An 887,748-nucleotide genomic window follows, 5' to 3' on the forward strand; every position below is an offset into this window, starting at 1 on the left:
TTCTCTCTCATGCAGACATTACTAATCAGTGGTGATAGATCAATCTTTAAATAAGATTTATAGAAATAAACACATTCTAAATTGTTCATGAAATAGTAAAAATTCATTGTCAATGATCTCATAACTTAAAATTCAGCCAACTTCAGAAACAAGTGAATTGAAATACCCTTAGGCTAAAGTGGAATAGTCTGTTCCATTTAATCAACTAGGTGGAAATACTTATAAATTTAATTCCTTTAAATTCATACAGTGAATCAACCATGTGCAAAGTTCTGAAGGTTTTTATTTTTTATTGATCATTGAGTTTCTTGAATGGCAGATAGTTTGATTAGTGACACTGTGAAACTAAGAAGTATTTGAATTAAGAAATATTGAAACCCATGAGAAGTAAATGTGAAGATGCACAAAATTCAAGACAATTGGCTTGTGAAAGACAAGTATGGTGCACTGATTACAGAAAGGAAGACAAGTCTTACAATGAACTTTTATTTGCAGCAAGTTTCTGAAGGCTTCCTCATTCAGCATTTCTTATTCAAAGAGTACACCCAGAAAGTTCTGTCTTCAGCTGGTAGGAAGAGGCTTGGAAGTTCCCAAAGACCAGCTCTAAGCCACCTCTACCACCCCTGCTTCTTGAATGCCTCATTCTGATTCTCCTTGAAGATGCCAGGCTGCCAAGGGGATCATGTGATATGGGCTAGGGATTGAACTGACCGTGGCTGGACAACACAGAACCCCTTTGTTGCTCACTAAAACAAATTCCAAATTCCACTCTTATGGCACATCACACCAGGATCATATATAATCCTAAAGAATCTTTATTTGTTCTATAATTTAATAGTATACCTATAAAATAATTACATTATACTTATAGCTTTTCTTCATTTATAAACAAAACAAAACAGAAACAATTAAATACAATTTGAGCCAGCATAAGGTAAACTTTATACATACAATAACCCCTCGAAGGAGCTTCACACTGCAGCATATCATATTGCTTTCATTGCTACACCCACAACTGGGTTCAAAAAGAGTGCTCAGGTTATTATTCTATGAGTTCTTAGCTTAATCTTCCCCCCTTTCTGTGGGGGCTCTGCATTAATAAAACGATAGGGGTTGACTTGGCAGTTGTATTGGAGACTCTCCTCCACTCTCCTTCCACTCCACTCCATCAGCCTCCATTAGGATCATGTGGGCTTCCTTTCTTCACAGTTTTTCTGCTGCATATTCTACACTGGGTCTGACTTGAGGTTTTCCGCTAAATGAAAATAATCAATTCTGACAGTGGATACCTTTTTTACTTTTCATCGCCATCCCTGGGTTCCAGCCCTCAATGATTTCTTTTTATTTCTGCTTCCTGATTTTGGGCTACCCACTTCTGAAGCCAAAACCCCATTCATAATAGCACAGTCTGTGCTCAGGTTTTGTGGTGTTACGGAAGTGACAGAAATATACAACTTGCAGTGCAGCAGCAGGAAACAGATTCACCAACATGCTACGCCCCACCCCAACCCTTGTTCTCCAGGTGACAAACTCTAGATCCACTGTTACTGCCTAGTGTCAGTTTCAGTCTCCAGAGCAATTTGCAGAGGGTCTCACACATATACTAGGAAACTGACCCTTTGGCTGGAACACTCGCTTAGAAATTATCAGAGAAAGGCTTTTAGAGTACGCTCATTCCCACCAATGGCATCTCATTCACATTTGTCAGATTCCATAAACATCACTCACAGGGAAGCCTTCCTGGGGAAATTTAGCAAAGAGATTCAAACTGAGTATAGTTTTGTGAGAGCATAAATTATGTCAATTTCCTCATATCAAGAGACCACAACATGGAAACTTTGACAATTCATTAGAAAAAATGAAAGGTGACCTAATGTTTGCTCATACTTTTAAAGTCTATTCTTTGGAAGGGATACTAGTTATTTTCCGTAGGACAGTTCAACTATATTACTATTCTTTATATGTTAATCCTTTACTTCCTCCTGCACCACAAAGTGACCCAGTTCCTTATATTCTTAAATACATCTTTAAACAGGAAACAATTTTGCTTAATGTTATGGCAGTGAAAATAGCATCCTGTGTCACCCCACATATGCATAAGGGATTTTGAGTTAATAACTTCCCAATGAATTCCCCTCCCCACACCCATCCACCCCAACCTAATTTCTATATTGTGCTGCAATGCTTTAGTACCTTCAGTGACATAATATTCAAAGTAAAAGCATGATTCTGCCCATTTCCCTGCCCAATCTAAAAGAGGTGCACGACAGTGAATTGCTGACCAGGCATTATGTCTGAGTAAAAAATACCTTTTTGGCAGATCATCACCTGCTGTCCTCCCTACTCAGAATGGTGCTGCAAGGCCAGAGTCAAAACATGTGAAACAATACATGATAGGTCTATAATACTTTTTAACAGCTCTTTACAATATAGGTCAATTATAAAACCAGCGTTAATATAGAGACCTTGTGTGTGATAATATTCTAATTGCAGCGATAATAGCATGCACACTAGAGTTCATCTCAAGTCCACTGATGGAGGCTGGGGAGTAAGGAAGAAAAGGTGGTGATGTCTCCTGGAAGGGTGTGGCCTGCTGAAAGCAAGGTCCCCAGGAAAGCCCACTTGATCCAAGTGGCTCAGTGGTTTTCTTGGTTTCGGGTTTGTTTGGAGCCCCTCTGGCCCTGGACATCTCCTTTAAGGACATTGTCCAAATCAGTATCACAGCAGCAGCAAAACCACAAGAATGAATTCTCACCACCCCCAGAGGTCCAGGAAAACAGCAGGAGAAGTTTGAGGGGCTGCTCAGACGAGTGATGCACCCTTTACAAGGAAAGGGGGCAAGCTGGAGTGTAGGATGAGGCCTGGGAAATACTCGCTTCCACATGGTGGAAACATCCATGCTGGATTTACAATGCATCAACTAAAGTCCTCTCTGACTGCTGGGGCTAGCGGAGAGGTTTCCAGCATCTTTCCATCGGGGCCTGATCCACAAGCTAGTTCTGGAGCTCCAGGCAGGGCTCCGAGTCAGTCAGAAATACATCAGCAAAGCTCCACTTGCGTTCCACGTTTGTGACACGGACACCGTCAGCCCCAAAAGACGTGCTTGCTGCTGAGGGGAGAACACTAGACAGCGTGTGAGTGAGCTCAGAGGACGGGGACCGAGGCAGCGGCGGCGACACGACCCAGCGACCAGGGCGCGCAGCGCAGTGCTGAGCTGCGTCCAGCGCCAGGCGTTCACTGCTTGTCAGAGTCGCTCAGGTTCACGGACATGCATCGGCACTGCTTCACCTTCTGGATTTTTTTGAGTCGAAAGGGTGGATCCAGCCCGGGGCATTCGAGCTCCACCAGGACCGAGGTGACACGCTGGGGCTTGCAGAAGGCGCAGGACTGAAAGGACTCCTCCTCTTTCTTCACGTGCCGCGGGATGTAGAAGGAGTTGCACTGGCCATAGCAGAAGCGGTTGAGGATGGTGCGGCTGCGGCAGCCCTCCTCGCTCACCGTCTGCCGCAGTGGCTGGGTCTTGCACCAGTCACTCTTGAGGTACTTGCGCTCGGTGACCACCAGGGCCTCCTGGCTGGAGGCAAGCACTTCCTTGATCTGGTGATGCCATCTCTCTGAGTTGTTGCTGCTGCCGTCCTTATAAGGTGAGGGGATGGCACCCACAGGCCTGTTCTTCCGGGCTTCTGCCACCTTCACCAACACAGTCACCAGGAACAAGGACAGAGAAAGCTTCCAGAACATCCTGCAATGAGAAAAGAGTTAGAGAGGTTGGTTGAGAAGGGCGACAGAGTGCAGAATCCATGTTGTCCTTTTAATGCTTTATGGGTTTCTTAGGAAAGGTGACAGACTGCAGGATGACCAGGGATGGCTGAAAGTGAGGAGCATTAAACAGTCCACTTGAGGATAGCTATGACACTACCATAAATAGTGCCCCAAAGGAAGTAATGAATTTATAATGCAGTTAGAAAACATAAGTTGAACAATTACAGAAATAAAGCAAATGCTGCCAAGAGACACTCAAGCCAGTTCACAGAAGTACCAATAATGGTAAATACTCAAATGTTTATTGTGTTTTAGAATGGGCCAATATTGTTCGAAGGGGTTTACATGAACAGCTCATTTGGTCCTCAAAACAGCCTTAAAATGGAGGTGGTATTAGTGTTCCTACTTCATGCTAGTAATGCATTGAGGCCCACAGAGGTTCCATCATTTGTTCAAGGTTACATAACCAGTGAGCAATGGCACAGAATTTGGAGCCAGGTATCTATATCCAGAGCCATCAATATTAACCAACAGACATGGATATGATTAGAAAAATTAATAAGTAAAAAGTAAAAGGAAAGTTCACAAATTTCTTAAAAATAAGCATTAATGTTAGAAACACACATAGGCTAAAAACGAATAGTCACATATCTGTTCATTATTACATATAAGTAATAGATAAAATTTAGCATTTAACATCAGTACACAGAAGTTCAAATCAGTCAAATGAGTCATAAATTAGATTTGTATAGTGGAAATTCCTACTTGTGAATTAAGAAATTTCAAGTCTGCATTAAAATTATGCCAATGCAAAGTTACCTGAGTGAATGGATTGTTTTTTCCAGTTTGGGTATTAGGAGACTGTGACACAAAATCAACAGAAATGGGAATTAGAGAGAAATTATTTTTCCTCTATCTAAAATGTGCCTTGTAGGGAGAAAACTGAAGTTTGACTTAAGTGAAAGATGGGCTTCAAAGTTCAATTTACATTTTTAATTTTTATATTTTCATGAATAGTCTCAAAAACCCAGCAAAAGAGATGTCTCCCATCTCATTTTACAACTGTAACTCCTAACATAATCCTCTCAGTATCATTATTTTCATCTTTATTAATTTCTTCTCTTTTTTACCATTTGTAAAACTGATAAATTCCCATTCACTTAACGTGCACACTTTAACATAGACCCGTAAAAATAAAAAAGTATACATAAATGTTTATATATATGTGTATATATCTATACATGTATATTATATATATGTATCAGGCACAAGCATATAGAAATGGTTAAAAGTTAATATTAAGTATAAGAAATTCTTCAAATCACAAGCTAATATATTTACTAATATTAGAATAACTAATATTTTTTGGTTCTCAAAACACATCAGACATGTACACTCAGAAAAATGAGAAATTATATAAGATATATCAAAGTGTATAAATGCATTCTACTGTCATGTATAACTAAGTAAAACAAATTAAAAAACCACACATCACACACACATTTTATTTCTTGTGTTAATGCATTTAATCAAAAAAACACCATGAAATAGTTAGTATTGCTTTCCCTATATTATGAATGAGGAAATTGAACATTGAGAGGTTGTACAACTTGCCAAGAGCACATATCTTGGTGCCATTGTTACATGTCCAGTCTAAGCCACAATAAGCTTTGCACATCAACTACTTACGAAGTACTGATTCTGGAGTAAGCGCTGTGATTGGCTTTGTGAATTCCAGTATGTCTCTATTATAGTTTGGTCCTTAAGTGCCCCTCGAAGACCTATGCATTAAAGCCTTGATTCCCAGCTTAGCACTAGTGAAAATGATTAAAAACTTTAAGAGTTGGAACCTAGTGGGGGTGTGTCCTTGAAGGAGATTGTGGCACCCCAGTATCTTCCTCTCTTCCTCTTTGCATTATGATTGTCAGGAGGGGAGCAATTTTCTCTGCCACACACTGCTGCCATAAAGTACTGCCTCATCACAGGTGCAAAAGCAGTGCGTAGTTGCACTCATGGACTGAAACCTGCAAAACTGTGAACCAGAATAAACCTGTCCCCTTTTTAAGTTGGTTATCTCAACTGTTTTGTTCCAGTAAAGGAAAGCTAACTAACATAGGCATCAGTGGCCACCCAGGATATGAAGGTACAAGGAAAAACCACTGGTTTTAGTTAGAGAGGAAACAGGAAGAGCCTAGGAAACAACTAAAAGAGCCTTTTAAAATCTGAATAGGATTCCTCAACATGATGCTGCTGCTGAAAGCAACTGGAGTTAGGTAGTATGGATGAAAATGAGCAAAAGAAATACAAAATTTGGTGGGGAGGGGAAACACAGATAATATTCTATCTTTTCTCTCTCCTTCCTTCCTTCTTCAAAGATATTTTTCCAACACAATTATTGAAATTTTAAGGCCAAGTCTTTCAAGGGCTTTTCTCATGTCTCCTTAGTTCCACACATGAAGTGTCATATGAAAATAGCCACCCTTCCAGCAGACCCATGGCAAGCATTGAGTCTTGGACTCACTCAGCTTACACAGCTTATTATATTTGCAGAATGATTTGTGATCTCAATAGCCTCTTAAAAAGAAAGTATTTTGGTTCCATTTTAATAATTTCCGAAATTATTAACATTCTGAGTAAACACAACCAAAAGTTTGTGAGTCCCAGCCAGGAAAGATTTACAGAGTCGACCTGGTCCTTAACTCCTAGTTCCAATAACAGCCTCACATGCACCATTGATAGGCTCGAAAAGGCATGCTTTCATTCAACACCTTCTAATTCTTGTCGGGGAGAGCAGAGCTGAAACATGCTCAGATCAATCTGGGGCAAAAACTCTCCGTGTCAACAGTATTAGATGTGGTGATTAACAACACGCATTCTTTGAACACTTTAAAATGATTTCAAAACATCTGGCACACGTCCCTAGAAGTCATGTCTCACAGGAACCTAGGAAGGAAAGCAAACCTCCAGTTTTCAGGAAAGGAAAAGAGACAGATAAAATGTAGGTGTCTGGGGCCAAGTCAGTCTCTTCTCTCTTTCCTTTCTTATATCTCATTTCTGTTCTCCTTCACACATGGCCACAGTAAGCTCACCTCACCTCAGTGTCAGCTCACTGTCAGAACAGGTAAGTAGGAAAGAGGTGTTTGCCATGATGATTATTCAATTATATCCTCTTTCCTTCAGGGACACTGATGTAATTGAACCTGCTGTTGTTGGCCCTTGCTTGTGGAGAGTTCACCAAGGAGACAATGTACGTGCCATGCCTCTACCTTCAGTTTGCCAATCATCCTTCCAGTGGTCTGACCAGGACCTGAATTCGGCACTTCAATTGCTCTGTCCCGACACCCTTTGCTATTCAAAGAAATGGCTGGCATACAATTAAGCTCTCAGGAATGTTGCCACAACTGCCAGTAATGACAGCATGAGGATACTTCATTTTACTCTCACATCTTATGTTTGGCTTGTATGAGAAGAAACTCATAAATAAATCCTGTCGGCTTTATTAACCGTCCTTCTGGCTTGACAATGTTTTCAGTTTGCAAGGGGTGCCAGGACTATAAATGCTGATGGCCTAAGCAGACTGGGTTGGCCAAAGTTGATTGTGCAAAAAAGAGAGGTAGTAGAAGCATTTTTCTCTTAAGTGAACGCCCTTGGACCTGGCCTTTGTAAATATAAGAACAAGAACTGGCCAGGTCAAAGCAGCTGAGAAATCATAGTCCCCCTCTATGAGCCCTTCCTAGAAATGTGAAGACCTGAACAGGGTCTCTACAATAGGACCTGGAGCAAGAAAGCTGATTTCTAGGAAAGGATACAGCAGAGATGAATCATCTATCCCAACAGGTGTATGCAAGTGAGCAAAGGCCATTGGTGCAGTTAAGCCAATGAACTCACCGCCACAGTGAACTTGCTGCGTTTTAGAAGTCAGGCCAAGGCAGGACTGGACTGTGTAGAAGTGGTGAATGGCAGGGAGGGGATGAAATATTTTCTGTGACCTAAGAATTCTAGAGTATCCTTGGAAAATTAAAGGGAAGCACCCAGGTCTAAATATCCATAGGCACTCTGGGATAAACTTGCTCCTACCACCCAAGTGAAAACACATTAAAAAACAAACAAAAGATCCAAACCAAAACCCCCAACAATGTTAAAAATCCAAGTATATATTTTTTTGAATTTTCTACTGCCATCGCTTCAACAACCAAAGTACTTCTTCTGTGATTTTGATTCCTAGGCTGTAAGGGTACTGGTTTAGCTCCCTAATCAACTCTCTAGAGATAAATGTGAATGTTCCTTGGCCCCTGGATCATCCTTGTAGCCTAAGATTGCTTGTCTGCTGAAACCACTTACCTCCCTGGCAACTCTAAACTGAGGGAAATTATGGCCCACAGGCCAAACCCAACCTGAGGCCCTTTATTGTGAATAAAGTTGTATCAAAGCATGGCCATGCCCATTCATTTACATTTTGTCCACAGCTACTGTTGTGCTGTAAAGGCAGAAAGCATAATGCAGATAGTGACCATAATGCCCACAAAGTTAAAAACACTATCTGGTCTTTTACAGAAAAACTTGGCCATGTCCTGCTCCAGACTTTTTTCTATTCAATTCAGTTGTCATCTTCTCTTTACTTTCGTGTTCATTTGACAGAAAAAAAAAAGTAGCAAATTTCCTTGACTTTAGGGGATGTGGCTCAAGCGGTAACACGCTCGCCTGGCATGCGCGGGGAGCTGGGTTCGATACTCAGCACCACATACAAATAAAATAAAGATGTTGTGTCCACCAAAAACTAAAAAATAAATACTAAAAAAAACTCTCTCTCTTTAAAAAAAAATTTCCTTGACTTTAAAATTTTATAATTGTGAAACATTTCAAACATAAAGCGAGGCAGAAAATTTTTAAAAAAACTGTGCCGACCATCAGGATGAATACAATATTAAGATTTCCTATCTTTACAATCTCTTTCAATTTTGTAATATATATATGTAAATATAGTTTACATATATGTAAACTATATTTACATATATGTATAACTACATGTATATATAACTATATATATACAGAGAGATATTACTAATATAACTATATAGAGAGGTATTACTATATATATAAATATATATACACATATATACGTATGTGTATGTGTGTGTATATACATATATATGTGTGTGTATATACATATATATATATATATATAGAGAGAGAGAGAGAGACAGAGAAAGTTATAGTATGTTCCTCACATCTTTCTTCTACCCTCACTGAGCAGACCAGCATTCTGTATATCATTCCAGTTGTTGTGTTTACTAGTTACATTTTGTGTATTAGTGCATATCTGTGTATTAACAAATCTATCCCTAGTTTCATACTCTTCTTTTTTTGTTTCCCAGAATACATGTTTGAGATATTATGCATGTGGATGTTTGTAGAAGTCTTTCCATCTCCATTGCTGAATATTGAAGCATTTATTCACTATTCATTCATCTTACTGAGGAACAGTTGAGCTGCTTCAACTTTTCACTACTGTCAATGATGTTGTCCTGAGAAGTTTTGTATGTGCTTATTTAGGCCCATCTGCTAAAGTTTTTCTTTAGAGGAGACATGAAGTGGAAATTCTGGGTCAGAGAATATGTACAACTTGAGCTTGACTAAGTTTTGCCAAGTTGCTTTCCTAGTGTTTGCATCAATATTCCCTTCCCCTGGGTAAGATGTGAGTCCCTGATGCTTCACACAATTGCTAACACTTGGTGTTACCAGATTTATTACTTTTTGCCTATCTGAAAAACTTGAAATGGCATTTTATGATTACTGTAATTTGCATCTCTGGTTACAAACGGCTTGTACATCCAGTTCAAATGCAGTGGTCTTATGACTGAAAAGAAATACTTGTAACTTATTTGAAGCGAGAGAAATCAAAATATTGGGAGAGGACAAATCAGAAATTCTAATTATGTATCTTCTGAAAAGAAAATTTCTTCATGAAAAGAATAGGAAGTGGCTAGAAATTTTAAAGCAGAAATATTAGTGCATCCCACATGACTCAGAAGTTTGAAATCCAAGTGGATTCATTTACTTTTCCAAGTGGCACTGCCTGAGTGGAACATTGACCATTGTTGTGTTCCAAGAGAAATTTAATTTCATCTGGAAAAATTATATTATGTTTTTTTAAAAATATATTTTCAGCCAAAGAAGAAATGATACTATCATTACTTACTTTGACTTCCGGATAGCAAGAGTATCATTTGGAAATTTGTAATCAAAGTTCTTAATCTTTGAAGACATTGTTGGAATAAGTTCAGAAAAGGAAATGTTAACACTGAGGCAAGATGGCAGCAGAGAACTATATCAATAAGAAAACGAATGGAAAATGGATGGGAAAGCTGTTTGACAGCCTGTGTTTATACACATGCATTGCTTCTCTCTTGTCCACGTCCACTTGAAAATGGGAAGGGAATGTGGTTTCTAGGCCCTAAGCTGCCTATGCTGTGACCTATTCTGACTCACTCCCAGGTTTCTCTGGGTTTCCCAATGGCACTTGCCACCCCTTGCACCATGTTGCTGTTATAAGGAATATGGCACTGGAGTCAAGTACAAATCAAGAACTCTCTGAGCTTTATTTGAAAAGAAGAAAGAGATTATGAGTGATCCATTAAGCATTTTGTAGCCAGTGCTTTTGTTCTCTGCAGCCATTAGAAAGTTTTATTTATTTTTTTCCTTAATAAGGATTTTAGACCATAGCCTGAGAGATCAATCATGCTGCAATGATAACACATTCTGAAACCCCCTTCCTCCATCCATTGTGTGTTTCAGAAAAACTAAAATAGCAAATTTCACTTTGCTACAAGCAGAGTATAGATTTTCTGTTTGTGTATACACAAAAATTAGAAAATACTGTCTCAAATGCTTTGAGTAAAATCAAAAACATACTGCCCATATACTCATCAGCTTTTCTTGTTCACTTTCTGTTCAAGTTGCTTCATTTCACTTTTTGAATCCTAGTTAGTAGAAATGGTGACAGGGCACATGCAAAATTGTGTGTCCCCTGTTTACTTCCCTTGGTATTCAGAAGAACATATATATTTTTTTCTTTTTTTTCCCTTCAGTCCTTAAATTTCTTTTCTTGAGTTTTCTTTTTCTCTTTTCCTCTGGAAGGTGGGAGTTTCCTAAGTATTTTTCTACAATCCAGTCTTCATATTACTCACATTCCTAAGAATTTCATTCATGCCTATGACTTCAATCAACAGCTTTCTGCTTATGACTCTCAGACTCTATTCCCCAATTCCCTTTAGGCACCTCAAATTCTATATATTTCAAGCCTCATCATATTTTCCCATTCATCTACTTCTCCTCTGACATTGTTCCAGTGTCAAGCAACACTACAACATTTACCTTTAATGTAAATGAAAGCTGACAGCTAGGGGCATATCCTGTTAATTTACTACTAGAGAGTCAATGCCCCTATTTCTGCCTTGCGAACAGAACCACAATTTTGTTCAGGCATTGGATTCATAAATACCATGTACATACCATGGATGGATAACTGGTTGGCCCAAATCAGTTGGTTGTCCCACTCTCCTTGCAAGTGATTGATTTAGGCATGCATGATGATGCAAATGTGATGAATAAGATATAAGGTATAGCCTCCTGGGAAAGAATTTTATTCCCTGATGAAAAGAGACATGCCAGGAGAATACTAGATTTAGGTTGTTCTAGTTTTAGGTTGTAGTTACGCAAGGGTTTAATGACTAAGGCTGAGAAGATACAAGTATGTGATGAAAGTCAATATTTAAGTATAAAGCACAAAATGAAAGCAATTGCATTCTTTATTATGTCATTAAGCTATCGAATTTACCAGCCCCGGAACTGCTTACCTCTGAACTTCATGTTTGTGAATAAATTCTTCAATATGTAAGTCACTTTTGTTTACTGGAGATTGTCCTAGTTTATCTTTTCCCATATTAAGTCCATTGACAAGATCTCATTATCTTTTGTGACTCTTTCTAAATCCCACTGGTAATACTTCAGTTCAGGTCCTCATAATTCTTATAACAGCACTCTCACTTGGCTTCTGGGTCTCAGACTCACATAGTCTTAGATGTACCTTCTGGATTCCTATCAGAATGAATGTTGTAACACTCAGCTCTGTCAAGATTATTCCTTTAAATTAACCCTTTAAAGAGTTTCCGTCATTTATGAGTTCAAAGTCTTTAGGCAGGGTGTACAGGCTTTCTGTGATCTTTGTCCTCTCCTTGGTCTCGTCATATTAGTACCTTTTTACCTTATATCTCATGCTTGAAATACAAAACACTAAGTATTTTACCCCTTGGAAGAGTGTTTTCCAGCTCCAAACATTTGTGCATTTTCCTTTGCCTGATATGTTGTTTCTCTTACCACTGTTAGTCATTTGGGTTTCATTACAATATTATTTGCTTTGTGAAACTTTCCATGTTTCCTGTGCTCTTAATTTTTGCCATAGTTCTAACTGCCTTGGTACAGCCAATAGACACCCTGTAGCCATTGTCTGCACATTTTCTCCCTTATTTGAACATAAGTTATTGGAAGAAAAGGGTATTTAATCTTTGTTTCTATTGTGACTTATGGTGGATCTAGTGAATAACTTTTGAACGTTTATTAATGTATACACAAATGAAAGACTTGACAATTGAATGGATTTTATCTACACTAGTATAGGTTTCTTTTTTAAAAAAAATACCTTCATTCTATTTTATTTTTTTAATGTGGCACTGAGGATTGAACCCAGTGCCTCACATGTGCTAAGCAAGCACCCTACCATTGAGCCACAACTCTAGCCCTAGATGTGGTTTTTAACAATTATTTTTAAAATACTAAAACCCAGTTTGAGACTGGTTAACTTTCCAGTAGCAATGATAATCTTTACATAAACATTTAATTATAGTGATTTAATACATATCTAGCCATAAAAATCAGAAGTAAATGCAACTCCTAAAAGTGGGACTTTAAAAAAGTTTAATAAATATTAGTTGTCTGTGATTCAGTAGTAATTGTTTGTTCAGGTTCTTATTTTTCTTCTATTTTAAAGTGTTGTTCACTCTTCCTTATTCCTTGGACCACTGACCTGACAGTTTTTGTTATCTCTCAACTATCACAGCAACTCTTTTGGGCATAAATGATCTTCAATGGGCACATGTCTAGTCCTACGGGTTACATAAGGCTTTCCAAAGGCATGTGTTCAAGGGTAGTTTGAGGAATATTCAAATTCTCAACCTCCATCTGTTCCTGCTTGTGAAATTTCATATCATGGGACAAACATGTTCTCCTTCCTGCTTCATTAAGCATTCCCTTCTTCTACTTGACAACAGAAAAGGATAGCTCCCATCCCACCCACTCTTATCATGGTGTATTGTGGGTACTTATTCCTCTTTCTAGAAAAGGGCAGTATTCACTCATAAAAACATGCATAACCAAAAGTCTCCACACATGGGGCATCTCTTTAAAAGAGGTGAATTGTTGAAATTTACATTTCTTTGTTTAATAATTATTTACTAAATGTATAACATATTTTTGCTACTTTGAACAAATATTCATTCTAATGAATAATCAATCCACAGGGAAAAAAATCCAATCTTTCAAGCTTTATGGGTACAGGATGAAAATTAAAATTTATAAGCATACTATTGTCACAGAAACAATAACAGAATGAAAAATAAAAGACTCTCAAATATAAAACCTAGTAAGAAAACTAGAGTAAAACATGAATTTAAGGAGAAAAAGATGTAAAATTTTCCTTTAAAGGAGTATTTCTGCATGCATTTTTTAAAAGAATGTATAATCGTGGGCATAAAATAGTTATGGTATTCAGATCTCTCTAGAGACACTAAAAAGAGATTTTGTTTTGAAACATCCGTTTTGTGATATTCTTTAAATGATATCCACTGCAAATTTTAAACATCAATTAAAATTATGTGAGAGGTATACAACCTGTTACATACAGATTTAGAAATAAAACTGTCAGAGGGCAGCATATTAAAGTATATTATCATATTATTGCTTTTAAATATGGGAATTACACTAATGATGCTGGGCAAGAAGAATGAGTTATCCATGACTTCTTTGATACATAAAAATTTTATGTTCACATGTAAATGTTATGAGGAAAGACCTCAGGCTTCATTCTTCTCTGATTCACTCACTCATGTCTCTCAAATTCTGCAACTTCTATTTCCTGACAGTTTTTTAAAACACTCTGCTGGCTAATGGGTCCAGAGAGGACTGGAAAATCCCATATTAAGTAATTTAATTGAAACAAGAAGTCTGGTTTACTTGGTGTTAAGTCTTAGGCACCCTGCCCTTTTCAAGTTAGCTCCTATTGACAACCAATGCTGAATTCAGACAAATTAGAAGGCAAATTCAAGGCTCTCAACCAAAGAAAACAAACATAATCAGAGACAACCAGGAGACTTAAAACATGCCAATGGATATGGAGTTATGGAAAAAGTGAAGAAAAAAGTGTTGAAACGTATTAAAAATGAACACCAATACCCAAAGCTTTCCCTATTTATGATTCTATATTAGGCAGCACTTTTATTAAAGTTTCATGCATTAATTGATTCATTCATTCATTCTACATGTTCCATGCCCTTCCCTAGGGTTTGTGATACAAGAAGGAATAAAACACTGATTCATCCCAGGAATGAGATGAAAAAATAAGAAAAAGAAAATAGTGAGAAAATAATGACCCTGGAAAAAGGGGTCTAGGTATTTGACTCTTCGAGTAATCCACAAAAGACAGAATGTTGGCCTGAATTTGGGAATAACAGGGATGAAAAAGGAAGGAAATATTTTAGATAACTGGGCTTTAACTTCTTGGGGTGACTGAATGGACACAAGAATAAGGAAGTGGGGAAAATCTAAGTATTTGCATCAGCCAATTGGTTGATGGGTCTGGTATTGGTATTTATATTAGAAGATCAGAGAAAGACCTGGTTTGTGAGAACAGGGAGTCTTTATGGCACAAGGAAAGAAAGATGTCTGGCAGAAGATGGGCCTCAGCAAATGGACCTGAAGTACTAACCAGCTCAGTGAAGGTTATAAGTGCACCTGGGGATAGGAGAGAAGTGGTCTGACAATGGAGCTCTGGTGAACACTGTCTTTTCAATTTTGTGAGGAAAGGAAACCTACCAGAGTGGATAAAATAAGGAAGAGCAAAGGTTGTTAAAAATAAGGTGAGGGGGGCCAGGCATTGTGGTGCATACCTACAAACCCAGTAACGGGGGAGGCTAACACAGGGGATCACAATTTCAAGGCCAGCCTCAGCAACTTAGCAAGACAAGGTCTCAAAATAAAAAATAAAAAAGCCTAGGGATGTGGCTCAGTGGTTAAATGCTCCTGGATTTAATCCCTGGTGCCATACAGCCCCTAAAAAAAAAAAAAAAATCAGACAAAGGCAAAGTCTGACAAATCTTCACTGGATGGATAAGGATAATTAGAGATAAATGATAAAAGAGTTTTAGAGATGGCTGGTGGGAGTGGGAGCAGACTGTAGTGGGGAGGAAGTGAAGATAATGCATACTGAATCCTATTTATTACGTTTTACAAGGTTGCTGATAAGCCAAAATTCATTTGGCTTTCAAAAATTTGAGGGTTTACACCTCCTTCCTTCCTTCCTTCCTTCCTTCCTTCCTTCCTTCCTTCCTTCCTTCCTTCTTTCCTTCCTGTTTCTTTGATGCTAAGGATTGAACCCAGGGTTGTGTACATATTAAGCATATGCTGTACCTCTTAGCCACACCCCCAGCCCTCTTTTTTTTCAAACATCTTTATTGAGAGATAATGCACATGTCATACAATTCGTCTATTTACAGTGTATATTTCAGTGGTTCTTTGTAGCACACAAGATGCTCCAAAACCATTAGCAGTCATTTTCCATTTCTTTCCCCATCCCCTCCCACTTATTCTATATTACTCTGACCCTCAACCCCAGGCAATCACTTATTTGCTTTCAGTCTCTATGTATATGCCAATTCTGGTCATTCAAATTTTGTTCTTTTTGTATCTTCTGGAAACACAACATAAAAACCCAAGCTAAGTCATTCTGAAATATCAAACAGAATAGGGCAAGTCTTGAAGTTTCTTCTACTTGTTCTAAGATTTCCTTTGTTTCTCAAGTAATTAATCTTCCCCCAAAGTACCTAACTTACTAGTTCTCTGCAATAAAACTTCATAAACCAAGTCTGTTGTGATCATCACCATATACCTGGAATTCAGCACAAGTCCTGCTACATAAAAAATAACAAATAAATATTTATTGAATAAATGAATGAATACCTAATATTTCTGAGAAATTACAGATGCTGTTTTTGGTAGTATTCAAACAACCAGAATATTACTGCTATTTGAGAAGGGGAAAGCCTGGAAGATTAGAGGCATCATTCCTTTGCTTTTTATTTGGGGAAATAAAGCAACTTTAACTGTACCATTCATGCAGCAAATATTTACTGAATGCACATGTGCTCATGATGTTTGGTGTCCATTCTGCTTTTTATAACACTCTGTTTAGATCTTTCCTTGGATCAGCCCAATTATAAATAATGTAAATAAAAAAGGACTTCTTCTGAACTTTTGAAGTATTTGTAGAGAATGTTTCTTGTTAACATCAAACAGAATAAGTTATACCTTAAGCCAAGCTTATCAAATATTTTTAATATATTGTTTCTGAACACATGTATTGGTATATTTTTCCAAAGAGCCAGTTTCTATTCACAATATTTATTATTGGTATGCAATACAAATTCAACAAGGACTTCCTTTTTCTTTAATATGTGGTCCTCAGATTCCATTACGAACCTGACCCATTGGAGAACTTGTTAAAAATGTAGAAACCCAATGTACATACAAGGTGAAATTCTCATGCTCAAAATTTGAGCTGGAACCTAACAAATGACATTTTTAAATATGTACCTCATACTCTGAAAAACAGAGCCTAGGCCATTCATTTTAAATATAATTATCTGGGCTCTGGTCCACTGGCCAGGGCAAACTTCATTAATTATAGCCTCATTAATTCAGACCAAAGACTAAAACAGTAATACATAGCAATCAGTGTTGAAGTTAGTTGTAATTTAGATCTAATGTCTCTTCTTTCCTTGAGCAATTTCCCCATGTTTAGAGTAGAGGGCTTCTTTAATGATTTGTGACAGGAAGATGTGAGAGAGATGGTTTGTAAGTAATTGTGGTTGTGTGTTTCCATTTAGGATCTTTTTCTCGTCAAGCCTGTGTGCCAGGCTTCTGCAGCTCCTCGGAGGGCCATGTCAGGAGAGGTCCCTGCACAATACCCAGGGGACAGGGTGTGAACCAGGGACTTGGCTCGCTGCACCTCAGAGGTAATGAAGGTTGACATTCATGTACATGCAGAGGCCTGCCTGGAACCCGCTCATTTGATTTTGCTAACTTCCCTTCCTGTCCTTCCCTCCACTTTTCCATTATGCTCAGTCTTCTTTCATGTAACACATGTTGAGTTGAAGCTTAAGCTGAAAAGAATTCACATGCAGGTATTAATCATGGTCCAAGTGGCCATATAAGGAATTCTGAAGAATTAATCTGAAGAAAATCTTGTGTTTGGAAGTGGATGTAACAGGGGTGGTAGTGAAGGTGTCAAGAAACCATTATATTTTGGTTATGGGATTGAATCCAGACTCTCTGTTTCATGCATGCTAAGAAAAAGTCTACCACTGAGCTATAGCTCCAGCCCAGACAGAGATCATGATCTTTTGAATGGAGTCAAAGAGCTGTCATGTAGAAGTCACAATTAAGCCCTCCTGATCTCAGAGCAAAGTGAAGACCAATAAAAGAATAGGTCAGAGGGCATATTATGGTTTAGATATGAGGTATCCACTAAAAGCTTCTATTAATGCAGGAATATTCAGAGGTGAAATGATCAGGTTTTGAGAACTGTTACCAAATTGGTTTATCTTAGTTTGAATGGAATGACCAGGCGGTAACTCTTGGCAGGTGGAGGAGGAGGGCTGGAGGAGGTGGGTCACTGGGGGCATGTTCTGGAAGGATGCATCATCCTGTGACTCCTTCCAACCTCTCTTCCTCTCTGCTTCCTGACCCTGCCATGAGTGAGCAGCTTTTCTTTGCTGATTCCATTCCCCAGAATCTGCTGCCTCACCTTGGTCCCAGAACAATGAAGTCAGCCATCTATGGACTGAGACTCTGAAACCATGAGCCCCAAATAAACTTTTTCTCCACTAAGTTGTTCTAGTTACACAGTGACACAAAAGTTGATTAAAACAGGAAGTATTCTTACTCAGAACATACTTTAAAAAATATTTAGTATAGCATTTTAAAAAGAGAGTGATATCCAGAATAGGTAAGTTCATAGAAACAGATTGCAGATTGTTGGTTTCCAACTTTTGAAAGTAGAAGAAGAAACAAAGAACAACTCTTTGCTGGGCACAAGTTTCCTTTTCAGCAATAAAAACATTTTGGAGAGGCTGGACAGCAGCAGAGTGCTCACCTCGCGCATGCGAAGCACGGGTTCAATCCTCAGAACCACACAAAAATAAATAAATAAAATAAAGGTATTGTGTCCCACTACAACTAAAAAAGTTATTAAAAAGAACTTTTTGAAACTAGGTAGCATTGCAAAACATGGGAAATGTACTAAATGCCACTCAGTTGTGCACTTTAAAGGTTTAAATTAGAGAGAGAGAGAGAGAGAGAGAGAGAGAGAGAGAGAGAGAGAGAGAGATATGAAGGTCTCACTATGTTGCCTCCAACTCCTGGGCTCAAGTGATCCTCCTGCGTCAGCCTCCTGAGCAGTTAGAACTGCAGGCACATACCACCATGCCAGGCTAATATGGTTAATTTTATGTTGTGTGAATTTCATTTTAATCCAAAGAAAATAACTAGTAGGAAAATTAACTAAAATGGAAACTTCAAAAAATTTTATTTAACAATTATTTGATGAAAAAAATCTGTTCCTGGTTAGAATTTACATCAATAAAAATCAAAGTCTCATAAGTAAAAAAAGTTCTGTGATTTTTCTTCTTTTTTTATTGTTAAAATCTATCCTTTTGTTGTTGTTTTTAGATAGATATACATGACAGTAGGGTGTATTTTGATATGTTATACATACATGGAGTGCAACCCATTACCATTTTGATCCCATTCTTATGTCCAATTCATTTTACTGTCTTTCCTATTCCCACCCCCCATCCCTTCCCTTCATTCCCCTTTATCTAATCCAATGAATGTCAATATTTCCCTTCCATATCCTCCCTTATTATGGGTTAGCATTCATATATCAGAGAGAACATTTGGCCTTTGATTTTTGGGGACTGGCTTATTTCACTCAGCATGATATTGTCCAGTTCCATCCATTCATCAGCAAATGCTATAATTTCATTGTTCTCTATAGCTGAGTAATATCACATTACATATATATGCTACATTTTCTTAATTGTGATTATCATCTGTACTGGGTGGTACTATATATGATCCAAGTTCACTGCTTTTCTTTTTAAACATTAAATCATTTTACTTTTAAAATAATTACATTTTAGTTAAAAAAAATTGCTATTTGTAGAAACTTTGGAGAATTCAGAAAACTTTAAAGTGAAACAAATAATTTTTATTGATATATAATGTAACACATGTTCAAAGTACTTAATTGGTAAAACTTTAAAGTTTTATAGGCATTAGTCCCATAAACATTTTGTATGTTAATTTTGGATTATCACATTCTTAAATGTTTTACAAAGACTAATGTGGTAAAGGCTTGCTCCTTCCTCAATGTGGTGCTTTGGAAAAAGATAGAACCTTTGAGAGGTGGGGCATAGGTTTTAAATCACTGGAGGTGTGTCCTTGAAGAAGACTGTGGAACTCTGTTCTCTTCCTCTTTATCTTTGGTTGCCAGCTATGAGGTGAAAGGGCTTCCCCTGCCACATGCTCCCACAAGGTTGGATTGTGCCTCCATGATGTACTGGGATACCACATGTCCAAAGCCAATCAGTCATGAATGGAAATCTCCCAAACTGTGAGACCCCACCCCCCACACACACACAAATTGTTTTCTCTTTCTAAAATGACTTAATGTCAGGTATTTGTTACAATAATGGAAAGTTAATACATGTATTAAGATAAATATCTAGAAGTAGCATTGGTTTGTTATTAAAAACCTTGGACTTTAAGATTTGATGTGTTGCAGTATTAGTTTAGGAAATCAACTCTCTATAGTCCAGGGAGCAGTGGTCAAGGTAACTACTACCTCCACTGATGGAAATGAGCCTGGAAACTATACCTGGGAACTCCTGACCAGTCCAACCAGCCTGTACAGGAGTTGGGAGTTAAACAGAAGCAAAAGAAAAAAAAAACATCAAAACTTTGTCTTCTTAATATCACCTGTCAAACCATTTTAGTTTTAATTTTTGTTTTTAAACATAATAGATTTTTGTTGAAGACCCAGTTACTGTTTCTGTTCAGGAGAATAATGAGAGGTAAGGGAAAATGATTTGAGAGAGTTCTTCTCAAAATAAAGACAGAATAATTTTCTGATGAATAATAATCAACATATGTGAGGATTGAACCCAATGCCTCACATGTGCTAGGCAAGTGCTCTACCACTGAGCTACAACTCCAGCCCCTTAATTATTAATCTTAATCAAATTTTCTTAAAAGTGTGTTTTCCTGACTGGTAGTTAGGAATGCAAATTTTGCCCTCCAAGACCTACTAAATTAGAAATTCTGTGGAGGAACTGGTTGCTTTGGAGCCTAGTCATCTGTATTTTAACTAACTTCAAGTAATTCTGCAACTTTCTGTTACATAACTTAAAGGCAGAGGACTTTAATGATAATAATTTTAATAAATGAATGTGATTACTCTGATCCTTGATAATTGTAATTCATTTATAGGTCCCTGATACATTGATTTTTTTAAAAAGTAACAAATAACATAACATCTGACGTTGTACTTGTTTAGGCACCATACATAAGGCAACATCTTAAGAATAATTCCATATGTGGTTTTCATGTGAAATATTCAAGTTCACAGTTCAACTAACTGAAAGAATTTGTTATACATTTCTCTTAAGTTATTATATGAAAAGTTAAAGCCCTAGTATTAGTAGAAATATTCTCTAAAATCCAAATTATTATTCCTGAACTCGCCATTCAATTACTGAAGCATTTTCTCCTAGACATAAATTTATTCATTTGCAACAACTATTTCTTGTGAACCTACTGTCTGCCGAGTACTGTTGTGGGCACTAAAAATATAGCAAACATGACCCTGATTTTCCTAGAAGTTACATTCTAGTGAGGGTACACAGATAATAAATTAGTGAACCACATAAAGTAAGAGATGATATTTTTAGATAGTAGGAAGTAATATGAAGAACATAAAAGAAGAAAATGGGAGGAGAATCATTTGGGTTAGGATATTATTAGATAGAGTGGTAGTGAGCAGGGGAGTTCCCTTGGAAGGGAAATACATGAGACCTGAATAATGAGAAGGAATAGTGATACTCAGATTTCTGGAAAGAAGGAACAACATAAAGAATGAATCAGAATGAAGACAAACTTGTTAGACTCTTGGAAAAGAAAGGCCAGTGTAGCTAGATTTTAATAAGTGAAGAGTGTAGTATCGAGAAACAGGGATGATCCCAATTACTTGGGAAGCTGAGGCAGAAGGATCACAGGTTTGAGGCCAGGTGGAGCAAGTTAGCAAGACCCTATCTCAAAACAAAAATTAAAAAAAAAAAAAAAAGACTAGGATGAGATAGAAAGGAACCAGATTGTGTATGGCCTTACAGACTATGATAAAGTAGATAGCACCTGGACTTTATTATATATTTAGTCAGAAGCCAACACGTTTTAAAGTAGCAAACTAGCAAAATCTAATTTTATGTCTTGAAAACTCATGGAGGCCACAGTTAATTTTTGCATTTTAGTGGAGATATTCAAGAAAGAAGCTATCTTCAGTTAGTATGAGAGGAGAACATAGGAGCAGGAAACATAGGCAATATGTTTTGGAAATTTTGCCATCCAAAAGGAATGAGATGGTAGATGGGATGGTGAAGGGAAATATCATGAGGATAAGAAAGAGTTGTGGAGAATATCAGCACAAGCCCTGCACAGTTACGCCCTTGCTCTTCAATGACAACAACAAATGATTCTAAGAAATCCCATAAATGCTCATCGTGCTCTTAAAGTCTAATCACCAGAATAATAATTTCCTCTACTCATAGTTCTGATTGCTCATTAAATGCTTTTGGTTAAAGGGATTTTATTAGTCTAATTTCTTTTTGCCTCATTTTCCTTCTCCATAGTTTAAAATAGAAATCTCTGTTACTTAGCCCTCCCTTTTTCATGAAGCCAAATGCATTGGAGTTCAATAATATCTCAGAAGTGTTTCGAATCACTTGGAGGTACCTCTCTGAGTGAGGCTTTATTATTGTTCCTCATTTACTCATTTCCTTTCTCTCTCTGGGAGGGCACTTTTGAGATTACATGAGGTTGGGATTTATGCGTTAAACAACACAAATGCTTAGCACAAGTACTAGCACTTAAAGAAAAAGGGATTGGGGTCATTGCAAAATATTGTAAATTTTGGGACTAACAATTTGGTTTTGTGGGTTTTATTCCTGAGGCTGTGTTCCAGGGAGGGCAATAAAGGGTAAAACTCATTAGTGCATCATTATCTTTTGTCTGAAGGAAACAATGTGTGGTTTTTGGGCAGCCCACTTGGTGTTTGCATTGGTCCTGGAAATATTTCAAACCAACTATATTGTTTGAACAATTCTCCCTCTTGAACATGAAAAGAACCACTACTAAACCACAGCGTTGATGTTAAATTACTAGGTGATGGCTCCTCTGGCTCCTAAAGGTTTCTAGATCTCGGTCTCTGAAATCATGGATTTTTCTTCTAATGAGAAAGATCTAAGTCTTTTGGTAGACCTCCCATGCAGTTTACCCTTCCCATGTCCCCAGTGTGCTTCAAGGACTTCTGAGAAGTTTGGTTTAGAATCAAGGTCACCTAGTGTTCTTCAACCCTTATTCTTAATTTCAACTTTTCAGAAACTGCAAAATATTCCCAGGCCAATTCTGCAATTTCACTATTCTGAGCAACTGTGTAATCAATCAATAGATTTAATAATGAAAATCCAGTCTGTTTTCTCATTATCAAGGTGAAACATTACACGGATCTTGATGAGTTTGTTTATATTTTTACATTGTGTTGTTCTCTGAGCTACTTACCTTCCTGAGGATTTCATTATACTTTTTTTTAATGGTGTTATAAAAGGAGCATTTATAAGGAAATCTTAAAAACATATTTGGCATCATGTGAGAAAAAAACTCCTTTCATAGGGACTTTCAATAAATCTAATACCATATACTGTATCTCTCTAAAACAGTGTTATTTGATTTGCTGCTCCTCACATTGCAGTCTTTTTTCTCGATTTGAACAACAACAACAAAAAATGACCTATCTACTGGTTTTTATTATTCCCCAATTATGAAAAAGTTTCAGGGTTTCAATGTCAGAAACTCAGAACTGCCAAAAGAATCGTCATATATATTAGGTAAGCCTCAATTCTGAACCTGAATTGTGGGGCATTATTTTTGTTATTACTATTATCCAACCTATAGTGTGATCCAATGATGTAATGTATATTAGAAGATAACTGTGAAGCAGGGTGAATTGAGTCTGTCCCCTGGAGTTAGACTGCCTGAGCTCGAGTTCCATCTCTAACACTATTATTAGTGAAAATTTGCCAATTTTAAAAATCTCTTTGTGCCATAGTTTCCTCATTATAAATTGGAGAAAAAAATAATACCTGCTCATAATGTAGTGGGAAAGATTGAATATTTTTAAAAGATAGTTAATAATTTCATACATGTCAACTTTCCAAAATAAGTATTTTCTCAGTAAATAGTTGTCAAAAATGAATTCTTACATTCCAGATAAGAAAATTGAGCTTACTCCATTATTAAGAATCAGGAATCAAACTTATGTCTTTCTGACAAAAATCTTTTCTTTTTTAAAATACATCACAATGATTTCTCTTTAGCTTTTTTATAGCTTAACAATATTTCTTTCAATTATATCATTTTAAGTGTCTCAGGAAAACCATAAAATGGTATCTCAAAATCAAAACAAGTGGTCTGGCACTGTGGCACAGGCCTGTAATCCCAGCAACTCCGGAGACTGAGGCAGGAGGGTTGCAAGTTCAAAGCCAGCCTCAGCAACTTAGTAAGACCCTAAGCAACTTAGTAAGTCCCTGTCTCAAAAATTAAAAAAATAAAAAGAGTTGGGGATGCAGCTTAGTGTTTAAGTACCTCTGGGTTCATTCAATATCTGTTATTAAAAAAAAAAATCAAAACAAGCTCTTGTGCCCTTATGCCATTCTAAAATTTTAGTAAATTTTATATAAGAAGCTCTGCATTTTTTTTCCACTGGGGCTCACAAATTATGAAACTGGTCCTGTAATGTGATCTTATTTACTTAGAAATGTTACCTCATAAATACAAAAAGTTTCTCAGTCCTTCGTATAAGAATTATAGCAGTGATGCTGTATTAAAGTATGAATTCTTATTCCTTGTTGGACTTAAGAGACTACATATCATAATATTTTAAGAAAATAAACAGTAAAATTCTCTTAAATCCATTAATCGAGGCAAACTTAATTAAGAGTTTACAATGTGTTTCAACTAGTGGTTCCCCAATATTTTTTGTGTGTGTGCTGTGGCATGTATGTGCATACACACAGATCTAAACACACAAATGGTAAATATGTGTCTATTCACACATGGAGGCAAAGAATCTGGGGGCTTCACTGTGCTAGGGCTCTCCTGGACATCCTGAATTTCTGAAATTATTGGTTTGACACATGGAATTTTCGTGGAATTTAAGAGAAATTTTGACTTTTTAATAATTATGAAATTGTTGAGAAAAATAAAAATTCTAAAATGTGACAGGAACACACATAGAGCCCACAGAAAGTAGGAGTCCTACTATATAAACTTCATGACAGAACCCCTCAGCTTTTAAAAGCTCAGGTCCTACTTAACACCAATCAAAGGCATTTCACAGATACTGAGTTGGTAAAGGCAGGACCTCAAGAAAGAGCAATTTTATCATTCATGTTCTTCCTGTTTACTTTCACAGGAAGGGCAAAGTTTTGCAATTCCTCCAAACCGTGCCTGTTAGAGTCCTTTCACATACCTAAAGGTGCTAGTTTCTCCCAATTGATTCAGATCGTAATTGAGCTTCTTGTGTTCAGCAAAGGACTATAGATTCTTGGAAGGACAAAGGATTAGAGAATTGGTGGTGCTAAAGTGAAAACTGAAGTTTTAAAATGTTATCATCAATTAAATTTTACATGAGTTGGAGAGACAGGCTAATGCAGTCATTTGTAAGAGGTATCATCAATAACTTTTCTTGATAAATATACCAGGTTTTTTTCTTCAAAGGTTTTGCAAAAAAATTGAAAAGAAACTGTGTCCTCAGTTTATATTATGTAACTAGAAATGTGGGATATTTTTCCTTTTTTAGCTATAAACTCTTCCTAGGTCTGAAGATGACAGCTGATAATCATAGCCTAAGAATTTCTGGACTTGCTGTCTATGCGGATTCATAAGAGAAGGTAACTCTAATCAAAACTTGTACTTTGATCAAAGATGCTATCTCATTCGAAAACATCCACCTTATTAAAGGCAGGGGGACTACCTTTTATTTGATGACAAATTTCCTTTTGATCCTACCCCCAAATCTGTGCTTTTGGTCAAAAGAGTCTTTGGATGAAAATTGGTGTGCATGGTTTGAGACGACTAAACCTCACTAACTGAAACAAAAACTCTCAAAGCACAGACTGTCTAGTGACAGCTGTTTTAATTTCCTGATGAATTTATTTCTTGACAAAATGTCATTTAAGTCTTCCTTGTGGGTTTCCAAGGTGCATTAAACTTTTATTGTTGATGACGGTGTGCTGCTTTTCTGATTTTCTGAGTTTGAGAAAAGAACAAAGATGATTGTCAGTTTCAAGAGAAAATAGTCTCAGTGGAAGCCAAATTTTAGGAATTGATCAATTTTACATGTATTAAACTAAAAATTCAGAACTATATGAAATAATTTTATATGAATTCTTTTTAAAGGGAGACGTCTTAGGCTTTCTAAATCTATATCTCACATTTTATTTTAAGGGAAAATAAAGGTTAGTAATATGTATGAGGTTATTGATTTCTATAGTGTATGCTCATAAATTGGGAATATAATCATAATTGATATTTTTTTTCCTTCCTTACTCAAAATAATAGCTGTTTGCTAATGTTATTGTTTGGATTGATTCTGTTATCATAATTTTCTTCTAACTTCCTCATTTTCCTTTCCCTTTCTTTTCTTTGTAACTATCTTTATTTTTTTTTTCATGCTTCTTATTTTTCCTGGTAACAGAACTTAGCTTTCATAGCCACTTTTTTTCCCAAAAATAAAATCACTTCATTCTTATTGATAAATCAATAAATAAACTGTCTCGATATTTATTTTTTGGATGCTTGGTTAAGCTAAGCTAGATAATAGTATATATTGTACTCACTTAACATATTCTTTTAAAAATCTGAAGCCATATTTGGATTGATATAGATTAAATATTTTTTTCCTTCCTTCTTTTTTATTTCTTATAGTTTCTTGGAACTGATTCTTATTTTTTATTTAGTGTGTACTGGGAACAGACACAGTTCTTTTTCTTCATGTTATAATCAACTTATTTCCATTTTCCACAAAAAGAAAATCTAAAGCAAAAGTAAAAAGACTTTGCACTACGGTTGTGAAAGGTCATCAACTTGAAGTCACAAGTGCAATCCCATTTATAAAAGCCAGCTCAGACCCACTGACACTGAGAAATATGTTCTGTGTGCATGAGTATCCAAGTTCATGTTCATGGTTTCTCTGTCTCTCTCCTCCTCCTCTCTCTCTTTCTCTTTCTCTCCCCCTCCTTTCTTCTCTTTGCTTCCTCTTCCCTTCCTCTGGCAACTCTTTATCACTTTTGTATTTTCCTGAGGCTCAATTACCCTAATTTTCTCTTGAAGTCTTTAAGTGTAGGAGTCACGTCTTAAAGTTGGGATGGACCCCAGTGGTCATCTAGTGCATTCTTCCAACACAGGAACCCAAGCTGTAGAGTGCAGTGGGACAAATAATTACCTTGACCTTGACTCTTGGTTTTCACAGAGCAGTGATGACTGCTGAATGAGATGTTAGCACACTGTGGAGAAGACTCTGCTTACAGATAAGCTGCTCTGAGGAACATTTATAAGCAACAATGCTTATTGAGAGAATATTTTTCCTGTCCATGTTACATTTCATTAACTGCAGGAATTTTTTTTCATATATTTCTATTTTATTTTATTTATTTTGCAAAATTTAGCTTTGGCGCTTACACATGGGATATAGTTTTTTATGTGTGCCATGTGTTTTTAAAATAAACTTTTAAATCTCAAACAATAATTGAAATTTCAAAGAAAATCCTAAAATGAAGACGAAAAGATTGATGAGAAGTTCATACTAATTTAAGAATAAATCTAGAGCATAGACTCCTGAAATGCCTTTGCCAGGGCAAGCCATGAGTAATACTCCAGGTAATGCCCTATCTTGATCAAAACCAACTTGGTTTCTGGCACATCAAAGGCTCTGTTGAATGCTTTATCTCGGTAAAACAGTTTTGGCACCATGGCAATGAAAAGGGAGGGAAGAGATTGAAATTTTACTGATTACTATTGGTGATATGGAGCAGGAGCTGTTCATAATGATAATTTACAATAGATTTATGAACTGATTCTAGAGAAATCTTTAGAGGTCCTTAGAGAAAGTCACCATTGTCAAGAGTCAAAAGGCACCTCTACACTATCAGTTCTTTTTACACAGGAATGTTTGTCCTTACCCCTGAGAAAACATTGACTTACACATTTGTAACTACTAGTAATTTAGGTTACAATTTTCTCTGGTGTTTGCTAAGACCAAAGCCTATTTGATCAGATACAATACATTGCAACTTTATGCTCCTATTTTATTCTATCACTTGGAGAACCTTTCCAGGAAAAAACACATGTATGTTGAAACAATTGTAATATGTGTCCTTGAGCTTTTCAGAAGAACCTGGGGCCATAACAAGGAAACAAAATAAACAAGTAAAATCAAAGACTTCACTTACTAAAAGACTCTTTTTTTTTCCTTTTTAAAGTTGGTGCATTATAATCATATAATGGAATTTGTTGTTATATACTCGTACATGCACACAATATAATGATATAATTTGGCCAATAGACTCCACAATGACTTAAAGGAAAAGAAAAGGTGACAATGCTATTTATTCATTTATTTTTGTACCTGTGCATGGGTGTACAGGTACATAATTTCAACAATTACAAAATGGAATATGGTGAAAAGTGTCTGTCTAGCCCTGACTCTGTGCCCTCTGCTATCACAGCAGGCATGTGATAAAATCAATTTCTGATCATCCTCCTAGAGTTTGCATTTGATGACCTCAGCACTGTTGATATTCAGAGACTGGAAAAGCTGGGGGGGGGGGGCGTTGTCCTACGTATTATAGAATGTTTAGTAGCATCTTTGGCTTTTACTCACTATAGAACACCACAGCCCTTTCCTCTCCACATGTGACACCAAAAATATTTCTCAGTCATGCCCAAATGTCATCTGGGAAAATATTTGACAATATATCTAAAAGAAAATCCCTAACCATACCTGAAGATTATTCTCACTGTTTTGGGAGATCTGAGTAGTCATTCATTACATATAATGTGAGAATTTATTTAACTAGTAATCTATCAATTATCTTTCAGATTTCTTTTTTCTTATTTGCAGTCACATACAGGGTTGCAATGAAATATCTTACCCATAAGTCATTTCAATATATATAATTTCATCTTTAATATAAATTTCTAGAAGAAAAATGATTGGGTCATAAGCTGTGTATGTTTGTCATTTTGATAGGTATTTCCAAATAGCCCTCTTTAGAGACCATAGCAATTTATATCCTCATATTGTTGCCAAAGTAGTGTTACTAACATTTGGATCTTTGCCAGTCTCAGGTGAAAAATGGTGTTTCAGTGTTCTTTTAATTTTCAATCCCACATTAAGAAGGTAGATAACTGTTTCTTTAAGATCTATTTATGTATTTTTTAATGAAATGTATATTTATTTCCTGTATTCATTTTAACTGATTTTTAGAAGATTTTTACATGTTAAGCTCTTTTTCTATGACATGTGTTGCATTACTTTTTTCAACCCGATTAATTGTTTTTGGATTTGGTTTTGGGACAAAATAGATAGTTCAGAAGAAATATAGATACACATGGGAATTTAAGAAATAATTATGGTAACTTTTTTAATAAGTGAGATAATCATAGATAAACATAGATTTAATAATCATAGATCAGATAACAAATGGTGTTAGGGCAACTGAAAAGTCATTTATAAAATACAGAGTTGAATCAATGAGGTGTATTATACTAGTATAAATTCCCTATGGATCTAACATTTAACTAAAAAGGAAGCTTATCACAAGATGCCATAGAAGAAACATGAGTTTAATAATCCGGTTGTGGGAAGGCTTTCCCAAGTCTGATACAAAAGAAAAAAGTCACACTAAATTTAAATGTTTGTTCTCTGATGACCTTTCTTTTGCACCTTTTTTTTCCCTACTGAAATTTTCTGAACTAGTTCCAAGACAAAAATAGACACACAGCAGGGCCTCAGCTCTTCAGCACAAGCCCAAAGTGAACTCATGATAGTGCTGTTGAAGCAACAGGGTTTAAAAGCTAGACAAGGAAGAGCTCAGAGTTGTGAGAAGCCCATGGGCTTTGGGGTCAGGCCTGGTTCTCACCTCCTATCCCAGCTACCAAAGGACACTATGACTTTGTCCATTTCACACAGTCACCCTGAGTCTTTAGTTTTCTCCACTTTTGCTTAGGAACATCAGCTAAATTAGTTGTGATGGGACATGTGAAATACCTAGTAGGTGTAGGCTTTAAATGACCAGTACTGATTCTGCTCTTCTCCCTTTTCCCTTTAATATCAGATTTTGAATTTGGTCTATTCCCTAAGTACCTCTGGGAACGAAGTGTTGTCATGATTTCTTACCTCAAGATTGTTTAGCTGTACCTTGGTGCTGAGTCTCCCTTTAGGGGTGTGTTATGATTTGGATCTTAAATGTCCCCCAAAGGCCATGTGTTGAAGGCTTGTTCACCAGCCCATACACTACTGGAAGATAGTAGAACATTTAAGATCTGGGCCCCAGTGAGAGGAAGTTAGGTCACGGCAGGTACACCCTTGAGGGAGATATTGGGACCCATTTGCCCCTCCCCCCATCTCTCTCTTCACTTCCTGGCTGCACTTTTGCTCTACCACACACTCCCTGCCATGATGTGCTGCCTTGCCACTGCCCAAAGTAACTGGGCCAAGTGACCATGGATTGATACCTCTGAAACCAAGAATCAAAGCAAACATTTCTTCTTTTTAAGTTGTTTGTCTCAGACATTTGTTCAGGGATGGAAAGCTGTCTAACACAGGGCACAGGGTGTGTTGCACATAGTCTATGTTTAATTTCTTGTTTCTTCCTGAAGTCCTTCTTTTGGAAAGATGAGTAGCAGACCTCTTAAGGCTCTTCTGGCTCTCCGACTATGGCCATGAGGGAGTTTTCTAGAATGAAGGGATATGACAAGGGCACTGCCTCTGAAATCTGTAATCCTGCTGTATTCACTTCCTATTGGTGTCATGGCTGATAAACAAAAGTATGGTCACTCAAAACAGCACAGATTGATTATCTCATATTCTAGTGGGTTTAAAGTTGGATGTAGGTCTCACTGGGCTAAAATCAAGGTTTCAACCAGGCTGTGTCCTTTCTAGAGGATCTAGGAGAGAATTCATTTCCTTATCTTTTCCAGCTTCTATAGGGAATCCACATTCATTGTTTATGATTCTCTTTCTCTGCATTCATGAACATCTCTCTGGCCTTTTTTTAAAATTATTTTTTAAACTGGTACACAATGCCATTTGTTTATAGCAATATCTTCCTCTGATCATATTCAGGAAAGGTTGTCTTCCATTAAGGACACATGTGTTTATATTGGACCCACCTGGATTATCCAGGATAATCTCTCCATTGCAGAGTCTTTAATTTAGTCACAAAAGTCCCTTTTGCTATCTAAAGACAACATATTTACAGTTTTCAGAGATTAGGATATGGGCACATTTTGTCTTCCAAATCTCTCTAATGTGACTCTGGTACCCAAATGGTGAGCAATTCATCCTGACACAGGAGTCATGCTTTATAATCATGTCATGATATAAATACATTAGATTGGTGGGTTGGAGTGATTATCTTGTCACAATTATGGCCTTTATTATAAAGAGCATTGAAGTTTAACCTTGGTTTCTGTGGAAATCAAAGCAATTCAGTCTCTACTCCGTCTTTATCACTAATCCAGAAAACATTTAAAGTTGTGTTCTCCCTGGCTTGCTCAACCATCCAGTCAAGCAGTCCAACGGGCCTTTGGTGCAGCTGCTAGTTTCAGTGCCATGGCCTGGATCAGGTTACTCTTGCCTTCTTCTCTAACTTGGCTCCTTCCCAAGAAGAACTTTGATTTAAATATTCTATTACTGATATACCAGGCACTCTCTGACTCCTGTCTGTCTTTGAGACAATTCCAAATCTCTGTGCTTACGTGGATGTGCCTTCAAGAGCATCTAATAGTCAGATGCACATTGTTCTTTCAGTGTTCCAAAAAATTTTGTGTTCCAGTGAAAGTCTTTCAATATTTGCACACAGCAATAAAAGGGATAGAGATGTTGCTAGGATAAAAAATGCATTTCTAAACTACTTTTATGGTCATATGAAGAGATGGCCTAAGTGCCCTGGCTGGAAGGAAACTTGAGCCTTTAGGATGGGGTCAGCTATCTTGTTACCTTTTAACCCTATTAGCTGATGTTCCACTAGCTAAGCAATACTTACTAAACACAATCCTCAAAGCCCGGACTGTGAGATGGTTGAAAAGTAAAGGAAGAGAAGCAGAAAGAAAACTAATGAATAAGAAAGAGGAATTAAGTCCACTTGGGGGAGGGAGGATACATCCTTGATTTTATAATATGTTGGATGAATTCTGTTCTAAATCTGTTGGCATTTTGTCTAGCTATCTCAGTGGTTAAATGAAAAATGCCATTTTTTTTTTGTTAAGGAAAGGGAAATGTAATCTTGATAGGTTTAACAAGATGCACAGTTGTTTATCCTCATATATCACTCTCTATTTGTAACTTGAAACCATTTATTAGTTTCCCTGGGAGTCCTTAAAATAATGCTGCATAAAGATAATTAGGAGAACTTAATATCTTTAAGGTGAATTAGTACTGATTTTGGTGTCTTTGCTTTTGAATCAACTTCTTAGTGTGTACTTAGGATTTACAAAATACCTAGTTTAGGACAACCAGTAAGAACAAGGTAGAAAATAAAAATGTTTTATAATTTTGTTTCTCTGTTGGCAGCAGAAAATGTCTTGATTGTGTGTTTTGGTGTATTTCTAAGAGGTCTGTGAAAGAGGAGAGACAAAGGAGGCAGGTTTTGCAGAGGGGAAAGAGGAAGGAATCCAGCAGGAACAAATTGTCATTTATTCAATGTCCATTACACTGCTGGAATATAATGTTCAAGTTCTCTAATGTTTATCACAGTATATAAATGTGGTACTGCTACCTCTATTCATAGATAATAAGCACACTGCTTTTAATTCGTTGCTCAAGATCACATGGCCACAAGAATGTGGAGACAAAAGTCAAATCCCAAAGTGTCTGAATTCTAAGTCTTTTTTTCCTTTTTTTTTAATATTTATTTTTTAGTTGTAGTTGGACACAATACCTTTATTTGATTTTATGTGGTACTGAGGATCGAACCCAGGGCCTCACGCTTGCTAGACGAGTGCCCTACCACTGAGCCACAACACCAGCCCCTAAGTCTTTTTTTCTTATTCCATTATGCAGTATATAAAATTACAGAAATCACCATGGCCTCATTCTGGGTTCTTAGCACCATAGCAATATGGAATTGCAGGAAGGAAAAAATAAAGTGGAAAACCCTGAGAATAATTTTCAGAAAGATACAGAAAACTGAGGTAAATAAAATGTATTTATAATAGCTAATCCTCAATGGTAGGTTCAGCCACTGTGCTAACATCATAATACACATTATTTTATTTAACTTGTACTGGGAAGTATAGTAAGCTTTTTATTCCTTGCCATAGTGAGGAGATAGAGATGCATAGAAGTTTGAATTCTATTGAAACACTTTTTTGAACATCAAATTTTACTTATAGGAATACAGTTGCTTTTGAAATAAGGAGATTTTTTTTTCATGGGAATTTGAAATTTCTAGGGTTGGATTTCACTGTTTAAACATAGAAGTAGGTGCTCAAGGGAATTTCTAAATTAGTGCATTCTAAACACCAGATGACCATGATTCTAACCAGGTAGTCACTTTATTCACTTGTCTCCAATTCCTAATATTTTAGAAACATGGTTGGCCACAAGAAGAAAATTGAATCTGAATTGTAGTGGAAATAGTTTAGGAATGGGATATCCTGATTTGCCTGCGTAAACCTAAAAAGTCATACAAAAACTACATTAAATTAATTGAATAAGTGAAGTAATTGGTACTAAGCTCATTCTTGGTATGCTCAGTGAGTGACTGAGACAAATCCGTGCTTGAAAACATATCTCACTGGACCCCTTAGTGTATGGCCAAGTGTTCTTGCTTCTCAGTTCCAGCATTACCAAGGCCTTGCCAGGGAAATGATAAACAGCCTGCCTGCTGGGTTTTTATGACTTTCTAGCCTTAGAACAGCTCTTTCTATCCAAGTAGAACTTTGGATTTAGCATCAAACTTTGCCAAAGCCACATTAAGAAGAATCATTTAACCTGAATTATTTTCCATCTCTGTCTCCTACATCCCCATGAAAGGGCTCTTGGGGCTTTCTTGAAGGGAGCATTTGATGAATCTCTATGTTCAGCAGCCAAAGTTGCTCTCAGGTAAAATATGATCAAAACTGAATTTGCTTTATTATCTGACCATTTCTAATGATGACGTGAGAATTTAACCTTCCTTCAGTAGGTGTGTGTGAGTATTGGGTAGGAAATTCTCTGCAGGACTTTCTGGGGAAGCTGAGAAGACAAAGAGATGGTGGCTTAAAAAAGTGAGGACCCAGTGATATCATTGTAACCAATCTCCAGCCTCTTGTTGAACTCTTTTGAAACTCTGGATAGACTTTTCTTTTTTAAAACTGCTTACAATTATGTTGTTTTCTTATAAAGTTTGTTAAGCTGGTGATTGCACATTTGAATCAAAGCATTTAGGAAAAATGACAACAACAACAAAAAAAAAAGCATAGAAAGTTGGAACCAGAATGAACATAGAAAAGTAACAGTTCATTTAACAAAAGAGCAGAGCTGTTCCATTTTGCTGTTCTCATGGAACTGGCTAAAGAGATGTTTCATTGTGAAATGACTTCCCAGCAGAATAACTCATGAGGGTTTCTACCTTCTAGTAAGGTTGTATAAATATATATCTGACTATCCTATTATACAATATGCTAATCAAACGTCTCAAATGAATAAAAAACAAAGCTGTCTGCTCAAAACCCCTTTTGTTATGAAACCAAGATTACTAGAAAGTTCTACAACTATATCTTTAGAGATTTAGAAAAATGGTAGTAGAGTGAGTATGATTTCTATGAATTGCTTTATGGTCGCCTAGGCAATTCAATGCTTTGATCTTGTACTTCCCAAGTGATGTCAGTGTACCCTTAATCCCTCTTAAGTTTTTTTTTTTTCCTGGGTTTGTTTGCCCACACTGAAGGACACTGACACTATCATTGCTTCTTGGATAAGAACAAACACAGAGTCCCTAATTTTCACTACTTGAAGATTTTGAAAATGTACTTGCAGGGCACAGGTTATCGTTAAAGCTAGTTCATTTTTCAGTTCTAGGTATAGAATACAGAACTTGAAGTTGGAAGACCAAGCTTCTAATCTGAGATCCCCACTGACCATTTGACAATCTCATTGGGCCTCAAGTTTCTCAATAAAAGAGAGTAGTCCAAATTTCCTAAAACCATGAATCTCTTAATGCCAGTTTCATGGAGGAGTAAAGAGTTCTATGACCAAATAAATTAAGTCAACTAGGGTTAAACAGAGCTATAGAGGCTCCCTTTCTGGAAGACTTAAGTGTGTCTAATGTGATATGTGAGTCTCTAAAAGAGAGTTATAGTGTGCAGGATTTCCTGAATTTGCAGACAATGGAAAAGCCTAGTGCTAAATTCAGGGGACATACTTTGGGACTTGCCAGATAAATGATTCCTAAGACTACTTCCTGCTCTAAATTCTCTGATAATCTTTGATTCACACGAAAAACCAAGCTATTCTCCAGATATTTCCTATACACCTAGCTCTTAACATTCCTTTCTAAAATATATGGCTCTTTTTACTAGTGTAAGGATCAAAAGGATCACATGTGGCATCCATGAGAAGAAAGGTACCTTAAAATTGTAGCGCATAAAACACACAATTCAAGGGGAGCATTACACTCAGTTTTAAATAATAATAGTTTTCATCACTAATCACTCTGACAGAGGACAGTCACAAATGAAACCACTCTTTTAGGAAACAAAACAATCAGTGGTACATAAGGCAATGCAACGACAAACCCCCCAAAAGTCCAGAGATTCTTTCTACAGTTTCCATGAATAAAAAGACTTCAAGTCAAATGCTATTCTTTCTGGTGTATTTTTCCTTGAATATAAAGGACAAAAATAGGGCCTCATGCATTTAGAGAATCATTCCCTTTGGCAATCAAATGCTTATGAACAATAGTAAAAAGTGAATGAACTCAATGGAAAAACACCGTGCTAAGTTTAGCTATTTTAAAGAAATTTCAGAGCAAATATAGGCAAACATAAAAATTTTATTATTATAAAAAACATCTAGGACCCCATGCTATTAAGGGTTTATTTTATTCTGTCAATTCTGCAATTTAATTTGGTGACAAATAATTGCTACAGTCTTACCATGAAACTCAGAATATATACATATATATATATATATATATATATATATATATATATATATATATATATATATAAAACTGCCTTGACCAAGGAAGTTTCATCTAGAAACTCCTGTTTGGATTTCCATAAGAGGAAGAATGGCTTCAACAATAAAGCATTTTTTCCTCCTCTTTTTGGAACAAACTGATATTTTTATTTCACATCCTTTCAATTGTATCCATCTGTATTCATAGATTTTCTTTATTTTCTCTACCCACTGGAATACCTCAAATTGGTGATATAGTTAAAATAGTTAAAATTTTGATTTCCTGGAAGATCACTTAATAGGGGAAAGGCATCATAGTTAAAGCGAGACAGAAATGGTGAGATTAAACATGATCAGAACTATATGCCAGCCCTGGGAAATGTGTCAGCCTCTACTCAGGGTTTACAGTCACTGTGATTTTAATCAGATTTGTGTGTAATAGTATTTCATAACTTTCCACTGAGTTCTTTTTCCCTTCTTTGGAAAAGAAAAATATCACAAACAAAGGAAATTAAGAAACAGAATAGTGTAGTTGGTGAGGCTGAGTGGCAAGGCTACTACTTCTTTTTGTGGGGTGTCGGGTACCAAGGATTCAACTCAGGAGCACTCTCTGAGCCACATCCCCAGCCCTATTTTTTTTTTTTTGTATTTTATTTAGAGACAGGGTGTCACTGAGTTGCTTAGGGCCTCAATAAGTTGCTGAGGCTGGCTTTGAATTCACAATCCTCCTGCCTCAGCCTCCCAAGCTACTGGGATTACAGGCGTGTGTTACTGTGCCCAGCTAAGGGCTACTACTTCTTTACCCATCTGGCATCTGCCTACATCCTAACATAGATTCACAACTTCAAGTGCTCTAGTTTTTCTTACAATCTAATTCTCACATGGGTTTCTTCAATTTAAGCAACTAGAAATGACAGCCAGTGCTAGATATTTGGTCTAGACCTGGATCATTACCTGCTAACTCTAACAAGCTGTGTGATCTAGATCTAAACTCTTTAGACCACTGTTTCTCTATTTAAAAAGTGAGGGTTTGACTGTGGAAATCAGTATGGAGGTTCCTCAAAAAGACTAGAAATGGAACTACTGTATGATCCAGTTAATACCACTCATTGGTATTTATCCTAAAAAATTAAAGTCATCATACTATAATGATACATGCATACTCATGTTTATGGCAGCACAACACAAAGCCAAACTTTGGAACCATCCTAAGTATCCATCAATAGATGAATGGATAAAGAAAATGTGGTACATATGCACAATGGAGTTTTATTCAGCCATAAAGAAAACTGAAATGATGTCATTTGCAGAAAATGGGTAGAACTTGAGACCATTACGTTAAGTGAAATAAACCAAACTCAAAAGGTTAAGGGTTAAATATTTTCTCTCATGTGGAAGTGAGGAAAATGGAAAAGAAAGGTGTGTGTGTGTGGTGGGGGGTCTCATAAAAATCAAATGATTTCAGCACAAGAAAGCAACCAAACGGAGGGTTTGGAATCAAATGATCTTTTGTAAAATTTTTTTATCGATGCATTATAGTTATAGCTGTATATAATGGTGGGATTTGTTGTTACATATTTGTACAAGCATACAATCTAACAATATAATTTAGCCAATATAATTCCTCAGTATTTCCCTTTAGGATGAAATGCTCTTAATTGTCCCTTCCACCCATAAATCTATGAATCCGGAATTTAATTACAATTTTCCAAAGTTAACCTAAGTTATACAGTTAATTTTTATTTTACAATTATTTCTAACTAAAGAACTATTCAATTGAAAAGTATAATTAAAGCAAGAAGGCAGACCTGCAGAAGAAACAGTGTTGAGATTTACTGAAGGTCAATCTTATGTCAAGTATGTAATAACCACTTTATATAAGTGATCAATATTAATTGATCCTTGAAAGAATCACCTCCGATAATCATCACTACTATCATCACTTATTACAAATAAATAAGGAAAGCTTAGAGAAGTTCAGCACTTATCTAAATATATGGCTAATTAAATAGCCAAGGTGGAAGTCAAACCTGAGTTCTTTATTCTCCAAAGTCATACTCAGAATATGTGTAATTTATTGTCTATAGATTTTGCTTTGACATATACATTAGGTCCATTCAGGATCTAATACAACTAATGTGCAGAAAAGTTATTTAACTTTTTTGCACATTAGTTGTATTCATTCATTTATTCCATCAGTAGCAATTTTAAGCATTTAGGCACAGTTTTCTCCCCACCCCATCTCTCTTTCTTTCAGCCCCTTCCTTCCTTCCTTCCTTCCTTCCTTCCTTCCTTCCTTCCTTCCTTCCTTCCTTATAATTGCACCTAGTAGTTGGGTTGATTTTGACACAATCATACATGTATGGAATTTTATTTCAATTCCCATTCCCCCCACTCTCCTTTCTTCCCTTCTCCTATTCCCATTCATTTACTCTGCTGATCTTTCCCTTTTGCTCATTTTCAAAATTTATTTTTGATTGGTACTACACTTAACAGTGAAATTCCTTGTGGTACATTTTATATATGAACACAAAGTGATTTTATTGTTCATTCCATATTAATTCCTGTTTCCTTTACTTCTTTCTTCCCTCTAGATATCTTTCTTCTACTCTACTGATCTATATATTTATGATATTTATCAGGTCCCATCCCCCTACTTCTTTCCTTTATTTTGTTCTAGTTTCCATATATGAGAGAAAACATTTGACCCTTGATTTTCTGAGACTGGCTTATTTCACTTAGCATCATGTTCTCTGTTTCTATCCATTTATTGGCAAATGCCATCATTTCCTTCTTCTTTATGGCTGACTAAAAATTCACTATGTTTATATGCCACATTTTCTTGATCCATTCATCTATTGATGGATATCTGGGCTGATTCAATAATTTGTCTATTGTGAATTGTGCTGTTACAAACATTGAAATGGTTGTATCCCTATAGTATGTAGATTTTAGTTCTTTAGATAAAGACCAAAGAGGGGGAATAGCTGGATCATATGATAATACCATTCCTAAATTTTGGAGGAATCTCCATACTACTTTCCAGAGTGGTTGTACTAACCTGCAGTCCCATCATCAATTTATCAATGTACCGTCTTCCCCATATCCTCACCAGGATTTATTATTATTTGTGTTCTTGGCCATTGCCATTCTGGTTGGAGTGAGAAAAAAATCTTAATGTAGTTTTGATTCACATTTCCTGATTGTTAGAGATGTGAAACACTTTTTACATATATTTGTTTGTCATTTTTGCTTCTTATTTTGAGAAATGTCTCTTTAGTTCTTTTACCTATTTATTGATTTGGTTATTTTTTTTTTTTTTGGTATTAAGCTTCTGAGTTCTTTATACATTCTGGATATTAATCCCCTGTCAGAGGAGTAGTAGGCAAAGATTTTCTTCCATTTTGTAGGTTTTTTTCTTCATGTGCCTAATCATTTCCTTTGTTGTGCATAAGATATTTAATTTGAGGACATCCCACATATTGATTCTTGCTTTTGTTTCTTGAGCTTTAGGGGTCTTATTGAGGAAGTCAGTATTTATATAATGGAGTGTTGACTCTATGTTTTATTCTATCACTTGCAACATTTCTGGTCTAATTCTTAAGTCTTTTATCTACTTTGAGTTGACTTTTGTGGGGGGTGAGAGGGGTCAGGTTGCTATGTTGGTATTGTCTGAGCAATTTGATTTTCTTAGTCTGGTAGTGTGTGAGGTAATGTTTCATAGAATGAGGTATATGAGATTTTGAAAATGTTTGCTGGAGCCATAGACCTGGAAACCATCCATAGTCATGTGCATGAAGACAAATTCTCCCAGGCAGAAGGTAGGGTTGCAGAGGCAAACATTAATCCTTGGAGAAAACTGGTATTTGGAATGAGCACAGAAAAACAAATTTTCAAAGGAAAGGAAGTCTGGAAGGAGGAGCACCATAGAACCCACACAAAACAAGAATACCAAGGCACTGAGTGCCAATGGAAGTGAGAAGCCACAGAAAAGAGGATTAAATGACCTATCAACTTATAACAATTAGATTCCTTAGGTACAGCAGTTTTAGATATGCTGTGGGACAGAAAATAAACACAGATTTTTTTTTCCCTCTAGAAGCTAGAAAAGGTCTGAGAAATTACAGCCTTCCTCCTTCCCTTCTTTCTCTTCCTCCTTTTTTATGTTTTTAAAAATGTTTTAAAGAAAACTGTCTGAATATATTTAAACATTGAGAAAAGAGAAATAAAGACCATAAAACAGGGGGAACATGAAATAGAGGAAAGAAAAAAAAAGTTGTACAGCATTAGCTCTCCAGTCCTCTGAGACAGAAAGTAAGGAGAAAAATAGTTGCAGAGGAGAATAAGTTTTAAGAATGAGGGAACTCAGGCCTGTCTCCCCAGAAAATACAAAAATGATTCATCTCCACCTGGGAGGAAATGTTGAAAAGTATGGTGGCTCCACTTAGGAAACGGCACTGGTAGGAAAAGAGGCAAAGAGCTAATGTATAAAGTCACAACATAGGGGATTCAGTCACTCCATGTGCAAAGAGTGAAGACTCATCACTCTGATGAAAACAGAAAACTTAAGTAATATAAATCCTGCAAAACACCTGTGATTTCTTCAATGACTTTCATAATGTTCTATAAAACTTGGCTTCAGACTTTATAGTGGTCAACAGAGTTCCATCCCCATATAAAATGACTGGACTTTGCTTTATTAAAACTAAAGAAACTTTGAATATCAACACATTTCATATATTTGAAACATCAGAATTCAAAGCAAGGAAGGTCAAGCAAGAGAAGAATAAGTTGAAGTGAGGTTGACTGAAAAGTAAGATTTCTTTGCCATGGTGACCTTGAATTTACTTTTATTACCTATAATCTCAAAAGTTCAGGGGATTCAGGTTGGTTATATCCCTTAAATGCTATGGTCTGGTTCTGTTTTGACTCTCAGAATTTTTATCCTCTCTAGAATTCTTCTTTTTACCTCTTTCTTCATTGATTATTCCCCTACAACGCCAACCCCTTTAAGTAAAAGGAATGTCATGTATCTTCCTTGGCTTCTATAATATGACAGAGCATGGAATCATCCAGTGGTTTCCCCTGCCTTCCTTTGTATTAAAGATAGGTAAAGGCTTTTTACAACAGTATTTGGTAGCCTGTATGTACTCAACTAATATTATCCATTCACAAAATATTAAATTGCACAAAGTACTACATCTGTGTGTCTCTCCCAAAAAATGAACCCGAAACTGGGCATATGACTGAAAATACTTTGAAATGTCTTTCAAATGAACAATTTTAGGTATTGTATTTTAGAAATGAAATAACAGTATCTGATCATTGGCAGCCAGCTCGTTTTCCCAAGTACTAACGCTAAACACATGGCAGACGCCCATTATGGGTTGATGTGGATCACAAGGGGCAGAGACACCGTCTCATGATTATAGAATTTCAGAATCAGAGACACTCAAAAGGGGGAAAGTTAAACATCATCAAAATGGCGATATTACCAAAAGTTCTCTATAGGTTTAATGCAATGCCAATCAAAATCCCAACGGCATTTCTTGTAGAAATAGAGAAAGCAATCATGAAATTCATATGGAAAAACAAAAGACCCAGAATAGCAAAAACAATGCTAAGCAGGAAGTGTGAATCAGGCGGTATAGCGATACCAGACTTCAAACTATACTACAGAGCAATAGTAACAAAAACAGCATGGTACTGGTACCAAAACAGGCGTGTGGACCAATGGTACAGAATAGAGGACACAGAAACCAATCCACAAAACTACAACTACCTTATATTTGATAAAGGGGCTAAAAGCATGCAATGGAGGAAGGATAGCATCTTCAACAAATGGTGCTGGGAAAACTGGAAATCCATATGCAACAAAATGAAACTGAATCCCTTTCTCTCGCCATGCACAAAAGTGAATTCAAAATGGATCAAGGAGCTTGATATCAAGTCAGAGACACGCCGTCTGATAGAAGAAAAAGTTGGCTACGATCTGCATACTGTGGGGTCGGGCTCCAAATTCCTCAATAGGACACCCATAGCACAAAAGTTAATAACTAGAATCAACAAATGGGACTTACTCAAACTAAAAAGTTTTTTCTCAGCAAAAGATACAATAAGAGAGGTAAATAGAGAGCCTACATCCTGGGAACAAATCTTTACTCCTCACACTTCAGATAGAGCCCTAATATCCAGAGTATACAAAGAACTCAAAAAATTAGACAATAAGAGAACAAACAACCCAATCAACAAATGGGCCAAGGACCTGAACAGACACTTCTCAGAGGAGGACATACAATCAATCAACAAGTACATGAAAAAATGCTCACCATCTCTAGCAGTCAGAGAAATGCAAATCAAAACCACCCTAAGATACCATCTCACTCCAGTTAGATTGGCAGCCATTATGAAGTCAAACAACAGCAAGTGCTGGCGAGGATGTGGGGAAAAGGGTACACTTGTACATTGCTGGTGGGACTGCAAATTGGTGCAGCCAATTTGGAAAGCAGTATGGAGATTTCTTGGAAAGCTGGGAATGGAGCCACCATTTGACCCAGCTATTCCCCTTCTCGGTCTATTCCCTAAAGACCTAAAAAGAGCATGCTACAGGGACACTGCTACATCGATGTTCATAGCAGCACAATTCACAATAGCTAGACTGTGGAACCAACCTAGATGCCCTTCAATGGATGAATGGATAAAAAAAATGTGGCATTTATACACAATGGAGTATTACTCTGCATTAAAAAATGACAAAATCATAGAATTTACAGGGAAATGGATGGCATTAGAGCAGATTATGCTAAGTGAAGCTAGCCAATCCCTAAAAAACAAATGCCAAATGTCTTCTTTGATATAAGGAGAGTAACTAAGAACAGAGTAGGGCCGAAGAGCATGAGAAGAAGATTAACATTAAACAGGGATGAGAGGTGGGAGGGAAAGGGAGAGAGAAGGGAAAATGCATGGAAATGGAAGGAGACCCTCAGAGTTATACAAAAGTACATACAAGAGGAAGTGAGGGGAAGGGGAAAAATAATACAAGGGGGACAAACGAATGTCAGTAGAGGGAGCAGAGAGAGAAGAGGGGAGGGGAGGGGAGGGGAGGGGAGGGGGGATAGTAGAGGATAGGAAAGGCAGCAGAATACAACAGACACTAGTATGGCAATATGTAAATCAATGGATGTGTAACTGATGTGATTCTGCAATCTGTATATGGGGTAAAAATGGGAGCTCATAACCCACTTGAATCAAATTGTGAAATACGATATATCAAGAACTATGTAATGTTTTGAACAGCCAACAATAAAAAATTTAAAAAAAAAAGGGGGGGGAAAGTTAGCATCATTTGTCATGTTGAAGCCAAGCCATCTGCACTGAACTCCTTTTCCTCTCTAATCAGGCTCCATTCATTCCATCTTTATTTACCAGCCCCTCTGGATTCTTTATATCAGCTTGATGCATGTGGAGTTGGTCTAAACCGAAAGCCTTACTCCAGTTGTAGTGGCTAACTGAGGGTCTTTCTGTTGGTGATAGTTTTCTTTTCTCTGCACTTGACCACCTGAGATTTTGTTCCTGTTCTCCAGATCCATTCTCTGAGCTTATATTGAGTGAACCATCTAAAAATATTTATATCTACCTACTAACATACATAAGAATGTAGACATAATATCTCTATATCTATTTATATTTATCTCTATCTATCTATCTATCTATCTATAATATCTTCCTGGCCACCCCTCTAGAGGACCTGCTTTTTCTTCTATAAATTTTACTATGCCCTCTGATCATTCAGAACATCAGACTCCTTAACAAAAGGAAGGTATAAATTGATGCATAGTTTTAAAATATACATAAACACTTCCAAATCCTTGAAAGACTCTTCAAATAATGCATTCAGGCTCTGTGGATCACATAATCCATACACACACAGTGAAGAAATGACTTGGAGCTAATTTTAGGCTCTGGAAGGTGGAAAGAAGAAAAGGGAAATTGACTCCTCATGTTAAATTCTGTAACACAGATGAAGTGGAGATTTTCAACTGCAGTGTTATTGTAAATTTTCCAGTAAGCTAGATCTCTGAATTGCACATACTGGAAACCCCAGTCTGCCTTCCTGCTTCACACTGACAGTGACACTTTGCTTACCCACATCTGAGATCCTGTGGCTTTTGATTCATTCTGTTGTTGATGCCTTCTCTTTTGTTTTCTCAAAATGTAAATATTTGTTCTGTCTGCATTCTAATTGCCACTCTTGGTTTCTTATTGAGTATGAGGGCTGTGGTCCCTTGCTATGTACTGGGATTTCATGTCTTATGACATTAGCTTGGCATAGCTGACAGCCACCCTGCTTCTATGTCCCCAACTAAATTGTAGTTATGTCTCTAATTGAAACCCAGAATTATTTTATTTCTTTCTACAGAGAGGAAACCCAGAAGTATCATTCTGTACACACACCAAACCACAGGAGCCTGGGTGAGGGTCTGTAATGACAGGGCCTCCTACACAGCACATTTGCAAGCTTTCTACTAATTGCTTTAATTTTCTTTGTCTAGACTAACTTATTGCATTGAAGGGTTGCTTTTCTAGAAGGGGTGGGGGCAAAGGAGCATCGTTAGTCCTTCAAATCCTGCCAAATGAGGAGGGGTGAAAAACATGAATAGAACCCAGAAAACAAACAAAATTGAACCAGAGGGTTTAGTCCTTGAATGAGCTGTTTCCTAAAGCACACAATGAGTTCTAATTACCTGGTTGGGAAGTTGTGTTCTGGTAAGATTGGACTCACAACCATTAACAGCAAATGACACATTAAATAATATATAAGCAAAAAGAAGGCAGGTACTTCTTTAAAGAAGACAATTACTAAGGAGGAAAATGCCAGTTATCAGTCCACTGCCTCATAGTATTCTGGACAAGAGAAATTTAATATCACAGCTATAAGCCGTTTTGAAACTTTTCTTGCATAAAAAGGGTGGGATCAGCTTCAATAACAGCAGGTATGCATATTCTCCATTCTTAAAAGTCCGAGTTGAATATGAATGTTGGTGTTTCTGGATAGCATGGCTTTAGGACTACATAGAGGTAACTCAGAGGGGCCAGTGGGTTGACACAGTGGATTGAAAGATCATGAGGCAAGGTTGGCCCTTCCTTGGCTAGAACTGTGTGTTTGGTTCCATGTGTAAAAGCCTTGGGAACATTGGGACTGGCCGGAGACCTGGAAGTGCTTTTCTTGTGGGACAGTCTCTTCAGCCAAATTCTCCAGTCCCTGTTGGCTTGCTCACTTCCCACTCTTCTGTTTAGCACCTCCAGCCACATATACACACCTGCCATGCTGAAAGACTGATTGGCTTTCTAGACAATAATGATAGGTTTCATCTCATTGCTGTCTTTTATTTTAATTGTGTTTGCCTTGAAGAATCTGCTTTGCAGTTTGGTTGAACTAGTTTTCAGTGGACCAAAATTTCTGAGGTTTTTGTCTGGGAGTTTTGTTTTATTTGTTTATTTATTTATTGCCTCTTTATTAATTGTGCATGATAAGAATTTTTTTATTTTGAGTAAATATACTTACAAATTTTCAAACTGAAGAACAAATCAGTATTCTTTTGGCAGGAGGGGAATTTTACTATACAGCCCATTCTGACCTTGAACTCCTCGGCTCAAGTAATCTTCCTGTCTCAACCACCCTAGTATCTGGGGCTGCAGGTATAGACCACTAAACAGAATACTGATGCAGTGTACTTTTTCTAGCAGGACAGGGAGATGACTAGGGCTTCTCTTCTAAGTCTGAGGGAAATATCAGGGTATGTTTTGTGCTGCTGGCCCTAGGTTTGGTGCAGATAACCTGAACTGGGCAAGCGTGTAGTTGGCAGTGACCAGTGATGCCATAGTGTTTTTCATTCATTCTCCATATGTCTACTTTTTTTTTTTTTTTTGGCCCCTGGGAGAGACAATTACGTATTGATTAGCTCTTCGATTTTCAGTTAATCATAACTCCCTCCCCCCACCAGGGAATATCTACCAATATTTGGGAGCATTTTTGCTTGTTACTACTGGAAGGATTCCCACTGAAATCTAGAAGGTATGCCAAGGATGATGGGAAACAGGCTGCAATACACCATCTAATCCTCCATAACGAAAAACTGTCCTGTCCCTTGTTGATAACATTGAGAATGAAAAACCATGGATTAAACTCACTGATCTGCCAACCAGTCACCTCTCTCCAGACCGGTGGAATTCAGAGCTATCTCTACCACTCTAGAGAGTTTGATTTAGCATTTTAATTCTAAGGAGTTGATGCATTTTTCTTCTAGTTCTGGATAATTCTTGGGATTTTCTCAGTTCTGACAGAATAGAATCACCAGATGCTTTGGCATAAGATGATTATGAACAATTATGTCACAAAACTTAGGCTATACTTATGACTTGGGAAAAAGATGTTATAAGTTTTTGCACTTAGCAGGTTTTAAAATTTTAAAATTTTTATTTGTTTTTTCTTTGTTAGAATGACTGTAAATGACTGTAGAATCTATTTTGATATATTTATACAAACATGAAATATATCTCATTCAAATTAGGATCCCAGTCCTTTGGGTGTACACAATGTTGAGATTTCTTGTGGTGTATTCATATATGAACTTAGCAGATTTTTACATTTCAAGATATGTTTAAAGCATCTGAGTCAACTGAAGTTTCTTGCAGAATTATTCCTACTCCCTAAGAAAGAAAAAGCTCTTTCTACTCTTACAGATTCTACAAGGTCCCACCAAAAATGTGGGACCTTTTTTGTGAAGCTTTCTATTTTCCTTCCTACACATTGTCTAGGTACCACTAAAATGTCAGGTCCTCTCTGAACCTGCCCCAAATTCCATTGGCTTCTTTCCTTCTTGTTTTGAAAAGCACTTTCTAGATCACTCTATCACTATTTGAGTGTAAATTACCTAAGTTTGTGACAGGGTTGCTTTACCCTGGGATTCTGGTATAGCTGAGGAGAGCAAGCAGAGAAAGTACATTGGAAAATATGCTAGGGGGGCTACGGATGTGGCTCAAGCGGTAGCGCACTCGCCTGGTATGCGTGTGGCTGGGTTCGATCCTCAGCACCACATACAAACAAAGATGTTGTGTCCGCCGAAAACTAAAAAATAAATATTAAAAAAATTCTCTCTCTCTATCTTTCTCTCTCTCTTTTTCTCTTAAAAAAATGTGCTAGGTAGTAAGTCCAGCAATTTTCACAGAAAATTCACATTAGTTTAGGGATAAAGTACACCTTTCTTTAAAAAAAAGTGTGACATAAACACAAAATATATTATATAGCAAAAGTAGCTTGTCATAATATTAAACCTTCCTTGACATTGATCTTTCATAAGAAATACTTAATATTACATTTTAAAATGGATTGATGTGTAAGTTTTTTTCTTATTATTATATAGGCTATTATAATTTTTTAAGTATATTGTTTGTTTTCCTATGAAAGCAAGGATAGAACTAAAGGTGATTCAGATATTCAAATGCTCCAACTACAACTTAACAAATTTTACATCAGTCAGGGATATGTAGTTTCTATTATATGAAAAGTGATTCCATTCTTATACTTCAACTATTTTTAAAAATCATTCTTATTCTTTCACTTGATTTGTTTTGTGATCCTTGAAGCTTCAAAACATGTGTTTTTAGTATCCCAAATGCTATGACTCCATTCCTTCTTCCTACCTACACAATCAGTGCTGTCTTACATATGATTTACCTATGTGTTTAAAAGAGCTAAATTAGGCTGGGGATATAGCTCAGTTGGTAGAGTGATTGCCTCCCATACAAGGTTCTGAGTTCAATCCTCAGTACCACAAAAAAAAAAAAAAAAAAAGAAAAAGAAAAGAAAAAGAAAAAAGAAAGAGAGAAAGAAAGAAAGAAAGAGCTAAACTAGCAGAACTCTCTGGATTTTCCTTGAGCCTATAAGAAGTTACTCAATTCTCAAAGTTCACAATTTAATATTACCCACATAAATAATTTCATGAAAAGAAAATAAGATTGAAATTATTTATCTCTACAGTATATCATAGCATGACTGCTTTTTATAAAACAAAACAAAAACCAGAGTTGTTTCATTTACCAAGTAAAGCTTATTAAATTATTATTGTGAGCATCAACAAATAATGTTTAATACAGAACAAATCAATTAACTATTCATTTCCTCTGTAATCTCTTTTTTTAATTTTTTTTGAGAAAGAGAGAATTTTAATATTTTATTTTTTAGTTTTTCTGCAGACACAACATCTTTGTTTGTATGTGGTGCTGAGGATCGAACCCGGGCCACACGCATGCCAGGCAAGTACGCTACCGCTTGAGCCACCCCCCAGCCCTCTCTGCAATCTCAATGCCTCCAATATCTCTAAGCAGGATTGTTGCTTAATCATTTGCATTATCCATGCTGTTCATTCTTTCTATAGACTTTAAAAATATACTGCAATATACATAGACATTGTCTTTGGTAACTTCTGAGAATAGAAAGAAAATAAAATTTTCATTTGATTGAAAGAAAACGTTGTCAACACATGAGTATTAAACACCTGCCATATCTTCTTACTTCTCTAAGGTATCATCTTACATGCCAGTAATACAAAGAGGATATTTGTCTTTCATGGGCTTATAACATAGAAAGAGAGAATGTACCAAACATACAGTGACTTGGGATGTCATGTGGAAATTGCCAGAGATGTTTAATGATGCAGGAATTCAGGTAAGAGGGATGACACTGAAGACTGAGGGCACTGTAGACAGCCTAAGGAGGAAATATGGAACTGGTCTAGCCTTCACAGGAAGAGAGGGACTTACAGGGTGGCTCTTGGATCAGGGTATTTTGGGCAAGAAGTGTGCGAGAATGCTTTGTAAGCTGGAATGTGCAGAGCACAATTACAAAACTAGGAGTAGATTGGAGGAAAGTATTTTGAAGTGAAAAGTGAGAAAGGTATGTGCAAGAAATGAGTGGAGGAATAAATTGAGGGAATCTGACTTCTGATCAACTTTTAAAAATCTGACTCTTAATCTACTTTTCGTATTAAACACACACACACACATGAGGTCAGGAACCCATCATAGAATGTGGTGACCATTGGCTATTCAAATGAGTAGATGGGTGAGAAAAAAATTAAAGAGGTTATCTGCTAGGAGAAAAAAGAGAAAGTCAGGAATGCTAAATCATTGTAAGGAAAGATTAATCAGAATCTGATGACAAATACTATTTTTTAAAGGAAGAGAATACACACACACACATATAGTTTGTTTTTGTGTAAAAGGCATACCAATAGGACTTTGGCCCCTCAATCTTATAAAAAATATCCAAGATTTTCTTCTTAAACTCCCAAATCTTTCCCAATTCCTCAGATTTGATTTCTTAGTCAACTCTATTCCAAAGAATTTTGCATGGAGTTCTCTTAAATTTCTTATTGTACTCTGGTCTATATTATGATTTATGTCTTTAGTTTGACTAAGTAATTTACATGTTATCTTCATCTTGCTTCCATTCTTTATATTTGAATGTCTTTCTTTACTTACGAACAGTTGGATTTGGCTTTGATTGCCTCTTTGTTTCCTTGACTGGATCTACTTTTATACAGGCTTCAAAAACTTTAGGTTTGGATTGATGGGAAAATGATATTTCCAATAATATACATAAAAGTATTATCTAGTTTTGGCAAAAATATGTAAATCTAGTTTAAGATAATGACAAGTTGAAGTGATTTCAGAACTCCTGGAAGAGATATTTAATTGACAGGTAAAGAAGAAGATTGAGTTCATGACTGAAGATCTGTATAAGGTGTCTTTAAACCAGGAGGATGGATGAGATTTCCAAGAGAGAAATAAACAAGGAAGCAAACAAAAAAACTGTGAATAATGAATGCTCAGGTTTGAAAATGGAAAAAGTAAAAAGAACAATCTTTGTTTATATATATTATATATATGCATTATATACACACATACAGAATTTTTTTTTAAAGATGAGAAGTTGGAGCAGATTTACAAGGTTAAAAACCAGTATAAATCGGTAGTATAACTTAAGGTCTGGTATTGTGGATACCTCCTGCTTTACTTTTCTCACTAAAGATTGCTTTACCTATTCTAGGTCTCTTGTTTTTCCAAATCAATTTAATTACTGCTTTTTCTATTTCTATGAAGAAGTCATTGAAATTTTAATAGGAATTGCATTAAATCTGTATAGCACTTTTGGAAGTATGGCCATTTTGACAATATTAATTCTGCCTATCCAAGAACATGGGAGATGTTTCCATCTTCTAAGTTCTTCTTCAATTTCTTTCTTTAGTGTTTTGTAGTTTTCATTGTAGAGGTCTTTCACCTCTTTTGTTAGATTGATTCCCAAATATCTCATTTTTTTAGCCTATTGTGAATGGGATAGTTTTCCTAATTTCTCTTTCATCTGATTCATCATCGATGTATAAAAACATAATTTATTATAATAACAAAAATAGCATGGTATTGGCACAAAAATTACATAAAGACAAATGGAATAGAATAGAAGATGCATAAACACACCCACATAAATACAGTTATCTCATACTAGACAAAGGCACCATAAACATACATTAGTGAAAAGATAGCCTCTTCTACAAATGATTCTGGGAAAACTGGAAATCCATGTGGAGTTGAATGAAATTGAACTCCTATCTCTCACCCTGCACAAAACTCAACTCAGAGTAGATCAAGGGCCTAGGCATTAGACCACAGACCCTTCACCCAGGAGAAGAAAATATAGGCCTAACTCTCCATTATGTCGCCTAGGAACAGACTTCCTCACCAAGACTCCTAAAGAGCAAGAGGTAAAATCAAGAATCAATAAATGGGATGCCATCAACTCAAAAGCTTTTTCACAGCAAAGGAAACAATCAAGAATGTAAAGAGAAAGCCTACAGAATGGAAGAAAATATTTGCCACTTGCACCTCAGATGCAGCATTAATTGCCAGGATATACAAAGAACTCAAAAACTTAACACCAAAAAAGCAAGCAAGCAAGCAAGCAAACAAACAAACAAAACCCCAATCAATAAATGAACAAAGGAACTGAACAGGCACTTCACAGAAGAAGAAATACAAATGGTTAACAAATATATAAAAAAATGCTCAGGGTCTCTAGCAATTAGAGAAATGCATATTAAAACTACACTGAGATTCCATCTCATTACAATCAGAATGGCAATTATTAAGAATACAAGTAACAATAAATATTGGCAAGGCTGTGGGGAAAAAGGTTCACTCATAGGTTGCTGGTGGAACTGCAAATTGGTGTATACACTCTGGAAGGCAGTATGGAGATTCCTCAGAAAATTTGGAATGAAACCACCATTTGACCCAGTTATCCCACTCCTTGGTATATAACCAAAGGACTTAAAATCAGCATATTGTAGTGATGCAGCCACATTTACAGAAGCTCAATGCACAATAGCAAAGCTATGGAGCCAATCTAGGTGCCCTTCAACAGATGAGTGAATAAAGAAAAAAGAATATATACACAATGGGATATTAGTCAGCCTTAAAGAAGAATGAAATTATGGGATTTACCAGTAAATGGATGAAATAGGAGACTATCATGCTAAGTGAAATAAGCCAGTTCCAAAAACCAAAGACTAAATATTCTCTCTGATATGCAGATGGTAACACAAAATAAGTGGGTGGGAGGGAAGAACAGAAGTTCATTGAGTTAGACAAACGGGAATGAAGGGAGGGGAGGAGGGATGGGAATAAGAAAGACAACAAAATGAATCAGACATGACTTTCCTGTGTTCATATATGAATACACCACCAGTGAAACTCCACATTATGTACAATCATAAGAATGGGATCTTAAATAGAATAAGTTATGCTCCATGCATGTATAATATGTCAAAGTTCACTCTACTGTCATGTATACCTAAAAAGAACACTTTTTAAAAAAAACCCAGTATAGAGTCAAAAATTAAAAATACAAAAAAATAGTGTGCATCAAAAAATGTAGAATTCAAGAGAAGATGGGGACTTGTGGGATTTAAATGACTAGAAACAACTTGGCCTGGCAAAGAGAGGTGCATCTCCTTCCCAAAGAAAGAAGAGAGATCATGAAGCTATGGATTTTTGCATATAGACTGAAAGGAAGATGTGGTCTAGAGTCACACAGAGGTAGCAGGGTCCAGATTTCCACTTATGGAAAGCAGTGCAGCCATCAAAGGTCTGGAATCACATAGAACAGACTTTGTATGCAAGATAAGGATGATTTAGGGGCAAATCAAGCCATTAGGACAAGGTGAGTTTATAAATTAATAGTTTGCAAAGACACAATTGGTACAATTTCCTGTTTCTCCAGCAATACTCAAAAGACTGAAAGAATGTGGGTATTACTCAGGACTAACTGAAGGCCAAATAATGAGATTTGGTTGGGGTGGAAAGACTTGAGGAGTCATGGGGGAAATGGGATACGACAAAACTAGAAAGCTAGAAAGGATAGCTCTGGGTTAAAAATGAGAAGTGGAAACAGACTATTAAATATCTTCAATAGTTTATACTCTGGCTCTTTTGCTTTGTAATGGCATTTCCTTTTCCATATTTACATTTAAGACTGATCTTTTGGGTCAATATGAAAATATTTTAATGATATTTTTGTTTCAAGTTGACTGAAAATGGTTTTCATTGCATATGGCAATGCTGTAATTGATTCAGAGCAGATATTATGCTGACATGTACAATAAATGGACATTTTCAAATATCTCCAGTCTATATTATTTGAATTACATCCTTTATACTTTTATACATATTGCAATTACTATAGCAGAACCATGAAGATCAATTAGAATGGAAACTTGGAATTTAAAAGGAATAACAGTTCAGGAAAAAAAATTCTTCCATGGCTAAAAGAACCCTCTAAAAGTCTTCCATAATGGGCTAAGTATTTCTGGATGTTCTTTAATTTGATTTATTCTGTTGTATGCTGAAATTGGGATAGTTTCTTGTCTTCTCCCTGCTTTCTGTGAAGCCAATCCAAGCATGGAGTCTTCTTTAGCATTGGAAGAAACTACATTTGGACCTTCTCCATGAGGGTTCAAAGTGAGAGGAAACATTGGCTCTTGGGAATGAAATGACTGTATCTTATATCCCTGATATTTTGGGGGAAACAATCTGATTTTTGTTGAAAACTGTGTTTAGTTAAAAGTAAGTATTTTGAATATTGGGGTCTAGTTGTCATTAAGCTTTCTTTTAAAATATGAGAAACTGAATGAGATGTACTTAAAGTGTAAACACAAATAAGAATGGAAAAAGTCATAGGAATAAGATCTTCTGTGTCTTTTCTTTCTTTTTCTCTTCTTACATGCTAAGTCTGGTGTTGGGTGCGGACATTGAAGGCAAGTATTTGTTGAATTAATGGAGAAAGGAAGAAGAATATCTGAAAGACAGTTTCTTAGAACAATAAGGATTAGATTCTGCTACCCTCCTCAGAAATCCTATAGATCAGGGAAACTTTGACCTCATGTAAATAACAGGATGTGTTAGGATCACATACCTATTTGGTGAAAATCAGGACTGGAAATAAAGCACCCTGCATTGTATCATGGTTCCTCTCACAAATGTCTCCTAATCTTCATAATTCATTAACAGGATGACCTTCTGTGGAGAGCACATACTTTTCTTATAGTGATAACATTAGGATCCTAGGGTAAATGTGAAATTAAATCTAATTCATCCCTCTGCCTTTCAGCAAACACTTGAACTAAACATGCCCAACTTAAGGAGTTTCTTACTGTTATCTTTAAAAGTAATTCCAATTTTTAGAAACTTTCAGTTTTTAGAATCACATTTTCCTATTTAGAAAGGCACATTTTGTGCAGCATGAAGTGTCAGGAGACTTGGCTTTGTCCTAGACCTGCTGTCTAGAGGCTGTGTTATACGAGACCCAGCCTTTCTGGTCTCAGATTCTGGCTTATAATGTAGAATAATAATGTCTTAGCCTATTTTGATATGGGGATTTAACTTATGATATCCTGTATTTGAAAATTCCTGAGAAATGCAAATGTTAGGTGATAGAACATTAAAATATCCTTTTTCCATGATTATACTCTTGTGTGGTTTTCCATGGATATTAATAGTAGTTGGTGGCCACATTCTATATGTTTGAAGATTCTGGAGCTCATTTAAGCATTTTTTCCCTATCTTTTGTATTTCTTGACTTAAGTATCAGGAAAATTGCTTCTACAAAAAGAAGTTCAGTGGTGTTCCTGGAAGACACTTTTTATTGGAAATTGCATAAAGCAAAGCAAACTGACCTCAGAATGCTTTGATGCCAAAGAGCATCAGAAGTCTATCAGAAATCACAGAATTTCTGTGTCTATGTCCTGACATTATGCCAATGTGACCCTTGAATCACCAAGATGGGTTTGGCCAGGGCGTAATATAAGGAGAAGGAAACATACTTTCCAGCTTGACTCTTATGTTGACGGAAAGGGAAGCCAGCCTGATGTGGAAGGCTAAGCTATTCTTTAATTCTCTTGAATTTGGCATGGCTTTCAAGATCACAGGGCAAATAATATATGCAATCTTCACTGCCATTTTCCCAGTCCCCAGCAGTAGTTATATAAATTTATTTTGATATCTTCACCAGTGCCTCCACATACCAACCAACCTGTCAGATGCACCAAAATCTCCATTCATCATGAAATCTCGATGTTGACATGATCTGATTGTTTTTCACATTTAATTACGCAAGCTCACACAATGTAAACAGGTAACACATTAAATGTAGCGTGAGGTCTTGGGACTGGCACTGTTTATATCAGGAAAACTTTTGAGACCAATTGAAATACAGTGTAAGTGAAAAATTGTTAAAAAATTCTGTTCAAGAGTGTATATAATTCAGAGCAGAATTTATATTCCTTAGTAATTAATGTCTGAATTATTATTTTTTTATGGAGTTTGGTTTTCTTAATTCTCATTAAATTCCCTGGACAATATGCCACAGATTTAGAAAGGCAGGGAATCTGGCTTAGAATACAGTGACCAAGAAGAAAAAAAAATGAATATAAAAAGCAAATCCCATGCATATATGGTGAACCATTAGCCAAGAATGAGCAATCAGCCCTGACTGGTTGAAGGGCTTGCCTATGTTCCCTGAACCCAGCTTTTGTGAGTGACTAGATCATTGACTCCTGACTTGGATCCATTAGACACTTGCCTTCTTTGATTCTGGAAGGAAACAGTGACCTATGATCCATCACTTTATATCAGGTTGTTTGGACCAATCTCTGAAGTCAGCACTTCTTTCTCTAGTGCTACTTATGGTCCCAGAAGGAAGCAGATGTTCTTATGCAACTAGCTAGATGTAGCTTCCAGAGCAAAGGACTATTACTGCCTTATATAAATCAAGCTACTTTGGACTTCTTGCTACTCTGTACATATAAAATAAAATCAGACAATACAACAAATTGAAATTTTGAATTGAAAATCTTAAAATTCACTAACCCTGATTCAAATGAAAGAGAGAAAAGGGAAGGATTTTTATCTACATTTTGTAAATGAGGAAGGCAGAGAATTTTTTTTTTCTTTTTAAGATGTTTTCTAGATTGATTTTCAAAGGCACTCGAGTTAGGAATAAATTTTAAATACATAAGCAACCTAAAGTAAAATTATATATTATGAAATTTGTCTTTTAGACATTTTTGTCTTTTTTGTGTTTGAAGCCCCTATCCGAACTTCTTTTCAGAAAGCAGCACCTCACGGGCCACCCAGGGCTGCCCTCTGAAGTAATGCTTCTTGGAGCTTAAAAGTCTATATGTATGCATCCATACCATATATCTGTATATCTTATATATAGATAACTGTATATTTTTATATATGTATATATATTATAAATTCATAGAAATATGTGTATATGTATACCAACAACTGAATTCCTTCATCTTTCATTATCTTCCCTGTCCTTAACAAAATGAATGTTCCCAGGTCCCATTGAGTTTGCCTATTCTTCTCTGTTAAGAGTGCCCTCAGATAAAATACTTCAATTCCTGGTGACTCATTTTGATTTTTATAAATAGTATCTGAGACCCTAGAAGAAAAACAACACAAAAACTAATAAGAATTTATTGTCTGTGAAAGAGTAATGACAAAGACACAAAATATTGAATGGAGAATGAAAGAATAAATTAGTTGCTTAGTTTAAAGTATTTATCAGTCATCTTCTATGTGCAAAAATGGTGCAGAGACACTGGAAGTGAATAAAGAACAAAATACCTAAAATTCTTGGCTTCTTGGAACACATAGTCGATATATATGAGGACAAACAGTACCAGGAAAAGCAAACAATTTCTCTTCCCTGGTTCACCTGAAGGTATTGTAGGTGCTTATCTCCTCTCAGTCTCATAAGCAATTATCTTACAATGTACATCTCACACAAAGTTAATCATCTTCTGCCTTTTCTTATAACTATGGATCAATGTCCTTTAGCTTTTCTTCACTTGATTTTTTCTTCCACTTGATTTAAAATTTTTGATTGTTAGAGCCATAATTATGTATAATTTGTCTCTATCTTATATAACAATGGACGTAATAGAAGCATATATTTTTAAAATTTGAATGCACACATTTCTGGTAGAAAAGTGATAAAGCATAAGAAGTCAACTCATATAGAAAGTGAAATGGAAAAGGGTTTCTTTTTTTGAAGTTTTCATCAATTAAAATTAAAGTTCAGGTTTTAAAGACCCCTCGTTTATTTTTTAAAAGTAGGGTTGAAGTTGATTATTATAAAAAGGGAATGCTTTCATGTTTGACAATTTTCAGCTGATACACAATTCCTGAGTTCTACTTATTCAGTTCTCAGTGCCAAGTTCATATATCTGACTCCAGTCCAGGAACTGTAGAAACCTGAACAGGTGAATAGACAAATAATGGGTTAGTTCAGTGTTCTAAAATATATTCTAGAGTGACCTCTCCAGGGGACCTACATACAGTCATATATGTATAAAGTATGTGTGTGTGAATATAAGTATTGGAGCCTACATTATTTGATTAGTGTTAGCTCCCAAGTGCAGTTGAAATTGCCCAAGTAAGTAATGATTTTCATGAGAAGATGCTGACATGGACAAACACATTAGCATAGGTAAAGTAATGGCAATTATGAAATCATTACACAAAATTACATTTTTACTTTTCACAAAATAAACAGAACTAGCATTTAAATTTCACAACTTACACAATATTTTGCATGTATTATCAACAATTTTTATCTCATTCCAATAATTCAGTGTGTTTCCCTTCTCTGGGGATTTTGGTTGGCCTATTTTGTCACCCCCCCCCCCCATTTTTTTCCATTTCTCTCCATTAATTATGTGAGTGCTACAAACAGATTTTAATGTAAGAAATGTGATAACATTCCAGGTGTGCTGACACATGCCTTTCTGTAATCCCAGAAAATCAGGAGTATGAAAAAGGAGGACTGCAAGTTCATGGCCAGCCTCAGCAACCTAAGTTGAAGTTCAAAGCAACTTAGCAAGAATAAAAAAATACAGCAGGCTTCGGATGTTACTCAGTGGTAAAAGTATCTTTTGGGTTCAATTCCTAGTATCAAAAAAAAAAAAAAAAGAATTGTGACAATGTACTGGGCAGTATTTGGGGGCAGACTGATCTGAGTTCAAGTCATAGTTTTATTACTCACTAATTAAGTGATAATGAGCAGGTTATTTTGTCTCTTGTTGCCTTGATTTTCACATTTGTAATATTGGATTGTTATAGCAGTTGAGCACGGTTAATACACCTAAAGTACTTTGCACAGGGTCTAGTGCAATGTATGAGACCAAAAAGTATTAGCTATGATTATTGACAATGTGGGAACAAATAAGTAAAATTTATGAATTTTTAATTCAATTTATAATTAAAGTTATACTCTAAAATTAGTGTAAATAATGTAAACATTTGTAAAAAAATTAAAATTTTTAGGATCAAGTCAACTCAGAGCTGAATCTGAATGAAACTATAGAAGTGTTTGGTGCGCCTTCTTACTGTCTCTGAGGATAAAAATAAAAGCTGTACATCAACTAGAATTGAGTGTATATACCAGGGAATACTGGTGTCACCCATTTTGGGGATAGATGACATAGTTAGGAGAAATGTATCAGATCAAGAAAAATGTGTAAAATGGGCCTTTGGCGATTTGAGAGTTTTAAAACTTTGTACTGGAAAGATATTTAAAGTATGTTATCCATTAGCCACTCACTCCAGCTATCCTTGGAGAATAACATGATTAAAAACAGATGCAAAAACTGCAGTCAATTCATAATTCCCACAGAGTAGACAAATTTTAATTGCCAGGATATTTTAGTCACCTTTGATTTAATAGCCTTTTGCTCTTATTTTCCCTGTTGAATTGTTTTTCAAGATACAACAAAAATTAACTTATGACACATCCTTTCAGCTTAGAAGTTTCTAGTACAGCATAGCCTAATTTGTACTCAATAAATATTGAAAATGATTAAAGATTAACTTTAGCCATCATTTATTATCAAACTCCCTGTTTTTGTCTATCTTTTGATTCCAATACCTTCAACTAGTTTTGCATAATATATTCACTTAAGTAATGTTTGATGTTTAAAAACAAGATAAAATGACAGCCATAAATCAAATCATATTTTAACAAAAACTATTTAAATACTATTATTTTTTGCAAATTCTGGAATATGAAATATATGAAATCTCTGACAATTTCTGAAAAATTTGTCAAATAAATGAACAATAGAATCACATTAATTGAAGTATGTAAAAACTGCTGTTCATTAAAAAAAAGCACTTAAAGGCATTAAGAACAAAAAAGAAAATGAAAGAGAGAGAAAAACCTAAGTAGATAAATAGAAGAACAGATCATAACAACAGAATATTGGAGGCTGAGGATGACCACTAGTAATTCTTTAAAAAGCATAAAAAGAAATTTGGTACCTTGTGAAGAGATCAATTTGAGGCTACAAACTATGAACAAGGAAGTTGATTGAAGATCTGAGAGGAAAGGTACTATTCCACTCCAGGGGATGATATGTATCTCTTTGCTAAATACATACACATATATGCTTGTGTGTACATACATATACGTATGTGTATTCATTCTTTGGAGATGGTCAGTGCAGAATGTCTCTGGAACACAGGACACTAGGAAAAAGTGAGGCATGTACTAAAAAGATGGTGACTGAGTGATCTTCAGGCTCCTTCCCCAAGAGAGAGAGAAGAAGTAAATAGAGAAGTACATACCAAAAGAATCAGTTGCAAGAAGAATGTGAAAGTCAGCTGGGAACCCTGTAGACAGGCACATAATCCAAAGGCAGGAGAGTTTTCCTTAGGATATTGATTAGCATAATACGAGAATTCAAGGGCCTCATGATATTAACTTTGGAGCCTCCCTTAATGAAGACCCAAAGTAGACCACTTTGCAGTGCATTCTACAAGCAGCAAGGCTACTCATCAGAATTGTGCTTCAAATTAGGTTTCTAGGGCTCTTGTTTCAAATGTAAGCCACAAACTGCCAGGCATCAATGAGCAGACATCCAAGAAAATCCTCTAACATTAGAGACAAAGCCCCAAACAAGTCAACTAAAAGGCAAACAATTTCAAGCAAAGAGGGCAATATTCAGGGAGACGAAAAATTCAAAATTCCCAAATAAGAGAACTATTGAGCCTACAAGGAGGGGTGGGAAAGCTACCAAGAAAAGATTATTCAAAGAGTAAAAAAGAATTATCAGAAGTAAAATAAATAGAATGACAAAGAAATTTTTAAAAATCCACAAAAATTGGAAGATAGCATGGAATAGAAAAATGATGAGAAATAGAGATGATTAAAAAAATCAAAAAGGTCCAAGATACAACATCTGAATAAATGGAAAGAGAGACCTGAGAAAGCAACGAGGAGGAAAACATCCAAAAAATCAATAAAGAGAATGTTTAAGCACTGAAGAATCCACCCATATCTAGCATAGCAAATTAAAAATACATCGCTAAAGCACATTGTTACCAATTTTTGAAAGTGGGTTCAGGTAGAAGATTCCAGATTCTTCCAGGAAGGAAAAATAAGCAAAAAATTTTTAAGAATTAGTTTTCCTACAAGGAAACAAGAGAAAAAACAGTAGAGAATTCTGAACAGCTAAGCAGAAGACAGTATGTAGAGAAAGACTTCAAAATTTTGAAGCAAAAAGATTTCACAATGAAATTCTCTTTCAAATTACTAAATCTATTTATTGGTTTATTAATTTATAATTTGTCAATATTTTTAGACTGCTTACTCTAGGAAATTTAATTTTCCATGTTCCATCTCAGGGGAAGCTACCAGGGTTCTGTATCCAATAAAGGAGAACAAGAAAGATTCTTTTGGTATTTTTCTCTCTCTTTCTAGAGAGAATATAGATAGATAGATAGATAAGTAAATACCAAAAGAATCAGTTGCAATAAGAATATGAAAGTTAAGGAGTCAGCAGAGGGGCAATGTTGGTGGCAGCACTGGTGGAAGTCCTAATGAAGAGACTCCAAAATGACTTCCACATATCTGCGGCAAAGTAGTCATCCATGGGGCACATCAGAGAGCATCCAGAGACCTCCTTAGGAAGCTGAAAATGGGAGATCCGCCAATGAGACTGATAAACCAACAGGAGATCATGCAACTAATGGAAAGTTGGAGGCTGTAAAGTTACTAAAATAGAGAGAAAATGAAAAATGAGTAGAATTACTAATTCACGGAAAATCAAAAGTTGCTCAGGGAAAAAAACCTGAATAACTACATTACATAGGTTTCAGTATGAATTGTACATACACATTCATTATAACATAAAAAATAAAAACCCATGTAACCCAAAATTGTGGTATTAGGAAGACGGGTGCTGGGAGGAGTGTGTTTGGCTGGTGATAGTTCCTGGCTTAGGGAGTATGAGGGGAAAGAGCTCGATTCTTTTCTTGCATAGTGGGAAATCAGTAGATGATACCAACCCCTGAAAAATTAGGATGTTCTAATATAAATGTGTCATATAGAGAGATAGAAGTAAATAACAAAATAAATCAGTTGGAACATTTGAAGGTGAATTGGAAACTGAGGGAGATATGATTTCTTTATCATGTTTTATAGAAAAATTTGCCTTTAAATTACTCAAGAACCAATTTTCATGAAATTTTAAAAAAATCCTTGAAAAGAAAGAAAAGCTTGAACAACATATATGATATTCAAATTGCATAAATAGAATACCAACTACAGAAAAGCAATGTGACATTAAAAATGACAGAGGAAGCATAGCAAGTTCTGAATTATAATTGCACCTCTGATAATTAATGAACGACACTGATTTCTATTCATCAGAGAGTGTATTACCAGGAATCCAAGGTTCTCCTGATCAAGCTTGGGAGACAGGTTGGTGAATGAGAACAGGTTTAGTCAAATCCAGCCCTGAAGAAGATTTTTCTATCTCAAATCTTATCAGAGACACAGTTTTTATAAGAAAGAAGGTAAAGTGGGGCAAAAATGACTAAATACGCATGTGTAGCTTTAGCTAGGTTGTGCTAGTCAGAAATGCTACAATTTGGTCTGGGGTTGGGGCTCAGAGGTAGAGTGCTCACCTAGAATGCCTGAGGCACAGGGTTCAATCCTCAACACCACATAAAATAAAATAAAGATATTGTGTTCACCTATAACTAATTATATATATATAAAGAAATGCTACAAATTTTTCCTTGGCGACAACTAGGCCAGTGGGTAGCTTCTCGGTTTCCATCCTCAGCAGAAAGAAGCTCCGGATGCAGAAAAGCAGGAGATTGTTTTTAATTTTAAAAGGGCTCTGTTACACATAAGGAGAGTGACTGAAAAGTGGGAAAGCCTTCTTTGGACATACCAGAATTGGTTAGACCAGCAGTTCTCGAACTAATTACTTTCAGAAATCATTTTGCTCTAAAAAAAATTATTAAGGACCTCCAAAGAGTTTTTGTTTCTGTCAATCATATCTAATGTATTTATCATATTAGAAACTAAAACTAAGAAAATTTTTAAATGGTTACCCAAGAATCCATTTTAAAATAATAATAAACTCATGATATGTCTTATAAAAACTTTATTTTCTAAAACAAAAAATAATGAAAAGAAGGACATTCTTTTACATTTTGCAAGTATCTTTTAATATTTGGTTTAATAGAAAACAGCTGCCTGTCATAGCTGCTTCTGCATTCAGTCTGTTTTGCTGTTATTTTGGTTGAGGTATATGAAGAAAATCTGGCTTTATACGAATATGTGATTTTAAGCTTTTTCAATAATTACTCTGGATACTCTTTTGTAGTACATCAAACCTTGACATGAACTGGTTTGTTAAGTTTGTACTAAAATGTAGAACTTAAAACTTATCAGTGAACTTCTTGAATGCTGTTACATTAAGCCTATTGGTATAAAATCCTCTTTGAATGTTTTTTTTTTTTAATTCAAGAATGATTTTGTAACCTCAAACATCCATTGTCTTATTGAATTGTGCAGATAGATATTCAATATGGTGACACATTTACAATGTGGTATGCAAAAAAATTAGCCATTAATATCACCATCATTCTCATCAGAAGATTAAAGATATCAACATTTTTAACTAATAACAAGCTGTAAAATTACTGGTAGCTGAAACATTTTTTTTCAATGTTTTATTATTTTCTTGAAAGTTTGAAATTTTTATGCAGATATTGTCAGTTGCTTTCCTTGAAGTGACAAGCTCATTTTATTGAATTTTGAAAAGATTTCTCCTAAATAAATTGCATGTTGGACTAACAAGTCTTTTAATTAAAAAAATGTTCCATAGAATATGGTGTTTTGTTTTTTAAGAATAGTGTTACTTTATTTTTTAAATTGATTTTTAAAAAAATAAATGACAGCAGAATGCATTACAATTCTTATTACACTTACACAGCACAATCTTTTATATCTCTGATTGTATATAAAGTATGTTGACACCAATTCGTGTCTTCATACGTGTATTTTCGATGATGATGTCCATCACATTTCACTACCCTTGCTAATCTTCTACCCCCTCCCTTTCCCTCCCACCCCTCTTCCCTATCTACAATTCATCTATTCCTCCCATACTCCTCCTCCCCACCCTATGATGAATCAGCCTCCATATATCAGAGAAAACATTCTGCATTTGTTTTGGATTGGTTAACTTCACTTAGCATTATCTTCTCCAATGTCATTCATTTACCTGCAAATGCCATGATTTTAGTCTCTTTTATTGTTGAGTAACATTCCATTGTGTATATATGCCACATTTTTTAATCCATTCATCCACTGAAGGGCATCTAGGTTGGCTCCAGAGTTTAGCTATTGTGAATTGTGCTGCTATGAACACTGATGTGTCTGTGTCCCTGTAGTATTCTGTTTTTAAGTCCTTTGGATATAGTCTGAGGAAAGGGATAGCTGGGTCAAATGGTGGTTCCATTCCCAGATTTCCAAGAAAACTCCATACTGCTTTGCATATTGGCTGTACCACCAGCAATGTATGAGTGTACCTTTTCCCCGTATCCTCACCAACACTTATTATTGTTTGTCTTCCTAATAGCTGCCATTCTGACTGGAGTGAGATGATGTCTTAGAGTAGTTTTGATTTGTATTTCTCGAATTGCAAGAGATGATGAACATTTTTTCATTTATTTGTTGATTGATTGTATATCCTCTTCTGAGAAGTGTCTGTTCAGGTCCTTGGCACTTTTATTTATTGGGTTATTTGTTTTTTTGGCACTTAGCTTTTTTTTTTTTTTTTGTGCTTTATTTTACAACCATAAACATAATGAATCCATCATTTCAAGTTTTACTTTGACCTAGAAACCCCTGATGTGCTAAATTTGTTAAAATGCTTATTTCCAGGTTCCACTTCTGGAGTTTTGATTCAGTAGATCTGTGGTAAGGCTGAACGTGTGAATATTTTTAAAGATTTCCAATAAGTTTTCATGCTAGATATCTGCAGCCACACTTGGGAAACTAGACAGAAACTATCTTGAGTATTTACCATCCACAGCTTTAACAAACCATCCACATACAATCATCAACATTAGTGCTTTTTTTTTTTTAAATTTTTTATTGTTGGCTGTTCAAAACATTACATAGTTCTTGATATATCATATTTCACAATTTGATTCAAGTGGGTTATGAGCTTCCATTTTTACCCCGTATACAGATTGCAGAATCACATCAGTTACACATCCATTGATTTACATATTGCCATACTAGTGTCTGTTGTATTCTGCTGCCTTTCCTATCCTCTACTATCCCCCCTCCCCTCCCCTCCCCTCCCCTCCCCTCTTCTCTCTCTGCTCCCTCTACTGACATTCGTTTGTCCCCCTTATATTATTTTTCCCCTTCCCCTCACTTCCTCTTGTATGTACTTTTGTATAACTCTGAGGGTCTCCTTCCATTTCCATGCATTTTCCCTTCTCTCTCCCTTTCCCTCCCACCTCTCATCCCTGTTTAATGTTAATCTTCTTCTCATGCTCTTCGACCCTACTCTGTTCCTAGTTACTCTCCTTATATCAAAGAAGACATTTGGCATTTGTTTTTTAGGGATTGGCTAGCTTCACTTAGCATAATCTGCTCTAATGCCATCCATTTCCCTGTAAATTCTATGATTTTGTCATTTTTTAATGCAGAGTAATACTCCATTGTGTATAAATGCCACATTTTTTCTATCCATTCATCCATTGAAGGGCATCTAGGTTGGTTCCACAGTCTAGCTATTGTGAATTGTGCTGCTATGAACATCGATGTAGCAGTGTCCCTGTAGCATGCTCTTTTTAGGTCTTTAGGGAATAGACCGAGAAGGGGAATAGCTGGGTCAAATGGTGGCTCCATTCCCAGCTTTCCAAGAAATCTCCATACTGCTTTCCAAATTGGCTGCACCAATTTGCAGTCCCACCAGCAATGTACAAGTGTACCCTTTTCCCCACATCCTCGCCAGCACTTCTTGTTGTTTGACTTCATAATGGCTGCCAATCTAACTGGAGTGAGATGGTATCTTAGGGTGGTTTTGATTTGCATTTCTCTGACTGCTAGAGATGGTGAGCATTTTTTCATGTACTTGTTGATTGATTGTATGTCCTCCTCTGAGAAGTGTCTGTTCAGGTCCTTGGCCCATTTGTTGATTGGGTTGTTTGTTCTCTTATTGTCTAATTTTTTGAGTTCTTTGTATACTCTGGATATTAGGGTTCTATCTGAAGTGTGAGGAGTAAAGATTTGTTCCCAGGATGTAGGCTCTCTATTTACCTCTCTTATTGTATCTTTTGCTGAGAAAAAACTTTTTAGTTTGAGTAAGTCCCATTTGTTGATTCTAGTTATTAACTTTTGTGCTATGGGTGTCCTATTGAGGAATTTGGAGCCCGACCCCACCGACTGTAGATCGTAGCCAACTTTTTCTTCTATCAGACGGCGTGTCTCTGATTTGATATCAAGCTCCTTGATCCATTTTGAGTTCACTTTTGTGCATGGCGAGAGAAAGGGATTCAGTTTCATTTTGTTGCATATGGATTTCCAGTTTTCCCAGCACCATTTGTTGAAGATGCTATCCTTCCTCCATTGCATGCTTTTAGCCCCTTTATCAAATATAAGGTAGTTGTAGTTTTGTGGATTGGTTTCTGTGTCCTCTATTCTGTACCATTGGTCCACCCTCCTGTTTTGGTACCAGTACCATGCTGTTTTTGTTACTATTGCTCTGTAGTATAGTTTGAAGTCTGGTATCGCTATACCACCTGATTCACACTTCCTGCTTAGCATTGTTTTTGCTATTCTGGGTCTTTTGTTTTTCCATATGAATTTCATGATTGCTTTCTCTATTTCTACCAGAAATGCCGTTGGGATTTTGATTGGCATTGCATTAAACCTATAGAGAACTTTTGGTAATATCGCCATTTTGATGATGTTAGTTCTGCCTATCCATGAACAGGGTATATTTTTCCATCTTCTAAGATCTTCTTCTATTTCTCTCTTTAGGGTTCTGTAGTTTCCATTGTATAAGTCTTTCACCTCTTTGGTTAGGTTGATCCCCAAGTATTTTATTTTTTTTGAAGATATTGTGAATGGAGTGGTTGTCCTCATTTCCATTTCAGAGGATTTGTCGCTGATATACAGGAATGCCTTTGATTTATGCGTGTTGATTTTATATCCTGCCACTTTGCTGAATTCATTTATTAGCTCTAATAGTTTCTTTGTAGACCCTTTTGGGTCTGCTAGGTATAGACTCATGTCATCTGCAAATAGTGATAATTTAAGTTCTTCTTTTCCTATTTTGATGCCTTTACATCTGTCTAATTGCTCTGGCCAGTGTTTCGAGAACTATGTTGAACAGAAGTGGTGAGAGAGGGCATCCCTGTCTTGTTCCAGATTTTAGAGGGAATGCCTTCAATTTTTCTCCATTCAGAATGATGCTAGCCTGAGGCTTAGCATAGATTGCTTTTACAATATTGAGGTATGTTCCTGTTATCCCTAGTTTTTCTAGAGTTTTGAACATAAAGGGATGCTGTACTTTGTCGAATGCTTTTTCCGCATCTATCGAGATGATCATATGATTCTTATTTTTAAGTCTATTGATGCGGTGAATAACATTTATTGATTTCCGTATATTGAACCAGCCTTGCATCCCAGGGATGAATCCTACTTGATCATGGTGGCACTTAGCTTTTTGAGTTCTCTATATACTCTAGAGATTAGTGCTCTATCTGATGTGTGAGGGGTAAAAATTTGCTCCCAAGAGGTAGGCTGTCTGTTCACCTCACAGATTGTTTCTTTTGCTGATAAGAAACTTTTTAGTTTGAGTTCATCTCATTTATTGATTCTTAGTTTTAATTCTTGCACTATAGGAGTCTTATTAAGGATATTGGGGCCTAATCCCACATGATGAAGATTAGGGCCTACTTTTTCTTCTATTAGACGCAGAGTCTCTGGTTTAATTCCTAGGTCCTTCATCCACTTTGAGTTGAGTTTTGTGTATGGTGAGAGATAGGGGTTTAATTTCATTTCGTTGCATATGGATTTCTAGTTTTCTCAGCACCATTTGTTAAAGAGGCTATCTTTTCTCCAGTGCGTGTTTTTGACACCTTTGTCTAATATAAGATAATTGTAATTTTGTGGGTTAGTCTCTGTGTCCTCTATTCTGTACCATTGGTCTACCAGTCTGTTTTGGTGCCAATACTATGCTGTTTTGTTACTATTTTTCTGTAGTATAGTTTAAGGTCTAGTATAGTTATGCCACTTGCTTCACTCTTCCTGCTAAGGATTGCTTTCGCTATTCTGGGTCTCTTATTTTTCCAGATGAATTTCATGATTGCCTTTTCTATTTCTATGAGAAATGCCATTGGGATTTTGATCAGAATTGCATTAAATCTGTATAGTGCTTTTGATAGTATGGTCATTTTGATAATATTAATTCTGCCTATCCATGAGCAAGGTAGATCTTTCCATCTTCTAAGGTATTCTTTGATTTCTTTTTTTAGAGTTCTTTCTATAGTTTTCATTGTATTGATCTTTCACCTCTTTCATTAAGTTGATTCCCAAGTATTTTTTTTTTTGAGGTTATTGTAAATGGGGCAGTTTTCCTCATTTCCTTCTCAGATGATTTGTCACAAATATACAGAAATGCCTTTGATTTATGGGTGTTAAAATGAAATATGGTGTTTCATTGGAGCTCACTTTAATTGCACAAGTGCTTTTATCTCAAAATAGTCTTTGTCCAGCAGGAGTATTTTATGCATGTTTCTCAGTCACAGCAAAAATAGTAAAAAATGTCTACCTGAGTTAAGATTTAATAAAACTAAGATTTTTTACTGCTATGTAGAAAATGCCCCCCACCAATCTCTCTCTTTCTCTCTCAATGGGTCTTGCTATATTTCCCAGGCTGGTTTCAAACTCTGGGTTCAAGCAATCCTTCTCCCTTAGCCTACCAAGTAGATTGGATTACACGTGTACATCACTATGCCTGGCTAGAGTACATTCTTAAGTGAAACTGATAATTTCTTTTTCTGTGATTGCCTGGCAGAAAATTATGACAACAGCACATTTGGATAACCATGGTACCAGGGATGCACAGAGCCAGCAGTTTGACCCACCACTGCTTTTGTGTCATCGTGGTCAATAGCAGCATGGCAGAAAAGACATCTCAGTATCATTATGAGTAGAATGTGTATCCAGACTTCTTATGGACTAAATTGTAAGCTCCTCAATTCCAGCTCTTTGTTTCTCTAGGTCTGTGTTTGGTACACAATAAGTGGCCAAGAAATATAATGAATTGAACTAAAATGAATGAGGAAGATAACAAAATCCAACAATAGTTAATGTGGGAAAATAGTGTGTAAATTAATGAGGCCAAGGCAAGAGGGAGACTCTTGAAAAAAAATTGAAATTTCTATAAAGTATTACTGTGTGTGTACTGTTCTTCTTGAAACTCATTTCTCCCTTCAACCCCAATTCCCCCAGCTAGCACCATATTGGCTCACAGAATAAAATAACATAAAGCTAAGTCTTGCATTCATGCTCTAGCACCTAGCTAGAACCAAGATCTCTATCCAACATGTTCTTCTAAATTCATCATCTGGTCCTTTAAAATAAGTGTTAATCCCGTCCCCACCCCCAAGTACTATCTTTTCATTATTCATTAGCATATTTTTCACCTGCCTGTAATATTCAATTAAAATCCAACATTTTTATAACCTATCTCCTGGCAACCTGATCCCTTAATGATATACATCTCTGGCCAACTACTTATGAAAGTTTAGGTCATATGACTTAACTTTTTATAAGCAGATAAATCAGTTGTGTGATAATTGATTTCTGTGTGATAATCACATCTCCCTAGGTTTCAATTTCCTAGAGTATAGAAATTATCTCTTTCAAGATGAGTCTAAGAAGTATGGAAACAGGTTCTATGTGGAGATTGTGAACCAATAATCACTATATAATCTCATCGTTTATTTTTCTTACAAACTCCTTAGTGTTTAATAGGAAGCAGGCTCAATTCTGGTCTTCAATAAATTTTCAATAAATTTGTGGATTAGTTGAATGTAGAAAGCAAGGAGTGTCATTTGGGAGAATGATTACTTACAAGGTAGTTAAAAGACTTTGAAGGTATATGGCTGGTAAATTCAAAAACAGCAAAGCCAAGTAAAGTTTGCCACATTTCCAACTGATTTTCATTATCTTTTAATTTGCCTACCATAATAGGCCCAGGAGAATGGTGCAAACAGGGTATGCAGTTAAGAAGAACTTTTGGTCCCATAGACAAATCTACTTCCCATTTTGTAGCTTTTTTAATAACATAAAATCTAATTTTCTCAGAATCAATAATTTTAATGCCCTAAAAAGAGTGTTTTATGAAAAAATTCTTTGAGACACTTGCTGAAAACTGAGATTTTTTTTATACATCAGTTATACAAAATAATCCTGCACCTCAGGAAAAACAAACTTCCCCTAAGAACTTGAAATACAAATATTTATTACACACTTGTTATTTGTCAGACATGTTGATCATATCACTCATTTAATCCTTTCAAAAAATATTCAACATAGATATTAGTATCTCCATGTAAAGAAAAAGGAACTGATAATTTCAAAAAATAAAAAAAAAAACTTGTCCAAAATCATAAAGCTTCTGGGTTGTGGGTTCTGCAGTGGGAATTATTGTGGTTTGAATCCCAGAGCCACTTTCTTTTTTGCTTCCCTTTGTAAATCTTCTTCTTGATTTAATAAGATGTCAAATAAATAGCCTAATGAAAAATTGAATAATTAAATGTGTAATAAGTGAATATTAAATTCAATTGTAAGCTTCATGATAGTTCTGAGATTCTTTACACACAAAAAAAGAAATGGGATATTCTTTGGATGCAGTGTGTGTTCAGGGTGATGTGGTTACTTGGAAGATGGGTGATGCAATCACGGGCTTGTTGCTGACTCGGAAATGTCCAGCAATGGTAACTATAAACAGATGGTCCCAAAGCTCTATTCCTTTTGTGAACTGTATGACCTCAACTCAACCAATCTACTGTCAAGGCATTGGATGCCCTTTTACCTTGTCAGCCTAAATTTTGAAATGACTGAAATTTTAAAAATGTCAGGGTCACTTGTAAACTTTATAAGCAGTCCTGCCTCTGAGATACAGTCATTTTGTGCTCCCAGGGATTACGATTCCTACGCTAACAGGTGGTGTCAGAACTCAAAACCTGATCCTCCAGGGGCTGCCTGGTTTTCAGTTTCTCCTTTCACTGTAGGTGTAATCCACACCATTAGTTTAATATTTCTCTGTGGGAAAGATACCAAGAGACAGGATCCTGGATAATATCCTGGGATTTCCCAATATCTCTAGAAGAAATTATTTATATCTGACATAGGGCTTTCCTTTCAGGATTTACTCTATAGACATTTGGGAAATTATAGGGTTTAAGTATGCATATGTGTTTGCATGCACAGAAACATATTTGTTTTTTAATTTAATGTCTCTTTACACATTCACTGCAGGGTGCTTAAAAATAATGAAGCCTTGTGTGTTTGTGGAGAACACAATATTTCTCAGGCTACATTCAGGATGGATTGTCTTCTGTTACTGCATATTAAAGGGTACAAAGTAGGTTAGCAAAAATCATTGTATGGATACATTCTGTAACATAAAAGCATAACAAATTGATTCAGATAACAACAGAATAGCTGAGGATGGAAAACTTTTTTCTGTGCCCAGCTGTTAATCCAAGTATGGGATAGGGTTGCTTGCTACCTTTTGTCTGAGTTTCCCAGAATGTTAGTTGAGGGGACCCATGTGAACTTTAGGTGGTCTCCATAGCAACTGCTTAGATGCATGATGAGTGACCAACAGTGGATGAAGCTAGCATGCCCGGGTAGACCTGGGATCCTAGGTCATTTTGTAAATCTCTGTGTTTAGCAGAAACAAATATTCTCAACATTTTTTTAGCTCACTTTCCTACCCATTTCTGGTTGACTTGCTTGCTTTAACCTTCCTTCCTTTATATGTTCCTGGATAAATAGAACTTAAGGTCAGACATATACCCAACCATCATCCAATTTTCAGCATTTAGAGATATATTAAAGGCAAGATATCCATGAAAACCCAATGTTGAGGTTTTGGACAAAGGTGGAGATGTGAAAAATTTAATGTCAGCTTGTACTTCCACCATGTCCCTTCCCTTTCTTTCTTCAGAGATGGATTTGGGATAAAGCTGGTGAAGCTTAACTCAAGGCTCCCCAGGGGCCTAGAAATACATTCACATAATTGCATATTTTTCTAATACCTGTAAAGGTGAGGTATATTGATTGCAATTTATTAATTATGAATATCTCTCCATTCCCATTTGCCCTACTGCACATTTTGCCTTACTCGGGTAGTGCTTTATGGCCATGGGAATATTTTGTACTTTTCATCTCTAGGGGACTTGAGTAAAGGTATATTTGACTTGGGTTTAGTAGAGTGTATTTATGTGGTTCACAGTCAGTTCTGTCCATGGATAAGTTAGCCTTCCGACATTAGAAAGCTTTACAGGAATACTGTGTTGACTTCTTTTTTGCCAGAGTTATATACTTGTAATATTGGATTTTGTACCTTATAAAGAACCCCAAATTGCATAAGTTTTAGGCTCTACTAAACCTGAATCTGCCCCTGACTTTCTTTTATATGTTTCTTGGTATTTAGCTTGCTAATATTTTATTCTACATGGGTAGAGGATATCCTATTGTTAAAAGTATGATTGTGGGATTTGGAGATTAGCTGTATGCATGTTTTGTCACAATTACAATTATACTTTTTAGTTTTTTTTTTTTTTTTAGATTAAGACAAAGTTTTATTCAGGAGTTATGGATAGCCATTGCTGAGGCTGGCTTTGAACTCGTGATCCTCTGGTCTCAGACTTCTGAGCTGCTGGGATTACAGGCATGCTCCCACACATGGCTAAAATCATACTTTTTACCCAAGTATAGTTTATTGTGTTAATTATATGTCACTGAGTCTTCAGAAAATGCAACTGAAACTTTTTCAATTCTGTATTGGGATGTTTTTGCTTCCTGTTGATTTCCTGGCAAGTACACAGGTGTTTATTCCGCTGGGTTTTTACAGTCCAGTGGGAAATTTCTTGTATTTTGGGGGTGCTCTAAGAGGCAGATGTACAAATGGAGACACTTAGTTGATTTTCATGAGCATCAAAATGCTTCTACCAGAAACCTTGGTGTTGTTAGGTCCATGCTATTATTGTTGTTTTGGGGCAAGAGTAAAAGGAGTAGTATTTATTTAAGGGCAAAGAAAAGAGACAGAACTCTCAAAGGGCCAGAGGGGTTGTGGGTTGTGGTCTATTGTCTTTTTAAAATTAATTAATAAGGATGTGGGGATTTTGTGAACAAGTCTCAGAAAGTAAGGAAAAACTAGCAAAGAACAAACATGACTCCTTTTAATAAAAGATTCAAAACATTTTATTGTCCACATACCACAATTCTGGGTTGATAAAACTGTGTATCTATATAGTGGGTCCTTAAAGTGTCATTCTGGAGAAAAGGCCCCATTAGATACAGACGGTTCTGTTTTATAATTTCATTTCTTCATTTATTACCTCCATGCAGTCATTCCCCAAAATGATGATATTGGGTGAACATGATCTAAGTCACCAGGTATTTATAGGTCATATCACAAATCTTTTCTGAATGAGTACATTAATTAATTAATATGAACCTACATATAATCATCTGCATATGATACAATATTAAATTCCTTAAAGAAAGGTGGGGCAAGAGGATCTCATGAAAATCAAAAGAAGATCAGTAGAGAAAAAGGACCAAAGAGTTGGAGGAGGGAAGGAAAGGGGGAAGTGCTGGGAGGTGATATTGATCAGATTATATTGTTATATTGTGATCCCATCATTATGTACAACTATAATGCACAAATAAAAAATGTGAAAAAAGAAAAAAAAAAACCTTGTTTTCTTTTTATATGAAATCACTACACTGAGCTTAATAATCCATCCTCTATGGGCTATAATGAACAGAAGTTGACTGTGATTTAGGCAAGAAACAGTGCATATGTGAAAGAATTGGAATACCCAAGTTAAATATATATATATATATATATATATATATATATGTATATATATATATATATATATCTCACCAATTTCAATCATATAATATTTCAACACTTTTAATTTTTGGAATGATTTTCTTTGACAAACATGATTTTCAGTATGAATAAATGTGTTTATTAAAAAAATCCAAACTCTTTTCTCATCTAAAATTCATGTGAATATTTTTCTAATTTGTATAAAAAAAGTAAATTATATTCCATAATTTTCTACTACTAGTAGCATTCCCTATAAGCAGGCAGAATCAAGTAGTAGAAAGAACTTTGAAACAGGAAGTTCATAAATTTTGGTTTATACTAAATGGCTAGATGATCTTGAAATGTTTCATCCTCTGTAAAAAGAGAAATGTTTGAATTGGCTGATTTCTAAGACTCCCCCTAAAGCAAAAAATACCTGATTTGAACAAATCTATAGATAAAGGTTCAGGTTAATTTAACATTTGGCACATGTGATAATTCCTATCCTGTGATAAACGTTTTCGGGATCATAAATGAATCCTCAAATGGTACAACCACTCCCTTCCCAGGTTTCGAAAAGAGAAATTTGAAATTATTCATTTTATGGCAAGGAAGTATGGAAGCCAAATACTAGCACTTGGCAAGCCCTCATTTCTCTTATTGTGGAGACATTGTGACTGCCAGGACCAGCCACCTACATCAGCATGGCCACTTGAAATTGGCTGATTCCAGAGGGAGTCTGATTACATCCGCAAGGCCCCATGAGGATTTTGGCACCTTTCATTCCAAGATGTAATTGACGATGAACTAATGATAAATAAGCATCTTCTTCACTTTTTCTTGTCTTCTCTTGTTTTAATTACAGCTAGATTATTCCAATAAATGTGTCAGAACCAAAGGAAGTCCAGCATTCTTTTTTATATTTAAAAATATGTTTCTGTATTTAGACCATTCCTATGATTTGCAGAATCTTATGCAAACTATGTTGCACATAGTTTGTGGAAGAATTTCAAGTAGTAACTAACTAGAAAATCAAGTTTATCTCATTGATGTGCTTCCATCATTTTAACTGTCTCTAAGGATTCTGAATCTCTATTAGAATAGTTTTGAAAATCGTTGACATCACTTGAAAGAATGACTATTTATATCCTTATTTTTTTGTATTCTATTCAGTTAGACAAACCCCTGGTAATTCAAATTACCTTAAAAAGTAGAAAGTCTTCCCCATTTTCCGACAAATTATCTCCTATGTCAAAAGGGAGAAACATGCAAATATCTAGTCCATTTTGTCTCCTGCTGGACTTTAACTTTGAACTAATCATTATAAGGAGTAAAGACTAAATTATTTTCTTTCTGTTGTAATTATTATTGTAATAATTATTGTGCTTTGTGGATAATCTCTCATTTTTCTTAGTGAATTGGTTGAGGGGGAAACTTCCAGTTCAAAAAATATGATGGAATAGCTTAAATATTTCAGGCAAGTAGTTGACTGAAGTGACTGTCTGGAGTCATTGGATTAAACATTTGTTTTACCTTCTTGCACAAAGGTGTATGCAAGGAAATGCTCTGCAAAAAGATTATCAGTGTGACAGTGTAGTGTCAACTGGCTCTCAACTTGTCTTATAGGTCATATAAAATGATATTCCTCTTAACAGAATAATTGACTTTTGGGAAGGGGAGGGGGGATAGTAGGGGATAGGAAAGGTAGCAGAATACAACAGTCATTAATATGGTATTATGTAAAAATGTGGATGAGTAACCGATGTGATTCTGCAATTTGTATTTGGGGTAAAAAATGGGAGTTCATAACCCACTTGAATCAAATGTATGGAAGATGATATGTCATGAGCTTTGTAATGTTTTGAACAACCAATAAAAAAAATAAAAGAATAATTGACTTTTTAATATTATAGTCATTGGCCTTTGGAAGCAACACTATAAAGACAATGCTAAACCTCAGGTAAAGCCTTAATTTCCAGGATATATAAAGAACTCAAAAAACTTAACACCAAAAAACCCCCCAGATAACCCAATCAATAAATGAGCTATAACAAACTGAGCAGACACTTCACAGAAGAAAAAAAATACAAATGATCAATAAATATATGAAAAAATATTCAACATCTCTAGCAATAAGGGAAATGCAAATTAAAACTATACTGAGATTCCATCTCATTACAGTCAGAATGGCAATTATCAAGAATATAAGTAACAATAAATGTTGGTAAAGATATGGGGAAAAAGATACACTCATACATTGCTGGTGGGACTGCAAATTGGTACAACCAATCTGAAAAGCAGTATGGATTCCTCAGAAAACTTGGACTGGAACCACCATTTGACCCAGTTATTCCATTCCTAGTTTTATACTCAAGGGACTTAAAATCAGCATACTACAATGACACAGCCACATCAATGCTTACAGCAGTTCAATTCACAATAGGTAAGCTATGGCACCAACCTAGGTGCCCTTCAACAGATGAATGGATAAAGAAATTGTGATATATATTCCCAATTGAATATTACTCAGCCTTAAGGAAGAATGAAATTATGGCATTTGCTGGTAAATGGATGGAACTGGAAAATATCATGCTAAGCAAAATATGCCAATCCCAAAGAACTAAAGGCAGAACATTCCTTCTGATATGCAGATGCTAATTCACATCAAGTGGGGGTAGGGAAGAATAGAGGCACCTTGAATTAGACAGAGGGGAATGAAGGGAGGGGAGGGGTATGGGGGTAGGAATGATATTAGAATGAATTTGACATTATTACTCTATATACATATATGATTACATGACCTGCATAACTCTACATCATGTACAACCAGAAGAATGAGAAATCATACTTCATTTATGTATGATGTATCAAAATGCATTCTAGTGTCATGTATAACTAATGAGAGCAAATAAAAAATATATTATGTAATTAAAAAAGAAAACAAGACAGTGTTAAAAAGAGCTGGGACCAGGAAGATGCAAAGTGAGGCACTTGCCTCCAATTCAAAAGTTAGGTGGGGGCAAAAAGATACTCAGTAATTAAATAATAAATAAATATGAAAGGGAGAGTGATAGATAAAGAAAACACCAAATCAATGAAGAAAAAAATTATACAATGAGTAAAAGAGCAAAATTTTAAATAAATATACAATCAGTATTACCTACTGATTTTTCCTTTTTCTTCAGGAGATATTATATATATATATATATCCACACAGCATTATTTCTGACACTTTTGACATTTCATTTATCATGCATCTGTTGCATTAATTTTGATTTTAAAATATTTCCTTAAGCTTTTTGTTTTTTTGTTTTTACCTTGGTTACTAAGTTTTTGCACCCTCATAATCCTTGTTCTAGAGGTGTTCTGGTCTTTTACTTGTTCCCACCCTGACTTTTTATAATCTCAGTGCCTAAAGTGAGTATAAAAATTCCAAGGTCACACAGCCTGTGGGTAGTGTGGTTTGGGCTCAGCAAGGGGCCTCACTTTGCCTTCCTTTGAGAACACTTCTTATGGGGTCAAAGCGACTGTGGAATCTAACAGCTCTGGAGGAAGTTGTTTTGTTGCTTTCCAGTCTGGAACCTTCCATAGCCTAAGTTGTAGTGTTGGGGTGGTAACTCTGGGCTAGAGATTTCAGAATGGAAATTCAACTTTGACAGGTATTCAGGAATGAGTCAAAGGCTACAAATGAGAGACATGTTAAATTTTGTTGTTGTTGTTAGATAAGATTCAATCCTAAAGTGATAAGGAAAAAAAAAAAACTGATAGTGTAGAAACATACCATCTAAGTAGTAAATTCTGAGAAGAAACTACTCTTGCATAGCTCAACAATGCAAAAATAAGTTCTCTTACACGGTTTGAGTATTTTTCTTAGATTACCTCATCTATTCATTTAGGTGATATAATCAAGAATTGTCAGACACAAGTGTAGAGCTTGGAAGAGGAGCCCTGTTTTCTGTCTGAGCAGGACAGAAGGAAAAGGCAGTGGAGACTAGTAAGAAGAAAGGTTTACTTGCAGAAGAGAAGAGGGATACTGAAATCAAGTATTTGTAGGAAGGTCTAGATAAGTTAAAAGAGCTCATGTCAATGAACCCATTACTCAGGGAAGCAGGACCCTGGGACCAGTGGGGTGGATGGGGGAGGAAATGGCAAAGACCAGTGGATGATTTCGTAATTCTCTTTGTGCTATGCTTTGGATAAGTGTCCTCCAAAGGCCTATGTACTATGTAACCTTTAAGAGGTGAAGCCTTTTTGGAGGTCTTCTGGCCATATGCCCTCCTGGCCTCCCTTTTCTCCCTCTCTCTTTGCTTTCCTAGCATCCATAAGCTGAGCAATTTGCTCCCCACCATGATGTGCTGCCTCAGCACATCAACTAGGTCAACTGACCATGGGCTGAAACCTCCAAAACTGAGCCAAAATAAAGCTTTCCTTTCTTTAAGGTGATTGTTCTCAGGTTATATGTCACAGTAACGCAAAACTGACTAAGACAGTATGTTCTATAGTCAACAAGAAACAGACACAGGAGTTCTCTAAAATACTAGGTCTTGATAAGAAAGTCCAAAATTAAAGTAATATTTTGATCATTATGCTGTCATCTAACTCCTTGACCTGATTTCTGTCTTGTTTTATTTAATTGTAACAATATTCACTCCTCAGGCTCAAGATTGGTTCTATTCTCCACCTTTATCTTTTACAGGTAAATGTTAGCCACAAGTCTTGCACCTTCTGTTTCTAAAATGGAGGCTGCAAAGCCAAATTATTTGCAATAATCTGGTGGTTGCACTTAAATAGGATGGGGTTAATGTGTTAAAATGGAAATCTGGCCTAGTTAAAGCTGTCTGTCACCACTGACTTCCATAAAATGGGGGAAAGTGGACCTAATTTTGCCAGATCTGCTGCTGGGTGGGAAATCTTTCTATCTGCCAAAGTATAACATCTAGAAATTTCCATGTTTATTTCATTTTTTTTCCCACAAAAACTAAGTTGAAGAGAACATATTTCCAGTGGTAATAAATCTAAGATTACATAGTGGAAATGAATATGAATCTAAGATTTACTTCATACAATGTAGTTTTCCATAACACACTGGGAGTTTTCTAAAGGGCAACTATTTTTATATGTTGAATGAGTTGCTGCACTTATATTTTTAATATTTTGTTCATTCTGAATACCATCCTCTCAAGATTGTTAATTTAAAAACACAACAAAAAGCTTACATAGCAGGAGACTCAGGAGCCACATCAGAGCTTGGGTGCTACCTAGTATGCTGAAAAAAAGTGAAAAAGAAAAGAATATGACCATATCTGTAAAATCACAGAACACCTATCAATGGTAAACCCAAGGAAAAAAAGGATATTTACCCAAGATAAGATGAAAGATTAATCTAATTGCTATGAGAGTGGCGCTTTTTTTTTGACAGTGCTAGGTATTGAACCCAGATCCTTATGCATGTTACACAAGCACTCTACCAACTGAGCTATACCCCCAGCTCAAAAATAACTTTTAAAAACATTCTCTTCCAACTTCTGGTGGGAAACAGTCACACACCTCATAGGAAAGGAATTCTCTGGAGAACACAGGCAACAAAGAAAATCCATAAGCTCAGTGACGTATACCATCTAATTTATCAAGACAGCATAAAAGCCTAACTAAAAATTGCAATTCATAGGTAATTCAATTTGACTTACTAGGGCCAGAAACAGAAACGTCCGTTTTCTTTGCTCCTTCCTATATGGTTCTAACTTCTTCCTCCCAATGTAGCCTTTCACTAATCTTATAAGTGGATCTGTCTTTGCTTTCTTCACTGAGCATCCTGGTTTAACTAACTTGGGAAGAATAATGAGGCCTGTCTGACAACTGGTCACATTATTAGCATCAGCAGTCTATTTTCCTGTTCAGATTTCAGGCAAGCCACAAACCTTTGAGAATCATAGCTTTGGTTTGGTTTGGTGACAAAACATTGAAAAAAAATGCAACCTCACAATGAGTTCGTAGACCCAAAGGCTGCCAGCAACTCTGGTTGACCTAGTTAGTACTGTAGTGGAAAAAGAGGGAGGGGATACAATTGAAGAGCACAGTTCTAATTAAAGTATTTAGACGGTTAAAGTTTTTAAAATTCAACTCTTTGTTTGAAGTGAAAACAATATTTGGCCCAGACAGAAACCATATCAGAAATTAACCAATTTCTTTACATTTCAGAAACTCCAATTGCATTGAAATGAAACTCAATGGGTTTAAACTCTATGAGCAAAGGTTTATTAAGTTCTAACAGTTTCTTTTGCATTTAGTTTGCAGTATTTTGTTTTTAAAACAAACACTTGTCAGTATTGTAGAAAGAAGTAGATGATAAGAATTTACTTGGAAGGATTTTTGAATTGTTTCCTATGTGCATTTCTTAGTAAAGTACAACATGATGCTCCTTGTCCTTTTCTATTAGTTATTAAATAAGTAGATCAATGACATTCATATTTGAAACATGTACACGAATTTTCTAAATTATTCTTTGTCTCTATTTACAGGAGGTGCCAAAGTAAGTTTTTGGTTCAGAGTAGATCTAGGTATTTCCTTTTACAGGGTCCTGCAAAGCAAGGATCTTTTCTTTAACTGAGCTTAAAAAACATTCCTGGCAGTGTCAATATCAAAATAAATACAAGTTCCATTTCTGAAAACGAACATGGAATTGAGTTGACTATAAAAGTGATGTTGTTGCAACTCATTTCAACAAAGAAAAGTCCTAAAATTAAAAACATGTTTCTTCTGTCATGTGTCATACAAGAAAAAAAATGGAAAAAAGGAAATTTTAATGTGTTCCTAATTTAGATTCCTGTTTTACTATAAACATAACTTTCTCCAACAATGACACACACAAATATGTGGTGCCACTCTTGAGTACTGAAGATGTTTCTTTTTTTCAGTTTTGGTTCCCACCATTGGTGTATAAAAAGAGTTTACACATGCCTATATCTGAGCAATGATGGGAGATGGGTCTACTATTTACATGCGCGTTTCTTGAACACCAATTTAATCTTGAAAACAAAAGCATCATGAAAAGTACTTCTTGGAGGAATTAAAGTTTGGGATATTATTAGTCTTGGGGTCGTGTTTTGGTCAATTCACAAACCAGGGAATTGCCTAGTTCACAATGTTAGCAAATTTTAAAATCACAACTTATGGTTACTTAGATGTATATTCTGAAGGACATGGTAAATGACAACTCTCAGGAAGAAAAGGAGGACAATATGATCTGGGAAGGGAGAAGGGAAAGGCAAACAATGGGCCCTGGGCTCTGGGCTTTTATCCTTTCCCAGTAACAATGAGTTCTGGTGGGAGAAGACAAACACTGGGGTCTGGGCTCTGGACTTTCATCCCAATTTCAATGGGTTTCGAACTTCTACAGTTGTTTTCCCAATACAGGCTTTGAACCTGCACAACTAATGTCCTGACTGCCCAAGTATCTAATAATTAAGTCACACCAAACATTCTGCTATGATGAACTCTCATTAAAACCTACAAAAATCAGACCTCTCTTGTAACCAGTTGCCATTTTCTCCCCTGAAAATGTGCCATTCCACCACTGCTTAATAGGGACACCTTGCTTAGTATGCAGATTCCTTAAAAAACTTGGAACAGAACCTCCATTTGACCCAGTGATCCCACTCCTAGGTTTATCCTCAAAGGACTTAAAATCAGCATATTACAATGTTGCAGCCACATCAATGTTGATAGCAGCTCAATTCCCAATAGCTAAACTATGGGACCAACCTAGGTGCCCTTCAACAGATGAATGGATAAAGAGAATGTAGTCTGTGTACACAATGGAATATTACTTTGCCTTAAAGAAGAATGAAATTATGGCATTTTCAGGTAAATGGATGGAGTTGGAGAATATCATGTAAAGCAAAATAAGCCAATCCCAAAGAACTAAAGGCTAAATGTTTTCTCTGATATGTGGATGCTGATCCATATGGGGGGATGGCAAGAGAGGAATGGAGGAACTTTGGATGGGGCAGAGGGGAGTGAGGAGAGAGGAAGGGTGTGGGGATGGGAAGGATAGTGGAATGAGACGGACATTATCACCCTATGTATGATGGCACAAACGTGATTTGTGATTCTGCATTGTGTACAACCAGAGAAATGAGAAGTTGTGTTCCATTTGTGTACAATGAGTTAAAATGCATTCTGCTGTTATGTTTAACTAATTAGAAAAAATTTTTTAAAAACCCTCAATAAAAAAAAAAAGATAGCTTGCTGATCTGAGGTCTGCTCCCATTCTCAAGTTATTTTTGCTTACATGATCTGTATAAAATGTTTTGTAATTTTAGCCCATAAATTTATAGAAATTCACAATGAAAATGAACTGGGCACAGAATCTATGTGAGCATATCTACATTTTTAAAAATAATGGAGCTAAATTAATTGCTTACTTGATAAAGAAAAATATCCAAGAATTCAGTCATCATTTCTTGAGAGCAAGTCAGAAACCTCTGTGGACAAGTGGCACTGAATTCAGGGAGCAGGAAGCCTTGGGGTGAGGATTAAGGGGAGAAGGGATTAACTCTTTGTTATTCTCTGACCTGGCAGGGCCATTCTTTCTCTTAGTTAGTGCATCTTAAAAATGATCTTAAAAGCACTTTGCAATTCCACTGTTTAGCCTCACAGGGGCTTTCTGAAGAACATGGCTGATTAGTTTGTCATATTTCCCAGTCAATTATTTTGTTTTGTTTCCAATTTGTCTCCACCCAGGTTCTGAGACTTCAATTTCACTGCTGGTAAAATAAATGAAATCAGAATTATTAACAGACAATCATGTCCTAAATTCATATGGGCTCCAGCCAAAAGCATAGTGAAGGCCATTTAGGAGAGCTAATGAGATAATCATCAATAAAAAGCTTCTTGGGGGTAAACAGAGGGTTAAAATGATGATACAAATGGCCTACCTGCCCACTCAAAGAGGCACTGATGCTCATTATCTCTCAAACTGTGATCTTCTAATCACCTTTTTCAGAATTACTTGTGAGTTTACCTGCAAAGCAGATTTCAAGACTCTTCAGCAGAACCTAACTAATGAGAAGCACTAGGGCAGAGATGGGGTTCTGAGTTTTGAAATAAGCTGGGGGGATGGTGAATCTGATATAAGAATTTTATGTCAGATTTTCTCTATGTAGCTTGAGCCCGAGTCTCAGATCTGGAATAGGTAGCTGGTCTCATTTGCTGTTCCTTTCTTCCTGGGCTGTCTTCTTCTCCCAGTTGGACAGCTAGTTTACAGTTCTCAGTAGAGATACCGGATAACTATTATTTTTATGGGGTAGCAGACAATTGATTATTGGGGTGATGCTGTCCAGAATACAATAAATAACATGTGTTCCATCACACGAGAGGCATTGGATTGAAGGGAAAAATCTTTCACATTTCATTGGGCTCATCTGGTTTTTGACACTCTCCAGAAGATTCATTCTCTTTCTCTTTACTTGCTGTCAGGTCTCTATTCTTAAACCTTCAGGGGAGGGAGATGTTTCCCAGGCTGCATCTGTCAGATTCTACATGACAATAAGACTCCATTCCTATTCTCCCTCCTACCACCATCTAGCTTAGAGATTGATGGAGAATCTTAGCAGGTTGTGAAGAAGCCATAGAAGGTTGTACACTGACTTTGCAATAGGATCCTTGATTAACCATAAATAATTAATTCATTTTTAAACATGTCATATTGGTCAACAAAAATATGAGGAAATATATGCATTGGAAGAAGCAGGAGGACCCACCAGGACATTATGCAAAAACACTTTCTCGAATTCTTCATGTAAGGCAATGGTGTAATCTTTATAGAAACTTCACAGGGTAGATGTGAGGATAAAGCGAACTATATAGTGAAAGTATTCTGTAAACTGTACTGATCAAGCATTCTGATTTTCAGAAGCAAGATGTTGTGATAAAGGTTATGGGAATTCAGAGGTCTTTAAGACCCCTAGGAGCCTGCATAATAAGACCCATAAGATGCAGTCTCATTAGATTGTTGACTTCTACTTCACTATCACATAAATGTCATGAGTGCAAGTGTGTCTGAAGGATTTAGTCTGTTGTCACCACGAAAGATTCATGGCAGGGCATGATTGCATAGTATGGGGCTATGAAGTGTAGCTAGGATTTCAATTCACAGATGATGCTAGAACAAGAGGGCATTTCTAGAGAGAGAGAGAATGACATTAGGAGTGACATAAAGCTTAAAGGATAGAAGATGGCAAAAAATGGATAAGTCATCTACTCACCATTCCATCTCTACCTTTTGGCCACACACTTACATATGGAAGTGTGAAGGAATAAATATAAAAATAAAGTAGCTAAAAGTAGAGTAGATGTAAATTTAAAGTCAGAACACCTTTGGAAATCTAGTCTTTTCCAGGATGCTGGAATTGAAGCAACTTTATAAAATGTGCATGTTGGTGCTAAAATATTTCACAGTAATATGCACAAAAGGCTAAAAAATGAATAGGTAAGTTAGGATTTTGTTAAATTTCTATTCTTAGCTTGTTGAAAATAATAATGGTTTGGATTTCCACAAGATGTTTTTTCCTCTGCAATTATCAGATAACTTTTTCACCTGCTGACAGACCTCATCATAATAGAAGTTCTTATTTAAATAACTGGTGACTTGCTTTGGTTGAAAGTTTAAGGAGACATCTGTTTTAACTTGGGAGTTGCTATTGTAGACATCACTTACTGAGCAAAATTTAATTGTAATATATTCAACATATAGTCTGCCTTCTGTAAGCATTTGAATGCAAGAAATTGGAAAATTGGGGCTGAGGATATAGCTCAGTGGTAGAGCACTGGCCTAGCATATATATGAAGCCCTAGGTTTGATTCCAAGTACTGGAAAAAAAGGGGGGGTGGGGGTGGGGGTGGGAGAGGGAAATAATGGAGAGCATAGCTTCTTACTTCACAGCATAAACTCTGGACTCAGATAGCCTAAGTCTGTAACCCTGCTCTGTTGTTTGTGTGATCTTCAACTAGGTACTTAACCTCTCAGTGTCTCAATTACTATCTGAAAAATATAACTACTAGTGCCCATCTTATATGGTTGTTATAAAGGTTGGTAGGGCCTGATAAATGGTAAAATCTCAATAGATTATAGTTCTTCAGTCCAATAATTGTGAGTTGACACCTATCTAACAGTATAGTGTTTTATAGTTTTATAACAAAGTTATTAAAATCCTGCTTAAAATTAATAAGTAATAAAATTAATGAATTATTTTTATGTAAAAGAAATTACTTTTCTGAATGATATTTGCTTTAGAATACAACAAGAAATTTTTTTAGTACAAAATATTCTTTTAGCTAAGAATTGAAGTTTCTGTATACTTGGAATTAAGCAATTCTATGCCTGCTAATTTACAAATAATTATAAGTAGCTATTTTCTGACTATGAGTTCTAACATCAAATTTTGATACAGATGTTTCTACTCTTATATTTAAAGAGATGTCAATTACAGAATACATTAAATAGGAACAGAAAATTTGATTTTGATGGTTCTCCTCTTTATCTGTAGGGTCCACAACTGCATATCAACTACTATATCTCAAAAAAGCATTTAATTGCATCCGTATTCAGCATTTTTGGTCATCTTTCCCTAAACATTATGGTATAATAATGATTTACATACATTTATGTGATATTGGTATCATAACTAAAAATTATTTAAAGGACAGGGAGGGTGTGTGTATGTTATATACAAATAGTGTGCTATTTTTTATAAGGGACTTGAGTATCCATGGATTTTGCTATCTATAATGGTTCTTAGAGCCAATCCTCCATGGATACTGAGGGATGACTGAATTTTTATTAATAATTTAGAAAATTCATTAACAGATTTCTATTCAGAGCCTGCAAGGTGATTCTATAATATAGAGGTTCTCAAGCTTTGGAATGACCTGAAGATTCATTAAAGTCCCCACTGCTAGACCCCACCCTCAGAAGGTATAATTTAGGAAGTCTCTTCATATCAATGGTTGGCCTTCCTTCCTTCCTTTCTTCCTTCCTTCCTTCCTTCCTTCCTTCCTTCCTTCCTTCCTTCCTTCCTTCCTTCCTTCCTTCCTGCTATGCTGTCCAGGCTGACTTTGAAACCTTGAATTCCTGGGCTCAAGTGATCCTCCTGCCTCAGCCTCCTAAGTATTTGGGACTATAAGTGTGTACGACTGCACCCAGTTAGATTTGTCTCTCCAACCAGTGTTTAAGTGATGTTGGTCATAGAACAACATTTTGAGAACCACTGCTATCATTCATAATGAGAGGAAAATTATTTGATTCATATTTTCTTTTTTTACATATTTATTTTTATTGAGATAAATTCTTAATTTCTGAATTGAGTAAAATTTTTTAAATACGTCTGTCATATATTTTTATTCTCTTTGATCTAAGGGGGCAACTATTTTTTTGAATAACTATTTAGCTTTGGATTCCAAAAGTCAAATAAAATCTAGCAAAATCTACTTTTCAGGAAGCTATTTGTGGATTCCATTGACAATACACTTTTTTTCTTCTTCTTCTTCAATTTGCTGTATAAATACCTCTTGCATTTTATTTCTCTTTCTTACCACGCCTTATTTTGAAGGTGATGACAATCTCCTTTTATGGAATCTTGGAATTTCATTTTGTCTAACTGAAACCTAAAAACATCATTTCTTGTATCTACCTGCATATTGCCTTGTATAATTACATTGAATCATCATTTGAAAGTACAATTTGTGGAATCTGACACTCTGAAAATAATCCTTGATTGCAGAAAATGTTGCTCATCTGGCATCATATGCATTACTCTCATGGAGAAAAAGGTGAACCAAAAAATGAAAATATGTTCAACCCATGTACACATCAAAATTATACAATTACATAAAAATACAGCCATTATTTAGAAAAAAACTTAGAATGTGACAGACAACTAAAGATAAATTATCTATTGTCTTGTCTAATAAAGTCTTGCCACTAATTTCCCCTCATGATGGCACCAAATGTACCTAATACTGGTGCCTCAAACTTGATTATCTTCTATAATTTTATTCTGATAACCAATTATACTCTATCTCAATTCTAATTTCTTAGTTACCTTTTTCCATTCCCCTTCTCCTGCTTTCTCTTTTCATCTTGCTCATCTCCTTTTTCTTCTGAGTCATCTCTATTTTAGAAGCTGCCCCTCTGTCTCAATCCCTTAGAGTGATGCCTCTTCCCTTCCCCCCATAGAGGGCTGTGCCATGAATGAGGGATAATTGTGGAATTTGTTGTTACTGCCACCCTTTTTATTACAAATTCTTCTCTCTCTCTCTCACTCTCTCTCTCTCTCTCTCTGTGTGTGTGTGATTGTCCTTTCATTTGGGGTGGAGGGGGAGCATGATTTAATAGACAGAGGATGGTATTTAAATCAAGCTCTGTTGCTGGGGTGTAGTGTAGCTCAGTGGTAGAGTGCTTGCCAGCATGTGTGAGTTCCATCCCTAGCAATGCCTGTCATGGGGTGGGAGGGAAGAAAAAAGCAAAGCTCTGGTCACAGTTCATCTATTAGCTTCCAGATCTGTATTTGAAAATTCAGGTTCCTTGTCAATTTGGGGGAAGGCCATCATTGTTTTCTTCATTTCCTGAGTTTGTAGCGAGAACCAAACTAGACAATGTAGGTAAAAGTGCTTTATAAGCATAATCTAAATGCCAGGGCCAGAACTAGGGTGAAGCAAGGGAGGTACATACTGTGACAAGTTTAAGGAGGCAAATGCTCCCAGTGCGGGGCTGTGTGAGGGTTGCCTTTCATTTTTTGCCTGTGACTAATTGTCATTTGCTACTCAGCTGTGACCAATGGGTTAAAATCTTAGCATGAATGACTGCCATTAAATAGATGAAATACTCTTATTTCTCCCAGGGTAGATGTACTTAACAGATACCACAGTCTCAGGATTAAAGAAAGTTCTTAGCTAGTGGGGGACCCCCTCAAAAATTTGCAATGGATATATAGTAACCTACTCTACCCGTGAATAGCCCTTGATTTGAAGAACACTGAGTACGACGGAGAAAGAAGCTTGGAAAGAAGCTTGCACATTTAAAAAGAATTTGCATCTAATGAGCTCCTTCTTAGAACAGTTTTCCCACTAGGGCCCTCAAAATAAGTTTTAAAAAATTTTACTATATTTAATTCAGAACCCACATTAAAAAAATTAAAGCAAACAAAACACACACACAATTAAAGCAGAAAAGCCCTTTCAATGATTTACTCTAGAAACTGTTATGCTTCACAAGCAGATTTAAAGAAAAATTGTCTCTGCCTCAACATAACATGAAGACAAAGATTACTACATAGTGACAAAGCTAAATCATCTCCGGAGGATAGAGTTACTTGCTCACTAATGACTATCATCTGCCAAGAACTAGTATGCTATTAATACTTATAAAGCTGCCTGAACTAGAAATCCATTACTAGCAAAAGTACAAGTCCATTTTTATTCTAGGTAATTAATCTAATTTGACTTTCTCCTGGTTATTGCGACACAGAAATGGATGCTGATTCTCTTCTCTATGAAGGACAAATAGATCTTCAGAGAGACTTCTCAATGAGTGACCTTAAAGCCATAGTCCTCCTTATTTATGCCTTTCTGAGTTGAGTGAATTCTCCAAGTGCAGAAATGTGTCCAGACTAAGCATGCTAGCAGAGAAGTTACCTAGTGCTGGACACTGTTGTGTAAGGAAGGAAATGGACCTGGACAAAGAGCGAGGAAAGCTACATGAACCAGGCCCCCAACCCCAAAGAAGAAGGACAAATAACCACACCCAATTCTGTTCATGAGATCACAGAATTGGAATCAGTCAGATTTCACTCTTGTACCTCTGTTGCTTCCTTCAAAGAGCACTGAAAAGGCATTAATGCTGCTATACATGGCTCTTACAGAATAAAGTTTGAAAGTGTTGATTTCAGTTCTTTATTCAATCTCTACTTAAGATTCAATCTCTGGCAAAGAAACTGCATGGTTGAGGGTGTCTTTCCAGGGTTCTAGTCAGTATTCTTCTTCTACCAAAAGTGAGTTAAATGGGAAAAATGAGAGACTATAGCAAAAGAAAAAAAAACTTAATATTTATCCAGTGTCAGAGCAATCAGCAGAAGATTATTGAAACTGTATATATTGCACAGCTATTTCTGGATCAAAGTGACTTTATTCTCTAGTGGGATTATTTGAGTGACCCTCCTTTGGGGTCTGATTATTTTTTTCCTATTATGAAGTTAAGTCTTCTTTTATTCATCTAGGTCTATTAGTGGAAATTTAGAAAATACACATCAGCAGAAAATTAAAATTACGGGGGAACCTACTACCCAAAGACAAATCTTGCTAACAGTTACACTGTGTATATACATACACTTTGTGTACATACATACACTTTGTTCTAAAAATTTCATAACTTGTGTTTTCACTTTTATGATTTTTTTTCTATGTAAATAAGTTTTTCTTAGCTACATTATGTTCCATTGTAGAAGTGTAATTTATAGATTTATTAGATTGAGTTGAAATATATTGTTATGAATGCATCCTATCAATATAGATAGACTGGAAAATCCTTAATATTCTTTTTTTGTGGTGAAAGAAAAATAAAAAACACTTTGCCTTTACCTATGCTTCATTTTTAACTTACTCAGGTAGTAAAATCTTTAATCTTTGGCCTGACAGACACATCTGTTGGAGAGGAAATAATCAGCACTCCACCATGTTTCCTCCACCTCTTTACCATTTCTGGTAGTCTGTAGGGTCAGTACCTTCCTTGTTGACGGAAGACTGCTCTTAAACTCCCATCTGGAACCCACTGTGCCCTCATGCAAAGGGAACTAACTGAAAGGGCCTGAGAGTTCATGTCTTCCCCATGTTACTTATTTTTTTTTTTTGTAGTTGAAGATGGACAGAATGCCTTTTTTTTTATTCTTGTGGGTGCTAAGGATTGAATCCAGAGCCTCACACATGCTAGGCAAGTGCTCTGCCACTGTGCTACAGCCCCAGCCTCATGGGTTACTTTTTAACCAAGGACTGACAGGTGGTGGGGGAGCAATGTCTCAGCTGTTTCACCTATAGACAGGAATGAATTGTGAGGTATTTTGCACTATTTTTCAGTGTTATCCTACTGGATTAAAAGTCATATGCCTATTGTGAAGCAGGCTTTAAATGCACCATTTTACTGACTACTTTCCTTTCTGGTCATTTCTTCCTTTACCTACCGTTGTTTCTTGCACCTCCCACTGCATTGCTTGCATTTGAATTCTTGGCTCAGTGTCTGCTTCTGGGGATACCCAAAGCCTGGCAACTGTTATGGTCGCTTCAATAGTGAAGATTCTGAAGGTGTGACCTATGTGTGTTGTTGTAGAGATATTGTGGGAATTTATATAGTCACTGAAAGGAAATATAGTCATGAACCATAAAATAATGTTTGGTAAACAATGGACCACATATGCATTTGGTGGTGGTTCCATGAAGCTGAAAATTTCCTATTGCCTAATGATGATGTAGCTGTGGTACATATCACATTACTCATGTGCTTGTGGTGATGCTGGTGTAAGATATTTTACACATTGACAGGGAAGCAGAGAAGTTAAGGCCCTTTATTTTTCACATGAAAAAAAAAAATGTACACTTTTTGAGCTTGGACTTAAGATTTGTGTGTGTGTGTGTGTGTGTGTGTATGCAAAATCCGAAGCTAATTAGAAGTAGCCAATGTAAGAAGCTGCTTTCTGACTAGACAATTGTACTACAAAATGACACTAATGTGCCAAAAGCAAAGTTGATTGGGATGAATATATTAGCCTGATTTAATTTTAGAAGCCTGAACTTTAAATGTAGAGTAACAGTAGTGCCTCCTTATCTTCAGGGGATACATTCCCTGCCTAACATCAGATAGTATATGTATATGTATGTTTTTTTAAATACATACATTCCTTTAATAAAGGTTTAATTTATTATAAATTAGCCACAGAAAGAGAATGACAACAGTAACTAATGATAAGATGGAACAATTATAAAAAATATAGTGTAATAAAATTTATGTGAACGTAGTTTCTTTTCTTGAGTCAAACAAATACTAGTATTTTTGGACTGTGATTGTTTGTTTAATACCTGTGTTTCATTCCTGGTCCTACACTTCACCTTTCATCCTCTTCTTATCACTTTCCCAGAATCTCCTTCACTTTCTTTGGCCTGAAGGTGAACTGCTTCTACAAAGAATAACAGGAGGACAAACCTGCAATTGCCAACTATCTGAACTTTAGTCGTTGTACTCATGGGAGAGAGTGATAGGTATGGTATCAGGCAGAGTGTGGTAAGCATTCTAAGAGAGGTGCAAAGTCCTTTGGGAGGACAGAGGAAGGAAAGATAAATTCTGGCAGAGAGAGAAAGGAAGGCTTTCTGGAACAGGTGGCCTTAAGCTGGATCTGGAAGGATGGGTAGGATTTCAACAGGCGGATGTTGGGGTGGGGGAGGAGAAGAAAGGAGCCACATGAACAAGAAAAATGCAGTACATGCTCCAGTGGAGTGGGATGATTGGTTCACAGGTCACAGGGTGGGAGGTGGAAGAGATGTGCATAAAATTAGGTGGAGAAAGACTTTCCCCTCAATTGCCTGGGAGTTTTGGTTTTATTTGATGAACAGTATTCTGTGAGCAGGAGAGTGTCACAGTTTACATCTGCATTTTAGAGCATCATCTGAAGATACATTTCTTTTATTATTAGATACTCTGTGTTGTACTCGGTCATTTATTTAACAGAGAATAGCACTCACATAAAATAACATCAGAGCTCTTTATCATAGATATGGCTCTAATGGAATAGAGCATCTGGCCCTCTGGCCTGCTTTCCCACTTCAATTTGTTCCACTGCCATTTACACACTAAGTTCTGGACACACTTGTCTTCTAGAAGTTCCTAGAAAACACCTGGCCTTGGACTTTCCTGGCCCAGGGATTTGGTCCTAGTTCCTCCCTCAACCTTCATAACTTTTTCATTGGCTTCTTTATAACTGATATTTCCTCAAAGATTTCCCTGCCCACCCAATTCAAAGTAATACTCAAGCTACTTTCTACAGAGCGACTAACCAAATCATTGGAACCAAAAATGCCTTTAAATAAGGGGCAAAAAAAAAAAAAAATATATATATATATATATATATATATATATATATATAACATGCTTTTTATTTATTTATTATTTACATGCTTGATTTTTACTCTCTGCCACTGTAATTAGATCCATAGTTATTATCCTCCAGTGTATCCCCAGAGCTCTGCAGAAGGACCTATACACACATACAAGGGCCTCAATAAGCACTCGCTAAATGAAAGAAATGAATGGAGGGACTGAATTTGCTAGAGAACTGCAAAGATGTTACCCTGATTAGAGATACACCTAAATAAATTCAGCATCTGATGACAGAGGTTGAGATCAAGGACTCTGGAACTTACTGGTCCATGAAAGTAGAATATCTTACGTCTTTGGCACTCCTTTCCTAATCATGTTAGTTGACGCATTATTTTTAGGTGGAATTTCCTCTTGGTTCATTTGTTCTTTCTTCCTCACATCTCCCACCTCCAACATATTCTTGACATTATTTCAACTAGGTGCTAGGTTTGGTAATTTTCCTAATGATTTGGAAATGGATTGCTGTTTTGCAGATGGCTCTGAATTGGTTTGCCCAAGAACTGGTCATAAGCCATGATTTGCTGAAAAGTGATTTTTTTTTTTTTTTGAAGTGAAAGAAGACTTTGGATGTCATCCAGCAGCTTTTGAAACAACTCCAAGAGCCAAACTAGTAGGTCCAGCACCTTTCCTGGCAATCTGGTTTCCTGATTTACTGCAAGGTATGGCACTGTTTATGATGCTTTTGATAGAAAATAAATGACTCTTAATTCTGCCATAGGATGAAGTTCATATTTGAAATGTTTGAATAGGTTTTTCAGCCTGTGGTTCTACAATTGGCTATAAAATTTTACAGTCTTGTTCCAAGGATATAAAAGTCATTGATGGGAGCCACCACTCCAGGGAATGAAGGGAAGAATTCTAAAGGTTGAGGTTATAGATGAAAGGTACTCCTTCTTGACCTTGGAACCAAAAATGTCTTTTAAAAAGGGGCAAATATATAAAGTTAGGTAGATTTGATCAGAGGCAACTTTTGAAATTAATCTCACCTAGAAGATGAATGAAATATTACTAATGAACTCATCTCATGATTACTAGAGTGAAATGCAATTGGAACTGTGAGATACAGTTTATTTGTAAGTCCAGTTCACATTATAAGAGAGTGTCTCATTAATATTTTTATTGTGCTAGTGAGCACCATGAGATTCCATCATAACAGTGGCCTTTTGAATATTTGGGGGGAAAACATTACTTTTTGAAAGTGTTTGCATCAAAAATATCTAAACTTTAATAAATAGTCATTAAAATAATGTTTTTTGGTCATCTTCCAATTCACAAAGGTACAACTCCAATGTTTGATGTCTTCTGACAAATAGATTTGTTGACATCTTGTTTTTAATTAGTGCTTATTAATTATACAGCATAGTAGGTTTCTTTGTGGCATATTCATATATGCATTCACATAATTTAATCTATTTGATTTCACTCCCCACTCCCATTTTCTTCCCCTTCCCATCTCTTTCCATCCCCTTCTTCTACACTAATAGTCACCCTGCTACTTTTATGATGCCAATTTCTTTTTTGATGTTTTTCTTTATTGGATGCTTAACATGGAAAGTCTAAAACAATTCTGAAATATGATATGAAGTATTTCCTAGGAATAACACAACTCTGAATCTTATCATTTATTTATGTGCCTTAAAATGTTGGGCCCTCTCCCACTCACCACTGCAAAGACAAGCAATCTTCAACACACAGTTTCCATTGCTGCCTCTTATGTAATGGTGATGAGAAATTTGCATCCCTGGCCCATGCACCAAGCTGTGAGACCTGGTACTTTGCCTGTAATGTCTCCATTCCACTTCTCTGTTCTCTGATGAAATTCTGGGTACTCTTCAAAGGTCATATCAACTGTCACTCCTTCTTGTGCTCCTATGCATGCTTGAAAAGGGTAAGGGACTTACTTGTACGAGGTTCATTCCCATGACATACATCCTTGTGTCCTCTACAGGGAAGCAGTATAGCACGGTGCTAGGAGCTCAAACTTTGAAACCCCACATGCTGAGATTTGGGCCTCATCGCCACAGTTATATACTGTGATACCCTGGGACAAGTTTACCTTGCTGAGTCTCAATATTTTGACTTGAAAGCCTAGCATAATTATATTGCCTCATTTATGGGATTAGGTGAGGATTAAATGTGATAATGAACACAAATCAATTAGCAGAGTGGATGTCATGGAAAGTTCTCAGTGAATATTTGTTAGTACTGTTACTATTACTACGTACATCACCTACGTGTCTTTTTCCACTAGACAGCAGACCTTCCCAAGGGAATCTTTTTAACTGAGCTTAGCCTAGTCCCGGTACTCAGTGGTTTTAAATGAATACATGTGATTATTCTCAGTGTCTATTAAATGACATGTGATTTGACAAGGACTATATTGTGTGAAAGGACTGACACTACCTTAGAGACCAGACTTCACACTTTTTCTACGTCCTTACTTGCCCTGCAGTGGCCTAGCCTCTGTCTGCCATCCCAGTGTGATTATTATTAGCACCTTCTTTCAATCTCTGAAAAGCAGTCTAGTTTGGATGATAAATGTTACAGTCATCCTAGTTTTGAGAGGAGTATCATCAGCTTGATTCCCAGAAATCAAGCTCATTACTTAATATATTTAACCATATTTGGCAGACATTGTGGGGGGCAGTTGATCTGTTGCTGCATGGTACTGAAGTCCTTCATACAGAAGAAATGCTCTGTAACTATGGATGATAAAAGAATGAAAGGATGAAAATTGGGTCATTCTTTTTTCTTTCTTTTTCTAAAAAATAAAGTAGGGCTGATTATTGGATATCAGTCTTAGATGATAGGAAAATTGAACTGAGAAACTCTTCCTGCCACTTAGAATGAGTGGTGAGATAATCTTATGTGGATAGAATATTCAAGAGTTCAGTAATAAATCCAAATTTTTTTTAAAAAAAGAAAGTTTATATATGCTTTTTTGCATATAACTAATAATAATATTTTCTTAGAATATAATAAAATCATATATATATATTTATACACATACATAGATATATATTCTGAATAAAGTTTTTATATATACATGTTAATATGTATATGTGTATATAAATATATGACAGTTTAAAATACAACTGAGTTAGCCCTTAGCAAAGGTGAAGTCAATATTTTCTTCATCAATTCCCAGCTCCTTTCCTTAACTTCTGCTCTGCTCTCTTGGGGTTGTGGTTCTCTCCTCCCCATGCACCCTTTTACCCTGTGCCCACTTCTGACTGTGCAGACTCTGGCAACCCATGGCTCTTTGGATGAATGTTCATATATCCCAGTAATATTTTTCTTTTCACAGCATATTCTAAATTATGGAATAAAGATATTATTCCTTATTAAGGGAATTTCAGGCACTAGAAAAACCACTTGGAAGGCAATCTGGGAATGAGGATAATGTCTTAGAGTCGTGTGGAGGTAGTATATTGAGTGGATGGAAAGTATGGGCTTTGGAGTAAGACCAGGTTGGGTCTGAATTCTGGCTCCTCAATATTGGCAGTGTGGCTTTGGACTTTCATTTATATGAAGGGGATAGTAATAGTTGAATCTTATGGGCTTGCTTTCAGAACTAAATGAGATTGTGTTTATAGAGCACCCAATAATGTTCCCAGGTCATAGTGTAGCATGAAGGTTATGCATAAAAGCTGCGGAGGCAGGCAAAGGGCCTAACTTTTACTCAGGGGAAACAATTTGACACTCTGGCTTCTGAAGAACAGAGATAACAATGCTTTGCTTACAGGATTGCTGCTAAGGCTTTAAACACACTTAAAAGATTTACCTCAGTTCTTGGCATAATAAACACTAAATAAGCTGTGGCTCCTATGACAACAGTTATTGTTAGGTTATTCTACTCTTGTCTGGGCTTAATGAATGGTAGACATTATTTTTGTTGTCATTGTTACTATTGAATTAGTGGTATTCTTGAATTCATTTGGGAAATGAATCTCTTCTTTGTTTAAATATAAAGTAGAATCTTAAATCCAACCAATCAGTTCATATAATATTTGTTATGCAGGGAAAACTTAGCCAATGTTTGAGAGATCCTTTTTATTTTTCCAGGGGAAAGTTAAGGAAATGCAAAGCTATAGAGGGATTACTTAACCTTTTCCATTCCCACTGTTATTCACCAAAGGTCATCTGTGTGTGTACCTGCCCAATATAACAAGGTGACTGTTAATTCCATCTCAGGCTGCTGAGCACAGCTTAAAACATTCAGGTAAGCCCCTGTTATGAAATAGGATTTCAATTCAGTTGCCTCTAGTCACGTAGATGTACCCAAACTTGCATTTTTGATAGAAAAACAAACATTTGGTTATCTCTTTGTGCATGGGGTGTGGGTGCGGGGAGAGAAAAACAGCCCAAAGAAATGGATCTGACCTCTCAGTAGTCAATTTCTTCATCCTACATTCTGGCCAGTGCACAAGTAAATAAAAGCTGAAAACTACAAGCCTGCTTTGCTATCTTTTCTCATGAACTTATAATTCAGGCAACACTGATTTGAGGAAACCAGAAACAAAGACTACTACTACTTTACTGTGGTAATTCTCTTCCTTAGATTATATTTTCCCAAAGAACTACACCTGAATGTGACTTGTTTGAGTTCCAAGAATCTTTTTTTCTTTCTTTAATAAGCACGATTATGATCCTTCAGGGAAAAACCAGAAATGGGACCACTGTCTCTGGTGTGCAGCAAAACACGGAAGCCAAAGCTTGCAGAATGCAGAGCACCAGAGGTGACTCCTGAGCCACAGGCAGGCAAACCAGCATGATAATTTAGTTGCCTCCAACTGTATACATTTACTTATACTTCCAGGAATTTGGAAAGAACTGCACAGTGAAACTGAAAAAAAATGAAGCTACTGACAAGAGGACAGCTGTAAACTGTGGAGAATGAGCATACCATCCCTCACAATCCAAGCTAACCAATTGAGGGATTCAAAGTCCCATTTTCACCCCATTTCCACTTCACTTTGCTCAGAGGTTGCCCTCACTATTGAATGCTGTTGTTACTTGTTTCCATACTTGTTTCTCTTAGTGGACTGCAAGCTGCTGAAATACAGGAGTTAGGTCTTATTCTTTTCTGTATTCTCAGTGCCTGACACATTGTGGAAACTCAGTGAATGTTTGTTGAACATACACAAATCAGTTGTCTGACAAAATAGGACTCACATTCAGAACTGATGGTCAATGTGATGATATCATCTATGAATTTATTATATTTGAATAATTAGAGATTTTTGCTTTTAAATCTACATGCTCTCTGTTTTTCATCTTTTCATGTGCCCCAAAGCATTTTCTAGGCAATTACCCTGTGCCAGTTATTGAGGGAATTTCACAGATGGAAGGAATCTTTTCCCTGGCTTTAGTGAGATCACTAAGTCTATGTCATGAACCATATTCTATATATTCAGAAGCTACCCTAATCAATAGTTTGGGGTTTATTTGATAGTTCTGGCTGTCCATATTTGAAACAGAAAATCAGTTCAACAGCACTGTATCTAACATTGGACTAAACAACTCCAAGCCTCAGTTGGCCAATGTTTTAATCATATGGAGACAATCTGAACTAAACTTCCATCAAGAAACAACAGGAATATCTAATGCAAGAATTAGGAATGCATATCAATTTTCACAGTGCAATTTGGTAATAATGAAAGTACACTTTCTTGTTGTCATGAAAGGGACTGTGGTAGCCAAACTATTGTTCTGGTGTGTGGTGAGTGTAAAGACCCCAATGGCCTCTCTGCCTTTGATCTTTTGAAATTCTGAAGTTGTGGGATTTTGCATGCTACACTGATAATCTGGGAAAATGTACAATCACTATAAAAGGAAATTTTTCTGTTAGTCCAAGAAGAATCATTTGTAGCAAAACCACCTGACAGAAACATGTGGGTGCATATCACCCTTATGAAGACCAAAGATATTTTTACAACCCAAGGATTATTTTCTTCCCTTTGTACAAATCCATATGGTGCCTATTCAGACATCAGTCATCAGCAATGCTGTCTCATTCAACTCCAAGAATAGAGTTCAGAATTTTTGCTCTAAATTTGGATAAAAAGAACTCAGTATTGGGAGTTAGTTGTTTTATCTTCCACAGCCTAATTACTCAAAGTCAGCAGCATGTAAACTCAACTGGAGTAGAATAGCAAGCATAAATAAAGTAGTCATGGAGTATGGCTTTTCTGCCTTGGAAACACTGCTTGATCTATGCCCTGCTCCCTGCTGCTTTCTCTTCTGGAGTTAAATGCCTCCTTGTCTCTGCCAGGGATAAAACTTGCTTCACAGAGAACAGTCCATCTGTCTGCTGACTCTCATAGTCGTCTAGGGACACCATGGATGAAGACTGCTGTGCCCCATCCGTTCATCCATTTAGCCAGTCATTTACTTGTTCATCCAACAGACAGCAGTTGAAGATTCATCTACAATTTATTGGAGAGTCTGTCCCAGGTAAATATCTGGTTATATCCATGTATGGTTCTAAAAAATTAAAAGGAGGATGGGGGATACCAAGAGCACTAAAACAACATGGCCTAAGAAGACAAGAAGTTTCCCTCCAGGGAGTAACTTTCTTCTGACAAACAGAAGGTAAAGATTCTGGATAGATTCTGACACAGACATATTTCCATCCTGAATCCTATCCAAAGGTTGCATTTGCTGGTTACAGGAATTCTAAGCATGATCAAACAAACCAGTCCAAATGGGGCATTTGGTCTAGAGAAGACAGTTTTGGAACTGGGAAAAACCTGAGCACATGTATCATAGAGATGATCCATCCTAACTCCCATGATCCAAGTAGAAGGGAGGAAGATCCAAATAGAAAAAACAAAATGCACAACAGTACTTGGAAACCTGGGAAGAAGAGCCAAAGGCTACTTTACCCATCACATCAGCAAAAGGTATTACTGGGTTTCTAGAACTGACTGGTACTAGTTCAATTGATCTCAGCCTTGGAGTCCAAGATATGGGAGGATTTGGTATTGCAATGAGCAATAAGAAATTGATCCAAATTAAACAACAACAACTACAGCAGCAGCAAACTTTGCTACAATCATATGAAATCTTTCTGTTGCCCCCAAAGAAAAATGATTACTCCCCAAACTTGGCACATATCCTGTAAGTTGCACCTTGGACTTCTGTGAAATCTCTCTTGCAACACTTCCTTTGTGTACTGTTGATTTAGGCTCAGCCTAATGGTGGGTGCACATAGGGAAGGATGGTGTAGTAGAAAAAGGGACAGAAGGGGAATTAAAAAAAACTGATCTTCAGTCTTCAAACACATAACTTTTTGTGCATTCACTTTTCTATCTATAAAATGAGAAGACTAAATAAGTTCTAAAATTCTACAAGTTAGAAGACTTCTAACACATAATGTGTCATGGGGTGAAAAAGACAAAAAGGAAAATCATGGAAAGAGTTACACTGTAATTTGCCCAGGCCTTACGGGAACATTCCAGAATGTTCTTTCTTGGAAATAGCCTTTCAGTCCTCTGACATTCAGGGAATTTTATTTGTGCATGTCTTTACCAATGTTATCAGTCTTTACCATGTGTCCTTGTTGACATACGTGTCTTGCCTTACAAGTGGACTTCAAGTTCCTTGAAAACACAGTGTATCTTTTTATCTTTTGAACCATGTTTATCTCTTGTCTCCATAAATATTTATGGAATGGATTAATGGTTCTATGAAGAGTACTTGATTAGCTCTTCCTTCAAATGATTATCTTTGCATTTCAAAGAAAATTAGGACCTAAACACTCCAATTTACTTATCTTAATTTACACAATTGGATTTGAAGTCCTAATTCTAAACTATTCATAATAATGAACTGCTCTTTTAGCAAGCCTTCACATGTATTCATCCTGAAGACCTTTGCTTCTTAGTCCCAATTCACTAACATCAAAAGCCTGCAAAATAATAATGATAACAATAATAATGACAACAATCATAAGTATATTTTATGCTGAGATAAAAAACATTTTCTCATGTAATTCTAAAACAGCGTTGTATGGTTTAGATGAAATTATTGATACTAAGTAGTAATAATGCTAATAATGATGATAATACTGGAAACAAGTTTACCAGACTTCAAATCTGTGCTCCAAGCCAGCAGTGTACACCCACCTTGTGTTTGACTACACACCAATAAAACCTATCTGGGCTCTTATTTTCCTGGTTCTAGTATGAAAACTAAGTCAATATGAAGAGATAACCAAAGCTCCTAAGAGACAGTCCTTCAGAGTTTTGTGGTTTGGGAGTTTTTAAGCCCTCCCTTGGAATGCTTTCTTAGCTACTTAATTATTGTGTGACATTAGGAAAATTTACAGGACCTCAGTGATCCTCAGTTCTTTGTTGGTAAAATGTGGATAACAGAACTTACTTCAAGAAGATGTTATAAAAGCTTAAATTCTCCATTGCCCACCTCCCACTCTGCCTCCTAGCATAACCAATACCTTCCAAAACAAGTTCCATCACCATAAGAGAATAAAGAAGACCCTTGCAGGAACTCCTTGGCAACCACCAATAAAGAGAAGTTTACTCCTTCTTCACTTAAATCCCAAATAAAACACTTTGCCTCCCTAGAAATCTTTAGAGCCTGCCAAGGGTCCAGAAATGTTGAAAGCTATTTGCTGTCAATGCTCCCATTGAGCTGAACAGGAGAGGTTGTTTGTTTCATTTACATGATTATTTTCTGAGGTTTTTATTTGTGTTCTTGGTGGTCCAGAATTTAACATGAGGCCGTAAGATTAATGTTCTCCCTTACCCCATCCCATGATAATACTTAGACTGAGTAAAATCAGAAGCATTCTTTCTCATATTTTTCTTCCTCTTTTTTTTTTTTTTGTAAATGTGGTCATTGGTTATATAACAACAGTGACCTCTACAGGGACAGTTTATCTTCATTAATTCACTTGCCAAACATTAAGCATATTTATTCAGGTACCATGTAATATATCAGAGACAAAAAGATGAAGATAATAATACTCCTGTGAAGATCTGGCAAAACAGAGAGGGAGAAAAGAATATGAAAAGAGAATTCCAATGCAGCATGGAACCATGAATGGGAATCCCATACAGATGGGCTCCGACTCTTCAGGGCACCAGACAATACCTCATCAACGACTGTGGCCTAGCCTTCCAATTCTATTGTCCAACAAGAAATTCTTAATGTTTAAGACCAACCATTAAAACTTCAAAGATATATGGCATAATTTACATCTTCAGGAACTCTGCCCTCCTTACAAAAGTCATTTGACCCCCCCACCCCCCCAAAAAAAGAAATTCCAACAAACCAACAAAGGAAAGAGATATACTTCTCTTTGCCTTGCGCATAGACAGCCTCAGTGTTGGGAGGTACCATCAAGGCCAAACTCCATAAAAGATGCATGATTCCTCTCAAGTGGATCCCTGGATCCTATTTATCCTATACTCCAGCACAAATTTTATTGGTCCACATGGTGATCCATTGCATTCGGGGCAATTTCAGGTGTTGAAAAAGTTGCCATCTAATAAGACAAATTTATATTTTGTTTTCCATGAATCTCTTTTGGGTCTGATGAAGCCTAAGGACTCCTCAAAATGTTTCTAAATTCAGAAAGTATACAATATTGCAATGATATTATACATCCATAAACACACACACCACACACAAAACAAAGCATAATATAGAACTATATGGTCTTATTTACAATGCACTGCACTAAATAATAGATCTAGAAGCAAGTAAAATAACTATCATAATTTTCACGTAGTTCTAAGTATAAGTGATATTTTGAGACATCGGTATCAACTGCAAAGTGATATGAAAATAGTTTTGGTTTCTATTGGTGAGAAAAACCACAGTTCTGCTAATACTACTGGTTTGGTTTGGTTTTGCATATATAACTAGAGGGAATAAAACATTTCAGTTACAGGTTAGCAGAATCCAAGATGCATTTTTTTCCCCATCCAAGATCACAGATTTTCCTGATTCTCATAGACCAAAGGAAAGAACACTTATTAAAGAGATTTTTAAAAGCCTGCCTCTGAAAACCACACAGAGAAAATTAGTCCTGTTAAAACTTTTTGCTCCTCCTAAGTCTACCAACCCCCCAAATAACATTGTTTCCAGAATTTTCAATAATTTATGGGCAGGAATTTGTTAATTTGTACACCAAAGCCACAATCCCAGAAGGTTAGCATGCACTGCAGATTGCTCTGGCCAGCCCATATCGTCCCATGGGAATGAGGGATAAACTTGCAGGGATACCTGGGAATCTTCCAATAATGAAAGTTTTTCTTACTTGGAGAAAACCAAGTCAAAATGTTTAGTTTAATATTTTAAAGCCTAAGTGGTAAGATTTTTTAAGCAGTTAATTAATATTTTAAAAATTATTTTAATTGTTTATGGATCTTTATCTTTGCTAACAATTGAACCCACATATGTTAGGAAAGTGCTTTACCACTGAGCTACAATCCCAGCCCCAATGAGTTGATTTTTAATGGTACTTTAGCATTTGTACTGAAATGATCATTTCAAACTGCTAAGGAGGTGCAATACGAGAGACAGGTAAAACCAGGCCAAAAGGAAAAAAAAAATCCCAGGAGAAATTACTGAGTTTGTCATTTGTTTAGCTTCTAGTAGATGTGTGTGTGTTTCAAGTTTTTTGAAAATTGTCTTCTAGCAGATAAGCAGCAGTGTCCAACCCCAGCTCTCAATGAGGTGTAGCTGGATCTCAGTAGAGTTCCACCAGATTAAGTACTTTGTGCACTTTATCTGTGCCAGGAAACAAGAAGATGAACAAGACACAGCTTCTGTCCTGTCCAAGGACAAGCTTAAAATTTAGTGAAAGACATAAAGATATTACCAAAAATAATTACACAAGGAAGACAAAAACCATAATAACTGGAGGGAAAAATAATTAAAATGATGATGTAAAGAAAAGACTTTAGCTATTATTCTGTCTTATTTGACTTATATTTTCAAACAGCTTTGTTAGTACAGCAAAAATAATAAATTTTCAGAGTGTTCTGGATTATAACATCCATCAAATACCATTATAATTATTAGACAATTTTTGGTCTTTCCCACTAGTTCTAAGCTCTTTAAATGTTTCTACCTGTCCTTGTCAGTATGATGCCCTGTATCTTTGCATGGTGCTTTGTACATAGCATCTTCTCAATATGTCTTTATGAATAAATGAATAAAGGCAAAGCATACTATGGGAAGGGTGGAGGAGGTAGGTTTGAAATCTGATTCCTGATCTTGCTTGGCTGTGTGACTTTTTGAAAGCCCTAGGTCTTAGAACATTTCATTTATAAAACGGGGATGATAATAATGATATTAGTTAAGACTTTTGTAAAGGTTAGATGATACCTGTTAAATGTTTAGCAAATATTCATTCTTGAGTTAACTGTTTATAAGAAGGAAGAATGCAGAACCCATGTTTAGGGCTGGAATGAAACAGGAGGATCCGTTTCCACATTCTCTTTGTAAAGGGTGAACTCAGGAGAGATTGTAGGCTTTCCCCAAGTCTGTGAAAAAGGGAACAAGACCCCAAGTCTCCTGAGTTTTGTAGATTAAGAATTTTCCATAATAACCAGATAACTCTTTTCTAGGTCAAAAAAAAAGTCCTAATGCTGTTTGGCTGTGAAACAAAACGATGTTTCCAGTCTGCTTTCTCCAAAGTTTACATTATCTGAGTTTGTAGGTGCAAGATACTATAAGTGTATTTTCCATAGTATTTGTTGTGTTGAAGTCTTGAATATTTCACATTTCCTTACTGTTTAAAATTTTTCATAAGAAACAATGAGGGGTGGTCTCTTTGGGCAGAGAATGTGGCCCGAAACATCAAGCATGACTTTATCAGAGGGGTGAAAATTAACACAGATCTATTTTGCTTCCAAGTAGTAAGTTTGAGAGTGAGCATTTTTAAATGTGTTTTTAGTCTTTCAGCCAATCTCTCAATTAATAATGTCCAACCAATAGAACTGAAACCATATATACAATTTCAATCATTTTATAATGGTTTACTGCTATAGAAAGATGTTTGTTATTATTTTTGCATATGTGAATAACTGTTTTATATAGGAATTAAATGCAAAAATGTATGTGACCATATTAAGTAACAGACTAAGTTAGTAATAACCACATTTACTATAATTATTGTTATTATTATATAAAGAAAATGCCTAATAGATATCTTTGAATGCATGACTATGGTATTCAAAAGGTTATATTGTCATCTATCCAATAACCAATGCTATGGTTATAAGAAATTTTCCTAATAAAACTTGCAAGTTTGTAGTGAGGATTAATTAGAACATATGCATGGATGTATCTGTTATAATTTGGCACATGATACACATTGCACAAATGTTAGATGAATTTGACATTTTCAAATGATTAATGAGAAAAAATTAAAGATCACTTGAAATTTTAATGAAATTTAGATTCCTAGCAAAGGCAGCTTGTAGAGAAATCTTATTATAGAGCTCTTGGATTTTTACTAACTATAAGTACGATGTTACACATTTATCAACTTTCCTAAAACGTTGCTACTATAATTAGAAAATATAATACATTAACCAGTGTTCATGTTATAATTGCATAAAAACAGAGAGAGGCAGTTAGTTTTCCACGGATGATAAGATTAGCTTCCTCTCAGCCCTTGGAGTCACAGCTGTACAGCCAGGTTGAATAATATTTTTAATGCAGACAATGTTTGTATTAGACAAAGTCAACTTAGCATTTCACATGAGCGAGTCAAGTGCTCCCCTGCTCAGTGTGTTCTCTTTCTTCCCCTTCTTCCACTGTTTAAATAAATTATAGGAGAGGAGAATTTTAGCTTGGAACTGCTTCTAATCCATACCATGAAAGTCATGTCTGAGAATATTTGTGTGCTTGCCTTCATGTCCTCAAAAACTCCCCTTCAAAAGAACTTTTCCACAAGCTGTGTATTTCCTTTGTTTCTACTTCCCTCACAAGCATAATTCAGAAATGGCTTCTTAGTGAAACATGCCCTTGAGTGTGTCTTCTTATGAGGGTCATTGTATCTTCCACAATACTACGATCCAACTTAACCCTATTTTATTTCTTAATCAGTTACATGTCTATCAAGGGATTTTCCTTTCAATGGCAAGATTTTACCTTACTGAAAAGTAATTTTTTAAAAAGGAGATAGGACCCCAAATTTCTTTATCTTAAAAAAGTAGGAAAGTACTAGAATAAAGTGAAAAACAGCAGCAGAGACTTGGGGCCTTAGGCTTCAAGTGATAAATCTTGCAGTTTCCCCATAACCCTCAGTCTCTAGGACATATTTCTCCCTCTCTTATTTGCTAATAACTACTATTCCAGCATTGGTTGTAGTTGCATGGTGTACCTGGATGGATCTCTCACATTCACCCAAGCTTTCCCATGAAGGAATGCTGTGTAGTTCCAGATAGTAAATGGGATGCAGAGGTGGCTAATCTGGTTGAAAATGGGAGAGACACAGTGACCTACCTCCCTTTCCTCCCAGACACCAAGGAATCTTGGCTTTGTCCTTGAAAAAACTCTCTGCTTCAATTCAAGGGCACCATACCTCCCAGCAGAATAAAGTGTCACCAGAGAAGAGTAGAAATCAGAGCTTTCAAGGCCTCATTCATGCATACAGGCTGCTGATTTCTTGGTAAGGAAACTAAGCCTTCTGGAATCCACGACCCATAAACCTTGGAATCACTTTTGCCTGGTAAAAACACCCTGGCCTCTCTCTCTCCAGCGCATTCATTGCCAGCCCAATGCTTTCGCCTTCTCATCTCTCAGGAGTAGTAGCTTTCTTACCCAGAATGCTGTTGTTCTGGGCCTCTCACGCGCAGTTTCAAAAGCTCCTCTCTGAGCTTTCTTCGGAGGTCCTCACTTTCAATAGTGAATATGTGACAGCTGAACTAAAGACAGCAGAGTGACAAGGGTGCCCCTGGAGCTAACATCTCACTTAGCTAAATGACAAGGAACCTTTCAGAAGCCACCACTGCCAGTCCCAAGATGCCTGCTTTAAGAATAAATAATTCCCCCTACTTTGAAAACTTCTAGTTGGACTAGATTTAGGATGAACTATTTTTACACATTTCTTAGTTTCTAATAAGTAGATGCATTTTATTTTTTAGCACAAGTATTGTTTTTTGCTTTCCTTATTTTGCCAGACAGTACCAATTTTGGAAGTAAAACTAGAAACAACTCCCCTGGATGGTGTTATCCCTTATTAAGACTGTAGACTTGGCTCTCCAAAGGAAGGAGGGTATAGGAAGTTGGAGATACTTTAGCCATTTGGAGTCTCCTCATGGACCAGAGGAGGCATTATTATTTTAGAGTTTGCATACTGCCCCCTCCTGGTCTTATATACAGGAGTGTTACCGCATGTCAGATGTGCTTATTATGATCCCACACTTGGGTGTTAGGTGGCTGTGAACACAGAGGAGTTTGTTTCAAATATTCAGAACATCTCATCAATAATTTACACGTGAAGCTAATAGTGAGAAAATAAACTCCCTATTCCTTTGGCTCCTGGATTTATATTTAAGGATGCCCATCATTACATCTCACTTCAGATCCTTATTGATTCAACCCTCTTATTTCCCATCCTCTTAGCTCTCACATGCCTCTGGGACTCTACAAATCAGTTCTCTAACCAAGGGCTGCATCCTGTTGATGGTCAAAGACACCCTCCCTACTAAACTAAAGGTGGTGGTGATGGGAAACAGGCTGAAGTTGTAGGTCAGTTTTTACGTAAGTCTGAGGACTATATTTTAGCTTGACATGATCAAAATTAACCACACATTACTAAGTCAACATATCCAATTCACAGAGACAAAGAAACTAACTCACAGGAAGAGAAGCAGCTAATCAAACTAAAACAATAAAACAAACAACAAACAAAAACCAGCAGATGATACCATAGGTCTAATTTACAATTGCACATCTTTCCCTTTAAACAATTTGTCTCATATGTTTGCCCTTTGTGGGATGGGTACTAAGCCCTATATTGGGGACATTTTCCTTAGCTGCAATAATTCATTAGAATTCTTGTAACTACTTAAAGAATCTGATACTGAGGTCATACCTACAACCCAACAGAATTGCTTTCGTACACTGGAGTACAAATGTGGCTGGACTCATCTGTCCTGTGCCTGTCAGGCTTCTGCAGACTCCCAGTGTTTGTCCTTGACCCATCAGGCCAGGCTTCTCCCTTAAGAACTCAGGGCCCAGACTCAGGCTCTAAACCCATTCCTTTGCATTAGAAGAGGGTTAGGGAAGAGGTATTTACTTTAGAGAGATTTAAAACAACTACCTAGTTTAAACTTTACCAAACTTATGGGTATCTAAAACTCTGGCTGCCTATACTAAAATTTGTAGAGAATGAACATGAGATTACCTCTCTCAATGAAGAATGATAATATGAAATGATGAATAATCAAAGTGTTGTTTGTATTTATCTTTGAAAAGTCATCAGTGTTTACACAAAGTAATATATTTGGTTTTACATTCAGTCAGTCAATACTAACATGCCCAACATTGCTTTAGAGTTTGAATGATAAGAGAGAATTGGATTTTAACTTACTTTAGATATTACATTTATAGAAGATTGGCAAATTCTCATGATGCCAGTCTACTCTTGGGACTACAAATAGAATTTAGTTGGATCAATTGGTTGCTTTTATTTAAATAGGTAAGTACTTTTCAATTGGGAGTTTCCTTTGTGATGTAAAAGGAGTAAAATATTCACCTATAAAGTTAAAATGCCATCTCTTAAATATAATATTAACTTACCAAATATATTCTTTAACATGATTTCAAAAATAAGCTTTCATGACTACCTGGTATAGCCAAGCATGTATTTCCCTTAATGACAGAAGAACACATTCATCTGATAAAAAACAGATTATTAAATTCTGTGTTGTAACATGTAAAACAAATACAGTTCTTACGACTTCCTTATTGTCCTTGGTCAGGCACAACTTGGGATGATAATCATTCTGAAAATCAGGTACCACTGAATGGTGGGTTGATTATGAATTATCAATGAATGGCATGGATATGATGCACTAAGAACTCACTGAGAAGAGTACTATTTTGATGTACGATACCCTATTTGATTGCTCCTACACTTGCTACAGTGACATTCTCTTGTTGACTGGAATCCCAATCTGTGTATAGTCTCCAATGCAGAAAAAGCACTTTTTAATAGGGATTCTGACCAGTTCATTACCAGTACATGAACACTGCTCAGAGCAAGACCAGTTTTTTAACTGAGTCTTTATGCAGTTTCATCTGGCTTTTCTGGGGAAAGACTGAACTCATTAAGCAATGTTAATTTAATCACAAGTAATCAACAGGGGAAAAAAGTTGCATAACCATCTTTAAAATTCTGAATCAAGTGTGATGAAATTCCAGGAAAATAGATTATTATCATTTTATTTATTTATTTATTTTTACAAAACTTGCACTTCAAAAATAAAGGAAAGAAAGAAGCAGCCAGAAGCCTACCAGTGTGGGATTGAATAAGATCAAACAAACAAACAAACAAACAAACAAAAACCCTGACATTTCCTTACAAGTATCATATCTACTGCATGGTTCTCCAGTTCATAACTTTTTAACATAGTAATATATGAGAGCTTGGAACTCATCTTGTCTGGGGATGCAGAATATAAATGTATTGTTAACTCATAAGGTAAGAATAAAGCAAGTACCCAGGAAGAATTACTGGCCATTTAAATCTATGGATGTTCCTTCTTCCTTGTCTTCCTTTAATAGTAGCATAATGATATGGTGATATTTCATTCATGAGCCTAGTCCACCTTGGCCATATGCTTTAAAAATCAAAGTCGTGCCCAAGTCCACTGTGGTTCCTGCTCTTACAGGGAAAGTATTACCCTGATTCTAGGTGGGAAATGTTTAAAGACTGCTTTCTGACAATTAGGTGTTTGACTTGCCATAGGTCACCACTGTAATGGAGGTCCCCCCCAGAGATTCTTGTGGGTTGTGTGGCAACATGCAGGTATTGATGTTATTTAAAAGAAAGAGATCCCAGCCAAGTTTAAAGGTCCTTGATTTACACCTACACATAATTCAATAGATGAATAAACCTTGTGGTCCCCATAACACGCTGGCAGCTTTAATTATCTAGGGTGAATCAGAAGAGACAATCACTCAGGGCTGTCTATTTTGACCAGCCAAGGAACAACGTCAATCTATTACAAGTGCCTTGTAAAGGTAGAAATCAGAAACCGTGTGTAGATTAGTCGTGACAAGCTGCGTACCTGCAATGACGTGAAGGCAGCCTCCTCCTCGGGTCCCTTCTCTCTCTCTCCCTCTCCTTTCTCTGAGTTACAGTCCACAGAGGGGTTTAAGTTTGATCTCCCGCCGCCGCTTTCAGCTCTACCGCAGCCGGGCTCCAGCAGAAGCCCATAAGCAAAGCGCTGGCTGAGCGGAGGAGAGCGGGAGCCCGCGCCACTGCTCGGCTGCTGCGCCTGCAGATGCGACGGAGCCCGGAGACTGAGCTCTGACTGCTCTCTGCGCTGCGTGGGGATATTAGCACAGTCTGGGATTTCTATTGGCTCTGAACACCAAACAAATCACACCAGCCACCCCCCTCCCTTCTCTGTTTCACTCAGCGCTTGTTTCTCATCTAACCCACAAACATTGCAGCCACACACACTTCAGTTACTTGCAATGTTTCTCGTTTCCTCCCTCCAGTCTGTGGATTTACAACCTTGTGGTCAGCTCTAACATTTTTTTTAGCAGACTTCCAATCCAAACCTTCTTGTTTATGTAGAGAAATCCTCCATCCCCTGAACCCGCAGAAACCACTCATTCCCTTCAGATCTTCTTCCTCCTTTTGTAGATGGGTCTGCAATGTGAAGAATGTAGAATGCTTGTGTGTGTGACATGACCAACATTCATATGTCTCTCTCTCTCTCTCTCTCTCTCTCTCTCTCTCTCGATTCCTTTTTGTTTTGAATAACTGAGGTCAGTGAAATTAAAAGCAAGCTGAGCCTAATAACCCAAGTGAGAGTTTGACTAATAAAATCTTGAATGAATTAGGTGCAAAACATTCATTGCTTGAGTTTGTTTCCTGTTCCAAATAGCGCTTTGGTCATTATTATCCTTATTTTTGTTTATTGAATGCAGAGGTTTCTAATGCAAATCAGACTCTTGAACATCCAGAAAACATGGAACAATGAAGCCAGACCAATTCTTGTGTTCCATGGGTTTGGTGTATTATATCAGAATATGGTGATGCCTGCTTATTTCCTCTTACTATTTTTTTTGGTCCTCTCCACCGCATCTCAGGTCTGAGACTCTTGCTATGATTCAGTAGCCAAAGAATACTCTCCAGACTCTGCTGATAGAGGCTCCTGGATGAAAATTTGTCATCTGTATATGTCAGTAGAGATAAAACTCTTGGCTCCTCAGTGTGTAAGGGTCCAAGAAAAAGAGATCTTACATACTTGGCTGGGAAAATTCCAAATAAAGCTTCACTGTGTTTTAGAAAACAGACCTTTCCTTAGCTTTTCCCCCAAAATCAATTTCACTGGTGCTTATGGAAATTTTAATGACAGTTATTCTTGACAAGAAGCCATTGCTTCCGAAATCACTGGGCTCTGTTTTGATTTTTGACTTTAATTTTTTTCCAGCATTATTTCTTTTATATTCTATTTTTTATTTGATAATTTGGTTCCAGACAACTCATACCATATTTCCTTACAGAATCATGGGAACTAATAATTTGTTTTTGAAATTTATTATCACCAAATTACCTGCTTTCTTTTCTTACTTGGGTAGGTTCCAGGAATTCTGAAATGCAGTCTTATTTTCAGAGAGGCCAACCTGAAATCAGTTGAAATTCACAGAAGAAAAACAAACAAAACTATATTTGGCTATTGATTCCTGCTAACCACAGTTGAACATCACTTGGCTTATCCTTATTGCTTTACTAATGCCAGTCCATTCTACAGGTAGTCAGTTTTAAAATTAATAGTACCATTAAAAATCTTTGAATGTGTAGAGTGCACTTTTTCTAAAGAGTTGAAGAGTCCTAGAAAGAGAGATCCACAGGTAAGATTTTCTAGATGTTATAGGTAGATACACAAAATAAGAGAATAATAAAGCGACTTGCTGAATGTAGACAACAAATAAGCTGGGGGATTGGATGGCTGCCCTCCTTGTATTTTCAAGATTATTTGTTCATACAAACTATTCAAATCAAAGGAAAGTGAAGGGCTAATGCAGCAGATTCTGAGTCCTGCCTTTGCACAGAAGAGCTAACAATTCATGAAAGCATCTTCTAATCTGATAGTCATTTTTCACATTATCTCAGAACTGATATTTTCAGGTAAGTCATGATTTTTTCAGCTAAGTTACCAATAATTTGCCTTGTAACTTCTTTTCTAGGGGAAAAAAGACAGTGACTACTTTTTAAAAAATGAAGCAGAACATTATATTTTCTGCTGGTTATTTTCAGGGCTCATTATAGCTTTCCATATCACTGGAAAGACAGTGTAAAATCGTGAATAATGAAGTCACAGATAAATCTGTAACTTCATTTTAGGTAATAATTTAAGCTTTCTTTTCTCCAGTTAATGAAGAGCAAAACTGGATGATTTAAGGGTCACTTCTTATACCCAATCAGTTGTGTGGTTAGGGGAAAATAAATCATCAGTATAGATTCTTCTATATTCTTTCGATCATTTCCTACTTTAAAAGTTATTTCAAAGACATTTCTCAAATGTGATAGCTCCATAAGCTCATTGTTGATGACATAAACATTGATTATAACAAAAACTCTTACATTTCTGTACATATAATTGTGGACTGCCATGCAGATTCATGGCAAAAAACAATCCCATTTTATTTTCCATTCATTCAGCCACATCAATATCGCCTGGTTTACTCCCAAGTGGCACATTTTACAAGAGACATTCACAAGTTGGCATGTATACAGGATAGTTGACAAGAGAGTGAGTCTGGATACTATAATTGATAAGAGATGCTGGAGAGAACTGGGCAGCTTTTCTTGGAGAAAGTTCTCAGGGTGAAGATTTTGAAGTATTACATGTGGAAAAGAAAATTTTCAAGTATTACATGTGGAAAAGAAAATATGTTTACCATTCATTTAATGCTTCCAATGCATTGTCATCAATATTTCCATAGTTGAATCTTTAAATGACCACATGAGGACTATAGGATAACTATTATTAGGTTAATTTTATAGATAAATAATTTTTTTTTGGTGAGAAAGTCATCTGATTTAGTCATAATTATGGTGCCAAAGGATAGGAAGAACTTGAAATGTATTCTCAGCCTTGAGTTCTTCTAGAGAGAAAAAAGGGAGGTGGGTGAAATTCATGATAGGAAAGGAATTCTCATAATTCTCAGAATTCAACAACTAAGATTTCCTGGCACAATGATGATTTGGAGATTTTGATCTGAGTCCCTGAAGTGGTCAAGAAAAGGTCTCATAGTAATCTAAAGAGATTTTTATAGCATTATTACAAATGTTAGACTGAATGATCCACGATTCATTTTAATTTGAAAACATCTTTGATTTTACTATTGGCCTTTCGAATACTGTTGAAGAATTTATAATTTTATTGAATGATCCGTGGTATGTTAAATAAAAAAGGTCACAATTGTGATCTAAGTATAGTTATGGCCTATAGATGATTATAGGTGGCCTTTTGCCCTTCATTTGATATATCAGTAGTTCCATAGTTTGCAATAAAAAATCAAAAAGTAAGGTTATAGTTCTTTCTTTGCTATATGGAAATATGAGATTTCCACATGACTAGAATGTAAAAGACTGACATCACATTTCTAGTGTTTGAAGCTTCACATTCTTGATCTTGTCTATACCTACCCATTTATTTTATTTCCAATGTAGGTTGAATGACATCCTAATTCTACATTTCCCTCTGGTTATCTCTTTATTCATCTAAATAGCTTTCTTTTAACCTACCTACTTGTTGACATATCTATAAATGCTGATTTAGTCCTTTTACTACCTTCCTCAGATTATTTTAGCAGTTAAATTTAAAACTGTTAAAGTGATTTTGATATGTATAGTTTTGAATCCTTTGATTTATTGGCTATTAAATTTTATTAAAGATAAAAGTCTTTACATTGTAGAAAGCCAAATTCTTCTGTTGGCTAATGTTCTGTATTTACAAAAGAGTGTCCACATGAAATCTTTTTTACTATTCACTGATATATGTGAATCTGTATTCTTACCATCCATAAATTTTGATTGTTTGTTTGTATAAAACAGCATTTATCTCTCTTGGGTCACAAAATTCCTACCCAAAAAGTGTAAGAACGATTTATAAAAGTTTTATAGAAAAAAATATAGCCTTTACTGTGTTGCAAAAAGACCTTCTTGGCCAGAGAGTACCATCTGTCATGTTTGTGTTACCCCAGTGGAGCAGAGATCATAACCCACAGATGAGCTTGGGAAATTAATAGGAAAGGGGATGACCACATATTCATCTCAAGCCCCATCTTTTCCCTTAAGACCCAGGGAGCAGGTGGTCATGAGTGTTTTTCATTCATTAGCCAATGCTTATTAGATGTCAGTAAGGCCTCTGTACTGTACTCTTAGTTCCGAGTTGTGGTTGGGAAGAGGTGAAGACGGTGCGATAGGAGTAGAGGGAAGACACAGCCTCCTTTGACCTAAATGTGTTTATGACTTAGTGTAAGCACTGAATATATGAGATAGGTCAAATAAGATTTGGAATGACAAATGTGGCTGAAGGGATGGCCAGGATGGTCCCATTGCGGTGCTTGTCACCCCACAGTTCTTTCCCAGGCCTTACAGCTAAGGAAGCAGACCTACATAGTTGCATAGATGGGTGTAGATGTACTGTAGATGTATGGTATTCATCTGCCCCTATGGCTACAGACACCAGGCTAGGAGAGCACACAGGACTCAAAGACAGTCAATTTGCTCCCTGCAGAGATAACAGTCAGTTGACTATTGATCAGATTTCCTCTTTTGTAGATCTTAAACCAGTGTTTTTTCTCTCATTTGTTGTTTCTTTCATCTTTCTATTTACATATCTACTATCATTATCTACATCTATCTATCATAATCTATTATGTATCTTTGTATGTCTATCTATCTATCTATCTATCCATTCATCCATCTATCATCCTAATCTATCTATAGTTGGCAGTTGGTAGAAATATTTATGGTCCTGGTTGGAGTAGGCATCTATGAAGTTCTAATGTATAAAAGCAAGATAATGATAAAATCCATTTGTTTATTCTTTCTTAAATTCCATGCAATTTGCCTTTATTCTCTTTTTTTCTGTGTGTACTCACATACCAAATCTTCCAATGTTTGAGGTAAGTTGTTTGAATTTCTCCTCTTATAGGAGACAACATGAAGAAAAGATCCCAGCAGAATATTTTAGAAATACCTATAATACGGAAACTTATTAGGAAGAGGTTTAGATGATGACTGAGGTTCAAATGATGGGCATTATTGCACTTTAATCTGGTACATGTACTCTGATGTCAACACTAAATCGCTTGCTGTTTGGGTATCTTTGCTTTTCTTCTTGAGATATTTTATATATATACATATGTATGTGTATATATATATATATATATATATATATATATATATATACACACACAGAGACACACACACACACATATATATATATAAATTAAACATATCTTCAAAGTAGAGTTCTAGAAAGATTAAATTAAATTTTGCTTTAAAGAGATTACATAATGCCTCATCTGAAAGAAATACTTAATAAGATACAGGATCCAAGCTCAATAGAGCAGGCATTTCATATGCAGTAGGTCACAGAGGATGCTGAAATTCACTAATCAGTAGTTGAACGAGAAGGGGAACTTCTATGATGTTAAAGATTAGTTAAATATCTTAAATTATAAATTAATTTATAAAAATTAATGAATTATTAATTTATCAATGGAAATATGACTTCCTTTTGTGGATGGTAAGCTAACAACGAATATAATTCTAAAAAGGGGGTTTCAATTTTTTTTTCCAGTAGAAATATTGTTTGAATTTAGTGTTTAATAGTGGTTAATTATATTATTGTTCAAATTTTTCTTTTTCTTGTCCTTAGGACCCATCCCTCAGAGAGGATTATGCTGCATCCCTCTCTGTATCTCTGAAGGATTGGTTTCACAACCCCCTGTGGATACCAAAATCTACATATGTGTTCAAGTTTCTTTATATAAAATGGCATAGTATTTGCACATTATCTATGGCAAATCCTACCATATACTTGAAATTAACACTGGATTACTTTTAATACTGAATAAAAGATAAATGATATGTAAATAATTGTTATATTCTATTATTTAGAGAATTGTGACAAGAAAAATGTAGATATTCAGTACACATGCAATTTCAAAAAGTAATTTCAATCAGTGGTTGATTGACTCTGTAGGTGCAGAATTCACAGGTACAAAGGGATAACTGTATCTGCCTACTCCCCTGACTGAGGTTGACAATTTGTCTTACTCTAGCTATTAGAGTAAATCCAAAAGTTATATGTGTGCTTCCAAAACACAGCTTTAAGAGCCCTCTCGTGGTTGACCACATTCCCTCTTTTCTCTCCTCCAGGAGACTAGCATTGTCCTTGGGTCTCTGTATGAGAATGGCAAGAAACTGACCCACAGTCACCTGAGACAAACATGATGAGAGTGAGTGGTAAACCCTAGTTGTCATAGGCCACTGAGAGTTTTGTAATTTCTTGACTGCACTGCAACATTATCTAAACTGACCAGTAGGATACATTTCTGTGATCAGTTTTCAGAGACTAGAACTCATTTGTACAGATAAAATTCTGCATGTTTGTTAATAGAAAAATGATCTCTTGTTTTAATTACACTGGATACAATACTATTGTACATGCTGTGAATGAAATTCTCATTCAAAAACAAACAAACAGTCTCTTTTCATGTTAATTCCATTTTCTTTCTGGATATTATTATGCACCCAGGAATTACTTGGTGACTGTTGCTAAAGCTCATTTATCAAAAGCTGGTCTCAGAGGACACTGGGTTGATAAGGAAAGGTGTGGGGAGTGAAAGAAGCCCGTTGCAGACTGAATAAACCATCCTATGATCCCTCTTGGTATGTTCTGCTTCATTCCCTCATTTAGATAAATTCTTCAAATAGACATATGCCCCCCTAGGAAGTATAATAACAAAAGGAGGTATTGTAGTTCCTGGCCTCAGTGGCTTACCAACCTTCTTCCATAAGCCAATTTGCACACAAATATGAAATGTGTATCATCTGATTTTGTTTAATAATTAGCTGTAATATATAAGAAAAGTGTTGGGCAGTGGCACACACAGTGTGTTTATGCCTCCATGTTTTTCCACGTGTACTTCCTTCCTTCCTTATGATGTAGTATTTCTCCTTGAGAATTCATACAATTCCCTCTAGAGTTAGCTGAACACCACCTCTCCCTTCACCTCTCCATGTCTGGTCAGGCATTCCCTTCTTTCTTTAGTCCTCTCTAGAGAAAGCTTCTATTATTCTGTTATTCTTAGTGAACATCTTCTGTTTGCCTCCACTTGTTTGTCAGCTCCCTGGAAAACAAGATTGTTGTCACCATGGGAGACAGACTAGCTGTACAATTAAAACAGAGGATCCCAGGGTCACATAGCACAGGTTCAATTCCTAACTTCATTTTCCTCTGTTAGAAGGAAGGAAGGAAGGAAGGAAGGAAGGAGAAAAAAAAGGAAGGAGAAAAAAAAGGAAAAAGAAGAGACATCAACAAACCTTCTGACTGATGTTTGAACAGGCCTTTTTGAATGACACCACTATGCTATTTAGCATAAATTTGGTAGTAGATGTGAAAATAGTATTTGTTGAATGATTTAAAGGCTGGTGGTGGGGTTGTGTAAGAAACACTACTCTCCATCTTCTAACGTATTCTATACAATACATGTCATCTAACTGTCATGGAACATCCACTGATGCATCTCAAAGCGGTTTCTGGAGAAGCGAGGAGAATTTAAATGCTCTGGAGAGATAATATTCCACGTTTTTGCTTTAAAATAATATAAAGTACTAATTTTTAATTAATTTTTGTTAACAAGAGCAACACACATTATTTACCAAGTTAGCCAGGTCACCCATTTCTAGCTCAGAGCCAGAGTTCAAATAAAACAATCCTCACTGCAGCTTCTGGTCTCCCCCACACACATTCCTGCCGTCTGGAGGGACCCGAAGCAAACGTTCCTGATATATTTGGAAGGGAACAAAAGTTAGTACAGAACAGCATTTGACCTCTGTCTTGTATTAATGTGAATCTTAGGCTGCCCTGCACGAACTTCCGAAAGCGACATATCTCCCTGTGGGATCAGTGACAGGGGGACAGCTGGCCAGCCTCAGAGTGAGCGTGGCCCCATAAGGACTGCAAAGCTGTCCTATTAGAAAAGCAAGGGTAAGGGGCTCCACCCCAGCTGGTGCTTTTGTAGGTACTTTCTCATCAAGAGTTGTTACAAAGCCAGGGTCACAGAGTCACCGATCCATGGGGATTTGGTAACAATAAGACTATGTCCTGCTAGTCTCATGATTTCAAAAATTCATGAATATTAAAGAAATGCATGTGGCTCACTATAAAAAATATTGATTAAACTTCTTTACCCAAGTGTCAGCATATTAGGAGTTAATAAAGTGAATTAAATTGATAGGTAACATTGATCTATAACTCAGGCAGCAGATTGAGACCTTGGGCCAGTAAAGAAATCAAAAAAGGTAGAAGTACCCTGTACACTTGTGAATAGCTCTAAAGTTCAGAGTTTATTCTTTTCTTGATAAAATCAAGAAGGTTCTTTAATATTGAAAAATTCAATAATAAACTCAAGTTTATTTTCATTTATGTATATTTGCATGTCTGCATGGGCAATCATCCTTAGAGAGTACAAGATAAAGTCACGCTTAAAGTCCTGAAGTTTTCAATTAAATCATATAAACTTGAACACCTTGATCCCTGTATTCTGAATGGTTGCACCATTTTACATCTTTTTTGACCAGAAGAAAACATGCTAAATACTTTCCAAGCCCCAGCTCATTTCCATGCTACTTTCTTATATATTTCAGGCATTAATGGGTTTCCGCACTCTGAGCTTGTGGTTTATATGTATTCAGTTGGCACTTTGTTATGCTCTATCTTTGGCAATATTTCATTTAAAGATATTTGCTTTTGCATACACTGATGTTAATGTTCAACTCTCTCTGCCTTATTAATGCAGTATACCATGAGCTTCAGAAGGCCATGATTTCGTGTGCCAGGTAAAACCTCTAAGACACAAATTAATAAGTGTTCCCCAATTATTAAAATATACTTGCTATCCTGGCATGTTGAGTACCTTTGTAACAAAATACCACAAACTGGGGGGCTTAAAGCAACAAAATTTTATTTGTTCACAGTTTGGGAAGTCAGGAATCCAAAATCCATGTGTTGGCAAGGCCATTCTTCCTCTGAAATCTTAGGGGAATCATTCCTTGCCTCTTCCTGCCATCTTGTTGGGGCTGCCAATCCTTGGTATTCCCTGGGTGGCTGCTGTAGCACTTCAATCTCTGTCTCTTGTGGTCACATGACATTCTGCTCTCCGTGTGTTTCTGTCTTCTCTTTTTTTTTTAAGGTCACCAGACACATTAGATTAGAGTCCACTCTAATGACATCTTAACTTGTTTACATCTGCAAAAACTCTTTTTCCAAATAAGTTCACAGAAACCAGTTCATAGTAACCCTTAACATCCAGTAACTTCTGTTCTGTCACCATATCTTCCTAGCCCTTCCCAAGACCTTTTCCCATAAGCTTCCATAGCGCACTCTTATTGGATCCTCTACCTTCATCTTTGAGCTATGAAGAAACCCCAAATCTGTTAGAAACACCACATCCATTAGCTGTTTCTCTAATGTCTGGGAGACACGAAAAAAATTAGCATAAAAATGTTGACTCCATCAATAGAGCTATATATTTAGGCAGGAATGATGGAAAGCAGGTAATAGTGAAGAGCAAATTTCTGACTGACACTGGATGTCACAGTCTAAAGGCACAGTCCTAGTGATGATAATAAAGAGCCACTGACAATATGTTGTTTTTAGTGAGAAAGATTTTTCTTCTAAACCTGTAGTGATGTTGAGATTATTGCATTTTAAGGAAGTGTCAGAGATTTGCTATCTCTTGGTTTGTCAATTCTGTGTAGATGATAATATGTTTCCCTAATATCTTAGGAGTTTAGTTTAGTTTGTAGTATATATCTCCAGTTTCAGAAACATTCAAACAGACAGCTGGAGATGCTCCACCAGCACATTTGACTTTGAAATTCAGCAGGCGTCTTCATTGTCATAATTCTTAAGTCAAATGCCCAGCAGGGTGTTTTGTTAGCAAAATTCATTTTAAATCTTGAATTCATCAGTGGGAAAAACAGAATCAATTTTTAATTTTGTTCCCTGATAGTTACCTAGACTTGATGTCCAGTAAAACTTTATGCTTCTAGGAGAATTATTTCATAATAAATGCCTCACTGTATCTTCACCAGAATAGGGATAAATTAGGAGAATGATATATAACATCTTTTTAAGGATCTATTGAGCTCTCTGCTTTCAGTGGGTGAGCTCATTTAAACTTCTCAACACAGAAGCCTAGATATAATTTTTCTCTTTTTATAGACGAAACTGAGCCTTACCTAACCAATAAATTGAAGAACTGGAACATGAATTCAAAACTTCTATGCTTTAACATTACTTTTCTATTTTACAATACACACATTCCTAACAGAAAAAAAATAATGTGTTCTAATCCTAAAGCACTTCACAATATGGAAATATACAGTTAAAGCATATCAGTCATTTTCAAGAGAAAAACTTTAGACCAATTAAATTTAACAGAGTTTACTCCAGCAAAGAACTAATTTGGCAACAGGCAGAACCCGAAGAGATACAGAAAGTTCTGCTCTGATGTGTGGGCAGAACATGGAAGTATTTATAGATAGAACATGGAAGTCAAGTACAGAAATAGCTTAATTGGTTACAGTTAGGTGTTTACCTTATTTAGGCATGGTCTAATCAGTTGGCTACCTATCATTGGCTAAAGCTTGTCTACTTGTGATTGGCTGACACTCAGCTGTTTTTATACTCTTATGTTAGGTTTTCATTTTGTTTACTTACTTACTTAGATTATAGTCTTGGGTAAGATTCGACCTTAAGCCAAATTTAATTTAAAAGTCACAATCTCACCACTATTAACTTTTCTACCTGCTCATTTTTTGCTTAATTAAATTTAAAAGTAAAATTTCCATATTGATTTTTATTTCACAATGTATCTGAACATTCTAGTGATATTTAAATAAAATAATTTATTTTTATGGATTTTTTTCTATTTGTTGTTTTTAGATGAAATAATTTATAAACCAGTCAATGATTACATAACAGAATACATTTAACCAATCTCTCTTATTAGATATGTAATAGTTGTCAGAGATTTGCTATTATAAATAAATTTCTGAAAAATTTCATGATTTAACAGTGTCTGTATTCTCGGTGTTTTTAAAGATAAATTATGAGAGGTGACTGTAGTGTTTTGTAAATTTGTAACTTTTATTTAATATTAATTTCCTTATCTTTATATCCTTATTTACCTATTACAAGCTAAATTTGGGATTTAATACATCAACTAACAGATTTTTTCAAGCTTTTCAGTTTTCAGTAATATCTTCTTTACCATTTATTTAGTTGTTTGCTCATTTATTGGTGATCACCAACCCTCAGAATGGGCTCGTGGCAGAGCCAAGCACAGCGTGATACCCCAAGTTACTTATACAATTTATTGTACAGCTCAGAAACTTGTTCTTCTGCAATCCTGAATGATTTTACCATTCCTCATCTTCCTTGACCAGAAAAGAAATCTCAGCTATTTTCCAAACTTCAGCTCATTTCTGTGGGAAATTTTATTTGTCTCCATAACAGAAAGTTTCATAAGCAATATAAATATTTTATGACATTTATCTAATTAATCTATTAAAATGAAAAGAAAATAAAAATGAATACTGATGTGAGAGGTAGAAAAAAGGAAATTATTAGAGCCAAAGTAGCAAGTTTTTGCCCTCATTTGATTCTTACCAAACTTCAGTTACTTGTGTTCAATTATAAAAGCAAAAATGAAGACATGTATATGAAATGCTGGAAATGTATTATAAAGAGCTGATATCCAAAAATTGAAGTACAATTAGGCATATTATCATGATTTTGATTAGGTAATAAATATTTCCTCTTAGAACTATTTCTTAATATGTGGCCCGTGGGCTGGCTGTCTCAGAGTAACCCGGGATGTTTTTCAATAATGCAAATTCCTCTGCCTTGACCATGGATAAAGGTTGAAACCAGAAATGGCATTTAAAAAAATTACTCAGAAGAATCTCAGAAACTTTAAAATTTGATACCAACTGCCCTCGAAACTTATTTAACTACAGGTCAGCCTTCATGTGTTTGGCAATTGAGTGGATTTTTGGAAAACATGATTCCTTCTAGGAATATCTGTAGTACAAATACTGTTAAAGATTGTTAATATACATATCCAAAGTGCTTGAAAACATTTCTCCACATTGCATTCCATAGTACAAGAGATTGCCTGTATCTTTGTAAGTAGTGTTATTCATTGAATGACAGTTTCATTTGCCCAAGTTGAATTTGTTGTTTCCTATTATTTTTTCTGTTTTTAATGAGAATGACTTGAATATTCAGTGTGTGTGTGTGTGTGTGTGTGTGTGTGTGTGTATGTGTGTGTTTTAGAGAGAGAGAGAGAGAGAATTTTAATATTTATTTTTTAGTTTTCGGCGGACACAACATCTTTGTTTGTATGTGGTGCTGAGGATTGAACCCGGGCCGCACGCATGCCAGGCGAGAGCACTACTGCTTGAGCCACATCCCCAGCCCAATGTGTGTGTGTGTGTGTGTTTTTAAATTGATGTGTTCTAGCAATTGATTTGTTTATAGTTGTCTGTTGTCATCCACACTTGCCCTTTGGCCAGGAATGGAGTGTGGGGCATTGTACTTCAGATGCACATTCACACTTTTAAGGGCAGACCCTCTGAAATCCATATTTAGAGATGAAGTTGATTTTTGCTGTATTTTCTTCTATTTGCTATTTAAATTGTAAAGTTTAACAAATAATTTATTAACTAAAAGTAAATTTAAAATAATAGTAAATGTTGAATAAATTTAAGTTAGGCAAATATATTTTATTATATAGTATAAGGGTCCGTTTTTTACAGTGAATAATATTTTGCCCCTAATATATATATTTTTGCATGTTGGGTTATATATGATTTCATATACAGATCTCTATATATGCATAGAGATAGATAGCTAGAACGCTATATGTATGTATGCATACATATATATGTATATAATCATATCATATATATGATTTCCTGATTTAATCAACCCTTAACCAAAAAAATCCTGGTACAAATCCTCCTATTTTGGGAGCTTTTACTGTAACATTGACATTAATAAACAGCTTTGGTGGATTTCCTTCTGATTTTATGCAAAGGACTACTTCATCAAGCATTAAGCACTTTTCCCCCATTTATTCTGGAGTGTAGGAAACTTCCTCCATGTATAAGATAATATTTTGGACACTTAGTGTTTTCTCTTGTTGTACTCATTCCCTCTGTGCCACTCCTGCTTTAAGGTTGCAGCAACAATGAGGAGAGAAGGAATTTATTTAGTGCTCAATTTCTGAGTTTCAAAATAGACCTTTGTTTGCCTTCCACACCAGGACACTTTTGATTGTGAAAGGAAGCACCATTAATATTAGTGCAGGGATAACAAGTATAAACCTGGACTGTCCCTTGATACACTGGAGAGACTTATGGTGACCCTAGCCACAAAGAGTAAAATTGAAATAATGCATAAAAGTATCAGAGAAAGTGTTTCCTGCTGATTTAACAGAAACCATTTTCCAAGCTAGCAAGAGACAGGTGAGTCTGAGGGAAAGCAATGGAGTTAGGAATCATCCAATATCCTCAGAAAGGTCCTGGGGGTAGGCCTTCATTCCCTTCTACAGATAAAGAAAGTGATGTCCTAGAGTTAATCTTATACTCTAAGTGTGAAGCTGACATGACTGTAGGCACAGGAAGCTCCAGCAGGCTGACTAGGGCCATGTTCACCCCTGGATGACACTGGAATCAGGCAAAAGAGGGAGGACTGGGCATGGAGAGTAAATCCCTCTGTTGGAGACCTGGAAGATGGGGGAGCTGATGCTAATGCGAAAGGATACTCAGTGTGAGCAAGAATAACAAGTTGTAGGCAAGTACATCCAAGGGAGAATAACAGTGAGGACCATGGAACAAAGACAAGTGAGACAAAATCGCACTCTGTATTTGGAAGATAATTCTGACAAAGTTGTAGAGGATGTATTAGAGTTAACATAAATATGGCATTCCCAACTGCCCGCTTAGCTTAACTGGAAAATCTCAAGTCATCCTTGCCTTCTCCCTTTCCTCAGTTTAGCTTCAGATATAACTGATAACCAAATCCTATTGTGTTACTCTTGAGTCTTTCTTTCATCTCTATCCCCCAAACCATTGCTCTACCTCAGACTTTCTTTCTTTCATGTACTTTTAAAATGACTTTCTTTTAACCACTGCTCTCCCCGTTCAGGAGCTCTAAATCTTTTAGTAGACCATGAACTCTTTTGAGAATCTATTCAAGTGAACAGAACTGTGCTATCAAAAATTATAACCACTAGCCACCTCTGACTCTAGGGGTATTTGAATTATGGCTAGTTCAAATAGAGATGTGTTGTCAGTCTAAAATGCATACCTGATTTCAAAGGAAAAAAATGGATTGTCAAATAAATTATTATTAATTTTTAAATGATAATGATAATATTGAAGTGATAAGGTTTTGAATATATTGGGTTAAGTAAATTATTAATCATATATACAATTTAAGTTTCTATTTAATTGTTGGTGTCCATGACCCTGTTCAGGATTGGTGGAATCCAGGTAGAAACCTATAACTCTAGTCTGTTCAGCAGAAGGCTCTCTGACATATCTTCCAAAAAAACAAATAATAAAAATGTTATGGCTGTGGCTTAAAATATTGAATGAATATGGCATTGCCTACAGATGAGGTATAAGTTTCTGTAATATCATACTCAAAACTCTTCTCAATATGACCTAATTTACTTTTCCAGCCTGGTTTCCTGACACATCCTGACCGCACACATACATCTGTTCTCCAGCTCCTGCAAACAATTTGACCTCCTCTCAAACAGGCATGCCCAGGGCTTCTGACCTTTCCTTATCCTCTCTCTCAACCTAGGTATGGTCCCCTTTCAATTTTTCACCTGTCTAAATCCTCTTCATTCAACAAGCCCCCTTCAAATATCATTTACTCTGTTAATCCTTTTCTGTCATCAAAGATTGAGTTGGTTTCTCCTCTATAATGTGTCCCATTGGAGTTTGCGCACATCACTATTATGTCAGTTTGCTTCATATTGCAGCTATGCATGCGCTTACATGTGGGTATTTCACATTTCATCTGTCTTCCATACTGCAATATGAACTCTTTTAGTCGTTAACTATTATATTCCATTTTTACTTCTCCAGTGTTTACATATGGTGTGTATGCCATAAAAGTTTGTTCAGTGAATAAAAAGAGAAATCCCAGAATGGGAGCACATTGGATTTTTGGATAATAAATAAAGGTTGTGTGTTGATAGAAGAGTAGAAATGGAAAAGAGGAGAAATAAAGGACATCTGGATCATGACTTAGGCAGAGAAAATAAGAGAAACAGGAGGTCACAGAGCATTTTGAACGCACCTGATGGAAGTGAGTGGAGACACTGGAGATGGTAGGAAGTGGGGAAGAGCAGGATTGAGGAGAAAGTTAAAGGTGATCACGTGGTATGTAGGAGGAAGTTCCGGCAAATACAAAACGTTCGACTTTGGAGCTCGGGTGACATTTGAAAACTATCAGTGTAGGTAAAGCCAAGGAAGAAGATTGGATTGGAGATAAAAGAAAATCTTATTAGTTCACTTTTTGCTGCTATTTAAAATACCAGAGTTTGAGTACCTTACAAAGAAAAGAGGTTTATTTAGCTTATGGGTTTTTAAAGTGCAGTTTTAAATTAAAAAAAAAATTGGTACATTATAATTATACATAATAGTGGGATTCATTATGCCATAATCATATATGCACATAACTTAATTTGATATAACCTATTTCCCTGTATCTTCCCTTTCTTTCCATTCCTCCAGGCTGAAAGTCCAAGTAGCATGGTCCCGGCTCTAGCAAGGAATTTCAGGAAAAGAGATCACAGTGACAACAGCACATGTGGGAGACATCGCATGGTGAGATAGGGAGCCAGAGACTTAGGAGGGGACAGTCTTGCTCTTTTCCAGTAACATACTCTCAAGGGAACCAACTCAGAGTCTCATGAGGACTATCTTAATCTCTTATAAAGGTAGCACCTCCAGCAAAATCTAACCATGTCTTTCTAAGCTCCACTTTTTAAAGGTTCCCCATTACCTCTCAACATCACAACAATGAAGACTAAGTCTCTAATACATGAACCCTTAGGGGATAAAACCACAACCAAAGAAGAAGTGGACCCAGAAATAAAGGCAAAGAAATCATAAAGATAATTCCCTAAATTGCACCTACAACTCTAATTAAAATACATTTATAGAATTATGCTTTTTAATTCTTTTAACCCTTGTAATTCTGAAGGAGAAGAAATGGATGCTATGTGTCAATAGACCTTACCCATTGTTTGGGGATTTAGAGGTTACATTGGACTCCCAACTAATTTTAGTAAGGTGATAAGATCTAAAAGAAGAGTAAGAAATAGAAATAGAATGGCCTTTAAGAAGCCTGAATTTCTTTCTTGAAGAACCTGGAGAATCTCTTAATGATTAGGCACATAGCCTCTGGACTCCAACCCTGGCCCTACCACTTATTAGCCATGTGATTCTAAACAGTTGTGACAGTTCTTTGATACTGTTTTCTCATTTGTAAACTGAGGCTAATAATAGTATCTATAAGGTTTACTGCAAAGGTGAAAGAAGTTACTCTCTTCTGAGTGTTCAAAAGTGCTTGTCACATTTCAACATACAGGAAGTTACTATTCATAGCATTAATTAAGCTCCAAGTCTTCTTTTTTTTTCTTTTTTATTTATTGTTGTTACAAAAGAAAATGGAAATAAGCTAAATAACCATCGATAGGAAATTGTTCAATAAATTGCAGTATCCATTCAATGGTATACTATGCAGCTATGAAAAGAATGAGGGAGCTTTCTATATACTAAAAATGGAATGAGCTCCAACATATAATGTTAAGCAAAAATGCAATTTGCGTAAGACTGTACAGGAGAGTGTGGGTAGTGGTACATATCTGAAGTCCAAGCTACTTGGGTACTTAGGAGGCTGAAGCAGAAAGACTCCTTGAGTTCAGGAGTTCAAGGCCAGCCTGGACAACACAGCAAGACCCTGCATTAAATTTTTTTTTGTTTTTAATTTTTTATTGTGGGTTGTTCAAAACATTACAAATTTCTTGACATATCATATTCCACACTTTGATTCAAGTGGGTTATGAACTCCCACCTTCACCCCATACACAGATTGCAGAATCACATCAGTTACACATCCATTGATTTACATATTGCCATACTAGTGTCTGTTGTGCTCCGCTGCCTTTCCCATCCTCCACCCTCCCCCCTCCCCACCTCTCCCCTCCCCTCCCCTCCTCTCTCTCTACCCCCTCCACTGTATAACCCTGAGGGTCTCCTTCCATTACCATGCAATTTCCCTTCTCTCTCCCTTTCCCTCCCACCTCTCATCCCTGTTAAATCTTAATCTTCTTCTCCTGCTCTTCGTCCCTACTCTGATCTTAGTTACTCTCCTTATATCAAAGAATACATTTGGCATTTGTTTTTTAGGGATTGGCTAGCTTCACTTAGCATAATCTGCTCTAATGCCATCCATTTCCCTGTAAATTCTATGATTTTGTCATTTTTTACTGCAGAGTAATACTCCATTGTGTATAAATGCCACATTTTTTTTTATCCATTCGTCTATTGAAGGGCATCTAGGTTGGTTCCACAGTCTTGCTATTGTGAACTGTGCTGCTATGAACATTGATGTAGCAGTGTCCCTGTAGCATGCTCTTTTTAGGTCTTTAGGGAATAGACCAAGAAGGGGAATAGCTGGGTCAAATGGTGGCTCCATTCCCAGCTTTCCAAGAAATCTCCATACTGCTTTCCAAATTGGCTGCACCAATCTGCAGTCCCACCAGCAATGTACAAGTGTACCCTTTTCCCCACATCCTCGCCAGCACTTGTTGTTGTTTGACTTCATAATGGCTGCCAATCTTACTGGAGTGAGATGGTATCTTAGGGTGGTTTTGATTTGCATTTCTCTGACAGCTAGAGATGTTGAGCATTTTTTCATGTACTTGTTGATTGACTGTATGTCCTCCTCTGAGAAGTGTCTGTTCAGGTCCTTGGCCCATTTGTTGATTGGGTTGTTTGTTCTCTTATTGTCTAATTTTTTGAGTTCTTTGTATACTCTGGATACTAGGGCTCTATCTGAAGTGTGAGGAGTAAAGATTTGTTCCCAGGGTGTAGGCTCCCTATTTACCTCTCTTATTGTATCTTTTGCTGAGAAAAAACTTTTTAGTTTGAGTAAGTCCCATTTGTTGATTCTAGTTATTAACTTTTGTGCTATGGGTGTCCTATTGAGGAATTTGGAGCCCGACCCCACCGACTGTAGATCGTAGCCAACTTTTTCTTCTATCAGACGGTGTGTCTCTGATTTGATATCAAGCTCCTTGATCCATTTTGAATTCACTTTTGTGCATGGCGAGAGAAAGGGATTCAGTTTCATTTTGTTGCATATGGATTTCCAGTTTTCCCAGCACCATTTGTTGAAGATGCTATCCTTCCTCCATTGCATGCTTTTAGCCCCTTTATCAAATATAAGATAATTGTAGTTTTGTGGATTGGTTTCTGTGTCCTCTATTCTGTACCATTGGTCCACCCGCCTGTTTTGGTACCAGTACCATGCTGTTTTTGTTACTATTGCTCTGTAGTATAGTTTGAAGTCTGGTATCGCTATACCGCCTGATTCACACTTCCTGCTTAGCATTGTTTTTGCTATTCTGGGTCTTTTATTTTTCCATATGAATTTCATGATTGCTTTCTCTATTTCTACAAGAAATGCCGTTGGGATTTTGATTGGCATTGCATTAAACCTATAGAGAACTTTTGGTAATATCGCCATTTTGATGATGTTAGTTCTGCCTATCCATGAACAGGGTATATTTTTCCATCTTCTAAGATCTTCTTCTATTTCTCTCTTTAGGGTTCTGTAGTTTTCATTGTATAAGTCTTTCACCTCTTTTGTTAGGTTGATTCCCAAGTATTTTATTTTTTTTGAAGATATTTTGAATGGAGTGGTTGTCCTCACTTCCATTTCAGAGGATTTGTCGCTGATATACAGGAATGCCTTTGATTTATGCATGTTGATTTTATATCCTGCCACTTTGTTGAATTCATTTATTAGCTCTAATAGTTTCTTTGTAGAGCCTTTTGGGTCTGCTAGGTATAGAATCATATCATCTGCAAATAGTGATAATTTAAGTTGTTCTTTTCCTATTTTTATGCCTTTAATTTCTTTCGTCTGTCTAATTGCTCTGGCCAGTGTTTCGAGGACTATGTTGAAGAGAAGTGGAGAGAGAGGGCATCCCTGTCTTGTTCCAGATTTTAGAGGGAATGCCTTCAGTTTTTCTCCATTCAGAATGATGCTAGCCTGAGGCTTAGCATAGATTGCTTTTACAATATTGAGGTATGTTCCTGTTATCCCTAGTTTTTCTAGAGTTTTGAACATAAAGGGATGCTGTACTTTGTCGAATGCTTTTTCCGCATCTATCGAGATGATCATGTGGTTCTTATTTTTAAGTCTATTGATGTGGTGAATAACATTTATTGATTTCCGTATATTGAACCAGCCTTGCATCCCAGGGATGAATCCTACTTGATCATGGTGTACAATTTTTTTGATATGTTTTTGTATCCGATTCGCCAGAATTTTATTGAGGATTTTTGCATCTAGGTTCATTAGAGATATTGGTCTGTAGTTTTCTTTCTTTGAAGTGTCTTTGTCTGGTTTAGGTATCAGGGTGATGTTGGCCTCATAGAATGAATTTGGAAGTTCTCCCTCCTTTTCTATTTCCTGAAGTAGCTTGAAAAGTATTGGTATTAGTTCTTCTTTAAAGGTTTTGTAAAATTCTGCTGTATACCCATCCGGTCCTGGGCTTTTCTTAGTTGGTAGTCTTTTGATGGTTTCTTCTATTTCCTCAATTGATATTGGTCTGTTTAGGTTGTCTATATCCTCCTGACTCAATCTGGGCAGATCCTATGACTTAAGAAATTTATCTATGCCTTCACTATCTTCTAATTTATTGGAGTATAAGGATTCAAAATAGTTTTTGATTATCTTCTGTATTTCTGAAGTGTCTGTTGTGATATTGCCTTTTTCATCCCGTATGCTAGTAATTTGAGTTCTCTCTCTTCTTCTCTTCGCTAGCATCGCTAAGGGTCTGTCGATTTTGTTTATTTTTTCAAAGAACCAACTTTTAGTTTTGTCAATTTTTTCAATTGTTTCTTTTGTTTTGATTTCATTAATTTCAGCTCTGATTTTAATTATTTCTTGCCTTCTACTTCTTTTGCTGTTGTTTTGCTCTTCTTTTTCAAGGATTTTGAGATGAAGTATGAGATCATTTATTTGTTGGTTTTTTCTTTTTTTAAGGAATGAACTCCAAGCAATGAATTTTCCTCTTAGAACTGCTTTCAATGTGTCCCATAGATTCCGATATGTTGTGTCTGTGTTTTCATTTATCTCTAAGAATTTTTTAATTTCCTCCTTGATGTCTTCTATAACCCATTGATCATTCAGTAACCTATTGTTCATTCTCCAAGTGATGTATGCTTTTTCCTTCCTTCTTTTATCGTTGATTTTCAGTTTCATTCCATTATGATCAGATAAGATGCATGGTATTATCTCTACTCCTTTATATTGTCTAAGAGTTGCCCTGTGACATAATATATGATCTATTTTTGAGAAGGATCCATGTGCTGCTGAGAAAAAAGTGTAACTGCTTGATGTTGGGTGGTATACTCTATATATGTCAATTAGGTCTAGGTTATTAATAGTGTTATTGAGTTCTATAGTTTCCTTATTCAACTTTTGTTTGGAAGATCTGTCCAGTGGCGAGAGGGGTGTGTTGAAGTCTCCCATGATTATGGTATGGTGGTCTATTAGACTCTTGAACTTGAGAAGAGTTTGTTTGACGAACATAGCTGCACCATTGTTTGGGGCATAAATATTTATGATTGTTATGTCTTGTTGGTGTATGGTTCCCTTAAGCAGTATGTAGTGTCCCTCTTTATCCCTTTTGATTAACTTTGGCTTGAAATCTATTTTATTTGATATGAGTATGGACACTCCTGCTTGTTTCCGAAGTCCATATGAGTGATATGATTTTTCCCAACCTTTCACCTTCAGCCTATGTATGTCTTTTCCTATCAAATGCGTCTCCTGTAGGCAGCATATTGTTGGGTCTTGTTTTGTGATCCATTCTACTAGCCTGTGTCTCTTAATTGGTGAGTTTAAGCCATTAACATTTAGGGTTATTATTGAGATATGGGTTGTTCTTCCAGCCATATTTGTTTATTTCTGTTACTAAACATGGTTTGTTTTCCTCTTTGATTATTTCCCCCCCCCTTTACTGTCCTACCTCCCACTGTTGGTTTTCATTGTTATTTTCCATTTCCTCTTCCTGTAATGCTTTGGCGAGGATGTTTTGAAGAGATGGTTTTCTAGCTGCGAATTCTTTAAACTTTTGTTTATCGTGGAAGGTTTTAATTTCATCTTCCATCCTGAAGCTTAATTTCGCTGGATACACAATTCTTGGTTGGAACCCATTTTCTTTCAGTGTTTGAAATATGTTATTCCAGGATCTTCTAGCTTTCAGAGTCTGTGTTGAAAGATCACCTGTTATCCTGATTGGCTTACCCCTAAATGTAATCTGCTTCCTTTCTCTTGTAGCTTTTAAAATTCTCTCCTTATTCTGTATGTTGGGCATCTTCATTATAATGTGTCTAGGTGTGGATCTCTTATGATTTTGCACATTCGGCGTCCTGTAGGCTTCTAGGATTTGGGATTCTGTCTCATTCTTCAAGTCTGGGAATTTTTCTCGTATTATTTCATTGAATAGACTGCTCATTCCTTTGGTTTGGAGCTCTGTACCTTCCTGTATCCCAATGACTCTTAAGTTTGTTCTCTTAATGTTATCCCATATTTCTTGGATGTTCTGCTCATGGTTTCTTAACAGTCTTGCTGAGCTGTCTATGTTCTTTTCCAGTTGAAATACTTTGTCTTCATTGTCTGATGTTCTATCTACTAAGTGTTCTACTCTGCTGGTAGTATTCTCCATTGAGTTTTTAAGTTGGTTTATTGCTTCCTGCATTTCTAGGATTTCTGTTTGTTTGTTTTTTATAACCTCTATCTCCCTGTATAGTTGATCCTTTGCTTCCTGGATTTGTTTGTGTAATTCATTGTCGAGGTGATCTTTCATTGTCTGATTTTGCTGTTTAATGTCTTCCTTGATACTCCAGATCATCTGAAGCATGTATATCCTGAATTCTTTATCTGACATTCCATCTGCTGCAGCTGTTACCTCTTCTAAAGTTGCGTTGACCTGCATTGCTTGTGGTCCTTTCTTTCCTTGTCTTTTCATACTGCTTGAGTATCTTTCCTGCAGGTGCGGGCGGCGGCTCTGCTCTCTCCTTATTCCAATTGGGGTGTCGTGGCTACCACGCCGGCAGGTCACTGGGCCTGTTCTGGGCGCTGGCGGCGGCTCTGTTCTGCCACTACTCCAATTGGGGTGACAAGTGTACCACGCCGGCAGGCCACCGGGCCTGATCCGCCGGTCGGTTGCAGGTTTGCCTACCCTGCAGGCGCGGGCGGCGGCTCTACTCTGCCCCTACTCCAAATGGGGTGACGTGTCTGTCGTACCGGCAGGCCACTGGGCCTGTCCCGCTGGTCGGTCGCAGATCTGCCCACCTTTCAGGCACAGGTGGAGGCTGTGCTCTGCCCCTACTCCAATTGGGGTGTCGTGACTACCCCGCCTGCAGGACGCTGGGCCTGTTCCTGGCACGGGCGGCGACTCTGCTCTGCCCCTACTCCAATTAGGGTGGTGTGTGTACCACGCCGGCAGGCTCCTGGGCCTGATCCGCCGGTCTGTCGCAGGTCTGCCTACCTTGGAGGCGTGGGCGGCGGATCTGCCCTGCCCCTCCTACCACGCCTGCGGACCCCTGGGCCTGATCTGCAGGTTGGTCACAGGTCTGCTCACCCTGTGGGCACGGGTGGCGGTTCCGCTCCGCCCCCACTCCAATTGGGGTCACGTGACCACCACACCGGCAGGGCCTAATCCGGGCGTGGGAGAAGGATCTGCTCTGCCCCTACTCAAGTTGGGGTGACGTGTGTACCACACTGGCAGGCCACTGGGCCTGACCCGCCAGGCTGTCACAGGTCTGTTTACCTTGCAAGCGGGAAGGGCGGCTCTGCCCTTCCCCTCCTACCACGCCCATGTACCACTGGGTCGCGGGTCTTCCCACCTTGCAGGTGCGGGTGGCGGCTCCGCTCCGCCCCCTCTCCAATTGGGGTCACGCGGTCACCACGCTGGCGAGCTGCTGGGCCTGCTCCAGGCGCTGGCGGCGGCCCGTCTCCTCCCCTCTGGCTCGACGACAAATTGAGGAGACTCGGGTGTCTGTGCCTCACCCCCCTTACCAGGAGACCAACTGTTTATGTTGCCGCTGGCATTGATGAAGTTCTCTCCTCCGCCGCTTTCTGATGACATCAGATCTCTGCCATGTTGGTATCCTATGCGAATGGCAGCATTTCGTTCCCCTTGCCGGGCAACCAAAGCAACGGGTGAGTCCTGACCGGCCCTCCGCGGGCTCCTAGCCCCGGGCCAGGAAGTTCCGGGAGCCAGAACTCGGCCGCTCCGTGCTCGGTGTAAGCTCCTATAAGTGTAGGCTCCAAGAAGCAGTCCCCGCGGGCTCAGTTCCAGGAGCCGGAATTCGGCCGCTTAGTGCTTGGTGTATGCTCTGATAGGAGCAGGGTCCAAGAAGCAGCCTCTGCAGGCTCCGCAGCCCTGGGCCAGGGCGGTTCCGGGACGGTTCCGGGAGCCGGAACTCGGCCGCCCCGTGCTCGGTGTTCGCTCCGATAAGATCAGGTTCTAAGAAGCACCCAGGCACTGAACCCTAGCAATCTGTCTGCAAGCCGCAGGCGAATTGCAGCCTGAAATTACCTGTTCTATGGCTGAATGAGCTGCGGTCAGTCGAAAACAGGTATGGTGACGTCAGCTTTCCAACATGGTGGCTGCTGGCCTCCTCTGTGGTCTGACTGGTGTGGAGAACCGAGATGGACCGCTTCCTTCCCCCGTCTCGAACCCAGAATTCAGCCCTGAGTACGGTGCTTGCACGGCTGGCAGAGACTGCAGCGCTGTATCCCTGCGTGGCTATCTCCTCGTTTCCCAGCGCGCGCTGCAGACTCTAGCCGCGGGGCGATTTGCTGAATAAGCAGTGTTACCCTCCGTGCGACAAACCTCTCGCGTTTGAGTCCCCATAGCCGATCCTCGTGCGATGGAAATCCTTCCTCCAGGTTCCGGAGCACCCCACTATTGCTGGAAATTCCTAACAAGATATCCTTTAGCCGTCCTGACTTGTCATACTCCCACACAGTGAAGCAGCACACGGGGGCAATGCACTCCCCTCGCCGCCATCTTCCCCAAACCCCAACTCCAAGTCTTTTATTTAATTATTTGTTTGTTTGTTTGTTTGTTTTTTACATACATGACAATAGTGGAATGAATGCATTACACTCATTATTACCCATTTACAGCATTATTTTTCGTAACTCTGTATATAAAGTATGTTCACATCAAATTATGCCATTATACACATACTCTCTTTTTTGCATTATAATTCTTAATACACATATATAACACAATTTATCATATCTCTGTTTGTATATAAGGTATGTTGACACCAAATTCAAATTTTTATACATGTATTTTGTATAATGATGACCATCACCTTCCACCATCCTTGCTATTCCCCTTCCCCCTCCCTTTCCCTCCCACCCCTCTTCCCTATCTAGAAATAATCTTCCTCCCATACTCTCCCTCCCTACTCCACTTTGAGTCATCCCCCTTATATCAGAGAAAATATTCGGCATTTGTTTTTTGGGGATTGGCTAACTTCACTTAGCATAATCCTCTCTAACACCATCCATTTACCTGCAAACGCCATGATCTTGTTCTTTTTTTTTAGTGCTGAGTAATATTCCATTGTGTATAAATGCCATATTTTTTAATCCATTCATCCACTGGAGGAATCTAGGTTGGCTCCACAGTTTAGCTATTGTGAATTGTGCTGCTATAAACATTGATGTGGCTGTGTCCCTGTAGTATGCTGTTTTTAGGTCCTTTGGGTATAGTCCGAGAAGAGGAATAGCTGGGTCAAATGGTGGTTCCATTCCCAGATTTCCAAGGAATCTCCATACTGCTTTTCAAATTGGCTGCACTAATTTGCAGTTCCACTAGCAATGTATGAGTGTACCTTTTTCCCCACATCCTTACCAACACTTGTTGTTTGTCTTCATAATAGCTGCCATTCTGACTGGAGTGAGATGGTATCTTAGAGTAGTTTTGTTTTGCTTTCTCTGATTGCTAGAGATGATGAGCATTTTTTCATATATTTGTATATCCTCTTCTGAGAAATGTCTATTCAAGTCCTTGGCCCAAGCCTTTTTGAGTAGGACTCCTCTCTTTATTGATAACAACAGCTTCTTAGTATGACCTGGTGTTAGTTTGCCAAGGCTGCTATAACCAATAACCAGTGGATAAAACAACAGAAGCTTGTTTCCCACCAACTGGGTGTCTGAGGTCAAGGAATTAGCAAGGTGGGTTTCCTGGAGACCTCTCTCTTCAGCTTGCAAGTGGTGATCTTCCCTAACATTTTCGTGGGGTCTTGGCTATATGAGTGTCTGTGTCCTAATCTCCTCCCTCCCTCCCTCCCTCCCTCCCTCTCTTTCTTTCTTTCTCTCTTTCTTTCTTTCTTCTTTCATAACTGCACCAGTTATACTGGATTTTGATCCTTGTTACTTCATTGTAATTCAAATTGTCTGTTTAAACACCCAGTCCCCACATACAGTCACATTATGAGGTACTGCAGGTTAGGACTTCAACATATGAATTTTGGGGGAATACAATTCATGCCATAACAGGTGTTTTCAACAAAAAGACAGCTTATATTTTATTCTTTAGGAAGACAAATTTTGAAGCATGTTGAAGGACTAAGAAGAAAGTTCCCTTCAGAAGAGCTAAGAAACTCAGTTGTCAACTCTTTTGCTTAGGCTCATATAGATATTGTTCTTATTTATTTGACATCACCTCCACTCCTTAACAACTCTTTTTTTTATTTCATTCACAGCCTGAACATCTCTTCCTGTACCAAAATGAATCTTACAGACTAGTATTTAGATACTGGATGGAATAATGGAGTTATTTCACTGGGACTAAAAAGCAAAGAAGTAGATGGTTTTGCAACAGAGATTGAAAAATAAAGCAAAAACACTAAATGGTGGGGCTGTCACATGAGGACAACTTACTGTTGTATACTTGCATCAATTCTCCACCAACTCCTTGTAAAACCTGGGACTAGAATCCTGCAGACCAGGAACTATGGCTGCTGTTGCAGCAGCCTGTACCACACATGTGCCTGACACATGTGGTTGATTAGTAACGTCTGTCTGACTTGCTGATTGCCTAGAAGATGCCAAACCTCCCCACCTACTCTGTCTGCCTCATCAAGTCTCCAGGAGCTATAAGCACAGCCATCTCTGATTCTGAAGGTGGAATGTATTCATTCTCAACAGGTGATCTGTAACAACAAAAGGGTAGATTAAACAGTAAGTCACTTCTTTCACCATTATCTTCTGTGGGGCAGGAGACTTCCGAAGTTAAGCAAAGAGGCTTGAATTTGGCTGCAGGCTCTGCCTGTTCTTCCTGGGGTCTAACTTTGCATGAGTTCCCTGACCATCCAACGGTTATTTTTTTCCTCATCTGCAGAGTGGAAAGCAATAATAGCTCTACCCTGGAAGGTCGTTGTGAGAATTAAGTATGAAAATGCAGGCGCCGCTAGTTGTATGGTCCATGACTAAACAAATATCGTCTATTATCACTATCATACATCTTAGAGGAGGATGGGGTTGAATGTGGAAAAAATAGTTGAGAAATAAGGTTTTGCCTCGCATAAAGTAACTGGAGTTTGGGTCTTAAATTTTCAACTTGATATGCTGCATATAAAATTTAAAATTCTTATTCAGATGTCTCATTCTCCTTTCATAGCTCATCCTTAGTCTATAAATGTGTTTGATATTTCTTTCCCATTTTTTGCCATTTGTTTTCTATTATTATGGAACCATTCTGTCATATGAAAAGTATAAAGGATGATGAGCAAGGATGTACCCATAATACACAATTAAAGCCTAGCCAAAGTTTCTACACATAGTTCTCTAATATGAGTTTTACTTCCAGTCCTTCAGTCTAAAATCCTACAAACCTTTATTTCACCTTAAAATGAAAATTCTGGATGGAGCTTAGCATTTGGACAAAAGTTCCCCCAAACACTATTCCTATTTGATAGCTAGTAAACAGAGAAGGCAATGAATAAGGGAATTAAAAATTTATAGGTAGGCCTGAAACTAAAAACTAAAGTTTTCAAATGTAAACATTTTATACTTGTAGGTGATTATGTATTTATACATGTGGACGTTTTTGCTATGTTGAATTAGATTTTTCCCCAAGGATCCAGCTGAAGTAGAAGACTTGGTGATTTTCCTGAAGACTTGTGATATCCAGTCTTTAGCTTCTGGGGAAAAGGGAGTGATGAGGTGAGAAAACAACATCAAGGCAGCACTTCAAGACACAGTTCAGCCTGGAATCTAGAGGCATGAAACATACACCTTCAGGACTTCCATCTCCCTACCCAAACCATTCACTCCCTGGGCAGGGGTCCACCCTGAGTTTTAGCCATTCTTGTGTTCTTCTCCAGGCCTCCTCCTGCCCAATGACTTTCAAAGTAATATGCATAAAGTGTGCATTTCACTCAAGATTAGTGTTTTAAGGGTACCTGGGATTCTTTTTAATCAGATATAAGATATGCAGACATGGATATGCCTGTCATGATGGAAGAAGTTTTTCATACTTACAGGAACAGGATGAGGCATGCTTCCATGTAGAGCTACAGGGAAGCACTGGAGGCAGAGAGAGTGAGAGGAAGTCTTTATTGAAAATGGTTTTTAGTGTCCACAGAAAGGAACAAGCCAGGAGTGTATGCAGGCTAAGCAAGTATAGATCAACTGGTTTGAACAATTTCAATAGACTCTGGGCGGAGAGCTGTTCCTGTTGCCTGGTGCAGGTTCCTGGGGATGATGGGGGCAGATAGATTGTGGCTCAGAGGATGAGAGCTCCATAAAATGGTAGGGGTTTGGAGTTTGGATTGGTTGGTTTGTGTATGGAAAGTGTGCTCCAAGAAGAATTGAGAGCTATCTTGAGGAATTTGCTAGCCTTGAGAAGGCCAGACCCTACATGGTTAGCAACCCCCCAAGATGTTGAAGCATCCAAAATCCAGAAAAGAAAAAGACATGATTAATACAGTTTGTGAAATGGAGATGGAGGGTCTATTGATAATGTTAATCTTTGGCAGTTATGTTATAAAGCATAAAGTCAAGTCAATCTCTTATTTATATGCCTATTTTGATATTTGACATATAATAGTCACTCAAAAGAGTTTGATCTTCTTCCCTTTACAGCTAAATTTAATAATGATTTTGAATTCCTAGGCACAGAGTAGTTCCTGTGTGAAAGTATATTCATTATAATATAACTTTTCATCAAACCCCAAGCAGTAATATTATTAAATGAATGTCTCTGCACAGGTGGAAACTAGTTTTTTTGGCAGAGTAAGAAAAGGAATGTAGCAGTGGTTTATAGATTTGTCATGGTTGCCACACAAAATATAGAATGCCCAACTCAATTTCAATTTCAGATAAACAACAAAAAAATTAATGAAACTATATCTGAAACATTGCAGGAGACATGTTTAGACTTTGTTGTTTTCTTAAAATTCAAATATAACTGAGCATCTTATACTTTTAGTTGCTAAACCTGACACCTTCATGTGGTGGAAAGAATTCCAAAAATGACTCCCAAGATTTCACACCCTAATCTCCAGAATCTGTGTATGCAGTAGACTACCACTCCCATGGTCATGTTGTCATAGGCAGTTCTGCAGGGCATAGTTTACCTCAAGGTGGGTTTCTATTTTCTAGGGTGCCTAATTTGAGCAAATGAACCTTTGAAAGCAGAGAGCATTCTCTGGTTGGTAGAAAAGGACAGCCAAGAGAGAATAGAAGAGGAAATCAGATTTGGAATGTGAGAAGGACTCCATACTCTATGGCTGACTTTGAAGATGGAGAGAGCCACGTGGGAAGGAATGTAGGCCACTTGAAGGAACTTAGGACAGCTCTTACCCAACAGCTTGCAAGAAAACAAGGATCTCTGCATGAAGATTGCAAAGAATTGAATTCTACCCAAACCACATGACGTAGAAATGGATTCTTTCTCAGAGTCTCCAGATAAGAGCTGAGCCCACCAACACCCTGATTTCTGATTCTTGCACATAGTTCCCAGCTGAGACCTATAAAACTGTGAGATAATATGCATTTTTTTCAATTGCTGTGTTCATGATACTTTCTATTCAGCAAGGGAATATGAGTATTGCTATATACATGAAGTGAATATATATACACTCTATGTATAGTTTTTCTCTAAAACACTACATTTTTTTCAACTTGATTTTCAAAATCTAAGAGGTACAGGGTAGGTCTTATTGCAGGTCTTTGGATTATATTCATCTATATTTAGACAAATTAAATGACTTGACTGAGATCACCTAACTGTGGAACCACAAATAGAAACCAGGCTATGAGTATATTTTCTTAAATCAACAATGTTGAAATAAAAATACCTGGATGGAGCCATAGATATCTGTGAGAACACAGGATTTTTCTGCTCTTTTATTCTTTTCTCTTTTCCTTTACTTTCTGGATATGAAATCACCATTTTGGAGAGTGTTTCCCTTGCTTATACTCCAGAAGAGGTTTTAAAAGAAGGGATTCATAGGGAATTGAAAACTAAAGAGTCAGTTTGAAGGTCCAAAGTTGAAGAGATATATGGTATTAAAAGTCTGTGTAAAACATACCAGTATAATATTTCCAAAATTATTGTCACTTTGGATGCAGAGATAAAAACAAGGCTTTGTATGCACTCTATGAACTCTTATTTAAGTAAATTTCAAAAACACTTGCTCCAATTTTCAATCTATGCTATCATTTGGATCTTAAGTGTTTCCCAAATGTTGTGATAAAGGTTTGGTACCAAGTATGGCACTATTGGGAGATAATGGAACCGTTAAGAAGTGGGGCCTAATGGAGAGTGGTATTTAGGTAATTAAGGGCATATCCTCAAAGGAGATTAGAGGGGACCCCAACCCCTATCTCTTTCAATTTCAGATAAACAACAAAAAATTAATTTAACTATATCTGAAACATTGCAGGAGACATGTTTAGACTTCAAAAAAAGCTTTGTTGTTTTCTCCATGAGGTGAGGCATTTTTCTCTGTCATTCTCCTGCCGTGATGTGCTCCTTCACCAAAACTCCAAAAGCAACAGAGCCAACCTGTCATGGACTAGAAACTTCAAAACTATGAAACAAAAATAAACCTTTTGTCTTTTTATTATGAATTATCTCATGTATTTGTCACAGATATGGGAAGCTGATAACATAATATACATCTGTGCATTGCTGAGGAATAGGTTTGGAAGGAGGTGAGTTGCAACTAATATTATGGACTTTGATGCTTTGAGAATGTAAACCATGATTTCATGGAGAAAGCAGACAGTCTAGAGCCTGTGCTGGCCTAAGAAGGCAAACTGCTCAGACACAATGTAACCTGAGCCATACCAGGTGGCTGTCTGCAAGGGCTACCCCAAGTGTCTCCTTAGAAGGAGGTTCACACCATTTACCTCAAACCAGCTTCCTCTGATTCTATAAACTTTCTTTCATTTCCATGAACTAGTTCATGATCCAGAGGATCAATAGCCCCTTTATTTCTATGTATCCTTTGACCTTGGAGTTGAAAATCATAAGCTCTAGTGGCATCTAAAAGTTGGGTTCAAATCCTAGAAGTAATATTAAGTATGTCTGTGATTTTTAGCAAGTTCCTTAACTGCTTCAAGCCTCAATTTACACATTCAAAAAATTGGAGTAACAAACATATTTGTAGAGTGTTGAGTAAGAATTAAATAATGTATAAAGGAGGTAATCACCAGGCCTGGCAGTTTTGTATTTTTAATAATTGCTGGCCACTGCCTTTATTGATATTATTATTGCTTTTTGTATTGTTATTATCTGTTTATTGACAGGGTTTTTTCTTTCTTTTTTCTTCTATTAGGTTAGGAACAACTTTTGGAGAGCAAGGGCCATATCTCACTTCTATTCATTTCTGTATTTCTTGTGAAGTCTGACACATAAGCCCTCAATAATTGTTTGCTAAATGAATGGAATGATGAATCAGCAATTCTTTAAAGTGTTGAAAAATGTGTTGGATGCTTTTTTAAAAAAGAGAAAGTATGGAATGGGTTAGAGTTAAGGCCAAAAGTTTTTCTTACGCAGATCTGGGAAAATACATTGTCAGCATCCCATGAACTTGGATAAAAGGTGGCATACCTTTCATCACCTTAAGTGTCAGAAAACCAGTTACATTCTATTCTTACTGACCATGTGTGGCAACTGCCCTAACCAATGCCTTACCATCTCTCTGTCCAAAAATCTGTTTCCCTAATTTTATCTCCACCACCAAAGAAAGAAAATTGCTCCCAAATGCATGGCCTTGTGAACATGCCAACATGGTGTTAGTTCATATTTTGCCTGAGGTGTTAGAGCCATGTGGATACACTTGAGCAACAGAAAAGTCAAATGATTCTCAAAGGATTCCAGAAATTGCTTTTGGAAGCACATTTTTTTAAAATTTCCAAATGAATGTGCATAAGAAAAGCCTGCAAGCATGTATTCCCACCTTCAGAGTTAAATTCTCTTTATCTCAATTGCATGCTTGTGAGTTTATTGTTTCCCAATGGTTGGTAAGATGTCCTAAATTATATGTGTGCTATCATACATTTCTACATATTTAAGTGTAATTTTTAAATATTCTACATTTTTTTCCAGTGGAAATACTGCAATTTTCCTAAATCCAAATGTACTCTGTGTGTGTCCTGCATTTTTATCCTCAGAAAGGAAGTGTATTTGTGTGCATGCATACTTGCATGAGTGTGCACATTAATGTGCTTAAAGTCAGAAAATAGTGTTCACAGCGGATGTATCAAAATATTTCACAGTTTACTTTTGATTTCTACATGTAGGTCATATACTTTCTGATCTTCATGTTGGAAAGACTAAATTTATTCTTGAAAAACCAATCACTTACCTATAGGAGTATTTGTTTAACAAATATTTATTGAGCACTGCTGTGCACAGACTGTAGTAGGAATTTCAGAAAAAATGGCCGGGTGCAATGGTGCAGGCCTGTAATCCCAGAAAGCTTGGGAGGCTGAGGCAGGAGGATCCCGAGTCCAAAGCCAACCTCAGCAATGGGTGCTAAGCAACTCAGTGAGACCCTGTCTGTAAAATAAAATACAATAAGGCTGGGAATGTAGCTCAGTGGTGTCCCTGATTTCAATCCTGGTACACTCCTCAAAAATTTTTTTCAGAAAAATGCAAAGGTGTATGGATGACCATGAGTCCCATTTGTAAAATTATCCAAAATTCAAGGGAAGGCAGAAATCATGTGGCCTGGATAGTTTAACAGAAAGTGATTATTTCTGGCTGGAGGAAGCTGGAAAGTCTTCAGGAGGAAGTAAAATTTGAACTCAGTCTTGAAGTATGGGTAGGATGTTGACTGGTGGAATAGGAGAGATATGTTGAAAGAGCATTCCAAGAAAGTAGATCAAGGAAGAATAGAGGGACAAAGCTGGCAGGTCACAAGCATGGCTCAGGGATACTTGCAGACTTGTTGGTCCAGAGTATAGCATTTTTGTTAGTCAACAACAGGAGGAAAATTTGCATTGAATAAGGGTCACTAGGAAAGGACAGGAATGACCATTGTATTAATCAAATCTCATTAGTTTGTTAAGTAACTAAAAATAACAATTAAGGACTTAAGACTCTTCAGAGAAACAAAAAACAAAACAAAACAACTTAAAAGCAAAACCCTCAAGCTTCAGTAAAATAAAGTGGGGAGAGGGCTGCGGTTGTGGCTCAGAGGTAAAGTGCTCACCTAGCATGCATGAGGCACTAGGTTGGGTCCTCAGCACCACATAAAAATAAAATAAAGATATTGTGTCCACCTATAACTAAAAAAAAAAACCCTCAGAGGAGGGGGTTCATTCAGCTTGGAAACACCCTGAGGCAGTTAGGAGAATAAAGACAAGAACAGGATACCTAGAAGAAAGAGTATAACAGAGATTTAATATCTATAGGACTCCAAATCCCCTGTGGTTTCTTTTATTTTCTTTCTTTTGTTTAGTCTACTCCCTTTTAGTATGCAAGTCTTTGCAAATTAAAATTGGAAATAATAACCACAGATATTCCCAACCTCCTATTACTTTATTATCATGATGTCAGTAGCAAAGTTGCCCATCATTCAGCTCTAAGTCAAGAAATACAAGGACTGGGCTCTATTTTAATGGATTTTCAGTCATATGATCACCCTAGTCCAATCATATGCTAATAATAAAGGGACATTATCATTGGTCAGGACTGTTACCTGTCCCCTCTACTTCGTGAAAACTAAAAATTCTGTGTGACTCATAAATCAAAGGTATTTCTGTATATCAGTGACAAATCCTTTGAGATGGAAATGAGGAAAACTATCCCATTCACAATATCCTCAAAAAAAAAAAAGATACTTGGGAATCAACTTAATGAAAGAGATGAAAGATCTATACAATGAAAACTACAGAACTCAAAAGAGAGAAATGAAAGAAGACTTTAGAAGATGGAAAGATCTACCTTGCTCATGGATAGGCAGAATTAATATTATCAAAATGACCATACTACGGAAAGCACTATACAGATTTAATGCGATTATGATCAAAATCCCAATGGCATTCTTCATAGAAATAGAAAAAGCAATCATGAAATTTATCTGAAAAATAAGAGACACAGAATACCTAAAGCAATCCTTAGCAGGAAGAGTGAAGCAAGTGGCATCACTATACCAGGCCTTAAACTATACTACAGAACAATAGTAACAAAAACAGCATGGTACTGGCACCAAAACAGACTGGTAGACCAATGGTACAGAGTAGAGAACACAGAGACTAACCCACAAAATTACAATCATCTTATATTAGACAAAGGTGCCAAAAACATGCATTGGAGAAAAGATAGCCTTTTTAACCAATGGTGCTGGGAAAACTAGAAATCCATATGCAACAAAATGAAATTAAACCCCTATCTCTCACCATACACAAAACTCAACTCAAAGTGGATGAAGGACCTAGGTATTAAACCAGAGACTCTGCATTTAATAGAAAAAAAGTAGGCCCTAATCTTCATCATGTGGGATTAGGCCCCAATTTAAAACTAAGAATCAATAAATGGGAAAAACTCAAACTAAAAAGTTTCTTATCAGCAAAAGAAACAATCTATGAGGTCAATAGACAGCCTACCTCTTGGGAGCAAATTTTTACCCCTCACACATCAGATAGAGCACTAATCTCTAGTGTATATACAGAACTCAAAAGCTAAGCACCAAAAAAAGCAAATAACCCAATCAACAAAAGTGCCAAGGACCTGAACAGACACTTCTTAGAAGAGGATATACAATCAATCAACAAATAAATGAAAAAATGTTCATCATCTCTCTCAATTAGAGAAATGTAAATCAAAACTACTCTAAGACATCATCTCACTCCAGTCAGAATGGCAGCTATTAGGAAGACAAACAACAATAAGTGTTGGTGAGGATGAGGAAGAAAAGCTACACTCATACACTGCTGGTGGGACTGCCAATAGGTGCAGCCAAAATGGAAAGCAGTATGGAGATTCCTTGCAAATCTGGGAATGGAACCACCATTTGACTCAGCTATCCTTCTCCTTGGACTATACCCAAAGGACTTAAAGACAGCATACTACAGGGACACAGCCACATCAATATTTATAGCAGCACAATTCACAATAGCTAAACTGTGGAGCCAACTTAGATGCCCTTCAGTGGATGAATGGTAAAAAAAATGTGGCATATATACACAATGGAATGTTACTCAGCAATAAAAGAGAATAAAATCATGGCATTTGCAAGTAAATGGATGGCGTTGGAGAAGATAATGCTAAGTAAAGTTAGCCAATCCCCAAAAAACAAATGCCAAATGTTTTCTCTGATATAAGGAGGCTGATTCATAGTGGGGTAGGGAGGGGGAGCATAGGAGAAATAGATGAATTCTAGATAGGGAAGAGGGGTGGGAGGGAAAGGGAGGGAGCAGGGAATTAACAAGGATGGTGGAAGGTGATAGACATCATTTTCCAAAGTACATGTATGAAGACTTAAATTGGGTGTCAACATACTTTATATACAAACAGAGAAATGAAAAATTGTGGTATATATGTATAATAAGAATTGTAATGCAAAAAAGTACATGTATGAACAAAAAATAATAAATAAAATGGCAATCCGAATCATAAAAAAATTCTGTGTGAGCAAACTGCCATGATTTGTTACACAATGCTAAAAGTTTTATTCTTTCCTGAGTTAATTCACTCACATATCCATTTTTTGACTTTTATCTTCTAAACAGTAGAACATTAGAACAGTTTTCAATTAAGCAAAGCAGAGATTATAGTGATCTCCAGGACAGACTGGAAATAAAAGAGACAGCCAGGTGGCTAACAGGAAGATTGACAAAGTAAAACAGAATGATGGAAGAGAAAGAAAGCAACGAACTAGAGACTTAGGAGTTTCTACCTCATCAAAGAATAGATAAGACAGAGATTGAAATGAGGAACGGAGGAGTAAAAGATGACTGTGTTTAGCTAGGATGAGAGGTGTGTTAAGGCAATATTATTGAAATTTGGAAAATCAAAATGGAAAGCAGTATGGAGATTCCTTGCAAATCTGGGAATGCATCAGAAAATAACATTCCAGAAATAATGGGTTCGAAGTGATAATGAAACATTTAGCTTAGACCTCTTGTGGGCAGTTGAAGTTTGCTGCTCAGGAGGAAAGTGGAATTTTACTAAGATTATTTGAATGAAGATGCAGGCTGAAGATATGGGAGAAGCCTAAAATTCTATGAAAAAGAATATAGAAAGAGAGAAACAAAGAAAGAACATAGAACATGGGGCAGGAGGTTTTATTTTACAATGCTGGAAATGAAACCCAGAGTCTCACATATGCTAGTCAAGTGCTCTATCATGGACCTGTCCCGGAACCTAGAAATCTTTACCATTTATGATCCTTGTTATAGCTTGAATTTTAGTCCTTACAAATGTGTGTTTGTGTGTGGGTGTGTGTGCACATGTGTGTGTGTATGTGCCTGCACATGCATGTGCATTTTGCTGTGTTCTGCAGATTAGTCTCAAACTTTTGGACTCAAGGGATCCTCCTGCCTCAGCCTCTTATGCAGGGGAACTATAGGGGCATGCCATTGTGCCTAGCTAACAGAAGATATTTTGACATCCCAGACTCTAATGTCTGTAAATGTGAACTTTTTTTGTAAATAGGGCCTTTGCCAATGAAATCATGTTAAAGATAAGGTTCTTAGTGTGGACCTTTAATGCAATATGACTGGTTTATTTACAATAAGAGGGAAATCAGGATGCAGAAAGAAGTTAGCTGTGTAAATATGGAGGCAGACACTGGAGTCATGCTGTCACAAACCAAGCAACACCTGGGACCACTAAAATCTGGAAGCAAGAAGGAAGGCTCCTCCCCCAGAGTCTTCTGAGAGAGTGCTATCCTGCCCACACCTTTATTTCAAATTTCTGGCCTCCAGAACTGTGAGATGATAAATTTCTGCTGTTTTGAGCCACAGTTTATAATAATTGGCTATGGTAGCTCTAGCAAATGCATACAGTCCATCCATAGATTTTTACTCCCTTTAACTCCATCTTTAAAGTTTGCTATTCTTCAGAGAAATCGTTGGGGGTTGGGGGTGGCAATCTGTCTCTAGAGAGTGGATTCTGATCCTTAAGTCAACTTCTTGCCGGCACCCAGCTATCAGTTCTCAGTGCTGTGCATGTGACAGCCTAGATGTCCAGATCTCTCTCTCTCTCTCTCTCTCTCTCTCTCTCTCTCTCTCTCTCTCTCTCAATATTTCTATTTTCCTATACAAAAGTTCAAAGTAAATGAAGTCTTTCTGCTGTCCTTTTCTTTCTACACTCAAATAGAGATTCTGAAAATGATCTGTTTGTTCAAGAAATAGACTGTATGTGCACAATACCATAGACAACTTTTTTGCTAATGTGTAAAGTCCTCACAGTGTACAGACTTGAAGTTCCATTTACCTGAGGGATGTGGCCCCTAGCTCAGTTTCATCAAGTTCCCTTTCAATGAAAGTAAATTAGGGAATAATCTAGGTGCCTTCCCAGTTTCTCTATAGGTTCTGAAAAAGGGCAAAGGGATCCTACTGTTGAGAGGTTAAAAGTCTCCAAGTTTGAAAGAGAGTTTCCATATACATAAATATTTAAGAAAAGAGCCTGTGCTACAGACTCTTTCAGACTCATTCAGAACACTCCACCACCAAGCTACACCCCTTCCTAGCCCATATTTTTGTGAGAAGCCTGAACTAAGAAAATCTGCCAGTTGCATAATTAACCAGTCCTCTGACAGAAGCATCACATGTTTTCAGTAACTTTTGCATGTTCAGGGAATGATCTTATAATAGATTTTGGTCAATGAAGTTCAGATGTAATTGCTTGATATTACTGAGCCTCTCTGTGAATTCCAAAAATTGACCTCTGTGCTGTTGGTTTAGGGTCCAAAATAGTCCCAGCAAAGACTAGGGAGAGTTTTATACAAATTGTTTTTAAATGTCTATGAGCATCCAATATACTGATATGGATACATGCAACATCCAAAATTAATGAGGATTCTGAAGCTAGAACATCTACTTCCTAGGAACAGACATGGCCTTGCCTGGACTTTGCCTACTGTAAACATAAGCTGAAATTCACCACCTTCAAGATGACCACAGCCAAAAGTTCTGGGAATTACTTGAAATAAGGCCCATATGATGATCAAATAAGAATGTTTCCTCTCAGATATATGCATTTTCTTTATGTATGAAGTAATGCTTCTGCATTTCAAGCCTGTGAAAACTGAGTAATGTCCTTGAGGTATTTTCCTTCAGTTTTTTCTCAAGTCCTTGAAGAATTACAAGGTAGGGAGACTTTCTATTGGGTTTTCTGAAAAAAAAAAAAAAGGAAAAGTCTTGCTACCATTCGGAATGACTGAGCATTCTTCTCACTAAGGAAATTTCAGTTAAAGTCCCATTGAATATATTAGCTGTATGTCTTTTGGAAATTATTTCACTGCCACAGGCCACATAATCCTCTTATGTAAAATGATCATTTCTAAGCAGGTTGACTTTTCTGAACAGTTTACTTCTTAGAATGAAAGCCTTTGATAACTACACCAAGACAACAGGAGTCAACTAGGACTATACTGGGGAAATGGGGACAAGTGGTCATCTCCCTCTAAGGAGTTTTGAAACTTCATAAATGTATTGCTCTTAGGTTCACTCTCTGCACTCAAGTCTAGTCCTTGAGATGTTCTTTGTGTTATAAATTTTCCTCTGGGAAGAATATGCCTATTCTGATTTGGGGAATAGTTTAACTTAATGGAAGTGTTAATCTCTCTCTTAGGTGCTGCAGAAATAAATTCTAAGACTTGGTTGCTATTGGAGAATAGTGGGGTTTTTTTTGCTACATCTTATCTGAGCAATACCCAGTTTCAGATGTGTTCTTCTTCCTCAGGGGTTAATATTCAGGTTCTAAGAGGGAATGATTTTATTCCTAAAACCTGGGATCTGGCGATCATGAGCCCGTTCTAATTCTCCGCCATCCAGAGAATGTTATTCAAAATTATTGCATTGAAAACTGTGTGCATGTGCTACTGTCTCTCATTTATAGCAATGATAACCAGGGATCTTGCTATCAGTACACTTGTCATTGGAGGAATTACAGCAGTCTGAGAGCAACCTATCAGACTCTTGCTTATTGAGGGTAGGAGATATAATTTTCAACTTATAACTAACCGATTTCAACAACTTATTACTATATTCATTCATTTAACAACTTATTACATTATTCAACAACTTATTACTATGTTCACTCATTGATTATAAACTACACATCAAATATGATGTAGGATATTTAGTATGAACTAGGAAATAGATAAGTGAAATAAGAGATCAGTCATAATTGAAATAGAAATCTCAACAAAACAGTAAAAGAATACACGTTTTTGTGAGATAGTTCCGATTTTTGTCCTTAGTGCTCTTTTTCTGTTTACTTCACTTCAATGACCTCAGTTCATTAAAACCCAAGGATTTATTTAACCCTGTTGTCAACTAGTTTCACTATGTTTTATAACCCAGAGGAATATGATGAACTATTAATGAATTTTTTATTGGTGTCATTGGATTGACATGCAATGTAGTTACACTAAAGTGACATCATCTATACACAAATCCTTTCTATCCTCTCTTACTGAAAAGAATCCCAACCCCATCCCTATTTTTATCCCCTCTCATTTCTTTCATTTTTTTCCTTGTATCCTTTCACACATACGCTTAGTCCCACACGTGGTGCTGCTCTGTGTCACATATCCATCCAATTCACTCTTTCACACGCTCACTGTTGTGGGCATATTCACATCCCTATCACTCATTCTGCCGGAGTCTCTTGGATGCTGAGTTTCTCACCCTTAAATACACATGACCTCAAGTCTGTAATTTCCTACAGATGTGCTGTGTCCCTGGAGACACATTCTCCCTCCTTTGAGCACATAGCCTTTCTCCAACACAGTCTCACTCTCAAGCACACACCCACATCTGCAGGCACTCAGGCTTTTGTCGCGGCCCCTCCCACACCTCCGGTGTCTCACTGGTGATCAGAGTAGAGACAGGAGACAGGAAGGGCGGGGGAGATACCAGTAAGTCATCTGTCCTCCACCCACGTTTTCTTTTTAATTTGTTTTCTTGAATTTCTTTCTTCCTTTCTGGTGAGCAGAGAGAGAACTTGCTAAGTAGTGTGGTATGGCACTTTCTAAGTGTAGGTGTGGTGCAAAGGATGAATGAGGGGGAGATGGCATTCCAGGGACTCTTAACAGTGATGCCATTGGAGGGGAGAGAGAAACATTTCAGTGTTCTGAAAGAGAAGGACCTGTCTCTTTAAACAGATGCCTTTCTAAGAATTCTTAACACTAGGGATATTTTGTGGAGGTCAGGCATTGTATCTCTACAAAACAAATTGGATCTCTAGAAGAGATCATATAACATATTAAATTATAAATGATTACTGAGTATTCATCTACATTAGGGGTTGGCAAACTTTTTCTGGAAAGGGTCAGAGAGTAAGTATTTTAGACTCTGAAGACTCTGTGTTCTCCAATGCAATTACTTAAGTTGGCTATTATAGTGTAAAACAGCCACATACCATACATAGATTATTAGATGGGGCTGAAATCTCATGAAACTTTTTTTTTGAAAACAGGCAGTGGGCTGGATTTGGACCAGGGTCCGTAGTTTGCAGACTCTTGATCTATCTAAATAATATCATGTTTCCCTGTATTTTTTTTCTTTTGGCCACCATCTAACTTAAAAATGGATACATAAATATTTGTCATAATGGAAGAACATTCTGCTATCATTATAACTGATTAGAACAAATAAATAAAAAAATTAGTTTTTATGTTTTTGTCTGTGCACCAGCATAATTTCATCTGAGTGTCTAATATATACATATATTAGTTTTATATTAGTGGCCTTAGAGCCATGCTAAAGAGATGAGATCGTTTTCTAAAGAAGTGACTATCTCATATCACCGGAACAGATAAATAATATATTGAACTATGAGCCCCAATTAAATTTTGGTCAGAATCAGGGTTTTGCTTCTTAGGTGGGCAACTCTCTGCAAGATATTCCTGGTGCCATAGAGGACAACATACTACAGAGTTGAGCCCCAGGGCAGAGGAGTTGGTGTGTTGTGAGTGAGGACTTGCTAGTGTGCATGTCCAAAGAGGGGCATACACACAATGAGAATTGGGATTTAGGGATAATATAAGTGCACAGGGTATCGGGTGGGAGTAGAAAGATAGTATGCACCAAAGTTGCAGTTAAGGAACACTTAAGGGATTTGTTCTGACTCCAGCAATAGAGGTTTTATTTATTTTTTATTTTTATTTTTTTGTGCACCAGGATAATTTCATCTGAGTTTCTAGTTCTTGAGTCAACTAGTTAGAGGGTAGAGAGATGGACACTAGAAAACAAAAGTCATGGAGATATTCCATTTTGGTAGTTGCAGATCTTTAGGTTGTATTCTTTATTCAATTTTCTTTGCTCTTGAAATGCTATTAAATTTGGCAATGCTTTATGAATAATAGAATACAATGAGGGTGTTTTAAAAAAGATTTATGCTTAATGACATTTACACAGTATATTGTGAAAGGAAAGAGAAAAGCAGATTTGCAAAGATGCTTTTGAAGGAAAATCTTACAATTGTGTGTATGTGTGCATGTGCATGTGCATATGTGTTCTATGGATAGGACATATATTCACATTTGCCTAGAAAAAGTTTCTACAAATATGTATAAGTTTTAAACAGTGATCATCTCTGAGCTGCATGGGACTACCTAGTTACTCCTTTTCTTTCTCTTTTAAAATTTTCTTTAGTTGTAGTCAGACACAATATCTTTATTTTATTTTATTTATTTATTTTTATGTGGTGCCAAGGATCGAATGTGCTAGGCTAGTGCTCTACCACTAAGCCACAATCCCAGTCCAGTTACTCTATTTTCTCCCTAAGCATTTCTCTCTCTCTCTCTCTCTCTCTCTCTCTCTCTCTCTCTCTCTCTTCCCTCCCTCCCTCCCTCCCTCCCTCCCTTCCTTCCTCTCTCCCTCACTTTTTTTCTTTCTCTTCTGCAATGTGGGCAGGTATTAGACTTATAGTTCAAAAGGGCAATGAGGAGATTTCTGCTTAAAATGATTATTAAAAGTTTAATAGTCATGACCCTACCTCTTTTTTTTTTAGAGAGAGAGAGAGAGAGAATTTTCTTAATATTTATTTATTTATTTATTCTTTAGTTTTTGGTGGACACAACATCTTTGTTTGTATGTGGTGCTGAGGATGGAACCTGGGCTGCATGCATGCCAGGTGAGCGCTCTACCACTTGAGCCACATCCCCAGCCCATGACCCTACCTCTTAAAGGAGGAATCCAGATGTAGAGATTGGAGAAGAGAAACTTCTATTCTTTACCCTATCACATCCTCTTTACCCTTTTTCACATGGATTGTTCAGAAAACTGCTCATTTCCACTCCTGACACAAGACGAATATTTTTTTGTCAAGCAAAGGAATAACTTTGTCCACATGATAAACATGGCCTATGGGTGAACTGTCATATTATGGAGGAAAACATAAATATTGGAAGCAGTGTTCTACACAATTTTAGGCAAATTCCCTAAACTTTCTGAAAACTTGCCTCCTTTATTTCTGAAATAAAATTAATAATTCAAATTTTACAACTGTGTACAGATTAAATGTCAATTTACTGAAAATATCTAGCAGAGCCTAATGTATGGCAAGTGCTAAGAAAAAAAAAAGCGAACTTCCCTTTTTACTGTTTCATTTTCCTCTAGCCACAGCTTTCTTAACTGAGAATGAACTGGGTTATACTGTCATCTTCAATAAGTCCCACTGTATATTCTTCCTCAAATCCCAAGCCATTTACTTTCTCTCTTTTGCTCTAAGAAGGCAAATATCCAGATGTCAAGAATATACTGGAGTAGGAAACAGATGGTAATCCAGTCTGTGCTTTGAATGGCCAATATAATTTTATTTAAAAATGAAACTCTAAAAACAATTATTGAAATAATCCAATTACACTTGATAATATCATGTTTAAAAAGGAAATCCAATTCAGGCAGGTTTTATTTTAAACCAGAGGAGTTGGCTTACTGTGTGTAATGTCATTTCCCCTTATTCTCATTTCCCACTGAATTACCACCCTCTGGCCTTGCCTTCCTACACCCAAAATACTACCAACATTTACACAGGATTCAGTTTCTTCTCATGAATGGAAGAGTGCCATGGTAACATGTATATTCCTTGATTTTTAGTTCTTTACACATAACTGTGCATTGGCATGTTTTACCTCCTAACCAGGGGTATTGGGATTTGGGGATGGGGGATCCTGGGGATTGAACCCAAGGATGCTTAACCACTGAGCCACATCCTCAGCCCTTTCTTTATATTTTATTACAGACGGGGTCTCATTGAATTGCTAAGTGCCTGGCTAAGTTGCTGAGACTGGCTTTGAACTTGTGATCCTGCTGCCTCAGCCTCCTGAGCCTCTGGGAGTGCACCACTGCCTGGCTGGTATTGGGATTTTAATTGTAGACATAGGTATCGTTAGTCAGCTTTCTGTTGCCTTGACCAAATAAATACCTGAATAGAAGAACTTAAAGGAGGAAAATTTATTTGGGGCTTATGGTTTCAGAGGTTCGGTTCTTGGTCCGCCAACTTCATTTCTGTGGGTGTAAGATGAGGCCAACATCATGGCAGAAAGGCATGGCAGCCTATGGCAGACAGGAGAGAAAGACCAAGGAGCCAGAGGTAAAATGTAATCCCCAAGGGCACATCCCTGCCTAGAGTTATCACCCTGTAAATACATTCCAGTTATTAATCCATCAAATGGATTAATCCAATGAGGTAACAGCTCTTATAATCTAACCATTTCATCTCTAAACATTATTGAATTGGACATTTAAATGCATGAGCTTTTCAGGGATACTTCATATCCAAACCATAACAGTATTAACATTGATTGTATGATTTTTTTTTTTTTTCACATCTAGGGGAAGCAGTCTCAAACTCAACTCCAGGCTAGTTTATAAACTTTTCCTAGACTCTTCTCCATATATTTTCTCTTCTCGTAGTATCATATTCCATGCCATCACCCAGTTATGAAGCTGGGCATTGTTCTTTCTTCCTCCTTTGCTTTTCCCCGTCTCCAAATAATCATTGAGTCCTCTCATCCCTGTCACCAATGCCTAATTCAGGCCCTGGTAACTGCAAGATAAGGTTCCCAACTGTTATCTTTGCTTCTAGCCTTTTTTGACCCTTAATCTATTCTCCATCCATTCTGTTACCAAATGCAAATTTGATGCTGACGTTTATTTACAAAGACCTATAAGATAAATCTCAATTTTCCTAATGCTATATTCATGAACCTTTGTAGTCTTGGGTCTGGATACATCTCCTACCATTTTCTGCTTCCTACGTTCCATTCCAACGGCACTAAACTGATTCCAAATCTCTACATACAACATGGCTGTCTCACGAACTCAGCTTTTGGCTTATGCCTACTTCTTCAAAATGCATTTTTTTTCCTCCTAATTGTCTAACTTCTACTTGTTCTTTAAGATATAATTCAAGTATGACAATTCTGTGAAGTTTTTCCAAGCTCTCCCAAATAGATGAATTCCATCTTTTGGTCTGCTTTCTTACGTAACTTTTTCATTACACTCATCAAGTTGAATTATTTATGAATTTGTATTTTAAATGGCTCTATTAGCTCTTGGAGAGAAGCTACCTCATTTTATTGTGTCTCTGAAGTCTATGTCACAGAAACTGACAGACTATAGACAATAACAGATGTTTGATAAGTAAATTAATTAATAAATGAATTAATTCATGGACATGAGATTCATTATCTATTGCTTCATAACAATTATATCAAACTTAGAAGGATAACAAACATTTGGTACCTCACACAGTTTCTGAGAGAATTTTCAGAGCAGTTTAGGTGGGGGATGCTTCAAAGTCTCATTATAGCCAAGCTGTAACCTGGGGCTTCAGTCATCTAAATGAGGCTGGAGGCTTTAGTTCATTTCCAGAAGGGTACTCGTGAAAGGGCAGTTGGCTTTCCCCAGAGTGAGTGATCAGAGAGACCTGGAAAGTGGAATCAAGATGAAGTCACAGTGTTTGTTATGACTTAATTTCAAATGTGACATATAATCATGTCTGCTGGTGGGAAGTTGGCTACACAAGGGTGTGTATATCAGAAAGTGAGGATCTTTGGGGGTCATCTTGGAGGTTGGTTAGCACTGGAAGCAGGTATTCTTAATGTTCCTAAAGTAATGTCCTCTTTCACTTCTTTGTTTTCTTTTTTCTTTTTGGGGGGTAACTGGGACTGAACCTAGGGGTGCTTAACCACTGAGCTACACCCCTAGATTTTTTTTTCTTTTGAGACAGGGTTTTACTAAGTTTCTGAGGCTGGTTTTGAATTTGTAATCCTCCTGCCTCAGTCTCCTGAGCACCTGGGATTATAGGATTGTGCTCTATACTTGGCTCTTTCACCTATTTCAAAGGCCATTTCTAGACAAAATCTTCAAACAGGAAAAAAAAAAGTGACTCTTACATAGTCTTGGGAATGCCTCTGTAATTCCTGGAAACTGTCTATTTTGTAATTAATGAAAAAGAGAAAGAGAAGAGAGATATTTTTGTTGAGAGGAATTAGAAGAGAGTGAGACACATTTCTATTGACATTATTGATTCCACAGCACTGACCAAATTATATTATTTGCCCAATAATAAGAGGTGCATTATTACTGATTCTCATTTTTTGGGAGATACCAGGATTAATCCCAGGGAGGCTTAAATACTGAACCACATCCCTGATCCTTTTTGATTTAATTTTATTTATTTATTTTGAGACAGGGTCTTACTAAGTTGCTTAGGGCCTCACTAAATTGCTAAGGTTGGTCTTGAATTTATGCTCCTCTTGTCTCAGCTTCCCGGTTGATGGGATTACAGGTTTGTGCCAGCCAACACACTTGGCTTGCATTATTACTCATTCTAAAGACTCACACTCTTGATATTGATGCATTTTCCCCATTGGGTGGTCATCAGACTGATAGTCCAAGAATCCCTTGAAAGCAAGAACAGATAAATAATGGCGTACTTCGTGAAATTAGGTTGACTGCCATAGACAGGAGATTGGGCCAACAATGGACATATCAACACCAACAAAAATAGTTCAGTGGGTTTCTAAATAAATGGTGCTCAATTCAGGGCCAGAAAGGAATTTCATCAGGAGCAGCCAGTGGATACCACTTACAACATGCTTTATTGACAGCAGTTCTCCTAGCCAGGTTCCCTAGCTTTTATGCTTGCTTAAAATATGAATTTACCTCATTCAGATATATAACTATAAAGTAAAGAGTGGATATGTTTTCCTAAAGGAAGATGAAGATGCACCTACCCTTGGACAACTAGCCCTTCCCTCCCTTCACTTCCTTCCCTCCTTCCCTCCCTCCTTTCTTTCTTTTCTTCAATAGCATCTAACTGCAGTTTTACTGTATACAATAAGCCTTCTTTGTCCACTGGACTTTCCCTTTCCCTTTTAGACTTATCATTATCTCTCTAGCTCCTTCCTTCGTATCTCTTAATTTTATCACTCAACTAAATTTTCTTATACTAAGATAATACATGCCTTCAATTGCATATGGGTGAAAATTCCCATGTCTGAAGGTACGTATAAATGTCTCAAATTTATTTTCTTTTTCTGAACAATCCTCGATTGTTCAGATTCAATTTGTGTTGTCAGAAAGTTTTCCTCTGATCTCAAAAACCACCAGTCACTGGGAGAGTGAAATTGATCAAAATATGAACTTGATCAAAAGACATTTTTAAGAATATTTGACAATGGGTGATTCTTTTCAGTGGGTTTACATAGTTTCTTCACATGTGCTTTGTTCTCTTCCACCATAAGATTCATTTATGAACATTACAAAGGCACTAGGAAAACAAAGATGATAAAGTACAGTTTTTTTTCTAATTATGGAATATCTCTTTCCTTTTCTTTCTTCTCCCACAACTCTTTTAAATATGGTTTTTGCCATTTGCTTTCAAGACCCATCAGAAATAAATGTATCAGAACAAATATCATTTAAAAGTGTTAACTTTTAAAAATCTAACATGCTTTTGATGCCTAGAAAAGCCACAAGCCTCTCACTGACCCCTGAAATTAATCTTCTTTCATACCTTCCAAAGGTTACCTTATAGGTTCCTTTCTCCCTTGCTGGATACTTATTTCTCTTGCCTCACATTTCTAACAAGGGGTGGCAATCTCTCTTCCAGGAAAAAGGATATTTTTCCATTCAGTTGCTTTCTCCATTCCTCACTATCTTCTCTCCACAGGAGCAATAACTTTCCAGGTTGGGAAATTTGGTGAAAGGATGACAGTCTGGAGCCACTTAGGGTCTACAACAGTTCTTATCAATTTCTGCTCTCTTCAGGCAATGAGCCTAGCACAAGGAGCACCTCTTTTTAGACTGACTGGGTAGAAGATATGAACAGACATCTACTTTTAAAGTGGATTGCTTGTTTTCTTACTGTTGGGTTTTTAATGTTCTTTGAATATTTTGTATAAAAATCATTTATCAGATGTGTTTTCTGTAAATATTTTCTTTCAGTCTATTCCTTCTCTTTTTATACAATTAACAGAGTCTTTCATGGTGCAAAAGTTTTTAATTTTAATATAGTCCAACATATCAATTTTGTTTTTTATGGATGATGCTTTTAGTGTTGTATCTGAAAGCTCATTGATAAATCCAAGATCACCTCTATTTTCTCCTATGTTCTATAAGTTGTATAGTTTGCATTTTTATTTGGGTATAGTCCTTTCGATTTATTTTTTGTGAAAGGTGTAAGACTGTGTTTAGATTCTTTTAAACATATGGATGTTCAGTTGTTTCAGCATCATTTGTTGAGAAGACTAGTCTATCTCTTAGGATTGCCTTTGCTCCTTTGGGAGCGGTCACTTGAGTATAATTGGGTGGGTCTATTTATGGGCCCTCCATTCAGACACATGGATATATTTGTCTACTCTTTCAGCAATATCAATCACACTGTTTTGATTATTGTAAAGTCTTATGGTCAGGTAGTTTTAAGTCATCAACTTTGTTCTTCAATATTGAATTGCTATTTGGGGTGTTTTACATTTTCATATAAACTTAAGAATAAGTTTGTCAATCCTCACACAATAAGTTACTGTAATTTTGGTTGGAATTTCATTGAATCTACAGATAATAACTGGGAAGAACTGATGTTTTTGCAATAGAGTCTTTCCATCCATAAATACAGATTTATTTAGATTTTCTTTGATTTTTTCAGTAGATTTTTGTAGTTTTCCTCATATAAATACTTAACATTTTCTTAGATTGATATTGCATTTATTAATAATAATATAAATTTTGTGGTTTTTTACATTCCAAATTCCAACTGCTCATTTCCAGTATACAGGAAATAATTTACTTTTGTATATCAAGTCTGTATCCTGAAAATTTGCTGTAATTGCTTATTAGTTCCAGGGTTTGTTTGTTGTTTTGTTCAATTTTTTGAAATTTTCTACATATACAGGCATTTCAGCTTTGAGCAGGCAATTTTGTATTTGTTATCAATCTGTAAACTTTTTATTTCCATCTCAGCTTATTGGATTAACTCAGACTTCTAGCAAATGCTAAATAAAAGTGGTGAGAGGGATCATCCTTGTCAAGTTCCCATTCTTAGGAGAAGAGCATCCAATTATTCACCATTAAATATATTTCAAACCATAGGGTTTTTCCGCCCATAAATGTTTCCATCAAATTGAAGAGGTTGCCTTTATTTCTAGTTCTCTGGGAGCTTTAGGTTTTTGTTTTTGCAAATCATGACTGCATGTTGGATTTTGCCAAATGCTTTTTCTGCATCTGTTGATATGATCAGGTGAATTTCTTCTTTGGTCTACCAACGTGATGGATGTATTAATTATTTTTTGAAGGTTGAACCAGCCTATACGGGGGATAATTCTTATTCCATTGTAGTATATAACTCTTTTGTATTGCCAGAGTTAATGTTTTATTGAAGCTCCTGCATCTACTATGAGAGATATTGATCTCTAGTTTTCTTTCCTTATAATGTTTTAATCTGGTTTTGGTTATTTGGGTAATGCTGACCTCATAGAATGAGTTAGTAAGTATTCCCTCAGTATTTTTTTTTCTAAGTCAGATTGTAGCAAGTTGATATCATTTGTTTCTTGAATGGTTGGCAAAATAAACCAATGGAACCATCTGGGCTTGATGTTTTCTGGTTTGGAAGGCAATTGATTATTGATTCAATTTTGTAAAGACACAAACCTGTTGAAATTATATATTTTGTGGATAGTCTTTGAGTTATCATTTGGGGGCATATAGTCAGTCATAATATTCCTTTATTTTACTTTTAAAGTCCATGCACTAGCTAGTGATAGTACCTTTTTCATTTCCGACATTAGTAATATATGTCTTCTCTCTCTTCCACTCTCTCTATTTTTTGTTTTGTTTTTTGCTTTTATGAGCCTGGCAAAAAGCTTCACTTTTCAGAGAACGAGCGTTTGGTTTCCTTGATTGTTCTCTGTTATTTTCCTGTTTTTCAAAGTGGTTCATTTTTTTCTCGATTTTTGTTATTCCTTCTGTTTATTTTGTATTTAATTTGCTCACATTCTAGTTCCCCCATGTGAAAGTTTAGTTATTGATTTTTAACTTCCTTTCTTTCCTAATATATGAATTTAATTGTGTAAGTTTTCCTCTAAACACTGTTTTCACTGCATCCCACAAATTTTAATAGGTTGAATTTTAATTTTGCTACTTTGAAAATTTTTAAATAGTTTTCTTGAAGCTTATTCTTTTTTATTTAGAAGTGCATGGTTAATCTTAAATTTCCTTACTTATGTCTCTGATATTGATTTCTAGTTTAATTACGCTGAGGTTTGAGAGCATAATTTGCATGATGTCTACAATTTTAAATTTGTTAAATTTTGTTTTGTGGCCCAGAGTGTATCTATCATGGTGACAATTCCATGTGAACTTGAGAAGAATGTGTATTTTGCTGTTGTTGGTAGAGTATTCTACAAATGTCAATTAGACTGAATTAGTTGATGATGCTGTTCAGTTAAACTATGGCTTTATGAATTTTCTGCCTACTAAATGTCAGTTACCAATAGAAATCTACAATCATAATGGTGGTTTTATATATGTTTTTTTTTTTGCACTTCTATCAGTTTTTGCCTCCTGTATTTTCATGCTTTTTTTGGTGTCTACACACTAAGAATTGCTATATCTTCTTGGTACAGTAATCCTTTATCTTTATGTAATGCCCCTCTTTATTCCTGATACTTTTCCTTTCTGTGAAATTGGCTTTGTCAGAAATGAATGGGCCTAATCCAGTTGTCTTTGATTAGTGCTAACATTATTTATCTTTAATCAATCAATAACTTTATACTTTAGGTAGATTTCTTGTTGACAACATATAGTTGAGTCTTAATTTTTTAATTCATCCTGGCAATCTATGACTCATAATTGGTATATTATAACAATTGATAATTGGTATATATCCATTCATATTTAGTGATTGTCAATACAGTTGTATTATTACACCATATATGTAACCATATTCTATTCATTGCCTTTTGTCTTTGTCCCATCCTCTACCTTTTATCTTGTCTTCCACTCCTTTACTTACCAACTCTGTTTTTTTTTGTAATATTTATTTTTTAGTTGTAGTTGGACACAATACCTTTATTTTACTTATTTATTTTTATGTGGTGCTGAGGATTGAACCCAGGGTCTGGCACGTGCAAGGCGATCGCTGTACGGCTGAGCCACAACCCCAGCCCACGAACTCTGGTTTTAAGCGAGCATTTATGTGCTTTTATTTTCTTTCCTTTCCTAGGGTATTATATCTTTCCTTTCCTAGGGTGTTATATCTTTGTAAAAATTTTTGTGTGCAGTTGCATTAGAGTTCACAATATATATTTACATTTAACTCAAATGCATCTTCAGAAAATGCTATCCTGCTACATTCATTGTGCTAGTACCTAACAGTATTCTCATTTTTCCCTTCTGTTGTTTATAAAATTATTGTTATTCATTTCATTGGTCTATGTCCAATATCTATTAAATACATTTATATTTTGTGCATATTGTTATCTGTTAGATCAAATAAGAAGTTTTTAAATAAAATATTTTATTTTATGCAGGTGCTGTGATGCATGTTTGTAATTCTAGCAATTCAGGAAGCTGAGGCACGAGAATCATGAGTTTAAGTCCAGTCTCAGAAACTTAGTTAGTCTCTGTCTCAAAATAGAAATAAAAAATATTGGAGTGCAGTTCAATGGTAAAAGCATCCATGGATTTTATCCCCAGTGCTGCAAACAAAACAACAGGATTTTGTTTTATCTTCATTTGTTTCTTCTGTATTATTCTTTCTTTATTATATAGACCCATGTTTCAGAGCCATATCTTTTTTCTCACTGAATTTTTTTTAACATTTATTGCCATTTTTGTTTGAGAAATTCTTTAATTTGACTTCATTTTTGAAGGATAATTTCACTAGATACAGAATTCTGGATGATTTCCCCCCCACCCCCATCCCATGCTTTGTTTCACTTTATGCTCTTCTTGTTTGCATGTTTTCTAAAGAGACATTTAATGTGTTTCTTATACTTATTCCTCTGCAAGGTTTTACTTTTCCTCTGGCTTATTTCAAGATTTTATTTATTTATTTTTATTTTTTGCAGTTTGGATATGATATGCCTATAGGAATTTAAAGTACTTGATATCTTTACTAATTTTGTTAGTCTGTTACTGATTTTGGAAAACTCCCAAGCCATTATTACTTCAAATATTTCTTCTGTTATTTTTTTCTTTCTTCACCTATTGATATTCAATTATGAATATTTGCAGATTTTGTAATTTACTCAAAATTCTTGGGTATTCTGTTTCATCATTTCCATGATTTTTTGTCTTTGAGTTTTTTACATTTCCGTTTCAGCAGTACATATTGATGTGTTTTAAAGCTTACAGATTCTTTTCCTAGCTGGGTTCAGTCCACTGATAAGCACATAATGCATTCTTCATTTGTATTACAGTGTTTTAATTTATAGAACTTTTCTTTTGATTCTTTCTGTGAATTTCAGTCTTCCTATTTATGTTATACTTGCATGTGTACATTTTGTCTACAGTTTCTATTAAAGCCCTTAACTTATTATTTTAAACTCATGATCTGATGATTCAAAAATTTCAGTTGTATTTAATCTCATTTGTATTTTCATATTGTGGTTTTTTGCCATTAACATACCTTATATTTTTTGTTAAAAACTGTACATAATGTATGTAGTACAAGGAAGAGTAGTAACGTGAAATTTTGTTTTTCTTGTTAGGAAGTTATTCTGTGTGGGTTTTTTCTGTAGTCTAGTATCAGAGGCTCAAATATATAATGTCATTGTTTTTCTCTCCCGTGTTGACTTGTTTGTTCCTAGTGACTTTTAACATAGGGTTTAAGGCTTGTGATTCTCTGATATAATCCTTATTCTTATAGTGGTGGGGCATGGAAACTGGAAACCATTCTATAGCTCTCTGGTTAGGTCTCAATCTTTTAGTCAATCTTAACTGGCTATTTCTTCCCCCCATCGTGGAAGGCTAGAGGAAGCTGGGGTTGGACATTTTTCTTTTCTAAGTTATATACACACCTTGGTTAAAAAAAAATTAGTTATGCTCTAGTAAAATAGAGCTTTCACTGCCTAATGGTTTTCCCTTAAGGGAAGCCAGTTTTCAAGGAAATCTGAGGAATCTGGTCCTATTTCAAAACAGCTCCTTTTTCTTTTTGCCCTGCAAAAAGGAAAATAAAATTTTGCCTAGGTCTTCACTGTGGTAACATGGTAGAGCTCTTGGAGATAAAATTCATAAAAGTGTGCCCACACAAGACTGGGCCCCCCAGAGTTTCTAATGGTCATCCTATTCTACACTAAGCCTCCAGAAATTCATCAACTACAGTTTCAAGTGTTTCTATCACAATGGATCTTGCTGTGAGAACTTTGTTTCCAGGTTTCTACTCTATATACACTTAATCTACTTATCTGTCTCTTGCAGCTGTTACTGTCCTGATGGATCTAGGAAGAATTCTTAATTTTTCAGCTTGTTCGTATTTTTTTTTCTTGTGAAGAGGATGGGAATCGTTATGGTTTAGATATGGGGTGTACCCCAAAAGCTCAGGTTTGAGAAAATGCAAGAATGTTTAGGGGTGAAAGGATTAAGTTATGAGTGATGTAATCTAATAATTGTATTAATCCACTGATATGAGTTAAGGGGTGGTACCTACAGGCAGGTAGGGTCCTAGAGAAAATAGGTCAGTGGAGATGTGCCTTTGGGGTTTATATATTGTTCCTGGTACTTGGCACTGTCACTTCTCCCCTGCTTCCTGGTTGCCATGTCCTGAGCACTTTCCTCTGCTATGCCCTCTGCCTCACCTTGGGCCTAGAGCTATGTAGATGGCCAACCATGGACTGAACCTTGGAAAACATGAGCCAAAATTAGCTTTTCCTCTTCTAAGTTGCTTTTGTCAGGTATATTGGTCACAAAGATGCAAAGCTGACTTAAAAAGAAATGATGACTTCTGTTACAGTTTGTCTTAAATGTCCTCCAAAGGTCATGTGCTAAATGCTCTGTTGCTGGCCTGTGGCACTATTGGGAGGGTAGAACCTTTAGTGGGAGGAAGTTAGGTCACTGGGGGCAAACTATTGAAAGGAATATTGGAACCTTGATTTCTTCCTCTTTATTTCTTTGCTTTTTGGTCACCATGAGGTGAGCAGCAACGCCATTCACTTACCATAATGATATCTGCCTCACCACGGTCCCAGAAGCAATGGAGTCAACTGAATATAAACCAAAACCTCTGAAACCTTAAGCCAAAATAAATCTTTTCTATTTAAGTTGATTTTCTCAAGTGTTTGGACACAGCAACAGAAAAATGACTGACACACCTTCTAACATCCTTATGTTTTGGAATGGAAAGGGAACTTCAATTACTTAACATTTTTGTATTTCCTCATCTACAAAATGAGAATAATCATAATATCTACCTAATAGGCTGATGTAAGGTTTAAATAAGTGATATATAGTGATTGGAACAGAGCTTGGCATGTAGTAAATTCACAATATTATTATTATTAAGGGGAATGAAAGCAGGGGCCAGGTCTGTCTTATCCTTTGTTGCTTCCCAGATGTATAGCACTTAGTAGACCATAAGTGATTATTAACTAATAAATGATCTTGAAGTCAGACTAAAGCATTAGTAATCTCTACCTATCACAAGCAAGTGGGGGCGATATAATAAATATGGAGAGATGGCATAGCTTCTACATCCACTCATTAGGAATAAAAGACTGATAAGTGACTAAAGAGACATTATAATACCATTTTGCCATTTTATATTTTCATAAATTTAATAGAATATATAATAGAGGTGTGAATTGACTGTCAACCCTTTTCATAGGATAGTGACTTCCATTAATAGCACTGTCATAGGTTCCTGTGGGATCATTGGTTTGGTCTTTTTTGTGCATATATGTGATACTGGGGTTTGAACCCAAGGCCTCACATATGCTAGATAAGGATTCTGCCTCTGAGCTATAACTGCAGCTCTTTTTATTTTGAGACAGGTTCTCTCTAAGTTGTCCAGGTTAGCCTGGAACTTAATGATCTTCCCACCTCAACCTCCCAAGTATCTGGGATTACAGGTGTGGGCCACCACACCCAGCTATGGTTTACTCTACTTGTCTTGTTGAATACTTTGTATCAGTTCTAAAACAGAGACCATTACATCCTTACATGTATATTGTGTCAGTCTAGGAAATTATGAACATGACAGGGAAAACATCCAGGATTTCTTATCTGAATTTCACCATGTTAGAAGAACACTTTATTGTATTGAAAATGGTATCTCACCATTTCAATACCAATCATATATTTTTTGGCATTACTCCATCTAGTGGCTAAAATCAGAAGTAGTTAAATTCGGTTCTTTTCCTTTCTTGCCCCTCTAAACTTTTGTCTAAGTTTTTTTTTAAAACATGCATTTATGTCATACAGTCCTCTCCAGGGCTTCCACCTTTCATAAATGGAAAGAGTTGTCTAAAGTTGTAGATCTTTGATTTTACAATTTTTGACCTTTTTATGGCAGGCATAAATAAAATCTTTTTTTTTCTTTAAATAGTAGAATTTGTTTCTGTCAAATTTCCCTTAAAATTTCTATCCTTGATGGATATTGGAAAGATAAACTAGAAAAAAAAAGCATTAGCACTTATTCAGCATCTCATTCCATTCTCTTAATCATACTGTTTTATGTTCTAGAAAATATTTAGGGTAGTTTACAAAGTTTTGTAAGCTTCAGACAGATTTTAGGTAGTAAATAAAAGGAAAAGTAGAAAGAAAACTAAGGGTATAACACGGGGGTTAAGACACAAGGTAATTGATGAAGATGGATGCACTTGCTATAAAGGATACAAAATGAAGTATCCAGTAGGAACTCCTGAAAGGGAAGTAGTCATGAACTTCATAATTGTCTATTAGAATAAAACAAACCCAAATACTCTGAAGAAGCACAATCATTAAAAATGTTTATAAGAAGCTGAAGTGAAATGTCTGCCCAAGAAACACGAAGATCATCAAATGTGGTTTGGTGAATCACACCTCTATCAGCACTCAACATCAACACAGGCCATCGGTCTGTCTTTTATGACACCTCTCACCATCATCATTGGTATCACATGAAAATGAAATTCAGTTCATGTAGTTTGGTTGGAAGTCATAGTGATAAAACTCAGGATCATGTGTTCTGGCTGTTTTCCTACTTTATAGTAAGCAGAGAAATGATCCAGTCTATATTTTTAAGAGTATCTATCCTGAAAATTGCTTTTCTCTACAATTGCTCATTGATTACATGACAATGAGCTGAGATCAACAGCAGTGCCCAGTGCCCATGACGACCTAGGGTTCTTTGCATTCCCTGACTAATATGCATTTCCCTGTTTCACCCCAATTTAGACCCTAGTCTACTTCACCACTGTTGCATTAGCTTTCTCATATATATCTTCACTTCCAAACTGTTTCACATGTTCCCACTAATTAACCTTACACTGTTTCCCTGTATCATGTCACTGTTTATGATGCTTATGTGGTTTACCTATTGCTTGAATAAAAGAAATCATAGAAATCTCACCGTAGACTCGCCATTACAAACCTGTCACACGTCCTTGAACAAACATTTAAATCATCTCTGACTACATGCCATGTTGAATTTTTTTTTTTTTTAGTATCCCAATTTTATTTACCCCCTCTTACACCATTATGGTCTACAGAAAGCCTATCATGCCTCCTTGGTGTCTTCTGGATCTTGCTTCATCCATCCTCTACATTCTTGTGCAGTTTGTACCTCTCAAGTGTTTGCTATCATTCCAGGTTACCTTTCACCTCATGTCAAGTGGCCCTGCTCAAGCTCAGTATGTACCAGCCACTTCCCTTCAGCCCCCAGGAACACCATGCTCATTCTAGCTTTGGAACTTTGGGCACCCCTTTCCCATCAGCTGTAATGCTCAGACCTTGACTCCTTGAAGTAGGAGCTCTCTCAGTTCTCAAAATAAGCCTCAGAGAGGCCTCCCTTAACAAAGCTCATATATTCAAATATTCCTCTTCATTCTCTACTTATCCTTGATGACGTTTCCCCCAACATTTAATATGTATAAAGAAATGCCCTGTGTTTGCCTATATTGTCTGTTTTCCTCCTCTACATGGTGAATGTTCAAAAGGTAAGCTTGTGAAAAAGTTTTGTGCAGTGAATGACAACAGATAGCATGGATGCTATATATTGACTTTGCTTTTATTGAATATCACAACTCTTCTGTGCCTAGTGGCATATGACAAGTAGAAGATGATTGATAAAGATGATTATTGAATTCAGTTGAGTTTTGGCTTATTCCTCACGAAAGACTCTCTAGAGCTGCGAAAGTAGTATTACATGCCCTTCTATGTAACACTACTTTCACAAAATACTACACACTATAGTGATTATTATTTTTTATTGAATCAATGGATAGAGCACTGAATTATGTCAAATGCCTAACTTTTATTTATTCCAGAAAACTAGTACATTAAACACATATATTGAAATTATCATGTTTTAGGATAGATCCTCACAGTGAGTTGTGATACTACCTATGTAAAATTAAAGCAACAAATTATAATGGATGCATAAATAATAGTCATGCTTATAAAATATTGCACAGTTTTAGGCAATAACTTTATAATATTCTTAAACCAAACATTTTAATTTTTTTAAAAGAAATATGTTGTCATTTCTAGTTTCTCTGTTGTTATTCAATGAATATTATAATTATTGGATATGTACATTATACATGCAAAACTGTCCTCACCAACAAAACAAAACAAAGCAAAAAAAACATTATTTTGTTGATTTGATAATCACAATTCCAAATTTTAATGTCAGTACAGTTAATAGATTAGAAGGTTATTGTCTGGAGCAAATGACTGAAGTAGTTTTAGTTTGTGACTTTATGATAGACAAGTTTTGATCCACAAAAATAACTTGTCTCTTTTCAACCAATTTTCTTCTCCCTCACTCTTAAGTTTATAGAGAGGACTACATATTTGAGATGAACATTTATATTGCCTGACACACAGTAAGCCTTTAATAAGCATTATTTTTCTAATAAATTGTAAGAAAACTTAAAAATAGGAAAACAAATTGTAAGGGTAAAAGAAATTGAAGTTAAAGCGTAAAAGTTAAAGGGTAAAAGACCGGGTGTTATAAAGTTTCTAAGCTGCAAGGTCTGAGTTAAAATGTAAAGGATTAGGTATTGTTAGGTTTCTATGCTACCTGCAAAACCTGAAATTTCTGTAGCTGTTAAGACAATGCTTGGAACTGCCCAGTAAATATTTCCCCTGACTACTTGGTTGTTTAATACCTGAAGGGCTCTGTGTAACTGGTCACGTAGTCATTTAGGCCCTAAACCAATCAGTTTGAATGTGTACTCTCCTTAGGAATGACCTATCACTCCAGCATGACCTGTTCCCGCCAATGAATGAACTAATCATTTTTAGGAGTTGTTGTTCAATTTTCCCGCGCCTCATGATGATTTGTTCTGATGTATACAAAGCCCTCCACCCTCCCCAAAAAGTGTACTTAAGCAGTGCTCAGCCCCTGCTCAGGGCTCTGGGCTGCTTTCCCTTCTTGAGTGGGCACGGAGCCCCAGCATGCTGGTTCAATAAATCCCCTTCTGCCAATTGCATGAGTGGTCACTTGGTGGTCTCTTTCTCCGACGCTTCGCCAGACCCTTATAAAATTATTTCCTCAGAATTTTTCCAACAATCTGAAACTGGTGAACTTATGTGGCGCAAGAAGTAACTTGATACTATGTATGTTGATTTCATGTCTGAAGACATAGTAATTATTAAGTTGGATCTTTTTCCTCAAACCTTATCTCTTAGCTGTATTCTTTTATTGAAACAACTTCATTTAGAAACAAATACATGAAGAGCTATCAGCACCTCTGTTCTCAAGCGGAATGCTGGTGTGAGCCCATCCAATCCACATGGACCTATAATTTGATCTGCACACTGAAAACCCCATTTTTTTTCTTTAAAAATAGCTCTTCATGAAGCGATCAGTTATTCAAAATGGTCTGCAAATGTCAGATGTGTGGTCCAAACTCCAGTCAAATGAAGTGAATAATTTTTAGTCACTTGTCCAGCAGTTGAGCCAAGAAGATAGTAAATATTTATAGGCTTATCCCAGGGTGCTGGCTGCAGAGGGCCTGGACTGCCTCTTGGAGCAAATAAACAAGGATCTCCTGCAGTATTTAAACCTGCCCAGTCTTTCTCAGCCAGCTTCTCTCTTTCCTCTTCACTGTGATTATGCACCACTCATTTCCAGCCACATTTTGATTGTTCTGATGTTAAATTATAACAAGTATTTAAAAGTTGTTTCTCTTTCTTTCAACCACATGTTTAGATTATGCGAGAGCCATTGCCAGCTTTTGCTCCTTAGTTTGCTGATCCCATCTCAATAGGCCACCACAATGTTTGCTTTTGTTCATTAAGTATTTTGAATGTCATGCAAAGCATTGTGACAGAAAAGCATTTAAGCAGTAGAATGTATAAAGCAGTCAAGTAATTTCATCTGAAATCAAATGTCTAACTTTCAAGAGGCTTGATATTGAGAGCCAATGGATTCTGATTCCAAGAACCCACAAAGTTTGATTTCTTGTTTAAATACTTCATTGATTGTTAATAAAATCATATCAGCCGTAAGTGTTTTCTAACCAACTGTCTTGTTTGTTTATTTTATTATTTTAAAGTGTGTATGTAATTCTTCATGACTAGTTCTACAATTTTACAGCTGGGAGTGATCTTTGAATTCATCCCTCTAGTTCAAACTCCTCAAACTACAAATAAGGAAACCAAAGCTCTGGGAGGTTAGCAAGGGACGTACCCTGGGGCCCTGAGATTGTTAGTGATAACGTGGTATGTTTTTCCAAGATGAGATTCCTAAGCTTTCCTGATAACATTTAAATCTTTGTTTCATAAGCACTGGGTTCATCATTTCAAAACAGTAGGGAGTAAAGAGGAAACTCACTATCAAATAAGTTAGAAGGGTTTTTTTTTTTCTCCCCTTAAAACATCTAAAGAATAGTTTTAAATTTTTATTTTAAAAGCAATTTACTTTTTGTCTTTAATCTTTGTTTGGTCATAAATTTCTTTTGAGAAATTTGACTCTGGACCCTCTTGATAGAAAAACTCACAGACTCATTTCACAATTTCATAGAACCCCAAAACTCTTGAAACTTCTAGAGTTGTTTATGTGTTGATTCATAAATGTTTATTAGAACAGTGGTTGTCTAATCACATTTCTATATTTGAATAAATTTAGATACTTTCAGCCATTTGAAGTAATGTGATTCACTAAATGGCAGTTATCACTTCTAAGAAGATTATACAATTATTATGAAGTAAAATAACAGACTTAACATATGAGTAAAATGAGTGAGTGCCCCAAATTGTTTTGATTCCTATGATCACACTGTGAGAAACATTCCATTATTGCCTATCAATTTCAACCTACTCATTTAAATGTTTTGTTTGACGTGATGGGATGCTTTATAGATCACACAGAATAAACATTCTAGAGATTCCCTAACACAAGTCTAAAATATATTAGTAGCAAATGCTGTTGATCAACAAGTAGAAGCAGGACATCATAACAAATATGCGATATCTAATATTGAAAGGCTAAAATGAAATTGTTGCCAGATTGTGAGGAAACTTCTTTTGAGCTGGGAAACTGGCCTGAATCTTTCATAATGAGTGTGGTTTGGATTGAGCAAAGATTCATGCTTTAAGTCTCAGCTGTAGTATTGTCAGTGCAGCTGTGGGAAATCCATTCATACCTAAAGATATGAAGGGACTCTGATTAGCAACTTCTTATCCAATCTCTTCTAATACTTGTCCCACCAAGATATCAAAGACAGCAGGAAAACTAGCCTGAGCATACTCATGCATATACATGTGCATACATACATGCAGAATGGAATTTCTACTGCCTGAGAAGTCAATTAAATTAAATTTTAAAATATTTTATTTTAAAAATAATTCAGATGTCAGAGTGATTACACCAAAATATAGCAAGACTGCCTGAAATAATATAGGAAAACATTTCATCTCTTTTTAAAAGAATCATTTCAGTTCCTGTCTTCCTACATCCAAACAGAGAATAGCTCTGGGGAGAAGTTGGCAGGAATAGTAAGGCAGGGGAGGTGTCAGCTCATTGTTGCCTCAGGAGAGAAAAAGGTGGCTGAAGGAAAAGGCCAGAGACTTGTGGTTTTCAAATACTTGATCTACTCTCAAGTCACTGGCTGTGCAGCAGGAGATCCAGTGTCATGCCAGCTAATTGATGCTAAGTAAAAGGAACCCTTCCAGACTTTGGAACTGGTTGAGGGTTGTCATATCTACCCACCTTCTCTCAATAAATGGGAAGAGCTCATTCTACCAGAATCAACATGAGTAGAATGAGTCAAGAGTGATCCAGTCAGGCTGTTGAAATGAGAGGTCTTTTGCCATTCTAGCATGAAGGAGAAAAAGCAGTAATATGTAATAAAATATTACAAGAGCCAGAGAACAGGACTGTCAGTATCTTACAGAATCTGGATGAGAGCAGACCTCTGAACTGCCCCAGGTCCAGGAAAAGTTTTTGAACAATGGCTGAACAATATGGAAGAATGTAAGATCCAACCTGTCTGTATGTAAAAGAAGCAGAAAATGTAAGAACAGAGTGATTTGAAATAAACAGATGCAGGAGAAGACTAAAAAGAAGACTAGGTGAAAGAAGCAAGGAAGACCAGAGCCAAAAGATCCAATACTGGATTAATATATATAGTGCAGATAGAAACCTAGAAATGAGACTCTAGGAAATTCAATGATGTAGAGAAACACCTCTCCCTCTTTCAGGAGACAGAGAAAATGAAAATGATGTAAGAAAATATGGGGGGGAAGGCCGAGGATAGGGATATAATCTGGGTATTGAGCATCCTTGAGGAAAATGCCCCCCCCCCCAATTATAAACAGTACTCAAAGACACTTTCGAGGAAAACTTCGGTCCTGATTGATAACTCTGTAGGAGTAGGCTAAAATATATTTCTTGGAAAAAAAAAATAACACGTGAGAAGAGAAACACGCTAGACAAATTCAGGGAAATCATTTGAAAATAAGAGTAAAAAAAATTACACAAGCTCAGGAAGAGAGAATAAAATGTTTATTTTGACAAGTGTATCAATCAGAGGGAATTCAAACTTCTCCATGCAAAAGGGAAGTTAATTTTTTTTAATTTTAAAATGTAGTTTAGAATTTAATTTCAGAACAAATTGATTTATTTTTATTTTTATTTTTATTTTTTTAATTTTTTATTGTGGGTTGTTCAAAACATTACAAATTTCTTGACATATCATATTCCACACTTTGATTCAAGTGGGTTATGAACTCCCACCTTCACCCCATACACAGATTGCAGAATCACATCAGTTACACATCCATTGATTTACATATTGCCATACTAGTGTCTGTTGTGCTCCGCTGCCTTTCCCATCCTCCACCCTCCCCCCTCCCCACCTCTCCCCTCCCCTCCCCTCCTCTCTCTCTACCCCCTCCACTGTATAACCCTGAGGGTCTCCTTCCATTACCATGCAATTTCCCTTCTCTCTCCCTTTCCCTCCCACCTCTCATCCCTGTTAAATGTTAATCTTCTTCTCCTGCTCTTCGTCCCTACCCTGATCTTAGTTACTCTCCTTATATCAAAGAATACATTTGGCATTTGTTTTTTAGGGATTGGCTAGCTTCACTTAGCATAATCTGCTCTAATGCCATCCATTTCCCTGTAAATTCTATGATTTTGTCATTTTTTACTGCAGAGTAATACTCCATTGTGTATAAATGCCACATTTTTTTTATCCATTCGTCTATTGAAGGGCATCTAGGTTGGTTCCACAGTCTTGCTATTGTGAACTGTGCTGCTATGAACATCTATGTAGCAGTGTCCCTGTAGCATGCTCTTTTTAGGTCTTTAGGGAATAGACCAAGAAGGGGAATAGCTGGGTCAAATGGTGGCTCATGAGTGCACTAGAAATATATTCTCAGATATATAACTGGTATATTTGAAGAATTCCTGAAAAAGTTGAAGAAATCAGCCAGATGTACTAGCACCTACCTGTAATCCTGGTGGCTTGAGAGGCTGAGGCAGAAGGTTAATGAGCTTGAGGCCAGCCTCAGCAATGTAGTGAGGCCCTAAGAAACTTAGTGAGACCCTATCTTAAAACAAAAAATAAAAAAGACTGAGGATATGGCTCAGTGGTTGAGCACCTTTTGATACAGGAAAAAAAAAAAAAACAAGTTGAAGAAGTCAAAACAGAAATGTCATGAGTTAAAAGATTTTGAAATGAATATGGAAAATCATTAAGTCTAAATAATTATTTTATATTTAGTTGCAAAAATATCATACTTTTCAAAAATGCATATCAAAATTATATAAGTATATATATCAAAAGTATATATCATAAGTGTTTTTGTAAGATCAGCTGTTTCAATAATTTTTAAAAAGTCTGCTTGTAGTGTTCAAAATTATTATGAATAGAATATATGGACAAAACAAGTAGAACTATTCTTTGTCACAAAAGACCACAAAGGAAACAACAAGTAAACATGAAAACCAAGAAAAGTTCAATAACATATTACTGTGCTCGTGATATGATGTGAAAATCAGTGCAAAAATCTATTTGGTCTATGAACTCAATTAATTTTTAAAACAATTGTATATGCACATATATATAACCTAAATATATACATTAAATACTTACATAATAAAATTTTAGGTTTTCATTTCGTTATAGTTTTCTCTATATATTTTCAACATAAACATGTATTATTTTTATATGCAGAAAGCAGAAAAATGCCTTTAAGAAAACTGATAAAGAGGAATATTAAGGAATTGACTGAGATAAAAAAGAAACCTGATCTCAGCCAGGCACAGGTGTGATGGCATGCACCTGTAGCCCCAGTCCCTGGGAGGCTGACACAGGAGGATTGCCTGGATAACACAGTGAGACCTTACATAAGAAAGAAAAAGAAAGAGGGAAACTTGATCTCCAGCCCTGTTTCAGAGTCTTTTCAGAATTTTTAGACCAAAGATAAAATCTACAGGACTCTGTCTTATATTTAATATTTTACCTGTATTGTAATTTGTGTTGACCAGAAGGTAAGTATATTAGTAGTTTTTTTCTTCTGAGTTCTTCATAATAAATGGTCAAGATTCACTTTCAAAATGTCCTTTTTTATTTTACAATCAGAATTATTTTTAAAAAATTGATAATTTATTAAATGTGCTTAGTTTCCTCTCACAGACAAATATACCAAACCTATACAGGCCTGTTTCTTTTTGTTTGTTTTGTTTTGTTTTGTTTAAAGCCTTAGGATTCTTGTGGCCCTGTTTTGCATTTGAAATCCCATGCTTTGGCAAAAGCATTAGATTCCTTTGAGGAATATTGAGGCCTATTGTGAACAATAATCTTTCTCAGGGACTCTATGATCTGAGTATACTTAGCCTGCAAATGGAATATTGCTGTGGTATTTGTGGTGTCATTCAGTCTTTCCAATTCAAGGAAGCTACCAGGGTTAAAGTCAAGTAATAATGTGATCTTTTTTCCACATAAACATATCCATGCCAACAGTGTACAGTGGTTTCATTGGCTTTTAGGCAGTTTGCTATTTTCACTTACTAGAAACAATTGGATGTTTCATGATAAGTCAGGCAATTCTCAGACATGAGACAAACAGTGAGAATATGTCCGCATTTTTGGTTTGGATTTTTCTACACCCATGGGCTAAGGTTGGACTTATGTTAACATAACTAATCTATATGCATATGTTATAACAATGTTCATACTAATTTAGAACAATAACTTTTCTTCTGATTTAAAAGTTAGCAACACTAAAGACTGTCTTGCTCTTTTTGTCCAACTCATTTATTGTCTGATGGTTATTTAGAACTGACAAATCTTGTACATTGTGTCCCAATTCTTTCCATGTATTGAGAGAAAAATTGATTAAAAAAATTCCTGTTAATATTGGTGTCTAAAAATTCATGCTGCCTAAAAATAACCAATGCTTTCTAGCATTAAGTGAGAAAGAGGTGGGGAGTAGGGGTGGGGGGAGTAGGTGTGGAGCTATTAAACTCCCATGGAGCCATGGGAGTTTCTAAAATATGTTCTGGAAGCTAATTCTGCTGTAGGTGGGAGGGAGGACAGTTATAAACCCCTTCAGGTGCCTGTGTATCAGTATTTTTGTATTGTCAAAATAATGCTACATAATACCTTTCCCACCACTACCAAATCAATTTCTTAAAACCACAATAATTTATTCTCAAGGATATACCAGTAGACTAGGGTGGTTCTGCTCTTTGTGGCTGTGGTTATTATGAGTCTGTGGGGTGGCCTGGGTCTCTCGGTCTAGCTGAGGCACAGTTGAGCAGTACTGCTCTTAGCTGCATGTCTGTGGATTGGCACAGAAGCTGCCACACATGTTTCTCATCCTTCTTGGAGCAGCAGGCCAACTAGGCAAGTTCTTCCAATGCCATGGCAAAAGACTGAGAGGGTGTGCTGAGCCAAGGCAATGTATCTAAAGTCCCTGCTTGCGTCATGTCTGCTAATGTCCCCAAAGCCAATGAAAGTCACAAGACCAAATGGAAGGGAAACATCTTTCTTCCACAGTAGTTAGGAGAGGGATTGGAACTTTCTAAACAAGAAGCAAATCTATCATACTTTGGTAGGTTTTAACGTTTAAAGAGAAACTTCTGCCTGTTGCCACGATGGCAGTTTCTTTCAAACTAACTCTTGAGAAACTAATGTGACTCCATTTTTGAGAAACCATCCTCTACCTCAGAGCAAAGCCTGTCCTAAGGAAGGGGGCATGACCCTTGTCCTTGGAAAAACCCACAGAGCACTCCTAAGCACATACCCACCCTGCTGAGATGTTTGTAAATAATAAGAGAGGTCTGTGGCATTAGGTGTCCCTGACTCAGTCAGGCTAGGTGAGGACCCATAGCAACCCCCCTAGCAACTTCCAATCAGCATGAGACAGGGAAATACCTGGGATGCCAGATGATTCCCCCAGTAGTTTATGGTGGTTGATAATTTGTTGGGAAACCATGTAGTTCAGCACATACTCCCCTCGTGGCCTAAACCAATCAAAGGAATCCCCCTCTTGTACTAACCTATCACCCCTACCCAACTTGTTCCTACCAGTGAATGTGCTAATCAATGTTAAGAGTTGTTGTTTGATTTTCCCGCGGTATGGAATGATTTGCTGTGTGATGTTGTGACGCATAGAGTATCCCCCCAAAACCTATAAAATCTCACTGAACAAAGGACCGGGACTCACTCCCTGGGACCACTGTGTCAGGAACGGTTTTGAGTCCAGGCTCGAGCTTGCAATAAAGACTCTTGTGTGATTGCATCAGATTCGGCTCCTGGAGGTCTATTGGGGTCCCACAAATCTGGCATAACACTCTCACACTAGAACTCACTATAAAACCTGGATAAAATACAAAAACAGATGCTTAATGGCCTCAGAAAGCAATGAAGGTCACTAAGACTTAAGAGGTCAAAATCTCAGAGACAAGAGAAGCACATTGAGCTGAGTACCACATGTACCCTTATTTTTCCACACCTCTTTGCAGTCCCCCTAGGCTGGAAGTTAGCAATTCATACTTACTAATACCAAGTAAGTATACTTGCTATGAAGTCAGATCATGGAGAGAAGGAAATGAAACCTTCAGAACTTGATCCTGAAATCCCATTTACAAGTTTTTCCTCAAAGCTTTTGTTAATTTGTTATATGTATGTAGTTCGGGCAAGAGAGTCATGGGAGGCTAAAGAGCTGAGTGGAGATTGTGGGAGCCTTGTGGTGCTAGAAAGACAAAAGTAGGAGTTTAGAGTGTGCAAATCAGAGGGATTTTATAAATACCGAAGTCTTCAGTAGAATCTTCTGAGAAACAACAAGAAAATCCACAAATATTTAAAAATGATGCAATATATTTCTAAATTGCCCATGGGTTTAAGACAGCATCAAAATAAAAGACTATCAGTAAATAAGAAAACATTTTTTGAAATTAACGATAATAAAAAAGGTCTAAAACTTGTGAAATACAACTAAAAGCATATAGGGAAATACAAATGCATGTTATAACATAAGAAATGCTAAAAACCCTTAATCCATTATTCATTAAATAAGCTAGGATATGACAGCATTATTAAACCTAATGAAAAAAATAAGAAATGAAATAGTAAAGTTAACAGCAGATTTCAATGAAAGTCAATGTAATTTAGAGAAAATAAAGACAAAAGTTTGTTCTTTGAAAATCCTAATATAATCTACTAGGAAGATTGACAACATTAAAAAGACAAAAGTACCAATTGCTAGAATAATCACAGATCCGACAGTTACTAAAGAAGTAAAGGATATATGAACAACTTATAGCAAAATGTAACAAGTTATGGTTAAATGGACAAAATCCGTCCAATAAAAAAAGAAAATTTATTAAGATCAATATAAGAAGAAAAAGAAATTCTAAAAAATCTACTATCTATTAAAAATGCAAGTCTTTCCAATCTCCCTGCCCCCACCCCCAACTTGAGGCTCAGATTTCTAATCAAGTTTTCCAACATTTCAGGATAAAATAATGTCAATCTCTCAGAAAATGCACCAGAGAATAGAATATGTGGGAATACTTTTAAACTCATTTTTTGGAGACTGTCATCACCTAACTACTTAACCTGAAAGTTATTACAACAAAGGAAAGTGAAAGCTGTTTTATCCCCCAAACAGGGATGGAAATTCCCTCAACAAGCAGTGGGAAGGGGATCCAGCAGCAGAACAACAGGGTGTCAGAGGGTGATGGAGTTGGGTTGATTCCAGGAAAGCCAGTGTAAATACAGAATAATACAATTTTACTAATAGAATTAAGTGTGTGTGTGGCGGGGGGAGGCAGCTTTTTAATAGATTCAACAAAGCATTTGATACATTTAATATATCATAGCAAAGTAGGAAAAGAGTTGAAGATAAACAAATCAGGTAAGATTATAAGACATTAGTGAGAGAAATTTTACATGTAAAATTATCTATGTATGTAAGTTGATATTTTATGTATATATTTACTTATGGTATAACAAAACTATAATATAAATTATGCTATAATACATGTATTGCACGATCTATATAATACATGTAATATTACTAATCTTACTGAGACATATTTTAAATGACTGAAATAAATGGAAGGATAAATCATGTTCATATTCACGTAATCATGTTCATCTCTCACTTCAGTCAGAATGGCAATTATCAAGAATACAAGTAACAATAAATGTTGGAGAGGATGTGGGGACATTGTTGATGGGACTGCAAATTGGTACAACCACTCTGGAAAGTAGTATGAAGATTCCTCAAAAAACAAGGAATTGAACCACTGTAAGATCCAGCTATCCTACTCGTTGGTATATATCTAAAGACTTTTAAATCACTGTACTACAGTGACACAGCCACATCAATGTTATAGCAGCACAATTCATAAGAGCTAAGCTATGGAGCCTATCTAGGTGCCCTTCAACAGATATGTATATACACAATGGAGTATGTATTATTCAGCCATAAAGAACAATGACTTTATAACATATGCTGGTAAGTGGATGGATCTGGAGATTATTCTATTAAGTGAAATAGGCCAATCCCCAAAAGTCAAAAGTTGAATATTGGGGAGGACAAAAAAAAGAATAGAAGTTTTGTGGAGTAGACAAAGGGGAATGAAGGAAAGGAAGCAGGTGTGGGATAAGGAAAGACAGTGGAATGAATCTGACATAAATTGCCTATGTACACATATGAATACACCACCATGGGTCCCATCATTGTGCACATTCACAGACACTCATTAAAAAAATAACCATGGGTAATTGTCAAGAAAGCTCAGTAGAGTAGAGGTAAGGAAATAGGCAATGGGGGGAGAGGAGGGACTGAATTAGAATACGATATATTCCATGCCTTTATAATTATGTCAAAATGAATTCTACAGTAATGTATAAACAAAAAAAAGTTTATAAAGTATTACTGAGAGAAATTTTATATGTAAAATTATCAATGTACAGAACTTAATATTTTATTTATATATTTACATGGTATAACAAAACTATAATATAAATCATGCTGTATAACACATGTGCAGTATAAAACTATATAATACATGTAAAATTGTAAATCTTAATGAGACAAATTTTAAATGAGTGAAATAATGGAAGGGTAAATGATGTTCATATTTTGAAAATGTAAATTCTTCCCAAAGTGGTTTTTAGATTCAATATGATCTCTGCAAATTCCTGTATTTTCTTTGTCTATATGAAAAATAAAAAGCTGACTTTGAAATTCTTATTAAAATGAAAATATTAGGTAAGTCAGTTTTGAAAGAAAATAGAGTTAAAGGACTTGTAGCAATAGATATTAAAAATATTTCTTAGAAAAATTCTTATTTCTTATTGAAATTCATTTAGAAAAATAAGAGACCCAGGATAGCCAAAGCAATCCTTAGCAAGAAGAGTAAAACAGGAGGCATCACAATACCAGACCTTAAACTATATTACAGAGCTATAGTAACAAAAACAGCATGGTATTGGCACCAAAACAGACATGCAGGTCAATGGTATAGAATAGAAGACACAGCAACAAACTCATATAAATATAGTTATCTCATACTGGATAAAGGCACCAAAAACATGCACTGGAGAAAAGATAGCATCTTCAACAAATGGTGCTGGTGTATATGAAATCCATATACAGCTAAATGAAAATAAACCCACTATCTCTCACCATACACAAAGTTCAACTCAAAGTGGATCAAGGACCTAGGAATTAGACTAGAGACCCTGCACCTAATGGAAGAAAAAGTAGGCCCAAATCTTCATCATGTAGGATTAGATCCTGACTTCCTTAACCAGACTCCTCAAGCACAAGAAATAAAGTCAAAGATTAATAAATGAATGGATTAAAGCTAAAAAGCTTCTTCTCAGCAAAGGAAACAATCAATAACATAAAAGAGTGCCCACAGAGAGGGAGAACATCTTTACTATATGCACAGTAAAGATAGAGCACTAATCTCCAGGATATACAAAGAACTCCAAAAACTTATAACCAAAAAAATAAATAACCCAATCAATAAATGGGCTAAGGACCTGAACAGACACTTTTCAGAAGAAGATATACAATTGATCAACACATATGTGAAAAAATGTTCAACTTCTCTAGTAATTAGAGAAATGCAAATCAAAACCACTCTTAAAATTTCATCTCACTCCAGTCAGAATGGCAGCTATCAAGAATACAAGCAATCATAAGTGTTGATGAGGCACTGCAAATTGGTACAACAAATGTGGAAAGCAGTATGGAGATTTCTTAGAAAACTTGGAATGGAACCACCATTTGACCCAGCTATCCTACTCCTCGGTCTATACCCAAAGGACTTAAAGCCAGCATAGTATAGGGACGCAGCCACATCAATGTTCATAGCAGCTCAATTCATAGTAGTTAAACTGTGGAACCAATGTAGGTGCCCTTAAACAGATGTATGGATAAGTAAACTGTGGTATATATACATGATGGAATATTACTTAGAATTTAAAGAGAATAAAATTATGGCATTTGCAGGTAAATGGATGGAGTTGGAAAATATCATGCTAAGTGAAGTAAGCCAATCCAAAAAAACCAAAGGCTGAATGTTCTCTGTGATAAGTGGATGCTGATCCTATAATGGGGGGTTGGCATAGGGAGAATGGAGGAACTTTAATTGGGCAAAGGGGAGGGAGGGAAGAAGAGGGGGCATGGGGTAGGAAAGATGGTGGAATGGGATCAACATCTTTATCCTAGGTACAGGTATGACTGCAAATGTAGTGCAACTCTATATTGTGTAAAACCAGAGAAATGAAAATTTGTGCTCCATTTGTGTACAATGAATCAAAATGCATTCATTCTACTATCATTTATAACTAATTAGAACAAATAAAATATTTAAAAAAATTTCTAAGTGACAGTATTTAAAACAGTGTATTATAGCACACTATAAAAAAATCCAGGAACAGATCTGCTCACATATAATTATCTAATTTAAAATGAAGTACTATTGTAGCATAAGGGTAGGGAAAGAGAGTCCTTTTAAATACATCATGCTGAATAAATCAGATACCTAGTTGATCCTTATAGAATATAAAACAAATCTAGCTGACTCTTTTTGGGGGGCAGGGAGTACCGGGTACTGAACTCAGGGGTACTCAACCACTGAGCCACATCCCCAGCCCTATTTTGTGTTTTATTTAGAGACAGAGTCTCACTGAGTTGCTTAGCATCTCGCTTTTGATGAGGCTGGCTTTGAACTTGCAATCCTCCTGCCTCATCCTCCGGAGCCCCTGGGATTATAGGCATCTGCCACCATGTCCAGCGAGCTGACTGTCAAGTGTAAATGTCTTTATAACTTTGGTGATAGATGAAAATTTCTTGAATAACAATAAGGATAAACACTGAGAATCATTAAGACTGAAACTTCTGTTCACCAGTAGATATCATTGAGAGAGAGGTTAAAGGAAGCCATAGTGTGAGAGATGATATTTATGATACATGTAAAAGGAAGGACTCATGTGTAGGATATATGATAAAATTTACAAAGAAATGGGGAAAAGACAACCTGACAGAAAGCCAAGGAAAAGATTTAAAGGGCCACTACATGAAAGAGGATATTCACATGAATGATTGTGGAAAAGCCTTCTACATTATCTCTCATTGGGAAAGTCCGAATGCAATACTTGATGCAATTAATTCCACTGCACATCTACCACAGTGACTTAAAAAGAAAAAAGGCAAGAGCAAGTATTGGAAAAGTTATGGAGTCAGTGGAAGGTTCACACCTGTTGGAGGGAATGCATTTGGAGCATAAATGTTTTGAGTATTTCCTATAATTAGGATCTGAAACGCCCTCCAAAGCCCCCTGTATTAAGACTTGGTCCTCAGCATGTGGCATGACTAGGAGGTGATAGAACCTTTAAGTGGTGTGGTGAGGCCTAGTGAAAGGAAGTTTGGTCATTGGTGACATTGACTTCAAAGAGGATTTTGAGACCCTGGCAACCTTCTTCTTCTTCTTCTTCTTCTTCTTTTTTTTTTTTTGCTTCCCAGCTGCCATGAGATAAACAGGTCTCCTCCGATACGTGCTCTCACTGAATGTATTATACTACCACAGACCCAAAATAACAGGACCAAGGGACCACAGACTGGAAATCTCTGAAACTGTGAGCCAAAATAAACCTTTTCTCCTTTTAAGTTGGTTATCTCAGGCATGTTGTCAAAGTGACACAAAACTGAAAAACACAGTATCTACTACTATATATATATATATATATATATATATATATATAAAATGACCCAGTAATTCCAGTAACTCCATTGACAGATACAAAAATGTTTATTGTAGCTTTATTTTTAATTGTTCAAAACTAGAATATATATATATATATATATATATATATATATATATATATTCCAAAAAACCCAGTGAACAGATCAACTTTGTTATATTGACATAATGGAAGACATAATGAAATACCATATAGTAATGAAAAAGAACATATAACTTTCATGTACAACAAAATCAATACATTTACAGAGATAATGTTAAGGGAATGAATTATTTCATTGATGTAAGCTTTTAAGAGGCAAAACTATGAAGATAGAAGTAAAATAGGTGTTCTTTTTTCTCTAGGATGGTATTGGTGAAAAGACATGAGGTTCTAGGATATTATTAATGTTTTATGTCATGATCTTGTGGTGCTTCACAGCATATTTCTCTTAGTGTAAAATCACTAAGCTGCTCGCGTCATTTTTGATCTGTGCAATTTGAGTGGATTATATTGCAATGAAGATTTTACCAAAATATGAGTAATGTGATAAAAAAAAGTCATATAATTTTATGTGTATATTTAATATGTATACATATAATGTTGTTTAGTTAGGCTTTTCATTGCTGTGACCTAAATAACTGACAAGAACAACTTAACAGAGGAAATGTCTATTTGGGGCTTACAGGTCTTAACTCCATAGATGGCTGACTTCATTTCTCTGGGCCCAAGTTGAAGCAGCACATCACGGGGGAAGGACCCAGTGGAGGAAAGCTGCTCAGCTCATGGCTGGGTCAGGAAGCAGAGATGGGAGGAGCTGCCACAAAGAAGATGCATCCTTATAGGGCACAGCTCCAGGGGTCTCCATCCACACCCACCTGCCTACAGTTACCACCCAGTTAGTCCATTCAAAATAGGATGGACTGATCAGGTTTCAGCTCTCATAATACAATCATTTTACCTCTGAATATTTCTGCATTTACAGGGACTTTTCGGGGACATTTTATATTCAAACCATAACACAAATTATAGAACTTGTACTAACAAATATGACAAATTATTTTAGCCAGGAACAGTGGTACATGCCTGTAATCCCAGCTCCTCAGGAGGCTGAGGCAGGAGGATCCCAAGTTTGAGGCCAGCTGAAAAAAAAACCCATATCAAAATAAAAAATTAAGAGAGGCTGGGAATGTAGTTCAGTATAGAGTGACATTGGGTTCAATTCCTCATACCCCCAAATATATATGTATTTTAATAGATTCTATCTATTTATCTATCTTTCTGTCTGTCTTATAATGTTCTAATAAGGAGTTGCAAGGCAATTTTCTTTTTTATGCTAATTCAATTCTAAGGCTCTGATTTTTATTCCCAGAAATAATATCACTGCTAATTATGGTCCAGTGCCTTATTACTACTACTAATACTAATAATTATAGTGGTACAGATGGAATCTAGGGCCTCCCACATGCTATGTAATTGCTCTACCCCTGAGCTATATCCACAACCCATCAGGGCCTAAATTTAAAGATACGGTTCTTTAATTATTTCATTAATTCAGTTAATATCACACCTGTTTAATAAAAAAGTATTCTCTAGAAATATGTCTTGATTATAGCCTGAACATAAAAACTTGATCCTATATTATTGGACATAACTGATGAATATGAATGCTATTTGGCTTACTCAGGTAATCCCCATGTGCAGATCAAGTCAAGTGTTGGTAATGATTATTGTGTGGAAATGAGCTCCCAGCTACATGTCACCAACAATGAATATATGCAATCATACTCAGAACAAGTTGTTCATGCTCAAACATTTACTAGAATAATCTTTACTAGAATTAGAGGAATTGTCTTTTATCATCAAACATGTCACTCTCATTGCAAATAGGGCATCATTGATGGAGACTCCAATTGTTCACTCACCTTTAAGAAAAGCAGTTTCAATTTTCTTATAGTTTTGTGAAGCAACTAAAACTCCAGGTGCAGATCACTCCTGTTCTCTCTAAGAAAGGCAGGATCAATAAGGGCTCTCTTACACACAAAGGACATTCAGTGCCAAAGTGAAGATATTAGATATTAGAATGAAACAAAATGAGGTGGTATTTTGTTTCATTCTGAAGGTGTTATGCACACTTGAACTTCAAACTAGATGCCTTGGTCTTGGGTCATTTATGTCACTTGTTAAAGTTTTTTTTTTTTTTTTAACTTTTATTGGTTCTTTTTAGATATACATGATAGTACAGTGTGTTTTGACATATTATACATACATGGAATACAACTTATTCTAATGAGGATACCATTCTTGGGATTGTACATGATGTGGAGTTTTATGGGTCATGAATTCATATAGGAACATAAGAAAGTTATTCAATAGATTCATTCTACTGTCTTTTCTAATCCCATTGTGTAAGTGGTGGGAACTGGAGACTATCGTGCTAAGTGAAATAAGCCAGTCTCAAAAAACCAAAGGCCAAATGTTCTCTCTGATATGTGGATGCTAATACTTGTTTAAGTTTTCTTAACTTCAAACTTAATCCCTTCATTAGCTGCTACAAGGAGAAAAGATAAAAAAAAACACCTTAGTTGGCAATCAGAACTGACACCTGACTTAGCCATGCTTCCTTTAATTTCCAGCCAAATAAAAGGGTTGTAGTGTTGTTGCTGTTGAAGAACACATTAAATATCAGCTATCCTGATCTACCATGCTGACCTGTAATCAGCATTTGTCCTAAGTTTTAACTTCAGAGTGTCAAGGAACTAGACGTAACTCTTTTGTTCTCAGTCTTAACATGAAATCTATGTCTACAAAATGCCTTGTCACTTAAATATCTTCTATGTTAGCTCTTCTGAAATCTATGCACCCATTTATAAATGGTAAACACTCAGGACTAGTTTCTTTTTTCCTTCCTTCTTCTTTCTGTCAAGCAGACTCACGGAGGGAGAGGAAAGGGGAGGTTGGATTGTTCTGCAGTATTTCTATTTGACATTGTTATTTGGTCACTTAAGGTAAGGGAATGTGGGGGAATCTACCTGCTAATATTAAACTGAATCGGCAGATCATTTTACATCCTTTGTGATCTTCATTGAGGAGCCCAATATGTCAACATGAACTCTATTAATAAGAGAAAGAAGGGTTCACCTATTTTATATTTTCAAGACTTTGGTGGCTGATGCTGGCATAAGTATATTGATTCCCCGATGCTCTGATGTCAGGGCCCATTACTGTTTTGTTCTGAGGTTTTGATTAATCCTTAAGTCTGGCTTTTGGTAAGGGCATATCATAAAAGAAAACCTTTAAGCAGTTACAAACTAAATGTTTCTAGCAGACTATTGCTGCTTTGCCATGAAATTTGCATCTAGCAAAAACTGGATCTGTGCTCTAGGCACAGCATATGTTTTATATTTGCCAAATAAAGTTTTGGTACCTCTGCCTCTAGATCCCTGATTCCCCATCTGAGATGTGAATCTCTTCCTTTTATTCTGAATGGCAGTAGTAAGTCATTGCACTCTTCCTGTTCAGATTAACATCTTGAAACCCCTGGAACTCATTGGCTTTGAGAGCACTCTTATTTTTTTTTCTCTTGCCTGTAAATGTAACCATACAAGTAGACCCTTCCCACTGCAAAATATGATTGGGAAAATAATATTTTAGAGGCTGGGAGATAGTGTTCTGTGCTATGCCTGGTAACCATCTTAAGTAAAACCATAACAGTGACATGATAGTGTCATACTTTTCAAAGTTCTTAATGGTTTTTGAATGCTAGCAATAAAGATAGAAGAAAAATGTCCATGAGTTTAAGGGTAGGTTCACAACGAAGAACATTTAGTATTTACACTTCTTGGTATGTTATCATGTGTTTATTTTCTGGGATAAAGATCTATAGTTTTCTGATTCTCAAAGCAACCCCATGCTCCTAAAAGATTAAGAATCACTGCAATTGCAATTGCTTTTTCTTCAAACACATCCAGTCTCTATTTTTTATATAAAGTACTGAAATTTTAGGCCTCTGCTGCTTGCCTAAACTACCATCATTTCTTTTTAGTCTCTAACTTATTCAAAGTAAAGGGGTCATGTTGTTCCACATTTCATGTTTTTTATTTTGTTTCTGTCTATGTTTGGGTGACTTTCAGAAAAGCAGAAATCAGTGTCAGGCCTCTCATCTTACTCTTCTAAGTGCTGGCAGAACAGTGTCTGCCCACTCCAGTTGTTATAGGATTTTTCTTCTCTTTTCTTCTTCTTCCTTTTTTTTTTTTTTTGGTCTCAACTCTTATCTCTTCCTGGGAAGCTTTTAAAATATTCATTTTCCCCACTCTCTGTCAAGTATCCTCAACTTCCTTAGCTCAGAGGAATTCATAAAAATTATATGTTGTTTGGGAATTTTATGCTGTTAGATTCTGGAAAATCCTCTTCTTTTACCCTCCCATTTTCACATAAAATAAGAGTTTCAGGCTTATTTTAAAGGATATTTGTTCCCATACTTCAATTCAATTATAGAAGCAACATATCCTTTAGTATACAAAGCATTTTCTTGAAAGCTTCAGTGAGCTTTTTAGTTGGTAATTGGAGTTCCTATATTCCATTTACTAAACAAAGTTCTAGTCCCCTTAACTGATATCCAGTTTTGATCAAATCAATACCACAAAGCCAATCAGGCAGACTACAGCCTGACAATATTCATCAAATTTATAATTGGTTTAGCCAAAGGAACCAGCCGTGGGTCACTCATGGCTTTCCTACCAAGTTCTCCAGGGGAGATGATTTATCAACAGTTCAGCCAGAGGACAGTGGACTGGGATAAAATTCAAAGTTTAAAAGTTAAATTCTTCAAAATGTTTTAAAACATTTTGAGAGACTACTAGGGAACCTCTTGATGACTTGACATTTTTTGCTTTTTTGCTAATAGGTTCACATTTTTATTATTTCATAATCTGTGTAGAAGGTTAGAAGGAAATCAATCATTTAGCTAGAACATTCATTTTCCTAATCAGTTAATGTTCCTGCTGGGAAATCAGAGACTTAGCCAAATAGCTCATCTCACTAATGAGGCAAGGAGGGAAAGTTACTTTAAGAAAATGTTCTCACTCACTTCCAACTTTTGCTAAAATTTCAAGCAGTTGTGAACACCTTAACTTTTCTTTACTTGAAAATCTATTTGAAAGTGTTTTTACACGTACTTTGAAAGTGTATAGTGTTCTTTCTATGAACCCCAAATTTGGAAATCCATCAACTGAGTTCTTAGTAAGATGATTGCCCTGTTTCTGAGAAGAGAGAACCTAAGTTAGTTAAGGCCAATTTCATACAAAAACACAAACCTTCAAGTCAATGAATCAGCAAGGAACATGTAAAGGTTACAAATGCCATTCAGTAATGAATGAAGTTATTTTAAACCTTTTGAACTCAGGGAGTTAATATTAGGATTTATAATCCCAATTTCTTACAGGGTCAGTCTTGTAGAAAATTTACATTTAGATAACCTAGGTTTGTAATATCTGATTCAAATCGAATGATTGGCCTAAACACAATATGCTGGTTATAAAGAACAAGCTGGACTCTTAATTTGTTAAATTATGAAAAGCAGAAAATAAGAAATTTACCATCCAGATCTTAGTTCAAAGTAAAAGGAGACAAGTTATCTAACAACCCAAAAAGATAAGAGAAACTGTCTCATCTCGCACCCATTGTTCCTGTTGGTCACTTGAAATCCAAACCTACTCAAATCCCCAAATCCTAACATCATGGGCAGTGCTTATGGCTTACCAACTTCAACGAAGATAAATGGCCCCATTAATGTCAGGGCAGTTATGTTTGTCTGAAGAATATACGTCTGTATTTTAAATTGCATTATCCAGTTTATCCATAGGATAAGAGTTGTTTACCTTCACAAATTCCAGGCTTCTGAGCTGAACTAAACAGGGCAAGTTTAAGGCAGGAGCTCAGAGCAGCATGTAGCCTTTTTGACAGCTCTGATGTGGTTTGCCAAATCAAAATTAGTAACATCCAGGCTTATCTCTCAGCTTCTGGGCTGAGTACAGTCAGCCCCCAGGTCTTTTCTGCTACCTGCAGCCCCACATGAAGCCCTTGCAAAGTTGATAGTTACAAAGTGGATGAAATAATGCTGCAAAGTACTTGGGACTGGATTAGCATTCACAGATGTGGGTCCAAGAAATTGCTCAATAGCCCATGAAGGCCAAAGAAGATCAACCATGACATGGGTGCCTCGCCTCACTAGGTCACTTTAGGCTCAAGTCCAGTTCATTCTGTACAGCCAAGCCTAGGCTTTTCTTCCCTCCTCTTGTTTCCAGTTTACTGTGCTTCTGTGAAATGTGTTTCTTCAGCCCCAGGAAGGGCAGGAAGGTAGAGGTGGAGAATAAGAGTTGGAGAACACAGAACTCTAGCAAATCAACGACCATCTTTGACTTCATTCCTTCAGGCTTATGCTGGGTTGGAAAGGATTTGCTGACCAGAGTTTGGAAAGTGCAAAAGCTGCTTGCTGCCATCTGCTGTACTCCCTGTTGCTAGCAAGCATGGGACACCAGAGATGAAATGGGAAAGGAAGGAAGCAAGAGATTGGCAGCCTGCTCACCACCCAGGAAATCCCCCCAGTAATGAAGTAATGGATTTGTGTCAAAAAAGCAGCCACCTTTTCTATCATGATTGGATCACAGTGATTTTTTTCAGGACTTAGAATAACCATTCGAGTTGTGAAAATGAGGTTCAATAGAATCAAGGTATCTGCCCATTTGAAGTACTTCTAGATAAATGTTGAACAAAAATAGAGAGTAAAGACATACTGCTGAGTAAAGATGGTAGATATACATCTAAGGATGATTGCAATTTCCTGAAGAAGCCATCACAGCGTTCTTCCCTTCCAATAACCCAAACTCTATTTTCTTTCATTATCAGACTCCTTAAGAATCCCTATTTCCTTCTGGTAAACTAACTTCCAGATGCCCACTAAATCATGTCTTCCAGTACCAACTCTCAAAAGAAATAAAATGAAATCCATAAATTACGGACTTAGTTCCTGGTTTACAAGTTGTTCTCCTTGGCTTATTCCAAATGCAGTATCCAAAACACAGTCTGCTTTCATCTTTTCAAAACTCTGATCTCTCCCTTATTTCCTTTCACTTTTTTTTTACTCTAATCATTTTTGAAACTCAATGGGAAGACTCAACTTGATTTACTCTAGTTGTAGGTAATAGGAATGAATCTGAACTTAGGCATGAGTAAGGTTGACTTTCTATCGCCAAACTTATTTTTCCTCTTCCATTCATCTGTTGTCTTGATAATGATGACTTTTATAGAAAATTCTTCATTTTTGCCTTTCTGAGTGTTAGGTTCCTCACTTCCTAACTCTGTTTCATGAGATAAAGAGGTTTTATAAGCATTATGCTTATAACATAAACCATATAAATTCTATAACAGAGACTACACTGAGTTGAGGAGCAAACATGTAGTGCTAACATTTGGCCTTTGGGACATGATAATTTATTTAACTTTTATTGTTGGGTTAACATCCTCTGATCACATAACATATCCAAGACCTAGTAGTATGCTTTTTTAAAAAATCATATTTTCAGTTATTTCACTTACAGTGAGGAAGTTGTTCTCTTCATTCTAAGTTTGCCGAGAATGACATAAAATCACTCCTTCACTGGATGTTGCTAACAGATCTGTCCTCTAAATGTTTTTTGGTAGCTGGCCAATATCAGGAAAATGAAATATCAGAAACCAATAACTTAATGAGCAATTTGTTCTGTTGTGATGTGATCGACATTGTTATGAAGTGGAAATCAGAAAACGAATGCGATTGGCAGGCTCCTGGGATATGTGCATCTGCTAAAAAAGAAGGTTTGGGCATGTGCACTGAACTCATATTCAAATGCATTTAATAATGTACATCTTTAAAGATAATCTTTTGAAAATTTTATTGGCTATTTGCTTATTTTAAAAGTGCCAAATATTGTAAAAAGGACTGATGGGAATAGAATGATAAACAAAATCAAGATTATATTTACTTCCTTTGTGAAAATTTTACTTAGCCATGACATCTGATAATATAAACAGTTTCTCATTCTTTTGTGTTCTTATTGTATTCCATGTAGACTTTTTTGTAAATCCATAATATTTATTTGAGCTGTTTATTTATTCATATCCCTCACAATTAGAGTGTAATCTTATAAAAGAGAGAAAGACTTTGCTTTTATCACTATGAATTTCTAGGTCTTTTGGCTTTGTACGTGGCAAGATATTTAATAATGTTCATCAAGTAAATGAATTAACAGTTTCTGATCTGAAATTAGCTGGGCAGAAAAGACAAAAGCATCAATTGCAAGGCAGGATAGCCAAGAGTCACCCAAAACCTGGTGCTGACAGTATGTGTCAATATTGGAACCCCCAAACCATTTCTATTATATTTTCATCATTTGTCTTAGAGTCATTGAATCTTTCTAGAATAGTATGGTCTATGTCTTCATTTTGCAGAAAGGATAAGAAAGTCAAATGAATAGTTAATTCCCAAAGGCCAAATATTACTGCTGTATGCTCATTCTTTAAAATGTTTAAAAAACTATCCAAGATGAACAGAAGCTTCCTCTGTTTAAAATAAGCACCAAAGTTTCCTCATCCTTCAAAAAGTCCATGCACTCGTGGAATATTTTTAATGTTATATTTCTTATTGCTTTGCCTTCAGGCACTTTTGTGAAATATAAATTCATTTCATCCCTAATGAAAAACTGAAGTATTTACAGAATTAATTAAAAATAATACAATTTGTTACTATGCCATTCATTGTCATTTATGAAGTCATATAATAAGAATAATAGTAACTTACCTTTATTGAAGACTTTCATCTTACCATGTGCCAGACACTCCTCTAAGTTTTATATATATATATATATAAAACTCTTTTGACGACCACTCCAATATATAAAAATGAGGAAGCTGAAGCACAGGTGTCTGATATCACAGTATAGTGAAAGTCAGAGAAGGACTTGAATCCAAACAATATGGCTTTAGAATCTGAATAATTGATTCCTAGGATATTCTCTCCTTCAAGTCAGACATAGCCTTTACCATCAAAATGGAAAAGGTGGTATGAAAAAAGCAATATTTATTTGCTTACTCTTGTGCTTTTCTCTATCCGTCTCTGCATGGATCAGTGCCAGCAACAAGGTCAGAGGTAAAAGGATTAATCTTACAAAAGTTGTACTAAATGTATTCTAGATTAATGAACTAAACCAGGAATTAAAATTGACAGGAGAAATCAAGGCATCTCAGAAGACACAGTTTGCTGACTTTAGACTCAATGTGGCACTTAGTCAAACAATCAGATTAATTTAGTTTATACCTCTGATTTTGCATTTTATATTAAAATAGCATTATGATGCAATGGAAGAGCCAGGTAAGTCTTTCCCATATCTGCTAAGAGACTATATGGTTCTGAATCCATTACTTACCCCAATTGTATTTTATTTAAGGGCGTTTGTAGAAGATGATTTACTAGTTCTAAGATTCTGTATCAAATTATATGGAGAATTTAATAGTTTCATAGTAAAACAATTGGGAAATTATAAGTGTTTTGCTAAAGACAAATAAATCAATAAGATGAGTATTATGACTCATTTTCAATAATCCAACAAGTCATCAAAGTAAAGGAGTGACAATAGTACAACTTTGGATCAGACAAGGGTTGAAACCCAACTCTGCCACTGTCTGTGAAGTCGGACAACTTTCTTCAAATTCCTGAGCACAAAGTCCTCAACTATAAAACAGAGTGAGCCCTTTACCCAACATTACTGCAGTGTACATTAAATAAGTCAGTATACACTTAACCATTAACACAATTCCAAGTGTATGACTCTATTTCAACTTTACAAGCCATAAAGCAATTTATTCTTTAAATATCAGAAAATTATGGAAAGCCAATGTCATTAAATTTTATTTCCATTGGCTAGAAAATGTATTAAGAATTTTATCATTTATAATTTTTTGGTTGAATAATTCAATGCCATCTGAACAAAAGATAACCTGTACGGAACGGAAAACTGTTACATAAGGAATATTACATTGACTAGTTTGATTCTAATTTGATTGTGATGTTTTATTAGGAAAAAAATTAAAGAAAGAGATACTCTAATAGTTGGACCACAAATACTCAAGCACCCACCACCTCTACTCCACACTGACTATTTTAAGGTGTTTGCTTGATCACATTCCTATGTATCCACTATCTCTATTACCCTGACTGGTGTTTCTTGGTAAGTAGCCTTCATTAAAACCTTGAGAATAAAAATATGAATTAGAGGGTTGGGGTTGTGGCTCAGTGGTAGAATGCTTGCCTCACATGTATGAGGCACTGGGTTCTATCTTTGGCATCACATAAAAATAAATAAATAAAAGAAAGATTGTGTCCATCTACAACTAAAAATATTTTTTAAAAAATGAATTAGAAATACATCTCTTCTTAGAATCAGACCAAAAGAAATGACAAGTTTCCAAAACAATTTTTTAAGTGAGATGTTTGATGTTTTGTAAAATTGGTGAATTATTATTTTTTGCTTCTTTGACAGCTACAATTTTATTATATCTATCTTTAACAATGAAGAATGGTTATACTTGCAGAATTAAATAAGATTGTGAAATTAGAGGGTTTAGCTGTCACAGCAGAATGTACATATGTGCCCTATTTTTCTTACTTAGGAATAAAGCTAATTAATTACATATTTTTGTATTCTATAAAAATTGTCTCCAAAATGTATTTTTGTATGAGCTGAAAAATATCATATTCCAAATGACATATTTTGACACTTATGTAATTCAAATATGGGTAAAAAGACTTTTTCTGCCAACTTCAGTCCAAAGGGATCTTTTGGTTCAATCATCCTATTATAGCCATTTGAAATAAATACTGTTAATGAAAATTCCAATGGCCATTCTGTTGAAACATGTGATTGACTATGGTGCTTTCAGCTTTTCGGTTGATCGTATCAAAAACTCAGCTTTGCAGTACCCTATTACTTCCCTTAGGAGTCAAATATCCAATTTCATTTTAATTAAAACTATGTGCGCATACTTTTTCCATACAATATTTCTATGTAAGCTCTGTCCATCTGTAAGTAAAATATTCTGGGATCTGAGCTCTTTCCCCAGCTAATCTTATTTTCATGGACTCCATTCTTTTCTCTTTCATCACAATGCCATTAGAAACTGTGAGCCATTTTGCTAACTCACTCCCTCAGAAAGCTCTGTCATATAGCAAAAGGCAACCTCATTCAGCAACCCCCTACACCCTCCCCATTTAAGATCACCTCCAATGGGGAGTTAGTCTACTGTAGCAGAAAGAACACAGACTTTTGATCAGTTATACAAAAAATGTTCACTGTGCACTTGTAATGTGCCAGGTACTGCTCTAAGGACCTGGGGTCACAGCAAAATGAGATGCATCCTTTTCCCTTATGGAGCTTACTTTTATTCAAATGCAGAGAAAATAAGAGTGTAAACAATGGCTAAGATAATGCCAGATGCTGACATAAAATAAAGTATATAAAACAATATAATTGAGGGAGTTTTCAAAATAGCAGCAAATCTACATGCCTGAGTCGGTAGCATTTAAATTTTCAGTAGAATTATGAGAAAAATACAGTTTGTGGGAACATCTGTACTTATCAAGTAGTTGCAGAGGGTTGACTGTAGGCATATAGGTTTCAGAGAAGGGATGAGGGCTCCCTTGTTCACAGAAAGGAAAGGTTGGCCTTAAACAGGAAGAAGGATATTTATTCCACTGTAACAGGGGCAATGACAGGTGTGGATACTGTCTCTTTTTTTTTTAAGGATGGTATAGCAATAAAGAAGCTCTGGGTGAAGCATGCGATGCAGTCAACATCTGATGGTACAGAAGTCAAGGTATTGGAGATGTGAGAAGACAGGGAAAGAGAAGGAACTGGCCTGTGTGTAAGGATTGTATGACTTTGTTAAATGCCTATTTTCTAACTGTGGTTCTTAAGTTTGAGATGTAAACAGTTATCCTGGTTGTATAACTCTTATCAGACTATTTTTAGCTGCTCTTCTGAGAGAATGGAGTAAGTAAATGTTTGGGAATTCTAAGCAAGTGTGACCGTGGGAAGGAGGACCAACTGGAGCAAAGAGTGCTTGTGAAGAAGAGGTTGTTGTGCTGGGTCTCAGAAGCTAAGCTGGGTAAAGAGGGGAGGAAGAACATGTTCTGGATGATAGAAAGTAAAATTGTGTTAGAGAAAAATGGGCCAGAGGGCTCCATGTGGGTGGAGACTAGGTATGGGTTAAGAAGTAGAGTAAGTTACCTGAAATGAATGGAAAGTGATATTTAGATATGAGACATTTAGGATGGGGATTTTCAGGTAGTAACAATAATAATAATAACAATAATAGTAACTGTCACTGAGTACCCACCTGTAGGTCATCTACTAGGAGGGTTACACTCTGAACTCATCCAAACTATATGACAGCTCTCCAAGTTTGGAACCACAGACATGCCCATTTTACAGAATAATCCGAAGAATGAGGCATTACACAATTTGTTCAAGTCACCTAGAAAAAAAGGGGATGGACTATTTTATAAAATGATAAACAAATCTAGGATATGATAATGTGGGAGAAGGGCTAAGGTGGAGTGAAAGAAGAGATTATTGAGGTGAAGGAAGAAGACATGGACCAAAAAACCATATTGTAGAATAAATCAGCCAACAAGAATTAAGAGAAGAATGGTAGCAATAGAAAGAAAGACAACAAGGTTCTAATGTTCATCAAGACTGACAGCACTAATCAGGAGGTTGACACACATAGCACAAAGAATGAATGGTGACTTCTGATCACCTGAGTTTCAAGGGACTTAGGGTTTTGAAGGACAAAAGATAAGTGAACCAGGTGAAGTGGCACATGTCTATAGTGCCAGCTACTCAGCAGGCTAAGGCAGGAAGATCACAAATTTGAAGCCAGTCTTGACAATTGAGCAAGACCTTGTCAAATAAATAAATAAATAAATAAAACTGGGGGTGTAGTTCTGTGAGAGAGTTTTACCACAGAGTAAAACACTCTATCCTCAGTAACCCAGTCACATGCACAAAATGGGTGTGGCAATGAGAAGCAAGGGGCTCATCTCTTGCGGCTGAAGTATTTAAGGGTGTGGAAGCACAGACAACTATTCTTGGAAAATCCATGGAGGAGCCAGGAATCTCAGGGGCAATAAGTTTTTAGCTAGTGAAGGAAATAAAGGAAGGTTCAGAGAAGAGTTTAAGAATACTGGGGCATTCTACAGGGCACCAAGGAAAAATCAGGAGGATGGCTGATGGGGTCAGGTTGGAGAAAGTATAGTTGGGATGTCTATATACTGGTATATGACCTGAGGCTTGGACTTCTGGTGGGTTAGAGGAAAATGGAGGTGGGATGTGATGCTAACTGACTGGATAGAGACAAGGCGATGGGTCTTTTGCATGGCTTGCATCCTGAACATGAGTCTTAGTTCTACTCTACATCAAGTGGTTGACTTTGGGCAAGACATTTAAATTCACTTTTCTCATTTATGATACTTATATTTCACAAGTGTAATTAGGATAAGAGATGAGATACATATATCATCTCACATCTTTCATTATATATATATAAATAATGATATATATATATATATATATATATATATATATATATATATATATATATATATATCGATCAGTACAGGTTAGGTACATGCCATAGTTTGGATATTAGGTGTCCCCCAAATCTCCTGATAATTCAAGAATATTCAGAGGTAAAATGATTGAATTATAAGAGTTGTAACCTAAGCAGTCCATCCTAGTCTGAATGGACTGACTTGGTAGAACTGTAGGCAGGTGGGGCATGGCTGGAGGAGGTGGGTCACTGGGGGTGTGCCTTGGAAAGATGCACCTTCTCCGGGGCACCCCAAACCACCCTGCTTCTCTCTGCTTCCTGACCTGCCATGAGCTAAGCAGTTTTCCTCCTTGAGGCCCTTTCCCCATGATGTGCTACACTATCTTGGGCCCAGAACAATGGCATTGGCCATCTATGGATGAGACCTCTGAAACCATAAGCCCCAAATAAACTTTTCCTCCTCTAAGTTGTTCTTATTAGGTATTTTGGTCACAGTGACACAAAAACTGACCCAAACCATACACAAAAAGAATTAACCATGACTGAGGTGTTAAGGATAATGAGAACATATGACATAATACACTCAAAAATCTTCAATATCTCCTTATTTTCTCCCTTGAAAATTAAAAAAAAATGTTGTTATGTCCAACTTGTAAAATTACACTGAGAAATTGGAAGTGTAGCAGTCTTAGAATATATTTCAGGGAAAAGTGTAGATGAATTAAACACTAGAACAGGAAATACAAATAAAGTTTATCTGAAAAAAAAATGGTATAGCCATTCTGAGGGATAGGAAGCCAGAAGAAGAGAGGCAGGAAAGCATTTAGTCTGGAATCAGGTATTAAAAAGGTAGAATAATTGTGTTTGCATCAACATATGGTTTCTGACATATATGTCTGAATCCTTGAGTTACAGAGATGCTCAGGTCTGAAGAGCAACCAAAGGATGTGCAGCTTGTAAATGAGGGATGAGTTACCCTTCACTTTACCATAGTCTTGCTTCTTCATATTCTCCTGTAACAAGCATTGAGGAGATAGCCATGGGCTCTCTGGCAAGGTGGTCTTCAGCCTCCTTCACCCTTGTCCTCTGTGACACATGAATGTTTTGTGTTCATACCATTAAATACAAGACAAATAAGGAATAATTTATCCTTGAGGAGATTATTGATATTTTGGTAAAATTAATTTCAATTTTCACTTATATAAAGCTTTTTCTCATACTTTACCTGAAAGACTAGTAAGCATGGTACTGATAATAGTATAAGTAATAGAAACAGAGCTAGCAAGATACTTGGACTTAAACCAGACCATGGTTTGAATTCTGGTCTCACCATTTAGGGAGATTATCATTTTTTTTTTTAATTTTTATTTTTTAGTTGTAGTTGGACACTCTTTCTTTCTTTCTTTCTTTCTTTCTTTCTTTCTTTCTTTCTTTCTTTCTTTCATGAATGCTCTGTTTTTCCATGAATTTTCCCAGGATTCTATTTTCATCTTTAAGGCAGTTTATTATGTTAATAACAGTATTTTAAAAACTCCTTGTAACTCTAAATTTCTTTCTTTCTTTCTTTCTTTCTTTCTTTCTTTCTTTCTTTCTTTCTTTCTTTCTTTCTCTCTCTTTCTCTTTCTCTCTCTCTCTCTCTCTCTCTCTCTCTCTCTCTCTCTCTCTCTCTCTCTGGATCGAACCCAGGGCCTCGCATGTGCTAGGTGAGCACTCTACCACTGAGCCACAATCCCAGCCCCAGGGAGATTATTGTTCTGAGATAAGTTCTTTAGTCCTTCTGAGCTTCAAAACCTGTTGTGGTTATTAACAGAGATAATATATAAGACAATATCTATACATTTCCCAGCACAAATATTTGAAAATGTTTGTTATTTATACATATGTACGTGGGTGAGTAAATACAGTCTTCACTTGTTATCCCAATTATCAAGCTAAAATTTAAAAACTAATGGAATTTTTACCTTGAGAGAGTCCAATGTCAAATGGTGACAGTGTTTGTGGATGACAATACTAAGCCCAACTTCTCATCCTGATACATCGTCAGTGGGACTCTAGATAATTTCTTTAAAAATTTTTTTTTCAAAAGAATATTTGACTAAAATCTTTAATTTTCATCTTTAAGGCAGTTTATTATGTTAATAACAGTATTTTAAAAACTCCTTGTAACTAAATTTTTGATCTGAATGATTTTTACTGGTTTTCCTATTTTTATCCAATTATTCTGTTCCAATAGTTTTTCATTCATAAGTCCCATTTTTCCCTAGCTTTATTCCATTTCTCTTAGACTTGCTTTCTCTTCTCATTGTGCCAACCTGCTTTATGGTCTTGTCTTTTTGCAGTATGCATTTCTTTCCTTCTTTTCTTTTGCCATGAATGCTGTTTTTCCATGAATTTTCCCAGGATTCTATTTTTTCTCTATTTACTCCTCTCTTATTTTCTGGGTTATTTTATTATTATTTCTGTTTCTTTATAATAACTTATTTATTCTTCCTTTTTTGGCACATATAAGTATTTTCCTATTTTTTATGCCTGCCATATACATTATGGCATATATCAAATAAACTGTACCGCTGGAAGAAAATTCCAACTCTGTCGTCACTCCAGGCTGCATAGTAACCATTGAGTTTCAATGATCAGTGAATATTTGTCCATTTTGATATAATAATTTATGTTTGGAAATCATACATGCAGTCAATCATCCATATCTCTGGGTCCTTTATCCATGGATTCAATCAATAGCACTGTGAACGTATCTGAGGATTTAGTTTAGACTAGGATTGCATGTTTTTATGAAACCTTGCTGCCAGTGGTTTCAAAGTTCTTGACTGTCAGGAGGAGAGGCCAGCACATTTTCCTTGGCTTCACCTTGCCTGAGTTTATTCTTTCTCATAGACATAAATCTGGAAGGAATCAAGGATGTCAGATATTTGCATCCCTTTGCTTTCTCCCTGCAATATTAATTACTGGACTTAGTTCAATCACCCAATGAACTTACTGTGGCTGATTTGTGCCCCTGGGTGGCTGCTGCAAAGGCCAGTAAGTTGACACCATTTTTTACATGATGTCAGCAAGTATTATGACTAATGTAGATACTTAGAAAGACATTCACTTCAGACCCTTTGTAGCTTTTTTACCTAATGCTCACTCATCTTTCAATTCTAACACTTTACTTTTTACTTTTTTAAAATTAGTTGTATATGACAGTAGAATGCACTTTGATACATCATATATAATGGAGTATAATTTCTCTTTTTTCTGGTTATACATGATGTAGAATCCTGCTGGTCTTATAGTTATATATGTACATTGGGTAATAATGTCTGATTCATTCTACTGTCCTTTCTACCTCTATACCCCCTCTCCTTCCTTCATTCACCTCCTTCTAATCTAAAGTAACTCTATTCTTCCCTACCCCCCACCATCACCATTGTGAATTAGCATCCGAATATCAGAGAAAACATTCAGCCTTTGGTTTTGGGGGATTGGCTTATTTTACTCAGTGTATCTAGGAATTTTTTTCTGAACCTCTGAGACTAAATTAGGACTGCTGTTTTATACTTCTTCAACAACCTTTTTTCTTGTAATGCACCTCATTTTTAATTTTTGTACTGGGGATTGAACCCAGGGTTGATAACCTCTGAGCCACATCTCTAGCCCTTTTTATTTTTATTTAATATTTTAAATCTTGAGACAGGGTCTTGCTAAGTTGCTCAGGGCCTCTCTAAGTTGCTGAGGCTGGCTTTCCACTGGCTAGTACCTCATTCTTTAATTACTGCTCAGTGTGGAACTTCTCAGACCACTTATAAGCCCAATTACAATATGCATAGCAAATCCTGTGACTTATTCCAGTCTGAAACCTCACTTGCACCTAACATTTGCCTAGAAGATGATCAGTTCTTAATAATTTTTGTCTTAATATGTGAGTTAGTAAATGGATGGGTAAATATGTGAATAGAATACAAAGAAAGATTTGATAGTGGTACATACAGCTTTACGTATACAACTTTATAGTCATAATGTCTATATATGTATATGTATACATATACACTATTGTATGGATGTTATATATGTTTATTTATATAAAATACATACATATATATAATATGAATTATGTATATTTTAAATTGATGTCCAATCTCAAGAATATCTTATTTTAGTTCCTCATAATTGATTTCCTGCTTTCTAAGTTCAGTCTGACATCAGATCTGGTATGTTGCCTTCCAACCAGAACACTAAAGAGGAGAAGATGGAACACTAAAATTCCCTAAAATTCTGAGGATCTTTCAGGTTGGTACAGAGGATCAATTTACAAGAGACTTGGATAAAACCAGAGTTTATTTGATGAAGTTTCCTTGAACACAAGTGGGAAAAAATTGACAGGATTAACAAGAGCTATTATTACTATCCAAACTAGGTGATCAATTATATTGCCTATAATATAATTTTGGCAGAAGGCAGAATTTTCAGCCACAAAAATAAAGATCTGAATACCTTGTGAAAAGCATCAACTGGCTCCCTCCCTGCCTTGTGGGACAAAGTCCTTAACTCAGTATATAGAATCTTTGCTAGTATCCTTGGAACTTATCTCCCAGCTTTCATAATCAACCAATTCTGTCTGGACCACATTAGCACAACATGCACTTTTCCATTCCAGGGTCTTTGCCAGGACTTTTTGTTCCTTAGAGAGGAAGTTGTGCTTGATCAGTGAATGCTGTATGCACGTGTTGAAAATATCACACTGAACACCATTAATATGTTCAATTAATACATGTTAATCAAAAATAAATAAAAGGTAGAACACTTGTCTAGCATGTGTGAGACACTGGATTTGATTCTCAGCACTGCATATGAATAAATGAATAAAACAAATGTCCATCAACAATTTAAAAATATTTAAAAATAAAAAAAAATAATTTAAAAAATTGAAACGGGTCTTTCTTGCAATACCCTAATCTCCAGAGGAACTCATACTAATCTTTGAAACTCCACACTGAAGTAAGTATTAAGGAAATGACCATTCTAGAATTATTAGAAAGGGGTAGTTTTAAATTAGTTTAGAAAAGATGTGACACATTATCAGGACAAGGCACTTCAGATGAGTTATCAATAAAGCAAGAGTGAACAAGTTCTATGAAGAAAGAAAGGAAAGACTGTAATAGAAAGGATACAGTGAATGTTCAATTAAAAAGAATTCTAATTTAGTAACCCTGCTTCCTAACAAACATACAAACTGAAAATAAAACTAAAACTGCTGTGGCATGACAGACCTTAAAAATGAATCCTTCTTGGCACTCTGAACATTGGTTGGTAAAGTCTTGGGGAGCTCAGTGCTATAGCTGATGGACATGGGGTTTAACAAGAATTCATCCCTTGTTCCCTGGAAGATCATTGACAACTTTCCAGAATGAAAATAATTAATAGTAACAACAATGAATCAGAATGTACATACAAATTTCTGGATTTAAATTTAAACCTTCAAATCACCCGTTATAAACACATAGCAACAAGGATGTGATACCTACACACCCTACTTTTTCTCTCAGGACTATTGCACAAAAATCTGGTTTCATGTCCTTTGCAGATCCAGGAGCCTCATTCAAGGTCAGTGCCATGGAGTGAAAGTCTTTGATGAAAGTCTGAGAGAGGATGATATCCAACAGGGAGAACTGGTGTAAGTTGTCACATATATAGTAGCAAATTCAGGTCTTCTATCCAGGATCTTCTATCCAACAGCATATTTCCCATCTCCACGTCAAAAGTGAATTGTGTTCCCAGGATCAGAAAAATCCACTGAGTGAAAGCAATTAATTATATTTCAGGAGGAAGAATTTATCAGGAAGAAAAATCCTGCTTCTTTATTTTTTTTTCAAGTTTTTTTTTTTAAATATTTGAATAGACATACAAGAAAACCATCATGTGTCTTCATTTGTTAGAGTCCTGAATAAAGTCAACAAAAGGCAAAGAGGATTTTAAAAGGCAAAATCTCCATTCCATTCCTTCCCAGACAGGCTTTCTAAAAACATTGATCATGAAGGCACCAGCCTTAGTTTGCTGAACTTCAGGATTTAAAATAAACAACTATCAGTGTCCTCTCTGTCTCCCTTTTTGCCCTTCCTACTGAGGAAAGTTAAAGAGCACATTCTTTGCATTAAACCAGAAGCAACAGAACACAGAAATTCTACTCACAGTTTTAAAATAAATTACTGGCTACAAAACTAACAATAACAATGCCTTCTCTTAGCCAACCAATTAAATGTTTTGCATGATTAAAATGCAGGCATGGCCAAATCCCAGATTTAAAATAAATAATAGTTAGATGCTATTAGAATTCCCATTTCATGAAGTATATACAATATATGCACTGTTATCTTCAGCAACTGAAGCTTTTCTCAGCAGCCTTCTCTACATATCTGTGCAGGCAAGTTCTCATAATTTCAGTCCTCAAGTATTGCCTTCTCATTCCACTCTGGAGTCTTGTTTTCCACCTTTCTTTATTTGTATCTTTTTTTTTTCTTTTGTGTTTGGTATTGGGGATTGAGCCCAGGGGCACTTAAACACTGGGCCACATCCCTAACTCTTTGTATTTTATATTTTGAGACAGGGTCTTGCTAAGTTGCTCTGAGCCTCCCTAAGTTTGTGAGGCTGACTTTCAATTCTCCTGCCTGAGCCTCCTGAGCTCCTGGGATTAAAAGTGTGAGCGTCATTGCACTTGGCTTTTATTTGTATTCTTAATCTGATTCATCAGCACAATCTCCTAGGAAAAATTAGGTACACAATGGCTACCCCATTAGCTTGCATCCAGATGTCAAGATTCTTCATTTTCTATTTCCTATGACTCTGAACAGCTTTGCTTCTTCCCTCCAGAGCCCACACCTTCCTGTCCCCACACCTGTCCCTGTTCACATAGCCACGATATACCCACTTTTGCTCATTCCTCCCTGGGCTACCAATTAGATGTGGCTCTGTTGTGCTCTATCTTCACTCAGAAGCCTTCTCTAAGAAAGAGAGTGCTTCCAATTGCTTTTTTCTTACTTATCTTACAAATGCAATTCTATTTTTTTGGCAGTGCTAAGGATTGAACCCAGAACCATCCTAGTGCCTGCTAGGAAAGCATTATACCACTGAGCTGGATCCAGGTCCCTTGCAATTGTTAGTTATCCTCTTCTCTTATATTTTACTCATTATGAACACTTTTTTTCTCTTGCAGTTATTTTAATAATTAATGAAGAATTATTTTTTCCCCCAGTGCTAAGAATCAAACCCAGGGCCTCAAGCATGCTAGAAAAGTGTCCTACCTATGAACTATGTTCCCAGCCCCCTATTCTTACATGTTTGTCACCCTGATAAGATTTTAAGGATTTCAAAATGATTTTAAGATAGGGTTTTTTCCTAATTATATAACGTTCATTCTAAATATGTTGGTTGATTGATTCTGGTTCAGTGAACACCTATAAAACTTTTATATGCCATTATTGCTAAGCTTTACTGAACAACAACAGAGAACACTATAGACTGATTTTTCTTGTCTCCCTTTTTCTAACATTCACTAAATAAAGCTTCACTAATGCTGAGAGCCACAGCCGAGTCAGAATGGCCCCTGGCATTTTGCCAATAGTATTGGTTGACAGGCGAGGCATTACTATCCACCTTGGTCGCTACTTTGGAGTTCTCACACTACTTTGGAGTTCTCGTGGGGATTCCCGGGGATTCCTGGAGAGTTCCCATTGGTTGGGGAAGTGCAGGAGGAGGGATTTCCGGAGGAGATATTTCCGGTGGCTGGTTCCTGGAGGAGCCGCGTGGCATTTGGGAGAATTCCCAGGGAGTGTGTGTGAAGTGTTTTGGTGGAGTTCAAAAATAAAGTTTGTTCCTGCTTCAGTGGCTCATGGTTTGTGCCCAGCCAGACTGTGGCACACTAAGATAAATCAGGGGGGAAGGAAAGAATAGAAATTCAGTGGATTAGAAGGGAAGGAAGGGAAGGGAATAGGAAAGACAGTAGCATGAATCAGACAAAACTTTCCTGTGTTCATATATGAATATACAACCAGTATAACTCCACATCATGTTCAACCACAAGAATGGGTTCGAATTAGAATAAGTTATACTCCATATATGCATAATATGTCAAAATTATTATAGCCTACTGTCATATACATCTAAAAAGAGCAAATAATACAAAAAAGATAAATCAGTAGAAAAGAGATCACAACAATGCAAAATAGGAATACTGAAAAAAAGATGAACTCTCATATTTGATGTCCTAGGACAAATTAATTAATAACTCTTGAGAAATAAGAACAAATCTTAGTCACTGGGCCATCTCCCATGCTCTCATTCTCTGGAGTAGAGAGTCCCTCCTTCAATAGCTCTAAGGTGGTTTCTTACTCTCACTGCACTTCTTTCCACTGCTACGTTCCTCTCTTCTATGGCCTGACACATCATGGCCCCTTGATCTATAGATTTATGCTGTTCATGGTGCTCTTTGCTTCTTGTTCAGGGACTCTATATCCAACAGTCTCTGATTCCTCCCAAATGGCAGATACAGGGACCTTTGAAGGAATGTTTTCAATGTAGAAATGAAAGAAAATCAAGAATCGAGAAAATCAGTGAGTTAAACAGCCAGCTTTGCTAATTTTGATAAAGGAGAAACTACTGAATTTATATTTTTCAAGACATTTCTGGATAATTTAGATGATGTCAGATAATTGTGCCAACATCAACTTAACTTTAGCTAGGAGGTACAACATAATTTTGCAAACAGAAAGATCTTGTGTAAAAGCAAGTGTTACCACCTTTCTCCAAATCATACTAGTTTATCTAACCATTCAAAGTCTATACAAATTCATTCATGTGTCATATCATCTTGAAGTCTTCATGATTTTTCCACCCTTCCATTCATTTGTTGGTTATTCTGAAGAATTAAGGGAAGGTACAATATCTTCTCTAGAAAAATTCTCACTCACATTCTTTTTGTGGATCTCCAGAACCCATAATGGACCTCTGTATGAACTTCTGTTTAACCACATTTCTCCCCTTCTGGCTTGTTTCATTATATTTCTCCAGCTCCTAGTTTCTGAATCCAAGTCTTTCCAGGAAACTTTCAGGCCAAATAAAATGATTACTTACTTTTATACAATCTTGTCCTGTCTCAATAGGTGTTAGCTTTTCAGCTGTTTCTATTCTCTAAGATGTTCTTTTGCTTAGATATAATGTAACTGCAACACTTATTACTTTGGCTTAGTGTTCCATTCATGGGCTTTGCAGGGGGGGGGAGGGCGCTCATCTGTTTCAATGTCAGTTCCTTGTCTTAGGTTAGAAACAGCTCCATAGCAGGAAGGGATGCAGTAACAGATCTTGAGAAACCAAGTATTAGTGCCACACATTGTGCTAGCTGATTTTATATGCATTATTACCTTAGTTTCCATTGAACGAGACAAGGCTCATTTTTATTTACCTTGTACAGTGTTTAGAAATCACCCAGGACAGATGTAGTCTCAATTCTTCTTTTAGGTAGAATGAGGATGATATGGTCAGAATGATGATATACTTTATTAAAGTTTTGTTTTCATTAAAGTAAGACTACAAACAACAGTAACCAAAACAGCCATAGATCATGCCTCTCAGAATAAGGGAAGCATCTTTCCAGAGAGAGGAAAAAAAAAAAAAGAAAAATCCTTTTAAGGGTCTAGTGCTGTGTGTTCTCTGAGCACATTGTTTTCTTATGACACAAGCAAGCCTGACAGAGCCCTAAGCCTTCATATTGTTTTGTATGTCATTGTCTTAAGCAAAAGACTGAAGGGAAAATTAATAGAACAACAGGGGCCAGGTACTCTCAGAGTCCTCTGCTTTCTGGTTTCAAGGTTTACAGGGAAATAGCTTTCCCCAAATCCTTTGTAAACAAAGTTATTTACATCTTGTTCACCTTTCAACATGTAAACTTTCTTCCCAGTTTTTCTCTGCCTCCTCCCTGCTATCCTATTCACTTCTCTCTCTGAAGCTGGCTATAAAAAAAGATTTTGCATCTCATTTTTGGGCTGGAGTCACATCGATTCCAAGCACAGCAGGCAGGCTCCAACCCTGTCTATTTCCAAAGGGAGGCTGTCAGAAGCAAGGCTGTCTCTGAGTAGGAGACCAGTGCACAAGAGGAAACCACATATTTCAGACCCTGAGGGGGAAGAGTGTTGGCTCCACAGTGTCGGTGACAAGATTCCACAGCCTTCTAAACAACACCCAGCGGGAATCGGGTAGAGATTGCACCCTGCTGCTTGGAGATGGCACTTTACACATTCTGGCTGGACTTTGGTTCTCCTGTTCTGTAGACAGGGAAGCCAGTGATTAATGGTGGGACCCAGGGATTTGAAAGTTATGCAAGTGCTCTTTGGTCTCCAGGGATACTGGTGCCAATTCAATTAAATCCATCATGTGATATTGAGCCTCTATCAGACACTTGTAACTGAGCTCAGTATTTGGGAAAAGAAAGACACAAAAGAAGCAAATGACATCATCTGTCTTTCAGGGTTGCTGTACAGATTAGAGATGATACATTTAAATTCCATGATATGTAACATACACTTAGTAAAAGAAGTTGTAAGAATCTGAATGGAATATATGTCAATGAATGAATAAACTCCCTAGGTATAAATGAAAATAGCCTCACGTACCCTACAAAATATGTAGGCCAGAAAGGATTAAAAGGTAGAAAATAAATTTCTCTTCCAAAACACAGAGGGTTTTAGAGGTTTGTACCTTTAGAAAATCATTCCAGATAACCCAGTGGGCTGATAACAGGCAAGTAGAGAAGTAGACATGAAAGCATTATTTGTAGCCCACTGGAATAGCTGGGATCATAGACTTCAGAGTTAAGTAGAATTGGCTTTCAGATTATGTCCAAGGTACTTCACTTCCCTGGGGCTCGGTTTCTTTATCTGTGAAAGAAGAAATAGTATCCTAAAATGCTGTAGTAAGAATTAAATGAAATAAAGATTGCCACATTGCGATTATTCTGGCAGTAACACAGAGCAGGGGTGAGCCAGAGGGGAGAGGAGAAGGCCAGTTTAAGAAGCAGTAAATACAGAAATACAGGCTCATGTTCAAGAGCTCACCCTGTCACTTGTCCATTGAGTGATGTTTAGCAATTCATGTCACCTTTCTGGGAATCAATCTCCCCTTCTGCAAAATGCAGGATTAGATCACATGGTAGCCTCTTTTTCAGCTCCAAAATTCTTTGATTCTTTAAGTTGATGTCACCTTCCCTGGAATTTTCTCTTTTAGCTAGGTGAAGATGGACTTACTGGAAAAATCACTGTAAAGCTTCAGAAATTGCAGAACTCCATTCATTTCCTGAAAGTAGGGTTTATCTCTATTTTCCTGAGCAGAAAAGACTACAGCCTTTCCTAATCTTCTCACATTCTGCTGTGTGACAAGGCAAGTGTCTGCGTGGGCTCTTTCTCGTCCAGCGAGGAGGTCCACAGAACAGGATAGAGGAGACTGTGGCTGCGGAGTCGCTAATCAAGACCTCCAGAGACCAAGCAGGAAGCAGGACTAATTTCGCAGTTACCATGTGTATATACTCAAGGAGTAGCTGAGCAGATTATAAGCAGCCACCAATATAATTGCTGGCCAACTGTCCCTGCAGCACCAATGAAGGCATGGAGCAAGCACAGGGACTGCAACATGTGGCCTCACACCCAGGGCTGTGCCTACAGGTTTGCCACTCACACGCCTAGCACGGGGGAGTGGTTTGCCACTCAGACGCCCTTAATGTATGCCATGTATACAGTACTCCATGCACTTGTCCCCACAAGTGTCATTATTATTTTATTCTGCATGTTATTAAGTAGTTGCCAAATTCAACTTAACATTAAAAAAAAAGACAAAAGAGCTTCAGAAATGCAGACTGTTTGGGGATGTAAGATTTTCATGCAAACATAAAACATTAATACATTGAAAAACTTAAAAGACTTCCATTCCTGAGTGAAAAAAGAAGCTTATATTTAGATGCTCAATTCACTGTTTACTTAATAAGAATTTACTAGCTGTGAGATAGGTTCATTAATCTTTCCCTTTTTAAATAACAGTAGGAAGGTAGGTGCCAACTTTGAAACAGTCTTCTTCAGATTTTGGTAGTGAAAGAGGATAGAATTAGTTTTTCCATCACCTTGTTGTGGGAAGATGACTTCTGTTTAATGGCCCCAAGGTAAAACTAATTGAGGCGCCCAAGATTTGTGGTCCTACCAGTTCCCATGGCAACCAAATATAGTTTTCTCTTTCTCCTTATGAACTTTGAAAAATGTATGCTGCCAAATTAACTCCCAGAAATACTGGAGCAGCTTAATTTCCAAAAGGTAGGCAAATACACAATCCACAAATCTGAAAAGTAATGTTTTTCCCTGGGTACCTAAGAAGAACGAAGCAAAATTAAATTGAGAAAAAAAAAAGGAAATTTTGTGCATCCTCTGAGACCCCTCCCTACAAGATTGATGCTCATCATTAACTCCTGCAGCTGACACTGTGTGTATGTTGAAGGAGAATGGGGGGAGGTTTGCATAAACTCTGAAAAATAATTTAAAGTAATTCTGAAATTGACATTTAAAAAAAGACTCCCAACACCTCAAAATAACATTTCATTGGTGGACTTCTGGTAGGATATATGCATATATAGAAGACTATAGTTAGATAACAGAATGTGTACCTTGAATATATATTTAAATTTTCATTATGCTTTTTATCTATTTGGTATTCTACCTTAACAAATGTATTAAGAAATTATAAATATTTACCTAAACACCAAATATCCTACCATAAGATGGTCATCTTTTTCCATAAATGCAACCACAATAAATATTTTTGTCTTTTATTAGTCACAAGGGCTGTCACAACTACTCTATTCAGTTGTTCTTGGAAGAAAACAACCAAAGAAAATAAATGGGTTGCATGAGTTATTTCATTTCAATACAATATTATTTATGAAAACAGGCAGAAGACTGGATTTGATTCCTTTATTAGGACATCATTTTAAATGAGAGCATATTATTTTATTCTCTGGATGTACTCACATTAAAAGGAAAAATCCTATCACCATCTATTACTGATCTTTTCAGCATAATGGCTACATATATTTTTGTAAGCAAATCTTTTTGTGTGTCTACAAATTTCTGAGAAAGAAAAGTAAGAGTTTTGGGGACAGGCCTCTGCAAAACATTTATAATATCACAGAAACAATATCCTTCAGAAAGATATGGCACTTTCCTAGAAGAGAGGACAGTTGTGAGGATGCACAAAATTTCCTGTTTTTTCTCAATTCAATTTTGCTTCATTCTTCCTAGATACCCAGGGAAAAACATTACTTTTCAGATTTGTGGATTGCGTATTTGCCGACTTTTTGTTCTACAATTGTGTAAAACATTTGATGTCAGGAAAAGGCTCACTATGGCCAGATTCTAGAATTCAAGGACAAAAATGACAAATAAAATTCACCCACCATCAATTTTGTTGCAAATATTTATTTGTGACTAATTTTTCCTACATAGGAAACTTGTAGTAAAGACCTGAATGCATCTTTAGCTTACTCTGAGGTTAATGTTTAAGTCAAGCACTTTTATTTCTTCCTGTTATTTTTTTCTCCTTCCCTCCTTCTCTATTTCTCCCTTTCTTCCTTTTCTTGCTCCTAATTTCTTTATTTACTTCCTCTTATGCAAACAACTATTGAGTAAACTTTAGGAAGTTCCCAAGTTGCCAAGAAATGCCATTTGCTAAATACCATTTGCCATTTCCAAAATCCATGTGATGAAACCTAGCCCCTGTGGTGATGATATTAGGAGGTAGGCCTTGGGAGGAGATTAAGGGCATGAGGGCTCTTCTCTCAATAATGGGGTTAATACACTAATAAAAGAGATGGAGGTCTGTTTGCACCTTGCACACTGTGAGTTTGCAGCAAGAAGTTGCTGTCTAAGAAACAGGCACCAAATCTGCTGGGGACTTGATCCTGGACTTCTAAACCACCACAGTTGTGAGAAATAAATACCTGTTGTATATAAATTACAGGGCGACATGCTTTGTTGCAAAAGCCTGGGACAAACTAAAACACTCATCATTTAACACAGTACTGCATATATTGGTCTGTTTCTGAGCCATTAATTTCTGTATTTATCTGCATTGATACAATATTGAAGACTGTTTTAAAAATTATGGCTTATGTTAAAAGACATTGCTTTTCTTTATACATTAGCCATAATTTTCAAAACAGTTTTCAACATTCTTTTAACATATGTCAGTCTTCCTTTTTTGTAAATTGCCTTCATTATCCTTAGCAATTTATTCATCAATGGTTTGAGGAAATTAAGTTAAAAAAATTCAGACAAATTTAACAGTAATTTTATTAATTTATACATTACTTAGGAAAGAACCAAGATGTTTCCAGTACTAATCCATTCTATGTAATATCATAGTATATCTCTTCATTTATTAATACTATCTTTAAGAAAAAGTATTTAGCATACATTTTAATAAATATATTTTACTTCCAAAAGCAAACTATATTTTTCTTAAATTTAGCCACAAAAATTTTGACTTTTTAATACTGTTGCTAATATTACCTTCTCTCTCTTTCTTTCTCTCTCTCTCTCTCTCTCTCTCACACACACACACACACACACACACACACATGCTTTTTCATTATACCAGCTATAAATAAAAATCACAAAGATTTTGACATATTTTTATAATTAACCAGTTTGCTGAATTCTCTATTTATTGAAATAGTTTTTAGCTGATGTTTTGAAGTATTGTGTTGTATTTCACATGCTTTTATTTATGAATAATTTCATTTTTTTCTCATTGTATTTTAGAGTGATTTTCAGAAAAATTTTGGAGTGGTAATATCAAGAATTACAATTTTGTTTCTTGTGTACTGAGATTTGCCTTATTGTTTTTCGAATTCCACATGAGGTTGGCTATTGTTTTTATGTAGATATGTGTTACCATGTTAACAAAATACTCTTCTGTTCATAGTTTATAATGAAATATTTTAAAATTATAAATGAATGTTAAATTCTTTTTTTTTAGTTATAAAATAATTTTTTATTGGTTGTTCAAAACATTATAAAGCTCTTGACATATCATATTTCATACATTAGATTCAAGTTGGTTATGAACTCCCAATTTTACCCCAAATACAGATTGCAGAATCACATCGGTTACACATCCACATTTTTACATAATGCCCTATTAGTAACTGTTGTATTCTATTAAAAGAGTTTTTTTTTATATCTTTCAAAGTGGTCATAGGGTTTATCTGCCTTGATCTATTGATTTGATGAGAAATAATATTAAACCATTGCTGGAATTCAGATGTTTGCATTTAAGTTTACAAACAATATATGATTCTTAAACATTGGGAAAAAATTAAAATATCTTTCACTGTTATTATATTAAGTGAAAGATAAGTAAGTTGTAGAATCATATATTTATATGTAATATCATCCCATTTTCCTTTTCAAAGAAAATCTTATTTGTGCATATATTTGCATAAATATAGAGGGAAGAGTGTGGAAGAAGACAAATCAAACAATTTTGTTTACCAAGGCAGTAAGAGATAATTATAAAGGGGGAGTCTATTTATGTTCTTTGTATAATTTGATATTGCTTGCATTGAATGAATGCATGGCATTGTATGCTACTTCTGTAACAAAAAAACACGACGTTTCTTTGAAAAGGAAAGAATTAAATAATATACTCACGACAACTTCATTTCTCCTCAGTAAAGTCCCCTAAGTAAAATATTCTGATACTTTTGCCAATAAAATATTTAAAATAAAACTCTTTCTCTTTAATGCAAACCTCTAAGATATGAGGTATTACCATCATTTGACAAATTAAAAAAATAAAAAAGCCGGGTGTTGGTGGAGGAGGACTTTTTCCTTTATCTCCAGCAATTGGTGCTGTTGGCATTTGCATACAGGGTTTTTCCGAGTCAAATCCACTTTCTGCCATACCACACTACCTATAGACTGTCCTGCTGGATTTTTCTCTACCATGTGTAAGCCAGATTTTATTTTTATTAACTTTTTATAGCCTGCTTCTTTGTATTCTATCTGTCTCTGGCTCAGTATGTTTCAATCACACCCGGCACTATTTTATAGATGGGGATAGAGAATTAGTCATTTGTTGCCTTCAGAGCACATATAGAAGAAAAAGTACCTACTCTCATAATAATAATTGTAAAGATTTTTTTTATATTCCTCCACTTTCACCTATCCCTATCCTCTGAGGCAAGCAGAAAATTCTAAAATATGAGGGATTTCCATTCTCCACCCCTCACCCCCTGTTCTCTCTCCCTCCTCTATCCAACAACTTCCAAACCTTCCAGTGTGACCCTCATTAATTGCTCTGACCTCACAATATCCCTCATTTGTTCCCCAGAGTTTTGCCTTAAATCTGTAGATCACTTTGATTACTTCCACATCTGGGATTCGTCACACGCTTGTGTTAACCATGACCATGTGCTGAATTACCCAGCAGGATTTAGGAGACACTCAGTCAGAAAAATCATCCCTACTAAGAACAACATCTGGAGAAAATTAAGAGAAGATACTTTCCATTGAGAATCCTTTGGAAATATATTTATGATGTAGAGACGGACAGACACTAGCACACAGGCAGAAGTGGATGCCCTTTCTCTGCTGAAGGCTGAGGAAGAGCCATACTTCTTCAGAAGATTCCCTGACTAATTATGTACCATAAATGCAAAAGCCTGGCAAAGCCACGAATAAACAAGGGATTTTCTCAGAAAAGTCTTGTTTAGAATCAGGCGTCGTCTCCAATAGAAATGTCTGCGTGGACTTTTCCGGTACCATGTGTGTGAACAAATAAAGATTCTATAAAAGGGAGAGGGGAAATGGGCCATGTTCCTCAATTGGATCATTGAATATCTCCAACTATTTTTCCAAAGCTTGGGTTTGGCAAACGCCAAAATTGGCTTTGTCAAGCATTTTTCCTTTAATTTTTTAAATCCATGTGCATTAAGGGAAATTTAATCCTTGTGTTTCTGATTCATTTACACTTAACTCATCAAAATATTGTTTTGTTAGAGTCACTTGGCCCTCTACAAGACTTAGGAGTTAGCAGCACACAGATACACACGTACACAGCACACAGATGCACATGTACCCAAGCAAGCAAAAACATACCCTGGGTTCCCTAGACTCAGAGCCATTTTCTTCCCCTGAACCTATACCTAAATGGCTATGTCTTGATAAGCCATGGGTATTTAATTGCATTTATCTGTGCAATTACGCTTAAACTTAAAAAAAATTACTGTGCAATTATGAAGAGTATACTTATTTCTGAGTGTATTTGGAATTAAACATTTCAGGATTCTCCATATTATCCTAATCCACAGCCATTCTTTTCCTGTGGATGAGTGTCTCTTTTAAAGAGCTCATGTTAGGCAGTTCAGTTTTCTGAGTTCCTTCAATGCAACATGAAATACAAAATTATTTAATTTTTTTTTAAATTTGTGGTGCTAGCTCAAACTCAGGGCCTCCCAAAGGTTAGGCCTACTCTCTACCATTGAGCTACACTCCCAGCTCACAACATTTTCTTTTTTTAAAATATTTCTTTTTTTAGGTGTAGATGGACACAACACCATGCTTTTATTTTTATGTGGTACTGAGGATCGAACCCGGGTCTTGCCAGTGCTTGGAGAGTGCTCTACTGCTGAGACACAATCCCAGCCCCCACAACACTTTTTAAAGAAATAAATTACAATCAGTTTAGAGTGACCAATAATGATGCTAAAAATTTAGGGAAAATTAGACGTAAACTACTCCATAGAGGCTGGAATTGAGGGAAACCAATTAACGTACCTGAGCGTGAAGAATTCAGGGAGGCTGTTCTAAAGTTTTGTTTTTATGTTCTTAACAACTGAGCAAGAAAAAAAAAAAGATTTACTTGGAGTCCCTGATCATGTTAAACATTTCAGAGAAGTCTCTGAAGTTAAAAGTTGAAAACTATTAGAATGTATTCCTTAAGAGAGGTAGCAAAATATGAGGCCATCTAACATGTCTCAAAATAGTAGCATAGATTCCAAGAGAGCTGAAGGCCTAAGACATTCTCATCTGATACATATTTTTAGTAAGCCCCATCTTCCTAATGAGATGAGAATTTGGGATTTGTAGTTAGGGGACACACGTATACTCAGCTGGTTTACTATGTGGGAAAATGACCTCTTTCTTTACTGAAGGCAACCACTGGAGATTTGGGGAGATCAATTGTCATGTTTTGCAACAGACATTGCAAAAAACTGGCTCTTTGTAAAAATACCTCTGTGACTGGTGACAGCATCTTTTATAAAGGAACCTGTTATTAATATGATATCATTTGGTTTTTCCTTACTTCTTCACAACTAATATTTTTCTCTTCACAGGGAAATGTCAATTATTTAACTACATTTTTCTAATTTGACTTCAGGTAGTCTTTCTTCTGGTAGTTGTCATTTTATCACAAACTCTGACAGATTTTCCTTTTTTGAATGCTTGTAGGTTTTTATAAGTATTTATTTCCAAATGAAACTATGCTGGTTTAATTTTGTTTAGTATTAAATATTTATATTTCTTTTTCAATTCTTCGTAATAGAATACCACATAATGGGCATAATAAAAAATGCATTGAATAGCCAATTAGAAAGTTAATCTAATTATCAAATCTGCTTCTAGAAGAAAAAAAAAAGAAGGATCTGGTAATAGTTTAATTTCACCAATTTCCCTTTGTATGCTTTGATTTTATTTTTTAAAAATTCTATTTCCTGAAGTTTAAATTCTTTAAGTTTTTCCTGCCACTTAATTGAAACCATTATTTTCAAGGGAAACAAAATTAAAGGAAGATGATATTTTCTCACTTGTATCATGTGAACAACACTGATTGTCCACTGAAATAAATTTACCCTTATTTTTAGTCTATGTAAATTAAGAAATAAATACCAATTCCCACACCCTACTATTCTTAAAAGCAATGAACATTTGAACTTTGCTTTTTTTTCTCTCACTTTCACTTATCCCACAACTGGGGCCATTATATCCCTGTTCCTGCTCACCCAGTGTCCCTCAGGCAGCATGGTTGACTGCTGGACCTGCAAAATCTCCCCTTTCTTTTCCTCCTGCAAGTTTCTGTTCAACCCATGAAGACTGGCTCAAAAGATCACACAAAGACTCTTTTCTCACCTGTCAGAACAATTCAATTGTTATTTCATTAGGAACAATCATAACATCAGCTGCCATTTAGAGTGCTCAGCATGTGTCTGCACTTTATGGAAGTTGATAACATGTAAGACTCCACTCTCTCATCAGTAAACACTACATGTTTGTTGAATAAATTTAAAATGAAACTATTTGTATCTGAACTTGTTTTCCCCTAAGAGATTGGGTTCTCCCTGAAATCAGAGAGGATTCTTTTTCAGAATTTTATAATTAGTCCTACTACATTGACCTGATATTATAAATACTTATCAAATATTAATGAAATTTAATTGTCAATATAGAAGTTATAACTAGGTTTGGGGATATAGATCAGTGGTAGAGTGTTTGCCTCAACTATGCAAGGCTCTGGGTCCAATACCCAGCACCACAAACAAATAACAAACAAATAAAATGTAATAATAAAGAATCTTTGAGACATCATCCTTTTAAAGTAGGAAAGTGCAGTCAGAAGACCAAGATGGATTGACTCAATTTCATAATTATACCATAATATATGGTCCTGTTGTTGTTTAATTGAAGAGTTTATTTACATTTTTTTGTTTTTTGGTGGTTCAACTATTCTTTCAGTAAATATTAGTTAACTCCTACTGGGCACGAGGCATTGTTTTATGTGCTGGGGATGTAGTGGGGAACAAAAAAGAAGTTTTTGGCCTCATGGATCATGCATTCTATTGAGAGGAAGCAATAGCAATTGTACAAAAAATAAATCCTAGATGACATGAAAGGTACTGTAGAGAAAAATAAATCAGGATAAGAAGGAAAATAAATGCAAGGGGTGGAGGGAAAGTGTTTACTGTACTATGAAAAAGGAAGTCTTTACTAATAAGGAGATATTTGAGCAAATGCATGGAGAAAGTGGAGGGGTTGGTCATGCTAACATTGAGGGTGAATGTTTCCAGGGGGTGCTGCTGTGTAGCATTCTGAGGTAGGTATTTGACTTCTGGAGAGGAGGGAGATGGGCAAAAGAAGTAGAGAACATATGAGATCAGAAGGATAGAGCCAAATCACATAAATACTTTTAAGTGATGGAATGGCAAGATGAAGGCTATGAACAGTGCAAAGATGGCATGCTCTGATACAATTAATTGAAAGAAGAATCCTGGGTGCTCTGTGCAGAATAAACTCAAGAAACAGGAGAAGTATGTAGGAAGACTCCTTAGGAAGTTCACACATTTTTTTTGGTGAGAGAGGCTGCATTAGGGGGTTGCATTGATGATGTGAAATGGTCAGATTCTGGGTTCATTATCAACTTGAGCCAATAAGATTTAGGATATGTTGGAGAGCATGAATTGCAAAATGGGAGGGAACAGAGACCACTCCAAACTTTGAACTTGAAAGCTGGTGTGGCAATTTTCTGACATGGAGAAGAAAGTAGGCTAAGGTAGGAATTGTCAAGGTCATACATAGAAGAAAAGCCAAGATGAGGCCTTGATTCCCCTGATCCTGCTAGTAAAGTCACAATGAGCCACTTTCAGATTTATACATTTTATTAGGTAGATAGTGAAAAGAAAAGTAGGTGAAGGGTGTCAATTTCCTATGAGCCTTGACTCACATAACTAAATAATGAGCTAACATAAAAGGGTATGGATGATGGCATTACCAGTGTGGGATGCCATGTGGCTGAGAAACTAATTCTTGAATACAGTACAGTGATTTCTGCAGCCCTGTTCTAAGGGTGGCTGGAAGACAGCCCCATATTTTGACAGAATTTCATCAACCAAGAGTTGATGAAAAATTCATGACAGGGGCGATAGGGAGATGAGAACAAGATGGCCTCATGACATGGCAGGTTACATATCTCCCATACTCAAGGCATCCACCAAGTTTCTGTTTAGCTGTGGTCCAAGCCTTTGCTTATGTGAATAATTCTGACACCTGCAAGATCACCAGGACACAAAACACCACTGTTGCACTGAGAGAATCAAAAGGTTAAATTTTGGGTATTAGTATTAGTATTGATGGTTGAGACTAGAGTTTAGGGCTGAGGATAAAGCTGTTGACCAGGATTTTATACATCTGACTGTCATTGGCATATACATTTTAAATTAAAATTAGGAAACTTGATGAGATAGAGCTCCTAATGTAACAGTGGTCCACATTATGCTTTGAATATAACCCTTGCTGCTCTGCCACTGCATCTGCAACTTATTTTTAAAATGGACATGTTTCTTCTTCTTCCTCTCTCCTTGCTCCTTCCTAATCTCTCCCACTCTCTCATCTCAAGAGAAACAGGATTGATTACCTTTCTTCCCTATCCTAGGCAGAATTATCTGTCCTTAAGTACACACCCACCATAGGAAAGAAATCATCTAGACTTTGGGGACAGTACCAGAAGATCTCAGAAATGACTCTCTCCCAAATTAACAAGTGAATTACAATTCAAGACTGAGAACACATGGAATGTAGCCTTTGAGTTACCTCTTTAATAGCCCCCTGTTCTGGCTGATGGGCAGATTCTTAGCCTTTGGGACAGGAGTCCTCTGTGTTATCCTTTGCTAGCAAAGCAATAAACCTTCTTTTTCCTTTTTCTCAAAACCATGTCCTCATTATTGGAGGCATCAGTGGCATCAGGGACCAAGCTTTTGGCAACATTAAGAAGGAAATGAAGTCTCAGTGGAAGCTTATTCATTAATTTGCATGTATTCAATGGAACATTTATTTTTATTACCACTTAGAAGATTCAAGCTGCCTTGTTTCTACATGTTTGAAACATTTGATAGCAAAAATGGGGAATTAAAGGAATTTAGAGTATATAAAATGAAATAAAAAGAAATATTTTTTAAGATTCTTTGTAGAAAGGAGGGAAATTGGGGAGGACAGGCAGAACAGCAAATAAATCATCAGCAAAGATAGATACAACCTCATTTACTGTACTGTCATTGCAAAGGAAAAAAAATTGGTTACAACACACAGAAACTTTTTACTTTATTTTACTTTCTTTAGAGTTTTTTTTTTTTTTCAATATTTAGCTGGGGTCAAAAGTACATATCCCAAGAATAAAGGTATATCTCCAATACTGAGAATGAAAATCATTTTTCTTAAAATGCCAAGAAAGCCAAATACATCGAGAAAAATATATTTAATACTTTTATTCACCCATCCTTGAAAATTGTTATAAGATTGAAAACCTTCTTATTAGGAGATTTTAATTCCAGTTCCCACCCAAGGTGGAAGTTAAATTGTAGTCACAATCAAAAAACTTTCTTTGTTGTAGTCCTGAGTAAAAGCAAGACAAAGAAATGCAACTGAACCTATTTACATATGCAAATTAAATGGATTTAAATTGCTATTATCTTATTGTAAGAATGCCTTTTTTCTTCTTAAGGAACTCCACATTGACGTGATCCTCTGACCAAAGCCTCAGGGATGTTTCTCTGTCCAAATGGTCACTCCCGGATAGGATAGTACTCATTTTATCAGAGCAATCACAGTCTTTCACAGATGTGGCTATAGCTGCCATATGGTCTAGGGCAAGTGACCCATTATTAAGCAGCCTATAATTGCTACAAACAGTGTCAACACCATATTTTAATGAGTTTCCTATGCCCAACCCCAGCTCCCTCAAGCATTATATCCACCCCCTTCCTGTTATTATGCATATAAGCATTTTATATATTACCTGATCGGTGTATTTTTGTTCTACCTCAAAGCCTCACTCTGCTCATTTGTAGCAGGGAATTTCTAACTCAGGTGAGGAATCTGGGAGGACCCCACCCCCACCCCCAGACACCTTGGAGATTCGAATAAATTCTAGAAATTTTGAGCTACAGACTAAATAATGTCATAGGTTATTTAGAGTGGATCAAAATAGCCTGCAAAGTAATTCTAGGTCCAGTTGTGGTTATGGACTAAGCTCCATAACTTCTAAATTAAAAATTATAGAGCTGGTCCCTGACCCTCTAAAGGCTCTAGGTTGCAAGAATACTTAGATCACTGTCCTACTTGGCAAACAAAGAGCATGGAAACCAAGATGGCAGCCATGAAGGAAGGGTTGGCTATACTTCAAATGATAGGCAACCCATGTCTTGTGGGAATAAGCTCTCTGATCAGAAAACAAGGACATGGAGAGGGTAAGTGTTTCTTTTTGTTTGTTTGTTTGCCCATGTATTCAAATATCTCTGTTTGAGAATTGTGATGTCCTAAAAGAACACACAAAACCAAAACAGGGTCAAAGATTCTATTAACATTCATACATGCCTGCCAATTGAATAGCATGATCAAGATCTCTGTACTATAGCTTTAAAAAAATATTGCTTTCAATCTATGGATACATGACCCCTAATAATTTCTCAATTCAAAGAGAAAAAATTGCTTTTACTCCCTTCCTCTGACTATTCAATAATAGAGACAACATGATGGTAGGCTGTTTTGGAGTAGCTGGGGTAGTGATTTGTCTCCTTCAACTTTTATTTTTAAAAACTTGGCAACTCAGCAAGTCCCTTAGCTTCTGTTTCATCTATGAAATGAATATTATAATACTTAGTTTTCAAGGTTGCTGGGGAAACAGCTGTGTTTTAAAGCACTTAGTAAAAGACTCATCATACTGGGTCATGTAACATAGTTATTCTGATTATTATTAAGAAACATGCAGAGTCCCATGTTCATTCTCCTTTCTCTGTACTTTTTCCTTGAAAAGTGACTGTTTAGAACTCACGTAGCTGGGTTCACAGTCAATCGAATTATTTGATCACAGACAGGTACTACATAAATCTGAGTGACTTACATACTTTCTATTCTTCACCTTTATCCCAGTCCTAGGAACTCTGAAAATATTGAATAAGAATAGATTATGGTCAGGCAATGGACCCCAATTAAAGTCTTCTTCAAAGACAGAAACCACACCAGGAGGCTAATAGGAAGAACTATTAATGTGTATCAGGGAGGCCTATTTTAAATGTCAAAGACTTTGAGACTCACTTGTGGGAACACTGCAGCCAACTCCTTTGTGGGAGAGGGAGGATGAGAGATGGGAGCAAAACCAAATGGGAGTTTCAGGAAGGATTAAAACTGAGGTTAAAGGACTTAATCAATAGCCCTGATACTTTTTTAATGTCTGTTTAACTTAGATTTTAATGCTCATATCCTAAATCCACATAAGCCCTTAAACTAGTATACAAAAATGGGCTTTCCTGCTATCTGGCCCCTTCCTAAATCTCAGGAGTTCTATCTCTTCTCATTTAAATAAATCCTACTCCATTTACTCTTCCTTATTATTACATGTGGATTTTAGTCTTCAGATTTATGAGTCAAGAACTCAGAAGAAAATTGGTGAAGTGGGGAATCTAGTCCCCTCTCAAAACCCTGGGTTCACAACCATTTTCACACAACACTTCACAATTTACCTAGACAAAGGAAGATTTCCTTAAGTTACCTTAAAAACACCAGTTGACCACTAGATGTCAGGCTTGTTAAATAGTTAGAAAAGTAGTACATATTCCCAAGACTTAGAAAACACTTATTTTTTTCTCTTTTTTAAGAAAAAGTTCTCAGGGACTTGGATAATGTTCCATGAGGGTCATGTTTCCACAGGTTAAGAATGTCCTAATGCATGGATCAATTTCATCTGAGTTTTTGAGTTTGTGGTTCTTGCCTGCATAATTTTGTCTTGTTCAAAGATAAAATTTTAAGGACAGATTCTGCTCTTTCATTCATTCAATGGAACTGATGATGCACACTTGTCTGTGGATCCTGTTACAAAGCAGCCCCAAGGAAATCAGATAGTGGCAGGAGAGAGCAAAATTTTAGAGTGGTCTGACAGTGACAGTAAGAGGCTGTATCTAAAAGAAAACAACTATTACCATTAAAAAAGAAAGAAAGAAACGAAAACAAAAACAAGTCACTACATGTTATATCTTAGACACCAATGCTCTTGGAATAAAACATCTATCTTTTTTCCCCTGTAATTGCCCAGAGACCCTGAAGCTGGGCAGTGGATCTGTGAGTTTAGAATTTTGAAGTATCTGGTTAAAAAAAAAAAAAAAAAAAAGCTCCCAGAGGATTGTTAACATTTTGGATTTTGCTTAACCACTTAATACCTAATTCACAAAGCCCTGAAAGATCCTCTGAAAATTTTATGCAAGAATTAAGTCATAACAGGATCTAAGAAAGAATTAAAGAAAGAGAATTAACCTTAGTGCACTGATTTGGGAGAGAATTAACCTTAGTGCACTGGTTTGGGAGGCTGAGGCAGGAGAATCACAAGTTCAAAGCCAGCCTCAGCAAATTAGTGAGGCCCTAAGAAACTTAGCTAGACTCTGTTTTAAAATAAAAAATAAAAAGGTCTGGGATCCTAGCTAAGTGGTAAAGCACCCCTCATTCAATCCCTAGTCCCAAAGAACAAGAAAAAGAGAATTAGGAAAACAGGGAAACAACAGAAGAGAGACTGCTGGGGTGAAAGTAAACTTGCCAAGGCACACTAGGAGAAGAAAATCATGTATGATAAATTATCTCTAAGGCCTAAAAGTGTGTATACTGAGAAAGTAAATAGAGTTTATGATAAAATTATTCATATTAGTCATTTTCCTTATACATGTATAATTTAATGTGCATAAATCGACTATGTATGTTTTAATATATTTTAATATACATAAGTCATATATGTATATTAAAATAAATTTAATATAATATTTGAATAATCATACCCAAACTTACAATACCTTTCCATGCTGCTACAAAGTTGTACCCTGAAAGGCAATATTGTCCTAATGGTTCTGTCTTTGTATACCATCCTAATTTTCAAATGAGGGAGTAAATCCAAGAAGTACATTTCAGGTGTTTTTGGTCTTCTGGTAAAGGAACTCTTTACTGTCTAAGGGTGCTGGGTTCTCTGTCGACATGTAGAAAGAATTGAAGAATAGGACACAGAGATAACAAATAAGAAGTGGTTTTATTACAAAAGTGAGAGGTAGACTTCTCCAAAGAGAAGGGACCTCAGAGCTGGGAATCTTGTGGTGAGTTTTGGCCTGTTCTTCTTATGGTCTCTGGAATTTCTTCCTTTCCTTATCTCTATCCAAATACTCCTCACTATTATTGATGGGTGCCCCCTCTGTCTACACATACATTTTAATTTTTCTAGTGGATCCCCAGCTTAGGAGCATGAAAATGAAAGGGTCTGTCAAATTGGGTCCCCTACTTGTGTCCAGGAGCACTTTTGTCAAGCAAAATGTTGACCTCATCAGAAGACCCTTTCCATGCTCCATTGTTCTGGCCCTGTTCCCAACCTCTTCACCATCTTGCCCTGTCTGCCTAAGCTCTTCTACATCTCCCTCAACTGTAGATAGCAGCTGTTTAAGATGAAAATGAATGCCTGAAGTTAATAAATTAAGTGGTCAAGATCCTACATCTATCTAGTCCGCTCAAGATAATTTTGGGTATTCATTTCTATCTGCGAGTGCATTAGAATAGAAAGGACAGTCAACGAAATCCTTACTCCCTCCATAACCTCATTTTCTAGTCAGAAAGCAAATTCCAAGCGTGCACACTTTCTCTCTTTCTCTTTTTCTCTCTCTCCATCTCTGTCTCTCTCCCCCACTTGATGGCCTGCATTTTTCCTTGAATGTGTCTAATTTTCCTAAATAAATCTGTATGCCTCTGACCAACATATGCTGAAATTCTTTTTCCTAGGTATGCCAAGTACCTTACTTGTCCTGAGTGGAGGAATATTTCTCCAGGAATTCCTTAGGCTCTTCTGGTGAGAGCCAGATGTAAAATTTGTCAGAAAAAAAAGCTTCAAATTAGCCTATGAACATATTCACAGAACTAAAGAGAGTTTTAAGAAGTAACTGAAGATCAGATGACATTGTTGCAGCAAGTAGAGAATATCAACAACAAAAATATAAAAAGGAATCAAATGGAAAGTATAGCGTGGAAAAACACAATAACAGAAAAAACTCAACAGAAGGGTTCAACAGATTTGAACTGACAGAAGAGAGAATAATAGTTATGGAAATTAGACAAGGTTAAGAAGAAAGAAAAGAAAAAAAATGAAGAAAAATGAAGAGAACTTTAGAAATGTACAACACATCATAGGAAAAATATTGAAAGTCAAAGACAAGAAGGAAATCTTTCTTTTTCTTTTTTAAAAAAATTTTTAAAATTTGTTCTAATTAGTTATACATGACAGCAGAATGCAAGTCAACTCATTGTACACAAATGGAGCACAACTTTTCATTCCTCTGCAAAGTCACACCATTCATGCAATCATACATGTACATAGGGTAATAATGTCGATCCTTTCCACCTCTTCCCCTCACTCCCCTCTGTACAAGCCAAAGTTTCTTCACTCTTCCATAGCACCCCCCACCCATTATGGATCAGCATCCACATATCAGAGAAAACATTGGCCTTTGGTTTTTTGGGATTGGCTTATTTTGCTTAGCAAAATATTCTTCAAATCAGTCCATTTACCTGCAAATGCCATAATTTCATTCTTCTTTAAGGCTGATTAATTTTCCATTGTGTGTATATATCACATTTTCCTTATATATTCATCTGTTGAAGGGATTTAAGTTGGTTCCATAGTTTAACTATTGTGAATTAGGCTTCTATAAACATTGATGTGACTACATCACTGTAGTATGATTGTTTTAAGTCCTTTGGGGATAAAGGTAGGATAAGTGGGCCAAATGGTGGTTCCATTCCATGTTTTCTAATGAATCTTCATACTTCTTGCACCAATTTGCAGTACCACCAGCAGTATATGAGTGTACCTTTCCTCCTACATCCTCACCACCACTTATTTTTGAATGCGTTCTTGATAATTGTTATTTTGACTGGAGTGAAATTAAATCTTAGAGTAGTTTTGACTTTTATTTCTCTAATTGCTAGAGATATTGAACATTTTTTTCACATATTTGTTAATTGATTGCATATTTTCTTCTGTGAAGTGTCTGTTCAATTCCTTAGCCCATTTATTTATTGGGTTATTTGCTTTTGGGATGTTGAGTTTTTTGAGCTTTTATATATCCTGGAGATTAGTGCTTTATCTGATGTGCATGTGGTAAAGATTTTCTCCCATTCTATAGGCTCTTTCTCCACATTATTGCTTTCTTTGCTGAGAAGAAACTTTTTAGTTTGAATCCATCCCACTTATTGATTCTTTAATTTACTTCTTGTGCTTCAGCAGTCTTGTTACAGAACTTAGGTCCTAAGCCAACATGATGGAGCCTACTTTTTTCTTCTATTAAGTGGGTCTCTGGTCTAATTCCTAGGTCCTTGATCTACTTTGAGTTGAGTTTTGTGTAGGCTGAGACACAGGGGTTTAATTTCTAGTTTTCTAAGCACCATTTATTGGAGAGGCTATATTTTCTCCAATGTATGTTTTTGGTGCCTTTGTCTAGTATGAAATACCTGTATTTATGTGGGTTTGTCTCTGTGTCTTTTATTCTCTAACATTGATCTACAAGTTTATTTTGGTGTCAATGCCATGCTGTGTTTGTTACTTTAGCTCTGTAGAATAGTTTAAGAACTGGTATTGTGATGCCTTCTGTTTCACTCTTTTTTTGTGTGTGGATTGCTTTGACAATTCTGGGTCTCTTATTTTTCCAAATGAATTTCATGACTGCTTTTCCTATTTCTATGAAGAATGAATGACATTGGGATTTTAATAGGAATTGCATTAAATCTGTATAACACTTTGGTAGTATGGCCATTTTGACAATATTAATTCTGCCTATCCAAGAATGTGGGAGATCTTTCCATCTTCTAAGGTCTTCTTCAATTTCTTTCTTTAGTGTTCTGTAGTTTTCATTTTACAGGTTTTTTTCACCTATTTTGTTAGATTGATTCCCAAGTATTTTATTTTTTTTCAAGGATATTATGAATGGGGTAGTTTTCCTAATTTATCTTTCAGAGGATTCATCACTGATGCATAGACATGTATTTGATTTATGGGTGTTTATATCCTGCTACTTTGCTGAATTCATTTATTAGCTTTAGAAGTTTTCTGGTAGAATTTTTGGGATCTTCTAAATATAGAATCATGCCATTGGCAAATAGTGATAGTTTGAGTTCTTCTTTTCCTATTCATATCCCTTTAATTTCTTTCATATGTCTTAACTTATCTGGATAGAGTTTCTAGGACTAAATTGAACAGAAGTAGTCAAAGAGGGCATCCATGTTTTGTTTCAGTTTTTAGAAGGAATGCTTTCAATTTTTCTCCATTTTGAATGATGTTGGCAATGGGCTTAGAGCAGACAGTTTTTACAACATTGAGATAAATTCCTATTCTCCCTAGATTTCATGTCTTAAACATGAAGCCATGCTATATTTTGTCAAATGCTTTTTCTGCATCTATTTAGGTGATCTTATGATTCTTATCTTTAAGTCTATTGATGTGATGAATTACTTTTATTGATTTCTGAATGTTGAACCAACCTTGCATCCCTGGGATGAATCATATTGGATCATGGTGCACTATCTTTTTAAATATGTTTTTGTATGTGATTTGCCAGGATTTTATCGAGAATTTTTGTATCTATATTCATTAGGGATATCGATCTGAAGTTTTCTTTCCTTAATGTGTCTTTATCTGGTTTTGGTATCAGGGTGATAGTAGTCTCATAGCATGAGTTTGGAAGGGGTCTCTCCTTTTTTATTTCATGGAATAATTTGGGGAGTATTAGTATTAGTTCTTCTTTTTTTATTGTTGGTTGTTCAAAACATTACATAGTTCTTGATATATCATATTTCACACTTTGATTCAAGTGGGTTATGAACTCCCATTTTTACCCCGTATACAGATTGCAGAATCACATCAGATACACATCCATTGATTTACATGTTGCCATACTAGTGTCTGTTGTATTCTGCTGCCTTTCCTATCCTCTACTATCCCCTCTAGTATTAGTTCTTCTTTCAATGTTTTGAAAATTTGGCTGAGAATCCATCTGGTGCTGGGCTTTTCTTTGTTGGTAGGCTTCATTATTTGAAATTGATCTATTTAAATTGTGTATCTTCTGATACACTTTGGGTAAAGCATATATCTCTAAAAATTTTTGATGTCTTCAAGATTTTTATATTTTACTTGAGTATAAATTTTCAAGAGGGTTTCCAATTATCTTCTGCATTACTGTCTGTCATGATATTTCCTTTTTCATCACAAATTTTAGTAATTTGAGTTTTCTCTTACTTCTCTCTTCATTAGGGTTTTTCAATTTTATTTATTTTTTCAGACCATCAACTTTTCATTCTGTCAATTTTTGGACTTGTTTCTTTTATTTCAATTTCATTGATTTCAGACCTGATTTTAATTATTTCCTGTCTTCTACTACTTTTGGTGTTGATTTGTTTTTCTTTTTCTAGGGCTTTGAGATACAATGTTAGGTTATTTATTTCTTAACTTTTTATTCTTTTTTATGTAATTTTTAAAATTTATATATGACAGTAGAATGCATTACAATTCTTATTACATATATAGAGCACAGTTTTTCATATCTCTGGTTGTATACATAGTATATTCACACCAATTTGTGTCTTCATACATGTACTTTGATAGTACTGATCATCACATTACACCATCATTAATTACCCCATGCCCCCTCCCTTTCTTTTGCACCTCTTTCCTATCTAGAATTCATCTATTCTACCCATGCTCCCCCTCCCTATCCCACTATGAGTCAGCCTCCTTGTATCAGAAAAATTTGGCATTTGTTTTTTCAGATTGGCTAACTTTACTTAGCATTATCTTCTCCAACGCCATCCATTTACCTGCAAATGCCATGATTTTATTCTCTTTTATTGCTGAGTAACATTCCATTGTGTATATATGCCACATTTTTTTATCCATTCATCCACTGAAGGGTATCTAGGTTGTTTCCACAGTTTAGCTATTGTGAATTGTGCTGCTATAAATATTGATGTGGCTGTGTGCTGTAATATGCTGTTTTTAAGTCTTTTGGGTATAGACCGAGGAGAGGGATAGCTGGGTCAAATGGTGGTTCCATTCCCAGATTTCCAAGGAATCTCTATACTGCTTTCCATATTGGCTGCACCAATTTGCAGTCCCACCAGCAGTGTATGAGTGTACCTTTTCCCCCACATCCTCACCAACAATTATTGTTGTTTGTATGCATAATAGTTGCCATTCTGACTAGAGTGAGATGAAATCTTAGAGTGGTTTTGATTTGCAATTCTCAAATTACTAGTGATGATGAACACTTTTTCACTTTTTCATGTATTTGTTGATTGATTGTACATCATCTTCTGAGAAGTGTCTCTTCAGGTCCTTAGCCCATTTATTGATTGGGTTATTTGTTTTTTTGTTTGTTTGTTTGTTTGTTTTGGTGTTTAGCTTTTTGAGTTCTTTATATACCCTAGTGATTAGTGCTCTATCTGATATGTGAGGGGTAAATATTTGCTCCCAATATGTAGGCTCTGTATTCACCTCACAGACTGTTTCTTCTGCTGAGGTGAAGCTTTTTAGTTTGAGTCCATCTCATTTATTGATTCTTGATTTTAATTCTTGTACCACAGGAGTCTTATTAAGGAACTTGGGACCTAATCCCTCATGATGGAGATTAGGGCCTACTTTTTCTTCTATTAGACACACAGTCTCTGGTTGTATTGCTGAGTCCTTGATTCATTTTGAGTTGAGTTTTGTGCATGGCAAGAGATAGGGATTTGATCTCATTTTGTTGCATATGGATTTCCAGTATTCCCAGCACCATTTGTTGAAGAGGCTATCTTTTCTCTAATGCATGTTCTTGGCACCTTTGTCTGATATAAGATAATTGTAATTTTGAGGGGTAAGTCTCTGTTCCTCTATTCTGTATCATTGGTCTACCAGTCTGTTTTGGTGCCAATACCCTGCTGTTTTTGTTACTATAGCTCTGTAGTACAGTTTAAGATCTGATATAGTGATGTCACCTGCTTCACTCTTCCTGCTAAGGATTGCTTTAGCTATTCTGGGTCTTTTATTTTTCCAGATGAGTTTTATGATTGCTTTTTCACTTTCTATAAGGAATGTCATTGGGATTTTGATTAGAATTGCATTTAATCTGTATATTGCTTCTGGAAGTATGGTCATTTTGATAATATTAATTCTACCTACCAATGATCAAGGTAGATCTTTCATTCTTCTAAGGTCTTCTTTGATTTCTTTTTTTAAGGTTCTGTAATCTTCATTATATAGATCTTTCACCTCTTCTGTTGATTCCCAAGTATTTTATTTTATTTTATTTTTTGAGGCTATTGAGAATGGGGTAGTTTTTCTCATTTCCCTTTCTGTAGTCACTGATATACAGAAATGCCTTTGATTTATGGGTGTTGATTTTATGTTCTTATACTTTGCTGAATTCATTTACTAGTTCTAGAAGTTTTCTGGTGGAACTTTTAGGGTCTTCCAGGTATAGAATCATATCACAGTGCCAATTTGAGTTCTTCTTTTCCTATGTGTATCCCTTTAATTTCTTTCATCTGTCTAATTGCTCTGGCCAGTGTTTCAAGAACTATGTTAAATAGAAGTGGTGAAAGAGGGCATCCCTGTCTTTTTCCAGTTTTTAGATGGAATGCCTTCAATTTTTCTCCATTTAGAATGATGTTGGCCTGGGGTTAGCATAGGTAGCCTTTATGTTGTTGAGGTAAGTTCCTGTTATCCCAAGTTTTTCTAGTGTTTTGAACATAATGGGATGCTGTATTTTGCCAAATGCTTTTTCTGCATGTATTGAGATGATCATACGATTCTTATCTTTAAGTCTATTGATGTGATGAATTACATTTACTGATTCTGTATGTTGAATCAAACTTGCATCCCTGAGATGAATCCTACTTGATTATGGTGCACAATCTTTTTAATATGTTTTTGTATTCAATTAGCCAGAATTTTATTGAGAATTTTTGCATCTATGTTTATTAGAGGTATTGGTCTGAAGTTTTCTTTTTTTGATGTTGACTTTTTATTCTTTTAATGAATGAGCTCAATGCAATGAACTTTCCTTTTAGCACTGCCTTCATAGTGTCCCAGAGATTTTGATATGTTGTATTGGTGTTCTCATTTACTTCTAACAATTTTTTATTTCCTCACTGATTTCTTTTTCTATACATTCACCTTTCAATGGCATATTATTTAGTCTTCATGTGTTGGAGTAGCTTCTATTTTTTACTTTATCATTGATTTCTAATTTTATTCCATTATATCTGATAAAATGCCAAGTAGTATCTCTATTTGTTAAGAGTTGCTTTGTGGCATTACGTATGGTCTATTTTAGAAAAGGATCCATATGCTGCTGAGAAGAAAGTGTATTCAGTTTTTGATGGATGAAATATTCTATATATGTCTGTTAACTCTAGATTGTTGATTTATTATTTAGTTCTATAGTTTCTTTGATTACTTTTTATTTGGAAGATCTATCCAGTGGTATGTTAAAGTCACCCAGTATTATTGTGTTGTGGTCTATTTGATTCTTGAAATTGAGAAGGGTTTGTTTGATGTATATAAATTCTCCATTGTTTGGGCATAAATAATTATGATTGTTATGTCTTTTGATGTATAATTCCCTTAAGCCATATGAGATGTTCTTTTTGGCTTGAAGTCAACTTATCTGATATGAGGATGAAAACCTTTGCTTGTTTACAAAATTCATGGAAGTGATGTTTTTTTCCCATCCTTTTTACCTTCAATCTGTGGACATCTTTTCCTAGCAGGTGAGTCTCTTGAAGACAGCATATTGTTGGTTTTCTTTCTTTCTTTCTTTTTTTTAAATCCAATCTGCCAGTCTATTTCTTTTGATTATTGAGTTTATGCCATTAACATTCAGGGTTATTATTGACATGATTTGTATTCCCAGTCATTTTGGCTTAGTTTTGGTCTCTAACTTGACTTTATTTTGCCTTTGTTTGGCTTTTCCTTTAGTGTAGTTCTTCTCTTTGTTGATTTTCATTGTTGCTTTTCATTTTCTCCTCATGGAATATTCTGTCATTAATGTTCTGTAGTACAGGCTTTCTCACTGTAAATTCTTTTAAGTTTTATTTATTGCAAAAGGTTTTTATTTTATCATCAAATCTGAAGCTTAATTTTGCTGGATATAAGATCCTTGGTTGCCATTCATTTTCTTTCAGAACTTGGTATATGTTTTTTTCAGGATCGCCTAGCTTTGAAGGTCTGGGTTGAAAAATCTGCTGAGATCCAAATTGGTTTTCCCTTCTAAGTAAGCTAATACTTTTCTCTTGTGGCCTTTAAATTTTATTCTTATTCTATATTCTAGGTATTTTCATGATAGTGTGACTTGGTGTGTGTTTATTTTAATTTTGTACATTTAGGGTCTTTTAAGCCTCTTGTATTTTTTTTTCCATTTCATTCTTTAGGTTTGGTAAAATTTTCTGATATTATTTCATTGAAAATATTATGTGTTCTTTTGGTTTGTATCTCCATGCCTTTCTCTATTCCAATAAATCTTAAATTTGGTCTTTTCATGTTATCTCATAGTTTCTGGAAGTTCTGTTCATGGTTTCTTACCATCTTCACTGTGTACCTAACTTTATTTTCAAGATTATATATTTTGTCTTCGTGGCCTGAGGTTCTGTCTTCCAAGTTATCTAGTCTGTTATTGCTAATTTCTATTGAATTTTTAATTCGGTTTATTGTTTCCTTCATTTCACGTCTTTCTTTGTTTCATTCTTTTTCTTTCTTCTTTTTAAAAATCCTATCTCCTTATTGAAGTGATCTTTTGCTACCTTCATTTGTTCTCCTACATCATCCTTTACTTCACAAAACAGTTTAACTATGTACATTATGAATTCCTTCTCTGACATTTCTTCTACTGTGTTGTCAATGGATTCTGTTATTGTAGCATCTTGGTTTGTTTGGGGCACTTTCTTCCCTTGTTTTTTTATGTTGTGCTTGTGTCTTCCAATATAACAGTGCAGATCTAAGGTATTACAGTTTCCACCCTATAGACTTACAGTTCTCCTGCATGTTCCCAATACCTCACCTTTAAAAGGGAGATCAATATTAACCACACCCAATGCAAACAGCATTCAGCCTTAAACAAAATAGCTTCTATTAATACATTTACAGTTTTGTCACAATAAACAGAAATTATTGTGCTCAATTATTGTCTGCAATATAAACAGTAGGTTTGCAAAAGGTGCTACAATTTCTAATGATAGACAAAGAGAGAACAGGGGTGGTGTAGGATGTGATATTTATGAGTTGGGGGAAAGATAGAAGTATTAAATCATAGAAAGAGTAAAAGAGGAATCAATAGAAGTTGGCTGTTAGCAGGAGAAAAGAGAGAAAGAGAATCTGGGGAAACATGAGTGAGCGGAAAATAGAGAGTTAAAAAATGAAGAAAATTAAAATTAAATAAGAAAAAAAATGAGAAAAATGTAAAAATAAAAGAATATACAACATAATTGTAATGTACTATTCAGATATTCCAGTCCTCAGTAGCTCGATGCATGAAAAGTACTTGGTTTCAACAATGGTGGGGATGTGAGAGTGGGAAAAGAAAAGAAAAGAAAAATCTTGAAGGAAAATTGAACAATTGTTTCTGTTGTAGTTCAGTAGTTTCTCTGCTTCATTTCTCATCTAATAGGTGGTGTTGTCTGAAGTTTGCTGATATCTCCACCCTCAGGAAGGTGAGGGTTACTAAGATGGAGGGGTTAGACTTGGAGGCAGAACTCCTAGAGGTGGGGCATAGTAATTCCCAGTCCCTGTTGTAAGATCAAACCCCAGGAATCTCCTTTGTGATCCACTTGTGTAATGTAGGAGCCTAATCTTAGCCCCTTATGTTGCTTGTGGACCACACAAATATTGATTTCTAATTTAGTCTCTAAAGTGTATCTCTCCAGCTCTGCCCTTTTAATTTCCCAATCAGGCACCTCTCTCTGGAAGCCCTAAAGGCTCAGTACTGGGTCCTGTGCACTTATTGTGGAGAGCTGTTCTGTATCTGGTTGATCGGGCCTTGAGAGCCGTGGGCCAGCCATGTAACTGCAAGTGCTGGGTTGGGTTGGTGGCTAGGGAGGGGTTGGGAGACTAGGGATTGGGGAACTAGAGGGTCCTGTTGATTGCCAAATCAGTGCGACTAGGGGATCAGTAGATGCCAGATTGGGGAGGGAGTCGGAAACCAGGATGGTGTTGGGTCCCAGTAAGTGCCAGACTGAGCTGGCCCTGGAAATCCAGTAGATGCCAGACTGGCTGGCTGGGCAAGCTGAGAGCAAGATGCCCTCATATCCTCTTCCACTCTACCAACCCCATGCAAGGCTTTCTTCCTGCCTCTGCAGCTAGATGGTGGCTATTAACACACTTAGCAGGGAGACCTCAGCCCTGTCTGGAGGTCTCAAGGTAGAGCCTATCACATCAAGGTGGCTATGGTGGCTGTGGTGTCCCAAGATGGAGGCAGCCACATTGGGAGATGAGGCAGTGGCAGCAGGTAGTTCAGTGATAGTTGGTGGCCACAATGGTAGATGGGTAGCTCATGGCATGGAAACTCTGAGCAGTGAGGGAGCTCTCAAGAAGAAAATCTTTAAGCAGCAAAAAAGATGACTCATTCCTTACAAGGGAATCCCAATAAAATTAATAACTGACTTAGCAAAACCAGTGGTGGCCAGAAGGCAGTGTGATAACTACTGAAAGTGCCAAAGAAAATAGCTATCAACCAAGAATCTTGTATCTAGCAAAACTGTCATTCAAAATGAAGATGATATAAAGACTTACTCAGAAAAATTAAACAACCTGATGCTGGCAGACCTGCCTTAGAAAAAAACACTGAAGAGAATTCTTCAGGCTAAAGGAAAGTGACATTATAACCTTTGTGCTATAAGGAACACTAGGCAGCATTTTTTATCACTACCCTTGGGGGTCACTGTGAATCATAACATCATTACCAACAAACACAAAAATGCAGAAGCACTAGGTAGACCCCCAAGAAGGACACTCATTTATAGAATGAGAGCTGAAACAAGGAGATAAGTGTATTGCCTTGTTCCACTTGATCTGGAAACATGTATGTTGGGCAACTCAAACATTTTTGCCACTCTGCACACATCAGAAATAATCAAGAAAATACTCTGAATCTTGATTTGTGGGTTACAGACTTGTTGCATAATGAATAATTGTGAATAATGAAAATTGACTATGGATAATAATATTAAATGTAATGGATTAAATCACCTACTTAAAAGAAATTATTTGCTAAGGTAGTTATAACTTGATAATGATGATGATGATGATGATGATGGAGGAGAAGAAGAAGAGAAGGAGGAAGGAGGAAGGGAAGAAGGAGGAGGAGGAGGAAGAGGAAGAGGAGAAAGAAAAAGGAAAAAGAAATAATCAAGTAAACAAATTCCATGAGATACTAATTGCTTGTCATTTGAAGTATTGCCAACCCTTCACTCTTGGCTGCCATCTTGATTTCTAATTAATTTAATTAGCTATAAAAGACAAGTATTCCTAAATGCTTTGCAACAAAAACCAGGACAGATAGGCTTCCCTGAGATTAGTTAGCACAATGCAGCTCAATAGCGATGGCTGAATACCTCCCAATTACGAATCCTCACAATTTGGAACCAGTTCAACTCTTCAAGACTGTGGTCTTTTTCAAAGGTTAACTCCTTTACTGAGGATGTAGGATCTGTTAATTTTTTAGTTGGAGAACCTTTGCAAAGGAACTCAAACAAAACTTTGTAGGTTAGTGGAATGAATACAAGCTTTGGAGTAAATTGCCTGAGTTAAAATCATACATAACTTAATAGTTAGCTTTGAACTAATTCTCTATCAATCAGGAAAATCAATCATTGAATTAAAACTTCCCAGTTTGACTATTTATCGTGGTCAGAATTAATGTAAATTTGTTCTGCATTTTGAAGGTGGGGGAGAAAGACATGAATACAACTCATACAATATAAAAGATGGTAATAAACATAATTTGGGGAATCATCTTGTGGATTTTCTAGGACAGTCATGAATTTCATTTAATAGAGTTTGTTAAATGTACAACTATATGTGAAATATAGTTATACCTCTGTAAGATTTATGTGTGGATTAGTTATTTTTAAAATGTATACCAGCCTTGGTTCCTAAGGGATTGAAAGTAGCTTATAGAAAAATATAAATAAAGGAAGTTTGATCAGTGGGTACTGTGTTGCAGTTAGATACGAATAAGAAGTTTGGTGTGCTATTTCACAGTAGAAGTAGAGTGACTATACCAATAAAAATTGTGTAGAGTACATCTCAAAAAGCTAGAAATAAGAATTTTGAATGTTTTCATCATAAATAAGTAATGGGGTGACAGGTATGTTCAACCTAATTACACAATGTATACGTGTATTTAAACATCACATTGCTCCATTGATATATACACTTTTTGCATCTTTATGTATTAGTTAAAATAAATTTAATTTAAAAATCAAGTTAAAATATCAAGTTAAGCTATTATTAGCATATATTTATAAATAGACACATTTGAATGTTGGAGAAACTTCTTGGTGATTTTTTCTTGTTGTTCCTAAAAATATTCACTATTATATTTCTAATAGCAGAGGAGCAAAAAACGAGCATCTGTGGATGAAGTGATTATTTCAGTGACAGAAACCAAGAAGGGCTTGTGGAGCAGGAAAACCTGGAACTTCAGTAAATAAAGAGTGTGCATGGATAGAGCTTTGGAGGAACACTGGGGTCTCCTACAAAGCATCGTGGCCTATCTCCCAATCCCAGCTGGTGGCCTGTGGAGAAAGTGGTCAGCTGCTCTGCTGTGGATACTCTGGTAATTCTACTTGTGCTGCTTAGATTCATCCTTGGGGAAGCAGCAATATCAGTATTTCTACATGTCAATGGTATAAATGCGGATCTCTTCCTTCCCCTTTTATCCCCTCTCCCTTTCCCTTCCTTTCCCCCATTTTTTCATTTCTTTTCTTATACATTTGATTTGCTAAGAACCATTAGGTAAACAAATCAAAAGTTCTCAAACTAATTGTCCATTTCTTCTTGAATTGTTCTACTGACATATTGAAATATCAAGTGTGCTCTGCTTAGCCACTTAAAACTTCTTCCCCAAATCTCTTTAAAAAGTCCTGTAGGGAATCTGTTTTGCTTTTTGGTAGATTAAAAATTTCTTCTGAAGTGGCCTCAATTGGATGCCAAGATGCTAGATCTTATCTTGATGCTTGTTGGAAATGGCAAGAAGTTACACAGGATTTTAGTTTTTTTGCACTCTAAATACTAGTTAGTAAAAGTATACTAGATTTAGATAATCATATTGCTAGAGCTGAGAGGTTTTTCCTGACATGTAACAACTGGCATTTTTGCAAACATCCACTTTACTTGTGCACCATTTCTCCAACTTGGCAGAGTTCAGAATAGGGACAGTTTGAGTGAGTCAGTGTGGGCTTTTTATTAATTGCTATTATGTTTAAAGTAAAATTACTGTAATAACAAGTACTATTTGTTATTTAATAGTAATAAATTATTATTTATTTTACTATTCTTAATTTAGTTTGAAATGTGTTTTTCATTAAACATACATGTAATAATGCACAGTTAGTTCTACAATATTTGACTTATGATTCTCTAATATTTTAACTTTAAACAGTTCAGAAGAAAATGTACACCTTATACCCAAGCTCGATGTCTTACATCCAAAAATTCAGTTTCAGTGCTGATGTGCTATAAATTTGAGCTATTTAAATAAATTGCAATATTTTTTTTTCAAATAACTGTAATCAGATGATGGCATGTAGAAAATTATTGCTATTTATTTATTTGCCATCTGTATTGGTTGTTTTTATGTGTCAACTCAACTGGGTCAAATGGTCCCAGATATTTTGTCAAACATTATTCAGAGTGTCTGTGGTAGAACTTTTGGACGAGATTTACATGTGAATGGGTGGACTGAGTGAAACATGTTGTCTTTCCTAATGGTGGTGAGCTTTATCCAATCAGTTGGAGGCCTGAATGGAATAAAAAGCTCATCTTCCACTGAGTAAAATTCTTGCCTAACTGCTTTTGAACAGGGACATTGACTTTTTTCCTACCTTTCAGATTGCGACTGAAACATAAGCCCCTCCTAGGGTCTCAAACCTGTCAACATTTGCACTCAGACACCATTGGCTCTCCTTGTTCTCTGGCCTTGTGACAAGAAGTAGAATTAACACCATGCTTTCTGGGTCTTCAGCTTATTAATTTGCCCCTTGGATTTGTAAATTTTATCATATGTAAGTCAACTTCTTAAATCATACAGACACACACACACACACACACAAATACATTCATTGGTTCTGTTTCTTTGTAGAATTCACACACCATCTGGCAGCTTTCATTTTTTTTTTTTCTAAATTGTTGTGTTCTTTGAGACTAAAACACTCAGGGTCATTCCAGCTGATACCTTTTTATTTGGGGTCCTGTGATGGTTTCTCTGACCTTAAGGGCCCCAGAAAGACAGTGAGCAAGCTCATGCCGAACCCTTTTTTGAGGAAAAGTCATTCAATTGAGGCAAGAAGTCAGGTTTCAGGGGGTTGAGTCTAGCTTTGTGATGTCTGCTGTCAGCAGGTTGACTGACATCTAGGAATGCCACACCTAAAGGCAGAGCAAGAGAAGGAGACACACAAAGTGTTTCCATGGAACATTCTATCCCAAACGGGGCAAAGGGGTAATATCACAAAGGAACAGGTGAGTGTAGCTTAACCCAAGGGGCGATACCCTACATCTGAAGACACGTCCTCAAACTTCCAGAATCGGGGCAATGTTCAGATCACTATGAGATGTAGTGATGGCCAAAGCCTCTCTGCTCTAGGACAGAGAACACGAATCATTCATAGTATCCTCTCACACTTAATAATACATATATATATATATATATATATATATATATATATATATATATACACACACACACACATATACATATATACACATATATGTGAACATATATATGTGTGTGTGTGTGTGTGTGTATATATATATATATATATATTTTTTTTTTTTTTTAAGAAATTACTTCACTTGTAATCCTGCAGTCATTGCCGTGGACTTCAGGTTCTTGTGATCCTTGTGTCAACACTAAGCTGGATGATTTTTTCACTAATTACAAAGGTAAAAATATTGGAAAGATTAATAATCCTGCCTAAATTACCTTGCTCTGTACCAGGCCCTCTATCATGGGTATTAACTCTTTTAATCACACAGCAATTCTTATCTTCATTTTACAGACAATGAAACTGATACACAGAAAAACATATCAGTGTGTCTGGAAGTAATTTCTCACAGTAGTATTTTAATAACTTTATATTTTCATATTCTTATTTAATGAGAAGGGAAGTTGAATCTGCAGACACTTAAATACTTTACTCAAAGTTCCAAAACCGAGTCACAGGATCAGAATTAGAAAGAAGGTTCTCTTCTTATTGTAAATCCTGGGCTCTAGACACTTTTGCTTTCATGCTCAAGATGACAAAAAATAGAAAGCAGCAGACCCATATTAAAAACTTAATTAAATTAAAGATACACATTTCCCTTCTTTGTTTTAACTCTTGCACATTGGGATGCATCTTGGGCTCTAGCTGCGTATACGTGTGGCCCTTGGTTTCTGTGCTAGTGCAGGACTGGACAACCACAGCCTGTCTGCTTATGGTGGGAATATGGGATTTCAAGTCAGGCACATTTGAGTTCCCAACTTCCACCAATTGCTACCTGTGGGGGAGAATTTGCCTAGTGAAGCTAAGCTAATAAAGCAAATAGTTTCTCTGGCAATCTAACTTATAATTTTATTCTCTCTTTTGTAAAGTTGTTTTTTTTTAGTTGTAGATGAATAGAATGCCTTTATTTTATTTATTTTTATGTGGTGCTGAAGATCGAACCCAGTGCTCCACACATGCTAGGCAAATGCTCTACCACGGAGGCATAGCCCCAGCCCTCTCTTTTGTTTTTTTGAAGCATAGAAGTTTTTAATTTTGATGAAATTCAATATATTAATGTGTCCTGTTAGTGTCAAATCATATCTCAGAAATTTTTACCTAAATCAAGACCACAAAAATATTTTTTTATGTTTAGTTCTTTTTTTGGGGGGGGGGGGATGAGGGTACCAGAATGAAACCCAGAGGCATTTAACCACTGAGTCACATATCCATTTCTTTTTTAAATTAGTTTTTATTTTGAGGCAGCATCTCATTAAACTATTCAGGATCTTTCTAAGTTGCTGAGGCTGGTCTCCAACTAGCTTAATGAGATAAGCTGATAATACCTCAGCCTTCTGAGTCATTGGAATTACAGGCATGAGACACTGCACCCAGCCTGTGTTTAGTTCTTGAAGTTTAATTGTATAAGTTTAATTATATTTAGGACTCTCACCCTCCTTGAGTTAATTTTTGTGAATGGATTGAAATTCAGAGTTTTGTTTTTGGTTTTTGGATTCCTTTCTTTCTTTTTTTTTCTGATGGATATCAGATTATTCCAATATCACTTACTGAAAAGACTATCATTTATCCACTGAAATACTTTTTGAATTTTGTCAAAAACCAGTTGTCAATATATGCGAGTCTATTTCTTCCAACTGACAAACAAGGCATATCTATCTATTAAATTAGGCCTTTCTTTTTTTAATATTTATTTTTTAGTTGTAGTTGAACACAATATCTTTATTTTTTTTAAATTTTTTATGTGGTGCTGAAGTTCAAACCCAGGGCTTCGCACGTGCTAGGCGAGCACTCTACTGCTGAGCCACAATCCCAGCCCCTAAATTAGGCCTTTCTTAAATTCCACCAGTTTGTTTGAAATTTTCAGAATATAGATCTTTCACATATTTTGTAAAATTTGTCTCTGTTTCATATTTTTATGCCATTGTTGGTTGTACTGGACTTTTCTTAAATTTCAGTATATGATTTTTGCCACTTTATAGAAATATAACTGATTTTTGTTCCAACATTAAATATGTGATTCATACATCATAACATTTTTTCTCCTAAATTATACAACTCAGTGTTTGTAATTTATTTACAGAATTTTGCAATCATTAGAGATTTTTAATTTTAAAACATTTTCATTACCCAGAAAATTCTCATTCCCATCCTGGCTTGAGCCCATGTTGACCACTAATCTAATTTCTGTCTCTTTCTCTATTTGCCTATTTTGGCTATTTCATTCCCCATTTGGTGAAATATTATTCTCATACTTTTCTTTAATTCTTTAAAAATTATTTCCTTTAGTTATTAACCATATTTATAATAGCTGATTCAAGTCCTTTAAAGTTTTGCTTACTAAGTTCACTGTCTGGGCTTCTTCAGGGACAGTTTCTCTTGAATGCTTTTGTTCCCTCTATATGGGACAGATGTTCTGTCTGTGTGTTTGTCTTTTAAAGTTTTGATCAAAGCTGAACATTTTAAATAGTATGTGGAAACTCTGAAAATCAGATTTGCACCACTGCTTTCCTCGGGGTTAATTGTTGTTCTGTGTCATTGATTTTGCTTTTATTTTCTATAGCTTTCCTGGATTAACTTTGTTAAGTCTGTCTTCTTCCTCAGGTGTAGCCAATAACATCTCTGCTCTGTTAGCTTAATGCTCAGGTTAAAACTGGAAAGAAGTTTCCTTAAAGCTGTGTGAGTCAGCTTTCCATCACTGTGGCAAAATACCTGATCCAGTGTATAAGAAGGAAAGGTTTATTTGGCTCAGTTTCAGAGTCTTCAGTCTACAATGGGTTGACCCTGCTGTTTTTGGACCTGTGATGAGGTTGTGCATCACAACAAGAGCATGTGGGGAAGGAAGCTGTTCACTTTAGGACAGCTGGAAGTAGAAAGAGAGAGGAAGGAGTGGGGTTCCAAAATCTCCTTCAAGGGCACCTCCCCAGTGACCCAACTTCCTCCCACTAGGCCCCACCTCCTAAAGGCCCCAGTGCCTCCAAGTAGTGCCACAGACTAGAGACCAAGTCTGCAGAACAGTTACTCCAACCAGAGCAAATGCCTTAAACCAATGTTTCCAAGAATTTGCCTTTTCTCTCAGAGTATGTGTGTGGGATGTTTTCAATGCTCCAGCAGGTAGTCTAAAAATTTGCCTTTACTTTTACTTCCTGGTCTCACAGAAGCTTAAGGCCAGTGGAAGATCAGTGATTGGGACTTCACATGGTTTGCCTGATCATGTGCCAAGCCCTGAAGCTGTGTGTGCTCCTCTAGAAGCCTACAAATAAGTCAGAGCTTTTAAAGCTTCCTATGGAGATCTCATCTTCATGTTTTCCTTTTATATCTTTTTGTTATTGTTGTTGACTCTTTTAAGTCCTGATTCACAGCATTCATTAGGCAACTGTGATGTTAGACAGTTTTCACTAATTACTTTTAACAAACACCATAGTAGTAATTGGACTATTCTTATAGAATAAGCTTATAATCAGGTCAAATAGAGAAGGCCTGAAAGACTGGGCATGTAGCTTGGTGGTACAGTGCTTGCCTAGCATGTAGGAGGCCCTGGTTCAATTCTTAGCATCAAATCTAACTAACTAACTAACTAACTAACTAAGACCTAAAAATGGAGCCTGCATTTTAACTTTAGGAAGCTGCCTGGCAAATGCAATTGTGACAGTTCTCTTGAGGTGGGCTCTTGGGGAGCTAAAACCCCATTTCTTCCTATCCAGTTGATGCTAGGCTTCTGACTTTCACTATGAGATATTTGGTTTTCAAAGTTAACTGTGGACATGGGGAGAGGGGAACAAGCAAAGGGTAAGTCAAAACACAAAAAGCTCATTGTTTTTAACCAAACTGAGTTGGCTTTCTGAAATGAATGCTCTTCCAATTGTTACAGAATTAGTGTCCAGAATTCTGAAAAAAAATTGATTTTGATATTTGATATGTTTTCATTGTTTTTGTGGAGTATCGGATTTTGGGGAGGTCTTTTCCATTCTGGAAGTACTTCCAACACAGTGAGGTTTTTTATTTTATTTTTGTTTTTAACCGTTTTTTTCAGTTGTAAATGGACACAATACCTTCATTTTGTTTATTTATTTTTATGTGGAGCCTCATATGTCACACATGTGAGGCAAGTGCTCTACCACTGAGCCACAACCCCAGCCCCAACCCAGTGAGTTTTTATATGTATATTTTTTATCTTTATAACTTTGCCAACTCACTTCTCAGTACTAGTAGCTTTTTTGTGGATTCAGTTGATTCAAAATATGGACCAATGAATTTCAGCTTTATAAAGATTTTGTTTATTTCTCCATATCCTCTGGGAAGAAGAACATCAGGTTAGATAGAGACTAGAAGTGTTGGCAAATATTACCTTGGCTTGAAAGCAAGGACCAGGACTCCTCCTCTGTTTTCTGTCTACATGATAAGCTTATATAGGCATAGCCTCTTCTCAGGGAACAAACCACCATTATTAATTGTTTTATCTTCAGTGGCTATGGGAAGCAATCTGAGGTTTTAGAGCCTGGGGAAAAAAAAGCTCAGAGTCTGTCCTGAAGGCTAAACTCTTTTTAATAGACATTTCTACAGTGTTTAAGTTCCATGCTTTAGGTTTGAACTTAAATTTTGCTCTAGCTTAGGTCTTAGATATTTTCTCCTTTCTATCATTCTCCTGAAAGTTCTGATTATGGGGCTTTTTCAGATAAATTTAGCTATTAACTCTCAATAGAAATCATTTGTTTCCTATATATATGTATGTGTATACATATGTGTGTGTATGTGTATATATATATATATATATATATATATATATATATATAATATATATACATATATATTCCTATTTCTTTCTAAAACTCTAGAGGGGAGTCTTGTTATGAGACTTCTGTGGGAGATTTCATAAGCTGAACAACAAAAGTCTGCTTATTAAATTTCCTTAATTCAATGATGCAATTTTTAATCCTATAACGAACAGAATGTTAGAGAGTCACATGAAAAAGTTCTAAGATTTTAATGTCCTAGGGAGAAGAGAAGGGAGACGTGTTGGTGAGCAGTTGGATAATGAGCATTTAAACACAGTAAAATAGAAATAGTAAGTTATAGTGCTCTAGAGTACAGTGGGGGACTGAAGTTCATAGTAACCTATTGTGCATTTTTTGAATAATAAGGAGACAGGAGCCCAAAGCCTCTAAACACAAAGTAATGACAAGAAGATGGAAGTGTTAATTACTCTGATTTGATCAGTACATATTGTATACATGTATTAAAATATCACAATGTACCTCATAAATATGTACAATTATTATGTGTTAATCAAAAAACTCAAAAAGTGGTCAAGAAGATGAAACTGTCAGCTACCCTGATTTGACCATTACACAGTGTATACATGTATCAAATTTTCATAGTGAACCTCATAATTTATAATTAAGAATAAAAAAATTGTGATATCATGTGTAGAAGATATCAATCATAGACTGATATCAATCATAGAAGAAAACTTTGAATGTAGTAGTTAAAGACTGAACTTTCACTTTACTTTTAAATCAGTGGACATTTCTAGTTGTACTTGCTTCAATTCCAAACCTCAAAGGAAGCACTTGGTAAGCAGCTCAAGTTATCAGTAAAGTTGCTCTGAGATCAGACAAAGTGAAGTAAGCCACAAGAACATGAATGGTCTGTATGGATGGTGTAGCCTGTCACTCTCCTCCGGAATCTTTGAGACAGAAGACAATGGATCAGGGCCTTGAATCTTTAAATTATCTTAAAAGACACAAGTTGATGAAGTTCAATCTGTTTTTACTCAGAATGTGCAGCAGTTCATTGCATTAGGCCATTTACTTAATCATCTTGAGTCTCTGCACTTAAATATAATATTAGAAATGTATTTCTCAAAATAGGTAGTGGGGTTGAAAATGACGTCTAAATGTGTTGCCTTAACTAGTAATCCGTGTCTGTAGCAAAGTTTGCAGTGGATTCTAAAGAATGTGATGATAAATGAAATGAAGAGGATAAAGTGGCCACTTCTTTTATCTCTAGTATTTAGAAGAGGCTCTGAATAGAGTGACCTTGACTGTAAAGTAAAAGAATGTACTCATAAAACATCTGAAGAAATCCACCTTCAGAGTGGGCATGCAATCCATCCCCTATGTTCCCCTTGCTTATAAGTGCTATGCCACCCCACACTATATCTCAGCCTATTGCCACTGAGGACTACATGAGTAATAAAGTGTCCAAACCTTTCTGGTGAGGATTCTAAGATTTTTCTTTGGAATCAGTAAACTGTATGCTTGGGGTATTTTTAACCCTGGAGTTGGACAAAATGAAATACAGAAAGAATGCATATTGTTTTCTGTAGCTTTTGTCTTAGCAAGGCTTGCTTAAAAAGTCCTTAAAAATCCATACTTGCCAGCTTATATTCTCCCAGTAAGCATCATGTCTTTGAGCCTATGCTCAATTTATTTGGTTGCCTATCTATCATCTGTCCGTAGTTAAAGCAGGTAAATATGTCAGATGTTTTCTGTAGGATAGGCCCAAGATGGTTATAGTTGGGCTCCCTTGCTGAAGCTTCCAGTGGGTTATGTTTTTAGTATGTAGCCAAGGTCGTGATACCCTGATTGAATGTATGTACTCAAGGTGATAAACATTTGCTTGTGAGCCATGAACCCATTTATGTCTTGTTGACAATGTGCCTTCTTTGCCTGCATATTAAAGAGCCTACTAATCACTCAAGGGTCTAAATGGAATAGGCTGGGGCTAATTGGGACTGAAACTGGAGCCTGGGGGCTGCTTCTGCCTCTGAATAAAGAATGTTTGCTACTCCAACTGCGTCTTGTGTCTTTTTCCACCTAAATCTGGCAGGGTGCAGTGGCATATACCTACAATCCCAGCTAATCTGGAGACTAGACAGGAGGATCATGAGTTCAAAGACAATTTAGCAACTAAGGCCCTAAGCAACTTAGTGAGAATCTGTCTGTAAATAAAAATTTATAAAAGAACTGAGGATGTGGCTCAATAATTAAGCACCCCTGGGTTCAATCCCTGGGACCAAAAAAAAAAAAAAATCTGAATCTGTTTCCTGAGCCTGCACCTAACATTTTCCCTTCCTTGTTTTTTCAGTTAATGTCTGTTTTCTTTTCTTTTCTTTTTTTTTTTTAATGTCACAAATACTATTTAGATGCACAAATCATATGTAATGCTTTCTGTTCTTGGAGCCCTAAACTAAGCACGTAAATCTAGGGCTTTCCATGTTTGAGATGTTGTTTCCTCAGTCAGTAATCAAGAAGCACCGAATTCAGAGTTTTAAATTTCAAATTTCAGGCAAAAACCTTTAAGAGACTAGGAAGGACTCCCATTACTCTCAGTTGGGAAGACATCCATGAGGCTCATCTGCATTTGAATGCACAAACCTACTGAAGCTCATAAGAGGCTCTGTTGGTCCCATAGTTAGTTCCTCACTCTTTTTTTCAGAGACAGAGGTAAGAACACAATGGGGATCAGACTGCACAAAGATTTAGTGTATTATTTGAAATGCTAGGCATATGCTATCAATGAAGAGAAGAAACTTCAATGCACAATGCACCCTTATCTTTAATAGTTTAATTTGCTCCTCTACAAAGAGTACATTTAATAGGTAATTGCCTCTATTCTCTTCCCAACATCCTTGGAAGTATCATGCTTTCTTCTTTTCACAGCTCATGAATTATCTTTATTAGTAAAAAAAAAGAAAAAATTCTTTCTTTTTATTTTTATAACTCATCTGAAATGCAATGTTTTTAAACATTTTAACATTCATGCTCAAATTGATTATTGTAATGTAAACATAGGAAGGAAAGACCTAACATAAATGGGCTTTCTTGGTAATTTTTATTTAGTGGCAGTACTTTATGAAAGAATTTATAATATTTGAAACTAATGAAATATGGAATATATTTAAATATGGAATATATGTTTCAAACAAGAAAACTTATTTGTGTTCACTCTAATTAGAACTATCAATGTTAACATTTTGTTCTGTTTGATTCTGAACTTTTGTTATGTTTTTTAAAATTATACAAGTTATTTATGAACATATTACTTTCAAAAAGTTAAAATGTTATCATTAGAAATAAACTCTCATTTGATCTTGACCTCGATCATGATTCATTGATTAATATTGACTCAACCTCCAGCCAAAACAATTATAATGAGTAGCTTTTTATATTACTTTTTTGGAGTACTGAGGATTGAACTCAGGGGCATTCAACCACTGAGCCACATCCCCAGCATTATTTTGTATTTTATTTAGAGACAGGGTCTCACTGAGTTGCTAACCACCTCGCTTTTTGCTGAGGCTGGCTTTGAACTCCCTATCCTCCTGCTTCAGCCTCCAGAGCCACTTGGATTACAGGCTTGCACCCCTGCACTTGGTGACTAATTTTTAAAGGTACTTTCATCCCCTCCCACTCACATGCCCAAGAATAAGACCACATATCTATAGGCAACAAGAGAAAATAATATTTTCTGAGATTTTTGTTATATAAAGATTTGCACACATTACTTAACAGCTTTTTTTCCCTCAACATTATTTTTTAACTACATATTGATACATAAAGATAAGAGTTCATTCCTATAACTATTGAATGAAATCTGTAGTGTTTCAGTTCATTTGCTCATTTATTTAATCATGCACCTATTTGATTTTATGATTACTTTGTTTTCTCCCTTTTTTCTATTATTAAGAAAGCACCAATATTCATGCTTACATACCTCCTCATCCACATGTATTTATTTAATCTATAGACTAAAGGTAGAATTGCTGAAAAATAGCAGTCCTTGTCAAAATTCCAATACTATTTTCACAGAAATGGAAGCTAACAATCCTAAAGTTCATATAGAAACACAAAAAGCCCCAAATAGCCAAGGCAATCATGGACAAAAAGGACAAAGCTGAAGGCTTTATCCTACCTGTTCTCAAAATCTTCAAGTTATAGTAATTAAAACAGCATGGTAAGCACACATATGAGGACACAAATGGTGTGACTCTACTTTGTGTACAATCAGAGACATGAAACATTGTGCTCTATATGTGTATTATGAATTGAAAGCCATTCGGCTGTCATGTATAACAAATTAGAATAAATAAATACATTAAAAAAAACAGCATGGAACTGGCATAGAAATAGATATAAAGACCAATGGAACAAAAATAGAAAGAAATAGAGAGCCCAGAAATAAATCCATACTCTATAAGCAATTGATTTTCAAGAAGCCAAGAACACCCAATGGAGGAAGTAAAGTCTCTTTCATAAATTATGTTGGGAAAACTAGATATTCACATGCAAAAGAATAAAATTAGACACATATCTTATACAATTTATGAAAGTCAACTGCAAATGTATTATAGACTTAAACATAAAACTTGAAATAGTAGAACTACTAGAAGAAAACATTAGGAAAAATCTCCATGATTTTGATCTAGGTGATGATTTTTGGATATGACCTCCAAAGGCACAAACAACAAAAGCAAAAATAGACAAATGAGATTACATCAAACTAAAAAGCTTCTGCATAACCAAAGAGTTAAGAAACAGAGTGAAGAAAAAGGTATGATATGGAAAAAATATTTGCAAACCATAATCTATTAGTAGGTTAATATCCAAAATATATTTTAAGAAATATTTTTATATTTAAGGAAATCAAACAACTCAATAGCAATAATTGAAAAACTACAAAAATTGGGCAAAGGTTTTGAATAGACATTTTTCAAAAGAAGACATACAAAGGTATATGAAAAAACGCTCAACATCACTAATCAACAGGGAAATACAAATAAAAACCACAATGAATAAAATAGATATTATTATTGCTATATGTATATATATGACTGCATGACAAATGTGATTCTGCAACCTGTACACTCAGAAAAATGAGAAATTATACCCCATCTGATTCAAATGTATGATATGTCAAGATCATTGTACTGTCATGTGTAACTAATTAAAACAAATGAAAAAAAACCACAATGAGATATCACCTCACACTTGTTAGAATAACTGTTGTCAAAGAGATGAGAGATAAATTTGGTGATAATGTGGAGAGGAGGGAAAATTTACACTGTTGGTGGGGATGTAAATTCATACAGCCATCATGGAAAACAGTATGCAAGTTTCTCAAGAACAACCACCAAAATACCCCACAGAACTACTATATGATCCAGTAATCTCACCATGGGCATACTTAACAAAGGAAATGAAATCCGTGTGTGTGGTGAGCCGCTTCTGCCGTTTCTGCAGATTATGGTCGCCATTACAAGATGACGCTGGCTCCGCTGTGGTCTGTGACAAACAACTCCTTATCTGGGAGAGTTGGCACATGATTTTTCACCACCCTGTACACCACCCTGTGAGAAAGCTCCACGCGGCAGCTTTGCATTGGGGCTTGGGATGCTTTATTAAGGCTGGGAGGGGCATCCGAGGGAGAGAAGAAGAAATATCCAGGGCCTGAATAAACTGTTGAAAGAAGATTCCCGAGTTGCGTCTTCCTTGCGGGCAAGGGGTCGCGACAAGTGGTGCTGAGACCCGGGAACCAGAACTTTCAGCAGTCAGGGGTGGTGCACCGGTTAGTCCCAGGTAAGTGGGATCCGCGATCAAAGCGGGGTTAATCCCAAGTAAGTGGGATCCGCGATCAAAGCGGGGTTAGTCCCTGGTAAGTGGGATCCGCGACCAAAGCGGGGCAGCTCCTCTGTAAACACAGAGAGAGCCTTACATTTTATTGCAGCTGCACTGTGTACTTTCGCTTCTACTTTCGCTTTTGTTTTTTGTGCTTCTTTTGTTGTTGTTACGACAGGGACGCTCCCCTGTAAAAGGAAGAGAGCGGGGACTTTTGTACTTTCACTTTCTTTATAGCTCTAAAAACATTATGGGCGTTGCTTCTTCAAGCCCAATTTTGTTGGCCCTAGATGGGTTGTTACATTCAAAAGGACTTAAGATAAAGCAGAGTACTTTGCAGATGTTTTTAAGAGAAGCTGATATAGCGGCTCCTTGGTTTGCTTTTTCAGGGAGTCTTACGGTTCCCAGCTGGGACAAATTAGGGAAAGATCTAGATTTCGCTCATGAGCAAGGTACCTTGCAGGGTGGCATTATACCACTTTGGAAGTTAGTTAGAGGATGTATAACAGATGGTACATGCCAGGAAGCTGTAAGTGAGGGTCAAGCTATTCTTGAGCAACTGCATGAGGAAAAATCTGAAGGATCATGTAGTGAAGTGGCAGAGAGTATTAAAAGTAACAGTAGTGAGAAGGCAAAAGAGCCTGAAGATAAAAATAGGAGAAGGCTCTACCCAGACTTGACCAAATTAAAAACGCCTGAGAACACAAGCGACTCAGAGAGTTCTGAGGACCTTGATATATTGTTACAACAACTACATAAGATAAAAATGAAAAAGAAGAAAAAGGAGACACAGGGCACGCAGGCCTACTGTAAGAAGGGGAAGGGAGTTAACATCAGTCAACAAAACTCTGAGGAGGAGGAGGTAGAATATCTAGAAGAAGATATGGTGCCGATTGCCCCACCTCCGTATGTGGGGGGGAGCCAAGGTTCCGGGAGATCTTTTCATGCACAAGTTTGGAGGACAGTTAATACAGATATGGGACTTGCATACCCTGTATTTCAGGACAATAACAGGGGAAGATATCATGAGCCTTTAGACTTTAAGATAATTAAAACCTTGGCAGAATCTGTCCGCACTTATGGCATAGATGCCGCTTTCACTCTCACTCAGGTGGAGGGACTTACTAGATTTTGCATGACTCCCTCAGATTGGGCTAGTCTAGTCCGCGCTTGTGTTTCCCCAGGGAAATATTAGGAGTCCAAAGTTGGCTGTTTAATGTTTCTGGCAGTACCCAAGACTCGGAGCGAGGTAGGAGGCTTAAAATTTCTGCAAATAATTCACAATTATCTAATGCTACATTACCCTCCGCAGCAGTCTGTCTCCAATCTCCGTTCCTGTTTCTTTTGGCTAATGATACATCACAGGGGATGCTTAATTGCTCTAATATTACCTGTTATTTGTCTGAGTGTTGGAATGGCTCCTGGACTATGACAATGGTTATGAAAATTCCAACTTTTGTCCCGATCCCGGTTACTGCAGATCCAGAGTCATTTCCTATTGTTGAACTGATTAGAGCCTATAGAGATTTTGGAATTACGGCAGCTATAGTGACAGCTGTGGCGGTATCTGCTGCTGCAGCAGTTATAGCTGGAGTAGCCATGGCCAGCCAGGTACAAACTGCTGCCACTATTAATCAGGTTATTCAACAAACATCCACCATACTTGAATCTCAAAGTAAAATTAATCAACACATTTTATCTGGGATTCTGGCTGCTAATCAAAGGATAGATCTGCTTCAAGCTCAAGTTGAGGAATTGTCTGACCTAGTACATTTGGGTTGTATTGATCAACGTGCACATTTATGTATAACCTCTGTCAGATTTTATGATTCCAGAAATGCCTCCCGCATCATCGGGGAATATTTATCCGGAACCTGGTCCATGGAAGTAGAAAACTTGATCCAGTCTCAACTAACTCAGATTGCTGTTCTGAATAGCACCCGTGTCGAACCAGTGACTTTGGGTCAATTCACCAGTTGGCTATCCTCTGCCTTTTCCTTTTTTAAGGAATGGGTGGGAGTGGGCATTTTTGGTGCAATGTGTTGCTTCGGTGTTGTACTTTGTTTGTGGCTTCTCTGTCACCTTAAAACTCGCCATGCACAAGAAAAGGCTATGATCATACAAGCTCTTGCAGCTTTAGAAAATGGCAACTCGCCTCAAGTCTGGCTTGCGCATCTTAAGCAGTAAACCTTTGTCATGGTTGTTACACCCCAAGTTATTATAACATTGCACTGGGATCGACATGACTTTCCTTGTTATTCTCTTAGTGTTGGAAAGCCCTTGCACTCTGCCGGTCTTACTGCCATTGCACGCAGATGGGTTTCCACACTAGTGCTTTTCTATCCTCTTGAAGTTCGTGCCTTTCTTTCAGGGTGCTGTCAACTTGTTTGTCATTATAAACAGTCACAGTTCAGCCTCAGCTATCCCCCTTCGTCCACCATCATCACGATACAGGATGCGAGGCAAGGCACTGCACTTGAGTGATCCTTGACGTGGACCTCAAGGAGAGCATGTCCTATTGCATGCGGGTTAGACGCGTTCACGCCCCGCCCCACGAAAAAAGGCGTCGGCTGATATGGCTTCAGATCTGGGGAAGGCGCCTCCTTAGGACTGAGTCATACTATGCAGCCACTTCTGCACAGTGGGATAGGACCTCTACTCTCGCCTGTATTGTTTTAAGAAAACAGAAAAGGGGGAACTGTGGTGAGCCGCTTCTGCCGTTTCTGCAGATTATGGTCGCCATTACAAGATGACGCTGGCTCCGCTGTGGTCTGTGACAAACAACTCCTTATCTGGGAGAATTGGCACATGATTTTTCACCACCCTGTACACCACCCTGTGAGAAAGCTCCACGCGGCAGCTTTGCATTGGGGCTTGGGATGCTTTATTAAGGCTGGGAGGGGCATCCGAGGGAGAGAAGAAGAAATATCCAGGGCCTGAATAAACTGTTGAAAGAAGATTCCCGAGTTGCGTCTTCCTTGCGGGCAAGGGGTCGCGACACGTGTGTCCAAGAGAATCTGTGCTCTCAAGTTTATTGCAGCATTATCAACAATAGCAAATATATATTAAATCAACTTATGTGGATGAATTGATAAAGAAAATGTGGTACATATATACAATGGATATTTCAATTAAAAATGGAGGAAAACCCATGGTTTGTGGCAACATGAATGAACAAAGGATGAACAAATTATGTTAAGTGAAGTAAGCCAAGCACAGACAAATACTGTGTGATCTCACTTTAATGTGGAATCTAAAAAGGTGGAACTCAGACAACAGAGGCTGGGGCTGAGTGGCCAGGATATTAGGGAGGTAGTCATCAAAAAGATATAAAATGTTTGTTAAATAAGAGGAATAAATTCAAGAGATCTATTGTACATTATTATAACTATACTTAATAACAGCATATTGCATACTTTTAAATAGTTAATAGAATAGATTTAAGTATTTCAACAACAAAAATTAAGTATGTGAGCTAATGCATGTGTCAATTTGTTTAATTTAGCCATTCCACAATGCATACATATATCAAAACATCATATTATATGTAGTACATAAAATAAAGATAAACACTGCATATTTTCTTTTATATATGCAAGCTAAAACATTGTTAATCTGAATATAGAATAATGACTCTTAGAGGTTGGGGAGTTGGGATGGGGAAGATGGATGAAGGTGGTATAGCAAATAAGGAAACACAGAAGGAATAAGTTTTATTAGCACAATGGGGTGTCTATAGTTCTCAATAACATACTATATATTTTACGAAGTACTAGAAGAGAGATGGTCAAAGGATCTAAACAAAGAAATGATTTGACTAGTGCATGCTGTATACATATATTGAAATATCACACTGTACCCGTAAATGTGAATAAGTTTTGTCAATTACAAAACAAAATGATGAAATACTCTAGGGTACTTAGATTTAAAGGAAAAAATGATCTCAGGTGAATGGCATATATTATTTATAAAATTTAAATAGCTTTATTTTCACTTAATCTAGATATATTTTCACTTTTAAAAATAGCCACATCAATAAAACAAAATAAAATCACTATAGCTATAGAGTATATCTTGCTAAATGACAGATTTAATGGCTTTACCTTGTTCATTTTATTGTTTGTCTCAGTTATTCTTGAACATTTATGCTACTAATAAATGTAAAGTGAATTTGAAAGTTCTGCAGATAATTTTATTGAGATTTTGATATCAATTGCATTTTTAAATTCATTGGCAAAGAATATGTGTATAGTATTGAAAGTTTCCCTTCATCAGTTAGAGATTGTTTCATGCCTTCAAAAAATTATTATTTTCTTTATGAGTTTTTTCCACTTTTACTAAACTTCATTCTTAACTTCATTGTGATTTTTTATATAGTTATAGTGCACCAATAAATTCTTAAAAAAAACTAAAAGAAATATTGAAGTAAAGTTATTCCTCTTCATTTTCTAAAACAAAATAAAAAACAAGCATACACACAAACACCCCACCCTATTTAGGTCTATTTAAAACAATTATTCTTCTTTCCTTTTTTATTACTTGAAACAATCTCAAATTGTTGCATGTAAGTAAAAATAAATTTTTTTTTCTGGACTCATCTGAGAGTAATTTGGTGACATGAAGTCTGACTATCCCCAAATTCTTTTGTGTGTATTTCCCCTAAACAAGAATATTTTTCAACATACCAAAAATTCAACAGTCAACAATGGGAAATTATCATTGATTCATTACTACAATGTAATCCACAAAAACAGCAACCTTTCCCATCTACCCTTATATATGCTTTATAGCAAAAATTTCAACCCTGAATTACACACAATAATTTATTGTTATGTCACTTCAGTTTCCTTCAATTTGAATAGTTCTTCAGTCTTGGATTGAATTTTAGACCTTGATATTTTGAAAGTTACAGGTCAGTGATTTGTATTTTGAATTTATGTTTCCACAGGATTAGATTCAGATTATACATCTTTAGAAGGAATATCACAGAAATGATGCTGTATTTTTCTCAGGGCATTCTAATGTGTTGGTACTTAATTTTTATTTGTCCTATTATTAGAATGTGAGTAAAATACTGTTATGGCTAACTTGAAATGGGCTGTCCAGGTAGCTGGTAAAACATTACTTGTAATTGTCTATTAAACTGTTTCTGAAAAGATTGGCATTTGGATTAGTATATTAAGTAAAGATTTTCCCTATCACTGTAGGAGGACCTCATCCAATTAATGAAGGCCTGAATAGAAAGTAAGTCAGAATGAAAGGTGAATGCTCCTTCTCTTAAACTAGTATATCCTTTTTTTTCTTACCCTCAGACACTGAAGCTGATGGTTCTCTGCATCACTTTCTGGTTCTCAGGTCTTTGGATGAACACCAAATCATACTACTGGCTTTCCTGATTCTCTACCTTGCAGAAGCAGATCATGAGGTTGCTTTGCTTCCACAGTCACATGAGACAATTCCCATAAAGCTTCTTTCATATGTCTATAGATACCTGATTGATTTTGCTTCTCTGAAGAAACATTGTACAGATAGAATTTAGCAGGCTTCTCCATTATAAATTACGTATTTTCCATTTTAATTTGTATCAATTTAGAATCAAGGATTTATTATTTTACTAAATTCTTATTAAATTTTAGGTAATTGGTAGTTACCATTATGTATTTTGTTTTAAATTTCAAAAATGTTCTAAATCTTAATTAGCAAATAATAATTGTACACATTTATGAGGATATATATATATATATATATATAGAGAGAGAGAGAGAGAGAGAGAGAGAGAATGTGCCAATCAACAAATCAGGGTAACCATCATGTCCTTCTCCTTATCATTTCTCTTTTTAAATTTATATTTATTTATTTATTAAACTTTTTACATTAAAATCAATACAACATGTACAATCAGAAAATGAGAAATTATACTTCATCTATTTATGATATAACAAAGTGCATAAATCCTTGTCATTTCTCTATGTTTGAATTCTTTAAATTTCTCTCTTCTAGCTCTTGATAAAATACACAGTGTTATTAAGAATAATAGTCACTCCGTTGTTCTATGGAACGTATTCCTTCTGTCTGTGTTTTGAAATATGTTATCCCACCTCCATTGTGTGCACATACCACCTTTTAAATTTCATTCATCTACTGATGGGCAGTGGATGACTCCACATTTTGGCTATTGTGAATAGTGCTGAATTAACATATGAATGTAGATGGCTCATCAAAAAACAGAAATATCTTTCATATGTTCTCCTATACTATTTTTATAGCTTTAGGTCTTATATTTTAGTCTTTGGTCTATTTTGAATTGACTTTTGTATAGGGTAAAGGCAAGCATCAAGTTCTCCTACACATGGATATACTGTTTTCTTTTTTTTTTTTTTTTTAATTTTTTATTGTTGGCTGTTCAAAACATTACATAGTTCTTGATATATCATATTTCACAATTTGATTCAAGTGGGTTATGAGCTCCCATTTTTACCCCATATACAGATTGCAGAATCACATCAGTTACACATCCATTGATTTACATATTGCCATACTAGTGTCTGTTGTATTCTGCTGCCTTTCCTATCCTCTACTATCCCCCCTCCCCTCCCCTCCCCTCCCCTCTTCTCTCTCTGCCCCCTCTACTGACATTCGTTTGTCCCCCTTATATTATTTTTCCCCTTCCCCTCACTTCCTCTTGTATGTACTTTTGTATAACTCTGAGGGTCTCCTTCCATTTCCATGCAATTTCCCTTCTCTCTCCCTTTCCCTCCCACCTCTCATCCCTGTTTAATGTTAATCTTCTTCTCCTGCTCTTCGACCCTACTCTGATCTTAGTTACTCTCCTTATATCAAAGAAGACATTTGGCATTTGTTTTTTAGGGATTGGCTAGCTTCACTTAGCATAATCTGCTCTAATGCCATCCATTTCCCTGTAAATTCTATGATTTTGTCATTTTTTAATGCAGAGTAATACTCCATTGTGTATAAATGCCACATTTTTTTTATCCATTCATCCATTGAAGGGCATCTAGGTTGGTTCCACAGTCTAGCTATTGTGAATTGAGCTGCTATGAACATCGATGTAGCAGTGTCCCTGTAGCATGCTCTTTTTAGGTCTTTAGGGAATAGACCGAGAAGGGGAATAGCTGGGTCAAATGGTGGCTCCATTCCCAGCTTTCCAAGAAATCTCCATACTGCTTTCCAAATTGGCTGCACGAATTTGCAGTCCCACCAGCAATGTACAAGTGTACCCTTTTCCCCACATCCTCGCCAGCACTTGTTGTTGTTTGACTTCATAATGGCTGCCAATCTAACTGGAGTGAGATGGTATCGTAGGGTGGTTTTGATTTGCATTTCTCTGACTGCTAGAGATGGTGAGCATTTTTTCATGTACTTGTTGATTGATTGTATGTCCTCCTCTGAGAAGTGTCTGTTCAGGTCCTTGGCCCATTTGTTGATTGGGTTGTTTGTTCTCTTATTGTCTAATTTTTTGAGTTCTTTGTATACTCTGGATATTAGGGCTCTATCTGAAGTGTGAGGAGTAAAGATTTGTTCCCAGGATGTAGGCTCTCTATTTACCTCTCTTATTGTATCTTTTGCTGAGAAAAAACTTTTTAGTTTGAGTAAGTCCCATTTGTTGATTCTAGTTATTAACTTTTGTGCTATGGGTGTCCTATTGAGGAATTTGGAGCCCGACCCCCACCGACTGTAGATCGTAGCCAACTTTTTCTTCTATCAGACGGCGTGTCTCTGATTTGATATCAAGCTCCTTGATCCATTTTGAATTCACTTTTGTGCATGGCGAGAGAAAGGGATTCAGTTTCATTTTGTTGCATATGGATTTCCAGTTTTCCCAGCACCATTTGTTGAAGATGCTATCCTTCCTCCATTGCATGCTTTTAGCCCCTTTATCAAATATAAGGTAGTTGTAGTTTTGTGGATTGGTTTCTGTGTCCTCTATTCTGTACCATTGGTCCACCCGCCTGTTTTGGTACCAGTACCATGCTGTTTTTGTTACTATTGCTCTGTAGTATAGTTTGAAGTCTGGTATCGCTATACCGCCTGATTCACACTTCCTGCTTAGCATTGTTTTTGCTATTCTGGGTCTTTTATTTTTCCATATGAATTTCATGATTGCTTTCTCTATTTCTACAAGAAATGCCGTTGGGATTTTGATTGGCATTGCATTAAACCTATAGAGAACTTTTGGTAATATCGCCATTTTGATGATGTTCTGCCTATCCATGAACAGGGTATATTTTTCCATCTTCTAAGATCTTCTTCTATTTCTCTCTTTAGGGTTCTGTAGTTTTCATTGTATAAGTCTTTCACCTCTTTTGTTAGGTTGATTCCCAAGTGATATACTGTTTTCTTAGCACCACTTATTGAAGAGGCTATCCTTTCTCCAGTGTGTTTTTGGCACTTTCATCAGAAATCATGTGTGGGTTTATTTCTGGGTTCTCTGGTCTATTCCATTGGTCCTGTTGTCAGATTCTTATATTAGTATATACTGTTTTGCTTAGTTTATCTCTGTCGTATGTCTTCAAATCACTATTAAATGCACTATTTTTTGCTTCATTATTTTGTGTGAGATAAAATATTTTGAATATTTTGGATATTTTGTGACTCCATACAAATTTTGGGATTGCTTTTTAGAGTTCTGTGAAGAGTATCATTGATAGTTTGCTGGGGATTGTATTTAATCTGTCAATGACTTTGGATAGTATGAACATTTAAACACTACTAAATATTTCAATTCACAAAACAATGGGAATTCTTTCTATTTGTGTGTGTATCCTGTTCCATTTCTTTCATCAGTGTTTTGTAACTTTTGTTGGAGAGGCCTTTCTCTTCCTTGGCTAAATTTATTCTTAGGTGTCTTTTATTTTTGGTAGCTATTGTGAATGGAATTTCATTCATAATTTCTTTCTCAGCAAGTTTATAATTGTTGTACATTGATTTTATATCTGTGATGTTTCTGAATTTTTTAAAACGTAGTAAGAGTTTGTTGGAAAAGGGCTTCTGTGTTTTTGTATATAAAATCATATGGTCTTCAGAGATAAATTGACCTCCTTCTTTCTTTTTTTTTAATGTTTATTTTTTAGTTGTAGTTGGATGCAATACCTTTATTTTATTTATTATTTTTATGTGGTACTAAGGATCAAACCCAGGGCCTCACACTTGTTAGGCCAGTGCTCTACCACTGAACCACAACCCCAGCCCCTCCTTCTTTCTTTTTTCAGTGAATAGTGCTGCTATAAATATTGATGTGACTGTGTCCCTGTAGTATGTTGTTTTTTAAGTACTTTGGGTATAAACCAAGAAGTAGGATAGCTGGGTCAAATTGTGGTTCTATTCCAAGTTTTCCAAGGATTCTCCATACTGCTTTCCATATTGGCTATACCAATTTGCAGTCCCACCAGCAATGTATGAGTGTGCCTTTTCCCCCACATCCTCACCAACACTTATTATTGTTTGTATTCTTAATAGCTGCCATTCTGACTGAAGTGAGATGAAATCTTAGAGTAGTTTTGATTTGCATTTCTCTAATTGCAAAAGACGTTGAACATTTTTTTATATATTTGTTGATTGATTGTATATCTTCTTCTGAGAAGTGTCTGTTCAGTTTCTTGGCCCATTTATTGATTGGGTTATTTTTTTTTGGTATTAAGATTTTTGAGTTCTTTATATGTTCTAGAGATTAGTGCTCTATCTGACGTGAGTGTGATAAGAATTTGTTCCCAATTAGTAGGCTCTCTATTCACCTCACTGGTTGTGTCTTTTGCTGAGAAGAAGTTTTGGTTTGAATCCATCCCATTTACTGATTCTTGATATTAATTCTTGCACTATAGGAGTCTCATTACTTCTTATAGGTCATTCAGGGTTTCTAAATCCTTATGGTTCAATTTTGGTAAGTTATGTATGTCCAGAAAGTTATTTGTTTCCTTTAGGTTTTTAATTTGCTGACATATTGTTTACTCAACAATCCCCAATGATCCTCTGTGTTTCTGTGGTATCAGTTTCAAGTCTCATTTTCATCTCCAATTTTATTTATTTGTGTCTTTGTTTATGTTTTTTTGGTTAGTATAGTTATAGATTTATCATTTTTGTTCATTTTTTAAATCTTCATTTCATTCAACTTTTGTTTTGGGTTCTTAATTTCTATTTCATTTATTTCTGCTCTGCTCTTTGTTATTTCTTCCCTTCTATTGATTTTGAGTTTGGTTTGTTCTTGTTTCTCTAGTTCCTTGAGTGGCATTATTTGCTTGAAATCTTTGTTTTCTTTTGTTCTTCCTGCTCTATCTCTTTTCTCTTTCTTTTTTTCCCACCAGAATACATTTTTTCATTTACTGCGTGTGTCACTTTCTCAGTCATATTATCATCTTCTATACACTAAGGATCACTATAATGTCTTTCTCAGCATTTGGGGTAAGGTCAAACAAAATAATGCAGTGCAACCTCTTTCAAATTGTTAAGCAATGATTCTTTTTTTTTAATTTGTTCTTTTTATGTATACATGTCAGTAGAGTGTATTTGACATATTATACCTATATGGAGTATAACTTATTCTAATTGGGGTCCCATTCTTGTGGTTGTACATGATGTGGAGTTGCACTGTTGAGCATAGGAAAGCAATGTCTGATTCATTCAACTGTCTTTCCTATTCCCATTCCCGTTTCTTTCCCTTCATTCCCCTTTGTATAATCCAATGAAAGTCTATTCTTTCTTTCCCCACCCTCTTTTGTTGTGGGTTAGAATCCACATATCAGAAAAATATTTGGCTTTTGTTTTTTTGGAACTACTTTATTTAATTTGGCATAATATTCTCCAGTTCCATCCATTTACTGCCAAATGTCATAATTTTGTTCTTTACAGTGGAGTAATCTTCCATTATATATATATGTACCACATTTTCTTTATCCATTCATCTGTTAAAGGGCACCTAGTTCTATTGCTTGGCTATTGTGAATTGAGCTGTTATCAACATTGATGTAGCTGCATCCCTGTAGTATGCTGATTTTAAGTCCATTGACTATAAAATGAGGAGTGAGGTACTGAGACAAATAATTCTTAGTTTTTTGAGGAATCTCCATACGACTTTTCAGAGTAGTTGCTCCAATTTGCAGGCCCACCAGCAATGTATGAGTGAACCATTTCCCCCACATCCTCGCCAACATTTATTGTTACTTATATTCTTGTTAATTGTCATTCTGATGGGAGTGAGATTAAATCTCAGTGTAGTTTTTAATTTGCATTTCTCTAATTGCTAGAGATGTTGAACATTTTTTTTTTATGTATTTGTTGGTCGTTTGTATTGGTTTTTGTTTTTGTTTTTTTTGAATTAAGGTTTTTTTTTTTTTTTTTTTTTTTTTTTGGTATTAATCTTCTGTATATCCTGGAGATGAATTCTGTGTCTGAGGTGTAGGTGGCAATATTTTTTTTCCCATTCTGTGGGCTCTCTCTTCATGTTCTTGATTGTTTTCTTTACTGTGAAGAAGATTTTTAGTTTGATATCATCTCATTTATTGATTCTTGATTTTAGTTTTGTGCTTTAGGAGTCTTATTGAGGAAGCCAGTTCCTAAGCTGACATGAGGAGACTTGGGCCTACTTTTTCTTCAAGTAGGCTCAGAGTCTCTTCTCTAATTCTTAGCTCCTTGATCCACTCTGAGTTGAGTTGTATGCAGGCTGAGACATTGGGGTTCAATTTCATTATACTAAATATGGAGTTCCAGTTTTCCCAGCATCATTTGTGGAAGAGGCTATCTTTTCTTCAAGTATGTTTATGACACATTTTTCTAGTATGAGATAACAGTATTTATGTGGGTGTGTCTCTGTGCCTTCTATTCTGTACCACTTGTCTTCATGTCTGTTTTGGTGCCAATACCATGCCATTTTGTTACTATAGCTCTGTAGTATAATTTAAGGTCTGATATTGTACTTTTCTCACTCTTGTTTATTCAAATAAAATTTCATAATTGCTTTTTCTATTTCTATGAAGAACATTATTGGAATTTTTAATAGGAATTGCATAAATCTGTATAGCGCTTTTGGTAGTATGGACATTGTGACACTATTAATTTTGCCTATACAAGAACATGAGAAGTCTTTCCATTTTCTGAGGTCTTCTTCAATTTCTGTCTTTAGTGTTCTGTAGTTTTCATTGTAGAGGTCTTTCACCTCTTTTGTTAGTTTCATTCCCAAGTGTTTTTTTTTTTGTTGTTGTTGTTGTTTGTTTGTTTGTTTTTTAGACTATCATGAATGGGATTGTTTTCCTGATTTCTTTTTCAGCTAATTCATCATTGATGTATAGGTGCACAATTGATTTATGGGTGTTAATTTTATATCTTGTTACTTTGCTGAATTTGATTATGAATTCTAAAAGCTTTCTGGTGGAGTTTTTTTTTTTTTGTCTTCTAAAAAAATTTCATAAAATAGACAATAAGTGAACCCTTCCAAATTCATTCTATGAAGCTAGTATCACTCTGATACCAAAGCCAAACAAAGACACATTAAGGGGGAATAAAAAAACTTTAGACCAATCCCTTATGAACATAGGTGCAAAAATTCTTAATAAATATTGTCAAGTCACATACAAAACACATTTAAAAGATAGTGCACCATGATCAAGTGGGGTTAATCCCAAGAAAGCAAGAATCATGTCATCAGCAAATAGAGACAGTTTGAGTTATTTTTTTCCTATTTATATCACTTTAGTCTCTTTCTTTTGTTTAATTGCTCTGGCCAGGGTTTCAAGGAGTATGTTAAATAGGAGTGATGAAAGAGGACACCCCTGTTTTATTTCAGTTTTTAGAGGAAATGGTTTCAATTTTTCTCCATTTAGAATGGTGTTGGCCTTGGTTTACCATATATAGCTTTTACAACATTGAGATATGTGCCTACTCTCCCTAGTTTTTCTAGTGTTTATTTTGTCAAATGCCTTTTCTGTATCTATTCAGATAATCATGTGATTCTAGTTTTAAGTCTATTGATGTGACATTTATTGATTTTCGTATGTTGAACCAACCTTGTATCCCTGGGATTAACTCCACTATATTATGGTGCACTATCTTTTAAATATACTTTGTATGCAATTTAAATATATTTTGTATAAATATTCAATATTTTATTTAGAATTTTTGCATCTATGTTCATTAGTGATATTGGTCTGAAGTTTGTGCTCTTTTTTTTCCCCCTTAATGTGTCTTTGTCTGGTTTTGGTAGTAGTGTGATACTAGCTTCATAGAATGAATTTGGAAGGATTTGCTTCTTTTCTATTTCATGAAATGATTTGAGGAGTATTGGTGTTAGTTCTTCTTTGAAGGTCTGGTAGAAGTTAGCTGAGAATCCATCTGGTCCTGGGCTTTTCTGTGTTGGTAGGCTTTTAATGATGTCTTCAATTTTATTGCTTGAAATTGGTCTGTTTAAATTTTCTATGTCCTCCTGATTCAATTTGAGTAGGTCATATGTCTCTAGAAATTTGTTGATGTCTTCAGGGTTTTCTGTTTTATCAGAGTATAAATTTTCAAAGTAGTTTTCTGATTATTGTCTGTATTTCAGTGGTGTTCCTTGTGATATTTCCTTTTTCATTGTGAATTTTAGTAATTTGAGTTTTCTCTCTCTTTTTCTTAAACAGCTTGGCCAAGGGTTTATCAATTTTATTTATTTATTCAAAGAACCAACTATTTGTTTCTTTTGTTGTTGTTGTTTCAATTTCATTCATTTTGACTCTGATTTTAATTATTTTCTGTCTTCCACTACTTTTGGTGTTGATTTATTCTTCTTTTTCTAGGGCTTTGAGTTGTAAAGTTAGTTTATTTCTTTGGTGACTTTACATTCTTTTAATGAGTGAGCTCAATGTAATGAACTTTCCTCTTAGCACTGCCTTCACGGTGTCCCAGATACTTTGATATGTTGTATTGCTATTCTCATTTACCTCTAAGTATTGTTAAATTTCATCCCTAGTTCTTCAGCTATCCATTGGTTATTCAATAGCACAATATTTAGTCTCCAGGTGTCATAGTTGATTCTAGTTTTTATTTTATCGTTAATTTCATTGCATTGTGATCTGATAAAATACAAGGTATTATCTCTATTTTTTTTTAATTTGCTAAGAGTTGCTTTGTGGCATAACATATGGTCTATTTTAGAAAAGGATCCATGTGCTGCTAAGAAAAACATGTATTCAGTCATTGATGGATGAAATAGTCTATACAAGACTGTTAAGCCTAAAATATTAATTATATCTTTTAGTTTTACAGTGTCTTTATGTATTTTTTTCTGGAAGGTCTATGGAGTGGTGAGACAGGCATGTGAAAGTTATCCAGTATTATTTTGATATGATCTATTTGACTCTTGAAATTGTTAAGGGTTTGTTTGATGTTTGTAGATGCTCTATTATTTGGGACATAAATATTTAAGATTGCTCTCTCTTGTTGATGTATAATTCCTTTAAGCAGTATAAAATGACTTTCTTTGTCCCTCCTGATTAACTTTGGCTTGAAGTCCACTTTATCTGGTATGAGGATAGAAACTCCTGCTTGTTCACAAGATCTATATGAATATTAAGTTTTTTTTCACATCCTTTTACCTTCAGTCTGTGAATGTCTTTGCCTAATGAGTTGAGTCTCTTAGAAATAGCATATTGTTTGGTCTTGTTTTTTAATCCAATCTGCCAGTCAATATATTTTGATTGATTAATTTAGGGCATTTACATTCAATGTTATTATTGAGAAATGATTTTATTCCCTGTCATTTTGATTTATATCTGGTTTTACTTTGAATTAGTTTATATTTTGATTGCCTATTCTTCTAGTATGGTTCCTCCCTTGGTTGGTTTTCACTTCTTCTTCATGAAATATCTTACTGGGTATGTTTTGTTGAAAGGCTTTCTACTTGTAAGTTTTTTAAACTTTTGTTTATTATGAAATGTTTTTAATTTATTCAGAATGTGGTGTATATTATTCCAAAACCTCTTAGCTTTAATGGTCTGGGTTGAAAAATCTGCTGAGAATCAGATTAGTTTCCTTCCAACTGTAACCTGTCATTTTTCTCTGGCAGGCTTTAAAAGTTATCTTTTGTTTCCTGTATTTTCTCCCTTATATCATCCTTTACTTCACAGATAAATTTAACTCTGAAGATTCTAAACTCTTTCTCTGACATTTCTTCCACTGTGGTATCAATGAATTTTATTATTAAAATATTTTGGTTTGTTTGTGGCAACACTATCTTCCAAGTGGTTTACTCTGTTGGTGATGCTTTGCAATGACTTTTTAATTTGGTTTATTGATTCCTTCATTTCAATTATTTCTGTTTATATTTTTCCCCAGAATCTCTCTGTATTTAAGTTATCTTTGCTTCCTGTATTTTCTCTTTTACATCATCCTTTACCTCACAGATCAATTTAACTATCAACATTCTAAACTCCTTCTCTGACATTTCTTCCATAGTGGTATCAATGGATTCTATTATTAAAGTATTTTGGTTTGTTTGTTGCAATTTATTCCCTTGCTTTTTCATGTTGTTTGTGTATCTACCCATCTAACAGTTGGTTTTGAGGCAGTAGAGTTTCTACTCTCTGGATTTATAGTGTCCCTGAAGGTTTCTAGTACCTCATAGTTCAGGGGGAGACAGATTATATACAACTGATGCAAACAATTTATATTATTAAAACAAATAGTTCTTGCTATGGAATCTACAATGTTGATTGTCACAATAATCAGAAGTGACATGATAAGTTATTGCCCATGGTAAAAACAGTAAGTTTACAAAAGGGCTTAGAATTTCAAATGGTGAACAGGGATAGAACCGTAGTGATGTAGGTTGTGATGATTGTGAGGGAGGAGGAAAGAAAATAGAAGTTAAAAATTAAAGGAAGAGTGAAAGAGAGATCAATAGAGATTAGCTGTTAGCAGAGGAAAAGAGAGAATGAGAGTCAAGGGAAACTAGTAAGTGAGGAAAAAATGTGTAAAATAAAAATTAAATTAAATAAATAAAATAAAAGATTATAAGAGCAAAATTGATAACATACTCATCGAACATCTTAGTCCTCAAAATATAGCTCCATGAAAAATAACGGCCTTCAAAAAATGATAGAAAAAAGAAAAACAGATATGAATATTTACACATATCCAGTTAGAGTTCATTAAGAGAAAAGAAGAAAAGATGGGGGTAGAAAAGGATTTGTAGATTCAAGAGGTGAATAGGGCTAATGTAGAGGTTAAGTAAGATGTGTTTATGAAGGCGAAGAAGAAAAACATAGAAGTAAAAGAATTTAAGGAAGAGTGAAAGAACAATAGAATTTGGCTGTTAGCAAGAAATAAGAAATAGAAACAAAGGGAACCAGAGTTGTGAATCAGACAATAGAAAATCAATCCAAACTATACTAATCAAAAACCCTAACCCTCAAAAAACAGAGCATGGAAAAATAGCTACCTTCAAGAAATGCTAAAAATGAAAAGGCAGAAACAAATATGTATGTGTACAAATGTGCAAATGTCCATTATGTATCAACCAGTGCACATTCAAACACAAAAACAAAAACAATAACAATAACAGAATAGTCAGTGAAAGTATATGCATGCTGTCTGTGCCAAACTGTCTTTCTGTTTCTCAGCTTCCCTTCTCAAAGGGATTGTGTGAGGAGCTATGGAAGATACCTTCAGCTTCACTTTCAGGGTATAGTTGCTGCTGGGTTTTATGAGATAAATTTATGCAAGTGACACCCCCCCCCCCTCGGGGGGGAGATTAGGTCTGGAATTGTTCCAAGTGTTTTAGTTTATAGGGAGTTTGGGGGCATTAATGAAGCAACACACTTCTAGGACTGTATCCTGTTAGAGTCTGTAAACAAGTCTGGATGGCACCTGGCAAAATGCCAGAGGGAGTGGTTTGTGAAGTAAGGCCAGCGAGCCATTAAGTGTGGAGATTTCTTATTGGTTGACTGCTGTATCTAGTTTATGCTAATTAAGATAAGCTGTGTAGAATGTATATATACCACTCCTGTCCTACAATAAACGGCTCCCACTCCTGCTGTATCAATGTGCACAAGTTGCTTGTCACCCCCCCGGTTAAAATGGTCTCCATGACAGAAATTTTCCATGTCAGAGATTCTCCTAATTTGCTAGGCTCATTTTAGTTCCATAGTTGGTATCTTCTAGATTCGTGCATTGAACTCAGCCCCGATCTCGAGGTACTATGCTCCCAGTCTGAGTTTGTGTGGCTATTACACAGAGCTACCAAAAATATTCTCAGCTTGGGCTCCCTATGTACTAGTCAGACCATGGCTTTTGTGCAGTAGTTTAATGAGCTGAATAGGCGGTGGCTTTGCCTTGGACAGGCTGCCCCCCATCCTGGAAATCCCCATGCCAAGACTTTCACAACACTTTTTGGTCTTTTCCATCCTTGTGTGTTAATTTTGCCTGCTCCCAAGAAGAGCTCAGCTCTGATTCTGTTTCTTATCCTTGTCTGATGTACTCCAAATTTCCCAGTCTTCAAGGCTCTCTGTTCAATATGGAGTATCAGTGGAGTATTTTTTTCACTTACCTCACAGAGAAATAGTTTTTTCACTGTTTTTGTCCCAAGTCATGGAGCTGTGAGAAAAGCCACTTCCCATTAATCCAACATCTTGTCTCCTAGAAGCCTCTTTCTTTTTTTTTTCTTTTTGGAGGAGGATACCAGGGGTTGAACTCAGGGGCTCAGGGGCACTCAACCACTGAGACACATCCCCAGCCCTATTTTGTATTTTATTAAGAGACAGGGTCTCACTGACTTGCTTAGTGCCTTGCTTTTGCTGGCTTTGAACTCATGATCCTCCTGTCTCAGCCTCCTGAGCTGCTGGGTTTACAGGCATTTGCCACCATGCCCAGCACATTTTTCCTCCTTCCTTCCTTCCTTCCTTCCTTCCTTCCTTCCTTCCTTCCTTCCTTCCTTCCTTCCTTCTAGATGTCGGCCATTATTGCTATAAAATTCCCTCTTAATACTGCTTTTGCTTACGTAGGCTTTGATATGTTTCATTTTCATTTGTTTCAATTTTTAAACTTCCTATTCGATTTCTTAATTGACCTATTCACAATTCAAAGGGATATTGTTTAATTTTCACATATTTCTACAGTTTCTAAAGTTTCTCTTATTCCTTCTAGTGTTGTCATATTGATCAGACTATCTAAATTTTTTGAAAATCTGTTGCCTAATATGTCTATCCTGGAGAAGCCTCCATATGGTAATGAAAAGAATATGTATTCTGCATCTGTTGATAAAATGCTCTGCAAATATCTCTTGATTTTATTTATAGTTTAACTCTGATTTTTTATTACTAATTTAGCAGGGGTGTCTGGATGATTTCCTCAATGATGAAAGTGGAATGGTGAAGTCCTTAAATATCCTTTTATATATAATATATATTCCTGATTTCAGAGTGTATCATTTTACTAGACAATATTTCCTTTTTTTATCTAATAATTTTTTCTTCATGTTGAGTTCTTTTTCACCAATAATTTCCTTTTGTAGGGATCATATGCTTTTTCTTTCTCTTCTCCTTTTGGAATATCCATGATGTGTTAATGTTTGATTGCGTAATTATGTTCTATAAGTCTTGAAGTCTTTCTTTGTTGTTTTAAAATTTAGCTTTGGTTCCAGGTGATTTAGTATATTTGCTTATGTAGCTTCTTTGTAATCAATGTTGGCAATATCTACAGATGGCTCACTGGCCTTAACTGCAAGGGTTATAGGATTGCCCTTCTAGGTGGGACACATTTCTCTTTGGTGAGATAGTGCTGTAGTTTGGATCTAGAATGTCACATGTGTTAAAGACTTGGTCTCAAGCCTTTGGTGTTATTGGAGGGTGATGAAACTTTTAGGGGTTGTTATAGTTTGTATCTGGAATGTCCTCCAAAAGGTTGATGTGTTTGGTAATGTGTTAGTGTTTGCATGTGAAAATATTGGATTATAAGGACTCTGACCTCATCAGTGGATCAATCCATTTGATGGATTAACAATTTAATGCATGAACTTCTACACAGTAAAAACTATTGGCAGGTTGGGCAATGCAGAAGGAAGTAGGACACTAGGGATGTGACCTTCTCTCTTTGTTTCCTGGCTATGATGTGCTGAGCATCTTTCTTCTACCTTTCCTGCTTTGGAGTCAGCCAAGCATGAACTGAATCCTCTGAAACTATGAGCCAAAATAAATCTTTCATCTTCTAAGTATTTCTTGTCAGGTATTTTGGTCACGACAATGAAAAGCTGACTAACACAAGGAGTAGGCATAGTGGCAGAAAGTTAGGTGACTGGATGTGCACCTTTAAAGGGAATATTAGATTTCCAGCTCCCTCTTGTCTCTCTCTCTTTTGCTTCTGGCCGCATGAGGTGAATGGCTTCCATTGCCATTCAGTCCCATCATAATATACTACCTTGTCACAGGTTGAAATGCTATGGGGGCAACCAACCATGGATTGAAACCTTTAAAACTGTGAGCCAAAATGAACCTTCCCTCTTCATAAGGTATTTTATCACAGTGAAAAAAAAGCTTACTACCACAGGCAGATTCATTGGTAGCTCTGGGCACAATACAAACAGCTGTAGGTGTCGGACTTCTATCAGTTTCTGCAGACTGTGTGGAGGCAAAGTCACCCTTATGGGTATGGGTGGATGTGACACAGCATGCCCGTTAGCAAGCTGGGGTACCTGTCATCAACTGAGTATTGCATGGAGGTTGAGCTAAATCAATAGGTCCAGATAATGCACCTGCCACTATCCAAGGGCTATGTAAGTAAATTTTCAGGAACTCTGGGTTCAACCTGCTTGGTGTAGCTGAGCAGCTGCTTCTCTGATGGAAGGTGAGTAGACAGTGTCTTTCTCAGGTCTGTAGCAAGCTGGAGTCTGGGGAATAGGGCTTGTTTACTATTTCTTGGGTTGCAGGAGGATGAGTGGGGCTGCCCAGTTGCTGTCCAGGGGACTCAGCATGGGGAGCCACTCAAGGGAAGATGCTCTGGTGCTTTCTGGTTCATGGGAGACCATCTGTGTGCTTTGCAGGGCTATATCATCCAATTTGCTGAGAGCAGCTGCTCTGCTCCTTCACATGACCACAGATGGGAAAGGTCTCAAGGTGGTATTGTGCAGCAGGAGGCTGGGTGAGGGAGGGTACAGTGTGGGCTAGGCACTTTCTGTGTCAAAGCAGTAGTGTGGTAAACTTTCAGCTCCCCAAACCGAGCTCAGGGTTTATAAGAGCTGTAGACTTTTCCAGCAGCAATTGCTTCAGGTGTGTGTGGTGTGAGTGAAAGCTTCCAGGGTCCTCCTACTTGTTCTTTTTCCACTGAGTGAGGTTTCGCTTTGTTTGGGATTGATCTCAAGAGATGGTTCAGTCAGGACACAAGAGCACACACCTGTAATCCCAGTGACACTGTAGGCTGAGGCAAGAGGAATGCAAGTTTGAGGCCAGCCTCGGCAGTGTAACAAGATCCAATTATGGAGACATGCCAGGTGTGGTGGCTCAAGAGTCTGAGGCAGGAGGAGCACAAGTTCAAAGCCAGCCTTAGCAAGTTAGTGAGGCCCTAAGCAACTTAGGTTCTAAGCAACTTAGTGAGGCCCTATCTCTAAATAAAATATAAAAAGTGCTGAGGATGTAACTCAGCTGTTAAGCACCTCTGGCTTAAATCTCTGGTACAAAAATTAGGGAGATGCTGTCTTCAAATTAAAAAATAATAATAAATATATAAAAAAGGACTGGAGATATAAGGCAAATCAAAGTGATCATTCCTGATTCAATTCCCAGTACCAGAGAGAGAGAGAGAGAGATGGGTTGGTAGAGATGGGTTGGAGTGCTATGTAACATAGAGGACTATGCAACTAAGAACTATGTTCTTAGTTCCCTTCTTTATGAATGTCATCATACATCTGTACACATCTGCAATGTTTTTGCCACCACGCATAGCCCTCCAACACTGCCTGAAATACTCCAGTGAAACAGCTGTTTTTCTTCTCATTGTTGTTCTTGTTTTTCTTTGTTTTGGTTCTTTCTTGTAGAGGGAAAGTGCACCAGGCAGCTCTCCTCGGCCATCTTGCTGACATGACTCTTTGGAATAGTATTGTTTGTGATATCTTTTAATCTAAGGATTTTTAAAGAGGTGATTTGAAACCATTACCTGTATTATTATTGATAATATATTTAAACTAATTTCTTTCATATTATTATTGCTATTAATTATTTGAATCCAGGGCCTCACATATATATCTATATCCCCTCACTACATCCCAGTCTTCTTTCATATTATTTTGTGTTTGTCACTTAATATGCTTTTTGTTTTTATCCTTGTTATTTCTAATTATATAGCTCTAATTTTCTTTGTTTTATCATGTTCCTTTTATATGTTTAGGGAGTTATATTTTCCATTTCCTATTTATATTCTGTATTATATAATTGCATAGTTAACAGAAATTTAAACATTTTTTTCTAGCTAAATATAAAATTATTCTATACTTCTTTTCACAAATAATAAAATAAATTTGAAGTATTTTGTTCCACCCTCCTCCTGCTGAGATAGGAAGCTTGGGGTACAAAAAAGGAGATACTGAGTCTTAAAGGAAGCACTCATGAACCATTCAAAGTCAGAAACTGCCCACGGACTATTCCAGTTCCTGAACAAACCAGCTCATGCCTTTGACCTGTGTCCTCACTTTAAAAAAGCATTAGAAAGTTAGCAAGGCTATAAGCAACTCAGTGAGACACTGTCTAAAATAAAATAAAATAAGGAAAGAAAAAAGAGAAAGAAAAAAAACAGAAGGAGGGGCTGGGGTTGTAGCTCAGTCATAACGAGCTGCTGGGTTTAATTCCCATCCCCACAAAGAAAAAGTAACACGAGGGTGCAATGCACAAGCACAAGGAAAATTGGCAAGAAACTGCTTAACTCTGCCTCTACTCCATCCCCAGTAACAGCCCCTCTATAAATATTAATACCTCATCCCAACGGGTGCTGCTTGTCACGCTCAATAGCTCACATTCTCCCTTGAATCTGCCTCTGCTTTCCTAAATAAATTCCTCTGTATGCTTTTGACTGGTACATGCTGAAATTCATTTGTGCCATATATGCCAAGTATCCTGCTGGGACTGAGTCCAGTTTCCCTTTCTTTCCGGAAACTTCTCAGACCTTTCTTCAGGGGCACCGCTTCTCCTATGATACCAGCTCCCAGTTTTCAAGTTCATTTCCCAGGTTGTAACTAAAGATATTTAATTTAGTAATATTTTAAATGGAAAATACACATTTAGAATCTTTCATAATGATAGGGGTCAGACAGATGTAAGTGGTGGGAATAAGAGGTTAAGGGAATAATTTTATAAAATGGGCCCACTGTGCTGACCCCCACATACTTTCTTTTCCAAGAAGAAATTTACCTGCAGCCCTGCCTGTCTTGACAGGTTATGTCACATTCCTCAGCAAACTACCTGTTATCTGCGGGAAAAATGCAGGCCCCAAATAAAGTTAAAAAGAGTACAAGTTACCCTGAAGGGGAAGACTTTGTGACTCTTTCACAGACCAGATCCTGGAATTCAGGGAGATAAGGATAATTCCCTATAACTTTAAAATCTATAAATAATTTATGTTTAAGAATCCAAATTAGAACAAGTCAGCATGGGCCAAATTGACCTAGAGTTGTTATGACAGTGGGGAGTTGAAAGTCTGATGTCATCCTGCTGTCAGTCAAAAGCCAAGAGGTAGACATTTGCCGGGACTCTCTGGAAACTTCTCTGGGATCACTAATAAAATTTAAGTAAGGAGAGGTCTGTAGTCCCTCTCCTCTCTGAGAGGACCCACTCTCTCCCTTGAGTGTCCCTCTTTCCTCTTTCCCATCTCATGGAAAGATCTTCTGTTTATTTTCTACTTTTAGTTTTCTGAATTTTTACTGTGTGTGTGTTAAAGGTATAAATTTTTAAAGAAATATTCTGCTTCTTCTGTGTTCTAATCAGTTTTTGTGACTATAATACCTAGCAAGAACAATTTGGAGGAGGAAAAGTTTATTTGGGGATCATGGTTTCAGAGGTCTCAGTACATAGGTGGCCAACTCCAACTTATTGCCTGTTACTCTGAGTGATATCTGAATATTTCTGACTTTATCTTAGGAACCAGGGTTTGGAGAGGGGCCTTCATGCTGCTGTGGTTTTCCAGAAGTTCCCAGACCTATAACAATATTATTTTATGGTTTACATTGCTTATTACTGATTTTTCCTTCCATCTATTATTCTTTAGATTTCTGTCTTCTTTTTCCTTCTGAATAGAATCTATTCACTGCTGGTTCTGTCAGTGAAAATCTGAGGCAAACTGTCTAGAACATGGCATAACTAAAGTGGCCAGTAATTGACCCTTATACTTGGATATTCTTTAGTTGGATATAGAATTCTAAAATCAGAGTAACTCTGTGTTGGTTTCTGACATTTCAATTTCCAAAGATAAATATAACGTCAATCAAATTTATGTTTTTATCCATACTTACTTGGAATCTTCTGTTTATTTTCTACCTTTAATCTTCTGAATTTTCACTGTGTGTGTGTGTATAAGGTGTAAATTTTTAAAGAAATATCCTTCCTTCTTCTGTGTTCTAGTTAGTTTCTGTGTTTTTGTGACTAAAATACTAGCAAGAACAATTTAGGGGAGGAAAAGTTTATTTGGGGCTCACGGTTTCAGAGGTTTCAATACATAGTTGGCCAACTCCATTGCTATGGGCCCAAGATATAAAAGCACACAGTGGTAAAAGGGCCCAGTGGAGAAGAGTTGCTTAGCTACTGGCCAGGGTCGGGAATCAGAGAGAAGGAAGGGGAAAGTACCATAGGGAAGATTCACCCATCTAGAGCATGACCTCGTGACCCACCTCTACCAACTATGTACCGTCTGCCTATGGTTATCACCCAGTTCATTCAAACTAGGACGGACTTATTAGGTTCCAACTCTTATAATCCAAACATTTCATTTCCAAATATTGCTGAATTAACAGACGCTTTTTAAGGTACAGTTCAGATCCAAACCATAATATTCTGTTTCATGTGTTCATCTTCTATCACTTTAACGATTTAAATATACTTATTTTGAGATACTTTTCAGATTGATCTGATCTAATCAATTTCCTTTGGTGTAACCTCTTCCAAATATCTTTCACAACGTTTATCTTCATAATTTGAATTATTCTTCTTTTGTGAGCTCACATTCCACACATTTTCTCCATGTTTCTATCATTGCCTGTATCTCAGGCCCAGGCCATCATGTATGTATTAGGTTCAGGGAATGCTCCAGCATAAGCAATATATTTCCTGCTCTGCACTGATAATGTGATGACTCCACTTCCCTACATGTATGGAGGATGACACTGAAAACGTTGGTCATTGGAAATGGCTCAGTTCTTTAGTGAGTGACCATGGAAAGTGTGCAAGGCCATATAGTCTCTGTTCATGGGAAAATATTGTATTTCCATCCTGAACAACTGGAAGGTAATGTTAATCGAGTCTACAACTATAAGATATGAGAGGCCACTGCTCCTGCACATTCTGCTTGGATCTATGCCTTATTTCCATATCAAGTGATTTTATTTTCTGACAATTACCAAATGAAGCCTTTGGTTATGCCCTTATAGAAAATTGCCTTCTTATTTAAGGTACATGTTTGTTATTTTCAAAACTTTTAAAACCATTGCCATTTGAAGAATGGGAATTTTCACAATGTGATTAATGTGCCCTTCTAAATATTATACCTTTGTATTCCAGAGGAAGCTGAGATGCTTCCCAGTGACTCTCGTGCTTTAAGGTTTACTATGAAAAAGAAGTACAAAAATGGTTTTTATAATTGACACAGTTAGAGAGTTTGGAGATGTTTGGAGGCCAGGGACAGACAATGAGCAATGCAGTTGCTTTTCAAGTCAGTAATTTGTTTGCAGGTCAAAGGGTCAGGGCATGTAAACTGCAACCAAATTGCATGTGAGGAATGTATTTGTATACCTAGTTGTACCTCCCATGGAGCTAACTCAAAATCTGTGGACTTGAGGCAATGTTTCTGGATATTCTACATGACAAATTGAGTTTTCCCTAACCTGTATATTACTATGTCACCTGCCAAATGCTCAGTTACCATATGAGTTAAACCCCTGTCCACCATGCGGCCTGCGCAATGGTTTCATTAATGAGGTTCTTGGCATAAAAGTTAGCTAGAAGAGATCGAAATAAAACACACAGACTCAGTTACCTTATTTCTATTGCCAGGTCCGAGACAGCTCCCCTCTCTGGCTCCGACCTCTAACCGCCCAGCAGGGCAGCAAGGATTACTCAGGGCTAGCAGGAGAGAGAGAGAGTGAACACGCCAGGGAGTAGCCTTTTATTGGGGAACAAGAAATTCAGGGGAGAATTCCATCCAATGAAGGTTGAGGGGGGACTGCACTCCAAGGTCAGGGTCAGTGATTGGGCCCCCGGGGTCAGTGGTCAGTCACACCCCCACACGGACGGGTTCTTTCATCAGGAGAGGGCCGGGAAAATTCCGACACAGCCAGAAGCCTCAGACCCAAACCGGGAGTCGCCCAGTCACGTGTCAGGATGGCTTCCCACACCCCTGCCCATCCTGGATTTCAGAGCTCATACAAACATCCCAGCCATTAAATCTTGGAATCAATAGGCTGTAGGTCTACAAGACTTCCCAGGCCAATCATTCAGTCTTCCTGTGGGGTAATACCATCTTCCCTATGCACTTAGAGAGATCCCTGGTAACTTGTGTGTAGAGAAGAAAGAAGTTCCTGTACTTTTATTTTGGGTACAGACAAAAATACCTTTGGATGCCCTGAACTGAGAAAGATAGGGTGTGTTGTGGTTTGAATCATAAATGTTTTCCAAATGCCCATCTGCTAAATATTTGATGACCAGTCTTTGTTGCCATTGGGAGGGTGGAACCTTTGGAGGTGGGACCTTTGAGGAGGAAATTAGGTCACTGGGAGTATGACCTTGAAGGGGGCATATTGGAATCCAGCCCCTGCCCCCCTCTCTCTTTTTTTTCTGGGCCACTATGAGGCAAATAATCCTCTTCCACCATGTTCTCCTACTATGATGTATTGTGTAGTCACAAGCCCAAAGTGACAGGGTTAAATGACCTTGGACTAAAACCATGACTCAAAATAAACTTTTCCTCCTTATAAGTAGTTGATCTTAGGTATTTTGTCATACTGGCAGAAATCAAACTAACACAGGTGAATTCACCCCTGCCCTATTACCACTAACTACTCTCAGATTGATTTTGTTCCCTTAAGACTTTTTATTCTACACAGGTGAGGAGTTTCCAGAATCCACTGCCTTAGAATGGTCTCCTTCTCTTAGCCCAATATCAGCACTTTTGGTCCTAAAGGCTTATTGACACTATCTTGTTCCCAGCCTTCCATCACTTCTGCCTATACTCTTGGTCTTTCTTGAGGTCTCTGATATCCTGATTCACCACTCAGTTTTGGTTTCGTGAAATTTATCCTTGACTCATACCAGGTGGGAAGGGTATTTGGAAACATATTTTATCTTTTTATAAAGATTAATTTTTGGAGAAATAGAAGAAACTAATATGAACATTATTTCTTTACCAATTATGTAGCAATAATTATGCCTGGTGGTTTGCATACATTATTTTAAATACTGGAGTTAGATGTTATTAACCTTTAGGATGATATTAAATGCACTCTGATTTATTGGATTTCCAAACAAGGCTTAAGGTCTTATAACATAATAAAGACATTAAGATTTATGAATCAACTTATTAATTAAGAAGTATTCGTGTCTACCCAGCCACTAATGACCTTTTTGAAAATGAAGTTATGAGCACCAGGGAAACTTCCCTAAACATCCAATGATATATGCAAATTTTTGTTTTAATGGGATTTTTAGATAACTACATTAAATGTTTGATACATTATTTGGTGCTTTTGTGAGTTCTAGAGTATAAAATTCCCAATGAAAAGATGCAAATGCATGGTCTTACAACAAACCTATGAGATACTTGTATGTACTTTTTCAAATCCATACTTATTTATAGAAACAATCAGCACATGTGCCACATGGAATAAAACCATGGTAATAGCCAAGACTTGCCTATCCAAAATTACTATTTGTTTCTTCCTCAATAAATATACCAATATTATTTGCAAGCCATTATATAAGAGAAGTAAGCACTCAGCCAGGAGGATGAGGACAAAGCTATGTGAGTCCTGAGTTAACAAGTTCAAGTTAGATACTTGTAATACAACAGCAAGGGAAGGTTCATTTATTTTCTGGGAACCTGTCAGGATATAATTTTGATATGGTGGCTGGCCACATTTCTGTTATTCTGATTCAAGTAGAAAATTCTTTGCAAATCCACAAAAAGTATTGTTGAAATACTGCAAAGGGGAGAATTCCATTCAATGCAATTTAGAGTATGCATTAAATATTTTTGAAATGTGAGTACAGAAACTCTGGGTCATTGGAAGATAACTTTAAAGGGGGTCTAAAGGTAAAAAGAAAAAGACTTCTGAATAGCCATTTTATTCAGTAGAAACATGAGAGTATTTTTTATGGTCTTGGAGTGGGGCGGGAGATAGTTGCTGAGGGCTTATTGAAGTTAACTGCAAGGAACTCCAAAACTACTTTTTAAACTTTCAAGTTATCATTTAGACTCAAATAAATGGAGTCAACTAGGTCATTAAAGTTTTTATGTAGTTGAACCCAGAAACTTGAGTAAATGTTTTATTAGGAGTTTCTCACATAGAGATACTTGCCTGAGGGTTTCCCTTCTCTTCTGACTTTTGCCAATCTTTTGTCTTTCATCTCTGCATGGATTCATGATTTGGAATTGCCAATAAGAATGGACTTCTAAGGAGTGACAATTTTTTGAAAGATAACTACTGAAATTGCCAATCATATTTTTTCAAGTTCAAGTCTCATTATTTACAAACCATGTTTTCCTAAGAGGGTTACTGTTTCCCTTTAAATAATGTTTTTATTAACTAGAGTTTTCATCTAGTTTCAGTCCCATCTGTGCCAGACTATTCTGAATTGTGTTTTTAAGGGAGAAAGTCCATTAACTTAATTTTAATTTTATTCAGTCTTTATTAAAAAAACATGTAAGCATAAAATTAAATCTTCCTTAATCCACTTGCAGTGTTTAGGTTATAGCCTATGTACAAATTTCTCCTATTGAGTCTCTCCAATTTTGTGACAATTTTATAGACTAGTTTCACAGACTCCCTACTGATTTTTCACTAATGTTGGTAAAACTTTTTCAGAATTTGAATTTATGGATAGTAATTAGTGAGCACTAATAACTTAATCTTGTTTGTAAATAGCCAGAGCCTGCAATGTCTTGGTATAAGCAGAAGCAAAGAGGTTAGACCCATCTCCTGGCTGGGCAACATTTTGAGTTACTGATGCAAGCAACCCTTGAAGTGAACTTTTTCTTACCCAGGGTCCATGGATGAGCTCCAGGACTAAGTCTGAGAATATTTTGACATTTAGCACAAGTGTTTCCTATGTGAGAGTGTATATGGGTTTGCACAGTTTTACCAAAAGAAGTAATGTTATTGACCTAATGCTAGGTCCTTGTCTCTGATGTCAATTCAATAATGAGGACACAATTTTGAGAAAAGGGAAAAAGTAGTTTTATTGCTTTGCTAGCAAACAAAAAGCACAGGAGACTCCTGTCCCAGAGGCCTTGATTCTGCCCATCAGGAAGAGCAGAGGGTTTTTAAAGAAGTGATTTATTCCAGGTGTTCAGCCTGTGTGATTCACTTGTTAATTTGGGAGAGAGGAGAAAACATCTGTTTTAAGATAAGCCCAAATACATGTATGAAAACACGAATGGTGTAAATCTACTTTGTATACAACCAGAGATATGAAAAATTGTGCTCTATATGTGTAATATAAATTGTCATGCATTCTGCTGTCATATGTAACAAATTAGAATTAAAAAAAAAAAGATAAGCCTTAGGGGCAGAGCAGCAAGGGCTATATTCAAAGCATAAAGTGGACCACTGTTACAGTAAGAGGTATGGACAGGTGTATAATGGGCCCTGAAGTCATACTGTCTGGATGTTTGCTGATGGGATGTTTGAACATGTAATCATGTGACATATTGAGCATTTTATTCTGAAGGATTTTAGAAATAGCAGGTATGGGAAAGACTCTGACCTTTTCCAGAGTCAGGTCATAAGATCCTTATGCCCTCCATTAATCCAAAGGACAGGAACATCCTTATCTATGAATATGAAAGAATGCTGAGAGGAATCTGAACAATCAAGTCTTGAATTCTGGGTTCCCCCTCCCCCCACCACCCTTAGGTCACATCCCATTATCCCATCATATTTTTTCCATGACTCTTCATTTTTTATCAAATCTAGTATAAAACCACTCAAGTTCAACCATTTTCTTCAGGTCCTCATTTCCTTATGAGGTCTCCCATCATGTAAATCTTCTATTAAGTAAAGTTGGATGCTTTTCTCTTGTTAATCTGTCTTTTATTACAGAGTCCCAGCTGAGAACCTAGAAAGGGTAGAAGGAAAAGATTATTTTTCCTTCACTTTAATCTCTACCCAACCACTTGGCTGTGTGACTTCAAACAATACTTGTGACCTGTCTCTTTTTCAATATTCTCAAGACTGCAAAAGTAATCTTAAGGGACTTCTGTGAGAATAAAATGTGAGGATTTATGTAAGTCCATAATATAGTGACAGGCACCCACTACATGTTAATAATTATATCTTATTCTCAAAAGAATATGTAAGGTCAGAAAGTTAAGAAACACTGACTATGGGCTGGGCCATAGCTCAGTGGTAGAGCAATTGCCTAGCACATGAGAGGCTCTGGGTTTACGCCTCAGCACCACATTAAAATAAATAAATAAATAAATAAATAAATAAATAAATAAATGGTATTGTGTCCATCTACAACTAAAAAAAATTAAAAGAAAAAAGAAAAACACTGACCATAGGTATTTTTAGAATTGTGCTTAAAAAACCAGTTCCTGTTTGAGAAGTCACACTGAAGCCTAAATCTAACAGAAATGTTAATTAGTAAAACATAGAAATGTATATTCATAGCAAGGCAGAAAGTCATCTTTAAATAGTTCTGAAAATGTGGAAGACCAATTTGTGTTGCTTTTCAATGGGAGAAAAACAATCTACTTGGTTTGGGCTGGCCTGGAGGTGAAGGACTTTTAATCTGCTCTTGGCTGCTGTAACCATCCAAGTTGTTCTTGAAACTCTGAAATTTAGCCTAAATTGATAGTCCAAATTGAAAATCTATGGCTATGAATGCATTCTCATCCTTTTCTTCTACTGTTGTAGGGAAGAGAAAAGTTTCGAAAGCAAGGAGATTCTGCATCTTTTAATGAAAGATAAAACAACAATATAAACATACACAAATTTACAGAGAAGGGTTCAACTTTGATACATTTAGAGTAAAAGGTGTTTCTTATTTAAATATGGTATAAAAATAAATGCAAGAAACATTAACTGAGAATGTACAGACATCAGACAAAGACATGAGCTTGTTTCAGACTTGAATACATCAGTGGCATGAAACTTTCTGTGCTAATTTATTGTTTAATAATTGTGAAGCCATATGTATACTTATTGATATATGTTATTTTTTTTCTTTTACAATTCTTCCAGTTTGTGAATGACTGAATTTTTAGTGAACTGTGTGTCTAGCAGAAGCTTTAAGAGAAAGAAAGGGAAAAAATAGTTTTACTTTACTTAAACTTGCTAAAAAGGAAAAGACACAGATCCAGCTTAGTAGAATAGAAGGAGGAAGAAAGCAGACAACAGTTTGAAATGGAGGCATCGAGATGGCATAGGGTCCCTTGGAGATAGCAAATGCCTTAATGTGCACACAAAATAGAACAATTCAGGTCCTTCATTCATGCAACATCTTGGTCTAATGTCCTCTGATCCAGGTAACAATGACAAGCTACAAAGTATGTGCAATGATTCCAGTCTGCTTCCATGCTACAAGATGATCCATTTAGTAAGACTGAACAAGGCTTGTTAACCTCTTGGATGTGAGAGACTTCCCCTGAGGAAAAAAATATAAAACAAAACAAAACAAAAAAAGAAAGAAAATAAAGTATGATCACTGAAAACCTGTTTACTAGTAGTATCCATTTATTGTGGATTTTTTTTTTGGCAAGGGTCAAAACTGAACCCTTTTTACTTGTAGGGCTGGCATCGAACCCAGGGCCTCACACATGCTAAGCATGTGCTTTACCACTGAGTTACATTCCTAGCCCTCAAAACTGAATCTTTTAAGTACATTTTAGTTCAAACATCACGATGAGCCTTCCTCCCCTCCCTTCTGCCACCAACACATCAAACAAAATGATTTTCCCTCCCCCTACCCTCATCCACCTCCTTCCCACTGCAAACAGACTGATGGTTTCACAGCACAGATTAGCAAATCATAAAACATGTCCATAAACATTCCATCGAGGCTTAGCAATGAGGCAATACCTAGGTTCCCAACTGGTTAGAAATAAATCTTAGTAAGCTGCTCTGAAGGATAATAATGCAAATGCATTCTGTGAAATAGTTGAATTTATAAATATTGAAAAATAAAGGGGGATTATTTAATTAAATAAAATGCACTTTGAGAATGTGACTGGTGGAAACTCAAGATTGAGTTTATCCCCAACTTTCTATAGTTAATGGAGGTAAAAAATGCTAATTGTACATCTAGAGACAGAGGTCTATCCCCTGTTTCAAAAAATTACTACCTTTCTGTCCTTTCCTGCCTGACTTCCTCTTATGCTAACCCCAGAAAAATGATATAATTCTGGTTCCACATAATGTTCTGATACATTGAGTACATTTTTTATCAGAATATAGGTTGTTGATTGGTGGTTCCTATTTCATCTCCAATGTGTGTGTGTGTGTGTGTGTGTGTGTGTGTGTGTGTGTGTGTGTTGTACTGAGGATTGAATCCTGGGGTGCTCTACCACTGAGCTGCATCCACAGTCCCTTTTAGTTTTTATTTTAAGTTTCTATGTTGCCCAGGATGACCTGGAACTTGCAGTCTTCCTGCCTCTGCTTCTGGAGTAGCTCAGACATACACTACCATGCCCAGCTCATTTTTAATTCTATACATTCTAATATAAAAAGAGGTAGTTAATTTATTTAATTGATTCTTTTGCTTCCCAAAGGATAAAGCAATAAGGAAAAATTAAGAAGAGTTTTTGAGGAATATAGTATTTTGGTAATAAATTATAATCAGAAGAGTCTTGATTTGCCACCTAATGTGGCTCATGTTTTGGTAAAGGGGTAAGTGATGAGGAGAAAGAGATCATGACTCAGGTCCATTTTCTTAGTTTCTTCAAGCTGCTGTAACAAAAACCCATAGACTGGGTGGCTTATAAAAACTGGAAATTTATTTTTCAGTTCTGGAAGCTAGAAGTCTAAGACTAAGATTCCTGCATATTTCTGTTCTCTTCTAGTGTCTAGCTGGTGCAATCTCATTGTGTTCTCACCTGGTGGAAGGGATAAGTGTGTTCCCTGGTGCCTCTTTTTATAAGGGTATTAGTCCTATTCATGAAGGCTTAGCTCCCCCCAAAATCCCACCTCTTATAACCATCATCTTAAGAAGTTAGAATTTAACATATTCAAACTTTAGCTACACTTTGTGCATAGAATATGATGGTACGGAAATGACTAATAATTCTATAATCATAAAGATATGATAAGTAATTCCATAATTCATAATCAAAACACTTTCTTTATATACCTTATAGGTACTGATAAGGGCCCTTTTGCTGACATGAACAGCACCAATGAAAACTAAGCAAAATTTTCTCTTGATTGGGAAGAAGTGTTCAAAACTTAGATTTCAGCAAGACAGTAGAAATTGCCAAGGTTTAGTGAAGGTATTTTGCACTAGGCTATGCTATAGTCACTTTATGGGAAGAAATATGAAAAAAGAAAAAGTAGATTTTGTAGGCTTCTGTCCTGGATCCGGAGCCCAGGTGTCTGTGCTATGCAGAATCTGAAAACAAACCACAGGGAGAATGCTGAGAACCCTGAGATCCAGGAAATGGGACCAGTTTGAATTTTAAGTGTGTAGCTTCTGAAGGGATGGACTAATTGGATGCTTTGCAGCTGGAAGGCATTTTCTGATATACTTTCTATCTAAAAGTACATATATGAAGACAGGAATTGATGTGAACATACTTTATATACAAACAGAGGATTTTGTCAGCTATGTCATGTAAAGCCCTGTCTTAAATTCACTTTGGGGGCTTTTTTACATCCTGTTCTGGACTGCAGAGCAGAGACTCACCTCACTCATTCTGTGCAATGAATTGACTTTTGTCAATCTTTGCAAACAATGGTTGGAAGAACAAGCATATTGGAGCATCTTTCATATCCTATGGTTGTCAGACCCTGTGGGTTAAAGGGTAGTTACTTGCTATGTTTGAAAAATCTTCCGTATGAGAAGGGCTTATCTATATTTTTTTTTGTTTTGGAAGACCCATAAACACAGAAGAGAAGCATTTATGGTCAAAAACAAAGGAATGACAGAAGCCATTAGATATAAGAAAATACAAAAATAAATAAAATCTTCTCTTAGAGCTTTTAGAGGTAAAAAGTTTATTTCTGTTTTGTGTAAGAAAACTAAAATTTCTCTATGGCCTGACAATATTTTGATGTTTTAAACTTGCTTGTAATTTCTACCTGTGTTTTGAATTCACCTATGCCTGGCTATCCCTTACCAGATAACAACCCTCTCTAAAACCTTACTGGTGCCTCATAAATTCTGGCTCCTGCTGACCAAATAACAATTCTCTCTAAATCTCAGTGGCAATTTATAAATTTTAAGGTCTGGAGCTGAATTTATTTTCCACCTTGAAATGTTAGCCACATAGATCCTTAACCTGCTATTTGCCTTTGTATTATGATTGTCAAAATCCTGTTAGCTGTAAGTACCTTAGACACCCATCTCCTTTGTAACTTTTTGTGCTGTAAAAATGTTTTCCTGAAGATCAGGGGGATGATCTCTAGCAGGGAATCTTGTAAGAGACAGTCCTGGCCAGCTTTTGTGTACACAATACAATCTTGATTTAATTTGATTAAAAAAAAAAGAAAAAGTAATTGGTGTATACTTTGCCTTGTTATAGTCTTATAAGAGAGGCCCAAGTGAACTAGTTTGACCCTGCTCCCATGAGAAGACACATAGAGAACTTGTCACTCATGAACAAGTCACTCAACCAGACACTAACTCTGCTGGCACCCCAAAATCTTAAGACTTCCATCCCTCAGAATGGTGCAAAGTAAGTTTCTATTGTTTATAAGCCATTCAATCTATGGTATTTTATTATAGCTGCTCAAGGGGGCTAAGATACTGCTTTCATTTTTATGCTTATTTCCTTATCCATAAAATTGAAATAATAATAGTACCTATTTTAGAATCTTATTCTGAAGATTGATTTTACTGGAAACTATTATTAGAACATTCTACATACTCAGTTTATGTTGGCCATTACCTTATTATGATTATGTCTACAACTATTATTTGTAGGACACCCAGACCCAAGTCACTGTTCTGACTCTGAGAAGGGCAGAAAATTTCTAATGAATGGAAAACTAAACTTATACTGTTTTCCTGCCCCAAACCTGGGCAATCAATCAATTAAAAAATGTTGAAATTAAAAAGCACTTTTCCATACTTAAATGCTAATTCCTATATTTGCTACTGTCTACTGTCATTGCTGTGCTTGTAATATAAATGTATATGTGTGTATACATATTTATTCTGAGGCTGATAATTTACATTGTGTGTGTGTGTGTGTAACTGGAGATTGAACCCAGGGCTTGCACATGCTGGACAAGTGCTCTACCACTGAGCTACATTACCATACCTGAATAATTTACATTTAAAAAGGGCTTGTTTTCTCTGAGCCGCCTGTGAGATGAAGGGGAGTACATATGTTTGGAGCAAAAGAGTGAATTTATATGCAGTAGAAGACTGGGGGAAAGATGCTAATGTAAAACTACTTATTTTAAAACTATTTGTTGATGTGGTTTGATTCACTGGGAAATGGTCACATTAAAATAGGAATTCCTTTGAAACTCGATTTTGTTTTGTTTTATATTTGGACTATGAAAGCAACTGTCACTTTTTGACAGTTTTTTTTTTTTTAATAAAAAGAAATAGAGTTCTCTTTCTATATTTTTCAGTTTTATTTTTTTCCTTAAATATCCACAAGTCATAAAAACTACTAGTACTTGCCCTCGTATGTACTTCATTAGAAATGAGGAGGGGTGAAAGTTTGGTTGACCGGCTCTTATCCTAAAAAATGTTTAAAATTAACTTTTTCACAGAAGCCCATACAGAAGTACAGGCCTATAGTAATACACCTGGGAGTTTGTGATAATAAAATAACAATGAGCACAAATGGAAAAACATGTGCATACATTTTAATAGAGTCCAAAAAAAACCAAAACAAAACAAAACAAAAACATAACTAACTAACTAAGCAGTAAGGATATAGGTTTTGTGTATTGAGACAATTAAAAAGCAAACTTAGGTATAACCAATAATAAAAGGAACTTAGGTGACCCACTGGGATCAAAGCAAATAACATGGCTATCCAGTAGGTTGTCAATTTTGAAGATGTAAATCACCTGGATCTATTTGTAAACCATCTGCATATCATGCCCAGTTCATGTATGGAAAGGAAAAATACCTCAGTCGTATTCTAGGGCATAAAGAACTATTGTTATATGTGTGTTATCCATTGCTCTCTCTACTATAAAGTTCTAAAATAAAAACACTGATCCTTTCTTCTAGGCATGTACTGGTCCCAAATCTGCAGGTCAGCCCTTGTGGAACAGTCATTTTCAGGGCACTTCTTTGCAAGCTGTATGGATATATACCCTGCCAATTTTTCCAAGTTGAAGAACCTGAGAATTTTGTAGCTTAATTCCAATATTTTAATTCTAGAAACTAAAAGGGCTAACACGAACCAAAACCTTACCAATAGCATTTTAAACCAAATTACTTACAATAATTAATTAATTCTATGTGAACAGTATCTATTTTTAACGACATGAATGACTATTTAAATCCTTCCTATCAGAGTTTAAAAGAAATAGATTACAGGGGAAATAGTAACCTATAAGAAAAGTCAAAAACAAATATTGACTTTAAAAAGAGAATGTAAATGAAATTATATCAACCAAGGATATAATGTCAGTAATGTATTTAATACCTCTGAAGCATTATTTTGTCTCAATGCAACCTGAATTGATAACTGAACATGGTGGGGAGACAACGTTAAAATATTAGAAGCCCAACCTGATGTCAACTTTCCTTAAATTGAGGTCCAAAATCTTGTGTAATTGAAACTCAAAATTATCAAACATACCAACTGCATTTTAATTTGACTTTCCTTATTTTGAAATAATGTAATCAGTGAAAAGAGCTTGGTATGGCACTTCACTTGGCAGAGCTGGAACTGGTTTGGGCACAGTACATTCAATAGAGAGTTTGGCTTGCAGACTGCACAGTGCTGCACAAGATGTAGCTAAAAATTTAACAATTAATGCTCAATGCCTGTTATCATGATTCTCCCTCATCAAAATGCTCTTGATTATGATAAGCAATTCCTGATCTTGTTCAATAAATCTACTTTTGCTAATTTGAATTTAAAAAAGAAAGAAAGGAAGGAAGGAAGGAAGGAAGGAAGGAAGGAAGGAAGGAAGGAAGGAAGGAAGGAAGGGAAACTCTTGTCAATGCCTTTCTGCTATTAACGTGATTCAGTGGTCTGACCAGATGCCCAGCCCTACAGCCATGGAATAAAAGAGCTAATGACTTGGTGGTAATGAGATGCTACTGGACCAGAAACAGCAAATATACATAAAAGACTGAACTAAAGAATGTACTCTGTTCTTTAGCTCTCGTGTTGAATAATTTTAAAGTCTACAAGAGTATTTTTCATCACCTGGGTTCTCTGGCCTTCTAAACTGCCTACTGACACTCCACAAAATGGTTCTTGTTGACCTTGGCACCTGCTGCTCTCTCAACTAAGGTCTCCTTCCTGTGCACATACCTGTTCAGATTCTACTCACTCTTGAAAAGAGACTTTCTTACCCATGTCTTCACTGAAGACTTCAAACTGACCCTTAAGTTCTAAAGTTGCTTTTTCTGAATTCTTTTTGCCCAAGAATCTGCGCTAGTGCATTTACATGGTTTTGTATTGTTTTGTAAGTCCTCTGGCCGGCTGAAGCAATTGATAGCTGTTAAACAACATTAATATTATAGAAGTTCCCATTCCCAGATAAGTATTTAATTGTTTGCATGAGTTGAACTCCTTGATTGGAAATTTTATTTCAAGAATAAATCATTAGAAACAAGGGTAATGAGACTCATATGTCTCAGGATAAGTAACTTTGACCTTGGGGGAAGAGATACATGGTAGGGTGAGGAAGGGGGGACATTGGTCACATCTATGTGTTAACCAATTGACTAACAAAATCTGGGTGTTTTCAACTGGGAAGATGGTAAGACAGAATTGAATTTAGGCTAGGTATTTGGAAAGTTCTTCACTAATTTAAATGAAACTGAATCTTCTAGGTGAACTTACAAGTGAGTTTATTGAAACACAGTAATAATTTTAGCAAAACTATTGAGAATGTATTAGGGCCTACAATGTTTGTGATAAGCTCAAATTTTTGAGATTTAACAAAAAGGCAAAAAGAAAAGATTCTATAGCTAGTTTTGCAACTTGTATACTTAATGTTAAATACTGAAAAAAATCTAGGATTGCATGCAAAATTAAATAGCTTATTAATATACATAGCTTCCTACGTGATCTGGAAAAGAACAAGCAAAGCCAAACACTTCGATTTCCCTAATTAAAAGTATTTCCCATGGACAGGTATGGTGGTGCACACCTGGAATCCTAGTGACTCAGGAAGCTGAGGCAGGAGGATCTCAAGTTCCAGAATGGCCTCAGCAATTTAGCAAGACCATGTCACCAAAAAGAAAATAAAAAGGGGGCTGGAGATGTATCTCAGTGGTAGAGCACTCCTCGGTTCAACCCTCAGAACCAAAAAATAGAAATAAAATAAAATAAAAGTATGTTTGCCCTTTATAGAAAATGAGAAAAAGATAGGAAAAAAATACAAATAATAAATATTATTGAAATAGAATTATTTATATATTTTTATCTTCTTATACAAAAATGCATGTTCTTAAGGGTTTTTTTTAGCCAAATTGAAATTATACTGTCAATAATATTATGAATAACATGTATATGTAAATAATTAAATTTTAATCAATTACTCATGTTACATATTAGTATTATTTTTCAAACTCAATGTATTAGGAAATGAGGAAATGTATTTAGAGAGATGCAACCAACAATTACTAAAAAATTAAATATTATAGAATGGATTGGAAAGTATCAGGGTGCATTGCACCTAAGGGAATGCATTAATGCATTGCTTGTGAAAGTTTCTTTTAGTTCTAGACACATATAAACATACATAAGTGCTATATATACATATATACATGATTTTATACATATATATGTATATGTTTTATATAATACAAGTGCACACACAAACACAAATATATTGGTCAAGTGAATCAAATATGGGTGGCATTAAAAAAAATGAAAGCCACTGCTCTGAAATTTGATGTTTAATATCTATATAGTATTCCACTAGTAGTTGTGCCTTGATGTATTTAAGAAATTCACAATTATTGCACATTCAGCGTGCGTTCTATATTTGGTAATTCTGTGATGCAATGAACATTCTTGTATGTTGGGGAGCATCTGGGTTTTCTTAGGATTAAATTACAAGAAGTTGTATTATTGACTTGAAGAGAGAGATTTTTGAGACTTTTAGCATATTCTGTCAAATTCTATTCCAGAAATGTGACAGCAATTCATACTTCCAGGAACAGGGTGTGAGATCACCTATTTTCTTTTCTCCATTTTAATGCTAATTTTTAGTTTCAAAGAAAATTAACCTAGTTGCAGGAATATTTTTAATGTTAGTTTCTGAGTGAAACTTGTCTATTAATAATAATAGGCTTTCTTTTTGTTTTCTCATGTACTTACTATTTGTGGGTCTACTGCTAAAATTGCCTAAGTCCTTTGATAATCTTTCTACTGGTATTTTGCTCTTGTGATTATTTATTTGCAAATTTTTTTCTACTTTAAACTGTATTAGATCTTTATCTGTCATGAACATGCACATTTACATTTAAAGAAAAAAGGGTTTACTAGGTTTGAGGACAGAGAAAGATGCAGTTCATAACAAAACAACTATATTCAAAGTGCACTCATTATTACAACAGTGGACTTCTGTCCTCTTGTACTTTATGGCATTTTAATCAGTAATCTGAACAATTAAACTGATGGAATTCTGATCAAAGATATACATGATGAAAATTTCATTATCTTTGTTAAAAGGCTGGGTAGCAAAGAGATACTCCAAATATTTATGTAAAGGTACAAAAAGGAGTTATGAAACTTAATCACAAGATAAAATTTAGTGGAAAGAAAGGTGAAGAACCAAATTTATACTAAAATGAATAAACAACAACCACCAAAAAAAAAAAAACAACAAAAAACCCAAAAAACTAACTAGAAGTAAACCACAAGATTGGGGAAATCAGCAACACATCAGAAACAAGTGTTAGTGATTTAAAATAATGTCTTCATTTAAGCTCCAAATAACTCCACATTTTGCTAAAGTTTGAGGCTAAGGTGGAGAAGCTGAGGCAATTTTCAGGCTAGATTATAAAAAGTATAGGACACATAGGGAGATGATATTCTTATTTCATATTGGTTGAGTTACATCTAGGGCATTATGCTCAGTTATTACTTAGGAGGACTACTGATGAACTAGAACAAATGTAGGAAGTAAGTAAAGAAGATGGTGAGAGAAAAGGAAATTAATGAATGAGAAAATATTAGAAATTCACTTTCCCAGTCAATGTAAGACTCAGATTTAACTTCAATTTTTAAGACAATCAATCAAGTCTTTTTAAGTGTTCAGCTTAGTTTTCAGATATTTTTTCTTTTTATACCCATATTTCAACAGCTTATATATTTTTTAATAAACTAAAAATAAATACATAAATTCAATTTTAAACAGTTATGTTATAGGAAAAAACACAATTAACTGTCCCTCCCTCCCTCCCTCTCTCCCTCCCTTCCTTCCTTCCTTTCTCTGTAGTGGTGCTGGGATCAAACTCAGGACCTTACATATGACAGGCAAGTGCTATACTACTAAGCTACATCCTCAGCCACAGCTGACTCTTAGCACCATACGATTCAACTAGAAGTTGCAGGATTGTGTGGCCATAACTAGCACAGTCTTTCAGTTGTGACATTGAGAGAGCTATCAAAGTGTGGTCTTAAAACTAGCAACATCAACATCACTGAGAGTTGATTAAAAATGAGATATTTGGATTCCACCAGAAAATGACTTCATTGGACTTTCTGATAGGTGGGGTCCAGGAGAGAGCAGAGTGGAATACTTCTATGTAGGTCATGTCCCTTAAACACATATTCTTCTGAGATGCTTATAACCAATGCAGGGGTGGAGGGAGGCAGGGGGAGAGGGAGAGAGAATGAAAGAAAGAGAATGATTCTAATTCAGTTTATTTGTTATGAGGATACAGAATCTGCATTTTCCAAACCCCTGATGATTTAGAGGTATAGATAGTTGAAACACACTTTAAAAAACAGTGAACTAGATATTTTAACAAAAAGAAACAAAGAAAACTTGGTGGGAACTAATGAAAATCACACTTTCAAATAGTTCGCCAGCTGTCATCTCAAGGAATGGTGTGCCTGATTCTGCATGGCTCCAGGAGGTGGGATTAAGATCAATACTTGGAAGTTACAGAAAAGTAGACTGCTGAAAATAAAGAAGGCATTTCTAAAAGAATGGATTTCTCTGCTGTCTACGGGTGTCATATCTCTGGAAGTTAGGAGCCAGCAGATGTTGGATGCCCTCTTGGCATTGAGCCTACAGGAAAGATTAATGCAATTGAGCCTGGGGGAATAGAGCCTCTAAGTTCCTTTTCAATTCTGAAACTCCAAAAATACTAGTATTGTTAATATCTCCTCAAAAGTACGTTTGAGTTTTAAAATTAGAAAAGTGAAAGAATTCCCAATAATCTTTTCCTTCTGGAGTTTATAACATGCTCTTGCTAAATATTAATATGTATATTTCAAGTGAACACTCTTGATAATGGGTGATTGTTATTTGCCCTTATAGTAACTGAGCCATGTTTACTAGGTAATTTTTAAATTGCTGATAGAATAGACTGGAATAAAAAGATCTTTATTAACAAAGCGAAATGCTGAGGATGTAGCTTGGTGGCAGAGTGCTTGCTTAGCAGGTGCAAGGCCAGGTGTTCAATCCCTATTATAGGGGCAGGAGTTGGCGTCAGGGAGCAAAGAAAAATCTTCATAACTTGAAGAGGTAAAACAAGTAACAGTTGAACATTTTTTTTCTCCAAAAATATATAGCAGTTTAGAGACTGTGTTTTAAAAATCTGATAACTGTCATACTCTACTTTAATATTGGTCTCTGCTGGTCAAAAATTAAGTATAATTATTACATTGGGATTGTTCAGTGTTTTCTCTTATTACTCTTAAGTCCTGATCCTGAAAAATAATAACAGCCATCAAAATACAAAGCACAGTGCAGGGTACATGGAATTTGGCTTAATCTGAGTTCACTGTATAGTATCTTCCAATGGCATATAAAAGGTAGCAGGGTATCTGTAGATACACATATAATATACCCATGCTTATAGACTATGTTATTTAGAGAAAGATGACTTTTTTCCTAGCTATTGTCAATTGGCTGTTTTAATGTTACCTGCTTTGAGTACTAGCACAGATTATGGAACAGTGAAAATGGCATCCACATCTTGTCATCAGTTTAAAATTGACTTTCTTTTCTGAAAAATGTTTCAAAAAGGAGTGATGATGAACATATAAGATATTACATGTGACTTTAGAATGAGAAAGAGAAAATGAGAAATAGATGGCCTGGTGTTGATATAGAGCTGCCTAGTAAGTGAGTCATAATTAGAAATAATTACTATATGATTTTACTTTTAGTGGGAATTAAATTTGACATCCTAATAAGCCCAATTTTTATCTACTTAAGTTCCATTGATATTTTTTCTGGCTACATAAAACAAGTTTATAAAAAGAATTTGTGAATGGATTGCTCTTAGACCATTGATGAAATTCTGACTTGTTTCAATTGTGTTCAGTGACATTTAATTTACCAAGGTGAGATTTATATTGAGAGTTTACTATATGCAAAGTACTTTGCCAAAGTTGTAGTGCTTATGCTATCAAATAAGCATACAAAATACCCCCTTATCTTTTTACTTTATGCAGTTATAATTTTGTACATTAATGTATTAATATGGGGTTAAGATTATATTTGAGTAATAATTCAATGAAAATAAAATCAAATCAAAGGGATAATGCAAAATATTGTGCTAACTGTTGTATAATATAACTCCTAAGATCTCTGAGACAGTTTTAAGTTTATTTTCCTGTTTTCTTCCAATAAACCTGACTTAATAATGTTCTAGTAATTTTCTGGGTGCTCCAAGTCTTCCTCTTTCACCTCTTCCTATTTCACCACCCAGATTTTTGTCCTTATCATCTAATATGTATTCTCTAGCAGCAGCTGTTGATCCTGAAAACTTGTCCTCCTATCCCTGCCTTCCATTCTCATCTACTGCACATATGAAGATGGTCCATGTGTAAATGCAGAACTCGGCCTGTATCCTTGATTACCTTCTTCTGTGCTCTGCTCTTCAGACTTAAAATCTCCACAGAACTCCTGTGTGAATTGTTGGGTTCTCAGACCTTTCTGGTATCACTTTTATGTTATCTCTTTCCTATAGGGTTAGCTTCCTGCCTAGTTTGTGGGCAGATCTCTTGCTCAGGCCTTATCTCTGCTTATCTCTAACTAATCTGGGTTTCTTTAAGATAAATCATCATGATTTAGAAGCTACTGGGAAGCTAGTTCTATTTCTTGGACAGCTAACTTTCGTAACAATACAAAACCAACTTAGGTGTACTAGCTAGTAGCATCCCCAAAGTAATATCCTAAGTTCACGTTTGTCCTCTTATGAGCATATGCTTCCTAAGAGCAGGACTATGTCTTGTCTATATATATATTTTTTTCTCTGTGCTATGCTTTATTTATTCATTTTTTGTTGGTGCTAGGGATCGAACCCGGCACTCTCTACCACTGACCTACATTCCCAGCTCTTTTTATTTTTTATTTTGAGATAGGGTCTTACTAAGATGCTCAGGCTGGCTTTGAATTTGCCATTCTCCTGCCTGAGCGTCTCAAGTCTCTGTGATCACAGGCATGCACCACAGTGCTCAGCCTGTTTTCTGTTTGATTAAAGAATCCACTAGTGCCTGAATACATTGGCCACTGTGCTATATATAAATAATCAGGATGGTCTGTCGCCGAGGTCTCATGGCTACTACCATAAACTCGGGGCTTCATATTCATTAAAGAATACTTTGGGAAATGCTATTTAAGCTTCTGCCTCTGGCATATGTAGCATCAAAGGTGACCTTCCCCACTAGGGGCTGTCTGCCTGATATACCACTGGCATTCCTTAGGAACCCTCAGGGACGCATTGGGTCTCCATGACCAAAAACCACTATACGATTCACAGCTTATAAAATGTAAGTGACAATTTAAAAACTAATGATGCTATTGGGGAAAATATATCATCTGAAGTAAATTAGGCTACCTGGTCTGATACATTTCACACCAATCAATTTACATCATGCTGCAAGGAAACTAAAATTGTTTTCTCAGTCAAGTTATCACCACAACCAGTTTCAATAAAATAAGATGGATAGCCATATCTGTCAACAACAAAATGATAGATGCAATGGGTTTCAAGTCTATACAAGAAGAAAGAGGAAAAAATACTTCATCCCTCAGTAGACTCACTTTCAGTATTGCTGGTAATATCTGGAGGGCAAATCCAATGACTGATTTATAAATTATTTTTACTTAAGGTGCTGTAGGAATTTTTTGATGTAGCTTGTGTATATTTTAACATAACTATAATCCCAAGCATTAAAATCCACAGCAATTCACTGGAAAAGAATATGTACAAAATCATTCTTAAGGTAAATTCACAGGGGCATAGAGGGGAAATCAAAACTTTCCCTCTCAGGGTTCCCAATATGTTTGTGTACTATGATGGATGTTTACATGAAGCAGACAAGCTCATTATGATGGGTGTTTATGTAGATCAAGAATCTGACTAGCCGCCTGGAGGGCTTGCCATGCTGAAACTTCATTAGTATATATACAATATAAGAAATGACCTTTTCCCAACACTCTAAGGTTTGTCTCTACTTCATTTTGGTAGAAACTGATATCATGGGAAATGAAAATAAGAATATACAGGTTGTCTTTAAAAACAATTTTTTTTCCAGCTGAGAATAAAATACAGGACCTCACACATGTTAAGCAAAAGCTCTATCACTGAGCTAAATTTGGCATCTGTATTATTCATGGGGGTTGGTTATATTAGATGAAAAAGGTGCCTCCTAGTTTATAATCTTGGTGGTCATTAAGGAAGTTTTATGCTAGATTTAATAAAAAGCAAGTTAAAAATAATTTGACCAGAAACTAGAAACAATCATTAGTCTTTGACAGTGTTTTAAAAATAATATAAGCTCCCCCTGCCAAAAAAAAAAAAAAAAAAAAAGTGACTACAATTCTTCACAGATCAAGAATCACTTGGCAGGGGAAGTGTTCCATGAATGTGTATCACAAGTAGTTTTGGAAATCAGTAATGCAAAGTGTATTTTCCACTTTTCTCCTCTGATGTATACTCTTTAGTCTCCATAAAAGTAAAGATGAGCGGGAGATGAAAAACAGATATCTCTTCCCTTATAAATCTGCATTACACTTAACCAAATAATTGAATTTTTTGACTATATTATTATTAGAAAATCAATATTTAAGTTGAAAAATGTTTATTATACTTAGATCTACAATAGCAATGAATAAATAAATAAGGGAAAAACTACATGTCCATCAATAGGGGATTAGAAAAATATACAAGACTATTCATTCAAAGAAATTTTCTGTGGTTAAAAAGTAAAATCATGACATTATCTGGAAAATATTTACAATGCACTTCAAATAATAAAGAATACTTATAAATAACCCTGTTTCTTAAATATTTAAGTGCAAATTGGAACCATAAATGAGTAGTGAGATTATAGATGGAAAAATAGAGTTTCAGCAGTTTAAATGATTTCTAAAAAGTCACATCAGAAGAAGATGTGAAACTAGATTCAAATTTAAATAAAACTCCTTAAACTCCCAGGCCCAGGTTAATTTTATCACAGTTTACCACTCATAAAAAAAACCTGCCTAATAAGCCTATATCTTTATCCATGACTCCACAATGGACTTAAATAATTTAATTTGTTTTAACCCCCTTGAAATAAAAAAAAAAGTTTTGTGTCTTTTTAATACTTCAAACAGGTTATGAGATTTATATTTACATTTATTTCTATAATATTTAGCTTATTGGGTCATAGAGGTAAGTACGGATTTGATTTTACAACATAGTTTTGTATCTACACTAATGGGCCTATACGCCCAACAGTCATTTTGGAGTCAACCTACTCTTTCTGTTAAGGTTCTCTTGCAGAGTTCTCCACCATTTCTGGCAATTCATTGAAGTCTCCAGAACACAACTAAAAAGCTCAGAGCACTTCAGTTTAGCAGATATAAATATAAAGGGGAAACAGACAAGGCCATCAGAGCTTTGGTTTGATTCTTTCAAAGGCTCTGTAGATGATTGCCTTCTATGAAAACTGTTCCCCAAAAGAGGTTGGATCAGTGAATTCTTGCAAGTTTCCCTAGCATTCGTCTCTACTCTCCTAGTTTTCTAGCCAAAAACCAAGCTGACTTAATTTCCTCCTCACACAAACTAAAGAGAGGAGGTGAGTCATACAGTTGGCACTTGATAGAAGACATGGCTGATAAATCCTTCCCTGCATCCCCGTTATTTGCTGTTTCTCTATAAGGTTTATGTGGCAAACAAATGTTATGATGGTTTGGTGATGGAAGAAATGGTGTTGGATATGATGATGGTGAAGGAGGAAGAAAACAGGTTTTATGATTAGTAAAGAACATGCACTTTGTCATAAGAGAATGAGGTCAACCTAATGTGAATAAAGGACAGAGTAACCTTTGAAAGACAGACGTTCTTCAATGGCAAAGAAAATAGAGAAATAAGATAGTAAGTCACAGGAAATGAGAATGTTTTCAAGACAATAAGCCAAGGTGAAGGCCTTATACAAATGTGCATTATTCTTATCCCACCTGTTTTGGGCATAATGGAAAGAATAAAAGTAATCTACAAAGAGTAATGGATTTAAATATGAAAAATTTGCTTTCAGGCCTGTGTATAACACTCAAGACTCAATGATATTGGTGGAGTGACCTGACCTCACTGTTCCCCCATTTGTTCATTTGTGAAAATGAGGGAACACCTGCTTCAACAGGAGTGCTGCGTATGTAAACAACAACTCAACAAAAGAAACAAGGAGGGATGGAAGTCCTTGGACTATCCAAAATGCCATGTAGCTCTTGGCTGTTTGCTATAATTATCCTCTAATATGCCAGTAGGAGTTTATTAATTTGGGTAACACTAGTGTGTTGGAAAAAAAATTGAATAAAAAAATCTTTAACTCTGGATGTCATTTTTATGACCCAGGTTGTAACAATAATAACATTTTAATTTTCCCAGGTTATAGAAATGCTTATACTGAAACATATAAATAAGCTTCCTAAAAAAAGGCATGAACTTGAAATGGAATCAAGCTTCAGAGGAGGTTATCACTGGGTGACAGGATTTATTTATCTTATACTGGTTGGAAGAACATCAAGGAGCAGCAGGATGGATGAGCAGAATGAGAAAGAATTTAGGAACAAGATAAATTTTGGGTCAGTGTGGGCTTCTTTTGGGCAAATTTTTTACCTCACCTAAACTTTCAGTTTTTTTTTTTTTTTTTGCCTATGCAATGGATAAAATAATGAGCGTAATGATACTTGTCTTGCAGGGTTAGCATGTGGATTCAGTTAAATTAGTTTAAATAATACAGAGTCCTGCAGCAGAACCTAATGCATGTACCCATGAATGTGTGTTGTTATCACATTTTCCCACAATTCCTTCCATACATACTTGCACATGTTGTTTGCCCATATTTTCCCTATTCCATTTCCGATTTGGATACTGTCCTTGTTGTGTAGCCTCCCTGTGTCTACCAGGGTGATCCTCACATGGAGGTATTTTAATGTAAACTCTATCTCGTGTCTATCTCCTTATAATAAAACATCCATTCTTTTGTTGTCTTTGAATTATTTTATTGATCCTGCAAAGGGGTCCTATTGAACCTAGTACAGAGATGCGTAGGGATCCTGTGACCACTGCAGACCCTAAGAGTCACAATAATAGGGGAAGAACACTCTAACAAGGAAATTCAGAGAGCTTCTCTGATGTTCTTAACTCCACTTCTTCAGAACTATATGAAAACACAATATTCAGTGAAAAATGTCACTTTTTATTTTCCTGGATGAAAAAAAAATGAAGGTTTTCTGAATGTTATTTCTATGTTGTATGTTGCATTTGAATGTTGTATGCATAGGGGTGTGTGTGTGTGTGTGTGTGTGTGTGTGTGTATGTGTGAGAATGTTAATCAACTTCCTTTTCTTTTGCATTTTAGCCTTTCTCCAACTTCTTTTAAATAGAGTTTTGTCTCTTTTTGGCCTAGTGAAGTCCTATTCATCCAGTTAAATGCTACTTCCTCTGGGAATTCTCAGATTACATAAGACCCCTCTCTTCCCACTCAAAAAACAAATGGAGTTTATCTTTTCCTTGTATATCATAGTATTTTGTTGTTCTATTAGGTGTCTCTGCAATCAAGGTCTATTCCTTCCACATGTTCCCAACATATAGCACCATGTTTGTAATACAGTTGGCACTTGTATGAATTTTGGTTTAAGGTGTGGTTGATTAACCCTGATTTCGTCTTATTTCTTGTAGGTTCTTTCTTAAGGTTTGCAGTATGTGACAATGTGGTACTATTTTAAGAGTTGGGAAATGGGTTGAAATTGGGTTGAAGTTGAAGACAAGCCTCTTATTTCCTGTTTCCATCTTTCCCAAGTTGTGTTACTAATTTTTAAGTATATCACAGAAACCTCCATTCCAATTTCATGAACAGTATTCTCTCAACATCACATTAGGAAAAGAGTAATTTGAAATAATTCTTAAACAATACACAGAGTACCTTGCAATATGTTGTAGCTACTTTTCTCAGAAAAATCATAGGGGATTTTTTTTTGATATTTTCTTTATCTGCATGGTGACTTATAAGGCATATTTAAGAAAATTCTATATTAAGGGACAGAGATTCCAATAAAGCCAGTCAAAACTTTATTAAGTTAATAGTATGATCAATTCCTGGAATCTCAAATTCTCCATCCCTTTAATTCATGCAGTCACATCAAATGTCCAGTGTATGTATATATATATATATATATATATATATATATATATATATATATATATTACTGTTTAAAGCCTTTCAAATACTCTGTGTACAGTCACAATGATAATTCAAAAGTAAAATAAACTGACATTCCCCACCACAAAGATCCTTGAAGGAAATGGAAAACAAAAACCACATCTTTGTTGAATCTAGTTTGCTTATATTTCAACACACATAATTCCACTGAACTGGCCATCACAGCAAAAGCCACAACACACACACACACACAGCAGCATGGAGCTAACCACACAACTCAACAGACAGTGCAGACAAACTTGAGTATAAACCAAGATTTTTCTACCTCTTTTCATAACAGGTTAGTGCTGGCCCTCAGTGTTGGTGTACAGTTTTTATGGCATGGGAAAATAGGGATGTTTCTGCCCTATAAAAATAAATGTGTTGAAGGCTTTAGTTTGAGCTTATACAATGTCAGAAAGTTCCAAAGGCACTGGCACAATACAAAAATAAATAAATAAAAAAGAATCCCACAAACAAATATATATCACCAAAACACATCGCAAGGAACTAAGAAAACTCTAGTGGGAAAGCTACTGGTTTCCTGAATGATTTATGCAAACACCTTCATGAAAAATAAATAACAGGAGAGGCATGCTAGCAGGTCTGTGGTGGGGCGTTATCTTGTCACCAACCAACATTCGTGTCAAGTCTTTGACTTTAAAATGCATATAAGATCTTTTTCTCCCCGCAGAGGTAGAAAGCACAGAACATTTGTTCTTTTTGCAGGGGTTGGGGAGTATTACTGGGGATTTAACCCAGGGAACACTTAACCACCTTTTTTATTTTCAGACAGGGTTTCATTAAGTTGCTCAGGGCCTCATTAAGTTGCTGAGGCTATTCTCCAGTTTGCGTTTCTTCTGCTTCAGCCTCCCAAGTCATTAGGATTACAGGTGTGTGAGCCACTGTGCCCAGCAACACTTCTTGTCCTTAATATTTTAAGCCTAAGGAAGAGCTAAGGTAAGAATGTAGAAATGCATGCATTATCTTTAATAAGGAAAAGGATACATGGAACAAAAATATAAAAAAAATATTCTTAGTTCCTTCATTTTATATATCATAATGCACACTTCTTTCCAAATCTTAGTCTGACACAAATTGTAGTTCATGCGTGACATCTTTATCTACTCTACAAAGGGCTGGGACAGAAAGATAAGCATGAATTTCTGTATTTGAATAAAGGCAATACTTTTGCTTTTACATCTTAGAATGCATGGTTGGTAATGGCTCTAGAAATAGGAAAGCTGCAAAAATTTCATTGGACTTAATGATTTGTAATTCCTCGAAAAATAAAACTTACCACATTCTGTGCAAATTTCTCAAAAGATGTTCTGCGATCCATTGAGTTTCCAGACTTATATGTGTGGGTTGGGGTAGGGTGAAGGGAAGTAAGGGAACATTAAAAAAAAAAAGCAGCAAGAAAAACAGAGCAGAAAAAGACAGAATGATGAAATGATGCAATGTTAAGTCCATATTCTGAATCACAGGCCCCCGAAGGTAGGAGAGTTGCCAAAGGAGGCCTTTGGCCACAGGATCTGGGCACTGTTTTCATTAGTGCTTTTATTTTAAACACCAAAAGCTCTTATGCAAACAAAATGGTATGATTCCAAGTAAAATCAAATTAAGCAAATATGTGAAGCTTTTATGCAGATATTTGCAAAGCTTAAGTATTCAAAAATTTCATGTTATACATTTGGAATTTTCTCATAATTTTCTGTCAAGGCTAAATTTTTGTAGATAACATTATTAAATCTGTAAAGCATTGCTGTAGAATAGACCTTTCCATAAGGATGAAAACTTTATTCAACACTGCCTGATAAAACCTTTAGCTTTGGTTATTGAACACTTGATATTTGGCTAGAATTTTATGGAATTTTATTTAATTAAAATTAAAATTTAAACAACTCCATGTGGTTAATGTCTGCTGTATTTGGACAGGGCACACAGAATATCTATTTCCAGATGCAAAACAATGCACTTTAAAAAAATCTCATTAGACTAAATGCATGAATTACACAAAAAGTATAATTTAATCTCAGAAGTTCAATAAGTTATGGACTATTTTAACATTAAAAAGCAATGAATAATGTTTATGTTTATGTTGTATACTCTTTTATATTGATCACATTAGGACTTATGAACAGTAAGACTTTGATTAGAAGCATTAATTGAATAATGAGGTCTCTCTCCATATGTGCTTGGCTACCATCTTAAAATGTGTAAAATTTATCACAGGGATACTTAGTAATTTGGAATAAATGCCAAGAGACAATGAAAACATAACTACATTTTGGCAGCTATCATTGAAAAAAATAGGTCTATTTTTAGTTGTGAACATGCATTCAAGCTTTCCAAATAAAGCCCTTTTCAAATTTTTGACCCTGTTCCTTTATTTATTATAATATTTGATTTCCTTAAACTAGGCATGTAGAAGATTAACATGAAACATGAAAACAGTTTCTAATATATTTTATAAAGCAAGAACATCTGCAGAAACAAACAAAAAATAATACAATAAGCAACCAACCAACAAAAACAAAAACAACTTAAATGGCCCTTATAAAATGAAAGGATTAGGGGAGGGTCTTGAAGTATGTTCACTTACCATTAGTTTGATACCCTGGGCCAAGCAGAGGCAATTAGTCCAAATAATTATAACTGAGAACTAGCTCAAGAAAGAACCAATACCTTTTTCTTTGCCTGTAGAAGTTCCTGATAGGCACTGGATCTTATAAAACGTGGATATGAATCACTTTTCATCAGTTTGTAAATATGCTCCTAAAAAGAAAAAAATGGTTGAGGTGCTTTTTTATTATTTTTCAAGAAAAGTGAAATATTACGATAAGAACATAAAATGTGGTTAAAGAACAAATTTAGTGGCAGCTAATCATAGTAATGACAATGCTAATGAAAATACCTATGTTTACAGGACATTTATATCTTCCGATTCATTATTTGATTCATGGATACATGTTTTAATTGGTTTGGGAGCTACTGAGGAGGAAAATCATATCCAAGTCATGCTTTTTTAAAGATGGAATCTGGTTAATGGTTAATGGGAAGTAATGAAATAACTTCGAATCACATTGTTGATTTATACCTAGCACATTTGAGAATATAAATAAGTCTGCTATCTTTTAAAATTACTCCAGGCCAGAAGCAGATGTTGTGAAGTCAAGACTGAGTAATCATCCTAGATACCTTTGGCCTCCACATTTACTGGGAGGATACAGACAGTCCAGATGAATCATTTCCTTGGTACAAATTACATGGAAAGTTGTCATCCATACCTACTTTGGGTCAGAGCTCAAGTCCAAAAAAAATTTTTTTTGGTGATACTAATTGCTAAGTCTCCAAATTCATTCTCTTTTTTTCTCACCCATGCATAGGAAGATTAGGTAAATATCAGATCACTCATCTGCAATAAAACTGCAATGTTTGATTTTGGTTTTCTTTTTCCAGTTCTAGGCAGCAAATGCAGGGCCTTTCAAATGCTAGGCAAGTGCTCTACCACCAAGCTACACTCCCAGTACCCATTCTATTTTAGTGATGAATGCTGGAAGAAAAAGAAGTCAAACAAAGAAAAATTGTATTCATCTGATTCATACTTGATCTATTCCTGGATGATTCTGCTCTGGTCTGTTGTAATTCAAGAAAGATTAAATGCTCCTTAGTCTTCCCAGTCTAGAGAAATATCAGTCAAATATATAAGCTATTTGAGAGTCACCTGGATGTCTGAATCTTTTCTTTGAAGAAAATACATATTTTAAAAAATGACTCGTTTGGTCTTCATTTAACACACCAGTAATAATTTGAAGTTATTCAGAAATCACTAAATGACTGTCATGATTAAACCTCAAGATCTAGCCAAGGTCAAGCTTTCAGAACATGGTAAATTTGGAAGTGTATTGGAATTTATTTAAAAGTAGAATAATTCCTGGTTTTGAAGTTAAGCATTTGGGGATTCAGATCCTGCCTTTCTTAAGATCAATCACTTATAAACAACTTCAATTTAAGATCAATTTATTCATTTCTCCAATTCTTAATTCTCTAATTTATAAGATAGTCTTGTTATGAGGATTAAAGGAATGATAAATGCTTAGCAGAGTTTGGGGTATGCACAACAAATGCTCAAATACACATAAGCATAGGCCAGGGAATCTTCTAGCAAGCACAGGCCTATGTTAGTTAATTTAATCCTCAAAAAGCCTGAAAGAGGTTGGTGACCAATATTATGTCCATATAAGACATGAAGAAACTGAAGTGTGGAGATGTGCAATATTTCTAAGATGTCACCCAGCAGAGTTCAGATCAGGACCCAGGCAATTTAGCTCCAGAGTCTTCATTGTTAACCATTACATCACATGTCTTCTCGCATAATAGCAGAAACTTCTAGTATTACATCTCAACAACAGGATAACACACATTTGGCTATACACACACACACACACACACACACACACAGGAGTTAAATATCTGAGCTTAGTTGGGAAAAAAAGTAGACTCTTAAGATCTGGTAGTAATGTTTCCTATAGATGAATATTCCTTTTCATTTTACTGGGGATTCTATTAAGGAAGAATATTTTTCAATGACACAGATAACAAAGAAATGTTCTGTTTAAGACTTCAAGAAGAAAAAAAAAAGACTTCAGGAAGGGCATTCCAAACATTTTACACATTTTATAGACAAATGTCCACATTTTATCTTGAACCTAAAGAAAGATAAATCACAAGGGAAGTGATCATTAGGACCAGAATTTTCATTCTGCTCTCTGTCATGTGTCTCTGTGAAATGTAATTATTTTTACAGAGGAGACCATGGCTGAGACATGTGGGATGGGGGTGTTCAGTTAGTTGTTAAAATTTGTGTTATTTTACTACACATTGGTTCATTTCTTTAAACTAGAGCCAAGAAGAAAGTTATTTTCTACCAAGAATAGAAATAAGGAAGAACATTTGTGTATCTTACTATCAGTTCATTATGTTAGTAATATTAAAAACAAGAAAATTTTCAGAGCTAATATTCATTTTAAAAGAAGTAGGGGCCATGAGTGTGACTCAATGGTAAAGCACTTATTCAGAATGTGCAAAGCCCTAGGTTCAATGCCAGTAGTGCCCCCCTCCCCCAAAAGAAGAAGTTACAAAGCATACATGTTCTTATTTTTCAGTTTTCTTTCTAAGCACCAATACTTTTCTGGAGGAAGTAGAAATTCTAATTAAGGTTCAGAGAAGAGAACACCAAAAATTTATCTTAGAAGTTAAAATCAATTTCCTTTTTTGTAGACGGAAAATTAGCAAATGCCTGATCTCTTATTTAATTTTTTTCAACAAAGACAAAATTTGTTTGACAGAAGGTTAAGCAAATTTTGAAATGACCATTCATAAATACTGAATAATCTAGGCATGTGAGAATCTCAAAATCTCCATATTGAAGACACAAAAACGTATGGTACCAAGGTGGGGGTCACCATTAATGTTTGCTGAAATACTGGGTACCAAATAAGGAAGAAAATAAAGTAAAACTTTTCAAATACTTCAAGTATGTTTCTTCATGAAATTTTCTTATAAAAACCTATTCAAATTTAAAAAAAATTCCCAGGATTTAAAAAAAATAGTTACTTTAAAAATACATTTGTTCTTTTCTAGATCAGTGACAGTTATTTTGCATATAACCACCTAAATTGAAAATATTTAAAATAACTGCCAACAAGAATGAAAATAAAATGAAAGTTTCACCACTGTCCATGTCCAGGAGAGCTTCTGTGACATGAGGCCTGTTGTGTACCAACCTGAGCATCTTCGAATGTGTATCGTCCAGGTTCCTTCACGTTCTGTGTGGTTTTGTCATAACTCTTGGAATCCAGATTGATGGCACTGGGGGCTCCTGGAGCCAGAAATTCTTGCCATATTTCCTGAACTCTCGAGGGCACTTCTCGAATAGGCCTTTTCTTCAGGTCCTCCACTGCTAGCCAGAATCTATGCAAAATGTGACACTGAGCTTTTACTTCAATGGTTTATAATCTGAAAAATTCTTGTAATATTTACTCATCATAAACCTCATCGTGATTCCTAATAGAAAATTCACTTTCTGAGGGATTGCAATATTAGACCTATATTGGCTTTTCCCCATAAGTTATATGCAAAGGTAAAAATTTTCTTTGAAAAGAAATACAGAAAACCTCTTAATTGATTGTGATTAGAACCAAATCTGAGCTCTAACATTATTGAAGCAACGTAGCACTTTTAGAGAAGCTTTTATTAGAAAGGAAGAGGAACTGGGCTGGGGATATAGCTCAGTTGGTAGAGTGCTTGCTTCACATGCACAAGGCCCTGGGTTCAATCCCCAGCACCGCCCCCCCACCAAAAAAAGAACTTGATTTCTGGTTGGGGATGTGGCTCAAGTGGTAGCACGCTCACCTGGCATGCGTGAGGCACTGGGTTCGATCCTCAGCACCACATAAAAATAAAAAATAAAGATACTGTGTCCACCTAAAAAAAAACTAAAAAAATAAATATAAAAAAAGAAAGGAAGAAAAACTAGAAGGGAAGGTGTGCTTACAGAGCTTCTAATGGGGGGTTGTGTTTAAAGTAGTATATTATTCTGTATTCTTTGGATCTTTAGTCCATTTCAGGAGAGGCATTCCTGCTCTACTTGGTAGGGAAATTACCACAAAGCTTTCCTGGAATTAAAAGAGGCCTGGACATAAAAAGAGAAAATGCTCCAGCAGGAAATATCAGGTAATTAACTAATTTTAATATATGAGTTACAGAGTGACAGCGCAACAAGCTTTTCTATGCGATTGTTTGAAAGACTTAAATTTGCAGAGGCATCAGAGCAATTTAGAAGCCAGAAAAATACATACTGGTTTACTTCTGAATGTATGTTTATATAGAGAACATTTATGCTGAAGGAACACTGAAGTATGTTATGGCTGAAAAAAGCAAATAGCAAAGCATAATAAGAAGGTGTCATGATGAATTATGGGTTTAATTTTTAAAAAGTTTATCTAGGTTATTTCAGTTAGATCTAGAAATAATCTTGAAAAGATTAAAGTTCATATTGCAATAATTTGTAAATGGAAAAAAAATATGTGATAAAGGAACTGTGAGGCTTGTTATCCCCAACAGGCACAATATCATTCTACTGATATATGTGAGCATGAAATGGAGAATCCAACTACAGAAGTGGAGGAAATTTAGGCTGCAGAGTCAGGAGAAGCACAAAGTGATACGCAGTACCTTCCTCTCTACTAAATTTTAACATGGGCATTAATGAAAGGTCAGAAATCAGTAAAAAGTCACTTGAATTACAATTAAGAGTATCAAATACTACTCAGACTATTGATTTTTCAGTTTTCATTCCCCTCTTGTTTTGTTACAGAGATAATCCAATGTGGACAAAGCCTTAAATATGAAACAGCCATTATTACTTTCAGAAAGGAAGGATCAAGACTGTGAAGTCCTATAGGAATACCATGTACAATCTGAGGCTGCATGAGTGTTGGAATTGACGCTCATTTAAGCTGACTTCAGCATATTTTGAAGACATCAATCAAAAGAAAGTCTCAATCCTCAAAGTACTAGTAGTGAAAAAAGACCACTTTAAAGGCCAGAATCCCAGGAAGCACATGAGAATCTCTTAGGAAGAGTATAGGCCAGACAGTCTTGGAATGCTGAGCAGGAAGAAACCCCAATGCTAAGGCTAGCACACGGTTGTAAAAGTGGGGTGTCTAAGAAAACTCTTTGAGATATAGTGACATCTGAAATGAAATGGACCTGGAAATAAGGAAAAAACTGTGAAAGTGTAGAGATGTTGGTAATAGCACGTACACTGATACGGGATACAGGTACTACGTACCTGTTTACCATATACTTATCAATCTGTATCTTCAACTAGTCCCCACAACTCCATAAACTAGGTGCTATTATTTCCCCCACGTTAGAAGAGGAACTGAGCATATGAAGATTAAGTAATTTATTTAAGCTTGTCCTCCATTAGTGGTATAGCTGAGGTTTTGTTTCTGGAAAATCTGTAGCAGATGTCAGGCTCATAACCACTCCTTCTCACTGTCTCCCTAAGAGCATCATTGCCTTTCTTATCCCCATCAATGCTGTAATTGTTTTAATAGCTTAGTAGAATGGAACAGGCTCATTTAAAATCCTACATTTTAAATTTAATAGTAGCTGGAATCTAAGGAGACTTTTTAATGTCTTTAAGTGAAGTCTTGCTTTCCTCCTCAATAAAATGGAATAACAATGCCCATCTCCGTGAAGTTCCATTGGATTAAATTATATAAATTTATGTAAAGGCCACTGACAAATGCCAGGTATATTTTTAGGCACATAATGATAAAATTTATGCTATTTATATATTTCTTTAGCATGTGCTTTATGCTAGAGCTCTGCCTGAAAAGGGAATGAACAAAACACATATCAGTAGACAGCAGAGGGTGTATTTAAGTAACATGTGGTTATGGATAAGCAGGGTTTCTTCACTTTTTTACTGTTCTAATGTTTGAAGAAAAAGCTCATGTGACTGGCACATTCCCATGAAGGGTAGGTCCCTAGAAGGCTGCTGCTGCTTAGAAAAGATGTACTTAAATTTATTTAATTCATAGTCCTCTTGGCTAAGTGGACCCTGGCATGTGATTCAGATAGTAGGTGAAAGCAGGGTGGGACTCAGATTTGGGAATCAGTGGACAGTAGCTTGGTAATGGTTTATTAAAAAAAACCACGAATGCTACTTACATGCAATATGAGTTTGCATAAAACCAGCTCAGACATATTTTGTTTCTCTCTAAATTGAGGCAATAATACTTACATTGTTGGGATTATTAGATGTGTGATGATCAGAAATAATGAAAGGCAAATAAATGTAGCATAATATGATTCATAGAAGTAGCAGATATAAAACATATTCTGGTGTATGTTAGGTGTTCGAAATTCTGTTTGCAGTTATATCTTTCAGTAATTCATTTATCTATACTTAACAAGGAAACATGATAGGTATATAGTAGATATTCAAGGAGTATATACATATGTGTATACATACATAAAAATATTGACTATTTCTTATATGTAATTATTTAGTATGGAAATCAGTATAGCATGGAATTAAGACAAGAAATAGTTAAGGCTTGATTGAACTAAGGAATGGGCAATGATTCAATTCATGTGTGAAGCAGAATATTCACATGGTACTCTCTTTTCTCCAGAATTTCTTCCTTCTTCCTTTCTTGCTTGGTTATCTTCTTATCAACAGCTGTCAGCCTGGAAGATATTTCTCCTACTATGCCTTTGCCAACGTCTAACTCCAGGTTAGGCATTCTCCAATACTTCTCCTATCTAAACATCCATCATTTTGTGTTGTGACTGGGCAATGCTGGTAAGGCATGTTACTTATTGCCTCATCACAAATAATTATAATGTCATTATATTTTCAAAAACTTAGAGCAAAATTCACCCTCCCATTCTCTAATATTCCAAAAATATCCTTTTTTCTTTATTTTGTATACATTCTTGCTTCAGTAACTAGTAATATGACTTAGATATACTAAGTATTATTAGCAGGCCCAATAAAACTATAATTGCTAAACTTCAGGTCTTGCAAAAGCCCGGCCAGAAAGGATTCCCATAAACTTGAGCAAGAATTGGAAAGTGCTTCCCAACAATGCGTGACAGCACTCATAGAAAATTCCAGATTCTGTTTGTGGTCATTCTGCTCCATTCAAGAGACATCTGTCAATGTTCTACATATTTCTGAATGGTTTGTTATCAATGTTCTACATATTTCTGAATGGTTTGTTATTAGTATCTGTTAAATCTCCTGAAAAGAATGTGACAATGCCTGGCACTGCTTAGTTCCAAGGAAAATAGATGAATTTCACAGGACTCTGTAAGTCATGGGAAAGTAAAACTAAGGTATGAGGTTTCAAAAGGATAATGAATAAAAGAACGCATGCAAAAAGAGTTTCTTGTAGTGAAAAGTTATTACTCATTTAAATGATCTTAAATAGAACTATTAAAATCCACTCTAATGTCTCCTTTTAAGAAATGATATTTTCAGGTGCCCTTTAAATTAGAAAATTTAAAAATACATAAGGATGATGTTTACAACCAATGAGCAGAACACATGTCTTGTCTAACTAACAGTCTTTAGGGCTCTTACCTGTTGTGAAGCTGTATTTAAATGAGCAAAGTAAATGAGCTGCCCTAGAGCTTTGTCTCAAAATATTTGACATAGTGTTGACTCCTTTCTCCAACTTACTTGAGAAGTTATACTCACAGAAGGTCAGTACTGATAAATAGGTGATATGTTTTAACAGCATAAATACCATTGGCCATTCTCCACTTCACCAAACATGGCTCTAAGTGCTACACTTCTTTGTAGAGTTCATTTCACAAGTACTGAACTTATACAGTTAAAAATCCAGAGACAATGTAAAAGTCAGTTATTGTGAGGAACTGATAATACTGGACAGCTTTTGTCTTTTCCATCCCATTAGATGGCAGAAATTCAATGTGTTCATAACATCATTATGATGTTGGCAGAGTGTAATTGGTTTCGTGAGTCCAAAATAACGCAACATCAGAGAGAGTGTTGCTCTGGCTTGTGGTGTAAGAATCAAGCAGTGTATCTTACCTTAAGTTTTCTGAGCTGAATTCTGACTCTAGAAATTTAAGGAACTGTTCTCTCCCAACTGGGTCTTTCAATGCCTCATCCATGCCAAAACCCCATCGTTTTACCCTCTGTTGGCTCGGTTCTTTGCTATAGAAGATAAAGCCAAATATAATCCTTTCAGTACAACTACTACTTTCTGTTATTAGGTTTGTCCTCAAAATCATGTATGCTTTAAAATTCCATTTCTTAACTGATCATTCAGAAGAAAAATAAGTATCTGATTGATGGTTCTTAATAAAATCATGGTGTATTATAAGTAACATTAATATCTAACATTTATTAGGTGAATTAGGTGCTAAGTGGTCTAAATAAATTATCCTATTAATTTTTTTCCAGTACCTTTATAAGTACATTCTTCTTCTTCCCATTTTATAGATGAGGAAATGAAGGCATGAAGAGAGTTATAACTTTCCAATGTCAGACAAGTAACAAGGGGCAAATATCCAGACATTCTTGTATTAGACCCCCATTTCTTAACCACTAACAAATGCATAATGGGGGAATGTGCTGGTGGTGTGTGTGTGAAATGCACATGTATCCAAAATGACATACCAATGTATAACTCTGCTGTAATTAAACATGTGACCTATTCCTGGTGAGTCATGACTTTTGGGGATTCCAGGTTCCTCATATGTAAAATCTATAACTTGTGGCTGAGGAGTCTGGACTCATCGAGTGTTTAAGATCCATGGCTGGATATGGAAGAAAAAGAAGGTCCATAATGCAATCTTGAAAGGGGTTAGAGTACTAATCCTCTCTGTATAAAGAGACATGCAATGATCTTTGCATGACTGCCCAAATGGATATAGTATGCTTCTCCTATGGAGTCTTCAATTGTGCTTTAGTTTTCTTAAGTCAGTTTGTTTTTTAGTGTGTTCATGGTGAGTTCATTTTGTTTTAAAGCTGAATTTATAAAGGTCTACTTGTATTAAGCTTAATTAAGTAAATAGGGATTTAGCATTATTTTGCTTGAATACATGGGCCTTTTTGGCTATGTGGATTTTCAAAGAAGCTAACAGCAATGAGCTAAATTTCAAGAACTGAAGATTTGAAACCTGACTAATCCAGCTAGAAACCTGTACTTCTAATTTTATAGCAGTGCAAATATTTTTTAAAATTAAATTTATTTTTATATTGATACATAAAAATATGAACAATTATACATATTTATTAGAGTACCCCATGATATTTCAATACATGTATATATCATGTAATGTGTAAATCGGGGTAAACATCTATTTCATCAAATGTTTATCATGCCTTTATGGTAAATACATTCAGAACTCTTTATTTTGCTTCTAAGAGATAGTACATAATTTTTATCTATAGTCACACTACAGTACATTAGCACACTCAAACTTATTTCTATGTAACTATAACTTAGAACCTGTTGGTGAACCTTTCCTGACCCCTTTTCTCCCCAGCCTCTTGTAACCACCATTCTCAACTTCTCAAGTTCCATAAGATCAACTTTTTTTTTTTTTTTAATTTCACATATGAGTGAGAACATACAATACTTTTGTTCCTATGCCTGGCTTATTTCACTTAACACATTGATCTCCAGTTCCAACCATGTTGTCATGACTGACAGATTCCATCCTTTTTTTATGGCTGAGTAGCATTCCATCAACAATGCAAATCTCAATGCCAAAGCAAATGCCTGGGTTTGAAAACCTCAAGCAATATCTTGAATGATAATGTTAAATCATGAATCAAATGTAAAGAGTAAAACCATCATTATAATTAACCAATTACAGGGTTCTTCCTGTTTCACAAAGTCCCTGAAATAAGTGACATATCTGTGAGGAAAAGAAAATGTCACTTACCTTGCTTCAAGTTCCCAGAAAGTAGTATCATCAGACAGCCATGGATTAGAAGGGTCAGGTGGCACAAGAAATGGGTCGTATTCTACATACTGTTCCGTATAACTTAGTAGACTAGGGAGGAAGAAAAAAAAAATTTCCTCAGTTTTTCTGGCTGAAGTTATACCCAGTCCAAAGAAAGAGAAGCAATATAAAAATTCTGGGCCAAAGAGTCCTTTCCCAATTACAGAATAAAGCCCAATGGCAATTTTCATGTTTCAATAACATGCACGCAACAACTCATTGGGCTTTTTGGTGGACAAATTTAGTTAAAGATTCCTGTCTTTATCTATCCCACACCTGAGCTATTAAGTCACTACACTTCCATTAAAATGAAGCAACATGGAAGAGGTCTGCATGTTGAAGGGCAGCAGTAAGGGTCTGTTCCAATCCTTTGTTAACCAGGAAAAGGGATTAAAAGGAAATCATTGCCAAATTTAATTACAGGAATGAGGCAAAAGGAGAATCACTGACAAAAATATACTTTTAGAAAACATTTACATTTGTTTGGTCATGATGGCACACGCCTGTAATCCCAGCAACTTGGGAGGCTGGGGCAGGAGGATCACAAGATTGAGTTAGCCTCAGCAACTTAGCAAGACCTTTAGCAACTCAGTGAAATCCTGTCTCAAAATAGAAATAGCGAAAGGTCTAGGGATGTGGCCCAGTGGTTAAGCACCTCCTGTTAACTGACCCCCTCCCCAAAAATCTGTGTTTAAAAACTGAAGGAAGAAGAAAGAAAATAAGTCGGAGAGATAGGTTTTGGCAATGCCCCAAAGTGAAGAATTTGAATTTCATTAAGAGTAGATTTTTAAACAGAAAAGACAAATCTAAAATCTGAGATTAATTCAAATTCTGAAACCATGCAATAACAGAGTAGGCTGTGAATGTTCAGATCAATTTATAGAGTCTCAGAGTTGCCAAAAAACAGTCAGTAAATTAAGGTTCAATTCTTTGAGTAGAAGTGAAAAGATTTAACTCCTTGGCTGTATCCTCTGTATCTTATTGTTGATTGTACAAAGATAGAACCTCTTGGGATTTAAAGCAATAATGATCATGCTTCCCTTTAAACTGTAACAAATGAATGCTTTGAAAGCTTTCTATGTGTATAAAGCAAATACAAAAACCAATTATTTATCTTAGTTCCCCTTCCAACAGTTGGTTCTTACTACATATTTAACTGTCTCATGCAATTTTTAAATTTACAGAGACATCTTGAAATACTTACCTATCAGCAACTTTTGACATTTTTAATCGATGTCTGTCTAACTGTATTTGCCAATATTTTATCTGAAAAGAAGGTTAGAGAATTAGTTACACAAATGACAACACCACAGTTTTCACCTCTAAATTCTCATAGGGCAATTCCAAAAAGGTGTATATCCTGTCAGTAAAATTTCAAAGTTGACGAATGCAGAGCACTCTGAATAGTTAACAAAAAATGAAAATGTATTTGAATGTAAACATAACCATATATCTTAAGAACAGCACAGTTTGAATATTTTACTTACTTTAACAAAATGTAACTTTATTAGAAAAGTGTTCTGGAGTTTTTAAACATTAATTCAAGGTGAATAATCAAATCCATTCCCCACAGATATTTAATTAAGAAAATAAATGTATTTTTTATTTTTTACTATAATTTCAAAATAAATCCTATCTCCTGAGACTATCCCAAGAAAGCATCATTCAGATGTGTTTTGAGAATAATTTTATGAAATTATGACACATGCTTACATGGATGTAAACACATAGAGAAAAACTATAAAATTTTTTCTGAATTGTTTTTCCTTTATGGTGCTTATAAATACACTAGAAAATTCTAAATCACATTATTAATGAACCATACTATAACAAAATAATAGAAGAGTCCAAAATGTGGAGGAGGAACGATGATTAAACCAATCAAGAAATTTAATTATTACTGGATATTAGAAATTGATGTTTGCTTTGAAATATTTATTTTGAAGCAAAAACTATTGATCAATGATTTTTAAAAAGAAGCAGTATATACTATGATTGTATACCAGTGTTGATAAGAAAAAACTTCCAAAGGTTTGAAGACATCAGTACCACACAAATAAAAATCACATTTTTTTTTTTTGTGATGATAACTTAGCAACATTAGATATGGGACTTAATGTCCCCAATCTCTTGTCCTCTCATTAGCAACTTCATTACATTTTTACTTGCAAATATTCTATATGAAATAGGTGACCATACAAATTACCTTTCAAAATACCCATTATGAACATTTGCTATCTGGTTGCATAGTGAATGTTAATAATGATAAATAATCATTTGAAAGTCATTTTCTAGGCTGACTCACCTGTTGATGCAGCTCATCTTCTGTTGGAGGTTTAGTTTCCGGTGTGGGTGTGTGGGTAGGACTGTGACTTCTAATATCATTTTGTAAACCATAGACAGACTATATTAAAATGAAAAATAAATGTTAAGACAAAATACCATTCATAGTCACAGATTTCTGGGAAAAAAATTTGCGTCACATCTTCAGTAAGGTAGCTCAAAACTTATTTAATGAAGCTTCTGTCAAAGTCCAAAAGGCACTGCTATCAAAAATAAAATTTAATAAGTAACATTTAATAAGTATTGATTCAATAATAAAATAGAGGTGGATATAAAATAAAATAGAAATTTAATAACTCATGAGAAGATAAAAATTACCTGATTTTCATGTAGGAATGAAATGGAACACTGACAAGAAGGACTATGTTGCAGATTCTGCTGCCTTGTTTTCTCATGGTATAATCAGACGACCCAGAGTGCCCTGACTTCCCATCTCAATACTGCCTACTTAGGTTATGATGTTAGTCTCGCCATTGGGTACATATGCAATATTAGTGAGGCTTCACACACCTCAAATTCTTGATGCTGCAATTCTTTTTTAAAATTAATTTTCCCAAAAGATCAGAGCTATTAATTAAAAAGATTCTTTTTAGGGAGAGACCCATTGCTTAGTAAGTATAAAGAAAGATATAGAGACTGAGGGATAAAAATTTCTCCCCAACTGTGTGAGTCACCCAACATGTTAGTTCAAGAGAGAATCCAAATGGCTTTTTAAAAAACAAAACAAAAAAATCAAAGTATTATTACTTTAAAACAAAGCATTAGATGTGTCCTGTAGTACTTCTTTGAACATGGAAATAAAAGATAAGGGCACAGTAAAAGTGCATGAGCACTGCAAAATTAACATTTCCAGATAGATTTGCAAAGAAATTGTCATTTAGATGAAGGTAGATTCAAATGCTTAATGGAGTCCATTCTCGGGCCCATCAACAAACTTGTGGGTATCTCTAAGTTCAAATGTGTTTTGTTCCTGACCTACTTTCACTTGGACCGAAACTGAATGTTCTGTCAACATTACTTCTTGGCTCTATAACCTAGACACTTTGGACTCGATGTTTTTTTCTGTTTATAGCTCCCATTATTGCTTGTTAGCCCTTTTAAAACACACTTTGACTTGGGTTTAATCATCTGGATCATCCACTTCCAGACTATTTTAGAAAGGCCCTTATAAATCTTTTCTCTTGTCCTAGCTCAAACCTATTTCCTGTCAATGACCATCCATTTTAATACAACATATGCTATTCATAGGACTGGGCTAAATGACTTGTCCTGCTCTTTTCTTTCATTTGTTTACTCATTCATTCAATCATTCAACACTTACTGACCACCTCTATATGCTGGATGTAGTGATAAGCATAAGGGTTATAGAAGCAAACAAAACACATATGCTTCCTCCTCCATTGGAGCTTACAATCCTGTACCAGGGAAACGAGTTGCCTAATCACACAAATAAGTATGATTAAAACTGTGATAAGTATTATAAAGAAAAAATTAAAAGACATAAGGCCTGGAATACCAGAGGTTACACATTGAAGAAGCAGAAAAAGCCTAAATAAACTGATACTAGTCATATTTGAACATGCTTAAACAGCTTTTTGAATTCTGAAATACCATTTGAGTTTGATTTCTTAAAAATTAGGCAAGTGAAAGACCACTAGTTATATAGTTGAACTTTGGGGTGCCTGTTATTTCTTCAGTTGTATCACATTAATTTTTGATAAGGAAAATAAGGTCTCTGAGATATAAACTTTCTATTCTTTTTACCATTATTATTTTTTCTTTTTACAGTACTAGTATTGCCTTATCACTAAGCTACAACCCATCCCCTTTTAAAAGTTTTTGTTTTGTTTTGTCTTGTTCTGTTTTATCTTGAGACATGGTCTTGCTAAGTTGCTGAGGAAGGTGGCCTCAAACTTGCAATCCCCCTGCATTGGCTTCTAGAGGAGCTGGGTTTACTGGCCTATGTCACCATGTCCAGACCTTGGTTCAAATATGTTAAAATTTTTAAAATAAGAATATACATGTCACATAAACAGCATTTATAAAACAAGATAGCTGAGAGTTTTAACAGTAAATTTTCTGGCTAATTTGAAAATTAATTAAAAAGACTGTTAGAAAAATACTTCAATTTGAGATGTCATAAAACTAAAAAGATCCATTAAGTTACATGCTATCTTTACATTTCCATTATTATTTCAAAATGCATGCATTTCATGTGAGCCTCATGAAGTTCATTGGGAGGTATTGCTTTAAGTCTTCCAGGAAACTCACTACTGGGTCTGAGCTTACTATGGAATTTCTAATTTTTGTCTAATGTACACATCAGAAACTTCCAATTTCATTAGTCAGAGTGCTGTTCCGGAGGTAGAGGAGTGAAGTTTTTGCAATGTCTTAATGTTTACAGATAGGAGAAAGTTAAATCAATAACTTGACATTCATTTTGAACTTTGTGAGCAAAATCAACTATTTAGTTGAGATGTTTTAACTTGATTAACACGTCCTTTTCTCCATGGTGTCTAGAACAGGCATTTTTCATATATAATGTTATAAAAATTATTCATTAAATGAAACAGATTGGACTCCATATGAATCTATTCATGTATGATTTCCTTTCACATTTTATAACTAAGAAAAATTCTCTTCTATTTTTTTCCTTTGTTGTGTGTGGAGGACTGCTATGGTCTGAATATTTGTGTTCCCCTCCCAATTTACATGTTGGAATCCTAATCCCCTAGGTGATGGTGTTTGGACGTGGAGCCTTTGGGATGTGAAGAGGCCATGAGAGTTCTGCCCTCAGGATTGGGATTAGTGCCCTTGCAAAAGAGGACTCAGGATGAAGGTGCCATATAGGAAACAGAGAGTCTTCTGCACTGGGGCTTTGCTTTTGAATTTCCCAGCCTCCAGGACCATTAGCAATAAATTTATGTTGTTTATAAATTTCCCAGTCTAAAATATTTTGGTACAGCAGTCTAGCAGTCCAAATGGACTTTTAAAATAGAGCTTTAAAGTGCAAAGTGCAAGAAGATTTTCTACCTATGTGGAATAAATCTCTAGTATTTTTCTTATTGGGGCTAGTGTGAGACTATTTTCTTTCCTTCTGGATTTTTCAACAGAAAACAGACGGTGACCTAGTCTGCCTCCAGGCAGAAGAAGCCAGTAGCGACAGCACACCAGAGCAAACCGACTAGAGAGAGGGCCTGAGAGCTCCTGTGCTCTCCAGTGGGCTCCTGGGTCCAGGCACAGCCAGCTCCAGCTCTGTTCCTGCCTACTCCCTAGGCTCCAGTCCACGAGCTGTGGTCAATAATATTAAATGCCACCAAAGTTTAGATGAAGCTGACAGGGGAGAAAAGACAAGAGGATACAGAACAAGCTGACTGTTGTTTTGGAAGATGAGTTCTGAAGCCACAGGAGGCAGTTCCAAAGTGTGCTTCAGTAACACATGCAGATGATTTTGTCATTTTCCTCTGGCTTTGTGTTCTTGGACCCTCCTAGCTATTGTCATATTGTCACAGGTCCTGCCTGTGGTGGTTAATTTTATGTGTCAACATGGCTGGGCCACTGTGCCAAGATACGTAGCCAAACATCGTTCTGGTTGTTTCTGTGAGGGCTTTTTGTGATTATGACTAACATCTAATTTAGTGAACTCTGAGTAAAGCAAATTGTCCTCCACAATGTGGGTGGGCCACATCAACCAGTTGAAGGCCTAAATAGAACAAAGACTGGCTTCCCATGAATAAGAAGAAATTCTACCTTTAGATTGCCTCTGGATTCCATCTGTAATGCTTCTCTGGCCTCTGCTCTCCTGCATCTAATTTTGGCCTCTCCAAGCCCAACATTTAAGTCAATTCCTTAAAAATTTTGTTCTCTCTTTGTACACACACACACACACACACACACACATCTCGTTAGTTCTATTTCTTTGGAGAAACGAATACACAACCCCGTAAAAATTTTCGTATCCAATCAAAGATCACCAGGCACACAGTGCCCCTTAAAACTTGCCTATATTCTTTCTCAGAGACTTGAGTAAATACCTCTTAACTATTTTGTTGGATTTCAGTAAAGCCCATTAAAATTAAGAAGTGATTGGGCTGGGGATGTGGCTCAAGTGGTAGCGTGCTCGCCTGGCATGCGTGCGGCCTGGGTTCAATCCTCAGCACCACATACAAACAAAGATGTTGTGTCCGCCAAAAACTAAGAAATAAACACTAAAAAATTCCCTCTCTCTCTCTCTCCTCTCTCTCTCAAAAAAACAAACAAACAAAAAAACAAATAAATAAAAAAGAAGTGAGATTTGAAAGCTGATCAATCTACTTCGGTTATAACATATAAGAAATATTATTACAGCTTATTCTCAAAGAAATGAACAGCAGCCCTCTTTGCTAAGGTAGTATCTATATTCAAAGATTAAACATGGTCCAGGGGTTCTACTTCCTTATCAGTGGGATATAAGACTAAGATCAATCACACAGCTAAGAGAAGGTGCAAAGGAGACAGCCCCATCAGGCACGGGCGACTTCCAGGGCAGTCGGCAGATTTCTGCCTTTATAATCACATGGTGCAGCCTGTTCAGCCTGGACAGAGCTGTTTCAGAGGGTGGTGAAATCATTATTCACCGATAAAAAGTTAGAATCACAAATCTTTATTTCTTTTATGTTATAGACTGGGCTGTGTTCTCCCAAACTCATATGTGTGATGTGAAGATAGGGCCTGTGGGAAGGTAATAAAGATTAAGTGAGGTCAGAGAGTGCCACAATAATCCAATAGAATTGGTGTCCTCGTAACAAGAGGAAGGGCTCTTGAGTACACAGCAAAAAAAAAAAAAAAAAAGAAAAAAAGTGGTTGATCTCAAGCCAGAAAGAGAACCTTTACCAGGGAATGAATTTTCTAGCACCTTGATCTTGGACTTCCTGTCTCTAGAGCTACAAAATAATAAATTCCTATTGTATAACCCATCCAGTCTGTGGTATTTTTGTTATGGCAGTCCCAGTAGACGAATACATAAAATATGTAACTATACCAAGGTTCAGACATTTGTCTGTCTACTTGTTCACAGTCTGCACCCTTATTAGACATGAGTTGTGGAAACAAGGCCCTGCCTGTCTGTTTTACTGTGAAATATCCAAAGAGCTGTATAAATTGGACACTTAGTGGAGAGTTGTTAATTTCTCTAATTGGTCCTTCCAGTTCCTAACCAAATATGGCCTAACACAGTATCTGCAAAAGCTATACAACCAAGTCTTCTCTTTACACGTTTGATAAACATGTCAGATTATCTCTACTGGGTGATAATTCAAGAATTCTAAAGGACAAGTAAGTATGTGGCTTAGAGTCCTCAAGCCTTCTGCATAAAATATCATCATTGTCTGTGAGGATTCTAGAAAATTCCACACTAATGTCCATAAAAAGCTTATACTGATCAAAAAAATGAGAAAATCAGTTTTCTCTAATTGTAGAAAACAATGGTATTTATGCTACTTGCTATTGGGTTTTTTCAGAACTTCTGTTTTTCTGTGATGAATTTTTGGGTTACACAGCTCTATAGTTAGGCCTTGCAATTCTACTACAAATGACTGACAGTGAATTAGACTGTGTCCTAGACAAATCAGTTAACACTTAAGGACTCCTCTTTACAGCACTTCAACTTGTGATGCCTCAAGTTTTTTTCCATCATTAAATGAGGACCAATGATATGTGAAGAGCAGCATTGTACAGGGATACTTTTCAAAGTTTCAAGAAACATGCCCATTAAGGCCCAGGTAAGAAACCGATACTGAATATAGGGCTATAAACAGTGGGCGAATGATCACTTTATCATGATGAAGTTCTGTCTTTTTAATCTTTATCTTTACTCTTCTGAATCAGAGCATGTCTGATTTGGTGGGAAAAAAACATGATACACAGAAAGGTTTTTAAAGGATCACTCCTCATAATTCAGGGAGAAGGTGGCTTATTGCATTTTTGTTTTTTAAATTCTTCTTTTGGGGCTGGGGATGTGGCTCAAGCGGTAGCGCGCTCGCCTGGCATACGTGCGGCTGGGTTCGATCCTCAGCACCACATACAAACAAAGATGTTGTGTCCGCCGATAACTAAAAAATAAATATTAAAAAAATTCTCTCTATCTCCCTCTCTCATTCTCTCTTTAAAAAAATAAAAACAAAATAAATTCTTCTTTTTGGTTGTAGATGAACACAATACCTTTCTTTTATTTATTTATATGGCGCAAAGGATGGAACTCAGTGCTCCATTCATGTAAGGCAGGCACTCTACCACTGAGCCACAATCCCAGCCCACTGATTGCATTTTTGAATTTTGTTCACTGAGCTAGTACCTGGCACACGGAGCATGGATACCAAGGATGAAAGAGCTGAGTCTAGAGCCAACTGCAATAGAGACAAGTAGCCAGGCTTTGCCTCTTTCTCTCAGATCCTTAGGGGCAAAATGTTTGAGTATCATGTCTAAATAGGGTGTGTATCACTTTCCCATGGCGTCCTTTTCCCTAACATCAAGGTAAACTGCCTCCAAAGAAAAAAAGGTACTTGTGCAACATTAGGACCTTTGAACACGATGTTGTACGTCTAGGGATGGAAGAAAAAGACTGCATGAAATAAGACTACAAAAATTAGTTTAATTTTAGTTTAGCCTATTGTAAGTGTACTTATTCTGGAAAATGCTACAGTTACATAAGGAAAATGTCACCAAAAAAGAGAGCCTTAACCTTTGGGGAATGCTTTTTTAAGGCCATGCCAACCTGTGGACTGTGTCCTCAGCATGCTTGTTGCAGACTAAAAGTTCTTATGTGTATTGAAATTTTTAATGGAATTAATAAAGATGTCTTCTGTGTGTAAGATTACTTTAAAACTATGCAGATATCACTGCTATGGGTTTTCAAAGGGCTGTTTATTTTGTCAGGTACTGGAGATTGAACCAAGGGGTGCTCTACCATATCCCCAATGCTTTTTATTTTAATTTGAAACAGGCTCTTGCTAAGTTGCCCAGGCTAACCTATGGAAGGCCACCATGTCATGTGACCAGCATTTTTCTCTCGTGATTGGTTCGAGGCATTGTCCATCACTTCCAGTGATCTGGCCACTTTCAAGTGGCTGTGACAGTATCCCGGATCTTGAGAATAGTAAAAATGTAACAAATGTGTCTTCATGCATAGGCATGCCTTCCTGCAGCCCCATGGGTCAAGCTACACTCACCCGTTCCTTTGTGATATAACCCCTTTGCCCTGTTTGGGATAGAATGTTCCATGGAAACTCCCTTTGTGTGTACCTTCTCTTGCTCTGCTTGTGGGTGTGGCCTTCCTAGATGTCAGTCAACCTGCTGACAGCAGACATTATAAAGCTAGACTCAGCCCCTTGAAACCTGACCCCTTACCTCATTTGAATGGCTTCTCCTCAATAAAAGGGGTCAGCCCGTGCTTGCGCACTCTCTCTCTCTCTCTTTCTGTGGACCCTTAAGGTCAGAGGAGACATCACAGCACCCTCAAAGAAAAAGATATCTCTGTCTCTTGTGTGGTTATTTTGTGCAGCCCAGTTCCCCTGGAATGACCTTGAGTGTTTTAGTCGCAAAGAATGCGACACTAACCTAGAACTTGTGATCCTCCTGCCTCAGCTTCTGGAGTAGCTAGGTTTACAGGCATGTTGTACTGTGCCCAGCTTCAAAGGGCTATTTAAAATGTCACTGAGTTCCAGATAGTTTTCCCCTTAGGCTTTCTCTCAGAACAAACACTGAAGCACTACTCTTAACTTATGGTTGTGTCACACAATGTGGATGCTAAAAAAAATCGTCCTTACACTTTTTTTCTAATTAGATATATTTTAGAGTCTCCCTTTCCTTAAACTTTTATCTACAAATGCCCTCACTATTTTCCCTTTTTCTCAGATAACCTCCAACTTCCTTTCCTAATCCTTTAGCAAGAGTGGAGGGGTCTGCAGTTTCCCTGACCCCTCCTGTCCGAGCCAGTCAGCACTGCTCTTCTACCTCAGGACACTGGGTGGACCATTTCCTAAGGAGAGAGGGATGGACTACCAGGAGGAGCAGGAAAGGTTCTGTGAAAGGGACAAAGGTGTTCTGTGGTCCCCAGGTACGAACAGTATAACTCATCAATCAATAGCTGCACAACAAACATTTTACCTTTCTTGTTTTGTGTGGGTTTCTCATTCTGGATGACTTCTTAATGTCCACTTCAGTAGTATTTACACATCCAGGCTGGAAATGGAAAAACAGAGAAACAAAGGAATCTTTGGGTGTGAATCTCTGGCTAGTACCTTCATTAGTGACTCGCTCTCCAGAACCTGAGCAAATGCCATAATGACCCCAGTCACCAGCAGCACTTCCTAGAAGGCCACAGCCTTTTCCATCAGCAGTGGACAGTAATGAAATACATAACACCTTTATATTTCTCTGATACCTTTCTCAATTCCTAGAGAAACCAGAAAATGTACTTAGGTTTTGCATGTAAAGTCGTTTACTGATATATTATAGCTGCTCTGTCTGTACAGACAGAGCAAGAGTATCCAGAGAGGAATGGGGTAATAACCCCTAATGATATATATCTACACACAAATTCCTGCAGAAACAGGCTTTCTTTATTGACTATAATACTACTTCTATTTATTTATTTGTTTGTTTATTGGTACTGAAGATTGAATGCAAAGGTGTTGTTACCACTGAGCCACATACCCAGCACTTTCTTAAAGGTTTTTTTTTTTTTTTTTTGAGACAATGTCTTGCTAAGTTACGTAGGGTCTCCCTAAATTGCTGAGGCTGGCCTTGAAATTGCAATCCTCCTGCTTCAGCCTCCCAAATTGGTGGAATTACAGGCGTGTGCCACCACACCTGTCAGAAAACGACACCACTACTTTTAGATAGCTGTTTGTTTTTCCTACGTTGGGAAACTAAAATTGTATTTAGTTGAGGAAGCACAAATCCCACGGTGTATTTTTTTTTTTTAAATGTATAACACAGAGTTTATAGCTAAAAAGAGGAAGATAAAGAAAGAAACTGGTAGTCAACTATGCTTCTTCTTTCCCAGGGAGGGGAATCCCTTTAAACAGGAGGGCTGCCTGCTGCTGGCTTTCTGATAGCCTGGGGAGTGTTATTTTGCTAGAATTGCTGGTGGGTCACACAGAAACAATTAGCTGTGAGCCCCCTTTGTACTTGAAGGAAGAGAGGAAAGGTAGGAGGGAAGGAGAGTGGGAGAGAGGGAGTGAGAGGGGGAAGGAAGGAGGAAGAGGAGAAGGAGAAAAGGGAAAGACAGACTATGAATGGGAAATATACCTCAAACTTTCCCCCCAAAACAATCTGGAAGCAGTAGGCAAAGGCTGAGGAATATGAATCAGAGAAGAAGGAGACTCAGAAACACATGGTATTGAGAGCTAGGAAGGACTTCAACCTTTAGAAGTAATTAGAAATGGATGATTTGCATGGATTGTGTTTCCATGCTTTCCGATTTTTGGCACAGGATTTAGGGATCTCTGGTATTAGTGAAAAAAATCAAGTTGTACATCTCCTCTCAACTATTTCTTCTCACAGGTTGCAAGAAAATTAAAAGCATGAGATGTTTGTGAAAATGAGTAGAAAGTGTTTTGTGGAGCTGGAATAGAGTTGGGGGGGAGGGCAAAGGGGCAGTGCTGGTATGATTAGAAGAATGAGCTGCTTTGTAGGATGAACACATGGAACATTTTCCTAAAAGAACTTTCTCCTTAAAGCATAGGCATCCTAAGAGAACTTCACCATTTTTTTTTTGTACCAGGGATTGAACCCGGGAACACTTCAACACTGAGCCACATCCCTAGCCCTTTTTATTTTTTATTTAGAGACACAATCTTGTTAAATTGCTTAGGACCTCACTAAATTGATGAAGTTGACATTGAATTTGTGGTCTTCTTGCCTCAGCCTCCTGAGTCACTTGGATTACAGGCATGCACCTCCATACTTGACAAAACACTTCTTAAATTATTTTCCACAAAGGTTACATGTAAACTATGGACACACACACACACACACACACACACACTATAGTATGAGTGTTAAATAAACTACAAGTTTGGTTTGCATATTTAATTAGGAATAAAAATAGCTGTTAAGCTTGGTGATCAGCTTGTTAGTATAAAGGCAGAGCACCAAGCTGGGAAGGGGCACTGACTTACTAAGTGGTAGTGAGCAATTCACTTCCAGCATCAAGCTGATCAGTACCTGATATTCTCAACCTTTCTGTGTCCTATCTAGGCATTAGTTTTATTTTTAAAGGACCCCAGTGATTTTAATATGCAGTCAGAGTTCACAACCACTGATCCAGAGGTAACAAAGATAATGTTTTAAAAATATTAAAGCATTCTGTTTTCATTTCCCTGTTCAATTTCTATTTTATTGCAGTCTTCCTTCCCTAACCTGACCCATTAGGGAAGTGAAGACACTGGAATGCTTCATTCTCCTATTGATATGTCAATACCAATGTATCAAGAGCCAAGCTTGACAAGATAGGTCATACAGATCTTCCTCTTTGTGTTGAAGGGTGGGAATGACTAGTATGTGATATTTAAGAAAAGGAAGACATGTCCCTTTGTAAGGTGGAAGGAAAGAAACAATGTTTCTTTTTTTTTTTAAGTTTGCTGAGAGTTTTATTATGAACCTACTCAAAATTTATCACATGCATCTTTTTGGCATCTCTTGAAAGAATCATTTATTTTTTCCCCTTTATTCCCTTAACGTGGTGAATTGCATCAGTTCATTTTTTATTATTAGTTGTTCGAAACATTACAAAGTTCTTGACATATCATATTTCATACATTTGATTCAAGTGGATTATGAACTCCCATTTTTACCCCGTATACAGATTGCAGAATCACATGGGTTACACATCCACGTTTTTACATACTGCCATACTAGTGTATGTTGTATTCTGCTGCCTTCCTATCCCCTTCCTATCTCCCCTCCCTTCCCCTCCCCTCTCTTGTTTCTTGTATGTAGATTTGCTGCAAGTATCCGTAGCTAAGATCACATAAGTTCTGAGAAGACTAGTAGGTGATTGGAAGCCTGAGGTTAAAACAAAGACTGCAGATGTGCAGGGATTTCAGGCTGAGAGAAAATGTCTGAAGACAAACCCCAATAGTGAAGGCCAGGGAATGGTACTGTATAGCAGTCCTGGGGGCAGACCACCATTCCAACCTGTCTAAAGCAGAAATAACTAGGATCAAGAAAATGTTCTGTGGATATCTGGCTCTCATTCCCCACTGCACAGATCATATAAACAAAACCTCAATACCTGAAGCTCCACTCCCAAACCACTCTTAGCTGCCAAGAAAGTCTGAGGAAGACAGTAAATGTGATCATCCAAAAGTGACTGAGTTATCTAAACTGATGATATAAATTATGGCAGCACATAGAGAATGCTCATTGAAACTTATCCTTCAAACAGGTTTCTGAGAAGGAAAATAGATCAATTATAGACAGCATAAGATTGTGTGTGTGTGTGTGTGTGTATGTTATATTTTTACTTATTTGAGGACTCTGAATTAATTGAATTTTAAAATTCTTCCCATAAAAAGCTAGGATTCTAAACCAATTTGACTTCAAATTAAATGGGATAGTTAACAAATGGCATAATAAATTTCACCAACTACTGAAGGCATAAAGTAGAATTTTCCTTCAATATCTGACTTGCAGCCCAAAAGAGAATTAACATTTTTATCTCTAAACTTCAAAAACTATGGCTTTTTAAATTTGATTAATAAATCATTAACAGCTATCTAAAATTCCTACTTGTGTCAATTATTAACAATAGTCATAAGCTAATTGACTGTAAGAGCAAACATCACAGACTGAACCATTAGATTTGTCTTATAACCCAGCTTCCATCCCTGAAAAATCACATTTGCCAGTTCAAAATTGATCATTAATATCTAAATGGTTAAAATAATATAACTGATAAGCTGGACCTGAGGTGCCAGTCTCAGTGTCCTCAAGTTTTCTGTCATTTCTAAAGAGCCTCTTGAGACAGCAAATGGTTTAGCAGATCTATGGTATCTAATTTATCTAGGGGATTCTTAAAAATTAAAAAAAAAAAAAAACGTAGATGGCTGGATGTAGTGGTCCCCTGTAATCCCTGCATTTTGGGAAGCTGAAGCAGGAGGATCACAAATTTGAAAGGGCTGAGGTTGAAACCAAGTGGTAAAGCTCTTTCCAAGCCATATTCGAGGCCCTGATTCAATCCCCAGCATCGCAAACAAATAAACAGAAAAAAAAAAAAACAACAATAACAACAAAAACGTAGATGTCCAAGTTTGTCTAATATTTTTCTGAATAATTAAGACTTAGCACTGATAACTTCTGAATAACTTCTTTCGAAAGTCAGGCACTGAGCCAGGTGCTGTGGTGCATGCCTATAATCCCAGCAGCTCAGGAGGCTGAGGCAGGAGGATCACAAATTCAAAGCCAGCCTCAGCAAAAGCAAGGCCCTAAGCAACTCACTGAGACTCTGTCTCTAAATAAAATACAAAATAAGGCTAGGGATGTGGCTCAGTATTAGAGTACACCTGAGTTCAATCCCTGGTACCCCCTCCCATCCCCGAAAAAAGTGTCAGGCACTATGGTGAATGAAATATTGGCAATGATTATTTTTTGGCATTCTTTTATTATTCAAGGAATATTTCTTTATGCTTTAATTAATTAATTGTCAGATCTTATGATGCATGATGATATACAGAAATGAAGGCATGATTCATATTTCAATAATCTCCTAATACAACAAGACCAACAGACACAAAATGGGAACAGAGCAACTAGGTAGAAGTTGACACAGGACATTATATGATAGAAAGTTTCAGACATCCATTCTCACTGTAGGTTCTTCCCAATAGAGAAGATAAATACGTTTCAAAATTTTATCTTAAGCAATTATTCTTTATCCCAACAAGACCATTCTGTTATTTGTTATTGAAAAAAAAAAAGCAGTTATCTTTTTAAAGCATATATAATAGGTGCCACTAGCTGGCACCAGATTCACATAAAATGTTATGCATAAATTGGTTTTCTACAGAACTAGATATATCTTCTCAATAAGATATAAATAACGTTGCCATTATTAAGTAAGCGCTCCATAAAATTGTTCAAAAATGTACTATTTTCTGGAAACAGTATTAAGTACATAATATTGCTGGACTTAAGGAATAATAAAATGTTATTTACATTGGCCCAGAATAGAATCATAAGTCATTTCCAGTGATTCAACAGTGAATTTATTTTCAACACAACTAAGCTGCATTGTAACATTATTGTAATATTATTTATTAGAAAGTAGCATTTAATACTATGGAACCCATTCCTGAAGGAGTAATGAGGACATCATTGATAAATATTACTGCAACAGTGTGTGTCTTCATAAGGTGCAAAACAGAAGCTGGAACTCTTGGTTCCATTATTGATATCTGTAAGAGAAACTAAATACCATTTAGTTCCTTTCATGGCATTATACTTTTCTTTCTTTTTGGCTCTGGGGCTGGAGCCCAGGTATTTACTCATGCTAAACACATACTCTTCCACTGAGCAACACCCCCAGCCCACGTAGTAAAATTTTGTAAGTTGTGCCAGAGACAGACTTATAGAAGAACAATCAAGAGAACTCCTGGTGAGGAGCATCATTGAGAGATAGGAATGGAAACCAGCTCTCTTTATGTTCTTAAGCAGCTACCAATTAATTCAGTTTCTGACCCTGTTAGCTCCCTATTTCCCACTCACAAACTCAAAGATGTCTTTTGAGGCAGTTACCCTGGAATTTCCTTCATTTACCTTCCAGAGTTATTCGATCATTTGATTCATGCTCAGGCTCATTTGCTGACTACAGATTCTTGGCTCTGTAATCCCATTTCAACATACGCTATGAATGAGCTGTGCATGTCCAAGAGGCAGAAGGAAAGCTAATGTAGCAGAGGGAAGGAATCATACCACATCAGTTTGGAGCTGTGCAAAATAGTTAGGTGAGGTAGGAATCATGGGTTATGGTAAGGAGGTTTCATTCCAAACATAAAATGACCAGCAGAGGTGTTTTGTTGTAGAGGTGTTTCTGTGTTTTTTGTTTGCTTCTTTTTGGTAGTGCTAGGGATTGAATCCAGGGATTCATGGATACTCGACAAACAATTTACCACTGAGCCATATCCCCAGACAAACCAGTGGAGGGTTTTAAACAAGGGAGTAACTCCATATGTTATGGTTTAGATATGAGGCGTCCTCCAAAAGCTCCCTGTGTGAGACAATGCAAGAACATTCAGAGGTGAAGATTAGATTATGAGAGTTAGAATTTAATCAGCAGATTAATCCATAGGGTTTACTCAGTGGTAACTGTAGGCAGTAACTGTTGGAGGAGATAGGTCACTGGGGGCGTGCCTTTGGGGTTTACATTTTGTCCCTGGTGAGAGGAGCTCGCTCTCTCTGTTTCCTGATTGCCATGTCCTGAGTTGCTTTCCTCATCTGTGCAATTCCACCATGATGTTCTGCCTCACCTCAGGCCCAGAGCTATGGATTGAAACCTCTGAAAGCATGACCTAAAATGAACTTTTCCTCTCTGATTGTTCTTGCCAGGTCGTTTGGTCACAGTGACCAAAAAGCTGACTTAAATAACAAATGATTTATGTTTTTAAAAACAGATGTTACATCCTTCACAAAAATTAACTCAAAATGGGCCACAGATCTAAATGTAAAATGATAAAACTATAAAACTCCTAGAAGATAATAAAGGAGAAAATCTAGGTGACCTTGGGTTTGGTGATGACATTTTAGATATGACACAAAAGGCACGATCCATGAAAGAAATAATTGATAAGCTAAACTTCATTCAGATTAAAATATTCTATTCTGAGCAAGACACTACCAAATGATAAGAGAAGCCACAGACTAGAAAAAAAATTTGCAAAAAGCATGTCTGAGAAAGGATTGTTATCTGAAAGATGGAAAGAATTCTTACAGCTCGATAAGAAAATGAAAGATCGAAATTGAAACTGGACAAAAGATCTGAGAAGGTAGCTCACTTAAGAACATATAAAGATTGCAAATAAGATGTTCTGCATATATGTCATCAGAGAAATGCAAATTAAAACTGTAATGAGATACCACTATACCCATATCAGAATGGCCCAAATCCAGAACACCAAAAGTTGGCAGAAATGAAGAACAAAAGGAACTCTCATTCACTGCTGCTACAGCAATTTGGGGAGACAGTTTGGCTGTCTAAAAAACTAAACACACTCTTACCATATGATCCAGCAATCACACTACTTGGTATTTATGCAAATGAGTTGAAAATTTGCTTGCACACAAAAAACCTGTACATAGATGTTTACAGCAGCTTTATTCATAATTGCCAAAACTTTAAAGCAACCAAGATTTCCTTCATTAGATGAATGGGTAAATAAATTAGTGATCCAGACAATGAAATATTATTCAGCATTAAAAAGAAATAAGTTATCAAGCCCCAAAGACATGCAAGCCCTTTAAATGCATGCAGTCAAGTGAAAGAAGTCAATCAGAAAAAGCTACCTACTGTATGATTCCAACCATAGAGCTTTCTGGAAAAGGCAAAACTATAGAGACAGTAAAAAGACCATGTTGTCAAGAGTTGGTAGGAGGAATGGATGAATAGGCAGTGCACAGAGGATTTTCAGGACAGTGAAACTACTCTGTATGATACTTTAATAGCACATACACATCATTATACATTTGTTCAAACCCATAGAATGCACGGCATTAATAGTGAGCCCTAATGTAAGCTATGAACTTTGGGTGATAATAATGCATCGTTGTAGTTCATTGTCTGAAACAAATATGCTACTCTGAAGGGGAGGGATGTGGAAATGTGGGATGCCATATATGTGTGGGGAGGGAATAAGGAAGAGCTCTGTAATTCCCGTGCAATTTTGCTGTGAACAAAAACTAAATAAAGTCGACATTTGCCAGTAAATGGATGAATCTGGAGACTATTATGCTAAGGAAAATAAGCCAATTCCCCCAAAACAAAGGTTTTGATATGTGAATGCTAACACACAACAAGCAAGGGGGGAGGGGAAGAAGTGAAGTTCACTAGATTAGACAAATGGGAATGAAGGGAAAAGAGGAAGAGGAAAGGGGTCAGGAATAGGAAAGAAGGGGAATGAATCTGACTAAGCTTTCCTGTGTACATTTATAAATACACCACAGTAAATCTCCACAGCATGTATAACCACAAGACTGGGATCCTAATTAGAATAAGATGTACTCCATGGTTGTATAAATATGTCAAAATATACTGTCACGTATAACTAAAAAGAAGAAATAAAATATCAAGAGCAGTGAGTACTTTAGAAATGGATTATCAGGGTAGGATCAGGGCAAACATAGAAGCACCACATTATGGTGATGTGGATTTGCACATTAGCATTAAAGATGATGTGAAGGGGTTGCAATTGGAATATGTTGTGAAGCTGTAATAGACACAGTTTGCCGAGCATGCTGAAGGAAGGATATGTGAAGGGAGACTCCTGTTTATTCCCAATTGGGTGAAGTGATGCCATCAACTGAGATGGGAAACCTGTGAGAAAAACAAATGTGAAAGCAAAGAGGAATCAAGAATGATTCCTGGATTGTAAGTATCTACTGAATTCTCTAAATGGAATGTAGCTCTTTCTGTAGTTGCTCTTAGGATTCACGACTTACAACATTTGCAAAACAAGAAGAGAGTATAATAATCTGTTTCTGGCTCAACCTCTTGTGCCATTGCCCCTTTGCGTCAGGATTGGTGACATGAACTTATCACTGAACAGGTAACTAACATTAGATGTCAATCACTGAGAGCCTGGAAGATATGTGCCCCCAGCAAAGACTCTGCTCTACTTCACTAAATTCTCTACAGTCATCCTACCACATTCTTTTACTCTACTCTGAAATCAGACCACTGCAGCCTAACAATGTAGAAGCTCTCTGTGAATCCTTCAATGATACTCCTTATTAGAGACTAGGAATCGTTTTTCGGTTACAACTTTAAACTATCACAGTTCTCAAGGAGATACCAAAAGGAGCCTAATGAGTAAGTTTGCCTATAGACCCTTTGAAATCACTGGGATTCCCCATGGTTAGTGTTCAGCTTTAAAATGTTTACAATTGTTTCAGCCAGAGTTACTTTGAAATAAAAAAGTCACCTGGTAGCAGCTAACTTGCCATAATTAGCCTTAAAATAGGGGTTCTTCAAGAAAAAAGCAAAAAGTCTCCAGCAAGCAAACATGAATATCCTTCTTTTCCATTACACCTGGCCTGCTGTGCATGTGAGTGATTGATCTTCCATTTCTGTGACTTTTTTGTTCTACATGAAGCAGACTACAATGTGCAAAGATTTTCAATAGGGAGAGGAAAAAAAAGGTCCCGCTTAGACCTGAGAATTAAGGTGTGTGCTCTGCTTGGTTCTAGATCCTGGACTGGCTGTCTCTTCATAACTATCACTGAAGCTGCATTTTGGTTCATATTATGTTGTTCATTTGGCGTATCAGTCACAGAATGATCAGTAGCTACACAAAACTTTGGGATTCCTGGTCCAATGACTTACTGCCATCAAACAGCTTAAACATTTTACTTTAATTGTTAACATGTTTATTGACAGTAGGAACTGAAGAACAAAACCTAGACTATCACTCTGATGAAAATTTTCTTTTTGAGAAGTGCAAAAGTAAACAGGCAAAGAGTAGGAAAATGGACCAGTTACTAACTAGTAAAAACAATGATTAATCTTGTAAGATACTGCTGTTAGTACTGGTGATTGGTGTGCAATAAGGGCTAAATAGCCAAACAAAATTCCTTATTCTATAAATAGCTCACGGTAAATTCAGAAGGCTCACAAGCATTGTTAAAGTGGATAACCATGGGAAAATTAGAAAATGAGAAGTTTGAAAATCATCATATATTTGAATTAACCTTGATTACAATAGCAGCTTTGAAATCAATCAACTTGAATTACAAAGGATATGGGAGGTTCACAAATCATATGCTCTCAAATAGAAAAGAGGTGTACCTGTTTTATTCTGTCAAAAAAACTCCATAAATTGGGTAGCATATAAACAACAGAAATTTATTTCTCACAGTTTTAAAAAGTTCCGGAAAGTCTAAAATTAATCTGTCAGCACAAGGCCTGGTGAGGACTCACTTTTTGGTTCACAGAGGATGACTTTTTGCTGTATCCACACATAATGGAAGGTACCTCTTTTGGGTTTCTTTTTATAGGAGTACCAATCCAATAAATAAAGGAAGAAAGCACCATGATCTATCACTTCTCAAAGGCGCTGCCTCCTAGTAGAATTTTAACATATGGATTTTGTGGGGGTGCCCTGACATTTAGGCATTAACACTATACATCAGACACATAGACAAAGGCTGAGTGTAACACAAACCTCCATTTAGCAAGACTCCTATAGAGAAGATTAATTTCAAAGACACATTCTGTGGCACTAAACCTGATTTCCAAAAGGAGAAAAAGGGAAGTACTTTATCTATTAGTGGTGTTTCACAAGAGGATTCCACATATTTATTGTGAAACTATTCACAATATCCAAGATATGTAATCAGCCTAGGTGCCTGTCAACAGATGAAGGGATAAAGAAAATGTGGTGTACATATGTACCATGGAATATTATTTAGCCATAAAGAAGGAAATTAGGTCACTTATAGGAAAACAAATGGAACCAGAGATTGTCACGTTAAGGGAAATAATAAACCAATAAATATCATGTTTTCTGTTATGTGGAAAGTGAAAGGTTGAAAGAAAGAAGACCAGGAAGTAGAAGAGGGACTAATCAGAAAGGGGAAGGGAACCAGATGCTGGGAGAGGAAGAAGGGAGGGCAAGCCAGGGCAGAGGGAGGGTGAACAGGATCAAAGCATTATATGTGCATGTCACAGAAGGACCCATTAATCTGTACACTCAATATGCATTAATAATTGTAAAAATAAAAAAGAAACAGAATTTTATATTAACTTCTTTCTTAGATTATACATTTATTGCTAAAAGCTAAAACTGTATTTCATTTTCACCATTAGGGTGAAAAACCTAAAATAATCCCCACTTAATCTCTGCAATTCTTACAAAATCACATACAAAACAATGCAACTTCTTCCTCATAATTCAAGGTCATTATTGGAAACAACACTATTTTGCTTAGACAGCAATGCCTATGAGGCTTGATGGTCCTAATTTCTAATGTTTTCTGAGCTTTTGTGTCATTTTATGCCATTTTTAGTGCCTCTGCCTTCTCCCAGTCAGCTGTCACTTTTGCTGCTCTCAGTGTCCTTGCCTCCAGCGACATCCATCATCCTCGGATTTGCTATTTGGGTTCTGAGGCGGGTCAAGAAGCCAGACCTGGACTTTTAACACAGGGTCTCACAGTTAAGCAAATGAATCAATCAAAGCACACAAGTTAGAGTATGGGAATTTTAACACCTACTTTAGTTAAGACTTTTCAAGTTTATTTCTTGGCTGAGTTTTGGATAAAATTAGATTTAGGAATATATGAGGTAAGAAATATAAAAACCGTAATGAGGAAAATGTGTTTTCACAATATCATTTAGAAAACTTAACAGAACATAAACATGATACAAGCTAATTAAGGGGTTTAGAGTTAAATGATATTAAATACTTGTCTGGAATTCTAAGATAGAGGTTGGCATAACATTGGGGGCTAGGAGTGTTTTCTGTTCTTGGAGGACTAGGAAGATTCCTAGAGTAGTCTTTGAAAATGACAGCCACATGATGCCACCTTTCTCTTCCTACCTCCATCCACTTACCACACTTAGGATCAAAGGCCGCGTTGCACAAGGTGTCATGTAAAAGGGCTCTGTCTACCTTTCCAACCCCATTTGGTGCCTCTTTTCTCTTGCTCACTTTGCTCCAATGCCACTACTGTTCTTTCTGCTCTTCATCTGTACCAGGTTCTTCCTTTGCACTAGCTGTTACCTCTTTTCCTACATAGAGCATAGCTGGTTCCTTATCCCTCCTTCCCCTCTCCAGCCTTACTCACCTGCAGTACCACAGTACTCCACTAGGCTGTCTATGAAACTGAAGATTAAAATCCCTTATGGGAAAAAATCTGATTATAGATGTAAAATTTAAAAAAAAATGACAATAATACTAGATGTCATATTGTGGAGTACTTTGATACTTTCCAACATTAGTCATTTTAATCTGATTTTCATGAGCATTCAATAAACTACATAGGTTAGCCACTACAAATCTAATTTTCACGGAAGCATAATATCAAAGGGAAAAGAGTAGTAAAATACTAGCTGGTCAGGTCTAAAATCCAATTCATGATTCCTTTTGACAAATTATATTAAAAGAGTCACTTGACCTTGACTTTAAAGCTTGCTGTGTAACTTTCCCCTAAAATTGCCCACCTATAGCATACTTAAGAATGCTGAAAGTTTTTTAATAAGTCACTTATTGAAAAAGCTATATTACTTTTTAAAAATGTTAATAATCTTACATAAAAAGCACAAAACAACAGGACCACAATGTACTTAAGATCCTATTTACACTTTGAAACCTCTTCCTATATACTGAGAGTAATAACAGTGTTGACCTTATTGCTGTATCAAATAATGTGTGAACAAGGGTTAGCACAGTTCTCGATGCACACAATATGCTGAGCACATGTTAACTTGTATTACCATCATCATTATCATCATTAGGAGTATAATGACATAAAGAAAATAATAACATAGAAGCAAGGGAGTAGTCTTACATGCTTTCAGATAATATTTGTAAGGATTTGAGGAAGTTGCTAATTAAAAATGAACAAATTAAACTATACTGAATGGAGAAAGATAAAAAACCAAATCTTAGCAACTTTAGTCTAAATATACAATTTATTTAGTTATATTTTAAAATTTGAATTAAATTTATTTTAAATAAATATACAAAAACATAAAATTTGGATATACTTATTGAGTACCATGTGATATTTCAGTAATGTTTAATGGTTAGTGTTTAAATCAAGTTTAGACATATCTGTCTCCTCAAACATTTATCATTTCCTTATAGTACAAACTCTTAAAATCCTTTCTTCTAGCTTTTTGAAATTTACAGTACATTATTGTTTTCTGTAGTCATCCTACAGTGCAAAAGCACACCAGAACTTCCTACTCCTCTACCTGTAATTTTGTACCTATGATCTGCCTCTCCCCTTCCCTTTCTCCAATATGCTCTCTCCCGGCTCTGATCCCCACCATTTTATTTTCAACTTCTATGAGATTAAACAAGTCAGCACCTTTGGGAATTATATCTCTGCTGGGAGTGGAGCAAGAGCGCAAGACTGAGTTCACTTCAAAGCTATTCAAACATATTAAGTCAGATATATCATCAGACTAATGATATTTGAGTTTCTTTCTCTTAAAGTCAGTTTCCTTTTTTCATTTCTCAAAGCACTAACTGCTAACACTTGAAAATATGTAATGACGAACATCTTTATGTTGGAGTTTCTGAAAATGAAGTACAATTTGACTTGAAAAATCCAGTTTCTGATTGTGAGGACATATGTGAAAATGTCCTCATTTCAGCTGAGCTGAGGAGAAATCTTCCATTGGGAGAGGATTTTTTTTTCACATTAATTTAAGCTGTTTTAAAATTTAATTTAATTGTTTTTCTTATGAAAGAGAATATTTATTTGGCCTAGCATGATGGCACATACCTATAATCCCAGCAACTCCTGATGGCACATACCTATAATCCTAGCAACTCCAGAGACTGAGGCAGGAAGATCAGAAATTTGAGGCCAGCCTCATCGACATAGTGAGGCCCTAACCAACTTAAAAAGACCATGTCTCAAAAAAAAAAAAAATTCTAGGGATGTGGCTCAGCAGTAAAGTACCTCTGGATTAAATTGCCAGTGCTAAATATATATATATATAGATATAGATATATATTTAAAACAAAAAGAATAAAATAAAAATAAAAAGAGAAAGTTTATTTGAAGAAGATACCTGGTGTCAGTTTAAGAGAACAAAGCTTGTCCTTTTCTTTCAAAAATATAATCTGGTGCATTTTGGGAAAACAAATGAACAGGAAAGAACTGAGCCCAAATAATAACTGCTCCCTGTGAAATCAGAGTTCATGCTGGCTCTGTTAGGGTATTGATAAATTGAGCCCACAATTTTTTGTCCTGCCATCCCTTTAGAGACATGTGCACTTGCTGTGTGTGTGTGTGTGCGTACATTTTTCACTTTTAACTTTGATATGATTTCAGACCAACCGAAAGAACTGCAAAGTGGTTCAAAGAAAATCCCACCAGCCTCTTTCCCAATTCTCTAATTGTTAAAATGTTGCACCATTTACTCTCTCTGTTTATTTTTAAAAGATTATCTGTTGACTCTTCCAACTGACAAACACAACTTTACTTTAGCTATATACAGTAGGAATGTTCCACTGGCTTCTCCATAACACACTGAAGCGAGAGGCTGCACTTTCCAGTCCTTTCTCATACCCCCTGACTATGCAGGTGGTAACCAATACTTGAGATCATTGCTCTCCTCTACCTGTCTCCCTGGGAAGTAGCCATTAACCTTCAGAATCTTCCTCAAAGCAAAGCCCCAACCACTATTGGCATGCTCACAATTTCAGAAGAAACAGGCCAGAAATCTGGTGCATAATTTTTGAAAAGTTGCCAGTGCATAGGCTATAGAAGCACTAACTTAATAATAGGGAAAGCAGTTTTTATTCTCACTCTAGCCATGGCTTACATAAATAGCATTGAATATTACATAATAATAGGACACTATATCTACAAATCTATTCTTGGATAGAAAGAGCAGACAGAAGATAAAAGATGTAGCCAGGGAGCAAAAAAGACAGTTTCACTCATTGAGGCTCATGATAGCCACATTGTCAAAATATTTTTCAATTCAAAGGAACAGATGGGAATAATAGAAATGATGTTCTTTTTTCATGACACAAAAGAAAGATTTAAATTTGGATTAACACATTTTTTTTTGGATTTTCTAAAACAGTTAAAGGCATTAGCCCATGAGATCATGGACTATTGATAGAGAAGCATCAGGGTTTGATTTGACTATTAAGGACAGGAAAGGGCATTATTCCTCTTGCATTAACCTGATTTGTTTCTCCTGAACATCAGTAAACAATGCTTACAATATCACTAACAACTTTAAAGGGAAATGTTATGAAAAAATGTTAAAATTTTGCTACAGTTTAAGTTTTGAATGAGCACTTAAAATTAAAAATGTAAATTACACATTAGGTACAAAATTAAAAGGCAACCTCCCCACAATCTATAGGATATTTTATCTGCTGGTTCAAGCAGAGAAGCAGGAATGGAAGTTTCTAGGAAATATTAATTTCTGTCACATTTATATGTCATACCCATGCTGTGACTCTTTCTGCAGTCTAGCAGAGCTGAAAATGCTAACCCACCTCTCTGAGATGTTGTGACAATGTGGACTTGTCACATTGTAGGTAGGAGTTCAGGGACACCAAGGTGGCAAAGACAGGGTATAAGAAAGATGCCACTGAAGGACAAGACAGGGAGACAAGTCATGTCCCTATTTATGATAAGTTCCATTACCATGGCAACTCCCACCACAGGCTTGATAGCTTAAAATGACTAATGGGGGTAAAATGGATGGTATTCTAAAGTCACCAGTGGTCTTCAATCCAGTCCATATAGGACAGAGAACACCTCACAGATTAGCACACATCACGTTAATTTCCAGACCTCAGGGCTCAAGACTTTCTCTCGATGGGCACACTCCAATCTTCCTTAGGGAGTGCTAGCTTCACCTTCAAAAAATCTTTGCCTGTTACTTGTGTGTGTCTTGCTCAATTCTTTGTTTGGGACACCAAGGACCTAGTTCCTAACAGGACACCCAATAATACAAATGGACATGTGCATTCCTCCTGCCTCAGAAATCAAGTACACATGTAAAGAACAGTAGACCATCTAAAAAACTAAGGTCAAACAATCTCTTTACTACATTTTACTACTCTAAAATAAAAACTTAGTTGATGTGTCCAAAGCCAGATCTGATAGGAGATAATATCCTGATGAGTATTACCAACTGACAAAAAATCTCACAGTGGAGATTGCAGGCGTTTTTGAAGCAATTGTCAGGCATTTAGTCATTATTAAGGATTTGAGTGTTAGTGCTTCAAAACTCAGTTCCTCAGAGTCCTGCTTCTTCCATTTGGAAATAAAGGACAATCACTACCTAGCCTACAAGGTCTTTCTGTAAAGAATAAGTAACATATGAATATAAAAGGCTTTTGTCACCACATATTGCTAGATAGGTTCTAATCAATATTATTATTAGATGAAAATCTACATGTAGTGTTATTCTTATGTTTTGTAGAGATAAAAGTTCAAGTGGCATATATTTTCCATGTGTTTCTGTTAAGTAATGTCATGTGAACAGAGGAATAACTTGATCCGTGAAGTGTATATGCCAGAAATAAACCAGCTTCAGGACAGCTTAAAAACATTCTGTTAACTCAAATCTGGTCACTGATGGTTGGTACAGACATCACAGCCTTTAGGCAGAAAATCCTCCGTGCTTTTAAAACTAAACCATGTTTAGTGTCATCCAAATGGATGTATGCAGGGATGAAGGAGAGTATCAAAATATGTGCATTTGGTGTCTGGGTGTTTGCCATATGCCTGGCCCTGGACTGAGGACTGAATACAGAGTCAGGAACAAGTGAGGCACAGTCAGTCTCAGTCTCTCTCTCTCCCTTTCCCTCTTGGTACCCCCCCCCCCCCGCCCCCGCAACCTATTGCCAAGGTAACTTGTCCCAGGAATTGCCCCTCCCTACAGGGAGCTATAAAGTTTTTAATTAATGTGTCCTGGGCTGCACCATCCTGCCCTTCCCCCTTCAGCCCACCTGTTTCCCACCTTTTGGCCATCCCAGGGAACATTCTTAGGCCTAGTCATGTCCGCAAGAAGGAGAAAGATAAGGTGAAGTGGGCAGGAGAACAAAGGAAGCCTGGGACATCTAAAAAGGGCAGAACACCTGGCTTCTTGGGATACCAGCCATGGTCCCCTTCTCCCTCCCAGGAGAAGTCTATGTTACCCCTTTTTAAATAAACCCTGCTTTATATGTTTGCCTCAATGTGCTTCTTTAATATTCAAACTTCAATATTTGAGGGAACAGAACTTATCACCAGAATCCAGCAATATCAAACTTTCACATTCATCTTGAAAGTTTTGTCTTTCTGAATACTTGAGAGAAATTATTTTGCTTTGTTTAAAAGCTGTGGAAGTTATAGTTGAGAAAATTTAATGACTCTTCTAAAAGATGTATTTTTTGTTTGTTTGTTTTAGAAATTATACTTCCATGTTCTTCCTCGAGGAATCTGGCAGGAAAAACAAATCACCTGGCACAGCTGTAAGAACTGTGTAAGGTCACCTCTTCCCACTGACCTTCTCTATTCCCTACTTGAGTCAGGGCATTCCATCAGCATTTGTCTGGGTTGCCTATTATAATGGCAAAGAGTTTATTCATGCTATAGACTGACCTAGGTTTAATTTTTCCACCAAATTTCTAAATTCCTCCCATCTACCCAAATGCTACTGTGGAAGTTACCATCCATTTTGGTCCTTAATGACCCCCTCTCCTCCGGCCACTCACATTTTTGTGCCTCCCCTCCCAAACTGTTGTGTCCCCATTAAGCTATTGCATGCTGCTTCTGAGATTAGATTACAAAAAAAAAAGAGATTTTGGACATAGGGCTGTCTATTTTAGGGTGACATGGGGGAGACCATGTCTTGGATAATCTTAGGGAGATGGTGTCTGTGTGGTCAAGAACTGAAGCCTATTGCCAATCATCAAGTGAATGAAGCTGACCATCAGTCCCTTCAAATGACTACGGTGTTGGCCCACAATTTGGGGCATCATGAGAGGTCTTGAGGCCAGAACCATCCAGGAAGTCTGTTGTTTTATGCTGCTAAGTTTTAGGAGTAATTTGTTTTGCAAGAGTCTATAATTAATATACTCAGGCAAGCTTCAAACTTCAACTCCAGTGATTCCCAAAGTATTTTCTAATTACAGCTGGTCATTTCTATCTGCAAACTGTTCTACCTTCCCTTGCCTCTTGGCTTCTTTTCTTTTATCAAAAGCATGACTGCTAACATGACTTCTTGTTACTACTTACTGAACAATGACTATATGCCAGGTATTGTCCTGAGCAATTTACAAATGTCATATGAGGTCATTATTATTATCCCCATTTCAAATGAAGAGTTTGAGACTTGGAGACATTTAGTACAATCTCATCCAAAAAAAGAAGTTGGTAACTGAGCCAAATGGTTTTAGCTAAAGTTGCATCTACTGAACAGTATACTGAGTAAAGCTGACAGCTATGTTAGTTCTTTCCAAATTTTCAGTATTTGAAACAGGGAAAATATAAATGAAGAGAAGCCACCATGTGTAAAACTTATGCATAGTGCGGGGAGGAGGACTAGAAGTGAGAATCTTGATGTAATCCATCATCCGAGCATTCAGTTCACAATAAAATGTCACCGTTCCCACCCTCTTTGTCATTGTGTGTTTCTAGATTAGAGAAACAACATAAATTCTGGACAAAGCCTTTTTAGATAATGGGAAAAATGCTAAAAAAAATCACCATTTCTACTCTTTGTATGGTGAATTTTTTTGTTATAAAAATCAATAAAAAAATCTGGTGCAAGGCAATTTCATTTTTGAATATGGATGTCTAAACCCTAAATCCATATAACCCAACAAAATCCAATATCACATTAGAAAATGATGCATCATTATTTATTCTGAGATTTCAAGGACCATTCAACATTAAGAAATCCATTCATAGAGTTCTACTATTATTAAAATATATTAGGACAAAAAGTATAAAATATTTCAGAAAATTCAAAACCAAAATACATTACAATGGTGGCTATTTTTCCAGAGTTCTGCAATATCAAAATTACTACAAATATTAAGACATTATTTGTCTTTTTCACTCTCAGTCTCTTGAGAGTATATGTAGATTTTCCTAGAATTTGTAAGATGTGATACAGCCCGGGATGGACTGGAGAAGAAGATCTGAGAATAAATCTTCCAGTAAATTCAATATTTAAGTGATGTACAAGTGTAAAATAGAGTTATGTGGGCTGGGGTTGTAGCTCCGTGGCAGAGTGCTTGACTAACCTTCACTAGGTCCTTGGTCTGATCCATAACTCTTCCAGAAAAACTTCCCCCATCCCCAAACACAACAAAGCAAAACAATAACAACAAAAATCTTTCAAAAACAAACAAAAAAACCCCATATAAACAAAAACTCTTTGGGATACACCACAAGTTTTAGGAATGAAAAGAAATAATGTGAAAACTGAAGCTATATAAAATAGAAAGTAATGTCTACTTTCTTAATTATGTACATAGTTTTTTAAAAAGGATACCATAGGAAAGAATTCCATTTATAACAACAATAATAAGCAAGCAAAGAATCCTAACAAGAAATGTGTAAACCTACACGAGGCAAATCTTAAGATGTTCTTGAAAGTCACAAACACAGGTGTGGACAAAAGGACAAGGCGACTCAACAAGGGAAACAAAAGAAATCTCAACCTCTTGAAATTTCAGTTTCCATGTTTGTGAAATGATGATAAGATTAATGCCAACCTGATAATCCTGTGAAGATTAAAAAGAATTATATAAGAAATGTATGGAAGATTACATTCCACACCAATTTTCACTTGGCCATGAGGTGGGAAGGTATGCTAGATAGGATCTGGGCCCTAACATATCTGGGCCCTGGGGACCCCAGGGCCCATATGTAAACTCCTGTGTTTGATGTTAGCTAACCCACTCAGCCCTTGTGGGTTCTTGTGCAACTGAAATGCCCTGTGCTGAGATTCCTTAGCTGTAAAGATGAAGATAAGAGTGCTTCATCTGGTGGTTGTTGTGATCGCATGAGCTATATCATTTATACTGAGGGCTAAGAAGAGAGCATGGCACTGATGAATGTTCTCTAGGGGCTAATAAACTAATTGTTATTATCTTATACCCATCTTCTTCTCCCATATTGTGAGGGCAGAGTATTAGTTCCCCAACATTACCTCTGATGTGTGGGGATGGAGTTTCAGAGACTCTAAGACTTCACTCTCCTCCTTCATAATCAAAGGTAATTAAGAACCAACCAAGACAAAAAGAAAATTGGCAGCAGCTTCCTGTTTTGATTTTGTCTTTTATCTTTTTGCTTAAAGGGACACATTTCAGGAATGTGAGAATTCATAAAGAAAAAGACTGATTTTACATCATCTGAACTATAAGAAATATTGTCTGTGTCTACCCTTTTTGGCATGTGTGGAGAACTGACAGAAGTTCTTAAACATTAATATGAAGTTGCTGAGAGTTACCACACAATCAACACCTGTTTCCTATTGCTTTCTTCAGCACTTGAAAAGGAAGAGATAAAATGTAGAACATTACAAGAATACATAAGATGATATAACTATATGCCTGTTTTATATAATTTCTAGGCCTGAATATCTTTATTTTTATTTAATTCTTTGGTTCTCATTGGTTATACATGACAGTAGAATGCATTTTGACATGTCATACATAAATGGAGTACAACTTCTCATTCTTCTGTTTGTACATGATATAGAGTTATACTAGTCATGTAATCATATATGCACATAGGGTAATAATGTCTGATTCATTCTACTGATATTCCTACCCTAAGACTCTTTCCCTTCATTCCCCTCTGTCTAATCCAAAGTATCTCTCTTCTTTCCCAGCCTCTCTGACCCTTATGGTGAATTAGTATCTGCATATCAGAGAAAATATTTGGCTTTGGTTCTTTGGGATTGTTAGACCTTATTTACTTATAAAAATTGCTAAAGATATTCTTCCTTGAAGAAAATATTATCTGTCTTTGAAAAATGTATCCAAGTTATGATCACTTCTCTTAAGGTAGCAATTAAAGAAGTCTTATCAGAAATTAATCTAGTGGGAAGGATAGATTGCTTATAGAAGACTTTATTTCTCAAGATAATAAAATATGAATATGTAAAGGGAGCAAGCATTCAATGTACTCCCTGATTTCAAAGCTTGTGATCCATTTTAGAAATGACAAATATATGGAAATCCATACTGATTACTGTGGAAAAATTAAAATCAAAAATTAAAATCAAGTAGATTGAGGTGCCCCCACATACTAGGCTGAGAGGTCATGAGAGATTTTGTGGAAGTTGTATATCTTTTCCTAAGAGTTGCCCAAGAATTCACATGCTGAGAGTCATAGTTTTTATTCCAACAGAACTTTTTAGTTCTGTAGATATTCACCTGTGCCATCTATCTCATCTCTAACTCCCTTCTTGTCCCAATAATTTCTTTCTCTTTGTCCTTAGCCCCCTCCTTTCTGAGAACTGCTTTACATGCTTTTTAAGTTACCCAGTCTCTGACAAATTGATTGTAACCCCTCTCCCCATTCTGGTTTTTGTTTTTAAAACTTGTTTGAAATTTGTAAGACCATACAGCACATGTTCAACTTACTTGAATCTGCCTCCTGAGTTGCAACTCAGTTCAATACAAATAATTTTTTAAAATCAATTTTGCCTCAGTTTCTTTTAAAAATCGACATTATGAAACTTCCAAAATCATTCATGTGTGTTTTGTGTGGGAACACATCCAGAGAATGGTTATATATGCATTGTTGAGACTGAATGGGATAGAGAATTTAGATTACTTTCACATGTGTGAAACTCATGCCCTAGTTTTACTAAATACCAGATTACTGCTTAAAATAATATCAGATATTAACTTTGCATACAAAATAATGGACTTCAGTTACAGGAAAAAAAATGTCAATCAAGGAGCAAATGTCATGCTTGATAATATAGCAACTACAATTTAAACCTCAAATTATTTTCTCTCCACCTGGACACTCCATTCCTAGTTTACTAAATATCAAACAAAATCTGCAGTACAGTGAAATTTAAAATTTGAATTGATTAAAAACATGATGTGCCATCTCTTTTCACTAAGTTGGTTGGAATACAACGCTCTCAAATTTCAGTCTGAGACCTTCTAATCAATATCACTCTTGCTCTGTCTTAATGATAAACAGCAACTCTTTGGAGTGAGGTTCAAGTAATGAGCCAGGAGAGACAAACTTTATCCTTCCACCCTGGACTATTGAGAAGACAGAGATCTCCTTGCTCTGCAATGTACTGGATAAAAAAAGGATGAAAATGTTCATTCACACAAAATCTGCCTCCTTTTTTTCCAAAGTAAAGCAGGCTAATTCTACTTCCTTTCCCAAATGATAGATGCTCAAATACTTGAAGACAGATGAGTAACAACATCTTTGCCTTAAGCTTAATTTCTCATATTCTCTACTTCTCATCTATGTTATCACCATCCCCTTCCCATCACTTTGCTCACTCTGCTCCAAAGATGGCAGTGTTTCTGCATGTTACCCCTGAAAACGCAGTGCCCGGAATGGCAAACACCAGCTATGTTCTGAGCATTTCCAGGCACAGCAGAAGCACACATCTACCTCAATGAAGGTCTAAGAATATTTTATTATGCATAACTTTTCAGAGTGCAAGTGTGACATATGCCCCTTATTAGAAAATTAAAATTGCCTTTGGGATATCAAATACCTCACAATAAGTACAACCAACATTTCATGTATTTTTTCCTAATTGTTTCTGTAGGCACTGATTTTTTAAAATTAAAATTGAGATTTTTTTCCATATGATTTTGTATTCAGGGAATTTCATATTTCAGTATAGGTTTTCTCCATGTCTTTAAAATTCTTTGAAATTCTCTTTTTGAGTTATACAGTATGTTTTGTGAGTCTTTCTCCATATCTTCTGTGATGCTGAACCCACAGGCCTTGGGCATTCTCAGCATGTGCTCTACCACTCAGCTACACTGCCAGCCCTGGGTATATCTCATTTAACTATCCCTTATGGTTAAATGGGAGCATTTATCTTCTTATTGTTATTGCCAGGATTGCACATAATTAATTTTAAGTTTTTAAAAATTTACTTTTTCATGACTAGAAAGATTAAATACTTTTTCAATAATTTGAATAGTCATTTTTATATTTTTGATAAATTATCAGTTTAAACCCTTTTTTATTTTATGTGAAGTCACATTTTACAAGTTGCAAATTATTTTTACAGTAAGAGTAGTAAAATTTATCATACTTGCTACAAATATTTTTCAGTGTTTGCTTTTTGCTTGCATTTTTAAACATAAAACTGATTTTAACTAAAATTTATATGCCAGTCATCCTTGAGATTCAGTCTACTATATTTATGCACTAAAAGTTTTCCCAGTTCTAAGTAGCTTAACATAAGTTTCTATTATATTTAGTTATTTATTTTTTGCAGTACTGGGAATTGAACCCAGGGCCTCACTTGTACCAGGCAAGTGCTTTATCACTGAGCTACATCCCTTGCCATCTCCCCACCTTTTTTGGGGGGAATTTACAGGGGATTGAATCCAGGGGAACTTTACCACTGAGCTACACTCCAGCCCTTTTTTACATTTTGTGAAAGGATCTCTCTGTATTGCTTAGGCTGGCTTTGAACTTCTGCAATCCTTCTGCCTCAGCCTCCCGTGGTATTATAGGTGTGTGCCACCTCACTGACTAAGCCTCTATTTTTGAGTAGCTGTATTCATAGCTATGCTCTAGAGCCCATTATGGTATTTGCACCATAATTATCTAGTTAAATCTCCATCTTGATTACCTAGGACTCTGAATATCTTAATCAGAAAGACAGTACTTTATCTATCTTTATCTTTACCCTCTAGTGCAACAAGCTTCTATAATTGCTAGTTGAAAGTTATATTAAATGAATAAATCATCAATGTAATAGATTTGTTTTATCAGTGTAGAGGAAGAAGACTAGGGGGAGAGAGGAGAGAGAGAAAAGGGAGATACTGGAGAATGATATTGACTAAATTATATTATTATATTGTGTGCATGTAAGAATATGTAAAAATGAATCCAACTATTACATATAATTATAATGCACCAATTAAAATATAGAAAAATTATTCTGGTTATGACCCCTGAACTAAAAAAGAAGGTTGTGATTCTTTTTAATTCTGTTTTGCTAGATGGGTAGACATTTGTGCAACCAATGATATGTAGGTGTCACATTTGTATAAATATCATGGAAAATTTACTGTATTCCATGTTTGTGTAACTTTTTTTGTACTATCTCTGTATCTCTCTTTACAAAGGAAGTTGAACATTTGTTTTTATTCATGTGCCAAATGATATTTATATTAATGTTTATATCAACATGGCAAGATAGGTATGTTTCCACTTTACAAATAGGCCTCTGAATCCCAAAAGGACACTGCTTAACACTCTGCCCCAGTTCTCCCCATTCCTCTTGGCTACTAGTCTTTGGCCAACATGGCAAAAACTGGGAAGTGGACACAACTGGACCATCTCTCAGATACTAAGACAGAAGGGTGGTATGCAATAGTGGGTCCAAGGACACGCCAGATTAAACCTCTGTCCTGTCTGGAATTTACCTACACATCGTTTCAGGCTTCTCCAGTCAAAATAATTTGGTGTCAGCAAAACCTGGTTTCACCAATTCTGTCTAGAAGACATTTGAACTTTACAAGATGACTTCAACATGGCAGAAAGAGTCATTGCTGCCACAGTCAAGACAGGAGATGAAGAAGAAACTCAGCTCTAGGAATATCTGTTTAACTTCAAATCTCTCATATAGGCTTTCAGATCTTATCACCATCTAGGTGATGTAAAGCTCTCCATAAGCATCTTCAAGTTAAGTAAAGGAGATAAATCTAATGGCTCCAGGGTGGTTCCTGCTTCAGGCCCTCCTTGGTTTGACTTTATAGTTGAATGTGGCAGGGACATGCAGAACACTCAATGTGCTCTTTGCTGGTAGGAGACATGGAAGATATGAGTATGGCTCACATGTTTTAAGGGAAACAACTGTGGGTAGGTTCTGCTTGAGTTGATTCTTAGGCAATGGAGCCAAGGAGTATGGTGGATCAATTTAGATTTGGGCATCTCAAAGCATGGAATATAAGTGAGCAGGACAGGGAAGCCAACCTGGTATGAGTCATTTGGGATAATAGGAAGTTCTAGGTCATGTAAACTAAACAAGGAAATAAATTGGCCACCAGATAGATATCCAAGAGGCACAAAGTAGATGAATATAGGACATAACGTATTGACTAGTTTCTAGGAGTTGCCTAAAACAAACGAACAAGTAAAAGTCCTACTTCATACCCTTGCTACGTAGTATGTGTGTGACCTCACAATTCTTTTTCTGTGTAATAAAACTCAAACTGAATTTTTAATAGAAAAATCAATTAATTCTCAATTCTATCTTGATAAATCAACAGAAAGCAAATTCAAAATAGAACTTAAGGATTGCCTTTCTATCTGAAGTTGAAATACATACCTTTATATAAACAACCCTTTATAGTGTTTTTTATTTTGGTCTGACTCTGAAGGTAATTGAGAGGAAAATTTTAGGGTGTCCTTAAATGATTTGTCTTGATTTATCTCTCATGCTGATATTTAGTCTAGTAATACTTATGCAAATATTATTTTCTGATGCTTTGTCTGAAGTTAAATCCAGAGGAGAAAAAGGTATCACATCAAAATAGAAAATAATAAATGAGATTAGACATGCTATCTTATGGATGGTTATTACCATAGTTTAATATCTTCCACAAAGTTTTCTGGTATTAATTAAGGACATTCATTATTTGTTACTCTGAGGCACATAGTTTAACTTTATTAAGGGAGAAGTTACTGTGTATAGTAACTGTATACAGATCCAGTGTTCCATCATTAAAAATATCAATTGATTTGAATTTGAGCCACATAAAATGTTAGACTGTGCAAATAAACAATAGGTTATTAATATGTTTCAAAAAAGAAAAAATTAGGGCAGGAATAACATTTTAACTTATACTTTCCCTGTAAAGCCAAAAGTTATAAGCAGCTTACTGCCATAAAAAGACTGCTTTATTGCAGTGTTTTTTTCTTCAAGTGTTTATAGCAGCATCAAACACCTCAAATATCAAATATCAAGCATGAGTGGAAAAAAGATGCCATATTTGAAAAAATGATCAGGTTTGATTCCCTGTTTCTCTGGTGCTGGGGATTTACTCCAGGACTTTGTACATGCTGGGCAAGAGCTCTCTTAATGAGGTACGCCCTGCCCAACCATTCTTGCCCCTTTTATAAAAATAAAATTGTTTTTGAGACAGGTTCTCTAAGTTGCCAAGGCTGGCCTTGAACTTGGGATCTTCCTGCCTCAGCCTCCCAAGTAACCAAAATTACAGGTGTGTACTAATGCATAGTTTCATAAATTAAATATTACACTATTAAATTGGGTCATCTTAACCATGTTTCTTTAACTCATTCATGCAGCCATTGTGGGACATATGATGGGGGTGCCACAGTCTTTTCCTTGCTTTCTCAGGGCATCCCTGACTTGCTAAAAGTCAGGATGTAGATTTGTAAGAACCTTGTAGTTTTCTTACCACAGGTCTGTGGACATCCCAGAATGCTCTCTCTTGGCTATCAAGGATCTTCCTTTCAATTTTGTCTCTCTTCTTGTCCACTCTGTTGACATCAAAACAATAAAGATAAGTAGTGTTAAGTGCAGTGCCTCTCTGGACAAAAGGCCACAACTTGAACAAATTTTCCAAAAGACTCACAAGGACTCACTTTGCTTGTGCTTCTGCTTGCATAAATATAAACTCCCACTTCCTTGCAAATGCTCTCTGCAACCGGGCCAGGCTCTCCTGAAAAATATGCCACAGATGAAGAAGATTTGTTGCTCACCTGTACTACCCTATCTAGTTTATTTATCATATGTTTATGAAAAAAGACAAATATAGAATTTCTCTATGTGTACTCTGGTTCTGAATGACAAGTCATGCTCATCAAATCAGCCAGTCCTCATATTGTCTTGGAGGAAACAGAACAAAAAAATAATATTAACTTTTAAGAATGACTGACTTTAGATAATACAACTATAAATCCAATATGTGTCTGCAAAATAGTGAAATTACCTTGTATGAGAAAAGTGTTCCAGATAAATCCACTGGATTTTTCTGTGTTCATTTTATGGAGGAACAGGAAAACAATTCATTCCTAGCCCAGATTTAGTTTATTCTTGTCCTAACAATAAATGTAGATCCTTGGCAGCCCAGTACTTATTTCTACTCAATGATTTGAAGTTCATCAATCACAACACAGTAACCATTTGAACAAATTATATCAGGTTAATTTATCTGCTGCTAGCAAACACCCTGTTTTTTGCAATAAAAAACATGTTCCTAATATAAATGGTCTTTAATTCTCAGAGTTTGGATATCTTTGTGTTAGTATTTATATGAAATATTTACAGGTAAATCAATTTTAGAAAATAAAATATGTTTCTCTCTTCTACATTGAATTTGTGTATTTAGAATTTCACTGTCCTCGATGTGGATGAAGAGAGGAAGCAAGCAAACAGGGATTTATAAAGGAATTTGCTGCCTGATCCGCAGAAATCTGATCCTTAAGATACATGAATGTATGGGGCTGGAGCTGTGGCCCAGTGGTAAGAGCACTTGCCTAGCATGTGTGAGGCCTGAGTTTGATTCTCAGCACCGCATATAAATAAGTGAATAAAATAAAGGTTCATCAACATCTAAAAAAAAAAAAAGATCAATGAATGTAGAAAGTTACTGGAGTACTCAGAAATTCAGAAATGACCATAGGTTTTGTTCCTGCCCATTTTATGCCTTTTTTTTTAATTTCTAGAAAGTCCTTGGTACTTACAGCTTCATAATCTGCAAGTTCTAGTCTTGCCTTATTTTGCATTGTTCTTTTGCAGAGGTAAACAGCTGAAAGACAAACAAAAAAATCATATTTTGGTTGCTTATTAAAATTGACTGCTATAAAAATATGGCATTAAAATTTCAGACACTTGTCACTTTTTCCCCAAGTTATAATTTTCTATTATCTCATTTTAGACAAACAACTAGAATTCATTACTGAAATCCAGTTTGATTTATGATGCCATAATTGAAAATACATGTTAAGAAACCTGGTAACCATCATTTCCTTATTTTTACTAAGTTGTGTCATAATGTTATCCTCAACAAGGAAGGGGGAAAGAAACTGAAAAGCAACATCAAATGAATTTAAAAAATCTAGATATGCAAACAAAACCATTTCATAAGAATGAACTGTATAAAGAGAGGGGGAATCATTATTGGCACATTCAATTAGTTGCAAATTCTACTGTCAACCGCAAGGCTCTGTTAGTGTAAACTAAGGAGGATTTCTTCATATTCTTCTTTTTGTTTTTTTATTAACACAGAGACTGGAACCCAATGGGAGGCAATGGCTCTACCACTTAGCCACAACCCCACCCAATTTAAGGCTTCTTGGCACTTCTATTGTTCCAATCCACATCATTCAATTGTTTTGTTGCTAAGTGAAGGAGAGTAGAACATTTTACCTACCAGAAATAAACTACCACTTCACTCCAGTTCCCTGAGGACTCAGTTTCCTGTGCTGCCATGTAAATTCCATTCTGGCAGCAGATTTATAGAAGAAGTGACAGAAGGAAGAAAGAATGGTGATAGCAGCATTGCTTTGAGCAAAGTTGTTCAGTTATTTTAAGGTATTCTGATGACTCTTCTCATAATATCAATACATTGGAGTCCTCACCAGTCCCAATTTCCAGCATTTTCTTTGTCATTTTTTTCCATTAAGTATGATATTTGAGTCTTATGAAGTTCAAGATTGTATTACACTAGATTCTGAATAAATCCACTAGATGAGGCCTGTCCAATATTACCTTCCATCAGGCTAGCTCTGCAGGATGTCTTATAAATACCACCTCGGCAAGAAGATGTATTGGCCTTAGTTTTGAATAAGGAAGTCCAGCGGGTAACACTGAGGAAAAATGTTACACAGAAAATCTGAAACCACTGCAAACATGGATGTTATTTACTCAACGGTCTGTCCCTTAAGGTTTCTTGTGTGAAGGTCAAGGCAACCACTGAATGATGTGAACTTTGCTACAAATGCTAAGAATCCAGTGCATGATTTTAGAACACATCATTCATCATTTACCATAGTAATTTTATTTTATTTTATTTTTTTACTAATGTTAGTAATTTTCAAAAGTTAAATTTCAAAACCAAAAGTAACATGATATGTTAATTTTCTAATTGGTCATAATATAAGCTCCCTCCCAGGGGAACTCTTTCTGTAAAAGCCACTGTGACTTTAATAAAATAACTCAGACATTCTCAGCAGCAGTTGAAAGAAATTATAGTATATGTGCAATACCCTTGAAGGTGGCTCTTCATTAGAAAAAAGATCAAATCTCCTTAAATAATTTCTAATTAAACAATTTCAACGTTCCTGTAGAATTACCTTTAATCAAATTCAAGCCCAGCTAAGCCCTTCATCAACCAGACCTCTTCTCAGTCTCATTCTGCCTCAGTTTTTTTCCTGCTTTATTGGTTCTGGTCATTCAAGTTCTGTTGTTTTCAAAATCAGTCCCCTTTGGCAAATGTATGTCTAACCTTATTAGGTAAACTAAGAAGTTATAACAGAAGTGCTTTAAGTTTTTTCCAGATGATTGCTCACAAAGAAGTTATAAATTATTTATTAAGGTTTCCTATAATACAAATTTTAAAAATTTCTAGGAAACAAAATCAAAGTATGGACAGCCATTGTCAGGCACAGAGTAAAGGTTTCATATAGATCTGCTGAATAAGTAAATGAATAGGATATTTTCAGAAGGAGCTATTTAGATGTCAAATTAAATCAAGTGTCCAGAGGGAAAGATTAAAGTCTAAGTTAGCACAGTAAAGAATAATCTGGATACTTCTGAAGGTGCAGCAAATCCGGTCATGGCTGGATAGGCCCAAGCTTCAACAATCAAGTCCAGACTTAACTGCAATATAATGACAAGTACAGATAGTACTTTCATTGTTTGTGGAGAATACCAGCATTGGGAAGATCTAGACAAGGTGAAGATCTAAGTCGATGAAAGAGGGTTCCAATTCCAGGAGATTTTCCAATCCACCAAAGACAGAAAAAAGTGAGAATACTTGAACATGGTCAAAACTAAGGCTCAGGTCAAAATTTTTGTTGTGATTCCCACTTATTTAGGCAATGTAAGTGTTTCATATGGTGTTCTGTGTGAATGTAGGGCCATGTACAAAGAATGAGTCTTTCCAAAAAACTAACTATTGGAATATTTTCTGCTCTGCTGAAATATTAAAAAATATGAGCTAAAAAAATAGACACTACATGGGTTACTTAGCATGATTTATATTATTGAAGACTTCATTTCAATTCCAAGTTTAAATATATCTTCCTGAAATAATTTTCTGGGACACCATAAGGAGATAATTTGGGGGACTTGTATATAACAATTACTTAGTATATAATAAGTAATTGAGATGGAGGCTCTGCCACAAAGTGAGAGAAAGTTTGAGAAGGCTTGAAGTGTTACTCTGGTTAAAATAGCTATGTGGTAAAGGCATAGAATTTGGCCCTAATGCAACTTAGAATTTAGATGGAAAAAGCTAAAGCTTTTGAATCAGGTCTGTAATAAGGAGTGGAATAGAAAATAAATGCTGGCATTTGGTTTTTCCTTTAGTTTCTACAAGGTAGAGCACTCACATTCATGACAGAAGTGTGTAGAATCATACCTAGATCACAGATCAGCAAGCACCTAAATATCTAAATATGGAAAAAGACACACATATATAATTCAAGAAGATTAGAAATACAAATGCCAAAAAAGTACTTGGAAATTTTACAACTTATAACCCAACTTCCTTCTACTATTTTTAATATAGAAGGAATATGTATTATTTAGTTGATTATAAGTATAATTAATTATATGTTGATTATAATTAATACAATTTATTTAACTACAATTATAAAAGTGGGATTCATTGTGATATATTCTATGTGAACATAGCATAATTTGGTCAATTTCATTTCCCAGTACTTCACCAAGCCCTTCTTTTCTCTCTCTCTCTCTCTCTCTCTCTCTCTCTCTCTCTCAATTCCCTTCTCTCTACTCTGTTGATCACCCTTCTGTTTTCTTGAGATCCTTTCTTATTCCATTCCCCCCCCCCCTAACTTCTACAGATCATAGAAATCATTCAACCCTTGATTTCATGAGTCTGGCTTATTTCTCTTAGCATGATGTTCTCCAGTTCTACCAATTTGCCAGCAAATGACCTAATTTTATCTTTACTTATGCTGAGTAATACTCCATTGTGTGTGTGTGTTTGTATGTGTGTGTGTTTGTATGTGTGTGTGTGTGTGTGTAACACTTCAACCAATGGGCAAATGATCTAAACAGACATTTTTCAAAAGAAGAAATGCAAATGGCCAACAAATATATGAAAAAAAGTTAAATATCCTTAGCAATCAGGGAAATGCAAATCAAAACTACACAAAAATTTCATATCTTGTTTCAGTTAGAACAGTGATCATCAAGACTACAAATAATAATAAATACTGATGAGGATGTTGGAAAAAGGTATATTCATACATTGTTAATGGGACTGCAAATTAGTACAAGCATTTTGAAAATCCGTATGGGGATGCCTCAAAAGACTAGAAATGGAATTACTATATAACCAGCTATTCCAGTCCTTGGTATTCATCCAAAAGAATTTAAATCATCATACTACAATGGTATATACATATATCAATGTTTATAGCAGCACGATTCATAACAGCCAAATTATAGAACCAGCCTAGGTGCCCATCAACAGATAAATGATTAAAAGACATAATATTTTTAAATTGAGTTGGATTGCTTTAGGGCCTCACTAATTTGCTAAGGTCTTGAACTTTCAATCCCCCTGCCTCAGCCTCCTAAGTTGCTGGGAGTACAGGCATGCACCATTGTGCCTGGCTAATTCAATACTTTTCTATTTTAACACTCTTCTCCTAAGGTTATTTTCCTGCTAATTGCAACTTCTACTTGTATTTGCCTGGTATATCTTTGCTTCCCACTTATTTTAACAGAGTTGGTTTGTTTCACTCGTCTTTCTTTCAGACATATATTCTTAGATTTTATTTATGATGTAACCTAGTATACTTGTTCTTTTTTTCTCATTTCTTCATCTCTTTCACTGTATTTCTTTTATTTTTATTTTTTTTACCATTTTTAAACCAGTGACTTTTCATTACATCCTACTTTAATAATTCAGAAAACTTCTTGTCATCCCATTAGTAACCATTTTTTTATCTTTAAATAAATGCTTGAATTTTTATCTCTTGAAATTTAACCTCAGAAATAAAACACTGCCTACTGCTTCCCTGAATAAATGATGAAGAAATTAGCATATGTTCACTCCCTCTAGTCTTCCTAATATTTTTAATGAAAAGAATTTATTGTATGCTATTATAGTTTTTAAAAATTGATGATAGTATCACATTTTGTTTGGAAACAAATTTTTATCACAATTATTTAGATACTGAAAGGCATGCAGAAAAAGCTGGTATCTTGGAAAATTAAAAACTCTTAGCATGGTTTTCTTTTTAAGCCTAAATTTGTTGAAATGATTCAATAAGGGTTCAGATCCTCCAAAAACAGTATCCATTACTTTTTTGGGTTCTGGTCTTATTTCTGGTTTCCTTTGGGATTTTGTTCACTTGTTTGCAGGTTGCTGTACTGGTAAAGTGGACATGGATAGCAATACTGATAATCCTGGATTTTCTTTTACACCTATCAACCAGCAGCTGCAACAGTCCTATAACTATAATACTCTTCTCCTAGTTGGTACCCTCTACTGGTACATTTTCTGCTAAAAGTCTGAGAACTTGAGGTGCTTTAAGAACCAAAGTCAGGAATAAATCTTTTTATTTTTTTTTTAATTTTTAAAAAATGTTTATTTTTTAATTGTAGTTGGACACAGTACCTTTATTTTATTTATTTATTTTTATGTGGTGCTGAGGATCAAACTCAGGGCCTCACAGATGCTAGGTGAGAGCTCTACCACTGAGCCACAACCCCAGCTCAAATCTGTCTGTTCTGATGACATGCTCAAGCTTAAGAAACCTTGGACCAATATGAGGCAAGTCTTTCTCTGCTCTCCTTACTCCTATTTCTAACCCTCATGTATGGATACTGGGAATCATTAATGGGTTGGTCAGGATTACATCCAGTTCTGTAAGCCTGCCCTAATTTCCTAAGAACAGAAATTATAACTCTAACATCATTATGATATGTCTAAATTGTATTGATTCCAGAAAAATGTTAATCTTTCAAATGAGTGACACGCAGCACCATTCTCCAATTTCCAGTTTGTTCTAATAATTTCTTTTATTCATTCCAGTTTTGTATCGACTCTTGCCTTTTTATCCTGTGCTGGAGAAGAAAGGAGCAATTTTGGTAAACTTCTGAAAAGTATGGAGTGTTGGTCTGTTGCTACTTCCTGCATTTACTCCAAGGATCAAATATATTTGGAAATTTGATTTCTGTTGAATGGACTTATATTTAAAAACTTTAGATTTTGGAATTTTTCTTCATTGACTATAGATCTATTTTATTTTTTCATTACTGTATGATGACTATACATGATATTTGGGTTCACTTTGATATAATCATACAAGCATGGGATATAATTTGCTCCACTTCTGTTCTGAGTACTTCCCTGATCCCCACTTTGCCCTTTCTCTACTGTACTCCCTCTACTGTTCCTCTTCTTTCTATTTACTTATAGTAATTTTTTTTTAAAATTAAGGCTTTATACATAAAGGTGAAATTCACTTGGTGTATTCATATATGTAATATTCATATATTCAAATAATTTTGTCAATTTCATTCCACCATACCTCTCCTTTCCCATCCCTAATTCCCTCCCTACCCTCTGACTTCCCTTGTTTTTTCATGGAATTCCCTCTTCCTCTTCTTTCCATTTTTTTTTTCTAGCTTCTACATATGAGAGAAAGCATTCAACTTTGATCTCAGAATCTGGCTTATTTCACTTTGCATGATGTTATCCTGTTCTGTCCATTTACCAGCAAATGCCATGATTTCATTTGTTACAACTAAGTAAACCTCCATTATATATATGTATCACATTTTCTTTATCCATTTATCTGTTGTTAAGAGAGTTTAATTTTTTAGAAAAATTATGACTCAAGAGCAATTCAAACCTTAATTAACCTTAAGGGGAATTAAATCTAAAGATAAAAAGAACTAGAGAAAATATTATAAGAATGATTGTATTTAATTTCCAAAATATATTTCCGTATATTGAACCAGCCTTGCATCCCGGGGATGAATCCTACTTGATCATGGTGCACAATTTTTTTGATATGCTTTTGTATTCGATTCGCCAGGATTTTATTGAGAATTTTTGCATCCAAGTTCATTAGAGATATTGGTCTGTAGTTTTCTTTCTTTGAAGTGTCTTTGTCTGGTTTCGGGATCAGGGAACCAACCTAGATGCCCTTCAATAGATGAATGGATAAAAAAAATGTGGCATCTATACACAATGAAGTACTATGCAGCAATAAAAAATGACAAAATCATAGAATTTGCAGGGAAATGGATGGCATTAGAGCAGATTATGCTAAGCGAAGCTAGCCAATCCTTAAAAAACAAATGCCAAATGTCTTCTTTGATATAAAGAGAGCAACTAAGAACAGAACAGGGAGGAAAAGCATCAGGAAAAGATTAACATTAAACAAAGACGAGTGGGGGGAGAGAAAGGGAGAGAGAAGGGAAAGCATATGGAAATGGTAGGAGACCCTCAATGTTACACAAAATTACATAGAAGAGGATGTGAGGGGAAAGGGGGGGGGAACAAGGGAGAGAATTGAACAACAGCAGATGAGGTAGAGAGGGATGATGGGAGGGGAGGGGAAAGGAAAGGTAGCAGAATACATCAGTCACTAATATGCCATTATGTAAAAATGTGAGTGTGTAACCGATGTGATTCTGCAATTTGTATTTGGGGTAAAAATGGGAGTTCATAACCCAATTGAGTCAAATGTATGAAAGATGACATATCATGAGCTTTGTAATGTTTTGAACAACCAATAAAAAAAAATTTCCAAAATATATTAATGTTGAAGAATATTACTGTAATGCACGAGTAGAAATTAGTTATTAAATGGGATTATGTACCTTGATTTATTAAGAGAAGAAAGGTCTACTATGGAAATTGAATATTTGGACAATAAAAAGCTTTACTCTCCTGGAAGAGCTAATCCTCCAGGAAAAAGAATTCTTTTGGAAATTTCAGGAATAATAGCTGGAAATTGCCAGTGTGAAAAGAATGAGAGCAGTAGACTTCTCTCCTTAATCATGTATTTCGTGAGCCTGGTTAGATTCTGTTCTATCACATATTTTCCCCATACCCTAAAGTCAACTACCTTAGAAAGATGGCATTATTATTTTTAATTTAATTGATGGTAATAATGAAACACAGGGAGCCTGTGTCCCTTCCCCAGGACATACCAGGACATACTTCCCCAGTAAGTAGGTGGTGGGGACTTTGGGTCTCTGTGACCACACAAGAGATCCTTAGGATACATAAAACAAGAGAAATCTCACATCAGCCCCCAATCAGTGCCACAAAGGAATGAGGAAGCTTCTCTTTGTTGACCCTTGTTTTCCACATGGTTCCATTTTTCTGTATTTCTTTGTTGCTCCTCAATATAAGAACTATTATTGCTATTTTGAAACTTTATTAATTTAAATCCAGCTTTACTAATTTTAATCCAGCTTTTTTTCCATTCATTTATAAATGACATTATAGATTGTATGCAGTGACCTTTACCCCAACCACTTAAATTGCTAAAGAAAGAAACTAGAACCACTGAGTTATGTGAATGGCTCCTAAAAGGTTTGGTTGTTTTTCTAATGTTCAATGAATTTTGTCAATTTGTAAGATTATTTCATGTTGCTATGAATTTGTACTTTATTCACACCATTACTTATTAAATCTCCTTTAAAAACTAGTCATTACTTGCTGATTCCACATATACAAATTGTTACAAACTGCAATACCAATTATTTGTGGCCCCCAAATCAATAACTGATGTCATATTTGCAGTTTTAAATTTGATAGTTTAATAGCTGAGTCAAACAAGACACTTTGCTGCTTTGTTTCAACCCTAATGCTACAAATAAATATCCTTTTTTGGGTACATTTACTGATACATTTTTTGAATTTGTGTGCTTTTTGTTGATGATATTTCTGTTTAAAATGGCCCCAAGAATAGTATTGAAGTGATCTGTGTAATGGTCCTAAGTGTGAGAAGGATGTGATGTGCTTTACAAAAATACGTGTATTAGCTAAGTTTTGTTCAGTTATGAGTTACGGTGCTATTTAGTAGTAATGAATCAACAACATTTATTGAATAAGATGTCTTTAGCAGAAATACATACAAAACAAGGTCATGTGTTCATCAAATGATAAAAGTGTTCTGATCTGAGGCTTGTAGAAACCCAATCCTGTGCTTCTCTTGGGATCAGTGGTTTAGTATTCTCTAACTCGGTGTTCAAGGCAACTTTACAGAACACTATTACCACAAAAAACAAGAATCAACTGTATGTGTTTGTGTCTTAGTCCCTCTGTTGGAGAGCAATGATTTAAAAGGATGTTTTTCAGTAATAACAAAAATATGTATAAATTCAGAGGCTCTCCTAGTAATCTACAACAACCTCTTGACTTTATTCTTTCACAGAATAGAGTTATTACTTCTTGTGCTTATAGTAATTAGTAGATTTTTTTTCAAACCAATACCATATTAAGTTTTTAAATGTTGCAGAATAAAGGAATACTGTAGTTTACCTATTATCATGACATTTTTGAATCACTGTTTCAATCAAAATGTTTAAGAAATTAACTTTCAGGTAAATCTCCCATAATACTTTTTCTGTCTGTTCTTTACATTTATCAAACAAAGCAAAGGTTTACACCTTTTAATTCATCCCCTTTATTTTTATTTGAGCATGATAGTTATACATAATAGTTGGGTTCATTGTGACAAGCTCCTACATGCATGGAATTTAATTTATTCCACTTCAGTCCCTGGTTCCACCCCCTAAGCCCTGCTTTCCCTTCTCTCTTCCCTCCCCATTATTCTCTTTCCTTTACTCTATTAATCTTCTTTTCACTCAGTTATTATTGATTGATGTTTTATACATATACATAAAAGTGATATTTATTTTATATATGCATATACTCTGCTTTTGTTAAATTCATTTCTCATTTCCTCCCCATCCCCAACTCTCCTCCCTCCCTTTTGACCTCCTCCTTCTACTCCACTGATCTTCCCTATATCTTTATGATATCTGATTCTCCTACCCTTTTCCCATTATTTTTCTCTAGCTTCTGCATAGGAGAGAATGAGCCTTTTAAAGAGCAATTCAATAAACTATCCAGTGGAACATGAGCTGTGCAACTTCTGAACAAACAACTAATCTATGTTCATTTACTCTGGATTAAAATACTAACCATTGGTATATTTGAATACCTGAACTTGATTCCTTCCCATCTCTCTCTTTTTAAAAATTATTTTTGGTTTCTTACATAAAAGGAGAGAGATATAGGTAGCGTGCTGAGAAATACTTGTACAATAAAAAAAAGATATGAGATTGTTAGCCCTAAGTTATTGGCTAACCAATTTGGAACATTTGATTCACACTATGTCTATTGTCAAAATCCCTGATCATTAGTATGGAAACAATAGAAAATCGGATATTCTGGCAAAGGCCATGATGTAGTGGAAAGGACATTTGGTACAAGAGTTTGGACATCTTGGGTTCTCATAACCCTCATTAACCAAGACTTTGTAAAATCACTTAAGCTTCCTGACACTCAATTTCCTCCCCTGTGTAATGAGAATTAAAAATATCAGCTATATACTGAGGTGAGGATTATTGAGAGGATGTATTGTAGAATGCTATATTAAAAAAGGGATGTAATGTATGCATTTATTATACTTTTAGCTCACTGGAAAAGTTTCTATTTAAAAGAAAATCATAGCAGGTACTTCTCTACATGAAATATCCTAATAAATGCCATGTTTGGTATGGAGTTTGTGTGAAGTTATTATTTTTTATCACAGTGGTGGGCACTGTTTGAATCATTGTGTGTCTCAGTTGTCAAGTATCTCTCCTTTGTAGAACTGCCATGAATTTGCATTGCCAAGAATTTTAAATAATAAAGTGCAAGCACAGATGTCTTGCACTTTGAAATATTTTAAAAATTTTATCTCAAAACAGAGTTTAATTTTAAAATGACTGGTTTATAAAGGCACTTCCATGCCATTAAATTATATACTTTTATGTTCACATCTTTGCTCTTTCTGTCCCTTCCTTTTCTTCATTTTTATTTATTATTATTATTATTATTTAGAAAGAGAGAGAGAGAGAGAGAAGGAGAGAGAGAGATTTTTTTTAATATTTTTTTTTAGTTTTCGGCAGACACAACATCTTTGTTTGTATGTGGTGCTGAGGATGGAACCCGGGCAGCGCGAATGCCAGGCGAGCGCGCGAGCGCGCGACCGCTTGAGCCACATCCCCAGCCCTTCTTCATTTTTATTATCCCTTATTATCTTGCTAACCAAGCCCCATGCACAAGGAAATAAGTGATCAGCAGTGTTTATTAGTAGCTACTCCCAGGTTGCTGGGGGAAGAAAGAGAAAACTATTCTTTATATTTTCATTTGTATGTGTATGAAGAGTCTACTATGTACAGGGCTCTGCTTTAGGTGATGGGGTTGGGAGTAGACAAGGATTCTATTCCTAATGAGATCATATTCTAGAGAAATCTAAAGCAAAGATGGCACGGAGAGGGAAGAGAGGACAGTGCTTCTAGTTATCCTGTGCAGAGTGATGCTGGTTAGGGGCCAAGGACCTGGAAAAAACCTGGATTGCCTTAATCCTATCCCCTACTTGCTAAGGGCACCACTGCAATTGGTTGCATGAGGCAAATGGATTGTAAGAGAGTAAAAGTGGATACCATACTTTTTAATAATAATAATAATGTTAATAATAATAATATATAGAAAAAGGCAATATCATTGCTATCTTGATGATTATTGAGATGTATTTTCATTATTTGTTTATTTTTGTTCCACAACAACATACCTGGTTCTGTTATTCATCTAAGTAGAGTCTAATTTGATAGAACTGATTTGATTTTGAAACCTAGAGCATAGAACAACCCTAAGATGGTGAGCTGAAAATATCCCTGGGCTTTTTCTTGAAGTGAACCCCTCTCCAAGTGAACCCTATAGTAACTGGTTTGCACAGTCTTTTTGCTCCTCCATCCTGCCCCCTGCCCTTGCAGAAAGTAGTCTTAAGAAAAATGACAAAATTTGTTTCCTGGTTGAAAAACTATGAAGACTTCTGAGTACTTTGTCCTTTTTATTTATTTATTTTTATTATTTATTTATTTTGGTGCTGAGTTTGAATCTAGGGCCTAATGCATACTAAGCACATATTATACCACTGACTATACTACCAATATGCCCTTCTTTTTAGAAAAAGATTATGACAATGCTAATAGTAGCTATGTTATGATTTGGATGTGATGTGTTCCCCAAAAGCTCATGTGTGGGACAATACAAGTAAGATTAGAGGTGAAATGACTGGGTTTAACTGAGTGGTGACTGAAGGCAGGGAGGGTGTGGCTGGAGGAGGAGGGCATTGGGGGTGTGCCTTTGGGATTTATATATTGTATCTGGCAAATGGAGTCTCTCTTTCTGTGTTCTGGTCATCATATGAGCTGCTTCCCTCCACCATATTCTTCCACCGTGATGTTCAGCCTCACCTCACGCCCTGAGGAATGAAGGCAGCTGCCTATGAAACTGTGAGTGTCAAAATAAACTTTTCCTCCTCTTCAGATGTTCTGGTTGGGTCTTTTATTCACAGCACTGAAAGCTGACTAAAACAAGCCAGACAATAATAAGGATAATGAAAATAATCATCATTATATTTAACACTTAACTGGTACTTGCCATGTGCCAAGAACTGTTAAAATACTTTATGAATTAACCAATTAATTATTTAAACAACCTATGAGGGGTATCTGTATGTGTTATTGTTATCATCTCTTTATAGTTAAGAAAATTGAGGCACAGAAAGTAGACACGACTTTTTATTCAAGTTGCATGGCTAATACAGAATTACGTTGGAATTTGAACCCAGCTGTGTGGGAAGAGCCATTCTTATCTGGAGAGCTATTTAGAGTGACTCTGAATCAAGAGCATTCTTAAAATGTAAAACAACTTGGAGATCACTTTAAACCATTCTTCCATTGAGATGAGACACCCAGGATATCCCAAAGAGTACAAGAAAAAAAAAAAAACTACGAAAGTAACCAGGTCAATGCAGAAAAAAAAAAGGATTAGGGTGAAACAATGCTTTGTAAAACTAAGGAACAGTTGCCTTAATTTTATGGAGGTGAAATTTAATTTTGATCCTTAAACTTTTCCTGATTATTATATACCATTTTTTTTCCCTCTTGAAACCTCTAATACATTCCTTTCCATTAGAAATTGCCCAGAAAACCAGATGTGTCCCACCTGTAATCCCAGCTACTTGGAAGGCTAAGGCAGGAGGATGACAAATTCCAGATTAGCCTCCCCAAAATAACAAATAAAAAGGGCTGGAGATGTATCTCAGTGGTAGAGCACCCCTGGGTTTAAACTCCAGTGCAAAAGAGAAAGAGAAGGAAGGAAGGAAGGAAGGAAGGAAGGAAGGAAGGAAGGAAGGAAGGAAGGAAGGAAGGAAGGAAGGAATTCACAGAGGTTCCATGCATTTTTTTTAATTGCTTAAAGGTTATCAGAGTGGAGCAATACTCTGGAATTGCATATTGCTAAGAAGCATTTTATTTTAAGTTTAGTAAGAAATAAGTAAACCAAATTGTCCCACAAATCCAAGAAAAAATATGAGTAAAAGTTAAGACTTTCAAAGGTGAATAGATAGTTCAAAGTTGAAGTTAATTGATGCCTGATCTAGTTGGGCAAGTTATGTGTCCTCTCTGATGCCTGAGTAATGGGCATTTTAATGATATTTTTATGACTTCACTGGAAATTGAAGTTGAAAGGAAATGATCAATGCAAAAGCTTTTTGAAAACTTATGCAAATGTGGGATTAAATGTCTCTACAGTGTGACTGATTATCAGCTCTTTACTTGAGTTTAATAAATCTGTTACTTCAGATTCAAAATAACATATACTTTTTAGAAATAAATTAGAATTTGGTTTCATGAGGCTAAAATAACATCATATTTTAGAATGATCAACAGTATATTTATGTTAATTTCTTTAAGCTTTAGTCACATATATTAAACGAGAAATGGAATGAAGGCACCTTTTTTCCAGTATCAGATATAATTTTATTTTAAGTTAAATGAATGAATGAATGAATTCATTCAATGTACAAGGTAATATTCTTGGTGTTAAGTCACAGATAAAAACTTTGGACCAATGTTCCTAGTCTCTCAGGACTCATGTCCTAGTCTTTTGTATTAAGTTGGGAGTAAGTAGGTTAACAATAATTACCTTTAATTTTTTGCTATGTATTTCAGAGACAAGTGAATAATCCCATTAGTTTACATTCCAGTTTAGTATACAAAATCGCTTTTCTACATGTTATCTCCTTTGAGCTTTGCAATAATGCTGTGAGTTAAAAAGTATGTTTTATTCCTTTTTTATTAGACGTGAAATACAAAGCTCAGAATGGAAAAGGATTTGGCTACAGTTCTCAGAAAGTTGCAGAGCCAGGGGGCAAACAGACGTTTTAGTATGAGAAGGTGCTAGAAGACTAGAGACTCTGAGGAGATGGGAGAATCTTATCACCATGCAAAGTATTGCCCATGGGGGTGGCAGTTTGTGAAGCCATATTCCCCATATGGCTTCCCTATTTAGTGTTCATATAAGTTAATTAAATCAGTGTGCATAATGCATTCCATAATTATATGCTAATGCTTCCCTTTGCAGATCTTTTGTTTCCTCACAGACTTAACTTCCATTCTCTTTTGAGGCTCATAACAATTATATGTCCATTTAGAATATTAGATCAAAACCAAGTATTCTAACAATTTTGACAACTTTGATAGATTTTTGGCATTTTACAATTATAACTGTTAAAATCTCTCTAGGGGTTGTAAGACAAGGGCAGTTCTTTTATGTCCACTTAACTGCAATTTCAAACTGTGTTGTGATCTGCATTATTTTATGAAGCCAAGAGTCCCATGGGACAAGCATAAGGCTCCTCAGTGAAATTCAGGGATGGTGATCTAAAATGTTGCTGTTCACAACCCTACATTGCTTTATTATCAATTTGATTCTAGGCAGTTGGTGTGCTTACACCTGAATATTATGCCATTATTATTAATAAGTAAAATAAATTGTAAGACTTGAGACTCTTCATTTATCTATCATATACACAACACATTATTATTGGACACCTCTTTAGATTGGATATTGTCCTAGGCACAGGAAATATAAAAATCAATAAAATTTAGTTCTTGAAATCTCAAGTGGTTCACATTCCACTGAAAGAGACTGACTCATAACTCATGACTACAATGGCCAACGGAGAATTGTCAAGCTGGGCATGGTGGCGCACTCCTGTAATCTCAGCTGAGACAGGAGAATCGCAAAAGTGAGGTGAGACAGCTGAGACAGCCAGCCTCAGCAAAAGTGAGGTGCTAAGCAACTCAGTGAGACAAAGACCCTGTCTCTAAATAAAATACAAAATAGTGGTGGGGATGTGGCTCAGTGGCAGTCAGTGGCTGAGTGCCCCTGAATTCAATTCCCAGTACTTAAAAAAGATTGTCAAGGATCCAGCACTGGTCATATGTCTTGAGTCTTAAATAACATTAAGAGCTGACCTAGCCATGAATCTTCTACATGATTCTCTAACCTTCCATACTGTAGACATAAATCCATTATGATGAACATTTACAATAATGAAAGTTTTTAAGAAAAAAAGCTAGCTTTTTGGTAAAGTCACAGATAGGTTTTTACCTGTAGGATGTCATCAAGGATTTAATTTATTTTTCCTTATTTATTTAGGTTATGTGAAACCACAAATATTTCTCCCATAGTACTTATAAACAAACACTTAACCATACTTTGAAATTATTCAGGAATAGATCTTACCATCCTTCTATGTGAAATGTGTTATAACCAATATGACTTCAAGGATGCCCTCTCTAGAATAACCTTTGAATAATTGTTTGCTCTGGCACCCACTTCAAAATAATATATTTCTAATTTGACCTTAAATGTTTTCAACATAAATTTTAAAATTTGCATATTGTGTAATTCTGGAGTGTCACAAATACCCACTTTTAAAACACACAGTCTCTGAATATGGTAAGGAAGGCCATATGCATTCAGTAGAAATTGTACTTTGAATCTGATCTTTTCTTGAGCTAGCCATGCTTGGCAATGACAGCAAGCCAAAGCTCCAGTCAGCCATGTAAGCAAAAGGGTAAACAAGCAACACTCCACAGTGTATCATGTGGCTAAGGCCGTATTTGGTATGTTAGGCATATTAAATGCAGTTTTGATTTTACAGTGTTTTCAACTTATGTAGGGGATATGACCCCACTGTAAATTGAGGAACATCTGTAAAACTGTTGTCTCATGCTCTTAAATGTGACCAACCGATTCTAAACATCAAAGAAAACAAGTGAATAGCTCTTCTGTGGAAGAATTTGGCCTAGGCATAATTCTTGTCTATTTTTGAACTCTTGTATCAATTACAGCATTTCTGCAGAATGCATCCTGACAATAACCCATCAGCTTTTCCTGTCAGTATATTTACAAATGAATTAAAATTTTAAAATTTCCCATGATCACTAGGTTCCTATGAAAAATTCTTTATTCCAGTTATCTTTACAATTTTTAATCTATAGTTGATACATTTTTAATATAAACCATATTTTTTAACTAAATAAACAAAATGCAGCCCTTGTCCTACAACTCCTACAAATTTTAACATAATTGTAAAATGTCAAAAATCTGTCAAGGGGACTTTGGAAGATGGCGGCGAGGGGAGTGCATTGCCCCCGTGTGCTGCTTCACTGTGTGGGAGTATGACAAGTCAGGACGGCTAAAGGATATCTTGTTAGGAATTTCCAGCAATAGTGGGGTGCTCCGGAACCTGGAGGAAGGATTTCCATCGCACGAGGATCGGCTACGGGGACTCAAACGCGAGAGGTTTGTCGCACGGAGGGTAACACTGCTTATTCAGCAAGAGTCTGCTAGAGTCTGCAGCGCGCGCTGGGAAACGAGGAGATAGCGACGCAGGGATACAGCGCTGCAGTTTCTGCCAGCCGTGCAAGCACCGTACTCAGGGCTGAATTCTGGGTTCGAGACGGGGGAAGGAAGCGGTCCATCTTGGTTCTCCACACCGGTCAGACCACAGAGGAGGCCAGCAGCCACCATGTTGGAAAGCTGACGTCACCATCCCTGTTTTCGACTGACCGCAGCTCATTCAGCCATAGAACAGGTAATTTCAGGCTGCCATTCGCCTGCGGCTTGCAGACAGATTGCTAGGGTTCAGTGCCTGGTGGCTTCTTAGAACCTGATCTTATCGGAGCGAACACCGAGCGCGGGGCGGCCGAGTTCTCGCTCCCGAAACCGCCCTGGCCCAGGGCTGGGGAGCCTGCGGAGGCTGCTTCTTGGACCCTGCTCCTATCAGAGCATACACCAAGCACTAAGCGGCCGAATTCCGGCTCCCAGAACTGAGCCCGCGGGGACTGCTTCTTGGAGCCTACTCTTAACGGAGCTTACACCGAGCACGGAGCGGCCGAGTTCCGGCTCCCGGAACTGCCCTGGCCCAGGGCTAGGAGCCCACGGGAAACTGCTTCTCGGTCCGGGTCCTGCTGAGGGCCGGTCAGGACTCACCCGTTGCTTTGGTTGCCCAGCAAGGGGAACGAAATGCTGCCATTCGCATAGGATACCAACATGGCAGAGATCTGATGTCATCAGAAAGCGGCGGAGGAGAGAACTTCATCAATACCAGCGGCGACAGAAACAGTTGGTCTCCAGGTAGGGGGGGAGGCACAGACACCCGAGTCTCCTCAATTTGTCGTCGAGCCAGAGGGGAGGAGCCGGGCCGCCGCCAGCGCCCGGAGCAGGCCCAGCGGCTCGCCAGCGTGGTGACCGCATGACCCCAATTGGAGAGGGGGCGAAGCGGAGCCGCCACCCGCACCCGCAAGGTGGGCAGACCCGCGACCCAGTGGTACATGGGCGTGGTAGGAGGGGCAGGGCAGAGCCGCCGCCCGCGCTTGCAAGGTAAACAGACCTGTGACAGACTGGCGGGTCAGGCCCAGTGGCCTGCCAGTGTGGTACACACGTCACCCCAACTGGAGTAGGGGCAGAGCAGATCCTTCTCCCACGCCTGGATCAGGCCCTGCCGGTGTGGTGGCCACGTGACCCCAATTGGAGTGGGGGCGGAGCGGAACCGCCACCCGTGCCTGCAGGGAGAGCAGACCTGTGACCAACCTGCAGATCAGGCCCAGGGGTCCGCAGGCGTGGTAGGAGGGGCAGGGCAGATCCGCCGCCCGCGCCTCCAAGGTAGGCAGACCTGCGACAGACCGGCGGATCAGGCCCAGGAGCCTGCCGGCGTGGTACACACACCACCCTAATTGGAGTAGGGGCAGAGCAGAGTCGCCGCCCGTGCCAGGAACAGGCCCAGTGACCTGCTGGCGTGGTAGCCACGACACCCCAATTGGAATAAGGAGAGAGCAGAGCCGCCGCCCGCACCTGCAGGAAAGATACGCAAGCAGTATGAAAAGACAAGGAAAGAAAGGACCACAAGCAATGCAGGTCAACGCAACTTTAGAAGAGGTAACAGCTGCAGCAGATGGAATGTCAGATAAAGAATTCAGGATATACATGCTTCAGATGATCTGGAGTATCAAGGAAGACATTAAACAGCAAAATCAGACAATGAAAGATCACTTCGACAATGAATTACGCAAACAAATCCAGGAAGCAAAGGATCAACTATACAGGGAGATAGAGGTTATAAAAAACAAACAAACAGAAATCCTAGAAATGCAGGAAGCTATAAACCAACTTAAAAACTCAATGGAGAATACTACCAGCAGCGTAGAACACTTAGAAGATAGAACATCCGACAATGAAGACAAAGTATTTCAACTGGAAAAGGACATAGACAGCTCAGCAAGACTGTTAAGAAACCATGAGCAGAACATCCAAGAAATATGGGATAACATTAAGAGACCAAACTTAAGAGTCATTGGGATACAGGAAGGTACAGAGCTCCAAACCAAAGGAATGAGCAGTCTATTCAATGAAATAATACAAGAAAACTTCCCAGACTTGAAGAATGAGACAGAATCCCAAATCCTAGAAGCCTACAGGACGCCGAATGTGCAAAATCATAAGAGATCCACACCTAGACACATTATAATGAAGATGCCCAACATACAGAATAAGGAGAGAATTTTAAAAGCTACAAGATAAAGGAAGCAGATTACATTTAGGGGTAAGCCAATCAGGATAACAGGTGATCTTTCAACACAGACTCTGAAAGCTAGAAGATCCTGGAATAACATATTTCAAACACTGAAAGAAAATGGGTTCCAACCAAGAATTGTGTATCCAGAAAAATTTAGCTTCAGGATGGAAGATGAAATTAAAACCTTCCACGATAAACAAAAGTTAAAAGAATTCGCAGCTAGAAAACCATCTCTTCAAAACATCCTCGGCAAAACATTACAGGAAGAGGAAATGGAAAATAACAATGAAAACCAACAGTGGGAGGTAGGACAGTAAAGGGGGGGGGAATAATCAAAGAGGAAAACAAACCATGTTTAGTAACAGAAATAAACAAATATGGCTGGAAGAACAACCCATATCTCAATAATAACCCTAAATGTTAATGGCTTAAACTCACCAATTAAGAGACACAGGCTAGTAGAATGGATCACAAAACAAGACCCAACAATATGCTGCCTACAGGAGACGCATTTGATAGGAAAAGACATATATAGGCTGAAGGTGAAAGGTTGGGAAAAATCATATCACTCATATGAACTTCAGAAACAAGCAGGAGTGTCTATACTCATATCAAATAAAATAGATTTCAAGCCAAAGTTAATCAAAAGGGATAAAGAGGGACACTACATACTGCTTAAGGGAACCATACACCAACAAGACATAACAATCATAAATATTTATGCCCCAAACAATGGTGCAGCTATGTTCGTCAAACAAACTCTTCTCAAGTTCAAGAGTCTAATAGACCACCATACCATAATCATGGGAGACTTCAACACACCTTTCTCGCCACTGGACAGATCTTCCAAACAAAAGTTGAATAAGGAAACTACAGAACTCAATAACACAATTAATAACCTAGACTTAATTGACATCTATAGAGTATACCACCCAACATCAAGCAATTATACTTTTTTCTCAGCAGCACATGGATCCTTCTCAAAAATAGATTATATATTATGTCACAGGGCAACTCTTAGACAATATAAAGGAGTAGAGATAATACCATGCATCTTATCTGATCATAATGGAATGAAACTGAAAATCAACGATAAAAGAAGGAAGGAAAAAGCATACATCACTTGGAGAATGAACAATAGGTTACTGAATGATCAATGGGTTATAGAAGACATCAAGGAGGAAATTAAAAAATTCTTAGAGATAAATGAAAACACAGACACAACATATCGGAATCTATGGGACACATTGAAAGCAGTTCTAAGAGGAAAATTCATTGCTTGGAGTTCATTCCTTAAAAAAAGAAAAAACCAACAAATAAATGATCTCATACTTCATCTCAAAATCCTTGAAAAAGAAGAGCAAAACAACAGCAAAAGAAGTAGAAGGCAAGAAATAATTAAAATCAGAGCTGAAATTAATGAAATCAAAACAAAAGAAACAATTGAAAAAATTGACAAAACTAAAAGTTGGTTCTTTGAAAAAATAAACAAAATCGACAGACCCTTAGCGATGCTAGCGAAGAGAAGAAGAGACAGAACTCAAATTACTAGCATACGGGATGAAAAAGGCAATATCACAACAGACACTTCAGAAATACAGAAGATAATCAAAAACTATTTTGAATCCTTATACTCCAATAAATTAGAAGATAGTGAAGGCATAGATAAATTTCTTAAGTCATATGATCTGCCCAGATTGAGTCAGGAGGATATAGACAACCTAAACAGACCAATATCAATTGAGGAAATAGAAGAAACCATCAAAAGACTACCAACTAAGAAAAGCCCAGGACCGGATGGGTATACAGCAGAATTTTACAAAACCTTTAAAGAAGAACTAATACCAATACTTTTCAAGGTACTTCAGGAAATAGAAAAAGAGGGAGAACTTCCAAATTCATTCTATGAGGCCAACATCACCCTGATACCTAAACCAGACAAAGACACTTCAAAGAAAGAAAACTACAGACCAATATCTCTAATGAACCTAGATGCAAAAATCCTCAATAAAATTCTGGCGAATCGGATACAAAAACATATCAAAAAAATTGTGCACCATGATCAAGTAGGATTCATCCCTGGGATGCAAGGCTGGTTCAATATACAGAAATCAATAAATGTTATTCACCACATCAATAGACTTGAAAATAAGAACCATATGATCATCTCGATAGATGCGGAAAAAGCATTCGACAAAGTACAGCATCCCTTTATGTTCAAAACTCTAGAAAAACTAGGGATAACAGGAACATACCTCAATATTGTAAAAGCAATCTATGCTAAGCCTCAGGCTAGCATCATTCTGAATGGAGAAAAACTGAAGGCATTCCCTCTAAAATCTGGAACAAGACAGGGATGCCCTCTCTCTCCACTTCTCTTCAACATAGTCCTCGAAACACTGGCCAGAGCAATTAGACAGACGAAAGAAATTAAAGGCATAAAAATAGGAAAAGAACAACTTAAATTATCACTATTTGCAGATGATATGATTCTATACCTAGCAGACCCAAAAGGGTCTACAAAGAAACTATTAGAGCTAATAAATGAATTCAGCAAAGTGGCAGGATATAAAATCAACACGCATAAATCAAAGGCACTCCTGTATATCAGCGACAAATCCTCTGAAATGGAAATGAGAACAACCACTCCATTCACAATATCTTCAAAAAAAATAAAATATTTGGGAATCAACCTAACAAAAGAGGTGAAAGACTTATACAATGAAAACTACAGAACCCTAAAGAGAGAAATAGAAGAAGATCTTAGAAGATGGAAAAATATACCCTGTTCATGGATAGGCAGAACTAACATCATCAAAATGGCGATATTACCAAAAGTTCTCTATAGGTTTAATGCAATGCCAATCAAAATCCCAAAGGCATTTCTTGTAGAAATAGAGAAAGCAATCATGAAATTCATATGGAAAAATAAAAGACCCAGAATAGCAAAAACAATGCTAAGCAGGAAGTGTGAATCAGGCGGTATAGTGATACCAGACTTCAAACTATACTACAGAGCAATAGTAACAAAAACAGCATGGTACTGGTACCAAAACAGGCGGGTGGACCAATGGTACAGAATAGAGGACACAGAAACCAATCCACAAAACTACAACTATCTTATATTTGATAAAGGGGCTAAAAGCATGCAATGGAGGAAGGATAGCATCTTCAACAAATGGTGCTGGGAAAACTGGAAATCCATACGCAACAAAATGAAACTGAATCCCTTTCTCTCGCCATGCACAAAAGTGAATTCAAAATGGATCAAGGAGCTTGATATCAAATCAGAGACACGCCGTCTGATAGAAGAAAAAGTTGGCTACGATCTACATTCGGTGGGGTCGGGCTCCAAATTCCTCAATAGGACACCCATAGCACAAAAGTTAATAACTAGAATCAACAAATGGGACTTACTCAAACTAAAATTTTTTTCTCAGCAAAAGAAACAATAAGAGAGGTAAATAGGGAGCCTACACCCTGGGAACAAATCTTTACTCCTCACACTTCAGATAGAGCCCTAATATCCAGAGTATACAAAGAACTCAAAAAATTAGACAATAAGAGAACAAACAACCCAATCAACAAATGGGCCAAGGACCTGAACAGACACTTCTCAGAGGAGGACATACAGTCAATCAACAAGTACATGAAAAAATGCTCAACATCTCTAGCTGTCAGAGAAATGCAAATCAAAACCACCCTAAGATACCATCTCACTCCAGTAAGATTGGCAGCCATTAGGAAGTCAAACAACAACAAGTGCTGGCGAGGATGTGGGGAAAAGGGTACACTTGTACAGTGCTGGTGGGACTGCAGATTGGTGCAGCCAATTTGGAAAGCAGTATGGAGATTTCTTGGAAAGCTGGGAATGGAGCCACCATTTGACCCAGCTATTCCCCTTCTTGGTCTATTCCCTAAAGACCTAAAAAGAGCATGCTACAGGGACACTGCTACATCGATGTTCACAGCAGCACAATTCACAATAGCAAGACTGTGGAACCAACCTAGATGCCCTTCAATAGACGAATGGATAAAAAAAAAATGTGGCATTTATACACAATGGCGTATTACTCTGCATTAAAAAATGACAAAATCATAGAATTTGCAGGGAAATGGATGGCATTAGAGCAGATTATGCTAAGTGAAGCTAGCCAATCCCTAAAAAACAAATGCCAAATGTATTCTTTGATATAAGGAGAGTAACTAAGATCAGAGTAGGGACGAAGAGCAGGAGAAGAAGATTAACATTTAACAGGGATGAGAGGTGGGAGGGAAAGGGAGAGAGAAGGGAAATTGCATGGTAATGGAAGGAGACCCTCAGGGTTATACAGTGGAGGGGGTAGAGAGAGAGGAGGGGAGGGGAGGGGAGAGGTGGGGAGGGGGGAGGGTGGAGGATGGGAAAGGCAGCGGAGCACAACAGACACTAGTATGGCAATATGTAAATCAATGGATGTGTAACTGATGTGATTCTGCAATCTGTGTATGGGGTGAAGGTGGGAGTTCATAACCCACTTGAATCAAAGTGTGGAATATGATATGTCAAGAAATTTGTAATGTTTTGAACAACCAACAATAAAAAATTAAAAAAAAAATCTGTCAAAATTCTCAAAATTGCTAGAATATTGGTTTTAATTTCAAAATAAAAAAATATATGGTGGACATATTTGTAACATACCACAAATATATTACAAAGTTTCCTAAATAATTATTTTTTAAGAAGTGAAATTTTATTTCATAAGAAATGAAACCCAATTGTTTTATAATTTTTATTATGACTTGTTCTCTGAGTATACTAATTGTTTTTAACTATGATTTTAAGTTATAAACCATGAAATTTTGGAATTTTTCAAAGTTGATGTTATTTTTTATCTCATAATTCCACTTTTATTTAAATCCTAAAATTAATCATTTAAAAATAACAGATGTTTATTTAGGTATTTATCAATTTCTTTTCTCCTCACAGCTTTTTGCTGCTCAGTGTCTTCCCTTTTGTTTAATTTCCTTTTTATAAAAGGCTATTTTTTAAGTAGATCTATTAGCATCTTTGAATGGGAAAATCTTTTAATCTTTATTTTGCTGCTACCTTGAACGATATTATGTGTAGTGACAGAAATTCTGGGCTGATGCTTTCTCTCAGGATCTTGAAAATATGCTTTATTTCTGGTCTACATTAGTGTTTATAAAGATGTTGGTATTGTTGTTTACAGTATATTCATTACTTTTTTGCTCTTAAAAAAAAATCTCCCTTATAAAAGTAAAATCTAAACGAAGCACAATGACTTGCACCTATAGTCCCAGCTACTCAACAGGCTGAGGCAAGGGGATTGCTTGATCCCAGGAATTTGTGAGGAGCCTGGGCAATGTAGTGAGACTCTCTTCTCAAAACAAACAAAAAAAACAAACAAACAAACAAAAAACAATGCAACCACAACAAAACCAAACAACAAAATCTCTTTTTCTTGTAAGTTTTAAAGTGTTTTCTCCCTTCTTCCTCTCTTCTCTTTTTCTCTCTTTTTTCTTTCATTTTGTATGAAGTGTCTACTAGTAGAATTTACATTTTTACTAATTGTAACTAGAATATGTTACATTTTAAAACCTGAGGATTCATGTTTTTCTTCAGTTCTGAAAAGTACCTCAATTATTATCTCATTGAATGTTGCTTTGCTATACTCTTCCTGGGAAACTCCTATTATGAATCCTTTTTTGAGTCTTCTTATTTTTTATCTCCATGTCTCCTAACCTGTTTTCCATATTTTCTATCTTCTTAACCAACTGTACAGCATTCTTTTTTTAAAATATTTTTTTTAGTTGTAGATGGACACAAAACCTTTGTTTTATTTATTTATTTTTATGTGGTGCTGAGGATAGAACCCGGTGCTTCTGTGGAAGAATTTGGCATAGGCAAAGCACTCTGCCACTGAGCCACAATCCCAGCCCTGTGCAGCATTCTTGATCTGTCTTCCAATTCAATCATTACTAATTTGTTTTTTAACTTTTTCATTAACATTTTAATTATAATGATTTTGCATTTGTTTTATTACAAAAGTTCTTGGGTTGTTTCTCAAATCTTCCTGAAAAAATCCAATATCCCATTTTTTTCTGATATTTCATGCTTCTTTTTATATCTTTTTAAGCATTTAAAATATTATTTAGGCCCAGTAGATGTGGTGGTACATGCCTGTAATCCCGGTGACTCAGAAGGCTGAGGCATGAGGATAACAAGTTCAAGGCCAGCCTCAGCAATTTAGCAAGAACATGTCTCAAAATAAAAAATAAAAAGGACCGAGACTTTCTATGTGTGCTGGACCATAAAACAGTGTTCTGTAGTGATTTTAGTTGTACTTTTTCCAGTTGTACTTTATCTGGAGGGCCCAGGTATTCCAAGTGGCTTAAAAGTCTGAAAGCCAGTTTGTATGGTTATTTATTGGTTTGGTGATTCCTATCTTCATGATTTTGCATATCACAGGACTGGGATTTTACTTGAGATATTGCTTCTTTTCAACTTCTGTATTGCTTTTTTGGGATGGCGGGTATGGTTAAAATGACTTCACGTTGAGTTCCTGACTTTTCAGAGGTTTCAGACTTTGTTCTTCAGTAGATGTGGTCCCAAATCATGTTTACTGTTACTTTGGGGTCTTTAATCCCCACCCCCACACTAGTTTTTCCCTATATCCACTTCAGTCTCCTCCCAGACCTTTGCAGGATTTCAAATTTATTACTCTTTATTTAAATCCTCTATTTCTGACATCTACATATAGCTTTTTTTCCTGTAGTTGTGTTGTTATATTTTACTTTGTATTAGAAGAAAACAGGCATTAAGTTTAAGTTCTGACAATCCCTTCAACTGAAGACCAATATCACCATCAGGATGTTTTCCTCCCCAGGTTTTATTCATCACCATCTGCATTCCCTCATAGAGTTGTCCCACAAAATAGGTTCTATTAATTCCCTCAATTGGTAAGATACAAGGTCTCAGCGGAAAGTTATTTCAAATGAAAGCTATATTAAAACAGCCTGAGATGTAAAGTCTAAGACTTCTCACCAATTATGAAGAAAAATATGTTGTTGTAAATAATTGGTTGAGTTTAAACTACAAAAAAAAAAATTCTTCTAGCACATATCCCTACTCACTGATATACTTTGCTGGATGGAGCCGATCTCATGCTGATATTTTTCTAAGTGTAAAATAAAATTCCCTTTTGTTTTTTTATCTTTAACAGAACATACTATTATTATATTTCTTTGTCTCTTTATCTAACAAGGAAGTTTTATAGTCCATGATGATATGCACAGGTCTCTAGGTCACATTTTAAACTACAGAAACAGAAAGACAAAATTTGGTCCTTTCTATTCAACAGATCAACAGGAAGAAAAGACTAAGGTTTGGTCCTGTCTCTTCTATTTAACTCTTATATATATTCATATGAGGTTAAAATGGATATTTATTTATTTTAAAATCAATTATATAATTTTAAAATTCTCACAATTTTGGAATTAGCAGTCTCACCTCAAATATTTCATCTTGAAAGAAAAAATTCTTATACATTCAATTTTGGGGGTCCAACGTTATGCTTTATGAATGTGTTTATAGTAGGGAGAAATTGGAGAATAAAGCTAAATATCCTAACAAATATATAAATGATTGACTATTATGCAATAATACTTTTTAAGAGAAATGATATTAGTAAGTGATAAACTAATGTCCAAAAAGGAACAACAATTATATTTAAAAATATGCATATGTATTAAAAACCAGCAAAATGTAATATAATATAATGTCAGGAGTGCTAACCATTCCTGGGTGAGGGGTTTAGGTTTTATTATATTACCTTGTACTTACTTTCCATACTTTGAAATTTTCTACATAAAACTTTTATAATAAAAATGCAAGAAAACACGTTTATTGCAAATGAGAGCAAACTTTATTGCAAATGCAGAGTGGAAACTTTCTGAAAATAGGAACAAGAGAAGGACTAAAGTGAGGAGAATCATGCTGCATAGATTTGGCAAGTAATAAGAGCAACATGAGTTATGCAAAAAAGAATCAGCTGGGTCTAAAAGAGGAGGAAACAAACAGACCAAATTGGGCCAGAATGTTTTCTCATCAATGCTGTCTAGTAGAACTTTCTGTGCTGATGGAAATATAGTATTCTGTGCAGTCCAATATGGTTGCCATTAGCCACATGTGGTTAGAAAGCACCTGAAATGTGACAAGGAGACGAAGAGTTGAAATTTTAATCAATTTAATTTAATTAATCTTCACACTTAAAAAGTCACATGTAAACAATGGCTTCCTTAGTGGATGGCAGGGATCTACTTATTAAAAGGTTATCATCCATTTATTGATAAAAAAGAAAAAGATGTTTAGAACAACAATAGGCCCATTATATATTAAAAATAAATAATTTTAGTGGGCAGAACTAACTGGTCTAATTACCTTCCCCATAGTAATGCTGAAATTATACGTCAAAGATCATGCAACATTTAGCTTTTAATTACAAAGACGGCATCTGACACTACTCTGAATCCTCGTCTTCATTTAAGGTAGGCAAATCCCAAGTGTTTAGCTTCCCTTAGTTCCAATAACACAAGTCATTCCCTCATGATAGGAGAAAAGAACAGAATGGAGTCCACTGAATTTTTAAAATTAAAGTAATTCCTGAGTTCAAAGTAAGCAATATATTGCCTTCTCCCATAAGGGATCAGTTCTAGTAGAGGTACACAGCTTTGACATTTCTATTTCTTTCTTTTCTTTTCTCTTTCCTTGTGGTTGTGAGGATGGAAGCCAGGGCTTGGGCATGCTAGGCAAGTGCTCTACTAGCTACACTCACAGTCTTGACATTTTTCAAGTGTGCTATGTTGCTTTTTTTTGGTGGGTCCAAGGGTAGCAACTTCTATTCAACACACACACACACACACACACACACACACATGCACATAAGTAAACTTATTTTCTTTTGTAATTTTGGAATTACTCTAATAATTTATAGTCACAAATTGAGAGTATTTTTATTTGAATGTATCCTAATAAAAGGACAGTATTTATTCTATCTTCCTATCTCCGTTTCTCTCAAATTGCCTAAAGGATTTAAGCAATAAATCCTTTTAAATTTTAGAAAAACTTCTTTAAGAGAGCACTTTTTCTCTAATTTTGTTTCAATGGATAAGTTAAATGGTTCTTTCTTTACAGGTTGGTCAAAAAAGTTTTGGAAAAGCTTACATTCATTGCCTAACACAGAATATCAATCACTAGTCAACCAGGCTGGATAATGTGGGATATTAGTCTTAATGTACATAGAACAATAACATAGACACTTGGATATAAACATATTTTTAAAATATTGAATAAAAGATAATTCAGATTTTAATTTCACACACTGCTGAATATACAAACATCATAAATGATTCTAAAGTGTTGAAATGTGCTTGCATTTAAAGATTACCAGTAGCTAATAATTTTTCAAGTTCAGAATGCAGAGAATTAAAGCCTGTGAGGTACTACAATGATCCATATCACTATGGTTATGAAGCTTGAAAACTTAAGAATGTATACCTTAAATCAATTTAAAGTTTCCAAGGAAACCAATGAAAATATTCAAGAGAGGAGTAATAGGATTTGCAAATCAAAATACACTTGAGACTGTTGCTACAGTACTGTGTGTTCATTGGTGCTTGCCATATTTTTGTAGAAAGCCATAAAAATACTTATGTTCATGAATCCAGCAATAACTGACACATTAACTCTTATTTTCTTATCTTTCTGCTTTGTTAACATGATATATGTCAAAAATAATAAAAATGGTACAAATGAGTTCTTTATTACAAATGTTTGAAATACCTTATATAAAGAGAATAAGAAGACCAGAAAGAACCAGCAATCTGTGAGGAGTGGGCAGAAAGAGAAAGGAAGGGATGTATTGATTATGTAATCATGCATGATTGATGTTTTGTTGAGTGTGAAATGGGACCTGATTTTACAGATGCAGGCACCAAAGCTCAAGGAAGTTAAGGCATTTACAAAAGGTCACAGCTGTTAAATGTTGAGCCATCAAATGAAGCACCATTTGTTTGATTCCCAAACTCATACTCTTCATGTGCACTATGCAGATGTGAATGAAAAAACACAATGCATTCCAGGTACGCAGTGGAGTGTTGGGGTGTGAAGTTCACATCCTAAGTTGATGTCTGTTCTGGGATGAAAGGTCAGGCTGGAGATATCTTGAAGGGTAAAGTCTGTTTTTGGACCCTGTCTTTTCTCTCTCCTCGACTATAAGTTAACATGGACTGGGGATCATATCTCTCTTACCTTTGCTCCAATCTACTCATGAGCACAATGCTTTGCACACCTCTAGATGCTCCATAGGTATTTGTAGAGGTGTATTTGCAGAATTATGATGTCAAATTAATCAGTGAACATGCCAAGTGAGGTTTTGAATATTGAGATACTAATTTCCCAGGCTCTTTCTGACCCTTTGCATGGTCCTATTACCTAATATTGCTATTAAGGTTCCATCAGAGGAGCCTTCTGGTCATATGTTCAATACAGTGGCCTTAGGAATAGAAATACAAGATGGGATCTATTAGCACATTTCTATGAAGTTCACCCAAAGTTGTGTTGCTCACTTTGGAAAGAGGGCATCTATTGGGTTTGATAGTTCCTCGTGAGTTTCATGATACCTGTACTTGGACAGCTGGCACAGATATCCCATTAAATGCCTTCTCAGGATGCTGCACCAATCTTTGGACAGGATTTACCTTCCTAAGTGCAAAGCAGTGTCCTGGTATTTCCATTTTCAGCAGTTCTTCTTGGCACATCTTAACCCCAGTATTTCATCTGAGGGTTTGAACTGAGAATTAGAAGAGTTACCCAGGCAGAGAAACTCTAGAGTCTTTATTTAACCTACACAGAGATATTGTTCTTCCCAAGCTAGCAAAATATGTATAAAACAGGATATATCTAAGAATTCTTTGTTACCTTGCCCTTTGCTTCACCCTCCAGGGACTCCAGCCTGAGGTATTGCATTAATATTGGAACTTGAGGAATAGCACAGTGTGATTTTGGAGCACAATGTGCTATCACTATTACTTCTATTATAACAGCTGGGAGCTGTCCAAAGCTTCACAAAGAAACCAGAAAGCAACAGCAGGACACTGGGCTGCCTTAGAAAAATGTTTCTTGGCTCAAAGAGAAACTTCTTTAACAAGAATCTGACACCTCAAACTTAGCAAGAAAGCATTTCCCAGGTTAATCACATAAAATGCAGCTTGACAGAATCTGTTCTGTAACAATACAGGGAAAATGCCATAGTGTAATACCTTGGGTATACTTAATAACCTGAGAAAAGTTCCAACCACTTCAGAATAAGTTATAGAAAATATTGCCTAGGTAAATAGGGATTCAGATGTCTTCCTACTTATCTAACTTCTCAATGGTAAACCTGGCCAACAATGACAGGCATGGCCTTGGTGTGGCTGCAGCTCCCTGGCACTCTGCTAGCTGCCTCACCTTTACCTGAGATGGCAGAATTGTATGACCACTCAGATTCCCTTCAGCTCTTATCTCCTGTGGCTGGAGGAAGTCAGGGTTTAACCATGACATTGACATCTGGGCAAGGGAGAATTTTAGTACCTGCAGTTGCTCCAAAACAGAAACAAATGAATAAACAAATAAAACCAAAACCTGGCCAGGGATTCTCAAGTGGATTCTCTCTTGTTTAGTGTGAAATTGTGGGGACAGGTGCATGGAGTGCTGCATACATGGCATATGTTAAGGGCATCTGAGTGGCAAACCACTCCTCCTTGCTAGGTGTGTGAGTGGCAAACTATTTACCCTGTAGGCACAGCCCTGGGCGTGAGGCCACGTGTTGCAGTCCCTGTGCTTGCTCCCAGCTCACTCCTTGATTGGCTGCTGCAAGGACAGTTGGCCAGAAATTGTACTGGTGGCTGCCTGTAATCTGCTTAGCTATTGCCTGAGTATATATAAATGGTAACTGCACAATAAAATTAGACCTGCTTCCTGCTTGGTCTCCGGAGGTCTTGATTAGTGACTCCGCAGCCACAGTCTCCTCTACCCTGTTCCGTGGACCTCCTCGCTGGATGAGAGAGAGCCCACACATGAAATGAAATCATAAAATTTCTCTTCTGTTAAGACAATGTAGAGATAGAGATATTAAAGTTTCCCTGGTCTCTCTTTACTCAAGGAAAAGATAAACTCTCATCTGTGACTTTTGTTCTTTGGCATGATTTTAATCGAAGAAAACTTCTTTGGCAAATCACTTGAGCTCAAACATAGTGTTCAAAAAGCCTATCTAAGAAAGGACAACAGTTTTTGTTTTTATCATGGCCAACCATGATTAGCTATTTTCATTGATAAACTTTGAGATAAATGTGCTTCCTGTAGTTATTTGCCTACATAAATAAATTAATAAACTTCTGTACTTCTTTAGTTGACATTAACATAACTGGGAGTTTGTACACTGATATCTTCAAAGTCTTCTGTCAGAATGTTTTCATCCTAATCCAGATGCCAAAATAACTTCTTCCTCATTTAGAACCATCAGAATTACTTCCTTTGTAACTTGAAAAAGGCACCTGGTTAGGTGGTTCAGTAATTCATGAGAAAACTAGGAATACTTGGTTTACCCAAGGAATTGAGGATGGAAAAGTTTGTTAATCCAAACAAACCCAAATCCATGATTCTCAAAGCAAGCCTGCGAAGCATCTGAAATGACTCAAAGCTTCAGGGTTTCCTTCAGTTTTTATGGGAAAATCAAGCAAAAAGGTTACACTCAGAATTGGAATGCATGAACTGAAATTAGCTTGCATGTTTCCAAGAAGTCTGTCATGTTGCACTCGCTACTGTCACAAAGGTGCACTTAGGAGGTCAGGATCCATGGGCTCTAGTAATTTCCTGATCTTCAGAGGCTGATGTTCCTGACTATTTTGAAATCCTCACAGATTTAGTTTGTTATAAATTGTTTGGTTAATCCCACAGAGTGTAATGAAGCATATTTGAGTAAATGACATTTCTGAACTATAAGCTTCTAATAATTTCATAAGAAAATAACAAATATACATTACAAATGTGATTCATCCACACTTCCCTTTCTGAAACAATGTATCTGTTTCCTCATATAATCACACTGCTATTCCATAATTTCTTCTATATGTCTCTTTATTGTTAACACTAAATTATTTTTCTACATACAATTTAGTCAAGATCAGACAAAGGAACTATATAGTCTTTCCCCCTACATAAATATACCTAATCAGAAGTGCTTGAAACTCAGCTCTAAATTATAGTATAGATGAAAAATAGCACCCAAACAGTATAGCCTATTAAGAATCTTCTGCACATTCTTCCCTGTCCTGGGCAAGAGGTCAAACATTTATGCCAGATGCATTGGTTGTCTTATTCACTCCAAGCTCTCTACCTTCATTGAAGCTTTCTTCTCTTTAATTCCCAAATAATATACATATATATACTATGTGTGAGAAATGGCTCCACTAAAGACATATGTTTTCCTGCTTATAAGTAAAAAAAAGGTTGTAAAGGTAAAAAATAATACAGACACAGAGCTGAATATCCATTTTTGGTATAAAATATCAAATAGTTTTCTCTTCATCTTTTCATGTCTTTGCTAATAGGCTGACATATAGAAAAGAAAACATGACTGCATACTCATGAGGAAAGAAAGGAAGAAGCCAAACCAGAAGCCATTAGCCAAGGTCATTAGGCATTAACCTCAGTAGCTCCATAGTACACATAGTACACAAGGTCATTAGGCATTAACCTCAGTAGCTCCATAGAACACATAGTACACAAGGTCATTAGGCATTAACCTCAGTAGCTCCATAGTACACTGGTCACTCAGTTAATTTCTAACCTATTTTCAGTAAAACAGAGAGCATCTCCAGAGATTGAGATTATGAACTAGGAATATATTCCACACATATCAATCTGGTCTTAATTTATACCATATTTAGGAATAATTAAATTTCCATTGTATAGCTATTTGTGAATATGCATATAGGCATGACACAAATATACATTAAATATTTTATATGCATATGCTTATGTACATATCTAACATAAATATTTGAATAAGAGAGGAGATCAAGTATTTTAATCTTTGCATAAATAACATAAAAGCCAAACCTTTCATGACCTGTATATTTCATCAGAAATTTTGTGTTTTGAAATGACAAAAGCTTAAAATAATCACTGAAGGAGCAGAATAATTGGGGCCATATTTGAGTTTTTTTTAAAAAATAATGACATATACAATTCCTTCTAATGAATGTCATAGATAATGAGTTTGTATTATGTGTATTTTATTTTTAAGGAAATAGTTTATTGTTTATTTTCACTGAAATTAGTTCATGGTGAATATGTATTTTACAGAACAAATTATAATACTGATGCTATTCTTTATAATTATAGTAATGAAAAATAATATAATAAATAAAGCTTTTCCTCTTTATTGAGAGATATGGAAGTCCATTATTTCTACAAGTTGTGAGATTATTTCCTGGAAAGACAAAATGTTTTATTTTTATTCCTAAATCTAACTCTGATCTTCTAGAACACAATTTAGAAGCATACATTGATCATGTTAACTTTAGGAAAAATGTTAGAACTTTAATATACTAAATATTTGTTTTTCAGGTTTATGATTGAACACATGTAAAGTTCCTAGAATTCTGCTTAGATAAACAGCAGCTCAAAGCTACAGGGAACCAATGGGAAAATATGAACCTGTCAAGAAAGTTTTCCCATGATGGGAATGGGTAGATTTCAGACACTCCCCAAAGTTCAGCAGGAAGGGAGAACCATGGAGGAGAAACAACCCACTTCAAGTGTCCCATTACTCTCGGGTCTTGATTCAGATCTTGATGACTATTTCATGATGAAACATTTTTCAAAAGTAAAAACAAAAACAAATACAAACAACTTGCTCAGCTGGACGTTGTTTGTCCTTTCTTTGGCAAGAATCTGCTCTCTGGTGATATCTGATGTAGCACATAGGGAACCAGGAAGTGGTCACTACCCTTCACACACACACGTAAAAAGAGTTGAGCAAAGTAAAACCCAACCATTCACTCAGATCCTTTAGCGGTCAGGGGACAAACCAATGACCCCATGATTGGAGAAATGGACAGACATATAAAAAAAAATCTCCATTTAGAGGAACAGAAACCCTTGGGGAAACCAGTGCTGGGATACAAAACTTCAACTGACTAATTTCTGGAGGCTCAATGTGAACAAATTTGAGCATTTAAAAACTTTTTTTTTTTTTTGTGGGGAAGGGAACAGTTTTTTTGGAGGGTGGCTACCAACTTGGAGATGACTTTCATTTCCAAGAGCCCATAAAGTTTTCACAGTGAGGATCTGAGAAAATTCTCTCATGTTTCCAGTAAGGGAAGGGAAAAAAAACAACATTTTGAAATATGCCCAGAACAGACTGTTCTTCAGAAGTCCTGCCTCAATGGAAACTATAACTGAGCCTTATAGAGTGAGTCTGTATCAGAGCTTACAGGAGGGAAAGTCTTCTCTAATCCTCTTATTGAACCTAGATGGGAAAAAAATTCCCAAAACTCAAGAAGCCCATATGAAAGTCACTGGCTAGGGTCAGACTCCAGCTATAACACTGAGATTGTACAATACATCAACCTCATCCAAACCCTTCCAATGTATTGCTGGAGTTTCTATAGATGAATGCAACTTACAGTACTACCCATTCCAGACCTAATTTAGGGACAATTTTCTAGGAAAAGCCAAAGAAAACAGGGGAGAAGGGAGCTAACCAAGGACACCAATGGCATGTTAGCATCTGAAACGTACAGCTACAGTTAACTGCTAGTGGGAAAAGTATAAAATTTCACACTGATGACCCTATATACCTTGTTTCTTCTATCCAGTACATCATGTCCTACTTTCAACAGAAAGTTACAATGCATACTAAAAGAAAAAAAATGCAGTTTGAACAGGTAAAAAAACAAAACAAAACAAAACAAAACATGAAAACCATACTGAGACATGGAAGAATTTTGAGACAGAACTAAAAACAACTATGACTAAAATACTAAGGCCTCTCATAAAAAACACAAGTAACACACAAGAACAGGTGAATAATGAAATGAGATAAAAACTCTAAGAAAAAAAAATCAAAAGAAAATATAAAAAAATTAAAATTATTGTAACAGAAAATGAAGGATACTTTCAATATATCAGTTGATAGACAGTACATGATTGAAGAAAGGAGGAGGCTAGACATACGTCAATAGAAAGTTTCAAAACTAAAATGCAAAGAGAAAAAGGAATGAGGGAGAGAGAGGCAGACAGGTAACAGAGTACCTAAGAATGGTGGGAAAATTACAAGAGGTATAAATACATGTAATGAAAATGCCCCAAAGAGAAAGAAACAAAAACATTTGAAACATTGACTGAACATTTCTCCAAATTAACGACAGAGACATTATTATGAGCTAAATTGTGTCCCTACCTCTAAATTCATATGTTGAAGACCTAACTCCCAGTAACTTCAGAATTTAATTCTACTTGGTTATAATGCCATTAAAGACACAATTAAAGTTAGAGTGAGGCCCTCATCTAATATGATTGATAATCGGTGTCCTTATAAGAAGGAAAATGACACCAGGTATGCACCTGTTCAGAGGAAAGGATGAAAGGATGCAAGAAGAATCTGGCCTTCTGAAAGCCAAGGAGAAAGAAAACCCCACAAATCGATTGTTCTTGAACTTACAGACTCCAGAAAAATACTAGCTTGCTGTTTATCTGTGAGTCAGTAAATTTCTCTTCACAGTTTGTGATAGTGTTATGGCAGCCTTAGCAAACTAATACACCAAAACCACAGAAACAGAAAACACCAAATAGGACAAATAGTTCAAACATCTACACCAGACATACATACTCCAAATTTGGAAAACAAAAAAGATAAAGAGATAACTTTGAAAGAGCCAAGTGGAAGAGGGATCTTACCTAAAGAGAACAAAGTATACACATTACATTGAACTTCTCAATGGAATTCATGCAAGCCATGAGAAGGGGAGTAATGTTTGTAAACTGTTGAAAGAAAAAAAAAAAAACCTCACCAACCTAGAACTCTATATTCTGTGAAATTATCTTTTAAAAATTGAGAAGAAAAAAAAAATTTTTCTCAGACATTCCAAAATTGAGGGAATTTGTTAAGGGGGTACCTATACTGCAGGAATAAAAGAGAAAATGAAAACAATAAATGATATAGATTGATGAAACTCAGATCTACATAAAGAAAAGACTATTAGAGAAAGAATAAATGAAAGACACATAAAATTTCTTACTTTTTAAAATTCCTTTTAAATTTGCAATGACCAGCTCTATTATTTATCTAATAATATCCAATTTTTATAGATGATATACTAATTTATATTCCCACCAACAGTATATAAGAGTTCCTCCCCATTATCAAAGATTTCAAAATGCATAGTCATAATATGAAAAAAGGGTGGTTTGGAGAAGTGGGGACTTTGTTTCACTGGTGCATATTAATAATACAGAAAGGTGGGTTTCATTGAGGCATACCCATATATACACAAAACATAATTTCACGCCACATTTTCTCCCCGACCTTTCTCTCCTTGCTCCCTTTTGTCCCCTTCCTCTACCCTAATGGTGTCCCTTCTACTTTCACAGTGTCCTGAATTTTTCCTCTTTAGCTTCCAGATAATGAGAGAAAGCACCCTACTTTTCTCTCTGCATCTAACTTAATGAGCTCCATATTACAGTTTCCAATTCTGTAAATTTTCCTTAAAATGACACAATTTAATTCTTTTCTGGCTGAATAAAACTCCTGTGTAAATATATATTCCACATTTTCTTTATCCACTCATCAGTTGATGGACACCCAAGCTGTTTTCATGACTTGGTTGGTGTGAATTATGCTGCGATAAACACGGGTATGCAAGTAATCTCTAAAGTATGCTGACTTAAATTCTTTTGGATAAATACCAAGGAGTGGTATAGCTATATCATATGTAATTCTATCTTTAGCTTTTTGAGGAACTTCCACACTGATTTTTTATAGATGATATACTAATTTACATTCCCATCAACAGTATATAAGAGTTCCTCCCCATCTTCCTCATCAGCATTTGTTGGTATTGGTATTCTTGATGCTTGCCATTCTAACTGGAGTGAGATAAACTCTCAGGGTAGTTTTGTTCTGTATTTCCCTGATAGCTGAAACTTTTCTCATTCTGGAAAAAGAAAAAAAAAAGTGTGTCACATTAGATTGGATAGAGAGAAAGAATGGGAGAGGAGGGGAGGAGTAGGGTGGATAGGAAGGGCAGCAGAATAGAATAGACAATATGATTGATGTATGTACATTCCATGTATGTATTATATGTCAAATTACATTTCTACTGTCATGTATGACTAAAAAAATAAATAAAAATTAAAAAACTTTTCTCATTCGGATCTAACAGATAAAAGGTTTTTTTTTCAAAAATGATAAGAGCAAAAATGTATTTAGTGATGGTTGCCTAAATGAAAAAAATGACAACAGTCATAAGGGGCAGGAGGGAGAAACTAGGAGTACTCTGTTATGAAGTACTCGTGTTACAGGTGAAGTATAGTGTATTATTTAGAAATAGGCTGGGATTAGTTTTATAAGTATACTGTAAAATCCAGAGAGACCTTAAAGAATTCAAAAGAAGCATAAATAATACACTAGGAGAAAAGGGAAATAGAATCATAGGAAGTGTCCATTTAAAAATCAGAATAGGCAGAATAAAAAGGGTAGGAGTAAAGAGAGAGAGTCAAAGTCAAAAGGAAACTAATGTAAAATAGTTACAAATATTAATACAAATACACTTTTGGGGTAATCCATTAGAGACTAATACAAATTTATTAGTAATAACTTTTAATGCGAATGGTCCATACACAGAAGTTAAAACACAGAAAGTGTCAGAGGGGACATAAAACAAGACCAACAACATTTTATCTACAAGAAACACATTTTAAATATAAAGACACGGGTGAAAAGCAAAGGAAGGGAGAAAGGTTGTGTTCACAGCAATAAAAATAAACCTTGAGCAGATGAATTAATTTCAGACAAAGCATACTTCAGAAAAATTAAAGTTTTCAGGGATAAACAGGAGAATTATGTAGGAAAAGGTGTTAATTCTCCACAGAATCCTTTAATGTGTATGCCTTTGCTAGTCAGCTTTTATGGCTGTGACCAAAATACCTGACAAGAACAATTTAGAGTAGGAAAATTTTTTGTGTGTGTGCTCACAGATTTACAAGTTTAGTCCATGGTCCAACCATCCCAGTGCTGTGGACCCGACGGGAGGCAGAATGTTATGGTGGAAGGGCGTAGCTGGGAAATCTTCTCAGCTCATGGCAGTTGGGAAGCAGAGAGAGAAAAAAAAAGTGCTAGGGAAAACACATAAACCTCACAGATGCACCTGCAGTGACCTACTCCTCCATCCATGCCCACCACTCAGTCAGTCCATTCAAATTATTATTCCATTAAAGGATTAATCCACTGATTAGATTATGGCTCTCCTAATCTAATTGTTTCACTATGGAACATTTCTGCATTATAACACACATAAGTTTTCTGGGACACCTCAACATCCAAACCATAACTACACCCAACAACATACTTAGACAAAAGCTGACAATCTATAAGGAGAAAGAGATGAATAACTACTGTCATTGGAGATGTCAACATACATATATCTGTTGTTGACAGATCCAGCAAGCAGAAAAATCAGCCAGGACAGAGTTGAACTGAGTAGTACTATTAGTCATCCGGAACTAATCAACATTTGTAGAACATTTAATGAAACAATAGCAGAATGCAATTATCTTCCCAAGTTCCCAAGACATACACAAAGATAGGTCATATTCTGGATCATAAAACACATCTTAAAATGCAAAATAATGGAAATCATCAAAGTATGACTGTGGACTATAAGAGAATTAAACTAGAAATAAATGACAGAAAGTTAACTGGAAATTTGCCAAATACTTATAGATTAAACAACACACTTCTAAACAACATATGGGTCAAAGAAGCAGTCTCAAAAGAAATTGAAAAGTGTTTGGAGCTTAAAAAAAATGAAAATAAAATTTACCCAAATTTGTGAACATAGTAAAAGCTGTGCTTAGCCTTGAATACATATGTCAGAAAACAGATCTAAAATTGGTAATCTAACTTTCTACTTCAGGACTCATGATCAAATGGACATTAAAAGAATAATAAAAGGAGTATGATAAACAACTCTAGCCCACAAATTTGCTATCTTAGATGAAATAAACCAATTTATCCTAGGGGAAAGACACAATCTACTAAAAGTCACAAAAGAGAAATAGATAGTCTAAATAGGTATATAACTGTTAAAGAAATTGAATCAACAATCAACAACTTAACAAAGGTAGACAGCACTAAGCTCATCTGGCTTTCCTGGTGAATTCTACTAAATATTTAAGGATGAAATGATACTCTGTGCAATCTCCTAGAAAATATAATCAGAAGGAACATTTCCTAATGCAGTAATATCCTAATACAAAAATAATGAAAAGACATTACAAGAAAGGAAAACTAAAGATCAATATCATGAACATAGATGTAAAAATCACCAAAAATTAGCATATAACATACAAAATATACATAATATTATACTTACATAATTATACATAATAACCAAGTAAATACTTATTCCAGGTATGCCAGGCCAGTTGACAATTTGAAAGTCAATTAATGTAACCCATCACATCAACCAGCTAAAGATAACTTATATGATCATATTAATAAACGCAGAGAAGGCATTTGGCAAAATCTAGCATTCAGCCAGTCTGATAAAACCTCTCATCAGACTAGGAATACAGAAGAATTTCCTTAGTTTGATAAAGAAAAGTGTTATGATTTAGATATAAGGTGTCCCTCCAAAGTTTCTGTGTTAATGGAGGAATGTTCAGATGTAACATGATTAGATTTTGTGAGCTATAACCTAATCAGTCTATCACAGTTTGAATGACTGGGTGGTAACTGTAGGCAGGAGAAGTGTGGCTAGAGGAGCTGATTCTCTGGGGGCATGTCATGGAAGGGTACATCTTCCCTGTGGCCTCTTCCCCCTATCTTCCTGACTCCACTTTGAGCTGAGCAGCTGCCCTCCCCTGGGCCCTTTCCCCATGATGTGCCACTTCACCTTGAGCCTAGAGCAATGAAGTTGGCCATCTGTGGATTCAGCCCTCTGAAACTGTGAGCCCCAAGTAAACTTTTTCCTCCTCTAATATTTTGGTCATAATGATGGAAAATGGACTAAAATGAACATTTTCAAAATGTCTACAGCTAGTATCAGAGGAATTTGATGTTTTCTCACTAAGATAGGAAGAATGTAAGGATGCCATATCTCACCACTACTATTCAACACTGTACTAAAATCCTAGGTAACAGAAGATAAGAAAAATAAATGAAAGGTCTTTAGAATGAGAAGGAAGAAAGAAAACTGTCTTTGTTAAGAAAAAAACCCATTTATTAATATTGTATTTCTCAATATAAACATTTATTTATATTGTATTTCTCAATATAAACACCAGAAAAACTCTAGAACTTGATTACATCAAGGTGGTAAAGGACGTTAAGTCAATGTTTTTTTCTATATAGTGACATGAAAAATTGAAATGTAAAAATTAAAAACACAGAACTAATTTACATGAGCATAAAAATGTTTAGACAAATTCTAAAATAAGTATGATATAATAATAAAAATATAAAACTCTGATGCAAGAATTCAAAGATCTAAATAAATAGACATACTAAATATATAAATAGGAAAATGAAATATTGTTAAAATGTCAGTTTTTTGTAGCATAATCTGTAGATTATATGCAGCACCAACAAAAATCCAAGCAAGATATTTTATAGGTATTAATGATCTGATTCCAATGTTTAAATGGAAAATAAAAGGCCCAGAAGAAAAAGTACAAAGTTGGAGAATTGACACTGAACAAATTCAAGACTTACTGTTAATCTAAAATAATCAATATAGTGTGCTATTGGCAAAAGAAGAGAAAAATTAGACAAACCATTGGAACAGAATAGAAATATTAGAAATAGATCCACACAAGGTAGCAAAAAACATTCAATGATAAGAAGATGGCACTTTTAAAAACTGATGTTGAAAAACTGCAGAGACACAGCAAAAAAGTGACAAAGGCTCAGATTGTACAACTTTCATAAATTACAATGAATTATATATAGGTCCAAAAGTCAAAATGTAAAACTATAAAAGACCTGGAACTAGATATTCTCCAACTAGATAGGAGAAAATCTAGGCAACCTTGGGTTTGGTGATGACTTCTGGATACAACACTAAAAGCACCATCTATGATAGAAAAATTGTAAACTGAAGTTCATTAAAATTTAATACTTCCACTTTATGAAACAGACCATCCATGAAAGACAAGCTGTAGACTGGGAAAAATATTTGCAAAACATATCTGGTAAATGTCTGGTTTTCTTAAGTTATAAAAAACTTTTAGAATTCAACAAGAAAACAACTACCACCCAGTTAAAAGTGTGCAAAATGTCTCAACAGAAATCTCACCAAAGAAGTTACACTTGGTAAATATTCATATGAAAAGATGTTCAACATAATGTTACCAAGAAATTGCAAATTAAGTGAATGAGATAACACATCTATTAGAATGGCTAATACTATAAGTATTTAAAACACTAAATGTGATGAACATGTGGAGCAATAGGAGCTCTCATTCGTGGCTGATGGGAATGCAAAATGGTACAACTACTTTGAAGACTTTTCATTGTTTTCTGTAAAGCTAACCACACTTTTCCATGCAATCCACTCTCCTAGGTGTTTTCTCAAATGAGTTGAAAACTTAGGTCCTCAAAGAGACCTATTAATGAATGTTTATGGAAGCTTCCTTCATCATTGCCATATGCAGAGTCAATCTACATGTATTTCAAAGTATGACTGGATAAACTATGGTCCATTCATACCAGTGGAATATTATCCCATGGTAAGAAAGCAACAGACTCTCTGACTATGCAAAGACATGGAGGGATTAAAAGGCATATTTTTTCAAAGAAAGAAGCCAGTCTGGAAAGGCTCTATACTGTATGATTCCAACTATATGACACACTGGGAAAGGTGAAATTATGGACCAAGTTAAAAAAACATACAACAACAACAAAAAAACAGTGGTTACCAGAAGTTGAGGTGGGTGTAGGGAAGCATAAGTAGAACAGAGGACTTTTAAGACAGTGAAATTCTTCTGTGTGAGACTATAATGGTAGATAAATGTTACCATACACTTGTGAAAGCTCCTAGGATGTACAACACAAAGACTGAATTCTAATGTGAATTATGGGCTTCAGTTAATAATTCATGTATCAATATTGACTCATTAATTATAATAAATGTACCATACTAATGTAAGATGTTATGTATAGGGAAAAGTATGGTTGGTATTGAGGTGGTATATATGAACTCTGTATAGTCTGCTCAATTTTTCTATAAACCTTAAACTTCTTTAAAAATGAAGTCGATTAGGTTTAAAAATCTGCTCCCTGGAACATGATTTTAGAAACCATGAACAGCTGGCAAAAATAGATATTAAAAGCCAAAGATAAAAACTTGGAAAGTTCTATAGAGGACCATAATATAGGACTGTAAAGGCTTCAATGAAATTCCTAAAATAAGTAACTGTGTAAATCAAGTGCCAATGGGAATCAAATAATAATCAGTTTTTGTTCATGCCAGAAATAAATATAAAATCACTGCTCTGGTTTTGGTCAAGAAATAAATAATATCCACTTTTAAAAAAATGATTTTTTAAAAATTTTCTCCACATGGTGAATTCTCAGTTTTCCAATATTACAGTTCATAGGAGTACTACTATATATAATTACTGTGGTTATCCAACTAGAATACTGTGCTTTTGATAGCCTCATTGCCATCTATGAAAAACTATATTAACTCTCAATATCCTTAAGTAGTGCTCAGTCCTATCTAGTTTTGTAGGTCCCTGAGCATCTCTCTCTTATAGGTCTGAAAACCTCCACAAAAATCCTGGAGAAAAGAAAGGCCTTTGGCTGAATATTTACTAAGATACAGATCATTACTCTTCAAGATAATGCAAAGTTCTGAACAATTTTCATGGTTGGAAGGTCTTTATACTGAGAAAAAAAATGCTACTTTCTGCAATTGTCATGTGTTGGTTTCAGTAAACACACCAGGAAATTCCACCACAGACCTTCCATTCTAAATATGCCTCCCACACCCTCCTGGGTAAATATTTCTAGGTCCTTCCAATTGTCTTCATTCATCTGGTTTTCACACTTTGGTTACCTAAGAACCAAATGTGACATCAGTTGCACTTTCACTCGGAGCAGGACAGACACTTCAGGTACAAAGTTTTAAGGTGTAATCAAGATAAACAATATTTGAAAAAATATAGTTTAAAAAAACTTATGATGAATAAAATGTCAAAATTTTAAATACATAGAGGGTTGGGGTTTGGTTAGGATAAGTGAGGTGAATCAAACAATAGAGGGGCTCTTATCTTTACAGGTAATTTAATCTCTCGGGGTTTAAATTCTATTCTGACATTAACTATTCAAGCCAGTCTAAAGATGTTGTTAGATGTGTGTTCAATTCCAGGACACTCAATGAGCAACATGCGTGTCCAGAGATACCAGTGACAAAAAAACCCTGTCTCTAGCTTCCGCTTCAGTTAGCTACCATTGATACTATCTCTAACTCTCACCAAAATTCTCTTGAGCTGTCTTGTGCCTTGGCCTCTGGCCCTCAATAGAAGTTTGTGCCACATCGTTCTTTGAGTTCTTAAAAAACGTTTTACTGGTGCACAATAATTATATGTAATAGTGGAATTCATTGTGACATATTTGTACATACATGTTTACATAATTGAGTCAATTTCATTCTCCAGTACCTCCTTTTGCTCTTTCTTCCTAAGTTCCTTCATCCCCTCCCTTGCCTTACTGGTCTCCCTTCTATTTTCATGAGATCCCTTTTTCCTGTTTTTTCTCTCTACCTTCCCCATGTGAGAAAAAAATATACATACAACCTCTTTGACTTTCTGAGTCTGGCTTATTTTGCTTAACATGATGTTCTCTAGTTCCAACCATTTCACTGTAAATGATATAATTTATTTCTTCTTGATGGCTGAATAAGCCCCCACTAGGTACATATACCACATTTTATTTATCTCTTAATCTGTTGAGGGACACCTAGGCTGCTCCCATACCTTGGTTATTGTGAATTGTGCTGCTATAAACATGGGTATACATGTATCACTTAATATGCTGACTTTAATTCTTTTGGATAAATACTAAAGAGTGATATGGCTGGATCATATTTTAGTTCCATTCCTAGTCTTTTGAGGACATTTAATTTCATACTGATTACTACAGTGGTTGTACTAATTTACAATCCCACTAACGGTGTGCCAGGGTTCCTTTTTCCTGCATCCTCACCAGCATTTATCATTTTTCTTCTTGAGGACTGCCATTCTAACTGGAGTGAGATGAAATGTCAGTGTAGTTTTGATTTGTATTTCCCTGATTGCTAAAGACGTTGAGTATTTTTTTTTTTGTATATTTTTTTGTGTGCTATATGCAAATATACCTGGGGAATTCCATTTTGGAATAAATTTTTTTGTACTTGTGTGAAAAATATCAGATATCTTATCGAATCTGATTTTCAACAGTATTCTTAGTCTTCTTCCTCCCCTAGTGCTAAGGATCAAATCTACCTTACCTAGCACATGGTAAGTGTTTTACCATTGAACTACACCCCAGCACCAACTTGATTTCAAAAAGTGGGGTTCGTAGAAATGTAGACCCTGTATATTGATTCATCTTATCTTAGTCATAATAAATACATTCTGTTTCTCTATAAGACCAAGGTAACCATGGAAAAGTATTTTTCCTTATAAACTGATGTATAGAGGTTTTATGTTCTGCAGAACCTACACAGTAAATTCAAATCAGTGATAGAAAAATAAGTTGTAATGCTAATATAGTGAGATAAATTGTTTTTTTAACCCTGTTTTATGCAATAAAAGTCTCTTTGCTCAAAAGTTGTCTTAGAAATTGCAGTCGAAGTAGTCACCATGCATTGTACTTGCACCAGCCTAAGTACATCATGGTTTCAATATCATCTTAAAAGAAGGGTGCAGCTTTTATAACAGTGTATTTTAAACAAATGGAAGTAGGACTTTACATGTTGGATAACTCAAATTGCTGCTATAATTCATTTGCACCTAAAAAAGAAAAATCACAGAAGATGAAACAGCATTGCTTGAAGGAGAGTTACAGTATCTGAATCATCCTCAATTCTGTCTCTTCATCGTCCCCACCCTGCCACATAAACATATTGAATATTTTTTTCTTTGCTTGTATATAATTCAAACAAGCTACATACAAACAAAACTACATTTGGTGGGTAAACAAATACAATAATTAAAGACTATGTCTGCAGTTAGTTAACAAGCAGGCATTTTAGATTTTAGGAAAAAGTTTAGAAGATGAATACCTCTGAAGTGGGCATCAATAAATTAGTGTGAAGCTGAATGACATTAATCATGTTGGATGACCCACTTTGAGGGATTTTCTATAAATGATGTGCTGTGTAGGCCGTGACATTTCCTCAGGCTTACCATGGAAACATCAATCTACGTGAAGTCATAAAACATGAGCTTTAATTGTGATCGAGGTAACACATTTATGAAAACCACAAAATATGGATAGAGAAGCACTGAGAATAAGCAGAGGCAGTGTTAATTTTGATTTATTGAGTATGTGAGAAGAACAATGCCAAGTTTACTGAGGCATACTAGCTTGAATTATTCCATCAGCATTAGAAAGTCAACATCGTGCACTGAGGAATAGCATTGTAGTGCATGCAGCAGGTTCCTACTGCATGAAGAAACTGGCATTTCCACTACTGGAAAGGAATCATCTAGTCTCTTTAATATTAAATTTTAGATTTTTTCTGTGAGATATGTTAGTTTGACTCCTTTAACTAGCAACTGACCACTCTTGGATGAACCATTAAATTACGTTTTGGGCAATGTTAAAAGTGAAGGACAGCTCCATTGGTCCTCCATGGCTTTTCCTAGGCTTTTTCTTCCAAAGACATTGCTCCGGCAGCAGTATCAAAGAAAGCCAAGTTGCTGTGAAAGCTCTCACTGCCTTTGCATATCATGTTAGACTCTTTCCCTCAAAGGCTTTTCTTGCCTCTATGCCTGACAAAGCCCCTTCTCCTTTAAAATTCAGATGAAATGTTTCCAGTTCTTGTATGAAACCATCCCAAAACCATCCCACTTCCCACAAGTAAAGTCAACTTCTCCTTCTTTTAAATTTCCACATTAGTTGCTCATAACACTGCTGTATTCCCTTGGCACTCAATGGTGACTTCTTTTCAGCTTTCTCTTCTAGCCTATGAGCTACCCAATGCTACAGAAGAAGTCAGTCACCTTTGTTATTCTAGCACCTACTGCAGCAATTGGCATAGGAATAATTCTCCATAAGTATTTGTAGAAATGACACTAAAAAAATCCAATCTTGTTTTTGAAAACTGTTGCTTTTAGGAAGATGTAAGAGAGTGAATACTTAGTAGTATTCATTTTTAGTACTTAACTTTTTTCTTGTGTTTAATTGAAATCATGGTTGTTATATCAAATTTGTGCTAAATTCACTGAATGTGATTTATTAGGATTAAAATTGTGATTGACTTTATTTTGCTTGCAATTGGCCTCTTCATATTTAATAAACCCTTTTGTTTATAGAATTATAAGATGGCTTTCCAGGTGCAGTGGCATATGCTTATAATGCCAGCAGCTTGGGAGGCTGAGGCAGGAGAACTGTGAGTTCAAAGCTGGCCTCAAAAAAAAGAGAGACGCTAAGCAACTCCGTGAGGCTCTGTCTCTAAATAAAATATAAAAATAGGGCTGGGGATATGGCTCAGTAGTTGAATGCCTCTGAGTTCAATCCCTGGTAACAACAACAACTAAATGCCTCCTGTATTAGTCAGAAAAGTAGAGTCTAGAGAAGTCAAAGAACTTGCCAAAAACCATACAGTAAACTGGAAGATCTGAAATAGAGCTCTTGCTCTTTAAGATCTTTTGTTGCTCTTTCTAATAATCCAGGGTACCATGAAAAAATAATAATAACCTTTTTAAACTTGTTTATAACTGTTTAATCGATTTAGAATTTTCTCTACAGTTGCAAAGAGCAGTATAACATGGAAAAAGTTACCACTAGGTTTGATGACTTTCCAAACAAGACCATTGGTAAATTTAATGTTAGAGATATTAATCCCCAACTAAGAATTATGGTTTCCCTTTCATGCAATAAAATGCAAGTACACATTAATCCAGACATACTGACAATCAATAATAAAATGATGAGATATTGCACTAACCATAGTCTGTATTTTCTGGCTCCCAACAATTTGATGGCCAAAAATAGGGTGTCTGTGGAACAAAGAGAAGTGAAAGTCAGGTTAGACAAATAAAAATTTGGTGTGTTTCTGATTTATTAGCTGTATTCATCGTCAACAATTATCTAGAACAGTTTGTTAATATGTTTTATAACTCAGAACAATTTCCAAGAGAGACATTGTAAGATTTTGCATCTGCATTTATTTTCTGACCAATGGCTCAACCTTTAAATATATGCTGTACCAGCAGGCATTTAAATGCTATACACTGCTGCAATTCTAGCCAATGGACATAAAAGTTCTGATTGCAACATTTAAACAAAAAAGTTTTCATCCACAGGGAGGACTGAAAGTAGAGTATTATACTTAGCAAGACTTGTGATGAAAATTGTCTAAAAATAACCAATTGTTTTCTATCTATCATGTATCTCAACATTGCCTTTGATGGATCCAAAAAGCTCAATTGACAAAAATCTTCCCCTGAGGTCTGGCAATCATGTTCCTGGCTCTATTAATTATATAATGCAGATCTCAATGCTATCCAACTAGATTGAAACAGCGTTTTACTTTCACTCTTCAAATATTCCTTTCATAAGGACATTTATTGCTCTAAAGTTTTAAACTAAACAAGCCAGAGATCATTATCAAAATAATAATGTCTTATTTGACTGATGTGATGAACAATAGGCAGAATTCTGATTCTGTAAAATTCTAGGAACTGATTGACTAAATTATAAAGACAATGTTTGATCAAGAAAAACTATTATTATCACTAACATTAACATTTTATATTTTTTAAAAGAACTCTTTATCCTGGCTCACTGCTCCTACACATCATAAGAAGGCATGATGACCACTTGTCTGCTTCTCTCACCCTATTTCCTGGAATGATGATGCCTCAGGACTGAATAGAACAGTGATTACAGACATCAGCTTTGTGGAGTTCACTGCACTTATTAATTAAGTATGTTGACAAGCCATGCACAGTGAGCACATTTTGGGAAATCTCTGATTATCTGACCATTCTATCTGTAAAAGAATGATTCTCTAGAAAGAATAGTTGAGGAGAACTGTTTGATTTTCTGGGAGAGGAAGTCTTTGCAAACTGAATGAGAACACCAGGGGATTTTGACTTAAACTCTACTCTTTCTTGGGAATTACTACAGTATAATTTTTTTAAAAAAAGCTAATAGTAGTTTTGTGCAGGTATGAATGAAATCACATCTGGGATTTAGAAGAAAAAAAGTGAACCACAAAATAAAGGGGCTATTAAGACTTATATGAAACATGCTCATCACCCCCAATTCCACTTGCCTCTGTGGGAAGTAGAGTTCCGAAAGATTTGATTTCTTAAAAAAAATTGGATCAGTATTCTAGGAGAGCATCATAGAAAAATAAACTAACTAAAAGCATGCTTTCATTTAGGATGCTGGCTTTTGAGATATTTCATATGAAGTGCGTTAATCTTTTTATATTTCATTGTGTGTGTGTGTGTATGTGTGTGTGTGTATGCACATGTCCATGCATACAAATCTAACTAAATGTAAAATATCTATCCTAGTCAGACTGGTCAGACATACATTTTTCCCCTCAAAATGAAAGGAATGTTTTCATCTATTCTTAACTCTATTGTCATTTACTTTATTGAAAATTTCATTGCTGTGAAAATAAAAGATAAAGAATTTTGTCTTGTGATATTACATGGAAATGTCACAAAGCCAATATTTATAACACTGGAGGATTTTTCCTAGGAAAAACAATGTTATGATTTCTACTGATGGATAGTATTTGAGAAAAATAAGACCTTTTAGGTCATTGAAATTTAAAAACCTATTTTCATAGTACTACTACACTTTAGGAAATTTTAATGCAAGAGTGTGTTTTTCACTGTTGGTTTCCTTATCTATCAAAAACTCATCTAATATTGTTCAGTCATTGCTTAACTGTGGCACATCCACTAAAGGTGATGAGAGTTATAACAGAGACCTGCCTGGAGAATCATGTCAGATCTCAGTTCCCATTAGCAAATAGAGGATGATTAGATAATTGTAAGTTTACATCTGATTAAAACATGCACTGAAAATTTGAGACAAATATACTGTGGCATGCCAATGAAATTAAAAGAGTTTTGTTTCTCTTGAACTTATGCCCTAGAAGCTCTTTGGATTTTAAGTGATGGTTGCACTATCCATCATTCACTGGATGAATAGCAAACATGGCATCCTAACGTTTTCCATTTTAATTCATGAATTTTAAAATCCTTTTGAGGACCTGAATTTCAATTCAATGTAATAAAGACCTTCCTGTTGCTTGGAACCAACATAAAAAGGAAAGTGAATACTTTGACCAATAATGTGTTTTCTATTATTAGAGCTCTCCAAATATAGATTGATTAATGCCTTGATAGATATTACAAGAACAATTCAATTAACCCTGAGTTTCTGGTTTTGATTTTTTAAAATTTTGGTTTTAGGATTCTATGCTTCATTAATCATTTATAAATAGTATCTATAAATAGTAAATAGTATCTATCATATTTAGATACTACTACAGATGTGTATGTACATATATATATATATATATATATATATATATATATATATATATATACACACACATATTTCATATATTCATCAGTCCGTTGAATGTTATAACCCTATACTATACCTTGTAGTCATTAAATTAATATGCTGTTTGCACCTATTCTGTTGCTATATTTGAAAAATTCTTTAAAATATCTTTTTTTCCTGAATGTACATGGTGCCTTCCAAGCTTTGCTCATTTTTGACTCATGAGCATGACTAAGACCTTTAAACCTTGTCTGCCTACTAATTTCAGTCTGGAATGACAACAGTAGAGATAAAAATCTCATGTTATCGCTAATTCAACCCATCATCACTAATGTTGGGTTCTGTCTGACCTAGTTTGTTTCATAGAAAATTCTTGAATTAGATAATTCTCAAGGGATAGAATATATTCTGTTTTCCCTATAGATAGTTTTTTTGACATATAGATAATTTTACCATTAATACTGATTTTGAAGATGAATAAAAAGTTTTAACTTTTGCAAACATAAACCAAAGTTTATTTCCAATTTGTATATGAAAATTCTATATAACAATAAGATCATTTGGGAAATGTTTAATTCTGCAATAGAAAGAGACTTTTAAAAATCAAGAAGTAATAGTCACATATAAGCAATGTATGTGCTAATCAATAATATTTCCTATGTATTAAAATGTAAACCCATAAGACCACAAGTTACCTTAACAATAGGTTGTTTTAAGCTACCATTAAAGTTTAGCCATATAAAAACTATTATTTTACAACTATTATTTTTGTAATTTAAATTTTTAAATTACAAAAAATTGCTGCTATAAAGTGCTCGACTATTAAGATTAGTATGAGAGTTTCAGGAGATTGCTTTCCAGCAATTAATGCAAAAACACTCTATGCTTATTTGCATTGAGATAAAATAGTCTTAAAGAAATAGCAGTGAGGGCTGGGGATGTGGCTCAAGCAGTAGCGCGCTCGCCTGGCAGTGCAGCCCGGGTTCGATCCTCAGCACCACATACAAACAAAGATGTTGTGTCTGCCGAAAACTAAAAAATAAATATTAAAATCTCTCTCTCTCTCTCTCTCTCTCTCTAAAAAAAAAAAGAAATAGCAGTGAGAGAGTTTTAGGAAGCCAATGATCTTTGAAAATAATTTTTAAAATTTTTTTTAGTTGTAAATGGACATGATACCTTTATTTTATTTATTTATTTTATGTGGTGCTGAGGATCAAACCCAATATCTCACACATGTTAGGCAAACACTCTACCACTGAGCTACAACTCCAGCCCAGATACTTGAAAATAATTTTTAAGCATATTTGCTCTTTTTTCTCTGTTTTTCCAAACAAGGTTTAGCCAATCAAATTGCTATTCTTCAATTTTTCAGACAAAGAGCATCTAATAATTTTCAAAACAAGTGGGGAAAATGTTGCAATCTCTAAAAGTTGAACAATCAGGAGAACTCTTCAGAAAATAACCTCAGCCAATAAGCTAGAGAGTGAACTCTGGCATTGTATACACTTTAATTTTATAGGCTGGAATCTACTCATCAGTTATGAATTAACCATTATTTCTAATGAAATACAGAGTACACCTGTGTTATGTCATTGTGAACCAAGTGTCGGCTGCATGCATAATCATGGAAATGAGTCTTCAACCATTTCTCAAAAGAATAACTGTGTCTGTGTCATTTGGAACTGAGCCAGAGTGACTCACCAGTTTGCACATTATCTAAGGTATCTTCCTGTCTTGGGTGGAGTTTATGCAAGTTAGTCTTCACAGACTTGTAAAAAATCTCAGACATGAACAAGTCCTGTGCTTGTATAAATAGTTAAATTCTATCTGGGAGCTTAAAGCATTCCCTTAAGAGCTTACTTGGACTGAAAGGTAGTTCTGGATCGCAGGCAGTGGCCAGGGTATGATAAATTTAGTTTCATTTCTCAGCTTGGTCCCTACTAGTTAGATGCATTGCAGGAACAAAATCTTCCAGGATTCCATTAAGTAATTTTGTAATTTTCCTTAAGTTTACATTAAAATATGACTTCAATCATTACATAGTTTCACTTTCACAAATTATCTGGACTAAGCATTTTCCCATCTTCTCTGTTTTTTATGTCTTAACTTTAGTTTCTGAAAAGCCTAAGTCAAGGAAAAATAAGGCATAGTTCTCAAAAGTTCTGTTTAAGAAAAAAAGAGTAACAAACAAAATGCCAGGTTCTAGTTTAAAGTAAAAGAACGTTTTCAGGGGCTGGGGATGTGGCTCAAGCGGTAGCTGCGCTCGCCTGGCATGCGTGAGACCCAGGATCGATCTTCAGCACCGCATACAAACAAAGATGTTGTGTCCGCCGGAAACTAAAAAAAAAATAAATATTAAGATTCTCTCTCTCTCAAAAAAAAAAAAAAAAAAAGAAGAACATTTTCATTTCAACTTACTTGAAACCGGTAAAAGGTGCCATCATCCTTGAGCGTGAGTACATGATCTGAGATTGGAAAGAAGTATCCATGGGCAGCCATTAATGTTCCCAAATGGAGCGCCTCCACTGTTTTAGGAAAGCAACACAAAACAAGAACACATAAAACTTTGAAAAACTTTTTTTTTTAATCATTCATTCCGAAGTGTGTAACATTTTGTTTGCTTCTCCTTGAGCACATTTGTGCATTCAAATTCTTGGCATCTGGAAGCTGGCTTTGTTTGAACTTATTTTTCAGTTCTTTCACACAGGATACTAACTTGGTTCTGATTTCTATTAGTGAGTGATTATACAGTAACCAGCCTCATTCCATGACTACCCATTCAGGGAAAAATAAAGTTATGGAACAATGACACAAGAGATTTCTTCTGAGTCTTTGGAATCTAGCTTCTTCATAGAAGGTATGTGTGTTAATATTCTCCCACAAACAATTCTATTTGGCATTTATATAGTAATTTATACTTTTAAATGTTTCTACTTGCATCACTCCCCTGCTTATTTAATAGATATCTAATGCTATCACCAGTTTCTCTAATGACAGGGTTCACTATTACTTGATGCTAAAAGGTAATGTTAAGGCATCTAAGACCATTTATGCTGCACTACTAAGGCAATAGAGTTCTTGGATTGCCCAGTATAGCTTCCACTATTCTATCCTAGATATGGACTTAGGAAGACAGTTATTTGACAATTTCAGAACATAATGCTGTAATACAGATGTTTTATATAGATGAACCATTTTTCCAACAAAAGGGTTAATAACATTTGGTCAATAGAGTTATTGTTGCATTTAAGCAGGGACAACATATTTGTATTTGTTAGCTTGAGATCTAGAAAATATGGAATTGTGAAAAATAGTTTTCTAGTACAAAATTATATATATATAATTATATATATATATAAATATATATATAAGTAAATATATATATAAATATATATATATATATATATATATATACAGAAAATACCAAATTTAGAATCATTTATTTACATATGTTTATATACAATTTATTTATAGATTTGTTTTTGTTTCTTATATAATAGCTAAAATGATTTTATTTAAAATGGGAACTGAACCCACAGACATTCCCTCTCTCCTTCCCTGTTACATTTATATTGGTTAATAATTAATTAACTTAAATTTTTATCTGTCATTAGATATTGTGGTGCTCCTTGTAATGGGTGTATAACACATTGCAAACATTTTAATTGACAGCTTCTTCTACCTCCATCCTTTTAATGCCTTGTTCCTGATGATAATAAAGAATAACTATTTAATCTTTCTCTTTGCTATATCCCTGGAAGATTGTTATTAAATGACCCCCTCTTCTTCTCTACACCCCCAATTAAATACCTTCTTGCATAGAATGTTCTTTTCCACAAACAGACACATATCTATATCTATATATAATTGCTATATCCTTTCAATCTAAAGTCAAAGTCTTTTCAAAGCATGTGCTGCTTTCTCCAGCATACCTACATACTTATTAAAACTCTGGAGCTAGTGTGATGTTGTAGGAAGAGCAAAACAATTGGAGATCCCAATGTCTCTTGTTATTTAAATTTCCTGTGCCTTCCCCACCTATTAATAAAGGTAATAAACACATCTTGCCATATTGGCATGAAAAATACATAAGAACATATGTAATAAAGTTGAAAAATGCCTTGTATGCCATAGTAATCAAATGTATTGTAGCTATTGTGTTTCATTATTTATACACTCACTAATTTTTATAATTTTTTAAATTCCAAAGTAATTTAAGGCAATCCACTTCCAGAAATTGCCCTCTTCTAAGATGACTAAGAGAAGCTGACAGTTCCAAATGCTATTTATTTCTACATTCACCTCATTTTTTAAATATCCATACAATTAAAATGGTAAGAGTCTCTATAAGGGCAGCTGGGCCATAACAATAGACAGGTGCTTACAGCTTTGGTCAAGTTATGAATTCCTAGACTACCCTGTCAAGGAAGGGCAAAGCAACATATAACATCCGTTGTAGGATTTCAAATTCAGGTGGCTCACTTGTCTTATTAAAGTCATATTTGTGAATTTAGTCCCAGAGTCTGTGGCCTTGGAAAATAGTCTTAGCATACTTTCCAAAAAGAAATTAAGTTATGACACATAAGGAAGGTTGCAGAGTACAGATAAAAGAAAGGGAAACTCAGTTGCCTAGAAACACTGTCAAGAGTTTCTGAAGTCTAACTATAGGGAAAAATGGGACTTAAAGATAAAACACAGAAACAGCAGAACAAGTTTGGTGTTAAAGTGTTAATGAGAATCAGAAAAATATAATGAAAGTAAATATAAGAAGGCTTCAGAAAAGAAAATGACAAGCTAATGAGCATCAGAATGTTCTTAGCACCCTGCTTCTCCTTAGATACTAACTCTGTTACAGATCAGACATTCGTAGGGACAAGGTTTATGCTTGTAGTTCTTCTTCATGTAGCAGTGCCATTAAGGCCTATTAGTAGGACTTAATAAATCCTTGGTGACTGAAAAGATAAAGAGTGAGTGAGCTAGTAATTTATGCCTCCTTTTTGAGGTAAATATTCAATTTTATTTGATTACATATTATCATTTTATTTTCCTTCTAATAAATACACATGATCTACAATTTTATGATTAAGGTGATTGGTTTTGATAATTTGGCAACATGCCTTGTATTCAGTAGAGTTATATTGGTGAGGGTCTATATATAAGATTAAACTTTAGTTTCAACATGAGTCATACATACTTCATATGTGGAGGGAAAGTCAAACCACTTGACATAGTATTTAAGAAGACTCATCTTTAACAAGGCTTATAAAATTATTCCAAGGTCTTTGGGAAAATAGAAACCTAGAGAGACTGAGATTACAGGGAGCATGGGGCTCCATAGTACAAACTTCAGAAAACCTGGGCTCCAGGGCAGAATAAATGACTTGGTAGAAAATCAGGAAGTTGGGGCAAATTTTCTGTTTTGTTTAAGACTATACACTTGGCAGTTTGTCAACAGAAAAAAATAGCTATTGAATAAATATTACTGAATGAAAGATTAAGTATATTTATGTATAAATTGCCCACCAAGAATACAAAAAACAGTGCTGTATGAAAAAATGCCAATCTAATTATTTTGTGTTGTGATTATGAACAGCTTGCAGAACTCTTCTGAGATAATATAGATGTTCATATTGTCTTTTCAGAATACTTTCATAGGCTTTTGAAATGGGACCATTGTAGCACTGTACTTATTTTGTGATAGGAAAAGTTAACGATGATATTAATAGCATAAATGATACTAAGATCTGAGAGTGGCTTCGAGTCATATTCTCATGATTGACTTGTTTATTGTCAGTGATAAACATGGAGACACAATATCCTGTGATCTAACTATTCCTAAATTTCAGCATCATCTTAATTTAATAAGAACCTTGGAGATGACTGACAGTCTTGGAACAAAGTATTGAAAGATTTTAATGAGTAATCCATTGAGATGGCCCTCCCAACAAAGGTATACCAGATGGCTCAGCAACATTATTCTTCCCAGCAAAATAATCACTAATTAATCTTCTTCTACATGTGTTATTTGCCTTGCCCACACAGCTAAAGTTCAACAACAAACCTACAAAGAAACTCCAGTTTATTTTTTGTTTGGATATTCAACACATAAGCATAATGAGAAATAAAAATTCATCTTAAAAGAACAGTTACTATGTAAATAGCCTTGTACAACTTTGCGAAGCTCTGTGCATTCATAGCATTATTTCACCTCAAACCCTGAAGCAACAGAATTATCAACAAACTTTAAAAGCAAAGAGAATTCTATATAGCATAACTTTCTTTGACTACAACTACTTCAAAATGTTAATGAAGAGCACATTATAAAATAGGTTTGAGTACTTCAGTGTAAAGCGCTCTATATTTATTAATAATTTAAAAAATAAGTACTGTTTTTCTTATCTAGAGACTCAACTTTTAGTAGCTTCAGCCCCTCCCAAACATAACTCATAATTCTGAAGTGATAAAAATACTTCCAAGTCAAGAAAATAATAATCAAAAATAGTTCTCACTAAATCCTAAATTGCTATTCCTGACATATGCTATTTGCTTTTATTTTATGTGAATGGACCTAAAAATATGATTGTTTTATTTCCAACACACAACATAAATGTAATTAGTGTATATGGAGAATTATTTTAGAAGAAAATCTAAAGAGAAAAAAATGACAGTGGTTGATATGATATTAAGGAAATAAAAATACTAAAAAGTAGACAAACGTGAATTGCTTAATAGTAAAATAACAGGCATTCATCAGGATGATTCTGAGTCATAAAGGAAAGATTCTTTTGGACTTACTTTTTTGTTTAAGAAAGTCATTTCAGAAATCCTTCAAAATATTATCATTTTTTTCTTTTTTTAGAATTGGCATTTGAAAAGGTATGATTAGTCATGTGGAAAACTCACATATGAGGAACATTTAATTCTGTAACAAAACCAAATAAAAATGGACTACTACCATATTTAAGAATTTATGAAATAAATCTATTTTCTCAATAGTAGGAATATTGAAATAAGTATCTAGGCTAAGAGCAGATAATTTTCATGTAGAAAAATCAAGTGCCATTCAGTTGTTAGCAATCAAGAATCAGGATAACAAAGTGATTAGTGAATAATAATAAAGTGATAAAAAACAGATGACATAAAACAGATTCTATTTGGGAGAAATACAACAGAATCATAATTTAAGTCAACTTCAAGAAATGTACTAGGTAACTAATACAAGTAAATACTTTTTTCAGATAAAAGAGCAGAATACGGACACTGTGCCAGTTCACAGCCTGAGTTCAAATCCTAGCTCTCTCATTTGTTAGCTGTATAGACTTCCAATTTCTGGGCCTTGACACGTAAGATGACATTAATAAAATACTGATGTCAAAGGTTTGTTGAGATAATATGTATAATGCACATAAAGTAATGACTGCCATGTCATAGTGCTCCAAAGATGTGAGCTATTATGAGTTGATAGGAAATGACACATCTAGTAACACCTAATCTAGTTCAAAAGGAAGAGGGAAACTAGTAGCTGGTGTTGGTCTAGGCTTCCCAGTTATACTAAACACTTTCAACTCAACTCTATTTAAAATCGCTCAGTTGATCAAAACTAAAAAGTCTTTTGTGTGCTGATGATGAACCTGCTAGGAATACACCTAAATTTTTTTCGTAGGAGGAAAGAACACTAACAAAATCCCAAAGAAAGGTATCATAGTAATAGCAAAATATTTCCAAAGGCAACATATTCTACACACTGGGGTTTTACTAAACTAAAATATGAATGGCAAATGCTAATGAGGAAATATCACTGGCTAGGACAGAGGCAGGAAGGACTGCTATAAGGATATCTGGAACCTGACTGTGTTGAGGAATGACAGGCCTGGAAAGAGCACAGGACAGCAGACATAGTGGAGATAAATTCTTAGGAAAGAATGAGATTTTCCCAGGACCAAAGAAAATTTACATGTTTAAAAAAAAGGCACTCAGAGTAACAGATAATCATAAATCAAAATTCCTGGTCACACACAGAGTAATCAACAACCATGACTCCTTAGGAAATTTCTCAGATAAAAGGCTGGTGTTGTAGCTCAGAGGTACAGTGCTCGCCTAGCATGCATGAGACGCTGGGTTCGATTCTCAGCACCACATAAAAATAAAATAAAGATATTGTGTCCACCTAAAAATGAAAAAATAAATATTTTAAAAAAAGAACAATGCTGAAATTAGAAAAAGAAACTATCCATGTGATATTAATGTAGAGAAGTAGTTTAGATTTATTTTAAATAATCTATATAAGCATTATCATTTCCCAGATGTAGATATTCCTCAGTATGATTGGTAGTTCCATCACTGCATAAAATGAACTGCATTATAATAAGATTTTGTTATATTTATATGGGTATAAGTGCATAGGAAAGTATTCAGGTGAGAGAAAAAGTATGCTGAGTTTGCCCAAATACAGTGTAATGAAACTATGACAATCACAAGAGACAAGACAATAGTAAATTATAGTGGAAAACAACATCTCATCTAAAATTTAGCATGCACTCTGTACTATTTCCATTAGTCAATCTGGCTTAATGAGTTGGAAGAAGGTGGGGTGTCCAGTTAACTTTTTAATAGAGGAGTTTCTCCACCATGGATTGCTTCAAATCAGAGAGAGCACAGGCTGCAGAATAAGTACTTGTATGTATCACAGGAAAACATGCTTCACTGTAACTTCTGGGAATTGACTTCTAATCCTAGTGTTTTCTATACCACATATTATGAGTAAGTCACCTCATCTCTTTGGACCTTACAGTTGGCATCTGCAAATACAGCACAAAGTCTTTCCAACTCTCATTTCATGACATGGTAGGCACTCAAAACACAAGCTGGGAAGTTGTGGCAGAGAAATTGACCTTTACTTGTTCTCCTTGCAGCAAAGGAAAATGTATTTGTTTTTCCTCCGTCAGACACTTTTGTCATTGGCCAGGTCCCAATATTTCAAAAATAAAGAAAAAATGTAAGAGCAGATTTTTAAATTCAGTTTCTTAAAAATCAATCCTCATGTTGATCAAGTGCTACAGGATGGAGTTTTGTGTACACACAGCAATTTTAATAATTATTCCAAATAGACAACAACTGAATTTATGTGTTCTACTTACATGTTTTCAAAAATTGCTTGTACAAATGTATACATGATTTCAATTAACACTGAGGAATGCACTAGGTAATTAATATAAGTGGATACTTTTCCAAACAAAGGAATGGAGAACAGAGTATTGCACAATAACAAGTTCCATGTGACAAAATGCCCTGGATAATTTGGTTAAAATATCAGATGTCATTCCTAAAAAATAACCGATGTAGTCTTCTGATAATACCTGCTAATAGTCCTTTTTTTAAAAAAAATCATTATTCTTTAAGTATTCCTTAATGATATATAAACTATGATGAAGTATAAGGGTAATTTTGAAGCCATAGCTTCATTGAATCAGTTATTATAGCAGTTGGGAATAAAACCAAATGAAATGTCCTTTTTTCTGTATTTTACAAAAATAAATGCTTCAACTAGCTAAAGACTGTGGGACATCAGGATTGATGTCTGCATCTATTTAAATAAATTTTCTGACACTGTGTCCTTTTAAAAATGTCAGTTTTTGGGGGCTGGGGATGTGGCTCAAGTGGTAGCATGCTCGCCTAGCATGCGTGAGGCACTGGATTCAATTCTCAGCATCAAATAAATGTAAAATAAAGATATTGTGTCCACCTAAAAAAAAAAACTAAAAAAAAATATTTTTTAAAAAATTTCAGTTTGCATAAGCACATAAATATCAATGTTTTTAATATCTGTGTCTATATGTTGGTGTATGTCTATTTTAGAGAACAAAGAAATGTGGGAATAAGTGACTTCTAAAAATACCTAGATTTTAATATACAGTATGTTCCATAGACCTAACTGATAGAGAACATCTTTGTTAAATATTTTGGATATGATATTTGGTGAGTTTATTAAATACGACATTTTAAAACATTGTTTTCTGTTTACTGTTTTAAACCAAGTACAATATTTTATTCACAAGTTGATCTTAATTTTGAATACCATAACTATGACCATGGCAAAGAAATAACACTAAGATTCAGATTTGTGATGAAGAAATATATGTGAGCTATTAAAAGAATTATCATACACCACCCAAATTTCTCTAGTTTTCTACAGCAGAATTTAAATCTCTGATGTTAGCATCAGAAACTATGCCAAAAATATTGTTATGGTTTAGATATGAGATGTCCCCTAAATACTTCTGTGCTAATGTAGGAAGTGAAATGTTTAATTATGAGAGCCATAATCTAATCAGTTCATTCTAGTTTAAATGGACTGAGTGGCAATTATAGGCAGGTGGGACTAGGCTGAAGGAGGTAGGTCACTGGAGGCATGACTTGGGATGGTTCATCTTCCCTATAGCCTTTTCCCCTTTTTCTTTTCTTCCTGGCTGCCGAGACAGGAGCAGCACTCCTCACTATGCCCTTTTGCTATGATGTTCTGCCTCACCTGGGGCCCAGAGAAATGGAATCTGCCCATCATATACTGAACCTCTGAAACTGTGAGCCAAAATAAACTTTTCCTTCTCTAAGTTGTTCTTGTCTGATATTTTAAATAACAAATAAATAAAAATAGTATTTTGCTTTATTTTCAACCAATTTGAGTTGCTATATTATACTGAATTTTAGACAAAATGAATATAGGCAGTTGCTGACTTATGATTTGACAATTCAACAATATTGTGAAAGTGATGCGTATTTAGTAGAAATCATACTTCAAATTTTGAGTTTTGGTCTTTTCCTGGGCTAGCAATATATGTGGTATAATGCTTTCTCAAAATGCTCAACTATAAGTTAATGTGAATTTTCTAACACATTTAAGCTCAGTTAGGCTAAGGCTTGGTGTATGGTAGGTTAGATGTATTAAATCTATTTCAACTTCCAATATTTTCAACTTATGATAGGTTGAGGAGCATCTGTATAGAATATGAGTGTAATAAAAAACCATTCAGAATTGTCAGAGAAGTCCTCAAGAACAGGTGAATTACAATAGGCATGGAAGGATTTGGGACTAGTGATAAAGAATGAAGTCCTTTAATTTTTTATTAAGTCTCCTAGAAAATGTTTTCTCACCATTCTTAATTTGTTTCCTATGCTTATCTTGTATAATTCAAAAAATCACTTTCTCTTTTATTTCTCTTACTTCCTACAGTATAATTTATATCAGATTTTATTAATTTATTTAATAAGTCTCCTTTATTCATCCATCTATTCATCATCTCTATTCATTCTGTTATCTATCAGAAGACTTTTCATTTTCTGGTTGGTTTTAGGTACTTGACTATATACTATAGACACACAAGTGAATATGATAGTCTCTCTTCCTCTATTTTTAAGAGATTAATAATGCAGTAAAAGATACTATACTTTAAAAATGAAAACTATGATTTCTGGCTTCACCTAAGACACACAAAGAACTTAGAAGTTGTCACTCCCATCCTTACAATAAGCGAAAGCTTATCAAATGAAAATCAACTGCTTTTCTTAGAACAGATAAGTAAAATTAGAGGGCAAACTCCAACCCCCAAATCTGCAGAGAGGTTCACCAAACATATACCCATGATGTATTTACTTGGAGCAGAAGCTATTGTGTCCATAAATAGATAGAATCAATAAAATAGCTATTTAACAAAGGGGTTGAGGCTTATTGTGAACTTGTCTGGGAGTGAAGAACTCTAGAAGCTCATAATCTTAGCCTAGTGCTTTCATGAACTAGGCTTCCAGGATTCTCATCAGAATTTCATTGTGAAAATTCAAGAAAGACCCTTTCTAACTCACTGCACTAAACACTTCAGTTTCTATTACTTAAAAGAAAATGTCCAGCCTTCAGTGAAAAATTATGAAGCATGTAAAAAGGCATGAGAGGAGAAAAAAATAATCATTAAAACCAAACTTGGATAGTACACAGAAGTTGTAATTATTAGACAAGGAATTTAAAATTATTATTTTTAATTTGTTCATGTCTCTAATGGAAATGGTGGAATGCTTTAAAAAATAGATGGATAATGTAAGCAAAGAGATTCTTAGAAAGATATAACAAGAAGGAATCAAATGGAAATTCTAGAAATAAAAAGCTCTGTAACAGATTTAAAAAAAAAAATGCTTTACTGGACTCATTAGTAGACTGCACAAGGCAGAGGAAAGAATCAGTGTGCTTGAAATAAGTCATTAGAGACTTTCCAGAGTGAAATTCAAAGAGACAACACAATGACAGAGAGGGAAAAGGAGAGGAATAAAACAAAGCATTCAAGAACTTTGGGACAATATCAAAAGTTTTAGCATAACAAATTGGGATATCAGAAGGAGAGGAAAGAGAATATAGGAGAAAAACATTTAAATAGTAACAGCTGAAAACTTTGTAAAATTTAGGACAAATGTCAAACTGCAGATCCAGGAAGTTCACCTAATAACTGGAAAGATAAAGACAAAGAAATCTAAACTTAAGAGTTTGCAGAAAATCAAAGAAAAAGAACAGATCTTGAATGTAGGTGGAGAGAAAGAAAAAGAAAAAGAAAAAGAAAAAAAGAAGCATATAAATTACAGTGAGCTACTTTTCATCAGAAATCACACAGGCAAAAAAAAAAAAGAATGCAGTGAAATATTTAGAGTGTTTAAAGAAAAAAAAACTTCACCAATAAAACATTCAATAAAATTATACTTTAAAATAAAAAAGAAATAAACATTTTCTTTGATGAGCAAAGACTAAGGGATTATATCACCAATGGGCCTGAACTATGGTTTGAATATTTGTCCCCTTGAAAACTTAATTTGAAATTTAATTATATTTATAGCCCAAAGACTGTAAAATTCTATTTATATGACATTCTAGAGAAAAATAAATTTATAGAGATGGTTAAACATAGTACCCCCAGGGATTTTTTGAGTGAATAGGTAAAACACATGAAATATTTTTAGGGTGATTAGTCTATTCCATATAAATTCAGAGGTGGAAATATGACACTGTGTGTTTGTCAAGGACACACAGCATTATTACATCACAAAAGACAACCTTAATGTAGATGATTAAAATATGACTTAGGGAATTGAGGAATCTGCAGAGAAAATTGGGAATACAACGAAAGTCTAATTATATTAAAATATGTGAAACAGCCTTGTGAAAGTGGAAAAAACTTTGACTTAAGAAACAATAGACAGAAGTCTTTAAAGTCTAAAGGCAAAAACAACTATTCATAAACACTGTGCTCGAGTTGGGGTATGGGCTAATCATTTTGGTAACCACCATTTTATTTATGCTACCGGGAACAAATATGTAAATTAATGGCAAATGATGTTAACTAACCTCCCTCATATGGGAGGTTATACTGAAATAAGAAAATAAAACAATCTATATGATATTGAGCTAGATTTGGACACATTAGTATTAGCACATGTTCACCTTGATATAGATACAGATGCTTATGTTATGGAAATTTTTATGGATGGATGTACACATGGATTCGTACAAGCACATATACTTCCTTGATGTGCCAACACGGAGGACTGAGAAGAAACTATGCCAACAGAAATGAGCACACTTAGGCCTCAGTTTATAATATATTTTCCAATAAAAGGTACTATAACTTCTAGGAGAAATGATGGAATCTAGGACTAGGGCAGAAAATGTACCTGAGCCTGGAACATCTTGCATTGTCAGAAAGTAAGGAATGGATTAAAAACAAACCACAAAGTAAAACTTTTTTTAAAAAACAGAGAGAGAGAGAGAAAGAGAGAGAGAGAGAGAGAATTTTTTAATATTTATCTTTCAGTTATCGGCGGACACAACATCTTTGTATGTGGTGCTGAGGATCGAACCCAGGCCGCACGCATGCCAGGCAAGCACGCTACCGCTTGAGCCACATCCCCAGCCCACAAAGTAAAACTTAAAGACAAACAAAGAAAACTCCCACAAATGTTGAGGAATTTCAAAGTGAACTGAGTTTCCATGGTCAAAGATGAAACTATTTTAGCAAAAAAAAAAAAAAAAAAAAAAGTAGTACTGCACTATAATCCAAAGTATTAAAAAAAAAATCCACAAGTTAATGCTGCTATAAATAAATGATTAGATACATAAATAAACAGGGAGAATAGACAAAGCTCCTCTGCTAAACAATTATATAAAATTTATGTATATACTACTCTGTGGATGAAGTGGAGTATAATTTCTTGCCCTAATATTTGGGCTATACTCAGCAACTTCTTTCCAGAGTGCACATCAACATCAATAAGCATAAATGCATATTATTGACCCAAAGAAGGTAGTCTAAAAAAGACTGCATAGAACTGCATTCACAAAGCATTCTGGAAAAGGAAAAACAAGAGAGATGGTAAATAGATCAATGGTTCCCTGGCACAATGAAATAGCCACTTACCTCTGTGGTAACAAAACCAAAGCAAACCAAAAAACAAACTCAGCCTAATCGTGAGGAAAAAAGTCAAACAAATTTCAATTCATGAAAATTTTACAAAATCTATGTCCAGTCTGATGCAAAATTGACATGGTCATCAAAATAAGGGAAATCTGAGAAACTCTCACAGTCTAGAGGAGCCAAAGGAGTCATGACAACTAAATGTGATGTGTAGTTAAGAGATGGGATCCTGGGGCTGGGGATGCAGCTTAGTGGTAGAGTGCTTGCCTAGTATGTACAAGGCCCTGGGTTCAATCCCTAGTACAGGGGAAGAAAAAACAGATGAGATCTTGCAACAGAAAAAAAGACTATGCAAAAACAAGGGAAATTTGAATCAAATGTGGACTTCAGTTAATATTAACTAATATTAAATTCTGTAATTAATATTAACTAACTCAGTTAATATTCATATTAACCAGTGTCAATGCTGGCTCACTAATTGTGACAAAGAAATCATACTAATGCAAGATGTTAATAATAGGGAAAACTGAATGTGAGATTTATAAAAACTCCATGTTATTTTGTGATTTTTCTGCAAAGCAAACATAACCTAAGATTTAAGAAATTACAATAAAATATTATTTGCTGCAAAACCTGTAGTGAAGGTTTGTGCAGGACATTAAAGGAAAAAAAAAATAGAATGGAGTCAGAGAATGTTTTACAAAAATGGTAAACCTTTCTTGAATTTTGTCTTGAAGAATGTGTAGAATCTACTGAGGAAGAGGGCATCAAAAAGCAGAAGAATTCATGCAAAAGCCCTGCAACATGTGGTAGCTGGACACATCTGAAGAAATGTTGTTAATTTGGCATAACTATACGGTGAGAACCATCAGGCTAGAGAAGGAGAGAGGGCTCTTTCTTGAAAGTCTTTATTCCTATCTGTTCCTCTGAGGAGGAGGATCCTTTGAAACTTGGAAATTGATAAAACAGTAATAGCTACATTCATTTGTTTCTACTGTGTTAGATACTTTAGCTGCATAGTCTTTGATCCTTACAACAAATACAATGTTAGAGTTTGTTCTTTAAAAGATCATTCTCCAAATCTGGAAGAGAGAGAAGAAAACGAGGCTGGAGGCTCTTTGGGGAGTTAACAGACACACCTTTTCATCTCTTCTTGTCTATTGGCTTTCTTCTGTGTACCTGAAAACTATTCTAGCTCTTCACATTATTGAATAAGACATGCTTTGATTGTGGTCAGTCTCTCTCTGTCCATCACCCATCTCACTGCTTAATGAGGGCTTGTAGGTCAGCTTTCATTGTTCCTCCATAGAGAAGCTGCTCCTCTGGACTCACCCTGCCTTGACAACAGATGAGCTAGTTCTTTCAAACTGGATAACTTAGTAGCGTAGAGCAGGCTGGCATTCTCTTCTGAGCCTTAACTCCAGCATTTATATATGTCCAGAAAATTCCTTCTTGTTTCCTTCTTGACTGGCTGAGATTTTGTCTAATGCCCTGTGTCTGCTACAATATAATGCTCTCTAATGAGGCCTACCAGAGACTCCCAGGAGTGACCTCTCCCTCCAGTGAGACCTGAAGGCCTGATATCTACCACTGTAACTAATTGGGTGCTGGTATTAGTATTTCCTATGATTTCATAAAGATCTTGAGAGATGGGAACTGTACATAAACTCTCTTTGTTTTCCTTTCCACCCGACACATGTAGAATATATCATTTGAAGAGAAAATAAGGTAATGGAATGTGATTTTTTTAACATTAAAAGGAAACATTTACTTTAGCGTTTCTTTGATACTTATAATAAATACCCACTTTACTTTGATACATGATATATTTAGTTTGCTTTAATGGAATTGACATACTACTTTTCAAAGGATGAATTCAAAGCATCAATGTCTTGATTGAAGGTGCTATGTAATAGTTGTTCTGAGAATTAATAGGAAATGTCATTTTTATATAAGAATTCTAGATTAGATATATTTTACCTTAAAAATATTACCCCATTTAATCTAACAAGTCTTGAGAGCGTATTAAATTTCAAAATCAATACAATGTAGAAGACTTTAAATGGCATCTTCTCTGTTGTTTTTTCAGAAGTAAATTTTTATTATTTGTTTTAAATTGACCGATAAAATAGTGTATTTCTTTTGTACAATAGAGTGTTTTGAAGTGTGTGTACACTGTGTATACATAGTGTGTATATAGACACTGTAGAATGTTTCAATCTAGTAATTAATATATGCACTACCTCATACAGTTGTTGTTTTTATGCTGAAAATACTTTTCATCCACTCAGCATTTTTAAGGAATACAGTATATCATCAATAGCAATAATTACCATTTATAGCAGATCTTTTGAACTTATTTGTCCCAACTGTAATTTTGTATTCTTTGGCCAACCTTACCCTAACCCACCTTCCAACAATTCCATTCTCTACTTTTAGGAGATGAGCTTTTTTAGATTCCTCATAGGATTGAGGTCATATGGAATTTGTCTTTCTATGCCTAGATTATTTCACTTAACACAATGTTCTCCAGGTTCATCCATATTGTTACAAACGAAAGGATTTTATTCTTTTATTTTTAAGGCTAAATAGTATTCCTGTGTGTGCACGCATGTGTATGTGTGTCCCATATTTTTTTATACATTCCTTCACTAGTAGACACAAAATGACTTCATCTCTTAGCTATTGTGAACATGGGAGTGCAGAGGTCTCTCTAATGTACTGATTTTATTTCCTTCAAATATGTACCCAGTAGTAGGATTCCTGAATTGCTGAGTAAAACTGTAGTTCTATTTTTAATTTTTTATGTATTCCACAATGGCTATACTAAGTTACATCATCTTCTCTCTTTTTTTATTACCATTTAGTGTGAGCACAAAAATTATTTCAACCTGCCAGTCTATATTTTAAAATGCAAACACATGCTTAGGTACATTTGAAATGCAAAATGGCTAAAGGATTAATTTGTTTTTCTTACAGAAGTCTTTCAACCCAATTATAAAAATCAAGTAAAAAAAATCAGTAGATTAATGAAACTTGAGATGAAACTCATGGAACTTGAGACTTACCCATCCCCTGCCTTAGTTATCTGAACTACCTTATGTCATCTGACACACTTATGAAATAAGGCTATTCTTCCACAGAAAGAAATGCGAGCTTTCCTAATAGAAACCTGAAAACAAAATTTTAGAGGAAACTAACTGAAATAAATTCTGAAAGTGAGAATTTATAAAACAGAACTGCTTGAGACCTAATTATGCTGATATGCTGATATTCAGTCTAATTTGCAAAGATATCTGACTAGAATGATATGGTAAGTGCAATTATGAGTAAAGATAGGTTAACTCATAGAATTTATGTTAATTATTTTAATGCTTTGGCACTTTCAGAATTTGAATTTAAGTGTTAGGAGAAGCTTTGAAATTGAGGTAACAAGACAAAGTTATAAATGGTAAATAATCAATTCCATATTTTTTATTGAAACAATAATAAGACAACTAATTACTTGAATCATTTAGTTTATGTTGGTTAAAATGGTAAAAGTAATAATAATATTCTATAAAGTATTACATATAAATGTAACCAATTTAAACATAAAGAAAGAAGAGTTGCTAAAAAATTATCACATCAAGGAAGTGAAGTGAAGGATTATGCAATGGTAGGAAAATACGTTGTAATTCACACCAATACTGTGCTTCTATCTTTAATCTCCTATTGCCTCCTTCTCTTTGTTAGATAATGCAACATTGATATCAATATGTTGGTGCCAGGTTACACATATGGATGAAGAACAACATTTTATCAGTCTTACAATAAAAATAATCTATTATAAACTGTGAGTTCACTTAAGTTTTAAGTAAGTTTTTTTTAGAAATTTGCTGTTAACATGCATATATCTTTATTTTCACTTACTGCAAACAAAAACTGCTATCAAACTATTGAGGTGACTAAATATATCTGAAAGAGACCAGGAACTTGTTAATATGCCACCTATTGGCATACTTGGCCCAACTTTAAATTTTTAGCATCCCTTGTGATATGTATCATGACAATATGCAATGGGGTATACTATGGGTTCAATAGCATTTAGCACTAAATTATCATCTTTCTGAGGTTAACAGTTTACAGGGGAAAAAACATTTTCAAGTCTAGTAAAAGGCAGCAAGGTGTTCCAAATTCAGAAGTCCTTATTTTGAGTCTAAGGTTTCATCTTCTACTTTTCATTGATTGATATTATAGTCCAGACTTTTCACCTTATTCAAGTTCACACATCAAGTTCATTGCTCCAAATCTGTGCTTGGAAAGATAGAATCCATTTGACTTGAACTCCATCATTTTTTTTCTCACCCCAATCATGCATTATCCTTGCCCTAAATGTCACTTTTTAAGTTTTGCAAGAAGGGACATTTATCTTAATTTACAAGGGGACTCTACATGTGTTTTTAATTCATTTTTCTTTACTAATATGAGAGTTTTGCTCAGGCAACAATCTCAGAGACAGTGCTTTCTAGAGAATTTTCAAGCTTTTTGTTCCCACTAACTTGCTTTTTCTTTTCGACTGTAGGATAGCCCAAACTTCCTTATGATTAAACAAGAAAGAGGAAAGAGAAGAAAGATTGATAGAAAGTGGGTGGGGAGGAGGAAGGAGAGAGGAAAAAAGGAGAAAGGGAAGGGAGGAAAGAAAGAAGGAGAGAAAGAAGGAAGGAAAGAAGGAAGAAACCCTGTTCTTGATGTTGCTAACTTTCCAAGTACTGCCCTATTTTAATTTTCTCTCCCTTTGAGGTTGTGGTTCATGAAAGAATATTACTATGCATGTGTGTTCTTTATTTTCAATTCCCATTATCCATCTTAGCTTACTGCACACTGTCTTCTGTCCCTAAAACGATTGAATCAGCTCACTCAAAGGTCAACAGTACCTTCCTAGTAGTAAAGCCCTACAGATCCTTCCTCACCTAATTTCAGAGGTTTGATTACTAAGTGAATAGCTCAATCACTGTTTATTTTATTCATGAGTAAAAACACTGGACAAAGTGCCTGCCCATCCTTGAGAAGATTGCAGATTATTTAACATGTTCAACCAGCAAGTAAATGAGCACTTAATCACACAGCATAATAAGAATTTCAACAGGGCAAGTCCAATTTGTTCTGGAAACAAATGAAAGAGACATCCAGCAGAATCCTGTAAGCCCAGGGAAGTTTCCTGGAGGAGTTGATGCTTAATTCAAGTCCTAAATAAAAATAGGAGTTGTAAGAAAGAGGAGTTTCTAAACAAAGAAAGCAGCAGCTATCAATAATAGTACTGATCAAGAGTATATAGTAATGTCATTTGAGAAACAACCAGCAGAGGTAGTTGGAAGGTTAGTGAAGGAGTTGGGATCTTAGCAGATGCAATAATAAATATGGCTACATTAAACTGGATTTTGTGTTCAAGCTAAAATGTTTGGCAATGCATGTCCAGAATACACTGTGTTTATTACCTCATTAAAAATTCTCACAAGACTTTGTCGTTAAGAATCTATTTACTTGCTAGTTTTACCTATTCAATTTCCAAGGGCAATGAGTGATCAACTGGAATTACTGAATCTTACAAAAACCATAATTATACCTAAGTTTTGGAAAGATCATTTTTGATGCAGAGAAATGAATTTACTGGTGTGAAACAAAGGAAGAAGGTAGTCTCAGTATTCATGGAAAGTGGTTCTAGGAACTCCTGCAAATAAAACATACTGAATACAACTTAAGCCCCTTACATAAAATGGCACATAGTATTTGCATGTAAGTTATGCATATCCTCTCATATACTTTAAATCATCTGCAAATTACTTAAAACAATGCAAATGCTATGTAAAGAGTTGTTATATTCTGTTTAAGAAGTGACAAGAAAAAGGTTTGTACATGTAAAGAACAAAAGTAATTTAATTTTTTTTCTATTTGCAATTGGTTGGATCAATGGGTATGGAACTCATGAACATGGAAGACTGGCCGTACATGGGCTAGAGGATTGTGGCAATTCTTAGTGAGATATGACTGTGGTTGGAATAGGGAGAGAGTCAGTGGGAAGGGGGATGTGTGGTCAGATTGGAAAGACATTTAGAAGGCAAAGCTTACACAGTTTTGGAGATAAAAAAGATGAGATCAATTTGGAATTATTGATAATAAGAATTGTCTATTAAATGTCCAGTAGAGATCTGGAGTGGACAGTTGGACTTGTAGATCAGGAATTTTGAAAGAAGTCTAGATATCTATTTGTAGCAATTTTATACTCATAGTGAGCAAAATAAGGAAGTACATAGAAAGTTAATAAGTAAGGAATCCCATGTCTTAGTCCCTTAATTCCTAAGAGTTAAGAAGCAGAGGAATGTGTAAAGGATGGGAGGTAAAAGAAAAAAATTATAGAGCAACAGGAAATAGAGTAATGGCAGACAAGTAATAAAAAAGTGGCAATAAAGTCAAATTAAGGACAAGAAGTGACAACTGAATTTAGTAACAAGAATATTAGTGATCATAGCACACAAAGTTTCAGTGTATATGTGAGGGATACAAGCAAGATTCCAGTGAACTGAAAAATGTATTAGGGAGGAAATCAGACACAATAAATCAACTGGGTTTTTGAAAATAGTAGAAATAAAGAAGAATAGCTATCGCCGGCCATGTAGGAACTTTTCTAATGGAAGAGCTGTGGGAAGTAAGTCAATAAAGATGGTAGTTTAGAATAAGAAAAAAAATAGACAGGAAAATATAAAGGATGGAATAATGAGAGGATAGGAAAATTCAAGGAGGCAAGGTGTATGTACACAGAGGGAATGTCCTTGAGACACAGAGGGAGTTTGAATATTAGAAAGACGTATCCTCTTCGTCTTCCATTTCATCTGAAATGTGATATCCTTGTATTGAGGATGACAGAGAACGGAGCTTGAAAGTAGACTTATGGGAAGTGAAACAAACTTTAAATAATCTTCCCAATGAATAAAAGATAAAATTAACCAAGCAAATATGATTGCCAGGAAGTCTTGAAAGCCTGATTTAGGTTGGAAGGCATGACATCTTGATAGCAATGAACTACTACACTGGGTAGTGTTTTCTATAGCAATGCGCACAATTTCAGATAGACCTAGAAACATGATGAGATTAATCTTATATGAGACATTCTCTTACTGGATGCATTTGAAGGACAAGATTGAAGGAAATTAAGAGTGAATTAAAGTAACTGAATTTTGTGAATTAAAGTAACTGAATGTTTTGCTGTTGGTATAATGACTCCTCCAATGCCTCTCTTGCCCACGAGAGGGGAAGACATGGGATACTGATCATCATTGTCCCTCCAATGCAGGCAACGATGGGCATATTCCATGGGTACATTAATTAAATGCATTTATTAAGTGAATGGCTGTCCTATTTGCAAATAATGTTTCTCTTATCACTATTTTATCACCATATCATATTGAGGGGAGAATTTTTAGATTGTTTACTTTATTACTAAAAAATGGCATTTTGCTCTAACAGAACAAAACATTTTTGACAGAGATAAAGAGATATATTTGTTTCTACAGAGCTTCTGAAGAGAACATCTTTTTCTTTTTCCTGACACCCTTTTGATTTTGAGTAACTTTCATTTTCAAACACTTCCTATGTTGTGTTGGAAAAGTCCCCTATCTTGTTGGTCACCATCAGATAAAATTCTTCTAAATTGAAAAAAATTAATTTAATTGTATTTTTTACTTTTTCATCTCCTATAAAATTATTTTTAGTTTTATTATTGTCATATGTTTGTTTAACTCTTTTGTGGGGGAGGGAGTGATACTAGGAATGAAACTCAAGCCCTTGAGCATGGTGGGCAAATGCTATACCACTGAGCTACATCTCCTGCCCCTGTTTCTTAACTATTTAATGATTTCTCTATTTCTCAGTCAACTCTCTCCCAGGCTTCTAACATCATTATTCATAGAAAACAATATTCCATAAAAGCTCTGTTTTAGATGCTGAGAGAATTTTCACATCATTTGCGTGACATAATCTAAGCAATAGCTATACTTGTGTTTCATTCTTCACTTTGAAACCTTGCTGCCAATTTACTTCTATCTTTTTTCTCTTGACTTCACATGCCTAAAATAGATCATTTAGTCTAATTTCAGTTTCTAGTTACACAGGGCATTCCCAATCACATAGCATTATTTAAATTTTAGTGGCAATCCCTGGAATCCATGTCCCCAGGATATTTTTAGAGTTAATGAACATGTAAAGGCAGTGAACATTTGACATAGTCAGCAGAAAGTGTAGGCTGAAAGTGCACAGTGGCATTAGAAGTAGCTGCCATGGGTCTCTTCTTCCTAAGACCCGAGTGTGCGGGGAACACCAGCTGGCAGCAAGCACTTCCTCCTCCACTGTCTGCTCCTATTTCTCTTGTCAAGGGCTCGGTGATGATATTGCAGGGGTGTGATTCTATGAGTTCCAATTAAGGAAATTTTAGTTGGTGTTAGCTCTAGGCTTGACAAAGCATTGGACAAAAATATTTTCTATGCTTTCAATAATTTGTTCCTGTTTACAGTACCACATCAGTGACCAAAATTTGATTAGGCTGTAATTGAACATCTGTTGGTAAATCAGGCATATTTATCAAATTTGGGGGTCCAGTTGGGAGCTGGAATACATTAATAAAACTTAGCATGAATGTTCGTAAAAGGCAAGGCAGAGGAAATTTACCTATTTCAAAAGGACAGGATGTTCTTCTTCCTTAATGGCTTCATGGCTCACTAGACTGAACAGAAATCTCACTGGAGCAATTATGGGTTTGTTTGTGATCTAACACCCAACATCTTCATCTTATCTCCTGCTTTAACCAGCATGAACCTGTCATTCCAGAAAGGCCAACCTACTCCTTCTCTCCAAAACGGATGGAAAAAAAATGTCTAGAACTTCTATTTTTTAAGCCAGAAGTAAGTGATCTGACCTTGAATCAAGTTTAAGAAGATAGAATATCTGTAGGAATTCAGAATACTTTCTAATAGCTTCTAACAATTCTCAGAATACTTTCTAATGGCTTTAACAATTCTCGAGGTTAATATCAAAGCATGACCCAAAGTTGTTTCACTTGATGTGATATAATTTTAGGCTTAAAGATCAGTTTCCAACTAAAAATTTGAGTTTTTAAAATAATTTTTATGAGATTCTTATGATGACCTTGCTATGCCTGGGCTTGGTTTTTTTCAGAATGTGATGCCATTTCAACCAATACATCATGTCTTATTCTAACAAAAGCTATTGTTTGCTCATTCTTTTCCATGGAATAAAAGCAACTTCCTTAAGCTATTTTAGAATATTTAGAACATTTTCCTGCATTTGTTTAACATCTCTCTTAAGGAGAAATGGATTATTTGAAACCCATGAGTGATAACCCTGGGAAGTTCCATTTTCTGTTCTACAACTAAATACTTTTTTATATCATGGAGATCCATGGGAATCTAGGGCTTTTCACTTTGAGAAAACCTCCAATAAGAGCTTGTACTGTGAATATGAAAATGTTCTACCTATGTTGTTAGGGAAATACAAAAGATAAAAACACCCTTTTTGATCTCTACATTCTTGTTTGTAAGTATATTCAGTTTAACGATATTTATTGTGTGCCTCATATATGCTGGATACTATACAGGACACAGAAATAGAGTAGGAACAAAATAAAGCCCTTCTACTTACAAAGTGCATATTCTAGTGAATGTGTTCTAGACTTTGGGAAATTCCTGGAAGTCAAACCATTCTGTGCCAATGGGGGCTCTACCCATGTTTGGACCAACAGTGGTGCTGTTTGTCATGTCAACATGTTCTTGGAAGAGTCAATCTTAAAATGTCCTTGGAAAAAATCAATCTGAGAATCAAGTAGAAGAACTTAGATTGTGGCTAACAGTTCTCTTTTCTCTTTGACTACAACTCACTTTAGTCCAGACTGTAAATCTGAATATGTCTATAGAGGATTTTTGATGTTAGGGATGGTGGCCATCATCCCCAGACATGAAAGCCAATGGGAAGTAGCTTCTATAAGACTCAAGTACAGACCTGGGCTGCAAAGGAGTCATACTTACTCTGTTCTTGCTCCTTCTATTGTCACTGAGACTCAAGTAAATCTTGAGAAAAGTTTGAGTTCAAGAGATCACAGTGGGGGACTTATAAGGTGGCATAGGCTTCACAAGGCTTAGGTTGGAGTGGTGACCTCCACTGAGGACAGACCAATGGTAGTAGAAAGTCATTGTGCCAAGAAGTAGTGATCTTCAAAATCGCAATGGAAGACATGGTAAGGATGTGGGCCTCACAAGCAGATAGGAAGAAAGGAACATGAGATACTGGTTCATGAATAGCCGAGGAAAACTACCAGATACAGGGAGGTGGGAAGACATTGAGGAGTTCCAAAAATAAATTAAGTGGGGACTCGTGCTTTCAAAGAAGACTAGATAGATGTACCATAATTTTAATAATGTTTATCTCCAAGAGCTTTTTATGAGTGCTTTTTATTTTTCCATATTTCCCAAATGACCTATGGAGGACTTCTATTGCTATTTTAGAATCCAAAATATCTTAAGAAAAATGAGTGCCCTACAAAGTCCTACATGTGACACCTGCCATCTATCCCTTAGCAAGGGCTGCTGAACCACTTAACAAGTACTTACTAAGAGGCATTTAAAGAAATACCCAGGGAACACCTGGAAGGCAGTTTAGTGAAAGCCAAAGGTGTACTAGTAAAGCAGGAAGAAGCTGAATAATGTGGGCTAGCCATCATTTCTCACACAGAAACCCACAACTACACATATGTTAGGTTTACATACTAGGTGTCTGCCAAAAGCTAATATGTGAGATGATGCAAGAGAGTTTAGAGGTGAAATGATTGGTGTATGAGAGCCTTAACATAATCAGTGTTAATCCTGATAGGGATTGATAACTGGTTGGTAACTGTAGGCAGGTAGGGTGTGGCTGGAGGAGGTGGGTCACTGAGGGCATGCCTTTATGGTATATATTTTGTGAGCTGAGCTCAGTGTGTGTGTGTGTGTGTGTGTGTTTGTGTTTGTGTGTGTGTGTTTGTGTGTGTGTGTGTGTGAATGTGTCTGTCTCTCTCTCACACTCTCCCTTCCCTTCCTGGTGGCCATGTCCTGTACCACTTTACTCCAGCACACCCTTCTGCCATAATGTTCTGCCACACTTGGGCCCGGAGCAATGGAGCTGGCCATCTATAGTGAGACCTCTTAAACCAAGAGCCCCCAAATAAACTTTTCATTCTCTAAAATTGTTCTTGTAGGCTCTTCTGGTCACAGTGGTGAAAAAGCTGACTAATACAATATGTTTTCATGGATGAGCCTCAGCAAAGAAAGAATCATGTGTCAGATCTGGGGAAATAGGTGAGTGACCTTGGTAGTATGACAGTATGACATTCCCTCTACTCAGGGGCATTCAGTAGAAGCCATAACACTTGGAAGATCCTCCTCCAAAAATTTAGTTTAATCAAAAGAACAGTTATTGATAGAAAATGACACAAACTACAATCTGAGCATGTGCACCTTCTGTAAAAGAGAGTTAATCAGAAATCTACATGACATGCATAATGCACTCTAATGGGTCTCCAAGCTCAGGTATTAGTAAACACAGCAGGAAGCAGGAATTTTGAATAATTCAAGAGGCCTCAATCACTTGAATTCCAACAAAACTGCAAAATTAAAAAAAAATAAATAAAAAGAAAAAAACTTAGTTGACTTGAAGATTGCCTTGTTTAAAGGGGAATTTTCAAATTTAAAAATCATATATCATAACTGAGTTTCTCAGCCCCAGTATTGAAAAAAGGGTGATCTTTATACCGTTAAAACATTAAAATTTATCTGTGCTTTGTGGCTGATGGTATGTTTATGACACAGTAGGATCATATTTATATGACAAAGCTCCTCTCAGCACTTTTAAGCTCTCGGTACTGCTGTAGCCAGCACTTCCTGTCATTTTTAGTGGTAATGAAAAGAAAAGCTTCAAGAAATATGACATAGGAATAGGACAAGTGGCACTGTCCTCACTACAAATACAGAGGGAGAAAAAGCTAACTCTTTCTTCAACTGAGAAATAAAAAGTTCTTGTTATCTTTAATAACAAATAAAGAGAACTGGCTTCAGATAGCTCTCACACAAATGTCAATTACTGACATTTCCCTGCCATTTTCGGATTGGTGAGTCTGCTGAATAAAGTATATCTCTAGATGACATCTCGTGCCCTAGGCCTTATTAGCTTTCTCAAATTTTGTTTACTTTTCTTTCCTTCTTTATACTTTTCCTTTCTTCCTTTTTCCCTTTTCCTTAAAAAAAGTTGTTTATGCCCTATTTCTTTCTCAAAACAAAAAAATGCAAGTTGGCTTATAAAAGGAACATGCATATAGAAAAGGTTAACTGAATAGAAAGTGAAAACTTGCAAGGAAGAAAAAAGCAAATAGATCAACCAGCTATTACATGATTTAGGCTACACTACAAGATGATCTTACATTGTTACATTTGGGCTGTGAAACAATCTTCATTTTTGTTTCTCCAAGTAGATAGTGAAGAAATATCAAGTTCTGCTGTAACAGGAAATGTTTCTAAGTGGAATTCACCTAATTAAAAGTTCATTGAACTCCAGCCTCAACAGGAGTTCTCAAGTTTCACAAGAGAAAAGGCAGAAAGTATAATTAGGTTTCCAACCATTCTCAGTATTAATACTGGTTCTTATTAACTTTAGGATCTAAATTTAGCTTTTTTAAATCTATTACTAATTCAAGAAAATGTCTATCTTTTTTAAAAAGGGAAATAAACGAAAGTGGGGGATTGGAATAGGAAAGACAATAGAATGAATCAGACATAAATTCCTTATGTTTATATATGAATACGCAACTAGTGTAACTCCACATCATATACAACCACAAGAATGGGATCCTAATTAAAATAAGTTATACTCAATGTACATATCATGTGTCAAAATATACTCTTCTATAATGTATATCTAAAAAGAACAAATAAAAAAAGATTGAGTGACATAAACATGGTGCTTGGCATACAGTTGGTGTTCAGTAAATGTGAGCTTTCTTGTCCCCTTTCTATGTACAAGAATTAAATAGAGGAATATAATTAAACATGGTACCTGGGAACACCACACTAATTAATGTTCATATGTGATAGTTATTTTTACTGAAACTGTATCAACATGAGTAATGGAAGTAGGAAGCAAAGACAGTCAAGAACAAACCAGAAAAAAACCCTCTATCAACAGTAAAGATGACCTGACACATTGGCAGGCATGTTGGGGAGCTTTAATTGTATAGAGCACCTACATAATTATATTAATCCATGAAAATAATAGTCACTTGTTCCATGATGAATATGGTATTTAAATGCAAATGCAAACCAATAAATAAATAGATAAGAGTGGGAGAAAAAGAAAAGAATATGATTAGTTTAGTTAAATAAGAGTTGTTTCCTGTGACAGGATATGCCTGGATGGCATTCACCGGTGTCTATTACTTTGAATGTCAGACATCATAGAACAATATTTGTAGTTTTTTCACTTTTTGCCTTGCTAGAGCCTTCCCAAGGAACAAGGGCCACCAAAAGAGAGAATTCTGGTGATAATAAATGTATAAGATACTGGGATTTTTTTTGTAACAATTGGATATGCTAAGACTAGGTATCAGTGTCTCCCTCACTTCATATGATTCAACACGAAGTGACAGAGGTTGGCAGTGGAGCCCTTGGGAGGAGTTTAATAAGAAGGTCCCTAGACAGTTCCTTCTCCCCTTCTGCTGTGTGAGGCCATGATGAGAAGACAGATGTCTATGAACCAAGAAATGGACTTCACCAATACCAATCTGATGGTGCCTTGATCTTATATTTTCTAGCCTCCAGAATTGTGAGAAATTAATGTTTCTGTTGTTTAAGCATTCACTCGACTTCATTTCTGTTATTCCAAGTTGAACTGACACAGAGGGGCACAATTAGAATATATGAAAAAACAAATTGCTTCTCCTCTGTAGAGAATCTATTAACACACAAATGAATGCATAAAGGCTACTGTGGCTTTTATTCATTTGACATGAAATAATTAGAGCAACATACAGGATCCCCTATATACATGAAGTTCTGGCTATAGTAGCAGGAGCATGTACTCAGAGCAAGTAACCAAAGATATGAAGAATTTCTTTTTAATTAATTATTTTTATAACATAAAAAGCATATTTTGGGTACTATCTATTATCTTAAAACTATTTCAAAATAATTTCTCTTTTTAGAGGTATACTTAAAGGCTCTGATCCACAACTTCTTAAATATTATTGTCAGTGTTAGATGATACCTTAAAAACTCAGAATGTTTACATATAATGGTTTGTTAGAACTAGAACAATAATAATGAAGTCACTTTTATTTCTTTCCTATTGACATGATAGGCCGCAGAATTGATAATAAAATATACATTTCTTTAGGCTCACAAGGTACTTGGTGATTTTTGCAAAAGTATTTTTAAAATTTATTCTTTTTAGTTTTATACAACACCAGGATTCACCCTGATATTATCACAAAGGTATGGAACTCAACCCTTTCCAATCCAATCCCTAGCACTTCCCCCCATTCCCCTCCCTCCACTCCACTGATCTCTCTTCAAACCATTTACAGTTTACTCACTGGGCCATATCCATGCATGCACATATGAAATTTCATTCTGATTCATTCCACTGTTCTTTCCTTTTCTGAAGGGTATTTTAAATGCTTCTATATTCTTTCTGTCCAAGTAAGATTATGGTTTGAAATAATTTGAAGAACACAAAGAAAATAATTTAAAAATTTTACCTCTAATAAATGACTTGAAATGTGTATAAAATGGCTCTAAATGCCTCTAAATGTTCCCAGAATGCAGTAGGTAAATATTAAATCAATTCCAAGAAAATAAATTGCATTTTTCCAAAACATTGCAATGCTCAGATGGGACCTTGTCTACTAATGATAACCCATCATTTCTAAAAAAAAAGCAGAAATCAGGCCTGAAATAGTTGTTCAAAAGGGAGCAGGTATGCAGGATCGAGATTTGGATACCAAGGTTCCAAAGTGAGTTAAGTGAGTCAACATGTGAATTTGGATGATCCCAAGTTTCCCTCTGTTGATTTTCCAATTGTAAAATGATGAAATGTTTGTCTGGGATCATCCCATTGATGTGATTATAAAAAATAGTCTATTTGATATGATTTAGAAAAGCATAAAATGCTTAGCAAGTTCAAAACATCATCAAAAATAACACAAACATTCTATCCTTTCTTAGTGCTGATGCATTGATGTTCTTAGGGCTATGACCTCACCAGCAGTCTAACCAAGTCCACAGAATACGGAGGCCATTTATAATGAAGTTTTATTAAATTAACTAACAGAATTTAGATTGTTTTCTTTAGAGGATCTGTGGCAATTTTGAAAGACAAATGACAGAATCTCTCTATAGTGATGGGAACATGGATTGATTTAATTCTTTCAGTGACAATTAAGTTACTCAAACCAGTTGTTAATGTTCAAGTGAAACGTTTAGTTGAGTTGCTTGAATCTTGATTTTCACTGCTATTTTTACAACAGATATTGCTTCTAGAGGAAGACATTTTGCAATTACTTGAAATTAAGATTTTATTCTGGATAAATCCACTTTTATACCTTATGTTATTTTTCTATCTGCACATTTTTTTACACTGGATTTAGTTAGATAATGAATGATCCACTTAAATTTTCTTTCTTCTTACTTTTTCCTTTTTCTTTAGGGGAATACAAACTGAATGGTTGGTTGTGATGACCTTAATATATAATTTCAGCAAATTCCCATTAGTAAAAATAAAGTGACTATTGAAAGCTTATTGACTTTGTTATGTCACTCAGTGACTGGAAAGAATGGCTATTTTCTGTTATGTTTCTTAGATCCAACTGAAGTGATAAGAGGAATATTTGAAATAAAAAAATATAATTAAATGAAGCAACAAACATGTTGTCAAGAATAATACAAACATTCTAGCCTATAAGAATAGTCTATGGCAAAGAAAAGCCAATGGGAGATGAACCTTCATAGAACAGGTGTTTGAATGGTAATATAAAATTGCATGTTCTTTGAAAAGAATACAATTCAACTAAGTATGCCTGCAAAATGTTTAAAAGATTCTGGTCAATCTGAAATCAAACCAAGATTCTGGCCTACTTGAATTTTGACTCATTTAACCTCAAAAACATACTATAATTTTTTTTTTCAGATAAAGGGGAAAAAAGCAGAGGAACTAATATGCCCAGGGCCAAAAGTCAGGATATAGAGGAATAAAGATTCAAGTTCAAGTCTGTCTGCAAAGTCCATGACCATCTTCAATGCCAGGATGCTTCTCAAGGAATACTGAAATCTTAAGAAGCATGGGATGAATGATGGAGAGAAAGAGAAAGGTAGAACAAGTAGAAACACAGAAATATATTATGGTCCACCATGCCTGGTGTCCTAGTAAGACTCCTTTCCAATCCTGGTACTCATCTGCCTCATTTTGGACAGCAACACTTCCAGAGCTTGGTAAGGATGGGGCCAGTCAGGATCACAAATGAGTCAGGTAACATTAAGGAGTTACTGATTTCTGTTGATGATTTTGTGACAAGTTGTGGAAGACAGATTCTACAACAATTCAGAAGATAGAAGGACTTATTATGGAAAGGCAAGTTTAAAAGACAAGGAAATACAGATATGGGAGATTTTTGCATCAATGGCACAGATTTTCTCACACACAAACACCTGCTTCTATATCCTTATATGATACTTCCCTACATAAGCTTTGAACTTTTTCAGATATGAGACAATAGTGAATATAACACAAGCAAAAATTCATTCCTGAAAACACTGTGGTAACAAGCCAGTGCTAGCAGACTGCAAAATGAATGAGAAATATCTACCTGAAAGCCTACCATGCAGATATGGCAAAATTCTGGATCATCCACTCACGGCTGACTATAGTGTATCAGAGAGCAAAGTAGGAAACAGCCAAGCAGACCCACACCAGAAGAGAAGAACCATTGATCCACAGAATGGTGTGCTAAATGAAATGTTTTTTACTTTTTTAAGCTAAAATGACTGTTTAAGCTTTTGGGGTGGTTTACCATATAGCAGAAGGTGATTGGTATGACAGAATAATATTTCAGGCAATTAGTAAAATAAGCAAAAATTATTACATCCAAGAGAAAAAAAGTTATCTGTTCTTTGTTGTCCACATAAATACTGGGAGACCCCGTAGGATGAAAATGTAGGAAAGACTGTGTGGGGTGTCCAGGTAGTAAAAGGTTTGGACAGCTTCACAGAATGTCATACCTTGGAATGGTAAGCAAGCAGCAGAACTGCCTTCATGCAACTGAGGAAAAATAAAAAATAAAAAACCAGCATAGGATTTTAGGAAGCACAGTATGAGATAGGATCATTTGCTACGCCCTCACAGCAAGCCTGGTAAGCTTGCTTTCTTTCTTTCTTTCTCTCTCTCTCTCTCTCTCTCTCTCTCCCCCCCACACACACACACACACAGAATCACTCAAATAGAAACTTGTATTGGTACAAAAGTTAGGGAAGTGCTTAGAAGCAACGCAGCCAATGTCTAAGCAATTTACCAAAGATGGGGTCAGAATGCAACACCCTCCTGAAAGAACACCACAGTACTAAGTAGAGAATGTTCTCAGGGTTACTAATGAACTGTGAAGCAGGGTGGAAAGGGTAGAATTTAGGAGAGAAGGCAGCACATCACTTGGCATCCAGCTGATCGCAGTAGATCAACAACATCTGAAAGCAGCTGGAGTGGGGCTACACCAACAGTAAAACTGTCAAGTGTGAACAGCTTTCCCCTCCCACGGTGGAGAGAAAGCCCAATAGAAGATACCAGGAATAGCCACATCTTGCAGGAATCTGGGCAATCGAAAAATGCAATATAGGATAGAAACATGTCCTAGTGACATGGGTCCATTACACTGGATGACAATATATCTCGATGGGATATTGAAATTAGGATTTCTCATAGCACCAACAAACTCCCCACTACACATAGTCAACAAGCTAATGTATCAATGAAAATTTATATTCATCAGTAATCCAACTCAAGTTGCAAAAGGGGCAAACTATGTCACTATGCTATACAAGGAGAATCCTCTCTTTCTGCCAATAACTAAAGTTCAGTCCTATATAGAGTTCCTCATGTTTGAGAAGTGGTAAATGGGAAAAAATATTCATAAAACAGATCCACAAATATTTCTGATACATAAAACGATGTGAAATAAATCTATCTATAGGGAAAAATATTAATAAAGCAGATCCACAAACATTTCTGATACATAAAACGATGTGAAATAAATCTGCCTTGTGCATTTAATATTATTGAATGACAAGATGTAATAAAAGATGATAAGAAAGATAACTTAAAATAATACACCACGATTAGATGATAATTTAATGGTAGGTAGAAACAAAGTACTTGAGAAAACCACAAAGGTGATAAAAGGGTAAATATGCAATAGATAAATTCTCCATTAGCATCAGTGAAGAGATGAGTTTGTAGTAAGAAAATTAGTGAATGCTATAATACAAAAAAATTTAAGTTACTCTATAACAGAGAAGTTTGGGGAAAAGTCAAGAAAATAATGAAAAAAATTGTAATTGAGGTGTATAATAAAACATGCAAGTAAATGTTTCAAAAAAGTAAAGCATGAAAAATAAGTGAGCAAATAATTGGTTGCAATTGCTACAAAAACTATAAACATAACTATAATTGTTAATATTTTCTTAGCAATATAAAATGCAGTAATAACTATTACATATATTACTTATTAAATTCTTAGGATAACACAATTAGTAGTCACTCATATTATGTCCATTTTATAAATGAAGAAAATCAGGCTTCAATAGCAAAATAGAAATTCTTCTTCAACTGGAAAGAATTGGATCAATACACTTAAAAATTGAATCAAGCCAAGTACAGTGGTGCCCGCCTGTAATCCCAGAGATTTGGGAGGCCCAAGCAGGAGGATGGTGAGTCTCAGCAAAACCGAAGCACTAAGCATCTCAGTGAGACCTTTTTTTCTAAATAAAATACAAAATAGAGCTGGGGATGTGGCTCAGTGGTCTAGTGCCTCTGAGTTCAATACCTGGTACTGCCCTCCAAAAAATCAAATCACCAAATATTATAAATGCACTATGAAAAACAATGAAATGGCCTGCATATATTTTGAACTTCAAAGAGAGAAAATTTACAAAGTTTTAAAAAGTATGTATGTACATGTACAGTCATATATGAAGAAAATCAACATTCTTTCAAGCTTTACCCTTTACCAGAATATTAAAGGTATGAGAGTGAGGAATCAATAACTATAGTATCTGTAAGAAGAAAGTTCATCTCATCTAATTTTATATCTAAATAGTCAATAAATATATACAGAGTCAACAAATGATAATGCCAAATATTCAGAAGTTCAAGGACTGAATAATCATAAATAATCTTTAAAACTGCTGGGAAAAAATATTATAGTTTTCCAATAAGTTAGTTAAAATATTTTTTCAGAAGGCTAATTTAGGAAAGTGATGACATATAAAATTAGCATATATAACTCAATCATTTTCATGTATATACAAATGATAATCTGTATCTGTTATGGAAGAGAAGATTCACCTATAATAGTAACAAAATAAAATACTCATAAATAAGTTTAGTAAAAATGTGCAAAACCTACATGAGAGAAAATTTAAAATCCTCCCAAAAGACTACAAACAAAACTCAAATGAATAGGAAGACACACCATGTTCCATAATAGAGGACTCAAATGTGTAACTGAGCTGGGGAATATAGGAAGGAGAAGTTTTGAGAGCTGGAGAAAACCAGCGTTCCATTTTGATTGTGCTGATGTTGACCCTTCAGGAGAGAGACTGTATGAGCATTGGTTAGATGAAAGATGAGCACCTGGAAAGGTCAGCGCAGAAGCTATGAGTTTGGGAGTCCTTGGCATATGTCACTTAGCACCAGTGTGTAGATAGAAAAAAATACAGTCACAAAGACAGAAATATGAACAATCCTACATCTACAGACCAGCTGAAAAGTGATGAGCTAGTAGGAAACAGACCAAACCAGTGGCCAATGAAAGAGAAGGAAAGACAGGAGTGTGCTATTTTGGAAGCCAAGAATCAGTCATTCATACAGTGAAATGTTCACCCTGTATTTCCATTATCTGGTCCATAGTGAGAATTCAAAAAATTTTGTTAAATAAATGAATATATGAATAAATACACGAAGAAATGGAATTTTCTTGAATAGTATATATTATGAAAGTGAACTCAAGGAGTAAAAGAAAAATTTGAACTAATCTTATATATGTGCTTTACATCTATTTGTAAAAAGAAATGTAGATATATGTATGTCACCATAACTTAAAAACAAATCTAAACTTCTATCTAAAAATTCAAATTCAGCTTTTGAAAGAATAATAAATGCCTAACATACCATGGACTCTAGTTTTCAGCCAAATGTCCACTGAATTACTGGAATAAAAGTGAAAAGGTACTAAACTGATTAATAAAATATTGAACACTAATTAATAATTAATTAACACTAATTAATAATAATAATTAATAATTAATAATAGACTCAGGGGTTTTGAATAAGGCCCCAAAGATCATGAAACTTTTCCCTTCTCCTCCAAATGAGCCTTCAGGACCAGCTCCCCTACTCAGAATCTCCTTCCAACTTGCCATAAAATCTTTCAACAAATTATTAACATCTAGAACTTCAAATGATCATTCAAGGTTTTCAAATAACCACTTAGCAATTAGATGGAAGAAACCAGGCATGGAGTTATCCTTTATTTTTAGGCATCTTCATGGGATTAGTGGGGTTTAAGCTAGACCTGGCATTGTAACAACTGCCCGGTGTGTCCTCTAAGCAGCTTCAAAATAGCATGACTGATTTCATAGATGCTGCCATCAAAGTAGCTTTCATAATGTCAGATATATTGACAACCATATTTAATTGGGCCCCAAATGGTTTACAAGATTGGTTCATTGCTTGTTTGCATAATCTGTTATACATTTAGATGCTTTTTACTCTTCTTAAAACCTAGACAGAGCCTGGCTCCATAGAGGATAAATCGGTTCTTTCAAAGTAACAAGCCGACAAATTAAAAACTAATTGTTTCAGCCTGTCATAAATATGAATAAAGACCAGGTGAGTGGCTCATGCCTATAATCCTGGGGAGGCTGAGGCAGGATCATGAGTTCAAAGCCAGCCTCAGCAAATTAGCAAGTCCCTAAGCAACTCAGTGAGACCCTGTCTCTACATAAAATAGAAAAGAGGTCTGAGGTTGTGGCTTAGTGATTAAGTGCCTCTGGTTTCAATCCTTGGTACCAATTAATTAATTAATTAGTGTAAAAAACATGTGTTTTTTTTTCCTGGATATTACTGGCTTTATTTATCTCTTCATACACCCTTTAATGAAGCTTCATAACTTCCTTAAAGTGCTGAGCAAGCAAATAAAAACAGGTTTTCATATATATTATAGATAAAATGAGATCCCACATGTAAATTACAAACAACGATTATTCCTTGTTAGCTTATTAGATCTTTAAAGACTCTTCCTATCTCTCAAACAATTACCAAAGTTCACTTTCAGTCTTCAGCTTAAAAAAGAAATCACCCTTTGATTCACTTAACACTTTGGTCTATAATATTCTTTGCAAATCAGTATTTTCCTGGTTATGGGCACTGTGCCAATTTGTTTTTTAGCCCTGGGATCATTTATTTGTAATGTTCTAGTTTATAAAAATCAGAGATGCCATTAGGTGAGACTGAAATGTGAGCTTGAACAGAGTGCAGCTTCCTTTCTTTAAATTATCTCCTCTTTTCACTTAGTAATAATATGATGCTGTCAATAGCTGCTTCATTTATGCTTAATTGTTTAATCCCATTGAACTTGCTAGGATAAGTATTTTAAAAGCACATGTACAAAGTGAGGAGGGGGGTGTATATAGGCCTTTATGTACACAATTCAAGCTGAATTTTCTGATGGCCAGGCTTTATAAAATTATCTTGGAATAAGGAAAACATAAAGACCTTAAATCTGCATGTACTATTAATTCTAAATAATCCTACAGTAGTAATCTCCAGAGGAAGGAGCAAAATTCATGCCAGATTGATCTCTCCAATCCAGGGTGGAGATTGCACAGGTTGGTATATTGCTGTCTTTCTCATGTTATTCCCGGCCACTATAATCTAAGTTTTGCCAAAAGTTATGATATTTTGTTTTGAGCATCTTCTCTAAACAATATAGATCTTCTTATATTCATTTTTGTGACATGAATTGTTTGTCACATGTGAAGGCTTTTACATTAAAATTTTTAAGTCATTAAATGCTGCATCTATGTAGGAATTTTTTCCCTACAATACAAGATGGGAACTGGCTGAAATTGCTTTCAAATTCTGGAAATAAGTGTTTTTCTGTAGAATTGATTTGTCTATCAGAGAAAATGGGCTTATGACTTAAACACACACACACACACACACACACACACATCATGCAGACATGACAAAAAATATGAATTTCAAATAATATACTATTTTCAATCTTCAAAATGGAATTAAGGCAAAATTATTAATTAATGAGATTTATATTTATGAGTGTTATAAAGAGAAATCTCATGATTTCAAAATCACTCCCTATAAATCATGCATACAGTTTTTAGTTCATATGTTTATAGCACAGCCCTTATAATAATTACCAATAACTTGAGTCAAATAATATAAAAGGGGCATTAAGTATATGAAAATTGCAAATTTTAGTTAAAGATATATCCACTGACATACATTTGTGAAATACTAAAAGCATAGTTCAAATTTAATTCTAATTTTTCGAAGGTTTATTTGTTTCCTCTTTTAAATATCCCTGAGAAAACATATTTCTTAAAACCACACACATACAAAATTTCTAACAATGGGAAAATGATTTATTTACCTGGATCTTCTATAGTTAAGTTCTTTATTAACCATTGAACAATGTCTGACCCTAGAAAAAGAAAAAACACAAATAGATGTGAACATTTTGTTTATATATGTTAATTTTAAGAACACTCCACTTTAGCACTCATATTAGTAAGAACTTCTCTAATCATCATAACAACAGGTACAAGGAACTTCTATAGGAGTACTGAAAACTCCTAATATGAATACATTTCTTTAATGAGCCAAGGTTCAAGCTAGTAAATCCCTAAATATGATATATTTAAGCATAAAAAAGATTTAACATACTAGTTGTAGATGAAGTGATTAATCTGTTGAATAAATGTTTACTGAGGGCTTAGGATGTGTTAGGCAAAATTCTTAGGATGGCCCCTGTCTAATTTCTAGGTGTCCCCATCTCATCCTTCTATTGACTCTCAAGCCAAACCGAATTTGGTTGTAGTTCTTGAATACAACTGTTCATTTTAAACGTCTGTATCTTCATGTCTTTGTCCCTGTTTTAAGATCCTCACGATTCATGGATGCAGTAGAACTTTCCTTTGCCCTTCTTTTATCTACCAAGTTTACAATACCTGCTATGGATCCTCAAGAGAATCCCTGTGGTCTTTTATTGCAGTAGGGATCACACCAGCTCCTAGCTGTTTATTTGATTAAAGTCTTACAAGAAGTGCCTAGAAGCAGAATAACTAGAGTGACTGCTTAATAATGACTTAAAACAAACAAACAAACAATCAAACAAAAAAAAACAAACAACAGAAAAAAACAATTTTGTTCCCTACAGAAGATATAAAGGAGCAACTGCAAATAAATAAATAAATAAATAAAAATAAAAAATAAAAAATAAAAAAAGTCTGAGTTTCACTTTGAAGGGTATATTCTGGCATATGAAAAATAGAAATTTAGTTGATGAAAAGACTTATGAAAAAGTTAAAAGGTAACAGTCAAAAGAACTATTTATTGCATACTTTCTATATACTGGGTTCTGGTAATAATAAGAATTTGAGGGGCAGAGGTTGTGGCTCAGCGGTATAGTGCTTGCCTCGCATGTGCAAGACCCTGGGTTCGATCCTCAGCACCACATAAAAAAAAAAAATAAGTGAAATAAAGGTGTTGTGTCCAACTACAACTAAAAAATAAACATAAAAAAGAATTTGAAAATAATAAAAGAGTTCACAGCACATTCAGCAGGTCTAGAACTTCAGGCTAAAGAATTTGAATTTTTTTCCCTCATATAAGTAAGGCAGAAAAAGAGACATGCAATGAGTTTGAGCAGGTGAAGGATACTATCAAGCAAGTTTAAGGAATTTGACTGGCATTATGTGTGGAATGCTTTAAGTTAGACAAAAACACAGGAAAACAGTCAACAAACATTTCTACAGTTGTGATCCAGGATTGAAGGCAGAAAGCCTAAACAAAGTGTACAATACTTAGAACAAAATTGGAGATTTGTTTCAGGACTTTGTGACTAATTATATATGAAGATATTTAATTTTGTTTTTAGCACAATTCATTTCTACATAAAATAGAAAAAGACATATATGTGAATTGCTGTGTACACACAGTAAGCCATGTCAGAAATTTCAGTATGATACAAGATTCTATTTCAACCTTTCCTAGAGACTGGCTGAAGTTCCTGACTACCCACTCAGTGTTATGGTAAATGAATGACATTAACCTCAACAAGGTGATTCTAGCTGCTTGAATTGGCATAGTTCAAAACCATGTTCAAACTACTTGACTATCAAACTTGAAAATCGCCTTCCAAAAGTTTTGGAGACATTCATACCCAGCCTCATTTTTAATATGCATGCATTTAAAAATAATTTCAAGTGTTGAATCTAATTCATATTCTGTTGTAAATGTTTCTTTTATAGTTTCTTTTTATTTAAATGCATTTGAGGCAATCAATTCATTTAGGTCTCTTAAGGAAGTTTTGCCAAACTATTCTGAAGGTAGGAAGTAAAAAAGCCCACTCTCAAGAAAGCAGACATTAGGGGTTGGAGGTAGCTCAGTAGCAGAGCATGTACTTAGAACAAGTGAAGCTCTGGGTTCTATCTCCCAGCTTTGAGGGCGGGGGAGGGAGGGAGGTAAGGAGGGAGGTGATGGAGAATGTATGTATGTGCAGGTATTACAGATTACCTTATATCTTAAAAATACTCCCTTTAAAAAGTAAAAAGGAAACAGTTTTCCCAACACATATGATGTTTGATGACTAGAATTTCAGGTACCCAAATCTCCAGGTACTCCACTGAGGTTTAACTTTGACTCCAGCCTATGGAAAGTTCAGCCATAATCAGTGCCCATCCTCCTATACAGAGTTTTTAGAGGCATCTCTTTGGAGAATATATGTGAGTAGGCACTGGAAAATTCCCATTCTTTGGAAGAGAGTCAATCATTAGTTCCAAGACTACAAATTACTTTTAATGTGAAAAATGATTTAAATTGCTTTTAGAAAAAGGTTTTTTCTTTTTCTTCTCCTTTCATTTTTCCCTTTCCTTCTCTCCTTCCTTCTCTCCTTCCTTCCTTCCTTCCTTCCTTCCTTCCTTCCTTCTCTCCTTCCTTCCTTCCTTCCTTCCTTCCTTCCTTCCTTCCTTCCTTCCTTTTCTAAGCAGAAATATAGAAATGCCTAATTGGAAACCACACCTAATTTTGGGGACAGGGAACTTTCTTTCTTAGCCTAGTTTTGAGTATTTCTGGCACAGGTGCATTTTTGGTTCAGCTGTGATAGTCACTTTAATGGGATTTGATAAACTGTCACCTAACAGATGGCAAAGTACATTTTCTATTGCATGACCACCTTAACATATTTCTAGTTCTAAGTTGAAACATGATTTTACTGTGAAATGTGCACTCAAGCTCTCCATATTCACTTACTCTGCATCTATCATGTTGAGGCCTTTTCCCCGAAGAAATGGGTAGAGAAAGAGAAAAAAAAATGTCCAGTATCTTAATGAAATCAGAAGACTGAAAGAGAAATGTGCTATCATAGATTTCCCTAGAAAAGAATGTTCAACCTTAAAATGTGGCACAGTGCCCTGAAGAGGTTTAGGAAGGAATGCCATCTCAAGCAATTTTCAAGCTATACGTTTAATGGATAAATAAATAGCTCTGGTATATATATTTTTTCATGTACAAATGTAAATGTTAAGAATATTTTAGAGTTCTTTCTATTTTCTTTTGGAGATTTCTAAGGAATATGCAGGCTTTTTTTGAAAATTGACTTTGACTACAGCTTATGACAAGTTTAGGCACAGTCAGCACTCATCCTCTTATTCTGAGTTTTTAGAGGCATCCATTACTTTTAGTATTACAAAATTATGTGTTTTCTGTATTAGCAGAAGCAGTAGAGATTTATGATTGTGCAATTCCAGCAACACTTGACTTGAAAATGAAAAATGAGCAAAAATGAATGATCAGAATTCTTCCTTATCATATGGCTCATGGTCCTCTATGGGCCACAGTGCTTGTATCTTCCATGACTTTACTAGTCTTATTCCATCTCCATCTCTTTTTGCTGTGGCTAATTCTAACTGACATTTGGTTCAGACATTAGCTACTCTAGGAAGCCTGTTCCATCCATTGCCAGTCCACCTAGACTGGGGAAAGTGTATGATCTGTTAACATCCTCATAATTCACTTATCAATGGTTTCATCATCTTCCCTTTAGCACCAAGAGTGCCTGGAAGGCAGGGAAGGTATATTATTGATCCTCAAATCCCCAAAATTCAGATTAATGCCTTACAAGTAAAAAGTGATCAGAAAATGTTGAAAGAATGGATGCATAAAGATGGTGGAATGAGATGGACATCATTACCCTAAGCACATGTATGACTGCACATATGGTGAGATGCTACATCGTGTACAACCACAGAAATGTAAAGTTGTGCTGCAATTGTGTACAATGAATCAAAATGCATTCTGCTGTCATATATACATAATTAAAATAAATAAATAAAATTTTAAAAAGATTAAAAGAATGGATGCATGAACAAGATTCCCCTCCCCACATTCTACTTTAAGGATGGCACTCCTTGTGCAATGAATATTTTCCCAGCAAGTAATTTCCAGGCACCATAATCATCTCTCATAGATGTTTTATCTTTCCTTTTTTAAGGCTAATCTACTACCCCATTGATAATTAAAGCAAAGAGAGCAAAGACAGTCAGAAATTATTTTCTTACCCATGCTATGGACCTGCATGGTGAAGGGACCTCCCCAACTCTGCCCTGGTGCAGACTGGTAACATCTGCACCAGTCTCTGTTTTAAGCCCATAAGACTTTTATTACTCTCCATCTCTCCTCCACAGACTGGCCTATAACTTCAGATTCAAGTGTCAATTGCAGCTGTCCAAATACTGAATCTAAATTAGAGGCTTACAAAAAACTTAAGCAATCCTTACAAAGAAAAATATTGTAAAACTTTTGGAAATATGATAAGGAGTACTTTCTAAGAAACAAAAACATTAGAAATTTGGTTTGTATGCTTTAAAAAAAAATAAGCTTTTTCATAATTTCTGATAACACCATTAATGAAAAGTTTGGCTCATAATCACAATAGAAGAGGCCCAGATTATTCCTGAGGTAAAGTCGCTGACCTTTGCAATGTGTCTCAGTCAGGAAAATAAACAGGTCCTTTGCATACTTTGCTGAAGACTCACAGCCACATAGACACAGTGTTGGCAATATGAATATTTTTATTTAAAGAATACCACAAATAATCTATATTTTTGATGGGATAACCATTCTTAAAATCTCTCACTAAATAGAAGACATCCTATAGGTCTAGAAAATATTTTTTCAACGCTATTTTTAGTTCCTCAAAATAAGCATAATAAATGTTCATCATCATCAAGCAGCATGTAATGAATAGTCATTGGGTTTCTGGGCAAGTCTGGCTGTGGCATGCACTTTTAAGGACAAGAAGAAAAGGAGGTGGGGTGAAGCAGATTTGCTCATCTGTGAGTCTCTCCAGGGAGAAGCAATGTCTGACTCATCACATTTCTCCATTCTTTTCAAAAGGCCTCAACATAGATGGTCATCAGATGCTTATTGAAGGTATGACTCAATGTTTATACACATACATTTTATGCACAATAGGCCCAAAATTACAAAAACAATCAGCCCTAGCATTTTATAAAACTCAATCTATCTCTAATTGTGATAAATTTTTTAAGTTCTTCATGCAAAAAAAAAAATTAAGTTAGTTTACTTTTTAAAATTGTGGAATTTCCCTAGGACTTGAGAAATAAAAGTATGTAGAAAACAAAGCCAGCCTATAATCCATTTTTAAAGCTAAAATAATAAACAGACTCTCTCCTCACTCTTTCAAACAATTAGTTGCTAATTATCTAAGAATAAATTTTGGATTTGATAATGACTTGTGTTTCCACTGGCCAACATATCCTGTTCAGAGTTTTTAAATGTGATTGTACAAACATTGCTACATCTGAGGATTCAACAAAGCAACTTACAACCAAAGGAACAGGAGAGACTAACTCCAGCACAACCATTATATAATGGTTCTCTAAACAACATGTTGATTCAACAAATCTCATTAGCGGCAAAAATCAGAAAATCACTGACGAATGCCCTGTGTCCTTATCCTGTCTGCCTTTGGACAAAATGGGGACTTAAGAAAAGAAAGAAAGACTCTGGCTTCCAGGACCACATTGGGTATTCACAGTGAGGTCTGGGGTTCTCCCATTAAATGTGAACAATTTATCAGAACATTAACATCAGACAAGGCCACCCTGTCAAGACAAGGCTAATCTGTCAAGATGAAAATAGACTACTTCTTAATCAGGTGAAAACACAGACAATACATGAACATGGTTCAAACCATAAAATATGAAGTGCATCTCAACCTGGCTATTTGAGTGAATACTGCTTTACCAAATCCATACTCCGTTTTGTCCTCCTATAGATAAAAATATTTAGATACCCAATCACAATTGCCCTTACTTCTTGATAGCTTCCAACCTGAGCAAAGCCCCCATTTTCTCAAGTCTTCTCCCAAATATCCAAGCCAAATTCCATATAGATTCTTCCTAACAACTGAGTACTAAGGCAGTCCGTGATTACCCAGGGTGTGCATTCTCCTTAGGAATAAACTAAACTATCAACAGGATATGTGTCTAGTTGTCTGAGGATACTGACTGTTTCAGATAAAAAATTGCTAATGTAGCCAGGCGCAGTGTCACATGCATGTAATCCCAGCAGCTCTCAAGGCTCAGCAACTTGGCAAGGTCCTAAGCAATTCAGTAAGACCCTGTCTGTAAAATGCAAAAAAGAGCTGGAGATGTGGGTCAGTGGTTATGTACCCTTGAGTTTAATCCCTGGTACAAAAAAAAATTGCTAACATTTAAGATTGTGTTACACTTTGAATATGTGGCATCTCCAAAAAGCTCATGTGTGAGAAAATGCAAGAAAGTTTAGAGGTGAAATGATTGGGATATGAGAGCCTTAAACTAATCACAGCATTAATCTCCTCACAAAGATTAATGGAGGCAGGTGGGGTGTGGTTGCAGGAAGTAGGTCACTAGGGGCATGCCTTTGGGGTTTATATTTTGTCCATGGTGAAGAGAGCTCTCGCTCTTGCTCTTGCTCTCTGCTTCCTGGTGGCCATGTCCTGAGCTGATTTCTCTCTCCACAGTCTTCTACTTTAATGTTTTGTCTCATTTTGAGCTCTGAGCAATGGAGTTGGCCATCTGTGAACGGAGACCTCTGAAACCATGAACCCCAAATAATCTTTTTATCTCCTACATTGTTTTTGTCAGGTCTTTTGGACCCATTGATCAAGAAGCTGATGAAAACAGATTGATACAATATAACAAAGTTTGAATTTCTTCAGTAAGGCATTTTTTGATCATAAATAACAATATTTGAGGGAAGGGTAAAAACATAAACTTATGAATGAAGAAATTCACTGAAAGTACCTGGAACTAAAGGCAAGGGATAAGTTTGGGCCTCAAGGATAAATGGAAGCAGAAACTCTGATGACATCTTGGTTCATTTTGGGGCTTCATTATTTTTCTCTGTAAGACAGCCCTGCCATTTTCCATCCATGAAGCAGATCACACAGTTCATAGCTTTTATCGATGCTACTACATCCTTACCTCTGTGCTACTGCAGCAAGCAAGCAGTTTGAGGCTGAAATTGTGTGGTCAAAAATTTATAATTCCTGATGGAGCGCCTCAACTGTTATGAAAGATGGGATCACAGTGAATACATATGGCCTAGTGGGTGGAAGGCATGGGTAGAAACACTCCCCAGAGAAACGGGTGCTTGACAAATGAAACAATGGGTGCAAACTACAGCTTTCTTCTAGTTTCTACAGTATTTATATTTCCAACAGAAGAAAAGCAAAAAGAAGAAAGGAGGAACTCAAAGCCATAATGCCGAATTTTAAATGAAATGAATATACAGTTGTGCCTTGTTATGAATAAAAATGTGTTTCATTCTGTGGAATTACTATATGGCTAAAAAGTGGATTGTGAATTAGTTTTTCACATGTGAATACAACCACGTTTTGTGCCCAAAATAGCTATTCAAAGGAAACTTATGATTTTTTTTTTTTGTGAATGTGTATCTTTTTCAGTAAAGAATTCATTTTCTAAAATGAAGAACTAATGTTGAATTGAGTATTATTTTATCTGGAACTTTATACATCAGGTGCATGTAAAGATGATTATTGAGTTCTCGTAGAATTAAAGGAACTGCTAATCATAGTTTGAACTGAATCAAACTTAGGATGTAACTCACATCTTCCAATCATCCATAGCTAATACCTATGAAATCCTATGATACCTATGGAATCATAATAATCAAAACAGCCATGATTTCTTTCAGTAAATCATATTAAAACATATTTTAAGCCTTGTTCTAGATCATTCTAAAACTGTAAAGGAGAGGTCATTTAAATATATTTGAAGCAAATGATCTGGTTGATTACATATTCTTTCAGGTTTTGCTCTTCAGAGTTCTATGATCCTTTTCCTGAAAGCAGAATTGCTGAGTTGTTGAGAATGAGGATTGTTACCTGAGTCTGGAAATCAAAGGGACAGAAATCCCATACGTGGGAACTGAGACTAGTGTGTTCTGAGGAAAGGAAGATTAAAATTATATTTTGGGAAAAGTTCCATGTGCAGTTGAGAAGAAAGTAAATTCCACTGTTTTGGAATGGAATATTCTGTAGATATCCCATTAGATCTATTTGATTTATAGCATTGTTTAAGTTGGGGATTTTTATTGATTTTTTTGTATTGATGATCTGTCTATTGGTGATAAGGGTTTATTGAAATCCCACAGTATTATTATGTTGGGGTCTATGTGACATTTAATGTCAGAGAGTATTTTTTCCTTGTAATTGGGTGCTTTGAAATTTGGGGCATAAATGTTACTATGGTTATATCTTCTTGTTGGATTATTCCCTTTACTAGAATGCAGTGGCCTTCTTTGTCTCTTCTGATTAATATTTGCTTAAAATCTGCTTTGTCAGATATGTGAATCGCCACTTCTGCTTGTTTTCTGAGAAAATATGCCTGGAATATTTTTTGTCATTCTTTTAGTTTCAGCCTGTCTTTGCCTAAAAGATGAGTCTCTTGTAAACATATAGGATCTGTTTTTTTAAAAATCTATTATGCTAATATGTGTCTTTTAATTGGAAAGTTGTGTGTAATTATCTTATTTGTTCTGAGATTTCTTTGTTTTTGGTGTATGGGTAGATGTCAAAGGGTAGGAACTAACTTCCCTCTCTGGTTTTTCTTCCTTAGGTCCTTGTTCATGTTTTGTCTCCTCTCTTCTTTGAGTTTGAGTAATGTTAGAGAATGTTTAGTTCAGCAGTAGAGTCTCTAACCTGTGAACTTATAATATCCCTGTAGTTCTCAGCACCTCAGAAAATGAGGGCAAAACAAACAACAGTAACAACTGTCACAAACAACAAGCAGTAAACAGTGTTAAAGTATATATCCAGAACCTACTACAACATCTTTAATATTAATTGTCACCAATAAAGAGGAATGGTGAATTCAGCGATTTTCAGCAGTGAAAACAAAAACCATAGACTAACTCTGGCTTTAAAACAAACAGTAGTTGTCAACTATTTCATCTAAAGAGGTAATGATTGTATTAACATTAATTGTGGGAGCAGAAGTTATACAAACCAATTAGTTCTAAGTGATGGTAAAATACAGTTAATTAGGGGAAAAGGAACTGTGTTAGAAAGTTAGGAAAGACTTCACAATTTCAGAAAGTGACAGGAAAAAATGCAGAAGAATTGCAGTGGGTGATATTTATACAGAGGGAGGGGAAAATAAAAGAAGTTTGGTATTGGGAGAGAGGGAGAAAGAACAATAGAATTAGGCCATTATTAGGGGAAGATAAGATAGAAAGAAAAGCAAGAAAAATAAACAAATGAAAATAATACAAAATCAAACCAGAATATACAATCTAATGAGCCCAAATCCTCACAAAACAATGCTAGGAAAAGATAATTTCATTTAAAAAATACTGAATGAGAAAAAGAGACAAATAAGTATATGTATATATGTCCCTGAACCAACCAGGACAAACAGAATTACACATTTTTGTGTGTGTCTATGTGCGCGCAGACAAACACACACACACACACACACACACAAAAGGAATAAGAAAAAAAATTAAATATATTTTAAAATTCCAAAATCTTGTTGAAGACTGAAGGAAACTTCTCCACTGGGTGGTCAAAATATTTGACCAGAATGTGTAGTCATTGTCTGTGTTCAATAATCTTTCCAATTTTTCAGTTATAAACTGATAGAATAGGGCGTGGGGGATGTTAACGCCTTCCTGTTTTTGTGTTGCTCTCTGAGTTACCAGTTGGAGTGGCCTAAGATTGAAGCTTTTTGATATGACTCAGTTTTCCTTCCCACCAGTATTAGGTGGGATGAGTTAAGATGTACAACTGGTTGGCATTGTGACCTTTATGACCAATTCAGTGCATGCCCAAGGTACTGCTTCTGCAGAGGTCTGTGAGGGGGTTCCAGAAGATGGCACTGAGGTCTAGACAGGCCTCAGGTCTAATCAGGCTTTGTTGAGTGACACCTTCTTTGGAGACACTAGATTGACCCACCCCTAAGGTAGACATTAGCTGATTACTTACATGGGTTTGGTTCCCAAGTACCTCTCAAGAAATTCAATCATGGTGCACAGAGTATTTCCTCAGCTCACTGCTGCTCAGGAACACAGCCTTCCCAGGATTAGTCCCTGAGTGTACTCCCCACTCCCACACAGACTCCTGGCCTGCTTCACCTGAGCTGCCAGACACAAGGGCTCCCTTTGCCCTTCTGCCTTGAATCCCACTGGGTACGTGTACTCAGCACCTGTTTCTCTTACTTTCAGCCAGCTGATGCCTAGATCCCTCGGTAGGTGCCTGCCAGGATAATGTAGCTGGGTTTGTTTTCTCATTTCCCAAGTCCTACAAATGCCATGCATGTGCCAAGATGGCTCCCACCTCAGCTCTGCGTGGCCAGTTGAGATATAAGTGTGCTTTGCAAGGACCAGGGTATAGTGCAGGCTCTTGGGTCAGATAAGTTCAGTCAGAGTGTTTGATATCAGGTTTCTCTGTACCAAGACATCTGTAAAAGATGGCCTTAGGCCTTAGCCTAAGTAACTCCATTTTAAAACTCCATTTAAAAATAAACCTGCAGTCTCACCAGGCAAGCCACAGAGCCCTCCAATATGTCAACCAGGCATATCCTGATAAAAGCAAGCCACTTTCCACAACCCTGGTAGAAATCAGGGTGAAGTCACATGCCATTTGTCATCATCCTGATAAGAGTCAGAAGTGTGATATCAGGGCAGAAACCACCAGACCATATGTCCTAAGATGTAACATGTCACTAAGAAACCTGGTAACGGCTGATAGGGACCCAAAGGGTGAGCAGAAGCTCCTAACATTTAATATAAATATCAGAGCAAACAAACAGACATTCAAGCCAGCTGACACTGATGCACACAAGCCTGAGAGCCTGATGAGGACCTGGAATGACATCCCCAACTCTTCTCATCTGCCTGATCCTCTGCGTCATCCTCACCACTCTCAAACTCTACAGCAGCCTCTTAACTCTGGTGAGAAAAGGACATCTGTCTCCTCAGCCAGCCATCAGCTCCACACCAGGAGAAGCCTCTATTGGTTCCTGGCCTGATCACTGTGGTCTGAGCAAGTGAGCATCTGCTGTACTTAAGATCTAAGACTCTAGATCTGGCACTTGAGCTTAACATGCAGAAGGAATGTCTGTAATGAGCCTGTCATGATTAAGTGTTTGCAGTGCTTAGAATTAACTTAGAATTGTTTGCTTTGAATTGATTATGTCTATTGGAGTGTCCAGCATTAAGGATGGTCATTTCCTTGATTAAGAACCTATACAGTGAAATTGTATTAAGTGATTTGAGCAAATAAATCATTGAAAACAGCAGAAGTGCATGGACATTTTTTATCTCTCCCCTCAACTGCAGATGTCACGCTTTGCCATCGTGACAACATCCCATAGTGCAGCTTGGAACGGGGCTTCCTTTACTCCCCATTCATTTGTCTGTAGTGAGTGTGCTCCAGGGTCTGCTTGTAGTGGGCTTTCTTCTTTGTTTATTATACCAAAATTTCTGAGTCCCTTTCCTACCTTAAGTTAAATTTCCCACCTTATGTTAAATTTTGGTGAAAGCCTTCTTTCACCACCTTGCTGAGAAGTTCTACACCTGCTGCTTTGGTCTCATTCCATGGCACAGTTTGGAATGCAGCTTTCCTCTACTCTACCATCTTCCACCTCCTCCACACTGCTCTTTGAGAGTAGTGGGCTTTTTAAAAGAATTTTTAAATTATTAATTTAATTTCTGTAGTAGTTATAGGACTATTCAAATCATCTCTCTCCTCTTGGGTGAGTTGTGGGTAGTTTGTGATTTTTGAGGAATTGATCTATTTTGCTTAAATTGTCAATTTTTTTTTACTAATTTTAATAAACAAATGAAAGTGGAATGCATTGCAATTATTATTACACATATATACCACAATTTTTCATATCTCTGTTTATATATAGATTGACACTCAATTCGTGTCTTCATACATGTACTTTGGATAATGATGTCCATCACATTCCACCAACCTTGCTAATCCCCTGCCCCCTCCCTTTCCCTCCCAACCCTCATCCCTATCTAGAATTCATCTATTCCTCCCATGCTCCCCCTCCCTACCCCACTATGAGTCAGCCTCCTTATACCAGAGAAAACATTCGGCATTTGTTTTTTGGGGATTGGCTAACTTCACTTAGCATTGTCTTCTCCAATGCCATCCATTTACCTGCAAATGCCATGATTTTATTCTCTTTTAATGCTGAGTAAAATTCCATTGTGTATATATACCACATTGTTTTATCCATTCATCCACTGAAGGGCATCTAGGTTGGCTCCACAGTTTAGCTATTGTGAATTGTGCTGCTATAAACATTGATGTGGCTGTGTCCCTAAAGAATGTTGTTTTTAAGTCCTTTGGGTAGAGTCCGAGGAGAGGAACAGCTGAGTCAAATGGTGGTTCCATTCCCAGATTTCCAAGGAATCTCCATACTGCTTTCCATATTGGCTACACCAATTTGCAGTCCCACCAGCAATGTATGAGTGTACCTTTTTCCCCACATCCTGGCCAACACTGTTGTTTGTCTTCCTAATAGCTGCCATTCTGATAGTGAGATGATATCTTAGAGTAGTTTTGATTTGCATTTCTTCAATTGCTAGAGATGATAAGCATTTTTTCATATGTTTGTTGATTGATTGTATATCCTCTTCTGAGAAGTGTCTGTTCAGGTCCTTGGCCCATTTGTTGATTGGGTTATTTGTGCTTAGCTTTGAGTTCTTTATATATCCTAGAGATTAGTGCTCTATCTGATGTGTGAGGGGTAAAAATTTGCTTCAAATTTTACATACTGGTTTGTAGAATTCTTCTGGATGTCTAAAGGATTTCTTTCCCCTGTTTCATTCCTAAACATGGTCATTTTGAGTTTTTTCTTGTTTTCGTTGTCCATGATGCTACATGTTTGTCAATTTTATTGATTTTTTTTTTAAAGAACCAGCTCTTTGTTTCATTGATTTTCTCATTGTTTTAATGTTTTCAGTTCTATTGATTTTTGCTTTTATCTTTAGCATTTTTCTTGCTGTGCTTGCTTTGGGTTTATTTTGCTCTTCTTTTTGTAGGTTCTGCACTTGGGAATTGAGATTATTGATTTGAAATTTTTCATCTCTTCTAATGTATGTATTTATGTTATAAAATTCTCCCTCAGCATTATTTTTGGCAGTGTTTCACAGATTTTGACTTGTTATATTTTTTGTTCAGTTCGAGTTTTTTCAAGAGGATCCTTGAATGGCTTTAATTATTTATAGCCTGTTGTTTAATTTCCAAGTGTTTAGAGATTTTCCTGTCAACAGTTTTGCTATTGATTTAATTTTATTCAGAGAACATATTTTGTATGATTTCTGTATTATAAAATTATTAAGATGTCTTCAATGTCCAAGAAGGCAGTTGGTCTTAATGAATGTCTGTGTTAGCCTGAGTAGCACATATCTTTTGCTATTATTGTTGCTTTGAATATCCTATAAGTGCTAATTAGTCTAACTTGCTTGATAGTGTTGTTCAGGTCATTTACATACTTACCGATTCTCCGCCTATTTGATATATTTATTACTAATAGAGGAATGTTGAAGTTTCCAGCTATAAGAGTGGAGTGGTCTGTTTCTTCTTTCAGTTCTATCCATTTTTGCCTCTCATACTTCGATACTCTCTTGTTAGATGCTTATATACTTAATTGTTATTTTTTTATGCTGGAAAAATGAATTCTATTCAGTGACTCTATTCAAGACACTTCTTGAAATGAAGTCAGTTTTGTTTGAAATTAATATACCTATTCCCACTTTCCTTTGATTGATGTTTGCATGATTGTTGCTATCATAGGAGCTGGGAATAAATTAGTAAACAATTTCTGGTTATTACATTCTGATGGGAGAGGACCAACCCTGATGGGCCTATTAGAGACACAGCAAGGAAGTGAATGTAGATGGATCAGAATTAGGGAAGTTGCAAGTGACAAGAAGTGAGGACAAAGAGGTCACTGGATCAGATCACTAGTGTGCTTAGTGCCATTTTACTTTGAGCTAAGAGGCATTTTACTTTGAGCTAAGAGGCAGCATTTGTTTGTTTAATTAGATTGCTACATCAAAGAGATTTTAAGAGGCAATGGTGGTAGATAATTAAGCAAACAACAATAATGCTGGGCGTGGCTGCACATGCCTATAATCCCAGCAACCTGGGAGGCTGAGATAGGAGGATTGCAAGTTCAAGGCCAGCTTCAGAAAATTAGTGAGACCCTGAGCAATTTAGTGAGACCATGTCTCAAACAAAAAATAAAAAGGGATGGGGATGTGGCTCAGAGGCAAAGTGCCCCTGGATTCAATCCCAACTACTCTCCCCACAAAAAAAGAAAATAACAACATCAACATCAGTAGTAACTTTTAACGATAGTAATGATAATGGAGAATTTTTTTAAAGGCAGTTGAAACTTTTAGCTTTTTACATTTCCTCACACCATCTCCTCATCAACCCCCCCACAAATTACTTTCCTCTCAGAATGATTATAGATTGACTTATTAAGTTCATTTACACATTTCCCCAGTAATTACTGAATTGAAAATTGGTGGCATCAGCTGGCATCTTTAGGTTAGGTTAGGGTCAGAATGGCCCATGACCATAAACTCAGAAATGGGAAGTGGACACCTCTGCCAGATTCATATTTGTATAGGCATGTCAGAAGGCAGGCATTAAACTGTTAGAAGAGTTACTAATGGGGAAAAACTGGAAAGCAGAAGTTATGGGTCAGATGAAAGTTAAATAAGTTAATGAGATGTCATTTGGGACAGTACCTGAAAGGACAGAAATAAAAGTCCATATGATCATATGGACTTACATAATTAAAGGAAGCTGTGCTCTGAAATAATTACTCTATTCATTCTGGGAATGAAAACTTCATAATGCTACAAGTCAACAGCCTGGGCACAGGTTGTAGAGTCAATGAATTGGATTCTCCTGTGGATTAACATTTCCAACAAAATACACATGAATTTAAACATAGAGGGCAAATATTTGGCTTCCACATTCCTAACCAAATAAACCACAAGAAAGTCCCAAATGGATTAAGAACCCTGTGATGATCTCTCCCCAACAGGTTCAACGCCTAGAAAGAAACAAATGCTGAACACGTGTGTGATATATGAAGCATTAAACTGCATTTTAGAATAGTTTTATTCTGTTCTCCTCCCTAGAGGTCAAGAGGCAGAAATTAAATTAAAACCCATAGATCAAAAGCTTAACTCCCCTTTTAGAAATCATTCACACATTCGTTAACATTCATAAGACCAGCCACTTTGTGATTTTGTGACTTGAAAGTTAATGTCTTTCTTAGCCAATGCAACAGTTTCCTGCTGATCCTATCAGTGGGTCTCATTTGCGAATCACAGCATCTAGGATGTTATAACAGCAAGAACAAGCAAACTGTCTCCAGTGGGAGAGGTGTGAGCTCCATCAAAGGCTTGGTCTTCTCATCAGAAATGCTGTCACTACCTTTCTTCCCACATGGGTTTCCCTCTGTCAATGTGGCCCTATGCCTGGTAAATCCACATAATGAGACAGTTCTCCTAAATCATATGTTATCAGCATACAGATTGTTTTGGCCTCTAACCAGTACCATTATGTGTTTTGTTTCAACTATCCTGAATATATAATACTAGTGAAATAAAAGGAAATTTTACTTTGTCTCAAACTGACAAAAGTCTTTAAAAGGGGGCCCAGACAGCTAATTTATTTGGATAAGTCTATGAAACAAAGGTGTTTCCCCCCCCACACACACACATTAAATTCTTGCATTGCAGTATTCCACAGAAAATACTTGGCAAGTGCCCATCCTTCCAGAATAATCCAGATGGGCACTTTGGGGGTCCAAAGGCAGAATGATATATATGCTAATTCCTTCCTAGTATTATGGAGGGGCCAGTCTCATGGAATGGCATGTAGGAAAGGTGGCCTCCATAAACAGGCCATAGAAAAGAGTAAGAGGAAGACAACAGAAACTGGCTGTGTTAGCTGAAAGAGGAACATGACAGTTGGAAGAGATCTGAGAGTTCCGGAGGCCCTTTTAGTGTTGAACACAGAAGCCAGGTGAAAATTAAATGCTAGCTTGTCTGCTGGGGGATCTCTACAAGGTAAATAGAGGGACCAAGAGATAAGAGCGTAGAGTTACAGACAACAGTGGTAACCCATACCCATAAAACAGACCAAAAGCAACCACGAGTGCTGGAAAATTGAACAGTGGATGTAGCTAGGTCAGAGGGCGAGACCCAAAGACACAGTAGGATAATACAACTAAGCAACCCCACTGAGAACAGAGAACCAAAAATGACCAGAAGTCAAAGTCCAAGACCCTTCCTGAAAAGGAATAATGTCATGTAGCTTATCCCCACCTCCACCTCCCACACTAGAATGCTGTTCAAGAAAAGAAAAAAAGAGAAGGGGACTTGAATAGAAACACTACCCAAACAAGAGCAAGTCACGAGGAAGTGACAGAATAACCAAGAAATGCTCAGTTCCACATAATAAGAAAGATTAAGATTATAATGTCCATGTCACCTTCCTGACTCTTCATTAGTTAAAAAAAAATAGGGCTCATGAAGACATTCAGATCAGTTCTTCAGACATAAACTGATACGTACTCTCCTCATTGTCATGGAGTTGTTATGTCGACTTTAAACAAGCTGCACTGGGGATCTAAAAGGGACATTCTGCTCCATCTTACAGCTCAGAAGACTTCACTTCATCTTATAGCTCAGAAGAACTGAGAAAATTCAGTTCAATAAGTATGCCTCTTCCTACCTATACAGAGCAAAAAGGAAATGACCCTGGTCAATAAGTAAGAAGTTGTCACCTAAAAGTGAAACAATGGAGATGTTACCTACATCCTATTCCTCAGTGTCATGCTACATAATTAAAATGACTCCACCATATCATGTTAGTAAGACATAATGACAGGAGGGGACAAAGCAAGGTAATGGTACTGCTGAGAGACAGCATATTAATGGGAGCTTTCAGCTTGATAATGTAATTAATGTTTTTAAATTCTACCCTCAGTAAAATTCCCACAAGCAGAAGCTACAAGGACAATGTCCTTCTCAGGTAACCTCACTAGCTAGCATCAGGTATTCACTTCAGAAACAGTGGTGATGATTTGTTCCAGATAATAGAACACTGTTTCTAAAAAAAAAAAAAAAAAAAAAACTGAGCTGTCAAATATCAGATTCACATCACCAAGCCTATGTGTTCACCTTCTCTTTGTGAAAACAACTTCTCTTTCACAATCTTTCATTTTGTGTTTTTCAAATTTTACATCATAAAATGCAAAAACTAGAAAGCCTAACAGCACCTTCCCTGTAAAATCAAGTGTCTCTTTCAATGTATGCTCTACATTTATACCTACATAAAATGTGATTCTACCCAAAAATCAGGTAGCATTTTCTAAATAATATCTACATACATTTTGATGATATTTACCTTTATACAATGTTATCTATAGGTCTAATTTTAAATAGTAGTGGTTTACAGGACACTTCATAAATTTTAAATCCACTGGACCAACGTATACTGCATTACTTGTCTGTAGGCTATCTACAAAATTGATCTTCCATGAGTTCTTTCCAGTCATTTTTCTGAGGCCCAGTAATGTCACAGGATGGTGAAATTTAGACAGCAGAAATTACTGGGCCAGCCATGTAAGTGTATAGTCATTTGCTAAAACATGAAAACTGCTTAACTCATCCATCAATATTCTTTGAATAATTACTATGTTCCAGGAAGTTCGGTGACACTTGGATGTCTGTAATCAAAGGAGAGAAGATTCCCATGAACAACTACAGTTAAAAGTTTCCATACGAGAGGTAGAAGGAACTATGAACATCTTGAGAAGAAACAAATCATTGCTATCTCTGGTGACCAGAAAGGCATTTCAGCTGGCCTTGAAGAATGAGGAGGTTTTTCAGCAGACTGAGAAGAAACCCCATGTAGGGAAAAGAAGTCTCCAACACTTGCATGAAAGGCAGCATTTTAAATGAAATCATTAAGAAGTTGATTCAGATTAGAAATAGGGAGATAGAGTGGAATATGGTTCTTAAAATGGCTAGGTTTCATTCTTTTATATTTGAATTGAGAGTTGAAAAGTTCTCCCATGTTCATTATTCATGATTTAGATATCTCTAAATCTAAAATTCCATAGTTTCAAAGAGTTTTACATTCTTTCATCTTTAGGCACTCATGAAAAGTCCAAGATCTTCTAAAGCAATCATTTGGAAGCTGGGGAAAAGCCAGGACTCAATGACTCATTTTAATTTTACCTCAATTTTGCTTCATTATGCTAATCTGCTAAGTACTTCTTAGGCTGACTGTTCTGCTACAGCTGAGATGACAAAATATAATGCAGAAATCGTTCAATGCAACTTCTCATTCTCAGGGTTAGAGTTTTCAACATCTTAGCTCCTAAAGAAGAAAAATGTAATTAATTTGCCTAATTGTAACTTGCACAATTTAAAAATCTAATATGTAAAAAAAAAAAAACCTTTATCCTAGTGACCAACATAGCCTGATTTCAAGGATATTTGGAACCAGAAAATACACTTTGAGCTGAAATTACTTCTCAGAAAGTTTATAACCTAGTAAATTTTGGATTAAATAATTGTCTTTCACTGATCAGTGATACTAAATGTCATTTCCCTATTGTATGTTAATTTCCTCAAAGTTTTAGTGAATTGTTTTTACCATCATTATCAGGTGAATTTATTTAAATTAATCCAATTAAAGAAATAGCAGTTATATATTTAGAATAATTTTATTAAAAGCCACTTTAACCTTTTAAAAAACATTTTTTTTTTCTTTTCAGTGGCCAGTGTCGAGATATCTGTTAGAAGAATCAGGGCAGATCAGAACTGATTTATTCTAATTTCCCATGTTATAGCTTCCTTTCAGTTGGATAATTATGAAGTTTGGTGACTTTCACTACAATAGATAGTGTATATGTTATTAGAAAAATACTCAACTAAAAATGACTAACATAGAATCTGGTAGAACTGTATCACAAGACTATTGGTGGAAATTGTTTTTAGAGTGGTATAAAACGGAAAACAGAGAGTTGGAGCCTATATCATATGAAGCCAGCTGTAAATTCCTCAGCAAAAATGTTACCATAAAAACAAGGAAATGAAGTAAAAGTATATAGCAAGATTATGGTTACATTGAAGTACATGCACTTTTGATGCTGGGTTTCATTTTTCTCACACTTAGTCACACTTCATGGTTTTCACAGTTATTTCTTTCCATTTTGTTTTATGCTCATAGTGTTTTCAAGAATTATTACAAATTGGTTTCTAATTATTATTGCTATTGAAACTGATGTAAGTGATAGTTTCAGTTTTGTGGGATTAAAAAATAAAACACTCATTCTGAATTATTTGAATTGATGTTTAAATTACTTTTGGGGGTCTGTGCCGGTTGCTCTCCTCGCCAGAAATGGACAAGTGTCTTTTTCTTCCAAATTCCTCACCAATAGGGGGCTGCAGATCACGAAAGACAATAGAATTGACAATTTTTCTTCCTTCAAAATCTAAGACCAGACTTTTCCAATGAAGAGGGAAATAATTTTGGTCTTTCAATAGGTTTTGTTAGTTTAATGAAACATTAACAGCAACTTAAGATCTTAAACTTAAATTTCCTAACAACATCTGCCTACTAGCATCTGCTCATTCTTTCCCTCCACATATGCTTATAAAGCTTCTCTCATATTCTGAGACCTGAGCTACGTATTAGGGCATGTAATGGTTTGGATATGACGTGTACCTCAGAAGCTCCTGTGTTAATGCAGGAATGTTTGGAGGTAAAATGATTGGATTGTGAGAGCTGTAACTTATCAGTCCAGCCTAATCTGAATGGGCTGGCTGGGTAGTAACCTTAGGCTTGAGGAAGTGGGTCACTGGGGTGTGCCCTGGAAGGATGCATCTTACCTGTGGTCCCTTCCCCCTTCTCTGCTTCTAAGCACCTTTCTTGTACCAACCCTTTTGGATTAAATTTTGGATTAAATAATTGTCTTGCACTTATCAACGGTACTAAATGATGTTCTGCCTCACTTTGGGCCCAGAACATGTACTAAACTTCTTCTGGAACAGTGAGCCAAAATAATCTTTTTCTCCAGAAAAAAAACAAAACAGAACAAGGAAATGAGCTCCAGAAGCTTACATGACTGCAAGCTTGATATATATATATATATATATATATATATATATATATATCTCAAGCTAGGGAGAAAAATGGGACTAGAATTTCTTGTATGTAGCACTTATCTGAGTCTTCATATTTAAATTCATATTTTCAGAACATATTTTTAAATAGTCTGGCAATATCTTTATATGGCATGTTTGTATTATTGACAAAGTTGATAGTTGATATATTATTCAAATAAAAATCTAACATCATTGCACCTAGAAAACATTACTTTTTGAGTTTGTTATTTACGCTTTTTTTTTACTGACTTCTGTTTTTTATGAGATTTCTATATGATTGTATTTTACCTACTCTCTTCTGTATATTTCATGCTGATTTTTATAACATTGTCAGTGTTTTTCCAGGACTGATTATATACATTTTAAAATAATCTAAATCTACTATCAAATAATACTACAACTACTTTATCAGAAGTGCAGGTAACTGATAGCAGATACCTGACAACTTCCCTTTCCTTGTGGCACTGCTGTCATTTAATTCACTGCTCCACATACCAGTATCACCCAAGATATCATTACTAGTTTCTCTAAAAAGTTGTATTTTGGGTCAATTAAGAATAAGAATCTTTTACCTTCATTTATTCCTTTTCTGATGCTCACCATTTACATATAGCAAATTTCTGACCTATGATCATACCATTTTAAATTCTCAGAAACTTCTTTTGACATTTCTTGAAGGTGTGCAGGCAATGAATTCCCTCACTTTTTATTTGTCTGAGAGTTTTTCTTTGTCACCTGTGATGCATAAATTAGCTAGACGTGGAACTATAGGTTGGCAGATTTTTCTTGAAATAATTCAAACATTTCACTAAATGCTCTTCTGATGGCATGATTTCTTTTATTTTTTTTTAATTTTTAGTTGTAGGTAGACACAATACCTTTATTTTATTAATTTATTTTTATGTGGTGCTGAGGATCGAACCTAGTACCTGACATGCGCTAGGCAAATGCTCTACCACTGAGCTACAACTCCAGCCCCTGATGACATAATTTCTCATGTGAAGTCTGGTATACGCTTAAGCAAGTTCCTCTGTAGATCAGGTATGTTTTATATTTCTCTGGTTTCCTACAATATTTTTTCTTTGTCTTGGTTTGAATACGACAGAAATGAGTACAAAATGACTTGCCTTATGAAGTTGCTGTAAAAGGGAACCTTCTAATGGCATCTATAAGAGCTTAGCAGGAAGTGGGGAATTGATTGATGCTATCTGATCCCCTCTAATGCCAAGTAATCCGTTTGACTCAATTAAGAGAAATTATTTATTTACCCACTTGACCGAGAGTAATATCAATTTGGCATATTTTTATCCTTAAATGATTTTTATTTTATAACAATGTGTCAATTGGCTGCCTCACAGGCTATATATGAACAAAATAGAATAATCCATTGAATTGCTGTTTCCCGTGATGTAGTCTAATCAATATAATATGCATGTATAAGTTTTCTAGGGCTGTGATGAAAATTACTATAAAATTGATGGCTTAAATAAATAGGAATTTATTTTCTCTCAGTTTTGGACAACAGAAGTAAAAAAATCAAGGTGTTATCAGAGCCTCACTTCTTGCACAGGCCTTCAGGGAAAATCCTTTCTTGCTTCTTCAGCTTCTATTTTTGTCTTTCTTGTTGGCTACATCTCTCCAATCTCTATCTCAGTCTTCAGGTGGCCTTTCCAGTCTTTTCCTTTCTTATCTCTTACAAGGACATTTGTCCTTTTCAGTTTTATGACCCACCCCATATAATCCAGAATGATCTCATCGAGATATTTAATTCCATCAGTGAAGACTCTTTGTTCAAGTAAGGTCATATTCACCAGCTCTGAAGGAAAGGTATGGACATATTATTCAGGGCAGGAATGCCATTCAACCCTCTAAAATGCATGAACTAAATTAGCTGCATCAACTTACTGTTTTCCCCTCAAGTAGCTCAAAACACAATATTTTATCCACAGAGGCAATTTGGGATCATCCCATAGAAAAGAAGTGAATACTATGGTTCTTGTGTTGCAAATGGGGAATTTAAGACAAAAAGGGAATCTAGTTAATGTTTACAGTTTAATTAGAAATGCTGATGGAAAGGCTCACAGCAATGGTAGAGCTCCCTATTAGTGCTGGCAACACAACTGTACTGCCTTGTCTTCATATTTTCTTTCTCAAATTTCAGGTCTCTAGAGCCAAAGAAGTTCTATTTTACATGCATGAGTAACAATGAGCAGTTTACATTTAGCTACCTTCTGTAACAGCAGCAGCTGTCTGAGAGTCCTCATTCTACTGTGAAAAGCAGGTTTGCTGTTTCATTCATCACGGGTTCAGTGCACATGCCAGGGGTGAGTGAAGGGTTGGGTACAGAGGACAGCAAAGAGAAAAAAAAATCCATTTCTAAATAAACAAAAGAAGTTGTTTCAAAATTCAGCTTTCTGTTTTTGCTTCCAAGATCTATAATTCATTTTCAAAATGTTTGGATACTCTCTTGGACATAATGCTTTCCTTCTGAATATATGCATAGCATTTTGACAGCAAGCACACCTCTGACTGGTGCACAGCTATGGCATATTGCACTGTGTGTCAAAGAATGGATGCACAAAACTATTTATTCATAGAATAAGAACCAGGTCTTCATTGACAGAGGGATATGTGGACACATTTAGATTCTCTATTCATAACTTCTACATAAAAGATAAAGAAAGGAATTAGGAGAGTAGACTATTGACTGAGATATAACTATTTTTACTTGCTATTAAAAATATGTGAAGAAACATTCCTAACAGATATGGTAATATGCCATTATTGTTTCTCATAAAGGACCATTTCATTAGTTTTCACTACCAATAAACATTAACCACTTGGTGACCCACCCTGATATCCCTAGTTTATTTTTAAAACACAAGCATGTTCTTTGTCCAACCTGAGGAAAGTGAAGGGAAAGGATGAGCCACTGAGCACCTGGCTCACCTAGGGTAGAGGTGGGTGAAAATCAGCCATAGGGAAGACAATAAGTTGCTTCTTAGGTTATTTCTGATTGCTACATGTTCTGCTATGCTGTCAAGGCAGCAGTCTTAGATGAAGATCAGGCATCAAGGATGAAAATACCATGGATTGAGAACTCATATGCTAGGCCTTTAATAGTTAAGACTTAACTCATCTGCGATAGCTATATTAGGTACTTTCAAGCTCATATCACACATACTCAGGTTGAGGTTAAGTAACTTGCTGGTGGTCTCACCAAATAAAAATTTATGGGTAGGTCTATCTGATTCCAAGCCCCATGCTCTTGATAAAAGAAAATTTCTGAGGTGCTCTAAATTTAATTACAAAGGCAGAAGGATGTAGTAGTTTGGGGGAAGAAAAAGTTAACACCACTGGCTGAAACCAACAAAACAATAGTTCACATTCCTGCATGAATGTTAAAACCTTGACTTAAAACTCCAAGGCTGAGTCCCAGGTGCCACTATCTCCTGTTTACATATGAACTTCCCATCCTACATATACCAACCAATCCCGAAGCAATAAGTACCTTTCTTTATGAACTGTCCTGCTATCCTAACACTGTATTTCCCCACCCTCTTATCTACCATCAATGTCAGCTTAGTGCAAACTATTTATGTTTCATTTCCCATGTGTTTGTTATAAAAATGCTCCTGGTTTTTAGAACCAGCAGACATATTTCAAACTGTAATCAAGCCTTCCAGTTGTTAGGTACAGAATTCGTGCGGAGGCCTGGTCCTTTTCTGGCTAGCATTTGTAACAGTGCAACGAACTTATATTTCAGGGACATTTAAATTTTAGAAATTTAGATTTAGCACTAGACCATGGATATGCTACCAATCATTAATGATACTAATACTTTTTTGAGCAATTATGGTATTGTTTTAAACCATTTACATACTTTTACTCATTTAAACATTACAACATTACAATGAGATATAACGGCTGACCAAGATGGTCTGAACCTTTTCCTCAGCCTGACTAAACTAAAAAGACTTCTTACTGACTCCGAGTCCCTGACTTCTCTTGTCATAGATGACACTTCAGAAAACTTGTAATTGTAAATTCTGTGTCTACTCCGTTGATCTGTAAGCCTTTTTAAAAAAGTCTTTTACCAGTTTTGCAACTTACAACTGTCTTGCTCAAGGACTTGAGAGTTCCATCCCTTTGAAAACTAGTCATCTATGAGGTTAGTGCTTCCTCGTGTTTATGGAAGGTTATGTACATTCCTGGCTTGTTCGCAGTTATAAAACTACCCCCCATCACAAAGATATCAAAAGCTTCACTTTTCTTTCTTTCAAGTAAGGCCAAGTTGCCAACACTGATATCCTCACCCTCAGCTCTAAAAATCTCTCCTACTCTGTTTCAGTAAGAGTTCTGACTACATTGTGTTTTCCCTCCCTAATTCAATAGCCTTGAATAAAATCTTTCCCCCATCATTTGGGGGTTGCCAGTGCTTTTTAAAAAGATTTTGACATATTCATAAATACATGTAACATAATTTGCTCCATTTCAATTCCCAGTACTACCCCCTTCCCTTCCCTCCTCCCATCCTCTTCCTCTCTTGTATTTGTCTGCCTTCTATTAATTTTTTAAACTGGAGCATTATAGTCATATATAAAATGGAATTCATTGTGATATATTCATATATACTCACAACATAATTTGGTCACTTTTATTTCATATTTCCTTCTCTTTTGCATCCCTCACCTCCTCCCTTTATCTCCTTCCTCTACTCCATTGTCCTCTCTTCTATTTGCATGAGACACTTAAAAAAAAAAAAAAAAAAACAACTCCTTATTTCTCCCTGCCTTCCACATAGGACAGAAAACATCTGACCCTTTATGAGTATGGCTGATTTAACTTAGCAATGATGTTCTCCAGTTCCATCCATTTACCAGCAAATGGCATAATTTCATTCTTCTTTATAACTAAAACTCCATTGTGTATATATACCACATTTTCTTTATCCATTCATCTATTGAGAGGCACCTAGGCTAGTTCCATAACTTGACTACTGTGAATTGCACTGCTATAAGGAATGCATGTATCTCTACAGTATGCTGATGGTAGTTCTTTTGGATAAATACCAAGGAGCAGGGTGGCTGAGGTCATATGGTGGGTTCATTTCTAGTCTTCTGAGAAATCTCTACACTGTTTTCCAAAGTGTTTGTACTAATTTGCAGTCCCTCCAACAAGACATGAGTAAACCCTTTTCCCCACATCCAGGCCAGCATTTATTGTTATTTGTACACTTGATGATTGTCATTCTGACTGGAGTGAGGTAAAATCTTAGTGTAGTTTTGGCTTTCATTTCCCTGATAGCTAAGCTTTCCCAGCACCATTAGTTAAAAAGACACCCTTTTCTCCAATGTATGTTTTCAGCACCACTGTCAAGGATCAGATGACCGTATCTATGTGTAATTGTCTCTGAGTCTTGTATTCCATTGGTCTTCATATCTGTTTATATGCCAATATTTTGCTGTTTTTCTTAAAATAACTCTGTAGTATGATTTGAGATATGGTATTGTGAAGCCATCAGAATCACTGCTTTGGCCATTCTAGGTCTTTTATTCTTTCATGTGAATATTCAGACTACTTCTCCTCTTTCTGTGAAGAAGGGCATTGGTATTTTAATGAGGATTTCATTGAATCTGTATAACTGTCTAGGCAATATGGCCATTTTGACAATATTAATTTTGCCTATCCACGAATATGGGAAGTATTTCCAACTTTCAATTTCCTTTTTTAGTGTTCTGTAATTTTCACTGTAGAGTTCTTTCACTTCTTTGGTTATATTTATTCCCCAGTTTTTTTTTTTTTTTTTTGAGGCTATTGTTTTTCCAATTTATTTCTCAGAAGATCATTATTGGAGTATAGAAAAGATATTGATTTTTGTATGTTGATCTTGTAATCGGCTGCTTTGCTGAATTTATCAGCTTTAGTAGTCTTCTGGTAGAGTTTGTGAGTTTTCTAAGTATAGGATCATTTCCCTAGTAAACAAAGATAATTTGATTTCTCCTTTTCCTATTTGTATACTTTTAATTAACTTCTCTTGTATGATTACTCTGGTTAGATTTCAAGAACTATATTAAATTGGAGTTGTGAGAGTGGAAATGTGTCTAGCTCCTGGAAATGCTATTAGTTTGTTGTTTTTTTTTTCCATTCAGTATGATGCTGGCTTTGGGTTTGTCATATTCAGACTTTAAGATGTTCAGGTAACTTCTTTTTATCCCTAATATCTTCATTATTGTTACCATTAATGGTAACTGAAGTTTGGTGATGAATTTTGTCAAAGGCTTTTTCTGCATCTATTGAGGTGATCATGTGATTTCTGTCCTCAAGTTAATTTACATGGTATATTACATTTATTAATTTGCTTATGATGAACCAATCTTGTCTCCCTAGGATGAAATCAATTTGATCATGGTATACAATTTTCTTAATATGTTTTTAAATGCAGATTGTTGATATTCTGTTAAGAATATTTGCACCTATGTTCATAAGGTATATTATTCTATTGCGTTGTGTCTTTATTTGATTTTACTGATACCAGCTTCGAAGAATTAGTGAGTGTTCCCTTCTTCTTTATTTCATGGAAAAATTTGTGGAGGATTGGCATTAGTTGTTCTTTAATGGTCTGGTAGAATTCAGCTGAAAATCCATCTGATCCTGGGAGGGGTTGTCTTTCTTGAAAGATGGTTAATTACAACTTTAATCTCATTGTGTGATCTTGGTCTGTTTAGGTTTTTTGAATCCTCTTGGTTCAATTTATGTAAGTCATATGTGTCTAGAAATTTGTCAATATTTTATAAATTTCCCAATTTATTGAAATATAAATTTTCAAGATAGTTCCTAATGATCTTCTGGATTGCTGTGATGTCTGCAATGATATTTTCTTTTCAATCTCTTATTGATTTATATCTTCTCTCTCTTTGGTTAATTTGGCTATCAGTATACAAATCTTATTTATCTTTTAAAAGAACCAACTCTTTGTTCCATTGTTCCTTTGTATTGTTTTTTTTAAGTTCTAGCTTCATTAATTTTGGTTCTGATCTTAATTATTTCTGGTCTTCCACTGTTTTTTTTTTTTTTTTTTTTGAAATTAGCTTCTTCTTCCCTTTCTAGGATTTTTAAGAGAACATTCCTTTAAGAGAATATGATTCAATTTCCATGTGTTAAAATGACTTCTGTTTTCTTCATCTCATTATTGATTTCTAATTTCATTCCATTAGGATCTGATAAGATGCAAAGAATTATCTCAATTTTTTTTTTAATTTTTAAGTTTTGCTTTGTTTTCTAAAAAATGGTTTGTTTTGTAGAAGGTTCCATATGTAGATGAGAAGAAAGTGAATTTGGTTGTTGGTGTGTGAAATATTTTAAAGATGTCTATTAAGTACATTTGATTAATAGTACTTTTTTATATTTAAAGAGTCTTGGGCTGGGGATGTGGCTCAAGTGGTAGCGCGCTTGCCTGGCATGCATGTGGCCCGGGTTCAATCCTTAGCACCACATACAAAGATGTTGTGTCTGCCGAAAACTAAAAAATAAATATTTAAAAAAATTCTCTCCCTCTCTCTCTCTCTCTCTCTTTAAAAAAAAGAGTCTTTACTTAATTTATGGCTGGATGATATATCTGTTGGCGAGAGGTGTGTTGAAGTCACATAGTATTATTATATCGAGGTCTATCTGAGCCTTTATATCAACTAGGGTTTGTTTTATATAAGTAAGTACACTGATATTTTGGACATAAACATTTATAATGATTGTATTTTGTTGTTGGATAGTTGCCTAACTAATATGACATGACCTTCTTTGTCTGTTCTGATAAATTTTGGCTTTACATCTACTTTGTCAGATGTAAGAGTAGCTATTCCTGCTTGTTTTTGGTCTTCTTTTACATAGTATATCTTTCTCTCACCTATCACTTTAGCCTATGGATGTCTTTGCCTGTATGGTGAGTATCTTATAAGAAACTTAGGGTTGGGTCCTGTTTTTAATCCACTCTGCAAGTCCATGTGTTTTAACTGAACAGTTGAGGCCATTTTACATTCAGCGTTATTATAGAAACATGACTTACATTTCCTGCAAATTGAATTTACTTATAATGCTTAATGCAATATTTAATGCATTAATGTTTAATGCTGTCTTTTACTTGGTTACTATTCTATTAGGATTCAATCATTTGCAGGATCTGTTGTTTATTTTTCTTCATTCCTTCTGCATATTTCAGTAAGCATTTTCTGTAGTGTGGACTTTGTAGTCATGAATTCTTTCAGTTCCTGCTTATCTTTGATTTGCTTATCATTGATAGTTTGTTGAATATAGCAATCATGGTTGGCAACCATTAGCTGGATTTTAGAGCCTGGCATGGGAGAACACAAGTCTAATAGGCTTCACTCTAAATGTGACCTGATGTTTTTTGTTTTTGTTTTTCTCTTGTGGCTTTTAAAATTCTATCATGATTCTCTGTTAAGACATTGTAATTATAACATGATCTGTGGAGAATATTTCTTGATCTTGACTATTTGGGGTCTAAATATCTCTTCTATTTGGATTTCGACCTCATTCCCACATTTTGGAAATTAATTTATATTAATTCACTGAAAAAGTTGTGAATTACTTTAGTTTGTATTTTGATGCCTTCTTCTAAACCAGTGATTCTTATATTTTGTCTCTTAATGTTTTCCCAGATTTGTCTGGGAAAACATTATTCTGGTCATGGTCTCTTATCATAGTTTCTTTATTGCTGATTATGTTTTCAAGATTATATACCTTTTCTTCAAGGTCTGAAAATCTGTCTTCTTTGTGATCTAACCTATTCATAATGCCTCCAAATGAGTTTTTAATTTGGTATGTGGAGTCTTTGTTCTTTTTCAAAATGTCTATCCCTTTATTGAAATGTTCTTTCATTTCCTGTATTTTCTCTTAGTTCATTTCTTAGGTCTTTTTTTTTTTTTTAGTTTATTGGTCATATTAACTATAAAGTTTCTAAATGCTTGCTCTGACATTTCCTCCAATGGGATCAGTTGTTGAAGTTTTGTGGGCTATTAAGATTGACTTGTTCCCTTGGTTTTTCATATTTTTAACCATCTGCTGGGATGATTATGTCTTCACTTTTATGCATGCTACTATTTAGTAAGCTTCCTTCTTTTAAGTTTATCAGGCTGGGAAAACATCTAACTGTTGATATTGCTACTCATCATGTACCTACTGGTTTTTACAGTGTCTAGCACCACTTTGAGAGAAATCTGTAAATTGTATTAACTGCATTTGCTTTGGAACAAAGCCATATACCAGCAAATCTTAGGAAAAAAGTCTTATTGAAAATGTTCTGCACAATTTCTCTAATCCAAATCTCAATTTCCAATAACGTTCTTAAATAAATTAATAAACTAGTCATTAAAAATAGCATAATTACTATTAAACTATATAAGGGTTGAAAAGGAAAAGGAGAAAAAGAGGGAAAAATAAAGAATAAAGAAAAGAGAGAAAAAAATAATAGAAACTGTTTTAGTCAGGGTTGTTTTTTTTTAATTGTTGTTGTTTTCTGCTCTGACCAAAAGACCTAACAAGAACAATTTTAGAGCATGAAAGTTTATTCGAGGGTTATAGTTTCAGAGGTCTCAGTCCATAGATGGTCAACTCCATTGCTTTAGGCCAAAGGTAAGTCAGAACATCATTATGGGATAGAGTGTAGGAGGTAAGCAGCTCAAATAATGACAATCAGAAAGCAGAGAAACTGCTGAGCACACCAAGGACAAAATACCCCCAAAATATACACCCAATGAACTACTTTCTCCGGACACACCCTACATGCCTAAAGTTACCACCCAGTTAATCCACACAACTAGATAAATGCACTGATTAAGTTAAGTCTCTCATTATCCAATCATTTCACCTATAAAATTTCTTGTATTGTCTAACATATAAGCTTTTTGGAGACACTTCATATCTAAACCATAACAGAAACTAGATACAAAGAAGAAGAAAATGGTGAGTGGGGTAGAGACAGGATCAGGTAACACAAGAGGGAAAAGAGAGACTAAGAAGAGCAAGTATAAACCTGAGCTTGAAGAGAAAGTGAAAAATAATGATTCCATTTAATGCTTTAAAATTTAGAAGAAATACAATCAATTGGGTGGAGAGCTGCAATATCAAATATAAGATAACACCTATCAATTCAACAGGAAAGTGACAGCTATAAGATCAAAACTGACAGTACTGTTACTTATGATATTCCATGCCAACTATTTAAGGTTGGGAAATTTCCTATTTAATCCTCTTGATTTGGATTTAATCAGGACTCAGGATCATTAGAAGGTAGCCACCACTCCTCAGTTTTAACTCTAAATTTTCCTGGGTATGGGGGTAGTGATCACACTAGCACACCTCAGATAAAATTCTAGGAAGTCCCCTATAATCTTGTGTGTCCAGTCATCTGCTAGCCTTCTGTTGGGTTAGAGAAGATGATCTCTAACTGTAACTTAATAGCTAGTTAGGGATTATAGTGTTGTATGCTGTCCTGAAGAAAAGCTGTGTACCCAGTGCTATGAAATCATAATGTGTGCTCCCCCTTGTATATTTAAGAGTAGGTGGGGTGTGTCAGTCTAAGGTAGAGGTACTGTGACCTAGACAAAGTGGTGCCCATGGAAAGCACAGGGCTTTTTCGCCTTCTGGAGGGGACAGGTTCAGGTCAGTGGGCTTGTTTTGGGGCATACTGAGGAGTGGTTAGCTATGGAATGCTCCTCTATAAGCCCATTTGTGGGGTGTACCATGTTTAATAGGCTCAATAATGTCTTATGGCTGCTTGGAGTTATCTTAAGAAAATGTCTTCTATGGGTCCATGTATCTGAATGAGAATTGTGTCAAATCACAACTCTGTCACACACAAGTATGGACCATCTGAGAGGTGCTGGGATGAGGAGCCACCTCCCTGGTTGCCGTAGTTCTCATCCAGTCACTGATGCTTTTTAGTCAGTCCAGAGGCCCAAGTCTGCATGTTTGGTGGGCATTGCATCTGCAGACCATTTCTGTTGGGTGTGGGGGTGCAGGGCTGCTGTAGGTACTCCCCTCTGTCAGGGCTTCTTGGTAGCAGCCATATAAAAGTGCTTGGTGGGTGTCTACAACTGTGAGGTCTGCAAATGCAGACTCTCTGTTGGCAGCCTGTGGCACAGAAACATATACAATGATTGCTGCGGATGACAGGGGTTTTATTTTGTCACCAGGGCGGGTGTCATGTGGCCCATCTTTGCTTGAGCTCCTGCAGCCCATGCCTGTGAGGAACACTGGATTGGGGTTAGCTTTCCCTGGAATTCTCTTGCCATAGGGTCAGTTCTACCCCACTCCCCTTGTCCAGGACAAGGAGGAGAAAATTTCAGTGACCTTCAGCTAGCAGTTACCTCTCTACAAGGTCTTTCTAGATGGATTACTCAGATAACCCATTCCAGAGGCATTCCTTATGGATTTGTTACTCTCTGAAGGTGGGAAGATGCTATATCGATTTAATTTCTCCTGGGAAGACTGGCTAGCTGTGGTCTATACAAAATGACTTTCTGCAAAAAAATTTGAGCTGAAGTGTAAGATCTTCTTCATTATCTTTAAAGCTCCTGTCCCATTTTAACTCAGTGTGCTTTTTCTTTCCAACTATTGTTACAAAAGCCATATTGTGAGTTTTGGCTCTTCCTCTTTCTCTTTTGATACTCCTTCCCTGTGGCCCACCTTGGTCAGAGTTCAAAGTCAAGGAATTCTTATGTTCTCTGTTATTAACCAAATTTCAAGCCTTTCCAAGTCTCAAGCCACCGAATACTGAGTTTTGAAGTGTTTACTCTTTCAGCAACATCTCTGGTCAGCTGTTCTGTCACTATTTTGATTCTGGGTCATGGAGGAATTGACGGTTGCTGACAAATCTACTTTGTCATCTTCTCATGTCCAACAGTGATTTTTAAATAACTATTTCAAATATGACAAAACTCAAAGAGATTAAATAATTTACCCAATATAACTGGTAGAGCCTTGACTAGAATCTAAGCAGACAAGTTTTAGAGGTCCCCCATCTGAATCAGTCTACTTCAAAGGAAAAGAACATATTTGCAGGGATTTAGGAAGCATGTTAAGTCCAAAACCCTCACATAATAAGAACACGTGTTCAGAAGCCAAAAGCTGTAATTATGGAGAGACTCATTGATGACGCATGTCATGTCAAAAAGATATGGACCCAGGCAGTAGCTCTAAATAATCCTGCAAACTTGGGAGATCACTGTAATGGCACTTGCGGTTTTCACTTACTCTGTTTCCTTGTGGCTGAATGGAAGCAGAATGCTCTCACTGCCTGGACTGTTTTTTTGTCTACTCTTAACTACCCAACAGAAAGCACAAGCCTTTTGAAGTGTGATAGGCTGGTATGCCAGGGATATTTCTGAATAATTTTATTCTATTACTATTACTTACAAGAAAGAAATGTGAATGGACTATTTTAAAGACAAATAAAATCTAAATGTCATTAAATAGGCTTAAGGATGCTATATTGTAGAACAGAAAGTCAAGGTTGGCCACAGAAACTAACACATGCATACAGAGAACAAAGGAAATCGTGGAGAGAGATGTGTATCAATGCTCAAAAAGACCTTGCAGCTCATTGATTTGAAATAGTTATGTATTAATTTTAACTGTGGATAATTTGGGACTGTTTTGTATTGTGCCCATATTAGAAAGGCAAATGTGTTACTCTCACCCCTTTATCAAGAGCTAGAATAAGTCAGGAGACTGCTGATTGCAAATTAAAATGCTAATTTCATTCCATTTTAATTTTTGATAAATTCCTATTGAGAGCTACTGATTTTAGAAACTTTTAAGTACTACAATAGCTTTCAGTATATTGAGTCCCTGGGAGTTTGCCTCTGAGGCTAATGTGTTTCAGCCTCTCTTATGAGTTCATCTAAAATGCCATCAGAATGAGTAAATGCTACCCCCTGGTAGAGAAGACAACTTTTAATTTATAGAAGGCAAAGTACTTGAGGTCATGTAATTTTGGTCTCAAATGCAAACAAGTTATTGCAAATACTAGCTATGTTTTAGGTTATTATAACAAAATTCCTGAAATAATTAACTTTAAAAAGAAGAATGATTTATTTTGGCTTACAGTTTGGGAGGTTTCAGTTCATGGTTGGTTGGCCCTCTTGCTCCTGGGCCTGTGGTAAGTCAGCACATCCTGGAGGGAACACGTGGTAGAAGAGGAAGCTTCTCACCTTATGGAAGCCAGGAAGCAAAGAGAAACAGGAAGGGGCTGGGGTCCTAATATCTCCTTCAAGGGCACATCCCCAATTACCTAATTACTACTACTAGGCCCCACCTCTTAAAGGTTTCACCACCTCCCAATAGTGCCACAACCTATGGGCCAAATCTTTAATATATTTCCAAACAATGTACTAACTTTAAAGAAAATTCAAATACATAATGGTATTGAAGAGGATAGCCAGGGTTTAGCAATAGAAGTACCAGTAGCAGCAGCAAAATACAAAGAAAGTGGTAGTAATTATGCAGTGCTATCTAAGCCTTATTGTATGCTTACTAGGTATGCATGACTGATCCAAGGGCCTTAACATGTATTCTGCATTTTAATCTTTACAACAATCCTTTAGATGCTTTCATTATCTCCTCTACAGCCAAGAAAAGTAAAACAAAGAGAAGTTCAACCAATTGCCTAAGGTCACACAGCTAGAAAGGTGAGATCAGAAATCAAAGACTGACTGTGGGTTCATGCTGTATAACCAGCTGAGTGCCTCAGGCCCTTTGGGCTGTGTAGGAAGCTACACATTGCTCAATGTCAATAAAACTAATGTGAGGACTGAGGATTGTCTTTGTTCTGTATTCCTGGAAAACTAGAGATGAAGTATGTACAAAAATAGAAAATTCTAGAAGGTTATTCTTTAATAGAGAATACATAAAAGAACACATTTATCCCCAGAATCATTTCCAATGAATTCAATTAGATGATAGAAGTACTGAAGAGGAATGCAGAACCCAAATGCTCAGAAAGCTAGCAGTTGATTCATAAAATCTATACTATACATATAACTGATAATGCACTATGTTTTCTGGAAGTGAAGGCAGCCTGCTGCTCTATCTGAATCACAATATGACATGTTTCTTATATTTTGTTCCCCCAGTATTTTTTGGAGTGCCTCACACACAGAAAATATTTAATATTGGTTGACTAAATAAATGTGAGGCATTTTCCTACAGAACACAGAATTATGAATTTATTCTAGTAATTCTTATTGAGTGTCCTCTATCTGTTCGGCACTACTTTGGTGACTAAAAAGCTATCAGTGAGCCAGTAAGTGGTGGCACTTACATTATAATAAGACAAGATGGACAATAGTAACCTTTGAATAAATAAAATAATTCCATATATTATCAAGTACCGTGATGAAAATCAAAAGGATTCTGTGGTGCAATATTAAGTGAATGGACTTAGAAGACATTCATGAATGGACTAAGGAAAAAGGATTTGGGGATGAAGATGAGGGGACAAGATCAAGAACTGGCTTTATTAAACTTAAATTTCAAATCAGATATCCAACTACAATTGTCAATTTTTATATTGAAAAATATAGAAATTTTAAAATAATTAACATACTAATGGCACTTGAAGCCATGGGATTGTATCAAATATAATAGCAGATATATAATTTATTAAGTTAGTGCAAACCTATGCTAATTGGCTCAATGAGAGGAAATGGCTTTCCTTTGTAAAAGCACCATAAAGATTAATATCACCTGTGAGCCTGACTACCTGGCATTGGTCATGTTGAATGCTACTTGTCTGAAATTCAAGATAAAGACAGCATAGGGGCAAGGAACATGTGGTGCTTAAAAAGTAGGTCGGAAGCCTTCCCTCCATTTCAATTCCTAGATGCTATGGTTACATAAATTTCACCATACAGACTCAACCACAGACAGTTCTAATTCTGGTGGGGTGAATTTTGATCAGTACTGGGAATATGTTAATCACTTTGACCAAGGAATCAACTTATTGAATTGAATTTACCAGAAAGTGTCAACATTAAGTTGTTTGCCCGGAAAGAGTTTAGAACTTATATTCAGTTTGTAGAAACGAATGCATCTATATATGGTACCCAAAGCTTTCATATTACAGTGTTACACCTGTTATGCCCCTAGAGATGGGGGATAGTTAGAGGTCAGAGGAGGAACACAGTACAAGGTCCCATGTCACTAGATGCACTTTAGTATGAGATTTTGTTGGAGACTGAGACTGAGATACCAGTGAGAAAGAAAGAAGGAGCCAGGAAAGCAGGGAACCACAGAGGCCAACCACAGTGTGTTTTAATAAAGATTTGTTGCCGAAGAGGTGAGCAAGATGGCAGAAAAAGGGAGACCAGCAAGGGCATGAACAGGCACAGTGAGTGGCATTGAGGGTCCAGATATATTCGGGTAGGTTGGAAAGCAAAGAATGATTGCAGAGACTTAAGAATCAAAAGCAATATTATTTCTGAGGGCTCACAGTCTGGGTAGTGAGACAAAACATATTGATACTGAGATATTTCATAAAACCTACCTGGTGGTTACTGTCAAGTGCTATGATACAGAGGATCCAAAGAGAAAGTTAAATTGAGGTACCCATCAGGAGAAGGAATGGAGAGACTTCAAGAGATAATTTATTTTTCTGTATTTTTAATAAACTAGGAATAAGATGAGTGGAGTGAGGGAGAAAGGATGTTACAATCAAAGGGTTCGACCAAGGTAGGAAGGTGGAAATAATCAGTTAATCTGTTGGAAAGGTAGGTGGAAATTATCAGTTAATCAGTTAATCTGTTGGGTAACAAGAGATTTGTCCTGGGAGATAAGAAGGATCAGATTGAAGAGGTAGAAGTAAAGGGGGAAAAGATTCCTGGAGGATTACTCTCTAGGGTTGTAGGATTAGGTCACTGAAAAACAAAATACAAACAAACAAAAAAAATAAAAACGGAAGCCAGAGGAAGACATTCTAGAAGATGGTACAAATCAAACCATTTCCAGACATAAAATTACCAGGGGGAAAAAATAACAATCCAGCAAAATACATTGCACCCAATTTCTTTTAGCTTCAGGCACAGTCCTCAATATTTATTTCATTGCTCTTTTATGAGTTTAAAAAAAACTCATATAATTATATGCATTCATTTTAAAAATAACCAAAAAGAACTCCTTAGCTTTTTAATTAAAAAGAGGAAAGTTTGACATGGGGCTTAGAATCATGGTTAAAGATGACGCTAGTGGCAAGTCAAACATTTTGGAAATGAGTTAATGCACATCTGCTAAAGAACCTGTTGTTTCCATTTGAGCAGAATATTCGGAGTGCAATGACATATGCAAAATAAGAAATTTAATATTTTAAGCCTTCAAGATGAATGTTACAACATCTGAACAAGAATAAATGCCATGATTATTCAATTACCTTGCATCCCAGGGTCTTATTTACCATCAACTTTCCCAGCATGCTCATCTATTTACTGTTAAATTGAATAATTTCTCCTAAAGGGGATAACATAGTCTTACTGACAGCTTGTCCCTGAACTCCTGATTTCATAGCATTGATAAACTAATATACAAATGGAAAAGTAGAAACTACATAGAAATGGTTGCTTATGTGCACCAGATCTAATGCAAATAACAGCTGCCAAATAGACTGCCTGAACTTATTTCATTTCTCTTCTTAACTACATTTCTCTTTGGTAATATTCCCTCTTTTAAATACAGTATATGAAACAGGCACAAATGGCATACAACTCCATTAAATTGCTGATGGTTCTGTTTTCTCCTGAAGCCTTTCTTGAATGATGCATAAGCAACACTATAGTTTCCATGTTAGTCTAAGATCATCTGATGAAATTCTTACACTTAGATTAACTATTACTCTTCTTAAATTACCATTTTCCCACTGATGTTTGGCAACTTATTTAAAGAAGCAAGCTAGGGGTCGAGTTTTACTTCTTGCTCTATGAAGGCATTGGCAGAACGCTGACTGTGAGGCATAGGAGTGTTTTCTTTTTTCCTTTTGCATCAGCTATGCTTTGTTGAGACACAACAGGTGAATCCAATATGGACTGATAGATGGGGGTTTCTATTCTTCCCCAGTATAAAATAAAATCAACTGGTCTGGTTTTGTGACAACGTATGCACATATATATGTATGTATATGTGTATACATAAATATATAGGTGAAATATGCATGTATATACATAATATACATATAGTCAGTATTCAGTATGTATGGGTTCCACATTTATGGATTCCACCAACTCTTGAATAGAAAATATTCAGGAAAAAATTACATCTGAATTGAACATGATTTTTTTTTCTTATCACTATTACCTAAGCAACCCATGACAGCAACTATTTTCATAGTGTTTAAATTGTATTAGGTATTACAAGTAATCTAGAGATGATTTAAAATACAAAGGAGGATGTGCATAGGTTATATGCAAATACTACGTCATTTTGTTTAAAGGACTTAGGGATATTTGAATTTTGGTATCCATAGAGTGTTTTGGAAGAAATCCTCCATGGACACATAGGAAAAACTGTACATACATAAGTATATGTACATAGGTGTACACACACACACTTCACCTCCCCCAATCTACATAGATGTCTCCACTTGCCATACAATTACTCAAACCCAAACATAGAGTTTCCTTGATCTCTTTTCCTCACTGCCCCATCAACAAGACCTGTTGTCTCTGTCATTTAAAAAAAATCCCCAAACCTGACTCATTCTCATCTCCTCTGTCACCACTAGTCTAAGTCAACATTAATTCTCTTCTGGATTATACTATGACCCTCTGGAAGCCAGTGGATCCCCTGGCTTCCATTTTTCCTCTTCAATCTCTTGTCCACATAGCAGTCAAAAAAAATCACTAAAAAGGTTCCTCTTTAAAAAAAATCCTCCCCATATGATAATAAAGATGGAAACTGACAATCCAAGGTTGTGATCAGGGAATAGGGGGCTCAATTGAGTTAGTCCAAGTGACACCCTATCCCTTGATTGAGGAGTACAAGAAGCACTCCTGCCCCATAACTTCTCAAACAAACCAAGTTGAATGACTTCTCCATATGGAAAAGTGGGATTTCTGATGTAAAATAGAAAGGGCAAAAATGTTTCATAAGCAAAAACAATGGATATGTATTACATGTTCATGTTTAAATTCTTATTAGTCCAAAATGAAATGAGAAAAAAAAATAATGCAATAAAAATTGTTTAAAGGGCTGAGGATACAGCTTAATTGTAGAACATTTGCCTAGCATGAGAAGGCCCTAGGTTCCATAGCTAGCATTTAATTTATATTATGTACATATACATACATATACATAATGTATACATATATATAACATATACACATATAATATATAAGGTTTTTATGTACATATATATAATATGTATGTATCTGAACATAATATAAGAGCTTTTAAATATAAATGAAGCTAAATATGCTTAATTTTAAAAAAACTGTCTTTTTTTTTGTGTGTGTGTGTGTGTTGCTGGGGATCAAACCCAGGGCCTGTGCATGTGAGGCCAACACTCTACCAACTAAGCTATATCCCCAACCCAAGCTTCCTTATTGTTTAACTGCCCTTTTGACTTTTCTGGTTTTGGTGATAAAATGCCCTTCCTTTTAAATAGAAGGGAGAGTGGAATTCACTTTTCTTTTTAAGTCTTTACTTGGCAAAATAAGGTCAGCAGCTCTATGATTGTTTCTTAATATCTCATTTGGTTTTACTTGTTCATACTCAAACCTTTGGAAATACTCAATATTTTGCATGTATTTCCAAAGTGCTTTCTAAACTGTTCTTGGGGTTACCTAAAAAACAAGTGCAGAAGTGCTGGTATAAGAAATTTTGGGATTTTTTTTTTTAAATCACAGCCTTAAAAGTGGTAATAAACATTGTGAATCTCCAAAAAGAAGACACTGTATACAGCATATCTCAAATTATTTGACCAAAGAACTCTCTTTGTGAAGAACTATCTTAGAGACTTGTTCAGGAAAATGTCAACTCATTCACTCATGAAACACTTCAATTTGCACTTGGTGTATGCTCGTAAATATAATGCATCATTACCCTTTTTATAGAAAGAGAAAACCAAGGGGCACAAGAGAAATTAAGATGCAAATTTAAACATCTGTGATATGTCATTCTGAACTACAACCTTAGTATTTTCAAAATAGTCTTTTCTTAGCTTGATCTGCACATTTATGAAAAATAATTCCCATTCACATCCTTATACTTTCCCAAATGACTCTGAAATGTCAAACCATTGTGTAAATTTGAAACACCAACTTTAGACCTTTACTGAAGTTAGATTACTGTTGCCAGAGTAACTATCAAGTATCACAAGGCAAGGGAAGCCAGGAAAACATCTCCTTCCATATCAAGCATTGAATAAAACAAGATGCTTCGAAATCTGTGATGGATAGAACAGGATGTTACAAAACTATTGTTGCTGTACCTATAAATTCAAAGTCACAAGGTCCATTTGATGACAAAGAGTCAGGAGACAGTTACATAGCTTCTCTTCAAAAGGAAACAATAAATACTTTTAAAAAATACTGAATAACACTATGTTTCTTGCTATAAAAGTATGCTGGTTATATAACAGAAGATAAGTAGTTTTATAATTAGCACTTGTTTATAGATGTCATATATTATGTCATGCCTGGAGGGACAAAAGAGGTTCTAATTTAGTCATTCAAATAGAATTTATTGAGGCCATATGGAGAAATGAGAGAGCCATTATACTAATGGTAAATAGACTGAACAATGGATAAATAATTAAACCCAGTACAATGATAGATTAGTTCATGAACATCATATTATTGAGACAAAATGACTTAGCATGGGTTACCATTCACGTAGGTGGGTATGAGCATCTATTCTACTCCTTTCTTTACATTCTCCAGCTCTTCTTATCCTTAACATTAGTAGATAATCATGAGAGAATGGACTCACTTGAGAGAGAAAGCTCAGAACAGGAGGCATTGTGGAGGCTGTTTATATCATAGACTCAATATGCAGGAGGGGCTCAGGGGCTCAGGAAATAATGAGGAAAGATAAAATTCCTTTTTGAAGTAGTGGTTGATACCAGGGAGCTGGAGAAGCAAGCGTAGGTTACAGAATGCAGGAATCAGGAAAATATAACTCAATACTTCCTCTGAAATCAAGGAAAGTTGTGTCAAGGAAATGTCCAAGTTCATTCCTGGACTTTCCAGGTTAGATAATCCCTTGAGATATGGATAAGGTCGGGATGCATAATTTATCTAGGTATACAAACAGTATAGCTATCTTTGGCACTTAAGTGCAGTCAGATAAAAAAAAAAACCTTCAGGGATCATTTTAAACAAACCCACACAAATTCAGAGAAGGGAACATCATTTCTTTTTGAGATAATAATGAAAAATTTCAGAAATGGAGTATGACTCAAAATACACTCAAATTAATTAGGTAGTCTGTATTCTGTTTTCTTAATTACATCTTTCAGAGTGATTGAAAATTCTGAGTGTAGTAAAATATTTTATTAAAATTATAGAAAAATCAAGTACAAATGGTCAAAAATATATGAAAAAAATGTTCAACATCTAGCAATTAGAGCAATGCAAATCAAAACTACTCAAAGATTTCATCTCACTCCAGTCACAATGGAAATTGTCAAGTATACAAGTAATAATACATGTTGGCGAGGATGTGGGGAAAAAGGTATACTCATACATTACTTGTGGGACTGTAACTTGTTGCAACCACTGTGGAAAGCAATATGAAGATTCCTCAGAAAACCTGGAATGGAACCACGATTTAATGCAGCTATCCCACTCCTTGGTTTATACCCAAAGGACTTAAAATCAGCATACTACAATGATGCTGCCACATCAATGTTTATAGCAGCTCAATTCACAATAGCTAAACTGTGGAACCAATCTAAGAGCCATTCAATAGGTAAATGGATAAAGAAAATGTGGCATATATACACAATGGAATATTACTCAGCCTTAAAGGAGAATAAAATTATGGCTTTTGCTGGTAAATGGATGGAGCTGGAGAATATCATGTTAAAAAACGCCAATCCCAAAGAATGAAAAATTGAATGTTTTCTCTGATATGTGGTTGCTTATTCACAATAAGGGGGGATGGTTAGGGAAGAATAGAGGTACTTTGGATTTGGCAGAGCGGGAAGAGAGGAGGGGAGGGAATATGGGAGTAGGAAAGATAATAGAATGAATAGAGCATATATGTGCATATATGACTATGTGAACGATGTGATTCAACATGGTACAACCAGAGGAATGAGAAGTCATACTCCATTTATGTATGATTTATCAAATGCATTCTACTGCCATGTTTAACAAACTAGAACAAAAGAAATTTTTAAAAAGATGCAAAAAAATTATAGCCAAATCAACTTATATAATCATCAATACCATTACCATCACCAATTCCATCACCACTTTCAGCAGCAGATCACCTCAATCACACCTTCAACCATGTCCACCCTCATCACCACCATCATTGCCACTGCCACCATCACCAACACCTCCATCATTGTCATCATCATTATCATAATAGCTAACATTTATTGAAGATTACTATCGGCCTATCATTATTCTAAAACCTTTACATGAATCAACTCTTTAAACTCTCTTCAGGGTCTCAGCTGAGATACCATTTCCCTTAAATATGCCTTCAATTTTCCTCCTTTAAAGGATGTTTTCTCTTCCTCTGGGTAGGTCTTTTCACATTGTAGTAATGGAACATACTGCTTCTTAATTTACCTTCTTCATGGACAAATTGTGCTTCATTCTACTTTAAACCTCCCCAAGTACTCAGCCCAACCCATTGTGTTATTAGTAGTTGCTAAAAATCTTTATTTATTTATTTAGGTAAATGAGCAAATAAAAAGATAACATCTAAGGATACATTTTTAAGACTGACTCCCTCATTTTGAAATACAAATAGATGTTTTTGGTTGAATCTTTCCAAAAGGTCAATTAATTAATTTCACATATTTAGGTCAAACTTATGTCTTCAAAATTCCCAGAAAATGAATGACAAGTTACACATAAATCTTGTTAATTGTGATATAAAAATATCAAATAATCATGAGCACATTTAAAAAAAAACACAAGTACAGAAATGACCACACTGTTGAACATTTATATAATAAGCTTTTGATTTGCAACAGATGTTTATTTGTAAGTCATGCCATTAATGGTGCCATCATCAGTGCTGACACATCTTTGTGTCATACAGGAACTGCCCTTGCTGTTGTGGATGCTTGCTGTGGTAGTGGGGCCTTTAGCAAAATTTATTGCACCCAAAGCATGCAGCAATGTCAAGCTCTAACCCTAAGTTCTATGATTACAAAATTAATATACTTCTCATTCTGAAATGTCTAGTGCTGAGCATACAACAGTTGTCCAAAGAGGCTTGTTAAATGATAAGTAATTTACTGCTTCATTTGACAAATATAGATAGTTAGAAACAGGAATTAGATAGTTTGACTAAGTACAGGATAGTACAGACTAGCTAAATTAATCTTCTTAGATACATCAAACCACAAATGCCCAGCTATCCATGTAGTTGGATGTGCCAATGTGATTTAAGTACTAGCCAGTATAAGGTAAGCAGAGATTTCTAGTCCTGATCCATAAAGAACCTCCCTTGTGTGAAGTTCTAGCCATTTTCCTATTGTACTCCCCTGACAAGTATGGTGACTGTGGGAATCCCATAGTTAAGTTGAGAAAAAGCAATAACAAACAAAAAGCATAAGATAGAAGAATTCTGAATCTTTGAGTGACAATCTGGAAGAGAGCTGACAAGGGACACATGTTTGAGACCTTATCTGAACAATAAATATAATCAATCACAAAGATTTCAGGGTTTATGGATTAAAGCACCTCAAGTATCTTAATTAACACATAAGTTAGTATCTCAAAGTGGATATTGCTCTAATAGAAGCCTTAATCATGGGGCATATAGTGATAGAAGAAATATCCGAAGCTGGAAAATGGAGATCTGTATTATTGGGGGACAAAATATTTGGCAAGTCTATCGCCGGCTATAAGAAAATCAACTAAGTGTCCAATTACCTTGTAACTTTAGGGAAAGTTGAAATACTGGTGATTATTTGCTCCCATTAGCTGCCATTGTTATGATGCCACAATAAAAATAAAAAGCAAAAGTATTCTTACTCAGGAATTGGCTTGAGTTAGAAGCAATTGGAGATCCAGTACTTCATAAGTTTGAAAAATCTAGACTGTTTATATATACCAAAGAGAAACAAGTAAGACTGAAAAATATCTTTGAATAAAACATATTTCAGCTGAAAGAAGTGATTCAGCCTTGCAGCAAAGATCAGTTTGAAGATCTTACCTTCCCACTCAAGCTGTGCTTTCCCGAGGCCAGAGCATATCCACAGTTAAGCTGAGAAAGACAGGCACTGGGCCAAGGAAACTAAGAAAGCAGATTTGAGCCGCCCCCTCCCCCTGCACCGGCAAGGTAGAGGGAACTGTGACCACGCACAGAGCAGGCCCAGCGGCCTGCTGAGGGGCAGAGCCACCCCCCACCCCCCGCGCCTGCCAGGTGACCACCGACAGAAAAGGCCCAGTGGCCCGCGGTGGGACAGAGCTTCCAATCACTCCTGCAAGGTAGGCGGGCCTGTGACCCACCGGCAGAAGAGGAGCAGCGGCCTGCTGAGAGGCTGAGCCGCCCCCTCCCCTTGTGCCGGCAAAGTAGAGGGAACTGTGACCATGCACGGAGCAGGCCCAGCGGCCTGCTGAGGGGCAGAGCCGCCCCACACCCCCCGCGTCTGCCAGGTAGGGGAACTGTGACCACCGACAGAAAAGGCCCAGTGGCCCGCGGCGGGACAGAGCTTCCAATCACTCCTGCAAGGTAGGCGGGCCTGCGACCCACCGGCAGAAGAGGAGCAGCGGCCTGCTGAGAGGCTGAGCCGCCCCCTCCCCCTGCGCCGGCAAAGTAGAGGGAACTGTGACCACCATCAGAACAGGCCAGACCTGCAACCGAGAGACAGAATAGGCCCAGTGGCCTGAGGAAGGGTAGAGCCGCCCCCCCCCCCCGCGCCTGCAAGGTAGGCGGACCTGCGACCCACTGGCAGTACAGCCCCAGAGGCCTGCAGAGGGGCAGTGCTGCTGCCTGCGCCTGCAAAGTAGACAGAACTGTGACCACCGACAGAACAAGCCTAGCGGCCCGCAGAGGGACAAAGCCGCCGCCCGCGCCTGCGAGGGAAACTTTGCAACTATACAAGACTAATATAAATATATAGGGGGAAAATTCAATAGCACAACAGTTTCACCAAGTAGAAAGGAACGCGAACAGTATGAAGAGACAAGGAAAGAAAGGACCACAAGCATTGCAGGTCAACTCAACGTTAGAAGAGGTAATAGCTGCAGCAGATGGAATGTCAGATAAAGAATTCAGGATATACACGCTTCAGATGATCTGGAGTCTCAAGGAAGACATCAGACAGCAAAATCAGACAATGAAAGATCACTTCAACAATGAATTACATAAACAAATCCAAGAAGCAAAAGATCAACTATACAGGGAAATAGAGGTTATAAAAAACAAACAAACAGAAATCCTAGAAATGCAGGAAGCAATAAGCCAAATTAAAAACTCAATTGAGAATACTACCAGCAGAGTAGAACACTTAGAAGACAGAACATCAGACAATGAAGATAAAGTATTTCAACTTGAAAAGAACATAGACAGCTCAGCAAGACTGTTAAGAAACCATGAGCAGAACATCCAAGAAATATGGGATAACATCAAGAGACCAAATTTAAGAGTCATTGGGATACAGGAAGGGACAGAGTTTCAAACCAAAGGAATGAGCAATCTATTCAATGAAATAATACGAGTAAACTTCCCAGACTTGAAGAATGAGACAGAATCCCAAATCCTAGAAGCCTACAGGACGCCGAATGTGCAAAATCATAAGAGACCCACACCTAGACACATTATAATGAAGATGCCCAACATACAGAATAAGGAGAGAATTTTAAAAGCTACAAGAGAAAGGAAGCAGATCACATTTAGGGGTAAGCCAATCAGGATAACAGGTGATCTTTCAACACAGACTCTGAAAGCTAGAAGATCCTGGAATAACATATTTCAAACACTGAAAGAAAATGGGTTCCAACCAAGAATTGTGTTTCCAGCGAAATTAAGCTTCAGGATGGAAGATGAAATTAAAACCTTCCACGATAAACAAAAGTTAAAAGAATTTGCAGCTAGAAAACCATCTCTTCAAAACATCCTTGGCAAAACATTACAGGAAGAGGAAATGGAAAATAACGATGAAAACCAACAGTGGGAGGTAGGACAGTAAACGGGGGGGGGGGAAATAATCAAAGAGGAAAACAAACCATGTTTAGTAACAGAAATAAACAAATATGGCTGGAAGAATAACCCATATCTCAATAATAACCCTAAATGTTAATGGCTTAAACTCACCAATCAAGAGACACAGGCTAGTAGAATGGATCACAAAACAAGACCCAACAATATGCTGCCTACAGGAGACGCATTTGATAGGAAAAGACATACATAGGCTGAAGGTGAAAGGTTGGGAAAAATCATATCACTCATATGGACTTCGGAAACAAGCAGGAGTATCCATACTCATATCAAATAAAATAGATTTCAAGCCCAAGTTAATCAAAGGGGATAAAGAGGGACACTACATACTGCTCAAGGGAACCATACACCAACAAGACATAACAATCATAAATATATATGCCCCAAACAATGGTGCAGCTATGTTCATCAAACAAACTCTTCTCAAGTTCAAGAGTCTAATAGACCACCATACAATAATCATGGGAGACTTCAACACACCTCTATCACCACTGGACAGATCTTCCAAACAAAAGTTGAATAAGGAAACTATAGAACTCAATAACACAATTAATAACCTAGACTTAATTGACATATATAGAATATACCACCCAACATCAAGCAGTTACACTTTTTTCTCAGCAGCACATGGATCCTTCTCAAAAATAGATCATATATTATGTCACAGGGAAACTCTTAGACAATATAAAGGAGTAGAGATAATACCATGCATCCTATCTGATCATAATGGAATGGAACTGAAAATCAATGATAAAAGAAGGAAGGGAAAAGAATACATCACTTGGAGAATGAACAATAGGTTACTGAACGATCAATGGGTTATAGAAGACATCAAGGAAGAAATTAAAAAATTCTTAGAGATTAATGAAAACACAGACACAACATATCGGAATCTATGGGACACATTGAAAGCAGTTCTAAGAGGAAAATTCATTGCTTGGAGTTCATTCCTTAAAAAAAGAAAAAACCAACAAATAAATGATCTCATACTTCATCTCAAAATCCTTGAAAAAGAAGAGCAAAACAACAGCAAAAGAAGTAGAAGGCAAGAAATAATTAAAATCAGAGCTGAAATTAATGAAATCGAAACAAAAGAAACAATTGAAAAAATTGACAAAACTAAAAGTTGGTTCTTTGAAAAAATAAACAAAATCGACAGACCCTTAGCCATGCTAGCGAAGAGAAGAAGAGAGAGAACTCAAATTACTAACATACGGGATGAAAGAGGCAATATCACAACAGACACTTCAGAAATACAGAAGATAATCAAAAATTATTTTGAATCCTTATACTCCAATAAATTAGAAGATAGTGAAGGCATCGATAAATTTCTTAAGTCATATGATCTGCCCAGATTGAGTCAGGAGGATATAGACAACCTAAACAGACCAATATCAATTGAGGAAATAGAAGAAACCATCAAAAGACTACCAACTAAGAAAAGCCCAGGACCGGATGGGTATACAGCAGAATTTTACAAAACCTTTAAAGAAGAACTAATACCAATACTTTTCAAGGTACTTCAGGAAATAGAAAAAGAGGGAGAACTTCCAAATTCATTCTATGAGGCCAACATCACCCTGATACCTAAATCAGACAAAGACACTTCAAAGAAAGAAAACTACAGACCAATATCTCTAATGACCCTAGATGCAAAAATCCTCAATAAAATTCTGGCCACTCGGATACAAAAACTTATCAAAAAAATTGTGCACCATGATCAAGTAGGATTCATCCCTGGGATGCAAGGCTGGTTCAATATACGGAAATCAATAAATGTTATTCACCACATCAATAGACTTAAAAATAAGAACCATATGATCATCTCGATAGATGCGGAAAAAGCATTCGACAAAGTACAGCATCCCTTTATGTTCAAAACTCTACAAAAACTAGGGATAACAGGAACATACCTCAATATTGTAAAAGCAATCTATGCTAAGCCTCAGGCTAGCATCATTCTGAATGGAGAAAAATTGAAGGCATTCCCTCTAAAATCTGGAACAAGACAGGGATGCCCTCTCTCACCACTTCTGTTCAACATAGTTCTCGAAACACTGGCCAGAGCAATTAGACAGACGAAAGAAATTAAAGGCATCAAAATAGGAAAAGAAGAACTTAAATTATCACTATTTGCAGATGACATGATTCTATACCTAGCAGACCCAAAAGGGTCTACAAAGAAACTATTAGAGCTAATAAATGAATTCAGCAAAGCGGCAGGATATAAAATCAACACGCATAAATCAAAGGCATTCCTGTATATCAGCGACAAAGCCTCTGAAATGGAAATGAGGACAACCACTCCATTCACAATATCTTCAAAAAAAATAAAATACTTGGGAATCAACCTAACAAAAGAGGTGAAAGACTTATACAATGAAAACTACAGAACCCTAAAGAGAGAAATAGAAGAAGATCTTAGAAGATGGAAAAATATACCCTGTTCATGGATAGGCAGAACTAACATCATCAAAATGGCGATATTACCAAAAGTTCTCTATAGGTTTAATGCAATGCCAATCAAAATCCCAACGACATTTCTTGTAGAAATAGAGAAAGCAATCATGAAATTCATATGGAAAAACAAAAGACCCAGAATAGCAAAAACAATGCTAAGCAGGAAGTGTGAATCAGGTGGTATAGCGATACCAGACTTCAAACTATACTACAGAGCAATAGTAACAAAAACAGCATGGTACTGGTACCAAAACAGGAGGGTGGACCAATGGTACAGAATAGAGGACACAGAAACCAATCCACAAAACTACAACTACCTTATATTTGATAAAGGGGCTAAAAGCATGCAATGGAGGAAGGATAGCATCTTCAACAAATGGTGCTGGGAAAACTGGAAATCCATATGCAACAAAATGAAACTGAATCCCTTTCTCTCGCCATGCACAAAAGTAAATTCAAAATGGATCAAGGAGCTTGATATCAAATCAGAGACACGCCGTCTGATAGAAGAAAAAGTTGGCTACGATCTACATACTGTGGGGTCGGGCTCCAAATTCCTCAATAGGACACCCATAGCACAAAAGTTAATAACTAGAATCAACAAATGGGACTTACTCAAACTAAAAAGTTTTTTCTCAGCAAAAGATACAATAAGAGAGGTAAATAGAGAGCCTACATCCTGGGAACAAATCTTTACTCCTCACACTTCAGATAGAGCCCTAATATCCAGAGTATACAAAGAACTCAAAAAATTAGACAATAAGAGAACAAACAACCCAATCAACAAATGGGCCAAGGACCTGAACAGACACTTCTCAGAGGAGGACATACAATCAATCAACAAGTACATGAAAAAATGCTCACCATCTCTAGCAGTCAGAGAAATGCAAATCAAAACCACCCTAAGATACCATCTCACTCCAGTTAGATTGGCAGCCATTATGAAGTCAAACAACAACAAGTGCTGGCGAGGATGTGGGGAAAAGGGTACACTTGTACATTGCTGGTGGGACTGCAAATTGGTGCAGCCAATTTGGAAAGCAGTATGGAGATTTCTTGGAAAGCTGGGAATGGAGCCACCATTTGACCCAGCTATTCCCCTTCTCGGTCTATTCCCTAAAGACCTAAAAAGAGCATGCTACAGGGACACTGCTACATCGATGTTCATAGCAGCACAATTCACAATAGCTAGACTGTGGAACCAACCTAGATGCCCTTCAATGGATGAATGGATAAAAAAAATGTGGCATTTATACACAATGGAGTATTACTCTGCATTAAAAAATGACAAAATCATAGAATTTACAGGGAAATGGATGGCATTAGAGCAGATTATGCTAAGTGAAGCTAGCCAATCCCTAAAAAACAAATGCCAAATGTCTTCTTTGATATAAGGAGAGTAACTAAGAACAGAGTAGGGTCGAAGAGCATGAGAAGAAGATTAACATTAAACAGGGATGAGAGGTGGGAGGGAAAGGGAGAGAGAAGGGAAAATGCATGGAAATGGAAGGAGACCCTCAGAGTTATACAAAAGTACATACAAGAGGAAGTGAGGGGAAGGGGAAAAATAATATAAGGGGGACAAACGAATGTCAGTAGAGGGAGCAGAGAGAGAAGAGGGGAGGGGAGGGGAGGGGAGGGGAGGGGAGGGGAGGGAGGGGAGGGGAGGGGAGGGGAGGGGAGGGGAGGGGAGGGGGGATAGTAGAGGATAGGAAAGGCAGCAGAATACAACAGACACTAGTATGGCAATATGTAAATCAATGGATGTGTAACTGATGTGATTCTGCAATCTGTATATGGGGTAAAAATGGGAGCTCATAACCCACTTGAATCAAATTGTGAAATATGATATATCAAGAACTATGTAATGTTTTGAACAGCCAACAATAAAAAATTAAAAAAAAAAAAAGAAAAGAAAGCAGATTTGACAAGTATATTTAGAAAAAATTGGGGATATGACGGCTGGCATATGGAACTGACTGGAAGAACAACATCAGAAGCTCCTAGATTCTTGAGGCAGTGATGCTGCCAGCAAAACCTTGAGCCTAAACTTTCAAATTAAGGAACAAGTTCTTATTATGTTGCTCAAACTGGCCTCAAATTCCTGGGTTCAAATAATCCTCCTGTCTCAGTCTCTGAGTAGCTGGCACTGTAAGTTCATGCCGCTGTGTCTGACCAAGCGCAGTCTTTGAAAGCATTTGACTGCTTAAACCCTAGGACAACACTCCGACCCCTTATAGCAGAAAGAAGTGAGCAACAATTCAGTCAGTCCTTCAGGGAGAGGATGAAACAAAATGTCCACTTCTAATACAACTATAGAGAGGGTAGACAAAGGAATGTATCTGTAGACTAAGGATATAGTTGTAACACTTCTACCACTTCTAAGCTTGGAGCATTCACAATAGGCGATTAGCAGAGAATCTAGCTACTATGGTCCAGGCAATGTTTTTTGCCTCCAATTTTTTGCTTTTACTGATGGAATTTATTAGTGAGCTTATTCTTTCTCTACTGTGGGATTGAACATTGGGTGTAGGTGGTGGGTGGTGGGGCAAGAATAACTAACTTGTCTTTCTGTTCATAGACAACCCACAGGGAACCATTTCTAGTTCTGACAGATGGTTGCACATCACTGGAGGAATCCTGTTCTCTGAGTTAGACTCAGAGACCAAATGGAATTTGGGGTTATATTTGGTCTGTGGGTGTGTTACAAGTGTGTTATCTATATGAGAAGAAAAAGGAAACAAGTATTTGGAAACCAGAAAGTAAACTGTGGAAGAGACTGGTTGGTTGATCACAGAAGTCATTTCTTCTTTTTCCTCAGCAAGCAGTGAGACAAGATTTCTCATAGTCCTTTACAGTTGGTCGTGACATGTACTGGAGTTCTAACCCTTGGAAATGAATGAAGTTCTTTCTAGGATGGGGCAGTAAAAATATCCTGCACCTACTCTCCTATATTTTTTCCTCTTTTATCTTGATGCAAACAAGTCAGAGACCTTGAAAGCCACCTAGACACAATGGCACTGCCCTTGGACTTTTGACGCATGAATCACCACTGAGGGAGGAAATGACTGCTGATCAGGAACACCTGCTTTGGAATTTACATGTGTAACGATTAAATTTCTATTGTGGGCTTATGGTGTCACAGCATGGTGGGAATGTGGTGAAGCAAAACTGCTTATTTGTGGCTGGAATACAAAAGAGGAAGAAGGAAGGACTGTGGTCCCACTACTCCCTTCAACGACATATCCTCAATGATCTGAAAGCCTTGAACTAGGTCCTACCTCTTAAATGTCTAATACTTCCAACAGCACAACCCTGGGGACCAAGCCTTTAAGTATTCAAGGAATGCTTAAGATCCAAACTAGTACTACCCCAAACCTCATTAGGATAATACACTAGGAACAATCAAGATTAGTCATGTGAACTCAGTAAGACAGTTTGTGCAGAAAAAATTAATGGAAAGCTTAAGGTGGCCATATCTCCTTTATACTATTCTTGGCTTTTCAATGTTTGCTGTAAATGAAATCCATTCTTTAGCAAAGCTCCAATTAACCCTGGCTGAGACATAGCCACCAGAAAAGTCAGAAGAAATAATTTATGCCCTAACCACTAGAATAAGGTTCTTTTCCAAGGAGTTTTATTGATTTTGACAAATAAGTTTCTAAATATATTTGACATTCATAGGCATGGGTATTTATTGAACAGATTTTTCAACTGGATGTCATTTTTTCCAAGGTTCTTTTATAAGAAGCTTGACATGTGTAAAGATGATTATGGAAAAAAATGTAGATCACATTTTCACTTTTCTTTTTTTAAAAAAGTTTCCTTATGCTCAGAAATTCTTGGCCTGTTATAAATCACTCTTGTTCTGTTTATCCAACAGAATATATTATTCTACCACAGGACCATGTATCTGCAACTTTCTTTTGAGAAAATTTACTAGATTATCCCAAAGTCTGTATATGTGGAATTCAATTAAAATATGTAGTTCAGAGGCAAAAGTAGATACAAAATTGTGCTAGGATTCACAGCCTCAAAGTTTAAATTGTGAGACTCTCTGAAAACACAATATGCTTTTAAAAGTATGGGTTCTTGAAGGGGATAGTGGGACCCCAGCTCCTTCCTCTTCCACTGTTGGGCATCCTGGCTATGAAGTGAATGGTTGTGATATGCTATACACTTCTGCCATGATGTGCTGCTCTCCAACCCCACTAGGGGCCTAAAAGATATAGGCCTGTCCAATCATGGACTGAAACCTCCCAAATTGAGCCAAATGAAATTTTTTATCTCTATAAGTTGGCTTATCTTATGTATTTGTTAAACTAATAAAAAGAATTGATATGACCAGTATGCGTCAGGCCCCAAATCAGACTTTAGTCACATTAAATTCTCTACCACAAGAATGGCAAGGAGAGACTTAAGTTTCAAGTTTTCTACCATCTTAAGGACTTGGGACTCTTAGCCCCCAGACTCACTGTTTTGCCTGGGGACCTGGGCCATGAACTTAGTACTATTTTTTTTTTTTTTGGTGGAGTAAAGATAATACCCTTTGGGAATTAACTGCCCTGATAGACTTTTAACTTTTTTGATCACTGGAAACATAACTTATGCATTGCTGCCTCACTGAAACACATTAAGTACTGGTGTGAATGAGGAATGAGACAAAAGATCCTTGACCAACCACAGTGGCTAACACACTTCAGTGGAACAACTGCTGTTCCTAAATTAACTAAAAAGATTTGAATCTCCCATATAATGCAGAGACAGGAAACTCTGAGGAGTTTAGTAAGAAAAGGAGGATGGCTACATTATCTTCCAAAGAAGTCCTGTCATGTGCATGGGGGTCCTGTAAGTACATATCATCTATTAACCACATCTGTGAGTATGGTTTGCTTACAATAATAATTCATGCTTGCTATAGAAAATTCAGGGAATTTTACATAATACACACATACAAACATATACATGGATTGATTATGAAGAAACAAAAATCCCATTAAGTCTACCACTTTAAAAAAGAAATGAAAAAAGGAAAAAAAGCTCCCATCAACATTTGTTTTAAGTGTCATTCCAAATAATTTTTAAAAATAAGTTGATGTTTATGCATCCTATCATTTATTTTGGATTCTGTTTTTGGTGTATAGTCTATAATTTCTTTCCCTATTTTGATAGAAAGGTGATGTCTCTTTCTTTTACCAGAGGTCACATTCATAGCTTTAGTATATTTTAACAAAGTTCGTAACATTTTTTTTTTTAATTTGTAGTTGTAGATGGACAGAATGCCTTTATTTTATATATTTATTTTTATGTGGTGCTGAGGATTGAATCCAGTGCCTCACACATGCTTGCTAGGCAAGCACTCTGCCACTGAGCTACAGCCCCAGCCTTCATAATATTTTTATGTTGAAAAAAACATATAAAAAATGCTGAAAAATTCATTCCCTCCCATGTCTATTTGTTCTAGCATATTCCAAGATTATATTCCCACTTATTGTCATGTGGCACAAAATATGTGGTACAAAATATGCTTTACTTTATGTAACAAATATTTCCAATAGATATTGTGAACAATTAGTTATTTAAATAATTTTTTTTTAGAGAAAGAGAGACAATTTTCTTTAATATTTATTTTTAGTTTTTGGCGGACACAACATCTTTGTATGTGGTGCTGAGGATCGAACCCAGGCCGCACGCACGCCAGGCAAGCACGCTACCGCTTGAGCCACATTCCCAGCCCAAATAATTTTAATGCTAATTACTAGTCTACTCATTCTATAAGTGAGTTTAGAAAATTATCATCAATTTTCAGGTCATTAGGTTCAACTTCCTAGTATTGTTCCTAAATCTTTTGAAATGTTTTGAATCTTTTCATGTTTAATCACATAGTTCGATTTTCTTGTATGTAAGTAACAATTTTAGTTATATTATTTTGCTGTAAATTTTGTAGATGTTGCTGCATTGTATTTTGAGACACAGTGCTACTAAGAAAAAAGTCTGATTCAGGCTATTTTTTTTCCTTTATATTACTTTCTTTTCCATATATGTTTGTAGACATTTATAGATCTTTGCATTTCATTAGCCTATACCAGTTGTCCTGGATTTAGTTACCTTATAATGCATATGCCTGGAACATCATGATTTCATGTTGATCTGCAGATAGGGCTCCCAATTCATGTCTACAAAATGATTTTTGGTGCTTTTGTTATGATATTGTTGGGTATAACAATGATCCATAACTATAATCATATCTCTTATTAAATAACTAAACATTAGAATTTAAAGAATTTCTTTATACAAGATTAATGTTCAAAATATTAATTATTATTATGATTAATTGCTTTAACCTCTTCTTTTTTCTCCTGAAATCTGGTTGATTTTCTGTCTTCCTCTACCCAACACCAACTCAGCTCTGTAGTGCTAATTCTTTACAATATGAGTTTCTTTTTTGTTCTTTAGCATATTGGGGATTGAACCCAGGGTCTTGTGTTTCTAAATAGTCTTTCATTTCTGCAATTACAATTGGCTCATTTTGAGAAGTTTCAGTCCATAACTGAACAAATGTCTTTCATTCTGAATGACAGTTTCATTTCTGCAATCTTTCCTTAGTATGGCTAGCTCCCTTTTATATCTAATTCACTTGCATTATTATCTCATCATCCATCTCATTATTCAGAACATTAGATGATATGCTTTAAATTTTATTAAATTCCTTCACATTGTCAAAGACTTGTTTAAAATTTTCTTATAATTCCTTAAGAGTGATACCATGATACCTTCCAAAATGTGTTCTTAAATCTACCTTTTGCATGCTAGACTCCTTTCTTTCACTCCTGGGCTATATTTTGCAATAAATGGAAGCTAGGTAAGGTCCGGGTAGCGTTGATTACTTAAATCCCTCAGGGATTTATAGAATTCACCACTTTTCCTCTCCTGAATCTTTTCATCTGCCCTCAATTGTCCATGCTAATAGAGCCCTTTACCAACTAGGCATCATCCTAACAGATGAATAGTCTCAAACTTAACAATCTTCCTTCTCTGAAAATTTCTTTCTCGTGACCCTAAGTCTGCCATGCACCTGACAAGCATTCAAGTCCCCAGGCTTAGTGTCAGTAGAAACTTAAAGCCAGGACTTTGGAATAATTACTGCCTGGGATTATTAGTGCTAAATTTTAAGCTGCCTTATATCATTTTGCAGGATATCATACAAAATGAAATGCTATTAATAATACTGTCATTATGGAAAAATGTATTATATCCAACACACTGACAAGATAACCTTTGAAATAATGTCTATCATTTGGCACTTCTCTGTATTATGTTAAAGTTCCTTGCATATTTCTTTCTCCTTTATAACTTGTAAGCTTTTTTGTTTGGTTTTCTTGTTTGGGGGAAGTTGTAAACCTTTTGAAAAAAGAAAATTTCTTACTCAGTGTTTTTTATTATCCACATGGATCTTGTAGAACACATCACTTTTACAAAAAGCTGACGCTATCTTTTAACATGTTTCATTTTTATCATTAGTTTCTTACTGGTTACCTCACCATTCTCAGTTTGTTCACTTAACCAAATATTTTGCCATTACAGGAAAGGTGTGGCAATTTGGGACCTTCCAAGTCCTATTTAGTGAATATTTAAAATTTACCACAGGAAGATTCTTAAGAAGCTTAGAGCTTTAAAAGGGGGAAAAATAGAAATAGATTAATAATGATACAGTAAATCACTGAGTGAAAAAAAATAAATTTTGAATTCTTTCAAGAGTTAGTTAAAAAATAATTTCCTCTAAGAAGTTTCTCTGGACCACTTGGGCTATGCCAGCTCCTTTGGATACCTATTGTATCCTATGCATAATTCTGTCTCAGTGCTGACCACATTATTTGAAACTACTTGCATATATATGTGGCTCACTTGTGGTAGCTCAGCTTCCTGCTGACCTTTGTAGTTTTGGAACACAGGTGCTATATGGACAAATTAATTCTCTCTAAAGGGTAACTTGAATGGTCTACAGTTCATCTCTAGATATCTGTAGAACAAAATTTTTTTATGTTCCTTAACTCTATACCTCAACTGTAGAGAGAAGTTTTTAAATTCCCCAAGATTTTTCATTCAAGGAAAGAGAATGTTTCCCCGGTACCTATATTCTACCTTGAGTGGTGACCAACAGGTGGCTAAAAGTGAGGGTAGTATAGAAAGAGCCTGGACATGCAGGCTGGAGCACCATGAGGCTTTGTAGCATGAAGGAAAACACTAAAGTGGAAAGAGAGGAGGGGTGGACTCAAATCTTGGAATAGGTATCAGAGGCTGCTTCCCCCAGTGTCACCACATCCCATCATGAAGTGCTAGATGTGAATCTTGCATTCCTTGTCACTAAGACAGTAATTTCACCAAGGTGTGAAGATAGAGCATATAACAGGGGACATTTTCTGAGCTTAATTTACAGCTTTGAAGTAATTAAACATAGATTATGAGGGTCTCTGTTTATGCCCTTGCCCTGCAAATGTTAGGGGTGAACCTAGATGTCCCTACATCGGAGTGCACCCCCCAGAGATCAAGTGGGAGGGATACAGAAGTTTCAGGAAGAGAACAAAAAAGCAGCAGCTGAGATGAGAAAATGGAAGTTCAATTACATTAGGTAACTTGTCCATCTGAAAACGTAATTACCCCTTTACCATGTGACCTAATAGATTCACAGGTTGTTGGAATTAGGAACTAGTCTTTTTTGGTATAATTATTCTGTCTACTACAAGCTGTAATCACCTGCAATTTGGTTGCGGGCACTCTTCTAGATGCTTCCTCAGATAGCTGTGTAATTAATTACACCTTGTAGTTACATTGAAAGGAACCCTGCAGAAAGAGAGGGAGATTGAAGAAGCCAAAAGAACAATAGTGAAACAAAGACTTCATGCCTTTGTCCTTTACTTCTTTGCTTGGTCAATTAATCTCTCTCTATCTCACTCTGTCTCTCCTATTTTTCTTACCCTTCCTCCCTCTTCCTTAACTGGACAATCGATTCATAGTATTTAAATAGTTTCTGTGGACAGAAAGAGCTTGAAATGCAAAACCTAAGTAGATTTTGTTTGTCACATAAACAGAGAGACGAGAGACAGAGACAGGGAACTAAGTTGCATGCATTTGCGTGGGGAATAACAGATATTGACTAACATGCATTGAGTATTTACTCTCCGTTACACATTATACTAAGCACTTTACATGGGTTATTTCATTCAGTGCTCATAATTGCCTTATTCAGTAGGTACTGTTATGATTACTAACTCATTTCACAGATGAGAAAAGTGAACTTGGAAAGATTAAATAATTTGTCCACTACCATATACAAGTTAAATAAAGGAGCCAGTCCTAGAACCAAATCTCTAGACCCTCATGGAATCCCTCTACCACCATGACCTTTTCTGGGAATCCTTACTGTGCTTCCCCAGGGAAACAAACACCTATCCTAAACTTAAACCCATCAGGCATGAACACAGCTGGTTCACATAAGCTGAACATTTCCCCAAAGTGTAACATATTCCAGGACCTGTACTAGATGCTAGAGATACAAATACAATAAGAAAATGTCTACATCCTTAAAGATTTTACAGTTTAATTCCAAGTGGTGTTAACAAAAACATAAGGGCTCAGTGGTAAGAGAAGGTAAGACCAATATATGGAATAAGGTATTAATACTAAGCATTCTACTATGGGTCTTTTGGTATAAACTCTCTGGAATGTGACCTATATGAACTTGACCTTCTTGATTTATATAAATGGTGAGATCACTCCTCATTCTGATGCTGCATGTCAAGGTTGAAAAATGATCTACTTTATTTCAAAATTTGCTGAGTTGATTTTGCCTTAAGGATACTTCAATAACCCTAATTTAATTCTTAGCAATTTCCAAGAAAAAGTATTAAACTAATAGCTATTCCCCGATGCACAGCAATTTTCTCAGAGGAAATGATCCTGAAAGTTTAAATTTTACTGCATAGTGTAGATTTATTTTTGGTGTGTGCATGTGTGTGCTGAAGATTGAACTCAGGGACTCCTGCATCCTAGGCTTTAACACTGAATTACAACTCCAGTTTGTTTTTTCCAGAACTCTGATATCTGAAAGTTAGAGTAGAAAGCAGTTGTGTAAATGAGCTTAGACATAGCCTAATCATGTCATCTGTTTGCCATAACATAACTCTTTTACCCTAATTCTCACCATCCTCTGCTTAGTTTGAAAGACACATAAATACAATAGGTTAAATTTCAAGTATTTTCCTAAAGGAATATGAAGTTGGAAGACCAATGCCTTACCAGAAAGCATCAACACTGAACATACATTCAAACTTTCAAGAATATGATCAAGACTGATGATGTCACAGTGAAATAGTTCACAACTCAGTGAAACTTGGGGCTGGGTAAACTTCCCAACCTAGCTCTTTTTGTTCTTAAACTTATCCTCATTTTTGGGGTACATAAACCAAAATCACATTTGTTATCTCAAATACCTTAGTGAGGTTATTCTAGACAGACAACCTAGAAGGTGAGCAGGCACTTGATCAGTTACTATAAGATGTGCTTCCTTGCAGTCTTGTGTATCCTTGCTGACTTGGTTTTAGTAAATAGTCTTGACCCTAGAAGTTGGAAGCTTTCCCAGGATTTACCTAAGGAATAAGTCACTAAGATAATTTTGACAATTTAAAGATATAATTTCCATCACTATTGACAACAAAGAATATAGCAAATTCAATGACATTGCATTATAACTTCTGATCATCTGTTAATTCTAGATTGTGGACATACATTTGGGTTTTTAGTCTGTGGATTCAACCAACCAGGAGATTGAAAATATTTTTTTTTAAATTATATCCCTACTTAACATGTATAGACTATTCTTATTATTCCCTAAACACTATAACTAATTACACTATAGAAGTAACTAGATTAACTTAAGATATAAGGAAAATGTGCATAGGTTATATGAAAATACCATGCTATTCTATATAAGGGACTTGAGCATTTGCAGATTTTTTTGTGTACTGGAGATAGAGCCCAAGCTAAGCACATGCTCTACCACTATATCTTCAGATTTTGGTGTCATGGAACTAATCCCCAGTAGACATTGAGGGATGACTTATTTAAGTAATTCTATTTTGTCCAGGCATACCATCGAACACCTATAATCCTAGCTACTTGGGAGGCTGAGGTAGGAGGATCCAAATTGAAGGTCTGCCTTAAGCAACTCAGTAAGATCCCGTTTCAAAAAAGATAAATACATACATATATACATACATACATCCTTCTATTCTGGGACTCTTACTTAGAAAATTTAGCATGACGTGTTCAATGTAATAGTCATGACATTTGATGCAAAAAAAATGAACTGAGCATCTATTCTTCTATGCTCAGAATTGTTCTGTGACCTATGGCTCTTATACTCAATAAATACACATTTAATTAATGGTATGTCAAAAAAAAGAGGTGGAATTGAGTCATGAATCTCACTAGGCTTACAATAAATTTATAAAGAGATATAAAACTGAGGATTTGAAAACAATTACAGAACAATGTATTATGAAACTAAGTGCTAGAGTGTGTTAGTTCAACAAAGGAGGGCTCAAGTATGCAGAGTCACAGAGAGCTTCACTGAGGTATAACATTGTGTAACATGCACAGCCTCTCACACTAGCTGAACTCTTGTGCACTTTTTCTCCAAAAGTCTTTAAATGCTAGAGTTTCCAAGACTTGGTCCTCATTCCTGTTCTCACCTCCATCTGCATTGTCTCTTTAGGTGATAGTATCCAGTTTCAGAGAGCACATCATTCTCAGTTGATCTCTGATGTCAATCTTCCCTTGGAGTACCTGATAGAAAGATTCAACTACATACTTGACAGCTCCATTTCTGTGTCTAGTGGGTAATTCAAAAACATATCAAAAATAGAACGGTTAAACCCTACTCTTCGATTTGCTATGTCCCCAATATTCCATAATTCCATTAAAGATGACAATACACATCTAGTTACTTACACCAAAATCTAGTTATCACCTGCGATTCTTCTATTTTCCTTATTGCCCACATCCAATACATCAGCAAGTTCAATCACGTCTTACCATCTTCACTGTCTCCACTTTGGCCTAAGCCATTTTCCCCTTTCTCTTTACCAAAAGCCATGGTCTCTTAACTGGTCTCCGTATTTTCACTCTTACACACCTACTACTTAATAAGCAGAGTTATCTTTTCAAAAACTTAGAACATCATTATACTTAAAACAGTCCAATGGTTTCCAAACCAATGGAATAAAACCTAATTTTTCTTCCTATGCACTACAAGATCCCAATCCAGTAAATCATGAATCATATGAGTGATTGGTAGATTGTAATCCACATTTGAAAAACCGATAGGGTTAATAAAAATTACATTATTTTATGACAGTTTTATTTGATAAGAATTATTTTGTGATAATTTTAATTTTTGTATATTTAGATGTAAAAGGAAAAACCAAAGCTGGGTGTGTAACTCAATTCTGCCTGAAGATGATGTGAGATTCCACAGGCACAATTAAGTGCTCAGCCCAAAAACCCCTCCCTACCACCACTTCTTGCCAATTACAAGCCCCAGGTGATATGACCTGTGCTTCTGATCCACTGGCTATAAATCAAGATACTCATTACTCCCTCCTAGGATTCAATTAATTTGCTAGAGATGCTCGTAGAACTCAGGAAAATACTTACATTTACCCTTTTATTATAAAAGATATTACAAAAGGAAAAAATGGACAGCCAAATGTAAGAGATACATAGAGCAAGTCATCTGAGAAGGGGTGCTGAGCTTCCGTGCTCTCTGTGGGTGCTCCACCTTTCAGGAACCACCACAAGTTCACCTATCCCAAATTCACCAAATATGGTCCCTTGGGGGTTTGATGGAGGCTTCATTACACAGACACAGTTGATTACATCATTGACCACTGGTGATCAAGTCAGTCTCCACCCTCTCTCCACTCGGCAGAGATGAAGAGTAGGGCTGAACATTTCAACCCTCTAATCACATGGCTGGTTTACCTAGCACCAGTCCAGAACCCTCAGAAGCCCTCAGCTATCAGTTATCTCATTAGCTTATGGGAAGACACATCACTTTGGAGATTACAAGGATTTTGGGAATTATGTGCCAGGAAACAAGATGAAGGTCAAAATCTATATCTTACATGCGATCACAATATCATACTGGTGATGTGTACATGTGTTTTCAACAGAAAATGTATTTTTTCCAAATGAGTTGTGATAAAAAAATGTTTGCCAACCCCTGGCTATATGATATGGTTCATCAGATATATAATCTTGTTTCAAAGTGACCCATTCCTTGCTCCTCTTGGTGCTATAGATAAACTTCTAGCAAGCAAGCTCACTACTACCTCAAGGCATTTATGCATATTACTCCCTCTGTTTAGAATGATTTGTCTTTAGATTATTCATGCAGGTGATCTCTCTTATTATTCATATCCCAATTCAAGTATCACCTACTTTACATATAGACATCTTACATGTAAAGTAGCATCTTCATTCCTGTGCCTCTTGCATGGTTTATCCCATCATGCCATGGCTTACCCTATTATACTGTTAAGCTTCCTCTTAATACTGTATCCATCTCATCTCATTCATTTACTTATTTGTTACTGTTTTTCTCTATTAGAATATAAACCTCCATGAGTTTATGGACCAGAGCTTTCTGGCTTACTACTGTACTTTCAGTGCAAAGAATGAGGTTTATCATAAAGAGGTGTTCAATAAGTATTTGTCAAACAAATAAAAAAATCCTCTGTGGGAGGCATAATTGGGGAGGTCTGTGATCTCTCCTGAGCTTCTCAAGACTGCATTTAGAAAAATCCAAGCAGTAGAATTAGTATTCAAAATTCCTCCCTTTGGCTTTGTGTTCAGTCCAAGAGGCCATTCATTTCAGCACATTAAAGTGTTAATTATGGGGTCTGGCTTTTCCTTTCTTTATGTGGAAAGAATAAATAGTCATTATTAAATAGTCATTTAATAGGCAGTGGTTTCTTTCAGGTCAACCATCATTAAAGTTGCACAAACACATACATAAGTAAAGCCATTTATTTAAAACTAGGACAGACTGACTTAATAGATTACATTTCTCTTTTCACCATCATGTATGCTACCTGCTTAGAATACAGAGTCTTTTCTGTCTTTCCTTCTCAATAACTTCCTGGCTTATGCCAACATGTACATTATTGCTATGGTTAAAATAACTCTTTAATCTATAGCAAATTAATTCCAAGATAGTGAATTTTTTTTCTGGCATTGCTGATTTTTGTTAACATTACTGTAGACATACAGTGATTTTAGAGCAGTAAAAAATTTAACAAATCAGCAATTTTGCATTACTTGTACTGTATAAGTATTGCTTTCTCTGAATTTTCATTGAAAATAGAATGTGGTTTGTTAAACATAGGAAACAGGACTAGGAATTAGTTATTTAGTGTCCTGATCTTAGCTTTCACCTTAACTAGCTGAAATGTTTGGATGAGTCATTTAAATTCCTTGAGCCTCAGGTTTCTCATTTGTACGAAAGTGGGCCAATTCAGGTAAAAATGTCTACAATTTATTGAAACTTATTACAGTGCAAGCACTATTTTAAATGAATCCTCAGCTAAACCTCACCAAAACCTTATGAAGTGGATAGTATTATTTCTACCATTATATATATATATATATTTCTACCATTATATATATTGAGAGAGAGAGAGAGAGAGGGAGGGAGGGAGGGAGGGAGGGAGGGAGGGAGGGAGGGAGGGAGAGGAGAATGAGGCAGAGAGAGAATAAATAACATAGAGAATAAGTGGTGGAGACAGTTATAACTTAGGTGATTTAACTCCAAAATTCACACTCTATTATATATACTGTCTTACTACTGTGGGTCACTGTTCTGCCCATTTCTAAGAGTAAAATTTACAAGCTGTGAATCCTTGCATCCCATATTAGTCTATGTATGTACTTATCCCATTCTTTCTGCAGCTTGGAAACTACTTAAATATAGAGATGATGCTCATCTTTGAATACTCTGTACAATTAGCTTAGTGCCTTGCATGCAATAAGTATTCAATATCTAATTTAAAAGTGGCCAGGAGTTGAGATGATTCAGGGAATAGTTTGAGGATAAACTAGATGAAATATGAAGTCCTTTGTGAAAGCCTTTGAATATTTCAAGAATATTATTCTTGAAAGACTCGGATGTGCCTCCATAAATTCACGTTTGATTTACTCCTCAATCCACAGCAACCCAATGTTCATACCCCATCAGTGCCTTGAAACTGTTCTTGCCAATGTCAACAGTGAACTTCAAGAGACATTTCTCAAAGTAGTTTATTGTGTCTCTGAGAACATCTGTCATTGGTGCCTCCCCTCCTTAGCACTCAGCCTCCCTTGAATTGGGAGCACAGCCCTGTCCTGGTTGCTCCTACTATTCAGGCTGCAGTGCTTCATGCTCACTCTAGAATCCACTTTTCTACATATACTTACAACATTGGTATCTCCCAAGAGTTTATCACAGGCCCTCTCTTCTCACTTTACACACCTCTAAAGACTGAGTTCTTCCCTTAGCTCTGCTCTACCACGGATATGCTAAGGATTTTCAAATCCCTACCTCCAGCTGAGACCTTACTTATGAGCTTCAGATCTAGTACAGTGGTGAAAAGTGAAAACTTACTTTAAAAGTACTTTGAAAAATGGTATGATTCTGGTGGACTTTGAATAGTTAATATTCAAAGTGTACAAATAAGGAATCCCCATTTTGGGAATGGATAGCTAATATTTGGAGTACCTATATTCCACAGGCAGCTTTATAATGCTTCATATTCTCAGTCTCTCCCAGAGTTCTTACTTAGATAGCAATGCTATAAATATTTTTTTGTGAAATGAATGATGCATAAATTATATGCTTCACTATAAAGACTATGTAGAGATCCACCAAGCCCAACATCTTGTACCTGCTGAGAGCCACAGCCAAGTCGGTATGGCCCCTGGCATTTTGCCAATAGTATTGGTTGACAGGCGAGGCGGTATCTTTAAGGTATTACTCAAGCACCAACCTCAATGGACTTCTGTCTCCTACTTCATAATGAACTTGTCACCTGATTCAACTCGATGGTTGATGGATCCTACCAAACACAAAATTCAAGATGAATCTTATTTATCCTGAACATCCTTTGGACAATGTTTTATATATTAAGTTCAACATATGCGAAAATGAACTAATCATTTTGCACAAACTTGCTACTCCTTCTATGTTCTTTTATTCAATCAATGGACCCACATTCAATCAATGATCCAAGCCAGAAATCTGAAAACTTCTCCAATTCTCATCGTATGTCATAGTCAATCAATTACCAATCACCACCACCTAAATAATTCTCAAATTCATACATTTCTCTCCATCTCCACTGGCACTTCTGAATGCCACCAGATTTTATAATGACCTGTCCTTAGTCTTGCCTCTTTTCACTTTCTACCTTTCAGAATGAATTCTACAAAAATGGGAATATGTGCTTTTTATTACTATATTTTTATTAGTATGTTATAATTACATATAAGATAGAGATCATGTTACATATTCTCACATGCACATAAAAATTTGCTCCACTTCATTTGCCTGTTTCCCAATTCCCTCCTACTCCTGATCTCCTTCCTCTACTAGTCTTTCTTCTATTTTTAATTATAATAATAATTATGGATGAAAGCACTAGTCATTGTGATATATATTTATATAGCATAATTTAGTTGATAGAAATCTGTATTTCTGATTATATGGTAACTACATATATGGCAAAAATAAAAGTGATATGAAAAACATCTATTAACTGCTAAGAGCATAGGCAGTAACCCGAAAGAACAAATGCCAAACCCACTTCCAATGAAAAACAGTTGTAAGTATTACTTTGAACAAGGCAGGTTATTTCTGCAATTGTACCTGCTCCTGGTCTGTAAATGCTGTTATGCCTTAGATTGGGTATGTCAGTGTTAACCACAGTATCCTTTGCACCTTAGTAGTGCCTGACTAAAGCAGCCTCTTATTGAATATATGAGTGAATATGAATGGGAAAATTGATTAATCAATAAGCCAATACTGTTTTTACCTGATTTCTAGTATCCTGGTTTTAAGAACCACTTTTTACCATAAATTGGGAGCATTATGACATTTAAGAGTAATCTAACACTTTTTAGTTCAGCATTAAATCATATTTGTTGTTTTTCTAGTCCTGATATTGAACCCCAAATTCTCATCTTAGTCATTCTTTTGTATCCTTAGGAAAGGAAATGATTCCCTTTCTTTCCCTCCAACTCTACTTCCCTCCTCCAGTTTCCTCTTTAAGGAATAAAGTACAACCCAAACACAGAGACTGGGAAGTTTCCTTAAAGCCTATAAATTGATATCCCACACTTGGTGCAATTGACTTTTTGATTCCCTAATTCAACAAATGTTTATTGGCAAACTCTTGGAATAGAATAATGTATGAGTCACACTTTCATTCTCTTTGAAAGCTCACTTTATATTGGTGAAGATAACACTCAGATGAGTCATTTAAGTAAATAAGTGTGGAAGCTTTGTTGTCCAAAGGCAGCCTAAACTCAGCAGGGCAATAAGAATATCAAATAAAAAAAATCAGAAGAGACTGATAGAGTTGATATAAAAGAGAAACAAAACAATAACCAGTGGACAAACAGCTTTACACACTTTCATAACCTTATATTGTCACTTTATATTATTTTAATTTGTATTATATGTGGGCTATACAAAAGCATTTGCCCCTGATAAAAGGACTCTCTAAAGGCTTACCCTACTTCTAATAAGTGCTACGTTAGAGACATAGGTAAGATGCTATGGGAGCATCCAAGAGGATAATTAAGTCAACAGGGGCAGGTGAGTGTAGGAGACAGGAAAAAGGAAGGCATTTCAGAGGGAATGGTGCCTGAGCTATGTCTTAAAAGAAAATTAATCAGGTAAAGGTTTCAGAAGGTAGAAAGGTAAACCATCCCTTTGGTGGAATGCATCCATCAGCTAGGGGTAGGTACCCAATACTTCCAGTTAGCCTAGCTCATCATCTGTTAACTCCCTATTTTCTATTAAATCTGCTGCACTGAACCTTTACACTCTGCCTGATTCTGTTCTATATTACCTATGAGGTATAATTAGCTCCAAGTCTCAATCTTGGTTACATCCCAACATTCAAGATTCACAGCCCATTTGTTCCAGTTTACTCATATTTCCTACTTTTGCTCTTCCATCAATAATCATCTGCACTTTGGTTAGAGATGGAACAATAAACGGCTTGCATAATAATCATCGCAATAACTTATTCAAAAGTTATTTTCTGTAGGAAATCTTTCCTAATAGATAAAACTGTGTATGGAAAGGGCTTCCTTCTCATATTTTTTAGAATAAATGTTCATAAACATAGATGCAATAGAAATAGTCATATATTTTAGAATAAATGTTCATAAACATAGATGCAATAGAAATAGTTTGGCATTCATAACTAAAGCCATTTTACTATGATGGCAAACATCTCAGCTGACTGAATTCCATCTTTCTTTGCTTTGCAATGGTCCCTTGTCATTTCAAATGCTAACCACAAAACCTCCACACTGCGCAGTCACCAAATTTCCTTGATTCTTTATGTAGTTTGTATTTAGCTTTATTCCCCCATAATTTATCACTGGTGAAAACTTTATCAGAGTCGGGGAGACAGGAGAGCTATAAATTACTTAAATTTCTTAATGGAATTTTATAGTTTTGAAAAATTAGAGCATTTCATGTGGGAGCAATATCAAAATAGATGACCCAAAACTAAAGTCACTACCCAGAATCTGCACTTACTGAATTTTCTCCTGGGGCTGCTAATATTTTTCAGCTCTTTCTGAAGAGAAAAACAAACAAATTGAGTCCATGTTTTTCCTCAAAGCTCTCTGCTCTCCTATAAATGATAAGGTGATATTTCATGAAGTATCCAGTAGACCACTTAGCCTCTGGTTTAAAAGCTCTAAAAAAAGGCTCTTTTTTTGTGAATAACTTTGGGATACATCAATATCACATACTCTGGTTTAGATATTGACAATGACACCAGCATGTTAGATACCATGGTGTTCTGGTAAACATCCTGGTTTTACTTTGTTAAATCCTCATTTCACAAGTGAGTTCAGAACAGGTTGCCCCCCACAATATCATTTTCCCCACCACTCCATACAAAACTGGATTGGGAAAGGCTGTATCATTCCTTCCATTGACTTCATATGTCACAGATATGAATGCTAGGTAGTCCGTGCCATTTATTTTGATCTTATATAGTAACCAAAAGTGTGCACATCATTTTGATGTTTGTTGTATTTGATGGGAGTTAAAAAGCCTGGTGTGGGCACTTCTCCAATACCAGTCCTTTACTTCCTCAAATCTAGTGTGGATTTTCCCAACTTTTTATCAAAGTATCAGTTACTGTGGGGATATGAAGGAAGCGAAAATAAAAATAGAAATTCCAAAGAATGAAACCATTAGCACTGAACCATAATGCTGCAGGCTAAACAGATATTTCTTTACTGATGAATTCTATCACCACACACTCCATGTTTTCCTCTTAAAAAGGCAGTGAAAGTCTTGTCTTTGGCTTGGATGAATGCTCCATCAACTGCCAGGAGATCTGCAGGTTTCTACACAGTGATTCTGAGCAGAATTACAGCTTCTCAGCAAGTAAATCCCAAGAGGCAGGTGATTTAGTCAATCAGCCCCAACGGCAGCTATTTTAAACCCTGGGTTTGTTTTCTTCAAAAGCACAAAACTTTTTTCCATCTTCTAAGATCTTCTTCTATTTCTCTCTTTAGGGTTCTGTAGTTTTCATTGTATAAATCTTTCACCTCTTTTGTTAGGTTGATTCCCAAGTATTTTATTTTTTTTTTTTTGAGGATATTGTGAATGGAGTGTTTTTCCTCATTTCTGTTTCAGAAGTTTTGTCACTGATATACAGAAATGCCTTTGATTTATGCGTGTTGATTTTATATCCTGCCACTTTGCTGAATTCATTTATTAGTTCTAGTAGTTTTTTTGTAGATCCTTTTGGGTCTGCTAGGTGTAGAATCATGTCATCTGCAAATAGTGATAATTTAAGTTCTTCTTTTCCTGTTTTTATGCCTTTAATTTCCTTCGTCTGTCTAATTGCTCTGGCCAGTAGGCAGAACTAACATCATCAAAATGGCGATATTACCAAAAGTTCTCTATAGGTTTAATGCAATGCCAATCAAAATCCCAAAGGCATTTCTTGTAGAAATAGATAAAGCAATCATGAAATTCATATGGAAAAATAAAAGACCCAGAATAGCAAAAGCAATTCTAGGCAGGAAGTGTGAATCAGGCAGTATAGCAATACCAGATTTAAAACTATATTACAGAGCAATAGTAACAAAAACAGCATGGTACTGCTACCAAAACAGGCGGGTGGACCAATGGTACAGAATATACCATGTCTTTATGATATCTTATTCTTCCCTACCCCTTTTGTTTATATTACTCTAGTTTCCACATATGAGAGAAAATATTCTACCATTGAGTTTCTGAATCCAGCTTATTGAACTTACCGTAATACCATTTTCATCCTATTACCGGCAAATGCCATCATTTCATTCATTTTTATGACTGAGTCGAACTCCATCATAAATATACTCACACACATTCCTGAGTTGATTCTATAATTTGGCTATCGTGAATTGTGCTTCCATAAACACTGAGACGGCTGTATCACTATAATATGCTGATTTTAGCTCATTTGGGAAAATACCAAAAAGTGGGATAACAGGGTCATATGGCAGTTCCATCCATAGGTTTTTTTTTTTTTTTTTTTTTTTTTTTTTAGGAATCATTATTCCGCTTTCCAGAGTGGTTATACTAGACTTCAGTCCCACAAATAAATACAAGTGTACCTTATAAAATATATCTTATAAGTGAATAGTGAAGTTAATAAGATTATTTACCCCATCTTACAGAAGAATATTCAACTACCACCTTTATGTGATTTTGACTTTGATTTCACTCATAACTTCATTTCCATTTCGTCGGAAGGCATTGCTCATTTAGCTTTCTTGAGATTGTCTCACAAATGAGTAGATGAGCAGTAAGAAATGCACACGCATTGATACGTGCTGGATAGAGTACTCTAAAACATGCAGACCACAATAAGGTGGTCCCCACTCAAACAGATCACACTAAGAAAAAGGAGACATTTTAGTTGATGTTTGCTCTGATCATCCTAGCATAAGCAATGCAAATGAAGGAATAACACAAGCAGGACTCTTGCTGAATAGTTAAACACCTCATTTGTGTTTCCTTCTCACTACTTATATTCCAGTTTCACCTTTACAATATGAGATCTTAATACTTACAGCTAGCCACACTGTGGCCTCAACACATCATTCTCACAGACTTCTTTCTTTTCTCCTAGAGATTTTCACCTCTTTAGATAACTCTAATTATCTTTCTTGCTTCTCAAACCATAATCACCATCACACTTAAGATGCACATTAAAATGTTAAATTGAAGCTTTTAAATTAAAATACATGATTGACTTGGGAATAAGAACAACAAATTCGAAATGTATTTAGATGTGTTATACCAAACATTATTGCAAGAGGTCCTAGATGTTGAGGTGAGACCAAACTGCTTGCCCATTAGTCTGATTGGGTAGGAAATAAGAATCTTTAGACAAACTTGGTTGTTAAGGAAGAAGCCTTGGGGCCAGAAAAACAAATAATTAACTATTTTGTACTGGAAGAGGGGGAAAAAATGTTTCCTTCCTGGACTAAAATACAGTGTGTCCTACTTTGCATAGATCATCATCAGGAAATTAGGATTTTCTAAAGGGCTTAACTGCTAATTAGCTGTGCAAAGTTGCCAGTTGTGTGCTGCTAAACTTTAATGTTCCCATTTCTGGTAAAATGCTGCAAGAGTTGGATGAAGCTGAAGAAATTATCTTTGCCATGTGTTGGGGTTTGATTTAGTATGCCCTCTTTTCCATTTTTATTAATAACACTTAGGACACTGTGCTATAAAGATCATCTAAGGAGTTTCCACTATAATGAAAACTCCTTAAGTATAAGGATTGTGCTTAATTGAATTTTATATTTCAGAATTCTATCTTGACACATAGTAGGCACTCAATTGGTGTTTGTCGAATAAGTGGGTACAGCAGGAAGACCAGGAAGAACTATCATTCCAGGGATTTGAACACCTATATACCTCGGCAGTGAAATTCATGGAAAACCAGAAACCAAGTCAGGGATGTAGCTGAGCAGCAGAAAGCTTGCTTAACATGTGCAAAGCTCTGGGTTTGATCCTCAGTACCACTAAATAAACAGAAAACCAGAAACCTATTGAGAAATGAGATTTTTTTCTGAGAATAAAATCTGCAAACAGGTTAATGGTTACAGAGAACTATAATAGAACAAAATATATATTTTAAAACTAGTTTCTGTTAGTTGGTGCTATCAAGTGTGGACAGAGAATGATATTAATGAGTGAAGTTCAAGAAGATGAAATCATAAAAGAAAAGCCATACATTTAGGTTTTTTAAAAGCATCAATACAGAACTGAGCAGATGTGACAGCAGCTCCTCAGTTTTTTGTTAGACATAAGTTTCCCAGCAGCCAGGGTTGGGCAAGGCTAATTGGGAGGCTAAAACAATATTCAGATGCATTAATTGAGTGGGTCAGTACTTACACCAAAGAAAGAAATGTTTACATTGATTTGGGGTTCTATCCACAAATTATATGCATTAATTAAATATTATTTGTAAAACCAATAATTTTTTTTTAAGATTCTTGTTGTCTAAAACAACCAAAGCTAAGGAAATTTGGATATTGTACATTTCCTTTAGTTTTTTCTTCTTGGCTCTATGACAGCGAATAACCACAGCTCAGACTTCCTGAGTATTTACAGTTGATCAAGTACTAGGGTCATCATACATATTAACTCTTTCAATATTTATAACAAGTACTATTACTTCTTTTTTGCAGATGGGGAAACAGAGGCACAGCGTAACTGGGTCAACTATGTGAAGTCACAAAGTTCAAGAGTAGAAGAGCTGAGTATAATCCAAACAGTATTGTTTCAGTGTCTGTGCTCCGAATCATTCCCTGCATTTTCTCTCCTCCAAGGGTATTGGAAATGGAAGATGGAGGATACTGTAAGTAATATATTGTAAAGTCTTGGCAAATGAGAGAACAATGTTTGAAATACAAAAAGTCCATTAGGAAGTAGGTGTTTTCTAACTAGCAGTGCATTTTTGTATAATGAATTAATAATTTGATTCTCCCTGATTCCATTTCTCCATTGTTGACCTTGTCTAATTTGAAAGCATTGCTGACTAGGGATGTAGATTTGTGGTAAGGCATTTGCTAGCAGGAGACCTGGATTCTATGTCCAGTATCAGAGAAAACAAACAACAACAAAACCCAAAATACTCCAATGCCTCAAAACAATGGAGAGTAACAAGGGAAAATTTACAAATTTAAATTGCAAGTAGAGCCATTCACATTTTGTTAAATCTTTCTTTGATAAGTCAATAAGAGAAAGCATTATGTGAATGACAATCCTAAAGAAGGGAAGAAATTAGACAATGATAACAGATATTTTTGGAGAGAAGGGATAGGATATCACTTTTCCTATTTACCTAAATTTTTGTATGTTTTTTTTTTTTTTGCACTACTGAAATAAACCATCATCCTTGAAGCATGGGTGGAAAAGGATTTGGGGGATGTACTGAAATTCAGTATAAACACTCACTGACCTCTTTTTTTTTGTTGTTTTGTTTTTGTACTGGGATTGAACCTGGGGTCACTAATCACTGAGTACAACCCAAATCTTTTTGATTGTTTGGAGATAGAGTGTCTCTAAATTGCTGAAGCTGGACTTGAACTTGTGATCCTCCTATCTCCTCTCTCTAATCGATGAGATTTCAGATATGGGTCACCATACCCAACATGCTGACTTATTATAAAGACATCAGAAAGTATACTAATCAAAAGTGCCATAGATGGGGACAGAATTCCAGACAATTCCACTGAAACAAAAGTAAATGACAGAAGAAAACCAATTACAGCCTCTATACGGAGGAATTTATACATCATGCTGACATTATATTTTGGTCATTTAATGCTTGCAACAGTATTTTGAGAAAGAAAGTATTTTCCTCACTTGAATGATGAGAAAATTGGGTTTTGGATATGCTAGGTCCTTTGTCCCATGACACACAAAAATTAGGTAGGTTTCAAAGAAGCTCAGATGACAAAGCATATGCTTATAGCAATACCGGCCCATGCAAAGGACAGTGGTCACCATGCTCACAAGGTGACCAAACATCTGCTTCTTGATGCCTGGATTGAAGCCAGGCTTTGTGCATGCTAGTAAGATGAGGTTAACAGAGAAGGAGGGACAGAGCTGGGATGGGAATATGAAGACAGATGGAACGTCTGGTAATGTAAGGAGGAGAAGAAAGTTCACCAGAAGCAGCTGAGTTGGCCACATTTATAAAAGATGAATTGATCAGTTGCTTGTTGATAGTCTGCAATGCTATTCCAGACAGCCCAGCCATCCAAACAAACCTGTGGATTTCTCCACAGCTGGGTAGAAATGTAAAAAAAGATTCCAGCCAAGAAGTCATTAGAGTAGGCCAAACAAAATCAATTCGTTTATGACTTGTCACTTTGGAAGCTGGGGAATTAGAGGTTTTCTAATGTTAGTCAAGCAACTGTTTATTGGCCTCACTGCAAAACTGCTTTTGAAGTTCAACTTGACCTAAAGATGACCTCACAAAATGCTTTACAAAGCTGTGAAAATTTTTGTTTTACACATGCCTGTGAGTGCCATAGAAGATGGGTCTTTAGACTCTGATTAGAGCTGTACTGAGCCAAGCCTGCAGAAGAGTATGTCTGTACTATAGGCTGAGCCGAACTGCCTGTGGGTACAAGAGAAAACCCAGAGAACATGCAGGGTGGGCCGACAATGGGCAATGTTTTTATTAGGCATAGAATTTAGCAAATCACCTCATGAAAACTTTATGACAGCTTTACAGAAGGCCAGTTTGAGTAGCTAGACATCAAGTATAATATGAGGAACACCCTGTTTGGAAGAGAAAATGGGAGAGAATCCACCATGAGCATACAACTAAAAACCAACCAACCAACCAACACAAAAACCCCAAATCCATTGTGTCTCAGAAAGCTTGCCATAAGGAATGGGTCTTCCCTACAAACAAATACTGTGAATATTTGTTGAATATTCTGAATAAAGAGTTTGTTCTTTTTCTGATATTTATTAAATGCATGTTCTCTGGTTTGTGGAAGATATATTTAATTTCTATGAAAATCTAGCATTTGTGACCGATTAAAATTTTCCTACAAGGTCATATTTTCTATAAAAATCTAGTATTTATGACCATCTTTTTGTTTTCCTACTTCCATAGGGATTTTACCTTAGCTCATAGCTGGGAAAATATACTCTGCATTTAAGTTTTCTGTCTTCCTTCCTGAGTCAGTGGTTTGGGACTGGACTTCAAGTCCTTTTAGTTAATAGGATATTTCTCAGAGCAAAAAAAAAGTATATTCATTCACACTTTGCATAGAATTAATTTAGTAGACAGTCTATGATCTCTATTAGGAAATAATCCTGAACAGAAGTCTGGACTTCTTTAAGGAAAATGTAGAAGAGGGTTTAATTACTAAATTCCTCAGGTTTTTTTTGTGCCTTTTAGAACATATATCAGATTAAAAATAATTACAACCAAGTAAAAATATGCCAAACTTGTGTCCAAATTTTGTTTCCATATCTATTAACAATAAAATTTCAGTCAAAACATTTTTGCTCTGTGACCTCTAGCTAGTCTGCTATAAAATAGGGTAAAAATTGGCTCCAGTACTCCACAAGGCTTTTAAAAACTTCCAATCTCTGTTAACTCTTAGGTGGTAAAATAACTTTAAGGTATAAATTTAGTAAGAATATTGTACTTTATCAAATCATGTCATCACTTTACTTTATATGCAAGTCTTAATTTCCTTACATCCTTAAATTCACCAGAAAGATGAAAAAAAAAAAACAATTAATAGTCCAAAGTCAAGTCAAAAAATACAAGATGGATGTTCACGTCTGAGCCCTGGCTCTTACCCTTTGTTTATGGTCATACCACCAGTCATGTCCCATGCATAGATGAACATGGAACTGCATCACCTTCCCAGCTGAAGGTGACATGGAAGAGGGAGGAGGGAGAGAACAGAGGAGGAAGAAAAGAGGGAGGGAAGCAGAGAATAAAGGAAAGGACAAATGAAGAGAAAGGACAGGGAACAGAATTAAAGAAGGGAAAGGAAGGAAGGAGGGAGGGTAGAAACACCTTTGCTTTGAAAACAAAGTACTGGGTGACACGTCCTTATATCTTCTTTTGATTTACTGAAGCATTTATTGTCACAGTCAATGTTACTAAAATAAAAGTTGGAATATTAGCTTATGAAATGGATAGAACTAGAAAGCAGTATTTATGAAATCTCTCATTCTAGATACTGTGGCAAACAGCTGATAAATACGTGGCGTGTCTGATGCATTTAACCAGGTGGAGGTCAAAGCTAAACCTTTCATTAAAATATGGACCATGCTAGAAGTTTGGGGAAGAGCTTGAGAAGTGATAACTGTAGGGTCCAAAGTGTCTAGTGGCCTCCCATGCCCATACACAGGCCACGTAAGCCAATCGAGCTCACGTGTGGGCAGAATACTCTGTGCTCTTTTCTGGATCATGGCAAGATGGGTGGCCATTCATCAACTATATAGCAAGGCCACTTCTCATTCACCTCCCCCATCTTGAAGGAGGCTCTGCATCTTGCAACAGGTTGACAGGAAGTCTTTCCCATTAACCTTCTTGGTTTCAATGAGGCTTGTGATTTTACACATCACTCTTCTTTAGGTATAGGTGCAAACTATAAAAATCATACAGTTGCAGTGTGAAAATGACTTCTCAATAAGAGTGCCCCATCCCTTGTGTTGTGTATCATTTGGTTCCTCTGGTTTGATGGTGTCCTGTGGGAACAGTGATGTGGGGAGCTGAGACCATGCTGACCTTGCTTTTGCTATCTGTGTAAGTGAAACTGCCTATGTACATTTGGGCTTGTTGTTTATTTACTGGTCAGATCTATGGACATGCGGCAAGCCAAGAGAAGAGTTGCACCACCCTGCTGTTGAAGGACTACATAACCACTTGATAATAGATACATAAAAAGGACAGAATCAGCATGTACTTAGCATGTCTATGGAAAGGGATACAGAAGTGGAAGAGACGACCTAGTCCTGACCTCAAGTAGTTAACAGACTAAAAAGAAAGAAAAGTTATTTCCATTTGCACTGGGGAAAAATAAAGATAAAATTCTTGGAAGTGGAAGAATGTAAATGTAAGAAACTATCAGAAAATTTGAAAATATTAAGAAAAATGAAATACATAATACATTCTTAGAGACAGGAAAAGATAAATGACTCATAAGTTACCCAATGTATTATGTAAATCCAGTGTTTTCTTTTTATTTCACTTAAAGCAACTGCATGTAAGTTAAAAGCCCAGAAGAGCAATAGTTAAAATCATGGAATTATGTAAGTAACAGATTTTAAGTTCCATCGTATACCTCTAAATTCAGAAACGGGGGATACTTTTGTTCCTGGTCAGTGTTGAAACTTTTCTGACCTGCAGAGCTTGGGCTAATGTTGTGTTTCAAGAAGTATGTGCTGATTATGAAATTGAATTGATGCTTTTTGTCAGGTGTGTGTATGCGTTCACCTGTCTTCCAGGACAATGTTACTCCTTATTTTATTCATCAAAATCACTTTGGATTGATAAGTGTCAGGAGAGACAGATCATTTTTCTGCAGCCAATAATTTCTTCTAGAGGGAAATCCCCCATGCTCCTTGCTGGCAGCCTGCACATGATACCTGGCACACCCTGGAAACAGGCTGGGAAAGAGATCTAAGTCTGAGTTACAGATTTACCCTGATGTGCCTTTTCTACCCCAGGTCACCATGGGGGCTAATGTTCTCAAGTCAGGGGCTTCTCAATCTTTCCAGAGAATAAAACTCTGTGATCTCATCAGGAGCCTACAGAGACTGAAAAAAGAGCTTTTTTAGGTCCAGTTGTTTTCAAGAAACCCATCTTTTCCCATCTCCATTCCTCACCTAGATATCTCATGGTGTTAATTTCCATAGGGTTAACTGGCTCATTTTCCACAAGTGTCTCTGTGTTTGTTGAGAGTTGGGATGTAGCTCTATCTATGCTGGTAAAGCAATTAAAAAAAAAATCACATTTTTCCTCCACTGTCTCCTTCTTTCTCATTCACCTTGTCCTTGTGGGTTATTATCTTTACAAAATTCTTTTATTGCCCCTTTTGTGGGTATGGGAAAGGATAGGAGATGGATGCTATTAGGCAGTCTTAAATCTGCAAGAAGAAATCCCCAGTGCAATTGGATGGAATATACCACTCGTTTTTGTATCATCAATGTGTTTTACAGTAATTGGCTGTACAAGGTGTCTTACAAAGAAATTAACACTAAAGAACTGGCTAGGTTTGTACATTGAGCACAAAGGTACAAACTAGTTTGGTTCAACAAATATTTTCTGAGCAGGAAAATATTATATACCAGGACCACAGACAATTGATATGAGCATAGGTGAAACACAATTCTTACTCCTTGTGGTCAATAATGTTTTGAAATTCCCTTGGAAAGGAGTGAATATGAAAAACTTACAGTGGGTATAAGAGGGCACATTAGTCAGGCTTGTGTCCTAGACTTTCTAGGAGCTGGGAAGAAGAAAAAGCCACTGAAACAAGATTATGACTATATAATTAAGAATTAATGGACAATACCCTGTGGAATTAATTTATCCTCATAATTCTTTATAAATGCCATTTTTCTTTGAATCCATGAAATTGAGGTGAGTCTTCTATGCTATACACTTCAATAATAAAAGTAGATGATTAACTGTCTTTGTCTCTGAGCTTGCTTTCACTCTTTTTTTATTCTTTTGCTACTACATTATAGTTATATATAATAGTTGGGCTTGTTTTGACATAATCACACATGCATGAAATTTAATCTACTCCATTTCAGTCCCTACTTCTCCCTCTTTCCCTCCCTTCTTTTCTCTCCCTATTCCCCTTCCTCTGCTCTCTTGGTCTATTTTCCACTCATTTATCTACTTATTTTTAATTGGTGCTTTATAAGTATGCATAAAGGTAGAATTCACATTTAGATATAGAATTCATATTTATACATGCACATAGCATCATTTTGTCAAACACATTCCAACATTTCCTCCCTTTTCCCTCCCCCTAAAGCTTGCTTTCATTTTAAGAAAAAAGGTGATGTTTTGTTTTGCAAACCAAAGAAATAAAAATGTATAATTTTAAAGGAAATGTTCAGTCAAATTTAAAAAAAAATCAAAATAACCAAGTGGATCAGATGCAAAGAATCCTTTAGACATAGATGAGGATTGAAGGAGAAAGAAGAAAACATAAAAGGGATGTACTATTCAAAACTCACTTACCAAAACCCCAAATTATAGTAATACAAATAAAATGGAAACTTATTGTCTCAGTAGCACAGGTGCTCAAACGCAATTGATAGGACCAAATTTGACTCTATTGCTCTGTTCTCTTCTGAACTGGCTTCACTTTGACAGATTTTTACCTTCAGGTGCACTCCTACCGGCTTAGCAACCCAAGCAGAAAGATTTTCTTCGATGATTCTAGCAAAAGTACCAATCATGAGTCTCTAATTTGCTAAGCCTGAACCACGTTTCTTCCTCTTACCCTTAATCGAGAGAACTGGATTTCCCTGTCAACTGCATGGAAGGAGAGTGGAGTGAGGTTGTTAGTTAAAGGAAATGGGGCCAGGAATGTGAGGAGAGCTTCTAAAACAGTAAAACCCATAGATAAAAAACTGGTATAATACTGATGGAGTTGTGGCTACATCATCATTTAAAAAAAAATCTTTTAAGTTCTGAGACAAGCCAAATTGCCTAGCACTTGAGTGTAGCTATTTTTGAATTATTTACTGTTCTTCCACCACCTTTGCCCACAGCAACTATTAGCGCCCATCTCTTACTAAAAGGCCACCTGACTAAAGAGGCTGAAAAAAATATCCAATAACCTCTATTGAAAGGAAAGAATTCTTATTTTTAGCTTTCTGGTATTTGATCTTAATTGCTTTCAGACTGGAACGACTACAGTGAGATTTGTACATTTGAAGGCTGCCAAAAAGAGAAGGGGGAACAAGTCAAATATTAAAGAAAACCTCCTCACACATTCAAAAGAGAAGGATTTTTAAAAATTTTTAAAGAAAATGTTAGTTCTATTTTTAACTCCCTTTTGGGTTTTCTAAGGCTTAGACTGAGATAAGGAGAAATAGGTCAGGCAGCAAAAGCTTTAAAAGAAAAAAAAAATTATACTTGGGAATCATTAACCCTTTATTAACAAGTTTTTGACAGGGGGAGAAGACAGAGAAAGCAAAGGTTCCCTAGCAATTCAAGTCTCAACAATCTCAGAATTTTCTGCATACAGACTTGGAAGAATTCTAAAAGGGAATTTGTTCTTCAGGAGAAATTTCAGTAAAAACACATGATACTATGGAGATGTATGGGTTATGAAAACTGGCCTTCTAAATTGGAGAATATCATGCTAAGCGAAGTAAGCCAATCCCAAAAAACCAAAGTCCAAATGTTCTCTCTGATAAGTGGATGCTGATTCATAATGGGGGGAGGGAGCATGGGAAGAATGGAAGAACTTTTATTGGGCAAAGGGGAGGGAGGAGAGTAGGGAGTATTGGGGTAGATAAGATGGTGGAATGAGATGAACATCATTACTCTACGTACATGTATGATTGCACAAATGGTGTGACTGTGCATTGTGCACAACCAGAGAAGTTGTGCTCTATTTGTGTACAATGAATCAAAATGCATTCTGCTTTCATGTATAACTAATTAGAAAAAAAATTTCTAAATTAAAAGAAAACCGTGCTTCTAGAAAGAGCTACCAAAGTAACTGTCATCTTAATGTGTAGATGTGGGTAAGTAAAACTGGCCAGTGGCCAATAATTCTGCACATCAAGTTATATAAAGCTGTTTCCCAAACATTTCGCATGATCAACACAACTCCTTTCAAATAAGTTTTTTAGCTTGATTCCTGGAGTAACACACCCATCACCAAACTCTGCTTGCAAATTCATTTGAAGCTGATAATTTTCAGATTCCAACTTTCAGTGGCTTGGCATTCAAGAGCATCCTGAGATTGGTAGTTTTCACAGCCAGCTCATCTGGAGGACATCACAGAGAGGCCAAGAAAGATGGGTGATCTGCATCTGCCATATTGTATGCAATATAGATTATTCTGCTTGATTCAGGCTTAACATTTTTCAGATGAAGCTTCTTCTAAGAGGCTCTTCATTTACCTATACATCTGTCTTTCTCCTTGAGGAGCCCTTTCCTAAGTACCCAGTCTTCCTACTGATTTCCCTCCACTTTGAAACTCCATATACAGGAATAGCTCAGTATTGAACAATGTATAGTCTAACATCTTAATTATTTCAAATGAAAATCTTGCTCATGCATTTGAAATTTTTGGAGGGCTAGGATAAATACTTTTTGGTTTGATGTCTCATTCTAAGAAACCTCTAAATAGACAATTTGAAACTAGAGATAAGAGGAATTCTCACTACACAGTTGGGCTACAATGATATAAAAGTACAAATTCCCTGGGATATTAGTAAGAGAGGTAAGAATTTACTACTTATGGCAATAATAATTAGACCAAAAGTCACGTGAAAAGTTATACCTGGACTTAAATTAGTGTCCACTCATTTTGATACAGATCGTATAGTGAGTGTTTAAAGGAAAAACATATTGTCTTTAATCTACACTATGCCTAATGGTCAACTGATACTTGTTTACATCCTGATAATTCCTTGAACATTAAGTTGTTTCATCTGAGAATTAAGTATTTTACAATAAGCCAAAGAGAAAAATCTTGCTCAGTGAGGAACTCCAATGCCTCAAAAGAAAGAATGTAACATTCAAAATTGTCACATGGTAAAATATAACTTTTGTAATTTCCCTTTCTGACTCTCTCTGATCCAAACAAACCTGAACCAATTGTTTCCTTTCTCAAGAGGGTCCTGTGGAAAAAAAAAAGTGGCTCAGAATAATAATTTTGCACATGATTTTTAAAATGCACTCTAAGAGAATAAATTTTAAAATAAACAATGACCCTTAATGTTTTTTTATAACAAAATAGACAAAAAAGGGGTTAGTCCAAACCTTATATTTGCAGAGAAAGCTAAACTGTTTCCCTGGAAACAAATCGGGCAGCTTGCAAATGGATACAGGATCATAGATTTCTGACCCAAAGAAACGAAAGAGACAAAAATGGCTAACTGGGGTGCAGAGATGTTCTGTGGAGATCAATAATAACAGTTCCTCAGATCATGGCATTTGGAAAGAAGCAATGGACAGGCTACTAGGAAATTGTGGACATGTCAAGATCTGATCCAAGTTCTGAAACTTGTCTTTTTGTTCCTCTCTTTGCTGCTTGGGGTCAGAGAAGAGGAGGAAAGGGGATTGTGATCTAGTGCAGTTGGCACAGTGAAGGGGCCTCTCTAAACCACAATTAATCAGGGAAGTGTGTACAAAGAAACAGCCTTCCATAGCCCTTCAGCCATTGTTCTCTATGTTTGCTCTGTTTTTAGGAGCTGCCCTAATTGAATCCACCACAGCATTCCTTTTTAGCACAGCCCAGAATGATGTCTGCCTTTCCTTCATTGACAGCTGCTATACAAGCAAGCCATCCTGTTGCTTGATGAAATGAGTGAACTGATGGCTCTAAAGTCATCAAGTCTCAAAATTCAAAATAGTCACTCAATCACTATTTATGTCACCTTACCCTGAGAAGTTCATACCAGTGGTAAAGGAAAAACATATTGTCTTTAAAGTGCACTGTGCCTAATGGTCTGAACTGGTTTCTCTAAAGAAAAGGGCATTTTCCAAGTTAAGTGCACTATAAAATAGAGAGCAATAAAATTTTCAGATTATGACATCATATTATGCTAGATTTGCTGTTTTTCCAAGTGGAAAGAACCAGAAACACTAAAACAAAAACAAAATATATATATATATATATATATATATATATATATATATAAAGTGTATAATATTATAACATATCTTATACAAAACATGTTTATATGTGACATATATAACATTTTCAATATGTTTAAATATGTAATATACATATACAATGGTCTATGTTTTTAAGGAATCAGATTATATATACATATGAATATGTGTGTATATATATATATATATATATATATATATATATATATATATATGGAGAGAGAGAGAGAGGCCAGAAGAACACAGAGTATAGAAATTTTACATTTTATATACTATTTTGCGATCTGTATTGTGCTTCTGGTCTCGATGTGTGTATATGTATGTGTGTGTGTGTATAATATATATATTACATATAATTATATATATATTACATATAATATATATATATAATCTGATACCATATAAGCACCTATCACCAAAATATTACAAATAATGTACATTATTTCTCATTGAAATATTGTATGTGAATGTGACCTTCATTACATAATAGCTGCTTTGTGCTTCTGGATATATGTTCATACAAATTACACACACACACACACACACACACAATTTAGTTTGGGACCATAAAATAGTCTGTATTGTTTATTCTTTATTTTTCCATATGCATTAAATTAACCTAGACTAAAATGTCAGCTCTATTACTTACTTATGGCAAAACCTGGGGCAAGTTACTTCTTTTTATTTATTTTATAAGGCCACAAATGCATAAAATAATACATTTAAAAAGTTAATATTTGCCCAATGCCGAGTGCAGTGTAAACCCTTAATGAATGCTGATAGTTGCCTTGACAGCTGCTGTGACCAAAGCAAATTCACAATCACATATGCATCAGAGTTGGAGCAGTCATTTAAAATATAAGGTTCTCATTTTCAACATGCAAAACAGGACTAAAAGTCCTTTTTACTAGTGGTATGTACTCTTTCCACTATTATAGACAGGCTTTGTGGAACATTTGCATTTGAATATGAGACTATCCTATATTCTGAAAATTAACTTTAAAGCAGACAATAAAATTTAAACTGGGAGTGTTTGTGGGCTCTGAAGAAATTTGAAAATTGCTTTCAATTTCCTTATTCTCCCTCCTGAAGTCCATGTAAGGTAGTAATAAAGAGCAAAGCAGAGTTGCCATCTCTCTAGTGTTCCCTGCTGAGAAGAAAGCATCCTGCAGCACCCCTGGATGCCAACAGAGCAAATAATTAGGCTGAGTGCTCTTTCCACTGCCAATGAATTGGAAAGTGAAATTTGTTGTGCATGCCCTGGAATGCCAGAGACACCAGCTGTCCTTTAAGTCATTAACATTTGCTGAGAATCTATTATATGATTGCAAATTGAAAGATTATTCTTCTTTTCCAGGTGCTTGACGTCTCTAAAAGAAGTGAAAAACTATCACTTATCCATTGAGGAAAAACAAATTCCATGAAGGACACAGTGGTAGGAAAATCCCAAAAGGGAATGATAAATGTAGGCTGGCCTGTGGATGGGAAGTTCTCTCCTAGAATTATTAGGAGGTGAAAGTTTGAAGCCTTTCTACATGTGGTCAGAGACAAGGGAGAGGTATGAAGAGAAAAGCAGACAGTGTCATTAAGATAAAGAAAAATACAGAGCAGTAGGTTATACCTGCACTTTACATGAGCTGTGTACCCATTTACCATTTCATAAAACCATCTAGGAGACAATGAAGAGTTTACTGTTAAACATCTATTTTTAGGGTTAATTTTGATCTCTCAAAAGAAAGCAATGTTAAAGTATAAATTCAAAGAAGGGCCCCCATTAACCTTGTCCCATAGGACTTTCTTTTGTTTTTTGTTTGTTTTTGGTTTTTGTACCAGGATTTAACCCAGAGATTTAACCACTGAGCCATATCTCCAGCCCTTTTAATATTTTATTTAGAGACAGGTTCTTGCTGAGTTGCTTAGGGCCTCACTACATTGCTGAGGTTGGCTTTGACCTCACCACCCTCCTCCCTCAGCCTCTGGAGCCTCTGGGGTTACAGGCATGCGCCACGTGCTCAGCACCCATAGGCTTTTCATTAGCAACCTATCATTTCTAAACTTAAATAAAACCAGTGAACAGAATTAAGCATTCTAGGGCTATTGCTTTAAAGAAAAGGGAACATTTGTGAGAAACAATTTCAAAGTAAATACTACAAAATGAAAATTTAGTATGTCGATATCAGTTATACCTCCCAAAACAAATTTACAAGATTGCCTCTGACTTTCACTATTTTATTCTTTCAGAAAGAATCCAGAGAGTACAATCCACTAAGTATTGGCATTATCATAAAAAAGAAATTACTTAACAAAGTCAAAATATTTTTTATTTAAGGACAAAACTCGGTATATAATATCGGTATGTAACATATGAAGTTCATATGATGAGGTTTAAAAAAATTAGGAAGCCTTTTATCTCTCTAAAAGATTTCAATTTGTTATGTATAGTTATTTGTTGTAAGGATTCAAAGACAAATATAAAAGAGTGGTAAAGGCTAGGAGATACCTTGAAAATATCAGGATGATTATTATTTAAGTAAAGTCACAATTAAGAATTTAACAAGCTGGATACTGTGGTGCACACCTGTAAGCCTAGTGGTTCCAGAGGCTGAGGTAGGAGAATGGAGAGTTCAAAGCCAGCCTCAGCAAAAGTGAGGTGCTAAGCAACTCAGTGAGACCCTGTCTCTAAATAAAATACAAAATAGGGCTGGGGATGTGGCTCAGTAGTCAAGGACCCCTGAGTTCAATCTCCAGTACCAAAAACAACAATAACAGAAAAAAATTTAACAAATGCTTTCTGGATATCTACTAAGAAAATCTTGTGCCAAATGGCACAGTACATCCAATATAAGTAATTCCTTTGGCTTGTAACAGATTAGATATTTAATAAGAAAGAAAATGTCCAAATACTGGTGTAATCCAGTAACATAGTCACCAATAAAAACAGTAATACTACAAAAATATTTTCTAATAGTGCTCACTTTTTAATATATTACTTAGAAATATCTAATTCTCTAGTGACGTTACCATCAAAAAATAAGGATAAAAGTTCAAATATACCATTTTTTTCTTGTCTATCTCTTGTGTACATATTAAGTAGTTGTCTAAAATTTTTTGGACTATTTATATTTTAACACATGACTAGTAACATATTCTACCTTTTAAGTACTTTGATTATATAAATGACTAATACTCTTTTATATCCAAAGAGGGCCTTTTCAAGGAATGCCCTTTTTCAAGGTCTGTAAAGTCTGCCTGAAATTGGATTTTAAAAATGGCATGCAATAGTCCTAATTTAACTTAAGGTTAGACAAGCCCATATTCATATTTTGAATATGGGTAAGTCACCTTTCTGTTTCTGTCTCATCTATCTACCTTACCCAAGATCTCATGTGATCTTGTTGATCAGAGGAGCACGTCATTGAAGCAGTCACTTTTGGGGCTAGACTATAAATGAAACCCTGGTCCCTTTCATGGGTTTTCACTATTAGTGCTGAACCTGTTCTTCTGAAACTCAATAGTATTTTTTTTTCTTATAAATGTATTACTTTTTGGGTGGATGGGGGGCATGGTACTTGGGATTGAACTCAGAGGCACTCACCCACTGAGCCACACCCCCAGCCCTATTTTGTATTTTATTTAGAGACAGGGTCTCACTAAGTTACTTAATGCCTTGCTTTTGCTGAGGCTGGCTTTGAACTCTCCATCCTCCTCTCTCAGCCTCCCGAGCCCCTAGAATTACAGCCGTACGTACTTTACTCATGGCTAAATAGGATCTCTCTTGATAACTCTCTGGGCCTCCACATATGCCAGTGTTCTCAACTTTTAATTTTTCCCTACTTTTTAGTCGAATGTGACATCATCTGTAAATCTGAAGATTCTAGATTACTATAAAGATAAGAGTGAAATGCTCATTAAGACCAAGTTCAACACCAGTTGAGAATACCTGAACTTTAAGTTGTTTGTTTATATCTGCACTAACTATGTTTTCTTTTTTTGCTCTTTAATGATGCCAAAATAATCCCAGGTATTATCACATAAGGGATAAGGGCCCCCCCTTTTTTTTTTTTAGAAATTTATTAATGGTTTTGGGAAACACTGAGTAAAGTATATCCACATGCCCTTTCCACAAAGTCCAAAAGAGAAGTTATAATCTTAAACAAGCTAAATTCTTCTTCAAAAGATTATGGCTATGTGCTCACATATTGTTTGGATCATGTCAGATTCACACACAGGGATGAGAGAACTAAAAGTTCCTTGAATGGTTCTAGAGCTTTTGCTAGAAGGATCCTGAAGAATAGCAATACAGTATCCGGTAGGCACAGAAAATTTGTCAAAGAAAATCTTGCATTTTAGCATTTAGAAGTAAATTTAAGATTTACTCTTAAACTCTATATGGAATCTTAAGTAGAACAATTCATCTTGAGAAATTGGTTTATAGCTGTTAGTCATACAGCAATGAAATAATTTGGTTATGTTGGAATCTGTGCTCTACCAAGGACATTACAGGGAGATGCCATGATGTTTTAAGTAAAAGACAGTAGAATAGAACTATCCCCGAAAATCAACATAGTTGATAATCACAGAGTCTTTTTTATAGGCTTTCATAGACATATTTGTGTATTTCAAAAGAATTTTCCCACCCTGGAATTTTCCCATTCTTTGAAAGACAATGAGTTCCTCTGAGTTTGGGAATAAATCTGTTTGCCTGAGTTCCAAAGAACTCAAAGGCATTATTGTAGTTAACATAATAGCTCAATGGAGGACTCTATAGTGTCTAATGTTTATTTTTCCTTTCTAATACCATTCCTACTTCCAACACTACTCATTTAAAATATCAAATATCAAATTCAGATGCTTAGAAAACATTACAGGAAAGCTTCACTACTGCATAGTATTACCCAGAAAGGGAACTAGTTGTGCTGAAAGTCATAAAGAAAGCTAAAGTTAAAATCAAAGCATATGGATATTCATTTGAACATTCTGGTAGAAGTAAGATAGATCAGAGGTTGCTCATCATCTTGATGACATGAAATTAACCCAATCACATTTTAAAATAAATGTTTTCTCTATAAATACAGTGAGAAACCAGTAAATGGCTAATCTTTTCATTTCCTGGTAAGATTTAGTTATTAGAAAGATAATTGTGCATCAGAACAATCATTGAGTACGCAAATAGCAATTATTGCTGGCAATATTTTGGGGAAAATGTACATTTATACATTGTTAGTGGGACTGCAAATTAGTATAGCCGCTTTGGAAATCAGTACAAAAATGCCTCAAAAGGTTAGAAATGCAACTCTCATGTGACCCAGGTATCGCATTTCTTGGCATTTATCCAAAAGAACTAAAATCAGTCTGGTATAGCGAAACATGCATATCAATGTTTATGGCAGCACAATTTACAATATCCAAGCCAAAGAACCAGCGCAGGTGCTCCTCAACAGATGAATGGATTAATTAAAATATATATACACAACAGAGTTTTACTCAGCCATAAAGAAAAATGAAAGTATATCATTTGCTGGTAAATTGATGGAAGTAGAGAACATCACGCAAAATGAAATAAGCCAGAGTCAAAGTCAACGGTTAGATGTTTTCTCTCATATGTGGAAAGTAGAGAATAAAAAAAAAAAGAGAGAGATCTCAGGGAAATACAATAAAATACAGGAAGCAGAGCGAGAGATCAAGAGTGAGTAGGGGAGGGCATGGGGAAGTACTAAGGAATGAAATCTACCAAGTTATGCTATGCCCATGCAAATATACCATATTGAATCCAACATTCATATATAATTATGATGGGCTAATTAAAACAATATAATAGAAGGGAGATCAGTAGAATAGAGCAAGTGGATCTAGGGGAGGGAGAAAAGAAGGGAAAGGGAAGGTAATGGGGACTGAGATTGATCAATTATGATGCATATATATATACAAGTATGGCATAATCTCACTATTATGTTAAATTATAATGAACCAAGAAAGAAAGAAAGAAAGTTATCTAGAACATGGCAGAGAGTCCCAATGGCTTAGATTCAAATGCAACATTTCTAACCACTTCATGGTGCTACTTTATAATAAGGAGAGAGTACCCAATGGGGTGAAGAATCTTTCATAGCAAAGAAAATGTATACGTTTGATTCTGTGACATCTCAGAGTTTCCCCTTATTCCTCAGCTTGGAAGACTGTGTAGTTACTTTATGTAAGTTACTTTGTCACAGCCCTGTCAGGATGTCTCAACAAGATATCTCTTGAAGATGTAGCTAACTAATGTTTCATGTTTTTCTAAGGATTACTGGTTTTCAGCATTGAACTTTAAGAACTGCCAATATTTTTAATATATTTTCTCTTTTGTATTTGCTTGTCATAAAATTTTTGTTGGTATTTTTTTAAGTTATCTTGGGGTATTAAAAGGGAAAAATACTACCAGTATAATTTTTGAAAAAAAAAATTAAAATTAATTTGAAGAAAAATGTATTTAGTTTTCTCTGAATTTCTGTGATACATTCCTAAAATGCTTGGAAAAAGTTTAGGAGCAAGTTATCAGCTTTGGAAAGGAGCATCTTAGACTCTTACGATCATCTTAGAATTAGTTAGGTAAACTTACAGCTCCACAAAAAAATATCAGACATTATTTATTCTTTGCATTTTCAAATTGACTCAAGATAAGAGGGTTAAGTCATCTAAGGCATCTTAAAAGTTGTTCTCAAAAACATTTAGATGCAGCCAGGTGCAATATTCCCAGTGACTTGGGAGGCTGAGGGAGGAGAATCCCAAGTTCAAAGCCAGTCTCAGCAACTTAGTATGACCTCTTCTTAGAATGGGATGGGCTCAGTAGTAGAGTGTATTATGGTTTGGATGCACTGTGTCCCCCCAAGAGCTCATGTGTGAGACAATGTAACAAGGTTTAGAGGAGAAATGATTGGGTTATGAGAGCATTAATTCAATCAGCAAATCAAACCCTTGATGGGATTAACTGGGTGGTAGCTGAAATTGGGTAAGGTATGGCTGAAGGCGGGTGGGTCATTGGGGGTGTGCCTTTGGGGTATATATTTTATGTCTGGTGAGTGGAGTCTCTCTCTTCTAGTCATCATGTGAGTTGTTTTCCTCAGCCACATTCTTCCTCCATGATGTTCAAACCTGAGGAATGGAGCCTGCTGTCTATGGATCAAGATTTCTGAAATTAGGAACCCTAAATAAACTTTTCCTCCCCTAAAATTGTTCTAGTTAGGTTTTTTTTTTTAGTCAAAGCAGTGAAAAAGCTGCTTTCATAGAATGTGCAAAGGAAGAGAGCTAGCCATATAGCTCAGTGGTACAGTGCTTGCCTAGAATGTGGGAAGCCTTGAGTTCCATCCCGAATATGGGGGTGAGGAGGGGGTATTGACCCATTCAAATGCAAAATATGTCCTTTTTAAAATTTGCACAGGCTTTTACTAAGTTTGCTCCTTCTGTTGCTTACCTGTACAGCTGCCCATATGACAAGTTTAAGCCTACATTAATCATCTCTCCGTGACACTGATAAATATTCATAGAATCCTGAGAGGAGTAGGAGGATAAGAAATAGAATCTATTTAAATTGCTACATTTAAAGCCAACTTCATTTTTAAGCTCATATTCTTACCCTGTTTAGTATACATGGCTGAAAACAAGTCATCAAAGAAAACTGTGTACACTGTTAGAGGATTGGAATAAAAATGTGACTAATTATTTCATATCCAATAATATGAAATATAACAGCTTCTACTTTTACACAATTGTAGTAAGTCAAAATGTTGCTAGTTAGGGTTTTATTACCAAACTTGCCGAAAGAAGGAACAGAAGAGTGAGAGGGGAAAAAAATTGTTGAAATGGGCTTAAGAGAATTAAAGATGCTTCTCTGAATATAAAGACCTGGGGGAGGGGAGTAGTAACTTAATGGAAAATTGTGTGCTAAGTCCTTAGGTCAAATTTCCAGCAGGAGGTTTAAAAAAAAAAAAGATTTGAGCAAAGCCACACCCCTTTATAGAATATTAGAAAATTCTGCTTACCAGATTTTTTTCTTGCCAATTAGTGATAGTCCATCTGTAAGACGGACATGTTAAATGTGACCAATTGAGATAATAAATAAAAGTTGAAATGGAAAAGTGGAAAAGCAACTCTGCTCCTTAATTATGAACATGTCTGTGATGGGGAACATTCTTGAAACAAAAAAAGTGGGGGTGAGTGGGTGCAGAAACAAATGAAACACAGAAATAGCTTCTAGAACTCCCTATTTTATATATTTTTTTGACCATTTTCTTCCCTATTTATAGTGTGTGGTGGTTTGGAGCAGGTCACCTGTCTTTTGGGCTCCTGAGAATTCATTCAGTAAGTTTCAGTAAGTTCACTCACTCTCAGACATGTTCAGTGACCTGGTTTAATAAGGGCCTTTTTATTTGTTAGCTGTCAACAGGCAGTCCTGCAGACCTTTATGATCTCAGTGGGCAGCTTCACAAGCATGGTCAAATTCAAGTTTAATGAAAACCTACGCCATTTACAAGAAACTGAGAAGAGAACTCTGGTTTGTTTCCTGCTGTGGCTAACATTGGAAGCACAGTAACTTCCTAGTCAATCACGGAAGGAAGTAGGACTCTTCCAACTGGTGAAACATTATTTTCTCCATGCTAGAATAATAGATTTATTGAACGTCAAGAACATGAGAACATAATGGAGCACCCAGTCAATAAACGCATTTCAATTTCAGCTGGGTTAATTAGAGGGGGTAGGATGATGGTAGTGGTGTTTCTAGAGATATTCCCTGTGATCTGGTCAAGGACTTTAAGTGTATACATTATGAACATGGTCTCAGTGCAAAGATCATGACCCATTTTGAATAAAGTAGAGGAAAGTTTGGACTCCATGAATGGACTGGTTCTCTTTATCAGTACTCAAAAACCATGGTACCCTTTGTACCCTGAGTGCTTCATCTCAAGACAGCATGGTGTGGTTCCTGGACACTTACAGGAGGTCCTCATAAGTCCCCAGAACATCTTCTCTTAAGGCTGTCATCCTGCTGCTCCAAGTGAACCAAGTCAAACAATTCTGCTATCTAGGACTTAATGGCAAGCACAGAGGAATCATGGCTTCTGCTCTGCCCTATGTGTTCCTGCTCCACAGAGGTGCCACCTGTCTGTCTCCAATTTTCTCATTCTACACAGAACTTCAAGGGGAATCTTATCTACTTCTTGATTTCAAATATAATCTTCACATAATTATGTCTGGCTAAATCGTACATGGATAATGAGGTCCAGAGGTCACCTTGAATCATCTTTGACCCCAGAAGCCTCTGTGAGTTTCTACACACTGCTGCAGCACTGTGGTTTTACCTCAATTATGGAAAATGATCTCACTTTATTTATTTTCTCTCTGGTGGCTAGAGAGTGATCCTCCTCAAGGGCAGAGTTCCCCTCTTTCTTTCTCTCCAGACCTGACAAAATGCTCACCACACAGAAAACACCTGAAGCATCTTTAATTTACTATAAGATTGTACAATCCTTAGGTGTAGCCTGCTCTAAACATCTATGTCAAAGAAACCCATTGGTTGAATTAATGAATTAATGTCCTCATTTTTTATTTATAGTGTGAAAAATTTTCAGAGAAGTTACTTATTCAATTGAACATCTCCAATGTCACATTCTGGTTTGGATGCTGGGCTTACCAGAGTGATCATATGGAACCTTCTTGTTGTTTATACTACTGTCAGGAAACATTAATTAATACTACAATTAAAGAGTTCATGATTATGAAATGGAATAAAATATTCAAAAGAAAACAATATGGTTGTATGAGGGTGGGAAACCCCAATTGCAAGAGGGCACATCGTAAAGGCAGGAACTCAAAAATGACTTCTATGGTTTAAACTGAGAGGAGGTCTGAGAAGCAGGTTGGGGTCTGAACCATATTCCTGTTCAGGGGTGAAGGGCATTGGCACACACCACCCCAAAATACATCATTTAGGTATACTGATTTTCTGAATTGAAGTAAACTGAGAAACAGAAGATGCAGGAAGGACTCTTTGCTCCCCCTGCTTTCTATCTAAAGATAGGAAATAAATTTCCTGTGAGAAATGTGCCTCCTGTTACCAAGATTATTCTTATTTCTGGAGATAGAATCTACACCAAGATGAGTTAAATAAACAAACTTTATTAAAATAACTGTTACCATCATCAGTTTCTCCCATTAGAGTTCCTACTCATTTCCCCAAAATTTACTGCCCTTAGAAATCCAAATCCTTTACCTTATTCTAGTCACTTCTCCACACTTTCGCTTCCTTTGTTAAAAGGCTCTATAAATCTCCATCTAATCATTTATTTGGGTTTTCTACTTTGTGACACGAAAGAATATTAACATCAAATAAAATACATATTTTTTTCTCCTGTTAACCTGCCTTTTCTACTTTAATTTGTAGTCAATACAAATTATAAGAAGGTAGAGGAAAAGTTTTTCTTTCTCTAAGGGATCTTATTGAAGATTTTGAGTTTCATTCTAAAATGAGAGAAGGATTTTAATTGATCAGATTTGCAGCTTGAAATATCAATGAAAAAAATCTCTGGACATAAAGAGAGAATGAGTGGAAGAGACTAGCTAGTACTCATTCTCATACTTTAGAGAATGGAGATGATATTTTGAACAAGAGCCCGACAAGAGTAGACAGTCATAAGCCAAGGTATTTAATGGCTACTTAGAAAAAATATGATGGCACTTGTAGATGGAATAGATGTGAGAAGAGGAGGCTATAGAATCAAGGTCACTCCAGCATTCCTGGCACACGCAAACTTTACTGAGACAGAACAGGGAAGGGACCAAGAGTAAGATGAAAAGTCACATTTGGACACATGGAAATTTGAGGTACCTTTGACCTATCCAAGTGGAAATGTTGCATAAAAAGTTGAATTTGGTAGAATTCTGAGAAAAGGTATAAACTAGAGATGTACATTCAGAGGAGTGCATAATATTTGTCATTAAAGCCATGGGCGTGGGTGATATTGCCTTGGGAAAGAAAAGAAAGTGAGATTCTTCATTTACATGCTGCTGCTTCAATTACCTCCCAGATGGTCTAGTCCACTGCATTCTCTTCTTTTATTAACCTGTTGTCTGCTCCTTCCCCTTCAGTGGTTTCTCTGAATTATGAATTTGTGTGGAAAAAAACCTTGGAGATCATTAGGCCTAATCTCCAAATTTTAGAGGTAAAGAAACTACAGAGGTTTATACAAGGTCATGCTAATCTTCTGAGCAAACAAAAGCTGAGGTCTAAAAAGAGGTCAATTACTCCAAAGGGATTCCATCTAGAAATACTGGAAGACAACTGTAAGAATCCCTGGTACTTAGAAACCTACAGATACCGATGTGTGTTTTTCTGTCACAAATATATAATACCATGCAAAAGACCTCCCAAGGTGGTAGTAAAAAAGGGAGCAAAAGTTTGAATTGGACCTATTGTGATTTAATATTAGTAAACTCTGCAAAATGGGGCCAAAAGCTTGAACTATCCATTTCCTTCTCTATGAGGAGAGATTAAATAAAAATTACTTTGAAAAATTGCTACATAAAAACTAGTGTATTTAAAGATACCGATTGCATAATAGGTTTCCAAATTATTAACTAATAATTTCCTACAAAGATGCCATGGAAATAATAAATCTTTTTTATTTAAAAAAATAAAAGCTCAAGGGCTCATTCAAACCCTATTGAAATACTGAAACATCAAAAATGCAATTATTTCTCTTATCAGGATTTAAAGACAATTATATGGTATAACATCCTTCAATTCTAATTCTAAAGAGCATCATGAACATTAATAAAAAAATCTACATCCAAATAATGCTCGATCTTATTATAATGTAATATATTACCTAGAAATAAAGTACAATAAAGCACTATTGCAACATCTTCCTAAACAACTGAAGGACTATGCTATCTGCTTTAATTCATTCAAATATGAATGAAGCCAAGATAAATAGAATAGTTATAAAATACTACAAAAATGAACCAAATACCCTTAAAATGTAAAATTAATCATTTCCTCTTTTATTCATAAACTTTTGTGATCTGCCTTGATTTGGATCTCTTTTCTGCTTACATTCAGAGTTTAAATACAAAGAATTTCAGTTGATTTGAGTGGCATAGCTTGCTTTACCAAAGATTCTCAGATGAAAAGATAAATAAACTCCCTAAGTTGCAGGATATGAATTCTAGGGAAATAGTTATCCTGCAAGAATAAGACTTACGGGTTCATTTAGAGAAAATTCTCAGCAAAATGTGCAAATATATTTTTAGCCTTACAGTTATTTGTTTCCAATTCAAATAATTAATTGTGTAAAAATTGCATGAGCACATTTATGAAAATCTTATGTAGTAATATTTGAACTTCCTCTTTCACTTTTTATTGTGATGGAGCACTTCCATTGAAAGCCCAGATGTAGGCACACTTGAATAGAGAAGATTCTTGGCAAAATCACTCCTGAACACATTTCTCAGACACTTCACCAGGGCTTATTCCTTACATATCTCCTAAATATGATGTGAAACAATAATTTTTAAAATCAGTTTTAAAATATCAATCCCCTGGTTCCATCTTGGTCCTAATAAATTTGAATGTTTGCTCTTTGAGTTTGTATCTGTATCCAACAAATTCCTCCTCCCTCCAATGAATCTGTCGTATTCACACTGTAACCAAATCAGCACTAGCTAGGTCCTGCCCCAAATGTGAATTCTCCTTTCATAAAAATTTTCTGTGTATACTTCATTATCATTAGTATTATTTTGCAATCATAAAGACTTTATGTCTGATATATATGCCATGGGGGATCACTTCTGGATACAATTTGAATGTTAAGATGGAGAAATTTATAAAATATAAAAGGAAAGTACAGTACCCAGTAAAACAAAAAGTAGAAGGTCTGTGGTAGAGAATTGGAGGAGACGAGGAAACCCATTATTCATTCAGAGAACAGGTCTGTGGAACTAGGGTAAGTACTTTAAAGTCACTAGGAAGTGAGGATGATTTTCCTTATACTTCTCTTTCTTCATGTGTTGTATTGTTGTCGACCCACAGATGGCCTTCTGATTCTCTCTGCACATGACCATTATCCAGCCTCTAAGATTATATCACCTCAATCTGAGAAAGTACACATGTGTGCATCACCTCTTTCACTCTCTCTCTCTCTACATGGAAGTTCTGGGAATATTAACAGAATTTCAGGGAGACAGAGCTGATGAGCCAAGTTCTGGTCAGCTCTACAATTGATCTCAAGCCCTGGCTTGGCGACATCAGGTCACATGCCACCAATGGCATTGCCTAAGCTATTTCTCCAGCTGAGAAGGGGGGAAAAACAATGTTGTGATTTTTTTTCGCTAGGGAAAAAAACAATGCTATGATTGGATATACCCAAGAATGTCTCCCTTCCTGATTAATGTGACAAATCTGTTCAAGAATTTTTCTTCTGGTCTCAGACCATGGAAATCAGAAGGTTGTGTTCAAAACCAAACTCTAAAACCAAAAATTAGAATTCATAGATATTTTGCTGGGAAAAAAAAACACACTTAATATGATATAAGACCCGACCTATTATTAGGTATTTTATATTTGTCATAAGACTCATTGACATGATTCTGGATCTGGATCCCAGATGTAGCAGGGGAATGGATCACATCATCCTTTTTCTCAACTATTTTCAGGTTTAGGTAGCTGAGAGTACATCTTTGCCATCATGACATAAAGTATGGGTGCTGCCTATATATTTGGATAAGTTCCCATTCTCCACAAAACCTGTTGACATCCATCAATCTTAGGGGTTGCAAGGCTCTTAACTTGGTGGTAAAGAAAATAGGAAGAATTAGATTCTTCTTCTTCTTGCCCTTCTTCCCTCCCCCAAATGAAACTTAAAAAGCTATTAGATAAAGTGGAGAGCCATGACTGAGACCAGATTATAGAAAGATGATCAGAACCCTTGAAAGGGAACAGGAAGAACTACACATGTAATTTGGCACTGTGCCTAGAGCCTGGGTGAAATACAAGTGTTTTCTGGAGCTCACTCCAGCTCTGTGGTCTAGCTTTTGTGAGTGAACTTTCTTAAACTTCAGGGTTGAAATTGAGATTCTGGCTTAGACCATCTGAACTAGGCCCATAAATTGTACTTCCAACAAATTTCCAGGTGATACTGACATGAATGATCCATGAATCATGCTTGGAAGCATAAAGACTTTTAGAAAGCATAAATTATGTAATCTGAAAGAGTAGGAAGAATGATATTTGAAACCCTTTCTTCTTTGTGGAAATAGTTCATAGAAAGGATATACTCCTGTCCCCAGGGATTGCCCTACCTCATTTCACACACCACAGGCCTTCATCACAATTGGCTTTGGCTCTACTAAGGATGGTGAAGTTGGCAGATCTCCCATTTGATTAGTAGCTCTGCAGAAGAATGTGAGGAAGGCTCAGAGAGAGAAAGGAGAAGCAAGAGCCAAGAAAGTAAGTAGCAGGCAACAAGTTGAGCCACAAAAAGAGGAATTAACAATACCTAGGGACCATAGGTAAAAATCTGGGGAGGGAAATTATTAAAAATCACTAAAAAATTGGATAAAAGTGGATGGGGCTTGAGGCAATTACAATTTGAAGATATTATTATGCAGAGGTTGATAAATACTAGACATAATACTAGATATACAATTACATCTATAGCAAGGTATCTAATTTAAATGTAAACCAAAAGCTCAGCTACTAGGGAAGCTGAGGCAAGAGGATCAAATTCAAGGCCAGGCTGGGCACTTTAGTGAGACCTATTCTCCAAACCAAACCTAGCAGGCACAAGGCCCTAGGTCCAGTACTATATAGACATGCAAAAATATTCTAGGAAATGGAATAAGAATTTAATTTGATAATAAGTTGAACATATTAATATTAATACAAAAGTCATTGACACCATCTTTATGCAAGAGCAGTCACTATTGTTTTAAATCAATTAATATTAAAACAATTAAAAGGTATTTTCAGGTTTATTCTCAATCTTTATGACCACTCTTATTTTTTAGTTAAGATCTTAATGTTGTCAATAAAGAATTCTCCAGGTTTTTAAGATATTGTTATCCAAAGAACTCAATCAAAAACTTTAAACTCAAATAGAATTTATAACTCAAGCATGAATCCAAGCTTACTTAATATGATGAACAAACTTTTTTCATTGTTGATTCACCTGTACACTGTCATAAAAATTCCTGAATTGGAATGTCTTTTGATAGGTCATGAATTGGTAAATTGACCATGGTTCTCAGCTCAGGTAAGCAATGTAATGCATTATCTACCCACTTCTGAAGAAGATAAGCTCATTCCTTTTATTGGCTCAATAAAGTGTGAGCAAATATTTTCATATTGTGTTTAGATATAAACTTTATTCTCTCTACCACAGGTAGTTTAAGCTTTACCTGAGACATAAGACACATACAAAATAACTTTAAAGCAAAACAGAAAATAATAATTGCCATAATAAAGGGAAAAAAAGTTTTTGAAGGTACAAAGAAAACAAAAAAACTTAAGGTTGTTTTCATCAAAGAGTTCTCAGAACTAAGTATTCAAGTTAAAAATAAATTTAAGTCAGAATGGCCTGGAAGTAGGATGGTGAGGAAAGCAGATTTGGAATAAATCCACAGATATAGAAAATACAGGGTGTTGGAACAAGGTGAGCACAAGAGGGAACAAGAGGGGAAAATGAGGACATGTTGTATTAAAGCAAAATGTCATTCTGTTTTGGGTCCCCAACTCCACCTCCTTTCTTTCAGATCAACAACACCTTCAAATTCCAACACTCTAGTTCTGATTTTTAGTCTCTTCTCAAGGCTGAAGCATACTGATCATGGTCCTCCCTTGACCTTGGTTCATGGGGAAGCATCCCACAACCTTTACACTGACATCTCCTCAAGCACCTTCCTGACTCACACTCAGTATCTGCAGTCCTTCTTGGCACTTATCATCAAGGGTTTGTCAATTTGACCTCACCTTATCCCTAAACTGTGCTGGGCCATGCTTCTGTTGGCCTCTGTATCCCATTTTTTTCTCTAGCTTCTTCCAATCATACCTATAGTTTCCCTATTTCCTATAATGATTCCTTTATCTCTCAGATATCCAATTAGAAGCAAAAATGTTAGGCCATGTTCTCCTTTTATTCTGAGTGCCAAGTCATTCATCAAATTCTCATGCTTTTGTCTTTTTAGTCCTTCAATCTCTGCATATCAGAACCTTGGTGTCCAAACTATTCCTGCAAGAGGCTTACCATAATGACTCTAGTGCTTATTGAATGCCAATTAGTGCTAAGCATGCTCATCATAAGTTTCAGTGCAAAAGTTTTAAATGTCTCCATAGTTCCTCAGATAGCTGAATTAAATTATTTTGATTGACTTTCAGAGTTCCTCACAATTTGATTCAACTCCACTTTTCCCTGTCTTGCCTCCCTGCTCTGTGTCATTTAGTCACTGCCAGTGCAAGCAGAGCTGGTGGTGACCATTCCATAGTGATGATTCCCCCTTACCTGTCAAATTCAGGGCACCACTGTGCTTCAGGAACTCTTTCCTGACTTGTTGATTTTTTTTCTTTTTTACCTTCCACACATAATCTATGTGACATCATTTTATACACCAATTTTAAAATTGTTCTTTTCCCCTCTGTTATTTCACGTTCACTCTGTCTTTACAAACTAACAAAGTAAGGTCATGTTTATTGGCTTCATATTTCTGATTTTAGATGTCTAACATGATGATGAACATGCTACGGGTAATTTATAAGTAGTTATTGAATAATGAGCTACAGAGAAAAAGATGAATGGTTTGGAACAGCATTTATAGAACAATTATATAAAAGGTGCTGTGTAAGATAGAGCTATGCTGAATGCAAACTTACCAGAGAAGACACTCGGTATCTTGGAAAGAAAGCTTTTGACAGTACGGATAGGAATTCCATTTTTTTCATCTTGCATGCGTGCTATGACGTCTTCCATCTAAACAACAACAATAAAATAATGAAAACCTTCAGAAAGTTGAACTTTTTGAGAAAAATCCATTCTCACATCAATTTCGTACACCAGTTTTGCCCAACTAAGAATACTGCCATTTTCTCACCTTTCTTGATTTTTGTCTCATTAATATTTTAAGTTTGGTTAATAAGAGATAGAGAAAATAACAAGGAAAATGGGCCATTTGGGGGTCCATTAAACTTCTAAAAAGAATGTTATGCTTTGAATATTGCCTTTCTTCTGGCTTCACATTCTTTGGTTATAAAAGCTGAAAGAAAACAGTATTTCATTTTTAAGTCAGAAACCACTGTCACAGCCAATTCACACTTTATTAATGTTATCTCTACTGAAATAAAAGAAAATAGAAGCCTCACAAGTATCTGCTTGGATTCCTCTTCGAGCAAGTGTTTCCATGATTTAGTTTAACACTAAAGTTCAGCAACCTGCCTGGAAATCTAGGACAGATTACCAGTAACTGCTGTTTCTCTTGCCTAGGCAATAATTGGTACGAGATGAATCATGCACATATATACCATACATGAGCACACACACACACATCCACACAAAATAAAATGAAAGCCATAGTGTAGCCTCCTACCCAGTTAGTGGATTCTACTGCATCTTTCTTTCAAACTTGTTAGTATATGTGCTTTTGCTTTGAAATTTTTTCACAGTTCTAAAAGGGTGTACTTTACAGTCTATTGCAGAATTTAGTTCTAAATAAGATTCATTCAGATCAAAGTCTCACACTTTTCTCATGTGTTTCTGTACCTGTGAGACATAATACACACAAAAATATCCATGTTGGAGTATAGCACTTAAATTTATTTATCCACTCATTCCACAATTAGTAGTGAGCACTTACTCTAGGTCAGATTTACTGATGGTTTCTCAGGACATCAAAATGAATATAATTCATTCCTGTCCTTAAAAGAAACCCATAATCCATAACAAAAATCAAGGTGAAATTTGAGTAAAGTTTGGTGTTTAGTTAGTAGCGTTGTATTAGTGTCAATTTCCTATTTTGATAATTATGTCCTGGTTATATAAGACACTAACATTAGGGAAGTTGAATAAAGGACCTGTGGGAAATCTCTGTGTGGTTTTTGTTTCCTTTATGTAAGTATAAAATTTCAAAGTAAAAAGGTTAAAAATTCAAAGTCTAAATTTCACAACAATGAATTATCAAATTCCCATCAACACAGCTTCAGAATGATTTTCAACTCAGAAATCTAATTTGCTTGGAAAAGGATCATTAGATTTATTACTAAGAGAACAATTGAAGATGCAGTTTTTTAAATTAATTAATTTATTTTACTTAGGTGTATATGACAGCAGAATGCATTTTTATTCATTGTACACAATTGCAGCACAACTTTTCATTTCTCTGATTGTACATGATGTAGCATCACACCAAATGTGCAGTCATAAATGTACCTAGAGTAATAATGTTCCTCATATTCCACCATCTTTCCTTCCCTCATACACCCTTCCCTTTCTCCCTCCCCTTTGCTCAATCAAAGTTCCTCCATTTTTCCCATGCTCTCCTCCATTATGGATCAGCATCCACTTATCAGAGAGAACATTTAGCCTTTGGTTTTTTTGGATTAGCTTACTTTACTTAGCATGATATTCTCCAACTCCATCTGTTTACCTTAAAATGCCATAATTTTGTTCTCTTTTAATGCTGAGTAATAGTCCATCATGTATATATATACCACGGTTTCTTTATCCATTCATCTATTGAAGGGCATCGAGGTTTGTTTCACAGATTAGCTATTGAGAATTGAGCTGCTATAAACACTGATGTGGCTAGATCGCTGTAATATGCTGATTTTAAGTCCTTTGTGTATAGGTCTAGGAGTAACTGGGATAACTGGGTCAAATGGTGGTTCCATTCCAAGTTTTCTAAGGACTCTCTATACTGCTTTCCAGAGTGGTTGCATCAATTTGTAGTCTCACCAGCAATGTATGAGTGTGCCTTTCCCCCCACATTTTCGCCAACATTTATTGTTGTCTGGATTCTTGATAACTGCCTTTGTGACTGGCGTGAGATGAAATCTTAGAGTAGATTTGATTTGCATTTCTTTAATTACTAGAGATGTTGAACATTTTTTCATATGGGTTGCAGTTTTAACATAAAATGAGTCTGTATTTGACTCCAAACTCTTCTAATTATTATCCATGTAACTTTGAGCAAAACTTCTTCTAACTTCTCAAGATTCAGTTTCCTCATCTATATAATGGTGATACTACTACTTTAAAATAACTCCTTCACAATGTTCTTTGTGGATCTGGGTTGGAGTTATAGTGGGGTAAACTATTTTATGGTTAAATGATATAATATATATAAAGCCTAGTACATAGTTATGATAATAGATATTGGACTTAGAACGTCTGCATATACCCTGACATGTGGGAATGTGCATTCTCCATTTCCATGTTTCTTTGCATGTGGAGGGAACATCATTAGCATGAAGCTTCATTTTCCTTCTGCCTCCTAACTTATTCCAGAGGTGCCGGGTGACTTATCAGATGGTCAAGAATGAGCAAGGAAGGAGAGATCAGCAAGTGGTCAGGCCCACTCCTTTTCTCTTGGCTGGAAGTCCACATCCAACTCTGCTTATAGACAGCTGCCGGCTCTGGGGCACCAGCAATTGTATTCAGGTTTCAAAATTAAAGGTTATTTGTGCACTTTAACAAAAGCTTTTTCAGTAATCAAGGTGATTTGGTGACACTTATATGTGCCTTTCTCTTTGGTTGTGGTTCTCTGTTCAGAATTCAAGAAGGAAAAGAAGGTGTTTCTTATCAGGCTTCTCAAAGCCCCAATGAAGATCAAATGACCCACTTCTTGTGTAATAAAGATATTTATGTATAGAAATATGGAAATAGATATTCTATCATGACTCTTTGTGCTATTACTATTTGCCCTTGATTCACCTGACACAATATTCTAAAATAAAGAATAAGCTGCTTTGCCTTGCTTGGTATCAGGCCCTAAGCCCTGTATTATCTGCTTAATGGTTTAAACCAGGCCGGATTAGACAGATATGGAGACCTTGCTGGCTCCCACTTTAATCACCTCAGCGCCCAGGGCTGTGGCAACAATCACCTCTGCTTAGGGGTTGAATTAAAGAGCACAGCAATGGGTAGAGGTGCTTTCTCTCTAAAGTCATATCACCTCTCAGTTCACTGGATCCCAATGAATCAAAACCAGGAGGCAGGGAACAGAAAGTGACTTCTGTGGTTGTATTTCAAAACCTACCTTTTTTTTTTCTGAGTCAAAATATCTACAGTAGGAAAAAAAAAATCTCTAATGTAAAAATAGAATTTGTGTTCTCAACTGAAAATGTGATCATGGAAATGGATTCAACTGCTTCTATATTTGTTCAGATGTGATTTATCCATGAAACTTGCCATGACCTAAAATAAGCAAAAACAAACAAACAAAACAACAGCAACAAAAACCAAAAGCAAAGACAAATACAAAAATAATATATACTTTCTAAAAACAAAAATCAGTCACAAAGTCCATGTATAAAAAATAAATCCATCCTATCCACTAAAAGTGCATCACACATTCACTCAGGGTCTATTAATTTTTATACTACTCATGGCCTTAACATGTTTGATTATCTGCTTTCTCACCATTAGCAATTGTGTGAGAGAGAATGCCGAAAGCAGTCAAACTTATAGAGCAGACAGACAGCAAGAGGAATGTGAAACTGTAAAAAACAAATCCAATAAGTATCAAATCCTGGAAATTTTCAGTTACAGCCAAAAAACTCAGATATTTCAAGCATCCCAAGAGAAGATATATATACGTAATGTGTGTACACACACAGATATATACCACACACACACACATTATACACACACACACAATTGTTCCTTGGTGTCTCTGGGGGCTTGGTTGCAGATCTTGCTGAAGACATAAAGATCCACAGATGGTGAAGTCCCTTATATAAAATGAGCCAATATTCACATACAACTTATAAACACAGTCCTGTACACTTTAAGTCATCTCTAGGTTACTTATAATACCTAATAACCCAATAAAATGTAAATATTATGTATATAGTTGATCCACAGTGTTTGTTTAGGGAATAATGGCAAGGAATGGTCTGTACATACTCAATTAAGTTGGATTTTATTAGAATATTCTTGATCAACAGTTGGTTGAACCCATGGATATAGAACCCACAGTTATGGAAGACAGACTGCATAGATATGTATTCATAAGATACCCCTGTGTGGTAACGAGGTATTTTGCATTTTCATTCTCATAAGCTGGTTTCTCAGGCCATGAACATGAGATAACACACCACTGGGCTGTGGAGAGGACGACTGCCAATGAGCCTTGGCTCACTGAGGCTTGGTCAGAATCTGATCTTTAAAGAAAAAGCTAGAAACAGGTAATCTAAAAGATTTCTTCTAGCTACAAAACTATTGACATCTAGAAATAATCATTAGTGTGTAAAAGTGGGTAAGTTTCCTCACCAAGTTTGAGTCAACCCTCTGTCAGAGACAGAGGAAATTAAATAGGACCTTCTACAAATTAATTTGCAGTCCAATGTCAGCATATTTTAATTACAAAGAAAATGAGAGAATGATAAAGAGCATGCACTAAGCCAATGAGACCTTAGAACTGACCTGAGTTTAATCTTGGCTGGGATACTTACAAGCTAAGTAAGTTAATCACTCTGAGACTCATTTTTCCCATCCGTAAAATAGAGATAATCATAACAGCATACATCTTATAAGGGGTGGGGATTAATGAAACAGTGTTAATTAAATGCTTACCAAAATGCATCCTCATCTTATCCTCATAATAATCTTCCCTTTATTGTATTAGGAAGCCACAGGCCCTTTTATAATCCAGATGCCAAAAAAAGCTATAGTTAAGTGCCAAATTCTTATTAGAATTTGTCAAGTACTGAGTAGACAGAGATGCCTATGAGTTCTACCTTAGATTTCTTGTAGAAGACTGAATTTATGCTGGCCCTGGAAAGAGATGGAATTTGATTAGAAGAAATTCCAGGATAAATATTTATGCATGTAAGAAAGAACTAAGAACTATGTAAACCATGCAAAAGTTATATTTAGAAGAAATGGGAAATGAGATTGCATTCATTTCTGGCAAAATGAAAAAATGTCTTTGCTCTCATATTGATGAATTCGCCTCTTGAAGTTCTTTAAAAGAACAAAGAATTGAACCGAATAGAGTACTCTTTGCAAAACTAATCTTTTATTCTATGTAAACTAATTCACTACGTGTGATAAAAGGAAAACAGTTGTCCTTTGCAAAGTAGCTTTGAGAATATTTATGGTGCGATGTGTTCAAAATCTTTTTTAGCTGGACGTGATGGCACAGGCCTGGAATCCCAGTAACTTGGGAGGCTAAGGTAAGAGGATCCTGAGTTCCAGCCTGGACAATTTAATGCAATGTGTTTCAAGATGAAAAAAAAATTAAGGGGATGGGGAAAAGGGATAAGGTGGAATAGGGGGACAGTGAAGTGAAAGAGGAGGAAAAAAAAGAAAAGGAGGAGGAGGAAGAGGAGCAGGAGGAGAAGGAGAAGAAAGAAAAAATTCTTTTTTTATTCCTGTATTATGGAATCTTTCATGAGTTACTAGTACACTTAGTAGGGAAAACAAAGCTTTCTCTAACATGTGAACTTTTTGAAGAAAGATATCTGACCTTACTTATCTTCATATTGCTAATATAGAAAGCTTTTAATAATGGGGATATGCTGCAGTTTTGTTAAAGACATACATTTGATTTTGATTTTTCTAAGAGACCTAAAGCAAAAGTGAACATTTAATTAACTTAAGATTCAGCCTTGAGATATTTGAAATGATTTTTTTTTGTCTAACATTTCGTGCAAAAATAAGTTACACCAGAAATAGCGGGACTGAAGGGCTCAGAGTGTTGTAGGCTAAAACACTCTGATTCTGTCTGTTCCATTTAATGCAGAAATTCTTCAGCTTGTATTAAAGGAATTTCTCCCTTCCATGCATCTGAGTAAATCTGTTTATGAAACTGTCTGACTGCCTATAGATGTGACACTCAAGTTCACTGTTTTCGGTAAGCTCTCAAGATGAAAGGCTCAATTGAACTCCAACAGGAGCTCTTTTTTCCAGGAATTCATAATTAGCCTTTCCTTTAAGATAGCTTACATGTTACTTCTGTGCTGGTGATGTATTTCAAACCCTGTGGAGGTTAAATGGTCCCTGCCCCCGCACCCTTGGTAGAAGGAAAGAGGGAACCCATTAGGCAGGCATATCTTCCTCAAAAAGTTACTGATTATTCAAGGGAGCCTCACCAGACAGGGCTCCCACATATTGATGAAAACAAAATCATTGCCTTGAAACCTTTCGATTTCTCTAAAGTTTTAAGCAACCATGGAATTTAATTCAATTTACTTGTAGCTATATTTGCCAGAACTTCATCACAATATCATTTCTACTGATTTCATTAAGCCAAGAGCTTTGCTGAGACACCCAGACTGCAGGGGAAAACGCTGAAGTAGAGCTAAAACATTTTGTACTCTGTAGTTCTGAAAGAGAAATGCATCAGTCAAAACTTCAAAGGAAGTTTTCTGACTTCTCTTTGTAACCCACCATTAAGTACAAGTATTTAGAGGTATAAATGAGAGACTAAATGAGCATATTGAATGGGCTTTTTCCTACGTGAACATAATTTCAATTTATTGTGTGTAACATCATTTTAAGTGCTTGCTACGAAAATGGGAGAAATGATCACTCAAGTGCTTCTTGGCTTTCTTAGGCAATTAGGTGGTGGCAGGTATAACATACTTTAAATCTGCCTATAATTTTTCTTCCTTCAGCAAGCCTTTGTAAGGAAGAAACTTATTTGCATGTTGGAACTCAGCAGCGAAAGCAGAGAAAGCACAAGTTAGGCTCTAATGAAAGTTAAATAAGAATAATGAAATTAAAATTTGCAACACAAACTGTTTTTGCTACAATAATTCAATTATGGCTGCTTCTAATTGATATGCATTCCCTCCACATTACAGCTGATGGCAGTCAGTATCTTAACTCAGAATTAATTACTCTTTTCATATGGAAAAGCTGCCATCTTAATGAATAATTTAAAAAAATAAACTAGTAAAATGTAGTTACATGTAAATTTTTCCTGATTCATTTTGGTCATAATTTGAGATCTTAGAGATTCAATCTTTTTATGATTTTATACAAAATAGAGGTAGTTTCTTTTTATGTATGGATGTTCTTGTTTTGTTTTGTTTTGTTTTTCAAAGAAAGCATTTCTCTCACCCATCTCCAGGAATATAACCTCTACTCAAAAGAAATAATACAGGGGCTGGGGATGTGTCTCAGTGGTTAAGCACCCCTGGGTTCAATCTCTGGTACCAAAAAAAGAAAAAGATATAAAACAGATAAATAAAAGAAAAACTATGATTATTGTGTTGGTATTGCTTGGGTTGCAAGTGGCAGAATCCAAAATTAAATTTAAATCATTACAAAGAAATGTCCCTAAGGAACTCAAAGATGAGCATATGGGCAGCCCCAGATAGAGCCCACCCTCCAGACATTATCACTGCTTCTTCTTTTTGGTGGCAGATCAAAGAATAAAACTGAAAGACACAGAGTTGTACAATGGAAAAAAATTGTAAGAAAAACTGAACTGCCTGGGGTTGCGGGGAGAGTGGGGGTAAAAGAAAAAGAGAGACAGATTCAGAAAGAGAGAGAATAAAAAAATGAATGCAAAAAAGGGCCTTTGGGCAGACAAACGAAAAAACTGGAGGAGTGTTCACAGCTATAAAAGACAGAAAGAAGGAAATAATGTGGCTGAACACATTACCTGGCTAGTTACAGGTAACCTTTGGCCACGGTTGTGTTTGCCATGAGATAGAAAATGCCAAGGGTGTTAAATATATGTGAAAGAGCAACTTGAGTCCTCAGAATTTTCTTGTTGCTAAGTGATGTCATCTCTTTAACTTTCAAAAAGGAGGCTCATGGTTAATCTCAACTGCAGTCAGAGTTCAGGTGGGAGAGTGGTCAACATCTACTGCAATGTTGGGAAAAGATTCATGGAGAAGATAAGGTTGAGCTGATTAAACTAAAAGGGTAGGAAGGATAAGGAGATGAAGAGGGAAAGAGGAGGCAGAACATGGGAATACCTTGGTCTCTTGTTTCATCCTTGGCTTTAAGATGGCAATGAGTAATCCTCTTGTGTATAAGGATGAATTGTGTTGAATGCTGCTTCTTCTGCTCCTCCACCTTCACAATTTCAATCTCTATGAAAGGTGTCTCTGTGGTGATCCTCAAACTTATTTCTACATTTGTCTTTGTTAATGTTTATAGGAGGCATTGGTTTGGATGGAGCTCCCGCACTAGGCCCAATGGGCCAATTCAAAATGGAATTACTCAGTTCCATACCATCAAGTCAAAGCTAAGTAATTTATCTGACCTTCCAAGAAATGAGGAGACAGAGAGAGGGAGAGAGAGAGAATAGCCAAATCCCCAAACAGATTGGTTTTACCCAGCATGGTAAGGAAGTTCCTGCTGCTTTAACCTTTTTTTTTTTAATTTATTTTTTTATTGGTTGTTCAAAACATTATAAAGCTCTTGACATATCATATTTCATACATTAGATTCAAGTTGGTTATGAACTCCCAATTTTACCCCAAATACAGATTGCAGAATCACATCGGTTACACATCCACATTTTTACATAATGCCCTATTAGTAACTGTTGTATTCTGCTACCTTTCCTATCCTCTACTATCCCCCCTCCCCTCCCCTCCCATCTTCTCTCTCTACCCCATCTACTGTAATTCATTTCTCTCCTTGTTTATTTTCCTATTCCCCTCTTATATGTAATTTTGTATAACAATGAGGGTCTCCCTCCATTACCATGCAATTTCCCTTTTCTCTCCCTTTCCATCCCACCTCATGTATCTGTTTAACGTTAATCTTTTCTTCCTGCTCTTCCTCCCTGCTCTGTTCTTAGTTGCTCTCATTATATCAAAGAAGACATTTGGTATTTGTTTTTTAGGGATTGGCTAGCTTCACTAAGCATAATCTGCTCTAGTGCCATCCATTTCCCTGCAAATTCTATGATTTTGTCATTTTTTAGTGCTGCGTAATACTCCATGGTGTATAAATGCCACATTTTTTTTATCCATTCATCTATTGAAGGGCATCTGGGTTGGTTCCACAGTCTAGCAATTGTGAATTGTGCTGCTATGAACATCGATGTAGCAGTATCCCTGTAGTACGCTCTTTTAAGGTCTTCAGGGAATAGTCAAAGAAGGGCAATAGCTGGGTCAAATGGTGGTTCCATTCCCAGCTTTCCCAGGAATCTCCATACTGCTTTCCAGATTGGCCGCACCAGTTTGCAGTCCCACCAGCAATGTACAAGAGTGCCCTTTTCCCCACATCCTCTCCAGCACTTGTTGTTGTTTGACTTCATAATGGCTGCCAATCTTACTGGAGTGAGATGGTATCCTAGGGTGGTTTTGATTTGCATTTCTCTGACTGCTAGAGATGGTGAGCATTTTTTCATGTACTTGTTGATTGATTGTATGTCCTCCTCTGAGAAGTGTCTGTTCAGGTCTTTGGCCCATTTGTTGATTGGGTTATTTGTTTCCTTATTGTTTAATTTTTTGAGTTCTTTGTATACTCTGGATATTAGGGCTCTCTCTGAAGTGTGAGGAGTAAAAATTTGTTCCCATGATGTAGGCTCCCTATTTACCTCTTTTATTGTTTCTCTTGCTGAGAGAAAACTTTTCAGTTTAAGTAAGTCCCATTTGTTGATTCTTGTTATCAACTTTTGTGCTATGGGTGTCCTATTAAGGAATTTGGAGCCCGACCCTACAATATGTAGATCGGCGCCAACTTTTTCTTCTATCAGACGCAGAGTCTCTGATTTGATATCTAGCTCCTTGATCCACTTTGAGTTAACTTTTGTGCATGGCGAGAGGAGGGGATTCAGTTTCATTTTGTTGCATATGGATTTCCAGTTTTCCCAGCACCATTTGTTGAAGATGCTATCCTCCCTCCATTGCATGCTTTTAGCTCCTTTATCAAATATAAGATAGTTGTAGCTTTGTGGATTAGTCTCTGTGTCCTCTATTCTGTACCATTGGTCCACCCTCCTGTTTTGGTACCAGTACCATGCTGTTTTTGTTACTATTGCTCTGTAATATAGTTTTAAGTCTGGTATCGCTATACCGCCTGATTCGCACTTCCTGCTTAGAATTGCTTTTGCTATTCTGGGTCTTTTATTTTTCCATATGAATTTCATGATGAACCTAGATGCAAAAATCCTCAATAAAATTCTGGCGAATCGGATACAAAGGCACATCAAAAAAATTGTGCACCATGATCAAGTAGGATTCATCCCTGGGATGCAAGGATGGTTCAATATACGGAAATCAATAAATGCTATTCACCACATCAATAGACTTAAAAATAAGAACCATATGATCATCTCAATAGACGCAGAAAAAGCATTCGACAAAGTACAGCATCCCTTTATGTTCAAGACATTAGAAAAACTAGGGATAACAGGAACTTACCTCGACATTGTAAAAGCTATCTATGCTAAGCCTCAGGCTAGCATCATTCTCAATGGAGAAAAATTGAAGGCATTCCCCCTAAAATCTGGAACAAGACAGGGATGCCCTCTATCACCACTTCTATTCAATATAGTTCTCGAAACACTGGCCAGAGCAATTAGACAGACGAAAGAAATTAAAGGCATAAAAATAGGAAAGGAAGAACTTAAATTATCACTATTTGCAGATGACATGATTCTATACCTAGAAGACCCAAAAGGGTCTACAAAAAAACTACTAGAACTAATAAATGAATTCAGCAAAGTGGCAGGATATAAAATCAACACGCATAAATCAAAGGCATTTCTGTATATCAGTGACAAAACTTCTGAAACAGAAATGAGGAAAAACACTCCATTCACAATATCCTCAAAAAAAAATAAAATACTTGGGAATCAACCTAACAAAAGAGGTGAAAGATTTATACAATGAAAACTACAAAACCCTAAAAAGAGAAGTAGAAGAAGATCTTAGAAGATGGAAAAATATACCCTGTTCATGGATAGGCAGAACTAACATCATCAAAATGGCGATATTACCAAAAGTTCTCTATAGGTTTAATGCAATGCCAATCAAAATCCCAACGGCATTTCCTGCTTTAACCTTTACAAGGAAAGTATCTTTGAAACAATCAATCTGCATTTTGCTGTTTCTGCTTTCCTGGGCCATTTTTGGCTATAGACGTAAGCCTCATCTGCTTCACTCATCAAGATATTCCTTTTATTTTATAGAATGAAGTGTTGTCTAGTTGTAAATGCACAAACAAAAGCCAATTAAGATCTTTAAAGTAAATGTTGTAATTTTTTTTGACACCATTAATTTAGCTTGAAATTCTCTCTTAAATGGATTTGATAGTCCCCATTTCACCCACATCAATCTGCTCCATAGAAAAATCCCAGAATTAAATGGGAAATAAGGCTGAATATTTCACCCCTTATTTAAAATTTCCTTAGAACTAACAATCCTGTGAATTCTCTACAAGTTAAACAGCTACTCCAATTTCACCACATTCATTGGTGAAATTTGTCATTTTAGCCTTGTAACCTGCTACTTCTATTTTTTTTTTTCCTGGTACCAGGGATTGAACTCAGGGGCATTCAACCACTGAGCCACATCCCCAGCCCTATTTTGTATTTTATTTAGAGAAAGGATCTCACTGAGTTCTTTAGTGCCTTACTTTTGATGAGGTTGGCTTTGAACTCTGGATTCTCCTGCCTCAGCCTCCAGAGCCACTGGGATTACAGGTGTGCACCATCACACCTGGACATAATTTGCTACTTCTAATGAGTTGTGTTGGAATCCTTCTCCTTCTGCCCCTCTATCCTCATAATTTTAATGCCCTTGTACTTTGAACATACCTAGCAGCTGCAGTGCCTCAATTTCTCATATACCATGACTTCTGCAGGTGCATCCTCTTTTCCTCTGTGGCTGTGGGAATCCAACTAAGCTTCTAGGACTCTCTTCTAACTTTCCTTTCTTACTGATGTCCTTCCTTCTCCCTTCTCCCTATCTCTCTCATCCAGGCTGACTGTAATTAATGGCTCCTTTTGAACTCCTTAAGGCCTTTATTTGCAGTTATTTTCTGACATCCACTGGCACCTTTTGTCCCCTATGACTTATTTTATTTATATACATACATATCATTACCTTTAGATTATAAATACTTTGATGATTTGCAGTTTTGATGTTGAGGCATGGGCCATGAGAAATTCTGGAGGACTGATAGTTTTTACTTTATACATTTTTGTACTCTTTTTATGGTTTTGTTTTGTTTTGTTTTGTTTCACCACAAGTATATCCAGTATTACCTATATAGCTGAATTTTTCTTTATTTGCATTATTTAAGAATTCTTATTTAATGAGATTAAAATCTTAAACTGTAAGTCCTTTATTCAGACATCTGTTGTTATGCATTTTGAGGTCAAATATCCCCAATTGCCTGTTACACTGTCTGTAAATACTTTGTACAATTGCCAATGACCTTCAACAACCAATTGTTTAACCCAGAAATTATCTCTAGTTTTTATCTTTTAAATTCAGAACTAATGGAATAAATTGTTTACATTACTTTTTTATTAGTAAAAGAAAAAAAAATCAACAGTCTTTATCAAATCAACCCTCAGAAGGATAGAGCAGAATTTCTGATACATGAAGGGTATCTCTTGTGAACTTTTTTTCCCCCTAGTGCTGGTGACTGAATCCAGGGGCACTTTATCACTGATCTACACCTTCAGATTATTTATTTATTTATTTATTTGTTTGTTTATTTAATTGTGAGACAGTGTCTCACTAAGCTGATGAGGCTGGCTTCCAACTTGCAATCTTCCTGCCTCAGCCTCCCAAATAGTTGAGATTATAAGTATGCACCTGTGGGCCAGCTCTTGTGGACTTTTAATTGATATCAGTACTTGATTTTAGATGACCTCTTCTTTTTTCTCCTATTTTAATGTCTTTAATCAACTTGAAATTCAGCCAATATCCAGAGCTAAATAAATGTAGACTAATCATTCTTTAAAATAATACCATCAATGAATATTCAGAAGACAAAATATTTTTAAATAGTCATTGAAAATAATTTTTTTTTCTGGTACCAGGGATTAAATCCAGGGGTGCTTAACCATTTGAACTCTTTTTATTTTGCAACAGGGTTTTGTTAAGTTGGATAGGGCCTTGCTAATTTGCTGAGGCTGGCTTAAACTTGCAATTCTCCTGCCTCAACCTCCCAAGCTGCTGGAGTTAAAGTCATGTGCATGGCAAACAGCAATTGATTTTGATAAGAGAAAGATAGATAATATAGAACATGCCCCGGAATCAGCTAATCCCCTTGAGATTTTGGCAGAAAGGACCAATAAGAGAAGTCAAGGGGTTCTTTGACAATTAAAACATCTCACTAAGGTGCCTCACAATACATCCCCACAGTATAGTAAATTTATGATAGCTTTGGAATGAAAGAATTATTCTAATGAATCCCGGCTTCTCTTTGTAGCCATTTATGTCTGCTGTTCATAAATTTATAACAATCTTTCCAAAACCACTTACATATCCCAACTCCTTGGATAATACTTTCTATATGTAAATTACCTGTTACCTATTATTTATTACTCATCTCACTCAAGCTTAAAATATGCCCCACCATTTCAAGGTTTCAGAACAAGTTAACAACATCATGTTTTTCATATTCATAGTCTTCATCAATCCATAGATTGTGATCCCGAGTGCCACAGCATCCTCCTTTCCTTGATAGGCAGGCCCAGCTTTAGATATAAAACACTTGTCTCTACAATCGTCCATCCTGTTTGATAATTGTGAAGAAAAGCTGATGGACTGTTGGCCCCTGGGCAATAGGGATCCACCTCCAGACACCTGTGAAATCCATGTTCTCCCTTCTGTCAACACCTCTACGTTTCTCCTGGACCTGGGATGAGCACAACAATAATGTGCATGCTTACTTCCTGTTCATGCCTATGCAGAAAACTAGGAAATAAACATGCTCAATGGAGGAGAATCACTTCTGTTATCTCCATAAACAGGCAAAAGGAAAGCTCTATCATCATGGTGTTTTCCAATTCAGAGGATGCCATGTTTTTCAGACTTACAATACACCCATGATTCTGTAGACAAAGATATAAGCTTATTTTGTGGGAAGTCTGAAAACAAATGATGCTTCTATTGGCTTTTGGAGACTCTGTCCCTCATCCTTTCCTCATCAGCTAAGAACTCTTCACTTTTCCTTAGATTTCTTTCTCTAGAAGTTTGCCATTGTTTCCTGGGCACCTATGCTCTCAGGTATCATTACATTTAAAAATATTATAATTTAAATACATCTATAGATCCTGCTTACAATAGATGGTGTTACCCAAGAAATATTTTTGAGCTCTTAGGGCAAAGATTACGTCAAACTCATCAGATAAATTAGAGCAATCACTATCTACCTTGATTAGAGAAAATCTAAATGACTTCAAAAAGGCTTGGATGAATTTGTGAGACAAAGACATAAATGGCTACAAGAAGATGAGATTTAAATCAAGAGGCTTTATGTGCATAATTTCAGCTGTTACATCCAAGAACAAAACTTATTTAACTTGTAATTTAGAGTCTGTCACAGACCCTTAACTACAATCCATAAAGTGTACAAGTCTACTCACCATTATATTCATAAACATTCTTAGTTGTGACCAGGAATATCATTAATATACACACTGACGTGAAACATTTATGCTTAAAATTAATAAAGATAACAAACCCCAGCACTACAGAAAAAAGGCAGAAAACCAAAATTTGTTCATTCCCTTCTTTGTTCCTCTGTGCCAAACTTAAAATATCTCATACCATCAAGCCTATTTATATCATAATTTTAGCTAGAAAATAAGGTGGGGTAGATATCAATCCAGTAAAAATAAACATAAGAAGATGGATGTCATGTTTCATCACTTTGTGAAAAATACCATCACATTTCCATTATTTTTACTAGCTGAGATAAATATTCTTAGAGAATAATTGAAGAAGACAGAGGTGTGAAGTCATTTCCAAAGACTAGGAAAAGAGGCCTATCTCGTGGTTTCACTGATAAAACAGTTCATTTGGGTTGGACCCTTTTTTGTAGAAAACGCAAAGGACAACACCAAATTATATGCCCTGCCCAGCCCCCTTGCTCAAGAGGAATTCCCTCTCAGAATTAAGCCCTTCAGAGCATCATGTACATAATTATCTTTTCAATGCTTTCAAAGTTGATATAGACTATTCTCATTCCAAATGCATAGGAGAGAAGTTAATTAATTATATACAATTGATGCATCAAGCCATTAGCACTTAATATTCTCTGGAAACTTGGTGGACAATGCTGTTCTGGGCAGGACATAAATGTCAAGGTATGGAATATTATTTTTGAAGCCCACAAGTTAAAACTCTGCTCTGTTTCCATTGAGAGGAAACATGAGGGATTTGGATTCAATATAGGCAGAAGGACTAAAAATACATGTTTTAAATGATGTGGTATCAAGAAATATTTATTTTGTGATGATTTCATTATAAAACAAGGTCTAGGAATATGTGTGGGTTAATCTTAGAATAGCTCTACCAGGAGTAACAAAAAGGATGACGTTGTAGGCATTGCCATCTTATACATGAGTGGTGCTTAGGATGAGTACATTCAGATGGCTAAGTCCGAGAATGAAGATCTAGTCTATGATTCTCATTTTTAAAAAATTACATTCTCCAAATCCATCCACTTACCTGTAAATGCCATAGTTTTATTCTCTTTTAATGTGGAGTAATAGTCCATCATGTATATATACCACAGTTTCTTTACCCATTCATCTAATGAAGGATATCTAGGTTGGTGCAACAGTTTCGTTATTGTGAATTGAGCTGCTATAAACATTGATGTGGCTACATTACTATAATATGCTGATTGTAAGTCCTTTGGGTATAGACCTAGGAGTGGGATAGCTGGATCAAACGGTGGTTCCATTCCAACTTTTCTAAAGAATCTCCATACTACTTTCCAAATTGGCTGTACCAATTTGCAGTCCCACAAGCAATGTATGAGTGTGCCTTTCCCCCCACATCCTCACCAACACTTGTTGTTGTCTATATTCTTGATAACTGCCTTTTTGACTGGTATGATGAAATCTTAGAGAAGTTTTGATTTGCATTTCTCTAATTACTAGAGATGTTGAACATTTTTTCATATATTTGTTGATAGAATGTATATCTTCTTCTGAGAAGTGTCTGTTCAACTCCTTAGATCATTTATTGATTGGGTTATTTGGTTTTTTGGTGTTAAGTTTTTTTGAGTTCTTTATATATTCTGGAGATTAGTTCTCTGATGTGAGTGTGGCAAAAGATTTGCTCCCAAAATGTAGGCTGTCTCTTTACATCACTGATTGTTTCTTTTGATGAGAAGAAGCTTTTTAGTTTAAGTCCACCCTATTTATTAATTTTTGATTATATTTCTTGTGCTTTAGGAGTCTTGTTAAGGAAGTTGGGGCCTCATCCAATACGATGAATATTTAGACCTACTTTTTCCTCTATTAGGTGCCGGGCCTCTCCAAAAAACCAAAGGCCGAATGTTCTCTCTGATAAATGGATGCTGATCCATTATGGGGGGGGCATGGAAAAAATGGGGGAACTTCGATTGGGAAAAAGGGATGGAGGAGTGATGAGGGGGTATCGAGGCAGGAAAGAGGGTGGAATGAGATGGACATCATTACCCTAGGTACATGTGTGACTGCACATACAGTGCAACACAACATCATGTACAACCAGAGAAATGAAAAGTTGTGCTGCAATTGTGTACAATGAATCAAAATTCTTTCTGCTGTCATATATACCTGATTAAAATAAATAAAGTAATTAATTAAAAAAAGAAGAGTGGTGTATTATAATATGAAGACACAGTGAAAGCACTCAAAAAGAACAAAAGCATAATCATGCCAAAGAGGAAGATCCATTTCAGATTCACATGCTAAAGTCATATAGTCAAACACCACAAAAAAAAATGTACTGGTCAGTAACATTCTGCATATATGACAATGGTCCTAAGATTAAAATGAAGCTGAAAGTATTCTATTGTCTAGTGACACTGTAGCCTTCACAACATCATAGGGCAGGCAGTGCAATATAATGCATGGAAAAAAATATTTATTATAAAACTGTCTGCCTTTGGCAGCAACCTCATATATCTCATATTCACCTTGTCTTTTGATTGTATCATTTTATTCTCCAACTTTTTATAGCAGCTCAATTCACAATAGCTAATCTGTGGAAAAACTTAGATGCCCTTCAATAGATGAATGGATAATGAATAGATAAAGAAACTGTGATGAATATATATATATACACACACACACACAATGGACTATTACTCAGCATTAAAAGAGAGTAAAACTATGGCATTTGCAGGGAAAGGATGGAGTTGGAGAATATAATGATATAATTAATACAATTAATTTTGTGCTGGATTTAATCTCATATGGCTTTGTCCATCCTGGATTTACCTATATAGAACCTCAGTGTGTGATAGGTTGTACCATTTAGGTCCATGTAAGTGCACACCATGATGCTCATATCACAATGAACTGGCTTTATTAGTAACTCAGCTCCAAGAACATATTTCAATTGTCCAGTGATTCATGGCTGTATGTGTACAGTGATTTCATTATTGGTCTTATATGTTTCATGCTTTTCAAAATTTTAAATTGGTATCTGCTGCTACCGAGTCTGACCTTTTCCTCTGTGTGACATTTCTGGTTTACTTATCTCATACATTGATTTTTTAAATTTCCAATTCCTAGAATTCTTTAGAGATCAGTGAATAAACTGTAGAAATAAGAAAGAAAAAGAATTTCCACTCTAATTGCACCCTCGCTAGTGCTTCCAATTCAAGGCACTACGAAGTTAAAATAGATTTTATTTTTCAGAAGCTTTTGAACAGCCATATTGATCTTTCCAGTTCACTGAACAGTGAGCTTTAAAGAAAAGAAAATTCAATGTGACTTTTCAGATTCACCCTTTATATTCGGAAGGCTGGAGACTGGGATTTGGCAAAATCACCTTCTTCTTATTCCCCTATGAAAGAAAGCCGTCTGCATAAGACTTAGTTGCAACTATTTATTTATTCTACTCTACTATCAAGAGAGAAATTAGGACCAGTGGTGCATGAATTTATTCAAAATCCCAAAGCAAAGTAGATTCAAACCTAACACATACAAATATATAACTTCTGATCCAATAACTGACTCTTTTATATCCCCCATGTTTTCTCCATGAATACCAAGGGAGTCAGAGGGCCTGCCTGCCTGCTCCCTGACAACATTTCTCAATGATTCCAGGAGAAAATGAAATGGGGTTGGGGGAATAAATGTACCTCACTTACTGATAGACATCTGTGACTATTATCTTAAAGTCTGAACATGGACATCAGAAGGTCATGGTAATTATTTTGAGTTATTTAAAACTATTTCCCCATTTGATAAATGTTAAATCCCCAAGAGACTCTTCGATGATTTGAAACAGTCTCCAATGAAAGTCAACAATCGCTGCATGTTTTCTAGCCAAGAGGACCTTGTGGATCTTTATAGTACACAGCTGGAATATTAAAACAAAAAAATTTTTGTTTTTGATTGTCTTCAAGAAAAAATAAAAATGCCAAGAATATATATATTTTTAAGCAGCACCTGCTTCTTTAAAATTTCAATGCCCTCATTGATGTACAACTTGGACAACCAAGAAAGGGAAGAATGTCACCTTTCTTGCCTCACAGAACCATGTGTACATCTCAAGTCTGTCATTTCCTGAATGATTTTGGGAAAATAACTGAACCTTTCTGGGTCTTTGCACTCCTTCCCTTTAAAATGAGAATGTGCCTTCCTTGCTGAAACCTGTGCTTGAGAGCATTTGTGCCCTTTTCCTGTTCCTGTAGAGACTCTGTGATGAGATTCTTTCTAAGAGAACACTTCTCTCAACTGAGACCATTCTATTTTCTAAGTAATTATTATGACTTTGAAACGCTACATTATAGTTGTCTATGTGCACATCTTATTTCTTCTGTGCTCTTTTGCTGGAATATTCTGCAGGATGAACACTGGTTTAATTGCATCTATATCCTGAAGAGTAACTTTTGAGAGACTAAATGTACAAAGACCATAGTGAGACTACATATCACCCTAGAATTCTGACCTACAATCACTGCAAGCAGCTCCAGAAGACAAATCATAAGCTGTAGAGCTCCAGGAGCCCAGAATGTTCAGTGGAATTGACTACCAAATCCTCTAATTTTTGACCTTGCTTCCAAATTTGGACCTACCAGAGAAAGCTAAAGGTGTTCCCCATGCCAGTCACATAAAACACCAAACTTAGCTTTCCCACGCCAATAGTCCAAGAATACTTGAAGTCATCTCTATCTTGCTCTATCCCTCTCACTACTATACAGCTTCCATATTCTGCTACCTACATTTGATGATTTGCCAAACACAAGGGATGGTGGATGACTCCTTTGCTATAGCAAACCCAAATACAGATCCTTTGTTCCCATTTAGGTGGGCACCATTTATATCCATAGAAATAGACATACATATACATATAAATACACACACATACACACACATAGATGCATTCCCAGGAAGGATTTAGGGTTGATCTGTGTCTTAAATGATGTCTCTTATATAAGCAAAGTCCCCTTCCAGTTATAACATTCTATGACTAATAGGTGTTGCAGTCAAATAAAAGAGTGATTTGATAACCAATTGAAGACCTGACCAGAAACACATTATTCCAATGTATAGGAATGGTTTACTCTGATAAATAGTTGGTTTACATTTTTATACCTGAGAATGTCTCAAAACCAAGTTAAAAACCAACTACTTGATATTCAGCAATACTACACTTCTTAGTTCAGTACCAAGGGCATAAAGCTATCTGATTTATTCCAGGAGACATTTATCCTTCTGCTAAACAGGAAATCACTTTAAAAAATGCTCTTCCCATCCATTGTAGGCTCTGAAAACTAAGAATTATCATTCAGGAAAAAATGACCATCCTGCTTCAGCATATCAGTATTAATATGCTAAATTTTGGAGAGGTGGCTTCTCATCCTCTGCTTGGCAGCTCTGGGCATTTGTTTGGAATCAGTCTTCCTTGGGGAGTAGAAACATTCTTCACTCTGCTTTGTAAAGGGCTATCCTTGTGTCTTTCTAGCTGGTGCTAGTCTTTGACTAACATGAAAAACAAGGAATACATCCTATTGAGGTAATCTGTGAAGTTAGAAAGTAGAGTCAAGTGAAACCAAATCCATGTAACTTACACTTAGACTCTTCTAGAATTAGCACTAAATGTGCATTTTAAAAACTTTTGTGGTAGAAAATTTAAAATTTTAAAATAGAATACACTGGGCCTCATATTCACATCACCCAGCTGGAAAATCATTGACTCATCATACCAACTTGTCTTTTAAAAAGGAATACAAGCTCCTTCAACAACAACAACAACAACAACAAAATATTTAGGAAAATGTACACTGATTTTTCAGTTTGTGGCTGGTTGTATCCAGAAGGTTTGGCTGCTGGTCTCCTGTCCGCTCCTCAGCTGTGGATATTTTGGCAACAGACTTGACTTTATTTGATGTTTTTTGAACATTTTTTTAAATCTCTAGAAAGACTACAAACTTACGGAAAAAGTGAAAAGTAAGATTTCATATATTAATAAAGTAAGACTTGCCCTCTGCTTTTTTAAATATTTAGATTTGTTTGTAACAACCATGTAATACAGTTAATGTAATTATTGACAACTTTTTAAGACATGATAGATTAGGTTTCTAAAAATTAAAGTGATATACTCATGGTTGCACAGTTGGTGGGAAGGGAATGCTCTAGTAAGGCAGTGCACAGGGGCATACCTGCAGAGCACAGCATGGAGGATGATATTTAAATATATATGTGTGCATATATACTTACATATACACAAACACATATGCTGCAAAAAAAAAAAAAAAGAAATGTCAATTTTCTCTTCAAATAAAATGTAAATGTTCCCAAACATAGTCTCCTCTCAGGGGAAAATTGGAAAAAAAAAAAAAAAAACTTATATCATACTGAAACTGTTTTATTTGATTGCCCGCAATGATAATAATCCTTTGCATTTCAATCAAGACTTTGAAAAGCTCCCACTTCAAGTTCTGCATATCCTCATGCCTTCCCTGGGAATTGCTGTTTAGGTTCACAGAATTTTTGAAACTCTAACAAGACCTACATCGTTCAATCCACATGGCAGTTACTGAAATAAATGTTTAATGAGTCTAAATGCCTCACTAAAGTAGCTAGTACTTATTGTGAGTCTACCAGATAGCAAATGCCTATAGGGGTCTGTGATAGTAACAGAAAAGGAGAAGGAATGAGTTCCCAGAGGATAGATCTTTCTGTGGTGCTTTGAACACCAAGCACAAATCAGATCAACTGATTTGTGAGAGATGTAAGAAAATCAATGGATTTCCCAGAACAGCTAGTTTGTAAAGTGACATCTGTAGGACAAAGTGGAAGAATGTGATCTACAGATGAATGGAAATGGAGCCGGAGTAACAAAAAGGAAACAACCATCGGAGAAGGAAAAACTGTGACAGCACTCAAATCAGATTAACCTAGGGTTGGCATGGAGAAGCCAACATAGACAAAAAGTCCCCTGTGTGAGACATTAGAGAATGATGCTGGGAAGAAGAGCCAGTCCTGCAGAGAATCAAGGTACACAAGGTCAGAGTTGAGGCAGAGTCTGGCATAACACAATTTTCTCCCACAAAGTATTTCTAAATTCTCACAGCAACCACCGTAAGATAAACATTTTTCATTGTGACCCAGCACATTCATTCGTCTTTCTACACACATAGATTTAATTGAAATAAAAATTTCACCAAACAACATATACCCATACTATATAGAGAGTGAAGCATGGTATTTTTCATTCTATTCTCTCACATTAAAGTAAAAATACTAGTTACAACCTTCTTACCTGGTTTCCCACCCCACTAAGGAAACATGATTCAACTGGTAGTTTCTAATAACTACTCTTCTAGGTACGTTCTATAAGAAAACAAACATATGCAAAAAAGTTCTCATCCTTAAATATTCATGCAATCAAACCATTAAACAAAGAATACTCCCTGCCTTCCTCTGGCACTATCTTATCCCATCTCATATAAAGCCAAATATCCTGTTTAGCAAAGAGCTGTCTAATCTAGTAGTTCTCAAAGTCTTTAATCTCAGGACACCTATACATTTTTTAAAACTGAAGAGAGGGGCTGGGGTTATGGCTCAGCAGTAGAGCATTCACCTAGCATATGCGAGGTCCTGGGTTCAATCCTCAGCACCACATAAAAATAAATAAATAAAATAAAGGTATTGAAAAAAAAGGAATGCCATATGTTTAAAAAAAAAAAAAACTGAAGAGAACTCCAAATAGCTGTCTTGTTTTGTTTTGTTTATAATCAAAAGGGTTATTTGTTGGTATTTACCATTTTCAATTAAAACTGAGCAACATTAAAATATACTATTATTGTATTAAAGTTATTACAATAAGTTGGGCTTAGTGGTATACACCTGTAATCCCAGCTAGTACAGAGGCTGAGGCAGGAGAATTGAAAGTTCGAGGACAGCCTAGGCAACTTGGCAAGACCCTATCTCAAAAGTTAAAAAATAAAAAATAAAAAGGCCTAGAGATATAACTCAGTGGTAGAGAGCCCCTGGGTTCAATCCTCAATACTACAAAATTAATGAATGAGTAAATTACAACAATAAATCCATTCCATGGTAGTATAAGTATTTGTTACAAATAATTATTTCCCAAAATATATTTAGTGAGAGATATGGTAGGGCTTTACATTTTTACAAATCCTTTCTATGTTTTGTTTAGAATGTAGCTGGACTTTTGTATTTATTTCTTCATTCAACCAGTTGTGAATGTTGCTTTGATTGAAGAAAATCCACCCTCACAAAGGAAATACTATGAAATAGAAGGAATATTTTATTAAACTTTTCAGGTAATTTGGGATATTCTTCTTTAATACTACACTAAGACTCCACAAGTAATAATTCCTTAATGGTAAGCTAAGTTGTGGAATCTGAAATCTTCATCAAAGAACTTTTCATACTCTTAAAATCCATTTGTCCCTTTTTTTTTTTGCACTCTGAATGGCTGTTTTACCCAGGAACAGCATGCATTGGTCACTTGGAAATATTGACTCATTGAGTTATTCAGATCTCTCAAATACTGATACATTTCATCATGCCATCAAAAATGGCACTTGTTTATATCACACTGACCTTATGAGAAATGTCTTTCACTGTTGAAAAGCTGCAAGGCTCACTGTGACTATTACAAGTTCTCCAAAAATCTAACTTTCACTCAAAATTCTGAACTCTGTCATTAGTAACTAATACTATTAGCTTTCCTTGAAGTGACAGGCTCACTCAATGTTCTCTTTATAAAAAGAAAATTGTTTGCCAAATATGCATGTTTGAAACTTCACTTATTCTTTCAAATAATACTGGTCTTGCATGGGAAAGGGGGGACTAGCTCATGCTTGCCAGGTTTATAACATAAATGACAGCATAATACTTTCTGTATAGACATCCTTTATACTTTAGTGTATACCCTTGACCTCTACAATGCCACCTTCCACATTGTGGTCATAGAGATGTGTTGCAAATGTTGTAAATATAATCACTTTTCTCTCCTTGAAAATTACCTTGGTATTTCTCTTTGTCTTCCGGATAAAATTGAAGGCTTGGCATATTATAAAAGTTCTCCCTGCCCCCAGTGCAAATCTCCATCCCCCTTTTCCTACCCACACAGGAATTTTCAGTCACTTCCCCAAGTGTCCCATGCTCATACCTTGGGCCTGGACAAAGCCCACCTCTCCAGGAACATCAGCTTATGCTGCAAGATTCTATGCAAGCATCAATGGCTTTGAAGAACCTTCTCTCACTCTCATTCTCTATGTACCCCTAATTAATTCATCACTTGACACCTGTGTTTGTGACTTATTTATCTGTCTTCCATTAAACTGTGAACTTCTTAGAAGTGGAAATTTTGTTTTGTACAGTCTTTTTACATAATACATATATCTATGTCCAAAATATACTTGAATTCATGAGTGAGTGGGCTAGGGATACACTGAGGATCCTTAGGTTTCCTATTCATGGGCAGAACTGGCCTTAGGCTTGCAAAAGCCAAGGCCTTCAGAGAGAGCCAAAAAGGAAAAATGACAGGTGAGAAACGGGCTGCTCCTGATAGGACAGCAGCAGGTTGTGGAGTTTGGTGTTGATAGTTTAGGAAATGGAGCATGGAGGATTTAGAGGGAAGTGAATAAGGCAGGGGTATCTTAAGCAAATTCAGTAAATTTCGTACCACATTTTGGACTCTGAAGAAAGAATGTGTGTGTGCGCGCATGCGTGTATACACACACATACTTAGACTTCTATAGAAGGTTTTCCTAGTTGAATGCATCAACTGTACATGAATATTTCTTTTTGGATTACAATCTCACTGTCAGCTGCATTCCTTACTCCATTTAAGACCACTATCTGGGCCCCATGTGTTTCTCTAGACTCTGAAGGATACCTAGAGGCAGATTCAGAGAGTTAATAAATTATATTGGGAAAACAAATTCAGTGGGTAAATGCTTTGTGAAATTTTGATTAAAAAATAGATTCAAAACTGTATTTCTGATACAAGGTTTCCAAGGGTCTTACTTTTCTAATTTGTAGTAAACATCTCTAAAACCTAATCTTGGTTTGCAGGGCTTCTAAAACAGTGTAGCAACAGAATCTTGTTTTGGAGGAGAATGTCAAAGGCTAAGGTTCCACAGAATACGCTTGGAGGGACCTAGAGGTTTGTAGGGTCCAGGTTACAGTAATAAAAGAACAACAAAAGAAAAGAGGAACAAGAATAAGTCCCTAGGGATCAGCAAAACTGTCATATGAACAATTTCTTCAAAATCATACCCTATAATGGTGTAGTCATACATAAAATGTGATAAGCTATGGCTTCCAGTAGAATACATCAGGGAAGGGAAGGGAGGGGTTGTTTGGGAGTTTATAGGAGGCCACACAACTCTAAATTTCTAGTCATGATCAGCTTGAAACTTTGTAGATGAAGAAAGATTATATGCCGGTTCTTTGTATTATAATTGCTGATTCTTTTCATTGAGATAATTATTAAGTACTGCTCCAGCACTGCTTTTTCACTTTTAAAAAAATCTCTGATAGCTTTGCCTTTGGTAAGTTCTTTGTTATGCAGATGCAGCTTCCACCTTTAGTGAAGTTGTTCAGTGGGATCACACCAAGGTAATCCAACCACCTGGCATTTCATTCACCCTGTTGGCGTACTGAAGGAATAAAAGTAGAAAATTGAATGAGTATGTGTTTTGTTAGAACTTGTACCCTCTATTTAGCATTTTCATTGTTCTCCTCCATCCAAATGCCTGGTGTGTAAGCACGTTAGATGCTCAATAAGCAGCTGTCAAAGGAATAAAGAAATGAAGAAAACCTTCAGCTTTGGTCCAATCTCAGAGGCTTCTGGAAATCAGCTCCTCACTCAAGCGCTCATGAACTTTACTGTGGAGCCTGGGCTGTGCCAAGAGATGCCTAGTAGACAGAGAAGAGCTCAATTGGTCCCCAGTGGAATTAGAAGGGCCCCCATGGAGGGGATATGATGGTGTGAACATGTGAATCACACATTAGGAGCTTCCAAGGGAAGCTAGGGAAGAACTGATGGGTCACTGCAGGGAACTATAGAGAGCTACAGGTAGGTAGTGAACCCAGTGAAACTGGGTTGTCACTGATCAGTTAATCCTCCCTGTACCAATGGCCTTGTGAGGTCTCAAGAAGTTGGTTATATAATAAAGAGTAAGACCCTCATCAGAAACTAAAGCATTCACCTCCTCCCATGATATTAGGTAGAAAATACCTCTGGTGACTCCAAATTATTTGGCATGGTCATGCTTTTTTTGCCTCATGAAATATCAACTAGATGTCGACTGGGGAATCAATGTCCTGGTGGTCTATGTAGGATTGCTTGGACCCTCCAAATGGACAGTCTGAAGAGGACTTAAGCCACCTGGAGATTTCAGCTATTTCTTTTCATGGCTCATTCTGATCTAAACACATGGTCGTTACTCTGCGCCTGTACCATACTGAGCCCAAACTCAACCTTTCCTCTGGGGTCCACAAAAAATACTACTCACTCTAAGCATTTATGACATTTTTCAGAATTTATTTAATACTTGAGGAGACAACAAGAAGGTTATATCCCATTTTGCAGTGTTCAATTTCTCTGTCTCTGCCTCTCCCTCCTCCACTGTTCAGATACCTTTCTCCTCACACACATACATGTCATCCTCCCTTTCATAAGCAGAAAACCAAAGCTTCCTCCTCTGCTCTCCTGAAGAACAACTTCCCTCACACTCTGCGTTCAGCATCTTTCCCAAGTATGCTCAGTGAGAAATTATGTTTTCCCAGAAAAGGCACTTCTCACTTTCAAATATTTTTCATGGCATCTATTAAAAGAACAATATGACCTCCCTATTTTTCCAAACTAAAGCAATTTAGACATGTAGTAGGTGATTAGAAATCAATAAGTATGTAGATATTTGTTGCTTTAAGCAGGATCCTCTTCTCTGTGACATATCATAAAGGAATCCTCCTAGGGCTGAGGGAGAGTTTATATTCCCATCTAATTTATAGAGGATTAGGGCATGCATACATTCTATCCCTTCTACTACACAGTCTTATTCCCTCTTAGGAATCTAAAGTGCTTTCAGACATTATTTCACTAATCCTCAGTTTCTCTCTAAGGAAGGGGAAAAATGCCCTTATGTCCAATGCACAAATGGGACAGAGAAAGATCGAAGTTAAATGTCTCCCACAGTTGCCCACAGACAGCACCAGGCAGAACCTGGAACCTGAAGTCTTGGTAACCCCGTTCTAAAGTTTGCAGACTATATCATCCCACAGAGTTTTCAAATTTTTTTGCCTTTAAGCTTCAAAATCTAGTAACTGAGATTTCCCTATTTGTGCTGATTAAGAGGTTGTATGGCATGACAGTTCAAGGAGTAGATAGTCTGCTCAGGCTAATACCACAGCTCGGCTACTCTAGCTCACCACCATTTGGGTGTCTCAATCTCAGCATCTGAAAGATGAAAGTGGTAAATAATAGTACCCACCTCACAGGGTTATCATGTGAATAAATGAGTTTATACTCTCCTACCCCTAGGTCCCCACACACTCACTGGAGAGCTTGGGAAAAGAACTGGTATAGAGAAAGACCATGTAAGTGTTGGCCATAATTATTTCTTTTATTCAAATTGTGCGTTCTTTATTTAGCAGCTGTAAGTTGATTTGGGGAGGGAGAGTGGTACAGGTGATGGCAATGCCTAATAACAGAAACCAGTCCTACTTATACAATCAAATCAAATATATTCATATATTGGTTTTATAAATTGATCCAACATTCTGTTGCATTTTGTCCTTCCTCCCTCCCTCTCTTCTTTTCTCCCTCTCTCTCTCCCCTATTTCCCTCCTTCCTAAAGTATTTTCTGTACCAATAGACTATATTAGGTACAATACTAAAAATAACTTAGAAGATAACTTTGGCTATATTCCCTTATATCCTAAAAAGGAATATTCACATCAAATTTAAATCTCAATTCATTGTTAAAGTAATCCTATAGAGGGAAACTGCCAGAAGGAACATCTAATATTATCTGACACTATCAGAAGAGCCTTTCCTGAGGTGATATAGTAGCTGAGTCATGAAGCATACATAAGAGTTTGACAAATAAAGAATATGTGCAAAGTTTGAGCAGACTTCAAGAGACATATATTGTTTTAAGTTTACATAGAACAATTATAACATATAGCCAAATACTCATCAAAAAGTATGTCTCAACACATTTCAAGGATTGAAATCATACAGGAAAAAGCCTATTAAGCTAGAAATTAATTACTAGTCAACAATGCTACAATGAAAACTAAAATAGAAATAAACGTTAAAATAGTGTTGATTACAAATCGTAGTATAAAGGTGTTGCTATAGATTGACTCTGTAATGTCTTGAAAAGGCCACAGTGCTGAAGGTTTGGTCTTCAGCTTCCTGCTCTTGAAAGATGGTAGAAACTTTAAAAGGTGTGTTTAGTGGGAAGTCACTGAGGGCATGTACTTGAAGGTTTTTTTTTTTTTTTTTTTTTGGTAGGTCTTAGAGGTATAGCTTAGTGGTACAGTGTTTGCCTGGCATGTTCAAGGCCCCGGGTTTTATTCCAGCATCACAAGTAAAATGAAAAACCCAAGGGGATTATATAGGACCTTGCTCTCTCTTCCTCTGTCTTTTGCTTCTTGGCTGCCATGAGGTAATCAGCTTGCTATACCATCTGTTGCCCTCCTGATATGCTGCCTCATCATAGACTCAGAAGCAATAAATCAATTGACCAGGGACTAAAACTTAACCTGGGAAAACTGGGCGCAGTGGTGCATGCCTGTAATCCTAGCAGCTCGGGAGGCTGAGTTAGAAGGATCGAGGGTTCAAAGCCAGCCTCAGCAACAGCAAAGTGTGAAGCATCTCAGTGAGACCCTGTCTCTAAATAAAATGCAAAATAGGGCTGCAGATGTGCTCGGTGGCCAAGTGCCCCTGAGTTCAATCTCTGGTATTCAAAACAAAGAAAAAAAAAAACTTAACCTGGGAGCCAAAATAATCCTTTCTTCTTTTCTAAGTTGATTACTGCAGGTATTTTCTTACACTAATGGAAATCTGACTAATACAGGTGCATATATATGTATGATTATGTTCTATTATAATTATATATAATTATGTTTTCAAATATTGTTTCAGAGATTCAGACCATGGTCAGTGATTCCATGGTTTGGGGCCTAAGGTGAGGCAGAATATCCTGGTGGAAGGGCATAGTAGAGAAAAGCAACCCATGTTCTGCTCACCATGAGCAAAATATACACCCCAAAGGCAAACCCCGTGATTTTTCCTCCAGCTACACCCTACCTGCCTTCGTTACCACCCAGTAAATTTGTATCAGTGGATTTTAATCCACTGATTAGGATACTTATAATCTAACAATTTAACTTTAAAATTTCTTGCATTGTTTCATGCATGAGCTTTGGGGGACAACGCATATCTAAACCATAACACTCTATATCAACAACACGTGACCTTCCGTGACAACATGGGTTCCAAGTATCATATTGCACATACAAATAGCCAAAGGCAAAAAAAAATGGTATCCATCCCTTACTTTTCCTCCTTAAAAAAAAAAAAAGCTTTCCCAGCATCCTCAGAAGAAATCCCTTTAGGTCACATCAGCCAGAATTGGATTAAGTGCATGTCATAAGCCAATCACAGGCAAAGAGGATGGAATAGACATAAATCAACGCCCTCTCCTCCCACCCTAACAAAGAACAGTGGCTCTCAAAACTGTGTGTCTCAAAGTAACTTACAGAGTTTATTAAAACAGATTTCCAGGCTTCACACAGAAATAAGTAGACAGAAACTGGGGCCCACATGTTTGCATTTTCAACAAACTTGTAAGTGATGTTGATGCTGATTCTTCTTTCAGCACACCTCGCACTTCCCTAAAGCATGTGGGAACATGATCCTTGACATAAGATTGGGGGTATATGAGTAAAGGAGCAGAGGGAGATGACTTCTAGGTAATCAACCAAAGTTTATCTTTTATCTCTTAATATGATTTAAAAATTGCTTTCTAAGAACATTCTACTAAACAGAATTTAGTTTGGCCTAAAGTTGCTTCTGTGCAGGTTTTAAGTTTGGTCTAAATGTTTCTGCATGCATAGCAAACTGCAACCTAACTTGATGAGTAAACAGACTGTAACCTACTCTTGCAGCAAATAGCTGAGTCTCAGCCAATCACAAGCTGTTTAAACCATGTTCAAATAAGAAAGGGACAAACTGTCACCAGTCAAGTTGTCTCTATACCTCACTTCCATTTACTGTGTTTCATTTACCTTTTTCTGTTTTGGTCTGCTTTCCTGGAAAATTCTACAACCAACAATAAGGTCAATAAAGATCTGCAAAACTAGATTTATTGCAATTTTGACTTATAACACTATTATATTAAAATAGAGATGTAACCAGGCTTATTCTGCCTATTCTAGAATTGTAAGTTTTTGACAGGTCATCACTCTGATCCATTCTCTGAAGATATTGCTAGGGCAAATATAATATAAAACTTCTATCACTGCTCAGCACCTGTATTCTTCAGATTGTCAGTTATGTCCTTACAGATGGAGCTATTAAATTTCTATGTTGAATGCATATTGTTTGGCCAACTTTTAAAAGAAGAAAAAAATGGAGGAGGAGGTTAAAATTTTTCTAGCCCAACAACAACCCACTTGGTAACCACTTTTATATAAAAAAAACCAAAATAATACACTTCACCAGATGTTCCTTTAATTTTCAGAGATTAATTTGAGAGTTAATTATCCATTTTAAGTGATTAACAACAGCAGCAAAAAAGCATTAGGCTCAGAACCAATGTGTTTAATTGTATTATGAACCACTGTTCACTTCCACTTTTGAGAACTAGAATCATTTTGACAAGTAAAAAAAAAAAAAAAAGTCCTGGAATGAATCTGCTTGTCTGCTTGGCAACACTTGAGCAGGTAATTATTGCTACAAGTCCTGTGGGCAGCTTTTAATCATCCATGTCTGTTCCTAAGAGGCACAATAAGAAAAATGCTAAGATGAAATTCAGTAATGACTTCATGCCAAAAAAAAAAAAATTCTGAATCAATAACTCTAAATTGTTTTCCTCATTATGTACCCAAATTGCTAAGAACAAACAGTGGAAAGCACACTGAACTAAAACACAAAAGATGTGAATTTTGAAAGTCACTTCCCTGAGCAATGTTTTCCTTTCCTGAACCTTACGGGTTAAGAGTGGGTATTTGGGGTTTTGTTTTCAACATTACTTTTAAATATAATCTAAGGTAACAATTCCTTTCTCTGTTCCATCCATCTTTGAGAATAGGTGTTAATAGCAGTTAAATGTGAAATAATAGCAGAAAAAAGATTTAATTACAAAATGAAAGAAAATAAGAGGCCAAATAATTCACCTAGTACAGAATTGGCCTTCACATGATAGGGATGGCCGAAATTTTGAAAGCAACATTAGCTCAATTACAGATTTATTGAAAGCCAGTTTGAAGAATGATGTCTTTATACCAATGGCATAATTAGAATTTTTAAGAAATTGAATTAAATATGTTTTTCACTTTTAAACTTTATTCTCTGTCCCTTAAAAAAATGAAGTCACCTTTCTAGAGTCATGCATGAGTCATACTGATTCTCAAATTAAATTAAACACTAAGGGAAAAAGCCAAATGATTATTTGGAAATGTAGGGAATCGGAATCTCTGCTCATTCCCTTGACTCTAATTACCAAAATGAGGATGTTACTTCACTTTTTCTAGAACAATAGTTCCAAAACTTGAGCCTACATCAGAATTACCTGCAGAACTAGTCAAAATACAAATTGTTGGACTACATGCCCAGCGATTTCAAGTTTGTATGTTTATGGTAGAATCTGAAAATCTGCATTTTTAACTATTTTGTGGGCTTCACTGGCTAATGTTTCTGGTGGGGACCACACGTTGAGAATTAGTGTTCTAAAAGCTTGGTAAAACTCAGTGTGTATGCAGAAGAGCATATAAATAAAGAGAGTATGTGTGTGTGTGTGTAGGAGTTGGGGGCAGAGTATGAAAATATAAAGTAAATCAGGGTTTACAACATAGGTCAGTAGTAGAGCCCTTACTCAGCATGTGCAAGGTTCTGGAAAAATAAGTAATAAATAATGTAAATCTAAAAGATACATAAACAACTACAGATCTATGAGAATTTTCTCGTATAACATTGCAGTTCTCACTTTCCTTTTTCCTATCCCACATTTATGCAGTACAATAAATGTACAGACTAGAGCTGATTATGTATAATATCTAATGCTACTTCACTGATTAAAAAGAAAAAGGAAAATACCTTGGCTCCCTTTGCTAGCTGCCCCATAATAAAATGAAGAGGAAATATTTATTAATGAAGCAAAGGATGGAAGACATTTTGTTAATGGTCTGCCTCATTATATCAGCTTGAATCACATCACATATCCTGTTAAGAATAGAAGACTCTTAAAATATGGCAAACTAAATATGGCATCACCACCCATCCTAACTGAAAAAATGTGATAGACTGGACTTAATCAAAAGAAAGAAAGAAAGAAATGACAATCTATTAGAGTTGTACATCCCTTTAAGGACTTTCAGAATTCACAAACCAGGGATTCTGATTACCCTTCCATTAATAAAAAGCTCCCACAAACACAATTTAAACCTCTTGGAAAGCCCAAGCACAATATTAAACTTGCTCTTAAGTGTTATACACAGAGATCATGAAAATGTGAAAGAACTGGGGGAGCAATTTCAACAGGCTTTTCAAGTTTAGATGCTTAATCATTTGGTTGAACCGTCACATGGACTTGATTGAACAGTTTCCTCATACCCACATGTAGCGTGGAGCCCAGATAAATGTTTATTCATGTATCTGCTCAGTAGTCATTTCTGGAGCACCTCTACTGGGTCACATGTGCATGAAGAATGGATATGACTGATGAGATGCTCTCCTCATGGAGAGAACAGTCTAATAGCCAATAATGAAACCACAACACCTGGCAAACGGTAACATTCAATCAATGTTTGTTTAATCAAAAGAGACCTAATCACACAACTAAATAAATACAACTGTCAGGAGTGTAGGACACAATCATGAGAGCCCATGACACATGTTTGTAATTGGGTTACAACACATTATAGCAAAAAATAATTTACTGCAAAAAATTACAGTATAACTCAAATATTCTCTACTTTGGTAGAGTAGAAAATATAATTATGATGGTAATATTCAATAAAAAAGATTTTTTTGCACAAAATTCAATATAAATAGAATTAAGTACAATTGATTATACATAAAATGGATAAATAACCACAGAGAAAAAAAAATTATGTCAAATGGCTTTTGAACACAGCTCTTTAACCAAGTTTTAGTGGGATATATAAGTCTATGGGCAAAAAAGATCTGAAAACATATCCTCATTAATAAACCCAGAAATAAAATATCAGTAATAATTTTAGTATTCTAATTTTCAGACTGTTTAATGCTTACTGTGTAATAGAAAACAAAAGAGATGTGTGAATGATATTAATTAGCCCTTGTGTTGTGTGCTCTTAGGGAAAGGATGTACAAATATAAAAGAAAACGTTTTAAAAAGACAATTCATAATATTAATTTTCTCCCATTCAATTTTTTTGTAATATTAAATTTGATGAAAAAAAACTGTGGGACTAAAGAAAATCTATATTTCCCTCCATGGTTCTTTCTAGTGAAAGGGCTGAACCACTGATACAGTAGCAATGAGCAAATTGAATTCCCCGATCAAAAGAGCCAGCTGATTCCTTTTCTAGGTCAAAACAATGTGAACTAGTGGCAATCTGTTGTTCCGAAGACTAATTTAAGTCAAAGTAGGGCTCAAACTGTTTGAAAGAGTGTCTATGAGTTCACAATACAGAAGAGCAAAAAGAGAGAAGGAGAGTAAGAATGTGAACAAGACAATGAGAAGCAGGGACACAGGCAATAAAAGGAAAACAGTACGTGCAAAATTATTCTTTTCTAAGTTATCTTCTGCCTTTTTTTAAGGTGTTCTGGGAATCCAACCCAGAGTCTTAATATACTACACAAGTACTCTATCTCTGAGCTACATCCCCAGCCCCAGTCTACAACTATTCTTGCCCCCCCAAATATATATATATAATATATATATATATATATATATATATATATATAATATATATATATATATATATTCTGAATATAATTAAGCATCCCATCCTGCCTCATCTAATTGGATAGCCACCAGCCACATGCAGCTATTTTGATTTAAATTTTAAATAGTTCAAAGAAAATAAATGCAAATTTCTATTCCTCAATCATCCTAGCCATATTTCAAGCTCTCACATATGGCTGGTGGTTAGTGTCTTAGATAATAAGCCTAGAGACCACCACCATCCTTATAACAAGTTGCATTGGACTGTGCTATTGTACACTTAACTTTGAATTTATAGAGAAAACAGGAAATAGGGAAACAAGATAAATGACACCACGAGAAAATAAACAAATGCAGAATGATAGAATGATTTGGGACATCTTCTATAATACTGACCGGAACTCCTCAACAAGTAAATGCGCATGTTGTATCATTAATGATTTTTTTTAAGAGAGAGAGAGAGAGAATTTTTTAATATTTATTTTTTAGTTTTTGGTGGACACAACATCTTTATTTATTTATTTATTTTTTTATGTGGTGCTGAGGATCGAACCCAGCGCCCCGTGCATGCCAGGCGTGCACGTTACTGCTTGAGCCACGTCCCCAGCCCTCATTAATGGTTTTTATTTTAGTTATGCATAACAGTAGAATTCATTTTGATATAATTGTACAAGCATGGAATATATCTTATTCTAGTTAGGATTTTAGATTGTTTTAGATTTAAAATGACTTAAGAACAACTGATGTAATATGAGAACCTTGATCAAGCACTGAATTTAGGAAGAAATCTGGAGAAATTTGAAAATGGAATGGATACTAGATGACTAATATCCATGACCATTCTTTACATTCTTTGTTTATAGGACCTGGAGGGGAAAGGGGTACCCAGCGGGTGGGCTATGGCTGGAGGCAGGTGGCAAATAAGTAGGAAAGCACTGAAACAGGGTTGATAAAAGGAGGAAGTGAGTAACCAGAATTGGAAAAAGGAATGAGGGTTACTTAATCTGATCCCCACCACTTCTGAATTGCTTTTTCCCCTTTTATGCAAGGTATTTTGCAGCAATAATGGCATTTTGTTACCTAGGGAGGAGGGAGCCCTAAATTCCAAGGCTCTCAGATTTGGCAAGAAGACTTTTGTGGAAAGAAGTTGAGGAATGACTACAAGACCATAAGACAGTTCCACTGACCAATTTCTAGGAGTCATGATGGGATTTGCATAGAAGCTGAGCTGGCACCCAAAGACTGCTACAACTTAAATGTGTATTTCAGGTCACATAATCCAAGTGAAAGAATGTCCCACTTGCATATTCCAGTGAAATGTTTAACATGAAAACCTCTTCAATAGTCCATTAATTCATAAGTGTGTTCCCTAGACATGAAGTCTTGGAAAATCAATAAAAGAACAATTGGGAATCAGTAAAAAAACACCTGGGAGAGACAACCAGTGTTAAACACTCATTTATGTCACTCTGTTTTGATTGGCTTTTTAATAAATTTTTTGTATATTGGTTTTCTAATAATGATGAAAACATGGGTGTGTGTGTGTGTGTGGTGTATTTATGTCATACTGGGAATGGACCTCACACATGCTAGGCAAGTGCTCTGCCACTGAACTACATTCCCAGTTCCTTTTGTTTTTATTTCATTTGAGACAGGTTCTAAGTTTCCCAGGTTGGCTTGATCTTGTAAATTTCCTGCCTCAGCCTCCTAAATAACTTGGAATTACAGGCTTGTGCCACTGTTCTTGACTTTCTAGTTTTTGTTGTTGTTTTGTTTTTTGAGATATATTTGTGGTTATGGATGCAGGTCAGTGGTAGAGCACATGCTTGGCATTTGTGATTCCCTGAGTTCAATCTCCATCACCAAAATGTCTATATCGATCTCTGTGTGTGTATGTGTGTGTGTGTGTGTTTGAAAAAAATGAGAAAATTTACTGACTGTGGGCAACAAAAGTCAAGGGAAGACTATTAACAACATAATATGAATTTCTTTCAGGATAAATAAAATGTATCAAATAAGATTTATCAGTCTACCAAATCCCTTATTAGTCTACCATGGAGCTTTGTCTAGTGGGTGAGAATGGATAATGGAAGGAGGTAAAGAAGTTTTGTTTAATTACTAAAAGAGTTTGTAGTGCCAGACACTGTGCTAACCTCTAAAGAGCATCAACAATTACTTCAGGAGCTGGATAAAAGTACAGATGTCAAAGCTTGGCTTCCTACAGTCAGTCTGAGGTGGGGTCAGGGATCATCATTATTTCACACTGAACGCCATCCTCTTCAGAATGATCACAGTGGAGACTTCTGCAGGAGAGCACTTGTGGAAACCAGTTCTGTTATTCTGCAGTTAAGTGGAGAGATTCATAGTGTACAGGTGTACATCACTCTGGAGCACTGTCCTTTCTCACAGGGCCGCTGCTCTGTCTCACAGTGAAGGGCCACGTGACACTCTGGGCATTTATTTAGGAACTCCAGTCACAAAGCCCAGTGTGCAGCAACCGGGAAGGATGGGGTAAAGAGGAAACAAAACTATCTGATTACCTAAAAATTGTCATTCTCTGTATGTTTAGAAAACAAAGAAAGTACTTTGTTTCTAACTTGTTTTCATTTTTAGCTAGTTTGAGGAATGCCTGTAGTTCTAGCTCAAGGGCATTTCAAAATGCTCATTTAAAAAAAGTACAAATGGGAATCATACTATTCTCATTTAGTTTTTAGAATGCTTTGGCATCCAGACAGTTTGCATTAAAATGTATAATTTCCATATCTTAGAGCTGGGAAGGCCCCAAAGAAACTGTGGAGAAGAGGCTTTTGTTAATCCATTGGTTGCCTGGATCATCCTTAGATGATGTGCATTGAAACAAATATAAAATTTTATTATAAGCTTAATTCATAAAACAACATCTATAACATTTAACTACTTCTGCCTTGTTAGCTAAGAAGGGGGTTTCTAATTGATATATGGTCCCTGAAGCTTCTCCGTATTCTAGGCCTTCTCCCTCCTCCCAAATCTGTCATCTGTTTCTTAATACTCCACCATCAAATATTGTATTTTACTGGCACTTTTACCCTGTTTGTTCTCTCTTTTCCACTATGAACTCCTTGAGGGGAGTGGTTATGTTTCCTCAATCTTCAGATTTCTAGGGCTTAAATTAAAGAGTGACCTGGAGTCTAAATTTCAAAGAGTTACAGCCAAATTTAAAGCATTGAGCATGTATCACTAATTTTAGATTTGTAGAATGTTACTGATATCTTTATTATTGCTTCTTTTATCATGTTTTAGGGAATATAAATATGCCAGGATGTATAAGGTTTTATAAGACCTTGAGATTCCAAATTTCTAATTCAAATCAGGCCATAAGAATCACATGACTTACATCATGGGTTAGGCTCAATTCCAGATGCTATGCGCGCTGGAACTGACACTCACCTGCTTATAAGTCCTAATTATTAAATTCTCAGGAATATTGTAAACAGCTGTTAATTGATATTAATTGACAGTATGTAATCAGCAGTGGCAGGAGCATTTATACCACAGAAATTGGCAAACGCTTTCAATCTGAATCTTTTTTCCAGAGAGTTGTTCCATCATAACACTGCTACTAAAGGGTCACAAAGAAATGTGTTTCCATGCTATCCAAAAGTAATTTGAAGACTCTAATTTGTAAATATAATACAAATAAACACAAAGAAAACAGAGACTAGTAAACTCCAAATAGCCAAATCCTAAAATAAGCAGAAGTTAGAACACAAATAAAAGTAATAGGCATGTCAGAAATAGGAGATATCATGGTCAAACAATGTTTTAGAGGGCAGCATCAGAGAGGAAGAAGCGAGAGAGCAGGAGAGAAAGAATAAATTTAAGAATGTGAAACTGACTATGTACAGTTGGGCAACTGGAGCTAAATACCCCACTTGTGCATAGGAGAAGGTTAAAAATGGTAATGCGAATGAAACGAAGCACACAGCATGAAGGGAGAGTTCCAATTCAAACATGCCTGGCTTCTGTGGAACTTGGTTATTGGAAACATCATGTCTGTGGTCTTGATCTAGCTAGAGCCAAGTCCTGGATATGTGGAATTAGACCACTACTACTATCACATTGACTGTGTCTCCTGTTCATTTTCCAAGTCTTGCTTATTGTCTATATCTTCCAGTTAAGAAAGTCATCCTCACCTTTTCCACTTGTGTGAAGAGCTCATCACAAATAGTTCTTTAAATACTACAGGGGCTATTTCCATTTCTTTTGAACAGCTTTGCAAGTTTTTTCCCCCTCTATAACATGCTTTTTAAAAATAACAAATCTCCATAATCCAGATTAGAGCTAAACAAATGCACCTAATATTAAGCAAAGTACCAACTCCAGGGTTTTTTTGTAATACATGATGCAAACCATCAATAACACTCAGACCAAAGAAAAGCAAAATATCATCAGAGATTTAAAATGCTCTAAAATTATTCCTCTCTATAGATTTGTCATTTCTGGGCATTTCATATAAATGGAATCATATAATAATTATTGATATTTTTATTTTGTATCAGCTTATTTTACTTTGAATAATGTATTCTAGGTTCACCCATGTTATTGTAGTATCAGTAGATTGTTTCTTCTCTCCCCACCTCTCTGGTTTCCATATCTTCTCCAAGAAATTGGAGAAATTTACATGGAAATTTAATTACTATTACCGTTGCATTAAGAGCCTTTAAGAAGTGAGTAGGTCTCTTTCCTTATGAATGGATTAATGTCCTATCACAGAAGTGGGTTCCAGATTTTTCTATTTTTCTGTCGCTTATTGTGTGACATCCACCATGAAATGACCCAGCACTTTAATCATGGACTTTCCACACTCCAGAACCAGGAGCCAAATAAACTTCTATTGTTTATAAATGACCCAGTCTCTGATATTCTGTTATAATAACACAAAATGAACTAAAAAGAACATTGGTACTGAGAAGCAAGATTACTGCTGTAACAAATACTTGAGAAAATGGAAGTGGTTATAACACTGGGTAATGAAGAGATCCTGGAAAAGTTTGGAGGAGCATGCTAGAAAAAGCCCAGATTCCCAAAAACAGAGCAGTAAGGAAATTCTAATGAGAATTAAGAAGAGAATACCTGTAGAGAAAGTCCCTCTTCTCAGTGATTTCTTAAATGGTCATGACCAGAATACTGGTAGAAATATGGACAGCAAAGTCCATTCAGGGGGCTGGGATTGTGGCTCAGCGGTAGAGCACTCGCTAAGCACGGGCGCCACCCAGGTTCGATTCTCATCACCACATAAAAAAAATAAAGGCATTGTGTTCTGTCCATCTACAAAAAAAGATTCATATTCTCTCTCTCTCTCTCTCTCTCTCTCTCTCTCTCTCTTAAAAATATTTTTTTAAAAAAGTCCATTCAGATAAGGTGTAAGGTAGACATGAAGAACAAGATATTGGAAATTGGAGTAATGATCATTCTTGTTATATGGTTGAAAAGAATTCTGTGGAATCATGTTATGGAACGCAGAATTTAAGAGTAATGAACTATGGTATCTGGTAGAAAAAATAGCTAAGCAGCAAAGCTCTAAGGCTGTTTCATGGCTACTTTTCACCATATACACTGAGATGTGATTGGAAAGAAATTACTTAAACATGGAATTTAGGATTAAAAGGGAAACAAAGTACTCCTTGAGTTCCTGTGTGGTTGCCCTTGGCCACACCATCCATGCCTCTGGCTGCCAATACACAGGACCGAAGCAGTAAACCTTGCTGGCATCCATGTGGTGTTGTGTGCATTCAAGGGATGCACAAGCTGTAGGAGCATGGCTATCACCACCTAAATGTCAAAAGATATCCCAGAGTTTGGGAGCTCAGGCAGAAATGTGTCACAGCAGCATAGCTGCCATAGAGTTTGATCTAGGATAGTACCTAGTGAAGCCATGGAATTAAGGCCACTCCCAAAACCACAGAATTATAGAGCTAACACTGTGCAATGCCACCCTGGGAGAGCTGAAGGCATGAAACTTGGCTGTTATCACCAGACTGATGTTATTCCCCATGTACCTTTCCATGCCCAACCCTCACCAAGTTTCCTTGAAAACAAAAGTTTGAGAACTTTAAAAACAACTCTCATCCTAGAAATGGTCCACAATCTCCCTTGAATGTGTTTTCCTTGCTTTCCTAAAGAAATCTCTGTACCTCTGATACATCCTGAAATTCATTTATGTGACATTTGTCCAGAACCCCACTCAGATTCTAAGTAGATAGGAACTCCTCAGGCCTCCTCTGGTGACACCACCATTATATTTTGAAAGTAGATAACCTGTGTTGATTTCACACAGGTTAACTGGGTGAATCCTCTGGGGATGGAGCTCAGTGGTAAAGTGCTTGCCGGCCATACACAAAGCCCTGGGTTGAAGCCCAGTATTTTCAAAAGAACAAAACCAAAATTGAGTGAATCTACCTCAGGGTCAATCATACCTTGAGTATCATGATTAACCTAACTCCTTAAAAACAAAAGGTTAGCAGCAGTAATGATTATCTTGAAGTGTTTTCTTTAAACATATTTGACATGAGTTGGCCATTAGCATCTATTCCCCTCTGCTCTTGTAGCATCTTGGGCTTCTCTTGAGAACTTGTCAATTTCTACTGTGTTTTGTACTCACTTGCAGTAAAAGATAATTCTAGCCATATTCATTCTAAACAGCATCAAAATGAAAAAGTCACAATTTTTCAGTTTCCCTCACATCATCTGAGCAGCTTTCTCCAATTCAAAAGAGTGTAATTACTTCAAGAGCCAGTGAATTTTTATGATAGATGTTCTTACCCAAATTGGAAACATGGATTGTCTACATTTTCTACTGATGGGAGGATGAGATGAGGGGTGGGGGAGGGAGAGGAATAAAGCCCTAACCAAATCCCCAGAAGGGGAAGCCCAGGAAGTAGCATCTATGAGGCAATATAAATTTGCTTGGCCAAGCCATGGACAAGGGGCCAGGAAATACCACATTCAAATCCCTAGGCCCACTCTAGACTCACAGAATTTGAATCTCTTGGGACAGGTCAAGAAATTTGCATTATTGTAAGCCCTCAAGGAGATAATTAAAGGCCTACACAGGCAGCTCTTAATGGGATTCTTAGAGTAAGGAAAGGAGGGATACATATCCCCACAGAATAAAACCACTTATTTATTGTAACATTTCCATTATTATGGTCTGAATGGTTATCTTCCCATTCAAATTCATATGTTGATTTCTAAACACCAATGTTGTAATATTAGGAAATACGGATTCCTTATTATTAGATCACAAGAACCCTCATGAATAGACTTAGTACTCACAAAAATGAGACCCAAGGGATCCTGCATGCCACTTCTACCATCTGAGGACACAGCAAGAAGTTACCATCTGTGAACAAGGAAAATGTCCCTCACCAGACACTGAATTGCTGACACCTTGATCATAGAACTACCAGCCTCTAGAAATATGAGAAAGGAATTTCTGTTTTTTTATAAGTCACTAAATCTATGGTATTTTGTTCTAGCAACTTGAATGGACTAAGAAAATAATATACAGGTTTTAGTAAATTTCCCAAGTTATTCTCATAATGAATAGGAAAATAAAAGTGTTTTTCAGACTACTTTTGGAAGATAAACCACAGTGCTTGCTGCTTAAAAAAAAATTCAAATTCTCATCCAAATTGACATGCCTGTGCTACTGCATATGTTGTTTATTTTTCTACTCTGGTACCAAAGCTTTCCAGCAAACAAATCCATGACATGTACAAGTGTGTGTGCACTTTCCCACTCACATGCTGAAGGTAGGATCCATTACTCTTTATCAATCTCACAACTTACAATGATATTTGGCAAAAGGCCTTATTGATAAGAACTTGTAGACACTATTACAATTTACTAAGGCCTAGAGGATTAATCACAGAGGCAGCTCTATGAACCTACTTAAAAATGCCACCTTCCTTGGGAAACCATAAATGCAACGTATAGCCAAACAGCCCCAAAGCAGGACATTAACCTGCTGGGTGACTGCTTTCAAAGAGCCAGCACTCCACAGCAGAAATCTAATCATCTCTGCGGATGTGCTGTCCTGAGCCTGCCTAGATAAGTGCTGTTTATCTGGCTGTATTTGCAAGAAACCCACAGAGGGAGGCTAAACTTGGTATTTGAAATCTGCTGTCCCCCATGGTAGCAACAAGCCTGCAGCCCAGAGCTGACAGCCAGCCAGCCAGCCAATCCCACACCCACCTGTTGGGCAAGGAACCTCCAACTCATTGAGGGCGTGAGGTAAATGAAAGAAATCTTCACCATAACCACTGAAAGTATTCAGGCAGAATTTTGGACAGGAGAATTCCACTGGATCAAGGTTGAATTAGAAAGCTTCTAAGACTCTTTCCAATTTTACAGTTCTGCAACAGGGAGGGGTGGAACTCAGTGGCATAGCACTTTCCTAACATAGGCAAGGCCAAAAGTTAGATCACCAGACTACAAAAAAAAAATAAAATGAAATGAAATTCTAGGATGCCAAGACCTCACTTTCTATTTTAATTAGCAGTTCTACTGGTGATTTTAGAATGAAATTCTCATTTTCCTGGAGCATTTTCCTTCCTACATTGTGTATTTCCCAATGTTCCTTCTGCATTTTGAGGAAGTTACACATTATAAAACCTTTCTCACTTAAGTTCTGTTAAAAAGCAAAAACATCAGGATCTCACACACTGGGTGGGGAGGGGGAATAAACACTTTTAACGGTGGGCTGAAAGTAAAGTGAAGAGAGACCACAGTTCAATTCCATTAGGGGTGGGGTGGTAGTCAAGGAAAGGGCAGGAAAAAAAAGATAAAGTACTCTGGGTTAAAGCACCCCCAAAAGCCACGGATGGAGGAGCAGAGTGGCACAAAATCGCTCTCTGTCCTTGCTCAATATAATGTCAGCATCAGAAGAAACATCTGAAAAAGACAAGTCTTGCCACAATAGCTGACTTCTGACATAACTGATTTAGGGACAAGATTGCCAACTTACACTCTATGCCCAAAGCAAGAAAATAAGAAATTCTCTTCTTACTCCCAAGATGTCAATCATTGTTTCCCTACCACCACCAAAAATAGTCTGTTCAGGCTGCTGTAACAAAATACCACAGACTGGGAGACTTATAAACAACAGAAATTTATTTCTCACACTTCTGGAGGCTGAAAGGCCATGATCAAGGTGCTGACAGATTTGTTATCTAATGAGAACTCACTTTCTGGTTCATAGGTGCTTTCTCACTGTTTCCATAAGTGTTGGAAGCAGCTAAGAGTCTCCTGAATGCCTCTTTTTAGGGTACTAATCCCAGTTATAAGGGGTCCAGGCTCATGACCTACTAACTTCTCAAAGATTCCATCTCCTTATACCACTGAAATCAGGTAAGGCCTGGCTATAAATTCCTTAAATAACAAATGCTTAGGGTGTTTCTACAGAATCCACTCAAGGACAGTTTGAAACCAACTTTGGAAGAATGAATATGTGCAGAAGCAGCCAGCTAATCTGGTCAATGATCTTTTGGTATTACAAGCTTAATATCTTTCACAGATAACATGAAAACTCCCCTCCCCAAAGAATCATGTGACTTGTGAAGAGGTTTGATGACCATCTACACCTGTGCCTAAGAACCCTAAAACTTCCTCTTTATGCCATCAATAAATAGCTTCTCCATAAACTACCTCCTTCCAAATGTTTAGGGAGAAAGATTTGAACTTTTTTCCCCCCCAATCTTCTGTCTCCTTGATGGTTGGTCCTCATTTATTTTTTGTAAAAACTGGTTGCCATAGTTCTAGCTTCTGGGGGTGGGAGAGTCAGGCAGCAAGCCCTTTCTTGATATCACTATCACATGAAGAGTGAGGATTTCAACATCTGAATTTTGAGGACACATAAACACTCAGACCATAGCCATGCTCTTTTTCTTTTGCCTGACTGGCATCTAGGTTTTGCCACTCTGCTTGCACATCTACTTCATACTTGAAGCACCCTGCTGTTTATGATCACCACCTCCAGCTAGCTACATGGAACTAATAACACATACACAATTCCACTTTCCATCAAGAGCATCCTCCAGAAAGAAACTACTCTGTGGCTACTCAGAGAAAGATCCAGAGATTATTATTTTAAAAAACAGCCAATGAATAATGTGAAGAAATTAATGCCTTCACTCTATTTTTCCTCCCTGCTCATTTTTGTCATGTGCCCCCAATGCATAATTCAAATTAATCTCAATGTGCTATGTGGTTTGCTGTGATTAGCAAACCTTAACCTAGAACGTCACCTAGAACTAAGATTAATTTTTCAGTTTGGGCAACTCACATTACCTTTCTCTGTCTTGATATTCTACCATCTTTAATATATAATAAATGTTTTCTTTCTCTGGATTTGATGACTAAGGAAAAATTAAAATAGGTTTGATAACCACTGGCATAAATGATGTGGGTAATCATAGTAATATTTCAGAAAATCACATAGATTTAATATATAATTTCTACACAAGTTACCAGCAATTTTCAACTTAAATCATTTTGAAAATCAATCTGCAAGGAAACAGAATATATCCTATATAAATTAAGTTATATATGTATTATATGTGAAAAGAATAAAAAAATACATAGGGACTTGAAAAGATGTTCTTACTCCTCTACATTTTCTCATTCATTTATCTGTTCATTCAACAAATATTTACTGAATGACTAATATTTCCCAGGAAGTTCGTTAGGCATCACAGGCTACAACTATAAATATGTTGACAGAACAGCTTACCTGATCTATATGGTTGCTTCAAATTTTTTATTGACTTCACTTCTGTTTAGCCACTGCAATAGTTTGGATCTGGAATGTTACCTCTAAGGCTAATGTTTTTATGTGCTAGCCCCACTATTGAAAGGTGGTAGAAACTAGTGAGAGTTTCTTTTTAAATTGATTCTTTTTAGTTATACGTGACAGTAGAGTCCATTTTGATATAATTATTTAAGCATGGAACATATTTTACTTTAATTAAGGCCTCAGTCTAGTGGATGTACACAATCATGGAATTCACTGTGGTGTATTCATATATGTACACAGAAAAGTTATGTCAGATACCTTCCTATTCCTAACCCCCTCCTTTCCCTTCATTCCCCTTTGTCTAATCCTCTGAATGTCTCTTCTTTCCTCCTCTCCCCACCCCCCATTATGGGTTAGCTTCCACATATCAGAACAAACATTTACCCTTTGGTTTTGGGGGTTATTTCATTTAGCACGACAGTCTTCAGTTCCATCCATTAACTGGCAAATGTCATAAAGACATTCTTCTTTGTGGCTGAGTAATAGTCCATTGTGTATATATATACCACAATTTCTTTATCCATTCATCTGTTGATGGGCATCTAGGTTGGTTCCATAGCTTAGCTATTGTGAATCATGCTGCTATGAACATTGATGTGCCTGTGTAACTGTAGTATGCTGATTTTAAATCCTTTGGATACATACCATAGACTAAGATAACTGGGTCAAATGGAGTTTCATTGCTAGTTTTTTGAGGAATCTCCATACTGTTTTCCAGAGTGGGTTGCACTAATTTGTAGTCCCACCAGCAGTGTATGAGTGTACCTCTTGCCACACATTCTCACCAACATTTATTATTACTCACATTCTTGATAATTGTCATTCTCGTTGGTGTGAGATGAAATCTCAGTGTAGTTTCAATTTGTATTTCTCTAATTAGTAGCAATGTTGAACATTTTTTCATATATTTGTTGACCATATTTCTTCTTTTGAGAAGTGTCTGTTTAATTCCTGTGCCCATTTAATGTTTGGGTTACTTGTTTTTTTTGATCTGGATCTTTTTGAGTTCTTTGTATATCCTGGAAATTAATGTCCTATCTGAGGTGTTGGTAGCAAAGATTTTCTCCAATTCTGTAGGCTTTCTTCATGCTTTTGGTTGTTTCCTTTGTTGTGAAGAGCTTTTCAGTTTGACATCATCCCATTTATGGATTTTTTATTTTTATTTCTTGTGCTTTAGGAGTCTTGTTAAGGAATTCAGTTCCTAAACTGACATGATGGAGTGTTGGCCTGTATTTTCTTCTAGTAGATACAGGGGTTTTGGTCTAATACGTAGGAATTTGATTCAATTTGAGCTGAATTTTGTGCAGAGTAGGAGATAGGAGTTTCATTCTATGATAGTGGGAGGTTTTTAAGTCATTTGAGGAATGTGCCTTTAAAGAGGATTGTGGGACCCCAATCTCTTCTTTTCTTTCTGGCTTCCATGATGTTAACAGTTTGCTCTATTATGCATTTCCTGCCATAATGTGCTGCTTTGCCACTGGCCTAAAAGCAATGCAACCATGTACTGGAAAGTTTGAAACCATGAAACTTTCCTCCTTATAAGTTGATTTTTTTGCAATAACAGAAAGCTGACTAATGTAGCTAAATAATAATAAATGTGCTCTACTTATAATTACAGTCAGCATAAGATAGAAAGGAATCCTTTTATTTCCCTATGTAAGTATGTCCTAATTTCTGTTGGGCTGTGTTTCATTACTTTACTCCTAGCATTTAGTTCAGTGTCTCAGTGCCTGATACAAAATTTGCTCAAATAAGAATTAGTTGAAATATAAATAATTATCTAATACTAAAGGACAAACAAGTCTTCCACTATGGTGTGAACTAGGGCAAATTACCTCATTGGATGTTTTCTTCACTCATAAAATGAGAGATGGATAATATAATAAAATAAATAAAAATAAATAAATATAATAAAAATAAATACATCAGGAAAAAATTGAGAGTGGATGAAGGCAATGGTTCCCAACCAGATAGATCAACACTGAAGTTATTATAAAAATCTGAAAAATCATATACATTCTAAGTTTTATGTAAAGACAGTATTTGTCACATCTGTGTGTCTTATCTACTATGGGATTGCTCTAGATGAGAAGTAGCACAAAGATTTATGGTTAATAAATGGCTTAATATTTTTAACTCTTAACTCTGAAACAAAAAGTCTGCCAGTTAAAAGATATCAACAAAATGACATACCACACTAAAAAAATCATTTCATGTGCTTTATTTAAAAACAGGAAAGTAATATCTTTTGTGTCACTACTGAAAATACAATTATTCATTAACTACAGAGCAGTGGTGCCCTAGTTTAAACTCCTTTAAGTTACTAAAAATATTTACAGATTCATCAATAGCAATCTTTTTTTTTATAGAATGTAACTTTTAAGAACTATCATTTTGTTTTTCTGACTCAGTGTAGCCAATGTTGACATAATCACTCATGCTCCTCAGCAAGCATTTTCTGCTCTCAACCATCTGGTAACATGGAAGAAGGATGCCATTTGGATTCCTGTGTTCAGTGGTGCTATAAGACTGGTTCTCACAAATGAGTTGTGAGTGGGAGAGATGTGTCATTTCTGCCAACCACTTCATATAATTGCAGGTCTGAGTTCATTCTCTTTCTCTTCCCAAGGGGCCAAAAGTGCTCCAGTGACTGAGGACCATGTGGGCAGAGTCCCCAGATTCCCAAGATAGCCATGTGATACAAGTGAGCAAGAAAAACCTTGCTTTAAGAGATTTAGGGGTTATTTTTCCTGAGTCTTAAACTACCCTGACTGATATAAATGGCTTATTGCTTATCTCCTTACTAATATTTGTTGATCAGGATAGTTACTGAATGTGCTTGAATGCAACTCAGTGCATATTTTTATTTATAAAAATCTGTGAGGTATATAATTAATACTTAGAGTAATATAGATAATATACTTCCCATTTAAGTGTCACTCAGAATAAACATCAACTGATAATGAATAGGCATTATATATTTGCACATAAACCCGCAGAGAGTTTTGTTCATTTTGTAAGAAATAAATTAGGTGGCATGAATGGCATTTCAGGCCAATGACTGAGCAGTAGCATCATGTAAAGTCACCCCAGAAGCTTTGACCGTGGCAGTGAGAGCACAGCATTTATGCAGGTGCTTGATACCAAACACAATGCTTTCATGTTGGATGCATTTCAGACCAATCCACTTGAAAATTAGTAATAATCACTCAGGGTTTATAATAGGTATCATCACACTAACATGTGTAATGAGGTGTACAACTTGGTGAAAGAGAGTTATACAAGTTACACTTATAGGCTCAGATGACTTAGGTGGGGGAGGGGTTATATTCATAAAAGGTTTAAAGAGAAAATAAATTAAAGGAATACTCTGCTCCTGCTTCAGGAATGCTTTCCCTCTGCCTTAGACAAGTGCTGCTGATGTCCAATGGGTAAGTCTGTCTACTTTGGGTGTGTTCAGCCATGCAAAGCGCACCTGTCTACCATAGAGTATATAGCCTGAATCAGTAATAAAAATGGTAACTTGATCTCTTTATTTTGCTGTTTTGTTCTAGTTTGTCCAGGATCTGGGTAGGGAAGTGGGTGCTATTTATTGGCCTCCTCAAATACAGAAGCAGAAAAGTTTAATGAAGAAGCCCAGGCATACAATGAACTTAGAACAAAGGAATAAACAGGATTCAGAAATTAAAGGGAGTCTGTAGAATTTTAGGATACAGTATTGCTGCAAATAAAGTAAGAACTGATATTCTTATCTGTGTATATTTTGGATTCTGTGAAGTGCTTTCACATACATGATAAAAATAAAAATAATTTAATTACAAAGATGGTCACTGTAAGGTCCTTTATCGTCTTCTGTGTATGGACACTAAAGTCATATGAAGGAGACAGGCACAGGTCCTGCTTTTGTGGTGTCATTCTATTGAGAAAATTGGACAAGAAGAAAACACTATGCATATCCTCAGAGACTAATCTGTGCCATAAATAAAAAGAATGGAAAGTGACAAGACAGGATGGTGAGGGCTGGCTCTTTCAGGCAGATGATTAGGGAGGTCTGGTCCATGAATGTGGTATTTGAGTGGAAGTTTATGTATAGGAAGGGAACGAGGATACATAGGAAAAGAATCTCAACAGAGAGAAGGTGCAACTTCCTGAAGGAAAGTGCTTTGGCTTTTCAGGAGGCCATGCAGCTCATAGAGCAGAGAAAGGGTGAACCTGGGGACCAGGATGAAGAAACTAAAAGCTAAGGTAAGAGGCTTTGAAATGAAAGAAAATGTCAGTGAGAAGCTGGGCAGTGCACAGAAAAGTGAAGTGGTTAGAACACTCTTGAAAATCAATCTGCTACTGGGTATAAGGGAACTCCACAAATGTCAAAAAAATTAGCCAGAGGCCATTAAAACATTTCAGGTGTGAGATCATTAGATCCTAGACTTAGGAAGTTATTGTAGGTGCCCAAATCTGAACACTCATATTTAAGTAAAGTTGGTGAAGCGAGAAGACCCAGAGAATGACAAGGGCAAAGAAGAGAGAGAAATGACAGACAATTCGAGGTTACTGACCAGCAATCACCGTCAGTGACGGCAGAGATGGAACAGGAGGCCATCGAATGAATCATCACTCTGAGGGGGATGCAGTCAAAAATGACAGTAGCTTGCAAGAAATTTATACTTTGTCCAAGTTGCTGTGCTTTTCAAAAAAAAAAAAAAAAGACTGTAGTCCAGATATGGAAAAAAAATAAATAAAGTCATAGAAAAGAACTTTATCACAAATTCATTATTCCCAAGATAAACTACAAAAAAGGGAAATTCCATACTTAGTAAATGATAATAAAATGAACCCTTTCAACCAGCTGATATTGCAAAACAACCATTTTGATTGCATCTTAAAAAAATAAAAATGACAATCTACATAAATTAATCTGATAGAAGGAAGAAAGAAACAGAGCATTTTTTTAAAAAATTTTCAGGGACCAAGGAAGGGCTAAGAGATTTGAGAACTACAAGAGAGCCCCAGAAGGTCATGTCCAAAATTTATGCTCATTTGAAAAAAAAAATGTGAATGATCTAGGCGGCACAATCAGTTTAAGAAAGGTAAACACAGATCAAGTATCTTTAAAATAAGACTGTCAAAAATAAGTATATTTGAAGTAAAATTCATTTTCCCAGTCTCAAAATTAGATTCCCAGTACTTGATTTTTAAAAAATATGAAAAACAAAATACATGAAGAAACTAACCTTTACAATTAAGTTTTGGGTTTCAAGGGGAGTGACTCTCCAAATACAATATTTAGACACCATTTGGTTTGTAGAAAAGAACAAATGAATCAGGCTGAGAATCAGAAATTCTTCTTTTGGGTTCTTTTATTGCTCTAAGCCTCAATTACATCTTTGTCTTTTTTGTATGACTAAATGAAACTATTGCAGGGATTTCTAATCGGATATCAATCACAGACAGTCTTACCAACAAATTATTTTAAATGTCAGGCACAGTTCTAGGACCTATAATATTATAATTCCTAGATCTACATACACCCTCTAGATAGAGAGACGATCAATACCTTCAATGAAAGACTTTGTAGCCCAGGTCTGAGAGAGGAGCCAGTACACAGCCTTTAGCAACCAGTCATGTAAAGGATTGTCCCACTTCGCAGAACTGCTTTACACAAGGCCATACCCCTTCCTGGGTGTCTCACAACCTAACAACAGCCAATGGGAAGGCATAAAGACCTTCCCTTTTCAACTCTACTTGGGACAATGCTGAAGCTCCCCATGGGATCTCCATCAATGGGCCTGCATTGAAGCTCAACATCACCCTTCCCTCAGCCCTGCTTCTTGTTCTCCTTTCTAAATGTTAGTTTCAAGGATACTTTTTCATTAACACCCTATATCCAAACTCAACTACAGTCTGCTTCCTGTGCATACATACATACACACATACACATATTTTAAAAAATCCCTGCTGAGGACAAACATGTTATCAGTCAGTTGTTAAAACCGGCACTTTCATGGGTATAGTCTGCATCCCTGTGCCACCAACAGTTCTTGGAGGGAAGGAAAAGACAGACAAAATGGAACCTGGAAATAAGTGTCACTCTGCTTCTGCTGAGCGTCCCATGCTATTGTTTCATACCTACCTCCAGGAGTACTGTTTGGGATCAGCTCCTGAAAGGGCAGATGTTCTGACATGTGCCAGTAAAAAAAGGAGGAGTTGAGAATGGGAAATCTTCAGAAGTAGGCAGAGGAACCTCCTACACAGCCTTCCCTCCATGATTCAGAGCACATTCCTAATTTTGCTTCAAGTTATAAAACACTCGATGTAAAAAGCAGCTCTTTGCTGGTGTGAGGATCATTCCCATCCACATTCCTCATCCATGGCATCTTGGAAGTAGATCCATCAGGCAAATCCGGGAAGCTATTTTAATTGCACAAAGGAACACCTCTGTCAGGGGTCAGCAATTACTGGCCCATGGCTACCACCTGTTTATACATGGCCCACAAGCTAAGAATGATTTTTAGCCTTCTCAATGCTTGAAATAAAAAATACAGCATTTCATGATATGTGAAAATTACCTGAAATCTAAATTTTAGCGCCTATCAGTAAACTTTTATTAGAACATAGCAAAAATTATTTAGTTACATATTGTCTGCTGAGAGCCATAGCCCAGTTGGATGACACATGGCATTTTTGCCAGAACAGAGTGGTTGAGAGGTGACTCCAGCAAGTCATTGAGATGATAATGGTTATGTTAAGCTGTGTATTCAATTGTATATTAGACCCCTGCTGTCCGCCTGGACCTGCTACTTTGGAGTTCTCCCACTACTTTGCAGTTCTCACACTACTTTGGAGTTCTCCCGGGGATTCCTGGAGAGTTCCCATTGGTTGGGGAAGTGCGGGAGGAGGGATTTTCCGAAGGAGGGATTTCCGGTTGGTGTGGTGTGTCCTGGGAGAAGGCCGAATGCTTGGCATTCTTGGGGGTTCGGAAATGAAGTTTGTTCCTGCTTCAGTGGCTCATGATTCGTGCCCAGCCAGACTGCAGCAATTGTCTATGGCTGCTGTTGCACTATAAGAGTTCAGGGATATGAGATGGCCTACCAAGTCAAACATGTTCATTATATGGTCCTTTGCAGAAAGCCTACTGACCCTAGAGCTTTGTGATTTAGGGTTCCACAGGCATAGTACCACATGTTTCCTTATTGATGATTAATTACCTCAATTTGGGTAGTCCCATAGCTAGACATGCTATATATATATATATATATATATATATATATATATATATATATATATATATATCTGTCTATCAAATCTCTCACAAAACACTAAATACCTTCCACAGAAGTACATAATGATCTATAGACTCCAATTTAGACTCAAAACAAGGGCCATGTTTCTTCACATCTATTTAGTTCAAAATATCTGCCTTAAGTATAAAACTGGAAAATAATATTTGTCAAATAAATGGAGTCATTTCAATGTTGAATTGATGAATGAGTGAATGTTCATCTTTTAACATACAAGCATTAGGGGAAATGTACCAATCATGATGATGCCTGTTTTAGTGTAAAGAGTATTTTATATATGCACCAAAAAATAAGGTAGAAAATATTTCCCTGATATTTTCCTTAGGAGTTCAGGTTTTTCTACCATTCCTGAGTCAGTGACTTTGATACAATAACACTTATTCCTCAAATACCTAAAATTATAGGGTCAAATGAAGATGCGAAGTACAATTTTCAACCCCAAAGACCACTTAAAAGGACAATTAAACAAGTGCCTAGCATTCCTAAATGCGCTGAAAATCATAAAAATCAATTTTTCTACAAATCCTTCCATGAAGCCATTTATCAGCCTCTTCATGCATCAATTTATGCAATATTTATAAAATAGCACCCAGGAGCTTATGTCTCTTATTTTTCCAGATACATTAAGCTTCAAGGAGTTTACAAATTTCACAAACACCATATGGAGTCCACAAAGGAATAATAATTGCTTTATCTTTTAAGTTATTTGTGAACACATAATCCATTTTTATTATATCAGTTGCCTGCCTAGGAAATTATGCTTCCTCTTCTGCCTATTCTGGCCTTAAAAGCCTTTCATAATTTAATCCCACCTGATCTGTTCAACATCAGATTCTATTACCCACCTGCTTTCACCCTATGTCTTCCACCTGTCTCATAAAAATATTTACTCTTTTTCTTATTCACCATTTGTTTTCATTAACTCTGTGTCCTCTGCATGTACTGTTTCTCCTACCCAGAATCCTTCTCTTATTGACAAAACCTACATATCCTTCCAGAACAGCTCAACTGTAGATGCCTTCCAACTGTTCCAGGCAGAAATAGCCATTCTTTCCACTCATCCTTCTGTCTACCCACCCCGTTCACTTGTTTATTACTTATTGAGTGAAGATATTGGGCATCTACTGAATACTCAAAAATAAGCTATTCCTGTCTGGTTAATTTGGCATGAAAACATAAGCCAAATACTATGGAATCAAGAAGTATATCATAGAAGAAGGACAACTGAACCAGACTGGGAAGAGACCAGTTTGGAAAGTATTTCTAAGAGGTGACTGGTGCTAAGAAACATATAATGTTACGTTCATGCAGAACAAGGAATATGCAGGCAAGTGCATGAGAGATAGAAAGGAGAGAAGGGGAGGTGTTCTGGGCCTAAGGTCCAGTCAGTGGAAAACTGGAGCACCTCTAGGAAAGGTAAATCAATATGGCAGGAAGAAAAATCTGCTGCTTGGGCCATTTTTGTCATACATACTTCTGTAGAGCACTTACAACTTCACATCATCAATAAGTAATATGGATCTAAGGTGACTGAATTAGCTAATAGGGACCAGAGTTTCCTCTATCTCTTATAATCTGTCACACATAGAATTTTAATCTGGAAACATTTAGGGTTCAGCATTGTCAAAGAAGGAACTTGGGAAAAGCAATTTCCATCACTCTTGCCTGATCATCATGTGGTTCAGACCATGCCTTGGCCAGTGGTATCAATAAAGCACCTTTATTCTGAAAGTCCAAAGAACACTGTATAAGATTTCAGCCTCTGTACAAAATTTGCGTCAGACATTGAACCATCGACATTATGTGGTTCCTCTTCCAAGTGAGGAGAAGTGAGTGAGTCATCACCTGAATGTTAAGTGGAACGAGGTGAAACAAGTGGAAAATCAAGAACTGGGACACAGAATGTGTGTTCAAATTTAAAATAGAATGCTATTGTAATTCATGCTCACAGAATTCCTTGTCAGTTTTACATAGTGGCTCTTGACACATATTTTCATTTATACCTTAAAATAAGAACTAATTATCATAGTAACCAGTTAATTTAGAGTTAATATGGTGATTAGACAATTTGATATCAAATGGCCCCAGAGTTGGGGAGGAGCTGTGTGTTTGTGGTACAGTTCCACCTTAATAAACCTTTTCACTGAAATTTTCTCTTTTCTTGACCTTATCAAACTATACAGGCCTTATTGTTGGTTAGCTGGTCTTTTCAAAGTGGATTCATGTTGTTGACCACATTCCGCTGCTTTGGAATCAGAAGGTATATGGTAGATAATGCATTTTAAATTTGTTCAGGCATGAAATGATAATCTACAGAAACTACGAAGAACTACTCATCCAATAAAACACTCTCTTTCAGGAGACATTTCAAAATAGAAACTACATTATTCTAAGGTTTGTCTGTATGTGCCTAGGCAACTGTGTAAGAATAACTTAAATATAATATTTGATGGACTTTAGCCATGAGAAGGAATCATAGTTACCAGTGTATCCATAATCAGCAGTCACAGTGTCCTATAGGTTCTTCGCTGCTGACACGGGAAAGACGACTGCACAAACAAAATCTCCATTCAGATCTGGTAATTGTTATCTAACTAGTGTTTTTAAAACATGATTTAAAATATTTACACAAATAGCATGGACTATAACACCATTACTAATAATAATTAATAATCTAATGCTCATTTCAGTAAATGCCAGGAAGCTGGCTTGACATTCTATGTATATCATCTCACTTAATTATAACCATTCCATCTAGTAGTCATTGGTAGTATAGATAGGAAAACTGAGACTTAAAATTGTAAGTTTCTTTCTCAAGTTTACACGCTAATAAATAGAAGAGCAGAGTTTGTACTAAAGCAATCTAACTAGGCTTGTAAATTAAGCTTCCAGTCCATCAACAATTGCCACCTTTGTAAAAGCCTGTATCATAGTTACAATGCAGATTTGGAGACGGCACATTGAAGATGATAGTATAAATTTAAAAAAAAAAGTAAAAGCTAGAAGTTAGACTGTCTTGCAATTAACCACTACAAAAACTATATAATAGGAGCAGATAGGCACAAAGTTAGATTAGACACTGACTCCATGGCCAGGAAGACATAAACACTGGTGGTTTAAAACAGCTATGTGTCAGAAAAAGTTTTAATCAGTGGAAGCCAGGAAAACAAGGGGCCTGAGAAAGCCTTAGCTGTGACTTTATATCAGAGTAGAGAGGGCAACTTAGCCCATCCAATGTTTAACCCAGTTCTGTGGAAATGATTGCACATGCCCCTTTTTCAAATACATGGTCACCAAATCAATATCTTCTTATTTTGTCTGAAAAGAAAATTTGCATTAACAAGAATACACAGGTTTCCAGCACCCTTGGCCAATACTGTTTTTTTAACTGAAAATTAATAAATTCTGCTCTGATTTATGTGCCAATAGCACAAGCTATGAGGATGTGCATTTGCATGCTGAAGGATGAGTTGACTCTCCATGTTCTAACCAAATCAGGACTCCAAACCTGCAAGTCAGGGCCACTCCATGGTGCACAGTGGGATGACCTCCTTGAAGTCAAATTCAGTAACTCTTTTGGAGGAGGAGGATGTCAGTCCCTGGCAACTCCAAGAGCTCCTTTTGTGCCTCCCACTGAAAACTCCTAAAACTCAATCAAATGAAATTGGAACTTTTATTCCAACACACCAGAATAGATACTTTGAAGGTCAATAATTTTCCCCCATTACCTTCCTATTATCCTTCTGGAGTTTGAGACTTGACACTCTTCAAATAAAATGTCATTTTGGTCAGGTACAAGAAACACACGGACTGGATGTCAGAAAATCAAAGAACACTGGCTCTGTTGGAGATTTCAACAAGATGGTCAATGCTAGCCACAACAATCCTTCCAGAGGGCTGAACCTGAAGGCCAGGACCAGGGAGAGGTAAAAGGATGAAAAGCACAGCAGGATTTTTAACAACATGCTCAGTGGGATCTCCTTAACAGATGGGCATGTTCCTAGTTCTCAGTCCAGACAGACACACCAGACATCACTCACTTTTAAAGAAAGATTTTACACAAAATGAATTCACATTGCTCTGAACATGTTAAACACAAAATAATGCTGGGTACTCTTCATTTTTCAAGAACTTCGGCTTTCAAGAAATATTTGCCACACTTCTCTGAAGTTTTAAGGATGCATTCCATTTGACTGTGACCAACAAAATAAGAATATATATTTTATTCGTTACTGGGATTTATCAGTTTTAGTCTTATCATAGTCTTCTTACAGGAGAGAAAAAAAATATTAGAGTCACAAACAGTTGGTGTGAACAGTCACTAGACTGTCACATTGAAATGCTTGGACACTAGTAATTATACCCAATATCTTGGTTTCATTTTGGTGAAACTTCTTTGTTGGTGGGCCTTGTTGTAGGGGTTCTGTGTTAGGGATTGGGGTCTCTGATAAACTTTGTGATTGTGGCATGCTTGGTGGCTAGGAAATTTCTGGGTAAAAGACACAGGATGCCTGGCCGCTCTAGCAATGTTCTTCACAAGGAAGTTCTGTATTAAGAGTTTTATCCATTTTTACCTTGATCTTAGGCACATAACTCCTGGGAATAAAGGTTCTTGAGTGCTAGATAACTACAACGTTTCACCAAGCTCTGGTGCCCCTGGATACTGTATACTGTAACTGTGGAATGTAACTGCAGAATAAGCAACCTTACTGATACTCTAAACAATAAGGTAGTTATGGTACTAATGACCTAATATAACCTATTAGTATAAATAAACATGGCCGCTTGGGAAGTAACCACTTCCTTTCCTTCCTCTGCACCTTGTCTCTGTGTCCCCCTTCTTTATTTTCCTTACACCCTCTCACATTTTTCAAGGTATTCTCATATAGAAAAATAAACTTGCATAACATCCAAAGGTTTCGAGCAGTTTGACTACCTCAGCTCTACATGATGTGATGTTTCATTATTTCCCATGAGAAATTAATATAGATAATTTGGCTCATTATCCTGTGAGGTAATGAAAATTCCTTTGGGCAGAATCCAGCAGCAGAAAGAAGCATACATGTCAAATTATGGAGATGGTCCTCTTTCATGTAACTCTACCAAATTTTATAAGAAATAGGTTTTTGAGATCATTACCCAAGCAATTACCACATTTCATACATCCAGAGTAGAAAGTATGGTTCTGAAAAGTGAAGCAAATAGTTGATACAGAGAGTCATGTAGGTCAGAGTCTGATAGAATCAAAATAATGTTGCCCAAATACAATACATATTGATGGTGGTGGTAGTAGTCCTTTGTTTAATTTTTTTTATTAATACTTGTTTCTATGACACTGAAAAAGCAGTAATTTAATACCTTATCATGTACTTAACACCATGAAGAAAAGAAAAAATGAAATCTACTGCCTTGCTATTATATTGCTGTACTCAGTGGCAGAGATAAGAGGAGCACAAACTAAATGTTCTCTGTAAGCAAAAGAGTTACATATAAAAAAAATTGAAGAAAAAGCCCAGTGGAAAGTATGCACTTTGTTGAGACTCTTTCTGCATTGTTTTTAATCTTTTCCCACATCTATGGCATCTCCTACAAGAAGGGACAAAAAAACTTTGAATCTTTTTATTTTTCTCTCCTGATATTTTGTAATAATTAGCAGTAACTCCTCTAATGCTTTATGCAAACCTACACTGTAGCACTTTAACATTATAATTATTTGCTTCAGTGCCTGTCTCTCCCAATAGACCATCTAAGTAGGGGTAGGCGCGGGGGATAAGACTGTCTTAATCATCTTTTCATATCCAGTTTCAGTTCCTGATATGTACCAAATGTTCACTAAGGTTTTTTATACAACAAGATGACAGGTTGAAAACTCAATTGTCTACAGGAGGGCCCAGAAAGTAACATCACCAGCTATGTGAAGATGAGGAGTAAGGTGACTGTCTCTCTGAGGAGCCCATGACCCATCTAACTAGCACCAATCTGGAACTGTGCCAAAAACTACCAGCTTGCCCTCACATACTTACTTTTCCAGAGAAACCAGATTATTGAGTAGTAATGTGATATTTTCTACATTTAAAAATATGGTGCAAATCAAACATCATATATCCACTAGCCAGATTCTGCCCACTGGCCATCAGTTTGCAATGCATACTTGGGATCAGCTCATTCTAATACTGACACATTTTTTTTTTTATAATCTTAACTTAAGGAACTATTCTAATGGTTACCAATAAGGTTTTACATCACTAGAAAGCATCTTCCTCAAATGACTGTAATCATAAACATAGACTTAAATTATGCCATCCACCTACCATCCAGTTGGGTCAAAGTTCTATTCCATCCCATTCAAATCTTCAGCTGTCTCTGGGTAAACGGTTCACTCATTTATGGGAATTCTCTTCATCTAATGGACTTATTTTTGTAAGGAGCTAGAAGACTTAGCTATTAACACCACAGTATGAGGTAAAGACTAAATTTGTATAGGACTTGAAGGGCACAGCAGTTTATATTTTTAACCAACACTCATTTAGACAGTAGAATATATGGGATAGATAATATATTTTTATATTTCATTTTTAATATACACAAATATATTTTAACTACCAATTTAATAATTCACTCCACAAACAGTTAATCATTACATATTATGTTTTGGACTCTGTGCCAGAAATTAAACAAACAATGATTAAAAAGAAAAAAAACCTTGTCTCAACCCTCAAAGCTTATACTGGAGAACAGTGGTTCTTGAAGTTTGGCTCCCATTTCAAAAGCATCAGCATCATCTACGGAGAACTGTTAGAAATGCGAATTCTTTCCAAGCGTTGTGGAGCCTGTGGTCCCAGCTACTGGGGAGATTCAGGAGAGACCATCACTGCAGCCCAGGAGTTCAATCCTTGGCCCCCATCTCAGAATCTCGGATCCACCGAATCTGAAAATCAGGGGGGAGCCCAGTAATTTGTGTTTTCATGAGCCCTTTCACTGATTCTGATACAAGTTCATGTCTGAGAAGCATCCTTCTAGAGGACACACCCAGAGAACATAATAAAATAAATAGCCTAGCGTGATGGTGCACACCTGTAATCCCAGCAACTCAGGAGGCTGAGGTAGGAGGATTGCAGGTTCCCAGGTCAATCTCAAGATTTAGTGAAAACCCTGTCTCAAAATAAAAAATAAAAAGGGATGGGGATGTTGCTTAGTGGTTAAGTACACCTGGGTTCAATCCCAGTTCTACACACAAAAATAAAATCAAAATAAAAAAATAAACTAGTATACTCTCCCAGGGTTGTCATAACAAATTACCACAAACTATATGGCTTAAGAAAATTATTTTCCTAATGTTTTACAGTCCATAGTCAGAAATTAAAGTGTGTGTCAGCAGGGCCACCCTCTCTCCAAAGGCTCTAGGGAAAAATCCTTCCTTACCAATTCCAGCATTCCTTGGCTCATGGGAGCATAACTCCTATCTTTGACTCTATCTTTATGAGGTATTCTCCCTTATTTTTCTTTGGGTCCTCTCTTCGTCTTTTGAGGATACCAGTCATTGGATTTGGGACTCACACTAAATCCAGCATGATGTTATCCCTAGGTCATTAATTAATTACATCTGCAAAGACCCTATTTCCAAACAAGTTTATATTCTGACATTGGTGGTAGACAAGAATTTTAAGGAGAGGCAAGCACTCTACCGCTAAGCCACAATCCCAGCCCCGAAATGCTGTATATTTTATATAAATATATAGAAAATTATATACATGTATATTGATGCAAATGTTCCATAAGTTTTGCTTTTTAAGAAACTCATGCGTTTGTTCCATCCTTATGCATATGGGAATGTGATAATGTATTTGCATTTCTTTAGTCGTTAATAAAAAACAGATATTGTTGCTTTGAACCCACTGTATATATTTTTTCTCATGGCTAATGCAATATGACTTCATCACTTATTAGTTATTAAATGAGGCATTTATTGCAGCAGTCCGGCTGCAGCAAAATAACCGGGGGGTGACGAATAACTTGTGTACGTTGATACAGCAGGAGTAGGAGCCATTTATTGCAGGACAGGAGCAGTATTTATACATTCCACACAGCTTATCTAATTAGCATAAACTAGATACAGCAGTCAACCAATCAGGAATCTCCACACTTAATGGCTTGCTTTTGTTACTTCTCAAACCACTCCCTCTGGCATTTTGCCAGGCACCATCCAGACTTGTTTACGAACTTTAACATTCCCCTGGCAAAATGCCAGGTGTTATTTTGACTCGTTTACAGACTCTAACAATTTATATGTCAATCAGAAGTGAATTTGGGTATGATACATACATGGTTTCTTTATAAGAACTTGGTTTGGTTTCCTTCCGTGAGGGTTAGTTTGTGTGTGTGAGTGTATTTATAATTGGTATCTCCAGGGCCTAGGATGGTTCTCAACTAGTCCATTTCTCACATTACCTCAGCTGAGAAGAGGCAGCTGTAGGTATAAAAGAATATGCCCTAATTTCAATGGATCTCTTGGTCACATCGCTAAGGGAAACCTCCCAGGACTGTTGACAGTTACCCTGTAAGGTGCCCTTTCAGAAAAGCCATCATCCATCAGCAGGGTGGGACAGCCACATAACACAGACAACACAGAAAATTCAGATTCTGGCTCTTCTAGAATCTGCTTACATTCACTATTACCAAGTTTATCAGTTTCTCTACAAAGTATTCCAATCACTACTCAGGCTTTTGTTGCTAATGAGTTCTCAAAGATCTGAAATAGATAAAAGAATTGAATTTTCATGTATATGCCCTTCTATCCAGTCTCCCTCCTTTTATTTGCCAGGAGGACAATAACTCTAAAATAAAAACAAAACATTTACTTTAAAAGAGAAACCTGGATTAATCAACCCTGAATTTTATGATCAGATACAACTATCATTTAATATGTTTTGATTCTACAACTTCACAGTCATTCTGAAAAGACTCACCTCAAACATGTTTGGAGACAGTCAGAATAAGAGAGCCTGCAAATCCCTTATGCATATATTTTTATATACACTCATTACAAACTTACTGTGGCCGTGAGGCAGAATAGTGGGATGTACAAGGTTTATCATTTTTGCCCTCAAGGTTACCACTCTGCCAGAAGAGGCAGCTGGCAGAGTGATTATGCAATTATAAATATGGGCTGATATACAAAAGGCTACTGAAGACAGGGAGGAGCAGAGTAGCTTGCTGGGCAACAGAGAAGGTTTCCTACTTGTGCAGTAAAGACAATCACTCCAGTTTCAGAGTTAAAAATTGTTTACCTTACATTTTAGGTAAACTAACATTGCTCTTAATAGGCTTAGATTTCTGTTTTCTCTTTTAAATTGTATTTCATTCAAGTCCTCAGGATTTAATATTAGAAACAATAATGTCATCTTTTTAGACTAGTGAGAAGTGACTGGTGATGGGAATAATCTAATTAGACAAGCAAAGTGCTCTAAAGCCACTTAATGATTTAATGTAGGAGCCATCAGTCCTACAAACCTTAATCATGAACAAAAAATTACTGCCTTGCTTCACACTTTATAATAAAAACCACGAGTCATTAAAATAAGGTTAAATTATGTTCATTATGCTTTATTTAATGAAGGAGAGAAACACATTACATATTTTCAAAATGTTTCTGTGAAATTAGTTATTTTTAATGCTACCTAAATAGGTAAAACCTTCAAAATTTCATTCATCAAATATATTATGTTCTCATAATGTTAGGAAAGCAAATATTACCATACTAAAAAGAAATCATCACATTACATTTGAATAGAGTTATTAGTGGCCTCCAGAGTTGTTTCTCTCTCTCTTCTATCTCTGTCTCTCTCTGTCTCCCTCATTTCTCACAACAATCCCATTAGACAGACATGGTTCCCATTATGCCAATGAAAGCAAGAAGCCACCTATTCTTAGTCATATCAACAACTTAGTTTTTTTTTACTTCCATAAATGTTTTTCCACTTATCCATCTTTTTATTCACTGCACTCATCTATGAACATTAATAGGACCCAGCATCATGAAATAAAAAGCCAGAAAATTTAAAAATAAATGTTTATCTATATTCATAGTATAACATGCTTCCAAAATCCTCTGCAATCGGATCTTATAGTAATAAGTGAATCCTAGAGGATTTTAAATTACCATATAAGGAAATATGATCTATCATTGAATGACATATGAGAATACCTCAGGCGTCTGGAGCAATGGATTAAACATGTACCAAAACCAACAGTGACAGAGGCACAAAAAATGGGTAGAATTTCAGTATCTCATGTGTGTTCCTCAGACAATTAGCCATGATTTCAACAACTTTGGAGTGTTGTTAGTCACTGAGTTCAGTAGGTGAACTACAAAACAAAACCTAAAACCAACCAAAGTGAATGCATCCTATAAACAGATGAATGGACTAACTATGCTTCTTTTTTCCTTGGGCTGTTTTAATGTTATATAGGTTTGTGCTCTTCTTGAAATTGTCCACTTAACAATCCAGAAAGAAGAGGACAGCCTTCACAGTTTAATAAACAAAAGATCACAGGATACAAAGTTTAGAAGGAATGATTACCCCAGGTCTTCAGCAACATAAGGTTTCTCTATCAGGAACCCATGTGTACTGGAAGCTGCTTGTTCCTGTAGCTTATACAGTCAGTTCTGTGTTGTCAAGGCACTTGTTGGTCTTGTCTTCTGTTTTCTAATATTGCCAAGTTATTATATTTTTTTTTTTTAAAAGCACATATGGGGGCTGGGGCTGGGGCTGGGCTCAATATTAGAGCCCTGCCTCCCACATGTGAGGCACTAGGTTCGATCCTCAGCACCACATAAAAATTTTAAAAAATAAAGATGTTGTGTCCACTGAAAACTAAAAAATAAATATTAAAAATTCTCTCTCTCTCTCTAATAAATAAATAAATAAATAAATAAATAAATAAAATATTGTGTCCATCTACAACTAAAAAAAATCTATTTTTTTAAAAAGAAGCCCATATGACAATCTAGATTCCAGAGTATTTCTTGGTATTGCCGGTTGTGCTTTTGTGTAAGTAAACATACTGATTTTGATAAGAAAAATGCAAAACTAGTAAAATCATAAAATAAAACATAGGTATTATGTTCATGATTTGAGATAATTACATTTACTGGTATAAAAAAAATGTACTGTCTTAAATTCAAATACCAAACAGGAAGAGGATGGCAAAGAATAGTATATTCTTTGAATTTGTGCCTTTAAAAAAAAACTATGTGACTAATGTTAAGGGACAACCTACAGGTTAAGGGCATGGAGACAGCAGGTTAGCCTTGCATTAGAAAAACTTATTCAGGGTTTGAACTAATAACACAGGGACAAAGCAAATCTGGTTCTGTGTCTAAATTCAGCCTTAGTTTTAATAGGTTAGTTGATTTGCTGGTGACTTTAAAAACCTTACATCATTGCCATCATCAAACCTTGAGAAATGAGTCACCTATTTCTGTCAAGCGGAAAGAGGACAGAATCAACAGGGAAGAAAATTTTATTTTCAGACTTCAGATGTAATACAATAAACAGGGAGCTTATTTACCAGGAAACATTTGGGGTTTTTTTTCCAGAATTTTTAGTGTCCCCTAATATACTCTGAATTTATAATGTCTCCCAAAGGTCCATATGTTAAAGCCTGGATTGCCAGGGTGGTGCTATTGGGAACTGGCAGAACCTTCATAAGGTGGGACAAAGTGGAAGGAAGTTAAGTCACAGGGACAATGCATATGAAGAAAACTGTGAGAGCCCAATCCCATCCTATGCCTCCCTTAGCTTTCTGGCTACCATAAGGTAAGGCAGCTTACTTACTTATAATGTACTGCCTTCCCATGAGCTCAAAGCAACAGGGCCAATTGACCATGTACTAACACTTCAGAAAATGTGATTCAAAATTAACCTTTCCTTTCCTAAAATAATATATTTATCTCAAGTATTACAGTAACAGAAAGTTGAGCAACACAGTCCCTTAAATAACATGAAAGGCAAGCAATTTTAAGGATCTATATTGCCATCAGGTCTCTTTTCCCTGAAACTTTTGCCATAAAAAGGAGCCAAGGAACTTGTTTGGCATAACGAGGTGCTCCCAGGAAGGAAAACATAGATTGTCTGTCACAAGTTTTTCCTTTAGTGATTATTAGACCATTTTGGTATCTGAAATACAACTTCCATGTTATTTTCTTTATAACAATCATGCAGGATGAATATTGTCATCCTAATTTTTCAGATGCATAAACTAAGGCCCAGAGGTTTTATAACACTTGCCCAAGTCCCTCATTCATAAAGTGATGACCTAGGATTTGTGCTTCAGTCTTTGACCTTCATCCCTGGCCTTTAGGTTAGGTCTTTTCTTCCAGGGACACTTGATAGTCTCATTACTTGAACCTTTCTTTCTTTTCCTATACAAATGAAGAGGCCTGCCTCATAAGATCATGGGGTTGATACGAACATTAAGTACAATGTATATAAATATAATTTATGAATTTTACAGACAAATGTTTTTATTTTAACTTCTATAAAAAGTATCATTGATTGGTCTAAGAGAATAGTGGTTATTTGGGTTTAGATTAGCTATTTTTATGGTAATATGAATATTACCAACCTTTGTTTCCTGTCCCCTACCTCCAAACACTGCCCTCTCCAATCTGGAGAATCCTGAAGATTTATAGTGAAACATGCAGTTGTGAAGCCCACATTCTCATTCTCCAAAGACACACTCAGCCACACACCTACTCATAGGTTAAGCCAGAGGAAGGATACGTGAGAAAACACTATTCATACTTCTGAGTCAGTTTTATCCTAACACCCATAATACTCCCAGACTTTGAACAATCAAAGTTGCAAATTATTCCCAAGTGCAATGACTTCATATGATCGATACGAGTTACAGGACTTGCCACCCACTCTGAGGTCTACTGGAAGCAAGCCAAAGAAAAATATGAGCTCAGATCCATCTTTTTTTGTGGATAGGTTGGGGACTTATTACTACTTCTCCCAAGTTTGATCAGGCTTCATAAAATTAACTTTTCCATTTTCCATCATCTGCCTATTTCTTATGTGGGTAAGCAGCCAAATCCAGCTAGTCAGTATGCAGACAAGGTCTGAATGGCAACAGACTTTTCCAACATTTTTTAATGGTCCTAAGACAAATACAATTTTGAGCTTAGGGCCTTCTTCGATGTATACTACTATATTGAGAAAATTGAACATCAGATACAGAAAAGCTCTACCATATTTATTACACTCCACTAAAGCAGTTTCCATGTGCTACAATCAGAGATAAAGACAGGCAGACAGACGAACACAGAGTATTCAAAATTTAGCAAAAAATGTAGTTACACGGGGGGCGATTCTTTCCTTTTCTCTTATGTCCTGTGGTCCATAGGAAAAGCACTCCTATAAGGTGGGGCTCTGTGAGCCTGTGAAGAACACTTACAAGCAAATTATGGAGACTTTTAGTGTATTTAAAGGGGAAGATGTTTTCCATGTGTTGCTAGACTCCAATGCACAGAAAACAGGAGAAGGAAGTATCTGAGTAAAAGAGGCCAAGCTTACTTCCTATTACACATTAGCAATGTGTTAAGATTCTCTGGTGTGTTTATATCACAGAACATAGAAGAGAGTAATGGGAGATGAGTTAGCTGCTACAGTCAGTAATCACCTCGGCCACTATTTTGGATGAAAGTTGTCTGGCTCTCGAATGTCACTTTCCTCATTCACTGGTACCTGAGTAGCCTCCCAGGACAGATCAACCTCTGTAGAGCCTTTCCTCTAAGGTTGATGAGTTTTCACAGATCTCAAAGTGCTTGGAGACTAGGAATGGAAATGAACCTCTGTGTGAATGCCAGAATGCTAGACAGAATATACTTCAGGACCGTAAGAACGTAGTAGGCGAGTATGACAGTTCAGAGGGAGGAGTGTGCAAAGCTGTGTGGTAGCAGAGCACGTACAGAAGAGGAAAAGGAGCTTACGCTGTCAGTAAAAGATAAATCTGTAAAGATCTCTGAGGTAAGTGCCTAAGATAAAACCTTATTTCATGACAGGGAACACATAATGGTTGAGGAGGAGGAAACGAGTGTTGCAAGGGAAAGGAAAAGCCATGATCAATCACATCAAGACAGAAATGTATGGAGCAAGTTCAGAGACTCATTCAGCAAGAGAAATAGTGGATGAAGAACAGTGATTTAAAGATTAGTGATTCTCCATCGGGAATTACCCTAAGTAATTTACATGCAACATCTTGCTCAGCTTTGTTATAAAGTAATTACCAGAATAAGTCGAGAATAATCACCACTGCCACTTTACAAATGGAAATGCAGATTTACTGTAGTCAACTGGCCAATGTGCCTAGAAAGGGAGATTAGTTAGCACTCCTCAGACATCCTGAGAGCCTTCTTTTGAAGAAAACCATGAGAGATAAGGTTGTAAAGGAGAGTTGAAGGTTGAAATCAGGAACCCTAATCTAAAGATAAGATACAGAAGCCATAGAAGATGAATATTACCAAAGTTGAGCTTTGGAAAGTCAAAAGCTGCCCCGGAAACTTTTTAAAACTAGGTTTTTCACTTATTTACTTGATTCACCTACCAAAAGGGTGGAGGGAAAAGTGCTTAGTTATTTCTGAGTCAGTATCTTTAAAGGGCTCGTTTCATCCCCACACCTCCAGACTCATTTTAGTCACCCAGAAAATTGAAATGAACTTTTCTAAATGACCGAGAATCCTAAACCCAGAAGCAGTGTAGGATTAGTGGGGGGCTAAGAGCTGGGTTCAACCAACAAGATAGTAAACAGGTGTTGGGGTTTATATTTCACACAAAGAGGTAAGAAACTGCATTTGGAGCCATCCAACTTTCCCACTATAGGAAATTGTAGGCATATCAATTTTATATGGGAAAAGATACTGTACACTAAAGACTTATGTTTTGACAGAAGGATGGAAAACCGGAAGAGTGAAGTCTTGTTGAAGCCTCCTCCAGCCTACTTTGCTCATTGCTTCCTCAGAAATACTGAGATTGGGTGGGAGGCCCTCTCCCACAAAAGAAATCCATGTGGCTGTGCCTTTCAAGTTCTATAATGACCAGGAGTAAAGCTGTTATATCACCATCTCACCCAACTGAACAGGACACCAAGGGTCACGTGTAGAGAGCTCAGTCCTAAGCCTAAGCAACTGACAGAATGAAAGTGTCACTTACTAAAATGGAAAAAAAAAACTGAGAAGGAAGAGAAATTCAGTTTAGTTGCACTATGTTTGAGATGAATACTAGCAATAAGATGGAGATGTGAAATAGTAGTTGGATATGTAAGTCAAGAATCTGGGAGAGAGATGGATGTTAAAGATATACATCTGGAAATCATCAGCACTGGATGCACTTAAAACCATGGATAGCTATGATCATTACTGAGAGAGCAAGCATAGATAAGGGACTGTGGCCCAAGAATAGACTCAGAAATTCAAGGTAAGTGATCAGCAAGGGACAAGAAAGTAGGAGAAAAAACAATAGAATATAAGCCCAAAGAAGCCAAGAAAAGGAAGTGTTTCAAGAATGAGGACATAGAGAACAGCATATGATGTGGCTGAAATACTGCATAAGATGAAGGCATATTTGAGCTCTCCCAAATGTATTAATTTCCTTGGTTTTAATATAGTATCTAAAGAATGCATAGCAGGTTTTACTGATACACCAGAACTCAATTACTCATTCTCAATATTTAAAATTATCAAAATGGGCTTTTTACTAATTGCCATCTTCACTTATAGTTTGTACATAAGGTACAGATCTAATTGTAGGATTCTAAAGGTGCCTGCAACTCATCCCAAAGACATGTTAATTACCATCCATCAAGAGCTGTCACTGGCTGAATATCTACTGAGCTATAAGCTCTTTGAGGGTGGAAATGTGCCTAATATGTTCAAACATATAGTTCTAGAACTTAATAGATGTTTAATGTTTACTAGATTTTCAAAAATATTGGTTAATAGCATAATTTAACCAATCACTGGCATAAGAACTAAAGGGAGATTAGTTACCACTCCTGTTTGACTTACTGCAAAGAGGCAGCCAGCAATTCAGCACTATCACGGACAGGTGTAGAACATCCCTACTAATGGAACTACATCACTGTCTGGCTCCCAAGGCTTTCAGTACTCATAGTATTTACTATGAATTAAATCTTCACATGCACGTGATTCACTACCACATAGATTCAGATGGACAAAAGGTGACCTACAGTCTCTCCCAACAAAGTAATTGTGAATGCAAAGTCTAAAAATACACAGATCTGGCACATGTTTATACAGCTTTTTCATTTTTGTGACCAAAAGCCCTCACAAAAACAATTTTAGAGGAGGAAAAGTTTATTTGGCACTCACAGTTTCAGAGGTTTCAGTCCATAACTGGGCTTGAGGTGAAGCAGAATATCATGACAGAAGGGTGTGAGAGAGGAAAGCAGCTCAGGACATCACACCAGACAGCAGAGAGAAAGAGAGACTCCCCTCACCATGGACAGAACTTCTACCCCAAAGGCACGCCCTCAATGACCCATCTACTCCAGCCACACCCTACCTGCCTAAAGTTACCACCCAATTAATCCCCATTAAGGGATTAATGCACTGATTAGGGTTAGGCCCTCATTTCACCTCTAAACTTTTTTGCAGTCTTACATGAGCTTTTGGAGACACCTCATATCTAAAACATAACAGCATATTAATTCAATTTCCACCAAATTCCATCAGATGTAATTTGTCAAAAGTTTTCACTAATATGGTGGGTTATTAGCATTAGAGTAAGCAGTCAGATAGATACGGGTGAGAATGGCAAGAGCCATATCAAACCACTTTTTGTGGTTTTGGATATATGCTGTTATGCCCTCAAGGTTTTACTGGTGTGTTTAACTTCTCCATTAAGAGGAGTATACAAGAAAAAACTACCTTCCTTTTTCCTCACAAAAGAGTTAGATATGTGCAGTAACTAATTATTGTGTGACTTGGACTTCATTATAATATCATTTACATTGCAGTTTTTATCCCCTTCTGGACTTTTGGAAAATTGATAGGATATTTTCAAGATGGCTGACCCTGCACAGGTGCATCTCAAGACCCAAAGGGGGGAGAAGAAAAATCAGGAAGTAGAACAAAAAGGACCACCCACTATTAAATAAATATGAGAGAAAGGAATTGCATTGGATAAAAACCAAAATTGTGAGGAAAGAATGCTCACCACCTCTTGGTGAAGCTCACTTCACCTCCTTTAGAGTGTACTATACTTCTGCTTTGCTAAAAAAAAAAAAAAAAAAAAAAAAAAAAAAAAAAAAAAAAACTGCTCCTTCTTAAACTGCTTGAATCAAGTCTGAGTATCTTAATTGAAATCTTTTTTTTTTTTTTTTTTGGAGACAGGAAATGAGGACTTCCCCTCCCCCTACTTCCTGCCCTATAAAACTGTGTGGCCAGTTTTAGTGACAGTACTGGAAAATTATATATATAATCATACTCATAAAATCTAATTTCATAACATGCAATGTTAACTAAAAATCAATGAGAAATGAGAAAACAAAATGTTATGTGGTCCTATGTAATTAATGTGCTCCAAGGATGAGATTGATCCAAATCATCAGTGGAATCTTTGGTAAATACAGAAAGTGGAAGATAAATCAAGTATAACATAAAGTGTGTGTGTGTATGTTGTGTATATTATAGTCACCACTGAAATAATAATGATCAGACTATATTGCTGTATGGAATACCTTGAGATTATTTCATGGCAAAGTGTAATGTTGATAAAAAGATCTGTGGACAACAACTGTGGGACAATGGTTCTAAGTAGAGAAGAAGATTTCTATTCCTGTACTTACTTTTCTTTCTCTGCCCCCCTACCCCTCCCCCACCCCCTACTCCCCCACCCCACCCCCACCCCACACTGTGCAACCCTCTTCAGTGCCAGCAGACTACAGGCAGAGGCCAGGAAATGGTGCAGGGGCCACAGTTTGCTCTGGCATGGGACACTATGAGAGACCCAGGGAAATGGGCCTGCCATAAATCCAGACCTATGCATCTTATTTTTCTTAATAGTATCATCTTCTTTAACAAGGGGAACTGAACTGTAGAAAGAGCATTAGATTGGGAGTCAAAGGACATGGAGTCAAACTTGAATGTGCCCTTTCCAAGGTCATCTTTCTAAAAGGAAGTAAAGAGGTCAGAGCCTCTGGAATCAGACACACCTGCCTTTCATTCATTTCAGCCTTATAAGACTCAATTTCCTCATCTATAAACTGGGAAGAAGAATAGCATCTCTGAAAACTTAAATGGATATTACTAAGTGAAAGAAGTCAATCTGGAAAAGAAGTCAACCAAAGTATGGTTCCAACTATGACATTCTAGAAAAAGCAAAACTATTGTGACAGTAAAATGATCAGTGTTTGCTAAAGGTTAGGAGGCAGGGAAAGATGAATAGGTGGAGCATAGAGAATTTTTAAGGCAGTGAAAGAGGATTCCTATACTTCAAAAATTTGTACAAACCCAGAGAACGTACAACATTAAGAATAAATACTTGATCTCACTCTAGTCAGAATAGCAGCTATTATGAAGACAAACAACAATAGGTGTTGGCGAGGATGTGTGGGGAAAGGTACACTCATATACTGCTGGTGGGGCTGCAAATTGGTGTAGCCAATATGGAAAGCAGTATGGAGATTTCTTGGAAAATTGGGAATGAAAACACCATTTGACCCAGCTATCCCTCTCCTTGGTCTATACCCAAAAGACTTAAAAACAGCATACTACAGAAACACAGCCACATTGATGTTTATAGGAGCACAATTCACAATAGCTAAACTGTGGAACCAACCTAGATGCCTTTCAATAGATGAATGAATTAAAAAATGTAGCATATGTACACAATGGAATATTGCTCAGCAATAAAAGAGAATAAAATCATGACATTTGCAGGTAAATGGATGGTGTTAGAGAAGATAATGCTAAGTGAAATTAGCCAATCCCAAAAAACCAAATACCAAATGTTTTGTCTGATATAAGGACGCTGATTTATAGTGGGTTAGGGAGAGGGAGCATGGGAGGAATAGACGAACCCTAGAGGGGACAGAGGGTTGGGAGGGGAAGAAAGCGGGTATGGGGTTAGAAATGATGGTGGAATGTAATGAACATTATTATCCAAAATACATGTATGAAGACACAGGTTGGTGTGAATATACTTTGTATACAACCAGAGATATGAAAATTGTGCTCGATATGTGTAATAAGAATTGTAATGCATTTTGCTGTCATATATAAATAAAAAAATTACTAAGAAAGGAATGAATTACTGATACATGCTGCAAAATGGTTAAGTCAAAGAAGCCAAATATTGTGGGATTCCACTTATGTGAAAAGTCCAGAATTGGCAAATTTATATAGAGAGACAGCATATTAGTAATTATTTAGGGGTCTTAAGGTGAGAAGATAAGGATTGACTGCTGAAGTGTATGGAAATTCTTTTAGGAAGTTAAAAATGCTCTAAAATTAGATTTTTGTGATTGTTGTACAATACTGTGAATGCATTAAAAACATTGAATTATACAATTTAAATAGGTTAATCATGGGTAAATTATATTTTAATAAAGCTGTCTTTTAAAAAAAGAATAAATACTATTGTAAACTATGGACCTTAGGTTATCATGATGCCTAGATTAATTAATTGAACAAATTACTATTATTTTGTTAGCAATTCTACTATTCTGATGAGATTTGTTGACAATGAGAGGGGCTGCACATACATGAGAGCAAGGGTACATGGAAAATATCTGTACCAAAAAAGAATAGTATCTCTGGCCTTGAATAAGAAGTGTACAGATAAAACACATAAGGGTCTAGCACAGAGTCTACCAATAGTTGATGATCAATAAGTAAATGCTATTACTGCATCTTATATCTTAGCCTACTGCAGATCAAACACTGCTAATTAGAATGAAATGTCAGAGCCACTACAAGTCACAGTGGTGGTGGCACAATGTTACAGAGGAATACAGAAGAAAGATAGAAATGCAGCATGAGAATTCAAAATATGTGTTGTTCTGAGACTATGTGGTAGGGGAGAAAACAGGACTCTGTATTTTAACAGTACGTAGCATTACTATCAATGATGCAATGTAAAAAACAAAATAGGGGCACTGGGCTAAGAAAAGTTAGGTTGAATTCCTGCTCTCCCCGCTTCCTACTTTAATTTAGAACCTTTGCTAACTCCCTTCATTTTCCTGAACTGGATCCCATTATCAGTACCAGCAACAGGCCCGACTACTCTGTTCCACAGCAGCAAAAAGGATGAGGGCCTCTCTGACGTGGCCCATCCTGTTGTAAATAACTTAGTAGATCCCATAGAAACCCAAAGAACAGTAAATAACACTTCATTTGTTACAACTGAAAATGATCAGTCTCTTTCAACCATAAAAATGGAGACAATACACACCTCAAAAGGCAACAGAGAGAACTGAATGAAGTAATGCACACAAAGCTTTAGCACAGCCCCATAAATGCTAGTGTGTATATAAATACTTTCTAAATTGACAGCTGACACTCTCAAGTGTCATCATGGAGCTACACTTGCTGCTATTCTTACCTTGCTATTGTGTCTCTGTTCTGCACACTGAGCAGAATTCTATTCCATTCCTGAGCATTATCTATGCCAGGTCTTGTGAGTGAGCTGCTTCTTAACAAAGCATTTGACACATATGGGCTCTCATAAACATCTTCTGAAAGAAAGAATGGATAAATACACACGTATCTCTCCCTTGCCTCCATTCATTTGCTTCATTTTAGCAACCCTTTTTTAGGTCTGGATCCTGTTTAATGCTTGTTGGTCCCTTATCCAGAGCCTGAAGCCCACACTCAGCAGTGAGTCTGGTAGCTGGGTCCTTTTTCTCATTGAATATCATCCAATTAACATTTTCTTTCCTGCCTGGACATACAGGTATACCATGTCCCAGATTCTTAGCCTTTGGATGTCATTTATGTACTATTATACTATTTTACTATTTCTTCTTGAAACCTCTATTAGTAGTTATTTCCCTGGATTAATAATTGTAGTACAATTTGGGTGTCTGTCTACCTGTGGCACTTGATTTCTGCTATCAATACCTACAAAAGGCTCAGCTCCGTCACCATATTCTGCATATCAGCAGCCACAAATAAGATCATTTGGAGCTGGTCCACCCAATTGCAAATAATTAAATAGGCCCTGTAGATACCTGAGGTACAATAAATCATGCTCCATTTGTCACAATTGTGGTGACTTCTGGAATTCAGTCTAGGTGTATCTGGAAGATAGATGGGTCAGGCTTGCAAGAAATAATCTGCCCCTATTAAGAATTCTCCTGAAGAAAAAATTTTTCCCAAGAAAAAAAGAATTAAAATAAGTCAAGTACAAAATTTAGACTGCATTAAAGAGGAAGGATTCCATGAGTTCAAATATGTTCTCTGGTCCAGGTCTTTCATATGTTCCTATCTGAGTTCTAAAAAGGAAGTGGGAGGAAGAGGTTATATGTAGAAAAACACTGGAAAATGTAGGAGAACCACATGGGCACCATGTGGAAAAGAGAACAGTAAGAGGGATTTTCATTGTACTTGGCACACAAAGGATATCAGAGAATCTCGCATCTCTTAGGAATCTATAGAACAAGACACCTTGGTTGTCTTACTCTCAGAAAAGATGCAGCAATAGCTAAAAGAAGTAAGAGTGGCACCCCATAGAAGCAGTTGGACAGAACAGAAGAACAGAAAATTACCCATTGATAGCAGGTCACTCACTTATGGGTCCTGGAAATACCAGTGAAGTACTTCCAAGCAGGAGTTATACCACAAAAACCAATGATGATGATGATGATGAAGGTGATGATAGTAATAATAATGATTTTTCCTATATCATTTGGGTACTGTACTCAAAGATGGTAAACAGTCTGATTAATAAATCAGCAAAAGAATGCAGAGTGAAGTATTTTGCTAGGGATTATGATTCTACAATTATGAGTAAGACCAAGAGTCAAGAAAAACTTAAATTATCTAGCCACTTTGTTGGAGATAGCAGAAAAAAACATATATTCATTTAGTCATCTATTTATTTTAAAAATCACCCCTAAGAACATAACTACATATCAGGTTACTATAACAAGAAACAGATGATTCAGTTCTTAGAGGAAATCTCACATATATTTCAAATATAGTAGTATTTTATGTGCTATGACAGAGACATGAAGTGATATGGGAGCTTGGATCTATCTACTTCATAGAAGTTTGGTTGAAAACATGACCTTTGGAGTGGACATTCTCAAGCAAAATAAAAGAGGAAAATATACACTGTGAAGAAGAATTTTTCAGGGTTCTAAAGTAAGTGCATGAGAAAAAAAATCAGGTACAGTTAAATTTATCCTTGTATATTCCTAAAATAATCCATGAAGTTTACATGGATTTTTGTGCAGAATTCTATACTTTAAAGTTTGAGGACCACTAAGCTAACCTGAAGGACAGAACAAAAGAATCTGTGTCAACATGGTTTATGCATGAAAACATTATGCATTTGAGAGAAGTTATTAAGGAGGAATATGCGGGGCTGGGGATGTGGCTCAAGTGGTAGCACGCTCGCCTGGCATGCGTGCAGCCCGGGTTCGATCCTCAGCACCACATACAAACAAAGATGTTGTGTCTGCCAATAACTAAAAAATAAATATTAAAAAATTCTCTCTCTCTATCTCTCTCTCTCTCTCTCTCTAAAAAAAAGGAGGAGAATCTATTGTTTCTACTTGCTAGAAGGATTCACTCCAAATTATCAAAATTTATATTATAAACAGAGTTTCAAAATTCATGAAACAAAATAATAGCCCTGAATGGAGAAATAGAAAAATTCATAATGATAGTTGGTGGCTTCAACACTTCTCTCTTTGTAATCCAAAGAGGAAATAGAAAAGTAAGGGTATAGAAGACCTGACCTAACTGATATTTATAGAACATTCCAGCAGATACACATTATTTTCAAGCACATTTGTAACAATCAGCAACCTAGACCAAATTTCAACTCTTAAATCAAATCTTAATAAATCATGAAAATTAGAGCCATGTAGATTATGTTCTCAGAGGACCATACCAGGATAAATGAGATCTCAACAACAGAAAGATAGCTGGGAATTTTCCAAATGTTTTAAAATTTAAAACATTCTTCTAAAATCACAATGAAAATTAGAGAATATTTTGAACTGAATGAAAATGGAAACACAAGATACAAAATAATCTAGGATGCATCCAAGACATAGCATAGGGCAAAGTCATAGCATTAAATACCTAACTCAAAAAAGAATATCTAGATTTTCATCCGTAGAAACTCAGGGGAAAAAAGCAAATGAAATTCAGAAAAATAGAAAGAAATTAAGTTAACTGGAGCAATCAATGAAATTGGATGAAGAAAACCAATAGAGGAAATAAAAAAAAATTCATGAAAAAAGAATACCACTCAGAAATAAAAATGGATGAGATAATTATACATTCAACATCGTGGATGCATTTTGAAAGTGATGTACCAAGTGTAAGAAACCAGATCCAAAGATGTACTATATGATTCCATTTATATGACATTCTAAAAAAGGCAAAAATATAAGGACAGAAACTAGATCAAAGGTTGCTTGGGACTGAGAGTGGGGAAAAGTATTTACTGTATAAGAATGGCATTAAAAAAAACTTTTCTGGGTGATAGAAGAGCTCTGTATCTTGAACGTGTTGGTGGTTACACAATTGTATCATATTTGACAAAACTCATAGCACTGAGGCAAACAAAAATTAATGTAAATTGAAAACCAAAACATTTTCAATGACCTTGATATATGTAGAAAGACACTGGAAAATATAGATTTTATAAACATGGGCACCACGTGGAAAATAGCACATTAATGAGAGAGGAGTTTCACTGTACTTGGCATACAAAGGACGTCAGAGAACCTGACATCTCTTAAGCATCTATAGAACAAACACACACTGTTTTGTTTTTTTGTCTATTGGTTTGAGATTAGATAAAACAGTGGAGTTTTATCATTGTAAAGGTCAGGCTGTAAAGTTAACTATAAGTACAATGTAGGAATTATGAAGTTTTCCTATACAGAGCAAAGGAGAAAATAAAAGAATAAAGATGAGTATTTCAGACCGACATCAGTAAAACTTGCTCAATTAAAAACTGGTAGCATGTTTTTTAAATGTTTAACAGTTTTATTGAGCTATAATTTAAAATTTATCCTGTGTAAGTGCCCAATGTAATTATTTTAAGAAAAAAGGTAATGTATAACCATCACCACAGTACAAATTTAGAACTCTTTCATTACCACAACAGGTTTCTTTCTGCTTATTCGCAATCAGTCTCTGCTCCATCCCACCCCTAGTCCCAAACAACTACAAGTATGCTTTGTGCTGTCAATAAATTTGTCTTTCCCAAAGTTATCATATAAATGAATTATATATGATCTTTAATGTCTGCCTCATTTCATTTAATTTAATGTTTTCTGAGGTTTTCCCACATTTTCAAGTATCTGTATTATTTCATTTTATTTTTTTTTTCAAACAGAATTTTAGTGCCATAGTGTGCCACATTTTCTTTATCTATTCACCAGTTGATGGACATTTGAACTATTTTCAATTTTTATATTTTATGAATAATACTTCTGCAAATATTCAAGTCCAATATTTTTGTGGATATATATTTTGTAGATATGTAGGAGTAAAACTGTTTACCTCTGGTTAATTATATGAACTTTGTAAGAAATTGCCAAATTGTTTTTCAAAGTGTGAATTTAACATTTCCACAAGCAAACGTGAAAGTTATAATTTCTTCACATCCTTACCAACACTTAGTACTATTTGTTTTTTATTATAGCCATTCTAAATATTTGTGTATAGTGGTCATCTCTGTATATCTAATTACATTTTACTAATGAGTAATCATATTGAACATTCTTTCATATTTTTGCCATGTTTGCATCTCTACAGTGAAAAAGTCTGTTCAAACTTTGGCCCATTTTATTAAATTATTTATTACATTGTATTACAATTTATTTCTTACATTGTAATAACTTTTATAGACACTAGATAAAAATCCCTTATCAGATATATATGATTTGCTTGTATTTTTCTCCCAGTATGCAGCTTGTTTTTTTTAATTTTCTTAATAATTTCTTTAGAAATGGAAACTCTTTAAGTTTTGATTCAGTCAAATTTATCAACGGATGCAAAATACCACAAGATCCATCATTTAAAATAAATTTTGCTAACATTTTAATCTGCTTATTATGTCTCTTCTTAAACCACCTTTTTTCTCAAATTCCATTTCCTTATTATGCTTCTCATCTAGCACTAGCATGTGGCTATGACTATGATCTCCTGCTGGATGAGACAGAGAGCAGATAGATGATGTATCTCCTGGTCTTTTGCATCAACTCTTCATTTGCCAAGTAACATGATTCATTCATATTATTCACAGAGAAACTTAGGCTTCTTTAATATCTGCATCCTACAGACTTATCCAGAATGCTGAAGAAGAATGAATTGTCTAGTGGAGAGCTGAGAAAGTTGTGACACAGTTGGTTTCAATACAAAAGAAAAACCGGTATAAAGTTGCATCTTTTTAAATGAATAAAGGAAGAGTAGATGTTATAAAGAAGTGAAGAAGAGGAAAACAAAAAATAAATACGAGAGTTTGTAGTATAGCATAAAATTTCAACTTAGGATCGTACTAGAAGTAAGACACTATCCTTGAGATCATTGCCATGACAATCTTAGGAGGCAGAGCTCACTAACAGAGTAGGAGAATGAGGTTTGGAAGGATAAATGAGTTGTCCAAGGCACTATTTCTAGAGGGGAAGCTAAGATTCAAACTCTTAGAGATTGTCTAATTTTCCACAAGTACAACTTTCAGGAAGAAAAATCCTTAATGTAAAACTCTATTTTGGGGAAAAGAGATCTTTACAGAAAGAATTTCAACTGTATGGGATAACTGATGTCTCTTTTCAGTCTCTGTTCTATAGGTGGCACAACTCAATAAAGGTGGAATGCCAAAATTAAAATCTTTTAGATCTATTCTAACTGTCCCATTTCAGGGATGGAAAGTGACTTTACAATGAAATTAACATTAGCCCAGTGCACACTGCCATCTATCTTATCTCTCTTGCTTCATTTCTCAAAAAGGAAAGCTGGAGTGAGTTTCGGTGGGTATCTTTACCTTTAGGCCTCTTGTTTTTTGTTTGTTTTGGTTTGGGGGGGTTTTTTGGTCTTCATCTAGTAAAGGGATCATTTAGTTTAATTCCATTATTGAATTTAGTGTTAGATTCAGGATACAATGTCACAAAAATCTCCTGAGCTTATCACATTATACTATCTGAAGACAAAGTTATATTTTTATCTTACTTCTATGATGTAATTTCAATTATACTCCCTTTATTTCACTCATTTTCAAAAAAAAAATAAGCAGGCCTTAAACAATTATGCAGAAAGTTATTCACAAGTTAATATGTTAATTATTGATCACTGATTTACTTTTTTAAATAGTTTGTAGACTTTTAGAAAAAAATAAAATAAACATGAAATATATACCAGAATAAAAATGGAACTCCAATTATGACATTTTTATCTTTAAAAGGATGTTAAAACATGGTCATATAAAAATAATAAAATTTTCTATTTTTAACTCATGGAAATTTATTTAAGGATTTTATTATCATTGGTTTATTTATCCTCACAAGTATTACAAAGAAAACACATTTAATATTATAAACTGATGACAAAAATAATAAGAATCACTTTGGTGGTAGTGTTGGAAAAGTCTTCGGACTGATATTAACTCACTTCTACAGTTCTATGACAACATTTATTTTGGGACTTTAAAATATAAATTAAACACTCCATAAATGTATTTACCTATTTAAGAAGAGAAGTAATAATACTCTCTTCCTATTACCACCTCAAAGAAATTAGATAAAGACATGTACACATACACTGAATGGTTTAGAAATTCAACAGAAATTCATACTATCAACCAAAATAGTAGGAATGTACCTCATATACAAATTCTAATTTGTATCTCTTGTGTTTCCTCCAGGATGAAGAAACAAAACAGAAATATCTGTTATTTCCTCATTCCAAACCAAGTAGCAGGGTTTTATGATTGTATCATCTACATCAGCTATGTATCCAACTGCCAAAACTATTAAGGGAAGCCCGTTTCAACAGGTTCAGTACTGTGCTAGTGTTGTGGAGGATATGGGAAAGGTATATAAAAGACATGCCCTCCCTGTCCAAGCGGCCCAGTCTAGCTGGGGAAATAAACTTAACTCCCACACACACAAAAAAAAACTGGAAATGGTATGTAATAACTAAGTGGAAACCATTTAGGTCAAGAGAACTGGTCAGCAAGTAGTTGAATTAGTCAAGTTATTCATGAGTTCAGTTTTTTTGCCCTGCAAATCATTTATTTACACTTTAATTGGGATTTTTATTTTGAGGTACTTGTTAATTCATAAGCACTTGTTAAATAAAAAAAAAAGATACAGATTCTGTGTATCTTTTACTTAGTTTCCCACAAATGTAACCTTGCAAAACTAGAGTATGATCTCACATGTGGGATATTGGCATTGAAACATAAAAGGCACAGCACACTTCCATCAACACAAGGATTCCTCACATTGTCCTTTTTTAACCACACCCAGTTCTCTTCCTCAGCCCCATCCCCCTGTTCAACATCCCCCTGGCAACCATAGACCCATTTCTATAATTTTGTCATTTCAAGAATGTTATGTATGGGCTGGGGCTGTAGCTCAGTGACAAAGCACTTGCCTAGCATGTGTGAGACACTGGGTTTGATCCTCAGCATCACATAAAAATTAACAAATAAAATAAAGGCATTCTATCCATCTACAACTACATAAAAAAATTTTAAAGAATATTATGTAAATGGAATTATACAGTTTTCTTTTGAATTTTTTTTAACTTGACATAACTCTCTGGAGAGCCATCCACACTGTTGTTTAAATCAATCATTTGTTTTTTCCATTATATGGATGTGCCAGCACTTAACTGTTTACCCACTGAAGGACAGCTGGATGGTTTCCCATTTTAGGTTGTTATGCATAAAGCTGCCATAACAAAGGGAAAAAAAGAGGGTTCTTTGAAAAGACTAATATAATTGGTAAATGCTTGGTTATGCAGATCATGGAGAAGAAAGAAAAAGAAAAAAGACATTTTAAAAATAAGAACACATTATTACAAATTCTATGTTAAAAAGGTAACAGCAATGTGTTAATGCATTTGAAAATTTAGAGAAAATTGATAAATTTCTAGAAAAAAATACATATTAACTCAAGTGACACAAGAAAACATAAAAATCTGAATAATAAGTAATTCCATATTTAAGAAAGAAACCGAATTTCTACTTTAAAACTTTTAAACAGAAAATGTGCAACCCAAATAATTTTGATGGTAAATTTTCCCACACATGTAAATAAAACAATAATACCTATCTTACACAAGAAGTTTCAGGAAACAAGGAAGGGAAAAAAGGGAACATTTTCCCGCTTTTCAATGAGGCTAATTAGCATAATCTTCATACCAAACCCGACAAGGATTTTACAAGAGAAATCAAAGATAAAGCATGGTCATAAACACAGATGAAAATACTAAATATATTTTTTGCTAGCCAAACCCATTAATATAGAAAAAGAATACTGCATTACAAATTAGTTTAGATTCATTCCTTCCATGAATAGAAAATTGGCTTAACCTGTAAAACCAATTAATTGTTCTCTTCAGCATATGAAGAGAATAAAAGGGAAAATTGTCTCAAGAAATGTAAAATAGTCACCTGTTAAAGTCAACATTTATTCATGATAAAAGCAAACCAAGAATAGAAGGCAATTTTCTTTATTCAAAGAGTATAAAAATCTTCTAGCTAATATCACAATGAAGAGTAAAATATTAAAAACTTTCCCTCTAAACTCAAAACTGAAACAAAGATGACACTACCATTTTGTATAGAAAGTCCCAGCCAGCATAATAAGAAAAGGCCATTAAAAGTATGAGGGTTTTAATGGGAAAAATATTGTCACGATTTGCAGAAAATATGACTGTGCACATGGAAAATCCAAAAGAACCAAATACCACAATATAATGTAATATTGATATTCCTTCCTTTCCCTTCCTCTCTCTACTATCACAGTAACAAATCCAGGGTCCCTGTGCTTGAGTCAGCTTCTGGTTTCACAATCCTGTCTAGTTGATCTATATCTACACATCCTTTTCTCAGAACTTTTAAAAATTACTATTTAAGGTAGGCTGCACTACAAATTACTTAAGTATTTCTCTTGTAATGGAGCATTTCTGAAGTTTTTCACTCACCAATAATCCTGCAAAGCACAGGCTAGTGCCCAAAATATTTCCTAAATTTGGAACATTTCATTAATAGTAAATATCAGGATCTGGGGTTGTGACTCAGTGGGAGAGCATTCGCCTAGCATGTTCCAGGCCCTGGGTTGAATCCTCAGCACCACATTAAAATAAAGGTATTGTGTCCAACTACAACTAAAAAATAAATATTTTTTAAAAAAGAGTAAATATCAAAACCAGAATTACCAGCAAGAGGCATTAACATCTGAGGCTCTTAATATACTGCTAGATTTGTTTTAGAAATAACTGGTACAAATTTACATTTCTATCTATCAAATTCCAGTTTAGCCATTGCACTCAATTCTTGTTAGCCACTGCTTCCCATCTTTGTTAATAAGTAAAAATTAGAATTTCTTAATGGTTTTTTCTACATGATTATGAATCATGAATTTTTATTTGTTTGATAGTATGCTTGTTCCTGTCAATTGCCAATTTTATAACACTGAACTCTTTAGAGTAAAATAATAACTTTTTATCAGTCCTATTTGTATCAAGTTTTCCCTCTAAAATTTTTTATGGAAAGGACACATAAAACTAAACTCTGTCTGAGGGCATATAAAGGGCAGCTAAAACACAACTACTACATCTTATATCTCTTCTAAGATTAAAAGTTTATTCTCTTTGAAGAGGTTTTATAAATATCCTCTCTTCTATAAATGATTTAACCTTTTGAAATGATGATTCAGACCTTTTGAAGTTTATTTTTATTTATCACAAAATGAAAATTCAAACTGACTTGGATATTTTTAACAAACAAGAATATTTTAGCAATCAAGTATCTATAATTTTTGTTTAAAAGCTAAACAGAATGCAGTGGGGATAGAGATTTCTTTGCTGAGAAGCTGCTCTGTAAGACTGAACACCTGGCTACTGGAATTACAACCAAACATTCATACTTGTTTGGAGTGATAGATGATAGCTCACCAGGCATTTTATCCAATAAATACTTTTTCAATCTATTTCAGTTTCAAAAATAGAGTATCAGAGATGAGTCATAAATTTGAGCAGCTTTTCCCACTTCAGTAGAGCACAATAGGGCATTACTATGTACACAAAGATATCTTTAAATACAATGCTGTTTTATTTAAACTATACATTTTTTTCCTCTTACATTCAGAATGAAATGTCAATTTACAAGCAACCTCAACAAAAATTGTTTTGGAAAAACATTTACATTAAAGAAATTCATGTGAAATTGAAATTGATTCCTTTGAATAACTCTTCAACAATTGAGGTGTTACACACTCCATGAAAATCAATGGGAGCCAATCTGAAAATGTAAATTTTTCCTTACCTTTTTAAGCAAACTCGTGAAGGTGCAAAGGAATTAAAACCATTGGGGGCGGGGTAGTGTTTTAAAAGCGGTCAAGTCACACATGGATATTTTTACAGTTTGGGTAGGGAATGGAGTGATACAAACTGGCAACCCCAACAAACAACCATGTGAAATGAAACAATGCTAGTGCAAATGGAATGATAGAACTCTCATCCCCAAACGAAAATAGGCTTTTGCTTTAAGAAGAAAAAAGAAAGGATGATGGCAATCAAGATAATAGCACATACATGCTGTATTTCCCCTGGTGATTCCCAGCCCTTAGATATTAATAAATACAGCTATTCTATTTTTAGCTGACAAGAGTCAATGTCATGATGTTGAAGAACCTCAGTTATGAAAAAGCACTGCTATCATGTAGGAGTCAGAATTGGAGCTCTACTACCCCCTAGCTGTGAGACCTTGGGCAGGTCATGCAATGCATCTAGGAATCAGATCTTGAAAGCAAACTGGGATTGATAGAAGAGGCTTGCCTCCTCTGTTTTATGAAGATTAAATACAATTAAAACAATGTAATAATCCTTAGCATGCAAATATTAAATATATATTATATGGGTTTTATCCCAAAACTTGGCTTCTTCATTTAGGGAAACCACTGAAGTTAGTAAGTCATCCAATGAAGTAAATAAATCATATGCCAAATTTACCACAGTTCTAAGGTGATATGGAACTTTAAAAAACTAATGAGGTTCACCTTAGAAAGTTACTTAAATTTTGGGCTACCACTCTTCCCATAAGATGTTCCTTTTGTCTCTCTTCTGTGATTTTTTTTAACTTTTCATTGATGCATGTAAGCACAAATATACTTATAAATTTAATATATAGCTCCATGGATTTTCACAGTGAATACCACATGAGATCAATATTCATACCATATTCTTTCCATGACTTCAACAATTTAGAAAGTCTTTCAAATGACACTCAGTTGGGAGTCAGACAACACAGTTTCTCATTCCGGCTCTACCTGAGGTGCTCTGTTTGACTTTAGTTAGGCCCTTCACTGGGTCCCTTGGGTCATAATTTTCCTCATCTGGAAACTAGGAGTGATACATTCCCCACTTGTTCCACAGCAAAGGTCAGGGACATAGCCATAGGCAACCAAATCCCTCTTCCTAAAGCCCCTTCTCTTTTGGCTTCTTTGGCTCTGGACCTTCATGAACTCTGTCCACTCTCCCTGGATCATTGCTTACTTCGTTTCTGCCCCCATTCTAATGTAGACTTTGCCAAAGATTCTAATTCTATCCCGACACCAGCTCTATTTACTTGCACTTTTTCATTCAATCCTTCCCTGGTCAGTTCATCTGATCATGGCAATTCCATAATTATCAGTCATAAAATTCCAACCAGGATTATAATTCCCAACTAAAATCAGGATTATAATTCCTAACTATATTCCCCGTCTTTGTACATGTCCATTACAAGTCTTGTTGATAAATCAGTCTTGACCTACCAAAGCAGGAATTCATCTCCCAAAGTTTTCTACATGTTGTAATCTTGATTCTTTCCAGTCACAGAAATAAGAAATCTTGAGGTAGTTTGGAATGTCAAATTCTGTTAATTCTATCACCCACATGTCTTCTGAAATGCCCTTTCTTTTGTTCCTCCTCCTCTTGTCTAACTCATTTCTACATATCCTGCCTTCCCCACTTCAAGAACTCATATCTGGCCTGCAGTTCATCAATCTCACTGCTGCAATCCATCTTTCATTCTCTAGTAGACGGATTTTCCTAAATGTACGCCAAATGATGAGAATCCTGCTTCAGTCATCCTACAGAAGGTGCAGATTAAAGAAAAAACTCCTTAGCCTGTCAATCAGACCCCTTTACAGACCTATCCACCATGAAATAACACCACCCAAATTACACCAGAGCCTTTTCAGAGTACTCACTGTTTCAATACTACCATAAATCCACATCTTATCCCATCTGATTTTCTGCCTTTTCTCTCCTCACTAAAATAGTATACATTCTTCGGGGAAGTTTAAATCCCTTCTCTGTTCCTCCCAGGCAGAATAAATCACTCCTTCACTTCAGACTCAACAACTCTTTTTAAAAATACAATATATAGATAAGAACTTAAAAAATAAAACTGCTTTGGGTCTTCTTTGTGCCAGGCATTCTAACAGGCACTTTAAAAAAACTATAATTAATTTAATTCTCATAGAAACTTTTTATTTTAGAAATGAGAAACGTAAGCCATTTAAGATTGATTTATCCCAGATCTTACTGCAGCAGACTAAATATACAGGAGTCATGATCACAACCCAGGACTATAATCTCAGTGTGAATTTTTTTTGTTTTGCAAAGTAATTTCTATGGTTAGTGGTTTACATATCTCCTTAAGACCACTGCCAACTCTTAAAGAGCTGATAATGTGAATAATCTACTTTGGTCTATCTCTTTAACCCTACAAACACACACACAAATATACATGTGCATACACATGAACACATACACACAACCTAGTTGTGTTGCTTCCTCCATAATTTATCTTAGTAAATACTGAGGAGGTGAATGGATAAATTGCACAGATTCATTCAAAAATACCTATTTAGGGAAACTGTGACCACGCACAGAGCAGGCCCAGCGGCCTGCTGAGGGGCAGAGCCACCCCCCACCCCCCGCGCCTGCCAGGTGACCACCGACAGAAAAGGCCCAGTGGCCCGCGGTGGGACAGAGCTTCCAATCACTCCTGCAAGGTAGGCGGGCCTGCGACCCACCAGCAGAAGAGGAGCAGCGACCTGCTGAGAGGCAGAGCTGCCCCCTCCCCCTGCACCGGCAAGGTAGAGGGAACTGTGACCACGCACAGAGCAGGCCCAGCGGCCTGCTGAGGGGCAGAGCCGCCCCGCACCCCCCGCGCCTGCCAGGTAGGTGGAACTGTGACCATGGACAGAAAAGGCCCAGTGGCCCGCGGTGGGACAGAGCTTCCAATCACTCCTGCAAGGTAGGCGGGCCTGCGACCCACCGGCAGAAGAGGAGCAGCGGCCTGCTGAGAGGCAGAGCCGCCCCCTCCCCCTGCGCCGGCAAGGTAGAGGGAACTGTGACCACCATCAGAACAGGCCAGACCTGCAACCGAGAGACAGAATAGGCCCAGTGGCCTGAGGAAGGGTAGAGACGCCCCCCACCCCCCGCGCCTGCAAGGTAGGCGGACCTGCGATCCACTGGCAGTACAGCCCCAGAGGCCTGCAGAGGGGCAGTGCCGCTGCCTGCGCCTGCAAAGTAGACAGAACTGTGACCACCGACAGAACAAGCCTAGCGGCCCGCAGAGGGACAGAGCCGCCGCCCGCGCCTGCGAGGGAGACTTTGCAACTATACAAGACCAATATAAATATATAGGGGGAAAATTCAATAGCACAACAGTTTCACCAAGTAGAAAGGAACGCGAACAGTATGAAGAGACAAGGAAAGAAAGGACCACAAGCATTGTAGGTCAACTCAACGTTAGAAGAGGTAATAGCTGCAGCAGATGGAATGTAAGATAAAGAATTCAGGATATACATGCTTCAGATGATCTGGAGTCTCAAGGAAGACATCAGACAGCAAAATCAGACAATGAAAGATCACTTCAACAATGAATTACATAAACAAATCCAAGAAGCAAAAGATCAACTATACAGGGAAATAGAGGTTATAAAAAACAAACAAACAGAAATCCTAGAAATGCAGGAAGCAATAAGCCAACTTAAAAACTCAATTGAGAATACTACCAGCAGAGTAGAACACTTAGAAGACAGAACATCAGACAATGAAGATAAAGTATTTCAACTCGAAAAGAACATAGACAGCTCAGCAAGACTGTTAAGAAACCATGAGCAGAACATCCAAGAAATATGGGATAACATCAAGAGACCAAATTTAAGAGTCATTGGGATACAGGAAGGGACAGAGTTTCAAACCAAAGGAATGAGCAATCTATTCAATGAAATAATACGAGAAAACTTCCCAGACTTGAAGAATGAGACAGAACCCCAAATCCTAGAAGCCTACAGGACGCCGAATGTGCAAAATCATAAGAGACCCACACCTAGACACATTATAATGAAGATGCCCAACATACAGAATAAGGAGAGAATTTTAAAAGCTACAAGAGAAAGGAAGCAGATCACATTTAGGGGTAAGCCAATCAGGATAACAGCTGATCTTTCAACACAGACTCTGAAAGCTAGAAGATCCTGGAATAACATATTTCAAACACTGAAAGAAAATGGGTTCCAACCAAGAATTGTGTTTCCAGCAAAATTAAGCTTCAGGATGGAGGATGAAATTAAAACCTTCCACGATAAACAAAAGTTAAAAGAATTTGCAGCTAGAAAACCACCTCTTCAAAACATCCTTGGCAAAACATTACAGGAAGAGGAAATGGAAAATAACAATGTAAACCAACAGTGGGAGGTAGGACACTAAAGGGGGGAAAATAATCAAAGAGGAAAACAAACCGTGTTTAGTAACATAAATAAACAAATATGGCTGGAAGAACAACCCATATCTCAATAATAACCCTAAATGTTAATGGCTTAAACTCACCAATCAAGAGACACAGGCTAGTAGAATGGATCACAAAACAAGACCCAACAATATGCTGTCTACAGGAGACGCATTTGATAGGAAAAGACATACATAGGCTGAAGGTGAAAGGTTGGGAAAAATCATATCACTCATATGGACTTCGGAAACAAGCAGGAGTATCCATACTCATATCAAATAAAATAGATTTCAAGCCCAAGTTAATCAAAAGGGATAAAGAGGGACACTACATACTGCTCAAGGGAACCATACACCAACAAGACATAACAATCATAAATATATATGCCCCAAACAATGGTGCAGCTATGTTCATCAAACAAACTCTTCTCAAGTTCAAGAGTCTAATAGACCACCATACAATAATCATGGGAGACTTCAACACACCTCTATCACCACTGGACAGATCTTCCAAACAAAAGTTGAATAAGGAAACTATAGAACTCAATAACACAATTAATAACCTAGACTTAATTGACATATATAGAATATACCACCCAACATCAAGCAGTTACACTTTTTTCTCAGCAGCACATGGATCCTTCTCAAAAATAGATCATATATTATGTCACAGGGAAACTCTTAGACAATATAAAGGAGTAGAGATAATACCATGCATCCTATCTGATCATAATGGAATGGAACTGAAAATCAACGATAAAAGAAGGAAGGGAAAAGAATACATCACTTGGAGAATGAACAATAGGTTACTGAACGATCAATGGGTTATAGAAGACATCAAGGAAGAAATTAAAAAATTCTTAGAGATTAATGAAAACACAGACACAACATATCGGAATCTATGGGACACATTGAAAGCAGTTCTAAGAGGAAAATTCATTGCTTGGAGTTCATTCCTTAAAAAAAGAAAAAACCAACAAATAAATGATCTCATACTTCATCTCAAAATCCTAGAAAAAGAAGAGCAAAACAACAGCAAAAGAAGTAGAAGGCAAGAAATAATTAAAATCAGAGCTGAAATTAATGAAATCGAAACAAAAGAAACAATTGAAAAAATTGACAAAATTAAAAGTTGGTTCTTTGAAAAAATAAACAAAATCGACAGACCCTTAGCCATGCTAGCGAAGAGAAGAAGAGAGAGAACTCAAATTACTAACATACGGGATGAAAGAGGCAATATCACAACAGACACTTCAGAAATACAGAAGATAATCAAAAATTATTTTGAATCCTTATACTCCAATAAATTAGAAGATAGTGAAGGCATAGATAAATTTCTTAAGTCATAGGATCTGCCCAGATTGAGTCAGGAGGATATAGACAACCTAAACAGACCAATATCAATTGAGGAAATAGAAGAAACCATCAAAAGACTACCAACTAAGAAAAGCCCAGGACCGGATGGGTATACAGCAGAGTTTTACAAAACCTTTAAAGAAGAACTAATACCAATACTTTTCAAGCTACTTCGGGAAATAGAAAAAGAGGGAGAACTTCCAAATTCATTCTATGAGGCCAACATCACCCTGATACCTAAACCAGACAAAGACACTTCAAAGAAAGAAAACTACAGACCAATATCTCTAATGAACCTAGATGCAAAAATCCTCAATAAAATTCTGGCCACTCGGATACAAAAACTTATCAAAAAAATTGTGCACCATGATCAAGTAGGATTCATCCCTGGGATGCAAGGCTGGTTCAATATACGGAAATCAATAAATGTTATTCACCACATCAATAGACTTAAAAATAAGAATCATATGATCATCTCGATAGATGCGGAAAAAGCATTCGACAAAGTACAGCATCCCTTTATGTTCAAAACTCTAGAAAAACTAGGGATAACAGGAACATACCTCAATATTGTAAAAGCAATCTATGCTAAGCCTCAGGCTAGCATCATTCTCAATGGAGAAAAATTGAAGGCATTCCCTCTAAAATCTGGAACAAGACAGGGATGCCCTCTCTCACCACTTCTGTTCAACATAGTTCTCGAAACACTGGCCAGAGCAATTAGACAGACGAAAGAAATTAAAGGCATCAAAATAGGAAAAGAAGAACTTAAATTATCACTATTTGCAGATGACATGATTCTATACCTAGCAGACCCAAAAGGGTCTACAAAGAAACTATTAGAGCTAATAAATGAATTCAGCAAAGTGGCAGGATATAAAATCAACACGCATAAATCAAAGGCATTCCTGTATATCAGGGACAAAGCCTCTGAAATGGAAATGAGGACAACCACTCCATTCACAATATCTTCAAAAAAAATAAAATACTTGGGAATCAACCTAACAAAAGAGGTGAAAGACTTATACAATGAAAACTACAGAACCCTAAAGAGAGAAATAGAAGAAGATCTTAGAAGATGGAAAAATATACCCTGTTCATGGATAGGCAGAACTAACATCATCAAAATGGCGATATTACCAAAAGTTCTCTATAGGTTTAATGCAATGCCAATCAAAACCCCAACGGCATTTCTTGTAGAAATAGAGAAAGCAATCATGAAATTCATATGGAAAAACAAAAGACCCAGAATAGCAAAAACAATGCTAAGCAGGAAGTGTGAATCAGGCGGTATAGCGATACCAGACTTCAAACTATACTACAGAGCAATAGTAACAAAAACAGCATGGTACTGGTACCAAAACAGGCGGGTGGACCAATGGTACAGAATAGAGGACACAGAAACCAATCCACAAAACTACAACTTCCTTATATTTGATAAAGGGGCTAAAAGCATGCAATGGAGGAAGGATAGCATCTTCAACAAATGGTGCTGGGAAAACTGGAAATCCATATGCAACAAAATGAAACTGAATCCCTTTCTCTCGCCATGCACAAAAGTAAATTCAAAATCGATCAAGGAGCTTGATATCAAATCAGAGACACGCTGTCTGATAGAAGAAAAAGTTGGCTACGATCTACATACTGTGGGGTCGGGCTCCAAATTCCTCAATAGGACACCCATAGCACAAAAGTTAATAACTAGAATCAACAAATGGGACTTACTCAAACTAAAAAGTTTTTTCTCAGCAAAAGATACAATAAGAGAGGTAAATAGAGAGCCTACATCCTGGGAACAAATCTTTACTCCTCACACTTCAGATAGAGCCCTAATATCCAGAGTATACAAAGAACTCAAAAAATTAGACAATAAGAGAACAAACAACCCAATCAACAAATGGGCCAAGGACCTGAACAGACACTTCTCAGAGCAGGACATACAATCAATCAACAAGTACATGAAAAAATGCTCACCATCTCTAGCAGTCAGAGAAATGCAAATCAAAACCACCCTAAGATACCATCTCACTCCAGTTAGATTGGCAGCCATTATGAAGTCAAACAACAACAAGTGCTGGCGAGGATGTGGGGAAAAGGGTACACTTGTACATTGCTGCTGGGACTGCAAATTGGTGCAGCCAATTTGGAAAGCAGTATGGAGATTTCTTGGAAAGCTGGGAATGGAGCCACCATTTGACCCAGCTATTCCCCTTCTCGGTCTATTCCCTAGAGTCCTAAAAAGAGCATGCTACAGGGACACTGCTACATCGATGTTCATAGCAGCACAATTCACAATAGCTAGACTGTGGAACCAACCTAGATGCCCTTCAATGGATGAATGGATTAAAAAAATGTGGCATTTATACACAATGGAGTATTACTCTGCATTAAAAAATGACAAAATCATAGAATTTACAGGGAAATGGATGGCATTAGAGCAGATTATGCTAAGTGAAGCTAGCCAATCCCTAAAAAACAAATGCCAAATGTCTTCTTTGATATAAGGAGAGTAACTAAGAACAGAGTAGGGTCGAAGAGCATGAGAAGAAGATTAACATTAAACAGGGATGAGAGGTGGGAGGGAAAGGGAGAGAGAAGGGAAAATGCATGGAAATGGAAGGAGACCCTCAGAGTTATACAAACGTACATACAAGAGGAAGTGAGGGGAAGGGGAAAAATAATATAAGGGGGACAAACGAATGTCAGTAGAGGGAGCAGAGAGAGAAGAGGGGAGGGGAGGGGAGGGGAGGGGAGGGGGGATAGTAGAGGATAGGAAAGGCAGCAGAATACAACAGACACTAGTATGGCAATATGTAAATCAATGGATGTGTAACTGATGTGATTCTGCAATCTGTATATGGGGTAAAAATGGGAGCTCATAACCCACTTGAATCAAATTGTGAAATATGATATATCAAGAACTATGTAATGTTTTGAACAGCCAACAATAAAAAAAAAGAAGAATATTGCAACTATGAAAAAAAATACCTATTTAGATCTTATGATAAATGTTAATCACAAAATAATGTTCTCCATACCTCTCCCTATGGAACTTCACAAACATGGAAAACATCAACAACAAAATAAAATCAGTTGGTAGACTTTACTAGTCTAAAAGTAGTTCACTTTTAAGGCAAATATATATTTTCTCCTTCCCCTAGGAAGAAAATAGGTCTCTTCATAAAAATAATAAGGATAATTAATTTGAACTGCAGCACCTAAAACAGAAAGAATCCAGTGGAGAGACGACCCATCCTGAAATGCTTTGTTCTGTACATAGAGCATGTGACCTTGCTGCCTGGAAGATTCTTTACCATTTTTCTATGATGTTTCTCATTCAAACCCTGGACATAATTACATTCTGACTACCTTCCTCCCATGGATAATGTTAGCATTTTTGGCCAATGTGACTATTTGAGGTACCTTGGCTCCTGTTTCTTTCCAGAACAGGTCCTCTAGTCTCACACTGATGCTGAAAGCACCAAATGCCCCAAACAATATTCTCTCAACAAACCTTTTTCTGCTTAAATCAATTAAAATAAGGCTTAAAATAGAGAATTCTGCCTGATTTAATCCTAATCTCTTGATAAACACATTCAGGGCAATCACCAAACCCATGTTCTACCTCTACAATGCTTAGTTTTTTTTCATTAAAAAAAATTATACATTTGCTCTGTTTTTATTCATTTATTCATTCGTGGCAGGTATATATCTAGATAATGAAGATACAGTAGTGGCAGTAGAAAAGTAGCCCTGACTCTCCTTAAATTTCAAATTCTTTTGGTATTTTTGTTATAGGCAACCAAAGAATAGAACATGTGTAGTCTAGATAAGGAAGTTAATTGGAAACAATTAAAATTTATTTTTCTAAAACATTGCCTAGAGATGAAGCTTCACAGGAGATACTATTTATCTTTCAAATGATCAACAATCTAAACATGTAGGTTAAATGTCAAATATTACCAAAAGTAAAGATTATAGAAACTTTCCAGTATGTTAGACTATAATTTAAAAAAATCTATAGAAAGAAAGAGCCAAAATGATGGAAACAACATATATATATATATATATATATATATATATATATATATATATATATATATGGGGGGGACTATATATGGTATAGTTATTTTAACAAACGGCACAAAGAAGGGAACTCAAAAATCACAGTCAACACATAAGGAGGAGGATAAACCACTGTATTGAAAAGGATACCAGAGGAAGTGGAGAACAAAAGACCAAACCATTGTTGTATTTGCCCATTATACTCTGGAGTACCGTTTATTCTGCAGGCCATGGGCAGATGAGTCAGGTGTAGATGAGATATGCTATGCATTTATCATGCATTAATCACAAATATTAGTGGGCATTGTACAATTTCTTGGCGAATGAAGAATAGATTCATTTAGCAAAATAGAAAAAAAAATTAAAGTAACTATAGCTCTCTTTTACCTTCTGTCTGGAAAGCTAATAATTTGATGTCTGCCAATTTGGAATAGAAATGTTTAAAAACAAAGAATCCAATTTAGAGTACTCTCTTTAAAAGTCAGCTAGATTTATCAACAAAAGAGAAGAGACTATTGTCTTAACTGTCTTTTTGTTGGTTTATTCTTCTTCCTATCCACGACAGACAAAGGATGAATATATTAAAAGGAATGTTAATGATGGCAAACTCTGAAGTTTTCCCTAATGCTCTAAATAGGCTTTTTATAGAGCAGCAAAAAATGTGAACCATAAAGAGATAATATAGTTAAACAGTATCAGTAGTGATACACTCCACTTGAGAACTTTAAATTCCTTTCACAAAAATTCATATTTGGATGTTATTATGCTTCAGAACTGGAATGGCTCCCAAAAGCTCATTGTTTTTAAATCATGATCCCCAATGTACCAAGGTTCAGAGGTGAGTCTTTTAAGCAGTGATTAGAGTTCTGACCTCACCATGAAATTAATAAATTGTTGGATGAATCCAATGATAGCTGAATGGACTACTGGGCGGTAACCGTAGGCAGGTAGGCATGACCAGAGGAAGTAGGTCACTGGGAACATGCCCTAGAGAACTGTAACTTTTCTTGTTCTCTGCTTTCTATCTGCCAGGTGCTAAGCAGCCTTCCTCTGCAACATACTTCTGCCATGATGTTCTGCCTCACCTCAAGCTCAGAGCAACAGAGTTAGCCAACAACAAATTCAGATCTCTAAAACCATAAGTCAAAATAAACTTTTCCTCCTCTAAGTTGTTCTCATTAGGTATTTTGGTCACAACTATGAAAAGTTAACTAACACAGATATTGAAATGGTACAAACACATATATACTCACATGCACAAATAGCACATGTATAGATAGATACACAGGAGTGAAATTATTTAGTATTAGATTCACCCTTTCTATATATGATCATGAAATTCAAGAACAGTAAAATCCATAGATAAGCTCCTAAATTCATTTCATTCATTATTTTTAATTTTTTTTCTAATTCTAAAATTAATGAGCTGATGGAGGAAGAATATTCAGTATTTAAAGTATCAACTATCTCAATATTTGATAATCCCACTTAAAGAACCTCTCATAAATAGAATTATAGGATACCAAGTAATGATAACAACTTGTAAAGAGCCTTGATGATTCCCAATCTGGATGAATAGAACTGTAGAGAGCTACAAAGTTTACTGATTTCTTCTCACAGCTTTGCAAATAAGTAATCAAGTAAAAATTTTAGGCAGTAATTTATTTTTGCAAACTTATATCCCTATGTTTAACTTATTAGCAAATTCAGTTGACTCAGGTTCCCAAACAAACCTGGGATATGTCTATTTCTTTTCATCCTCATTGTAATCCCCTAGTCTCACCATTATCCCCATACCAAGCAAATACAATGAGATCTTTTTTAGTTATAATTTTATTTTATTTTTATTAACATATTAATCATACATTTTAGTGGGTTTCTATATATACCCAGAGTGTGCACTAATCAAATCCAACTTTTCTTTATAAAGCCTCCCCATTCACCCTTCCCAGCTTGTAGAAATCACTATTCTGCATTTAAGGTGACATTTTTTAGCTTCTACAGATGACAAAAAAAAATCTCATACTTGTCTTTCAGTGTCTGGCTTATTTCACTTAACATAATGCCCTCCATTTCCATCCATTTGCTGCAAATGACTATATTTCATTCTTCTTTATGACTGAAAAATACTCCATTGTGTATATATACCATATTTTCTTTATTCACTCACTCACTGATGGACACCAAAGTTGATTCCAGATCTTAGCTACTATGAATAGATACAGCATGTCAGCCAGCAACAGCTTTTTAACTGGTCTCCCACCTGCCACAATAACCCAGTTATGATCCATTTTCTATATGACCCTAGGGTGAACTTTTAAATACCCAATCAGATGGTTTCATTCCTTTCTAAAAGTTACTCACTGGCTTCCCATTGTTGTCAGAGTAAATTATAAATTTCTTATTTTTCCTTTCCTTTTTAACTAATTTCTCCTTCTAAAGATTAAGAATCATATATTCTTTGCGCACTGCTGTGCCAGGAACAGAGTAGGCAAACGTGCATGTGAGTGCGCACACACACACACACACATACATATATGTGTATGTATATGTATGTATATATAGTTTACATGCTGATATTTTGTAGAGAGAGCTACAAAATATGATTATCCACTCATTGAATATGTATTAAACACCAATATATTCCAAACACTGGAACATGAAACAGACAAGGTCACCATGTGCATTTAGCCTGAGGAGGCAGAGAACAAATAAGCATATGAACAACCCAAAATTTCAGGCTGTGATAACTGCTGGGAATGAAATTAAAAAGGTAATATCAAACAGAGTTATGATGGGCTTGTTCAAAAGGATTCATTAACTGAAGACACTGAAATAATCAAGTAAAATTTTCAATCAAAACTTTCATGCAATTTTTTAGATCTTTTTCTCCATGATCTTCAATACATTTAGAAGCAGTCATCCATAGACTACCTCAAATGGAAGTCTCACTGAATTGCTACCATTGGAGAAAATTGAATGACTCAAGATTAAAATGAAGACTGATAACTTTTTGCTTTACTTGCTTTTGGTTTTGAGTAGAAACTATGATCTCCTGGCAATCTGTTATTTTCTCTAAAATAAAAAGTTGTGATTTTTTTCATTGGGCATATGATATCATCCTTGTGATTGGCCTTTACCTCACCTCATGCCTATCATGCCCATGTCTCAGCCAAGCCTTAATCAACAGGTCTGGGAGGAATGACCAGACCAGACTTGGTGATGCCTATGGGGCAGGAGGCCTTTGGGAGACACAGCAGGATTCTTTTGGCAAAGAGAATGGAAAATGGCACGTTCTGTCTGCTCTCCTGCATGTATGCTCTACCTGGAAGATTGAATTTCCACCCAGCACCTGTCTCAGATTTGTCGCCTCAATGACAATAAGCACCTCACTGAGCTGGTCTAATTTTACCTCTCAGCCTCTCTAGTCACCTTTGTCCCTCAGCAGTTGCCTCGACCATGACAAAGAGGTATACCACAGGTGCAGAGCATATTGTCATTTCACTGTCCTGCTCAACTTGCCCATGCCAGAATCAGAAGTAAGATCTCAAATGTCCTCAGCCACACCGCAGACATTGTGCAGCCATTCTTCCTGTTCTTTCAAAACTGCCTATGTGGTCTGGCAAACAAGAGTAAGAAACCTTGAGAGATTAAAAAATACAATTAACAGGTGAGATAAGAGAACTCTTGCTTCTTTCAACTATCTATCAGATGTTGAAAGACCTGCTGAAGAGATCACAGAGGGACACATGAAAACCTGTGAGCACTCAAGCAGAAAGAAGCTCCTTTAAGGCAGAGACCATGCCCTCATCAACAACACCACACCCCTCAATGCACAAGCTATCTTCTCATGAAATCCAGGTGGAATTATAGTAAATTCTAAAGGGCTTTTACTGGTAGACTGTCTATCCCCAAAAGAAAACTAATTATTAAATCAGTGTCAATCTAGAGAGATGTCTCTAGTGGTCTGCTGCAGGACACTGTCTGAGGCTCTGTCCACTCTGACACTTTTAACAGTGATGTGACAGTCAGGGGCACAGAGATGACATCCTTATTGATGTGCAATAATACACAGCCTAGAGGAACACAGGATGTATTGGATAAGAGGATCACTATCCAGGAAACTAGTTTAATGGAAATTTAACAAGATGATATTTAATAAAACCAAACTTGCCTTTAAAATAAAAACAAAACTCCCTGAGAACGAATGGAGGAGAATATGGTTGAACATCAGTAAAATAAAGACTTGGGAATTTAAAGTGATAATTAATAACAGTAATAATAATGATGATGATGATGATAGCTAACATTTACTGCAAGCTTGCCATGCACCAGGGACTGCTTTAATCATTTAAAATGTATCATTAACTAATCAAACCCTTGAAGTACATTATTGGCATCCCCTTTCTACAGATGAAGAAACTGAGGCGCAAAGATGTTAACTAACAAAATGAATCAATAATGTAATATGAATGTCAAAAATATCAATGCAATCTTAGATATTGTCTGAGAATAGTATATAGAACAAGGATTAACAATTCTCTCATTTATCCACATCAGACTACATTTCAATTATTGTGTCCTTGTTCTGAGCAAAATGGAGCTTTAAGGAAAGAAGCTGAAATGATGAATGCAGTCATTTTTAAAGAGGAATAATAAATGCAAAATGTAGCTGTATTCATCCTTAAATAACAGAAAAGGGAGAGAAATGATGGTGGTGGGGTGTTTCCAACTCTTCAAGATGTATAGTTTGAGAAGAATGAGACTATGCAGTGCTGCCCCTGAGCTCAGTGATGGGAATCACAGGAAGCACATTCTGCAGTAAAGACTGACTTTCTCAGATTACAAAGAACCAGGAGTAGATGTAAACAAGAACAAATATGGGTTCCATAAAAAGCTTTCTAGGTGGACTGCTCTGTGAGACAGCAACGGCACCTTGCTGAGGATGGACAGGCGGTGGCTGACACAGACAGCATGAAGTCTGGTAGCTCCAGGGATCTCTACTCCATGAGTCTAGGGGAAATAAAGACAGAAACTATTTGATAACAGACCAACATATGAAAGTTCAAGGCTAGGGTACATACGTGTAACCAAACTACCTGTATTTTCAAGGGTTTTAATTAAATTCAATAAATATTTATTGATTTTTATATGCCAGACTATTCAAAGGCAAAAACCATACCTTATTCATGCACTTACAGCTTATTTCTCCCGATTAGAAATAGCTATGTGACATGACCTATTATTTTCAAACATGCTATATATAGGGATTTTAAGAATTCATTGACATGAAGCAAAACTATAACCACTTGAATTTGAAAATGGCCTTAATCTTATTTACTTTCAACAATTACTAAACCCCCTTTTGCATTTGTTTTAAATTGCCTTTCAGTATCATGCATGTTTGGGGAAATAAATTAATTACATTGAAGATGGTACTTTTATTGTCTTGTGTAATCTGATTCAGCTAATTTTATTTTATGAAATTATTTCAGCGGTTTAGTGTTTTGATTTTTTAATTTTCCGTTAATTCTATTATTAGTGTCATTGCCTCCTGAATTCACTTTTTTGTCATTTTCTTTCCATTTTTGCCATCTCACTACATCACCACTTTAAATAATGTTCACCCTATTATTTATTCCCGATTCCTGGAGTCCTCAATTAGTCATCTAACAAAATTCTTCTTAAAATATTCATCTATGCCAGAGCCCAAGGCCAGGACTAGGACCACCCTGCCAACCCATGTGGGAGCCTAGACCAAGGTTGGGCCCAGGACTACCCTGCTGACCAGCAGATCCTTGCCAGAGCCCAGGTTCAGGCCTAGGATTGCCCCCACTGAACAGCACTGGAGCCTAGACCATGGTTAGTCCCAGGACTGCCCAGCCGACAGGCAGACCAATGCTGGAGACCAGGCCCAGGCCTAGGACTGTCCTGCTGACCTGCACAGGAGACAAGGCCAAGGTTAAGCCCAGGACTGCCCTGCCAACTAGCAGACCCAAGCTGGAGCCCAGGCTTAGCCCACCTCACCACAGCCCTCCCCATGCAGTGTCCCCACCTTGGGATAACAGATATGGCCTGGAGGCAGCTGCACCTTTTCAGCCCCATCTCTGAAAGTGATTCATCCATCTTGGGACACCTCCCCCGCCTGCTTTCTTGAGTTACCTCGGCTATTGCCACCACCACCTTTAGTTGTAGTAGCATTTACCATGGGACACCAGCAAGAGTCTAGAAACCCAATATCAAGGTGAGGTATAGGCAATCTTCAGGGACACTATAAGATTATAAGGGAGAAATTGTAATGCTTCAGATCTGCAAGAAAGGAGGACACATAGACAACATGAAAAAACAAGAGAGGAAAGTGCCCCAAAGAAACCAAGATACAACAATAATAGAATCCTAGGACAGTGCAGTTGATGAAATGCTAGAGAAGGAGTTCAGAATGTACATAATTAAAATGATCTACAAATTAAAGAATGACCTAAGTGAGCAAATATAGGCAAAAATGTATCACTCCAACAAAGATAAGGGAGCAAATACAGGTAGCAAAAGATTACTTCAAGAAAGAGATAGACATTCTAAAGAAAAAAATCAGAAATCCTTGAAATGAAAACAATAAAGGAAATAAAAAACTCAATAAAAAGTATCACCAACAGACTAGATCACTTGGAAGACAGAATGTCAGATAATGAAGAAAAAATATAAAATCTTGAAAATAAAGTTGACCACACAGTGAAGGTGGTAAGAAACCATGAACAGAACACCCAAGAATTATGGGATAACATCAAAAGACCAAATCTAAAATTTATTGGGATAGAGAAAAGCACAGAGATTCAAACCAAAGGAATGCAAAATCTCTTCAATGAAATAATATCAAAAATTTCCCAAACATAAAGAATGAATTGGAAAATCAAATACAAAAGGCTTACAGGACACCAAATGTACAAAATCATAACAGATCTACACTAAGGAACATATCACATTTCACATGTGATCATATCAAAGATCACCAATTCATATCTCGGCAGATTTTTCAACCCAGACCCTCAAAGTCAGGAGATCCTGGAACAACATATACCAAACTCTGAAGTAAAATGAATGCCAACCAAGAATTTTACATCCAGAAAAATTAAGCTTCAGACTTGATAATGAAATAAAAGCCTTTCATGATAAACAATAATTAAAAGAATTTATAGCAAGAAAGCCTGCACTACAGAACATCCTCAGCAAAATATTCCAGGAGGAGGAAATGAAAAAGATAAATGAAAATCAGCAAAGGGAGGAATTACACTAAGAGAAAGGCCAATCTAAAGAGAAACCAAGTCAAGTTAAAAACCAAAAATAAACCAAAATGACCAGGAATACAAATCATATTCCAATAATAACCCTGAATGTAAATGGCCTAAACTCATCAATTAAAAGACATAGATTGACATATTAGATTTTTTAAAAGACCCAACAATATGCTGCCTTTAAGAAACTCATCTCACAAGAAAAGACATCCAAAGACTGGAGGTGAAAGGATGGGGAAAAACATACCTCTCACATGGACAACATAAACAAAGAGGGGTTTCCATCCTCGTACCAGATAAAGTGTACTCCAAACCAAAGCTAGTGAAAAGGGATAAAAAAAGGACATTTCATACTGCTTAAGGGATTCATACATCAACAGAACATAACAATCATAAATGTCTATGCCCCGAACAATGGGGCATCTATGTATATCAAACAAACCCTTCTCAACTACCAGAACCAAATAGACCACAACACAATAATACTAGGTGACTTTAATACACCTCTTTCACCACTGGATAGATCTTCCAAACAAAAACTAAACAAAGAAACTATAGAACTCAATAATACAATTATAAGTTAGACTTAACAGACATACATAGAATATTCCATCCATCAATGAGCAAATATACTTTCTTCTTAGCAGCACATGGATCCTTCTCCAAAACAGACTATATGTTATGCCACAAAGCAAGTCTTAGCAAATACAAAAAAATAGAGATACTACCCTGCTTTCTATCTGACCATAATGGAAAGAAATTAGAAATCAATGATAAAATTAAAAAGAGAAGCTACTCCAACACCTGGAGACTAAACAATATGCTACTGAATTATACATGGATAACAGAAGACATCAGGAAAGAGATTAAAAATTCTTGGAGGTAAATAAGAACTCTGATACAACTTATCGAAATCTATGGAACACCATTAAATCAGTGCTAAGAGGAAAGTTCATTGCATGGAGCTCATTCATTAAAAGAAGAAAAAGCCAACAAATAAGTGACTTGACATTACAGCTTAAAGCCCTAGAAAAAGGAACAAACCAACACCAAAAGTAGTAGAAGTAGAAACTAATTAAAATCAGGGCAGAAACCAATTAATTTGAAACAACAGAAATAATTCAAAAAGTTGATAAAACAAAAAGCTGGTTCTTTGAAAGAAAAAATAAAATTGGTAAGCCCTTAGCCACCCTAATGAAAAGAAAGAGAGAGGAAACTCTAATTACTAAAATTCATGATGAAAAATGAAATATCACAAGAAACACTATTGAAATACAGAAGACAATTAGAAACTATTTTGAAAATTTATATTCCAGTAAAATAGAAAACCTCAAAGACATCGACAAATTTCTAGAGGCATAAGATTAACCCAAACTGAATCAAGAGAACATACATAATTTAAACAGATGAATTTTAAGCAAGGAAACAGAAGAAGCCATCAAAAGCCTACCAACCAAGAAAAGCCCAGGACCAGACAGATTCACAGCTGAGTTCTACAAAACCTTCAATGAAGAATTAATACCAATTACTCTTCAAATTATTCCATGAAATAGAAAAGGAGGGAACCCTTCTAAACTCCTTCTATAAAGCTAGTATCATCCTGATACCAAAACCAGGCAGAGACACATCAAGCAAAGAACAATTTAGACCAATAACCCTGATGAACATCAATGCAAAAATTCTCAATAAAATTCTATCAAATCACATACAAAAACATATTTAAAAATAGTGCAACATGATCAAGTGGGGTTCATTCCAGAAATGCAAGGTTGGTTCAACACAAGGAAATCAATAAATATAACACATCACATCAATAGACTTAAACATAAGAATCATGATGAACATCAATGCAAAAATTCTCAATAAAATTCTATCAAATCACATACAAAAACATATTTTAAAATAGTGCAACATGATCAAGTGGGGCTCATTCCAGAAATGCAAGGTTGGTTCAACACAAGGAAATCAATAAATATAACACATCACATCAATAGACTTAAACATAAGAATCATGATTATATCAATTGATGCAGAGAAAGCATTTGACAAAACACAGCATCCTTTCATGTTCAAAACAGTAGAAAAACTAGGGAGAGTAGGAACATACTTCAACATTGTATCTATGCTAAACACAAGGCCAACATTACTTTAAATGGGGAAAAATTGGAAGCATTTCCTCTAAAAACTGGGACAAGATGGGGATGCCTGCTTTCACCACTTCTATTCAACATAGTCCTTGAAACTCTAGCCAGAGCAATTAGACAGATGAAAGAAATTAAAGGATAAGAATAGGAAAAGAGGACTCAAATGATCATTATCTGCTGATGACATGATTCTATACTTAGAGAATCCAAAACCCTCCACCAGAAAACTTCTAGAATTAATAAATGAAATTCAGCAAAATAGTAAGATGTAAAATCAATACCCATAAATCAAATGCACTTCTATACATCAGTGATGAATCCTCTGAAAGAGAAATTAGGAAACCTACCCCATTCACATAGCCTCAAAAAATAAAATACTTGGGAAACAACAAAAGAGGTGAAAGACCTCTACAATGAAAACTACAGAACACTAAAGAAAAAAATTGAAGAAGACCTTAGAAGATGTAAAGATCCCTCCATGCTCTTGGATAGGCAAAATTAATATTGTCAAAATGGCCATACTACCCAAAGCACTATAACAGATTCAATGCAATTCCAATTAAAATCTAAAGGTCATTTCTTGTAGAAATAGAAAAAGCAATAATGAAATTAATTTGGAAAAATAAGAGACTCAGAATAGCCAAAGCAATCCTTAGCAAGAAGAGTGAAGCAGGAGGCATCACAATACCACACAATAAAAAGCTATTGTAATAAAAATAGCATGGTATTGGCACCAAAATGGACATGTAGACCAATGGTACAGAATATAAGACACAGAGACAAACCCACATAAATGCAATTATTTCATACTAGACAAAAACAACAAAAACATACATTGGAGAAAAGATAGCCTCTTCAACAAATAGTGCTGGGAGAACTGGAAATCCATATGAAGTAAAATGAAACTAAACCCATATCTCTCACCATGCACAAAACTCAACTCAATGTGGATCAAGGACCTGGGAATTAGACCAGAAACCCTGTGCCTAATAAAGGAAAAAGTAGGCCCAAATCTTAATCATGTCAGATTAGGCCCTGACTTCATCAACATGACTCCTAAAGTACAAGAAATAAAATCAAGAATTAATAAATGTGATAGATTCAAACTATAAAGCTTCTTCTCAGCAAAAGAAACAACTAATGAGGTGAAGAGAGACCCTACATTTTGGGAGCAAATTTTTGCCACATGTATGTCAGATAGAGCATTCATTTCCAGGATATATGAAGAACTCAAAAAACTAACACTAAAAAACCCGACAACCCAATCAATAAATGAACTAAGGAGCTGAACAGACACTTCTCAGAAAAAGATATACAATCGATCAACAAATATATGAAAAAATGTTCAACATCTCTATTAATTAGAGAAACACAAATCAAAACTACTCTAATATTTCATCTTATGCCAGTCACAATGGCAGTTATCAAGAATAAGTGTTGGCAAGGATGTGGGGTAAAAGGCACACTCATATATTGCTGGTGGGGCTACAAATTGGTGCGACCAATCTGGAAAATGGTTTGGAGATTCCTTAGAAAACCTGGAATGGAACCATCATTTGACCCAGCTATCCCACTCCTTGGTCTATACCCAAAAGACTTAATATCAGTATAATATAGTAACACAGCCACATCAATGTTTATAGCAGCTCAATTCACAATAACTAAACTGTGAAAGCAACCTAGATGCCCTTCAGTAGATAAATGAATAAAGAAATTGTGGAATATATACACAATGGAATATTACTCAGCATTAAAAGAGAATAAAATTATGGCATTTGCAGGTTAATGGATGGAGTTGGAGAATATCACGCTAAGTAAAGTAAGCCAATCCCCAAATACCAAAGGCCAAATGTTCTCTCTGATAAGTGGATGCTGATCCATAATGAGGACAGGCATGGGAAAATGAAGGAACTTTGGGCAAAAGGGAGGGAGAGAGAGGAGTGGGTATGGAGGCAGGAAAGATGGTGGAATGTGATGGACATTAATACCGTAGGTATATATGAGACTGCACAAACAGTGCGATGCTACATTGTATACAATCAGAAAATGAAAAGTTGTGCTGTTATTGTGTACAATGAATCAAAATGCATTCTGCTGTCATATATACCTAATTAAAATAAATTTTTAAAAACATTCATCTAACAATCCTTCACCTTACCTCCTTCTAAATAAATGAATTATAACTGTCTCAGCATCCTCAGAGGAGAAGTTCCAGAACCTCCCCCACACCATGGATACCAAAAGCCATGCATGCTCATATAAAATGGTGCAGTATTTGCATATAATAGAAACACATCCTACTGTATACTTTAAATAAGCTCTATATTACTTGTAATCCCTAATAAAATGTAAATGTACTTCTTAGGGAATGACAAGGAAAAAAAATCTGTATATGTCCAATACAGATGAATTTTTTTCCTGAATATTTTCTATTGTAGTTGGTTGAATCTATAGATGTGATTTCTTAACTATTCTACTACTACTCTACTACTCCATTGTACTCTATTTATACAAAAGAATAAAATCAGTCTTCTAGGAATTGCACCTAAAGCAGTTTGAATTTTCTAAATGAAAATGTCTATAGAGGTATCAGGGTATCATTCTGTCAGGCAAAGAAAACTCTACCAAGAATAAAAAGAGTAAATTTGAATCATGGTCTGTCTCAGTGTCTGTTTCTTAATCTGGAAAATAATTCCATTTTCCATAAGATCTAGATAACAAAATATAATTGTATCCAGTGAAAAGCATTCTGTGTACGGCAACGAATTATACAAACTAAAAAAGACAACAATAGCTACTGGTAATCACACTAACTATGCTGACCAACAAAAATTATAATTAACCATTATCATCATTTCTCCTGCATGTCAGATATCAACTTTGCAGTACAAGGAGGAAGGTATGTACAATTGGTGGTGTTTTATAAACATTCAACAGCAAATATGTAAGATTTGCTTATTTGTCACTTAGAATAATCTGTATCACAGTTCAAGGGTTTAAGAGCAAGGTCCAGGGAGCAGGGATGGCTTTGTAGGTGTGGAACCTGAGTGGCCACATAGAGTTCTGAGTTGACAAGGGCCTTGTGCTTGTTAGTGAGCCCCACAGTCTCAGTCTTGAAATACTCATCAGTTTTTAACAAAGGGTCAGACATTTATATTTTGTGCTAGACTTTACAAATTATATAGTCAGTCCTGGCAGTGTCAATAAAGTTTGATTCTGAGATTGCCAGGGGTGAGTAAATTTGAGGAAAGGGCAGAATTAGAGGAGAAAGCTCCAGGTATTCTCTTCAGGGGAGGATGCTGAAGCAGAAACTTAGAGACCTCAGATATCATTCAGACCCACCCTCTCATTTCAACTGAAGAGATCAAGATGCCCAGAGTTTCAGCTATCTCTCCAAGGTCCCCCACTTGCTAGCACTGTGTTCCCCATAGCAGAAGGACCTACTTTGAACATGTTTGTACATGTTTGCACATGTTGTCACAGGACTGCTTTGTCTGTCACTTTCACAATCAGCACCACACCTCCATTTATATGGCAGCCCTTTCATCTCTTTCCAAAGTCCCTGAAACCAGTCACCAAGAAAATGGGATGATCTATTATATCCATCTGAGTGTTACAGTGGGTTTGGTTTTGGTGAGTCTTTTTGTGTGTTTGTTTGTTTGGTTTTTTTTTTTTTTTTTTTTTTTTTTTTTTTTGCTATTTATGTTGAATTATTGCCAGGATGCTCATGAAATGTACCTGATAATAACCTTCCAGTAAACCCCATGGGCTCTACATTGATAGTGCTGATTCAGAACACATTTGGGGTGTTATGTCATCTTTCTATTAAAATGTTTCCAAAGGATGAGGACTCATTGATAGATAATGTCTTGTTTACAAGCATGTCCTTGGTATCAGAGGCTGCAACAGCAAAGCATTTGAAATGCCTTCTGCTCCAATCATTATGTTATGTTCATCGCATACAAATCAGAACAAATTCTGAATGCAAATCATCTTCCAAGTTAGCTGATTCAGGCCATCAGAACTCATGCAAAAAATGAAAACAGATATAGCAGGAGGTGAAAGTCAGCCATAGGAGTGGAAATGGGAAAACTGCACTGAAGGGAATAAGCTAGTCAACATTTCGCCTCCCTGCTTATAGTCTCATTAACAACTCTGTGGTATTTTGAGGTACACCTTTTTATACTTGCCATTTAGTTATTGCCATAGTATTTGTGATGGATCATTTTTGTTTATTTATAACAGATACACACAAACAAAAAATGTATGTATTAATGGAATATTGTGCAATGTTGTGATATAGGTATGCACTGCAAAATGTGTTTTCTCAAATATTTGTCTTTATTTTTGGTGAAAACTTTCAAATTATTTTCTTCTAACTTTCTGAAATACACAGTACATTGTTGTTATCCATAGTTACCCTATTATTCAGTAGCATCCTAGAACTTCTTATTCCTACCTATAACTCAGTACCCACTGATGAACTTTTCCCCATCCCTCACCCCACTCAACTCTTCCCAGCCTCTGGTTACCACCATTTGACTCTCAACTTCTATGAGATTAAGTTTTATGTATTCCATATATGAGTGAGATCATGCAATACTTGTTTTTCTGTACCTGGCTCATTTCACTTAGCATGATTATATCCAGTTCTATCCATGCTTCCAAAAATGGGAGGATTTCATTCTTATTATGGCTGAATAATATTCCATTATAGATATATACCACATTTTCTTTATCCACTCATCAAAATGTTTCCTTTTTTTTCTGTGACTGACATTAAGATTTCCTTTTAGAAAGTCAGTGAAAAAGAGAAAAGCATAGAGGGGAAGAAAGGAGGAACAGGAAAAGGAAGAACTGCAGAATGAAATAGACCAAATTATGCAATGTACATATATGAATAGACCACACTGAATTTCACCTCTATGTTTATCTATAAATCACGAGTTAAAAAAACAGACAAATAGAAGAAAAACTAGTAAAGAAGATCAAGGGGAACAAGGGGAAAGACAAAGAGAGAGGAAGAGGAAGTTCTAGAGACTGAAATGGAGCAAATTTTCTTCTATGCATGTATGATTATGTCAAAATGAACCCAAATATTATGTATGACTATAATTCACTAATAAAAACATTTTTAAAATACAGTTCATTAAAAAGGAACTAAGGAATATATATTAACATATACACTCATATTTTAAAAGTTCATGTCCACGTGTATAGATATTTTTATATATCACATGATGGAAAACATAAGATCTTTTCATTGCTATTACTGTAATAGTTATAATAAGATAGATTTAAAAATTTTTTTTCCTTTTAACCTTTGGACTCCAACAGATGTGCCTATAATTGGATTTATTTATATTCTTGGATTTTTGGGTTACCATTTTAGACTGAATTTAGCAATTTCTCAGCCAATGTTCCTCCAACTATTTTGTATTCTTTTTCCTCTTCCAGCAATGACGACAATAAAAGTATTTTTCTTCACTTTTTTAACTATTTAAAGTGAACAGATCACTTGATCCTAGCTTTTAGATCATCTAAAATTTGTTCATTTTTCAAATATGTTTTCTTTGTGCCTGGTTTTATTTAATCTCTATTGACTTTTTCACCAAATATACTGTTCACTATTTCTTCTGTTGTGATTAGTATGCAGCTAATCTTATTCAGTGAATTTTTTAAATTTTAGCTATTCTTCAGTTATTAGATTTCTATTTGGTTGGTTTTTTGAAAAATTTTCTTATTTTTCCTGGTATTTTCCATTTCTTTACCCACTATATTTCCTTTTCTGTAGACTCTTTGTATTTATGATAGTTTATTAAAAGCCCTTGTCTACTAATTCCAATATCAAGTTTATTATCTTTTCTTGAGTATGACTACAATCTTTGAACTTTACTGACCAAAATAACTTTAGATTATATAGTGACACTGTAGATGACTCCTTATAAAATTTTAAAATGTATTATCTTCCTTTGACAAATACTGAGTTTTGTACTAGCAGACAACTAAATTATTGGTGAACCACCTTCATTCTGTTGAGACTTGATATTGTATTTTATCAGGATTCACCTATTTGGGTTATGCCTTCAATTGTAGGGCAAATCATCCAGTTCTGTTTCAGTTGTCACCATTATTTCACCAACTAGATGAGTTGGTAAATATCCAATGGCTAAGCCTCTTATCTCTCATATAAGTGAAGAAGATACTGTGCTTCTAATCAGTAGTTGAAAAAGTGCATCAAAATAAATAAGATTGTTAAGGTCTTTCAAATTTCAACTCATTTATTTGCAGGGATAAATTGCTGTATGACATGAATTTAGAGACTTAGCAAAGTAAATATAAGAAAAATAAAATTGAAAATATAATTGAATTGCAATTCTATACACAATTGCTTGCAAGGAAATACTTCAGTGTCTACATATGTGGTAGACACAGGAATTTAGAATAGATTATTGTAGAACTATACTATTTAAAGTGGATAATGGTCCATCTTGCTTGAAAAGTAGTAACTTCACTAAATTTTTTTAAAAAGTTGGGGGGTGGGGAAGGGGAAGGATAACACAGCCAGCTTAATCCTATGTGCTTAAAATTATTCAAAATACACCTGATTTGATAATGAATTACTATCATTAAGTCCTCAAATAGTGTTCATGAGATTAGCTTAAATCCAGTTCTTTTAGAAAAAGATTCCCATGAACTGTAACAATTCTGTACCAACACCAGCCATATTTGTGGGAAGAGGGATGTAATTTTCCGGGGATAGTCTATTCTGGAAAGGAAGTGTATATGCAATAGCATATCATTTCCTTTGCCTAACTTCTCCTCCTTTGTTCTCTATTCATGCTGTCAATCATCCTCACAACAACTGTTGTGGCCACAGAACCCAAGTGTGAAGTATCAACTTCCTGGTCAATGTAACTGATTTAGGAATGAACTGTGGCCCAAATAAATAGAAAGATACAAAATCCTGGGACTCTGAACCAAACGATTTGTAAACTGAATTTTTCTTTTCACCAAGGCAGATGGTAGCATATCTACTTGGAACTGTTGAAACCCTCTTGCCACCTCTAAGAATGAAAATCAAAGCTGAGATATATAGACAATTCCTAAATAATTTCACTTGAACAGGAATCCATCAGTTTTGATGAATATTCCTGAGCCTTTAGTTTTTTGAACCACTTAATTAATGTCAATTTCCCTTAAAACATTTCAGTTGAGTGGGCATTTTAGAATGAATATTTGTGATTCCCCTCCCCAACTTTCTGGGTTGAAGTCCTAATTCCCAGTGTAGCTGTGTTATGAGATGGGACTCAACAGGGTAGGAACCTGGTCCCATGGTGTCCTAATGAGAAGAGACACTGGGGAACTTGTTCTTACTTCCTCTTTCCATGGGCATGCATCAAAGAAAGGCCATGTGAGCACAGAGAGCAGACTGCCTTCTACAAGTCAGGAAGGGAGACCTCCCCAGAAACTGTATTTTCTAGCATGCTGATCACGGATGTCCAACCTCCAAAACTGAGAAAGTAAATGTCTGCTGTTTAAGCTGTGAAGTGTTTTTGTGGTGGCCCCAACAGACTAATAACTGTTAGAGTCACTTAAACCTATGGATCTTCAGTAATACAGGAGGTGAGGGTCATACCAGTTCACTCCATTAGCACACTTCCCACAATTAAAACCCAAATGATTTCAAAGAACCTATAATAGGACCAGCAAGAGACCCACGGAAACTGAAAAGGGACTGTAGCAACAAAAGCCTCTCAAATGCGCTTTTTAAACTTTCTTTTTACCTTTTCAAGTGGTTCACTGGCAAAACTCAAGGTTTCAATTAAACTTAAAGCGCTGTCCAATCACATGATTGGCACCAATTATTCATTTAACTATGCTTGTGTTAAGCCTAAGCTAATTACATTTCCCTCAAACCAGAGCTATTTCAGACCAGGCCATTCAATATTATTTCAACTTGGCACAAGGAAGTAACACTGAAAATGGTAATGAATTCTCTACTTCAGGATAAGCTTTCAGGAGGTTTTTTCAATTTTGCAAAACTCAAAAACTCAAAAGAGCACAGCTTACTATTTAGCTAGAGTATTCCCATCCAGGTCTTTAGGCATTAATAAAAAGAATGATTTATATGAAAATCGTACACCTGGTGAAATTTTATATATATATATATATATATATATATATATACACACACACACATACATACATACAATAGATACATATGTATGTCTGGGTGGGCATGAGTATGTACATGAATGCACATTGGCATGATATTCTTTCTCACCCTTCAATTCTAATGAACTCTATGGAGGAAGAGCACAAATGTGTTATATGCAAATATCTTTTTTCACTCTCCTCCCTTATTCTTTGTCAAGATGAGAACCTTTTTCTCCTTAAGAAAATAGAATTGAATATGTCAAATTCACCAAAATAGGAACTTTTAAATCTCATACTAGGATATATAAAATTCATGCCAGGCTAAGCCCCCAATAAATGCTAAAACACTTCCAGACCATTGGGAACAGAAATGCAGTCCCCTAACATATCTTACAGACACAGTTAACACAATTAAATACTCAGATTCAAGACTGAGTCAGCTTTCTGATGCTGCAACCTGAGAAAAATCATCTTAAAAGGAGAAAAAGTTTATTTTTGTTCATGGTTTCAGAAGTTTTAGTCCATGGTCACTTGACACTGATGCTTTGGGTGGCTCAGTACATTATGGTAAGAATGTATGGTAGAAGCTTATTGTCTTCATGGAGACAGGATGCAATGAAAGAGACAGGAAGAAGTCAGGGTCCCATAATCCCCTTCAAGAGTGACTGAACTTCCTCCAACTGGGCCTCACCTCTGAAAGGTTCCATCACCCATGGTGCTATGGGTACCAAGCCTAAAGGCTTTGGCTCTTGGGAGGACCTTCCAGATCCAAACTATAGTCATACTTGACACCAGGCTCACTTGAAGCACTGGTTCTCAAACTCAAGCCTGCATCAAAATCAACCAGAGGGAGGAAGACACAGATTGCTGCTCTAGATCCTTCCTCTTCTATCTGGATTTCTGATTCTGTAAGCCTGAGGTAGGACCCTGAATGTTGAATTTTAATTAGTTTCCTGCAGATGATGGTGCTGCAGGACTGGGAAACCACACTGTAAGGATCACTGACTAAGGAGTCTAGGACAAGAGAAGCAGCTTACCAGCAAGAAAGAGTCAAATGCTCCTGTTTCTGCAGAAGTTCACTCAGTTTTCAGCAGCTACAAAACCCACATCCAACAGGAGTGATGATATCCTGATTTAGAAGCCACATGCCTCCCATCTTTTGTAGTAACTCAATAGATGTCTAGCTGCCAGGGATCCTAAAATGGCATGCCAGTTACCTGAGTCACAGTTCAGGAAAGCTGAGTTACAGCTTCCCATCAGGTGTTTGCAGGTCTCCCCATCCAAGAGCAGTGCCATCAGTAGCAATCAGGGGTTGAATTTATAATGTTGCCTAGTAACAAAATTGACCATACCATCTTTATTTGTTTGCAGGCAAACAGAGCTAGAAAGATAAATGAGGACCAAATTGTTATGCAAAAGGAAAAAACATTCTTTTGTTAACCGTTTACTCAAAACATACATATCTTATTCATGTTATACCCCTGTTTTAAAAGCCATATGTATATTAAAACTTTAAATTATGAAAATAGCTTCCTCAATTTTTTTCTATTTTTTATTCTTGAGACTCATTTTGAGTTTCAAGAACTCAACAGGTGGAATGATCAACAGTTTCAAGAACATTCCAACAGGTGGAATGATCATTCCAAAAAAGGAAGAGGATGGCTTGCTTTGGGCTTCTTCATAAAAAAAAAAAAAAAAAAAAAAAAAATCTCCAAGCTCCTCAACTGCTATTCACATGGTAATTCACATTATCTTTATTTTATGTACATGAAACTACAGGAATCCTTAAATTCCATACCCAAAATACTAGTTAATTTCTAACCTGACTTGCAAATAATTTCTACTTCAGAGCTTCTGTCACCTTTTTTTTATCACCTAACTACTATGTGGTTTTTTCCCCCCGTGTGTGTTGCTACTCAAAAAAGACCATAGGAAAAATATACTCAATATTTAAATGAATATCCAAATTTGCAACTCCAGATTTTAACCCTGCTAACAAAAGGAATTTTTAAAAAAGTAACTCCTGACCTAAAGAAATAATTTCTACACCTGTCATATTCTTCTTATGATCTTAAAGAAGAAATCCTTACCCCATGTCATATTTACCTAAAGAGCTCTCTTTTTTATTATTATTGGTTCTTTTTAATTCTATATAACAGCAGTATCCATTTGACATTATTATAAAAGCATGAATATATCTTGCACTGATGCCTGAGCCATACTGCAGACCAATTAGGTAAAAATGTCTGAAGCTAGGTTCCAGGCACAGAATTTTCTGAAAGCTGCCCAGGTAGCTTTTTTTCTTATTTACAGCTGCAGACTGAACCCAGGGCCTTCTGCATTCTAGGAAAGCACTCTTCACTGGCCACCCCAGCATTCCCCAGGTGTTTCTAAGTGTAGCCTGGATTAAGAACTTTTGAAAATGGAATCTATCCCAGAAAGAAAACTATTTTTCTCTCCTCTCATCGTCCCTCCTCCTTCTTTTTTACATAGAAAACAGAATACTCAGAGAGGGGTCCTATATTCTAATTGTTTAAGGCAGTTATAATTTCTATGAGCACTTACAGGGTTACCAGAAGGTCTGCTCTAACCTTGGGGCAAGGAGACTCTTCCTCTAATGAAAATGCAATTGTTATTATTATTAACATTGTCAATTCCCTTTAGAAGTACATTTAGAATGGAGGTTTGATTGCAACAAAGAGGAAAAAGTATAACAAGGCTAAACAAATCATATAGACTTAGAAAAAGTTCTGTACTTCAGTTAAAAAAAGAAGAAACAAGTACATAAGCCTCTACCAGTCAATGAGATATCTATTTCTTTATTTCTTAAATATACAGGTCTGATATATGGAGGTTGTGGATAGATGCTCACAACCCATCTCCTTTGGTCTTGTGCATACACCTGAGCTGTTTCCCAGCTTCCCTTATCCTTGAGTAGAGAGAGCCATGCCCTGACTTCTAGTTAGTGGAATAGGAGCAGATGTAATGAGTTCCATATCCAGTTTTTCTTTACTTTTTAAAATATTTTTAATTATATATGAACATAATATATTTATTTATTTTTATGTGGTGCTGAGGATCAAACCCAGTGCCTTACATGTGTGAGGCAAGCACTCTGCCACTGAGCCACAACCCCAAACCTCTAGTTTTTCTTAATGAAGACTATTCATGCATGGCTGTGAATTTTGGCCAGACTATGGTTCATTCATATATATATATATATATATATATATATATATATATATATATATATATACAAATAATGATATATATGAATATACATAATTATACATATATCATATGTAATGATATATATATATTCAGTAATATTTGATTATATATATATATAATTATACATATATCATATATATCATATGTAATATGATATATGTATAATTATATATATATAATCAAATATTACTCTGTATATTTCTGTGAGAGTATTTTTGGATGAGATTAACATTGAGATCAGTGAGATTTAAGTAAAACATATTGCTTTCCACAATGTGGATGGGCTTTATCCAATCAGTTGAAGGCCTAAATAGAATAAAAGACTTAACTCTCCCAAACAGGAAAAAGGAAAAAAATCTGTACCAGATAGACTTTGGATATGGACCACAAGATTAACTTTTCTCTGGTTCTCTAGCCTACCAACCCATGTCATATGGTTAGGCTCACTAGCCTCAATAATCAAGTACATGAACCAGTGACTTAATGTAAATCATTCTCTTTCTCTAAACACATACACACACACACACACACACACACACACACCACACAGCCTATTGGTTCTGTTTCTCTGCAAAACCCAGACTAATAAAATGACCAATGACTTTTTAGGAAAAACTCTAAGAATTAACAGAGGGCAACAATATAAAATGAAAGGAGTTTGGGTTCCTATGTTATAAATCCTTCTGTTAATCAGAGATATCCACATTGCACTTGACCCAAGTGATAAATAAACTCTTACTGTGCTAAGCTATTAATATTTGTATCTTATTTGTTATAGCTGCTATTGTTGCTTAAGGATATGGCTCAATGACCAAGCCCCCTGGGTACAATCCCTGGTACCAAAAAAATAAAAATAAAATAGAAGGTACGGCTTAATGTTTAAATTATTCTGTTTAGAAAATGTAAGCTATGCGTGCAAATCACCAATACTTCCAGTTTATTGTATAAAAAAGAGATTTGGCATGACATGTTCTGTATATTTCAGGAAAAAAAATGTTTTTAATGCTTTTTATATAAATGTGTTGAATTAGATGGTGTTTAAGTATCCTTTAATTGCTAATATTCTATAGCATTGATTCTCAAACTTAGTTGTACATGAGAATATTTTTAAAGGTTCAAAAGTACTGATGCTTTGTCTTCACCCTTATAAGTTATGATTTCATTGATTTCTGAGGTACCACCTGGGCATTGGAATTCCTAAATATTCTCCACGTGATTCTAATATACAGGTAAGTTTGAAGAACCACTGGCCTATAGGCTGGCAAAGACCAGACATATAAGTTAATATATAAAAGAAATCAAGAGGGTTTTATTGCAAGATGTTTAATATAAGTGAACAGAATTATGTACTTTCACCAAATTGGTTATTATGCTATAATATTATTATTGTTCTTATTATTGTACACTGATTATACACACTGTCTTATTATCTCAATTGATCCTCACAAAACAACTACTTTGTAAATACTAAGATTCCTGTGTTTAAGATGTAAAACAAAGCTCAAACTTAGAGGCTGGGTAACTTGTTCAAAGTCACATAGCTAAGGGATAGAGTCCATATTTTGAACTCTAAGCTACAATACTTCACATCATGCTAAAGAAAATATCCTGATCCAGATAGGTAAGAATCTCACTGTACAATCCCTAGCCAGATACTGAAATAGTGTATTAATTCCCAGAGCCTCAGTTTAAAGGACATGGTGGCAAAAATATGCTCAGAAAGAAACAGCTAGGTCTGGCAGGAAAGTCATATAAGGAAGAGGTAAAAAAGAATGGAAGTGTTAGACCAAAAGAATGGCAAAGTGAAGTAGCTTAAGGGAGAGAGAGAATTATTAGAAAAAGAGAACTTGATAGAGCCTTCAACTATGTCATCTAAAAGAAGAATTAGCTTATTCTGCTTAGCATTTAGGCATTTAGTCAAATCAAGATCATCCATTAGATATTGCAAAAAGAAAGTTCTAGTTGATATGGAGAAGATGTTCTAAATAATTAGTGCTGTTTTAAAAAGAACTAACAGGGTTGTTCGGAGAATTTAATGAGAAAATGTTCGGTAAAAGCATAAAAAACTGGTTATTTTATATTTCTATTTGCACATTTGTGGGTGTCACATCCATTAAAATGTTCAAGTACACAGTAAATGTATGATTTTGCATCAGAAGGGAATAAAGTAGATGGTCCTGAAGGCCCATTCCATCCTTACAGATCTTGTCTAATGACTGGCGAACAAAGCATATACATTATATCTACGGTTTCCAAAGCCAGTTAGCATTATGTGTACTTTCTTCCCTTTACCAAAGTTAGAAAAAAAATCAAACCAACACTTTGGTCAATTGCAATTTGCAGAAGACATAATAAAAGGATAAATGACAAAATGCATACAGTGGATAGTATGTGTCCTGAGATAGAAATGGAGGCTCACGTCTCTGCTCTTTATATCCTACCACAGTCAATCATTCCATTTGCTTCTTGAATCTGCCTTGGTTCATTTTTTCCATGGAAATCTTCTCTACACAGGCCCAGTTGTGAATCCCCTACACAGTTTAGCATAGTGACTACAACACAGTAAGTATCCAATACATTTTATTTGGATATAACCTAAACCCCAAAAGTTGTTATTGGTCCTACACTCAAATCACGGCGGTGAACTAAAGAAAATGTACAATTTTCCTAGGAAAAATTTACATTGCACACAGGTCTCTATAATTAGGGAAAAAATAAAAGAACTAGTCCAAATTACCTAAATAATTCATGTACCTCTTCCCAAAAAAGACACATATAGTAAATATGCCAATAGTATTAAGGTATAATGCATTTGACTTCATCATTATTATCATAAAAACTTCAAACAAATTTCCAAGTTCTATGCTCAGCTTTTTCTCTTGTAAAACGAAGCAAGACACATTAGGTCAGGGAGGAAGTCTCAATATTCATTGTTATACACCTGACACAGGTTATTTACACCACAACTACTAGCTGGATAAGTGAATAAATAAATGGGAAGGTTTTGGATGCAAAATGTTTGATATGCCTTTTAGAGAGCTATTGTAGACCTTTGAGTAACTATGATATTTCCACTAAGCTTCACTTTGAGGATATGACTTATTTAGTATCTTAAAGTTCATGTTGACAGAGAGGGTGAAAGTATGAACACTTTCTTAAGCTCGGTTATTTCTGACTTGTTAGGTACAGTTATCAACAGTGATAACAGTCCAGCCTGAGCTAGATATAAACAGGAGCTGTATGCCAACTTTCAAATTGCAGTTTCCATGTTAAGTTGGCTCTGTTTTGCTGCCACTGAATAAAGAGTGCCATTTAGCAGTGGGTGAGAGTAAGAAAAAGTTGATCCATTGGTACTAAACATTTGAGAACTACTTAAGAGAGCTGACATTTGCAACACTACTCCAAACTTGGGCTGGGAGCCAGGAGCAAGTTTGCATGTGATCAAGAGGGCACTGTTACATCCACAAGGGCAGTTCTATGGCTAGATAGAAAATCAAGAGCAAAGGAAGTGAGAGCATCCCAAGTCCTTTAAAATTTCTTAACACGGCTCATTTGTAAAAGAAGGGAACAGTGTTAGCCAAATAAAGATGTTCCCTCAGAAAAGGGAAGAAGCAACAAGGAAAAAACATAGAATGTTTTATGGGAATATTACATGCTCTTCCAAAGTGCACAAAACACAACAGATAATAGGTGTCCTGCTGTCAGAGTATGCCACCCCAGAGGCTGGAGAAAAGCTAGTGTCCTTGCCTGTGAGCATGGCTCCTGCTATGTTGTAGAAAAGGTAAATCTCAGAGGGCCTCGTGGTTACGGTAACTGGATGATCCCCCTACCTCAATCCAAAGGATCAAGTGTACGACACATTCTTCATTCTTATAGTCAACCTTTTCCAAGCACCTATTAGAGGGCAGGCAAAGTACTATCCATCAGGATATAATAAATTAGCCAGAACACTCCTATATTCAACAAGTTTATACAAAATCAGAAGTAAAAGATAGCCAACTTGGGCTGGGGATGTGGCTGAAGTGGTAGCGCGCTCACCTGGCATGTGTGGGGCACTGGGTTTGATCCTCAGCACCACATAAAAGTAAAATAAAGATGTTGTGTCCACCAAAAACTAAAAAATAAATATTAAAAAATTATCTTTCTCTCTCTCTCTAAAAAAAAAGATAGCCAACAATTAACTTTTTAATTATAATAACGATGGGTTAGACTAAGAATAAGCTACTAGACATTTATATAATGGGAAAATATGCTCAAATTAATTCCAAGAGCAGGTAACATGTGAACTGAATGCTGACAGGTAAGCAGGAATTGAGGAAGGAAGCAAATGTCACATTTGATAGAAATAAAAATATAACTATTTTCAAAGCTCTTTGTGTTAGAGACAGGCACAGTGCAAACCTGTACTCCTAGCTACTTGAAAGGCAGGATTGCAAGTTAAAGGTCAGCCTGGACAACTTAACAAGACTCTGTCTCCAAAAACAAACAAACAAAAAAGGAAGACAAACATCTTTACATAACACTTTATTCTGCAAATAGATGTTTGAGGATTTTGCTTTTTTTTTTCCCTCTCTTTCATTTTTTATTAGAGTCTTATGGTTATACATAGTAGTTGGGTTCACCTTGACAAACACAGATGCATGGAATTCAATTTTAGTTCAGGATCCTCCTTTTCCCCTCCCAGTTTTCCCTCATTTCCCCCCACTTCCCATTCTTCCTCTACTCTACTAGACTTCCTTTCACCGGTTGATTTATTTATATTCGATTGGTGCAGTTTTATTTTTTTTAATTCTGAGGTTTGGAAAGTTTTAGAAACCACACAGTAGCTGAAAAGTGAATTGTGCCCAGATGACTTCATCAAGAATTGCCATTCTCTTTTCATGTTATTTATGTGGACCTCCAAATACATAAGAACACTGTGTGGTTTGCAGACCTGGGCTCTGAGTGCAGCAATGATTATGAATTGATGATGAAAGGTCAGTTGGCTTCTATGAGGAATTCCAAGGGTGGTAAAATTCACTAATATAAAGTGGCAGGGGATTTTTTTTTAAGGGAAATCTACCATAGCAAAACCAAACACATGTAGAAGAATGTACCCATGTACATAAGTACAAGAAGCCAACAAGAGAGTTCTAGGAAATCATAGGAACCAACTATCTCCCCAAATTCTCATATCTCAGATGAAGGTTTATAAAGAGTAAAGACATTGGTCAAGTTGCCCAGCCAAAAAGTGACAAAGGCTGACCACTGCACACTGGAATGTGATGAAATCCTTCTGCAGATAAAATGAAGCCTATAGCAAAAATTAGAGGGAGAAGGTAATGTGTGTTAGGTAGCAGGTAATAGGCATGCAGCCTAAAAGCCCAAGATAAAGGTTTATTTGTCTTTGTTATGTAAAATGTAATATTTGAGGATCTACAGAAGAATGAGAAAAAAAAAAGCTACAAGCAATTCTAATAAGAGCAACAGTGTTTTGATTAAAGAGGGGAGAGGGGTCCCTGAAGGAATATTCTCTTTGGCTTAGGATTTGTTATTATCATTCTATTTAATGTTGTGGCAGAGTGTGTTTTCCAAAGTTGCCCCACCATCTCTCCCATTCCACATGCTTTTCTATAATATGACCTTGTCATTTCCCAGGGAGTGGTAAAGTCTAATTTGCCTCCCCTTGAATCTGGGCTACCTTATGAAGTACTAGGAGTCAACAGAATCTGGTAGAGGTGGCACTGAGGGACTTCTCAGGCCATGACAGAAATGCCATGGAGCTTTAGCTTGGTTTTCTTAGGACATGTGCTCAGGGAAAGCCATCCACCATGGAAGAGGATTGATGGCACAGACACTGCCATCCTGGAAAGGCCACATGTTGATGTTATGGATTGATACTCCCAGGTAAACCCTTCCTGGCATCCACCCTGCCCAAGATGTCAAAAGATACAAGTAGGAGAACGCATTTTAAAATCCGTGATTCCCTCCTAAGCCATTTGAATTTTTTCATTTCACCCACCACTAATGATGAGGCAGAAATAAGCCGCCCCACTGTGCCTGTCTAATTCCTGATGCACAGAAACTGTAAGCATAAGATAATTACATAAATATGAATAATATCTACCAGGTTGAAAGGGCTTTATTCTTTCAAAATAAATTCTAAGAACAGATGTTGTATCATTTTTTCTGTAAAGGTTGTTATGGTCATTGAGCTCACTGAACAGATGAGAAACCCTAAGAGAAACAAAGCCAATTAGATCATAGAATCATAGAATAACATCATCTAATCACAGCAATAAGTGAGCATAAAAGTACACTTTGAGGACACTGAGACTCAGAGGGTGGGGGGGGAAATGACTTGAATCCAGATACACAGTTAATAAAGGCAGATCCAGAAAAAGAGTTTAGATTTCCAAAAGTCCTGGAATCCTGAGCTCTTTCCAAAATTGTAGACAAAGTATGATATAGTTTTTAAAAATAAAATAAAAATAAATCACATGCTTTAGAATCAGGCTGAGGTTGATTATATCCTTAAGTAAATTTACTTAATTCCTGTGTGGCTTTATTTTTAAACAGGAAGAACACAGAGAAAGGGCAATGGTGGAAAACCCAGTGAAATTTGAATAAGTCTGTAACTTAATAATATAATATCAATGTTAATTTTCTGGTTTTGATCACATTCAACTATGAGTATACAAGGTATTAGTAGAAGGGGAAGCTGAGTGAGGGGTAAAGGGGAACTCTGTGCACTATTTAAGAAACTTTTTTTTTATAACACTGGATTTAGAACAAATAAAAAGTTTTAAAAAGAAGAAAAGAAAACACAATATTCGCCTGGTGGAAATTTTTGAATTTGGAAAATGCAATGCCTGGTACACTATTTAGAAAGCTTGCAGATAGGATTTTCCTTTGCTCCGCCACCCAACCCCAGCCCACTAACAAAGCCAGAACAGATGGCCCACTGACATCTAGTTCAGGCCTTGCTATCTCTCTGAGGAAGAGTCCTCCTCTCTGGTAGCTATAGGTTACCACATCACAGCCAGAACATTTCTGAGAAAATGAATTTAGGAAGCAGACAATGGGAAACTTCCCACAGTAGTGAAATCTCGAAACCTCCTCTCTGACCTTTGAAATCTTGGCAGCCACAAGCTGTGTTCTTGCCAAGAGTCTTCATGCACGCAGCTTCCACGTCTACACGCCCTCATTTAGAGGGTAGACATCCTCCGTGCTCCAGTTACCCCATGCCATCTGTCCATGGCATGAGCTAGCTGAAAGCTCTCTGAAAGTGCCTTCCGAAGCTAATTGAGCTGCTCTAAATATTTGAAGAGACAGACATGGGCTTGCACCAGAGATGGTTTAATAAAATATTTAGAGAGCTTTTTTTCTAATAGCATAGTAGGCCACTTCCTTCTTTCCTCCTCAGGGAAATATGCATCTTATCACTTTATCATCAGAATTGAATTTGACTGGTCTGGGAACCCTGCCATACCATCACAGGCAGAGCAAAGGATAAATTTCTGGGAAATCCTCAGAACCATTTTAAAGCAATTTTGCCAGTGCCGATCATGAAATTCTGGGAACATTCATAAAAATTTATCTATGAAGATAAAGATGCAGAACATATGGAACAGCAATGAACTTGGTCTCCCACCTCTAAACCATAGAGATGGGTTATGTTAAAAATGTGCTTGAGGATCTAAAAGAGAAAACAATCTCTGTTTCAGTATGAAGGACTGCTGCTCCATGGGTAGATTTTGGCACTAAGGTCATCAGAAAAGCAATGATCTCTATCCATGCATGTCCAAGGTTCCTTTTTCTAATGTCTAGACTGTTCCTCCTGGTCATTCTTGGAAATTTCTACTTAATGTAGGTCATATAGTCATTAAACACAACTAATATAGAGGCACACGAGATAATTTTTTTTGAAGCAATTGCTGGGTATGCCACAAGGCACATAAACACTAGGCCTGTCTTTGACCTTCACAGTTCTGTCCTCATGTGATGGCATTGAACCCAAAGCCTGTTCAATACCTGAGCATTTTCTGAATCATTAAGTAAAATTATTAAAAATTAATAAAGTCCTAATTTTAAATATGGTTTGTTTTATCCCAATTCCTTGAAAATTAGTCAGGTTTGGGTATGCATGGAAATCTCTTGATCAGAATCATATAATTAGGACTCTCTACTCTCCAGACATCCTACCCAGATAAAGTAAGATAATTATTTATACAAACATTACCTATTCTTGCTCATTTGTCACTCTTTTATAATTTGGGGGAAATTATTTCCCTTACCTCTTTCTTATTCAGTCTATTATTTATGAAAGTAGATCACCTGCTACTGGTTCCCTAAAATGTTAAACAACTCTTAAGAAGCAGTTTTCTTGGTCTGTACCTATAAACAGTCATCTGATCAGGCTGTTCTCCACAACTATTTCCCATGGTTAGAATAAAGCAAAATGTGATTCTACCACCAGAGTTTTAGAAAATCATTAAGAGGAAGATACTTCACATTTACAAAGATATTATCATAATAAATGAATTTTTTATTAGAACTAAAGGAGTTATATTAATTTTGATCAAGTTGCCTGTTATATTTTATGTCCTTGAGGGATAGATGAATAGATGCTTTTTCACTTTGTAAAATGCAAAAATACTGGCAGAGTCTTCCTTGGCTGGCCTCAAGGGCCATTTATGCCATCCTCTTACCCAAGTTTTCCTCTTACCCAAGTCATATAGTATGTTTTATGGATGAATTAATACACCAGAAACCATTCCAGATCTATTTTCATTAAAGACAATGTGAGAAATTTCTGACCTAAAGACAAACTATGTAGTAGTCACTGACAGAGACAATTAAAACTCTAGAAGATGAGGAAATAAGAATTTATGTAACTCCTATTTGTTTTTCCATGTCCACTGTTCTGTCCCACTTAACAGCAAATTTGCTTTGTATTTCCTTCAGCACAGTGAGGGGACCAGACCCAATGGTCAAAGTACCTGCTCTATCCTGGATTCCAACTCCCTCCCCACCTATATAAGCAAACTGGCTAAGACCACAGCTGTCCTTGTGTTTGCACTACACAACACTGGGGTGAGGGCTGCCTAGTCCTAGCTCTCATCCCCTCCTCCTCTCCTGTCATCTGGATCCTTTTCCTCTTTTACAGAGTCAATATCACCACTTTCATCTGATCATCCAAATCTATACTGCAGATCCCTAGGTATCTCCTAAACCGTAGCTAATTTTAATCACAGTAACTGTAAATATTTATGTGATACTCTAGGCCAGCAGCTTTTTAAGTACCTTACCTATATAAACTCCTTCAATCCTCATAGTTCCATGAAATAAGGTCTAATAAAATGGGCCTGTTATCCTCATTTTACAGATGAACCAACAATCACTTTACCTCCCCTCAGATGGGTCCTTATTTTTTCCCTAAACAAGCTCTTAGAGTCTCTAGTTCTACAAATAAAATAAAATAAAATAAAATTAATAATAATAATACTCAGATCCACCCATCACACTGCCATTGTTTCATACCTAAAAGAAAAATCTAATTATAGCCCATGCTGATTTACAAGTCTTCAGTGTCTCCCTACTGTACCATTTTCTAAAAGTGCACTTAAAATGTGCCTGATAGCATTTTCATAAAATCAAGGCCCAAGCCCACCTCATACCCGGAGAACCAGAATTGCCAGAGTAAAGTTGGAACATGTCTACAAACAGAGTTCTTCTTAGGGTTCCTGTTTAGTATTTCTAATGCAATCCACAACCACTCTGATTCAGAATTGTGCTTTGTTCTGTTTTATTTTGTTGATAACTTTATCGAGGTCTAATTTTTATATCATAAAATACCCATTTTAAATGTCCAAGCTAAAGAATTTTAGTAAATTTAGGGTCAGGCAACTAGAACCACAATTCAATTTTAAAATAGTTTTACAATCCTGTAAGAGATTCTTTGTGCACATTGTAGTGAAGTCTGCTTTCAGCTCCCACTCTCAGGAAAATACTATCTGCTTTCTGTTTACCAATTTGCCTATTCTGGTCATTTCATATAAATGTAATACTGTAATATATAAACTATCAGGTTTGGCAACTTCCACTTAATACAATTTTCTAGTGTTACTTCATTCTGTAAGATATCAGTAGTTTGTTTCTTTTGATTGCTAAATAATATTCCATTGTGTGTATGTACTCCATTTTGCTTAGTCATTTACCATTTGATGGACATTTGGATTGTTTATATCTTTGGAAACTATGAATAATTCTGTTGGAACAGATTTTTATGGGAACATAATTTTCAATTAGCATGGTAATGCATGGGGGTTTCATTTTCTCCACATTGTCACCAACACTTCTAATTACCTTTGTGATAATAGCCATTCTAGTGGTTATGAAATAGTATCTCACTGTGGTTGTACTTAGTGATCACCTAATGAAAAATGTTGTTGTCTTAGTGGCTGTTCATGCATCATATTTGGTGAAATGTTGATTAAAATATTTTCTGACTTTTAAAATGAATTGTTTATTATGTTGTAACAGATCTCTGTGTATTCTAAATATATTTCTTTATCAGAAAAAAATGATTGCAAATATTTTCTCTTAGATTCTTGCTTTTTTATTATGTTAATGTTGTCTTTTGATGAGCAAGAGTTTTATTTTTGACAAAGTCCAATTTATCATTTTTTTATGCATTGTGCGTTTGGTGTCATATCTAAGAACCCACTGCCTAACCCAAGATCACAAAAATTTTTCTCTTTTCTTTTAGAAGTTTTATAATTTTAGCTATTAGAACCATTTTAAATTAATCTATGTATGGTGTAAGGTAATATCTAAACTCACTGTTCTGTTTTGCACTTGGATATCTGATTGTCCCAGTACTTATTGTTGAAAAAAATATATATAGTTACCCCTTTGAATTGCCTTGAAATCTTTGTTGAAAAATCAATGGACCACAAATAGAAGGGTTTTGTTTGGGGACCTCTTAATTTTTATCCATTGTTCTATTTGTCTATTCTAAGCCGATACCACACAGTCTGATTAATGTAAGCTTACAATAAGTTTTGAACTAAATAGTGTAAGTTCTCTAACTTTCTCTTCTTTGAAATTTCTTGGTCCTGGATGCTTTACATTTTCATACCTATTTTAAGATCAGTTTGTCAATTTCTATGGGAGAAAAAGCCTGTAGTGAGAGACCATATTAAATCTACAGATCAATTGCATAATTACCATCTTAACGATATTGAGTCTTCCAGTTCATCAACATGTGATGTCTCTCTATTTATTTCAATCTTCCTTAATTTCTCATATCCACATTTTATAGTTTTTAGCATATACTTCTTACCCTTCTTTTGTTATGTTAATTCCTAAGTGTTTTATACTTTGGGGTGTTATTTTCATTGTTAAATTGTGGGTGATTATAAAATAAAGCATGAGGTAAACAAAAAAAATTGTCGGTGATTAATATAAGGAATTACAATTATTTTTGTAGGTTACTGGTTTATATAAAACAAAATCTTATCATCTTAAGACACAGTATTTCATGTTACATACACATTAAAAAATTCCGTGATATAATCTCTGCCTTGATACTTAAAATACTTGATACTTGCATGATGTGTCAATATCACTTCCTAGCATTTGTAACTTAGAATATATGTTCCTTTAGTACTGGACTTTTGATAGTAGCCTGCAACACTTTAGTGTTTCTTCCTTAAATTTAACTTATGTCTTAGTCTAGGCATAGCCTCATCCTATAAGCCCTTCCCCTATGTGCCGTACCACCTGCTTTCCATTGTGAAATACATGTGTATGTGCATTGTTATTTCTACAATGCATTGTAACTAAGTTCTTACATGTGCATCCTGAGAAAACTAAGTCATCAGAAATAGTGAAGCATACTAACAGTTCATTGATATCTATCTTCCTCCAATTTTGGCGGGGGGGCACATAGCAAAATAAAGGCTGTATTTGCCTGCTCCCCTTGCAATTAGGAGTATGACTATCTTATGGCCAATGAGCAGGATTTCCTGAAGCAGCTTCAGAAAACTTCCTTTAAAAACAACCAGTGTGCACCTTTTCTCTTACCTCCTTATCCCATGCTCCTTTTTTTTCCAGCTAGAAGGAGACCTGATAAATGAGGCTGCAGCAGCCATCCTGATCATGCAGTGACTGAGAAGAGAAGCCCACAGATGGTAAAGCCACACTATGAAAAGTGCCTGGATCTCCATATACCTCCCTAGACTACCTACTTCTGAGATTTTCATGGGAAAGACACACAGTTCTCCCTGTCTTAAGATGTAGTTCCTTGGTTATTTATTGCCTCTTGGCAAATTTAGTCCAAAGACATAGACATCACATCTGATTTCATCCTCAGTACCAGGTACTGTGCCTAGCACATAGTGGTACTTAATTAGTATTTGCTGATTTGCTGCCAAGGAGCAGCAAAAGTTAAAAAATAAAATAAAATCAAAAGGCTGCATGAGATATTAATTTCCAATTAATTTATAATTTCATGCTACTCCATACTGTGTCACCAGATCTATCATGAGGATACTACAATCATCATGTTTGCTATACAATTTGGCCTTCAGAAGTCTCTTGGATTTTTAAATTTAATTTCTATTTTAATTTATTTATGATGAGATTAATAAGCTGTTTGGTTTTTAACGTAGCATTAAAAAAAGCAAATTTATTCAATGATTTCATGGATATTCAAGAGACAGAAGGCCTGTAATTGACTATAATAATAGATCTCACAAAAAAAAAAAATCATGGAATTGATACTGACAATAGAATTCCAGCGATTAAACAATTTGATTCCATAGATAACAAAGCTGAGATTCAGAGAGATGGCATGGCTAATTCCAGGTCACACAAACATTGAATGTCAGGACTGATGTCAGATCCCATTTAATCTGACTTCCCACGTGGTAGTCCTGGAATCAGGGTGCCTTTGGTTGTAAAGAGCAAACCACCAACGGAAGCAAGAAGCCTTTAAAAAAAAATCTAAGAATTTACAGGATCCAAAGCTTGGAACAGACAGGAACTAGGCAGCTCTGTTCCTGCCTTGTTTCCATGGTGATATCAGCTACTGGGCTCAGGCTGATGTGACCAAGGGAATGAATGAATAAACTCCAACAATGTTTATTGTTCTTTTTTTTTTTTTTCATTCCGATTGTGGAAGACACTTTAACACTCAGTGAACATTTCCCTCCCTACTTTTTTCCTTGCGGACTGCATCTGCTCCCTGGGATTTTGGCTAAGAATGCTAGGCACCCATTTTTCCTGTTTCCCTTAACCCACTGTAAGTAGTGAGACACTAAGGAGAGTCTGCGAAAAAATGCTTTCGGAAGTGTTTGTTTTCAGGAAGGAGAGCAGAGGAAAGGAGAATTCGTTTTCAGGCTTATCCTGGCTACTCCCTCACTTTCTGCTTTTACATGCTTTTTTAAAATTTGTTTTTGTTAGGAACCATGGGGTAAAACAAACTGGAGAACAAGAAGCCAACCCTTTGAGGAGAGCTGAAAGTGGCATGTTAAGTCCTCTATGATATTCTTGAAGGCAGAATTAGACAGGCAGTGAGCATAGATAGGTAAATCAAGTCAAGTCGGATCAAGGAGACCAATTTTGAGTGAGTCCAGGAAGTAGGAGACCGTCCCCTGAAGGATTGAAATGTTAATTCCTTCAAAGCCCTTCCTCCACCCTTATCAAGAACCTCCCCCTGCTCCAACCAGTTGCTAAGGCAACCTGTCCCAGCCATTGCCCCTCCCTAGAGGAAGCTATAAGGTTAATTAATGTGTCCTTGGCTGCTCCATCTAGCCTTTCCCCTTTCAGCCCACCTGTTTCCCACCTTTTGACCATCCATCCCTCAAAGTCCTGGGCCTCGTCAAATGCCTAGTCACCTATGCAGGATGGAGAAAGATAAGGAGGAAGAGGGCAGAAGAACAAAGGAAGCCTAGGACATATAAAAAGGGCAGAACACCTGGCTTCTTGGAATACCAGGATACCAGCAATGGCCCCCTTCTCCCTCCCAGGAGAAGTCTCTGTTTCCCCTTTTTAAATAAACCCTGCTTTATATGCTTGCCTCAGTATGCTTCTCTAATGTTCAAACTTCAACATGTGAGGAAGCAGAACCAGCAGTATCATTCTGAGCCAATGACCCTCCCCCACCACTCAACCTTCTCCCTCCAGTTCCTTTGTTATGTGGCATCATATATTAATTGCTTGGACCCACAATAAGTTCATTCATCTCCTGCTTCTAGCCACAAAGCATCCCAGTCCATACACTGATCCATGAACAGACACACTGATTAGCCAATTCTGGATTCTGGGCCTGCTTCTGAGCAAAAAGGACAGCAGGAGAAATAATCCAGCAGAAGCAGACTCTAGGAATCTCAGGCTTTATGTAGAAAGAAGCCAAGCACTTTGATTTTCTTCCCCACTAGGTTATTGCTAGGAAAGGGGAGAGGGCAGAATATCCTTAAGGAGCAAATATCTCTAATTCATACATAGAATATTATTCTATATTGCTGATATTTCATAAACATAATTAAATAACTTAATGCATGATTATCATAAAGTAATTGGCCACTAAATGAAAGCATACATGTAAGCACCCAAAAAGAATCAGTGTACTAATTTATTTTTTGTTACTATAACAACAGTACTACAGACTAACTTCATTAAAAAAAAAAAGGTTTATTTGGTTCATAGTTCTAGAGATTCAAGGACATGACTCTGGCATCAGCTTGGCTCTGGTGAGGACCTCATGGCACATGGCATGTGGGGGACCACATATGGGAGGAAGATATTACGTCTTAAAAGAGGAAGCCATGGAGCAATTTAAGGGTCAGATCTGCTCCTATGACAACATGAAAATTAACTCAGGGTTCAGAGGAACTATGTTGATTAATACTGAGGGTAGTACCTACAATAACCTAAGGATCTCACACCAGCTCTCATCTCTTAAAGGTCCATACTGCCTCCCAACATTGCCACTCTGGAGACTGCAAACCCTTGGGGAACAAAGCACATCTAAACCACAATAAGCAGGTACCTTGTGTTTTCATGTGGAAACTAGTAGCAAGCAAGATGCACAGTGGAAGACTGTATTATATAACATGTTATTTTGCATTTCAGGGTGTTTTTTTTTTCAACGTATAGAATTAGACAAGAAGAAAATTTAACCTAGTTAACTAATCTCTACCTGTGATGAAAAAGAAGAGGTCATGATAACTGTCAGAAGGAACCTGAAGGCATTTTGATGTCAGGTTTTCCTGCAGCCAGGAGGCCAGCATGAGTCCTCGGAAGACTCCTGAACATGAGGGGAAGAGGCTCAAGGATCAGGGCAGAGATTTGTTTACTTAATATCTGTTCCCAAGTGATACAATTTTATCTATGTGTATAATATCATAATTTAAAATTATAATAGCATATTATAAAACTATAATATTATAATGAAAGTTGCAATGTTACAATTTTTCATCATATTTTAATATTATAATTATGATAATATTTCTAATTATACATATAATTCTTAACTACATAGATGATGAGGTGCAAACATGCATACATGTACACATACATTTTTCAGGTTCATATTTCTGAGGTCTAATCTTTTACATGGTTACAATCTTAGAAATGGCAATCTATGATTTTGTCATTTTTTAGTGCTGCGTAATACTCCATGGTGTATAAATGCCACATTTTTTTTATCCATTCATCTATTGAAGGGCATCTGGGTTGGTTCCACAGTCTAGCAATTGTGAATTGTGCTGCTATGAACATCGATGTAGCAGTATCCCTGTAGTAAGCTCTTTTAAGGTCTTCAGGGTTGGATGGCACTAGAGCAGATTATGTTTAGTGAAGCTAGCCAATCCCTAAAAAACAAATACCAAATGTCTTCTTTGATATAATGAGAGCAACTAAGAACAGAGCAGGGAGGAAGAGCAGGAAGAAAAGATTAACATTAAACAGATACATGAGGTGGGAGGGAAAGGGAGAGAAAAGGGAAATTGCATGGTAATGGAGGGAGACCCTCATTGTTATACAAAATTACATATAAGAGGGGAATAGGAAAATAAACAAGGAGAGAAATGAATTACAGTAGATGGGGTAGAGAGAGAAGATGGGAGGGGAGGGGAGGGGGGATAGTAGAGGATAGGAAAGGTAGCAGAATACAACAGTTACTAATAGGGCATTATGTAAAAATGTGGATGTGTAACCGATGTGATTCTGCAATCTGTATTTGGGGTAAAATTGGGAGTTCATAACCAACTTGAATCTAATGTATGAAATATGATATGTCAAGAGCTTTGTAATGTTTTGAACAACCAATAAAAAAAAAGAAATGGCAATCTATAGGTTTTGTTTCCTTTCAAGTAACATTTGCACACTTATGTACATATTTACATATGTAACATCTGTGACCATGTTTGCAGAACAAAGCCTCTAGCTCTATCAGACACATCTATTACTTACATCCAGCCCAGGTCACAACCACATAAGCCTAATTGAGACACGGAGTCCACCTGTGCACCTGCTGGCAAGTTGCCTAAACTAAGACCAGTTCCCAGAGTTATTCAGAGCATGGATGCCATACTTCTTGTTCTGCTTTGGTGTCCACCAAGATACTTGCCTATGTCAGTGACTGGCATCAGATGACGCAACTGTTTTGCCATGTGGTTTTTTCCTTCGTGAAACACTTAGTTTTTCCCTGGCCGTCTGTCTGGCACTGAGTCAGCCATTTTACTTTTTGGGGCCTCATGTTCATCCTCTGTGAAATGATGAGACTGGACTTTTGGACCTCCTATATTCTCTATTAAGAGTCTATAGACTTCTGCACATGAGTCATATGTAATATAGAGTATGGCGTTTATTTCTTAATTTTATATTTACAGTCTATAGGCACATTAGTATGAACAAGGAAGAACTCCTTTTAAATGATGCCTGTTATCTGTCACCAAATCAGAGTTAAGCCATGGTTTGATTTGACAGAATATGAAGATTCCAGGACTAAGCAAACTCAAGTGGAGGGATCCGGCATTACCCCAAGTAAGTCATAAAAAGTAATATGAGATTGCTTTGAATTTGCAGCTGACATAGGTTAAAACCTGAATAAAGGTGAGCAGAAAACCTACAGGAAGAAATTTTTACATAGATCAAGGATCAACAGAATTCTAAGATCCAAACACAGTCTATCGGATATTCAAGGAATATAAATTTAAGGAGCAAATTTTATGTCTTGTGCTAAGGAGAAAGACCATTTTCATTTCCCCCAAAGCTAAGCTTTTTTTTTTTTAATTAAGTAGCAGTTCCCACAGAGAATAATGTACAACAAACACTTGTTAAAGGTCTTTAGAGAAAGTGATTTAATTGCATAGGCAATGGCTGGGTCAAAGACGATTGTGCAAACCAGAGAAAGAATGAAAGAAGAGAAAATATGGAAATAAAGCATTAGTTAATAATCCAGCCCTAGGTATTGTGCCTATAAGGACAATAAATCAGAAGCTTTGAGATTTTTTTTCCCTATTCCTAAAACATCCTAGAATTAGGCATTAAATCTGTGTCACAGAATTTTCAATCCAAAGTCAGAATACTTAATTGAAAACTAATTTATATTAGAAGTTATAATTCATGGAAAAATAAAATTTAGGGTCTCAACTCACTTCCACTCTGGCTCAGATTACCCACAGTGATAATGGCTTCAGGCAGGCAAATGGTGCCAAACTTCACCCCATCTGAGGCAAAGTGTATGTGACCCGGTGTCAGTAGCTTTCAACTCTACCCACATAGCTGGCAACTCTTTAGAGTTTCCATCAGAATGTCTACAGGGGCAAGTAGATTTAAGAAGAGTACTTTATATGCTTGTATTTTCTAATATAAACCACAGAAACTGGGACACCACCAAACCATCTTGGCAGGAGGAAATAACAGAAGATAAATTTAAAAACTTTATTGAGTGACCTATTTTTTGATTAAAATACTTAATTTAAAAATTGGACTTAAAAACAATTGTTGAGAAATCCTCTCTTCAGTATTGGATGGAGATGTTCCACCAGGAGAGGTGGGGAGAAGGGGTGACCAGGCAACCAGAGCAGTTCCAACCGCACCTGGTTTACCTAGTATAATTCAAAATACTGTGCTGGAGGAGAAGTTAGTATAAGACAAAGCCGCAGTCATAATCTGAGTCAAGAAAGTTGTCCGGGCAACCCTTTTTACTTTGTCCTAGAATCCTCTAAGAAAGAAAGTTCTCCTTGGGATCTTCTGGGAGCTCCAACCAGCTTGGCCAAGGCAATACTTACCAAGAGTTTTTCAGATATCCTGAAATAAATCATTTTCTCTGCATGCATTTAAAACTTCAGCTACCAGGACAGTTCTTGGGAGGAAACCTGGAAGTTGAGGGGAAAATTCACTTTCTTTGCTCCTCTCTCCCCACAGTTCCTTCTGTGGAGGGCCTCAAGGCTACAAGGGAAGCAGATGCACCCAGAGAAAATGACAGTTCAGTTTGGAAAGTGCTGGAAGAGAAACATGGTGCTGGTGTCATGGAAGTCAGGGAAGTGCTGGGTGACCTAGACAGTATTGTGTGGTACTTGTGTTTGTGTACATGAATTTAGAGATGTGGGAAAGAGAAAAAAGAAGAGAAAGCAATAGCAATTACAACTTCTGCACTCTGAAGTATTATCTTATACAGATAGGTTTTTGTGAATACAGCATGGCCTTGTTTTCAACCAACCAACCTTGAGGACCAACTACTCAGGGACCAACTATACTGTGTCATCAATACAGACCCAAAGACAATATTATTGCATACACAGTTGTCTCAAGAATTTTGAAAAATACTATTTTCCCTTATAACAATTGTATTAACCCTCCTTTCAATCAATCCACTAAATCTACTGAATAATTCAGAAAGAGACAATAAGAAAAAGAGAGAAAACTAAAAATTCACAAAGTGAATATATGTATAAAGTTCGGACATATTAAAAGCTGGAAAGATAGACACTGAAGAGTCCAATGAATTTTTTTTGGAATTTGTTATAGAACACTTTAAACTCCCTTCCATATTTAATTGGCCACTAAATCTCTAAATAGGTCTTGAGTATCTGTCTCTCATGCATATTCCCTCTCCCTCTCCCCCTCCTCTTCCCCCTCCTCCTCCCTCACCATTTCTCTCTCCCTCTTTTCACCTTTGAACCTGAAACCGCTCAAAATCTTAATCCTCATTACCACTGGGCTGGTTCCATGTCATTACCTCTCTTGTTCAACTCTAGACAACTCCCTCTGCTGGTTAGCGTCTTTGTGTACTCCATCCAGATTTCCTCCACTGAATACATAGAATGTCATAAATTTAAAAATCTTTCACTATCTTCTCCCAACAGTCTCTCAGGATAGAGTCCAACAACTTTAGTCTCATTTTTACAGCCCTTTATAATATCTTTTCTTAAAATTTGCTCACTTTGTGCTGTATGTTCCAGACAAATGAACCATGCCGTATCCAAACATGCCATGGTCTTAGGTATCTCAGTCATCTCTTTTTACTTGCTACCTCTATTGCCAAGGATGAGCAGACCTCTGTTCTTAGTCCAGATAAGTGCTTCTCAAGGGATATAAACAGTAGCAGCAAAGGAACTTATTAGAAATGCAAACCATCAGGTTTAATTTCAGACCTCTTGAATAAGAAATTCTGAGGGTGGAACCAACAATCTGTAAATACAAACTATCTTGCTTATTCTTGCCATTTGTTGTGCTCAAATAACAGAAAAATCATGAAATAACTAGCAGATCATCAACTACCTTGACTACATATTGGCACATATGTGGCAGAAGTGAAGGCCACTGGGTTGCTTGTTCAGACACATGTTTGGTATCTGTGACCATATTTGAGGAGCAAAGTCTCTAGCTCTATCAGACACATCTACTACTCACAGTCAGCCCAGGTCACAACCATGTGAGCTCTAACTGAGGCATGGAATCCACTTGTCTACCTGCTGGCAGGTTGCCTAAATTAGGACCAGTTCCCAGAGTTACTCAGAACATGCATGCCATTCTTCTTGTTCTGCCTTGATGTCCACAGAAGTTTTGAGAGAAGTGAATGAGTAATGGGAAGCGCTCTCATAATTTGAGAAGTCAGATAAACATCATAAAAAAAAGGAGCATTTGGTGTCCTGACATTAAATAGTTCAATCTCATCATTTCACAGAGGATGAACATGAGGCCCAAAAAAGTAAAAGTGACTTACTCAGTGCCAGACAGATGGCCAGGGAAAAACCAAAGTGTTTCAGGAAGAAAAAGTCACACGACAAAAACAGTTACATCATCTGATGTCAATCAATGACATAGGCAAGTACCTTGGTAGACACCAAGGCAGAACAAGAAGTATGGCATCTGAATGCTCTGAATAACTCTGGGAACTGGTCCTAATTTAGGCAACCTGTCAGCAGGTGGACAGGTAGACTCCACGCCTCAGTTATGCCTACGTGGTTGTGACCTGGGCTGGATGTAAGTAATAGAGGTGTCTGATAGAGCTAGAGGCTTTGTTCCTCAAACACGGTCACAGATACCAAACATGTAAATACTTCCGTGAGTGTGCATATGTTACTTGGAAGAAAACAAAACCTATCAGATTTGAACTAGATTGCCACTTCTAAGATTGTAACCGTGTAAAAGATTAGACCTAAAAATACAAACTGGAAAACTGTATGTGTTTTTATATCTCTTCTAACATATATAGTTAAGAATTATATATAATAAGATAATTATAATATTAAAAATATAGTGAAAATATAACATTACAATGTTCAGTATAACATTATAGTGTTTTATTGTGTAATTTTAAATTGCAACATTAAAAACAGATAAAATTGTATTATTTGGGAGCAAATATTAAAGCAAACAAATCATTTCCCTACTTCCTGTTCCTCCTCTCCTCCTCATGTTCAGGAGTCTTCGGAGGACTTGTGCTGGCCTCCCCAGCTGCAGAAAAACCTGACATATCAAAATGCTTTCAGGTTCCTTCCAAGTTGCTATCATCCCTTCATCTTCATCTCAGGTTGTCCAGATGCCCTACCAAGAGGTCAGAGCTAATTAACAGAACAACTTCTAGTTGCCCTTCTAACATTCATCAGCTGAAACAGTCTGTTTGTTGCCCTCTGGGTCCTCTGCAGTAAGACCTTCTGCTTTGCTATAGTGAGGAAGAAACCAGAGAGAGAGCCCTGCCCCAAACTTACTTGCCCAAAAGGAAGACAAAGTTTCCATCTGACAATTCAACCAAAGGAAACAGAACTTCTTGATCTCTGTCCCTACTCTGACCTTTTCATTCTAAGTAGGATTGTCGCTTTTTTCCATAAACACTATCCAAAATGCCTCAGCAGATAAATTCAGCTTAAATATTCTTGAGACATAAATTGGCTGGAGGTGCTTTCTGTTTCAACTTACGTTCCATGGACTCCAGTGGCACAGAGCTAAGGCAGCATGTCTGTGCAGCTGCCCCTTTTAAAGGAGGTTGCTTTGTTCATCACCTTGATCTCCTAGGATTGCTTGTCGGCCCCATGGAATAGCACTTAGAACCGTAACACACTTGGCAAAACACCTTTGGGAAACTCTGTGTGTAAGCCATATAAGATTGATATACTCCCACCCTGCTACCAATGACCCAGATATGGGGGCAAATTGATATACCTGTCTACACGTGTTAACAGACTGCTCTTGGCCATGTTTCCATGAGGCATGTTCTTTTGCATGGTTACTGCCTGAGAAGCAACCACCTAAGGTGAATCCAACATATTTTGTTTTCTTACAAGTAAGGATATGTTTGACTTTCTTTTATGAACATGTGTAATATCAGTTGCTCCTCTTGCATTTTCCTTCCTGTCTTTTGTTCATGCTTCTCCCACTCTCATTCCCCAACCCAACCTTGATTTCTCTATTTATCCTCCAGAACGTGATTTATGCACAAGTCTGTTCCCAGCATTTGAACTAAAGAAGCAGAGTGGATTACTGTCACCAGTGCTATATCGGACATTGCATGAAATGTCCCTCCAACCTGACACCTCCTCTCCCTCCGTAGCCAATAAGCCACCCAGAAGTAAGGATTCTTTTTTCACGATATAGGCCATGGAAAGGAGTCTGAATGCTATTCTAAGTATGGTAGGAAACCACTGTTTGGTGGTTTAGAAGGAAAATTACATGATTTGAATTCCACTTTTAAATTGCCTCTCAGGTTTCTAGGGAATAGAGGAATAGAAGGAGAAAAACCATGTAGAGGGTTACTGGGCCACATGACCACAGGGGAAGGAAATGGATGGATTTAGGATATATTTAGTAATGTAACAGTAAGACAGTAGTTAATGTCTTAGAAGAAAGGGAAAAGGGATGAATCAAAGAAGATATCTAGATTGTTATTTGAGCAACCGAATCCTGAGGGTTGCCCACTCATGACACAAAGTAATAGAGAGGTCAAAGAAATCTAGGAAAGAGAAGGAAATCAAGAGTTGTGTTTCATGGGGCTGGGGATGTGGCTCAAGCGGTAGCGAGCTCGCTGGCATGCACAGGGCCCTGGGTTCAATCCTCAACACCACATAAAAATAAAAAAGAAATATGTAGATATTGTGTCCACCTAAAACTAAAAAATAAATATTAAAAAAAGAGTTGTGTTTCAGCCATATTAGGTATCAGATGACTACTAAAAATGCAAATAGAACTGAGTGAAGACAATCATCTCATTTCAATGGGAAGGCAAGAAGATGGAAACCCCATCATTTTGTAGCATTCACAGAATTTTCTACTGCAAGAAGTAAACACTTGATTTTGCCTTGGAGGCAGACCATCTCATTATTCAGAGAACATTTTTTTTCCAGAAGGACCACGAGATATGCAAATGTACAGCAAAGATCCTTTTTCTGGGTACAGAGGTGTTAGAAGCTAAAAATAATAGAGCATGATGATGTAAAAGAGATCCTTTGTGGTGTACAGAGTGGAAGTAGACTATTTCCTTTTGAGCAAGACTCCCTTCCCATGTATGATTTGAACTCTCCTATACAGGTGCTTTTTTTTTTTTTTGGAAAGGTATATTTCCATGGTAATAAAATGTGGATGAGAACTGTATGAGCTATCACAGAGGAGACCAGGAATTGATATCCCTAAATACCCAGTTACTCAGGAGGCTAAGGTGGAAAGATTATTTGAACCTAGGAGTTTAAAGCCAGCCTAGGCGACTTAGTGAAACCCCTATCTCAGAAAAGAAAGAAAGAAAAGCACAAGAATGTGTAGATTACAGAGTTTGCATCAAAATGAGACAGGATTACAGAAAGTTTATTTACCTCTTCCTACTTGCTGTGGGATTTCTGGAAAATAACTCAAGATTTATACAATTATTCTAGTTCTTCCCTATTGTGGTCTTCAATGATTGTGTGGTTGAAATCATAGAACAAACCTATGTGCCTGTGGGTAGAATGTAAAATTTCTTCTAAAGTAGATATTTTTACTGTCCTTATTGCAATGAAGAGATCAATTCTGATGTCAAAACAAGATTTAAGAAGGCATGTATTGCTGGGCATTGTGGTGCACACCTGCAATCCCAGATCCTCAAGAGACAGGAGGATCACAAGTTCAAGGTCAGCCTGGGCAAAATAGTGAGATGCTGGATGCTGTCTCAAAATAAAAAATAAAAGGAGCTGGGAAAGTAGTTCAATGGCAGAGCCCCCTGGGTTCAATCTCCAGTACAACAAAAACAACAAAGAAAAAACACGTGTCTTAAACTAAAAGGAATGGAGATGATAACAACAAATCTTCCTCTTCCTTGGAGACTTGGAGGCAACATGGCTCTGGATTTTGAGTAATACCTGCATGTGAACAGTCCTTTGAGAGTGGAGATATATATATATATAGTGTCATTCATATTACATAAAGAAATATGAGAAAATATGCAAAACCAGTGACATGTTCTTTAAGAATGCAAATATATGTGATAAGACTGAAAGAAGAATGAGGGAATCGTAAATACAAAATTCAGGATAAATAACTTTAGAGGAAGGAGAAAGTCATAAACTTGGGAGGGCTTCAAAGTTGTATTTCTTAATCTTGATGGCAAGATTTTATCGAAGTGTTATTCCATATGACACATGTATGTTTTGCACTATCCTTTTCTATTTAATATGTAATAAAAATGACTTTTAAAACAGCAAACAATTTGATTGAGGTGGAAGAATAATGCTGAAATTAAATCTCACACTAGTCAAACAGAGGGAAAGTACTTAGATTTCTTTTTCTTTTACAGTTGTATAATTGGTTCCTTATTTAAACAATTCTACTTTCACCCTATGGACTGCAAAACAATGTCCTAATGATGAGCAGCCATCAATGTAAACCTATTAATATTCCATTTTTTTGACATGCATCTCCTACAAAGTAACTAAAGCATTTGAAAATGTGAGGATACACGGTGTTTGGAGAAAAATACCATGGAAAATTATGTAGGCGGTGCCTTCCTCTTGTACCCCTGCACTGTATTTCCAGGTCTTTCCCTTGCTCCAGCTGTCGCTACTTGAGGTAAGCACTGCACCTTTATAGTACCAGGCCTCTTGACAAATGGTTGTTTAAAGAGTGTTTGCACACCTGTCAGATGGTGCCTATCATTTTTCGAGTAACAAATATAAAAGTCTAATAACTTGAGGAAAAACTAACCTGTACAAACCAAGAAAAAATTGGTGCCATCAGAAGTTAACAAATGATGATGAGGAGCCCTGTGACTATCTGAAAGAATCTCTGAACAGCAAGTGATTCTGTTGCATTTGTTATTTTATTTTTGAAACAATAATTATATATGTAAGTGGAATTCAGTGTCATTTTTCCATACATGTATACAGCCTTCAGTGACCATATCCAACCACCTTCTTCTACACTCACACCACCACCCCTCCCAGCACCATTTCTAGTCCCTAGTGACCACTATTATACTTTTGGGTCAACTTTTTGTTTGTTTCTGAGTAAGAGAGAGAACATGTGATACTTACCTTTCTGTCTGGCTTCACTTAATAGGATGTCCTCCATTTCCTTCCATTTTGTAGCCAATGAAAGGATTTCATTCTCCCTTATGACTGAATAACACTGCATTATTGGTATATATGGTGTGTGTGTGTGTGTGTGTGTGTATTTTCCTTATTTATCATCTGTTGATAATACCCAGGCTGCCTCCATATCTAAGCTGCATGCACTTATTATTTACCTGTCTGTCTCACCTTTTCATTTGAAAGGCAAAGACTATGCCTTACTCATATTTGAACTGGATGAGAACCATTAGTGTTTACTTGGCATATTTACACGCAGCACACCATTAGAAGGGAAGAAACAATAGAATCTGGTGTTCTTTTCAGTAAGAGAGACAGGTGACACATGAAAGCCAATGTGGCTAGGAGAATGGTTTTTGTCTAGCCTGAATCCCCATGTTGTATGCTTTTGTTCCACATTGTTTGATGGAAACTTGTACCATTTCTTGCTTCTTGCAGGATGCTTAGTGGCTGTGGATCTCTATGACATTAACATTCTTTTGGGAATTCTGATGATAAGAGGGATGTCACTTCCCATTAGACAAGAGTCACTTTCTGGTTGTAGTGGAAATTAAAGTAAAACCCTAATTGTTCAAGAGGCAAAGAGGAAAGTCCACTTCCTCTAATCCTGTAGTAAATAGCACCTGTCAACAGAATTACTATCTGATGACTTTATGTTCACCATTATGCCAGCTGTTTTCATGGGCCACAGCACATGTTTCTCTCTCACTATAAATCTAATTCATGGTGCATGAGCTTGAGAAAAATGTGGGCCATATTTTGAAATATGAATACTGAAAATCTCCAGGTGTTTTGATTCTAGGGTCCTTTTTCTTCCTCCATAAAAACCTGATGATTTAGAAGTTAGAAATAAAGAAAGACCCTATTATTTGTTTCATAGAGGCAGAAAAGGAAAAATCAGAGAAGACCTAAGAAACCCATGACTCTAGAAACAAGGATGACAATGTCCCATGTGATTAGGAAATTGAGGGGAACAAAAGACTAGGAATGGAATATAGTCCTCACCACATGACCTAAAATGAGGACTTCAGCAAATACCTACAGTACGGGCAGCATGCTATACATGCATACCCATTCAGCACAATTCACAATAGCCAAGTTATAAAATCAGTCTAGATGTCCATCTACAGATAAATAGATAAATAAAATGTGATACACACACATACACACACGATGGAGTTTTATGTGACTATAGAGAAGAATGAAATAAGTCATTTGCAGGAAAATGGATGGAAATGAAGAGCCTAAAGTTAATCAAAATAAGTCAGACTAGAAAGTCAAGGGTCATATGTTTTCTCTCATATATGGGAACTAGAAAGAAAAAAGGAAAATAAAACATTGGGAGAATCACCAGAAAATAGAAGATATATCAATAGAATAGAAGAAGTGAGGAATAAGGGGAAGAGGAGAGCAAGGTACTAGGGAATGAAACTAACCATATTATATTAAGCACATGTATGAATATGTCAAATGAATCCCACTATTATGTATAATTATTATGAAAAAAATTAAAGAAATTGAGGAAAAGAACATTAAGCAGAGATAACTGGTTTTGAAGGTTGATGGATACTGTTAAGAAATTAATGCTGAAGCCATGCTCTAAAGGGGTAAGACAGACTTGGGAGGGGTCTAGGAGGTGATAAGGTCATGTGTAGACAATGGAATCCAGAAAGTACAAGAGATTCTCTCGAGTTGTACTTTAGTCAGTTTGGGCTACTATAACAGAGTACCATAGACTGGGTGGCTTAAATAACAAAAAACTATTTATCACATTTCTGGACACCAAAAAGCCCATGATCAGATTCTGGTGAGGGCCCTCTTCCTGACTTGCAGATGGTAACTTCAAGGTCTGCACTCACATGATAGAGAATGAGCACTGAGGTTCCTTTATCTCTTTTTATAAGGGCATCAATCTGATGACCTCATCCAAACCCAAATAACTCTCAAAGGCCTCAACTCCAAATGACACCATGTAAGAAACTGGTGCTACAACATATGAGTGCAGTCCCTAGGAATCTATCTTTTGGAGTTTCAGTTGTATAAATCCTATGAATTAGTTACAAGATGCTGACTGTATTTTAACCTAGTAAATTATAAATCCATAATGATATAGTAAATCCTGAGTTCTGGAAACCAACATTTCTGATATTTCCCAAGAAATATTCACTTTATTGCTGAGGCTGATGCTAAAACTCACCAAACATATGCTGAATCAAGCAGAGTATCGCTGGTTCTGAATCAGCTGTGTCCAATTTTATAAGATATAAATAAATGTATTTTTAAGCTTCTCCTGGAAATGAAAAACCCACAACATACATCATGAAGTTTCAGAACTGTGAGATCATCTCATCCAACCAACGCCTTGGAGAGGCGAAGAAGGACAGAAGAGGACTGTTAAAATCATCTCTTTGAGCCTGAGGATGAATAATCTTAGGAACAAGTTTGCTAAAGTTCTGACTATTCTTCTAAATAAGTGAACAACACCTTCCTCTGATCCTGATTATATAATTATTAGTCAGCAGCTACTGTTTTCCAATTCATCTGGGTGATAAATGTGAAAGAGTACAAGCAGAATAGTGCCAGTTCTGAATCGGCTCAGCCCAACTTGATGAGATATAAATAAATGTATTTTGAGCTCCTCCTAGGAATGAAAACCTATCTAATGTTTCATTCCTGAAACCAGGTTTTGTAGAAGAGAGACTGCCATGAATCATCACCTTTCCCCATTATCATTGACAGGTGTAGTTAGTAATGCCCAGGACTTGGTGACAGTGTTGTTCAACCCGGACCCAAAAGAATTCCAGGAATGGACTACCTGGGACAGGAACTGCTAGCTAAACAAAAGGCATTCTCAAGGCAGACAGAAAGAGGAGCAGGCCCTGAACTTAAGGGAACAACAAAAATTACAACAATTACTATGTTAAATCTGGGTGAAGGAGGTGGAGAGGAACTGTCAACAGGATTTAGGAGCCCACAGTCCAAACTGCAGGCAGGACTCATTCCCTCAGAGATTTGTGAAATGCTTCTTTCTTTAGATAGGTGCAGAGAGCCTAGGGCTCTGAATTCCTGTTTGACTAGAAAGAGGATCTTTTCTTCCTTTATACACTACTAAATTTCCCAAATGGATGCTCACTAAGGAAACGTGGATTGCAAGAAAAATAAATAAATAAAAGTTTAAAACCTGGGTAATTCCATTTGCAAGCAAAAAATAAAAATAAAAAAAGATCCTGTCTGGGATTTCAAAATATTTTTAGGAAAGTAATCGCTATACCTTGAAAATTTGAGATACCAAAGATGTAGGAAAAATACACCAAGTCCCTGAAAAATGGCAGAAACTAAAAAGTGGAAAAGTTGGAAGCAATAATAGAACTAGACATGGGCCAAGTAAAGCTTCTAGATCTTTGAAGTTCACCAGTTAGGAAAGCCTCTTCTGTAATGCTATAGCACCCCACCCCCAAATAAGTAAACTCACATGCAGCAAGTCTGAACCATTACTTTCCTACTTACGTAAGACAATATGAAAAATTAGGATATCAATATTTCAAATTGTACGCACAATTTAAAATTATGTATCTCTAGAATGGCTCTGGTGGTTATAAAATTTATATTCTTGCTCTTAAAAAAGAGAAATTGTTTAAAATACTTTTATGCTCTGAACATCATTTTATCCAATAGCTGGTAGGATTTCAAAGAGCCTTTCTCTCAGAAAAGTATCAAAAACTGTTATCCACTTAAATACATAACAGCCAGTCATTGAGAATGAGGATCCATTGTAACTAAGAGGAATCCCTTCTGATCCCTTATTTACAATAGCATTATTCCTTCAAAAAACTTAGTTCAGACTGTTTTAACAAAATTACCATAGACCAGGAGATTTACACAGTAGAAATTAATTTTTTTTTCACACTTCTGAAGGCTAAAAAAATCTAAGATCAAGGTGCTGTCAGGTCTAGTGTCTGGTAAGGCACCCTTCAGGCTTTCAGACAGGTGTCTTCTAACCATGCCCTTACGTAATAGAGACCAGAGAGAGCAAGAAGCTTTTTGTATTTTCTTACAAGGGCACAATCATGGGGTTCCAGTCTCCTGATCCGGCTACCTCCCAAAAGCTCCAATTCCTAATATCATAACATTTCAATGTGTGAATTTTAGGATTTACAACATATGAATCTGGGATACAAGAACATTCAGTCCAAAACAAAAACATTCTCAAACTTGTCCCATGAGCCAAGATCCCAATTATTTTTAAATGGCTACTTGAATAATACATTTCTAGATTTCTTTTCTAAGATTAGAAATGGACTAAGAAAAGTCCATTTCTTAGTCCATTTGGGTTGCTATACAAAATACATTATAAATTTATAAAACAACAGAAATTTAGATTTTCCTAGTTCTGAAGGCTGGGAAACTCAAGATTCAGTTGTCAGCAGACTCAGTGTCTGGCAAAAGCTTGCTCTCCACTTCACAGACAGGATCCTTTTCCTCATCCTCCCCTGGAAGAAGGGCAAAACAGGGACCAACTGGCTCCCATTCAGGAGGGCTCTGGATAATTACCTCCAAAAGGCCCAACTCTAAATATGTATTTCATTGGAGATGGTTTCCACATACATTTTGGAGGGACACAAACATTCCCATCTCTTGATGGACACCTTGGAATACCAGCCAGAAAATGTAATTCAACAGACTGAGATTCTACCAAAATGACTCAGTTTATGAAATAGAAATTTGCAAATTTTTGAAGATATGCACTATACAATCTTAAGTAATATGGGAAAGCCACAATCCCTGACTTCAAAATGTTTGTAATTTAATTTAAGGGAAAATAACATATTTACTTTGGGGGAATTAAATTCTGTCCAAAGTGTGGGTAAAGTACCAACTTTTAGTAGGCTAAAAGTAAGGAGATTCTCCCTGCACCTCCCATTTTCCTACCTCTCTTGCAGTTCCAAAAAAGAAAAGAATACCTAATCTACTTCCCTCATAGATAAGGAACCAAGAGGCATAAAGACTTGAAATGCCTTGTCAAATTTCATGCAGAAAGTAGTGGCTGGAATTAGAATTAAAATTTTACTCTACTAGACCAGGCACTAAATAAATAGAAAGAACACAGTTCCTTTATTGTGATTCAAATTAGCAATCTATAACACAATGCAGGAAGAATTATATGAATGGTACATTATACATTCTAACCTCCTAATAATGTAGATTTCTTGAGAATCAGAGATAGAAAGAAAAGTCTATTGACTATCTAGTGAGACTATCTTTAATAATTCCCATGTACTGGATTGGCAAGAGAATTATTTGTTTGTTTGTTGGTTGGTTTTCATTTCATACCATTCATTCAGATTTATGGAATTTGGAAAAACATTCCATTCCTTACAGAAATGGAATCAATTGCAGCACTTCAATAATCATAGTGAATCCCGTTTCCCCTGATAAAATGAAGAAAAAAACCTAGACATAAGGTAGATAATACAAATTGATAGGCATTTTGAGAAAACCATCCTGCACCAAAGGTCTTGTATGTTTTAAACACAAGAAGTAATGCAGAGATTTTAGTGGCAGAATTCCATTTCCTTGAATCTCATAATTTATAATGTTTAAAGCTATGGGTGACCTTTCCAAGGCAATTAATTTACTTACATTTTCAGGGAGAGCTCTGTGTGGCTTTCAGTACTTATACATGCATACCATGTCTTTTAAGGAACAGAATTAAGTAGAAAAAGTAAGGAAGTCATAAAATGTAACACCCTTTCCCAGGTAGCCACAACTTGTTCTGTTCTTAACCTATACTTCCATTAGCAAAAAGACCAAAAATCACATAAGTCAAATCACTTACAGTTCTAACAAGGGAAGGGCACCCTTGGGAGGTTTTAATTGAACTGATTTTGGCTAGAAACTCCATGAACATCACTAAAGCCTCAGTTTTAACAAGCAAAAATTCAAGGGGGAGAAAGAAATGTACTCAAATGATCTTCTATGGGAGGCAAGATACAAGGGAAATTTTATACACCAATGATCTTTGCCTAGCAATATGCTAATTCTCATTTCCTGAGTGCTGGCCTACAGGACCACAAAGAAAACAGGCAATTAGACTAAAATCTTCACCTTCACTGTTTTAATTTCTATATTTCAATAGTAGTGATGCTCCAAGACCACAGAAAATGGGTTACTGCAGGGAACCATCTTACACAGCAGAAGAATTATAGACACAGGCAAAATCCCAGTTCTTTCTTCCCTGACCCCCACATTACTAAGGCTACTTTTTCTTTCTTTGCCCACTCCTCTTACCTCCCAGTTGGTAGCATCAATTCTAAGGACCGTTCCTACTTCCTCATGTTCCAAAAAATTGAAAAACACTTTAAACATTCTGTTCAATCCTCTCTGGCAAATATTTATGGAGCATCAAATATACTGTAAACACTGTTTTCAGCAAAGTATTGAGAATCTCAAGAATCTCACCTTTAGTGGATTTTCAGGAGTGACATTTAAAGATATGACAAATATAAGCACCAAAAAGAAATCACAAAGAATAAAATTAGGAACAAGTTATATACCACTAAAATACAAATACAATAGCAACAATATTTTTTGATGTCTGAATGAAAATATCCAGGACAAAACACACAAAGCCCCAGACCCCTGTGCCATCTGTAGAAGTCTCTGCCTCACTGGTCCTCATAAATTATCCCAGTTTCACCCCAAACCATTCTACTTAATTGTCATAGTTAAAAAAATTTTAAATATCAGTAGTTGGAAGGGACCTGAGAGATAATCTGGTCTTATTCCCTCAATCTAAGACCTAGTCAAAAGATGAAAATATTGTGTATAATCCTTACAATTAATTTGTTGAATAGTGAAGACCAGAATGGATGGAAGCTTTCTGACCTCCAGTCCTGTGCTATTTTGGGAACAACATATTGTCTCCCACTCCCCACCCAAATTTCCACTGCTTGGTCCTCCCTTATCACAGAGCTCCTCTAACCACAGCCCAAATCAATTACTCAATGATTTCTCATAGGAAATACAAATACAGCATAGGTGACTGGAGGGTAGGAATTGATGGCTTAATACCACTCTTCTGATCCTGTTTTCTATTGAACATAAAGTACTCTAAACAGCTGCTCCAAAATCTACATACATGTTGGACAAGTATCTAAAAAGTAACCATCTCACACTGTACTCTTCTGAATCTTGAACTCCTCATCAAAGCTTGTAAAGGTTGAAGACAACTGGGCATGTCAAGAACAAACCACACTAATGTCCATTTTCTCCATCCTCAGTGTGCCCTATCCCCTAAACTAGGGCTAGCATTTGTCTCAGTCTGCTAATTCCTGAGAAGGTTCCACAAGCTATCTAAGAAGTTGGTTAAAACAGGCTTCAAGTGGGACTCCTCCAGAAGACATTAATGTTTTACAGAAGACCTGCAACACAGAACTTATTCAAACCTCAAAGGATTGATGTCCTCATGCATTAGGACATGCAGGGGAGTGGGTATTTGGAAAGGGCGCCTTGGCACTGCCTCAAATCATGCCACATATGTAGCAGCCTTAGAGTATCTTGGAAAGTGCACATAATGGGAACTAGAAACCCTGTGCTCTTATTTGAGCTCTTCCTGAGTTGCTCCTCTCAAAAATGAGGGCAATTATTTAGATGGTCACAATAATCCTTTCTCAGCTCCGCCATTTCATTCTATTATTTTAAAACTAGAAGCCAGATGCTAGTTAAGGACCAGCAGCTATCATGTTAATGAAAAAATATCTACTTTATAATTCTAAATCTATAAAAAAACATAATGGTTACTAAAGCAAGAAATAAAAGATGTCATTTTCCCAGATTCTTTATGGTTTATTGGTTAAAAAAATGGGGAATTTTTCTGAATGAAATTAAAATAAATAGGTATTGCATATATGCTGTGTGGGTGAAAAAAAAAGACACACAGAAAAATGGACTTTTCAATTTACATCTACTGATGTGAAGACACCTTTTATATATCCTGTAAGTAGAAACTGCAGATCCTCATATATGAGGTTGGAGTCTTTCCACCTTACTCCATCCCTCACTCCCCTTGCAATGTCTTGGTATTCACAGTATGCCTGACAAGAAAGAAGGAAGGAGGTCACTTTGAATGGGTCCCAACTACTGAAGACATACACATCTGCAGCTGACACCCAAGTGTTATAATTCTTAAAATATTTAGGGTCCTTTTCAGCAGGTGGGGATTCAGGCGTTCTATGACTTTTGGATGAAAACTTCATAATATCTTACTGTCAATCAAATATATTAATACTTTACCACAATAGCATGATATCCAGGGAAGCAGTACCTTTCAACAAAGGGCTGCCAGAAGTTCATGGACACTATCAATAATCTCAATAAGCCTATGAGAAAAGTTGTTTTACCTGTCCTTAATGCATAATCTTACAGGAATTGAGACCTGTTTGTGATCTTTGAAAAAAGAAAGGAGATGAGCTTAATCTCTTAATCAATAGTCTGGAATTGTGGCCACTTTTCACAGAGTTACCATTGTTAGCAGCAACATCATTATAAAATCATAAAGGTTTAAAATTCGTGTCAGCTATTCCCAAATGACACTTCCCCAAGTCTGTCTTTCCCAATTTCTAAGCAGAGATACTGCACTTCTTCAATACAGATATGGCTACAGGTGGCCTCTGCTTTTGGTGTTTCTATTTACATTTCACTAAGAAAACCAATATATCGCAATAGTTATTTATTTAAGATATCATCAATAGCTTATAATGGGCACACTTCCTGTGATTTCTCCAACGTGTTTCAGTCAACAGCCCTGTCTCTGGAAAACTGGCAGTAATCAATTAGGAATTTGTATTTTTCACTGGAATGGCTCCAGAGAATGCAGGCATAACAATATCTACATGGCAATACCTGTACAACACAGGTATAGTAAAACCAACAGGGCTGATCCTTGGCACCTCTCTGTCTTACTATGTGAGAACACAAAGTAAGAACATTTCTGTCCATTTGCCAGTGTCAGTCAAGTACACAAGGACAGAAGAGACAATACTAGTCTGAACCAGGTGGGCTCCATTATCCTTATTTTAGGAGGTAACCTTTACCAGGAGATAGACCTGTGTGGGAACATTAATAATATTAATTAATATTAATGTTAATACATTCATCATTCAGTAGACATTTACAGATGCCTTGAACTAAATATACAGCAGAGAAGAAAGAGTCCAAAATACCAGGCCCATGCAGCTGATATTTCCTAAATTGCTGTATATTCTGACATTGCAAACCCTAGGGGCCAGAAAGAAGAAAACTGGTCTGAACACTTGTATCTTTTGAAAATAACAGCAGGAATGAATCAGAGATATGGAAGATCACATCAGGTATTATTCAAATAAACAGCTTCTCCATGGTTATAAATAGAAAATAAAATAACCCTAAAGTTAGCTTTCCATATTGTTTATTAGTAGTCACTGGGCATCACCCTGAATTTGTAGAGGTCTTAAGAGCTCATCTAATATATATCATTATTTGCTTAGCTATTAATATTTAACTAGTGTTGGACTACTTTTTAATTTACAAGAAGTATAAACACATAATTTCACTTAAGAATATAGCTTCTTTTAAAAACATGATATTAATTCTAATTACTAATGTAAAAAGTTTATTTTTGTGGTGTTGGGGATCAAACCCAGGGCCTTGTACGTGCTAGATTAACACTCTACCACTCTACCATCCTAGCCCTGAAAAAAACTTTAAAACATCACAGTCATGCTTTTAAGAATCCTCTTTCTGGTCATAGCTATGTGACTATGATCAGGGTTTTCCAAAACCTTAGTTCCCTAAGCTAGATAAAAGTTATTCCAAAGGATAATCCTGATATTTCTATTCTGCTGTATGTGGATCACTGTGGTGGATGGGGATGACTCTATCATACGATGAGATGAGAGACAGAAGGAGCCGAGTTGCCACAGGAAAGGATGAAGTAGACATAAACACACAATTAGGGCAGGAGATGGAGGAAGAAACTCATGGTATTAAGTCCTAAAATTAATATCACATGTGCCTTGAGATCTGGGAAACCAGGAGGTTGAATGGCCTAACTCATAGTTGTTCCCCAGGAGATAAAGCCCTCTAATCAAACAATCCTCCTTATCAAAAGATGAATGCATGGTTCCTGCTTAATCCGAAGTAGCGGCAGCAGTGGCCTTCACTTGTCTGCCGGTCCATGGAATTATCCAAACAAGACACTCATATCCAAACTCTGATTACTACAAAGTCTGCCTCCTCACATCCTCTGCTGCTCAATCTGTTCCAAATGCAACCTCCATGTGGCTCAGTGTAGTACAAATTCCTCTTCCTCCAGGGTATTAAGTATGTCCAATTAATAAACTGCTATTGAGGTCACCTGTCCTATGTTGGGTGCTATATGTTTGGCCAGCTCCATAGCCCTAGGATGGAATCTTTCCCTCACTAAAGGGGTGAAGAGAGGCCATCAAAAAATATTCATTCATGGGACAAAGGTAAAACACACATTTGACTTTGTGTATATGAAGGTAGTATGGTAAAAGGTATCTAGGTGGGTAGAAGGCAGCAGAGCCAGTCTAAGAGATCAACATCTATCCACAGGATGTACAGTTCAGACAAAAGGGCTAGGGCAAGACCAGGGCTCTGAGATTTGTGTAGGTCAGACCAATAAAAAAAAAAAAAAACTTAGACCAGTTATCAAGACAAGGATTGAGGCATAGGAAGGCAGATAAAAATGAGTCAATGGACACTCAGTCTCAGGGAAATAAAAAACCAGAACTTTGATTACTCAGATTGAATCATGAAGCAAAATATTAGCAACCAGGTCACCTTGATCTGTGTTGTAGATGAGAGCAATTTATATTCACCTTCTCCTTTCTCCTCCTGCCTTTCATTAAGCAAGACAAACTTGTTTCCAGGGACTGGAATAGAATGCTAGATAGAGTTTGAAGAGAACTCAAGAGAAATTGTAAGACATGAAAAATTCAGGACCTTTTCCTTGGGATTTGAGAGCCTCAGAGCTACTTGCCATTCTTCTGTCCTTATCTCATTTTAATCATGTTACTGTCTGATAATTAACATAAAAATTTTCAAGACTGTTATTCACCTATTTTTAAGACTGTGTGCAGCTGCTGGTATTATGCCAGGTCTCCATGATTTTCAAGATAATTGCAAGTTCCTCATTAGACCTGTCATCTATAAACCCTGGGACTAGGGATTTGATTATTGTCAAGATCATATGCTTATTCATTCTCTAATTTTAAAAGTGGCTTTTATCAGGATTATTTTGGCTCCGTAACTAGCTAAATATCTCCTTTCCCTTTAATTTAAAAGCTGAATCCAGTTCTTAGTCACTATTGAACACTCATTCATTTATTTATCCTTTTCATTTGGAGGCAGAATTAGTTCACTTGAATTGTCTTTCCTCAATATTCAGTTGTCCCTTGGTAACCACAGCCCATGGTTCTAGGACTCCCTACGGATACCAAACTCCATGGATGCTAATGTCCATTATTTAAAATGACAAAGTGTTTCATATAATTTGCATACAATCTCCTAGATACTTTAAATCATTTTTAGATTACTTAAAATACCTAATACAATGTAAATGCTATATAAATAGTTGTTAAATTGCATTGTTAAGGGAATAATCATAAGATTATTATATATACACATGCATATGTATACACAAAAAAAGAAAAAAATCTGTACATGTTTAGTAGAGATGCAATTTTTGTTTGGAATATTTTTGATCTGTATTTGGTTAAACCAATGAATGCAGAATGCATAGGTACAGAGGGTCAGTTGTATTTCGTAAAGGCTTCTATGAGGTCTTTATAGGACTAAGACCTATATTTAAAGTGTTCATTCATTAATGTTTTTTGTGGCATAGATAATATTTGATAAGTATTGAGTAATGACTTTAGGAATCTAGTAAAGAATAAAATTTTAGCCTGGTGTGGTGGCGCACACCTGTAATCTTAGCTGCTTGGGAGGTTGAGGCAGAAGAATTGAGTTCAAAGCCAGCCTCTGCAAAAAAGTGAGGCACTAAGCAACTCAATGAAGCCCTGTCCCTAAAAAAATACAAAATAGGGCTGGGAATGTGACTAAGTGCCCTGAGTTCAATCCCCAGTTTTATTTATATATATACACATACATATATATATATATATACACAAAAAAAATTTATTTTAGAGCATAGATACTCTTTTTGAACATAAAATGTGACCCAAAAAAAGCTGTGTTACCTTTCTATCATTATCTGTCACTCTAACAAATAGAGGTTTTAGTTTATGATCTGAGTGATTTGGGTCTATGACAGCACATCATGGTGAGAGCATGTGTCAAAGCAGAATGATTCTCCTCATGGTTGAGAAATAAAAGGGGGAGAGAAAGAGAGAAGGGGCTAGGGTCCCACAGTCCTCCCCAAGGGCACACTTGAGACCTTCCACTAGGCCTCACCTCTCAAAGTTCCCACCACCTGTCAGTAGCGCCACACTGGGAAGGAAGCCTTTACCCCCAGAAGGCTTTGTGGGACACTTAAGATCCAAACTGGACAACGAGGGCGCGCCGCGGCAAGATAAATGAGATTCTGGGAGAGGAGGGAAGATGGCGGCGAGGGGAGTGCATTACCCCCGTGTGCTGCTTCACTGTGTGGGAGTGTGACAAGTCAGGACGGCTGAAGGATATCTTGTTGGGAATTTCCAGCAATAGTGGGGTGCGCCGGAACCTGGAGGAAGGATTTCCATCGCATGAGGATCGGCTACGGGGACTCAAACGCGAGAGGTTTGTCGCACGGAGGGTAAAACTGCTTATTCAGCAAATCGCCCCGCGGCTAGAGTCTGCAAGGCGCGCTGGGATAGAGACGCAGGGTTACAGCGCTGCAGTTTCTGCCAGACGCGCAAGCACCGCACTCAGGGCTGAATTCTGGGTTCGAGACGGGGAAGGAAGCGGTCCATCTCGGTTCTCCACACCGGTCAGACCACAGAGGAGGCCAGCAGCCACCATGTTGGTAAACTGACGTCACCACACCTGTTTTTGACTGACCGCAGCTCATTCAGCCATAGAACAGGTAATTTCAGGCTGCAATTCGCCTGCGGCTTGCAGACAGATTGCTAGGGTTCAGCGCCTGGGGGCTTCTTAAAATCTGATCTTATCGGAGTGAACACGGAGCGCGGGGCGGCCGAGTCCCGGCTCCCGGAGCCGTCCCGGAACCGCCCTGGCTCCGGGCTGCGGAGCCTGCGGAGGCTGCTTCTTGGACCCTGCTAATATCAGAGCAAACACGAAACACCAAGAGGCCGAGTTCCGGCTCCCGGAACTGAGCCCGCGGGGACTGCTTCTTGGAGCTTACACTTGTAGGAGCTTACACCGAGCACAGAGCGGCCGAGTTCCGGCTCCCGGAACCGTCCCGGAACCGCCCTGGCTCAGGGCTGCGGAGCCCGCGGAGGCTGCTTCTTGGACCCTGCTACTATCAGAGCATACACCAAACACTAGGCGGCCGAATTCCGGCTCCCGGAACTGAGCCCGCGGGGGCTGCTTCTTGGAGCCTACACTTATAGGAGCTTACACCGAGCACGGAGCGGCCGAGTTCCGGCTCCCGGAACTTCCCTGGACCGGGGCTGGGAGCCCGCGGAAACTGTGTCTCGGTCCGGGTCCTGCTGAGGGCAGGTCAGGACTCACCCATTGCTTGGGTTGCCTGGCAAGGGGAACGAAATGCTGCCATTCGCATAGGATACCAACATGGCAGAGATCTGATGTCAGCAGAAAGCGGTGGAGGAGAGATCTTCATCAATACCAGCGGTGACATAAGCAGTTGGTCTCCTGGTAAGGGGGGTGAGGCTCAGTCACCCGAGTCTCCTCAATTTGTCCTCGAGCCAGAGGGAAGGAGCCGGGCCGCCGCCAGCCCCCGGAGCAGGCCCAGCGGCTCGCCAGCGTGGTGACCGCGTGACCCCAATTGGAGAGGGGGCGGAGCGGAGCCGCCACCCAAACCCACCAGGTGGGCAGACCCACGACCCAGTAGTACATGGGCGTGGTAGGAGGGGCAGGGCAGAGCCGCCCTTCGCGCTTGCAAGGTAAACAGACCTGTGACAGCCTGGCGGGTCAGGCCCAGTGGCCTGCCAGGGTGGTACACACGTCACCCCAACTCGAGTAGGGGCAGAGCAGATCCTTATCCCACGCCCGGATCAGGCCCTGCCGGTGTGGTGGTCACGTGACCCCAATTGGAGTGGGGGTGGAGCGGAACCGCCACCCGTGCCCGCAGGGTGAGCAGACCAGTGATCAACCTGCAGATCAGGCCCAGGGGTCCGCAGGCGTGGTAGGAGGGGCAGGGCAGATCCGCCGCCCGCGCCTTCAAGGTAGGCAGACCTACAACAGACCTGCGGATCAGGCCCAGGAGCCTGCCGGCGGGGTACAAATACCACCCTAATTGGAGTAGTGACAGAGCAGAGTCGCCTCCCTTGCCAGGAACAGACCCAGCATCCTGCAGGCGGGGTAGTCACGACACCCCAATTGGAGTAGGGGCAAAGCAGAGCCTCCACTCGTGCCCGAAAGGTGGGCAGATCTGCGACCGACCAGCAGGACAGGCCCAGTGGCCTGCTGGTACGACAGACACGTCACCCCAATTGGAGTAGGGGCAGAACAGAGCCGCCACCAGCTCCCAGAACAGGCCCAGTGACCTGCCGGCGTGGTAGCCACGACACCCCAATTGGAATAAGGAGAGAGCAGAGCCGCCGCCCGCACCTGCAGGAAAGATACGCAAGCAGTATGAAAAGACAAGGAAAGAAAGGACCACAAGCAATGCAGGTCAACGCAACTTTAGAAGAGGTAACAGCTGCAGCAGATGGAATGTCAGATAAAGAATTCAGGATATACATGCTTCAGATGATCTGGAGTATCAAGGAAGACATTAAACAGCAAAATCAGACAATGAAAGATCACTTCGACAACGAATTACGCAAACAAATCCAGGAAGCAAAGGATCAACTATACAGGGAGATAGAGGTTATAAAAAACAAGCAATCAGAAAACCTAGAAATGCAGGAAGCAATAAACCAACTTAAAAACTCAATGGAGAATACTACCAACAGAGTAGAACACTTAGAAGATAGAACATCAGACAATGAAGACAAAGTATTTCAACTGGAAAAGAACATACACAGCTCAGCAAGACTGTTAAGAAACCATGAGCAGAACATCCAAGAAATATGGGATAACATTAAGAGACCAAACTTAAGAGTCATTGGGATACAGGAAGGTACAGAGCTCCAAACCAAAGGAATGAGCAGTCTATTCAATGAAATAATACAAGAAAACTTCCCAGACTTGAAGAATGAGACAGAATCCCAAATCCTAGAAGCCTACAGGACGCCGAATGTGCAAAATCATAAGAGATCCACACCTAGACACATTATAATGAAGATGCCCAACATACAGAATAAGGAGAGAATTTTAAAAGCTACAAGAGAAAGGAAGCAGATTACATTTAGGGGCAAGCCAATCAGGATAACAGCTGATCTTTCAACACAGACTCTGAAAGCTAGAAGATCCTGGAATAACATATTTCAAACACTGAAAGATAATGGGTTCCAACCAAGAATTGTGTATCCAGCGAAATTAAGCTTCAGGATGGAGAATGAAATTAAAACCTTCCACGATAAACAAAAGTTTAAAGAATTCGCAGCTAGAAAACCATCTCTTCAAAACATCCTAGCCAAAGTATTACAGGAAGAGGAAATGGAAAATAACAATGAAAACCAACAGTGGGAGGTAGGACAGTAAAGGGGGGGGGGAAACAATCAAAGAGGAAAACAAACAATGTTTAGTAACAGAAATAAACAAATATGGCTGGAAGAACAACCCATATCTCAATAATAACCCTAAATGTTAATGGCTTAAACTCACCAATTAAGAGACACAGGCTAGTAGAATGGATCACAAAACAAGACCCAACAATATGCTGCCTACAGGAGACGCATTTGATAGGAAAAGACATACATAGGCTGAAGGTGAAAGGTTGGGAAAAATCATATCACTCATATGGACTTCGGAAACAAGCAGGCGTGTCCATACTCATATCAAATAAAATAGATTTCAAGCCAAAGTTAATCAAAAGAGATAAAGAGGGACACTACATACTGCTTAAGGGAACCATACACCAACAAGACATAACAATCATAAATATTTATGCCCCAAACAATGGTGCAGCTATGTTCGTCAAACAAACTCTTCTCAAGTTCAAGAGTCTAATAGACCACCACACCATAATCATGGGAGACTTCAACACACCTCTCTCGCCACTGGACAGATCTTCCAAACAAAAGTTGAATAAGGAAACTATAGAACTCAATAACACTATTAATAACCTAGACCTAATTGACATATATAGAGTATACCACCCAACATCAAGCAGTTACACTTTTTTCTCAGCAGCACATGGATCCTTCTCAAAAATAGATCATATATTATGTCACAGGGCAACTCTTAGACAATATAAAGGAGTAGAGATATTACCATGCATCTTATCTGATCATAATGGAATGAAACTGAAAATCAACGATAAAAGAAGGAAGGAAAAAGCATACATCAATTGGAGAATGAACAATAGGTTACTGAATGATCAATGGGTTATAGAAGACATCAAGGAGGAAATTAAAAAATTCTTAGAGATAAATGAAAACACAGACACAACATATCGGAATCTATGGGACACATTAAAAGCAGTTCTAAGAGGAAAATTCATTGCTTGGAGTTTATTCCTTAAAAAAAGAAAAAACCAACAAATAAATGATCTCATACTTCATCTCAAAATCCTTGAAAAAGAAGAGCAAAACAACAGCAAAAGAAGTAGAAGGCAAGAAATAATTAAAATCAGAGCTGAAATTAATGAAATCGAAACAAAAGAAACAATTGAAAAAATTGACAAAACTAAAAGTTGGTTCTTTGAAAAAATAAACAAAATCGACAGACCCTTAGCGATGCTAGTGAAGAGAAGAAGAGAGAGAACTCAAATTACTAGCATACGGGATGAAAAAGGCAATATCACAACAGACACTTCAGAAATACAGAAGATAATCAAAAACTATTTTGAATCCTTATACTCCAATAAATTAGAAGATAGTGAAGGCATAGATAAATTTCTTAAGTCATATGATCTGCCCAGATTGAGTCAGGAGGATATAGAAAACCTAAACAGACCAATATCAATTGAGGAGATAGAAGAAACCATCAAAAGACTACCAACTAAGAAAAGCCCAGGTCCCGATGGGTATACAGCAGAATTTTACAAAACCTTTAAAGAAGAACTAATACCAATACTTTTCAAGCTACTTCAGGAAATAGAAAAGGAGGGAGAACTTCCAAATTCATTCTATGAGGCCAACATCACCCTGATACCTAAACCAGACAAAGACACTTCAAAGAAAGAAAACTACAGACCAATATCTCTAATGAACCTAGATGCAAAAATCCTCAATAAAATTCTGGCGAATCGGATACAAAAACATATAAAAAAAATTGTACACCATGATCAAGTAGGATTCATCCCTGGGATGCAAGGCTGGTTCAATATACGGAAATCAATAAATGTTATTCACCACATCAATAGACTTAAAAATAAGAACCATATGATCATCTCGATAGATGCGGAAAAAGCATTTGACAAAGTACAGCATCCCTTTATGTTCAAAACTCTAGAAAAACTAGGGATAACAGGAACATACCTCAATATTGTAAAAGCAATCTATGTTAAGCCTCAGGCTAGCATTATTCTGAATGGAGAAAAACTGAAGGCATTCCCTCTAAAATCTGGAACAAGACAGGGATGCCCTCTCTCTCCACTTCTCTTCAACATAGTTCTCGAAACACTGGCCAGAGCAATTAGACAGACGAAAGAAATTAAAGGCATAAAAATAGGAAAAGAAGAAATTAAATTATCACTATTTGCAGATGATATGATTCTATATCTAGCAGACCCAAAAGGCTCTACAAAGAAACTATTAGAGCTAATAAATGAATTCAGCAAAGTGGCAGGATTTAAAATCAACACGCATAAATCAAAGGCATTCCTGTATATCAGCGACAAATCCTCTGAAATGGAAATGAGGACAACCACTCCATTCAAAATATCTTCAAAAAAAATAAAATACTTGGGAATCAACCTAACAAAAGAGGTGAAAGACTTATACAATGAAAACTACAGAACCCTAAAGAGAGAAATAGAAGAAGATCTTAGAAGATGGAAAAATATACCCTGTTCATGGATAGGCAGAACTAACATCATCAAAATGGCGATATTACCAAAAGTTCTCTATAGGTTTAATGCAATGCCAATCAAAATCCCAATGGCATTTCTTGTAGAAATAGAGAAAGCAATCATGAAATTCATATGGAAAAATAAAAGACCCAGAATAGCAAAAACAATGCTAAGCAAGAAGTGTGAATCAGGCGGTATAGCGATACCAGACTTCAAACTATACTACAGAGCAATAGTAACAAAAACAGCATGGTACTGGTACCAAAACAGGCGTGTGGACCAATGGTACAGAATAGAGGACACAGAAACCAATCCACAAAACTACAACTATCTTATATTTGATAAAGGGGCTAAAAGCATGCAATGGAGGAAGGATAGCATCTTCAACAAATGGTGCTGGGAAAACTGGAAATCCATATGCAACAAAATGAAACTGAATCCCTTTCTCTCGCCATGCACAAAAGTGAATTCAAAATGGATCAAGGAACTTGATATCAAATCAGAGACGCGCCGTCTGATAGAAGAAAAAGTTGGCTACGATCTACAGTCAGTGGGGTCGGGCTCCAAATTCCTCAATAGGACACCCATAGCACAAAAGTTAATAACTAGAATCAACAAATGGGACTTACTCAAACTAAGAAGTTTTTTCTCAGCAAAAGAAACAATAAGAGAGGTAAATAGGGAGCCTACATCCTGGGAACAAATCTTTACTCCTCACACTTCAGATAGAGCCCTAATATCCAGAGTATACAAAGAACTCAAAAAATTAGACAATAAGAGAACAAACAACCCAATCAACAAATGGGCCAAGGACCTGAACAGACACTTCACAGAGGAGGACATACAGTCAATCAACAAGTACATGAAAAAATGCTCAACATCTCTAGCTGTCAGAGAAATGCAAATCAAAACCACCCTAAGATACCATCTCACTCCAGTAAGATTGGCAGCCATTAGGAAGTCAAACAACAACAAGTGCTGGCGAGGATGTGGGGAAAAGGGTACACTTGTACATTGCTGGTGGGACTGCAGATTGGTGCAGCCAATTTGGAAAGCAGTATGGAGAGTTCTTGGAAAGCTGGGAATGGAGCCACCATTTGACCCAGCTATTCCCCTTCTTGGTCTATTCCCTAAAGACCTAAAAAGAGCATGCTACAGGGACACTGCTACATCGATGTTCATAGCAGCACAGTTCACAATAGCAAGACTGTGGAACCAACCTAGATGCCCTTCAATAGACGAATGGATAAAAAAAATGTGGCATTTATACACAATGGAGTATTACTCTGCATTAAAAAATGACAAAATCATAGAATTTACAGGGAAATGGATGGCATTAGAGCAGATTATGCTAAGTGAAGCTAGCCAATCCCTAAAAAACAAATGCCAAATGTCTTCTTTGATATAAGGAAAGTAACTAAGAACAGAGTAGGGACGAAGAACAGGAGAAGAAGATTAACATTTAACAGGGATGAGAGGTGGGAGGGAAAGGGAGAGAGAAGGTAAATTGCACGGTAATGGAAGGAGACCCTCAGGGTTATACAGTGGAGGGGGTAGAGAGAGAGGAGGGGAGGGGAGGGGAGAGGTGGGGAGGGGGGAGGGTGGATGATGGGAAAGGCAGCGGAGCACAACAGACACTAGTATGGCAATTTGTAAATCAATGGATGTGTAACTGATGTGAATCTGCAATCTGTGTATGGGGTGAAGGTGGGAGTTCATAACCCACTAGAATCAAAGTGTGGAATATGATATGTCAAGAAATTTGTAATGTTTTGAACAACCCACAATAAAAAATTAAAAAAAAAAAAAAAAAAAAAAAAAAATCCAAACTGTAGCAAAACCCACGAAAGTTCTCTTTCTTCCTTTACATAAAATCTCCTCATATCTTGAACCTAGGGTTATGCTTATGAGAATGGTCCTGTTACTCTGAGTTTTGCTCTCTATGTGCCGTGATTAAGTAAATAAAGTGTGAATTTGCCTGAGTTAAAACCTGCATCCCACTAGTCAAACAAATCAGGAAATCATTTTGTTTCATTTTTTCTTTCCCTGGAGACCTCTGCCTGGGGAACTCTGATTCTGTCTACTGGTTACACTGGGTACTTGCCAAGCCACCAACAGTTGTTCTGCACCTGTCCTCAGACAAGGACTGAGGTTGGGTGTTTTCCTGTGAGTTCCCAGGTCCATCACCCTCAGCTTCTCCCATTTTCCCGTGTCTTCTTCACAGAAAGATGTATTAAAGAGATTTAAGTGTTCTTGCCTGATTTTATTTCACCCGAATCTTTTATAGAAGGTCTAAGTTCAGAATTCTAGGTTAGATGAATGTGACCAGGTCATGCTACTGTGAGACCAAAGGATGGCTCCCTTGACTTCAAGTGTAACTACGTGCTGCTAAGAAGCCAGACTGCATTCCTATTCTCAGTCCTTTGACCTATTTTTTCTCTATGGTATTCCAAAAATTCATAATTTTTTAAAAAATTTTCCTCTTTCAGTTTTTGGTGTCAGTGACTTGGCAGGCCTTTCCTCTGGAGACCCAGGTTCCTTGGTTTGGGGAATTAGTTGGACATTATTGTTTCTACTCATTCCTTTGTCCTTATTATCTCCGTTGTCTCTATGGAATGTCCAGTAATTGCCTGTTAAAGCCCCTTGTTTTCTTACCTCTTATCCCCTACTTTAAAAATATTGTCTCTTATTTGACTCTCTAGGAGATTTATTCCACTTTCTGATTTAATTCTTCTATTCAGTTTTTTGGACACATTTTAAATTTTGAATAACTCAAGTTCTCCAACTTTTCTCTTTAGCAGAGAAATAATGAATCTTCTGTTATCACTGAGGGTATTAACTATGAGGTTTTTTTTTTTTTTTTGAAGTATCCTTATCTCTATACTCTTTTAGTTTCCTCTATTTATACTTTAAAAATTTTAACTTAGTTATTTTAGTACATGCCTTTCCTCTTAGAATTTATTCCAAAATGTCTGGTTCAAAACGTTTCTAAAATTCTTTCATGGCACTCATATTTAAAATGAAGATCTTGGGCTAGGGATGTGGCTCAAGCGGTAGCACGCTCGCCTGGCATGCGTGCGGCCCGGGTTCGATCCTCAGCACCACATACAAACAAAGATGTTGTGTCCGCCAAATACTAAAAAATAAATATTAAAATTCTCTCTAAAAAAAAAAATAAAATGAAGATCTTCAAAAGCTGATTAGGCCAATGTTCACATTGATGGGATCATCAGCTGGAGAGTCGGGATGTTGGATGATGGGACAGTAAGAGTTCTTCTTTTCCTTCAGTAGGAGATTTTCTATTAGGACACCTGAAAAGTTGGTGTTGAAATTTTCTAAGTTCTCTCTTATGGAAAAGAATCATCCACACTCCTGCCCGTCATTCAGCTTTGTGGGAGCAGGGTGGGGAAGGGAGCCGGAGCACCCACTCTTCAGCAAGCATTCAGCCCTGTGCCACTCTTCACTCTGGAGCAGAGTTTTCAGTCCTGACACTACTGGCATCTTGGGCTAGATAATCCTTTTCTGTAGAAAGCTGTTCAGGACATTGAGGGATGTTTAGCAGAACCCCAACCTCTACTTACTACGTACCCAGAGCACCCTCAATTATGACAATCAAAATGCCTCCACACATCATCAAATGTCCCAGAGGTGAGCTTTATAGTAAGTTTGATTCCCCCAGGGATGAGATTTATAACTGTTTCTCCATTTATAAAATTCTAGGTTCCTCTGGAAGAAACACAGGGGTGGTTTCCTGGAACTAAGGGATATGGGAGGGTAAGTGGGGAGCTATGTGTTAGTAGATTTCCCTATAATTTTTCCTTGTGTTATCCTGTTGTCTGTGGTGCCAGGAACCTCCAATCATGTGCCATATGGGGATCTGTCAAGGGCAGCACAATGGCAACCCACAGCCAGTAAAGTACAGCTTACTCTCTCTGTTAAATCAGTCTCCACTCCTCCAACTACTTTTCATATTCCACAAATGTGTGCACAACTCTAACCCACTCCTGACTTCTCTCCTCTTCACTGCTGACCTTGTCTTTTATGCCTTTTACTGGCATTTACTTGGTCTTTTGTAAAGGAGAGGAGAAGAACCCCAGGTTTAATGTATGTTTAATAAAAAAAATTGTATTACTACTTTATAAATCTTTGTTTGCTTAGATTTGCTTAGATAAATACATAAGAAATTTATTCAGTAGTCATACCAGAGACTCTGATCAATTATAGAATAATACTGATTGCCCATGCTATTTGTTCCCCTAATTCAGATCAACTATCTCATGTTCTCAGGAAATTAGCTTTAATAGTTGAAGGAAAGTGGAAAAGTTGATAAGATTCTTGGGTCTCTGGTTTTAACAACTCTTTTGTAACAAGCTTAAAATCCTTGGGTGAATGTGGAGGGACTGTAGAGGTAGTATATGCTCTAGACCCAGGCCATAGTTTGTGGATACATGAGTAAATGCTTCCTGGGGGGACACACTCAGCAATGCTTGGACCAGCAAGTAGAAATAAACCTAAAAAGAACACTGGGTTCAACCATGCCTCCAATTCAGGAAGTCCTCAAGCAAGGTCTCCTGCTGAAGTGTTCTCCGTGTGTGTGTGCATGCATGAGTGTGTATGTGTGTCTGTCTGTCTTTGTCTCTGTCTCTCAGTCTCTGTCTTTTTTTTTTTTTTGGGGGGGGGGGGGGTTGATAATTGAGCCCAGGGCCTCATGTATACAAAGTACACATTATATCACTGAGCTCCTCCAGCTCAAATTGCACATTTTTATCATGAAAAATTCTACTAGGTGGTAGGAGTAGTAATACAATTATCACTTAATTTGCCAATGCATTTCCCAAGAATAATTGCCAGAAGTAGGCATTCAGCTTGCATGTCCATATGTTCCTGGTAAAATTTAGAAATCAAAGAAAGGAGAAGAGAAAAAAATGTCATTAAAATGGAAAAAAATGAAAAGAAAAACTGAAAAAGAAAGAAAGGAGATTCCAATGAGTGGGTGATCTGCTACTCTCTGAACCCTAAGTACCATTTTCTCTATCTAGATGCATCATAGTTGTCCTCAAGCAGACCTATTTATTTTTTAAAACTTAATCTATGGTTTTTATGCTGCTGCCTGAACAATACATGAGTAAACCCAGCAGTATCACACATCATCCTAGTCGTTTAGAGCTATGGACTCAAAATTGGTTGGCAAACATAGGGCATTATGAATCTGAATTAAATATTGCTCATTCTTCCAGGGCCTCATTACTTTTGGCAGTGTATCTATTGGTAAGTGAAATGAGTTGAATAGCACACAGAAGCAGATATGTGTTTTTTAAAAAATAAACTCAGGGACCTTGAGTGCTAGAAAATCTTAGTTAATTCACTGTATTGTCTTCAGAACTCTGCTTAAGCCTTGACCCTAAAGGAAGCTTGGTGTACCTACCCCAAGGCCTATACTGGCTTTGTTTATTTGGTTTGGTTTGATTTGGTTTGGTTTGTTTCCAGAGCAAAGCTTTATTAGTGACACCACAGCCCAGAGGGATAATTCCCAAAGTCTGAGCCCCGAGCACAGCAGGGGTTTTACTTTTATACATAAGCAAATTTGGGGTACTTGGAGGCAAGAGAGTTGGTACAAGTCTATTGGAGGGTGCATTCTACATTCCTTATATGGGCAAAAGTTTGTCAACAGCCTAGGGACTCTTAACTCATACAATTTAGGGACTTTCACTGCAGTAAGCCTAATGGGGGAGTGTTCTGTCTTGACTACATTGTTTCCTGCTTCTACTGCTGTGGTTATCTGATACAGGTACCTGTTAGCCACACTACATTTAAATTATTAAAATACATTTTTTCCCTGTGGACCAGGCACTAAATTATGTTCTTTGTACATAGTGTCATTTACCTTGTCAGCAAATTTTATAGATACATTATTTTTTCTTTTTTGCTATACTGAAGAATTGAATCTCACGGATACTCTACCACTGAGCCATATCCCCAGCCCTATTTTTTTTTTTTTGGCTTTGTTTTTTAATGCCTGCTCCACCTCATAACAACTCCTATTAAGCTTGGTTTTAGAGTGGCTTTCCCTCCTGGCTGAGGCCAAGTCGTAATGAACACATGTAATTCAGTGGAGCTGGATAGAGTAGGGCTCTCACTCTACAACAAAAGCAAGCCCATGCCCTTGGTCTGACTAATGCCATATTTTACATTGGACACAAGTAACAATAGAAATGCATTTCTTCTGTCCACCTAGGAATGCAGAGATAATCTCTTTTACTAATTTGGGGTCATTTTGTTTTTTGCATTACAGATCCTACAAGGATAAAACTTCATCCTGAATCTACTTAAACTTCTTTATAGTAGAAAAAATTAAGCCATACTCCCATGGCTAATATGAAAACTGAAGTCATTTTCTCTGTGCTCATGGCCTTGGAAAGCACACTTAAAACTCAGACATCAACTCAGCCTTAGTTTGAAGAGAATAAGCACCTGTTGGAGCTCTGGTAAGTGGTTTTCTCTCTTCAGGGAAGGCTCTTGCCCTATGTCATGAGAAATACAGAAGACTTGACATTCATAATGACTATAAAGTAGCATTCACAGGAATGAAGTTTCCTGCCCAAATATATAGGGTTCTTTTACATTTTTGAACAGCTCCCATTTCAAATATCACCACATCACTTTCCATCCTATTTCCTCCCTGTGCATTTCCCTCTGGTGGAAACTTACACAGCCACAATGTGTCCTGTATAACGTGAACTAAAAACTCCCAAATTATAAACAGATTTTATTACTTTTAAACATATTATGATCCTATCCAAGGATGACCTCAGAGTTTCCTGATATAATTGACTAGAAAGACTGGTGTCACTTGAAGACCAATATATATATATATATATATATATATATATATATATATATATTCTGAATTAAAAATTTTATGTCTTAAAAGGGATAAAACACAAATCAAATGTGAAAATTCATCTGGGTGTTCCCACAATTCAATGAGTCCCCACTAAATACACCAACTCTCTGATGGCTTCCCATGAGAAGACACAACCAACACTTCTCTGATGGTTAATCTTCTATGTGAAGTTGACTTGAGTCTCAGGGTGCCCAGATAGTTGGATTAACATGATTTCTGAGTGTGTTGGTGACGGTTTTTTTTTTAGAAGAGATAAGTATATGAAGTGGTAGGCTGAGTAAAGCAGAAGGTTCTCCCCCAGTGTGGGTGAGCCTCATCTAACCAACTGGGGTCCTGAATAGAACAGAAAGCCAAGTCCTTATAATAAATGTGTGAGATGTGTGCATGTGAGTGTGTGTGTGTGTGTATGTACACAATAGTTCACCCTTATCTGTGATTTCACCTTCCAAAATTTTTAGTTACCTGGAGTGAACTGTAGTTTAAAACTATTCAGTGGAAACTTCTAGACATACACAATTTATAAATTTAATATTGCACCCCACTTTGAGTAGTATGATGAAATCCTACACATCCCATTCCATTTCATCTGGATGTGAATCCTACCTTTGTCTATGGTATCTATGCTATATACATAATCTACCCATTAGTCATTTGGTAGACATCTCAGTCATCAGATCAACTATCTCACTATCACAGTGCTTATGTTCAAGGAACCTTTATTTTACTTAACAATGGCTTCAAAGTAAAAGAGTAGTGATGCTGGCAAACCAGGCATGCTAAAGAAAAACTATAAAATGTTTTCTTTAAGTGAAAAGGTAAAAGTACAATAAAATAATAAGAGATCAAGAGAGACCACAATCACATAATTTTCATCCATCATATTGATATAATAGTTCTGTTTTATTATTAATTATTGCTGTTAATCTCTTACTGTTCCTAACTTATAAACCAAATTTTAACGTAAGTATGTATGTGTGTATGGAAACAAATATATATAGTATGGACAGGATTTAATAATATCTAAGGTTTCTGGCATCTACTGGGAATCTAGGAACTTATCACCTGAAAATAAGGAGGGCATATGTATGCTTCTGTCTATATACATATATGTATACTCATTTGTATGCATTGTTACACATGTATGTCCATATCCTATTGGCTCTGTTTTTCTGGAGAGCCCTAATACATGATCTCACTCCTGCTAATCTCTCCAAATTAGCTCCTACAGCTCTCTACCCCAGTTTGTTTACAAACATGCCATGATTACTTCCACCTTTTTTTTTTAGTTTAGAATACACTCAACTGTATTTTATTATGGCTTATGATTTCTGCTTTAATTGTGATAGCTCACAAGGGCTTTCCTTGAACATCCATTCTGAAAATAAATTTCTAAACCCTTCTTTATACAGTCTTTCTCTAACTTTTCTCCCAGTGGTTGAGGTCTTTAAACTCTCAGCCACCATCTCTTCAAATATTTCTTCTATCTCAAGTCTCCTTCTCCTTTCTTTAGAGAAAGACTCCAATTAACTATGGTTGAACACTTGATATTGTTCCCAAGTCTCAGATAGCCTGTTCATTTTTCATTCATTTTCTCTGTTCTACAATTTGTATAATTTCCATCCATTTGTTTAAGATTACTGATCTTCCTCCTGCTGTCTCCTGTCTACTACTGAGCTCATAAATAAATTATTTATTTCTGACATTGTATTTTTCATTTAGAGCATAGCCACTTGATTCTTTCTTAAACTTTCTCTCTGCTGAGATTTCCTTCACTTCTTATATTGCTCATTTTCCCACTGATCCTTTAACAAATAAATACCTTAATCCATCTGGTAATTCCACAATCTGATCCATCTCTTGATCTGTTTCTATTGACTATTTTCTCTCTTGAGCTTGAATCATAATCATATTTCTTGTTTCTTTGCACACTTCCTAATTTTTATTGTGATTCACACATTAGTCAAAATGATATTAATATAATATTAAGACCCCAAAAGGATCTATTCTTTCTTCTGTCAGGGCTGAGTTAGGCTGATCTATAATTAAGATGGATCTGATCTTAATTTAGTTTTAGTTAGGTTTGGGTAACTATTGGATAAAAAGAAAAGTTCAGGACTTTCTCTTTAGCAAGATCACATACCTGAGCTTCGGAAAATCTTTGGAAATATCAAGCTTTACAGTCTAGCCACCAAATTTCCAAGCTCTGGGAAACCTCTATTCTTAGCCCATCTGCCAGTTTCTTCATGTTTGTCCCTGATGAGTTCTTTTTGTACAGTCCACGTCTGGCTTTGAACTCCTCAGGAAGTAATATTCTCTCTGAGCACTACTGCCCAATTCCCAGTTGGCAGGGCCTCTACAATTCATTATTCGAAGACCTCTATTACCTTGATGCAATTAGTCTCAGTTTTTCCATCCCACTCCCAGCCTTCATAGAATTTTTGTGCCAAAATGCCTGAGAAGAAATGTTCTCATCTCTCCTGCCCTAACCCTGGCCTTCAGCAGCCTCCTATGCTATAACCAAAGAAAGTCTCTCATACTTAAGTGACCTCATCACTTAGCATTGTACCTCTGTGCATTGGGAGATGGTCTCTGTAGACAAGTTGGTTTATACTCTCTGTGTCTGGAGTCCCTCAAGAGTTCAATCCTACATATCAGCTCAAAGGCAACCACCCAAAGTTGGGCTAGTTTCTCCTTACACCTTTGTCTGTGGTAGATTTTCTTCTTCTACTAATCCACCAAGAATTAAAGCCACAGTGGATCTCTTCTTCTATAGAAATGGCCTATTGTTTTCAGGAATATAGTTAATTATCTGTGCATATGCCGATCTAATGGGTTTGAATGGCAAAATGTTTTAGAGTATCTGATTTGATGTCATGATTAGAGTAGGCAAGATAGTCTCTTGTAAATTGCTGCATCTGTCTGTAAATAAAAATTCCCACTGTTTCTTTTTCCTCTCTACATTTTCAGCATCTGGACTGGTACTGGCATTTGGTAGTTACTCAATACAATTTTTGTTGAATACATAAGAAAGGAGAATAATTCTGTTAATTAGACAACTCATAAGCTATATTAACCCTACACCTATTTGAACAAAGATTAGTTAAACTAAATTTGCCCTAAATTTTTTGAAGAGGCAAAGAGTACAAAAATAACAGAACTACATATGTCATTTTTAGTAATTCTACCATCGTAAGGCAGCGTTGTACTTGGAATTTATTATGATCTAGTAGCACTGACATCAATATAGATTTTGCAGATGAAGAAAAATCAATGTAATCTACACAGATATAATTATGACTAACTGAGAAGGAAAAAGTAAACTCTAATGTACTTAAGGAGAAAATACATAAATTAAGTTAGAAATCTTTTTAAACTGAAGGATTGAACTGGTTTATTACTCATGACTTTTCCAGGTTTAAAGGAATACAATTGTATTACTAGTAAAACCTCATTATGGTCCATGGAAATGCCCTGTGGTTACACTTATCATTTCTTCCCAATCTCATAGTTAACTATGGGACATTGTAAGCCTTGGTATTCCCCTGGTTCATAGTAATCTAAGATGTGATGCTGAATTATGTGTATCATTCCCCTTCTAAATGTTTGCTTCCAGATAATATCATAGCCAGAGTGCTAAAAAGACATTTCCTTGTACAGAATGGTGGATTGATTATTCAAATTAACTTTGGCCCGGGGAACACACTCCTATATTATCTGGATAGCAACTCGGTTTTACAGACAGAAATGAGAAGCCAGGGTCAGAACAGTCAGTGGACTATGAGTGTACTGATGGCATCAAATACTGATGGCAAGCTGGAGCTGGCTCAGCAGAACAATTATTCAGACCTCCCTCACCATAAGGACTGAAAATAACTGGCTTCCACTCAGCTCTGGTTAGGGGAACAGAGTGGAACATTAAGAAGACACTTCAGATGTGGCTATAGCCACACATTAATAACCACAATCCAGCCATAATGCTTTGACCCAGGACTGACAAAATATTGCTCAGTCAGTACCTACTAATTCTGAACCAAGAAAGCTATTTTTCTCAATCTGAGGAAAGGTGATATTTGGTAGGAACAATTTGTTCAATGAGTCATTTGCATCTGTAAAAATACCTGTTACAACACACACCGACAGGATATTTGGTCACCTTGGGAGTATGCTGGCTTCCTGTTTGCATCCTATGGTAGTTTAAGATGTTTACTGGATTCTTTAAAATCCTCCATGGTAGGTAACTTTAATGACCCTTGAGAACATCTTTTGCTCCCTCACAGCAATTAAGATCAGCTGGCAGATCTTTACTAATGGTCCCCAGACAGGAAAACTGGAGTCAAGAGCAGGCAAGATACACATGCATGTCAGTTTGTCAGGGAATTCCTTTTCCCAGTGATTTCATAGAGCCCTACTTTGACAACCAGGAGGGAACCAAGCACACACACTTTCAATAAGCCTGGGTGCAGGCACAGCCATTGCAGAGAGCATTCTGATTGCAATCTTGATTTCAGTTCTGACAATCATTCTTATATGTATTTCTCAAAAAGAGTTACCACACCAAACAAAACGAGTAGAAAGGAGAAGATCTATTTGTTTAGAGGAGGTTTTTCAGTTGAGGAAAAACCCATCATTCACATGAAGACTCAGTCATTTGAAGCTTTTAATGAGTCTAAGTAGGTGCCTTATACAGGACTGTGTGGGTTAAACCACAGTGGAAAGGTGACAGGCTAATGGCTCAGAGTGTGTGATTGTCTCTAATACACTGAAGGCCTCTCATTATATTTATTACCTTCTTCCTTTGAAAGCTTTTTTCTGCCCTTTACACTTAAGTTGATAGTGGGGACATGGAGGTTACAGTGATATTTGTCCTCAAGAACTTGGAAATAACTGAAGGATGAGTCAGACTTGATGATCATTCAGAATGAATCAGAGCACAGAAGACCCTTGGGACCTGGTTTGTCCTTTGCTCTAATAAAGAGCAATGATCAAAACTGTCTATGAATGGGTCAACCTAAACAAAATCTACATGGGCAAATCCTGCTGTTGGTACATTTCGCTTTGATAAAAGCCTGAGAGGTGACTATAAGTCTATGTAATCATTCACAGACACAGATAGATCTTTCTGGCAAAAAAAGGAAAAATACAGTTCTTAAAGCAGAGTAAGAAACAGCTTGGAAATGGTAATTTTATTTCCAATTCTCAATTCCCTGTTTCATTTTGCTAAATGGGTTTAGGGAGCAAGGCTGACAATCTGCTAAAATTTACATACTTAAACAACAGTATGAATCATCTTAAGTGCCTCCTTTTGTCGCTTCATTTTAGCTTAGTGAATGTCCAGACAATCAGTTTACTGAGCATCTTCTCTCAGATAAAAGTATTTTGAAGAAGAAAAACAAAAAAGAATGTAATTGTTCCTCTCTCTCAAGGGACTCACAATTTGCTACCTGGTCTAGGAAATTTTACATCTTAAAATGGAAGGCAATGAATAAAACTGAGGAGCAAATCTAATAGTGAATTTTAAGCTCATATAAAAAAAGATAGTTTGAATAAACAAGCCAATCATTTCCCTTCAGTGTTTATTTTAATAAGAGAACATGCAAAAATAAAAAGAAAGAGAAAGAGGTTGATTGTTTAGTTGACTGAGGTATCTCTTGTACTCTGGCTCAGAGATGATTTCTATTATCAGCTTTTAAAATATATTCTAAAACTCACTTACAAAATAGCACCTACATTTCACCTAAAATGTATTTTGGAATCACTCTTTATCATTGCTGTTAGAATGCTACAACACTCTTTTAATAGCTACCTACTTGCTCATTATATGCCATTGTATGGATCATGCCAACTCTATTTCTGCTCTAAATTATTCAGTGGAAAGGTTTAAGACCAAGATCATCTTTTTCATCTTATTACATCCCAAAGAATCATTTTTTCCAATTTTTTTAAAGGGGAGAGAGAGAGAGAGAGAGAGAATTTTTAAATATTTTTCTTCAATTTTCGGTAGACACAACATCTTTTATTTTATTTTATGTGGTGCTGAGGATCGAACCCAGTGCCCCGCGCATGCCAGGCGAGCGTGTTACTGCTTGAGCCACATCCCCAGCCTTTTCCAATTTTTAAGCCTAGTAAATTTACTAGGTCCTATCTGTATTTTACACATTATGTGTTAATATTTCTTGGCACTCAAGTCAGGCTCAGCCTTCTTTGGATTATGAACATTTTTCTTAAACTGTATCTTTATATTACCTCTTTTCATTTCATTATTTGAGTTTCTTCTTCAGAAAGAGCAAATATTTATTCATTAAAACACTTTGTCTTCCATATTTTTCATTTTTTTAAATATTTATTTTTTAATTGTAGTTGGACATAATACCTTTATTCTATTTATTTATTTTTATGTGGTGCCGAGGATCGAACCCAGGGCCTCACACATGCTAGGCAAGTGATCTACCGCCAAGCCACGACTCCTGCCCCATATATTTAATTTTTAAAAATCATTTTAACGCTTTGTTCACATGATCTTCATTGTGTTTGTTTCCTTAATGATGTCCCACTCATACCTCTTGCAGTAATTTCAATAATCTCTAATTTCCCTTGTGTTGTTTCCAAGCAGGAATTAATATTTGTGATTTCATTTTTTTTTCTGTCACTTATTTCCTAAGTTCAATCAGCTCATGTGTCACCTTCTTCCATTGCTTCACTATATCTCCCAGGATCTCTTATATGCCTGGTTTAAGTTTTGATGGAAGGTACTGCTTTCTTTAAAAACTAATTTTTTTTAACACAGGCCATATTTTAAAACACGAATAACATTGTCATGGGAAGAATTTTTTTTAGACGCACGTTTTCCATCTGACATTTATATATCTTTTTTTTTATCCTTTCTATATTACTTCTGTTCAGAGCCTGTTCTTGGCTCTCTTCTTCTCCCCACTTTCACCCCTTTATCACTTGGCTTTGAACCATACAAGTTCTTCATGGAGCAGCTATTAACAAGTATTAGGGAGGTTCTCTAGGCCACATGGTCCAGGAAGGATGTTCCAGCACTTTCAGGGGCTCACAGTGCAGATCCTTCCTCAAAACCCAGTTCACAACTATGGCCTAGCTCCTTTCCCATTTACCCATGCACCTCACCCCTGTTCCCACAGTGAATGGTGGTTTTGCCCCTCAGATTGTGACATCCACTTTAAAGACGTGTACTGTGTTGACTCTGTGAACTGCCATTTCAAGCATACTGACACAGTCTCTCTCCATTACATACCTTGCCTTCTTCCAGTTGCACCTGTCTTCCTTTGCTCATATATTGTGATTTGAGGTGGTATATAACTTCAAGTTCCACTTGAACAAATAAAAAATTTTAAAAGGCTGGGGATGTAACTCAATGCCCCTGGGCTCAATCCACAGTACCACCACCACTACTACCACCACACACACACACACACACACACACACACACACACACACACACTATTCTGTAAACACATTAAAGAGCTAAAATAAGAAGAAAAAATGATCTTTTATCAAAGATAATGTTTACTGAGTACCCTTAACGTCAGCAGTAAGGTTTTTGTGGCCCTTCTTTATCAAGTTGAAGAAGTTCCCTTTTAAGTTTCCTGAGATTTTTTTTCCCCTAATCATAGATGTTGAAATTTGCCAAAATCCTTTTTTTTAAAGAGATTGATATGAGTATGAGATTTTCCTCCTATCTTTTTACTATGGTGGTTTATAATGATTGATTTTCAAGAATTAAAATAGCCTTGATCCAGCATGGTGGTGCATACCTGTAATCCCAGTGACCCGGAAGGCTGAGGAAGGAGGATGGGAAGTTCAAAGTCAGCCTCAGAAACTTATTGAGACCTGTCCCAAAATAAAAAAATCAAAATGGCCAGGGATGTGCCTCAGTGATTAAGCACCCTTGGGTTTAATCCTTGGTATCAAATAAATAAATAATTAAATGGCTTTATATTCCTGAAGTCAACCCCACTTGGTCATAGTGTATAATTAATATTGTTTAATTCTATTTGTGATTATTTTGTCAAGTATAAGGGTAATACCAGCTTCTTGAATTAAAAACTGTTTTCTCCTCTCTATTTTCTGGAAGAAAGAATATAGAATTGGTAAAATTCTACAGTAAAAACCCATCTGAGTCTATAGATTTCTCTCTGGGAACTAATGTGGTGTTTCATTAGTTTTCTCCCTTGTTTCTAGTTTTTATGTGATCAATATATGTCCTCCATTATTTCTTCTCTCTGTTTGCTTTAGGACTATTATATTCTTCTTTGTCTAAGTTCTTGGGGAACTTATATTATTAATTTGATACCTTTCCTATATTCTACTATTTGCATTGAGTGCTATAAAATTCTCTCTCAGCACTGCCTTAGCTATATATGCCCCATAAATTTTGATACATTGTACTCTCTTTTTCATTCAGTTTGAGATATTTTTTAACTGTTTCCTGTTTGAATTCCTCTTTGATTTATGATTCAATTGGAAATGTGTTGCTGGATGGCCACATACATTTGAAGATTTTTTTTCTTATTATCATTCTACCATCAATTCCTAACATATTTTTACTTGGTCAGAAAGCACATTTCAAATGGGTTCAATTCTTTAAAATTTATTGAAGATTGCTTTACACTCCAGGATGTGGTCGGTCTTGATGTATTTTCAATGAGAACTTGGAGAAATATAGATATGCCTCAATTTATGATGGTTAAACTTACCATTTTTAACTTTATATTGGTGCAAAAATAATACACATTCCACACACACCATACTCTGAATTTTGATCTTTCTCTGGGCTAGCAATGTGCAAAACAATATTCTTTCATGCTGGGAAGCAGAAGTGAACTGCAGCTCCCAAATAGCCAAGTGAGCACGAGGGTGAACAATTCACATTCTATGGCATACCGTTTTGCAGTGTTTGTGGGCTACAGGGATTCAATAAAGTAAATTCAGTATAACACTTTTTGGGTGAGAAGATTTTTGCACAGCTCTAGGCTAATGAAAGAGTTCTGAGCATGTTCCAGATAGGCTAGGCTAAGATGTTGTGTTTGGTAGTTCAGGTATATTAAATGCATTTCAAGTTATAACATTTTCAACATATGACCAGTTTTTGAGGGATGTAACTCCATTGTAAATTGAGGAGCATTTGTGTACTGTTACGTTTTGTGCAGTGTTCTTTAAATATGGATTAGGTACTTTTGGTTGATGACAAATGTTGAGTTCTATATTCTTACTGGTTTTCTGTCTAACAGTTGTTCTATCCACTTTTGAAAGAGGGATATTTAAAGTATACATTTATAAATGTGTATATGTTTATTTCTTCCTTTTTTAAACATCTTTATCTTGTTTATTTATTTTTATGTGATGCTGAGGATCAAACCCAGTGCCTCACATATACAAGGCAAGCACTCTGCCACTGAGCTACAACCCCAGCCCTATTTCTTCTTTTTATTCTACCAGTTTTGCTTCAAATATTCTGCAATTGTTTTTTCATGCATAAACATTTGGAATTGCTGTATTTTTCGTAGACTGACATTTTGATCATTGTATGATATCCCCCCATCTCTAGTAAATTTCATAGCCTTGAAATCTAATCTATCTGATATGATATGTTCACTTTATTTCCTTCAATATTTGTATGAAATTCCTTGTTCCATTCTTCACTTTTCATCTACTTAACATTATATGTGAAGTCAGTACCTTATGGACAGCATAGAGTTGGGTGATGTTTGTAAATATACTCGGCCAAGTTCTATCTTCTTTTTGGTGTATCAGGCCACTTACTTTCAATGTAATTATTGATATATTTGTTCAGAACCACCATTGTAATTTTTATCTTCTTATCATTGCTTTTCCTACCTACAATTTCTTATTTTGGGAGGTGGGGGTAGGTACTAGGGATTGCACTCAGGGCACTCAACCACTGAGCCATATCCCCAGCCCTATTTTTTTATTTTATTTAGAGACAGGGTCTTGTTGAGTTGCTTAGTGCCTTGCTTTTGCTGAGGCTGGCTTTGAACTTGAAATCCTCTTGTCTCAGCCTCCCATTATTTATTTTTTTCCTGCCTTCCTCTGGGCTATTTGTACATTGAACATATTTTAGAATTTCCATTTTGATGTCACTGTAGTCTTTTTGAGTCAATCTCTTTATGTGACCTTTCTGGTTGTTATTTTAGGTATTACATTGTACACAGTCTATCACTCTCTACTAATGTTGTCATCACACCAGACTGAGTGAAGTATAGAAATATTATTTCCCCTTACATCCATTTATTCTCTCCTTTTCACAATATAAATGCCTTTAATATTTCCTTTATATACATACATTTAGAGTCACATCAGATGGTGTTTGTTCAATTGTCAAATATATGTATATACACAATGGAATTTTACTCAGCAATAAAAGAGAACAAAATCATGGCATCTGCAGGTAAATGGATGGCATTGGAAAAGATAATGCTAAGTGAAGTTAGCCAATCCCCCCCAAAAAATGCTGAATATTTCCTCTGATATAAGGAGGCTGACTCATTGTGGGGTAGGGAGTGGGATCATGGGAGAAATAGATGAATTCTAGATAGGGCAGAGGGGTGGGAAGTAAAGGGAGGGGGCAGGGGATTAGCAAGGATGGTGGAATGTGATAGACATCATCAGCCAAAGTACATATATGAAGACACGAATTGGTGTCAACATACTTTATATACAACCAGAGATATGAAAAATTGTGCTGTATACATGTTACAAGAATTGTAACGCATTCCGCTGTCATTTATTTAAAAAGAAAATCAATTAAAAAAAGAAAACTAAAGAGGTGAAAAAACGTGCTACTGTTTTGCCTACCCTTTACTTACCATATTCTTTGTTCCTTCTTAATGTTCCAAAATCCTGTCTCATCTTTTCAATTCTGTTTAGATAACTTCCTTTAGTCATCCTTTTAGTGTAAGCCTGCTGGCAATAAATTCTGTAGTTTTACTTCATCCTGAAAATGTCCTGATCTCTCCTTCATCACTGAAGGATACTTTAGTCAAGAATGTTGACAATTCTTTTCTGTTAGCACTTGAAAAATATTGTGTCATTTTCTTCTGGCTTCCAGTGCTTCAGATGATAAATCCAGTTCCCCTCTTCTCACAAAAGTAAGATGTCATTTTTCTCTGGCAGCCTTTAAGACTTTTTTTTTTCTTTTTCTTTAATTTTCAAAAGTTTAATTATGATGTGTTTGGGATGGATTCCTTTGAGTTTATTCTGTGTGGAGGTCAGTCAGCTTCTTGAATCTGTGGGTTTTTGTCTTTTGCTGTGTATAGGAAGTTTTCAGGTATGATTTCTTTGAGCACTTATCTCCCCACTCTCTTTTTCTTCTCGTTAGCAGGCTCTGATATGAATGTTTAGTACCACAGGTCCCTAAATCTGTTCATTTTATTTCAACCTCTTTCCTCTGTTATTTTAGATTGAACCATTTCTGTTGTTCTGTCTTCTGCCTTCTCCATCCTGTTGTTGAGTCCCCTCACTGAATTTTCTCTTTTGGTTATTGTATTTTTTAATTCTAAAATTTACATTTGATTCTTCTTTGCATCTTATATTTCTTTGCTGACACTTTGTATTTCTTTGCTAAGTCTCTCTATTTTTTTAAATTGCTTCCTATTTTTTTTATTTGCTTTGAGTGTGATTCCATTGTTCATTAAAGTACTTTTATCATAATTGCTTTAAAATCTTTGTCAGCTAAACTAACATCTCCATCATGTTGATGTTGGCATCTACTGATGGTTTCTTTCTGATTCTCAGTATGATAAGTGATTTTCAATTGAAAGTTAGACATTTCTAGATATTTTTATAATATATTATGAAACTTTGTAACATATATACATCTCATGTTTTAGTTTTTGTTGTGGTGGTGGTAGTGTTGTCTGATTTGATACTGCTGTGGCAGGGAAGGGGTGAAGTACCACTTCATCACTGTTAGTTGGAATCAGAAGTCCAGTCTTACAAATTGGCCTTTATGAACAACTGGGTGGGGTGAAAGGTAGGTCCCTCAATACCAGTGAGCAGAGTGGTTGCTCTAGATCCCTATGTGGTGTCCACTGATGCCACAGTGGGGGTATCCTCTTTACTCTGACCATGGTGCAAGAGCTGACTGTGCTCTATAGCACCCAACTGAGATGGAGAGGGTTCTTGCTATTGCCAGTGGAGGGTCAAGCCCAGATGTTCACATGGTCTCCCCAACACTGTGGTGGGTGGGGAGGGAGTCTCAATACCTGTGACAGGGATTAAAGCCCCAGCTCTTGCTTGGTTTCCTCTGACCCCACCCTGGGAGCATGCTGGGCCACCTCATCACAGCCTCCTGTGACTACATTTAATCTCCCCTCTCAGCCTTTGCCAGTATAGGTGAGAGCAAGCCTACAGTTTCTTCTGTGGTATTGGCTGGAATAGCACTTGTTATCTACACTTTCTATATTTCTAACCTGCCCCATTTCTGGTCCTTTGACTAGAAAGATTCAGCTTTTGTCTCTGTTACCATTTGAAGGTTGTTGGCTTTTCCTACTCCAGGTCTGGGACACAAGGCAAAAACAAACAACATAAAACCCTGGCAACTCATTTCCATGTCATTCCTCATGTACCAATGTCCCTAGTCAGTTTGTCTTCTTCTCTCCTCCTTTATTCTTCCTATGTTTGCTTTATGTAGTATGAGGGGTTCTTAATTATACATAGAGAACATTAATTGTTCTTAATTGCTGGCATTTTTGGAAGCAGGAGTCTCTCCTTTACATTTACTAATTTAACCCTCATAATGGCCTTCTGAAGTGGAATTATTAAAAATTTTCACTTTACATAGGAAGAAGGTGAATGAGATAAAAGTTAATTAGCTTATCTAAAATCCAACAGTTAAAAGTAGCAGAAGCAGTTTTCAAACCAAAAAAATCTGGCTCAAGTCAGTCTTTCAAGTATACTATAACTCCTTTAAAGTAATAAATTGCCACAAGGAAGCTCTTCACATATCTTGCTTGGCCTCTCCCTGTAGAGCTGTATTCCTGGTTATTTTATAATAACTGAGAGTACCCTCCCTGGAATCTAGTTATTCAGGTCACATGCCCCTCTCTTTTCCCATTCCTACCCACAAATACATACCAAATTTAAAAGACACAGGACTATAAGCATAAAAACTATCAATCACATTTCCTTACTGTTGAAGGTTTATCATAAGAGCTAATAAGAACCTCAAAATTGAGAGTCACAAATATAATTATAATGCTTTTATTTATTGACAACATCCTTCTGAACGCAATGCTCTTTATTTTCTGGTGAATTCTTGCTATGTGATTTTCAAGGTAACCATTCTTTAGAAGGCTTTTCTTTAACACACTTCTATTCTCCCAACCATCATCCTAAGTCATGTCCATTCCTTTCAATATAATGTCACCCATTCTATTACCTTCTCCCCCACCTAACATCACAAAAGCACTGAGATGGAAAGAGCCTTAGGGTCATTTTAGAGGTGATAACTAAGTAACTGTTGATATTACACCACTTCTGGTGGTAAAACTTGGACTAGAACACAGCACTACATACTACACACACATTTGCTTCTTCAGATCTAATAAAAGTGTAAAATTGTCTTATTATTTCATATATGATACCACTTCCATTCTTTCCATTTGAACCCACTTCTGAAACACCACTAAGAAGCTTCCAATTGTAAAGGAAGGAAGGAGCGGGGAGGGCAGGAGAAAGAGATGGACAGGGATGTCATCCTATCAATAAGCTTGAATGCACACGATCTTCTTCTTCAATCATGAAGAGATTACATCAAACCTGCCTCACCAGGAATCAGTCCCATTCAACCTCTGAGGGCCTTCTCCTCCTCTCTATCAGGCCAAAACCAGAATCTTTCTCTCAGGTCTTTTCAGCTTCCTGTACAAGAGCTGGCCCCCTATGGCTTGTTGCTGCCAGACTGACTACAGTAGTTTTCCAGAAGCCCCTGGTTATGCCACATTACTCATGGAAAAACAATAGCATGAAAGTGACTTCACAAACCCATAAACATGCCACTTGGAGCCTTCTTGTCCTATTTGGTGACCTATTCCACCCAGCACAATCAACAAGAGCCATCTTGATTTCAGTGCCAAATCCCTGCAAAGACCTTGCCTGAACACTTTTATTAAAGCCCTAACAATATAGATTTCTGCGTGTCATGATGAAATAACCTATCCTTAAAGCTCAAAGTCCAGCTGACTGCAGTATTTTTTAAAAAAAGCCACCAGACACTGACAAATGTAGAATCACAAAATTATTTTAAATTGATCAATGCCAAGAAAAGTCATGATGCATTGAGGAGTCTCAGCACAAAAGTAGCAGCCTCTGCCCATTAACATGATGGATGTCAGTGAAAGTAGAACCCTTTTTTCAGGGCATAAAAGATAAGTGGCAGTGAGGTCATCCACAAAGCATATGACATTTAGTCCCTGGCTCTAGTTTCCCTAGTTCTCCTTTTCTGTAACCCACAAAATGTGCTGCCTCATATAATGATCTTGGGCAGAGGAGAGTTGCCTGGGCATCCTTTAATGTATAGATTCCTACCCCATACATACACACACACATACACACACACACGGACTTCTGTGTAAATATGCACTGTCAGGAATCACATTCCTGCCTTATTCTAAAGCAAGTAACTGTCAGGTTTAGAAATATGTGGTGGCCATGTTTACTGATAGAAAAATCAAAATACATGGCATAGAACAGATTACTGACTAAGTGTGAGCACCTATTTGCATAATTTTATTTGATGTGTAAACTTATGGGAAAATAGCAAAAATTCCTAGAGAACAAAAATGTGAATTTTTGAAAATGCAAAAGAAATGATTATCAACAGATGTAGATTTTATGTGATCAAGCACTTGATATTTCATTATCCAAAGAGTAATAATACCCCCATTTTACACATGAGAAAACTGGGCTAAGAGAGGGTAAGCAAGTTGCCCGAGATCACAAGACTAGTGATGAGAAGATTCAGGATTTGACTCCAGTCTCGTCCTACTCCATCGGTTCTTTCTCATGTATCTGCTCCTTCATCTCTGAATGGTCAGGAAGACCAAAAAGCTATTTATTTCTCCTTGTAGAAGACTTTCAAGAGAATATCTCAGCAGTCTGAAGAGTTCAGCAGATCATCCTCCAAACTTCATCAGAATCAAGGCTGATGTGCTGAAGTTGTGATGTGATATAAATGGTGACTTCATTCTGATCCCCAGACACACTGGAGATGGCAGGTGCTTTGCTTCAGAGCTCAAGATTGTCAGAAAGCAAAAGTAAAGGAAGCCACAAGCTCTGACCCCATCCTCAAACCGAAGACTGCTAACAACTGCAAAACCATGTAAGGGAATAAATCAACTTCTGAAAAGTCTTGAAAAGTCTCTTTATTCACGTTTCCCAAAACCTCTAGTCAAGACCTTGAAAAGGACAGGACTCTTAACCTCTAAAACTTATGCCCATCTTTGATGAGAAATTCACATAAGCATATCTCACCTCAATCCTCCAGCATATTCAGCAGGAATAACACTTTCTGGAGCACAATTATCACAAAGATGCTTCCCAGTGGCCAAAACAACAAGCCTGCTCAGTGATTATATAAATCATTCAGCCTTTATAGATGTTCTGGTCATCCATTATTGTTACTGGCGCTGTGTTTGGGTTCTACAAGGCTTAATATGCCCCATAAGTCATGATACTAATTCTTTCCTCTGTCAAGAAATGGTGATCTCCAAATAGCCCCCATACCCAGGACGATGCCAGTCAGTCTTTCCATGAGATGTGTGACACATAATCCTTCTGTGATGCCTCTCCCACCTCCCTATCAAACCTCAGCATCTAACTCTCCCCTTTCTCTGGTCAATTCAAATCATTTGTAGGTCCTTAACCACATCATCCTTGATCTTGGCTCCATCACTTATTCTAGCTCAAAGTGAATCCTCTGTGAACCTTCTTATCTTGCCAGGAGAGGCATCATTAGAATTGATGTGAAAGCTAAAGCAATTTGCATTTTTTATCTTGGAATTTTTGTAGTCTGGTTAGCTTCGACCATGCATGCAAATCGCTTTTAATTCAGATGTCACATTTTAAAAAGTAGGGTTTTTTTTTGTACAGGTGTTTGTGAGAAGTTCATAATTTAGGGAACATATATGTAATAATGTCTCACCCAAAAATGCTATAGGCAAGACAATCAAACAGCAGCAGCTGATGCCAAGATGTGTGATTCAGATGATTTGAAAATTAAGTGGCATTCCAAAGAGTCTGGGCAAATTTCCCTCGGATATGAGCCACTAGATAACAGACTGAATTTTCCAAAGACATGAATGACTTCTCTGACCAAAGCTTACTAAAATAGAGCATCATCTTTGAAAATTAGCATGCTTCCATGAGGTCCAAATATCTCTCTCATCATACCACTATCTCAGAGTACACAGTAAAAATCATTTGTTTCTTATTTATGCTAAGTAGTAAGGAAATTTTGTCCTGGTCTCCTTTCAAGTTAGTTTGCCTGATTGATTAAACAAGAGGATGAACTCTCCTAGAATAATAAAATAATCTACTCAATTACACATTAATTGAACAACATTAGCTTAAATGTATAAAGGGGAGGGGTACATTAGGCAAAAATGGAGCAAAGAGGGTTTAGCGTTGGTTTTGACCTGAATTCTGGATGCTAATTTTGTCACTTTGTAGCTATGCACCTCTGAAAAAAATTACTAAAGCTCTCTAAACCTCATTTTTCTCAACTGTTAATAGGGATGACAGTAGGCACTTCATGGAATAGCTGGATGGATTACTAATTTGTCATTTACAAATACCTGTATATGTGAACTTTACTTTTTAATATGTCATTAGAACTTGAAAGAAAAGAGATTTGTGAGCATGTATATAAATCACCAGAATATAACAGAAGCATAAAATGGCATAAATAATATATTGAGCGCAGGGCCTAGCACAGAGTGAGAACTTACTTTTTTTCCCCACTTATTCTACCTCCTTACTAGATTTAAAGACTTCTAACTAGAAAGATAATGAAAACAAGGCCTGTCCTTAAGGATTTAAACTGGTAAAGGAGATAAAATGTGCTCATATTAGAGCAAATAAGATACACATTGAGAACAAAATAAACCCAAGCAATATGAAAACACAAGGGAGGAAAACCATAAGCCATGCTCCCTTGGGACATCTGGAACTTCATGAAGAGACAATTTTAGATGAGTCTCATAAAAGTGGCACAAACCTTCTTGATGTGAGGATCACAGCTTTTAATTAAGCCTCTTTCTTGAAATACATAGAGAGAGGGAGAGCAGAAAAGGTACAAACTATGGATAACAACACAGATAATGACACAATGGTAAACCCTAAAGGAATTTCCACTGGTTACCAACCTTTGCACCTCAATCACGGATCACAACTGGGGGGGGTGGGGGCAGATGAAATCTTTATGCCAAAAAGTGAAGCTACTACTTCCAACCTAAGGAAGGGCAAACCTTATCCTTCCCCTTCTGGCTCAGAGAATTCCCAATATCCCACTCAGCTAAGAACTCTCCATCTGAAGTACAACTGATGAGAGAACTTCTACTTTAATGTACATAACTCTTTCTATAGATCTAGAGACTAATTCCCAAAAAGAAAAAGGAGGGTGGAAAGGGGATCATTTAGGAAAGAAGCAATGATCTTAACAAGAAATAGAATGGCTTGTAGAGTGAGCTTTGGAGAGGAGTCCTGTTAGCAGTAGACATTGGAGGTTCTAGATTTTCATGTACTTTGCTGTTTAGTCAACCAGTGACATAAACTGTGTAGCGGAAGAGGGTCCCATTACTGCAACAGAACAGAGCAAGACAGGGCTAAAAGGTGTCCATGGCACTCCCACTTGAGAAGAGGCTACAAGTGCTCAAGCCAAGAACGGATGGACTCCTAACAAGCTATCTACCTCGCCATGGCCAAACACTTCATCTACCTCAAACATTCTTCACCCCAGAAAAATAAATAAACCCTGGGTCTTAAAAGATAGTACAGGGACAATGGTCCTAAAATTTCACAGGAAAGGAACACCACTTCAAAAGTATTTACTATTACAAGCCACATGATCTTAAATAAATTATAATGCATCCATATGATCTAATATTTTGCAGATGTCAGTACTCACACTGTCAAGTAACATTTAATGCATCAGAAAATTTTTAGAATGTAATATGAAGTGAAAAGAACTAAATCCAAACCTGTATGTGCAGTGCTTGTCAATTTCACAAAACTTTGCATGTGTGATACATACACAACAATGAAAATAAATTTCAATGTTATGGTAGTGACTTCATCTGAATAATGTGATTATGCATGAATTTTTGTGCCTTCAGGCTACTTTGTTCAATTTTCTTCCAAAATTTCTATGAGGATACTTTCATAATTTAAAATGTGTCATGTTTTAAAATAGATAAGTATACAAATATACAGATAATACAGTTTGAGGTAAAAAGCCTTTAAGGCAAAGAGGAAATGTTGACAAAGACAAGTCAATAAGAAAACATAAGCCATGACTAGAAAGCATCTAGAAAACTGGGGTGTGTGAGAGCAAACAGACATGGTGAGGCAGGAAACAGGGACTGGACTCAGACCGGAAAGGGCCTTCAATGACTCATTTAGGATCAAAGATTTTCTTCAGTCCAGAGCAGATATTTTTGAATGATAGCAAGGTGTGGTAGAGCTGTGCTCTGAGAGATTATTCCCACAAGTAGTGGGAATAGTGATTAAGAGGTCAAGTGACATAGAAAAAAATGTTAGAGTAAAAAAATTGAATCAACATATCTTGTTGCAATTGAAAAAGACAATTCTCTGTGAGAACTGCCATTTTTAAAACACATCTTGAGTCCGGTACCCTAAGCATCAATTCATTTCTCCTCTTCCAGATGGACTGGAGAAGTTCTCTCCTGAGTGCTAACAGTTGGAGGCTGTCGCCACAGCAACCAACAGAACAACTCTGCCCCTCACTAACTACATCCCAGGCTGTGGCTTGCATGGGAATGAAGATGTGCTTTCAGACAGGGCTGGGTGAGACTCAGTCTGGCTGCAGGTGTCTGTGAACACTGCCTGATTCCGGGTGTTTTCTATAATTACTGGAATGATGAAACCTGTCATGCTTTAAGGTAGCAAGCAAGAGAGACAAATTAATTCCTGCCTTCCTGAACTAAAAATATATATTCATCAAGTCCAATCAGATTTGTTTTAATTAGTTTTTTTTTAAGCCACAGTTTTTGCAACTCTTTATCCAACTGGCTCTTTTCCTTAATATTAAAGAGAACATTTTTTATACCTAAGATATTCCTGCCAAACAAACCTGCTGGCCTTACATATGTCTCACCTTGTCCACCGAGGCCAACTCAGGATGAGGATGAGAATCACTTGTAAGGTCTATGCTCTTTTTCACAGAAATTTAATCTCCTTTTATTCAGATCCATGAACCAACATGATTTTTAAGAATTATTTGAGTCTATACTATCCATTTAATTATGGCTAACAACAACAGCAAAATAAAAAAATAAATACAACTTGCTTGAGAAGCAATTCAGTTCAAAATCCATGTATTTTTTTTTCCATTATTAGGCAGATTCAACAAAAATATACCAATAGGTTAGTGGAGAACTCTAATAATTCCTAATCATCTGACTATGATTTCATAGCATGCAAAATCTCTGGCCCTCATAAGATATCACAGTGAACTGGAGAACCACTGAGCAAAGATACAAAAAAATATTTACAGTTATCAATTAGGTGTTTGGATTTGAAGTATTTCCAACCTAACATTTACATCCCAACCTGCACAATTTTTTGCTACAACTGTGAGTCACTCACATTATTATTTTCTTAGTTTAAATTAACTTTATGGCTTAATCTCTTTCAAAGTAATCATACAATCAACCTTAGAGTAGGAAGCAAGGAAACATGACCAGATACAATGGAATTCACCACATCACTGACATGCAAATACCTTTGAGAGTTCTGAGAACTTTTTAATATTTCACATACAATTTGAAGGTATTATAGCACACTATTTTTCTGCTGTCATTCAAATAGCTTGTAAACCCACATCTCGATGACCCCCTTCCCAACAAAGTCCATTCTCAATGTAAAGCTTCTGTGTCAAGAAAACCCAATAAAAACAATGACAGAATAACCTGCAATATTCAGACAGCTTTTTTAAGGCACAGGTTTTATTAGAGAACCTGGGCCCCTTTGTGCAACAAATTAAGCAGAGTACTGCCTGGTACTAGGGATGCAGCAGTGAACAAGAAAATATAATCCCTACCCAACAGGCCTGGGAGCAAGACAGAAAACTAGACAAGAGGGTCTCGGGAGGTCAGGATAGCATAAGGGAATTAAACTGCAAAATCCCAGAGGAATGGCTTCTAGCTTGAGATCTCAACATGGACTTCAAAGAGGAAAATACACACCAGCTACATCAGGAAGATTACCATTAAAGTTGCTATTTCATTCTTCTCAAACATTACATTGATTTAAAGTGAAACAGGAATTGTGATATAAGTTATTTATTGGAGACTCTGCCCTCCAGGGCTTGGTACAAAATTTAAAAGATACAAAGGCAACTTTGTTTCCACATATCCTCCCTCCCCAAAACCTGTCTGTTCAGGATTAAATAAGACTGTAGCTATTGGGAACAAGCCAGCTACCTTGAGTGGGATGTGTGTGTGTGTGTATGTGTGTGTGTGTGTGTGTGTGTGTGTAATAGTAATAGTAATGAGTAATAGTAATGAGTAAGAACAGCCCTGGCAATTAACAAAGGGAGTAGCAAGGAGGTCTTATCTCACATTTTTGATCTTATACTGATATAGTTTTGATCTTGAATGTCTCCCAAAGACCTCTGTGTTAAAGGCTCAGTCCTGAGTTTAGTGTTATTGGGAGGTGGTGAAACCTTTAAGAGGTGGGGCTTAGTGAGAGACCTTCAGGTCACTGGGAATGTGCCCCTGAACAGGATAATGCAATCCCATCCCTTTACTCTTCTCTTTATCACTTTCCCACCATGAGGTTAGCAATTCTGCTGAATCACACACTTGCCACCACTGTCCCTAGGCTCTATCACCAGAATCCTGAAAGTAATGGTTCTGCCCCACCATGGACTGGAAACTCCAAAAACTGTGGGTCTAAACCAACCTTTTCTCTTTATAAATTGATTGGTCTGAGGCATTTGTAACAGAGATGGAAAGCTAAAACATCTACCAAATCTGTATTCTTGCAGTCTTCCTCCAGCTCTTTTAAATAGTAATTTTCCACTTCCAGCTTCCTGGACCAAAAACCTTGCAGTCATCCTTGATTTGTTGCTTTCTCTCACATCCAACATCCAATCCATCAGCAAATTCTTTTAGGTCTACCTAATAAATATACCCAAAACCCCCTACCTCCAGTGACCACCACTCTAATCCAAACCACCATTTCCTGCAGGGATTACTGCAATGACCTCCTCACGGGTCTCCCTACTTCCAACTGTATCAATTTATTTTCTAGCACAACATCTACAACATACAGAATAAATCTGTTCATATGTAAATCAGATCACAACACTTCTCTCCTCGAAATTCTCCAAGAGCTTTTACCTCCTTCACATAAAAGCTGAAATGTTCTGGAGGCAGCCAGCAAAGCCTTACTGTCCTGATTTGACCCACTTTCCTTGGTCATTCTGCTCCAGCCCCTCTGGTCTGCTTGTTGTTCCTTAAACTGGTTAAGTACTGTTCCTCCTGGAGGATACCTCCCACTACTCTGTTTGGACACTCTTTCCTTAGGCAGTGATTTCTTGCTTCCTTTATGTCTTGACTCAAATGTCAGTTTCTCAGGGAGGTCTTCCCCTGGCCACTGGGTATGTAAATTTTGAGTCAGCACCGTTTCCCTCCTTTATCTTCCTCTCTGGCACATTGACATCTAGCAAGTTGTATATTTTACTTCTGGGTCTTATTCATCCTCTCATCCATTTAGAATGTGAATTCCATGAAGAAAGTATTCTTATACATTAGAATGACGGCTGTATTCTCAGAACTTAGATGAGAATCCGGCCCATGGCATGTGTCCAATGGATGCTTGTGGAACAGATTTCTGGAATGGGGAGGAGAAAGGGCAGATAGACTATGAAAATGGATTCTCAGAAGGACAGCAGCACCATTATAGTTAATAAGGGTATGGTGAGTGGACTGAATTCAGAGAGGATATGGCAAGAATGTCCCACCTCTGTGGGGAGAAGATATAAACTGTTACAAAGAGATAGAGCATTATATAATCACTTGTCCTTTTAATGTGTAGCCTGGATGTAAATTTGATTCTTAATCATTACTGAGGGGCAAATACATAATAAACTCTGTGATCCTATAAATCTCATTTCAGAAATTTAGGAACTCATTAGCAAACAAGAATGACCATGACACAAGGAAAATCAGCATCGTGTAAAAATCCAACAGTATAATTGGCTGGTGCTAAGAACTACATAAAAAGCTTGAAATGCTGTGATTGCTCTATGAAAAATTTCAGTGCTGAATCACAGATATGGGCTTTATAAACCCTCAAGTCTCCCATGAAGCATCTTCGATAACTGATTGATATAAGGAGTTATCATGCTTTTGAAATATCCTAATCCCAAAAGATAAGCGTACAATCATTTTCTAATGAAAAATGTACAAGAAAGTAAAATCAAACCACATGCCTCAAAATGGCAACACATCCATACATCTACTTTGTTCTGAAAGTATCCAGTGAAATGGTTAATAGGGATACCTCTAAAGTGTTAAAAAGTTTAATTACTACTAGATATAAACCAAACATTGAAACACAGGTGTGTCATCACTATAAATGGCAAAGTGATGTATTAATGCTTTTTGAAAAAGATTAATCAGAAAACCACCAAAATCATTTATTAAAGGGAATTTGAACAGGACATGAAGATTTGTAAGCCAAGTCTCACTCTGTCCTCACTGAATCTGCTACCAGCACATTAAATCACTCACTCCCTTCAAAAGAGAAGTTTGTTGGACAGTGACCAACGGAACATAAATAAAAGAAGAATCACAAATGAGACCAAACTACTCACCATCAGAATGATAAAGAATAAAAAAATTAATGCCTTTATTGGGATTGCCAGGGAAGACAAATATTAAACAAATAATCAAGGAAAGAATTGATTAAAACTAGGAGACCAACATTCCAAGCCAAAGAAGTAGTCTGAGTGAAGATCCTGAGAATAGAGTTTGTATTATGTTTGAAATACTGCACTAAGGTCAGTTCATTCAAGTCGAGTTTTCCTGATTGACAGGTCCTAGCTCCTAAGTCCCCACTTAGATGTCACCACTTCAGGCAGCCCTTCCTTACCTCAACCTTTAAGTCAGTTTTCCTATATATACCCTGATGGTACCTTCTACTGTTCTTTCATACTCAACACAATTATCTGTACATCTGTATAATATTATAGAGATGCTTAGTGTAAATAGGATCCAAGATACAATTAGAGAAAATTCTGGAGCCTATAGCGAACAGACCAAAGATGAATCAATCAATCAATCTCTCTCCCTCTCCCTCTCCCCACTCCCTTTCTTTCCCTCTCCCCCTCCCCCTCCCTCCCTCTCTCTCTCTCTCTCTCTCTCTCTCTCTCTCTCTCTCTCTCTCACACACACACACACACACACAATCCTCCCCAAATAGGTCTCATTCTTTTTCTGTATGTCAAAGATTAAGCAAACACTTGAGCAGCACCAGTCTGGGGAATCTAATGTTGATAATTGATAGAACAAGGTCAGTGAAGGTCATGGCTCTTCCAAAGTCTCCAAGATTCTCACCACCTAGTCTTCCAAGGAAATGACATAGTTATGAAAAAAGAGTTAAGAGCAAATTGTTTTCACTCCTTTCACAATATTTTGACTACCTTTACATAAGTGTCTAGAGAGGTAATATAAAATAAATCACCTGAGCTGTGCCTATTACATTTGGGGATATTTGTATTGCATAACTCACACCCAGACAACAACAGACTACAGAACTGCATCTCAGGGGGTGGTTAGAGCTAAACCTTGTAGACATCCACTTCAATTTTAATTTCATTGTATACAAATTTAAGTACGAGATAGTTCCAAAGTAATGATAATGTGTTTAAGGAGGCAGAGGGCTAGCCAGCAAAGTTCTAAAAACCATGTAGTGGCCCATTCAAAACTCTGACACTTTTAGTGTTTCCATTATTATGTCTTGCTGACACACACTGACCATATTACATGCCTCCCAGATGATACATAAATATTTGTAGAACAAAAACACTACTGTCTTACTTGCTACAATAAATGCAAAGAACTTAAAAATCCAACTACCTTAAGCAATTCTAAAGACTTTCTGGGTATATCTCATTTCTGAGAGATTTGTATATAAATTCCATCATCAGCTTTGGCTGCTATGGCAACTAGAATATTTTGGAAGTGATTTGAAATGAGTATCACTACACAACCAGCATCTTTTGCAGGAAACAGAACCAAGTATGAAATCTAATCCACTCTAAATTTCAAAATACAGTGTCAATTTTCACTCCTGAAATCTATTTATGCTCCTATTTGCAAATCAATAGATAACAACCTGGTACAATTACATAGAAGTACCAATGGAGAAGCCCTTCATTTTATTCCTTAACTAGTCACACTAAAGCACCACTTAGGTATTCTCCTCCCAGTTTTATTAGGCTTTAAAAAAAAAAGACTTTTAAAAAGTAATTTTAGTTTCACAGCAAAATAGAGTGGAAGTTACTGAATTTCCATATATTCCCTACTCCCCCATACATAGATATAACTTCACCCACTATCAATATCATTCATCAAAGTAGCACATTTATTACTTTGTAAGTTCAATAAACAAACTTACAATAGTACAGCATAATCACTCTTACTTTATATTATGGTTCACTTCTGGTGTACATTCTGTTGGTTTGGGAAAACCATTTATCCATCTTTATAGTACCATACAGAGTATTTTTACCATCCTAAAAATCCTCTGTGTTCCACCTATTCATCCTTCTCCCCCTCCTTAACTCTTGGTGTCCACTGATCTCTTTTTTCTCTTCTTTTCTTTCTTTCTTTATTATTTATTTTTTTTTTGTGTGTGTGTGTGTGTGTGCGTGTGTATGTGGTACAGAAAGTCAAACCCAAGACCTTGTGCATATCAGCCAAGCGCTCTACCACGGAGCTACATACCCAGCCAAACACTGATTTCTTTTTTTTTTTACTGTGTCCATAGTTTTGCCTTTTCCAAAAATGTCATGTAGTTGTAATCTTAAAGTATGTGGCATTTTTAGATTGACTTCTTTCACTTAATAACATGCATTTAAGGTTTCTCCACATCTTTTCATGACTCGATAGCTCATTTCTCTTTAGCACTGAATAATATGCCATTGTATGGATATACCACAGTTTATTTATTGATTCACCTACAGAAAGACATCTTAATCACTTCCAAGCTTGGGCAATTATGAATAAATGAGGCTGCTATAAATATTTGTGCACAGGTTTTTGGGTGCAAATAAATTGCTAACTCATGTGGGTTAAACCAAGGAGTACAACAGCTGGATCACAAATAAGCAGAGTGAAACTGGCTCCTCCTGATTTATTTGCTGTTCCAGAAATGTGCTAGGTCTGCTCCCACTGCAGGGCCTTTGCATTGGCTGTTGTGAATTCTCAAAAATACTTTCTTCCAGGTAAAGGCATTTTAGGCCACAACTGAAACTTTGGCCTCTACTCAGGGAGTACTTGGAGAGTTTTCAGTAAAAGAAATTACTTTGTGTATCTTTTCTAATTTATGTGATTTTACACACAGGTGAAACAGAAAAATGTATAATAAACTTCAGTGTACCTATGATTGAGTCTCAAAATCATTGACTCACAGACAATAGTATTTCGTTTTTTATCCCACACTCACACCAGATCATTTTGAAGAAAACCTCAAACACCATGTAATTTCAACCATAAGTATTTTTAGTAAAGGTCTCTAAAAGACATGAACTATTTTTGAAATTATTTTTCTTTTAAGAACATTACAATACAATTGCCACACCTGCAGACTAGAGTGACTCAGACCTGCTTGGACTATGAGAAATCAGTATGCACATCTATTCCCAATCAGGGATCCATGACTTCAAGTGGATGGCTTGAAATTGGCCATGCAAGGAGTAAACTCCGTGGAAATCAACACACATTAAAATCAAGACTTTTTTCTGGATCCCTGATCATTAAATATTTACCACCACACTTCTGATTCACATTTACACAATTAAGAATGCTTACTTAATATCATCGGATGTTCATATTTAGTCAGTGGTCATTATTTCCTTAGTACACATACAGTCTTTTTTTTTAAGCTTATATGTTTGAGAAATCTACACTCTGTGATCATTAATCCATGTGATGGATTAAGTCTCTTTTAATCCACCAGATCCCCAATATCTTTTTTTTTCCTTTCTTGCATCTTCTTTTGTTATTACTGAAGAAACTGGGTCATTTGTGCTGCAGATTTCTCTGCAGTCTGGATTTTGCTAATTTTGTGCCTATGGTTTCACTTCACCTGTTCCTCTGTCTCCTTTAAATTGGTCATTAGATCTGCAGCTTGCTCAGATGCAAGATCCAATCTGGGGGTAAGACTTGTTCATCAGTAAAAGGGTTATACATCCATCAGAGGAACAGAAATGCAGGTAGTCTTCATTTTGTGGTGCAATGACCTATTGATGATCATCTCAAAATGATAATATTTTGTATTCTATCACTAACCATTCATTTAGTATTTTAGAATATATCTATAAGAGAACATTTTGCCCACCAATTCTTTGACTAACTTATATATTAGCGGAATCACTCTGATTGCTGTCTGGAGAAAAGACCATGGAGGCAAGTGTGGAAGCAGATGGATGAGTGGAGAGGGTGTTTCAGCTACCCAGGAGAGCCTAAGTGAAGGTCAAGGTCAAGGAAGTGGAGAAACATCAGATCATAGCACATCCAGCAACAGTTCCCAATGGAAACTGAACAAATTATGAAGCCATGTATTTGTAAATATGTGAGGTTTGAGGAAATCTAGAGAAGATTGTGTCAAAGACCTACTTATCAACACACTATTATCTCTATTTATATATTTCATGAATCAATACAATTATTGGGTAAAGTAATAATAATCTGTTATAACCTTCTCAATCTGTCAAAAACAAGTTGTTCTATTATCTAGCATACAAAATTGATAGTAAATCTTATATTTTGTAAAGGCTCTAAAGATTTTTAAATCTTCTATTTAAAAATGGTACAACTGCCTAATTTCTCTGAAGAATTTCATGTTTTCTCAGGCAGATTCTTTTAGAATTTTTTAAAATGTTTCCCTCACCTAATTTCTTTTCCCAAGTTTTAATGAAAAGATTTGCAAATATGTATATTTTTTCCTAGCACTTCTAACTCCACTGACTAGTTTTCTCCAACTGATTAATTAAAAAAAAACTATGAAACTAGAGAAGTAGGCACTAGTGAAAAAGTGGTTATGAATTCCACCTCATAATCTCAGGTTTCTAGATCAAATTCTATCTCATTGATCATCCACACTCTCATAGTCTCAGACAGAACAATTGTCCCTGATGAGCATTGGGGAGTTAGTTCAGGGGAACACAGTGCACATTTCCTCTGGAACATTTATAAAAAGAATAAAATAAACTTAATGCTAATGGGCCACAAAGGTCTTCTGACAAACTTCACCCTCCCTACCTGCTTTTTCACTGAAAGAAGAAGATGTAGAACAGTGAAGTGACTTCCTCTAAGGGCAGTACCCAACAGAAATGAATTTATAGGTCTCAAAGCATGAAATTCAGACAGGATTAAAAAGACAGATAAATATATTTTCCAAGTAACTATATCCCCTCCTCTCTGTATTTCACATACACACGTAACCACACACACATACCCTCATACATGTGTATACATATAACCTCCCTCCCCACTCCCCAAACACTTTGAAACAGAAGATGTTAACCAGCAAAATAGAAGTCATGGGACTGGTTGTCCCAGCATTTCCTAACAACAGGATAATGAGATGGTTTGTAAGGGAGAAAGGCTATAAAGATATAAAAGCCCCTTGGCAGGTGAATCAGTATTTGTTCATCTGTTAAGTGCTTTGCTTGAATGGATTTTTATTGAAAGATTCCATTGTGTTTCTCACAGTTTAGTCATCATTATTTTTTCAGTTATAAATGTGACCACAGAAAATGCCCTTGTTCCTATCCAATATGTATTTGCAATTTATTGAATTAGTCATTTATAGGGAAGGACCCTGAGAACATCCAAAATACTATAAGTGGCCCTAAAAGTACATTCTCTCTACCCCTTCCTAATGAATTTAAAAGTGGTTAAAGGAATGTTTACTAAATTCATCAGCTGATTCATAATGCCACGATGGGGAAAATATAATGGAAATTTGGTGTGACCAAACTGAAACGGAAGATAAATAACAAATGAATATTATATAAAAATAAATTTCAAACTGAGTGCATCAATAGTCCTGGTGTTTCCCACTGTGCGAAGGCAGTGAGTTGGCCTTTTGAATATATTTATTTTAGCTCACAGAAGATCCCAACAAACTGCCAAAATAGGTATTATTTTAAGCCAACTAAAAGCTACGTCCTTTAGAAAATAAAAATCTAGGTAATGAGAAGATAAAAAGGTGAGCAATCACTGATCACCCATTATATGGCAGGCCTTTTGCTGGACACTGTTCATGAGTTATATCAAGACATGAAAGGCTCTACCATGGAATTGAAACTCCACAGGAGTATCCAGGCATGGCTGTGCACAACTGTAATCTCAGTTTTGAGGGAGGCTGAGGTAGGAAGGTCACTAGATCCCAAGAGTTCCATACCAGTATAGGCAATATAGCAAGACTCTGTCTCAAAAATAAATGAGAGAGAGAGAGAGGAAGGAAGAAAGAAAAGTCCACAGAGTAAGAGATTTATTCGTTTGTGTCTCTGCCTCCAGCACCTGCAGTTTCTGATAAATAATTGATACTCACTCAATAGATATGAATGAGTGAATGAATGAATGATCGAACAGGATGTCCTCCCAGAGAAATGGCTCATTCCAAGCTCAACAGCACCCAGTGAGTGTCTTTGGCAAAAGTCACATTACCCTTGGCCTCAGGGGATAGAAATAAAAGGCAAAATAAGGAAATGTGTTCAAGGAATATTTAAGCTGCCTGGTGATACTCAGCTGCTCACTTCATTTCAATAAGTGACTTCATTCTTACCATTTTGTACTTAAAATGTTTGCGCATATGGATGTACACAAACTTACTGAGGGAAAAATCAATAACAATGATTTGGAGACAATGATCTTTTTCCTTTTTCAAGGGCTTGTTTCAGGCACTGATGCTACTTAGAAACAGTGCCTTTGCAGTTGCTAGGGAGATGAGGAGAATGCAAGGGTGAGGGGGACACTGAGTGCTTTCTTTAGCCTGAAGCTCAGGGCACAGTGACCAGAATAGAGAAAGAGGGCCAGTCTGGCCTCCCAATCCAATCCCTTGCAGTCTATGGATAGAAGGAGCCATGATCACATTTTGGTATCCAGTCTGTAATCACCAAAATATTAGCCTAAAACAGCTGATATATACTCTAAATATTTCAGTTTTATTTAACTTATTGATCTCTAAGACACAAAAGGGCAAAAACAATAGCAACTTTATTTTTTATACTGGTGTGGATTAAGCACCTAGGGAAAGCATCACACTTTAGACATCTGACCTGCAGGATGATGGCAACAAACCTAATAGACAACAAAGCAAACTTTCTTTTATCATCTGGTCTATTTCCTGAGAGACTGAAAGAGGATTGTGCTCAGCTGTACGAGTACTTGGGAGGGCCTGGACAGGATGGCTGCTAAGTATTCTTTGAGGTTTCTTTCATGGCCTGGATATAAATGCCCTTAATCTAGTAGACTTCACCATGGCTCTGGGCTGCATTTTACAGGATGCTCTCCAGGCCTGTTCATTGATTCCCATCACAAGTACTCACAGTGAATCTACTGTTTTTTGAGTCCTTTTAGTTTAATGCACACAGAGAAGACAGTTCAGAAAGGAAAAGGAAGGAGGATTTATTTTTTAAAAAAGCTACTCAATGCAGATTTGTCCAAAAAAATATCTGGACTATTTAAAAAATTTTTATTGACTGATCATTATCGTACATCTTTATAGTGTACAAGTTCAACAGCACTCAGTGAGTGTCCTTGGCAAAAGTCACATTACCCTTGGCCTCAGGGGATAGAAATATAAGGCAAAATAAGGAAATGTGTTCAAGGAATATTTAAGCTACCTTGGTACATTTTATTTAAGCTGTTTTGGTACATTTATACATTGCACATTGACAAGTTCAAGATACTTGGATTATTCATCATCTGAAACAGTGATCACTTTTATGATGACAGAATTCAAAACTCATCTCTTCTAGAATTGGATCAACTAGTTCTTATAAGACCTCCTTTATCCTTGTTTTTCCATAATCCTCTCTACAAAGAGGACAGCACTTACCTACACCAGAAGGACATTAATGGATGAGTGGATGAATCAGCCAGGAACTTAGAAACTGCTCACTTTGTTTCATTTGCTTATCTCTCATAAACCTCTCCTGCAGTATTCAAGAATTGCAATACTCAACAGAAGATTATGAGAATAAATAACATAAGAAGTCATGTTATAGGCTGTTGCAAAGAAATTTTATCACCAAAAGCATATTTTATGGTGCTAGGAATAAAACACAAGGCCTTGCACATGATTGGCAAGTGCTCTACCACTGAGTAACAACCCCAGCCATCCAAAACCATATTTTTAAATGCTGTGGCTTCTGCTTTAAAATGATAGGCATTGACATTTGCCACTGGATATAGAAAATTTAGACAATAAGCTTATCTTTTAAAGCATTACTAGAATACTGTATGTGTTAAGAGTTGGTAGAATGCTCAAAGTCTGAAAAAAAAAATAGTATGCCATACTGCTAGATTTTGCAGGGTCTTTTCCTGTAAAGGAGTTCTGGTTTACTGAAAATTTAAGAAAGCAACACAGATTGTGACATTTGATTCTCTGGCATAGGAGGCAAGGCAAAATGCAAATGTTAGAATTAATCTCATATTATAACACTGCATTTCGCATGTGCATTGAAGTAGCACAGATTCACGAATCACTGTGATTGCCTCCGTTTAACAGCTCAACACACAAGGCCCAGATTCGTTTTAATTTAATTTAAAGAATCCATTTGTCATACTGGCATAAGTATCTTTAAAACCTCTAGTGAGCAGGTTTGTAACACCATTGTCGATGCTACTCACAAAAATACATTAGCATTCCAGAACAAGATAAGAGACGTGTCAGCTGAAGAATGACAGTAATGCCATCCTGTGAGCAATTCCATTACAAGTTAATAAGGCATATTTCCAAGGCAGACAAACATGTTGGCTTCTTCTTAACGTCTAAAAGGTAGGGATTTTTTGGGGTTTATTTTGTTTTGTTTTGTTTTTGTCCTCAAAGAACTTTCCTTACAATAACAATTAAACAATACTTTTGTCCATTCCTTTCTTTATTAAAAAGGTAAGAACTTGAGAAATTGACTCGTGGCAACATACCCATTTTAGATTACTTAAGTCAACCTTTTTCTGATCAATATTTTTATCTTAGGAAATAGTATAAAGTAAAACCTGGATAAAGAAATGATGGTAGGAGGGGTAATGAGACAGGAGAAAAGATATGCAACATAAGAATACAGGAATGCACCCTTTTTACCTATGTTATCACTCACTACAGGCAAGAAAGTTACCAAAATCCAGGGCAATACCATGGGCATCATGAAATTCCCAGGGGATCAATAGTCATTGTCCACAAAAGGAGCTTCTAGGAGAGACTAATGAGTGAATCACTCTTAGACTTTAAATGTTTCTTTCACCCAAATTTCTCTATTGTTCAACCTCTTATTACCTGCAATTAAAGTGTCTTTCACTTAAGAATCTTACGTTATTTTTTTTTAATTTACTGCTCAGTCACCATTGTTCCTTTGACTGCTAGAAATATTTTGCCTATACAGGGCTAGACCTTACACACTTGCAAGACAGTGGTCAAAGAAATGAGTCTGGGGCTGGGGTTGTGGCTCAGTGGTACAGTGCTTACCTCATATGCATGAGGCACTGGGTTTGATTTTCAATACCACATATAGATAAATGAAAAAAATAAAAGTTCATCAACAACTAAAAAAATTTAAAAAGAATAAAATTAATTACTATTTTTAAAAAAGGAAAGAAAAGAAATGAGTCTGAATTCTCATTTCTTGGTCTATGGAGTTGGTAGAAGAATTGCCCTGAGAGAAGATTTAGGTTTGACTACAGTTTTGACATTTGCAAAATATCAACCTTTGACAAGGTTCTCACTCTTTCATCTTTTGATTCTTACATAAATATCTTCCTCAAAGACTAAAGAAAATAATGAAAACAAAAACTGTAGATTGCAAATCATAAAGTCTTATCACAATTAGACATTTTGACGGTTCTTTTTGAAAATAAATTAGTGCTGCTGTAACACAACATGGGCCTTCCTAAGTATCACACATTATGCAAAATTATTCAATAATAACCACAGAATTTATGAGGGAAAAAACTGAGCTTAGAGATACAACATTCTAAAAACTTCACCTGTGAGACAAAAACCAAACAGGGACTCAATAAAAATCATAGGAGAATTTTACATGTTATTTGGTTAAGAAATACATAAACTGTAAGATAGTTCCATGTTCTGAAGTTAATACATAATTTCTATCTGGAAAGCAAAGTGAAGTTGGCTTGTGGAAGTGGGAATGGCAAGAGCTACAACTTGAGTGATTGCGACATGGTGGAAAGAGGATGGTCTGAAATCAGAAGGCTGTACTGCCAGAGGGAGGGAGGTGTGGCTCAACGCAGAGGTCTGAGCTGTGAGGTTGCTGGTAGATGTCTGAGAAATGGACTTTTGCTCCATTTCTATCTGGCTCCATTCAGCTGGGTACAGTTGTCTTCCTTCACTCACAAATGAAATTATGCATAAACAAATGTGAAATTCACATTATATTTGAATTGCTTCCTAACATATCAATTGTGCTGGAACAAATTTGTGTTTTCAAATGAACATTACAGCAGAACTGACTGTATCATGGAATGTGTCCCCCAAATGGAAAATAAAACTCCAAAATCACTAAATTGGCTGATTCCCTTTGCTCCTGCTGCTTACAAAGAGCACATAACACAGAAGCTGAGCTGCTCTGAGCTTCCCTTACCAGCAAAGAGGCAAACACTCGATGCCTTAAAAAAATTAAAGGTTTCAAAAGTGAACTTTGCCACACCTGGGTCTCCGTCAGCATATTATTATCTTTGAGCCTTACAAAGGAGGTTAGATTAGAAAATAAGATTACTGATAGATTGCCAACCACAGACAATTATTTATCAATTAAAAAATAAAAAAGAACAGATAATGTCAAAATGTAGTGAAATAACCATAAGTGATACATTTTGAGAACTGCCTCTCTTTAATACAATTCAATGAATTATAAGTTTATATAATTTAATATTTAATAAAGGCCATATTTAACACCCAACATACACTTCCTGAGATCACCAACTGGCCCCTCTGAAACAGTGCTCCACCAGGCAAGATTCTAATGATGGGTTTGAAGAAAAGAACTTAGTGGCTACTCATACATCAAAGTATGCACCCTTCATAAAGTATCATGGAATAAACATCTTTACTGTTGACATTACAGATATAGCTCCTTGTATTATCAAGGTTTTAGACTTCTGATTCTCAACTCCTCACCAGTTGCTGCTTTGGATATATTTTTAGTTTCTTAGTATATATTCCAAGGACAATAATATCATCATTCCTTTGCTGAAGCAGGCGACAGTATTTGGCAGTAAACACTGAATCATATGCCATCCCCGTTTTGTGAGATTCTCTTTCAAGGCCTTGATTTTCCTACATAAACTAAATTGTTTTGTGTGTGTTACATACAAAAACCACCTTTTGCCATTCTGATGCCCCTAACTCACTTTACTTTCTCAGCTGAGAATTTAATACATATTCCTTGTATAAAACATTTATTTATGTATTATAGATATATTCCCCTGCCATCCAGGGATTCATAGCTGAAGAGTAATCATTTTGATAGACATGTGCAGGTAAAGACATTTATAGACAAAAGACTAAAATTATTAAGTCAGAGTTTGAGGAGGAGCTCAGTGGTAGAATGCTTGCCTGACTGTGCAAGGCCCGGAGTTAAATTACCAGCACCACAAAAGAGAAACAATGATTAAGTCAGTACTGAAATCCAAACTTCAAACCCTAATGAAATCATCTCAGTTTCCATAATAAAATAATGATAAAACTATAAACATCTATCTTGTTTCACATTAAGTATAAAATAAGACTTGGTTGGAACTTATCAAGCCTAAGGCATCAAACAGCTTTACTTTAAAAACCCAGTTCTTAAATTTGATAGCATTTTACAGTACTGTATGCACATATGTGCATCTGCCAGAATGTAAGTGCTCATGAAGACTCTGAATATGGGAATTTTTTTTCAAGCAGAAATGATCAACATTTATGTCATTTTCAATCATCATAAAGCAATAAGTATTTGATTATTCAATTTCCTCATTTACAAAAAGCTGCACAGACTTAACACTTTAAAAATGCATGCCATTTGACTTTTTTTAGAATACAGAATATAGAAAAAGATGATCAAATAAAGGAAACTGATCTATAACCTATTCCTCAAATAAGACATGGGTCAACTGTGATTTTTCAAATGATTCACTGGATTGTTAAAATAATTAGCAAACCACTGAAACTGCAAAAGGAAACCCATGTAAAGATAGTTATTTCTCATCTTCTAGAGATTGTAGTCTGGATGCCTCTTGCAAATTGAACTTGGTTGACTAATAATAATATTTTCTATGAAAAGCCTACTAGATAGTCAATAAATGTTAGCTTTCTTTTTCCTTTCTAAAATAAAATTTCAAAAATATGTCTCGACTTTGATTTTTCCCATGCTGTACATTCATGAAATGCAGATATGAAATATTGGTTTTAAAGAAAAAATGCAAGAATGCTTCAGAGTATTACTGTTAATGACATCTAATGTTAGATGTTGGCATAAAAAATCCATAAGAAAATATAGCCAGGCCAAGTGCAGGGGTGAATGACTCTAATCCCAGCTGCTCGGGAGGCAGAAGCAGGAAGATCTCAAGCCTGCCTCAGCAAAAAGCGAGGCACTAAGCAACTGAGACCTTGTCTCTAAATAAAATATAAAGTAGCACTGGGGATGTGGCTCAGTGGCTGAGTGCCCCTGAGTTCAATCAAATCTCTCCCCCGCAAAAAAGAAAGACAATGTGGTAATATCTCTGAATGGAATGATTACAGGTGGTATTTCATTTAATTTTGTTTTTCCCATGTTATCCAAGTTTCATTAATGACTATGCATTACTCTTGAAATGGAGAAATAAAACTCTATTTTTAATAAAGATAGATGAAAGGAGAGAGAACATAATCATATTCCATATCACTTAATAAGTAACTCCTAGAAAAATATTTTATAATTTAATTTGATTTAAAAAATTCTTTTTAATTGGTTGTTCAAAACATTACAAAGCTCATGACATATCATCTTCCATACATTTGATTCAAGTGGGTTATGAACTCCCATTTTTTACCCCAAATACAAGTTGCAGAATCACATCGGTTACACATCCACATTTTTACATAATACCATATTAGTGACTGTTGTATTCTGCTACCTTTCCTATCCCCTACTATCCCCCCTCCCCTTCCCTCTCATCTTCCCTCTCTACCCCATCTGCTGTTGTTTAATTCTCTCCCTTGTTTTTTTTCCCCTTTACCCTCACAAACTCTTATATGTAATTTTGTGTAACAATGAGGGTCTCCTTCCATTTCCATAGTTTCCCTTCTCTCTCCCTTTCTCTCCCCCCACTCGTCTCTGTTTAATGTTAATCTTTTCCTCATGCTCTTCTTCCCTGTTCTGATCTTAGTTGCTCTCTTTATATCAAAGAAGACATTTGGCATTTGTTTTTTAAGGATTGGCTAGCTTCACTTAGCATAATCTGCTCTAGTGCCATCCATTTCCCTGCAAAATCCATGATTTTGTCATTTTTTAGTGCTGCGTAATACTCCATTGTGTATAAATGCCACCGTTTTTTAATCCATTCATCTATTGAAGGGCATCTGGGTTGATTCCAAAGTCTAGCTATTGTGAATTGTGCTGCCATGATCATTGATGTGGCAGGATCCCTATAGTATGCTCTTTTAACGTCCTCAGGGAATAGACCGAGAAGGGCGATAGCTGGGTCAAATGGTGGTTCCATTCCCAGCTTTCCTAGGAATCTCCATACTGCTTTCCACATTGGCCGCAACAGTTTGCAGTTCCACCAGCAATGTACAAGTGTACCCTTTTCCCCACATCCTCGCCAGCACTTATTGTTGCTTGACTTCATAATGGCTGCCAATCTTACTGGAGTGAGATGGTATCTTAGGGTGGTTTTGATTTGCATTTCTCTGACAGCTAGAGATGGTGAGCATTTTTTCATGTACTTATTGATAGATTGTATGTCCTCCTCTGAGAAGTGTCTGTTCAGGTCCTTCGCCCATTTGTTGATAGGGTTGTTTGTTATCTTGTTGTTTAATTTTTTGAGTTCTTTGTATATTCTGGATATTAGGGCTCTATCTGAAGTGTGAGGAGTAAAGATTTGTTCCCAGGGTGTAGGTTCCCTATTTACCTCTCTTATTGTTTCTCTTGCTGAGAAAAAACTTTTTAGTTTGAGTAAGTCCCATTTGTTGATTCTAGTTATTAACTTTTGTGCTATGGGCGTCCTATTAAGGAATTTGGAGCCCGACCCCACAATGTGTAGATCGGAGCCAACTTTTTCTTCTATCAGGTGCAGAGTCTCTGATTTGATATCTAGGTCCTTGATCCATTTTGAATTTACTTTTGTGCATGGCGAGAGAAAGGGGTTCAGCTTCATTTTGTTGCATATGGATTTCCAGTTTTCCCAGCACCATTTGTTGAAGATGCTATCCTTTCTCCATTGCATGCTTTTAGCGCCTTTATCAAATATAAGAAAGTTGTAATTTTGTGGATTGGTCTCTGTGTCCTCTATTCTGTACCATTGATCCACCTGCCTGTTTTGGTACCAGTACCATGCTGTTTTTGTTACTATTGCTCTGTAGTACAGTTTGAAATCTGGTATCGCTATACCTCCCGATTCACACTTCCTGCTTAGAATTGCTTTTGCTATTCTGGGTCTTTTGTTTTTCCATATGAATTTCATGATAGCTTTCTCTATTTCTACCAGAAATGCCGTTGGGATTTTTATTGGCATTGCGTTGAACCTGTAGAGAACTTTGGGTAATATCGCCATTTTGATGATGTTGGTTCCATCCATCTATTTTCCCAGCCTTTTTCCTAACCATGCTGAACAACTTGTACTTCCCTGAATCATCATGCTCTCTCCAACTCAGTGCCTGTTTCTCATCTCTTAAGTACCCTTCTCTATGTTCCTCAAGTAACTCTGAATCTAAATCGACAGAAAGCCTTTCTGAGCTCCCCAGTACATTATAAATGCTCATTCTTTGGAGAGCCCTTTCTGCATTCATAAACAGTAAGCACTCTCACTGTACTAACTAGAAAGTGTAGTTATCCCCAATTCCCTTAGCACAGTTCCTACTAAATAAAGGAATGAATGAATATGCAACTCTGACATTTCCATAATTTAAACAAATGGCTGACCTTTTTTCTCTCTCACTTAAGTGATAGGCTGTTTTACTAGAGTGTTAAACCAACTAGGTGTTTTGACAACTTAAAAATGGTGCAGTTATCTATGTAAATTCAATCCATTTATTTAATTAATAGTATTCATTCAATAAACATTTGTGAATTTTATAGTGACAGCCAGGTTCTATGTTAAACACTGGAATACAGAAAGGAGAGACAGTGCCTCCTTCCAACAAACTGAAAGACTAGGAGAGAGGTAAATCCACAGTCACAATGGAGTGTTGTAAGTGCTATATTGAGACATGCACTTTCTATAGCAGCAATAAAAGGGATGGTATGTGTTGTGGAGACAAACCAGGTTCCAAAAACATATAAAACAAAATTGCAACTGTGTTTACAGTACCAAGAAAATAGAAATTTGACTAGACAATTGCCTGACTAGTATAGTCAATGTATATAACCAATGTTATGTGATCTGAATGGGCAAAGGAAACAGCAAAATTCAGTATTATGGAGGGAGGGAGGGAGGGACTAGCTCATACAGGCTCACGCTAACAAACCAAAAAACACTTCAACTGCCACTCACAACAAAGCATAAATTTGGAAGTAGAATTTTATGAAAATTTTACAAACTTTTAAACCCAATGTTAATTTATTATTTCCCAAGTTCAATTAGTGGGTTCAAAGTGGAGCAGGAAGGAATGGTGTATAAATGTCTCCTTCCCTTGTACTATCTTGGGTGTCATTCTTTTGGATTCCATTGTTGAATCCCTATTTATTTAAAAAACCCTAATAAGCATGAGGAATGCTTGTTTGTTTGTGGTTTTTTGTTTTGGTTTGGTTTTGTCACCAAAGCTGCATGTTTCCAAGCCACTGTGTCCCCAGCTAGATTCAGACCTCATCTCCCTTCTACCTCACTCTGGCTTCACACAGTTAGTTCCACAAATATACAGCTGGATGAGCACATTAGATTCACTTTTCAAAGGCATGATGAAAAATTTTCAACAGGATCACAAAGCTAGATTTTTAACTACTTCAATTTCTTTCAAACTTTTGTTTCTCAAAATATCATTTCCGACCATAGAACACTGGCATGTAAGCAGAACAACATGAAGATAGGAAATTGTGGTTGCTTCCCTTATGTCTGAGAGAATTATCACATACACATTTACCACCAATTTTAAAGAACAAACTGTACCTAGAATAACCACAAACCTAAATAAATTTCTGTAATCTATTCACACATAGTCTAGACAGGCTTCTTAAAACATAGTTCAAAAATGTTTCTTTGATTGATAGTGCAAAATTCTTTTGCTCATTACTTGTGGAATATGATCCAAACGGCTGGCCTGAAATTCTAACTCTTCATAAATGAATCCATTAGGTCTCCTTTGTGAATTAAGCTACATGTCCCTTGTAAAATCTGTTTTCTCCCCCAAAATCCCCTGTTGTTCTCTAAGCATTCAGATAACTCTCCCACCTCCATGTCTGCTCTCTCACTGTTTTCTCCTCTACACTAATCCCTATTTCCCCAGTCCACATCCAGCTCATCAAAAACCCTCCTCTATGTAGCCTGTCCAGGTTATCTCATCAGAAGTTAATGACTCTGTGCTCCACACTCTCGCTGTTCTGGTTTGTATCTCTCTTGCCACCTCTGCCATATCTTACATATCTTTAGATTCCCCCTCCCACAGCAATTAAAATATAGTAGGTATATAAAACTAGAACTATAGGTGAGTCACTGGATCTTTTCTAATGACTCAGAAGGTATCTCAGGATTCTTTATTTTCTCCACCTAAATTCACATACCCATTACCATTATTTGGTGGGTTCAGATTTGTAAGTGATTGATTGCCTCTACATTCACCCTGTAACTGACATTCTAAGTTCTTTTAATGATTCAATCTCTGATAGTAGAAAATATGCCACTTATTTGTTTCTCATAAAAGAAAAAGAATGGAAAAACATTCTGTTTGAATACCTTACTTGTACAAACTTAAATTAGATAGGAGTTCAGTGCATCTGCTACCCTAAATTCAATTATTTCTTGCACGTTCTGTTCTTTGTGGGTAAACTAAACCTTGATGCTAAATAACCCCTCAGATGTTTCTTACACCTACTGCAGAACTCTCTAAAGTTTTTACAGCATAGAATGGTAAATACCAACATGACTACTACTAATAATTTGGCAATCCTTATAGATCATGGAGTAATTAAGTATCAAGATTGTGTTCATGCACTCATATTTCCAATAGCCTTACCTTTTCCAAACAAAACAGTCTATAAAATACAAAATTAAAATATTGCAATTCAAGAATTCCCATATGATGGACAAATATATATTGCTCAGACTTTGAATTTTTAGGCTGCAATCTTAGAATATGCTGAAGGACAGAAATCAATTGGGTGGAGCCAGGAAATAAGATGATTTCTAAATTCTTCTGCCAGTAAAAAAATATATATATAAATTTTATTAAGGAAGAAGATAAAAACCAAAGGATTTTAATCATCCAAATATCATGCTAATTTCCATATACTACAATCCCCCCACTAATTACTCAGATATTTTCATTTTAAAATAAAAAAGTGAGGTTTTTATGATAATACAATATTTCTTGATAATACTAGCTACCAATAAATTTATAAAGTTCTGGTTAATGCACAAAACTTTGTCACAACAAATGTTGTACCTTTCAGGACCTGTGCCATTCACTCTCCTTGCTGATGGGCAGGGCTATGGGGAGGAGGATTAATATCACAGTCTTTCCCTTCCCCTAGGTCTAGTTATAGAAATAAGAAGTGAGCCCCCAACCCAAGATAGCCAATGCGCAGACTAGGCAGTGACAAATTTACATTCAAGTATTAAAAGATAAACTGGGAAGTTAGGTTCCAACATCAAAATTTTGGATTAGAAAATCAGAAGAGTGAGCCAGTGTAAATAACATGATAAGGGAATTGAAAACACAAATTAGAGGGAAAAGACAAATCAGTAGGGGGAAAAAAAAGCAAATGAAGATGCTCAGAGGGAGCAGGCATGGGAACTGTCCACGGTCCTGACATTCCCAGCTCCTCATCCCAATGGACGCGTGAGCTTACAATTATTCTAAAATACCAGAGTTGAAACTCCAATTCCACTGAGCCTTATGGCTTATCTAGACCCAAATAATTTTAATATATTTCAGAAACACACAATCATGTTATTTAACTCACTGATAAATCCATATGACAAAGAGGCACAGGTAAATAGTAATTATTTTTAAAAACAGTAAGTCTTTATAATAATATTTGTACATTTTGTACATCTTTATAGGGTACAGTATGATAATTTGATACATGTATACAATGTGTAATGATTAAATGAGAGTAACAAACACTTCTATATTCCTAAAGACTTATCATTTCTATGTGTTGGGAACATTCTTACCTTTCTTTCTTTAATTTTTTATTCTAATTTATTATATGACAGCAGAATGAATTACAATTCATATACCTTTCTTTTCTAGTTCTTTTGAAATATATCATAAACAGTTGTTATCAATAACTACCCTACTATGCTATAGAAAACCAGAACTAGTATGTTTTATCTAACAGTGTTTTGCTACCCCTATCTAACTTCGGTCTATCCTCCTCTGTTATTTAGAACCTCTTAGCCTCATGTTTCTCATATGGAAAATGGGCATAACAGTGCCTCAAAATGTTATTATGAGAAATAACAGATGGGGATGTGTAGCAATTGGCAGAGACAGATTTCAGTGCTGTCAGATAGTGACTTTGTGATGATGATGGCGATGAGGTAGTTTTCTTTCCCATATGGCATGATGGTCCAATAGAGGAATAAATGAGCTTTCAGTTTAAGCTAATTTTCTAATAACTTATAACCAGTGCATTCACTTAAAAACTGGGTAGACAATTATAGTTAATATTTTACAGAGAATTGCATTGGAGACAGGTGAAATCCAAAAAAATAAAAATAGATTCCTCCATTAAACATTGTCTATAACACACCACTGTCAACTAAATAAAGTCAAGGTTCCTTGGTAATAACTATTACAACTCTTCACAGTCTGATCTCAGTTCCTGGCTTCATCCCTTATTGTTGTCCACCAACTTTCCATGACCCTTAATCATATCCATTCATTTTCTCTAGTTCTTTTTTCTTCTCTAGAATCCTCTAATTCTATATATAGACATATAATTTCACTATAACTTCTATTATAATACATCACATTCTTCTTAAAACTATGGTTACATCTTTCTAAAACAGCTGTCACTACATTCTAATGTAGAAGAACAAAGAAAGTAACCCTGATAGGGAACAATATTGGTAAACATGTTTGAAAGTATTCTATTGATATACTTTAATGTCCAAATATTCCCATTTACAAACTAATTGTGAAGAGATTTTTAAAATTCCTATTATTTGGAAAAAAAAACATTTTAAACACCAAAGATTTTCTCTATTTCAACATGACAAACTTTTCCAATAAGTTGGCACTCTTGAGCACAACAAAGTAAAATAAGATATGCAGGGCCAATGAAACACTTTTAAATTAATTCTTCCTACATGATCATTGTGATCCAAACAAGCAGGGGATCCCTGCATCTATTAGTAATATAAAAGTCAGTAAGTACTATTTTGCTGATTGAATTCACAGCATGGCTCTCCACAGTTACACAAAGCTGTAAATACAAAAATGCTGAATGACCATAGGACAGTAAAAGGGTATTTATATTGTTAATAAGAGACTTTCAAGTAGAAGATTAAAGGATATGAACAACTTCAAGGCATCTTTCATGTTCTCTTAAAACACTGCCAGACACAGGTTCACACTCTTGAACCTGCTTCTAAATACATACTTACCGCCTTTTCTCAGTCCTGTGGAAAGGAGTAACATATGCCTGTTGGCAAGATGTTCTCACCCCATTTGGGTCACTGGCAACCTTCATACAGAGACTATTTGGCAGACTCCAGGGTAGCATGCATAGATTTCAAATCTGATATTTGCTGCGCATGTGTCTCTTGTGCCTTAGGCAACATTCTACTCACAAGCTATTAGTGTTCTCCAATCTTCATCAAGCAAGGAACAAGAGAGATGGGAAAAGGAGGAAGAGGAGGAAATAGAACAGAACATCTGTAGGTCAATTACAAGGAAATGAAATTTTTCTCACTTCTCAGGGCAAACAGAATGACTTCGAACAACCACTATTTTTTTCTTCCTTTTGACAATGTTTCAAGTACCTCTACTCAAGAGGTTATACTGCTATTTTAATTTAAAATATGAGATAATGAGAATCTACTGGTAAAATGAAGTAATCCCTTTTCAAAGATCAGATTCCCCAGCGACTATTACCTTACTTTCCTCAAGAAAGTAGTAAAACCCTTCAAATCACTGGTAACCTCATTTCCCCTGTAAGGTGTCTTCAGGAGCCTCATCTCTGGTTTGACTGCTATCTGGAAACAACTGAGAGAAAGAAATTCCTCAATAATCCCCTCATGTAGAGTATGAGTACATGAGCTCCTAAGTAAAGAGCAAAAGACCACCCCTCAACCTGGCTGCTCCTCAAGACTCTTCAGAAAGAACAGATAAACCATAAACTAGCTGTCTTGTGGGCATACATGGCCACTTCTTCCTTTGTATATCAGCTCATTGAATGGACAGAATCCTCCATTTATCGACTTTCTTAATTTCTCTATTAGAGTGTTTCCCTATGTACCAATAGGTCTGCCCACAAATGCTCTACCAAATTCTGCATATATTTATTGCTTGTACTTTGACTTGTTATTTTTTTAAAAATCTTTAAGATTTATCTAAATTATCATTTGCATCCTGTTTTATCTTTCAAAAATATAAAAGGTCAACTGTAAAGATACATTAAATATTAATGCTTATCAAATCTCAGGGAAGCAAAAATAGCAGTAGACAAAGTAGTACCAAGCCAAAGTACAGTTAGAATACCTTCCACACAGTCCCTTACAGTCTGTTAGAGGTAGAACATAGATGACTACTAAATATTCTAGTGTCTGAGGCAAAATAACACTATTATCAGAAATTAACTTCATAATAATCTGTTTAGTATGGTTATTTCCATACTGCAATGTTAAAGGAGAGGAACTAGACAGCCTGAAGAGTAAAAACACTGGTATAGGATTAGTTTTTTAAAATAATACATAACAGACAGACAAGAAGAAAAACCTACAGCATAACTTTTCATAATTCAACCAAGCATCTGAACATCAACACTTAAATTACCTGAGTTCCAACACATGAGTTATTATTGTAATGATAGAACTAGCCGCATCAAGACCCAGTTCCCACAGTCTGACAGGCTGTGTCATTCATTGGTAAGTGTGATGAGAAGGTGAAAGAATGTTATACTGTATTAGTTCCGGTGAGGGAAAGAAAGGTTGTTACACTAGACCAAAGTCAGAAGTAATCAAGAATAAATTTACTTAGAGATATTTCAGTTTGATGGCTATCCATTTACAGGCATTTTTAAAGCTCCTATTATTGAAATCCCTTCAGGAAAAATAAATGTGATTTGGAATCTGAAACTCCTTACTATCATTTTCCCAATAAAATTATGTTCATAACTCAATTTTTGAGAGAAAGAACGTTTCTTAGGTTACAACTATCTCATTATAGTGTAGATTATAAAGCAAAGTGGAGATAAGGATATATGACTTAAAAATGATATTTGAATTTGGGCAGTTACATTTACAAAAGCTTACAATATGTGCACATATTAAAGTAAATTTGATTTTGTCATTAATGACTTTTTGGAAATTTTTATAAAATAAGTAAAAATGGTCATAGAAAAATTGTAAATGTTTATTTGGTCAGAGGTGGATCCTGTTAAGGACCATTCAAAAAATAGCTCACCTGAGCTTTTCATAACAATCTAGTTAACATTTTTTTACATGTGGTGGATGCCTTTGCCCTAGCTACAACCTTGGACAAATCATTTGAATTCTAAACAGCTGTATCTCTTCATGCATAAAATAAAAGATTACCTGTCCCTTGAAAAACCATTACCCACCAACTCTAAGTCAATGTACAGCTACTTAACTACCAGAAACTACAGTCCCAGGTCCACTTCCAACCTGGGATTCTTATCTGTCCTGGCAGATTTAAATCAACTTTCGTGCCAATGCAAACTCAGCCACACTATCGTGGCCAGTACTTGGACCAGATTAATTTGTCTGAATCTTAACCTTCCTCCTGCTCTCACCTCTAATTTCCACCTTCCCCATGAACAACCTGTATGATGTCTATCTGTTTCGATCTCTGACAGTTAGGCACTCCAGCATGCTTGTTCATCTTCTACACTTAGCTACCATATAGAATACTTGCTTTAATGGCTCATGCTTTCTTCTCGTAGCACTCAGTTGATTAAATCTTGGATCCTTCTATGAATATTTCAGAAAAGGCTATCTTGAACTTTTGCTAACTACCCAAAAATAAATCTACATTGAGTGATTTCTTTCATGACAACACCCTTGAAATAAAGTTGATGCTCAGGCAACTGGTCTATCAAAAATAAAAGGATTTTTTTTTTCCTCCCTGAAGAACATCTGGGCACAGACTCACATCTAAAAATCAATAAACATGCAAAAGAAATCATCACTACTTACCTTTACAAACAATGCTTTTTCTCATTTCCCATATGTGCAATATAAAGTGATAGAAATAAACATTTTTATGTATTTATTATGTTTCCATTTAATAAAAGGCCTTTATATCTGTAAAATGCCATTGATAACCACTCTATCCTTCCTCAGTGGCCAACCATATGAGGCTGTCATTTATCCACTAATGTTCTCAGGGGTTTTGACTAGATTCTGTATCCACACCAAAACTTCTACAGGCAAAGTACACCAGTGATCTACAAACGTAAATCAATAGAATTACAGATTTTTTTCCAAATTTACCTTGATAGGATACAAAGATAATATCATTAGAAAAGAGAGAAAAGCCTCTTTCAAATGGAAGAAGAAATCATTCTGTCAACGAAGATCAAAAGACAGTTGGTGCCTTAAGGAATTAAAAATTTCAAAATTCTTATGAAGCCAGTTAGAGCTGCTTGGAAGTCTTCACAGGTGGGATGTCCATCCCTAATAGTAAAAAAAATTGTTTCCTTTGACATTACCCTATACAACAGAAACCACAGGAGACTCATGATTGTAATTATGCAATGAAGAGCTAGTCTTCTACATAGCCTTGCTGTATCAGCATGCCATAAGTCCTTGTTATGTTATTTCATATGAGCATAAGGTGCCTAATCATCAATAATTATTTAAGAAACAGATTCTCATGCATTGTCAATTGTTAAATAATGTAGTACTGTTCTTAAACTAGATAAAAGGAAGATGTCCTGCAGCTCTAGAAATTTGGACGAAATCCTGGAAGACAACTGACAAAAGTTTCTTGTGTGCTGCTAGAACATGAGATGAGGAAATAAAACATAACAGGGGTTATAATTAGGTTTTACAGCTGAACACCACAAAGCACTGACCAATAAGTCAATAGAGACTCAACAGCAAGTTCTAACTCAAGTGAGTTTCTCTCCCCTAATGTAATCTGTTTTAAGTGACAGATATCATATATTTGAGGGTGAAAGGTAGTACATTGTTTGGTCTATCAGATTAAAGAAACCAATGTGATAGAAAGGCTAAATTGAATTTGCTATAACACAAACTGATATATGCAAAATCCCAGGGTTTGGGTTTAAGTAATCTATCACCAAAGGAGAATTTATAAAGAGAGGGTCCAACTATATAGAAGTTTATCTGAAAAAATACCTGGAATCTTTCTTTTATTGTAATGGGGTTGAGAAAAATAAAAACAGCTCTTGGAAACATTATAAATTTACAGAATGGTGGTGCTCAGAAAACAAGTGATAAGAATTCCACTGTACACCTGACTAATCAAGCACCCCAATAGTGTAATTTACACCAGCATCTCACCCTAGACACTAAAGCACATTCTCACACACCATACAACTAAAAAGCATTTGTATGTAACATACATTTTCATTGGCTCATCAATTCATCTCTACGTTATTTAGCTTTTCCAAGATTCCTATATTAGATGTGTTCTTCAGTAGATTTTTTCCTTTTATTTTTTAAACTGTTTGCTCCAGAAAATGTCAAAAACCAGCTAATGAGGCATTTCAAATATGCTGCCAACTACAGATCCTCTCCATCAAAAATGAAAGAGTCTAATTTAAGAAAAAGAGTATTTTCCTGGGTTAAACACTCACTCACCCTTTGCGCTGCTGTTATTGAACAGAAAGTCACCACTAAGATTGCAAAACCTTTTAGCTTTGTTTTCAGGATGAAAGGATGCTAATGAAAATTTATTGAGAATCTATTGTGAAGCATGTGTAATGATTAAGCACACCAGTTTAAAAAAAAAAAAAAAGATCCGGGTTAGTAGCCTGGATCTGCCACATCCAGTTTAGCCTTGGCATTTCTTTTAACACCTCCAAATCTGTGCATAGTTTAAGTGTTAAATTAAATAGCACATGTAAAGTGCGTAGCACAATGACAAATGAAACAATATATTTTCACTATTATGCTGTTGCTATTGATATTATTATTATTATTAGTTCACTTTTGCATCCTGTGAAACTAACTTTAAAACCTATGACCTAACAATTGTGTTTGATATTTCATTTCTATATTTACCTACTAGTTTCACCTAATCTACAATCTAAGAGAAGAGATGTAAGTAAGCAAGCATTCAGGGAAAGAGCTCCAGGAAAATTGATTACTTGACTAGAAGTTTGACCAGCAATTTTCACAGAAGCAAAATGAGTAACAGAGCTTATACTCAAATACCCAGGTAAAGAGTCCTAAGGTGATTGATTATTCATTCACAGCACAAAGAGATTGATGGTGACGAAAGATGAAAAATGACCAGTGTCAATAAAATGTTGGTGGGGGTGTCAACTGATGCAGGAGGAATTCGACTGGCCCAGGAATGTTTAAACTGTAATTATCCAAGAGAACAGTCTAGTCTCTAAAATTGTTTTTGGATTACTTTCATGGCTGAATCTCCCCTTCACCTACTGCACCCTCGACCTCCATTACAGTCTCACATTTTTTTATGAAGCTGACTTTTAAACATTTATTCCAAACAGTAACGTGTAGTTTTCAAAAGTAATCCTATGAGGAATAGTAACAGAAGCTGTCAGCATAGGAGTGAAATTTTAAAAAGGAAAAAGAAAAAAAGTATTAGCCAGTTAGAGTCTGCCTGCAGAAGGCCAACAAGAATAATGGGTCTGTGAACCACATCAGGTGGCCATACTTAAATGAAATAGAAACATAAATACTGAAAAAGAGAAGGCTTGAGGAAGCCGGACAGATGTTTTGGTATAGGTTAAATGTTCTCCTATCAAATATTTAGATATCCTATGTAAATCCTGAAAAGTACACCAGAACCATGGAAAAGAATGCCAGAAAAAATGGATTTTATGTTAATGTAAGAACTAACTTATAATGGTTTGGAATGTCCAAACATAACTTCCTCCTGGGAGTATAGACTCCTTTCTAGTAAAAGGTCATTCGGAAAAGAGAAAATTCTCAAACACTGGAGAGAGGACTCTTATGGCCCCCACACAGTGTAGGAGGTTATGAAATATCTAAAGCACAGAAAAAAATTCTTCTTAAACAAAATCTAATTGATTGCAAAAAAAAAAAAAGCTGTTTTGAAAACTTGACTGTTTTATGTCTCCTATTTGTATATCTGTAAGCAACTTAAAAGCAGGAACTACTGACAACCTTTGGACAGCAATAGTCAATGGCTTTTGATTCTCCACACAAATTTACATGAACAGGAGGAAGGGGGAAATTAAAATTCCAACTTCTGAATCACCTACAAAGATGTCTGACACTATAGGAAAGCAATGGACAGTCCTGTTTCCTCCCTGCTCTTTGTTTTTTTCACTGTCTCCTGCAGAGGCTAGTTTATCCCAAATGCTGAACAGTGATGTCAGGCTGAGCCCAAAAGGATAAGAAGAGATAATGTCCGTTTTTGTTTTAAAGAGTCTTAAACAGAGAAAAAATTCCGTAGTTGTAGTTTAGAAAGAATCTCCAATGCAGATCAACAGGGACACAGACCCAGGAGCTTCTTAAAGGCAACAACTACTAAAATATTGTCATGTGCCTCCCTTTGCTTTCTCCATCACTGAGAAAGCCTGCTAGGTTACTGGTCTTGACAGACACATGCTCAGTTAAGATAGGGTTATTGAAAAATGAAAGATAACTTCACATGTAGAAATTTGCCACCAGTCAGTCTCATCTTGAGCATTTCAATTTTTGCATCTTTGGCTGGGTTGTGGCTCAGTGGGAGAGCAGTTGCCTCTCATGCATGAGACTCTGGGTTCAATCCTCAGCACCACATACAAATAAATAAATAAAAATAAACATTAAAAAAATTTACATCTTAGTTTTTCCATATTGTAATAGAAAAAAAATATTCCTCAAAATTTTTGTCTCTCTCTTCTTTTTTATTGTTGTTGTTGTTATTACCAGAAATCAAACCAGGGATGCTTTATCACTGAGCTACATACCAACTCTTTTTTTTTTTTTTTTTTTTTTGAGACAGGGTCTAAGTTGCTGACAGTCTGGCTAAGTTGCTGAAACTGGCCTTGAATCCTCCAGCCTCAGCTTCCCAAGCCACTGGAGTTTCAGGTATGTACCAACCACACTTGACAATTTTTCTTTGAGTGAATTTTTGCGCAAGGTAAATGATTTTACATAAATAGAAATTATAACCTTATAGTTTCACAAACATTGTTTGGTATTACTAAAATGATTAAATAAAGCAAAAGCCGTAACTATGAAGGAACTTGCTCAGAACTCTGATACCTGTGGAATAAGTTAGTAAAATGTACATACTCTTGAAAAGTGTTTTACTCTCCCACGCTTGGAAAAAAAAATAATGTTTTTAAGCTAGAGATCAAATTATCCAGAAGAAGTAGATAATTAATGAGGATAGTAGTTTCTCAGGACTTTCAGCTTCTGGACTGTAGTTAGAAAAACAGTAGTTAACTAAGAAATTAAAAAATTTTGTCCTTTAAAGAGTAATCAAGGTTTCCACTAATCACAAGGGCAATGGTTAAAATAGAAAAATTAACCCTCAGATTTGCACTTCCTTGTTGCTGGAAGAAAATGGATAAAATTCGTTCCTAGTTCTGTAGTAATGGGATTGGCTGGTTCATAAAGATCATTCTGGCACATGGGATTCCTCAATAATCTCAATGACACTGCAACCAGCCCTAAATGGTCTGTCCCTCTGAGCTAGTATAGCTCTCAGGAAAGAAAGCATAGGCTTTTTCCTGGAGGGCTCTTTTTCTACAGTGGAATGATTGGCATAATTAGAAAGCTCTACTTACATTGCAGGGCAATATGGTGGGAAAAGGTTATAGACAAAACTGAGCACTACTCTCCAAAAGAGTAGTACCCACCTAATTCATTAAAAAGGGGCATTTCGGGCTGGGGATGTGGCTCAGTGGTAGAGTGCTTGCCTGGCCTGTGTGAGGCCTTAGGTTCAATTCTCAGCACCACATACAAATAAATAAATTATAAATAAAGATCCAAAACAAGTGGGGGGCGGGGGGGGCATTTCTTGGTGAAAGGCCCAAACACCAGTTCTAGTTATAGAATCATTTCAAGAATTGCTAATTGAGTTACACATAGACTTTCTTTAATATAATAGGAAAAAAAACAAAACAAAGCAAACATTTATTTTCACAAGCCTTATTAAATTATGACATATTAGGAGTCATTAACAATCAGCAGGCTGGGACCCTGGGTTTTGCCAGTTTGATATTCTAAACAATCCAAAAGAATATCGATGGGGAAATTAATTTCCTGCACATTGATTACTCCTATCTCCACACTAATAAGTAGAGCTAAGCCAAACAAAATTAAAACAGCACAGCAAGAAACTAAAGACTGCTCCCACTTACAAGGGGAGTCCATAACCTTGGGAGATTAATGGCAACTCTCAGGCTACTGGATTATAGAGGAAGTTATTCCAGCACCCTAAACCATAACTGGAAAATGTGGCAGTGCATGGTTGTCCAAGTTAACCTACTGGTAACAACAAGCAAAGACAGGACCAGGGATTTCAGATTGGTCTTCTGTACTTGTCACATTGTGAAGGCTTAACTGGATGTCCAACACTCCTGGAACTGAAACAAATGAAATTTCTGTCTACTCAATAAGTTACGCAAGTTTGCAAACTATAAAATTTATCATTTTTGTCTGTCTTTGCAGAACTACTTAATAAAATACTGGTCAACGATGTATTCATTGTGTCATAACTATGTTAACCACAACTCTAAGCTTTCTTTCCTTCATATGTTCTTTAATCTGTCATCCACTAAATCTGCCAGGCAATTGGTTAGGTTCTATAGAGATACCAAGCGAAATCATAAAGAGATCCTGGTTTAAGGACTTCAAAAGATAAAAAATATAAACAAACAGAGAGAGCGATGTTCTGGCAAATATTCAACAACTAATTTTGCAGGGAGCAAGGAAAAAAAGCAGGAGGAACTCTGATTTTCAGTGTCTTCTAATTCTCATGATGCAACTAATTTCAATCTTTCAACACCAGTGAACATGGAATGTGGAGGTGGGAACATGACTGATGTGTATGTCCTACTGATATGAGTATATACACACTAACCAAATAATTTATAGCTGCTATCTTAGGTTAGTGAGATGATGGCTGTTTTTTCTTCTTTACAGTTTTTTAACATCCAACACTTTTTCCGAAGAACATTTTTTTAAAGTTGATACTACTAGCAAGACTCTTACCCCAAACCATTTATCTAGATAGTCCTGGCATTATCAGACTTATCTGAGGAGCAGAGAGCCTGACATATTTTGAAGGCACAACAGATTAGCTTTAGTACATGATCTAGCCAAACTAAGAAAGAAAATGCTCTATAAAGTGTCCAACTTCCCAAAGGCATCATAAGACTTCATTTAGCTCTAAGCCTTCCTGAGCTTCAACTCAATAACCCTATCTTTCAAAATTTACTTGCAGAATCTATTTTTGGCCACACACATTCTTAATCATTTCAATATTCTATCACAGAATTATTTGGATGAAGGGGAGAAAATTGGGAACTAGGAAAAGGATGATTTCTGAAATATGGGAATCTAGTAAAGAGTATTATTGCTTCTGCAGAAACATCTAGAAAGAATTGAATGATGTACTACCTGTTTGGCTTAGTGATTCAATTTCAACAGGGTCTGCAGCTGTAATCAATGGCTCCTCCTTCGGCTTTCTTAACACAGAGATGCATTCTGCCTTGAAACCAAACATCTTTGCCTCATCCCTGAACTCCTTCTTTCTCTTTTTTATTTCTCATGACTATACACTCTTAACCCTGTAATCTTAAAAATCCTTTAGATTTATAACCACTTTTAATGTAAAGAGCTGGAAGTTTTGAGGAGGGAAAATAAAACGCCTTATTGCTTGCAAGAGGTTTGAACATTTGCAAAGCACTTTTGTATGAGTTGCAATTGTCACAGGTAGTTGTGGCAATAACTCTCGGAAGTAAGATATTCCTGGTACCTCCTATGAGAGGCAAAAGAGGCTCAGAGAGTTTTAAAGACTCAGGTTCACAAAGCCACAGAGTGCCTTGAATACACAGGCTTCCAATCTAATGAGGAAGTAGCCTGGAACAGCTCGGATAAAATAGAACGTACAGTTAGGTAGAATAGAGTTCAAATCCTAAAACCATCATTTTCCATCTGTGTGATCTTGGAAAAAATCCTTCTACTCTCTAGGCATTTTTCTCACTGATAGAATGATAAAATGATATCACCTCATTGGGCTGTTATGAAAATCAAACAAAATAAAACTTGACTTAGGAATGGCTCTCAAAACATTCACTTCCCTTTTCCTACCTTTCTTTGTCTTGTTGTCCATGCCTCTTTTCCTTGCACTATCCTTAGTGCACACCCACTCATTCTGCTTCTTGCCCTGCTGCAGCAAGCTTCCCCACTTCAACTGTGAGAAAAATAAGTCACTCGATGGACAACAACTGTTAGAGTATATTGCTATCACTAGAAATAGTCCACACAAAATTGATACATCAAGGAACTGCAGCAGTCCAACACAGAAATCCCACTGGCTCTTACAGTTTTTCTTAGCAACCCAACACAAAGTACACAGGTAGTTGAGCAAGCTATTGAGAAATACAGCATCACTTATGCTGCTCATTTATACCACATTCTTCTTCTTGGCTCAATCTGGCTAAATGCTTGGGGAATGATATCAAGGTGTTAATTGCACATTTCTCTCCATTATTTGTACACTCCCCCTTTACTCACAGGAGACATGTCCCAGCATTCCCAATGGATGTCCAAAACCAGGAATGGAATTGAATCCTGTATATACTTTGTTTTTTCTAACTGCAGACATATCTATGATAAAGTTTCACTTATGAATTAAGCAAAAAAGAGATTAACAATAATAATTAATAATAATAGAATACTTATACTGCAACAAAAGTTATGCAAATAGTCTCTCTAAAAATATCTTATTACATTGTACCTACCCTTCTATGATCATGAATGTGAGGTGACACAATGTCTACATCATGAGACGAGGTGATAGGAATGATTTAGGAATGGTGATGTAGCATTAGGCGACTACTGACCTTGTGACAATATCTCAGAAGGAGGATCATCTGCTTTGGGTGATCAGGGATCATTTCCTATTCAATATTTTCGGACTGCCATTGAGAGTGGATAAGTGAAATCATAGAAAGTTAGAGTGTAGGAAAAGGACTACTGTATTTATAAAGCTAATGTGACAAAAGAGCCAGAACTACTTTATGCTAAGGCTTCCCCTGGCCCTCCGCCTGCAAATTCTGATGTTATGTTAGTCAGTTTTTTATCATTGTGACAAAATACCTGAGACAAACAATTTATGAAGAGGAAAGATTTGTTTTGGGCTCATGGCTTCAGAAGTTTCATCCATGGTAACTTAGCCCTGTTGGTTTGGAACCTGTGGTGAGACAGCACATCATAGTGTGAGAACAGGCAGAAGAAAAGTTCACTTTATGGTGGCTAGGAAGCCAAGAGAGGGAGGAGAAGGCTGAGGTCCCAATAATCCCTCCAAAAGCACACCTTCCAATTTCCCAATTTCCCAATTTTTACCAAGCCTCCACCTCCTAATGGTTCCATCTTCCAATACCACCACAGGCTGGGGACCAAACCTTCCACACGTGGGCTTTTAGTGGGCACTTATCCATGATAGCGAAAACAAATGTCCCTTTCATCTTGTTTCCATAACTCTTCCAGGAAGCTGCTTTCTCATTTACCTTTCAAACGTAAAGCCTTATTTTTACTGTGTTATTTCCTTATTTGTAGGGAAGTTAATGTTTTTTTTTTTTTTTTTAGCTGTGTTTGTTTCTAATAAGATCACTGTTGTTTGGGTTAATAGTTAATCATAACATTAAATGTTTTGAGTGGTTAAAATGTTTTGAGATCTATTCCAATTCTAGTTTTTTCAAAATGCCAATTACTTTTAATGTGTGATATTTTTTTCAGAATGTGGATTTTTTTTAAAAGGAATACATGCATTTTGCTGATGTATAAAAGCTTCTATTTTGCTTTGTTATATGGATAATTCTTGTATGTTCAGGTATCACAAATCATTGGGCTTATCAATTATTAGACTCTCCTTGTCAAAATCTAACTCAGTCTATGAATATCTAACAAATCTTACCATTATGTACCAATAAAAAAAATGTGGGGGAAAAAAATCCAAGTCACTACCTAATCACCATGGGTAGAAATGTACAATTTCTACTAGTCAGTATCTGGGGGAAGAGAGGAAATTCAAACTATTTCTCATAAATATTCTCAATAAAATGCTTCTAAATATAAAGTAGCTTTCAAATATAGTATTCACATACATCTATGCAGTACTGGCCTCTGTACAACTTTAAGCAGGTTTCATTTTACTATGTAAAATGATTCCATTTTTAAATCAGCTAAACTTAAAATCAAGCAAAGACATTACAAGAAGAGCATCTTCAGCTATATAACCATCTGAAGTAGGGCAAAAGAAATAAAAAAAATAAGTAGAAAGGGGACACAAAGGAAGGACAAGGAAATATAATTTGAATTTAAAGTTCCACATAATTTTCTAGGCCTGTCACTCCCCAAGCCGGTATCTCTCCTAAGTCAGGTCTATAAATAGATTAAAGAAACATAGGACATTTTAAGAAATCTATAATTTAGGGAAATTTTCAATGTTTCCACTGGATCAGATAATGGAGACTAGATCAGTCTAAGGATCCTGAGACAACCAGACCACCGTGAAACATCTTGAAATCACCAAACTCAATATCATCCCCACGTGCCTTCCCATATCACCCCTCACCAAGTTTCCTTTAAAAGAGCCAGGAACCTTGAAAATGCGATTCTCACTCCTAAGATGGCCCACATTCTCTGTTGAATATATATTCCTTGCTCTCCTAAATAAATATCTGTTTGTGCCTCTACTGACACATGGAAATACTTTTCTGTCACATATATGAACAATCCCACTGATCCTGGGTCGAATTCCACTCCTGTCTTCAAAGAACTCCTGGTACCCTCCCCAGTAATATGTCTTCTTCAGTGACACTGTCATCAGAAATAAATTTATAAGGTAAAGAAATAAATTCACATGTTTATAAAAGTTTTTCCTCTTCTCTCAAGCATTCTAAATTGGCAGTAAAATAAATAGGAATATTTTTATGTGCATTTTTTGACATGGGCAAATGATAGCCTTCCCATACTCCAGTTTTCTTATAAGAAAATAACAATTTTTTAAAAAATTATGATTATCCCATCAATTTTATGAGGTTATTTTATATATCTACATCTGTAAATGTATTAATATATATAGATATAGGTATATACACAAAAACTAAAAATTACTTGTAACTCTCTTGATCCTCCAATCTTGGGATTGTGTGGTGCTCTCACAAACAGCATATTATTATCATAATTGATTCTTTATGCCCTGACATGTCTAGAAAATTCTTATACAGTAATTACTATTCAATAAATATTTGCTAAATTAAACAAAATGCATAATTAATTTTTCCGTCTTTCAGTTGCATTAAGTAAAAGAAACTAAGTTTGGTCCTAGAAAGCAAACAGACAGTTCTTAAGATAAAAATTTTTAAAATATGCTAAGTAACACTCTTATTACTATCTTACAGATTAAAAATAAAAGGCATTGGATCTAGTTGTGACACTGTGTGCCATTGGTTAGAATTTGGTTTAATCACAAGTGACAGAAAACCCAAAACACAATATCTTAAGGAAGACCCAAGTTGAGTTTTCTTTAACATAAAAGTTGTATAGACAGATCGGGTCAGTACAGTGATTCTGTAATCATTGAGGACCCAGCTTCATTCTCTCGCTGTTCTGCTATGAACTCTCAGCTTCCACCTGGGCAAGATGCTTGTACTTCAGGCAGCAGGAAGGGAAGGGAGGAGAGATAGGCACAACCCTTTTCTTTCTCAGATACCCATCTGTTTACATTCCACTGGTCAGAATATATCATATGACTGCACAGCTGCATAGGAGCTTAGGAAATGCAATCTTAATCCTAGTGGGTATGTGCTTAGATGAAAATGTGGAGTGCTATTACCACGGAAGCAGAAAGGAAGGCTTGACCACAGTTTTATGTAGTGACAATGAGCTTTGAGTCAAATCAATATGAAGCAAGTAAATTAATTAGCTTCTAATAAACTTTCAGAGCAAGAATATCACATGGTATAAATAATGCTAATTAATGAGAAGAGTTATAACCCACTTCCAACAAATAAGCTGTTTTTGATTGAAGCCATTAAAATCCTTTTCCCAAATGATCTTTCCTAAGACTTAATACTTCAGATCAGTTAAAAGAAATGTTATGAAAAGGTAAAATAACTCCATAAGATTAAGATTTAAGATAAAAGGAAAGATCCACGTGGAATCTCCTACACTAATCTAAATGAATAGTAATAATCAGCTACCTTCCCTTCTTACCTTCAGAATAAATAGTGCTCTAGTGTTAGTAATAATGAACAAATTTAAAGGCACTGACAATAAAAAGATGATGATACTAAACAAAGCCAAAGAAAGACACAAATGATAAAATAATTTTGAGAGTCTGGGAAATTCTATAAAGCATTTACAAGATTCTTTAAGAAATGTAGGTTGCCTGCCTCATTCCAACACTTCCAGGAATAGTTAGATTCAAGACCAAAAAAAAGTTGCTTTCAATGTGTATTATCTTAATTTTTTTTAATAATTAAGTTGCATGACCACCATCAGCAAAAAGGGTCAATTATTGAGTTTCACATTCTAACTAAAATCCTGAAAGCTAAGGATAGGAAAATAACAATAGTGTTTTACATGCTGGTTCTTCCTTAAACTATTAGGATAGAAAGTGGTTCAAACGGAAAAAAAAAAAAGAGGAAGCAAAGAAGAAATAGAAAAAGAAGAAATAAAGGAAGGAAAGAAAGAGGGAAAAAAGACAGAGAGGAAAAGTAACGAACCCAGTAACAATGGCTGACACTGGGTGCCAGGTATTGAGCTAAGTCGTTGCTCACTTAATCCTCATGGTAGCTCTAGGAGGCAAGTACAGTTATTACTCCAATTTGCAGAAAAGAAAAGTAAGTCTTGAAAAGCTTTAGCAACTTAACCTAGTCATACAGCTAGTTAATGGCACAGCCTGAATTCAAAGCCACACCACCTTGAACAGGCAGGAAATCTTAATCCTTATAATGCTCTGAGAGTAGTCAGCTAGAAATAAGAGTACTAGTGAAGTAGTGGACACCACCACAATCTCATCAGAAGCACAACAAGAAAAATATTAGGCCCATTAGCACACTAGTAGGTAAAAATATTGTCCTTATCAAATATGATTTTAATTTTCAATGACAATAAAGGAGATTTCAGTAAATGAAAGTAACATTAGTTAACCAGTGTGCTGCAGGAAGAGATTAAACTCTCCATAAAATTATTTCAATTGCTAATGAAATTACAAAGCAACTTATGGCTGAGAGTTCATCTTTCCTTACTGGACACTGGACACTGACCTAATAAGTAAATGTAAGGCAATTTAAAAACTTAGCAAAGAATTTAAAGACCTTTTCATTATTAAAAACCTATCTCATGCAGGGTGAGATGGTGCATACCTATAGTCCCAAAAACATGGGAGGCTGAGGCAGGAATATATATATCGAAATTTATGTCTATATATGAATATATAGACATAATATATATATATATATATATGAATATATATCGAAAATTATGTCTAATACACATATACATATGCCAAAGAATTTGTAACCAAAATGATATATTTTCTAGAACTTGCTTTAAAATAATCAACTGGGAGATAGAGGAAATGAAGAAGTATACATGAAAAAAAAAAAGATATGCCCATGGTTAATCATTATTGACATGATGTGATGGATGCATGAAGGCTCTTTATATTATTTTCCCTGTTTTTTACTTATTTAAACTGTGCCATAATAAAAACTTGTTACACTTCTTGTACATTTGTCATATACAACATTTTAAAACAACACGTAAAGAGTCAATGAAAGGTAGCAAACTCTAAAATATGTATATGTAAAATTTTAAAGGGAAATTGTTCCTAAGATGATATCACTTTCATTTGGAAGGAAATCCAAGTCCTTATCATTTAAAATAGCATCCATAATTAATAGCAACATAGTGAAGGAGTCCCACTTATCCTGGCTTTTCATGTAATTCCAACAATGAACTATTATTCTCATCCCCATCCCATAGATGAAGAGACTGAGATTCAAAGGAGTAAAGTAGTTTGATTCATATGAAGCACATTTTCACCCAGGCAGTCTAGCTATAAACCCTTACGTTAAAATACAAGTACATGTCTCTAATTATAAGAGTATCTATCTCACTTTTATTGCTAGCTAATTTAAACAGCCTCATCAATCAATCCCGAATTGCCAGAATCAGGGAGACCTGTGTTAGTTAGGTTGTCATCACTGTGACCAAAATACCTAAGACGAACAAATTAGAGGAGGAAAGTTTATTTTGTCTCATGGGTTCAGAGTTTTAGTCCACAGTATGCCAAGTCCATTGCTCTGGGCCCAAGATGAGGCAGAGCATCATGGTGGAAGAGCATGGCAGAGCAAAGATGCTTGCCTCCTGGAAGCCAGGAAACAGAGAGGGGGAGGGGACACATGGATGAGGAACCCTTTAGAAGGTTTCTCCAGCCTAGCCCTGGCTGCCTAAAGTTGCCATCTGGTTAGTCCATTCAAAGGAGGATGGACTGATAAGGTCACAGCACTCATAATCTAATCATGCCTGTTATGAGCCTTCCTGCATTAACACAAAAGTTTTGGATGGACATCTCATATTCAAACCAACAAGCCCTGATGGACAGCCTACAAAAAGTTATCTGGTTTTCTAAAAGACAAGATCAACACTCCTGCCTCATCTGTCTCAGTAAACTCCTGAGGATTTTCAACATTCGCTCAGTTTAGCTCATTTATAAGCCCTTACTAACTTTCAATAGCTGTTAGACCTTGCGTAGTCTATGAGGCACTACAATTGTAGACAGAAGATAGACATCAACATAATATTTATTTCAGAAACCAGAAGACCAAAACCAAATTTTCACATTACACAGTTCTTCTCTTTTCAGCCTCTGATCAGTTGACATTCATGTTTACCACTGTAAAATAAGCTCACAGATGTCTCAAGACTGTGTCTGCACTGGCTACAACTCTGTGTTCTATGTTTACCATATACATAGCTGCTTGACACCAGCCAAGACTGAATGGTGTATATAATGAATGAAATTGAACTCTGAGTAGTCTTTTCCATGCACCTATTAATCCAGACAGAAACACTATAAAGAGACAAGAGTTCATTTTTTTCCTTCATTTTTTTATTCATTTACTTGTGCATCAATATTCAGGGACACCTATTTCGTGCAATTACTTGAGCTGCTGGCACACCCCAGCGCAAAGTAAGTGCCTCTACCCTCACAGAGCTCATGAGGCCGTTTTCAGCTTTGTTATTTAAAAAATATAATACTAATAACCAACAAGCAATGTTATTTTAAGGAAAAATGGTCATATAAGTAAAAGAACTGACATACGCGACGTACTCGATACTTAATTAACGCAGAGCATAAAAAAAAAATCCTAAACATAAAACTTAGAACAAGTGACAAATGACATTAATTTCCAGAGGAAATGAACCTGGAAAAGTTGAAGGAAATATTAGTAATATCATTATGAATGTTGTGTTAATAACATTAGGATTAATGAAACCTTTCTATATGGAACTTTGCTTTCTTCAAAATCCTTTAGCCCACATCATTGTATGCATCAACTGTAAAATTTTTCCACAGACTTCTGTATAGAGAAAAGGTTTCCACTGAATTTGTTTGGCAGACTTTGAGAGCCTGTGTAGCCGACAAAGGTCACGTATACTTATACACTTTTTGACATCTTCCAACAATAACCAAATGGGAAATCATATCAACTGGATTTCTAAATGTCCATCAGACATGGGAACACTCAGAAAGGAGAGGAAGACTTGTCAGGAAATGTTTTTCAAAGTTTGTTCTTGCAAAACATTAGAAGTTAAGAAACTTGCTCATGGGGTTGGGGACTTAGCTTAGTGGCAGAACACTTGCTTAGCACTGCAAGACCCTGGGTTTGGTCCTCAGCCCTGGGCAAAAAAAAAAAAAAGAAGAAACTTGCCCAAGTTCATACAGTCAGGCCTGGGCTCAGAATTCACATCTATCCCTTCTGACCTCGAGTCTTCTCACCCTCCATATTCACTACTCCACATAAGTTACCTTTGAAAGTGTTGAAACATAAAAAGAGAAGGGAATTTTATAAAAATGTATTATTTTATACCTAGAATCTTATTTATCTATTTATTTATTTTTATTGGGAATTGAAAACAGGGGTACTCTATCACTGAGCTATATCCCCAGCCCTTTTTACTTTTTATTTTGAGACAGGTTCTTGCTAAGTTGCCCAGGCTGACCTCCAACTTCCAATCCTCCTGCCTCAGACTTCCAAGTCACTGAGTTAAATTTCAATTTTAATTCCCAAAAAGGATATTATTCATTTCAAATCCCTTTTCCCATTATCTCCAGATTTCTTCTCAGTCTTGTCAGGAAATAGAATGGCAAAAATGCATCTCTGAGATCACACAAGATAGAAATTAGTTAAAACACTTGGCGTGAACAGACCCCTAAAGGCACCTTGCATGGTGTATTCATTGCATATCTACACTTTTGTCTTATTGAAAGATAACTTCTACCATCCAACCTTAGGAAGGCCACCCACCTCAGACTACTACAGGTTTCAATAAAAAACAAAAAAGCATAAACTGAGTAGATAGTCAATATTATTTATAATATTATCCTTTCCCTTATATTAGGACATACTCTTCTACAATTTTACTTCTGTTGTATTTCTGTTAAAAAAATTGTTTCTTGAGCATAACCTTATCTTAAGTGCTACGTAGATACCACATACTAGGCTAAATACAACATCTTTTATTTTTCTCTTGCACATGATGCTATTTTTCTAAGGTTCTTTATTCCGTATCTTTGTGCTATCCAACCCAATAGTCACTAGCCACATAGAAATTTAAAATTAAATTAATTAAAATGAAATACAATTTAAATGCTTGTCTACTGTAACACTTGACACACTTCAAATTACACAATTACACCATGAGGCAACTGGCTACAATACTGCACAGTGCATATCTGAATATTTCCAGGATGATACAAATTTCCATTAAACAGTACTAACAGAGCATCAAATCCTGGATCTTTATCAGCCACGATCAAATAAAAACAGAGCTACAATATGAATAGGTCAAACTAAGTCCCCAATCTGATTATTCTTGGGGCTCTAAGAGCTAAAGTATAAGTCAAAGGAAAAAAGGATCTGACCTCTTTACAGAGGGTGACCAGACATCTTGCTACATGCATCCAGAGATGTCCATGCAGTAAGTAGGATGCTGATCACTCATCGATGCCAAGCTACAAACACAAAGACTTAACATATTCACTTATTTATATATTTATTTATTAAGAAAATGAGCATACACATACAAAGACAATAAAGACCTGAATTCAAGCTGTGTGACCTTAGACAAATCATGTTACTTCTCTGACTTTAAAATTGATAATCTAGCATGTATTCTACAATTCCACACATTTACTGCCAAATGCCATAACTTCATTCTTTTTTATGGCTGAGTAGCACTCCATTGCATATATATATATACCACAGTTTCTTAATCCATTTATCTATTGATAGGCATCTGGATTGATTCCATAACTTAACTATTGTGAATTGTGCTGCCATAAACCTTGAGGTGGCTGTATTGCTTCAGTATGCCGATTTTAGATCTTCAGGGGAAATAGCAAGGAGTGGGATTAAATCATTAAACAAGTGGGATTTATCATTAAACAAATCTATGAAGGAAACCATTTTAATTTTTCATTATTTCATGGATAAGGAAATTGAAATGAAAGGAGTTAACTCAAAGCCACACAACTAAACAGTAGCAGAGCTGAACCTTACCAATAATACTTGGTGGGTTCAGGGGTACACATGTGTAATTCCAGCAACTTAGAAGGAGCATCACAAGTTCAAGGCCAGTCTCAGCAACATAGCAATATCTTATCTCAAAATAAAATATAAATAAGGCCTGGTATATAACTCACTGATATAGTGTCCCTGAATTCAATCCCCAGTACCACACACACACAAAAAAAAAAAAAAGATCAAGACTTTTTTTTCAGTACACATGATGAAATACAACTTCAGTACACATGATGCTTCTCATGCTTCTTAGTACAATGTCTACTTAAGAAAAATTTTACTTGCTAATCACCAGAAAAGACCAAGAATGAAAGGCTTCCAAGCTAATGTCATAAAGCTCGCCATTTTTCTACACATTTTTCCCAGAAGTCTGAGTAACAATGCATCTTTCTAGATAGGCCCCAAAGCCAAAACATTTTCTAGTCAAGACCATGTGGACAATTTCAATGAACCAGCAAGTTCATGATTTTCTATTAGAATTCTAATGTTCTCAGACTTTTGTTAATTGACTTAGATACAAGAAAATTAAAAAGGTAGCAAATGAAATTTTTATATGCCCCAGGCAAATGGCAGAAAGAAGCAGGACTCATTTTTCCTGAATAACCAGGTACCCACTCAATCATTTACAATTATTTTATAATTAGATTGACATTTCATAAGATAGAAGTCTTTGCAACCATTACCTCCAAATGTGTCCTTATCACTGCTATGAAAGTGCAGAGCAAGGGCCAATTCTTTGGGTTGCTTTTTTCCACAATCCTGTTTTCAAGGAGACTTTACATTTATTAGGTCATTAAACTGTCCAAATCCAAACTATTTTCATATTCTCTGAAATGATCATATTCTATCACCCACACCACCTAAAAATATCCTGCTTTCCATCACTCAACAGAACCACAAAGGCTATTAGAAGGCAATAAAATCCCTAGATAGTATCTCTTTTGTATATCTGCACTTCCCTCTGATCAATTAGATTCAGAGAGATTGGAGATGGGAAATGAAGGAAATAAAATTCAAGCCTCAAATCCTTATCTTAATTCCACAAATAGCATTGACAACCAACAATTGGTGAGGAAAGAGCTCAACCATGAAGGCTTTCCTGCTCTGAACTCAAGTTAATTATTATCCAAAATTCATCATTAAAATGTCACCCATAACATGCTCCTCTCTACTTCCCAGTGGAAATGTCATAAATGATGATCCTGTCCTAACTCTGGGCACATGTCAGTATTTGTGTCACTGTGGGAAAGACAGGTCTAAATATATTTATGGTAGACAGCATCTCTTTGTTCAAAAAGTTGTTTTTTTTTTTCAAATAACCGATTAGAAGACTCTCCATTTCAGAATTTTTCAAAAATGGTAAGACAATTTCTATTTGCCTGTCTCCCATCTGAGCTCCTAATTTGGAAATGTGAGGGCTTAAAAGCCCACTTCGTTTGTGATTATTTATACACATTCTTTCGTTTTCTAATGGGCCTTTGTCTTGTCGTAAGTGTTCTTCCCACTATTAAAATGTAGTAAACCCAGAAGATCAAGACAATTAAGGTTAAAAAATGTCAACACTTGTTTTTTACAATGGAAGTTGAGTCAGAAAATATTGACACTCCCAAAATTGCCCAGAGTGGCTATCCTACACAGACAAATGTAATAACAAATGAAATAACAAAAAAATGACAGCTAACTCACCTCTATGAAACTAGTCATGTCTTTGGCTAAGTCTCTTTAAAAGAAAAAATCAAGCCACTCCCCTTCTCACAGGTATATCTACTGCTGACTTTGTAAACAACTTCCAAAGACATCTATCTACATAATGCCAATCAGCACAAGTGACCTTCCCAGTGGGGTATCAGCTCCCATTGTGCCTTTATGTTAAAAGGCTCTTCAAGAATGGAGTAGCCTTAACTTTTAAATACTAACATCTGACATCAAATGAACTTCAGAGAGACACCACAACATGCTGCCATGTTCAAAAGTACTTGTCTCAGTGTCTGTGCATGGCAGGTACCCAAACAAGGCTGGTATCTTCTGTTCTCTCCAAAAGACACTCCCAGTTGTAAAAGATATTATTTTCTCTTTTACAACTAAAATGAACATCTTAGAGAACTTTGTATATTTATCCTTAACTCTGTTTTGAGAAAAATAAAATAAAAGCAAGTAGAAGTCAAATAACTATATCGAATAAGAAGCAGAGGAGAGGAGGGGAAAAGAGTGGAATGGAGTTTAAGAATGGGAGAGGAGAAAGAAGAGGGGAGGGGTATTGTGAACTGAACAGGTTTGCTATTTCCCCAAACACATTCATTCCAATAAGATAATAAAACAGGAAAACATTTTCATTTTCTTTTCTGACAGCTGGGAGCATAAATGGTTGCAGCAATAATATCAGAAATTGTTGGACATTTTGAGCATTCTTGCTAGTGAAAAGCCAGCATTACAGCCAACTTGAAATACTTAATGGCCCCAAGGTGCCCTAGAAATTTTGTTTTTCTGATGCATGAATGTCAGCTGCAGGACGAAAGTGATGTATATTGTCTGGTGGGCAGCATGCTGGCCAGACACCAAATTTAGAGTGTCTCCCTGTACTCTGGGTTCCAGCTCAACTGTCCTTTACAGCCATTACTACCCCACAAACATGAATTTCCTCCAAAGCAAATCAAAACTGGGAGTACTATTTAAGATCCATCAACTCCCTACCCCCCAATCCCCACAAAAAAAAAAAAAAAAACTCAGTTCTGTCTTGTCACCTCTACAAATGCTTCAAGAAGCTGGTCTGATTCCAAGACAAGTTGAAGATAGCTGAATACCAAGGAAGTGGATTATTTCCAGTCCAATCTAGATAGGGCCTGTGAGGGGAGTCTAGAAAGCTCCAAGAATAAGAGTATTCAGGCCTCATAATCTTATTCACATTTAAGTAAGATGTCCTTAAATACATAAAATAGCCACTCTAATTTAATCATGTGCTTATGAAAAGGGCAACATTATAAATTGAAGAATTGGTAAGTCAAATATTTCACTCATAGGAATTTTTAAAATACATCTGACATCAAATGAACTCCAGAGAGACACTTCACATTAGCCAAAAGGTACTGGCAAACATCTGAGACGTAGCTGCAGGTACCAATCCTGATCTGAGGGAGCATTACTACGGCCTGAAGCCTTCATTATGATGCCATTTGCTCTGCCTGCATGATCAGAGTTTTATCGGCTATGCTTTTTTTTTTTTTTCAATAAAATCTCCAGGGACTTCTCCATGGAAAGAAGATTCCCTGGAATTTTTACAATATTTGATGAAATTTCTAAAATCTATATGAGGATAATCACGATGGAGAGAGACATCAGACAAATAAGAAATCCATACCCCCCATATTTTCCAATTACTCCACTTTGCTAACCATTCACTGTTTCCTGTCTCTCTAGAGCGTCTAGAAGAATCATTAATAGCCTATGAAGATAAAATGGAAACAACACATATCCATCTTCAGTGTGGATGACAATCTTGGGCAGTAAATAAACAAGAGGTGGCATGGGGGAAGGGAGAAGAAGTGAGAATACCATGCATGTTGCTACTTCAGAACATGCTTTCAATAACCATGCTTCAACGGTGACTCAGAAGTAGAAAATTGGCATGAGTCAATAAAACAACAATTTTTCCACCTATTCTTTCTGCTATTATTGAGCAATGTGCTCTTGAAACTGAAGTTCTTTTCTAAGCCTTTGATTGACTTTCTGATTGATAAACATTATAATATAGTGCCTATTCTTTTATAAAGCTGAAGCAGTCAAAACATCTTAATATATATATTTGACCTATGCCCCTCTCCAATTTGTTCTTCATATTAAAATTTGCCATCTACTAAGGAGATATTAAATGAAGTCTATATTAAATATAAGAAACAGGTGCAACAGTCAAATGAAATTCATACTGTCATGATGTATGTATGCACAAAGACATAAAACATTTGATTTTGTAACTAACAAATGATAACCAAGGAAAACTGTTTCTTTGTAAATTATCTGGCACTTATTTATATAATATTATTTATACCACACAAAAAAGTGCTCAGAGAATAAAAGGATAACCAAGCAATCCATAGTTTGGCATTATGAGTAAAATTTACTGAGCTGAGCTAATTTTTCCACTAATAATTTGTTAAAGAAATTTTTTCCCGAAAAATAAGTGACACATGTCATTATCTTAAACAAAGAGCTAATAAAAGAAAGGTACAATGAATATCACCAACAGTTCTGAGCTTAACCAACAATAATGCTTTAAAAAATGAAGTATTAGATTCTTTCCCTGAAGTCATCTCAGGTCATTAACTTGAAATTATAACTAATAGCAATTTACAGCTATACAATAATTTTTAAAATACATTTGAAATCAGCAATATAAAGCTCACGTACATTAATCAAATATTTCTAAGACCTCTGTCTTATTTTTTGTTTCTCATTATAACTGATTCAATGAGACATACTGGTTGATGTTATATGTTATATTGTTTATTTCTAATCAAGCAACTGGGTTTTTTTCCCCCAATCAATTCATCCTTCCATCTTAGATAGAGAAACAGAGAGAGGGTACAGTTGTTTGAGCTAACAAAAATAGCTTACCACTATAACTTTCTACCCAGAAGTCCAACTTTCCACATTGCATATATGCATAAAACAAAATTTCAAATTTTCACATCACTACAGTATTCAGAGTCATACCAAACAATAGAATATATTATCACTTATTTAAAACATCTAACTGCCACCAAAATGTTTTTTCTCAGATCTAATCCCAACTCTAAACTAATCAAGTATCCAGTTATTTCAACCAAAGTAGAAATACCATAGTAATAATTAGCCTCAAGTGGATTATTTTCTTGCTTTATTCAACTGAAATACTTTAAAAGTTAAATGGTCGGCTATTTTTCTTCCCCATCATACTGTGTTGTCCCAAACATATCTAATTGCATTCACAAGTACACAGTATAGTACTGTCCACAGGCTAAAGAATAAGACAGCTAGCATAATGCCAGGAGCCAGGCATCTTCTTCTTACAGCAATAACAATCTTCCCTCCAACACATAAACATCACTACCTTTTAATGATTGTGAGCTACACAGACAAAAAGTTTTGATTTCCTGCAGATCCAGGTAGCACACAGCCTTTCATCTTTTCTAATAATCAGCTCTGATGTCACTGAAAAAAAAACAAATGCAAACTCATCCTGGACTCTTCAGTGGCTTACTCTAATCAAAACCTTTAACAATTTTCTTGGTTTCAAGGTATGATTTCCTTTTTATCATTGATGTATTAACTAAAGGAATCTTGCCCAATAAGCACTCCAGATAATGTGCTCAAGAAAAATAATCCCAGTATAAAATGCAATAGAAACAATTGGTAAAAAGTTACATAAAGAATACAGCATCCTTAATCTTAGCAAGATTATTGATTATAACCATAGTGAAGTTACCCAAGCAACCACTCTGAAGCATGGGCAATAACCAAATGCATCTTTATTACAGTAGCTCAATGTCTTGAAGTTTGCATAAAGATGTCAGATGTGTTCACGGCAAAAAGAAATTCCTCTGGAATATAAATGTTTATTTAATGGGCATATGACACTAGAATATAGATATCTACAAGCAAAATCATATAAACAGAACAAAAAATAAGACTAAGGCAAAAAACTAAAATTGATTAGTTAGGAGTAAAATCATTGAACTACATCAAACCACATATATTCACACAGACACATTCACTTTTGCCACAGAGCTGCAAGTGGTCTATTTTTATTTCTAAAATGTGATACACTTATGTAAGTATTATAACCTAAACATTTAGGAGGAGTATTTAAAAAGATTCCAAAATTATGATAGATAATATTAAATCAACCTGTAACAAACAAAATATATCGAATGCCCAAACTTGCTGTCATTGCTAATGACAGATTGATCTATGTCAAAATCAGCAAGAAGTGTGTGAAATCTCATTTATGTCCTTGTGTTTCAACAGCTATATGTCAATTGAGAACGTTGGATCACCTTCAGGTATCGTAGACAATCTTTGGTGATTTGGAGAATCTACAAGGCCACAAAGTTGATAGGTGGAAAACATCAAGAAAGCCAGAAGTTTCCATTTTTCAAAGAAAGTTAAGAAATTCTTACCTTTCTGTACACCAGCATGTTGGGTGATTCATCTGCCACCCCGTTGCTGGTCTGCCCATAATTATTCCCCTGGGCCATGTCACCCAAAACTTGGTCGGCTCTTCGACACAAGAATTACCAGTCTGCCCTGCAAATGGTTACAGAGACTTGAGTGAGATACTAGAGTTTGTGATAAAGAGGTTGACTCCCCGATACATCTTCATATTTGCAGCTCCACATGGAGCATGCTTACAAGCCAAGGATGGCTGGGAGGAAGTGACACAGGACATAAGATTTTAAAAATAACAACTCACACCTACAGTATCCCCAGGGAATGTAGAAATTAAAATCGTTGGGTTAGAAATAGTTATTGGCCTACGGTGTTAACTGACTTCATTTTCTATTGTACTTATTTTTAAAAGCGTGAAATGCTCACCTTAAAAACCCATGGTTACCATTTCCATAGTGCCGGGAGTTGTTTTCTCTCCCAATACTTGCATCTCCACTTGCTTGTGTTTTTCCAAGAGTGGAAAAGCAACACCCAGGGGCAGCACACTTTCTCCCAGGCATCTTTCTAGTTGCCACATGCAGGAGCATCCGAGAGGCCCATTCCCCATGTCATTCCCCGGCACATGTGCTTCTTTATTCCCCTGGGTCTCCCACACAGAGCCAGGGTATATATGCTTCGCCTACTTTTCACCTGCCTGCACTGCCAGCCACTGTCTCCTGTCCTCTCACCCCACTTCACTGGGTCAGTCCAGATGCCATTTGACTAATCTTTGAAGAAACTCAACGGAATATGTCCCAGCAACAAGAACTGATGGGAGGTCAAATCTTTAGGTAATTACCTGAACCACCATGAATAGAAACCTAACTGCTGAAGCCTCAAAGCAACCGGCGAAAGAGGAGGAAACAGGCAAGCCCCGGGTCCCCTTGCCTGGCTCTCCTAGCAGCTGCAAATGGCAGGCGCGCCTGTGCCCCGCTCGGTGAGGCACTGCTGGAGCCGGGCAGCAGTTTCAGAACCGTGGACCGCGGTGTGCGCTCAGCGCCCGAAGCCCAGCCCCGGAGCGGAGCTCCCAGGGGCGGACGCCCAGTGCCCGCGGTCGCTCCTGCTGCGCAGAGCCAGGGCTGGGTGCCGGCTGGGGACCGAGAGGACTCCGGGTGGCGCCGCCTCCTCCTCTCCCTCCTCCTCTATTTACCTTCTCGGCCAAGGTCACGGCCCCGCGGCGTCTCCCCTCTTGGGCGGGCTGAGTGCAGGCGGTGTCAGCTGGCGGCAAGCGGAGCAGCGAAGCAGGGCAGCTTCATCACACTCGGCGGATGCGGATGCCGCGCCGCCCCTGCTCTCACTACTCAGGCGACCGCCACCCTCGCCGCCGCCCGAACACTGGCGGCTCCGGCAGCCGCCGCTCGCGCCCGCTCCCCCGGGCCGCCTCGCTGACTCGCTCCCTCCTCCGCTTCTCCTCCCGGGGACTGGGACCAGTCGAGCGCGCGCGGGAGTCGAGACGCCCGGCCCGTGCGCGCGACTAGAAGGAGGGAGGAGGCGACAATCACGTGGGACAGGGGCGTCCGGAGGTGCCGGCTAGGTTGGGCTCCTCTCGGCCGCTGCCCAGCCGCTCGGGCCTCCCCAGCCTCGCTCCCCTCCAGCCCCTGAGAGGCGCGGCCCTGCCCCCGGCGCGGCCAGCCCACTCTCTCCCTCACCCCGCCCGCTCCGCTGAGGACCCGGAGATCCGAGCTTAACGCCCGGTGTAAGCCGGAAAGGAGGAAGGGCTTTGGCAATGGATGGATGGGTGGGTGGGTGAGTAGATGGATGGATGGATGGTTGAGACTCCGTGCAGCTGGCAGGTTTCATCACGTGCCTGACGACTCCGCTGACAGTACTAGGGAAGCAGATGACTGATCATTGTTATGCTTAACTAACGGTGCCCAGATATTGAGATATCCTAAAACTGGAAGGAACGTCCAGGACCAGAGGGATCATTGGGCAACTCCCCCCCCCCCCCAGTTTGCCTGAGGCTTTCACAATTTCCTCCTAAGTTGGAGAAATGGGAAAGAATTTGGAGATGCCAGCCTGGGGTGAAAAATCTTAAAATGTGTGATATTGGAGGAATATTCCTAATGCCCCTGGCCTTTTTTCAACAGAGTGGAACTTTTCTCTTGCCCACTGTCACCCTCTAGCAATATTCACTGAAAGTCTGGTATTACTGGTTCTCCCCCATTCCACATTATTGTTCAGAATGCTGCCACTAATTCTGTAAGGACGTCGAGGAAGCTATGAAAGAGGAAGGTCACTTTTTTGCCTGGGTACTATTAAAGAAACATTTGAATCCAGGTTTCAGGGGCAAGGTCTGGAAGTTATAAATACCTGAGATAGTTATCATCTGTCTGCTAGACCAGGTGTAGGGAAAGTGAGGGAGAGAGAAGATAATTAATTAAGCATGCGCCTTCTCAACCCCTTTGTCCAAGCAGAGAAGATCTAACACCAGATCAGGACTACTCTTCAAATGCATCACCATGTGTACAGTGCATTTCCTCAGGCCCTGTCACTTGTCACTCAAAGGAACAAATGTTTTTCTAACCATTCCCTGTTCTAAGTACTCCAGGATGAAGATTATTATCCCAAATGACTTCGCCCACTCCGACCCCTTGCCCGCTCTTCCCCAATTCCCCATATCTTTCAGGTGTCCAGCGAAACTCCCTGTTTTCAACTTCTCTGAATATTTCCTTAACATTCTTGCCCTGGCTAAACCTGCTTCTTGCCCTTCAGCCCCTCATTCCTTCCCTTTGTTCAATCTATTCTTGGGAAGTTGATGTAGTTCACACTAATAAATTTGGAGAGAATAATTGGGCATGTTCGCGAGGCTTCACCATTTTCATCCCAAAAGGAACTGCCTAAAGGATTGTTGATGGTCAGTTACTTTGCCAGGCAAATGTTAAGAAAGAGGATTCAAGCAGTAGCATATTTCACCATTTTTCTACTATTATCGTTAAACCTCATTATACACCTCATAATTGGTGTCACTGTATATTGGGAAAATTATGTTCATGGCCTTAACATTTCATAGACACTCATTTTTTAAATATAAATGGAGGGAATCAGACTAGATTTCTCAAAAACCATCTTAAGACTTTATTATATTCTCTTGTATTTTCTACCCATTTAATAGGAAAATTTATACTTGAAAATAAGAAAAGAAGGCATGAATATTATAGAGGGATTTTTTTTTCTTTTTGGTCTGTTTCTTGCTTTGAAAACGTGCAAATATGATGCAATTCCCAACCATTATCATCCAAAACTCTATTCCATTATTTTCCTTGTGAACCCTATATTCTATAATATTTTATTAGACAAATTATTTTCAGACCAAATAAAACTTTTGAGTAGCATTTAAAGACCAGTGACCCAAAGTAACTTAATCCCAGTCCCCAAAAAACACATTTAAAGACTTTATTTCTAAGTTCAGCAGTTTTACCTTGGGAAAAAAATAAATCGTATTTGTGTTTTTGAAATATAGGAAATAGATCTATTTTTTGTAAATCATTAGGAATATAGGCATTTCAAGTTATGACCTACTGGTGTAGATTTGTTTCTTCCCTCCTTCTTTCATTCATTAGATACTTACTCGTTTATTTTTTGTGGATGAAGTACTCTTCTATTTCTATAAAGTACATAAATAAATGTCATGAGTGACTTTTGTCCTCCAGGAGTCTCCCATGTAGTTCAGAAGATAAAGTTATCTTCTTATCACAACTCACATTAGCAGTGGTCTCCTAACTGGTTTTTCCACCTGCATCCCTTCCACATCCATTACCCACCCAGCAGCCAGAATGATCATTTCAAAGTCATCTCACTTCTCTACTTGAAATCTTTCAAGGTAGTCTATGTCACTCAAAGTAAAAGACATCTTTAAAATGCCAGCAAGGCCCTACAGTAACATGCTGTTGCCATTTCTGACCTCAGTTTGTGCTACCTTTCTCCTTACTCTGCTCTAGCCAAACTGTCCACTGGATTCTTGATGCATTTCAAGGCATGTTGCCACCTCAGGACATTTGCTCTGGCTGCTCCTCCTGCCTGGAATGCTTTTCCCTCAGACATCACTCTCTTTCTCTCTCTTTGGTTCTTCATTCAAATGACACTCACATGAGACCTACTGTATTGATCTTATATAAAATGATATAGTCTTCCTACCCTCATCTTTCTCCTTATGTGGATTTTTTTTTTCATTTCAAACCATTTATCTCCTCTAACAAAACTGTGCAATTTAACTATGACTATGTTTGTTATCTGTCTCCTAGAAAAATTTAAGTCCCATGAAGTCAGGGATATTTCCTCTTCTGATCACTACTGCATCCTTGGTGACTAAGACATGATCTGACATATTGTAAGCATTCAAGTAATGATCTGCTGATTTACTGAATGAATAAGTCCAAGAACACAATGCTGTTTGAACCACAGGATGGCTGGAAGAACCCAGCCAACAACCTTGAACTGAACTGAATTAGCACCATGTTCCACAGTGGATGGTAATGATCTGCTCTTCAAACTTGCTTCCTATGCATCATAAAGGGAAAGAACAATTCCTTTTCCCACTACACACCCACATCACAGAGGAATGCTTTGAGAATTAATTAAATGGTAACATGGAGAAAGCATTTTGATTTTCTCGGAGAAAGCACTTTATTAATTTGAGGCTTTTGATTGTGTGAAAGAATTGTAAGTGACAAAGATGAGAACAATGTTAAAAGGGAGTAACCATACTACCTTGGCCTTTCCCAGGATAATTGATTTAAAGGTGATATAAACAGGGTGAAGAATGAAATGTGGTTTTAGAATTCTTATCCCAAATGATAGATTTTTAAGCAACACTTTCTTTTTCAAAGTTAACTTTCAATAATTCACAGTATGATGTGTTCATTAATGAATTATTCTTCACATTTACAATACTTTTGTCCATTCTGTGGCCATTTTCCTGCTAATTAGAACTTCCATACCAATGTAAGAGAGCTGGAAAAGAAAAAAAAATAAAAACTAAGATTTGTCCATCTGTATTTATTTCTTATTCTTCCCTGTTGAGGTGTTTGAATTCTGATTTAGAGCACTTCCAAAATACCCAATTTGGGGGGCCTGGGGATATAGCCCAATTGGTAGAGTGCTTGCCTCACATTCACAAGGCCCTGGGTTCAAACCCCAGCACCACCACAAAATATATATATATAATTTTTTTAAATATCAAATTGTTAAGTGTGATACACTTCTCAAGTAGCTGGCAAATTAATCAAGTACATATTATGGGTAAGATTCTGAATAATGCTCAAGAAGGAGTACAAAGAGTTGCGACTTTGTTCTTGCCCTTTTGATGTGATGGAACACCACCAGAGAAGGTGTCAAAAGTTTGAGCATTAAAATCTAGGGAATATCATTGGGCAAATTATCTGACCACTCTAAGCCTGTTTCCTGAACTATAAAATATAAGTCATATTGTCTGCCTTGTTTTGCCTTGATATGCAAATTTATTTTTATTCCAAGGTGTATTAGTCAGCTTTCTATCACTATGACAAATATCTGATATAATCAACTTATAAAGAGAAAAAGTTTACTTGGGCTCACATTTTTGGAGGTTCCAGTCCATATTCGGTTGATACTATTGTTTTTAGGCCTGTGGTGGGACAGTACATCATAGCAGAAGCACGTGGCAGTGCAAAACCTCTCACCCATGACCAGGAATTGAAAAAAAAAAAAAATTAAACAATGGGAAAGGGTCTTCGGTCCCACAATCTGCTTCAAAAGGACACTCTAAATGACTAAAGATTTCTCATTAGGACCCACTTCTTTTTTTTTTTTTTAATTTTTTTTATTGGTTGTTCAAAACATTATAAAGCTCTTCACATATCATATTTCATACATTAGATTCAAGTTGGTTATGAACTCCCAATTTTACCCCAAATACAGATTGCAGAATCACATCGGTTACACATCCACATTTTTACATAATGCCCTATTAGTAACTGTTGTATTCTGCTACCTTTCCTATCCTCTACCATCCCCCCTCCCTCCCCTCCCATCTTCTCTCTCTACCCCATCCACTGTAATTCATATCTCTCCTTGTTTATTTTCCCATTCCCCTCACAACCTCTTATATGTAATTTTGTATAACAATGAGGGTCTCCCTCCATTACCATGCAATTTCCCTTTTCTCTCCCTTTCCATCCCACCTCATGTATCTGTTTAATGTTAATCTTTTCTTCCTGCTCTTCCTCCCTGCTCTGTTCTTAGTTGCTCTCATTATATCAAAGAAGACATTTGGTATTTGTTTTTTAGGGATTGGCTAGCTTCACTAAGCATAATCTGCTCTAGTGCCATCCATTTCCCTGCAAATTCTATGATTTTGTCATTTTTTAGTGCTGCGTAATACTCCATGGTGTATAAATGCCACATTTTTTTTATCCATTCATCTATTGAAGGGCATCTGGGTTGGTTCCACAGTCTAGCAATTGTGAATCGTGCTGCTATGAACATCGATGTAGCAGTATCCCTGTAGTACGCTCTTTTAAGGTCTTCAGGGAAAAGTCCAAGAAGGGCAATAGCTGGGTCAAATGGTGGTTCCATTCCCAGCTTTCCCAGGAGTCTCCATACTGTTTTCCAGATTGGCCGCACCAGTTTGCAGTCCCACCAGCAATGTACAAGAGTACCCTTTTCCCCACATCCTCTCCAGCACTTGTTGTTGTTTGACTTCATAATGGCTGCCAATCTTACTGGAGTGAGATGGTATCTTAGGGTGGTTTTGATTTGCATTTCTCTGACTGCTAGAGATGGTGAGCATTTTTTCATGTACTTGTTGATTGATTGTATGTCCTCCTCTGAGAAGTGTCTGTTCAGGTCTTTGGCCCATTTGTTGATTGGGTTATTTGTTTTCTTATTGTTTAATTTTTTGAGTTCTTTGTATACTCTGGATATTAGGGCTCTATCTGAAGTGTGAGGAGTAAAAATTTGTTCCCATGATGTAGGCTCCCTATTTACCTCTTTTATTGTTTCTCTTGCTGAGAGAAAACTTTTCAGTTTAAGTAAGTCCCATTTGTTGATTTTTGTTATCAACTTTTGTGCTATGGGTGTCCTATTAAGGAATTTGGAGCCCGACCCTACAATATGTAGATCGGAGCCAACTTTTTCTTCTATCAGACGCAGAGTCTCTGATTTGATATCTAGCTCCTTGATCCACTTTGAGTTAACTTTTGTGCATGGCGAGAGGAGGGGATTCAGTTTCATTTTGTTGCATATGGATTTCCAGTTTTCCCAGCACCATTTGTTGAAGATGCTATCCTCCCTCCATTGCATGCTTTTAGCCCCTTTATCAAATATAAGATAGTTGTAGCTTTGTGGATTAGTCTCTGTGTCCTCTATTCTGTACCATTGGTCCACCCTCCTGTTTTGGTACCAGTACCATGCTGTTTTTGTTACTATTGCTCTGTAATATAGTTTTAAGTCTGGTATCGCTATACCGCCTGATTCGCACTTCCTGCTTAGAATTGCTTTTGCTATTCTGGGTCTTTTATTTTTCCATATGAATTTCATGATTGCTTTATCCATTTCTACAAGAAATGTCGTTGGGATTTTGATTGGCATTGCATTAAACCTATAGAGAACTTTTGGTAATATCGCCATTTTGATGATGTTAGTTCTGCCTATCCATGAACAGGGTATATTTTTCCATCTTCTAAGATCTTCTTCTACTTCTCTTTTTAGGGTTTTGTAGTTTTCATTATATAAATCTTTCACCTCTTTTGTTAGGTTGATTCCCAAGTATTTTATTTTTTTTGAGGATATTGTGAATGGAGTGTTTTTCCTCATTTCCGTTTCAGAAGTTTTGTCGCTGATATACAGAAATGCCTTTGATTTATGCGTGTTGATTTTATATCCTGACACTTTGCTGAATTCATTTATTAGTTCTAGTAGTTTTTTTGTAGACCCTTTTGGGTCTTCTAGGTATAGAATCATGTCATCTGCAAATAGTGATAATTTAAGTTCTTCCTTTCCTATTTTTATGCCTTTAATTTCTTTCTTTTGTCTAATTGCTCTAAAGATTTCTCATTAGGACCCACTTCTTAAAGGTTTCACTACCTTCCAATAGCCCCACCCTGGGGACCAGGACTTTACCTTTGGGGGACACTCAAGATCCAAACTATAGCATAAGGAAAATTAATTATTTGGAAAGACAGCCTGGCAGTCATCCTGTTGACCATATCAGGAGAAACAGTGGCTTAGAAAATAGACCATTATTTCTGCTGGGCTGACCCTGGAAGCTGCAATATCTACAATAATTTAGAACAGTGTATCTAATAAGTAGTGTACTGTGTCCAGGGTATGGCAAAGGTGTGTTAAGTCAGTTGCTGTGACCAAAATACCGACTTAGAGGAGGAAAAGTTTATTTTGGCTCATAGTTTCAGAGCTCTCAGTCCATAGGTGGCCAACTTCATAGCTTTGGGCCCAAGGCAAGGCACTCATCAGGGAAGGAAAGGCAGAGGCAAGCTACTCAACTCAAGGTGGCTGGCAAGCAGAGAGAGAGAGTGTGTGTGTACAGGAGGAGCCAGGAACAAAATAAATATAATCTCCAAGGCACACCCCCAGTGATCCACTTCTACCAGCCTCACCCCACCTGCCTACAGTTATCACCCAGTTATCCATTCAAATTATTAATCCATCAAATAGATTATTCCACTGAACAGGTTGTAGCTCTCAAAATCTAGCCCTTTTACCTCCTGTATTAACACAGGAGCTTTGGAAGAACACCTCAAATCCAAACCATAACCGAAGGTGAGGTGACTGGAACAGAACGACACAGAAAGATATGAGGTCATGTTCCTGCAGAACTAAGCATGAACACGCCTGTGCTCTCACCAGTCAGCACAGTCAGCACACGAGACCAAAGCTCCAGCACCAGGGTGATGGGGTCAGTGAGGTCATGACCCCCAATGGAAGCACAGGGCAATTTATCCCCTATTTGATTTTCAAATTCTTCACCAATAGGGACAACCTGTAGCTTAGAAGTGATAAAAAATAATAATAATAAAAATGAAAGGATTAACCCTCAAATTACAAATGAAAAACTGGGTTCTGATGAAGTGAATTCACTTCTCAAGTTCACATACCTAGGACAGTTAGAGCCAGAACTTAACCCCCAGTCTTTAGATTCTAAACCTGGTGTTTCCCACAATATGTGACCCAGGATAAGGAAGAAATAATTTTAAAAGGCACTTGATGGTATCCTTTCAAGTCAGAAAAGTCCCAAACATTGTAACTGAGAGAATTTGAAAGCGAAATTCTCAGCAACTTTTCAAAGTAGGATGAGGTCCTACAATTAGGATATCCCCATAAGCTTTCGTGTTAAAGGCCTGTACCCCAGACCATGGTTCTCTTGGGAAATGAGGAAAATGTTAAGAGCCGGGGCCCAGTGGAAGGTCTTCTAGTCATTGGGGACATACCCATGAAGGGAATAATAAGACTCCAGCCCCTTCCTCTTCTTTTTCACATGCTGGCCATGAGGTGAATGACTTTGCTATGCCACGTTTTTCCATCATGTTCTACCCACCTCCAAAGGCCTAAAAGCAAGAAGACTGACAAACCATGAACTGGACAAAATTGTGAGTCCAAATAAACCTTTTCTCTTTTTAATATTGTTTTCTCAGGTATTTCTTATAACAACAGAAAGTTGACTAACACATGGAGAAAGGAAGATAATAAATTGAAGCCAATTTGCCTGAAATGAGGGAGAATATGGATGCACAAACTGAATTGGTATCCAGAGCCCATCCACAGGAAATTTCATAATAAAAGTCAACAGGCTTATTTAGGCTCTCCTACTGAATACCAAGCATCATGGTAGTCTCGGATGATGAATGGACCTTTCCCATGGCAAAGTACAGTAGAAGAGACAGACACGTAAATCTCTGTAGTACATAATGTTAAGGGCAGGTAACTTTTGAAGGGTTAGGAAAACATGAAGATGAGAGTCAAGCGCATTTTCCATGAAAAAGGTGATATTTAAAATACATCTTTAAAATGGGTGAGGAATCTTCCAGATGGACAAAGATGAAGAACCCAGCAGTATTTCAGGTAGATAAGAGAACATGTTCCAAATTACAGACGTACGAATAAAGGTGAAGTTTGATGGATAGCAAAAATTTGGTATGGCTGGAGTGAACTTGACAGAAATTAAGTTGGTCTATAAATTGCAGACAGATTGTGAAAAACCTACAGTCATGCTGGGAAGTCCAGGCCTTAATCAAATTGCAAAGGAAATAGTCTTGAACAGTTAAAGGGAAATGTGGGGAACACTGAGTCCACCACCCACACATCATGGCAGATGAGTCTCATTTCCTCTTTCAGTACGATCTCTAGCCTGGTAAATGAGGGCTATGTTAAAGCAATATGCTATTCAGCAAAGCTTTTCACAGGTTCTTTGTGTTTGTTCGGCAAACATAAGGGTAAAATGGGGACTCAAATAGCAGTTTATTGGACTGGAAACAGGCTGAAAAAGGCAGACAAAATGAGTTCTGATTAATTTACCAGGACACAGTAGACATGAAGATTCAATGGAGAAGATTCAGAGCTTTGTCTTGAGACTTTCCCTGTTCTAATTGGGCCTGGGCACAGGAACTCAGAGAAGGGAGCAGATAGCCCACCTATCAAATTCTTAAATGGCACAAAGCCATGAGAAGTTACTAATATGCTAGATAATGACATGATGACCCATGAAGATCTGGGATGAGGCATTTAAGATGAAGTTTAGAAAGAACATTTATAAAAACTAATGTTACATGGGTAAATTGGTCTCAGTGTTTGTGTCCCCTCAGAATTCATATTATTAAAGTCCTAACCCCCAAAATAATGGTATTAGGAGAAGACACCTTTGGTGCCTGATTAGGTCATGAGTGTGGAGGCCTCTCAAACAGAATTAGTGTCTTTATAAAAGAGGCTCAAAAGGCCTAAAAGAGCATCATCTTGTTCCTCCCTTATGCCACGTGAAATTACCTGGCAAGACTGCCATCTGTGAGAAAGCTGGGTCTCACCAGACACTGAATTTGCCAGAACTTGATCTTGGAGTTCTATTCTTCAGAACAATGAGAAATAAATATTTGTTGTTTATAAGCTACCCCAGTTTTATGGTATTTTTTGTTATAGCAGCCAGAACAGACTAAGACAACGGGCAAGGGTTGGATTAGCACTAAGTATAAGATGGACAAGATATGATTAAACATTAGTTCAGTGAAAAAGACCCTTAGTTTTCATTGTTTGCAATTGAAAGCAAATTCAATATTGTTAAAACAAACAAAAAAAAGAGGATACATCTGCCCCCCAAAAAAGATTAATGTAATCTCAAACTAGAGATTACATGACGAGAAAAGCAGCAGTGGGTAAGTTTAGACCATAGAATGGGGTTATTAGAAGCTGGGCCCATCACAACACTGTTCTGTGTAGATACAGGCAGAATCTTATGGATGTCAAGTGCCAAGGACATGACCTTGCAGGATCAACTTTTCATTCATATTCTTCCTCCACCTCTCTGATAAGAAATCCACAAGCAGAAGGATTTTGTCCTGTCTTTACTACTTATGTAGTAAAGTCAAGTCCACCCAGTGCCCACACCCATGCCAAGCACACAACAGGAGCAAGGTAAGTGTTCACTGAAGGAGTGAATAATGAACCAGGAGGAAAGCAACAAGGTGCAGGTGCTCAAAGGCACTGGACAACTGGAAGAAATGAGATACATTGTCCATAAAAGGAAAGGTCTCAGAGATTTTCAACAATTATCTTAAAATATTAAAAGACTCTTAGGTAGAAAAAGAATCATACATAATCTTTTAAGTCCCAGAGGTCATATTTAAATCTAATTGGTAGAAGTTTCAGGGAGACAGTTTTTAGTTCAGTACAAGGAAGTATTTTCTAATAATTAGGGCTGTTCTAAAAGGCCTTAATGAGGAAATGAACAGCATCGTTGAAGGCGTCTGAGGAGAGCTGAATGGCCCAGGTTGGAAAGGCTGCTGAGGATTCATTGCTGCACTAAGGATGCTGGCTTTAGTGACCACAGAAGTTACTTCCAATTCTCATGTTATCTAACTACAAAATGAGATGACCTGGGAGGAAGTGATTTGAAGACTAATACTCCTATTCCCTCATAAAGGCTTAAAGAGATTTTAATCTAAATTGGTATCTCATTGACGTGAAGGATGACAGATGAGTGATAATCATGATAAATTCTCTCACTCAGTTCTCTTTGGGCAATAGTGATCTACCAGGAAAGACCTCAGGAGGGAACGTGGATTTGTTTAGCTTTGAATGTCAGATAGATGGGAAATAGGTATGGAAATCTTTGCTAAAGGGTGATAATGGCAGAAGCTTCTTAAGCCTTTTATTGCAAAACCAGAAACATTTTATATCATCATGAGGTCTTTAATGCACATTCCAGCACCTTGTACTTTCTCAAAAGATACAAATTCTATCATGTCCAGGATAAGAAGGCACCAGTTCTCCACAAGCCAAAAACCCACTTGCAGTTATTTTACTCTCCTTTTCTGTGATTCTTTTATACCTTATAAATTCTAATTATAAATATTCCCTAGCTCTTCTCACTAATCAAACATTAGCACTACTGAATTTATACCAACTTAATTTGCTTTTAAGAAAAAAAATAGCAAAAGAAAAATATGAAGTGAAATGTTTATATAAACTACTTAATACACTTCTGTAAATTATAGAAAATATTTTAAAACTTATTCCTAAATTATTTAATTATGTCTACCAACTTTGAATATTACCACTAGTCACCACTAACATACTGTTGTGATTAAATGACTGTAAAGCAATGTACTGTGAAAACTTAGCAAACCGAATTAAGTGTCTCTCTGAATTGCATAAATTTTTCAGCTTTCAATCCATTTGACATAGGACTTTTTTCCAGTTCTTTTTAAATATTAGACTTTTATTTTTTTCTAATTTGTTCTTTTTAGTTATAAATGACAGTGGAATATATGGGAGGGCGGAACCGGGGATAGAACTCAAGGGCACTCGAACACTGAGCCACATCCTCAGCCCTATTTAGTATTTTTTATTTAGAGAAACAATTTCATTGAGTGGCTTGGCGCCTTGCTTTTGCTGAGGCTGACTTTGAACTCACAATCTTCCTGCCTTGGTCTCCTGAGCCACTGGGAATACAAGCGTGCACCAGGTGCCCCGCAGTAGAATGTATTTTGACATATCACACATACATGGCATATAACTTCCCCTTCTTGTGGTTGTACATGATGTGGAGTTACACTGGTTGTGTATTCATATACAAACATAGGAAAATTATGCCCCATTGATTCTACTGTCTTTCCAATTATCATCTCTCCTTCTTTCCCCCCATTCCCCCCGTCCAATCTGGTGAACCTCCACACCTCCTTCCCCACCTGCCTATTATAAGTCAGCATCAGGATATCAGAGAGAACATTCAGGTTTTGTTTCTTGGGATGGGCTTATTTCACTTAGCATGATAGTCTCCAGCTCCATCTATTTATTGTCAAATGCCATAATTTCATTCTTCTTTATGGCTGAGTAATATTCCATTGTGCATATGTAGCACATTTTCTTTATCCATTTATCTGTTAAAGGCACCTAAGTTGTCCATAGTTTAGCTATTGTGAATTGAGCTGCTATGAACATCAATGTGACTACATGACTGTAGTATGCTGATTTTAAGTCCTTTGTGTATGTGCTTTCGGGATAACTGGGTCAAGTGGTGGTTCCATTTCAAGTTTTCTGAGGAATCTCCATACTGCTTTCCAGAGTGGTTGCACCAATCTGCATTCCTACCAGCTATGGATGAGTGAACTTTTTTCTCTACATCCTCTCCAACATTTATTGTCACTTCTATTCTTGATAATTGCCATCCTGTCTGGAGTGAGATGAATCTCAGAGTAGTTTTAATTTGCATTTCTCTAATTGCTAGAGATGTTGAACATTTTTTTTTATATTTGTTGATCAATCATATTTCTTCTTCTGTGAAGTGCCCATTTGTTGATTGGGTTATTTGTTTTGTTGGTGTGAGTGTTTTGAGTTCCTTATATCTCCTGGTGATGAATGCTCTGAGGTGCAGGTGGCAAAAATTTTCTCCTATTCCATCAGCTCTTTCTTCATGTTCTTGATTGTTTCCTTTGCTGTGCAAAAGCTTTTTGGTTTGACACAATCCCATCTATTGATTCTTGATTTTACTTCTTGTGCTTTAGGAGTCCTGTGGAGGAACTCGATGGAGATTGGGCCTACTTTTTGAGAATTCCTTTTCTTATTATGAGTAACCTCAGAGATGATTCTTTAAGATATGGAAATCAATGTTATTTACTTTTCACTAATAAAGCCCATTAACTATTTAGAAAATAAGATTTATTCAAGGTTGTTTTTCAAGGTTTTCAGATTAACCTGTGACCATTTGGGAACCAATCACTAGTAGGCCAAGGCCCTGGAGCCATCTATTTTTGTCCTTTTGAGCTACTAAATACATGTCACTAAGTTCCCTGAGTATCATGACTTTTAAATCCAGCATCTTAAATCCAACATTTTTACCTTGATTGGCAAAAAAACATTTTTGCTTTTCTTTTGTTTAGTTACTAGAATATTGAGAAAGAGCTGAACACACTTGAGGGATCAGCATTTGGAACTTATGACTAACTATCCCTCCTCTGGTGAGATATCCCTCATTCCAGGCCTTTAGATTTTTCCTGTCTTAAGGCTGTCCCTTCCTAATGGGATACATATGTGGTGCTTACCAGATGTGGCCATTCTGAATACCCAGTTCTCCATCCCAAAGAAGCATGAGATGTACTTCTAAACATGACTAATACAATTCTACTCTGGCCCAAATCAGAGCATTTCTTCTTTCAGAAGAGACAACAAAAAGTCTCCCCATTGTGATACTGCAGGTAGACAGAGGCCTGGGAAGCTATCTATAAGAATTCCTGCTGATTACAAAGCACCTGCCCCAGATATAGCCCTATAGGTTCTGAATCATTCAAAGTTTTGTTCATAAGCACCTACATCGTGCCTGACAAGTTTGTGAATGTGTGCAGCTCAAGTAGATGGAGAATCATTCAGACCCAAAATAGGAACACCAGAGAGCTACTGGAGTACCAGGGAGAATGAGCTCAGTCTTCTTTCTTTGCTGCCCTAGATATCAGTTCTGGGACTCTGTATTCTCTCTCTTTCCTCTCTCCTTTGGTGGTCTCTTGTAGTTCTATAGTTTTAATGCCAGCAGTACATTGATGATACCACAATTTCTTCCCTGATCTCTGAACACATTATTTCCAACTGTATGCTGCATCTTCACCATCACATTTAATATCCATTCCTATTTAAACAGGTCTAAAACATAACTACTAGTTTCCCTACTTGCACTCCCCAAAGTTATTCCTTTTCCAGAATTCCTCATGTAAGTAGGTCATTCTTCAACCAGTTATACAGGCAAAAATCTGGGCGACATTCCAGTAAACTGTAATATCTTTGCCATACTCTTTCATGAAATCCATTGTTATATGGATATAATAGTCTCATTATTATATCTCAAAATAAACATCACATCAAGATAACTTAATTATCCCACCTCCTCTTCCACCTCTTGGCCCAAGCCACCTCAGCTACTTAAGTACTAGTTTTTCCATTTTTAACCACTTAATGCACCAGTGACATATTTTAAATATATCAGATAAAAATGTTGTTCAGTAGGTTAAATCCTTCAATTGTTTCCCCATGTCCTTACAATAGAATTTCTACTTCTTATTATGGCCCACAAGTTCCTAAATCATCTGCTACCTCATCATCTCTCCAGCTTCATCTTCTGTTACATTCCTGTGTTAGTTTTCCATCACTATAAGAAATATCTGAGCCAGGCACAGTGGCTCTTTTAATGTAACATACCAATAAGTACATTGCTGGAGCTCAGAAAAATGATACCTGAAAGTATGACAGGCTGAGGACTTTGAACTGAAGGACACCCACTGGAAGGGCCTCAGATGCAAAGAATCTCTCTGACCTTTTCTTGCCCTTCTTTTTCCCACTGGCCTTTCTCCCAGAAGATGATTCATAAAAATCAGAGTTTCTCTTCCCCAAGTCCACTCACAGAGACCAGGACCCCTTTTCCCTTAAGCCAGCCATAACACCTAGAAATAGCTTTCCCTACTTTTCTGTTTAGGGGCTGGCAATAAGAAAATTCTCTCAAAGACATCATCTAATAATAGATCATAAGGCTCTCCTTCCAAAAGAGGTCCTGCCCTACACCTGGGAGGAAGGAATGCTGTACAGAGAGGTCAAGAACAATCTGCAGAGACAGTTGTCCTGAATTTCCCCTTCACCCCCAAATCTCAGTGTCTTAAAATAAGAAATTTTTCTTCATTCAAGAAAAGATCAGGTTAGTAAGGTAAATGTAGTGCATATACATCATATATCATATTGAAAATAGAAAAATTGTAAGCTATCTAATGTTGCATAGTCTTGAAATGATTGTGGGACCAAGGAAACAGCAGTCCCTGTTCAAGCTTACAGAGTAACGGAAAGCACAGCTTCATCTTTAATGAACATGCTAGGCTCAGATCCATCTGTGAAGAGTAAAGTGGTCCAGAAACAACATCCTCAAGTCAACCTTGCTAAGCAGACTTGTAAACAGGCTGCCCCTCTTCTGGCAGAAAGCCCCTTTCTAGTGAAATGACCTCTGTCCTAGGTAAAAGTATTGAGAAATGCATTCTAACACGTTACAGGGGAAACAAAGTACTTTGGAATGTAACAGAAATGTGATTTTCTGGACCAGGAGGGTCCTGGAGTCTCCAAGGCCAGGGAAGCCTGATTCCACTTTCCTGACATTCTGAGTGCAGGCTCTTTGTTCCACCTCTACAATGGGGAGACCAGGAACATGCAAGAGAAAAACCAGGACTCAGCCCACTTCTTCCTTTTAGAGCTGTGTAACCTTAATCTCACTGATCCCTTTATTTGAAATAGATGGAGAAAATAAAACTTGTCTTATAGCACTGTCAGGGATCAAACATGATAATACCTTAAATAATTTGGTATGATGTCTGGCACATCAGAAGACCTCTATAGAAGCTTGTTCCTTCCTTTCCTAAATTTCTTGATAAAATAACTTTAGACAAATATGAAATAAATCTTTTTTCCTGAAACACCTAAATGGAAAAAAAAAAAACCTGGAGAACATGTTTAAGCAGAAGTGACAAATATCAGTCATTGCCTTTACTAACATTATCACCATTAAAAGACTTTATGGAATTTGGCAACACTTCTGAGTGATGCATAGATGATTCATAGCAATATTTATAAAGTTATTTGTCCTCCTTAGGTGACAGATATTAAATAAATACAAGCACAGTTTCATTCATATCATTCTTCAATGGAAATGCCACACTTAACAACATTTGAACTTATAATGTATATTTATTTTTATTTTTATGCTATATGCCCAGGAGGCCCCTAGGTCCACATATAACAACACCATCTCTATCTATTACCAAAATAATAATGGGATGCCACTCAGGATAGCCTATATTAAAAAGATGAGAGAGACTGAATAGATGACAAACATTAGATGCTCCCAAGAGCAGTTGTGAAGAGACAGTAACAAGCTCTTAGAGGAAAGTTGCTTAGAAAGCATGATTATTTACCTTGCCCATGAGTTGAATTTAATTATGCTATAATGCCATTGCCTTATTCATTTCTCTAATGTGTTATCAAGGACAGTCAGAGCCATTTAGTAATCTACAGATCCCTTTAGTGATCTGGAATTGATTAATGCCTACTGGCATTGAAATGTGGTTTGGAGTGAATGAAAATGCACTATTTCAGCACTCCTGGTGAATAAAACAAGAGATCTTTGTATTCTAAGCTAACTCCCTCAAAGGCCTGTCTATAATCCCATTCCCAGCATAATTGAGAGAACAGCAAAAACACTGACCACTGACCCTGGATCTGGGTAGAGAGCGATGTTCTCTATTTTTTTCATCATGATTCTGTCTTCATGGTGACACTTTATTTTCTGGACTTGACACATCTGGGAGCTATTTGTTTCTCTAACCAAGACAAAGCTATATACCTAAGCCATTTAATTCCAAGAAGCATGGCTGGGTTATATAACATCTACAAAATACAGTTGGAAAATATAAAAGAAGCATTAAGTTCATGCTAGGTAAGAGAAGAAGAGAAACATCACAACACAAAACTAGGTGAAATCTTGCAAAACAGAAGAGAGGCATAAGTCACACAAATTTTTTACATGGAAAACAAGAAAATAAAACATCTGCAGAAAAAATTGATGGAAAATACACATTAAGGACAAATTGATATGTCTTGTGAAATGACATTTATATTCTTCCAAGGATGAGTTGTCTTAATACTTTAATAAAATTTATTTTGGAACATTTTTCAATCCCTGGAAATTTAAATAAATAACACTTTGTCCTCTGAAGAAAGGAGAAAAAATTTTTTTTCATGTTTGTGGTTGTTAATTTCTTGGGTCTGGTTGATTTAATTAGAAATATTCTATACTGCAATGCCAGTGCACCTGATCCTTTTGAGAGGATTATGGGGGAAAAAGTGTTTATCAGTATTTTTCCCCTCTAGTCTTGTTTCTAAATATATTCTGAGTGATAAAAGAACAGAACTGGTACCGGTCCTCTACAAGAAAATAATTAAAAAATAAATACAAATGGACTTAGTAAAACTAATATCTAATTTCTAAATAAATTCCACTTAAAACTACAGTGACTTCAGTGAGTAATCTCACATATACATTATTTCACATATACACAATTTCTGTCTACAAGATCAATACCTTAGAGTTGAACTGTTGGACCCAAAACAGATGCTTTATTTTGGCAGGTATTGAAAATTTCCCCCTTGGGTCCATATACATCCCCACCAGCAATAGCTAAAAAGATATCTCATATTTTACCAGCTCACTATGCTACCAAGATTTTGAACCTTTCTAAATTTTCTGGAAAATAACAATGTTTTTGTTGTTGTTTTATTTCAAAAACAATTATGTTGGGATATATTTCACTTACCACAAAATTCACTCTTTTAAAGTATATAAATCAGTAGGGATTCAATGCAATCCATATCAAGATCCAAGCTAATCCTAAAATTTATATTGAGATTCAAGGGATCCAGGATATTCAAAACAATCTTGAAAAAGAGAAGTTAGAGGACACACACTTTCCTGTTTCACACTTACTACAAGACTACAGAAATCAAGACCAGTGTAGCATTTGCATAAGGATAGACACAAGGGTTAGAACTGACACCTCAAATAAAGCCCATACATCTATGACTAATTGTTTTTTGATAAGGTAGGCAAGACCCTTCAATAGAGAAAGAATGATTTTCTTCAGCCAATGGTGCCAGGACAACTAGTATCTACATGTAATAGAATGAAATTAGATCCTAATCTCACACCATTAACAAATTTGCTCGAAATGGATGATAGAATTAAATATAAGATGTAAGCTCTAAGATTCTAGGAAAAAAGATTAAAAGTAAGTCTTTGTGACATTTGATTAGGGATTGCTTTCTTAAAATATCAAAACTGTAAGCAACAAAAGAAAAAATAAATATACTGGTTCATGAAAATTAAAAACGTTTGTGCTTCAGATAATAACATCCAGAAAGTGAAAAGATAACCCACACAGTGGGAGAAAATATTTCACATGCCTGATAATGAACTAGTATCCAGAGTAAATAAATAACTCCTACAACTGAGTGATTAAAAAAAAACTCAATTAAAAGTGGAGAAATTATTTTTTCCAAAGAAAATATATCCATGACTGATAAGCACATAGAAAGATGCTCAAAATCATTGACACCAGGGGAATGCAAATCATAAACACAATGAAATAAAACTTTATATCTACTAGGATGCCTGAAATAAAAAAGGCAGATAGTAAGTGTTGGTGAGGATGTGGAGAAATTGGACTCTTCACTGCAAGGGATTGCAAAATTATGCTTTCACTTTGAAAAAACACTGTGGCAGCTCTTCAAATTGTTAAACACATAATTGAGGGACTCAACAATTCCACATTTAGATATCTACCCAAGAAAAATGAAAATATATGTCTGTATGAAAACACTTGTCCACAAATATTCATAAAAGCAGAGTTCCCCCGAGCAAAAGATTGGAAACAATTCAAACATCCATCAACTGAAGAACAGATAGACAAAAGATGATATGTCTGTATAATGAGAAATGATTTAGTAATAAAAAGGAATAAAGTGCCAGCTCATGCAACAACAAGATTCAGTGGATGAACCAACCTTGAGTACAGTATGCAAAGCACAAAAGCATAGCCACAAAAAGGTACATATTGTATAATTCCATTAATATGAAATGCCTAGAATAGGCAACTCTACAGAGACAAAATGAATTAATGGTAGCTGGGTGCTAGGGGCTAGGGGGATTGAAATGATTAATATTGGTATAGGGTTTCCTTGGGGATGACATTCTAACATTACAGTATTGTGATGATTACATATCTCTCAGAGCATACTAAAGCCTACTGATTTATATACTTTAAAAGGGTGAATTCTATGTTAAGTGAACTCTAACATAAGTATACTGAAGTGATATACTAACCATACTAAGTTGATAATTAGCGTCAATAGTCATCAAATATTCACTCCCTCTATCATCCTGAGATATGCACCTCTACCCCATAAGAGACTCTTGACTGGTCTGTGTGATTTGCTTTAACATATGGTATGTGAGTAGAAATGAGAATATGTAAGTTGCCGGGAAAAGATTTAAAGCAAAATGTGTTTTTTTGCTAGGCTCTCTGGAGATCCCACCATCTTTTATAAGAGCATGCCCAGGTAGCTGCTGCTTTCTCAGCCTGGATCGTGGAAAGAAATACATGTGGAGTTGATTTGACTTGAACCCACCCAGGTCTGGCTGATCTCCACCGGACCCAGAAGAACTATAGTCAACTTACAGACACGGGATAAAGGGTTTCTTTCCTTTTTAAAAATTTGTTCTTTTAGGTAGAGTATATTTCGACACATTATACATACATGGAGTATAACTTACTCCAATTAGGATTCCATTTCTTGTGGTTGTACATGATGTGGAGATTCACTGGTCATGTATTCATATATGAGCATAGGAAAGTTATGTCTCATTCATTCTTCTGTTTTTCCTATCCCCATCCACCCTCCCTTCCCTTCATTCCCCTTTGTCTAATCAAATGAACTTCTATTCTTCCACACCCTGTCCTTATTATGTGTTAGCATTCATGTATCAGAGAGAACATTCAGCATTTGGTTTGTGGGATTGGCTTATTTCACTTAGCATGATAATCTCCAGCTCCATCCATTTACCAGAAAATGCCAGAATTTCCTTTTTCTTTATGGCTGAGTAGTATTCCATTATGTATATGTACCACATTTTCTTTATCCATTCACCTATCAAAGGGCACCTAGTTGGTTCCATAGTTTAGCTATTGCAAATTGAGCTGCTATAAACGCTGATATGGCTGTCACTGTAGTATGCTGATTTTAAGTCCTTTCGGTATATGCTGAGGAGTGGGATAACTGGGTCAAATGGTGGTCCCATTCCAAGTATTCTGAGGGATCTCTTTACTGCTTTCCAGAGTGGTTGTACCAATTTGCAGTCCCACCCAGCAGTGTATGAGTGAATCTTTTTCCCCGAATCCTCACCAACATTTATTGTTACTTCATAATTGCCATCCTGACTGGAGTGAGACAGAATCTCAGGGTAGTTTTAATTTGCATTTCTCTAATTGCTAGGATGTTGAACAGTTTTTCATATAGTTGTTGACCAGTCATATCTCTTCTTCTGTGAAGTGCCTGTTCAGTTCCTTTGCCATTTACTGATTGGGTTATTTGGATTTTTGGTGTTTTGAGTTTTTTATATATCCTGAAAATGAATGCTCTATCTGAGGTGCAGTGGCACCTTGAGTGGCAAAGATTTTCTCCCATTTTATAAGCTCTGTCTTCATGTTCTTGATTGTTTCCTTTGCTGTGAAGAAGCTTAGACGAAGTTTCTTGACACATGCCATCAATATTTTGAAATTGTTTGTTGTCCTGATAGAAGTAACTACTTAAAAAAGCAGGTAAGGGTTACGGGCATAGCTCAGTGAAACAGTGTATGCTTAGTATGTGAGAGGTCCTGAATTCATTGTTAGTACCAATAAATAAGTAAATTTGTACAAATGTATAAAATTTACTCTCTTGCACATTCATAAGATGTATCTGCAAAGCTACCCTAAAATCTAATAAACAAAAGCATCCCCATGAGGAGGTAAACTGGTTGTCCGAATGAGTGAAAAGGCAACATAGAATATTTTCATAGAATAGTGTTTTTTGGCATTATTTTGTTGTAACCTATGGGAGTAAATTATTTTCCCAAGGCATTATGTAAGAAAGCATTAGAGGGGCATCCATAGTCATGCATGCCTGCAATCCCAACAAGTTGAGAGGCTGAAGCAGTAGTTCAAAAGCTTGAGGCCATTCTCAGAAATTTAATGAGAGCCTGTCCCAGAAGAAAAAAAATAAAAAGGACTGAGGATGTAGCTCGGTGGTAGTGTGACCCTTGGTTCCATCCCCGGTACTAAAAAATGAAAATAAGAGGAAAGTAGGAAGGAAAGAAGGAAGGGAGGAAGGACATATATCATGTTCAGAAATTCTTCTAAATAAAATATCTGATATCAATTTAGTTACCCAAAGCATAAGGTAGAATTATTCCAAGAAGCTAACAGAAAATCAGAAAATTAAAAATAAATAACTAGTATGAAAGGCAGAGAGTTATGTACCTACCTGGATGCTGATGTCACAATCACACGACAGGTAGAAAACCTGAAAGCCAGCTATCTTTCTTGTTCTTACTGTCTCAATCAGTCACAAACCAGCGTGTATCTTCTGGTAATCCATTTAACTGCTTTGGGCCTACTATCTTCATTTGGAGTCTTAAATGACTTCTAAGAAAGTAATCAACCAGTTGTTTTTTTTTTCTTTCCAGCAAATTCTATTGAATGATTGGGAGGAATTTACCATAAAATCCATTTTAAATAAAATCTAGCTCTTTGCTTGACCTTGCCAAGACTTGGTCAGGAACCTTTTCACAGTTCTCGCAGATGGCCGTCTACTTACCTCTGGAACTGTCCCTGATCCATCCATCGTGGTGTGGTTGCAGGCTTTCAGTCACTCAAAGGCCAGGGCTCAGCCTTTTGTCAGTGCTTATGTCAACATACAAAAATTTTAAATTATTCATCTTGTTGTCTAGTTGTAGGACAATAATTTCACAACACACTTTCAGAGGATGAAAATGAAGTATTTTTCTTGTACTAAAAATAATTTATTTCACTGTTTTTTTTTCAAGTTTCCCAGAAGCTAATTATCACAAAACGATTAACAAAATCAATGGAAATTATGCAGTTGATACACAATGTAACCACTGATAATGACTTATTTTTAAAAATTTTATAATTGTATATGGACAGAATGCTTTTATTTTATTTGTTTTATTTTTATGTGGTGCTAAGGATTGAACCCAGTGCCTCACACATGCTAGGCAAATGCTCTGCTACTGAGCTACAGCACCAGCACCAGCCCCATGATAATGACTTCTATATATAGGGATCACTTCTAAGCCACTTTTAGTTTAAACATTCCGCAATTTGAAAAATAGGTTAAATTCACAAACAGCTGAGTTTTTCTTCAATCTCCAGTGGTACTCTCATCTTCTCATAGAATTCAATAGCCTAAAAATTGGAAATTCTTTTTCACAAAGCAATATTGGCAAGTAGCATTACAATCAGATGTTGACCTCAACCAAGAGCTGTTCCAGTCATCTGGCACTATAATTTTTCCAGGTGAAAGAAACCAGGCACAAATGTTGTTTACATAGGTAGAAGGAGAAAGGAAGAGCAACACAGACAATATGTTCACTTCTTTCTACCCAGGGAAAGTGAAACCTGGTGCCATGTATGGCATCAAATTAAATCTATCCCGCAGCACTGTGTGCAACCACAAACACAAATCTTCATGACCAATAAGCAAAACCAAACATAGATAGATGGATGATAGACAGACAGATGTAGATATATATATATATATATATATATATATATATATGTGTGTGTGTGTGTACACATATATATATTTCTAGATCTAGATCTATCTACATATCTATGTATATGTAGAGCTAGATATCTTTAGAGATATTAAATTGACTACAGAGTACTAAGAATTACTAAGAATTCCATCACTGGAGTTTTTTCTTGCACTGTTTGATATGCAGCTTTCCATTACAATAGAAAGTACTTGAGATAATCAACTAAAAAAGAGAAAATGTTTATTTGGTTCACAGTTTGAAGGTTTCATTCCAGGTTGACTAGTCCATTACTGGGCAAAATATTGCCTTGTAGTGGGAGCACAGAGCAGAGGAAGAGGCTCACCACATGACAACCAGGAAGTGAAGGACAGAAATAGGAAGTGGGTGGGGTCCCAACAGCCCCTTCAAGGGCATGTCTCCAATGACATAACTTCCTCCCACCAGACCCCACCTCTTAAAGGTTTCACCACATCCCAATAGTGCCACAAGCTGGTGGCCTTTACCACATAGGACTTTGGGATATCTTTATCCATAAAATGTCGTTATAAGACAAACGGTCCCAAGAAGAGTTACCTATAGAGATGGGAAACTTTGGCAAGCATTCTAACAAAAGGCCTCTCCATTCAGATTTTTGTCACTTCTCTGACATAACATTCTACAATTCTTCCCCAAGTCCAAAGATCTCAATAACATCAAGTCATTAGTATTTACTGTCTGATCTTTTACATTATCTTTTGGAACATTTCCTAGCTCTAGTCCCAAGCACTTGTATATATTCAAACAACAATTATCAATGTTTTTAGGGTAATTCACTGTACAAGCAAAAATAATGAAGTCATCATAGGACCTATAATCTCATGTCATTCGTTTAGTGTTAACACAATTTAAAACATACTAATATTTATTCCATGTGTTATTAGTTCTTTCTCTTTTTATTCAATTCCATGGATATGGAATCTGGAATCACCTTTCTTTTTAAATCAGCTACTTCAATACTTGTGCTCAAGTTAAAATATCTCTGTGCCTTAGAGATCCTTAGGAAGATCAAGGGCCTTCTTAAAGATGTCCTAAATCAACATTTTCCACTTCAAATAATGGTTAAGTTGGATTTCTGTTGCCAGGTAGTATAGAGTAGCTGACAGATCCCTAGTCCTTGTGAGAATGATTAGAACTTTCAAATAAAATTTTAAAATATTTTTAAACAGCATCACAAAGTTTTCTAAAGGAGCAAGGATTAAAAGAGACAAGAATATGGACAGTGAAAAACTGCAGAAAACTAAGCTGATGTTTGGGCAACTACTTTGTAAATGAAGGCTTTTGTCAATTCTAGGTGCATGCTATGGGGTTGAGCATTTGGACTTTTCTTGGGCCACAGCTGGAGGACAGAAACTAGAAGAGACTATGAAATTCTAATAGGACTAAAGAGACACAAATTGGAAATGTGAGAAGACAGGATTCCAATGAGAAGGGAAGGGTGGAGAACTAAACCATTGGAAAGCCATTTTACACGCTAGGAATTTTCCTGTTTCTGAAACATAAAGACTTGGGAGGCTATAAATCTCAGCAGAAGTCTTCTAATTACAGAGCATTTACTTTCTGTAATCTTGCTGTGATATTGATATAAGAATTGGAGTTCAGGATTTGCCAGCAGGGAAGGGCCCCAGTGAATATACCAGGCTCTGAAAAAAAGGCACTAAAAAATCTACACATTAGGCTCTTGATGAATAAGAGGTAGACAGAGCCTTTCAAAAACTAAAACACAGGTTTGACTCAGCAGAGTCTCTGATTGGAGTAAGATCACTAGCCACATTCTACATACTCAGCAAAGATAAAGACTGCAGTAAAATATCTGCTGCAGGCTCTATAGATTTTGGTATACCATGCTTACCTTTAAATTTATATATATAATGATATATGTATATATGTGTGTATATATCTCACATGATTTTAAGCCAAGAGGAAGAAAATTAATAGACACAAAAGCAATCATCTAGATAGTAAGCTAGCAAACAAAGATTTTTAAAGTCACTATGGTTAGCCTGTACAATAATGTAGAGAGACACAAATGGAGAAAATGGATTAAGAGATGGAGACCTTCACTAGAGAATTAAAATTTAATTAAAAATACAAATTATAACTGAAATTAAGAATCTAAGGGGCTGGGTTTGTGGCTCAGTGGTAGAGCACTCGCCTGGCATGCGCGAGGCCCTGGGTTCAAGCCTCTAGAACCACATAAAAATGAATAAAATAAAGGTATTATATCCAACTACAACTAAAAAATAAATATATTTTTAAAAGAATCTAAACAGATGTGTCAACAGCATATTTGACACAGAAGAAAACAAAATTGTTGTACTGATAGATACAGCAACAAAATAATTAGAAAGGAACACTGAGATTTAAAATGAATAGGAAATTCAGAAAAGAGTAGAAATATTTGTGGGGTTACAATCATGTATTCTAATGCACAGATAAATGAAGGAGAAGGGTAGAAGTCAGATATAGAGAAAATATGCTTGAGAAATTTCCAAAACTGATCAATATTATCCATCCAGAAATGAACCATCAACCTAGAGTTCTGTACCAGTATCTTTCAATCTTTCAAAAATGAAGGAGAAATAAAGACCCTCAAATGAACAATGAAATAGACACTAGAGCCTGAAGGTAATATTTCACTGTAGTCTTTATCTTTTCTCTTTACCTATTGTCACCGGCACACCTGCTTTGTAAAGAAACAATAATAGAAGTTCTCCAGAGAAAAGAAAAATGGCATGGAAGAAGCACTGTAAACTACAGACTAAATAAGTCAAATAAGACATGAGCACATAATACTGAAGCTTTCAATACCAAAGATAAAAGAAAAACCTAAAACCTGGCAGAGAAAATGACACACTACTTTAAAATTTAAACTACATTCTCAACAGACACAAGGGGAACCACAAGACAACAGAATGATGGCTTTAAAGTGATAAAGGAAAATAACTGCTTAGTTTCTACAACCAGTGAAAATATCTTTTAAAACATTTTAAATAGGAACTTTTTCAGAAAAAATATAATCTATTGTGAGAAAAAATAGAAATAAAGAATAAAAAAATGATACTAGAAAGAGCACGTATAAAATAAAGACATATTTGGGTTAAGAAAAAAGTATTTTATGAAATTTAGAATATATAATTTTTGAAAGGGGGCTGGGGATGTAATTCTGTGGTAAAGTGTCCTTGGGTTCAAACCCCAGTATGGAAGGAAAGAAGTAAGAAAGGAAGGAGGGAAAGAAGGAAGGAAGGAGGAAGAAAATGAGACCCATTCTCTAGGAAGGAAGAAAATGAGACCAAATCTCTCCAAATAATAGAAGCAGACGAACACTTCCTATCTCATTCTATGAGGCCAGCATTACTGTAATGCTAAAACCATGCCCTCACATTACAAGTGGTACTAGATATTGAACCCAGGTGCTTAACCACTGAGCCACATCCCCAGACTTTTTTTAAATTTTGAGACAGGGTCTCACTACATTGCTTAGGGCTTTACTAAATTGCTGAGACTGGTTTTGAACTTGCAATCCTCCTGCCTTAGCCTCCCAAGTCATTGGGATCACAAGTCTGAACAACCACTCCTAGCTAAGAGTGAGAGATTTTAAAACACTTCTTTCAATAAGTGCTAGGAACTGACAAGTGTGTTGAAATTCTAGCTTCTTGGGAGACTGAAATAGTAGGATGACAAGTATGAGGCTAACCTCAGTGATTTAGCTGAAAAGCCTCAGAAGAAAAATTAAAGGGATACAAATGTAGTTCAGTGTTAGAAGGACCCTGGGTTCAATCTCTAGTATATAGCAAGAGAAAAATCAGAGATAAAATATTAGTAAAAATATAGAAAATGTGAACATTATATACTTCCAATACAGATAACACTGTCTAAAAATTACATAATATACATAAACATTTACCAAAACTCTCCATATGCTGCATCAGAAAGCAAGCCTTGATACCTTTACAGTTGAAAGTATGTTCTCTAATTCTAGTACATTTAAGCTAGAAGTTATCAAGAAAAGAGAAGAAAAGAATTTCTGAATACTAAGAATATTAAATACATTTTAAAAAGAGTATTAAACAATCTCCTAAATAACAAAACTCAAAAGGGTAATTAAAATTAATATTAGAAAATACTTTGAATATAATTTCTGTGAGAATATGTTACACCAAAACTTATGGAATAAAGCAGAAACAGTGCTTAGAAAAGGGGAATATATAAATTTAAATATATGTATTAGCAAAGAAGAAAGGCAAAAAATAAATAAGAGTTTGTAACAACAAATAGAAAAAAATGAACTAAATAATACATGTAAAAGCTAAAATCAATGAAAATGAAATCAAATGTACAATAACAATTCAAAATCAAGATCTACAAAATGTTTACTGAAACCAAAGAGCATCTAATATGACTCATCAAAAAAGAGAAAAAGCATAAATTACAAATATCATAAATAATAAAGAGACATCTCTACAGACCCCACAGACAATGAAAATAACCAATAACATTAATAATAACTCAAAGCTAATAGATTTGACTATGAATTGGAAATAGTTCTTGGAAAAAAATAACTATAGTCATAAAATCATTACTGAAACTGAATTCATGATTCAAAGTTTCCTCATAAAAAAAATCCAGATCTCAAGGTCTTATTAAATATTGAAAGAGGAAATAATGCCAACTTCACACAAACCCTTTCAGAGATTAGAAAAAAGAGGAAACTTTCCCAACTTGTTTTGAAGCCAGTGCTAGCTCAATATTAAATTCTGAGAAAGACATTACTAAAAAAAGAAAGTCAGAATCAATGTTTCCCATAGATAGATATCAAATCTTTTCAAGGGGAAGGAGGCCAACGCCTCTTTGGAGGGTTCTTCTGCCCAGAGGGAATCTGAGCCACGCTAAATAGCCACTCTGAATCTTAATAGCACAAATAATTAAGCCACCCTAAATCTTAATATCCTAAATAATTAACAAAGGATAAAACACAAATACTCAGAAATATATTTACAAAAGTGAAGCCCCTGATAGATCTAGTCCACATGGGTTCTTGAACTAGACAAAGACAAAATGGCTCTTGTGGTTTATTTAAGGGGGTACTACATCAAAGGCAGGAGTAAGGTTTCCAGGGTGGAGTCTTGCTTTGTGATATCTTGGAGTCAGCAGATTGACTGACATATTGGCAGGTCACACTCATCTCAGGTGCTGTGTGGGATCTCTGGCAGACCTTGAGGGAGAAGTTCACCTACATCAGGCAGTCAATCCCTAAGGGGGTGCTATAGGGAGTTCACAATGCCAGACCTGTCCCCTCAGGAGACTACTATGCGCAACAGCCCACACACAGCCCATGGATGGCTGGGGACAAAATCTTACACTAAGTAGGCAAATAAAGTCAAACAATCAAAAAAAGATACATCACAAATATAGTCAGATTATTAAAGAATGTTTTAATATTCAAAGAACAATAAAAACAACTTACTATGTTAAAGAAAAAAATTGAAGATCACTTTGATAAATTCAGAAAAACAAAAATTCAACAGTCATTAATAATAACGATAACAATAATAAGGAAAAACTTAGCAAACTACTATGGCACTAAAAAGTTTTGGATTTTGGATTTTGAATGATCCATTTATATTCTTTAAGCTGGCAATGAACTCTTCTGGACTCATTGTTTTTATATTTTTTTTCGATATCTTTATTGACATAAAAATGTTTAATACATTTTACAAAACTTATAATTATTCTTGCCCTACTATCAATCTAGTGCAGCCTCCACTTGATCTCTTACCTCCTTCCCTTCCACCTCTATCTTAAATGCACCAATTAAATACATGTGAAAGTATTGTAACCATTGTCATAATCCACACTCACTCGGAAAAAGCCTGAGACAAAAGCAGAAAGATACAACTTGGCTCCAGCAGGAGGCAAAATCCAGAATGAGGAGAACAGGAAATCAGGGAAAACAAAAGCAACATTTTATATGGCCAAGTTGGCGACAGCCTCCAAGTAACACTGTTTTGTTCATGTACATGGGACACATCCAGACAGGATTTTGGGGTCTTTGTGCTGTGGAGCAAGAAGTTGTAGGAAAGAAAGGAGAAGAATGAATGTGCTGACTCTTTCTTTCATTTCTCATTAGTCAGATTTTATCGTATCAATATTTACTTCTCTATATTTCTGTGGTATGGGAAGCTATTGGGATTAGGAGCCTTCCAGCACACATTTCATCTGAGTCCAGAAGTAGTAGAAAATGGAAGATCCATTCAGGTCAGATTTGGAGGCCAGAACTGCAATGGTTCCCACTGTGAAATGAAAGCTGCCAAGAGCCTGGTCCTCCCCAGCAGTGACTGAGTCTACCAGCTCACAGTTGCAGTAGTCCTGGCTTTCCATTAGCACATGGCCAGGTGGGAGGCAGAACCAACCATGAAGAACTAGAGAGACACAAAAATTGGGACTTAGGCTGAGGCTATAGCTCAGTTGGTAGAGTGCTTGCCCTGCATGAAACAAGGCCCTGGGTTCAATCCCCCAGATAAATAAAATAAATGGGACTAAAATCTTTACCATTTAGACAACTGCTTAATGAACATCTCCACAAGAAAAAAAAATTAAATTGGCATATCTTAAACTGTACTCAAGTATATTCCTCATCCTCCTCTGCTCCTCACTTGACTCCTACCACTATTTACTCATTTACCAAGACACAAATGTAGATGTTTGCTAAATTATGACGCAAAGACAAGACCGCTGACTCCAATTTTAAATCAAATTAAAGCAAGCTTGTAATTCTGGCTAGGACTGTCTCTCCCGAAAACCCTTGGCTAGAGAACAGAACCCCAGCTCTCTAGGAGCATGGTTTTATAGCACAAAAAGTTGCAAGAGGGGGGATGTCTTGAGAACTTACAGATAACAGGATTTTGACAAGCATAATACAAAGGCAGATAGTAGGTTAATGATCTAAATGGTTCAATATTTCAAGTTAGGGAGTAAATTTAGATCTCAACACCAGAATTTATGAGGCACCACTGAGGTTTCAAAGAGGGTTGTTATCTGGTCAGGCCCGGGCAGGCATTCCAAGCAAGTTTAGAAACCGTAGTAAGTTATAGTAAAATAGAAATTAACTTTTCATGACTTTGTGACGAGATGGCTCCCAATCTTAAAATGGAATTAGGCTGAGTTCATGTTATTTTCTCAGTCCTCTGTTGCCTGCATCCTATGCATCAAATCAATTCCTAGATCTCTTTCATGCCCTTAACATTGCAACCCACTCCTTCTACAATGTTACTTCAACATTTATTCAAGTGTGTATTTGTTGCCTTTGACAATTACAACAAGACAATTATAAAACAATCTCTTAAAGGGTCTCTTTGTATTCATTCTTGCTTGCATCTAATAAGTTCTCCAAGTGGAGAAGTAGTAGGGGTAGAGTAAGGATTAAAGGAACATATGCTAGAGTCAGATTGCATTAAGTGTGAACCTCACTCCTTTACTTATTGGATTTGTGGCCTCGAGCAAGTCTTTACCTCAGTTTCCTGTTGTCTTTAGTATGCAGCATGGACATCTAAGAAGAATCTCTAAAAGGAGAGTGTGTGACCTATAATTATATCCAGCTATGGGATCACTGAGGATCACAGTGTTTGGGGGGACAGAAATCTACTTTGATATTGTTTTGATTTTGTTGCTTCTGTGATGAGGAGGTGGGAGTCACAATTCTGTCTTGTGGAAGTTTAAAGAAGGCTTATCACATAGATTTTATCTGGGTCGCAAAAAGTGCTGCCTTTCATAGCCTTTTTCAGGTTAATGTGATTGCCTATTTTGGAGAGTCAGATTCTCTCTGGAGCCTAGACATTAGTGACATAGCCTGTTGAAAAGTGACAAATTCAGTCAAATCCCAAAGCTTGCATTAACCTTTGATGCCATCATTTTTGCTGTAAGTGCCTGGCTCAGGAGGTGAACAAATAGCAAGAACAAATGAAGGGTAGTTCCAAAATCGAAGTCATTTTAGAATGCATTTTATTTAAGGGGAGTGTAGGAGAAAAGCATTTTTAAAAGACATGGTGAAGGAATTTTGATTAGCTGTGCCTGGGTGCTAGTCCTAAGCAATGTGACAAATAAAATGGCTAGCATCAAGATTATATTGGGAAGGATGTGATTTAGGATCACTCATTGATAAAGAAAAGGGATCCTAAGGGTGATTTAGATTCTTCATTTTATAGTAAAAATCTGGCCCAGAGAACAAAGCCAATGGTTCCTAGTTTTACTGTTTGTACTATAACATTGAATCAGTTTTCTAGAAGAGCTATAACAAATTAGTACAGAAATTTATTCTCACACAATTCTAGGGCTTCAAAGTGTGAAATCATAGGAATAAAAGGGTTCCCCCCACTGAAGAGTTTCAGGAAGAATCATTTTTGTCTCTTTTAGCTTCTGGTGACTGCAAACATCCCTTGGTTTCTTGCCATGTCACTCTAACATCTGTCCCTGTCTTCACATGACTTTCCTTCCATGCGTCTATGTTCTCTACTCACCTTATTAGGACAGCACTCTTTAGATTTGGAGCTCATTTTAAATCCAGGATGATTTTATCTTGAGATCCTTGACTACTTACATCTGCAAAGTCACTATTTCTAAATAAGGTCACATTCTGAGAAATGAAAGTCAGCAGGAACACGACCTCAGCACTACATACTACACAGTTTCCTCCTTGATGGTAAAGGGTCATTCATGGGCCTAAAGGAGCAGGTGTGAATCCTGTGCCTGTCACAATGCCTGAAGCTACAAGTTATAAGAAAATGTTAAGTCAGAATGCTTGAATTCAAAGTATTTTGACCCTTAACAAGTAAGTTGTTTCTAAGCCTCAGTTTACCTACTTACACATGGAGCTGTACTGCCCTCCTCAGGGGATCTTCATAGGATCTCAAGTGAGTGTAAAAATAAGATAGCCCATGTGTCACACTTAGCGCACAAGACCCCTGGCTAGGCTCAATAAATGTTAGTTGCTATGAAGCACTGATGTTCTGGAAGGATTTGCATAATATACAAAACAAAACAATCATCCCAGGGCTGTGTGGAAATGCCATATGGCAGCTGGCTAGTTATTCCCAACCAGGTTACTCATTCTTCCTACCTTCTCATGGGAAAAGCTCTGACCTCCATCTCAATACTTTCAGTGGGGCCTATTTTGTGGGCTCCAACCTGATCCATCTGGCTATTGGCAGTTTTTTTTTTTTTTTTTGGACTATTTATTTGTCTTGGGACAGATTTGCATTTGAAGATTAAGCTCCAGTATCAGGATGAAAGCAAAGCTGAGTAGAAATATGCAAAGATGCCTAAGGTAAACGTTTCTGAAACGTAGGCTTAGAAAGCTGGAGCAATCCCTGAATTGAGTGGCAGGCCCTTGCTAAGTCTAACAGAGAAGAAGCTGGGAATGGGACCAGCAAAGCAGATGAAGCCTGGGGTGGAATCCGATGGTGGCAACTTGAGGTCCAATTATAGTCTCTGAAGAAAATGTCCAAAACTCTGTTCAGATGAGGAGTACTTACTGAATAGTGGATTTGGAGTATACCTACTCTCGTGGATACTGTGGGGCTTTACTTAGATCTTTCTTTACAGGGGAAACTCTCCTTCCCCCAGGCCTTGAGGAATCTGCTTAAGCTAAAGAATCACCTAGCCCTGGATCACATACCCACTTGGGAAAGAACTCACCTGAAATATCTAGATCATGGAGAAGAATATAAAGACCTTGACCCGGCCACAGGCAGGACAGTTCTGAAGGATCCTCCAGCTCCTGAGATCCTATATTAGGGGGAGCAGATGATATTTCTGTTGTGCTTCCTTTCCTCACCACAGGTGTTGATCCTAAGAACAGCCCAATAGAACTGTTATGTGCAAATTGCCATCTTATACTGTTTGCCAGGAACCAATCCCAAGCACCTACCTTCATAAAATCCCTGCAAAGAGTCCTTTTATAAATCCAATTTTATGGATGGAAAATTGAGCCTCCCAAATGGAGCAAATTTACCAAAGACATGTTGCTCGTAAGTGGCCAAGTCTGTATGTGTAGCCCCAAAGCCCGTGTTCTTTTAACTCCAATATCTGCCTTCAGTGACTCATTACTAATAAAGCAGAGATTTTAACATTCTCAAAATGAGAAAATCAGAATACAACCACACTCTTATATGGGTAAGATTCACTTTATACTCTCCCTAGCTTGCTCAAAACCCTATTATTATGGCTGTGCTTCTTTTTCTTGTTATCTCATTTAGCACTGGTTACTAAATGTTTGTTTTCTTTTATTAGCCCGCTGTACGCTTAGGAGCAGGCTCCAGTTTCGCAGTCATGTTTGCCTAGCTCCTTCTAAGCTTGAGCCATCTGTTCATGTCGTGGTAGATGACATTTTTTTTCCCCAGAGATTTCCCCACTTTGTGTTTTACAAGGGAAGCTGGCCTAGGTGATTCATTGTCACCATCGTAATCTCCATCCTTATCTTCCTCCTCCTCCCCCTGCTCACCACGACCCTCATCATCAATAGGAAAACGCAAAAACACTTCGAAGAAACCTTAAGGAACAACACAGTGACTGTCTTCATGCCCTTGAAATTATGCCATGTGATGTCAACAGGAAATGTATCATGTTTAGATTGAGAACTGTGATCAAAGTGAAGTAATGAAACTTTGTGCTTAATCAAAGAGGATTTGTGTGTGTGGTGTGTGTGACTTTTTATTTTTTTATTTATATATGACAGCAGAATGCATTACAATTCTTATTACACATATAGAGCATAATTTTCATATCTCTGGTTGTATACAAAGTATACTCACACCAATTCGTGTCTTCATACCTGTACTTTGGATAATAATGATCCTCACATTCCACCATCATTAATAACCCCATGCCCCTTCCCTTTCCCTCCAACCTCTCTGCCTTATCTAGAGTTCATCGGTTCCTCTCCCTATCCCACTATGTCAAACAGGATTTTTGAATCAAAAATGTGTGGGTTTGAATTTCTCTTTTTGCAGATACTAGTGAAGTAATCTTCACTAAATTGCTAAACTGCTATGTGCAATCTTTTATTTGTGAAAGGAAAGTAATTATTATTATCATCATTTCATGCGTTAAGATTTTCTGATTCATGTATAAAGGGTTTAGCACAGTGCTATAAATATAACAAATACACACCAAAGTTATCTTCTGATATGTAAAACTTACAGGTGAATGCATTTGGGCTCTTCATTAAAAATACTACGTGAAATTCACAGTAAGTCAATTAAAGGATATGGGGAATTCAGCAGACAGAGGACAGCTCTAAGAGAACTTCTGACATAAACACTGTACAGAGGCAAGATCATTACTAGCATCCATTTCTTTAAAAAATTAGTGCTATCTTCTTTTAGGGGGTGTGGACATTGTTGGATTTCTTGAGATCTCTTCTCACAAGATAAAAATGTTTTCACTCAAGTAATCAATCAATATCACCTTAAAAACAGCACTTTGTGACATCCCAACTCTGAACCAGAGCAGATCATTTATCAGGAAAGTCTTGGAAGTGTGTTTCTGATTTTAATGTCAAGGAGAAATTGCGGAATTTGTCTCTGATATGGGCAAATGGTTGCTCAATTCTATGGGACTGAGTAAACGTACAACATGTTTATAGGATGTTTATCTAGGATGGGAAAAAAAGAAGAAACAATCCATCAACTCTGTTTCCTGGTGCTCAAAATTTTATCCTAAAAAATTAAAACATTTTGTATTTCTAGGTTGCATATGTATTATGAACCCCTGTGACACCAAGAGAGAAAACTTGGGTCTGACTACGTATACAAAAATTAATAAATTCTGCAAATGAATAAACAAACATCAGATAACTCTGTAAAAACCTGGGCAAAAAACTTGAATAGGTATTCCACAAGAGGGGATATTTAAATGGTCAATAAATATATGAAAAATATATAATCATGAGTCATCATGAAATTTAAAAGCATAAAGAAATATGACTACATAATCACCATAATAACTAAAATTAAAAACACTGGCAAAATAATATGTTGGCATGGATGCAGAGCAAATGGAACTCTCCAATACTAATGTTGGAAATGTAAATTGGTAAAACTTTGGAAAACTGTTTGGTCACACATTCTAAAACTGAATATGTGTCTATTCTATGACTCAGAAATTACATTTCTAAGTGTTTACTCAAGAGAAATGTATACAAACTTTACCAAAATACACACACAACCATGTTTGTGGTCAGATTACTGTAATAACCCTAAACCAGGGTTTATTTCTGCAGTACTATATATATTTTGGATTGTATTGGATATTTTTTTTAGTTGTCAGTGGACCTTTATTTTATTTATTTATATGTGGTGCTGAGAATTTATATGTGGCCATTCAGCAGATGCTAGGCAAGTGCTCTACCACTGAGCCACAACCCCAGCCTCAGATTGGATAATTTTTGTTATTGGCTTTCCTGGGCTTAGAAAGATGATTATTACCATCCTGACCTCTACTCACTAAATTCCAGTAGCAGCCCTTAGTCACATTGACAAAAATGTTTCTATACATCACCAAATATCCACTGGCAGTGGCAAAATCATCCTTATCTGAAAATTATTTCTATTCTGAATAGGAAACAATTTCAATATCTATTACTATGGTTTGAATATGGCTCATGTCTCTCCAAAGGCTCATGTGTTGGGAACTTGGTCCTCAGGTGGTGCTATTGGGAGATAGGAGAACCTTTGGGAGGTAAAGCCCAGAGGGATGTCTTTAAGTCATGGGGAACATGTTCTGGAAGATAATTCTCCTAAGACTCCTTTGGCTTTTCACAATAATTGTTATACAAACCTGAGCCTGGCTCCACCCTCTCTTTCTCTTTCTATTCCCTGTTTGAGATGTGACTGTTCACCCCAATACAGGTTCCCACCATTGCCACCTGCCATTCAGCATGTGGTTCTCACCAGAATGGAGCTGATGGCAAGCACCATGCCCTTGAATCTCTAAAACTGAAAATTAAACAAACCTTTTTTTTTATTTCATAAGTATCCTGTCACACATATTTCATTATTGTAATGGAAAGATGATTAATATGCCTAGCAACAATAAAACAATAAATAATGGAAACCACATTAGTTTATTACACTGTTACACAGCAGTGAAAATAAAAGAATCACTGTTATACTTAGCATGTATAAAAGAAACCAGACACAATAGAGCTTATACTATAACATTCTCTCTAGATATAAAGCTTGAAAACAGATAAAAGTCAGGCACAATGGTGCAATCCTGTAATTCCAGCTACTCAGGAAACTGAGGCAAGAGGATTCTAAGTTTGAGATCAGCCTGGGCAACTTAGTAAGCACCTGTCTCAAACACTGAAAGTGCTGCAGGTATAGCCCAGTAGTAGAGCACCCCAGAATTCAATCCCAGTACTGCAAGAGAGGAAGAAGACAAAGGAAAAGGAGAAGAAGAAAAAGAAAAGAAAAAATTTGGGGAAAAAAACAGAAAAAACTTAACCTGTGGTCAGAGACGTCCAAAGAGTGGTAAGCTTTGGAGGCTTTGGAGGAAATAATAGCCCGAAAGAGGTAAAAGAGCATCCTGTAGGAAGCTCATAATTTTTTTTTTTTTTTAGAGAGAGAGAGAGAGAGGTTTTTTTTTTGTAATATTTGTTTATTTTTCAGTTTTCGACGGACACAACATCTTTGTATGTGGTCCTGAGGATGGAACCCGGGCCGCACGCATGCCAGGCGAGTGCGCTACTGCTTGAGCCACATCCCCAGCCCATCATAATGTTTTTAATCTCAGTATATTCAAAATATCATTCACAGAAGCTTTATGATCTGTAATCTTTTCTGCATGTAATATTTTAATCAAACACATTTTTCCCCAGACAGATATTTTTATATACTTTGTTTTCTCCCATGAGAATATTTAGTTTTTATTACTTTTTCTTTCTTTCTTTCTTCCTTCCTTCCTTCCTTCCTTCCTTCCTTCCTTCCTTCCTTTCTTCTTTCTTTTGGAGTGCTGGGGAGCAAAACCTTTCATTTGCCAGGCTCTACCACTAAGCCACATCCCCAACACCTCATTTTAAAATTGTCCCAAGTGGAAAAGCTATGGACACATTTTGTACATGGAAAGTAAAATTATTTTTTTCCCACTTTTCAAAACAGTATCTTGCTTTTTGCCACTTTGACTGAATGTGATCCCAGTCTTAGTCCTCTCTCTGCTTCTGATCAGCAAACGACCTAAACTAGGCCACACATCGCCACATTTTATGACTGCACTCCATTCTGTATTTTTTTTTGGCGGGGGACAGGGATTGAACTCAGGGGCACTTGACTTCTGAGCCACATCCTCAGTCCTATTGTGTATTTTATTTAAAGACAGGGTCTCACTGAGTTGCTTACCACCTCACTTTTTGCTGAGGCTGGCTTTGAACTCTCAATCCTCCTGCCTCAGACTCCCAAGCCACTGGGATTACAGGTGTGCTCCACTGCACCTGGCTCTCTGTATTTTTCTGAATAGTACCACATAGCATATTTTATTCAAGTTAAAATATGTTTTTGAGGAATTTTACACCATTTGATATAATAAGGACCTTCCTGGGTTGGCAGTCACTACACTAAAATAACTGATAAATTATATCTCAATCAAGTGTAACAATGGTTGAATTTTGCTTGATATTCTGGGACCTTATTTTATTAGACTTTGTATAATTAAGGCATAATCCTGGTATTTTGATCCATCACTCTGCAATTAGTTACAAATTCTGTGTGATTTCAGTTCCAGTGAATATCTTATTTTTTTAAAAAAAAGTATTCTTCACAAAGCATCATTCTTAAAAATCAAGAACTTTGTCAAGCTATTCAAGCCCTTTTTAAAATGAAAATATTTTACTTTAGAAAAACAGTGTTCATTTGTCAGTTTTTAGTGAAATAGCTAACTATTTTTTAGTGAAATAGATAATTTTTCAGTTAAGATAGGAATAGCACAAAAAGGATGTAAATAATATCTTGCTTATGAAGAGTGAGGGGAAAGATGAGGTAGTAAATTGAAAGTGAAATGTTACAAGAGTTTCAAACTTGTCCACAAAGCCAGATACAATAATGCACGCCTCTAGTCCCAGCTACTTAAAGTCTGAGGCAGTACCAAGTTTGGACATCTTGGATAACAAAAAGAAATCCCTCTCTTAAAAAAAATAAAGAAGAAAGAAGAAAAGAAAAGAAAGAAAGAAAATAAAAAAGAAAAAAAGAAAAAAAAAAACAAAAACAAAAAAGAAAAAAACTGCCCCAAAATTTGTTGACATTCCTTCCATTGAGAAGTGTAGGACTCTCTCTCTCTTCACCTTGAATCTGAGCTGATCTTAGTGACTAACTTGTACCAATAAAATGCAGTAAAAGTGACTTATGAGGTTATGTAACTTTCAGGTCCCAAAAAGCCATCCAGTTTCTACCTGGTTCCTTTGGATAGCAAAACAGAGAGATAGATAATCAAACTACCCTGAGAATACCAGACTAAAGAGGAGGCAGTTCAGTTGACAGACCCAGATGAGTTACAATCCATCCTACAGCCAACATCATCTGCCAGACACCTGAAAGTACCTTTTTGGGTGGCCAGCCTAGCCAACCCCCCAAATGACCATAGCCAGCATCCAATTACAGTGACATAAGAGATCCCAAGCAAGAAAAGCTTCATGAATCTTCCAGAATTCTCGACTCACATAATCATAAGGAAAATAAAGTGGTTATTTTAAGCTCCCATTTGGGGGTTTAATTATTATTTTTATATAATAATTGTAATCAGAACAGGAACAATCATGAGTTCCCTCTAAAAACAGAAGTTTGAATCTACCAAATTATGCTATGTCCATATATGAATATCCCCCAATGAATCCTGCTTATATTTATAACTATAATTTACTTATTAAAATAATAATAATAATGGAGATAAAAGGGAATTCAGTAGGGAGAGTAGTTTAGGGGGAGAGAAGAGGGAAGGAAAGGGAAGGAAATGAGATTGATTAAATTATGTTATGTGCATGTATGAGTATGGTATAGCAAATTCCACTATGATGTATAATTATAATGCACTAATTAAAAAATTAAATGGGGAAAAAAGAGAGCAGTTGGGTCTAGCAGGGTTCCACAAACACGTATTGAGTTTCTACTGTGTGGCATATACTATACCAGGAGTTGGAGACTCCTCAATGATAAAGTCATTGTCTCTGCTGGTAGGGGAGTCATGTTTGGGAACAGCTACAGCAAAGTACAATAACAGATGTAGTTAAGAATGCAAGGAAAAGAAGCATTCCAATGAAGAGATGGTTAGTTGTCCCGTGCACAGTGGATTTGGAGTTATTTAGCCCAAATTTAATTCCAACATTAATATTACTTAATGCTACAGTTTTGCACATGTTACCTAATCTCTCCAAACTTAGGATGTCCTTCCTCATGGTTGAAGTTTCCTTTGTGTAACACTACGCCTTCACAACAAAGGAGTACCCTCATCTAATTGGCGAGTTTGGGACATAAAGTGGACACGTGCACCAGCCCCTTCTTCTTTCATTTTTCTCTGGGTTCTGGCTGCAGAAGACTCCACAATTTGGTCTACTCCCTGCCAGGTCTGCCCCTTACAGTTCAGAGGCCAGAACTGCAGCTGAGCAACACAACCTACAAACGGTAGACTGGTTTTTAACTCATTACTAGAAACCCACATGCCCATTGATATGTCATGTTCTAAATAATAGCTTTATCAATGACAAAACTGATATGTATTTCCCATATGCACTCATATTTTTCTTTTTTCTCAATAGGCTCAATATTTGAACAGAGGGCAAAATTTGTATTCAACATCTGTTATAGTTTGGATGTGAGATATCCCCCAAAGCTCATGTATGACACAGTGCAAGGTTTAGAGGAGAAACGATTGGGTTATGAGAGCCTTAACCCAACCAGTGAATTAATCTTCTATGGGATTAACTGAGTAGTTACTGAATGTAGGTAAGATGAGGCTGGAGGAGGTGGATCACTGGGGGGATGCCTTTGGGGTATATATTTTGTATCTGGTGAGTGGAATCTCTCTGCTTTCTGATCATCGTGTGAACTGCTTCCCTCTGCCACACTCTTCTGCCTCACCTCGAGCTCTGAGGAATGGAGCCAACTCTCTACGGACTGAGATCTCTAAAAATGTGAGCCCCCAAATAAGCTTTTCCTCTTCTACAATTGTTCTGGTAGGGTCTTTTAGTCTCAGCACCAAAAACGCTGTTTAAAACAACATCCATTCCGTTGAGCCAGAAATCTGAGAACAGACTGAAATAACATGAGATAAATCTTTGTTTTATGCCAGGGAATAAGAATTTAGACTTCAGTAAACAGATAACCTTGACCCTGAAAACCTACCAGAGGCTGCCTTGAGTCCTCCGGTGCTTTCTTACAACTTCACATTCATTTAGCTGTATCTGTCTTAATCAAAGTATGTGATTTTAGGCCTTAGGCACAGCCACATGGAATTTTTCACCTTGGTGGTTCACCTGAGCTTATGGAAGCTTTGTCCACAGTGAGCTGCTGTTTCTGTAGAACTTTATTTTTGCTAGAGATTTGGACACCTTGGCAATAAACTGTGTAATGTGGTGCCAGTCAGCACACTTGACCTTTAACTGTAAGGTATGATTTTTTTTCTAAGATTTTGTAGCTGAGGTAAGAATTCCATTTTAGAATACAGAAACCCTTTCTAAACATAGGCCTTTTAGGTGTGGTGGGCATAAAAATATTTATGGCTTTTGAATTTCAAGGCAGATGCATTCTAGGTATGCTGAAGACTCTAGGGAGAATTTACCTATAAATAATTCATGCCAAGCCTAGGTGGAAAGTGCTAGATCCACTGTCCAAATTTCATTCTACTTTCAGGGCCAAGGAGCAAACAGTGAATGGATAGCCTTAAATACAAAGCTTGTCCAAAAGCGGAAGGTTTTTAAAATACTTAAAAGCTAGCTGGATGAGCCTCAAAGAGATGTAGTTATCTTGGAGGCACTCAGGTATCCCTGCTCCTGAGAGGGTCCTGACAGTTGTAGAGAAAGAAAGGGGCAGATGAAACCAAAGTTATAGTGTTAAGAACACAGCAAAATTGTCTAAAAGGAAAAAAGAAACTGATCTATATACCACATCTGCAGGAAAAAAGGTGTAGCAGAAGAAAATGCTACCTTGACCCTCAAATATTGACACAAGTCAGCAGAAAGTTTAGTCTTTGCTAAGTTCCAATGTTTCAAAGTCATCCACAGCAGCTGCTGAGCAATTCTCCAGCAGAAATAATACTGAGAACGAGAAAAACTATTCCTCGGGGACTGGGTTTCATAGTTTAAACAATTCCATAAAAAGAGAATAGGCCACAGCTGTGTGACATGTGATGAGAAGATAACCCAAAGAGATGGTGGAGGTCTGACCACGGTGCAGAGCACACTTCCAGGTAAATGCTATGTCCAGAAACATGTGCTTCCAAGAAAAAAATTAAAACTAAGACATGTAGAGTATGCTGAATAGTAATAAAAGCACCTCAGATAGGACCTGGTCACTTGATGGTCACCCTGGCAAACTGTTCAACTTTATATAAATGCAGTGTTAGTCAGCTTTACATATCTTCATGACCAAAATAACCTGACAAGAACCACTTAGTGGAGGGCAAGTTTAATTGGGCTCAAGATCTCAGAGGTTCAGTGGTTCCAGAGGTTCAGTCTATTCTCTACTGAATCCACTGCTCTGGGCTCAAGGTAAGGCAAGTACATCATGGAAGAAGGGTATGGCAGAGAGAAGCTGCTTTATTCAAGGGTGCAACCTTTCAAGGCATACCCCGCAGTGACCACCTCCTCTAGCCACACCCCACCCACCTAAGCTACCACCCAGTTCATTCAAACCAGGACAGACTGATTAGATTATAGCTCTCACAATCCAATTATTCATCTTTGAATATTTCTGCACAGCACAGGAACTTTGGGGGAAGGCATGTCATATACAAACTATAACATGTAGCAATGCCTCAAACATTACTTTCCCTGAGAGAGAAAAAAAAATATTCACAGGATTACTTATTCAAATTCCAGCTAAGGTGTATGCATTTGCCAAAATTAACCACTTAGTGGGCACGTTCCCCCAACTGATTTTTAAGTGACAAATTTGGATTCTAAACAGCTGAAAAGGCTAACTCCAAAATTATTTCTTCTATCTTCTTTTCTTTAGAGACCATTGAGGTGTTTGTTTGTTTATTTGCTTTTCCTGATCTTTGACAAAACTGAGAATGGCTCTCAGAAAATATTTTTTCCTACATTTACTATTCTCAAAAGTGGGAATGAACTTGTTTCACAATTTGGAGATATGAGACAGAAGAATAGATTTTCTGCACATGTGTCTTGGTTTTTCCTTAAACCAGTTGAATGACCCCGGGGAAAATTCTGTAATTACTGTGTCTCAATTTTTTTTCATGTGACAATGAGAATAACGATACCATTTTAAAATTTAACATAGTTATAGTTAATAAGTTAAATAGTGCAATACTTAGAAAATTATCAGAAGAGAATAAGTTATTAGATAACGCCATTACTGTTAGCTTTTTGTCCTCTTTAATAAGTACATCAAAGAATTTTGAGAAGCTCATAAAGAATTGATTTACAACTAGTATAGTTTCTGAGGCCCTGGAGGAATGCTCCAGTCAGTGGCAACTCCGCCTGCAGCTGCTGAGGTCACCCCAACCTGGCCTGAATCCCCTCTAGCTGGGCCAGAGCAGAATAAGAGAAGAATAGATTTGGGAGACTTTTGTTTTCTTTGTTTTTCAATTTATATAGGCAAGGGAAATTAAACTATCAACTTTAATTATACTCAGTGACTACGATAATGGGAGGGAAATTGTATTCATATATACCACATTCTTTTGTTGATATTTTATCATTAATATGTGGCACCTGGTCTTATTGCAAAGCTTCAGAAAGTCTGTCTGGAGACATTACTGGATGTGGTTTGGGATAGCAAATAGAAGAGGGAATAAACACAGTTGTTTCCCTCAGAGAACTGGTTCCAGAAGCCCTCTGCGGATACCAAAATCATCAGGTGCTCAAGCCTCCTCTGTAAAATGGGACTGTGTTTGCATAAAACCTGTGAACCCCCTCTCATATAATTTAAATAATCTCTAGATTACTTATAACACCTAATCCAATTTAAACGTTATATAAATAGCTGTTGTAACGTATTGATGAGGGAATAATGACAAGGAAAAAAGTCTTTACACATTCAGAGCAGATGCAACCATCATGGGCCTGACTACATAATCCATCATCCATGGTTGGTTGAATTTGCAAATGTGGAACCCACAGATACAGATAGTAGGTTGCACAAATTTGGGAATGAGTTTTCTGCCCTAGAGTGTGGGCTTAGAGTTAAATTGGTTAATGACTTGTTCTGCATCGTTTCACACTCCTTTGAGGGTCAGATATACACTGTTCACTAGTCACCCTAGGAGGGATATGCAAAGGGACAGTGTTGAGAACAAGACTATCCTGAAAAACTGCTGATTTTCTTCCCAGAGGTGGTTAAGCCCAGTGGATTTTAAGATTAGAAAGCTATTGGTGAATGAAGACTCCTCTACTCTTTGTATCTTCCTCCCTGTAGAGTTAGCTTCCAGTAAGTCACTCCTGGAACATCTTTAACACACCGAGCTGGAGTGGTTGGTAAGAAACTGGGAATGTGTAGTCCTAAACTGTCCTTTTCTGTTTCTCTTTGTTCTGCCAGAAAGTGAAATGTACCAGAAAGTGATCCACCATTACCTTTGATTTGATAAAAGCTGCTGGATCCCCAATCATGATACCATGTTACAGGCAGGACTGAGGGAACTGAAACAGAAAAAAAAAAAAATGGCAGGTGAAGGACAAAAAAGCCATCCAAACAGCTCCTAAGCAAATGTCCCAAAAGCCACACCCCACAAATCCATGCCGTGCCATTGACAACCCATGGCAGATGGAAAGCTGGGAAGTGCAGTCTTTTTTTGTTGCTGTTGTTTTGTTTTAGTGTTCATGGACCTTTATTTTATTCATTTATTTATATGCAGTGACTCGCACATGTGAGGCAAGCCCTCTACCACTGAGCCACAACCCCAGCCCAGGAAGTGCAGTCTTTAAGCCAAAGCACAGTAACACCCCCAAGCAAAACTGGTTTCTTAACTAGAGACTATGGGAGAATGAATGTTGGATCAGCAACTTACTTTCTGCTAGGAAACCTTTAGCAGAATCCACTGAGGGAGATTTCAGGAGAGATCTTGTCCTAATAAAATAGAAAATTTGCAGATCACATAGCCCTTTGCCCTTCCCTCTTCTCCCAGCCTTGAATGTGAATTGATGCTAAGAGATGGAATGACCCTTATATAACACACAGTAACGAGCATGAGGCAAGAGGATAAATGGCAAATGAATCACAAAGTTTCTGGCCTTGTCATTGTCAAGCTATTGAACCAACATGGACAGCTACTTGTCTCCAGTGGTCTTATTATCAGAAAATGTCCTATTTGCAAAGTCAATGGAGTAACATGATCTGCTGCCTATGAGCATTCAAAACTGATAAGAGTCCTAAACAGTGGTCTTTCACTTTTATTTTTAGATTCCTTTCTCCGTGTGTGTGTGTGTGTGTGTGTGTGTGTGTTGGTGGAATGTTGTCCAAACATTATAGCTTATTTTTACAAACTTTTTTTTTCCATCACAGAAATTGTAGCAAGTTTATGAGATAATTTCAATGTAAAAGGTTTCCTAGGGATCCAAAAGATCCCTAGAATTCATTTAATTCATTTCTATGACTGTATTATCTACATTTTCTAAAGAAAATGTCTTCTTCAGACATATTTTCTATCAACACAAAACCTACATATACCATCAGAGAGTTTTTCTTGGTCTTTAATTGGCATCTTGTTGAATTATAAGTCATTTTTCCCTTTGTCCTGGCCTCAGTGAACAGGGAGAACAGATGTTCTATCTCCCTCCAACAAAATCTGATCACTCCTCAATGACTATAATTAAGTGTCGCCCCAGCATTTTCTTCTAGCAAAATTAACTCGACTCCTTAAGATGCAGGCCTTAGAGGACTAACATTTTAACCTTTTTGGCATCACTGTTGTGCTGATCTAGACCTCATTTAAGGCCTCCATATCTTACTTCTGTAACTTGTAGGATGCCAGAAAGAAACATAAAAATAAAGACTTGGTAATTGCCCATAACAGGAGAGAACCATTCTACACTCCTTCCATAATGTTCTATCCTTGAAAATACTTTTTATGAATCATAAAAAGTATTTTGACAAGGTTGTGTGGGTCTTGTTCGTTTTAGGGAGTACTGACTGTTCATTTAATTCATCTGGGAAACTTTGAAAACACTTATACCCTGGTCCCACTCACAAAGATTCTGATTTCAGTAGTCTAGGATAGGGTCTTAACACAGTCAGAAATATCCTTGAAAAACAGGACCCACTTAGGACCAAGGGATAAAACCTCTCAGGAGAAATAAGACAGCTGAGCCAGCTCTCAGTCTTACAGGATTAAAGGCCACACCAGAAATTTAGGAGTAGCTAAAAGGTGCACTAATCTTCAAGACCATGAAAATGAGATAACAGGCTAGGAGATGGAAACTTGGGAAAGTCAGCTCAGCTTTCTGAGACTATGTGGTCAGCAGATATGCCAGCTCAGGCCAAACAAAGCAGGGTCTGCACTTTTTTGAAAATTATAGTATCAGAGACTTTCCCAGATGATAAGGGCAATTCCAGGTAGTGAGAGGCAAATGCATGCTAGAATAGTCACCCAAATAGTCCACAGATATCTGTACCTTATTTTCATAGTAAAACTCCTAGGTAGAGTGACAATGAGACACAGATCACATGAAGAAGCATGGCGAAGAAGAGAGCAGGTGCAGCTGAAGTCCCATCTCTACATCTGATGACAACAAGAGGCAGAGTTCCTGCCTGCCCCATAGATGCTATAAAAGCTATTCCCCTTTGTTCTTTGCTTGATCTATCCTGCAGTCTCTATCCCCAGCTGCTGTCTCCCTTTTGCTCAAGAGAAAGTCCTTAAAAAAAATTTGTGTGTGTTTAAATTCTTTACAGTCCATTGTTCATTTATTTCAACTCTGAATCCAAGAACCTTAGGTTTGTAGCAGTCTTGGCATTGGTATTTTGTTAAAGTTCTCAATATACATCTAATGAACACCCAGGTTCTAGTCCCTCTTGACTGTTTTGTATATTTCCATATCTCCTGTGTTCTCTTCTTGCTCCATGAATCCTCTCACACACCCACCAGGAACTTGTTCTCCATGACTTGACCCTATCTGCATATAATTATACTCAGATTTTCCCCACCTAGAATAAGATCAACTACAAAACAAACAGACAAAAATGTTAGCCAAGTGCCCTGAGAACTCCTCTAACTTTGCCATTTAAACGGTATTAAGACATGAGATTAATGCTGTTATAAAAAGGTGAGTTTGGCTCCTGTTACAGTTTGGATATGAGGTGTCCCTAAAAGCTCCTCTGTTAATGTTCAGAGGTAAAGTTATTGGATTATGAGAGCTGGAACTAGTTAGTTCATTCTATTTTGAATAGGTGGTACCTGTAAGCAGATAGGGCATGGTTGAAGAAGGTGGGTCACTAAGCATGTGGTTGGGTTGTTCTTCCCTGTGGACCCTTCCCACTCCCCCATGAGATCCATGAGGTGAACTTCTTTCCTACACCCAGCCCTTGAGCTATAATGAGCTGTCTCACTTGGGCCCAGAGCAATGGACTTGGCTAGCTATTAACTGAGACCTCTGAAACCATGAGCCCCCAATAAACTTACCTTCCTTTAAATTGTTCTGGTCAGGTATTTTGGTCATAGCAATGAAAAGCTGGCTAAACATGGGCCACCCCTGTGGAGGATGCAGCTTTCAGTGTGCAGTGTTGGTGTCAAGAGTGCCGGACCTGCCAGAGCTTTGATCTTGGACTTCTCAGCCTCCAGAACTGTGGCCACTAAATGTCTGTTCATCATAAACTAGGATTTAATTTGTCAGTGTTCTTGAGATAAAGAGATTCTTCCTATGGCTTTGTGAGAAGACTCCCCGCTTTCTAAGTAGGAAGGCATTCCATTAGTATAAGTCAAGGAAAGATAAGCTGTACTCTTGGAAAGGATAGGAAGCTTGTCATGAAAAAGACAAATTTGATTAGTGTAGATGTTTGGAGTAACTGATGAGAAATATTAGAAAGGTGAGTTGAAGAGTGAGAAATCCATTGATTGGATCTGTGTCATCCCAGACCTGCTATGAGAAAGAAGTGGTTTGATTCACCTTCACAGGATGTGAGCTTTCTGCTCTGCCTCATGGGAGATGTATTTTCATGATGGAGGCAAACACATTCCGTGACCACAGGAAGGTAGCTCTTTTTAAGTGCACTTTCCACTCTACTTTGTTATTTTACTAATTTATTCACCAAGCCACATCTTGATAATTATTTTGTTTCCCAATAAAAACTTCCATTCTTTAAATAAGATGTTTTGAAGAACCAGAGTAAGTATTTATTTCCCTTGCCAGTTATATGTCTATGACAGAGTCATATGTTATTAGAGTGAATGCTGTTATACTGCCAAGATCTGCCTCCCCACCCCAAGACTGAAGCTATCATTCTTTCAGCTGATGGGATTTGCCTTCTTCTGAAGAGATTCCCTCTGCCAAACATCAGATTCTTTTTCTGTGGCACCCTAAAGCCAAGAGGAGAATGTAAAGACTTGACCCCATACATAATGGAGCCTCCCTGCTCTAGAATTCTCTCTAACATCAGCTGACCTCCTTTTATGTGACTTCATCACATTCAAACTTTTTTCTCTTCTCACTCCTTTTTTCTTCACTCTTCCACAAATATGCTAAAGAGAACTCTTCAATAAACTTCTTGTACACAAATCTCCATCTCAGAGTCAGCTACCGAGGAAGCCTGAGGCAATTATAAACCAGTTTCAGATAGATTTCCATAGATTTAGGATTCATGCTCTATCCCCTGTACAAACCTGATTTCTGAACCTACCAAGGTGAAGCTCAGACATTGGACAAGTAGCAACCCTATCAAGTAGCAGTAGGTATTTATTGTGTGAGATTCTCATTTATTTTTTGAATCTACCTCTTACATTCACCTCTCCTCTATAAATAGTACTCCAACTTTTGTTTTGAGATCCACTTCATGTCATTGGGTGGGCTAACGACCTCTACTTTTGCATCAGATATATGAATTAGGTCTAATATGATTATTATATTCTATTCTCTGATTAATTATTAGTTCAGGATGAATGTCTTAATCAGTTTCAATCAATGGATTTCAAACTAAGAACTTTGTTCACTTTCTTGGGTAAAGAGAAGTCCTCTTTCCACTACTCTAAAGTACGTGAGGATACAGATTGTGGAAGCCATGCTGTTTCTACTATGCTCGAGATTGAAACCAACACAACAGAGACTATACAAGAAATGAAAAAGACTGAATCAAGCTGTGTAGACAAATACTCCCCTTAGCTTTTAAGTTATGTGAGTCAATAATAATTTTGTTTGTTTAAGACAGTTTGAGAGAGATTATTCTGTCACTTGTACTATATGAGGTGTCCCCTCAAATGCTCCTTTGTTAATGCAGGAATGTTTAGAGGTAAAATGATTAGATGATGAGAGCTGTAACCTCATCAGTGGATTAGTCCATTTGATGGATTAATAATTTGAATGGGTTATTGAATGGTAACTATAGGTAGATAGTATATGGGTGAAGGAGGTAGGTCGCTGTCTTGGGGATTATATTTTGTCCCTGACTCCCCTCTGTCTCCTTTTCAGCAGCCATGAGCTAAGCAGCTTTCTCCTGCCATGCCCTACCACCATGATATTTGGCCTCACCCCATCCCAGAGCAATGGAGCTGGCCAACCACAGACTGAGACTTATGAAACCATAAACTAAAATAAACTTTTCCTTTTTTAAGTTGTTCTTGACAGGTATTTTGGTCACAGCAACAAAAATCTGATTATCACAGAATCCTACTTATGGACTACCTATAGACACCCTATAGGGGGAACGAGAGAAGGAGAGGTCTGGGTTACTATCTAAATCATTTTGGACAGTTAGAGAGTGATCCATCTATTGAAATATGATATATAATGCCTTAAAGTTTTCATTTTATTTTCCTAAAACCAAGGTAGACCAAAATTTAATATGTGATGATTTAGTTAAATGATGATAAATGCTTTCCTTTCAATAACTGTGAAGAAATTTTAAGAAGTGAACATTTTCAATAATTAGAAAGACCTAGGCCACTGCAAATCTCTGGTTAATCATCTAGACTAGAGATTCAAATCTTGTATGTCTACAAAGGATAGGAAGATAGCAAAAAAAAAAAAGAATAAAGTATGTCTGGCATCAAATAACAATAAGTTGGTGGGAACTGGAGATGAAATAGCTAATTAGTGTCATCTGAAAATAAAAGCCTACCACTCACTGCCCAAATTATTAAATTTTATCTTCCAAGAGAAGATACAATTGGATTTTAGGCAAAAGATTTCCCAATATTTAATGTTATTAATGAGAAAGTGAAATATGGCCATGCTGACAACCAAATGACTATGTTCCTAAAAAATCACAAATAATGATCAAAAAAGACATAGATAAGGTCACTCCATGTCCATGTTAAGAGAAAGACATAAATGAGGCCACTCTGTGGCACAAATATGACTATGCATTCCCCTCTTATGACTAGCATGATCTGTCACTGAGTGGGCACTAATTCTTCTGCCTTTAGGAAAAAAAAAAAAAAACAATGTTACTCAATTTCTGAATTGACCCAGCTTCTTAGCAGTCTGAAATCCAGAACCGTTCTCTGCTTCCCAATTGCTCCTGATAATCATCTAACACAGCCCAACCCTCCTCAACAACTCCTGACCATGGTGTGACTGTGGCTTTTCCAGGATAAAACCACCCTTGTCGCAACAATATAACAAAACAGCTTTTCCACTACAGATGTGCTCCTGGTAGTCTGATCCAGTAGTTTAACAAGTACTTAGAAAATTCTAAGGAAACTGGCTTCTGAGTCAGATCTAGGCAATAAACACCTCCCTTATAAATTTCTGGTGAGCTGTGATGATCAATTTTAGGTATCAATTTGACTGAGCCATGAAGTGCCTGGATTTTTGATTAAGCATATTTTGGGTGTGCCTGTGAGAGTGTTTTAGATAAGATTAATACATCAGTAGGCTGAGTAAAGCAGATTGCCTTCTGTAATGTGAGTGGGCTTCAACCAGTCAAAGGAAAGTCTAAACAGAACAAAAAACTACAGTATGGGTAGTCCTCTATCTAACTGCCTTTAACTGGAACAGTGAGCTTTCTCCTGCCTCTGGACTTTAACTAAAACATTCGATCTTTTAGAGTCTCAAGCCCAATGGGTTTTGGACACTTCTGGGCCTTCGATTTAATCATATGAGCCAATTTCTTAAATATCTCTGTTTCTTTTTATTCCTCTTTGTCTCTATGTGTATATACATTTATGACATGTATGACATGTATATATTTATCTGTATATATCTATCTATATTTCTATACTGTTTCTGTTGCTCTGGCTAATGCAGAAGAAAAAGGATGATGTAATAAGGGTGGGCAGATTTTTTTCCATCTTCTTAACACCATTATCTATTTTTCTTTCTCAGTAGATTAAAGCAGGGTGGAGAATTACAAAACCTAGTAATGCTACTTAAGGCAAAGGTGGCAATCATTTTTACTCATGCCAGGAGGGAGGACTTTTTTCTACCTGATGTGAGCAAATCCATTATCAGTGCTTTCAATTTCAGGCTTTCCAAATTTAGGTTCACTTGGGACCTGGAAGACTACTATGATTGAGAATGGGTTCTTTATTCATAGTTTCTTAAAACACAAAAACAGAAATCAAGAAGCTTAGAGAGAACAGCAAAATGATTTTGATGTTTATATAGGTAGTTAACATGCGGTTGCTTTTCTTGTCTAAAATTCAGTTAGACTTTCATTGGACAAGGAAGGACTATTTTTAATATCACATCTCATTGTCAGAAATGTAATTAGTGGTGGCACATGCCAGTAATCCTAATGATTTCAGAGGCTGAAGCAGAAGCATCACAAGTTTGAGGCCAGCCTCGGCAACTTAACAAGAACATCAGTAACACAGGGAGACCTAGTCTCAAAATATAAAGGTTTGGGGATATAGCTCAGTAGTAGAGTGGTTAAACCCCCAGTACCAAATAAATAGGTAAGAAAAAAGAAAAAAAGAAATGTGATTAACAAATAAAAATATTTAGAAGGCAGATGTCTACCTCCCTTTCTATCTCTGCTGTAGCTATGGAGGCTGTGAAAAATCTTGTTGTGAAGGGGGGCAAAAAAAAATCAGGATCTGAAGTGTACCCTTGACTACACTACCTTATAGAAGACAGAATCCACGGACACTGCCAATTTCAGCAGTTTCTACAAGAGAGAATCAAAGGGAACAAAAAGTTGGGAATCTTGGTAGAGGAATAAGAGCAAAATTACTGTAACATCTGAGGTGCTTTTCCCCCAAAGGTATTAGAATTATCTCACCAAAAATCATTTGAAGAAGAATAATCTATGTGACTGATTGCGCATAGTCATTAACAGCAAAGAGAGTTACAAATGACATTACTTCCAGATTAGCCAGGATAAAGAAGAGGAAGAGGAGCAGGATTAAAATTCTTTTATGTATAATATTTTGTATGAGTTTTTGAGTAAAACCTGGAAATCAAATATATACATGTATATGTGTATCTATTTAAAAGATGTATATGTATATATAATATATGTAGTATATATGAATATATATTCCCCCTCAGATTGTGGAGAGTCCAACAGGCTTAACTGTGGGTGATTCTGGAGGACTGAGTCCTGAATGATGACTCCCCTGACTCACTAAGCCCAAGAAACAAGAAACCAGCATACCCAGACAAATCCTGAGTAGCTAGCACCCACACTTAACCCCAGCCCACTCTAGTTCCCTGAATGAGTGCTCTCAAGAAGATGCTATAAAAAGACAGAGGAGCAGAAAACCCATGATATGCCCAACTGCATATCAACTCAAACATGTTTCTACATAAGAGGTCAAGAAGATGGGCAAATTGTCCTACAGATTCTTCCACCTACGAGCTTCAACTTGCACCAATGACACTCTCCAGAATGTACCTGAGCCAAAATAAAGCATACCATGCTGGACATAGATAGTAAGAGAGAACATTACTGGCCCTTCCTTGGCCATACTATCCCTCTAACCATCGTGCCTGGACCTCAACTGCTGTTTTAGCCCAGACACTGTCACATTCTTCACATTCTTCTGCTTCCTCAACTTCATTAAACACGCATGGCCCACTGCCCCATGACCCCACCAATTCAATTACTGATTCTACAAACTTCACCAAAAGAAAAACATTTGACTTTCCTCCTTTCCATGGTTTCTGATTTCTCTTGGCAACTGTATTAGTCAGATTTTCATTACTATTAGATAATCAACTTATAAAGATAAAAGGTTTATATTGGAGGCTCATGTTTTGGAGATCCCAGTCCATGTCCAGCTGACTCCATTGTTTGGACTTGTAGTGAGGCAGCAGGAGTATGTAGTATGTAGTATGAAAGCCATTCACCTTATGGTCCAGAAGAAGAGAAAGAGTGAGGCAAGGCCAAGGTCCCACATCCCTTTTAAGGTCACTCAGTGACCTAAAGATCTCCCACTTAACCCCACCTCTTAAAGGTTCCACCACCTCCAAACAGTGTCACTTTGGGACCAAACCTTAACATGGGCTTTTGGAGGACACTTGAGATCCAAAATATAGCAGTGAGAAAGCCAAAATTTATTAAAATTTGTTCATAACATTTATTCAAGTCAATTTCAAATGACTAAATAAGTAAAGCTTTTTTTTTCTATGCCTGGAAATTGAAAGTCAGAGCTCAGGGAAGTCATCTGGAACTAGGTTTCTTCTGGCTACTTGTTCTTCCATGATTAGCATGTGGCTTCTTCTTAATGATCTGCAAATGACTCTTCTAGCTCCAGGCATTGAGTCTTAATGCCAGTCAAAAACAGAGTAGAGAAGAAGGACAAAGGGCAAATAATAAAGGCAAGATGTCTCCATCCTTCTGTTTATTTTATTTCAGAAAAACAAAAGCTCCGGATTCCTGCCTATAGATTTATACTTATACCTCATTGATGAGATTGGCTTCTTTGGCCATTCCCAGCTGTAAGAAAGTCTGGGAAGGTGATTGGTAAGTGGGCACAACTAAATGAGAAGGGGAGAGAGTAGACAGTGAGCTATGTCTGTCACACTCAATACTGTTGGCCATCCAACATTCATTCACACCCTTCTTTTCAAAGGAGAACAACAGCACCAGTCCCAAATGACAACAAACCCAAACCTAATTTAGTTGCTTCATTCAACTCTTCAGGGTCTCCCAGAGCAGTCCTGTCATTAGACCTAGATGGGACTTCACATAGACCAAATGATTGCTTAACAGAAAGACAAATTCTCTTTTCAAGCACACTCAATATTTAGTGATTTTTTTAAAGGAGCAGGATAAATAAAATATTAACTCCTGCAATAATTAGGTTATGGTTTAAGAGTGTCCTCCACAGCTTCATGTATTAAAATATAATCACCATCTTGAGGCATTAAGAGAGAGAAAAATTCATTTTTGTTGTTTAGAAGTGGGACTTGTGGGAGGACATTAGGATTAGATAAAGCCATCAGGGTGAAGTCCCTGTGATTGAATGCTGGTGGCTTTATAAGAAGAGGGACAGAAATCAAAATAGACACACATGTGTGCTCCCTGTGCCTTGCCACATGATGCCCTACTCCTCCTCAGGACTTGGCCAGCAAGAAGGCCATCTTCAGATGTGGGCCCTTGAATCTCCAGCACTGAGCTAAGTCATCTCTTTATTTACAAAGTCACTCAGCCTCAAGCATTTTGTCATAAATAATGCCAAAGGGCCTATTATTACTCCTTTTCAGAAGGAACAACAATGAAAGAGACAGTGCCAGAATAAATACTGAACACTGCTTGGCAGAAAACTCAGGGATTCCTGGGCTGTGTCACTAGGAGTTGTTCCTTGGTTATTCTTTACAGTGTCCTCAGGCCCTGGTCTATGGGATACTATTCCTTGACCACGTATGAAGCAGATATTGTAGAAGATCATTTTCTTTGGGAGCCACAAATACCTTTATCTTATTTATTTATTTTTATGTGGTGCTGAGGATGGAACCCAGGGCCTCGCACATGCTAGGCGAGCACTCTACCGCTAAACCCCAACCCCAACCCACTTTCTATTATTTTAAATAAAATAGGGAGGTTTAACAATTACTGGTTCTTATTAGCCTTTGGCAGTACAATTTCCCTAAAATCTTACAGAATTTCCAATCTTGGAATAATTGCTCTTGGTCAATTAATTCCATGGTGAACAGCCACAGGCAAAGATCTCATCTACACATGATATTAAACACAGAGATTCCTTTCACTTACCTGCTGATCTCTGGCCTTTGTCCAGTCCTCTATTTTACCCCTTACTGGCTAATGTCTTGAGGTCATTTAAAAATAAGGATGGGGATATGTCAATGTAATGCAAATTTGTACCTTAAGAGTGATGGGAAAGTCTTAAGGTACAAACCTGCTAAGCAGGCAGGCTTGCTGTCATTCTCTTTGCCCACTCAGTTTGGTAAGAATAAATTTCTTTTTAAAACTCTGCAGTACCCAAAATAAAGAATTCTCAGTCAATTTAGAATGTAGGCTGCAGGTAAAGAATGCATCTCCCATTTCTGCTTGCAGACAGGCTAACTGTAGTCTGAGAACAGATCTCTCCTTCAGGGAAAAAAAAAAATCTATAACCATATGCCAGGGTTCTGAATTTCTCCTACTACTTACCCTAATAGCAAAGCTGCCGGGCACATGGTCTGTATCCCAAAGAACAGCAGGTGACAAGCTGACCAAATGTTTGGCCACCAAATCAAGGCCACCAGATTTGCAGCCTGAAATATCTGAGACCTCACAGTCCAAAGCCCCACCTCCTCCACTCACCCAATTCCACATTTTAGAATCTTACTTTGCAGCAACCCATTCCAGGTAGAAAATTCTTCGTCCACTGGAATGCATTCAACAGTAGATACTAAGATGATCAGTAGGAACCCAGACACCCATAACTTGAGGTCATTTATTTATAACTTGGCTCACGGAAATACTCAGGACGTGAATCTGTCAAGGATAATACTAGCATTTCTTGGGTTCTATTCATGCCAACCTCTCTGAAGACCAGGTTAGGCCCATGATCTAATTTATCATTCACAATAGCCCTATGTGATGGGTGATATGTTATCACTCCATTTTATAGTTGAGTAAACTGAGGCTCAGAGCCTAAGTGACTTTCTCCCATTTGGGAAGCAGTAGAGCTGAGATTTGAACCCAGAATAGAATGATGCAAAAGTGGACTTTTAAAAACCATTTAATCATTTTAGTCATTTAAGCTGAAATGATTAGGGCCAAACTGCAGCACAGAGGACTGAAAGGAAAACCACAGTGCAAGACAAGGTGCCTGTAGTCATGTCACAGTTAAGACATAGTGACAGCATTGTGAAAATCAGGTGAGTCTTTGACTTACATGGAATGGAGCCAGTGCTAGTGCGCTGAGAGTCACAGCCACAAACACGCCACTGCTGAATGTATGATGTTTTAGATCTGGGTAGACAGCTTAGCATATAAACATTATCAGAAAATAATGAGTCAGGCTCTCTGGAGCCATATGCTTCATCTCTCAGCCAACACTGTGTCATCACTGCCAAATGCTCCTTCAGGCCACTAAATCACCACAGGAAGATCATGGTTTCCGGGCTCTAAACAGTGCCTGGGGACCAGAAAGAGATGCCTGACTGAGGTGGTTGACAGGATTTTGACAAGTAAACCCAGAAGGTTTTTCTACTTGCATCCTCTCTGGGGGCCTGCTGGGCAGTACCCTCTGTGGAGGCTGAGCCACCAGGTCCTCTGAACCATGACACGTGCTCTCTTTGGAAATGACACACACACTCTCTTGGCTTCAAACTGTGTCACAATTACTGTCCTACAACTTCCTTCCATCGAAACATGATGTATAGCATACAGTGGATAAATTAAATCCACTTATTATGGACATTCATGTTCTCACCCAGCCTGGGCTATCCCATCAGTAAAGTTGGAGCTCAGAGGGAAGGATGTCTTCCTTGAGCCATGACCCATGTGGGTTGCAGGTGTCTGAGAGCTGAGTGAAACAGTCTGCTGAGTGTCACTGGCCCTGCAGGCTTCTGGATATATCAGATGAAAGCAGGGCTATGTCCCTGAAACTGAGGCAGACATTAAAAAAGAGAGTAGAAGGTTTACTTCTTGTCAAAAATCATTAATTGGTTGGGGGTGGGGGGTAGCTCCTGGTTTTCTTGTCAAGGATGTAGCAGGATATCTAGGCATATAAACCTGCCATTACCCCATGTCCTCTGCCCCTGAATCTGATTTATCAGAACCTAGCCCTGTTACATAATTAGATCACATATTCAGTTAGATGATAAACTAGGAAGGTGTGTGTGTGTCTATGTATATGTGACTACAGTTACTTTCAATAGTCACTAACATAGCAATGGTGGTTTTGTCATTTGACTTGTTAAAATGGCCTGAAATATGTTATATGAAAAAATGGATGGCATTTGCAGGTAAATGGATGGCACTGGAGAAGATAATGCTAAGTGAAGTTAGCCAATCCCCCACCCCACTCCCGCAAAATGCCGAATGTTTTCTCGGATGTAAGGAGGCTGACTCATAGTGGGGTAGGGAGGGGGAGCATGGGAGGAATAGATGAATTCTAGAAAGGGAAGAGGGTTGGGAGAGAAAGGGAGGGGGCAGGGGATTAGCAAGGATGGTGGAATGTGATGGACACCATTATCCAAACTACACGTATGAAGACATGAACTGGATGTCAACCTACTTCATATACAAACAGAGATACGAAAAATTGTGGTATATATGTGTATTATGTGTATTAAGAATTGTAATGCAAAAAAAGTACATGTATAGAGGCATAAATTGGGTGAACATACTTTATATGCAGAGATATGAAAAATTGTGCTCTATATGTGTAATAAGAATTGTAATGCTTTCCACTGCTGTCCTGTATTTAAAAAAAATAAAATTAATTAATTACAAAAAAAGAAAAAATGGAAAAGACCCTTAATAATCTTTAACTTCTAAATGATTTTTTGCATTATGACACTAGATTCCATAGAGGATTAGAATTAGACATAGATTTGGGGGTGAAATAGTTATATTGAACAGTTTTATATATACAAAGAGATAGATAAAATTACATAGCAGATAGTGTTACATTTTAAATCTTGAATCTTCCTCTAAGGCCCAAATATTGAAAGTTTGCTCACCAGCCTGTGGCACTTTTGGGTGGTGAAGGAAACTTTAGTAGGTTGAAGAAAGTTAAGTCATTGAGGATAGGCCCTAGAAGGGAATAGTGAGATCCAGGCCTCTTCCTATCTCTCTCTGGACTTTCTGACGCATGAGGTGAGCAGTTCCACTGCCACACACTTCTGCCATGATTTACTGTGCTGTCAGAGGCTCAAAGGCAACAGGATGACTGAACGTGGCAACCTCTGAAATAATGAGCCAAAATAAACCTTTCCTCCTTTTAAGTTGTTTATCTCATTCTATGGTTTGAATAAATGCTCTTTAAAGGCCTATGTGTTAAGGGCTGGTCGCCAGCCCATGGTGCTAATGGAAAGTGGTAGAGCCCGGATGAGAAGGGGTTCAGAGGAAAGTCTTCTAGTCTTTGAAGGGCTATTGAGACCCCAGCCTCTTTCTCTTCCCCTTTCTCTTTTGTGTTCCAAATATGAGATGATTTACAATTTAAGATTCAAGATTTAAAATGTAACACTATCTGCTATGTAATTTTACCTATGTAATTTTATCTGTTTGCAGCACACTGTTGCCATGATATGCTGCCTGGCCACAGGCCCCAAAGCAGTGACATCAATCAATCATGGACTGAAATGTCCAAAATCATGAGCCAAAATCAACCTTGATTTTAATAAGTTGATTATCTCAAGAATCTGTTACAGTAACAGAAAGCTGACTAACATGAGAGATCTAACTATATACATATAGATACGTAGAAAACATGGGCATGCAAAAAACAAATACACAGAAAAAGTACTAACTAAAAACTCTCCCTCTTGTTAGAAGAAGTGGAAAAGCACAGCTCCTTTTCTTTTTTCTTGGCATGTCCTTGAAGAATGACAGCAGAAGTTCTCCTTCCCTCCCTCTCTTTGATGCAGTAAACTTCTTTTGGATTTTTTTTGGTACAGATTTTTATCTCCATGGAACTCCCTGTTCCAGTGCTGTTATCTTCTCATTATACAATACCATAGCCCAGGTACAATGAAACCTCTCTATGTATAATACTCACTTCCTTAAAGAGGACCATGTTAATTATGAATATTTAATGGTTTGGATCATATTTTAATGCATAGATCTTTCCTCTTAAAGTAATTTGTTATGAAATTTTGATAAAGTTAATTATCCTTTAATGACTTATTTAAATACAGATTTGCATGTACTAGACTTATTCATAAATATTTGAGATATATATGAGTCCTACAAGTCTGAATCCCAAAAGTAACTTTGCAACATCAGAAAGAGCAGAGAAAGTCACCAAAAGTGAATGGTGACTCTAGGTATTCTGTGTCTAGAAACATGAGGGTTTCTAAAGTCTTATCTGACCTATCCCTTACTGATATCAGTGCAATAAGGACAGGCAGTCTTGTACCATTGTCTCATTCTAAATAGGAGGGGGTAAGGAAAATTTTGTTACAATCAAAGGAGGACAAGAGAGAAGATTGCCACATTTATTTGGAAGGTTATTCTATTCATCGTGTCTTAGATTCCTTAAGTGGAACTATACAGGCAAAAAAAAAAGGAAGGCAAACAGTAAATATAAGGGAATCAATTAATAGATATTAAAAGACTCTCATGTAACTGATGGCATATGCTCAGGAAAGATGAATTGGGCCCAAAGTTATCTTTTTTTTTTTTTTTTGGACACTCAAATTGAAATTGGATGCTTTATGTGTAACTAAAAATGGAATCTTTTAGGGCACATCACATTTCTGAAACTGAAATCTTTCCACAAGATGGAGAAAAGAGAGATATGCATCCAGAGAAACAAATTTAAGAGTAGAGATTATAAATTCAGATTGCCAAATCAAAGGCCACTCTTTTTATTTTCTGTACCTTGGGTCACAAGTCCATATGTCCATCCATATATTAATTCTGGATTTAGCATTACCAGGCTTTTACTGATTCATCTTGGCACAATGAACCTTTGCCATGGTCTTAATCTTATTAAATCCAATCTAATCTTAAACTAATAAGTTATGGTGAATGTACAGCCATAAATTAGATGTGAAGATTATCTCAGTCTATTCTCTACATAGTAATTGTTCAAACTTAAGTTAATTACTCTTTTGCTTAAATACCCTCAATGGCCCACTGTTTCAGTGAAGTAAAATGACAAGCCATTCCAATGACCTTTATGTGTCCATGTCCCCATATTACTCGCTCTTCTTGTCCTCAACACACATGGTTCACTCCCCTTCAGTCATACCGGTATCCTTAGAAAGTCTGCTACCAGCCAGTCACCCTCTTGTCTCCTTCAAGTCTTGTTCTAATGTCATCTTCTCAATCACCACTGTATTTTAAAATACAACCACCCTTCCATCCACAGCTAATGCAAATGCTCCTTTCTCTGCTCATTTAACTTTTTTCCAGTTTATTTATCATTTTTTAATATGCCATACAATTTATTAGTTATTGTTGTGTATTGCTTATTTTCTGTCCACCCACTAGAATGCAAACTTTACAAGATCAGGGATTTCTGTTATTTTTAAAAACTGACACATTCCAAACACTTAAGAGTGCCTGTTAGCTAGTAGCTACTCAATAAATATTTGCTGAATGAATGCATGAAAAGGGGAGAGTATTTCAGTATTTATGATCATTTATTAAGTCATATCAGAAAAAAATAATGTGAAACACTAATTATCGCTGATTCTCAAAAGTGTGGGTCATATGTATCTACATGTTTGAATTTGATGTTCTAGTGAGGCATTGAAATGGAGAGAAAAGGATCAGGCTTGGGGATCATCTACAACTGTGTTCAAATTGTACGTCTGCCTCTTGCTAACTGTGAAAAAGTTAAGCAAATTTCCATGAGCTTTAATAATCTCCTTTGTAAAATGGCAGTGCTATAAATATTCAGTGAACAACCAGCACATTTCCAGGTGCATCAGGCACATGATAATTACAGTTTCTCCATTTTCCTTTTCTCTAGCCCCTCATCAGTACCCATATGGAAAGATATAAAGGATGGGCAAGGCCTTTGCTAAGAGCCATAGAGAGTCCCCAAACATCTAGACACCGAAGATTGGGGGGAAGGTGAGAGGGCAGGTACCAAAGCTCTTCTAGATCATCACTGGAGGGCCTGGTCAGTGGAAATAATTGAGAATAAAAATAGATACTAAGAGTATCTTATCCTGGATGTGGTGGAAGGAGTCAGACCAAATATGAACCAGGTAGTAGAGAATGTCATTCTGATCCATGGAAAACTGACAAAATATAGCATCTAAGTGACAACATCCTGAGCATGGAGTCAGAGCTAAGTCAACGGACTGCAGAGGTGAAGGGATCAAGCATAGGAAGGTCGGATGTGGCTAGAGGGAAAATGGAAAGTCATCATGTGTGGCCAAGTGATAATATCCTTAAGCTGGACTAGGAAGAGAGGATGCATATGGTACTCCGGAAGAGAGTGACTCAAGTCCATTGAAAAGCAATGTGCAGAATGGACAGTGACCTTGTGGATATGTCAAGCCCTTCTCTAGCAATCTGGTGACTTTTGTCTTCATTGATTCTCTTCTCACATTTCTAAAAGAGCCTCTCAGCTTGAGAAAATTGGGGGAAAAAAGCAGGATTGGTGAGTTTATTTTTTCATACTTTGAAGCCAGAAGAACAACTGAAGTGAAAATATGGTATTTTCAAAAAATAAGAGTAAGTTTGAGCCAATTTTTCACTGTTTCCATGGATGCAATGAACAATCAACAGCAAGTCAGTAAATGAGTGTTTACTGGTAAATGCCCTCAAAATGTGTAACTGTGGTCCACACCTTTCATGCGAATAGCCTTTTCAGCTCCCAACCTCCCAAATTTTCCGTTCAGAGTGATTTTGATTGAGAAATCCTTTCAGTAAAACCAATAAATAAAGCATGAAGTGCTTCTGGATTTTTTTTATCTTAGATGCAAATATGGCATATTTTGTATTCTAATTAAGTAACCAACTTTTTAAATCCTCTTAAAGGCATTTATGCAAAAATGAGCCTGCTGCTATTAAAGGTAGCAAAACCAGAAGTCAGTCAGCAAGCTGAAAAAATGAGGTTCACAAGACACCAAAATCCTTTCCTGGGGACCGGGAGTCTAGCTCTCACTTTATAGGATCAGAAACTTGATTTTATAGAATCATCTGGGGATGCTTGATTTCTACTAAAAAAGTAAACATGAAAAAACAGCCTTGCTCATTTGGAAGGAATCTAATGATCATCCAAGTCAGTAATGTTCCATGAAGCACTAGCTGCTTTTTGTTTCCTTGAGTGGGGGTGGGAGAGCCCATGTTCAAATAAGTTTAGGAAATGCTAGGATAAATGATATTATATATATATTCTCTACTGCAAGATTTCAGTCTTTCATACCTAATATTCTATTTTAATCACAAAAAAAATTTCAAATAGCATGAAATATCTTCAAAAATTACTTGGCCATAAAATTCTCTTTCACTCAGCATTATTTTTTCTTAATTGATGTGAGTGTGTGTGTGCTTGTGACAGAAACTTGGGCAGAAAGTACAGAGTTCCCATTCACCTTCTTAACCTTCCACCCCAATTCAGCTGTCCATATTATTAACGTTTTGCATTAGTGTGGTGCAATTGCTACAATTGAGGAGATGAGACCAAAACATTATTATCAACTAAAAGTTCACAGTTTGCATCAGGGTTCACTCTTCGAATTGTATATTCTATAGGTCTTGACAAATGCAAAGTTGAATGTGTCCACTATTACAGAACAACACAGAATTGTTTCACTTGTTCTAAAAATCTGTACTCCACATATTCACCCCACTCTCCTCCCTGAGCTCTTTGCAACTACTGACCTTCTTACAGTCTCCATTGTTTCCCCTTTTCCAGAATGTCATAGAGTATGTGGTCTTATCAGGGCTTCTTTCACTTAGTAATATGCATGCAAGCTCCATTCATGTCTTTTCATGATTTAATAGCTCACTTCTTTACCCCTCAACATCATTCAATTTTATGGATTTATCACAATGTTTATGCATTTGAATATTATGTTGTTTGCTTCCAAGTTTTAGTAATTATGAATAAAGCTGCAGTAAACATTTATGTACAGGTTTTTGTGTGTACAAAAAAAAATTCAATTCATTTGGGTAAATAGCTAGGAGAGCAATTGTTGGATCACATAGTTAAGCATATGTTTGGCTTTTAAAGAAATTGTCAAACTGTCTTCCCTAGTTCACTGTACTGTTTTGCATTCCCAAAAGCAATGAATGGGAGTCCCTGTGGCTGCGTACATCTTTACCAGCATTTGTTCAGTTTTTTAAATTTTGTTACTCCAATGGGTACCCATTATTGTTCTGATTTTTAATTTCTGAATGACATACGATCTTTTCATGAGCTGCTTTAACATCTGTATATCTTATTTGGTGAGGGGTCTGTTCAGATTTGTATCCAATTAAAATTTGTTTTGTTTTGTTTTCTTATTATTGAGTTTAAGGAGTTATTCGTATATTTTGGACATTAATGCTTTATACTGTATTTTGCAAGAACTCCTTCCCTTTCTATTGCTTGTTTCATGTTATGACTAGTCTTTCATGGGGCAGGGATTTTTAAAATATATTTATTTATTTATTTGGTACTGGGTATTGAATTAGGGAGCATTGGACCTCTAAGCCATATCCTAAGTTACATTTTGTATTTTATTTAGAGTCAGGGTCTCATTGATTGCCTAGCACCTTGCTTTTGCTGAGACTGGCTTTGAACTTGCAATCCTCCTGCCTCAGCCTCTTGAGCCGTTGGGATTACAGGCATGTGCCACCACACCTGGCAGGGCAGGAATTGTTTATTTTAATGAAATCCAACTTATCAATATTTTTCTTTCATGAATCATGCTTTCAGTGTTTATCTAAAAAGTCATTGCCAAACCCCAGGTAACCTAGATTTTTCTCCTAGGTTATGTTCTAGGAGTATTGTCATTTTGTGTTTTGCATTTAGACCTATGAACCATTTTATCTAATTCTCATGAAAAAGTTAAGATCTGCTCCTAGATTCATTTCCTTTCTTTTTTTATCGAAAATAAAAACCAACATTTGTTGAGTACTTAGAAATAGGGGGCACTGTAGTTATTACATCAATGATTTTATTTAATACCTCAAAATACCACATGATATAGGCATTACTAAATTTACCCTCCCCCCAATATATGAAGAAGAAACTGAGGCTTATAGAGATTAAATGACTTGCCCAAGAAATGCATAATGTGCCAAGGGTCAAACACCAGGTAGAGACTCAAAGGTCTATATGTTGAACTATTATGTTACAGAGATACTACTACTAGTTTATGAAGTCTACCCCCAAGTACATAGAATTGAGTTACTAAGTCCATTTTACCATGCCTGACCGTTTTAAAGATTGAAAAACAATGTTTTCCTGTGTGAAGATATTTATTTATTTATTTTAGTTTTTAAATCTTTCATTGGTACACCATGATTATGCAAAATAGTGGGATTCATCATGATATATTTCTATATGCACATAGTATGAATTGGTCTATTTCATCACCCAGTAATTTCCCTCTCTTCCTTCCTCTCTGGTTCATTTTTCTTTATTCTACTGGACTCTCTTCTATTTCACTGAGGTCCCTTCTATATCCCTAGCTTCTACCTAGGAGAGAAAACATATGACCCTTGATTTTTTGAGTTTGGTTTATCTCACTTAGTAGATTCATCCATTTACCCACAGCCATATGGTTTCATTTTCTTTCCCATGTGGCTGTCCAGTTCTAGCAAATACAGCACTTTGCTAAGTGTTTTGGTCTGCTTTTTTAGTGCTGTGACTAAAAGGATCTGACCAGAATTATAGAAGAGGTAAATTTTATTTGTGGGTTTATGATTTCAGAGGACTTAGTCCATAGAAGGATGGTTCCATTTCTCGGGATCAAGATGTGGCTGAATATCATGACAGAGTGTGTGGCAGAGGGCAGCTCACATCATGGTGACCAAGAAGCAGAGAGAGACACTGAACTCTCCAGATACAAACATAAACACCAAAGCCACACTCTAATTCCCACCTACTCCAGCCATACCTTGTCACTTCAGTTACCACTCAGTTAATCCCTATCAGGGGATTAATTCGCTGATTGTGTTAAGACTCTCACAATCCAATAATTTTTTCCTCTGAACCATCTTGCACTGTCTCACATGTGAACTTTTGGGGGACACCTCACATCCAAACCATAACCCTAAGACTTTCATTTCAATCTCACGTTGTAATTGTAAAAGTGACGAAATGGATTTTCTTCACAGAGAAGTGAATTGATTTTCTCAAGGTCACACAGTTAATGCTACCTAAATTGAGACCGAACACTGATCTGCAAAACAGAATTTCAATTTTAATTTCCAGTGGAAGTTGTCTTTCCAATGACCAAAGTACTTGTATCTGTTGCCTAGTACCTTCTAGGTTGGAAGGTTTTTCTAAGCAGATTAAATAATCAGATGGTTGTGAAACAGAGCAGGGAGGTCAAGAGAGTCTTGTAAGTCATTTCGTCTAGATTGTGTTGTAACTTGGTTGCTTTTGCTACTTAATCTACTTTTCTAGTGTCAGAAATTCTTATGTCTCTAAGATGATTTTTTCCCTTAATCTCTACACACATATATACATTTAATTTTCTTTGTCTTACATAGTTATTACCTGAGTGTAACGCCATTAATAGGCTTAACAGTTTATCTTACATTAATTGCTGCAAATGGTAATGAATTCAACATTTGGTTCAATGCATATTTACTAAGTTTTGCTCTTTGCAGATGCCATGAGAGGGATGGGAATTTCAGAAACACCTCAAGTTTTTTGATAAATATTTCAGAAGTTGTTCCATGTGTTTGATGAGCTTGTGGAAGCTTTTATAATCTTGCCAATTAAGTTTGGCTACAGAGGGTTAATATGTTTAATTTATATTAACTTTGTTGACAATTTACCTCAATTCTGTAAATTAATACTATTTGGGACCTGATGGTCCCTGAGGACTATCAAGAGTGAAGTGAGTCCTCTGTTGGCTGTAATCACCTCCCCCAAATAAACATCTTCATGAGATCTGTGCATGCAGTATCTCAAATGTCCTACTATTCTATTTTTGTGAGAAACAGGTAATATAAAACATTGTGAAACTGTTCCTTATTCTCTTTATTGCTTTCAAGATTTTTCAAATAGATGAAGCTAATGACATTGCCCTTTGATGAGTGGAATTTACCCATGTCATCTCTAAAGCAAATCACCTTTATAAAGTGAGACCTTGTTGCCACTCAGAGCATAGCTTTGAAATGCTGTCTCTGCTTGACATCACCTAAGGGGGCTAATTACTTTTCCAAAAACCCAATTATCTTACCACATTGCAAAGTATTTTACTTTAGCAATTAGGTGTTTTGGATTGTGGGGGCAAACTCCATTATTCATAAAGAAACTTTACAGACAAAATACGGGAAGGGCAGGTAATCAAAAGAGAGAGAAAAAGGTAGAATGCTTCTAAATTTTTACTATTAGCAATAATAAAAATCCAGTGAAAAGTAACAAACCTGCCAAATATAAGAACAATAACATGAATATCTGATTCAACAAGTTAGGAACTGGAGGGGGGAAAATGTGGACAGCATTAAGACTAAATAAACCTTGCTCAGAATTTATGCTCAATAGAAATTTCTAATTTGAAATGAATTGACCTCAGTGAATTCACCATCCACTTACCTAATGAGACATGGAAGGATTGATACTGTGTCTCTTTAAGTTGAGATAGTTATACACCAGAAGTCGTAAAGTGTTTTTTTTTAAAATTTATTTATTTATTCTAGTTTGTTATACAAGACAGCAGAATGCATTTCAATTCATAGTATTTTGTATTATTATTGACTTCTTCTCCCCACCCCACCACCCCCACCGGCAGTACTGGGCATTGAACCCAAGGGCACTCTACTACTGAGATACATCCCCCATCCCTCTGGCTCGCTCTCTCTCTCTCTCTCTCTCTCTCTTTCTTTTCCTTTTGTTCCTTCTCTTTCTTTCTTCCCTTTTTTGTTTTTTGAACCAGGGAGACAGTCTCACTAAAATGGAGAGGCTGGCCTCAAGTTTGCAAACCTCATGCCTCAGCCTCCCAAGTAGCTGAAATTATAGGTATGCACCACTATAGTTGGTAATATTGATTTCTGAAAACCTTTTTATCATGAAAATATTCAAGCAGACATAAAAGTAGAAAATATAGTATAACGAACCGTCATTATGAGTCAGCCAGTTTCAGCAATTATAAATGCATTGTCAATCTTGTTTTATTTGTATTTCTTCATCCCCTGCGCTTTGCTAGTTGTTATTTTTTGAACATAATCTATTAAGGTATAATTTGTATAGCATAAAATTCACCCATTGTACTGCACTGCACAGTTCAGTCAATTTTAGCAAATGTATAGAGTTGTATAACTGTCACACAAATCTAATTTTAAAACATTTCTATTCCCCTCCTCCCAACGTTCCCTCATGTTCATTTGAAGTCTCCCTTTCAACCCCAGATCTAGGCAACCACAATCTGCTTTCTGTCTCTATAGATTTGCCTTTTCTGGACATTTTATATAAATGGAATCACACAGTATGCAGTATTTTGCATCTAGCTTATTTTACATACCATGTTTTTGAGATTCATCCATCTTATAGCATGAATCAGTAGGGTTTTTTTTCATTGCCAAATAATCTATTACAGGGCTACTCTGAATTCCATTTATTCATTCACTCATTGATTCACATTTGATTTGTTTCTAGTTTTTGTCTGTTATGGAATAATTCTGCTGAAAACATTCATGTAAAGTTCTTATGTGGGCATATGTTTTCATTTCTCTTCTAGATACCTAAAAGTGGAATTACTGGATCATATGGTAAGATCACATTTAACTTTTTAAGAAATGTCCAAGTTGTTTTTCAAAGTGGCTGTACCATTTTACAGTCTCTTATAACATTTCATGTATAGTGTTTGTGTGTACATTCAATTTAAATATTTTCTAATTCCCCTTATGAGTTATTCTTTAATCTAATTTAAAAGTGTGACCTTTTACCTTTCAAATATTTGAAGATTTCCTAAATTTGATTCTATGAATTCTAACTGAATCATATTTTATATGATTCCACTTCTCTTAAGTGTATTGAAATTTATATTATACCCAGGTGTATGATCTAGTCTACAGAATGTTTCTCATACACTTTAAAAGAATGTTTATTCTGTTATAATTAGAAGGCCTTGTAAATATCAGTTAGTACAGTAGATAAATCCTTATAAATCCTGCTGATTTCCTGTATTGTGCCATCACTTCTTGGAAATAGTTATTGAAGTCTCCAACTATTATTATTGAACCATATACTTCCCCATTTAATTCTGCCAGTTTTTGCTCCCACGGATTTTGAAGTTTTGTCCATAGCATATACCTTTGTTTTTGTTATACCTCTTTCTGCCCCGCGACCAGCACGCTAGCTTCATACTAGAGGTCCTAGGCATAGAAGTTAACTAGTGAGATCAAAATAAACACACATAAACTCAATTTACCTTTTTCTTGACCAGGTCAGAGACGGCCCTCCCAGGCTCCTGCCTGGAGCCACCCGGTGGGGTAGCGAGGTTTACACAAGAGACTAGCAGGAGAGAGGAAATGCACACCAGAGAGTGGCCTTTTATGGGGGAACAAGAAATTTGGGGGAAAATTCCATCCAATGAAGGTCGAGGGGGACAGCATTCCAAGGTCAGGGTCAGTCATTGGTCTCAGGGTCAATGGTCAGTCATACCCCCACACAGACAGGCTCTGGCACCTAAAAAGTGTGGGGATAGGTTCTGACACAGCTTGGCCAGACGGCTCACACCCAGTCAGCGAGGTGCCCAATCACGTGCGAGAACGGCTCCCACACCTCTTGGCAAATTTCATCACTATAAAATGTCCCTCTTTGTCTAATAATTTGTCTTGTCATCAAGTTACTTATATTAATCAAGTCACTATATTAGTATATATAGTATATATTAATGTAGTCACTTTATCTCTGTTATGATTACTATTTGCATGTTATATCTTTTAGCTTTCACTTTCAACTTTTTAGGATTATTATGCAGACATCCTATAATTGGATTTTGATTTTAATTTTGAACACAGTTCATTTTCATTGGGGTGTTTAGTCATTTAAATTCAATTTAATTTATTATAATGCATTTGATGTCCCTTTTGATTGAAGTGTTTTAGTATATTCACATTAGTTTAATCATATATTAATCACTTTTAATATAATATTACATATTAGGACATTCATTGGCAATTTTGCTACTACATAGCTATTATATCTTGTGTATTTTTTGATCCCTATTTCTCTGTTACTGCCTGCTTTTTTGTTAAATAAACATTTTTAGTATATAATTAAACTCTTAGCTAGTTTACTATTATAAAATAGATATTAAATTTTCTTACATTTCATTACACACTAACTTAATTTTCTTGTAAAATATAAGCACTATGTTCCTATATAGCTCTATTCCTTCTCCTTTGTGTACTGTGTATATATTACAAACCTAAAAACATATTGTTATAGAGTTTTATACAGTTGTGTGTTCTTCAAGGAAGAAAAAATACAATTCATACAATATTTTATATTTACCAACATATCTACCTTTTCCAGTGCTGTTCATTTTCTGTTAAACTATTTGATATAATTTCCTGGTTTGTTCTTTTGTATTATTTTTGTTTTGCCTGAATGACTTCCTTCACTGTTTTCTCTGAGGCTAGTTAGAAGCCAACAAAATTATTTAGTCTCCAAATTTCTCTATTCTCTATTTTTAAAGGATATTTTTGCTGGCCATAGTCTGTCTCTTTTATATTTATTAGCTCATTGAATTTTTTAACTTTAAAAAGTCTTTATAAAATTTTTTGAATGACATAAAAATTGTATTATATTTATGAAATATAATATGATCTTTTGATTCATGTATAAGTTGGGTAATGATCAAATCAGAGTAATTAGTAGCCATCACCTTCAACTTTTACCACGTTTTTTTAATGAATACATTCAAAATCATGTCTTCTGGCAATTTTGAGATATATAATGCATTAATTTAACTGTGTTCACCCTACTATGCTACTGAACACCAGAACTATTCCTCTTGTCTAACTGTAATATCAAACCCACTGACCCACCTCTGCCCTCCCCCTATCCCCTACTCTCCCCAGTTTCTGATAACCATTATTCTATTCTCAACTTCAATGAGATCACCATTTTTAGATTCTAGAGGTAAGTGAGATCATTTTCCTCTTATCACATTCTGGACTCCATTTTTAGAAATGACAAGTGAAGTAATTAATCATATTGTTGGTCTCCCCTATATGATGGGTCATTTTTGTCATGCTATGTCCAAGATTTTCTCTTTGTCTTGTTTGATTCTTGACAGTTTGATTATTATTTTTCAGCTACCACTATCAGTGTTCATCCTACTTGGAGTCTTTTGAATTTCTAGATCCATAAATTAACGCTTTTAGTCAAATATTATCATTTTGTCCATTTAAAAAAATATTTTAACCTGATTTCCTCCTCTCAGCACCTTCTGAAACTTCTGTTTTATGTATGGAGTAGTCGTGCTTCCCCACCATCAATGGGGACACATTCCCAGTCCCTCAATGGATGCCTGAAACTACAGATGGTACCAAACCCTATATAATTATACTACTATGTTTTCTCCTACATAGACCTTCCTGTGATTAAGTATAACTTAGGTACAGTGAGAGTAGCAACAATAATAAAATAGGACAATTATAACAATACACTATAATAACAGTTATCTAAAACTTATAGCCTAGTTATTAAACTCCGTTTAATAACTAGAATTTTATAATAACTGGATTTTATGTTTAATATTTGTTGATTGTGTTTGACCCTGGGTAACAGAAGCCATGGAAAGTGGAACCCTGAATAGTGGGGACTAGTGGTACTCTTGATGTTGTCCCACAAGCCTCTGAGGATCTGTTTATTTTTTTTTTCATTGTTCTTTCTTTTCTGTGATGTCCAGATTGGTCATTTCTATTGATCCATCCTCAAATTCAGTGATTCCCCTTCTCAAATTTTCCCTAAACCAGAGAAAGAATAAGATCAAAAAGTTCTTTTTCACATTTTTGTGGTTTTTGATGAATAAATGCTTCTCCATTTTTATGATTTTATCAACTTCTAGAGTCCTAAAATAGTTTTCTTTTAGGTTGCTGCTTTGGAAGAAAAGCAAGCACCAAAGATCTAACTCCACTGTACTGTTAAGTCCTACCTCCATGTTTTAGCACTTAGGTCTACTGCAACAAATTACCACAAATCCCATGGCTTAAAATCACATAAACTTATTTTTGCATACTTCTTTCTAGAGGTCATAAATCTATAGTCAAGTTGACAACAAGCCATACTCCTTGCAAACCCTTTGGGAAAGGATTATTTCTTGACTCTTCAATGTTTTAGTGGCTCTAAGCATTCCTTGGCTTATAGCAGTATAGCTTCATTCTCTACCTCTGTTTTCAGATGGTCTTCTTCTCCATGTTTCTCTTTTATCTTCTCTTCTTGTTAGGTAGACAGTAATAGGAACTGAAGCCCACTCTAAGTCCAAGGTGATTTTGTTTCAAGATCCTTAACAATTACATCTTTGGAAAGATCTTCTTTCCAAATAAGATCATATTCTAAAGTTCCAAGTAGACCTGAATTTGGGGAAGATACAATTCAGTCCACTAAAGTTGCCAAGCTGACTTTGGAACGTATTCTAATACGTGCATTCAGATAAATAAGCCAACTTATTTTTTGCATGTACTCTGGTATTTGTGTTAATTTACTCTCACAAACGTATGACAACAAATGCTATAAACACACTCACAATTTCTATGCCTCAGTTTTCTCATCTTTTAATGAAAATTGGGAGCTAATACACATAACAACTTCATACAGATTTTTGCAAAAATTAAATTTAATATTTTTCATGTTCTAACAAAAGTTTTTGTTGTATCTTTAACAATGAAGTATGAAGCAAATATGTGTTTTATGACAACAACATTGCAGTGTTGTTTATTGATGGCATGGGTTAAAACAGAACAAAATTAAACTAGTTCTCCAAAATGTTTACAGAGAATAATTTCTTCCAGTATCAATCAAGATATGGCTGAGATATAGAAAACTCATCATTGACTGTCATGCATACATCAGTAGGAACTGATGAGCTCCAAAATGAGACATTGTCACTTGAAATGCTCACTTTCTCACCCACCCCAAAGTGTCAAAATATAACAGCCTGCACCCAAATTTAAAGTACAACAAAGATCCCTCCAGTTGGAACATTTGTCCCTAAAGTCTTGTAACTCTCCCATTTCACAGCAAAAGAGAGGAGTAGGTATAAAATTGCATTGGGATTAAATGATTATTTTTAAAGGGGGTTACCTTTTATTTATCCTACCTTGTCAAGAGTCTAGTCTTTAATCAACCAAATTCACATCCTGGCTGACATTGTTTGACACTCTAAACATGGCTACTTCAGTGACTATTCAGTAAATTTCACCATTCAGAATACAAATACTAAGATTCACTCTTTTCATCTTTTAGAAGTCAATCCTACTGATTTCCTGCAGAAATATAGCAATTCCGACTTCAAGATACTTTAAGGTACTGAGAATTTACTGTGGGATAGTGACGATTCTCTGTGTTGGTCTCTCTTTTGATAATGCAAATACTTGAGATAATTTACTTATAAAAAGAAAAGGTTTATTTTGACTCATAGTTATGGAGATTTCAGTCCACAAACAGTTGTCTTTGTTGCTTTTGGAACTGTAGCAAGGTGGCAAATCATGGTGGGAGGACATTATGGAGAAAACCCACCCATCCTTATTGGTTAGAGTGTCCTCCAAATTCAGCTGTGTTCATAAAAATAGCTATTTGTATGAATTTTATGTGTTTGTGTTTGCTCTTCATATACATTATAGTCAAAATGTTCTTCTGATGTGTAATTCTAATCTTTGGGTCTGACAATTAAGAAGATTCCTCATGGGAGGAACCACTTTAAAATACCTATGTATGATAAGAATGGTCTTTGGAGGCATGTTTGACATGAAAATTACAGCTTTCCTAGCAGAAGATTTTCACCCAGTCATTTTCTCTGCCACTTTCCCTCATTGAAATGAGGAAGTAGCATGGTACCAGGGTCTCCAGTTGGGGAAAAGGTTAAGCTGGTTTGGGAGATGTATTAAGCTAGCCCCTCTTTAACCCCACCAAACAAGCAAAGAGTGGTTCTATCCATGCCTCTAATGTGGTACTTACCACTGTTTTCTATGTGTTCTTGTTTTTGCTGATGTGTCCAGGCTTTGAAAAGAAAAGCTGTGTCTAATAAATCTTTTTGCTCCCCAAAACACACAGGACATCTGCTCCATGGAATATATTCATGCTTGTAGAAATGGAAAGAAGGAAGGAAGGGCGAAAGAGGGATGGAGAAGGGAGTGTCTCTGCACCTGGTAGAGTCTGACTACAAGGCTACAGTTCCTCTTTGGTGTTCAACGGACAAATATTTTCTAGAATGCTTTCAACTTGTCATAGCTCTCATATTCATTACTCATAAATCCGTATGTCCAGCTCTCTTAGGTTTTGCACCACATTCTGACAATTTTTAACAGAAGGAAAAGTGGAAGATGGGAAACTACATTTTATTTCTCCAAGTATTTATTGAATGGAACCTGTGTTGCATGATATGCTCATAGTACGGAGATTCATTCAGTCTCAAATAATTCAACAAACACTTGTTATATATTTAGTATGTGTTGGGGACCACTTCTTTTGTGCGGAACAGTAAACAAAACAAAGTCCCTGTCCCATGGTGGGGCCAGGTAGTTAGTCTCACCATGCAATATTCCTAGAAATAATACATGTTAAAGTGGTTGAGATACAAATGTGCTTTCCATACCCTATGTGTTTTTTTTTTCCCTTCTAGACATTGATGAGCCTCTTCAGTCTTAACCTCCAGTGACTCCAGTGGCAGAGCCTTCTGCCACCCTTCATCCCAAGCCACCAATCCCTACCAATGTGAACACCTGCACTGAACACTAATGTGAACAAAAAAATAAACTTTTACCATGTTGCCCACTGAAATTTAAAGGTTTGTCTGTTACAGAAACTATTTACCTTTATTTTCCACCTCCCACCCAGTCATATGAACTCCTTTGAGACCTAGACTTTGATAAATTTTTCAGACCCACTCCACCCCTCCACCTACCATACTACTTTTTTTAGTGCCCCTTTTAACACTCCCATATTCATTTGCTAGTTGTGTTTTTTATAATTACGTGTGCATTTTTTTTCTTCATTAAGATGTAAGCTTCTTAAGAAAATAAATGACATTGTATTCTTCTTTCCCTTTCCAGAGTTTAGGACAAAGAGTGACTCATATAGATATGGGAGAAATATTTATATAAAATATAATGTATATTCTGCTGGAGGACATAATTTAGATCATAAATGACTGGAGGGGCATATTTGAACATTTGGAGGTGCATCCCTTACTTGAAAGGTTGGGAGATGCTGTATTAAATGAAACATTGCTGGAATATTTTTTAGAAATATGAAACTCCATATAAGTCTTGAAGGCCAGATGGAAAAGGTATCAAAAAAGGTTCACTGATTCATCCAGTTACACTTGTGCTATTATGAATTTACATTTTGCAGCAAGTATCTCTACATTTTCTAATAACTCCTTAAAGAAAATTCTTACCCTTACAGGAGATACCTGATTATAGCATCTTTGAAGTCAAGAAAATAAATCTTCAAATCCATCTGCTTATTGAATCACCTTGGGCAAGTTATATTCCCTCTTTGAGAATTGGTTTCTTCTCTTGTAAAAGTAGATATAACTCACTAACTACATAATTGTAAAGATTAATGTGATAGCATATCTGGAAGCTCCCAGCACTCAGAAGTAACTCAATAAGTGTAAGATTCTTTTCCTTCATTCTACCACATACATTGTTTACCCCAAATGCAAATTAGTGACATTTGCAATATTTATCTGTCTATATTTCAAAATACATGTTGATTTTAAAATGTTTTTTCAATACACATGTATATTTATGTGCTTATATTTTATATACTTAGATCATGTTCCATATATTTTCTATTTTCATAGTAGCAATTTGAGCCTAAAATAGATGTTATCTGCAACAGTACATGTGAATACAAACCATCACAATTTATTATTCTGTATCCATTACCTTATGCTATATAACAAACATAATTTAATGTTTTAACAGACTAAAAATGTATTTAATTCATGATTGTAAAGGTCAGGATTTGGGGCTATGTGGCTCCCTGGCTGCTATCAGCTGGACTCACACATGTATCTAACATAAGAATGCTGATTAATTTGTCAGCTTTGCTTCTGGGGACAAGGATAAGTGGGGCTTATGCCTCTCATCATCTAGCAGGTCATCCTGGGATCACTCAGTAGCTTTGGGCTCCAAGAACAGCAAAAAGAGCAAGCCCAGTGTGCACATGCATTACAAAACTTCCTATGTGTCACATTCGCTAATATCCTATTGGTCAAAACAAGTCAAATGCCCAAGTAACCAATTCAAGGAATAGACAACTGGATTCTGTCTCTTAAAGGGAAGGGAAAGAGTGGGTGGCCATTTTGGTAATCTACCTTTTATAACCATCAAGAAAACAACCTACAACCTCAGAGGAATTGTTAGATGGGTATGATGACGCTGACCAAAATTCACAGCCCTACAGACCTCCATTATCTTAAATAAACCACAGCATATCTTAGATTAGATCTTCCAGAAGGTTGAGAAGGGGACTCTCATGAGTCTTATTTAAAGAATGACTTATTTAAAGAATGCTTTCAAAAGGAGGCTGTGAAAAAATAAGAGATCCAGGACTAGTCAGAGGAGGAAGCTAAGCAAGGATGTGGTTTCACCTGAACCTTAGCCTTGGCCCAGTCCCATGGGAACAGCAGGCATGTGAACAGCACCACAGACTTGTCCCGACTTGAGGCCACAGTGCCAAGCTTCTATTCCGGCTTCTTCACTACATCAATTAGTCTTTGGATGCAGGGTTTCCCAGGGTTAGAGAGGGCACAGTCTTTCAGGGTGAAGTGATCCCTTTATAGAACTAAATTTATCACTCAGAACAGCTTTTTTGCAAATATTTTTTTCTAATGTAGAGGACAAATTTTCTCAGACTCTTATATGGGTTTATATGTTCCATGTAGCTGTGAATTTTGCCTTTTTAAATTATCATTTTTACATAGAAATATTAGACAAATATACATGAACAGTTAAATAGGCACTTGTAAACCAGCACATGCTCTTTTCTAGATGAATACACCAGTGAGTGCAGAGTTTGGTGGAGGAGTTCATGGTCTCCAGTGACTGAGTGACAGGTCAACAAAAGCTGTGGAAGCATGGCTGTTCCATCTAAATTTCAAAGGATGCCTGGGAAGAACCTTGGGGTCCAGACAGAACCTGCTGCAGAGGTGAAAGATCTCTGTGATGGCCCTGCTACAAGGAAAGTCTCCACCAGCACAATTCCTATTGGAACCACAGCAGCAGGGCCACTACCAAAAGCCCCTACTATGTAAATGTCCAGCAGAGCCATGGGGTCAGGGCCACCACAAAGAACCCCTACATTAACAATGACTAGTAGAGTCATAAAGGCAGGACAACCACTGAGCCCCCAGACATCTGGATCCACCAGCATACAGTGCCTGCCTGGGAGAGCTGCAGCATTTGACTCCAACCTGTAAGACTGCAGCAAAAGTTGCACCCAGCAAAGCCTTGGGCAAAGACCCTGGAGCTTTGGAGACCCAAACTCTGCCCCAGTGTGTCTGGAAGGTCAGACATGGAGTCAAAGAATAGTATTACCACAATAATTGAGATTTATTGTTGTTTGCCTTGTTGGATTTTAGACTCACATGAGACCTATTACTCCTTTTTTTCTTTTCTGTTGCTCCCTTTTGGAATGACGATGTCTGTCATACACCTGCACCACCGGTGTATTTTGGAAACATATAGCTTGTTTGACTCATAGGCTCTCAGCTGGAGGGGGATTTTTCCTCAAGACAAATCATACCTCGAGTCTCATTCATATCTGATTTAGATGATATTTAGATAGGCTTTGGACTTAGATTTTAAAGTTAATGCTGGTATGAGTGAAGATTTTTGTGGATATTGGGATGAAATTAATATATATTTTGTATGTGCAAAGGACATGAGTTTTAGGGGACCATAGTTGAATGTTACAGTTTAATGTGTATCTTCTCCAAACTTCGTATGAAAATTTAATTCCCTTAAGAGGTGGGGCCTTTTGGGAAGTAGTTAAGTCATGAGGGCTTGATCTTCAGTGATTGATGATGCTATAAAGGGATGAAAGGAACTAGCTTACACTCATTTTGCCCAGTGTAACCATAGTAACAAGGCACCATCTTAGAAGCAGAGTGTAGCCCTCTCCAGAACTGAATGCCAGCACCTTGATCATGAACTTCCCAGTCTCCAGAACTGTAAGAAATGAATTTCTGTTCTTCATAACTTACCTGGTCTCAGGTATTTTATTACAGCAGCATGAATGGACTAAGACACATAATCTCAGGAAGAGAGCATCTATTCCTCTTTACTGCCAATTAGTGCTGCCAAAATCTCTATCCAGAATGCCACATGGATTTCTTGGGCTGATGCTTCAAATGTTCTTTTTTCTAATTTAATGTAAAAGACATAATGGCAAAATTAATTGGGAGAACCACAAATCAAATCATTATCATAGAAAGGTAGAAAGTTAACAAGTCCAAATATAAATGTGAGATTTGGGGATTTTTTTTTTAACTAGGGGAGGTATTGTTGTTGTTTGATTTTCTAAACCATTAAGTTGACTACCATGGAGCCAGTTGCTCATCTGGGGTTTTCATTTTTTGTCTAGAGTGACTCAACACTATCTAGGACACATAGCATTTCATTTACTGACATTTTTATTGGTTATTCCCTCATGGAAACATACAGAAAATATTAAGGTGGCCCTTTTTTTCAGACTTAAAAATCTACAGTTATACAGGTACCATAACTACTGTATGGCAGACACAGCTTTGGGCATTTGACAATTATTCTTTCATTCAATTCACATGACACCTTCGAGCAATATTTTCCCCTTATGCAAATGATTCTGTTCAAAGGCACCAAGATATAAGTGGTTAGGAAAGATCTATTCTCAGATCTGCTTGGGCCCAAAGCCTACCACTCTTTTACAATTCTGTGCTGAGTTAGGATAAGTTCGCTTTATATGTTCCTCCACATATGAAATACATTTATCCCATCTTAATATCCATCAATTCAACCTTTTCATGTTTTCTTTCCAATGTTTCTCAAGTCGCCAAGGCCCATGTGCCCAGTTGGCCTTTGACTTATATTTCTGCAATGTAAGATCTTTCTTGGCCTGCACTTTCTTACCAGGATCTCACCCTGTGGATCATGGTCCCATTGTATCAGCATCTCCTGGATCCTTTCAGATTTCTCTAGGTTCAGTAACCAAATTCATGCTATAATATTGGTGCTCATCATGTCTTGATATTTAATGCCTCCCAGATAATAATTTTGTATTTTGATTGTAATCATTATTAATAATCCAAAATAATAACTTATTAAGGTACAGCATTGTCCAAAATTAACATACTGCAAAAGAAAGATGTGCTTTCATCTGAATCTGGATTCCCTATTCTCACAAAAGGCAACTGGTAAAGAACACTGGAATTTATCAGAATAAGATAACTTTATTTTTTTCTGATAAAAGACTTTTTATTTATAATGACCTAAATTTCAATTGCCTATCCATGGTGTCTCTTTCCTCCAAAGTATCCGCCTTCTCCATCTTTTGCCATAGGTGTGAACGCACACAGGAACTGATGGAGTCTCTGAGCATTGTTAGGGAGCCTCTGTTCCTTCTCATTAGTATGTGCCCTCCTCATCTGAAGTCTGGACATTCTGGGTTACTGACAGATCCAGAAAACACCCCAACCCTCAGATCATCTCCTCCAAATCTTCTCTCCTATCTAGTGAATTTGGCTATACCTGCCTTTCACTAAGGCAATAAATCTCACTGATTTGCTTTAATGGAAGAAAAGTCTAAAGACAGGGGAATAAAGAAAATTGCATTAATAAAATAGAAAAACATACAGAAGAATTTTTTAAAATAGTATCTCCATTTTTCTCCAGGAGCAATATTAGTGCCCAGTGCATGGCTTGCACTGTAAGTGGGAATTGCTGGGGGGTGAGGGTGGGGAGACAGGGTGACTGTAATATTTTTTGTCTTTCCCTGTAGATAACAATGAAGTGGTTTAACTGCATTAATATTATCAATTTATCATTATTTCTGCCTTGTTTCTGGATCCAGCCTAATTGAACGCTAATAGATAGTAACCTTCTATAATACAAACAGCAAATACTTGGATTAAGATCCAAAACCGACCACTTCAAACAGTGGGAAAATTGCTCAATCTCTTTGGATTTCAGGTAGCCTTTCAAAAATGTCATCTACATCATAAAGTTATTGTCAGAATTCAATTAAATATTCCATATAAATTACCTCACACACAAGAACTCAGTAAACCTCAGTACATGTTTGTTTCCATTCTTTTACTACTTTTCTTTACAGGATGAGGTAAGAAATGATATTCCCCTTGGGAAATGACTATCTGTGAAGCCTGGAGGTATTCCACTTTCTGGATATACTGCCTTATGCCTGGCAAACTGTACTGATAAAAGTTCTCACACAGGAAGAAAAACTAATTTGGAAAGAGTAATCAAGACTCTCCATAGTCCAAAAGGGACGATTTCCCGGTTGTACAGAGAACCAATAAACCTCCATCCTGAAGACAAAAGTAATTTTATGAAACTGCATGAGGTTTCTCTAGAGAGAGTGATTTCACAAAGCTCAGTGGTCACAGCTGTGCTGTAGAGCCAGACTACCTTGAATTTGTGCCATCAAAGGAAAGGATCTCGGGATTTTCTGCTAAGAAACATGATTTTATTTAAATTCTTAAAGTATTGTATTGTCATGGTTCTCCAGAGAAATAGAACACATATGTATTATATCTATTGCATAATATAAATAATAACATATATAACATCATTTGTAACATATTTATATAGACATAGGTATAGACACACACATGTGCACACAAATACACACACACTCACTTTGTTATAGGAATTGGCTCACATGATTATGGAGATCAAGAAGTCTCACAGGCTGCCATCTGCAAGCTTGAGAACCATAAAATCCAGTAGTGTATGTAATTCAGTTTGAGTTCAAAGGCCTAAGTACTGAAGCAGCAAGGGTGCTGGTCTAAGTTTAAAGTCCTGAGCACCAGGTATACCTATGTCAGATGGCAGGAGAAGATGCATGTCCCAACTCCAACAGAAAAGAACAAATTCATCCTTCTGATTTCTATTCAGATCTTCAGTGGATTGGATGATGCCCACTTACATTGGTGAGTGTTTTCTTCTTTACTCAGTCTGCTGATTCAAACACTAATCCTTTTTGGAAACACTATCACAGACATACCAAGTAAAATGTTTTACCAGTTACATGGGCATCTCTTAGCTCAGTCAAGCTAATAGATAAAGTTAGCCTTCACAAGTCCAACTTTTCTTCATTTAGTACTGTACATATCGCAAATCACAATCTCCAAATAAAGGCAATAAGATCATAGTTTCAATATAATATAGGTATCCTATGCACAACCAAAAATGTACTAATCTCTTAGCCAAAAGAGGAGGCAAAGTTCTCCTCTTGTCTTGTAACTTATATACTATGTTAAAATAACATAGTATATAATTTTACCACACCTAAATATTGTATATTTACTATGTAAATATTTATTATAAATAAATATACGATATTTAAGTATGGTAAAATCAACCATACCTAAATGTTGACATAATATTGAAACATCTTTTAAATAATAAGGGAATAGAAAATTAAAGAAAAAAGATGTTTGCTTAATATATATGTATACATGCAAATGTATTCATAACAAAATAAGGAGAAACTTCACATGACAATTACAATTCTCATTTTTGTAGCTGGTCACTTATTATTAACTGATATTTATAACTTCCTTCTTCCAACTTTTCATTCTCTATGCCTTTTACCTTCAGAAAGCTCCTTAGCAAGTACCTTTACCTGGCAGAGTAACCCAAACCTACAGGGCCATGAGTACTCCTAGCTGAATTGAGTTGTTGTAGTTTTCCATTAACTTTACTCACAGGGCATAATGATGCTGAAAGATGCCCTGAGAGATCTCTTATGTTCCAGACATACTCCTCTTTCCCTCCGTGGTAGAGTAGTAGTCCAATTCCTTTGGTTGTCTGGATCAATCACTTCAGCCAACATCATAGCTCCCTTCTGTGCCCTGTTGATAGAAGCATGGGAAGCTCAAAGTGTCTGGGATGTGGTCTTAACTTCCAATTTAAAGGAATCATTGTGTTTCCCTCAGAACTAATTTAAGCCAGCAGAGCATAAAGTTACAGGAACAAGAAGCAAATTTTTGCTAGTGGGTCATTAGGGATAATAGTTGGTAGTGCCACTTTCATTTCCACCCTTTGATTCCTGGACTTTGGAATTTTGCATTGAGAGAAATAGCACCATATATTGGAAGCTGATTCAGAGCATATACAGATATCCTAGAGAATCTTGCCCTCATCTCTGCAATTGTATTGCCACCTTACTAGTATTGTAACTGTATCTCCAAAATTCCACTATAGAAAATTAAAGAACACTGAAGAAGGAAATAGAAAAAGAAACTTAGAAAAATGGAAAGACCTCTTATATTCTTGGATAGGCAAAATTGATGTTATCAAAAAATAGCCAAGTTCCCAAAAGCACTATACAGATTCAATGCAATCTCCATCAAAATACCAATGACATTCTTCACAAAACTAAAAAACGACCTAAAATTCATTTAGAGTAATAAACGACCGAAAATAGCCAAAGCAATCTTAAGCAAGAAGAGTAAGGCTGAAGGCATCATAATACCCGGATCTTAAATTATGCTATAGAGTTATAGTAGCAAAAATAGCATGGTATTGGCACCAAAACAGACATGAAAACCAATGGAACAGAAGACACAGAGATAACCCCACATACTTACAGTCATCCAACACTTGAAAAAGATGCCAAAAATATATGTAGGAGAAAAGATAGCCTATTTTTAAAAATGGTGCTGGGAAAACTGCATGTTCATATGTGGAAGATTGAAAGTAGATTCCTATCTCTCAATCTGTACAAAAGTCAAATCAAAGTGGATCAAAGACTTGGGAATTAGACCAGAAACTTTTCAATTACTAGAATTAAACAGGATAAACACTTCAACTTATTGGTGCAGGAATAAACTTGCTCAACAAAACCCCAGAGCTCAAGAAATAAAATCAATAATCAATGAATGGAACAGCATCAAATTAAAAAGTTTCTGCACAGCAAAGGAAATTATTAAGAGCATGAAGAGAAAGTCTATAGAATGGGAGAGACTCTTTGCTAGCTACTCCATTGACAAGGGATTAATATTCAGAACACATAAAGAACTCAAAAAACTTAACACTGAAAATAATAATTATTGATTAGACAAAATCAATACCTGAGCAAAACAACTGTACAGATATTTCTCAAAAAAAGAAACACAAATTGCCAACAAACATGAAAAAATGCTTAACATCCCTAGCAACTACAGAAATGCAAATCAAAACTATACCGAGATTTCATCTCACTCCAATCAGAATAACAATTATCAAGAAAACAAAAAACAATAAATGCTGGTGAAGGTGTTAGGGGAAATGTACATTTATATATTGTTGATGGGATGACAAATTAGTAAAACCAATTTGGAAAGCAGTATGGAGATTCTTTAAAAACTAGGAATGGAACCACCATATGACCCAGCTATCCCTTCCTCGATGTTTATCCCAAAGAACTAAAATCATCATGTTTTAAGGAGAGCCACATGAAGTTTTATAGCAGCTCAATCGCAATAGCCAACTTATGGTGAAGATAGATGAATAGATAAGAAACTATGATACACATACACACAATGGAATATTACTCAGCATTAAAAGAGAATAAAATTGTGGCATTTGCAGGTATATGGGTAGAGTTGGAGAATATTATGCTGAGTGAAGTAAGCCAATCCTTAAAAACTAAAGGCTGAATGTTTTCTCTGATTAGTGGATACTGATTTGTGATGGGGGTGGAACATCAAAATTGAAGGATCTTTTGATTGGGCAAAGGGGAGGGTAGGGAGGGGTTTTAAAGGTAGGAAAGATAATGGAATGAGATAGACATCATTACCCTAGGTACTTGTATGACTTCCTGAATGGTATGTCTCTACACTGTGTAAAACCAGAAAGTTGAAATGCTGAACTCCATTTGTGTATAATGAATTGAAATTCATTCTGCTGTCATGTACAACTAAGTAGAACAAATATAAAAAAATAAAAATATAAAAAATAGATGAGTGGATTAAGAAAATGTGGTATTATATACAATGAAGTTTTACTCAGTCATAAAAAAGAATAAAATTATGACATTTGCCAGCAAATGAATGGAAACGGAGAATATCATGCTAAGTGAAATAAGCCGAATAAGGGTCAAATGTTTTCTTTAATATTCAGAAGCTAGAGAAATGTAAGGGGATGAAAGGGAGACTTCAGATATCATAAAGATGAAGGGAAAATCAGTGGAATAGAAGAAGTAGTTTGAAGGGAAGAGAGGAGGAATAGAAAAGGGGAGGAAATGTAGAATGAATTTAACAAAACTGTGCTGTGTACATGTATAAATATACCACAGAGAATTACACCTTTATGCATATCTATAAACCACCAATTAAAAATAAATAAATTAATGAGTGGGAGGAAGATCATTAGAGTAGAGGGAGAGGGATTATATGTTATAAATATATAACTATGCTATGTATAACTATATTTTGTATAACTATAAATGTTATATATAACTATGAAGCACAAAAGCATTTTTAAAAAATGTCTTTTACCCCAAGGACAAAGTAGCACACACCTGTAATCTCAGAGACTCAAGATGCTCAGGCAGGATTGTCAAGTTTGAGGCCAACCTGGAAAAAAAATTTTTTTAAGGGGCTGGAGATGTAGCTTAGTAAATGCCTTGAGTTCAATCTTCAGTCACACGCAAAAATACCATCTCTCAAGCCAGCCACTTCAGGATATTGGGGAGCATGGAAATATCAGTAGATTCCATGAGCAGGGGCCCACTACTGCAATTATTTTTCTGTGAAGTGAGTTCCTTGATCACAATCAGTGCTGGGTGGAATACCTTGACTGTGGACAGGACATTCTATGTGTCCACAGATAGTATCTTTTACCAAATCACTGTGTGCAGTAGTGGCAAATCTATAGCCAGAGAAGTATCTAAGTAAGGACAAAACACTATACCTCACATGATGGAAGCTATTTAATATAACCAACCAGTCACAAGGCAGCTGGCTGATCACCCCAGTAAATGGTGTCATATTAGTGTTAGCCTCTCCTTTTGGCTGATTGGGCACTCAGCAATGGCCATAGTTAGGTTGGCCTTGCTGAGTGAAAGCCCAAGTTGCTGATCCCATGCATAGCCTCTATCCCTGCCACCATAGTCATTTTGTTCATGAGTTCATTGGGCAATTACAGGGGTGGCTAAGGAAAGAGGCTGAAAAGTATCTTCAGAATGGGTCATCTTATCTATTTGATTATTAAAATATTTCTGCTGAGATTACTCTTTGGTGAGCATTCACATGGAATATAAACATCACCACTTTTTTGTTAATGCAGAGATGTTCATTCACTTGCCTAAATCTCTCTGTCACCAATTTCCCAAGCATATTCCTTCCAACTTCCTGACCATTCAACAAAACCATTGTTTACCATCCTTGATTCAGTATATAATTTCCACATAAGACCATTTCTCTTTCTAAGAACATTGCACATTCAGGTGCAATGCCCAGAGTTCTGCCCACTGGAAGAATTTCCCTTCCCTGGTATCCTTCAGGGATGTCCCATAGAGGAGCTAAAGTGCTATTGCTGTCCACTTTCAGATAGTGCCTATATATGTGGCAGAACCATTTTTTTAATTATTAGAACTTTATAGTTATACATAGTAATTGGGTTAATCCTGACAAAGTCATACATGCATATGTTATAGGCCAGGCTATATGGACAATGACCAAACAGACTCCATTTTACCCTGGGACTCCATGTCATATAATAAAGGCTTCTCCCAAGGCATCTGTATCTGTCTTGGTAGGCTGCTTGACATAGCATGTTTGGCAATACAAAATGGCAATTCTTATACAATGTAAAATTGTTCTCTCTTTGGTTCCCATTTTTCTTGGACAATGAACCCTGTCAGAGATTGATTGTCTAGATGTTAGTAACCATTCTCTAACTTGTACTCAACTAGGGTCATTTTGACCCAATTCCCTTCCGCTTGCTTGCTACTATGCCAACATAGAAAGTCCCATGGGAAATACCAATTTACCCATTGCATTGTTCCACTAACTGCTCAATTTGGCTTCTGTACCCCTGCTTGCTTGCAGCTACATCAATCCGGATGTGGTTTTTGCCTTTAAAGACCCTGAAATACTCAGGCTTGGGGCTGTTCCTTGCAGAGACAGTTATGGGTCCTACGGGGAGCAATCTCCAGGGCTGGCTAAATGAAGACTCTCTAATTGGACAAAATGGACTTGGTATGTTTTCTAAGTGGTCTGCCCCCATATACATAGAAAGAATTTTTAGTTCATGATCCCCCCTTTCCTGTATCCTTTCCCCTTTATTCCTCTGCCAACCAATTATAGAGAACTTCTCTTGGTACCATAAGTACATGCTGGGAAAAAAAGATAGTATAGCAGTAGTGGGGCCCATGAACATTTAGGCAAATTCTTATGTAAGTTACCTGTGCCTTCAGGGACTGATTAGGCCTAATAACACATGTGCCACTTTCATTTGATGATGGAGGATTGATATTCATACACAATGTTCTGACCTGAAGGTCAGATAATACTTTTTTTATAATGGGCAGCTCAGGTCCATGGTAACTTGGTGCTATATGGTTAAACATTCAGTCCATTAGCAGATCAAGAGATGACTCTCAAGTACAGAGTAGTTGCCTGTAGATAATGGCAGAGCTTTGCTTCAAAATCCTAAAGGCCTAAACTTTTGTTCACGTGTACAGTTGTCAAGGACTTTAGCTGGCTGCCAGCACAGGCTTCATAGGTGAAGATTCTGCTACGTGAGAAATCCAAAGGGAGTCTGAATTAAAGAGACAGACTCTAATTACCTTTAAACCAGCTCCAGGATGGCTTCTCATACCCCCATCCTCAAGCTACCTGTTAGAGTAGCGAGGTTTACTGAGGAGGCGAGAGAGAGAGAGAAAGAGAGAGAGAGAGAGAGAGAGAGAGAGAGAGAGAGAGAGAGAGAGAGAACGAGAACATGCCAGGGAGTGGACTTTTATTGGGGAACAAAAAATTCTGGGGAAAATTCCGTCCAATGAAGATTAAGGGGGGCAGTGTCCCAAGGTCAGGTGAGACGATTGGGTCTTCAGGGGTTGTGGTCAGGCACGCCTCCATACGGACAAGCCGTCGGAGGGTGGGGAAAGCTCTGGACACAAAGATGTGTCTAAGCGCCTCTCACCCAGCCAGGGAGGTAACTCAAATCACACGCGAGGATGGCCTCCCCCAAAGGACTCTAAACACCACCCCTGTCTGCCACTTTTATTTCAAACACACTGGATCTGCTGGATCATATAGTCCACATGGCAGAGTAGCTTGCACAGTAATCTGGATCTGTTTTAAAATCTTTTATTGTTTATTCTAAATTCCACTCAAAACTAGAAGCTTCTTAGGTCACTCAGTAGATGAGCCAAACTAACACACCCAAATGAGGAATATATGGTCTCCAAATTCCAGAGTCTACTAGGTGTTGTCTCTTTGTTATAGGAGGAGACAGTTTTAATAACTTACAATTCATCTTAGAAAGGATATCTTGGTATGTCCCACACCACTGAAAACCTAGAAATTTTACCAATATAAGAACTCCCTAGATTTTAATTAGACTTATTTCCCACTCAGAGTAATTACCAATCAGTCTAGAGTAGTTGCTACTTCTAGCTCCCCAGGTACAATCAGCAAAATGTCATCCCTGTGTTATATTGTGGAAGAGAAAGAGCTAATCAAGATTTTTGAGAACTAAATTATGTCATAGGGCTGGAAAGTTGATATATTCCTGAGGTAGGATAGCAAAGGTGTACTGCTGGCTTTGCTGGATGAAAGCAAACTGATTTTTCTGGGCCTGATAGACAATGATAGAGAAAAAATGGCCTGTTCCAAGCCAATAGCTATATGCCAGGTGATAGGGGATGTGTTAATTTACTAAAGTAGTAAAAATACATCTGATATAGCAGCTACAATTGGAGTTACTACCTGATTAAGTTAAGAAAAATTTTTTTAGTTGTAGATGGACATAATACCTTTATTTTATCTATTTATTTTTATGTGGTACTGAGGATCAAACCCATGTGAGGCAAGTGCTCTACCACTGAGCTACAACCCCAGTCCCTGATTAGGTTTTGACAATTCACTGTCATTTTCTATGACCTACTTGTCCTCTGCCCAGGTCAAATGATAGTTTGACCAACATCTTTCAAATCCTAAGGATAGCACTAATTTCTATAATTCTTCCATGGATATAGTATTGCTTTTGATTTACTACTTTTCTAGGTACAGCCAGTTCTACTGACTTCCACTCATTCTGTTAAACCACGACCAAAGAAAAGACCACCGACTCCAATTGAAATCAAATTAAAGCAAGCTTATAATTTTGACCGGCCAGGCTGCCTCTCCCAAAAAAACACGGGAACAGAAGACAGCCCTGCATCTTTCTAGGAGCACAGCTTTATAGCACAGAAAGTTACACTTTGATTTGAGAACTGACAGATAACAAAATTTTGACAAACATAACACAAAGGCTAGTTAATATTTTAGCTGGCCCCAACATCAGAATTTATGAGGGTCATCAGAGCTTCAGAGAGGGTTGTTATCTGGTCAGGGAAAGCCAGGCATGGGTGAGTTCAAGGCATGAGCAGGCATTCCAAGCAAGTTTAGAAATTGCAGTAATTTATAGTAAAGCCAAAATTAGCTTTTCGTGCCTTTGTGGCGAGATGGCTCCCAATCTTAAGAGGGAATTAGTCTGGGTTAACAATTCCACATGTCAAGGAACCAAAGTGTGGATTCTGTAAGCTGTGAAGCATGCTTATTCCAAACATGCATTTCAGAACTGGGAAAATGACCATGGGATCAGTTCAAGGACCCACTGGACCCACTGTGAGTCAGATGTAAAATCCATTGATCATTTGACTTCCAAAAGCCTCTTCTCTGCCAAGAGGACCACAGTGGTGTTTCAGGAGTCTTGAAATCATTACCAATTCAGAGCCAGTGTCCAGTAGCTCCCTATATATATTTACCTAGTAAAAAGCTATAGGTTCCCTTGGGGAAGGCAGGAAGAAAGGTTAATAGTATAAAATTTTAGTATCGTACTGTGCTACTCCCAAGGGACCTGGCCTCTCCTTCACTCGGGGTCTGTAATCTGGCTCAAGTCTTGGAGTTAATTGAAGGACCATGACCACAGGTCTTTATTTTTGCCCTTATATAAGTGTCTAGCCCATCCAAAGCCCTGGTATCATAGAAATAGATGAGATAACAGAAGTTAAATAAATGCTGTGTTTTGCATGAACTTCCATGCAGTAAACAACCAAACCACTTCTGCGACACATCACAAATCCTGCTGTAATGCATTTAACTGTGCGTGTGCCTTCTCTTCTTTCCCACATCTTAAGTTCCTAAAGGACGGAGACCTTGTCTTTTTCACTGTTTTATCCTCCAGCATACAGTATCATTCTTGGGATATGGAGAGAACTTCATTCACATCTATTGCATAAGAGAGAACAAATCAAATCAAATGATTTGCAATAGTATCAGCATCTTTGGCCTAGATAAGCTACTCTTGGGAGCAAAGAAAAATAAAAAAAATGACAATATAATTGCTGTTATTATTATTATCTGCATTCTATTACATTTTGTAAAAGTGGGTTGTTTTTAAAAAAATAAATGTTTAGGGGCTGGGACTGTAACTCAGTGGTACAGTGCTTGCCTCACATGTGTGAGGCACTGGGTTTGATCCTCAGCACCACATAAAAATAAATAAATAAATATATTGTGTTCATCTACAACTACAAAATATTTTTTAACAAAAGTAAATGTCTAGAGCTGGGGAGATTTTCGATGATTCTTAAAGGTGGAAGATTTGAGACTATGGACTGAGAAATTGTATAAAGCAATTGCTCTCCTCAGTGGCTTCTACCTTCAGGATTCACTTTCCTTCTCCTGTATTTCCTCAGTAGTCCCTAGTAGACTTTTGCTGAGGATACTTAGTGGCGAGACATTGCTTGTTTAGGCTCAGACTTTCCTCTGGGAAATTAAAAACAACAGGCTTCCACCTTTCATTCATCCCATGCCCAGAGGCTTTATCACTTTTGGCCACCTTGCTGTGCCACTGGGGGTCACAGATTCAGAGTCGGAGGTAAGGATGAGGGGTCAGACATAATGAATTCTGTACACCAAGGACACCAACAATGCTAAGCACAACTACACTGTGTGAATCTGTAAGTAGCTAGAGTAGCAAATGTTTACTGCTCATGTTAACATGAACTCACAAAATTACTGGATGTTAGTAAAAAACACTCCAGTAAAATGATGAATATTAAATTTGGGATACTCCTATTAGGTCCCAAAATGAGAGTACAATCAAATACAAAACCCAGGAAGAAAAATTAAATCTTTGTTGGATTATGCTAAACAGGCAGCCCTCCATGGCATTAAGGGAGAAGGAGAAGTTAGCAATTATCCAAGGAAAGTAGAGGTGTTCTCTGTCAAGAGGAATTGGGACTGAAGACAATCTGGGCCTGAGTCATTTAATTATAACAGTGTACTGATTTGACTTACTCTTCAGAGTCTGAGGGCAATACCACTGAGAGGGTGTGCTTTTGTAATCAGGATAGGGATTGCAGTCTTCTAACCAAGAGCATGACAGAGAATGCCAAAGGCAGAGGCTGACCATGAGGCAATAAGGTGGGATGGGATGGGACTTTATTAGAAGAAGAGAGTTAGAGAGCTTGCTGAATTCTGTACGGATTGTGTGGTTACAGCATGTTACTCAGACACCACTTCCTCATCTGCACAATCCATAAAGAATAATCACCCAGAGAGAAAGGTTCATCATGATTAAGTTCATGGGATGTACAGACATTCTATTGGAGCATGGGAAGAAATGATTTTGAATTTCTCTTTGCATTTTTTCTTACTCTCTTTCTTAAATTTTTGTTTTATTTTATTTTATTTGGTACTGGGAATTTAACCCAAGGGCAATTTGCTACTGAAACACATTCTCAGTCATTTTTATTTTTCATTTTGAGACAGGGTCTTGCCAAGTTGTTTAGGGACTCGCTGAATTACTGAGACTGGCCTTGAACTTGCAATCCTCCAGTCAGCCTACCGAGATCTAGGATTATAGGGATATGCCACCATGCTAGGATAATTTCTATTTTTGTATGTATTTTTAAAGGCAGTACAGTAGCACATAGATAATTTTAAAATTATAGTGCCAAAATAGTGTGGAGAGCACTAGCTGAGAGCACTCTGAGTAAGAAAAGCATGTATTCTAATCTCCGCTCTGCCACTTACTAGTTGCCTGACCCCAGGCAAATGCTTTCATTTTTGTAAGCCTCACTTGTGCATATTCAAAGGATAATAATAGCATGTAAAACATAAGATTGTCACAAACATCAAGTGAGTACTTAGCATGATGCCTGGCAAGAAATAAGTGTGATATAGATAATAGCTTTAATTACTCATCAACAAAACCGAGATGATCATTTCTTTCTTGCCAAGTTGTTCTGAACCGTAATTCCATGGTATATTTGAAAGCACCTTGTAAAGTATAAACCCAGACAAATGTAAGTCACCATTTTTCACTGCTTTTTGAAAAATGCCATCATTTTCAAGTGCCCGAGTATAAGACAGTTTAAATTTAACTCTTCCCTTATGCGACCACTTTCCTTTCATCTTAAAGTTATCATAGGAAGGCCTAGGGAGAAAATGCTCATTGGACTGATATCCTTAGATTTTTTTCTGTATAAGTAGAACACTTGGAACACTAGGTGGTTGGGCATGAACACTCCAAGGCCATTCTGCTATGTATGTTTTGAACGTTTGTGCTGGTAGCAGGCCCACCCTGGCCCCTGGGGGCTCAACCCCCAGTTCTTTGTTATGCATGTCAATGTGGCCAGCTCACAAGGCCATGACGCCTCGCACATATGTGTCTCTCGGGAACATCTTGACCTGTTCGAGCCTCCTGATAGGGGACGGTGACGTGACGGTAACCCAAGGACGCAGTTATTACTCTTCCCTCCTCACTTTTGAGTAATTTCCCGCAGCTGTTAAAAAGATATATAAGGGGAACAAATCTGGCAATAAAGCGCGCACACGCTCCCTCCTGGATGAAGAACCTTGGTGTCCTGTGTATTTTTAACCCCGCCGTCCCTCGCCGGACTCGGCTCCGTTAGCCGGACGCGGCAGTTTGCATTTTCTTTTTTTTTCAGTTTATTCTAAATTGTTATATATAACAGCAAATGCATTTCAATTCATATTACACATATATAGCACAATTTTTCATATCTCTGGTTGTACACAGCATAGAGTCACACCATTTGTGTCTTCATACATGTACTTAGAGTAATGATGTCCATCTCATTCCACTTCTTTCCTACCCCCATTCCCCCCTCCCTTCCCCTTCCTCCCCTTTGCCCTATCTACCTCCCATGCTCTGCACTTCATTCTCATTATGAATCAGCATCCTTATATCAGAGAAAACATTTGGCCTTTGGACTTTGGGGATTGGCTGACTTCACTTAGCATTATATTCTCCAACTCCATCGATTTACCTGCAAATGTCATGATTTTATTCTCTTTTGATGCTGAGTAATATTCCATTAAGTTATATATACATATTTTCTTTATCCATTAATCTACTGAAAGGCATCTAAGTTGGTTCTACAGTTTAGCTATTATGGGTTGAGCTGCTATAAATATGGATGTGGCTGCGTCATTGTAGTATGTTGTTTTTAAGTCCGTTGGTTATAGACCGAAGAGAGGGATAGCTGGATCAAATGGTGATTCCATTCCCAGTTTTCCAAAGAATCTCCATACTGCTTTCCATATTGGCTGCACCAATTTGCAGTCCCACCAGCAATGTATGAGTGAGCCTTTTCCCCCATATGCTCACCAACACTTACTGTTGTTGGTATTCTTAATAGCTATCATTCTGACTGGAGATGAAATTTTAGAGTAGTTTTGATTTGCATTTTTTTAATTGCTAGAAATGTTGAATGTTTTTTCATATATTTGTCGATTGATTGTACATCGTCTTCTGAGAGGTATCTGTTCAGTTCCTTGGCCCATTTATTGATTGGGTTATTTATTTATTTATTTTGGTGTTAAGATTTTTTAATTCTTTTTCAATTCATATTACATATGATGTGCATGTGGTAAAAATTTGCTCCCATTCTTTAGTCTCTCTTTCACCTCACTGACTGTTTCTTTTGATGAGAAGAAGCTTTTTAGTTTGAGTCCATTCCATTTATTGATTCTTGATTTTTTTATCTTGATTTTTTTTCTTTAATGTGGTGCTGAGAATTGAACTCAGTGCCTCAGGCATGTGAGGCTAGTGCTCTACCTTTGAGCCACAACCCCACCCTCAACATTTGCATTTTCTAACTTAGACCAATGTGTTCCTAGAATTCTCCAAAGTTCTTGTCCTTTTATATTAGATTAAGAGGATATGGTGGCACATACCTGTAGTCCCAGATATTCAGGAGAAGGACATGAGAGGATCACTTCAGGCCAGAAATTTGAGACCACCCTAGGCAAGATAGAAAGACCCTATCTCAAAAAATAATTAGAGCAAGAGCTTGAGGTTGTTTGCTCATAGATAGTAGTGTTTTAGGAAACACAAGATTTATGTATTTAATAAGATCTACAGAATGTTGGAATTTAGTGCCAAACTAGGTCCAGGAAACAGAGCTGGCTCCCAGAGCAAGCTATTTAAGTGGAAGAAAACATAAACAATTTAATTCCAACTTTCTTTAGGGATAGTAAATAATTTAGAACTGAGATCATCACTGTTTAACTCTAGTAATATTATACAACACTGGTAGAGCAGTGAATAAAATAAGACATATATTTTTCATTTCTTTCATTGGAACACCTTCAATCTCTGTCTTTCAAGACCCACAGAAAGAGTGACAAAATGAGATTTGAGAGTTTATAAGTTAGATTATAGGTGGAGACATACTGGGATGTAATGTTGACAGTAAAAACTCATGAAGGCGGGTATTAGGAATGACCTCTCCATTGAATCTGTTATTGGCAGCACATGGCAGTGGAAGAAATGGATAAGTGAGAATTCCCACAGCTGCTATTCTCCAGTCTTAAAGCTGGTTATGACCTCCCCATGACCATACATCAAACCTGTATGAGCTAAGATGTGTAGAAGAGAAGCACTCAAGAAATCTCCAATGCTTTTGTGTTTTAAGAAATGAATGACTCCAGAAAATCCGTTTTCCCCATATGATTTAGATTTAGACATGACTCGGGATGGCTCCCTTGTGCACCTATGACAAAGCCCTTACTATGACAACTCTGTCATCCCCACAGGTTTATGTGGAACCCATAATCCCCCCAATGATGATAGCATTAGGAGGTGGGACCTTTGGGGAAGGGATGAGAACATGAAAATATAGAGTCCTGATGAATGTGGTTAGTACCTGTGTTAGCTTTTCATCACAGTGACCACAATATACCTGACAAGAACACATTAGAGGAGGAAACAGTTACTTGGGGCTCAGGGTTTCAGAGGTCTCAATGCATGATCAGCTGACTCCACTGATCTGGGCATGAGATGAGGCAGGACTTCATGGTTGAAGGACATAGTAGAGGCAAGCTGCTCAGCTCAGGGCAGCCAGAAAGTAGAAAGGGAGAGACTCAGAAGCCAGGGACAAAATATAATCCCCCATGGCATTCCCTCAGTGACCTACTTCCTCCAGCCTTCCACCACCTGCCTGTAACTATCACCTAGTAATCCATTCAAATTATAAATCCATCACATAGACTAATGCATTGATTAGGTTACAGCCTTCATAATCTAATAAAAAATTCACCTCTAAACATTCCTGTATTACAACATGAGCTTTTTAGGGAGCATCTCATATTCAAACTGTTAACAACACCCTTATACTGCAGATCCAAAGAAGCTCAGTTTCCCCTTCTACCATGTGAGGACATAGGAAGAAGCTGCCGTCTATGAACCAGAAAATGGGCTTTTAACACACTTAATCTACCAGTGCCTTGATCTTGGAATTCTATCCAATCTCCAGAACAAGGAGCAATAAATTTCTATCTTTTATAAGCTACCCATACTACAGTATTCTGTTACAACAGCCTAACAGACAGCCCCCTTAATTTCCATCCTTTGATTCCCTTTGACTAATCTGGACAAATTGCCTGCTAACTTAACTTGATTGAATTTTATTAGACCTCTCTCCTCCCAGGCCACTGATCTCTGACTCTCTCCTAAGCTTAAGCAAGCACTCAGTTGAAGACCATCTTCCCCAGGGTGATATTTTCCTGTTCAAATCGAATGCCACCTGCTTATGTCACTTCCACACATCCAGTTCTTTCTAGGTTTCTTCACTCCTACCTGTACAAGTTCTTTTGCTGTCTGAGACACTTGTAAATGTCAGAGTTGGCATTCTCCTGACATAGTAGTAACCCTTCTCCTTTTACAACGGTATTTATTCTTTCTCCCTTACCAAAGTCCATATTTTTTTTTCCATTTGACATGGAAATCTACACTTTCTATTCTGCCTCTGGTCTTCTCTCTTAAATGTGTTTTTCTTATATCCATCTATTAAATAAATGTGTGCACACACACACACATGCAGTTTATTCTTGGTGCTAAGGATAAAATTTAAACAATAAACTCTCTTTGGAGGAATGAATGAGAGACAGAAAAAATAAAATAAAATAACTATCAATGATACAAAGTGCTTTGGAGTAAAATTAAGGCTAAGCAAATGCGAAGAGTATCCTCCTTGGGAATCGGTTGATGTATATGTTATGGTTAGATCAGATTTCAGAGATATCAGTAAACCTAAAAGAAACCATGGAGAGCACTGACAAGTGTGAAGACCCTGAGATGTGAGTTTGGGGTATTCAAGAAATTGCAAGGAAGACAACCTAGTTGGAACACAGTAAGCAAGGGATTGAAGATCAAATTGGAGGATGGTGTGTTCTATATCATGCAGGGCTTGTAGACCATCGTAAGGACATGGTTCTGACTTTTACTCTAATAAGATGAAAAATTAATAAGAGTACTGAGCAGTAGGGCCATGATCTAACATTAAAAAATAACTGCTCTGGATTCTAAGTGAAGAATTGGCCGGGGAAGAGCAATCACAGAAGCATGAAGAGCACTGGGAACCCATTGCAATAATACTTGCAAGGGAAGATGGTGGCTTAGACCCAAGTGGTGGTAGATTGTTCTGTGAAAAGACAGAATGTGGGATATTGGAATTAGAACTTCATTTTGGAGCACATTATGTTTTATATGCTTATTAGATATTAAAGTAGAGCTATACAGCTGAAAATTTAGATAGATGAAAGACTCAGATGATGAGCTTGGGTGAGGAGATCTTTAGAGACTTGGGATCTTCATATCTCTGAAAGAAATCTTATTAATTCTTTAAATAATTCAGATAATATCTAAGTCAGGTAACTTTAAATTAATTATTTAATATAATTAAGCCAAGTATTCTTACATAGCTTTCTCAGTTGGATCTGTCTTGTGTGATATGATAATTGTGCTTTTGCCTTGGGCCTTTGCACTTTATTCCATCTACCCAGGTTACTCAAAGTGCAACAAGATAAAAAGCATGATGCACATTGCAAATTGCTGTGCTTTCTTCCTCAAGAAGTTCTTGCAAACAAAAGAGAAAGTCATCTGCATTGAACAGCGTGCTTAGTGATATAGTTGGTTTGTGTTCTAGGGCAATTTTCTTATCACTAACTAGAAACAAATATTTCATGGACCATCCTTTGAGAAGTACCATTCTAGATCACTGAAGCATCCCCCAAGTAACTGCACAAATCTCTTTCATTCCTCTAGGGTCCCTGAATAGTTGTCAGTTCTTCAGAAAACCATTCCCTTCTAAAATAGTGTTTCAAACACTAACTTCTGGTTTAGTTGTAGCATTTATTATTTAACTTTATATGATGTAATTATTTGTTCAACACGTCTTTCCCACTAGGTCATGTTCTCATCTAGGGTTGGAATTTTCTCTGTTTTACTCAATTACATCCACAGCCCCAAGCAAATTGCCTGGCCAATGTCCCCCCTTTCCTTTATTTTGTGTGTTGGACTCTTAAAAGAAACTGAGGCACAAATTGACTAAGAAACAAAGAGAATTTACTTGGGCTGATCAGAGTTAAATCTTGGGAGACAGATCAGGCAGACCCTGGAGTGTGATCCAGGCTCGTACAGACTTCAAATAAGCTTTGAAGGCAAAAACCACAAGTAGGGAAGAGAATTACATCAGTTGTTTGTCAAGATTTTCGATTGGTATAGGCAACGTGGTAGGTTGACTTGTAAGAAAGCAATTGGGTAACTTAAAGAATATACATGAAGCAGTTCTCCACAGGAGAGGGTAGAAAGGACCAGAACAAATAAATTTGGGGGAAAGGAAGGGAATTATGAGCGAGATGACCCTGGTGGCTAACTATAAGAATGGAATGTTCTGTTCTAATGAAAACTACAAATCTCAGCATGTAAACTACAGGATGTAAGTTTTGGCCTGGTGGGGATTCAGTATCTGCTGGGAAAAGGATGCATACCTCCACAGAACCAAAAGTTTATTTTAAGGTAGAAGTGACTGAAGCCTGGTCTCTCATGTTCTCTCAGCCTAGTATTTTAGGGCACCTCAATCTGCCTCTGTTTTATTTTAGTATTTCCACATGTATTTATCTAATAAATCTTTCCCTGTATGTTTAATAGTTCATTTTCCTTATTTAAAGTATATTCCTCATAAACACTATAGTATGTAATCTGGGGTGGTTTGGTTTTATTTATAACCAATCTGAAAAAAAAATCTATCAGAAAGCTGCTATCAGAAAATATAATTCACTTACATTGTTAAAATAATATGTTTAACTTCCAATTATTGTTTCTCTATTCTATCAGGTATAAAAGATTAACTTGATTTCTCTGCCAATTATTTACAATTAATAAGTCAGTAACTGCTACTTTGCCTATGTCCTCACCTGACCATCTTCTAATTTTTTAAAATATTTTTTAGTTGTAGATGGACACAATACTTTTATTTATCTTTATGTGGTGCAGAAGATTGAACCCAGGGCCTCACACGTGCTAGGCGAGCACTCTACCACTGAGCCACAACCCTAGCCCCATCTTCTAATTTTTAATATTTGTTTTTCATCTCCATGCAATACCTTCTGACCTACAGATGTCTTCACAACACAAACAACATAGAATCATGTATTCAATAGACTCATAATTTTGCTGGGAATTAGAAGTTCCTTTCTCAATCAGGTAGAAAATCCAGTGCAGAAGAAGACAGTAGAGGAATTATTTTGGAGTGATCCATTTAGCAGTGTCTGCTATTTTTCTAGGCCCAGGAACATAGAGAACAGTGTATTGATGTAATACAAATATGACTGATGGGGAAAATGAAGGGGAGGTTCACAGCCCCAAAGCTCAGTCTTTCCTCCAGCTCTTGTCACTTCCATGACATGTCACTTATTTCTCAAAAAATAGATAAATATCATAGCTTTCCTCCAAATGAAAGTTTAAAGTGTACAAATGGTATTTATCTCTAGTTTTCAAAATATATTTGTAAATTTTATTGGTTATTTAAATAGAATTTGGAAGTAGGAAGAAAAATTCCTTTCCCTCATGCCACTATCTTGCTCAAAAGTAATCTATTTGTATTTTATTCCATAATAAGTATGCTATAAAAATATCTGAGGAACAATTCTGTTAACCAGCTTACTAGTTGGCACTTAATATAATTATTAAACACTGTATCAAATCAAATAAATCTTGGTTGTTTTGAATGCATAAACATCAAGACATGTTTATCAAAATCTCTATAATTATGCAAATCCAAGGGAATAATGACAGATATAGACTAGGTGATGGGAAATAAAGAAGAAAAATTAAGGAGAAATGAGTGATAATTTTTTATTCAGTTAAACTACTGTAGGAAATCTGGATATAGAAAAAAAATTTTGGCAATATCTATTGTACTCCCCAAATCAAGATACCTGTAAGCATGAAATTTATAAAAAATAATAAATAACAATAAGATGAAGAACAGGAAATCCTTTGATCAATTCTCAAATTCTGATAAAAGAGCAACAGTAGGCTTTCACATCTCCACGATTTAAAATCAGCGAAGCAGAAATGGTTAAATTTAAATTGCCCTGAATTTCCCTTTATGATGATGCCTGTTCATCATGTCACTCACCTTCATTCCCAGCCAGAACTGTGGGGAGACAGCTTTTCAACAAAGCAAACAACAGTTCTGTGTCAGACAGCTGTTAGGTTCCGTGGTGGGTGGAGTGACTGATTTATATAGCTATCTTTGGTTTTTAACTAATAGATTTAAGCAATACTACCAGCCAGACTAATGCCCTTGTGAAGTTAACCTGTAAGAACAATAGATCATTACAATAACAAAATATGCAATTGTGATTAACCGATAATGCAACTGTGTTATTAACAACATGCTCATATAAGCTAGTAGCAAAGATTAGCAGTCTTTTGGGGTTTGTTAATTTGCTCACAAATTGCAACTATTGGAGACATAAAATCCAGGATTTCAAAATTGGTCCACTGGCTCACTGGCTTTTGACAGTAGTTGTATTGCTATGTTTGGAGAGTTATTGAAGCTTAAGGCTTGCTGAGGAGGGTTTAGAAGGATGGAGTCCACACTCTAAAGTAACTTTGGTGTTGAAGACAGTTTGTAGCCTGTAGATCTGTATGCAGAACCTAGAGCCTGAAGTGTGTGGGGGGAGGGGGGCATTTCAAATAATAAACAGTGGGCACTGGTGGTAGAACAGTAGCGCAGAAGTTGTTGGGGAGGCACGGGGGTGAGCCAACAGATGGAAGGTTGGAGGGTGACTTGGAGATTTAGCTAATTTCCCCCTTATTCCTAAGAATAATTCAGAAGCAAATCAAATTTAAATCTGAAGCATTTTATTTTTGAAAACTAAAAAGTTTTTCATTTCTATTCATATGAAAGTCCGAGGTGGTGCCAAATATATAAAACGTGTGATTGCATGCCCTGAGTCCTACGATTCTACTGCTATTTCCTCACTGAACTTGGCTAGAACATTTCTTGCTCACAACAATTACTAAGCTGCATTTTCCATTTGGAAACAGCCCAGGTACTTCATAGGGAGAGCAGAGCAATTTAATTTCATTTATATTACACTGGCACCTTCCCTGGCCTATTCTAACAAGGTGGCCTAGGTTCAAATGTTGAGCTAATGGGAACCTTAAGGATCTTTTAACTTATACCATTTTATGGATGATGAAACTCAATATCAAAAGAGTTAATGGACACCTCCAAGGTCAATATCTAGCTAATAACAAAGCGAAGACTAAGGCCCTGGTCTCCTAGATCTTTGAATAATTCTCTTAAAGTTAGGAGAGATAGCCTTCTTCTAAGAGACTACAAAGAAGCTGCAATGTTTTATTGAATTTCAGGATGTCATATATTTATGTACCACCAAGAGAAAAAAAAAAGCCATTAGTCATAAAGTGCCACTGATTGTAAGATACATTCAATTTAAGAGATACTAAAATTTTTTAAAGTATTGTAGAGTTGATAAAATATGTCAATAGAAATCGCCAGTGTTCCCAAATAAATCAGATGCTTGTGCAGACTGAATAGTCCATTCTCACTCTCAGATAACAACAAGAATAATGACAGGCCTACTGGCTTTGTTCACCAACTTCAGTTAGTTGTTTGTCTTATAGTAAACTTATTTTATAGTTGGTGATTCTATGGTATTTGCTTCATGAAAATTCATTAATATAGATCACTTACATTTTTTGCACTTTTAGATATTTTTAATACTTTTTAACTAGTCATTTTTAAAGCAGTTTTAGAGCATTATTTATATAGAGGATTGTTATACTCAATGAACCAATACTGAGACATTATTGTTAACTAAATCCCATAATTTACATTAGGTTTCACTCATTGTGTTGTACGGGTATTAACAAATCCTGTATCCACAATTATAATATCATGCACAGTAATCTCACTGTCCTAAACATGCCTCTGCTCTGCCTATTCCTTTTCTCACCTCAGCCCCCACCCTCACCCCCATACACACACCCCTGGAAACCACTAGGTCTCCATAGTTTTGCTCTTTCTGGAATGTCATAGATGAGTCACACATCACTAATTACAGGGATACATTTTATGAACATCATATAATGTAATTATACAAAGTAAATGGTTATGACACCACCAGCAATATAATTTTTGGGACCACTGTTATGTATGTGGTCAACTGTTGACCAAAATGTCCCACTATAAGCACATACTTATAGTTGAATTCATATGGTATGTAACCTTTTAAGATGGGCTTCTTTGATTTAGCAGTGTGCATTTAAGGTTTCTCCATGCTTTTATGTGGCTTATTAATGCATTTCTTTTTGTCACTAAATAATATTTCTATACACAAAATTATGACATTTTGTTTATCCTATTGAAAGACACCAATTAATGAACATCTTGGTTGTTTCTAAATTTTGGAAAGTATGCATAAAGCTACAATAAACTTCACATGCAAATTTTTGTGTAGGTATGCTTCCAATTCATTTGTTTAAAGGCCAAAGAATGAAATTGCTAAATCATATGATAATAGTATGTTTTGGCCATGTGCTTCTGCATTCCCACAAGCAAATGAGAGTTCCTTTTGCTTCACATTCTCACCATCATTTGGGATTGTTAATGTTTTAGAAATTCACCACTCAAATTCATAGGTGTGTAGTGCATTTACTTGTTTCATTTTTCAATGTTCTAATGATGATAATGTATCATCTTTCCACCTACTAGTTTTCCATCAGCATATCTTCTTTGATGAGGTATCTATCCAGATCATTTGCCCACATTTTTGTTGAGTTGTTTTCTTACTGTTGAATTTTAAGAGTTCCTTGTATGTATTTTTTTCCAAAAATTTCATAGTAAAAAATGTTAAAAATAATTCACAAATAAAATGGTTAAATAATTCACAAATGGAAAAGTATAAATAATTTTCATCATAATCAGGAATTTTCTTCTAGCTGGGCATAGTGGCACACACCTGTAATCCCAGTAACTCTGGAGGTTATAGAAGAAGAATCATAAATTCAAGATCATCCTTAGCAACTTAGTGAGAACCTGTCTCAAAAATAAAAATGGCTGGGATGGAACTCAATGTTAAAGCACCCCTGGATTCAATCCCCAGTATGAAAAAAAAATCAGAAATCTCTATTAGAAATAAATCAAATTACCTCTTCATAAGTAAGTAAATTTCAGCTTTCTCTAACTATAAAATGATCAGATTTTCTCAGACTCCAAAAAGCTTCTTACAATGTCAAGTCACTGACCGGTGATATAAATGATATTCTTCTTTCCAAATTTACCTGCTGTGCTTAGTGGTCAGAAACAAGTAAAAATACATTTGCTCATTAACAGTCAATCTATACACAAAAATGGAAAGACTTTCAAAAAGCACCTACAAATAAACATTTAGAAAGCTTCATAGTGTGTATCATCATGGTATATCTACAAACAGCCAAAGCAAATGGCCTGATGAGGGTCTTTTTCAATCTATGTACAATTTATATAAAATAACAATAATAGTATTTTATAGAGCTTCTATGAAGACTTATTTTAACAGCTTCTAAAATTCTTTAGTAACTTAGAGTATCAGTTAATTCTAATGAAATTGACCCTAATAAAACAATTCCTGAATAAAAAATCTATGCTTCTTAATCCACTTAAAATTAAAATATACCCAAAATACGATTAATTCAAAGCCCAGTGTGATGTTCACTTAAACACATGAACTGCCCATCATCAGCAAATACAGGAGTGGCAATGCAGCTCTTCTATTTTATGGAGCAAAGTTGAGAGCAGGCTGCTTCCACTTTCTCCTTCCCAAAGCCTCCTTGTTAATGGAGGTGGAAAAAGATGAGATGAGGTTTAGCTATACACATATTTCTTGATTATTAAATAAAACTAAGGGCATATGATTAATTTCTCAGGCTACTTCAAATAACCTTTGAGTTAAAACATTGTGTCAAATATATGCATACGTTAGTAATATTATTTGAGATTACTTTAATTATTAACAAAAGGCAATTAAATGAGTTTAGTATTCAGGGAGAAAAATAAAGGAATCAAAATTATAGTAGATAAGTTAACTTTTTTAAAGTTTGGAAAAATGGTAGTGAGCCCTGGTCTTCAACCCAGGGCAGTTGCTTCTTTTGCTCGCCTCTGACCCCATGCTCCTTCTGACCCAAGCCTGGTCACTAGGATTCTTATTTGAGTTCTAGAGACTATTATTCTTGCTGACTGCATTGCCTGCATCCTTTCAGGAACCTGTTTTTTTTCTCTTTGACTCGATTTTTGCAAATCTAGTCACCTCTGGGTTTGGGATTAAGAGTGAGTGTGCCTCCATCTTTGTCCCCCTATGCAGCAAACCTCAAGCTCCTTCCCCAGGGAACAAATTCAGATAATTCTTTAATAAATTTAGACCATGGAGCCAGGCACAGTGAAATGCGCCTATGATCCCAGCGACTCAGTAGACCAAGGCAGGAGGATCTCAAGTTTGAGGAAAACCTCAGCAAATTAGTCTCAAAATAAAAAACAAAAAGGGCTGAAAAGTGACCCTTTTGCTACCATCTCTACCAATACCAACTATCATTTAATACCATCAATAACATTAAAATTTTAAAAAGCACCATTATCACCAACAACCACCCACCACTAAACGCCCACCTCCAATTACCACCATTGAAAGACACAAGAAGTTTGAAAATGTAAGAATGGAAGAAAATGCCATGCAAATAATTAGAAAGCTGGCTTCACAACAAAGAATCTTATGAGATAAATGGTATGTTGATAATAACAACAGGGGAAATTTATCAAGAAGACATAACATTAATGCACACAATAATATACCTTTAAAATTCATGAGGAAAAAAATCATGAAACTAAATGGAGACATAGACAAATTCACAGTCTGGATTGGAAATTAAAACATCCAAAAAATAAACAGAAAATAGATGATATTATCAATAAAGACATAAAAGATCTGGATAGAACTATCAACCAAATTGACCTAACCAGTATTTACAAAACACTACACTTGTTAATAGCAGAACACCTTTTTTTTTTCAAGTGCAGATGGAAGTTCACTAAACTGACTATAAACTAAGCAGTAAATTCCAAAAGATTGGAGGAAAAAAAAAGAATTTTTCTTTTGTCTTGTCTTCTTTGTATTTCTGTCACTCAAAAACACTAAACATGGACAGCTTCATTTGGACAGGCTGTAAATTGATCATTTCAAACCTCAAAAATCTTAAGTGTCACTACTTCCATGAAGCCTCAATGAACACCATTTAAAACTGGCCTTCTCTTTGTGAAAGCCACTGATCTTTCATATTCATTATGGTGTCAACAACACCTTGTCCCATATTTTTAAATATTTTTCTGATTATTGATCTCCCTTTACAATTATATCAGACTCCAAAATGGGGACCACAGGTAATTTGTATTAGCAGATCCCATTCCTATCAGAATAGATATTTAATAGTTGTTCGTCATTGAATGCTGTTCTTAACCAATGTTCAGGTCCATTTAATAAGACATTCCAAAAGGAAAAGTTCCAGAGAAAATCAACAGGATGAAAAATAGACCTGAAAAAAAATATTAAGAGAATCACACTTCTAACTAATAAAAATAAATCAAAGTTTCTCTAAGAATGACTTTTTTGTGTGTGCTAGTAAATGGCATTGTGTAGTGACAAAGTCAAATCAGTGGCTTCAAATGCCCAAACACTTCAGAGAGAAATAAGAAAGCAATTCACATCCAACATAAAGTATCAGACTCTGCCCAAAAGTAAAACTGTTGATACTCGATAGTTAATAAACTCAACAAACGCCAATTATTTTGAAAGGTTAAATAAGGATCCCACTGAAAGATGACCTAGTTGAAGATCTTTCCAAATCATAATTTTCATATGAGTAAATGAAGTTACTACAGGAAAATATAAAATGTTTATTAGTGTATATTTTCTAAGGATACTTGCCCATCAATGTGTTTGTCTCCCATGATTCCTTGAGCCATCATGTATATTTTAGGTTAAGATTGATTTATTTAGCTAGCCTAGGATTATAGCTCAGTGGTAGAGCACTTGCCTAGCATTCATGAAGCCCTGGGTTCAATCCCAAAGTACTGCAAATAAATAAAATTTAAAAGTAAATAAAAAGTGTTAATGCTAATACTACTTAGTATCAGTATATTAAAAAAAGACTGACTTATTTATCTTTAAACCTTAGCCTTAATGAAATGCCAATGATATGGTAAAGTTTTAAACACTTATTTTTTGAATAAATGTTTGTTATATGAATAAATGTTTGCATAGATATGCCTCACCACTTTCTTAGAGCAGACAAATTTGTAGCATTCACCATTCAGGTCTTCTGCCTTATGCATTATCAAATTCACGACCACCCTGGTTCTGAGGTGTAGTGAGAAACAAAGTTAATCCTACTTCTTGTTCCACTTGTGATTCACTGTCACATTGCAAAAATGAAAGTCACAATATTGTGTTATATTTTGATGTGTTGTAACATAACTAGGAAAGCTGCCTAGTTTAATTCTTACAAAAGAACTATTCCATTTATTTATCATGTTTGCAAATAGCTCTTTTGTTTAGATTTTTCAACAGTATGCATGCTTTAATAATGTCTATGCTTTACTAGTCAACCAATATTCAGTGTCTTTCCCCTCCATGTGAAAATTCAAAAGAGCATTATTACAGTGAGTTTTATGCTCTAACCAGAGTCTGAACTAGATAGCCTTTAGTTATGCCTCTGCATGGCTGGGTTTATGTTCAATGACTGCACTTAGTCTTTCTGAAGAATAATGTATTTTCTATTTTAAATATTTTTTATTTGTAGATGGACACAATATCTTTATATATTTATTTTTATGTGGTATTGATGATAGGCAAGGCAATTGCTCTACCACTGAGCTACAATCCAGCCCTGGAGAATAATACTCTTAATCTAATTTATCATTCTTGTGAAAATTGAATTATGAAGGTATACTGTCCATACTATATCTCCTGCAGCCACAATGCTTTATTTGCCTGAGGGTAGCCTGATAACAGGACAGGTAAGTATCGGAAACTTTGGAAACCCACTTTAAAATAAATTTACTTTAAAAATCTGAGCAATAATTTCAATTTAAGATTAAAAACTGGAGGACTGGTGTTGTAGCTTAGTGGAAGAGTGCTTGCCTAGCATGTGTGAGGCACTGGGTTTGATTTTCAGCACCACATACAAATAAATAAAATAAAGGTCCATCAACAACTAAAAAATGTTAAAAAAAATAATTAAAGGACTGCAGTTGTAGCTCAGTGATAGAGTGCCTGCCTAGCATGTGTGAGGCATTGAGTTCAATACTCAGCACCACATAAAAATAAATAAAGGTATTGTGTCCACCTACAACTAAAAAAATATTTTTCAAAAAAGATTAAACTGGGTTCTTTTCATTGTGTGGACCTCTCATATCCTACCCCACCCCACCTACCACAGTGATAATTTTGTGACTAAGACTGGTGTCACCATAATCTTCTGGGGACAGAATGATAGTCCAATGACTCATCAGGCATGAGAAAGGAAAAGTATTCAAGAAATTTAACATCACTGGTATTAGAAATATTTCAATACTGTGAATCTGTTCCTAAAAATAAGGACAACTAAATAACTTTATTCACTGACAAAAAGACACAAATCAAAACAATTGTGACAGAATGCAGAACAGATTATAATTACTTAAAGAATCATCATGATTACTCACAAAAACCTTAACATTTGCCAACCAATCTTTCTTGTCAAAATGCATTGTTTCTTCTGGGGTTCATACCCTCAATTTGCCCAATTACTCTCCATAAATGTTCTTTGGGGTGGCTGAGAAGCACAATAGTATTCAGACTCTAAAGATTTCTTTCTGTAGGAACAACATGTGAGAAGCAGATGAGTACCTTTCAAAGGCAACTCTAGTTGAGATTTGTGAGTGAGAAAGAAAGGGAAAAAAAAGTTATCTGAGGACTTTGGCCTACTTCAAGAAATCATTGAGAAAAGCAGGGGCTCTGGTAACCAATGGCATCAACTCTGCATTATCGGCATCTCATTTCTCTCTGTCTCTGTCTCTCTCTCTCTCTCTCTCTCTCTCTCTCTCTCTCTCCCTCTTTTTTATGTTCCCCTAATTCTCCACTCCTTTATTTGGTCCATATTTCTGTCACTTCTGTTCCCCCGCTCCTTCTCCTCTGTCTCCATTTTTCCGTTCTTCTCTTTGTGCATAGTAACCCTCTGAGGGTCAGCCCTTGGAGATAACTGGGTTATGTGACCTGTGAAAAATGTAATGTGTGTCTATTCCTTTATTCTGCTTCTCTAGGAAATACTAACCATGTCCAAGATAAAACTAATTTCGTAATTTTATTCCCAATGAGATAATCCTGCATACTCAGAAGTTGTGTAGACATCAAACCTATTCCTGGGTAGTTGTCCATATTTGTATTAGGCATTCATTTCATGAGCCCTCTCCTAGTTTTGAGTGTTCTGCCAAAGCATTTAACCTCATCTGACTCCCTGCTGTCTGCTCAGCTGCCACCTGTCCTACCTCCATATCATGCTTTCCTTTCTCCACAACATCCCCCAACCTAGACCACCATGTCCAGTTCCCCTAGGGTACTGCTAAGTGCCTGAAGCTAATTTGATTGGTTACTATAAGCCAAGACATTACTGACGTAATAGATATTTACATTTATCAGGGTGCTTTTTATTATTCTCCTTATGGTGCTGAGACTTCCACTATAGTTTGAACTTTGAATATACTCAAAGGCCCACATGTTAAAGGCTTTGTCCCCAGGATGGACTATTGGGAGGTAGTGGAACCTTTAAGAGGCGGGGCCTAGTGGGAGGTCTTTAGGTCATTGTCCTTGAAGGGGAGTGCATGACCCTGGCCCAGTCCTCTTTTGCTTTTTTCCCCTGGCCATGAGGCAAACAGATTTCCTCTACCACACATTCCTGCCATGAGGTGCTGCCTTAGAACCTAAATAACAGGATCAAGTGATCACAGACTAAAACCTCCATAACTGTAAGCCAAAGTAAACACTTTCATTTTGTAAGTTAGCTATCTCAGTTATTTTATTATATTGTTGAAAATTTGACCAATACAAATACTTAACATAAAATCTTCCCCTTTAATAGATTTTTAACTCTATAGTACTCTATCGTTAACTATAGGCACTGTAGCAGAGTTCTTAATCATCTTACATAAATGCCTTACATGGTGGTTTTCTCAAAAAGTGGTTCGAATTATGTGGGTTTCTGTTTGTTTGTTTTTCTTTTTTTTTTTTGTAATGGGGATGGAACACTGGGCCTCACAAATACTAGGTAAATGAGCTGCCACTGATATACACCCCCTGCCCTTCAAATAATGTTTATCTACAATACCTCCTATATCTTAGGCATTGTGTAAAATGTTAGGTGTCAGAAGTAGATAGTTTGTATAGTGTAACTATTTTTATAGAGCATTATAATTGCTTTAGGTCATCATTTAAGTGTTTGTCTTCCTACCGTTTGAATCACATCAGGTAGGGTAGGGGACTATATGCTATGTCACCCTATGGACTATAGACAATCTTTAGAAGGTCATCCTCCATAGAATTTATTCTGGGGCTTATTTCAGAACAAACAACCACCACATGTGCTCATTCTATTCCAGTTTTTCAGAAGCAATTAGCTTTACAAAAGTTAAGTCCTCTACCTATTGCCAGACGACAGGCAAGTAGTATTGCTAGAATCTGGTGGTAACTTTGGAGTCCAAGCGCAGCATTGCCCACTCCACCACAGGTGTTATCTCAGAGCCTCCCTGAGGCCCCCTTGGATATGTAGGGAATGGAGTATCAGGATTGCAGGGTATCTAACTAGATGTACAGATGGTAGGAAAATAAAGTGCAATGCAGGTTTTAAAATATTATTTCAGTAGTTCCAGGCTAATAATAACACTCAATAACATATCACTGTTATTGTGTTACTACTGACTAGAGTCATCCAGCTAGCATCTTCTATGCCCTTCGCCTCATTAATTTTCACCCCCCAAATATCAGTGTGTTACTGGGGGTTGATTTCAATCAGTCTTTTCCTGTCTGTTTTTTCTGTAGGAACAGTCTCTCCTTCACTATTCACCCTCCTCTTATGTCAGTTTTTTGACAGGCTATTCAGCCTTCCAATCCACCCTCAATCATCATTCCTTGTATTCAGGAAATTGAGAGTTGACATAGCACAAAAAGTGTGACATAAATGAGCCAACAAAAGCCCACCAGCTCCAAACTCAAATTTTTACACATCCAGTTGTTAAATCAATCTAAATAAGCAGATAGTCCGAAATAAGAAGATTTTTAGCCATTTAAAGCCTGCTATTTTGTGTAGCCTGTAAAAATGCACCCAACATCTGCCAGCAATAGATAAAATAATCTCAGGCTGTAAAGCCCTGAAGCTGCTGCTGCCCTTTGGAGTTCTCTGAAGCAGAGATTCCCTGCTGTGCTGCCAACTGACATCAGCCCGACATATATGTCCTTCTCTGTCTCCCATCACCCCTGGAGTTCCATTGCCCTCTTCCCTTTCTGAGGGGTGGCTCTTGCACCTTGGTTCCTAGGAGGGACTTCCATCTCATGCAAACTTTCCAAAGTGGCATTCAGTAAAGCCTGTGTGTGTTATTGACACTTTTTGCTTGATCTGCCCTCCATATCACTCAAAGCTCCTACAATGACTTAAAATATTCCCAGGTTCACTAGACACAATGTGAATCTAATTCCCCAAGCAAAAACATTCTACCATTTTTCATTTATTGGTCAATATCCAGCTATGCCCTAGTGTTATATGACAGTATTATCACTGAGGTATAGGTGATTATTATTTTAGAGTTGTATAACTTGTGACAGAAGTGGATGAATTCATAGATAACTACCAGTTCCCTTAACTCATCAACTTTCCACTTTAATGATAATATCATACCCTCACAGGATCAGTCATATTATATTACAAAAGTGTTTGGAGATCAAAGCATATAAAGTGAAGAACATCTTGTGGTGCCAGGAAAATAAGGGAACACTCATAAAATTTTTGAGGTTTCTCAAAAGCACACTAAGTCCTACCTGAATGTCCACAACCAAAGCAAACCGAGTCATAAAGTAATGATAGCATTGGACACATAAATTAAAATAAATATCCATTGTTCCATTCTGTTATAAACAAATAATGAAATAAGCAAATAAGTGGGGAAAAAAGATGGCTCTTTCTTATATAGTAGAATGCCAATTAACAAATAAAGAAGGAAAGGAAATACCAACAAAGAATCAGTCTTAGATAACTATCACAGTGACAGCTGCAGACAAGATTCATCACGGATCAAATATTAATGGGTGAAAGTTGGAGGAAAACATTTGTGTGTTTTCAATAAATCTACCCAAGATACTTATTAACTACAAATGGATAAATAGTAAATTTACAGTATAGAAACACGGCAGACACCCTCTTAACCGAATGATGAAGGTTAATATCATCTGTAATAAGACATAAACATCACAAACCCCTAACTATGATACACAGAGGATACCAGAACATCATCTCTGTGGTATGCTTCCCAGAATAATGTGAAACTTTCACTTCAATTGTGAGAAAACCAAAATCCAATTGAAACCATTCTATAAAATAACTGATGTATATCCTATATAAATGTCACATGATAAAAAAAATAACAAGGAGCTTAGAAACTGTAACAGGAAGAAACAAAGGAAAATTTACAGCTGAATTTAATCCAGGGTGCTAAGTAGGATCCTGGAACAGAGAAAGAATAACAGAGAAAAAAATTTGTGAAATTTGAGAAAAAGTTTATAGTTTAGTAAAATTATCATACGGGGTGAATTTCCTTTTCTTACTATTGTACTGTGGTTATGTAAGTTGTTAACATTAGGGGAAGATGGGTGAGAGATATAAAGAACTTGTCATATTTTTTCTCAACTTTGCTATAAGTCTAAAATAGATCTAAATAAAAAGCTTAATAAAATAGAGCAAAATAAAAAATAAGCTTAATAAAATAGAGCAAAATAAAAATAGTGGATGGTCAGTGAGGCAAACACTAGAATGCTAGTCTCACAGCTGGAAAAATTAACTGAAGTGAGGTAACAGGAAGTCTTTGATTCAATTTTTGAAGTAAAAAAAAAATAAGAAACAGAAAATTCCATAATTTAACCATAGCAACCTAGACACAAACACCTAATTTTCCATTCAGGTTTGACTGTCTATACTGTTTATTACTATCTAAAAGTAACAGGCAAGAAGTAAATTGCCAACTAAAAAGAATGAATTTTTTAAAAAGGTGTCAATTGCCAAGAAGTATAAAGAATGAGAAAATTGCATATGGCATCTTCACTGTGTTCTACCTTTGGTGTTTTCTAGATTGTCATTCAAGAATAAAATCAATCTAGTAGAGCACAAAGAAAATTACATGTATTTGTGGCTAATTACGATTGCACTTCTTACTGTGTTCTACCTTTGGTGTCTCTAGATTGTCATCCAAGAATAAAATCAATCTAGTAGAGCACAAAGAAAATTACATGTATTTGGGAGCTAATTAAGATTACAATCTGGGAAAAAAACACAGGTCCAAGCGTTCTTGAAGATGTGCTTCAAGGCTTTACAAAGTGGAGCTATATTTATAGCTTTAAACCGAAAGACAGTTGGTAATTACATCCCTTGTTAGGAAGGATGATTAGTTAGTCTGGCAAAAGTTTAGTCATCCTATAGAGGTTTTCAAGATGGCGGAATAGAGGCGGTCACTTCCATGGGTGCTCCGTGGAGTGAAACCAAGAAAGCAGACAGGCAGCTTCTGAGAAAGGTGGGTGAACAAAATAATAATAATAATAATAAATGGGAGGACTTTACTGGAATTTAAAACTGGACATTCAAAGCAGATCAGAGACTCAGGAAGTTGAAGAAAATAAAATAAGGAAAATGTCCCCAGCTGCACAGCCACTGCTGTGTCTGGGCTGAAAGCACCAGCCAGAGAAGTCCCTTCATGAGCATAGTGGAGGGATAAGGGAATTAAAGGAACTCACATTTTGAGCAGGCCTGAGGTGTGTCTGGGTACTGAGGGTATAGAGATCGAGGACATGCCTGGCCAACAAGAAAGAGCACTACATAGTATACATGTGTGGTAAAAGAAGCTGCCATCTCACCAGGCAGCATGTGGAGAACAAAGGAAGGAACTATTCTGCAGCTGCTGTGTAGGGGCTGGCAGCTGATGGGGCCCATTCCTGGCAAAGGAGGTTGGCCTGAAACACAGGCCCAGTGAACACACAGTGCCTGATATAGAGTGTGCTTAAGTGATCAGGAGAAAATCAAATGTGGAGAGAGGTTTACACAGGGGACTACTGGGCATAGAAACCCACCAAGCTCTACCCCTCCCCTTCCTGCTTGCAGGACTGGCTGGGAGAGACGCATCTGACTGGGAACTCTGAAGTTGCAGAGGTCAGGGAGAGTGTTTGGAGACTGAACCCGAGACCAGGAAACATGAGGTGCACAGGTGATGTAGGGGACTAAGAATTGGCTCCCCCACCATAGGAGTGGAACTCAGGGGAGGACCCTTGGGTACAGTCTTCCAGTGTGAACCAGCAAGTACTGGGTGCTGGAGGTGCTCTGATTTAAAATCTCCAGACCAATTGGCATTCAGCAAACAGCTTGAAACCCATCTAAACCTAAACCCTGCCTCCAGGAATTCCACCTACAGGACTACCTCTCTCACTCCAGCAATCCAGAGGGTGGAGCATCACGCTCCAGACAACCCCACCTAATTTTACTGAGAAGGGAAACTGAGATTCTTTTGAATGCCAACAGAAAAAAATTCCATTTCATCAATATCTTTTATTTGTCCTCTGTTTGATTGTGACCTTAATGGTACATGGACATTTATACATATTCATATTTTTTCTCATTTCTAGCATTTTTGAAGCCAGTTATTTTCCATGTATTAGTTTTTTGTGAACTAGGATGTTCAATTAGTATATTTTAGTATTCTTTTATTCTTATTTTTAATTTTTACTTTATATATACATATGTGTGTGTGTGTGTGTGTGTGTGTGTGTGTATATATTTTTTCCTCCTATCTGTTTCCCTTGATTCTCTTTTTTTCTGCTAATTGCCAGGAGTTGTTCTCTCTTTCACTCTTCCTTTAATCTTTTACTTCTGTCTTTTTTCTTTCAGAAAAGGAGTTTAGAATGTATATAATTAAACTGATCTGCAAAATAAAGGATGGTATAAGAAATAAAATCAGAAAATATAGGAAGTAAATGAAAGATCAAGAGGCAGAGATTCTGAAAAAAATGCAAAAATCCTTGAAATGATGGAAACAATAAACCAAATTAAAAATTCAATAGAAAACATCACCAAAAGACTAGATCACTTGGAAGACAGAACCTCATGCCTGAGGAGAATCTTGAAAATAGAGTTGACCATAGAGAGAAGAGGTTAAGAAACCATGAACAGAACTTCCAAGAATTATGGGATAACATGAAAAGACCAAATTTAAGATTTACTGGGATAGATAAAGGCATAGAGATACAAACCAAAGGAATGTATAATCTTTTCAATGAAATAATATCAGAAAAATTCCCAAACCTAAAGAATGAAATGGAAAATCAAATACAAGAGGCTTACAGGACCCCAAATGTACAAAATCACAACAGACCCACACCAAGACAAATTATAATGAAAATGCCTAACATACAGAATAAGGATACAATTTTAAAGGCTGTAAGAGAAAAATATCAGTTTACATATTGGGGAAGACTAATTCAGATCTCAGCTGATTTCTCAACCCAGACCCTGAAGGCTAGGAGGTTCTGAAATAACATATATCAAGCTCTGAAAGAAAATGGATGATGGGTGCCAACTAAGAATCCTATATCCAGCAAAATTAAACTTCAGATCTGAAGATAAAAGAAAAACTTTCCATGATAAACAAAAGTTAAAAGAATTTGCAACTAGGAAGCCTGCACTATAGAACATTCTCAACAAAATATTTTATGAAGATAAACTAAAAAGAAAAAGAAAAGTGAAAACCAGCAAAGGGAGAAACTACACTAAAGTAACTATACTTAGTATACTTAGTTTCAAAGGAGAAATTAAGTTCAAATTAAAAACTAGAAATAAACACAAATAACTGGAAATACAAATTATATCTCAATAATAAACCTGAACATTAATGGCCTAAGCTTATCAATCAAAAGACACAAGCTGACAGATTATATTAAAAACAAGCAATATGGTGTCTCCAAGAGGTTCACCTCATAGACAAAGACATCCACAGACTGAAGGTGAAAGGAAAGGAAAAAGCGGTCACTCATGTGGATCATATAAACAAGCAGGGGTTTTTAATTCTCATACCAGAGAAGTGGACTTTAAACCAAAGTTAATCAGAAGGGACAAGGAAGGCCCTTGTCATACTGCTTAAGGGAATTATACATCAAGACATAACAATGGTATATATTTATGCCCCTAAGCAATGGAGCATCTATGTAGATCAAACAAACCCTTCTTAATTTCAAGAATCAAATTTTAATATGCCTCTGTCACCACTGGATAGATTCTTCAAACAAAAGCTAAATAAAGAATCTATAGAATTAAAAAATACAATTGATAATTTAGACTTAACAGACATATACAGAATATTTCATCCATCAGTGACTGAATATGTTTTCTTCTCAATAGCACCTGGATCCTTCTCTAACATAGACCATGTTATGTAAGTCATCACATACGTTGGCATACAATTGTAATATTACCTTAATATATTTTTAGCATCTGTAGGAGTTATTTTGATGGCACCCTTTCCATTGATATTATTTTTTGTGTTCTTGCTTTTTTATTGTCTATTGTTTATTTATTATCAAGTTTTAGCGGTGTTATTTATTCTCTATTTCATATATTTCTGCTCCTACTCTTATTTTTCCCTTCCTACTATGTAATTTTAAAGTAATTTGTTATTCTAACTTATTTCTCATACAAGTACTTTAAGTTATAAATGTTCATCTGAGTACTGTTTCATCCCAGAGGTCCTAATATTTTAAGACTTTTATCACTAAGTTGAAAGCACTTTTTATTTACTTTTCTTGTGCATTCTTCCTTGGCCTCTGAGGCATTTATAAGTGTGCCGTTTAATTTTGAAATAGTTGACATATGGGGGTGGGGTTCTATATATCTTAAGGTGATTGATTTCTAATGTAATAAATCATGCAAGAAACATTGTCTGCATGATTTCAAATTTTTAAAAAAGTAATGGAAATGCTTTTTATATTGATTGTATTGGTTACATACATGTCAAAACTGATCAAATTGCATACTTCAAATATGTGCATTTTATTGTACTTCAATTTTACCTCAATATAGCTATGGGGGGAAAAAAATCCTAAAAGTGAAAAGGAAGAAAAATCTAACTATACCCTCTAATGTCACTTGCCTTTGATTATCTGCCTTTATCACCAATTTGAGAGGTCACCTAACTAAGCAGCACGATCCCATCAGCTTTGTTCTAGATAACACCTCTGACTCATTGGTCCCAGTGGTAATAGTTGCCTAAGTTGTTACTCAAATCAGTTGAAATCACCAACCCTTCCCTGACCTACACAAGTGTTGTAACATCAGAGGGCCCAAAACCTCACCCTCAGACTGACACTGCCATTTTCTGAACACACCACCAATGAAGAGCTATGAAGTTTAATTACCAATGTAAAGACCACCAATGGCTTCACTGTTCCTCAGTTCCAATCACCTTGCCCTACTCTTCAGCCCTGCCTGTTTCTTTATTCCACAAATATCCCTAAATGCTACCCTGGGGAGATGGATTTGAGACTTGGGGCTCCTGCCTTCTCACATTAGGTCACCTCAGGAATAAAAGTCTTCCTTTTCAGTGATTGGCATATTGCATGGCAAATGGCCTCATTTGGAAACCTAAGAAAGGGATTAAGTAAGGCCTTATTCTCTGAAGGTCAGAAGAAGTTAACATTGCCAACACTGACTCACGTGGTAGGTTTGCAGCCCAGTTCAGAGCTTCAGCTATGGACTGACATGTCTGACATCTGATTGACAATGGCCCACAAATGCATGCTAAGTGCCCTAAACCAATGTCACTTCATTTTGATTTGTTTCCTTGACATTAGTTAGGTTTACTTTTGGGACTGCATGCTCATTTCTGACTCGGGAGTATTGAAAGAAAGAGTAAGGAATAATCAGTGCAATTACATCTAACGATTATGAAAGCATAAAGTCAAACGTTACTTAAATTAAAATCCAAATAGAAGTAAAGAAGACTTGCTAATCGTGTGTTGGGGTGGAGAGGTTTTTATTTTGGTCAAGAAATTCCAAGAAACTATGATTTTATCATTCTTGCGACAAGGTTATACAGACAGGTAAGTTTTTTAAAAATGTTTGATTATTAGGATAAAATTGCCATAACTTTTTTCTTCCTTAATAATTAAAGTCCTGCAAGACTTCAAAGAAATAAGAAAACTTAAGGGAAAATTCTGCACAGATGATCTAATTGGCTGTATAATTAGAATTTCACAATGTACATTCATTAGACACATGAACAATGATTATTTATATTGGCTATTCTCACTTTGCTAATTTATGTATTGAAAAGTTACCATTGTGTTGTGTAGGTTGGTGATTCTCAACCCTGGCTGCACATAAAAATCACCTGGTGAGCTTTTAATAAAAATGCCAATGCTTAGTCCCCTCCTTCAGAGATTCTGATTTAATTCATGAGGGATGGAAATGAGCATTGATGTTTTAGAAGTTCCAACAGAGATTCTAATGTGCCAAAAAACTAGGGTGAAAAATAACTGTTACTGATGGTTTTTTTCCAAATACATTTGTCATTTAATATATAAGATAAACATCATAACTCAAAAATTACATTTTGGCAAGATATGCCGTGATTCAATTTTTGGAGCAGTATTCTTGAACTTTAATACAAATGGATATCATAAGATATGCTAAATAGATTGAATCTAAATAATAAAATCAGAAGAATTAAGTTGTGATTACCTCATCCCAGTAGAATTTAAAATTTAAGATTATTTTGGGGGCTGGGGCTGGGGCTCACCTACCATGCGTGAGGCACTGGGTTCGATCCTCAGCACCACATAAACATCAAATAAAGATATGGTGTCCACCTGTAACTAAAAAATAAATATTAAAAAAAGATTATTTTGGTATGAGAATTGTTCTCAGTTTAATTTCTCTTCCCCTCCCCCAAAATCACTGTATGTTGTGAATCTAAACCTATATTTTTGTTTTTGTGTCTATTCATATACTAAATTTAACCATACATAGTTACATAATCCAAATTTTTTTAAAACATTTTAAGTTCCACTGATTTTCCTGATTAACGCATCAGTAATTTGAAAAACAAATGAGAAAACAATGCTCTACTGAGTTAATCACTTTTAGAACACGTCTCACTGTGTAAGAACTATGAAATGGTATTTGGAATAGTCTTAATTAAAATTAACACATCTTCATCTAGTGCTGTGGGACGGTGACTATTTTCATCATCTTTTCTAGTTGATTTGACAATCAAAAGAACAGGTTTCATTTATGCAAGCTTTTTTTTACCCATCTTCCTCATATAAAAGACCAGGTTGATGTGAAAAATCAATATGGCTTGACTCACAATAATTCTGGGTGATGGTTTCTTGGTAATTTGGTCTTTGATACAGTTTTCAACCCTGAATTAAAGTCTGTGAGCTAGTCTCTAACTGGAAAAACTATTAATATTCCACTAATTAGCACACCTGGCCTAAATAGCAACATTTTCCTATTATTCTTGTTTTTAAAGAAAGTTTGGGGGATGACCATGGAGACCAAGGTTCTTCATATCCTAGGGCTAAATATATACCTTTCTGTTGAGTTGTTTCCAGTAAAATACTCTTTAAAAGTAACCAGTGGGTTGGGGTGTAGCTCAAGGGTAGAACACTTGCTTAGGATGCATGAGGCCCTGGGTTCAACATTCGCATGTGTGTGCACGTGCACACACACTCGGGCACACACACAATGTATGTGACAAGATATTATCAGGAAGCTCATTGTTTATTTTTTTTTTTTTAAGGTGGAGGAGATAGGGGGCTGGGATTGCAGCTCAGTGGTAGAGCTCTCACCTTGCACTCGTGAGGCCCTGAGTTCGATCCTTAGCACCACATAAAAACATAAATAAATAAAAATAAAGATATTGTGTCCATCTACAATTAAAAAATAAAAGGTGGAGGATTAATCCCAGCTATTTCTCCAACCTTCATTACTAAAATATTTGTTGAGTACCCTCTATCCATGTGCCAGGGCTTCTGAAATAACACCAGAAAGAAAAAATATCTCTCCTTAGGACATTTAATTGCTTCTTACTTTAACACCTCCAGTCTAAAATAAAAACTGAGCCCTATTTTTTTCCCAGTTGAATCTATGCTATAGAAAATCATTCTTGTTTCTTCTGCAACATACTCTATCAAACACCCTTGTCTTGTCCCTGTGGTATATTTTCACTTTAAATCTTTTATTTATCAATAATAAGTTCAGATTTCAGCATCTTCAAACAGAAGAAAGGGAGGGGAGGGCTGGAGAGAAGGAAGGAATGGCAAGGAAGGGAAAATACATACTTGTTTTTTGGGAAAAAGCTTGGTAATAAAGCCAGTCCTCATTATTTTCAGATTCCATACTGGCAAAAACTTATTTGTAATCAATGCTTGTGACTCTTTGTGGTCATTTGTATACATGCGCAGAGACATGCCATTCAATGCACGCATTTCCAGCTGAGATCGAACAAGGTAAGACTGCTTTCTTATTTCAGCTTTCAGACTCTAAATAAGTGCTATTTTTTATAGTTTAATTCATGATGTTGGGTTAATTAACAGAAGAGTTAAGCAATGTTATCTTTATATCAGCCACTTGAGGTTTCAAATAGAAAAATCAATTATTTCTTTTTGTTGAGGTGCTGAAGGTGAAATGGTACTGTGAATGTTACTGCAAATTCTATTAAAAACTTCAACATTAAAGATAATTAATTTGATCTGACAGTAATATAGATATTTATTTTGTGGAGTATGAGGTTGGCATAAAAGCAACATTTTTAATAATTTTAGGAGCCTGTGGAGTAAAAGTATACTTTGAACTAGTTGCTATACAAACAGTTCAAACAGACTGTGATGCTCCCATTAAGACAGATATTGCCCTTGTCAGAATGTACAAATAGTTTTACATACAATTTTATAGTAATTGAGTCAAAAAGTTTTGTGATGAGATTGATGAAACTTATGTAGAAAACAAAATAATTTAGGTTGTTGGTATATACATTTCCTCCAGCTTTTAGAATTGCTTCATAAATTTTATCTTAAGTTTCCTATAAGTGGTAGAATCAACTTCTTTGTGTGAACCTATCTATGAAATTTTAATTGCATTTTGTTCAATTCTGTTTAGTATACAGTAATAGACTGCCTAATGGCTGCCAAAGATATACCAACCCCTACAGCCTATGAATTTTACTTTTTCTGGGAAAGAAGGATGTGATTAAGTTAAAGATCTTGAGATGGAGACATTGTCCTATATTATCTAAGTGAACCCTAATTGCTACTGAGGGGGATGTAGAAGAGTGTAAGCAATCAGGGCAAGATTGTAAGAGAGGAAGTCAGGGGCAGGGCCATACCAAAGGAACATGGAGAGGGTCTTCCAATGAGGTCAACTTTCCAAATGACAAAAGTTCTCATGGACTTAAGCCAGGGACCCAATCAGACAGACACTTCCATACTCATGCTTGTAAGTGGGGGATCCAACAGAAAAACTAAATTTGACACATGAGTACAGGGTGGGGGCACCAAAGAACAATAGTGAGGACAGTGTAGACAGGGGAAGGGATAAAGAAAAAAGAAAATCCCAGGGATCATAAAAACAAGCCAAAACTTCCTCTCTGGACTCCTGACTAGGACCCTTTCTCTTTGGAGAAGTCTGTCTCTGTCTCTTTTGCAAAAAAACCTGGTGCTTGCTTGCTACCTTTGTGTCCTGTTCTTTAATTCTTTGCCAATGGAGACAACAAACCCAAGACTCCCTAGACATTAACACAATAAAAGGAAAATTTGGTACAAGGAAAAGAGGAAGAGTCAATAAGACCAGGAGACAAGAGATTGGAGTGATGTGGCCATAGACCAAGGATTGCTGGCAACCACCACTCTGTTGTTATGGGAGAAGTAAATGTCTCCAAAGAGGGTCCGAAGAGTTCACAGACAGAAGGAACTCAGAAGCAGGAGGGTTCTTGGCATACTTGATGGAAAAGACTTTCGGCATGTTTCACTTAGAGGAATAGACAGGTTTAGTTAGCAAGTAGATACACATTCAAGGAGAATGTGGCCATCTGGATAGTGAGCAACACCATTTTGGGTTTCCTGGCTCTTCTTTCAAAAGAAAATTGGTAAAGGGTGGGTATCGAACTGTAGGTAGGGTGATATTAACCCAGTGATGTCAAGGTTTCTGGTGGTCTGGACATTCTCAGGATCCTTACAGTTATGTGATCTATAAGGATCAATAGACAATGCTGGAAAGTCTCCTACTTATAATTTCTTCAGGATATTTTATATGTCTTTGCTTAATCTGTTTATTGGGGAGTTAGTTAACAGTGTTCAGGCAGATTTACTGATTTCCCAGGAATTTGGGAATTACAGTCTTGCCAAAGATACCGGTTTGGGAAGTGACAGGCCTGGAAAAGTATGCAGAACTTCTGAATTAAAAATACTCCCTTGTCCTTTCTTTATGTTTTCTTTCTACCTATATCTTATTTCTCCTATCCTACCTCACTGTGAAAACAGATTGCGGAGTTCTGGCCTAGAGAACCATGAAAGAATAAATTTCTATTGTTTTAGGCCACCAGATTAGCAGTAATCTGTTTCAGTAGTCACAGGAAACTAATACAGTTGAAAATCTTTAATCAAAGCCATAGGGGACAGACAAATGTGAGTGATGGAAACATGAGTTAAGGGAATAATTCTACAAAATGGGCTTGCTGAGCTGACCCCCACATGCATCTTTTCCAAGAAGCAATTTACCTGCAGCCCTGCCTGGTTTAAGGATATGACAGAATATGTCGTGTTCCTCAGGAAATTACCTGTTATCTAAAGGAGAAATGCAGGCCCAATAAGAGGAATCCAGGTTACCCTGAAAGGGGAGAACTTTGTGACCCTTTTCACAGATCAGATTCTGGAACTCAGAGAAAGGATTATTCCTTCTAACCATAATAATCTGTAAGAATTTATGGTTAAGAATCCAATTAAAACTGGTCAGTGTGGCCCAAATTGACCTAGAGTTGTCATGACAGTGGAGAGTTGAAAGTCTGAGGTCATCCTGCTGTCAGTCAAAAGTCAAGAGGAGGACATAGGCCAGATTCTCTGGAAACTTCTCTGTGATCCCCAATAAAACTAGAGTGCAGTAGATGCACACTGTCCCTCTCCTCTCTGAGAGGACCCACTGTCTCCCTTGAGAGTGTCCCATTCCCTGTTCGCTTTTTCTATCTCTTCAATAACTTTGTGCATGTTTTGAAATCTGACTTGATTGCAAAATTAGGGTTTGAAGTGTGGGGGTGGTCTTTGCGCTACTTCAGTTTCCTGGAAGGCCCCAGCCCTGTAACAAAAATATTTGATGAATATAGCACCAAAACTTCAGGATTTTTAGCTCTTTAATTTGAATTGCAATGGTTGGAATTGAGACAGGGGCAAAGGACAAGTAGTCAGCATAGATAGTGAATGAGCCCCCCTTTAAAAAAATTTGCCTTTGTCTCTCTCAGATTTATTCCTGCTGTAGTAGTTACAGACAAAATAGACAGTGGAAGAGTAAGAGGCATAACAGTCATACACAACAGTATGATCTTGAAAATGTATGAAATACTCTCAAATTTTTTTGAGTATATACATGTGTGTGCAATTTTTTTTTCCGGGGGGTTAAACCCAAAGGTTCTGGGGGTTGAACCCAAGGGTGTTCTACCACCCCTGAGCAACATCCCATCCTTTTTTGATTTTTTGAGACAGGATCTTGCTAAGTTGATGAGCCACTGTAAGGTTGTAAAATAAATATATAAATAAACACACACACATACCCACACACACACGCACACACCAGATAATTTTTTCAGTGGAGGAATAAATTTAACATTAATAAATGAAGCATTACCTAAATACACAAAACTTAATCTAGTAGGTCTCAAAGTGAACTCCCCAAAAACTTTTTTTAAAGAGTCCTAAGGCATTCTTTTTTCCAGCCACACATCTGTGGGAGGCCAGACTTTCTTTATCTACTTTAACTGAAACAACATATTACAACAGCTTGAAAGTAGATGCAAATATGGGAATCCATTTTTCTCGTAGTAAGCCAGATATAATAAGATTTTTCAAAATGTGATAAAATTGTCACTTTTCTTGTTACATTTTTTACTACATTTTGTTATAGAAAATAATCATTTTCATTAAAAATCTTATTTTTGCTAACAGAATATAGCTATAAATTTATACACATACACATAAATAAAATTTCTTTCCTATCAGCCAAACCTAGAGGTATGAAATGAGTAAACTGGGTGGCTTTCCATGAATTCCTGCGCTGCGTTAGTTCCAGACTGAATAGTTCATAAGTCCCATGACTTTCCTCCTCTGAAATTTGTTCACTCAAGAAAGTTCCTTGTTCTTCCTGTTTGCTTACAGGGATCAATGTATTGTTTGTTTCCATCTTGAACATATTCACCTGACATTTTCTCCAAGTCTTTGTTTAACCTTGTTCATGTTTATCCAGCACAATTCTTTGGTGTATTCTCTGGGAATAGGTCATTCCAAGGCTTGAGCACTATGATCAGTTGCTATTTTATTCACACTTTGCTACTTATGCTCACACCCAAGACATCTTAGGATTTCAACTAATAAAATCACAACTTCAGGACACTCACAAGTAGTGAAGCGTAACTGAGTATCTAATATTTCCAGAGATATGCTTTCAATTTTAAGTTTCTTAATCTCAGCATTGTTCACATTTCAGGCTGGACAGTTCTTTGTTGTGAGGGGCTCATCTATTAAGTATGTTTGGTACCTCTGCCCTCTACCCATTAGAAGCCAGCAGCACTTCCTCCCTTAGTGTACCCCAAAAATGATCCTGAACATTGCCAGATGTCCCCTAGGGGACAAAATTACCCTCAGTGTGGGGACAAAAATACTGACATTAAGTTACAAGGATTTAAACTGAAGGATTACATGATGGACCATATTATGCTGGGATCTATCAGGGAGGCAGGCCAATATTCTGAGCCTAGGAACCTGATTTGCTATTATCTTTTAGTATGAAAGTAGTCATTCATGTCTCCAGTCAAGCCCTCAAATTACAGCCTATGTAGACTAAGGATGTCTTCTAAGGCAAAACACTGAACATCCTAGTAGATACATTGTTCTACAACTATAGGTCAGGTCAATTGCTAATTTGATGGCTGAATTCTAGGCATTGTTATATCAATGATAGTATTATTAAGTATTATTGAATGACAGTATTATTATATAATACTATATATAAAATGACAGTATTATTAATCTAATGACAGTATTGTATTAATTCTTGTTTTCCTCATCCCAAACAAAAGGGACTAGAGCAAACCATGACAATATTTATTTTGGTAGTGGGACTGAATCCAGGGGTGCCCTACCAGAGCCACATTACCAGCCCTTTTGAGACAGGGTCTTGATAAACTGCTGAGGCTGGCCTCGAAACTGCTATACTCCTTAGCCTCCCCAGTTACTTGGCTTATATTAAAGCAAACTATATTAGCATTATTATCATCATCATCTAACAACACTGGCAAAAATCAGTGTTACATGTGCTAGAAAGTAGGTTCTATAGGCACCCAGTTTGATGGAAAAGTAAGTTTGAAAAACATTTTACAATAAAAATGCCCATGGCTTAAAAAAAATGATTTAAATTTCATCTTCCATCACGATGTTTTAGAACTTGTTTTAATTACTTCTAAATGCTGTATAAAGCAACTACTCGCAAACCACCACAGGGGAGTTGGTATTAATGTTATTAATTTTCCAAGAATATTAGGGTTAAGTATTCCATTTAAAAAATATA

General features: G+C 36.4%; 2 protein-coding genes and 1 non-coding gene across 6 annotated transcripts; all 3 read right to left on the bottom strand.

Annotated features, from left to right (window-relative positions):
* Positions 1-265: 265 nt before the first annotated feature.
* On the bottom strand, positions 266-108,701 carry Grem2 (gremlin 2, DAN family BMP antagonist). Its single transcript, XM_046432526.2, has 2 exons — positions 108,415-108,701; positions 266-3,742 (listed from the first exon to the last, which is right to left on the bottom strand). The coding sequence occupies exon 2, from the start codon at positions 3,739-3,741 to the stop codon at positions 3,235-3,237; it is 507 nt and encodes a 168-aa protein (XP_046288482.1). The 5' UTR covers position 3,742; positions 108,415-108,701; the 3' UTR covers positions 266-3,234.
* A 165,779-nt stretch (positions 108,702-274,480) lies between these two features.
* On the bottom strand, positions 274,481-764,802 carry Rgs7 (regulator of G protein signaling 7). Of its 4 annotated transcripts, XM_058575198.1 has the most exons (18): positions 764,582-764,802; positions 763,404-763,530; positions 530,843-530,939; positions 432,468-432,518; positions 397,440-397,546; positions 392,434-392,485; positions 345,262-345,326; positions 344,161-344,237; positions 343,974-344,055; positions 317,569-317,643; positions 309,389-309,487; positions 308,288-308,349; positions 307,024-307,134; positions 305,159-305,284; positions 300,306-300,492; positions 297,205-297,294; positions 294,803-294,883; positions 276,213-276,917 (listed from the first exon to the last, which is right to left on the bottom strand). In XM_058575198.1, the coding sequence occupies exons 2-17, from the start codon at positions 763,479-763,481 to the stop codon at positions 294,809-294,811; spliced, it is 1,434 nt and encodes a 477-aa protein (XP_058431181.1). In that variant the 5' UTR covers positions 763,482-763,530; positions 764,582-764,802; the 3' UTR covers positions 276,213-276,917; positions 294,803-294,808. The 4 variants fall into 4 exon arrangements, with proteins under 4 accessions (XP_046288421.1, XP_058431180.1, XP_058431181.1 ...); XM_046432465.2 differs by lacking the exons at positions 276,213-276,917; positions 294,803-294,883 and adding an exon at positions 274,481-275,384; XM_058575197.1 differs by lacking the exons at positions 276,213-276,917; positions 294,803-294,883; positions 764,582-764,802 and adding exons at positions 274,481-275,384; positions 764,231-764,398.
* Positions 601,002-601,136, bottom strand: LOC124085044 (small nucleolar RNA SNORA42/SNORA80 family). Its single transcript, XR_006849321.1, has one exon. It is a non-coding gene; the product is annotated as a small nucleolar RNA SNORA42/SNORA80 family (small nucleolar RNA).
* Positions 764,803-887,748: the final 122,946 nt, after the last annotated feature.

This window comes from Marmota monax, unplaced genomic scaffold, assembly GCF_021218885.2.
Source record: "Marmota monax isolate L192 unplaced genomic scaffold, Marmota_monax_Labrador192_F-V1.1 WCK01_AAM20220418_F8-fsc00090, whole genome shotgun sequence".
Classification (NCBI taxonomy): Eukaryota; Metazoa; Chordata; class Mammalia; order Rodentia; family Sciuridae; genus Marmota; species Marmota monax.

Excerpts from the sequence above, each read along its gene's own strand:
- Rgs7 (XM_046432465.2), bottom strand. The coding sequence starts at position 763,481 with ATGGCCCAGGGGAATAATTATGGGCAGACCAGCAACGGGGTGGCAGAT. Across the intron at positions 345,327-392,433 it reads GCCAGAAAATACAGACTATG|CTGTTTACCTCTGCAAAAGA; the intron begins GTTAGTGCAATA and ends TTTGTCTTTCAG. Across the intron at positions 275,385-297,204 it reads TTCTACAGGCAAAGAAAAAG|GTTCTCAGCTGGGACTCTGT; the intron begins GTATTGGTTCTT and ends TACCCTTTCTAG.
- Grem2 (XM_046432526.2), bottom strand. The coding sequence starts at position 3,741 with ATGTTCTGGAAGCTTTCTCTGTCCTTGTTCCTGGTGACTGTGTTGGTG.